Below are 1,030,036 nucleotides of genomic sequence, written 5' to 3' on the forward strand. Positions count from 1 at the left end.
ACTATTTTTTAGCTAATTATTTTTTTAGGTGGAATAGGTATTTAATGATATTATGGGCTGAATTTTGTCCTCCCCCAAGTTCATATGTTGAAATCCTAACTCCCAGTACCTAGAATGTGACTGTGATAGGACTTTTAAAGAAGTAATTAAGGTTAAGTGACAGCATTAGAGTGGGCCCTTTTTTAGTCAGCTTGGGCTGCTATAATGAAATACCATAGGCTGGCTGTCTTAAACAATAGACATTTATTCCCTTATTTTTGGGAAGTGCAAAATCAAGGTGCCAGTAGATCTGGTTCCTGGTGAGAGCTCTCTTCCTGGCCTGAAGACAGCCATCTTCTCAGTATATCCTCACATGGTCATAAGAGAAAGAGCTTTGGTCTCTTCTCCTTCTTATAAGGACATGAATCCCATCATGAGCCAGGCTCTGGCTCTGGGAATCTGACCTATCTCAACCTGAACATCAACCTGAAAAGACTCAGCCTTTTTTTTTTTTTTTTTTTTTTTTAATTGGGGTATAGTTGCTTTACAATGTTGTGTTAGTTTCTGCTGTCAGCTTTTATTGTACATGCTTCTCTTAAATTTTTTACTTAAACAAGAGGTTCTACCTAGAAATAATTTGAAAACCATTGTTTGATAACATGATTTTTATGTTATGCAACATGATACATTTTCATCCTTTATATGGATACTTTCCACATACAACTGACTCCATTCCTAGGAGTGAAATAGTTGGGTTAAAGGGTATATTAGTTATAATGCTGCATAATAAATCACCCCAAAACTTAGAGACATAAAATGAAAATAACCCTTTATTATTAGATCAGGGATTCAGGAGTGGCTAGGCAGGGTCTTTTCTGAGGCTGCAGTCAGATGTTGGCTGGGCTGCAGCCATCTAAAAGCTTGACCAAGGCTGGGGAATCCACTGCATGGTGGTGGCTCATGCGCACGGCTGGTAAACTGGTGCTTGCTGTGGGTGGGAAGGCTTTGTTCTCCTCCACGTGAGCCTCTCGACAGCGCTGCCTGAGTGTCCTCATAGGTGGCAGCTGACTTCCACAGAACGAAACATTCCAGAAAGCAAGACAGACGTTGCAATGCCTTTCATGACCTCATAAAGGAAATCACATACTGTTAGTCCTGCCATTTTCTATTGGTCACTGTGGTAAGCAGAACAATGGCCCCTCAAAGCTGTCCTAAAACAATGGAACTTGTGAGTATATTATCTTTTATCACCAAAGGGAATTTGCAAATATCACTAAATTAGGATTTTGAGACAGGTAGATTATCCTGGATTATCCAGGTGGGTCCAATGTAACCACAAGGGTCCCTATAAGTAAAACAGGGAGTCAGGAGAATTATAGGCAGAGGAGGAGATGTGACTACAGAAGCAGATGTTGGAGTGATAATGACTGCTATCTGGAAGGAGGCCACGAGCCAAGAAATGCAGGCAGCCTCTAGAAGATGAAAAAAGCAAGGAAACAGATTCTCCTTTAGAGCCTCCAGAGACATGCACCCCTGTCAGCACCTTGATATTAGCCCATTGTGACCCATTTTGAACTTCTGACCCCCAGAAGTCTAAGATAATAAACTTTGTGTTGTTTTAAGCCACTCAGTTTGTAATAATTTATTACGGCAGCCATAGGATGCTAATGCAGGCTCATACCCACACTTCCTGGCGGCAGGGAACTACACGAAGGGTTGAATACAGGCAGCGAGGACTGTTTGGAGCCATTTTAGATGCCACAAAGCGTATGCCTACTTTTAAGGCTTTGATATCTATATTGTCAAACTGCCCCCTAGAAAGATTGTATGAATCTTTACAACTAGAAATTTGGATAACTACAGACTCAGCGAGATCAAGGGAGGTGTCTTTCAAATGACCAATATTTTCAGCTCATGTATCTTCTTGTGGAGGAGAATATAAAGGGGAAGTGGGTTCTTTAATTGTCTAGGTATCGTTCCTTCTGACACAGTGGGAGACCAGGTAGCAAATAGGAGGCCTATAGCCAAGGACCTATCTCTGTGCTTCTTGAGGTCATTTTTTTCCACCACACTTTATTCTGACCCCCTTCAATAAAAGTAAATTCCAGATGCAATTCCATAAATGTATTTTCACCTAACAGAATTTAAGAATCATGTCCGACTTTAAAGCCAAGAGAATCCTAAATATAGCTGAATTTTTTTGTTTCCTTTAAGTATTCTGAGATTTGTCTCTCAACCAGGTGCACATTTTCATACTGTTCCAAAAAGAGGTGTTTGAAATAAAGACACATGTGTTTAAGAGAAAACAAGTGATTTCCATGGCAGCTAAGGCGAGCTTGTTCTTTGCAGAAGGCAAAGTCTCTGCTGGGGAAAATTTAAAAATGCATACCTCTGACTCCCTGTTGATCATGTCTAATATCTGAATGTGTTTTCATGATGCTGACCTTACAATCTTGGGCCACAACGAGCGAGGAAAAACTTATTTTTCCTACAGAGTATGTACTGCCTATCAGAGAAATGCTGAGCAGGGGTCTTTCTCATTTTGGAAGGTTTTTTTTTTTTCCTGGAAGATATAAAATGCTTTAAAAATTAATTAAACCGGGCTTCCCTGGTGGCACAGTGGTTGAGAGTCTGCCTGCCAATGCAGGGGACACGGGTTCGAGCCCTGGTCTGGGAAGATCCCACATGCCGCAGAGCGGCTAGGCCCGTGAGCCACGACTACTGAGCCTGCGCGTCTGGAGCCTGTGCTCTGCAACAAGAGAGGCCGCGATAGTGAGAGGCCCGCGCACCGCGATGAAGAGTGGCCCCCGCTTGCCGCAACTAGAGAAAGCCCTCGCACAGAAACGAAGACCCAACACAGACATAAAATAAATAAATAAATAAACACCCCCCCCCCCAAAAAAATTAATTAAACCAAAAAAATAGACATGCCAGTAAGCAGATGCTATTCCAGCAAGGAAGTCCAGATCCCTCATGTGCTTTCCCAGGCTTTCCCCACTACACTCACAGAATCTCTCAAAGGGGATTTAAAGACCACTTAGTTCCCCTTATCTTATAAATGAGGGATCTGAGACCTAGAGGCTTGATCTGCCGTGAGGACTCAGGATATGTGAGTACTAGACACAGTACTAGACTAACAAAGGATATACTTTATCGTTCAAGCGGCTTTGGGGTTTCTCTTTGCTTTTTATCTTTTCCCTCTTCCCTTGTAATCTGACAGGAACTTTAAGTTGAGTTACAGGAAAAAGTAACTGAAGCTTGTTTAAGCCAGCAGTGTGTTTATTGAGTAATGAGACTTTAAAAATCCACAGGTAGGTTTGACTCCCATGAGGTCTGACTCAGGTACTTAAGTGCTTTCTCCAGGACCTGATTTTTCCCTCCATCTCTTGTTCTATTTCCTCTGCGTCAGACCCATTTTCAAATACACTCTGTCCTTGCAGTGACATTAGCCTCTCATTCTCCAGGTTCAGATCCAGTAGGAGAAAGTACTTGCCTCTCTCCTGGCTTCCCAGCAAGTTCCCAGCATTGCATTGTTTTTGATTGGGTCCTGTGCTCATCACTAAACCAATTTTGTTGACCAGGAGGTTGCATTGTTCTGTTTTGTCAGACCTGATCCATGTGCCATACCCCTGGAGCTGGGGGTGGTAGACAGTACTTTTTGCATCATAGGAACTGAGAGTTGGGGAAAATTTGGGGTACTGTTACCAAAAGAAGGGGAATAGATGCTGGCTGGCCCCCAAGTTGCAAGTGGTTTTCTGTATTCCCTTTTAAAATTTCTTCTTTACATTTAATTTATCAATTTATTTAAATTTTTAATTTCTTTACATTTAATTTAATTTAATATACATGTACCAGGTATATAGTTGGGACAAAATGGACAATATCTCTGACATATGAAGTTTTTAATCTTAGGGAGGGATTGGGTGTGTGTAGAAACAATCATCAAAATAAATGATCCCACAAATAGGTTAGGTTAAAAAAAAAAACTAACAGAGGTTAGTGCTTATCTATTAGAGGTATGTGCTAGAATATTTACAGATAAAATATTTACAGATAAAATGATGTGATGTCTGGCATATTTTCTTCAAAGTTGTCTGGGTTTGTGGGGGAGGTTGGGGTTGTAGATGAAATGAAATTGAGTAGCTAATTGATGAAGCTCGTTGATGGGTGTGTGGGGATCTCTACTTCTGGGTATATTTGAAATGTTCTGTAATAAAAAGTTTAAGAAAGCAGTCCTACAGACAAATATGCTATTAAATAAGTTCCATGAAGGAAAAAAAAAATAAATATATATATATATATATATATAGTAAAGGAGGACCCAACCAAGTGTCAATGGTCAGGAAAGCATTTCCAAGGAAGTGAAATGTTTGTTACAATCTGAAGTATGACTAGTTAGTATTGAGGTATTAGGTGGACAGTACATAACACCCCCTCCTTTTTTGAGTTTGAAAACAATTGAGAGAAAGACAAAGGAGTCAGACAGATGGAAATCAAAATGTCAACTTACTACTGATACAGTTTAGGATATGGCTTACATATGTAATCAGGTAAGCCTGCTGATGCACCTCTGAACTGAGTTTGTGCTTGAAGACTGAGGGCGAGATTGCAGACCAGAGTACAACCTCATGAAACCTGGAATAGGGAGTAAGACAAGGGCAGGGCTGGGTGTACTTATTCCCTTCTCACAAACACTGCAGGTGGCAGTCCTTGTCCTAGGATGGAGGAATGAGTCAGAGCGGGACCAAAGGCCATAAATGTCACGATGGGAGTTCCTCACAAACAGATGCATGAGGAGTGCGGTGATAAATGGTTCCCTCTTAAGAAGTAGTAGTAAACTAGGTTAAAGGGTTGGTGGGTGGGTCAAGAACAGGGAGGTGTTTTCTGGGCAGGTGGAGCAGCCCGTGGGAGGGCCTAGGTATGCCTTGCACTGTATGTGCCTAGTGCTGGGTGTGTATAGGAATGAACAGGGTTGGGTCCCACCCCCAAGTCATCTGTGGTTTATATGGGAGATAAATACAGAAGGATACCACCACAATGAACAAGACAAACTTAAATACTGCTAAAGAGGGGTAAGTGCAATATAGGTTGATATTACTGAGGAAGTCAAGCTGAATTCTCAGCATGTACTAGTGGAGGAGAGGAAGAAGGAGGGGAAAGAGAGAAGAGGAAGATTAGGAAAGGCTTCCTGGAGGGGCAGTTATCTGGTCCTTAAGGGTGGGTGGAATTCCCATCAGGGTAGGGTGAAGAGCAGGGCACCTCAGGGAGCAGGAACTACGTGGTGCTTCTCCTGGCCTATTTTGTTCAGTGTTCTCACCTGTATAATTGTTTCCACATTGTTCCAGCCTTTGAGGGAGGGAAGCCTCCTCCCATCACCTCCCTAAGGTTCTGTGACGCCCTAGAGCACAGACCCTACATTCTGCGCTCTTGCCCTCTGTTCTCTCGCTGTCCCACACAAAGTGATCCTACCCTCAGGCTTCCTGATACTGCTGCTTTTATGGCTTGTGTGGGAGGGAGGCTCTAAGCAAGCCAGGATGCCAGTTCACAATTATGATAACTTTATTAGTGGTTTGAGGTCAAGATTGCAGAGAATCAGAATTTTTCTCAGTGGAATGTAATACACTTAGGTGAGTGGCAGAGGAGTTTTCATTGTACGCTATGCCTGTCACATGGAATGACATTGTCATCCTTTTTTCTTCCCCCTACTTTCTAAAGCTTTCAAAGAAACAAGCTTGAGAGAGTGCCTCTTTAGAAGTGGGAGGAGTAGGGGGAAAGTTTCCTTCTCAGGAGCACATGTGACAAGTCTTTATCTGATGCCTTATGCATAAATAGTGGGATTCCCACTTAAGACTCTTTTATTCTTAAGTAAAACAATAGATTGAAAGCATGTCTATTCTCAAAGATTCATCAAAGAACTATCTATATTTAATACTTTTAGATGTTTTTCTTTCCCTAAAATAATTTATATATAGTGAAAGCACAGGTGAGGTCTTGCCACACTGAATATTTTTGAACCCTTTTAGCATTTACAGCCCCAGTTTACAAGCAGGCAGTTTTAAGGGAATCATATCTACTAGGGAAAAGAAGAGGCAACCTTTTATCAGAATGCCAGAATTGTTTATTGACAGGCTATTGTCGACCATAGGAGACAATTTGGAACAGCTTTCCAGGTCTCCTGTTACAACCCTTCAGGTTTTAGCTACTCAGCAAATTTTAAAAAGGCACCTTTCCTCCGGGTGTGGGAAGCCCCAGTCCAGCTTGGTCGGGCTTGACAGGCTGAGTACCTGCTGAGTTTCAGTGCCTACTTTATGCCTCGGCCCAGGGCCTTTCTTCAGTGATTCACCTGCGGACTTATGGCTGTGTTCAGCAACAGGCTAAGGAGCTATTAGCTCCTGTGGTTTGGGTTGCTGAATTTCCTATTTTTGCCAAAATTACATCCTCTTAAACTTGAGGGTTGTGATGGTTAATTTTATTTGTTAGCTTGACTGGATCATGGGGTGTCCAGGTATTTGGCTAAGCATTATTTTTAGGTGTGTTTGTGATGGTGTTTCTAGATGAGATTAGCATTTGAATCAGTAGACAGAATAAAGCAGATTTTCCTCCCCAGATGCAGCTGGGCATTATCCAATCCCTAGAGGGCCTGATTAGAACAAAAAGATGGAGGAAGGGAGAATTCTCTCAATCTCAATTTCCCTCTCTCTCTCTCCTTCCCTCTCACCCTCCCTCCCTCTTTGCCTCCCTCTCTTCCTAACTACTTGAGCTGGGACATTGACCTTCTCCTGCTCTCAGGCTGGGACTGACACCGTTGGGGATCCTGGTTCTCAGGCCTTTAGACTTAGACTGGAACTACCCCCCAGGCTCTCCTGTGATTCCAGCTTGCAGATGGCAAATCATGGGACTTCTCAGCCTCCTTAATCACGTCAGTCAATTCCTTATTTTTTACACACACACACACACACACACTTACTGGTTCTATTTCTCTGGAGAACCCTTACTAATACAAGAGTCAATAACGAATAAAATTGTTTGATTTCTCACAAATACATTAAGAAGTTTTCTTGACCAAAAGATGTTCATTCTCATTAGAATCACTTTTTTTTCCGTCTGATTTTCCACATCACTTCTCCTTTTTAGAGCACAACGTTGCAATCTTCCCATCCCTTTTGTTTCAGGCTACATTTCCACAGTGTACCTCAGTGCTTTTAAGGCTCTTCTGGAAATTCCAGTTTATTCATATCTATCCTCGTAGAGATGTTCTCTAGAGAAGGGTCAAGGAGTAGAATTTTTTATTTAGTCACTTTAAAAATGGGTCATATCTTTAAAACTGTTAACTCAAGAGTTCCTGCACATTTTAAATTAAGTGATTTTGAGACTATCAAAGAAAGAATACAGATTTCATAAAAACTTTATATATTTAATATATTCACCCATTTATTGAGTGCCAGGTACTACCTAGGTGCTTTGGAGAAAACAGAAGATTAAATTGTTGTCCATGTAATCACAGTTCTTACAGTTTAATGACATAGTTAGATAAAAATAAACATTTTGAAATAAGATACAGTGGGTCTAAAAAAATAAGCAAGTTCCAAGTGCTATAGCAGTTCAGATAAAAGAGAGATGTTTTCCGGTTAGTAGGACTTAGGAAAGCTTAATGGAAGTGACTTTTGAACTAAGGTTGAATAATGAATTGGATGACAGTGGGCTGGGGAGAGAATTACAGACCACTGGTGTGGCAAAGCACAGACAGTAGGGCTGTGGGGGGGGAGGTATGTGGTCTGATTTAACTGAAACATAGGGTATTAAGAGAAGTTATTGACAGAGTACCTACTATATGCATGCATTGTTTCTAATCTACAAACGCTCTAAGACAGGCATCGTTATTCCCTTAATAGATGAAAAGATCTTCATCTCAGAGAAGTTAAGTAATGTCCATAGTTATTTAGCTGTAAGTGGTGATGTTGGGAGTCAAGTGCAGATCTACCTGACTCAAAAGCCTGTGTTCTTTCTGCTCTACTACTACTGTCCTTAACTTGTGTACATGGAGGAGAAAATATGGAATGATACATCATTCATGTAGTAGGTTGTTTAGGGTAAGAGAGAGGAGGCATAGGCAAGGAAAAGAATATGCTATGATTGAAAAGGACTTGTTGATAGGGTATTTTTCTGGTGAAGTCATGCTCATATCTAGATGACACAATAGAAATGATGATGATGACGATATGTAGCTGTCATTTACTGAATGCCAAAAACAGGCCAAAAATTACATCATCAGTAATGCTCACAACTACAGGTAGCACAGTCGTGTGATTTGTTACCTGATGTAGTAGAAAGAGCAGAGGTGTAGAGCCCAAAAGAACTTGGTTCAAATCCTGCTTTTATTCTTTTCTAGTTACTGACCTCTAGGCAGATTATTTAATATTTATGAACTTCAATATCCTCATCTGTAAAATGGGTATATATGCATATGTCATGGAGTTGTGAATGTTAGAAAAAAATTTTAAAAACCTATAATGCATTTTATAACAACAAAAGCAGAAGAATTAGGTAATAAAAATAAAATTCTGCTATAAAAGCAAGGGTATCTCCGAGCATGTCTAAATGAAAAACATGGTAATAGTATGACAAAAATGTGAATAGTCATAGTACCAAAATTTAACCTACCTTAATAAAGGCTGTTCTTTCCTTTACAAAAAGAATTGTGTATCAGAATAGGCAACTGAGGATATGACTATGAATTTAAATATATTCTGAGAACTGAGAGGATTTATATTAGTGTATATAACAGCAAAATACACCTAAAAGTTATTGTTGTACAACCTCATGAAAAATACAACTCATTCTTACTATGGTGAAATATGCTTTTATATCCATAGTATTAATGCAGTTCTGGCTAGATTTTTTTAATGACAGTTTTTAATTCTTTTTGAGAAGAAATTCAGTACATCAAAAGTAGGTCATGCTGTGCATAGATTTCTTTTCCTAGCTTGATGTGTGCTTACATAGTAGACTGAGAATTGAATCTTCTCAGAATGAAAAATGGCTGATTGTGACTTTTATAGCAAGCATCGGAAATATTATAAACATATTATTGAAACTGTTGCTGCAATTGTTTTGAATGTAATATTCTTGCAAAAAACACTTGTTTTTGTTAATAGACTTTTCTAATTGAGACTCTTGTGTGGAAACCTCCCAAAGGGAAATACTATAATTGGAGAAGGCAGGGAGAGAGTATACAGCATTCCAGATATTTTCACCTTCCTGAAGCCTTAGCCCTTAATGTTTTATTTAACCTCTTACCCTATCCCAGGACGCTGGACCTCGATTAATTTATCCAGAGAAATGTTTGGACATTAATTTTAAAAAGTCACACAAATAAATGTAAAATTACAACTGTGGTAAGTGCTAAGAAGGGCACCGTGAGAGCATACAATAGGGAACCTAGCATAATTTGGGGTTTAGTTCACTGAAGAACTGACAAATGTATGAAAACCTGACTTGTGGGTAGGAGATTTTAGCAGGTGCATGGGGTAGGAGGATTAGGAGAGCATTCTTTCACAGAGGAACAGCATTGTAGAATCCCTGTAGTAGGATGGAGCATTTGAAGAAGTGAAAGGGGGCCGAGTATGGTAGTGCATAGGGGTTAGGGAGCATAATATAAGATTTGTGTTTTTAAAATGTCATTCTCTTGTGCAGTATAGAAAATAGATTAGAAGGAGGAGAAGCAGAATCAGGGAACCTAACTGGGGGATTATAGCAGCAGTATAGCTAAGTGATGATGGTACATTGGATTAAAGAGATGAAGGTGGAAACACAGCATCAAATGGATTGAATCAAAACATATTTAGGAGGTAACAATGAAATGGACTTGATGATGGATTATATATGGAGGTGAAGGATCAGGGAAAACTGAAGAGGACTCCTAGGTTTCTAGTTTGAGCAACTGTTTGGAAGGTGGTGTCAGTTATTAAGGTAAGTATTTGAGAAGAGAATTAGACTTGAGAGGGAGATTATGTGTTTGGTTTAAGACATGATAATTGCCTTTGAAACATCCAAGTGGATATACTAGCAGGCAGTTGATATATGGGTTTAAACTCAGAAAAGTCTGAATTCATTCACTCTCTTATCTCTAGTGACTAGACTATTGTATGCATTTAATAAATATTTATAGAATGAATGAATGAATGGGCTGGAGAAATAAATTCACTGGAGTCATTGGCTTATGATTGATAACTGAATCCTACTGGATAAAATTCCTAAGAGCAGAATATAGAATGAGGAGAAAAGATGACATAGAAAAAAACCCATAGAAAATCCTCCATTTAATGACTCTGAAGAAGGAGGAAGAACACAGAGAAATAGAGAGATTGCAAGAAAACTTTGAGATGCTGTCTTGAAAACCAGGAGGGAGAGGTCAACCATGTCAAAACTGCTGATAAGTTGTATATGGTGAGGACAAAAATGCCCTTTGGGTTTAGATAGTGAATGCCTTTGCTTAACTTAGCAAGAGCTATTTTGATAAAGAGTGAGCGGGAAGTAAGGGGATAAGGATGGTATATAAAGGGTGATATGGGGATAAAGGGAGGTGATTGATTGATTGATTGCCAGGGATTTGACTTTGGTTAAGTCCCACTGGGAAAGATGAATTCAGACTGTGTGTGTGTGTATGTGTCTGTGTGTGCATGTGTGTGATTTGAAAATATAAGAAAGATAAGAGATAATCTATTATATAAAGTTTTTGTGAAGGTCAGTGGAGATGAAACTACTAGATGAAACTATCTATCTATACTACCATGGTCCTGAATGAATATTTTTGAGGATAATAAATAAAAGCCAAGGAAGAGAGTTAGTTCTCAGAGGGGAGATGAGCAGTATCTTTTTTCTTACAGGTGTCATGGGAAGGGTTTAGAAGTAAGCTGACATACTGAGCAAGATGATCTTTGTTTCCTCTGTGAAATAGAAGGACACATCATGTCCTTCATGTAAAGAGGATAATTTAGAGGGGGAATGTTGGAGGCTTGAGAAAAATGAGGGCACTTTATGTAGTCATTTTAGAAAGTGAGCATGAGGTTCTGAGGAATGCCATAGGCAGGCAGGTAGAAGGCGGTCAGGTAGAGCTCATTTGGAGTTGATACTATGAATTCATAGTGATGTTCGTCTGCCCTGATGGTGGACTTTCTCCAGCAGTGCTCAGCCACTCAGGGCAGGAATGGAGAAAGAAAACATGCAGAGGTGGGATTTTGCCACACCACTGAGATATAAAGACAGAGGAGCAAGAGAGTTTAGAATACTGACAGGAATTTTCCTGTAATGATGGACCAAGTAACCTAAGCTGGATACATGAAGAAAAGGGGAGGCTCCTAACGTGCTCCTGATGTATTGACACTAAACAGAGGGTTCAGTGGACACGTGTTTCCAAAAAGGTTGAAGATTGACCGTAATTTGGAGTAGTTGAATAAGCAAGCTCCAAATGTAGAAGTTTTTGTCAAAAAATGGAATTCTTGAATAAGTGACTTTAGATAAGAAGTAGTTATAGGTGACAAGAAAGTCTTTTCTATACTTTTCTATAGGTGCGAAGGTCTCTTCTGTCTCTATAATAGGTATGTCGTGCTTTGGTAATCACAAAATAGGTGTGAAACAAAAGACATCCTCATTTTTCTTTTAATTGCAGTCAATATTTTAAACTGCTAAAGGAATGAAAGGAAGTCTAGAGAAAAAGGAGTAAATAGTGAATAAAAAATCTTGGGTGATTAAAAAGTTTAAGTGGAATTAAACCAACAGTAAACATCTTCTCAGTTTCTGAAATCCATTCGAGATTTTATATCCCATTCCCCAGGACAGCTGTCTCTAGGAACCCACTTCCAGCCTGAGTGTTTTGTCAGCTTAGGAACAAGGAGCTGTTCTCCCAGCCTGGCTCACAGTGGCTGCCTCTGAAAGAAAAAAGGACATGATCTGTTCTTGTTGGCATAGTTAGGGGAAAAAAGGAGGTGCATTATAGTTTTCAAAATATTTTTGAGGATAATATTCAAATAGAGGAAATTTCTTAGCATCAAGTTATACCATATATGTGATATATTAGTATTAGGATCAGAGTTTCAAACTGAATCTTACTTCTAGTAGGGACTTAGAGATCATCTAGTTCAGCAAATTTATTTTCACATGGAGAAACTGAGATTTAAAGAATGATTGAATCAATATTCCAGCTTAGGAGTAGCTTCAAGATGGCGGAAGAGTAAGACGCGGAGATCACCTTCCTCTCCACAAATACATCAGAAATACATCTACATGTGGAACAACTCCTACAGAACACCTACTGAACGCTGGCAGAAGACCTCAGACCTCCCAAAAGGCAAGAAACTCCCCATGTACCTGGGTAGGGCAAAAGAAAAAAGAAATAACAGAGACAAAGAATAGGGATGGGACCCGCACCAGTGGGAGGGAGCCGTGAAGGAGGAAAGGTTTCCACGCACTAGGAAGCCCCTTCGCGGGCGGAGACTGCGGGTGGCGGAGGGGGGAAGCTTCGGAGCCACGGAGGAGAGCGCAGCCACAGGCGTGCGGAGGGCAAAGCGGAGAGACTCCCGCACAGAGGATCGGCGCCGAGCAGCACTCACCAGCCTGAGAGGCTTGTCTGTTCACCCGCCGGGGCGGGCGGGGCTGGGAGCCGAGGCTCGGGCTTCGGAGGTCAGATCCCAGGAAGAGGACTGGGGTTGGCGGCGTGAACACAGCCTGAAGGGGGTTAGTGCACCACAGCTAGCCGGGAGGGAGTCTGGGAAAAATTCTGGAGCTGCGGGAGAGGCAAGAGACTTTTTCTTGCCTCTTTGTTTCCTGGTGCGCGAGGAGAGGGAATTAAGAGCGCCGCTTAAAGGAGCCCCAGAGACAGGTGCGAGCCGCGGTTATCAGCGCAGACCCCAGAGACGGGCATGAGACGCTCAGGCTGCTGCTGCCGCCACCAAGAAGCCTGTGTGCGAGCACAGGTCACTCTCCACACCGCCCCTCCTGGGAGCCTGTGCAGCCCGCCACTGCCAGGGTCCCGTGATCCAGGGACAACTTCCCCGGGAGAACGCAGGGCGCTCCTCAGGCTGCTGCAACGTCACACCGGCCTCTGCCGCCGCAGGCTCGCCCGCATCCGTACCCCTCCCTCCCCCGGCCTGAGTGAGCCAGAGGCCGTGAAGCAGCTGCTCCTTTAACCCCGTCCTGTCTGAGCGAAGAACAGACGCCTTCAGGCGACCTACACGCAGAGGCGGGTCCAAATCCAAAGCTGAAGCCCAGGAGCTGTGTGAACAAAGAAGAGAAGGGGAAATTTCTCCCAGCAGCCTCAGGAGCAGCGGATTAAAACTCCACAAACAACTTGATGTACCCTGCATCTGTGGAATAACTGAATAGACAACGAATCATCCCAAATTGAGGAGGTGGACTTTGGGAGCAACGATATAAATAATTTTTTTCCCTTTTTATCTTTTTGTGAGTGTGTATGTGTATGCTTCTGTGTGTGATTTTGTCTGTATAGCTTTGCTTTCACCATTTGTCCTAGGGGTCTGTCTGTCCTTTTTTTTATTACTAAAAAAATTTTTTTAATAATTATTTTTTATTTTAATAACTTTTATTTTATTTTACTTTATTTTATCTTCTTCTTTCTTTCTTTCCTTTTTTTCCCTCCCTTTTATTCTGAGCCGTGTGGATGAAAGGCTCTTGGTGCTTCAGCCAGGGGTCAGGGCTGTGCCTCTGAGGTGGGAGAGCCAAGTTCAGGACACTGGTCCACAAGAGACCTCCCAGCTCCACATAATATCAAATGGCGAAAATCTCCCAGAGATCTCCATCTCAACACCAAACCCAGCTCCACTCAAAGACCAGCAAGCTACAGTGCTGGACACCCTATACCAAACAACTAGCAAGACAGGAACACAAACCCATCCATAAGCAGAGAGGCTGCCTAAAATCATAATAAGGCCACAGACACCCCAAAACACACCACCAGAAGTGGACCTGCCCACCAGAAAGACAAGATCCAGCCTCATCCACCAGAACACAGGCACTAGTCCCCTCCACCAGGAAGCCTACACAACCCACGGAACCAACCTTAGCCACTGGGGACAGACACCAAAAACAATGGGAACTACGAACCTGCAGCCTGCAAAAAGGAGACCCTGAACACAGTAAGTTAAGCAAAGTGAGAAGACAGAGAAACACAGCAGATGAAGGAGCAAGGCAAAAACGCACCAGACCTAACAGATGAAGAGGAAATAGGCAGTCTACCTGAAAAAGAATTCAGAAAAATGATAGTAAAGATGATCCAAAATCTTGGAAATAGAATGGAGAAAATACAAGAAACGTTTAACAAGGACCTAGAAGAATTAAAGAGCAAACAAACATTGATGAACAACACAATAAATGAAATTAAAAATTCTCTAGAAGGGATCAATAGCAGAATAACGTAGGCAAAAGAACGGATAAGTGACCTGGAAGATAAAATAGTGGTAATAACTACTGCAGAGCAGAATAAAGAAAAAAGAATGCAAAAAATAGAGGACAGTCTCAGAGACCACTAGGACAACATTAAACACACCAACATTCGAATTATAGGGGTTCCAGAAGAAGAAGAGAAAAAGAAAGGGACTGAGAAAATATTTGAAGAGATTATAGTTGAAAACTTCCCTAATATGGGAAAGGAAATAGTTAATCAAGTCCAGGAAGCACAGAGAGTCTCATACAGGATAAATCCAAGGAGAAACACACCAAGACACATATTAATCAAACTATCAAAAATTAAATACAAAGAAAAAAATATTAAAAGCAGCAAGGGAAAAACAACAAATAACACACAAGGGAATCCCCATAAGGTAAACAGCTAATCTTTCAGCAGAAACTCTGCAAGCCAGAAGCGAGTGGCAGGACATATTTAAAGTGATGAAAGGAGAAAAACCTACAACCAAGATTACTCTACCCAGCAAGGATCTCATTCAGATTTGACAGAGAAATTAAAACCTTTACAGACAAACAAAAGCTAAGAGAATTCAGCACCACCAAACCAGCTTTACAACAAACGCTAAAGGAACTTCTCTATGCAGGAAACACAAGAGAAGGAAAATATCTACAATAAGAAACCCAAAACAATTAAGAAAATGGTAATAGGAACATACATATCAATAATTACCTTAAATGTAAGTGGATTAAATGCTCCAACCAAAAGACATAGACTGGCTGAATGGATACAAAAACAAGACCTGTATATATGCTGTCTACAAGAGACCCACTTCAGAACTAGGGACACATACAGACTGAAAGTGAGGGGCTGGAAAAAGGTATTCCATGCAAATGGAAATCAAAAGAAAGCTGGAGTAGCAATTCTCATATCAGATAAAATAGGCTTTAAAACAAAGACTATTACAAGAGACTATTAAAGAAGGACACTACATAATGATCAAGGGATCAATCCAAGAAGAAGATATAACAATTGTAAATATTTATGCACCCAACATAGGAACACCTCAATACATAAGTCAAATACTAACAGCCATAAAAGGGGTAATCAACAGTAATGCAAGCATTGTAGGGGACTTTAACACCCCACTTTCACCAATGGACAGATCATCCAAAATGAAAATAAATAAGGAAACACAAGCTTTAAATGATACATTAAACAAGATGGACTTAATTGATATTTATAGGACATTCCATCCAAAAACAACAGAATACACATTCTTCTCAAGTGCTCATGGAGCATTCTCCAGGATAGATCATATCGTGGGTCACAAATCAAGCCTTGGTAAATTTAAGAAAATTGAAATCGTATCAAGTATCTTTACTGACCACAACGCTATGAGACTAGATATCAATTACAGGAAAAAGTCTGTAAAAAATACAAACACATGGAGGCTACACAATACACTACTTAATAACCAAGAGATCACTGAAGAAATTAAATAGGAAATCAAAAAATACCTAGAAACAAATGACAATGAAAACACGATGACCCAAAACCTATGGGATGCAGCAAAAGCAGTTCTATGAAGGAAGTTTATAGCAGTACAATCCTACCTTAAGAAACAAGAAACATCTCAAATAAACAACCTAACCTTACACCTAAAGCAATTAGAGAGAGAAGAACAAAAAACCCCCAAAGTTAGCAGAAGGAAAGAAATCATAAAGATCAGATCAGAAATAAATGAAAAAGAAATGAAGGAAATGATAGCAAAGATCATTAAAACTACAAGCTGGTTCTTTGAGAAGGTAAACAAAATTGATAAACCATTAGCTAGACCCATCAAGAAAAAAGGGAGAGGACTCAAATCAATAGAATTAGAAATGAAAAAGGAGAAGTAACAGCTGACACTGCAGAAATACAAAGGATCATGAGAGATTACTACAAGCAACTCTATGCCAATAAAATGGACAATCTGGAAGAAATGGACAAATTCTTAGAAAAGCACAACCTTCTGAGACTGAACCAGGAAGAAATAGAAAATATAAACAGACCAATCACAAGCACTGAAATTGAAACTGTGATTAAAAATCTTCCAACAAACAAAAGCCCAGGAACAGATGGCTTCACAGGCGAATTTTATCAATCATTTAGAGAAGAGCTAACACCTATCCTTCTCAAACTCTTCCAAAATATAGCAGAGGGAGGAACACTCCCAAACTCATTGTACAAGGTCACCATCACCCTGATACCAAAACCAGACAAAGATGTTACAAAGAAAGAAAACTACAGGCCAATGTCACTGATGAACATAGATGCAAAAATCCTCAACAAAATACTAGCAAACAGAATCCAACAGCACATTAAAAGGATCATACACCATGATCAAGTGGGGTTTATCCCAGGAATGCAAGGATTCTTCAATATATGCAAATCAATCAATGTGTTACACCATATTAAGAAATTGAAGGAGAAAAACCATATAATCATCTCAATAGATGCAGGAAAAGCTTTTGACAAAATTCAACACCATTTATGATAAAAATCCTCCAGAAAGTAGGCATAGAGGGAGCTTACCTCAACATAATAAGGGCCATATATGACAAACCCACAGCCAACATCATCCTCAATAGTGAAAAACTGAAACTATTTCCACTAAGATCAGGAACAAGACACGGTTGCCCACTCTCACCACTATTATTCAATATTGTTTTGGAAGTTTTAGCCACAGCAATCAGAGAAGAAAAAGAAATAAAAGGAATACAAATCGAGAAAAAAGAAGTAAAGCTGTCACTGTTTGCAGATGACATGATACTATACATAGAGAATCCTAAAGATACTACCAGAAAACTACTAGAGGTAATCAATGAATTTGGTAAAGTAGCAGGATACAAAATTAATGCACAGAAATCTTGCATTCCTATACACTAATGATGAAAAATCTGAAAGTGAAATGGAGGAAACACTCCCATTTACCATTGCAACAAAAAGAATAAAATACCTAGGAATAAACCTACCTAAGGAGACAAAAGACCTGTATGCAGAAAACTATAAGACAGTGATGAAAGAAATTAAAGATGATACAAACAGATGGAGAGATATACCATGTTCTTGGATTGGAAGAATCAACATTGTGAAAATGACTATACTACCCAAAGCCATCTACAGATGCAGTGCAATCCCTATCAAACTACCACTGGCATTTTTCACAGAACTAGAACAAAAAATTTCACAATTTGTATGGAAACACAAAAGACCCCAAATAGCCAAAGCAATCTTGAGAAAGAAAAACGGAGCCAGAGGAATCAGGCTCCCTGACATCAGACTATACTACAAAGCTACAATAATCAAGACAGTATAGTACTGGCACAAAAACAGAAATATAGATCAATGGTACAGGACAGAAAACCCAGAGATAAACCCACGCACATATGGTCACCTTATTTTTGATAAAGGAGGCAAGAATATACAATGGAGAAAAGACAGCCTCTTCAATAAGTGGTGCTGGGAAAACTGGACAGCTACATGTAAAAGAATGAAATTAAAACACTCCCTAACACCATACACAAAAATAAACTCAAAATGGATTAAAGACCTAAATGTAAGACCAGACACTCTAAAACTCTTAGAGGAAAACATAGGCAGAACGCTCTATGACATAAGTCACAGCAAGATCCTTTTTGACCCACCTCCTAGAGAAATGGAAAAAAAAAAAAAAAAAAAAAAAGGGACCTAATGAGACTTAAAAGCTTTTGCACAGCAAAGGAAACCATAAACAAGACGAAAAGACAACCCTCAGAATGGCAGAAAATATTTGCAAATGAAGCAACTGACAAAGGATTAATCTCCAAAATTTACAAGCAGCTCAATATCAAAAAAAAAACAACCCAATCCAAAAATGGGCAGAAGACCTAAATAGACATTTCTCCAAAGAAGATATACAGATTGCCAACAAACACATGAAAGAATGCTCAACATCATTAATCATTAGAGAAATGCAAATCAAAACTACAATGAGATATCATCTCACACCAGTCAGAATGGCCATCACCAAAAAATCTACAAACGAAATGCTGGAGAGGGTGTGGAGAAAAGGGAACCCTCTTGCACTGTTGGTGGGAATGTAAATTGATACAGCCACTATGGAGAACAGTATGGAGGTTCCTTAAAAACCTAAAAATAGAACTCCCATATGACCCAGCCATCCCACTACTGGGCATATACCCTGAGAAAACCATAATTCCAAAACAGTCATGTACCAAAATGTTCACTGCAGCTCTATTTACAATAGCCAGGACTTGGAAGCAACTTAAGTGTCCATCAAGAGATGAATGGATAAAGAAGATGGAGCACATATATACAATGGAATATTACTCAGCCATAAAAGAAACGAAATTGAGTTATTTGTAGTGAGGTGGATGGACCTAGAGTCTGTCATACAGAGTGAAGTGAGTCAGAAAGAGAAAAACAAATACCATACGCTAACACATATATATGGAATCTAAGAAAAAAAATGGTTATGAAGAACCTAGGGGCAGGACGGGAATAAAAATGCAGACCTACTAGAGAACGGACTTGAGGACACAGGGAGGGGGAAGGGTAAGCTGGGACAAAGTGAGAGAGTGGCATGGACATATATACACTACCAAATGTAAAATCGATAGCTAGTGGGAAGCAGCCGCATAGCACAGGGAGATAAGCTCACTGCTTGGTGACCATCTAGAGGGGTGGGATAGGGAGGGTGGGAGGGAGGGAAACGCAAGAGGGAAGAGATATGGGGATATATGTATATGTATAGTTGATTCAATTTGTTATAAAGCAGAAACTAACACACCATTGTAAAGCATTTATACTCCAATAAAGATGTTAAAAAAAAAAAATTTCTAGCTTCTTTCCCCCACCGTATCCTGGTGAGGGTGTGCAACTTGCTAAACAGGGAATCTAAACCTTTCCTGATAAAATGTAAAATCTTAGTTCCCATATTCAAAGCAAAACTGAATGCCTTCTCTACTCTTGTGTTTTTGGTCTGGTGAGATTCTTAATTAATGGCATAACCTTAGAGCAGCATTTCCCAAACCGTGTTCCAACAAAAGTTAATAGATGTTCTATTAATGTTGTATGATATATTCCCCCTTGGACATGCACACCTCACATGAGCATATAAAAACCTATCATACGTCCTGAAGTGAATTACATTTTAAAACTTTACTTAACCTAGTCAAATTTACTATATATTTTTAAGGATTAAATTGTTTTGATGATAGAGCAGGAACAAACTTCAGGGATTTATTTACAGGCATGCAATTGTATGGAGAAACCATCATAAATGCTTATTGAACTTGCCTACCCTTTTCCTCAATAATCTATCAAGGCCTTCCAGGGTGGATACACTGGAGCGCAGCAAGCAGCCTTGGAGAAATTTGGAAAGGATGGTAAGGCAACATTAAAGCATCCACTATCACAGCAAACAGAAGAGTCACAGTTAAAATGGCCACCTATGGGGATGACCTAAGGCTTCAACTAATGAAGATATCTCCTAAAGCAACTAAAAAATTACAGTCATTAGATTTTTGTGGCTGGTCAAAGCATTGATTCTAAAAGGCCTCTTAAAAATGTAGTTATTTAAAATGGAAGGGACAATATATCAGAAGGGTAGGTTGATGTATGAATATGCAAAATGAGATTGCTAAATTCCAACATTTCTTTAACAATCATTTAATAAAATGTTTCAGTGAAGAATAGGCCATCCAAACAAAGAGTCTTGTGGGTATTTACCTTATTTAAGTAAAATGGAGAGAATTATAGAGGCTACATTTTTAAATTGGCTTTTAAAAAATCTTACATGACATAAAATATATACTTCTAAAGTGTATGATTCGGTGGTTTTTAGTATATTAACAAAGTTACGTAACTATAACTAAAATCTGATTCCAGACATTTCCCTCACCCCCAGAAGAATCCTTATGCCCATTTGCAATCACTCCAAATTCCCTCTGCTCCCAGACTCTGGAAACCATTAGTCTTTCTCTTTCTATGGATTTGCCTATTCTGGACATTTCATAGAAATGGAATCATGTAATACGTGCCCTTATGTGTCTGGCTTCTTTCACTTAGCATAATGTTTTCAAGATTCATCCATGTTATAGTATGTATTAATAGTTCATTCCTCTTTGTGGCTGAATAATATTCCATTGTATACATACACCACATTTTATTTATCCTTCATCAGCTGATGGACATTTGGATCATTTATATTTTTTGACAATTATGAATAATGTTGCTATAAACATTCCTGTATAAGTTTTTGTGTAGTCATGTTTCAGTTCTCTTGGGTATATATCTAGAAATGGAATTTCTGGATCAAATGGTAACCCTATGTTTAAATTTTTGACAAACTGCTAAAGTGCTTTCCAAAGTGGCTGTACCGTTTTGCATTCACACTAACAGTGTAAGAGGATCCCAATTTTTCCATATCCATGCAAACATTTTTTGTTGTCTATCTCTTTGTTTCTAGCCATCCTAGTGGGTAAGAAATGTTATCTTATTGTGGTTTTGATTTGCATTTCCCTAATGGCTAATGATGTTGAGCATTTTTACCTGTGTTTATTGGCTATATGTTTATCTTCTTTGGAGAAATGTCTATTTAGGTTCTTTGCCCATTTTGAATTTGGGTTATATGTCTTTTTATTGTTGAGTTGTATGAGTTATTCATATATTCTGTATATTAGTCCCTTATCAGATATGATTTACAAATATTATTGAGATCTCCCATTCTGTGGATTGTCTTTTCACTTTCTTGATAGTGTCCTTTGAATCATAAATGCATTCATTAAAAATTTTCTCTTCCTTATAATTTTTTAATTGAAGTATAGTTTCTGTATAATATTATATATTATAGGTGTACAATATTGTGATTAACAATTTTTAAAGGTTATACTCCATTTATAGTTATTATAAAATACTGGCTATTTTCCCTGTGTTGTACAATATATCCTTATAGCTTATTATTATTTTTTTAAATTAATTAATTTATTTTTGGCTGCTACTCTTCATTGCAGTGCGCGGGCCTGTCACTGAGGTGGCTTTGTTGTTGCGGAGCATGGGCTCTAGGCGCGCGGGCTTCAGTAGTTGTGGCATGCGGGCTCAATAGTTGTGGCTTGCAGGCTCTAGAGCACAGGCTCAGTAGTTGTGGCGCACGGGCTTAGTTGCTCCGTGGCATGTGGGATCTTCCCAGAGCAGGGCTCAAACCCGTGTCCCCTGCATTGGCAGGCGGATTCTTAACCACTGCGTCACCAGGGAAGTCCCTCCTTGGAGCTTATTTTATACCTTATTTATAGTTTGTACCTCTTACTCCTCTACCCCTTCATGCCCCTCCCCCTTCCCTCTCCCCACTGATAACCACTAGTTTGTTCTCTATATCTGTGAGCCAAATGCATTCATTTTTATATCAGCTATCTTAGAATTGAAAACTTGGAGGCAGTGGCTAACAGTGAATGAAAATTTAACAGATACAAATAAAATAAATGTCCAAGAACATATTATTTTATGGGACTCTTTCATTTCTTTAAATTCAACTAGCTAGAATAATTTGCTAAATATTTTCCCATTCAAATTTTTGGAATGAAGGATTTGCCTTTTGAATAGAATTCTTCACTTCATTGTAAAGAACATGATGTTCTTGCCTTCATGCTTTCTCATAAAACTGGCTCTTTATTGTACCCTTTGCTTAATGAGTAGGAAGAGACCTTGGAGCAAGTTTATTTCATGGTGAGGCACAAAGATACAATAGATGAGTGACAGTGCAGCTCACATACTCAGTTTCCCAAACATTGCAGGTGAAAACTCAACTTTCCTGACTCTTCTTTCTCAACCATGTCTCAATGAGAATGGAACAAGTCGAGGATGAGCAAAATCTTAAAGCAGCAACAGGTTCCCAAAACAGTATCAGGGACTCACTTTCAGTTTGGAAAGTAATGTTTCCCCTGGATATCTAGTGGGATATCTTTGTAATAATTATAATGATAGTGCCAAAATACTTGGTATTTTTTATGGAATGTGTCCTATACATACATTAATTCAGTTAACCCTGTGAAGTAGATATTTTAAGTATCTCCACTCTCAGATGAGGAAACTAATTTTTAGAGAGGTTAAATAATTTGCCTTAGATTGCACAGCTAGTTAATGGTCAAACCATGAAATCCCTTTCAAAGAGGGGTTTAAAAGGGAGAACCTTGGTTCTATACTGAAAATGCCAAAGGCAATCAACTTCTACTACAGGCCTCTGCTGATTATTTGATTTCTAAGGCAGTCTTCTTACCGTAAAAGTCTGGCCACCTATGACTCTGTTTCCATTGTCTGTTCAGGGTTGGGATGATGATGTGTGTGGATTTTGATGATGAGAATAATAACAGCAATAACTGTAATAATAATAACTTCTTTGAGCATCTCCACTGGCCAGGTACATTCCCTTTGTCACCCTAAATTTCTGCAACAGTATTCTAAGGTAAGGCATTTATATCCAGTTTACCAATGAAGAAACTGAGGTGTACAGTGGGCTATGACTACTTTGGGGTTATGCAGTGGCAGAACTGAGAATGAAACTTGTTTTATTTGACTTTGAAATACTGGCCATCATTACATGAAGATTTAGGACCTTTTTTGACCAATCTGTCACCATCTTTTAGTTATCAGTGGCTCCCTTAGATGGGCATCACACTGGATTTACATTGTATATGAGAACAGAGAAATGACATATAAATTTAGCTGAATGTAATTAATTTTACAGTCAAAATAAGCCAAGAGGAAAACAAGTCCCAGTAGTCACCTATTGGTTGCCTGGCAGTTTCTCCCCTTTGCACCAACTAATAGCCCTGACTGCCATATGGAGCCATGTGGATGTGGGGAGGTGATACCACAGCTGGGGAGTATAAATCACGCTTGATCTAATCCAATCAGGAAACTGTTTTTCCCGGATGCAGTAACTGGTTCACAGGTGACCTGATCTTGTCCAATCAGAACGAATTTAGGACTTTTCCTGGGGATGCTGGGAAAAACGCTCTTGTCTGGTGTGCGGGGGAACAGCCTCAAACTACTGCAGCCATTTTTGTTTACACAAGGAAGTCATCCGGAGGACTGGTAAGTAGAACTGAGGAACTGGGAGCATTGTTGAGAATTGCACCTAGTCTCAATGCCATCATGAACTATCATGCCGGAAGCCTGGTCAGGCTCTGGGCCTTTGAGGCCTGTGAATCAATAAGTTCCCTTTATCTGTTCATCCATTTTGAACTGGTTTCCTAATGCTTGCAACATGTCTATACTGATGGCATCTTCTTCTGATCCCACTTGCTGGCCCCAGGATTCACATTTCCTTTTGTTCATATGACATCTTGTCTTACTAGTCTGTATTTCAGGTATCATCAGGTTTTTTTTAACCTGTACGACTATAAGCTTCTTATTGCCTTGTCATACACTCAAAGAATATTAGTTGCATTAAGAGGAAACATGCCACTTTCCAAATTATATTTCATATAAGTGATACATGCTGCCTGTTTAAGATTTTTAAAGGGTAGAGCAAATAAAATCAAGTTTAGAGGCAGAGGCGCTTGATGTCTACATAATTTTTCTTATTTAGTAGCAATAAACTATCTAGCTGAGTAGCAAAGAAATTCAATGCCTGTCAATGGTGTTTTTACTTGGTGTTATTATTAAAACTCTCACATTGCCATTCAGTTAGCTACTCTGCAAAACAGACTGTTGTACACTGAAAATGAGCAGTCAAGTGCAAAGAAAAGGCGTGGGTGAGTGTGTGTGTTGTTAATTTCACACTCACAAACAAAATCAATATTGTGATATAGTTAACCAATTTCCAACAAATAAGTGTATTTTGAAATATTCAACAAATTTAGCTCATCAGCCTATGTGCCTCTCAATTAAAGGTGTTAAATATTTTTATTATGAGGAACTCTTTATACTGGCAGAAATTTGAAGATCCCCACTCTCATAGTAATATGGTTTAGTAGCTATTATGCAAGAAGGTAATTTTGAATGATATTGGACTGTATATAAATCTAATATAAAATTTAAATAATTTATAACAATCACAAATTTGAGGATATATGGCACTTAAGGGGTGTATATGTAGGTAGGCACAAGTTGGTTAGAAGTTGGGGAAAGTAGCTATTGAACTCCAATGTCCAGGGTGAAGAATAGCTGAGCCATAGCTTTCCAATGATCAATTTTGAATGGATTTATGAGAGAAATGACCCTGTAAGAGATTTGAGATTAATGGCAAAGAGTGGCTTAGTGGTTTTGAGAGAGAAGTTTGTTATAGGTCCTTGGTATTTCATTGAAAAAGGTTTAGTGGTGCTATTGAATGATGAATAGATTACAGTGTGTACAGATATGTCTGAGATAAGGTTGAGGTGACATGAGTCATCTGAGTGGGAAAAAAAATAAGACTATAAACTCCCTGACTCCATTTTCCTTTTCATTTCCTTGGCTGAGACATTATTAGTTAACTTTAATTCCCAAGTTGTTTTGGCTTCTATGATGTGGTTCTTTTGCACCATGATCCTATGAACTCTCGTATATGCTATTGTTTTCTGATTAACATTGGAAAATAAAGAAATCTCTAGATGTGAGAAGAGTTAGGAAATTCAGAAGATGATTGCATATCATCTGTGCTTTTTGAATGTTAAAGAGTGGAGGGAAAGAAAACTGTTTAATGGCATCATAAGAATTTGTTCTTTTGGAGCTAATCCAAAACAGTTTCAGGCATGGCTATGTAGAGATATGATTTATAATTCAGTTTAGAGGCTATATAACATACTAGTTTAAAATAGGCGATCTGAAGTAAGAGCAGTTCAGTCACTTCAGTCTCTCACTTCAGAGATACAGTCTCTGCCCCTAAAAAACTGTGTGACCTTGAACTTGCTACTCAACCTTTTTATGCCTCAATTTTGCAACATGGAGTTGTTTGAGGATTCAATGAGATAATTTATATAAAACACTTGGAATAGTGTCTGGAACTTTGAAAATTTCAACTAATGTTTATTGATTTTATGATTCTTTCTCATTAATGAGGTATTACCAGTGTTATTCTATACTGCAAAATATGTATGTCAACTTTTTTAGTTGCATAAAACTGTTCACTGGTTCATCAGCATAATTCTCAATAAATCTAACCATTGGCTGCTAATACACATTTAATCATTATTGTGAGTGGGTAAAAATATGACTTCAGACATTGACCTAGTGCGTGAAGTAAATCTATTCATTTAAAGTTGTCAAACTTTCCTGACCAAATTTTTAGCTAGAATCATCAGAATCGGAACATATTCTTAGAAAAAGCACGGAATAGTAAGTTACCTTCCACATATCTCTAAACCCTGAACTTTCCAGCCATTATGCATTTTGACTCTGATGATCTCTGAAGACAGCAAAAAAAATTAGCTGTTTTTCCCATGCTGTTTAGAATGAAGTCGTTACACCACAAGCAAAAACAATTACTCATAAATGAGTGACAACGTAGTGGCCTTACAAAATTAAGGAAATGATAACTATTTTTTTTTAACAGTAGGTGAATTAGGATCAATATTCTTGGTCAAGCTTGAGATAATTTCCAAAGTATTGCAGTATAGAGAAGGCAAATATTGATTGAAACAAAGAACACAGCCTCAGAAAATTCTGCAGTGATTAATTTAAATGCTTTATATTTGAACAATGGAATAAGTATCATTGAAGTTAATTGGCAGTCAATACATTCTATGCAGTACAGCCCAACTGATTATGCACCCAACAACAAAATGTCTAATTGCATAAATGCACAGTATCCTTTATTAACATTAATACCCTTTCCGCCTATCTATTTTCACTATGTACAATGTGTAATATTGTATTAATCATTAATAAATTGTACTGATTGCATCAGTCATTAATTAATCATTAATCACTCTCAAACAATAGAATTTTAATATTCTCCTTGAACAGTTTGAAAAGCCCATAAGTACAACTCACAATCATGTCACTCTGAAGTTGGGCAATGAATCTATTGTAGACGCTTTTACTGAAGTTCATAAAATTTAGGTGACTTTCTTTAAAGTCAAATAGAGTTTATCAGTGGCCAGAGATGACAACAGATTTCTGTGAAATTATGGCATCACAGAGTCATACATCCAATTCAAATACAATTCTCTTTTATGTCAAATCTTACCAGAGACATTGAGTTTTGAGAATTTTGGTGTAGGATGACCTAGAACTTGGCATAAGTATATGGTACAGATCATGTTTGGGTTAACAAGCCCTTTGTAGTGGCTCTTGTTGATCACTTTCATTTGCCAAGTTGCTTGTTGGAGCATTTCTTGTACTGACCCAAGGACGGAGAAATAAACACACATTTATCTCATGCAAAGGTTTATATAACCAACTCTAAATTAACTGTACAAATTGGTGGCAAAGAGCACAGAGTTAATTAAAATTCTCAGGTGATCCTTAGGTCTCACATATGTTTTGGCTTATTCCTCTTCCAAATTTTTGCAAAGTTACAAAGGTAAAACAAAAAGGATTGACATATATCACTATGACCTTTCTCTCTACACATTGATGAGCAAGATTATGAGCAGTGAAACAGAAAGAGTAGGCAGCAGAAGGGAAAAAAAGGGTTCAAGGTCATCTGCTTGTACATTAGGTTTAGTATAATCATGAGTTGACTTCTTTTGGGTAATCTCTTTCCAAATTAGATGAGGGCAATGTGTCCAATTTTTATTTCTGAAAAAACTGAACATCTCCCTCACTCCCCATAATTCGCATAATACATGCCCTTCCAAAGCGGCCTGATTACCTTACACTGAATTGTTCCCTTGGTAAAGAAGCTTTCGTTACTTTTGGGCACAAAGGCAGACATGATGAGAGAATGTGGGCTGGTACTTATAAAATGCAGCTGTGCCTTGAGTACACACTGAGCAAAGAATACTACAACAGACCCTCTTTCCTAAACTGACTAATACTTAGGAGACACCAGACCAAACAAATAGGGAAAAGATAGAAGAAAAGGTTGCTATCAAATGTACTAAACATTTCTCTACAAAAGTCAATGTTAAAATCTGAGTTAGTGAAAATCAGAGGTGGAGATTCTGAAACAAAGAGAATCATAGAGAATAGAGATGATTTTGTTGATTTTCTTTTTCTTCACATTCCTTTCAACTTGTTTGTAAGAGCTGCATTTTTGTAATGTGTCTATTGTAAAGTGTGTGTGTGGGGGTAGTGTTGTGTGTGGGTGGTGTTTGTTGTCGCTATGTGTGTGTATGCGTAGTGGTTGATGACATGTGCGTGTGTGGTTGTTGATAGTGTGTATGCTTGTTGTTGCGTGTGAGAATGGTGATTAGTGTGCCTGTGTGGGAGTTGTTGTTGTTGTTGTTGTGTGTATGTTTGGTGGGAAGGATGGGTTTAGCCTTTGGCCAGGCAGGCCACTGAATTAATATTTGGCCATTTGAACAAATGAAACTTTGGCATCCTTAGTTTACGGGGAAGCAGAGTTCAATGCTGAGATGCTGGCTCTTTGTTCAAGTCTTTATTGCTGAACAGTGCCTGTGCCAGTGAGATTCTATACCAAGTGCTGAGGAAGTCCTGAGCCTCCTTCAAAAGCCCGCCCTTGAACTCTGATTGTTAGGGAGCTTTCCACCCTCATCCGCCAATTGAAAATCATTTTAGTCTGCTTTAGGAGGAGACAGTGAATGAATGAGAATGGAGTAAGAGGGAGAGAAAGTGAGAGGGAGAAAAGAGAGAGTTAGGGAGAGACAGAGAACAAGAGAGCTGTCTCCACTACTATTGAGATTTGTGTGGCTCTGACATTCCTAGGACAATCTTGACTTTTTCCCTGTGGGGATTCTCCTTGACCATGGGAGTAGTCTGGGTTCCAGGGCTAACAGAATATCCCTGGAGGCACCTCTTGGATTATTTGCAACTTCTATACATTAGCCTAGGACTAACTGATGTGGTGCTGGGTGGCGTCACAAACTTTCAAAGAACAACCTTTTAACGAACCTCATTGGAGACAAAATTAAACTTTTCAACCATTGACTAAAAAGCCCTGCAAAACTCAAACCCCTAATTCATACTAAACCACAATATCCCCCTTTGGACACATAATAATCTTCCTTCCTTAGATTATTTTTTTATACAAGCAAGTGGAAATGGGGAGGATAGCCCTACTTTTTGTTATCTGGTATGTATGCAAGGTGACTCTGCTTCAGTAATTGCAATAGCCAGAGAAGAATTATTGCTTCTTTGATTCTATAACTGTGTTTTGTCCTCAGAGGTGTATCCCCAAAAAATCAATGTCAACTGGCTTTAGAGGTAATGTTCTTAATGGGCCTGCTGCTGCCAACTTTCCCCGGGATGCTTCGTCAATGTCTCTGCACCAGTGATAGAAGCACTGTGACTTCAGTAGCCTGGTTCTGAGCAGACCATCTCAGGGGCTCAAATGCTTGCAGAGGCCAGACAGATACCATAAATGGGTGGAGCACTTAGGTATACAGCAATAGGGAATATGGGGGGCTGTGTGAAACCGGGGAGTGAACCTCATACACAGGAGGCAGCTTCTGCCTGTCCCAGTCAGTTGTTGCCCTGAGGGAATGAGACCTCTGTGATGTGCGGACATCTCTTACAGTTTCTCTCCATATCTGTATAAGAAACAGACTAAATTGGGGTCACATACAGGTAAACCTGAATGGGTCACCCTGAAGAAAAGGATTAGGGGATCTTCTGATATTAACATCTCTCAAGGAGGACCAAATTAGTTTCCTAGGGCTGCCATAACAAACTACCACAGACTGGGTAGCTTAACCTGTAGAGGTTAATTTTTTTTGCAGTCTGAAGACTGGAAGTCCAAGATCAAGGTGTTTGCAGTTTGGTTGCTTCTGAGGCGTCTCTCCTTAGCTTGCAGATGGCCAACTTCTTAGTGTGTCCTGACATGACCTTTTCTCTGTGCTCAAACATCCCTGGAGCTCTAACTTCCATTTGTGTGTTCAAATTTCCTCTTCTTATAAGGATACCAGTCAGGTTGGATTAGGGCCAATCCTAGTGATCTCATTTTAACTTAATCACCTCTTTAAAGGCCCTATCTTCAAATACTGTCACACTCGGAGGTACTGGGGGTCAGGACTTCAATTTAGAAATTTTGAGGGGACACAATTCGCCCATAACAAAGCAGCACCCCACAGTCTGGGTTCTGCAGAGGCAGGCAGCTGGGGCATCTGCATCCCATTTTCCACATTCAGACTAGTAGACAAGTATGTATTATAAACAAGGAGTGAACAACTCCAGCACCACATATACAGTGACTTAATTAATGGTTTAAGCTTATTCCTAGACTAGAATCCCCAAAGAAACTTGTGATTAATACAGATTATAAAGGCTTGCTAGAGAGAGTGTGGAAATACTTAACTCCTGCAACAGAATTAACTTTTTCTTGATTGTAAGCTTTATTCCATTCTGGAGATGGCATTGCCCTTAAACAGTTAGTAATCAGTACTTCAGTGCCTTCCGGCATTTGTTACCAAGTGCAGCTGCTATTCTCTAAAACAAAGTATCTGTGGTGAGAAATGGTGGTTTATGCTCTCTGTCTGCGTGTTGCCACAGTCTTAGAAGTAAATAAATGCTTAGCTTTCCAGATAAAGACTCCCACATTGATGATGAGAACAGTTGCACAGACTGATTTTTCCAGTAAGTATAGATGAGTTTACCTCCTGCGGAAAGAAAAAGCAGAGTAGAAATTGAATATCCTAAGGATGTGCTTGAAACTCTTCACTTAAAAAAGAAGTACATGTGCTTTTTGTTGGGTGGGATGAAAACCAACAATATTGATCTGGTAATTTAAGAATTTGGCACTGAATGTTCTCACTTCATATTTCTATAACTTCACTTGGTTACTGGATGAATCAAAATGCTGCATAGGTACTGAAGCACTTTTGCAGCCCTATGGGTAGAACATCAAAATATGGCATCATATCTGGAGACCTAGAAATTAGAGTCTTTTGGAAAAGTCAAAGGTAACAGACATCTGGGATACTTGACCTAAGCTATTCTCATTAGTTTCTCCACTTAAAAATTTGGAATTGGGTCTCAGAGGCTTTAGTTCATACCTATTGGATGTCAGGGGATAGAAAAACAGGGTTTTCAAGGGTGACATATTTGGGTCATGTGCATCCCAAGGCAGAGAAAGCCTGTCTGCTAAGAAGGAGAAGAAAAAAGGAGGCAAACCAAGAGAAGAGGAATGGGAGTATCTCACTTCCAGGGCAATGGTGAATGTAACCACAGTTCCTAACTCCCTATTCCTTGTTTCCTTTCCCGGCGTGGATCAGGTGTATTTTCTGCCCTTTGGGTTCAGTGAAATATCCATTTATCTTTCTATATCCCAGATAAAGAAAAACAGCAATTAATTGTGAAAATCATCATCAACCAATTCTGAATAACCATCCTAAATCTTTCAGTTTCTTTCTTTCTATGACTTTGCCTTTGTAGTCAATTGTGGTTTTTTCTTTCAGTTTATACTCCCTCCAATTTTTCAAGAAGCAAATATGATCATTTTTACCCCCTGGTTTCTATTACTTATGATCAGATTTTTTATAGTTTAAAAGTTTTATTTCTGAAATAAAACTGCAAGCCAAGTATGCTAATTTTAATGCTGTGGTATTTAACACACTGATGGTCCATATTAGAGCCTCAATAAATACCTGTGGACTGGTTCATTTTGACTTCTTTTCTAAGTCCTTCATATGGCTCAAAGCTTTGTGTTATTGGGTAATACAATCTGCCCTGGCTTCTAGGTGGGTATTGACCTGCTCTGTGCTGTGAAATGACTATGTTAGAATTGGTGCAACAAATCTATCAACTGCCTGAATTTAGATACTGTCAATATATTTCAAATTTCTTATCTTTTATCTGCTGTGGAGGATTGACAAATAATCCAGTCCAGAGAAATTTAAGACTAGATGAAGATTCATTTTCTTGGGTAAGATGTGGGATGATGTGCTGTTTAATTAATGGTATAGTTTGGATCTCTTGTGCTTCTCTAAAATCACCAGGTATATAGTAAGTTGGATAATCAGGAACAGGCCTAAAGTATACTGGCTATTGCTGTCAAGTGTAAAGCCCACTGGATTTTTAACACCAGAAATGTAGTCTGATGCACTTGTCCTTTGGAAGAAAACACTCTCTGAGATTACTGTGATTTGGTAGTTTTGCCTTCAGCTCTAGAAGCTGCTGCCAGGTAATTAGTGGTACATCCTTAGGGCAGCCCCTGCGTAGCTGCTACATGTACTTTAGCCAAGAATCTAGCCTCCTTAATGCCTTTATTTGTCCTTTTTACAAAAGGAAATTATAACCTTGTATTTATATAATTAAAAGTGGGGTATGCACAACAACGTGAATATGATTAACACTACTGAACTGTACATTTAAAAATGGTTAAGATGGTAAATTTTATTTTATGCTTACCACAACTAAAAATAAGAAAAATTAAAAAGTGGTTTGTGATCTTATTTATGGTTTTCCAGAGGCCACAGGCAAGTGCCTACATAGGCTAAAATGGTCCCTTTGGTTTTAAATTTATATTAAATGTTTTCTTGAATTAACACTATCCAGCCATTTACCTTGAATGTTAAATACTTTCAGACATCTCATAAATACCCCTGCATTCCTCCTGTCTGCTTTCCTTCCATGAACATTTATTGAACATTCATGTATCTGGAATGAAAGGGATGAGAAGCAGGATTTGCTCTCTGCCCTCAAGGAGCTGCAGATTGCTTAAGATGACTGACAAGCAAAGACAAAAATTTGAAGACAGATGTGTGTTGTATATGATGTTTAGGAACTCCTGGAGCAGCATCCAGCCGCATCTGCAGTGGGGTAGAGGGTGGCATGCAAGGCTTACCAGAGGAGGCCAAGTCTGAACCGAGTCAGGAAGAGCGGGTAGAGGGGAGCTCGATGAAGAATGGAGAGCAGGGCATTGCAGACTGAGGAACGACATCCAAGAAGGTGAGGAACATGCAGGCACATGAAATGCTGCAAGGAATTTTACATCTTTGGTGACTCGTGTTTGTGTGAGAAGGGGTTGAGAAGAAGTTAGAGAAGGTGGGAAAGTGGCAAGAAATGAGGCCAGAGATATAGACAGGGTCAGATCCTTGTGCACCATGCCCCAAAAATTAAGCCTCCCTTAAATGTTTGGGGTAGAACCAGAGAAGGAATTTGAACAGAAATGACCTCAAGTTTGTGGTTTAGAAAAATCACCTTGACAGAGTTGTGGGAATGGATTAAAATGGATGAAACTGGATAACTTTCCAGTAATTCAGGTGAGAAATAACAAAGGTGTGAACTAAAGCTGTGGGGCTGGAAGAGAGGGGAGGAAGTTGAGCAAAAAAGGTGACTGAATAGGAGAGGAGTGGGGAGGAAAAAGGAAGAGTCAGGAATGAATAGCTCTTTGAGTGATACACTGAAGATTTGTGCATTTCAGTATATGAAGTTCCTCAAAGTTACTTAAGTTCTTAATAATAGGCATGCTCAAGTGTTTAGGGGTGAAGTGTCTGATGTCTGTAAGCTACTTTGAAATAAGATGGACTGATGGAAGGCTAGATGGATTGATATGTGATAAAGCAACTATAGCACAGGTGGAGTAGAATCTGGGTTTGTACATATTCACAGTATAGTTCTTTCAATTTTTTCCAGAAGACATAATTTTCAGAATAAAATATAGGGGGAAAAATGTTTCTCCTAAGTTACTTTATACAGTGTAGAGAAGTTATAATATGCTTTACTATGTAAGAAAAATGCAATATAATTCAAGTTGCCAAGACCATACCCAATAACTGAAAGCCCCATCACATACACTACTTCTATAATATATAGCATTTCTACACTATGGCCATATTAATAAGCTAATGGATATTTTACTTCAGTCTGTTTTTTGTGTGTGTATGTGTGAGCCATGTATTCCCCCGCACCCCAATATCTAGTACAGTGGCAGGCAAATAGCCAGAAAAATCATGCATTGCTCTAGATATCAATAGATAACATTATAAAATATTGTTTACCCCAGAATATGTTATTCCACTTAGAAACTAGTGTAATTGACTTTGGGTACTGTGTGTGAAATGAGGGGAATAAAGTATATTTTTAAAAATATTTATTTATTTAGGCTGCCCTGGGTCTTAATTGTGGCACGCAGGATCTTCGTTGCAGCAGGATCTTTTTTAGTTGCGGCACGCGGACTCAGTTGAGGCACACATGCAGGACCTAGTTCCCCAACCAGTGATTGAACCCAGGCCCTCTGCATTGGGAGCACGGAGTCTTACCCACTGGACCAGCAGGGAATTCCCGAGGGGAATAAAGTAGTTTTGAAAACCAAGCACACAAACAAAGAACTTCCTGATTCATTGTGTGACAAGGGCAATGATTGTTCCCATAAGCAAGGTAGAGAATCTGGGGAAAAGAGTGGATTTGGGGTAAGGGGGCACAGGCAGAGAGGATTATTTTAGGTTTGGAAATACTGAATCTGAGGTGTCGCTGACAGCTGGACATAATGGTTTTGGAACTCAGAGGAAAGTTCTGTGCTGGAGGGGAGGAATATAGCCAGATGGTCACGTAGATAAGATCCTGGGAGGGTGGGTAGAGTATAAGAAAAGACGACCAAGATTAGAATTCTGAGGAACATTCGAAGGGACAGAGAAGTTGAATTTTCCCAGGAGACTTGGAAGGCATATACAGATAGGTAGGAGGAAAATGCAGGAGAAAGAGAGAGCATGGGGGGAGGGAAGAGGTAAAGGAGAGAGGAGAGGGGAGAAGGGGTGGGGAGGGGGAGAGAGAGAGAGAGAGAATGAGAATACACAGATCTGAGAGGAAAGAGCAAATCACGAGGAAGGAATGGCTAACAATGTCAAGTGATTGCCTGAGGTCAAGGCTAAGGAGTAAACTACTGGGTATGGTGGTTCTAAATGATTAGAAACCATGGTGAGAGCAGTTCCAGTGAAGAGGTGGATTCAGAAGCTGGATTATAGCACAATAAAGAGTTAAGGAGGTTAGAATTTGGATTCAGCAAGTGTAGATTGTTCTTTAAAGAAGTCTGGCTATGATGGGTTGAGATAATTTACAAACAGATAATATCACGACTCATTATATCTAAAGGGGAAAATCCTTGGAAATAGATTAAACAAACAGAAGAGGAATTGGTAATAATTGAGGCCAAGTGCCTGACTGGCTGTGAGGGGAAGGAACCCAGAGGCCAGGCGGAGAGTCTAGACCAGGGTGCAGGTAGGGAGACCTCCCTGTCCTTCCACTGAGATGAGGGAAAGGAGGCGATGGTGGGTGTGGATAAATTCCTTTTCTGGGTAGGGGACGAGGGCAAGCAGGAAGGTGAAGAAGCTCTAGTTACTGGCATTGATAGGGAGAGTGGTGGGTCAGTACTTATGAAGATGGTTTGGAATAACTATTATGGAATTGTGAGCAGGATCAGAATAGAGACATGGAAAGCAATGCCAGGCCATCAGAAGGCAAGGTTTGGTAGTTTTCTCCAGGGGCTCTTAGCTAATTAGGTGTAAGAAGCGTCTCTCTGAACTGCTCATCAGCCTTCAGCTGCCTTCTGCTTTGGTTTTTTTGTTTTGTTTTATTTATTTATTTATTTATTTATTTATTTATTTATTTATTTATTTATTTATTTATTTTTGGCTGTGTTGGGTCTTCGTTTCTGTGCGAGGGCTTTCTCTAGTTGCGGCAAGCGGGGGCCACTCTTCATCGCGGTGCGCGGGCCTCTCACTATCGCGGCCTCTCTTGTTACAGAGCACAGGCTCCAGACGCACAGGCTCAGTAATTGTGGCTCACGGGCCCAGTTGCTCCGCGGCATGTGGGATCTTCCCAGACCAGGGCTCGAACCCGTGTCCCCTGCATTGGCAGGCGGATTCTCAACCACTGCACCACCAGGGAAGCCCCTCTGCTTTGGTTTTAAACCTCATCACAGAGTGTATCTGAAGATAATACTGTCTCTTTTGTAAAGGGCTAAACATCATCTACCTGTACAACTTACAACAAAGTAACAACAAAAAATGAGATTAAACGTGTTTTCCCCCAAAACCTAATATGAAATATTGTTCTTTTTAATAATGTTAAAATCATAATTAGATTGACCCACACACCAACATGACCATGAAAGCTGGACATGGCCTAGTATTTATCTTATATTTTATAACTTGTCTTCTTGGGAAGGCAACATATTCTGCTACTGCAAGCCTGAATGTTCTTTTATGGCAAGACAGAAGGTGCCAAGTCTAACCCTGTTCCCTAGATCTTACATATTCAGGTAGTAGGCAAGATTTCATAGCTTTAAATCAAGATCTCACTATTCACATTTTAGTTTTCCATGGACTAACTAGCAATCCAGTGTTCTTCTTTCTGGAAAAATAACCTCCAATCCTAATCTCTTCTTTCTCAAATACGGTTGCAGGGTAGAAATCAACTCAGCGGTGGGGTCATCCTCTGGTGTGTGGCTTCCTGTGTGAATCCTAGAGGCTTCATTTTAACACCTTGCCTCTCATGTGGTTTTCATCTCAACCTCAATTTCAGCTGCAAATCCTTCTCAGGAAGTGAGGAACTTCCTAGCTTCTTCAGTGGCCATCTCCCCGGCTGCTCCTGGTGGCATCCTTAAGTACCAGTGCTGCATCTTTCCTGAGTCACTGCACTCAAGTGACCAAACTCTTTGGAGTCTCAATTAAGTCTGGTTTTCCACAGAGTAAGATTAGTAAATGTTTCAGAAACAGTTTGTGAAATACTGAGTCAATTCTGAATCTAAACTCAAAGTAATTTCTTATTTCATCTTGATTTTGAAAATTTAATGCCATATAGATCTTCAGTTGAGGTCATTCATTTCATAAATTCCAGTTCCCTGCCTTCTGCTTACTCAGAAGTGCTCCTCAGGGTCCCAGTCAACACATATTTATCAAGAACCTACTCGAGCTTGTCACTGGTGATAAAGAGGTGGATAAATCACAGTACCTGTCATCAGAGGCACTCAAAGTTTGGTCAGAGACAGGCTAGTAGTTAATATATAGCAGCAACTCTCCAAATGTAGTGTTCAGAATAATCAATTGAAAGCCTAGATAAGGGAGATTTTTTTCTGTAGACCTGCCAAAGAATCTGCATTTTTAATAAGTGTGTAGGAGTGGGTTGTCTGGGGAATGGTGGAGGTGAGTCTGATACAGATGGTTTGAGAATCACACTTGGAAAAACACTGCGAGACAATAGTATAAGTGTTACAATAAAGGTATTTATCCTGGATGCTCTGGGAGCCAAGGAGGAGCTGACTGACTCCGCCAAGGGAAGTTGAGGGTAGAGAGGCTGAGGGAAGGAGGTTTTATTGGATTGCTACACTATCTCCTTTCACATGACCTGTGAGATCTGTGAATCAAATAAATCTCCTGTCTTTGGCCCTTTGTCTCTAAAACCTCTCCTAAAGTATTTTCTACTTGATTTATAGTGCATACCCTTTTCTCTTATATATGTTTTTATGTTTTCTTTTAACTAAATAAGTTACACCGTCTGCAACTTCATGGGTTTCATGTGTCTTTTTCCATTTCTAGACATGTTATAATTTAAGTAGCAGTTTCCTCCAGAACTGAGTTTCCCATTCTCAGCTACTTATTTCTGAATTTCACTTACTGCATATGCTTTTTTTTTTTGCCTTTAGCAAACAAGCTCTTTTCCTTAACCCCAAACTGAAAATATAACCCTTACCTTACCCAGACATTGAATGTACTGTTTGCTTCTATCAGTTTAAAAGGAAGGTGTGGGCTATTGTTGTTGTTGTTTTTTTAAAACGATGTAAACGGAATTTTTATTTATTTATTTATTTATTTATTTATTTATTTATTTATTCTATTTATTTATTTTTGGCTGTGTTGGGTCTTCATGGCTGCACGCCGGCTTTCTCTAGTTGCGGCGAGCGGGGGTTACTCTTCGTTGTGGTGTGCAGGCTTCTCACTGCAGTGGCTTCTCTTGTTGCGGAGCACGAGCTCTAGGTGCGCGGGTTTCAGTAGTTGTGGCTTGCGGGCTCTAGAGCGCAGGCTCGGTAGTTGTGGTGCACGGGCTTAGCTGCTTAGAGGCATGTGAGATATCTTCCCGGACAAGGGCTTGAACCCGTGTCCCCTGCATTGGTAGGCGGATTCTTAACCCCTGCGCCACCAGGGAAGTCCCAGGGCTATTGTCTTGTGAAGGTTATCACAGAATAACTTAGCATCATTACATTTGTGTTTATGAATTTACACTTTGATGTGGAGAGAGTAAGGAATGTATCGCAAGCAAATCTTTATGCAGTTAGTCTCAAACAAGTCATTACTGAGAAATGAGAAACAATATCAAGCTGTAGGATATTTTCCTTTTTTTATATCCAAGTATTATTTCCTTCATATTGAAATGTTGAAGTATGGATACAAGAGTTGTGTTTTATTGGCAAGGAGGAGGGATGTGGAAAAGTTGTGGCAATCATTTTTTGAAAGAAGTTCCTATGGACTGAATTGTGTTTCCCTAAATTCGTATGTTGAAGCTCTAACCCCCAGTGTGACTGTATTTGGAGAAACGGCTTTTCGGAAGTAATTAAGGTTAAATGAGGTCACAAAGCGGGGTGTGTGTGGGGGGTCCTAATATGATAGAATTGGTGGCCTTATAAGAAGAGGAAAAGAAAAAGATTTTCTCCATGCATATGCACTGAGGAGAGGCCATGTGAGTACGCAGTGAGAAGGCTGCAATCCAGGAAACAAACTCTCATTAGAATCCAGCCATGCTGACACCCTGATTTCAAACTTGTAGCTTCCAGATCTATGAGAAAATACATTTCTGTGGTTTAAGCCACCCAGTCTGTGGTATTTTGTTATGGCAGCCTGAGTTAATACAGAAGACACACTTGACAGCATGAAAGTCTGTGGTTCTGGATTCTAGTTCTGATTCTACTACCCTTAGTTCTTGTGGCTCTAGAAGTTTCATAAGACCTCAGTTTCCTCTTTGCAGAATGAAGGAGTAAAACTAACTGACTCTTAAGATATAATTCGATTTTGAAATCTTTGATTCTAATTACATGAAATAAACTGCTTTGTGAAGATCATATAACATTGAGCCTGAAGCAGCTTTCAAGGCCTTTTTGCTTAACTCTCATTTAGTGGAAGAGGAAACTCAGGCCCCAGTAGATTGTGAGATGACTTTCCCAATGTCACAGTGATATTCCTGGCAATGCCTGGAAGTGTAGTCTCCTCTTTGTTCCTCTTCCTTTTACACTACTGAGTCAGTTGTCAGCTATTAAATAGGAATAGGTTTTCTTTCATGGACCTATTTCATTGGGAAAATGTTAATAAGTTGGAAAATACTAAGCTTTTCAGAATGAAGTTTTTTAAAATTGTTTTATGGTCATTTATCATGAAAATATTCTGTAAGTGTTTTCTTTTAAAGTTATGTATTATTGCATTTAAGTATTTCTCTCTAAATGTTTATTAATTGATACCAATATGCATATATAGTAATATTTTATTTAAAATTTGTTTTTTCAAAATAACATGATATGGTAAATAATAAAATTATACAGATGCATTTCTGATGGAAAGTAACAGTTTCTCAATCAAAATTCTCCATTTCCAATTATTCTCCACAAAGGCAAAATCATGCTGTTACTTTTCATATTTCTTTTGAAGATTAGCTTGACAACGTTAGAGAATGTGCTTATTCCTGTACTCTTCCGTAAATCAATAAACCACATTCATAGACTTCCTATTAGGAAACTTGAGGTAATAACTCACTTACATTACTCTCCCATCCCCATCTCCCATGCTAAAATTTGATATTAATATTATTTTTCATTTTTCTAAACCTTTGTAATTTTTAAATAATATCATAAGACATCTTTTGGCAGAATTTTTTGATTCCTTGTTTTGTAAAATGAGTACGTCTAAGTAGTAGGGCCCCTGCTTTTTTCTAACTTTTCCTTTCCTATTTCTACATCTTCCTATCAGCTACTGTTTTGCTTTTACATGGTCAAGGTTAACATTTACCTTCCATTCTGCAACCACAAATGTGTCATCTCTGCTTGTCCAGACCTTGATTCTACTGTTGAAAACCAATAAAGTAATGTTTTAAAGAATGTTTGGGGACCCCAGATATTCTGTACAAGTGGATTTTCTGAAAAAATGGAAATTGGAAATTTGCCACTTAGGCAATTTTGAATTAGAAATTACATTTATTTGAATTATGAGGGGAGGTAAATATCCCCTTATTCTCTACTTTGCCTTTAAAAATGACTTAGCATAAATAAAATGCCAGAAAGGGTGCCATGAATATCATTTAAATAATTTTTTAAAAACTGTGTTAATTTTTATAAAGTTAAAATTTCTGGTTGGGTTCAAAAGGTCTGATTAGACACTGCATTAAATTGTACTGCTTTAGAAGTCTGGATAGCCACTCTTTGATATACTGGTTTACTCAGTGAATTCAGTAAAATTCTATCTTTAATGTGTTCCTATCATGTGATGCTTAAAATTATTCTGTGTAACTAAGTCAGAACCTCACTGTAAATCATTCTTAGAGTCACACCAAAAAGACTTCATTATTGTTAAAAGTGTAATTATGTTAGTTGGTTTGGGATGAAGGGAATGTCTTAACGTTAATAATCTCTTATGTACTGATTTCTGTTATGTCCAGGGAAGCTTGTAGGAGGTTTCAATGCGCTTTGGGTCAATTATGTGTATATTTTTAATTATATTGACAACTGTAATACGTTGCCTCTTTTTTGTAATCATATTTCCAGTATGGTTGCTAAGGAGTTATTTGTATAGCAGGGACTACAAGTCTCTATGCCTTTTTGATGAAAGTGTGTTCTTGAGCTTCCTTGCCTATATAGCATTTCATATCTTGCAGACATAAATCCCAGAGCTAAGCCTAGCTCGAATAGCTCTGTATAGTTTCACTTCCCCAAGGGTAGTTATATCATTTCTGAGGTTAGAGGATCAATACAAAATAAGGTTCTCTAAGTAAGGGCTAAACCAGTACCAAATATAGCATTGATGAAACATTTAGTGGCTTCCTGTTTGTGAAGTTCATCAAAGCTATAAAGCTGACTAAAACCAGGATTTGAGTTCTGCAGGAGACTACATGGTCACAAAATATCTGAGACAGTCTTTGTACTTGTAATTGTGCCCGGAGATTTCTATTTTTACCATAGATCATGATGGAATTCCCATTTAAGTCCCTTAACTTCTGATTAAATCACATATCTCATTATGATAAAATTTATTATGAACAAATGTCAATGTATTTCCATACTTTCTACTAGATTATGAACTGCTAGGGAGTATTCATTATGCTTTATCTTCTTTATATCCTCCAGAGTGTACTAGAGGATGCTTCTCATACATGAGATATTTGGCAAGAGCTAGTTTTCTGCCTGGCACTGTGCTAATCAATTTAGATGCATTTTTTCTTTGATTCTCAGAACAACCCCATGAGGGAGGCACTCTTTAGTTCTAGTTCATGGATGACTAACTTAAGGGAAGGAGAAGTTAAGTCATTTGACTAGAGGCAAACAGCTAGTTAAATATTAGAGCCAAAATTCGTCTGTTTGACTGAACTCTTCCAAGATGTCTTATAGTTGGAATCATATAGTATGTAGCCTTTCGGATTGACTTCTTTCACTTAGTAATATGTGTTTAAGATTCCTCCATGTCTTTTCATGGCTAGATAGTTCATTTTTTTCTAGTGCCGAATAATATTCCATTGTCTGGATGTACCGCAGTTTATCCATTTACCTACTGAAAGCCATTTTGCTTGCTTCCAAGATTTGGCAATTATGAATTAAGATGCTATAAACATCATGTGCAGGTTTTTGTGTGGATATGTTTTCAACCCCTTTGGGTAAATACCAAAGAATACTATTGCTAGATTTTATGGTAAGAGCATGTTTACTTTTGTAAGAAACCACCAAACTGCCTTCCAAATAGGATGTGTCATTTTTCATCCCACCAGCAATGGATGTGAGTTCTTGTTGCTTTACATCCTCACCAGCATTTGGTGTCATCAGTGTTTCAGATTTGGGCCGTTCTAATAGGTATGTAGTGGTATCTCGTTGTTTTAATTTCTAGTTCCCTAATGACGTATGATGCTGAACATCTTTTCACATGCTTGTTTGCCATCTGTATATCTTTTCTAGTGAGGTGTCTGTTCAGGTCTGTGGCACACTTTAAAATATGGTTGTTTGTTATCTCACTGTTGAATTTTTTGAAATTGAAGTATAATTCTTATTGAGTTTTAAGAGTTCATTTTATATTTTGGATTACAATTCTTTATTATATATGTCTTTTGCAAATATTTTCTCCCAGTCTGTGGCTTTGTATTCTTTTACATTTGTATTCTTTTGACATTGTCTTTTGCAGAGCAGAAGTTTTTAATTTTAATGATGTCCAGTTTATCAATTATTTCTTTTATGAATTGTGCCTTTGGTGTTGTCTCTAAAAGGTCATCAACACATTCAAGGTCATCTAGGTTTTCTCTTGGGTTCTAGAAGTTTTATAATTTCACATTTTACATTTAGATCTGTGATTCATTTTGAGTTAGTTTTTGTGAAAGGATGTAAGGTCTGTGTCTAGATTCACTCAAGTTGTTCCAACACTATTTATTGAAAAGACTCTCTTTGCTTCATTGCATTGTTTTTGTGCCTTTGTCAAATATCAGTTTACTACAATTATGAGCATGTATTTTGGGACTCTATATTTTGTTTCATTGATCTATTTGTCTATTCTTTTACCATTACCATACTATCTTTTTTTTTTTAACATCTTTATTGGAGTATAATTGCTTTACAATGTTGTGTTAGTTTCTGCTGTATAACAAAGTGAATCAGCTATACATATACATATATCCCCATATCCCCTCCCTCTTGCGTCTCCCTCCCACCCTCCCTATCCCACCCCTCTAGGTGGTCACAAAGCACCGAGCTGATCTCCCTGTGTTATGCAGCTGCTTCCCACTAGCTATCTATTTTACATTTCATTACCATACTATCTTAATTACCGTAGCTTTTATAGTAAGTTGTCTTGAAGTCAGGTGGTGTCACTCTTATGATATTGTAAGATGTTGTTCTTCTTCTTCAATATTGAGCTGACTGTTCTGAGGCTTTTACCTCTCCATATATTCTTTAGAATCAGTTTGTCTATTTCCACAGAATAATTTGCTAGAATTTTGATTGGGATTGTGTTAAATCTACTAAGTTGGGAAGAACTCACGTATTGACAATATTGAATCTTTCTATCCATGAACATAGTTCTTTGATGTCTTTCATCAGAGCTTTGTAGTTTTTCTCATGTAGATCTTGGCATATTTCGTTAGATATATGCCTAAATATTTCCTTTTTGTGGTGCTAGTGTAAAGGATAATGTGCTTTTTTTTAATAAATAAAGTTTTATTGGAACACAGCCACAGTCTTTCATGTACATATTATTTGTTGTGATACAAAGCAGAGTTCAGTACTTGCCATAGAAATTATATGATCCACAGATTTTAAAATATTTCCTATCTCGCCTTTACAGAAAAAGTTTTCTGACCCCTTGTCTAGAGGAGTAGCTTTCAAACTCCAACTCACACTGGAAAATATACTTTACTTGCTGATCCTGTACACACATTTCAGCAATTAAAATATTACAGATGCCTGAGTGTGGGGTTGCCAGATTTACCTATAATTAAAAAGCAATTGGGGCTTCCCTGGTGGCGCAGTGGCTGAGAATCTGCCTGCCAATGCAGGGGACACGGGTTCAAGCCCTGGTCTGGGAAGATCCCACATGCCACGGAGCAACTGGGCCCGTGAGCCACAACTACTGAGCCTGTGCGTCTGGAGCTTGTGCTCCACAACAAGAGAGGCCGCGATAGTGAGAGGCCCGCGCACCGTGATGAAGAGTGGCCCCCGCTTGCCGCAACTAGAGAAAGCCCTTGCACAGAAACGAAGACCCAACACAGCCAAAAATAAATTAAAAAAAAAATAAATAAATAAATAAAAATAAAGGAATTCCTTTAAAAAAAAAAGGAAGAAAGAAAAAGAAAACTGAGCTGATTTCTTTATAAAGAAAAAAGCAATAAAGGATAATGTGCTTTAAATTTCAAATTCTTCTCGTTAATTGTTGGTGTATAGGAAAGTGATTAATTTTTCTATATTAATCTTATATTCTGCAATTTTGCTATACTTAGTTCCAAGAGCTTTTGGTTTTATTTTTCTTTTAGTTTTCTACATAGCTGATCATGTCCTCTGTGAACAAAGACCATTTTATTTCTTCTTTCCCAATCTGTATACCTTTTATTTCCTTTTCTTATTGCATTAGCTAGAACTTCCAGTATGATATTGAAAAGCAGTAGTGAAGGAAAATCCTTGCCTTTTTCTTAGCTGGGAAGCTTTGGGTTTTTTATCATTAAGTATGATGCTAGCTCTAGGTTTTTTGTGGATGTTCTTTACCAAGTTGAAGAAATTCTACTCTATTCCTGGTTTACTAAGAGTTTTATCATGAATGGGTGTTGGATTTTGTCAAATGCTTTTCTCATCTGTTAATATGTCATGTGATTTTCTTTTTTTAGCCTGTTGATGTGCTGGATTACATTAATTGATTTTTGAATGTTGAACCTGCTTTGCATTGCCTGGGATAAATCCCACTTGGTCATCGTGTATAATTCTTTTATACACTATTTGATTCAATTCATTAATATGAGGATTTGTTGAGGATTTTTACACCATTGTTCATGAGAGATACTGGCCTGTAGTTCTCTTTTCTTATAATATCTTTTTCTGGTTTTGGTATTAGAGTAATGCTGGCCTTGTAGCATGAGTTAGGAAGTGCTCCCTCTTCTTTTATCTTCTGGAAGGGATTGCAGAGAGTTGTCATAATTTCTTCCTTAAATGTTTGGTAGAAATCATGGGTAGAAACATCTGGGCCTGGTGCTTTCTGTTTTGAAAGGTTATTAATTTTTTATTTCTTTAATAGATATAGGCCTATTCAAGTTGTCTATTTCTTCTTGAGTTTTGACAAGTTGTGTCTTTCAAGGAATTGGTTTGTTTCATCTAGTTTATCAAATTTGTGGTCATAGAGTTATTAACAGTATTCCTTTATTATCCTTCTAATGTCCATAGAATAGTGATGTTCCATATTTCATTTCTGATATTAGTAATTTGTGTTTTCTCTCCTTTTTTTTTTTAGTTAACATGGCTAGAGTCTTATCAATTAACCTTTGCAAAGGATGACTTTTTAAAAAATTTTCTCTATTGATTTCTGTTCTTTTTTTTTTTTTCTAATATGTGTATTCAGTGCTATAAACGTCTATCTAAGCACTGCTTTTACTACATCCCATACGTTTTGATAAATTGTATTTTTATTTTCATTCAGTTTAAAATGTTTTATAATTTCTCTTGAGATTTCTTCTTTTGCCCATGTGTTGTTTAGAATCGCAATCTCTTTCTCTCTCTCTATTTATTTATTTATTTATTTATTTATTTATTTTGTAGTTTTCCAGCCACCTCCCTTTTATCGATTTCCAGTTTAATTCCACTGTGGTCTGAAAGTATGCATTGTATAATGTATTCTATTCTTTTAAATTTGTTAAGGTGTGTTTTATGGTCCAGAATGTGGTTTGTCATGGTGAATGTTCCATATGAGCTTGAGAAAAATGTGTATTCTGCTGTTGTTGGATGAAGTAGTCTATAGATGTCAATATATCCAGTTGATTGATAGTGTGGTTGAGTTCAACCTTGTCCTTAATGATTTTCTGGCTGCTTGGATCTCTCCATTTCTGATAGAGAGATATTAATGTTGCAATTATAATAGTGGATTCATCTATTTCTCCTTGAAGTTCTACCATTTTTTGTCTAATGTATTTTGATGTTCTGTTGTTAGGCACATACACATTAAGGATTGTTTTGTATTCTTAGAGTATTAACCCCTTATCATTATGTATTGCTCCTCTTTATTCATGATAAATTTCCTGTTCTGAAGTCGTATAGTCTGAAATTAATATAGCTACTCCTTTTTTCTTTTTTTAAAAATTTATTTATTTTGTTTATTTATTTTTTTGGCTGTGTTGGGTCTTCGTTGCTGCATGCGGGCTTTCTTTAGTTGCGGCGAGTGGGGGCTACTCTTCATTGTGGTGGCCAGGCTTCTCATTGCGGTGGCTTCTTGTTGTGGAGCACAGGCTCTAGGCACGTGGGCTTCAGTAGTTGTAGCATGCGGGCTCAGTAGTTGTGGCTCACAGGCTCTAGAGCACAGGCTCAGTAGTTGTGGTGCACGGGCTTAGTTGCTCCGTGGCATGTGGGATCTTCCTGGACCAAGGCTCGAACCTGTGTCCCCTTCATTGGCAGGCGGATTCCTAACCACTGCATCACCAGGGAAACCCATCTTTTCTTTTGATTAGTGTTAACATGGTATATATTTCTCTATCCCTTTAGTTTTAATCTGTATGTGTGTTTGTATTTAAACTGGGTTTGTTTTAGACAACATACAGTTGCATCTTGTTTTTTGATCCACTCTGACAATCTCTGTCTTTTAAGTGGCACATTTAGACCATTGATATTTAAAGTGATTATTCATATGGTTGGATTAATATTTACCATATTTCTTACTGTGCTCTATTTGTTGCTCTTGTTCTTTGCTCCTATTTTGTCTTCCACACTTTTTCTGCCTTTCATGGTTTTAATTGAGCATGTTATATAACTTCATCTTCTTGCCTTTCTTAGCATACCAACTACACTTCTTTTTCTTTATTAGTGGTTGCCTAGAGTTTGCAATATACATTTACAACTAATCCCACTGTCAAATAACATTTCATAGTTAGTATGAATACCTTATAATAACAAAACATTCCTAATTCCTCCATCTTGTCCCTCGTATCACTGCTGTCATTCATTTCACTTATACATAAGCATACATAAGCATATACACACACACACACACACACACACACACACATGCGTACATATGTATACATAATAGAATACCTTGTTGCTATTATTTTGAACAAATAGTTAACTGTTAGATCAATTAAGAATAAGAAAAATAAAAGTTTTAATTTTACCTCTATTTATTCCTTCTCCAATATGCTCTTCCTTTCTTTATGTAGATCCAAGTTTCTGACCTATGTTATTTTCCTTCTCTCTAAAGAACTTCTTTTAATAGGTCTACTGACAGCAAATTTCTTCAATTTTTGTTTGTCTGAAAAAGTTTTTGTTTCTCTTTCATTTTTGAAGAATAATTTCACAGGATACTATTCTGTTGGTAGGCTTTTTCTCTCAACACTTTAAATATTTCACTCTACTCTTCTTTCTTTGAGGAGAAGTCAGAAGTAATTCTTATTTTTGATCCTCTGTAGGTAAGGTGTTTTATTCCTCTGACTTCTTTCAAGGTTTTTTTTTTTTTATCTTTTGATATTTGAATGTGATATGCCTAGGTGTAGTTTTTTTGGCATTTGTCTTGCCTGACATTCTCTAAGCTTCCTGCATCTGTGGTTTGGTGTATGACATTAATTTGGGGGAAATTCTTAGTCATTATTGCCTCAAACATTGCTTCTCTTTCTTTCTCTCTTTCTTCTCCTTCTGGTATTGCCATTATATGTATGTTAAAACTTTTGTAGTTGTCCCACAGTTCTTAGATATTCCATTCTGGGGTTTTTTTCAGTCTTTTTTCTCTTCGTCTTTCAGTTTTAGAAGTTCTATTGTCATATCCTCAAGCTCAGTGATTCTTTCCTCAACTGAGTGCAATCTACTAATGAGCCTATCACAAGCACTCTTCATTTCTATTACAGTGTTTTTGATCTCTACCATTTCCTTCTGATTTTTCTTAGAATTTCCACCTCTCTGTTTACATTATCTATCTGTTCTTGCATGTTGTCTACTTTTCCCATTAAAGCCCGTAGCATACTAGTCATAGATTTAAAAATCCCTGGTCTGGTAATTCCAACATTTTTGCCATATCTGACTCTCATTCTGATGTTTGTTTCATTTCTTTAAACTGTATTTTTGCTTTTTAGTATGCCTTGTAATTTTCTGTTGAAAGGTGAATATGGTGTGCTGGGTAAAAGGAACTGTAGTAAATAGGCCTTTAGTAATGTATTGGTAAGGTGTAGGGGGAGGGGAAGCATACTATCGTCCTATGAATAGGGCTCAGTCTTGGTGAGTCTGTGCTCCTGAGCTGTAAACTTCACCAGTGCTTCTCAATCCCTCCCCATCTCCCCTGCCTTGGCTCCAACTGGATGGCTAGAGGGGGCTGGAGTTGAGGATTTCTCTTCCCCCAGGGTGGATAGGCTCTGATGAAACCCCATCAGGTTAACCTGTGGTAAAATTGTTTCTCCTGAGGGCAAGCCTTGTAGTAAGAACTGTATGCTCTGATGTGTTTCAGGATGGTTCCTTCTCCCCTCCCTCTGCTGGAATTTGCTGATATTCTCTGATTTTCTCTGTGAGGACCTGGTAGAGTTCTTGGAGGTAAAACTTACAAAAGTGTGGGTACCCCTCTATGACTGGGTCCCCATGGATTTCTTTTTTCTAACTCTTGGAGCTTTCCACACTGAGCCTCCAGCAATTTGTCAATTATAGTTCAAGTTTTCCTAACCCAGCACTGGTTTCCTCAGAGGTTTCTGCTCTGGTAAGTTGTAATTCTCTGTATTTACCTGTCTGTCCCTCTAATTTAGGGGGCAGCAGTTTGTCCTGTGACCTCATATCTCTGAGGGATCTAAGAAGAGTTGTTGATTTTTCAGTTTGTTTAGTTTTTTACTTACTAAGATGGACTTGTGACTTCTAAACTTCATACATGCTGGGACAGAAACTAGAAGTCTGCCTGAACTCTTAATAACCACCAGGCACCATGTTTTCCCACTAACTACTGGTTGACTTGAATTCTCTGTGTATAGTATCTTAGCTTGGGCTATACAGGAAGCAGAGTCTGGGTTAAAGTCTAATGTGCTATTATTTTAGTAAGGAGTTCAATCACAGGGAGCAAGAGGGAGGGCAAAAGGGAATGAGGAAGGAAGGAGAACCAATATGAAGATGTGTTATCAAACTGGCCACTGCCTGGTATTGAGCCTAATTGACTGTCCAATTTCAAGGGGCTCTTGAAGAGGCCATTTAAAGAATTACTTTTCAGAAGAGTCTATGGGGTAGAGGTGGGAGTAAATATTCATCTGCTGGCCGATTCTCCCATTCATCTCAGTTTTACTCCATGGTTTAACTCCTTTCCTCCACACTTTTGGGTTGTACATGTGTTGGCAAAAAAAAAAAAAAAAAAAAAGAGGTCCCATGGTATCTTAGTTTGCGTTCCTCTGAAAGCAGAGCCTAGATAAGGGCTTAGGGTTTATGTAATTTATTTGGACAGTGATCTCAGAAAGCAGGGGTGAGGAAGTTGGGAGAAAGGGAGGAGAAAAAAACAATATAGGAGTGCATTATTGCAGTCCCTGCTGTAAGCAATAGGAGCTCCAGCCTACCAGGAATTTTGAGAAATGTACAGAATGCCTCTCAGAATTATCCATCCATAAGATGGGAGGCTGGACCATTTACTCACTGTCTTCTAACTCCCATTTATTGAGAGTTGCCCCCTTGGGGCTGTAACTCTCTTCCCTTTCTGGGCAGTGCTTACATGTGGACTGAGAGTACTTCTGGGACTTTGGAAAAGTCTCCTAGCTTAAAAAAGCAGAGATTTGCACAGTCAGTGTGAGTTTGATCTTGAGTACAACTGCCCACCACAGAGTTGAGCCAAAGAGATGTGCCATGGATTATTAGTTGCCTTAGGGAACAGGGAAGCATTAGGGCAGATGGTCAGAAGAGTATTTCTTTTGTAGGATAGTGTGAGATTAGCCTTCCAGAATGGTGCTGACATGCTTATTTTGAGTGGCTCGCATTGTTTATATAGCCGGGGGCTCTGCTACAAACATTTGCCCAGGACTCCACACACCCTAGGGGGAGCCCTGCCTCTGTGAAGCAGGTTGGAATCATGCAAGCTGACGGCAGTGGCTGCAGCTGAAACAAAAGTAAGAACGAGAGGACTTACAGTGTCATTTAGGAGGTAACTGATATCCTTGGTTAGGTGCTTCTTCAGAAAAGTTTTTTTACAGAAGATTTTTAGAATCTATATTCCTCTATTACATACAGAATAACATTTGCAAATGTTTTATGAGTGAGTCAACATGTGGAATGGGTTGGAAAATGTGGCTGCAAATTCTTTTCACCCTGGTATGTATATTCCTTCCAATTCAGAGTTGGAGTCTATTTCTCCACCCTCTTGAATCCAGACTGGCAGGTAACTTTCTTCTTTTAGTTTATAAAGTCTCTAGATCAAGAGGAGCTATACTACTAGAGGTGGTCTTGTGACTCCCTTTGACCCATAAAATGAAGTGAAAGTGAAATTTTGCAAATTCTGGTCTTGAAGCTTCTGCTTTCACCCTCTCCACTGAGACCAGCATGGAAGGAGTCTAGCCAGTGTTTTCTACTGGAGAAGGAAAGGCAATGTGGGGGAGAAAATCAAGACACCCTAGCTGATGGCCAGCAACCACTCCCAAACGTGAGTTAGGCCATGTGGATCCTCCAGCCTGGCCACCTTTAGAGCTCAACAAACTCACATGAGTGAGTCCAGGCAAAAGCAGATAGGACTGCTCAGCCAAGCCACAGAATCATGAGAAATAACTAAATTATTGTTGTTTTAAGACATTAAGCTTTGGGTGGTTTGTTATGCAGCAACAGATACCTAATATAACATAACGAAAATACTAAAAGCCTTTGGAAGCATTTTTATGCTTCAGCTAAATAGATGACTAAATTAAATGATGTGTTAATAAAATTTGCAAATACTAATAAGGTTTCATGGTGAGCTTTGGAGAGTTCCTTTTCTGTATTTAACCAATGAAGAAAACACAAAGGAGGAGTTGCCGTTCCATGCTAGAAAGTAAGCTTATGAAAATTACACCTCAGTGAAATAAATAAAAGGGCAGATAGTATCTTAAATAGTCCATGTAACTACAGAGAACAATTTATATGTGTATGAATTCTTGGCTTCTAGGAAAAGAAGTAACTTAAAAGAAGTCACTTTAGTGACTGTCAGGATATGATTGAAAAGATGATGCAATTTTGTACTCTGGTCTAATTCTAAATGATTTTGTGGATCATAGCAGTTACTAACATTTACTGAAAAGGCTTGATGGAATGGAGCTCTGTTGGCTGAGTAGGGACTATGTTGTGCTCGTGGTGCTCCAAAAGTTTCAGAAGGTGGCAATGATCGGAAAGGGGAGGAGAAGCCCAAGAAAATAGATTCCTTATTTTTGGACTTTGCTTGAGTCTATCATGTCCAAAGAGCCAGAGATACCTCATTTCCTTCTAACCATAGAGAGGAAATATCACATCCTGCCTTTAAAATTTGTAGCAGCAGAAATTTGAGTTTTGTTACAAAATGGAAAAAGAGATCGGATAGATTTTCACAAATCACTGATTAAAAGAAATCCTTTTTGCATAGTACTGGGTACAGTAATACTGTCTCTTTGACCAAGTGATACATTGTCATACATAATCTACATATATAGATTATACAAATTGGTAGCTCATGGGCCAAGTCTATCTACCTTTGGGTGTATTTTGTTTAGCCTGCATTATGTATAAACATAGTGTGTTACAAAAACTGAGATGGCTTTTAAAAATCCAAGAGCTTTCACACAAAAATCCATACTTTCAGCATTTCTTGAAAATTGGATACTCTAACCACAGGTCTAAATTGAGGGATAGCACCCACCTCAGACAGATCCCATATTCTCCAGCCAGCAGGCTACACTGATTACCTTATCCGTCTGGTTGCTATAGGCAAGTGCCAGCATTTATAGACTCATTTCAAAGGGGCAAGCATCCTGGTAATCTGGACTTACTGACTATTTAAACAGCAGTAAGTGGTTTGATTTCCCACAAGTGGAAAATGATCATAAAAAGTCATTTACATATGAAATATCCATTTAAAGTCATTTCCACTACTAACAAAGCCCCAGTTCAGGCAGAGCGTTCATAGGTTTAGGTAAAATGTTTTAGGGAATGCTTCACAGCTGATAAAGACTTGCTCCCACTCTGACGAGAGGAAGAGAGGAAAGTCCAGAGTTACTTGGATTGAAAGAGGACCTATGTTTTATTTTTAGTATCCCCTGGGGAAAAAAGGCTGAGTCTGGGCAGAGAGAACCATAGACAGCTCCCCCTCAGAAGCACCAAAGACCTACAGACTTAGAGGGACCTGTTGAAAGGATATCATGTACCTCACAGGCAACCTGAGTGAATGGTGTTTGAGGACAGGATACTCCACTCTCCACCTTTTCCCCAATGCCTTGGCTTGGTAGAAGATCCTAGGACTTTGACAGAATGCATTTAAAAGGATCAGGGAACCCAAAGAGAGCTCATATTAAGTTTCCCACAATCTCAGTGAAATGGTGCTTTGAGTCAGAAATTACTATAAAAAATAGAGGATTTATTTATTTATTATTATTATTTTTTAAAATTTATTTATTTTTGCTGTGTTGGGTCTTCGTTTCTGTGCGAGGGCTTTCCTCTAGTTGCGGCGAGTGGGGGCCACTCTTCATCGCGGTGCATGGGCCTCTCACTATCGCAGCCTCTGTTGTTGCGGAGAACAGGCTCCAGACGCACAGGCTCAGTAGCTGTGGCTCACGGGCCCAGTTGCTTCGCGGCATGTGGGATTTTCCCAGACAAGGGCTCGAACCCGTGTCCCCTGCATTGGCAGGCAGATTCTCAACCACTGTGCCACCAGGGAAGACCTATTTATTTATTTAATTGAAGTATAGTGATTTAAAACGTTGTGTTAGTTTCTGTTGTACAGCAAAGTGATTCGGATATAAATATATATATATATTCTTTTCCATTATGGTTTATTACAGAATATTGAATCTAGTTCCCTGTTCTACACAATAGAACCTTCTTTTTTCTCCATCTTATATATAATACTTTGCATCTGCTAGTCTCAAACTCCCAATCCAACCCTCCCCTGCCCCCTGACTTACTTACTTCCCTTAGTATGATAATCTCTAGGTCCATCCATGTAGCTGCAAATGGCATTATCTCATTCTTTTTTATGGCTGAGTAATATTCCATTGTATATGTATGCCACATCTTCTTTATCCATTCATCTGTTGATGGACATTTAGGTTGTTTCCATGTCTTGGCTATTGTAAATAGTGCTGCTGTGAACATTGAGGTGCATGTATCTTTTTGAATTATAGTTTTTTCTGGATATATGCCCAGGAGTGGGATTGCTGGATCATATGGCAACTCTGTTGTTAGTTTTTTGAGGAATCTCCATATTGTTCTCCATAGTGGCTGCACCAATTTACATTACCACCAACAGTGTAGGTGGATTCCTTTTTTTCCACATTAGAGGTTTTTATTATTAATACACCTAGAATTGTGGACTGAGATCCATGTCCATTATATTGTCAAAGAAATACACTTATTTTAGGAAGGAAAATATATATTCCATTAAGTACAGTTAGTTTGTGTTTTCAAGGTATTGTGTTATTTTTGTTCCTTAACACTGTTTACAAAATACATCCTGTGATTCTGCACTTGATTATTACACTGAATATTAGAATCGTGATCCCTAGCGTTAATTGCCTTCACCTGTGTTTGGTCATTTGCTGCCAGCTGGGTCTTTGTTTTAAGAGCATCCTTATGTTTCTCCTTCACACCAGCCAGAAACGTTTCCAGCGCTATGAACAAGTAATGGCTCTTTAAATTACCACCATCCAGTCATCTTCCAAACAGGTTTTCTTCAAGAGTCAGCAAATGAACAGGACCTTCAAGGACTGCTCTCCAAATTAGTGGATCTTCTACTTTACATGGACTGAGTTCCCACTGGGAATTCCAGGTTTTTATTTCAGAGCATCAAGACACATTGTTGTTCATTCTTAAACCTTAGTTGAGAGTTCCAATGGAAATTCTATCAATATGACAACTGTATTCACTCATTTATTTAAAAAATATATGTTGAATAGCAACTATGTGCTTGCCATGCCATATAAGATCCAATAGCTGCTCTCTGGGAGCTAACAACCTTCTGGGTGAGAGATGAATATATGCGTGATTATAAAGGGACATGCAAGTGCTATGGTGAAAGTAGGCACAAGGCAGCAAAGGACAAAAATTGGTGGGTGGGTGGGAAGTCAGAGTACAAAGGAGGTCAAGAAGCATTTTGCTGGTGTAATATCCAAAGTATGTTTTGAAGTAAGGAGTTGGAATTATTTAAGAGAATAAACAAGGACCAAAACCTTGAATGCCATATTAGGAAATTTGGACTTTACCCAGAACTGAGTGTGGTTCCATGTGGCACCAGTAAAGAATTCTAACCAAGAAGGGGGCTTGATCTGATTTCTCTTTTAATTTATTTTATTTTATTTATTTATTTATTTATGGCTATGTTGGGTCTTCGTTTCTGTGCGAGGGCTTTCTCCAGTTACGGCAAGTGGGGGCCACTCTTCATCGCAGTGCGCGGGCCTCTCATTATCGCGGCCTCTCTTGTTGCAGAGCACAGGCTCCAGACACACAGGCTCAGTAATTGCGACTCATGGGCCTAGTTGCTCCGCGGCATGTGGGATCTTCCCAGACCAGGGCTCGAACCCGTGTCCCCTGCATTGGCAGGCAGATTCTCAACCACTGCGCCACCAGGGAAGCCTGATTTCCCTTTTAGAATTAGCACTTTTGTGATAGTGTGGAGGATGAATTAGGAGCATGGTAAAGCCAGGGGAAAAAGATACGTCTTAGGAGGCAGTTAAAATAACTTAGATAATAAATTATAAGAGCTAGAACTCAGGCACTAGAAGGAAGAATATATAGTGCCTGAGTTATATATATATATATACACACACACACACACACATATATATATGAGGTAGACTCAAAAGATATTAATAAGGAAGAGGATTTATGTTCTGAGGACTAGTTGTATGTATGGGGTGAAAAAAGGAAGGAGTCAAGGATGATTTCAAATTTTCTGCTTGGGTAATTGGTTGTATAATTGATCATTCACAATATTAATGAACAAGATGGAGGAACATCCCTTAGGAGACTGATGATTAATGAATCTTTGGACTTGTTGACTTTGTGGGGCCAGTGGAACAGTCACATAGAGATTCTAGTTAGCATTTGGATATATGGGTCTAGAGAACATGGAAAAGCTGGGCTGGAAATAAATATTTTGGGTCCTTGGCACATAAAGGATAGCTAAAACCTTGAGAATGAATGAGATGATCCAAGGAGTGTTTGTAAAGGGAAAAGAGAAGGGTACCAATTACAGATTTGTGGGGCACACTGACTGTTAAAGGATGGTCATTTGAAGAGGAGTGCGTAAAACACTTTTCTGAAAACAAGCAACTAGAAGAGCAAGAAGAAAACTAAGGGAAGGTGGAATTTGGGAGCAAATGGAAGAATGAATTGAGAGAGAGAGAAAGAGAAATTTCAGCTAGAACTAAGATTTCAAGGGCTAAATAGAGGTGTTGACTTATTTAGATTTTTTTTATTCCAATCCAATTAAAATAGATGAAAAATCCATTATGAAAAGAAGCATAGCAAATGCCAAAGAAGTTTGAAAGTGACCTATGAAAATAATTAGCAAAGCAATTAGTTTTATTTAATGGTTATAAAGTGAAGCAGAAGTGGGGGGAGGGATAAATTGGGAGACTGAGATTAACATACACACACTACTATATATATATATATATATATATATATATATATATATGGCCAAAAAGTTCGTTCGGGTTTTCTGTAAGTGGAAAATCCCGAACGAATTTTTTGGCCAACCCAATATAAAACAGATAATTAATAAGGACCTACTGTATAGCACAGGGAACTCTACTCAATACTCTGTAATGGCCTATATGGGAAAAGGATCTAAAAAAGAGTGGATATATGTTTATGAATAATTGATTCACTTTGCTTTACAACAGAAACTAACACAACATTGTAAATCAACTATACTCCAATAAAAAAATTTTTTAAAGTAAAACAAATGTGTAAACCATCCGCAAATGTGTTCAGATAATGTTTTTGTAAATATTAGGATATGAGTTCAAATATTTCTGAAGTAAATGTCTTATTAATCTTGTTATTGACAATTTCCATGGTTGCATCTGAAATTAAAATTAATGGAAAACTATTTAAAGTATTCTATGGGGACAACAAATTTTAGCGTTAGCACTATCCAGCATATCTGCTTCTGTAGTGGGAAGAAAGAGCAATTGTGAAATTTACCAATGCATTTACTAAAGCCAAGCATCACTTATTAGCTTGTTAAGGCTGCCATAACAAAATACTACAGACTGGGTGGCTTAAACAATATAAATTTATTTTCTCACAACTCTGGAGGCTAGAAGTCCAAGGTTAATATCAGCAGAGTTGACTTCTTCTGAACCTCTTTCCTTGGCTTGTAGATCACCATTTTCTCCCTATGTCTTCACATGGTCTTCCCTCTGTACACGTCTGTGTCCTAATCTCCCTTTTAGAAGAATACCAGTCATATTGGATTGGGGCTAACCCTAATGACCTCACTTTAACTTAGTTAACTCTTGAAATACCCTATCTCCAAATACCGCCACATTCTGAGGTACTGAGAGTTAGGACTTCAACATATGAATTTTGGGAGGACAGAATTCAGCCCATAGCAATCACAAAAACCAATCTGCTTCAAAATTTTAATTTCTATTTATTGACAGAAAAAATACTTTTCTTATATCATGTTTTGTATTTAATTTTAAGTTTTAGAATGTGTATATTTTATCATAGGCATATTTTTGATTATTAATAAAGTATGTAATCATGTATGGTAAAAGCACATTTCACTAATTCACTAGTGGATGCTATATAGTTGTTTTTTAAACCATGGAATGATTGTATGGGAGAGTAAAGACAGTCACAAATTCTTTGACACTCTTTCCATTGAGAGGTAAGGGTCTCAAGTCAATGTCCCCTTCCTTTGAATTTGGGAGGGCTCTCTGTCTGCTTTGACCGATATAAAATGACATAAGTGATGCTTTCTGAGGTGTCACCCTTAAGATACTGGCAGCTTCTACTCAGGTCTCTTGGTATCCTCCCTTTAGGAGCCCTGGGCTGTCATGTCAGAAGTCCACTGCCCTGAGACTGCCATGCTGGAGAGGCCATGTAAAGGTGATCTGGTCAACAGTCTTCCTTCAGGCATCCTTGTCAAAGCATAGATATGTGAGTGAACTCATCTGAGATTTTCCACTGACCAACTGAACACTACTAAGTGACCCCATATGGTAGGTGATGCTTGTAGAAATATTTTCTAAATTTGGTCTCTTGCAAATGAAAGCTAGCCAAATATATCAGTGTACCAGTAATTTCAATATATAGAGTTGGCTGGGAGTGTATCTAAGTTCAAATATGAAAATGCTCTGTGCAGACCAATAAACTAGATCTCACTTTGGTTGTCATAGTTGTCATGGAATAATTGTGAGTCTGAATCCAAGGCCAAAGATTCCCTTTTATACTTTGTCATTCTATACCCTAGTATCAGAAAAAAGAAAGTGAGCCTATGGCAGATAGAAAATACAAGGCACCCGTGGATGCAGAGGAGTCACCAAATGTCTTAAATTGGTGTTTAGAGATCCTCACATTTAACAGCCAATTTACTCACTTGTCTTTAACGTCTCTTAATTAATTAATTAATTAAAGACAAATGACCCAATTGAATATCAGAATAATGTAGTTTCATTTTAGAGTGTACATTTTTATTCCTAAAATAACAGTCTGAGAACGAGCAACAAGAACTGCAATAACCATTTTTACAACCATCTTTCCACCTATCCAATGGTGGTACATAAACTTGGAATTCGACAGTGATAGAGTTACCAGCTGTTATAGTTATGATTCCTATGATTAGAGCTTGTGCCTTTTCTTGGTGCCGCACACATATTAGTATTGATGCTTCACGTGGGCAGCAGGAGAATGCTGCAAGGGTAGATCACATGCTTTGCTTCCTTTGAGTAAGGTGGTGAGGAACGAATTGGCAGTAGGAATGTTTTGCCACGAATTTTGTGGATGGAAAAGAGAAGTAGAAATAGAAATGCATGAAAAATGTGTGGGGGTGACAATAAATAAAGGTGTAAACAAATTAAAATTTAAAAGTGGTGATTTCAGTTCTTTGGTAAATTGTTTATTTCTGTTGCATTATTTATTTTGGGGGGTTTTTCTCTTGCTCTTTCAATTAAGAGTAGTTCCTCTGCCTTTTCATTTTGCTTAACTTTCTCTGCCTTTATGAACTTAAGTGAAACAGTTACCTATTCTAGTCTTGAAGGGGTGTTCTTATGTGGGAGCATCCCTATACAGACTGCGTGTGCCCAGTGCCTTTGGTGGGAGAGCTAAATTTGATGTGGACACAAGTCACATCTTTCCTCAGGGTGTGCTGGCAGCTATCACTTTGGTAGGGGGTGGGGCTGGAGACAGAGGGGCTAGAACTGGCGCCAGATGTGAGGTGAGACTTCTCCCTGTTCGGTGGCCATCACTGCCCTACTGAGGGTGGGGTCTGAATCCCTAGTTGCTGAAGCAGAAGCCTTGAGGGTTGGGCCCAACCTGACCGTTCCCTTTAAGGGTATGTTTTTCCCTTTCTTTGCACTGGGACCCTTGCTCCAGAGGGGAGAGTGCTAAAGCAAGTGGGGCCCATGAACATATAGAGGTCTGATGTGCTGCCTGTGCAGGCATCTATAACTCTGCTCAGACACAGCCTCGGGTGTAAGTTCCCTTTGTCCTTCATAGCTGATCACTGCCCACAGCCTCTGCCACTGTTGCTCTGTTGTGGAACTACTCTGCAGGGCTGGCAGTGCCCACATGGACTTTCAGCGTGTTTTGGGAGGTGAGCTATGTTGGAGCTGCCATCATCAGATATCTGGGCTGCTTCTGGTTCACTGCTTGAGTAAGTGCCAACAATGGCCACCATCACCCCACCCAGGCTCTATCCCAGGACCAGGTTGCCTCTGTGTCCAACAGTTGAGTCTTTCCCATAGGTAATAAAAATTTTAACCGAGTTAGGGAAAAGAATTAATGTAAACACTTAAACAAGGAACTAGAAAATATAAAAAAAGACCTAATCAGAAATGATGAATTCAATAGTTAAATAAAAAGCACACTAGGGGACTTCCCTGGTGGCACAGTGGTTAAGAATCCACCTGCAAATGCAGGGGACATGGGTTTGAGCCCTGGTCCAGGAAGATCCCACATGCCGCGGAGCAACTAGGGCTGTGTGCCACAACTACTGATCCTGCACTCTGGAGCCTGTGAGCCACAACTACTGAGCACGCGTGCCACAGCTTCTGAGGCCTGCATGCCTAGAGCCTGTGCTCCGCAACGGGAGAGACCACCGCAGTGAGAAGCCCATGCACCACGATGAAGAGTGGCCCCCACTTGCTGCAACTAGAGAAAGTCCGCATGCAGCAATGAAGACCCAACACTGCCAAAAATAAATAAATGGATAAATTTATTTTTAAAAAAAACACACTAGAAGGAGTAAATAGCAGACTAAGTGATACAGAAGAATGCATAAGTGCTCTGGGAGATAGAATGATGGAAATCACCCAATTAGAACAGCAAAAAGAAAAACCAATTTTAAAAATTGAAAGCAATTTAAGAGATCTCTAGGTTAACATTAAGCATACCAACCTTTGCATTATAAGGGTCCCAGAAGGAGAAGAGAGAAAGAGAAGGGGATCAAAAATGTATTTGAGGAAATTATGGCTGAAAAATTCCCAAACCTGAAGACGGAAACAGATATCCAGGTACAGGAAGCACACAGGTTCCCAAACAAGAAGAACTCAAACAGACCCATACCAAGACACATCATAAGTAAAATGGCAAAAGTTACAAAGAGAATTCTAAAGGTAGCAAGAGAAAAACAGAGTCATATACGAGGGAATCCCCATAAGGCTATCAGCTGATTTCTCTGCAGAAACTTTGCAGGCCAGAAGGGAGTGGCATGATATATTCAAAGTTCTGAAAGGGAAAAACCTGCAACCTAAAATACTCTACCCAGCAAGATTATCATTTAGAATAGGAGAGATAAAGAACTTCTCCAACAAGCAAAAACTAAAAGAGTTCATCAATACTAAACCTACACTAAAAGAAATATGAAGGTTTTTCTCTAAGTGGAAAAGAAGAATCTATAGGAAAGGGAAAATCCCACTAGGAAGTGCATATATGTGGTAAGGGTTGAGGATCAATCACTTAAATAAGCCAGTCTGAAGATTAAAAGACAAAAAATTGTAAATCAACTATAACTACAATAAACAGTTAAAGGTTTAAAATGAAGACGTAAAATATAACATCAAAGACACAAAATGTGGGGAGGGGAGTAAAAAAATGTAGATCTTTTAGAGTTTGAACTTCAATGACCACCAGTTTAAAATAAGTAATATAGTTATAGGTCAACATGTATGAACAGCATGGTAACCACAAGTCAAAAACCTACAATAGGTTCACAAAAACTAAAAAGAAAGGAACACAAGCATACTACTAAAGAAAATTATCAAAGCACAAAAGAAGAAACAAAAAGAAGAAATGAACAGAGAACTACAAAGTCAATGGGAAAACAAGAAGTAAAATGGCAATAAGTACATACATATCAATAATTACTTTAAATGTCAATGGAGGGACCTCCCTGGTGACACAGTGGTTAGGAATCTGCCTGCCAATGCAGGGGACACGGGTTCGAGCCCTGGTCCAGGAAGATCCCATGTGCCACAACTACTGAGCCTGTGCTCTAGAGCCCGTGTGCCACAACTACTGAAGCCCACACACCTAGAGCTTGTGCTCTGCAACAGGAGATGCCACTGCAATAACAAGCTCTCACACCACAAGAAAGAGTACCCCTGCTCTCCGCAACTAGAGAAAGCCCGCATGCAGCAATGAAGACCCAATGCAGCCAAAAATAAAATAAATAAATAAATTTATTAAAAAACAAAGTCAATGGACTAAATGCTTCAATCTAAAGACAGTAAATGGCTAGTTGGATTAAAAAAACAAATAAACAAAAAAACCCCAAGACCCTTCTATATACTGCCTAAAAGAGACTCACTTCAGGGCAAAAGACAAACAGACTGAAAGTGAGGGGGTAGAAAAAGATATTTAATGCAAATGGAAACAACAATAAAAAAGGGTAGCAATACTCATATCAGAAAAAATAGGCTTTAAAACAAAAACTATAACAAAAGACAAAGAAAGGCATTACATAATGATAAAGGGATCAATACAAGAAGAGGATAGTATGCTCATTAACATATATGCACCCAATACAGGAACACCTAAATATGTAAAGCAAATACTAAGAGACATAAAAGGAGAAACTGACAATAATACAATAATAGTAGGGGACTTTAACACACCCTTACATCAATGAACAGATCATCCAGACAGGAAATCAATAAGGCAACAGTGATCTTAAATGACACAATAGACAGCAGGACTTAATAGATATCTACAGGACATTGTATCCCCAAATAGCAGAATATAAATTCTTTTCAGGTGCACATGGAATGTTCTCCAGGATAGATCACATGCTAGGCCATAAAACAAACCTCAACAAAATTAAGAGGATAGAAATTATATCAAGCATTTTTTCCAGCCACAACAGTATGAAACTAGAAATGAATTACAGAAAGAAAAATGGAAAAAGAACAAACATGTGGGGCTAAACAACATGCTACTAAAAAACCAATAGGTCAATAAAGAAATCAAAGAGGGAATCAGAAAATACCTCCAGATAAATGAAAATGGAAACACAACACTCTAAGATCGATGGGATGCAGCAAAAGCAGTTCTAAGAGGGAAGTTTACAGTAATACAGGGCTTTCTCAAGAAACAAGAAAAATCTCAAATAAACAGCCTAATCTACCACATAAAAGAATTAGAAAAAGAACAAACAAAGCCCAAAGGCAACAGAAGGAAGGAAATAAAAAGATCCAAGAGAAAATAAATAAAATAGAGATTAAAAATAGAAAAGATTGATGAAACCAAGAGGTGGTTTTTCTGAAAAGATAAATGAAATTGATAAACATTTAGCCAGGCTCACCAAGAAGAAAAGAGAGAGGACCCAAATAAACAAAATAACAAGAAATGAAAGGAGAAATAACAGTCAATATCACAGAAATACAAAAAAATCACAAGAGATTACTATGAACAGTTATGTGCTCCCAAATTGGACAGCCTAGAAAAAATTGACAAATTTCTAGAAATATACAACTTGCCAAGACTGAATAAAGAAGAAACAGATAATTTGAACAGATCAATCACTAGTAGTAAAATTGATTTTGTAACAACAACAACAAAAAAACTCCCAGCAAACAAAAGCCTAGGACCAGACAGCTTCACAGGGCAATTCTACCAAACATATAAAGAATTGATATTTATCCTTCTCAAACTATTCCAAAAAATTGAAGAGGGTGGAACACTCTATAATACAAGGGAATGCTAGCCACAAAAAAGAATAAAATTCTACCCTTTGCAACAATGTGGATAGACCTGGAGAATATTACACATAGTGAAATAACTCAGACAGAGAAAGATAAATTACTGTATGATATCACTTATATGTGGAATCTAAAAAATAATACAAATGAATGTACATAGCAAAACAGAAACAGACTCACAGATATAGAAAACAAACCAGTGGTTACCAGTGGGGAGAGGGAAGGGGGGAGGAACAAGTTAAGGGTATGGGATTAAGAGATACAAACTACTATGTATAAAATTGATAAGCAACTGGGATATATTGTATAGCACAGACAATTATAGCCATTGTCTTGAAACTGCTTTTAATGGAGTATAATCTGTGAAAATACTGAAGCACTATGCTGTACACCTGAAACATATAATATTCTAAATCAAATATACTTCAATTAGAAAAAATAAATAAAAGCGGCAATTTCAGATACTTGTATATCTATAAAGGAAATAAATTAGGTGGTATAACAGAATGACAGTTTCTTGTGATAGGATGGTTGGGGCAGGCCCTCAGAGGATATTCAGTTGTACAGGTAAGAACTGGAACTCTGTGGTTTCTACTGATGCTTCCCTAGTAAACTGGCAAATTCTTCCACACACGCATGGGCTTCAAAAATTTACCAATCCTTGACAGATTAATGGTTAGTTTTCATGGTGATATTAGTAACACACATTCCAAAAGTAACATAATTGCATGGTTTGCAGACTCTATTATTTTGTTTAAAATAATGAATTCCTGAAAAAATCAAATCAGGATAATGTGATAATTACTTTAAGTAAAAAAGAATAGTTAATATTTATAAGCATTTACTAAATGTCTAGCAGTGGAGTGAACACTCTATGTATTAATTTCATTTTTATAGTGGTTACCAAAATTGGTGCTAACACCAATGTTGTTCATGTTAAAAAAAGAAAATTCCAGACCAATATCACTGATGAATATAGATGCAAAAATCCTCAACAAAATACTAGCAAACAGAATCCAACAACACATTAAAAGGATCATACACCATGATCAAGTGGGATTTATCCCAGGGATGCAAGGATTCTTCAGTATACACAAATCAATCAATGTGATACACCAAATATAAACAAACTGAAGAATGAAAACCATATGATCATCTCAAAGGATGCAGAAAAAGCTTTTGACAAAATTCAACACCCATTTATATAAAAACTCTCCAGAAAGTGGGCATAGACAGAACCTACCTCAACACAATAAAGACCATATACGACAAACCCACAGCAAACGTCATTCTCAATGGTGAAAAACTGAAAGCATTTCCTCTAAGATCAGGAACAAGACAAGGATGTCCACTCTTGCCACTATTATTCAACATAGTTTTGGAAGTCCTAGCCATGGCAATCAGAGAAGAAAAAAAAATAGAAGGAATACAAATTGGAAAAGAAGAAGTAAAACTGTCACTGTTTGCAGATGGCATGATGCTATACATAGAGCATCCTAAAGATGTCACCAGAAAACTACTAGAGCTAATCAATGAATTTAGTAAAGTTGCAGGATACAAAATTAATGCACAGAAATCTCTTGCATTCCTATACACTAATGATGAAAAATCTGAAAGAGAAATGAAGGAAACACTCCCATTTACCATTGCAACAAAAAGAATAAAATACCTAGGAATAAACCTACCTAGGGAGACAAAAGACCTGTATGCAGAAAACTGTAAGACACTGATGAAAGAAATTAAAGATGATACCAACAGGTGGAGAGATATACCATGTTCTTGGATTGGAAGAATCAACATTGTGAAAATGACTATACTACCCAAAGCAATCTACAGATTCAATGCAATCCCTATCAAATTACCAATGGCATTTTTTACAAGAACTAGAACAAAAAATCTTAAAATGTGTATGGAGACACAAAAGACCCCAAATAGCCAAAGCAATCTTGAGGGAAAAAAACGGAGCTGGAGGAATCAGACTCCCTGACTTCAGACTATACTACAAAGCTACAGTAATCAAGACAATATGGTACTGGCACAAAAACAGAAATATAGATCAATGGAACAGGATAGAAAGCCCAGAGATAAACCCATGCGCCTATGGTTAACTAATCTATGACCAAGGAGGCAAGGATATACAATGGAGAAAAGACAGTCTCTTCAATAAGTGGTGCTGGAAAAAGCTACATGTAAAAGAATGAAATTAGAACACTCCCTAACACCATACACAAAAATAAACTCAAAATGGATTAGAAACCTAAATGTAAGACCGGACACTATAAAACTCTTAGAGGAAAACATAGAAAGAACACTCTTTGACATAAATCACAGCAAGATCTTTTTTGATCCACCTCCTAGAGTAATGGAAATAAAAACAAAAATAAACAGATGGGACCTAATGAAACTTAAAAGCTTTTGCAAAGTAAAGGAAACTACAAACATGACGAAAAGACAACCCTCAGAATGGGAGAAAATATTTGCAAACAAATCAACGGATAAAGGATTAATCTCCAAAATATATAAACAGCTCATGCAGCTCAATATTAAAAAAACAAACAACCCAGTCAAAAAATGGGCAGAAGACCTAAATAGATATCTCTCCAAAGAAGATATACAGATGGCCAAGAGGCACATGAAAAGCTACTCAACATCATTAATTATTAGAGAAATGCAAGTCAAAACTACCATGAGGTATAACCTCACACCGGTTAGAATGGGCATCATCAGAAAATCTACAAACAACAAACGCTGGAGAGGGTGTGGAGAAAAGGGAACCCTCTTGCACTGTTGGTGGGAATGTAAATTGATACAGCCACTATGGAGGACAGTATGGAGGTTCCTTAAAAAACTAAAAATAGAATTACTGTATGACCCAGCAATCCCACTACTGGGCATATACCGACAGAAAACCATAATTCAAAAAGACACATGCACCCCAATGTTCATTGCAGCACTTTACATTGCAGCTATTTACAATAGCCAGGTCATGGAAGCAACCTAAATGCCCATCAACAGACGAATGGATATAGAAGACGTGGTACATATATACAATGGAATATTACTCAGCCATAAAAAGGAACGAAATTGGGTCATTTGTAGAGATGTGGATGGACCTAGAGACTGTCCTACAGAGTGAAGTAAGTCAGAAAGAGAAAAACAAATATCGTATATTAACGCATATATGTGGAACGTAGAAAAATGATACAGATGAACCAGTTTGCAGGGCAGAAATGGAGACACAGATGTAGAGAACAAACGTATGGACACCAAGGGGGGATAGTGGCGGGGAGTGGGTGGTGGTGTGATGAATTGGGAGATTGGGATTTACATATATACACTAATATGTATAAAATGGATAACTAATAGGAACCTGCTGTATAAAAAAATAAATAAAATTCAAATAAATAAATAAATAAACCCAATATGTTCATGTTAGAGATGAAGCCAGTTAGACCAAGAGAAGAAAATAATTTGCCTCTTGTCACATAGCTAGGAAGTAGAGGAGCTGGGATACAAACCCCACAGTCAGACTACTTTCCATCACACTACTCTGCCTTCACAGAATAGCATCCTATGCATTCAAGACTTTGATGGGATAGTATCAGTTGAGAAATTTTTTGAATATAACGGAAAGTTTTTGAGGGTGGTACTCTCCTTTTTTCAGGGCCAAAGAGAATCTTTTTCTTGTCCTTGAGGATTCAAAAGAAAATAAAGATGTAATTTTTTTTACAGAAAAACTACACTGAGGAAAATGTATTATATCCAAGCAATATTTTGTGTAAACAGTTAATAAATCAGAAAAAAAAAGAAAAAGAAAAATGTTAACAGTAATTTAGTAGCAAATGGGGCATTTGATCTGCAGCTCCCAGACGAATTCCCAAACAATGTGAATAATTTATTTTAGGAAGATGAAATGATATGGGTTATGTAATGCTTGATGAGAAATTGCAGTTGTAATTAGGAAAATTGCTTCTACTTAGCAGAGTCACCAGTGAGGAAGGAGCGGTCCCAGGATATCATTTTCCACCTTGAGAATCTTGGCCGAAGTAGTGCCTGAGTGCTTTCTGCCCAGCTGCGATCAAACTAGTGTAGCTGAAGTTAGCTTCATTTCCTGAGACCTGAAAAGGCTTTTGACTCTCTAGCCTCTGTGCTATTTTGTGAGAGGTTGTGCTCCAATCACAGCTCCTCATTTTAGAGCTGCAGTACTAGATTTGCACAGATGCAAGGCTCTCCCAGAACTAGGATAAGCTGTCAAGTTGTATGGCAGCTCAGTTGCTCCTTGGAATTTATGCCCTAAGGGACAAGCACTCCATAGAGCATTTTGAAAGCTGGCAGCTTAGTGTTGGCAGCTGAATTTTGACATTTCAGGCTATTATCAAAACTCTTTCAAACAGCTGAAACTGTAGGTATCTGACAGTTAAGCCTTCTGTGAGGCATGTTTATCTGGCAGGAAGAATGCTATCAGTTGCCTTATTATTCTATTATCCTGTACATTTCAGTTGCTTTTTGTTAATCACCTAAAATTAAAGCATTGTTAAGATATGTCAAATGACAAGGCAGATAAAGAGCCAGGGTTCAGATTTTAGCCTCAGGACCATGCTGAATTTAAAGATATGGAAAAATTTACCACTGGGCTTCTGAGAAATGCAAAAAGCAATACAAGAATCCACATGTTTGATTGTCTCTGTTAAAGCTCACACTTAGTCCTTCCCCTGTGGACTTAGAAAGAGGTAATGAAAAACCATATTTCTTCCCAAGCTAGAGCTGACCCACTTGGATATGTTGGTATCTGAAAACATATTTTATCCAAATAAGGAGCCAAGGTGATTTTACTTTATTTTATACAATGTGAGCCACTTAATTTTCATTCCATTAAATGCTGAAAAAAAAATCAATGTCTGATAGATGAAAAAGGTCAGAGTTAGAAGAGCTATTTGGAAAAGAATAGTATGTCAGAAAAAGAAGAGTTAAGATTATTTTTATTTAGCAAAAGGAAGAATAATAATCCTGTAGCTATGTTTACTTCCTATACAAACTATGTATTTTTCTTAGTGAAGACAAAAATGAAATTGCATTAGTAATGGTAAAAGAATATGGCCCTTTAGTTTCTAGAAAAATTGGTTGAAAACATAATATCTTTATCTCCTTTGGAAAACCACATCTCACTCCCCCCATGCTAACAATCAACTCAACTTAGAGACTTAAGGAACTTAGTCCCAGCCCCAGTATAACCCTCAAGAAAGAATGCAGAAAAGAATGCTACCTTCTGCTTAAATACTGGATAAGCACAAATTGAAATAAGTCATTAAAGTAATTATCCAACCAAATCCCCCTGGTTGCCACAAACTGAATATAAGATTGTAGAAATCTCTGATGTCCCCTCATTCATGACGGAGAGCTGAACTTGATAAAACAGCTTTGAGATGAGTCATGATCATATTCTCCATGCATGTACACAACACCAAACAGTCAGTCCATGCAGTAAATTTAACTTTCTCAAAACAATGCTCAGTGAAAAAAAAAGAAAGAAATATGTTTATCTGGAGTTTTCTCATGAGTTAAGTTTTACAGAGACACAAATTTTAAATTAATCAGTGCCCCAGTCTGATCTGTAGGCTACGTTGTATGGTAGTTTTGTAATGGCACTAATAATAAATAACAGCAACAGCATCTAACCCCTAAAAAAATGTGTATGATGTAGCAGGCACGGCTTAAAGTCATACGTGCACACACATACATATACCTCATATATACATATGTGTATATATATACACATACATATACATATGTATACTATTTCATCCTCAAGACATCCTTGATATTGGTAGATGCTATTATTATCCCCTTTTGCAAAGAAGGAAATAGAGGCTCAAAGAGCTTAAACAATTTGTCCAGTGTCACAAAATCGTAAGGGTGGTATTTAAATCTGGACCATCTGACTGTAAAGCCTGTGCTATTTATTTATCACTACATAAATAGTCACCAGAACATTTATATGTTGAGATATATTCATTTGAAGCCTATCTGCAATACAACAATTTCAAAATTCTATATGAGCTCCTTCAAAAATGTGGTCAATATAGTAAAGCAGAATAACCACAATAGAAGTGATATTTTCAATGCTTCCATATAAAAATGTCTGGAGGCAGAGCTGGTAATGGAAAAATATTGATTGTGAGTTTAAAAGGTGATGAACTTCAGTATTGATAACAGACAAATTTATATTCCTAAAGTTTTCCTCTCTATTTGCAAATTCCCCTTTCCACATTTGAAAAGCTGGTTTTTAGAAGTGATGACAGAAGTGTTACAGAGTCAGCCCTAGTAACAGCTGTTAGCTCAGATTAGCCCAAGTGAAAATGTCCCTCAGTTTCTGCTGCACATCTGTCATGGTTCTTTTTGTGTGTGCATGTGGATAGTGGGTTATAGGATGGTGTATGGGATTTTTTCCCTATATTTAAAATATTTTTCTGTATTTTCTTTTTTTATTACTTTGCCTCATTTCCTGGAAGTTTTTCTGTTAATGCATGGTAACCACTTAGCTTCAAGCAGACACCTAGGAGTAAATAAAAATATGAATGCTTCCGTCTATTAAAATAAAGATTCACTTGGATTTCAGAATATCTTGGCATTATTATTTTTATATATGAAAATTATTTTTTCTATATTATCATGCACCTCTGCATCTTAGAGTGCTTAATTATAGCTATTAATTGCAATATTAAGGTAAACTAGGTTTGACAGGTAAGTTCTCTCTTTTTATTAAGACGTCTGTGTACTTTGGTCAGAAAATTTAATGATACTTTCTCATTTATTTTATTAGTAGTTTAAAAACAAAACAAAGAACAATTGGGTGGCAAAAGTGTAAGACCTTTAGATAGCTTAATTTTGTCTTTGCCAAAGGGCTTTTAGTAAACCTATGTATGTATTCATACATAGCTCCTTATTTACATTTCTCACTATCAAGATAGGAAGGCCCTTTATTTGGAATTTCTACTGGAAGAAGTGACTTCAAGAATTATCACCAACAGTCTCCTCTGAATCTCTTAACAGGGCTGCCTTCTTAGGGACAGCTGCAGCCCCCATCCCCCCACACATGAGCTGCCTTGGGTCATGTGGTCAATATAGAGAAGAGAAATAACTACAAGAGAGGTAATATTTTCAATGTTTCACATACAAAAATGTCTGGAGGCAGAGCCGGTAATGGAAAAATATTGATTTGTGATGAGCTGAAGTTCATCAGGACTGATAATAGCCGCCTTTACACCTCAAGAGCTCTACAAAGTCTGGCTTCTGGCCAATTCTGGCTCTATCTAGGAGGCAACCATGAGAAATAGAAAGGCCATGTGTTTATACTCAGGCTTTAAAAGTTCTCAAATTCCATTCCAGATGGCACCAGAGATTTGAAATTTGTTTCTGCAACATCTGAGCCTCAGTCTCCTTATCATTAAATTGGGAGTAAATGTATATTTTTAAATTTTTTCCAAGGACTAAAATGAAGTGAAAAGACTAAAATGAGATGAAACTTTTTGGGTCTCTCAGTAAATGTTTCTGGGTCTCTCAATAAATATATCTATTTCCAGTTTGCTAGAAGTCTGACAACAGTTTCCGTTTTTGGAATAATGATAAAAATAAGAAAGATATTGATGAAGATATATTTTTGTTGGGTCAAGTAATATTTACATTAGTCAGGACTCTTCCTTCTGGAATTTATGATACTTTCCATCAGTGTTTTTCAAAGTGTGCTTCCATGGACCACCCGCATCAGAATCACTTGGAGTGCTTAGCAAAAAGTCAGGTTGCCAATCTCTACACTGGACTTACTGAATCATGATTCCTGGGGAAGGTGCTTGGATGAATATGTATTTAACAACATCCCCAGAGGAATTTTTTCCCCTACACTAAAGTTTCAGAAGCATTGACTATTTGTGTGTGTGTATCTTTATATTTTATGCATCATAAATCGTGACACATGCTGTCATCCTACTCACAGAAACCTTGTTAGATATAAAGAACAAGAATAAGTAACATCTCCTTTGTATTGATGGGAAAACTGAGATCTAGAGAAGTTAAGTTTCTCACCCAAGGTTACAAAGACAATAAGAGGCAGAATTTAGATCTATATTAAGGGTTTCTAGTCCAGACTATATCTATTTAGACTATATCTCATCGATTCTCCTACATGAAAGGATGCTAAATGCACATGGTTTGGGGCTGCAGGTAAGTCTTTCTACTCTACAATATTTTATTCTATAGGCAATGGAGATATATTAAAGATTTTTAAGTATTAGAATAACTTAATCAGATCTGTGTTCTAAGAGGCAGCCTAGAAAATTTGGAGAGAGGAGAAACTGAGTCCAGGAAGTCAATTGGGAGACTGATGTTCTTTCTACCACATCAGCAATATATGCTAGGTTATTTATGCCAAAAATTCTCAAGTTGCATCCCAGAAGGCACTGGAAATTAAATATTTTTGGAACAAGAGATAGTTGTGAAACCCAGAACATGGTTCTCGATGGTTGTCATTAATCACATTAGTATGGCTGGCTCCTCTAAGTTGTGAGCTTTATAAAAATAGAGCCATGTTTCATTCATCTTTCTATGCTCAGAATCTAGTTTAGTGTTAGCTGTATGGTTTCATTAAATATGTTTGTTGTTTGTTTAATAAACTTGAGTGAATGACAGTAAAAACTTTTTTTATGTTGGCAAATGTGATTTATTATTCACATACATAGCCCATTTTGTATAAACTCAATATATGCCAACATAGAGATTTAGTTACATTTACTCATTTGATCATCACAACTGCCCCATTTTAATAACTCCTATTTTGCACATGAGAAACACAGAGTGGTTAAGTAATTTACCCAAGTTAGTCACGTGTCTAAGCTCTAACCCTAGTGGAATTGGTATTTGAATTAGGTAGCCTGGTTCCAAAGCCTTGTTATGTTACATTATGTACATAAATTTATCATTATATTTCAATTGCTTATTGTTTTTAACATTATTTCATATTGGTATAAATTGGAGTTTAATAGGTGTACCATATGCCGTGTAACAAACATGTAAAATATCAGTGGCTTGACCCAATAAAAGTTTACTTCATACTCAAAGTTAAATGTGGCTTAGATGACATTCCTGTGTGGCTCTCATCCAAAAGATGACTCAGTGACCTGGGCTGCTTTCATCTCGTAACTATGCCAGCTGGAACAGGTGTCCTCCAGGGTTGAGCAGGCAGGGGAAGAGAAAGGAAGGAGACATATCAGCTCTTAGTTGTCTTGGTCACATGTCACATCGACGTATATTTCATTAGGTAGCACCATTCACACAGCCCAAGTTAACTGAAAGAAAGGCTGGGAAATGTAACTGTGTCTGGAACCTGGAATGTAGAAAAAATATTATAAAACAAAGGATGCTTCTATTCCCCCTATCATTCAGGAAATTACAAAGGTTTTAGGAGCTCTGTGCTAGGAAGTCAGCATAGAGACTGAATTTACATTTCTTATTAAGTCATACAAAGTGACTTAATATACATGGTATAATATAGGTAAGGGGAGGAGGGAGGGCAGTAGTGTGCTGGAAATATTTAACACCCAGCTTGCTGAAAAAAATTATGCCAATGTGTATATACATTAGCTTAGTATCAATTTTTCTGATATAAAGGTTGGGTAGCACACTCTTTATAAGCAATAAAATAAGGTATAAAATCCTCTTCATTATTCAGAATGCTTTCATTGATTTCTGCCACACATTTTTGTCCCTAGTCAACTATGATTGCTGTTGATGAGCAGGTACAGTTATGACATGAATGTCATGTTCCAACATGAATATAGTGAAAAAACAAAAATGTATTTTGAAACTTCATTTATTTCTCAGTGATGTAAGTTACATTTTTGCTGACTCAGGTAACAGTTTTCAAATACTAGAAGAACATTTTGAGTTTTCACAATGTGACAGCTACAGACATGACACACTTTTAATTCTAATCAACACTACTGACAGCTCCTCCGTCACTTTCTTAAGTCTTGACGATCATCAAAACAATAAATTAAGCCCTGATTTGTAGCAATTTGCTGATTTCCATGCTGTAAATACTATCACCATGGCAGATTCCAGGCCTCCAATGTGATATCATCGAATGTGGAGTTGGGAAGGGACGCTCAGTAGCTCACCATTATATAGTGTTCCCATGATAATCATAGACATAAGCAACCTTGAGAGCATAAATAACAGTAAGGTGTAATAAAATCATAAGAAAGTGATGATTTTACTTATTTTTACTACCTTTGTTTTTAATATAATCTATTTGATTGCAGTTTAGGTAATTTAATTTTAAATAGTGGTTGTGTTTAACAACTGGCCTGCAAAATTCCTGAAAAATCGATGGCTTTCATGAGCTGCTATAAACCAGCTCTAGCCTACCACTGAGGGTGGGGATAAGACCTCTTATTCCCAGATATAAACTTCACACTTTTGATGTGACCATAACTGCATTTCTTTGAGTTTTGAAGGCTTTTAGATCTCCAACAATCCTTTCTGGATTGTTGTAAATGAGATTATAACTTCATCAGGCATTGTCCACATTATTCTAATATCTGTAGCTCCAGCAGCTCGTAGCACAATACTATAGTTAATACATATCCTAGGCACTAAGAAAATCCTTACTGAACAGAATAAAAATTGCACAGACATCTAAAATAAATTATACCTTAAACCTATCAATGAACAACTTTATTATTTTAGCAGGGGTTCAATGGTAGTCAGAGGGTGGTAATGGGGTAGGTAGGAGGAAGCAGAGCACGGCACCCTGAGGGAGGCAAGCTTCCACTTCAGTCTCATTAAGTGGTGATAATAATAGAGACCCTCACACAGATTTAGGGTTCAGTGTCCCAATTATGGCTGCTGAATCTTGCTTCCTTCCTTCCCTTCTTCCACAATATTTTATTGAGCACAGACTGTGATCTAGACTGTTCTAGGTATCAGGGATATAGCAGCAAAAAACACAAGCCTGTTCCTTCACGGTGCTTACATTCTATTAAGGAAAGGCAATTAACAAATAAATAGTACCTATACAGTGGGTCAGATAGTGTTAAACACTGTGGAGAAAGAGAAAGTAGGAAAGGGGCTTAGGATGAGCGAGGTTGGTGGTGGAGTTTTGCTATTTCATATAGACTGATCCAGAAGGACCTGTCTAATAAGTTGACATTTGAGCAGAGGCCTGAAGGAAATGAAGAAAACAGCTATGCAGATATCTGGGGAAAGAGCCTCCCAGGAACATGAAACAAGTGCAGGGGTCCCGAGGTGGGAGCATACTTGGTGTACTTGGAAGACACGTGACGATGCTACTATGGCCGGAATGGAGTTGGCAAGAAGAGAACGGTAGGACCAGAGGTCAGAGAGTTAACAAAGGGGGAAGGCAGAGGGCAGATGTATAAGTTGACCTGTGAGTCACCTTGATGTCCATCAGGCTGGGCCCCAGGACCCTCCTAGGCTATCCCTGGGTCCCTTGTTGGTTCCAAGTCCCTGCCCTCTTATTCGCCTCCCACACTCCTCTGAACATCAGATTTGGCAGAATCTTCATACCTGTATTTCTGTCTGTGTACTTATGTGGTCACACTCTCTAGGTCCTGACAATCTTGGTCTAATACCTTTCAGAAGCCTGCCCAGTTAGCAGGTAGAATGCCTCCCTTCATAACTCTCCACAGAAATGCCCATTGTCTCCCATAATATGCCATATAGCTTGTCTGCTTTGTCTATTCACTTGGTTACTAAATTGTCCTAGTATCTCCCTTCCTTGTTTAAATTGCAAATGATGAAACCCAATCGCTGGCTCAAAGGAAACAGGAATTTCATTGGTTCACAGGACAATACAAGTTTCAGGTGTGTTTGATCCAGGGCTCAAATGATAACAGCAAGATCTGCTTGTTCTCCAACTCTTGCTTCACCTCAAAACTGGCTTCACTTTTAAGCTCCACATGGTGGTCAGTGGCAACTCCAGACCTAAGCTTTTCCAGGTTCAAATCTAACAGAAAAAGAGCCTCTCTCTCTCTCCTCTCAAGTGTCTCAGAATGTCTCCTTAAATCTTAATAATTTGATTATCCATCTCTGAAGTAACCACTGGAGGTGGGAAAATGTGAAGCCCTGATTGGTTTGGCCTGGGTCAAATTCCTTTCCCTGAGGCAGAGGTAGATCATTAAGTCCTTCCAAACCACATGGACTAAAAGTGAGAGAGAAAAGTATTTCCCAGAGGAAAACTGGGGTACAGTTACCAGAAGGAGAGTGAATTGATTTGGGGTAGCAAAATGATTAGATGTTCACTATACTTGCAGCTTATTCTCCTGTTGTGCTCACCACACCAATTCATCTCGAAGTAGGTCCTTACATTTTAGGCTATGGCCTACAGTCTCCACCTATTTTATTTTGTTTATCCATTATGGGCTTCACACTTTAGGGCAGGCTATGGTTCACAGATTGTAAGCCTGGACTAACATCATCAATATCACCTGGGAACTTGTTAGGGATGCAAATTCTTGGGCCCCACTTCAGATCTACCAAATCAGAAACTCTGGGGGTGGGGCCAGCAATCTGTGGTTGAACACGCCCTCCAGGGGATTCTGATTTGTGCTAGAGTGCGGAATTTCAGCTTGGAGCTGTGTCTCTGGGTACGTCTTTGTTATACGCTGTTTTAGGACTATACTGGTCAAACGAGAGGGGTAAGTCTTGGCAAGCACTCTGTTCATCCTCAGGCAAGCAAGTCTTGTAAGTGCGTGGACGTGTGTGTTCTGTTTCCTCCCTGCCTATTCCGTACTGCCCTAGGCCTGCATTTCTTTTTATTTCCCTAGAGATCACTGGACTCCGTGGGAACACTTTTGGCAAGATTCCTTAGGGGTGATGCCCAGTGGCCCACCTGGTTCTGAGAATAACTCTTATCTCTATGAGCCTACACTAGATTTGTAGCATTTTTATTTCTCTAATGATTATTTTTCACTATAATATATTTTTAGGTTTTTTTTCTATCTTTAGTGGTTGTTCTAGAGTTTGCCATATACATCTTAAGAGTCAGCTTTGGATTTATATTAGCTTAATTCCAGTGACAAATAGGAACATTACTCTATATAACTCTTCCCTTCTCCCCCTTTTGTGGTATTGTTATTAGACATATTTATTAATGTCACAGACTCAATGATACTTTACCATCTGTGGTCATTTCCTAAGCTATACAACTTTGTTCATATCCACCTCCTTCTGCTGTTATCAGCAAATATATTACACATACATTACACTTCTATATGTGTAGGCCCAACATTACACTATATACATGTTATTTTATACAATTGTTTTTTAAAATCAGAAGTGAGAAAAATGTGCATTTATACAGTTTATTCTGTTATTACCTTTAACTTTGGTTTTCTTTCTTTTTTTGGTTTTTTTGTCTGTGTGGATTTGAATTACTGTCCTAGGTTACTAGCTTTCAGCTTGAAGAACTTTGTTTAGTATTTCTTGCAAAATGGGTCTGCTAACAATAAATTTTCTGTTTTTGTTTTTCTGGGGAAGTCTTTATTTTGCCTTCAGTTTTGAAAAATAGCTTTGCTGGATATAGAGTTCTTGGTTGACTGTTTTTTATTTTTCTTTAAGCACTTTGAATATATTGTCCCACTGCCTTCTAGTTTACATTATTTCTTCTGAAGTCAGCTGCTAATGTTACTGAGGTTCCCTTGTAAAGGATAGCCAGCCATTTTATTCTTGCTGCTTTTAATATTTTCTCCTTGTCTTTGGCTGTTAGCATTTTACTATCCTGTATCTATTTATGGATCTCTTTGCATTTATTCTCCTTGGAATTCATTGAGCTTCTTGGATGTGTAGGTTATTGATTTTCAATAAATTTGGGAATCTTTCAGCCATTTTTCTTTGAATATTTTTTCTGTTCCTTTCTCTCCCTCTTCTCTTCCTGGTATTCCCATTATGCATATATTAGAACTTTTGATGATATGCAACATTTCTTGAGGCTCTGTTCATTTTTCTTCATTCTTTATTTTCTCTCCGTTCTTTGACTTGCATAGTCTCTATTGATCTTGAAGTTTACTAATTCATTCTTCTGCCAGTTCAAATCTATTGTATCTATAGTGAAATTTTTTTTTACAAATTTTTTTTTTTTAATTTTTATTTATTTGTTTATTTATTTATGGCTTGTGTTGGGTCTTCGTTTCTGTGTGAGGGCTTTCTCTAGTTGTGGCAAGTGGGGGCCACTCTTCATCGCGGTGCGCGGGCCTCTCACTATCGCGGCCTCTCTTGTTGCGGAGCACAGGCTCCAGACGCGCAGGCTCAGCAATTGTGGCTCATGGACCCAGCCGCTCCACGGCATGTGGGATCCTCCCAGACCAGGGCTCGAACCCGCGTCCCCTGCATTGGCATGCAGACTCCCAACCACTGCGCCACCAGGGAAGCCCTATAGTGAAATTTTTATTTCAGTGATTTTACTTTTCAACTCCAGAATTTCCATTTGGTTCTTTTTTATAATTTCTATCTCTACTGATATTCTCTATCATTGCAACCTTCCTTTACTTCTTTCATCATACTTTCCTTTAGTTTTGTGAACATATTTATAATGGCCATTTTGAGATCTTTTTCTGCTAAATCTGTCATCTAGTTGCTCTCGCAGGCAGTTTGTGTTGTCTGCTTTTTTTCCCCTGTGTATGTATCATTATCTCCTATTTATTTGCATGTCTGATAATTTTTTGTTGAGGAGGGCAACTGGACATTTTAGATAATATATTGAAGCAACTCTGGGTACTGCTTCCACCCCAGGGCTTGTTATTCTCATTTACTTGTTTATTTTTTTAGTGGCTGGCTCCTATTATTTTAGTGAAGTGTATTTCCTCCCTACAGTATTAAGTCTCTTATGTTGCTTCTCAGGAAGGTATAGCTTTGGGTATTCTTCATCACTCTGGGATGACAGTGGTATTGGTAGGGGTCTATGGAAAGAGACTCGATCTCACCCAGCTGTTTAACTCCACTAATTGCCTGCTGATTGTGCTATTGTTTTCAACAGTAACCTGGGGATCTAAATTGTTCTACAAACTAATCTAATCAAATTGTGACTCCTTTGGTGGAATAGTTTCTGAGGTACATATTCTGATGCCCTGCGGTCTTATCCCCCCTGGTTCTTGCCTGTAAGCTAGCTGGCCTTCAGTCTAGGATGTATCTTCATTAAATACACAAATCTCCTCTCAATTGCCTTTCACCAGAACCTCCACTATTCTTGAGAGAGCCGTCAGAGTTGAATTTCTCCATACTCCATTGCAAATGAAGTCAATTCCTTTGGGAAGAGATTAGGAGCTATCTGTTTTACAGTCTGCTTCTCCTTCCAGGCAAAAAATCTCTGAACTTGGGCTCTAGAGCTGGGGGTGGGTATAATAGCAAGCTTCTTTCTGTGTGACACCCTGTTCTAGGAGTTCAGTGCTCAGTGGAGGATAGAGGCAGCAGTCTGATGTCCTCTGGGCTTGCCTTTTCTGGCATGGAACCACTGTCTCTTGAGCCAAGGCAAGAGCAACCAGGACTCCCTTAATCTTGGCCTGCAGCACCCAAGGTACAGCCTCTGTTCCACAAGTAGGGACTGGTGGAAGAAGGGAACCTCCATCTCTCGAGCACATTCATCTGGGACATAGCCTCAGCGACAAGTGGCTGGGGCAAGATGAGAAATGCTGAAGTCCTATTCCTCCAGGGATGAAAGCCCTCTGACCGGGAGCTGGGGGGAAAGGGAGCCCTGTGCTCTAGGCTATAGCCATCTGGAGTGGAATCTCCACCTTATTGAGCTGAGAGTTAGGAGGGAGGGAGAGGGCTTTGTTCAATTTCCACAGATTCTCACCTTTCTTACCAAATCTTCACAGATTTTCTTGAGCAGATATTTCATTTACTGTTTGTTCTTAGGACAATTTCCAGAGACTTTAAAGTATTTTTTAAAAATAAGTTTCACCAGTTTCACTGGGAAGTGGGTTAGCAGAGCTCCTCACTCTGCTATGCCAGAAGTTGATCTCCCCAACACTAGATTTGAGTTGATAACAATTATTGTCTTAAATCCTGCTTAAAGTTAATTGTGCACTTGGATACCTTGGGGTCTATCTGGGTCTGTCTGGGAGAGTCCCCCAAGTTCCGGGTCCAGATGCTGAGCCTCATGCCAGGCCTGACATTACCTGACAGTCCTGACTTCACCACAAGTTCCATGTAGCTATGACTGTTTTCCAATGTCACGAGCCCCATAGCAGCAACTGTGATGGGAAATGATGCCAGCAGGGAGAAGAGAGGGCATGAGAGTAAACTGCCATTTATGATTTGGTACAGCATCAGCCCAAGTCTTGTCACTTAAAATTACCATAGACGCCACCTCTCCAGCATGTGCACTGACTTCTTATTCAAGGTGCCTGTTTCCTTGCTCTTACTTTCCAGTAGCTGTGCAGAATTTTCTCTTCTTTTGATTAGTTTTTTAACCTGCTATTCAAGAATGCCTGCCTAGGATCATGACTATCCTGGAAAGAATATTGACCTCAAAATCATGCAAAGAACAGCCTGTAAGACATGAGTCTCCCAGAGGTACGACCCTCAGAATGCCTTGGGGTGTGTTGTAGGCCTGACTGAATGGTCATTTGCTCATGTGATTGGAGGTAGCCCCTGTGTATTTATTCAGCCAACATACATTGCACAACCAGAGACCCCCAGACACTCTGCTAGGACCGAGGACAGTGGGGAAATAGTCATAGTTTCTTCAAGGAGTTTATCGTCTAGGGGAAGAAACAAAAAGAAAGCAGCAATTATAATGTCATATGACACTGTGACAGGGAGGGAAAGCACAGGTTGCCTGTTTCAGCCTCTGCTTCCTCATGCTGGCATCCAAAAAGCAACGCTGAGGCTCCCTAGTGGGGAATGGGAAGGAGGTTATGTATAGATCCTTGTTTTCTTGGCTTTCTTTAAAGTTGAGAAGGGAGAAGAGAACTGAAAAGTGTACAAGAAGGTGCCCAGGCACACTTGCTTTCTCTTGGCTTTTTCAATGAAAGCAGCAAAGGAGAAGAAAGGTTTTTATCATCACCAGGAGAAGCAGTGGGGCTGCCAGCAGGACAATGACTGTCACCTAGCAAGGGGGAGTTTGCAGCCCAGGAAGACCTTCTGCTCGGCCAGTCCAGGCAGAGAGCCGAGAGCCTTGGCACAGGCTCTGCTCGGCAGCACAGGGGTGACTGAAGACTGAGTAGCTTTCGCTGTCTGAGAAGTTTGAATGACAGAACCCCTTAAGGTGTGAAGAGAGGATGATTCCTTGTCTTGGAGGACTACAAAGGAGACTAGATTGGCCTGTTAATGCTCAAGACTGGAAGACAGTCTCCCTGTGGGGCTGCAATGCCTGATGTTATCTCACTGGGAGGAAGGAAACAGTGCACTTCCCTATGTAATGAACTGGGATTTACTCTTTACCCCCATCAGGCATTATATTGCATTGAATTTGAGCAACCACAGTATTGAGCTGTCAAGGAGGGGCCAACTCTGCAGGTTTATTTAGAAGGAGACAGAAATGACAATGATTATAAAACAGATGAGAAGCAAGTCCTCAGAAGTTAGCAGAGGCAAGGAAAATGAGCAGTGGTCATACTCTGGGCCAGAGAAGCAAGCCAGGTACAACCAGGTATGAGTTGGTCTGGGCCCTCATGGAACAGGGTCAGAAGCATGGGGGCCCAGACCAACCCATACCTGGCTGTACCTGGCTTGCTTCTCTGGCCCAGTGTGGCTCTGCCTGGCAACTGGGGGAGAGATGGGCGGTGTATGGGATATGAATGGAATTTCTCAACCTTTTCTCCCCTGGCTTCTATCTGCTTTAGGAGGAATTCCAATTTTATGTCTGGTACACTTCACACAGTGGGTTTGTTGCAGTGAGTTCAATGTTGGTTGTGCACTGTGCATAAATGGGGATGCTTGGGGTTTCCAGAATTGGTGGTCAACTATAGGAGACAGGACCTCACTAGTACTCATCCCAGCTTTTGAAATAAATTCCTTACTGTTCTTTTCTTCATTCTCATCCCCTGAGCTCTCTCCTCTACAGTGTTGCCAGAGTGATGTTTCAGGAATGCAGACTGACTGTGTCCCTCCCCTGCTCAAAGCCCAGTTCCTGTAGAATAAAGTTCCTTACATGGGACATAAACGTTTCCTTAACCTGACGTCTACCTGGGTTCCTAACTACTGACAAGCCACCATCCCTGTGATGCACACACATTATATATTCTGGCAATAGCAAACTGCATGCACACAGCGTTCTGCTTCCAGCTCCTTTATCTTTGCTTATACATATATTTTTTGCTTGTAATACCCACCCTTTAGTTCACCTCCCCTCCTTTTTTTTTTGTCAGACTTTCTTAAGAAAGTCTTCTCATCCATTTTGAAGTGGGTTAGATTCTGTTCTTCTGAGGACCCTGCACTTATCTCTAACTTGTACTCACGATATTGTACTGCATGTGTAATTCTCTCTATTGCTTACCTGTGAGCTCCTCCTTGCTGTGTCTTATTTATATCTGTATCAACCAGGGCAGAGCATATGCCTAGGACATAGTTGGTACTGTAAAAATAGTTTGTTGCATAAATGACTCAAATGACCCTTAACTGCCTCCTGAATAACTAATTCTAGATAGTATCTGTTGGATTCTGACTGGAGTCTGGAAGCAATAGGGGCCTTCATTTCACCGCTGAACTTAGAAATGTAGCAACCCACATCCTGCTAGGCTGGATGCACCTGAAAGCCTCAGGAAATCTTGTCACTGTGCATTTTATTATGTGACTACAACTTGAGTTGAATAGAGAGAAATGAATCCTGGCCAGCACCAAGCATTGTGCCAGGAATAGAACAGTGGGGCCATTGCACTCAGTGAAACTAAAGGTTACCATGGTGTCGTCAGGGAGTGTTCTTGAACTGTAGCTGGACCATATGCCTCATTCCACCCTGGCCACGGCTCTGTGTCACTGAATGGAGAAGCTGTGGGCTCTCTGTATCCACAGAGGAATGCAGCATACCCCTTATCTCCTAAACCTGTCCCTGAGAAAGTTACTTAGCCTTGAGTAACAGTGTCAAGCAGAACAGTGAATGTGATCTCAGCCCCTCCTGGGTGCTCAGTAAACGTCATCTGATATGGAGTGCCCCAGCCAGGTGACACAACGAAATCTGAAAGCACCTCAGGTGGTCTTCACCATCATGCTCCTTATGCACAACACACCCTCCTTGTCCCACTTCCAATTATGACTTCCTTTTCTTCCTCTAAACTGAGGCTGACGTCACTGAGTGGTAGGTCAAAGGTGTCAACTAAATAATAAACTGTGTTCCTGTTTAAGTGTATGACGTTAGGTTTTCCACATGAGGGGAGGATGAGGGTCAGTAGCACTGCCATAGACGTAAGAGAACTCAGTGTGCTTCCCAGATCTGACTGCCTCTCATGCTGCTGCAGGTGGAGGGTTTACGATTTCCTTTCCTGCTCAGTGTGAGATATTTTTTACCTTCATACAAATGAGAATTTATATGGAATTTTAAAAACCCACAAAAGCAAAACCTTTGTTTTGAATGTAAAGCTATGGGAATAAAGATGATCTCACAATCTGCAATAAAAAGGTCATCTCTTGATCTTGGATGTTTCCCAGCTCAGCACATTCAGGATGGCAGTAGAAAACCCAGAGTGCCTGCAGCCTCCACACTGCGATTTAGCGAGGAGAATGAGTATTTTTGTCAGAGGAACTGGTTCTCTGCTTAGCCTCAATATTTCATAAAAAGCTCATGGCAGCAAAGTTTTCATTTGGCAGCATCTGCTGTGCTATCATCTTGATATCTTCACTTTAAGTAACACTGACACTTCAAGGTCAAATGAAAGTCAAATTGACATGCTGAATATTCAGTTATCAACTTCTGTTAGTCCTATGCATTTATATATGTATATATATATGTATATATATACATATATAAATATACTCAGCAATGTTTTTGGAAAAAGGAAGTTAGGAATCCTGGAATCATAGGGCAAATAAAAAGTTCAAATTTTAAGATATGCATCACATGGTAGGAAATGAATCACTCGAATGAATATTGTACTTGATTCTGACACTGTTGATCTTGGACAAGTCATTTAAACTGTAGGTGTCAGTTTCCCCAACTGTCAGGAGAATGAACTACATAACTGTCATAGTCTTTACTCTTATTCCTATTTTAAGTGATATGTTTTCTGGATACCATTAGAAAGAACGTCCAAAATGTTGCAAAATATTGAAACATACTGGGGGAAAAGGATGTGAGGTTTTTTGTTTGTTTGTTTGTTTTTTTCCTGAGCACTTAAATAATAGAATAGGCAGCAGTTTCCTAAGTGATGGATTTAATGGAATGGAAATCACAATGAGACTTATAAGGCTGGGAAACGAGCCTGAAATGTTCAGGGACTAGACTAAAAGAAACTTGGCCTGTTTGCATTTTCAGTGGAAAACATAGGATGCTGTGGCAATAAAGGGCCTTCACTGGAACTGTTTTAGAGTTTATGAGATTACGTGTGGCCTGTGTAACCTAGTGGACAGAGAGTAGGATGTCAAGTACACTGTGCCTTTATCAGTGGCCAAGCCGGAAATGACTGAGAAACATCTACTTCTGTGCAGTCTTGGAAAGTTAGGTATTCTATTTGAGGATAATGTAAGCATTTGTTTCTGGAATTCTGCCCAGTAACTCAGAACACACAAAAAGGTCTTAGGGTAATTCGATCAGTGTTCTTGTAAAGGAACACCAAAGCCACAGATTCTGTTACTGGCAAGACAGAAAATGCATTATAAGGAAAGACAACGTGTTTCATGGCATGATGGCTTGGCCTGGAAGGGCTCAGGAGAGTTAACTGACAGCAATTAGGAGCAATGATGAATGCTAACCTAAACTTCTGGGAATGCTGCTGAAATGTGCTCTTCAGGGTGGGTTGGTGGTTGCAACTTTGCTTTTTGTTTTGCTTCTGCAGCCTGATGCAGTTTTGGTCAAGGTCCTTGTTAGTCTCTATTGGCCCTGTTTTTGAGCACTGATATAAAAGGACATCCTTAGAAACAATTTTTTCTCCACTTGGTCATCTCACACACTATCCGCAGTAGTACTTCCAAAGGTATATTCACCCTTCTGTCATTATTGTTTTTGGATAGTCACAGAAAATGTGGCCATAATCATTCTTCCATAAACTGGTCTGTTGTTTAGCTTCTTGGATGTAATATTGGTACCCACTGTGAAAATGATGGGCCAATACCTATGTGTCTATGGGCCTTGCCCTTGTTGGCCTGGGATTGGGGGGAGTGTAAGGACTGGGGGATATTAAAAGCAAATTCTAGATAACCTCCTGTGAGCTCCTTTTGTTTACATTGGTCATATTGGGTGGCTTTGGGGAATATTATTGGGGATGTGGGGAGTAGTTTTCTGATTGGCAGAATGCAATCAACTAAGTAGGGCCACTCTTAGTTCCAGTTTCTCAGGCTGAAGGGGATTAATTAGGTTGGGTGGGCAATGAGAGCCTTGGGGAGGGAGTGGGAGACACCTACTTGATATCAGTTTAAGCCTTTTTCTTTGGATGCTTTTGTTACTGTTGAGAAGTCAGGGGGACATTCTGTAGTTCCAGGACTGGAGAACTATGACTCATGAACAAAATATGTCCTGCTGCCTGTTTTTATAAATAAAGTTTACTGGAACACAGCCATGGTCATTTATTTACGCATTGTCTGTGGATGTTTTTGCACGAAAACAGCAGAGTTGAATAGTTGAAGCAGAGACTGTGAGACCTGTGAAGCCTAAGATATTTGCTATTTGGTCTGATACAGAAAAAATATTTGCTTAATTCCGCTATATTCTTTGTAGGTTATCTGCTCTTTGGTGTTGTGTAGTTGCTAAAATGAGTTTAGGTGTGAATTATTTTTCCTGCTTTGGATTTGTGGTACTTTAACCAATTCTTAGCCGTAAACTCTTTGGAAATTGTCCCTCCCCATCTCTTCTCTGCCCTTGAAAATCTGATTAAATTTATGTTAGAATTTCTCATTCTTTTCTTCATTTATTTTAACTCTCGTATTTTCCACCTCTTAGATCTTCATGCTGTATTCTGGATAATTCTCCAGATCTCTGATTCATTAATTCGGCAGTTGTGTCTAATCAGCTGTTAAACCTATCATTGGATTTTTAAATTCATTTTTTTTAAGATTTAAAAGTCTCATTTACTTCTTTTTCAAATATGCCCAGACATCTTACTCATATTTTATATCTCCTCTTTTATTTCTTTAAACATATCAAGCATACTTAGTTTAAATTCTCTGCTGCTAATTCTAGTGTATGAAGATACTGTAGGTCTGATTCTGCTGGGTTTTTTGTTTGTTTTTTTGTTTTTAATTTATTTTTGGCTGAGTTGGGTCTTCATTGCTGAATGCGGGCTTCCTCTAGTTGCAGTGAGCAGGGTCTACTCTTCATTGCGGCGCGCAGGCTTCTCATTGCAGTGGCTTCTCTTGTTGCGGAGCATGGGCTCTTGGCACGCGGGCTTCAGTAGTTGTGGCACGCGGGCTTCAGTAGTTGTGGCACGTGGGCTCAGTAGTTGTACCTCGTGGGCTTTAGAGCGCAGGTTCAGTAGTTGTGGCACACGGGCTTAGTTGCTCTGCGGCATGTGGGATCTTCCAGGACCAGGGTTCGAACCCATGTCCCCTGCATTGGCAGGCGAATTCTTAACCACTGCACCACCAGGGAAGTCTCTGCTGTTTTATTCTCACTGGCTCGCAAGCTGTTGTTTACTTGTGAGTTTTGTGATTGTTTCTAATGTTGAGCTCAGGTTTCTTGGATCTTTTCTGTGGAAATTCTTCAAGCATTCTTATTTGTTGTTCAGAATATATAACATACCATCCTGCCGGAGAGGTTTTCTAAGCCATTTTATCCATACCAGCTATACCAGAGATTTCCAAATGTTGCAGGTTGTTAAGCACTTGCCTGGACCATTAATAAAGCTAATTCTTTGATGTTAAATTGCCTACCATTTCCTGGACTCTCTTCTTGCTTTTGATTTGATCCTTGAAGAGAATCTTAATTTCTCACTGGGATCCACAGTGATATGATAAAAACTAAGAACCATTTCATATCTTGAAGTCCTGTTTGGTTGTTTTTCAAACCTGCCTGTCATTAACTTTACTTCTGTGAAAATTACCCTGCTCTCTAGAGCAAATGACATTTGGTATACCATCTCCTATTTCACCTTGTTCCTGAAATCTACACTTTATTAAGTTGTTCCTAATATATCAATTATTTGACCTCAATGAGACATCTACTCTGTTTATCATCTACTTTCAGTGTTTCAAATATTTCCTATTTTTTCTCATACAGATCATATTTTATAATTCAAGACTTCAAATACTGCTTTACTAATTCCCTTAGCTGACTTGCCATATATTCTTCCTATTCTTACTTGGTAAAATTCCTGTCCTGGATGAAACAAAATGCCCATTTTCTCTATGCCATACCTGAGCTGATGAGTATTCTTGAAGAAATATCATAATTTTCACTTTGGAAATGATTGACTAGATTATTTGGACTAATTTCTCCTGCTGAAAATATTTTGAAATGCTAATATAATATTTAAAATGTCTTTTTTAAAACATTGAAGAATTTTTAAGATATTAAGGAATTACCAGACTGAAATTTAAGAAAAACTGGAAACTCAAAGAAGTAACCTGAACATTGAAGCCAGTTGGCCCAGAAGCATTATCTAACACTGGAAAAATTGCGCTTGTTTTTGGTATCCTCATAGGGTAAGGAATCATAATTTAAGGCCCAGGGCCAATGTAAGTGGGCGATCTAATAAGAGATTCTCCTCAAGGTAAGCCATAATCACAAAGGGATAGGCTCTCAGGGTGAATGAGAAAGAAACTTCTGGAAAGGTTATTTGGGAACTATTCACAGAAGAGGGAAAAAGGAAAGAAAAACTGCTTTTTGAAAAGTTGTGGCCACAGGCCAAACTGTGTGCAGATTTGCAGACTAAGTTCACATATCCTGAAGGGATCCAAGGAAACCTCAAGACAAAAATTGTTTTAAGTTGGTTCTAGACTGGTAGTCCCCTTGGTTTCCAGGCAGAAGTAAATTCAGATCCCTTTGGAGGTAGGTAACTTGATGCTAAGCTTCAAGGAATCCCCACAAATACTTTTCAGGGAAAATGAAAATTATATAATCAAAAATAAAATCAATCACACAATGCAACAGAATATCATGAAGAGGGAAAATTAGGAATAGCAGATTGAAGAAACAGGTCTACAGAGACTTCACAATTTGGATTCACTGGACATAAATTGTAAACGTTTTTGCTTACTCTATAAAGAAATAAGTGGCAAACCCCGGAAATTCTAGAATTTGACCTAACAGATGAAAAAGAGCCAAGTAAGACTTCTAGAAATGAAAAACAAAATGTAACCCCAATTAAACTCAATGTCTGGATTTAATAGAAAATTACCCACAGAACTAATGGGAAGGTGAATAGAAATATAGATGAGAAAAAATATACAGAATAAATTATAAAGAGACAAGAGTATAAAAATAGGGTTAACAGTCATAGAGGGAAGTATGCATTTAATTTGAGGAGATAGAGAATAGGAGCAGAGGCCATAGTTGAAGAAATGATGACTGAGAATTTTGCAGAACTGATGAAATATAGCAATCCAAAGATTCAAAAACTAATAAAATCTTAAGCAGAGTAAATATGACTTCATATCTAGATATTTTACAATGAAACTGCATAACACCAAAAAAAAAAAAGAAAAAAAAAGAAAATATTCAAAGCAGCCAGAGAAAAATGTTAGAATACTTTAAAAGGAGGAAGTGTTAGGCTGACTGTTGACTTCTCAATCCTAGCAATGAAATCCCAGACGTCAGTGGAATGATACCTCCAAACTGCTGAAAGAAAATACATGCTAAGTTAGAGTTCTATACCCTGAGAAAAATCTTTAAAAAATAAAGGTGAAATAAGATCATTCTCAAACAAACAAAAATAAGGAGTGTTTGTGCCAGTATACCATCACTAAAGGAAATTCTAATGGAAGGTAAGCCCAAATGAAAGGCCTGAAATGAAAGAAGGAATGGAGAGTAAAGAAAATGATAAATACACAGGTAAATATAAATGGACACTTACTATATAAAATGATAATAATGTATTATAAAGTCAAAACACAGTATTAAAATACATGGTAATAACACATGGTGGGTGAGTAAATTCAGTGAAAGCATTTGATAGTCTTTTTATCTGGTAGGGTAAAGGTATTGATTAACTTTAGAAATATTTGTGTGATTTAAAAATATATTTTGAATGTACTTTTCTGTATGTATGTTATATTTTACAGTAAAGTTAGAAAAAATTAATCCAAAATTTGGTCCACTATAAGTTTATGGTCTTCAACTTTAGTCAACAATATTTCAATGCTTCCTCGCAATCCTGTGGTTTCCATAGTCATGTCCCTCACATTCTCCATAGAAATGCTTTCAAACATTCTCCAGTCTCTCCAGTCTCCTACTCTTCTCCTGCTCCCAACCTTTCTCCTCTTCTTCAGCACATAACCTTACCTCCTAGTTCACAGGGTATATAGCAGCCATAAGATGAGAGCTCCCTCAACTTCCTACTACAAACCCTAAAGTTTTCTCAACATCAGAATCAATCCTTTCCTAATTTTCTCTTGTTGAAAGGACTAAGCTGTCCCTTCTCCAATCTAAGACTAATCCTCTATTTCTTCTTAGGGATTTTATTCTCTTTACCCCATCTCCCACCTATACAACATCCCTCTCTTTAACAGACCCTTATCCTTAGTATTTAAACATGCTCAAGTTTAAATATTATCTATCTTAAAACACACACACGCACACCCCACCTTTGACCCCAAAGTTCCCTTCTAAATAATGTTACATCTTTCTTTCTCATAGCCAAACTTCCTGAAAGCATTGTTTCTACTCTCTTGTCTCTGTTTCCTCACTTCCTACTCACTCTGCTAGAATAGCAATTTTCAAACATTTTGATCTCAAGACTCTTGAAAATGATTGAATTATTGAGAAGAACACAAACAGCTCTTGTTTAGGTGGCTAGCTGCAAGGTATTACCTATTCTTAGATGCTTAACTGTTCTTTTTAGATGGATAAATACTCTGTCCTCTTTATTTTTACCTAGAGTAAATATCACAAGAGCAGAATTTATGTCCACTTAATCTTGGAATCCTGGTGACTGACTCAGAACTTGGTACTCTTTTTGGTTATTATTAACTCTGTCTTATGTCTCTGATCTCACTTATTCTTTGTTGGTAAGTGTGAAAGTGTCAGCAAGTATTTCAGCTGCATTTCTTTTTAAGTTCCTTCTTTTTTTTAGGTGCTTTGTGTAGATTTTAAACAAAGTGAAACAATAGTTTATGAAACAGGAGTACTAAACCAATTCACCCCACTCCTTGGAATACATGAAAAAGACAAAACAGGAAATCAAAGATCCAATTTCACACTCCAGCTGAAGACTGTCCTATATCTGAGAAAACTGCCCCAGGTGTCCACAGTGGATCTTCTGCTTGAGATTCTAATATGCTAAAGATGATTTCTCAGGAGATGTTATTTCTCTGAAAAGTGACTGAGAAAAAGCTTTGTCAACAGCAGATTAAAATAAAGCTAAGATAAAATACTATTATTCTAGCCAAATGTAGTGGTTTTATTCCATCTTCAGGAAAAGAAAGTGGCATATAAAGATGCCCAGTAATTAAGTATGGTTGATCAGGTAAGCCCACTAACTGAAAGGTAAACATAGTTTTGCTATAAGATACTTTGTCCCCCTTGCCTCCACTGAATGGAGATTTTTTGTTTGTTTTGCTTTTTTTGTAACTATAATATCTCAAAGCCCTTAAAAGAATTTATAAGACAAAAAATGACTTGCAGTAAATTCCGTTATATGTGTGGATAGTGTTGTAGCCAGATTCTTGCATCATTTTACACATTATATTTGGGCTATAGCTGGGTGAGCTTCTCCCGGACCTAGACATGTGAGTGTGTGTGTGTGCGTGTGCGTGTGTGTGTGTGGTCTTTGACAGGGAAGATGGGTGAAAGGCAGTTGGGGATGGGGAGCAGGTAGGGACAAAGCTGGGAAGAAGTGTATCTGAATGGTCCTTGCACATTTGGTGTCCAGGACATCCTGGGAGACAATTAGCCACACTGAATTTAAATGGTATAAATGGGATAGTATAAAAAGGGATGGAATGTAGCTGGTGTTAATGTCATGATAAATGAAAATTTGGTGCTTAATAGCAGCCAAGAACTTCCCTGCTTTAAAAAAATTAAATTAAAAGGATGACTTCATTCTTCATAAGTACTCCTAGTGCAAAAACCAAAAAATAGAATTTGTTTCCTGTTTGAATCCAGTGTTAAATCTGAAATATGGTCTGAGGCAAAGAGAACCAGCTTCTCTGCAAAGCCTTAAGCAAGCCCTTTTGTGCTTGCCAGCTTTCATTGAGTACACGGGTTGCCCTAGTGATGAATGTCCTGCTTTGTGTGGTCTCAGCATTTTTTTCTGGAGAGGCTGTTTTAATGAGAAGGTGAATAGAGGGGCTTCTTTTGAAACCAGGATAAGAGGAGGGACACTTCTGAACATGCAAGCATAATGGTGCCGTTCCTTATCACAGATCTGACAATCCACAGAGCCTGCTCGACTCTCTCTCTCTCACTCACTTGTTCTCTTCTTTTAGCTAACTGCTGTTTTGGATTGGCCTCTGGTCTCAGTCTCCTGGAATCTTCTTTTGGAAGTAAAGAGTAACCAACCAATCAGATCTCATTTTGTCACTCTGGCCTTATCTTCTTTCCTCCAAAATGGGACTGTTCTTGGTGTTTCAGGGAAGGACACACCCATGCTCCTTTCTCCTACCTATTTTTAAATGCTGCACTTTTTACAGATTTACCCACATACTAAGAATTATGCTTCAGCCTGTTTGAACACCCTTTCTCCTTCAGGATCCATTATGCAGGGCAGGAGTGGGAGGAAACCATGTACTTGTTATATTTTAGGACTTGCTTGGGGCTAGCTGGGATTGAACACACACAATAAACTCTTGATTATCCATGCTAATGGAGGGAATAGTAATTCAGACCATACACATTGTTTCTGACTTTGAAATGTGTTGTGTGATATTTTTTTTCCTTTTGAAAGCAGTAGGTGGTTTACTTAGAATGATAGTGAAATTGCTCTTGTATCGCCTGTGTCTGGGGTAGGCAAAGCTGTGAGAGGTACCATTCTCCTCTTTCTTCCTCTGCCCCTCAACCTCCACTGGCACAGACTCCTCCCGCCTTCATATCACGTGTTCCTTTTTATTTACTCCTTCTCTTATCAAAGTGAACTATTTGGAAACTGGTGAAGGGGTAAGGCTCACTTGACAGATAACTAATTGAGGGAGTGTATTGTCAGACATTTATATTTAAATAGGAGTCAACCTCAAAGCTAAGGAAACAAAAATGATTAATATTTGTGTGATCAGTATTTACACAAATAGAGTAAGTTCCATGATGATAGGTATTTATTGTTAATATTGCTTTGGTAGTATGTCTTTCTGTTTGCTTTGTTTACTGCTGTATCCCCAGTGTTTAGAACAGTGCTGAGTATATTTATTAATATGCTTTTAATAGATTTTGTGGACCAAATGAATGAAAAATCTTATAATTTTCAAAATACTTTTTCATATACTTTTTTTATATTCTTACTACTCTCCTAGAATATAGACATCATCGTCATTATTATTAAAATAACGAATTCTTGGTTTATCCCCCCCTTTTGTTTGTATGTAGCCAACTGTCTAATTCCTTGTAAATTCTCAAAGGAATATAGGATAATGGAAGGATTTTTTTCACGGACAGTCTCATTGAACTTTTGCTATTTTGTACTTTGTTGATTTGTCAGACAAAGTTTTTATCATCCTTACAGAGACAGCTTTTCTTTGGAGATGGTGGCGAAGTGGTATGCTGCTCACAGGCCGTTTCTATCACCGGACCTAATCTGTTACAGTGTGTTTGTGTGTGATAAACCATTCACTGCACAGAGCAGGAATCTCACCCCAGCTAGGCCCACTCCAGCCTATTTTCTTAATAAATAGAGTTAAGCAAAAGAGCTTTCAGCTTTGTGCCATTTTAGCTGAGAAGAAACCAGAAAGAGAAGGTCAAAATGGAATGGAACCCCTTTTCCTTTTTGATCCTCTCAAAGGAAGATGAGATGGCAGTGGACTGTTAAGGTGGGTGATTTCTGATTCCACCTGAGGTGTGCAACTTGGCTTAGAGTTAAAACTCCCTGAATGCCTATGATGTGCTAGGGAAGTGAGTTAATTGTTTGGCCCTGGAGCTAAACCAGGGTTGAGTACCGGTTCTCCCACTGACCAGCTTTACAAATGGAGCAATTTACTTAGGTCCTCTGGACTCCTGTTTCTTCATGTTTAAAATGGTGATAACAATAGTATCTGTTTTACTGGGAGAATTACATATTTAAAAGTCTGCAAAGAGCTTAACTTCATGCCTGGCACACACACAACTACTGACTCTGATGAACACTCCTTGAGCACCTACTGTGTGCCAAGAAATGCCAGAGAACTTTGACGCGCTCTGTAATTTAATCCCTTTATCAACCCATCCTTCCCAATGAGAAAACTGAGGGTCATAGAAGTTAAATAGCATGCTCAATGTTACACAGTCCTCAGGGTGCTGGGAATTTGGACCTGTATATGTCTCTTTGTATATCATGTGGCCTTCTTGGGGTTTCAGTGCCCAAACCGTTGAATCCATTACACAGCCATGTCCCCAATAATAAATACTTTGCATTAGGTTATTGGGGAGATAAAATGCAAGAGCATTTATTGAAGCAGAGATGTATTTAACTCTCTGGACATCTCTCCTCCTTCATGTTCTTTGGAGGGTGTGTTTGGGCATCCACCCTGGGGCTTGGCAGGGCTCAGCTGACATGACGCTTCCTGAGAGCAGCTTTCCCTGACCACACTATCTGAGACTGTTATTCAACCACGCCACAGCTGCCGTGAAGGCATTGTCACAACCATGAAACATGGGTGTATTTGTCCGAGTCATTGCTGGTTACTCCCACTGCACCGTGAGGTGCCCGTGAGAGGGGCCTTTGCTGGATCTTCAGCACATAGCACAGTGCTCACACGTGGGACGGTCACAACACATGTGTGACCCATCTGCAAATGAAGATCTCTAACTCTTGTGAGAAGGCTGCAGTCCTGTCAGGCAAACGTTGTATTGGACAAACCACACAGCTAGGCTTTCAGTAATGGATAAGGGAGGGTGTGAGGAGTAAAAGTTGCCTGAATTCTCTGCCCGTATGTCTGCTTCATGCCCTTTTGATGTCAGGAGGGAGCTGTCCTGATTCTTTTGCCAGGGAGTGAAGCCTTGAGCTACAGCCCTTGGCTAAATATGTCCTAGCTCAGCTTCTGCTTCATCCTCATTAACTCCACTTCATAGTTGGCCATGGGGAAAGATTAATTTAGTGACCAAGCTTAATAAATAGATGCTTCTGGTCTTACATTTCATGCATCGCTCTCAGAGGCTAAGAGCTCATTGAAGTGCCAGTTTCAAGATGTCAAGGGCAAGCAGCTGGGCTTGGGGGAAGTGCAGAGATATTTCTGCTGAGCCTTTGCTCCCCAGCCCATCTTGCAATCACCAGAACTGCAGCGACGACAGGAAAACCCTTCAACATCCATTTCCCGTGCAACCCAAAATCCACATTTCTGAATCGGATTGCCTGTGTGAGGCATTGCCACATGTGTGGCCCTCCAAGCATATCAAGCCACTCTTGTCTGAGATGTATGGTTGGAAAATTTTGATTTTGTCACCATGTATACGTTCTGTCATTGCATGGCATCTGATATAGAGGTCTATTGTCTCTTCCCTCTGAAAAGCCTTGGCAAAGAGTTTCCATTTTTGAGGAATCTTATTCCCAGGCAGCCATCTCCAGGGAAAATCGAGTGTGAGGTACTAGATGGTAAACAACATTGTATCCCATAGGGACTGAGGTGACCTGAATAAGTTCCAGAGCGAGTCCACGATGGCAGCATAATCATTACAGTGTGTGTGTGTGTGTGTGTGCCCATGTCTATGTGTAATTGTAATGTATAATTAATACAGAGCTAAAATTAAACTCCTGGGTGAAAGAGACTGGCAGGCTGAAGAGGCTGAGGAATATTAATCTCTAAGATGCAGCTTGTTTACAACAAATGTAGGACTGCATTCCTCTTCATTTCAGTGGGTGTGCGCCTGTGTTTTGGGTTGCTTTTTGTTGTTAATATTTCAACCTTGAGGAAGAAGGATTTTGCATCTTATCCACTCCCCATTCCCTCCAACCCCAGGAAGAAACTCGGTTTCATTTAACCTTGTCCTCAGGCTACTTAAGTACTTTGGTTTTTCCAGATAATTAATTTTTCTCAAGTGGCAAGACTCACAAAGCCAACAGAAACAGGACATAAACATCCCTTTCCTGGTGCCATTCCTTTGCTCTCTCTTGGCACTGATTTTACCATGAGTCCATGAAGGTGTGTCACCTGAGAAGACTTCCGACTCTTGCTCATGAATACTCCTCATAGCGCCCTTCATGTTTCTTTTGACCTTGAAGAGAAGTGACCACTGGTTGCAGTTGTTGCCCTTGATTGTTAATGGAAGTTTGCTTCTTGGAGCAGCTGTTCCTTGAAACAACTATCAGAGTAACTAAGCTTATTTCTGCTTTTCAAACCCAGACTTCATTTTAGCCTCTGCATTATGATTTGTGCTAAATGTGCATTATGGAAGAATTTAGAGAGAAGATGGTTTTCACTTCTCTTCTTCCCTAGTTTATTGTTTGAAACTCACTAACAGGCTTGAGCCGAACAATCATCTGGCAAGACATAGCTTCTGAACTCCCACTTTACTGTTATCCACACATAGACCCTCTGTTCCTGCTTTTAGCTGAACGCTCTACTATTTTCTGCCAAAGGTTATAGTAATACAAATTCTGCATGTCTGTTTCCACGCCTAGATCTTGTTATTCCTTGTTTGGGCAACGATCTGATTTCTTAGTAGTTTTAATAATTTCTAGCTCCTGGTTTCAAAGAAGTTTTCTATTGAGCCCCCAGAGCACCATCTAACAAGAGGTAGTACACACTAGACACAGAGTCCTAGCATCTTCTTCCTAGAATTCCAGTGAGATGAGAGAGACAGAGAGACAGAGACTGAGACATATAGTTTGATCCAATTAACTCTCTTCTGTAACAGCAGTAGCAAGTATTAGCAAGTGATTTTCAACCTCTCTTGTCTGTGTTTTGCCTTTGTCACTGTGATCTTGAGCATGATATTAAACAACTCTGACCCTAAGGCTCCTCATTTGTAAATTGGAAGACAGAAACAGGTTTAGTCCTCAATGGGTGTTGGGCTAGCAGAGAACCCAACACAGATGAAAATCTTCATTTTACTTTCTTTTTTATGTCCTTGATGGAGTAGGAAAACCAACACTGAAGCTGTAAAAATATGCATCCTGAAATTGATCAGAGCATATATTTAACAGACTGGAAAGTCCATTTGACAAAATTGTTTTGGATCTCTCATCAAATTTGATGGTATTAAATTGTTAGTTTTGACAACAGAATTCTTTCCATATTTTAATTAAAACAAATGTTCTGTAAAGGGTCAAAGAGCTTCTTGGAGACTTTCATGTAATGATAATAGAAAACAAAGTACTAAAAGTAATATCACTAAATATATCATTGGCTAAGTATTGTTATTATTCTTCTCAGATCACTTATAAAATTTAGAAAATTAAGTGATAAATAATGGGCCCAGAGTGTCTATGTAAGCCGGCTTAGGATAACAATCAGGTTGGAAGGAAAAACTAGAGTTCCTTTTGATGTTATGTTTGCATAGCCAGCCCACTGTTTTCACCCAGATTGCATACTTATTGGGGATGACTTTGAAGCTCATGAAAATACAGGGCCCCTCTTAAAGCTGCTTTTGTATAGCAAGGCCAATTTTATTACTTAACCAGTGTGTTTACTGGGGGCTTTGAGTGTATTAACAGAGATAGAGGTGGGACTGTAATTCATTTTAGCCACGACTTAGATAAATTCTGTCCAAGATATATTTAGGGTTTCTGTTTTAAGTTGAATTTGTTTAAAATATAGTGTGAAGATTAGACATGTGAAGAATTCAAATGTTGCCAACTTCACTCACCACTAATTCCTAGACTTGGAATGATTTTTCTCTTTGCAGAAACAAGGTGTTTGAAAAAGTGGTTGAGAATTGCAAATGTGATATCAGAGTTATGCACGTGCTGTGATTTCTTTCCTAAGATACAGTATGTTTGCAGGATCTCTGACGTTTGCTCACTTTAAGTTTGGATGCTTGAGTAATCCAAGGGTGTTGAAGAGACAGTAATATTATAGTGGTTTTTTTGTTTGTTTGTTTTTTTAATGAAAGGCACTGTTGGCATTTCCAAGGGTCAGGGAATAAGGTTAGATCCTGCATTTAGGTGGAATACCTGTGTGATTTGTCTTGAGGTCACTTTGTCTTTCAAACCTCTTCATCTGTTTACCCTTAGTGATTGAAACTCTAAGATGTCTCACATCTTTGGGTAAAATCACTAAAATGAAAATGTAATCTGGGAGAAGTTGCTATGTCTACACTCATTTTGCAAATTCCAATTTATAAGGCGTGTCTATATGTGCCTCTCCTGGGAACTACATCTACATTTAACTTTATGGAATAAGCAACTAAGCTTTGTATAGGCAAGGATGACTGACAGCACAGGCTATACTCCAGTACTTGTAACATTGTTATTGATTTTGTTCATTTAGTCAACCAATAGTATTAATTAATCAATAAATACTTTCTGTAAAAGTGGAAGATCTAAATACCAACCCTAGAGTATAATTTGTATTTTTTACACTAAACATCAACTCTTACAACTTTTATTGGTCACTACTTCTTTTGATTTCTGTGTTAAAATAGTTACTCACCAAGAGCCTCAGATTTCAGAATAAGAAACCTTCTGAGACATTTATACAAAAGGGTATCACAATTTAGAATTCATCAAAATCTATTAGCAGGTCTCATAAGCAACTTAGTAACTAGTTGGTCCTTTTAGCTGTCACAGTTATAATTCTTCTAAGAACACATTCTATCAAGTCTTCTGAGTTCTTATACCTACTCTTCCTTATGGTAAGCAGAGAACAGAGGAAGAAATGAAATATTACCACCATAACATGCTCACAGCCACAAAACAAATATATTAACTTATAGTTGGAGATGATCCTCCACTTGTCATATTTTTCCTTCCCAGATCCCTAACCACCGAATTTAGGATCAGTATGTGAACATATTAAGTATACTTCCCAATCCATCATTATTCATTTCTGACGTTTTCTACTCATCCCCCAAATTCTTTTAGATGTTAAAAACGGTCAGTGCTCTCTGTTTGGGTTTGATGAGACCTAATAAACAATGCTGTTTCTTCCATCTAAGTCCAAACCGAGAGAGAGAGACACAGAGAGGCACAGAGACAGAGACAGAGAGAGAGAGAGACAGAGAAATCATACAGACAGACAGACAGACAGAGAGATGAAGATCAAAGAATCAGATTTGTTCGCCGATACCACATGTGCTTGCTGATGCTGAATTAGAGAGATTAAGAAACAGTCAGTGGTAGAGTGGGACAAATCCATTTTCTTTTAGATAGGGCTTACTCTAGATTATCTGGCTGCAGGAAAGAGGGGCAAAGAAGGTCTGAACTGGGCATGCTAATTCCTTCTCAAAGACTCACTGGTCAAGTGAGTTACTCTAGGAGGACGATCTAGCAGGAGATAGAGAGTGACCAGGGATGCTACTCTAGAAAGTTCTCCACACTTTTACTGGAATGAAGACACGATTTCTAGTAATGAAATTTTATCAGTTAGCAATTTGTATTTATAAGAAAATGAAAACTGACTCAGTAGCTTAAGCCAATAGAAGGGAGAAATTTAAAAAATGAATTCTGGATAGATGACTCATGGAACTGGAGAGGATAAGCACTCAGGCATTGGGATGTGCAGAAACTAGGGCAACTCAGAGAATGTTGGTAGAGGGAGTACACGCGCAGTCTCTTTAGGTCTGGTATGGCCATCCAAATGGTTCAGCTATGACTTCCTTTACCTCTGTGCATTTCTGTTCAAAATTCAAATTCGTGAGGGTTTGAGTCTCAATGGCTTAGGTAGGTTTATTATAGTTTCTGTGAAGGTGGTTGCATATAGCCATTTTATATCAACCTTCACAAAGGCTTAGAGCCTGGAGTTTAATTATTACTCCACAAAGGCATTCTGAAGTGAAGCTGCTGATAATTTAAAGAAAAATTCTGTTGTTTTTAAGTGGCAATATGTATCATCCCATATAGGTTTATTAATAACAGGGAACTGAAGAGGCATATGGAAAGCCAGAGGCCAATAGAGGCTAATGTCTGGCTGATGGTGGTGGAAGTACCTTAGATGTTGATGTCTTTGGTGGGGTTCCCACATAGCTTGCAGAAGAAGCAATGCACAAAGGATGGGAAGTAACCAGGAAAGAAGAAGGAACAATTTACCACACTTTTGCTATTTTTAGGGACTGTGTAATTGCTTTGTCTTTCATTATTTTGTTAATGGTGGGCCATATGTGATATGGTATTTTCTCGCATATGTTTTCTGAGGCTGTCCTGTCTTAGATTATTTAGGTCCGTGGACATTCTTCTCAGGTTGAGTGTCTCACATTAAATTCATTATGACACATTTCTTTGGGTTTCCATGAAAGTAAAGCCTGAGGCAGGGACTTGGGTGCAGGCATTTTATCTGGGGGATGATCCCAGGAAGCAGACGTGAAGGAGTGAACAGAGTGAAAGCCAGGATAAGGAAGTAGTATTTAGGGCATTGCTGTAGGCAATAGGGGCTTGATTCTGCTGAGACTTGATGAGACATGTACAGAAGGCCTCTGAGACTTGTCTGCCTGAAGGGTTAGAGACTGAGACATCCATTCACTGGCCCTTGCACCTCACTGGTAAGGATTTCCCTGAGAGTGTTAACTCCCCTCTGCTTGTGGACCAGACTGTACCTATGTGTGGGCTGAATAGGTACCTGCAGTGTCAGAAAAGACCCTGAGCAGAAAGCAGAAAGACATGTAGATTACATTTGAAATGGAAAGCAGTGGGATGGTTTAGTCTGAGCTTTCATGTACTGTCCACTGCAGCTGTCCTAGAATCAGAGGGGACTGTGACACAGGGTACTTAAATAGTCTGCTAAAATGCTCACTCTGGTTCATTCATCAGTCCATTTGTCCATCCATCTATTCATCCATCTATTCAACCAAATGCACTTAATGGGCACCCATTCTATCCCATGTCATGTGCTAAACCCTAGAGACACAATGGGAAAGCAAGACATGATCCTCATCTCTAAGGAGCTTATATTTTATTGAGGAAACAAGAGTTCGTGAAAACTAGCAGGAGTCAATAAAAGATTCTATAAGAACAAATAGCATGGACACTTAGTCTTGGAAGGGTCAGAGAAGATTCTTCTTAATGGAAGAAGCAAAATTTAAGGTGGTTTGGAAAGCCTGGAGTGTAGCCAATTATACCTTACTATGATTGGTGTTGTGGTACTCAATAAAAATTAGCTGAATTGGTTGCAATTCTGACAGTTTTACCTGTTAAAATTTAGTCTTTAGCAATTTCTACCAAATCTACTTGTTAAGTGTTAGAATTAGTTCTCTGCCATGGTATGAATATTTGGCAGGGAAATTGTTGGTTGATTAAGATAACATTCCCATTCTATGGCCATCTTTTTCCCAAGTGACATTTTATTTTTGGCTCTACACACACCTTTGCTGAAAAAAAATAATGTGAATATGACCTGAGTGTTGCTAATTGTTGAACTTTTAGGCAACTTTGCAGTAAGCAAATGCCAAAGAGAAAACCCTTTAAGGAGGCAGGGATTAATTATGGGTTGCAAACTGTTCGCCATTAACAAGGTTCAATATGTTTCTTGCTTTGTGAGTGGATTTCCTAGGGTTGCCGGGGTTGGAGTTTAAACTTGAAGCAGTTTTGGCTGCTGATATCATGTTCCAGAATGCCCAGGTGTGCTCTCCCACAGCGCAGTCTCAAATGAAGCCTGTTTAGCATCACTTGCTGCTGAGAGCAGTTTAAGCTTGCAACTGAGGTGTCACTTTCTGCCTACTGTGGGAAATTCTTCCCAAATGGTCCTTGGCTGGCATCTTGCCCCAGCTAAAATCGATGTAGTATAGTCCTTTGAATCTGGGCATGGGGCCACCATAGCAGGAGCATAATTCTCATGTGGCAGAGAAAGATGGACATGAGGGGGCTGTAAAACATTATCTCTAGAGTTGCTTGCAAACTCTAAAATGGCAGCATTATACTAAAGAATGGATGTTCGTGCTAATGTTCTTCCCTCTTGCCTTCATATGGAGAGGACATTCCCTGGATATATGTGGAGAAATTCATTCATTACTTAATTCATCTTTTCAAAAATATTTATTAAGTTCCCACAATGTGCTAGGCACTGCCGGGAGCTAGTATGTGGTAGTGAAGGTCCCTGTTTCATGCAGATTACATTCTCATGGTGGTTGGGGCAGGGGAGACATAAAAGAAACAGTCAAATAAATAAGCAAGAACATGATCAGATGATACGTGCTCTCTAGAGGAGTAAAGTAGGGTGATATGATAGGGAGTTCTTTGGTGGATTTTCTGAAGGCTGGCAGGTGTGGAAAGTTGGATCCAACTAGTGGAGTTACAGAAGAGTGGGGGATGAAAGCCTCAGTGATGATAGATGACCTGCATTGGTGACAGCGATGTGACTATGATGAGGGAATCATCTCCTGGGAGAACATGAGTAATCAACTTAATCTGGATGGGGTGATCAACAGGCTATGAAGGGAAATGAGGATAAGTGAAAGGTATTTTAGGATTGGGAGCACAAGCCTCTGAGTGACACTGCAGTCCTGTGGTGTTACAAGCTGAGTCTCAATTACTAGTAAGAGGCCAGGGTGAACCTCTTCCCATAAGAGGTGCAGTGTTGTGTGGCTGGGACACAAGGTTAAAATGCTGACTTTCGCTGGGGCAGCTGGATGACAGGACTGAGAGACTTTCCAATTTTCAGGTGTATCAATTCCCTTAACATATTCTGTCATCATCCTGACCCTAAGGGATCTATTCTCATAGCACTTGCTGCATCTATGGCTTTATCCCTGAGGAAGGATTCATGAGCCAAGAGATGCATGATTTTTCCACTCTATATATACACCTGCTATGAACTGCAGACTGGGAAAGCCAATTTTCTGTCTTTATTCATGGCCAAGGAGAAAGCAAAATGTGCCTATTGTTATTTTCAATAACAATATGTTATTAATATTTTAAATCTTCCTTTTGCATATTTCTGCCCAAATTTATCGCTTTAGAGAGACCATTTCTTACCATCTTGTCTAAAATAAATACCTAATTCCATTGTACCCATTTAATACCATTTCTCAATTATTTACTTTTGGTTTATTCAGGATTACTCTTTATATTTTACACTGACTTTTTGAGTTGGATGCTTAACTCATTATTTTTCAGTTTTCCTCTGATACATGAATTTAAGGTTGTGAATTACTCTCAAGTATGATAACAGCTATATACCATTAGTTCTGATACATAGTTTTTACTTTTTTTGAATTACTGTTCAATTCTAATTTTTTTCAAATTTTCATGATGATTTAATTTTTGAACTACAGATTATTTAACATTTTTTATTCTTTTCCATTACAGTTTATTACAAGATATTGAATATAGTTCCCTATGCTATACAGTAGGACCTTGTTGTTTATCTATTTATATATAGTAGTTTATATTTGCTAATCTCAAACTCCTAATTTATCCCTCCCATCCCCCTTTCCCCGTTGGTAACCATAAGTTTGTTTTCTATGTCTGTAAGTCTCTGTTTTGTAAATAAGTTCATTTGTATCATATTTTAGATTCCACTTAGAAGTAATATCATATGATATTTTTCTTTCTCTGTCTGACTTACTCCATTTATAATCTCTAGGTCCATCCATGTTGCTACAAATGGCATTATTTCATTCTTTTTTTATGGCTGAGTAATATTCCATTGTATATATGTACCACATCTTCTTTATCCACTCATCTGTCCATGGATATTTGAGTTGCTTCCATGACTTGGCTATTGTAAATAGTGCTGCTATGAACATTGTGGTGCATGTATCTTTTCAAATTCGAGTTTTCTCCAGATATATGCCCAGGAGTGGGGTTGCAGGATCATATGGTAACTTTATTTTTAGTTTTTTAAGGAACCTCCATACTATTCTCCACAGTAGCTTTACCAATTTACATTCCCACCAACAGTGTAGGAGGGTTCCCTTTTCTCCATACTCTCTCCAGCATTTATTATTTGTAGACTTTTGATCATGGCCATTCTGACCAGTGTGAGGTGATACCTCATTATAGTTTTAACTTGCATTTCTCTAATAATTAGTGACATTGAGCATCCTTTCATGTGCCTGTTGGCCATTTGGATGTCTTCTTCAGAGAAAAGCTTACTTAGGTCTTCTGCCCATTTTTCGATTGGGTTGTTTTTTTTTTTTTTTTTTGCTATTGAGTCATATGAGCTCTTTGTATATTTTGGAAATTAAGCCCTTGTTGGCCACATTGTTTGTATAACATTTTTAAAAAAGATTTTCAAATGTATGGAATTTTGGGTTTACTTTGTTGTTGATTTCTAGTTTTATTGCATTATGGTATAGTTAAAAAGAATATATATTCTCAAATAATGTTGGATTTCATGTATATATTTATTAGGTTGCTCTTGTTAATTGTGATATTCAAATCTTCTATATTCTTAATAATTTTTATTCACTTGACTTCTAAGTGCCTGAGAGAGGTGTATCAAATTCTCTCATTATGATTATGTATCCTTTCATATCTCTTGAAAATTTTTCCCTCATATTTTTGTTTATGTATTTTCAAGCTATGTTATTAAGTGCTTACAGTTTGAAGATTATTATATTTCCAATGAATTTATCATTATAAAATGTTCCCTATAATTTTTTTTAAATCTTAAAATCACCTTTTTCTGATGTTAAAAATGCAATCCCACTTTTAGAAATTCTTTTCTTAGAACATCTTTCTTCATAATTTTAGTTTCTATTTTGGGGGATCATTGAGGTTAGGTGTTTCTCTTGTTATTATATGCAGCTTGATTTTTAATAAGCTCATATAATATTTTCAGTTTAAATGAAAAATTTATTGTGGTTACTTGGATTTTTCTGCCATCATGAATTGTACTTTTTAGTTATCTCACCTTTTTCTTGCTTTGCTTTCTCTTCTTTTATACTTTTATTAGATTAATAAAGTTTTCTTAACTCCTCTCTTCTGCATTTGCAATAATGCACTCTATTTGCAATCTTTAAAAGTTTGTCCCCACATTTTAAACATTCAGTCTTAAAAAATATAAATCTAATCAAACTCTCTGGCAAACTCTTTGGCTTCATAAAATAAATGGACTGTTTAATGTCCTAATGTTGATTACACACTCCTATATTCAATGCTAATGTTTCTTCATTATTTTAGTTCTAATTTTGTTTAAGTTTGGATTCTCTAAGAAACAGAAGCCAATGCAGGTTTACATATGCAAGAAATTTTTTGAAAGACATTAAAGATAGAGAGGGAAGGAGCAGGAATAGACAGGGAGAGCCTGCAGACCATCATGCATGGTTGACAACTGTGAAAGGAGAGATGGAAAGGAGGATTTGGTAAGTAGAACCTTAGACTGCAGTGTAGTTCTGGAGAGGTTTATGTCAGGGTGATGGGAAGTTTCTGGAAAAAAAAAAGGACATGAAAAAACAACAAAAAAAATACCCATCAGAAGAATTTCATGTTGAGCAGGAATGCTTGGCTCTGGGACCCCTGAGACTAGGCCTCAAAGTGAACAAAGTGGTGAATCCAAAGTTTCAGTAGCTGGGGCTATTGGTCAACTATGCTCTCTTCAACAAAATATGTTAAAGAGAGATCTAAATGGCATACCTCTATGGCCTCCACAGCCTTGGACAAATGTTCCCAGATTCATTTTCTACTTTGCTAATTCTCTCTTCAGTTCTATTTGATCTGCTGTTTAACCTAACTACTGAATTTTTACTTTCAACTGATAAAAAATTTTTACTTTTAAGGGTTCTATTTGTTTTTTCTCAAACTGTCTAGTTTTCTTTTTTCTTTTTAGTGTCTTACTCTTTTCCTATAGTTTCTATACCTTTTTATCTCTTATATTATTTTATTTATGCTTATTTTGTAATCTATTCTGCCTGCCTCTCACTCATCCTGGTTAGTTCCCTGATATGTGTCCTAACTTATGAGTTCATCTTCTGCTGGTTTTGTTCTTTTCTGAGGGAATATAGGGTAGACTGATTTGCTGCTGCCTGGTTTTAGAGATATTTTGGGCCCATGTTATACTTACCTTAATTATCAGCTTGGGAATTCTTATTCCACCCAAGTAGAGCTCCAAACACATGTGTGGTACAATCTTGGCCATTTGGTTTCTTATGGGATATTTCTTTTTCCTACTCATGGCAGAGCCATGGCAGAACAAGCTTCCTTATAGTTTTCATTGGCAGATGGATTGAGTTTTTCCACTCTTTCTTCTACTGAGGATGCAGCTCTTTTCACGTCCCATGTTTATGCAGAGTCTCAGCTCCAATTTCTGTTTCACATGGGCCTAAATTCTATTTTCCTGCCCCTGTGTGAATTAAAACCAAAAATTCTGTATAGTAGTTTGTATCTGTTAATCACATACCCCTGATTTGTCCCTCCCGTCCCCCTCTTTGTTAACCATAAGTTTGTTTTCTATGTCTGTGAGTCTGTTTTTGCTTTGTATATAGATTCATTTGTATTATTTTTTATATTCCATGTAAAATAGATAAGCAACAAGGATTTACTGTATAGCACAGGGAATTATACCCAGTATCTTATAATAACCTATAATGGAATATAATCAGGAAAAAAAATCACTATTCTGTACACCTGGAACTAACACAATATTGTAAATCAACCATACTTAAATTAAAAAAAAAAAAGCTTCTGGCCATCAAGTCCTATTTCCAGGTCCAGTTACTTCCTGTACAGCATTCCATGTCAGCTTGCACTTTCACTATTCTGATTTTCAGTTTAGCCTTTGTTTCTTGCATTTTGGGATATCTCTTACTTTCATATAAAGTCATACATAAATTTTTTAAGTTTTTTTTTTTTTTTTTGTATGACTTTTCTGAGTCTTTGTAGCATGATGATTTTTATGCTCATTCCTCTGGGTTGTTATCTCAGATACCGTCTTTTTTAACCTGCCTTGTTTTCTTATTAGTACTTATTATTCTGTCACAGAAGCAGATGCTGCGATGAGGTTTGGGGTTCAAGTTGTTTATTAGGAATTAACCTGTGAAGAAAGTGAGGAGCAGGATTGGGCACAGGAAGAAGTCAAACTGCAACGTGGGCCTGATAGAGCCTCAGCCCGCCTCATGTAGAGCCTGTCAGAGTGGCCCATGTTGAGCCCAAACGGCTGAACCTCTCTATCCCCACTTCCCCAGATAGTCGCAGATGCAAACTTCCTTGGGAAGAGTATGGCTTTGAGAAAGGTGACTTTCTACAGCTCAAGTGGATCCTCAAAGAGTTGACAGCTGGGGCTGCCTGCTGACTATACTGCTGCAGCTGGACAGAAAGTCCTTCCTTGAGGGAGATTGGGACAGCACAGCTCTGCATCTACCACACACTCTCTGAATTCATACTGTTCAGTCATTTCTCTACTGATTTTTTTTCTACTCCAAAAAATAAAAGCTCTGTGGACAAAGCTGAGACTGGCCTGGTGGAAATCAAAAGCCAGTGTTTGTGAGCAGGGGGAAATTAGTTGGGCTTATTCAAGTAGGCCTAGACTTTGATGGGTCTTGGAGTAGAAGGAGAGTTTAGATTGATTATCTGATGCAACAGTTTTCTCTTGCTGTCATAATAAATGACCACACACTTTGTGGCTTAAAACAGCACAAATTTACTATCTCATGGTTCTGTAGATCAGAAATCTGGTTCCTCTGTTCTGGGTCTCCCAGAGCTGAAATTAAGGTGTTGGATGGGCTGGGCTGTTAGCCAGAGACCCTGGGGGAGAATCTGTTCCCATGCTCATTCAGGTTGATGGCAGAATTCAGTTTCTTGTGGTCATAGTGCTGAGGACACATCCTTGCTGGCTGTCAACTGGAATCCTCTCTTAGCTCCTTCAGGCCACTTACATTCCTTGTTATCCTTCCCTTCATCTTTGAACCAGCAATGATGAGTTGAGTCCTCATGTTTTGAATCTCTCTGACTTTCCCTTCTGCTACATATCTTCTGCTTCCAGCCTAAGAAATTTCTGTTTTTAAGGGCTCATGTAATTAAATTGGGCCTACCAGGATAATCTCCTTATTTTAAGACCAGTAGCCTTAATTATGTATGCAAAGTCTCTTTTCTCATATAACATGACATGTCAGGGATATCTGATATGGACAGCTTTGGGTGACACTGTACTGCCTACCACTGCTGGGGAGCAGAGGTTTCAGGAAAGGGTCCTGACATGATAAAAGTGGCATTTTAGGAAGATTTCTCAGCAGTCAGGTAGAGAATGGATAGGGCCGGGGAGACAGTGAAGGAGGACACTAATCTAACAGAAAATAAAACTATAAGGTTCTAGATGAGGGCAATGATAATAAGAACAGGAAAAATGTGGACGTCAATTGAAGAGTTTAGGAGTATCTGATCAGGTTTGCTGGCAGATTTATGGGGTACAGGAGAGGGTAGTGGGTTACATGAGATATTGTGTTTGAAAGGTGATGAGTTCATTGTGAGCAGGTTGGGTTTAGTGTTCTCACCCTAGTGTGAAGCTGCATAATTGGGGCCATCAAAGACTTACCACAGCTTACTGTCTCTGACACAGAGGCAGGATTACATGGAGCAGGACTCTAGAGTATACGTCTGTTTTCACTTCTGGTACTAAAAACGCTCATTCTAGAAACTCTGTGGGACAAGCAATAAGATAGGGTTATTACCTACCCAGATACATTGTAATGTAAGTGCAGATCATCCAAAATAAATTTTTAAGTTCTAAATTATATACCTTTGACAAAAGCATACATCTAGAATTCTAGGTGATATATGTATCTTCTACAGTGTGTTTTACTCAGGCTGATATTAAAATAGGTTTGTATTATCTCAGTATGAGTCAATTGGAGACTGGGGAATTTCCTTCAGAAACATGTTGAAGGGAAATCAGCTTAAATATCAATTTTGCAGAAGAATAACATACATGGAGATGATTAAGAAATCACTATATTTTTATTCCTATTGTACCGATGGTAGAAACAAAGATGAGTCATTGATGGGCTTAAGGTGAGTCTGTCTGGGTATTACCTCAGTCGTCACTTGCTTTCACCAATGAATTCCTGGCAAAACTGGAAAAAACACACAGGAGAAGAGATATCCCAAAAACCAAAAGCTCATGTTTCTTTGTTTTCAGTATTGAATTCTCCAGAGTATCTGGAGTTAGCTTGTCCAGCAATTCTTCTTTTCACACCTGCAGACCTTAACCTTTAGGTCACTCCAGTTCATAGTGGAGAATAGACAGAAAGAAATATTTTGGAGTAGAGAATGAATAGCAGAAGGACAGGAAATATTTGGGGGGGAAATGGGTCAACCAGCGTGTCTAACTGTATAGAAATGGTGTACTTTTCAATATTTGGTGCATTTGCTCTGTTTTCATTCACTGTGCTTCTTTTTCTCATCAACAAATGCTAATTTTAATCCTATGGATAGCTAAAGGCAGCATTAATTTCCATTCGGGCATACAAGACAGGTTTTATGGTTCCTAAAATGACACCGCCAAGCAACCTTGTGTGTATAGACTGAGACTGCAAGAGCTTGGGAAAGTGGGAGGAAAAAGAGAAGGGGCAGTGACGCCTGTACCAGTGGAAAAGTCTCAGAAATGGCAGCAGATAGGGAAGTGTTGATTGGCAAAGGCTGGGATCTAGGTGGCTATCTAGAGAGCCCCCATCCTTTTGATACACATATGCATAATGTTGGAGTCGTGGTGCATACGTGTGCCTTTCTTGGGCACTTTCATCAAAATTCTAAAGGGTAAGGACCCGTGGGGTCCAGAAAGAGAGTTTAGAGAAGCAAAATAAATGGAAAACCAGGTAGATACTATCTGAAAACAGTTCCTAAAGCAGTCACTAGTAGGATGAGGCCAAGGGATGAAAAGGAAGAACTTCTTAAAAGCATCTTCCCTTTTCTGAGAGCATCAAAGTAAAGAGCCAGTAAGGCTTCAGGGCAGTGAAGGGAAGGAATGTTACATATTGAACATCAGGGGAGCAAAAGGCTTTGGAAGATTATGAGCTTTATTTGCATATTTTCTGGAAATGTGTCAAGAAGAGTGAGTGCATCTCTATATGCAAAACTTCAACCAAAATAGATCATCTGAGTGAAGGAAATAATAAGGGAGCTGGCTTGCCTATTGACATTTATTTAACTCTTTTAGAGGAAAGAATATGTTGGCAAGAGCTTTGGGGAAAAAAATGTATCTGCTTTCCAACCACAAGAAAAGGCAACTGATTCAAAGCCAAGGAGTATTCTTGGATTGAACTTTAGTAGTGCCTTAATTTAGACAGCTGGAGAAATGCCTTTTTCAAGTATAAAATTAAACTTTCCAAAGGAAAGTTTTCATTTTGGTTTTAAATCTGGACTTTACTGTAAATTTGTCCTTCTATGAATTTGCCAAAATAACCGCCACTTTTCAGTGATGGTGACTATATTGCATTTATGAGAGGACTTAATGTGAGTAAGGGCTGAGCTTGTCCCTATATACTTAGCAAATAACGCTACTTCCTTAGCAAGTAGTGAGGGGACTTTTGACAAAGCTATAAATGACAATGCCCTAGATCTATATAAATCATCAGGGATAGAGCTCAAAACTTAATGTTGAGTGAAAAAGCAAGTGACAGAAGATATGTACAGTGTGTTATTTCTGGATATATATATAAGCATGAAAAAAAATTTTTTAATTATGTATATTGTGCTACTGGTTGCCTGGTGTGGGAGAGTTGTCTCTGGGGCAGAGAATAAAGAGGACAAGTGAGAAAGGAGTTTGATGGTTGTCAAAGAGAACTTTAGTCCCTCCATCCCTTCTTTCCCTAAAAGAATGCAAGTGTGAATTGCTTGTGCAGTTTTATTTAAAATTATCTACACAGAAAAAATATTGGAGCAATTCAATATTGAAAGTTAATAATTTTGTAAATGGATGGTAGGAATATGTGTTGTTTTTTTTTTCTGTGTTGTAGGGGGAAAAAAGAACATTTACTGAAGATATCTATGTCATTTCAGTGTATTAAAATGCCAGTATTAACACTGACCTTCTTTTTCCCTATCAGGTATTCCTCAGCAGCAACCAGGAGAAGAAAAGAATGAGAAAAAGAATCCAATTCCTATTTCATATTCCATAATCAGGACAAGGATAAGAAGATGGAAACACTTAAGGCAGAGGATTGAAGGTGAGTGAAACATATAAGGGACAAATGGTGGAAGAGATGGAGTGGACAAGAATATAAACAGAGTATTGTGGTACAGCCCAAAAAATATATATACATTACAAAGCAAGTCAATTACATTATAGAGTCAGTCATGCCAGTTGGTCAATATCTTGTGAAACAAATAATGTGAAACATGTGAATTTTAAATTTTTTAATTTGAGCCATAAGTGTCATAAAAATCCATTAGGCTAAAGTGTGGAGAAAATGAGTCTGTGACATTGAGTGGACCTGAAGTGTTCTTCTGTATGTCTGTGTTTTCTGTTAAATGAGGGGCCTGAGAAGACACTTGTCCTAAGAGAGTGTGGGAACATGACCCACCCACAAAGGCTTTGATCTGTGAACATAGAAGTCAGCATTGCAGGGACAGATACCCCCTTCTAGTTAAAAGGCAGCTTTTGCCTGGAAAGTTCCCCTCTAGCAGTACATAGACCAAAGCAAAAATACTAATAGGATGGTGTGGGCATGAGGACATGGCCTCTGTCTGATTATTGATCTACAGTCTCACAGTGTCCTAGGTCTTATAAGTGAAGATGTGTAAGTGAAGCCACATAAGTGGAAAGTCAGGGTGGAAGGGAATGCATACATGTTGTGTCACATTTTATTCTTTGGATTTGCATTTCCACGCTCTTCCTCTCTGCCAGAATTGCTTCCATCTAATTTCCATGCTTCAAATGAAATAAATGGGTTCGCATTTGTAAATTATCTTGGAGGCCTCTCTTACCCGTTTTCCTCTTTCCTTAACTGGCCATTTACTCTCAGTAATTTATGTTGGCTATAGAAATGGGGGAGTTTGGGATGAGTAGAGACATACTCCAAAGAAAGGGGAAGAACTAACAGGTTCTAGTGAGAAAATTATCTTTGGTGCTTCAGTGCTTCTTGCTGAGTACATCAGCCTCAGGTGGGTTTTGCTCTGGTGACCTTGAGTCCCTCCTTTGCTGTAAAAGCTGAACAGATATTCTGCTGAATAGAGCAATATTCGTTCCTTTTTATGGCTGAGTAATATTCCATTGTATATATGTACCACATCTTCTTTATCCATTCGTCTGTCGATGGGCATTTAGGTTGCTTCCATGACCTGGCTATTGTAAATAGCTGCAATGTAAAGTGCTGCAATGAACATTGGGGTGCATGTGTCTTTTTGAATTATGGTTTTCTCAGGGTATACGCCCAGTAGTGGGATTGCTGGGTCATATGGTAGTTCTATTTTTAGTTTTTTAAGGAACCTCCATACTGTCCTCCATAGTGGCTGTATCAATTTACATTCCCACCAACAGTGTAAGAGGGTTCCCTTTTCTCTGCACCCTCTCCAGCATTTATTGTTTGTAGATTTTCTGATGATGCCCATTCTAACTGGTGTGAGGTGATACCTCATGGTAGTTTTGACTTGCGTTTCTCTAATAATTAATGATGTTGAGTAGCTTTTCATGTGCCTCTTGGCCATCTGTATATCTTCTTTGGAGAGATATCTATTTAGATCTTCTGCCATTTTTTGATTGGGTTGTTTGTTTTTTAATATTGAGCTGCATGAGCTATTTATATATTTTGGAGATTAATCCTTTGTCCTTGGATTCGTTTGTAAATATTTTCTCCCATTCTGAGGGTTGTCTTTTCGTCTTGTTTATAGCTTCCTTTGCTGTGCAAAAGGTTTTAAGTTTCATTAGGTCCCATCTGTTTATTTTTGTTTTTATTTCCATTACTCTAGGAGGTGGGTCTTTCCTCACTTTTTCTTTCTAATTTTATATTTCCTTTGTCTTTCTGTTCTACTTTGTGGAAGAAAGCCTCAATTTTAAAGTTCAACTCTTCTACTGAATTTTTATTTATTTAAAATGTTTTCTCCAGCTTTATTGAGGTATAATTGACAAAATTATATATACTTAAAATGTACATGTTGATTTGATATATCTTTACTTTGTGAAATGATTACCACAATCAGGTCAATTAACACATCTGTAATTTTGCATAGTTACCATTTTTTCCTGAGTTTAAAAATTTAATCAACTTTATTTTAATTTCTAAGAGCTCTTTCTTGCTGTCTATTTGTCTTCTATATAATTCTATTTTTCTTTTATCTTTCTGAGAATATGTCTTTTAAAATTTGTTCTGCTATTCCCTGCACTATTTTTTTCTGAGTTCTTTTGTCTTCTTGATTTTTTAAAAGACCTTTCATTTTGGGTTTCCCTGAATAATCAGGTGATACTTTGCTGTCCAGTAAATCAAGTGTTATGTATGAAGACCCTTATCAGAACCTGTGTGCCTGAGTGGAACTTGTTGACTTATAGACAGTGGAATAGCCTGTTTGTTGGGAGAGTGCCTCCAAATACCAGTATCTATAGGTATCCTCTTTAAGGCTACTCACTTTCTCCAGAGAAGATTCCCTTAATCTCCTCTCTGGTTGAGTGCAGGGTTGATTGACAGCCTTCTTGGAGAAAGGCAGAAGAAACTCCTTTAATCCCCCAGGTGCCTGGTATTCTCCAGTCTGGAGACTCTCTGGTTTAATTTCTCAGAGAACAAATGTCTGGCCTCCTATTATGGGAAGAGAGAAGATGCTTACTTCGTTGCAAACAGTACCCATGGAGGGGCAGATTGGAATGCTTATAAGGGTGTAAAAAAGGGAGGAGGACATATGCACAGAAAGGCAGCCTGGTGTGGGACCTGCAGAGTTGGAACCTTGGTAGGATATGGAGAGCATCCGTACAGAGTGTGGCCCAGCATGAATGAGGTCTCCGAGTTTGAGCAGGGTGAGAAGGTCATTCTCTCAGTAGGCTTTTTGCCACAGGATGGAGCCCAGCATGGTGAGGAGGGTGGTGGCCTAATATGGGGTATCAGGGTCTGAGCTGGGTGAGGAAGGCTTCCATGTGGTGATAGATTTTGGATTAATTTCCTATGGCTACTATAACAAATTGCCAAAAACATGGTTGCTTACAACAGAAATTTATTTTCTCACAGTTCTGGAGGCTAGAAATGCAGAATCAGTTTTACTGGGCTGAAATCAAGGTTTTGGCAGGGCTATATTCCTTCTGGAAGCTATAGGGGAGAGCCCATTTTCTTGCTTTTTCTAGCTTCTACAAGCTGCCAGCATTCCTTGGCTTGTGACCTTGTGGCCCTGTATCACCCTGGCCTTTGCTTCCATCATCGTATCTCTTTGATTCTGATGCTCCTGCTGTTCTCTTATAAGGACCCATTCGATTGCATTGAGCTGCAGTTATCCAGGATAACTTCCTCATCTCAAGATTTTTAATTTAATTATATCTACAAAGGCTCTCCTTCTTCTTTTATTCCCCCCCAACTGTAGAAGGAAACATTCACAGCTTCCAGGATTAGGATGTAGATATCTTTTGGGGGGCCATAGCTAAGCCCACCACAGATATATGAATAAATAAATACTCTTGTAAATGTGTTCATGTTCACACACACACAATACCTCTGCCCACTGAGAGGGCCTGGGGAAAGCAGCATCCCAATGTCAGTGAATACAGCTAGTGACTAGATCTGGGTTGCAGTTGCAGTTTGGGTTTTCCAGACTTTCATACCTGCCTCACTTGGCTTCCCAGGGAAGAGTGTGATTTTGGGCAAGGTGGCTATCTGTAGCTAAGGCACTCCCTGAAGTGGGTGACAGCTGACAGTACTCTTACTTTCAACCAAAAGGAATCAGGGTCTCCTGGAGAAATGGCTAATTCCAGGCTGAGGCAGGGAAAGTACAGTATAAATCTGGAACATCTTTTTGTGCTAGAAAGTAAGAAAGTGATCTAAGAATGATGTGGACAATATCAACCTGACACTGAGCCAGTTTGAAGGAACTCCCACTGACCAAATCTGAGGCAATTCAAACATCAAAAAAAGTCATGAGAATAATGGATTATAACCTATTGAATAAAATCAGACACCATGAATCCATACTGATATAAATAGATAAGTGAATACATTAAAAATCTGATGAGGGAAGGGATATTTACATAGTTTAAAAATGCATCTCCACAACTACTTATTAAGTACAGGGTGTTAAAGAATAAGGTTTCAGTGGAGAAACCTGGCAGAACCACCTTAATCAAGTGATCAAAGTGAAAGTAGTAGCGATGGTGGGAATAGATTGCTTGCCACTTGATAGGATGAAATGAGAAGAATATAGCTTCTCATCTGTGTTATTTTTAATCTGATCATGAGAAAATATCGGAGTAACCAAAATTGAGGATAATGCTACAAAATAAATGACCTATAAACCTCAAAAATGCCTGCTTCATGGAAGTCAGGGAACTGTTCCAGATGGGAGGAGACTAAAGAGATGTGACAACTAGATGCAATGCACGACTCTGAAGTGGATTCTATAAAGGACATTATAGTAACAATCAGTGAAACTCCAGTAAGGTCTGAGGACTAGCTGGTGGTAATATATCAGTGTTAACTTTTTTTCATGATTGTGTTGTGGTTGCAGAGCAGAATGTCCTGTTTGTAGGAAATGCACATCAGCTGCGTGAGTGTGATGGTATATCATGTCAGCGACTTATTCTCAGGTGATTCAAGAATAAATCTCTTTGCACAATACTCATAACTTCTTTGTATATTTGAGATTGTTTAAAAACATTAAAGTTGCTCCCCTGTTTTTGGCCAAGCAGCTCATAGCATTGCTTCTATATTCGTTGTTGATCCTATCTTGGGCAAAGGGGATATGGAAGAAGGCTGATGTAGAGTGCAAAGTGAAGGAAAAAAACATTTATGGGGAATATTATGCCATTGACTCCTACCCAGCCTGAGAACTATCTCCCAAGATTGATTAATTTCCATTCAAACTCCATTCATTTCTCATTTTGGCTCCTATCAACCCTCACCATTTCAACTACCGGCCATGGACTTGCTTTCTGACATTTTATTCCCAGTGCCTGGCACATGGGAGGCCCAATATACATTTAAAGAATGAATTAATGGTGCCCTCTGGAAATGAAGTCAGCAATAGAGTCTTAGAAAATAATCCAAACTTCATTTAACGTTCTCCATTAGTATGAGAACTAAGCATTAAATAATTTTTTGTTATAATTTTGAATGAGAGGTTTCTATTTATGGCCCCTCTGTCTGTACATATTTTCCTGAACAGTCCCAGGTAATTCACTTCCTGGAATATTGCTGCGTGGCAAGTTCTTGTCGTTCAGATCTCTTATTCTTACCTGCTTAAGAGAGTTACTTCTCCAACTTCTCTTCACCTCCAGATTAAGGAACTTATCTTGGTTCTTCATGGGAAGAAAGCTTAATCAGTTTTACCTCTGGCCAAAATCTCACTTGCTATGCAAACCTCCTCCATGTTCAGCCCTGAATTCAAATCCTAATAGCAGTGTGTACATCTCAATCCCAAACTCCCTAACTATCCTTTCCCCTCGTCACGGATAACCAACAAGGACCTACTGTATAGCACAGGGAACTCTGCTCAATATTATATAACAACCTAAATGGGAAAAGAATTTGAAAAGAATAGATGCATGTATATATATAACTGAATCACTTTGCTGTACACCTGAAACAAACACATTGTTAATCAACTATACTCCAATATAAAATTAAAAGTTTAAAAAAAAAGAAAAATAAGCAAGAAAATGACAGTGAATTTGTGGTTCTATGCTTCTTATCCAGGGGAGAAAAAAATCAAACTAAAACCTTGAAATTGCATATTACGCTGTTGTTGTTTCAGTGGTAATATTTATAGATGATCAACAGCCATAGGTAAACTACAAAAGTAATGGTGAAAACTAACGGGTCTCCGAATTAAAAAATTAATTATCCCTATTGCAGTTTTAATGGATACTGACATTTCTGATTCCCTACTGAACAGAAAAAAAATCCTAATAGCTAACGTTAAAATTCTAATAATAGCTAATAGTTATTAATTGCTTTCTAGGTGCCAATCATTGTGCTAATCCTTTTTATGCATTTGTTCATTACTCCTCACAAAAAGCCTATAAGATAGGTACCCTTTTTGTGTACATTTTATAGCTGAAGAGACAGATATTAGACTGAGCTTCTAGGAATAACTCCCAAATCTTCATGGAAAAACTGGGCTGCCAAGGAGCTGCTCCTGGCCACCATCAGAGAGCTGCCTATCCAACTGAAGCTTTACCCTTCCAGCTATCAGTTTGAGAATCAAGCTTGCAACATCAATGCTCCTGCTCTGCTCTTTACCATGTACTCAGTTCCAAACTCAAGTCTTGTGTTTTGAATCTGATTGATATAACCAAACTCACGTCTAGAAGCCAGGCTGTTATGGAGTCTAGGATATGTACTCTTCGCTTTCTAGCTTTGTAGCATAGGAGGGAATACAAGAAGGGCATCAGGTTAGATGTAGAACAAGCAAATTCTCAGTATGTCACAACAAAAGCCTCACTGTTGGGATTGGTTTATTTGGAAGTATGCCTACAGCAAGATTACATATACATTCTGGAGTATGTCCCACTTTAATTTCTACATCTGAATTCACACAATTCTCACATTGATTATCTTTAGTACATCTGTCTGAGTGAGGTTGATTATCTTTAGTACATCTGTCTGAGTGAGGTCTATTCCCATGATTCTTTGAGCCCCTTTTCTCTTGTTCTTTTAAAGGCCCTTACAGTTTCCAACAGTTTATTGCATAGCTCTCTGGCTTAATTTTTGTAGAATCACAGATTTCCTAGATTCTTAGTCACCTTGGAAAAGTACAGCCTTTCTTATCAGCTTCTTAGTGATACAAAGACTGTGTGGTAGGGCTTAGTTTCCAGCCAAGACTTCCTGGAAGAGGAAACTCCTGTCTCCACTGCTGTTTTTTGTTTTGTTTTGTTTTGTTTTGTTTTTTTAATCAGGACCAGATGGCAACTGTAACTCAGCACTGTCTAATAGAAATATATTGTGAGACACATAGACAATTTAAAATTTTCTAGTAGCTACATTAAAATTAAAAAGAAACAGGTAAAATCATTTTAATAATATATTTTATTTAACCCAATATCTCTAATAGACTATAATTTTGACATGTAGTAAATGTAAAGATTATTAATAAACTATTTTACATTTTTTGGTACTAGGTCTTCTAAATCTAGTTCATATTTTGTACTAACAACACATCACCAGCCACATTTCAAGTATTCAATAGCCACTTGTAGCTGAGGCTACCTACTGGATAATGCTATTACGACTAGAGAGAGAACTGCTTGCTTTGGTTCACAATGTGATGGTCTTATGTCTTTTTTTTTTGACTGGAATAAAATTGCTTTAAAATGTTGTTAGTTTCTGCTGTACAATGAAGTGAATCAACTTTATGTATTCCTATATCCCCTCCCTCTTGGACCTCCCTCCAACTCCCCCCATCCCACCCATCTAGGTTGTCACAGAGCACTAAGCTGAGCTCCCTGTGCAATACAGCAGGTTCCCACTAGCTATCTATTTTACACATTGTAGTGTATTTATCGCAAACCTAATCTCCCAATTCGTCCCACCCTTCCCTTCCCCCCCTGTGTCCACATGTCCGTTCTCTACATTTACATCTCTATTGTTGCCCTACAAATAGGTTCATCTGTACTATTTTTCTAGATTCCACATATATGCGTTAATATACGATATTTGTTTTTCTCTTTCTGGCTTACTTCACTCTGTATGACAGACTCTAAGTCCATCCACACGTCTACAAATGACCCAATTTCATTCCTTTTTATGGCTGAGTAATATTCCATTGTATATATGTGCCACATCTTCTTTATCCATTCATCTATCATTGGACATTTAGGTTGTTTCCATGTCCCGGCGATTGTAAATAGTGCCGCAATGAACACTGGGGTACATGTGTTCTTTTGAATTATGGTTTTCTCAGGGTATATGCGCAGTAGTGGGATTGCTGGGTCATATGGTAGTTCTATTTTTAGTTTTTTAAGGAACCTGCATAGTGGAGGAACCTCCACTGTTCTCCATAGTGGCTGTATCAATTTACATTCCCACCAACAGTGCAAAAGGGTTCTCTTTTCTCCACACACCCTCTCCAGCATTTTTCATTTGTAGATTTTTTAATGATGGCCATTCTGACTGGTGTGAGGTGATACCTCATTGTAGTTTTGATTTGCATTTCTCTAATAATTAGTGCTGTTGAGTATCTTTTCATGTGTCTCTTGGCCGTCTGTATGTCTTCTTTGGTGAAATGTCTAATTAGGTCTTCTGCCCATTTTTTAGTTGGGTTGATTTTTTTTATATTGAGCTCCATGAGCTCTTTGTATGTTTTGGAGATTAATCCTTTGTCCATTGCTTCAATTACAAATATTTTCTCCCATTCTGAGGGTTGTCTTTTCGTCATGTTTATGGTTTCCGTTGCTGTGCAAAAGCTTTTAAGTTTAATTAGGTCCCATTTGTTTATTTTTGTTTTTATTTCCATTACTCTAGGAGGTGGGTCAAAAAAGATCTTGCTGTGGTTTATGTCAAAGAGTGTTTTTCCTATGTTTTCCTCTAAGAGTTTTATAGTATCTGGTCTTACATTTAGGTCTTTAATCTATTTGGAGTTTATTTTTGTGTATGATGTTATGTAGTGTTCTAATTTCATTCTTTTACATGTAGCTGTCCAATTTTCCCAGCAACAGTTATTGAAGATTCTGTCTTGTTGCCATTGTATATTCTTGCCTCCTTTGTCATAGATTAGTTGACCATAGGTGCGTGGGTTTATCTCTGGGCTTTCTGTCCTGTACCATTGATCTATATTTCTGATTTTGTGCCAGTACCATACTGTCTTGATCACTATAGCTTTGTAGTATAGTTTGAAGTCAGGAAGCCTGATTCCCCCAGCTCTGTTTTTCTTTCTTAAGATTGTTTTGGTTATTCAGAGTATTTTGTATTTCCATACAAATTGTAAAATTTTTTGTTCTAATTCTGTGAAGAATGCCATTGGTAGTTTGATAGGGATTGAATTGAATCTGTAGATTGTAATCATTTTCACAATATTGATTCTTCCAATCCAAGAACATGGTATATTTCTCCATCTGTTTATGTCATCTTTGATTTCTTTCATCAGTGTTTTATAGTTTTCTGAGTACAAGTCTTTCGCCTCCTTAGGTAGGTTTATTCCTGGGTATTTTATTCCTTTTATTACGATGATAAATGGGATTGTTTCCTTAATATCTATTTATGATATTTTGTTGTTAGTGTATAGGAATGCCAGAGATTTCTGTGCAGTAATTTTGTATCCTGCAACCTTAGCAAATTCATTGATGAGTTCTAGTGGTTTTCTAGTGGCATCTTTAGGATTTTCTATGTGTAGTATCATGTCATCTGTAAACAGTGACAGTTTTCTTCTTCTTTTCCAATTTGTATTCCTTTTATTTCTTTTTCTTCTCTGATTGCCATGGCTAGGACTTCCAAAACTATTTCGAATAAGAGTGGCGAGAGTGGACATCCTTGTCTTGTTCCTGATCTTTGTGGAAATGCTTTCAGTTTTTCACCATTGAGTATGATGTTTTCTGCGGGTTTGTCATATATGGCCTTTATTATGTTGAGGTAGGTTCCCTCTATGCCCATTTTCTGGAGCGTTTTTATCATAAATGTGTGTTGGATTTTGTCAGAAGCTTTTTCTGCATCTATTGAGATGATTATATGGTTTTTATTCTGTAATTTGTTAATATGGTGTATCATATTGATTGATTTGCATATATTGAAGAATCCTTGCATTCCTGGGATAAATCCCACTAGATCATGGTGTATGATCCTTTTAATATGTTGTTGGATTCTGTTTGCTAGTATTTTGTTCAGGATTTTTGCATCTATGTTCTTCAGTGATATTGGCCTATAATTTTTTTTTTTGATATCTTTGTCTGGTTTTGGTATCAGGGTGGTGGTGGCTTCATAGAATGAAGTTGGGAGTGTTCCTCGCTCTGCAATTTTTGGGAAGAGTTTGAGAAGGATAGGTTTTAGCTCTTGTCTAAATGTTTGATAGAATTCACCTGTGAAGCCATCTGGTCCTGGACTTTTGTTTGTTGGAAGATTTTTATTACAGTTTCAATTTCATTACTTGTGATAGGTCTGTTTATATTTTCTAATTCTTCCTGGTTCAGGAAAATTGTATCTTTCCCAGAGTTTGTCCATTTCTTTGTGGTTGTCCATTTTTTTGGCATATAGTTGTTTGTAGCAGTCTCTTATAATCCTTTGTATTTCTGTGGTGTCAGTTGTGGTTTCTTCTTTTTCATTTCTAATTTTATTGCTTTGCATCCTCTCCCTTTTTCTTCTTGATGAGTCTGGCTAAAGGTTTATTAATTTTGTTTATCTTCTCAAAGAACCAGCTGTTAGTTTTATTGATCTTTGCTATTGTTTTCTTCATTTCTATTTCACTTATTTCTGCTCTGATCTTTATGATTTCTTTCCTTCTACTGACTTTGGGTTTTCTTTGTTCTTATTTCTCTAGTTGCTTTAGGTGTAAGGTTATATTGTTTATTCGAGATTTTTCTTGTTTCTTGAGGTGAGATTGAATTGCTATAAACTTCCTTCATAGAACTGCTTTTGGTGCATCCCATGGGTTTTGGGTCATCGTGTTTTCATTGTCATTTGTTTCTATGTATTTTTTAATTTCTTCTTTGATTTCTTCAGTGATCTCTTGGTTATTTAGTAGCACACTGTTTAGCCTCCATGTATGTGTGTTTTTTACAGTTTTTTTCCTGTAATTGATTTCCAATCTCATAGTGTTGTGGTCAGAAAATGTGCTTGATATGATTTCAGTTTTCTTAAATTTTCTGAGGCTTTATTTGTGACCCAAGATGTGATCTATACTGGAGAATATTCCATGTGCACTTGAAAAGAAAGTGTATTCTGCCACTTTCAGGTAGAATGTCCTATAAATATCAATTGATTCTATCTGGTTTATTGTGTCATTTAAAGCTTGTGTTTCCTTATTTATTTTCTGTTTAGATGATCTGTCCATTGGTGTAAGTGGGGTGTTAAAGTCACCTACTATTATTGTGTTACTGTCAATTTCCCTTTTTATGGTTGCTAGCATTTGCCTTATGTATTGAGGTGCTCCTATGTTGGGTGCATAAATATTTAAAATTGTTATATCTTCTTCTTGGATTGAGCCCTTGTTCATTATGTAGTGTCCTTCCTTATTTCTTGTAACAGTCTTTATTTTAAGGTCTATTTTATCTGATACAAGTGTTGCTACTCCAGCTTTATTTTGACTTCCATGTACATGGAATATCTTTTTCCATCCCCTCACTTTCAGTCTGTATGTGTCCCTAGGCCTGAAGTGGGTCTCTTGTAGACAGCATATATATGGGTCTTATTTTTGTGTCCATTCAGCCAGTCTGTGTCTTTTGGTTGGAGCATTTAATCCATTTACATTTAAGGTAATTATCAATATGTATGTTTCTTTTACCATTTTCTTAATTGTTTTGGGTTTGTTATTGTAGGTCTTTTCCTCCTCTTGTGTTTCCCGTCTAGGGAAGTTCCTTTAGCATTTGTTGTAAAACTGGTTTGGTGGTGCTGAATTCTCTTAGCTTTGGCTTGTTTGTAAAGCTTTTGATTTCTCCACTGAATCTGAATGAGATTCTTGCTGGTAGAGTAATCTTGGTTGTAGGTTTTTCTCTTTCATCACTTTAAGTATATCCTGCACTCCCTTCACAGAGTTTCTGCTGAAAAATCAGGCCTGCAGAGTTTCTGCTGAAAAATCAGCTGATAACCTTATGGGGATTTCTTTGTATGTTATTTTTTGCTTTTCCCTTGCTGCTTTTAATATTTTTTCTTTGAGTTTAATTTTTGTTAGTTTGATTAATATGTGTCTTGGTGTGTTTCTCCTAGGGTTTATCCTGTGTGGGACTCTCTGCATTTCCTGGACTTGATTGACTATTTCCTTTCCCATGTTAGGGAAGTTTTCCACTATAATCTCTTTGAATATTTTCTCAAACACTTTCTTTTTCTCTTCTTCTTCTGGGACCCCTATAATTTGAATGTTGGTGCATTTAGTGTTGTCCCAGAGGTCTCTGAGATTGTCTTCAATTCTTTTCATTCTTTCATCTTTATTCTGCCCCTCATCAGTTATTTCCACCATTCTGTCTTCCAGCTCACTTATTCGTTCTTCTGCCTCAGTTATTCTGTTATTGAATCATTCTAGTGTATTTTTCATTTCAGTTATTGTGTTGTTCCTCTCTGTTTGTTTGTTCTTTAGTTCTTCTAGATATTTGTTAAACATTTCTTGTATTTTCTCAATCTGTGCCTCCATTCTATTTCCAAGATTCTGAATCATCTTTACTATCATTACTCTGCATTCTTTTTCAGGTAGGTTGCCTATTTCCTCTTCATTTATTTGGTCTTGTAGATTTTTACCTTGCTCCTTCATCTGTGACATATTTTTTGTCATTTCATTTTTTTTTTTTTTTTGATGGGTGGGATTGTGTTCCTGTCTTACTGGTTGTTTGGCCTGAGGCTTCCAGCACTGGAGTTTGTAGGCTGTTGGGTAGATCTGGGTCTTGGTGCCAAGATGAGGACCTCTGGGAGATCTCACTCCGAAGAATATTCCTTGGGGACTGAGTTTCTCTGTTAGTCCAGTGTTTCAGACTCAGAGCTCCCACCACAGGAGCTCTGGCCCAACCCCTGGCTTGTGAATCAAGATACTACAACCCGCACAGGGCGGCAACAAAAAAAAAAAAAAAAAAGGAAGAAAGAAAAAAGGAGCAGAACAATACAAAGCATAAAAAATAAAATAAGATTAGAAAACTAACAGATTGTAGAATATATATTGATGAAACAACAACCAGAAGGTAAAACAGACCACAGTAGTAAAAAAAAGAGGAGGAAGAAAAAAAACAACAACAGAAAAGGACTTGGCTGTGGGGGGCGGGGCTTAGGCTCAAGGGAGGAGGGCCCCAGGAGTGCCTCTGGCCTTGGAGGTCGGAGGACCAGGTCCAGAGCCCCGACAGGCTCACTGGGCCCAAGTGAGCGGGAGAAACGCTAGGCATGTTCCCCCCATCCTCTGATCCTGGAGGGCCCCTCTCCGTTGGCCTCTCTTCTTCTTCCCCCACCTCCCTCCCTCCTATGCCCCTAGGAGCCACGTGGCTGGAGGGGGCCCCAGAAGGCAGGGGACCAGACCCAGAAGCCCAACAGGCTCCCAGGGCTGAGTGGATTAGAGAATCGCCCTCCATGCCTCCCCTGATCCTCTGATCCCAGAGTGCCCCTCCCGCCTGCCTCTCCTCTTCTCCCCCACCCCCCTCTCTCTTATACCCCTAGGACCAGTGCAGCTCGGAGGAGGCCTCAGAGGGCAGAGGACCCAGCCCAGGAGCCCCTCAGTCTTCCTGGGCCTGACTGGGCAGGGGAAACACTAGACCCACTCCCCCCTGTTCCTCTGAGCCCCCGAGGGTCCCTCCAGGTATGGGAACCCCTCCCCCCTCCCAGCTAGCCCTCAGGGGCACTGTTCCTCTCTGGCCTCCACTTCTCCTCCCCGCTCATTCCCCCACATCCTACCCGGTCACTCGGGGGTTCCTCCCATCTCCTTGGGCATTGGTCCCCCACCAGCGTCCAGCAGGCACCCTAGTTGTGGGGAGATGCAAACTCTGTGACTTCCCATGCTGCCATCTTGACTCCGCCCCCCTCATGTCTTTTGGTACTCATTGTTTTGTATCACTGTAACTCAGAGACACATGAAGGGGAATTAATCTGTTAACATCACTTCTTTCAGTGATATGAACATGTAGCAGGAAGCTGGTGGCACCATTATGCCTTCTGACCTAAGTATCTTTAGCCTCTTTAACCATGTATGGCTGAAAAGTTCTAGTTGAAGATAACTTTGTGACTGATAGGGTTTAGTCTAGACTTCTTAGTACCAACCACCCTGGGGACCTTATTTCGTTTGAAGACATCCTTAGTTGGATTGGATTTTGACACGGAAACTGTAACATGGAAAGTACTGCTTTCCTATTACTCTTGTAGTGAAATGGAGAGACTGCATCCTTGATGCAGTCAGCCTGGATTTGCTCTTTCTTCCTAACCAAAATAGTAATTCACAATCTTTTGCTTTTCCTTCATGGACCAGAAGGTCAGTGTTCTCTAGAACTACACATTTACTACTTATCACATTTTTCAGCTCTGCTGCCTGAACGTGTAACATTTCCTGTCAGTCATGTCTTATGCAAGCAAAATGAGCTTGTCATTTGGGGCCAGGAGAGTCTATTCTACACCAAATTCAGCGTGTTTTCTTGCTCTCACTTCTTGGTGTCATTATGAAAAGCTCTCAAAGGTCAGTGGCCTTTGGATTTGGGGGAAAACATTTGGATACCTTGTCATATGAAGTAATATAGCCATTGCTTCTGGTGGCCAAGTCATAATGCCCTTCGGGATACGTGTCGTTTAGACACATGAAGAACTCACCATGTTATGACTGTGCTCTCAGTTTGCCAAGGTTCACCCTGTGGTTCTATGTCAATGAACTGACTTCAATTCTTTAGGAGAGAAGAAAAGATAATCTAATGTATTTCTCTGGAGGTCACCATTTTTAAAATCTTTTCTACATTTTACTGGAGTTCCTTGCTATGTCATTGGGTTCTCTAAGTCAGGGGTCCCCAACCCCCAGGCCGCACAGCAGGAGGTGAGCAAGCAAAGCTTCATCTGCTACTCCCTGTCAATCCCCATCGCTCGCATTACCGCCTGAACCTTCCCCCACCACTCTCAGGTCCATGGAAAAATTGTCTTCCACGAAACCTGTCCCTGGTGCCAAAAAGGTTGGGGACCACTGCTCTAAGTAACTCTCTGCCTCTCAGACTATGACTTCTATGTTTGTAGGAGCTGGTGTTTCTAATTCCATTATTCTTAGGTAACCTCCAGACAACCAGATTTTTCAGCTTCTAACAGACTTCTGTTTCTCTATCTTGACAATGAGGATTAAAAAACCCATTCTTTTCACTCTTATTTTTTAAGGAAATGGAAACTTCAAGTGATTGGTTAACCTGAAACTTTCTCCTCCTGTTCTACCACATTTGCCTGTATATGGCTAGGCAGTTCTTTCTGGGTCATGTTAGTGATCATATAATAGGGGTTATTCTTAAGGTAATTGGAGTCTTATTATTCTTTCTGTCAAGGCTGGGTATTCACTTCTCTTTTCCACCATAGTTTTTCTTTATGATTTCAGCAAGTCACATACATTTTTTATATCTCTACTTCAGTATGAAGCAAGAATTTTACCATATGACAAAAGAATGTACTGAACATCCTTTAAATATGACACATTTACCTGTGATTTTAGAAATTGTGCTTTGAGTTATTTTTGTAATGGCAGGTAATTTAACAACGACAACAACAAATACGATCTTTTGTGAAAACTGGTTGTTTTAGTGGTGCAACACGAGGACTTGGAAGAGAGCAAAGCTAACTCAGTTATTAACCATAAGCATTGGCAATAATCAACTGAGCCAACTTTGCAATAACCAGCTTTGCATAGTAAAGAAAAAGTGATTTAGCACACAATACTTTGTTATCCTAAAACCATCATATGACAGTGTGTTTATCGAGGTAAAAGTTCCAGGAGTGGTAGGGAGTCAAAATCCATTAGTACCTAGTTCTACTCTCACTGAATGTCAGCCTACTAAGAAGTATAGGGATTAGGTAGTGTCAAAAATACGTCATGCAAATTTATCATGTTTTATTTTTAAACTGTTATAATTAGTTGAAAATAATGATGAAAAATTTATGTCATCACAAATTTGAGCAGTCATGCTTTAATAGCTAGTCACTTGGTTTAGGATGCCACACCACCTAGCAAAATATTGATATCTGAGACCTCAATGCTGGAATAATGCTTACTTTTAACTAAGAATTTATTACAATTAATTCAATTATGCCTCTCTTCCCGGTTCACCTCAGTGATGATATGAAGCCCAAGCCCCCAGCTATCTGTTATTACCTCCTCTCCATACTGGGCTCTGTATATTTGCCTATCTGACTCACTCTTCCTTGGCCACTTTTGTCCCAGATCTTCTGCTCCGTGATCAGCAAACTCTCTTAATCAACAACCTCTTTTCTGATAGTTCACTTGTTTTCCTTGCTCTAGCAGAATTACAAGAACTACAACTATTTCTCATCTTCTGGGTCTCAGTTTAATAGAGAGACATTTCCTGCCCATCTTATCTGTCTGACATCATCATTTTTATTCTCTCTCAGAATAAGCTGGTTATTTTCTTCCTTGCACTCATCACCTTTTATACTTATTTAATTCCTTGATTTATTTTATTGCTAGTTTACTGCTAGACTCCTGCACTAGAAGGTCAGCTCTTCAATTAGGGCAGAGACTTTGTCCACCAGCCAAATATTCTTCAGGGTCTGGAAAATATTGAGAATGAATGAATGAATATTATCATTCATTCACAATAAATGAATCATCACAGAGGCTAAAAATTTGAATACACTTAAAAAATTAATTTTATCTTTTGACTAAATATATTGATGTTATGGTCATAATTTTTTACCTGGTAAATTGAGTATTTATCAATTGGATCATGGCTTATTGTTGCTTTTACAAATGTGCCTGAGAAAATAAACAGATTCCATACAGGTTTGTTAGCTGGCCACATTTAATTTACTTGGTTTCTGAAGCATTAAGATTTTGTAGCAGGACATGATGGAGCAATGATTTGACATGGTTTGTTTGTACATTCTTAGTAAAAATCTGGAAATTTTACCTCTCTAGTAATGCACGGATAAGCACCTAAAATTTCTTTAGCTAAAACTGATGTGCACACAATTCTAAGCTACAACTGCATTTGGAACCAGCTATAAGCTGTTTCTGAAGTAAAATCATCACAGTTATGAACAGAAAAATGGATGCCGTAGGAGAAAAGAAAAACCTCCAGTTTTTAATACTTCTCTTTCCATGACTGTAGTGGAAGGACAACCTCCTTTTTTGCTACTGCATTTCAAGGGACATTTTGTTCAATTAAAAACCCTGTCACAAAATTAAAAAGTCTGTATCACTTCATGGCTTAGAAATTCCTAAAAACGATTTTTAAAAAAACGATGATAAACACACACAAATTCCTTTCAAAAGATCAGGAAGATGTTCTGATGAGAATAAGGGGGAGAAAACCCTGAAAACACCATCATCAGTATATTTTTGTGGAAATCTATAATTAAATAATTCATAGTAAATATAATAATTGAAAGAAGTAGGGCTATGTATAACTATTCGTCTAATTAGTATCAGATTTCACATGTAGTTAACACTCCAGAGGACAGCGAGAGAAGCTGCAATGAAAAGTCTGATTTGAAAGTAGAGCAAAATTATTACCTTATGTTGCCACAAAGAATAGATTGAAATTCCCAAAAACAACATTCTAATTTATTTTACAGCATAAAAAATACAGCATGGATCATTTAAAAATAAAGTCATAATTACAGGGACTACAATTGAACAGATTCACTGAGCAAAACATTTTATTTTAATCTACAAGTTGAGAAACTGATGAAGCATAAAGGACAAATATGTATAATCAGTTGGAAAGGCTGAGGGGGGGGTTTAGCCAAATAAAGGATTTGGTGTGGTTCAAAGGCATTCACCCAAGAGAGTTCCTGTTTCAAACTCACATTCACAACCTAACACTTCATTGCTTGCTGCTAAATCAACACAGTAGTGGAGCTCTATAAATGGTCAAGTTTGATTCCAGTGTTATTTGAACAGTCCTCCAATAGGAGTCTCTTGTTCTATATTTATAATTTTAATTACAGATAACTATACCTTCCTCATAATCTCAAGCTATAGAGTGATTTACTGTATAACATAGTAACCTTCTAAAAGTGTGGGGTAATTGATTCCACTATTCTCTTATGAGCTCAGGAAAAACAATAATTTCTCAACTGTCACTTAAGTAAACTAGTTTAAAACCTATTTTAGGGTCTGCACAGCACAAAAATAAAGGTGAGGAGACTAAATATCTGAAAAGCCAAATGACTTATTGTAGGCAGTATGGCCAGTTGGTGATGCAGGAATCAGTGTCATAGGCCACAGCTTAACAGTGGTGGGCGGTGGCTGCTTTTGCCATGAGTAATAAAGTCCTTTGTCTCTGACACAGGAATCTCATGTCTTTTGCAAGCATCCATGGCACTGTGGCAGGCAAACTCATTGTATAGTCGTTTTGATGGGAATTCTTTGGTTTCCAGGACTCGTGCACACCATTAAACCTTTTAAGTAGGATAAAATTCCAACACTTGGCTTCCTCGAGTCTCCATTTTTCTGGAAATGCAATGCTTCCTCTCTCTACTCCATTCCATACAAACACAGAGTTAGGACTGCAGAGCTACCAGAATCTGCTCTCTTATAATGTGACCCCACCTCCTTGGTCATGAGTAATTGGTTCCTTTCAATTTGTTGGAACTGGTATCGAAAGATAGGAATTATTCTCTCAGAGGAACTGGACTGAGAACATACAGACTTGAAGCTGTCAGCTAAAATCACATTCCTCCATGTGGGTGAGGAAGCAGAGAATACCAGTTTGTACATTATTCATAAGATGACATGTCTCACTTTGCCTGAGACATTCCCTGCTTACATCTGTTGCTCAGGATAATTATTGATAGTATCTTCTCTCAAAATGTCCTGATTTGGAAGCTAAATTGTATGGTCACCCTAATCGCTCAAGACTCTGATGGCAAAGATAGACATTTAACTTGAACAGCAAATGCCTAGATATCATTCTGGGTCCCATCATTCAAGGTAAGAGACACAGCTTTAAGGCATTCAGAGAGTGAAGGCAGAGCATTTACCTCTGCGTGGGAGCAAGTGGCTTTAAACTAGGAAGGCTCCTTCCTATATTTCATCTTAGATAAGAAGGAGGTTCCTTTTTTGAGTTTGGTTCTTCTGTAAGTGTTGCTGTTTAGGCCCTTGCTATTACTGGTGACATGCAGGGTACCTCACCCTAACATGTTGACACTAGCTCTGATTGCTTCAAAGGCTTTTCTGCCCCATCCTCTGGCCACAGACTTTATGAATACAAAGGTGAGGTGATTAGGCTAGGACTGTCATTGGGATTTTGACTTAAAATTCACACATTCATTCTCTATATCAATTAAAGTCAACTTGCAGGGAGAAAGAAGAATGAAGTGGCATAACGAGCAGTAGAGCGGAGAGAGAAGATACCTTGGGTTTCTTCTTATGCTTCAATCCCCATTGAGACTGACTCTGATGTGCATTTTTGCCTTTAGGTTCTATAAGATGCCACAATTTCTTCATAATTATAATATCTTTATGCTTAAGTTCTCTCCAAAATCTTTCTGTAAAGTCCTAATGCAACTCAGAATCTAAACTCAAAATTTGCAGTTTAATTTTCATCTGTGGTCAGATCAATAAATGGGAATTCATTTATTTATGCTTTTACTATATGAATATTGAATGTTTAATGTATGTTGGACATTGTGCTAGCTTCAGGGAAGATGGTAAGTAAGACAGACATATTCCTACCTCCCTGAAGTCATCAAACCAATAATTACAGATGTGAGATCCTCCCCATTCTGCCTCAGATGATTGATCAAATAATCTAGTAGTATATTCAGAACCCTGTTTACGCATTCTAGGTATTCATAGCATGTGAAGAGGCACTGATATGAAAATTCTCTGCTTAAGAATGGGTTCCATTCTAAAAAGACAGATTTGGAAACATGTGAAGGGATATTTTTTAAACCCAAAATATACATAGGTAATAGTATAAGATTTAAGGTACTATTAGAATAGAGTGGTTATTTTTTTAAAAGCATGCTTTATAATTTCATTATCTTTTATATCCTGCTATGAACATGCCTTTGCAATGGGTTTTGCATGATTGTTGGGTGGACTAGAATGGAAAACAGAATTCTACTTTGTTAGCAAAACCTCTATGGAAAAATTATTTTTCTCTCAAAAGTGTATGTGTGTGGGAAGATTATTCCAAACCCAGGAAGAAGCTTGAGAGATTATTTGGAGGCAAGGGATCACTGAGATTATTTTCTTAGGCTGAGTGGGTGAGGCAAATAAAGGAAATAGAATGATTGCTTCTAGTGTTCCCTTCTTAAGGGAATAATCATTGTGTTCTTTGATATTTATTAATTTAACTTCACTAAATGTAATTCCCAAGTACAGAACAGTTCTAGGGGTTTTCCTTAGAGTATGCACATTAAGTCAACAGATGAGGCTGAATAAGAATTGGAGTTAGATCAGCCCGACTTAGGCCCGGCAGGGACCTTCTGAGAATAATTTGGGCCTAGCTTAGGGCTTCTAGGAATGCTGATGGGAAATCTTCCAAGTTTACTAAGAAGTTGGGCTAAGAGAGTTTTGACAACTGCAGGCCAGTCTTTGGGGTTCTAAATAGGCAATATTATGCTGCCTATAACCCAGAACGCCTGAAACTATATTTGGTCCTCTCTTTTAAAGCCACATAAGAAGGAAACCTTGATGGAGCTCTCCTCCATCTTCTCCACCTTCAGGTAGTGAGGTGAAGGAGACAAGATATACTTCTTCTGAAGCTGTCCACAGAGATGGGAAGTCTGTATATAACTAGCTGGCAATGCTTGCTAATGATATTGATGATCACGTTGAGAGTTCACTGGGCTGCTCACTGTTACAGTGCTTTTCATACATTGTTCATTTAATTCTCATAGACATGTGACACACACTGTAATTATCTCCATTTATAGATGAGGAAACTAAAGCAGGGAGGGTTAAAGTAACATGCCCAAGGTCACAGCCAGGAAGTGACAGGGTAAGAATTTGAACTCAGGCCATCTGGCTACAGAATGCATGCTTTGAACAATGTTTTCTGCCTCTCCTGAATGGTAGCACACTGCTGACAACTAGCGCTTCACCCATAGTAGGTGCTCAATGAACATTTATTGACTAACTGACTATTGGCTCCTGGGGAGCTCTCCTTGATTTGCCAAAAGGTGGGCTAACCCAAAAATGTGCAATCAGATAGTGTTTATGTAGAAGGCTGGCCCTGTACTTTTCCCTCCCTAGTATTCCTACTGGGGATGGAAATCTTGTGGATCTTGGGAAATGTTTTTAATCTCAGAACTAAAAAGTTCTTTTGGGGTCATATATCCCTTAAAAATCATATAAAAGCTCAGAATCCTCTCCACATGAAAATGCTCACACGAAATTTTTTATTTAATATGTCTGGGATTGTTTAGATCTCTAGAACCTTCCAGGAATAACTACAGTAGTTTTTGAGGAGTGGCTCTGAACTTGGAATGTTGATACCTTTCACTTTCAAGTGAGTTACATGAGTGCTTAATTCAGGAAAAACTGTATTCACCTTTTACTGAGGTAGTCACTTTTGTTTTTCTCCATCAGGGGAAAGCTCCATGCCAGTGTTACGGTTGGCTGTGGTCACTAGCTGTCTGCCTGGTAACAGCACAGTTTGCACATTCTTTGATGGGGCTCCAGAAAGGCGGAGTGCTCCGCTGGGGAGCAGATGTGTGAGCTCCAGGTTTCTGACATGAACATTACTGTCAGTAATGCCCCTGCTGAAAGTCCTCATTATTATCATGACAAATACTGGAGAACAAAGGGACCACTGTCAGAACAGAGGGCTATCTGTTATTGTTAATTGAATATTTTTGATTATGGTATTAAGTTGGTCAGAGTACTACAGCATGCCTTTTAGGGCATGAGTTCATTTAGGCAGCTTCTCTTAATATGGGAACTAAGTTGCACATGCTTAACACACTCACAAGCTTCCTTTATCTGAGTTGTGGTGAAGGACAGCTGCAAAGTGTAACCTTCTAGTTAAAGAGGTCAGTCTTTTGGGTGGGGGATGGAGGTGAAGAGTGTAGGAAAAATGGCATGAATTTTTTTTTTTTTTTTTTTTAGAATTAAGTCAGTCTTTTTTTTTTTAAATTAATTAATTAATTAATTTATTTATGGCTGTGTTGGGTCTTCGTTTCTGTGCTAGGGCTTTCTCCAGTTGCGGCAAGTGGGGGCCACTCTTCATTGTGGTGTGCGGGCCTCTCACTATCGCGGCCTCTCTTGTTGAGGAGCACAGGCTCCAGACGCGCAGGCTCAGTAGTTGTGGCTCATGGGCCCAGTTGCTCCGCGGCATGTGGGATCTTCCCAGACCAGGGCTCGAACCTGTGTCCCCTGCATTGGCAGGCAGACTCTCAGCCACTGCGCCACCAGGGAAGCCCTGGCATGAATTTTTATATCTTTTTTTTTTTTCTTTTTTTTAAGGATTTCACTTTTATTTATTTATTTATTTATTTATTTATTTATTTATTTATTTATTTATTTTTGGCTGTGTTGGGTCTTCGTTTCTGTGCGAGGGCTCTCTCTAGTTGCGGCAAGCGGGGGCCACTCCTCATCGCGGTGCTCGGGCCTCTCACTATCGCGGCCTCTCTTGCTGTGGAGCACAGGTTCCAGATGCGCAGGCTCAGTAGTTGTGGCTCACGGACTTAGTTGATCTGCGGCATGTGGGACCTTCCCAGACCAGGGCTTGAACCCGTGTCCCCTGCATTGGCAGGCAGATTCTCAACCACTGCGCCACCAGGGAAGCCCCTATATCTTTTTTATATTTAAGATTCTCTGGAAAAGGCTATGAGTTGAATTAACATGAAGGCCTTCCATGAGACTGTAGAAATATAAACATGATTTACTGCTGGAATCAATGTTTTTCAGTTCTCAGCGAAAGACTAGAAGTATTCAACAAGTTTGGGGAGTGAGTAGCTGCATTATCTCTGTTAAACCCCACCACATCCTTGGGCACAATGAGGGGCTGTAGGATGAGTGGAAACAATGCTGGGTAGAGGGATGAAGATCTGAATTCAGCTCCAGGCTTCAGCTCCAGTTCAACCTTTGTGATCTTCAAGAGGCAATTACCTCTCTGAGCCTCAGCCAGAAAGAAGAGAGGTTAAGCTGTAAGGTCCTTGTGAGTTCCGAAATATTTTATGAAAAGACAAATTTTCAAGTTTTTATTATTGTCATAAGTTGCTCCAGAGCACTTGAATCTGTGCTCTGAAAGCTGTGTTGCATGTTCCGTTAGTGAGGGCATGGGACTTCTGAGTGCATCACAACATCTTGGATACACATTGGGATTGTTCCACTGAGAAATGAAGTCAATGCTTGGAATTCACTTTTGAATTTCTCTGAATTTTACTTTCAGGATTAAGAACAGAACATTCTTGATTTATTTTGTTTTCCCTTTTCAGTGTGATAGGTATTCAGACAATAATTCAGTTAATAATAAGACCCATGCCTCTGAGTTTTCTCCCCTAAATTCAGTCTAATTATTTCCTTATTTTATTTTTATAACAATAATTGTTATTACTTTCTTTCATCTGGGAAGTTTTGGGAGGCACTTGGGCCAGTTGATTTTAAGATGACCTTTGTTTAGCTGAATTATTTACTCATCATTTAAGCCACTTAATTTCCATGATCTTAAATTTCCCAAATATCAGCTTCCCACATCATGACCTAGAGACATTCTAGGAAGCCTACAGCCAAAGAACAGGGTGGAACATTTAGCAAAGAATATAAAAGAAAGAATAAAATAAATTAACTTTTCTTGTATATATCCTTTCAAAAAGCCAGGGATATGGGGCATACTGTATTTTGATGCTAACATGTACAGCCCATGGGGGGAAAAATATAGAGGTCTTAATGATGTTGATATAAGTTATTTGAGTGTCACGAGATTTTGGTGTTTTGGTTCAGAATCAAAATTATAATCTTATCACAAAATTTTAATATATTGGAGGAACATTCATTTGAAAAGCTATATAGTGATAAATGTTTTTGTTTCTTCCCACAACTAGCTGGTGGTGATTTTGTGGATCCTTTCTCTTAAGATTAGGATTTCCGTCACATTCTGGTCTCCTCTAGAGGTTGATTCATGAAGTCTTGAATAGCCTGATGCAAAGGAAGCCATTTTTTGATAGACATTTTCAGAGCTGTAATCCAGCTGCAGAAATAACAGCACAGGACAGGTCATTAAAAATCTGTTGGACTCTAGGGAGATGAAATGTTACAAAATCTTTTAATTTATCTTGTAAATGTTTCTCTTTGTTATTTAGTTCAAAATTAATGTAGTAAACCATGATCCTTAGGTTTTGGATTGAACAAAAAGGTAAAACACCAAAAGAGAAATATGCAATGGTAGCTATGATGTAAATCGATGTTAATGTAAATAATAGGGCCAGAAGAGGGAACAATGTTAGTAAATAGTGATTAACGCAGTTATGGGATTTTAAAATTATTACTAGTATTTTTCTGTTTCTATTTAAAGTTTAGTTGATCAAATGTATAGTAATCAAATATTGCCATTAGGGCCAAATACTTCTTTGTCACATTCTTGAAACCACAGCAAACACTCCAGTTAACTCTCCTCTCTCTTCCTCTCTGTTCCTTTTGTTTTCTTGGATGATGTTTTATAAAATGTGCCCATATAATGTTTATTCTAAGGGTGGTTAATAGGTGTTATTTTTTTAAAGTAGTTTAGGTCAGATAAGCTTAGGTAGTGGGAGTTAAGGGGAGTTAATCAGGATTCCTTCCAGTAGTGTGTCTCAGAAACATTGAGTTAATATACTTTGTGATTCTCTGAGAGGGGAATATGATTTGTATCATTTCCTAAACTTATTTCACTACTTTTGGGGAGTGGGCTATCTTGTGGAACCAGAGTTCCATAAACCACAATTTGTGAAACTCTTGCTCTTTTAAATATTTCTCTAATGACTTAATATTGTTTCCTCTTGATAGTATCCACTCATGGATTTGGCAGTGAGATCCAACTATTCAGCTTCCTCTCTTAGAGAAGCCAGTAAATTTGATCAAATAGGAGTTAACTTTCTTTCAGTGACCCCTTTTCTACAATAATATGCCAGCTGGAGCCTCACCTTCAAGGGACCATCTTTATCTGCCACCAGATTATACAGCACAGTCTGAGGAAGATCTTGGCAAGTATCTAGCAATTCTATATTCATTATCCTCCCACTCTAGCCCATGCTTAGGAGTGAGTGGAGCAAGGAAGGTTACATAATGAGGGAAGGCCTAGGAAATCCTTTTCCCTTCTGCAAATGGTCACTTGCTGGAGATTACTGAAATTCTACTTTTGGAGTTCTATTTCTTTGGGTTGAAACAGTGAATTTGATTCTTGCAAATGGCCCTGGAAGTTTTACCATGTCCTTTGTTTTAATAAATCACTGTAAATTTCTTTATTAGATCCTTTTTATACAGATAGTTGGAAGAAAATGTCTGGATGGTCACCAAGCAGTTGAGGGTAGGAATGGGAGATGTAGGACACTGGATGTCCTGGGGATTGGATTTAGGTCAGGGAGACTTGAGAGATAAAGGAGGATACTCTAGGTACTTCCTCTGTTTCATGGTTTTGTCTCTGTTAACTTTACTGCTGGGTTTTTTTCAGAATCTTTATGAAACCAGTACCCATTTGTACATGCCAAGTTGGATACTAAACATACAATTTAGATGGATAAGTCCTATGCCCTTCGATGGCTTATAACAAAACCAAACAACTGACCAGATGGACATATCAATAAGAGTTATGTGAAAGGTGGTGAAACAACAAACCTGTGAATTAATAAATTACAATATTTACGGGTTACAGTGTTAGTGGATTTCTTATGTTGAAACCTGAGTCAGCCACTACCTTGGGAAGAACTATGGACTCCTTTTTCATTTGAAAAAAAAAACTTCTAGAAGAGTCATCTTCTATGCATTGAAAGAAAAAAAAAATCCTGGGGAATATTAACTATAGGGACTATGCAAAGAAAGGGAGATATTTAACTGAAGATGTGGAGCTGAAGTTGGAAAATAAGGATAAGGGTTTGCTTAGAAGGCTCCTGTCAGGACTGATAAAGAAGAAGAAATACGTAGACCTTGACTTACCGTTGGTTTTCTGTCTTATTTTCTGCACAGAAATAGAAAGTCTTGAATTCTTCAGATGGAGGTTTGAGTTCAATTACTGATTGCGTGAAGCTAAGGGTCTGCTCATTCACCGTATAACCTTGTAGATAAAGGCCACCTACAGAGGGTGAAAGGAAAAAAGCAAGTGAGGAGAATAGGGAAAGAGTAAGATGGAGAAAAAGTATGAAAAGGTGTCAAGAAAATTTTGTATCTGAAGGAACCTGTAGTCCAGGTGTCTTGTTTTACAGATGAAGAAATGAGGCTCCAAAAGACTATATATTGATAACTTAAGGTCATCCACTAATAATTAATGGCAAGACTGGTAACAAAGTTTGGATTTCCTGTTTTTCATTTCTACAGTGTTCTCATGACATGTTCAATTTAGCTTTTTGTTACTGTGGGCCTAAAGTAGCTTCTTTAGGCTACTTCTTTTAGTGTGTTCCTGGAGGACACATTTTGAAATACATTTTTCGGTATCAAATATTGACACCTACAATATTACATTAGAGGAAAAATTAAATAGTATTTGTTTGGGCAGAACCATTAAGACATCCTGAGGAGTTATGAAGATGGCCAGAGGTTTCTACAACCAACATAGATTCTCACCTTCTTTGTGCATATGCAAAGCACATTTAAAATATGAACCCACAGGGTGATATGAGGGAGCCGACTTGAATTAAAATGAGAATAAATGACTGGTTTTAAAAGATAATTTCTTCCCCATGGCCCTTTGAATCTATGTTAGTGGTTATATATTGCTTGGCCAGAATTCTGTTTACATTGTTTAGGGGTTGGGGTACGGGGAGAAGACGTCAGTCTAGGAGAAGGTGCCAAAAAATCAAAACACTTGTATGTTCCTTATGGTGTCTTGGTGCTCTGAGGTAACCTGAATCTCATGCAGATACTCTAGGTAACGTCATCAATAGTAATGAATAGATTTTTAGATCTGTTTCTTGTGCTTGCTAACTCTTATTATTCTCCCTCCCCAACCTCCCACTGTCCCCACCCCAGGAGCCACTTTGCTGCACTATACTAACAAAGAAAATGCCAAAATATGACTGGGATTTTTGCTACTCTATGGGATAAGTATCCTATACTGGTATGGTAATAAGGGACTGTGAAAGGAAAATTTGGCTCATTTTTGTTTTTCTTTGGCTACACTTGATAACAATATACACTGTCAGGAAGTCATAAATTTTTCTTTTTAGACAGAATGAGTGGCTTTTGGACTTTAAAAATTCTTTACTCTATAGAGGGGGTTTAGTTGCACTATTAAATTCTTTAAAAATTTTCATTTAAAAAGAGTCCATTTTAGAACTAACTTCTAGGAAAGCATTCATTTTAGAAATGGTTAGAATTTTTTCTCTTGGTAGGCTCCAGTAAAATGGTGTTTACCAAAATCAGAGAGTGACTTCTTTCTTTGAGCTAGACAGATATAAAACAACTTTTTTCAGATAATATTTACGCAGCATAATATTCATCCATTTAAAGTGTACAATCACTGATTCTTAGTTTGTTTATAAAGTTGTGCAACCACCACCATCATCTACCTTTGGAACATTTTCATCATCTCAGAAAGAAACTCCATACCCGTTAGCAGCCACTGCCCATCTGCCTCCCCATCCTAAGCCTAGGCAATCCTAACCAAATTTCTGTCTCTATAGATTTGTTTTTCCTGGGACACTTAATATAAGTGGAATTATACAATATGTGATCTTTTGTGACTGGCTTGTTTCACTTAGCATAAAGTTTTCAGGGTTCATTCATGTTGTATCGTGTACTAGTACTTCATTTATTTTTATTGCTGAAATTTCATTGTATGGATATAGCATATTTGATTTATCCATTCGTTAGTTTGGACATTTGAGTTTTCTTCAGTTTTTTGGCTATCATGAATAACGTTGCGATATTCGTGTGCAAGTTTTTGCATAGGTGTATGTTTGGGGGGCATATACTAGATGTAGAATAAGCAACGTGTTAGATGTTTCAGGACTAAAGGATACCTAAGGATTTATCTGAGGGTTATTTTGCTGTCATAATTCTCTGCTCCAAACAACAGTATACACCATTTATATTATGTACTGGTTTTTGACTTCTTCCTGCTTGCGAATTTCCTTTTCTCATATGTCTGAACAGATAAGAATACCTTCCTCCATTCCTACCCATTTTGAGAATAGATAGAAAGTTATGTCCAAAAGGTGTCTGCTACAAACAGGAAAGTTTCTGACACCTCTCCTAACCAATTATAGGGTAGAAATGATTAGCAGTAAAGTCATCCAATTATAACCCCATTACCTCATTTCAAGTGACCTCATTGGGCTGGTCTCTGTCTGTCATTAGGTGGCAGCAATAAACAGCAAACTGGCACAGTGTTTGGACAGAGATTTCTCACAAGAACTATCCATTTGTTGCAATAATGTAAAATATATCTGAGAAGCACATACAGACCTTGATGTGATTTGTTTAAGAATAATAGTTAACAATCACGATTTGTTACTTCCAGCTCTTGCTGGAGAGAGATAAAAGGAAAAAAATTTCAAGTATACTGTGAATGACAAGGGGCTTCAGGCCTATGAAGAGGCACTTGACTAAAAGGCCTCTGGAATAATCACAGTGGCTTTTTAATATTAGCAGGCATAGGCCAGCCAGTAATACATATTAAAGTACTAGCACCTTCCGTAATGGTGAGAAAAGACTTCAGGGACCTAACTGACTGGGGCTATTTCTCTGACTCCCAAAATATATATTTGAGGCATATTTAGTGGAAAGTAAAATGTGGGACTAGCATCTCATAGGGTTTTTACAGGAAATCAGGGCTGTGTTGCTTCTCATGGCTTTTGCTCTTCCCCCTCCTTTCACTGTTATCTTTCCCTGCCTCCTCTTTGTTTTCCTCACTATTCTCTCAGCATCACAGAGTCAGAGATGACTCTATATTATATATGTTTAATAAATGAATGAGTGAACAACCAAATTGACTCAGTTCTTGTGACTGTCACAAGCACTAAGTCATGCCCCAAATACTACAGATACCTTCAGAAATAAGAAATATCATATGATGTGTCCCAGGTCTCTAATAAAGAACATAAATCAATGTAGTAAAATGAATAATAAAATAAAATAAATGAAAATAAAACAGTAAAGTAATCGAGATGCTGCAGCCAGGGGACCATGTCTCTGAAGTGGTGAACATAGAAGGCTGAGTCTTAATAACAAAGCAAATAATATGACAGGCATATTACAAAGATAATAGAAAGGAAAGAACCTTCTTTAAATATTCTGTTTCTAATATTCTGAAAGAAAACTGACTGTGTGAACCAGGATATATGCAGAGACGGGGTTTTTGTACTTTAGTATTTTTCCACCTTTTTTGGCTGTGACATAAAGATGTAATAAATACAGACCTCTACATGTTTTAATAGAATTAAACCAAAAGTTTTGTGAAACATTGTGATGTATCATGATATTTTTTATTCAACTAAATCCTATGCTATTGTTTTTTAAATACTGGTCACAATTGACTACATTGATTGTGTGACACAGTAACAGGGTCAAAACCTGCAGTTTGATAAATACTGCTATAAATGGTAATCAAGGCCTGCTTCAAGGTTATGACCTTCACAGGGCCGGAGAACTAGGAACCAAACCAGGGTGGGATGTGCAAGAGCCAAGCAGAGCTTGAACAATATAAGTAAAGAATGAACTATAGATCAAACCAGCACAAAGGTCATTTACTTAGTGTCAACTAGAAGAAAATGAGCATTAGAACCCTGTATAATCTTTATTAATATAATAATGATTCATATTCCATGCATATAAAATGATTAAGTTAAACTAAACATATTAATGCGTGTAGTGTTCATGGGACAGTGTGGTTTCAGCCATTCTCACTAAATTTCTTTGCTGTCCTCACAACTCCTGTGGTTGCTGGACTGAGTGGACCCTGGCTATTGCAGTCAGTGTGCTGATGTCCAGAGTGCAGAGACCAGACACACAACATTACTGCCCGAGTACTGCTTTTAGAGGACTAATTTCTGTCAGGGAGTGCTACACAGAGCATGGTGACTAAGAGTTTGGGCATAGGATTTCGATAGCATTTGTTCAGAGTTTGTCTCTGTCACTTAATAGCTGGTTGACCAGTGGTGTGCTAGTTTACTTCTCCAAGCTTTAGTTTCTCACTTATAATGGGACAATAACTGTGGATGTTTTGCAAATATTAGTTTTAGATAAAGAACATGAAGTGCTTATCCAAGTCCTGGATACACAGGAAGCATTCAATAGCACATGCTAACTTTCCCATTCCAATACACTTGAGCAGTATGATCCAGTCCTCTGGAAAAAAAAAATGTGGTTCACCAGGGCGGTGACTTTTTGTGGACAGTGGAGAGGGGCATATTTATTTGGGGAATTTTCCACAGGAAATTTGGATTTGCCTCGATCCTATCTTGAGTTTCATTATGCAGGACCACTGGCTGTGAGCCTCAGGTCATGATCCGAGTTAAGATGTATAAGAAGATTGAAAAGGACTCTTAGAAAAAGGATGTAAACCTCAATTTAAAATTCAAGTCTAGGGAAGGGTAAAGAACTTCAGAAGAATCCCTGCACGGCCACCTTAATGCTAAAGAAGGGTTAGCAGCGGATTAACCCTGGGAGAGCTTCCAGCTGGACCCAGCAGCTGTCAGGGTGGCAGTGGGTGGGGAGGCGGTGGCAATAAAGTACACCTTCTGGAACAAGGTGCATGCTCAGGCATCTTTTATTCAAGGAAGAGTAGAGTCATGTAAAAACAGAAATCACAGGCCTCTATTTTAGAACCTGGCCTAGATATAAAAATTCTGTTGGAATTTCAGTAAGGAACATGTTCTTTTAATTCATATTTGAAATAATTTGGGCTAGAAATTAAGGACCTATGAAGACAGGATATTCAAGAAGTAAGGCTGGGGGCTTCCTTGGTGGTGCAGTGATTAAGAATCCGCAATGCAGGGGACACGGGTTCGAGCCCTGGTCTGGGAAGATCCCACATGCCGCGGAGCAACTAGGCCCGTGAGCCACAACTGCTGAGCCTGTGTGCCACAACTACTGAAGCCTGCGCTGCTAGAGCCCGTGCTCTGCAACAAGAGAAGCCACTGCAATGAGAAGCCTCCGCACCGCAATGAAGAGTAGCCCCCCCTCACTGCAACTAGAGAAAGCTCGCGCACAGCAACAAAGACCCAATGCAGCCAAAAATAAATAAATTAATTAAATAAACTAAAAAAAAAAGAAGTAAGGCTGGGAAAGAATGAATGGCTTTGCATTTATTTTTATTAGCCACAAAATAATATATTTTCAAGAGAAAAATTTTAAAATAGATAGAAATTAGATAACTTCTTACAGATGGAAAGAGTGTAATATGGCCAAAAGCCCAGGTATCTGGTGGCCTGGGTTCTGGTTTTGCCTTTGAATTGGTTTTGCAATCTTCTAATCTTTCTCCACTGTTAAATGAGGGTATGACAAACTACAGTACCCACACTTCATGGGAATAGTGGCCAACTGAGTCAATTTGGTTGTTCATTCATTCATTTATTAAACATATATAATATAGAGTCATCTCTGAGTACATAATCCCTTAGAAGAGATAAATGGCCAACTAGAGATAAAATACAAAGTAGAGGGTGATAAGTGTCGCAAGATGGGTGAGTGTGGAAGTTCGGAAAAGTGAGATGCTTTGTATACCTAGGGCCATCTGGGATTGCTTTCTAGCAGAGATGGCCAGCATTTGAATAAGCATTTGAAGGGCAGGTAGAATCTGGACAACTTGTGTTGGGGAATCAGTAGGTAGAGAATGTTTCAGGGGAAGGAATTAACATAAGCAAAGACATGGGGTCAGAGAAAAGTCCAAGAGGTGGGGTGTGCTAAGCAAATAGAATGTGACCATGTGTGCATGTAGAGTACAGGGTGCTTTAACACAGGAGTGGAAGAGAAAGCCAGAAAGAAGGGTTTGGGGACAAAGTAGAAGGCCCTAGAGTGCTCTGGATGCAACAAAGGACCATGGAAGTTTCTGGAAAGATGTGTGAAATAATAAGAACTGAATATAAAGAAAGCTTTCACATTTTACCCCTTGTCTATTTGTCCTTTTGGTTAGTGTAACTTAGGCTGCCTAGGTTCAAATTCTATCTTCACCATTTACTAGCTAAGGGAACTTGGGCAAATGATTTAACCTTGCTAAGCATCAGTTTCCAAACTTGTAGGTGGGCTAATAACCTATTTATAGGATTGTTGTAGAAATTAAACGAAATGATAAGTAAAAACATTTACTAGAGTGACCAGTACAAAATCTTTACCCACTAAAAGATAACTTTGTTATCTGCTTTTACTGTTATTATTTTTAGGCCATTTATTAGTAGCTGTTTCCCAGCTCTCCAACTAGGACTTTTCTAAATAAGGCCTCCTCGGACCTTTCAGAATAAGGGAAGCCACTTAGTGGCTGTCATTACCATTTTAAACTCTTGGAATCAGTAGCAGTCCCTGGGCCCCAGGGGTTTGGAAGCACTTGGTTAATATTTAAGTTTGGAGTAATCTGAGTATTCAATCCTAAACATTCACTTTCTACTTATGGAAACATTCTCTTGAAAATGAACTTCATTGATTTGTTAGTTATAATGGTTCAGACTTTCGCAGTGATATTTTATAATAAAAGCCCCAGTCAATGACTACTTTAGAGGTTTGTTTTGTTTATCTTCATTCTCATCCTGGAGTCAGGTGCTTAAAGCTGTGGATTTGGATTGCATAGGAACAGTCTGTTCTGTAAGTGCTTAGAGATGCTGGCTATTTCCTAATAGTTGAATAATATTCTGGGTCATGTTTTAATACTCTCAAAGTGGAAGGATGAGTAAGTAAAAGAGAATCATTGTATTGCTCATCCTGAGTGATGAGAAAAGGACCACAGTGTGATGATCAGTTTGTACCTCTTTCATACCCTTCTAAGAAGGTCGAAATGGTCACCAGATACCTCCTTCCCATTTGGCATGGCTATCTAGCTTAATTAAAGAAAGGCATTTATGCTAAAAAAGGAAATTAAATGACTAAGATTCCAGGATCTTCATTACTGAAATTTATTTAAGGCTTATTCGTTTGGGAAAAAGTTCAACTGCAAATAAAACATCTGTAATCTATTTTGTCAAAAATTACAAGAAGGTAAATAATCTTTCTTGTAGAAATCATGCACAATTATTTTATTACTATATTATATTGTTTACATACTTATATATAGATTTTAGCATATTAAAATATATATTATGTATAATATTTATATATAATTTAATAAATATATATACATTTTATAGAGAGAAAGCTTTTTGTGTCGAGTACTTTGTATGTAGAACTTAAGTAACTCTAAATGGCAATCACTTCATTCAACCTTCACAATAGTCCTGTGAAATAGATAGCTGTTTCCATTTTATAAATGAGGAAACTAAGTTTTAGGAAGTTAAGTAACTTGCCTAAGGAAAATTGACAATTAATGTTCTTTTCATTACTCACTTGTCCAAGATTAGGGATACTATCAGAAAAGGGTAGAGTCACTAGCCAAGAAAACTACTGGCATTGACTCTGAATGTCATCAGTGATAAAAAAAAAATGAAGGGGTTAAGTTTTTGTTTTTCCAGGCAGTAAAATCATGGGGTTAGAGGTGCAGGCTCTGGAGTTAGTTTGGCTGCATTTAGATCTCAGCTTCATTGCTTACTGCATGAGATCTTGTCAGGCTGTGTAGACTTTCCAGTCAGTTTTCCTATCTGTAAAATGTGAATAATAATAGTATCCCTTCTCCAGACGATAACTGAACTAATTTACACAGCATAAAGTTTGGCAAAGTCTCTGTAAAGCTAAGATGTCATCACTATTATGAAGGTAATTACTATTATTTCAGGTGAAAGTTGAGTCCATACCTGAGGCCTGGGTGGAGCGAATGCTAGCGTAGAAGTACAAGCAGCCATCCTTCAGAATGCAATAGTGCTGGATCCACATGTCTGTGCTTCTGTCAAGTTGGTGCAGAAGGCCCAGGCACTCTGGGTCCCTGATAGCCAGGGGCGGGAGGCTCCTGTTGTGCAGAGTAACGTCTTCCCAGACATGCTTCTGCAGATGTGACACAAAGGGATCAGCTGAGTGGCCATCCTGCGCCAATGGTCATTGACTCCCAGAGCCAATGACGTCAGCACCAAGACTGACTTCAGAGAAGCTTCTGTCCTAAGTGATTCTATTGCTAAGGAAATCTGAATACTTGAGCAACAAGCCAGACAATCTGAATTTATCCATTGGCCATAGAGAATTTCTCCCTTTTCATGTCCATTGACATCCCTTCTCTTTGGCTTCTTTTCTATTGTGAGGAAATCAAAAGAATTATCAGTGATGTATAGAAAGGAAATGGAAATGGCCAGCTCAGCAAAGGCTATTGTTTAAAGGCCCTGTCTATAAGTGCTGGCCCCAATGTGTTATTTTACTCACCATTGGGATTGTCCTTCTAGCCCTGTTCCTGGTGTGTCCACTGTGACTAATTGCAGCCCCTGGTTCATGCTTTACTTTATCTAGCACTCCCTTTTGTGCAAAGGAACAAGTTAAATGCCCCAGGCCAGATCAGGCCTTAGGCTCATATGGTCCGTGATGTGAAAGGCCCATGATAAATCAAGATCCTCTACCTTGGAGGTCAGCCCTCGGTTCATAGTCCTGAGAGAGTGGCAGGCTTTTCCTGGGAGCTTGACCTGAGGCAGGGGACATGGTGCTTCATCCCTTTATCAGAATGCCTTGTTGGGCACTGGCCAGTTTCTCTTCTTTATTTGGTTTCATTTTTGCTCTTTAGTTTTAACACAGCAGTGCAAAAGATTTCAGAATGCAGAGCTGGCTGAATTCTTTGCTGTGTAGTGGGAGCCTGCTGGGAGTTTGGGTATTCATTTTTCACTCTGCTGCAGACACCCTGAGTGCATGAGCAGAATAGATCCCTCTTAAAAATATCGAGGCTCATTACGATGATGCACTGGAGAGACGGATGAGTGTATTGAGCATTGTGTTCCAGGCAAAGTGAAACACAAGTCCTGCTGTTTATCATATGATAATGCTGGTGATTATTCTGAAAGTACAGTTACAGGGCACGGGGGTAGTACATTTAAGCTCAAGCAACCCAAATTTTCCTGAATGTACAAGAGCCAAAATATGTAGAGAAGATAATTGACAGTAAATACCTTTTTCTTGTATGCCATTTTGTGAGGAAATGAGCATATTTAAAGGAACTCTATAACCTTATTAGAAATCATATCTACAGCATAAACATGAAACAATTGAATATTGAAGCAGTTTCTTCCCTCTTGACCAGGTCACAGCTCAGAAAGAAGGGTATCAAATGACTTAGGGGCTGATGTGATGATTCACCTGTTGATGTTACAAAGTTATCTATCAGTTTATAGGTCAAATCTAAATTAAAAATTATATTACTTCAAGGCTAGGAATCATTTTCTAATAAGCTCCTTGGCCAACAGCACTATCCCAAGATATCCCTGAGCCCTCGTTCTTAGGGAGCGAGAAAAAAACAATAGCAGTTGTTTAACCTCATGGGGAACCACTGGGCTGTTCTGTGTCAAGGAGAAATTCCACCCCAGTTGGAACTACCCATTGAGCTCACCGAGAGGAATGTCATACAAACCGCTGAAAACAAAGAGACAGCAGGAATGCAAGCACCTCCATAAAATCTGAGTGGAAAACCCTGTTGACTGCAAATCCCAGCTTTTAGAGCAGATCTGAGAAGTCCCAGGGTGGATTGCATGACATCTAACTTGACCCTTTCCCCCTCGGAGAAGAAAAGCAGAATGAAGGCACAGAAACACATCAAGGACACCTTACCTGGTGGACAGGATAGGCCGCTTTGTCCATTGCTTCAAGCCACCTGAAAGACAGAAAGACGAGAGGTGCTTTCCTTGCGGGGCTTGATAAGTGTCATTCAGAGGGCCTTGTTTTTCTCCCATTGTTCAGACAGAAGAGTCCTGAGCCTCAGGTATATCTCATGGCTCTAAATTCATGGTTGAAGAGCAACACATTCTTATAAAATTGGTGTTACTAGGTGGCAAAATCCCACACCCACCAGGGGTATTTAAAATAAATTTAGTTTTATTCTTCTCCTTTACTATAGTTTAATTAGTGCCTAAGGAAAAATTTATTCATTATTTTACTGAGGTATGTGAATTTAACACCAGCAGGGCAGATAACTGTGAGGCCCTGGCTATTAATATATGGAAAGACTGGTAAATAACCACTGTTCTAAGCCCCCTCCCCAAGTGTTCCTTGCACAAGGTGGCCACCTTTAGTTAGTGTCCCTACTTGAGGACTGAACTTTGTTAGTCTTGTCTCCTTAGCCAGGTACCAGCCTATCTACCCCACCCCAACTTGCCAATCCTTTCCAAGTTTCTTTTAAACCCCATAACTTCCAATCAAACCATCCTGCATGCTTTTCTCCCCAAAGCTTGATTTAATCCCTCTGCACTTCTGTGTTCCATTTCTTCTTTTGTATGCATATCTGATGCTATACCACACCCTTCATAAACTCCTGCCTCACCCACACATCCAGAGACCTTCTCTCCCCACCCTCAATTCCTACGCCACTTTGTCTTTTCCTATAGCACATCTCAATTTCTATTTTGCATTAAAAATCCTACCTTCTTGGTTCAGAGGTTTTTTGAAGGCAAGGATTGGTGCCTAATCACACTAATAGTCCCCAGAGATTTTAAAACAGTGTCTTGGACATATTAGCTATCCAATAAATATTTTGTCCGTGAATTGAAATACAATTAAGTTGCTATCAGCATGTTTCCCTGTTTGTCCTATAAAGAAACATGCATTTGAATACACAATGTTCCACAAATAGAGACAGTATATTGTTTGCCTAAGAGGTTTCAGACCTAGGGCTCTCTTTAAAATTGGAGTCCAAATTCTCTTAAAGAGATATGGCATTCTTCTAAACACTGCTGACCCATTTTTTTGTCATTGTCTACCTCTCCCCCATTCTATCCCACCCATCACCCTAAAGTAGCAGTACTTACACAGCAGTTCTGAGTTGACTCACTGGATTGACCAATGATCTCCATTCCCTCAGGGTGACACACTGAATAATGATCATAAGTTGCTGAATGCTTAGAGTTTGTAGGCTACCCTCTTAGAATGCCTTCACACTTCTACCCTCAGACTGGGTTGTATGCTTACAGACTGTCAACTGTGTTAATTCCCCACAGAGCTATATTATTATTAATTTTGCTCATTTCACTGTAGTGTGTTAAATTGTAACCCAGCTACATTATTTTTATTCCTCTGACTATCCGTCCAATTAGCTTAAAATAGATGAATCTGGCAACTTTTGGGGAAGCTAGATGTGAACTGTGGCAGTAGTGAGCTTTTTTAGAAAATATAGAGATCTAAGGTAAATGAGTTAGGAGAAGATGCTTCTGTTCTTTGGAAATTCTGTTAGGAAAACACTTGGCAGAAACATGAAAAACCAAACTTCTCATACATAAGAAAAAGACAGTTTATTGACTCATGCTGTGAATTTGCTGTTCCCTTCCCTACTTGCAGTCCCAAGAATCTTTCAGATTGCTATTGAAGAAGCATTCCCCCACCCAAAGTGAAACTAGTAAGATAAAAAAATAATCAATTACCTTTTCATTTCTTGGTTTGAGGTTGCGCAGAGGTAGAAAGTTCTATTTCCAGACTGAGGCACACAGTTAAACACAAATGGTTTTCCCAAGCTGCTATCAATGCCAATTTCTGCACCTTCTAATTTTATTACCTCTAGAGGTGGGCATTTTCCTTCATCCTGTAATTGATAAGAAGAGGTTCAGAATGGGCACTGCAACTAAGCAGATAAGGGAGAAAATGAGGGAGGAAAGGAGGACTAAAGTTATTTTTCTGAATTGATCATTTGTTTTGTTCTGAAATGAAAATAAAGCCAAAATGAGTTTTTGTAGATTATGCTCTCTATGATACATTACATCAAACTCTAAATTTTCCACATCCCTTTTGAATAGCCTCTATTAATATGCATTTATTTCTGTCAACTTGGGAGAGTATCATTAATCATTCATGCCCATTTTTCCCATCAGAGAAAAGAACATCAAAAGAAATTGATGTACAAAATATATGTGTTTGGTAGTGGCATGAGATCTCTAGTTAGTGGCTATAATTAACATGATTCCATACTTATTGTGTGTCAGGCCCTCTTCTAATTTCTTTACATCTATTAATTGATTTATCTTCACAAATGCTTATGAGGTAGTTACTTTTATTATCTTTTTTTTTTTTTTTTTACAACTCAGGAAACTACAGCATAGAGAGAATAAAGAACACTTTTCTATAAATAACAGTAGTTTGAAACATGTATGTAAAACTAAAATCAGTTTATAGGTAAATTTTTACTATTTGTATTTATTTTACAATTATATGTCAAAATATCCTGTCCATTATTCATGTCTTTTCTAAAAACAGCTGTAATGAGGTAAAATTTACATACCATAAAGTCACTTATTGTACGTGTACAACTTAGTGACTTTTAGTGCATTTACAGAGTTGTGAAACCATTGCTACGATCTAGTTTTAGAACTCTTCCACCAACCTCCAAATTTCCTTTGAGTCTGTTTGCAATCAATTGCCACCCTTGCCCCTCCAATTACAGGCAATCACAAATCTATTTTCTGTCCCTATAAAGTTGCCATTTCTAGACACTTTGTATAAGTAGAATCATACACTATAGGGTCTTCTTTCATTTAGTGTAATGTTCTCAAGTTTCCTCCATGTTGTAGTTCTTATTAGTTTGTCATTCCTTTTTGTTGCTGAGCTATATTCTACTATATACATATGCCTTATTTAGTTTATCCATTCACAAGTTGATGGAGAGTTTTCTTTCCAGTTTTGGGCTATTTCAAATAATGCTGCTATGAAAATTTGTGTACAGGTCTTTGTGTGGATATATGTTTTCATTCTCTTTGGTAGATTACTAAGAGTGAAATTGCTGGGCCATATGGTAAGTCTAACTTTGTAAGAAACTGCCAAACTGTTTTCCAAAGTGGCTGTACCATTTTACATTTCCACCAGCAGTGTATGAATGTTCCAGATTTTCCACACCCTCACCAATACTCTGTATTGCTTGTCTTTTTTTTTTTTTTGCTTGTCTTTTTGATAATAGCCATCCTACTGGGTGTATAGTGGTATCTCCTAGTGGTTTTAAGTTGCATATTTCTAATGACTGTTGATGCGGAACACCAACTAGCCCAGAGGTTCTTAATCAATTTTAGGTGATGACTTCCTTTGAGATGCTGATGAAAACTATGGACGCCCCCCCCACCAAAATACATAAATGTGTATGTGTGAATTTATACACATATACAAAAAATTTCTTGCAACTCACAGGTGGATATATACAAATACATGCTCCACTAAAAGTAATATCTCATAGTTGTATGGCACTTTATAAAACATTTTCGTGGACCCTGTCTTTTTTACTCTTCACAACTACTCTGTAAAGCAGGAAGCTAATGTTATCCCCATTTTCTAGAAGAAGAAACTGAGTTTCAATAAGATGACCCAAGGTTACACAGACAGAAACAGAACTTAAGCACTGGTTTTCTGGCTCTGTCTTCCACACTACATCTCTCACATGTCTGGCTTCTTGGGCCATGGCTGTTAGAGTCAGCAGTTGAAAGCTGTAGTATTTACGTTTTAGGAGACAGAATATTTCCTGAAGCCATGAGCTTTCCTGGAATATAGACAGAGATCTAAAATTTTGCTCTGTTTTAGTAAATATAAAGAAGGTGGCACATCTTATAATAATTGTATATGGCCAATAATAATGACATTAGAAACCAGAAGAATATATTTTCATTTGCTTTAATAAGGATAAAGAATTTGCATGCCTATAAAGAGTAGCTAATTATTTATATTATCTTTCAGGAGCATCTTAAACTGCAAAAAGAAATGGGGAAACATAAATAAAGCCTGGAGATTTTATTCTATTAATAAGTGACAGATGTGCTCATTTGCTAAGAGCAAGTACTCAGTGGATCTGCTTTCCTTTGGACCCATTAGGCAGAGAAGATGCTATAATATGTTTGTCTCTCTGTATCAGCACTATTAGGTAATTCTGAAACTACCAGTATTCTCCCTCATCCTTTGCTGTGGGACAGTGCAAAGGAATACACTCCTATGACATATGACACACAACCAAGAATAGTATCTGAAGTCACTTATGAGTCTCTTTGCCTCTGCTCAAGTTTCATCTGTGTGAGGAGAATGAATGGTGAATGGAGTAGATCAAAAATGAGGGCTACTATTTTCTTACGTGGTCTCCATCATGGCCCAGATTCCATTTTTACTAATCTAAGCTGTTGCCTCATTGCCCGTGATTACGAGCCCACTGTGGCCCTGGGAGCAGCTGCAGTAAAACCGTGGACACAGAGCCTGTGTAGCAGGTGCAGGTGCTCTTGCAGCTGTGCTTACTCATCTTACTCTTTTTCTCTTGGTTTCACCAGCCCAAGCACCTTTAAGCTCCACCCTCGTGGAGATACAAGGGTTGGAAAAGGTTCTCCATTCAGTCTAATCCTAATGCTGCTTGGACTGTCGTTCTATATTCCCCAATCAAATGTTTTCTAGAGATAAAGGACAACTGAAATCTCTTTTCTATCTTATTGCCATGCCCTGGGGTCTTTAACTCACCCCTTAAGCAAAACTCAATCCTTCAGTTTGGCAATAATTCTTAAATAGGTTCTGTCTGATTCCTTCCCTCTAGCTCTGTCAGAAGTCTCACTTAAGTCAGGACTAGAAACAATGAAGATTTCTTTAAGACTTTGGCTTCCCCGCAACTTTATATTCTTCTTTCCAAGGCATGGAAAGTCTCTAGCTCCATTTTTCTATTCCTGAGACAAATCATGAAGCAGAGATCCAGCTGCTTCATGTGTGCAGGATTGATTAAAATAGGAGGGATGCTGAAGGGATTTACCAAGGAATTGTTTAGTGAGGTCCAGAAGCTATCGATTGAGAATAAAAGAACTTGGGCTGTTTATGCCATATGGCCTTAGATAATGTTGACATTGTCAATCATGGAAATAAGATTTCTACAGCAATAATCCCAAAGGTCAGAGTGCTCAGAAGAGGGAAATAGTAAATAATAATAATGACAAAAACCCAACCCAGAGTGAATTCACTTCTAAATTCAATTATTTCTACAAAGAAAAATACAGACAAGGGCATTTGTGTCTGTCTGCAACTTGGGCTCTCTGGTAAAATAAAATTACCTACAGATATTTCTGGGTTATTTATGTTGGTCAGAATTTTGGTTTGAACATGTTAGAAATTTTTTATTGCTGTTGCTAGGCCTTTGTCTAAGAGAAGAGAAAAGGTTGGGACATTATACCAACATGGTTCATTTTATCTGAAGGCACAGCCATGAAAATCCACAAACTAAGGAGGAGGGAAAAGACATCTTTAGCCATGAAAAAGAGCTGATTCTTGGTCGGGAAAACAGAGCCAAGATAAATTTAGAGGGAAAGAAAGCATGTCCTAAAGCAATGCACCACATGAAAGGGTGCATGAAATACACATCTCAAGTGCTGTATTTAAAGCTAGCAGATTGAAGCAAAATTGAAGATGGAGAGTCTCTCGGAGTCTTATTAATGATTCTGAGAACGCTTTATCTCTAGGCAGCAGTTTGGAGGCATGCCCTGCCCACTGGTGACTGAAAACCATCAATCTTTGATAGCTATGAGATGATGGCCTCTGTTCACTTGCTACCTGATAAGATCAGAAGAGCAGCAAACCCTGCAAAGGCAAGAGGGAAAGATGTTAGAGTGCTTTCACTGTAGCGATCTTTGCTATCTTTGTCCTGGGATTAAATAGAAGTCTTGACTCTATTTAAAGGCTCAAGCCCCTCACTACACAACTCAAGATTATTATATACATACATATATGCATGTGTGTATTTGTTTATTTATTTATGTTTTCCTCTTTCCCTCCAGGCAGGCAAGGAAGGATGGATGAAGAACAGAGCAGAAAGTAAAGCAAGCATGTAGGTCAGGCCCTTGTTTGTAAGTGGTACTGGGTGCCTTGTCAAAGCTTTGTGAATTTACTATTTCTCTTTTTGCTTTTATCAAGAACTTGAGGTGATGACAATTTCATTGCACCCCACAGTTGCAGCAACTCTCTAGACTGGATAAAAGTATGGTTACTGTTCTTTCCCTGCTTTTATAGTGCAGCCTAGCTTATTTGTGACATCAGCAGAGGTAACTGGCTCCAAACTCAGAATTTTGTGCTTTTCTTTTCAGTTTGCCTGGAGTGGTGAACCATTTTTTTCGGAGTGATAAATACATGCTGGCAACACCATGTTGTTTCCTGGCACTAGGGAGACTGGGCTCCAGGAAACATGGGCGGCTTTGGGGGCTGAGGGAGCTCATCTCCACCAACACATTATGCTGCACCCAGACAGACAGCCTTCCTGCTGGAAAGCTAGCCAAGTGGAGGGATGCTAATGATGTTGGGGTCCTGGCTGCCTGGGCTTGACAGACTTGAACACACTTCTGGCCTCAATCACGTGTCTCATTTGTCAACATTTTACTTGGCTCCTAAACTATCCCTTAGAATATAACAACTACAGCTCCATAGTTTTATTACAACAGAAAAACTATGAAGTAGTGAATCTGAGTAGTCATGACCCTGTTCAAAATTGTCAAAAAGTTACCAGGTTAACTGTAAAATCAAGACATTCTACATCTTACGCTCTGCAATTGATTGTTTGTCCTACGAGGTTTCTCTCTGAACTCAGTGTGCTGTTTTGTAGATGGATTCTAGAGCCAGACCAGCTGGGTTTGAATCCTCACTGTACCACTTATTAGGTCACTTATGTGACCTTGGTCAAGTTACTTAACCTCTCTGGGCCTCAGTTTCCTCATCTGTAAAATGGGGTTGTTATAAGGATTGTGTTAATATATATGTAGTGTTCAGGCACTTTGTAAGTGATCTGTACATGTTAGCTTTCATTATTATGTAGAATTTGATGAAAGTGAAGAGTAAGAACCTAAAAAATTAGTCAACCAAGAAGCTTTAATATGGATGACAGGGTAACTTTATTTAAAGTAAGTTCCTATATATGTCTTTTCTTACCTCCAAGAATTACATACTGCATGAATAAGGGGAAAGACTTACTCTCTCAGAATCTGTGAGAATCTGTGTCCTCGTCTGTAAAATGGGGGTAAGAGTACCTTTCTCTGTGAGGTGCATAACAGCTGTTCAATGAAGGTTCGTTCTTTCCCACATCTGGGATCCACTTTCAGTTTAAGTACAAATGAAGCATCACTGTTATATCCCTAGGACTCAGGGAAGCTGTGCAAGAAAAGCCCCCGCTCCAGAACCACTGGTGGTATTACTGGAAGGAGGGAGCGGGCAGAGAGGGAGAGAGCCTGGGCGACTTCACTGTCCTATCTTGGAAGAGAGTTGTGATGATCTGAGTGGTTGGCTCCTGTGCCTGGATTCTTGTCATTTAGGTGACAAAGTTCATTAAATGTTCTCTGCCCCTTACTCAGGGATTTGGAGGACTCAGTCCCTACTTTTGGTTACACTTGGACTGGCAATCTCCCATAGCCCACAGGTAGAGGCTGACTGCTGCCAAGAGCCAGGCCCTTACTCCTGGCCCTCCCTCCCTCTGGGATCACATCCTGACAGGCTGCTTTGGGGACCTTTGCCAAACCCTGCTCCTCCTGGATTAAGATTCTACCTTTTAAAGGATTTCTCTCTCTTTACCACCCACGCTCCCTCCCTCCCTTCCACCAGTTTACTGAGTGTGTCTGTACCTTCTGTCGGACGTTGTGCTAGGCACTAAGGACCTACATGGGCTTTAACCTTAGGTGGATTTCCTAGTCTTCAGCCTCTCTCATTCTTGACCATTCCTTAGCCCCTTTCTGGCCATGTTCTTAGACTCTGGAATTTTCCAAACCCAGCTTGTCCATTATTACTCATGATCCTTTGCCTTCAAAGTATCTTACCCAACCCCTCTATTTCCTTCCTACTGACATCACTTCGGTCCAAGGCCTTGGTACCTCATGCCTATGTCACTACAGCAGCCTCCTGGCTGAGCTTCTCTGTCGCCAGTACAATCCTGACAATGTAATCCAAACTGCCCGATATCACCCCCGAAGGTCTGCTTCCATTGCGCTGCCCATGGTGACAGTTGCCAATTTATTGCCTCTTAGCTCCTAACGTATCCTTCAGTGCCTGATTCCTGAAAATGGATCTTGAACCTTTAAATACTTTCCTCTGCCAGCTGGCATGAAGTTCAACTCCGCCAGTACAGAGCACTGGAGAGATATCACAGGAAGAAGGGTTTTTCTTCCTGGTTCCTGTGGATAGTTCCAAGGGAACTAGAGAGTGCTTTATTTTTCTCCACTACTCAGCCCTCGAGGTTTCTGCCAGTGCTAAGAGCTTGCAGGATGCAACCTCCCCAGGGGTCCTCCGCTCCCAGTTTGGACAGCAGTGGCATAGTGGGGAGCCCCAGACAGTGAAACCTGTGCTTTAGCCCGCGTTTCTGCCTGCACACCTTCGCCTCAGCCCTATGGGGCTGCACATGTAGGGAACTCTGGACCCCTTGGCCTGAGGTACCCGAAAGTACCTTAGGTTCTTACACAGGAAGGCCTCTCCAGACCCCGGTTCCAGCAGCACACACGGTAGCACCCCAGCGCTATCTGTGTACCCAGGTCCCTCTGTGTGCCCAAGCGTCAGCTTCAGCTCACCAAAAGTGTGGACATGTGTTTCTGTGGACATTCCAGCGCAGACACCAGGGAGCAGTACCCTGACTGGGTGATTTCCATCTCCTGAATGGACCCAGATTGATAGACTCATGAACACACCAAAATATCCAATCAGGGTTCTCCTGCTGATTCCCAATCCCCTCTATAAACAGGCCCCAGCAATTCTATCCAATTTTGTTAGTAGTCCTCAGTGTCCCAGGAACATACCACTCATTCTTTCTCTGTCTGCACTCAACTTTCCCTCACCATTCATGCCCTCCCATCTCTTTTCCTCTCATTCATATCCTAGCCATCCTTCAAGGTCCAGCTCAAATTCCTCTTCCTTTGTGAAGTCATGTTTTTCTTCTTATAGCCATCACCATTCTTTCTCTTCTTACAAAGCATGCCTGTGCCATATAATTGAGTGATGAATTATATAGTGCCTCTTGTGGTTCTTTTGTTTTTGGCGAATATTTATTGAGATTGAGTTCTTATCACACACCAGGAACTGTGCTGTGCACTTTTAGTCATTTGATCATCTCATCTTGAAGATTCTCCATCAGATACTCTATGTATGGGCCGATGTGCTCCCCTAAGAGTCACGATATAATTTAAAATTTTTCTTCTTTCTCTGGGGAACCAAATGAAATTAGCAAATTAGGACTATGGTCTATTGTTCTTAAGTAAGATGTCATAAGGTCAGAATAAGGTCCCCCTTTTCAGAAGATAAACAACAAGTTTATAAACAGGGGGAGAGAACATGTAACATGTGCCACATTCCTGTGAGAATTCTCTCTGTGCATCTGGAAATTATGGTGGCCTGCTGGTTTAGTATATCTAGTAAATAATAGACAGGAGCCTTCCCATTGAACCTACCTCCAGTGAGATAACCTATCCTATGATCCACTGTGAAACCCCAGGGAGGTAATAAAAAGGGTCAGAATACCACTTGCTCTTTGCAGTAGTTGCTTTGTTATGTCCACAGAGTTGACTGAGAGTTTCTAGCAAACCCCTTTCTGTTCAACCTCAAGAAATCTTCTGGATGGCTTAGACCTTTGAGAAAGGGAAAAGAAATTTTGAGCATATTGCTGAAAAAATAGTGTATGTGATTTCTGAATGCCATTTGGTCTTGCCTGGAGTGAAAATTAAATGGTGGCAAACTGACCCTGACTCTTCACATCTAGAAAGATTTGTCTTAACACTCTTTGTTGAGTTGGGCAAGGTTGTAAAACCCTCTCACTATGATGGCTATATTATCTGCATTCTACAAACAAGGAAATGGGGGCAAGTGAGGTTAAGTAATTTGACCAAGGAAATGCAGCTAATAGGTGGTAAAGCCAGGATGTGAACCATGGTTTACATAACCACAACATGGGACTGTCTCCATGAAATGAGATGTACTTCATAAAGGCCAGATTTCCTACCTGCCGTGTTCACGTTCACCTTGGGAGAACGGGGATGTTATTATCCCCATTTTATAGTTCAGGACTAAGGCTTGGAAAAGCTCCCCGAATTGCCCAGTTCCGCTCAGGCAGAAAGTTAGCAGCATTGAGGCCTGAATCCGAAGCTGGTGCTCTTCATCTGTCGTGAGATGAACTATTTCACTTGGGTGTTATGGACCAAGGTAGATACCAGCTCCATGTGAGCAGACAGTGTGTGCTTTTCACAGATAGTAGGTAAGACAGTGCTGGATCCAGAGGAAGTTCTCAGCTAAACACCAAATGATCCGGTGGACAACTGTTAAGGAGCCTGTGGTCGTGGTATCCAGCACTATAGTTTCTTCTGCAATAAGTTTCTGGTGTTCTGTTGTTTCTTCACAGCTATGACATAACCTCTCCAGAGACAAGTCTCCCTACTTCTGTTTTCAGAAAAATTTCCCTCTCCCTAGAATGTGTGCACTTGTCAGGAAGCTTTGGCCTTCTTGAGGCCCCACCACAGTATAAGCCTGGCTCTGGAGGACATGCTATTCAGGACAGATGACGATGATGACAATGGCCAGATCCAAAGGGAAGCTTGTCTTTAGACTGTATGAAGACGGTGCTGGGTGCTCTGAACCCTGGTGCCCTGGTCCTGCTCTGTTGCTTAAACGTCCTTCATTCACGAGCTATTACCCAGGAGTGGAAGAACGTGATAGGCTACTTATGTCCATTCAGGGAATGACCATGCAGAGTGCCTCTACAGTGTTTGCTTTTAATTCAGAAATCTCACTGATTACTAGTCCTTCCCCCATGATGTGAGCAAAGAAAAATAACATAAGAGAAGAGGTATTCTAATCACTGACTAGAACAAAGCTTTGGGATGGTGTGTAGTTTTAATTTGTTACTCTGTTCCACATTTGCACAGAAGCAGTAGAATTGACTGGGTATTAATTTTCCCTTCATTGGAAAAACACTTAGAACTTCAATGCTAAATGGTATTTTTGTAGAAACTGTTTTAACTCTATGAGCTCTATTTTTATTCTGTTCACACAGATTTTTTTTTTTTTTTAGAAAAATGGACCTCTCCCAGCTTTGTAGTTTGGAGATCCTTTTCTTTGGGATCGAAGACTGTGATCTATTGGAAATATTACTGAATATAATAGCAATAAGAATGCCTACCTTTAATTTTCTGCCTGTTTTGTTCCAAGGATTATGCTAGATGGTTTATATATGTTAGTTTATTTACTTCCAGCAATATCCCTGTAAAATCTGTGTAGATCTTTTTATGCCAATCTGAACTGTGCAAATTTGGAATAGTATTATGTAAACATCAGGCACAAAGTCAGAAATAAGGTGAATACTCTCAAATTACATTAAAAATGGAGACTTTCAACACACATGGGCCAAGAAAACCCTGTTCACTCTATTGCCATGAGGTAGTACTGCTTTAGCTGGCAACTAGAAGTTCTTTGTCAAGATTAGTCTTGGATTTCATCAACTCTTGGGAATGCATTCCTTGCATAAAATGCACTTGTATTGTAATCTCAGAGAGCATAGGGCAGTGCAGTTCATTCCTTGTATATAGGGAGCAATCAGAAAATGATCATTTAGTGGATTTGAACAGGGGAGTGTGGTCAGAAACAAGCAGATCAGCCCTTCACCTTTGGAATGTGAGCCTGACCACTCTCCTTTTGCATTTCCAGCTGAGGTTGCAAGACAACTTGTGATGTCCAGCTGAATACCACTAAGTGACTTTAATTTCATCCTCCCAGTCTTGCTCTTGGTTTCCTTCCCGGCACCCTCCACCCCTTCCTTTCTTCAGAAAAATAGCATATGCGTTAGGGCTTCTGGTATATAACCTTTTATTTTCAAATAATTGTAGATTCATAGGAAGTTGAAAAAAAATAATAAAGACAGGCCCTATGTACCCTTCCCTCAGTTCCCCCCAATGGTGTCGTCTTATAAAACAGTAGTAGCACATGTGGTTTTGAAGGACAGTAGCTCACTGAGTTTAAGTTCTGAGGAAAAACTCTATATTGAGGACTTCTCCTCAGGTCTCAGCCAGAGCAGGTTTCATGGGCGTTCCACCTGTGCCTTTGCACAAAGCCCCCCAGCAGAAGGATGCAATCAGCATCTTGAAATCCTTAATGATTGTATCTTTGAATTTATGTTTTGTAAGTGAAGTTGAAGAAGCCACGGAGCGTGCACCAGGGGCTGGGAGCCTCGGCTCATGTGTCAGTCCACCTCCCGGTCTCTGTGGGATGGGGTTCTGGCCTCCTCCTCCCTACTCCCACCCAGAGACCACCACTGCCTTCCCCACCGCGGGGTGCTGGGTGTGGGTGCCGGGGTGTCGGGTCGGGGGAAGACATCTGGTACCTGTGAGGGTCTGTACTTGTCTGGCAAGTATCCTGGTGCTTTAGGAGTTATTTTGTACTAAATAACAAATACAAAGCACCATGACAAGTCACGACAGAGACAGCTGAAGAAAGGAAAAAGCTTTTAAACTGCATTTTGAACAAAGGGCCTGACATTTTCATTTTGCACCGGGCCCCACAAATTATATGGCTAGCCCTACTTAAAAGTATTTTATAGCCCAGCCTCTTACGAAAAACCAAGGCATGAATATGTATCAGGAAATAGGAAGCTTTGACTAAAGCACAGAGGACTATTTGCTTGTCAAAGGCAAAAATGGTTCCCGCTAATGCCAGAGAAATCTTCCTAAAGCACACTCTTATCAAGTCAGAGACTGCTCTAAAACCTGCAGTGCTCCGTGCTCGTAGGATATAATCCACAGCCATAGCCCGGTCCTGGGCTCTCCGTAAATATTCTACCTCATCTTATCTTTTGAATTTCAGGTTTTACTAGACCTTGACTCAAATTCATGCTTGCTTCCAACTCAATGCAGTTCATGCTTTCCCAGTTCAGTGCCTTTTCTTATGCCATTTTATTTTTCAGAAATGTCATTTTCCTCAGTCTTTGAAGTTGAACTATCACTTGTCTCCTAAAGCTCCCGTCCTGTGTCTACCTCACAGCCTTTGCACTTGTTTCCTCTGCCCATATTGTTCTTTCTCTAGGTCTTGTACAGTTACAGCCATCTCGTCATTCAGAGAGGTCACCTCTAGAGGGGTCTACCTGAATACCTGCTCTAAGTTAACCTTCACCCCATCCTATTCCTGTTCTGTTAATTGCATTGACCACTTTTAAAATTAACTTTGTATACTTAATTTTTTACTAGTGTAATGGTCATCTCTCCCCACAAGAGTGGGTACCTCTTTTGCCTTTTTCACTCTGCATCTTCATGCCTTAAACCTTGCTTAGCATATATTTGTTGAATGAAGGAAGGGTTCTTCCCTCTTCCAAACACTGGAACATATTGTACATTGTATTTTGTTTACATGTTTTCTCTCCTCTTCTATGCTGTTAGCTTCTTGAGGGTAGGGAATGATTCATTCTTATCCCTCACAATGCCTAGGAGAGACCTAGGCTTCAGTAAGTCTTCATTGAATGCATATAACTGATTCACTTTGTTTTAAAGCAGAAACTAACACACCATTGTAAGGCAATTATACTTCAATAAAGATGTTAAAAAAATAAAAAAATAAAAATAAAAAAAATAAAAAATAAATGGTGCAGAGGCAGAGCGTTTCTTTTCTCTTACGGAACAACTGGACACAGCATTAAGCCAGAGCAATCAAAACTAATTGCTGGAACGAGGAGTACATGCCATTTAGCATTCACTGCATATGTACCAAGGACAGCCTTGGGAAAGTGTGTAATCAGCTAACAGCACACAGTACCCAGAGTGACCTCTATGTTCATCATAGTGCCATTCTCTTCAGGCAATTGGTTGCCTCTGTGGCCTATGGGATGAAAAGCTTCCCAAAATAGAGACCAGGGGTGAGGTCTAGCTCTGATGGGAGGGACTCAGAGCTAGAGGGCACCTTCTTTACCAGCATCAGGACTCTGTGCTATTCTTTTAGCAAAGGACTTTGTTTTCCATTGTCAATAAAAATGGAGGTGCTCACCCACAAATTATTTGTGGGATCCAGGGGGTGTGAAGAAGGTAAAATGCAGCATTAATCTAGAGAGTGACAGGTTTGGGGCAGAAATGGGACCATTAAATCAAAATGGTGTACATAAAAAAGCAGAAGAGTGATCTGTTCTGATTGTTCTGGGCAAGGAGAACATGAAGACTGCTGACCAGCTCAGCTAGGTTGAGATGAGGCTTCTTAAGCTCTGGGAGAAAAGTCTGGAGCTGCAAAAGACCCCTGGGCACTGGAGAACAGAGCAGTTATGCACAAGGCCAAGGGATTTAGAGGCCAGGCAGAAAGAGAGGATGTGCAATGTTCTAAAACTCATTTATACAACTTCCTCTTCCCTTAGCCCTCAGAAGAGATTCTCGCTGGTAAATGCTGAGCCTCAGAGCTCCCCACGGGCACTCCCACTGCTAATGGTAAAAATGAGGATGGCCTCCCTCAACTGTGCAGAACCCCTGTGATGGGGAGCCTCTGTGACGAGAGGACACGTGGTTTCATTCCTGGGGAGAATTAGGAACTCACAGAGGGTTTCTTAGAGGGGAGGGGTAGTGTGTGGCACACAAAGAAAAACATAACTATGCAAACTGTGGGATAAATGGGAATCATACTGTAGCCCCAAGATCTGTCTGCTGGGGTCAGATCCCTCCTGACGAAGCTGAGATTGGCTCTCGGTACTGATGGAGAAAGGTGTAACTATGTGGGGTGGTGGAGCTGGGGTTGGGGAGGTGATTTTAGGGAAATCCTGCAGGCAAGGTCCTGGAAGGCTTGGTGGAGTGAAGGCTTATTTTAGTCTTCTCCCTGGGAAGGAAATACCTCTTGTGTGACAGGGCAGCGCTGTTGGTCTCCTGTGGGATTTTCCCCTTCTCTGGGTCTTCAGTCCCCAAGTTGGCATTTTAGACAACTCTGCAGTGAGAGGGCTGTGGGCAGAGGCCACAGCCTGAAGTCTTGTCTACTGTATAGGAATGCCTCACTGTAACCAGCCAAGTGGGGCCCTGGCCTGCAGGCTGTATGAAGGAGTGGAGGACGGTACTCAGACAGGTCTGACAAATGGTGCTGGGGTGAAAAAGCTATTTCTTTCCTTCTCTTTTCCACTATGGAGAAAATCATTCTTACTTCCTGGAAGGAGGAAATTCTGTGGAGCCTGAAATTAGACCACAGGTACACTCATCCCCTCAAAGGCGTCCACTTTGGTGCCTGCTCCTATCTTTGACCTTGCTTTTCCATTCTTTATGACAGTATAGAACCAGAGTGTGCTTTTTGACTTGTTCAGTCTGGGCTCTGAGTTGTTTCTTCTTCCATTGGCTAGATGTTTCTGGTTAGTAAGTAAATTATTTATTTGTCAAATCAGTCACCCAGGAAAGCAGCACTTGATTTCTAAGACTGATGACTCTAGTGTGCCAGTAGTACCCAGGGGTTCCAGCTCCTGCCAAAACAAAGAATGGTTTAGGAGCTGAGGGCATTTGGCAAGTCCTATCAGCCCTACCTTCAAAATTTACCTCTAGTATGTTTCCTCATCTCAGGTCTATGCAGCCTCCACTACTTTTGTACAGATCTACTTTGTCTGGATTGCTGTAATAGCGCCTCAACTGGCCTCCCAGTCCTACCCTTGCTCCCCTCCAAACCATTTTCCATGCAGAAGCTGTATAGGCATTGCATTAGTATCTCATATCATTGTTATAAGAGTAAATGAAATAAGATGTGCCAAGTATCTAGCACCAATACCTATAAGGAAAGTAAATGCTTAACACATGGGAGATCTAAAATAATATTATTAGAAATCTTCGACTCTAAATTCTTCTTAGAAGCAGTTTTGCTTCTTTGTTTCCCTCTAGTTTAAAAGAAGCTTGAGTAAGAAACGTGAAAGTAATGCTCCTGGTCAATAGCTATATTTTCATCATCACTTCTTCCTCTCACAAATGTCCTCAAGCTCAAATTCACCGAAACAGGTTTCCCCATCAATAATGAATATTTTGTAACTCACTCAAAATCTTCAGGAAAGAGTAAAAATTTATCAGTGGTGAAATGCTGTTCTTTGGGGCAATAGCTCATTAGGACATTGGAAGCTGAAGAATGAAACAATCTTCCAAGTGGGTTAGAGAAAATGTCCTGAGACCCAGCAGCTTTCCTTCCTCCTAAGATTGCCTCCCTAGTGGAATATTTTTGGAAAGCTACACTTTTCCAATCCCACCAGGAGGGTTAATAAAGTATATAACTTAAGCTCTCCTGCTAACAATTTCTTTTCCAGGCAGTGCTTCATGTTGCCATGTTTAAAAGACAAATCTGTTTTTAAAAAAATGTTAATATGAGTATGTCATATCCTTGCTCAAAGCCTCCAATGAGTCCTTTCGGAATGAAGCCCAAACATCTTTCACTGTTCAATAAGTCTCTCTACCATCTCATCCCAACCTACCTTTGAAAGCTCCATTTCTTGGCACTATTCCCCATTCCATTTACTACTGCCTCAATACACCCTCCAGTTCATGGAGAAGGTGTTGTTAGTCACCTTTCACTCTCATACTGAGAGTTAAGTGCAAGGACATAGGCATGTTTTTGTTCATAAGAGCACCATAAATGAAATCTGCATACTTTACAGATCAGAAGATAGTTCCTAATGTGGTTTAGATCTCATCAGCCCAAGATTTAGATTTACCAAATCTATGGGTAGTAAATATCTTTACAGGCAGCTAGGATTGTGTAGAGAGTGCCAGCAAAAACAAAGAGCTTCAAAACCTGTATTTTAAGTGTCCAGTTACTGATTGATTACCAAATAGCTAGTCTGTCTCCATTTTTCAACAAGAGTCAGCAATGATATCTCAGTTTTCCTGTTTAGAAGATGTCCTAAGAGATATGCCTAAGTCCCAGATATTTATGACTCTTTCCTTTCATTTCAGTTAACTAATGTTTGTAGGGCACCTACAATGTGTAGGCAATTTCTTAAAGACAAGGACATATAGGAGTATGGAGATGGAATAAATTAATTATGACCTGGAGACACTGAGAGGGTCTTATGAAGGCAGCTATATTTTGACATCTGTAGACACTGGAGGGTAAGAGAGGCAAGCAGAAGAAATGGTGTGAGAAGTGGTGTAGGAGTTGGAGGGAAAGGGTGTTCTGGGGTAGCAGCTAGTGGAAGGGGCTGAATGGTGCCGAGTAAGCATTGAGGAATACTATGGTCTATGGGGGGTAAGTCTGGAAGTTGGACTCCTGTTGTAGAGACTCTTAATACCAGGCTGAGGAATTTGACCTTGCTCTATGGATAATAAGGAATTGCTGAAACTTTTTTGAACAGAGAAGTGACAAAATCTCCCATTACTTAAAATATAAAGAAGAGTTAGCTGCATGTTTAAGGTGCAACAAGTGTTTATATACCAACTATGTTCCTGGAAGAACACATTTCCTAATTTCTTTTTGAGAAATTAAGCTCAAAAGAGTGTGTTCCTGCACAAACATAAGAAAAAAGGACTGTGTTATCTGAAGGGCTACATGTTGTTCTTTTATATTCCAGAGTTTACAAGAATGTCAACAGAATATTTGTGCATGGTTAAGATTAGTAATTTAGATGAAAAGTTGACAAGAACCTGAACAAAGGAAAAACTGTTTGAAAAATGCAGCTGAGTTCTGGCCAAAAAAGTGACATTATGGTAAATTTATCAATCTATTTCAAAATTAGTGACCAGGATTAAATTTAGGAAGGTCATATTTCATGGAGTTGCAGGAGCGCTCTGATCTTTTGCATGTACACTGAGTTCTAGCTCAGCCAATTAGCAGCTGAATGAGCTTGGAAAATATGATTTCTCTTCTAAACCTCAGTTTTCTCATCTTTAAATGGGCATAATAATATAAACCACCTCAGTGAGTTATTGAAATTAAAACCCTGCTAAGTACTTAACAGAATCCCATTTTGTTCATAATAAATTCTTAATAAATATCTGACATTTTTACTGTAATACTTTCTTCCCATTTTTAATAAAACCTGACAACAAAAAGAGTCATCTTTCACATTTCACTTTCCTATTCTCTTAATTTAGTATTTTAAGTTTTACAAGCAATAGCTGATTCTCATTGTTCATAAATTCCATATTTGCAAATTCACCTACTTGCTAAAATTGATTCATAAAACCCAAATCAATACTCACAGCACTTTCACAATCATTCATGGATGTGCTTAAAGTTGCAAAAAAATTGAATTGTCTAGCCCATGTCCCCAGCTGAGGCTGAACAAAGCAGTGCTCTATCTTCTTGTTTCAGCTCTTATTCTGTAAACAAGTATCCTTTTCATGGTCTATTTAGTGCCATGTTTTTACATTTTTATGGGTTTTTTTGTTGGTGATTTTGTTCTTTAAATGGCCTCCAATGGCAGTGCTGAATTTCTGGCTAGTGTTCTTAAATGCAGGAAGGCATTTAAGATGTGCCCCATGGAGGTGATGGGGGTGATGTGCCCCATGGAGAAAATATTTGCATATCTCATTTTATTGCATTCCACTTTATTGTGTCTTGCAGATACTGCATTTCTTACAAGTTGAAGGTTTGTGGCAACCCTGCATTGAGTTGCCAAGTCTATCAGCACCATTTTCCAACAGCATTTGCTCACTTCCTGTCTCTGTGTCACATTTTGTTAATTCTCAGGATATTTCAAACTTTTTCATTATTACTGTGTTTGTTGTGGTGATCTGTGATCAGGGGTCTTTGCTATTACTACTGTAATTATTTTGGGACTCTGTGAACTGTGTCCATAGAAGACGGCAAACTTAATGGATAAATATTGTGTGTGTTCTGACTGCTTCACCAACAGCTGTTCTCCCCATTCCCCCGTCTCTCTCCCTCTCCTTGGGCCTCCCTATTCCCTGAGACACAATAATATTGAAATTAGGCCAATTAACAATCCTACAATGGCTTCTAAGTGTTCAAGTGAAAGGAAGAGTCACACATCTCTCGCTTTAAATCAAAAGCTAGAAATGATTGAGCTTAATGAGGAAGGCATGTTGAAAGCCAAGATAGGCCAAAAGCTAGGCCTCTTGCGCCAAAAAGTTAGCCAAGTTGTGAATGCAAAGGAAAAGTTCTTGAAGGAAATCAAAAGCGCTACTGCAGTGAACACTTGAATGAAAAGAAAATGAAACAGCCTTATGCTGATAGGGAGAAAGTTTTAGTGGTCTGAATAGAAGATCAAACCAGACAACATTCCCTTAAGCCAAAGCCTAATCCAGAGCAAGGCCCTACCTTTCTTTAATTCTGTGAAGGTTGAGAGAAGTGAAGAAGCTACAGAAGAAAAGTCTGGAGCTAGCAGAGGTCAGTTCATGAGGTTGGGTTCATGAAGTTGAAGGAAAGAAGCCATCTCCATAACATAAAATTGCAAGGTGAAGTAGCAAGTGCTGTTGTAGAAGTTGCAACAAGTTATCCAGAAGATCTACCTAAGATCATTAATGATGGTGGCTACATTAAACAGTAGATTTTCAATGTAGATGAAACAGCCATCTTTTGGAAGAAGATGTCATCTAGGGCTTTCATAGCTAGAGAGGAGAACTCAATGTCTGGCTTCCAGCTTCAAAGGACAAGCTGACTCTCTTGTTAGGGGCTAGTAAAGCTGGTGACTTGAAGTCAGTGCTCATTTACCATTCTGAAAATTCTAGGGCCCTTAAGAATTATGCTAAATCTACTCAGCCTGTGCTCTATAAATGGAATAACAAAGCCTGGATGACAGCATATCTGTTGACAACATGGTTTACTGAATATTTTAAGCCCACTGTTGAGACCTACTGCTCAGAAAGAAAGATTCCTTTCAAAATATTTACTGCTCATTGACAATGCACCTGGTTACCCAAGAGTGCTGATGGAGATGTACAATGAGACTGATGTTGTTTTCATGCCTGCTAACACAACATCCATTCTGCAGCCCATGAATCAAAGAGTAATTTAGACTTTCAAGTCTTATTTTTTAAGAAATACATTTCATAAGGCTATAACTAGCATAGATAGTAATTTTTCTGATGGATCTGGGCAAAGTACATTGAAAACCTTCTGGAAAGGATTCTCCATTCTAAATACCATTAAAAACTTTTGGGATTCACGGGAAAAGGTCAAAATATCAACATCAACAGGAGTTTGGAAAAAAGTTGATTCCAACCCCCACAGATGACCTGAGGGGTTCAAGACTTTAGTAGAGGAAGTAACTGCAGATGTGGTGGAAACAGCAAGAACACTAGAATTAGAAGTGGAGCTTGAAGATGTGACTGAATTGCTGCAATCTCACGATAAAATTTTCACTGATGAGGGGTTGCTTCTTATGAATGAGCTAAGAAAGTGGTTTCTTGAAGTGGAATCTACTCCTGGTGAAGATGCTGTGAAGATTGTTAACATAGCAGAGGATTTAGAATATTACATAAACTTCGTTGATAAAATAGTGGTGGAGTTTGAGATGATTGATTCCAATTTTTTTTTTTAAAGGTATATTTTTATTTCATTCTTTTTTTTTTTTAAATTATTTATTTTTAGCTGTGTTGGGTCTTCGTTTCTGTGCGAGGGCTTTCTCTAGTTGCGGCAAGCGGGGGACACTCTTCGTGGTGCGCAGGCCTCTCACTATCGCGGCCTCTCCTGTTGTGGAGCACAGGCTCCAGACGCGCAGGCTCAGTAGTTGTGGCTCACGGGCCCAGCCGCTCCACGGCATGTGGGATCCTCCCAGACCAGGGCTCGAACCCGTGTCCCCTGCATTGGCAGGCAGATTCTCAACCACTGCGCCACCAGGGAGGCCCCTGATTCCAATTTTGAAAGAAGTTCTACTGTGGGTAGAATGCTATCAAACAGCACTGCATGCTACAGAGAAATCGTTCATTAAAGAAACAGTCAATTGATGCAGCAAACTTCATTGTTGTCTTATTTTAGGAAACTGCCACAGCCACTCAACCTCAGCAACCACCACCCTGATCAGTCAGCAGCCGTCAACGTATAGGCAAAACCCTTCACCAGCAAACAGATTATGACTCACTAAAGGCTCAGATGATGTTTAGCAATTTTTAGCAGTAAAATATTTTTAAATTAAATTATGTACATATTTTTAGACATAATGCTATTGTGCACCTAATAGACTACAGGATAGTGTAAACATAACTTTTATAGGCCCTGGGAAACCAAAAAATTCATGTGACTCTCTTTATTGTGATATTCATTTTATTGCAGTAGTTTGGAACTGAATCCGCAGTATCTGTGAGGCATGCCTGTATCTGTGTCAGTTAAGTTTCTTTCAAGCATAAGTTGTAGGGCTGTAGGCCGTGAATTCAATGTTAATGAATCACCTATATATATGTTAAATGAGATATATTTAAACAGAAACCCACATAAAACAAGGTTATGTATTGAATGACTGATGAAAATGTTGTGACCAGAGGCCTGCAGGAACCTAACCCTGTGTTTCCCTAGGAGCAACGGTTCAGTATTCACTAATTCAATGTTTGCAGTGAATTCATAGAACATAACTACTGAGACTAATAAGAATTGACTGTATTTTTGAAATTTGTCCTTATAACGATGAATATAATAGGTGGTGTGTTAGTTGTTTAATCAGTAAGCACAAACTATAAGAATATGTATCCTTGCAAATATATAAATATTGTTTAAAATTTCTGGCAACTTGTTATTTCTTGGTAGTTTCATATGGCCCAGTTGTAATAATTTCATTTGCTTTTGCTTTTGTAGCCCTTTGTTATAGTCTTCTAATTTTATATATCAATTTTGTGAAAAATCAACTAAAACAAAATGTCAAAAACTAGTGTTTTCAGTATTTTATTTCTTGGATGCTCGTTTCAGACTATTTATAAGTCTCAGTAGTCTTCAATTACATTTTTGTTTGTATTTAATTTCAATTGGTTGAGCTTTTTGAGTAATGATCACAAGATAACATGATCATTGTGATATTAATAGAAATCAAATACATCTTTTAATTGTAGGGAAAATGACATTCTTAGTGAACCAGGAAAGGCTGTGCCTAGGTTCTTCTTGTGAAAACTCAGACATGAAAGTCCAAGGGCTGTGTGTTCATAGATCAGCAGGAAGTCTAGCTCCAATACCATGTTGTAATACAGATTGCCTTTCATCTCAGGTAGTTTAATATTTTAGAAAAGATCTGTAGAGAAAAGTTTTTTTTTGTTTTCAGAATTTGTTTTTATTTTAACAATGTTCCTTGAAGATAAATTTTTTATTTTAATTTATCCTTAGTTATTTTCTAGGCTTTATGTTCTTTTACTTTTAATTGTTCTTGGAAAATGTAAAGAATTTGTGGACACCACGCTCTATATAATAGCCCACTATGTTCATAAAGACAATCGAAATGTTAAGTAATAAACTTTGCCATTTAAACTATTGGCCTTTCACAGTCAATTAGAAAAATAAAAAACACATTATTCAAATCGATTAAGACTTTGGTATCCATGGTAGGTACAGCTCAGAGACAGAGATGCAAGAAGAAAATACTAGAACTTCTATTTTTAGACTTTTAGCTAAAAATATAATAAATTAAGCTTTATGAATGTTGAATACATAGCTTGTCCCTGGCATCATCACATAGACTGTATTTCAGGTGGTTACAGGTTAGGAACCTCTACCCAAGGCTCCACCTCCCCAGGGCAAGAGTGTGAGTTCCACACTCAGAGGAACTGGCTGCACACCGCAGCTGTGTGTTCACTTTCAGCATGCTGCAGTGTTAAGTTAGTATGTGAGGAAGGGGATTCAGAAATTATATTACCTTCTATTTTAAAAATTCTTACAATACTTTCTAATGATGTGGAGCAGTGAACTTGAAAATCTTTTGCACAACACAGAGGTTTGCTGGTTGTGTTACAGAAAGTTAACATGTCAAATTTAAGATTAATTGTACATTGTTTTCTTTATTAAAAGAAAAAACCCCAAAACCCCTCACTTGCCAGGTTTGCTGACCTTTTTTTGTGATGACAAGTAGCTACCAGTAGTGTGTTATCTAGCAGATATTTGAAAAAATAAGCAAACTTGATTTGCTCCTTCAAGGTAAAGGTCACTTTTTAATAATGGATGAGAAAGGAAATGCTTTGGGAAGAAACTCATGTTATGAAAAAAGCATTTCGGGAATGTTTCTCTCATTAATGATTTAGTTGCCATAAACAGTGTGTTTCACCTGTAAAAACTCATATCTCCACATTTAAGGAACTTGGAATTTTAAAATCTTCCCAATAAGATCTTCTGAGTCCATTTGTTAAAAATAGTAAACAGCAACACTACCCAGTTAGCTTGCATGGATGAGTCACTGATATCAGGGAAGATGGAAATTTACTGGCTAAATTTAAAGGAAAAATTTTTGCATAATTGGTGGGTGGGATTGAAAAATGAGCCCCATGATTTAGGTAGTACAGCCAATAAGGCACTTCTTCCATTTAGATCTCTTCTATCTTTGTAAAGTGTACATTTAAGTTATGACAGTCACTAAAACTATGAATGAAAATAAACAGAATTCTGAGCTAGGCCTTCAAATTCCTGTCTCATAAAATGTTAAACCAAGATTTTTAAAAAATGAGGTATATTAAATAAGGTGGTCTCAATAACATTTTTAAGATGAGAGAAAACATAATGGGTCATTTGAATCTTTAACAAGTAAAATAAATTTTAATGTTTATTTTTCATCTCACCCTTTTAAATTTATATTTTGTGTAAATTTAATGATATCAGTATATTATCAGAGCAGCATATGAATGTGATTTATAAAATAATCCCATACACTAAGGATGTGTGTTAAAATTTTTCTGAAAGATTTATGTAATAGACAAGTTCAGGATCACTAGTCTGAACTAACTATTCAAAGAGTAGAAAATGAAAATAAATTAGAGAGATTGGATATACTTTTCACTTCTTTTTTTTTTTTTAATTAATTAATTTATTTATTTTTGGCTGCGCTGGGTCCTCGTTTCTGTGCGAGGGCCCTCCCCAGCTGCGGCAAGTGGGGCCACTCTTCATCGCGGTGCGCGGGCCTCTCACCGTCGCGGCCTCTCCCGTTGCGGAGCACAGGCTCCAGACACGCAGGCTCAGTAGTTGTGGCTCACGGGCCCAGCAGCTCCGCGGCATGTGGGATCTTCCCAGACCAGGGCTCGAACCCGTGTCCCCTGCATTGGCAGGCAGATTCTCAACCACTGCGCCACCAGGGAAGCCCTCACTTCTTTTTTAAAAAAAATTTTTCCCAAAGAGGAGTGTTTAAGAAAAATCTAACATCTATTATTTGTATTAAAAAAAAAAAAAGACAATTTGATACTAGAAAATTAGGAGGTATGTACTTGCAGAAGAAAGGATAGATCATTAAATTGGAAAAAAATTTACTTATGAACAACTTAATACATTGTCCTTTAAGGGAGTTCCCTGTTGGCCTAGTGGTTAGGATTCTGGGCTCTCACTGCCATGGCCTGGGTTCAGTCCTGGCTGGGGAACTGAGATCCCACAAGTGGCCTGATGCAACCAAAAAAAAAAAATTTTTTTTTTTTTTCCTGTGGGCTCTGATACCACCATGGAGCAGTACTGGTCTGCACACCCAAACACCCTAATTCTCACAATTTTCTTTTTTCCAAATGTAATACGTCATGTCCCTTGTACTTTTTCTAAATTCCTTTTTTTCATACTCTATGAATTTTGACCTTTCCTGTGACAGTTATCCTCCTTCTTCATGTCTTCCTGTCACCCCTTGTGCTGTCCTTACTAAAACAATGACTTCACAGTGGCCAGGGAGTGAGCATTTTTGCATTTTCCATTCTAGTTTTGATTTCTGGATGATTATAGCCCACTCTAACCTTGTGACATTTTTAGTTTCACAGAAACATACATTTGGCTCCTCTTCCCTCAGTATATATTTGTCCCTACCCACCAACTACTTCTTCAAATTATAAAACTCATTTGAATTCTAAGCTTACGTTTTGTGATACTAGACATCCTTGTATCTGTGGCTCCAATTTCATTGGTCAGACTTTCTGTTCCTCTTTTCTTGATTTTTATTGAAAATGTCAAGTTACAGATTTTCAGAAACAACCCCTGAAACCTCATTATTTACTTCCAATACTGGGAGAGAATATTAAATGAAAATTCTGTGTATAATTTTCCAACTAATTATTTTTTTCATTAGTCATTTGCTGTGTATGTTAAAAGAAAAAAAGACCCAACAAAACAAAATCATACTAAAATATCCACAAAGTTCTACAAAACGCATAGTATTTTCTATCACCAGTGCCATCTCTTAGTCATAGGAAATGAGGTAAATTGAAAGAAAGTTTCATGAAAACAAAATCTGTTAAAATTATTCTAGATTAGTCACGATGTCAACAAAGAAAATATTTATCATGCTTTCATTTTTAGTGTGTGGCCTAAGCATGTGCCCTTTGAGATGTTACATAACAGAGGTTATCAACTTACTCACATGTGCCAAGACTCTCAACACACAAGGTCATTCAGTGGGAGCAGTCAGGGTCAACCCTGGATGAAATTCATGTTTGGTGCACTCCCTGTCCCTTAAAAATACCCTCTCTCCATTCGTTAGTCAACAGTTCCCTTCCTGTCCTCTCTCCCCACATCACTGTATGGTCCACAGGCTTGCTGAGGTGCCTCACACACAGCATTAATTTCCCAGCAGGAAATTCGTCTCTCACCTCCTGCTCTCTCTTATAAGGAAGCGAATCAGTGGAGACTTGGCATGCACCTTTAAAAGTTGTTGGCTTCTGGTATGCAGCAACAACAAACTGACTAGATCCAGCAGAGAACAGCATTTTTATTTAGTATAGAAAGAATTCTCCAGGAAAAAAAAGGACAAAATGGAGATTGAAATTACACTTGGTTACAAAAGCACTGGCATTCTGAAGGTGTACAAAGAAGGCTCATAAAATAGAAGAAAAAGTGAAAACAAAATGGGGGGGAAGAGGTGAAACCAGCAATGAGGTGACAAGTGAGGGGACATCTTTCCTTCCCTTGTCTGTAGGTGATGAGCAAAGGCAAGGCTGCCTTTAGAAAGAGTGAGAGATGGAATATTTCCTCTCAAGGGTATAGAGCTAGACCTTGGAGATGGTCAGAAAATTGTGTCAGGCCACGACCTCAAATGATGACCCAGATCTCTACAAAGCTTCTTGATGTTTGGCAGTCTGGAGAAGCTTGTGTATCTTTTTTTAGAATAACATTTTTACATACATAAATCAAAATACTTAGGATTACAAAGAAAACCAAGTATACTGAAATACCAGGATCAAAATATTAAAGAAAAATGTGTGATATGGTAGCACCTGCTTTTTAAATAACATGTTAAACAATAGAATCTGGTAATGGGACTAATTGCTACCTTAATTTTGAAATAGTGATGAATACAAACTATATTTTAATATATGAACAATAGCTATAATATGGCACAAAATATCTATAACTTCTGTCATTAAAAAAATTGACAGAACTGTCAATTTTATGGTGGTTTCTTCCCTATTTTATAATTGAGGAAAATTTTAAGTTTCAGTTAGAGGTTAGTGAAAATAAAGATGTAACTATTTTCCCATCCAAGTCCAAGAACCTTTTAATATTATATTCTTGGGAGTCCTTGAACTCCATGTTAAGAAGTTCCATAGCTAGGGGCTGGAGAGATTGGTCAAGGAACAGTAAAGGAGGGTGTATAGTGGGATAGAGGATATAAGACTGGTGAAAATAGTGTAGGGTAACAGGAAAAATTTGGAATACCAGTCGAATATCTAAGATATTTTTGAAATCCATTTTCTTTCCCTGATTCTTAGTGCCATCAGCCAAATTCAGCCTACTATCTCTTGCCTTAATTAATGCAAGGCTTCCTAGCTCACCCTACAACCCAACCTCCCAGCACCTCCCCACAGTTCTAAGGAATAGCTCATTTATCTTTCAGTTACGCTTCTGGGGTTCAGTATCACTCAGTGGTTCTTCATTGCCACCTGCATAGGGGACAGCTCTTTACTGTGAATTTAAGATTTGTTAGTATTTGGCTTTGGTCTATCTTTACAGTCTAAGTCTCCATTAGTCTTGTCCATATACCCCATGATGCAATCAAATTGATCCACTATGGTTCCTTAGTTGGATCTCGACATATTCCTATACAGCCTTTCCTCAGGCTGTTGCTTCCACCTCAAATTTTCTTTCCCACATTATATGTGCAGAAATATTACCCATGCTAAAAGCTTAAGTTCAATCACCACCCATTATAAGAGTAGGAACTTTGTTTTATTCAACTTGGTTTCTAGACTAATGATTAGCTATATCCCTTGCACACAAAAAGATGATTAATAAGAGCATTTAAAATTAAAGGACAGGAGACTAAACATGGGACATTGGGCAAGTCCAAGTTATAGATTTTAAAATTTCAGATGGGATTCAAAGTAAAGTGATTCAGGAGCTGGTCTAAAAGAGTGGGAGAAAAAATTCTAATATCTGAGTGTAAGAAATATGGAATTGATCAGTTATCAATTGAAGGTTTTATCTCACGTTATTTGGATTAATCTGTTTTCATTTTATTTGGCTTTAGTACTTTATCTTGTTTCTGTTATCATCATCTCCCCACCAATGAAAAAGAGGAGAGGATGGTGCTATGAGATGAGGTCCTGCTTATTGACTGGCAACTATGGTGGAATGAATATCAGCATCGGGGTGGGAGGTCTAGAGAGTATCCTTTACAGGCTATTTTTTTAAAGGTTCCTTCTTACATAGTTTTGACCACAGCTTTCCATTTCTTAAATGTTGCCTGCCTTCAACCTGTATGAGATTCTGGATGGGAATTCTCATGCTAACCAACTCCAGCTTTCCAGCTCCCCTAGCACCCATTACAGAACAAGGCAATCTCATGGCTGCTGATATCAGATCTGATGAATTCTCTGTTCCCTATAAATTATTCAAAAGCAATTTCAGCTTACCAGAAATGAATTTCCCATTCTATAAAAAAGGCAAGTTTTGGTCATTTTCACCTTAAAATAACATAATGATACTCAAAACTAAATAGATGGATACAGAATATTTCTCAAGAAATTTGTCCTTTGAAGGCTAAACTGACCTAAATTCATATCTCTTTACCAGATTCAAATGCAACTTGATATCTGTTAGATGAAAGAGCTGGGAGAGTATTAATATTAAACTGACCTTGAGTTCTCTCAATTTCTGATGAAAAGTTTCAAGTTGCAAATGTTCCTTCTGTGCTTTCAGAACACATTTTTCATAGCTAGAGCAGGCATTCATTTGCAAGCTTTTTATTTTAGAATTCCTTGGGTAGAATTTTGTGCGACTCATTCACTGTTACAATTCCTTGCAATGTAACAAATACTTCTGACCACCACACAAAATGGCAGTGAGGACAAAGAGATTTGGGGACCATAGTCTAGTTTGCTTTGTCATCGTGTTTGGCCCAAGGAGACAGGAGATGGCAGGTCTGTGCCACTATGCAATATTTAGGACAAGGATGACTCAGTTTAAATGGAAACATTACCTTAGTTCTGAGGTGAAAGGGCAGATCTGTAAGCAAATGCCTTCCATGTAAATGACGATGACGAATGTATGCCAAAGGGAGAAATGCATATGGCATATGTACTTCATGAATAATTTGTCTTGTCTATTCTTATACCCCCAAAATTCCTTGTGAAGAACAAAAACACCAACTTTGACTGATTCTCCTTTTGCCAATTTAGCACATTTTACTGGAATAAGGAGATAAGTGTATGTCAAGGGAAAATAATATATTATGGAGCCATCAAATAATTTCCACCCTGATGAAGCCTCTGACATTTTGGTTAAAACATTTGAAGAGTGTGAATAGTGGTTGAACTGTCTTTAAGCAAGCGTTGTTGGGCTTCTGAAAGATCTTCCCAAAGGCCCCGCTGCTAAAACTACTGCTGCTGCTGCTACTGTTAGGTATTATGGCCTGCTAGAAAAATCTGTGGAAGAGAGAAGTCATGTGCTTTCTCTTCAAATTTTTGATGATGAAAAATAAAAAAGAAATCAAGCATTAAATGTATTGGGCTGAATCAGGCAACCAGATAATCCTGCTTTTTGCTGGTTTATTGGGGTTAGGTCGGTGGAAGGATTAGTAAAAACAAACAAATGAACAAACAAACAAAAAACCTCAATACCTAATGGCAGATGGGAGGTGGGTGGGTAAGAAGTCCAAATTTACTCTTGCTTTTTTGGCCATAGTTTTGTAAATCGAATACAAAGATACCAGTGGACATGAGGAACATATCCATCTCTTCACCATTCCAAATGCACTTGCTGTGTCCTCATTGTTGTGTGCTGCAGGAGTTGAAATCACATCCTTCCAGCCCACAGTTTCACTAAAGGGACTTTTTTCCCACTGTGTCCCTGAGAACAGGATGAGGTGAGAGTTCAACGCTCCTGAGATTTAGAGAGAGCACATTATTGCCCACAAAATTATACCATCCACAGGAAAACTAATACTAAACCCTTGAAGAAAGCTTTTGTTTACTCAAATCCATAAAGAAAAGTGCTCCTTTATATATTATAGATTTAAAAAACACAAATTATCAAAGACCTATGTCTTGTTAATAAAGGGAACTATTCAAGATCTCTTTGAAACTCCCTAATGTTTCACAGGGTTTTGGGTCATGCATTAATCTTCCCTTTTTCTCTCAGAGGTGTTTTAGCCTCTTCCTACTTTGAAGAACTGAGCCTGTGCTAGGAGAAAGTTGAAGGCCATACTATTTGAAGTGTTGAAGCACTGGGAAAATGCAAATTCTCTAGAGGATCAGTTCTCAACTTTACTGTATATAACATTTACTGTGTGTGTGTGTGTGTGTGTGTGTGTGTGTGTGTGTGTGTGTGTACTTATTATAAGCCATATTCCTGAGCCCTATCCCATAAATTCAGATTTGGAAGACCAGATATGATGCCCAGGGGTATCTGATAAGTGCGTGGGTGATTCTAATTTGTGGTTCCCAGACCACATTTCGGGAAACCCTGAGGTGGAGATAAGCAGGCTATTTTAAAATCTCTTCTAAGTACTTGCAGTTTGGATTTGGTGCCCTCCGTTTATCCCTTTAGTGAGTCTCTTCTGCTCCTTGTGATGCCCGCCTCCTGTCCTGGCACTTCCCCCCAGACCAGGGCCACACTGCTGGACTCAACTGTCCCCTCGACCTCCACACTAGGGAAAGGAGACACGCCTGACATGTTCCAGGATGATCCCTCTCCTTTCCCTCAATTAAACCTTGGTGCCTTCAGTGTTTTTCTTTATACCAGGTAGCAAGCACTTAAGAACCAACGGGATAAACTACCTAATGCTCATTGAGATTATAATGATTGAAAACAGCTTGGTGCTCCCTCCTCAGGTCCTTTGTACTAGCTGTTTCCTCTACTGAAATCATTCCTCCAGATCTTTGTTTTATCTTAAATGTCATCTTCCCAGACAAGCTTCCTTGACGATTACTTAAAAATAGCCTCCCAACCCTACCCCTCCTCCCAGCCACTCTGAAATCCAGGTACTTATTAGTATCTGAAATTATCTTGTTTATTTTCTGTCTCTTCCCACAGTAAAGCGAAACTCCATGAGAGCTGTTGGCCTGGTCTATTATTTTTACAGCTCTGTCTCTGACATATAGTAAGTTTTCAATAACTGTTTTGCCAATAACAGAATGGCTATGAACCTCCCCCAGGAATATCTTTTAGAAGTGGACATGGCATGATGGCCTTGTCTTTGTCCCTGGGAATTCCAGATACTGGGGCAGCCTGTGAAGGAAGCCGCTTTGGGAAGCTGGCTTTCTTCTAATTTATAATCTGAACATATACCTGGCAAGTGGGATTTTGCTGTAGGAGAAAGAGCAGAAGGTGGTAGGAGAAGATCAGGAAGGTGGAAGGGAAGGTGAATGGATTTCTTCCCATTTTAAATGTCCTTTTGTATTGAGATTTCTTAATACTGGATAAATGGGCCCAACAGGATATCATCCTAAGACTGTGGTCATATCATGGCAGACAACTTTCTCTATGTAGCCTTATAGTTTCCTAACCCAGAGCTAGCTGCTTACTGCCATTGCATGGCCTTCCTAGGGGACGTTACCCAAAGTTTGAGACTGGTAACTAGTATAAATAGGAGGATTCCAGGTGAATATCAACGACCTGGTTTAAATGCTGGGTCTTCTCTTATAAATTATATAATCTTTAATCCTCATTTTCATATTTTGGAAAAGGAGTAAGTTGGTCTAAATTATTTGTCTCTTCCTGCATTAACAAGAACTTTATGATTCAAATTGCTCTCCCAGGTGGGCTCTGAGAAACCATTTGTGAGTAAGCTACGCCACCTACTGGGAATCACTTAAATTACAAAGTAAGGTTCCAATGAGGTATTGTAATTTGGAGCTGAACTTACTCAAGATTTTATTGGAAACTTGGAAATCCTCTGTTATATTGACCACATATATTGACTCATTCCCTGCTTTCTGAATGCCACAAGCATTCTTCCATTGATGAGGTATTTATTTGTTCCATTCCTGTGAAATCAGCAAACGACGCTCATGAATCTTACTTAATAGTTCTTATGTTCACCTCTCTTTTAGATTAGCTGGATGAGGTTTGAGGTGTGAACCTGGGAAATGCATCAGGGACTGTGGTTTCCAGGGGGCAGGTAGTTTGCAGTTAGGCACAAAACTGGGGACTGAAGCCCTGGGAAGGAAGTTTGGAGTAGTGGAAAGATAGAAATATGCTTTTTAGCCAAGAAGACACGAGTTTGAATCTGTACTCACATATGAGCTACATGACCACAGACAAATTACTTAGATTAAGGTAAAATGGGTCGAGGGGATGGAATGTAGTAGTTGAAACTATGTGCCAGGCCCTGTAATTATTGATTTATATATGATACTTAATTTAATCCACATAAGAGCTTTATCAGGTAGACATTATCATGTCCCATTAAATGTTGGTGGCCCACTGCTTTTCTCATCCTATACTCTCTTCCTGGATAATCTAGATATGATCATAATTTCAATGTCCACATGTATAGCAGAAACAGACATCTGATTGCAGTGGGTTAGGAAAGAAAATGAAGGAAGGTAGGGTTAGACAACTCTTCCCAAGAATTTGCCTTAGAAAAGGAGATGAGAGATAGAAAGTTAGTCACAATAAATGTGTCTTCAAGAGGGTTTTCTCTCCCCTCCCTCAGGATATAATAAACAAATATGCCTTTAGATTGGGAAAAAGTGAATTCAAAGATAGAGGCAAGGCAAGGCCAGAGAAGGCCAGTCATAGCAAAGGAGGTCCACTCTCCCACTTAAGAGGCTTGTATCTGGCAGGCAGTTACTTCACAGCAGCATTTAACTCCACTGACTGCTCCTACCCTTTTGAAACACATTCATGTCTGGGCTCTGGAAACATAAAACTCCTTTTGGTTTTCTTTTTGCCTCGTTGGCTGTTCCTATTCAGCCTCTAATGCTGGATCCTCCTCCCCATGCCAGACTTCTGACTGGCTCTGTCCTCATCCCAATGTCTTTGACCTCAGCTCTCTTCTCTTGTAATCTACATTCTTCCTATGCGACCTCATGACATGTAGTGCCAACTCCATATGCAAATGATTTTATAACATAGCTGAATCTCTTGACAGATCTCTCCTCAGAGCTCCACCATTCCGTCTCTTCCATAAGGTCTCCTGGATAGCTGCAGGCAAAGAACCATTTTGGTAATAAGCAGGACCATAAGGTGCCATCAGGAATCACCTGTATTGTTTCCTTCTGCTGTCTGTTCAAGCCCATTCTGTGGGCCTGGTTTTCCTCTGCTTCTTAGGTCAGTTCTAGGGCAAATCCCTTTTCCGATAACTCTTACTTTACGAAAAGTCATAGTATAAAATTATTCTGAGATTGTGGGCTGTAGAGCTAGACTGACCTTCAAGGCCCGTACTCTATTCTATGTCACCCCGCCTCTAGTTTTAGAGCTTAACTGCCTTTAAAAGTGCATTGTTAACATCATGGCAGTTTTGGAAGGGAATATCATTCACTTTCCTTTCGTAAAAGGAAATCAAAGATTAACAGGTCTCATTTACAAAAGAAATTCAAGACACATGACAAAACTATTTAATCTTATTTCATGCCCCAAATTTTACTCTTTGTTCATAATGAAGTCTTTCACACTATTATGTGCTACTCAGTCCCTTGGACTCCTCCTCCAACATAGCAAAGTAAATACGCTGTGACAATCACAATTCCTGAAATAGAGACAAGTATTTAAAGCATAACACTGCTTTCTTCTTTGAGATCTGTAAAGCCCAGTCTGTGAAGTGTCTCCCAGTCCTTTTTCCCCCACGTACACCCACGTTTGGATTCTTGCATACATAGATTCCCAGAACAGAACAAAAACTGGCTTGTTCTGCTGCAATGTACAGAGAATGCTTCCTTTTTCTGAAAAACCTGGTTGAACATTCAGTCTTATCCTTCATAAAGTTCAGTTTCTCTGTTGGTGCCTATGAGCTAGATACCCAATTTTAGGATAGGTGGATTGTAAGGTAAATGTATCCACCAGTAATTCCTCTTTTTCTGTATCTTCAGCTTTTTTCTCCTTGCTTGACTCTACTCTCAGCAGCATTCACACTTAAACTGGTATCTTATTACACCTTAAAAATAATAACAAAAACAACTCTGCCCTCTCATATCCTTCCTTTTCAGCTGTCAAGGAAGCTTGACAGCTTGGAATTGTCCTTTTGGTAATGGCAGACTAGTTCATTAGTATCAACTCTATTACTGAGAAAACTAGAAGAGCTGAAGTATATATAAATGCCTCTTTGAATACATCAGAGAGCCTATAAGATAGTGAAGAATAATGGGGCTAAAATCCAGCAGAAGATGAGCCCAACATTGGGGTCACTTCCACCTGAAGGGGCTAAGAAGTTGAGCAGAGATTTCAACATACTCATGGAGTTCAGACCCCATCAAGGAGGAGGTCCTTATACATCATGCTCTGAGTTAGAATCTTGAAGAATAACCTTGGGAATTAGAATGAATGACAAAAAGACCAACCTTCACAATGACTGAAGGTTGTCTTACAATTATTTTAGTACTGAATAGATTAAGATGACCTAGGATTAGTGCCCTTATCTTTCTAACACAGACAAAATTGCAGAAATGGCAGATGAAAGAAACAGGCACCTATAGAGGATCCTGATAGAGGATGGACTTTAGCATGACTATGATTAATATGATCAAAAAATAAAAGACAAGTTCAAGCATTTCAGCATAAACAGGAAAATATAAACAAATAATCAAATGGACTCTGGAACTGAAAATATAATTGCTGAAATTAAGAACTTACTGGAGTTTATCTGCTATTAAACTAGAGAGAAGAATTTCAGAAGAATATATGCAGAATAAAGCACAAAGAAACAACTTATACTGAGAAGTTATCTAATAGTCTTATTGTTACAGTGAAAGCCAAAAGAAAGTGAAAAGACATATTCAATGATCTGAAAGAAAACAACTACCCAATCTAGAATTCTATATCCAGTAAAAGTATTCTTAAAGTATTAAGGGGGGAATAAAGATATTTGCCCAAGATAGCTGAAAAATTCACCCTCAGCAGACCTCCAACTAAATACCATTCTTTTGGAAGATGGAAAATGTTGCAGGTTAACTGTTTAAAGATGCAGGAACAGATGAATACCAATGCAAAAGGTAGATATGGGTAAATACAAACGAATATTGATTGTATAAAATAATAATTTCTCAGAGGATTTGCAATCTGTATAGAATTTAAATATATGACAACACAAACATATTATTTAAGGCATGGCTAAATTAGATGCTGTGATGTCCATAAAATAGTATAAGTACTAATTTATGTTTGACTCTAGTAATCTAAATGCATGGTGTAATATTTTTGGTAATCACTGAAAGAACAGTAAAAGACTTAATAACTACAAGTTAAATGGGATCATAAAACTATTAACTTAATTGAAAGGAGGCAAGAAAGGTGAGGAATAGAAACAGAATAGAGAGACAAATTGAAAGCAAAAATAACAATAGTAGATGTAAACCCAATTATATCAGTAATTAAATTAACTGTAAATGGACTAAATACTCTTCAGTTCTCACACTATTTCTCTAGTCTCTTTCATAGGCAAGATTTTCAAAAGACTGCTCTGCAAATGCTGTTTATACTTTTCCAATTCGTGTAATAAATTGTTTCTTTCTCAACTCACTCTATATAACCCAGACTTTTCTTGCCAAAGTTTCCAAGGACTTTGCATAATGCCAAACCCAGCAGATGCTTCCTAATACTACTCATCACAGTATGACCTTTCAGCAATGCCAGGAAACACTATTACCTTCCTTCTTGAAACTTTTTTTTTTTTATCTTGGCTCCATGACACATGTTTTCCTGGGTTTTGTTTCTATCTCTCTGGCCACCCCTCTCAATCACCCTTCCTATTTCCTCCTACTTTGTCCACTCTCAGGGTTTGAGAGTTCTCTTTTCATCTCACTTTATATTCTCTCCCTTAGCAATCTCATCAATTTCCATGGCTTTAAATACTACATATATATATATTTGCTATAATATAACTATACAGTATGTATAATACTCTAAATGTAGTTCAAATTGAACTATTGATCTCAGCTTACCCTATACCCTTGTAACCTGCTCTTTTTTCAGTAAATGATGTCTTATCCAACCAGTTACTTTGATCAGAAACTTCAAAGTCATCCTTGGCTGTCCTTTATTTCCCCTTTCTCTACCACATTTAATCCATCACCAAATCCTTTTGATTTTGGCTTTTAAATATTTCTAGAGATCTGTCCACTTAGCTTCCTTATTCCCACTCTGGTCAAGACTGCTTACCTAGGCTCTCCTCTTGCCTAGACTATGGTACTAGCGTTCTAACTGTTATTTCCATTCCACTCTTATCCCCCTCCAATGTATTCTCCACATAACAGTCAAAATGATCTTTTGAAATTGCCTTGCCCAAGAGAATTTTGGTGGCTTTCTATTGTAGTTAGAAGAACATCCAAAAATCCTTATCATTGACTCAGGACCCTGAGTTGACAGCCTCCTGCCTACCTCTTTAGCCTGACCTCCTGCCTTCCTTGCCCTCTTCCTTGCACGCTGGTGTAGCCGCACTGGGCTTTCTCAGAGTTCCTCAAACTTGCGAAGTTTTTTTCCAGCTCAGGGACTTCATACATGTTGTTTTTCCTACCTAGAGAACCCTCATCCCAACCATCTGTCCGGCTAGCTTTATTTCAGTCCTCAGGCCTAAGCTAAAATATTACATTCTCAAGAAGGAATTCGTTACATACTCCCATGTCTTCTAATCTATACTAAACCCTCCATTTCACTCTTGTGCCAGTTACAAACTTATTGCTTCTCAGCTCCAAATTCATTCCTCAATCTATGCTCTGCAATAATGGATGGAATTCCTTTCCATAGTGTTTTTTTTTTTTTTTAAACAGTAGGCGCATTGTTTTCTCAGTAGAGGGCGCTAGAGGAACATTGCAAGAGGAAGGGGCCCTCCCGCTCTTTTCGGCGGCTTAGGGTGGGTCTGCAGTGTGAGTGTGTGGACATCTGGGGGTGCTCTATCTTAGCTATTCACCCAGAACACACTGTCCCTGGAAACCTTGCAGCCCTAGTGTGACCTGATGTTAACCTTCCTGTGACCCTCTCCATATGGACATCTCCTGCCTACCCTGGTGCCCTGATTCCCTCTGCTCACTTCCCCTCTCCTATAGGTTTGTCTCCTGCAGTCCTCCCTGCACTACCACACTCCAGACATCCTTCCCAACAGGGATATCCCATGCTCCAGGCTTCCTGCCACAGTGGCATCCCCAACTCCTCTTATGCGCCCATGCACCAGCTACCAGCTTCAGTTTACCTGCCCCATCTGTGCTCCAAAGGGTTGCTTCCTGTTTGCCCTTTGACTGCAGAATAACTACCTCTGTCTCGGCGAACTAGTGAGCTGCTCTGATATCCAGTGGATTCAAATACATTTCCCAAGGAGATGTGAATCCCCAGCCTTGGAGAGGGGTACCCTTTCTAAGTGTGTCCTTCCTTGGGTACTTTCCCTTGGTAGCATATAGATTTTTCTTATAGCCTATAGTAATTCTTTTATCATAGTTTAATAATTATTTATATTAAACTTGTTTAAATCACTGTGTGATTGTATCTCTTATTTGGATTCAGACTGCTACAATTCTCTTCTCCCATCCCATAATTTTTCTTATTGTACCAATCACAATTGCATATTTATTTGTAAGTCTATTTCTCAATATCAGTCTCTTCTATGGAACTATAAGTACAAACAGGGCAGGCACCATATCTGTTTTTTTGTTTGTTTGTTTTGTTTTGTTTTTGTTTTTGTTTTTTTGGTATTCCCAGTGCTTAGCATAATGCCTGGCTCTTAAAAAGCACTCAATAAATATTTGTTGCATGAATGAATACTGTATAGCTGAGTTCATTTTCTGCTAATTTAATCTGTTGTGTTCTTATTATGCCCCCCTTAACTCTTCTCAGTCATTGCTATCTACTCTAAAGATTAGACATAATGTATTCTGGAATTTGTAGCATTACAAGGGATCTGATTTTGGCTCTTTATAAACAAAATAAAGCTGTATTTTTATATTCTGCCATCTCCATGTTAGACCTATTGTGGTGGGGATGCTCACAGCGGCAGTTACTCAAGATGTTTTTTTCTTAGCTGTGTCCAAACTTACTATAAGATGTACACGTCTTTTCCAAACAGGGCTAGAAGCAGTTTTATTTTTTTTAATAAATTTATTTATTTATTTAATCTTTGGCTGTGTTGGGTCTTTGTTGCGGTGCACGTGCTTCTCCTTGCGGTGGCTTCTCGTGTTTCGGAACACGGGCTCTAGGCACACGGGCTTCAGTAGTTGTGGCACGCAGGCTCAGTAGTTGCGGCTCGCAGGCTCTAGAGCGCAGGCTCAGTAGTTGTGGTGCATGGGCTTAGTTGCTCCGCGGCATGTGGGATCTTCCCGGACCAGGGCTTGAACTTATGTCCCCTGCACTGGCAGGCGGATTCTTAACCACTGTGCCACCAGGGAAGCCCCCAGAAGCAGTTTTTTAAAAAAATCTATTTTAATTCTAACCTCTCTACCACCACACTTTTAATTTTTCACATAAATTCTACCTCAGGACTCACTCATACACTCAAATCCCTGCAGGGCCTAGTGAGTAATTTAAATGACTGGGCTCAGTGTAAGGAAATGAGGAGTAGTAGGGATTATGGCAAACTGGATAGTACATGCTTCACCTGAATGCATTTCATTAAAAAATTTATGAAAACTTTGTGCAAGCCAAATATAACATCTGCAGGCACCACTGGCCCCATGATTGCCCCCTGGCAAGCCCAGACACTGCTCCAGGAATCATTCTTAATCTCAAGAACCAGGAATCCTAAACTATGGGATGCTTGACATAGGGTTGCTTTATGTATCTGTTTTGCTGAAGAAGCCATTAAAGAAAAGCTAGCATCTACTATTGTCACTGTTTCACAAGAAGAAACAAAAATTATCATCACCGAGAGGTAGGAAGGACACAATCTCAGGATAAAGAACCATCTATTCCATGAAAGAAAAATTGGCAAGCTTGCATTATGGTTTTATTTTTGTCTTCTGACTATAGATGGGAATAAACTTTGCTGTGGGACTTATCCAGGCTACAAATCAGTTCCTTCAGAATGGCCTTGAAAGCTTACAAAAGAATATACAGTTTCCAGGGCCCCACTCAGGAAGGAAGGGGGAAGGAGATAGTTTGCATGTGTACTTTGGAAAACTCTTCAGGGGCTTCTGAAGCATACCCAGGTTGGAACCTTCTGGTCTGTTCCACTTTAATACTCAGAATACAGAAAACAAGGCTAGACCATCATTTCTCATCCTGCTTACAGAGAATCCCATTTTCCTGCACTGGAGGGAGACAAAGTTTTTGCAAAGTAGCTGTACGGCTCGCATTACCCCAAAAGGCAGACACCTCCTGCTCCATGGCACAAATAAATGATTCACAGTCTAGGAACGAGGAGTCTTCGCAATGATTCAATATGCAAAGCTACTACTCATTTTTTAAAATGTACTGATTTCTTTATAGATAGATAGATACATAGACAGATAGATAGATAGATAGACAGACAGATAGATACTCCTTGTTCCAGAAGGGAATTAAGGTCATTTAAAAAATATATAAAATACCAAAAAAAGCTTAAAATTAAGAAACTAGGGCAATATAAAATAAAGGCAGAAAAAATAAAATTGTGTCATGGATAAGGTAAATAACCCAAGCTCCTGTTTTTCACGCTTATTAGCAGTGGGTCACACAGGTGGTTCAGAGTGAAGCCAGCCAGGCAGAGGACATAGGAAGCAGTGGGCCCTCTATTGAACTGGGCCGCTCTCACCCTCCCTAGAGGAGGAAGTCACTACACAGTCCCCACCAGCTGTGACTAGAGAATTTTTCAAGAGAAATTGGAAATTGGAATTTCTGTGTGAACTCTCTAAAATTTATGATGCTTGCTTTTGATTAAAAAAATTAAACATCGTATTGCATAGGGCAAAGAAAACAATTCTGCTGACAAGACCTGACCTGCCGGTTGGTTGTTTGAACTGCAGGCCAGCATCACCTGAAGTGCTTTCCCCACACCCACAAGCCCAGGCCTCATCCCAGACTTGCTGAGTGAGAAACAACTGGGTTGAGGACTGGATCTCATATTTTGAGAACATTCCCTAGAAGATTTCAACCCCCACCTATGGTTAGAAATCACTGCTCTAAGGAAATCTGGGAAATGAAACAAAGTATTTCAGGTGGCTCAGTAGGTGCTCTGCTTCAGAAGCCTTGCTAACATCAGTCCCTGTAGCCTAAGGAACAGTGCCCAGGCGCAGCGGTCTAGTGAGATGTTAGCTGTGCTTTGCCTTAGCCCACCTTGATTTCTCTAGGGTGCTAGGTATATAGTTTGGTTCTTATTTTATTGGCTTTGATAAGAAAGTTTTCACAGAGGATCTGAAAGTAGGAATAAATCAGATAGAAATGTATGCCAGCCTTGATTTATGCAGCAGCAGAGAAAATAAATTACAGTTCTCTGAACTTCTGAAGAAGGAAAAGTTCTTTAAAAGTCACTGGAGAGAACACTGTTTCTAGAATCCTACCACATACATGGTACCTTGCAAGACAATACTTTGGTAATGGACTTCCTGTACATCCCAGGGTTTCTTGTTCTTGCCCACTCCAACCCTTTCCCGTCCCCTTAGTTTACCTTCTTATGTCTGTAATAGTGGATGCAGCCATCATGCTTCAGCACGAACCACCGTTTCCTCCAACCCTTCATGAACCCGGAGTGAGTCCTCTTATATAGGTAGCCGCGGCAGGTGGGCCAAGGCGTATTGGGACAGCAGCTGATGTCAGATGCCACCACCAGAGTCAAGATGTCTGGACCTAGAGGGATGAATTTGAGACAGTTCAGTGGCTGAAACTCTTACAATCAACTGGAAGGATTGTTGCTTTTCAGAAGGAATGGATGAAAAAGAGGTATAGTTACCATAAATGGAATCAGTGAAATAGAATTCTACAACTGTAATGAATCAGAGAGTTCTTTAGTAATTCAACCCCTCATGTCGAAGAGGAAAATGAAAACTGGGGAGGTAAAGGGACTTCTTTGAGGGCCCATAGCTCATAAGGGGTTGAATCAAATGTGAGACCCAGGTTTCCTGATTGTAAGACAGAACTCTTTCTATTCAACCACATGGCCTAGTTGGGTCTGATTATGGACGACTCAGGTCTGCTCATTCTGTCTATAGTAACAGCAAGCTAAATATTTAACATATTTTGATTTACATCCAAAGAAGGAACATAGGTGATGTTTGACTTTTCTATCTCACTTTTATTCAAGATAATTAGCTTCCTTGACCTGTGTTAGCTAAAGGGAGGATCTAAACCACTGCTAGTATATGTTGCCAATATTGTCTCTGATCAAAATCAATTACTAACCTTTGAACTTGAAGTAGACAGAAATTTTAGGAGACTTGAGGTACAAATGTTTTTTATCCTTTTTTCTTGCCTACCAAACTCATTGCTGAGGATCTGACCCTGAGCTTCCAAGTGCCTGTCTTCTCCTTCTGGAGTGCCTGGACTTCAGTGGTGCCCCCTTTCCTGTAGAATCAGTATGGTGAAGAGCTTGAGAAAAATTGTCCCTGTCCCTGATAATGTGAGGTCACTGTTTACCAGCTGTGCTTTGATGCTGCCAGCATGAACATAGACTTTCATCATATACCTACCTCTTGATGCCTCAAGAAAATTCTCTGAGTGTCACTCAGACAGACAGCAACCCTGACATGCGTTGAAAACTGCAAATGGGGTGTGACTTCATTTACAATTCCTCTGAGATGGAGGCCACATCCCTGAAGGGGGACATTTGGCCTTGGCAACACTGACTTCATCATGATGTCTGACATTGAGATTACCAATCTGTTTAGAGCTGTCCATGGAAATGGGGGTCATTGAGGAGACTCCTCTTATATAAGTGACAAGTTCCAACCCAGGGGCTCATTTCTGGCTGAGCCACATGGCCCTGAAAATAAAGATTTGTCCCAGAAAGGCTGACACAGTCTTAATTTTAGCAGCATGCAAAGCACCTTGGTAACTAAATAACTCTGCGTGTTGAGATGATTCTTCATTGCCATGTAAATACATTTTAATTTATTGAACTGCCCTTAAGCTCCTGTCAAAAACACATCCAGAATAATTAGAAGAAATGCTCCAGATTGACCGGCAACCCACAAATGTCTTTGTCTTTGGACTTCAGTCCCCAAAGAACTGCACTCCTGGACTAATATGCATAGTTGACACATCTGTCAACTTATTTATGTACTGCTGCAGTGGGCTGCCCCTGGAGGTCATTTTTCTCTTGCTTACAAAGACTGCATATGGGTTTCTCTGATACTGATCAAGCTAAACTTGAGTTTCAGCCGGCCGTAAACATAACTTGGTACACCAAAAAATTCCCTCTGGGACAGGGATACAGATGGTCCTATATTCATATTGAAAGGAAAGTTGGTGCATTCATATTGAAAGGAAAGTTCTTCATGTTCACAGTTAGGACATGATCCTGATGCATGGGGAGTTGCTGAGTTCCAAACAGCTGTTGGGTGGTGGTTTTATATTCTTTGCAGGTCCTATCCGGGGCCAGGAGGACCTGGGCCTGACATTTACAGAGCCTTTAGACTTTTGATGTTATCTCCACATTAGATTATTTATGTAGTCATTGTAGTATGTGTGTGTGTGTGTGTGTGTGTTTTAAAAGAACTAAATGTTAAGTACAAACAATTAAACCCTTCTGGTTCTGTTATTATTTATCTGTTAATTTACTGGGAGCCTAAAAATATGCCAATATCCTAGCTCAGTGCTTCTCAAACTAAATGTAGATGCAAATCACCCAGTGGGTTTGTTAAATGCAAATCCTCATTCCGTAGGTCTGGGATGAGGCCTGAGATTTCTTATTTGTAAGGAGCTTTCAGGTAATGTTGGACCACAATTTAAGTGGCAAGTCGCCAGGCAACTGTCAGTTGCTGAGAGGCTCTTCTCACCAGCACAGTCTTTGTCACCAACCACCATGCTTCTTTCTTTCCTTGGCTCTGATTTAGTCTCCCCTGTATGCTTTCATTTTCATCCCCAATATTTTGCAACAACAAAATCATTAGTTCCATGCCCTATCCCAGTGCTACCGTTACTTCTTTCTCTAGTTATCTCCCCACCCTGGAGAAATGAAACACATAATCATTGCCTTCCTCTACTGGACAGCCCAGAAATCTTTCCTGCTTTTTGGGTGTGAGTGGGAGGAAGGATGCGGTAGGATGAATGGCCTGATGTGAAAGAGTTAAGAGAACTGTTTGTTTCATGAGATGAAAGAGTTTGAAAATCCATGTCTTTAGCAAATACAGCTCTTTGGTGACGACGTCCTTAAAAAGAAAAGCTCTCCAGCAAACTCTTCTTCCCTAGCGCTTTGGCCTATAGTTTTGGAAGTATGGAGTTGTGGGTGAGGTTATTTACAGCTACAGGAGAGAGAAAAATGATTTCTTTTTCTAATTCACACTTTCTCCTTGGATCACTGTCTTTTATTATGCCACCAATCTTAAACTGTGTCAGAGTCGCACCTCTGCTGTCAGACAAACTCCACCACCCTCGCAGGCGTGGATGAGCAACGTGCAAGATGAGTGCTGTCCCTGAGGGCTGGCGCAGTGGGCTGGTACTGCGTTCAGCTGCGAGGTCCTAGGCTCCAGAGGCACTTCTGTGCTTGTTTTTAGTACAGCCTGCTGTTAGGGAAACAAAGGAGCCCTAATGAATCCAAAGGACTTCCAGGTTGATTAAGCTTCATTGTTTCCCTTTCCTCTCTTTCTTTTCAGCACTTTTCCTTAATGATTAAATCTTCTATTTGACTCTGCAAGTAACCAAGCCCTATAAAAGCTCAAACCAGAAAGTATGAGGGACCTAATTAAATAAAAATTCACATGGAGCTCTTGTCATTCCCAGTGTGATACTGAACGCTTTCTTAAATCTGTTTTGGTATTTCCATCAGCAAAATTGAGGTAATTTGTTTAGGTGTGTGTGATTAGTATTTTTGAATAGAATTGTTATTTGATTATGTTTTATTTTATATTATTTCCTATTATATAATATATAACACATAACATGTTATTCTATTATTATTGAATGGAATTATTATTTCAATAGAATTATTGAAAACTTGACCTTGTAACATACAGTGGATCCCCTTTCTAATGCTGGTCTAGGAAGATATGATAACACCTGCACTGGAAGCTAACAAAATTGATTTTTAATCTTATGCCTGTAACCTTTCGGCCATGCCTCCAAGATGCTGGGCTGTGTACTGATGCTGGGCGGGCTGTGAAAGAACCACCAGGGAGACTTGATGAAAATTACAAATGTGCAGGCCACCACCCACCATGAATTCTGTATTGAAGAGTTTCTCAGGTGATTCTGGCATACAGTTCGATTTAAGATTTAATGTTTTGAGAAAAGTTACTTGATGTTTCTATATCTAAATCAGCAGTGTAGCAATCAGTAATATAATAGGATTTTACCAAAGTTTCACATGCATGGGAGTGAAATTGTGCAGAGATATATAGCAGTCAAAAAGATATCCAATGGACTTTTTTTTTTTTTTCCCCCCCGATGGACTTTTAAGAAGTTTATGCAAAAAGACACAAGAGTCAGGTTGAAACGAACATTCAGATTTTTAAACACACTCTTAATAGGTACCTGGTAAAGATATATTTCAAGAATTCTATGTTTCATATGAATTTAACAAAAAGCTCTATCATTTGTTTCACAATTTTTACTTTCTTCAGACAAGTTGGTGACTTCCTCTCCCAAAGAGAACCTCCAAAAGCTTGTTTCAAATTCTATATACTCCAGAAATACCTTGACCAATGTATAGGCTTGCTAACAAAATCGAACATGTAAAGCATTACATAAAAATCAAATTATTCCTATTATTTCTTCCTCTTTCTCCTCTTCTTTTTTTAGTTTCACGGTCATGTATATTCTTCTCATAGACCCAAGCCTCTCAGTAATGCTGTGCTGTTTGTTTGTTTGTTTGTTTTTTGTTTTGCCTTCCTTCACGACTACCACCTATACATTTTAGAACTTGGATGGAGCTAAAATTGTGTATGGGTGGATCCCCATTCAGGAGGCGTTTGTCTGTTGCTCTTGAACTCAACTATAGACAACTGAGCCCATCATAACACTCAGGTCATTGCACGCAATTGTGTTTAGAGTACAGCCTCCTTTTGTTTTTTGTTTTACTTTATTTTTTCCTTCCATTCCTGATTCTCCTCAAACATTCTGCTCCCCACAATAGGCACTCACAAAACATGTTTGATATAGGACTGTGAATACATTCTTTTGTGCATGTCTTTTTGTTTTACATAAATGGTATTTTGCTAACATCTCATTCTATTTCTGTCTTTTTCTTAACTGAAAACCGTGTTTTTAAGGATCTATCCATGGTGCTGGCTAAAGGTGCATCTTGTATATTGTTTCAAAGAAGGCATAGAAGTTCAGAGTATGCATCCATTATTGGTCTGCTTATCCATTCCTCTAGTGACGGTCACCCAGACTGCCTCTAACTACTCCCCACCACACAGAACACTGCAATGAACGTCCTTGTATATGTCTTCTCAGCAGCTTCTTTGGGCTTAAATGCCCAGAAGTGCAATTGGTAGGACAAAGGATCTATAGGTACTCCACTAGATGTTGCCTGTGCTCTCTGAGATGCCTAGAGCCCAGCAAGACTGCATGAAGATTCTCACTTCCTCATATCCTTACCAAAGCTGGCTATAATCTAATTTCCACTTTTTTCCCCTAACCTGGTGGATCTAAAATGTCACCTTATTAATTTGCATTTCTCTGATCACTAACAAAGTTATTCTACTATAATTTCTTTTATTGACATTATGCTGTTAACTTAAAAGTTGAGGTCATTAATACATCTGAGGTCAACCTTGGTATATGGTATAAAGAATAAGGCATAATACATGAAGGTATGAATCCATTTAAATTGTAATTCTCCATAAAAATAATGTACTAAAATGTTTGTCCTTTTCCCATTGTTTTGTGGGGTGTTTATCGTATGTCAAGCTTTAATCATTTTTTCAGTCCATTTATGAACTTTCTAACCCATTCCATTCCACTGGTCTATTTCTGTGACAGTACTACATTTTTTATTTATTATTATTGTGGTTTCATAATATAAATATCTGATATGAAAAGTTCCTCTGCCATTGTTTGCCCTATTCATAAATGATGTAGCTATTTGTAGACATTTATTCTTCTACATATATTTGAGCATAAGTTTGACAAGCTACTCAAACATTTAAAATACAAGTTTATTGAAAATTTATTGGATTTTTAGATTAATTTTGGGAGAATTAAGATCTTTACAAAGCTTTTCCACCCATAAAGATTCTATGTATCTCCAGTTATATTTAGGTCTCCTTTTATGTACTTTGGTCAAGTTGTAAACATTTTTTCATGAAGTCCTTGTGCATTCTTTGTTAGATTAATTCTTTTCTACCTTGTAGTTTTGTTGCTATTGTTAATCATATATTAGTCTCCTTTTATTCTCTTTTTGGTTATTCCAGGTGAAGGAGAACACTCCTGATTTTTATAAGGAGATCTTAGTTTGGTCAATCTTTCTCTAACTACTTCTAAGCATCAGTCTATTGATTTTGTAATAATCATATAATCTACAAATAATAATGGTCTTGTCTCTTTTCTTCCAGACCATATACCTTTATTTGTCTTTCTTGTGTATTGGACAAGTCAGGACCTTTGATGTTATATAAACAGAGGTTGTTAAAATTGGCATTATTCTTCTCAATCTCAAAAGAATGTGTCCAAAAGTTTCTCTATTAAATGTTTTATTGTTGTTGTGTATACACTTTTATTTATTTTTCTCTTTTCATGGTTAGAATTTTGGTAGATAGAGTTTATCAAGTTATGAAAAGAAACTTCTATTCCTACTATTTAGAGAATTATATGTATATATATTATACATATGTGTATATATATATATATATATATATAAAACTTGATACATGATTTTTTCTTCTTTATATAGTCATGTGATCTTTTCTTCAATTCATTAATGTGATGAATTGTGTTACAATATTTTCTTATAAGCTGTCTTTATTTAGGAATAAACCCTACTTGATTATGATGTATTATGTGTAATTTTAATAAACCGTTTGCTTCAGGTATTTACTATTTTTTCTTAGGATCTGTGCATCTATACACTCATAAGTAAAATTAACATATGATTTAGTTTTTCATACTACGCTAACCTGGTTCTGAAATCAAAGTTATAGTAGATTTATAAAATGAGCTGATAAGTATTCACTCTTTGTTATTTTCTGAAAAAACTCTATGGAATAGGGATTATTTGTTCTATGAAAGTTGGATAAGTTTCATCTATAAAAGTGACTGGTATCCTGGGCTTTTGAGTGAGGAATGGGGTGGGGGAATGGAAATGCAGGAGAGGCAAGGTGGTCTCTTTGTTTATTCTATAAATATTTTATTATAGTCTATACAAATTTTCTAACTATTCTTGCACTAATTTTGGCTCTTTAAACGCTTGTGGAAAATGTTCTTATTTATCTAATTTTCAAATTTATTGTTATGCAGTGTTCAAATAGTATTTTATTATTTTTAAAACTTTGTTTTTCCTTTTTTATTATTTCCTTTTTTTACTCTCCATTTTATTTGCATCTTTTAAATTTTTATTTCTCAGTTAAAAGCTGGTAGCCTTAGAAATGTGCAGAAGATTAAGCCTGAGGAAGGAATGATCAGCTCCCTAATCCAGCTGTGTTTCAAGGGCTACTCTGATGTTTCTCACTGACTGTCCATAACAGGTGGTGCCATCTGTCCGGCTTTCAGTGGAGTGTGGTGGGGAATTGGCCACCAGGGCTATAATGGGGAGAAAAACACTAAGAAACAGTCCCTCAGCCATTCCCTATATGAGATGTTCAGCTCTCTTTAGCTATTGGCTGTAGTTCCCACCCCTCCAAACATACACAGGTACCAAATGGCCTTGTTTCCCTAAAAGTCTCTTACTGTCCTTACTTTAACATCTCAGATCTATAATTCACCTTCCTGCTTCTGAGGCGTCTCTACTGTTGGGTTTGAGAAGGACTGACAAAGACACGGGGAGGTTCCCTGAGGGTCAGGGTCTTGGGATAGGAAGTCCACGCTGGCAAACAAGGAGTGGTGGAACTCAGATAATAGCAGCATATAAAACCATCCTACAGATAACTGCCAGGGACAGCACAAGCTGGCTGCTGAATTTAGCTCTTCTCCCAGTATCAGTGTTAGTTCATCAGCTTTTAGAAATCCGAAAACCCTCCATTCAAGTTTTATCTTCCATTAACTGAGGCTGAATGCTTCAGTGCTATAAAGAACATTAAGCTTCTTGGGGAAAAATAAAAGAAGTACTAAGAGGGGAAATATTACTAAAATTAGATTTTATTTAACTCAAAAATTGGAAAATTAATTTGTGAGAAAGAACCTAGGAACAGCTAGATCCAGTAGCAAGGGGTAGTATTCCCTCATTGAATGGGATACTACCAATTCATTAGTATAATCATTATGATATTATCTCAGTTTTTAATCTGTACTGCATAAGGATAAATATTTATGTAGGACTTAGAAGTAGTTGCTGCACCTGCAGACAGTGTCCTTGGATTCCTGGTGCACCAAGTACATGACAGGCAGCCAAATACTAAGCTAAATTCTACCTCAAAAGCGCCAGAATGCTTATCAGGACACAACATTTGTTAGTGATTTTCTTGTGCTGGTCTGCACTAGAGAAGTCTCTTGCTGTTGCTAATCCACAAGCACGACGGCATCCTGAGAAACAGCGAGCGATACATACTGTTCAGCAGGTTATACTTATGGCGCATGTGGCCTATCCCACATGCACACATTTTAATCCCTCATTGCCTGATAATATATTTCAGGGCCACAGAGGTATGCATGCAGCCTTTGGGAAGCCAGAAATAGGACACCTCACCAAATAATCCCATGATGGAACACAGCAATTACCAGCTGTTTATTTTTAGGTCTGTGGGGAGATGAGGATTTGTAACATGATGCCAAAGAAAGTAACTTTGTTTTGCAGAGAGGAAGGAAGGTGGGATTAACCCTTCCAATATTTTAATGTGAGTGGATACTAGGGTACAGGGCGTGTGTTATCGTTGTTCTCTTGGTGGTCCCATCTGTGTCAGATTGCTATAAGGGCAGGCCTCAAGTGGCCCTAGGAGAAGCTGTAGAAGCTTTAGGTTTGTGATTTCTTTATGTCCTTCTCTCTCTTTTATAACATTAAAACCCTGAGGCTCTTAATTCTAAAAACTGATGGAAAGAAAGAAAAGAATAAAGGAAGGAAGAAAGGAAGGGAGGAAGGAAGGAGGATGCAAGAATGAGAGGGAGAGGCAAAGGAAGGGAGGAAGGGGGAAAGAGACATACTAAATGAATTCTTGTAATGATACTTTCATGGCAAGGAGTTCAAGGAAATATATTGGTAATAAATAGAGCACATTTTGCTTACTGCCACTTTTTGGTTTCACTTTTGTGGCTGGCCATCAATACAGAAGGAACAAGGGGCAGAAATGTGATTTAATTCCTGTGAGAAATCATGTTGATGACAAGGCATTAATGGTAGCCTCGGGAGAGAAGTGAAGTTATACCCATTCTGTGGCTGCCTCCTCCTCATGTTCTCATTCCCTGCTGTGTTTCAGCTCTCTGCTTCTTCAGATCAACCCTGGACTCTGTAGACCACCTACCTTTCCTTGCAAGGTGCACAGCTTCTGCATGCTCCACGCTGGTGACCTCAGTGCCGTTGACAGCCAGCACCACATCTCCGATCTGGAGCCCAGCTTCCTCCGCAGCACTGTCTGTAAGTAGACAGACAACAAGGGTCTCATTGAGGAGGGGTCCCAAATTGATTGCCCTGCTGTTTGTCCCCTTTTTAAAAGGCTCTTTCTGTAAAGGGCCTTTCTTTCCAACTGTAGACAATTGCCGATGTCGTTAATAAGAAGGAAAATACTGTCCTTGCAGCCTCCTTTCATTTCCAGGACACGGTTTCTTTACACATTCATCCAGGCATCTGCATGGCCTCTTTGCAATATAATAGCAAGGCTGCTCAGAAACTCAGTCTATTCATCTACCAGAAGGTTGAGCTGCTAGTTCTCATTCCTTCATTGCTGCTAGGTCTCTTTGTAACCCTGAGAAAATCACTTAACCTCAATATCTTCATCTATAAAAAGGGAGGTGGGGGGCAGAGCTTCTCAGCAGTATTGTTGAGGGAACAAGTAATTGAAATACTTAAGAAGTTTTGGCAAAAACAGACCTTGGAGTAGTCAGAGAAAAAAGAAATACAGAGCTGCTTTTACTTTTCATTGTATAGGCTCCTTTCTAAGCCATCTCAGTAAAGGCAACCCAAAATAGCCTTAGGCCTTAAGATTTAAGTTTTGGAAGGTGGGGAGGACCTCTCCAGAGGCTATTTATTTTATCCCTCGGTTTTTGGGCATCTGCATTTACTGTAACATACCTAATATTCTCTAGGGGTAAAAAAGGATATAATAAATCATTTCAAGGTTAATTCATTTTAAATAAGGTCTCCCATATATTTGAACAAGATTCTTTCTGCAACAGTTTAAATCTATTTTTTCTTTTTCACTTCAGTTTAAACCCATTTCCTCTTTCTTAGATCTTAGTGCTGGGTGAGTGTTTATGGACTTGCAGAGTAATTACGCAGCAATATCAGGCTGTCATTATCTAGAATGTCATAAACCTCCTCAAATACTTTTAATCTTAAAGCATGACTCTTTTGGTGAGGTAACATGACTTTGAATATTTTTAGTAATGACTGTAGTTTGTCTAAGTCTGTTTATAATAGTAGGGAAGATCTCTGCTTGGATAGGAAATGGTCAATCAAAGTAGGAAGGTTAAGTGAAGAGTAATATTTGATATATCCATTCATTTGCATAATATCATCCTTGTGGTGAATGAAAGTCTCATGGTATGGCTGATCATTTGAAAAAAATTTCCTCCATTGCTTTAAAGACCTTGATTATGGCAATGCTTTCTGAATCAAATTCCAAAATGATGATATAGATCCAAAAACAACTTATCAATTTTTGTATTCCATATGCTACTAAATATTGTGTCTTTATACAGTAGTCTTCCAATGAATACATGTTGAACGAATGAATGACCTAAAAATTATACCTTCAAGGAGATTAGAATTCTATTGGAGAAGAAAAGACATGCATAATCAAAAAGAAATAGTGCGATACTCTGAGCAGCAAGTGTAAAAACACAAAGATAATAGGTATTGTGAAACTTCAGAAAAGGGAATCCTCACTCCCATTTGGAGTGGCTAAGAAATGCTTTCCAGAGAAGTGGAATTTGGTTTGACCTTGATGAATAAGTAGACTCTCCATAGTGGGGAGTAATGAGGAAGGCAGGGTGAGAAAGACTGCTGGGTGTTCACAAACCAAATTTCTCTTCTCTCTGGGCTCACATTTGGACAGCTTTTCTCCGACTCTCTTGCAGTTTGGCAATATGATTGAGTTCTAGCCCTTGGAATGGGGTAGAAGTGATGTATTACCACATTCAGGCCTGGTGCATAAAAGCATCCCATGGACCACTCTTCCTATTCTTTACCCATCTGCCTGCCAGATGCAGATGACGTCAAGATCCTATGGCATGATACACTAAAGAAAAAATAAACCTGGATCTCAAACCATTATGTGGGAAGCAGCCATCTTCCAACCAAGAACATCCACATGGGACTATCAGCATGAGTGACTAATGAGCTTTTATTGTCTTAAACCATTAATGTATATTTTATTACCAAAGTTAGCATAACCTCAAACAATCAGCAAGCAAGCCAAGAAAGAAAATCTTCTGAGCAAAGGTGCACAAGCAGAATGTTTTAAAGACATGCCAAAAGTTAGTGACTCAGGTCAATTGGAGCAGAGGTTGTGGGTGGATACAGTGAGCCTGGAGGATAAGGTTTGAAAGACAGCCAGTGTGTAAAGGGTCTTGGATGTGAAGATGATGAATTTGTACTTGATCCTTCAATAATAGAGAGCCATTAAAAGTTTGTGAGCAGAAAATAGATATACAGTGGTTTTCAGAAGATTAATTTAGAATAGGGAGAGATTAAGTTAAGCATCTCAGCAAAGATATTATTATCAGAATCAATACAGGCCTGCAATACAGGCTCTGGAAACAGGAACTGGAAATGAATAGAAGGTATAAAATGCTGTCATAGGACCTAAAATACCTCATTGCACTCATTTGCACGAGTAGGGGCGGATGCCTTTCTACCCCTAATAGAATATAAGCATCTCATGAGCAAGTAAAATTTCTTATTTATTTCTTTAGGTATTTCTCGTGGCAAGTATAATCTCTGGCACATGGTAGGGGCATTAAAAAGGTTGGCTAAATATACTGAGATAACCATGGAAGAGAAAAACTGAAAATGTTCATTGGGCCAGGTATAAAAATATCTTTGAAACCTAGGATATGATGTTGGCCTGAGAAATGGATTCAGAATTTATAACCAAAGGGACAAACGTAAGGAGAGAAGTACAGAGCACTGAGGACAAAATCTTGAAGAATAATCATAATTCCCTTTAAGGACAGAGAGGAAATGGGTAGCCAAAGAGGAATATAAAGGAGCAGATAGGTCCTAGAGAGCATGGAAGCAAGAGTATAAGATCAGTGAAGGCAAAGGAAGAATTTCAAGATGGAGAAAATGGTCAACAGTTCTACAGTGATACCACAGAAGTAACCATAATAATGGTATTCTAAATCCTTTTCTATTCACAAAGTCAAGAAGAGCAAAGATGGAGGAAAAGTGATTAAATCTGGAGTAAGAAAAGTAAATGATAACTAAAGAATTTTAAGGAGTATGATGGAAGTGAAAGACAAACTTTTGAGCTATTTGTGCTGATCAACATATGCTAAATGACTGAATAGATGAAGTCATAAACTACTATATAATCAAAGGTACGAGTGTTTGATAACAGATCTTCTCTCCCAAGTAAACTTTGCTCTAAACAACAATTTATGACTTAAAGGATCCAGCAATATGGAAATAATTTGGTTTTTTAACACCTTTATTGAGTCAAAACTAACATACCATATAATTTCACCCATTTAAAGTATATAATTAAATGTTTTTTAATATATTCACAGAGTTCTGCAACCATCATCACAATATAATTTTAGAACATTTCTGTTACCCCAGAAAAAAACTAAGTAACCAAGAGTAGTCACTCTCTCTTTCCCCCAACCTCTCAGCCCTAGGCAACCACTAATCTATTTTATGTCTCTATGGACTTGCCTATTGTGGACATTTTGTATAAGTGAAATAATATAATATGTGGTCTTTTGTGTTCAGTGTCATTCACTCAGCAAAATATTTTCAAGAGTCATCCACATTGTAGTATGCACTGCGTTCTTTTCAATTGCTGAATGAATATTTTATTGTAAAGATATAGCACATTTTGTTTATCCATTCATCAGTGGATGATAATTTGTGTTGTTTTCCATTTTTTTTTGATGACTGCTAGGAAAATTTGTGTACAAATTTTTTTGTGGACTTATGTTTTCATTTGTCTTAGGTATATACCTAGGAGTGAAATTGTTGGGTCAAATGGTAACTCTATGTTTATTTAACGTTTTGAGGAATGGTCAGACTGTTTTCCAAAGTGGCTATACCATTTTACATTCTCATCACCATTGTATAAGTGTTCTGAATGTCTCCACTTTCTTGCCAATATTTGTTATTTTTGACTTTTTGATTATAGCCATCCTAGTGGGTATGGAGTGGTTTTCATTTGCTTTCCTTGATGACTACTGATGTGGAATATTTTTTTATGTGCTTATTGGCTATTTGTTTATCTTCTTTGGAGAAATGTCTATTCAAATCCTTTGCTCATTTAAAAACTGTGTTATTTATCTTTGTATTATTGAGTTATGAGTGAAAATTATTCTTGTTTGTCGAGGAATTACATCTGTGGTGTAATGCTTCTTGATAGTTTATTTGATTGCTTTTAGCTTTAATTATAGAGGGTGTTGACTGTGTTCCTCTAATCTGAATGCAACTTACAAATTTTCCCTTTGTCTACTAATTATGGTGACAATTTGTGGCATTAGGATTTCTTAGGGGAGGGAGGTATTTCAAGGTGACTCTGTAATATACCACATAGACGGTTGCCCTACTTGAGGCTGCTCTTGGGAGCAGATGGAAGTATACATCCTACATTGCAAAGGAATGATCAAGGTGGTAAGAAAACAAAACCATGCTTTTCTAAGTTTGTTTCCCCAATAGGATACCTGACTACATATTTCTGTATTTATTATAAAGAGTTAAATGCCGAGCTACTTCATCCTTTCATGCATATTTACATATAGTGCAGAAACTGAAAACCTTAAAATTAAAAAGCAGGCTTGTCCTTTTCATTTAAAAAAATTTTACTATAACAGTAGCATTTTAAATTCTAGAGCTTCCAGAAAGATGGCCCTGTCCATAATTTCCTCTATGGTCTGCCCATCCCTAAATGTATAGTTTTCTTTTCAAGTTTGCTTTGTATCAAAGTTGGAACATCTGTTTCTTTTGTTTATGCCAACAGATCTCACAAGCATTTAGGCTTTCATAGAAAATGTTCATGCAAATGCCAGCTGGGTGTGGGCAATTAGTTATGTAAGCTACGAGCAAGCTCCCTCTCTGTATACTTAAGGATAATAATTTCTATCGCACCTCCAGGTCTTCCTGCTTTATCTTTTTATCGTCAGTGTGTAATTAAGCCTCTCTGGTGCATCCAGAACAGTGTTCTGTGGTGTGAATGAGATTCTCAGAAATGCTAATATACATGTAATATTAAAGTCCCTCAACCCTTCATTTAGTAGATTTGACTAGACAATGGATTTCAGGGGTTGCTTTTCAGCATTGAGGAATACATTTAAAAAAAAGAGAAGTAGACTCAGCGTACATAAATCCCTGCCATGGCAGCACTTTCTGATGTTGAATAAAATCCTAGGTTAACTGTGTATTGTACCATTTTTGCTACAGTAGAGATGCTTCAGCTTATCCTATTACAAAACCTCAGTGCCTCCTAAATACAACATCATTTACAATGCAAATATTTTGATTTGTTTCACATCTGAATGAATGAGATACAGTTAACTGTCTCAGTTGGACAGGTATCAGACATTAAAGAAATCATAATATTTTATTAAACTGCATTTAGTTATTTTATCTAGAAGGCAGGCATGAAAAGTATGTCAAGGTTTTTGATATTTTGCAAAAATTTGCTAAACTTATGTTTGAATTTGAAAGGGTAGTCATTTTTATTTTCCTTATGAATTATTTTATTTCTTTGTTTAAGGCTAATCTTGCAAAGTCAGAGGTGTAAAGAGGAGAGTAGGGAGAAGGGAAAGAGGACAGAAGAGAGAGAAAATGGAGTGAGGAGGAAGGGGGGGAGGAGTTAAGTGGAGTGGGAAGATGAGGAACATCATGAGCACATTCCCCATGAATGAACATTTATTTTCTTAAAGCCAGATGTCCTTTAAAACATTGTAAGAAATCAGAAGCCACTTGATGATAAAAAGTTGACCGTTTTTGTCTATATAGAAATAATTAAAGCCATAATTGGTTTTTGTTCTTGTTAATTTGAAGGGCACTAAGAGACAGAGTAAGGTTGACCCTGGTCAAAATTTGTAACGTTTATGTTTTGTTGCCTGAGTTCTATTGCCGTGTTCCTCTTCTACTCTCTCCTCATTCGTCTGGGGTTCACCCTTACCACCCCCAAGTCCCACCAACATTTGGGTAAACTCCCCCCCTTCCCCAATCATTAAGAGAATTATCTGCTTAATAGTCACTTATATATTTGATTAGCTGATTAAACTTTAATTGAAATTCATTCACATCAAAGTTAATAACTTGGCCCTTTGCTTTTCTATAAATATTTTAGAATCTAATTGAAAATTTTTTACCAAGAAAAACAAAAGCGAAAACAAAAATAGCCACTCTACTAGAATTTTAATTGGGATTATATCTATAGGTCAATATAAGGAAGAACTGACATCTTTAAACATTAAGATTTCCAAACCATACACACTTTTCCTGCCGTTAATTTAAGTGTTCTTTAATTTCTTTCTGTATTTTGTTATTTTCAAAGTAATATTTGGCACACCTTTATGAGAATTATTTCTTTCAATTCGCCTTTTTTTTTTTTCCCATACATATGCTTTATATCCCATACTCTACATAGAGTTCTTAGGTCTACACTGCCTAGATATCCCTTCAAGAGAAACTACTGTGAGGATTATGATTGAGTGAAAGCCTTCAACTGCTACACTTTCTGGTCATCCTGCCTCACACTAAGGCTACATTCCTCCCACTAAGTCACTACTTCCAGCCAGTGACTGAATTTGGAGGGGGTACTGGAGCAAGGCTGTTTCTGGCCAATGTGGGACTTGTCTAATGGGCACTTTTTACTCTGGGGCTGTCTCAGAATTTCTCAGAGCTACAGAGCAGTTTGAGGTTCTTCTTACACAATCCTGCTTCCTTCTCCCTCTCCTTTCACAGGGGCCAGACCTGCATTGTTGTCTAAAGGCTCTTCTGCCTACTTATGCTCTCTTTTGTCTGTCATAGTGATTTCCTCCAATCTTTTGCACATCTGCTTTTGCATTGGTGTCTACTTCTCAGACTACAGAAATGGAGAAAAAGGAATTTCTTTTATTACCTTAAAGAAATTTACATCTGTTCCTAATTTACTAATATTTTTGTAAGTCACGAGAAGGTAGAAGTATTGGCTTTCAATTGGAGAAGGAGAAAAGGAGAAATAGGTAAAAAGTCAAGTGCATTTGAAGGTATAGAGGTGGGATTTCTAATGAACAGAAAATAGAGGTGAGAACTAGTAAAGAAGATAATCCATTCTTGCAAGCCTGAGGCTCAAGCTGGGAGAGGAGAGAAACTTAAGATTAGAAAAGAATTCAGAAATTTTGATTATTACATTAGACTTACCTGTAGTTCTTTGATTATTAGACTACACTGAACTTTTAATTACAAAACAATTATGTTCTTATTGTCTGAGACTACAAAAAATTAGAATCCATCCCAGAACTCACCCAGAGTAGGAAAGAATAGGTCTGCAAGGTAAGCTTAATGGAGAGTATTATGAAAAAGTTATTTTATGTAGTGCACTGACTGAATCCTGCTCATAAATGGTCAGACATTTGGGACAATGTCAGTTCAACTGTATAGCTAAGAAGAGTTAGTGTGATTTTTAATGTATTGAATATTTTTCTTAACAGCTGAGAATAAAGTAGGTTAACTCAAGTCATGAAAAAGTCAAAGGCAATTCTTTGATAAGAATAATAGTATTTTTAAAAAGTGGGATAAGATGGAAGTAATATTACATCAAGAAGAGACAAAACACCACCTTTGTGTATACTAGATGATGTTTCCTTTGTTTGTGTGACTGTTGTTTATCACTCATTGGGTGCAGTGTCAGTCACTGTGTCAGTATGATTTGAGGCTGAGAGGTGGTAGAGTTCCTTGAGGTCTTCTCATATCTTCTCCATCTCTTTTCCATTATTATTGGTACTTTTGGGAATGTGAAGAAGCATTATTCCACCTGTAGATCCAGGGTGGACCCTGGTTTGCTAGAAACTCAACCAGGACAACGACATTCCCCTTGCATTTGGCTTAAGTGAAACAGCTCACAGTGGTTCCCAGGGACATGGAAATAAGAGGACATTTGAGGACTGAAGCCAGTCCCCTCTCTCTCTATCTCTTTTTTAAAAATTGGGGTATAGTTGCTTTACAATGTTGTGTTAGTTTCTGTTGTACAATGAAATGAATCAGCTATATGTATACATACATCTCCTTCCCTTGGACCTCCCTTGCCCCCTCCATCCCATCCATCTAGGTCACCACAGAGCACCAAGCTGAGTCCCCTCTCTCTTTATGACTCTGATGTGAGATGGGAAAACTAGAACTGCTAAGATTGTTTTGAATCCAGATGAGAGGCTTGTAACACTAAGGAAGTCTGGATCAAGGGGCTGAAAGAAGTTATGCCTTTGATTAAATAACTGAGCCATGAAACAAATCTAACACCTGTGCTATCTCAGAACCTTCAAGATTTTTGAGTCAATCAATCCCCTTCTATTTTGAGTCAAATTTCTTACTAGTTGAGACAGAGAGTCCTAACTGATGTAAGTAATAGGGCAAAAACTCTGGTTCTAGAGGTAGAAATTCTGAGATATGAATCCTGGAGTTGCCATGATAAAGCTATATAACCTGAGGTGAGTTGTTCAACCAGTTTGAGCCTTAATATATTCATCTGTTAAATGGAAGTAATAATACCAAGTTTCAAGTTCTGTTGTATAGATTATATGGAAGTACATATATAAAATGCCCTGCTCATACTAGGTGTCCAGTGAATGTGAGTGTCTTTCCTCTCTGCAACATCACATGGCTTTTATATTTAAAGTAAATTTAATTTCTACTTTGATATTATAAATAAGTAAGTAAATTTCTTTCCTTACAAACATCAGTGAGTGTGACATAGATATCTAGGTTACTAAGTACTTAGGCATTCCCCCTATGCTTCATTTAAAGGAGACTAAGCCTCTACATTATACAAAATCTGTGCCATTGATCACCTGGCATAAGTGATAACCTGTGAGAAGTTGTTTCCTTAAGATGGGTCCTAAAATTGTAAAACTTAACTTCCATGCTGCACCAGGAATATCTCACATTCTATCTAGATACTCCATTCATATAAAAAATAGGTGGTTGTCTGTGCACACTGTTTCCTACCCACTGATGTCACCTATGACTGTGAAAGGCTGGGCTTGAAGGCAACAATTTCATCTGCTGCAGCTGTCACCCCTCTGGGCTTTCCCAGAGTTGAGTAGTCATCTGCTTCTTTACAGATAGAAGAACATATTCCCAAAGGAGTCACAGAGAGTACACAGAGGAAACATCCGAATGCTGATAAGCAAAGAAAAACAAAATGTGACCCTGGGTGATAACGGCACCTGGGTACCAGGGCAAGCCAGAAGTGTTGTAATCTTCCTGGACAGTATGCCTCCCTTCCCCTCTATCCACACTGCCCCAGCCTTCAGGTACCTAGGGCTCTCGTAATCACTCCACAAGCATTTCTGAGGGCATCTGCTTTGCTGCCTTTGGGACACTGCACAAAGTATTGAGGATTAAAATAATGGATAGGATACAGTTTCTGACCTTGGAAAACTCAGTCCAGATGGGGACTGTGAAACCCCTAGTGGCCTTGGGCATCCCTCTGTGATAACCTCATTAGGCCTCCCCTAATGCACCATGCTGGGTATGGGTATATTTATCTTATCTTTATATCTAACAGATCAGGGAGCAAAGGATCTATCTTTCATTAGGCATCTACTAATTCCTAATTTGCTTGTTAGGAAATAAATCTGAGAAGCCATAAAGGAAATAATTTAGGGGGAATGGAACTGCTCCTGGAAACTATTAAATACTAATAAATAGGCAGCTGCCTACTCATAAGACCCTTCCATCTCCAGAGCTTGAGCCCTGTTTCCGTAGGTACAGGTAGGGCTCTTCTTTAGTGGGGTGGCCCTATGTATACCAGAGGTGTCCATTCCATCAGGAAAACATGTTCTTTTAAAAAATAATTGATCATGATGTGGGCACTTGCCAATCATCATGAGTTTTTATAGACTGAGATTTAGAAATTGCTTCTATTGCATATATGTGTTTTACAAGACTATAATATTGGAGGCTATTTAGTATAATATATTGCGCGAGGCTTGAGATAGTTGTTCCTGTCTGAATTAAAGTTGCTGTAGTGAGATAACTTACTAGCATCCACTTCAGTTACCACAATTGGTTTGGAGAATTGAATTCGGAATCCCCAGGGATAATCGCCAGTTCCTTTGACTAGTTTCACGGTTCGCTCACGAACTAAAGAGGAAACAAAAAGGGCATTCTTTTGAGTTATTCTTTAGATACTACAGATATGATTATAAATGCAGCTAGTATTTATTGCTTATTTATTACATGCCAGGGGTAATAAAAACATTCTGAGTACTTTACAAGTATCATCAAATTTAATCTTAACATCGGCCTGTAATTAATATTCCTTTTTTGGAGAGGAGGAAACTGAGGCACAAAGAGGTTAACAACTCATCTGGGTCACATAATGAGTAAGGGGCAGTGCTTCCTACCCCGAGGCAGCACAACTCCCAAAAGGCAGCTGAGCCTTACAGGTCTGAGGCACTCAGATCCATAAACAGTGGAACATTTATTACAAAGTTGTAGTACACATGGAAACAAGAAAACAGAATACTCAGGGGCTTCCCTGGTGGCGCAGTGGTTGAGAATCTGCTTGCCAATGCAGGGGACACGGGTTCGATCCCTGGTCTGGGAAGATCCCACATGCCGCGGAGCAACTAGGCCCGTGAGCCACGACTACTGAGCCTGCGCGTCTGGAGCCTGTGCGCCGCAACAAGAGAGGCCGCGATAATGAGAGGCCCGCGCACCGCGATGAAGAGTGGCCCCCGCTCGCCGCAACTGGAGAAAGCCCTCGCACAGAAACGAAGACCCAACACAGCCAAAAACAAATAAATAAATAATTAAAAAAAAAGAAAACAGAATACTCAGCCATACATTTAGCTCTTACAGGAACCCAGGAAATCCTGAACAACTGAGCTTCTCAGAAACAATGGGAACAGCGGCCTTGCCGAAATTGTAACTGTAAGGTTATGCTGCATTGAAAGTGGAGAGTTCCAGAGACTTCACAGTAAAAATTCAAGAATTTTTACGTTAGTCTAATAATCTTTAATTAATGTGGCCCAGCTGTTTCTCAGTCTGCTTTTCCATGTGTCTTCTCCCTTTTCCTTCTGCTACCTTTATACCGTCTTTTCTGTATGTGTATGTACGGGTGTGTGTGTGTGTGTGTGTGTGTGTGTGTATGTGTATTTCTTCCTCAAGGCTTCTGCTTGCTGACAAGTTCATAACTTCGACTAACTCCTGGGCCCTCTTGACTTTTCTCTACCTCAAGACTTTCCAAGAGCATTTTCCCAGGCTGAATTCCTGAAAGAGAGAATCTCGCAGGATGAAACTCATAACTCTTTGAACTATTGCTCTTCAGAGATGAGGAAAGAGCAGGATTCCACGGCAGAAAACATGTCTCTGCAAGACTGTTCCTTTTGTGCGAGGGCAATTTCCATAAAGGGAGATGTGGCCATGGGAGGTGTTTTGTCTTTTACAGTATATTTACACCTTGTTTTTTATTTAGAAAAAAAAAAATCATGCCTGAATCATGCTAGAGTACAAAACTGAAATAAAACATTTGAAGGGCTTAAGTGATCTCAGAAGAATCCTATTTTTAAATGCTGACAATGTTATCCAATGAAGAATTACAACAAAAGTCTTCAAAATATTGAGTATTTGGTTGTATTTAAGGACAACTTCATCAGAGAGAAGTATTAATGCAATACTGGGAGAATTAATCTGCCCCCAACGATTAGACTGGCGTACTTGATTAGTTGAGTTTTTCCTATTTGTTAATGAATATCTTAAAATGATAAAGAATAAATCATAATAAAGTATAATGATAAACTTCCTGAGCTGCAGAAGTGAATTATTAGTAATAGGCCTCTGGGAAAAAGGTATTATTAGGTCTCTGGGAAAAAGGTAATTAATTATAAAATAAGAATGCTCATCTATTAACAAGGGCAAGGCAAATTCACACCTTAAAATTGTAATTTAATAGAATTCCCTTCCATTAAAAAATGGGAATACATTAAAATGTATGGGTAATATATTTTGTAGCTTCTTTTCAACCATTCTTTTGTATTTTTATATTTCCGCATTTCACTTCTCATTTCTCAGAAATATTTAGATATTCCTCCAGGTTGGAGATCAAGGACATTTCTTCTTTGAAGGGTTGCATCCTCTAGATTCATATTCAAAGGTTCATACTAAAAAAAAGGTCTAGTGCAGGCAAGATTTAGATAAAATTAGAAACAATCAAGAGTTCAAAGGAACTCTTAACAACTGCATTTTGAGTGGGAAAGGACCTTAGTCCAACTTCCCCTTTGATGAGGAATCGCCTTCTTTGCCATCGCTGACAGATGGTCTGGGTGGGTGAGTCCCTGATCTTTGGAGAGATATTATTATTATAAATGTACCTTATATTTTGCAGAGTTTGTAAAAAGATTTGCCATTATTTTATTAAATTTCCTTCCAGATATTCTGAGGTAAATCTTTTTTTAAAAATTAAGTTTCTTATTAAAAAGTGACAAAGATAGTAAAAGGTTAGGTAATCTCTCCAAATGTTCTTGGATGTGATCATTTCCTTGGTCAGCTCGGGAACAAAAATATCTGATAAAAACAAGGAAACAAGCATCTTTGTCTCTAATAATCCACTGTAGCCTAATATCAGAAGTAATTCGTTCACAAACATTTACTAAGTATCTACTTAGTTGTTGCCCAGTTGTTTTCCTATGTATTAGGACTGTAGTGGTGAAGACAGAGAAGAGACTTTCTAACGGAGTTTACATCCTAGACACTGGCTACCAAAATTGGCAAACATTCAAAGAGAGAAAGAATAAATTCCCTTCATATGGATTCCTGAAGGAAGGTTTGTTATTACAAAATGTTTGAACAAAATACACTGTTTTTCTACTGGAAAAGGAAACCAAAGCTGCTGTGCAGGTATTAGTGTATTCCAGCCCTAAAATGCTGTGCTCTGCTCTATTCTATGCTCCTGGGAAGATCTCTTATCATTTGTTAATATAATTCCCTTTTGGCAATTATTTTACATTACTGTTTGGACTGCCACTTACTGGATCTCAGCATAATTTAAGGGACAGAACTGGGAAATTCAGGGACACAGAAATGAATATTTTAGCAGTCTGCAACAAGCTGGTAGCTAATCAAGGCAAAAAGAAAATCAGAAATCCTATTTCTGACCTTGGTAGAAATCATTTCTAACAACCCTACTTGTCAAAACTTCTTGCTCCCTATAGGTTAACGTCTTGATACTATCTTCTGCTTTTGACAAATTGATTACCCAATAGATATTTGTTTAATGGAGTATTTTTACTGTGTTGATTCAAATCAAATCATGTTTTTTTGTTTGTTTTCGTATTACATGAGACTGTAAGATAGCTATTGCTTTCAAGGCTGTAGTGGTGGTGGTGGTTTTTTTCAATCAGGCAAATCGAATGTCAACAATGTGTGACAGTATAAACAATTCAATAAAGTCTTTAAATGGTAAGTTCAACTGTAGTGCTCTCCTGTGGGAGAAGATACAATCAAGATGTTTTGCGACATGTTCCCCTCCCACTCTGAAGACAATTTTCTCATATTTTAAGATTTATAGTCCTGGATTCCCTTGCTACTGTCTGGTGAATAATCTATGAGTGCACAGCTGCTGAAAAGCCACAGATGAATGTCATTGTCTTTTCAGAGACTGTGTGGGCACATCATCAAGTAATTTATCCCCCCAAATAACACTTCCTTGGAATCATCTTGTTAGATGTAAAAGTTCAAATGAAGGGTACATATTTCCATAAATACAATACGACTCATATATTGAAAATACCCTAAATTTTCTTTTAGCTCCAGCAATATACTTTTGTAATGATGCAAACCTTTGTTTATCTATTTCTCCAAATTATAGAAGGACACTTTCTAGAAGATTCAGGATTGAATTTTTTAAGTGTAAAATTTATTTTCACAAAATACATACTGGTAGATATAAATTAGTATTACAATATTTTAAAAATGCCATTAGGCTAATAAAGATATCTTTCAGTCTTAAAGGTATTCATTTGCCTCCAGCTCACGTTTCCTCCCAATCTCCATCCTCTTCTATTGATGTCTCAAAATCACATAGTTAAAAACATGTATCTGGTATATGTCTTAGTAACAGTAAGAAAGAAAAACTAGCACATTCTTGAACTGAGGTTCAGTCCAATAAATAGTATAAAACTCACCACATTTAAACATTTTCTTTAGTTGTGTGTATGTGTGTGTGTGTGCATATGTTTGTGTGTGTATACACACACACACATGAATTTTTTGGCAAAATTAAACAGATTTTCTTTTCTTTTTTAGCTAAAGCAAATAACAGTGAATCAACCAAATGCTTGTTCATTGGTGACCACAAACAGTTGTAGAAATGGTGATAATTGTACTTTCTTACATCAGGTGTTAGCTAAGATACTGTGAGGGAGGAATTGTATTTTACCCAACTTATTTTTTCAGCTCCCTCCCACAAACAGTCAATACATATTGGTCAATTTAGTTAGTATATTATGAAATAGCAATTGTTTACAATTTATATAAAATATATATATAAATATACACAGACGTGAATATGTATTTAATATTTAGTTAAAACTCTCATAAAAATTAAGAAAAATAAGGATAGCAGATAGAAATAGTCAAGATAGATAAAAATAGTGCATTATAATTTTCACATATATAGTCTCACTTTATATTTTTATAACACTGTATGATAGGCAGAGAGATAATAACAGTAAATAAGTGACTTTTCTAAGGTCACATAGCTGGTAAATTACTTTTTATTCATTCATTCAACAAATATATATTGGCTTCCTATAATGAAGCAGACACAGTCCTTGGTGCTTAGAATACATCAATGAACAAATAGAGATCCTAAACCTGAAAATCCTATTTTCGGCCTGGTGGTTTTTTCCTATGCCATCCAATACTCAAATAAAAGTTAGCTATAGAAAATTCTGTTTCTTTTTAAAAAAGTTTATTCCTAATTCTCAGCATCTATTTTTTTTTATAGTTGATTTACAATGTTGTGTTAGTTTCTAGCATACAGCAAAGTGATTCAGTTATACACACACCACACACACACACACACACACACACACACACACATATATATATATACACACATATATATAAATACATACCTATATATACAATATATATTCTTTTTCAGATTCTTTTCCATTATAGTTCATTACAAGATATTGAATATAATTCCCAGTAGGATCTTGTTGTTCATCTATTTTATATATAGTAATTTGTGTCTGATAATCCCAAACTCCTAATTTATCTCTCCCACCACTTCCCCTTTGTTAACCATAAGTTTGTTTTCTATGTCTGTATGTTTCTGTTTTGTAAATAAGTTCATTTGTATTATTTTTTTGGATTCCACATATAAGCAATATCACATGATACTTGTCTTTCTCTGTCTGGCTAACTTCACTTAGTATGATGATAATCTCTAGGTCCATCCATGTTGCTGCAAATGGCATTATTTCATTCTTTTTTAATGGCTGAGTAATAGTCCATTGTATTCATGTACCACATCTCCTTTATCCATTCATCTGTCAATGGACATTTACATTGTGTCCATGTCTTGGCTATTGTAAACAGTGCTGCAATGAACATTGGGGTGCATGTATTTTTTCAAATTAGAGTTTTCTCTGGGTATATGCCTAGGAGTGGGATTGCTGGATCATATGACATCTCTATTTTTAGTTTTTTAAGGAACCTCCATAATGTTCTCCATAGTGGCTGCACCAATTTACACTCCCACCAAAAGTTGGGAGGGTTCCCTTTTCTCCATACCCTCTGCAGCATTCATTATTTGTAGTCTTTTTGATGATGGCCATTCTGACTGGTGTGATATAATGCCTCATTGTAGTTTTGATTTGTATATCTCTAATAATTAGCGATGTTGAGCATATTTTCATGTGGCTGTTGGCCACCTGCATGTCTTCTTTGGAGAAATGTCTATTTAGGTCTTCTACCTATTTTTTGATTGGCTTGTTTTGTTGTTGTTGTTGTTATTGAGCTGTATAAGCTGTTTGTATATTTTGGAAATTAATCCCTTGCCAGTTGCATCGTTCACAAATTTTGTCTCCAAGTCTGTAAGTTGTCTTTTCATTTTATTTATGGTTTCCTTTGTTGTGCAAAAGCTTATAAGTTTGAGTAGGTCCCATTTATTTGTTTTTGCTTTTATTTTTTTTGCCTTTGGAGACTGACTGACCTAAGAAAACATGGCTACAATTTATGCCAGAGAATGTTTTGTTGATGTTCTCTTCTAGGAGTTTTATGGTGTCATGTCTTATAGTCAAGTCTTTAGCCATTTTGAGTTTATTTTTGTGTATGATATGAGGAAGTGTCGTAACTTCATTGATTTATATGCAGTTCATCAGCTTCCAATTTAATTTTCAAAAATTCCACCCTAAATTCCTTAAGTTTTAGAATCAAAGTCTCATGCTTGCTTTTCAATGAATGGTTAATCTCAATTAATTCATATTATGAAATGAGTATAAATAAATATTCTAAATGTGCAATATACAAATCTTGCATTGTCTTATGCATGTGCATAGGAACTCAGAGTTACAACTTTTCCTCATTAAAATCCTCCAATGCTGAATTTCATATTCATAAGAAAAAATTAAGAAAGGCTCTATTTTACTCTACACATAAAACAAATGATGATCTTATATGTAACAACAATTAATCTTGTCTCCATAAATGGGATTAAGATAAAACTAAGCACATTTTGATGCCTGTACTGAAAATTTAAGTACCTCTTTATGCAATAGAATCTATCATACTCATATCTGTCACTTCTGTGTATCTTTAGCAACTTCCCCCAGTGCCTGGACCATAGTAGGCATGGTATTTGTTGAATGCCAATGATTGTATAATTAATTTAAAACATTATTTTTAATCTGAATCTTTGCTTGCTTGAGTTAAATTGTTTACTATTTATCAAAGTCATTTATTTATACCAATAAAACAGAAGTTTATAAAAGCTCTACAGCTTAAATTTTGCAGCAAAGATTGGACTGAAGTAATAATTTCACATGCTGAAAGTTGTTATTCAGGTATAAGTTTTTAAAAAAATCATTATGCTGTTATTGCATTAGGGAAATATCAATAGTTTTAGTAAACTAAATTTTAATCTCTTAAGAAACATCATGAAACTATTAGAATATAATCACATCTGCAAAAACACATGAAAATATTTTATTAAGTGAAGGTATAATTATTATATAATTATATTATTAAATATAAATCAGGCTATATAATTTAATGTAATAATTTAATAATTGTAGGGTCCTTACCAGCTACTGGTAGCGGTTTTTTCTTATATATCAAACTATATACATGATAATATGAAATGCATATTTCATATGCATTTAAAAACAGGACTAGACCTATGTATAATAAAAAGAATGCAGAAACAATAAAATGGTCATATTCCAGTGCTGGAACAATAAATGATTTGTTACTTGTTTATACTTTCCAGTACATTTTTTTAAAATAGTAAGCATTTTTTTAATGGTTCTGAAGAAACTAGGGACAGGACAGGAATAAAGACGCAGATGTAGAGAATGGACTTGACACAGGGAGGAGGAAGGGTAAGCTGAGACGAAGTGAGAGAGTGTCATGGACATATATACACTACCAAATGTAAAATAGATAGCTAGTGGGAAGCAGCCGCATAGCACAGGGAGATCAGCTTGGTGCTTTGTGACCACCTAGAGGGGTGAGATAGGGAGGATGGGAGGGAGATACAAGAGGGAGGGGATATGAGGATATATGTCTATGTATAGCTGATTCACTTTGTTATACAGCAGAAAGTAACACACCATTGTAAAGCAATTATACTCCAATAAAGATGTTAAAAAAAATAAATAAATCTTAAATCATGGTAAAAAAAAATAAAAATAGTAAGCATTTTTTACTCATAGAATGAAAAAGACTCTTGACTCTTCTTACATTAATCTTTAACTCCAACTTTGGAATTATTATTCTATTTTTGAGTGAGTGCTTAAGACAGTTTGTATTTTAATAGCTTCAGATTCTTTCACAATATTAAGAAGTTCTATATATATATACACACACACACACATACACACATACCCATACTTCTCTCCAAACGCTCCACCCAGTGTGCAAGTTTGCCGACTTTAGAGACTTGCCTGGTTACAGGTTCTCTAGGACATATTCATTTTACCATAATTGTAGGCTCCTTACCAGCTACTGGTCGAGGTTTTTTACTAAGACATCTGGGGCTGTCATCAGGGTTCCCACCATCTCCTCGGAAAACCCATGCTGCTGAATGGAAATTCTCTGTGTAGAATCCTTTTGCTTCAATACCAACTCGAAAGCCAGGATCCACAGAACAGCCGTCTTCTGAGGTGACTGAGGAGCAGAAAAGGTGATAACATGAATTATGGTCTGGGAAGAAAGATGTGCACGCGCTGATGGCCAAGGTAAGAAAGCTCCCGAATGTGTGCAGGGGCGAAGTCTATACTAAAGGCAGTGTCATCCTGGAAAACAAGAACTAAGATTTTTAGACAATTCTCTTGGGAAGAACTTGTATAGTCCTAAAATAGCATAAATAAAATAGGCATTGCTTGAGGGCCTATTGTGTGGGAGTCAGTGTACTAAAGACAGCACTACAAATCCTTTTGCTGAGGAGAAGTGTGCTTTTGAGACTTATATATTAGTATCTAGGGGTCAAGAGGAAGCCACATAAGACTGAGAATTAGCTTTAGAATCCCTTTCAAAATTCCAGGCACAGGGGAAAAAAAATCACTATTGCTTCTCTGTGCTTCAAAGAAGGTGCTGCAAAAACATACATTCCTAGAAAACTCTCTGTGCTCTTACATGTAGAATGAAGCATATAGGGAGGCAAGTAAAGTTTCATCTGACAGTTTCAGTCATAGCAGTTTACAGTTTTCCGTGTATTTGGGAGTTTCTTGGATTGTATAGAAGGCTATGCCAGTTAAGGAAATGAGAGTGCATTTCTATTTTATCTTCCAAATATTTCTTTGTGGTCCTGTTTAGGTAATTGAAACCTGAATAAAGTCATGCCCCAAGCCTTTCAGACTTTCAGGGATACAAAATTGAGAAGCACTATTTTATAACCAAAACATACTTTCAAGAAAAACACAGGTCCTTTACTTACATTTCTTAATGATCATGAAGAGAGTAGGGTTTGGAGATCACAGAATGATTCTTAAACAACAACAACAAAACACTTCTCTTTTAATGTCTTCTCACATACTATAGTTGCTCCCATGTGTTTATCTTAAAAATTATAGGTAAAACATTTTACTTACTCCCCTCAAGGTGTCCAGCAGTAATCAGCTGGACTTTTGCTGAAGATCAGTTATATAAACCCCAGAAAGAAAGATTCTTTTGCTGTCACTGATTTTCTCTGGAGACTTATTACTAATGGTTCTTGCCCTTGGCCCTACATTTCCACCTCTGCTCTCCTAGTACTGGACTGAAGGGTGTAAATGTTAGTTGTCCTGATACATAGATAAATGCAACAATAAGTTTCTAGCTCAAATATTTGTTTAACTTGTGTGGAAATGGTCAGGGGTGGTATACTGACAAAGCATGCTACAGCATAGTCTCTTGCAGACAGTCAAGAACAAACCCCAGGACTTCCCTGGTGGCGCAGTGGTTAAGAATCCACCTGCCAATGCAGGGGACACGGGTTCAATCCCTGGCCTGGGAAGATCCCACATGCCGCGGAGCAACTAAGCCCGTGAGCCACAACTACTGAGCCTGCGCTCTAGAGCCCACGAGCCACAACTACTGAAGCCCGTGCTCCTAGAGCCTGTGCTCCGCAACAAGAGAAGCCACCATAATGAGAAGCCCACGCACCACAACAAAGAGTACCCCCATTCGCCGCGACTAGAGAAAGCCCGCATGCAGCAACAAAGACCCAACACAGCCAAAAATAAATAAATAAATAAATAAAATTTTAAAAACAAACAAACAAATCCCAAATGTTTTTAATGCTTGTTCTTATAGTTTTTATTTTATATACCAAATACAATTTCATTAATCACTTGATATTAATTCACAATGGTTTAAATGGTTTTAGATATATTTATTCATTTATTACTCATGTATTGAGTTGAGTTAATTTAAAATAATTGTTCCTCTGTCATGAGCAAGGTACAATTTTAGGCATAATGGGGATAGAAAGATGAGTAAGATATAGGACTCAGGATGCAGTAAGAGAGTTCAGAGGAAGGAGAGTAATTGCGGCTGTAGGGAAGGGAAGGATTAAAGGAAGGAGGAGTGGGCAAAATTTCTACAGGATGATGGGGTTATGGATTGGTAGGTAAACATGATATGGATAGGTGGCCCACAGTAGGACAGTAGGTACTGGAAAGATAGACCATGTTGATTGAATAAATAGAATTTTGGTGTGTGAAAATAAAGGGGATGTTATATAGTAATATAATGTAATGATAAAGTTGAAATGTAAATGATATGAGAATGTTATGGGACATCTTGTTTATTGAAATAAAAGTGATAACTTTCGAATAGAATACTTTAACTCAGTATATAGAACACCTTCCACATATCATATTTCAAAATCCCTTAAGTATGTTTGCACTCATTTTTTGAATAAATCTGAGTGTGAATTTGACTTTAAATGGTAGGAAGAGTAAACCAAAAAGTTATAATAATTCATTGACCTATCTTTCTGAGCTTTAAGCCTAAATCAAAGCTGCTTCCTACATACTTGCTAAAGTTACAGAAGCCCTAAAGGCTTTTAAAGTGTCATCCATTATTTGATTTATTTCCTATATCCTTGGCCTTAAATATTCAGTTATATTTTAATATTTATGAATATAACATATGTAGATTCCTGGGCAAGGATTTATCTTTTTTTTTTTTTTTTCTGAGCAGGAGCTGTCCACGTTGGACAGGTAATCATCTCCCTATCATGTAAAGGTCTGAGGGTGGGCCTTTCAATTATAGTCATCTTTGTTTTTGTCAGCCTGCATGAGACTGTAAAAACAGCTCCCTTACTTATAAACAGATCTGATTACATGGATGAGCAGTTCTCTGTTTCTTCAGTTACCAGGACAGAGCTAATCAACATATTCTTACATAAACTGAAACATAACATGTGTGTTAAAATCCAATGAAGCAGCACGCCACACACCTGCTGCAGCTTTGAGCTGCTGGATTTCTCAACTGCCCTTTTGGAACTTTGAGCCAAAGAGAAAACAAATCCAAATGTTTCTGTCACCAAAATTTGGTCATCTAAATTTGGCTTGCTAGATGAGCCTTTTAATAAATGAAACTTTAAAACAGAATGAGCTCTTTTTTAAAATTTTTTAATTTTTAAAATATATATATATTTATTTATTTGGCTGCGTCAGGTCTTAGTCGCAGCATGCGGGATCTTCATTGCGGTGCGCGGGCCTCTCTACAATTGTAGCGTGTGGACTCCAGAGCACACGGGCTTAGCTGCCCCACAGCATGTGGGATCCCAGTTCCCCGACCAGGGATGGAACCCACGTCCCGTGCATTGGAAGGCGGATTCCCAACCACTGGACCACCAGGGAAGTCCCTCTTTTTTTAAATTTAAAAATTTTTTTTTTACAGTAGGTCCTTGTTGGTTATCTTTTAAATATAGCAGTGTGTACATGACATGTACACAGAATGAGCTCTTAAATATGCTCAGTATGACAGAAATTGCATGTGCACTTCTTTGCTCTTGAAAAATTTAAATACTTCCTTTTTGGGACTTGAGAATCAAAAAGATAAAATACTCAGCTCACTTCCAGGTGTCTTTAGACATTCTCATATCTCTTTCATTCTACTGTATTACTTGACGGTAAGAAAAAAGTGGTATCTAATGAAGTGAGACCCTATTTGGACATTTCCAGAGAGAGACTGGGTCAGTTATGAATGATCCAACCAGAGGCAGTGAGTTGTATTGTTCAAGAGGGTGGACTCCTGGTCAGAAGGTCTGGTTTGAAACCCAGCTCCACCACTAATTATAGCAAAGTGACATTGGGCAAGTCACTTATTCTCTCCATGATGCAGATTCCCCACTTGGTAAAGTCAGGATGAAAATACAGCACTTAACTAATTTATATTGTAAAGACTGGCATAGCAAGCACAATGTAATTGTTAGCTCTTATTATTAGAAATGGAAGTTCTTTTATTGTGTAAATACAGTTCCATAAAAATTCTTATTGCTGAATGAAATAAGGGAAATGCTATCAAGTATCCTCACACAATTAGACCCAAATTCTTGCCACATCTGTTTGTAATACAGGAACCATTCGAGATTATAAATATCAGAGCTCCATTTTGCGGACCCTTCTGACTTCCGTTTACAGCCTTCAAGTTATTTACCTGGTGTGCCTTAGTCAGCATTCCCCACAGCCTAGATGGATTGATCAACTGTGTCCACAGACATAAATATGTCATTCCTAATGTCTTTTCCAGTTATTATGTAGGAAGTCAGAGATGAGTGAGATTAACAGACTGAGAAACACCAGCTGTAATGATGCTCGATAAAGCTGTCAGATTTGAATTCATGGATTAGTAGCATATCCTGACTCTATAAATGAGATAAAATTTAAACCATACATTAAACAATACTAGTTCCAGCAGCTCTTAGTGAATTGCAGTCTCTACTGAAAAGTTTCTGAGGAAATACAATATGCCTTCTGAGTGTCTTTGCCTTGGATAAACTGAAAAATAAAATGGCAGTTCAATTCCCTCATGTCTAATCTGAAACAAATTGTTAGTATAAGTTTTCATTCAAAACAGAATTCACCCCAAAGGAAACAATCATTGTTTTAATTAAAATGACTATGTTACTTTGGCTTGAATTTGAATTTGTCTAAGTTATACAGCTGATTCCCCTGTTGTTTCAAGTGAGTACTGGTAAATGTTTAACAAGTGACTCTCCAAAAGGGATAAAAAACAAACCCTGATTTGTAGTGTTTGCCAGTTTCCATTGAATAGATACTCCCATCATGGCCAATTTCAAGCTACCAAACTGATGTTACTGAATTGCAGTGTTAAGGGAAAAAAAGTGCACAGTTGGCTATCGTGAACCACTGTGAGTTGATTCCAACACACCTGTAGTTGTTCCTTTTTCTGCAGAGCAGACATGAACATGAAAGAGCGTTGGTAGTAGAGAATTTGTCCATAAAACAAAGGATTTCAAGTTGTTTGCTGTGGAGTGTGTAATAGAAGCCCTTTTGTGTAAGGGACTTGAGCATCCAGGGATTTGTTATCCACAGGGGTGGGGTCCTGGAAACAATCCCTTGTGGATTCAGAGGGCCAATTATATTGCTTTTGTGTGGGTATATTCTTTGGGGGACCTGGAAGAGTAGGGCCAATGGCAATTGTATCTGATTTACATGCATAACACAAGATTTACATTCTTAGGTGAAAAGGAAGAAAATTTTCAAAGACTACAAGTTAATCAAACAAAAGGCCAAGGAAAACATGAATGACAGTTCAAGAACATTGCTGTCTAGGAAATCCAGTTTGGGGGAATCCACCTTAGTGAAATTTTGTCTGTTTATTTACCTTAAGACTAGGGAAGATTCGAGTACACTGAGAACAAAACCTCTATTCTTTTTTACAGCTTGGACACTGAGGACCAAAACCACCTACTCCCACACATCTTACTGTCTGAATTACATGACCTTATTTCACATTATCAACACATTCTACACTCCAGAAGACTCTTGACCAGGCAAATACCTTTATCGTTCATTACAGGAACTTCTGTCCGCACCATCAACTCTTCAACAGAATGCACCAATAGATAGTTTATTTCCTTAGTCTCTTTGAAACACTCAAAATCCTCACCTTGCCATTTCCCTAAGTCCTAATCTTTTAAATCACAATCCTTACCGAGTTCCAGTCAAGCTCTCACATTGAAAGACCCGCCTTACATCAAATTTCTAATTCTCTATAAAATCGGACTTTGCCTTTCCCCCTCTGAGGCACTACCAAATCTCTGTCAAGGGGGTATCTTCCCTTATCTCTGTAAGCAATGGACAGCTCTCTCTTGTCAATATGTAATGTAGGTGATATTTGATCATTGCTATAATATGAGAACAGAGCACTGGTATGTCATAAGGTTGTGGCATGAAATAGGTGACACTCAAATGAGTAATTTGAGGAAAGTTTAATAAAAACACTATTTACCAACTGTGGACAGAACTTAAGGAAATTGGGTGTGATAGACTAGTCCATCTAAGACTAAAACAGTAAGGGGGGAAGCAGGTACCAGTTACCAGACCCCAGAGCCATAGAAGGCAGTGTGGAGAGGACTGCTTTATAGGAGTGTGAGTTTAAGGACACAAGCAGCATTTGGTACACCACAGGGAGAGATCTGGGGCAATAATACCACAATCTCACTCTCCCTCCAGGCTTCTGCTGATCTTCCCTACTGACCAAACCCATAGGAAGTCAGGGGGCAAATACACTCCTTGATATAGTCCATAGTGGTGAGACTCCTGGGGCAGACAGTAAGGTGGAGAAGGGTGCAAAAGGAAGCTAGAGGGGCAAATGGAAGCTATTCACAGACATGGATTCAAGATTGTGGAGTAAGCACAGACCCAGTATCCCATTTTGATAGGAATGCTAGAAAACATGTTTTTGGATAGGTCCTAATTCCCGCAAGGTCTTTTATTTTATGAACACTGTGATAAATTCAATTGCACTTATGTAGAAACAGGGGTTGCAGCTGAATTTTTCTGCATAATGAAGGAGAGAGGTATTTCAAAGTCCACAGGAAAATTAGGAAGGAAATAGAGAATGTGTGTGTGCCTATAGTATAGTAACTGTTTTAAGATCTATAGATATGTTTGGAAGAAAGAAGGGAATTCTCAATACTACCTAATAACTGGGAAAAACCTGAAATCCAGAATCAAACTATAAGCCATGGAATGAAATCACAGCAGAGGATATATGTGAGAGGTGTTTTTTTGTGTGTTATTTTTTTGTTTTCCTGTTGAAATATATTTGACATATAACACTGTGTAAATTTCAGGTGTACACATATTAATTTGATACATTTATACATTATAATATGATTGCCATTGTAGTGACAATTAGCACCTCTATCACATTAACATAATTATCCTTTCTTTTTAGTGATTGCAATAATTAAGTTCTGGTCTCCGAGCAAATTTGATGATTATAATACAGTATTATTATCTATATTCACTATACTGTGCATTTTACCTCTAAGATTTATTTACTACTCTTTGCAAGTTTGTACCCTTAAACAACATCTATCCTATCCCCCCACCCCCATCCCCTGGTAACCACCATTTTACTCTCTGTTTTTACGAGTTTGGCTTTTTAAGATTCCACATATAAGTGATATCATACAGTACTTGTCTTTCTCTGTCTGACTTATCTGTGAGGAAGTTTTGATGCAGAATGGTGGGAGTATGACAAGAGTGAGAACCCAGGAGCTAGAGAGGCCCCAGGTACAAACAACAGGGCAATCAACTGGAGCACCATGACAGAAACGGCAGGTAGTTTGATGTCTGTGCATCCCTCACTTAGAAACTCCACCATGAGTCAAGTAGCAGCAGTGATTGTATCTGCCTCTAGCTGAGAAAAAATGAATGTTTAAAAAAGTTAAAGATTGAGGACAGAGGACACCCAGATGGGATACAGAATATCCTGTGCAGGGGTAAGTCATTTATTGTAACCTGAAGCATTCTTACTTACACAGAGTACAGCAAAAATCATAGTGGAGCATTCGCTACCTGCCCAGGTGCTCAGTAGGAGACATTACGTAAATAGGAAATTTGAACCAAAAAATAAGCATCCAGTAAAAATTACAAAGCCGTCTGGGAAAAGCCAGCACTATGAAATAAAGATAACTCAGCAAATGTGAAATATGTACTGAGGAAATAGTTGATAGAGCAATTAGATTAAAACTTTATATAATTCATTTAATGTTCTCAGAGGTAAAAATATATTAAAAAATAAAAATAGATCAATAAAAAGAAACATCTAAAGATCCTTTGAAATTAAGAAAGAGTTGTTGAAATAAAAACGTTTAAAAAAAAGGCTAAAGAGAAGGAAGGATTTGGATGCAAGGTGAGTTGTTAAGCTGAAAGATAGGGCTAAGGAATTCTCTCAGACTGTAGCACAAATTGATGAAGAGATGCAAAGTACAGAAGGAAGGTTAAGCTATCTGGAGGATAGATCTAAAAGTTTAGATGTCTCTCTAAAAGGGGTGACAGCGGGAGAAAATGGAGAGAACTCGTATCTGCGGATTTATGAGACTTGAAGAAAGATATGAATCATCAGCATGTAATAGCTTATGGGATGCCAAACATGAAAATATATTTAAAATACACATACTGAGATACATACTAGAAAAATTTTAGAATACCAAGAATAAAGAGAAAACCCTAAGAGGTAAAAGAGACAAAAATTGGATTAATGACCGAAGCTGTGAGAATGAGATTGGATTCAGACTTCTCATCAGCACTGCTGGTTACTGGAAGACAGTGAACCAGTTTCTTAAATAATCTGAACCTAGAATTGTCTACCAAACTATGCCAAACTGTCATTCAGAATTAAGAAGGAAGTGAATACATTTTCAGATATATAAGGTCTGAGTTTACCTCCCAAAGAATCTCTCTGAAAAAATTATTAGAGGATAACTATAGTAAGAAGAAAAAGAAAGCAAATCCTGTTGGAAGTAATTGGTACAAAAAGCAGTGATGAAGAAACATTAATGAACTATATTAAGTATTGATGATTAAAAGTAACAATTAAAAAAAAATCTAAATCAAATTCTAGAATATATCAATCCAGAAATTGATAAGGGGAAGGGGAAGTGAGAGTGGAATAAAATGAACATTACAACAAAATGTGTAGCAGTGGAAATATATTATTGGAAATCTGATATAAGAAAAGTATTCTCCAGGGAGGTATTTCAAGAGTCCGTGAGTAATAGAGTGATAATAAAACAACCCTGTACAGTAGTATACGTAAGAATAAAAATTTAAGAAATAGGTGAAGGGGATTAAGAAGTACAAAACTTTAGTTATAAAATACATAAGTCAGAGGGATGCAATATACAGCATAAGGAATATGGTCAATAATATTGTAATAACTTTATATGGAGACAGATGGTTACTAGACTTATCATGGTGATCCTTTCATAATGTATGCAAATGTCAGATAATTATGTAGTACACATGAAACTAACTTAATATAGTATGTCAACTACATTTCAATAAAAAAACAAACAAAAATACCATTGGGGGAAACTGGGCTCTCTCTATTCTTTCTTACAACTGCATGTGAATATAGAATTACCTTAAAATTTCAATTAAAGAAAAAAAAAAGATTCCAGATCTTGAGTCCTTGCTGCCAAATAGGAAGAAGCAACTAGAGGGATTAGACACTGATCAAGAGACAAGAACAAAATTCTCAGGACAAAATGGAACATTTACATTGTATTCTTCACTGTTCACATGAATGTAAGAACACTGTGGTGGGATAATACAGTACAGTGTTTAATTATTTAAATTACTTATAATTTTGCCACACATTTATAGCTACATTCAATCTCTAACCTGTGCCAGCTCTCTAACTCACTCTGGATAAGTTATACCACTGTCTTCCTGAACTGTACTTGGGTCATTCCGGGAGCTTGTCCATAGGACATAACCTAGGACACTCACACGCTCACTATTGTCTCTATCATAGAGACACCGTTCTCTGTGTCACAACTCTTTTGGGTTCCTGGACCTAATTCCAACGTATGTATGTGTGGGGGGGGTGGCGGTGGTTTCCCCACATCAACAAGAAGCAATTCTTAGAAACCGCATGGGTGTACTACAGTTCAACTCAATTCTGACACTACCTACCAAATACAAAGGTTAAGCGTTCAGTCTTAAAAGACTGCCTCCCCCACCCCCCACCCCCCACTTTAGCTGCCAATCGCAAGTCCAGGTTGTTGCCTGTACTTCTGACCCACCAGCTAGGTTCCAACGACCTCCATGTGAATTAATATTTTAGAGCAGCTCACATAACTCAGAGAAGCATTTTACTTACTAGATCACCAGTTTATTATTAAAGGATACAACTCAGGAAGAGCCAGATGGATGACATGCATAGGGCAAGGTATGGGAAATGGTATGGAGTTCCATGCCCTCTCCGGTTGTGCCACTCCCCCAAAATCCCCACATATTTACCAACCCAGAAGCTCTCTGAACCCCATCCTTTCAAGATTTTTACAGAGGCTTCATTACATAGGCATGATTGATTAAATCTTTAGCCGTTGGCAATTGTTTCAACCTCCAGCCCCTCTCACTCTCCAGATTGGGGCTTTGAGGATGGGGGTGAGGCTAAAAATTCCAACCCTTTAATCATGTGGTTGGTTCCCTTGGCAATCAGCCCCACCCTGGGTTACCTAGAGGCCTTCTAAAAGTCACCTAATTAATATAACAAAAGACACCTTTTTCGTTCATGTCACAGGAAATTCCAAGGGTTTTAGGAGCTGTAAGCCAGGAACCAGTGAAGATGACCAAATATATATGAGAAATGTATTTTGATCTTCTGAATGACCAAACATATATTTCTTATCACTATATCTTGACAATACTGTCATTTTCTTTTTTAATGAAATTTGACCAGGTTTCAGTATCAGTGTTTTTCGTGAATCAACACTTTGTTGTTTTAAATAATATGCAAATGACAAAATCTCTAGTAATTGGGTAAGTATCTTCTAACAATTTTAGTTGTTAGAAGTTTAGGGCCAGATTAATGGTGGTAGGTAGCTGTAAAATAAAACATGTTGCCCATCATCTAGTTCTATAAGGAACAAGTTATTGGCCACTGCAGTAGCTGATTTTTAGTTATACTCTGAAAGGAATTCAGGATGAAAAACAGGATGAAGCATTCTGTGTTTTGGATATATGGACCCCTAGATAGTTAAGATGCACATCTAAGGAATAATTTCAATGATCCCAGATTCTTGAGTCTTCATATAGATAAGCACTAAAATCATTGACTTGAGATCTCTGGGTTTTTTTTTGTGATTACCAAGATGTATGCTTGACTACATGTGTTTCCCAGCCAAAAAAATTCATATATATACGGCTCCTCCCCTACCTCTTTGAAGCAGTTCCTCAGAGCTATCTAAGAGGCTGTCTTCAAGGCTATAGTCCTCAGTAAGGTCCCCAAATAAAACTGAAACTCACAGCTCTAACTTTGTGCATTTTAAAAATTGCAGTTGACATACTAAATGTGGTATATGGGATTTCCCTGGTGGTTCAGTGGTTAAGACTCTGTGCTTCCACTGCAGGCGGCACAGGTTCGAACCCTGGTCGGGGAACTAAGATCCCACATGCCATGCAGTGTGGCCAAAAATAAATTAAAAAGAATTTTTTTTTAATGTGGTATTCATTAGTGCCCCCCCTCCATTTTTTAAACCCGTATTTCCTTCAGTTAAATTTCCTCATTGATGACTTATTTACTTTCCTTTCTCAGTTTGCCATTGATTGTGGGACTGAGATGTAGGGATTCAGAAGAGGCCTCCCCAAGATGCGCCACTTTGGCATGTGGATTTCTTTCAGCTAAAGGCAGTGGAACCCTCTGAGCTCAAGAGAATACTCCCCCTCCCTTAACTACCTAGAAGAACTTAAATTGGGGATTTTTCCCAGAGAAAAAGCTATTGCCAGAGATAACTTTTATCTAAGTGGCCCCCTCTTTATGGCAGGGCAAACATCTAATTACCAAACCTCTGCTCTTCTTATCATCCCATGAATGACCCTCCTATCCTTGAAAGCCCCAGGCACCTATCCCATTTCTTAGCTCAGGATGGCATATATACCTCATTTTACATTTCCACCTTTTTTTTAAAGTTTTTTGGCCGCACTGAGAGGCATGCGATTCTTAGTTACCTGACCAGGGATCAAACCCACACCCCCTACAGTGGAAGGGTGGAGTCTTAACCACTGGACCACCAGGGAAGTCCCTTACATTTCTGTCTTTGAATCTCTCAAAGAGATTCAAAGACATCTCTGACCCCCAGGTATGTGTGGTCTCTGACCCTCTCATGTATGTGGGGTTCTCACACCTATGAAATTAAGTTTGATTTTCTCCTGTTAATTTGTCTCATGTCAATTTAATTCTTACGCCAGCCAAAAGAACATAGAAGGGTTGAGGAAGATCTTTTTCCTCCTTGACAGAAGTATGATGCTGATTTAATAACATCTTTTCAATAGCAAGAGAAAAAGCACTATCTCACTAAAGTACACATCTACTTAAAGACACTTTCTCATTTCAGAAATGTTAAAACGTTAAAAGAAAAAAAATTTTTTTCTTATAATCAAACATATTAATCTTATCTTTTTGCACTACAGGTATTTTTGTAAGCCAACTCAAATTCTTTGAAATAGGACACACATTTCATTCAGTAAAGAACCCTATAGTTAGTTATTTCAGTTTCTGAAGAGAACAGTAGTCTTAGTAGGCAGTTGTGTGTTTTGAAGGAGGTAATTTACCAAGTTCGGATTCCTTAGTGTGTAATAAAGAGTTGATTATTCTAAAAATATCTTTCATATGAAAGCACATAACTACCACATTGCCATGGTCAAGCAACAGGGTTTATATTCTGAAGATAAGAGGGAGGAGATCTGGTTAAGCTTCAGTAGGTTGGTGCCTTTGCTCTGGTTTTGGAAAAGAAGGCATTAGTCTACTCACTGGATCCTTCAGTGATGTTGCTGGCAAACGAACTTCTTCCAGCTGAGCTGCATCTTTTACCATCTCTGAATTGCTCCCTCCTCCTGGCCCACTGGTCTACTGCTTCTTCCTGTGAACCATCACTGGCCCTTGTATCTTTTGGTGCCATTTCCTGGGATAAATTTTGGTGGCTGTTTATTTCCAAATTCCAGTCTAGATTAAACCACATTAAGTATGAAAGTGAGACAGCATTTCAAGGTAGAATTTCAAATATTCCAGTCTTTGAAACAATCACAGAAGACTAGAACTAGAATGATTTCATTCAACTCCTTCATGATTCACTTTTTAAATTTGTATTACTCAAAAAGAAGAAGAAGAAGGAGGAGGAGGGGGAGGGGGAGGGGGAGGAGGAGGAAGAGGAGAAGGAGAAGAAGAAAGAGCTGTATAGATTGAAAATAGACATATTGGAAAAGGGGGAATCACCATGCATTTCCTCAGTTGGATTCAATTCAGTAGATATTCCTTGGGCACCAGCAGTATGCCTGATATATTGTACTAGTCTATTAGTTGTTTTGGAGGATCACAGTGCAAATAAATTGTTAGTTATGTCCACTGCAATTTCAATAAGACAAGATATGATTACCTGAATTAGTTAAATTACAGTCTTTGAAAACAAGTTTACTATTGAACTCAAGTCCTTTATGGTTTGACCTCTAGTCATCACAAGACTACAAATTTCATGATACTTTTCTTGCTGCATGTGTTGGTTCAAAATGAAGAAAAGAAAAAAAAAAAAGCCAAATTACATGAAGGCTTTGATAATTTTATATTTGAATAAATAACAACTTGAAATACTTTATATACTTCCAAACTGCTGCTTTCTGTCATCACAAGCTATAAGGCTGTATATTAGTTAGAAGTAAGAAAATTTCAGATAAACTAATTGCAATACAAGCAAACTTTAAGAAAATAATTGTCAAAGTGAAAAAAATAAAACCTCAAATAGCAGAGTATGTAATACCTAGAAAATAATTTGATAGGCTAGAATTGGTTAGGATTTTTCTTGCTTTCACTTTTTGATACTATACAAAAGGCAAGCAACATCAATTAAAAAGAAACCAAATTTTAACCTTTATTTTTATTCTATTCCCAGGAGCAAATGAATTTTTAAACTTTCATCTTTGTAAATTAAAAACGAATTTATCAGTGTCAAAATTTGTTCTCAGAACTATTTAAATAATAAATGGGGTATATCCATGAATAAATTATCTTCTTTATTTTTATAGATAGTTATTACTAATCCATTTACATAACAATTTAAACTTCACGTGGCAGGGCCAAAGACATGGGAAGGGAGGAGTCATTATTCAATTCCTCTTATTTTCCATAATTCTGATGTTGACTCCTACCTCCTCTCTAGGGCTTAAGAGGGTGACAGAAAAATGACATTCATTCTATAATATTACTGTTCCTTTGTATACTAATATATAGGTATGTATGTGTGTGTGTGTATATATATATATAAAAACTAATTTCTACTGTGCTGGTTACTAGGACTACAGCTATGAACAAGATGACTTTTTTTGCCCTCTGGAATTTTACAGAGTGGTGAAGCTTTTAAAAATGCTACAGAGCTGGCCTCTAACCATTTTCTTCAATGTTCACTCTAGTTCCACTATTTGTTGAAATTGGGAGTCCAGGCTGACTCTGAAGGCATCCACAAGAAGGAGAATTTTCTAATGTCAAATATTTTACATTTAAAGCAATTCTTTTCTGAAATTGCTCGGAAAAAAAAGAAGTCTTATGAATCTAGGAAAGTGTGTGTAATGGAAATATGACTCTGTGACATTGTGAGAAAAGTTTTTCTTTAGAATCTTAAATACTGAAATGAGGAGAATATGTGCCCTACAGTATGTTTTGAAGTGTGATTTGAGAACCACTGTAATGTGCACTGAGAGCAAAGCATCACTCCCATTGTCCTGCTTGGTATTTGTAGAATCTCAGATTTGCAAAAATATACAAGGTAATTTTGTCCAAACACCCTCTATATGCTTAAAGCAATTCTACAGGATTTCTACCAAGGAGTCATTCAATCTAAGCTCAAACACTTCCCAGACTCAAATTTACTACCTGAATCAGCATAATCCTTGAATACTTCAAGCTGATAGAGAGTTTTTACATGGTGAATTTAACCTATGTCTCGGTAACCTTTGTTCACAGTAAGCCTCTCCCTCATTCTATGACTACCCAATAGAGATTTATTGAGCCTTTCTAGGAATCAGACAATTTGCTTGGTGCTGAAATGAAGACACTCAAGGATCTTGAAGGACTCTGTTAAAATACATACTCTCCCTTTGTAGGGACAGTATGTTAATACATCAAAAAACACACTAATGTTTTATCAAACGTGAGTATGAAAGTAGAAAGCTACCACCATGAAAGCCAGAAGGATGCCTGGGAAATGAGTTATAGACCAAGGAGAGGAAGATGCAGATCTGGGTGGAGCCCTGCTGGAAGAAAGCTGGGCACTGCAGCTGGACCCTGGACCCTGGACTTGCTCATCTACTGAGAAACACTGAAATGGCTGTAAGTGTGGAAAGTGCCCAATTTCATAAGAAGTCAGCTTGTTGGAAATTATCCCAAGAGTTGTATTCTTCTATAAGAAAAAGAATAACTGTTTTATGTATCTTTTTATCCCTAGTGCTTGGTGTAGATCTTAGGACTACAAACTCTGTCAGAGCTACAGTCCTGTACACCTTTTGCCTTGGTGTGGGCTTTCAGAATCACTCCTTCCTTAGGGGCACAGGGAAATAAAATATCTCACACATTACATGTAAGTTTTGTACCATGTTACATATATAGGGCTGTTTAATTATAAATATTTCTATGCCATGTAAAGTATCATTTAATCCTTCTCATTATCTGTCATTCTCTCAGAGTAGCCTAGGTTTGATTTCCTCATTAAAATGTTTTACGACAGAGAATTTCTGGTCCTGTGGCAGAGATCTTAAAGATAACGTTTCAGGCAATTTACAGCGGAAGAACTGAGGCCCTGATAAACCTCTTTACCTAAGAATGTGCAGACCAAAACCCAGAATTTAGTCTTAAGAGGTTCAGACTGGTATGCTTTCCTTTATACCACTGGCTCTTTAACTCTTGTCATATGCCAATCCCTACCACCTCTGGTTTATCTAGTTCAGAGGTGGTCGATTGTTTAGCCTGTACTGTGTCTTTAAATGTCATGTAATCTAGAGATTCATACAGATAAAACCGCCACACCTCCAGCTTGCTTGAAAAACTAGAAGGCCTGTCTATACAGGCAGGGCCTGAATTCTCATTCCCTCAGGACAGCGTTCCCTCTAGCCCACCAACACTCCATTATTTCTCACATGCAACCTGCTTTACTCATTTATATTACCTGCCTGGCCCCTCGAGATTGTGACCTCTAATCTAGTTAATTCCTAAGTGGAAGGAACTACATAAGTACAGCACTCATGTCAGGGATTCTTAATCTGAGGTACGTGGACAGACTTTGAGAATTTGGAGGATCCCTCTGCAAATAGAGGCATACTTTTGTGCTTATATTAAATATAAAATTTTCTGGAGAAACAGTACAAAGATGCCCAAGCCCTTCAAAGCAATCTGTACCCGGAAAAATGACAAAATCCTGGCCTTAGGTATCAATAGTATAATAACAATGGTATTGAATAAAGTATAAAAAAACTCATAGCTCTAGGAGAGTAAAATCCATGCAAACATTTATAGATTCAAATATCTTCTAATATAAACATTTTGATTTCTGAACTGTTTTCCTGTTTTTTTGTTTTTGTTTGTGAACATAGAGTTTTCCACAAAGAAACCTGATATAACTTCCCTGAACTCATTCTTTCATTCAACAAATATTCATTGAGTGCCTACTCCACAGGCAGGCACTGTTCAGGTGCTCTGGATACAGCAATGATCAAAACAGAAAAAATACATGCCCTCACGACTACATTCTAGTGGGAGAAGACAGAATAAATAAACTAGTAAAATATACAGCACATTAGCAGGTGAAGATGTTATGTATAACAGTAATTCATGGAAAAGGAATATAGTATGCCTAGGCTGGAATGGACAGAGCTCAGTTTGCAATTTTAAATTGAGTGGCCTGAGAAGGCCTCACTGAGATGGTACCACATGAGCAGAAATTTGAAGGAGGAATGTGAACCATGTGGACATTTGTGGGAAGAGCAGTCCAGGTAGTGGGAGTAGCCCAAGCAAAGGACTGATGTGGGCACTTGCTTGGCAGGTTCCAGCAACTCAAGGAAGTCAATGTGGTAGCAACAGAGTGATCTGGGGGAAGAGGACTGAAGGGGCAAGGGGGAGAGTTGTAGGAACAGCCTTTTGATGAAACACAGTAACACAGGGAATCGGTAACTGGAACTGTCCACCAAATGGGACAGTTTCAAAGTCGAATGAAGTACAGTATCAGCTTTGGGAAGATTCTGACTTGAATTATTGATTTTCTTAAGGAAATATGCCTTGCTGGGAGAGGCAGTCCAGGGAGGGGTATATCCCCGGGGGAAGAGTCAGCCTGGGGGGGATATTCATCCAGGAGAGCACGCATCTGCGCTGGAAGACACAGCGCTCTTATTGCAGGTCTGCCTCTTGCAGACTTAAATAGTTACGGACTGAAGCAAACGTAAGGATTAATGCCATTGATCCTGGTATCTAGGGGTACGTTGGCACTGGGAAGCAGTCACTATGACTGATGGATCTTTGCCTTAGGATGTTCATATTAAGCAGGTGACTGCATAGCTCTTGTGTTGTTTTAGGGTATTTCATTCTCTATGAAGTAAATTTCATATTTCATGCCAATACTTCTGTGCTTCTGTGTTTTATTTCTACTTCTAAATTTTATTCTATTAAAAAATTAGGGATAGAATGACAACAAAGAAAAGGTAGCTTCTTGACTAAATTTCATCATTCCAAATATCATCTGTGGACCCATTAGGAATGTTACTGGCAGTTTGGAAGGAAGTTTTTACTTGTTCAAGGTGTATTTTAATATACAATGTAGAATAATGCTAACCTTAAATAGAAAATATTTGGGGCTTATTGAAGAAAAACAAGAAGGGCCTTCTATGAAATGCCCCAAATGATATAATGTGGATCCTAGATTGAAAGCAGACAGGCAGTATTATGTACTTAGGAAGGAGCTTCTATCCTAGCCCTCTGCAGGTCTGGAGAGCTTCTGGGTTCTATCAATGGTTTGAGAAGGGCCAACCAATCCACAAGGGAGGTCAGAGGTCTGCTTGAGGTCGGAGTCCCCATGGACGGATCAATCAGGATTAGCCATGGCTGTTTCTGTTTTTTGTCCTTTGCTTTAATTACTATTCCACATGGCCTCCTGAAACATGTATGCTGTGCTCCTGCAACAACACAGCAAGGTTTAAAAACACATTTTATCACAGACATATTCTTCCTATTCTTCTGAACATGCTTAGCTTGCAAGAAGGAAAGAAATGGCAGATTATTTAAGAGTGGCAAAAGGCTAACGTTTCCTACAAAATTGGTTTGGCAATACATCAACCTTTTAAAGAGAAATTGATTTTTTTTTTTTTTACTTTATATTACACTGCAGCCTTGGTGATTTTGTTATGCACTATTTATGGGTTGGGTAGGTGATAATGGAAAGAAGCAGGCTGATATATGCTTGCCCGTATTCATCTAACTCTAAAATACTCAATATATCTTCAGCAATAAAGAAAAAACCCCAAGCAATAAAAAAGACTTCCCAAAGCTCAAACATGTAAAAATAATGAAAGTTAAAGATTCTATATAGTCCATTGTACCTTGCAAAGCTTTCTGCTTCTGAGGGGAGAACAACATGTCTATTTGGTGATAGTAAGTTTCCTTTGGGTCATTTTTATTTTCTTCAGAATTTGGCATTGTCGATGCAATCCTTTGGCCCTCTGCTGGCTCCTGTTTAAAACTGGTTAGTTCAAGGCTTTTTTCATCTTGGTTACCATATTGGTCTGCATCACTGGTCAGTTTTTTCTCGATTAGAAACAGATTATCTGTAGCACACACTGCACAGTTGAACTCAGCACTGTCTGGAAAATTCTTTTGAAAACAAACTTCATCATGAGTCTTGTTTGGTAGGTCTTCAAAATCTCTGTAGCATGCATTCTTTACCACAGGCATAATTATCTGGAATTTGTCTTTTTCAACGTTTTCCAGGGAGCTGGGTGACTCTTTAGGCTTTTTCATTCCCATGGGATAATTAGAATAAACCGTGTCTTCCTTATCACTTTGAATAATTAATCTCTGGTCTAACTCATCAGTTATTAAGGTCATAACCGGTGCTTTTGTTTTGCTGAGGACTTCTGTGTCTGGATGACTTGCCTGGGACTCTGTCTGACCCCATTCTGCAGTGCTGTGGCTACTACTGTTGAGTGGGCTGCCAGCAGAGAGGCTGCCAGAGAATGAAGGGCTGAGAGTTGCACACTGTGTACTCTTCGTTTCCAGTAGTTGCTGTACTTTTGTATGAGAGTCACTATGTAAAGTGGTTTTGTTAAAGTCTCTGTCAGTTATATCAGTAAGCCCTTCCTCATAGTCTTTCAAAAATTCAGCACAGTGATTAAAGGAAAATGTATCCCCAGGGGTTTCTTTAGGTTCTGAGTGTCCAGTGGCCCAGTGTGATGGCCTGAAAGAAGTGGAAGACTTCAGAGCATTCTGAATAGAAGGGAAAGATAAAGAATTTGAGTTCTCATAGCAATCTGCAGGTGGAATTTTGCTGCCTTTGCAATAAATGTTGGATGCCTTTTCTCCTACAAGCTGCACACTCAGAGAAGATGAAGAACAAAAGTCAGAGTCTTTGCCATCTTGAACTGGAAAGATGTCAGTAATGGTACTTGGCAAATAATTTATTCCTTCTGTGCTGCACTGTATATATGAGTCTGATGTGATATTTTCTGGTTTATCAAAGATGATTTTTCTCTCTCTATTCACATCTTTGGGGTCCTCAAAATGCATTTCACTTAAGCCTGTATTACTTAAACTTGTGGTCTTTAGGGTATCACGTGAAGTAGGAAGAATGTTTTTGAGAAGAGTCTCAGCCTCGGAAAAATGTTTCCTTTTGGGGGTATTCTTACTAATTATAAAGTTCTTCTGCTGAAAGATGGCAGATTCTACCTCACAGTCATCTAAGACTGAAGATGGTGTGTCAGGCTTATTCTTCTTCTTCTCAGGGCTTGAGCACAGAGAAACCACAACTGTACCAAAATTCTCCTCCTTCTGGACAGCAAACACAACAGGAGGAGAGACATGAAAACAATCTGAACTCTGATGCTTGTTTTCAAGCTGCCACTTTTCAGGGTGCCTAATATTGGACTGTGCAGGAGACTTGGAACATTCTTTAGTTGTGTGACTGGAGGAAATGTTTCCGTATTTAGCTATTTTTCTACTTCTTTTAGGGTGAGTTATATTTATTAATATATTCTGTTTCTTACTCATGTATTTAACTTTAATTCCTTTTCCTACAATGCTTACTTTCAGTGAGGGGCTCTCAGTTCTGGCAATTTTTCCTTCAGATTTAGATGGTGCCTCAGGTTTTAGTTCTATTGATATATTCTTGAATTTAGAACAGCAGCTTCTAGAAGTGTAGCATCTCTGAAAGTATCTGACAGAATAATGCTGGTGACATTTCGAACGTCTCTTTTTTGTTGGAAACCGTATTCCTGTTTTACAGAAAAATCTATTCTTGATTTCTACTTGTACATTGATAGCCCCACATTTCAATTCTGTAATAATTTTGCCTTTTGCTGGTTTAAAGGCTTCTAATGTGTTTGGGAAATTCTGCAGTGTAATTTTTCCTGATAATGATTCTTCACAGTCATTAAACATGACCACTGGTAAGACTTTCTCTAGTTGATAAGAAATGCATGAAGGAGGATCATCATTTTCCTTCTCTCTAATTATTCTGCTGTCAGATGGAGGTTGTTTCTTATCTTTAGGGAGAAAAGGGGACTTCTGCTTTCTATTCATAGAAGTGGATATATGCACATCTCCATTTTCCTTAGATTTCCCTAATGTCCCAGTCTGATGAAGCAAAGCTTCCGAGGTGTCTCCTTTGACTTCCTTTTCAAGATCTTTTATATTTTTTTGGCATGCTTGATTAGCAGGCTGAGGTTCACCTAAAGAAGAAGCAAAAAAAAAAAAAAAAGAAAAAGTTTTCTCTGTCCATTTAGAGAGCAGATGTTCCAAATTCTAGGATGAAATTCAATGCATACCCTTTGTAAGTTTTTTGAGTAACATTTTTCATTCATTTCTAGTATGTCAAGGTATTTTCTATAAAAATTCATTTCTGATATCTCATTTTAAATCAATAATCTTAGAATGAAGAATATCACTTCATTGTTTTAGGAAGTAAGAATCTAATTAAGTTTTACTCTAAAACAGAGACTTCCGAAACAGGTGAAATAAAAATTTCAGAGCAAATTTATGCAAATAAATTTTAAGAGACTTCTTGATAAAGAGCAAGTTGCCATGGTCAGGTATTTGGCCCAAGAACTGCCACCTTGTGACTTTTACTCCTCTGCTTTATAATGTTAGAATATTTTGCTTGAGAAATTTGTGAACCTGACCATGAGGTACTAGATCTTGTGTAAAAAACAGTGGACAAAATACGAAGATTTCAAATTATGTTTTAAACAACATCTGAAAGAGAGTATTTTGAAAGGAAAAGAAAGAAGAATGAGCAACAAATAAATAATGATGTCATGGAAATCTATCAACCAGGGGTCCACAAGGATACTTTTAATAAGTTGATTAAGCTAAAAATTGGAAAAGTATTACTTACAATTATTTAAAATATCCTTAATTTAAATATGATTTTTATATAACATATTTTTAATAAAAATACTTACATAAATACTTATATAAAGAGTAAATAAATAAATTCTCTTCAATCAGAAAAAGGAAAACATCCTATCAAAATTTAGCTAGAGGTGGCATGGAAGTAAGGGGTGCAGAAAAATAATTGCTGTTTCAGAACCAAATAAAGAATCATACGTTTAGGAATTATTACTTTCCAATTGAGGAGAGATATGCAGACTTCTGATTTGACCTATAGGTTCTCAAGCATACTGAAGTGCCTTGGAGAGTCTAACCATTCCCATTTGTCTCTCTTCTAGTCTGAGGGAATGGCTTTTCTTACAAGTCCTGAAACGGTTTCCAGTGGGCCTGGTGACAGTCTGAGAACTGTCATGTGGAAGTTGTGGGAGAAAAGACATGGAGACATGGCTCTCTAAAGCCCATTTACAGTGGTTTATAGACTGATAGCCTGCCTTCCAGAATTGTAGATTACAATTTATTCTTAAGATAACACCCTCTTGCCAAGAACAGTTCAGTTTACAGCCACTTTCAATTTTATAATTTTACAGCTTATAGCCTCCTTCAATGGACTATATACTACAATTTCTACAAGTAGGAAGATAGATTTGAGACAGTTACATAATAATACACTGATAACAGATTCTAAGAATAGGGGTTTTAATAGCCTTTGTTTGAATATGTAAATATTTATATTTAAGTTTTTATCACTTGTAATTCATATAATTATTAATGCAGAAGTATATACATAATGACAATTGACCAGATTTCTAAATCATTTTATAATATCTATATGCATTTATCTTCCTACTTTTATAGATATTCCTGTGACAAAGAACAAAATACATAAGCCAGGTAGTTCATTTTATATGTACTTATAAAACCAATGAATTGGACTTACATACTGTGGGATTCAAGATTTTCCATTTTTTATAGGCTTTTCTTCTTTTCTTCCTCATGTTGGGGAGCTGAGGGTCTTCAGCTTTCACTGTCCTTTGAAAGCATCAAATTTGAAATTATTTTCCACTCAGAATATAGGTTTAGTAAAATTACTAACTCAACTCATTTGCCAACTGGATAGCATAATATCATTCTTTGAATCATTTTATTATCATAATTATATTCTCCTTTCCTGTTTAATTCCACCCCAACTATTTAGTACATTACTATATACTATGTGAACACTCTAACATATATTCTTTTCATATGTGTAGACATTTAGGATGCAAGTTATAAAGTCATATTCTGTTTAATTGATCATTTTTATATTCCAATTTTCTTAGCCTAATAGAAATATCTAATTTTTTTTGTGAAGTTGGCCTTAATTGAATATCATCAAATTTCTAGCCGTGCTAAATTAAGTGGGGTAGAGAGGTGGTTTGCCTTCATTACATTATCATCACATACACTCTATGTAAATATTATAAGATTTAGTATATACTATATATTCTTTGTAGAAGGATCAACTGTTTGTAGAAGATCAAATTAATTCTTTACCTTTATTGTGAAATAAAGGATTATTTTCCCTGTTGATATCTTAAATAATAGAAAGTATTGGGGAGATATCTGGGGGAAGGCAGCCTGCTAACTAACCAGGTAAATACCTGCCTGTGCTTAGAGCTAAACCCATTTCAACTGCTTTACGTTTAGAGGATTAAACTGTCTGAAAAGATGCAAAGAGAAATAGCTTCCCACTGAAGCAGTTTGTTACGAGTGTATTTGGGAGGGCTGTGCCTTTGGACATCTCAGCTGAGAAGCTTATCTTTTATTTGTTTTACCTGTAACTCAAATTAAATGGGGCTGTTTTGTGGCCAGTTTTGGCAAAAATTTATTTAAATTCTTCTTAACTAATTTCTCTCCTCAAAATCCCTTACGTCATAGTATGTGTTGATTTCAAATCCTTTTTCTTCCATAAAATCTCAAAGTTTCATAACTTTATGAAAATTGTTTTTCCTTAGGCTGCCTTTCTTATATAGAGCAATGAACACTCATTTGGTGTCTTCCAATTATCCTTTCTATTCTCTCCCCAATAGACACAATTAAGTTCCTATGGCTGACTAAGCAAGCAATAATCCTTTCTTCTTAGAAGGCCAATATGGGGTGGGGTTGGGGAGAGGATTACAAACACATAATTAAAATCTTTTTTTAACCCCTGTCTTACACATATTGGATTTTCTAATTTAAAAAAATGCTTCAAAAGCATTGACTAGGTTATTGATTATTTCTCTAGGATCCCATTAGTTTGAACAGCAAAATGTAGTCTGCTGCATTCTGTTTAGTGGAAGATCTGGGCTGTGGTCTGACTCTGCCACTTACTCAGCAGGTCATGTAATCTCTGTGAGGCTGAGTTTCCTTCACCCCTAAGTTGAAAATGATAACAAATTTCACCTTGCAGAGTTGTTTTGAAGAAACACAACTGAAAATATGTTATAAATGTTTCCAGTAAATGGCATCTATTATTTTTAACCTTGTATTCGAATATAAATACACAACTATTAGGATACACACATAATTAGAGTTGAACATGCCTGACATTGGGGGACGATCCATCACACCAGAGCTGTAAGTGAGTGCTTAGACAAAGCTGATCAAACCATAAACTCTTTTAGAGCTAGAAGATCTAGAAGTTTTCAAGATTATCTTACTAAGTTCCAATTTTATAGGAGAAAACATACCCAGAGAGTCCTTGCTTCCTGCATTGCAATAATAGTGGCAAATTCAGGACTAGAACCCAGGCTGTTAGGAATTTTGCAACTCTTTGAGCAACACACAGTATAGATGCCCTGAAATTATTTCTGATCTATAGAGCATATTTTATTTATTTATTTTTAAAAAACATCTTTATTAGAGTATAATTGCTTTACAATGCTGTGTTAGTTTCTGCTTTATAACAAAGTGAATCAGCTATACATATACATATATCCCCATATCTCCTCCCTCTTGCATCTCCCTCCCACCCTCCCTATCCCACCCCTCTAGGTGGTCACACAGCACGGAACTGATCTCCCTGTGCTCTGTGGCTGCTTCCCACTAGCTATCTATTTTACATTTGGTAGTGTATATATGTCCATGCCACTCTCTCACTTCGTCCCAGCTTCCCCTTCCCCTTCCCTGTGTCCTCAAGTCCATTCTTTACGTCTGCGTCTTTATTCCTGTCCTGCCCCAGGTTCTTCAGAACCTTTTTTTTTTTAGATTCCATATATATATGTGTTAGCATACGGTATTTGTTTTTCTCTTTCTGACTTACTTCACTCTGTATGACAGACTCTAGGTCCATCCACCTCACTACAAATAACTCAATTTCGTTTCTTTGTAATATTCCATTGTAATATTCCATTGTATATATATGTAGAGCACATTTTATAATCAGTTTGCATTTTAGCTCCGAAATAATACAGCTTTGTTTAAGGAAAGTGAAAAAACTGTTGGATATGTGCCTACTATCTAGCACAGTACCTGACACATAATGGGTACCTAATAAATATGCAAGAAGAAATGAATTAGATGGACAGCCCCAATCTGTATCTAATTATGTTTTTAATAATGTACCCTCCTTTATTTCTAAATGTATTCTTTCCTTTTACTCTGTATTAATTTGTTGATAGTTAATAAGGTTTCTATTATCTATATATTCTATTATATATATGTGTGTGTGTGTGTATATAGTCCAGATTTAAAGTGTTTATAATATATATTATGAATATATATAAAATATATATTTTAAAAATCTGGACAATTGCAATAGCTTTCTAACTGATTTTCTTACTTCTGTAATTTATGTTCTTTGAATTTACATAGTAGCCAGATTTTAAAATATATAAATTAAATCATGTCATCTCCCCTGTTTAATACACTCTAATGGCCTCTTATTGGACTTTGAAAAATTTCTAAGTACTTTAGTTTTTTTTACACATATGCATGAAGTATAATTTTATCCACAAGTAAAATATATCACCACTAGACCTTGATATTTACATTAAGGTATCCACTCCACTACAGATTTCCTGGATTTATATTTTTCATAAATGTTTATTTCTTCTGTGCAAAATTGGCAATAAAGCTCAGGAAAGTTACCATGATTGCTTTTATATATCAGCCAAACCCTATCATATTTGAGGCCTTTATATTGGGTTTTATAGATTTTTTTTTAAACTGAGCTTTGACTCATTACTATAATTCACAGAAGAATGAGGAAAAATGTAAACAGGAAATACAAACAATATCTTTCTACTGCAGAATTACAAAGTAACACCATTATTCTCAGAATATTGCTAGATGGTAAAGATTTTTTTTAAAGGTATTGTTAGAAAGTTTTACTGGTGCCACTTTTTGGACAAATTACTTAAAAATTCTCTATTGTGTTGCTAAAGCTGAAACGTTTTCCTTGTAACATTCAAAAGGAATGTTCTATTGCCAATAATAAGAGAACGATTCATAAAAAGGTATATAATGATAGCTATTAAAATTCTAGAAAGAGACTATGAAATAAATTCAGAAGGTTAAATGCTTAACTTCCAGTGTAGCATACTATCAAGTCCTCTTTTTAATGCCCATTGGCTCCCGTTTCCTGTAGAATTTGAAAGAAATCTTAGTGTATTTCTTATAACTTTATTTTCTTGGTTTTAACACAAAGCCTATGTTCTCTGTACGAAATGTTTAAAGGAAATTTATATATGTAAAACAAATTATGAAAAGTTAAAGTTAAAATATTTAAAGAAAAAAAGTTTTTAAATTTCCATTTACGTTTGAAAGTATGTTGAAAGTACGCAAACTTGTCTTCTACTGTCATTTCTGATTTTGAATAGCCTGAATTTTAAACTATATTCTTTTGTCCTTAAATTTTTAAAAATTATGTGTGAGCATAAGAAGAGTTATACCGGAAAGCAGCTGTTTCAGTAATGCCCATATATCAATTCAGACTTGCCCTCAACTTCTATGGGTCTGTAAGAATGAAACTTTACAAACTTGGTTGCTGGGCAGTTATTCTTAATAAATAATGTAAGTTTCCTAGTATCCTGAAACTAAACAGCTTTAGTTAAAATCATTTAAGGGTGTGTCTCAGTGCTATTACTGAGTAATAGTTGCTCTTCACACATTTACTTCCTTCTCACTGCCAAAAGCATTGATGAGTAAATGTATTTATATCTATATTTATATATATTAATATGGATAAAATATTAAAATCTATTAGGTTAAATTTTTAAAATAGAAACATCCAAATCTCACATCCAATGAAACCGACTTTTCCTTTCCCCAAGCACCATATATTGAGTAGGTTGTTGAAGCTCTATCTGCAAAAGAGACTCTTGGTGATCATTGGAGCATAAATCTGTTGAGGTCTTGAGTTCAGAAGAATAGATATTAAAAAACCTCAATATTAAAATAATTATCTTTAAACGTAAGTTTGTTGGAATGCCATCACCCTATTTGACCCATAATTGATCAAACGTAACTTAGTGGATGAGGGTAATCCTTGGAGAACGAGAAGCTCACTCTATACAAGTTAAATCAGAATCTCTGCAGAAATGAACTGCAGATAGAAAAGAGCATTCATCGTCAAGTGTGTAATTTATTATTGTTATTGTTATTATTATTATTAATGTTTTAAAAATTGGGTAAAGAAAAATTTATATTAGTGAACCAAAAGGAAATTGAGCTCAGTATTTAATAAAGCTTGCTACATTAAGTAATGCCAGTAAAGGAAGGGAAAGATGAACTAAAAATGAAAATCCCTTACACCTTCAAAAGCGTCTACCCTTTGACTGAGGTTAAATAGGTGTGAGATCATCTACTCAACTTTCTCGTTTCTCCCTAGAGGAAATGGAGAGATGCAGTGAATTGCCCAAGGAAACATAGTGTTGAGATGCTGCTTCTCTTTTTCACCAGGGCAAGACTCTGAAAGTGAAGAATTTTTTTTACGTGAGAGTTTTGAGAGATTTTTATTGCTGTACTATGTTAAATGCAGAGGCTCTTCTTGACATGCTTCAGGAACTCTCTCCTCCCTCTCTCACTTCCTTACAGAATGATTCTGGCAAAAGGAGATGGATTACAAGTGGGAAAACTTAGTGTACTTCCCACAGAGGTAGACTGAAGAATTTGGCACTCTGTGCTATGGGCTCAAGATCCGAGCTGGACTTAATGTAAAAATGTAAATATAATGTAAACTTCAAGGAGTTTATGGTTTAGCACAAGAATTCTCAAACTTAACAGTGCTTAAGAATCACTGAGCAACTTGCTAAAAATGTTGATTTGGGGCCTCTTTAGAGATTTGGATTCTGAGGTGGGACCTAGGAATACGCATTTTTAATAAGCACTCACCAAACCTCCTACCCCCTTACAAACACACCAAGTGATTCTGATTCAGAAACCCCACTGAAGCAGATACAATTGGATAGGTAGAATGGAACCTAATTCAGAAAATCTTAACAACCTTAAGATTTTAAACTAGGGCAGTCCTGAGGAAGCTTGCAATGAATTCAGTTTCATTTCATTTCACCTCATTTTCCTCCTTTCCCAATTGGTACACACTAAGACTTAATGTTTAATTTCTTTTGTTTTGGTTTAAGCGCAGGTTCTTTTTCTTTCTTTCTATATCAGCAAGATTCTAGGAAGAAAACTCCTTGAGAGATCACTTTTTAATTTTTCTCAGCCCAGTGTAAAGAGTCTCTGCCCAAATTGTGCCCTAGATCAATCCTAGGTGTTAACTCCCCAATATCCTTCTTTCATCTTGTGCTAACCATGACTTGTGATAAAAATCTAGCAAGTCAGCTTAGCAGGCCAGGGCTACCAGTGTAAGAAGATACCATGTTGTGCTTTTACTTACTTGTCTCCCCTGTGTTCACATTTGGTTTCTCAGAGTCAAAGGTTTCCATATTTTGGGTTTGACTTTGCTTGTAAGAACTGAAATGGTTGGCAAGTACATGGGGGATTATGGTAAAGTGGAAGTATTCAGAAGGAGGGTACTTGGCAGGGTGAATGAGGCACCTAGACCTTGATTTTCCTATTTATGAGGGTGCACCCAGAAGTTCATCTTCCTCAGAGCTCAGTATTTGTAGGGCATTGTTCTTCATGAAGCACCACTAGTGAGAATATCTTCCTAGGACAGAACCAGACCCCTGGCTGCTCCATATTTAACCTGACTTGAGCCAACAGAGCTTCAGAGGACATTTACTTTTGGGCCCAGCAAAGGTAGATAAAACACCCCAGTGTAGACAGCCTTAGATTACCCCAGTCTCCTGAGGAATCACTAGAGATGTGGGCCAAAATGTAGGCTCCACAAGAGCAGTTATCTTATCCATCTTATACTTTAATGTGCTCCTATTCCATATGTGTGGAAAAACATCATAGTTAGTAAATCTTGTTAGATGAATGAATGAGTACAACTTGCTCTACTGTTTCCCAACTTCAGTAATTTGTGTATTACCTTTATGATTTTTACTACTGCCATGACATTTGTGCTGTTATTTGCTTAATAATTTTTGATTCACTAAATTTTTAATTTTAGCTTCATGTAAGACAACAATATATGTGAAATTCTGGGTTGTAACTAATACACATTAAAACAAAAACAAATAACTAATAAAAAGAAAATATTTTCATCTTGTACCACCTGAAGCCATTTTGCATATCAGCAATGGTATGTGTCTCTCACTTTAGACGGTGTAGTCATACTCTGTGTGCTGTTATCATGACAATATTAAACTAGAAATCCCTGGAAGTTATTTTGCTTTGTTTCATTTCCTCTTTGGCTTTGGAATGACTATTAGAGTGCAAGTTTAGCTAATCCCACATGCAGAGTGATGCATGAATTAAATACCACTGCACAAAGAGGAATCATCCTATTCAACTACAATTAGAACCCTACCTACTCTAAATTTTTTTTCAGTTGCTAGATCTGGGAAATCTGTAATTATGGTTTTCTCCTACTCTGACCTTGACCAGCACAGGGACTTTTCAGAATCTATCTTAAGAATCTATCCATTTCCATATACTCAGTCCTATGTGACACTTCACATTATTCCTTTTTGGCTAATTATACTGTCTGCAACTAGACCAGAGGTGACAATTTCATTTCAACACTTACATATTTCAAACAATAAAAAGTTTACTAAACAGGTGTGTTTCCATTAAGATGAAGAAAAAGGAAAAATAAAGCACATATGTGCACTTAAATATGTCATTAGATACTTGGTAATAGTCAGCAAAAGAATAGGCACCAAAGGCTAATTGAATAAATCTCAGGGACTACTTTTTTTCTGCTGAAGACTTTCCCGCACTTATTAATTTAATGAAGAATGCCTCTGAGTTTTCTAAAGAGGAATGCTGTCTGTCTCCTTTTTCACTTATTGAAGTGGAGCCACACTACTTCAATAACTATGTTCCAAAAGAGCTATGCTTCTCTGAAGACTTCATAATTGCTGAATTACCAACTCTTGATGGGTTTAAGTGACACCCTCTTAATTTTGAAGCATTCATCCTTAAAACTCTGAAGTAGCATTTGAATATACTGTGTCTTGGTCTCCATACAGAAACCTCAGTATGTAGTTCCTCCCAAACATGAAATCCCTGTGATTCTTTCAATGAGGGTTGTGTCTTACTCCTCAGGGGCAAATCTCATCAAGTCTGTGACACTGGAGTTTTTGATTGCTCAAAGTAGAAAATGTGTAACATCTTCATTCCTTTCCAGCCTAGAACCAAGGAAAACCCATATATAACCACACTGTTAAATTCTAAAGAGTAAGAATAATTTCAAGTAAATATTTAAATTAAAAATGGCTGCAGGTTAATTCTACTTCAAGTCACTCAGAAGAAAGTAATGAACAATGTTCTTCAAATGTTTCATTGGAAATGTTATTATCAGCTACTTATGAAGAGCCAACTTTTTATTTTTAGCAATATTTAGGGTACTTTGGGCAATGGTAAACCTCATTATTGGTTTAGAATTTATAATTCAAGATAACTTGAATTACCTTGGAATTACTTGTGTTACCTCTAAAAAAAAATTTGATAAGAATATCACTCTAAATAAGATATAAGGACTTCAAAGAGGTTTTATTCAAAATATATAGAGGATATACCTTCTCCAATAATTTTAGAATCAACATTTAAAAATATTTTCTATGCTCACTTTATTTATTCACTAAAGTAAATACATTTCTGTAGCTTAATCCAAACTAGTGCAAGTTTTTGAAAGCAGTAAAGAAGCATTTATTTTGTTTTATTTTATTTTTTATTCATTTATTTTTTAAAATTTATTTATTTTATTTACTTATTTTGTCTGCATTGGGTCTTTGTTGCTGTGCGCGGGCTTTCTCTAGTTGTGGCGAGCAGGGGCTACTCTTCGTTGCGGTGCGCGGGCTTCTCGTTGCGGTGGCTTCTCTTGTTGGGGAGCACAAGCTCTAGGCGCGCGGGCTTCAGTAGTTGTGGCATGCATGCAGGCTCAGTAGTTGCGGCTCACGGGCTCTAGAGCGCAGGCTCAGTAGTTGTGGCGCCTGGGCCTTGCTGCTCCGTGGCATGTGGGATCTTCCCTGACCAGGGCTTGAACCCGTGTCCCCTGCACTGGCAGGCGGATTCTTAACCACTGCGCCACCAGGGAAGTCCCTATTTTTTTAAATTAATTAATTTATTTTTGGCTGCATTGGGTCTTCGTTGCTGTGTGCGGACTTTCTCTAGTTGTGGCGAGCGGGAGCTACTCTTCGTTGCGGTGCGCGGGCTTCTCATTGCGGTGGCTTCTCGTTGCAGAGCACAGGTTCTGGTGCCGCGAGCTTCAGTAGTTGTGGCTCGTGGCCTCTAGAGTGCAGGTTCGGTAGTTGTGGCGCACAGGCTTAGTTGCTCCTTCCCGGACCAGGGCTCTAACCCATGTCCCCTGTATTGGCAGGCGGATTCTCAACCACTGCGCCACCAGGGAAGTCCCAAGGCATTTATTTAAAATGTTCTATGCTTGATATTTTTTTGCTAGCCTTCCTTTTACATAGTTTGATTTACTGACTAAGCTGTAGTTTTGTCCACTGTCATTAAAATGTGTTTAAATTGCAGTCTGGCCAATGATGAAGGAATGAGAAATTATGTTTAGAATTAACCTGCCAAGTTAATTTAATCACTTTATGATTGGGTTCATATTGGGCAGATAATCAGTGCTAACATTCCATCCCATCTCTCAAATTCACTGAGGTCTGGGCAGTCTCATGAGGTAAGAGTAACATATCAGTGCATTTTGTGCATTAAGTTTTTATCTTCACAAGTCCGGTCACATTCAGAATTTTTATTCTGCTTTTTGCAAAAATAATCAGGAACAGTCTATGAAAGAGGCATCATAGGTGATGAGACAGTTGAGAATTTGACCCATCACAGTTAAAATTCCTGGTGTGTCATTTTAATGACTTACTTGAAAATTTGGTTATTGGATGATTTTCCCCCTGAAGAGAAGACACCAAGACTATTCTATGAACATCCTGACTGTAATTTTATCACATGGTTACTACAGATTTCTTTGAAAAGTTAAATGACTTCACATAACATTTAAGAAAAAACATGAATTGCTAGCAACTCAGGGAATCCAGTGTCTTTTTTTAAAAAGTAGACAACAGAGATTTATTTTTTAGTTTACTTTCCAAATAAATAGTTTTAGGATACTTAGTCAACATTATGGTAATCTGACACTAGAATGAAAGAACTAATGTTTAAATTCTGGGAGAAGAAAAAGAGATGAAAAACTAATACTTAAATTCTGAGTGAGAGTAAGGAAGGTAAGAAGGACTGGCTGAATTCTTGATCCACAGAGGAATCTTTGATTGTAAATATACATTGCCATCAAAATCTTGGAACATATTATTTAAAGATCAACTGACAGTGAAGTTGCAAATACATTATTTTGCAAAGTTTGATTTGGGATTATTTACACAAAAGATATCAGCCAGAATATTTGCCTATGAAATTGGTCAAAATCTAAGAGTAGATGCAGTTGTTGTTAACAGAACAAATTTTAATCCTTAATGTCTCCTTTCTTGAGATCAGATCACAATGTTTTGGGTAATTAATATATTTTAAAACAAATATAAACATTTATACAATAGAAAATTTAAGTATAAAATTAAGAAAAATTCTTCTAACCAAACCAGAAGAGAAAATCATTTTGGTGATTAGTAAATTTAATGCTGTAGATGAAACAAAGCAGAATATAGGAATTCAAAACAAGGACTGCTACTTTGAAGTGAAACTGACCCTCAGTGAATTCAGAATGAATTTCAATTATGTTTAGCAGCCTAGCTTCTCAATTACATTTTCCTTGCTTTCCAAATGTACAATTTATCTCAAATAACCAAATTAGGATATGGATGGTGGCTATTCAAATGTGCATATGATGTCTTTCTTAGCATAAATCAAAAAGGCCTAAGCATACTGACTATTTAGAATTTTTTTGGGGGGGGCGGGTGTATCCATCCTATTTGGTAACAAAGCAAGTTACAAACAGCTGTTAGATTTTTTATGACTGGAAAGAAATATGTTGTTAAATTATCTTCATATATAACATTCAAATAATTTTCCCTTTGCTTTTATCCTTTGCTAAGCAACTAATTTAGGATAGCAAGAATTAACACAGGGAATATTTCATTCAAAATGGCAAAAAAAAAAAAAAAGTAAAAAGTACAAGGAACATATAATCAGCTCACCTGGGTAAAGCCTTCATAAGTTCTTCAGCTCTAAAGAAGACATGGATAAAATGCAAATATGTATTTTGAAAGGCAAGCAAATGAAGTAAAGGTTTGAGTACCTTGTCCTGTTCTACTTGGGATTTATCGGGTTTTCTAAATCCAAAATCTGATTAGCATACTTAATCTTATGCAGTGTCAGGAATGAGCTACCATCCTTTAATCATTCTATTATTATCTGTCTTAACCATTCCTAACAGTCTGCTTATTTTCAGATACACTTTTAGTGAACAGTGCTGCACTGTGTGCTTTTGTGCCTTAAGTGCTTGGATGGGGCATACAAGAAACACAGCTATGATGTTCACGTGGTGCAAATGAAGTGGAAGAAACCCAGACAAAAATGAAAACTTAAATGCTCTAGTTGGGCTCTTTACATGGATGGGATTAATTATAAAGTCATTCATTTATCTTTGTATGGTAGATTCAGGGGCAGAGGCAGTATGGTGTACGGTATGGTAGAGGTTGTAGACTTTGATTAAGAAGATTTAAATGTGAGTCCCATTTTCATATCCTATGTTGACCTTGGGGAAGTCATCTGACTTCTCCTAGACTCATTTGTAAAACCGTACTCTTTTGTAAAACTGGGATAAATAATACAGGCCCTGATTTAGAATTTTTGAAGTCCTATGAATATATCAATGAAAACATAGTTTAGAATCTTTAAATAAATGAAACATTTCTATTTAAACTAGTAGCACATGATATTGATCATAATTATTCAGGTGATCCTTAAGGAATGTTATTAATGCCTAATAAAAATTTAGAATGTTTGTCTTGTGGCTTTTTGCAAGAACATCAATTATAGTACATAAGGGGCTGGAAGAAAGGGAAGTGATGAGAGTTGAAACTGCAGAGGTAAATTGCTCTGCTAAGAAAATAAGACTTTATTCTTTGTCCAAAAAGGAGTCTTTTTTCAAGAATTTTAAGTGAGGGAAAGACTAGAAAAGATTGCCCCTTAAGATTTCCTTTGGCTATAGTGTGAAGAATAGATTGGGAATAAAATCTGAAGGAGGAAGAGAAGAAAAAGGGATAGGTTTGGAGATTGTTTGGCTGTGGGGTAGGGTAGGGTGAGAGATAAATTAGACAAATTAAGGATAACAATACCCAAAGTTCCATGCTGAGTAATTGCAAGACTATTAAAATAGGGATACAGAAGCAGGGATATGCTTGGAAGAAAAGATAATTTTATACATGTAGTATTTGGGAGGCTCTGAGATATCCAAGTAGGCATGTCTGATAGACAGTTGGAGATACAATTTGGGAACCAAGTAAGTAGTGAAGATCCTGCAGAAATGTGCAGAGTAACAAGAGTAGAAGACCCAACCTGAATTTGACCGAATTTTAAAGGATTGAAGGAGGAAATTAAGACTAGATGTGCTTTTGTCAATGCAGCATTATTAAGAAAATTCTGTAAGATAGCTCTGGTAAGTGGAAAAATGAAAGGTTTGGAGTGAAATACTTGGATTCAAACTTGGGCTCTTCTACTTGGGCTCCTCTAATTATTCACAATGTGACTTTGAGAAATTTAATCCCTTTTAGCCAACTGTAAAATGGGGATAATGATATTAATATGCATTTCATAGGGTTAAGGATAAAATGAAATAATAATTGCTAATATTCTATATATAAAGTCCTGTGTAAACATTATTAGTATTATGAGAATAAGCTAACTAGAGTTGTTTTCTTAGGAACTTGTTGTAAATAGGGATCCATAGTTATTAGAAATACATTGGAAAGAACAGGCAAAAAATAACTTTTACAAAGTCCAGAATAATTTAAATTGAATTTATAATTTATTAGTATTGGTGTTAGATATACTGAACAAGGAGAATTATGTGCCCTTTTCATGGTGTAAAACAAAACAAAGCATTTATGTGATAAATATATCATCATAATAGAATGAAAAAATATGCTTATTACTCATGAAGATGTGTAAAATGGCTGGGAAATAAAGAAAAAGGTCAGTATGACAAACTTAGTAATTTGTATAATATGAGTATTTTCCAAAAATAATCATTATTAGATAGCTCTACGGCCATGAAAACTTTGAGATTCACACAGATATGTCTGTATTTTCTCCTGTCATCCCAGAACACACGGAGTTCCTACTGGCTTCCCACTCGTGGCTAGATTCCCACTGAAGCCCTCACTATGACAATGCAGAGCAGATGATGGTCAGCACCAACACAGCCCCGGAGATTTGAATTTGCACACATTGCTGGGGCATCTTTTCTTTGGAGTTCCAAATCCTCCAAACTATTTGGCACTAGAGTATTCAAACTTGTTTCATAAACACAAGTAAACCCAGCAAAAAAGCAAAGTAACTCTTAGCAGCAAAGCTGTTGGATAAACGGCATTTTAAAACATTTTTACCCCCACTGATGGAGATGACTTCAGCTCACTGCTGTCTGAAAGCAGTAATAAATATTTATAAGGTACTTGTACTGAGGTGTTCAAAATATCACACTCCTCCAAACAGTACAATTTCGGGCTAGAGTAAAATGGGCAGCATAAAAAGTAAACAAAAATAAACTTCAGACTAGATCACTTGTCCACTTACTCTGTTCTAAAATAGATATGAGTACCATTTTCAATTTCTACTGCTGGGTGAAACTTCCACATTACTAAAAATGAAACTACCTCACAAGTTAAGTGGTTAGAAAAATGTTCTTAATCCATCAGGGGTGAGACAGGGAGTTGGTCTGGTATAGTTCCCATGAGCCCAGGAATGGAAAGCCAGGGTATTTTTTCATTCTTTATACTGCAGTTTGTCTCTTATCAGACTTCTAGGTAGGAAGAAAAATGTATCCATTAGGAAAAACTTAAGGTCTCTTTTAAAATTCCAAAGCCACCCCACTATTCTGTAGAGCATCATTATAATGGGAATTGTGAAAAGGAGAAATTATCTGTTGTCCAGTGTATGATGCTGTCTGCTTAGCAATAAAAGAAATGTATCCTTGAAGGAATAAAGGTAAGTTAAAAGTGCTACTTCCACCAATTTGTACAATTATATGTGGATATCCTTCAGTGAAAATAGTATTTGCCTGTTAGCCCAATCAACATTACCAAGTGTTTATTTTACAGTTGAAAAGATTTTCCCATATAAAAGAATTCAGGCTGCTGATTACCCATTTTTCTCATGCCATCTTATTACTCAAATAACTTTCCTTTTGACCATTTCTACTTTGGGCAAATAAATGGAATTATTTGAAAAATCTATTGTATATAAGGATAAACTGCACACCCCCTTTCAGAAGCTGTTTTGAATTCTAACTAAGTGTCCTGGGGAGAAAAAGGACAAGGTATAGCGTAGGAAAAAAAATCATTTTCAGTACTAAGTTTATTTTCACAAGCAAGTCCTTTCCAGTTCTCTCCTGACCGATGAGATTCTTTTTGAAGATGCAGGCTCTTGGCAACAGTATTATTCCTGTCTCCTCAAAATACACCACGTCTCTGTGCCTCTCCTCCGTCCCTGTGGTGTCAGAGCTCCCAAGCATTTGGCCCCCTTATCAAGCACCCCTCTCATCTGCACTGAAGTCAACATCTTCTGCCTTCCCTTTCTAACCCCTTTGCAAGTGCTTCTGGTTTGCCTCAAGACCCAGATCTTTTACATTTGTAGACAGACATTCCTAATTTTGCACTTTGGATTACTTTGTCCTAGACATTTTTCTGCTAAGAGAAAACTGGCCCTTTTAAGTGCAGCACATAAATTTTACTCATCACCCATCACTCCCAGTTCACGAGCTCGCACGTGCGTGCACACACACACACACTCAGAACCTAGTAACTGGTTCTCACCCCTAATAAAATTTGCATTGTAGACATTTTATTGTAAATAATTAATAGATTTGTTTTATAGAACAGTCTCACCTAGTATTTTGCTATATTCACATTAGTAACACAGTTCTAGGACTAGATGTCTACTGTTGTTTACGAGATTTAATCAAGTTTATTTGGCTTATTAACAAACATCTTTTCTCCTTCTATCTCATGGTCTCACCCTCTGTTGCTCCATTCTTTTCTGTCTTCATCTATGTCCCTAACCTTATCTTTGAAAAAGTTACTTAATCATTTTTCCAACAAAATGAAAAATTAAAAATGCAAAGACTGGTAATATTAGACAAGTAATAAAAATAGATGTTAGGCTAGATATATAACTTTAAATCTGAAGATAAAAAATTATTGAACTATATTATATATGTTTGTGTATATATTAAGTCTGTGTGTGTGTATATATATAAAACATATATGTGTGTGTATGTATGTACACACATATATGTGACCCCAAACTATAAGATTAGAAAGATTAAAAAGATTTAAATAAAAAATTTAAGGCTTCCAAATATGGCAACTTTTAAATAGGCTTTTGTATTTTTTGTTTACACATCCTTAATTCTAAACAGGAGGATGACTGAAATTTGGCTTTTTCCATTTTTCAGAAAACATCTATCAAAACGTATTAAAAAACCACACATAACACACAAAGCAGAAAATAAACAAATAAATATTTTAATGTATTGTTACCTTCATTTTCACTAGAATACAATCATTGCACTTGAACCTCTAACATTTCTTGGCTATTCCTTCTATCTGCGAGTGGTTATCCACCTCTCAGAGGTTAGCAGTTTAATAATTATTAAAACAATAATTTACTTAGATGCTGATTTTCCCTGAGTACAGAATTAAATATCCAAAACTAAATTTATAATCACATTCTGTTGATACTTTATGTTTTACTTGGCTATCCTAACACTATGAAAACCTGGAATTTTATGATGTAATCTTAGAATCTGTAAGTATTAAAAGTACATTTGGTGTAAAATTGAACCTCGAGTCATTATACTTTGTAATAATCAAGGCACATCATTTTCTGTATACTTATGTAGTTCAATTTTTTTTTAACTGTTGAATAATTACTTTATTTTTTTAACTTTTTTTATATAGGAGTATAGTTGATTAACAATGTTGTATAGTTTCAGGTGTACAGCAAAGTGATTCAGTTATACATATACATGTATCTATTTTTCAAATTCTTTTCCCATTTAGGTTGTTACATGATATTGAGCAGAGTTCCCTGTGCTATGCAGTAGGTCCCTGTGTCAAAGTACAAATTACATAGAAAATTCAGGTGCAAAGAAATTTAGCTATCACATGTTAATATACCATATGTCTAAGATTGTTCCTATCACAGGCTGTCTTTGAGCTATAAAAGATCAGACCTCGTTCAGTATAACCACCAGTTGTAGTTCAGAAACCTTTGAAGGGCATTAGACTATTTCCTTTCCATTAATGGTTCCATATATCCAAGAAATGTGTATTAACTCTTCCCTAAAATTTCAATGTAAGGAACTTTCAGATTACCTATATCTGGGATAATGCTTCCTGAATTAAAACTAAGGCTTTATATTCTTCATGCTAAATATTTTCTGGCATTTCAAAACTTTAGTCTCAAAAGTGCACTCAGAAGATATTTAAATAATACAACCAAAAGATGAATATGGCGAAATTCTAGATCTAAATTGGAATGCCAAAAATTCTTCTATTTGCAGCAATCCTATTTACTGTCTGATATGTGTGTTTTTCTGGTTTACATACCTAATGATCTGAACTTCAGTCATAGTTTCTCCCAGAAGCCTTTCTGTTTTCCTCCTTAAGGCCTTTTGTCCATTCAGATCTTTTTTTTTTTTTTAATTTTTGGCTGCGTTGGGTCTTCATTGTTGTGCACGGGCTTTCTCTAGTTGTGGCGAGTGGGGGCTACTCTGTTGTGCTGCGCAGGCTTCTCATTGTGGTGGCTTCTCTTGTTGCAGAGTATGGGCTCTAGGCACGTGGGCTTCAGTAGTTGTGACATGTGGGCTCAATAGTTGTGGCTCACGGGCTCTAGAGTGCAGGCTCAGTAGTTGTGGCGCACAGGCTTAGTTACTCCGCAGTCAAATTTTATTATGAATCTAAATGTCTTATGTAAGTCTTAATTTTGTCTAAAGTCCTGATATCAGTATTTTCATCAATTACTAAGAAAATCATTGTTCATTAGTAAAATAAAGTTTTGTTTAAGAAAGGTATTATTTAAATGAATTTTAATACCTAAATTTTAATTAACAGGATTTGGTAAATTAAATTTATTCTTATCACCCCACATATGCTTTGAGTAATAGTTTTTACTTCCTATTAGAGGGAGAATCCTGCACTGGGTTATACAGTACAGACTGTTGTAATTAAGTTAATTATAATGATAATTAATTGTATTAACAATTGTAAGTGGTTGTAATTGTGTGACTTTCACCAATTAATTAATCGATTCACCTTTAATGGATAAATTAATTAAATTCACCTTTCAGGATTTCCTTTTCCTTACCTATAAAAAAAGGGCAGTGAACTACAAATATTGTCTTTAAGTTCTCTTCCAGTTCCAACATAGAATAGTAAAGAGCCAAATTATATAAATTTATATATTTATAAAGTACCTTTTAAAACAATTTCAAAACATCCTTATAAAATATGAGTTTTATGTTGCAAAATTGTGAAATGCTAGTTTACTTTCTCTAAAATCTTACTGATTCAGTTCTAAGATATGCTTATTAAATAAACGTTTCTTAGAATGTGTTGAAATAAGGCCAAAACCAAGATGTATTTGAGTTTAATAAACATTATTAGTAATGATTATATAATTTTCCCCTAATGAAGATACATTCCCTTATCACAAAATGACATAAGCCAGTGTTTTTATTAAATATGTAAATCTATCTGGGATTTTATTTAATATTTGACCTTGAAAAGAATTCCTTGCAGATATGTTTGATTTCACTGAAAAAGCAGAGACTCCTGATTTGTCTTAAGAACAACTTTGAGTAGAGCTAACAAATAGATATGTTAATTAATTTTATGTTTAAGAAGGGGGTCCCAGACACAATGGTATTCTCTCACTTAAATTCTCCTTCCCTGAGGGCGTGGTATAGTGCTCACTAATAGAGTTGTTAAAATAGAAAATTCTTAACACTGATCAAAACAGAGTAGTAGTTAACACTGTAACAGTGCCACTGTTAGAACAATGGAACCAGGAGAAAAAGTGGACTATAATGGGAAGATGAGCAAAAATCAGCTACTGACAACCAAAAGGACCTTCATGATAACGAAAGTATTAAAAATCAAGCTCAAAATTCATTAAAAATATTTTGTCTCATTTCTCAAAAAAGAACTTTAGTGAATGGTCTAATGCTTACAAGAGGTGCTGAAATTCAGGTTTATTTACATTTTCAGAACATACTTCTTTACAACATTTCTCTTATTAGAAATACGGTTTTGTGAGATAAAACTGTGGAGCACAACTCCCCCCACCCCCCCCCCCCGCCCCCGAGAAAGTTCAGAGAACGCTGACTCAGATTTAACAAAATCTGAGGCAATGTTACAATTTTTAAAAATATGAATTTTATCGTTAAGATGGAAGGTACATTTCGAAAATATTTCGAAAACCCAGTATGATATTTGTGTTGTGACGTTCTAAAGCGCATTAAACATTTCTAATCTCACTTCAGGAAAAAATGGGATTAGAAATCAATTAGGGCGGGGTCGGAGGGCGGTGCGGCGCCGCGTGGGCGCGCACGCGCCTGAGCGCGCGCCCGTGCGCGGGCGGGACTCGGCGCTCGCACCGCCTTCCGCTTCGGACGCACGGTGGGCCCAGCCGGTGTACGTGCAGCAATAACACGTTGGCCCCGCTGCCCGCCATCGTGCCCGCCGTCCGGAAGGCCACCGCTGCGGTGATTTTCCTTCATGGATTGGGAGAGACAGGACCGGTTATGCCTGTAACATTAAATATGAACGTGGCCATGCCTACTTGGTTTGACATTATTGGGCTTTCACCAGATTCACAGGAAGATGAAACTGGAATTAAGCAGCAGAAAGTGTAAAATCTTTGATAGAGCAAGAGGTGAAGAATGGCATTCCTCCTAACAGAATTATTTTGGGAGGATTTTCTCAAGGAGGAGCTTTATCTCTCTGTACAGGGCACTGACCACACAGCAGAAGCTGGCCTGCGTCACCGCTCGCAGCTGCTGGCTGCCGCTGCGAGCTTCCTTTCCACAGGGTCCTATCAGTGGCGTGAATAGAGACATTTCAGTTCTTCAGTGCCATGGAGATTTGGATCCTTTAGTTCCCCTAGTGTTTGGTTCTCCACTGCTGAAAGGCTGAAAACCTTGCTAAATCCAGCCAATGTAACCTTCAGAACCTCTGGAGGCATGATGCACAGTTCATGTCAACAGGAAACAATGGATATCAAGCGGTTCATTGATAAACTCCTACCTCCCATTGATTGACGTCACTAAGAGGGCTTGTGGAGAAGTGCACACCAGCATCACCGTCGTAGAGTATAAACTTTTTCCTGTGCCCGATCTTGAAACCTGATGTTTGCAGTGTTAAAATGTTTTGCAGATACACACCAATGACACAGACTAAATGAATCTCCTCATGGGAAATTTATGATCTGTTAAGTTTCTATGTATAATATGATCCAGAATATACTAGTATTAAAATAGGTGAAGCAGCTAGCTTCTTTCTCCCAAATGTAATTCAGCAAAATAATAAAATACTGCAACCAGATTTTTTATTACATCACTTGAAAATTATTAGTATGCTTAATGAAAACTTGTTCAGGTATAAATGAACAGTTAAGACTCTGCTTATTAGACTCAGCATGCTTAATGCATGCTGTGACTTAGACTCTGGACTTACTCCCAAATTAGTCACCATGCAGTATCTGCATTTTTATACATGTGTTCATATGTGCTTAATGATTATAATACATAGTAAGAATGTGTTATTACATTATTCCTAATTATAAGGATAACGCTTCTAAGTGTCAGTAAAGAGTAATATTGCTGTCTTCAATTAATGGCCCTTTTATTTTGGGGACCATGTTTTTCTTTCCTGAATATAATTTCTATTTAATATTCTTTTTCCTCTCTAGAAATGAAATATGTTCTTTCTTCTTTATCCTTCATAACAGACCAAATATTGCCTACTTGCCATAAACATCTGCTGTCAATACATGCTGTAATTTGACATTCTGAATCACAGACATGATGGCATTGAAAATGTATTTACACTTGTAGAAAGAAACCAGACATCCCTTCAAAGTTTCTGCACTACTACTTAAACTGGACCTTTGTCTGCAGTTTAGGCCTGCAGAGTTACTAGAATCTTCAGTCCAGGTAACGAGAATAATTCTGTGGTTGTATTTTTCTGTAATTATCTGGAAGAATAATTAGGTCATATTCTAGTATGTTCTGAAATATTTAAGACTGATCTTACAAACTGTAATTTCTAAGATGATTTGCTCTAAGATGATTCTCCTCGTAGCATAGAGTTTTAGTTTACTTATTTTGCACATAGGTTTGAAACCGACTGCTGTAGGAAATGAACAATCCATTCAAAGAATCTGCTTTACTTTTATCTGCCAATGGACTTATTTGAAATTTTCACTGTAGTCAGAGAGGATCTTTTAAAGTTAGTTTTTGTGCAAACATAAAAGTAGCAATTATTTGATTTTAAATAGATTTTTATGGTGTAGTCACCACCCAGGTTAATATGTAGCAAAAATGTACACTTGATATTTCTGAACCATTGTTAATTTTTCTGCTGTATCCCAACTGACTAGAACACCGTTAGGAATGCTTTATAAATGGGTGCTACTTGATGATGGAAACAATTTCGTATGGACAGTATAGGATGTTAATAATGAAGCCATATGTTTATGTCTGGATTTACAGTTTTTAAACAATCATTTACTAAGTCATTTTGCTTTTATCTTGAAGAATATAAACTGTTGTTTCACACATATCAGCAAGATCTAATTTATGGCAAGAAATATTCCGTTGAAATGTTGTGCTGTAATGTGGGAAAATGTAAATCTTTTTCACGGTTTCTATCAGTGTGAAATAAAATTTAAATCTGACTTTAAAAAAAAAAAAGAAATCAATTAGACATAGTCAAAGTTTAGTTATTTGATTTAGAGATTGGGGTTCATTCCAATCCAGTGTTTGATTAGTTGATGTGCAATAGCTCGGCTTGGTGGCACAAAGAATGCCTGCTGCTTCCCTTTGGTCAGAACATCCACAACCTAAAATACACCACAATAAAATGTATTAGGATTTTAAAACTGTCATACTTAAATACTATTTCTATGCTTATACAATTCAACTAAAATGTAATGACTTTTACAGTGAATAACAACAGGAGAAAGTAATAACATCCATATTCAACATGCAAAATTTAGTACACTATTTTTAGTTGCTTCATTGAGTCAGTGATTCAATTTTTAAAATAGTCCAGAAAGACATTTTTCCTGATGAAAGTAAGGTTATGAAAAAGTATATGCTACACATTTATTTTCAAAGTGAAAATCAACTTTTGGAAAAAATTCCCTTTTATCCTTTTACAAAATTCTGAAAAAAAAATCTAATTTCTACTTTTTTTGAGGTTGAGCATAAAATAAAATTAATTTTGTGTAAGCGAAGTCACCAAGGATTTCAGGTCTTCACTACTGTAGAGTATCCATCTGTTTTCTATACAAAGACATTGGGTTATATAAAACACAGACAAGTAATTTATCTTTCATTGTATTACTTAAGGATGAGTTTTAAAAAGTTCTGTGAGTGTATCTTTGTTATACAGTTTCGTCAGTCTTGTCAAGTACATTTAAAATGAACAAGAACTTTTCAAAACTTATATGCATTTTTACTGATATTTTTTGAGTTACTTGCTTTAATGCTACAAACTAAAATATGTCTAATAATAATATTCCTGCTTCTCATCTCTGAAATAATGTTCACCCACTTTAAGGCCACTGAAAGGTATCATTACTCTCAAGGAACGGCATGTGAAATGAGAAAATGGCACAGAATCATCATTACTAGAAGAATCTCACAGAATGAGTTAACAGTGGACACATCAATTACATTGTAATCCATGAATGATGAGGGGGCCATAGCCATTCATTCAACTTGTTGAAAACATGTATCCTTGCTACATGCCCAAACCAATACAGTCAGAGAATCAATAGAAGGAAATTAAATTGAACTTCACCTGTTCTCTAGTGAACCAGCGGGCATCCTCTATTTCATTCTTGTCAACTTTAATTTCTGTAGACACTGCCACAGCTAAGCAACCAATCATTAAGGAGGAGGGCATAGGCCATGGTTGACAAGAGACATACTGAACATGGCCAACTCTGACTCCACTCTCTTCTTCTACTTCTCTCCGAACAGCATCTTCTATTGTCTCCCCTAATCAAATGGGGCAAAAGAACAAGTAGCTGATTAACATACCCTGGACATTTTGTGCTCCAAATGGTTCAAACATATGGAAAACACTTTGGACAGAAAGTCCAAAGAATTCAAAGAATCAGAAAGCAGAAGCCTAAAATGAGATTGGAATTCAAGAAACATTATTTCTTAAAGTATATGACTACCTACAGAATCAAAATGCCAAAAAACTTTTCATTTCTTAAAGGTCTAAATTTGTTATATTTTAAAAATTATAACATCTACGACTATCCAGCACCTACTTACTGTTGGCTAAACACTATGCAAACACTTTATATATTATCTTGTTTATGTATCTAACCTTTTCCTCACTAAAATCTCGAAACATTTTTTTCTTATGTTGTCAATTATTGCAGATAATTCTTTTCCAAAGAGTTAAAAACTAAAATTTTAAAAACAGCATACAATGAAACTCATTATTTTTCTCTTACCAAATGATTATTTTTCTCTATATAATTGTTGACCCAGCTATAATAAAGTAATGCCTATAAATGTAATTTATATTTCTGATTTGTTGAAACTGAGAATTAGAATAAAGGGAATAGTTTCTAAGTTAAATTTATCTGAAAGTTTATAAATATTTTGCTATTTAAATACAGCTTTCTATTTCAAATAGATTGGTAAATTTCCTATATTAAAATTAATTTATATTCATAAAAATAGTGAAAAGATAACTCATAGACTAGCATAAGATATTTGTAAGACCAAACTAAATAAAGATTAGCATACAATACATATTTAAAAATCCCTAAAATCAATAAGAAAAAAAGATCAACAACCAAAACAAAAATAGGCAAAGAATATAAAAATGTAAAATTCAGGGAAAAAGAAACTGGATGCCTAATACATATCTGAAAAAGATGCTCCATCAGCAGGGAAATAAAAATTAAAACGACAATGACACACCATTTCATAACCATCAGAATGGCAAATAAAAATCTTGATATTCCTAACTTGGTGAAGATGAGGAATAATAGACATTTCATGTACTTCCAGAGGGAGTGTAAGTTGGTAGGAACACTTCAGAAAACAACTTGGCAATATGTGGAAAAGATTAAGATGCTCATATTCTATGAGCTAGCAATTCTACTCTCAGATATACACCCTATGGAGGCTTGTACCACTCCTTACAAATGTGTACAAGGAGTAGTTCAAGAATATTCACTGCAGTGTTGTTTGTAATAGTAAAAGCTTTGAAATAAACTAAATGTCCAACAGCAGAATGGATAAATGAATTGCAGAATATTCATAAATGGAAGGCTACACAGCAGTTAAAAAAAAATGACCTAGAGCTACTTAGAGGCAGCACAGAAATTAACAGCATGGACTCAGAGCCAAACTGCCCAGGTTTGAATCCCTGCCCTATCACTTACTAGCTGTTTGATCTTGGGCAAGTTATTCAGCCCCTGTGCCTTAGTGCCCCATCTGTAAAACTGCTGAAATACCACCTACTTTATAAGCTTGTATGAGGATCACATGATTTAATACAAACAAAGCCTTCGGGAAAGTGTGGTACTACATATGTTTAGTACTATTATTATCTATCAATGTAGATTAATATTGGAAGTTGAGATTAAACGTGTTAATTAGATATATTAATTCATTTATTCCATAAATATTTACTGAACTCCTACAACATATCAGGCATATGCTCTAAGGGTTTAGGATACAGCAATAAATAAACCAAAGTCCTTGCCTTTATGGAACTTACATTCTGGTACTAGCAAATAATAAACAAATAAATAGGTAGATAAATAGATAAATACATACATATATACCATGTTAGGTGCTGATGAGTGCTGTAGGGAAAAACCAGACTGGATGACAGGGATTGTAAATGCAGGGTATAGGGCTAACTAATGTATTTAGGGCTATCAGGGAAGGCCTCTCTGAAACGGTGACAATTGAGCCTAGTACAGAAGGAAGTGAGGTGTAAATCATGCAGATACCTTGGGTAAGGGCAATATATGAAAGATATATGAAAGAGCAAATAATGAATTTTTAAAACACAAAACTATTCCACTGGTAAAAATAAAAATTATATCATCTAAAATACACAGAAAATATTTTAAAATATCCCAGTTTTATAACATGATAATTTATCAGAGATTATTTCTCAAATGCCGTCCAAACTTTTTATTTAGAAATTATAAGTTAAATGAAAATTACTATAAAAATTATTAAGAAAAGGCTTACCAGGTTCAATAAATCCAGCAAGGCAGGTAAACATGCCTGGAGGAAATCTTTTCTGCCTGCCTAAAAGACATTTGGTCCCATCTGGATGAATAACTTGCATGATTACTACTGGATCTGTTTTAAAAAAAAAAAAAAAAAAATCAGATGTATGAATGACAGGAAAAAATAATTTAGACTCATTGTGTAAAGTCACTGTCTAGTAGGATAATAAAAACATGTATCTCCTGTAAGAACAAGACTTTTGTCTAGTTACAAGAGACTATTTCTTTCTGCCGGGAGACAGAGTATTTCAGGAAAATTGCATAGAATATTGTCAGTAAGCTAAAGAAAGATCATTTTTGTCTTCTTTCTCATCTTAATAGCAACATTCATTGTGTATTTATGGTATGCTAGGCTTATTTTTATTTTTTAATTAGAAAGAAGTTTGAGTAGGTAATACATGGCATGGAAAAAATTCAAATTTTACCATAGCAAATGTAGTGAATTTCCCTATTCTTTCCATTGTGGTCCTTAACAAAATGTTTTTAAAAGCTAATGTGGCTCTATGATTGAGTTTAATCCATTAAAAAAAAATATTTTAAATAATAGTTCATCTCTCCAGAAGTCACTAATTCAGTAAATTCGCCTCACTAGATCACAACTGAGAACCGGTAATCAAATGTAAAAGGCTCCTGAGCAGCAAACACATATGTCACTAAGCCATGCACTTTACTCCCAGGAGACCTCCTCAGGTGTTGCTGAGTCTATCCTTTTTTCACACAACTTTAAAGCGCTGGGTTATCAGATTTCTAAATCCACAGCCAACTCAAAGCACCAATTAGGAGAGAAAGTACAGGCAGACACCAGCAGTAATGAGAAGCTAGCTCCAGGCTCTACCGCTTTGGTGATGCCATAAGCAGGTACTTGACTATTAGGGCTTTTTTTTCCTCTCCACTAAGTGGACCCAGATGGTGGGTTTTTGAAATCATGTATCTCAACACATCAAATATATGCTGATTAACCCAGGGTTAAGAAGGGTAGTAAAAGTCATCAAAGTACGTAATACTTTAATACTTATAGTCTTAATAGTTAAACTAAACATGCTTTCAATAAAAAGGTAAGCCCCTCAGCAACTCAAAATCTTGTCTTTCCAGAATGCCTTATTCCCTAAGATTTCCAGATGGCTGAGGTTTCACTGTAAAAGAAAAGGCTTACCAACTCTTGGGTATGATGTATTGTGAACACCATGGAGGCTAGGACAGTCTTCTTTTAAGCATACTCTTTTATAGCCACCTTCTTCAATTTTAGTTGCACTTCCACAGGTTGGGCAGAACTTATATCGACTGTGCCAGGCGAGGACAGATCTTGCTTGAGCTACAACCCCTACAAGAGAAGCAAAAGAAGTTTTACTTCTGTGACAAACTGTAAACAAATTAATATAGAAGTAAAATGTTCTTAGGTCATAATAAAGATGTACACTGTATTTTTTGAATAGCTGTGTGATCAAGGGTTTTATTATTCCTATTTTTATGATCTGTATCTTTCTTTTAAAGTAAAAGATTTAATTCTACAGATGACAAATGAAAATTAGATTTACCGTTAATTTGGACTAATAAAATATTGTCTCTCATATAACTCTCATATAAGATAGATATACTGGGACTTCCCTGGTGGCTCAGTTGTTAAGAATCCGCCTGCCAATGCAGGGGACATGGGTTCGATCCCTGGTCCCGGAAGATCCCACATGCCGCAGAGCAACTAAGTCTGTGCACCACAACTACTAAGCCTGCGCTCTAGAGCCCGCAAGCCACAACTACTGAGCCCGCATGCCACAACTACTGCAACTCGCGCACCTAGAGCCCATGCTCTGCAACAAGAAAAGCCACTGCAGTAAGAATCACGTGCACCGCAATGAACAGTAGCCCCCGCTTGCCGCAACTAGAGAAAGCCCGAGCGCTGCAACGAAGACCCAATGCAGCCAAAAATAAGTAAATAAAATAAATAAATTTATTTTAAAAAAAAGATAGATGTACTAACATCTGTATACACTGTATTAGTTTCGGCATTTACTATAGGTGATTTGTAAATTTTGGATATGCATGACTCTATAGCGTATAGTGACTTTACAAATAGTGACTTTACAATAGTGACTTTTATAAAAATACACTACAAAGACAGTTCTTAACTTAGATTTGGGCCATAAAGACAATATTACTAGGAAACTGTAGGAACCCATCTCTACTTTCCTTGGGACTAAGACAATACTGGTCTGCGTCACTGTGGAACATATTCTGTTTACAACTAGAAACTACATAGAATAATTTTTAAAAATATTGTGTTTACAACTTTTGTGATTAACTTTGTTTATGACAAAAATGCCTAATAGAATAAATCTTAGAATATGTACACTTTGTCTACAGCCTTTACCCTGAAACTTCAAAAAAGAAATAATGTGGCCTGACCAAAAATACTAGAATTGGGGCAATAAGAGTAGAAATGCTACATTCCAAATGCCTGACAAAACCTCTCTCTCCTAAAATAGATTATTCGGTCTAAGGATTTTGGAAAAAACAAAATAATCAGAAACAGCAATAACAACATTTTAAACTAGGAAAAATGAAACTAATAAACCATAAATAAAAACAAATGTAACACTGAAATTCAGTGAACCATAGACAACAATAAATACCTGCCTGCTCTGTTACTGTGTATTATGTAATTTACCTCAAGGTATCGCCATTATTTCAGTATCATCACAATACAAAAAGCTAACATTTATTGAGTACTTACTATGTGTCAAGCACCTGGCAAAGATCTTTATATACATTATCTTATTTAATGTTTAGAGCAACACTATAATGTAGGTACTACTATTATCCTCATTTTTGGGAGGAGGAAACTGAGGCAGACAGAGGTTAAGTATCTATGTAAGGTTACACAGCAGCTGAGTAAAACAGCCTCAGTTTCCTTGCTAGTTTTTTTTTTTAAAGATCCTTTTGATCTTAAAATTATATATACAGCTTCAAAGAAAGGATATTTTCTTTTTAAAAGTGTTGTGTTTTTTCCACAGATGTGGGGAATAAAACATACCACCCCAGATTTTGGGATGAGTGCTAAGAAGTCTCTGGAAGAGCCTACCAGATCGCCTAAGAGAATGTGGACATTGAGAAGTGACCCCTTCCTCACCTCCCATTAACTCTTCAGTCTACTGTAATATACCTTCTATTCCACTGACACTCCTCTCGTCAAATTCATCAACAGCTTCATATTATCAAACCAAAGATTCTTTAAAAAAAAAATCTTCGTCATCTTACTCAAATTCTCAGCAGCATTCAATATATTTGACTACTAACGCCAAGAAATACTTTGCTCTCTTGGTTTCCATGAGCACATTCTCCTGTTTTCTTCTTACTTTACGTTCGCACTGTCAACATCATCTTTGATGGCTCCTCTCCTTCTATCTGACCTCTAAATTTAGGGGGATTCAGGTTCTTTTTTTTGCTTGCTCTCAACTCTCTAAGTAATCTCAGAAATTTCCTGGGATTTAAATACCACCTTTGTGTTGATGACTGCCATACAGGTATATTCCAGTTCCTCTCCTTAGTTCCAGATTCTATTTCCCTTCTCTGAAAGTTAACATGCCCAAAGCGAAAATCTTGATTTACTTCAAGTCTGTCCTGCTTCCCTCGCTCTACCCATCATTCCATATTATTTTATCAAGAAAGAGTATTACTATCTATCAAATTACTAAAGTCTCAAACTTAGCAGTCATTCTTGATCTTTTCTTTCATTATTATATACCCCATACTCACTCCATTAGCAAGTACCGCTGATTTGCTCTCCAAAATATATCTTGAATGTACCACTATTCCACCATCTCCCCTATTATCATCTTAACAACTCAGACGTAGTCTAGGTTACCAGCATCTCCTTCTCACTTATAAGTCTCAACCTACTGTTCAAGCCCTATCAGTTCTACCTCCTGAATATCGCAAACTCCCCTTTTCTCTCTACTCCACTAATCCAAGCAACTGCAATCTCTTACCTGGACTACTGTAATCTCCAGTCCCCTCTTAATAGGACTCCTGACTTCCACACTTAATTATCTACAGTTCATGATCTACAAAGCAGCCAGAGTGAGGGTTTTTTTTTTTTTTTTTAAAACCTAGGCCAGGTTATAACATTTAAATGGAATTTAGAATAAAATCCCTCATTCTTACCATGATATATATGACCCCACATGAACTGGCACAGCAAGCAACAGACAGCAAAGCAAAACAGTCAAGGTCTTTGCCATTATGCTCACTGTACAGCAGGCACTGAATAATCATTCACTAAAAAATCAAGTGAAACCAGTATGCATTAGGGTTAATTCTGGGGAAACTAAGCCTGGCTGATTAAAACTGCTGTAACCACCCAGGAGAGTAGTCCTCTATGGTGAGAACTTTAGGAAGTTTCTAATGAAGACAGCCTAATTTCATTGCTTCCTGGAAAGAGTGTGCTTCCTAGAAATTGTGGATACATGCAATTTCAATCCAGTACCAAAAATCAGATTATTACCAATACAAGTAAACAGTGTTCACTTCTTACCAGCTTCTTTTTCTTTCAATTGCAGAAGAGCTGGCATTGGAGGATGAAGAAAATAGCAATTTTCATGTCTTTGCTTAAATTCTTCAGCAGCAACAGGATCTATACCTAAAGCAAACCAGGCAACCAACGCATCTTTTTCTTGTGAGACTTCCCCAGCATAATTAAATAACTCTTTTTTCATTTCAAGTTCTACTCCAAGGAAAATCAAGGTGATCTTCTCAGGCTGAGCCAAATAATCCTTTATATCTGTGTAGTTCAGCTGACAAAGCCTGACTTCCGGCTGTTGGAAACTTTCTTTATTGCCACCTAGAGTAACCAAGGGATTTAAATCTGAGAAAAGGATATAAACCGTGGCTGGATGGCTTTCTTTTGCTAACAGCCAGTCAGAATTATTTCTTTTTTCACTTTTCCGGTCCAGTAGTGTCTTGCTAAAATAATTTTCACATTCTTCTATTTCACTGGTTAGGAACCAAGGCTTCTTCCCACCTTTAGCATTAGCTAGTAAGTTAGCTATATGCTTATAACCCCAAAATTCAGCAATATCCAGTGCAGTCTGCCTTGATTTATTGATAATGGATCTGTCGCACCTATGGATGGAAGCAAAAAATAAAATAGTAAAGAAACATTTTCTTCAGTATTTATTACAATAAAATATTTCCAGATGTACGTGATAGTCCCTCTATTTAATAATTGCATATATTTCTTTTTGTTTTAGCACATAATATACTAATGGATAGGTAAAAGAAATAATCATAAATGATTAAAAGTTAGAGACAGCAGATATTTAAAATTTCTGGAAGATTATTTATAAAATAAAAAAAGCAGGGCTTCCCTGGTGGCGCAGTGGTTAAGAATCCACCTACCAAGGCAGGTGACACGGGTTCTAGCCCTGGTCCGGGAAGATCCCACATGCCGTGGAGCAGCTAAGCCTGCGCTCTAGAGTCCGTGAGCCACAACTACTGAAGCCCGCATGCCTAGAGCCCGTACTCCGCAACAAGAGAAGCCACCGCAGTTAGAAGCCCGCGTACCGCAACAAAGAGCAGCCCCCGCTCGCTGCAACTAAAGAAAGCCTGCACGCAGCAATGAAGACCCAATGCAGCCAAAAATAAAATAAATAAATTAAAAAAAAAAGCATACATTTTATGTGCTATAATTAGATATTAAATTTTTACAAGGAGTTTTCTGTAGTCATAGTGGGTAGATTTACACATTCTATTTGGGAGAAAAAAATTAATTTAACTCAATTTCTTTGCTGTTAAGTATGAAGAGTTAATTTCCCAATTAAAAAAAGTTAAAAGTTTTTAATTAGAAATTATATTATATAACAAGACTGTTCAATGAGTTATTTACAAGCCCAATGTTATAAATATGGCTATAAGAAAAATTTAAAAGAAAATGCGTAATCCAGAAATTAAACCAGACACTCCTTCAGGTGGTACAGCCTAAAATGTTTACCCTTTCTCAAGTAGAAACTGGACAACATCTGGGTGCCCATTCCTTGCAGCATACATTAAAGCAGTCCAGCCATTTTCAGAAGTTTCATTGAGAAGAGATGGAGAATGACTGAGCATTACTGTTAACCTGGCAATATCTCCTTCTGCAGCTGAATAGTGAAATTGGGATATAATTTCTTGGTTTGGACTTCTTTTTACAGAAGACATTTCTTCCTTAAAATAGGAAAATAGGAAAAAAAACTCATTTGCAATTGCTTTCTTGTATCAGTGATTGAACATTATCAGGGTGCTGATATAATTATAATAGTAGTTATGGTTTCTAAAACAATATACTCTTAAAAAGGTAACTGGTAATCAACTGTCATCACAGCATACATTTCAAAACTGTTATCAGTTGAGAATTTTAAATATAATTCAGCATGGGGGATGTATAAAATAACGTATAAAGAACTTTGGTGGAATACAGTTGAAGGGGGTGACATCATTGGGAGGGGGAATAAGGTAACAGACATTACAAAGAGGAAAGTGTATTTCAGGCAAACCAGAGGGACTTCAATATGGATCAGGGCATGAGGGGAGTTAAAGCAAGCGGACAGAAATAAAGACAGATGTTTTCAGCAGATGCCAAGTAGTATTCTTAGATTCTGTGGTACTAGAAACAGATCTGTCCTCTCAGGGAATTTATGATCCTATTCAAAAAGCTACGTTTCACATGAGAAAAATTTATTGCTTTACCTTGCATAGTTAATTCTGCTAATCCATCAGGGAAGGATTTTTGCTCATGGTGTGAGGTAGGGGTCATGATACATTTTATCCCAATAGATAATCCATTTGACTCAGCATCATTCTTGAATTCACTATCTTTGTCCCATTACATTGCAGTATTATCCTTGTCACAAATGAGACGACCATATATTTTGGATCTGTTATTGGACACTGTTCTATTGGTCACTTTGTCTATCCTTGAATCACAGAAGCTTTTAAAACTATTAACTTTGTCTGCTTTGTTACTCTGTTATTTCAGTAAGAAAGAAAATAATTGTTCCATACCTTTTAATAAATGTTGCCTAATCGTGGACTGAATGTGGTAGGGCACAAACTGAGTTTTTGTGTGTGTGTGTGTGTGTGGAAATGGTTCATATTTCAGTTGTCTATAAACGTCTCAAAGTACTTTTTTTAAGGTATGATTTTTTTTTCTATGAAATTCTATTAAGAAAAGATTTGGGATTCTAACTAGGTTTCTACCATTCTGAGCATAAGATATTGAGGCTGAAGAGAAATAAAGGTTATAATCCATAATTTTTGACAGCAGTTGTCTCTAGGGTTCTGACACTGCAATTTTGTTGATCAGTTGTGTAGTAGGAATAGCATGACAATATTAAAAGAAAAAAGTGGGCTTTGTGACTATTCACCTTACCTGTTTATATCTTTCTGCTACCTATAAATAGGTCAAAACTACTCACAGGAATAGAAACAAAATATTGAAATTCTGTATACAACTTAAAGTAGGAGTGACTTCTAGATTAGAAAACAATTTTTTATTTCTTTTGATTTACTCTAGAATTTACTTCACCATTCTCTTCATATTAAGATTCTTCAATGCTTTTAAAATATTATGAATAACGAAAGCTACAACTTTTCAGGACTTTATTTTGCACTGCTGTATACTGACTCATGTATGGTCTCCCTTTAAAGTTGCCTTATCCTTAAAATCATATCATACAGGTTCTTCAGTTAGGTTTACTTCAGGCAGTATTTAAGTCATGGTCACTTCCTTACCTTCTCCACAGCCCACTCACTGCAGGTTGACTGCAAAACTGGCCTCCAAAAATATAGTACCATTCACTACCCCCAGCGAATGATTATGCATACAGTATTCTCAGGTGAAAAGAAGTGGAAAATGCACACTTTCTCCCTTAGCTTTCTCAGCAGAAAAGTCATCTAGAAATAGAACCATTACTCATTCCAGAAGAGCACACAAAGTCTAAAGTCCACCTCTACTGTTTGATTTACTTTTTCATTTCTCATTGTCAGGTTCTCCTGAAGGTAAGGATTTGAAGGCAGGATGAGGTGATTCAGTTAGCTAAATGCTGCCCTTGCTGTCCAAGAACACGGACTATCCTGAGAAGTCATTTTAAAGAATCTTGAGTTTAAAGAGTCTTAGATTTAGTCAAACCAACATCCACTTTTACGGATGTGTACCCCGGTGCCCCTGACTGGTCCAAGGTCACATGGCTCAAGAGACAGGGCAGACCTCAAATACAGCTCTGTCACTTAAGTCACCGACCATTATTTCTTGGGCGTTCAAGAGGGCCACCTAACCGACCAAGCGCCACCCATTGCACGGTCTCTCCAGTGTCTCCAAACAGTCAAATACCTTGAGAGTTTATTCCCGTGGCAGTACTGTGAGGTTACTTTTATTTAAAAACATGAAAGCACACATGAAGCAGCACTTCTTTTTCCCCACCTCAAAGACTGCGCTGGATCGGCTGAGTCCCCAGCCCCGTCCCCGGCGCCCGGGCTGCAAGTCCAAGCGCGAGGCTGCGCCACACCACCCAGCAGGGCAGGGCCCGACAGCGCGCAGACCCGAGAGCACAGAGAACTGGTTTCCAGCTCCAGAAGCGGCACTGGGCCGACTAACTCGCCGCTGCTGCTACTAACCCACAGGTGGCCAGGATAGAAGAAAGCAGGTTGTAGTCGAAGAACCAGGATATCCCCACGCTCGCTCTTCCCGGCGCCGGATGAAGCCTCTCAAACTTCCGGCGAAGGGCCGGTGTCCTCGCACGGCTTTATGGGAGATGTAGTTTGAAGGTCACGGACTGAGAGATTCGAGAAGGCCCGGGGCTTGGCGTGTAGAGGCTTTGGGGAGCTGGGGCAGGAGGCCCCAGCTGAGAGGACCGGCTTCCTAACGGTGAGTGAAGGGCTGTTTGGTTTGGTTTTGTTTTTTTCCTGGTGAGACCGAGATGTGTAGAGCGATAAAAAATTGTAGGTCTGTGGAAAAGGTTTTAAGTTCTCCAGAATTTCACATCTATTCCCCACAAGCTTCTCTCGGATATAGTTCAGTGTGTTGGAGTGTTCAAAGCATTCTTTCTTGTTAGATAAACCTGGAATATTGGTTGGACCAAGTCGTTCCAGTATATGACCTTAAACAGGTTATTGGCCTCGAACCTCAATCACCTCATATGAGAAATGGGACCATGTGTTGATGCCTACCTCATTCAGTAGTCCTCTAAAAAGTTTATGTCAATCGTCCACAACACCTCCTTGGGTTGTTGTGAAGTTTAAATAGAATAACATATGTACACACAACGCAATTATTATTGTTACTGTTATTTTTTTATTTAATTTCCCGTGTTTTCGTACTCGCAAAACCTACACAAGTTAAGTGAGTTCGAAATTACAAAGCTCGGCGTTGTTAGTCGTCTAACTCCCAGATCAGGTATTTTTCCTTTACTAAATTGCCCCCTTGGCATTCAGTAACAGTTAAGGAGTCTCAAGGTTGACCATTGCTTCCTACCCCGATTTTAGGCATTGGAAGTTCTTTCTTTTCTCAGTGTTTACATGCCCGCCGACATTGTACTTCCATAACTACTTTTTTCTAACTTTGTTCTATGTTTCTTTCTGTGAGTAGTTGGCTTCAGTCTTTAATGATTTCAGTAATGAGGCAGGAGGTCAGAAATACTTTCAGTTAACTCACTTGAAATACCCAATCTCTGTATTCAAACATATCTTAAATAAGTTGGTTGACGAACGCACCTATATAAATCAGCTAAACAATGATTAATATATAGCCCTCTTCCCAGTCCTTTGGATTCTTTTGAAGTAAATTCCAGACATCATATTATTTTATTGATAAGTATATAAGATTAAGCTTTCTGGATTATGAATATATATCTAAAATATAAAAGGGCTTTTAAAAAGAACATAACTGCAATATGATTAGTACACTTAAAATTTTAACAGTACTGTAATATCATAAAAGAGACATTCAATGTCAAATTTAATTGTCTTAAATTTTATTCCATATTTTACAATTGATTTACTGAAATCAAGACCTAACAAAGTCTCCACATTACTTTTGATGTATTTCAATCTATAGGTTCCCGTTTAATTTTTTTATTGCAATCTATTTGTTAAAAAATAATGATCCTGTAGAATTTCGCCCATTCTGAATTTTGCAAATTGTATGGATACCTATGATGTCCTTTTTCCTGTCTTTTTTTAAACTGGTAGTTAAATCTACAGGATTATTCAGATTGAGGGTTTTTTGTTTTTCCCCTGAAAAGACTGCATAGGTGTTACTGTTTACTTCTTATTGCATTACTTTAAGAGACATATGCTATCTGGTTATCTTTCTGTCATGTTATGGTTGGTTATTGGGTTCAGATGTTGTCAACCTGATAAAGTTTTATGATAAACAGCATAAATTCTCCTTCGCCTTTTTAGCTAATAGTTTTAGCAGCCATTGATGATTGCTATGTCCATGATTTCATTAGGAGGTGCAAAATGGCAATATTCTTATTTGAGCATTAATTCTACCTTTACTAACAGAAATTCTTTTATAATAAAGAACTTTACATTTTTAAGTATTTGTACAGTTTTTATAGGAAGAGTAAGATAAATGTGTGATTTTTCTCCTTTATTTCCTAGTTTTCAGCATGAGTTAGTTCCCTTGTCATCTTCAGGTTTTTAAGTATATTTATGAACTCATGGATGTTAAAAATTTTAATATATTTCTATAATATTTATTACTTTAATGCTCAAATTGTTTCTTCTTTGGCCAGTGGGAATTCCCTCAAGTGGGCTCCTGAATTCTTTTGACCAGGCCACTGTAGTGTTTGATAGTTTACTTCCTTTCTGGCATAACAAAATGTTTTAGACTGATTTTGTAAATATTCTGCACATCCCTGGATTCAGCCCTTTCTCCAAGGAGCATTGGTTCCTTTTAGTAAGAAATGGTATTTAGATACCACAGCCTTTGCACTTGGGGTGCTCATTGCTAATGGGGTACTAAATACTTCTCTGCATGTAATCCTCTTTTAGGGAAGTTGAATAGATACAGATCCTATCCAGTAGGAGTTTATATTCCAGGGGCAGTAATGCTACCAACATAGATATTAATGCCATAATGTTTTCATTTTATTACTTTCCCATTTAGAAACTTAAAGGTTCCTCAGTACCTAGGATAAAAAGTTGAAATTCTTTAGCTTAGCACTAGGTACCTTCCTTAATATGGACCCAGTATATATTTTTAGCTATATTTTCCCAAGAATATTCTGTATAAATTGTCTCTCTGATCCTGCCAAACTGGCTTATAACTGACCTAGGATACGTCTTATTCTTCCTTTCCTCAATACTTTTGCTCAGGCCACTTTTCCTAACTTAAATGTTTTCCCTTAACTAAATCCAGCCCATTTCTCAAAGCCCATCTCAAGTCCCTCTTCTCTTTGTTCTTCTAGATCATTCCTGACCATATGATTATCAGTTTACTACCAGCATTCCCTTTCTCTTGCCACTTCAGTGTATGCTAGCCTTTCTTCCAGCTGCCAGCAACGGTATTATTATTATTTTTTGGCCTGAGGGCCTTTTCTTGTCACCAAAGCCCACTTTGTCTTCCTGCTCAGTGGATCAGCAATGCCAGATAAGTAATACTGCCTGGGAGCAGCCCTAAGCTGATGACTGACGTGAGTGAGTATATAAATTCCTCAGCCTTTCTCACTCTTTCACTGCACTGGCTGCGCTGTTCTAGACTGGCTACCAGATTCCCCCAGTGGGATTAGGTTGTTTTTATCTACAGTGGACACTTGATTAATAACCAACCCTTTATTGGTTCTAGACTGGCTACCAGATTCCCCCAGTGGGATTAGGTTCTTTTTATCTACAGTGGACACTTGATTAATAACAAACCCTTTATTGCTCGCTTTCCCTTCCCTGTCTCACTTCCTTCCTCCCTTACTATTGTTTCCTCCTAGTTAACCAATTGCATGTGAATCCTTGTCTCAGGATTTGATTCTGGGCAAAACTAAACTAAGACAAGGATTTTTCCTTCTTTGAATTCATAACCTCTATTATATAGTAGTTAGCTTCCTCTGCATAACTTGAGAGAATGATTGACCATCATTAAATAAACAAATCACTATTACCACTCATCCTGGAACACATTCTTTTTTGTTTTGTATATTAGAGTCAGTGTTATTGCAAATCAATGCATGGAATTTGGATTGATTGCCTTTGAGTCAAATAGTTTGGAGTTCAAATTTGAAATCACTGTTTTCTCTCTGCTCATCCATTGCATCAATTTCCAAAATGGTTTATCCCTCCCTATTACCAGACCTCTAAGACCTCATGGACCCTTTGTTGCACTTTTTAGTTTTAGCTGCTTTTAGCTGCTTAAACTTTTTAGTTTAGTTTTGGTACCCTGCTAGTGAATGTTGTGTGTAATACATAGACTATTTCTTAAGACAGAAATATGCCAGCTGTTTCCTGCAAATTTAGTGAAAATCTGTCTAGTCAATTTTCCTTCAACTAGATAGAAACTTTATTTTATGGACAACATATAAATAAATGTTTATGTAGGTAATTTTACTTGGTGATTAATCTTATATTACCTGGAGATATGTCTCATTCTTGCCACATATTGCTTTTAAATTTTTGTATTAATACTTCATATATTTTTGCCTTTTTCTCTAATAGATTTTATTTTTTAAGTGAAAAGAGTCTGATTTTTAAAATATTTTCTACAGTGATAGCTGCTTTTCTTTCACGTATAAGGCCACTTAATAAAAGTTGGTGGTTGATAATGAGATATGCTGGGAACTGTGCTTTTAACTCTACACAATTTAGAGGTGAATTCAAAAAAAGTGAAGGTACCTTGAACTCTACATAAGGTCCTTGATATAAAATAATGTCACATGTAATTACAGATAGGGATCTAATTTACATACATCATACACATATTCTACATTCTTGAATACACCAAGTTTGCTCTGGACTTTGGGATAGCTGGTCCCTCTTTTAAAAATACTCCTCTCTTAGATTTTCTAATTGTAGGCTCCTTTTTGCTATTCATGGGTTGTTCAAATGTCACCTTTGTAGAGGGCTTCCCTGATGACCTAGTTTACAGTAGCTCTCCCACTGATATTTTCTTGTTTCTGGTATTCTTGTTTTTGATATTTCTTGTTTCTGTTCTTTATTTATTGTTTGTCCCTCTAAGAATGTAAACTACTACATGAGAAGGTCCTCATTTATCTCATTTACTTCTGTTTTCCCAGGACCTGTAATTTTGATTGGTATATAGGAAACATTCAGTTAATATTTGTTGATGTTAAGTAAATGGTTGCTCTCTTATTAAGTCAAATGTATTTTTGATGTTGCTACCATACCTTGGAAATTAGAACTTCTCAAATGGCATGCATCTGACTTTCTGTGGTTATGTTTGTGTGTTTATGGAATTTAGTCAGGAAAATAATATCTGGTTGTTCCTTTCAAGGAGCTCATTGCCTAATGAAGTAAAACAGATGATAAACTATTATATATTCTATGATAGAGTGAAGACAAAGTAGAGAGCACATTATGGGTACCCAATCTACACTTACATGGCAGGGTTAGAAAAGGTACACTGGAGACCTAAAGTTCTTACCCATGTCTTATTCTTCTCTTCTTCCAGATCTTCTGGGAAGAGGACATGGCCCATGTTCCTTAAAGCTAGTCATGGCCTTGTGATTAGTTATAGCCGATGCACTGTGGATAGAAGTGGTGCTCTTCTGGGCCAAAGTAGTTACGAAATGGTACATTGTGCTCCAGATCTTTTTTACCCTATTATGGTAATCTGGGTGTGGCATGTTAAGATGACCAAGTCACAAGGAGATAGGACTGGCATTTACCCTAGGGAGGGAGCTACTTTGGAGAGCTGCCAGACTTGCAGTGGACTTTGCATAAGTAAGAAATAAATTTTTGTGGTGTGGGCCTCTGAAATTTCGGGGTTAAGTTGCTACCTGGCCATAACAAGTCTATTCTGAGTAATACAGAAAACAGTGAGGAGGTAACCTCTGAACTGAGTTTTGAAGGGCCAGGAAATGAAAGAACAGAATCTGTTTGTCAGGGATTCTTCCTTTCCTCCTTGCCTGGGTAGAACCTGAACTCTTAAAAGAGTAGGAGCAAACTTAGAGATAAAAGTAGGTTAGTAGTCCAGATTTTAAGGAAGTATTAGAGTCCACTAAGTGTCAGATATGTCAGAAAAACACACCATAAAATCCTGATATTCTAGGGCCTTGGTAGGCAGATTGTGGACAGCGCCCTGTCAGCAGTCCCCAACTTGTCCGATTTAAGGCCTGTTGTGTTCACTCTGCTTTTGCAAATGCATTTCTTCTTACTGAGAATGACAGCATGTAATAGCAGTTGACAGAGATGACCAAAATAAAACACTTTACTCTTTGTAATGTGTACATCGCAAAGAAATGCTTTTAATCTTTAAATGTGCTCATTTATGATTTTTATGGGTACCAAGTCACTCTTGTTGAGTTTAATGGTAATTTCATCTGTCTTACGATTTTCAAAAACAATTTTCAGAGTTTTTCACTGTTAGAAGTATATGGAAATGACTATTTTTTACACAAACATCAATTTAGTTTATGTATTTTATAAAGAATTCTCAAACAGCAGTTTGTTCTTATTTACAAATGGTCTCTCCCTTTTTGCTGTATGAGTTGTGTTTTATGAAGCAACAACCATTATGTGAGAAAGAGTCTTGTCTGATCAGAGGCAGAATTAACATTACTTGAAAGAGCAGCCTTCTTTCTGTGTACTCAAGTTAATTGATACAGTAATTTAATCATTGAGCCACTGCTCACATTTCATGTTTAAGTTACTTACACTTGATTTTATTTTATTTTTTTAGAATGTCTAGGCTGATGAGGATTTAAATGGATTTGTAGCATTTAAAAATGTCCTCAAAACTGATTGCAGTATGACATTCATCAGATTCTGTATTCAGTTTTAGTTTAGCTATTTTGAAGCTGTCAGATGAAAATAAATCTAAATTTAATATTCTGCAACAGATTTTTTCCATCATCATACTAAAGCCCAGAGGAACACAATATATTTTTTTCGTTTTAGTCTTCTATTTTTCCTTAGGATATTTTTGACCCCAGATACTTTTTCCTTTAAATTTGACTGAGTTGTGATCATGGCTCTGACCTCTAGCCTTGAAAGAAGAGGAGTTATGCCTCTCAGGAGCGATGCCTCAGGCACTTTGCAAATCGGCTGGCAGGGATTATTTCCCAGGCTGTGAAACGATGACCTTCTATGGAGAGTGAATGTCTGCCTGCAGTGCACGTAAATTCCTTCAGCCATGATTGAGAGCCTTAGGCTTGTTACCTGCTCTATGAATCAGAGTCCATTCTATCTTTATGGAAGATGGGTAATTTAGTGCTATATTTAAAGCCACATGTTATGTGCTCACATGTCAGTTAATTTATTGCTGGACGTGAATATATTCTTTTTTTTTTGAGCCCCATATAGGGTTAGTTCTGAAGTAAATCTGGAGTTTTGGAATGAAAAACTGGGATAATTTTACTATGATTAGAGGGCACCTATCCCGTTATTGCTAAACAAAGTGCCCAGCAGTGCTCTGTCCGCTGTCTCTGTGTATGATTTCAATCTCTCAAAGAGGATTTCTGTTGCCTCCTAAGCTATCATTACAACAATAATACAATGCTGATTGCTTCAATATTCTCAGAATACGTTAAAAAGAGGAATGAAATTTAAAATGATTAATAAATACTTTTTGAATCTGTGGGATGGCATTTTGTTTTTATTCTCTGAACTGAACTGTCAGCCTTAATCCAGTAAATTTCCAGAGTTTATACATTTTTAGGATAGAAAACTGATTTTCAGTATTGGTAATTTTAACATTAATGCTAAACACATTAATGTTAAAAATACATTCTGGGGCTTCCCTGGTGGCGCAGTGGTTGAGAGTCTGCCTGCCAATGCAGGGTACGCGGGTTCGATCCCTGATCTGGGAAGATCCCACATGCCGCGGAGCAACTAGGCCCGTGAGCCACAATTGCTGAGCCTGCGCGTCTGGAGCCTGTGCTCTGCAACAAGAGATGCCGCGACGGTGAGAGGCCCGCGCACCGCGATGAAGAGTGGCCCCCACTTGCTGCAGCTGGAGGAAGCCTTCGCACAGAGGCGAGGACCCAACACAGCCAAAAATAAATAAATTTATTAAAAAAAAAAAACACTCTGTATTTTAAGTTCTTGTGAAAAATCCTTGAGAATCCACTTATTGCCAGTATACAGTCTAGCCAGTTCCAATATAAATATGACCAACAGAATTGTGGGAAAGCTACAGTAATTTAAGAGAGAAGCTATGCCACTGAAGGCCATGTGAAATACTTAGAAAGCAGGATAAGAAACTATTACAAAATGCCACTAGGGATAGCTCTTATAATATCCCATTTTTGTCCTAGTTAAAAAGTTATCTGCTATGGGTGAAAATATCTCCAGTTTAAATCACAGGGAACTTTACTGGTGACAGGACCATCAATGAGATACATCTTAGGTAAGACCAGGCACTTTGATCTGAAATAAAATTTGAACATTAATTCATTCGTTCAAAAATAAGGAGTTCTTAAAATGTTGATGGAGAATAGTACTTAATGAAGATCAATTATGCAAAATGTAGCTAATTTTGTTAAATCCAACTTTAAACCCCCAATGGATAAAGCTTAACTTATTTAAGTTATATCTCATCATTCATTCTCTTTTGCATGGTTTCTGGTTTTCTTAGCAAACGAAATCTGTGATATATTTGGATGCAGATTTATTTAAAAGTCCCTGGCCTATGGAATCTGGTAAAGCTGAAAGGGAAAACAGAAACACAATACTATCTTTGTTCCATCACTATGGGATGGCATGGGATAATCAGATACTGATCTTAACATCTTACTTTAATATAGGGCAGTATCTTTCACCCTCACCTTTGCCATCCCCTCCTTCCTCCCCTCTCTCCCATCTTCTGTGATCAAGATTTTAATTTAGCATACATGAGAAAAAACTGTAGTGAAATAACTAGGACAGTGATTATATTGCTTTTCAAATATTGGTCCTAGTCCTGAGATCAGAATATAATTTCATCTGAGTTTTAATGACCTCAAATAGGATAATAGTACATTATACCTTGATTTGTAAGCCTACTTTTAGAAGAATGTATAAATTGTCTTTATGGAATTGTGTAGCACCAAAATGTAATGAATGATGTAAGTCAATCTGATTTATACTTTACAATCTTTTTTCTTGTAAGCAGCCTCTGCCTCCTCCTTGGCATTCCCACTGTGCCACCATCATTGTTTAAGATCTTCTCACTGGGATTACTACAGAGGCTTCACAACTGCTTTTCTTGTCTCATATCTCTTCTTCTAATTTATCTCCTAGAATACAGCGAAAAGAGTGATCTTTTAAATGCAGTTGTTCATTTGCTTAAAGTACTTTATTACTAAGCATCACCTTCAGGACAATATAGATTATGAGGTTCTTTCTTTTTATTTAATTGCAATACCATCAATTACATTTTTTGGAGGACATATATCTAGAATATGTTTATAAATTATACGCATGTACAAGGTTTAACATTCTAAAATATTGTATACAGTATATAGTATGTACAAAAACAGAATTTTGGGAAAAGGAGGTGATAAGAATAATTGTAAAAGAAGTTCTCATTTTTCTTCTTGTACTCTTGTATTTGTCTTGTGTACCCAACTTTGGAGAACTCCACTACTCCCTTACTTTCTACCTACCCTAGATCCATAAGTAAATAATTACAGGAGCTGTGGCATGTCACCTCCTTCTATTTCTTCTGTTAGAAACACCTGCCTCACTCTACCTCCTCACTCATACAGCCTGTTCTTGAGCAGTTACTACTTGATTTTCAGAACTAAGTTCATGTGTCACTATCTCATGGCAACCAAATTATATCCCCTTGTCTGGTTCCAGAGCACTCTGAATAAACCTTTTTCATAATATTTTATAGTATAGGTATTTCTTTTTTTCTAACATTCAAAAGATTAGGGGCTCCTTTGGGGAACAACTGTCTTGTCCATCTTTTCATCCTTAGAGGCAACCGTAATGCCTGGCACGTGTTATACCCATAATGCCTGGCACGAAGTTAAATGAATTCATGGATGAACCAGGAAGGAAGGAAAGAAGAAAGGAACGAAGAGACAGAGAGAGAGGGCAGGAGGGAGGGAGGGAAGAATTAACAGGTGTGTTCGAGATAAAGCAATCTGTTACTGGTAAAAGGAGAATTTTAACCGATTTCTTCATTGTTTCCTGATGGTCATTGGTAAATATTTAGGGAAGGTAATTTTGCATTACTTAAGGTGAGAAATTCTGTTTATTATATTTAAATATTGCCATGTAAATGCTCTCGCTTTTCTCTAGGTCCGAAATAGTCACCTAGTAACTTTTTTCTACTGAAAGCTTAGTTTTTATCCTTTAAAAAAAATGTCCTGTTTTATATAATGCCATAGGACTAGCACAGGTATGTAAAATATTGAAGTGCTTAAAGCTCCTTTTGAAATGAGTGTGGGGATAGAGCGGATCATAGGAAACAGGTTATGGATAAGGATAATGTATTTTGATGATATTCAAATTCATTCAGCAAAGACCAAATAAGTCAGAGCAGATTTGCTGGTTCATCAGTTGTGCTTCTTCAGCATCCTTATTAGTAAACTGTAACACATTTTACAAAGACCCATCATTTCCTACAGGGCACAGCTCTAGGTTAAGCCTAAAAAGCAACTTTCATTATAGATCGTTTATTGAAAGCAGAGTGAAGCAATTACAGTATCTCTTTGAAGAGGTATATTGGCCAAAGACTATTTGGGATAGTGCGTTATACTGGATTAGTTATTTAATACTTTGACTATTATTGAAACTTGGAAATGTGTGTAGATGCCCTCTTGAGCTTATTGATATTGTTAGAAAAGCAACAGATATATTCTGGAAAAAGAAGGTATATGATCCTGAGCAGCCTTCTTGAAAGCTAAAATGTAGTAATTTCCCAGTTGGTGTATGTTTTATGAAGTTTACAGTACCAAGGAAAGTTGTTTTGAGTAATCATTTTTCTGTGACACATTGATAAAACCAAATTTCTATTCTGTTGATAACTTGTCTTTGAGCAAATTTAGATGTAAAAATATAGGGGTTCTTCTTTTATATTTAATCTGTCTGAATTTTCTCATTTGAAAAATTGGAATAAAATGCATAAGATCTTTTTCATAATGGACCAATCATAAAAATTCTGTCTCATTTTAGGCAAATTAGTTCTTCTAAAGAGTCAAATAGTCTCCTTGGAAATGGTTGACTCTTTTCTCCTGAAAGTAATGGATTTTTGTCACCTTTCTCTGATATTGGGGACAGGGTTATGTTTTTAAATTCTTTAAATTTAAAGGCTCTGAGTTATTTGAATATGTCAAATCTGAGTTATTTAAATTAAACTGAATCTTATGATTCTTACTTGAAGGTTTCGAATATAATTTAAAATTTGGAAAAACAGTTTCTTGCAGCTAGTGAATGATTTCTCAAATCACGAGTTCAAATTTCTCTGTTTAAATGGCATATCTCCTTTATACAAGTAATAGCTTGCAAGAAATTGTCATTAGCATTCGAATCTCAATCTAAGGTGTGTTTCTTTCACTGGTATTTGCAGAGTTGTTATACATTTACACAGGTCATTCCATGGGACTCTTTCTTTTACATTGTCATCTTTACAGATTCATTCTCAAAAAGATACAATAAGTGTATGCTATATATACAATTTGGGGTGTATTCTTGTGGACTACTGTGCTGTATCAAAGATCTGTTCTAGATGCAATAGCTATTATTTTTAGTGTTACAGTTACTATACATTTATTTGTTCTTGATCTTAACTTTTCCAGTTTACCTTTCCATTACCAAGGACACAATCTAGTTCACAGGTTAAAATTTCTCAGCCCCATTAATGAAACAAAAGTGGATTTTTCCAAGTTGATTCATCAGTAACGATGGAAGAAATAAATTGTAGCAATGGAAGTAATGGATTTAGATGAACACATTTATATTAGTTGATGAATCACATGATTTCTGCCAATACGAAGCTTCAATAATTCAAGTGAATGGGATTATTTAAAAGACATTCCTAGAGTATACTAATGAAATAATAGTTTATTATTTTCTTTGCACTACTACAGTTCATTTCTTTCCCAAATTCTTTTTACTTCACTTGTAAAAGTATGATAGTACTTGGTTGAAGTGGAGGTTAATTTAATACTACCTGCCTAGGTTCAAAACCTGACTCTTTTACTTTGAGCTGTGACTTTGGGCCAGTTGCTTAATCTGTGCCTCAGTTACCTGATCTGAATAATGGATTGATTAATAGTAACTTCCTCATAAAATTGTTATAAGGATTAAATGAGTAAATGTGAAAAAGCTTAAGAAATATTGGCATATGTAACTTAAAATACATTGGGGTTGTTCCTTAATCTCTTTTTTGTTAAGACATTACAGTATTTTTGTACTTGAAATGGAGAGTGTTTATCAAATGATCACCTAGAATAAAAAAGTGAATTGTATGAGAAAGCTCTCTCATTAATACAGCTTATTGTGGTTAAATGGTGGGGTTAGTGGAGAAGTAGAAGGAGTCTGCAACACTACTTGATTCTTCAACAATTTAATCTTCATACTAAGGTTTATGGAAACTACATATAACTATTCTGATTCTTTTACTGTGACCATGTGGCCTTTCTTTTAGTTTAAGCAAAGAGTTACAGCATCATTTGGTTCCTACTCTATGCAGTTCGCATAGATTATTCTGCTTGTTTTTCTAAGCCTTTCTACTGGCTTAGAGGGGTTGAATGACTTCCCTAAGGTCACGCAGCTAATCTTAGTGGCAGAATGTATAGAATTAGCTTCATATTTAATTTTATATTTATTTGATAACTATTTCCAGTTATCAAAACTATATTGAATAAGGTATACTTTTTTAAAAAATTTTATTTATTTATTTATTTATGGCTGTGTTGGGTCTTCGTTTCTGTGCGAGGGCTCTCTCTAGCTGCGGCAAGTGGGGGCCGCTCTTCATCGCGGTGCGCGGGCCTCTCACTATCGCGGCCTCTCTTGTTGCGGAGCACAGGCTCCAGACGCGCAGGCTCAGTAATTGTGGCTCACTGGCCCAGCCACTCCGCGGCATGTGGGATCTTCCCAGACCAGGGCTCGAACCCGTGTCCCCTGCATTGGCAGGCAGATTCTCAACCACTGCGCCACCAGGGAAGCCCCTACTTTTTTTTTAAAATTTATTTTTATATTTATTTTTGGCTGTGTTGGGTGTTTTTTTTTTTTTCTGTGCGAGGGCTTTCTCTAGCTGTGGCAAGCGGGGGCCACTCTTCATCGCGGTGCGCAGGCCTCTCACTATCGCGGCCTCTCCTGTTGCAGAGCACAGGCTCCAGACGCGCAGGCTCAGTATTTGTGGCTCACGGGCCCAGTTGCTCCGTGGCATGTGGAATCTTCCCAGACCAGGGCTCGAACCCGTGTTCCCTGCATCGGCAGGCAGATTCTCAACCACTGCGCCACCAGGGAAGCCCAAGGTATACTTTTTTTCAGAAAAAGATACTTAAAGCAGAATTAATACCTGGATCATATAAGACTTAAGGTATTATAAAATGACCAATAAAATAAGAGTGGTGTTAACAATGCTTTTGGTTTGTACTCTTTGGAAGAATCAGAATCCTTGGAATCAGGGTTTCATAATTATAGAAGGAGAATATAAAATTTTGTTAAAACTTTTTCTCAAATGATACATTGTTTTGAAAAGTCTTAGGATATTCACAGTTTTTAGTAAAGTATATATGCTAAAATTAGAATATCTCTGAAATATATTTTAAGAAGAAATATATCTTTTTGATAAATCTGTTGGCAATTCTTAGAAACATGGATAAAGTAATAAATCTATTCTTTGGTAAGTATTATGTATAAAGAGCCTTAAAATCATCAACACTTTGATAACTTGAAAACTAAAAGGACTTATTTTAAATACGAGCTTTTAGCAATATTTAAATGAACTTCAGAATTAAATATTTACCTTCTTACCCATTGGCTTTATTTATAATGAGAATCTGTTTGAGACGTGCACCAGCAGCTTTTGCCAGGTTATATTGTGGTACCAATCAACTCCTAAATTTCAGTGACTAGCAACAGTATAGGTTTATTTCTTGTTTGTGTTACATGTCTATTGCAGGTTGACATGTAGCACATCCTCACATTATTGTAATACAGCCTCACATTGTTGTTTTTTCCTGTTTGGTCAGAGAGAAAGGAAAGCTTGAAACTGCAAGATGGCATTCAAATTTCTGCTTGGCAATGGCATAAGTTCCTTGGGCTTACTTTGGATTGGCCAAAGCAAGTTCCATGGCCAAGCCTGAGATTGTGGTGGCAGGAATTATATTTCTTACCTAAGTAGAGTCATAAGAGAGGGAACTTATAAGGAGGAGTGAATATTTTGAATAAATAATACAATCGACCACAGGAACCATTGTAATTCCTATGTGTGGACTCTGCTCAAGGTAAATATCAATATTACAGTTTGCTCTAGAGAGTGCTTACCTCTAAAATTGTATTTCATGGGCAGCATCTATGTCTTTCAGTTTTTTAAATTTTTGGCTGGGTTCTAATTTTTGTTGTTGTTGTATCAAAAATATCCAAGAATCTTCTGTATTAACGACTTGTTGGAGTCAAGGCTTTTGGCTTCAAGAAACAGAATCCCATAGCAAACTAGTGTGAGTTCAGTGGGGGAAGGGGGTTATACGGGTACAGGAGAGGTCACGGAACCTATAGGCAGGAAGCACTGCTGGGCGCATGTGGGACTAGAAAGCTGTCAGGCATTACTCCCTTTCTCTCTTTCTGTGTTTTCTTCTCCCCCCCACCCTTTTTAAAATCTGTACTTGCCTTTTCTTATTTTCTCTTTGCACATGGGCATTTCTCTCTGCTTTTCCATGCATTTTGTACTCAATGGCAGCCCCATAGCTGTTAAATTTACATGTTGCCACGTTACAAAACATCAGAGACTGAACTATCCTTTCTGAATCCCACTTCTGAACTTCAAGAAGAGAAAAGCACTCTCCTATAGGCTATGACCATCTAGGATCATGGATTTAAAAATTCTATGGATGAGGGAATTGAGTGGGGAAATTCAGAGAAAGAGAGTTCAACAGACAACCCAAAAGCTGTCTATTATGCAAATGTTAGATTTCTTGGTAAAAAATAAGCAGCTTTAAATGAATTTTCTTTAGTTTTAATAATAAAATCCTCATGCATATGTTTTAAAGAAGTTCTCAGTTTTGGTTTTTTTAATGTTTAATAGACAGGCAAAATGGAAGCACACTGATAAAGCTTTAAAGTAACAGTTTTGAAGCTGTTAAATTGTGAAAGAAAAAAGTATTGGGTATACTTATGTTTTACACACTTTGTTCCTGTTTTACCCAAGAGGCTGTGTTAGGTCACTGCTCCAGCTGTATGACTAGCCATCTCCCACAAGACCAAGGTTGCTCTAAATCATGTTTCTCTAGAATGAGGAAAAAAAGAGAAAGCCTCAATATTCTTTAAAAAAAAGTCTCCGCCTTTCTCAGACTTTAAAATATGTATTAAATTTGTCTAATATAAGTTCAGTGTTCTCTTAAATTCCATGAAATTTAGCTGCACTGGTAAGGCAGATTAAGAATATCAACGCATTATATTTTTTTCTCCAACTTTTTATTTAGGAAGTTTGTAAACCTAAGAAAGGTAGAAAGGATAGAAAAATGATATCCTGTATATCCTTCAACTGGATTCACCAATTTTTGCTTATATCTTTGTACATGTATGCTTATTTCTTCATTTATTAGACATATCTACTCAATTAAATCACTTAATTCTTCCTGGAAAAACTTTAATACTTTCACATTTTTTGGTACTGCATCCCCTCTTTTTTGTTACATAATTAATGCTCTTGTAAAAAATATACTTCTGTCTGACAGATGATTACTAGACTTACCATGGTGATCAGTTTGTAGTGTATATAAATGTCGAATCACTATGTTGTACACCTGAAACTAACATTATATTGTATGACAAGTATACTTCAATAAAAAGATTTAAAAATATACCTCAATCAAATGTGACTAAAAAGGCTCAAGGGTCTTTTCAGTCATATACTATGTTCCTCTTTCATAGTAAGAGGCTTATTACAGTGTAGATATAACTTTATTGTCAGAAAAAACTTTATCGGTGGATTGCACACAAATTGTCCTTAAAATCTGTTTTGATGCTTGTTTTCCAGACCAATTTGTCCATGCTATTCCATTTATTTTTATTTCAATTTATATATGTTGGAAAATGATTTAGAGTCAACAGCAGGTGGCAGTACTAGCAAAGGTTGTGACTTTTTGGTATATGATCAGCTTGGAAAGGAATGTATCTTTCAAATCTACATGAGTAATACAGTTAGTAAGGAAACTTTAAATAGAGACTTAAATTTATTGCCAATTAATTTTATTTCAAGAATTATTTTAGGCATCAGTTAAAAATTGTAAGATGAATATGTTTAAAAAGAATGGTTTAGAAACTACATCTTGTTTTAATCGTGGGACCAAATAAGTCAGAAAATCTAGCTTATTTTTTCCTTAATTTTTTGCTTATAGAAACAAGAAAAAAAAAACAAAACAAAATACTTACAATAGAAAGATTAGGTAGTCTGAATCCTGTTAAAGTTTTCAGGAAAAATGTCACAGCAACATCACTTATTTCTGTTGAAGAAAAGGTAGTTATTTTGAAATTTTGTGGCAAACTTCAAGAAAGCTTTTTATAAAGCTAAAGTACTCTGGTTCAACAGGGTAACAAATTTTAGAAGGCCCAAATTGCTTTGGGCATTTGTGGAAATTATTTATTTATTTTTTAATTATTTAATTAATTAATTTTTGGCTGCATTGGGTCTTCATTGCTGCGCTCAGGCTTTCTCTAGTTGCGGCGAGTGTGGGCTACTCTTCATTGTGGTGTGCAGTCTTCTCATTGCAGTGGCTTCTCTTGGTGCAGAGCGCGGGCTCTAGGCGCCCGGGCTTCAGTATTTGAGGCATGTGGGCTCAGTAGTTGTGGCTTGTTGGTTCTAGAGCGCAGGCTCAGTAGTTGTGGCGCATGGGCTTAGTTGCTCCGCAGAATGTGGGATCTTCCTGGACCAGAGCTGGAACCCGTGTCCCCTGCTTTGGCAGGCGGATTCTTAACCACTGCGCCACCAGGGAAGTCCTGTGGAAATAATTTAAAATATCCTCTTAAGTTGTGGTTTTTTTCATAGACCATAATTTTGTTTCATTTCTCTTCTTTCATTTTAAAGAAAAGGAACCTGGAAAAGAAAATAATTTGTTTTCACTGAAGTATCCTGTTTGGTTTTTCACAGTTTTTGTGTTATAATACTAGAAACAAAGAAGACTTTTGAGGATGATATATCAAAAACTGTTTACTGTTTCTTGGATTTTAAAAGATCTGTAACATGTGTTTGAATAACTTACATGTTGCTTACTTAAACGTTCATGTCTTTATATGTACGTGTGTCATCTAGACATTAGCTAACAGCAATTTCGTTGATTTCTGTTAACCTAATTTAACTTAGTAAGAACTTAGAACACTTAAAATTAGAATAGAATTGAGAAATCATGTGGTTGAATGGAATCATTGCTCAGATGAAGAAACTGAGGCCCAAGAGAGATTCACTGAAGGAGACTTAAGGGTATGCAAAGACTTTGTTACATTGGTTTTTGCTTCTTAGGCAGACTCCGGAATATGTCCTCCAGATTCCTGTAGTTTTTTTTTTTTTGCAGGGGCATGTGTGTGTGTGTGTGTGTGTGTGTGTGTGTGTGTGTGTGTGTGTATGAGAGAGAGAGATTCACTAGGTCCTATATTTTATTGTGAAGAAAATGATTTTAACAAATATTCTATTCCCTCCAAGAAGCACTTATTTTAGCCACTTAATTAACTGAATAGTCGACTTCATGCCCCCATTTGCTTGATGTGTAATTAGATGAGTGTAATGTATAATTAGACGAGTGTAATTAGATGAGTCTTTCTGAAACTTAGTTTCAGTGCTTTTTGAGTTACACGCTGTATAGTGACAACTGTTATTATCACTGCATTTTAAGACAGGTAAGGAGAAAAAAAACCCAAAATATTTAAGTTGCATTAAGATAAAGAGTAAGTCTTCAGGAGATTTGAGTAGGACAAAAAGACTCTTAAGCATAATCACTGGTTTCCCAAGGAGCAGCTTTTTCTATGAAAAAAAAAAAAGAGCCAAACTTAAAATTTTTCTTCCAGCATTACATTAGAACTAGGAGATGAGATGGAAACATTCAAGACATTATATGTGGGATAAATCATTTTGAAATGGAAACACATTGCCTGTTCTCAATAAAATATTAATGATTTATTGAAGTTATTAGTTAATTCAAACATAATTTTTTGTACTTTTGAAATTTCGTTATGATTAAATTCTTAAGCATTACTCCTTTAAAAACTAGTATTTACATACAGTAGCTTTTCTTTTTTTAACATCTTTATTGGAGTATAATTGCTTTACAATCTTGTGTTAATTCCTGCTGTATAACAAAGTGAATCAGCTATATGTATACATATATCCCCATATCCCCTCCCTCTTGCATCTCCCTCCCACCCTCCCTATCCCACCCCTCTAGGTGGTCACAAAGCACCGAGCTGATCTCCCTGTGCTATGCGGCTGCTTCCCACTAGCTATCTATTTTACATTTGGTAGTGTATATATGTCCATGCCACTCTCTCACTTCGTCCCAGCTTACGCTTCCCCCTCCCTGTGTCCTCAAGTCCATTCTCTATGTGTGTGTCTTTATTCCTGTTTTGCCCCTAGGTTCATCAGAACCATTTTTTTTTTTTTTAAGATTCCATATATATGTGTTAGCATACGGTATTTGTTTTTCTCTTTCTGACTTACTTCACTCTGTATGACAGACTCTAGGTCCATCCACCTCACTACAAATAACTCAATTTCGTTTCTTTTTATGGCTGCGTAATATTCCATTGTATATATGTGCCACATCTTCTTTATCCATTCATCTGTCAATGGACACTTAGGTTGCTTCCATGTCCTGGCTGTTGTAAATAGTGCAATGGCTTTTTTTTAAGGTTAAGCAAATTGTTGTTTCTTGTAAAATCTGCGGTCAAGTACATAGCCAAGGGAAAGTGCCTTAAAAATGGAACTTTATCAAGTTTGGCCTGTGGTAATCTATGTTTTAAATTACAGCACATCTCATTCCAAATCAGTATAATGAATTGATCTGTAAATGTTTCAGGCAGGACTGCTTTCTTTGGATTTTATCTACTGAATGTGCACTGCAGTTAAAGCATCTTTTTTTTTTTTTAATGAATAGTCTGTGTTCTAGGCCTTTCATCAAGTTTAAACTGGGCTTAAAAGGCAGAAATGTATGGTTTTTTTTTTTTTTTTTTATTTTCCAAGTAATTTTATTAATCCAACCATACAAAACTTTCCCCACCACATCTCTGCCACCCCCACTTCCTTCCAAAAAGCAGTGGAGCGAGAGGGAGAGAGGGACTGAGCAGACACGCCCCCCCTGCAAGAGCCATCTTACCAAATGCAGAGATGGGGGAGACCACAGAAATAGCAACAGATAAGAGAGGGGCACACAGAACCACAAACACAACACAAAGCTCAGCAGTGCGGGGGTGGGGGGGGGCTGCCATCTCTGCTGTTCCACGGCAGGGAACACTAGAGGAGAGAGGCCCAGAGGCCGCTCCCTTCTTTCTCACAGCCTCAAAGGCTGCATGCTGCACCTGGGCAGGCGAAAGAGTTCTGCAGTATACCTTTGTCTTTTCTTCACACGCTAGGGTCCCAGGAGAAGTGGGGGCAGACCACCAGCTCCTCTCAGGGCCACACCCCAAGGCTGCCTTCCCCACCCCACTGAGGAATGTGTGCACGAGCTGTAAGGAAGAGACAGCAGCTGTGAGGGGCTCCTGATCAGGCCGCTGGCCCATCTCTGGCAGGCAGTGCTTACAAAATAAAATAGAAACAAAGCCCAGTGCAGGACCCTGGCTGAGAGGAATGAGAACAGCTAGATCACCAGGCCGGAGAAGATATAAAGAATAGCAGGGAAAGAGAGAAACAAAAAACATCCAGGCTCTGGATTGCATTTTAGTACCATGGCAATAAGGGTCCTGCCGCCTCCCCACCCACAGGCTGAGACAGGGATCCTTTCATCAGGAGAAAAAATGAGGTATAAGGGCTCTGTGCCTCTTCAAGCTTTCCTTCAATAAAGCCAGGGAAGCAGGGGAGTAAGGGCGCCAAAAGTTGAAGACCAGTGCTGCGACTAATGTGCAACAGATGGGGGGGGCGTGTACAGCCAGAGTCCAGGCTTCCAGGACAGTCCAAACATCAAATATTCTGCTCTGTCAGACCACATATCCCAATTTTTAGCAAAAATATTGTCATTAGGGAAAAAGCACAAGAGAGTCTGAGAAAGGACCAGTGACTTTGGTATGAGGGAGATACGTCCTGACAGCATCTCTTACCTACTGTCTTGAAGCCCCAAATCACCAAGCCACGTGGCCATAGCCACACACTCTCCTGCTTCTTCAAGCTATTTGGTTCTCTGAGGGGGGAGGAGTTGGGTAGGTCTTGGAGGAGGCAAGGGGAAGGTAAGAAAAGGGGAAAATCTCCATTTATTCCCTAAAGCTGTTTCCCAGCACCCATGAAAGGGCTACTGCAGAGATGGGAAGAGACCCCCAACTCCTCTGGCCAGAAACCTTTAATACTGGACTCCAAAAACTAAGGCTGGGGCTGGGGGGCTAGATAGGAGTGTTAGGCACAGGTGTTGGGGGCATCCATCATCTGTAGAGGGGCACCCCTGCCCTTCAGATCTTCCTCCAGCCTCTTTTCTCTTGCAGCCACACCCCTAGGCCTCCAGAGACAGCCACCAAAAATGGCTCTGCTTGGCAGGGCTTTGGTTTCCCGGACCTCTGTAGATCTCAGCATGTAAGTTTCCAGAAAAGTGAGCAATCCAGGCTCTTCTGCCCGCCCGTCTCAGTTCCTTTTCTGCCCCCAGGAGCCATTGTGTTTCTGCCCCGTGGGGATGGAAAGCCAGTGGAAACAAGGACCGAGAGCCAGACAGGAAAACACCCTGGAAGAGCAGGGAGGAACGTAGGCACTTCCTGGGCACCTCGCCAGCATCACCCATCGTTAGCAGCCACCAGCTGCCCCATGCCCTCGCGGATGTAGACGGGCTGGATCTCCTTGGTCTTGAGGCAGAGATCGCAGGCCCAGACAGCAGAGGTCTCAGTGGTCAGCAGCCCATAGGCGCTCTCAGTCATGCCCGTGCACTCGCGGTGGAACCACTTCTGGCAGGAAGCCTCACACAGAATGGCATCTTGGTCGTCGTTCACCTCACTCCGACAGGCACCACATGGATATACCAGGCCTGGGGGAGGCTGGGGCCCTGAGCCCGCACTTGTCTTGCCAGGGGGTGCCAGGCTATTGGCATCCGGGGTGCCCCCACCCCGCCCACTGCTGTTTGGGGGAAAACTGGGCTGATTTCCATTAACAGCAGCAGCTGGGGAGCCTGAATGGGGCTCCTGGGGAAAAGCAGTGGGAGCAGGTGCATTTAAGGGATTCCCCCCATCCTCACCACCAGGGCCAGGAAAGCCAGGGTCCGGACCAGGGAAGGGACCTGTGTTGGGGGGCAAGCTGGGGAGCCCCTGACCAGGTCTCTGGAGAGGAGAAGGGCCAAAAGGTGCCCCTGGCTGGGCAAAGCGTTGGGGGAGAGAAGGGGGGCCCAGCTCCCCTCTGGGAGGCTGTCCCATGGTGGGTGAGATTGTGGGGCCACATCCCCCCACGGGGCCTGGCATCATCTGCCCACCAGGTGGGCTGAAGTTTTGACCCAGAGGCTGGTTGAAGGGTTGGCTGGGAAGGTTCATGTTGCCTGGGGGAGGGTTGCCTGGGGGGGGCATGTTGAAAGCAGGGCCCATGGGGTTGGGAGGGAAAGGGAGGGGGCACTGTTGATGAAGAAGCTGGGGGCCTCCTCCACCCCCAGTGCCACAGCCTGGGGGTACCTGGCCTGCCATGCCCCCCTGTACACGGAAACCCCCAAAGGGGACAGGACTGCCCAGGAATGGAGGGGCTGTGCCCCCACCTTAGGAGCTCCGAAGTCATCCTCAAAAGGGTCAGATGCAACCATGTGATCCACCATGGGAGTCAGGGGTGGCGAAAACCGAAAACCGTCAGATGTGAGTATGCAGGGCCCTGAGTATTTGCCTGCCTTCGCTTCTTTTCTGGGCTCTTTATTTGCGAGCTGGCCTTGCCCTGCTTCCTCCCGGCGCTGGGTGGCTCAGGGGGCGGTGCGGGGCCGCCACCTCCCTCCAGCTTGTCCGGTGGGGGCGGCGCCGAGGCGGCCATGGAGTGGGGGACGGACGCGCCCCGGGGTCGCACGCCCGGAACGGGAGACAGGGGCGGCGCAGGCCCCCGCGCGGCAGCAAGCCGGAGGTGCGGCGAGGCGGGGGCGGCGAGCCCGGGTGCCAACTGCGCGCTCGCCCAGCCTCGCCGCCCGGCCAGCCTCGCGGCCCGCAGAAATGTATTTTAAGGCAAAATTATGCACATCCCTTCTTAGTCTTATAAATATTGAAGCTTTTTTATTTTTCTCTTTTGGTGAGAAATAGAAGAGACAATAAAGCTGAATGCCCTGTACTTCAGTTCCATTCCTTAGGATATTTTATTTCTGGAAAAAAAATTGAACTTACTGCCCTCAAATGCATTAATTGCCTGAATACACAGTAAAATCCTTTATTTTTATAGCTATGGTTATATTTAAATTCTGGTATATAGGAAAGAGTAAAAAGGAACAAGGTAGTGGTTTAAATTTTGAGAAGTCTGGAAATATTTTGAGTAAATATATAAGTGGAAAGAGCTGTAGGGAAAGATCAATTCAGCTAACATTTACTGAGCACATATTATAGTGCCTTCTATGTGCCAGGCACTGGGTTAGTCACTTTATGGGTATCTTTCAGTTTCCCAACAATCCTGCAAGGTGTTTATCCCTCATTTACATAAAAGGAAACTGCAAAATTAAGTGATTGAGCCTAGGATTAAAACAGTTTTCCATAATGATGTTTTGGACTCCAAAAGCATCATGTTGCTTCAGCATCTACTATTTTTCAGGTACTGGGGATGTAAAAATGAATGAAGGGAATTGCCTGGTGGTCCAGTTGGGACTCTGTGCTTTCCCTGCCAAGGGTCTGGGTTCAGTCCCTGGTCGGGGAACTAGGATCCCACAGGCTGCAAGGTGTGGCCAAAAAAAAAAAGAAAAAAAAAATGAATCAAGTCAGTTCCTGCCTTCAAGGAATTCATATGGTGGTCAGTTGGGAGAGAGAGCCATTCAAACAAATATTTTATATTACCATATGATAAATCCCAATGTATAATGATGTTCTACAGTAAGAGAGGGAATTATTTCTTATTTATTTATTTTATTGAAATATAGTTGACTTACGATGTTATTAGTTTCAGGTGTACAGCAAAGTGATTCAGTTACATATGTATATTCTTTTTCATATTCTTTTCCATTATAGGCTATTACAAGATATTGAATATAGTTCCCTGTGCTATACAGTAGGACCTTGTCGTTTATCTATTTTGTGTATAGTAGTTTTTATCTGCAAATTCCAAACTCCTAATTTATTCCTCCCCTCCTTTTGCTGTTTGATAACCATAAGTTTGTTTTCTATGTCTGTGCATCTATTTATGTTTTGTAAATAAGTTCATTAGTATCATATTTTAGATTCCACATATAAGCGATACCATATGATATTTGTCATTCTCTCTCTGACTTAACTTCACTTGGTGTGCTCATCTCTAGGCCCATCCATTTTGCTGTAAGTGGCATTGTTTCATTCTTTTTTTGAGGCTGATATATTCCATTGTATATATGTACCACATCTTCTTTATTCATTCATCTGTTGATGCACATTTAGGGTGTTTACATGTCTTGGCTGTTGTAAATATTGCTGCTATGAACATTAGGGTGTGTGTATCTTTTCAAATTAGAATTTTAAGAGAGGGAATTATTTCTGATAAAGGGAGCTAAATGTGTAATCACTGAAATGTGAAAAGGTATAAGCCTGAAGAAGAGTAGTGTCCTGTGGCTGATTTTGAAGGGCCTGGAATTTTATGTTAAGTAGTTTAGGACATCTGGGTTACTCTGCTTTCAAACAGCCCTTATTATTGGTTTCCTAAATGGTTGTTGATGCTAGTGGATTTAATTGTTTTATATCTTTGAATATACTATTAAATTATCAGACTTTTGTAGGACAGGATACATTTGAACACAAGTATTTGCAATACCCATTAAGAAAGCATATTGTTTTTTAATTTTTTAATTTTTAAAAATTAAAAAAAAATTTATTTATGTATTTATTTTTGGCTGCATTGGGTCTTCATTGCTGCGCACGGGCTTTCTCTTGTTGCGGCGAGCAGGGGCTACTCTTTGTTGCGGTGTGCGGGCTTCTCATTGCAGTGGCTTCTCTTATTGCGGAGCACGGGCTCTAGGTGTGCGGGCTTCAGTAGTTGTGGCACTCAGGCTCAGTAGTTGTGGCTCTCGGGGTCTAGAGCGCAGGCTCAGTAGTTGTGGCACGCGGGCTTAGTTGCTCCGCGGCATGTGGGATCTTCCCGGAGCAGGGCTCAAACCCCTGTCCCCTGCATTGGCAGGCGGATTCTTAACCACTGTGCCACCAGGGAAGTCCAACAAAGCATACTGTTTTTTTAAAAAGATAGACATACCTGTAAAGTAGATTCCAATTGTCAATGACTGTCATTATGAAAGAGTGCATACAAGAGGAGGTGTTGGTAGTGTTCACTTGGCAATTTCATATTTTGCAATGTTTATGAAATATGGACAGTATATTTTAGACAACATACATGGTTTCATTGTCAGAGAGATGATGTGGGTTTTTAGATTCGTTGAAAGTATATTTGTAGATAAAGAATATTTTTACAGCTGGCAATAACTTTAATGTTCTGAAGTATATATTTGCTGTCAGCACATCTGATACAGTGATTGAATTACATAGGAAACCTACAGATTGATATCTTGCAGGCACTGGTGATCTTTGTAAGTGCTATTATTTACTGTGAGAGATAAGTGCATTTTTCAGATGGACCACCCAAAATTTTATTTTTAAACTTCATTTGTAATTTGGGAATTGATAGAAGCTTTAAATATTTGGAGCATCATCCTATATGATATCTGACTTTAGCTTGGTGAAATTGTATTTTCTGTCCCCTCAACTGTCATTCAGTTATGGGATTTCTTGCACTTTGGGTTAGTACTCTTCTGTGCCCTTAATGACAATAGTTGTATTTTGAAACCAAAATTATTGATTTATAGATACATGTATAGGTTCTGATGTATTTTTCTGACAAAAATATGAATATATTATAAGTTAGGAATTTAAAACCTATAGTACTCAAGTTATACTTCAAGTTGAAAGTATCTTAAAATGTGTAGCTGTCACCCTGGAAAGAAAAAAATATATGGTAATGCAACAGTTCTTCTCATAAACACTTTAAAGAGTAGTTCCTCTGCCATATGTACAGTTTGAACAGTTGTTTCTTTTTTTTAACCATAAAGCAGGTATCTTTATCATTGGCTGCAGCATGAATTCAGAAATAAAGCTTGCCATTAAAGCTTTACACATTTTTCCTAAATGTTTTCTAAACATGAAACTATAACTAACAGAAAGAAGGAGATTTTAAGTCAGGAAAGGAACAAGCAGTCTTTGTTTTTATTATGGTTATTAAATTAAATATAATAGAATGGTAACATTTGATCCTTAGGTATTTTTTAAAGATCTCTAGGTTAAAGGAATTTAATGTTTCCAAGACAACACGAGCCAATTGAGTTATAAAGTGTATGTGCGTGCGTGTGTGTGTGTGTTGTGTGTTTATGTGTGTGTGTATGTGTGTGTTACGTGTGTTTATCTTGCTATTGCAACTCCTTAATGAAGGACAGCCACATTTATGCTGTTATTTTTAGGATATTGTACTAAGTTAGAAGTCATATCCATGCTTTATATAAACAGGCCCAAACAGATTCTAAGTTGAGTTCATCATGTCAGCATCAGAAAATAAGAACTGTGATACCTAATGATGGCATTACTATTGAATTGTTTTGTGCCTAGGAGGCAGAATCTTAAATTCTTATTAGCTTGCTACTATGTCAGACATAATTGGAAAGTATGGAGTGTTTCTAATTATTATCCTAGTAACCTCAACTCTATATACTTCTGTTTTCTCAACAGTGTGAAGAAATGTGAGCTTCAATTAATATTTGGGATTACGAAATTACAGATTTAAAGGTGGAAAGTGTGTAAATGTCATTATTCTAATAAAAATTCAAATTTACAAGATAAAGAAACCATTGAATAGCCTTGAATAAATTGCTCCCAATAAAGCAAATCCCAAAATGACCATAAGAGGGTGCAAAGGCATTGTAGAAATGAATAAACCCAGTTCCTAGAATGAGAAGCCACTGAGAGAAGTGTATCTTTGTGACCACAAAATATGTAACGTTTCAGAAAACATCCAAAGCTTCGAGAGCATTTCAATGAACATGACATGAGTTTATGTTCATTTGAATATAATCTTTTCTTGATTTCTTCTGAATGAACAAGTTGTCACTATATTGGTTCTTGAAAAACTTAAATAGGATCAAATCAGTAAAGCAGTGTTAAAAGTGGGATGTAATTACAATTGCTGCTGTTTAAACTGAATCTAGGGTTTTTTAAGTCATAAATTACCATTTTAGACAAATCTAGATCCTAAGTTTTATACTTTATCTGTAAAGATGGACTTCTGATTGGAGAGAGGTATCTGTAAAGATGGACTTCTGATTGGAGAGAGGAAATTAATTGGTAGAATAAGAGGCTTTGGAAAAATTTGAGAAAGAAAGACAAAAATGCCATTAAATGTCTTCTAAATACAAAACACAAAGTTTCTGTTTATTAATTTGGGTCTTAGAATTATTTTGTTTTAGATGATGTAATTTCATGAAACATCTGTAGGCAGACTCTAATGAATCATTTGGTCTTTTGCATACTTTTTTCTTTTAATATTATGTATTTATTTATTTACTTATTTATTTATTTTTATGGCTGCGTCGGGTCTTAGTTGTGGCACGCGGGATCTTTGTTGAGCCATGCGGGATCTTTTTGTTGCGGTATTGGGGCTTCTCTCTAGTTGTGGCGTGTGAGTTTTCTCTTCTCTGGTTGTGGTGTGCAGACCCCAGAGCACGTGGGCTCTGTGGTTTGCAGCACGTGGGCCCTTTAGTTGAGGCGCGTGAGCTCAGTAGTCGTGGCATGTGGGTTTAGTTGCCCTGCAGCATGTGGGATCTTAGTTCCCCGACCAGGGATCGAACCTGCGTCCCCTGCATTCGAAGGTGGATTCTTTACCACTGGACCACCAGGGAAGTCCCTGGTCCTTTGCACATTTTAAGAAATAAACTCAATGAAACAAAACAACTTACCTAAAAGTAACTTTAAATATTAATAGATTAATTGACAGAGGAACAAGGAAGGTGCCTCTTAACAGAGCAGTTGTTTTCATAAAGTTTCCTTGCATGGTCTTAGTTGGACATTTAGATGAGATCAAAATTTTTTCAAAATAATCTTTTATTTTGTGACAGCCTTAGAAGAAATTGAGAACTGTATTCCCTATTAATTGTAAGTGAGAAGAAATAAAAATAAATGATTTGGACATTTAGTTTTAAGGCTATATCTGAAAGAACTGCTTTAGAAGTAATCTCTTTGGTGATTTCATGTTAGCTTTTCAAAATAAAATCAACTTTTGAAATGAAATCTCAGAGGAGATATTGAGTCAGTGGAAATATTTTTTGATGTAGGATGTCATTTACTAACAGATGCCCCAAAGCTCGCAGAATTCCTCATTTTTTCACCATAAGAACCTTAGAGCCACAGGAAGCCCCTAAAATTTGCCCTTTTCCTGTCTTTTCAGTGACCATCTTCCACAAGAGCTGAATTAAGGGAAAGTCTAGTAATATGGTTCTTTACATTGCTGTGTATTTAGGAATCAGGTTCTTGGAATTTGCTCATCTAGGTAGGTATCTAGATTATAGCCCTACATATCTAATAGCAGCAATATTTCTGTTTATACCTCTGAAAATTTTTATTACAGGCAAATTGTTATAAAGAATTCTTGGGGTGATAAAGTAACAATCACTGAATATCATAGATTTATGTATGAATGTTTAGAAATTATCATTGAGATTCTGGGCATAATCCAGCTCATACTCCAGCCTTCTAGTTTCTAGTTGAGATGGGGAAGGTGGTAATTTAAAAGAAGAAAATTAATACTCTTGCTGAACTCTAAAAACTGCATTTCAACAGTGATTGGGAAGATCTATTAAGATTTATACCAATCTCAAGAATTAACAAAAGATAAATAAACCTCAACTGTATAAATAAAATAAGCCAGGAGGATTATAGACACAGGCAATTATACTTTGAATAAAAAAGAAAACAAAGATATGTTAATCCAGATTTCATACCTGAAGGAGAGAGAGGTCTGAGCATACTGTGAGGGGCAGTAACTAGTCATTTCAAAAGACCAAAAGTATAGAGGAAACAAGATTTTAGCTGTAGTGCATTTATTCAACATCCAGTTACTATGTACCAGGCGTTGGTTATCTTGTTGCTATTTTAAGACCTATCGGTTCTTAGTACCTGGAATTCTAAAGAGAACATATCTTCCCCTTAGATTCTTTGTTTACTCAGAAGACATCAGATATCCTAGTACTTTTAATAAACATTCTAATCACCTTGCAGTAATTTCTGGCCACTACAGGCTTGGGTATAACTCAGTTATGAAAGGCAGTTATGTCTTCTAATTTATTGTTGATATTGGGTCTTCTGTGCTTCATTACGCTAAATTGCTATTCTTCATAGTAGTCAATTAATTTTGTAGCTCAACTGGACAGAATTGGTGCTACTTTGACATTTAATGTCAGGGTGGCAGAGAGGTATGTTTAAAAAAGAGAAATTACCACATTGGAAATAAAGAGTGTTTAAAAGGAATTGTTTTATCAATATATTATTAGTATAGCTAATGTTTTTTGTTTTGTTTTTATTCCTCACTCATAGTGCACTAGGGACAGCAAAGGTTTTTTAATTCATTCCTCAACGTTAGGTAAGGACTCCATGCCATCCTTCAAAGACAGTTTAATATTTATCTTCTTTAAAGGTCTCAAGGGAAGGAAAATCTATATGCTACCTTGATGATGCATCTTAGTTTGTAGAAACATTCGTACATTTGTACAAGAAAGGATGAAGAAAATTCCAGTTTGACATAAAATTCATCATTTACAGTGGGTTACTCTGAGAATGAGGGGAGTGCACATTTCTTTTCTTATGGAGAAGATGAGTGACCTCTCACAGCCTTAACTTTGCTCTGTGTTCTGAAATCATCTTGATCCTGTGAATGTTGACTGAAAGGAGATCAAGAATAGCTGTCAGGCAGTGTGTGTAATTTTGGGAAAATGAGAGGTTGAGGGAAACTCCTGAATATTCTCTACTTCTTCCACTTTTTTTTTTTTAATTCATAGCTTTCATTTTGACTTTCCTCTGGTTACATCTGTTTCTCCCAGCTCATTTTCTCACAAGCTCCTGTCAATGAACACAAGCTTAGGTCATGACAAGTCATGACATTCGGGTGCAGAACTCTCTGAGACTCTGTGACAGACAGGAGAAGATTAAAAAAAAAAAAAAAAGCTGACAAAGTGAATGAGGCTGGGTAGGCCTAAAATCTGAAGTGTTTATCTCAACCCTAACTTGGAAGCTGATGCCCTGGTGTCAGGATGGACAGGTAGTGGGTGAAGAGTTTCTATTTTGAAGAAGAAGCATAGAAAATATACTCCTGGCCCTGTGTGTAACATTAACGGCCAGTTCTGTTTGATCTCAGGGATAGTCTATGTTCCCCTGGCCACACACCATAGTTTAGAACTTTAAAGAAAACAAGAAGAAGTAACCAAAGCAGAAGTTATATTTTAATAAGATGATAATTTTGGACTGTTCTCTCCAGAGATGGTCTGTTCAAAAGTTTTGTGGATGTGATGCTATTTTAATGAAAGTAGCATGAGAAATGCGTCATATTACTACATAATCAAGCTGTGATAATGTTTCCATTGGATATTGCATCAGTGTTCTGTGATCTGGTCCAATTCCAGATGAAATTTAAGATGTTGACTACAGACTATAAAGTCCAAAATTACTTGGATCTTGGTTACTTTATTCTCCCCTAATGTGATACATAATAATTTAGACTTCTGGGCATTCTTGCTGAAGGTTTTCAGACTACATTGATGAGAACTGGAGAATAAAACTTGTTTTAGATGCATGAATCCTTGCTTTGGAAATTATCTTTTTTGGTGGAGGAAGGGACAGGGTGAACTTAAAAATACTGTAAACAACATCTATTGATATTGGACTTCCCTTGAGAAAGGAAGTTTTATTTCAAAATCTTAAATATTTAAATTATTTAAAATAACCGATTGCTTTTAAATCCCAAATATTGTTTTGCATGTATAATCTTATAAACGTACAAATGTGCAAATCTTACATGTACACTTAAGTTAATTTTATGTTATAAAATAATGCAATTCTGGCTTAGCGCTAGAGGTGTGTTATAGATTAAATGTTGTGTCCCCTCAAAATTCATGTGTTGATGCCCTAGCTCTGAATATGATTGTATTTGGAGGTGGGGCCTTTGGGAAGTAATTATGTTTAGATGAGGTCATGAGGGTGGGGTCCTCATGATGGCATTAGTGTCCTATAAGAGGAAGAGAGACCAGAGCTCTTTCTCTGTCTTTGCCATGTGAGAACTCAGTGAGAAGGCAGCCTTCTACAAGCCAGAAAGAGAGCTCTCACCAGGAATCAAATTTGTCAGAAACTTGATTTTTGACTTCTCCACCTCCAGAACTTTAAGAAATAAGTGTCTGTTATTTAAGCCACCCAATTTATGGTATTTTGTTATAGCAACCTGAGTTGACTAAGACAGGATGGGAATATCAAAATGATTCTAAGATGTAAAATATTACTCCATTACCTTCTTTATGCAATGTACTGTTGAACCTTCTAGCTATGTTTAATAAATCTCTTCCTGCTTTGGACCCATCCTGTTAGCTTCAAAAAGTATCCATCCCTCAAAATTTGTACTTTGGAATTTTGCCTATGTTCCATTACACAGCCCAAAATTTATAAGTCATTTATTGGCAAATCCCCCTCCCTTTTTACACATATTCAAATCATCACCAATTCTCATACCAATTTTTAAATATATATTAATTCTGACCTTTTAATTCATATCTACCCTAGTCCAATCTGCCACCGTCTCTTGACTTGATGATTGCAGAATTCTCCTAACTGGATCCCTACTTCCACTCTAGCTCTACTCCATTTTATTCACAGTGGTCAGCAGCATCTTTTTTTTTTTTTTAATTGATGGGTTTATTTTTTAAAGCACTTTTAGGTTTATAAAAAAATTGAGTGGAAATTACAGAGAGTTCCCATACAGTTTGCTGGCCCCAACAGTTTCCCCTATTATTGACATCCTGCTTTCTTGTGCTATATTTGTTATAATTGATGAGCCATAATTGATACATTATTGTTAACTAAAATCCATAGTTCATATTAGGGTTCACTCTTTGTTTTGTACTTTCATTGGTTTTTACCAATGTACAAAGACATGTATCCACCATTAGTGTATCATACAGAATAGTTTCACTGCCCTAAAAATCCTCTCTACTATGCTGATTTATCCCTCTCTTCCCTTACCCTCTGGCAACCACTGATCTCACATCCTTCCCTATACTAATCTGAGAATGAAAGTCTAATATTTTAACACAGTGTTTTATAATTTATACTATTAATATCAGAATTAATTTGTTTTTATTATAAACTCCTAGAGAGTTGGTGTTTTTTTCTTTTTTTTAAAGATGAAACCATTTTGAGGATTTGAAGAAAACTAAGGACCCTCACCTTATATTCACTGCCATCTACCCTGTCACATAAATAAAATTTCACTGGTTTATGGGCACTCTGAAGCTATGCTAAGGACTGCTGTCCTAAAGAGAGAACAATTTCTGTGTAGTTGTTTGTACCACATGGAAAAAAGTACTAACTACATTTCTTTCAATATTAACTAAAATTTGTGCAAAACCTAAAAATTTACACCATCCTCCTGTCTGTGGAAAATGGTTGCAAAAAACAGAATTCACTTTTAGAACAAATTTGATGAATGTGTTTTTTCTCTAATGTGTTGGGATTTTTCTACTAGAGGTTTGAGATTTTAAGATTGCCCAAACGCTCATAGGTTGTAAAAAGTAGTTCTCATTCTGTGTTTGTGAAAGCCATTTCAATCTGTGCCACTTCTCATTTACAGTTTTTTTTAATCTTTTTCAGTCTCACTGTTCTAATTCCTTTAACCTTTCCAGTTTTTCTTATAAATTATTTCTTCTCTGAATATGAGATTATGTTTCTAAAAAGAATAATATTTACTACTTAGATACCTGAATTCATGGAAATAATAGGACTGTGGACCTAAGAAAACCCTTCTATGATAATGCTAATTTCTTTTCTTGCTTGCCTCTCTCCTCACCATGACCCCAACTAGCTCCACAGCAGATCGGTGAGAGGTCTACAGTTCCACTGCCCCTCCCATAGTTATGGTCCACCTTCTGGAATTTGCAAAGGAGGCTTGAGGGCTCCATGGACTTGTGGATTTTGGCATAGCCTCCTAGTTCTGTGTGTTGCTGATGAGTCAGTCCCCCCAGACAGGCTTAAGAGAAGGAAGCCCAGGGAGCTCAGGTTCCTTGCTGGTAAGACAATTACTCTTCGATGCACCTCATCACTTCAACTACCCAAGACAGTAATCTCCCCAAAATGCTATATTTAGAACTGCTTACCCTTCTGGAAAAAAGCATCAGGACAAGTTACATTATGCTTTACACTCCTGTTTATCAAAGTCACCTTCAGAAGCCCCAGAATCTCAGTTCATAGGTTATCATTGGGCTTGTGCTCCATAGCCTGAAAAATCCCCTAATTTGACCACATCATTTGCTTCCACCCCATATTCTACACTCTTTCATTGTGCCCTTACAGTTTATCATCAAAATCTAAAATCCTTGGTATCTTCAACTCTCTCCTCATCATTACCTTCACTTCACTCTTTTTCTTAAACTGAATCCTGGTCATCTATGAGGATATTGATTCTCTTCTAGTTCTCTATACTGGTGGCTATTTTTATATCTCATATTCCACATGTAATGGAGATTGGGGATGAGATAGGTGTCCTCATTTTGTTTCATTGTCCCTTCTAGACTGCTCTATCTCCTTCTTTCCTCCAAAATACAAGACCCTCTGAAATACATCCCTTCTTGGTAATGTACAAACCTCCCCCCTCATTCACTGAGGATATGAGCATCCAGATCATCTTCTTCATTCTTGGTGACTTCAGCATCCATGTGGGTGATCACACTTAACACCTCTGAGCTCCTTGACCTCACTTTCCCTGACCACACTATAATCCATGTCCTATTCTAGTCTTTGTCATTACCAATGACTTCATGCATTCCACTCTTTGAACAGCTGTATCAGTTTTCTTTTGCTGCCATAATGATGTTAGTGGTTTAAACAACACATTTGTTTTATCTTATAGTTCTGGAGGTAAGAGGTCTAAAGTGGGTCTTACAGGCTAAAACCAAGGTATCAGCAGAACAGTATTCCTTATGGAGGCTCTAGGGGAGAATATATTTTCTCATCTCTTTCAGCTTCTAGAGGCCACCTACTTTCCTTCCTTCCTCTTCAGAGCCAGAAACATAGCATCTTCATATCTCTTTCTGACTTTGACCGTCTGTTTCTATCATCACATCTCCTTTCTCTGTCTCTGATTCTTCTGCCTTCCCCTTATAAGGGCCCTTGTGATCCCCACTTTAAGATCTTTAACTTAATCACATCTACAAAGTCCCTTTTGCCATATGAGATAACATTTTCACAGGTTCAGGGGATTAGGATGTGGACATCTTTAATGGGCCATTGTTCTCTACTAAGTCAACTATCTTATATTTCTAAGTCACTTACTGATTCCCTGTCTCAAACATTATTTGATTACATTTGGATCTAATCCATTTACTGTACTACTTATTCATTGCCTATAACTGTCTTAATGGACTCAGTTTTCTCCTTATCCAATTTATATTCTATGATCCTTTTTTTTTTTTTTTTTTTTTACAATTAATCCCTTCCAGACACTCTCAACACTTCTCCTCCCATCCTCCTTCCCCACCCCTGCTCTCTGTAGTATTCATCAGGCTCTGTCCCTGGTTAAACCCAACCAACTCTCTGCCTACCTACTTTGCAACTGCACCTGAGCAGCAGAATGCGACTGGAGAAAAACAAATGTTCAGGAAGATCTTTCTTATTCCTATCCTTCTGTTTCCTTCCACGTAGAGGGGCTTTAATAACATACCTGTCCTGTCTCTATCCTCTCATTCACTCTGAGCTAAAGGAGATGTGACTTTATTTACTTGGGTGATTGAAAAGGCAAATTGGGAGCATATACCTTGTCCTCTGGCTGCCTGCAGGAAGTATGAGTTCCCTCTGCTCTGTGCTATGCTGCCGTGAGAGGGGTCTGACGCTGTGGGGGATCCTGCAGTTTCCCAACACTGACTATAACTGGTCTGGCAGGTCTACCTAACTGTAGATTTTGATATTAGGTAGTCCTCTTTCCCACAGTTATCAGACACATTTTCCAAATTCAGTGTTATCAACAAGAAAAGGGTGACATTTGGTTTCTTATTTGCCTTTTCCTTATCTTTTTTCTCAAGTGAAATAGAACTTGAACGTATTATTTACTGAGTGCCCCCAAACTCTGACCATCATACCAAAAGTAGACCCCTTTCACTCTGTTTCTTTGCCCTGCTTTGTTTTCTTCATAATCATTACCAATACCTGATATAATGTATTTATTTATTTGCTCTCTGTTTTCTCTTCTAAATGGGGTAAGCCATTTGTTTAAGCTATGTTCCCAGTGCTGGGAACAGCAGTGCTTGGCTCACAATGTATTTTTATTGAATGATTATTAAAGGAAAGGATGTAAGAACATTTTAAGTATCATATGAAGATTCCGTTTAGACACTTGTAATTTTATTTTGCTTTATTACAAATATGCCAACTCTCAGTTATCCAGGGTAGAGTTAATTGACTTGGAGATTAAACATGGTAAAAAGTAATAATAGTTCATATGTTAAAAAATTAAAATAATTAAAAATTCTGGCATATAGCAAAAAAACTTCTGTTTATCAGAAAGAGTCTATTTTCAATGGAAGCATGTAATAACTTACATCTATCATATACATCAAACAAGTATCAAATTGTATCTACTTGGGAACATTTTTCCTTCTTGTCAATCAGAAGTGTACAGTAGAAATTTGGAACCCAAGCAAAAAAGCAGAATGGTTAAAGAAATCATAAAATAGAGAAAAGGGTAACATTTCTTTTTTACAGCATGTTACTGGGGAACAAACACATTTTTGTTTGAAAAAAATTTTCATTTGCATTCGGAGTTCAAGTGGATCGAAAAAGTTAAAGCGTGATAGGAAAGCCAGGATGAAACTTGGTTCCATTAGCAATGGTTAGAGAAATGCTGCTAAATAAGAAAAAAAATTTATTTGAAGCTGTGTAACAGATATCTCTATCCCTCTTTCCTGATAATAGACTCAGGTTTTTCTTTCAAGAGTTTTCCCTCTCCTACTTGCAGTCCATGTGATTCAGATGGGCCTGATTGCTCTTCTAGCTTCAGAGGGTGTCACAAGCATCGAGCTTGAATGATTGGTATATTTCATATCCCTGGCTACAGTCACTGGTTCAGGGATGAGCTCATAACCCAAGCTGACTTGGTCAGTATTAATGCTAGGACTTCAGTTGGAACTCTTGGAACAAAGTATGCATTTTAGCTGGGGTTGATCGGCTTGGTAGAATATAAAACTGTGGCTGCGAGTGGCTTTCTTGCTAGAGGCAGGTTAACTCAGTGAAAATCAATTCTACAAAAACTAATTTTCTGAAATTAAATTTCCCAAATGAAAATTCACTGTATGACAAATCTACCAATTTATCAAAATCTTATATCTTTTAACTACTTACAAAGATTACTACGATTTATACTTGGGAATGCTTTTAAAAGCTTTTGAAGATTCTTCGTTTTTATTTTTCTTTATATGAACATTTTAAATGTTATAGTTGGTGAATTCTGAGGATCATAGGGTGATTCATTTTTTGTAAAATATATATATATATTCATATTTAGAAAACAATATTTTATCATCAAAACCCAATAGCATTTCATGTGAATTTTTTCAATTTCTGTTTACTTAACATGTTTTTAATGTTACTTTTTGTATCAACATTTTAGCACTGTTAAGATTTTTCTGCCAATTTTCCATGTGGCATTTAAACCTTAGCTTATTTCTAAAAAATGGTAGTAAAATAATATTTGGTGTGATTTTCCTCTTGCTTTCTAGTTAATTTTATACTTTAATTGTATCATTTTTAGGATTTTTAGCCAATTTCTATTTTTTAAAAACATTTATTGAAATATAGTTGATTTCACAATGTTGCGTTAGTTTCAGCTGTGCAGCACAGTGATTCAGTTATACATATATATATATTCTTTTTTTACATTCTCTTCCATTATAGGTTATTACAAGATATTGAATATAGTTCCCTGTGCTATACAGTAGGTCCTTGTCAGTTATCCATTTTATATATAGTAGTGTGTATATTTTAATCACAAACTCCTAGTTTATCCCTACCCGCCTTCCCCTTTGGTAACCATAAGTTTGTTTACTATGTCTGTGAGTCCATTTCTGTTTTGTAAATAAGTTCATTAGTATCATATATTTTTTTTTAGATTCCATGTGTAAGCGATATCATATATTTGTCTTTGTCTGGCTTAGTTCACTTAGTATGATAATCTCTAGGTCCATCCATGTTGCTGTAAATGGCATTATTTCATTCTTTTTTATGGCTGAGTAATATTTCAGTGTGTGTGTGTGTGTGTGTGTGTGTGTGTGTGTGTGTATCACATCTCCTTTATCCATTCACCTGTCAATGGACATTTAGGTTGCTTCCATGTCTTGGCTATTGTAAGTGGTGCTGTTATGAACATTGGTTCAAATTATGGTTTTCTCCAGATCTATGCCAAGGAGTGGAATTGCAGGGTAGCTGTATTTTTAGTTTTTTAAGGAACCTCCATACTGTTCTCCATAGTGGCTATACCAATTTACATTCCCACCAACAGTGTAGGAGGGTTCCTTTTTCTCCACACCCTCTCCAGCATTTATTATTGTAGACTGTTTGATGATGGCCATTCTGACCGGTGTGAGGTGATACCTCACTGTAGTTTTGATTTGCATTTTTCTAATAATTAGCGATGTTGAGCATCTTTTCATGTGCCTTTTGGCCATCTGTATATGTCTTCTTTGGAGAAATGTCTAGACCTTTTGCCCATTTTTTGATTAGGTTGTTTGTATTTTTTGATATCCAATTTCTATTCTGATTCTTCAAATTTTTCTATTTTTGTCTCATTTATGACAAATATGACATAGTAATCATATAGTATATTACAGTAATAATAGTAATTGCCTCTGTTCATCCTAATTTTGCTATAATTGCTTTGAATAATTTTATTTTTCTAAGTCAAATCTCTTAGCAAATTTTTTCTAAGTTCATATATCTAATAGTTTATTGTGAGAAACCAGGGTAACTTTTCATTTCTTTTGGATGATTATTTAGGTCACATTCTCTCTACTTTTTAGGCATTTTTCAGCTTTCTTGCCAACTTCTTAGGTGACAAATAGCTTACTTTACTTCTTACAATTTTTTTACACAATTGTCATTAGATAAGTTTATCCTTATAGAACTGATTTTGGAAAAAAAATTTGGTGAAATGACATAAAATTCTCTTTATACCACAGAGGAGTAACTTGTTAAAAAGGATTTTAATGCAGAGCTGAGAGATAGAGACAGATTGCTGGCATCATTTGAACACCTGGATTCTACTGTGCTTAAAGATAGGTTGGAGGTTGGGTTTCCAGGGATGAAAACTGTGAGCTAGAGATTAACATATGAGAAGTAAAGTATATTGGGATCAACACCTGGGGAAGAACAGTGAAGGAAGCTGACTGGGCAGAGGGAGAAACTGGGCTGTGATTCATTCTCAACAAGGACTTCAGACAATCCAACCCTTTCTGGTGACTGGAATGCTTGTTCTGGCTCAGCTGTTTTCCTAGCATCAAGGTACCAAGGAAACTGTATTGTACTTAGAAGGTTGTGTGGGAAACAAGGAATGAGAACATGGGGAAGGAGAGACTTTATTCAGCCCCTGATAAAGCCATAGGAATATCTTGTACAGTGGAGGACATCTCTCTGGTAACTGTTCATGTCCCTTAAATGTAGTTCTCTTTCCCGTGGAATGTGCTGGACACATCATAGAGCCAGTTTTACCTCCGAAACCTCCACATTTCCAGTTCTATTATTTATTATAACTTTTTCAAAATAAAATTTAATTTCTCCTATTTTTTAGTTTTTCTTGGAAGGTCCTCATCAGAACCCTCCTTGACTTATAGTTTCCATGTAGCTCTTACTGCCTTTGACTATTACATGTAAACATATATTACCTCATAAAGACAAATGAGTATATAAACGTTTTCATTGCACAGGAATTAACTATTTGGATGTGGCGTGTCTTCAGATAGGCTTGTACTTCTATCCCATATATAGTGGGACCTGTTTTCACTTGCCTTGAAGCCCAAGTCTGCATGGTATTAGATATCAAGACTTCCATTTGTCTCTGCAAGTTTTGAAGAATATAGGTTTTATAATAAGTTTCTGAAGGAGATACGGAGAAATTTTACATAGTGTATCACTGAGAAAACTTCCGAAAGTTCTCTGAATACATCTCTCCACCTAAACTTTCTCATACACTTAACTATTATTTATTAAGTAGTCATTCAGTTCCAGACACAATGCTAGGTGCTAGGAAACAGTATTAAACAAAACAGAAAAATTTATTGAGTATTTGGAGTTTATTAGAATTGAGGGAGAGAACAGACATTACACAAGTAAACAAGATAAATAAGATGATTGAAAACAGTGCTAAGTGCTATGCAGAAAACATAATAGAGTAATGAATAGAGAGTGGAAAGAAGGAACCACTTCAGATAGTGTGATCAGAAAAGGCCTCCATGGGTGGCATTTGAGCTAAAAACTGAATGGTGAGAGAGTTGGCTATGTAAAGGTCATGGGAAAGAGAATTCCAGGCTAAATAAATAAATAAATAAATAAATAAATAAATAAATAAAGGTGGAGGGTATGTAGGAGCCTAATCATATATGGCCTTATAGATAATAATCCGACACTTTGAATTTTATTCCGATTGCAATAGTATTCTGATGGAGAATTTTAAGTAAGAGAACAATATAATCTGATTCATGATTTAAAATAGTCACTCTGGATTTTTGGGACATAAGACTCAAGGAGCAAGAAAAGAGGCAGGGAGACAGGTTAACTATTGTAGTAATCCAGGAGAAAGATCATGGTGGCTTGAATTAATGGGCTATTGGAAATGGTGAGAAGTAGTATAAATAAGGTATATTTTGAAAATGCAACTGCAGGACTTGCTGATAATTGAAATAATGCTAGGGAAGGTTGTAGTGAGGAAAAGAGAGGAATCAAGGATGATAAATTTCCTTTTTTAAGCAGTCTCCTTATAAGGTGGTAGTTTTCCTTTTCTTCTTCCATGTCTGCCTCCTGTCATGTTTAGTAATGGAACCCCCTTCAGGTGCTTTCTTCAGAGACACTCTCTGGAAAGAAAAGTCCATCTTTTGCTCTGACTGCCTTGTTTATGAGAAGCAGGTCTACCAGAATTTTAATGACTTTATGTTTCCATTTTGGAAACAATGTTATATTTACCTGCCTTTGTTCTTGCTGTTACCCCTGTGTGATTGAATGTGTCTACCCAAAATTTGTATGTTAAATCCTAACACCCAATATGATAGTATTTGGAGATGAGACCTTTGAGGTGTGATTAGGTCATGAAGCCTGCACCCTCATGAATGGGATTGGTGCCCTTATAAAAGAGAGCTCAGAGAGCTCCCTGGACCCTCCTGCCATTTGAGGACACAACAATTTAGATGGTCATCTATGAACCAGGGAGCATGCTCTCACCAGACACAACATCTGTTGGCACCTTGCTTGGACTTCTCAGCCTCCAGAAGTGTGAGAAGTAAATATTTGTTGTTGAGTCACTCAGTCTATGGTATTTTTGTTATAGAGGTCTTGAGTAGACTAAGATACCCCAGCTTTAAATTGTTTGACCTGTCTTTCTGGCCTCCCCCAACCCTTTCCAAACTCTAGAATGACAGTTTCATCCTTCAAATACTAACTCCTCTCTAATTTTCCCCACTGAAAATAGTGGAATTAATTACTCTGTGCTTCTATTTCTTTCTGTACCTATCTCTAATATTTTATTAGAGCACTTTCCACATTATATTTTCATTGTTTAAATTTTTCTCTTTCCTGTAGAATGTGAGTTCTTCAAAGGCAAGAAAAATGTCTTTTTTCATTCTCCTATTCCTAGCACAGAGCCTGGCACATTATAGGCTCTAATTAAATGTTTGATCAGTTGAAAGCACTGAATTACCTCTTGTTTTGTTTCAATTGATTTTACTTGTAACCACTTACTGAAATAATAAAAAATAGTATTGAGTAGCACCTCACTGCTTTTTCTTACTAGAACAGTTATTTTATGTGTTTAATGTTTATTTAAAGGGATTTGTAAAAATTTACTTTGTATACTTCCAGTCTCTAAATATTTTTGCTCAATTAGATCTGAAAGATGACTCAGAAAGTTAAACTTTGCTTACTGTGGGGAAACAGGTAATATTAATGGACTTTAGCCTTTTCCCCTGGTCCTTTTTTTTTTTTTTTTTTAAACATCTTTATTGGAGTATAATTGCTTTACAATGGTGTGTTAGTTTCTGCTTTATAACAAAGTGAATCAGTTATACATATACTTATGTTCCCATATCTCTTCCCTCTTGCATCTCCCTCCCTCCCACCCTTCCTATCCCACCCCTCTAGGTGGTCACAAAGCACCGAGCTGATCTCCCTGTGCTATGCGGCTGCTTCCCACTAGCTATCTATTTTACATTTGGTAGTGTATATATGTCCATGCCACTCTCTCACCCTGTCACATCTCACCCCTTCCCCTCCCCATATCCTCAAGTCCATTCTCTAGTAGGTCTGTGTCTTTATTCCCGTCTTGCCACTAGGTTCTTCATGACCTTTTTTTTTCCTTTTCCTTAGATTCCATATATATGTGTTAGCATACTGTATTTGTTTTTCTCTTTCTGACTTACTTCACTCTGTATGACAGACTCTAACTCCATCCACCTCACTACAAATACCTCCATTTCATTTCTTTTTATGGCTGAGTAATATTCCATTGTATATATGTGCCACATCTTCTTTATCCATTCATCCGATGATGGATACTTAGGTTGCTTCCCCTGGTCCTTCTAATATCAGTTCTTAAACGCTTCAGCCGTATGCTGTTCAGTGGAAACTTGTCAATGGTACACTGCAGTATTGCCACATGGACTTTTGTTAAGGGTGGAAGACTGTGGAACAGCCAGACTTTTTTGAGGAGCACCTTGCTTCTAAAAAAGCAACTGGTCCTCTGTTGCATTAAGTCTGCCGGTAGAGATGCTGATGATGAGAGTGATATCATGTTATGATATCAAATATAACATTGTTTCCAAAATGGAAAGGGGGATCTGAGATTTTAGATTTAGATTCATCTCCTGTAGACATACATTGTGTATATTTCTTCTGATTTTGGAAGGTACATCTTTTCTTGCTTTTAAACAGAGAGACTGGAGGAGAGAAACAATTTAATGATTCAGATTAAAAAGAGAAAGGCACTAGTGTGTATCATATTTTGGCAGGAAGGGAAAGAAGAATAAGTATACACCATCCACATTTTTCCCAACATGGTAATTATGCTAACTTTAAGTTGAATTGGGAGAAGGTGTTAGTTGATAGAATATGTTTAAAAAGTAATAAATTGTGAGCAGGGTCAAATAAGCATATTTCTATGTTAATCATTGAGGAGAAACCAAAATAATTATATTTTGACCAAAAATAGAACTGAAAATTGTGACACTTTCACTAGCATCTAAAGAAATGTGAAAATTGGACTATGTCTGTTATTATATTTGAATTTCAAGCATCTTACCATTGATATGTATTGGAAACAACGTGGTATTAGTTCATCTTAAAACAGAAATCTCTCTCTTAAAAAAACTCCTGTCCAACCTCATTTCTTTCTCTTTGCAGAAAAAGTCCTTAAGAGTTACCTGCACCTCCAGTCCCTGATTCCTCTCTTCATATCTCTCTTACACTCACTTCTCTCAGGCTTTTGACACTTTACATCCCACCAAAATTGCTCTCACCAAAGTCAACAAAGACTCTCAGGCTACTAAATTTAATTCTCAGTACTCATCTAACTTGACCTATTAGCAGCATTTTACACAGTTGTTGATAATTCCTTTTTTCCTGAAAACTCTTTCTTCACTTAGCTCCCAGTATACCACACTCTCCTGGATTACTTTCTACAATACTACTATGTCTTTTCTATCTCCTCTTTGCTGTGTCTTTTTTATCTTGACCTTTTAGTGTTACTTTGGCTCAGGGCTCAGACCTTGGACCTGTTCTCTTTCTCTCCTTGTTAAGTTGGTGATGTCATCTGCCTCATGGCTTAAATCTCATCCATGTGTTGACAGATTTATATCTTTGGCCCAGATCGGTCCCTGATTCCAGAATCATATATCCAGCTGACTACTTGACAGCTCCATTCAGATGTCGAATAGATATTTCAAAATTAGCATGTCTAAAAAAGGATTCCTACTCTTGTCCTCCCCCAGGTTTGCTTCACTCACAGTCTCCCTCATATCAATTATTGACAACTCCCACTTTCTAATTGCTCAGCCCCAAAACCTTGAGTCATTTTTGGCTCTTTTCATTCACTCATGGAATATAGCCAATCTGTCAGCACATGTATTGACTGTACCTTAAAAATAAATCCAGAATTTTGCCCCAGCTCACAATCTCCTTTGCTACTAACTGGGTCCAACCTACCAACATCCCTCATTGGGATTGTTGTATGTAATAGTTTCCTAACTGCCTCTAATATTATGTATCTGCCCCACTTCAGTGTGTTCTCAAATAAGAGTCTGAATGGTCTTGTTAACATGTAACCCAGATCATATCACCCTTCAACTCAAAACCTACCAAGGGCCTTCTGTTCTTTTCAGAGTCAAAGCAAAAGGCCTTACAACGTAATGTGTATTAGTTCGGCTACTATAACAAAATACCAATGTCTTTAAACAACAGATTTATTTCTCACAGTTCTGAAGGCCCAGAAGTCTAAGATTAAGGTGCTGGCAGATTCAGTTCTTGATGAGGGCCCTCTTCCTAGTTGCAGACAGCTACCTTTTTGCTGTATTCTCTCATGGCAGAGAGAAGCAGCTCCAGTGTCTTTTCCTCTTATGAGGGCACTAGTTCTGTCATGGGGGCTCTACCTTCATGACCTCATCTAAACCTAATCACCTCCCAAAGGCCCCACCTCCAAGTGTCATCAGATTGGGGGTTAGGGCTTTAACATATGAATTTTGAGGGGACACAAACATTCAGTCTGTAATAGCTTATAAAAAGTAGTGGCCCCTTTTAGCTCTCAGACCTCCCCTGCAATACTCTGCTCTAACCACAATAGCCTTCTTACTTTTTCTTGAGCTTACCAGGCACCATCACACATCATGCCCTTTGAACTGACTGTTCACTCTTCCTGAAATGCTGTTCTCCCAGATATATGTATGGCTCTACCCATATTTCCCTTCAAGCCTTTGCTCAGTTGTTACCTCTTCAGCGAAGCCTACTCTGGAGTAAGTTGTTTAAATTTGTGACCCATCTCCCAGCACTCCAAATGCCCATTGCTTTTTTCTTTTACCTTCTAATATATTTTATATGTGATGAGACAGTGGTTTGTACTCACCGAGTATACTTTTAGGCTATACCTCTTAGGCTTCTCGAATTTTGGTGGGATATATAACTTATTCTTGCTAATGAAATGTGTGTGCAAGTAATGTGTATCACCTCCAGAGCAAGGTGGTTAAGAGCAGGCATTCCTTTCTCATGTTTTTGCTTTCTTTCTTCATCTCCTAGATGGATACAGGTGATCAAGAGAAAGGAAGGAGATTTAGCTCCTAAAGCTCCTTTAGTGGAGCTTTAGCTCCACTAAAAGGAAGGAGCTTTCTGTATCATAGTGTAGAAGGATGTCCTTAGAATACTCAGATTATGTGTGAGAAGGAAGGAAATTTCTGTTGTATCTCAAAGTTATGTGCAACCTCTGTTCTAATTTGTTAGTGCATGTGTTATTTTAGAACATTTTGAATATCACGCTGGGAACATAAATGGATCAGTGCATATCACTTGAAACTGAGTGGAGTAAGTGATGGCTATTAACAGAAGGAAATATCAACAAATAAAATAATATGGATACTGTAGGTGTCATCAGCATTTTTGACAGTTTCCTTAGATGAATTAAAGATCATATGCATTCAGGGTCATTGAGAATTGACTATAATTTGGGCTGGTTTATGTGAAAGTTTATATCTTAACTCGCAAATTTGAGAAAAGTCAAAGGTATTTTCATTCTTTCAATATTTACTTCAACATTTATTCCTGACAATGTAAGTTTAAAACAAACCCCTAATTAATATAAGCCTTGTTATCCTGGCTGTGGAAATTTGCATAGCTGTGACTTACGCTAACGTCTGACTTGTATCTTGCAGCTTGTTAGAACTGCGGCTTAGAGGGGAGCAGAATATGTCAAATATGGTAGGGCCAGGAGAAGAGAAACCTCTGCAGTCCTGAACAGGTGAAAAAGATCTTAGTGGCAGGCATGAAGCTGAGTTCCAGAAAAAACAGAAATCTTAGATAGTGAGGTGGACAGGATAGGAGAAAAAGATTCCTGGAAGGGAATCAAGACCCTTTAGGTGTCTGAGCCAAAGGTAAAGAACCAATTATTATATTTGGGATTCAAGAAACCAATTACTGTAGATATTGAGGTAATAAGAAAAGAGTCTAGGTGCTACTATGAACAGCCATCTGTAGGCTGACTTGATGATAAACTTTGGGCTTATGAGTTTATGGTACAAAATTGGTTCAGGCATCTGATGTAAGACAACTTATAGTTGAAAATTTAGTGTTCCAAATACTGAAAATTCGAGTGATGCTGGGAAGGGAGAGAGCAAATATTTTCACCATTGTTACCCAATAAGTACCCCCAAAATGCTTTGTTAATAAAACACATGAATGAATAGGCAGAAAGGTTTAATTTGGGTATTTAAAAGATGATTAAAACAATCTTAAGTTATTTAGGGTGCTAAAATATATTTGGTTATATCCTGGTAATAAGCTGAACATGAATTTTATTTTCATAATTTCTACTTGCTCTTAAGTTTATAAAGGGCCACTTTTTGGATATGAACTATACACATAAAGACATCTTGGGATACAAAGTAAGTATTTTATTGGTATGTTAGTTGTAATTCAAGTCATGTAATTAATAGTAACTTAAACAAATTTTAAAAAGTCAAGATAGTGTTTGTTTAAGAGACATAATATGTACTATCCATTTGTGCCCAGACCTGCCAACACTGAGTGTGCATAAGGTGACCTGAGTGTCAATATTTTCAAAATCCACATGATGAGTTTCTTCAAAATGCAGAAGACAAGAATTTTAATATGAAACCCCATATACTTGATTTCCTAGCTTAGGAAATAAGGATTTGCTTCTCATTTGATCAAATAGGAAAAGTCAGGATTAAATACCTGCTAATTTTGTATTGGAATAGACATTTGTTTCAAGAAGGACTCATTACCCACAGCCTCTTTGGGTGGGATTCAGTGCCCAGCTGTATTGGCTCTTTATTAGCTGGAGTGGGTGATAGAGTTATATTCACTTGCCTTTGCTTTGTTGTATCCAGCTGTGTTCTCTGGGTGGTGACCTGGAAATTTGTGTTGATACTCAGCCTGCTCCCTAAAGATGTTGTGGCTGGTATTACTTCTTTATTATCAAGTTTCTATGTACTGTCTCCATATTGCCCTCTCTCAGTCCATAGGCACATGTGAGAGTTTTGATGAATTGCTTTGGTGTGTTTTTGACCTTATGTTACGAGTCAAAGCAAGTATCTTAAGGAGATCACATTCTAGTTACTATCCCAGTCAGTGCCATATTGGGTCAACTCTGTGTGACAGGATAATCTTTTGAGTTTTTTTATATATTTCTCTTCTTGTGTTCAGTATTTTTTTTTCATTTTTCTTTAGTGCAGGTAAAAGAGTAGATGCTTCCTTTGCTCAGAGAAGGTTTATGGAACAGCATAAATATAAAAATAATAGCTTAAATTTATTAAATATCTTCTGTGTGTGAGAGACTTTACTAAACACTTGATAGATGGGAACTCCTTTAATTCTCTCAGACCTTGTGGACTGCCTGTTTTTGTTTTGTAATAGACTTTATTTTTTAGAGCAGTTTTGGGTCCATAACAACATTGAACATAAGGTACAGAGACTTCCCATATACCTGCCCCCACACACGCATGTCTCTTCCTTTATCAGCATCCCCCACCAGAGACCTATATTTGTTACAGTCGATTAGCCTACACTGACATATCATCAGCCAGAGCCCGTAGTTTACATTAGGGTTCATTCTTGGTGTTGTACATTCTGCAGGTTTTGTCAAATGCGTAATGACATACAGCCACCATTGTAGTGTCATACAATGGCCTAAAAATCTTTTGTGCTCTGCCTGTTCATCCCTCCATCCCATAACCCCTGGCAACCACTCATCATTTTACTATCTCCATAGTTTTGCCTTTTCCAGAATGTGATATAGTTGGAATCATACAGTATGTAGCTTTTTGAAATTGGTTTCTTTTACTTAGTAGTATGCATTTAAGATGCTTCCGTGTCTTTTCATGGTTTGACAGCTGATCTCTTTTTAGCACTGAGTACTATTCCATTGTCGGGATGTACCACAGTTTATTTATCCATTCACTACTGAGGAACATCTTATTGCTTCCAAATTCTGACAATTATGAATAAATCTGCTGTAAACATCTATGTGCAAGTTTCTGTGTAGACATAAGTTTTCAACTCCTTTGGGTAAATAGCAAGGAGCATGATTGCTGGAGTGTATGGTAAGAATATGGTTAGTTTTGTAAGAACCTGCCAAACTGTCTTCCATAATGGCTTTATCATTTTACATTCCCATCAGCAATGAATGAGAGTTCCTGTTGTTCCACATCCTTACCAGCATTTGGTCAGTGTTGTGGATATTGGCCACAATTCTAATAGGCTGCTTGTTTTTTATCAATAAATTTAATTGGAATACAGCCACGGCCAGTTATTCACATATTGTCTATGGCTGCTTTTGCACTACCAGTGGCAGAATTAAGTAGTTGTGATAGACTTTATGGCCCACAAGTCTTAAAATATTTGCTATCTGGCCCTTTACAAAAAGTGTTTGCTGACCTCTGTACTGCAGAGTTGCTGTCACAATATCTACTTTAGGTATGGCTATTTTACATCAAGCTGATAGTCAGAAAATATTTTCCTGTTTCCTGTGACCCTATTAAAACTCTTGTAGTATCTTGAGTTGTGGATTAAGCTAAGTCTTGAACGTACTCCTGAGGCTTAACAGCACTTTTAAAAATCATGCTTTATTTTGATTTCTAGGCACATATTTTATTTCTTAGATGCAATTTTTTCCTAATTGAAGTTATTTCCTTAAGTACATGAAGTTATTACAGGTTTGTTGTTAATATATATTTTGGAAGTATAACATTTCCTTCAGCATTCTCTATTGCCCTCCTCTTCTTTTCTAACAAGCAGTTATTCCTTTTTTTTTTTTTTTCTTTTCCACTGACCCCGGTTTCACTGATTCACCCTCCCATGTAGCAATTTAAAATAGTGCCAGGGAAAGATGTTGCTTCTCTCTGTCTTGAATCTGTCAAGCTGCTGACTAGTTTCTTCTCAGGTGTTTGCTGAAGATGAAGCAGATTTTCAACAAATGTGTTTCAGGGACTCTTTGGCTAGTTTTTCATCATTTTAGCTACAAGAGGGTCCTGACCAAGAGGAGGTAATAATTTTGCTCTTTGTGCTCTAAATGTTATTTTGCCACATTGCCGTCTTCACACACATTAGCAACATCATATTTGTTTGGCATCGGCAGCAGGGCCCACAGAATAATTTATGATCTAAATGCAGCTCGTAATAGTAAAATTGCTGCTGGTGCTTAGAAATTAATTCAGAAATCACTGTCTGTAACGGAATGATTTACCATTGTTTTTGAACCATGTTGTGGAACCTAAGAGTATTAATTATGAAGTATGGCATAAGGCCAGATAGAATCTGGTGAAGTTTCATATTGGAACAAAACAACCAGTTATCAAAATATTTTGAATATAATAAACATTTTCATATTTTCAGATCAAGTTGTGAGTGATACTGTTTAATACACTCCAAGGGTTTGGATCACACCAAGACCACATAGTAGTGTACAGTTTGGATATTCTAATAGACAAATACGTCCCCTTTTTATGAATTTTTAAGAACTAACAAGAATAATTCACCAAGGTAGAAATAATTGGATGTATCTAAAATTGGAGTAAGATTTAAAGATGAAAATTTCATAAATCAGTTTGAGTGGTGATTTTTAAAAGTTGAATTGAGTTGAAAAAAATTGGTCAACAATTGAAAATAGATTAGAGTGAGGAAGTGAAGATTCATGGGATATTTTTTTAAAAATATGGTCTGTCTCAGATACAGTGCATCTCTGAAAGCTGAGCTCAGACACTTTCTCCCCAAGTAGCTACCAGGAAATTCCCAGCGGAAGTGATGATGCTGATGAGACTGGTCATTAACGTATTAGCACTTTCCAGTCTGTGATGCTCTTTCTGAAAACAAAGTTCATTTGACTTTCACAGTGTCTCTATAAAGTATCTTCATTTCCTGAACTCCTTTGTAATTGCCTGTACTTCTATCAGTAGTTCTTTATAGGGATATATGTCCGAGACAGTCGGGATACTAATTCAGGAAGTAGGTCTGAGATTAGGCCCTATCTCCTTTTCTAATCTTCCTGATTCTAACATGCACCACCAGGATCAACTTGTCTGAAACATTTTATATGCTGTTTTGCATATATTTGTGTCCAAGTTTGATTTTCCCGGGTAGGCAGCAATTTTAAAATGAATTATAAAAAAAAACTGCATGGCAAGCCTCTGTTAGATGGTAAAAAGCAGACAATATCATCATGTATAATCAAAACAAAGCATCTGTAAAATAGGAGTGTTAAAATTAAAACTTGACATTAAAGTTTTACAAAAAATGCCCGTTTGTCTAGAATTTAATTCCATTCAGTTAATTTGACAACCTTTTAGAAGTACTACGTGTTAAGTGTTGCAGAGGCTTTCACACTGAGTGAAAACATGGTCCTTGTCCTCAAAGAACTGGTAATGTGGGAAGTGGGACAAAACAAAGCAGAATACCATCACAAAAGGAAAATTTCAAGTTAACTGAGAATTATTACAGTCCCCATAAAAAGGCTATCAATGGCCAAAGAATAAAGAATGCACTATAACAGACCTGATACCCAAACCCCACTGTGTGATTTACAATATTCTTTTGATGCCTATTGAAGAGGTATGAGCTCTCCTTCTCTTCCGGTGTGTTAGAAACCAGGAGAGTCTGTCTTTTGTGGGAGGGAACCAGACATACTAACTATGGGAAATTAAAATGGTTTCCAAAGAAAGTACAGATTGCAAGTGAAGGGATGGCCTAAAGCAAGTTTAAGTAGCCAACTAGGAGTTAGAAAACTAGAAAAACAAGATGGTAGAAAAGGGGAGAAAACTGGAGGTTAATTCTGGATATCAGAATTGTATGGCCTTGCCCAGGTTTCTGTGTACCTCCAGGAAATATTCACAGGCAATATTCTAGGTGCATATAAAGAGGCTGTGACAGATGGACAACTCAGAAATAACTAAACAAATATTGGGAGATGTTATGGTTATTTGGATACATAATGAATAAAAAGTTATTTATCTACATAAAGAAAGCAATTCCTGAAGTGCAAACTGTACTTCAGTGTCAAAATTCTTTCTTTCTCTTTTTAAGTAATTAATTCAGGAGGGGGTAGATACTGTACAGCTATACATCATGGTGGATCACGAAGAACTACATGATGATATTGTCTGCTTTTACCATCTAACAGAGGCTTGTCATGCAGTTGTTTTTTTTTTTTTTTCCTAGTGAAGAAATCTCTGTCAGCTTTGCTAAAATATAGATTTACTGTCTGGCATTTTTCTTTCAGGCTTTCACTTTATGAGGCTACATGTATTTTCAGTCCTAACAGGAACCCACTTTTGTTATTATCTTTCTGGATAAGTGGCTCCCTTTACTTTCACTTATGGCCTGAGGCAGATTGGGCCAAAGATAGTACCACATTAGACTTTTGTTCTTTAGGGGCAAGTACATTTTATAAAGAAGGTGGAATTATACCTTGATAAAGAAAGTCTAGATAGGCAGTTTGCTTTTGAAAGAGCTTATCTTTTCCACTATATGTAATGGACACCAAGATTCATCCTTTCAGTTCATAATTAGTGATTATTTGTTATAGTTATAGGCCAGGTAGTAGTTTAGGTGTTAGCAGTACAGTGGTGAAGAAGCTGCCAGGATTCCAAGCTAAACAAGTTTATTAAACAAGTAATTCAGTACATGAATAAGATAATGATAATTGCTAAAAGAAAACAAGACAAAGTGATGGGATAAAAAGTGATGTGGTTGGTCAGAGTCAGGTGGTAACTTAGGTGGATTGGTCAGGGAAAGCCTCTCTGAGGAGGGGACATTTAAAAACTGAATGACAAGGACAGTGGCATGTGAAAATCTGGGGGTCTGAATGTTGCAAGCACAGAGAACCAAACTTAGCAAATCAACAACTGGGTAGAAGGAACAAGGCTATGCACAGAAAGAAACCTGTTGGCCATTTCCCCATGTTGACTCTGTAGAGATGTCCATGTAAGCCATCTTTAACAAAGGTCCATGAGCCATTAAACGAGTCTTACTTGATGGCCCTACAGCTATCTTTCTAAAATGTGTCCCTTAATTCTGAAAACAGAGACAATTTCTCAATTGTAAAAAGACAAATAAATGATTAATATTGTTCTTACATTTATGCCCTTTTTATTTGCTAGAAGAAAAAAATTCAGTGACAAGTGAGGGCACTGCTTAGAAAATCTTCTAAAGCTCTAGACTACATAATAACCAAAGGAAGAATAAAGACCACTTGGTACTTTCTAATAGTCATCCTGAAAATTAATAATCCTAGTAGCAGTTGTTAAATTTACAGTTTTTCCTTTGCACTCTTTGGCAGTTAGGTGAGGAGCAGAAATATCATCTTGTCCCACGCAAGTTCTGAACATACCCTTATAGATGAGAAGCTTTTAAGGTACAAAAGTCCAGATGTAGGTATTGTGGTTTATATAGATGAATTACAGCACTGGTACTGACCAGGAATTAAAGTGCAATATAGAAATATTTATTAATCCAGTCATCATTAATCACAAGTTCTTAATTTAAAAAATAAGCTTGAGTTATTATATGTGAGACACCTTGCCAGATTTATATGTATATTTTTAACTTAAATATGTATAATTATACACGCACACATACACACACAGACATGATTTTTATTTAGTTCTTTCCACTTTGCAAAGCAGTATTACTCCAGACAGATGAGAAAACTGAAGCTCAGACCTAAGTGACTTAAACATGTTTATAGTGTAAAACTAGGATTTAAACACAGCTATTTCTAACTCCAAAGCCCATTCTTTTTTACTATGCCATGCTGAATTTGAAAATTTTGATAAAAATGAAGACTTTCATTTATTTGTTTTGTTTGTGGTTCTGCTAACTAGATGAAAAGTTTAAATCAGTTACCAGAGAGAAAAATCTACTTAACCTACTTAGACAGCAAGCAATTTTCTAGACCTCTGGAAGTGTTTAGTCACATAGACCTGACACCACCAAAGCAAAACAAGTTTATGTTATATAACATTATGCTTTATGTTATTGAAGCAGAATTGCCAGATAGTTATTGGCAATATTTTGTTAATCTTGTATAATTATTATGGGATGTAAAGTTAATGTTTATGAGCACTCACAATGTTTCAGAATGCACTGTGCAAAATTCTTTATAACTGTTTTCTCCTTTAATCTGTCCCATTTTATAGACAAGGAACCTGAGGTACAGCAAGTTTAAGTAACTGACATAAGCGAGAGAGCTGGGATCTCATGGTTCCTAAGTGCCAGCCTGTCATGTTACTCTCACCTCCAGGACCTTTGTAGTTTGAAAGTATTAACATTTCTTTATATATAAACAGAATAATTATGATCTTTCAGTCTTTCAGATGATACTTCTTTTTACCTGGCTCTAAGTAGTGAAATTTATCCTGTGTATGGTAAAATCTAGATTCTTCTTTTTTGTACATAAACTTTGATAAACCTTATATATCCTTTTTTACCCTTTTCCCAGGAAATTTTGGAAGATTTCAGGCCATTAGTGTCATTTATAGTTAACTGAAGTTTATTATGTGGAAGCCTTAAAGATTAAATGCCTTACTTATTATTTATCATCCAACCCACTATGGTAGTGCAGCTGGGGAGAATAGAACCACTGGTTGTTTGACAGAGATAAATTCCTATACAAGGACTTGCAGTTCAGTTTGAACTTCATCCTTAATACTGCTTTTGATTGATTTATAAGTGGGTTGGTCTTCCCATTCATAATGCAACATAGTAAATCCTCTGGTGGGGATGTTGGTAGCCACAGTTCTGAAACTTTGTGATAATTCATCACTATGATATAAATTTTCAAAATTATTCATTTGCATTTCTACTACTGGAAATGTTTTACTTTACTTAAAAACTTTCAGTCCCCAGTAGGCGTCATATGCATGGACTTGCTAATCCATATTCTCAGTTCATGGCTTTAAATTGTGTCCATTATTGCAACTTGTATTCTCAGCAACTAGATCAATGGTCACCAAGTAAGCTAGCCACTAAATGTGACTGCCTTGATATAACTCAAACAGCATGTTGTGACAATGGTAGGTCCGTATTTCACTTTCAGATACAGGTAGCAATGTTAAAAAGAAATTTCCCCATCAAGTCCTATGAGTCAATGTTTTTTTTATGAGGAAATATTTGGAAAAAGAAATGAAGCCACAGAGATCAATCCTGGTTTTATTTAAATAAAAACGAATGCCTGTTATATAGAAGGAATATTTTCAGTCTTGAAGAGGTAAATAAGAAACATTATTTCATTGTCAAGATATATCTTGTACATGTATTGGAAAATTACTGAAGAGAAGAAGTCACATTTCAGAGTCTCAGACCTGTTAGAAAGTGAGAGCAGTTTCTCTCCATGGAATTGGTATTGTGAAAAAAACAGGCTAGCTTTTGTAACACTGGGGTGCTTGATTTCAAGTCCAGGTTTATATTGGGCCTTCACCAAGGTGTGGAACTGTAATAGGATGTGGTGGTTTGATATAAGGTAGTTTATAAGTCTGATCCTTAAAAAACCATGACATTCTACTGAGAATTCTCTTCTCTGATTTTTCTCAGGTAAGAAATGTATGGGGGTCATTGTTAGATATTCTGAGTTGTTAAATAAAATAAATATGAAACAATTACTACTGTAGGGGAACATTTCCTGAGCATCTCTGCTGTGGTATATCTTTGGCATGTTTAAATTGTTGGTAAAAAAAGAAAGAAAACTATCATAGAGACATTGATAATCATGATAACTTTGGGACACTGTAAACTGTAATTATCTTGGAATATAGCTGTTCTACTCATATTGTTTTCAGAAATGAGATAAGAATAAGACCAATTATAATAAGAAGACTGAAGTCTCCTGGGATTTTCTTTTCACTGGGTAAGATTTTAGGGAAATCCCATTTTATCTGATTTAATGTCTATGAGAAAGTACTTTCTAGACAATTCTAATACAGATTTTTCATTGCCTTATGAAGTTCTCCGTGTTTCACAATCTGTAATTACTGCCTTGCTGACATATGAATGAAGATCCATAGTGATCACAGAATATGTCCGAGGCATGCTTACTTTGGCAGACCCCATTCCTTATTATATCAAATTCTAGTTCTAATGCACTCATTTGAATGCATCACATTAAATTGATATTTTTAATTTAAAATTTTAAGATAATTTTATTTTAAAAGAATAAATTATTTCTTTTGTGGACATTATTTGAATATATATATATTTAAAATTTTTGGAGCCAGTGTATATAATTTGTGGGGGAGGCTTGGAAAACTAACAGATCTTAGGTTTTGTGTTTGCAACAGCTGATGTAAAAAATGTCCTGGTTTGTGAAAAGCTGGTCTAAACTATTGCAATTCTGCACAGAGGTCTAGGATACCCATTGCAAAGCTAGTTTCACGGTTCTTATGGCAACGTTGATAAGTGTTTGCTTCCACTTTTGTAAGAAGAATGTTGAAATGCTTGGGCTTCTTGAGACAAAATGCTGTTACCTTGAGGATAGTGTAACTGACAGAATCAGTGTTGTAAATCCCGGGTGAAACTGCTACTTAATATGGAATAAGTTTTACTTGGATGCCAGTTTTTCAACATAATGAATAAAATGATCCTTGGTTAATTTCACAGGCGCACACACAAACTCATGAGTGTGTAACTTTTTAACATGACCATATTATATAACTTTATAAAAAGGAGATAGAAGCCCTCCCTACCCCCACCTACACTGTAGACACTGCAGATTAAAAAAAAAAAAAAGGTTGAACTTTGTGGATCAAAGATGAGGCAGGAGATATAAGACGGATTAAAGTTAAAATGAAGATAAATTCCTGAAAGCAAACAAAGGCATGAGAAAATGAAAAAAGCTTTCAAGGTTAAATAGAGTGATAATCTCAAAAGACAAATGAATTTAAAGTTCTATTCCGTTTTATCACAACCTTTCACAAATAAGACCTTAAAGAGATACCTGGGTAAATATGATGAGCTGCTGCAATAGCTCACCACAGGAATACCGTATCTATCATCTAATTGCCTCTTTCTTGCAATTTTTCCCCTAGTGAAAAAAACCCCCTCATTTTGAGATCATTTTAATGAATTATTGATATTCCGGTCATCTCAATACAATATGTATTTTATTTTCAGCTCAAATCATTGACTGTTAAATGTAGGCACCGTTTATTAATTAGAGAAAGAATATTTAAGTTGTCTGAAAGTGGTTAATGCCCTAGTATAGAGCTCTGTGCCACTGTGGCTGAATTTTGAGTTTAATGTCTCTGTAGAATAGCTAGTTTTACTGTGGCATTAGCTGAAGATTTTCTTCCTCTTCCATTAATCTTTTCCTGTATACTTGCTGAGCGCGTTTAGGTCACTCATGACCCGGTCACTGAGGGATTTGCCAGCTAGCAGTTGACCAGTATGTGTCCTTTATTTTGTATTCTGGATGATCTGATGGGGCATCAGGTCAATGCCCAACTGTATTAGAAATAATAGCTGTAAGTGAAATTATGGTGAGCCTTTAAAAGCCCATAAAATGGGTGAAAAGCCATTTGATCACATGTAATGTTTAGGAAATACCCTGGCAGAAGTTTGGTTGTGTGAAAAAATGACAAGTGCATATACTACAACTAATCCTGGCCACTGACTCATTATTTTTTATCGATGCTGAGTTTTCAACAACGTTAAATTTGATTTTTTTAAAAACTAGGATAATTGGGAAGGAGATTACAATAAAGATAGTATACAACATCTTCATTTGACTGCCAACATTTCTTTATCAGGTCACACAGCTCTACCTGTAGTTTCAAAAAGAAAATATGCATTGTGCTGGCATTATTTGACTATTTTCTAGTAGAAAATATACCATGTGGAAATTTATATTTTAAGAATATTATGGATAAGAAAAATCTCATATCCAAAGTTAGAGTTTGTAAAAATGAGAATGAGCAATATAGTTATTCCAGAGCTGAGAATATGAACTTTGCTTCCAAGTGGAACATAGAGTTATTAACACGTAGAATGAAGGAAAATAGTTCATGTTAAGGAAGACAGGCTTTTTAGGCATCTCGTCATTTATGAGAAACGTCTAAACCTTTGAAAGTAGAACATTGAAATGAAAAAGTAAATCTAGAGGCAGTATGAGCAGATAGACATGGGACCCACCATTATTTTTTTGAAATTGGGATTGAGCTAGAAATCTGCTAGGTAATGGTGACTGCTACCTGCCCGTGGAACGCGGTGGGAAGGAGTGTCCAAACAACAAGACTACTCCTGCTCTGAGAAGAGCACAGTAAAGACAGAGTGGGTGGGGAGAGGGAAGGGAGAGCTCAGATAAGACTGTAGATGACACCAGTGCTACTGAATTATGGGTGAATTAGAAGTGGCAGGGTTTGGGCTTATGAAAACCTGAATAATTTACAGCAGTGTTCTCAGAGCGCTACCTGGACGCCTGGAGGAATCTGAGATGATCTTAGAAGGTACGTGGGCACAGCATTTAAAAACACTGAGCCAGATTTTAGAAAGAGAAGCACTTTCTTTGCAATATTCTTCCTAATTAGAATGAGAAAACAAACAAAAACAAAAAACAGCCAGACCTCAATGTGGTGTGTGTCCAGACCTCAGTGTGGTTTAATGTGTCTTAAATAGTTCACTAACACTTGCTATCTCCCTATTTAATAATTGGGAAGCAGGCCTTGGCAAGCAGCTGCATCTAGCAAGATGTTTATGACATTTTTGATGACACATGATATTGATTTTTCATTTACAATAACGGTAGAAGGTTTTTTAAAGTGAATTTATTTAAGTAAAATTAATGATACCATTTAAATTAAAATACTAAGTATATGAGTCTAGGTGTTACAGAGATAAGATACAAGTCAGGACCTCAGTATGCAAATGAGGGTAGTTTGGCCAACATTGGTGTAGAGAGATGCTTCAAGCCCTCTATTATTTATGAGAGACTCTGGAGATGTTTGGCCAAGCAGCATATGCTAAAGCTTTCCCTTGTACTTCCACCTTCTTAGGGGTCAGAACTCTGTACACTGGGAAGGGATGCAGAGCTCCCCTTGTTCAACGCTGGGGAAAACAATCAAATAGTTGAAGTGGAGGTTTGGATAGACCACTCTTGAAATAAAAAGGAAACAATACTATTTTCACCTCCACACACTCATACTTAGTATGAATTAGCTTGCAACAGTAATGTTTATAGTAAGAAAATGGAGAAAACAATGGCTTTTCTATTGACTTTTTTTTTAACGTATGTAGTTTATTTTGCAAGTTGGTATTTAAAAATAAAACATATTTGGTAACAATTAGTTGAAGAAAAATATAGCTAAAATATAGGGCCGTAAAGAAAAATTATAGGTGTGTTCTCTAATCTTCAATATATCATAGTATAAACATTTGTCAAAAAACACCATTGAGAGCGCAGTGATTCTTCAGTGGTCTGGGTTGGTATCTAAGAGTCCAGAAATGGGATGTATTAGTTTCTTTGACTCTTGCTTGCACTTTTCTTACAGGACCAGGGTCATCTAAGAAATTAACACTCAGCAAATTATATGATATTTCAGCAAGCAGCTAACTCATAAATCTAGAGGTTGCCACTTAAGTGGACAGTGAATGTAAATGGATTATTTTATGGAGACTTTGAGGACTCTAATAACTTTCTGTAAAGATTCTTTGATACATTAAGAGAGATTTTGCACAGCTGATTTATTTAATGCATGCTTTTTAACCTCTGCACCATGGGCATTAAAAGAAAATGCCTTGAGGACTTCCCTGGTGGCACAGTGGTTAAGAATCCACCGTGTTTGGATATGATGTCTCTAAAATTCCTTGCATTTAAAAATTTTTATGACTTATTCTGTTTGTTCTTAATGGGAGGATAATGTAAAAACACAAGTTAATATATGAACATTTAGGGGGGTATTGCATAATCTATCTATGTTAGATTGTACTTGATTAAAAGTTGAAAAATATTAAGGTCTTATTGAGACCACTATAATTAAATATCTGTGTATATCTCATTTAAATAAATGAAAGTAAGATACATGCTTATTTTATGGAATTTAACGTTTTTATCTGCTTAGCAAAAGCTGAAGCTGAACAGATGATTTATCAGGTGAAGCTACTAAACTAGGTATTAGTACAACAGAACATAATGTCATACAAATTTTTTTTTTTAAAGATTTTTTTCATGTGGACCATTTTTAAAAAAGTCTTATTGAATTTGTTACAGTATTGCTTCTGTTTTGTGTTTTTTTGGTCTTTTGGCCACAAAGCATGTGGGATCCCAGCTCCCCAACCAGGGATTGAACCCGCACCCCCTGCATTGGAAGGCGAAGTCCCAACCACTGGACCCATGTCATACAAATTTAATGGATGTATCATTTTCCCAAAAGACAGTTTAGGTAATGCTTTGGTGACTCTTTGGATCCATTATGCTTCTGTTTGGATAATTGCTGAATAGTTGAGTTGTTCTTCTGGAGTTCTCTCCTTGACTCAGGTTCCAGGGAACACTGACATTTAAATCTTGATGACTGGAAAAGGAAATGACGCATTTCACTGGGGCATCGTTGAAACTCTGGATTAAAAGAGATTACCCTGGATCTTTTCTGCTTCTAAATTGCATCACATGACTGATTAAATCTTTTTACTCCAAATATTCCACAACTATAACCCTCTTCTTTCCTCTCTGTTGAGTTTTGAAATGGTAACATTTAGTGCTATCTCTCATTCCTTGGGCTCCATTCACCCTCCAACCCATTGCAATCTGATTTCTCCCTTGCCACTTCAATGAAACTGCTTTGGCAAAGGATAGCAACTTCAAAATTGTTAAGTCCAACAGATATTTTTATCCTTTTTTTTCTTCTACTGTTTTAGGTAATATTGTTATATTCTCCTTCTATAAACTTTCCTTAAACAAGTATACTTCCTTTGCTCTGTGTCATCATTCTTTTTTTTTTTTTTTAAAACTTTGGTTTAAAGTTTTACTTTAATTCATAGATGCAACAGAGAAGAAAAGGAAAGTAACATGAATGGGAATATTCTACAGGTTTAGAAAATCTTCCAGGCTTTACCAGAATTAGCTCTGATATAAAGATACTGACTATATGTATTTACCTCTGCATCTCTCCTAGGGCTTATAGTCCTTTTTCCTTAGTGAAAGATCTTCCCAGCACCTAAGTCTGAGAGAAAAATGCCTATAATCATGTGCTAAAGTTTATTTTGCCCTGTGTTGTTTGAGGATGGTATTGTTTAAATACTTCATGTGGTACGGAGAGCCAATTTGACTCCTGAATGCAAGCTTCTTCTTCATTCTTTCCTATATTTCTGTTCCTTCCTTGGTTTTAAACTTCACTAGGTACTTACTGTATGTTTTTATGTCATTGACTAATCCCTATACTCTGTAGTGTTTTCCCCTCAACTGTTCAGTATTCACATTGTTCTATATATATATACATATGTGTTTACAAATATATTCATGTATGAAAACGTAAAGAACACTGTAAAGAGACCTGCAGTCAAATAGTTTGGCCTTGGACAATCTCTGAATTCACTCATTCTCTGACCCTCAGTTTTATAATTATTAAAATTCAACTTGAACAGGTCACTTGGTCAATGTGAGGTGCTATACAGTGAAATCTTTTATGTGAAAATGTTTGAAAACTTTAAAGTACTAGAAAAAAATGGGAAATATTTTTACCTTATTTTATTCATTAGTTTCTCAATATCAGGGACTAAATCCAGTATCACTGTAATCTTTCCTCTTAGAACTGCTGTGTCATCATTCTTACCTTGTTTTCCTTTTTCACTGACTGGTCTTTCTTATTTGAGACTTTTCATTATGTTTTGAACCCTAATTTTATCCTTTCTCACATACTCAAACTCAGAAGATCCTGGCAGCTCTACTTTCAAAAGGTACCCAGAATCCTACCATTTCTTATTACCATTCTAAACTACCATCATTCTTTCATGAATTAATGGTATAGCTTCCTAAAACAAAAACAAAACAAAAAAAACCCTCTGCTTTTGCCCCTTGCCCCATAGTAGATTCCATAGGCAATAGCCAGAGTAAATTTGTTAAAACATAAATCATATTACTTTTCCAATCTAAACTTCTACTGGATTTCAGTATTATTCAGAGTAAGATGCCATATAGCGAAGTCTGTATAAGCGCCATTAAGATTCTATTTGATCTAACCCATTGTTCTTCAAATAATCCAAGCACACTCTTAACTCAAGGCCTTTGCATTTGCTGTTTCTTAATCCTGGAAAGCTCTATCCTGAGACATTCACCTCAGGTGAGAACTCAACTTCTCACTTTAGATCTCTGCTCAAAAATCACCTGAAAAGTGAGGCACTTCCTGACTATGCTATATAAAATAACAATGCTCTGTCTCCTCCTTACCTTATTTGATTTTTCTTCATTGTGCTTATTTTCATCTTGCTATACTATTGGTGGCTACCAAATATTTAATCTTGACTTTTCTTGTAAACTTTCCGATAAACATTTCTATTTAATCATCCCAAAGGCACCTTGAATGCACATGTCCAAAACTCAAGCACATTTTATGCTCCAGAAATACCCAACTGCTTATAACCTGAACAAAACCTTTGGCATCATGCTTCTATGCAGTTACTCATGTAATTTTCACACCTGTAATACTCTTCTTCACCTGCTAATTCCTACTTGTGCTGCAAGAGTAGATTTCATTTCTCCTGTAGCCTTTATTAATGTGATTCCTACCCTTACAGTGGTTAATTATTTCTCCTCTCTGTTTTCATAAAACCTTGAGCTTACTTTTAACCACTGTATGTATTGAATTATAGCAATATGATCCCTTTAATTATCTTTCTCCCCTAATAAACAAAATTTCCTTAAGCATACAGATTGTGCTCTACATATCTTTGTATTCCTAGCACATTAGTATTGCCAGTGCAGAAGCCACTCAAGAAATGTTTGTTAAATTGATCAGAGCCAGTGTTCCTTAGGGAATGACAGAATGTTAAGGAGGCTACTAGCCAAAAAGGGCACAAGAGAGGAAAAATAGGAAGACAGGAACTTTGTGACCTAGCTGGTTCTTTACCAAGGTTAATTTTTATACAACTCCAAAAAATTGAGGGCTTAGGCACTGGAGGTGGGGCATATGGGTGGAATAGGATTGACATGAAAGTTCTATCATTGGCCACAGATGCATCTGAAGAGAGGAAAGATAAGACAGGTAGAACAATAGAGCCTTACTATTTTAGCAGTTTCACAGCACAGTGTCAAGTGACTGGCCCAGCTTCAGCAGTCCAGTTGGGTGGCAGCAGAGGGATAAATTATACACTAGTGAATTCTTAGATCTAGAGGCATCTTGCTAACAGAAGGAAAAATAGAGAACAATGTCAAGTTCCAGAGAAACCCCCATGAATCAATATAAATAACAAACCGTAGTATATTTTCAATATATAGATAATTGGATAATAGATTTCCTTTGATGCATGGCTGTTTCTTTATCCTTTTCTGCATAGTGACAAATAAAAAGATGTTGAATTGAGGCCTAGAGTAGATATTTCATTGGCTGATGTTTCCACAGTAAGTAATTACAGGGTCAGAGTAGAAATCTACTTCTGACTCCGAATATTTGCTTTTTGTTTAATTTCTTGCTTCTTCAGAAAGAAATGAGTTCAAAACCATGTATTCGAGTACTGTTAGTCACTTAAATTTTCTAGGATTCAGTTTTCCTGATCCTTGAAATGAGTGTCATATTTATTCTACGTAGCTCTTAGGGTTGTGGTAAGGCTCCAGTGAAAACTACAAAGTGCTGTATGGAGGTACTGTTTTTAAGACCATCATAAAAGTAGGAGACTGTCTTATTAGTATATATTAAGTCAAGTTCATTTAAAATTATATTGTTTGTTATTTGGTGTATTAAAATGACAAATGATATTTAATTTATCCAAGTTAATGTTATTTTGTTCTGTCTTCCAGAACAACTAATATGCTTGATAAACTGATTATGACTAAGTTGGAGCCTTTCTGTAAGACAGTGTCCTTACTCAAAAGCCAATTATAGATGAGCACATATTCTCTTGTTTCCACTGATCTTAGACTTCCTGAACATATTTCAAGAAGGAATCTTGTGTTGGTTTCCTCTTTGTAGTAGGCTGTTGTTTAGTCAGCTTAGATGTATACATGATTGTAGGAATTAATAATATCTGTTAGAGGAAGCATATATATTTTTATAATAAATACTTTGCAAAATATTTTTTGAGGAAAAAGTATTTTAAAGTTCTAACTATTATATTCAGTGAATATTTCTTATGGTCATTCATTCATTCATTTCACAATTATGTACTGAGTGCCTATTAAGTACCAATGTTCTAGGCACTAGGAAATATCAGTGAACAAAATAGAGATTCCAGCTCCTGAGGAGCTTGTTTTTTTTTTTTTTTTTTTAATTTATTTTTGGCTGTGTTGGGTCTTCGTTTCTGTGCGAGGGCTCCCTCTAGTTGCGGCGAGCGGGGGCCACTCTTCATCGCGGTGCGCGGGCCTCTCACTATCGCGGCCTTTCCTATTGCGGAGCACGGGCTCCAGACGCGCAGGCTCAGCAGTTGTGGCTCATGGGCCCAGTTGCTCCGCGGCACGTGGGATCTTCCCAGACCAGGGCTTGAACCCGTGTCCCCTGCATTGGCAGGCAGATTCTCAACCACTGCGCCACCAGGGAAGCCCAAGGAGCTTGTTTTATCAGAGGAAGATGGACATTAAACAATAAATATAATAAATGAGTATATTACATAGTATGCTAGGAGGTGAAAATTACTATGAGGAAAAAAGTAGAGCATAGTAACAGGGAGCCAGAGGCTGAACGTATTCATTCACCTAATTAATGAATATTTATTAAGTACAGCAACAAACAGGATAATATCTAGTTCATACTGTACCAGCAGTACTTAAAGAAATCCAAAATCTAGCTTGAAAAAATCAGCAAAGATAAGTTTGGAAAAGAAGAATAATATAGGATCAATTTCACTACCTTGATTTTTATATTAATCACTCCCTTGAGTTTCTTTATCAATTTATTACCCAAGTGTGCATCCCTAAACTATAGTCTTACACCTTGTTTGCATATTGTCTGTGCCTTTTATGTCTTTTAGCATATAGTTTCTCTCTATATCTATTTCTTCTTTGGAATTCATTTGTTGAAGAACTTAGTTCATTTTAACCTACAGAATTTCCTAGTCTGGATTGGTAATTTCATACTTAGTACTTTGCTATTCATCACATTCCTCTGCCCTCTGACTTCTTGCATATTGGCAGATGGTTCCGAAGGCTTGATGGGTTGGATCCCTTCGCAAACCTATTGGTGGTGGTGGTTTTTTATTAGGAGACACATAATGTTTGGTTTTCTCTCAGTCCCCGCCACCCCCCCCCCGCCTCCCCCCCCACCTCCCCCCACTGCCAGACTTTTTCCCTCTCTGTAACTCTTGTGTTATAATGCTAGCAACCATTCATGCTAATGCCCTGGGACATGGTGATATTCTAATGTTAGTATTTTATTTTCATTTATCAGATGGAATAATTTTATGAAGAGTTGCTGTTCCTCATCTGTTAAGGTAATTACCCAAGGGTACAATTCATATAAGGAAGGCAGTATAGATGCTTACTTACTTTTCTTAATTTACCAGTTTCCAGGATAGTGAATTGATTTCCAATCATCTTCTAGAAACCCACTGTCTTTTTTCCTCTATCTTTATAGACTCATAGTTTTAAATGTATTTTGATGTGTTTCAGTCTGTTGGCATTATCATCTTCTTTTTTTTTTTTATAAATTTATTTATTTAATTTATTTTTGGCTGCATTGGGTCTTCGTTGCTGTGCACAGACTTTCTCTAGTTGCAGTGAGCAGGGGCAACTCTTCGTTGTGGTGTGCGGTCTTCTCATTGTGGTGGCTTCTCTCATTGTGGAGCATGGGCTCTAGGTGTGTGGGCTTCAGTAGTTGTGGCACGTGGGCTCAGTAGTTGTGGCACGCAGGCTCAGTAGTTGTGGTGCATGGGCTTAGTTGCTCCGCGACATGTGGGCTCTTCCTGGACCAGGGCTCGAGCCCGTGTCCCCTGCATTGGCAGGCGGATTCTTAACCACTGGCCACCAGGGAAGCCCGGCATTATCATCTTCTTGAAGCTCAGTTGTCTCATTTTTGACCAGTGGGAGCCTCTTCCATTTGGCATTTTCTGACAGGACTCTACTAGTTTTTGATTGCTTACTTTCTATTGTACTATCTGGCTTGACAAGATTTTCTGGGCTTATCTTATGTATTTCCTATCTAAGTCCTAGAATCAGACTTTTTCTGAGAAATCAAACTGGATTGTTTAGTGGAAAGTTGAATTTCAAGATTGACGTCTGGATGTTAGGGATGCTTATTTATCTTGGGCTGGTCATTGTTTCTAGGCATTTTAATAAAGTTAATTATGTAGGCAGAAATGAGAAACACCCAGAAATATATTATATACCTATCCAAAGATAATATATCTCATGGGTTTATCTTGATATTTTCAAATTAATTTAAGTACTACAGGGTTTTTACTTAACCTTTCCTCAAGGACATAGGGGATGATAGCATTAGAATTGTGCTATAACTTCTAATTTTCTTTATCCTAAATTATACATACAACAGTCTTAGAATGACAGTACTAATATGATGACTATCAATATGATTATGGAACACAGTTATATGTGATTTTTACATATGCTATCCTCATTCCTTGCTCATTTTTTAGTAGTTGAACTATACCTGTAAGGTCTGAGTATATAACAATTACATACTATATTTTTTCCTTTAAACTTAATTCATTTACTTTTGGTTATAAATGTAATTATAAACATAATGCTCACTATCAGTGCTTATGTTGATATTTCTCATTTTGGTTGTCAGAATTCTTTCCCTGGTAGATTCCTAAGGAAGTGCTCATGAGAACATTCCTGAATTCTTGAATGTTGATAATAGTTTGTCTTATGCCCTTTATATTTGAAAGACAGTTTTACTGGATATGAAATGGATTCTGTCATGGAGATTCTCAAATATATTATTCCATTTTCTTCTGGCATAAAGCATTGCCGTCAAAGTCTGATGATAATCTAATTTTATTTTTCTTGTAAAATAAATGTTTTCCTTTTTTAAAAAAAAGCCCAAGATTTTTTTCCTTTTAAAGTTTGGTAATTTTACTAGAGTGTACCTTTGATATAGTAGTTCTCAGTCTAAATTGTTAAGTACACGTGTGCTCTTTTAATATGCAGTTTCAAATCTGTATTTCAGGAAAGTTTTCTTGAATATTAGTTTTAGTATTTGTTCTGTTCTCTTGCTTCGGTTTTTTATTTTAGGGATTCCTGTGGTCTGTATCTTGGATTGGCTTTCCAGGACAACATCTTCAGTATTTTCTCTCTCCAATATTTATCTTTCCTTTTTTTTTTTTTTTAATCTTTCCTTTTTTCTAAGCCATTCTTATCTTTTCTTTTTCAAAAATTTCTAAAGTGTAATTTACATAAAGTAAAATTTACCCATTTTAGTGTACAGTCCTGTGGATTTTAAGCAATGCATAAATCTTGTAAATGTCACCACAATCAAGATATGGAAATAGTTCTAGCACTCCCATCCCCCAAATTCCTCTGTACTCCGTACTCCTTTGTAGTTGAAAATTTCCCCCACACCAATCCCTGGCAACCACTGATTTATCTTCTGTCTCTATAGTTTTGTATTTACAAAAATGTCATATAAATGGAGTCATATGGTATGTCTTTTGAGTCTGAGTTCTTTCACTTAATGAAATACATTTAAGATGCATACATGTTGTTGCATTTATCATAGTTTGTTCTTTTATTGCTAATTGCTGAGTAATGTTCCAGCATGTGGATGTACCAGTACCATAGTTTGCTTCTTCATTCTTTGGTTGAAGACATTTGTGTTGTTTCTGGTTTTAGGTAATTATGTATAAACTTGCTATAATAATTTGTGTATGAGGTTTTTGTGTAATCTAAGTTTTTATTTCACTTGAGTAAATATGCAGGAGTGGAATTGCTGGTTGATATGGTAGTGTATGTTGAGAAAGGCATGTGTAACCAGAAGGAATGAAACTGGTGTGAGGAGAGAGGAAGAACTGAGTAATCTAATGGTGTTAAGTTCTTAGTCTCATTTTTTTCCCTAAGATCCAGATGCTTCTTTGTTTTTCCCATAACTTGGTTGTCCAATTATTCTTTGGATTTCATAAAACAAACGAATGTCATTTGGAAGATATATTTTTGTCCCTTTAGGCAGTTCTAAGTAGATTTCTGACATGTGCAGCCAAAGTAAGACTTGTATTAGGGCAACCCTTTACTGAGCACTTAGGGGGAGCTAACTACTGTGCTAAACCCTTAACATGCATTTTATAATTTATTCACTGGGATTATCCAGCCTTATACATTGGTTGCAATGAAAATTTAACTCATTGTTATGAAAAAAGAGAGAGGAAGTGAAAATAAGAAACCTTATGTGGAATTAATGTGTTTACTAAAGGGTCATAAACATGCTGTCAAGCATTGCCAATGCATTTTTTGTTTTGGAGAAATACACTTTTCATTACAAATGACTTTATTATTTAGTACAGGCATTTTAATGTTGGCAAGTAAAGTACAAGTCTACTTTGCACAAAAGAACAAGCCACATTGCTATGAATTCACACATGCATATGTAGATTACTTCTTTGGTGTATATATTAATATATAAAATATTCATGAACTGAAGCCTTAAAATGAGAAACTTAAAACCATGATGGCTAAAGCACTTTGTTATTTCTGTTAGATCTAACAATATTCAGCTTTCTGGTTTCCTTTGGAACAGATGTTTAAAATACAAATGATCTAAAGAATCTCTAAATATGGGCCATGACCTTTGTTGAATAATTTAAGATATTCTGATATCCTTCCATTTTGGGATTAATGCTCTCTTTTCTTGAATCATTTTGTAAGGACACATATCATAGGTGCTATATGAGTGGTCCAGATGCTATGCGCTGCTGGAGTTGAGAAGAGGGACAGGTCAGTTTCTGAGTTGGAGAATCAGGGAAGGCTTTGCGGAGAAGGTGGTACTAGAATGGGGCCTTGTAAGTTATTTGTTTCCAGAGACCATTGACACTAACAGGAATACCTTTATTAAATTAATATGCTTGTAAGGTACTAAACTATGGTTCAGGTAAAAGATTCACCTTCAAAAAAGTAATTACATTTCTTTTTCACAGTGTTTTGAACATTTAGTTGAAATCAGTAAATCCATATGGCTGGATTCTTGACTAATTATTATAAGAAAATCATGCCCTCTTTGATCCCATCTCCTGCCATTGCACTTGGAAAAGGCAACTTCTAGAAGAAAATTTTTCTATTATCTAATTCATTATGGAATATTATTATTATGTTTAGCCAAAATTCTGTATTGTATCTTTATTTATAGTTGATTGACCTGAGTTCCAGCAAGACAGTTATTTTAATATTTTCATTATCTCCTGGAAAAATAATAGATCATTAAAAATGAACATTGTTTATTCACCAGAGAGCAAAAGAATCAATGTGGTTACTCAGTAAAATATACTTTTAAATTTAAAAATAACTCAAATGGCTTTTTAGAGTAACAAAAGCACACTTCAAAACAGGAAAAATCATCATGACATTTAGAAGCAATAGAAAAAATAATATATAACCTATTTGTAATTGATTACAACAGGACCTCTGACATTTCTATGTACTTGTTCAGGGGCTTGTTCATGAAGCTGTTGCTAAGCAGGGAATGTTGATGATTATTTATGAAACATTCAAGAAAAATAATGGTTCATACTTGGCATAAATTCTGAATTAATCTCTTAAGTACTTGCATGCTATATAGCATTATCAGCCTGATGTGCTGATACACACGGATCACTATAGAAACATGTGAACAGAAGTTTTCTAAATGTTTACAAGATATTGAAAGATTTGATTGCCTTAAGACACCACAGACATTTATTAGCAATATTTGTGTGTGCTTTAGTAAATGTGGTATTATATATATGTGGTACCATGTTAAGTATCACACAAACAAGTTTAATCCACTATGCAAATTGTATTTAGTAATACAGTAGACCACATGCTTTGTCACAACTGTGCAATCATTGGTTGATTCCCTCAATCTTCAGATACATCAGTGGGGCATGTGGTGGACCCAGACTTTGGGCAGGTCAGCCTCTTCCCCTTTACTGAGCATACAATATAAATACCAATTTTTATGTATGCCATGCCAATAAAATGGTTGGTAAACCCAGAAAGCAGCATTTATTGAGCAGCAATTACATGGAAGATATTGGCCTAAGAACTAAAAGTGATTTAAAAACAAACAACCAGACATTTTATGCTTTTAAAAGTGTTTAAAATCTAACATAAGAGGGATATGTAACAAAAAAAAAAATGTTACAAACTCAGATTTGTTACTTCTGTTTAAATGATCTTAACATGTATTCCAAGCCCTCATTTCCATTATGATGGAAAACATTCTTGCCAAATCAAGGTAGCTTCCAGTTTAAATAGTATCTTCTGGATCAATGCAGGCAACTTCAAGGCTCCTTTCCTACTCCTCTTCCCTAGGATGATCTAGGTTCTTGGGTGCTTCCATATATCTTCCTGACATTGGAGGGAGAGAATATGGTCTGAGGTTCCTATCTGTTGTGTTCACTGCTGTAATAACTTGCCATCTGTTCTGTCAGTGTCTGCAAAATGCAGTGATTATTCTGGAAAGCTTATTCTGTGCTGTAAGTCCTCCCTCTTCCCGCCCCAACCCAATCATCATCCTCTTAACCTTCAGGGATGCCATATCTTAATTTTTACCTTATTTCTGTGCCTTACTTGGGCAGGAGAGTCTTCTTGGATTCTCTCCATATCCCACAGAATTCAAGAAAGGGTGATGGAGTGGGCATGAATTTCAAGATATTCCTCTGTCTGGACATGCCCTGCTGTAATTTATACTCAAAAGCAGCAGCTCCATGTTAAGCATCACACTGCTAGGCTGCCTCTCTCCAAAATCCAGACAAGAAGTGGATCTTTTTCTGCCTTCATATTCTCATAAAAGTTTGGTGGTCTCTATAGACTCCGTTTCTCTGGGTTTCAAGCCTTCATTGAGAAAAGGAAGAGCCATGGACAGCAGTTTAACAATTGCATGTAGCTGTTGTTCCCCAAGCTTCTCCAAACTCTCTTTCCCACTCCACACAGGCACATACAAAGGTTCTGGACAATACATAAACATGTTGCTCCTCCCATCCCAATGTAGTTTATAATTTAAACTTGTATTTTTCAAAATTTTTTGATAGAAACTCTTTGTGAGAAATACATTTTCTTATCAACCCCAGATATCACACACTTACCTTACTCTTGTGAATTGCAATGTATCTATTCCATTTCATTAGGGGGGAAAAAAGACAAAAACAAAAATGAACAAAAAAAAGGTAATACTAGTGTAGACTCAGGAAAATGATTTCATGACCTTCTTGTGGGCCTTGACCAGCAGTTTGAAAAGCAATGCTATAAAACTTTACTCTGAGTCACTCTTTGCTCCTGATAAGCAAAGCCAAGCCAGAATTTTAAAATTCTAGTAGACATCATCCCTTTTCAAGTGGCTGAGTCTCACAAACGGAAAGAGCTTTGACCTTCAGACCTACATCTACGCAATGTGCTTAAAAAATCCATTTGAATTATTTGTTTTGGTCTATATCCCATTCGCCACCTTTGGCAATGAATATCTTTGAGTATATGAGCAGAGAACAGTATGAAAAATGAGAGAAAAAAATCTACAGGTTTTATCCTGATACGTATAAATTAGAACAGAGAACCACAGAATTTTGAAACGCTGCAGAAACTTAGAGACATTAATTTTCCCAACCAAGCAGTTCTAAAAGACACTAATAATCAGGAGGATCATCTGGCTTGTCTATAGCCACAGAGCTTGTTAGAGCCAACTCTCAAACCCCTAGCTTGGCTGTCATGTCACCATTCTTTCCATTGAACACTATTCAGCCTCTTCTTAAAGTTAGAAAATTGGTCAAATGAAAGCACATATGAAGTACTAACATGGAGTGGGAACTCATTCTCACCATGTACTTAATAATTGTTAGTTCTTTTTTCTCTTCCTGACCTTCGTGAGTCTGAGGTTGAAGTATTCATTGTGTCTGATGCGGTTCCTAATTTTCTATATTCTCTCTCTTTTCTTTCTTTTCCTTCATACTTAGGGTGCTCTTGAGGGAAGAGTGGAGAATATTGCCTATACTTTCATGGGGTCACTATTAAGCTGTGGTATTAGGGAGCGTAAGACAAATTTTGGAGGATTAAACTGATTGTCACTTTGCTCTTTGGCTTTAGTCAGTAATATAGAACCATCCTCCATTTCAACTCTTCTTAGAGAAAACATATTTCATACACTGACCTAAAGATATCTGGGCAGTTCTGATGATCTACATCAGGGATCAGCAAAAAGAGGTATTTAAAAAAATATGGATCTAAAAACATACCAGCAACCCTTTTAGAAAGTGATTTATCAATATGTGTCAAAGATCTTTGAAATATGTTCCAGTGTTTATCTCAGAGGTTATGTCTAATAACAAAATTCTATATTAGATACAACTTAAATATCAGCAGTGAGATGATTAAGTATAGTAATAACTACATTTTAAAATAAAAAAATTATTATATAAAATACTGTGCAGAATACATTCTTATACAATCCTGAAATATATTGATGATGTGTCCATGATTATGGAGAATGTTTGTGTTTTGAAAGGTTTTATAAAAGACATAAGATTGCATCCTCAGTATGAGATTAACTAAAAACAATTGTATAGAAAAAGATTAGAAGGAAATAAATCAAGATATAATAATGATTATCTCTCGGACATGGCTTACATTTAACCATTTTTCTTTTTCCCTTCTGAGTCTTCAATTATCATGTATTATACATACTCAGAAAAAATAAAAAATTTAAAAGTAAAATATTTCACAAATATGTAATATCATTTTAAAATATTGGAAGCAGGAAAAATCTCAGGTTTTAAGCTTTTAAGGTTTTTAGGTTGTGTTTGATTACAGTGTTCAAAGAAGCTTCATGAGTTGGGATGTTAGCAGTTTTTTGGATGGAATATCCTGAGATGTAACATCAGTGACTCACAGTCACTGTTAGTAATGTGCAATATGAAAAAATGAGACGTTGAATGGAAACACATCTACCTTTAAACAACAGGTGGAGTTATTATTTAACATTTTGAGTGGGCCAGGGTGTTTGTTTATCTCCTGCTGCTGTTTATAATTTAGGACTGTTATTAGATCCAAAATAGAGGAACAAGTTGAAAAAAGAAGAAGAAATGAATAGCTCCTCTACCTCCTCTTTGAGGAAGTTACCTGCGATCAATCCTGCTAGAATGAGCAGCAGCTGCAAATGGGTCTGCCTTCTTGAATTCACTGCGTGTACCCACGGTCCACGCTGCAGTAGTTGAAGCAATCTTCCTTTCAAGATATTGATTTCCTATGGAATTGTAATTTGAAATGATGGATTTACAGTTGGGTTGGGAGCTGGAGGGAAGATGGTTGTGTTTGTGTTGCAGGCATGAATCTTGACAGGCTTTGTCCTCCACACAAACGGCAAAAGGAAAGGAAAGAAATTATTAGAGCTGGGAAAAAGATTAAGGAGGATACTTTAATCATCTTCCAGTTTTACAGGGCAATTTCTAATACTTAGGACAAGGTTTTTTATGAGTTCATCAATTCAATTCAATAGTTGAATTTTTTTTATTGTTCCTAAAGCCAAAGTAGCAAGACTTATTGTTGTGTACTTTGCAATAGAAATGCAGAAAGTGTTTTTTTGTTTTTTTTGGGTTTTTTTGCTAGAGTATTCATTGGTAGTAATTTTCTATTTCTCAGAGGAGGTCTGAAGGCTGACGAAAGGATATATTAATACCTTTGGTCACAGTGCTAACAGTCCTTTCTTCATAGGTCAGATTTCCTAGAGCCCTGGAGCCTTCCATTTAAGAAGGGCCTGATTCTGGATTGTTTCCTTCCATCCTAAGGTATTGGACCTTACTCCCTTCTTCCCACTCTTCCTTCTGTTATCTTCTTTTATGTAATACGAATTTCATGTAATATGGATCTTGTTTTTCTGTAATATGTTATTGCCTTTTTTTGGCCACACTTTGAGGCAAGTTATTCCATCCTTTTTTTCCTCCTTTTTTCATTTGTTTTTCCTTTATGCTCTAATTTTTACTTCAGAAACAATGCAGCCTCATTGGTTTGGGGCTCATTAATCAGACTGGTTATTTGCTTGACATGAATTCATTTCCTGTTATTCTAGATAGGCCCAAAGGTATTAATATATCCTTTTGTTTTCTTAGTTTTCAGAGAATAGTCCGTGAAGCAAAGTAGGTACATGAGATTGTATATGCTTGTGTATTAAAGTATGTGATATTAAAAACATTAAGTTGATACAGCAATTAATGAGTACTTATCATCAATGAGTACAATATTCTTCATAAATAAATTTTATAACAACAAAAATTTGACTTTATTATCAGAGTATATTTTTAAACCATTTTCTACAGAAAATTTTCATTAAAAAGCACTCATTTATCTACCTACAGCAAGTATAATGAACCAAATTAAATCACTTGCAGGTGATGGAACATCATCCATATATACTGTATAATAGGTACTGTTACTAGTTTTGGGGACCATTGGGTCATTATCTCCTTAGACTAAATGACCACTGAGATTCTGTGTAATTTCATTTGACTTATACATATAGTGATTTTTGATATCACATTATATATATATATATTTGTCTTTAATCAGCTGACTTTTCTGTGTCTTAAACATGTGCTTTTCTTCTCTAAATTTGTGCTTTTAATCTACTGTGGACTAGAAAAATCATATCTATACTTAACAGAATTCTATCTGAAGTTGGAATAAGTAGTTACTGGGTGATATTTAAAAACACAGAGTTTGTACACAGCTTTTGACCTCTAGTTTTGCTTCCTCGAGCTCTTTAAGAAAACACTTCATTTCCTGATTCTTACTAGGATTACAGAGATTTGAAGTTGTTGGGGAAGTGCGATGTTGAAGTATTTGACTATTTCTAAGCAATGCCCATATTAATAGTAGGTCAACTATCAAAATATTGAGGATTGAATGCATCCTATATTCAAGCATTTGATACATGATAGTCACAGAGTGTGTGTGTGTGTGTGTGTGTGTGTGTGTGTATGTGTGTGTGTGTGTGAGAGAGAGAGAGAGAGAAAGAAACCATCTTCCTAGGAAAGAATTGGCCAAAAGAGGTGGCTTAAAACTTGATTGGTACCCATTTCTAGCACATTTCACTAACCTGAATCACAATTTTCAGCACTATTGTCAGGCAAACAGCAATCTCACCTTCATCTTTGTTTTGTTTAGGGCACATCCCCTACCTTTCTTTTATTTAGAGAATATATTTAGTTTGGAAGAGGTACTAGGTTGTGTATATGTGGATGAAGGTAAGGTGAAATAAAGCATAAAAACATCTAGTTGGAGCTGTGATTCTTCTGATTCCAGTATTCAATTAAATTTCTAGAACACTAAAAAAATTATTTGGCAGATGCTTGCTGATGATAACCTGTTATCATGGCAATATCTTATTATTGAATAATTAAAACCACACTTTCAAGTAGAGTAACCCTTCCAATTGGGGCATAAACACATACTGCAATTCAAGTGCCCGTTTTAGACTTCAGTCAGTAAAACCTTAATTAATTAGAAGTCAGTACATTAGGAACATAAATCAGATAGATTTCAATAGTAAAATAATTTTTACTCTATAATGATAAAATAAAATAGCCTAATATTTAAAAAATATTGTTTGATAACAAGTCAATATTTTTTTAAAAAATGCTTTCTAGGAAAGTCTCAGGTAGCCAGGGTTTATCCTTCCATTTCTGGTAGAGTATTGTTGTTGTTTTTTTTTTTTTAATAAATTTATTTATTTTATTTATTTATTTTTGGCTGCTTTGGGTCTTCGTTGCTGCTCTTGTGAGCTTTCTCTACTTGCGGCGAGCGGGGGCCACTCTTCGTTGCTGTGCATGGGCTTCTCACTGTGGTAGCTTCTCTTGTTGCAGAGCACGGGCTCTAGGCACACGGGCTTCAGTAGTCGCAGCACACAAGCTCGGTAGTTGTGGCGCGCGGGCTCTAGAGTGCAGGCTCAGTAGTTGTGGCGCGTGGGCTCTGTTGCTCCGTGGCACGTGGGATCTTCCCGGACCAGGGATCGAACCCGTGTCCCCTGCACTGGCAGGCGAATTCTCAACCCGTGCGCCACCAGGGAAGCCCGAGTATTGTTAATTGAATGTTTTTTGTAACAGTAATATTAAGGGAGAAATCTTTCCTCCTTCAGGACAGTAGGCCAGTGTGTATCCATTAAATTCTTACAAATCAAATTCTGATTAGACATACTTATAAAAATGTGTCTGATACGCATTTTTTATATAAATAGAAGGATTTTTATATGATTCTTTTTCATGCTTGTACATTATTAATGGGAAATCAATGTCACTTGAAAAACCATTTTACTTAGACCATCACATTTGTTTTAACAAAGTAAGTAGATTCTATTTGGTGTTCAGTGAAACAGGCTGTTCTGTTGCTGGATATTTATTATAAATATGTGCCATTTCACACTCATCTTTGTTTAGACAAACATGCATTTCTGACATTTATCTATTTTATTTACTGGTCAGTGCTATTTATATTGGTAGGCAATGCAATTTCCTATTTAACTTTGGTATGAACACTATGCAAATATAGTTTTGAGCTTGGCCCCCTGTTTACACATTCTGTCATGTGTCCAAGAAAACCTTTTCTAGAAAAAGTATTTCAAGGGAGTGAGACCTTTGGCGATCCTAACCCTAAAGCAGACTTAAATTAGATTTTTAAAAACTGTTAGCCTGCATAAATTCCTAAGGATACCTCTTGGTAGGTGGTATAATTGAGATGCTGGGGAGTATGGAGGGAGTAGCAGGACTGTTATTGCTAACACTTGGATCTAATCTCTTAGCTTATAAATATTGAAAATGTGTTAACATGTATTGATGTTTGGTTGTGAACTCAGGGGCAGTGAAATACATAAAGAAGGCACTGAATACATAATAAGTGAAGGAGCCACAACTCTGATGTTACACTGATGATGTAGTTTCATATAGATTTTTTTTTTACGTGGACAGTGTTCTTTTTTGTTAGATTTTGGAAAGGAACTGTGAAATCTTCTAGTGCACAGCTTTGTTAAACTTCAACAGTTTACAGAAAAATCTCATAGCAAGCTTCTCAGTGAGTGTGGCATACTAGGGATTCTAGAGATCAAAGTTTAGTCCTGTCACCTGTGTTGTTTCCCAACTTAACACTAGGAATCCATTTTGGACATTGATTTCAATGAACTATTAGATGAATGTCATTTAAAATGATTGATTTAAATGATTGATTTAAAATGATTGATCTAAAACTGGATGAGGTACCCTCCCCCCCTCCCCAGTCAAATGCTCTGTCTTGTATACAGAGTAAAAGATGTATGAAAAGAATAATATACTTTGAGAAGTTGAAATCTTTGAAGTGGTAGGCTTTGGTATAAAATAAGGAGTCATCTTTCTTTGAACTAGGGGTAATGTGAAAGTATAAGGGAAGTGATATTCTAGTGAGCAAAAATAATTAAGAATATATATTTGCCAATGAAAAACTTACATTTTTTTCTGACACCCTTTTTTTAGGTTGGCTGAGGGGAAAAACTATTAGATCAAGCTTTTGGTGATGGAGTAAAGAGTTTTGACCAAGGTTTTGTCTTCCTATCATTGAAAAGAGTTCTCTGAGTATGAGTTTCTAAAAATGTGAGTAATCAGAAATTTGGAAAAGAAAAGAAAAGGCTAGTCTTGCAGGATGTCAGGAAAGGGCATGAGCAAGCATTAAACAGAAAGAATTCACACAAAAAATACCCCTAATGGGATGAATACCCAGCTTGTCACAAAAATGCTTAATGATGGAGTGAAGATAAATTTGTTCAGTTTCTCATATGTTGAATATTCATCATATAGTCTATGCAGCTGTATCTTAGAATGCCATTTCCTCTTTTTTTTTTTTTTTTTTGCATAAAGCAGATTACTCTCCTAGTTTATTCTTAGGAGCTGCATTGTGCACCTTACATGCTTAAGTGAACTATTGTAAGACAGTACTTTAAATGCTGTTTTGTTATTCTCAGTCCTTATTTTCTTACTGTGTGATCACATTTATGGTACATAGGTAATTTTTTTTTTTGAAAAAGGGAAACGATTTTATGAAAATGGGCATTTCCCTATTTGGTACTCAAGCATTCTGATTGATATTTATTTAGTGTTAAATAAAACTAGTGCTATATTTAAAGCATATATACATATACATATATGTTGAGGTATAAACATTGTTCTTGATTATTTATTAGTAAGGGAAGTGATCTTAATTAAGTGATCTTAATTCTCTGGTAAGTTTCACAGGTTAATGCCAAATCTAATCATATCTTCTTAGACTCAACATGTGTGATTCAAATTTTACAAAGCTCTAACTTGGAAGTAATATTTATAATATCTTATTGGAGTTTATAATCCTACGTCTCAAACTAAACAACCATTTTAAACTTTTAAAGTAATTCTTAAAATAAAATATATGTAAGACCTTATTCCAAAAGTGAATTTAAGATGAAACCCACAAAGCTTAAGTGTCAGGGCCCTCGCTTGCATAGGTCACTTTCAATCTCAGCGTGTTCTACTTTCAGGATGTGGAGAAGAAGCACAGATCATGTTGTAGGTGGTGGTCCTGGGACTGTGGGTGGTTCTGGGTCATCAGCATCTGCATGTCTACCCACGTCCCTGGTGAAAACCTGACCCTGGTAGATCTCATTGTTCATGTGGATCCTACCTTTGACTCCTAAGGAGAAAATCTGAACAAATGCTATTCTCTCCCTCAGAGAGAATGAACCTAAAAATATAGGGAAAAAGTATTACAGAGGTATTATAAAAGTGGTAATTAATAATAATGGTAAAAGTGCTGGGTTGTTTTCCTAGATTTTATTATGTTCATGGTATTTGTCAGCTTTTTAAGACTTTTTAATTTGTTATGAATCCTTTCCTTATTCTAAATATATACTCACTTTCAAATCTACTTTTGTATGCAGAATTTTATATTACTTTCTAAAAAATAGGTCCTCAGGCTATACAAAACCTGGATTCACCCTCTGCCTGGTACATAGCAGCTATTTAGTACATGTTTATTTTATTCTCCTCTAGATCCATTAAATTCCCATTGACTATATAAGTAATAGTGACTTTATCTACTAATATTTGTCACACGCAAATACATCATTTCTGTCAGTTATTTTCACTTACTTATCCTGCCATTTGTTCTGGGTTGAATGATGACCTCCAAAAAGATAAGTCCACACATCCTGAAACTTGTGAAGTTTCCGAATCTTATTTGGAAAATGGGTTTTTACAACTATAATTAAATTGAGAATCTTGAGGTAAGGAGGTCATCCTCAGTTTTCCAGGTAGGTCCTAAATCCAATGACAAGGGACACACAGAGAAGACTGAGAAAAGCAGAGGAGGCAATGTGACCTTGGAGGCAGACTGTGGGGGACAGACCATGGAGGAGGAATGATAGGTACACATGTCAGGGAATGCCAGTAGCCACCAAAAGTTGGAAGAGGCAAAGAATACAGTCTTCCCTAGAGCCTTCAGAAAGAGAGTGGCGATGCTGACACTTTGATTTTGGACTTTTAGCCCCCAGAACTGTGAGAGAATACACTTCTGGTGTTTAAAGTTATCCAGTTTGTGGTCATTTGTCACAGCAGCAAGCAGAAAACTAATACACTCTCATTTTATCACAAACTTTTCTTATGTTATCAGCAATGCACATTCTATAGTAGCAAAAACAAATGACCAGAAATTAGGGGAAAGAGGTGGCAGTGGGGGCTAAGAGGGAGAAACTGAAGAAAAAAAAAAGGAAGACAAAGCAAAATCAGAAATTTATGCAGTTGTCTCTCAGCATTCAAGAGGAATTAGTTCTATGACCTCCGCGGATACCAAAATCTGCCGATGCTCAAGTTCCTTATATAAAATGGTGATACTTTTTTTAACTTAAGCTATCTAGAGATGATACTTTAAATCACCTCTAGATAACTTAATACAATGTAAATAGTTGTAAATACAGTGTAAATGCTAATTCAAGTCTTGCTTTCTGAATTTTTTTCTTTAATATTTTTCATCTGCAGTTGGTTGAATCTGCAGTTGTTGGAATCCAAGGATGCGGAATCCAAGGGTAATGGAGGGTGGACTGTATTCATGAAACAGACAATTCAGGCACATGTTTTTTCCCTCTTCCTGTAGCATTCTTTCTGGTATTGCCATTTATCATTTTCTATCTGTTTGGGGGGATGGTTAAAGGATAGAGTTTATTAACCCTTTGGTTGTGGATTAGAAAATAGGCAAGGATCACAATGGCAGTTCTGGTACCAAAGTCACGTGAGAAATTAAGAAGAGGTAGTTAAAATCTTTTGAAACTCTTCAGCTCCACCAGAAGGTAAACTATGTTTTTGCCATATGAATAATCACCTAAAATCCATATTTTTCTTACATACGGGCTTAAAAGTGTATCATTACAATAGGAGATTGTGAATTTTCTTATTTGTCCTGGGTGCAATCTATTAACACTACCATTTACCTGAGTACATAAAGATCTTTTTGTTGTTGTTGTTCTTTAACAACATATTTTTAAAAAATATTCACTTAAGCAAACTAACTAGAATATGTTTTTGCTTCTTTAGTTGTACAAAAGTTTTAATGTAAATATACATAAGATGTAAATACTCATAAACTAATAGATGAATGAGGTTTTTTTTCATTAAATAGGGACAGTGATCTAAACTTAAGAATTAAAGTTATGTGACTGTTAGAAAAAAGGTATCAGTCATGTAAATGCACCTTAGGAAATATACTGAACTAACATACATAGAAAGATTATTTCAGTTTCAGCCCAGAAAGTAATTCAACTATTTATATTTAACAATAGCTTCCTATTTTGATGTTTTTGTATATTGAATTCTCATATTTCATCTTTGGAAGGTATAGTCATTTTTCTTAAAAATTGATGAGAAAGTCATGAATTGTATCCATTGAAAATCAGACTCATTGTTCTTTGCCAGAACAGAGATTATGTTCAGTGTTATATTTTAAAAATCAGATTAAATGAAAAGGACGGCTTTCTCTATCTTATTTTGTGTTAGAGGACATTTTTTCTAAGAGGAATTTAATGTATTTTATCAATATTTGCCCAAATTCTGTTGATAGTCTCTGTCCTTTAGAAAGACAGGTAGGAGATAAGGGGTTCTCTTCCTTTAATCTCCCCTTTTGCCCCATCCCAGTCTATCCTCTGAATTCCAATCTGTTTATAAATTATATAAATTGCTTCTTGTTGTCTTCAAAGTGAGTGTGAGTTGTATAACTCATAAACAAATCCTTTTTAGTTAAATGACTTTATATCCTGCCTCTTCCTCCCTTCTCTATCCTCTGTCATATTATATTCTAATTATACTGAACTGTTAAGCCGTACTATTCTACATCTCTGTACATTTTTACAAGTATGGAAGGGTTCTAAGTAAGATGAAAACATAATGTAATTTGTCTGGAAAACTGTTGGGGTGGGCACTTTTCCTGTGCATTGAGAGAACTTTTAGAAGAACTCATTCTGAGGGAAAAAGAAGGATGAGTATGTTGTAAAAAGTGCACCTTGGCCACAGAAGGACAAAGCCAATCTCAGGTTCAACATGTTGTCCATCACTTGTTCAGCTTCCTGTTGGGCACATGTCTAAATCCTGTGGAGACTGAGTAGGAGAGAGATGTAAAAAAACATCATAAAGCACAGTTTCCCTAAAATCTGTGTAAAACATTAGGACTCCAGGATCATTGCTTTGTCAGTCTTTTCCCTGAATGGAACAAAACAGAACTCCTACTGTGATTTGCCATAGAATTCCCTAAAGCTTTGATTATATGAAGGTCCAGTGGTGGCCCCTAGGGAACTGTGGTTCCCTGTGGTTTGATACTCTCTGCGTCTCTTGATGCCAAAGAGATGTAACTATGAGTATACTTTTTCGTAAGTCTGTATAAGACACTTCGTGGGATCTCAGAAATACCTAGCTGTGGTGTTGATGTTGGACATTGTACGAATTGGACACTCTGAATTAATAGATGGAGAAAAGCTACTAGGAAATTGGGACTCTTACTATAAATGTGACCTTGTATCAGTCAAGACACAAGGAATCAGAGCATAAGCGAAAACAGTAAGATTAAATTTCAGCGTATCAATTTTATAAAGCAGTTTAGGTTATGGTGATTTAACAGAACACAGGAAAGCAAGAAAATGTGTCACACTTACACCAAATTAAGGATGTTGAGTTGTGTTACTAATGTATGCAACTTTAATTTTTTTTAACATTCTCTGCCAAAATAAACTTTATTCCCTATAACTTCCCTATAACTTATATATATATATATATATATAAATAATAGTTTATTACAGTTAATTCCACTGTTTTGGCTGCAATAAAATCGATTTTGAAAAGAATGAAAAAAAAGAGAAGACAAAATCCACATTAATATTTTGAACAGGGAAAATATAATGATTATTAAGTAGGTAAAAGGGATAAAAGAAAATTTGAAGGTGTAATAGAGGTAGCAACTGCAGAAGATAGCTACCATCTCTATGATTGTAAGTAAGTGAATCAGGAAGGAATTTAGGAATTTAGAGAAAGACCTCCATAAGGCTGAGATTATGACCTCAGACTGGAGAGCATGACTGTCCACAACAATACACTGTACGCTACTGGGGTGAAGAACTCTGGGGCCTCCTCACAGAACCCTGAGACTGGCCTGGAGGTGGTAAATGCTTCAGAGAAGGCCGTGGGGAACACTGTGCCTCCATGTTACCTCAATCTTCTCTCTGCCAGTTGTAAACAGAAAACAAAAATGCAGAACACTCAGTTGCCGCTTCTTATTCCAGAGTTGCAGGCCTCTAAGCACCCCTTTTTGACCAGCTGGCAAAAGAGAACCATTGTAAAGTCCTGGATTCAGTACCTTAAAGTAGAGAAGGAAGGGTGGGTTTGGAGCTAAGAGGCGATAGATTAATAATTGGCACACACTCATTTGTCCCCCACACCTTTAACCCAGGTCAATCCCAAATTCTACAGTTTCATAGGTTCACCTTCCTTATAATATCCGAACCCATGTTTTAAAACTCCAGTTTCGGGCTTCCCTGGTGGCACAGTGGTTGAGAGTCTGCCTGCCAATGCAGGGCACACAGGTTCGAGCCCTGGTCTGGGAAGATCCCACATGCCGCGGAGCAACTAGACCCGTGAGCCACAACTACTGAGCCTGCGCGTCTGGAGCCTGTGCTCCGCAACAAGAGAGGCCGCGATAGTGAGAGGCCCGCGCACCGCGATGAAAAGTGGCCCCTACTTGCCGCAACTAGAGAAAGCCCTCGCACAGAAACGAAGACCCAACACAGCCATAAATAAATAAATAAATAAATAAATGAATAAATAAAATTAAAAAAAAAAAAGCAATAGGCTTCTATTTTAAAACTCCAGTTTCCTCCCCAGGTACTTCAGACAATTCCTTTGGAGAGTTTATTATTTTCCCTGTTACTAGTCTACTGAACTGTTGCTTTGGTTCTCTACAGAGATCACCTTAGGTAATTTTATATCCGTCGTCTGTGTTTCTACAGCTTTCTCTGGACCGCTTCTCTTCCAAAACAGAGACATTTCCTTCCTAAGGCACAGTTTACTCAAGACTGTTGTATTTGTCAGACTTCACTGGAGACTTGGGTCTTTGAGGGGGCCCAAGAAATAGTACCTTATTCCCTACCCAAGTTCTAAACAAACTGAGAGATGAGACAAAGGAGTCTCAGATGGAAGCAATAATAAAGGTTAAGGTGGAGGACATGGGCCTGTTAACAGAACCCTAGAGTTAAGCAGAATGTCCCACCTAGTCACAGATAAAATTAAATCAGGCCTGGTCCCCCACCCCCATAGGAGCCTAACCACATCAAACTTTGGTCCTGAAGAAGTTCGTCAGTGGAGAAGGAGGAGCGACGCTAAGCATTCTGGTTTATTCTGTGCAAATTTAATGATTTCAGAGAAGTTACTCTATCTGTGTCTATGAGTAGAGACACAGCAAAAGGCCAGAAGTGTCATGCCGTTTGATCTCCCACATCACAGAAGAAAATGTAAGGAGTAGGGAGAAAACATTCTCACCTTATTATATAGGTGACACTAGGTCCTAACTTATAACTTAGTATGAGATAGGACTGTATCAGATCCATTAACTACTGCCTTCAGAGGGTTGCCCATTGGTCACCTCATTTCAGTCTGTTCTGCTGCCGTGTTGCATCAGATGGATTTAGCTGTTTCATATGCCCCTGCCCAGTTGCCCCACCATGTTCCAGGGCCTCCAAGTGAGGTTGACAGCTAAGACAAAGGAGACAAACAAAAAATCAGTTGACGTAACACTATTATTATTTTTTTCTCAAAAGTTTATTTTGGGCAAAAAAAATTTATTGGTTTCAAAAGTAAAATCAAGAGCACATTCTCTTTTTATGACTGGGTCATTCAGAGAGAACTAGTAAAGTAAAAGAAAATTTTTTTTCTCCTTCCCTTCCTCACCACATATACCCTTAGACCTAAAAAGGGAGAATAGAGACTAGGAAGGGCAAAACTTTCATCACTCCACATGCAGGTGATAGGAGGGAAGAAGCCATTGCCCTGGCAAGAGAGTAGCGTGGTCGTTGGGAAGGAAGCAGTTCCATCATTAGGTTTCACCAGGAACAACATCCACAGAATAGAAGTGAGTCCATATTTTGTTATCTCATGCTGCCCGGAGAGAGGACCAGAGCAGGTATCATTTTGTGATTCTAACTGGACATAATTAGGGCTCTTTTTGAGAGAGGCTAGGGCTCGTTTTTCAAGGGCTAGGAGATTCAGGTACAAAATAAACTAATCATCTCAAATCAAATCACTAGCCAAATCATACCATAATAAATAATAAAAAAGCATTTGTGCTTAAATTCAGGCTACTATATTATTGAAATGTTGCTTTATCTTTTTTATAAATTAGGGTCTACAGTCATCAACTGATTTAGAGGAAAGTGTCTTGAAAAAAAGAAAAATAGGTAAATGTTTGGAGACTTTGGAGTCAAAGGTACATTTTTCAGGGAACGCTACCAAATACTCTCAGGAAGAACTTACTTCATTATCATCCTATTATATATCTCTTCATTCTTATTAAATTGGACATACCAGAATATAATTTTGCTCAATCTTTACACAACCAGAAGCCCATAAAGCCAAAGAATATTATCGTCAAAGATAACATTAGGACTCCAGTAACTTGGATTCATAAAACTTCATTGGATTTTGTTTTTAATTTTCTTTCTCTTTTAAAGGCTCAGAGAACTCATATCCTTTCAAGATTCTAGTGTCTTTCCTGCCCATACACACTCACTCTCATCTCTGTAGACAGTAGGCTTCTAAAAACACATGTGGAAGTCAGTAGACGATCAATTCCAATCCAATCTTCATTGAGAGAAAGTTCTGGAGGGCTCTTATACATGGGCTTGGTTTTGTCTTGTTTCTAATTACTCAGATAAGATGTCACTTCTTTCAAAAAGACTTTCCCTGCCATCTCACTCAAGCTCTATGTAAGTTTGGCCATAATCTCCTCTGGATATTTTGCATGTGCTTCTGTTCTCGCAGTTGTAGACTGCTTCCGTATTAAGAGTTTCTTGTGAGTGCTGGGTATTCTAAGTGCCTAAAACAGTGCCTGGTGCATATTAGGTACTTAATAAATTGTTAAGTGAATGAATGCCCTGAACGTTACTTTAAGGCCAGGACTGTTTCTTCAAACATTACCCAAATTAGGAAGTAGACATTTCCCCTTTTCAGTACTCATTATCTGCATTAACTCTTAACACCTTTCAGATATTCCTACCTTGATTTTGTCTTCTCAGTAGGCAGCTCTATCCTGGAGCTATTTTTTCCCCTCTTTCCATCTCCCTATCATTCTAAATTTAATTTTTTAGTGCCCTAATCAATAGAATCTTGCTAAATGAATGACTGTTTATCTGATATACTTGTTTATATTGTTATATTAATGGCTAGAAATGGCTAAAATATGTTCTACTACTATTTAAATATTATCAGACTGTGAAATTTCACTAGAAATTAAGTCCCTGAACTCAAAGATCTGCTCTATTATGGTGAGATTTTAGTCCCTGTGGCAGGCTTGCAGATCAGATTTTTGATGAGGGGGCATTTTTCAGGTGTCCTCCCAAATCACATTCCCTAACTTCCTATAGTTTCATTCCTTCCAAAATTGCCTCCAAATAAGTAAATTGCTTTGGGTTCTTAGAGTACTCCAAGAGAGCTGATGGCTCTCTGAGGAGAGGGCCAGATGCTTCATTTTTGTCTCCTAACTCACTTCACTACCCCCATCTACACATGACAATCCTCACATTTATCATGGAATATCACTGAACAGGAAAAGATCAATGTTAATGGTTGCTGGGAAAGCTGGTCCAAAGCAATCAACAAGAAAGATCTGCTCTTTATGTTCCTTTTTGTTTTGCAATATAATAACCCATCAAAAAAATCAAACTAAAGTGAGGAAAGAATCTTGGCATACTAACATTATAAGCTGAGATCTACTGGTTTGTTGCAGAATTCATCTTTGTGCACTGAAAGAAGTAATCGGTCCAGGAGAACCGTAGGGACCTGAAGCAGTTATTAACAATAGTACAGTTAACTAACTTATTAGTTAGTGTGTGTGTGTGTGTGTGTGTGTGTGTGTGTGTGTGTATTTTCTAGAGTCCAAATTTTTATCTATTAAACCTTGATTAAATTTAACAAATCAAACATAATCTTTTAACACTTGACCTGAGTGAATGGAAGAGGACTTCGACAGTATCAGATAAATAGGGAATGAGAATGACCACCCAGGGTTGTAAGTATCTCTGTAGGCAGATCTCACCATTGGGGTCTCCTGTCCCTCAGTTAGTGCATCACTCTGGTGAGGACCAAAGTGAACTTCCACGTCCTGTTATGCTTGAGATCCCACTGGTCAGACCTCTTCCTCCTCAGTATATTGTTTTGTCCTCAGTTTCCCTGTTTTTATCCAGATTCCAACAATCAGGTTTTTGAAAAACTTTTTGAGTAGTTGACTGTATTCTTTCTGTTTTAATGACATATAAACTTTTCCCTTTTGGAAATTGCCTGACTCAGGCTTATCATTCTACACATGAGACAGCTGGAGAAGTTAGGCAACTTGCTGTTTACCTAGTTTGCTAAGACTGGAAAGCCAGGTCAGGACTTTTGTCTGCCTCTTGGTCCATTTATCCTTCCTTTACATCATGCATTTTCTGACTAAAACCTAGAGTAAGTGGCTCCTTTGGTATCTGAGAATGCAAAAATGGCTGAAGTGCTCTTGGAAGTCGTTTGAGCTTATTTCCCTGGCAAAGAGAAAAATGAAGCTAAGTCTCATTGCTTATTTTTAAGTATTTACTAAATGGATTCTTGGTTGTTGGCACTGAAAAATATAAAACCATAATGAAGACCATACCACACAACATGGCATATTATATATTTATTTGAAAAAGCAAACAATGAAGTTGTTTACAAAGCACATTATAACTGTATTTGCTTAGATGCAATTTGGAAGTGATGTTAAAATTGAGAGCATTTAAAAGTTTTTTCAACAAATATTAAACAGGAACCTACCAAGTGTCAGACACGTATTAAGTGCTTAGGCTGCAATAATAGTGTGCACATGACTCCTGCCTTCATTGAGCTTACTGTCTAGTGGGGGATATAGATAAGTAAGTGGGTAAGTAAGATATAGTGCGAAAATGAGCATCTGAGGTGAAATACAAGGCATGGAGTATTTAGCAAAGGCATCTTAGCTTATCTAGACATGGGTTTTCTGAGAAGTTTTGCCAGTAGAAGTGACATTTAAACTGAGAAGTCAAGAGAGAAGAGTAGTTAACCCAGTAAAAATAGGAGTTGGGTGAGGATGGACAAATGTTGCAGGTAGAGGGAGCAGCAAGTGGGAAGGCTCCAAATTAAAAGAGGAAATAATTTTTCAGGGACTGCGAGAAGTTCAGAGTTGTTGAAGTATGCCTCCTACGAACTTTTCTGTGGTTATTCCAGTGATAAACATACAAAGTTATTTTTCTCAAATAAGTACTTTTTCTGGACTTGGACATTTATGAAACAAGTTTTGTTCCTTTTTGTTTTTTGAAGAAGGGGCAGGATACTAATCTCCATACATACTGGTTTGTTTGTTTGTTTCTTATCTCCACCCCATGTATGTTAATATGTGTGGGAGTATTGCCCCTAGGAGGAGATACCATGTTTTCACATGAATCTGTAAATCATGAAAAATGGATGTCTTCTTTTGCCTGCATTGTGACTGTTGTCACTTGTAGCTTAGAACGCAGGCATTATGCTCAAAAGCCTTGTGTGACTTGTCATATATGATTGTTAATGTGTTTCCAACTCCTGGCTCTCTTAAACTTTATTGTATATACCTTATACCTTTATTATTTATGTAGAGCACCTCAAAATCCTACTTTAAAGCATGGAAGTTTCTGAGAATTCTGCCACACTGGACAATTTAATTGACAACTGAGAGAAAAAAAAAGGACACGTAGGAAATGATTATAACTAACTTATGTCTATTCAAAGCAAACTGGTGGTAAGAAATTGTCCTGTTTACATTTCCCTGCCCTGAAACATCTTGCTCCCTTCCAGAACAGCTGATGCTTATATATTAGGTCATTCAATATTAAAGTGATTATGAAGATTCCTAATGTACAAATATGTTCTAATGATATATCATAATTATTAGCCACTATAATGATCATTATTAACAATATTAATAGCTAGCATTTGCGTCATGTTACTGTGTATCAGATACTGTGCCAAGTGTTTCATGTTCATTATTTCATTTAATCTTCATAACACTTTTATGAAGCAGGCCTTGACGTTTTCTCTATCTTACAGTTAAAGAAATTGAGGCATGGAGAGGTTATGTACTTTGCCCAAAGTCACAGAACAACTATATGGGGAGAAGGGATTTGAATGTAGGCTGTCTGACTTCCAAGCTCACTTGTGTACCAGATAAGACTCTATCGCTGAAGATAGGGGCATCATAAAACTCTGCAAAAAGAGCAAGCTAGCAGCATGCCCAAGAAACCAGTAGAGTATGACATTAATTTAAAGGATATTTTTTTTGGCGTGATGGACTGTCTTCTTATGGGTATTTTCAGGAATATTTATTAGGTTAAAATTAACTTGCAGTTCTTGTGGATGCTAATAAGCTACCCTGTTTACCTTTAAGCTGAACTTTACAAATGGTATTGTACCTTTATAACCTTGACATTTATTAGGGTTTGAAAAGTGCTGTTCTCTCTTTGAGAAAAGAGAGTACATCTACTCCTAGTTTGTTGAAAAAAATCAATGTTATATGTGCAATTGTTTCAGTGGTTATTTATGGTATACCAAGCACTTTTGCATTATTTTATTTTATTCTTAAAGCTTTCCTAGAGAGATAGGGTGGGTATTAACTGCCTCCAGTGTATGAATAAGGAATCCAATTCTCAGTGAGTGATGGTTGAACCAGAACTAGAACATGGAACTCTGTAATCTTCCCTATATGCTGCTTCTCTGCATACAATTCGGAAGAAGAATAGGTTGAGGAAATTTCATAAGGAATAATATATAAGGAGATAAACTAGAATGTGACACTGTCCCTTGATTTCTTAACATTACCAAATATGACTTGGTTGATAAGCTCACTACAGATAATGAAATTCCTGATTATTGCAACTCATAAATATAGCACATGGCTTTTTTGCTGGCCCCTACTTTTGAGTCCATGTGAGATGGGGGTGCTTCATGGACTTCAGTTCTCCCCTTAATCTACACTGATACCACCATGGAGGGAGGACAGATGTTAGTAGAGAGTGGCTTTATAAACTCTCAGGAAAACTTGGGAAACTACTTCATTTTTTTAATAGAGGAAATCCTTTGAGTGTCTTGGCAAGGATTTAAAAGAATTTGTTCTTTTAGTAGAGCTAAGATAATTTTTTCAAAAATCCATTGTAATTAGGACAAAAATCCATTCCACTGGCTTGTCAACATACTCAAATTCTTGCTAAAATCTGTATTCAAATCATCTGTTCTGTGTTTTAGAAAATTTAGCTCTTGGCCAAAATTTTCCATATTTAATGATAAAATAAGAATGAGGCAAGTGGCAGAATGATTGAGTTGAAAGTATAGATTTTGGTAAATAATGGACAAAAACTAGAATCAAAGACATATTGAAGGAGATCTTGGTAATAGCACCAAGTCACCAGCAACGTTAGCCTAAGACAAATGTCGAAGTAGGAAGTGTGCATAGAGATATGAGGGCAAGTAGGGTCAAATAAAAAAGGCGAAAATATTAGCCAATCAGATGTCAACTTGATAGTATCTTTTTTATTAAAATAGTATTAACAGTAATTTTACAGTGATCACACATTAGGGGAACTTTGTGATCTTCAAATGTTGTGGTAAGAAGGAATTTCCTTCAATTGAAGAAATACTTCGTTGTCAGGCAACTCCTTGCAGTCAGACTCCTGGGGAGCAAAATTGCTCATTGTCTTGGCCAAAATATCTAGCCTAATGCAGACCAGAAAGGCACCACAACCCTAACAACCTGAAGAAAGTAAAAGGACATGGGGGCTGATGGGCTGATTTAAGGTTCCTTTAGAAAGAGAGATTGAGGTCCACCCAGGGTAGAGACTTCGTGACTCCAGTGAGGAGGTCCAGTTCATCTGTTGCAGAGATGTGGGCCTTAGTCAAATCTGTTATAACTGGGTTTAGCTCAACTCTGGTTTATGTAGTTACCTTTAGTGATATCTATCATGGGTCTGCCACAGACCTTGGTCTAATACTTAACCTCAGTGGGTCTTTTTCTATATAGCACAATCGATACCCTTCGAGGGATGCCTGTGAACAAGGAACATAGTAAATGTGAAGTTGTTTTGAGTTTCTCAGAGGAAAAGACATGTGTACTGGAAGTTATTGCTATCATTAAAGTAATTATTAGCAGTACATTAGGATAAACAACACTGACAGTCAAGATTTGAGTAGCCTTTGGCTGAAAATCAACCGAATTCAGCTTAAATATTACAAGGGTTCTACTGGAATAGATACAGGGTTCAGGTATAATAAATATTTTTCTAGAAAAATCATGGAACAATATATTGAATTAGGATCCATAGAAACATTTTCTTGGGTTTTTTTTGTTGTTGTTGTTGGAAGGTGCCTAAGTACCAGATAGAATCTGTTCTGTTAGATGAAATTTACTCAGTTCAGTGATGGCTGACTGGCTTCAGTTTTTTATTCTGCTCCCTTCATACACCCTCTCTCCTAGGCTCCTTCACACAGGACAATGAAATAATTATAAAAGCCGTACACTGAACAGTCTCAAGTCAGAAACATACAAACATGTAGTGTTCAGTTTTTTCCAGTATCTTGTTAACATTAGTTTGTCTTCCACTACCCACTGATAAGGCTGGGGAGTGAAGCTTGATCTTTACAGTAGAAGTATCTGAGTACATGCAGATACTTTTTTCAGGTCACATTCAGTATTTATTATGATCAGTGTCTTTAAGTGTAGGGGTAGTGTTCTGCATTCTCTTTCACCTGTGTTTGCTGAAGCCTGGGGTATAGGTAAGGACCTACTGCTCATGTGAGGGACAGAATGCTCTTTGTGAGGAATTTGTGGCACCTCTGTGATTAGCCATTGCCTTCTCTCCATCTAACATCGGCTGCCTGGTAACATTTGGTACAGCTGGTCTCTAATGCTGGGTCTCTGCTGTGACACTTGAGATGGGCTTTGGTACCTAGGGGGCATTCTCTGTGCAGCCCCCTAACTTCAGAGATTCTGTGGAGAACAGTGACACCTCTTTTTCCTCAAAACCCCTCTGGGTGGGTTCCCGCAGTGACCACCTAGCCTTGCCTGAGATTATTTCTGCAGGCCTCTCTAGGCCCTTACAAAGCCTCAGAGCCCCTGCCATGGATCCTTAGCTAAGGGAGAAATTGAAAAGAGCAATCTTTGCCTTATTCCCAAATGTTTGCAGGTCCTGGTAATCAGCAAACAGTCAGCTATATAATGAGCTTCTTTGAGATATCCGCTTACTCATACAAAGGAGAGAAGGGAAAGGAGAAAGTGCCAGCACTCTACAAATTCTCCCCTTCTATTTTTTTCTCCATGAATGCCCTTCTCTTCTCCAACTAGGCTTTTTTTTTTGGTAAAATTTAAAATATTTATTTTTATATTTATTTATTTATTTATTTATTTATGGCTGTGTTGGGTCTTCGTTGCTGCTCGCGGGCTTTCTCCCGTTGTGGCGAGCGGGGGCTCCTCTTCGTTGCGGTGCGCGGGCTTCTCTTTGCGGTGGCTTCTCTTGTTGCGGAGCACGGGCTCTAGGCACGCGGGCTTCAGTAGTTGTGGTTCGTGGGCTCTAGAGTGCAGGCTCAGTAGTTGTGGTGCACAGGCTTAGTTGCTCTGCGGCATGTGGGATCTTCCCAGACTGGGGCTCGAACCCGTGTTCCCTGCATTGGCAGGCGGATTCTTAACCACTGCGCCACCAGGGAAGCCCTTTTTTCTTTCTTTTTTTTGGGAAAATTTTTGTTTCATTGAAAACTCCTAATGCCAGGTAATCAGCAGAGAGACTCCTCTACTTCACATCCTTATAACAATCCTTGAGTGGATCTGAATCTTTTAGGAATGATTTTTACAAGTTGTTTTTATTCATTCTTTTTAATTAGGCAAAATAACATATAAATATTTCATGCTAAATGAAATGTCTCTCCTATTATAAAAGATGCCAAGAGAGAAAATGCCTAGGCTAATCAGTTCCAAACTATATATGTGTGTGTGTGTGTGTGTGTGTGTGTGTGTGTGTGTTTTCCTTCCCACAAATCAGAAATGCAGACATTGTTTTCCTGGCTTTACTGATGTGGAAACTGAGTCTCGGAGAAGTTGTCGCATACCTAATAGAAGGCAGAGGAGTTATTCAAGTTGAGATTTGGCTAACTTCAAATTCTTTATTCTTTCTGCTAGAGAAAAGTACCTCTTAGCTTGCCATTCCTCTTGGTTGTCCAGCATTTGAAACGTATTCCCAAATATGGGAGTTGCCTTTTCTTTATGAGTCTCAGAAGGGGAATATCCACCTCCCATTCTAGAAAGTGTAAATATTAGATACTTTCCTAGCCCCCCTTGCAGCCAAGACAAAGACATGTGACCTAGGCATCATAAAGTCAGATGTGTCCATCCCAGAGTAGGGGGCACTTTGAGGAGTTCTCTCTCGTCAGCAGTGGAAGTTGCATTGCTGGGTTGAATCTCAGTGGTAGCCTGAACAGTGCTGCCCGTGCCTGTGTCCAGTGCTAAGGACCAGCAATGCCAGTAGTGCAAGCAGCAAAATTCAGTGCCATGAAATGGCAGCCATGGTGTTCCAGTTCATCAAGTCAGTGGGCTAATTTTGGGCATTATTCTTGGCTGCATATCCACACCTCTGCTTCCCCAACTTTTCCAGTGAGTCTGAGATCAATCTAATATTCTTTTAATAAATCTCTTTCTATTTAAATCATCTAGGGTTGGTTTCTTTTCTTGTAGGTTCCAATCTACAGCCTTTTGAATCATTTTAGGCCTGTTTTCTTCTGTGTTTGATTTCTGTTTTCTGGGTTTGGGGTCTATATGGTTTATCAGAGAGCTGTATAGTATTACTTTTGGATATGTTTTTCAAAGTACTGTCCATTGTTTCCTTACAAACTAAGTGTGAGTTTTAGGATATAAAGGATATGTTTGCTGTAATGTACCTGGCAGTGTGCAAGAGCATAAATGAGTTTTCCCATAACTTAACAGGCGTGGGCTTTGGAACTTACGAAAGGAAGCAAAATAAGCATTTCAAGAGATTAATTTTGTGAAGTGATACCCTTCAGCTGCCATCTGCCTAGCAATACCTGATCAGTTAGAGAGTTAAGTCACATGAAGCCTTTCTACTCTCTCCACTCCTTCTCCGTTTCCTAACTGACCAATCTCTCCTTTGACTTGACTTTACATTCTTCTTTATTAATTTATTTTACCTCTCTCTCCCTTCCTCCCTCCCTCCCTTCCTTCTTCCCTCCCTCCCTCCCCCCTCCCTCCCTCCCTTCCTCCATTCCTCCCTTCCTTCCTCCTTCCCTTCTCTCTTTCTTCTTTTCTCCTCCTCCTTCCCCTTCTCCTCCCTCTCCCCCTCCCCCCCATGCTCCCTCCATTTTTTGTAAGCTTACTCCCAATACACAGGTACACACATATTAGAATCAGTGGCTCCTCAAGGGCAGATGCCGTGTCTCATTTGCATTGTTCTGTACACAATCAAGCCCAGTGCCTGGAACAGAGTAAGCAATCAGTGAATATTTGAAGAAACTAATGAGTATGGTAAATTCTGGTATGGTTAATTTCCCTCACATTTTACCTTTGCTTAAGTCAACTTTTCAAGAGAAGTTTCTCTACGTGATTTATGTAATTCTTCATTAAGCTTTCATGATTTATTTGGTTTCTTCCAAAACTCCCATTTCCTTTTTAACTCCATCCTTTCCACATTCTCTCTCTCTATGCACCCCTTCCACATAAACCCACATGTAACGTATGTGCACTACACAGCAAGGTGGTCCAAGATTCATGACTATTGCTTTAACATTAAACATCTCCTCTGAAAAACCTTAGTATTAATATCAGCACATTTTAAACCACCTTGTATTTTTACTTTCTCTGGCCCCATTCCATTGTGTTACTTTCAATCCACTAAGACTTAGGAGAAGGTTTTTGATTGCTTAGTGACACATGATTTGTGTTGGTTGTATTCAACATTTTAAAATATAATTTGGGGAAGAGAGAAGTTTAGATTGGACTTAGACGTGCCTTTAACTTTATATGCTTAGAGCCTATCTCCCAAAGTTCTGAGGTACAGTCATTATCCTAGTCTGTAGTGTAAAACTCTATTTGTGTTACCTGTCTGAGAATTCGGAATTTCATGCTGCGAAATATGGGGGTTCCGTTTTGTAACACTCCCTTTCTAGAACCTACTCTTTATTTTCAAAGAGGAACAAGGATTATAGTGGAAGAAAAGAATGAGGATAATAATGGCTCCATTTTACAAGCCCCCTGTCAGGTTTTTGTGATGTAACCTCTGTCAATTTAAGTAAAGGCAGGTGAGAAAGACCCAGGGGCTCCAGTCACACAAGGCTGCCCTACATGTACCTACTGTTCTATCTAACCTTAACTCTCTCCTAGTCTTTTCAAAAGGAGAAAAGAAAAGGACATGAATAGTTCCTGTCTGTTGTACTGTAGACTGGATAGAATATATCAAAGAGGAAATTATATGTCTGGGACTTGGAAAACATTCATTATAACTGATCATAGAACAAATTGACATGGACTAGTGCAATGTGCTGGCCTTACAGTAGATTTAAATATATAGAACAAAGGCGAGGGCAAGTAGTAGCATGACCTTGATTTCCAGTCAATTTCTTTAAACGTCTTTTTAAGATTTCTACTATATTTTGGGCTTAAAGAATACTGAGATCCTTCTCTAAAAAGAAACTATGTTAAACGTCATGTTGTATAAAAGGATACCTTCAAGGCATTTACAGTTTAGTGGGGGAGAAGGTGTCAAAGAAATACAGCAAATTAAAATTCAATATGAGATTTAATAACAACCATCTTATAGTAAATAATTACCCTGTGCCTTAAACTATCCTAATCTCTGTACTAATAGGACTTCATTTAATCTTTATAAAAACCCTATTATTATCTGCATTTTACAAAGAAGGAAACTGAGGCACAGAGAGGTTAGGGACTTTGCCCAAGGCAACACAGCAAGTTAATGGTGGAACAGAATTCAAACCCAGACAGCTAGGCTTCAGAGTGTGTATGCTACACAATCCTACTGTTTTAGACAGTAAAAGAGATGACTTAAGGCAGTATGTGTTAATGAATGTATATTCCAGAGGGGGCAAATATACACCTTGGCTTGGGCTAAACTTGTCTCTTAGGTGTTTGGACCACATTCTTTTGCCTGCATATTGTTTAGAAAATTTTCTGTGTATTTAAAAGAATTTTAAATTAATTGCCAGTACTTAAAAACTGAGAGATTTTACATAAATATTCAGATTTTGGCTTCTCTTGATAATTCAGAAGATTTGGATATCCTCTGCCTACATTCTTATGAGGAAGCATTGTCTGTAGCTGAGTAGCCGCTGCTCACTTTAGAAGTGGCATCGCTCTTCAATTTGCCATAGTCCCCACTACTCCCTTTTATTTCCCACATAAATGTTACGTGTCAGCTGCCATATATCATTCTGCTTCCAGAGTTTTTATCCTTGTGGTGGAATTAGGAGGAAAATTATTTCTTGTACTTGTGTCTATATTAGGTGAGCAAAATGAGAAACATACACAGATACCAAATATTTACACTTATTCACTCACTCATGTTACCTGACAAGTTTGTATACTTGAGATTGTAAGTTATGTAGACCGTAACACAGGGCTCACTTGGATAGGTAAACTCTGATAAAAATAAAAAAGGATTTTACTTAGGTCTAAAGAGTGTTTAGGATTTTTGTAGGTAGATCAAAGTATGTTAGGGAAGGTAGGAAGGTTAAGCGTGTAAACATTAAAATGCAATTTGTATAAAAAATAGATTCAGTAGCAAAACAAGCTTTACTCACTTTTTGACTAGTGTAATTTGTGATGGGTTTGGTGGCTTCTGAGGCTGAAATGAATGGAATGCATAAACAAATCTGAGAATGTTTCAATGGAAGTACCAGTCATGCCTTCTCTTTCTCTTTGCCTCTTGTCTCTAAGACAGACAGTCACATGCACACACATATACTCAAGATATATACACACACACTCCTACACAAATATGCATACATACATGCATACACATACATACATACACGTGTATATATTACTGTTTGTCCCTTTGAATTGTTCAGTGACTTTAGACAATAGGATGAGAAATAATGTTGATAAAACTGCCAAAGTAAATGAATTACTAGGCCATAATTGTCAAAAGATTCAGGTAACAGAATTAGAGATATTATTTTCCTTCAGGCAGGCTCTTATGGAATCCACAGGGTCACAGAATCAGTAGGGACTAAGCCATGAACCATGGATGCCTTACAAATAGAATCAACAGATGACCATGTCCATGTGATTGCCAGCCAGTCAAGGCCTGGCTTTCCAAATTAACTGGGAAGGTCTGTTGTCATCTTATCTACATTAGTTGTGCTGCCTCCTCCAACCCTTGTTGCAGATGGAAAAAATAAAGTATTAAAAGATAGATATGGTTTTAAATAGGTTATTACCCGCTTCTTTCAGAATAGTAAAGAACCATTCTAAAACGGTACTTGAGTGCATTTGACTGAAACGTCTTCATGTAACGTGAGCCTCACTGAGCATCAGTTTGCTACACTTCACTGTACTAGCGATAGTTCTCACTGTAATAGTCCATTCCAATTTATCTTACGCCAAGAAAACAAGTATTTCCTGAACTCCAGAGGCACGATTTCCTTTCTTTATGTACTCTGTCTTGAAAGAAAATGTCACTTCGAAACAAAAAGCAAATATTTAAATCTCCCCCTCACTCTACCCCATCCCTATCTTTAAAAGATTAGATATCAGGGTAAAATAATTTGTGGTAACTGTGACAATTCTTAAGATGTAACCTGGCTAACCCACTTCTGTTCAATACATAAAATATTTCTTAATAAACTGCTTGAAGCAAAATAGGAATTTCACAGGTATTAAGTCTATTTTTCTCTCTTTAGATACAACTACTGATTTCAGACATGTAGATTTGGGACCCACAAATGATGAAATTACTGTCCTGCAGGTGCATAATGGTAAATAAACATAAAAGGTTGAAAGTTTATGCAAGGCACATACGAACCAAGTGCCTACCAGGCTTTAGAACTGAAACGTGTCACAGCATTTGCTGTAGTGAAAAAGGCCTAGACATTTTGGGTTTGGGTCCTGTGGACACTAATTTCCATCTGTGAGGACTCCCTTTTTACCTCCTACCTGTTTCCTTCCTTACTTCATCTATCCCTTCCTTTCTTTATAAAATGAACACTTACTCTGTGCCAGTTACTGTACCAGGTGCTGGAACACAACTCCCTGTATTAGCCTGCTAGGGCTGTCATAACAAAATATCACAGACTGGGTTATTTTAACAACAAAAATGTATTTTCTCATAGTTCTGGAGGTTAGAGTCCACTATCAAGGTGTTGGCCAGTTTGGTTTCTACTGAAGCTTTTCTCCTTGGCTGTCTTTTTACTGTGTCCTCACTTGGTCTTCCTCTGTGGAATTTGTCCCTGGTGTCTCTTCCTCTTCCTACAAGGACATCATTCATAATTAATTAGGTCCCCAAACTTACCACCTCATTTAATCTTTTTTTTTTCTGAACTAAATAAAAATTTTTAAAATTTTATATTGAAGCATAGTTGGTTAACTGTGTTGTGTTAGTTTCAGGTGTAGAGCAAAGTGATTCAGTTATACATATACATGCATCTATTCTTTTTCAAATTCTTTTCCCATCATTTAATCTTAACTACCTCTTAAAGGCTCTGTCTCCATACAGTCATATCTTAAGGTACTGGGGGTTAGGACTTCAACATATGAATTTTGGGGGGACCAAAATTCAGTCCGTATCACACCCTAATGCAAGATCCCTCTTTTGGAGAGGATTATGGTATAATAAGAGATTAAGAAGGAAACAAAAGTATTAATCACTTGATCAAGGATGAGTCACTTCACCTCTCAACTTCTTAGCATTTTTCCTGTAAATGATGGATTGGGTAAATAATTTCTAGGATTCCTTACAGCTCTGATGATCTGTGATTCCAACTCTGTGTCTAAAATTAGGCCTGAAATACAGGGTGAAATAAATATGGAGAATGGGAAGGGACATGACCAGGCAGTGAGGAAAGTACCAACTGAAGGGTCACTGCTCCTTCTCTAGGGGTCACTGGTATGAATGTAGTCATTCCCCTTTAATTTTCTAAGAAAGGTTTCTTGTCTCTCATTATTTCAGGGAGTTGGTGGTTTTTATTAATCAGTCACTCATCAACTTTTTATATTCTGAAAAATTAACTAAAATTTAACAAATTCTTAAAACAAAAAAGCTGTCTTGTTCTTGGAGTTGAGCAGACATTTTGTTGCCTGAATTTAGGCCCTGAGTCTCTGAAAGAATTCCCCAAACATGTACCACCCCGTCTGTAAAATAACTGGCCCCCTCACATCATAATATCAAATGAATGGAAGGAAACCCTTAGTGTTCCAGATTCAGTGTCATGTATAAGGCTCGTTTTCATCAATTGTGATTCTTCTTTCTGAAAATGAATTTCTCTTTTTTCCTTTTACCTTTTATCCAGTGTGAAGTAATTTAAAAATCCATTAACACATATTGCCATGTTAATTGGATGATATTCTTCAAGGTCAAGAAACTATCAATAGATATTGAATAGTGACTATAAATAAATTCATTACAGTAATTAGATTTGTCAATTAAAATTGGGAACTGCAACTCTTTATGACTGGATTAAAGGTGGATCACTTTGGGAAAATAATTTTGCTCAACATAATAGAGGAAGATTGGTTGATGATCTCATATGCAAGTTTGACCCCATGAGTGAAATAAGCTTCTGATTTTTTTTATATCAGCGGGTTCAGAAACTCCTGAAAGTGTGGATGCTGCTGAATTTCCTCTAAAAATATTTTTAGAAATTAAAACCAAGTGAAATATCCAACATAATATTTATCAAGAAGACACTCTAATAACAAGATCTAACATTTATTAAGAACTTGGTCTTTGCCAGATTATGTACTAAAACCTTAATGTATTATCTTTTTTACTCCTCATAAATTACATACTGCATGAGGTATATAATTATCTTCTTTTTGCAGGTGAAACTTTTCCATGGTCATTCATACTATTAATAAGTGCCAGAGCTGAATTAAAATTTAGGTCCATCTGACTCCAAGCCCAACACTCTTGTCACCTCTCTGCATGTGTATTACTAGATAAATATTTTAATTAATTTCACTTTGTTATTCTCTCCAAAGTGAGAAGGTTTCTGGTAAAGAAAAATGTAATCCTTGTTGTTTTTAGTTTTAGTAAATTTGGAATGGTTATTCTGAAAACCAGATCACATAATTTATTGCATATTTCTTCATTTTTTAATCTGGAAGTTGTACAGTGTATAAAAGTTTGTGGTCACTATTTGCATTCTATTTTGTTGGTGACACAGAGCTATATTTTTTGTCACATGTTCTCTCTTCATAAGGAGTCTGAATTGCATAGCAACTTTAGCATTACTGGTCTGGGGATGTCAGATGCTCTGTGTGTGGAAGAGAAGTGTGACGGTCTGTTTTTGATGCTGCCAATCTTATATATTCACTCAACAAATAATCATTAAGTGCCAGTCATGTGCCATAATTTAGCCTAGGTGCTGACAATACAACAGTGAATCAGAAGACAAAAACTGCTAAGTCAAAGAACTTATATTCTGAGAGTAGAAAAGCAGAATCAGTAGGTGATCTCAGATTTGTCTGACCCCAAAGTGCACACTTTATAAGTAAGCTATTCTGCCGTTTCTTATCTGCTGAGTCACTTTTTTAACATAAACCAGTACATTTGGTGTGTGTGTGGTGGTGGGGATTGAAGGTTTGGGGTTGTGCAGAATGTGTGGGTAATGACTAGAGAGTAACACACTAAGCTGTGTTTGTCTTAGTTTTTTTTAAAATATCACACTAACTGCTGACATCTGAGCATGTAATACCATAGGGCATGGTTCATACTTTCTGTTTGTTACAGAAAAATGTCTGGAGTTTGTGGTATGCCAGATCCCCAAGGGGAGTGGCCACCAGAAACTTCTGTGATGAGTGAGGGATCATTATACAGAGTAGCTATCAATGCTGAAAATCAACTTGAATGCCAACTTTTTATTGTTTTCATAAATATTGAGCATTCATTATGCCTTAGGCTCTAGACAATGGAGATAAGTAAAGATTTGGGGGAATGACACAATGGGGCAGCATAGCAAATAGCACATGTTTGATATGGATAGAATATTAACTGTAAGTGTATCTGAAAATCAGGCTGAAGAGAATAGAATGTGTGCTTTGCCAAATGGCTTTTGATCTCATGGCAAAGAATGGGAACTTCTTTCCATGTCCTTCAAACTGGAGAACACATATCTTAGGGAATATGTGGTTGTTCTTAAGTGGTACAGAGGCTGATATATAAACCTATCCTCTCTATAATATCAACTTTTTATTGACTACCCGGAAGAAAAAAAACCCTAAATTTAAAAATACTAAGCATAGGGGCTTTCCTAGTGGCGCAGTTGTTAAGAATCCGCCTGCCAATGCAGAGGACACGTGTTCGAGCCCTGGTCCAGGAAGATCCCACATGCCACAGAGCAACTAAGGCCGCGAGCCACAACTGCTGAGCCTGTACTCTAGAGCCCACGAGCCACACCTACTGAAGCCCTCGCACCTAGAGCCCGTGCTCTACAACAAGAGAAGCCACGACAATGAGAAGCCCGCGCACCGCAATGAAGAGTAGCCCCCGCTCGCCACAACTAGAGAAAGCCTGCGCACAGCAATGAAGACCCAATACAGCCAAAAATAAAAACAAATAAATAAATTAAAAATACTAAACATAGATAAATTACAAAGAAGCATGCAGGTGTATGTACATTTTTAAACTTTTATATCTATTTATTGAAATATACATAGAGAAAAGTGAACATAAGTGTAGAGGTGGTAAATTTTCACTGATGACAGCTAATAGCGTATCAAGAAATAGAACATTAGCAGCACCCTCAAACCCCACTGTGCACTTTTCCAGTCTCTACCTCCTTCCACCAAGAGTGAGCACTTTCCTGACTTCTAACAGCACAGATTAGTTCCACCTGTTTCTGAACTTTATAGACATGGAACCATAGAGCAGTACTCTTTTGTGTCTGGCTTCTTTCCCTCAACATTGTGTTTGGGAGAGTCAACAATATTTTCTGTGTGTAGCTGTAGACTGTTCATTCTCCTTGTATCATGTTCATTGTGTGAATATACTACATTTTGTTTATACATTCTGCTCTTGAGGGGCATTTGGGCAATTTACAGATTTTAACTATTACAGATGGCTTTCATATGACATAAAAATATGTATGCATTTCTAAGAGCTAAGTTGCTGGGTCATAGGTTTATATACTTTAGCTTTAAAAGATACAGTTTTTCAAAGTGGTTGTACAATTTATACTCATACTAGCAGTGTATTAGAGTTTTAGTTGCTTCAGGTTCATGACAGAATTTTCCATTTTTTAAATTTTAGTCATTCTAGTGGGTATGCAGTGATACTTGATTGTAATTTTAATTGCATTTCCTAAATGAAATATTTTCATATTTTTAAATATTTTTCTTGTAATTTAGATACTCTCTTTGGTTAAGTGTTCATTTTTTGTCCACCTTTTTACTGGGTTTTCTGGTTTCGTTTTTTTCTTATTGATTTGTAGAAGTTCATTGTATATTTTGGGTACTAGCCTTTTGCCAAATATCTGTATTGCAAATATCTTCTCTTACACCTTGTGTTGAATATACACATTTTTAGCTAATACATAAGCATAAGACTTGAATTCAGTTTTGCTCACAAGAGGTCACTTTGGGCTGTGCCCCAAAGGATGAAAGTTTACTTATGTATTTGCTCCACTATCACTTAAGGATATAGGTGCCATATTCCCCAGCCCTGTCCTGGTCTCAAGTGCCCTATCCTTGAAGTTAAAACCAGGAAGATTCAAGAAGCAATGAACAAGGCTAGATCCTTAATGTTTGCTAATGCACTTTGTAGTCTCAGGAATGTTATAGAATTTAGGATAAAGAGTTACATCTAATAGATATCAGAAAACTGATTAGTGCTTGTAAGAGATGAGTGGCATGTATAATTGAATTAAATGCCATATTTTAGGAGACAGGTAGTTCTCACTCAAAGGAAGAAGGGGTTTTTAGAAAACTGTGCCCTTTTTGTTTGTAGGCACATGACATGTTTGTAATTCTGGAATGACAACATCAATATTGTTATGCTGAGCCCAGCCATGAAGGTCATGTGATACCTTAGCCGAAGCCTTCTCTTTGTATACAGTCTAAGTACTTTTTCTGTTTTTCTTCTTCACTCTTTATTTAAATATATGTATCAGTTAGGGATGCATTCTACTATAAATAGCAGTTTAAACACGTGAGGCTTAGTGATTTAGTGAAACAAGAAATTCATGGGTGAGGAGTCTAGGGCTGGCACAGAAGCTCAAGGAGGTCATTGGGGACCTGGTTGCTTTCCACCTTCCCACTCTGTTCTCTTTAGTGTGTAGGCCTTTGTCCTCATGCTTATCGACTCAGGGTCACAAGATGGCTGCTGAACCTACTGGGAGAGGATATGTCTTCCAGGCAGGAGGAAGCAAGAGAGCAAAAGAACTAGTAGGCTAACAGGCTTTAATTCATGTACAAAATCTCTAGAGATTTCTGCCTATTTCTTACAGCCTGAACTCTGATATATGTCCACACCTGGCTCCAAAGTAAGCTGGAAAATGGGATTGTTTTGTTTTTTAGCTGTGACAGTAAGGAAGGCAAGAAGAAGGAGGCCTGTGAAAGGGGTGTAGTCTGCAGAATAGACCACAGAGCCTTCATCTCCCTCCCTTTTCTCTTACATATTTCATTTGTCATTATAAAAGTATTAGAGACTTGTTGAAGAAAGACAGCAAAGAACAAGAGCAAAGTACAAAAAAGTGTCCATCATTTTAACATCCTGAACAGTCACTGTAGATATCTTAGCTTGCATCTTCTAGTCACGTCAGAAAACAAGACCTGGGTGCTCAGTGTACTGTACTCATGGGTATTGGTGGTGTCACTGCCCTCAGGCGTCCTCAGTAGACAGAGAGGTAGGTAATCCACACACACAATTACATCTACATTTATTTCTACAAGTGTCTGTATATTATGAAATCAGTAAGTTCACCCTGTTATATTTAATTCCAGTCCCACATCAAGGTTCATTCCACTTGTCTTTTTTCCTATATTTGTTAGCCCTTTCTCCACAGTGAGAAACCTGACTCCTTTTATCAACCATGTCTTTACTTATTTGATCAGTCTCTCCATAACCTGTCTCCCATCTTACCACCTTCCCCTCCCACCCCTCTAGATGTCTTCTTAACTCTACTGAGCCTTCAGTAACGTGTGCCAGGCTGCTCCCTTACTTGGACATGACCTTCTCTTCCCGCTTGAGCTCAGGCAGCTTTGCTAGGCTGCCCATCTGCTCCCATTCCCTTCCTGCTTCCTAGAGCAAGCCCTTCTCACCCACAAATGTTCTGGCTTCTCACTGGCTCAACAGAATACCTATAACCCCATTCTGACACTACCTTGCTTGGCCTTATCTGTCAGTTTGGGACAGAATTTTGCAGGAAAGGAAGGGAAGGAGAGAAGGATATAGAAGAGAAACTATTTGTCTTTTTATTTCATGGTGTGTTCTGATGTTAGAAACTTTACATTTTCTTTAAGTAAACTGGTCAGTCTTTTGGGGTGATTTATTATCCTTTTACATTTAAAATGTGGTGCCCCATAGAGATATTAAAAATATACTATTTTTTTCTAAGTTTTTTGGCATTTAATTATCTATCAGTTAGACATTTTGCCTTTTAATGTGAGGGGAAGAGATCTAAGCTAATTTTTTTCTGTTATTACAATACCACCTTCCTTTTTTAACATTTTCTCATTTTCTCTCTCTCTTTTTTTTTTTATAGAATTGCCATTACATGATGCTATCTTTTTTAAATTTTATTTTACTTATTTATTTTTGGCTGTGTTGGGTCTTCGTTTCTGTGCGAGGGCTTTCTCTAGTTGTGGCAAGCGGGGGCCACTCTTCATTGCGGTGCGCAGGCCTCTCACTGTCGTGGCCTCTCTTGTTGCGGAGAACAGGCTCCAGACGCGCAGGCTCAGTAACTGTGGCCCACGGGCCCAATTGCTCTGCGGCATGTGGGATCTTCCCAGAGCAGGGTTCGAACCCGTGTCCCCTGCATTGGCAGGCAGATTCTCAACCACTGCGCCACTAGGGAAGCCCTCATTTTCTCTTCTTGTAGCTTCCCTTATCCTTTTTCTTTATGTTTCTTTCTACTTGTTTTTGACTTTTCTTCTTTGCACCTTTATATTCCCTCAAATTCTGCCACCAGAGATCACAAACCCTGCCAACTCTGCCCTACGGTGTCCTTTGCTTTCCACTCTGCATCCTCTGAATGCTCTCTTCCACCCTTTGCGTAACAGTCAGCTAGATTTTAGGAAATCAAGTTGTCATTCACAGTAATGAATGCCAAATAAATCAAAGATATTTTAGGCTCTTCCTAAGAAAGCCTAGGGAAAGAGAACCCTCTGATTGTCTAAGATCTTTCCAGCCCTAGCTTTCAGTCTGCAGCTGAAGTCAGCAGGATTACTTTTATATTCTTCCCTATATGGGGACTGTCTTGCCCTAAGCAAAGTGTGACTTGCTACTACAACAGATTTCTACCCCGGGGATACACTGGTCAGAAGAGGTTTTCCATAATATTTAGGCCAAATATTTTACCTGTTGGAAAAGGTAAGTTTAAAGGTTCCAGAAACATCCCAGTACAGCTCCCTCAATCCTCCTTGTTTTTCCACTCCTCTTCTCCAGAAACAGAAACATGCTTAGTTTGTGTGTTAGAAATAATCACAGATGTGAACTGCTTTATGTTTATGTCTCAGTATGATACCATGAGAATAACAGTTACTCATTCAGTAGAGCAGATTTTATGTTATGGTATCATTTACATTTTCTAATGTATTTCCAGTCTTTAAAGCTCTATGGCATATTTATCAGACTGCAACTTAAAGTGAGTAAGGATTAAGGGACTAAAGAGATAAAGATGAGGTTTAAAGAAAATTGGTTCGAAGGACTAAAGGACAGTGAGTAATTTTCCTCTCTTTTGATTCCCCAGTGAATGCATTTCTGAAGAACTTTGTTTTAGAAAGATGCTTATGTCCTGAGTGAAGTCAGAGAAGACACTAAAATGATGTGGTTATAATTAGGAAATGGTTGGGGATGGGGAGGGGGAGCGTATATAACATATATGTGGGCTAAGTGATTTTTGAAAACTATTTTCAAGGTGAAAGTAATAAGCCAACCATTTGCCAGTCTTTCTGGAACAGTCAACTCTTGATTATGTACGGAGACAGTGGTGTGGATGATTAGCAGAGTAGATAGTTTCCTATGCTTTTCTATTAACATGGGCAAGGGAGTGGTTGGTTCAGGTTGTTTAGCAGGTAGAGGAGAAGGAGAGAGTCTCCTTTCTCCTCAAACCTTCAACATTTCTTCCTTCCTTCTTATTTTAAGCTATAAGTTTGTTTCTTATCTCACAGAAGAGAAGTATTATTTCACAGAAGTAATCAGAAGAGAAATTCCTCTATCTTCCTCTCCTCACCCTATGCAACCCCCTACATCTATCTATACATATGCATTCTACCTTTCATCCTTCACTATGGAGGAAATGTGTTTCTTGCTATGGCAACACCCTCCACCTCTCCTCCCCCACCTGATATTCCTGCCATTTGCTCTTAAGACCCTATCTCCTCTGTCCTAATCAAGGACATTGCTCTAGCAAATGTTTTTTCTCTTGCTTCATGATTTTTTGCTTTTTGTCAAATCATTCCAATGAACAAACACATAAGCTTTTTCCTGTCTCAAAAACAGATAACAACAATAGCAAAACTCCAAAAACTTTTTTTATTCCATTTTTTGCTCTTCCTTAGAGTAAAACTCCTAGAAAGGGCTGTTCTAATACATACTGTATATCCTTTGTCCCTATTTGTCTTTGAGCCCACTTGATGACCTTGAAACAGCTCTCATGAAGTATACCTGACTTTTATGTGGCTAAATGGGTTTTCTGTGAAGTCTTCCCTGACCAGCTTATATAAAAGAGCCTCCCCCATCACTCTCTATACCCCCGTTCTCCCTTTATTTTTTTTCCTCAGTCCTCATCAGCAACTGACATGCTGTATATTTACTTATTAAAATTTAAATGAGAATGTAAACTCACTGAGTCAGGATTTTTACTTTGTTGACTGCTGAGTCCTAGCACCTAGAACAGCACCTGTCCCATAATGGATACAGAGTAAATGTTTATTGAGTGCATCAATAACTGGATGGTAAGGGAAACAAGCGTTTCTTATTTGTTTTAAAGTTCTAAGGGCTGAATTTGTGTCATGTTTGGATGGCACAGTGGGAAGGGAGAAAAGGATATATGTGTGGGAAGAGAATGGGTCCAGAGCCCAAGTATCACCTGTTTGGCACCAAATCAAAATCCTTGGAAGGGGATTCTTAGTGATGATGTAGTGATTCATATAGCATAAAGATGGTTGATAGACTTTGTTAGGCATCAGAGTAACCAATTAAGATATCCTCATGTGAAGTTGGACAACTCCAGAATTATTTGGTCATTAGTAAAGCAAACCTGAGGTATGCTAAGTAGGAGAAACTATTTCCAGGACTGACTGGCCCCATGAATTCTTGAAGTCAATTTGTCACAAACTGTAACTTCTTCAATAATACATATATATTTTTATGATAGGGACTAATATTCTTTTCTTTTTTTTCTTTTTTAATTTATTTATTTTATTTTTGGCTGCATTGGGTCTTCGTTGCTGCTCGCGGTCTTTCTCTAGTTGAGGCAAGCGGGGGCCACTCTTCGTTGCGGTGCATGGGTTTCTCATTGCGGTGGTTTCTCTTGTTGCGGAGCACAGGCTCTAGGCACATGGGCTTCCGTAGTTGTGGCATGCGGGCTCTAGAGCACAAGCTCAGTAGTTGTGACACACAGGCTTAGTTGCTCCGCGGCATGTGGGATCTTCCCAGACCAGGGCTCAAACCTGTGTCCCCTGCATTGGCAGGCGGATTCTTAACCATTGCGCCACCAGAGAACTCCCTAATATTCTTTTCTTAAGAAGCATTTTTGGCTTACAAAGAGAGGCAGCATAAAAAATAACACATTATGTATATGAAAATCAGCAGCTGCAATGCAATGAAAAGAAGACAATGAGATTTTTAAGTTAAAAATATTCTAATTTCAAACCTCCTGTCTCTTACTATTAAAAAAGTTCTCCAAGGCAACAAGATATAGCTATAAAAGCTTGAAATCTGTTTTAATCTTAGCTCTATTACAAAACTAATGGAATAGCAAAATGGGGGATTTCTTCAGTTTCTTTATTTGTACATTGAGGATTCTGGACTGGAGTTGAGTTAGCAAATGTATTTCATCTTCTGTGCCAGCTGTGAATGATTGGTAAGGGCACCCTAGAGTGCTGTGTGGATAGGCACTGGAGACCACACCTAGGCTCAGCAAAAATGAAACCTGAAATTGATTGGTGCTGTCTGCCTTGGGTTTAGGAAAGATGAATGGCAGCGTGTGTGTGTTGTTTCTTTGCTTTCCTGGACTTTACAGTCTCTAAGATATTTTTCAGTTCTAAAATTCAATGATTGGAGTGCCTAGTATGTTATATACAGTCTTTGCAGTAAAGGCAATGATAAGATTTTATACGTAAGATAATAAAACATTCGTTTTAGTGTATGCTTTTGGAAAATCTGAATATCTTTCGTAACATTTTCTTCTAAAGGTTCTGGGATTTATATATTACTCAGAATATTTTTACACTGTGTGCGAAGTGCAACATGATAAGTGTATACAAGCAGCATACTGAAATAGTAGTGATATTTTGCCATAGAAAACTCTAGTCAGCATCAATTAATATAATTCACCTAAATTAAGTTTTAGTTTAATTTAAAACAATCTTGCAGTTTTACCCACTGGTGTTGTCTTATGATAAGCCTATAGGAGGTGCTATTTTGGCGTCCAGGAAATGAAGCATTTCAACTGCAATCTTTCCAAATTACTATAGAAACTTCTAGAATTGAGTGATGCTGTCTTAGTTAAAATAAATATAAGGGTGAGATGTAAGGGAGAATATCTAGAGATCTTTAGAGATAATTCAACTTTAAACGTGGAACCTTAATTATGATGCAGACGTAGTCTGCTTCAGTTTTTATTTCTTAGAGCAGTTCTTCCTTGCCCACCACCTGTATAACATGCCATATAAAAGAAATTGGAAATTTTAGGTCGAGTATATGGATCTGATATAATTTCATCTATTTTTCAAGAAAGTATCAAAATATGATACAATTATGTAACTGGCTGAACAACATCATTATGTTTGGGGTATTTTTAGTGCAATAACCTAAGTGATCACAAGAAAGAAATGTCAGTTTGTGGAAGTAAGCATGTGTTCTTCATGTAACTGTTAAATATGTCTTACTCATCTTCACACCTGGCACTGAATTTGACACTTAAGTGTCAATTTTTTGAATAGAAATAATTTAAATAGTACTTTGGATAAATGTACTTTGAAATGCATTATTTCATATATAATCCTGGAGTTATTTGTGGTGTTTGGATCATCTGAACTCATTTTCTCTAATTTCTGATCTTCGATATAATCAAAGCGTTTTTTTTAAGAACTGAAAAGGGCATTTAGAAATCATCTAACTCAATCCTCTCATTTTCCTTTCCTTTCTTTTACTTTATATTTTTTGTGATTTCTATGTTCATCTTGGTCATGTGCTTTTATTTTTGTTTTCCCATTTGTTTGGTCTGGTCTTATTATTTTAGAACAAATACAATGAAATAAGTCAGATCCCACTTTCTAGATGAAGCTTAGGGTCAGCCAACACCTGGTTCAAAGTGAAATGTCTGTTAAATTAAGCGAACAGTGGTTTGCTTTCACACCCTGACCAAATTGTCTGATTTTAGTCTGGACTGGGTTGATGGTTTCCCACTCAGACTATCCGATTTTGTCCTTTTAGTAAGCTGATTTGATTAACTGTGTTTATTTTGCCTGCATCACTGTAATCTCTAACTAATGGCCTCAAGGTGTCTGTGGTGTGCAAGCAGCTCAAGGGCTGGAGGTTTTTGTTTTTTTGTTATTTTTATTTACAAAGCAGTCACGTCCTGCTGGCACGGTCCACGTTGTGTTCGTTTTTTCTTTGAGCACTTGGACAGTGCTTTTTACCCAGTAGGCTCTCAATATTTGTTTTTTAAATCTCTATGTATTCTTTTACTTGAGATATAGGTTAAGAGGTTTTACCATGAATTAGGACCTCACCTATGTGATTCTGATATGAATTCCTCTGGAATCTTATTTGAACAACTTTGGATCTTCTCAGCTCTTTCAAAGTCTTCCCAAACTTTGACCATCTTTGAAGACCTTGTTATGGGATCTGCTTCTGGAATCTGAGATGCTTTCAATAGTTACAAATACCCTATTCATTTCCTTTTCATTTTCTAGATTTATTGAAACTCCAAAGTTATTTTTTCATTGAGTATTACTCATAAGCTTATAGATGAAAATTTTTGAATAAAGGGAAGAGAATTCCGTATTTAAGAACATAGAAGGAGGGGGGTGGGTGGTGGTGGTGGGATGAACTGGGAGATTGGGATTGACATATATGCACTAATATGTATAAAAGAGATAACTAATAAGAACCTGCTGTGTAGCACAGGGAACTCCACTTCGCTGTACAGTAGAAAGTAATACAACATTGTAAAACAACTATACCCCAATTAGAAAAAAAAAGTCTAATTTTACATTCACAGAAAAAAAAAAAAAAGAACATTGAAGAAAATGCAGAAGTGGGAATCTTGTAACACCAAAGGGATTCAAAACTGGATGTAGACATGTCTCTTCATTTTACATATGAGGAAATGAAATCAAAGAAAGACTGAGTTGTCCAAGATGCACACTGGTTAGTGACTGAAGGATCCTCAGACTCCTATTCCAGTGCTGTTTCAACTTAACTGTCCTGGGAGGTAAATCATAAGTTGCTCAGATTTTCACACCTTTCCATCTCTATTCCTGCTCTTTCTTTTGTCTAGGGTAAATCAGAAGTGACCAGATCTCTCTAAACCTTTCCCTGAAACAATGCAAAGAGAAACACTGAAAGATGCTGCTGAGCTGGGTGTGGGAGACTGGGTAAGGGTGAGTGGTGAGTGATTAAACATGGAAGATTTCATACATCATGTTTATCTAATATTTGCAGTTTTTAAAAAACTTCAAGTTGCATGGGCTTTTACAGCAGACTAACCATCTCATAACCATCAACACTCCCTAGAAATTGTTTTCTTCCTTTTTCTGTTATATAGGAATGCATTTCAATTTAGGGTACTTTAACTGTCAAAAATACCAGAAAGAGCTTTTGCACTTTATGCAATCTTCCCAAACTCCTCTCCGGTAGATGCACAGTGAGAGCAATTTTGAAGCAATCCTTGGTTTGCCTTCCCATTGCCCTTTCACCCCTGTTGAGGCTTTCAGCTAATTAGGTCTTCCTGACATCTCAATGAGAGTTATACTGTGCTCTACCTAGAGCGGTAGATTGGGGAAGGTCACACAACTCTAGCCTTGCTGGGATTTATTTGTAAAAACCATATTTTGTTTAGCTATTTGACACCTAACATTTCAGTTGCCCAAGTGCTCACAATTTCAAGGTTCCAATGAACTGCAACTTAACCATTTTAACTTTAGGTCAGCCTCTTTACTCTGTTTCTGCCTCTTATCTTTAGGTATTACGAGTCTCAAGTCATAATGAAATCATTTTTATTTTGCTTTTTAAAAATTTGAAGAAATGTTGAATGTCAGGACAGAATCACTGGGTTTATTTTTATGGGCACATTACTTAAAGATTAAAAGGCAATGAAAGAACAAGGACCTCTCAATATTTTTAGCATACAGTGTGCTTTTGAAGGCAGCAAATCAGAGGGTGGTCAGTGCTGTGGTATACCTTCACAGAGGAACGAAGCCAATTAATGTACAATTACTGGCATCAGTGCTTTATTTGAAGGGTCTTTTACAATGAAACTTTTAAACAGGATAATTGTAGACATCTGCTCCATGTTACCTTAGCAGCAGCATAGCCAGTATTTGCTAAGATGTTCTGAGCTTCTACAGCTTTACACAAAAGGACATATTGGCAATTCCATTTTCTATATAATAGGCATACTATGCAAAATACTGAGCTAGAATTCAGCATTGTAAAAATGCTCAATGTCACCAGAGCGATTGACTTGTTCCACCTGGCTTTCAGACATTTGGAGAAGCAAAACATATGTACCTTAATTGCAAAATGTGGGCTTAATGAACATGCAGCCGTTATGTTATACCAAATGCAACAATCGACATGATGGCAAGCTACTTAAGAACATGTCACAATGTTTGGTTTTTAAGAGGTTTGCCTTTGGCAGTGTTTCAGAGAAGAATGTGTTTCTTACATTTGCAGTCCTATGAGCCAATAATAAAGTGTTCAGCATATGAGGCTGGTATTTATTTTAAATTGCTATGTCAATATTTTTGTTTAAAAGCAGGTTTGATTCCCTGTGTGGGCTTTGTTGAAGCCTTCTATCACTGCTTTTTATTTGAGTTTTGATTTAGCTTCTTTCCCCCCTGATTTTGTGTTTCGCAGAATGGCTTGCATGAAAGCCTTCTGATTGGGTTGGGGGGATAAAGTTGCTATGTGAATTTCAAAGCTCAGACAATGTAAAAAGGAGCAAACACTTGCTCAAGGAATCAGAGAAGTGACTGCAATCAAGCAGTGTTGGTTTTGTGACCTTGAAGCTTCCCAGAATAGCTACAACACTTGGAATAATGGAAGCCCTGAATTCAAATGCCTCAGGATGACCTCATCACCAGCAGCCCCCTTCCTCCTCCTGATATGTCTCCAGGCTTTATGCCAATGTTTAGTCCGTTAGCAGGAATCCAGAAAATCAGGCTTTTGTTTTTGAAAATACAAAATAAAGGCAGCCATTATGGTATATTGCATAACTGATTTAATCCTAATGTGGTGTCAAAACAAATTTCCCCAGTAGTTGAGAGAATGCTTTATCTACCACAGATACAGTTGCTTTGTTGATACTGGGTGCTCTTCCAATAAATTGTTGGGCAGTTCTGTTCATGAACTCTCACAATTCTCCATCCCAAGAACATTTTCGTGGGTAATTAAAACAGTCTTTTTATAACGGCAGTATGAAACAGTATGCATCATCTATACACGCTGAGCTGAAAAAATATTGTATTCATAAGTTAAATTGGACATTTTGAAAGGTTAATGCAAAAAGCTGCTTTGCTCTTGGTAATCAATAAAGAAAAAAGGATTTCAGGTAATTAAAACCTGTGAAGTGAACATTTCTCATTTGGAACCTATTAAAAAGAATGTAAGCAGACAGAGGCGAAAGATAAATATGGAAAACAAGTGCTTCAAAATTTTTGTTATGTGTTGGCAAGGGAATGTAACAACATGTATTCTGAGGTCTGAAATAATGTAACATGTTATTACAGATAATATAACAAATTATACAGTCTGTGTGTAAGTTATGTACGTACATTACTTAATTTAAGCATTAGGTTGCGATTTTAAAATATGCCTGTACTATATTTTGGGCTCTGATTTAGCTGTTGTTTAAGTTTTTCTTACTGAAAGTTTGAGCTTGGAGGCAGTATGCAGCATGAATGCTTGTTAGAAATGTAGAATTTCAGGTCCATTCCTGACCTACAGAATCACAATCTGCAATTTAATGAGATCCCCACGTGATTTATATGCACATCAAAATTTGAGGACAGGCTTTGGGTGATTGTCCTACTAAGGTGTGTTGTCTCTTAAAAATTCATGCTCATTTTTTTAGGCCCAAATCAGTAGTGTTTCCTGGGCCAAATATAAGGATAACAACAGACTCTGCCTAGGTTATTTCAGAGCTCCTGACTTCTCGCAATGTAGCAACTAAGGGAATTAAATGCTGAGAGTGGAGCCAGACTCCATGCCCAACACTTGCATCCAGGCCCTGTTGATACAACTTTTCTCTTTGTCTAATGGCAGAGTTCTTTCCTCTTTCTTTGCTGTTTGCCTATGAAAATTTGATCTCTGGTTCCAGATTACAGTTTTGTTTACTAGACATTAGAAATCACCTCTGTGGAATTTTGTTTGTTTGTTTCTTTCTTTGTTGGCATATTCTCAGCTCTTTAGAATTTTTCCTAGAATTCTGACCTTGGCTATAGATACTGAACTGAAACATCTGAATACTTGCCATTCTGTGATGGTTAATTTTATGTGTCAACTGGACTGAACTAAGGGTTGCTCAGATAGCTGGTAAAGTATTATTTCTGGGTGTGTCTGAGGGTGTACTTCTGGAAGAGATTAGCATTTGAATCAGAACATTGAGTAAAGCAGATGGCCCTCCCCAGTGTGGGCAGGCATCGTCCCATCTGTTGAGGGCCCCAATAAAACAGAAAGGCAGAGGAAGGGTGAATTAGCTTTCTCTTTTTGAGCTGAGACATCCGTCCTTTCCTATCCTTGGACATTAGACGTCAGCTTCTGGTTCCTGGGCTTTTGGATTCAGATTGGGTTTTATACTCTTAGAACCATCCTCTTCCCTCCCACTCCAGGTGGGTCAGTTCTTTGATTACCTGCCTGTAATTCCTGCTTCAGGTCTCAACACACAGCTTCTGCCAGGTGCAGGATGCTAGACTATAAAATTCATTTTGCTTTCTCTTCAGTTTTCATATAGCTTTCAGAACATTGAAGTAGCATATGCTTCATTTTAGTTTTGACATAGAGTTGCAAAGATGTATTGTTTGTATGATAGAAGAGATCTTTTTTTTTATGCTAGGGTTAAAATATATGGCTATGACGTTTTAAAAAAAATATTTATTTGTTTATTTGGCTGTGCCGGGTCTTAGTTGCGGCACACGGGATCTTTTTTAGTTGCGGCATGCAGGATCTTTTAGTTGCAGCATGCGAACTCTTAGCTGCAGCATGCAAACTCTTAGTTGCAGCATGTGGGATCTAGTTCCCTGACCAGGGATCGAACCTGGGCCCCCTGCATTGGGAGCGTGAAGTCCCTGACTTTTGGATAATAAATATTTTGTATATATGTATATATATGTAAATTTATTTCCAATGAAGAGTAAGTACCTATGCTGTGTGCTGTGCAGTATAAGGATGAATTATAAACTACATGGTTTAGAGCACCTAGTGCATATAACTGTAATACAGGTAGGCCAGTGTATAAGTGCTATGAAAATAGAAGTGACAAGGGCATTAAGTGCTCAGAGTAGAGAGAAGTCACATCTGGCTGATATTCAGGAAAAGGCTCAAAGAAGAGGCAGTATCTGAACAGAACCTAAATGGGATAGGGAAATAGTATTCCCAGCCCAGAACGTAGCAAGGGCACAGATGCTAAAACAGATTTATTTAAGATGTACCCAGAATTCTAATGGACATTCAGGTGAAGCTGAATATGTGTGAAGGCAAGTGGTGGGAGACAGAGGAATCTGATCACAATGTGCTAAGCATGTGAACTGGATTTCTGGAAGGAGCACAATTGTTAGTGACAGAAATGGGAGAAAAATAGTGCTGTAGGGAGAAGTGCTGTAGGGAGAAAGGCAACTTTGTGCCTGAATGCCTGCCTGCTGAAGGCTGGCCATGAAAAGGTCACACTTAGCAGTAAAGGAATGCACATGAAGTCATCTTTGTCAGTCTGAGCAAGATTTCTCATCCAGAGGGGAAAAGGATATGTGTATTAGAAATCAGTGGCACCATCAAGTGATTGTCAGCAGCCACATAGCTCACAGACAAAATAATACATTGGTCATATGTTTGGCCAAATGGATCTAATAAATTGAGAATCCAGAAAACCCACTGATCAAACTTTGCAGCTCAGGACAGATGAAACAAGTAAAGTGATTGGTTCTCATTAACCAGGAGAGAACAGGTGAGATAGGAGACTAGTGTAATGAATGGAGGTGAGAATGGAGACTAGTATAATGGAGGAAGCACTGACTCAGGACTTAAAGACAGGGACAACGATACAATTCTGTCCTAATTCACTGTGTGACTCTTGGCAAGTCACTATAGCTTTCTGGGCTTCAGTGTCCTCGTCTGTAAAATGAGGACAGTCTGTATTCCTGGCCAATGTGGATACATTTTGCCTAATTTTCTAGGTCTTTTGAGGATCACAGTGAACAAACAAATTTCAGTTTGGGAGACTGTGCCAACCAATATGGTGAGGTGGGAAATTTAAATTCCTTTCTGAATATCAAGATAGTAAAAATTTTGTTGAATCTGCATTCCACATGTTGATGCAAATGGAACCATTGCTGGACACTCAGGCAGTAGTGGTAGAGGTGCAGAGTTTGAGAAGCAGCACCAGTGGACCCAAGACCATGTTCACTGCCTTTTTGACCACTGGACTGCTGGAGGAGTCAGAGGAGGGTGGGAGTTAGAAGTTATGACTGGGGACATCCGCAGGTGGCTTTGTAGAATAGGACATGATGTTGGGCCTTCAACAAAAATGCTCTACTGCTAGCTTGTGCCTGGGTCCATGATGCTTAAACTTCAGGTTGTATATTTTTGGTGTTCATCATTGTGGAAGATCGTTTAAGACTTTGGCTTCCAAGTGTCACATAGTTTATGCACTGCACGGAATGTCTGCCAATCAAGTAGTATATCTCAATGGGATATATTTTAAAATTCTGGTGGCTGTAATTACCTCTCATTACAATTTTCTACAACATCTACTCTGGAAAGAATGCTACAAAAATAGAAAAAAAGATGTATTTTCAGAAATTTATTCACAATTAATGCCAAGTGAGTAAAATTCCTAAGTGTTTAAATGCTAAGTAAAAGACAATACTAACTTGACCTTCTTCAGTTTTCATATGGAAGCTTGTGAAGTTTGGGTAGGATAAAGAGAAAAGTACCTTTTATTCCCAAAGGTTTTTAAAACCTGCCTTTAGTAGGCACTCTGTGTCTTCTCTTTGTAATCTCAGGTTTTATAGTCTCCTTTATCAATTGTGAGAGGTGTGGAATGCTAGTTTGTATCTTTCAGAAGGGACACCTGGGTCAACAGGTTGAAAGAACTTTGAAAGTTATTTGTATCTTTGCCAGTCACTGCATTGTGTGAGAATCGCCCTAGCTAGTGTGTAAACTACCTTTGAATAAGAGGCAGAAAATGGAATTTATCAGGGGACAATGCCCTTTGTTTAGAAGGAGTAACAAAAGATGAACAAAAGGACACAGCCAGTCTTCTGTGTTCAGTGTCCCATTTTTCCAGATAAAAAAGGGGATAATATTCAATCTTGATTGTGCACAGAGGCCTTTGGTACTTTAAGGAGATGGAGGAAGAAGGGAAATGAAAAAAGAAAACGACCGATATGTTCTTGAACTGTGACTTCTAGCAGCTGCATTTAAAAAACAACGATTACATTTTTTGAGTGTATCTGTGAGGCTTATCCATTATGTGGGCAAACACAATCTGATTACTATTTGTTATAAGCTCATCTTGTCTGCTTTTATTATAGACATCACCTTCAGATGTGGGGCCACTGCAGCTATTAAATCAGGAATATTTAGCTATTATTTGTAATAAATGTCAGCAGGGCTGAACTGAAGCCAGCAGGAAATGTTCAGGGCAGAAAACACACTGACATTCATTCATGCAAATTTGTACCACTGGTAGAATTAATCATAAAGAGGGAGGGTAGAGCATACAATGCATTTATATTACTGGTTTGGCCAGTTCTCCTTCTTCTTGAATATGAGAGTTATAATGAACAGAGAGCAATCTACTGACAAATAGTCCCATGTGAAGTACAGGCAGCAAGATTAACTTTCCAAAGCAGGCATGTCTGGGTTTATAGTAGATCACCTTTCCTTCCCTTCACACTACCCTGGCCAACTGAGGCAGTTTGTGGTGTCCTTTTTCCTCTTTAAAAGACATCTAGATTTATGGGACTTCCCTGGTAGTCCAGTGGTAAAGAATCTGCCTTTCAATGCAGGGGATGCAGGTTCGATCCCTGGTCAGGCAACTAAGATCCCACATGCCGCAGGGCAACTAAGCCCGAGCGCCACAACTACTGAGCTTGTGCGCCTCAACTAGAGTACGTGTGCCGCAAACTACAGAGCCCACGTGTTCTGGAGCCTGCGCGCCACAACTAGAGAGAGAAAAACCTGCATGCCACATCTAGAGAGAAGCCCGTGCACCACAACGAACAGCTCGCGTGCCTCAACGAAGATCCTGCGTGCCGCAACTAAGACCTGACGCAGCCAAAAAAATAAAAAAATAAAAAATAAGACATCTAGATTTAGCGTGCACATAACTCTTACCTCTTAAAATCATAGGGACACTCTAAAGAACATTCTGTGAGTTTTGCTGAGTGCTGGACCAGACTTACCTTATTATAACTCAGGATGCTTACATCACATTGGGAAGCTATGGTGATAGGAACTTAGCTGTTGGTGATTAAGAAACTGTAGTTTACCAAAAAGAAGAAAGTTTAAATCCTTTGTAATCTGCCTCTGTGTAAAGTGAGGTGAAACAGCTTCTACAACTGAATAATCTCCTCAGAGAAGATTGTAATCACCATTATCAAACATAGCTATTTGATATAGGAGTATCATTTAATTCTGTGAGTGAGTAAAGTTATAACCAGAAAAGAATTAGTGCACTTATTTTTTTAGAAAAGTGAGAAAAATACAAGATGAAAGCATACTTTAAAATTTTTCTCATTTTCTCATTGCATGAAATTATTATTCATTAGGAAACAAAAACTGCTGAAAGGAGCTGGCATTAAATATAGGTGATTTCAAAGATACTAATTCTTATGATATTTTAGCCCTATCATTTGAATAAAAAACATGAAGAACATGAGATAAAAATATGCTAATTCTTATGATATTTTAGCCCTATCATTTGAATAAAAAACATGAAGAACATGAGATAAAAATATGCTTAATAAAGTTAACACAAAAATGCTTTTAAAAATCATATACTCATATTAATCAAAATTAAGGTAAAGTCTTCTAAAATGTTTCATGTATCATGGAAGTCAATTCAAAGTAATGCTTTTCTAAAACAGTGTCAACCCTCGCCCCCGCCCCTGCTGCTATCACTTGTACACATATTTATAGAAGGCATATTATAAACTGAAGCACTTTCCTTGCTAATTCTAATCCTTGATGTGATTATGTTTCTTGCATTATTTTTCTTAGTGTAGGTTTTAGGAGAGAGCTTACACAAGTCAAATGGAAAAGGACATTTCTGTTAATTAAGTGAAAGTTGTACTGAGTATAGCAACTGAATTGAATGACTTATGCTATAATTAGGGAGATCAGAAGTGGCATCAAGAGAGGTGTAGAACATGTTTTTTGCCTATGGGATGTTTGCAGTACCAATGGAGAAAACTAGAGAAGCTGATGTAGCATTGTGACTTCACAACTTTTCAAAGCTGAGCTACTCTTTTTAACAATGTCCTTATGGTGTAATTATTGATTCCATGTCTCATTCTACAGAGGATTTGCAGAAATTATAGGAACGTGTTAAAAAAATAAAGGGATGAAAGAAGTATAAATTAATGGCAGCAGTAAACATTTCTTTATAGGGAAGATCAATATAAGGGGGATAGATATTTACACTGCAGATACATAGACTATTTAGCCTTACAGAGTTACTAAAGCTGAGTCAAAATTTTGGCTTTGGGTCTTCTAGTGGCCAAAAAGAAAGAGCAATATGATTCTTATGTGATTAGAATCGTTGGAAAGAAGAAAGTATTAGTAATTTGAGGCAGACAGACTCTGTGGTGGCCCTCATGATTCCTGCCTCCTGGTATTCATGTTCCTAGTGCAGACTCTTCCCCTTGAGTATGGTCAGGATCTATAACTTCTGACTAAGAAGAGTATGACAAAGGTGACAGGACATGCATGATTATCAGTGAGTAAGTGATTACCGTACAGAAGATTATACCACCCCTCTTGCTAGGGCTCTCAAATTCTCTCCTTTGCTGGCTTTGAAGAAGCAAGATGCCATACTGTGAGCTGCCATAAGGAGAAAGCCGGTGGAGGGGGAAAGTAGCCTCCAGCAAACTGCCAGCAAGAAACTAAGCTCCCGAATCTAGCAGCACAAGGAATTGAATGCTGCCAACAAGGACATGAGTGGATCATTTCCCACTTGAGCCTCAGTTAAGACTGCAGCCATGGCTGACACCTGTATTGAAGCTCTATGAGACCCTGAAACAGAAGAGCTAGATAAATCGTTCCTGGACTCCTGACCCACTGAAATTGTGAGACAATAAATGTGTCCTGTTAAAAGCACTAAATTTGTAGTAATATTGTTGTGCAGCAATAGATAACTAATGGGTAAATATAAGAAGAACTCTTTTTCAGTTCCTCTGCTGTTTGGGTCCTAAAACTGTTCTTTATTTTTAATTTATCTTTGGGACCCAAGAATTTTTTTCTCCACATCAAATTGCCTGCATCTCCACCTCCTCTTATAAATATGTTTCCTTTGGTTTCAAAGACAGTTATTACATATCCCTATGTCTTCTCCCTTTTCGCTATCTTTTTTTTTTTTTTAAATAAACTTATTTATTTATTTTTGGCTGCATTGGGTTTTTGTTGCTGCATGCAGGCTTTGTCTAGTTGCAGCGAGCAGGGGCCACTCTTCGTTGCGGTGCACAGGCTTCTCACGGTGGCTTCTCGTGTTGTGGAGCACGGGCTCTAGGCGCACAGGCTTCACTATTTGTGGCATGCAGGCTTGGTAATTGTGGCTAATAGGCTCTAGAGTGCAGGCTTAGTAGTTGTGGTGCATGGGTTTAGTTGCTCCGCGGCATGTGGGATCTTCCTGGACCAGGGATCGAACCCGTGTCCCCTGCATTGGCAGGTGGATTCTTAACAACTGTGCCACCAGGGAAGTCCCATTTTCCCTCTTAAGATGGTTCTCTTCTCTACACCCAAAGAAAAGTGAGTATTCAATCTCTGGAGAGACTACAGATTGTTTTTCTCTTTCTGAAAGGTTTTGATGCTGCTTTAAAAAATAAGCATAGCACAATTTACAAAGTATAAGTATTACAAAAAATTTAATAAAGGAGATAAAATAGAAAACACAGATTATATTTATTATGTATCAGGCTCTATTCTAAGTGCTTACATGTTAACTTATTTTACATTAATAAAAACTTTTTCAGAAAAAAATTGAAACAGAGAGGTTAAATAACTTTCTCAAGGACACACATTTAAAGTACAAACTGGAATCCAATTCCAAGTATTCTGGTTTCAGAATCTGTACTTTTAACTACTGTGCTATCCTGCCTCTTAAATGCTGTTAGTAGGAGAAGACAACTATTAGAATGGATGCAGTTGTATGTAAAGCTGAGTCTAAGTTTCCTGGTGGTACTTGCAGAGGATGAAATGTGCTAAGTATTTAATTTTAATTGTGTTAAGAATGCATTTATGAAGTAGCTGTGAATCAGCCTCCATATAATAAAAGGAGATTCACAGAGTTGTTTTTGAAGCCACCTTCAGCTTTCGATTTGGGCAAGTAGCCCATATCATCTCCTCATCAGGAGGCTCATTTCGGCACCAATTTTGATTAATCTGAATTTTATTTTAAAAGGTAGCCTTTGCATTTTTTTCCACTTTGATTATTCTCCTTGAAACTTCTAGTTTAAGCAACACAACCAACTGATACATCTGTCTTTCAGGATGAATCACCTTTGGCCTCCTGTAGCCATCATCCATCTCCACCTTTCCTTCTTGATTGTTGAAGTTTTGTATAGTGTGATGGTTAATTTTATGTGTCATCTTGGCTGGGCTATGGTGACCAGATATGTGATCAAACATTATTCTGTATTCCTGTAAGGGTTTTTTGGATGAGATTAACATTGTTCCTGAAAAGCACAAAAATTTTACCTCACTCCATCGAGAAAGAATTCTGCTAGCAGACAGCTTTTGACTTGAACTTCAGCACCAGCTCTTCCTAGATCTCTGGCTTTCCAGACCACTCTGCAGATTTTGGAATTGCCAGCCTCCATAATCATGTGATCCAATTCCTTAAAGTAAATCTGTTTTAATGGTACTGTTTCTCTGGAGAACTCTGACTAATACAGTATCCATGTGCTTCAGGGGAGGTTGGTCTTCCTTTTAGTCAAGAGGTGAAAAGGAAATGTTAGAGGAATTCTACTGGGAACATTTTGAGAAATGTTTCCTCAATTGTAAAAGGAGATACAAGACAGGAGATCCTTTCTTTTATCACTCTGGACTTCATTGGCTGGTGTGACACCAGGACCAGTGCTGGTTAACTTGGAATGAGGGGAGGAGATAGCCACAGAAACCAAGGCTATATACTCAGGATGGCAAAGCAGGAAACTGAGACATTCTAGTTGCTTCAGATACTGTTGAGCTGCTGAATTAGCCAACATAAGAACCCTGAGTTTAAAACTCCTTTACATGCAAGATAATAAATATCTATATTGTTTAATCAATTCTAATTGGGTATTAATTTTACTTGCTGGTGAAAATATACTAATGGATGTTGTTAACCATTGCATATGTCTCTGGGGAGTTGAACAAAGTGACCTGACATGTGTAATTATTAGATACTGATTACCAAATCAGTTACAACCTCATAAGAATACAAGGTCCAGACAGTTAATATATTTGAGTGAACAATAAGGTGTAGTGGGGACTGTGGGGTACCTGTGGGGTACCTGAAGAGCTGCCCTTACAGGGCAGCTACTCAGCTCCTACGAATTGTTACCATGAAAATGCAATCTAAGTACTGTCAGTTTTTTTTGAATTTGAATTAGAAAAAATCTGTATTTTTCTTTAAAACCTTCCAATTTTTGAATGTTTATAATTAATTGTTTATAAGAAGTAAAACACGAGTGGGTCAGACAATCAAGGTTGAAGGCCAGAGTCCACTTGAAAGGTTCTAGTTTGCAATTTCTGACATAAAACATGGTGAATTTATGCCAAATATAATTTCTTGTTTCATTTTATGTTATGTTAAGTATTTATTACCTCTTTTTCCTTGTACTACATAAGTAGCAGGACTAATGATCTCTTAAGGCAGTTTCTGGATAGTGATAATAACACCACATTACTTGAGTACAGAAGAATGCTTATCTTCCCATTTGCTTTAATATAAAGCATTATGAAACAGTTAATGATATAAAGTTTAAAAGGCAGAAGGAATGTAGAACCCTTTTTTTTTTTACCGTCACTTAAATTGATATCCACTCATCAAGACACCATTTCCTCTACAGAAATTATCTAGGATTTCTTATTTTCATTTTGTTTTGAAACATGCTTGCTGAATTAGTCCATCTAGATTTTAAATTCTAATCAGATGGATACTCAAGAATTCCTGGGCAGACTCCACCACCACTTATTTGACACTGGGAAAATTATTTAAGCTTTTAAAAGCTATTTTTTCCCATCAGTGAAGTATGAAAATTAAGAGGGGGAGACATTCAAGATGGCAGAGGAATAAGACGTGGAGATCACCTTCCTTCCCATAAATACATCAAAAATACATCTACATGTGGAACCACCCCTACAGAACACCTATTGAACGCTGGCAGAAGACCTCAGACTTCTCAAAAGGCAAGGAAATCCCCACGTACCTTGGTAGGGCCAAAAAAAAAAAAGATAAAACAGAGTCAACAGAATAGGGACGGGACCTGTACCTCTGTGAGGGAGCTGTGAAGGAGGAAAAGTTTCCACACAGTAGGGAGCCCCTTCACTGGCAGGGACTGGTGGTGGATGGGGGGAAAACTTTGGAGCCATGAAGAAAAGCGCAGCAACAGGGGTGCAGAGGGCAAAGCAGAGAGATTCCTGCACAAAGGATCGGTGCCGACCAGCACTCACCAGCCTGAGAGGCTTGTCTGCTCATCTGCCAGGGCAGGTGGGGGCTGGGAGCTGAGGCTCGGGCTTAGGAGGTCAGACCCCAGGGAGAGGACTGGGGTTGGCTGCGTGAAGACAGCCTGAAGAAGGCTATTGCGCACAGCTAGCCAGGACGGAGTCTGGGAAAAAGTCTGGACCTGCCAGAGAGGCAAGAGACCTTTGTTTCAGGGTGCATGAGGAGAGGGGATTCCTTCCCAGTGTGCCCACAGAAGGCAGAGCACCACCTAAGCGAGCTCCAGAGATGGTCATAAAACGCAGCTCTCAGCTCTGACCCCAGAGACGGGCATGAACCACTAAGGCTGCTGCTGCTGCCACCAAGAATCCTATGTGCCAGCGCAGGTCACTGTACACACCCCTGGGGAGCCTGTGCAGCATGCCACTGACAGAGTCCTGAAATTCAGGGACAAGTTCCCCAAGAGAACACATGGCACACCTCAGGCTGTTGCAATGTCACACCAGCCTTGGCTGCCTCAGGCTCGCCCTGCATTCCAATTATGACTACCATAGCCCTCCCTCCCCCTGGCCGGAATGAGCAAGAGAGCCCTAAACAGCTGCTGCTTTAACCTCCTCCTGTCTGGATGGGGAACAGACTCCGGAGGGCGGCCTACACGCAGAAGCAGGGCCAAAACCAAAGCTGAACATCAGGAGCTGTGTGAACAAAGAAGAGAAAGGGAAATTACTCTGTGCAGCCTCAGGAGCATCAGATTAAATCCCCACAATCAACTTGATAAACCCTGCATCTGAAGAATACCTGAATAGACAATGAATGTTCACAAAATTGAGGTGGTGATCTTTGGGAGCAACTGTAGATTTGGGGTTTGCTTTCTGCGTCTAATTTGTTTCTGGTTTTATGTTCATCATAGTATACGATTTACTGCTTATTATCATTGGTGGATTCATTTATTGGTTTGGTTGCAATCTTCGTTTTTTTTTTAATATTATATATATTTTTTCCTTTTTCTCTTTTTTTGAGTGTGTATAAGTATGCTTCTTTGTGTGATTTTGTCTGTATAGGTTTGCTTTTACCATTTGACCTAGGGTTTTGTCTGTTCATTTTTTTGTTTTTGTTTTTTTGTTCTTGTTTCTTTTCTCTCTTCTTTTTCTTCTGAGCCATGTGCCTGGCAGGGTCTTGGTGCTCCGGCGGGGTGTCGTACCTGAGCCTCTGAGGTGGGAGGGCCGACGCCAGAATATTGGACTACCAGAAACCTCTTGGCCCCACGTAATATCAATCAACGAGAGCTCTCCCAGAGATCTCTGTCTCAGCTCTAAGACCCAGCTCCACCCAATGGCCAGCAAGCTCCAGTGCTGGACGTCCCATACCAAACAACTAGCAAGACAGAAACACAACACCACCCATTAGCAGAGAGGCTGCCTAAAGTCATACTAAGTTCACAGACACGCCAGAACACATCACTGGATGTGGCCCTGCCCACCAAAGGACAAGATCCAGCCCCACACATCAGAACACAGGCACCAGTCCCCTCCATTAGGAAGCCTACACAAGCCACTGAACCACCCTCACCCACTGGGGATAGACACCAAAAAAAAATGGGAACTACGAACCTGCAGCCTGTGAAAAGGAGACCCCAAACACAGAAAGTTAAACAAAATGAGAAGACAGAGAAATACACAGCAGATGAAGGAGCAAGGTAAAAACCCACCAGACCAAACAAATGAAGAGGAAATAGGCAGCCTACCTGAAAAAGAATTCAGAGTAATGATAGTAAAGATGATCCAAAATCTTGGAAATACAATGGAGAAAATACAAGAAACGTTTAACAAGTACCTAGAAGAACTAAAGAGCAAACAAACAATGATGGACAACACAATAAATGAAATTTAAAAGTCTCTACAAGGAATCAATAGCAGAATAACTGAGGCAGAGGAACTGATAAGTGATCTGGAAGATAAAAGAGTGGAAATAACTACTGAAGAGCAGAATAAGGGAAAAAGAATGAAAAGAATTGAGGACAGTCTCAGAGACCTCTGGGACAACATTAAATGCACCAACATTTGAATTATAGGGGTCCCAAAAGAAGAAGAGAAAAAGAAAGAAGCTTAGAAAATATTAGAAGAGATTATAGCTGAAAACTTCCTTAACATGGGAAAGGAAATAGGCAGTCAAGTACAGGAAGCACAGAGAGTCCCATACAGGATAAATCCAAGGAGAAACACGCCAAGACACATATTAATCAAACTATCAAAAATTAAATTCAAAGAAAAAAACTTAAAAGCAGCAAGGGAAAAGCAACAAATAACATACAAGGAAACCTCATAAGGTTAACAGCTGATCTTTCAGCAGAAACTCTGCAAGGCAGAAGGGATGGTAAGACATATTTAAAGTGTTGAAAGAGAAAAACCTACAACCAAGATTACTCTGCCCAGCAAGGATCTCATTCAGATTCAACAGAAATTAAAACCTTTACAGAAAAGCAAAAGTTAAGAGAATTCAGCACCACCAAATCACTTTTACAACAAATGCTCAAGAAACTTCTCTAGGCAGGAAACACAAGAGAGGAAAAGACCTACAACAACAAACCAAAACAATTACGAAAATGGTAATAGGAACATACATATCAATAATTACCTTAAGTATAAATGGATTAACTGCTCCAACCAAAAGACACAGACTGGCTGAATGGATACAAAAACAAGACCCATATATGTGCTGTCTACAAGAGACCCACTTGACCTAGGGACACATGCAGACTGAAAGTGAGGTGATGGAAAAAGATATTCCATGCAAGTGGAAATCAAAAGAAAGCTGGAGTAGCAATTCTCATATCAGACAAAATAGACTTTAAAATAAAAGCTATTACAAGAGACAAAGAAGGAAACTACATAATGATCAAGGGATCAATCCAAGAAGAAGATACAACAATTGTAAATATTTATGCACACAACATAGGAGCACCTCAATACATAAGGCAAATGGTAACAGCCATAAAAGGGAAAATCGACAGTAACACAATAATAATAGGGTACTTTAACACCCCACTTTCACCAATGGACAGATCATCCAAAATGAAAATAAATAAGGAAACACAAGCTTTAAATGATACATTAAGCAAGATGGACTTAATTGATATTTATAGGACATTCCATCCAAAAACAACAGAATACACTTTCTTCTCAAGTGCTCATGGAACATTCTCCAGGATAGATCATATCTTGGGTCACAAATCAAGCCTTGGTAAATTTTAAAAAATTGAAATCATATCAAGTATCGTTTCCAATCACAACACTATGAGACTAGATATCAATTAGAGGAAAAAAACCGTAAAAAGTGCGAACACATGGAGGCTAAACAATATGCTACTAAATAACCAAGAGATCACTGAAGAAATCAAAGAGGAAATCAAAAAATACCTAGAAACAATTGACAATGAACACACGATGACCCAAAACCTATGGAATGCAGCAAAAGCAGTTCTAAGAGGGAAGTTTAGAGCAATACAATCCTACCTCAAGAAACAAGAAACATCTCAAATAAACGACCTAACCTTACACCTAAAGCAATTAGACAAAGGAGAACAAAAAAACCCCAAAGTTAGCAGAAGGAAAGAAATCATAAAGATCAGATCAGAAAAAAACAAAAAAGAAATGAAGGAAACAATAGCAAAGATCAATAAAATTAAAGCTGGTTCTTCGAGAAGATAAAGTTGATAAACCATTAGCCAGATTCATCAAGAAAAAAAGGGAGAAGACTCAAATCAATAGAATTAGAAATGAAAAAGGAGAAGTAACTACTGACACTGCAGAAATACAAAGGATCATGAGAGATTACTACAAGCAACTCTATGCCAATAAAATGGACAACCTGGAAGAAATGGACAAATTCTTAGAAAAGCACAACCTTCTGAGACTGAACCAGGAAGATATACAAAATATGAACAGACCAGTCACAAGCACTGAAATTGAGACTGTGATTAAAAATCTTCCAACAAAGAAAAGCCCAGGACCAGATGGCTTCCCACGTGAATTCTATCAAACATTTAGAGAAGAGCTAATACCTATCTTCTCAAACTCTTCCAAAATATAGCAGAGGGAGGAACACTGCCAAACTCATTCTACGAGACCACCATCACCCTGATACTGAAACCAAACAAAGATGTCACAAAAAATGAAAATTACAGACCAAGATCACTGATGAACATAAATGCAAAAATCCTCAACAAAATACTAGCAAACAGAATCGAACAACACATTAAAAGGATCATACACCATGATCAAGTGGGGTTTGTCCCAGGAATGCAAGGATTCTTCAATATATGTAAATCAGTCAATTTGATACACCATGTTAAGAAACTGAAGAATAAAAACCATATGATGATCTCAATAGGTGCAGAAAAAGCTTTTGACAAAGTTCAACACCCATTTACAATAAAAATTCTCCAGATAGTGGGCACAGAGGGAACCTACCTCAACATAATAAAGGCCATATATGACAAACCCACAGCCAACCTAGTTCTCAATAGTGAAAAAATGAAAGCATTTACTCTAAGATCAGGAACAAGACAAGGTTGCCCACTCTCACCACTGTTATTCAACATAGCTTAGGAAGTTTTAACCACAGCAATCAGAGAAGAAAAGGAAATAAAAGCAATCCAAATCAGAAAAGAAGTAAAACTGTCACTGCTTGCAGATGACATGATACTATACATAGAGAATCCTAAAGATGCTACCAGAAAACTACTACAGCTAACCAATGAATTTGGTAAAGTAGCAGGATACAAAATTAATGCACAGAGATCTCTTGCATTCCTATACACTTACAATGAAAGATCAGAAAGAGAAATTAAGGAAATAATCCCTTTTACCATTGCAACAAAAAGAATAAAATACCTTGGAATAAACCTTCCTAAGGAGACAAAAGACCTATATGCAGAAAACTATAAGACACTGGTGAAAAAATTAAAGACGATACAAACAGATGGAGAGATATACCATTTTCAACATTGTAAAAATAACTGTACTACCCACAGCAATCTACAGATTCAATGCAATCCCTATCAAGCTAACAATAGGATTTTTCACAGAATCGGAACAAAAAATTTTACAGTTTTTAGGGAAATACAAAAGACCCTGAGTAGCCAAAGCAATCTTGAGGAAGAAAAATGGAGCTGGAGGAATCAGGCTCCCTGACTTCAGGCTATACTACAAAGCTACAGTAATTAAGACAGTATGGTACTGGCACAAAACAGAAATGTAGATCAATGGAACAGGATAGAAAGCCCAGAGATAATCCCACGCACACATGGTCACCTTATTTTTGACAAAGGAGGCAAGAATATACAATGGAGAAAAGACAGCCTCTTCAATAAGTGGTGCTGTGAAAACTGGACAGCTACATGTAAAAGAATGCAGTTAGAACACTCCCTAACACCATACACAAAAATAAACTCAAAATGGATTAAAGACCTAAATGTAAAGCCAGACACTCTAAAACTCTTAGAGGAAAATATAGGCAGAACACTCTATGACGTAAATCACAGCAAGATCCTTTTTGACCCACCTCCTAGAGAAATGGAAATAAAAACAAAAATAAACAAATGGGACCTCATGAAACTTAAAAGCTTTTGCAGAGCAAAGGAAACCATAAACAAGATGAAAAAACAACCTTCAGAATGGGAGAAAATATTTGCAAACGAAGCAACTGACAAAGGATTAATCTCAAAAATATATAAACAGCTCAATATCAAAAAAAACAAATAACCCAATCCAAAAATGGGGAGAAGACCTAAATAGACATTTCTCTGAAGAAGACATACAGATGGCCAAGAAGCACATGGACGGTTGCTCAACGTCACTAATCATTAGAGAAATGCAAATCAAAAGCACAGTGAGGTATCACCTCACACTGGTGAGAATGGGCATCATCAGAAAATCTACAAACAACAAATGCTGGAGAGGGTGGGGAGAAAAGGAAACCCTCTTGCACTGTTGGTGGGAATGTAAACTGGTATAGCTACTATGGAGAACAGTATGGAGGTTCCTTAAAAAACTAAAAATAGAACTACCGTATGACCCAGCAATCCCACTACTGGGTATATACCCTGAAAAAACCATAATTCAAAAAGAGACATGTACCGCAATGTTCATTGCAGCACTATTTACAATAGCCAGGACATGGAATCAACTTAAGTGTCCATTAACAGGTGAATGGATAAAGAAGATGTTGCACATATATACAATGGAATATTACTCGGCAATCTGTAGTGAGGTGGATGGAGCTAGAGACTGTCATACAGAGTGAAGTAAGTCTGAAAGAGAAAAACAAATACCGTATGCTAACAGATATATATGGAATCTTAAAAAAAGTGGTTCTGATGAACCTAGAGGCAGGACAGGAATAAAGATGCAGAGGTTCATAATGAACTTGAGGACACAGGGAGGAGGAAAGTTAAGCTGGGATGAAGTGAGAGAGTAGCATCGACACATATACACTACCAAATGTAAAACAGATAGCTAGTGGGAAGCAGCTGCATAGCACAGGGAGATCAACTTGGTGCTTTGTGACCACCTAGAGGGGTGGGTTAGGGAGGGTGGGAGGGAGATGCAAGAGGGAAGGGTGTTGGAGATATATGTATACATATACCTGATTCACTTTGTTATACAGCAGAAACCAACATTGTAAAGCAATTATACTCCAATAAAGATGTTAAAAAAAAAGAAAATTAAGAATGAAAATCAGTAACATTCTTTTCAACATTAGAATATAATGATTCTTGGTTTATAGCAATAGCACACAAACTGCATTTTGGGAAGAGCTGATGATACTGTACTGTCTTTGTAACATTTTTCTGTAGCTCAAGAATGTTATCTTTTATTAGTTTTTTCAATTTTATTTTATTTATTTTTTTATACAGCAAGTTCTTATTAGTTTTGTATTTTATACATATTAGTGTGTATATGTCAATCCCAATCTCCCAATTCACCCAACATCCCCCAGCCTGGTTTCCCTGCTTAGTGTCCATACCTTTGTTCTCTGCGTCCCTGTCTCTATTTCGGCCTTACCAACAGGTTCATCTGTACCATTTTTCTAGATTCCATATATATGCGTTAATATACGATACTTGTTTTTCTCCTTCTGACTTACTTCACTCTGCATGACTGTCTCTAGGTCCATCCACGTCTCTGCAAATGACCCAATTTCATTCCTATTTATGCCGAGTAATATTCCATTGTATATATGCACCACATTTCTTTATCTATTCATCAATCCATGGGCACTTAGGTTGCTTCCATGACCTAGCTATTGTAAATAGTGCTGCAGTGAACATTGGGGTGCATGTGTCTTTTTGAATTATGGTTTTCTCAGGGTATATACCCAGTAGTGGGATTGCTGAGTCATATGGTAATTCTATTTTTAGTTTTTTAAGGAACCTCCATATTTTTCTCCATAGTGGCTGTATCAGTTTATATTCCCACCAACAGTGCAAGAGGGTTCCCTTTTCTCCGCACCCTCTCCAGCATTTGTTGTTTGTAGATTTTCTGATGATGCCCATTCTAACTTGTGTGAGGTGATACCTCATTGTAGTTTTGATTTGCATTGCTCTAATAATTAGTGATGTTGAGCAGCTTTTCATGTGCCTCTTGGCCATCTTTATGACTTCTTTGGAGAAATGTCTATTTAGGTCTTCTCCCCATTTTTGGATTGGGTTGTTTGTTTTTTTAATATTGATCTCCATGAGCTGTTTATACATTTTGGATATTAATCCTTTGTTAGTTGCTTCATTTGCAAATATTTTCTCCAGTTCTGAGGGTTATCTTTTCATCTTCTTTATGGTTTCCTTTGCTGTGCAAAAGCTTTTAAGTTTCATTAGGTCTCATTTGTTTATTTTTGGTTTTATTTCCATTAGTCTAAGAGGTGGATCAAAAAAGATCTTGCTGTGAGTTATGTGAAAGAGTGTTCTTCCTATGTTTTCCTCTGAGAGTTTTATAGTGTGTGGTCTTACATTTAGGTCTTTAATCCATTTTGAGTTTATTTTTGTGTATGGTATTAGGGAGTATTCTTTTATATAAAGCTGTCCAGTTTTCCCATCACTGCTTACTGAAGAGACTTTCTTTTCTCCACTCTATATCGTTGCCTCCTTTGTCCTAAATTAGTTGACCATAGGTGTGTGGGTTTATCTCTGGGTTTCTAGCCTGTTCCATTGATTTATATAGTCTGAAGTCAGGGTGTCTGATTCTTCCAGCTCCGTTTTTTTCCCTCAAGATTGCTTTGGCTATTTGGGGTCTTTTGTGTCTCTATACAAATTTTAAGATTTTTTGTTCTAGTTCTGTAAAAAATGCCATTGGTAATTTGATAGGTATTGCATTGAATCTGTCCATTGCTTTGGGTAGTATAGCAATTTTCACAATATTGATTCTTCCAATCCAAGAACATGGTATATTTCTTCATCTGTTTGTGTCATCTTTGATTTCTTTCATCAGTGTCTTACAGTTTTCTGAGTACAGGTCTTTTACCTCCTTAGGTAGGTTTATTCCTAAGTATTTTATTCTTTTTGTTACAATGGTGAATGTGATTGTTTCCTTAATTTCTCTTTCTGATCTTTCCTTGTTAGTATATAAGAATGCAAGAGATTTCTGTGCATTAATTCTATATCCTGCAACTTCACCAAGTTCATTGATTAATTCTCATAGGTTTCTGGTGGTATCTTTAGGATTTTCTATGTATAGTATCACGTCATCTGCCAACAGTGACAGTTTTACTTCTTTTTTTCCAATTTGTATTCCTTTTATTTCTTTTACATCTCTGATTGCCATGGCTAGGACTTCCAAACCTATGTTGAATAATAGTGGCGAGAGTGGACATCCTTGTTCCTGATCTTAGAGGATATGCTTTCATTTTTTCACCATTGAGAATGATGTTTGCTGTGGGGTTGTCGTATCTGACCTTTATTACGTTGAGGTCAGTTCCCTCTATGCCCACTTTCTGGAGAGTTTTCATCATAAATGGGTTTTGAATGTTCTCAGATGCTTTTTCTGCCTCTGTTGAGATGATCATATGGTTTTTATTCTTCAGTTTGTTAATATGGTGTATCACATTGATTGATTTGCATATATTGAAGAATCCTTGCATCCCTGGGATAAATCCCATTTGATCATGGTTTATGATCCTTTTAATGTGTTGTTGGATTCTGTTTGGTAGTATTTTATTGAAGACTTTTGCGTCTATATTCATCAGTGATATTGGTCTGTAATTTTCTTTTCTTGTAGTATCTTTGTCTGATTTTGGTATCAGGGTGATGTTGGCCTCACAGAATGAGTTTGGGAGTGTTCCTTCCTCTGCAAGTTTTTTTTTTTTTTTTTAATTGGAGTACAATTGCTTTACAATGGTGTGTTAGTTTCTGCTTTATAACAAAGTGAATCAGTTATACGTATACATATGTTCCCATATCTCTTCCCTCTTGCATCCCGCTCTCTCCCACCCTCCCTATCCCATCCCTCTAGGTGATCACAAAGCACAGAGCTGATCCCCCTGTGCTATGCAGTTGCTTCCCACTAGCTATCTATTTTACGTTTGGTAGTGTATATATGTCCATGCCACTCTCTCACTTTTTCACATATTAACCTTCCCCCTCCCCATATCCTCAAGTCCATTCTCTAGTAGGTCTGTGTCTTTATTCCCATCTTGCCACTAGGTTCTTCATGACCTTTTTTTTTTTTTCCCTTAGATTCCATATATATGTGTTAGCATACTGTATTTGTTTTTCTCTTTCTGACTTACTTCACTCTGTATGACAGACTCTAACTCCATTCACCTCACTACAAATACCTCCATTTCGTTTCTTTTTATGGCTGAGTAATATTCCATTGTATATATGTGCCACATCTTCTTTATCCATTCATCTGATGATGGACATGTAGGTTGCTTCCATGTCCTGGCTATTGTAAATAGAGCTGCAATGAACATTTTACATGACTCTTTTTGAATTATGGTTTTCTCAGGGTATATGCCCAGTAGTGGGATTGCTGGGTCGTATGGTAGTTCTATTTTTAGTTTTTTAAGGAAACTCCATACTCTTCTCCATAGTGGTTGTATCAATTTACATTCCCACCAACAGTGCAAGAGTGTTCCCTTTTCTCCACACCCTCTCCAGCATTTATTGTTTCTAGATTTTTTGATGATGGCCATTCTGACTGGTGTGAGATGATATCTCATTGTAGTTTTGATTTGCATTTCTCTAATGATTAATGATGTTGAGCATTCTTTCATGTGTTTGTTGGCAATCTGTATATCTTCTTTGGAGAAATGTCTATTTAGGTCTTCTGCCCATTTTTGGATTGGGTTGTTTGTTTTTTCCTCTGCAAGTTTTTGGAAGAGTTTGAGAAGGATGGGTGTTAGCTCTTCTCTAAATGTTTGATAGAATTGACCTATGAAGCCATCTGGTCCTGGACTTCTGTTTGTTGGAAGATTTTTAATCACAGTTTTAATCTCAGTGCTTATGTTTTGTCTGTTCATATTTTCTATTTCTTCCTGGTTCAGTCTTGGAAGGTTATACCTTTCTACGAATTTGTCCATTTTTTCCAGGTTGTTCATTTTATTGGTGTAGATATTGGCATTGCTTGTAGTAGTCTCTTCTGATGCTTTGTATTTCTGCACTGTCCATTGTAAATTCTCCCTTTTCATTTCTAATTTTATTGATTTGAGTCCTCTCCCTCTTTTTCTTCATGAGTCTGACTAGAGGTTTATCAGTTTTTTTTTTTTATCTTATTTTAGTTTTATTGATCTTTGCTATTGTTTTCTTTGTTTCTATTTCATTTATTTCTGCTCTGATCTTTATGATTTATTTCCTTCTACTAATTTTGGGTTTTGTTTGCTCTTCTCTCTCTAGTTCCTTTAGGTGTAAGGTTAGATTGTTTATTTGAGGTTTTTCTTGTTTCTTGCGGTAGGATTGTATTGCTATGAACTTCCCTCTTAGAACTGCTTTTGCTGCATCTCCTAGGTTTTTAATCGTCATGTTTTTGTTGTCATTTGTCTCTAGGTATTTTCTGATTTCCTCATTGATTTCTTCAGTGATCTCTCTGTTATTTAGTAGCATATTGTTTAGCTTCCATGTGTTTGTGTTTTTTTACATTTTTTTCCCTGTAATTGATTTCTAATCTCATAGCGTTGTGGTCAGAAAAGGTGCTTGATATGATTTCAATTGTCTTAAATTTGCAGAGGCTTGATTTTTGACCCAAGATATGATCTATCATGGAGAATGTTCCGTGTGCACTTGAGAAGAAAGTGTAATCTGGTGTTTTCAGATGGAATGTCCGATCAATATCAATTAAATCTGTTTGGTTTATTTTGTCATTTAAAGCTTGTGTTTACTTATGAATTTTCTGTCTGGATGATCTGTCCATTGGTGTAAGTGAGGTGTTAAAGTCCCGCACTATTTTTGTGTTACTGTTGATTTCCTCTTTTATAGATGTTAGCATTTGCCTTATATACTGAGGTTCCCCTATGTTGGGTGCATATATATGTATAATTTTTTTTTCTTCTTCTTGGATTGATCCCTTGATCATTATGTAGTGTCCTTCCTTGTCTCTTGTAACATTCTTTATTTTAAAGTCTATTTTGTCTGATATGAGTACTGCCACTGCAAATTTCTTTTGATTTCCATTTGCATGGAACATCTTTTTCCATCCCCTCACTTTCAGTCTGTATGTGTCCTTAGGTCTGCAATGGGTCTTTTGTAGACAGCAGATAGATGGGTCTTGTTTCTGTATCCATTGAGCAAGCTTGTGTCTTTTGGTTGGAGCATTTAATCCATTCATATTTAAGGGAATTATTGACATGTATTTTTCGATTACCATTTTCGTAATTGTTTTGTGTTTGTTTTTGTAGGTCCTTTTCTTCTCTTGTGTTTCCCACTCAGAAAATTTCCTTTAGCATTTATTGTAGAGCTGGTTTGGTGGTGCTGAATTCTCTTAGCTTTTGCATGTCTGTAAAACTTCTGATTTCTCCGTCGAATCTGAATGAGATCCTTGCTGGGTAGAGTAATCTTGGTTGTAGGTTCTTCCCTTTCATCACTTTCAATATATCGTGCCACTCCCTTATGGCCTGTAGAGTTTCTGCTGAGAAATCAGCTGTTAACCTTATGAGAGTTCCCTTGTATGTTATTTGTTGTTTTTCTCTTCTTGCGTTTAATAATTTTTCTTTGTCTTTAATTTTTTTCACTTTGTTTGCTATATGCCTCGGCATGTTTCTCCTTGAGTTTTTGCTTCCTGGGACTCTCTGTGCTTCCTGGACTTGGGTGGCTATTTCCTTTCCCATGTTAGGGAAGTTTTTGACTATAATCTGTTCACATATTTTCTCAGGTCCTTTCTCTCTGTCTTCTCCTTCTGGGACCCCTATAATGCAAATGTTGGTGTGCTTAGTGTTGTCCCAGAGGTCTCAGGCTGTGTTCATTTCTTTTCATTCTTTTTTCTTTATTCAGTTCCGTGGCAGTGCATCCCACCATTCTGTCTTCCAGGTCACTTATCCGTTCTTCTGCCTCAGTGTTTCTGCTATTGATTCCTTCTGGTGTATTTATTTTTCATTTCAGTCATTGTATTGTTCATCTCTGTTTGTTTGTTCATCTCTGTTTGTTTGTTCTTCATTTCTTTTAGGTCTTTATTAAACATTTCTTGCATCTTCTTTGTCTTTGCCTCCATTCTTTTTCAGAGGTCCTGCATCATCTTCACTATCATTATTCTGAATTCTTTTTCTGGAAGGTTGTCTATCTCCACTTCATTTAATTGTTTTCCTTGGGTTTTATATTGTTCCTTCAACTGGTACATAGTCCTCTGCCTTTTCATTTTGTTTATCTTTCTGTGAATCTGGTTTTCATTCCACAGGCTGCAGGATTGTAGGTCTTCTTGCTTCTGCTGTGTGCCCTCTGGTGGATGAGGCTATCTAAGAGGCTTGTGCCAGCTTCCTGATGGGAGGGACCGGTCGTGGGTAGAGCTGAGTGTTGCTCTGGTGGGCAGAGCTCAGTATAAGTTTAATCCTCTTGTCTGCTGATGGATGCGGCTGAGTTCCCTTCCTGTTGGTTGTTTGGCCTGAGGCTACCCAACACTAGAGGCTATATAGGCTCTTTGGTGGGGCTAATGGCAGACTACGGGAGGGCTTATGCCAAGGAGTACTTCCCAGAACTTCTGCTGCCTGTGTCTTTGTCCCTGCGGTGAGCCGCAGCCACCCCACCCCCCCACCCCCCTGCAGGAGAGCCTCCAACACTAGCAGGTAGGTCTGGTTCAGTCTCCTATGGGGTCACTGCTCTTTCCCCCTGGGTCCTGATGCACACACTACTTTGTGTGCGCCCTCCCACAGTGGAGTCTCTGTTTCCCTCAGTCCTGTTGAAGTCCTGCAATCAAATCCTGGTAGTCTTCAAAGTCTGATTCTCTGGGAATTCCTCTTCCCGTTGCCATACCCCCAGGTTGGGAAGCCTCATGTGGGGCTCAGAATGTTCACTCCAGTGGGTGGACTCCTGTGGTATGTGTTCTTCAGTTTGTGAGTCACCCACCCAGCAGTTATGGACTTTGATTTTATTGTGATTGCGCCCCTCCTACCATCTCATTGAGGCTTCCCCTTTGTCTTTGGATTTGGGGTATCTATTTTGGTGAGTTCCAATGTCTCCCTGTTGATGATTGTTCAGCAGTTAGTTGTGATTCCAGTGCTCTCGCAAGAGGGAGTGAGTGTACGTCCTTCTACTCTGCCATCTTGAACACTGTGCCAAGAATATTGTCTTTTAAATAACTTGTAATGGAGTCAATCTGTGAATCCACCTAAACTCAAACTTTTTCAGAGTTCCAAGTTGAATAACGTTTTGAGAATAATGAGTTCCATGTGTTCAGTTATCAACAGGTAATGAAGTACTTCTTTTATTTGTTCCCAAATATGGATTTTAAAAATGAACCACAAACATAAAAATATTTACATAACTCATGGGTGGGACTATGACACCCATTCGTAATTTCTTTGCAGAATTAAAAAAAAACTCATTAAACATGTAAAGGTTAAATGAAATGGAGGTAGTGATATTGCTGTTATACACTGCAGTAATGAAAAAATAGCAGCAATAACATCACACCAGCGTGATGGTATTTATAAAAAAAATGACCTGTGCTTTCTCAAGGTAACAAGTTCCTCAAGCACACTCCAAAGGCATTCTGATTTTTCCTTTTGATTTGCTTGTTTCTCTTTTCAGGCTCTTGGCTAATTATGCCAAATGTTATATACCAGTTTTCTATGTGAACAGAACAAATACATGTTAAATAGAAGTTTCTTATTGAATGTATACACAGAATTCAATGACTAACAAATATGACCTAACTTCTTAGGGAAGGAGAATGAGATCGAAATACTTCCAACACTGAGCCTCAGTGTTCACAATAAATTGAAATAATCTCATTTTCAAAAGATACAGAGTTCTCACCTGCTTGAGAAGATTTTTTATTATGTAGAGACTTTGATGCCCTCTACTGTACATTCTACGTGTTTAATGACCACTCATGTAAAATAGAATTTTAAGGAAAACACTGCCCCAAATTGGTTTATTTTGAGATTGAAATATTTAAAAATTGTATCCTTTTCTGGAGTTACTTTTTTTGCTATATACAGGATTAGGAGATTTTTAGAGTTCCTGGAAGCAGTAGGGATGGAAGTTTTTGTGTTTATTATATCTAAGTTAAAAGCTCCCACACTTGGGACTTCCCTGGTGGCAGCGGAGTGGTTAAGAATCTGCCTGCCAGTACAGGGGACGCGGGTTCGATCCCTAGTCTGGGAAGATCCCACATGCCGCGGAGCAACTGAGCCCGTGCACCACAACTGCTGAGCCTGCATTCTAGAGCCCCCATGCTGCAAGTACTGAAGCCCGCACGCCTAGAGCCTGTGCTCCGCAACAAGAGAAGCCACTGCAATGAGAAGCCTTCGCACTGCAACGAAGAGTAGCCCTCACTCACTGCAGCTAGAGAAAGCCCGCATGCAGCAAAGAAGACCCAATGCAGCCACCCCCCCTCCAAAAAAAAAGCTTCCACACTTGATTCCTCAGCTGGCATTTCTAAATTAGAGCATTTATGTTTGTTAAAAATTGATTTTTACCATGGCTAAATGTTGATTTATTTTTGTTCATACTCAACCGTTCTTATGAAAAGGAATGAATATGAAGTGTTATTGTGATAAATTTGTATAGTGCATTCACTTAATTTTTTTGGCAGCTGTGATTTCTCTGGTTATTTGGATATGACTTAGTGATCCCATATGATCATGATCTGAGGTCCTTAAATCCCTTCCAGTTGAGGTAGGAAATATACCAGGCCTCATTAAGAAATCACCTGTATACTATATTGATTTTTATAAATTGCTTCTCAAATTATAGTGGGCAGCATGACACATACAAACTTCACTGAGATCAGGTTATGTTTGGATAAAATTAATACATTTTGCTAGTAGTTATTGTCACAGCTATTCTCTTACTGTGCGATGAGTAGTTGTCCTTTGGTAAATTATTTAAAATATAAACTTTTGCCTTCATTCTCATTGAAGGTATATGTTGAGTAAATTATGCTTATTGTTATGTTATAGATGTCAATCTTGGTTCATGACAAACTATGATCCTTCCTAGGTCAGTCTTACTTGTCCACAGCCATTGCTGAAGAATCTGACTTGTGAAGATGATGGAATTCTGCCCCCTTGATTTGACTGATTGGGAAATAGGGAAATAATTAGTGGTTAATAAGGGGAGCAAAAATTGAAAGATGTCATGGGATAAAATTAGAACCCTAAGTGATCACAAGCCAAAGTTCTGAGGAGGCAGAACTGTGAGTAAACAGAAGTTACCAAGAAGAGAAAGGATAGCAAATCTGTCTCTAGTTGTATGAATGGAGATAGGTAGCCTAGTTAAGGTAAAGCCAGAACACCGGTGTAAAGATTCTGCCATGTTACAGGGTTTTTATTCTCTGGGCACCAGCTTGTCCTGGGTTTCTATAGCCATGTCCATGTATCCTCATAGCACACTTCCTGTTATATAACTCAAGTTTGTCTCTCTTTCTTGACATACAATGAGAATTATTTTTTTTCTAACAGCAGAACCAATTCTTTAAGTGAAATATTTTTTAGCTTCCTTATATTTTAAAGTAAATGAAGTCCTGTATACTTGAGGCAATGGTAGTGAGCTAAAGTGCCTGTCACTCTTCCCTTAGTTCTCCCGATTCTGCACTGTCACCTGCTGAGACAGTTCTGTAGATTCTAGTTACCTCTTCCTGTAGTTTAAACTTCACTAATTTGAAGTAAAGATACAGGTAAACCCATAAACAAGTGGTGAAAGGAGCACGGGGACCTAGACACACAGAGGCATTTATTTCTCTTGAGTTTGAATCATTATTTTATCATGATAAATATAATTATTTTATTATTCCTATCATGATTCTTTTGCTATGAGACCTCTTCTTCTCAAACTACTTTCATTCCTCCCATGATCTCACAAAATATCACAAAATTTGTGTTCAACTATAAGCTTGGCATCTTCAGCCTAAACCACTTCCTTGAACTCTGGACTCCTCTGTCCAGTTGCCTACCAATCATGCCCTTTGTGTGGCTAGTAGGCATCTCAGAAAGTAGTGGGAAAATGAAGTCATTACACAAAGCAGTTGTGTAGTTAAACTGAACGCAAGAGAAACTATGTTCTAGCAGCCAGTAATGTTGGATCTGGTAATCTGACTAAGGCAAAGCATCATCAGACATTACATTAAATTAATATTAATTTTAACTTATTGCTTTTATAGCTTTGATCATATTTAATTTGTATGTTTTTGCTTTTATATTTAGGTGAGGAATTTATATTTAGATTTATGTTTTAAATATTTAAATTACCATAAACACAATTGAAGTTATTACTGGTAATGCATAATGCTTTGTATTCCTCTAATATAAAAAATGTCCATAAAAACCATTAACTGACACCATTATTACATGCTATTAACCCTATTTATGTTGTTCACAGGGTGGTCTTTTATCTGCTAGCATCCTAACAGCAAAAGTTTTTTTTTAAATCAGATACTTTTAGAAGGGGAGCTGTATGTTTTTGCTGAATAAAGCAGGATAAATTGATGAGGCTTGTTTTGATGTGTAAAGGTAGAATACAAAGATATTTAAAACTGAATACAAAGATATTTCTTACATTCACTTTATGTTTTACTTTCACCATGTCTTAGAAGGTAAAGGTTATGTTTATAGTGTTTGTTGGGAGTCATTTAATAATATGATTAGAAAGTTAAAAGGTTACTTTTTGAGGTGTCATCAAATGCCACAGCTTCAAAATATATTGATTTGCTGAAAGTATTTGGTTTAAGTTGTGGCTGGATTTTCTTTTAGGAGTGCATGCTTTTGTTGATACCAAGAGACATACTAGTTTGCCTTTCTTTCTACCTCCCCTCATTAATAATTGTGCTGTGGCAAAAGCATGGAGATTATGTGTAATTGGAGGAAGCTAAAAGTGAAGTAGAGAGGAACCAAGGAAATTATAAAATAAAATAGAATTTCATTGATAGTGGTAATAAAAAAAAAACTTCCTCTTGCCACTAGTATTGCCTTTATCACTAGCAATGTTAGTAAAATAATCTCCAGAATTAAACTCAGAAATGATTCAGCTGTTGCATTTTATATAATTGTGTAGAGTTTGTTTATGGACAAATATTTCTTAAGCAGCAACTCTGTGTAAGAGACTGTGATTAGCGCTTTATACATAAATTTTACCCTCACAAAAATCTTCAAGGTCTGTGTTATTACCTTCGTTGTGCAGACTATGAACCAGAGGTGACAAGTGGTTAAGTAATGTGACCTGAGTCAGGCAATGTGTAGTGGACTTAGGTTTCAAAAACCAGATTTGTGTGGCTTCCAAATTCATACTGTTGCTGTTACATCTCTTTAATAAAAATCAGAAAGATGACTATGGAATACCGTACATTTAGTAAAATATAAGGCCTGTGTTCTTGTAAACTAGTTCTAAAGGCAATTCCTATTAATGCTCTATTAATATTTGGAGCACTGTCCACATTTTAAACTGTGTAAGATAACTAATTTAAGAGAACAACAGCACACTTATATACTTGTAGTTTCTAGAGTATCAAAAATGAAACAAATATTTATTTTTTAGTTGCACTCTTTAGAGTATATACTAAAAATAGTTATGGTGACTGAAGTACCTGACTGTCATCTTGAGATGGTTGTTTTTCAGGATCCTTAATTATGTATTCAATGTTCTTACAATATATAGACCAACACACTAGTTACTTGTTATTTCTAACATTAATAGTATTAATATTTCTACTAGTTTCCAAAATTAGAGACATTTTTGGACCAGTAAATAGGGCTATTGGACTCTTTCCTTCATTTCTTGAATGCTAAAGCATTTGATCCCATTAGATCGTGGTTATCAACATCAAAAGACAATTCCAATATTCATTTTTGGGATCTCTGTTAACTCTGCAGTTATCAAGAAAAAGATGATGGTATGTGTCTCATAAATGATTAAGTGGGAATTAGAAAACACAGTAGTTCCCCCTGACAGCCTTTTACCACTGGCTTTCTAGAAACCTATGATCAAATTTAGTAAACATTTCTTACAACTAATCCCTATTCTTGGGGAAAAAAAGTGCTTTTTCATCTTTAAAAGTCTTATTATATCTCTTCTGAAATCTATTTTTATTGTTTTGTACTCACCTGTACATTTTTTGGTAATATGTTTGTAATTTAGACCCTCTCCAGTTCTCTTTAGAAAGCGTATATATTCTCTTTCCACTGAATAATATAGAACTATATTGTGTTAAATAAAAATAAAGGATAATTTAGTTGTTGAATCTATGAGGCCAAAGAAAAGTATGACTAGAGAAAAAATTTATTGAGTGTATTGGTGAAATTTATCATTGTCTTACCGTGTAGCAATGCTCCCTTTCAAAAAGTTGCCTAAAAGGGATTGCCTTGGTAAACTTTCTTTGGAATATTACTTGCTAGATGCTTGAAAGATGTGAAAAGGCAAACCACCAAATGTGTATGTGTTTAAAAGTTGATCTTTACAAGTAAGAGGAAATAGTGGCTTTTGACTTAGTTATTCATTCCACACAGCAGTGGACAGGTTGTTATTGTACAACACCAAACATTCTGGGGTGAGATTTGCTGTAATAACATAAACCAACAGGTTTAAATCTCAGAAATGACCTTTTAAAGGGCAGACATTCAATTTTGACAAAAGTGATCAACAGCAGGCTTGAGGGTAAAATATAAAAATTTTAAATCCTACCATTAGGCAGCTTATTTAAAAACACAGGATGAGAGGCACAGATGGTTCATATTAACAAAAGCAAGTAAACAAAAGACTAAAAACAGGACTATAAAATCAGCGATGGCAAGAGATGAACTACTTTAACAGACTGCCTCTGAAATATCTATCTCTTTATCAGTCAGCATTTATTGGGAATTGGAGGTAAAATACAATATAAGTCTTTACTTTGAAGGAATTTACCTACTGATAAAGGTGATAGAGTTTACATCAGTTGTATAAATCTATGTGCAAATGAAATTTCACCCTATAAAATTATTTGTACAGAAGTATGAAACAAGTTTTGAAAAAGATTTTTAAAAATCTCATCCATGAATAGATACAAACGCAGTTGTAAATTGCTATGCTTCTCTATGTTCCGAGAGCTATACTTCTCTCAATCTCTTCTTCTGCCAAATTATATAAAACTAAAGTATGGAAAAGTGGTATTTGTTTCCAGGAGTAATTATTGCATTCATATGACTGGACTTATTGGTCAGATAACATTTATGAACCATCTATAGTGAGTGCACAATACTTCATAAAAGTTAAGTGGGAGTGAGAAGATGGTGGTTTGGATGGGGGGATGTTCATAAGAAATAATAATTGTTTTTGTCCTTATGAGTGTAGTAGTTTGATGGATATGACTGGGGGTGGGGAGGGGGAAGAAATGGGAGTGAATATTTGTGTTCCATAAACTATTCTTCATTCCTTTTTCTACCCTTTCTTCTTGGGCTTGTTTCTCCTTTCTTTTTTAAAAAAATCTTTCTTCTTTTCTTATATTTCCCAGATATTGAGACCAAAGTGGTTTGAGTGGAGGAAGTATATGGTTGAATTGCTTATGGGTCAGCATTTTAGTTTTTTCTTTTCTGTTGGTCCCCATTCTTGACTCAATTCTTAGTCACAGTGTATCCATCCACCTTTGTGCCTGTGTGTGGAAAGGGGAATTTGATTCTTTTGCTAATCTAAGGGCTTAGAATCCTTGATTTTTTGTAATCTGAGGGCCTGAGCGAGGGAAAAGAAGAGGCCTCCTCAAATTTCAACTGATTTTAAATTTTGGTTTTATGAATGCCCTAGGCATTTGACTGTTGTCCTTCATAGATACTTTCTGTGATAGCATGTGAGGCTGTCAATAGGAAGCTAATCTATTTGATCGCTTAAATAAAGTGAATGATTTCAAGGACACCTGCTTATAGGGAACACAATTCTATATCAAATTGCTTTTATTGGCTTATTTTATAGATTGAAAGACTGAGAAGCATAGAAAGTTTAGTGACTTTCCAGCACAGCCCAGCAAGTCACTATCAAGATAATGCAGACTAATGAAAGTTGGATGTAAAGCCTAACAGTCAGGCAATTGTGTATGTGGATTTTTTTTTGCCGGGGCCTCTTACGGGCTCCATTTTATTTTCTGTGGTTGCTTGTTTCTTTCAGCTGACCTCACTTCAAAAGCACCAGCTCTCAGAAGCAGTAACCTGGTAGTGGCACCATTGGCAGCATCTGGCTCATCATTGACCTGGAGACCCTGGCTCTATATAGTAGCCCCTCCACATAGACATGCCTGTGATTGACTCACAAAATGCACTCACTCTGTGAGGGGCAATTTTTATCTTATTGAATGACTTGAATGGGCCAGGGGTACTAATGTGTATACAGAAATCTACGGCATATTTTTCTTTTTCAAAAATGTGAGCTCCACTTGTCAGGATAAAGAGTATTTTTTTCATTTGCAAGGTTTCTCTCTCTGTCTCTGACTTCTCCACATTTCCTCTCTGCTACATCAGCCCTGAATGAACTGTAAATGGGATAATGTAGAGCACAGGAAGGACATGATGTTCAAGGGGGGACAAGGCAGGGAGGGGTATCTTTTTCACAGTTGATCTTCTAATGACTGTTCAGTCTTCCAGATGGCTGGCACAGTGATCAATTCTAACACTTTAGACAGTACCATTCCAGCTGCTAGTACCTTTGTCATACCTAGTGTTGCATTCAGTGCCAGTCTGACAGGGCAGTGTTGGCAGAATTTTTCTAACCTCAGGTACGAAAGCAAAGCAAACAGTTTGTGATAAATGGATCAGAACCATTTCCTATCTCCCTTTGGAAGGAAATTTTTTTCTTCTTTTCTCAGACAAATGAGGGTGAAATAAGGCAGGCTTGTGGGGAAAGAGATGAATCAAAGAATTTCCTTATGTTTCAATCAATACTAAGTGCTTTAACATATGTTTTCCCCTGGGAGGGTGGAACTGGGGCTGTCATGGAGTAATTAGAGGCTGGTGCACTGAGCATTGTGTATACCCTTCAACCAAATACCACAGGTAGTTAAGCCTTTTTGTATGTCTCTGTGGCAGGTATCCTCCTTCCTGGCAGTCACAGAGAAGTGTCTACAGATGTTTTCTGCAGATGTCTCCTAGCAGGGACTCTCTTTTACTGACTGCTTTCTCTTATCGCCTGCTTCTTTTCTTCATTCCCGTATCTATCCATTTCCTTCTAGTGAACTTTTTGCTGCTCTTCTCTCTCTCACACCTGCCTCGTAGTTCCCTTGACTCTGACTTTGTCCCTTCTTCTTCCTTGCATCTGCAGTCTGGCAAGAAGGCCACCTGTTCTTTCCCAAATCTCTTGTCAAAATTCACTTTTGGGAAATGTTTTCAGTACATTACCATAATAAGTGCATTTCTCAAGATTAACAGTTGAGTATCAAAGGAAGAAAAAAATACACACACAAACTTATAATAAAAATAATGCCTTATTTCTAATTTAAGTTACCCATTAAATGTGAAATATATGATACATTTAATGCATTCATTTATTTAATAAATTTTTCCTGACTAAAAGGGACCCAGAAATCTAGATTTAGGAAGAAAATTTTTCTGACCTAAAATTAAACAATACATGGAAAAATAAATAAATAACTTTACTAAAAATCAAAAGTTAGCCCATCACTATTGAAGCTGTATTTTGTCCTACTAATATGATTACCATTAGGCACACTACTCTTATACTAGGGAGAATAAGAAAGTCTAATAAAAACTGTTGTTTAGAAAAATGGTACAGATGAACCTATTTGCAGGGCAGGAATAGAGACGTAGACGTAGAGAATGGACATGTGGATGTGGGGGGAAGGGGAGGGTGGGACGAACTGGGAGATTAGGATTGACATATATACACTACCGTGCCTAAAATAGATAGCTAGTGGGAACATGCTATAAAGCACAGGAAGGTTGGTTCAGTGTTCTGTGACAACCTAGATGGGTGGGATGGGGGGTGGGGATGGGAGGGAGGTCCAAGAGGGAGGGGATGTAGGTGTACATATAGCTGATTCATTTCATTGTACAGCAGAAACTAACACAATATTGTAAAGGAATTGTACTCCATTAAAAAAAAAAAGGTGTTCTGAGCTCACCAATTGTTGAGAAGGACTGTTAAAAAAAAAAACACAAGAAAACTGTTGGACCAAATAAGGTATCTTGTCAACAGTTAGATTTTTTGAAGTTTTTACAAAGATAACACATAAACTATTTTAAATTTGTTTAAATACCCTGGAAAATTATTTTTTCCTTTACTTCTATGTACTTCTATTATTTCTCCTCTAGATTTTTCTACAGAACTTCTTGTTTTCCCGTTCATTATTCTCATACTGTAACTAGATTTCATTCCTTATACTTCTGTACCCTCAAATTGTACAAGCACAGAGTTTTAAACAAATGTTTTAAAAATTGTAATTTATGTTAGCTGTTATAGTCAAAGATAATCTGGATAAGCAATATAGATTTATTATACATTGCTTTTATTCTTTTAGTAGATGACATAGAGCTATGACTGATAAAGAACGCTTGGGATGCATTTACCTGTAATTGTTTTCATATTGTGTCTTTCTATCTACCTAACTGGTTTCAGAGACTAAAAAGTTAGGGGAAATATACACCTTGATAAAAGACAAGAGAAGCACACACTGTGCTGGAACACAAAAATTTGTACAGGTGTGGAGAAAGTGTTCCAGCCTTGCTGGATAATTGAGAATCAATTCTTTAAAAAAAAAAAAAAAAAAGGCAATCCAGAAGTGTGTCCTCAGCTTCTTAGAAAGAAATAATTTAAAGTGGAAGCAGGGAGAGATGAAATGGGGGGGAGTACAGAGAATTAAAATAAATGCTAAATTTGGAGGCATTAAATTTTTCTTTGGGTTAATTCTTATTTTTGTTTACCCAGGATTTTTTTTTTTTTTTTTTTTTGACAAATACTTAACTACATAATTGGGTGACTTCATTTAGGGAAGAGAAATTAGCACACTTTAAAAAAAAAGACTATTCCAAGGGCAAACAAATCTTTAATGAAAATTCATTGAAACTTTTAAAAAAGTACTTTAAAAAGTATTTTTTAAAAAAGGTACTTTAAAAGTCCTTGGGTGGAAGTGTGCTCATTTTCAGACATAGGCGCCTCTCTGGCATCATTATATGAACACTAAAGGACCATCAGAGCCACTCAAACCACCAAGGGGAACAGACTTGAGCTGAATAAAGTGAACAAGTCTCTCTACTCTAAGGACAATTTTGTTAAAAATCAGATATTTTTATGCTTTATTAGCATAAAACAGAATTTCAAAGTTTGTGTCTCCCATGAGTTTCTTTACATGGTGTCCCCCCACTCCACTTTCATTCTTTCACCCTAAGTAAGTAGTAACTCTATACTTTCATAAATTAGTAGTTTTCTGTATTTATTCTGCAAAACCAGATTTAGATATGACACAATAAAGAGTGAATATTGATTAATATATATGAACATATATCATTAACTGCTCAGATGGAAAATCATTGTGTGTGTGTGTGTGTGTGTGTGTGTGTGTGTGTATGTGAGATTGCTATAAATATTTTCCTAAACGTATTTTCAGAGAAAAAAAATCCCAAACCTGTGTAATAATTTACAGAAAAGGAAGGAGGGAAGGACTCCAGATATGAAGAAGGATTCATTTGGAGCGAATAGTCATGGGCTCTAGTCACAGATCAGTTTATGATTTCATAAAGTTTAAACATTAATTCAATATTGATTCAGTAATGTTTGGACAAGATAGTACAAAACGGGAAGGATTAAAACAAGTGGCCTGTAACCCATTTCTCTTCTGATAAATAATTACCAGAGTACCAGACCAGTTGATTCCCTTCCAGTGAAAGGAAACAGGTGACCAACTTCAACATCACTGTAAACATGCTGCTAACCATCCTCATGGTACTGCTTAGCAGGAGAATCCTTATCTGTGGAATGCTAGTAGTTCAATATCCTTGTTTTAGGATTACTGAAGGCAAACAAATATAGAATCTGTGGATTTATGGGACAACCTCTCTGGGATCTCAAGTGTTACTGTGAGCCAGAAAGTTCGTGGGATATAGAAAGGAAGGGCTTATAGAACCACATGGTATATCTCAGAGCTCTCCCTGCTTCGCCTTTGCCTGTTGATTCTGGGTGAGATCTCTGATTTGTGCGAGTCTTGATTTGACAACTAATCAAGTTGGGTCAGTTCAAAAATAGTTTTCATTTATTAAATAACTAAATTGGACAGCATACAATAATTTTACATACATCATCTCATTGGACTGTCACAAGAACCAATTCATTGCCCTCATTTTACAGAGGAAATAACTGAAGCTCAGAGAGGTTACTAATTTGCCTTAAATTACACAGTTAGTAAGTGGTAGAGCCTGGCACCATGCTAGGTCCCTTGGGGACAAGTGGAAATATAAAACCTAGTCTCTGTTTTCCTGTAATAATCCTCCATGCTCCATACAAATGGTGTTCCCGGTCCCTGCCAATAACACATCAGACTTTTACTAAAAAGAAACGTGAGTATTATGTTGCAGCAGTAGTAGCAGAAAGGCTATTTAAATCAGTATGTAAAAAAAGTCTTGTTGAGGAGGAGGTTTAACTGGAGAGAAGACTGAGTATATGGTGTAATTTCAGGGAATTTGAGGGAATTTGAACTTTAAGTAGTTAGGATAAAGACTAACAAAAGAGTGGCCAACTTCACGTATATTCTGAGATGTGTGAGATGATAGAAGTGTTTAAATGGAGATTAGAAATCATTTTATGCCATCTACTCTGTAGAGATGTAAATCTCAGTCTACGAAATCAGGTGTGCTGGAAATGTAACTTTGCTTTTTATTACTTATTTTAACCTACTCCAAGCCTCCTTTTTTACTGGGTAATAGAAAATCTAAGGCAATGCACAGTTTTCATCTCCTCCCTGAAGTGAGTCTGAGTGCTAGGGGACGTCTGAAGAGTCCAGGCAATGTACTGAGATTGGAGCACACTTTAGTGCTTGACATCTGCTGAGCTGTACATCATCTCATTGGGTCCTTGATCTTTGCATTTTTTTCCCCAGATCATTGCTGTGGCTGTGCCATGTCTTGATTTTAGATTATAGGCCTCTTGGGGTCTGCTGAGTCCCCATTCTATGTTTTTTCTCTTCCTGAATCATTCTGGTGAGCAGCAGAAACTACAAGATTGTCTGAGGTCGATTGTCCTAAACCCACAGTGCAGCCTCTGCTCTTGTGTCATGTCTAGTATGCAGGGAAATTCTGAGGTCTTTCCACCTCTCTGGGCTCTACTGGGAAGTGACGTAGTTTCTCTGTAATCTGGACTTCCTCACAACTCTTTGGAATTGTTTTTTTTCCCATTCTATCTATCTGGTCCAAATTAAAGGGCATGGTTAGTGCACAGGCAACTTTCTTAGGGACACATCAATGCCTAAGCTATCTTTGCTTCTCCTCTTAATGAAAATAGAAAGGTTTACTTTTACCTTCTATATTCTTTATATCCTTGAAGCCTCCTACACCTTATATTTTTGACACTTCAAACCTTATTGTATGTTCTTCTGCTCTCCCAAACTTTGCATATATGCCAAGTGTTTAGCTGCCCAAGTGGGAAGAGTTTTAAAAGGTAACATGAAATAGAAGAAATGTCATAATCACTTAGTATTCTTTTACCACCTCTCACGTAAAGATGAGAAATGAGAGCTGTGGAGATGAGAGAAGGGAGTGAAGTCAAGAAGCAGAGCCAAGGGGCTTCCCCGGTGGTGCAGTGGTTAAGAATCCACCTGCCAATGCAGGGGACACGGGTTCAAGCCCTGGTCTGGGAAGATCCCACATGCCGTGGAGCAACTAAGTCTGTGCACCACAACTATGATTCCTGTGCTCTAGAGCCCACGAGCCACAACTACTGAGACCACGTGCCACAACTACTGAAGCCCGTGCGCCTAGAGCCCATGCCCCGCAACAAGAGAAGCCACTGCAATGAGAAGCCTGCGCACCACAGTAAAGATTAGCCCCCGCTCGCCACAACTAGAGAAAGCCTGCGCACAACAATGAAGACCCAATGCAACCAAAAATAAATAAATTTATTTTAAAAAAGGAAGCAAAGCCAAGACCAGTAGGTAGAGAGTTCAGCTTTCCCTTCTTCCATGATGCCATTGTCCCATTCAGACTCCCAGGACAGGAGAGAAATGTTATATCAACAATAGTAGAGAAAACCTTCAAGATGGCGGAAGAGTAAGGCATGGAGATCACCTTCCTCCCCACAAATACATCAGAAATACATGTGCATGTGGAACAACTCCTACAGAACACCTACTGAATGCTGGCAGAAGACCTCAGACTTCCCAAAAGGCAAGAAACTCCCCACAAACCTGGGTAGGGCAAAAGAAAAAAGAACAGAGACAAAAGAATAGGACGGGAACCTATTCTTCCCTCTTTCTGGGAGGGATCTGTGAAGGAGGAAAAGTTTCCACACACTAGGAAGCCCCTTCACTGGTGGAGACGGGGGTGGCAGGGGGGGGAAGCTTCAGAACCACAGAGAATGCAGCAACAGGGGTGCAGAGGGCAAAGTGGAGAGATTCCCACACAGAGGATCGGTGCTGACCAGCACTCACCAGCCCGAGAGTCTTGTCTGCTCACCCGCCAGGGTGGGTGGGGGCTGAGAGCTGAGGCTTGGGCTTCGGAGGTCAGATCCCAGGGAGAGGACTGGGATTGGCTGCATGAACACAGCCTGAAGGGGGCTAGTGCGCCACAGTTAGCTGGGAGGAAGTCCGGGAGAAAGTCTGGACCTACCTAAGAGGCAAGAGACCATTGTTTCGGGTACGTGAGGAGAGGGGATTGAGAGCACCACCTAAACAAGCTCCAGAGATGGGCGCAAGCCATGGCTATCAGCACAGACACCAGAGATGGGCATGAGATGCTAAGGCTGCTGCTGCAGCCACCAAGAAGCCTGTGTGCAAGCACAGGGCACTATCCACACCTCCCCTCCTGGGAGCCTGTGCAGCTGCCACTGCCTGCGTCCCATGATCCAGGGACAACTTCCCCGGGAGAACACACGGTGCACCTCAGGCTGTTGCAACATCATGGTGGCCTCTGTCGCCGCAGGCTCGCCCTGCATTCCGTACCCCTCCCTCCCCCCAGCCTGAGTGAGCCAGAGCCCCCGAGTCAGCTGCTACTTTAACCCCGTCCTGTCTGAGCAAAGAATAGATGCCCTCAGGCGTCCTACACGCAGAGGCGGGGCCAAATCCAAAGCTGAACCCCAGGAGATGTGCGAACAAAGACGAGAAACGGAAATCTCTCCCAGCAGCCTCAGGAGCAGCAGATTAAATCTCCAGAATCAACTTGATGTACCCTGCATCTGTGAAATACCTGAATAGACAACGAATCATCCCAAAATTGAGGCGGTGGACTTTGGGAGCAACAATATATATATATGTTTTTCCTTTTTCTCTTTTTGTGAGTGTGTATGTATATTCTTCTTTGTGTGATTTTGTCTATAGCTTTGCTTTTACCATTTGTCCTAGGGTTCTGTCTGTCCGTCCATTTTTTTTTTTTTTTTAGTATAATTTTTAATGCTTGTTATCATTGGTGGATTTGTTTTTTGGTTTGGTTGCTCACTTCTTTCCTTTTTTTATTACTTTTTAATTGTTAAATAATTTTTAATAATTATTTTTTATTTTAGTAACTTTATTTTATTTTATCTTTTTCTTTCTTTCTTCCTTCCTTCCTTCCGTCCTTCCTCTCTTTCCTTCCTTTCTTTCCTTTCTTTCTTTTCTCCCTTTTCTTCTGCGCCATGTGGCTGACAGAGTCATGGTGCTACGGTCAGGTGTCAGGCCTGAGCCTCTTAGGTGGGAGAGCCAAGTTCAGGATATTGGTCCCAGAGAAATCTCCCACCTCCACATAATATCAAATGGCAAAAGCTCTCCCAGAGATCTCCATCTCAATGCTAAGACCAGCTCCACTCAACAACCAGCAAGCTACAGTGCTGGACACCCTATGCCAAACAACTAGCAAGACAGGAACACAACCCCACCCATTAGCAGAGAGGCTGCCTAAAATCATAATAAGGTGACAGACACCCCAAAACACACCACTAGACGCAGTCCTGCCCACCAGAAAGGCAAGATCCAGCCTCATCCTCCAGAACACAGGCACCAGTCCCCTGCACCAAGAAACCTACACAACCCACTGAACCAACCTTAGCCTCTGAGGGAACACACCAAAAACAACGGGAACTGCGAACCTACAGCCTGTGAGAAGGAGACCCCAAACACAGTAAGTTAAGCAAAATGCGAAGACAGAGAAACACCCAGCAGATGAAGGAGCAAGGTAAAAACACAGCATACCAAACAAATGAACAGGAAATAGGCAGTCTACCTGAAAAAGAATTCAGAGTAATGATAGTGAAGATGATCCAAAATCTTGGAAATAGAATGGAGAAAATACGAGAAACGTTTAACAAGGACCTAGAAGAACTAAGAGCAAACAATGATGAACAACACAATAAATGAAATTTAAAATTCTATAGAAGGAATCAATAGCAGAATAACTGAGGCAGAAGAACGGATAAGTGACCTGGAAGATAAAATAGTGGAAATAACTACTGCAGAGCAGAATAAAGAAAAAAGAATGAAAAGAATTGACGACAGTCTCAGAGACCTCTGGGATAACACTAAACACACCAACATTTGAATTATAGGGGTCCCAGAAGAGGAAGAGAAAAAGAAAGGGACTGAGAAACTGTTTGAAGAGATTATAGTTGAAAACTTCCCTTATATGGGAAAGGAAATAGTTAATCAAGTCCAGGAAGTGCAGAGAGTCCCATACAGGATAAATCCAAGGAGAAACACGCCAAGACACATATTAATCACACTATCAAAACTTCAATACAAAGAAAAAATATTAAAGGCAGCAAGGGGAAAACAACAAATAACATACCAGGGAATCTCCATAAGGTTAACAGCTGATCTATCAGCAGAAACTCTGCAAGCCAGAAGGGAGTGGCAGGACATATTTAAAGTGATGAAGGGAAAAACCTACAACCATGATTACCCAGCAAGGATCTCATTCAGATTTGACGGAGAAATGAAAAGCTTTACAGAGAAGCAAAAGCTAAGAGAATTCAGCACCACCAAACCAGCTTTACAGCAAACGCTAAAGGAACTTCTCTAGGCAGGACACACAAGAGAAGGAAAAGGCCTACAATAACAAACCCAAAACAATTAAGAAAATCGTAATAGGAACATAAATATCCATAATTACCTTAAATGTAAATGGATTCAATACTCCAGCCAAAAGACATGGATACAAAAACAAGACCTGTATGAATGGATACAAAAACAAAACCTGTATATATGCTGTCTATGAGAGACCCACTTCAGACCTAGGGACACATACAGACTGAAAGTGAGGGGATGGAAAATGGTATTCCATGCAAATGGAAATCAAAAGAAAGCTGGAGTAGCAATTCTCATATCAGACAAAATAGACTAAAATAAAGACTATTACAAGAGACAAGGAAGGACACTACATAATGATCAAGTTATCAATCCAAGAAGAAGATATAACAATTGTAAATATTTATGTACCCAACATAGGAGCACCTCAATACATAAGGCAAATGCTAAGAGCCAGAAAAGGGGAAATTGACAGTAACACAACCATAGCAGGGGACTTTAATACCACACTTTCACCAATGGACAGACCATCCAAAATGAAACTAAATAAGGAAACACAAGCTTTAAATGATACATTAAACAAGATGGAATTAATTGATATTTATAGGAAATTCCATCCAAAAACATCAGAATGCACTTTCTTCTCAAATGCTCATGGAACGTTCTCCAGGATAGATCATATCTTGGGTCACAAATCAAGCCTTAGTAAATTTAAGAAAATTGAAATCATATCAAGTATTGTTTCCAACCACAAAGCTATGAGACTAGATATCAATTACAGGAAAAAAATCTGTAAAAAATGCAAACACATGGAGGCTAAAGAATACACTACTTAATAACCAGGAGATCACTGAAGAAATCAAAGAGGAAATCAAAAAATACCTAGAAACAAATGACAATGAAAACACGACGACCCCAAACATATGGGATACAGCAAAAGCAGTTGTAAGAGGGAAGTTTTTAGCAATACAGTGCTACCTCAAGAAACAGAAAACAACTCAAACAACCTAACCTTACACCTAAAGCAATTAGAGAAAGAACAAAAACACCCCAAAGTTAGCAGAAGGAAAGAAATCATAAAGATCAAATCAGAAATAAATGAAAAAGAAATGAATGAAACAATAGCAAAGATCAATAAACCTAAAAGCTAGTTCTTTGAGAAGATAAACAAAATTGATAAACCATTAGCTAGACTCATCAAGAAAAAAAACTGAGAAGACTCAAATCAATAGAATTAGAAATGAAAAAGGAGAAGTAACTACTGACACTGCAGAAATACAAAGGATCGTGAGAGATTACTACAAGCAACTATATCCCAATAAAATGGACAACCTGGAAGAAATGGACAAATTCTTAGAAAACACAATCTCTTCCGAGATTGAACCAGGAAGAAATAGAAAATATAAACCGACCAATCACAAGTACTGAAATTGAGACTGTGATTAAATATCTTCCAACAAACAAAAGCCCAGGACCCCATGGCTTCACAGGCGAATTCTATCAAACATTTAGAGAAGAGGTAACACCTGTCCTTCTCAAAACCTTACACAATATAGCAGAGAAAGGAGCACTCCCCTACTCATTCTACGAGGCCACCATCTCCCTGATACATAAACCAGACACAGATGTCACAAATAAAGAAAACTACAGGCCAATTTCACTGATGAACATAGATGCAAATATCCTCAAGAAAATTCTAGCAAACAGAATCCAACAGCAAATTAAAAGGATCATACACCATGATCAAGTGGGGTTTTATCCCAGGAATGCAAGTATTCTTCAATATATGTAAATCAATCAATTTGATACAACATATTAACAAACTGAATTATAAAGACCATATGATCATCTCAATAGGTGCAGAAAAAGCTTTCGACAAAATTCAATCCCCATTTATGATAAAAACCCTCCAGAAAGTAGGCATAGAGGGAATTTACCTCAACATAATAAAAGCCACATATGACAAACCCACAGCCAACATCGTTCTCAATGGTGAAAAACTGAAACCATTTCCACTAAGATCAGGATCAAGACAAGGTTGCCCACTCTCACCACTGTTATTCAACATAGTTTTGGAAGTTTTATCCACAGCAATCAGAGAAGGAAAAGAAATAAACGGAGTCCAAATCGGAAAAGAAGAAGTAAAGCTGTCACTGTTTGCAGATGACATGATACTATACATAGAGGATCTTAAAGACGTTTTCTAGTAGAAAACTACTATAGCTAATCAATGAATTTGGTAAAGTAGCAGGATATGAAATTAATGCACAGAAATCTCTTGTATTCCTATACACTAATGATGAAAAATCTGAAAGAGAAATTAAGGAAACACTCCCATTTACCGTTGCAACAAAAAGAATCAAATACCTAGGAATAAACCTATCTAAGGAGACAAAAGACCTGTATGCAGAAAACTATAAGACACTGATGAAAGAAATTAAAGATGATGCAAACAGATGGAGAGGTACACCATGTTCTTAGATTGGAAGAATCAACATTGTGAAAATGACTGTACTACCCAAAGCAATCTACAGATTCAATGCAATCCCTACCAAACTACCACTGGCATTTTTCACAAAACTAGAACAAAAAAATTCACAATTTGTATGGAAACACAAAAGACCCCGAATAACCAAAACAATCTTGAGAAAGAAAAATGGAGCTGGAGGAATCAGGCTCCCTCACTTCAGACTATACTACAAAGCTACAGTAATCAAGACAGTATGGTACTGGCACAAAAACAGAAATATAGATCAATGGAACAGGATAGAAAGCCCAGAGATAAACCCATGCACATATGGTCACCTTATTTTTGATAAAGGAGGCAAGAATATACAATGGGGAAAAGACAGCCTCTTCAATAAATGGTGCTGGGAAAACTGGACAGCTATATGTAAAAGAATGAAACTAGAACACTCCCTAAGACCATAAACAAAAATAAACTCAAAATGGATTAAACACCAAAATGTAAGGCCAGACACTATAAAACTCTTAGAGGAAAAAATAGGCAGAACACTCTATGACATAAATCACAGCAAGATCCTTTTTGACCCACCTCCTAGAGAACTGGAAATAAAAACAAAAATAAACAAATGGGACCTCATGAAACTTAAAATCTTTTGCACAGCAAAGGAAACCATAAACAAGACAAAAAAACAACCCTCAGAATGGGAGAATATATTTGCAAATGAAGCAACCGACAAAGGATTAATCTCCAATATTTACAAGCAGCTCATGCAGCTCAATATCAAGAAAACAAACAATCCAATCCAAAAATGGGCAGAAGACCTAAACAGACATTTCTCCAAAGAAGATATACAGATTGCCAACAAACACATGAAAGAATGCTCAACATCACTAATCATTAGAGAAATGCAAATCAAAACTGCAATGAGGTATCACCTCACACCAGTCAGAATGGCCATCATCAAGAAATCTGCAAACGGTAAATGCTGGAGAGTGTGGAGAAAAGGGAACCCTCTTGCACTGTTGGTGGGAATGTAAGTTGATACAGCCACTATGGAGAACAGTATGGAGGTTCCTTAAAAAACTAAAAATAGAACTACCATACGACCCAGCAATCCCACTACTGGGTGTATACCCTGAGAAAACCATAATTCAAAAAGAGTCATGTACCACAATGTTCATTGCAGCTCTATTTACAATAGCCAGGATATGGAAGCAACCTAAGTGTCCATCGACAGATGAATGGATAAAGAAGATGTGGCACATATATACAATGGAGTATTACTCAGCCATAAAAAGAAGTGAAATTGAGTTATTTGTAGTGAGGTGGATGGACCTAGAGTCTGTCATACAGAGTGAAGTAAGTCAGAAAGAGAAAAACAAATACTGTATGCTAACACATATATATGGAATCTAAAATAAAAAACAAACAAAAAAATGGTTCTGAAGAACCTAGGGGCAGGACAGGAAAAAAGAGGCAGATGTAGAGACTGAACTTGAGGACACGGGGAGGAGGAAGGGTAAGCTGGGATGACATGAGAGAGTGGCATGGACATATATACACTACCAAATGTAAAATAGATAGCTAGTGGGAAGCAGCCACATAGCACAGGGAGATCAGCTCGGTGCTTTTTGACCACCTAGAGTGGTGGGATAGGGAGGGTGGGAGGAAGACGCAAGAGGGGGGAGATATGGGGATATATGTATATGTATAGCTGATTCACGTTATAAAGCAGAAACTAACACACCATTGTAAAGCAATTATACTCCAATAAAGATGTTATTAAAAAAAACACCAAAAAAACAATAATAATAATGGTACAGATGAACCAGTTTGCAGAAATAGAGACACAGATGTAGAGAACAAATGTATGGACACTGAGTGGGGAAGGTGCCGGGGGGTCGGTGGTGGTGGTGTGATGAATTGGGAGATTGGGATTGACATATATACACTAATATGTATAAAATGGATAACTAATAAGAACCTGCTGTATAAAAAAATAAATAAAATTCAGAAATTCAAAAAAAACATTAAGTGCAGATAAAATTTTTAAAAACCCAAAACAATAGTAATAATTACTAAGTTTTATTTATGGCTAACTCTGTTGGAAAGTTCTCTAATAAGTATTTATGAACTATCTCATTGAATAGTCACAACAACACCAGGAGGTATATATATTTTCTTCATTTTACAGTTCAGGGAACTGAGGTGCAATGTGAAACACTGATGTACAGGGAGAGAGACAATAACTTCCTCCTGCTATAATACTATACTACACTGATTATGTAGACAATATTATTGTACTAGTTATATGTTACTTCATAACAAAGCAGCTAAAATCAGTAAAAATCTTACACAGTTTCTGTTGGTCAGAGATTTGGGAGCAACTTAGCTAGGGGGTTCTGGCTAAGGGTTTTGCATCAAATTGCAGTTATGGTGTAGGCTTGGTCTGCAGTTATGGTGTAGGCTTGGTCTACAGTCACCTGAAGGCTTGACTGGGAGTGATGAATTTGCGTCCTAGGTGGATTACTCACATGCCTGGCAAGGTTGTTCTGGCTCCTGGCAAGAGGCCTCAGTTCTTTGCCATATGGACCTTTACACAGAGCTGCCTGAGTTGTTTCCTCCTTACATGGTAGTTGGCTTCCAGAGAGAATGATTGGAAGGGGAGAGGGAGAGGGAGCAGGAGAGGGAGAAGGAGAGAGAAAGACCTTTTATATCCTAGACTTGGAAGTCATACTCTGTCACTTCTGCCATATTTCTTTGTTAATATGTTATTTCATTTCGCTTGTTAGAAGTCAGTCACTAAGTCCAGCTCATATTCAAGGGCAGAGCAATTAGTCTCTACCATTTTTTTTAATTGAAGTATAGTTGATTTATAATATTGTGTCAGTTTCAGATGTACAGAAATGTGATTTGGTTTTTTATATATATATTATATTTCAGATTATTTTCCATTATAGGTTATTACAGGATATTGAATATAAGTCTCCACCTTTTAAGGGGAGGTGTGTTGATGTGTAGGCATATTTTAAAATCACGACAAGGGCATTCCATGTTCATGAATGTTATAATTTAGTCCAATTTGACTTTTAACTTGCTCTTTACACATATGTGTGAAAAAATATTCTCCTCATAAAGAAACACATCCAAGTCCTTATTAGGAAGAATTGAATCTGCCTACACCTTGTGCTAGAATTATGGGTATCAAACAATCATAGCTTTGATGTTTACTTCACTGTACTTTGGAAGCTAATTTTTAATTTATAAAAATGACAATTTTCTGTGCCTTTGTGGCTATTTTTGATATGTTTTCCATTTTTCCCTTGCTATATAGAAGTCAGTCTCTGTGGTACATTCATCATCCTTGAGTTACATTCCTAGGTAAAATGCAGTTTACAGACTCCAGCTCTGCACACCTGTGTTCAAATCCCAACCTCACCACTTGGTTTTGTGACCTTGGACACATTGATAGTCTTAAGTCTCAATTTCCCCTTCTGTAAAATGGGGCTAATAATAGTGCACGTGTCATATGGTTGTGATGATTAAGTGATGTAATTTCATGTAAATTGTTTAGCACAGTGCTTGATACATAAGTGTTCAATGTAGTTTATTTGTTTTTTTTAAGTTGAAGTATAGTTGATTTACAATGTTGTGTTAGTTTCAGGTATAAAGCAGAGTGATTCAGTTATACATATATGTGTGTATGTGTATGTATACATATTCTTTTTCAGATTCTTTTACATTATAGATTATTACAAGATATTGAATATAGTTCTCTGTGCTATACAGTAGGTCCTTGTTGTTTATCTATTTTACATACAGTAGTGTATACATGTTAATCCCAAATTCCTAATTTATCCCTCCCCCCACCCCTGCTGTTGTTTTTCTAATTATCTCATAACAGAACTGGTATAGTATCTGCCAAAAGATACACTGACATTGTTTTTTTAAAAATATTTGACTAACAGATGATATGAGACCACCAACCTCTTTCTTATGGGTGTTACAGTATTTTAAAAATGCCACCTTTTTATGAATGAAGCTTTAAACCAATCATTTATCAAACACCTGACTTTCAAGCACCTGATTTTCAAAGAATTTATCCATATTCCCGTAGGGTCAGGCCAAATGACTTGATTGACTTCGCTATTCCCCTTTAAGGTCAGTTGGTTAATGACAGTAAAACACTTAATTGTGGTAGAGTCACAGGTCAAACTTCCCAGCTCACTCCAGTTTTACTGAGAATTTGCCTTTTGTTTTCTCTTTTCAGCCTTGTTCTCCATTAAGTGGATCTCAGATGATTGTGTTATCAATCACTGTGGCAGCACTTACTCTATACGGCCAATAATATGCTCAGAAAATCATGTACTTTCCTTCATGATACAGTTCTGTAGCTGTTTTCATTGTATATGATAAGCAAAGCAATATGCAAGTTTCTATGCTGAGAAGTGGAATGTACCAAGACATGGAATTGATTCTCTTTTATAAATTCAGGAATTATTCAAAGTATTTAGTTCTTGGACTTTTAAAGACTGTGATTCTTGGATTGACTCTCAGGAAAAGTAAATAATTTAATTATCTGAATTCATATATGTGTGTGTGCTATTCTTTCTTATTATGAACATTACTATTTAATGATAACATTGGAATATTCTGTTTTATGGAAAGTAATGAATCATCCAGCTATCTGTGAAGGCAGGATATGATGGATGTGAGAGTCCACAGAAGATTCTGTCAGGTAATTTGGCTTCAGTTTACCTCTGTCAGCCCAGTTCAGTGCTTAAAACTACATATCTCTTTAGTATATAAATGGGTATTACTGTCCAAGGTAGGCTGTGCAACTTTTTACATACAGGCTGTTTTTCCAGGGAAAGTAGTGGGAGGGAAGAAAACTTTAAAAGTATTTTTCCTTTGGTTGTTTTATAGAGATTCTTAATTCCGGATGTGCATCAGAATTATCTATTGGGCTTTAAAAAATCCAGATGCCAAGGTTCCATCCTAGACTTAATAAGTTAGAAAACCTAGAGGTAGGGAACAGAGATAGGTAAAGTTAAAAATCTCCATTGTTCATTTTAATGTACTCTTAGGTTTAACAGTAATCATATATGCTGAAGTTTTGTTGGGAAAAAATAGCAGTAGTCACTTGGCAGTTTTCTTTTTACCTAAAGCATAGACTAGGAATTAATGTAGTATCCAGTATACAGTAAACAAGCTCTGTCATGGGTAGGAATTTTGAACAGAGCTTCAAAGCCAGGCTGAAGGAAATAAGGAAGTCGTAACAGGGAACCTCTCTGTTTCCATAGCTTGGGTTAGAGTAATTCCTTGGAAAAGCTCTGCTCTTACAGGAAATCTAGTAAATCAATTCTGAGCTGCATTTCAATTCTAATTTTGACAAACTGATTAACATTTCATTGTTTTTTTCCTCATGTTCGATTTTATAGACTTCATGATTCAAAATAAGGTTGTAAATGATTGCATTTTTGTGATAATTTGAACTTTCTGTTTAGAATCTATTGGATTTTATAATCTTGCATAGGGTATTTGGTAATTTCAAGGTTTAAAATCTCAGAATGAATAATCTGTTACATTAATCTTACTTTCAGCTATAGTCCTTGAGGATAGTTGCTATGTTCTGCTCACAACTCTGACTCTAGTTATGTTTAGTTAGCTCCCTATTTGTCTTTACCTCCAGCATCAGCACAGTGTTTGGCACATGTTTGGATGTTAATATCCATTGAATGATTAAACCCCCAGGTCTACCCAGTTTTTACTCTGTTACTCTACTTCTTTTGGCCTGATAGAAATGCATGACATGTTTTATTATAGCAGGTTTTTTTTCTTTTAATACCTGCTGTGACCATCAGTACTTTTTGGAGCATGAAGAGACGTACCCACTGAGAAATGAGTCCCTTACTCTGTTCCCTTTGCTACCGCACATGACAACACCTCTCAGAGAAGTAGTTTTAAGCATTGAACTTGATATGTTAATTGGTTTATATTCATGAACTGGACAAATTCCTTAAAATCATCACCATCCTGCTCCTCACAACACAGTGAGTCATTTTGCACTTACATTTTCGGGTGCCAGAATGCATATGTGTTACTCTGGAAGAACATTTTACCTTTTGTGAAAGATGGCTTGGGAGAATTAAATGTGTGTGAAGTGAATGAGAGTGACAATAAAAATTATTTTTGGAAAGCTTGCCTTTAAAAACTAGTTTTTCAACAGAAAACTTTAGCAGTAGAATATATGTAGCTTTTTATAATTTTTAAGTGATTTTGCATATTCTATCATGTTTAATATATTTAATCTTCAAATAACCAGGGATAAACTTAAAACTTTACATTTGAAAGATTAAACAGTGGAGAAAGCATTGCGACTTTCTTACAGCAGTTCATAGTTTTAATAATTTCTATCATTTAATAAAAAATGGTAATGCCTCAGGAGCTCTGCTGATTGCTTTATATAATATCTCATTTCATCTCACAGCAACCCCTTAAAGTAGGTATTATGAATGGGGAAACTGAGGCTCAGAGCAGGTACCTTAGTAATTAATTGAAGACCAAGTGTCACAATAAGTGTATGAGATTGGCTTCAAGTCCATTGGAGTTGAAAGTTTTTGTTCTTAAGCACACTAACATGCTCTGGAGCTTGAATGCAACTTTCCTAATAATGAATTAATTTTCCCCATCATATCATACTTTCTTTTTATCACAGCCACTATAGACCCCAAATCAATGAAGACAATGTAGATGTACTGGCCACATTTATAAATTGTAGCTTTGTTTTAGTTAAAATAAATAAAGCATTATAAAATTTATACAATAATGCCTTGTATAATGAATTTTATTAATGATACTAAAAATAATTATTTGATAAGATTTTACTGTCTTACTGCTCCTTAGTTTGCAGAACAATAACTTGACTATTGTTTGCACTGAGATTTGTTGTTTTATAAACTATACTACTCAGAGGACAAATATTCACTCTGACCAAATAATATCTTTCCTCTATCCCGTGCATACTATTATACACAGTTGTACTCTAAAGAAATCCTTTTGGATTATCGTGATATAAGTAGCTAGTGCATCAGAAAATTCACATAGCCATGGAAAAGAGCATAGCCATGGAAAAGACAAATAGGCTGGTTTTGAGAAAAATCCATCCTTTTTTTTTTTTTTTTTTTAAAACAGGTCCTCACAGTCACCCCTCACGCGTTGCATGGCTGGATTTGCAGTGCTTCTGTAAATGTGCTGTTTCTCTTTGTCCAATTTACTGGTCAGATGACTGTGTCATAAAACCACCATCACCGCCTCCACTCCTGGTACTAATTAGCACCCTGTTTGTCAGCTTCAGTCCAGTGGTAAGGACTTGAGTGGTTATAAATACTGTAATACTTTTTCACCTGTGAAAGTAGCTGTTCCAAAGACAAAGAAGAAAGCACAGCAGGCAGGAAGGCTGCATTATTGCCACCTGAGCTGTTCCTTTTTCTGGACAATTTCAAGCTTTAACATCTGTTCTGAACACTGCATTTATTAAACTAAATAACAAAATACATTCATCTGTATATAATAGTCCTCCCAGGGGATACAGAATGGGGTTTCCCTCTTTTTAAAAAAAGTGAAACACAGTTGACAGAGTCTGCTGTCTGTTTAATGTCAAGAAAAGCAGCCTCGGATATAGGAAAGGAACATATTAGGAAAGATTTTTTTCCCCTCTTTGACTGTGGTGTGACTGCTGCTGAGGATATGCTTATGTGTATTCTCCTACAATTTTTAATTACTGGGTTTAATTGTTGGCAGGTGGATAAGAGTTCTGTTACATGTAATGTTTAATTGTTTATCCTTTGCTCTTTGTTAGAAATTGAATGCATTAGTTTGAAAATGAGACTCAAGAGGTCTGTTGTGGTAATGTGTTCCTTTTCCTGCTAGAGGACAAAATAAACTCAGATTATAAAGTTCTAATTCTTGCAAGGTCAGAAACTTTCCTCACAAATAGAAATCACATGACTACCAATGAATATGTAGGTCACACACTTAACATTCTTAATAAAAGTAAAAAATGTGAGGAAAATATAGCCATTTTTAGAGGGATATAAAAGTCCATTCTGAAATCAATGTAGAGAACATCAGTAAATATTCCAACTTTTCTCTCTCTATTATCACAGTTATGACTTAGACCTTCTTTCTCTCACCTTCCCCTCTTTCCTCCTAGTTTCTTAAAGACTTCATCTAGATTCTGAATGGGCTTTCTCCATTTACAAGGCTCTCACTTAGCCCTCCCATGCCCTAAAGCCTCAATGGTCTGTAGACCCTAACCTCTAGCAGGCTGTGGAGCTCAAAGGAGGTGGCTTGGTTTTTAGAAAAGGGACTGAAAAAGTGAAAAAGTCTAAAGGGTTTCAGAGAAGTAAAAATAGACTGGTTATAGATGTGTAGAGGAAGTCTCATGAAAGATGTGATTCTAGGTTATGAATGATCGTGAAATGTTGGAGGTAGTGGAAGATAACACTTAAATGGGAACAGAAAGCTAGGGGGAGGTGGAGAGTAGGCCTTATGGAAGATGAGAAATAATATTGGTGAACCCTGGAAGAAAATATACTCTGAGGATATTGGTGAAGCATTTGAAATGAAGGAAAGAAGAAAAGGAATGTTCAGTCAGTATTTACTGGTCTTGTACCTACACTAATGCTGTCCTTAGTGTGCCCAGGGTGAATATCACATGATGCATAGATTATTTCTCATGTGACTCACATATGATCATACATTTTTGACCCATCTATGACTACTGGCTCACCTGTCCAGTATCTAAGTGGCAAATGAGAGCTTAACCCTTTGTGAAATTATGCCTGTGGTATGAAATGCAACAAAATTACTGAGTGGTATGAATTGCTACTTTGAATTTGACAAAAAAATGTCTTTTATTTAGCCAAGTTAAGGAAGAAGTGCTACATTTCACTTGCAAAGAACTTCTAATGGTGAGTGTTATGAACCCAGTGGAAAAGTCAAGTTTGCCTGCAAAACACTTATTTATATTGGTGATTTGGATTGCTAACCTATTGTAAAGTGGCTTTTGTTTGTTTGTTTATTAATAGGTACAGGAAAAAACTTAGATCATCTAACTAGATTTTTTCCCTGTCAGACCAACACTGACCATTAATTCACATTCTCACAAAGTTCTCGTTCAGTTTGAAATGACTCAAGCTGATTCCTTTAGTATCTGCCTCCATATCTTTAAAGAACATCTGTATATTATACTTCATGTTAAGACATTATTTAATGAATTTTCATTAGTAAAGGTAAGGATTTAGTTCTCTTTCACCTACTACACATACACGTTTCCATTCATCCATGCTCCCAAAATATTATGGTATAAATTTGGGTATTTTCTCTCAATTTTTCCTGTATTTGATATATTGTTCCCAGAATATTAATGTAAACATTCCCTCTCACACTGGACAATAAGGGAAAAAAAACTCACAACATTTACAAATGCAGCTGCCCTTTATATAACTCTGGTTATGCGATATTCACCTAACCTCAAACTTTACTCTGGATATATATATATATTTTTAAATTAATTAATTAATTAATTAATTTTTATTTTTGGCTGTGCTGGGTCTTCGTTTCTGCGCGAGGGCTTTCTCTAGTTGTGGCGAGCGGGGGCCACTCTTCATCACGGTGCGCGGACCTCTCACTGTCGCAGCCTCTCTTGTCGCGGAGCACAGGCTCCAGACGTGCAGGCTCAATAGTTGTGGCTCACAGGCCTAGTTGCTCCGCGGCATGTGGAATCTTTCCAGACCAGGGCTCGAACCCGTGTCCCCTGCATTGGCAGGCAGATTCTCAACCACTGCGCCACCAGGGAAGCCCCCTGGATATATTTGTTTTACATGTTTTGATCTACTGTATTGTTTGGAGTATCATTAAAAGGCAAGATGAGTTGGTTTCAAGACAGCTCTGACAATGCTAAGAAATCTAGCATAATTCTTCTAGCATAGAGAAACAAGTATGCTGAAGTGACAATTGCCAACAACTCAAGAGGAAAAAAATAGTTTAGATCTTAAACATCCTGGCATAAATAACACCCATAGTATACACAAATCAGTAATAACATATTATTTTTGAAATGAGATTTTATTTAATGAATGTCAACAAGAATTTAATCCCTATATTTCATTGAAAGATGTTTCATCCATTTGAATAAATATTTTTTTCTTCTTAATTTGTGGCTTTAAAAAGATTTTGCAGGCATTAGAACAGCTGCCAATGTTATAAATTATGATGTACACTAAGTAGAATTGCACTGAGTATTTAAAAGGAAAAAAAAAAGAAATGTACACACACCTTTAAAGTATTAAATTGTTCAAAAAAGGCATTCTTCTTGTTATCACTAAATGCATGTAAAACATTATAAAATGCTGCCTAAAGTTATTGTCTGTTTGGTTACTTTGGAGGGAAACTTGTGAGTGGTTAAAACAAAACATTTTCTGTTTTGTTTGCAAGATGTTTCTCTGTTATGGCTGCTCTTATTAAATAGCTAGTTTTTGTGTGTAATGTGTATGTGGGAATTAGTGATACTTGAGAGATTAGAGACTGTTCAAAGACATAAAAGGAAAAAACTTTCAGGAATTGATGTTAAAATAGCCTGAAAACTCCTGATACTGATGTTTTTCAAGAATTACTTTCAGCATTTTAGACTTCTGAGTCAGTATATCTACACAGAAAAATAATCACTCTCTAAGTTTGGTTCTCCATGGCTTTATCCTACATCTACCTGGTTCAAGGGAACAAAATACTTCTTTGTTGATACAAATGGATTAATATGAGTTAACTAGAGCAACAGTTCTGCTTAAGACAATCCCAGTATGGGAAGAGCTAGATTTCACTTTTTTTCGAAGTTTTTCTATTTAGTAATGACTTTTTATGCATGGATGGAATTCAGTTAGAACTACAGAGAAGGTTTGATGTACAATATTTGGAGCATAGTGGGGACCAAAGCAGACAAGCAATTATTCCCTCATTTATCAAGGAGGTAAATGATCTTTGCACCTCCTCTATGTGGATCACAATTGAGAGCCAAGAGGTGAAAAAATAAGGCTTGTGTATTGCCAACATACATGTTCTATATGTACTAAAGCTCATGAATGGTATTTGTGGGAAAGGTTCTTAGATTCTTTTATAGCAATTGTTTAAGTTTCTATTATTGGATTATTAAAAATCCAATAGGTTCTTTTCTGATTTCCACTTCTACTATTTCAAAAATATTTTAAAAGAAGGGGAAGGGCAGATAGCTACATGCAGGTCAGCTGAAAGGACACTGACAGTCTGCAGGTGAGGGAGGATACAGGCTGATAAACCTCTGTGATCCCTGAGGGTAGCACTGCACAATTCAGAATAATGATGGTGCTGATAACAATAAAAATGGTGATGATGATAAAATAATCATGGTGATGATAAAATAATAATGGCAATGATGAAAATGGTAGTCATTGTAATGGCTTTAATTTCCTGAGTAGTTTCTATGAGTCAGGATTTGCTTTATGTGAACTTTCATACCTGATCTTTATGATAAACCTATGGAATATGTATTACTGTTGCCCCCATTTTATAAATGATGTAACAGAGGCACAGAGAAGTTAAGTCATTTGCATAAGGTCACACAGTTAAATGAGGGAGAAGCAGAATATGCACTCCTACAGATATGTTATGCTCTACTGAATAACTTGCATTTGATGACTCTGAGTCATCAAGAAAATGTTAAATTGTGTTCAGCATTTTTGGTTAAGAAGATAGAGAGAACTGTAGCTTGATTAGAGGGATAAGTGTCAGTTTTCTAGAAGAAAACTTATTCTCTTTTATATAAATGCAAGTGTATGTGAGAGACAACTAAACAAGGCCCAGCGACAAACTTCTTGAGGATAAGGAGAAAATGGGAAATGTGCATTCATTACAGGCTTTAGTCAAATCAGAGGGGTCTGATGAATGACATTTGGGAAGCCTGAGACAGGGTAGATATTACTACAAAGCCATTAGGGGCTGATATTGAGGATTTATTTGAGGATAGTGAAGTCTTTCAAAACTGTCCAAGGCAAAGTTTGTTTGTAAAAGGAAAAGCAATCTTGTAAGCATAGATGAATTAGAGTAAAAATCAAAGGTACTTGAACAAAGTACCCTACCTCTGGGTACAGACAATGACACCATTTTTTTCTCCTATGAGTGAGTACTGTCTTAGGTAATTAAAGAAAAAATTAGTCAATGTGCCTTATCAAGTGTCAGTCTCCATAGTGTGGGTGGGTCTGCTTATGACGAGAAAAACCACATAAACAAGTCATGCTATCTCAACCTCAAAAGTAGGGCTGATCTTCTTTGACATAATTGATTTTTATCAGTTTAAAAAAATAATCAGTGATTTATTAGATGAAACTTGGTGCTAGTGAATCAAGAAGCACATGACTGTTAACTCGGATGACAAATGTGTTAAATTGAACAGATCATAAAAAATTAGAAAGATAGCCAACAAAAGCTAAAATTAAGTCAGTGGGAAGTGGCTACTTGCAAATATATTAATGACCAAAAATTAACAATGTGTATATGATTGGAAAAAGCCTGGCTTGGAAGAAATGTGGCTGGAGATTACCTGACAGAGGACTGTAAAGAGAAATAAGAATCCCAAACCTAAACCTTAAATACATACATGAATTTATAACAGCCATTATTAAAAGTTAATTTAGTTCTATTTCTGATGGTTTCATTGATGAAGTTAAACCAGAATTGAAAAAAGTCCCCAGTCAAATATTCAAATAAATATCAAAATAGTAGCTGAATTAGAACACACAAAAGAACTGTGTTAAAGAACTGTGTTAAATTCCCAAGTAGTCACACTTCCTCAAACATTTTAAAAAAGTTTACTATGCATCTTTTTCATGACCATAATTTAAATGATGATTTTTAAAAATGAGTTAGTGCTCCAGAATGGAATATAGGAAACTTAAAGTCAGCTATTCAAGGTAATTGCATGTTCCATTTTTTTTAACATGTTGTAGGATTAATTTACAACCTTTCTTTCATATTTTACACCTTTTCCTCACTGCTTTGCAATGTACTTTCACTTTATATGCTATGTTGTTGTAGAGACTATTGTTTTTTTAATGTTCTCAGGTTGAATTGTGGTGATTTATGTTCATAAATAGGCCAAAGTCATAAAAGCATGATTTAATACATTTTCTAAATAACATATGACATTATATAGTTATATCTTAAGTAAATTAATGCATAAACAGTGATTCTTGTGTGCTATAGAGTCTTTTGTGTAAAACAATGCAATAAAGATTTATTAAAATCTAAATTTAGTTTGGTTCTAAATGTCTTAAGCCTGGAATTTATTTTGTGGTAAATGGACTTGAGATATTATTTTTGAGAGAAATTTAGACATACTTAATGATATCCCAAATAGTATCCAGAGTTTGAAAACAGGTACTTGAAGTTTGGGAGTTGTTGAAGTCATAAAACAAAATATTTACACACACACTGGTACACAGATTCCACTGTCTCATGCTACTTATTTTACGACAGATGATTTATTTGTACTGGGCGTGTTTATCATGTGCAGCGCTAATAAAAGCTAGATAGAATAGGGAATAATTAGGGGGACAGTTTCTTTTTTCTTTTTTGGAGGAATTTTTAGGAGGAAGTATGTTGATGGTGCATCAAAAGGTTCCTATTATTTTTGGTAAAGTTAGATCTGAAAGCAACATATATATGTTGGATTTAGAACATACACATTGCACATGTGGATTTAGAAATAATATGGATTATATCCTTATCATAGACAATAATATATTTAGAGTTGTAGTCCTCAGTTTCATTCAATCCATGCTTCCCCTTTTTGTCCATGTTCCCTATTTATAATAATATAATTCTTCCTCTGATCCTCCAGATTCTGCTGCACTTCTGCAACCTATCTTGTGAAATACTAATTTAAAATGTGACTCTGAAAACAGTGACTCATTTTTCTTTTGGGAACCACCTTCCCTTCTTTTAGTTCATGCAGTTTAGTTGAGCTGATTCGAATCTAACCTAGGGAGTCGGGAGTGGCTCATATGGATTTTTTTATTCCTAGTTTCAGTTCAGAGACTGGTACATGAAGAAAGTAGGTGTACAAGATTCAATTCCAGGAAGAACTTTGGCATGAACTAGAATGAAGAAGCTCTTTTCATTTATTTGTTTGTTTTTGTGGGATTGCTTTCTGTTAGGATAATGCAAGGCTGGAAGTGTCAGTACTCACAATATAGAGAGGTCATGCTTAAATTATAGCTGGTTCAAAGCAAAGCTGAGCCAAGAGAGGCAAATGATGAACTATTGATCATATCATTTGAGCCCCTGGGTCCAACCATGCCTGAAGCTAACATTGACTCTGAAATTTTCAGTCATAGAAAATTGCAAATTAATGCCTCCCCCACTTTTTTTCTTTGCTTTAGTGAATTGAGTTGGCTTTCTTTCCATTGCAAGCAAAAACATCCTAATACAGAAATGACTTGTGGGAATATGCACATTCCACTAATTAATTCTTTACTTATCTGTCATATGTATATAAAATGCAATATAATTTTCCTCCAGCTCGTTACCTCTCTTACCACAAACTCCCTAGCACCATGAATACTGATTACATATTCAATAACCATAATATAAATTATACTCGGAGTACAAACAATTACGTTCTTCAGATTGGATATGAACAATCATGTCCTCTTAAACCAGTGTAGTTAACTTATTATCCTGTTTACCTGTAACCTCTTTATCATTGAAGCTGACACTGTTCTTTTGTGCTCACTTTATGTTTCTCCTCTTAATTCATGTTGTAACTGTGGCTTGAATATTCTATTCTATATTCTCTCTCTGTTTCTACAACTGGGTTTATGTTTTTGATGTGTTTTTTGACTTATAGCTCCCTTTCCTTTCTCATATCTACTATGTCCCTCACTACTAACCCTTAACTCACCCCTTTGTCCCAGCTGCTCCTTTGCTGATCCTCTTCCTCCCTTTTCTTTTTCCCTCTACCAATCTTAAAGCATCTTCAGGACATACATGTATGAAAGGAGTTTTGTGGACTAGATATCTTTGAATTTCCTGGTATCGTGTCTTAGCACACAGTAGGCATTCAATAAATGTTATTGAATTAATATAAACTTACCTTATTAATATAGCATTGTAGAGTTCTAAGAAGATTACTGCTGTTTCAAAGCTGCCTAATTTATGTGCAGAAAGCAGATTAGACAAGGAGAGAAGTGAGTTAATAATCTTACCTTCAACATATAGTTAATTTTGATACCTGTTAATTACTCACTGCTGTTTGGAAGGTAGTAGCAGACATGTCTCTCTTTTTAGTGAGGTTAGGTCTCCCAACAAATGCACTAAGAGCTAAACAGTGAGACTCCAAATGGTGGTAAGCAATTGTTTATCTTTCAGTACAAGTTCCTGTATTATTTCATTCATTTTTTAAAGTTTATGAGACTCTGGGGAGATTATTAAGAAGAAAAGGCGGCCATACCTTTACATTGTAATATTGCTGCAGTCTGTATTTCAGATACTCTCCCACGCTCATTGACTGGGTTCTGTCCTATGTAGACCTCTAATGGCCCAGCTTCTCATTTCCCTCAGTCACTATTCATTCTGCCTGCACTTGAATCTTGACTCAGGTTAGAATTTTCATCAGTCACCTTTATATAGTCCTAATACCCTAGCTTACCTTGTACCTTAAACCTATAGCCAGATCTGCTGTGTCTGGATCAACCCCTGGCCAATTTATCATTTTTTATGCTCACAGGCTATCAAATAGATGTGTTGATTTGACTTGCTGTGACCTCTAATTTACTTTTTAACTCATTGTGAGTACCAAGACTTTTTATTCATGTATCAGTTTCCTAGTAACAGTTTTTATCAGTTTCTATTGCTTCAATCCTTTAATCTCATCTCACCAGCCTCAGTCCTGTCAGATAGTCTTACCCACCGTTTCATGAAAAGGATAAAGTTCACCACTTTAGTCACAACTTGGCCCATCTACTGTCTTTACTACTCACAAGTACCCTTTATTGATATTCATCTTTCTTCCTTGCTTCCTTTTCTGTTTGAGGAAGATGTGCCCTGTCTTCTTTTTAGGGCTAACGGCAATCCATTTGCTCCTCGAAGACCCTGCTCACTCTTGATCTATAGCATCTTCAGTCTTTCCACCTCCAAACTTTTCCCTATAACTGCAAATGTACAAAGGTCTCACCTCCCTTTCACCGTTGCCAAAATTTTGGATTCAGAATTAACAACCATTGTCTCTTCATAATTATGTACTCTGAGCCACTATTTATTTAGCTTCGCTATCTTGAGTCCACTGAAACCCTTTCCTTAATTCGCTGACAGGGATCCTGTGCTCCCTCCAACTAATTTGCTCACTTTGCTAAAATAGTTCCATGGTTAGAATTCCTTTTCATTATCTAAAATTTCTATGACTGGGAAAAGATACTCTTAGAAGCTACCACAAAGCTTTTGCTAAAATTTCCAAGCATCTGTGATAAACAGAAATATTAACTCACTCCTTCTTGCTTTGAAAGATTTCCTGCCTTTGAAGGGGGAAAGGTGATATTCATTAACTTCTAGATGAGATATAACCAACATATTGGTCTGTGCTATTGAATATCTAAAGTGTGTCAGAACTGAGCTAGGCTTAAGCATTGCCTTAATGAAAAAACAGTCTCTACTCAAAAGGATCTCACAGCTACCCTATGCATTAGGGCATTAAGCCTAGCTTCAGCTCATATCTGAAAACTGTAACTAGTTTGAATATGTTTTTTTTTAAATTAAAATACTCCTATTCATGGAAGCTAAGTAGATGTTTTATTAGTATTCCTAAAATCATGGCAAGCTTAACCAAAATCAGTGACCCTTTTGGCTCAGCATGTGAAATTTATTTTCCATGATGTATTGCCCCTTATCCAATTCTAGAATATGGAAAAATCCATGTTAGTGAGTTTATAATTACTTTATGACTTACTAACTTAATCAAAATCATATCCATTCCTATTTGAAGGTTTTCAATAAAAGAATCACGTATGCTGTAAAGAAAATATGTTAGTTACATATTACTCTATTGCCTGATGAAAATACAAACAAATATAGGATCCTTCAAATGAAGCATGTTTACCCAAATACACAGTTATACTATTTCTATATCTTTAATAGATTATTGTTGGTTTCAGGTGTTATGGTAGGTTAAATATGTAATATTACACCAGGGCATCATATTCATGGAGAACAGGAACACTCACTCTGTGTGCACCAGGCACTGAACATTTGTTGTAAATGCTAGGGCTTGTATACCTCAGTTTAAAATGTATATGCACTGTTATTTATGAGTTCTCCATATATTGTTTAGTTTACAACCATCACTAAAAGAACTACAGTGAATAGTGAGACAAATTTAATTTTTTCCCCTTGTAATTCAGCTACACTTCTTTGTGAAGAATTATTATTAATTTATCTGATAGCTTCAAATGATTTAAAATGCTATTTTTGATAAAATCGTATTTTATACACAACAAACTAGCTGTCCTAAATTTTCGTGCATTCTTTGCATGGGGGTGTGAAAATACCTCTTTTATATATTATATATTTAAATATATATGTGTATATAATTTGCTTTCTCTTATATTACTCTTTAAAAATTGTCGAGGTTAGTTTTAAATGAACTATGTCTTCCCATAGAAGAGCTTAAAAACCTTCATTATTTTATAACACTCTATTGAAACACTTTCCATAATAACTCAGAAATAAACAAAGCTTGAAGAGTTACATTATGGATCCTAAAGAATCTGAAATATGGCTTCTTCTTATTTCATACTATTTTGAGAGTGATGTGCGCCAACGTACAAGTCACAGAGCTTCTTCATAGTTGGAACTCTTTATGCCCTACCTAGTGAGAATATTTGTGGGGATAATGAAGTCATATCTGCCACAGAAATCTTCCACTATGTTCATTTTAAGATTTTGAAGAGTTTTCATTGTGGTTGGGGTTGGATTTGGAACACATGCAAACTTTTTGGCCTTTATCAAGTGTAAGGTTTCAATACTTAAGCCTTCCTTAGGAGTCTGTGGTTCTTTGGGGTGTAAATTTGATTTCAAAGATAGCTTGGCACAGGAGTGAGGCAAAGTCTTTATGTAGGTGTCTCTGCCTCACTAGAAATCTGATTGCCTGCCTTGCATCCTACATAAATACTTTTTTAAAATTTTTAACTGACAGTCACTTTCCCTTGAACTCCTTTGGACAACAAGTCCTCTGACCTAAACCCTGATGCCATTTCTTGTATGTTTAGGGGTCTAATGAGGCGTTTCTAGTATGTCTGAAAAATTCCTAGAGTATAACATCTTTGAAATTATTATTTCTCCTGACAGGAACATAATGTGAATACATGATTAAAAAGGCTGGTCCAGTCTTTGAAATATCTAAATATATATGGAGGGGAGATAAGAAAATGATTTTCAAGGAAGATTCTGTATTCTTCCTTGTGCACTTAACCATTTCATAAAAATAGCTAACACTCACCATTCTGTTCACAGAACATGCCATCCTCTGCCCAGGACCTGCTGAACATGGAGGGCTAACCGGCTGCTAACCTGCTCTACTTGCCTGGTATGTTTGTACAGTTCTACTACCAGTTGGCTTATATGCTTACCACAGTGTATTCCCAAACCAATTGTGTTGATTATTATTATAATTATGTAATCTACTTGATAATCTATGAATTAATGTAGTGTGAGTGTGAAAAAAGTTGTTTCCATGATAACTAATTAGAATGCTCTGGAAAGGGTTGATAAAGGTGAATTGCTAAAAATACTGTGTCTGCTGTCAAATTAGGTGTGAACAAGCCAAATATAAACAATTGGAGTGAAAGTTATTAAATGTAGAGTTTTTTGATAGCATTTAAAAATTCTTGCTTGAAAGACACTAAGAAATTATATATTATGATTTTATATGTATGGCTACTGAAAGAAGGAAGATGGGGAATTACAATCAGATCCATACTTTCTTAAGAAAAGACCTTGTCCTACATCAAAAGTATTAGATAATTATTGTGTTTTATTTGTCACATAAAGTGAAGTATTTAAGATATTATGTGCATTTTCCTTGATTTCCTACTTTTTCAATTATCTGACCAATCACTGTTCTAGGTAACTAACATAAGACCCTATCTACTGTAAATGCTTTGGTCCAGGTAACTGTGTTTTACTGCTTATTTAACATTGGAATCCCCAGATCCCCACAGTAGGAAGCAGATTTTTTGCTTGATCAAGTTGAATTTCCTTAGTGTAATGGAGCTTCCTTCTGAATGGAGCTTCTACTACCTTCCCAGCATCTTCCCCCACCTTTTCCCCATACATCTGAAGCTACAGCCACATCTGACTGCTGACTATTTACTAATCATGTCGTAGACTTTTTGCCTCTGATCACACTGTTTGGGATTCCATCAGGCTGTCACCCACCTGATCCATCTGCTTTGTCCACTAGCAAAGTTCTTTTCAGATATTCCAGCTCATATATTCACCTCCTCTGTGTAATCATCCCCGCCGGGAACTCCCTTAGTTTTAGTCCTGTAAGAGTAAGTACTTTGTTTTAGCACTTATCACTCACACTGCAAGATGATTTTTTATGCAGCATTTGTCTCAGCCAGAGTCTAAGCTCCTTAAAGGGGAAAGAAACCATGTATTGATTGTTTCTGTATCCCCAAATCCAAGCAAATACTAGGTATTTGGTAATGTGTGTAGAATGAAGTAACAAAGAGATCGAATTTGTATCAAATTGAACTAACAACTAGAATCTTCAGAGAATAAGGCCTCCCTCAGAAGCTAGTGAACTCCTTGGTCTTTCTACCTTAAATTACCTTTTCTCTTTTTCCTTTTACCATAGAATTTATCGTCTCAACTTCTATACCTCTCATTAATCTTAAACATGCTGTATTTCAATTTCAGCCCCTACAAATTTATGGGAGATTTTTAAGAAAATTGTAAACAACTACTGACAGGGAATTCCAGAAGGAATTAAACTATCAGATGGTGGGTTTGACTGGATTAAATTTAAGGTTCCCTCTTGCCCTGATATTCTGTGAGTTATCTTTCAGCAGGTATTAGTTCCCTCACAAATTATGGTGCCCTTCACATTCCGCCATATGGGCTGTCATCTATTCTACTCGGTAACCATGACTCTCTTGTGGAGCCTCTCTTTCATCATCTCATTAGTGATAAACAAGAGCAAGTGGGTTAAGTGCCCACTTACCATTCTACCTACCTCTTAAATCCACAGCCAATGAGATGGACTCTCCAGAATGGGAAGTTGGCTGGGCAGATGGCAGGGCTTGCTTATATATTTGCACATAGTACTCTCTACTGTCTGAGATTAGCAGAATGATAAAACTCTGTGTGTGTGTGTGTGTGTGTGTGTGTGTGTGTGTGTGTGCGTGTGTTTCCTCCTCTGCAGCCATAATCTACTTGAAACAGAAAAGGCAGTGTACTTCTCTACGTATAAAGGAAGTAGCAGGGAGAAAGTAGAGACAGATTCAAGTACTGGGTCACATCCTACTGTCAAATGTATTCAGATGGACTGGGGTGAAGATGATCCAATGCATCTATCCCAGTTATGCCTGAGCACAAAAGTTGGCAGCAACAGATCTGACATAGGGTGAGCAGTTCTCTAGGACTAGGTGGGGATGGGGACAGCAGAATATTAAGAACTCAAGGTGAATGTCAATTTCTGTCACAAGTACTGTCACAAACTCAGAGATTTCCTTACTAGCAAAGAGTAGCAGCTTTTTTTTTATTGGTGTCCCCAGTAGGACTACTGAGATCATGGAAATTACCTAGGTCCCAGTATTTATAACAACCAATACTCAATGTCATGATACCCTATAGAGAATTCTGCTAGTTCTGGTCAGTGGGTGATCATTTCATTTCTTTGCTGATTATTTCCTAAGGACATGCCATGTAATTATATTATACCGCACGTGGTTTAAAACTCCGAAATCTTGTTTTTTGTGATTATATGTGGCTAATAAGTTTATTTCTCTAAAGCTATTTCATTGGGAGAGATTTGGTTTAAGATTTTAGCACAAAAAGTGGTAATTTACCCATATGCCTTTCTATTATATTTACAGAAACAAAGTTATTAAATTAGTTTATGCAGGGCTCTGAAATTTTACCCTTCGTGGGGCTAGAAAATACACATTTTTTAAAAATTAATTAATTAATTTATTATTTTTGGCTGTGTTGGGTCTTCGTTTCTGTGCGAGGGCTTTCTCTAGTTGCGGCGAGCGGGGGCCACTCTTCATCGCGGTGCACAGGCCTCTCACTATCACGGCCTCTCCCGTTGCGGAGCACAGGCTCCAGACACGCAGGCTCAGTAGTTGTGGCTCACGGGCCCAGTTGCTCCGCGGCACGTGGGATCTTCCCAGACCAGGGCTCGAACCCGTGTCCCCTGCATTGGCAGGCAGACTCTCAACCACTGCACCACCAGGGAAGCCCGAAAATACACATTTTGAAGTAGCTTCCTGGAAATCTGTATAATGCTGTCATCACAAATTGTGTGTGAGTGTGTATGTGTGTGTGTGTGTGTGTGAGAGAGGTATAAAAAGAAACAAAATGTAGTAGATCAACCATCTATAAAGTGAAACAGGAACACTTTCAAAACTTAATAAAAAACCCAGTTGAGGGTATGTGAGCTAGAAGCACAGTTATATCTTTTAACCCCACAAAATTGCATTTCATTTCAAGTTCTTGTCTAACAAAGATACATATATCAGACACTTAAAACGAAAACTGACGTTAGCACCAGCTGTTGGATGAAGGCATGTAACCATCCTTCTTAAGTTTAGCAATGTCTGTAACCTGCAGTTAGCTGTGAGTGATTCAATGTCCTTGAATTAGAGAGTGAAACACTCTGGTAGATAAAATTAATTGATGATATTTAGGTATATGATTTAATGCACCAAAAAATGAGTCACATGGAAGACAGAAATTAATACATATTCATAATGAAATTATCCCTTGGCTCATTGATGGCAGGGAGCAAAATAATTCTGGGATTGAGAGGAATTCAAGTTAGAGCTGAGGGAATTTGCCAGTTACACAATTACCTTGTGGCCTGGAAGGGCCAGTGTCTTGCCCTGGGCAATGCTATCACTCTCAAGTATTCCAAGGCCCTAAACAATTCACTCAATTCTCTTCCAAAATTGTATGCATAGATGATAATCCAGGGGAACTGGGGAGCTCCAGATGCCCTATTATTAATATATGGCATACAATATTTCATTCATAAAGTAATGACTTTGGTTCCTTGGACGCTGAGCAAGAAACTAAAACAAATGTGACTACACTTTATAATTAGTGACAGATCTCTCCTTGCTTCCTTTTGGTATTCACTGTGATATCATTAATCAGTGCTGAACTCTTGATAATAAATCTTAATGTTCCCAAGAATGCAAAAATGCATTATTCCTCTGTTGTCCAGTATTCTGTATGCAACACTCTTTGTTAAAAACAACTAGAAGGTTCTAGGAAAAACATTTAGTGTAAATTCATATATTCAACTATTTCACTTTTGACACCATGATTACCTTGGGATCTCATTAAGAACTATGAAGATTACTTTGTCATTTGTCTATTGTCCCTGGAAGGAAAATAAAATTCCTTCTTATCAATTTTGAACCTGTAGTCTAGGAATGTTTGCTTTTTCAATCTATGTATTATGAATATACATATTTGCCTGTTATAGTGTCTATTCCAGATGATGGACATAAAAAGGGAGAAAAAAATTATGTCCATTTGATCCACTTCCTAATGGGAACATTATCCATCTGTTCTTAATAAACTGTAATCAACCCTACTTATTTTTGATTTTTTTTCTAAAAGAAACTGACAAAGACAAAATAAAAGAGACATTTAGAATTTGAGAAAAATAGCTTCCTCATCATGAATCTCTACTAGATCAAATTTGTACCATGTCACAGATCACATCATGAAAGCAATATAAACAGATTAAAATAATACTCGCACAATCTGCAATCAAAACAGGAACAGTTGGCATTTAATGTCTGACACTCATGTTTTCCAAGTGTATTTTTAAAATCTAAGTAATAATAATATCTACTTGCTAAAAAAAGTTAAATGGGTTTATAGAATAAAGTTTAGAATGAGCTTTCTCCTGTACCACATGCCAGATCTTGTTTTTAGAGAAACTACATTCAATTCTTTCAGCTTTTTTATTCCTAATAGTCCCCCCATATTTCTAAATTAAATGGGTTTGTACATGTATGTTCTTTTTCTTTTAATATTGTCCCAACAAGGTTATATCATAATATTTGATTAAACTAATATTCAGTCTTTGTATTAATGATTATATAAATACTGTTAACCGATACGTCAAGTAGCTCACCTTTCTATTAATGTAGATTTTTTTTAGTTTTCCTAGAGTTGAAAATTGCCTCACTTTGAAAACCTTCTCTCTAAGTATCACTAATTCCTTATAGACTCTTCCATGGAACTGTGAAACACCTCTGGGTACTCTTTTTCTACATGGTAAAACCAGATAATCTTATCAGGTTCTTTTTCTTTCTTTTTTTAACCAGGAGACATCTTACTTGGAGCCCTCCCAGGCTTACTGTATGCACAAGGTGACTTGTGCTACATACCTCCAGGTGTGCATTTACACAGACTATGATGTAAATGGTAGCCCCTACCTCCACTCCAACCAGGTTGGACAATTCAGTAACCCTCAACCCCCTTGTATACCTTATTACTTGTTCCAAATTTCACTAGTTGTTCTTCAGGCCTGATGCACAACTTGTCCTGGGTCTTCTCTTTACCATTATTGTGAATATTCCCTTTATCTCTGTTGGTTTCCTGTTTCCTGAATTTTAGGCTTTCCTCCTTCTTGGTTATCTGCCTCATTTTAGTGGACATTTTAGGAAAGCACACAAAGAATGTAACGCTTGCATGTTTAACAATATTTTTATTCTACTTTCAGACTTGCTTGATAGTTTGGTTGGTTATAAAATTATAATCTGAAATGTTTTCCTCACACTTTTATGGCATTTCTCCCTGTTGTTGCTGAAAATTGCTATGTCATGTTGTATCCTGATCCTTTGTGTATATTCTTTTAATTTTTTCTGTAGAAGCTTTTTATACCCAGTGTTTTAGAACTTTTTGGTAATGTGCCTTAGTGTGGGTCTTTTTCAATTCATTGTGCTTGGTATTCATTAGTCCCTTTCAATGTGTTAACTAACCTTCAGTTGTGGGAAATATTATTTCTTTAATAGTATTTCCTATTTTTCTTTAAACTTAGAACACTTGCTAAGTAAATATTTGACTTCTTGCTCTGATTTTCTAGTTTTCTTATCTTTTCTTCCTATTTTCCCACTCTCTTTTCTTGATTTTTTAAAAAATTTCTCGTTCTACAAGGTAGACTCTTTCCAAACTTTCTGTTAAAACGTATATTTCAGCTATTCTAACATTTTCATGTTCTCTTCCTACTCTGTATACCCCATTAAAAAAACTGCACCCTTTTTTTGTTTTGAAGATGAAATAACTTCTTTTATATCTCAGATAATGTTTTTCTCTATTTTGCCAAGTTCCTTTAATCTGCTGCCTCTTTTTCATGTTGAAGGCTTTTTTCAAGTCTCTTTTGGTTCTTGGCAACCATTCAAGTTTAGGAGTGAGGACTAAAAAACTGATGGGGAAATTTATGGTGTGTGTGGAGTAGGTTTTTTTTATACAGAGTGGGTCTAACAGAGATTCAGAAGATTCATTCTGGGGCCCTTGAATGTCTTGTTGGCCTTTTCTCTGATCCTTTTCTCCAGAGATTAATTCACTCTATTGCTAGAGTATCTGACTGCTAGCATAATGAGAGTTTAGGTGGGAGAGAGGGCTGGAAACTCATTGTTCAATACATAGAATTTAACTTTATTCTCCTCAACCCTGCCTCCCCTGTGTTTTTATCCTCTGTAGTCAATTTCTTTAAAGACTAAAGCTCTCCATCTTTTTCCAAAGGGAGTAGTTGCTTGGTTGTCTGGAGTAGGGCGCCTGGGCCTGAGGAGAAGGTTTGTCTGAGGGGAGGGTTGTTCTGATATGTACTTCTGCTTTTAGCCTACCACTCACCAGATTCTCCACTTGCAGAGGCTTTCCTGAGGCTATCCAGAATTCTTCAGCAAAAGCTAGCTTTATCTCACTCGTGGGATAGCTAGCTTTATGCCCCACTGCATATGCTGACATTTTAGTTTTCTCCACACATTTAAATATGTTACAACTCATTCACTTCCTTTCCATATCCTAACATTTGTTGACATATATTGCCCACTTTTGTTGCCTCATTTTATTTTCCTTGTGGTTTAAAACTCTTTGTTATCTTGTTATCATCATTTTTGTATTTTTACATAAATATATGTAAAATCTGCCATTTTGAACAGGAAATTCTCTAATAGAATGTAATGTATCAAAGAAATTACCCTGTTGAAAATATCTATTTGTTTATGTACAGAGTATTTTAACTGCCCTAAAAATCCTCTGTGCTCCTTCTATTCATCCCTTCCCATCCAAACTCCCGGCAACCATTGATATTTTTACTGTCTCCTTTTCTATATCATACAATTGGAATCATATAGATTAGTTTTTTTTCACTTAGTAATATGCATTTGAGTTTCCTCCATGTCTTTCCATGGCTTGATAGCTCATTTCTTTTTAGCACTGAATAATTTTCCGTTGTCTGGATGTATGTAGTTTATCTATTCAGTCACCTAATGAAGGACGTCTTAGCTGCTTCTAAGTTTTGGTAATTGTGAATAAAGCTGCTGTAAACATCCGTGTACACATTTTGTGTGGACATAAGTTTCCAACTTCTTTGGTGAAATATTAAGGAGTGTGACTGATGGATTATATGGTAAGTGTATGATTGGTTTTGTAAGAAACTGCCACACTCTTTTCCAAAGTGGCTTTACCATTTTGCATTCTCACCAGCAATGTATGATAGTTTCTGTTTCTCCATATCCCCACTAGCATTTGGTGTTGTCAGTGTTCTAATAGGGCACCATGAACCATTGTGTGGAGGGATGCCAGGGAGAACAAGAATGACAGATGTTGACTTTCATGACGACCTAGCTGAGTGATAGACGCATAGTCAAAATTAATTTGATTTAAAGAATGTGAAGAAATTAGATAATCTTTATGCATCTATATTGTGAACTGTGTTAGTGTCCTGTTACTGCTGTAAAAAACGACGAGAAACTTGGTGCTTAAAACAACACAAACCTATTATCTTATAGTTACGAGGTCAGAAATCCTAAAATCAAGGTGTCAGCAGGGTTGTGCTCCTTCTGGAGGCTCTAGGGGAGAATCTGTTTCCTTGTCTTTTTAGCTTATAGAGGTGGCCTGCATTCCTCACTTCTTAGTCTCTTTCTTCATCTTCAAAGCCAAAAGGGTAGTATCTTGAAATTTCTTTCCATCTTAGTGCCCCACTCCTTTCTCTTTCGGTCTCTTTTCTCTGATCTTCTGTTGTCATATCCCTTTTCTGACTTTCTTGTCTCCCTCTTTCCCTGATAAGAACTCTTGTGATTACATTGGTTATATCTGGACAATCCAGAATAATCTCCCTAATTCAAGACCTTAACTTGATCACATTTTGAAAATCCCTGTCATAATGTAAGGTAACATAGTGCCAGTTTTCGGGGATTAGGATATGGATATCATTGGGGGAGGCAATATTCTGCTTGCAACATGGACTGAAAATATTGCACACATATGTAATTTGGATCGAAAGAACATTATTTTAAGTCTAGGGGGAGAAGGTCAAAAACAAACAAAAAACAAGGGGTAATAGCTCATAGATGAAATGTATTATTGCTTTTGATGATAAAGTAGTCCCATGTTCATTGTGGTTAATCCAATCAATAGAGAAATGCTATGTATATAGTAGGAAAAAAAATTTAACTTAAAATTCCAAGGCCAATTAACAGTCCTCGTCTTTTATTTCCAAACCCTTGTCTTTCAAAGACGAATGTCAATCTATGAACACAATAATCAAGTCTGATGCATACTTCAATCATATTGGTAGACCACATCTCTTTTTTTTTTTAACATCTTTATTGGAGTATAATTGCTCTACAATGGTGTGTTAGTTTCTGCTTTATAACAAATTGAATAAGCTATACATATAAATATATCCACATATCTCCTCCTTCTTGCGTCTCCCTCCCACCCTCCCTATCCCACCCCTCTAGGTGGTCACAAAGCACCGAGCTCAGCTCCCTGTGCTATGCGGCTGCTTCCCACCAGCTATTTATTTTACATTTGGTAGGGTATATATGTCCATACCACTCTCTCACTTCGTCCCAGCTTACCCTTCCCCCTCCCTACGTCCTGAAGTCCATTCTCTACGTCTGCGTCTTTATTCCTGTCCTGCCCCTAGGTTCTTCAGACCCATTTTTTTTAAGATTCCATGTATATGTGTTAGCATACGGTATTTGTTTTTCTCTTTCTGACTTACTTCACTCTGTATGACAGACTCTAGGTCCATCCACCTCACTACTAATAACTCAATTTCGATTATTTTTGTGGCTGAGTAATGTTCCATTGTATATATGTGCCACATCTTCTTTATCCATTCATCTGTCGATGGACACTTAGGTTGCTTCCATGTCCTGGCTATTGTAAACAGAGCTTCAATGAACATTGTGCTACATGACTCTTTTTGAATTATGGTTTTTCTCAGGGTATATGCCCAGTAGTGGGATTGCTGGGTCATACGGCACTTCTGTTTTTAGTTTTTTAAGGAAACTCCATACTCTTCTCCATAGTGGCTGTATCAATTTACATTCCCACCAACAGTGCAAGAGGGTTCCCTTTTCTCTACACCCTCTCCAGCATTTATTGTTTGTAGATTTTTTGATGACAGCCATTCTCACTGTTGTGAGATGATACCTCATTGTAGTTTTGATTTGCATTTCTCTAATGATTAGTGATGTTGAGCATTCTTTCATGTGTTTGTTGGCGATCTATACATCTTCTTTGGAGAAATGTCTATTTAGGTCTTCTGCCCATTTTTGGATTGGGTTGTTTGTTTTTTTGATATTGAGCTGCATGAGCTGCTTGTAAATTTTGGAGATTAATCCTTTGTCGGTTACTCCATTTGCAAATATTTTCTCCCATTCTGAGGGTTGTCTTTTCATCTTGTTTATGGTTTCCTTTGCTATGCAAAATCTTTTAAGTTTCATGAGGTCCCAATTGTTTATTTTTGCTTTTATTTCCATTTCTCGAGGAGGTGGGTCAAAAAGGATCTTGCTGTGATTTATGTCATAGAGTGTTCTGCCTATTTTTTCCTCTAAGAGTTTTATAGTGTCTGGCCTTACATTTAGGTGTTTAATCCATTTGGAGTTTATTTTTGTGTATGGTGTTAGGAAGTATTCTAATTTCATTCTTTTACATGTAGCTGTCCAGTTTTCCCAGCACCACTTACTGAAGAGTCTGTCTTTTCTCCATTGTATATTCTTGCCTCCTTTATCAAAAATAAGGTGACCATATGTGCATGGGGTTATCTGTGGGCTTTCTATCCTGTTCCAGTGATCTATATTTCTGTTTTTGTGCCAGTACCATACTGTCTTGGTTACCGTAGCTTTGTAGTATAATCTGAAGTCCGGGAGCCTGATTCCTCCAGCTCCGTTTTTCTTTCTCAAGATTGCTTTGGGTATTTGGGGTCTTTTGTATCTCCAAACGAATTGTGAAATTTTTTGTTCTAGTTCTGTGAAAAATGCCATTGGTAGTTTGATAGGGATTGCATTGAACCTGTAGATTGCTTTGGGTAGTACAATCATTTTCACAATGTTGATTCTTCCAGTCCAAGAACATGGTATATCTCTCCATCTGTTTGTATCATCTTTAATTTCTTTCATCAGTGTCTTATAGTTTTCTGCATAGAGGTCTTTTGTCTCCTTAGGTAGGTTTAATCCTAGGTATTTGATTCTTTTTGTTGCAGTGGTAAATGGGAGTGTTTCCTTAATTTCTCTTTCAGATTTTTCATCATTAGTGTATAGGAATGCAAGCGATTTCTGTGCATTAATTTCGTATCCTGCTACTTTACCAAATTCATTGATTAGCTGTAGTAGTTTTCTGGTAGCATCTTTAGGATTCTCTATGTATAGTATCATGTCATCTGCAAACATTGACAGTTTTAGTACTTCTTTTCCGATTTGGACTCCGTTTATTTCTTTTCCTTCTCTGATTGCTGTGGCTAAAACTTCCAAAACTATGTTGAATAATAGTGGTTAGAGTGGACAACCTTGTCTTGTTCCTGATCTTAGAGGAAATGGTTTCAGTTTTTCACCATTGAGAATGATGTTGGCTGTGGGTTTGTCATATATGGCCTTTATTATGTTGAGGTAACTTCCCTCTATGCCTATTTTCTGAAGGGTTTTTATCATAAATCGTTGTTGAATTTTGTCAAAAGCTTTTTCTGCATCTATTGATATGATCATACGGATTTTCTCCTTCAATTTGTTAATATGGTTTATCACATTGATTGATTTGCATACATTGAAGAATCCCTGCATCCTGAGATAAACCCCACTTGATCATGGTGTATGATCCTTTTTATGTGCTGTTGGAATCTGTTTGCTAGTATTTTGTTGAGGATTTTTGCATCTATGTTCATCAGTGATATTGGCCTGTAGTTTTCTTTTCTGGGACATGTTTGTCTGGTTTTGGTATCAGGGTGATGGTGGCCTCATAGAATGAGTTGGGGAGTGTTCCTCCCTCTGCTATATTTTGGAAGAGTTTGAGAAGGATAGGTGTTAGCTCTTCTCTAAATGTTTGATAAAATTCACCTGGGAAGCCAGCGGGTCCTGGGCTTTTGTTTGTTGGAAGATTTTTAATCACAGTCTCAATTTCAGTGCTTGTGACTGGTCAGTTTATACTTTCTATTTCTTCCTGGTTCACTCTCAGAAGGTTGTGCTTTTCTAAGAATTTATCCATTTCTTCCAGGTTGTCCATTTTATTGGCATATAGATGCTTGTAGTAATCTCTCATGGTCCTTTGTATTTCTGCAGTGTCAGTTGTTACTTCTCCTTTTTCATTTCTGATTCTATTGATTTGAGTCTTCTGCCTTTTTTTCTTGATGCGTCTGGCTAATGGTTTATCAATTTTGTTTATCTTCTCACAGAACCAGCTTTTAGTTTTATTGATCTTTGCTGTTGTTTTCTTCATTTCTTTTTCATTTATTTCTGATCTGATCTTTATAATTTCTTTCCTTCTGCTAACTTTGGAGGGGTTTTGTTCTTCTTTCTCTAATTGCTTCAGGTTTAAGGTTAGGTCGTTTATTTGAGGTGTTTCTTGTTTCTTGAGGTAGGCTTGTATTGCTCTAAACTTCCCTCTTAGAACTGCTTTTGATGCATCCCATAAGTTTTTGGGTCCTTGTGTTTTCATTGTCATTTGTTTCTAGGTTTTTTTTGATTTCCTCTTTGGTTTCTTCAATGATCTCTTGGTTATCAAGTCGTGTATTGTTTAGCCTCCATGTGCTTGTATTTTTTACAGATTTTTTCCTGTAACTGATATCTAGTCTCATAGTGTGGTCAGAAATGATATTTGATACAATTTCAATTTTCTTACATTTACGAAGGCTTGATTTGTGACCCAAGATACGATCTATCCTGGAGAATGTTCCATGAGCCCTTGAGAAGAAAGTGTTTTCTGTTGTTTTGGATGGAATGTCCTATAAATATCAATTAAGGCCATCTTGTTTAATGTATCATTTAAAGCTTGTGTTTCCTTATTTATTTTCATTTTGGATGATCTGTCCCTTGGTGAAAGTGGGGTGTTAAAGTCCCCTACTATGATTGTGTTACTGTCGATTTCCCCTTTTATGGCTGTTAGCATTTGCTTTATGTATTGAGGTGCTCCTATGTTGGGTGCATAAATATTTATAATTGTTATATCTTCTTCTTGGATTGATCCCTTGATCATTATGTAGTGTCCTTCCTTGTCTCTTGTAATAGTCTTTATTTTAGTCTCTTTTGTCTGATATGAGAATTGCTACTCCAGCTTTCTTTTGATTTCCATTTGCATGGAATATCTTTTTCCATCCCCTCACTTTCAGTCTGTATGTGTCCCTAGGTCTGAAGTGGGTCTCTTGTAGACAGCATATATACGGTCTTGTTTTTGTATCCATTCAGCCAGTCTGTGTCTTTTGGTTGGAGCATTTAATCCATTTACATTTAAGGTAATTATTGATATGTATGTTCCTATTACCATTTTCTTAATTGTTTTGGGTTTGTTGTTGTAGGTCTTTTTCTTCTCTCGTTTTTCCTGCCTAGAGAAGTTCCTTTAGCATTTGTTGTAAAGCTGGTTTTGTGGTGCTGAATTCTCTTAGCTTTTGCTTGTTTTTAAAGGTTTTAATTTCTCCATCAAATCTGAATGAGATTCTTGCTGTGTAGAGTAATCTTGGTTGTAGGTTTTTCCCTTTCATCACTTTAAATATGTCCTGTCACTCCGTCTGGCTTGCAGAGTTTCTGCTGAAAGATCAGCTGTTAACCTTATTGGGATTCCCTTGTATGTTATTTGTTGTTTTTTCCTTGCTGCTTTTAATATTTTTTCTTTGTATTGAATTTTTGATAGTTTGATTATTAAGTGTCTTGGCATGTTTCTCCTTGGATTTATCCTGTATGGGACTCTCTGCACTTCCTGGACTTGATCAACTATTTCCTTTCCCATATTAGGGAAGTTTTCAACTATAATCTCTTCAAACATTTTCTCAGTTCCTTTCTTTATCTCTTCTTCTTCTGGGACCCCTATAATTCGAATGTTGGTGCATTTAATGTTGCCCCAGAGGTCTCTAAGACTGTCCTTAATTCTTTTCATTCTTTTTTCTTTATTCTGCTCTGCAGTAGTTATTTCCACTATTTTATCTTCCAGGTCACTTATCCGTTCTTCTGCCTCAGTTATTCTGCTATTGATTCCTTCTATAGAATTTTAAATTTCATTTATTGTGTTGTTTATCATTGTTTGTTTGCCCTTTAGTTCTTCTAGGTCCTTGTTAAAAGTTCTTGTATTTTCTCCATTCCATTGCCAAGATTTTGGATCATCTTTACTCTCATTACTCTGAATTGTTTTTCAGGTAGACTGCCTATTTACTCTTCATTTGTTTGGTCTGGTGGGTTTTTTACCTTGCTCCTTCATCTGCTGTGTGTTTCTCTGTCTTTGCATTTTGCTTAACTTACTGTTTCTGGGGTCTCCTTTTCGCAGACTGCAGGTTCGTAGTTCCTGTTGCTTTTGGTGTCTGCCCCCAGTGGGTAAGGTTGGTTCAGTGGGTTGTGTAAGCTTCCTGGTGCAGAGGACTAGTGCCTGTGTTCTGGTGGATAAGTATGGATCTTGTCTTTCTGGTGGGCAGGACCATGTCCGGTGGTGTGTTTTGTTTTGTCTGTGACCTTGTTATGATTTTAGGCAGCTTCTCTGCTAATGGGTGGGGTTGTGTTCCTGTCTTTCTAGTTGTTTGGCATAGGGTGTCCAGCACTGTGGCTTGCTGGTCGTTGAGTGGAGCTGGGTCTTAGCATTGAGATGGAGATTTCTGGGAGAGCTCTTGCCGTTTGATATTACGTGGAGGCGGGAGGTCTCTCGTGGACCAATGTCCTGAACTCAGCTCTCCCACCTCAGAGGCACAGGCCTGACACCCAGCCAGAGCACCAAGACCCTGTCAGCCACATGTCTGAATCTGTCACCGAGTTCCTTTTACCCCCTTCTGCATGATGACACCAAGTGGAAATGGTATGCATTTGGGAGGCAAGAGGCTGATAAGTAGGAAGCACAACTGAGCCTGAGATTTGTTCAGCCTCTCTCTGCAGCAGGCTCAGGCGCTCCCTACAGAAGTGGCGATGGCAGCGGCAGCAGTATTGCCGGGTGGTCCCAGTGTGCCTGATACCCCGTCGGCCAGATGCTCGTTGCAGGCTGCGGGGCGGGCTGGGGTGCGCGGTGGCAGCGCCTGCATCCCCAGCTCCCTCCTTGGACGCCCCCACTTGCCCAGCCCTGCCCCGCACTCACAGTCAAACACCGCCTCCAGGCGCTCGGCTGGGAGTGGGAGCTTTTCATGTCACCACCCAGACTTGGGCACCAAAAGGGCCACATATCTTTTTGATGGAGATGTGGGTAGGGAAAGATTGGCTTCAAGTTAAGTTCTATATGTATGTTATTCTAAATGATTGATTATTTCCTATTTTATTTATTCATTTTGAATATGCAGTGTTAATTTTAATCCCTCTACTTCTTATCTTAATTGAGGGACAGACTATTGTCTAGATCATCACTTGACTGATTCTTAATCACTTCTAACATGAGCCTTGTTAGTATTCATGTCATTTTATTATTCTGTTATAAACTTTAGATTTTGTTCTACAGAAAAATCCTTTTGGAATTGGAATTGAAATTGCATTGAATATAATGAGTGATTTGAAGGAAATTTTATTCTTTAAACTTCTGTATATCTAGTATAAATGTAAAGTCTTCCTCTGGCTGAAGAATTATGAGTTTTCAAGATTTAATAATACAGAAGACAGTCAAGCAAATAAAAAAATGGGCCAACACAACCAGAGTGTGTTCCTTGAAAGACTAGTAAAATAGCTACAATTTTGGCAAGACAAAGAAAAAATTTTATATACGTTTTAAATAAAACATAGATATAAGTAAAGATGGCATGTTTAAAAAGAAATACAACAAAGCTTTGTATATCAAAAATTGACATGAAATGTAAGGTTTCCTAGATATAACTGTATAATCAATGGCTCCAGTTTATACTAAATTAGTAGTAAGAATCAACCATCTGGAAAGGATACCAGGCCCAAACAGTTTTACAGATAATTTTAATCAGAAGCTTGAAGAACAATAAATCTCATTTTAGAAAAATTATTCTTGCAGTTTACCATGTGCTTTTATGCAGGATTTAATACCAGGAATGCAAGAATAATTAAATATATCAATGTTATTTCCTACACAGAGTAAGATATAACAAACAAATGGACACTTCAATCAGTGTAGGAAATCATTTGATAAAATTCAACGTTTGTTCATAATAAAAATTTAACAGATTAGGGATAGAAGGGAACATTCTTAATCTGATAAAGGCATGCATTAAAGACATGTAAAATACAACAAATTAGTGAATAAAACAAAAAAGAAGCAGACTCACAGATAGAGAGAAACAAACTAGTGGTTCCCAGTGGGGAGAGAGAAAAGGAGAGGGGCAAGAAGGGGGTGGGGGGGAAAGGGGTGTTAATATGGGATTGTATGAAATCTTGCGTGTGAAACTTTTGAAAATTGTAGAGATTTGTATAGAATTTAAAGAATCTCAATTAAAAAAAACATTTAAAATAATAACTAATGGTGAGTAGTACAGTGTTACTTGGGGACCTGAAAGCAGCCCTTTTATTTCTTCCTAGTTTTGAAAACAAACGATAAGTTGACACAAGAAGCCAAAAGACAGAAATAAAATATAGTAGCTTTATTACTGACAAAGATTCTTAGAGGACATGATTTGTATGTGCAGCCACATTGGCTTTCTAATTTTTTCCTCCTGTATTGAACTTGCTGCCTAATTGGAGGCCTTCCTCTCCCTGTCTCAATGTAAGTACTACATAGATGACCATCGAAACCAGTATTGCAAAAAGAAAGTGGTTTTGAGGAAGAGTGGCCCAAAAGGGGGTGATTAGAGCATGCTCAGTTCCTTCTAAACTTATCAGTTTGATAAAGTAGTGACAGTAGTCACATAGTGTTGTAAACTTGAAGTCTCTGGAAATGTGAGGAGTGAGAGATAAAGTTATCTCTTAGTACTTTTTACTGAAGCCAGAAATAAGACCGTTATTCCCACGTTACACCCACTATTCAGTATTGTATTGGAGAACCTGGACAGTGCACTAAGTCATCAAAAATAAATGAAGTTTAGTTTAAGGAACTGAAAAAAGTGACAAAGGTCATTTCTTATTTTCAGATAATATAATTATCTAAATGCCAAATCAAGAAAAGTATATAAAGTGTCAGAAGCTTTAAGAGAGTTCCACAGAGTTGCTGGGTATATTACTGACATTTGAAAAAAGTGGAAGAAACTTATAAAAAGGCATAAAAGAAAACTTGAAAAATAGAGAAATGTATTATGTTTATTGATGAGATTGTGAATTTTATGAAGGTGACATTTTTCCTTCAAATCACTCTATACTTTCAATGCAGTTCCAATTACAATCCCCAAATAATTGTTTTTTGGTAGAAATTTACCAACTGATTTTAAAATTCATGTGGAAGGGTAATGGTCCAATAATAGTTCAGTAAGAAAATGTAATAATATGAAAATTGGTTGATTTAACAGACTAGGAACTCAGAAGCAAATTCATTCTTAAATGGAAACTTGATGTACTTGATGTGCAGTAGAGGAGGAAAGGCAGATTATCCAATAAATATTGTTAATACAATTGCCTTTCATGTGAAAAAGAAACATTACTACCCTATACAAAAATAAATAATGTAAGTTATAGAACTAATGTAAAACATAAAATTTAAAGCAATTAGATTATGGGAGGATCTTTTTATACTCTTTTGTAGGAAAATATTTCTTAAATAAAACATTAAAAACATCAAACATGGGACTTCCCTCATGGTCCAGTGAGTAAGACTCCATGCTCCTAATGCAGGGGGCCTGGGTTCGATCCCTGGTTGGGGAACTAGATCCCACACGCATGCTGCAACTAAGAGTCCACATGCTGCAACTAAAGAAATCCACATGCTGCAACTAAGAAGAAGCCCTCATGCCACAACAAAGGTCCTTTGTGCTGCAACTAAGACCCGGCACAGCCAAAAATAAATAAATAATTGATTAATTAATTAAAAAAACAAACATAAGGGGAAATTTTGCTAAGTATATCTATTTCAAAATGTTAATATTCAGAGAATATTTTTTTAACATTTGACAAAAGATTGCAACCAAAATTTTATGGATTTTAGTGGGTCCTTGAATCCCTTGAAAATTGAAAAAGTGCAACATTATGTTTACAGATATCATATAGAGTTTTATCAGTCTGAAAAATGGGTGCATGTCCCCCCAAATTAATTGTAATCTGTGCTAAAATATGTACACACATACTCAGGAGAGCAAGAGATGGGGCTTTAATCTATCTGCTCCCCCAATTCTAATATTTTTGGCACTTGTCTTGGCTCTTCCTCTGGCCCTTGGCTTTCAGACTCAATACATTTATCTCATTCTCCGTCTTATGCAGAATTTGATTTTTTTTTTAAAAGGTGTATCTATGAATGATAGTCTAGGAAAGACATCCATTTCCCTCAGCTTTGCACGAGGGTTATGGTAAGGTCATACCCTCTGAGAATTCTAAATTAAGAGCAGCTATATGTGATAGCTTGTGTACCATACCTAGATCTAGGGAAGCATCCTTGGAAAGAAGAAATAGTTGGAGAGAGTTTTATTCCTCTCCTGTGTTGTCAGATTTAGCAAATAAAAATACGGAAAGGTTAAAGATGCTACCACGAAACTACTAGAGCTCATCAGTGAATTTGGTAAAGTCACAGGATACAAAATTAATACACAGAAATCTCTTGCATTTCTATACAGTAACAATGAAAGATCAGAAAGAGATATTAAGGAAACAATCCCATTTACTATCACAGCAAAAAGAATAAAATACCTAGGAATAAACCTACCTAAGGAGGCAAAAGACCTGTACTCCAAAAACTGTAAGACACTGATGAAAGAAATTGAAGATGACACAAACAGATGGAAAGATATACCATGTTCGTGGATTGGAAGAATCAATATTGTCAAAATGACTATACTACCCAAGGCAACCTACAGATTCTACACAATCCCTATCAAATTACCAATGGCATTTTTCACAGAACAAGAACAAAAAAATTAAAATTTGTATGGAAACACAAAAGATCCTAAGTAGCCAAAGCAATCTTGAGAAAGAAAAATGGAGGTAGAGGAAACACACTCCCTGACTTCAGACTATATTTCAAAGCTACAGTCATCAAAACAGTATGGTACCGGCTCAAAAACAGAAATATAGATCAATGGAACAGGATAGAAAGCCCAGAAATAGAGCCACACAGTTATGGTCAATTAATCTATGACAAAGGAGGTAAGAACATACAATGGAGAAAAGACAGTCTCTTCAGTAAGTGGTGCTGGGAGAACTGGACAGCTACATGTAAATGAATGAAATTAGAACATTCTCTAACACCACACACAAAAATAAACTCAAAATGGATTAAAGACTTAAATGTAAGACTGGGTACGATAAAACTGCTAGAGGAAAACATAGGCAGAACGTTCTTTGACATAAATCTCAGCAGTATCTTTTTGGATCCATCTCCTAGAGTAATGGATATAAAAGCAAAAAAACAGAAAAACAACAACAACAAAACCAAATGAGACCTGATTAAACTTAAAATTTTGCACAGCAAAGGAAATCTCAAACAAAATGAAAAGTCAACCTACAGAATGGGAGAAAATATTTGCAAATGATGTGACTGACAAGGGATTAATCTCCAAAATATATAAACAGCTCATACAGCTCAATATAAAAAAAAAAAAACTAATGAAAAAATGGGCAGAAGATCTAAATAGACATTTCTCCAAAGAAGACATACAGATGGCCAAGAAGCACAAGAAAAGATGCTCAACACTGCTGATATTAGAGAAATGCAAATCAAAACTACAATGAGTTATCACCTCACACTGGTCAGAATGGCCATCATCAAAAAGTCTGCAAATAATAAATACTGAAGAGGGTGTGGAGAAAAAGGAACCTTCCCGCACTCTTGGTGGGAAGGTAAGTTGGTACAGCCACTATGGAGAACAGAATGGAGGTTTCTTAAAAAACTAAAAATATGATCCTGCTACCATATGATCCTGCAATCCTAATCCTGGGCATATATCTGGAGAAAACCGTAATTCAAAAAGATACATGCACCCCAGTATTCATACATGCAACCCAGTATTCATAGCAGCACTGTTTACAATAGCCAAGACATGGAAGCAACCTTAAATGTTCATCAACAGATGAATGGATAAAGAAGATGTGGTATATTTGTACAGTAGAATATTATTCAGCCATAAAAAAGAATGAAATAATGTCATTTGTGGCAACATGGATGGATCTAGAGATTATCCTCTAAGTGAAGTGAGCAAGACAGAGAATGACAAAAATGATATCACTTATATGTGGAATCTATTAAAAATGATACAAATGAATTTATATACAAAACAGAAACAGATCCACAGACGTAGAAAACAAACTTGTGATTACCAAAGGGAAAGGGTGGGGAAGGAATAAATTGGGATTTGGGGATTAACATATACACACTATATAAAATATATATCCAACAATGACCTACTGTATAGCACAGGGAACTATACTCAGTATTTTTTAATAACCTATAATGGAAAAGAATCTGAAAAAAAATAGATATATATGTATGTATAACTGAATTACTTTGCTGTACACCTGAAACTAATACAACATTGTTAATCAACTATACTTCAATAAAAATAAATAAATTAATTTAAAAAATACAGAAAGCTCAGCTAAATTCAAATTTCTTATGACAGTCAAAAACAATGAATACTTTTCATTATATTTTGAACATACGTATACTAAAAGTTTTTGATTTATCTGAAATTCAAATTTAACTGGTATGATATGTTGTATTTAGCAGCCCTACTCTTCTCTGGTGTGAAGGTTCTCACCATTGTCCACACCTGAGTAACCTGGGTAAGACCAAAGTATCCATTATATGAAACATAAATAGGGATTTTTGCTCTCTGACCCAACAATGCCTCAACCCTGGACTCCTAAATTAAATTTACTGCAGAAGACCAAAACCATTCATCATGTATTAAGTTTACCTAACCAGATGATTTAAAAGAAAAAGGCATGATTTAGTTCACCAAAATTACCAAAACTATTCAAATCATTTAAAACTATAATTTGAGTCAAGTTTCTAAAATACTAGCAGGGGTCATAAATTCACGTTCTCTTTGAGAATATCTCTTCTCTCACCCTTACCCCTCACATCCCCACACGTACAGGCTATTATTACCTACAAGTCTGTTGTTAGACTTTCAAGTTTTATATTCCAAATATTTTTTAGGTCTGCTTTATGCAGGGAATCAGGGAACTAATACATGAAACCAAAGCTTACAAAAATCTAGTCAAAATTAAAGAAGTTAACCATACAATACATTTCAAGTATAAGAAGTTTAAGGTTCCTTCCAAATCTATGATCTGTGATCCATGGCATCTTAGACCATTGAATCAAATTGTACTTCATAAGTGATTAGATTATTTGGCAGTCCTGGTGTTCTACAGCATGATTTTATATTCTCAAACTATCTATGAAGATAGAGTTATGAATAATGAATAATTTAGATCTTTGAACTTAATTACTGTAGGAGTCCAGGGTGAGGGTGTTTTCTGGGTTAATGAGAAGTATGAATAGTATAGTGTCTTGAGGTGAATTCTAGGAATTGTCATTTTGCAGTTCAAAGATAAGTTTAAAGATAGTTGTTGTGGTAGACAGAATAATGGCTCCCCAGTGATGCCTATGTCCTAATACATGGAACCTATGAATATATATTATGCTACATGGCAAGCGGGGATTAAGAATACAGATGGAATTAAGGTTGATCATCAGTTAACCTTAGAGATTACCTTGGATTATCCAGTGGATCCAGTGTAATCACAGAAGTCCTTTAGGTATAAGAAGCAAGCAGAAGAGGAGTCAGAGTCAGATTTAAAGATGCTATGCTTCTGCTAGGCTGTAGTCAAGGAATGAAGGCAGCCTATAAAAGCTAGAAAACGAAAAGAGATGGTTCTCCCCTAGAGCCTCCTGAAGGAATGCAGCCCTGTCAGTATCTTGATTTTAGCCCAGTGAGACCCTTTTTGGACTTCTAACGCTCAGAACTTAAAGATAATAAATGTGTGTTGTTTTAAACCACTATGTTTCTGTAAATTTCTATAGCAATAATAGGAAACCAATGCAGACATATAATTCATGTAACACAAAAGATTTTCAATTCTTAGGCTAAAGTTTCTCTCTTCTAAGATAGTGTGTTGGCTTGGTATTTTACCTTTTAGCCACCATTTTGTTGGGGCTTACTACATGTGAGTGCTAGTAAGTGCTTAACGTATTTTACTCTATTTCTTCCCCAACCAATTTGATCAGTTATTACTATACTCTCTTCATGGATAAAGAGACTGAGCCTCAGAGAAATGAATCAATTTGCCTATCTTTGAAAAGTGAAATAGATCTACCTGAATTTAAAAGTTCTTAAGTATCATATTATACTTTATTTTCATTAGTGCAAATAGCTGACATGTGATATGCACATAGTTAAAACAAGTAATTATGCTTTTTAGGGGGGAGGGATAAACTGTTCTCAAGGGTAGGCAGGTTAAAGAAGATAAAGGGAGAACTCTGGGTTAAGAAAAGTTTGCTTGTATCATTTATAACATTATAACCTGGGTAGGTGTTTTAAAAGAGGTATTTTACATGTTTTCTGGTATGCTAGAGCTAAAAGAGAGATATTTTACATAGGTTCAAAGTTGTGACTTTTCTTGCTTCATGCTAATGTTGGCATTTTGTTATACATTTAAAAGGAAAATTTGATGTTAATTCAAGTTGTGACCTTAACTTATGTTGATTGTACTTTTCATCCTGTTAAAAATATGAGTCACAAACATGACCCTGGATGAAATATTGCTAGAACAGAAATTGATGAATGCTTTAAGTAGTTCATAGGAGTAGCCATCATATTGTCCCAAATGAAATAAAACTTACATTTGCCCAACCTTAACTATATTACCAGGGCTTTCTAATGGAACAAAAAATGTGGTAGAATCTGCTCTACTAGTTAATTCTAAAAGTCTCTGATACTGTTTTTTTACTTTGTGTTATTCCATTCAAGTTTATTTTAAAACAATCAGAAACCATGAATAGAATGTCTTCTATTTTATTCTTTGCCTGATCTCCTATTTGAGTATAATCCCCTTGAGTACTGGGGACATGTCTCATCAACTCTTTATTTCCAGACAGAGAACATAGTGGACCCACAATTTATGATAAATAAGTGTATGCAGTGTTGACCCAAACCGAATAGACGACCAGATTATTTCTCCAGCAAAGATGCATTTATTCAGGATCAGTGGAAAATTGCAATTCAAGGTCTGCAACCATGGCAAGGGAAGGAGAATACTTTAATAAAGGGGAAGAGGAAGTTGGGAGGGCTTCTTGTGGGCTCTGCTATTGTTGCAGAGCATGAGAGCTCTCCTTCTGGTCTCCTGACTCCATTTAATTACGGTTTCTGTCAATTTTTTTATGGCAGTGATCAGGTAAACTTTGAGTTACTTATAACTGGTACTTTAGAAAGTATTTAGATTCTGGGGAAAAGAGAGAATTGATTGAAAACTAAAAAAGGCAGTCAACTTGCCCTGATAGACATCTGTTTGTCCTCTTTCTTTCTTTTAATTGAATATTGTGATATTTTCTTTCTTTCTTGTATTAAAAATGATGTTTTGCATTTGATAGGTGATGTCTCTATCTTTAGATAGAGTAGATCTATCTTGCTATAGAGTAGATTTCAAGAATCTTTGTTTTCCAGTTGTGAAGCCCAAAATGTCTCTTTCCTTTCAATAACAGAGAATCTGACCCAATCTGGCTTGAAGCAAACTGACTCACCTTACTGAAAAGTCCTAGTGTACAGCTGAATTCATAGTCTGAAACCATTATCAGAATTCGAGTTTCTCCCATCTTTTAGTTCTGCTTCCTACTGTGTTGGTGTTTATTCCTCCAAGAACATCAAGTTGATAACATCACAAAATCAGTTTCGGGAGAAAGAGCCTGCTTTCTAGGTTTGAGATCTGTTGCCATAACTGGTTTAATGTGGATCTTGTGCCCTCCCCAAACCAATCCTGTTGTTGAACAGTGGAAAATCTTAAGTATACGTTGTGCATTTCATTTGTGGGTATAGATTCAGCCTCACTAGATCCAAATAGAGTAAGAAAGGGGACATCATTATCACAAGAAGTAGGGATAGATACTAGGCTACAAAGCCAACAAATAATACTAGGTCTTATTTTTCTTGAACTTGCTTTACAACCGAAGTGTGAGGAAGATGGTCACACTTTATTATTTTGGCAAATGGCACCGGGCACTCTCTTTGCATGGTTAGGGTAAGTTGAGTTTAGTGTTTCCTTTGAGGATTATTGAAGTGACTTGACCTTTGTAAGAATAAAAGTAACACTACTGACATCAGCTCAAATGAAACTAGTTCTCTATAATCAAGTGAGAAGTTGCTGAACAGTGCCCATTCCAAAAGCAGATTACATTGAAAGATGACACACAGAAGAATTAAAGTAGCTGTTAATTTCAGATTCTTTCTTGTTTTAGTTACAAGAAAGAATTTAATTGACTTCAGTTTAGGTAGATGGCAGAAGAGAACATCTGCTTTCTTGTTCTACAGGGAATTAAAATCAAAGGTTTGAGCCATTAAAATAGAAGGGTTGGGAATCCTAACTGAACTTTATAGCAGATGAACAAGTGCAAGACTATTACTTTTCCAAAGCTACCTAGATGACTTGCTTGAGTTTTTTTAGACTGGTTTAATGGCAGAGTGGGTTTGTTATTAATAGGTAAAACCCTAAACATGTTCAGCTTTATGTATAAGTGCTGTGTCATTTAAAATTATGAGTAAACTTCTTAGAGAGAAAAAGATATGAGGAAACCAAGTTTAGTAACTTAGATAACCAAGTATATTTACTCACTGAAGTGAACTTTTAATCAATTTTTAAAAAAATACAGTGAGATTGGAATCCAAGGAAATGAATCTCGTTTACCACTCATCCTACTAATTGAAGTCAAATGAGTAAGACTCATGCACTGCTTTTGGTGCTCTGGTGTGTATAGTTCTCTAGTTTGATTTTTTATCCAGAGAACTCATTGATGTGGCAATATGATGTGCTCAGAGTTCAGCTAGCTAAGAGAAAAATGATACACAATGTATAAGACACTCCTCTGAAATCCAGTTCAATGAAAGATAGTGTTTAAGGCTTCCTGAATGAATTACAGCTGGGTAAGATACTGCTATAAAAGCAGCAAAACCACTAGTATAGACAGTAGAGATGCTAGGTTGGAATGCTTTTATATGCCAATTTAATGTTTGTGATTATGCCGCACAGATTCAGTACTTCATAAACCCATTTCTATGGCAACAGGGAAATGTTGAAAGCCCATAGCATATAACTAAGACTTTTGAAAATTCTGACTAAAGAATATGTTATCTTCTTTTAATGCACAAATTTTTAGAAATTGAAAATTACTGAATAACACGTGAAGCAGACCTGACATCTTATAGTTAAGCCTGCTGAAAGCCTTATTTGATAGTTTGTTAAATGCAGCTGGTATATTTAAAAGTATTACTAGAGGGGGAAAGAAAGAGATGAGTCTGTAAAATGTTTTAGTCCAAATAAGCCTTTAACACTTTGGTGTTGGTAAAGAAATGCAGCCAATCTTCTTGCTGGAATTTACTTTTAGGATTCCCATACAGTTTTTGAATGGGATATTGTGAAACATAGCACAGAGATTTCAATAACAAATAAACAAACAGAAGATAACCCATGGAAACTTTTAATAATGTGATAGCCTTGTAAATGCTTTCTTCAGAAATTAACTTTGGGGACTTTGACATTTATTTTCTTATAACAAGGGTGAATTGATTATTGAATGGTTGTAAGCACACAATGCATATTGATCTGTTCATGCATAGCCACTTTCTCCCAACAGGCACCTTGCTGCCTGCAACATATTTTTAAATAAGATTACTACTCATTAAACTACAAGGACCTGAAGCAGTGGTCAACAAAAATGAAATTGCCTGGGTTCATCATGGTTTGGAGCATTGCCATGGACTCTCAGTGGCTTGCTTTTCCTGGTGGAACTCGACCTGAAGAATATACTTGGATGACTTCTTCAATGTCTAGAATTTAGCCAACCAAAACCCCCAATTTTGTGCCTATGACTGAAACTTAAATATGTCCAAAGTTTTATGTTATGATGACAAATAGTTTAAGGAATCTTTATTAAACACTGTATATTAATCAGACTGTGGATATTTTGTGTAGCAATCTATGGGCTACTGATGCAAGAGATTAGAGTTCAATTTAAGGGAAATTTTTTCCTTTTGTTTTTTGCTTTTTTTTTTTTAATCATAAAGTATATAGACAGTTACCTTAAAAGGATATTAATGGAGAGGGTGGGAGGGAGACGCAAGAGGAAGGGGATATGGAGATATATATATATACGTATAGCTGATTCACTTTATTATATAGCAGCAACTAACACAACAATGTAAAGCAATTATACCTCAGTAAAGATGTTAAAAGAAAAAGGACGTTAATGGAAGTTCTAGATTAGATGATCATAGGAGGGTAGGAAGAGGTATGATGTGGACATATTAACATTTTCCCAAAAGTTACATATTATAAGTCATTCTTGACCATTGGAAAGAAAGATTACAAGTGCCTTGTTGTTCTCTTCCTGTCTGTATATTATTATTCCATGATTTAACCTATATTTATACTTTATAATCTATCTCATAATTTCCACCTTCTTAATTTATTTTATGATACGTGAGCACTTGGTATATGTATCAGATCTTTCTGTGAGAAATCTAGGGCCCAGGTTATGATAAAATTTGGGGGATCCAAGGCTTTCATTCAGCTGTCTTATAACTCCGTATCTACCAGGCCTCCCCATTATACAGTTTTAGGCATTGAGGGTTTGTTATTGGTAGAAAGATCATGTAATCTCCATTTCCTCTGAGAAATAGGAGCCAAGTCACCACACCAAAGCTCCTGTGATAAAGGGTCAGGACCATAAGGTCAATCACAAGCCCTGAATTCGCTTTCCTTTTAGGCATCATGTAATATAGCTACTGTTTACACTTCCAGTACCACATTTAGTTCTAGGTCTTCTTCAGCGATTTCTTCACAATTTAGTTAATCCCTTGGCACTCTGGGTTTGGATGGCTACCAGCTTAGAGTTCCTTGATGCCACGCTAGTGACCTTACTATCCAGGCATGGTCTTAGTGTTTACATCTTGCCTCTGTATCCATACTATTTCTTTACACTCAGAATGAGCCTCACTTTCCTCTGGGGTGTCCATAATACTACCATGATGATCATCCTATATAGATTGGCAACCTCTCTGTCCACTGCCTCCAGCATTCCCTAGTGTGTTACAATGCTTTGATTACCTCCATAGCACTTCTCACCTGACATACTATATACCTAACTGTATATTTGTTTATGTTGGTTTCCTTCCACCTGAGCTCCTTTAGAGAAGAGATTTTGTTTACTGCAGTTTCTTTTGTGCTTAGAACATCACCTGATTTGAGTGCTAAATAAATACTAGTTCAGTGACTGAGTAAATGCATAAAGGGCAGAGCTTTGAGGGTTACGAGCCTCATCACAGTCTCATCTCTGCTCTTAGGAATATTCATTGACAGTGAGTTTGCCCTCAACTGTGATTCATAGGTCTTTGAGGCAGATATAAAAATGGGAGACCAAACTGCATTCTTGAGATTTATAAAAATTTTATCTTATAATTATTTTAGCTGAACAGTTTCATGTTTGTACCCATTCTCCCATTCTGATAATTTAGCTCTGTATAAATAGATACTGTCTGTCTTCCAAAGAAACAAGAAAAAGTGGAAGATGAAAACTTGTTTCTAAGGAGAAAGATGTTGTCCTTTTGGAGAGTAATGTTATGTAACATAAGTGAGTAGGAGTAATAGCTTTGCCTTATTCCTGGTGCTGAACTAAGCTATTCACTTCTCTTGCCCAACAGTGCAAATATTGTTTAAGCACAAAATATCAATGGGTTAAGTCCTTGATAATGTAATATTTGGAAAACTTAGCAGTTTTTTCACCGTAAGTCCCAGTAGAAACTAACTCCTGGTGGTGGGCCCCGTGCAGTCTTTCTGTTGGAAATAAATAACATGATCACTTATCAGAAAGAACTATCACCACGAAAGGGAGATCATTGCTCAATCAGGGTGAATTTAAGGATGGGAATTTAAAATGCAACAAATAACGTCAGCTGTTTAGGAATAATTGGTCAAATGGAACATTCAGCCTCACTTGAACGATTTTAGATTATGAGACATGATTTCATCTCAAAAGTTAAATATTGCAAACCCCTGTGAATTTTAAAGTCTAGTAAATAAACCAAAAAAAAAAAGAAAAAAAAAAAAGGAAAACTAAGCTGGTTAGAATATAAAAAGATGTTAAAAAATGAAAGTTCACTTCAGGATACGAGCAGATGTGACATTCCAGGAAATATCTGGACTTGATTCTTCCTTCCTCTATGCTGCTCATCATTTCCTTCTAGAAATTGTGTTGTTTCCTCTGCTTGGAATTCTTCCCTCCTTGATTTTCTTATTCAAACCTACCCATACTGGGGGTTTTCTTCTCCAGGAAACCTTCTGTGTCAGAATTTACACTGGGAAATCTCTTCTATAAAATCTGGGAGACTTATTTACATATCAGACCTCTAAACTGTAGTTATCTCATTGCTCAATAGGATTTTAAGTAACTAGGGGGCGCCTTTTCTTCCTCCTTTTTTGTCTTCTTCTCTTCCTTCTCTTTTTTATTTTATTTTAATTTTTAAATTGAAGTATAGTTGATTTATGCTTCCTTCTTCTCTTTTTCTTTCTTTTTATTCTTCTTCTATTTCATTTGACTGCTGATCCAGTGATAGAGTTCAATATGTTTTCTATTTTAAGGTGCTTAATACAGTTTGAGAAACATATGGTACAGCTGAAAGGTTTGGAGTCAGACAGACTTGGCTTTTAATTAATTTTCTGCCACCTACTAGTTCTTTGACCTTTGGCTAGTTTCTTCTCTTTATTTTTCAGTGACCTCTTTAAAATGATATACCTTTTAGTGTCATTGTGAAAATTAAACTTGATAATGTATGCAACCTGTCATATAGAATGTACTCAACCATGTACTGTCTCTTCTTCTCATCGTTATTTTACTCATTTGACTTTGAGATGACCCTAATTATTTGTTTGCGTTATGTAAACTTGTATGGAGATTCTAAATGAGAATTTTCTGTCTGATCAGTAAGTGCTTTCTGGAGGTGTTTGAGAAAGTGGAAGATAAAAAGAAACCTGTAGTCAAATAAATGGTCATTTAGGGGATAGTAAATGTTTTTCTTTCCAGTTTCCTAATTTTTCTTTCCCTCTCCCTTCTTCTCTTTCTTCCTTCTTTCCTTCATTCTTTCTTGCCTGCCTTTCAAAGAGCATAACACTTATAATCCAGAGGTAAAAAGCATTTAAAGACTTTAATATAGGGACTTCCCTGGTGGTCCAGCAGTTAAGACTCCACGCTCCTGACGCAGGGGGCCCGGGTTCGATCCCTGGTCAGGGAACTAGATCCCACATGCTGCGACTAAGAGTTCGCATGCCACAGCTAAAGATCCCACACGGGGCAACGAAGATCCTGCACGTGGCAATAAAGGTCCTGTATGTCGCAACTAAGACCCAGCGCAGCCAAATAAATAAATAAATATTTTCTTTTAAAAAGACTTTAATATAGTAGTTTATAAAGGGGGTATAAGTATACAAGTGTAATTCAATTTTATGATATCTCAGACCAAAAAAATGGTATTTCATCACTTCATTCCTTCCTTTAGTTTAACAAACAGCAGTCAGTATGCACATAAATTATTTTGATTGAAAAAGTATATTCTGCAGAAACTCAGGATTGTGAATTTGAAACTGTACTTGGTTCTTATTGGGCACATCTTGCTATCATCTCAAATTTTTATCTAATTCTTGTGGTTCAACTTGACATTTCTTTCTTACATTTCTCACTGATGATTTACATTTCTGATAATGTGCAATGTTAAATTTAATTTTTCTAAACTGAATCTAATTTTATTTCTACCCCATATTTCTTTTCACTTAGGTCCATTTGTCTAGCTTCTCTGTCTTTACTAGAATTTGCAACACCATCAGATTTATCATGAACTGAAAATTTCATAATCTTTCTTCCAAACCATTACTGATGGTGTTAAATGAGATATATTCATTTTCAGTCCTTTAATTGCTTCCTCAGTGGTCTCTATTTTCATTATTATTTCCTTTTTTTTAGTAGCCCTCAGAATGGTTTTTACTATATATTATATTTTAATGGAGGCCAATTTAAATTAATTTTTGAATAAAATTTCATGATACACAAATAAAATGTTACCAGAATCGGAATGTGCTGTCTGTGATACTTCCCTCACTGTTTTTTTTAAATAAAATTAAAATGTGAGGGAATTGCATTTTTCTCTTATTATGGACCAATGTTGCTTTGTCTTTTTAATTATGTTTTAATATCTTTCATTGTTTTCTCTTGCTTTTCATTTGATCACTCCAGAATTGAAAAGTTTTATACACTAGAAAGTATGGATAGGATTAGCCTAGCTTTATTTCAATTTTCAGCAATATGTTTAATACCATGTTTCTTGAGAAAAATTTACTTGGTTGACTTTTATATTAACTACTTTAGTATAAGAGAGAAAGCCCTATACTTTTGGGACCCTAAAATAACCTTGGTTAATTTAGAAACAGTGTTTCTAATTACTGAACTTTTTCTAACGTTGACCATAACACTTATTTCTAAACTTTTCTCATATTCATATAAACAAATTTGTGTTTATTATTGATCCCATGACCTAATTTTTCTCTCTGGGCCATTTTTTTTTTCTTTAGGAAGAAGATGCATTTTCAGAATACCTAATGACCAGATAAATTAAAAAATATTTCCAGCATTAAAATTTTAGTTGCACCTGTAGTCACCTTTTTTGGGCCAAAAGTTTGGAATAATTTTGCCTAAAGCAAGCCCCTTTTTATTACTTTCTTACTTGGTACTTAAAAAAAAATTGCCATCTGAAACGGGCATCCTTCCCTCAGACTTAATGTATATACTTAAGATTAATTGTAAAATCCCAACTTAAAGTACTTGGGGATCTGCTTTCTGTACCAGCAAGCTCTAATGGAAAGGAAAACATTTGAAAGAGGGCATACCCAAGAAAGATTTAAATATAAAGCTAGTCAGTAACCCTAATCTTACTTTATGTTTATTATTTTAATTACTGTGTGGTGGATTTTAATTACTCTTTGCCCTTGCCATTATTGATTATTTTTTTCATTTGGCTTCTTTTGGTACCAATTTAAGGAAATGTATTCTAAGAAGTAAAGCACTTTTAGGATATTGTGATCTTTAATTGTACAAACAACAACTATTCAATCAGAGACTTATAGTCAGAGACTTCTTTTAATTTCTTAATTCCTTGCTGTAAATGGGTACTTGCCTATATTTAATAAAATTTATTTCCATTGCTGAGAGCTAGTCTTATTCAAAATTTAAAATTAAACCAAGTTTTCTTTAAGGCTTCTAGCCTCTATTTAAATCATTCCTTTTGGATGTTTAACAACTTAGTAACCAGGTACTAGGAGTGTTCATCTCTTGTATTCAGTAGATCTGGCAAAGACTCTACATGGTTCCAAAATTTTCCTTTCTGCAAGAGTAAAACTTGCCTGTGTTATATTCCTTTGGTTCCTTGAACCTAGTTATAGTAGACTGTGTTAAATTATGTGATCTAATTTATGTTAATGTGTAAGCTAGCCAAGATATTGTAAATTTCACTCCAAAGAGTTCTTCCTCTATCTTACCAATAGGGAGAATTTCAGAAGGCATGACTTAATGGTAGAAGAGGTAAATTTGGTCATACTGATATATATCATGTCTCCCACATCATAACCCATCTACATCTGCCTATTTTTCTCACAAGTAAAAACAGTTCTGTTGAGCAGACTTCAGTGTTAGGGGCTCATCTGGGTTAACTGAACCTGATCATGTTTATCTCATGAGATTTTAATTGATTTGATATAAGTAGGATGCATTATGCATTCAATCCAAAATTAGTGATAATCTGTCTATGGAGTACAATATAGTTATTGATTGCATTTATCATGTTTTAATATACTAGAAACTCAATAACTATTTCTAAAATTTTAAAATTTAAAATTTAATATATTTTGAATAGGAAATCATTTATACGGCTCAAACATTCAAAAACTGTAAAATGAGAGCAGTGAAAGTTTCCTTTAAGCCAATGTTTCTCAGCCATCTAATTTTTCTCCATATAGGCAACCAAAGTTGTCCCTTTGTTTGTATCCTTACAGAAATATTATATGCATATATAGACAAGCACATAAATACACACACATCCTTGTTTATCTTTTAAAAACAGTGTAGAATATTAGAGTCATATGTATCAGAGATCACTATTTCATATTAGTACAAAAAAGATCTTGGTTATCCTTTTTCTTTGGATGTAATGTATAAATATACCACAGTTTATTTAACTAATCCCTTATTGATGGATATTAAGGGTTTTTCTAAACATGCTAGTGCAAATAACCCTATGTTGAATAACCATGTATGTAAGTTGTTTTCACCCATCTGAGTTGAAATAAGTAGCTGTTGAATGAATAATATTTTATTTGATGTCTTGCCTTATTTAGTTTAGATAAGTTCGATTTTCTTTTTACTGAGTCAAATTTGTAAGCATTTCCAGTTAAAACAATTTTTTTTGTCACTAAAAAAAAAGGAAGTTATACTTTTTCTGAACTACCTTTTAAAGAATGAAGTGTTAAATGGTTGATTTAGTTAAATTTAAGAATAAGGAGGGGCTTCTCTGGTGGTGCAGTGGTTGAGAATTTGCCTACCAATGCAGAGGACACGGGTTCGATCCCTGGTCTGGGAAGATCCCACATGCCGCGGCGCAACTAAGACCTTGAGCCACAACTACTGAGCCTGTGCTCTAGAGCCCATGAGACACAACTACTGAGCCTGAGTGCCACAACTACTGAAGCCCACGCACCTAGAGCCTGTGCTCCGCAACAAGAGAAGCCACCGCAATGAGAAGCCCGTGCACCGCAACAAAGAGTAGCCCCCACTCACTGCAACTAGAGAAACCCGGCGTGCAGCAATGGAGACCCAACACAGCCAAAAATAACTAAATAAAATAAATCAATTAAAAAAAAAAGAATAAGGAAAACCCATTTGATGTTGGATTTTACCACTTAAACTAGTATAGTATGAAAAAAATTAGAACACAAGAGATTTCCAGGACAATTTTCTATAGTAAACCAAAGAATCAATGAAGCGGGGAAAAAAAGCTTTTCTTCTTAGTTCTAAATCCAGTTACAATAGTTATGAATCTGGATATGGCAAAGTTTTTGGTTTTCTTGCTTCCCAGGCTTGGTGTTTACTATGAGAAAGAAAAGCAGGAACCCTTTTGGGGTTGATTACATTATGGATATATGGAAAGAATCACAACATTTCTCTTCCTATAATCACAATTTCACCTCCTCATGCGGTGCACACCTGTGCCTTGTTGGCAGTTGTCAATGGGAAGTCACACATCACGTACTTCCAGTAAGGGAGGAAATTAGTTTTTTTCAGTATATGTCCTTTCAGATGACACTGAATGTTTCTTACTGAAGATCTGCAAACTAAATAAATAAAAAGTCAGAAGAGAAACTGTGAACAGAATTCAGTGCAAAGAGTGTCTGGCTTGATGGGTACAGATCTGCATGCCATGGGTAATGGAATCATAATGACTTTAGTAAATGCTCATGTTTCAGTTTATTTAAAATTTAATAGCAATTCAAGGAAGAAAGCTTTAGAGTAAAATTATGTATACTAACTCTGCACTTTGCATGAATTTTCAGGCTGGCTCAGCTAAACAATAGGATGTGGCAGTGCATTCATTTGCCATATGAGTTCAACATTGTCTTCCTCCACCCCACCCCCTGCCCAGCCTACACTGAAAATGCTTTGCAGCTGTGTGACTTTTCCATTGTCAGACTGTGTCTGAATTTCTCCTCTGTCAGTTTTATCTTGGGTTCTTGAAACAGTTATTTTCCCTGATATTTTTTAGCTTCCTAGGTATTTAGTATTTTTTTCATTTTGTCTTAACAGTTATTATTAGCTACTTTCAAGCTATCTCTCCTATTTATGACTTTCTTTTATATGTTTTACTATTTGGACTGTGATTGCTTGAATGTGTTCTGCTACCTCTTTAATACAACTAATATCTGCATATAAGGGGAACTTACTGTATTTATGTATTAATTTGTCAAGTTGGATTATTCCACAAGCAGATGAGAGATATGCTTAGAGAAAAAACAAAGAAGGGAAATCATTCAAAATTTTATTTCAAGTCATAGATGTTTCACAGTTAAACCAAAAAGTAGTCATGGTTAGAAAACTCAAAATTTTGTTGGCATTTCTTATACTTATTTTATGACTTAGTGTTGTTTTTATTCGGAATTATATCTGAAGGGTACCATGAAGTCTCTTGTGACAGTTAGGATCTTTTATAATTTTAATCTGATCCTGCTCATGCATTCTCCCAAGCAGTATTTCCTCTACTTCCCAAATTCCCAGATATTAAAAAAGAGAAAAGCTATTTTTACCTTTCCAATGTCTGTCTTGCCTATCTCCCTTTTTTGGGATGGCTGTTGTGTCTAGGCAGCAAAAGGAATCATAGTTCTGAAACCTTGATCTATTTCGGGGATTGGCAAATGATGGTCATGAGCCAAATCCAGTTCACACCTGTTTTTCTTTGGCCTGACTAGTAAGAACGGTTTTATACTTTTTAATGATAGAAAAAAATGAAAAGATGAGTAATATTTCATGACATAAAAATTATACAGAATTTGGAGTCTTTTACTTCCAGGATGAGGGAGTAGATGAACTTTTGGGTATTCCTTCTACTAAGTATATCTAAAAACATTATGTAAAAAACAAACAAAAAGACCCTGAAAATTCGAGTGAAAAAGGCAGACTAAAGTCCTTTGTACCCAAGAAATAACACTGTCATGAGTTCCTTCAATTTTCATTTTGCCTCATATAGCCTACACTCAGAGGTGAAGAAGCCAGAAGCCTGGAAATGTCGATGGTTAGATGACAATGACAACATCAGCAACAACAACAGCAACAAAAGCCTGATCTCTCTAGCCAGGACAGGGGCAGCCTAGCAGGAAAGAAAAGTTTTAGACAATAACTAGTGTACTGTAGCCAAACATCACAGAAAAAACTGTAGTCCAACTTCCAATCCTGCCAGCAAAGGCCAAGTAGGGAACTCTTAGAGGCTGTAATAAGGCACCCCAACCTTCCTGCTTGGGTGATGTCAGAGAAGGCTGAGTAGGGAGCTAGGACTTTCATCCCTGCTTGAAGGTAGTGGGTCCCCACTTCCATCCCCCGACCATCTTTGGCGACCATATGGGAATCCTGGACCCTTATTCAGTAGTAATAAGGCAGCCCTCCTCCCCGCTGGGGTGATGTCAGAGGAGGCTTAATGGATATTTGGGACTTTCACCAGTACCCAGGTGTAATGAGGCCACCCCTCACCATCTCATGGTGTCCCATGCACTCCTACTCCTCCCAGCCAAGGTAGTATTAGTGGAGGCCTAGTGGAGAGCCAGAACTCCCACCCCTGCCAGCAGTATCAAGGAGCCCCTCCTGCTGTCAAGTGTTAGTGGTCTTCAAGTGGAGAACCTGTACTTCTACCCTCACCTCACAGTAATGAGGTGGTGTACCCCACTTCCTTTGATAGAGTTCTGTCAGGAAAAATCTAACTAAAAATAGAAGGTTAAAATAATATCCAGTATCTCATAATGTAATACTGAAAATGTCTAGTTTCCAAAATTTGAATTAAAAAAAGGCAATCAATAGATATCAACATCAAGATGACAAAAATTTTAGAATTATCTGACAAAGACTTTAAAGGAGTCATCATAAAAATGCTTTCAGCAATTACAAACACAGTTGAAACAAATGAAAATATAGAAAGTCTAAAATGAAGCATAAATATTCAGCAAAGAAATAGAAGATATAAAGAAGAACCAAATGCAAATGTTAGGACTGAAAAAACAGAATAACTGACATAAATAACTCAATGAGAGGACTCTAACAGAATAGAGGGGTCAGAGGAAAGTATCAGAGAACTTGAAGATAGAACAATAAAAATTACCCAGTCTGAAAAATAGAGGTAAAATTGACTGAAAAGAATAAATAAACAGAGCCTCAAGGACATGGGGGGACAACCAAAGATCTAACATTTATGTCATTGGAGTCCCTTCAGAAGGAGAGGAGAAAGATGGTGGGCCTAGAAAAGCAGTCAAAGAGATAATGACTGAAAGCTTCCTATTTTAAATATGTTAAAAGTCAGTCAAGAAGTTGTTCTAACCCCAAACCCCCCCAAAATCCATGCTGACACATTATAGTCAAACCTCTGAAAATTAAAGAAAAAGAAAAATCTTGAAAACAATGAGAGCAAAGTGACTCCTTAATAATAGGAACAAACAATTCAAATAACAGTATATTTCTTATCAGAAACCATGGAGGCCAGAAGAAAATAGTGCATATTTTTCAAGTCCTAAAAGAAAAGGACTATCAAACTAGAATTCTATATCTGGTGAAAATATTCTTCAGAAATGAAAGGGAAATCAAGATATTCTCAGATGAAAGATAATGAGAATAATTTGTCATAACAGACCTACTCTGAAAGAATGGCTAAAGAAAACTCTCTAAATAGAAAATAAATGATAAAAGAAGGAAATATTGAAACATTAAGAAGGAATAACCATGGGACTTCCCTGGCAGTCCAGTGACTCAGGTTTTTCACTGCTGTGGCCCGGATTTAACCCCTGGTCGAGGTACTAAGATACTGCAAGCTGCAGAGCTCAGCCAAAGGGAAAGAAAAAAAAAGAAGAAGGAATAAACAACATGTGTGACAAGAACAGAATTATGGGTGAATACTGTAAATTTTCCTTCTCCTTTTGAGGTTTCTAAATTATGTTTGACCGTTAAAGCTAAGATTATAGTATTGCATGTTTCTATAGGTATGTATAGGAAATATTTAAGGTAATTATATTATAAATGAGGGAAAGTAGAGGGATGAAAGGGAGATAAAGTTCCTACATTTTACTCAGACTGGTAAAATGTTAACACCAGTAGACCGTGAGGAGTTATTTATATATAATGTAATACATAGAACTATTACTTAAGAAAAAAAAAAAAAACCAATACAAAGAGCATACTGAAAAACACTGTAGGAAAATCAAAATGGAATTTTAAAAGAATGTTCAAGTAACCATTAGTAAGACAGGAAAAAGGATGAACAAACAGAAACCAAAAAATAAAATGTCAGACTTAAGCTGTAACATAGCAATAATTACACTAATGTACATGGTCTAAATATACCAATTAAAAGACAGAGACTTGTACAGTGAATTAAAAAAAAAAAAAAAAAAAAAAACCAAAAACGTGGGCCTGCTTTTATGTTGTCCACAAAAACTCACTTCAAATATAACAAAAAAGTTAGGTTAATCTTTATAGATTATGCAAACATTAGTATATTAATATCAGATATGTTACAGTCCTAAGTGGTATGAACCAAACAATAGAGCTACAAACTATGTGAAGCAAAAAGTGATTGAACTTAAAGAAGAAATAGACATATCCGTGATTATAATTGGAGATTTCAACACCCTTGTATTCGTTTCCTAAGGATTCCATAAAAAAAGTTGCAAACTTGGCAGCTTAAAACAAAAGAAATCTATTCTCTCTCAGTTTTGGAATCCAGAAGTCTGAAATCAAGTTGATGGCAAAATTGTTTTCTTCTGGAGACTCTAAGGAAGAATCTGTTCCATGCTTCTCATCTAGCTTCTGGTGGTTGCCATGAATTCTTGGCATTCCTTGACTTACAGACACTGCAGTCTCTGTTCCCATTTTTACATAGCCTTCTGCTCTGTGTCTCTGTGTGTCAAATATCTCTCTGTGCCTTTCTCTAATAAGGACCCCTATCATTGATTTTAGGATCCATCCTAAATTCAGGATGATCTCATCTCAAGATCCTTAACTTAATTGCATCTTCATAGCCCCCCCCCCACCCCCTGCAGACTTCTTTTTTAAAAATAAGGTCACATTTACCACTTCTAGGGTGAAGAAATCTTTTTTGAGGCTGCCATTTAACCCATTACAACTCTTGTAACAGCAACTGACAGAGCAAATAGAAAATTGGCAAGGATGAAATAACTCAACCACACCATCAACCGACAAGATATAATCAACATATATAGAGCATTACACCAAACAACAGCAGAATACACATTCCTTTCAAATGTCCACAGAACATGTACCAAGATAGACCACCTTCTAGGTATAAAACAAGCCCCAACAAATTTAGAAGGATTGAAATCATATAGAATTTGTTCTTTTACCACAATAGAATGAAACTAGATATCAGTAACAGAAAGATAACAGGAAAATCTTTAAACACTTGGAAACATACACAGTTCTAAACAACATACTTCTAGATAATTTATAGGTCAAGGAGAAAGTCTCAAGGGAAATTAAGAAATAAAACACTGAATTAAATGAATATTAAAACACAACCAACAAATTTGTGGGACACACAGCAGCTCTGAGAAGGACATTTATAACACTAATGCTTACATTAGATAAGCAGAAAAGTCTCAAATCAATAATCTAAGATCTCTTGTCAAGCACCTAGAATAAAAAGACCAAACTAAACCCAAAGCATGAAGAAGACAGGAAATAATAAAGATAAGCACAGAAATCAAGAAAATTGAAAACAGAAAAACAGTAGAGAGCATAGATGAAACAAAAAGCTAGCCCTTTGAGAAGATCAATAAAATTGACATACCTCTAGCAAGACTGACAAAAGAAAAAGAGAGAAGACAAAACATTACCACTACCAGGAATAAAATAGGGGCTATCACTATAGACACTTCAGATGTCAAAAAGATAATGAAGGAATACTACAGTCTTGTGTCTACACAGGAATTTGACAACTTAGATGATTTAAATTCCTCAAAAAGCACAATTTCGTCAATTCACCTGGTATGAAATAGAACATTTGAATAGCTCTATAAATATTAAGGAAATTAAATTTTTGACTTAAAAACCTCTGAAATAAAATATCCAGGCCCAGATGTTTTCACTGGAGAATTCTACTAAAAGTTAAAAAAATTAATGCCATTTTAATGCAGTCTCTTTCAGAAAATAGAAGAGGAGGAACATTTCCTAACTCAATTTATGAAGCTAGTAGTACCTGGATACCAAAATCAAAGGCAGTTAAAAAGAAGAAAAGAAAGAAAACTATAGAATAATGTCTATACCATGGAATACCACTGAGCAATAAAAAGGAACAAATGTGATACATGCAAAATTTGGATGAATATGCAGAAAATTATGCTGAATGAAGAGAGCTAATAGCCAAAGTTGTATGATTTCATTTATATAACATTCTTGAAATGATAAAATTATAGAAATGGAGAATAAATTAGTGGTTGCTGGGAGTTAAGAATGGGGGTATATGTGAAAAGTGGGTGTGGCTATAAAAGGACAACAGGGCGTTCTCTGTAGTGATGGAAATGTTCTGTATCTTGACTATATCAATATCAATATCCTGGTTGTTGTATTATGCTAGGCTAGAGTTTCATAAGGTGTAACCATAGGGGAAATAGGGTAAAGAGTCTATTGGACCTCTCTTATTGCTTACAACTTAAGTGAATCTACAATTATCTCAAAATGTTTAAAAGATTATAGGAAATTCTAATTTCTGTGTCCATAAATAATGGACAGTACCTTGTTTAGGATTTCTTTTCATTCAACAAATATTTATTAAATGATTATTATGCCATGCCCTAGAAATTCAGGATCATCAAGGCAGACAGTTTTAACTCTCTTATAACTTAGATTCTATGGGAAGAAATAGGCAACATATAAGTAAACAAATAAGATAATTTCAGATAATAAAAAGTGTTGTGAAGAAAATAAAGCAGTGTGAGAAGATAGCGAGGGGTAGTATGGTGGTTGGACTTAGACTAGGCAGGCAGAGATGTTCTGTCTGTGGAAGGGACTGCTTCACTGTGCCCCCTATGGGAAAGTAAGAGAAAATCTTGGGGAAGAGCATCCCAAGCCTTTTTTCTAGCAATTACCAAAGGTGTAAGTTGCTGTTTGCTTATAAAGTTTATAAACTTTACTTATAAAGTTTAGCTTGACTGAACAACAGAAATGTGGCTAGTGTGGCTGGTGTATGAGATGAATTTGAAGAGGTCTCAGAGGCCAGGTTAGATGGGGCCTCATAGGCCATGATGACAGTGCGTTTAGATTTTACCATAAATGCAGAAAAAACATTGGAAGATTTTAAGCAGAGGAAAAACATGAACTGATTTATGTTTTTAAAAGATCAAAAGATCATGTTGACTGCTTTATGGAAAATGGAAAATTCAAAGCAAAGAAATTAGTAAAGTCACTCTTGTAATAATTTGGGGAAGAAATGATGAAGTCTACCCATATCTCTTTAATTGAATTAATTAAAAGTGCATGTTAAGTGAATAAAGGAAGGGAAGGATAGAGTATTGAAAGTAAACATTGGAAGTGGTTACTTATTTCAAAAGCCCTCTGTAGGAACAAGAACATAAGTAATGGAGTCTTAGCTCATAGTCATTTGACCAGTTGAGGGCTGAGTCTCCTGGGAAATCAAAAGGCGAGGAAGGTTTTTGTGCTATCATCAAGTATCAAGGATTGCTTGCAGAGTAGTGTGGTGTGTAGTGTGTAGTATACCTACTAGTCAGGGTTCTCTAGAGAAGCAGAGTCAATAGGATATATATTTATATTTATATTCATTTTCATATTTATATTCAGTCATATTCATATATAGAGAGATATGGAGAGAAAGAGATTGATTTATTTTAAAAAATTGGTTTACACAGTTGTGGAGACTGGCAGGTTCAAATCTGCAGGCTAAGCAGGCTCCAGGCTGGAAACTCAGGGAAGAATGGTTGTTGTAGCTTTAAGTCTAAAGGTAAACCGCAGGCAGAATTCCCTCTTACTCAGGAAAGGTCAGTCTTTGTTTCATGGCCTTCAACTGATTGGATGAGGCCCATGCACATTATAAAGGATAATCTGCTTTACTCAAAGTCTACTGATTTAAATGCTGATCTCCTTTAAAAAAATACCTTCACAGAAACATCCAGATGTATTTGACCAAACATCTGTGTACTCTGGCCTAGCCAAGCTGATACATAAAATTAAGCATCATACTTACGGAAGTTGAATTCTATTGATACATAACACAGCCTTGAAGAGACCATGTATGCCATGCATAAGAATCTCAGCAGTAATAGGTGGAGACAGATGATAATGATCAGAGGAACACACCTTGACTTTGGGGCTGCACAAGTCTTGTCATAACCCTTCTTGAGGGTATGGATAGAGCCTTGGAGATAAAAACCAAGATTAGATTTATCAGCTGCCTGGAAAGATGAAGGCTTAGAGTTTGCTTTAAGTTGATTCAAAGAAAATAAGGAAATGTGATTCATTTTCCATACTCAAGTTTGTGGACTAAGTGTTAAACATGATGCAGAATGCCAAAGATGGTAAGACTGGTTCACAAGTTAGGTTTTAATTTAATGAGAAAATACCCACTTACAAAGGCACAGGTAATATCTCTATTATTTGTGCTGACAGAATAAGGGTGTGTGGAGGTCTCTCTTATTGCTAATTCTAGTCAACTTTGGTTCTTTTTTCTGAGAATCAGAAAATAAGAATGATGATTCTCAGAGTTTTTTTCAGAGCTCTCATTACAACAAATATGCATTGATCATCACCTATTCATAAAACACTGGGCTAAGTAAGTGCTCAGGGCAACATAAAGAGATAATTTCTGCACTGAAGGAATTAGCACCTTAGGTGGGAGGTGAAAAAGCAGGCAGTGTAGCTATTTGCCACTTTGACTTTTAGGTCAGACCAATAGGGGTTACAATTCCCCACTTAAACTAATTACTAGCTTTATGTACTTGGGCAAGTAACTTGTTCTCTTTGAGACCATTTTCTGATCTGTAAAATGGTAATAATACCATGGATCTGCATGTTACACTGAGTTACTTTCTAAAGTAAAAGGTGGGGTGGTAATCCCATGTAATCAATATTATGCTTAAAAATATCCCATCACTTATGAAATACTGCACCCACAATTTTGTGTGTGTGTGTGTATATATATACACAGTACCTCTTACACACTAAAATTTAACAGTCACTAAACTGGGCTAAATGAAAGAATTAAAAGAAAGTCTGTAAGCAAATGTCTGGGCATTCAACCATTTGATTTTTTTAGATGACTATCAATCCCCAGTAAAAAATAGGAAGTTAGGTAGAGAATTTTTTTTTTAACATCTTTATTGGAGTATAATTGCTTTACAATTGTGTGTTACTTTCTGCTTTATAACAAAGTGAATCAGCTATACATATACATATATCCCCATATCTCCTCCCTCTTGCTTCTCCCTCCCACCCTCCCTATCCCACCCCTCTAGGTGGTCACAAAGCATGGAGCTGATCTCCCTGTGCTATGCGGCTGCTTAGGTAGAGAATTATTAAAGGTTCTGGTTGCTTCAAGGATTTTCTCCATACTAAGTCTTTTTAATTATATGTTTGTGCTTATAGATTTGTTTTTATTGTGAGAATTAAGTGAATATTGGAATAGCTACATTTTTTTTAAGGGGTTGAGGGAGAGGAGGTTTGTGAGGAATATGTTCTGAAGCAAGTTGAATTGCAACTTCAGTGTTATAGGACTGTTGTGCAGAGTAAATAAAATACTTAGGTGAATCACCTATTATCACACCTGACACAGGATAAACACTCAGATGCTAACGATTTTTTGTTATTTTAATTAATTTTTTGTTGTAGAAGTATCAATAATTTAATCATCACAAGGCTGGTTGGCAAGGTGATGTTTATAGCCCCAGTCAGCCTTAAATTCTCTGATCTTGAACATTTTTAATGTATAACACATGATCTATTTTGACAATCTATTTCCACACCTGTATAGAGTATTCTGAAAAAGGAAAAAATAACTCCTGGTTTGGAAGTCAGGAAAGACCTCATGGAAGAGGGAGTGTTTGAAGAACTTGAAGAACTAGTGGGGGACCCTTGAAGAACTAGTGATTCCTTGATGGATACAGAGAGTGATTTTGGTAGCCACCTTTTGTTGAAAAGTCACTCCTCTCCCCACTCTAACCCTTACCCACTTCTAGGAGTCAGAAACCTGACTCCAGACCAGGAGCTCGCTTCCGCAACTTTCCTTGCAGCTAGACATAGACATGTGATACAATCCTGGCCAATGAGCTGTAGGGTGGCTTCTAGGAGATCTTTCCTTCCTGATTATCGGAGAGGAAGGAGAAGGAGGGAGGGAGAGAGAAAGAAACTAGTTTTCCCCATGAGCACAAAAATAATAGAAAATATTTATGTAATGCTATTTGCCAGGTACTGTGTTAAGATTTTTACAGTTTTTCATATTGGAATATTAAATCTCCACTTTATATATATTGTCATTAAATCCTAGATACTATTTTTATCTCTATGTTATAGATGAAAAAACTAAAGCTCAGAGAACTTATGTACATTCTGAAGGTCATAAAACAGAAGTAGATTTTGAACTCAGTCTAATTCCAGTAGATATAGTCTTGACTATTTTGCTATGTAATGAATCCCAACAAATTGGTGATGATACAACTGAAAGAAGGAAAACACTAGCTCCTTGAAAATTTTTGTGACAGAAAATTAACCAAAACATGAAACTGAGTTCCTCTGCATTTATAGAATTTTGGAATATTTAAGGTCTTAGTTGTTTAGCTCACTGTTAGGTGGATTTTCTGTTACTTGCAAGCAATAAAAGATAATTTTGGGATTCCTTAGGTGGTACTGGTGGCAGTGTTGGAGTTAGAAATGAACATTTCAGGCAGGGAGAACAGCATGAACAAATTCAAGGATGGGCTGGGTTTAGAGGATAGCTATTAACCTCCATTTGCTGGACCAGAGTCCATGTGATAGAGCTGTAGGAAGTGAGTCCTGAAATACGGAAAGAGACCTAAGGTAACAACATCTTATTCCAATTTTCACTAATTTCAGGCAGAATTTCTCTTTAAGGTCATTGAACTTGGGAGCAATAAACTTAGAACATTGCTTTAAGAAAAGCAACCCGGTAATACAGAAGGTCTTTCTTCTAAGGGTATGGACAAAGTGACAATTACATTTCATAAATGTGGCCAGAAAGAAATTTGTATGCCATATGTAATTGAAGAATTATCTCTAGCCTTGAATTCTAGTTATAGCTTTGCAAATCTCTAAGAAAAAATTATGCCAGGAATATGTGCTACCCATTATGTTTGCATGGAGATGTTTGATTTCTCACTATTATCTCTTTAATCCATTGCAAAATGTTTTAGAGCAAAATTCTTCCATTATCAAGTCCTCAAATCATTTTTCTGAGAAACCATGTAATGTACTGCTTCATAGGTCCCCTGTCTAATGAAACACTACAGCAAAGGCTCTAAATCAAACCTATGCTTTTTACTTTTTTAGTAATAGTCCTCCTATTTTGCAGAGACTGAAGGACAGAGCACATGTATCATCAAGATTGGCTGTTTTCTTTTTAACATTGCTTCTCTTTTCCTGAACATTCTTTTAATGCCAGAGGCAGTGTAGTATAAGGAAAAAAGTATAGGATTTGATTTAAACAGAACTAATTTCTAATCTGGCTCTAACTTTTCTGTTATATGTCCTTGGATAAATTCTACTTAGGCACTCCAATCTTTAGTTTTCTTATTTATAAAATGGAAATAACTCTTCCCTTGTGAGGAATAAATGAGACAATATATGTGTTCAATAAATGCTAAACTTCTTTCCCTCTTTGCTGAATCATAATGAATAAGCATAGGTAATTATTAGGATATTTTGGAAAATATCCTTGTAATCTAAAACATCAGTTAGAATTATTTAGAAAAAAAAGGAATTGAGTCATTTTGAGACTCTTTAAATGTTATTTTCTACTATGGTTCAGCATCAAGTGTTTGCTTCTTTTGGAACTCTTTGTTCCTTTAAAATTCTTATATTACATTGATTTGAAGAAAGCTTAACGCAGAATTTTTGTTTGTAAAAGATAACTTTCTGGTGTACTCATCTGCTGCCAAGACAGCCACTATCAAATGGTAGCAAAATGGAAAACCAAATGAAACATGGAGGGCATTCATTGTGTTCCAACTGCACTGATTAGTTATTTGAAAAGCAAAGATGATTTTATCATAGATTCACAAGCAAATTCTTACTAAATTTGAATTTATGTCTATAGATGGATGATATCAAATTTTCACTTTGTTTTGACATAAAGCAACCATGATGCTTAACAGTGACCCACCTACAGGAGGATGATAAAGAAATGAGGCAGTTGATCAAATGAAAATCAGTCATTGAGTGAAATATAAATCTGATTTACTGTGATACTCACCTCTGGTTTGATTTGCATGAGTATCTCTGTGTCTGGAAATTCCAAATGTATCTACTGAAAGCAGATGCTTTAGCAGTTCTGAATTTAGGGATATTCTGAGCACAAAAGTTCAGGAACTAGGGAGACCCACAAGCAAAGGTATGAGATAAATAAATGTAAATGTACCCAGGAAAAATTTTCTCACTAATATACTATTTTCATAGGACTGATAACTTCTAAGAAGAGCAAAAAAATTAAAATAATCTTTGGAAATTTAAAGCAGTGTTGTAATTTCCTGCTAAATAAATGTTGATTTAATTTTGACATTGGGTATCTAAAATTGGTTTTGCCATGTGTCATTCAGAGCTGAATTTATCCCACAGAGGTTTAAGTAAATTGTTGGTAAATATAGTGTCAGTATAGTAATGATGATGGAAGGAAAATTATAAAAACCTATGCATTTCAAACTTTTAAAAATTATGTGGCACAATTATATTGCATATTCTGGATAGAGGGTTATAGTCCCATAAACATCCAAAAGGATTGTAGATGAAGTATTAAGATATAAAGAAAGCCTCTGAAAAGCATTTTTTTTTTGTTTTTTCTCACATGAGTTTTTTTAATTGAAGTATGGTTGATTTACAACGTTGTATTAGTTTCAGGTATATAGAAAAGTGATTCAGTTATATACATATATGTATACATATTTATGTATATATATATATAACTGAATCGCTTTTCTGTATATATATATAAAAAACTGGGCATCCTCATCTTGTTCCTGATCTTATAGGGAATGCTTTCAGCTTTTCACTGTTGATGATGTTGGCTGTGGGTTTGTCATATATGGCCTTTATTATGTTGAGGTGTTCCCTCTATGCCCAGTTTCTGGAGAATTTTTTTTTTTTTTTTTATAAATGGATGTTGAATTCTGTCAAAAACTTTTTCTGCATCTATTGAGATGATCATATGGTGTTTATTCTTCAATTTGTTAACGTGGTGTATTATATTGATTGATTTGCGGATATTGAAAAATCCTTGAATCGCTGGGATAAATCCCACTTAATCATGGCATTTGATCCATTTAATGCATTGTTGGATTTGGTTTACTAGTATTTTGTTGACGATTTTTGCATATGTGTTCATCAGTGCTATTGGCCTGTAATTTTCTTTTTTTGTGACATCTTTGTCTGATTTTGGTATCAGGGTGATGGTAGCCTCATAGAATGAGTTCAGGAGTGTTCTTTCCTTTGCGGTATTTTGGAGTAGTTTCAGAAGGATAGATGTTAACTCTTCTGTAAATGTTTGGTAGAATTCACCTGTGAAGCCATCTGGTCCTGGACTTTTTTTGTTTGTTGGGAGTTTTTAAATTACTGTTTCAATTTCAGTACTGGTAATTGGTCTGTTCGTATTTTCTATTTCTTCCTGGTTCAGTCCTGGGAGATTGTACCTTTCTAAGAATTTGTCTATTTATTCTAGGTTGTCCATTTTATTGCTGTATTGTTGCTTGCAGTAGTCTCTTATGATCCTTCGTATTTCTGTGGTGTCGGTTGTACCTTCTCCTTCATTTCTGATTATATTGATTTGAGCCCTTTCCCTTTTTTCTTGATGAGTCTGGTTAAAGGTTTATCTTTTCAAAGAACCAGCTTTTTCTTTCATTGATCTTTTCTATTGTTTTTTTTTTGGTTTTGTCTCTATTTCATTTATTTCAGCTCTGATCTTTATGAGTTCTTTCCTTCTACTAACTTTGGGTTTTGTTTGTTTCTTCTTTCTCTAGTTGCTTTAGGTGTAAGGTTAGGTTGTTTATTTGAGATTTTTCTTGTTTCCTGAGGTAAGCTTGTATTGCTATAAAGTTCCCTCTTAGAAATGCTTTTGCGGCATCCCAGAGGTGTTGGATTGTCGTGTTTTCATTTTCATTTGTCTCTAGGTGTTTTTTAATTTTCTCTGATGAAAATCATTTTAGATTCAGCAAATAACAGGGTTTGAAAAGGATTGTCTGATCCTACTCATTTCACAGAAGCAGAGACTGAGGCCCTAAAGTGAATTGTGTTAAATCACCACAATGCCAAGTGTTATAAAGATTGTCCAAATTAGGTAAGCAATCACTGTCATCAAATTATTTACATGTGAACATCAATTAGAGGGAGAAACTTGAAGGTAATGGTCTTTTCAAATGTAGTTTACACAGAAAAGAGAAGATATGAGAAGGTAAAAAGAGAAGGACAGATGGCAAAGAAGCATATGAAAAGATGCTTCACATCATATGTCATCAGAAAATGCAAATTAAAACAACAGCGATACCACTACACACCTATTAGAATGCCCAAAATTCAGAACACTGATAACACCAAATGCTGGAGAGGATGTGGGGCAACAGGAACTCTCATTCATTGCTGACGGGAATTCTGAATGGTTCAGCCACTTTGGAAGACAGTTTGGCAGTTCTTACAAACTAATCATACACTTTCCATGTGATTCAGCAATTGCACTCCTTGGTATTTCACCAAAAGAGCTGAAAACTTACGTTCACACTAAAACATGCACACAAATGTTTTTAGCAGCTTTATTCATAATTGCCAAAACATGCAAGCAACCATGAGTCCTTCAGTAGGTGAGTGGATAAACAAACTATGGTACATTCAGACAATGGAAAATTATTCAGCACTAAAAAGAAGTGAGCTATCAGGCCATGAAAAGATTTGGAAAAATCTTAAATGAATACTCTTAAGTGAAAGAAGCCAATTTGAAAAGGGTACATACTGTATGATTCCAATTATATGGTATCCTGGAAAAGGCAAAACTGTGGAGACAGTAAACCCAGGTTGCCAGGGGTTTGGGCAGGGGATGTGGCATGGAGGAAGGAAGGATGAACAGGCAGAGCACAGAGAATTTTTAGGGCAGTGAAACTACTGTGTATGATACTATAATAACAGATATATGTCATTATACATTTGTCCAAACTAGTAAAGTGTACAATACCAAGAGTGAACCCTAAAGTAAACTATGGACTTTCTGGAAGAATTAGAAAATAAAACAGACCAATCACAGGTAATGAAATTGAAACTGTAATTAAAAATCTTGCAACAAACAAAAATCCAGGACCAGATGGCTTCACAGGCGAATTCTATCAAACATTTAGAGGAGAGTTAACACCTATCCTTCTCAAACTTTTCCAAAAAATTGCTGAAGGAGGAACACTGCCAAACTTGGTCTATGAGGCTACCATCACCTTGATCCCAAAACCAGATAAAGATGTCACAAAAAAAGAAAACTACAGACCAATATCACTGATGAACATAGACGCAAAAATCCTCAACAAAATACTAGCAAACAAACTCCAGCAACACGTTACAAAGATCATACACCATGATCAAGTGGGATTTATCCCAGGGATACAGGATTCTTCAATATACACAAAACAGTCTATGTTTAATGCACTACATGCTGCTGGCTGCTGGAGGTGCAGTAGGAAAGTCTGGTGTGGCCAAAGCATCATGAGAAACTAGGAGTACAGTCATCCCCCTTTATCCTCAGTTTTGCTTTCTGGGGTTTCAGTTACCCACAGTCAACCTTGGTCTGAAAATATTAAATGGAAAATCCCAGAAATAAACGATTCATAAGTTTTAAATTTGGAGAGGTTCTGAGTAGTGTGATGAAATCTCACATTGTCCCATTCTGTCCCACCTGGACTGGGAATCATCCCTTTGTTCAGTGTGTCCACACTATATGCCACCCGCCTGTTAGTATAAGAAAAAACATAGTGTATGTATACATATATGTGTGTGTGTATATATATATGTATATGTATATAGTGTATATGTGTGTGTGTATGTGTATATATATAGGGTTTGCTACTATCTGTGGTTTCAAGCATCCACTGGGGGGTCTTAGAACGTATCCCCTGTGGATAAGGGGGGACTACTGTATAGATAAAGGTGAGGTCAAAGAGGGGCATTGGAGTCAGACCACTCAAGGCTTGTGAGCCATTAGAGGGATCTGAGATTTTACTCTACAAACTATGGAAATCCACTAGAGTATTTTCAGCTGGAAGTCATAAGATCTGACTTACCTACACCACCTTGATTTTTTCTTCCTAATGTTTGATATTCATAATTAGGAATTGCTTCTGAGGCCAGCTACCATCAACCTTCTAACTATGAAAATAGGTGAAGGGAGACAGGAGAGGGGTGTGGTTAGGAAATCTGGGGTTGAAGCTATACCATTCACTACTACATGAAAACACTCCTTCAGAGCACTGGGGAATGTGATACAACATCAATATTGACAGATGTCTGTGTCCTGCCAACACGGGAGAGCTAAGTGGGATATAGACACTACAGGTGCCTTGCTATTCAAAGTTGTCGGCATGTTGCCCTCAAATTCATTTCTTTTTGAAAAGATCATGTTTATTATTAGGGTGTCAAGACAGTATATCAAGGTCAAGTTATCAGTGAAAACACCCAACATCCCGCACAGGAGATTGAGGAGGAAAGTGGCAATTCTTTCTTGAGCGTGAGCACATGGAGCTTAGATCGATATTTGCTATGCACTTTGGGAAGAATGTGATGAATACATTGAAAGTTAACGGGAATTAAAAAAATAAAATGTTTATGACCCACAATCTTAAAAAAGAAGCTTTTAAAACATTTTTTTCAGCAGTTTGTATCATAGATTTTATAATCCCTTTAACATCTTGAAAATAGAAGAACTTTCACAGAGATTTAGTGACTTTCAAGTCAAGCAAATTAGTTGATGAAAGATCATACAGTATCTTTCCTGATGGGAAAGGCTGAGATGAATAAAGACCCTTAAGATCAAAACGCTAAAAAGATTAAGCCACTTGAGTTCCAATCAGCAAACTTTTCTGTAGGCAGAAGAGTATTTTCAGCAGTGTTCAATGAGGTTTTTTTAAAAAAATGATATCTGAATGATGAAGTGACTATGCTCCTGTTGCAATATGGGAAGAAAAGCTGATGGCACTTCTCTCCCTCATTATTTGCAGCACTTCCTTCAATACAGTTGGTGGTCTTGTTACAGGCAGAAGCGCCCACTCAGCATCTCCAGTATTAGATATTAGTACCAGTGTGAACACGTTTATTCCTGGGAGTAAACAGTCTTTTCCCTTTCTCCCTGGACTTTGATAGAATATCTTCTCACGAACATCTACGTGGGTTCTGTCCTTACTTCTCAAACCCTGTTTCTAGGTTGTCTGTTTGGTAAATGATCTTAGACTCTCCAGTGTGCCAGACACGTGCAGCTGTTCTTGTTTGATTGTCGACTTAACTATGAAATGTGCCTCCTGACACTTGCTTAATGCTGGTAGCTTTGGTGGAGTTGTTAATTAAGAAGGAGAGAAGGTGATTCTGTGTCATTAAAAATGCAGCAATATTTTCATTGTTTTAGTTCATTTCCCGCTCTTGGAGCTCTTGAAACTTTGCCCGTGAGTCTTCTGTGTGGAAATCTTGGGCATTTATTCCACCCTGGGAGTTCTTGGGCCTCTGTTATATTCATTTGACCCTGTTTCTCTTTGCTGTGATTTTATGTTTATAAGTTACTGTTTTTTTCCCTTTGTAGTAAGGCACAGGACCAGTTACTAGGGAAGAAGGGAGAATAAGGGGAAACAGAAATATGACTAAACTATCTTGTTTCCTTGGAGCACTGGGACAAACTGCCATAATTTGGAAGCATTTTGTGAATTTGCAAAGATCTTCAAGACCAACTATAGTTAAAAAAAAAAAAAAAAAGAGACCAACTATAATCTACCATGTTAATTTCTTATTGATTTTTAGCAATTTAAAATGCTTGAGGCTTAGCTTAGCATGCACTTCTGGGCTTTTTAAATTAGATCTGTATATACAAGTCTAAAGTGTTGATGGAACTTTTGTGACTTGTTTTAAGATTTAGGAGAAAGAAAAAGGAAGAAGCACTTTATCCTTTTATTTGGTAGTTATTTTCTTTATGGAGATCGAGGTGAATACAAGGGGAATGTTTATTGCGAAGATATTTTGAGTATTTTTAAACCTCTTTGTAATACTGGGCTTTGATGCCATTCCACTCTGTTAGATCATGACCTTTTCGTTATCCAGTGTTAAAGTAAACTTGATGAAATAAGAAAAAGGTTAAGATTTTATGTTGTTTTAGAAGGAATGTATGTATTTTCCACTTAATTTTCTATGCTGATAATTTAGTTACTAAGAGGCCCATAAATTCTCCTTTTATAAACTGGAAAATTATAGGATGATTTACTGAGGACAATACATGTGGAACAACATCTAAAGGTTTAATAATCTCTACTTCTCAGTGAGAAATATGGTTTAACATCCATCTCAACCTGGATAATTTTGCTTTCTGTATCAATAAGACATGTCTCATCTTTGTTTCCACTCTCATCATTTTTCTCTGGGATTAATTCAGAACCTCCCTGACTTGTCTCTTCATCTTCGTTCTCATACACCACCACCTAGCTCACTGTGCATTTCAGTAGAAAGCCTGCTGCACTTTGGTAAAGGCTTGGCTCTCTGTCTGGTTTATGCCACCAAATAACATTATGATTTTGGGTGAATTATTTTGCTAATAATCTCTCCTCTACATGCCTCACAGTGTTTTGTAATGGGGGCATGAGATAAGATACAGTGAGGTGCTTTTTAATGATAAAGTGCTATATAAGTATATATAAAAGGCAGCATTATTCCTGAAGGACAGCCCGTATTATGTCATTCCCTTACTCAAAAAAATCTTCAGTGATTCCCTATTACTTAAATAATCAATTCAAACTTCTCCTATAATTCAAGGACTCTAATCTCCCAGCTTAATATAGTCCTTACTTACCTTTCTGATCCTATTTCCCTCCTCTCTCTCTCATGCTCTCTTGATTCCAATGATGTTTTCCAAATTCTAAGCTTTTACACATTAATTCCTCTACGTAGAATTTCTTTCCCCAAATATTCAAATTACTGTTCATTCATGAGCTCTTTCATGACATCCTTCTTCTACATATGGAAGCAATCTCTCTTATATCTGAAAAACAATATCTGTTTTTCTTTATTTCATCACTTTCTACCTTATTTATGGGCAGGCCTTATCTCCTGTACTATACATTCCTGAAGGGATTCTTCATATCTCCAAATGCCTAGAACTTCTCATTGCACATTCTATCTGCTCTATAAATACTTGAATAACTATTAAAAAAAAAGCCTATTGTTTTTCTTTTAAAAAATCTTTTTTCAGCTTCACTGAGGTATAATTGACAAAGAAAATTGTAAGATATTTAATGTGTACAATATGATGATTTGATGTGCATATACATTTACTTTGTGAAGAATCCCCCCATTGAGTTCATTAACACATCCATCACATCACATATTTACCCTTTTTTGTGTGTGAGAGAAATTTTAAGTTCTATTATCTTATCAAAGTTCGGTTGTATAATACAGTGCTATCAACTATAGTCACCATGTTATACATTAGATCCTTAGACCTTATGTTATAACTGAAAGTTTGTACCTCTCTAGCAACATCCCCCTGTTCCCCCCATCCTCAACCCCTGGCCCTGTCATCTTTAACTGGAAGTTTGTACCCCTGTAGCAGTACCCTTCTAGCAACCTTCCCCTATTTCCCCCATCCCCAACCCCTGGCAATTACTCTTCTACTCTGTTTCTATGAGTTTGACTTTTTTTTTTAAGATTCTACATACAAGTGATACCATGCAGTATTTGTCTTTCTCTGTCTGGCTTATTTCATTCAGCATAATGCCCTCCGTTTTTATCTATATTGTCATAAATGATAGGATTTCCTTTTTTTAAAAGGCTGAATAATATTCCAGTGTGCATTGTGTGTGTGTGTGTGTATGAACATTTTCTTGATCTATTCAGCTTTTGACAGAAACTTAGTTGGTTTCCATACCTTGGCTATTTGAGTAATGCTGCAGTGAACATAGAAATACAGATATCTGTGCAAAATAATTTTTCAATTCCCTTTGGGTATATACCCAGAAGTGGGATTGCTGGATCTTGTGGTAGTTCTATTTTTAATTTTTTGAGGAATCTCTGTACTATTTTCCATAGTGACTGTACTAGTTTGCATTCCCACCAACAGTGTACCAGGTTTCCCTTTTCTCTACATCCTTGCCAACATTTATCTCTTATATTTTTAAAATAGCTATCCCAACAGGTATGAGGTGATATCTTACTGTGGCTTTAACTTGTGTTTCCCTGATGATTAGTGATGCTGAACACCTTTTCATATACATGTTGCCATTTGTATGTCTTCTTTGGAAAAATGTCTATTCAGGTCCTTTGCCCATGTATTAATTGGGTTATTTGCTTCTTTGCTGTTGAGTTGTATGAGTTTCTTGTGTGTCTTGTGTATTAACCTCTTATCGGATATGTGGTTTGCAAAAAATTCTCCCATTTCATAGGTTGCCTTTTCATTTTGTCAATGGTTTCCTTTGCTGAGAAGAAGCTTTTAAATTTTGATTTAGTCCAACTTGCTTATTTTTGCTTTTGTTGCCTTTGTTTTTGGTGTCAAACAAACAAAAAAAATCATTGCCAAGACCAATGCCCAAGGAGCTAACCCCTATGTTTTCTTCTAGGAGTTTTATGGTTTCAGGTCTTACATTCAAGTTTTTAATCTATTTTGACTTGATTTTTGTGTATAGTGTAAGATAGTGGTTCAGTTTCATTCTTTTGTATGTGGCAATCCAATTTTCCCATCATCATTTATTTAAAAGACTATCCTTTCCACACCGTATATTCTTGGCTTTGTCGTAAATTAATTGAACATAAATATGTGGGTTTGTTTCTGGGCTTGTATTCTGTTCCATTGGTCTACATGTCTGTTTTTATGCCAGTACCATAGTTTTGATTACTATAGCTTTGTAATATAGTTTGAAGTCAAGCAGTGTGATGTCTCCAGCTTTGTTCTTCTGTCTCAAGGTTGCTTTGGCTCTTAGGGTCCTTTTTGGTTCCTTACAAATTTTAGGATTGTTTTGTCTATTTCTGTGAAAAATGTCATTAGGATTTTGATAGGGATTTCATTGAATCTGTAGATTACTTTGGATAATATGAACATTTTAACAATATTGATTATTTTAATCCATGAGCATGAAATGTCTGTCCATTTATTTGTGTCTTCTTCAATTTCTTTCATCAATGTCTTTTACTTTTCAGTGTATAGATCTTTCATTTCCTTGGTTAAATTTATTCCTAAGTATTTTACTCTTTTTGATGCTATAGTAGATGGGATTGTTTTCTTAATTTCTCTTTCTGAAAGAGAATTTTTTTTTTTATTCCCTGAATTCCTTTTAAGAAGTTTTTGTGCTTAATAGATCTTAAAAAAAAAAAAATCTGTTACTATGATGATGGTGGCAAGTATGTACAAATAGCAGAAATGTGCACGTTTAATTAGATGTCAACCTTCATTTTTTATTGACAGTTAGATACTAAGCAAATATTTCATTAAAAACTACTCTTTCTCTCTGTGTAGAGATTTTTCATTGAAGGTTATCAATTTCCTCTGACAATCCCCTCAAGTTAGTGATTTCTCTTGCTTGGACTTTGACTCTCAGGGACAAGATGCTGGAATGTTGGAAGTAAGAGATGAAGAATAAGAGAGAAACATATCTAGCTTGTTATTTGCTTTATCCCTTGGCCGTATTAGAGATAACATGTATATGTTTGCGGGGGGTGGGAATGAGGGTGTCCCAGGAAAAGTGGGCAAAGGACAGATCTTTAGAACTCATTTGGGAAAATGTTACACTTCATTTGATCGTTTTTTTTTCTTAATTTATTTTTGGCTACGTTGGGTGTTCGTTGCTGCACACACACTTTCTCTAGTTGTGGCGAGCAGGGCCTACTCTTTGTTGCAGTGCGTGGGCTTCTCACTGTGGTGACTTCTCTTTTTGTGGAGCACGGGCTCTAGACGCACGGGCTTCAGTAGTTGCAGCACGCAGGCTCAGTAGTTGCAGCATGCGGGCCCTAGAGTGCACGGGCTCAGTAGTTGTGGCGCATGGGCTCAGTAGTTGTGGCTTGCGAGCTCTAGAGCACAGGCTCAGTAGTTGTGGCCCACAGGCTTAGTTGCTCTGTGGAATGTGGGATCTTCCCAGACCAGGGATCGAACCTGTGTCCTCTGCATTGGATGGTGGATTCTTAACCACTGCTCCACCAGGGAAGTCCACTTCATTTGATCTTACTGACAGTTCAAAGTATTTAATAGCCATTATATCGTTTATGTATTTGGTGGGACATGAAGTTCTTTTATTTCATTAAAGAATCGAATCTAATATGGAAGTGTTACACCATTCCTAAAAGACAATATAAATGAAGGGAAGAGTCAGATTCACTAAATGGAACATTTTCTACAAGTTCAGTCTGTACTTGTTGAATGTGAGTGTTTCAGTTACTATAGTTGTATAATATTGAATAAAACATCCCCAAACTTAGTAGCACAAAACATCATTTATTATATTCACAGATTCTGTGGGCTTGTCCCTGCTTCACAATATCTATGGCCTCAGCTAGAAGATTTGAAGTCTGTGGCTGGAATTATTTGACGGTTTCTTTGGGCATCTCTCTCTGTCTCTGTAGTCTCTCTGTGTGAACTTGCCAGATTTGTGGCAAGACTTCAGGGAGGCTGGATGTATTACAAATTGGCAGAGTGCTCCCAAGGCTCATGCCCAGAAAAAGAGAGGGAAAGCCAGTGAAAGCTGAATTACCTCTTTTGACCTAGTCTCAGAAGTCACACAGCATCTCTTCTTTTTTTTTTTTTTAATTTATTTATTTTTTTGGCTGTGTTGGGTCTTAGTTTCTGTGCAAGGGCTTTCTCTAGTTGCGGCAAGCGGGGGCCACTCTTCATCGCGGTGCGCGGGCCTCTCACTATTGCGGCCTCTCTTGTTGCGGAGCACAGGCTCCAGACGCGCAGGCTCAGTAATTGTGGCTCACGGGCCTAGTTGCTCCGCGCCATGTGGGATCTTCCCAGACCAGGGCTCGAACCCGTGTCCCCTGCATTGGCAGGCAGACTCTCAACCACTGCGCCACCAGGGAAGCCCAGCATCTCTTCTTGTATTGTTTGTCGAGGTAATCACAGTGTCCCACTCAATTTCAGTAGGAGGGTAATAGACCACACCTTTTGGTGGGAGAGAGGCAAGCATCTGGGAGAGTATGTGGGACCAGAAATCTTAGCATGGCTATTTTTGGAAAATACTGCAGTGCATGTCTTGAAATTTCAACTTAAACTCTGGTTTAGGATTATAAAACTTAACATAAATTACAGTACTAAGTCTAGGGTTGAGAGTCTAAGTCTATTTCAGATACTACTGTTCTAGATTTATTGTTACTTTTTGAAGGAACTGGGATTTTTTAGTTTTTCTTGGTAAGTTGCCCCAGCAAATAGACTTGAAAGCAAAAAACAAAATTAAATGGACATATATAAACAAGTATATGCTCCTGCAGTAGTTTCTGGAGAAGTAATGACCATTTTGAAATAATTAGAATTTCAAATTGTGTAAATTGGTTTCATTTTGCTGACCTGCTTCAGCAGATGCTAACCAAGCTTAGGAGGACTATTCTAATTTCAGCATACAATATCCAGAAATGATGTGAACATGGAGGACTTCATGACCTTCAGAGATGGAATTATGCCCTTTTTAGCAAAGCTTTTTATTTCTAAAATGTGTTCTACTTCCAACAGACCTGACTCATTAATGCCTGTCCCCTTTCCATGTTGTTCTGGATGGCCAAAGCATCATTATTGAGAACCTCCTTTGTGCAGGGCACATTTTTTTCCTAATTGCTTTGCATAGAGATGAATGCTTTTTCAAGGTTGAAGGCTTTGGATGAGATAAAGACTGCTATTGAGCTAATCAGAGCATATGTGGGAGGGTAAAGGGGTCAATGGTTTTCTAAGAACAGAACCTTTTCCTCTTTTCAAATACAGATCTATTCTACAAACCTCAACATTTGCTTATTGTTTTTCTGCTTTATTCCCCTCTGCATATTCATTTTCTCTTTCACAGTAATACCCCTTAAACGCACACACATGCACACATGCACACTCACACACACATTAATTTTAAGAAAGAATAATCTTTATGGTATGGACCCTCTTTTAGAAAATGATTCTTTTGCATCATTATGAATATTGCAATCAGTTGGTATATTTCTGTTAACCCACTCTAAATTTATACTTTACAGAAATGAAAGCAGAGAATACATACTTCACTGTGCAACTTTACGTTTCTAGAGTAGTCATGCTTCTAGAATATGTCATAATCTAACCTTTAGGACATAATGATACACCACATTTTTAATGGACTTTACTGATAGATTGATAGCTTAAGCTTATACTTTAGGTGCCGTTTTATTATCCACTATAGTTGTTTTTTTGATTTTGATTTAACTTACTATATTTTTGCTCTGAGATAATTCATGCATAAGGTGCTGTTCAGAAAAGCAGAGTACCTGTATAACTCTTTATGTATTTCTTTTTAGATAGGCTAAGAGAGCTAAAGTGCAAATAGATATTTTGGTCCTTGTTCTCAGCGAGATGAGAGTGCTGATGATGTAGCTTCGTGAATTGTAGGTCTTGGTGTTGGCATTAGTTGGAGTGGAGAAACTCAAATGAGGTCATTTATGATGCATTCTTCTTACCCTCATCCATCTTTCTGTGGCCCAGTGACATCTGTAATGAGGTGTAATAAGGGACAGGGTACAATATTAGTTGCCAGCATTCTGTGCTTTCTCTAATGATTCAGCTAACCATGAGTGTTCCTAGTAATAAAAAGGGGGAAAAAAAAGAAAGAGGGATAATGCAAGAGTGAATAAAAGAAATACAGTCACATGTGAGGCAAGAGAGCAAAAATTAGATGAGACATACGGAAGCAATTCCTGTCTGACTTGTTAAATAATGTAATTTGGGTATGTGGAAAAGGAAATTTCACCTGAAGGAAATAGCATGGGCATATGGACCAAATTGAGTCAATATTGTAGAGTTGAATTTTAATTTTTTTTGCAATCTTCTGTTTCTCTTAATGTTTATTTCCTTTCAGAATCTATGGCTCTGAAGACATAGGCATCTTTTCTCTGAATGTTTTGAAATGTTTTTCTGAAGTCTAGGCTATATCAAACCTTTAGTTGTTTATTATGAACTTTAGGTGGCTTAATAACTTTTTATATTCAATAGTAATAATAATGTCAACAATATATTAAATATCTACTCTGAACCTGAAATACTGCTATATATATATGAAAAATAGATCATTTTTGTTTTATTATATGTATAGTAAAACTTTGCTTCACAAAATGTTTTTTAACTGGAAGACTCCAAACCACATCTTCTTCGTAAAAAGTCTGTTTTTTCCATACTGTTCTGTCAGTTCTGTTGGTCAGAATTAAGTCATGAAATTTAGAACTATAATTTTTGTTGTGGCTTCTGCTTAACAAGAGAGAAAATTATATGTAATTTTAATTTAAATTATATGTAAGTCTGGCCAAATTTTAAGAAGTTCCATTGTAAGTAGAAAAAGGCTTGAGCTTGTGTCAGGATGTTTGAAGTTGCTCAGTGCTATTATGGTTTTCATTTGGTTCAGTTTTGTCGTCTCTATTAGAAACTATCATCTACGTCTTTGCCTCACTGGCTAGTCTATACTGAAAAAGTCCTTTCGGAAGAATAAATTACTGATCAGAAGTTTATGACATAGCAAAAAAAAAAAAAAAAAGGGAATTTAATTATTGCTTTAACATTGATAGCAAACAGGTGTAGCCTATGTGTTTCCTGCTTTCTCCACCCTCTGCCTTTACTAATCCTGTTTGCATTTACACTGGCCCTGTCCTCCCACTCTCACCATTCAATTGTCAAAAATCCCACTCAACATTGAAGACCTAGTTCAAACGCAGCCTTGTTTCCAAAGTTTCCCTAATACTTTTCCTCCTTCCCCAAATGAAGCAACAATCTATTTCTGTTCTCCTGTAACACTTTGCCTGGCTCTTAAAGCACACTTGTAAGTTACAATTGTTTAATTATTAGTTATTTACAAAAGTCTCTTATCTGTCTTTTAAGAATAGCCCTAGTATCCTCCAAAGGTTGGGGGTAGGGGGGATGACTCGCTTACTGCTTGATCCTTAACAACATTTCAAAAAGAAAAAGTGCTGATGAACCTAAATACACATTGCCAGTTCTGTGTGACTTCCTTCTTATGCTCACGTACTCATTTAATTATGTTTCTATTGGTGTGGAAATAGCAAATAGCTTATTGGCATTTTTAGCATGTACTTTGCACACACCAGCAGAAGAATATTTTAGAGAAAAATTATTAATTGAAACTTTGAAAAATAGTAAAAGTAGCCATTATGGGAAAAAATCCATCTCTAGATAATTCTTCATACCAAATTTATAATTATTTGTGAATTACATATGTATGGGAATGAGGGTAGAAGTGAGGGTTGGGAATGAGATCTTTTAGGTTTCTAAAAATACTAACTTATCCCTGATTTCCAGTCATGGATTCACAGATGTCCATTTAGTTTATCTCACAGTCATACTACTCACTTTCTCTCCTGTTAGATTTTCAGTGTGGGTTTTCTCCCTCTACCCTACAAACAAAATAAATCCTTCTGTTACTTTATTCAATGGATCCTTGTCCTACGACATTATATTTATTTCCATATGTTACTGGCATTGTTCAATACCAGGATGCAGGGTAGTTAGATATAGGTTGGCTCTCTAGCATAGAACTGAAATGGCCCTGTGGCTGAGGCAGACACTTAGAATGACCTGGTACACAACTTGTGGGTATTCTTGCAAGGAGGCAAGTCCTTTAGGGGTGCACTCTCTTCCCCTTAGTGTAGGCGCTGGGCTTGCTATTTGAATCTTGCCACACAGCAGTTATTCTTATAAAAGTATTGATATTTAATTTAACTCTATTTCTGAGAAAGATTGACAAATATTTCTGTTTTCTGTAATATTAGTTAAGTTGTAATTTTAGTGGGGAAAATACCTTAAATAATTTAATTTGGGATTCACAAAAATTAAGTGAGCAGGAGAGCTACTGTTTAGGGTCTTTGTTCTTTAGGAAGTTGACAGACCGTCTATGTGTGTGTGACACAGAATGTGTTAGGGTCCCATGGTGCCTATTATGGCTTTCTAAGTAACAACCTAACTTCACTGGGCACTGAGTGCTTGCGGTGGATAGATGGCTGATGCTCAGATTCAAATGCTACTCCTGCCTGAAGGCCCCATTTTTTTAAATACTGAGATAACGTGTAAATTCACTGAATGCAAGGGAACAAAAGTGACTGTTGTTCACCAATTAAATTCTTTCCTCCCGGTGCAGAAATCAATCCTGTACTTTAGTCAGTGGGGAAGATAAAACTCTAGGACAGCAGCCAGCTGTGGTGGCGGAAGGAAAGGCAATAAGAGTTTAGAGGCAGGAGCCACACTTGGCTAAAACAGGGGAGAAGAATGGACTCAAATTGGCATTGGGTGTTCACTCAAGGGCATGTATACTACGTCCTCGGCATGAGCTGATAGAATCAAAAGAGACCACATGGGGCAAAGGGGCTGACTTAAAAAATCAGTTCTGGCAAGTTGGTTGTCTCTTAGAGATGTGGAGGAGCATTCTGCGGTCACATCCCAAGGGCAGACAGAATGCAAAACTCAGTTCCCACATTGCTTGCAGTGACTAATAAAGAAAACTCTAGGAGTTGATTGTTGGAGTAGTGAAACTGGCATATTATGGGTGAGTGGGGACCAGGTGACTGGGAGCATTGTGGACTGAATGCAAAGTACGATAGAATGAATAACCAAGGCAGTGATTGTAACGGAGTGAGATTAAATTGGAAAACTTTCAGGGGCAGTGACTAAGGCTTTACATTGCCCACAGTGCTAGAAGAGAGCACAAGTGTAAATTAATTGAGCAAATCTAGGCCAAAACATCTTTGATCAGAACATCTATATTTCAAAAATGGTATTTATGGACAATTACATCTTTTATGGGTGCTTATCAGATATTGGTGGTAGAAAGAATTCTTTCCTTGTTCATTAGTGAAAAAGTAACCCAGGAGTGTTGGAATAGTGAATTGACTCTAGAATTTTTCCCATGTCCAACTCCCCTTTCCTGATGGATCACTGCTTTATGGAAATAGGAACTGTGATTTATCCCTGCTGTGGAACATGGTGGCTCTAGGTCCTTCACTGTAACTGAGCAATCTCTGATGGTCTTGTCACACTCTCAGTTTGCTTGCCCATGGATTGGTAGGTCTTTCTGTGTCAGCAGTAGAAAAAGAGAAATCCCAGAAATTCCTCCTTTTAAAATGATATTCTTAGGATAATCCAATGTTTTCACTACTTTACATCAAAGGCCATTGCAAGAATAGCTCACAGGATTGCAACCTTGAAGAAGCATGGGGTTGAAGCTTCAGAGGACCCCAGCTTACTTTGTGTTCTTTTTTTGTAAGGCTCTGAATAAGCCATACACAGGGAACATCACAGTGGTAACTGTGGCTTAGTGATCACAATTTCCTACTTTGTATTTTTGAAAAGTTTTACTTCTCAAAGGACCTAGATCAGTAAGCCCTTTAGATCAGACTTGGACAGAGTTTTTGAAACTTCATTCAACCACAGAAATTTAAAGTTGTCTATGACTGTGGTATACATTATCCAAAATGAATTATTTCACATTATGTGTTGGAGGGGAAAAATAATTTTCTCTATACCCTTTTAGGTTCTTGGCTGAGAGCCACCCTGACCCCCCCAACCCCCATAATAAAAGACAGATTAATAGGAGAAAAATAAAGAAATGTTTAATAACATGCATATCTCCTGTATACTTGGGAGATACCCAGGAAAACTGAGTAACTCCCCAAAATGGCCCAAGGCACCAGCTTAAATACTATCTCCAGCTAAAGACAAAAGAAGATGTGGGACTCAGAGAGTGGGTGCTGGGGGCTGGAAGCCAGTTAATGGAAGATTACTGGGAAAAGCACAGTAAACAAGGTATGGGGTTATTATGAAGATTTAAGTTGTCGCCTTCTCCACTGAAGAGTTTCTAGAAATTTATTCATCCTCCTCTTCCTGGTATAGAGAGGTAAAAACCCTTACAAATGGAGATTTTCCTTGTAAATGCAAATTTCTTTTATCAAAGGGTATCTTCTGTTACCAAACTCAGGTTTGGCTGATAGGGATGATGTAGTAAAAAGAGAAATATTGATGATGTCCTTGAGCATGTGATAAAGAATGAGGAGCTTGCTAGTACATTCTAAGTAGAAAGACACAAGTCACAGTAAATGGGTCCAAATGGATATTTTTGGGTGGATCATAAAAGGAAAAACCAATGGAAGTGGAAATGTTACCCAGCTCAGGTTCTGCTGCTCACTGCTGGAAAGCAAATACTCAAGAGACAAGTATTGGTTGGAAAGAAAATGTTGCTTTATTCAGGTGGCTGGCAGCCTGGGAAGAAGGTGGACTCATGTCCAAAAACCAACTCCAAAGGTTCTGCTCGACCATGAAAGTTTTGGAGAAAGGGAAGTTAATCATTTGGGGAAGGGGTCAGAGTCTTCATTATCTTCCACTGTGTGCAAACTTTCTTCTGATTGGTTGGTGGTGAGGTAACAGAGTGGTGTTCCAGGAATCTTGTGCTCAGCCTGAAGTTACCATCCTTCACCTGGGTGGGGGCCTTAGTTCTTGCAGAAGAACTCAAAGATATTGTTATGTATATCCCTCAAGGAGTAACCAGGACTATTGTATCTTGATTGCTCCTCCTTTGTTTCTGCATTTCCCTCCCTTCCCTGTTTGAATCTGCCCTTTGGAACTCAGGGAAGGTCAAGGAAGCTGAATGAAGTTGATTTCCTACAAACAAGAAACGGGGGACCTGGAAAGGATTTGTACCTGAGAGTGCCTCACAGGGTCCTGCTTGGTTCTACTTATACTCCATTTTCAGAACTTCTTCTGTGTCTGCTGTTTCTTAAAAATAATCAGCCCTAAAATGATCCTTATGCCAAAGAGGCATATTGTGGGGTGATAAATTCTGCTCCCTTTCATATGTGTCCAGAAACAACTTAAAATGCGCATGTCCACAGCCACACACATCCACACACATATGTTTAAGAGAATGTTTATTTTTGAAGGTAATTTTGGTGACCACATTTTCAGGGTAGGCAGGTGGTAAAGTCACTGTTAGGTTTTATTCTCTGAAGTGGGGTAGGGAGCCCTATTGTGCCTAATTGCACTTTAGGGGGAAATTAGTTTATTATATAAGGTAGCCAGTTATGAGCAAGTACTTGTGTAAGAGGCAGGAGACAATGCATTGATAAAAGAAAGATGAGAAGAGGATGGTAACTGGAGTGCATCTTAGCTTGGGGGTAGTGCTTTTATGACCTGAGAGATGACATCATGGGAGGTGGGAATGGAATTCAGGAAACTCAACTCTTAAAACTTATATGTAGCCTTAAATAATCTCTTCTGTTGTTAGTCATTGTCAGGGAGGAAGAAATTTTCCTCTGCCCTCCTAGGTTCTTCTGGCTGGTCTAAGAATTATATTGACATGAGACAGGTTAACAGGGGAAAATCAAACATGTTTATAACATGTTTACATGGGAGAGACCCAGAAAAACTGAGTATAGTTTACCCTTGAACAACACAGGGTTTAGGGGCACTGACCCTCTGAAAAGTAAAAAATCCCCACTTAAATTTACAGTTCATCCCCCATATTCATAGTTCCGCATCTGAGAATTCAATCAATTGTTGGTTGTGTAGTACTTTAGTACGTGTTTATTGAAAAAAATCTGTGTGTAAGTAGACTCACACAGGTCATCTACATCATATATCTTTCATATTGAAGGGGAGCAGAATTTGCTGTCCCAAAATAGTTCTCTTTGTAATAAAGATAATCTTGAGCTCGTTATTTTTAAGAAACTGCAGACACAGGGGAAGTTCTGAAAGCTGAGTGGAAGTTACCCTTTTGTAAGAGAAATTTACATGTATGAGGAATGTCTATTTGTAAGGGTGTCTCTCTTGCTGTCCTGGGAAGAGGAGGATAGGCAAACCTCTAGAAACTCTTATTAATGGAGAAGGCAACTAACTTAAATCTGCATAACAACCATACCCTTTTTACTGTGCTTTTCTTTTTTCTTTTTTTTGAAATTTATTTTACTTATTTTTTATACAGCAGGTTCTTATTAGTTATTTTCTAATAAAAATATTTTCTCCCATTCTGAGGGCTGTCTTTTCTTCTTGATTGTAGTTTCCTTTGCTTTTCAAAAGCTTTTAAGTTTAATTAGGTCCCATTTGTTTATTTTTGTTTTTATTTCCATTACTCTAGGAGGTGGATCAAAAAAGATCTTGCTGTGATTTATGTCAAAGAGTGTTCTTCCTATGTTTTCCTCTAAGAGTTTTATAGTGCCTGGCCTTATATTTAGGTCTTTAATCCAGTTTGAGTTTACTTTTGTGTATGGTGTTAGGGAGTGTTCTAATTTCATTCTTTTACATGTAGCTGTCCAGTTTTCCCCACACCACTTATTGAAGAGAGTGTCTTTTCTCCATTGTATATCCTTGCCTCCTTTGTCATAGATTAGTTGATTAGATTAGTGCCTGGGTTTAAGTGTACAGTTCAGCGATATCAAATACGTTCACATCGTTGTGCAAAAATCCCTCTGTCCATCCTCATAACTGTTTTCATCTTGTGAAACTGAAGCTCTATACCCATTAAACAATAACTCCCTGTTACTCCTTGCCTCCAGCCCCTGGTAACCACCAGGCTACTTTCTGTCTTTATGATTTTGACTATTCTGAGTACCTCATATAAGTGGGATCATACAGTATGTATCCTTTCCTGACTGGCTAATTTCATTTAGCATAATGTCCCCAAGGTTCATCCATGTTGTAAACATACTGCAGAATTTCCTTCCTTTTTAAGACTGAACAATATTCCATTGCATGTATATCCACATTTTGCTTAGCCGTTCATCCACTGATGGACACTTGAGTGGCTTCCATGGTTTAGTTATTACGAATAATGCTGCTATGAACTTGGGTGTACAAATATCTCTTTGAAATCCTACTTTGAATTCTTTGGGGTATATGTGCAGAAGTATATAGTATGCTGGTTCATATAGTAATTCTATCTTTAATTACTTGAGGAAACACCATACTGTTTTCTGTAGTGACTGTACCAATTTCCACCAGTAGTACAGCAGGGTCCCAATTTCTCCATGTCCTTGCAAACACTCATATTCTATTTTTTTGATAGTAGCCATCCTAATGGATGTAAGGTGCTATCTTGTTGCAGTTTTGATTTGCATTTCCCTAATAATTGGTGATGTTGAACATCTTTTCATGTGCTTATTGGGCATTTGTGTCTCTTCTTTGGAGAAATATCTATTCAAGTCTTTTGCTCATTTTCAATCAGGTTGTTTGGTTTTTTGTTGTTAAGTTTTTGTTTCTTTTATTGAATTTTTAAATTTAATTTAATTTATTTTTTTATACAGCAGGTTCTTATTAGTCATCCATTTTATACACATCAGTGTATACATGTCAATCCCAATCTCCCAATTCATCACACCACCACCCCCATCCCCTGATGCTTTCCCCCTTGGTATCCATACATTTGTTCTCTACATCTGTGTCTCAATTTCTGCCCTGCAAACTGGTTCATCTGTACCATTTTTCTAGGTTCCACATATATGTGATAATATACAATATATGTTTTTCTCTTTCTGACTTACTTCACTCTGTATGACAGTCTCTAGATCCATCCATGGCTCTACAAATGACCCAATTTCGTTCCTTTTTATGGCTGAGCAATATTCCATTGTATATATGTACCACATCTTCTTTATCCATTCATCTGTCGATGGGCATTTAGGTTGCTTCCATGACCTGGCTATTGTAAATAGTGCTGCAATGAACATTGGGGTGCATGTGTCTTATGGAATTATGGTTTTCTGTCGGTATATGCCCAGTAGTGGGATTGCTGGCTCATATGATAATTCTACTTTTAGTTTTTTAAGGAACCTCCATACTGTTCTCCATAGTGGCTGTATCAATTTACATTCCCACCAACAGTGCAAGAGGGTTCCCTTTTCTCCACATCCTCTCCAGCATTTGTTTTTTGTAGATTTTCTGATGATGCCCATTCTCACTGTTGTGAGGTGATACCTCATTGTAGTTTTGATTTGCATTTCTCTAATAATTAGTGATGAGCAGCTTTTCATATGCTTCTTGGCCATCTGTATGTCTTCTTTGGAGAAATGTCTATTTAGATCTTCTGCGGATTTTTTGAATGGGTTGTTTGTTTTTTTAATATTGAGCTGCATGAGCTGTTTATATATTTTGGAGATTACTCCTTTGTCCGTTGATTCATTTGCGAATATTTTCTCCCATTCTGAGGGCTGTCTTTTTGTCTTCTTTATGGTTTCCTTTGCTGTGCAAACTTTGAAGTTTCATTAGGTCCCATTTGTTTATTTTTGTTTTTATTTCCATTACTCTAGGAGGTGGATTGAAAAAGATCTTTCTGTGATTTATGTCAAAGAATGTTCTTCCTATGTTTTCCTCTAAGAGTTTTATAGTGTCTGGTCTTACATTTAGGCCTCTAATCCATTTTGACTTTATTTTTGTGTATGGTGTTAGGGAATGTTCTAATTTCATTCATTTTTTTTTTTAAATTTATTTATTTTTGGCTGCGTTGGGTCTTCATTGCTGCGCGCGGGCTTTCTCTAGTTACAGCGAGCGGGGGCTACTCTTCCTTGCAGTGTGCAGGCTTCTCACTGCGGTGGCTTCTCTTGTTGCAGAGCATGGGCTCTAAGCACGTGGGCTTCAGTAGTTGTGGCACGTGGGCTCAGTAGTTGTGGCTCACGGGCTTAGTTGCTCCACGGCATGTGGGATCTTCCCGGACCAGGGATCGAACCTGTGTCCCCTGCATTGGCAGGTGGATTCTTAACCACTGCACCACCAGGGAAGTTCCCTAATTTCATTCTTTTACATGTAGCTGTCCAGTTTTCCCTACACCACTTATTGAAGAGACTGTCTTTTCTCCACTGTATATCCTTGCTTCCTTTGTGATAGATTAGTTGACCGTAGGTGCATGGGTTTATCTCTGGGCGTTCTATCCTGTTCCATTGATCTATATTTCTGTTTTTGTGCCAGTACCATATTGTCTTGATTACTGTAGCTTTGTAGTATAGTCTGAAGTCAGGGAGTCTGATTCCTCCAGCTCCATTTTTTTTCCCTCAAGACTCCTTTGGCTATTTGGGGTCTTTTGTGTCTCCATACACATTTTAAGATTTTTTTGTTCTAGTTCCATAAAAAATGCCATTGGTAATTTGATAAGGATTGCATTGAATCTGTAGATTGCTTTGGGTCGTATAGTCATTTTCACAATATTGATTCTTCCAATCCAAGAACATGGTGTATCTCTCCATCTGTTGGTACCATCTTTAATTTCTTTCATCAGTATCTTATAGTTTTCTGCATACAGGTCTTTTGTCTCCCTAGGTAGGTTTATTCCTAGGTATTTTATTATTCTTGTTGCAGTGGTAAATGGGAGTGTTTCCTTAATTTCTCTTTCTGATCTTTCATTGTTAGTGTATAGGAACGCAAGAGATTTTTGTGAATTAATTTTGTATCCTGTAACTTTACCAAATTCATTGATTGGCTCTAGTAGTTTTCTGGTGGCATCTTTAGGATTCTCTATGTATAGTATCATGTCATATGCAAACAGTGACAGCTTTACTTCTTCTTTTCCAATTTGTATTCCTTTTATTTCTTTTTCTTCCCTGATTGCCATGGCTAGGACTTCCAAAATTATGTTGAATAATAGTGGCGACAGTCGACATCCTTGTCTTGTTCTCAGTCTTAGAGGAAATGCTTTCAGTTTTTCACCATTGAGAATGATGTTTGCTCTGGGTTTGTCATATATGGCCTTTATTATGTTGAGGTAGGTTCCCTCTATGCCCACTTTCTGCAGAGTTTCTATCATAAATCGGTGTTGAATTTTGTCAGAAGCTTTTTCTGCATCTATTGAGATGATCATATGGTTTTTATTCTTCACTTTGTTAATATAGTGTATCACATTGATTGGTTTGTGTATATTGAAGAATCCTTGCAACCCTGGGATAAATCCCACTTGATCATGGTGTATGATCCTTTTAATGTGTTGTTGGATTCTGTTTGCTAGTGTTTTGTTGAGGATTTTTGCATCTATATTCATCAGTGGTATTGGTCTGTAATTTTCTTTTTTTGTAGTATCTTTGTCTGGTTTTTGGTATCAGGGTGATGGTGGCCTCATATAATGAGTTTGGGAGTGATCCTTCCTCTGCAAGTCTTTGGAAGACTTTGAGAAGGATGGGTGTTAGCTCTTCTACAAACGTTTGAGAGAATTCACCTGTGAAGGCATCTGCTCCTGGAGTTTTGTTTGTTGGAAGATTTTTATTCACAGTTTCAATTTCATTACTTGTGATTGGTCTGTTCATATTTCCTATTTCTTCCTGGTCCAGTCTTGGAAGGTTATACCTTTCTAAGAATTTGGCCATTTCTTCCAGGTTGTCCATTTTATTGGCATAGAGTTGCTTGTAGTAGTCTCTTATGATGCTTTGTATTTCTGCAGTGTCCATTGTAACTTCTCCTTTTTCATTTCTAATTTTATTGATTTGAGTCCTCTCCCTCGTTTTCTTGATGAGTCTGGCTAAAGGTTTATCAATTTTGTTTATCTTCTCAAAGAACCAGCTTTTAGTTTTATTTATCTTTGCTATTGTTTTCTTTGTCTCTATTTCATTTATTTCTGCTCTGATCTTTATGATTTCTTTCCTTCTACTAACTTTGGGTTTTGTTTGTTCTTCTTTCTCTAGTTCCTTTAGGTGTAAGGTTAGATTGTTTATTTGAGATGTTTCTTGTTTCTTGAGGTAGGCTTGTATTGCTATAAACTTCCCTCTTAGAATTGCTTTTGCTGCATCGCATAGGTTTTGGATTGTCGTGTTTTCATTGTAATTTGTCTCTAGGTTGTTTTTTTTTTAAATTTTCTTATTTTTTTTAATTTTTAAATTATTTTTTATTTATTATTATTTATTTATTTATATTTATGGCTGTTTTGGGTCTTCGTTTCTGTGCGAGGGCTTTCTCTAGTTGCAGCAAGTGGGGGCCACTCTTCATTTGTCATTTGTCATTTGTCTTTAGGTATTTTTTGATTTCCTCTTTCCTTGCTTCAGTGATCTCTTGGTTATTCAGTAACATGTTGTTTAACCTCCATGTGTTTGTGTTTTTTACGTTTTTTCCCCTGTAATTGATTTCTAATCTCATAGCGTGGTGGTTGGAAAAGATGCATGATATGATTTCAATTTTCTTAAATTTACTGTGGCTTGATTTGTGACCCAAGATGTGATCTATCCTGGAGAATGTTCCGTGTGCACTTGAGATGAAAGTGTAATCTGCTGTTTTTGGATGGAATGTCCCAGAAATATCAATTAAATCTATCTGGTCTATTGTGTCACTTAAAGCTTGTGTTTCCTTATTCATTTTCTATCTGGATGATCTGTCCATTGGTGTAAATGAGGTGTTAAAGTTCCCCACTATTATTGTGTTACTGTCAATTTCCTCTTTTATAGCTGTTAGCAGTTTCCTCATGTATTGAGGTGCCCCTATATTGGGTGCATATATACTTATAATTGTTATATCTTCTCTTGGTTTGATCCCTTGATCATTATATAGTGTCCTTCCTTGTCTCTTGTAGCATTCTTTATTTTAAAGTCTGTTTTATCTGATATGAGTATTGCTACTCCAGCTTTCTTTACATTTCCATTTGCATGGAATATCTTTTTCCATATGTGTCTCTAGGTCTGAAGTGGGTGTGTTGTAGACAGCATATTTGTGGGTTTTGCTTTTGTATCCATTGAGTGAGCCTGTGTCTTTTTGTTGGAGCAGTTAATCCATTCACGTTTAAGGTAATTATTGATATGTATGTTCCTATTACCATTTTCTTAATTGTTATAGGTTTGTTTTTGTAGGACCTTTTCTTCTCTTGTGTTTCCCACTTAGAGAAGTTCCTTTAGCATTTCCTGTAGAGCTGGTTTGGTGGTGCTGAATTCTCTTAGCTTTTGCTTGTCTGTAAAGCTTTTGATTTCTCCGTCGAATCTGAATGAGATCCTTGCTGGGTAGAGTAATCTTGGTTGTAGGTTCTTCCCTTTCATCACTTTAAATATATTGTACCACTCCCTTCTGGCTTGTGGAGTTTCTGCTGAGAAATCAGCTGTTAACTTTATGAGGGTTCCCTTGTATGTTATTTGTCATTCTTCCCATGTTGCTTTTAATAATTTTTCTTTGTCTTTAATTTTTGTCAGTTTGTTTGCTGTGTGTCTTGGCATGTTTCTCCTTGAGTTTCTCCTGCTTGGGACTCTCTGTGCTTCCTGGACTTGGGTGGCTACTTCCTTTCCCATGTTAGGGAAGTTTTCAACTATAATCTCTTCAAATATTTTCTTGGGTCCTTTCTCTCTTTCTTCTCCTTCTGGGACCCCTATAATGCCAATGTTGTTGTGTTTAATGTTGTCCCAGAGGTCTCTTAGGTTGTCTTCATTTATTTTCTTTTTTTTTGCTTTATTCTGTTCTGTGGCAGTGAATTCCACCATTCTGTCTTCCAGGTCATTTATCCATTCTTCTGCCTCAGTTATTCTGCTATTGATTCTTTCTAGTGTGTTTTTCATTTCAGTTATTCTATTGTTCATCTCTGTTTGTTTGTTCTTTAATTCTTCTAGGTGTTTGTTCTTTAATTCTTCTAGGTCTTTGTTAAACATTTCTTGCATCTTCTCGATCTTTGCCACCATCCTTTTTCCGAGGTCCTGGATTATCTTCGCTATCATTATTCTGAATTTTTTTTCTGGAAGTTTGCCCATTTCCATTTCATTCAGTTGTTTTTCTGTGGTTTTATCTTGTTTCTTTATCTGGTACAAAGTCCTTTGCCTTTTCATCTTGTCTATCTTTCTGTGAATGTGGTTTTCCTTCCACAGGCTGCAGAATTGTAGTTCTTGCTTTTGCTGTCTGCCCTCTGGTCTACTGTGCTTTTCTTTATAGCTTCCTATAACAGACTCCCCCACCTCACAACATCACTTTTGTCTTTAGCTTTAGATGGTATTTAAGATGGTGGCTTGGGCCATTTGGAGAAGTTACTCAGTTTTCCTGGATATCTCCCATGTGTATAGGAGGTACACATGTTATTAAATGTCCATTTGTTTTTCTCCTGTTAATCTTCTATTACAAGGGGTTTTCAACCGAGAATCTCAAAGGGTAGAGGAAAAATAATTTTTCCTCTTCATGAATATATTTTTCATTCACTGCATTCAAAATTCACAGGTTATCTGTCCTCCCCTTCCTCCATCCCATCCTCTCTCCTTCCCTTCCTTCCTTCCTTTCATCACCTCATTGCCTTGCTTTCCTTACTTAGCTTGAAAACACAATAATAACCAAAATAACATCATCAATAAAAATAATCCCTTTTGTTTTCTTTTTTTTTTTTTTTAAGTTATTTATTTTTGGCTGTGTTGGGTCTTCGTTTCTGTGCGAGGGCTTTCTCCAGTTGCGGCGAGTGGGGGCCACTCTTCATCGCGGTGCGCGGGCCTCTCACTGTCTCGGCCTCTCCCGTTGTGCAGCACAGGCTCCAGACGCGCAGGCTCAGTAGTTGCGGCTCACGGGCTTAGTTGCTCCGTGGTATGTGGGATCTTCCCAGACCAGGGCTTGAACCCATGTCCTCTGCATTGGCAGGCAGATTCTTAACCACTGTGCCACCAGGGAAGCCCTGTTTTCATTTTTTACTGCCCTTCATTTTGCTTATTTATTGCCTCTTTAAGTGCTCCTCTGAAAAATGGTTTGTGCACAGGAGGCATGTAAATATGAAATGGGTCACATCAGGAGTCTCATAGTTCAGCCTAATGATCATGTGTTTCTTATTTCTGGCTTGTTTCTTATGCTTCTAAGCATAATCGTGTTACCCTAAAACTGGGTTTGCCTCTTGGTGGGTTTGGAGCCAAAAGACACAACGAAGTCAAAGAACAGGAGAAGGAACAGTTTATTACTTGCAGCAAGTAAGGAGAACACCATGGGTCTTTCCTCAAGCAGTGTCTCCCCAAACAGCAAAATTGGGGAAGTTTTAAGCTAAGGGTACATGAATATTCATTAAGGGGCTTGAGCAGAGGAGAATTCAGTGGTAGAATTGGGGCAAAGGTTGACAGAGTTCAGGCTCTAGTTAAAGTCACAAGGATCAGAAAAGGTCAACATTATGATTCCTAGGTTCCAGTTAATTTGGTGGTTGAGTGCTCCAGGGAGTTTGAATTCTGTGAAATAGCTCAAGAATGTCCTTCAGCCTAAAGGTTTACCACTGAAACAGAACTGCAAGTCTTTATAAGTAATTTATTATCTTTGCTATTATTAAGTTATCTTCCTGGCCTGCTAATAGATGTTTGTTTTTACCTTCTTTTGTTTCCTTCTACCTTCTTTTGTTTCCTTCAAATCATTAAACACTGGTACCTATTCTTCTGCAAGGGCAAGCATTGTGGCCAGGTTTAGATCACAGAATGTCTTAGGCCTAAAATGGCTCCTCCTATGTTAAGAAAGTTATGTCTGGTTCTCTTTCATTGGGGACCCCTTACCCTATCTGCTCACAATGGCAAAAAAAACTGACTTGTGATTTTGTTCTCTTCCTTGGACATAAAGAGCCCTGTTGCAATGACACAGGTTTGATGTCTCTAAGTCATTCAAGGTTACTAGGTGTGACAAATTTTTCCAAATTTTATTTTGCTTTTTAATTTCCTTTTATTTTTTGATATGCATGCTGTTAAAAATTTTGTACAACTGCACAAATACATACACATAAATGTATTTCTTTTCCTTTCTGAGTTATTTACTACTTACTCTTTAAGTTTTGCACTTTCTGAAATCGATTATATAAGTCTTTATTTTTCTGATATGCTTTTTTTCCCTTTAACTCAAATTCATCTGAGATTCGTATTGCAGTATGCTATATAGTGTAAATAAGATTTTTTTTAACAATTAATTTTTTCCCACCTTCTCTTGAATAATTCATCCCTTTGTTATTGGTCTCCATTGTCCTTTATATCACATATTAAATTCTTTTTATATGAAGGTCTATTTCAGGAATATCCTTATGATTTTTTTATATCTTTAAATTTCCTGCCAATATCACATTATATTATAATTGTAGATTTGTAATTGAAAGGGAGGATGATTTGCCCCCCTAAAATATGTCACTGGCATATTAATTATTTTAAGCTGATTATTTTCTAAGAAACAGCAGACTGGGGGAAACTCTGAAAACCAAGTAGGAGTTACCCTTTTGTAAGAGGTATTTACATTTATAAGGGAAATTTCCATTTGTTAAGGTGTCTCCTTCTTTAAACTAGGAAGAGGAGGATGACCAAATCTCTAGTTACTCTTATCACTGGAGAAGACAGTGACTTAAATATGCATAACAATCTTACCCTTATTCACTGTGCTTTTCCTGGTAACCCGCCATAACTGACTTTCCCCTTTTGTATTTAGCTGAGGATGATATTTAAGGTGAGGGCTTCTGTCATTTGAGCGAGTTACTCAGTTTTCCTTGGTGTCGCCCATGTATATGTATTATTAGATTTTTGTTTTTCTCCTGTTAATTTGTCTCACATCAATTTAACCCTTAGACTAACCAGATGAACTTCGAAGGATAGAGGAACATTTCTTCCTCCTCGACATAATATTTTTTAGTATTTAGCACAAAAAATTTTCCTCTATTATTTTTCTTTGTCAAAAATATATTACCTGTTAGATGTGTTAACTCCTGTGTATAAGCTTGAGAGTCATTCTGCTAACTTCAGAAACAATTCATCTGAATTTTGTTGGCAGTGGCATTAACTCTAGATATTAGTTTGGAAGAATCTATACTTTTACATAAATCAGTTTTCTGATTTATAAAAATGGACTGGCTCATGATTTACTCAAATCTTAATATTTTAGATGTTTCTCATAAATATATGAAATACTTAGATTGTGCTTGCTATATGACTGGAATTTTTTAATTGTAGCTTATAGTTTAGGGGAGAAGAATTTGCCACCCTGAAATATGTCACTTTGGCATATTGTTTTAAGCTGGTAATTTTCTGAGAAACAGCAGACATGGAAGGGCTCTAAAAACAACTAGGAGTTGCCCTTTTGTAAGAAACGCTTACATTGGTATGGGAGATTTCTATTTGTAAGGGTGTTTCCTTCTCTTTACCTAGAAGAGGAGGATGACCAAATCTCTAGAAACATCAGTGGAGATGGCAGTGACTTAAATCTGTGTAACTCACAGTCACCCTTGTTTACTGTACTTTTCCTGGTAACCTCCCATAACTGAATCTCTCCACCCTCAACATCCTCTTTTGTCTTTAGCTGAGGATGGTATTTAAGTTGAGGGCTTTGGTCATTTTGGTGAGTTACTCAGTTTTCCTGGATCTTTCCCATGTATACTTGTTATTGAATTTTTGTTTGATTTTCTCTTGTTAATTTGTCTCACATCAGTTTAATTCTTAGACCAACCAGGAGAAGCTAGAAGAGCAGAGGAAGATTGTTTTCTCCCTGACAATGGTACCTAATTTTAATCATTTGCTTTTATTACTTTTTTCTTATAAGGCTACCCTACTTAATTATTAATTATAGTTAATTTTACACTACATTTTTGGGGGTGTTATCAATATTAAATAATATTGGGAAAGTAGTATTCTAGTCTCCTTACTAAAACCTTTAGAATTTAATTGTCCAAAATACTGTTTTAAGATACATAATGGTGGGCTTCCCTGGTGGCGCAGTGGTTGAGCGTCAGCTTGCCAATGCAGAGGATGCGGGTTCGGGCCCTGCTCTGGGAAGATCCCACATGCCGTGGAGCAACTAGATCCGTGAGCCACAACTACTGAGCTCTGTGCGTCTGGAGCCTGTGCTCCGCAACAACAGAGGCCACGATAGAGAGAGGCCCGCGCACTGCGATGAAGAGCGGCCCCCGCTTGCCGCAACTAGAGAAAGCCCTTGCACAGAAACAAAGACCCAACACAGCTAAAAATAAATAAATAATAAAAATAAAGGAATTCCTTTAAAAAAAAAAAAGATACATAATGGTGAATTGCTCATTTCTTAAAATATGTGTCAGGATTAAGTATTGAATATTATCACATGTCCTTTTGGAGTCGATTGAGATTGTCAAAAGTGTTCTCTTACTTGAACACATTTCTGTTAAAAGAGATTTCCTATGATTATAAAATCTTTGTATTCCTAAATTAAAACCAACTTGGTCATGGTAGATGTACTGTTGAGTTTAATTTGCTTATGTCTTATTTAGAAATATTCATATCTTTATTCATATGTGAATTTCCTCTAAGCCTATTTTTATGTGTCGAATGTATAATATTAATCAAATTGAAGCTAAATATTAAAACAGAGCTGTAAGTTAGTGTAGAACAGCAGAACATTTCAATCTTCTCCTTGTGCCATTTTCTGCTAGGCATCTGACCATGCTTTTCTCAAGACAGTATAGTTTTGAAAAGCCACACATTTGCATAATGTCTTTCCTGTTGTTCCTTTGTTCTTTGAGTTGTATCAAACTAATTGCTTTAGAAAGTTTTCTTCCCAAATTCCTCCCACTGGTAACATTAAGGTAAATAAGGCTCTTCAAAGTTAGAATCAGGGACTTGATACTATTGGTATACATGCTGGAACATCAAAGAACAAGGCCAAAGACTCCTAAGAAACACAACATCAGAAACTTTTCTTCCCACCACCCCTTTGGTTAATGTCTATTCTGATTAGAAAGGAATTGAGAGTGATGCCAAAAACTTGGCCTCTGTGCACCAGTGCCAAATTGAATCTTGGAGATGAGTTTTGGGTGAAGTAGAAAAGAATATCTTTATTGCTTTGCCAGGCAAAGGGGGACATAGTGGGCTTGTGCCCTCAAAAACTGTGTGTCCCAACCCAGGGGTTTGGTGAGGAGTTTTATAGCAATGGTTCAAGGGCGGGGTTGCTGATAAGGATCAGGGTGTGTGCAGGGCCTACACTCCTTTAATCTGGCCTAAGGTGGTCTCCTGATGAGCTTCTCTGGTTCTCAGAGGTTATCAAACTGTGACCTTCTCTGGAATGAAGATTGCTTCATCAAGTAGTGAACATCTTCCATTTGTTGGGGGTTTTAGTTTTGTAGGAGAGCTCAAAGATATTATTATGTGTATCCCTTGAGACAGAACCAGGACCCTGCCCCAAGGCTGCACTATAATTTTTTGACTGCTCCTCCCTTGTCTCTGCATCACTTCCTTTCCCTGATCAACAACTGTTTGAACCTGCCCTTTGGAACTTAGGTTTCAGCCTCCATGACTTTCCCTATTTCCTACAAACAAGAAACAGGGGACACAGAGAGGCTCTGTGTCCAGGAGACCCACAAGGTCCTGCTTGGTTTCAAGAGGGAACCAGGAAAAAGGCAATATTGCTGCTAACAAAGTCTTAAGGAAAGGTGTTCCTTCACAAATGGGTTTGGATGAGGACACTGATTTTTATGAGGAAGTTACATCAGGCCAACAATAAACTCTATTAAGAGTCTTCCATCCAAAGTTGCTCTTTCCTGTATTCTTTAATGGTGTTTATACCAATTATCTCTTCCTTGAGAATGTGTAAGAAGTTTCTGGTAAAACTTTCTTTTGAGACTGATGGGGGCGGTTCAGGGCAAGCCGCTCCAAGATGTGCCACTCTGGCATGTGGATTATTTAGAGCTGAAAAGAAGCAAGACCCAAAAGACTCAGGAAGAACCTTTGAACTTCACGCTTACTGCCTAAAAAATTTAAGATAGAAAGCTTGTTCTAGGAAGGAGTTATCACCATAGATACCTATAGTAAAGTATTGAACTAAGTGTTGTAAACAGGAAGGCACCTAGCAAGGCTCATTTGATCAAAGTCCTCTCTGTCCTGTTGTCTCTAGGTGGCGCAGCAAACATTTGTTTACCAAAAATTAGTTATTTTCATCTTCCTGTGAATTACTTTACTTTCCTTTGAAGTCCCAGACCCCTACCTTCTTCTTCTTAGTCCAGAACAATATATATACCTCATCTTGCCTTATTCTCTTTGAGATTCTTCATGCTTATATAGATTCCGCATATGTACAAAATAAATTTGTTTTTCTTTTGTTAATCTGCTCTATGTCATTTTAATTGCCAGCCAAAAGAGCTAAGAGGGAAAAGAGGGGGAAATTCCCCTCCCCTACTAGATATTTTGTGATTTTTTTTTCCACAGTTCTTTTTTTTTTTTTCCTAGAAGGTTTTGTCCTTCTATTTGAACTAAACATAACTATTTCCCCAGAAAGGAGTACATCTCACTGATGCTTTCAAATTTATCATCATAGAATTGTAAATACATAATTAAAAAATCTTCTCTGTTTTTGCTTGTATAGGTCCTTTGACAGTTAATCATTAATTTGGCAAATCATTTCAGATGGATCCCCCTGGGCTGTGTTTTCACTCTGAAGGTTTTGTTGAGATTTTTCCATTAATTTCTAATTACAACATTAGAATTAAGTTCTTTTTATGAACTTTCTTGTGCTATATATGGCAGTTATAATTTTGACACCCTTATTATCTCACTTGGATTTCTTTGTCTGGGTGCAGTGTGGGCACATATCTTTTCTTCATTCAGAGTTCTAAATTTGCCCTTGGCAGTGAGCTGTCTCCATTTTATGACATGCTGATCTATGAGCTAGGTCTCTCCTTTGTCTGTTGTTATAAACAAACCTGAGATGACTAGGAGTATTTCTCTAGTGAATCAGTAGTCTGCTTAACATTCTACAGTTTCTGGAATGACAGTATAAGAGACTCATAAATACTCTGGTTGTCTCGCCTCATCCCTGAGTTTCAGGAAATCATAGTTAACTTTCATATCTTTACTTTGGAATGAAAACTTGGAGGTCTTCTGAGGAGCCTGAAAACAGTTTCATTGAAAGATGAGGGGATTCTTTGTATTAGCCAGTTATGGAAGTGAACCATGTCTGGTTGTTTTCTACTCTTTTGGCTTTCTTTATATTGACCGTTATTGGATATGAGATTTAATTCCCTCTGTCTCCCCACTGCATATGGTAAATGATTAGGAATCAGTGATTTCCATGAATTGTTGAAAATGAGAGGACAAACATATCATCTGGAAGTGAGAACATTTTGTTTAACGTTTGATTTGCCATAAGCTGCCTGTTTTCCCTTATTATCTAAGGCATGGATCCACCAAGCAGCTCATCTCTCTTACAGTAGAGCTTTTCTGTCTTCCAACTGTTGATTAAAACCTTACTGATTGCTTCCACTTGAATTGTTCTTTAGTATAGAAATGTAGTCATATTATCTCTCTGTTTAAATTAATCTATTTAAAGTAACTCTGCCCATTGTTACACTGTTTTACTTTATTGATAGCCTTCTTCGCTAACTGAAATAACATTTATTCATATTTTAATTTATTTATTCTACTAAAATATAAGCTATATGGGACCAGGGACTTATCTGTCTTACTTTTTACCATACCTCTGTTGCCTAGAAGTGCCAGGCATTCAGGAGTAAATCCTTCTGAATTTTCTGATGTATTTGCCCTTCTTTTTATTGGTATGTATTACTGTTTATATTTTAAATTGAACAGTCACATTTATATGTATGTTGAAGTTATAAACTACCTCAAATCTTCTAAAAAATATAGTAGAATATCAACAAATAATAAAAAGCCAACCAGCATAATGTACTTGCAGATAAGAAGATTTGCTACATAAGTACAATGGAATATTACTCAGCCATAAAAAGGAACAAAATTGGGTCATTTGTAGAGACATGGATGGATCTAGAGACTGTCATACAGAGTGAAGTAAGTCAGAAAGAGAAAAACAAATATCGTACATTAACGCATGTATGTGGAACCTAGAAAAATGGTACAGATGAACTGGTTTGCAGGGCAGAAATAGAGACACAGATGTATAGAACAAACGTATGGACACCAAGGGGGGAAAGTGGCAGGGGAGGGGGTGGTGGTGTGATGAATTGGGAGACTGGGATTGACAGAATATACACTAATATGTATAAAATGGATGACTAATAAGAACCTGCTGTATAAAAAAATAAATTAAATAAAATTCAAAAATTCAGAAAAAAAAGAATTTTCTTTTCTTAAATTATGTTGTTATTTTAAAAAATGTCAAGAGAGAGGGGAAATAGACTCACATGAGCATGTGAATTGGTGTAACTTTTTGAAGGGAGATTTGGCAGTATGTAGCATAGTATAAAAAGCGCATACCTTTTTTTTTTTTTAAATTTTGGTAGGTGCAGTTTATTTATTTTTTATTTTTATTTATTTATTTTTTTTGGCTGCACTGGGTTGTTGCTGCGTGTGGGGGACTACTCTTCTTGGCGGTGCGCAGACTTCTTATTGCGGTGTTTTTTCTTGTTGCGGAGCACGGGCTCTAAGCACTCCGGCTTCAGTAGTTGCAGCATGCAGGCTGAATAGTTGTAGCTCATGGGCTCTATCTAGAGTGCAGGCTCAGTACTTGTGATGGGCATGTGGGATCTTCCCAAGCTGGGGCTCGAACCCATGCATCGCTGTATTAGCAGACGGATTCTTAACCACTGCGCAACCAGGGAAGTCCCGCACATACCTTTTTAACAGTGGTATTAATGTCATCAATGTTAGATATTCGTATAGAGTCATGCCAGTGCACAGAGATTTTTATAAATGAATATTTATTTCAATATGGTTTTAGTAACAAAATAAAACAAAAAATCCTTCTCCCTAAAATCTGGAAAAAAAATATAATGACCAAGAATCAGTGAAAGTGATTATGGGATATCATATGATATAATACTATGAACCTGTTTAAAAGGTTTTTATTTTCATATGTGCATGACAATAGTTTACAAACAGCAATACCAAAGTAGCTAGATTCTGTATTTTAAAATTATTAAGAATCAGTTTGTCAGAAACATAAGCCAATTAAAAAGATAAGAACATTTTGATGACTTAAGTTTGGGTGAATATATCACAAAATTATGGGTGACCTCAAGGTGAGGATCTAAGAAATCATCTAATATAGTGGATAGGAGCATGACTTAGGGATTGCAGGCAGGGTTGATCTTTAGCTATGACCTTTGATTGCTATGTGATTTAGGACTGTTACTTAAATTCTCTGAGCCCCACTTTTCTAACCTATAAATTGGATCTAATAAGAATGGTTCATGTGCATTGAGTATTTATTAGGTGCTTGGATTACTTTTTCTGATTTAAACCCCACACCACTATGCCCATAAGGAAAGTAATATTATTTCTTTCTTACAGATGAAGAAACCGAGTCACAGACAAATTAAGTAACTTGTTCAAATGATATAGTTAAGCAAGGGTTAGCCTTGACATTCCTACCCCGGCAGACTGACTCTGCATCCTAACTACTAAACCAGCGCTCCATACTGCTCCCTGTACATATTAATAGCTTGTTTTGCTAGAAAAATGAACAGTGTATGTGACTGTCATAGCAGAATGCCTGACATATGGTAAGGTCTCATTAAATGTAGTTATTATTTTCTTATCCCAGGGATTGTCATGCTATATTCTGAGGGAGCCAGAGATCAGAGAACTGAACAGCCAAGCCTTTGTTTAATATATTGGACTTGGCCTCAGATTCAATTAAATGTGTGGTTGCAAAAATAAAATTGTACAAAACAAGGATTTACATGTTAAAACTGAAAAAAAAATTGACACCCAGGCAGGCAAGTTTTCTCCCCATAATCAACCAGCTAGTTAAAGGCAGAAATTTTCCTTCCTTCCTTCCTGCCTTCCTGCCTTCCCTCCTTCCCTCCTTTCTTCATTCCTTCCTTCCCTTTCTCTCTCCCTCCCTCCTTCCTTCCCTGTTTTCCTTCCTCCTTATCTTTTTCCCTCCCTTCTGTCTTCCTTTGTTTCTTTCAGCATGTAGGAGTGTTGGGATGGTATATATCTGCAACACGGATATACACTACCTTTAACATTAACATTTAAACACCTAAGTTTATAAACTCTTATTGAAGCTGCTGCAGGTTTGGTGAACCAATAAAAATAGCAACATGATTGGCGCTTGGTCATAGACAGCTGGAGGTGGGGATCTGAGGGTGGAAAAAGTCACTATATGGCTGCGAACTAGATATACACCTACAATAAAGATGCGTTCCACATAAACGAAGATAGAATCCTGGTACTCAGGAGTGGAAGACAGAACAAATCCCTAATTGGAAATGCACAATTTAGAGACTCTTATATATTGATGATAAACTTAGAGTTGATGGTAACATGTGAGATGGCAGTGTGCCATGGTTATCATACCTCACATCTGAGGGAGGTTAGCAGAGCTATGTGCACCAATTTAAAGATGGAAGGTCATAACTACTGGGGAAGTGGTTTGATGACAGTCCTATACTAACATAAGCTATTACGTAAAAAGCAACTCTGAGAACCCAGGCTAGTTCTTAAACTTTGCCCAATAGTAGAGATGAATGATTTCCTGGAATGCTTCAAAAATGTTTTAAGAATTCTCCAGCATGAGGGAGAGTGGTAATCCCACAATGTAGGGTAGGCAGTGAAGTAACTGTCCTACAGTCAGTGTCGGACAGGAGGAATCAGACTTTATTTCCTGATTCTTATGAACCAGATGGGTGATTGGGCATGGAGTGCATGTGATGGTGTAATAAACCTAAATGATGCTTTTATTTCAGTTGTGGTCTTATGAATCTTCAAAACCTTGATATATTATTGCTTTGCCTGCAATTTTCCCTGGGTGAACATTGGCATAGGATCAATTGATTTTTCTTTTTTCTTTTGTAATGTTAATACTACTTATGCTTAGATATATATTTTGCACAACATTGTTAACTTTTATTTATTTTATTTATTTTTTTTTGAATTTTATTTTATTTATTTTTTTATACAGTAGGTTCTTATTAGTCATCAATTTTATACACATCAGTGTATACATGTCAATCCCAATCACCCAGTTCCTCACACCACCATCCGCACCCTGCCGTGGCTTTCCCCCCTTGGTGTCGATATGTTTGTTCTCTACATCTGTGTCTCAACTTCTGCCCTGCAAACCAGTTCATCTGTGCCATTTTTCTAGGTTCCACATATATGCATTCATATACGATATTTGTTTTTCTCTTTCTGACTTACTTCACTCTGTATGACACTCTCTAGATCCACCCATGTCTCTACAAATGACCCAGTTTTGTTCCTTTTTATGGCTGAGTAATATTCCATTGTATATATGTACCACATCTTCTTTATCCATTCGTCTGTCGATGGGCATTTAGGTTGCTTCCATGACCTGGCTATTGTAAATAGTGCTGCAATGAACATTGGGGTGCATGTATCTTATGGAATTATGGTTTTCTCTGGGTATATGCCCAGTAGTGGGATTGCTGGATCATATGGTAATTCTACTTTTACTTTTTTAAGGACCCTCCATACTGTTCTCCATAGTGGCTGTATCAATTTACATTCCCAACAACAGTGCAAGAGGGTTCCCTTTTCTCCACACCCTCTCCAGCATTTGTTGTTTGTAGATTTTCTGATGATGCTCACTGTTGTGAGGTGATACCTCATTGTAGTTTTGATTTGCATTTCTCTAATAATTAGTGATGTTGAGCAGCTTTTCATGTGCTTCTTGGCCATCTGTATGTCTTCTTTGGAGAAATGTCTATTTAGGTCTTCTGCCCATTTTTGGATTGGGTTGTTTGTTTTTTTAATATTGAGCTGCATGAGCTGTTTCTATATTTTGGAGATTACGCCTCTGTCTGTTGATTCATCTGCAAGTATTTTCTCCCATTCTGAGGGTTGTCTTTTTGTCTTGTTTATGATTTCCTTTGCTGTGCAAAAGCTTTAAGTTTCATTAGGTCTCATTTGTTTATTTTTGTTTTTATTTCCATTACTCTAGGAGGTGGATCAAAAAAGATCTTGCTGTGATTTTTGTCAAAGAGTGTTCTTCCTACGTTTTCCTCTAAGAGTTTTATAGTGTCTGGCCTTACATTTAGGTCTCTAATCCATTTTGAGTTTATTTTTGTGTATGGTGTTCGGAAGTGTTCTAATTTCATTCTTTTACCTGTAGCTGTCCAGTTTTCCCCATCACCACTTATTGAAGAGACTGTCTTTTCTCCATTGTGTATCCTTGCCTCCTTTGTCATAGATTAGTTGACCATAGGTGCATGGTTTATGTCTGGGCTTTCTATCCTGTTCCACTGATCTATGTTTCTGTTTTTGTGCCAGTACCATATTGTCTTGATTACTGTAGCTTTGTAGTATAGTCTGAAGTCAGGGAGTCTGATTCCTCCAGCTTTTCCCTCAAGACTGCTTTGGTTATTCGGGATCTTTTGTGTCTCCATACACATTTGAAGATTTTTTGTTCTAGTTCCGTAAAAAATGCCATTGGTAATTTGATAGGGATTGCATTGAATCTGTAGATTGCTTTGGGTAGTATAGTCATTTCACAATATTGTTTCTTCCAATCCAAGAACATGGTATATCTCTCCATCTGTTGGTACCATCTTTAATTTCTTTCATCAGTGTCTTATAGTTTTCTGCATACAGGTCTTTTGTCTCCCTAGGTAGGTTTATTCCTAGGTATTTTATTCTTTTTGTTGCAATGGTAAATGGGAGTGTTTCCTTAATTTCTCTTTCAGATTTTTCATCATTAGTGTATAGGAATGCAAGAGATTTGTGTGCATTAATTTTGTGTCCTGCAACTTTACCAAATTCATTGATTAGCTCTAGCAGTTTTCTGGTAGCATCTTTAGGATTCTCTATGTATAGTATCATGTCATCTGCAAACAGTGACAGTTTTACTTCTTTTCCAATTTGTATTCCTTTTATTTCTTTTTCTTCTCTGATTACCATGGCTAGGACTTCCAAAACTATGTTGAATAATAGTGGTGAGAGTGGACATCCTTGTCTTGTTCCTGATCTTAGAGGAAATGGTTTCAGTTTTTCACCATTGAGAATGATGTTTGCTGTGGGTTTGTCATATATGGCCTTTATTATGTTGAGGTAGGTTCCCTCTATGCCCACTTTCTGGAGAGTTTTTATCATAAATGGGTGTTGAATTTTGTCAAAAGCTTTTTCTGCATCTATTGAGATGATCATATGGTTTTTATTCTTCAATTTGTTAATATGGTGTATCACATTGATTGATTTGTGTATATTGAAGAATCCTTGCATCCCTGGGATAAATCCCACTTGATCATGGTGTATGATCCTTTTAATGTGTTGTTGGATTCTGTTTGCCAGTATTTTGATGAGGTTTTTTTCATCTATATTCATCAGTGATATTGGTCTGTAATTTTCTTTTTTTGTAGTATCTTTGTCTGGTTTTGGTATCAGGGCGATGGTGGCCTCGTAGAATGAGTTTGGGAGTGTTCCTTCCTCCACAAGTTTTTGGAAGAGTTTGCGAAGGATGGTTGTTAGCTCTTCTCTAAATGTTTGATAGAATTCACCTGTGAAGCCATCTGGTCCTGGACTTTTGTTTGTTGGAAGATTTTTAATCACAGTTTCAATTTCATTACTTGTGATTGGTCTGGTCATATTTTCTATTTCTTCCTGGTTCAGTCTTGGAAGGTTATAACTTTCTAAGAATTTGTCCGTTTCTTCCAGGTTGTCCATTTTATTGGCATAGAATTGCTTGTAGTAGTCTCTTAGGATGCTTTGTATTTCTGCGGGGTCTGTTGTAACTTCTTTTTCATTTCTAATTTTATTGATTTGAGTCCTCTCCCTCTTTTTCTTGATGAGTCTAGCTAATGGTTTATCAATTTTGTTTATCTTCTCAAAGAACTAGCTTTTAGTTTTATTGATATTTGCTATTGTTTTCTTTGTTTCTAATTCATTTATTTCTGCTCTGACCTTTATGATTTCTTTCCTTCTACTAACTTTGGGTTTTGTTTGTTCTTCTTTCTCTAGTTCCTTTAGGTTAAGGTTAGATTGTTCATTTGAGATGTTTCTTGTTTCTTGAGATAGGCTTGTATAGCTGTAAACTTCCCTCTTAGAACTGCTTTTGCTGCATGCCATATGTTTTGGATCGTCGTGTTTTCATTGTCATTTGTCTTTAGGTATTTAGGTATTTTTTGATTTCCTCTTTCCTTTCCTCAGTGATCTCTTGGTTATTTAGTAACGTATTGTTTAGCCTCCATGTGTTTGTGTTTTTTACATTTTTTTCCCTGTAATTCATTTCTAATCTCATAGCGTTGTGGTCAGAAAAGATGCTTCATATGATTTCAATTTTCTTAAATTTACTGTGGCTTGATTTGTGTCCCAAGATGTGATCTATCCTGGAGAATGTTCCATGCGCACTTGAGAAGAAAGTGTAATCTGCTGTTTTTGTATGGAATGTCCTATAAATATCAATTAAATCTCTCTGGTCTATTGTGTCATTTAAAGCCTCTGTTTTCTTGTTTATTTTCATTTTGGATGATCTGTCCATTGGTGTACATGAGGTGTTAAAGTCCCCCACTATTACTGTGTCACTGTCGATTTCTTCTTTTTTAGCTGTTAGCAGTTGCCTTACATATTGTGGTGCTCCTATGTTGGATGCATATATATTTATAATTGTTATATCTTCTTCTTGAATTGATCCCTTGATCATTATGTAGTGTCCTTCCTTGTCTCTTGTAACAGTCTTTATTTTAAAGTCTATCTTATCTGATATGAGTGTTGCTACTCCAGCTTTCTTTTGATTTTCATTTGCATGGAATATCTTTTTCCGTGCCCTCACTTTCAGTCTGTATGTGTCCCTAGGTCTAAAGTGGGTCTCTTGTAGACAACATATATATGAGTGTTGTTTTTGTATCCATTCAGCGAGCCTGTGTCTTTTGGTTGGAGCATTTAATCCATTCACGTTTAAGGTAATTATTGATATGTATGTTCCTATGACAATACTCTTAATTGTTTTGGGTTTGTTTTTGTACGTCCTTTTCTTCTTTGTGTTTCCCACTTAGAGAAGTTCCTTTAGCATTTGTTGTAGAGCTGGTTCAGTGGTGCTGAATTCTCTTAGCTTTTGCTTGTCTGTAAAGCTTTTGATTTTTCCATCGAATCTGAATGAGATCCTTGCCGGGTAGAGTAATCTTGGTTGTAGGTTCTTTCCTTCATCACTTTAAGTGTATCATGCCACTCCCTTCTGGCTTGTAGAGTTTCTGCTGAGAAGTCAGCTGTTAACCTTATGGGAGTTTCCTTTTATGTTATTTGTCTTTTTTCCCTTGCCGCTTTCAATAATTTTTCTTTGTCTTTAATTTTTGCCATTTTGATTACTATGTGTCTCGGCGTGTTTCTCCTTGGGTTTATCCTGTATGCGACTCGCTGCGCTTCCTTGACTTAGGTGGCTATTTCCTTTCCCATGTTAGAGAAGTTTTCGAATATAATCTCTTCAAATATTATCTCTGGTCCTTTCTCTCTCTCTTCTCCTTCTGGGACCCCTATCATGTGAATGTTGTTGCATTTAATGTTGTCCCAGAGGTCTCTTAGCTGTCTTCATTTCTTTTCATTCTTTTTTCTTTATTCTGTTCTGCAGCAGTGAATTCCACCATTCTGTCTTCCAGATCACTTACCGTTCTTCTGCCTCATTTATTCTGCTATTGATTCCTTCTAGTGTAGTTTCATTTCAGTTATTGTATTGGTCATCTCTGTTTGTTTGTTCTTTACTTCTTCTAGGTCTTTGTTAAACATTTCTTGCATCTTCTCCATCTTTGCCTCCATTCTTTTTCCGAGGTCCTGGATCATCTTTACTATCATTATTCTGAATTGTTTTTCTGGAAGGTTGCCTATCTCCACTTCATTTAGTTGTTTTTCTGGGGTTTTATCTTGTTCCTTCATCTGGTACATAGCCCTCTGCCTTTTCAGCTTGTCTATCTTTCTGTGAATGTGGTTTTTGTTCCACAGGCTGTAGGATTGTAGTTCTTCTTGCTTCTGCTGTCTGCCCTCTGGTGGATGAGGCTATCTAAGAGGCTTGTGCAAGTTTCCTGATGGGAGGGACTGGTGGTGGGTACAGCTGACTGTTGCTCTGGTGGGCAGAGCTCAGTAAAACTTTAATCCACTTGACTGCTGATGGGTGGGGCTGGGTTCCCTCCCTTTTGGTTGTTTAGCCTGAGGCAACCCAACACTGCAGCCTACCTGGGCTCTTTGGTGGGGCTAATGGCAGACTTTGGGAGGGCTCACCCCAAGGAGTACTTCCCAGAACTTCTGCTGCCAGTGTCCTTGTCCCCACGGTGAGCCACAGCCACCCCCCCCACCTCTGCAGGAGACCCTCTAACACGAGCAGGTAGGTCTGGTTCAGTCTCCCCTGGGGTCACTGCTCCTTCTCCTGGGTCCCGATGCACACACTACTTTGTGTGTGCCCTCCAAGAGTGGAGTCTCTGTTTCCCCCAGTCCTGTCAAAGTCCTCCAATCAAATCCCTGTAGCCTTCAAAGTCTGATTCTCTGGGAATTCCTCCTCCCATTGCCAGACCCCCAGGTTGGGAAGCCTGACGTGGGGCTCAGAACCTTCACTCCAGTGGGTGGACTTCTGTGGTATAAGTGTTCTCCAATCTGTGAGTCACCCAGCCAGGAGTTATGGGATTTGATTTTACTGTGATTGTGCCCCTCCTACCGTCTCACTGTGCCTTCTCCTTTGTCTTTGGATGTGCGGTATCTTTTTTGGTGAGTTCCAGTGTCTTCCTGTCGATGATTGTCCAGCAGCTAGTTGTGAGGCTGTGTTCTTTATCCCCTTTGCTGTGACTGGCTACCTTTTAAATTATATATTTTCTCTGCATCTTTGTCAGATACATTTTGAGTTTTTAAGGTATATTTTGGTTGACATTAAATCATTGTCAAAAGCATTACCAAACTGCCAACCCAATTGTTACTAAAAAAAACCCAGCAAAAAACAAAAAACAAAAACACCCAAGGCAGTAACAAGTCAGTTTTTTAAATAGAAAACGTTTAAAAATGCCTAATTTATAATTGAATATTTTAATACAATTTAGAACACTAATTAGCTTAGTCTGTGGGCTGTTACTCAGGTATTGAAAGTAAACCTTTCCAAACACCAGGATAGAATAAAATGTTTCATATTTGCATTAGAATTCATTTTATTACAAACTGAATTTCTGTGCAACTTTTCTTTTAATTCAAAAATGCATAATAATTTGCCCAGCTGATGATGTAATGCTTGCCACACTTATTTTTCTTATGTGACTCCATTTTTGAGTTGTGTAAAAATACAAAAAAGCTTATATTTTATTTTTCAGCTTTTTAAAAGTGAAATAATACAAAAATAGTTTTCTAAATGTTACAAGATTCAATCCCTTCTAACCACAAGTGAGTTATCAAAATTTTACAGTTTGCTCTTTTGTTGATGAGGATTTCTAATGAAGAGTGTGACTAAGTGTCCTTTACCCAGGTTGGACTGAATACTATTTCTAAATAAAACATCTGCCCTCTAGTGCCTAATGGTCCAAAGGTCTAAAGGTGTCATTTTAACTGACGAAAAGTATAAAAGAATTAAAGCTAAAAGCTATGCAAATGAAGCAGGATGGCTTTTGTTAAAAATAAAACTAATATATTAAACAATGAACAAATGTGAATAGAATCCTCTCCCAAATTAAATGCTTACTTAAATTTTAGTATCAACCATGTTGACATCATGAAGAACTGTCAAGAGAGCTGACATTCTTAGAAGACATAACTTCACCTGTAACCTTTAAAGAAAGCTGCTTTGTGAAAGCCCTAAAGGCAGAATGGTCAGACTGGCATTTGTATAGTGTGGTGAGAGATGTTAAAATAGCAACACACAGAACCCTTTCAAGCAATTTTTATGTCACCGACAGTGAGACTTTTGGAAAGAAATCTATAAGTAGTGATTTGTCACCACTTATGTAAAGTGGAATAATTTTAGACAGTTTTTTTTTTTTTCCAGATCAGAAAGTGCTCTACCTAAAGTGAATAATAAATCAAATTTGAATCTTTTTGTCTTGATATATACATCTCTGAGGATACTATTTTTAAAGCTAACATTTATTTCTTCATTCTCCATAAAACTAAAGTCCAATTTTATAACTTTGCAAATTTTTTCAATCACTTTCCTTGGTGTAACAATTACAAGTGCAACATATTTGTAATAAAACTGTCAACCATGGTTCAATTCAAAATGTATCATGGGGAAGTCAGACTTCTGAAGGGGGATAATTCTGGTACTTTTCTTTGAGAAGTAGTGAAGGTACACTCTCAGGACACTTAAGAATCAGATAGCAATTTCCCCCAAATCAGGAAAGTTTGGAATCCAACTTTTTATAATTATAAAACAAAATTTGAGGATACTTCTAAACTGTTGTCTCCACCTTTTAGAGTGAATGTTAGTGTGTAACTTCTTTTCATCAGTAGTTGTCTACCCAGAAAAACCATTGTTATTGCATGTTGGAGAAAACAATATTTAACCCTAAATCAGCTGTGATTTTTTATCATCAGTGGGCCTTTTGAGATCATTGTGACTCTTATGGTTATTTGTGTGTGTGTTTTTGTGAAATATAAAAATGAGGTTATCTATCTCCCCACCATCCAAAATATCTCTGGAAGATTTATAAGTCCTCTATTCCTTTTTTTTTTTTTGAAGTAGAAAAGAATAGCTTTATTGCTTTGTCAGGCAAAGGGGGACACACCGGGCTTCTGCCTCGAAAAATTATGTGTCCCAACCCCAGAGAATTTGATGAGGGGTTTTATAATAATATATAAGTCCTCTATTCTTTATACACTTAATAATTCTGAATATACTCGGTAATTATTTACTGAGACTCTCCTCTCGAGTTTATACATCAGAGATTTAACCTTGTTGGGGTCCAGGGCAGGCAAACCCAAAGTATTTCTCAGTGGGATATTGATTATTTTGAATTAAAATTACTTAAGAAACAGTTGGTGCAAGAGGAACACTTTCAATCCTCCTCTCTGTTTCCCTGAAAGCAGGAAATAAATCCCTTATATGAAAGGTGCCCTCCCTGCACGTGGTAGAAGGATGCCCTTATGGCCAGAGAGTGGGAATTCGGGCTGTGAAATCTGTATAAACAAACCTTGTTACTTCTTTAATTTACTACCCAAAGCCCAAACTCTGTTTAGATTCTTCACTAATTATTAATTAATTAATGAATTTCACCTAAAACCTAAGTTTTTTTGTCATGTCAGTTGCTCATAAATTTATTGTTTCTTTGTCTAAAAAGTATAAAAGCTGCCTGCTCTGGCCACATCTTATATTCTGTTTCTATGAGATCTTTGTGTGTATGAATTAAAATTTGTTTCTTTATCTCCTGTTAATCTGCCTTGTGTCAGTTTTATTATTACTCCAGCCACAAGAGCTCAAGGTGGTAGAGGGAAATTTCTCCTGCCCTGACAACCTCATTGCCCAAGTTTTCACATTTGTTTACAGGATTCAGGATTTCATTTATTCTTAATTAAGTGTTTGATGATCCATAGTGTTCCTACCGTTTAATACTTTCATCCCAACAATAGTTTATAATGTAGTTTGAGGCGATATTGTCGCTGAGGTTTTGGTTTTCTCACAGTCAGCATTTTATAAGAGGAAAGCAGTCTGAAATTACTGATGATCTTTTTCTACTTAAGCCAGCAAAATATTTTACTTGAATACCCATAAGTTTCAAAAATTATGAAGATTTTTGGGTACTGTAATTTAGGAATACATTTATGGCTAGGGTTGAAACCATAGTTTACTTAATATACATGGGTAAAGGTTTACTGTTTGAATGCTGTCTCTTAAAACAAGCTAATATTTGTAATTTTCACATTTATGTCCTCTCCTAATTATATTTTAATTCCTAGAGGGTAGAGATCTTATTTTGTGCATGTTTCAATACCTCTTAAAACAGGGATTTTTAATGTAGTAGGCATTCAATTGCCAAAGTGAATCGCCACTTCTCTAGTGATTCTGAAGGCTTACTAAATCATGATACGGGTATTTGGGTAGGGTATTTGGAATTGCAGAGTTTAAATGCCAGGATATTATGAGTTTAATTGTAATGACGTCATGCCTTCTAAAGCAGCCAGATGGTGGTAACCCTGTGTAGAGATTTCCCTAGGTGAACAATCTGTCCATCGAGTATAAATGTAATTACTGATCCTTCTTTGCTTCTTTGATCAGTCTAAACCTGTGAGTTGTCTGTAATTTATTATGAAGATATATTATCCAGGAAGTTTTCCAGATTCGTCCTGAAAGAATTGAACTTCCCAATATGTGATTCTGTGGGTTATCTTCTTGTGTTGGAAATTAGCAGTATATTAATACTAAAAAATAGGACGAAAATTCTTTTATATTGAAATCCTTTAGGAATCATATTGTAATTTCTTTTAAGTGAAAAGTATGAAAAATGTTGTGTTTTCTATTTCTGTCTAATGTTTCAATAAAGTAAGTTTATTTACTGCTGTTAAGTCTTTAATTTTGATAGGGGATTCTGTTTACTAATAGCAACATAATGTTTTGAAACATATATTAAATGGGCTTACGTATTTCCACAAGTGGCTTGTTCAACATCAAAAATAAATCATTACATATTAGGAAATTCTTTATCCCCTCAGGTTGAAATAACGTAGGATGTCATCTTATTCTTAGATAATGGTGACACAAATCTGATCCTTTTAGTTTTCTTGGCAGAGGAAAAAAATCTATTCTGGAATTTACACTTCAGTGAAGTTACTTTTCTGAGATATGATTGTATAACAAAGAACAGCCTTTACTTGAGATATTTTATGCCAGACCAGGGACTGAACCCTTGTCCCCTACATTGGCAGGCAGATTCTTAACCACTGCACCACCAGGGAAGTCCCTACTTGAGGTATTTTAGACAGTTCTCTTTTCCTACGATTAAGATACAGACACGTGTGCACACACACACTGCCTGAGAAAGTATGTGTTGATCCTGTGGCAAACTTTTAATTCACTAAGTTACTTGATTTGTGAAGTTCGTTTTGACCAACCTGTGTGAAAGAGAGAGTGATTTTTCATAACTGACTTTGAGACAGCTTATCAACTTTTTCTTTTTGAGCATGGAAATAAAATATAAAATTTAGTGAGAACCAACTGGCCTGATCTGCTTCGATGTTTCCTATTCTAGATCTCAGTCTTTTGAACCTTAAACTTTTGATCTGACCACTATTTCTGATATATCTGGACATACTTCATGCACTTTTAGTTGCATTTCAATAATTCTGATTATTAAAAACAGTGCTGTTTTCCTCCAAAAGAAGGGGACTTAGCCAAAAGCAATTTGTTTGGTCAACACAATGCTTTGTTAGAAAATAAATATTCCTAGTTCGAGGGTTTTTTCAGACTTAAAAAAAAATAATTCTTTTGTATTTCATATTCCTCTTTTAGTTATTTAATATTACCTTGTACTCTTTTCGATACTGAAGTGTTGTGGTACTGAATATAAAATATAATACAAGTGGACTAATTGGAAAAATCTGTTACAAAACAAAATGCAAATATTTCATATTAAGAAAAATATCCTGGAGAATGTGATTTGCATATGTGAATGTGCATACATGTGTATGTGTATACAAGGTGGTAACAGAAATTGACTCTAGATAAGTTAGAGGAATTATGGGTATTAGTTATAGACTTCTGCTTATCTGTATTTCTTTGCACAGGGGCCATGCTAATCTTCTTTGTATCGCTCCAATTTTAGTATAGGTGCTGCCGAAGCAAGCACTGCTTATCTGTATTTCTTGATTTCTCTTGAAGGAGCCTGTCTTGTTTTCATAAAGTGAACTCTGCTTCCATTTCTCATGTCTCCAGAAAAAGGTCTAGTTCCAGACTTTGTAAGATACCTAAAATGAGAGATGAAAGACAGAACTGTGCCTAAGAAGGAGACTGAGAATACCATAGGAAAAATGCCAGTGGGCAAGTTACACAGATGTGAGCACATGTACATATATGTCCGTGTACACGCACAGACTTGTCTTTTCTCAGGTATTATTCTGATCGCATATTAAAAAAAAACAGTGCTTTGAGAAAAAGACTCAGCTAATGATACTCAAATGCTCTATAAATATTCACAGTGGTCTGCAAGCTGGATGCTAATCCATTCTGCCTAGTAGTTTATTCCCCCCGTGACTCCTTTTCAGTGCAAGGAAAAAGATACGTGACTGAACAGACAGGATCAGCATGATGCAGGTTCTGGTAAGAGATGCATAAAAGAATGTTGCTTTGAGAACAAAGTCATACCTCATTGCAATTTCAAAATATTTTTAAACATTCTGTAATTTTGGTCCGTGTGTGGTTTCATATTTGCAGTTATAAAACATTATATTTATGCATAAATTGTAGACTCAACACTTAGTGAGATCGTGTCTTGCGTAAGACATCAACAACATTTTAGAAAGCTTTTGTGCGTGTATGGAACAGTCACATATAAGGGATGGGTTCCTGAAGACCTAGCATAATTTAAAATTATCCTAATTCAAGAGAATTTCTTAGAAGAATAAATATAAACAGTGGATGCCTACTTCAAATGCACAAATATTCACATTTCTAGCATAATTTAAAAATTGTTTTTCTTTTCTCAGAATTTTCTCTAAGATATTTACAGTGATCTCTTTAATATTAACATTATGCAGAATCACAGTGGTTCTGCCATAGTTTGTATCAGTCAGAGTCCATTTGGAAGACAGAATCCACGAAGTGATTTGAACAAGGAAAGTTATAATAAAGAATTATTAGCTATAAAGGGGATTATAGTTACTAGGAGTTGGCTAATAATAGCAAATTCTGAAGAATGTAGAATCAGTTGATACAAAGAATAACCCCTATCCCTAGGGATAAGATAAAGGACCCAAGGAAGAATTGCCTGTCCAAGCCTGAGATGCAGAACTTGAAAGAGATGGCACAGATGTAGCTTGCTGGATGGCAGATAAATCATTGTGTTGCTGCTCTGGTAGAATCTGCTAGAAATCTGCCCTTTAGAACTTGTCAGAAATCTGCCTCTGACAGTGCCGGGGAAGGTGCTCACCATGATGTCCACGGTTACAGAACTGCCTGAGGCAGATGACTGGGGAAACTTCTGGCCTCTGGGTGCAGCTACTACCACACATATACATGACAGGAGCCAGGTGCTAGGGAAGCTTCTGTGCTGCCAGTGCAAGTATGTGCTACAGGAGAAGCTGCCTGCGTTGCAGGGGCCTGCCTAGGAGCACACCAGAACCCAGAAGGAAAGCCCTTTTCTCATGCAGTGTCCTTCCTGCACCCTCTTGACAAAGCTTAACATCATGCCAACTAGCAAAGGAAAAAATACTTAAAGGGTCCTTCTGTTTTTCATTGAGCAGGCAATGAAGGATGTATTTGAATCCAACAGACAATAAGTTGATAAACAGGCACAGTCTTTATCTCAATATTTTATTGCCTCAAAATTTTACTACCAAATTATTGATTTCAGGATTTTTTTTCCTCTGGCACTAAGCACCATTATGGCCACTTAATCATTTGCAAAATAAAGACTATAAAAAGATTTTAAATCAGGCTGATGGTGAACATTAAAATGATGACATAATATGCACCCTGAATTATATGCAAAACATAAAAATGTGTTGCTCACATAATAAGAGTATTTACTGATTCAGATGAATTTAAAATTCAGCCAGCTCACCACTGTCTTAGAAATTAAGCAATTCTTGATGTGTTTAATTCTTTGATATTCATGTTATTGTCTATTTTGCATAAAATGAGATTTATAAATATATTTTTTATCACATTATTTCAAATTTCCTAAGTCAAGTTCATATAAACTGTAATCACACTAAGTATATCCCCATTGCCTGGTTAAACCATTATGTTATTTTTTGCTATAGGGAGAACAGACAAGAGAGTGTAGGATGATCACCCTAAACCTGTCTCCACTGTAAGGGAAAAAATTTGTTCATTCTTCCCAGTGATGACTCAGTCATTTTCCAACATCCTAAAATTGTTCATTCAACCTGTACTTGACTCATTGTCATTGCATAGTTAAAATTATATTTTGGGGGAATTTCCTCAGCTTCTTAGGCCATTTTACTTTTCAGAGTTTCACGTTATTTTTAGAGAATAGTAGTTTGGAGTTCTGGTCCTAGAGCCCAGCATCTATATCCAAACCTCTAATTTGAATTAGTCACTCTATGAAATTATGCATTTCATTTAAGCCTTCTCTTTATCTTCTCAATCTCTGAATAAGAGCCACCATTTTCACTGATAATGCTGAAACCAATATTATTTTTTAAAATGCCTTCACACCTAGAAAAAATAGGCTTAGGTTGTATTTTATAAGTATTTTTCTTCAAGTTGAGTTTTCCTTCTGTAAAACCAGTGCTAATACTACAAGGAGAAAAACATTTTCCAAGATGGGTACTCCGTCAACATTCCTGGCTTATGAAAGACAATGATTTCATGTAAAAGACTGCCAGGTATGCCTTTGGGCTTTATATTAATTTGTGAAACATTCCTTTCATTATGTTTTCTGTTCAGAAATTATACACATTTGAATCAAAGCCCAATGACAGTGTCTAGTAACTGGAAAATATTTATTTCTCCTTGGAAATCTTACCTGCTTAATTACCCAGTCTTTTGGGAACACAGCCAAAGCCTGGAGTGAGTCTTTTGTTGTAGGAAGAAAAGAGAAAAATAATTTGGTGCTGAGGGGAAACAACTCCCTTACAGTTCTCGTGGGCCATCTTGTCATGTTTGGAGTTACCTTGCAAGGCTGCTGTTGTCATTTGGTTTTGTGTCATTAGAGTTCACATCATATGATAACCCCAAGGTAAAGGACTGTGTTCCTTTACTGCCCTTCTTTTTTCTTTTGCTCTCTCATATTCAAGTTCAACTTCCTCTGGCTTGTTCATATTCTGGGAGTAATGGGGTGAAGTTAATATAAGACAGTTAACTCTCAATTACTCAGGGGCTAATTATCCAGTCTATTGATTGCACAGTCCAGCCTCTGCTTTTCCTGCCTTTTAAAGGGTGGCTGACTGCCCATTAGCACTTAAAACAGACAAGAGTAGGCGGTGCAGAGGTAAAGTGATAAAATTCAAATCTATTTATTTTGCAGCTTATTAGCACTGGTTAAGAGCTTAGGTGAATGGCAAAAATGTGGTTTGGAGACACCTGTATATTTAATTTAGCCTTACTGTTCCTTGTCATCTCTTACCATGGATAACTGAGTTGGCTGCATTACCTTATGTTCATACAGTTAATTCTCAAAAGTTGGGCTTTTACTGCTTTGGAGCAGTGGCTTAATTGGTACTTAAGGCATTTGAAGGAGGTAGGGTAAGTTATATAAATTTTATTTTTTAAATGAGGAAACTGATACTAAGTATTCAAACTGAAGCAGGTGGAATCATGGGCCAGAGTGATTTTTTACTCTTTGGTCTGAGTTCACAGATACACAGATATGGTAGAACCACCTAATGATAATTCTTCTTATCCATTGGTTCCCTACAGTGGTCTGTGAGTCTAGTATAATCCAGCCATGAGGAGTTACGGTTTCAGAGTTGGCTCGGGATGTCTCTCAGTTGTGCTACTTATGCTGATTGAGCTTGATATACATTTCACTTAGCTGAATGTATGGAATATAGTAAGTGCTCAATAGAGCCATTTTAATTCAAATTGCAGTAATAGTTGTAGTGGTAGTAGTACTACGATAATAAAGTCTCTGAGTTGTTTTTAATATTTCGAGAACAATAAGTGAAAACATACATTTACCATTGGCAGGACCATGAGGTTATTACTTAATGCAACCTTAAGTAGTAATTTAATCTCAAATTATGGTTTATGAGGTTGTCCCTAGTACAGTTCCCTTATTTTGTAACTACAAAAATACAGGCTCAAAGAGCACAACTGTTTTTCCAAGTTTACCCAGCAAGTTAAGGGAAGAGATGCCAATGGGATAATGATGTAGGACCAGTGGCTCCCAGCTTAACATTTTCCCTGCAATTGTACTGATGTTAGATCATCAATGACCTGATTCCTAGGATCAATAAGTGACCTCCACTTAGCTTTTCCTCACTGTCCTGCTCAGTCCTCAGTGCCTGTGTTCTTAATTTCCTAATGGGAAGTGGGACAAAAGAATAACTTTTATGAACTAGGAGACCTGGGAGAAAGAGTGATGGCAGCAAATCCTTAGGTGGTAGTAGTCAAGCAAAATGCAGTGGAAAAATGGTGGAAATAATGTGTCACTTCTAAGGCAAACCTTTTAAAAAATAGATATGCTCTTTCCATATTCTTTCTTTTTCTACTGGCTGGGCGCAGAGGACCATGAAGCCCTGGTGGGTAGAAGACCTACAAAGTAGGTGGATCCTGGGTCCCTGAATCACTACATGGAAGAAAGCAATTCTTTGCACAGGAATATCAGCATTGAATTGCAAAGTGAATGAGAAATTTCCATCATCATAAGCTAATGGCATTTGGGGGTATGCTAGTATGATTCCAAATGATACTTGCACTATTTTTCACAATAAATGTAATGAACTGTCAATCTCTGAACCATAATATATATGTGCATAGATATTATATTTTCTTATAAAAAAGAAAATTCACCTTGGCATAAATATTTATTTTGAAGAGGCTTCTTATAATTATATGATATTATTTGATAAAGCACTCATATTAATACTGTCAGTAATGCTGAAATATAAATTTGCATTCCTCCTAAATAATATTTTGTGATGGTGAACAAAACAAATTACATTTCAAGTCATTTGGACTAAAAACAACAGTGAGCAGAGCATGCAAAAGAGCATATACTAAGTATGCAAGAACACATGAAATCAAACAAAGCAGCAGTAATTTAGCATACTTTTAATAAGTATAATACCTTTTATTCTGCACAGCAACGACCATCAATGCTATGAAATTTATGGGAATTTCTGTAACTAGCATTTCTTTTTCATTGTGAAATCAAATTTGTAGTTTCTTCTTTTCTCTATCACTTCACTGGTGTCTTAAAACTATGTTAATGTTTACAGTTCCTCCTATTACCACTCACTATCTAATGATCATATATTCACACTCAGAGATGTGAACACATTTTAAAAGAAAAAATTCTACATTTGACCATCACTGTACTCCAGATCCGTGTGCATTTGTCTTCAGTGCTTTAGCTGAAACCTAATGCCAGAGCTTTATGCCCCTCTCTTCCTGCCATTTCATTTATTCCCTGCCATGCTGCTTTTCACTTCAGAGGTTTTTTAAGATCATAACTAGGGGCTCCTTTCCCAGAAGTTCCAGTCTTAAGGACTGAGATTTGGAACTGACTTAAGAAGCAGTCTCTGAGTCAAGAACCGATGGGTGCTCCTGTTAGGGTAATAGTTAAATCATCATGCTAGTTTGGGGCTGACAAACCAATTCTTAGCCGGGAAGCTTCCAGATTCCTTGGCCATAAAAGTGAACAATTGTACCAGTCACTCCACCCAGTAATGTTGCACACAGCATAATCTGAGACGGAATTCTACTTTCTCTCAGAATCAGTTGCTGCATGCCTCACACAGTGGGCAGTAACCTGCCTCCACAACTGCAGGGAACAAGAAAACCCTGGGTCAGTGTTGAACTCAGTGAAATGATATCACTGAGCAAAATTCTTGATGGTTGATTGTATGTGATTTTCACCATATAAACAGACTTCAGAACCCAAATTCTAAGTAAGACGTGGGAATTAGAGTCCGCTAGGATTAGAAGAAACAAATTATGCTTGTATGTTGCTTCCTTAGGGCCAAAGGCCCTTGTGGGGAATACTTTTTCTCTCCTTCCCTCCTTCCCTCTCGCTATTCCTTCCTTCCTTTTCTTTTCTTTTTCTTCTATTTTTTTTAAACATCTTTATTGGAGTATAATTGCTTTACAATAGTGTGTTAGTTTCTGCTTTATAACAAACTGAATCAGCTATACATATACATATGTCCCCATATCTCCTCCCTTTTCCATCTCCCTCCCTCCCACCCTCCCTATCCCACCCCTCTAGGTGGTCACAAAGCACGGAGCTGATCTCCCTGTCCTATGCGGCTGCTTCCCACTAGCTATCTATTTTACATTTGGTAGTGTATATATGTCCATGACACTCTCTCACTTCCTCCCAGCTTACCCTTCCCCCTCCCCGTGTCCTCAAGTCCATTCTGTATGTGTGCGTCTTTATTCCTGTCCTACCCCTAGTTTCATCAGAACCATTTCTTTTTTTTTTTTAGGTTCCATATATATGTGTTAGCATACAGTATTTGTTTTACTCTTTCTGGCTTACTTTACTCTGTATGAAAAACTCTAGGTCCATCCACCTCACTACAAATAACTCAATTTTGTTTCTTTCTATGGCTGAGTAATATTCCATTGTATATATATGCCACATCTTCTTTATCCATTCATCTGTCGATGGACACATAGGCTGCTTCCATGTCCTGGCTATTGTAAATAGAGCTGCAATGAACATTGTGGTCCATGTCTCTTTTTGAATTATGGTTTTCTCAGGGTATATGCCCAGTAGTGGGATTGCTAGGTTGTATGGTAGTTCTATTTTTACTTTTTTAAGGAACCTCCATACTGTTCTCCATAGTGGCTGTATCAACTTACTTTCCCACCAACAGTGCAAGAAAGTTCCATTTTCTTCACACCCTCTCCAGCATTTATTGTTTGTAGATTTTTTGATGATGGCCATTCTGATTGGTGTCAGGTGATACCTCATTGTAGTTTTGATTTGCATTTCTCTATTGATTAGTGATGCTGAGCATTCTTTCATGTGTTTGTTGGCTATCTGTGTATCCTCTTTGGAAAAATATCTATTTAGGTCTTCTGCCCATTTTTAGATTTGTTGTTTGTTTTTCTGATATTGAGCTGCATGAGCTGCCTGTATATTTTGGATATTAATCCTTTGTCAGTTGCTTCATTTGCAAATATTTTCTCCCATTCTGAGGGTTGTCTTTTTGTCCTGTTTATGGTTTCCTTTGCTGTGCCAAAGCTTTAAATTTCATTAAGTCCCATTTGTTTATTTTTGCTTTTATTTCCATTTCTCTAGGAGGTGGTTCAAAGAGGATCTTGCTGTGACTTACGTCATGTTCTGCCCATGTTTTCCTCTAAGAGTTTTAGAGTGTCTGGCCTTACATTTAGGGCTTTAATCCATTTTGAGTTTATTTTTGTGTATGGTGTTAAGGAGTGTTCTAATTTCATTCTTTTACCTGTAGCTGTCCAGTTTTCCAAGCAACACTTATTGAAGAGGCTGTCTTTTCTCCACTGTATATTCTTGCCTCCTTTATCAAAAATAAGATGACCATATGTGCGTGGGTTTATCTCTGGGTTTTCTATCCTGTTCCATTGATCTGTATTTCTGTTTTTGTGCCAGTACCATACTGTCTTGATTACTGTAGATTTGTAGTATAGTCTGAAGTGAGGAAGCCTGATTCCTCCAGCTCCGTTTTTCTTTCTCAAGGTTGCTTTGGCTATTTGGAGTCTTTTGTGTCTCCATACAAATTGTGAAATTTTTTGTTCTAGTTCTGTGAAAAATGCCATTGGTAGTTTGATAGGGATTGCATTGAATCTGTAGATTGCTTTGGGAAGTATAGTTATTTTCACAGTTTGATTCTTCCAATCCAAGAACATGGTATATCTCTCGATCTGTTTGTATCATCTTTAATTTCTTTCATCAGTGTCTTATAGTTTTCTGCATACAGGTCTTTTGTCTCCCTAGGTAGGTTTATTCCTAGGTATTTTATTCTTTTTGTTGCAGTGGTAAATGGGAGTGTTTCCTTAATTTCTCTTTCAGATTTTTCATCATTAGTGTATAGGCATGCAAGAGATTTCTGTGCATTAATTTTGTATCCTGCTACTTTACCAGCTTCATTGATTAGCTCTAGTAGTTTTCAGGTAGCATCTTTAGGATTCTATATGTATAGTATCATGTCATCTGGAAACAGTAACAGCTTCACTTCTTCTTTTCTGATTTGGATTCCTTTTATTTCTTTTTCTTTGATTGCTGTGGATAAAACTTCCAAAACTATGTTGAATAATAGTGGTGACAGTGGACAACCTTGTGTTGTTCCTGATCTTAGTGGAAATAGTTTCAGTTTTTCACCATTGAGAATGATGTTGGCTGTGGGTTTGTCATATATGGCTTTTATTATGTTGAGGTAAGTTCCCTCTATGCCTACTTTCTGGATGGTTTTTATCATAAATGGGTGTTGAATTTTGTCAAAAGCTTTTTCTGCATCTATTGAGATGATCATATGGTTTGTCTTCTTCAATTGTTAATATGGTGTATCACATCGATTGATTTGCGTATATTGAAGAATCCTTGCATTCTTGGGATAAACCCCACTTGATCATGTTGTATGATCCTTTTAATGTGCTGTTGGATTGTGTTTGCCAGTATTTTGTTGAGGATATTTGCATCTATGTTCATCAGTGATATTGGCCTGTAGTTTTCTTTCTTTGTGACATCTTTCTCTGGTTTTGGTATCAGGGTGGCCTTGTAGAATGAGTTGGGGAGTGTTCCTCCCTCTGCTATATTTTGGAAGAGTTTGAGAAGGATAGGTGTTAGCTCTTCCCTAAATGTTTGATAGAATTCGCCTGTGAAGCCATCTGGTCCTGGGCTTTTGTTTATTGGAAGATTTTTAAACACAGTCTGAATTTCAGTGCTTGTGATTGGTCTGTTTATATTTTCTATTTCTTCCTAGTTCAATCTTGGAAGGTTGTGTTTTTCTAAGAATGTGTCCATTTCTTCCAGGTTGTCCATTTTATTGGCATATAATTGCTTGTAGTAATCTCTCATGATCCTTTGTATTTCTGCAGTGTCAGTTGTTACTTCTCCTTTTTCATTTCTAATTCTATTGATTTGAGTCTTCTCCCTTTTTTTCTTGAGGAGTCTAGCTAATGGTTTATCAATTTTCTTTACCTTCTCAAAGCACCAGCTTTTAGTTTTATTGATCTTTGCTATTGTTTCCTTCATTTCTTTTCCATTTTTTCTGACCTGATCTTTATGATTTCTTTCCTTCTGCTAACTTTGGGGTTTTTTTGTTCTTCTTTCTATAATTGCTTTGGGTGTAAGGTTAGGTTGTTTATTTGAGATGTTTCTTGTTTCTTGAGGTAGGATTTTATTGCTCTCAACTTCCCTCTTAGAACTGCTTTTGCTGCATCCCATAGGTTTTGGGTTGTCGTGTTTTCATTGTCATTTGTTTCTAGGTATTTTTGATTTCCTCTTTGATTTCTTCAGTGATCTCTTGGTTATTAAGTAGTCTATTGTTTAGCCTCATGTGTTTGTAATTTTTACAGATTTGTTCTGTAATTGATATGTAGTCTCATAGCGTTGTGGTTGGAAATGATACTTGATACGATTTCAATTTTCTTAAATTTACCAAGGCTTGATTTGTGACCCAAGATATGATCTATCCTGGAGGATGTTCCATGACCACTTGAGAAGAAAGTGTATTCTGTTGTTTTTGGACGAAATGTCCTATAAATATCAATTAAGTCCATCTGGTCTAATGTGTCATTTCAAGCTTGTGTTTCCTTATTTATCTTCATTTTGGATGATCTGTCCATTGGTGAAAGTGGGGTGTTAAAGTCCCCTACTATGATTGTGTTACTGTTGATTTCCCCTTTTATGGCTGTTAGCATTTGCCTTATGTATTGAGGTGCTCCTATGTTGGGTGCATAAATATTTACAATTGTTATGTCTTCTTCTTGGATTGATCCCTTGATCATTATGTACTGTCCTTCTTTGTCCCTTGTAATAGCCTTTATTTTAAAGTCTATTTTGTCTGATATGAGAATTGCTAGTCCAGCTTTTTTTTGATTTCCATTTGCATGGAATATCTTTTTCCATCCTTTCACTTTCGGTTTGTATGTGTCCCTAGGTCTGAAGTGGGTCTCTTGTACACAGCATATATACGGGCCTTGTTTTTGTATCCATTCAGCCAGTCTATATGTTTTGGTTGGAGCATTTAATCCATTTATATTTAAGGTAATTATGGACATGTATGTTCCTATTACCATTTCCTTAATTGTTTTGGGTTTGTTATTGTAGGTCTTTTCCTTCTCTTGTGTTTTCTGCCAGAGAAGTTCCATTAGCATTTGTTGTAAAGCTGGTTTGGTGGTGCTGAATTCTCTTAGCTTTTGCTTGTCTGTAAAGGTTTTCATTTCTTCGTTGAATCTGAATGAGATCCTTGCTGCGTAGAGTAATCTTGGTTGTACGTTTTTCCCTTTCATCACTTTAAATATGTCCTGCCACTCCCTTCTCACTTGCAGAGTTTCTGCTGAAAGATCAGCTGTTAACCTTATGGGGATTCCCTTGTATGTTATTTGTTGTTTTTCCCTTGCAGCTTTTAATAATTTTTCTTTGTATTTAATTTTTGATAGTTTAATTAATGAGATGTCTTGGCGTGTTTCTCCTTGGATTTATCCTGTATGGGATTTTCTGTGCTTCCTGCAGTTGATTAACTATTTCCTTTGCCATATTAGGGAAGTTTTCAACTATAATCTCTTGAAATATTTTCTCAGTCGCTTTCTTTTTCTCTTCTTCTCCTGGGACCGCTATAATTCAAATGTTGGTGTGCTTAATGTTGTCCCAGAGGTCTCTAATACTATCCTCAATTCTTTTCATTCTTTTTTCTTTATTCTGCTCTGCAGTAGTTAGTTCCACTATTTTATCTTCCAGGTCACTTATCTGTTCGTCTGCCTCAGTTATTCTGCTGTTGATTCCTTCTCGAGAATTTTTAATTTCATTTATTGTGTTGTTCATCATTATTTGTTTGTTCTTTAGTTCTTTTAGGTCCTTGTTAAACGTTTCTTGTATTTTCTCCATTCTACTTTCAAGATTTTGGATTATGTTTAGTATCATTACTCTGAATTCTTTTTCAGGTAGACTACCTATTTCCTCTTCATTTGTTTGGTCTGGTGGGTTTTTAGCTTGCTCCTTTATCTGCTGTGTGTTTCTCTCTCTTCTCATTTTGCTTCACTTACTGTTTTTGGGGTCTCCTTTTCACAGGCTGCAGGTTCATAGTTCCTGTTGTTTTTGGTGTCTGCCCCCAGTGGCTATGGTTGGTTCAGTGGGTTGTGTAGGCTTCTTGGTGGAGGGTACTGGTGCCTGTGTTCTGGTGGATGAGGCTGGATCTTGTCTTTCTGGTGGGCAGGACCTGGTCTGGTGGTGTGTTTTGGGGTGTCTGTGACCTTATTATAATTTCAGGCAGCCTCTCTGCTAATGGTTGGGGTCATGGTCCTGTCTTGCTAGTTGTTTGGCATAGGGTGTACAACACTGTAGCCTGCTGGTCGTTGAGTGGAGCTGGGTCTTACGTTGAGATGGAGATCTCTGGGAGAGCTTTCACTGTTTAATATTACGTGGAGCCAGGAGGTTTCTGGTGCACCGATGTCCTGAACTCGGATCTCCCACCTCATAGGCACAGGCCTGACACCCAGCTGGAGCACCAAGACCCTGTCAGCTACATGGCTCAGAAGAAAAGGGTGAGAGAAAGAAAGAAAGAAAGAAAATAAATAAATAAAATAAAATAGAGTTATTAAAATAAAAATTAAAAAATAATAAATTAAACAATTAAAAAGTAATAAAAAAAGGAAAAAGAAAAAAATAAAGAAAGAAGAGAGCAACCCAACCAAAAAACAAATCCACCAATGATAACAAGTGCTAAACACTATACAGAAAAAAAAAAAAAAAATGGGCAGACAAAACCCTAGGACAAATGGTGAAAGCAAAGTTATACAGACAAAATCACCCCAAGCAGCATATACATACACACTCACAAAAAGAGAAAAAGGAAAAAAATATATATATTGTTGCTCCCAAAGTCCACTGCCTCAATTTTGGGGTGATTCATTGTCTATTCAAGTATTCCATTGATGCAGGGTGCATAAGTTGATTGTGGAGATTTAATCCGCTTCTCCTGAGGGTGCTGGGAGAGATTTCCCTTTCTCTTCTTTGTTCGCACAGCTCCTGGGGTTCAGCTTTGGATTTGGCCCCTCCTTTGCGAGTAGGTTGCCTGAGGGCGTCTGTTCTTTGCTCAGACAGGACATGGTTAAAGGAGCAGGTGATTAGGGGGCTCTGGCTCACTCAGGCCTGGGGGAGGGTGGGGTATGGAATGGGGGGCTAGGCCTGGGGGAGGGTGGGGTATGGAATGGGGGGTATGGAATAGGGGGCAGAGGCCAGTGTGATGTTGCAACAGCTTGAGGCGCGCCGTGCGTTCTCCCGGGGAAGTTGTCCCTGGATCACGGGACCCTGGCAGTGGCGGGCTGCACAGGCTCCCGGGAGGGGAGGTGTGGATAGTGACTTGTGCTTGCACACAGGCTTCTTGGTGGCGGCAGCAGCAGCCTTAGCGTTTCATGCCCGTCTCTGGTGTCTGCGCTGATAGCTGTGGCTCGCTCCCGTCTCTGGAGCTCGTTTAGGCGGTGCTCTGAATCCCCTGTCCTTGTGCACCCCGAAACAATGGTCTCTTGCCTCTTAGGCAGGTCCAGACTCTTCCCCAGACTCCCTCCCGGCTAGCTGTGGCGCAGTAGCCCCCTTCAGGCTGTGTTCACGCAGCCAATCCCAGTCCTCTCCCTGGGATCTGACCTCCGAAGCTGCAGCCTCAGCTCCCAACCCCCGCCCACCCTGGCAGGTGAGCAGACAAACCTCTCGGGCTGGTGAGTGCTGGTCGGCACTTATCCCCTGTGCGGGAATCTCTCTGCTTTGCCCTCTGCACCCCTGTTGCTGCACTCTCCTCCGTGGCTCCGAAGCTTCCCCCCATCACCCCCCGTCTCCACCAGTGAAGGGGCTTCCTAGTGTGTGGAAACTTTTCCTCCTTCACAGCTCCCTCCCAGAGGTGCAGGTCCCATCCCTATTCCTTTGTCTCTGTTTTTTCTTTTTTCTTTTGCTCTACCTAGGTATGTGAGGAGTTTCTTGCCTTTTGGGAAGTCTGAGGTCTTCTGCCAGCGTTCAGTAGGTGTTCTGTAGGAGTTGTTCCATGCATAGATGTAGTTCTGATGTATTTGTGGGGAGGAAGGCAATCTCCACATCTCACTACTCTGCCATCTTGAAGGTCTCTCCTCTTTTCTTTTTAAATGGAAGCAGTTGAATAAGGCTTGTAGAATTGTGAGAATAAGTGTGTGGACCTTCCTCATGTTGATTACTTCTATACACAGTTTCCTTTCATTTTTCTGATACAACTGAACACGCTTGCCTTCAAAACTGATTCTGAGAGGTGACTGGTACAATTTTTTGGCAAAACAAAAGGACCTGCTTGACCTTCTTCCAAAAATTTGTCTCGTTCCCCCTCTCAGTTTCACCTTTTTTCCTTGAACACTGTCTTTTACCTTTACCCCTGTCTAACTGGAGAAGGTTTTTTTATCTCACAAACAGAAGTTTAGATTAAAATGCAGATATCTCAGAGAAAGTCAGTTTTTTGGCTTAGAATCATTTATGCTGGGAATCAAAAATTGCTGTCAGCCTTTGACCTGAAACCAAGAGGAAAGAGAGTTTGAGGTATGTGTATATGTATGTGTGAGCTTTGGGTGGGGTTTTGGAAGCTGGGGAGAATTCATAACTCAGGAGGATTAGAGACCACAGAAAGAAGCTCAGCTTAGATTTCCCACTTCATCTTTTTGCCCAGGGCCAGCTTTGTTCCTCTTCAACTATGTGGATGCAAATAAAAAAGAGAGGCATTGAAAATATGCTATTGGCACAATCTGCTTTTCCATATTCCTTTGTAATATGGTCCTCTGTCAAGTTACAGGTCTAATGAGAAATTGTCTCTGCAACTGTGGAATATGTACCAACATTTTGCAATAATCTTGCTGAGAATGCAGGAAGAATACAAGCAATGGACAGAGTGTTGCAAGTCAACTAATCTGAGTTTTTCGTTGTGGGTTGGGGAGGCAATTGTGTTCCATTCCTGCTGACAGGACTCTGGCTCAGAAATAATTATTGACAACATCCCTTTTCTATATCAAATACAATGAATTTTTTTTCCCGTATAAATGCCATAATAAACTTGTTCTGTGAGGAAAGAACAAAGATGAATAAAGCTTGGCGTTCCCTGGTTTATACTCAGAGCTATTCATTGTGTTTTCATCCTCTCGCTACAAAGTAAAATACGTGTTTATCTTTTAAAATTACTCAAGAATTGACAATGAATTGCAAAAGATAGCACAAGAACATGGAGGGGAGAAAATAGAGGATACACTATTTTCTATTAATTAATCAAAATGTCTTATTTCCACCATAGGGAACAAGCTAAATAAAATATATTAAATTTTTCCTTGACATACACCTTTATTAATGGTCAATAATTCAATGTCTTGTCTGTTCGTGTTTTTAATCCTCAGTGCAATTTCTGGTGGTTTTGGTATCCAGTCTGAGCCTGTTTTCATTGGGCTAAGGTGGTGGTTTTGCTCTGCCCAGGACTCTGACAAACCTCCCTTCCCTAGTTTTCCATCAAAGGACTAAAGAAAATCAGTGGCTGTTTTGTTGTTATTGAGAAGAATCTGTAATGGGAAAAATGACTATTCTCAAAGGAACAATTAATATATTCAGTACTTTATTCAATTAGACCTACTGTTTCCTGACGGCCACCCATGGTATGTAGTAACACTGTATAAAACTAACATCTAAGGCACAAAGACCCCCAAGAAATAGTTTCCACAACAACAAAAACAAGAAAAAATTAGCAAAGAAGCAAAATATGAATTGAGGAAATCCCTAAGTTTGAGACTAATATGTTAGGAGATGTTTCTAGTTTCAAATCATACCAGGTAGGAAAAGTACAAAATTGTGCTGGTGGTACATCATCCAAACTGAACTTTAGCATCCTATTTATTTTTTTCTCTAAAATGCACTACAAAATGGACTCATTTTTGTTATAGTCTTTAAATAGTTATTAGGCTTAATTGCCACAGTTCTTAGAAATTTTAAAATTAGCAAGTGGTGCTTATCTCTGCTGTGCTCAGTGTTAATAAAACATGCTGCTCCATAAACACATCTCACATCATATTTGTGCATGATTATTTCATTGTTTTTCCAAGTACAGATGCCAAGAGACAAAGTGTTGCCGAATTCCTGTAATTACCAGCATTTCCCTCCATTTGGGGCCTTGAAGTATGTAGTCAATCTCTATTGTCTTGTGCCTTGGTTTTGAATCTGTCCCCAGTGCAGGAATGTCAAAAACACCATTTAGCTACACAGCCTGCTCAATTAAAAAAAAGGAAAATCACATTCAAGCTACTAATTAAGAAAAGAAGAGAAGTGAGTTGTGAATAAAAAGAAATGCCTTCTAAAAAGGCTTTAAAGGGAAACTTGCAACTATGCTGCATTCAGAAAAGGAATGATTCTTAGTTATCAAAGCTAAATTCTAATATAGCAGTTAGAGGCAAGATTTAACTAACTCCTTAATATTTTAAAAGCAGCCAAGTGAATGAGAATTCAGGTAATGTCCATTTCTTTTCTACCTTTAAAGGGGAGCTTAATTAATTTTTTTCCCCCAATTATCAGACACTGCTTTTTCTAGAAGCGTCTTCTATCCCTTTAAGGTCATTTTGACAATTCAAAAAAATTCCTTTAAAAAATATACTGATGCCCTTTTATGCACAAATATTTGGCAATATTGCTAATAGACTTGTCTCTGTGATATAATAATTCTTCCAAATGATTTATTTCAACTGCTCTTTAAAACTATTTAGAATAAACTAAGGTTGAACACCATAGACATAGGGTAAATGATTTAGACGGGTGGGTAAATAGCAAACAGGGAAAAATTCTCCTTCCATTTAATGTTACACTATTGAACTGTTCCTGTAAGAACATGGTTAAAAATGCCAGGTGTAGATATAGAAATAGAATCTAAGTAGGCTCTATAACTGTATCTACTTTGAGAGCAGAAAATGTGTCATATGTTACTCTCTCGAAATTAATTCTTCATTACTTTAATACTCTATATATTGATTGATCAAGAATATGAAAAGATCAATATATTCAACCATGCTTTACTGATTTTAATCTAACTGGATAAACTGTGCAGGAAGAATACAGTTATACTAAACTCTTTGGACATCTTATGCTTCTTTATGTTCCCCATGATGATTTGAAGGTGGTAGTCTAGACAGTTGCCCTCTTTCCATTGTTATTCTCCCAGAAATAAGAAATCCATTAAAGTCCATAAGTAGTTCGGCATGTTTATTTAGGATCTCACTTTTTCTATCTTAGGACCTAGGTCTGGGGGCACTTACTTCGGTAGGCCGTTAGATGCTGCTAGTATTCTTTTAATTGCTCAGTATTCTGCAAAGAAGTCTTCCCTCGCAGGGTGAGAGCCATCAGACATTGAAGTCTGTCTTCTCAAACTGGAGGCACTTGGTTTCCACCCCTAGGAATAGCTTGGTTGCTATCTTCAGACTATTTCTTATCTTGGGCAGGAGAAATTTGAGAAGGTTCAGTTTTTGAGACCATCAAATGATATTTTAGGGTATTATCCTAAGACCTAGTCCTTACCCTAATTCTTTGTTTCCTCCATGCCTGCATTTCTGCCTTGGACCTCATGCAGTGCCCCTGAAGAGTTGGATTCTTGGCAGTTTTCATTCTCCCCTTTTCCTTTACCCCCAAAAAACTAGAATTTTACTTCTCAACTTGATTTTGACAACTGGCTCCCTGCCATCTTTTGAGAAATTGCTCTGCCTTCCACTTGCTGATAATCATCTGAATCTCCTGGTGGTTAAAATACATGTTCTATGCACATATTGAAAGTTAGTACAGATGGAAGGGCAATATGGCTTCACTTTGGTGTCCAAACCAATACAAGCGTTTCATGTGTTAATCTGGCTACCTGGGAGAGTGTCCTTTTTTTTCTGTAACGATTCCTTACCCCATTCCCTCCACCAACCTATTTAACAGAAAAAATAGATGAAGATAATGTTCCTAGATATAGGGGATTGTTCTTTGCCCAAGGTTATAGAAGTAGCCCCCTTTCTTAGGATAACATTAAAAATTTGAATCTTATTTGAGTGAGTCATGTTTCCTAAAAATTAAAACTTTAGTGTGTTGCTTATAATGAGATATTTTTTCTAAAATAGTAACATTTTGAGATTATTTCAGTTAATAATGTATTTTTGTTTTTGAAACTTCAAAAAGAAATTGAAATAAAGATAACTTCAAAACTTCAATTATCCATACTATTGTATGATACTTCTCATTTAAAATATACCCGTACTTTTAATTATGTACCTGTACTCTACTAAACCCTTTATAAGCAGTATCTCTTTTAAGCCACATAACCTTATTAGGTGTGAACGATTATTTACTTCATTTTTCAGATGAGAAAATACAGCAGAGAGAGGTTGCCTAACTTGCCCAGTGTCTCATGGTTGTTAAGTAGTGGGGCATGAATTCAAATGCAGGTTTGATATCAGAGTTCAGTCTATTAATGTGATATATACCCCTTATTCTACTTTATTGATCAAATTTGTTTGGAAGAATTAGAATAGCTAATAACCCTTTATTTAAATATATTTCTATGAAAAATGAGCTTTGTTGAATTATTTGCTTTAAATATACATTTATTCTTTCCATGTTGGGTCAGGCTCTTACATAAGTCTCCTCTCATACATTTTCATTGGAACTACTTGATATGAAATGTCTATGAAGTTCCTAAAGCAAAAATCTGTGTTTAAAGAAAGGTTAGTATTATGTTGGCAAAATTATTTTTTCTCTTTGGATTTCTAAGTTCCTCAGGGGTTTGAATTTCATTTAAATGAGTGGTAGAGCTTCTATCAGACAGATTGTCCACCTTTCACTTGTGATGCTTGCTGTCTATCATTTTGGGGAAATGCATGGATCCATTTTGTTCAATGTGGTCTCTAAAGGACAAGTTTGATATGGAAAGCATTGAAAAATGTTTGGATGTAGTAATATTTATGGATTTTTAAAATGTACCCTCTGTAATACTTGGGTTTTATCTAAAGATTGCAAAGAGAGGGTTTTTCCCCTAATTCTGACAATAACAGTTATTCTTGTTTAGTTAAGAGGGAAAATAATTCAGGTTCTCATAGTTCAAAAAATAATGACAGCTTTGAAACATATTTTCATAGCTCTGCAACAACTCCATGGGCTATGAAGAGGATAGGAACATATCCTCCTGCAGCAAATACTGAGCTTTATTGGGTGAAAATGAATTGCCTAGTATCATTGGTTGGAGAAAGATGACTCAGATGTGGATTCTACTCTCAAGAAATTTTTTTTTAGTAGAAGAGACAAAACATACATAGAATGTGAGACAGAAAAAATGCTAGGTTCTGTGATAGGTAACATACTTCGGTGTCAAAGGAAGAAGACATATTTTCTACCTGAGACGGTTTTGCAAAATATAGCAGGGTTAGTGGACAACCCTTCAATAAATATTTAAAATGCATGCATCCTAATTACAAGTAGCTTAACGAGAAAAAATATTGTATATAGCACACACTATTGTAATAGGTTTTAAAGACTGGCAGCTGTATTCAGTTGCTTTTCAGTGTTTCTGTCTGATTTGGTGAAATCTGAGCCTGGTTTCTTAAATTTGTATTAATCAATGTAACTTGAATGTCCATAGTAGATCTCAAGTAAGAACTGGTCTCTATGTTTAGACTTATCGTTAACTTATCATGATAATGTTGTTAATGATCTTTGTGTCTCAGTTATTTTATTTCTAATTGTGGGATACAGTTATTCCTCAATATCTCAGAGAGAAAATTGTGACACCTTCTAGGTAAAAGCTAATATGAATTGTTCACATGGGAAGAAAGCCTACCTGGGGAGATTGTTCAGGAAATGGGTGGGAGGGAAATAAGAGAAGTAAGGTGATTAAAACAAAGGGGTAGAATAGACAGAGGAAGAGGGCAGAAAAAAAGCTGTTCTCAGAAGAATTAAAGAGGAAAGTGAAAACTTAGAGTTTCTTAGGGGTGGAGGACAGATCCCACCTTTCAATGGACAGTCGATCAGGATATCACCAATAAAATATCTGCAATCCCCACATGGGTATTATGTTTTACAGCCTTGATCATAAAGTCAAGAGGATGACCCTGGAGTTTTCAGTGATTCAGATACCAAATGTAAAAACCATAGCTTTAGTCAAAGTGACATGAATTATTACTTTCAAACTGATACCTGGAAAAAAATTGTAAAGCAACAATTATCTAAAGGACTACTTTTAAGCAAACAAAGAAAGAAAGATAAAATATTACATATATTTATAAATTAAATCATTTCTAGACATCCTTTGTTATAGAGATATTAAACATTTTAAAGTTATCTAAATTTAAAAATGGTTGGATTTCAAATGTGCAAGACCTAACTACCACATAGAGAGTGAGGCTATTCCATTTAAAAAGAAAAAGGTCAAGGAAGAAGATAGTCAATTTACATATTGAGATAAAGTATTTTAAAAATAAGTAATACATATTTTAGAAAGAAGCTCGTCACAGTATAACAAAAGGATTGTCAGAGAATTCTTACAGTAGGTGCAAATCCATTTCACAAGAAGCAAATAAGAAACTTTCCTGGTATTGACAAAGGCCTGATAAGAGTAGAGAATATTTGTTTTCTAGTTGTTACCACCTAGCTGTATAATGATGAGCAAGTCCCTTCATCCCTTTGAGTCATCTCTAAGGGGGAAGAGCAGGAGGATCATTAACTTCAAATATTTGGTTAGAAAGCTTCATACTGAATGTCCTCCAAATAGAGGGAAGGCAGTTTGTAAACATAGCAGAAGTGCTGCTGAAGTTTGCTATTACTTTTTTAAATACAGCTTTGTTAAAATATAATCCATATGTCATATAATTTACCAACTTAAATTTTATAATTTGATGTTTTTTAGTATGGTCACAGACTTATGCAACCATCCCCACGATCAGTTTTAGAACACCCCCCATTTTCCAGCAGTCCTCCCCTTTAATGCCATCCCTCGGTAATCACCATTAACTTTTTATTGTTTTGCTTATTTTGGACATTTCGTATAAATGGAATCCTACAACATATGGTCTTTTGTGACTGGCTTCTTTCACCTAGCAAAATGTTTTCAATGTTCATCCATGCTATAGCATGTATCAGTACTTTTTCCTTTTTGTACAGATATGCCACATTTGTTCATTCATCAGTTGATGGATGTTTGGGTTGTTTCTACTGTTTGGCTATTATGAATAATACTGCTATGAACATTCCTTTCCAACTTTTTGTGTGTAAATATGTTTTTATTTTCATAATTACCTTTTTATATTAGAATTTTAAAAAATATCTGACTAGCTTATGGTGAATATACAGATTAAAAAGTATGACAAAGACAAGGAAAAGTTATAAGCAGTATACATTTAAGTTTAAGAGTATCCTGTTTACTACATTGTCTTTAAGGAAAATAGTTTCTCCAGAATAAAATTTATAAAGACATGAAATAGTTATAAATATAGGCATTTTTTGAGCTACTTAATTAAAGGCTGGATATTAATCTAAGTTTTTTGGTATTTATTATTGTGACTCTGGACTGGAAAATGATGTTGGATTTGAATTCTATCATGGAGGGGATAGCTAGTATAATTAAAAAGTATAATTTTGTCAGTAAAGTCAAGCTTCTGTTTATGATTCCAGAGCATTTGAATTTGACATACATTGATAGCTTATATTGTAGAGATCATATTGCTGTACATTTGGCATTGTGTCTTTTAGGGAAATTTAGTCTCCACAATACCAGGTGAATTTTCAACATATGATACATCCCTTTGGAGCAAATTAAATGGGAGTAGAAAGCTGTGAATATATATTTTCTTGGTACTGAGTGATTAGTGAAAATATACATGGTAGTGATGAATGTAAATAAAATTTATTAAGAAAAATAAACAGCTGTACTCTTTTTAGATGTGGCAAACATCTTTGTTAGAAAAGGTTAAAAAGACAATTTATATAACTAAGGAAATAATAAATGGGCTAATAAATTTCTGACTTTTAAAGTCAAGTAAATAAATAACTGAATGTTCTAATTCCAGTATGAATCCAATTTGAATTTAAAGCTAAATGCTACGATGCTTGGAAAATCTCTGAAATAAGTTTTTTTAACTTCATTTAGGAAAAAAAAATATTGGTCTTACCTTTTCATGCTGCTTGCAGATCTAGGTTTTGGTCCCAAATAATAAAATTCATAAGCATGCTGAGAAGAGCTTCCTGGAGAAGTCCTAATAAACCAATAAGCACATGTATAGCACTGTGATTAGAATATAAAGCAAAACTCTCAAAGGCTCTCGAAGTCAAATTTGAAAGGTCTAAATATGCTTTTTATGGGACTGGATTTAAAGCAGGTGAATTTACTCTAAATTTTGTAGTGCTAAGCTTGAGATAGTTTAATTGTCCTTGGTCTCCCCTTGTCAACTGTTCTCAGACAAAGAAACCATTTAGATAATAATGATTAAGCTTCTTAGCAATTCATTTTCCATAATATTTTTTTAACTTTCTAAAAAAATTTATTATTATTGTTATTATTTTTAACATCTTTATTGGAGTATAATTGCTTTACAATGGTGTGTTACTTTCTGCTTTATAATAAAGTGAATCAGCTATACATATACATATATCCCTATATCTCCTCCCTCTTGCGTCTCCCTCCCACCCTCCCTAACCCAACCCTCCAGGTAATCACAAAACACCAAGCTGATCTCCCCTTGCTATGCAGCTGCTTCCCACTAGCTATCTATTTTACATTTGGTATTGTATATATGTCAGTGCTACTCTCTCACTTCCTCTCAGCTTACCCTTCCCCCTCCCCGTGTCCTCAAGTCCATTCTCTATGTGTGCGTCTTTACTCCTGTCCTGCCCCTAGGGTCTTCAGAACCATTTTTTTTCTTTTAGATTCCATATATACGTGTTAGTGTACAGCATTTTTTTTCTCTTTCTGACTTACTTCACTCTGTGTGACAGACTCTAGGTCCATCCACCTCACTATAAATAACTCAATTTTGCTTCTTTTTATGGCTGAGTAATATTTCATTGTATATATGCGCCACATCTTCTTCATCCATTCATCTGTCGATGGACACTTAGGTTGCTTCCATGTCCTGACTATTGTAAATAGAGCTGCAATGAACATTGTGGTACATGACTCTTTGAATTATGGTTTTCTCAGGGTATATGCGCAGTAGTGGGATTGCTGGGTCATATGGTAGTTCTATTTTTAGTTTTTTAAGGAAACTCCATACTGTTCTCCATAGTGGCTGTATCAATTTACATTCCCACCAACAGTGCAAGAGGGTTCCCTTTTCTCCACACCCTCTCCAGCATTTCGTTTGTAGATTTTTTGGTGATGGCCATTCTGACTGGTGTGAGATGATATCTCATTGTAGTTTTGATTTGCATTTCTCTAATGATTAGTGATGCTGAGCATTCTTTCATGTGTTTGTTGGCAATCTGTATATCTTCTTTGGAGAAATGTCTATTTAGGTCTTCTGCCCATTTTTGGATTGGGTTGTTTTTTTGATATTGAGCTGCATGAGCTGCTTGTAAATTTTGGATATTAATGCTTTGTCAGTTGCTTCATTTGCAAATATTTTCTCCCATTCCGAGGGTTGTCTTTTTGTATTGTTTATGGTTTTCTTCCATGTGCAAAAGCTTTTAAGTTTCATGAGGTCCTATTTGTTTATTTTTGTTTTTATTTCCCTTTCTCTAGGAGGTGGGTCAAAAAGGATCTTGCTGTGATTTATGTCATAGAGTGTTCTGCCTATGTTTTCCTCTAAGAGTTTTATAGTGTCTGGCCTTACATTTAGGTCATTAATCCATTTTGAGTTTGTTTTTGTGTGTGGTGTTAGGGAGTGTTCTAATTTCATTCTTTTACATGTAGCCGTCCAGTTTTCCCAGCACCACTTATTGAAGAGGCTGTGTTTTCTCCACTGTATATTCTTGCCTCCTTTATAAAAATAAGGTGACCATATGTGCATGGGTTTATCTCTGGGCTTTCTATCCTGTTCCATTGATCTGTATTTCTGTTTTTGTGCCAGTACCATACTGTCTTGGTTATTGTAGCTTTGTAGTATAGTCTGAAGTCTGGGAGCCTGATTCCTCCAGCTCCGTTTTTCTTTCTCAAGATTGCTTTGGGTATTCAGGGTCCTTTGTGTCTCCACACAAATTGTGAAATTTTTTGTTCTAGTTCTGTGAAAAATGCCATTGGTAGTTTGACAGGGATTGCACTGAATCTGTAGATTGCTCTGGATAGTTTAGTCATTTTCACAATGTTGATTCTTCCAATGCAAGAACATGGTATATCCCTCGATCTGTTTGTATCATCCTTAATTTCTTTCATCAGTGTCTTATAGTTTTCTGCATAGAGGTCTGTCGTCTCCTTAGGTAGGTTTATTCCTAGGTATTTTATTCTTTTTGTTGCAATGGTAAATGGGAGTGTTTCTTTAATTTCTCTTTCAGATTTTTCATCATTAGTGTATAGGAATGCAAGAGATTTCTGTGCATTAATTTTGTATCCGGCTACTTTACCAGATTCATTGATTAGCTCTAGTAGTTTTCAGGTAGCATCTTTAGGATTCTCTATGTATAGTATCATGTCAACTGCAAACAGTGACAGCTTTACTTCTTCTTTTCTGATTTGGATTCCTTTTATTCCTTTTTCTTCTCTGATTGCTGTGGATAAAACTTCCAAAACTATGTTGAATAATAGTGGTGAGAGTGGACAACCTTGTCTTGTTCCTGATCTTAGAGGAAATGCTTTCAGTTTTTCACCATTGAGAATGATGTTGGCTGTGGGTTTGTCATATATGGCCTTTATTATGTTGAGGTAAGTTCCCTCTATGCCTACTTTCCAGAAGGTTTTTATCATAAATGGGTGTTGAATTTTGTCAAAAGTTTATTTCTGCATCTATTGAGATGATCATATGGTTTTTCTCCTTCAATTTGTTAATATGGTGTATCACATTGATTGATTTGCGTATATTGAAGAATTCTTGCATTCCTGGAATAAACCCCACTTGATCATGGTGTACGATCCTTTTAATGTGCTGTTGGATTGTTTTTGCTAGTATTGTGTTGAGGATTTTGCATCTATGTTCATCAGTGATATTGGCCTCTAGTTTTCTTTCTTTGTGACATCTTTGTCTGGTTTTGGTATCAGGGTGATGGTGGCCTCATAGAATGAGTTGGAGAGTGTTCCTCGCTCTGGTATATTTTAGAAGAGTTTGAGAAGGATAGGTGTTAGCTCTTCTCTAAATGTTTGATAGAATTCGCCTGGGAAGCCATCTGGTCCTGGGCTTTTGTTTGTTGGAAGATTTTTAATCGTGGTCTCAATTTCAGTGCTTGTGATTGGTCTGTTTATATTTTCTATTTTTTCCTGGTTCAGTCTCAGAAGGTTGTGTTTTTCTAAGAATTTGTCCATTTCTTCCAGGTTGTCCATTTTATTGGCATAGAGTTGCTTGTAGTAATCTCTCATGATCCTTTGTATTTCTGCAGTGTCAGTTGTTACTTCTCCTTTTTCATTTCTAATTCTATTGATTTGAGTCTTCACCCTTTTTTTCTTGATGAGTCTGGCTAATGGCTTATCAATTTTGTTTATCTTCTCAAAGAACCAGCTTTTAGTTTTATTGATCTTTGCTATTGTTTCCTTCATTTCCTTTTCAATTATTTCTGAGCTGATCTTTATTATTTCTTTCCTTCTGCTAACTTCGGGGTTTTTTTGTTCTTCTTTCTCTTACTGCTTTAGGTGTAAGGTTAGGTCGTTTATTTGAGACGTTTCTTGTTTCTTGAGGTAGGATTGTATTGCTATAAACTTCCCTTTTAGAACTGCTTTTGCTGCATCCCATAGGTTTTGGATCGTCATGTTTTCATTGTCATTTGTTTCTAGGTATTTCTTGATTTCCTCTTTGATTTCTTCAGTGATCGCTTGGTTAATAAGTAGTGTATTGTTTAGCCTCCATGTGTTTGTATTTTTTACAGATTTTTTCCTGAAATTGATATCTAGTCTCACAGCATTGTTTTCCAAAAAGATACTTGATACGATTTCAATTTTCTTAAATTTACCAAGGCTTGATTTGTGACCCAAGATATGATCTATCATGGAGAATGTTCCCTGAGCACTTGAGAAGAAAGTTATTCTGTTGCTTTTGGATGGAATGTCCTATAAATATCAATTAAGTCCATCTTTTTAAAGTATCATTTCAAGCTTTTGTTTCCTTATTTATTTTCATTTTGGATGATCTGTCCATTGGTGAAAGTGGGGTGTTAAAGTCCCCTACTATGATTGTGTTACCTTCGATTTCCCCTTTTATGGCTTTTAGCATTTACCTTATGTATTGAGTTGCTCCTTTGTTGGGTGCATAAATGTTAAAATTGTTATATCTTCTTCTTGGATTGATCCCATGATCATTATGTAGTGTCTTTCTTTGTCTCTTGTAATAACCTTTATTTTAAAGTCTATTTTGTCTGATATGAGAATTGCTACTCCAGCTTTCTTTTGATTTCCATTTGCATGGAATAACTTTTTCCATCCCCTCACTTTCAGTCTGTATGTGTCCCTAGGTCTGAAGTGGGTCTCTTGTAGACAGCATATATACAGGTCTTGTTTTTGGATCCATTCAGCCAGTCTATGTCTTTTGGTTGGAGCCTTTAATCCATTTACATTTAAGGTAATTAAGGATATGTATGTTCCCATTAGCATTTTCTTAATTGTTTTGGGTTTGTTATTGTAGGCCTTTTCCTTCTCTTGTGTTTCCTGCCTAGAGACATTCCTTTAGCATTTGTTGTAAAGCTGGTTTGGTGGTGCTGAGTAATCTTAGCTTTTGCTTGTCTGTAAAGGTTTTCATTTCTCCATCGAATCTGAATGAGATCCTTGCTGGGTAGAGTAATCTTGGTTGTAGGTTTTCCCCTTTCATCACTTTAAATATGTCCTGCCACTCCCTCCTGGCTTGCAGAGTTTCTGTTGAAAGATCGGCTTTCTTATGGGGATTCCCTTGTATGTTATTTGTTGTTTTTCCCTTGCTGCATTTAATTTTTTTATGGGGATTCCCTTGTATGTTATTTGTTGTTTTTCCCTTGCTGCTTTTAATATTTTTTCTTTGTATTTAATTTTTGATAGTTTGTTTATTATGTGTCTTTGTGTGTTTCTCCTTGGATTTATCCTGTATGGGACTCTCTGCTTTCTGGACTTGACTGACTATTTCCTTTCCCATATTAGGGAAGTGTTCAACTATTATCTCTTGAAATATTTTCTCAGTCCCTTTCTTTTTCTCTTCTTCTTCGGGGACCACTATAATTCAAATGTTGGTGTGTTTAATGTTGTCCCAGAGGTCTCTAATACTGTCCTCAATTCTTTTCATTCTTTTTTCTTTATTCTGCTCTGCAGTAGTTATTTCCACTATTTTATCTTCCCGGTCACTTATCCGTTCTTCTGCCTCAGTTATTCTGCTATTGATTCCTTCTTGAGAATTTTTAATTTCATTTATTGTGTTGTTCATCATTGTTTGTTTGCTCTTTAGTTCTTCTAGGTCCTTGTTAAACGTTTCTAGTATTTTCTCCATTCTATTTTCAAGATTTTGGATCATGTTTAGTATCATTACTCTGAATTCTTTTTCATGTAGACTGCCTATTCCCTCTTCATTTGTTTGGTCTGGTGGGTTTTTAGCTTGCTCCTTCATCTGCTGTGTGTTTCTCTCTCTTCTCATTTTGCTTCACTTACTGTTTTTGGGGTCTCCTTTTCACAGGCTGCAGGTTCATAGTTCCTGTTGTTTTTGGTGTCTGCCCCCAGTGGCTATGGTTGGTTCAGTGGGTTGTGTAGGCTTTTTGGTGGAGGGGACTGGTGCCTGTGTTCTGGTGGATGAGGCTGGATATTGTCTTTCTGGTGGGCAGAACCTGGTCTGGTGGTGTGTTTTGGGGTGTCTGTGGCCTTATTATGATTTTAGGCAGCCTCTGTGCTAATGGATGGGGTTGTGTTCCTGTCTTGCTAGTTGTTTGGCATAGGGTGTCCAGCACTGTAGCTTGCTGGTTGTTGAGTGGAGTTGGGTCTTTGCATTGAGATGGAGCTCTCTGGGAGAGCTTTCACTGTTTGATATTACGTGGAGCCATGAGGTCTCTGGTGGACCAATGTCCTGCACTCAGCTCTCCCACCTCAGAGGCACAGGCCTGACAGCCGGCTGGAGCACCAAGACCCTGTCAGCTACTCGGCTGGGATTTATTCATTTTCTGGTTTCTTTGAAAGATATAGAGACTTGTGAAGATATAAGAGAAGGATAGAAAGGACCCGCAAAGTATACCCAGCAATGACAACAAAAAGCAACAAAGCTAAAAGAGGAGTGATCTTCTCCCCTTCTTCTCCATTTACCAGACCAATTCTGTGTTCTTAAACCTCTGCTTCTGGGAAGGTGGGAAACTGGGATCTTAAGAGTTGTTGAGAAATCTGGAAACTTCGGGATTTTGGACTTTAAGAAATTTCCAGACCCAGGAGGGTGACCAAGAAAATGGCGAAGTGGCCTTCCTTATTATTTTTTTATTGAGGGGAAGGATCTTGTTTGCAGCAAAATAGTTAGGAATGCACAGAGTGGTACAATTTGATGTTTTAGAGCATTTATAGAATATTTAAGTCTAATAAAAATAATAAATAGAAATTTGCATACTGGTTTCTTCTACTGAGTAAAGGTAAACATAAAATCTTATTTTTTCACTTTTTAAATTTCCATTTTTCATTTTGATTGGCTGATTGTGTGGGTTTATATTCTAGTGGTGTAACCAACTTGTTCCATATGCATTTGTACAATGATAATCATAGATGGAATTTCTGCCTAGTGTTTACTACAAGCTGGACACTGTTCTAAGTACTTTCAAATATATTATGACAATACTTATCATCAAAACAAGTTATAAGGCAGATAGATTTTTCTCATTTAAGGAAGTGAAGGTGAAGAAAATTTAAGTAATTTGCCCAAGGTCACTATACAATAATTGTCAGAGATGGGATTTGAACTTAGGCAGTGTGAGAAATTTGTATATGCATCTGGTTTTGTATATGTTAATATTATAAGCATTCTCAAGTTTTTTTGTGGATGACAGTGAGTGATGTAAAAATTAGCCCTAAATATAGATTCACTTGTTTGCCACATTTGTGTGTTTGTGTGTGTAATACACCTTTTCTTTAAAATTATTTCCCCATTTAAAAAATAACAAAGCATTAAGTTCAGCTGTAAAGTAAACGGTTATTCTGGTTTTACCTGAGACAGAGGAAACCACTAAAGGAAAATACGTTATTCCATACAGGTCTTGCCAGCACCAAAGTTGGATCTGGGAGTAGGTTTAATATTCCCTGTCCTGTTCATCACAAGGCAGTTCCCTCTAGGAAGTAAATACAACATCCTTTATATCTGGCAAATCTAAATCTATAGCTATGTTGTCCAAATCTTCTAGAAAAATAATAACCTTCATGGGACAGAGAAATCAAAGATGTATCATTTAAAAAAATAGGTATTAACTGTATTTTAAATACAGCATAAAATATAATGTCAACATTTTTGAAGGAATAAGACAAAAATAAATCGGGCCGATTTGCTAAATTCTCCATAGTGCTTGAGCATCGATGTCCTTTAAGTACATTTTTTCATAACAACTCTTCTGAAAAAAATGTCTTTTATCACTTCAGTGTGTAGCCTAAAATTAAATATCATCCCTCCTAATATGAATTTCCTTTTAAATTAATACAGGGCGATTAGTTTTGTTCATGTGAACTTTGTAAGTGAAGCCTTATTATCATAATATTTTATTATTTTTCTTCACTTGAAAGTCAGATTCCATTTTGTTTTCTTTTATTCCGTGTCAGGATGTAGTTCCTTTAGCAATGACAAGAAGAACATGGCAAAAGGCTAAATTATATTGTTTGCTACTATGTTTGCCTATCTGATCATGCAGGTTAATGAGGCCGCTTTAGGTAACCGAGGACTCCTAACAATAAGGTTTGGTGATTATATAAATTCAACAGAATCACTGTCAAACCATGATTATAATATGGTGCTGTTTTTACCCCTTCAAGGCATTTTCCTCTCTATTTATGAAAAAATGACTTTGATGTGATGGGATAGACTACTGGGTATTGACGTCTTTTTAAAAAAACCTACTTTAAAATAGAAAGGTACCCAGCTATGAAAAAACAACAATGAAGAGAAAATGAGAAAGCAGGTTGATTTAGTCACTTGTGTATGTATCTATATAGGAACATTTCAAGATAAGTTTTTAAAATTCAGTAATTAGGAATAAATCATATATCTGTCTATCTATATATAAAGCATACAATGAGTAAATATCAATATTTACACTTAGAGCAGTGAATGAAGCGATCGAGAAAGCTGAGAATAGTCTTCTCAATTGTGATTTGGGATTTAGTGATGGAGCTGTAGGAAATATTTTTCTGTGGGACTGGGTTTACCAACTTGGGGCTTCTCAAGGAATCTTGGTCAAGGCATTTAATTATGCCATCTGAGACTTCACCAGTGTGCTAGGAGCATGCAGCCATTTTGCTGTACATTGAAATGTTGCCATGAAGATGGATGATCACGTTTCTCAGCAATAGCCATACCATGGAAGCAGTGTGTGTTTTACCAAAAAAAAAAAAAAAAAAAAAGGGTAGAAGATGAAAAACACGATATTTTTATTAAAAATGACTGGAATATAAAGTCTGAAGACAAAGGAATTATGACTTGAAATAGTGTTTTGCATAGTTCTGGAAAAATGTAACGACTCAAATGCAGTTATGTGGCTGCTGTGGTAATTCTTTTACCTGTATTTTACTCACCTCCCGCCTCATGTGCTGTTAGTACTCTGCTCTTTCACACAGCAGGCAGCTGAGTTGCAAGAACTTTGTCAAAAGAACTTTGAATATGATTCTGACAACCTTGGTGGCCAGAATTGTTTTTCGCTTTTTTAGGAGACAGGTGAATAACACAGAGTTAAGGGGGAAAGGAACCCTTTTAGGCGACAGAAGCTGCCAGTGACAAATACAAATGAACTTACTTGCCAAAACTAACTAACTAACTAATTAAGAAAGAAAGAAAAAGAAAAAGAGAAAGAAAAAGAAAAATATTTGAATTTGATTCTAATCTCATATAAACCAGATTATATGCTTTTTAAGGAATGTAAGATCCACAGCTTTGCATTTCATCTGAATAACAAATATCAATTAGGAGTACATCATGAATAATACATATGAGTATTTAAGGTATACAGTGTTAGGAAAGAAGGTCTCTGTAGAGGCAGCTGGCAGGTGTTTCTGGTATGTGTGAAGTTACCCAAAATCGGGCTGTTGAAAAATATTATTCTTTTATAACTACATCTTTATTAGAAATTCAGGAAGTACTTACAATGTTGTTTGAACAACTTCCCAACATGTAAGTTATGTGGCAAAGCTTAGATGTGGTAAAAATATGATGGATTAGAAAGAGACTTTACATCTTTAAAAGAGAAAGATGTTCAATTGCATTGTTAAAGGAACTATACTTACTTGAATTAACAGCTGCTGACTTTTGCTTGGGGTTTTTTCCAGATGTCAACAAAAAGGATAAATATAATCCTTAATTACTCTCCTTGCATTTGCCAAGCACCCAGGCCAAGTTCAGGTGAATAGCACAGAGAGTTGAGGGGAAAGAAAGCCTGTAATCCCTTCACCATTCCTTGAAAGCACGATTAATGCCATGTTAATTGAAATGGTTTCATTTTGTTCAGACTATTTCTTGAAAATTCAGGCACTAAGAAATGTCTGCATGGGAAAGGGGAAGGATAAGCAGGGACGAAGTGAGAGAGTGGCATGGACATATACACACTACCAAATATAAAATAGATAGCTAGTGGGAAGCAGCTGCATAGCACAGGGAGATCAGCTCGGTGCTTTGTGTCCACCTAGAGGGGTGGGTGGGAGGGAGGAGATATGGGGATATATGTATATGTATAGCTGATTCACTTTGTTATACAGCAGAAACTAACACACCATTGTAAAGCAATTATACTCCAATAAAGATGTTAAAAACAATGTCTGTTGTTATGTTTTAGTTGAAATGGATTTTTAAAATATTTTAAATGATGTTGTTATTGATCTCTTGTAAATAACAGCTGAGTACACTGCCCTAAAAAACAAATACAATGAAACCCTCATCTTATCCATTGAAATTTTAGAACCCAATGATGATGAAGCATCAGGATTCCTTGGTCACTCTTTTGAGAGTGCACTGAGGAAGCAAATTTCAGGAGCAAGAGTAATATCTTTTTAACATTGTGGTACCTGATAGCAGAATGGTAATGTAACATTGACCAAGCACCCAACTTTCACTGGCATCAATTTCCATTTGTAAAACAGAGAGGTTTTAAGGTCCTTTCTGGCAGGTATCTTAACTACTTGAGAGGACTGGTCCTCCTCTAAATTTGGTGATATTTGTAGATTTTGCAAGAAAATAGTTGGAAAAGCTCCTTTAGGGAATGAAAGAATAAATTTCTCTGGTTCATTTTTCTTTTTTACTGCTCAAACTGAAGTATGTTCTCCTTTTTTCCCTCCCTCCCTTTCTTCTTTCTTCCTCCTTCCATGTTGTTCCTTAGTCTCCTCCTTTTGTTTCACTTTACTCCCTCTCTCCCTTGCTTCTTTTTTACCTTTATTTCTATTTTTGGTCTCAGATGCTTATTAAAATCCACAAAAACTACCAAAACATCTGCTTGAGTTAAGATGCTTATCGGTTTTCTTAAATTGAAAGTTCAGAGGTATTCTGGCTTCAGCTGATAGTTGATCAAAGACACCCTGAGTACCTGGTTTCTTTCCACTTCTGTACTTACCTTCTGCAGGGTCAACTTTGTAATTCAGACTTCCCTTTAAAGATTACTTCTTTTTTTTTATAGCTTTCATGGGAAATCAGGAAAAACTTTTGCCCCGAAACTCATCTTTTTTCATAGCCAAAATTGAACCTGGCCCAAATCTGAAGTCATTGTTAGCCAAGCAAATGAAATTTCTGATTTGCTTAAGCCAAGGTATTTCAGTTTGGGCTCAATACCACCCCGAATGCATGGCCTAAGATGAAGGAGATGTGATTCACTAAAAGGAATCTGCCTGCTACACTCAGTCTCTGGGGGATTTCACTTAGTCCTGGGACTTTAAATTTAATAAAACGCTAGTAACTATATTTTACAAATATGTTACATAATACGTAATAACCAGTCAATTATATATATACATATATATATGTGTGTGTGTATATGTGTATATATATTCGTACATGTATTTCCATTGTGTGTATGTATATGTATGTATGCATATATGTGTATATATATATCTCTCCAGTGTGGGACACTCCTCTTCCATTTTTTTTCTGCATCCAGTTTCCTACTCAACACTTCTACTTTGACATCTAATAGGCCCCTACAATTTAGCATGTCTCATATCAAACTCTTGATTTCCATACCCTGTGCACTACTTTCCTCTTCTGTTCTTTCCTATCAGTAAAAATTTACCCAGTTGCTCAGTACAAACATTTTGGAGTCATTCTTGATACTTTTTCCTCCACTTCAGATCTGTTTGGCTCCATATTCATTATGTATCCTGACTCCACCCACCCGCCCTCCACTGCCACTACTGCTCTCATAAAGCTACCATCATCTCATTTCTATAATAAGTTCATGACTCTTCTTGGGGCTTCAGCTCTCACCCCCTCATTCTATTCTATTCTATCCTATTCTATTCTATCCTATCCTATCCTATCCTATTCTATTCTATTCTATTCTATTCTATTCTATTCTATTCTATCCTATTCTATTCTATTATCTATAAACAATGATGTCTTAAAAACATTAGTCAGATTTTGTGAGAAAGCCTAGTGTCATTCCATCACACTGAGAATAATTTCCAAATTTCTTAATATGAAATAAAAAGTCCTTCATAATCTGACCCTTGGATGTCTCACCACCTTCATTGTTTCCCCATTTATAATCTCTGCTCCGGTCACATGCCTTTCTGGCAGTTCCTCAAGAGCAATAAGTACTTTTACTGTTCTAAGCTTCTTCACTTGCTCTTCCCTCTGCCTGAAATGCTCTTCCCTAAGGTCTTGTCATAATTCAGCTTAACTCCTCATTTTTTTCCCATGTCACAACTCAGATTTTACTTTTTCAAAGAAAACTTTTCTGACACCCCCATTGCCACCTAAAATTGCCTCCCTCTCATCATTTTTAACTATCCCCTTACCCTGCTTTATTTTTAAAAATAATTTCTCAATTTTTTTTCAAAGTGCTACCTAATGTTATATGTATGCATATATATCCTATATCCTATCCCATCCCATCCTATCCTATCCTATCATCATTTATCACACTTGCATGCAACCTCCATGAATGCAGGAACTTTGTTTCATTCACTTCTGTATCCACAGTACATAGAACACTGGTTGGAATATAATGAATGCTCAATATATATATAATATATAGTGAATAAAAGTCTATAATGGCAGTTTTCAAACTAAATTCCAGTATGGGCTGCAGTTTGAAATAGCAGTGCCTTAAAATTATTTTCTAACATTTATTTTCCTGGTATGATAACTAAAAGGTTTGTTACCCATTCTGGGTGCTGCTATTCATTCTTCCTTTTTTCTATTATTTTCTTTGTGTGTGTGTATGTGTGTGTGTGTGTGTGTGTGTGTGTGTGTGTGTGTGTGTGGCTTGCCTTTAGCTCTTTTTCTTTAGTGGGTCCATAAGAACCACCAATGAGTAGAAGAAAATAAGAAATTATGTATTTGGGAGACTATTTGTAATGATTAATTAATCATCCATTCTTCTGTTAAAAATGAATACTTTTTTTCTTTTGGTGAAGTATTTAATATTTACTGAGCAGAGAAAGAGTCTGCCTAAGTTGTAGGTGTTGAAGTCCTGGAGTTCACAATCATGTTAATACATTATTTTTGCTGGATACCTATGTTTTTATGTAAGAAATAGTGGGCTAATGCATTTTGTACTTCAGCTATTTCACCTTTCCTATTTGCTATAATGTTAAACATGTTCTATTCTGTGGGACTTTGTAATGTGCCTTTGAGACAGAAATGCATGTGTGGGAAAGCATTTTTAAAAGGCCTTATTATACATCATTTATTTGTTATGTTATAATTTACCAGTACTTTATTGGGCCTCATCTGTTGAAACTTAATAAAGGATAATTAACTGCAGGCAAAGTCCAGATTTGGGGATTCTTTCATCTACCATTAGAATAAGAACTTGCATGTATGCCATTAACTATATAGATTCCAAAGCATGGTTAAAACATGACATTATCTCTTTCAAGCCTGGTGCTATGAAATTATCTTATTATATAAACAAATTAATACAGGATTTAGGAAAAAAGTTTTATGTCATATTTTTCTTTCTTCTTATTTTGGGAACACATAATCTTTTAGAATGATTACAAATTTATTAAAAGCATTAAGCATTTTAGTTCAGTCCACTCTTAAGGTGAAGGGAATTGGGCTCTACCTTTTGAAAGTAGGATGATCAAAGAATTCACAGACATATTTTAAATCCGTAATACCTTTGGAGAGAAGGGAGGAGGTAGTTACTGGGAGGGGACATAGAATGAGGGACTTGAGGGACTTGGAAGATACTCTATTTCTTGATTGAATATTGCTTACATTGGTGTGTATCCTTTGTGAAAATTCCCTGTGCTCTACACTTTTGTGAATTTTTTGTATGTGTGTTATATTACTATAAAAGAATTAAAATGCTTAGTGCTAATTTTGATCATCTTTCACTAAAACAGTTAGCCATTTGAAGAGATACTTTAAAAAAGATACACAGGATAAAAAAAATATTGTTAAGTGTAAACAAGCTAATTAATCATGTAGATGTGCCATTTCTCTGTTGAAGCAAATATTGCACAATAAGTTGATATTTCCTAGGTCCACCAGAACACCAAATATCCTAGCATAAATTATCACAATATATGATGGTTCAGGGCACCTCTAGTTCTTAGAATTCATGAAGGCAGTAAATTTCTTTCTTGCTCAATTCCAGTTAGTTAGAAGATTAAATAATTTTCCTTAAAATTGTAGTTATGCTGGATTCATGATATATGTTTGCCCAAGATGCGTCAGGACAAGCACAGATCCTGCAGAGAATATGAGTTCTGTGGCCCTAGAGGCACTATTTGGTACTAAGTGGTTGTGGCATTGTCTCAAATATTGGAGATGCAGATGCACCTTTGATTTACTAAAGAATTGCATTTTCCATTACATTTGTCTCTGTGTTAAATGCTGCTATGAAAAATGAGCAGATAAGTAAGAGACTCTCTTGGGTGTAGAATATATGGGAAGAGAGAAAACTTGCACAAGCCTCTTAGATAGCCTCATCCACCAGAGGGGAGACAGAAGAAGCAAGAAGAACTACAATCCTGCAGCCTGTGAAACAAATACCACATTCACAGAAAGATAGACAAGCTGAAAAGGCAGAGGGCTATGTACCAGATGAAGGAACAAGATAAAACCCCAGAAAAACAACTAAATGAAGTGGAGATAGGAAACCTTCCAGGAAAAGAATTCAGAATAATGATAGTGAAGATGATCCAGGACCTCAGAAAAAGAATGGAGGCAAAGATTGAGAAGATGCAAGAAATGTTTAACAAAGACCTAGAAGAATTAAAGAACAAACAAACAGAGATGAACAATACAATAACTGAAATGGAAACTACACGAGAAGGAATCAATAGCAGAAACACTGAGGCAGAAGAACGGATAAGTGACCTGGAAGACAGAATGGTGGAATTCACTGCTGCGGAACAGACTAAAGAAAAAAGAATGAAAAGAAATGAAGACAGCCTGAGAGACCTCTGGGACAACATTAAATGCAACAACATTCGCATTTATAGGGGTCCCAGAAGGAGAAGAGAGAGAGGAAGGACCTGAGAAAATACTTGAAGAGATTATAGTCAAAAACTTCCCTAACATGGGAAAGGAAATAGCCACCCAAGTCCAGGAAGCGCAGTGAGTCCCATACAGGATAAACCCAAGGAGAAACACGCCGAGACACATAGTAATCAAATTGGCAAAAATTAAAGACAAAGAAAAATTATTGAAAGCAGCAAGGGAAAAATGACAAATAATATACAAGGGAACTCCCATAAGGTTAACAACTGATTTCTCAGCAGAAACTCTACAAACCAGAAGGGAGTGGCATGATATACTTAAAGTGATGAAAGGGAAGAACCTACAACCAAGATTACTCAACTGGCAAGGATCTCATTCAGATTCGATGGAGAAATCAAAAGCTTTACAGACAAGCAAAAGCTAAGAGAATTCAGCACCACCAAACCAGCTCTACAACAAATGCTAAAGGAACTTCTCTAAGTGGGAAACACAAGAGAAGAAAAGGACCTACAAAAACAAACCCAAAACAATTAAGAAAATGGTCATAGGAACATACATATCGAAAATTACCTTAAACGTGAATGGATTAAATGCTCCAACCAAAAGACACAGGCTCGCTGAAAGGATACAAAAACAAAACCCATCTATATGCTGTCTAAAAGAGACCCGCCTTAGACCTAGGGACACATACAGACTGAAAGTGAGGGGATGGAAAAAGATATTCCATGCAAATGGAAATCAAAAGAAAGCTGAAGTAGCAATACTCATATCAGACAAAATAGACTTTAAAATAAAGAATGTTACAAGAGGCAAGGAAGGACACTAAATAATGATCAAGGAATCAATCCAAGAATAAGATATAACAATTATAAGTTATATTATAAGTATATATTATAAGTTTATATTATAAATTATAAGTATATATGCACCCAACATAGGAGCACCTCAATACATAAGGCAACTGCTAATAGCTATAAAAGACAAAATCGACAGTAACACAGTAATAGTGGGGGACTTTAAAAACCTCACTTACACCAATGGACAGATCATCCAAAATGAAAATTAATAAGGAAACACAAGCTTTAAATGACACAATAGACCAGATAGATTTATTTGATATTTATAGGACATTCCATCCAAAAACAGCAGATTACACTTTCTTCTCAAGTGTGCATGGAACATTCTCCAGGATAGATAATATCTTGGGTCACAAATCAAGCCTCAGTAAATTTAAGAAAATTGAAATCATATCAAGCATCTTTTCTGACCACAGCGCTATGAGATTAGAAATGAATTACAGGGAAAAAAACGTAAAAAACACAAACACATGGAGACTAAACACTACATTACTAAATAACCAAGAGATCACTGAAGAAATCAAAGAGGAAATCAAAAAATACCTAGAGACAAATGACAATGAAAACACGACGATCCAAAACCTATGGGATGCAGCAAAAGCAGTTCTAAGAGGGAAGTTTATAGCTATAGAAGCCTACCTCAAGAAGCAAGAAAAATCTCAAATAAACAATCTAACCTTACATGTAAAGGAGCCAGAGAAAGAAGAACAAACAAAACCCAACGTTAGCAGAAGGAAAGAGATCATAAAGATCAGAGCAGAAATAAATGAAATAGAGACAAAGAAAACAATAGCAAAGATCAATGAAACTAAAAGCTGGTTCTTTGAGAAGATAGATAAACAAAATTGATAAACCATTAGCCAGACTCATCAAGAAAAAGAGGGAGAGGACTCAAATCAATAAAATTAGAAATGAAAAAGGAGAAGTTACAACAGACACCGCAGAAATACAAAGCATCCTAATAGACTACTACAATCAACTCTATGCCAATAAAATGGACAACCTGGAAGAAACGGACAAATTCTTAGAAAGTTATAAACTTCCAAGACTGAACCAGGAAGAAATAGAAAATATGACCAGACCAATCACAAGTAATGAAATTGAAACTGTGATTAAAAATCTTCCAACAAACAAAAGTCCAGGACCAGATGGCTTCACAGGTGAATTCTATCAAACACTTAGAGAAGAGCTAACACCCATCCTTCTCAAACTCTTCCAAAAAATTGCAGAGGAAGGAATACTCCCAAACTCATTCTATGAGGCCACCATCACCCTGATAGCAAAGCCAGACAAAGATACTACAAAAAAAGAAAATTACAGACCAATATCACTGATGAATATAGATGCAGAAATCCTCAACAAAATACTAGCAAACAGAATCCAACAACACATTAAAAGGATCATGCACCACGATCAAGTGGGATTTATCCCAGGGATGCAGGGATTCTTCAATATATGCAAATCAATGTGATACACCTTATTAACAAATTGAAGAATAAAAACCATATGATCATCTCAATAGATGCAGAAGAAGCTTTTGACAAAATTCAGCACCCATTTATGATAAAAACTCTCCAGAAAGTGGGCATAGAGGGAACCTACCTCAACATAATAAAGGCCATATATGACAAACCCACAGCAAACATCATTGTCAACGATGAAAAACTGAAAGCATTTCCTCTAAGATCAGGAATGAGACAAGGATGTCCACTCTCACCACTATTATTCAACATAGTTTTGGAAGTCCTAGCCACGGCAATCAGAAGAAAAAGAAATAAAAGGAATACAAATTGGAAAAGAAGAAGTAAAACTGTCACTGTTTGCAATTGGCATGATACTATACATAGAGAATCCTAAAGATGCCACCAGAAAACTACTAGAGCTAAGCAATGAATTTGGTAAAGTTGCAGGGTACAAAATAAATGCAGAGAAATCTCTTGCATTCCTATACACTAATGATGAAAAATCAGAAAGAGAAATTAAGGAAACAATCCCATTTACCATTGCAACAAGAATAATAAAATACCTAGGAATAAACCTACCTGGGGAGACAAAAGACCTGTATGCAGAAAACTATAAGACACTGATGAAAGAAATTAAAGGTGATACCAACAGATGGAGAGATATACCATGTTCTTGGACTGGAAGAATCAATATTGTGAAAATGACTATACTACCCAAAGCAATCTACAGATTCAATGCAATCCCTATCAAATTACCAATGGCATTTTACGGAACTAGAACAAAAAATCTTAAAATTTGTATGGAGACACAAAAGCCCCCGAATAGCCAAAGCAGTCTTGAGGGAAAAAAACGGAGCTGGAGGAATCAGACTCCCTGACTTCAGACTATACTACAAAGCTACAGTAATCAAGACAATATGGTACTGTCACAGAAACAGAAACGTAGATCAATGGAACAAGATAGAAAGCCCCGAGATAAACCTACGCACCTATGGTCAACTAATCTATGACAAAAGAGGCAAGGATATACAATGGAGAAAAGACAGTCTCTTCAATAAGTGGTGCTGGCAAAACTGGACAGGTACACGTAAAAGGATGAAATTAGAACACTCCCTAACACCATACACAAAAATAAACTCAAAATGGATTAAAGACCTAAATGTAAGGCCAGACACTCTAAAACTCTTAGAGGAAAACATAGGCAGAACACTCTTTGACATAAATCACAGCAAGATCTTTTTTGATCCACCTCCTAGAGTAATGGAAATAAAAACAAAAATAAACAAATGGGACCTAATGAAACCTCAAAGCTTTTGCACAGCAAAGGAAATCATAAACAAGACAAAAAGACAACCCTCAGAATGGGAGAAAATATATGCAGACGAATCAACTGACAAAGGATTAATCTCCAAAATGTATAAACAGCTCATGCACTCAATATTAAGAAAACAAACAACCCAATCCAAAAATGGGCAGAAGACCTAAATAGACATTTCTCCAAAGAAGACATACAGATGGCCGAGAAGCACATGAAAATCTGCTCAACATCACTAATTATTAGAGAAATGCAAATGAAAACTACAGTGAGGTATCACCTCAAACCAGTTAGAATGGGCATCATCAGAAAATCTACAAACAACAAATGCTGGAGAGGGTGTGGAGAAAAGGGAACCCTCTTGCACTGTTGGTGGGAATGTAAATTGATACAGCCACTATGGAGAACAGTATGGAGGTTCCTTAAAAAACTAAAAATAGAATTACCATATGATCCAGCAATCCCACTGCTGGTCATATACCCAGAGAAAACCATAATTCCATAAGACACATGCACCCCAATGTTCATTGCAGCACTATTTACAATAGCCAGGTCATGGAAGCAACCTAAATGCCCATCGACAGACAAATGGATAAAGAAGATGTGGCACACATATACAATGGAATATTACTCAGACATAAAAAGGAACGGAATTGGGTCATTTGTTGAGATGTGGATGGATATAGAGACTGTCATACAGAATGAAGTAAGTCAGAAAGAGAAAAACAAATATCGTATATTAACGCATGTATGTGGAACCTAGAAAAATGGTACAGATGAACTGGCTGTCGAGCGCAGGCTCAGTAGTTGTGGTGCACGGGCTTAGTTGCTCCGCAGCATGTGGGATCTTCCCGGACCAGGGCTCGAACCCATGTTCCCTGCATTGGCAGGTGGATTCTTAACCACTACGCTACCAGGGAAGTCCCCATCCACTGCTTTTTTAAACCTCTGAAATTACTTCCATGATGATGAATTCTGGTTCTACTGATATGTGACATTAGAAAAGTGACAAGGGATGTTTGAGAATTATGGCAGAGTGTACTTTGGAGAGGTCCCATTTTCTATATGTAAAGCTACTGGGTTCACTCTTTATGTAATTCTGAACTCAAATGAAAATTAATATATGGTAATCGGAGTTCACCTCTTGAGAATACTTATCTTGAGAATACCACTTTTTTCTAAGTGTTCATTAGCAAAAGTAATAAATCTAATATTCTCTCCCAAATAATCATGCATTAAAAAACTATTCCAGAACCAGGGTACAAATGTGCATCATCTGAATTAACTAAAGAACAATTTTAAAGAAACTTAAAGATCAATTTTAAGCAGTTGCTAGGATTTTATTAAATATTTTTTTACTTGCCACAAAAGGGAGCCATCTCTCTTTGTCAATCAAGGCTCATACACTTCATTTAGAATTTTTGACATTTGTAGATATAAATAGAGCATGTGAATAAGAGCAGGATATTTAGGCAACTCTTTTAGCAGAGTTCTGAAGGATGGGGTTATGCACACTAATAATATGATTATCAAAATTGTTTCTGATGATGTATAGTATTGAAAAATGGGTCTGATGATTTCTTAGTCTGCACTCTACCTAAGGGAAATGGAAATAGTTGAAAAGATGCACAGCAGTTAAAAAGATCAGGATACTGAAAGAGCAGTTATCATTATTACAGTAAATTTGGTCTGGAACATTTGAAGATGAGCCTGAGCACTTGGTTGATAACCATTGCTCTGAAGAAACCTGTGAATGATTTCCCTTGGAAGTAGAGTAAGGAAGATAATAATTCCAAAAGGACCTTCTTGATTACAGTTAATAAGCTTTCAGCCTGTAATGATGTCAATGCACATGGAATGAACAAATTTCTGAAGTGGACTTCTGAATTCAATGGGTCCTCCGGGTTTTTCTTACATAAAAATGCTCCTTTGTTTGTGTGTCTTAACAGTGGAGGTCTATACGTGTAGGTCCATTTGTATGTGGAGATTGGAATTCACATGTATGGTCTATCTAGAGAATACAAATTGTCACTTTCATGTACATTTAGTTATTTGCTTTGATGTCTGTGAGATTAGATATTATCCAATAGGAATGGCATAGTAATTCTTATTTCATTTACATTTTATAGTTTTGTACCAGGTGTGTGTCACTTCATGTGTAGCACTTATGACTCAGAAACAACTGCATTTTAAGCCTGTATTTCTGAGTATATATGTGTTTGTAGGTTTCTATTTTAAGAATATAAAGTTTAATTCTATTCACCTGAACAATGTTATTCAAGTGGGATATTGTGTGGGATAGCCTAGGTCAGAGAACTATATTTGGTGAATGCCATAGTAATGAAAGACAGAGGAGAGTAGGGCTTTGGAGCAAGACAGCTTGGCTTTGAATCCTGCTTACAGTACTTGCTCGCTATTTGGCCTTAGTCCCTAGTTTCTTTACTTGTAAAATGTGAATAATGATGATAATAACACCTACCTCATAGGATATTTTTAAAATTAAATGAGATAAAGAGTGAAAAGCACCTATATGTTACTTGAAATGCACTGAACCATGAATAACCAGCAGACATTATTGTAATTCTTTCTAGGTCAGTGAACTTCATGAAAGGGGTGGTGATGGTGGTAGAACTGCCTTCTATTATATTTCCAACCCAACCAACTGCCTCACCATTATGTGCCGTGGGCCAAAAGAGCAAAGAGATTATAGATGGCCTGGAACAAACCATTCCCTCTGCCTGAGAAATAATTTAAAATGAATTTTGAGGTTTAGTCTTCACAGTTCATCAATACTCTACCATTTAATAGACAGAATTAGAAGGCCTAAAGAGGAACGGCACATTAAGCTTTCAAAATCTGTTATTCCAGGGCAGTTTGGAAGAATTTATTCAAGATAGACATACGTGCCAGGATTGAAGAATAAAAATGAGGCATAGAGTTATTTAGAGAACATTCACCATTCCAGAAGGCAATCTGGGTAATTCATAGCAAATAGTGGCAACTTTATAAGACATCATCATCAATAAACATTTATAAGCATCCACCAGGACCAAGACCATACCTGGCACTAGAAATTACTGAATGATTGCTTAACTCCAAGTTTCCTTTTGGTTCTGGAGACATGGTCATGCATTGATGCATAAGGGAGTGTTCATGATGGGAAATGATCACAGTAAGATTTTATCATGACTACTGAAAAGCATGCCACACATGGTTTCCAATTTTTGGTGAAGCAACTAAAAATACGATATGTCCAAATATGTCATATTCATCAATAAGACTTTATTTAATGTATAAGTTGTTCCAATGAAATTTTTTTTTTTATAAATTTATTTTATTTTTGCCTGCTTTGGGTCTTCGTTGCTGCGCGCGGGCTTTCTCTCGTTGCGGCAAGCGGGGGCTACTCTTGGTTGCAGTGTGCGGGCTTCTCATTGTGGTGGCTTCTCTTGTGATGGAGCACGGGCTCTAGAGCACAGGATCAGTGGTTGTGGTGCGCGGGCTTAGTTGCTCCGCGGCATGTGGGATCTTCCCGGACCAGGGCTCGAACCCGTGTCCCCTGTATTGGCAGGCAGATTTTTTAGCACTGCGCCACCAGGGAAGCCCCCCGTGAAATTTTTAAAAGCCTTGTAAACAACACTGTCTTTGATGCTTTTTCTTTTATCATTTTATACTATTCAGTTTTGTGAGAGCTTTACAACCAGTCGTACACACACACACACACACACAGAGTGAAACCACACACAAAGGGACTTCTCACAGAAAAATGTTTAAAGATTCAAACTTTATTTTAAGCTACAGCAGGATGTTTTAGAGCAGATAAAGTGAGAACTAATGAGTTATCCATTTGCACCAAGACTCTAAACTCTATCTTGCCAGTGGACTTGATATAATTCATGTTAGCCTGGCAAGAACGGATTAAGAATGGAAAGTGTGGGCTCACTCATATATTGTGTTTGGCTCATTAACAACATTAGTGTACCTTGTTAAGTAACTATATATTTCAGCATTGAATGCTATGCAAATGACATTAAAATTATCTTTTATTTTCAGGAAGGAGCTCTTAATTACTATATGGTTACATCTATCTTTAACAAAATGTCTCATTTTTTCTTTTGTAGAAGAGAAACTAACAGAGAAATACCCTAGACCAGGGGGCTCCACAGATTTTGTAGACGCAGTCGCAGGGATTCATTCTGTTAAAATGCAGATTCATTAGGTTTGGGGAGGAACCTGAAAATTTGCATTTCTAAAAACTTCCTGTTGATGCTTTTGCATGTAGTTCACGCACCACGTTTTCAGTAGCAAAACCTGAGCTAACACATTGGCTCACATAACTTCATTTTAAATGGAAATACCTGAAATCTAGGGGAAAATGTGCCTTGGTTATTATTGGAATTTGGTTGCTTTGAGTTCCAGAACTATGAGGAAAGACATTCTAATCATCTTCTATGAACCTGTGACAGCAAATTTTATATTCCAGGATACTCCTTGTTTTATGTAAGAGTTCTTTCAGATTTCCTAACCTATGTCAATAGTGAAGCCACATTTTTGTTTTTGTTGTAAATTTATGAGGATAGCTTATCGGAAAGGAAGCCACATTCTGTAAACAAAATCTGAAATGTTTATTTCTATTCCTTTGCAATTTAACATAGAAGACTGTGTTTTCAATCTTGGATCTTACAACCTATTGTCTTATTTTAGTGCTTCATTTATTATGTATTGGGTTAAAATTTTAAAAGAGTATCAGATATAGTTTACCTTTTATATATTTCTTTTTTCTTTGCATCCTGAAACATTTCTCCCAATAGAACTAGTTTGAGAAGCTGAGGCATATTGCCCATTGAAAGAAGCACAGAAATAATCTAAAGGGAATGAAGAGTCAAATTCTTGGCTTTTTTTGAGCTCCCAGGTAGACTTTTAAAAATCTACTGCCAAGTCAATAGTCTGAAAGTCAAAGCTCTTTTGAGTTGGAATGGGTAGAATTTATTCAGAGAGAACAATTTTGTTTTGTTTTGTTTGAATTCCAAAAGATGGGCTCTGAATATCAAGAGCAAAACCTGGAGGACTCAGGGCACAGGGTTTACACAATAAACCACAGACTAGGGAAGACTATATGAATGACATGAAAGCATTGTGCCCACTCAAATGGAGCCAGCTTTGTTTTGATCAGTGGTTGAGAGAAGAAGATCAGAGGGACTGTGACTAAAACTCAGAGGCTGCCTGGAATCATGGTCTGGGTGTAGCGGTAGATAGTGGGGCTGAAGACTATATAAAACACAGGTATGTTTAGGGGAATGTGGGAGTAGAAGAGTCACATGCCCTCCCTTACCAAGTATAGTTGGTGAGGCTACAGACCTCTCTGGAACACTGGTATCTAGTGTGTTGTTGGAAGAACAGAGCAGCAGAGGCTGAGAGGAATGCCTTGGACACTTGGCCCGGTGGACTCTCTCAAAGTGCTGTCCTATTAAGTTGGGGAAGGAGATCTTACAGCCTGGGTCAGGGTGAGGAATAGATACATGCTTGGACTGGGTAAAAGTACTATTGAGGCCATCAGCAGAAAATATCAATATCTTATGAAGGAGACTAGATGAGATGAGTTACATACAACGTGGAGAGTTAAGAGTCCTGGGCAAGATGTCCAACAATACAAACAGCCCTTCAGAACATAGATTACCTCCAGTAAGAAAGGAAAGGGAAGTCAGATGGGGATGGGAGTGGTGGAAGAATCCTAAGGAGTGACTGCAGTTGACTGAGTTGTATTAAACAGAGGTCAAGGTTTAATGTAGAAGTGACGCTGGTTAACTTGAATTGCAAAGACTGAGTTATCCTTTCATTGTTGGGAATAGAGGAATTGAAGCTCATGAGGTAAATTCAGTTTAACAGTGTGTCGACTGAAAAGAAGTGCACAACTTAAAAGGTGAAAGTTATGTTTTATTCGGTGGACAAATCTGAGGACCTAAGCCAAGGACACAGCATCTCAGCTAATTCTGAGAGACTTCTCCAAAGAGGAGGTGGGGGAGAGCTAGGATATATAGGAGTTTTTGCAACAAAACCAGGTGGTTGTAACATGAAAAGATGACTATTTCTAAAAGAAAACCAGATATCTCAAGGTAAGGAATTTAGTGCTTTTCTATGTATGGGAATATGCAAGAGTCTGGGCTCACTGAAATCATTACTTTGATATGCACCTGAGCTATCTGGGGCCAGCATCCTGTGTTTTCTCATCCTGAGTCTTCGCAAGGTACACCGTAGGGGTGACTGCAGCAGTTGACTGCTAGATGGCAGGCATTCTTTGTTTCCATCCTGAGTTCCCTCAGGGCTCACTGTTGGGGCAGCTGTAATGTGGTGGCTTGATGGCTGCAACGGCCTTTGTTTACTGATATGGCAGACAATATTTTAGTTCTCAAATGTAATAATAAAGTTACAATTTATCAGTCTGAGTTCTGTGCCTATGTCTATTCGTAATCTCCATAGTAAGATGATGATAATAATAATGCCAGCCCTGCTTACTTCAATTTTAAATGGGGAAAAAAATTCCTATAGAATTTTTAGAGTAGGTATTAACTTTAGGATAACTAAGTCATGTCATCCCCTTTCTCATAATCTTTGAACACTTCTCCTTGTTCTCAGAATGAAGTCCTAAACCCTTCACATGGCCTTAGAGACCCACTATGTCTTGCTGCTTGCCAGCTCTGCAGCCCCACCTCGTTCTGTTTGCCCCTCACTATCTTTCTGTTCCAACCAGACATTGATTTTGGTTTCTTAAACTTGACCTACACTTTTCCCACCTCAAGGCATTTTCAGATGTTATTCTCTCTGCTTGAAAGAGTTTCCTTTACAACCGTAGGTCAAGTTTCCTTGCCAAATGCTTCCATATCACTCTGTACTGCTTCTTTATAGTATTTATCACAATTGAAATAGATTTTTGTTGTTGTTGTGGAGAATGTCAGTCTTTCTCATAGGCTCTAGGCTTCAGTAGTGCAGAGACCATGTCTGTCTTGTTTGCTGATGTAGCCCCAGTGTATAGCACAGGCCTGACATGTTATAGTCATTAATATTTGGGGAACACGCAAAATGAGTGAATGAATGGTTTGATCTGATACTCTCATTTTACTTAAGAAGATATAGTATCTGATGTAGTACATATATACAACGGAATATTACTCAGCCATAAAAAGGAATGAAATTGGGTCACTTGTAGAGACGTGGATGCATCTAGAGACTATCATACAGAGTGAAGTCAGAAAGAGAGAAAGAAATATCATATATTAACACATACATGTGGAATCTAGAAAAATGGTACAGATAAACCTGTTTGCAAGGCAGAAATAGAGACACAGACGTAGAGAACAAATGTATGGACACCAAGGGGGGACGGGGGGGTGGGATGAACTGGGAGACTGGGGTTGACATATATACACTAACTAATATGTATAAAATAGATAACTAATGAGCACCTGCTGTATAGCACAGGGAACTCCACTTTGCTGTACAGTAGAAACTAACACAACATTGTAAAACAACTATACCCCAATTAAAAAGAAAAAAGAAGATATAGGGTCTGATGAGACTGAGTTTTCTAGTTGCTTAACTGTAATCAAAGTTGTTTTATTATACCTTGGGGAGAGGATGGGAGAAAAATTCAAAGATACTAAAAACACAATTAAGAATATTGTTTAGTTTAAGAAATCATTAATTACCCCATCCCCTACTGTTTCAATCTTTTTTGTTATGTATTATGTTTATTTGTGAAACCTGCTCTTAAAAGAATCATTGGTTGTACTTTTATTGTATTTCAGATAAAATGTTATGGTTAGAATGTCACACTGTTTTATTTATTAAAAGAAAATTGGTCTCTTTGGCTCGCTCATTAAGTTTTGTGGCTTTTTTAAAAGATGAATACCCACCAGACCAACGATTGGCCTCCATAGGTGTTTTTCCCCCATGTTAACCAGAAAGCCATATGATATTTTGAAAAGATGTTTGCTATACCTGGAAGAGTGAAGCAGTAAAGAACAATGAGGCAGCCAAAAATGTCACTAGATAAATGAGTCCCAGCTTGTATTCTCTTATACAAGATTACACAATTTTAAATTGCACTAAATTGGTACTGATCTGGCAATCTTGTCTTTGATATGCTTTGAGTCTTAAAATTCTACAGACTGTAGACTTGAGGGGCACTCACACCAGGTTTGAATGAAATGTATTTACAGCACAGTGGGAGAAAAGTATTATTTTATTCCTGGTTTTCTCTATGCTTCTTAGTGTGGAAGCAGTGGAACCAATGAAACCTTATCAATATTTAGCATCTCTTCTTTAAAATGACAAGCTTTAGAAAAATAATTCAATATCAAGGTAAATAACCATAGCTCTGACTGCCCAGGTATGTTTTAAACATTGTTTGAGGAAAGAGAATATTTCTCCTAAGAAAACTATATGAATGTCAGACAACTATTTTTTCCATAAGGCCTTATAAATAATAACTAATACTGTGCTAGGGCAATAGAGGATTTTCTCAATCTCCTCTGGGTGCCAGGTAGAAATACTGGCTGTTAGTTCATATTTATGACAAAGTATTATTTTTCTGCTAAAACAGATGGATTTTGAACTGACATTTTGACATCACAGGAAAATGCATACTGTCCTTTCAAACACCCCTCTTGGATACATCAGGAAAGCAACTATTAAGTGAAATGTATGACAGCAGGACTTCATTCTACTTTTCTTATTCGAGTGTTTATTTGTTTGAATTGGCCATAGATAGGTTCCTAAGGATTTGAACTGTGTCGGAAATGATTTGATTTAAGTCAAACAACGAACACAGTCACACCTTGTCACCACTTCCCAAATGACTTTTTTCAGGGAGGGGCCCCCTTCATGGACATAATGTAGTAAGTTCAGAAAAGCTTTCCTGGGGATTGTTTCATTTGCAAGATATATTTAAACCTGGAAAATGACATAGGAATATTTACCAAATACAGATAGTAATTTCTACTCCCATAAATGTGAATGTGGAAGTGTTTAGAGACAAGTCCTATGTGACAGTTTGAAAATAGCATATACATATTACCAAATAGAGATATTACCAGAATAATTCTATAGCTGTATATCCATAAATGAAGACTTAGAGAAATGTTAAAGTTGTGATTACAGAAATATTTAATCAGGGAAATTATCACCGTGAGGATTTTATTGTAACTGTATGTGTGGGGTGGGGTGGGTAAAGTAAGACTTACTGGTTATTGAATTTTATTAGGTAGAATTAATTATGTGCAGGGGAATATTCAAATATATTTTTATATGAAAACTTCCTGTTGTTCTTTATGTTCAGACTTCTCTAAGTTTTCACACATTTGAAAGATTAGGTTTGTTTTTTGAACCACTTAGTAAGTTTATTCCTTTGGATTTATTTTCCATTCAAAGATGAGATTGTTTCCAGTGTAAAGCTACACCTTGAGCATTTTGACAACTCAGCTGAAGACGTTCCTTCTGGTCATGCTGGCCTTATACACACTTACCCCCTGCCCATATGAACCATTTTAGTAAGCTGTAGATAGTTGTACCTTTTACTTCAATTCCTCTGAAATCATTTTCAGTCATTTTGATGAAAGCTGTCAATTCCTTATTCATTTTTATCTTTCAAAAAGGCTCAAAAGGCACTGCATTCTCATTTGCATACCCAATCCTTCCTTTCAGTCTTGAATTATTATTAACAGTACACTTTGCTCTATAACATGAACTTAAGACTGTAAAGAGTATTGTTTTGTTGAGACTATCAGTAAATATCTTTATATGCAAAGATATTATTATTACTATTGATATTAATATTACAGACATTTAGTTGTGATTTTTTTCCTAACAACTTAATTGGTAAAGCTGTTTAAAAATTATATTTAGTTTACATTAGCTTTATCCTTTAAAAATCATGTTTCTAAATCTTGTGGTTAATACTTTAGTGAAAGGGTGTTTCAAGGTCCCTTTTCCTTTATATGAAACCAGTTCAATCAGCAAAGTAAAAGTCAGCGCTTTGACTCTCTTTTTTAGATTTCTTCTTATTTGAATGATCCACCTTTTCCTATAGTGATCACCGTGAATCACTTGAAAATGAATATGCCAAGGTAAGTGTATGTTCGAGAAAGTTTGGGTATTTTTAAATTGCCTATTCATATAATTTAGACCTCAAATTCATATGAACCTTATAATTTAATCAAAAGGATGATGTTGTCCAGCAATTATTTTGAATTCCTAAAATATGCCAGGTACAAGCACTATGTCATTTCAATCATACAGATGTGGAGGACTCCATACACATGAGGACATTGATACTCAGCAAGGTTGAATAACTTGCCTAGTGTTACGCCTCTAAAAATGACAGAGTGGGCGGCAAATCTGAGTCTTTCTGTTTCCAAAGATGGTGATCCACTGCATTATTGGATTAGTTTCTTTCATGTTTGCTTTTCTTACCTATAATGCTAAAAAAAAGAGAATTCTTTCAGATTCTTGGAGAGTGAACCTATCTTGGATAGGGTTTCTTTTCTCTTCAACTGCATTTTTAAATGATTTAATGAGAGAAATAGTTTAGTTGAAACTGAAAATTTAAGATAAGAGACTCAACATTCATGAATTTCAAAATTCAAGCATTGCCCCCATCACAAGAAACTATCTCTTTTTTTTTTTTTATTGAAGTATAGTTGATTTACAGTGCTGTGTTAACTTCTGCTGTATAGCAAAGTGACTCAGTTATACACATATATACATTCTTTTTTTATATTCTTTTCCATGATGGTTTATCCCAGGATATTGAATATAGTTCCCTGTGCTATACGTAAAGACCTTGTTTTTTATCCATGAAACTATCTCTTAACAGGCCATTGTATTTGGAGAGAGCAATTAGAGAACCTCGGGTTCTCAAGTTACAGACATATTTTACATGGTTATTAATATTTTAAATATTTTACTAACTATTTAACTGTTCGGTTTACTTCTACCACTTGTAAGGAGTAACTATGAACAGCTATCTTGTGGGATGTCCTGGTTACTTTGCTTTTTTTCTCAGGGAGCCATGTTATGATACTGGCTAGAGTATGTTCTGAATTTCAGATAATGATTGACAATGAAATAATAATTAATATTTGTAGAGTTTCCACAAGATATATAGTAAAGATGGTGGAAAAGGAACATATGTCAAGATATTTGCTAATATATAGATGGATTGTTCAGACACTGACTCATCTCATAGAATGATAGAGGTCAATGAGTATGAACAGTAAAATATTCTTCTTTTGGTTGAGGAGAATGAAGTCTAAAGGAATAATTAATTGATAGCAGAGCCCAGTCAAAAACCTGTTTCTTCACAGAGCTGATCAGGGAAGGGGCCATGATTTGAACTCAGGCTGTTTGATTCTGTATCCTATCCTGTCATGCAGTCCAAGGGTTCTGGATGTCTCCTAAGTAGGCCACAGAGGAGGAGGCCTAGTTCATACATGTCCTTCCAGAGGGCTCTGGGTCTTTTAGGCAGAGCTTGGGTAAGAGTTACCCCCTAGGACTGAACTTGCATGGTGTCCCCCATAGTTGTAGAGTAAGCAGCCTTGGCACATACAGCACCCCTCTCCAACCCTATCCAGTAGTTTGTGCTGCTTCTGTGGAATTACTGCCTGGGACTGCCGGCTCAGGACCATTGTGCCTGCTTGCTGAAGCTCTATGCAGACAGGTGCAAGTTTCTCCTCCTTGGTGGGTCCCTTTCTTCTCCTAGGGGTCGGCCAAGGCCCCTACATGGTCCATGCCATTCCTAGTCAGGCGCATGGCTCAGAGTGTTTCCTCCTATTCTACGGGTTCACGTAAGAGATTGTGAGATTCATGGGGAATATGAGGAGACTGAGGTACAGAGAAGGGAAGGGACTTGCTTGCAGTCATAGAGCCAGGAAACAGAGCTGATAAGAACAGAATACTGATGTAGCCATTTCTTCTTCACAGCAAAGCTAGGAAAGGGATTGATTTTTTACCATCTTACCTCATGAGGAAGCTGAGCCTTGTTCAAGGTCACATAGCTGGTATAATAATAATAACAACAGGAATAATAATACTAATCTACTAACACATTTTGTTAGTTACAGTGTGCTAAGCATCATCGAATGCTCATAGTTCTAGGAGGTTGATGCTATTTGCAGATGAGGAAATTGAGGCTCAGAGAAGTGAAGAAACGTGGAAGTCACATGGCTAGTAAATAGGGATGGAAGTAAAAAGAGCTAACATTTACGGCACACTTAGTGTACGCCAAGCACCTTGCTGTTTAATTCTCACAGCCCTATTGGGAGAACAGGTGCAATTAATCAAGTTTATAGGTGAGGAGAATGGGGCTTAGAGAAGTTATTAGAGGAAGGTGACACAGTTAATAAATGGAAATATAAAAACAGTAATAGTAATCATAAGCTAACATTTATTGAGCACTTACTCTGTGCACAGTAATATGTCATGTTCTCTCATGTTCAGAGAATTAAGGGACTTACACAGGGCCACACAGCCAGGAGTGGAAAAGCAGGGATTTGAATTCAGATCTCTGGAGAGGGAGATCCTTCTGTGGGAGGGGAAGTTGATAAATATGGAGGCCCTTCAACTGGGAAGACATTGGCCTTCCTGGAGGGCATCTGTGTTTGGAGGGTGGCATCCTTACCTACAGTTTCAGTTGCATCAAAAACAGCATGAGCTCCAAGCCAAGCACAACTCCTATGGCACAGCTCAGCCACCCAAAACCAAAACCGGCCACTGGCTGCCAGCTGACATCATGTACAACATCAGGGCACTGGCCCCCTATGACAGCTAGATGTTGTGACAGTGGGTACGAGGACAAGGAGGACAGGGAACCCCATGGCAGGGGCGAAGTGGCTGAAGACCACAGCCTGCAGAGGGTATGGAAGAGGGTCGACTTTGCAGGCTCGCCCGGGGCTTCTACTCCTGGTGGGTCTCCATTTGTGCCCTTTGGACTCTGGTCCCTACAGTATTGAGAATGTCCTGTCATGGGCAAGAGAAGTGGACCCTGAAGTCCTTGGTCAGCAGCCTGGGGCTGGGCATGCATCCTGCATTGTCCCCCTAGCTCCAAGAGATTGACCCCAGGACACCTGTGACATTGCAGCTTTCTTGAGGTCCAAAGAAGCAAGAGGAGTGGGTACACTTCCTGGCCGACTGAGAAAAGAATTCTCAAACGCCTCATACCTCTCTGTTTAGTCCTATTTCACAGATTTGGAAAGTGAGTTTCAAAAGCGGGGAAGGGACTCAAAACAATTTTATTTTTGTCCTCTGACTTTTTATATCTTATTTTCTACTCCGATATATTGTTTGTTTTGATAACATTAAAATCACCACCGAGAGTCTATAGTTTAAACTACATTTATTTGAACAAACGTAGAATCTTTTATATGTACTAGGAGTCTTTTATATATAGTAGGTATTCAATGAACATTTGTCGATGTGGATATTTTAATTAGAAAGAAAATGGGGAGAAGTATCTTCATACTATTTTAGGGAATCCATGAGTTCTCTTGATAAAAGGATTTAAACTGAAGGGCTATCCAAAAAACAGGGTCAGATAATAAACCCCACAGTTAGGAAGAAAGAGATTGTTAAGGATAAGGCCCCTCAGACTATGAGATTTAGGGTCCTGACAGATGGAGAAAGTGGATTTAAGGGGATATGAAAGCAAATGTGGCTATTCAGCTGCTGATCAGAAAATGACAGATGGATTCACTGAGGAAGCTGAAAAGGCACACCAGAAGAAGAAAACAATACTATTATTTAAGATACTGGGGACATTCTTCACAGATCATTTCTGGAAAAACCAGCAGGCATGTTTATCCCCTGATTGAGGCACTGAATACGTTTCAATCAAAGCACAATGAGTTGACCTAATAAAACTTTTCAGAGCAAAAGTAAAGAAAAATAGGAGACATTATAGGCAGTAGGCATTTTACCTTTGTACAGTTGGCAGTGTCAGTGAGCAATCACATTAGCCATCTTAAGGCGGTGCCTCTCAAAGTGTCCTTTTAGGGGTTCTGTGGGGTCAAACTTTTTTGTAATAATACTAAGGTGTTATTTTCTTTTACTACTAAAAGTTCTCTCATGGGTACACAATAAAACATTTCCAGATGCTACTTAAATTGTGATATCATAACCAATTGAATGCAGAAGTAGATATGTGAATGTAGCTGTCTTCTGTTTAATAAAGATACTAAAGAGATTTCCAAAAATATAAAACAATGCCACTCTTCTATTTTTTTGTTTTATTTGGAAATATAGTTATTTTTCACTAAAAACCATTATTTATGTTAACATATGATGGGTTTATTACTTTTCTCTTAAAATGAATTAATAAATACATTTTTAAATTCTCAGCTTTAATTTCAAACGTTAATAGACAAAATCAACATCAAAAATAGCTCTTAGGGCCCTCTATAATTTATAAGCGTATAGAGAGATCCTGAAACTGAAAAGTTTGAGAACCTCTGTCTTTAGGGATATGAGAATGTTTCTTCTAAAAGTTGTCTGTGTATGACAGAGACTGTAAATGATCATCATGCCCATTTCTCTTCTCCTTTTGGAAGCATGGGAGGAGTATACATCCTCGTAGGTCTATGATAGAGCAAACCTATATTGTTGGTTCTAGCAATGTGTTGTGGGTGGCAATGACATGTGTCACTGTCTGTCAGAACATTTGATGGCTGATAAGAGATTCTTAAGAACTCTGCTTTCCTGCTATTGTGACCATGGAAGCACATGTTGACATAAAGGTGCCAAAGATTAAAGCAGACTGGGATACTGGGCCAGCTCTGGGAGGAGAGCCCCTCTGGAGAACCACCTGGAGTGGCAGTAGACCTAGCATGAGCTGGAGAAAAATGTTGTCAGTGATAAATCCCTGAGACTTGAAGGCTATTTAATACTAGTGTGTAAACTAGCCTATCCTGGCTTGTACCTGACTTTTCATGGGAAAACCAGCACGGGCAGACAATTTTAGGGGATTATTAGCCTGAGAGCTAAAGGAAAGTCCTCATACTGTTGGAATAAAAGGTGATTCAGAGTAGTTTTTTAAAAAATATCATTTATTATTTTTTGATGCTTTAGAGGTAATTATTTAAAAAAATGACATCAGGCTCTGTGTAACTAATGTGTCGAATATGGATAATACGTAGGTCCTTACTCTCGAGGAATGTGACCTAAATGCTCTTCTATTATTTTATTATCATTTGTATTTACAGAAAGCAACGTTCCCCTATGTATTTATTAACTCTTTGAATAATAGTTATTAAATGATCACTATGCAGTACTTTGTTGGGAATGTTACAGTGACAAAGACAGTCTTCAATGTCACCACTTAACAGAGGCAAGAAATTGAGAAAGGCAAAGGGTAAAGTCTACATGCCAATTGGGTTTACACATTTCAAGAGCTTTCTAAGAAGTCCCTCCAAGGACTTGGGCTTACATCTTGTTGGGCTTACATCTTGTTGGGCTCTCTGAGCTATTAGGAAGGCTGGAAATCATAGGGTTTTTTTTGTTGGGCCCGTTGACACCCTGAAAAAAAATTGGTTCTTGTTAATAAGGTGAAGAGTAGATCAATACTGAGTAGGCAGCCAGAGGCATCTTCCACACTGACCCTTGGTCCTTTTGCAGATCTCATCACCTCGTTTGTACCAAAAAATCTGGACTCACGTGCACTGCCAAGGCACAAAGTCCTCAGTCCCCAGTGGCCAGAATATCACTGAGTCACCTGCCACCCTGCTCCACATGGCTGTTTCAGGTCTATTGGCATTCTACTTCTTACGTGTTACTTTTTGGGGTAAGGTTGTCTTTGAAAACTGCAGTAATGTACCACAGAGTTATTCTCCCCACTGGACTCTGCTCTGGGAGCCAAGCCCAAGTCCTCTTTGCTCTTGGACCCACAGATCTCTGTTCTCTACCCCCTCCCTGCCCCCATGACAGAACAGTTTCTTTCTAATAGCAGGGATATCCGTCTTCCTTCATGATGCAAACCTAGTCATTTTGCCTACACCTAGAAATCCTCTCCACCCTTTGGAAGCAGGAGGATTCATGGGATGTTTTTCCTTTCTACTCTGATGCATCACTTCCTGAAGCAACATTTACATCACCAACTACCTGTATGAATAAAAGAGAGGGAGAAGAAAATACAAGTTAATATCATAAAGTATCATTCTATCATATAAGTGATTGGGTGTTCAATATAATGTTGTAAGGTTTCTCATATGCGTAGGCACAGTACGCTCTGGGAAGCCCTAGGAATAAGTTCCAGGGAGTCTCAGGAGTCCCTGAAAAAGTTGGTGTCTAAACTGAAAAATTAGTAGAATTTATCCAGTTGAAAATAAAAGATGGGGGGAGAGAAGAGGAAGGAAGGGAGAGAATGAGAAGTACTCTAGAGAAAGGAAATAGCACGTGTAGAAACAAGAAAAGTATGAAGAGGTAAGGGGATTGTCAGTAGGTCAGTATATGGCTTGAAAGTACAATGTGAAATAGAGAGTGATGTGATGGAGGAGGAGTGAGAGAGGAAAATAGCTCATTTGGACTTTATCCAGGGGGAACCTAAGCAGCCCTAACGATTATGCGTTAGTAAGATCTCTCTGGCTACAGTATGAAAAATGGATTCAAGCTGTGCAAGACTAGAGTAGGGAGACCTTTTAGAGGTCTGTTGTAATTATTTTGGCAGAAGATAACGTCAGGTTGACCTAATGTCATAGCAGTGGGAAGGAAATAATTGAATTGGAGAGTTATTATGGATATAGAATAATTGCAACATCGAAAATCAACAGTTGTCTTTGGATTGTCAATTGAGTGTGTGTTGGTGACATTCTGAGATAAAAAACACAGGAAGAGGATCAAATTCTATGAGGTGACTCCACTCTCTAAAACTCCTCCCCATTTCCTACTTTCTTTGCTTTTAGAATTTATCATTATCTGTTACATTTTATTTTTTCCTAGTTTGTACATACCCACTAGAATATAAACTCCTTGTGTAAGACACTTGTGAAAGTTTTTTCTCTATTGTATCCCCAACTTCTAGAACAATGCCAATCACATAGTGGCTACTGAGTAAATATTGATTAAATAATTGAGTGACTGACTGACTGCCTAAATGAGTAAGAATGGGCCAGTAGTAAAATAAATAAGGTCAGTGTTTGGACCTGCCGAGTGTGAGTTGCCTTTTGGCATTCCTTTGGGATGTCCACTACACTTCAGAGATAAAGATACGGAGTTCAGGTGAAGTCTCTGATATAGAAATATTGGGTTGGCCAAAAAGTTCATTCAGGTTTTTCCATAATATCTCACAGAAAAAAACCCAAACGAGCTATTTGGCCAACCCAACAGAACTTTGGGAGGTCTACAGAATATAAGTAGTCTTTGAAACAATGAGAGTGAATGAGATGTTCATCCTGTAATTCAGTTCTTGATTAAAGAAAATACCCTGTCATTCTTCTCTGCAGCTACTGTTGCTCCTGATATAAATTTCCTTTATTCATCAATGAGAACATGAAAGATTTGTCTTTGTAGTCACCTTCCCTGCACTTCACTCCTTCAATCTTTTCCTCACCAGGAATGCAGTCCCTTCATTGAGATGTAACAATTCTTATATTTTATTTCATAACTTACAAATCATCTTCAATCTCATGGCTTAGGTTACTTAGGTACCTCTGGAACCTTACAAGATTTGGTGATTGATAATTAAGTAGTTCCCAGAAGCAAAGGATACTTATCGTACATTCTTTGCAGTCTTATATAAATGCTCTTGAAAAAAGTTATACTCATCTAAGTATTTTCCTAACACCTCCCATTTTCACTTTTTCTAATTATTCCTCTTTACATTTTTAAATGACCTACACATACACCTAAATGTTTTTCTCAGTAGAAAGAGTTTAAGATGCCAGATAAACGTTTGCTTTTTTTTTTTTTTCTCTTTTGCTGTGTAGCTGGCCTCTAATTTGCCATCATTTGTAATCATAGGGAATTCAAACATCTGCCCACCAGTCAGAGACAGAGCCAAATTTTGTGAATGAGTCCTATAAGGTAGAGTTTAGTGCCAACTCTCTGCAGGAGTTGTTTTGGGGATGGCTTAATTTTTTTTCTTCTTTAGAGTAAATATGAGAGGAGTTCTCAAATGTGTGAGAAGTGATGATGCTCATAAAAGCAGGGCATGTGTCTGAGGAACTGGTGGGGGCCAGGGATCACTAGTGTGTTATTTTCATCCCGGGCAACAAGGTGCACTAAGGTGGTCTTAGGAGGCTCAGGACAGAAACATGAGGTGGGGATACTAAACTGACTGATTTTTGTTACCAGAAGAAATATTTCCAGGTTTTAAATGACAGAGTAATTGTTTTCTTGTAACTTTGAGTTAACTGAAACCTATTTCTATGTAAGATCTTAAAAGAGCTTGAGGGTTAGGGATGTGATTAGGAAACTATCTGCCTAGTATTATTTTTCTCAAGAAACTATGTCAAGTTAGGCTGAGATTCCTTAAAAGTGACCCGGCCTCTTGTGTCAGGCTTCTGTTCACCTGGTGTGAGGGATGGCTATAAGGCTGTTAGAAAATTGTTTGTGGTCAATCTGTAAATGACTCTGGAAACATGAATGAAACCATTGAAAACTTGGCTTTACCATATAAATTGTAACACTTGTGAAGTCAGGGACTATGCATTCTTTAAAAAAATACTATTCATACTATTCATGTATCACAGTGCCCTGTACACATAAAAAATATATGTTGATCATTCATTTAGTAATTACACAAATAATTTGAAATCATGCTTTAATGTATGTTTTTTTTTGGTAGAAACTCAGCACTTACTGTATGCCAGGTATTCATTTTTAGTTTTTAATTATTTAACTTGCACATTTTATAAATAAAAAATTGAGGTACAGAGTAAGTCACCCAGAAAATTATCAGTTGAGTTTTAAATAGAACCAAGCACTTCATACTCTCAGTCTTTGCATTAGATAGTAGAAATGATTATTAAAATGTTTTCTTGTGGATAGAGAAAGCTTACCTTTACAGAATCAATTATTCCTCAACTGTAAGATGAACTGTTTTCTTCTGCTTATCTCTTTTTTCTTTTTTTTATTTCTCCAGAGTTCTCCTTATCTCTTAAAAACTCTTAGAGATCAGCAGATACTCATTAAGAGAAAGTCTTGTGGGTGGAACATGGATCCACAAGACAAGAACTTGTAGTACAGTTCCTAATAATTGTTTGAAGCTCTGAGCAGGGGTCCCTATACTCCACATCTTACCCTTCATTCCATCCACAATCATAAGAAATTCTGACAGAGTTAAAAAGCTTTTAAAGAAACAATTTTATCTTCTCATACCTTTGGGGGGAGGTAATGATAAAGTAATTATTGTGCATAGAAACAACACCAGCTTTGCACTGGAAGTCCAGTAACAAATTGCAAGTGGAGCCTAAGAAACTTCGTTTATTTCCTTCCAGTTTAAAAGTCCCATAAGTTCCAAAGGCAGATTGTTCTTTAACCCTTATTTCAAAAAGCTTTTTTTTTAAATCCCTAGCACCCGTCCCTACATTGGTGAATAACATAATTTTAGATTCAAGCCCATTTCCTACCTCAGGCTTAACATTGAAAGTCACAATTTTAATAGAATAATTCGTTTTAGGGAGGTAGGCAGCCAAGCAATCATGTTAGCTACTGCTATTTATTAATAATAAATATAAAATACCAAGAGAAAATATACATTCTTAAGTTAATCAGACAATGTGGCTTCAGGAATTACAACACAAAATCTTTCAGTTGTTTCTTGAAAACATTGGATCATCAAGTCCAATATTGATTGAAAAAAATCTGTAAGCACTGGCATGGAATACACAATGAATCTCATTGTAGAGTCTACACAGTGAATGCATTTTGTGTCAGTGTATGTACATGTGCAGCACAAGGAATCGGTATCTAGGAAAGTGGGACTTGTGGTTAAGGACTTGCTCAAGTGGGCTAAATTACTTTCAAATACCCGGCTCTCAGTAACGCCGTATGATTTAATGTTGCTCCTCCTGATCTATTCACTTCTATGTGACAGAAGCTTCTAAGGAAGGTCAATGGTATATCTAAGAGATTATGACAGATGAGTTACGGTTTCAAACAGGTTTGGCTTTTACACTACCTTAGAAAATGAAATAGCTTTTGATTTATAGTCATTCTACATTAATATGCATTTCTCTCTTGTATTTCACTTGAAATTCGGCAGGCCAGGTTTATACATTCCATATTACTTCTTGAGGTGCCTACTGAATTACATATTTTAAGCAAATCATTCAAAGTTGACATCAGGTGCAAACAATGAGAGAATAAGTAAGAGGCTTTGAATTTCCCTGGCTATTAATAGCAACATTAAAGGCATAGAGACCTCTGTATGACATGCTAGTCTAGGTGTATTTCTCTGTTAATAATCTTGTACCCAACAAAATTTTTAAAAAGGCACCAGATTAGAGATTCTACAATATCAGACATAAGATTTTTTTCTAAATTATGATTAAGTTGGGAGATAAATTTTCAGGTGTCTGGGTCTTTGTTGGTAGGAAACCGAATCCCACATTTTATAAATGTATCAATAGTAGAAGAGAATACATTTTCTTCTACCTACTAAAATGTACTATTTCCATTTCTGGGTGGTCTTGTGATTTTCCTTATTTCCAAAACTGTTCATGGCTTACTGGATAGAAACTTCACATGCTTCTGCATCCTCTTTCACTCTAGAATATTGTTCAAGGGCACTCTAACTCAGGATTTAGTGAGATAGGAAGAGTGTCAACTGATAGTCTTACCACTGTGGTTGACTGCAACTTTTGAGCTTGCAGAAATATGCTACTCTGGATTCTCTGAAGTCTAAGTCTTTGAGTGAAAAAACATGTGTTTTATAACACAGGAAGACTAACCTACATTTGCTTTACCTCACTCTATTTATTTATTCTAAAGAAGAGTAGATCTAATATTGTTAATTCATTGATTTACTTAACAAATATTTGTCATGTGCCTATTGTTCTAGACCAGACATTGTTCCAGAAGTTGGGGATACAGACGTGATGACAACAATGTCCATGACTTTATAGTGCTAACTTTTTAATACCAATTTAATATGTTATTAGTATTATATATTGAAATAGACTCTGAACACTTGAGTTTCTCTTACCTGGTGAAATCGTACAATTTCTTACTCATAAAAGCAAGGGAATGTTAGGAGAGAAGGAATAGTTTTATGTATGAATAATGGTAGATGAAAGGAAGGGAGAATGTCCTCAGGAAGCAGTGATGCTGAGGCACTCAGTCATGCTTCACTCATCATGAATGGGCTGTCCTGGGTGCAGGGACACTTTTCTTATATTTTAGTTCAGATAGTGACTCATTACTCAGTAAACCAAATGCTTCCCACACGCCTGATATATTTCTCTGAATTCTGTGGAGTAAACCATTTCTTTATAGTATTCAGAATGCTTGGTTTGAAGAAACTATTTTATTTTTTTTAACATCTTTATTGGGGTATAATTGCTTTACAATGGTGTGTTAGTTTCTGCTTTATAACAAAGTGAATCAGCTATACATATACATATATCCCCATATCCCCTCCCTCTTGCGTCTCCCTCCCACCCTCCCTATCCCACCCCTCTAGGTGGTCACAAAGCACAGAGCTGATCTCCCTGTGCTATGCGGCTGCTTCCCACTAGCTAGCTGTTTTACATTTGGTAGGGTATATATGTCCATGCCACTCTCTCACTTCGTCCCAGCTTACCCCTCCTGCTCCCCGTGTCCTCAAGTCCATTCTCTGTGTCTGTGTCTTTATTGCTGTCCTGCCCAAGGCTTTTCAGAACCATTTTATTTTTTATTTTTTATTTTTTTAGATTCCATATATATGTGTTAGCATATGGTATTTGTCTTTCTCTTTCTGACTTACTTCACTCTGTATGACAGACTCTAGGTCCATCCACCTCACTACAAATCACTCAATTTCATATCTTTTTATAGCTGAGTAATATTCCATTCTATATATGTGCCATATCTTCTTTATCCATTCATCTGTCAATGGACCCTTAGGTTGCTTCCATGTCCTGGCTATTGTAAATAGAGCTGCAATGAACATTGTGGTACATGACTCTTTTTGAATTATGGTTTTCTCCGGGTATATGCCCAGTAGTGGGATTGCTGGATCACATGGTAATTCTATTTTTATTTTTTTAAGGAACCTCCATACTGTTCTCCATAGTGGCTGTATCAACATACATTCCCACCAACAGTGCAAGAGAGTTCCCTTTTCTCCACACCCTCTCCAGCATTTATTGTTTGTAGATTTTTTGATGATGGCCATTCTGACTGGTGTGAGGTGATACCTCATTGTAGTTTTGATTTGCATTTCTCTAATGATTAGTGATGTTGAGCATCCTTTCATGTGTTTGTTGGCAATCTGTATATCGTCTTCGGAGAAATGTCTATTTAGGTCTTCTCCCCATTTTTGTATTGGGTTATTTTTTTTTTTGATATTGAGCTGCATGAGCTGCTTGTATATTTTGGAGAGTAATCCTTTGTCAGTTGCTTCATTTGCAAGTATTTTCTCCCATTCTGAGGGCTGTCTTTTCGTCTTGTTTATGGTTGAAGAAACTACTTTAAAGGAGACAGAATTATATGGTTTTACAGAGGAAAGGGATATGGGACTCAATAATAATAATAAAATGACATGTAATAAAATTAGTTCAGTTTAAAAAATTTCATGAAAATATTCTCACAAGCAGCTGAAAATATTTAAATGCAACCGAGTTCTTTATTAATAGAAAGTTTACAGTTACGTTGGAGCATTAGAAGCTTTTGCTCTAATAGGAATGACTTAACTAGACGCTGTGATCCCCCCTGCAGGAAGTATTTCCTCTTTGTTAATATAGATTTATGCCTGAATACAGGAAGCAGTCTGTGCTGCTAGAACTGATGATCCTCCCATTATTCTTGTCTCTTCAGCCAAGCCTTATGTGAAGATCAGGTGAATACAGGCCTCCATGCATTGCTGATTGAATCCTGACTGATCTTCCAGCTCAACCTGTACTTCTCTATATATTTCTGTCTTCATCATCATCATTGATTGATATTTATGAGTACATTATATGCTTCCCTAAACATTGCTCTGTGTCCACCATGTGTTTGAATCAACCACAAGTTGTAAGCAAATAAGTAAGACAAGCTCTTTGACATTGAGGAGTTTCCAGTTTAGTGCAGTTACTCTTAACTATAGATGAACACTGGGCTCAAGGACTTTTAAAAAATACAGATTCTTTTCCCTCAGTAAGTCTTGGCAGGGAATTATATCAGCACCTTAAAATAATTTTCTCCATGTTATTTTAATGCATATTTGCAGTTGGTACCCTTGAAAAGTGGAAGATTTGGCCTTGACAACAAGTATAGAAGAATACAACAAATATCATTGTCTGGGTACCATATATAGTGCAATTACAGTTGGGAGAGTGCCTGGCTTTGTGTGGACAGGTCACCTGGCTGAGGAAGTGATGTTTGAGCTTGAAGCTGATTAGAATTAGATGGGTGGAGCAGGTAGGGAAGGACAATGCATGCAAAATGCGTAGAGGCATGAAGTAACTAATGCTATAAGTTTTCTCATACATAGAAATATTCCAGGAGTAGTATAATGAATACATATGTTACCTTCACCTGTATTCAAAAATTATTAGCATTCTAAAATAGGCTTTTGAAAAAACAAAACAAACCAAAACCAAAACCAAAACCAAAATTCAAACCAAACCAAACCAAACCAAACAACAATAAACCTTCAACTTCTTTGTAATGCACATATCTGGGAAATAAGGCAGTTGATGTTCCAGTAATACTTTTTTGATACATAAATAATATGTGCATTAAAAATTAATATTCCCCTACATAAAATAATCTTTCTGTATTTAGGAAACAACATTCTATTTTATGTGCTCACTTTCTTCTAATCCTGAAAGTCTGATTCTGTGTGTGTGTGTGGAGGGGGTGTGTTTTGTCAAGAAAATAGAATATAAACATATGATTTGCTCTATATAAATTTATCTATTTTAAGATAATGCTTTATGAAAACCTCTCATACAGCAACGCCAGTTTGTGAGAATATGTTGCCATAATTTCTTTGGGAAACCATTTGATATATTCTAGTGCTGAGCCACTTGTTTGCTCTCCATGAAAACCTCTGGTAATACTGAGGAAGGAAGAAGAGGACTGTCAGTAAGGTATTTGAGACCCAATATACAGCAGTACGTTTTCCATTAAAGGTTTGAAAATTAGAGACTATGGAAAATAAGGGCAAGAGTTAATGTTCAAGGTGACAAATTTTTTTTTTTCTGGCCCCGAAGAAGTTAAATGTCAAAGGTAGACAGTGTATTAGCTTTCATATCATTTTTTTGAGCCATATATTTCTGATATTCAGGAGCGTGCTAGATATTGTCCAGACCCAATCCTGTTTACTGTGTTGAGTTGTCTTAATTATGCAATATGCATTATTAGAGCATTGATAATCTCATGAAATAAAGTTTGGACTAAAATGCTTCTCAATTACCTTCTAAGACGTATGTCTCATAACTCTATGTAACATGCTTTAGATATTGTATTAAAATATCATCTCAGTTCATACATAAAATGACTAAAAATTTTTTGGAATTATTTAAACTTGTTCATTGATTTTTCACTGTATAAGAATATATTTCTTAAACAACACACAATACACATAAAAGAAAATGCTCATATTATATAAGATTTCTTTGCATTTAGGTAATTATTAATTCAGGAAATATAGAAGTTGTTGGAACCACTGATACAGAATTTAGAGTTTTACTTAGTGTTAAGCATTGTTTTATTAGTCATCACATTGAATTGAAGCCATTTGAATCTTCTTTTGGTGGCTTATTTTTGCTCCGAACAGATAGTGCTTTATGAATGCAGATATGTGAAACTTCTGCAGCATTACGTGTTATTAGGGTTTAATGTTTATGACTGTCAGATCAGAACTATCTGATGCAAATTTCTCTCATGTGTTCATGCAGTCAGAAATGATTTTCAGGGTATATATCCTAGTTTGAAGCATGAATTAAATAATTTCTGAGGTGATTCCTTTTCTCTTCCTTGGGGCAAGACCGAATGGCTCTCTCCACTTTATACTTACGGTGACTCACCAGACTATAAAAATAAAGCTTGGTTTGTGACTCTAGAAAAAATAAACAGACTGTTGGTCCCACAGGCACTCAGACTGCTGCTGGTAAACAAAGATATTCATAAACACTATCACTTGAGGGGGGGGCACTTGTCCCAGATTTTCGGTGTATCCTATGCTGTCTAGATACTGGGACATTTTAATAATGTATACATTTTCTTATATGTTAACAGGCATATTTGCAAAATGTAGCACTTAGAATAATAATAGTAACAATAACAACTACAACAACAATAATAGTAATAATTATTTTTTGTTAACTTCAAAATCAACACTAAGAACGTTGGCTTGAGGTGGGCAGTTTTTATATTTTGACTGCCCAGCATCAATTTCTATTTCTTATCAATACCCTGATTTTCTCATGAAAACTGATCTCTCTTCTGTTGTATGTAGTCTTTCTGACTTGCTGAAGCTGAAGGGGTCCCCGCATCTCACTACTCAGGTACAATCAAGGGGTACGTGTGAAACCTAAATTTATCCAAATAGATTCTCTCTTCTAGAATTTTAAATCTCCAGTGGAATGAAACAGGCTGGAAGAAATAGCTGGAGCTCAATTATTTCAGCAGTTTTTCCCTTTCAGCAAAGCAATTCCAGTGGGTTCTTGCTTTGTTTCTAATCCTGGTTTTTCCAGGATTAGAACTCCATGCATTTAGTAACACCCTGATATCCTTCTAATAAATTTCTTTTTATTTAAGTTGTCTAGAGTAGGTTTCTGTTGTTTGCAAACAAATAACTCTAATATAGGATATACCGAAGTTAAGTTACATTGGTAAGTAACAGCAGCAGCTTCAGCAAGGAAATTAATATGGCTTTTAAGCTGCGAGCCCAGCCTTCTGTTGGTGTCTGGAGACTATCAATTAGCAGCCACCGGTTTTGAATCTCTTTTAAACTTTGAAAAGTCTTTTTGCTCTTGACCTTCAGAAATGAACAATTCTAATAAAATATTAAAAGATATGGACCTGATTTATTTTAGTAGAATGAAAATGAAAGGAGAGAGTTTTGTTTTGTTTTTTTAGCTTGACAATATCGATGTCTACTTTCCTCTAATTTTAATGCAGTGTATATTAGAGACAACTCAGTAAATCTTTACAGAGAGGAGACATTGAAAATTATTCTCCTGATTATCTATTTCCCTCTTGAGACCAGAACTACACTGCAACTAATATACAATATGTCTCAACCAAAATGGAAAATACAGCTAATTACCATTTTAGTAAAACACATAAGGGATTTTTTAAAAAAGGTAGGTGAATATGGCCTGTCTCTAATTATCCAAGGAGAGAAACTTCCATTTCTGAGTGATACATTTTCATCATATCTTCTTCCTCTCTTTGTCACTCTTCTCTGTTTTGTCTCGCTGTCTCTGTGTCTGTTTGTATATGTGTGCATACATGTGTGTGTGTATTATGGCCTATTTGAACTTTTCTGTTGCTCATTTGCCACACACACAAAGAATGTACGAGAAGGATTTGTAGCCCACAGTACTTTTGTAAAGGGTAGATGGAAAGAAATCCCTTTTATTGAAATCATGGCTATTTTACTCAGTTTCCCTGATATACATACTTACATAGATGAGCTAGGGAGAGTCTTTACTATTCCAGTGGTTTTCACTACAGTGGAACAGTTTGATCCTGGTTACGGGGCAGCTGCTTACCCTCCATATGCTGTTGAAAACACATAAACTTTACAGGACTTGCTCTTTGTGCTGTATAATGAAGTGCTTGGGTTAGTGATATCTAAGGACTTTTTTCCTCTAAAATGAGAATAGTAGAAATTCTTACAAGTGATTGTCAATATATATATCCCTAGGATCAGTTTCTTCAGCAGAGTGAAGTCAAATTCCGGTAACTGATTTACTTTTCTGTGGAAAAAAGCCAACAACAAAAATTGTGTATAATTTGCTGTATTTGCTCTGTGTTAGTTTTAGGCTCTAATAGAGGTTCTCTTCTTCATGGGATGCAGTCTTTACTTAAAATATCCTATAAACAGAATGACTCATCTAGTTTTAAAATTAGAATTTACTAATCTAAGGTCAGGGTATTTGAGTCACATCCTCCGAGTTTTAACTTGAAATTGAAGGCTTAGTGCTTGCTATTGCTTTTGAGTAGTTTACTAACTTGGATATAGGACCTTTATGTTCTGTCTATATGAGGAAAGTATTTTACAACATAGAACACAGTATGGTTTATCTCAATTTTTAAAAAAAATTTTTTTTTTCTATTTTTCTCAGAATAAGTTTAATTTGACAAACATTTACTGAGTGCCAGGCATGGTAGTAGATGTAGTAGAAGATGAAGGTACAAAACAAAATAATTGCTGTATTATGCAAGAGTAAGTTACAACAGTCTACTTACTGAATATACCTTTCCAATTTTCAATCCCTTTTCTTCATTATATCCGTGCATTAAATTTAAGATAACTTTTAGTTCCTTGATTCTTCAGCTTTCTATTTCTCCATCCTGATTTCATTTTCCTCTGCATTTAATCTTGAAACTTTCTCTTAGTCCTTCTTCCTCCAATAACTTCAACAGCTTTGTCTCCACATCTTTCTCTCTAGCTGCACTTTGAGGCACAGTTGTCAACCTGGATTATCTGTTTACTATGTCCAGGCAACTGAGCACTGGTACAGGAAATCACATAACTATGGGGGTATTGGAGAAAGCAGATTTACAGCTTCTAGCTTCAATTGGGTACTTAAATCTTCCTGGAAATCTTTTAAGCTTTTCATCAGTCTCTCTTCCATGCATTATTATTCTAAGCTCCCACAACCCTTCTCAAATTCCCTAAGCTACTCCTATTCTTTGACTCCCAGAAGTAGACTGTGCCTTGGAATTAATGGTGAAAACAGAGTAGATTAGACTAGGAGGATTCTTCTAGTTTCTCAGCCTTTCACCTGCAAAATATCTGTATATACTCCAGCCTTTTTTCCTCTCTTCTCATAAGAAGCAGTCATTTTTTTCTTAAAAAATATCCTTCCTACTTTGCCATGGGTCCCACATCATCCCCATTTCCTTAGGCACTTCACCAAGTCTCATGATTGAATCTCATAACTTGAATGTTTCTTACTATACTGACTCCTTTCAGCAAAGTTTCATCTCTGCAACCAAACACAGTTAGTAAATCCAGAACTCAGTCTCGTATATTATTGCAGGCATTACATCATATCCTTCTGTCCATTAACAACCAAAGAAGTAGAGAAAGAATATCTCTACTTCATATGCATGCCTCTTATATGTAGCTTACTGTAATTAGAATACCACTCCTGGAAATCAACAAAACTACCTTTGCCAAAGTTGCCCAAAACTTCTAATTGCAAAATTGAATGAGTTATTTATGGTTCTCATATAATTAATTTCTGAGTGGTATTAGATAGTAGGATTGACTATTTAATTTTTCTTCTCATTGAAATGCTTTCCTTTCTTGGCTTCTTTGTTTTCCTTCTATTTTTCTGAGCTTTCTTAGCCTCCTTTCTGTACCTATATCCTCCACCATACTCCATGTTTCAGTGTTTTTCATGGTTTTATCCAAAGCCCTACTATCTTAAAAACATATTGAGTGACAAATGTGTGAATTCTGCCAGATTTTCTGTCACCTCAATATTGACATCAGCTGCTTCTATGGTCTCCCCTGTATCAGAAAGGAGAAACTGGGAACTGTGTTTCTGAGAAGACCCATGGCTATAACAAAGAAGTAGTTTAAATTGATAACTCCACAATCCTGATTTGAAGCACAACTCACTTGCAGGCATCATGGCATATCTCCAACAGTTCTAAGACAGCTCCTGTTGGCTGCCCAGTGGCACCTCAGCTTTCTGTGTCCTAAATCAGTTGTTTCATTTTATCCCATTAGTAAATGGCACTTCAGTTTGACTTGGTTTCATAAGCTAAAAATTGGGAGTCATTCTATATTGTTCCAGCCCTCCTCTTTCCTACTATTCACTAAATCCTGTCAATTCCTAAATACCTCTTCAATGAATTCTGTTCTTTCTGCACTTACAGACTCTATCTTAGCTACCTTAGTTCTGTCCAGCATAATTTTCACCTGTTATTATTTTAATAGTCTTATAGCTAATGTTTCTGCCTCTCATTTAGCTTCTTTTACTTCTTAAATATCTGATTGTTCACACTCTTGTGTGATATCTTCAAATTGTTTTCCATTACCTTCCAGATAGAATTCAAACTATTTTGGGTATAAAAGAAAAGGCCATCTTTTAGTCTTGTCCTATTTTCCCCACGTCATTCCCTACATGCAGCTCGTGTTTGGACCATACCATAATGATGTTCTTTGAGTTTTCTGTGGCTTTGCATTATAGGGACTTAACCCTCTTCTTCTTTGCTTCAAGAATTACTATAAATATAATCTCCTTTCAAAAGCATTTTGATGGTCTTCAGGAGTCCACTCTCAACCACAGTTGTTAAATTCTTTTGTGCCTGCCCTCTGCGCACCTTGGTCTTATCTTCCAACATATCACTAATTATGCAGTATTGTAAATATATTTTAATAGCTGCAGAACTTTTATCTAGTTTATGAGAATGTCAGATCTCTGAGGACAAGGATTATATCTTTTTCTGAGTGTCGAGTGCCTTGCGTAGTACCTACCAAATATAGCTAATACAGAATAAAAGACTGATAAATGAATGAATTCTAGTGGCTTCCAAAATCCATCGAGAGTACAGATCTATAAAAATACTTTACAAATTTGTAAGGTGAGTGGGATTTTAAAGGTGAATAGAATTAGTCAGTCATGGACATGGAGCTCTGATTTTTAACTTCTCTCTACCATAAACTTATAAATGACACAGACCTTCTCTAATCTCACATTAGAGAGTTATTTACCCATCTCAGAATGATGTGAACAAGTTGGTCGATGATTAATGACTTCAATGGAAAAACTGTAACTTGCACTGTTAGGGTAGTATAATTTCTTTGGCTAGACAGGTAGTCAAGTTTCACACAGAAGGAGCTAGGAAGATATTTAGTCTTAGTTTTTTCAGCTTGGAACGGGTTATTCAAGATATCTCCTGAACCTACTTTCTGCTAATGATCACAAGTCATAAAAACTGTTCCACAAAACTCCTCCAGTCTGCAATATTGACTTTCCTGTCCACTAACTTTATTCTGTCTCTTGATTGATCTTATTCGCCCTTTGGATTCAGTACAATTTTCTTGCTACAAATTTAGACAATAAATATTGTGGGTCTAATTCCCAGTTACAAAGCCTCATGCTTCCTTTTGGAGTAACCCTTCCTTGGTTAATCCAGGTTAGTGTTTCCCACTATAGCTGTATAATATGTAAATATCTGGAGAGTTTAAGAAACACAGATTAGCAGTTTCAAACCAATTAGAGAAATCCCTGAGTGTAGGGTTCAAGCATGAACATTTTTTAAAAGCCAGGCATGAGTGTTATTGACAGAGACCCTATGGCCTTACACAGTGACACTTTTGTATTCTAAAAGCAAAATAAAGCCACCATCCTCTATTCTTTGGAATAGGGAGTTGAGAAGAGTCTATAACTCAGTGTAGAGGAATAGATTTCAATTGAGGCAATATTCTACTAAAGGAATTCAAAGATAAGGTAGAGGAAAATAGGTTTTAGAGTGGTATAATAAACAAGTCACAAAAATTACAAGATTATTGATTCCATTTAACTGTGTTCTAAGGCACACCGGATTCCTAAAATTTCACCTAAAACTTTCATCTTGGAAACAAAGCTTTCTAATATTAAGTAAGCTTTTTATTTTTCTCCTGATTACATTGAGTAGTAGATACTTACAAGATTTTTAGTTTTCAGAGATTCAATTAAATTTTTTTCAATTCAAATTTTAAGTTTCATCTGATTGAACTTCAATTTATTTTTATTATTATTACTATCATCGTCGTCGTTGTCGTTGTCGTCGTCATCATCATCATCATCATCATCATCATCATTTTGGTACCAAACTGTTAAAAAGCTATTAAGAACATATACTCAGTGGTTTCCAATAATGGCATCGGTACAATAAAAAATTTGTTTCCAACATTTTTGTTTCTGGGAAGCTCTGAAATCTAAAAAGCTAAATCTCTGAACACATTGTTTTTATTTGCAGGACAAAAATGAAATAGGTTTACTTTGAAATTAGAAATTGTTAATCCTATTTCCCAGAGTTGTTAACAATGAGTCACTGTTTACAGTTGGATTATCTACTGAGCCAGGGGCTGTATACCATGTACGATGGAAATTGAAAACACCTGTATGACTAGCTGCCATTGATTTTATATTACTGCACAATGGTAAATGGGCCATCTCTTCAGGGCTACACTCTATAAAGTGCACTCTCATGATTAGAAGCACATGAAAATAAATCATTTGGTGAGGAGAAAATTAAAAATACAATTATTAATGAGACTCACTTAACTTTTGGCTAACCTTAATAATAATATTTTTTTTCGGGTAAGCATTTTATAAAAATGAGCAGGTGTTATCAAATGCATCGTTATGCTGGGAGATAACTATTCTTTTTATGTTGTTTCCATCACTGGATAACATATGAAGCATGAACTGATCTCTTGGTCCTCGTGTTAGAATGGAGATATTGTCCTCAGTCCTCTTATATAACAGTGTCTCAGTTGGGGTACTATAGAGAAACAGAATGTATGTGTGTGTGTGTGTGTGTGTGTGTGTGTGTGTGTGTGTGTGCATGCTCGCGTGCGCATTCATGCATAATGACACAATACAACATCTGTTTCCAACATTTTTGTTTATCTATCTTTCTAGAAAGATGTTTATTATAAAGAATTGAGGAATGGGCTCGCGATTATGGAGACTAGTGAGTCCCAAGATCTGCAGTGTGATTCGGCAAGCTGGAGACCCAGGAGAGCTGAGAATATATAGTTCCAGTCCAAAGGCCAGCAGGCTCAAGACTTAGGACGAGTTGATGTTTCAGTTAAAGTCTGAAGGCAGGAAAAAAGCTACCTTCATATTTTTGCCTTTTCTGTGTATCACTTATACTTGGATTCCCTATCTCTGTCTCTGTCTCTCTCTCTTTACACACACACACACACATTTCAAATCCACCCTTTCTCAATGTGTCTTATTTTACTTTCACTTAAATACTGGCAATAATAGAATGTTCACATAATGATATTTATATACATGTATCTTTTTTTGGGGGGGTACCCAATGGAACCTTTAATTCCAAGCAGAGTCCCCCCTCCCCAGCATTATCACACGCATCGTGCCCAGGCTCTGGGCAATAAAACCCAGACCCAGAGATAGATATATCTATACCTATTTACATCTATATATAAAAATTATATACAAATATGTATTTGTAAAGAGGAAAATCTGGGAGTATGATTAAGGTAGGGCAGAGAGTTAGGTGAGAAATGCAGTGTGAGGGGGTGATGCTCCAATAAATTACATTCTTTAGGTATGGGTATGAGCAGGACCTGGTAGCCAGGACATTCAGAAATGCTCCTGTAGCCTGGCCTCTTGATTCTATCCAAGGGAGTTTGAAGGCCTGGGTTCTGCCCAGGATTTGGGCTGGTATGAGAAGGTAGAGTTCTAGCTGACTTTGCCTGGAGGCTGATGGTGGGCAAGGATTTTGTTTTGGTGACATCTCTACTCTAAGCCAAGGTTTTAGGGGAAGCCACAGGTGTGGAGCAAGAGTCTTTGAAGCTTGGGGGTCGCAAGTAGAGGACAAGGTGAACTAGACAGAGGGCAGGGCGGCCTCCCTGTTTGAGATCTCCCTGAGCTGCAGCCTGCTTTTGCTAGAGTCAAAGAGGCTGGAGGTCAGGGTGATGGGGGAGCTGTAAAAGGTGAAGTGAGGAGGAGTGCTTGGGTACACACGGGATCCTGGAGCTTTCCCTGCCTCCCTGACTGCTTCCCACTCTCACCCTCCTCCTTCCAGGGCTGGGGGTTCTACCCACCCATTGGTCAAGACAGCTGACAGGTCTGACCTCCTAAGTGCCATATTTATTTTTCTTTAATTTCTTCTGGGAACCTTCATGTGGGGATGGAGGCAGGGAGAGGTCACAAACATTAACCCTGTGTGTGCTTGAGTCCAGACTGGGTTTGCCCCATCCAGTGAGGACCAGGGATGAGAAAAAGAGGACTGCTCCCTCATTGTGGGGAAGGAAGTCCATGTCCCACAACCCCAGGGCTGCAGAAGACATGGAAAATACCCTTGAGAAGTCCTTGGCTGACAAATGCCTGTCAAGCCTGGAGGCAACTTCGTTTGCCCCTTACTGGTCACCACCAGCATTTCATAGGGACAGATCAGTAAGGTGTGGGCTTCCATTCTCACACCCCATGGGCTGAAGTCTGAGAAGTATAGTAAGCTCAGGGTGGTCCTGCCATAGGCAGAAAGAGAACAATTAGACTGTCCATGGTGTAAGGAGGTATGAAACGGTGTCCAGTCCAGTAGGGACTGGTTCTCTCTGGATAGGCAATGACTTTTCCATCTCTTCTTTCAAGACCATCTTTCCCAAGTTGGACATCACCTTACTGAGTTTCTCTCTCTGACACTTCCTTGAGTGCCATTTCTTCTCCAGAGTCACCATCGCCCTCCTCTTCCTTCTCTTCGTCTGCCTCCCTGTGAGATGCCTTTTTTTTTAAAAAAACACTTTTTATTTATTTATTAATTTTTAAAAATTTATTTATTTTTGGCTGCATTGGGTCTTTGTTGCTGCACAGACTTTCTCTAGTTGGGGTGCGTGGGCGCTACTCTTCGTTGCGGTGTGCGTGCTTCTCTTTGCGGTGGCTTCTCTTGTGGAGCACAGGCTCTAGGCACGTGGGCTTCAGTAGTTGTGGCGTGTGGGCTCAGTAGTTGTGGCTCACAGGCTCTAGAGTGCAGTCTCAGTAATTGTGGCGCACAGGCTTAGTTGCTCCATGGCATGTGGGATCTTCCCGGACCAGGGTTGGAACCCGCGTCCCCTGCATTGGCAGGCGGATTCTTAACCACTGCACCACTAGGGAAGTCCCTGAGATGCCTTCTGCTTCCTCCATTCTGTCTCCACAATGAAGAGTCATGGGAGGCAGACCAGTAGTCAGTTTCGATCTTGGCCATCTGGTTGGAATCAGGAGGCTGGGATACAGGGGACTTGGGTGACTCAGTGATGAGTTCCTCAATGAAAGGCTTGCTCTGAGGACTGCCTCCCATGAACTCTCTCTGTTTGTAGATGAGTAACTTCTTGTAGGTGTTGGAATCTGGGCAAGTGGTCTTGGGATGATGGAAATGGTAGAGGCTGGTTCTTGGGGCTAAAATCTGAGAGATGGTTCCAGGAGACCAGCTCTCTGCCCACACCTCCAGGGTGATGGAGATGGTAGGGGGTGTAGATTTGAGTGACAGTGAGCTCCTGGCTTCTGGGCAGTTCCACGTGTTCCATGAGGGAAGATAAAGTGGGGCTTGTAGATTGTGAGGTTAGGCCACCCGATGTCCAAGATGGCCTTGTCCTGGGGGATGGCAGCCAAGTCCTTGTGCCCAGCATGTGATTGTCCATTGATTTGTGTGCTAGTTTGTGTGCTAGCTCTATATTTCCAGCTTCCATTAAAATAAATGCACAAAATGTTTATTTTTGTACCATATAAAGTAAGCCAGGTTATCATCAGCAGTTTGAGAGAGATTAAAGTTTCTGGAAGTTAGCTTTAAAGGACCATAATACCAGCCACGACTAGATAAGTTTAAAGCAACTATTTTTGAATTGAATGTAAATTCCCCTAAAATAGACTGTCTGTGGGGTTTTGTAAAGTAGATGCCACATAGTAAGAACAATGAATGGTAAATTTGATTATATAACATTAACAGTATTATATAGGCAGTTTAGTCCCAAATAGATGAACACTTATGTATTTATAAATAAATTTAACATAATATATGATATTAATATAATTTTCTGAGTTAGCAAACATACACTAAAATTAAAATTTTTAAAGGACGGTTTTATAAACATGAATAGAAATAGATTTATAAGCAGTTTTCCCCACAATTCAGTTGATAGTCTTGAGCAATCCTTAGTGCTTATACTCCATTGGGTCAAGTCTGTGACTCAGCATCAGAATTTGACTGCTTAGATGAATCAATGATTTTATATTTTTTAAAGACTCCATCTTTTACCTTGATCTCTGAGATGACATTATTTATTTTATTACCTCTCCTCCACAATTTCCAATTATTTGGATACTTTTATTTTAGTTGTGTCATAGTGGTAGCAGAGCAAAACAGTGGATCATGAAATCAAGAGAACAGCTGAAAGACCAGTACAAGCAGATTTAGGTCAAATTAGTGGTATTCAGTAAGGTTAAACATAGATGTATTTTCTAGGAAAGCTATAGTTAAAAACAAAAGCAAAACATGGATAGCTGAATTGGCAAAGAGATACTTTGCAGACCACCGACTCAGTATTACATTACCTCCCAGTTGTTTACTTAAGGACAAACAGGGCTCCTTCAGTTTTTGCTTATGAAGACAACGGGGAAACCTTCTGTTTTAAGTAGGGTGTGGCTTATAGAAGCATCTTATTAAAATGACATTCTCCCTGTGGGCATATATATTAAGAAACAGTCCACCCAGCCTAAAATCAATTACTCCTATGGCAAAGAAATTCTGAGTTAAGCATAATTCTCAGAGGTAGTTAGCATTCCACTGAAGGTTACTGCTCCCATCCAAGAGAGGAGTTACCCAATTTAATCGACTCTCTGAGTGTTAAACCTCAGATAGTAAACAACTTAGACTATAAACAGTGCAATTATTAAGTATAATTGTTAAGACACTGTGTTTTAACTAGATAATTCACAGAGTAATCAGTGGTTAGCCAGAGAGTTCTGATTGTTTAATACTTAGTTGAACTTTTATTCAGAAGTAAACACAAAACAAGTTTGAATATTAACCTATTTCCATGATTCTAGACCCTCCCCCCCTCTTATGTTCTGCACATTGCAGTCAGTTTTCTTTCTCAAGGAAAAACTTAGGTCTCTCTCCTGCTTAAAATATTCATCTGTTCTTCTGTGTTCTCTTGGTAGAATTCAAACATGTTTACATGGCTTAATGCACCCTTGATCTGACCCCTCTTTACTTCTCTAGCCTCATCTTTTATCTCTGTACTGCTCAATCTCCTTTCCCTTTCTTCCACTTTAATTCTATACTGTGGTCATTCTGGATTTCTTTAGTTCTTGAAACATGATATAATTTCCCACCACTGGGCATTAATATAGACTGTTGCCTCTGTTGGGGACTTTATTCTCTTCCTTTTTGCCTAAGTCATTTCATCATTTATGTTTCAACACAGATTCCAATTCTACTGGACATTTTCCCTTGACTCACTAAGACTGGGTTAGTATTCTTTCTGCATAGTCCCATAATGCTCTGTTTTATACCTATCATAGTTCTCTCCATGCTGAACTTGTCTTATTTAATACTGTGTCTATTTTCCACACTGTTGTATTCCTAGAGGCTAGGTGCTGGGCAGGTAGTAGTTGCTCAAAAAATGTTTATTGAATTACTGCATAATTAAACTCTTAGTTGATGCAAAGGTATTTCTCAATCTCTTAGTTAATACATAAGTTATTCTCACACCTTAGAAATTTGATCCACTACCATCAGAAGCAATGGCTTACTTTGTAGTGGTTTTAATGGCAAATAGGAGATATAGGAAGATTTCCATTGCATGAGGTATGTGTTGGGGACTGTATTTAGTTTGAAAAGTTCCCAGGTAACTGTGTTATGTTCACCTGCTGCAATATGACTTCTGGATTAGAATCAGTAATTTAAGCATAGAAATTCTAGCTCTTCCTAAATCAGCTACGAGTTTTAATACAATTTGAAAGTCCTTAACACCAAGACATTGGGCAGGAAAAAAGAAGACCTTATAATTAAGATGTTACGAAAAAAAAAAGGAGAAGAAGGAAATGGCTAACCAATTACTTGTGCCTCCATTTTCCCAACCTAGTTTTTTTTTTTTTTTAATATTATTATTTATTTATTTATTTATGGCTGTGTTGGGTCTTTGTTTCTGTGCGAGGGCTTTCTCTAGTTGCGGCAAGTGGGGGCCACTCTTCATCGTGGTGCGCGGGCCTCTCACTATCGCGGCCTCTCTTGTTGTGGAGCACAGGCTCCAGATGCACAGGTTCAGTAATTGTGGCTCACGGGCCTAGTTGCTCCGTGGCATGTGGCATCTTCCCAGACCAGGGCTCGAACCCGTGTCCCCTGCATTGGCAGGCAGATTCTCAACTACTGCGCCACCAGGGAAGCCCCCCAACCTAGTTTTAATAGCATCATTTCTCACCTGGGAATTATTTTACTTACCATTAATGTGAGACCTGAGGGTACTACTGTTAATGGCTCCTTCAAGAACCTGTACTAGACCCCTGCTAAAATTTCTGTTTAATGGGTATATGGAGGTGTTTATTAGATCCCAGTGTTCACCCAGAATGAATTTTAAACTATAGGTGTAAATCTTACCAGTAAGCAGCTACGGTCTCTTTTTCTAGCTACAGTCCATTAAAAGATTTGGCCAATGTATTTATATTAAAAAAGAAATAAGTTATGGGTATTAGTAAGTTGTTTAGAAATAAAAGAAACCAAATTGTGGTTTTTGGACTCATCAGCTTTTAGGGATAATATAGAAGAGAGCGTCAGATTTCTCTTACATCAGTCAATTCTGGACAGGATTTCCTAAGTATTCAGGGAAGCACATGGGGAAAATGTTATTTTTGTTTTTGTTTTTTTTTGCATTGGAATTTGAATCCTTTTATTTATTTATTTTTATTGAAGTATAGTTTACTTACAATGTTGTGTTTAATTTCTTTTGTACAGCAAAGTGACTCAGTTATACATATATATATACACACACACACATTCTTGTTTATTCTTTGCCATTATGGTTTATCCCAGTACATTGAATGTAGTTCCCTGTGCTATACAGTAGCACCTTGTTGTCCATCCATTCTATATGTAATAGCTTGTATCTACTAACCACAAACTCCCAGTCCATCCCTCCCTCACCACCCCTCCCCCTTGGCAACTGCAAGTCTGTTCTCAATGTCTGTGAGTCTGTTTCTGCTTCATAGATAGGTTCATATGTGTCATATTTTAGATTCCACATATAAGTGATATCATATGGTATTTGTCTTTCTCTTTCTGACTTGCTTCACTTAGTATGATAATCTCTAGTTGCATCCATGTTGCTGCAAATGGCATTATTTTGTTCTTTTTTATGGCTGAGTAGTATTCCATTGTATATATGTACACATCTTCTTTATCTATTCATTTGTCAATGAACATTTAGGTTGTTTCCATGTCTTGGCCATTGTGAATAGTGCTGCTATGAACATAGGGGTGCATGTATATTTTTGAATTACAGTTTTGCCCAGATAATTGCTGGATCATATGGTAATTCTATTTTTAGTTTTCTGAGGAATCTCCATGCTGTTTTCCATAATGGCTGCACCAACTTACATTCCCACCAGTAGCATAGGAGGGTTCCCTTTCTCCATACCCTCTCTAGCATTTGTTATTTGTAGACTTTTTAATGATGGCTATTCTGACTTGTGTAAGGTGGTACCTCACTGTAGTTTTGATTTGCATTTCTCTAATAATTAGTGATGTTGAGCACCTTTTCATGTACCTGTTGGTCATCTGTATGTCTTCTTTGGAGAAATGTCTATTTAGGTCCTCTGCACATTTTTTGATTGGGTTTGTTGTTGTTGTTGTTGAGTTGTATGAGCTGTTTGTATACTTTGGAAATTAAACCCTTGTTGGTCACATCATATGCAAATATTTTCTCCTGTTCCATAGGTTGTCTTTTCATTTTGTTTCTGGCTTCCTTTGCTATACAAAAGCTTGTAAGTTTGATTAGGTCCCATTTGTTGATTTTTGTTTTTATTTCTGTTGCCTTGGGAGACTGACCTAAGAAAACATTGGTACAATTTATATCAGAGAATGTGTTGCCTATGTTCTCTTCTAGGAATTTTATGGTGTCTTATATTTAATTCTTTAAGCCATTTTGAATTTACTTTTGTACATGGTGTGAGGGTGTGTTTTAACTTCATTGATTTACATGCAGCTGTCCAACTTTTCCAGCACCATTTGCTGAAGAGACTGTCTTTTTCCCATTTTATATTGCCTCCTTTGTCGAAGATTAATTGACCATAGGTATGTTGGTTTATTTCTGGGCTCTCTATTCTGTTCCATTGATCCATATATCTGTATATCCAATACCACACTGCTTTGATTACTGTAGCTTTGTAGTATTGTCTGAAGTCTGGATGGGTTATGCCTCCTGCTTTGTTCTTTTTCCTCAGAATTGCTTTGGCAGTTCTGGGTCTTTTATGGTTCCATATAAATGTTAGTATTATTTATTCTAGTTCTGTGAAAAATGTCATGGGTAATTTGATAAGGGTCACATTAAATCTGTATATTCCTTTGGGAAGTATGGCCATTTTAACAATATTAAGTCTTCCAATCCAAGAGTATGGATTACCTTTCCATTTCTTTGAATCATCTTTAATTTCCTTTATTAACACATTATTGACTGGAAACATATTAGTATATCTTTTGTTACCCAAACGTTATTGACTGGAGATGTTATCAATACGTTTTTAGAGAGTGCTACAATTAACATCACTGTGCGAAATTGTTAGAGCTTACAATTGATCAAGTGTTCATTATACAACTTATGATTGTTATTATCATTCACATTCTGCTCCATTAGGTTTTTGTTCCAACCTTGTGTATGTTATAAATGTAAAATTTTCAAAAATGACAAATCGCGAAATTTTGAGTGAAGAAGAATTTTTCAGTGAATTTTATGCAAATACTTTCTCTGATTCTCTGAGTGACATATATACTAGTGTCTCAGAAGATGATAGTTCTTCAGAATATAGTTCTGATTCAGACGATGTGACTGTTAGACCAATAAAAAGACAAAAACTTTAGTGATTGATTCTGATATGGAAAGTGAAAATGAAACTCACAGTGCTGGAGAATGCTCCTTTGCTTCTACAGAAGAGTGGATTGAAGACAACATTTCACAAAAATTAGAAGACTTTACAGGTGTGTCAGGTGTAACTATTGAATGTAATAACCAACAAAGTGTTAGTGAAATAACAGAATTAATTTCTGGCTGGCCAAAATAAAAATCGCTGGCCACAGGCATTAGTTTCTGCAAAAATCCCCTTGGCAATAATGAGTTAATGTTTTATAGTTCTCAGCATATAAGTCTTTCACCTCTTTGGTCAGGTTTATTTGTAAGTATTTTATTTTATTAATTTTTTTTGTGTGGTTTTAAAAGGTATTGTTTTTCTACATTCCCTTTTTTTAAAATTAATTAATTTATTTATTATTTTTAAAATTTTTGGCTGTGTTGGGTCTTCGTTTCTGTGCGAGGGCTTTCTCTAGTTGGGGCTAGCGGGGGCCACTCTTCATCGAGGTGCACGGGCCTCTCACTATCGCGGCTTCTCTTGTTGCGGAGCACAGGCTCCAGATGCGCAGGCTCAGTAGTTGTGGCTCACGGGCCTAGTTGCTCCACGGCATGTGGTATCTTCCCAGACCAGGGCTCGAACCCGTGTCCCCTGCATTGGCAGGCAGACTCTCAACCACTGCGCCACCAGGGAAGCCCTACATTCCCTTTCTAATATTTCATTGTTAGTGTAACGAAATGCAACTGCTTTCTGTGTGTTAATCTTGTATCCTGCTACCTTGCTGAATTCATTTATCAGTTCTAGTAGTTTTTGTGTGGAGTCTTTAGGGTTTTCTATATACAGTATCATGTCATGTGCATATAATGACAATTTTACCTTTTCCCTTCCAATTTGGATACCTTTTATTTCTTTTTCTTGTCTGATTGCTGTGGCTAGGACTTCCAATACTATGTTGAAGAGAAGTCATGAGAATGAGCATCCTTGTTTTATTCCAGATTTTAGCAAGAAGGCTTTCAGGTTTTTACATTGAGTATTATATTGGTTGTGGTCTTGTCATAAATAGCTTTTATTAAGTTGAGATACGCTCCCTCTATACCTACATTGGTAAGAGTTTTTTTTTTTTTAATCATGAATGGATGTTGAATTTTGTCAAATGCTCTTTCTGCATCTGTTGAGATGATCATGTGGTCTTGTCTTTTCTTTTGTTGATGTGGTGTATCACATTAATTGATTTGCATATCTTCTATGAAGATAATCTTATTATATCTATTTTAATATTACTTAAAATATTCTCTTTTCCCAAAAAGGCCTTACCTTTTACCTTTTATCTCTGTTGAAATTCTTCCATTTGTCTGAGATGTGTCTCAATATTATCTTCAAATTTTGAAAGCATAATTTTTATTTAAAATTTTTTATTGCTCTAATTATTTTGTATCTCTATTATGGCAATTAAATCTTCATATATTACATTTGTGCTTTTCTGAAGATGTAATTTCCACTCACAGAATAAGTTTTTTGATGATATGGACTAATGTCTTATTTATTAGTTTACACTGTATAATTCATAGCAAAACATCTTGAATAGAGCAAAGAGTTTTTGAATTACTGAGCTATTTTCAGAAAAAACTCAATTATAGTCTTACTTATATTGAAGAAAAAAGGAAAGAAAGATAATGTTTATAAAGTAGCTTAAAATTCTGTGGGGAAATTTTCAAGATATTTTGCAAGTTTTTATTTCACCTGCCAAATAGTGTTTATGTAAATATTTAAAAATTTAACAAATTCAAGTGTAAAGCATTGGAACTGGAGATTTTTTTAAACTACTGTTTTCTTCTAAATCATTGTTTTGTTTCATCTTATAGTAATTAATATATGTCAGTGATCTTATTAGATCACACGTGCAGGAGTCATAGTAAATGTAATTTTGAAGCTAGTCTGAGTAAAAGATTTGGAACTGATATATGCCCAAAGAAGTTTTTGTGATTTTCTCTAACTTACAAATATCTGAAATCTTTTCAGCTGATCCATTTGAGAATTTAAGACCAGAAAGTTTAGATAAGCATCTTAGGAATTATGACTGTGTTTTCTCAAATGTGGCAGGTGTGCAGCACTTTATTTTGGCTTTCATACAGAATCTTAATCCATGAGGGAAGTATGCCACTTTATCCGTCTCAGTCATTAGTTCTACTGACACCACTAAACTGCGAGATCCAAATGCAATCACGGATAGCACACACCTGTTTAATACTTAACAGCTCTTGTCATGGTGGTCATTTAAAAATAGTGTGGTTCTAAATGCATCCCTATTTCCTGGGCAAGGCATTGTCAGGTTGGCAGATTTCCCCACCGAGACACTTGTCCGACATTGCTTCTGTGTCCATCATGTCCTTTCATTCTTCCGTTAGCAAGCAGTCATTCAGCTGTGAGTTCCCTGTTGCCTCAGCTGGACCCTTAAAGCTCTCCAAACTTATAGTACTCAGATGCTCCAGGACTGACTCTTTTTATTTCTTTTTTTCCCAAGAATGGCCAAGTAGATATGTGTTACACTTGGGTTTACGAAGGAGTCAAAGAAAAACAGCCTGCTCCGCAGTTAAAAACAGGGAAGTCTCACAATGAGTTGTCCCAACTCTCTGAGCTGGGGATAAACAGGGCTGATTTATTGACATTTTGAAAGCTGTTTTTGCTCAGGTCTCATTACAGTGCCTAAGATGCTGCCCCAATGTCCTCTGGTGTGAATAGCAGAGTAAACTACAGCCAAGGGAAAGGGTTGAGCACAGCTTTCCAGAGGGATCAGACCTTTTTCTTTATTATCAACGGCAACAACAATTACAGCAACCACCACCACCAAAAGAAAAAGATATTTTCTATTTTTTACTTATACCCACAATGCCTGTCTAGTCAGGTCACACACTTGCGTAGAGAATACCACTAAAATCCTTTCAAACCAGTTTTCGATGTTACTTGTGTCATTATGCTGTAATGTCAGAGATGTGATCATGGATATTTTAAAAATGTAGTTGTATTGTAATTTAAGACAGTGTGTGCCTGCAGCATTCATTATTTAAGAAAATGGTGTTTTTCTCTTTCAGACCCCAATTTCCCCTCATTATTAGAGAGTTGAATTCTAAATCAAAGACTGGAGAAGAGATGCACAAACTGAATAAAACATTTCCAGAAGAGCCTGAATAATGGTTCTGAATAAAGGGAACTGAAATGTTCTTGAATTGTAATTGGAAAAATTCAAGTGGGTGTACCCAGGAGCACATCTACTAAGAAGAGGTTAGTTATTATTATTCTTAGTGCTATTTAACATTTATGGGTCCCCAATAGTATTTTTAGTTCTGAATTGAACACAAGTGGTCTAAGTGATCTCCCATCCAAATTATCCATGTGGAGATTCACCTGTAATCATTCTCCATGCAGAGAGAGACAGCACTGATAAACAACCCAGAACAGGTGGACTGTTAATGCAGAATAAAGTGATTAGACAAATATGGCCTTTGAAAATATCATTTGATACTTTCTTCTCTTACCTGATTTCTCCATGGCTGGGCATTCAGAAGTTAGTGAGCACATTTGTTGGACTCATACAAGGTTGCTGAGAAGCTGAAGAAGGAAGTAAAGGTAGATTGAGGAGGACTGAAGATTAGGGTCAATCTCTGACCTCAAGGATTTTATGCTCCACAGATAAGTAATGGAATGTCTTTTCTTCTTTGTCTCATATCAATAATATAGAAAAAATAGTGAATGCTATTTTGAGAAACTGTCTCTGATACTTAATTCTGAAAAACCATAGTAGAAAAATTTCTGGAGTGATGAATATTATTGTCCAGAGGAAATTAAAAATAAGAGAGCATAATCCTATGATAATTAAATGTTAGAATTGAGAAAGGTAGATATGTGAGTCATGATAGAATCTATAAGAATGAATTCATGCTTCTATGTGTAAATTTCTGTGCCAGTTACTTTCTACGTAAAAAGGAAAAACTGGTTCCACCACCTAAGAAGAAACTAAATATCCAACAATAATTATAATACAGGGGACAGTTTGAATTTTAAGCTAAGAAGTAGAGACTTTATTCTCTAGGCACTGGGGAGCTGCTGATAATTTTTGAGCAGGTGAGTGACATGTCCGGAATTGCGTTTTATGAAGATTAACCTGATGGCATTTTCAGGATTGATTAGCGTGAAGTCTGTATTGTGACGGAACAGATTGTGATAATGCAAGTCTGAAATATGGTGTTGCAAAGAGAATAGAAAGAAAGAAATTGATTTGAAAGATCCATGACAGTGAAACTTCGGGACTTGATTATTAAATATGGGACCTGAAGTTAGGGAGACGTCAGAGATGACTCCAGAAACTTTGAGCCTGAGATGAGAAATCAAGAATGTCCTGACTGTCACTGGTTTATTATTACCTCCTGGATGCTGTGAATCATGTAATCAATTGCATTTCTAAAATCTTGGGTCCAAATCCCAAGTGGATTTGGGATCCACATCTGCTTAGCAGACTGCGTCATCCTGGCATCTATTTTTTGCACAGTGATCCATTGCCAACCATAGGTTTTACATTACTGAAAAGTACAGTGTGTGGCAAAACTAAAGTTGACTAGACCAAGAACGCAGAAAAAAATTGCGTTTAATATATTTTAAAAAATTAAACCTCAGGAAATAAAAATTATAGTAAAAATCCACTTCCACAATAAACAAGGTCAATCTGAGTTAGAAATTTGCTTTAAATTTATTCATCCCATTGAAACCAAACCACTAGTTAAACACACACACATATACACACACACTATAGGTAACTTTTCTCTGGAATCACTTTTAGTTGTTCAGGAAATATTGCTGAAGTGGTGTAATCTGATGAGGCAGATTCTCCTAGAAGTTTTATATTATGCAAAGTGATTTCTTTTTAAAGTTTTCAAACCAACCCTTACTGACTTGAAATTTAATGTATCTTACACTTAAATTCTTTTTTGCCTTTTTAGTAAGTCTCAGCCAAATGCTTGTATAACTGCTTGGCACGTTCACAAATTATGAAGATCCTGAAGGACATGTATTTATGCTTTTCTATCTACGTATTGAGAACATGTGGTTTAAACAGATGCCTTATACCTGCAGTATCCCCTAGACTCATTTAAGTGGCCCAGAAAAGCGGGGAAGTAATCATTCCAGTAGACTATTTGCTCATGGGGATTGGAACTATTCTATGTAGAAATATATGCATGCAGTTTAAAAATTTTATGCAGATATATATAACTGCATAATATAAAATAATATATATTTTTCCATTCTATAGAAAAATAAAAACACGATTGCCAAAGCCACAGATGATAAGACATTACTGTACTAAGTGCATTCATTCATGATTTCAGATGTTTTCCACCTTTATTTTCCTGTTTTGAATTACTCATCTTTATTGAAAACTTTATTTTCTTTTATAATATGTGGTTTTGTAATTCTTATATATCATTTAGCTGACATTCTCAAACTGTGGAGGTGTCATAGAGGCACATAAAGCCAGAGGATAAATGTCACCATCTTCATGGAAAGCATGAAACTGTTACTCCGATTTTTTTGGAGAGTTTCCAAAGGTTTAGCATTAAAATAAACATTTACCCTTCCCCCTCCCCATGTCCTCAAGTCCATTCTCTATGTCTGTGTCTTTATTCCTGTCCTGCCCCTAGGTTCTTAAGAACCTTTTTTTTTTTTTTCTTAGATTCCATATATATGTGTTACCATATGGTATTTATTTTTCTTTTTCTGACTTACTTCACTCTGTATGATAGTCTCTAGGTCCGTCCACCTCACTACAAGTAACTCAATTTTGTTTCTTTTTATGGCTGAGTAATATTCCATTGTATATATGTGCCACATCTTCTTTATCCGTTCATCTGTCGATGGACATGTAGGTTGCTTCCATGTCCTGGCTATTGTAAATAGAGCTGCAATGAACAGTGAGGTGCATGTATTTTTTCCAATTATAGTTTTCTCCGGATATATGCCCAGGAGTGGGATTGCAGAATCATATGGTGGCAGTACCGGTTTACATTCCCACCAACAGTGTAGGAGAATTCCTTTTTCTCCACACCTTCTCCAGCATTTATTATTTGTAGACTTTTTGATGGTGGCTATTCTGATCGATGTGAGGTGTTACCTCATTGTAGTTTTGATTTGCATTTCTCTAATAATTAGCAGTGTTGAGTAAAATATTGTTAATCACTAATTTAATTTGTGTATTTCCATCTTGGTAGAAAACTGAAATACTTTATTAACTTGGTAAAGTTATTTATATTTAGGTTTAGTCACATCAATGTAATAAGTTTTAGTGAGAATATAGAGCTAGATTACACAAATACCTCTATTTCATGGTATATGAGCAGAACAGTGGGTAATTCTGAAAAGACAAATGGAAGGTCTTAATCTCTTTAATCTTATGAGATTAAAAATTCCCATTTTAAGTGAATAAAAAATGCAAACATTTCAAATAGATCATGGTGCAATTCACCATATTAGTTCATTGGCAAAGGTTGATAATTGAAATACTATTCAGTTTCCTCAATGGACCTGATTTATTATTTTGAGATTAGATACAAATTAGTTTGAAATAAAAATGATGCCCTATTAAACTTTGCTCCTCAAATGTCTACAGATGCAGGTAGTATTTTCAATCAAAAGATAAATTTCAGAAATACTCTGAAGGTTGAGGGCAATTCTTTTTTCCTTACTCCTGAGTTTTTTTGTGATATAAAATAGAAACATACATAGCCTTCTTATATACTTGATGACACTTAAGCCAGTTATCTGTTTTCTTCTAAGCTCCAAACCAGACATGAAGTATAAATAACTTAGGTAAGACTTAAGACAATAAAACAAACCACCAACAAGGTAGACTTTTAAAACAAATTAGGAAATGTGACCCTTTGTACTAAGGACAATTGTCCTTATGCAAATCCGTGGGTAGAGATGGTTTTTTCAGTAATTCAGAAATAATGTCCACCTCATTTTAGTCTGAGTTATCTCAGCAAATTGAATCTTGTAGATTTAAATTTTTCCCCTCTATAACACGGAGAGTGATCCTAGAGATTTTCTGGGGACTCCTTCTTCAACTTAACCTTAATTTTGTAAGTGTGGCAGAGGTGGGAACAAAGACATTTAAAGTCACCACTTAACATTTCTCCTTGTCAAAGATCACTGGGAAAAGATGTTTGATTCTTTAAGGTTAAAGTATTTTAAACATTTTAAGACTTTTCTATACATGGAATCATTTGGAACAGTCCTTCATTCATAGGTGAGTGTGAGAGTATCTGAGGGGCTTCTGGGATTGGGACCCTGAGCATAGTTTCTCAAAATGCTGTGAATAAGCCACTGCTAGGTCATGAGCTAATTTTAGGTGATAGAAGAACAAATACTTTTTCACTTTAGTAGCTGAGGTTTTCTGTTTAAATGTGGGGTAGGGAAATACAGCTAACAAAATATACCAGAGATTTCAGAAGATAACTGGAGTTAGTGTGAAATATTTGAAACAAAATAGGTAGTGTCTCAGCAAATACCTTTCTTTTTCATGATACATTGACATACATATCTTACAAGGATATGGCCAAAATTATGAAAATATTATACAAGTAAATGAACTTTGGGAAACACTGCCTTTAAAGTGAAAAATTAGGTGAATTATATATTTTTCATTCTGTTTGTCTTATTTCAGTGATGACTGAGCATTCTGTTGCTTTCACCACCAATGAACAAGAGTGAGTGCATTAGATTAATATCTTCCAATTGACAAAACATAAGCAACTTTGTATGTACTGCCTGCTAATATATTTCTTTTGATTTAAGTAACACAAGAATTGATTTTAAATTGTACATTGTGAAGAAAGTTAATCAGTTTTACATAGGGTTCTTATTCCAGGTTAGAAATTTTGAGTATCCAGAGAGCATGTGTTGGGTAAACCTGCTTACACATTTATTCTTCCATTTGTACATTTGTTGTACATCCAACAAATATTTATTAGGTTTCTATCATCTCTTTCAGTTAACTATAAAATACTTATTATAATATTCATTTTTTTTAAAATTGCTTGCTTGATTTTTGTTAATATCAAGGAAAAGAGAGTTACCCACAATTATTAGGTAAAATTATCTTGGATTTGGGTTTTTTTTGTCATAAAGGAATCTAAAGCAGTATTTTTCAAGTTGTGGGTACTGAACCTTCTAAAGAAAAGTCTCCTGAGATACCTTCCAAAATGTAAGTTCTCTAGGAGTGGGGCCTGGTAGTCCACACTTTTAACAAGTTTTTAGGTGATTTCGGTTTGTACTTCAAAGATTGGGAGCCACTCAAGAAGAGAGTAGGGACTGAGTCAAGAGTTTGTGCAGAATTCCACATGTGAATGGATGTAAAACACACTCCCTAAATTATTAATAAATATGGGCCTATAATTTGAGGAATAGTGGATTGCTCTTTTCTTCTTTCATCCTCAACTCCCCTCCTTTGCTTCTCCTTTCTCCCTTTTGCTTCAACCCCCCCTAAAGCAAACACACGTAGGTTTCCAACTTTTAAACCTAAGACTACTTTGAAAAAGATGACTCCTCCACTGTTATATCTTTATATAATCTTGGAGATCACCCAAGTGCAATGTTTTGATTTCATATCATTTTCAAAAATGCTTAAGAAGTGAACAAAACACACTCACAGGCCCTAAATATGGAAGCTGAAAAATAAAGTGCCTTGTTTCACAGAATGGTACAGCTTGAATATCTGACTGTGCTTTAAGATATTTTCATTGATTCATGTGATTCATTTTCTGTTGAGCTGATCAAAAATTGTCAGAGCAATTGTTAGTTTTAGGATAATTTTTCTGCTACCTCTATCTGTACCCTGGTGAGGAAAAAAAAGGTTGTGGGGAGTTAAACACATCTTGTTCTAATGCAGAGATGAATAGCACTGAAAGAGTCCCAGTGTGGCACTTCTGGCATTGGTCAAACAAAGCTGAAAAGCAACATGGGACAAACAAGGAAAAATGGGGGGGAAATGTTCCCATAAATTCAAAATTAAGTTCCTCCTTCAATTTCCTTGAAGCAAACTCCCTGTGGTGAACATCTGGCAGGCCATTAACTTTTGTTACTTTATTTTATTAAAAAATCTTAAGGTGAGACAAATTTCTCCATTTGGAGACTTGAGTTAGCATTGAGACTGAAGTCTGGGCCATCATGTTGTCATTTGTTGAGTACCCATGAGCCTACAGAACATATTGCCCTCACAAACTTTACTAAGTTTTCCACCAAAGGTTGCAGTTCTTTGTCCTGAGAGTTGTTTTTTTTTTTTTTAATATATAAATCAGCTGATCAGTGGCCTGTATCTGCTGAGGGAAAAGTGACTGCCAGATTCTTTATGCTTTATAGCTTCTTGCTTGCATGTTTTTTACTGTATTATTTTCTACAGGAGCTTAAATGTCAAAACTATTTACATAGAGCTTTTTCAGTGATCCATCAAAAGGATGTGAACTGTTGATTGCACCATTTTCTTTATTTGTACAGCTGCTATAACCTTCAATCTAAATCATTTTCTTACTGTGTCTTCCCTTTCTCTTTTCTTTTTCTTTTTTCTCCTTTGTGAGCTAACCATCACTTTCTAAAGTAAACGTTTCATATTCCACTATCAAAACTATTTGTGTACATTAACTTCTAAGCCATGAAGTTACTTATTAGTTATTACTTATTAGGTTATTTTTTATTAAAAATTCTGGGTAAATGTTAGAGAAAGGAGTGCAAATGGCTTATTTTTTGTTGAATTTAATGTAATTTATGAACTTGCATCTTTGTTTCTTTGATTGCATGTATACATCTATTACATTTCTATCTATAATATATCTATCTTAATTATTTAACATAAGATTTTTTAACCTAAGTAATTTTAAGTTAAAATATTTACTCAGTTTTATGAATGATTCTAATAGATTTTTTCAAAGTAACACAGGTATTCCTGTTTATTATAATTAATTTGTTTCTGAACACTCATACAATAATTACAACAAACTGCTAACAAACTCTGAATGTTTTGCTGAGAAAAACTTTTGAATGTTCTTTTTAGTATTACAAAGCCTTTTTTGATTGTAGGCTTATAATAAAACTTCTGAAACAATTCCAATGGCTTTTTTCCAGTTTATAAACATTTTTTGATGATAATATTATTTTTGAGATGTAAAAGATTAAGTATAAGCAGCTGAATCTTGAGTTTTCTCTCTAGATTCTACTATAACTGCTTAGTAAGTTACATTAAAAAAATAGTTGTTATATATTTTTCTCAAATAGTCTCAGCTTAACTAAATATCTACATCTGCATCTATCAATGTATAAAATGCTGTGCTGTTTGCAAAGTGAATTTTATAGAATTCTTTTGCATTTGACAGTAGCTCTGGAAGTTGAATTAGGGTGGATGTGATTATGGAGATGAGAAGTCAAGCAGGAAAGATATGACGTTGAATAAGGAAAACTGAGGTTCAGACTTCAAGAGATTTTTATAAAAGTTTGTGTGAAGAGTAAGTGCAAAGTTCTATGATTCTAAATGTGCACTTCTTTCCAGTATAGTGGGGTTTATTATATTTTTTGAGAATCTTTAATTTCATTGAGCCATTTTTAAACACATCTACAAAGTAGGGTATAAAAATTCAGACAATTTTATATGTAAAATTGAGTCCAATAAGTCATTGAGAGAAATATAGAACCCATAAAGAGTTTCATATTTGTGTTTTTTTAATCACATGAGTAATACAGAAACACTTTATAAATTATTTCAAAACCCAGAGTATATGGAATCAAGACTAGGATAGCCTACTTTTACATTCTCAGCAGCAGATTCTATTTCCTTCTGCTGATGTAACAATGCAATTTCCTTATCTATTTACTACTACTTAATTTTTTTCTTTTCTTAAAATGTGTCTTGGAGTTCTTTTCATATGATTCATCTTGTTCTCTTTAATTACTTTAGAGTTTTGCATAATAGCAATATGATACAATTTATTAACAGTTCCCTCATTGTTGAGCAATTTGTCCATATTTTTGCTGTTAAATTGTGCTCATTTGCTTCTTTTTTTGTATGCCTCCATACACAAGTGAGTATTTCTTACAGATATTTCTAGAAACAGAATTAATGGTTCTCTGTCATGCTCACTTTGAGTTTGATACATCCTGCCACAGTGCCTCCCTATGAACAACATGTAAGTGATCATTTGTCTCCACCAGTGCCAAGTCAGATATAGTCAATTATAATTATTTTCTATAAGTTATCACATTATTATTTTAATTTCCATTTCTTTGATTACTAATAGTGATGATCAGCTTTTCAAATATTTATTTTTTCCCCAGGAATTGCCTATCCCTATGCTTTGACCATTTTTCTATAAAGCTTCTTTCTTATTGATACGTAGAAGTACTTTGTATAATCTAGTTGAAATCTAAACATAAAGAAGACAGAAGAGTGAGGTAACTTCCCAGTCCCATGTTCTGTCATCTGCAAAATAGGGACAGTAAGGCACATTTCTCATAGTAAAGGCTGAATAGTTGTTAGTTGTTTTTATTAACTTTCTATGACTATATATCTGAATTTACAGTGTTCTTTCTAAAGAAGTCTATTAAGACTCTTTATGGAGCACAAGAGTACAAACTAGGGTAGACAAGTTCCCAAGATGTTAATTATATGTATTTCTGTTACCTAACTTGCAGATCCCTAAAGGGAATCTTTAAGAGGGTCTGTGGGTACTTGTCAGATATTAAGTAGAAACTCATTTTCTGATTCATTTAATCAATACTGACAAAGAGAGTTTGCTCAGGTCCCCTCTCCAAGTATCTATCTATCTGATTCAGTTGAATTCACTTCTTGTATTAATAATTTAATCAGATACTTGCTGATCTCTAATGAATTTATTATTTGTAGATATAACTAATATACTTATGAGATTTATGGAAATTCATTTCAAATTTAATTTCATGAAATTCCAACATTAATTCTATTTGACTCTCTTTGAATTTTCAGTTCCATTGTTTATGTATAGGTATATAAGTCTATTTGCATATTTCTTCAAACAGAGAAAGATTATTTAGAGAAATGAAGAAAGATGAAGCCAAATCTGATCAGAAGACATACCTTGTTTTTGAAGAACAGGAGTCTAATTCTAGTGTCCAGGCAGACAGATTTTGACAGGTGATTTTTCTTTTATGAAAGACTATGTAAAGACTTTTTTCCCTTACAACTTTCTTATTATTGTAATTCCCTAAAATTCTTAATAACCTCCAATGACTCTTGCATACTTTTATCACCTTGCTCTTTTAATGATCCTTGAAGTTGCTTATCTTACTGCTTTTTTATTCTAAAACTTGCTTCTTACCCCCTTGATCTGCTTATTGGGGTTTTACCTCTAGGGTTCTTAGAGCTGCCTTTTCTTGCCAGCTGACTCTGTGTGCTCTCAACATGCTTCTTTACACTCACCCTCTGCCTTTTCATCTTTCAATTTATATCATCTCTCTCATTCCTCTTTTCTTCAGCTGCATTGAGCTCGTTTTTTTGTGTGTGCGTAGACGAAAAATGCCCTCATGACATGTCACCACTAATCTTGTTTTCCATTTCTAGTGTGTATTTTATTAAATTTTTTTCTCATTTATTAACCTACATACTGACACAGTGCCAGGGCTTATTTCAAGATTTTTAACTCAGTCAACACCAACTGGCATGTGTTAAACTAGGAGAAAAAAAGAAATCAAACAGAATAAGAATTACCGGAATTCAACTGCACTTTCTGGATGAAGAACTTTGGTAATTGAATTGTTACATAGCCACTAGGTGTAGGGAAAGGAATACAAAATGCCCAAGATAGAACTGAGGAGAACTATTGAGTCTGTTAAATTAGATTTGAATAATTTGCTCCTGTGATAGAACCTATTCCTATAGGGAAGCATCATATGACTGAACCTGAGAATAAAATTACCATCAGACCTAAAGCTCATTTGACAGTGCACAGTATTGCCAGATATGTAGCACAGTAAGTAACATAACCAAGTGCCTGATCATAACTGACCATCAACATCAGGAAACAAACATATTCCATATGTGTTAGGCTTAGAGTAGCTTTTTTCTTTTTCTATATGTGCGAATAAGAATGAACAAATTGAAAGATTTAAAGTTTTTCTGTTTCTGACATTTTACTGAATATGTTGAGGCTTGCTTGGAATTTTAAAATCTATTGAAAATATATTTTCAGTGTTTTCATTACAGGCTAACTCTTTGTACATTTTGGTGTAAACAGTTGTTTAGCTAATCCTGCACATGTGAAGGTATGCCAGGAGGTGAAGAAAAGAGAGTGTCAAATAGGATAATTTTGCTACAGAAAGAACTGTTGGTTTATAGTGATGAAAAATGACATTAAATATTAAATACAATGAGAAATACTTGTTTAAGCTGTATCACAACAGCGAATTGCAATTATCTTTTCCAAAGGCAGAAGTCATCCCGGCATAATTCTAGTGTTTCTGAAAAATTATTTATACCTTAGAAGCTCTCAAAATAATCTTCTCTTCTTTTTGACATTTGCTGAAAAGCACTCATTTAAGTGCTTTAAAACAGTCTTTGAGGGCCGGGTTGCTTGTTTTAGCTATAAGGATGAGTTTACTGGTCTTCCATAAGAACAACAGCTTTGGGTTAAATTTTGATGTCTTAACCTCCTAAAAAGAAAAAAGAGAAAGTTTGAGTCTTCATTTTTCTATAAAAAATATGGTAACCTAAAAAATGAACAAAACACAGAGTCGGGGTGAAATTCAAATATATTCTTACATAATATGGATAGATTTTTATGAAGCTTAGATCACAGTATTAATCTTTTTTATCAATCTGATGAAGATATATATCTCATAAAAATGTTGCCATTTCCATATATCTCAGTGTAATTTGACTACTGTCACTTCAAAAAGCAGTTAGTTGCCTGGTGAGTTTTGCTAGTTAGGTCTTGTGAAAGAGGAGAATTTATGCTAAGCCCATCCCAATTTCCCTTCATTTACTGAGGATTAGCAATTGACTGGTAGATAAATGATACCCATGGGAAGTTAAGTGCACTTTGCACTTAAAAAGCTGCTGTTTTTTACAGGGTTAGGCTTGTATCAAAAGCCTGATATGTCTGCTTCCAGTGTTTTGAACTTTATCAGTATAACCAAGAAAGACTCAAGCCTGAAATAGCAAGTAATGAGTCAAGTCCTTAATTCAGGTGCAGTGCTAGAGATGTAGGTGAAAACCTCTGCTTGCTCAGGGCCCTGGGCTCCAATTCTACTGTCACTGTGCTTTCCCAAATGTTAAAGAGTACAATTGGAATGACATTCTGTGTGACTGGTGCACAGGGTAACAGTGTCAATACAAAAGGTACACCATAGCTGGTCCCACATATTTTATCATGAAGTTGAAAGAGCAGCAGTAGCTAAAACTAATGACACATAACTTTTGTTATGTGCTGAATACTGAGAAAAATAGGATGTTTTCTTATATTGATACATTCTGTAACAGAGGTAGAGATTCAGAACACTTTTGAAGTCCTTATCGTTGTTGACATGAAGAAAAAAGGTGGTGTTTTAATATATAACTTTTTTTTCCATTTTCTCCAAACTGGTAAATGTTTCATATCCCTTTTCAGCTGACAATAACACTACCTTTTAGATGATTGAGGGTGTCTTCCTTTTAGGAGCTCAGATTATAATATAATATTTATGTAAGACCTTAAAATTTATAAAAACTTTCTCATTCACCATCCACTTAGTAGGGCCTTTATTGTTTGTATTTAAGGACTAAAAGTAAGGCAGATTATCTAATGTACTCTAGTATTCCCCAACAGTATTTCATACTGTTTTCTGTAAACCAGATTATTGATTCCCATGAAAAACTCCAAGGCTAGAAACCATAAAGAAAATAAAAAGACTAATCAATTAAAATAGGTAATAAATTTTTTTGAATGGGGGAACATAAAACTCACATGGAATGATGAGGAGAATAGTGATGTGATGGCATATTTTTGAATTTTTCTCTCTCTATATATTTTTAATTTCTTTCTCTTAATAAAGTTTTTTTATTCAGACAGCTAAGCCCTCAGTGATTTTGCTTCGGGAAAGGGATGAGACCACAGAAAGCAGAGAAAACAAAGCACGTGAATTCTTGAGTTTTGGTATTAAGATTGCCAATTCAAATTAAGAGCCAAGAATTATGGTTCCTGTTTACATCCTATACTCCAACAAGAAAAACAGAATTGGAGGAGAAATAATTGTGTCATAAAAGAATAAATAAATAGGTGGATACATAGATAGTGTGGATCCCTGAAGAAAGGGCATTCAAAATCACTGCTTGCCAGTAATGGGCCTGGGTAAAGCACTGATGTTTGGGGGCAATTTGAGGGGAAAGATGATCTGCCCTTCCCTTTCTGTACAAAGTTTAGATAGCATCAGAATCCAGAGAGGAAGTGGCTGTGAAGTTTCTGTAGTCAGAGAGAAACAGATTGAGTCAAGAAGTATCATGCTCTCCAGTGATGTTCCCAAGTAACGGAATGAACTCACATGCCTCTGGCCAAGTTGCATTAGTAAATGAGTAAAGAGGAGTTTCTAAAGAGGCTCTGTACTTGGGAAAAGGGATGGTTTAACAGCCTACATGTATGGACGTTTGCAGACCCGATGGAGCTAAGTATGGATGGTTCTACCCCAGCCCTGGCAGAATATAAGACCCTTAAACCTAATAGAACCCTGGATATAATAGGAAGAGGCCTAAATTGATTCAAAATATGCCTCTTCCTGAGTGGAATGGGGATTAATAAGTAGATGTTTTTTGATAATATAGATTTAGCAGATTGTTTTTACCTGCTACAGGAGCAAGGTTTCCATTCCCTGGGACTAAAGCAGATTTCTTAACAACATGGCGAGGCAAAATCTGCTCTGTACTTTTTAAGAGACCCTGAGGGAACTGTGCCAGAAACCCCAAGTAGGATGAGTATACAAGTACTCCTAGGACCTAATTTTTTCCTCACTTCTAGCGTAACGCTCAGGAAACTGCAAGCATGACATCAGGAAACAGGCCCTGGGTGGAGAGGTCTTAAAAAAACTTGGCAGGTTTTCTGGGTACCTGGAGTCTCACTGGAGGGACAGAAGATGCATACATAAGTGACAGGGGAATAGACAGAACCTTAGCTTCACAGGGTTGAATGGAAAACTTTCTTTAATGGGAATTCTTTTCTAGAGAAAGAATGGACCTGTGAACTCAAAAAGGATACTGCTATAGTAGAAAAAGCTGGGCTTGACTTAATATTTTGGTAGAGAATGGTTTGGTGTGATTTGTGTGAGCTAAAATTGAAGGCCAGATGTGAACAGAGGTACTTCAGTGGATGCTCAGGGGACAGCTAATGACCCAGGCAAAGTGCACCTTCACTCCATCACTTAGTTCTTCTAATCTGTGAACACATACCAGGGGTGGTGAGTGGGGAAATGGAGAGATGATGGTGATCGGCTAGGATTAAGTTCTACCACAAAGAGGAGTGTGAGTTCAAAAGAGAAAAGTTGAGTTATTCTATGGAAAAATAGATCATTTTTGATTGTTATAGAAAAGTTAATAATTTCTTGATCAACTGAGTTTATTGAATGTGATTTTAGTGTCTTTTATTTACATATCATTTTATACTTTTCAAAGCATATTCTTTTATTCCAAATGCATATCAGCAGCAGTAAGTGATAGAGAAACATTTTATTTTACCCATGCTTCTAAAATAGGGTCTTCAAAATTGAAACCTGCTGAAATTAGCACATTCCAAATGTCTGGAATTAAAATCTCTGTTCTTTCTTTTTTAAAATTTTAGAAAAGTCTAGTACCTGAAAATCTATGTAAACCTTTACATTTTTATCTGTTTTTTTAAATTGAGCTATAGCTGGTATACAATATTATGTTAGTTTCAGGTGTACAGCAAAGTGATTCAGTAGTTTTGCAGATTATACTCCATTATAGGTTATTATAAGATAATGAGTGTAATTCCTTGCCCTATATAGTATATCCTTGTTGATGATCTATTTTATATATAGTAGTTTGTGTCTGCTAATTCCATACCCCCAGTTTGTCTCTCCCCACTCTCCTCTCCACTTTGGTAACCACAAGTTTGTTTTCCATATCTGTAAGTCTGTTTCTGTTTTGCATATACATTTGTTTGTATTGTTTTTTGGATTCCATACATAAGTGATATGATACAGCATTTGTCTTTCTCTGTCTTATTTCACTAAGCACAGTATTCTCTAGGTCCATCCACGCTGCTGCAAATGGCAATATTTCATTTTTTTTATTACTGAGTAATATTCCACTGTATATGTACCATATCTTCTTAAACCAGTTGTCTGTTGATGGACACCTGGCTTGCTTTCATGTCTCGGCTATTGTAAATAATGCTGCTATGAACACTGGGGTGCATGTATCTTTTTGAATTAGTGTATTCATTTTTTCTGCATGTGTGGTATACTCAGGAGTGGAATTGCTAGATCATATGGTAGTTCTATTTTTAGTTTTTTTTAAGGAACCTCCATACTCTTTTCCATAGTGGCTGTACCAAGTTACATGCCCACCAACAGTGTAGGAGGGTTCTCATTTCTCCACATCCTTTCCAACATTTGTTATTTGTAGATTTTTTGATGATAGCCATTCTAACAGGTATGGAGTGATATCTCATTTCTCTAATAATTAGCTATGTTGAGCATTTATTCATGTGCTTGTTAGCCATCTGTATGTCTTCTTTGGAGGACTGTCTATTTAGGTCTTATGCCCATTTTTTGACTGGGTTGTCTGGTTTTTTGATATTGAGCTGTATGAGCTGTTTGTATGTTTTGGATATTAACCCCTTGTTGGTCACATCATTTGCAAATGACCTTAATGTTTTTTAGACTTTTCTGATTAATGGCTATTTCTGATTAGAATCATTTAGGAAATCATTACAATAATGAAACAATTTTGGTCTAAATTTTAGGAGATAAGCATCAGAAGTTAATTCTGGCCGTTATATTGCCGTTAACTGGCTTTTAAAATAAATTATCATCATCTTGCTTGGATACTTATTACTATGAAAAAAATGTTGAGTTGTAAACATAAATCATTTTTTCACAGGGAATTGCTATTTCACCATTTTTGCTTAAAAGAAACCTTTCTCAAGGTAGGGAAATTTTATTTAGTCCTGGTAAATGTTATAATACAATCTACACAAAATTAAATTAAGGGTTTGACATATCTGGTATTAATTTAAAAGGTTTAGAATTTAAGTGAAACTGAAATAAACAACAACAATAACAACAACATAACCTGGCACATACACTGGCCTGAAAGGAGTTACCAGTTACTTGTAATTAAATATTTAATGCCTACTTAGATGTGATTACTGTGATATAGCTAAGAAGGCATGATATAAAATAATGTATAAATTTGTTGATAAGTTATTTAAAGTAGTATTTTATTAGTCTTAGTATTTTAATAGGTTTGACTATCAATTGGATACTAACTAAGCTTTATATTTCTGAATTTTATCTCATGGTTTATTATTTAGATTTTAATCTCATGTTCTGAGTGTAGTCTTTTAACTGTTTAAAAGGGTTATTTTGTACTTTTGCTGGACTTTTGCTTTTGTTGAACTGTGTTTTAAAAATGTGTATTCAAATAAATCTCCTTTTTAATTGTCCCATATAATGATTTTTCTATAAATTATACCATTTTTAAATGGCTGCCTATTACTTCCATTTCTAATTTCTTTTCATTCAGTTTAGCTGATGATAGCATAATTTTGAGTTTCACAAGCATACCAGTTGGTTTATTTCAGTTGGAAGCTAAACTTACAGTAACTTATGGAAACTCAAGGAAATTGACATCATTCAATTACTTGACTTTGCCAACAGCCGCATCTTCTTCATGAAGGAAGATTTATATATAAAAAGAGCTAAAATACCTGCAAGTGGACATGGAAAGAATATGGATAACAGGTAAATACATGCAGAGGCCTGGGTGATCTTTAAAAAATGCGAATTTTTCTCTTAAAACATATTAAGTCTTCTTGTGGCAATTGGAATAAAGGGGTGGAAATAGTCACCTGTACCTTCAAGGCCTGGCATGCTCTGGTCCCTGCCTACATCTCAAACTTCACTTGGTGTCTCTTTGTCTCCTTCTGCAACTTTATTGACCTTTTGTGGTTCCTTCAGTGTCTTCAGCCCTTTACTACCTTAGGCTCTTCATGTGTTACTGCTTCCCATGCCTGAAAGCTCTTCTCCCCAATCTCTTCCGTCTGGCTAACTCTTACTCATCTTTGAACTCTCAACTTGAATTTGGATTCCTTTTATTTCTTTTTCTTCTCTGATTGCCATGTCTAGAAATTCCAAAACTATATTGAATAAAAGTGGTGAGAGTGGACATCCTTATCTTGTTCCTGATCTTAGAGGAAATGCTTTCAGTTTTTCACCGTTGAGAATGATGTTAGCTGTGGGTTTGTCGAATATGGCCTTTGTTATGTTGAGGTAAGTTCCCTCCATGCCCACTTTCTGGAAAGTTTTTATCATAAATTGGTGTTGAATTTTGTCAAAAGCTTTTTCTGCATCTATTGAGATAATCTTATGGTTTTTATTCTTCAGTTTGTTAATGTGATGTATCACATTGACTGATTCGTGGGTATTGAAGAATCCTTGCATCCCTGGGATAAATTCCACTTGATCATGGTGTATGATCCTTTTAATGTATTGTTGGATTTGGTTTTCTAGTATTTTGTTGAGGATTTTTGCATCTATGTTCATCAGTGATATTGGCTTGTAATTTCTTTTTTTGTGATATCTTTGTCTGGTTTTGGTATCAGGGTGATGTTGACCTCATAGAATGAGTTTGGAAGTGTTCCTTCCTCTGCAATTGTTTGGAAGAGTTTGAGAAGGATGGGTATTAGCTCTTCTCTAAATGTTTGATAGAATTCTCCTGTGAAGCCATCTGGTCCTGGACTTTGTTTGTTGGTAGATTTTTTTTTTTTAATATATATAAATTTGTTTATTTTTGGCTGCGTTGGGTCTTCATTGCTGCACGTGAACTTTCTCTAGTTGCGGCGAATGGGGGCTACTCTTCATTGCCGTGCGCAGCCTTCTCACTGTGGTGGCTTCTCGTTGCGGAGCACTGGCTCTAGGTGCGTGGGCTTCAGTAGTTGCAGCACGCAGGCTCAGTAGTTGTGGCTTGTGGGCCCTAGAGCACAGGCTCAGTAGTTGTGGCGCATGGGCTTAGTTGCTTCATAGCATGTGGGAACTTCCCAGACCAGGGATCGAACCCATGTTCCCTGCATTGGCAGGCAGATTCTCAACCACTGCGCCACCCGGGAAGCCCTGGTTGGAAGATTTTTAATCACATTTTCAATTTCATTACTTGTGATTGGTCTGTTCATATTTTCTATTTCTTCCTGGTTCAGTTTTGGAAAGCTGTTCCTTTCTAAGAATTTGCCCACTTCTTCCAGGTTGTCCATTTTATTGGCATATAGTTACTTGTAGAAGTCTCTTATGATCCTTTGTATTTCTGTGGTGTCTATTGTAATTTCTCCTTTTTCATTGCTAATTTTATTGATTTGAGCCCTCTCCCTTTTTTTCCTGATGAGTCTAGCTAAAGTTTATCAATTTTGTTTATCTTTTCAAAGAACAGGTTTTAGTTTCACTGATCTTTTCTATTGTTTTCTTTGTCTCTATTTCATTTATTTTGGCTCTGATCTTTATGATTTCTTGCCTTCTACTAACTTTGGTTTTGTTTGTTCTTCTTTCTCTAGTGGCTTTAGGTGTAAGGTTAGGTTGTTTACTTGAGATTTTTCTTTTTTCCTGAGGTAAGATTGTACTGCTATAAACTTCCCTCTTAGAACTGCTTTTGTTGCATTGCTTAGGTTTTGGATCGTCGTGTTTTCATTGGCATTTGTCTCTAGTTATTTTTTGACTTCCTCTTTGATTTCTTCAGTGATCTCTTGGTTATTTAGTAGCATATTGTTTAGCCTCCACGTGTTTGTGTTTTTTACAGTTTTTTTTTTTCCTGTAATTGATTTCTAGTTTTATAGCATTGTGGTCGGAAAAGATGCTTGGTATGATTTCAATTTTCTTAAATTTATGAAGCCTTGATTTGTGGCCCAAGATGTGATCTATCCTGGAGAATGTTCCATGTGCACTTGAGAAGAAAGTGTATTCTGCTGCTTTTGGATGGAATGCCCTATAAATATCTTTTAAATCCATCTGGTCTAATGTGTCATTTAAGGCTTGTGTTTCCTTATTGATTTTCTGTCTGGTTGATCTGTCCATTGGTGTAAGTGGGGTGCTAAAGTCCCCCACTATTATTGTGTTACTGTCGATTTCCTCTTTTATAGCTGTTAGCAGTTGCCTTATGTATTGAGGTGCTCCTATGTTGGGTGCATATATATTTAAAATTGTTATATCTTTTTCTTGGATTGATCCCTTGATCATTACGTAGTGTCCTTCCTTGTCTCTTGTAACAGTTTATTTTAAAGTCTGTTTTGTCTGATATGAGTATTGCTACTCCAGCTTTCTTTTGATTTCCATTTGCATGGAATTTCTTTTTTGTATCCCCTCACTTTCAGTCTGTTATGTGTCCCTAGGTCTGAAGTGGGTCTCTTGTAGACAGCATATATATGGGTCTTGTTTTTGTATCCATTCAGCCAGTCTATGTCTTTTGGTTGGAGCGTTTAATCCACTTACATTTAAGGTAATTATCGATATGTATGTTCCTATTGCCATTTTCTTAATTGTTTTGGATTTGTTTTTGTCGATCTTCTTTTCCCCTTATTTTTTTCTCTTCTCTTGTAGTTTGATGACTATCTTTAGTGTTGTGTTTGGATTGTGTTTCCTTTTTGTATGTGTATCTATTGTAGATTTTTGGTTTGTAGCTCGCCTGTGGTTTTGATATTGCACTCTATATATGTACGAGGTTGTTGTAAGTTGCTGGTCTCTTAATTTCAAATGCAGTTCCCATTTCCTGCATTTGTACTCTCCTCTTCTCGTGGTTGCTGGTTTTGATATCATATTTGTGTGTGGATGATTTCCTACCTTTACTTTATGTTTGCCTGTACTGGTGAGCTTTTCCATTTGTGATTTTCTTGTTTCTAGTTGTGACCTCTTTTTTTCCCGCCTAGAGAAGTTCCTTTAGCGTTTGTTGTAAGGCTGGTTTTGGTGGTGCTGAATTCTCTTAGCTTTTGCTTGTCTGTAAAGCTTTTGATTTCTCCATTGTGGAATCTGAATGAGAGCCTTGCTGTGTAGAGTATTCTTGGTTGTAGGTTCTTCCCTTTCATCATGTTAAATATATCGTGCCACTCTCTTCTGGCCTGCAAAGTTTCTTCTGAAAAATCAGCTGATAACCGTATGGGGATTCCCTTATATGTTATTTGTTGCTTTTCCCTTGGTGCTTTTAATATTTTTTCTTTGCATTTAACTCTTATCAGTTTGTTGAATGTGTGTCTCAGCATGTTCCTTCTTGGCTTTATCCTGTATGGAACTCTCTGTGCTTCCTGGACTTGGGTGACTGTTTCCTTTCCCATGTTAGGGAAGTTTTTGGCTATAATCTCTTCCATCTTTATGTGGGAGTTACTGAGATCTCTGTTTCCTATTTTACTATCTCATCATATTTCCTATCCCAAAACTTCCATTCCAGATTAGTATTTAGGTGCAAGTTCAAGAGCTCTTGATCTCCAAATTCATTGCTCTAACCTTCAAAACTGAAATTTCAAGTCTTTAATCTTTTTTCTCTTTCCCTGATGTCCATCTTAAGGATTGATGGGAAGGACAGAGCCAGGAAAAAGAAGTTGAGCATAGGAGCTCAAACATTCCTCTGAAAAATTCCACATTTCCGACCCTCAGAGATTAGGCAACAGAACATGCTCATTTCAACCATCAGATATAGGATCTACTTCTTAATGTTTTATGTCCTGATATAAATGAGTGTGAAAATATGAAGACAGACAGGAGTAGATTAATCAGTCTGTAAAGGTACCTAGAAGCTTGATGGCAAATATTACATCATGGGGTATTTATAATCTATCTGTGAAAAAAGAAACTGCAATTTTAATTTTTTTTCCATTATTTTATTTTCTAGTTTAACTTTCTTTCTCTTGCTTAATTCATTGTGCCAATAGAGTCCTGATGGGTCAGTTGGTGAAGCAGCAGTCTGGAAACTCAGGTGGTCTGTAACCCATCCCCTGCTGGGTTTTTAATTTGCTGTGTAACCTTGAACATGCCTCTTAATATCTCTGTGCTTCAGTATCAGGATCTGTTTAAAAAAATGGAAGAAACGTATTAAACTTCAGGCATATTTGTGAGGAAAAATTAGTAAATGTGGTTGGAAAGCACTTTGAAAATATAAAGTCCTAAGCTTAAGAAAAAGGAAATCAGTCAAACTCTAGAACAACTGAGAATGGCCTTAAATGTACTTAGCTGTTAATGGAGAGATTTAGGTTTAATGTGAGGAAAATTTTCCTGAGAGTGAGTTGTTAAAATAGTTTACTTCTTTGCCTTATATTTTCCTGCTGTTTCACGTTTTATTATGTCAAAGCCAATCTTCCATCAAGGTATATGTGGAAAGTATAAAACAGAAGTCATGCAGTAACTATAACCAGTTGTATGAGACATGGCCAGGCTCTCAGTACACAGCCTTCATTAGTGGTCAATTTTTATATATAGTCTAGATAATCACTAGGCTGATACCAGACAGAATTTGTCAAGTGAATGATGCTGTTTGGTTGCTTAAGAATTTTACAGCTTAAAGGATTTTTTGTTTTTTTGGTTTTTTTCCTGAGAATGTTTACTTAATCAAATAGTTAATCCAGAAATCTCAAATTATAGAATTTCAGGCACTTGAGAAAAGGGGAAGGGTATCTTATTTATCTACTTTTTAGGCAGAGAGTCCTTCTTGGGGCTACAGGAACCACATCCTAAGTGGTCATTTGTTTTCTTCTTATTTCTAAATTTATTACCAGACCTGTTTAACCTCTTTCTGGAGTACATGGTAAAGAGTTGGCATATGATATGGGTTGACTTTCTGGAGGGAAAGATGAAAGTAGTTATTTAGGAATTGAAATGTATACATGAAATATTGTTTAAAGGAACTTCTAAACATTTGCCTTTAGAGGTCATATAATGAATTCATCGAAACACATTAGTTTCCAGAATGCTAATGTTCTTCTCTTGAATTGTAATATTGAAATTTTTTTAGATCTACTTTTTTAGAGTTGGAACATCAGTCTCCTGAATCTTTGCCTGATCAAAAACCCCACCTTTGAAATCAATGTTTTTGCAATGGTACCTGAACAAGATTAAGATGTTGCTAATGATATTGAAAGTTTCAATTAGATATAAAATTCATTATAAAAATTCTGCTACATTATCATATAATTAAGAGATTTGCTTTGCATTTTTAAAGATTGTCCTAAATATGTCAAACTTTGATGGATGTGCATATTTCCATCGGTTTATCAGAAGTAAATCTTATGGTTCTTACATAGAAGAAAGGAGATTGAAGATCATGAGATCGATTTGGTTTATCCATTGCTTTTAAATTGAAATTCTCACTAGTTTATTTTAAGTTTCAGTCTCTAACTTGTCCGTCCTGGATGAAGAATTGTCAAAGAATTTAGAAACGTGATTCTCAATAAATCAGTAAATTTGCAGTATTTCCTAATTGAAATCTAAAGTTTTAGGCATTTAGCTTTTAATTGAGACTATAGTATGTTGCATTTGATTGTTTAATTGTTGAAAATGTAGTGCAGGCCTTCTTTAACCTAATTTCATGTACAACTTTCAGTTTCTGAGCTATGGTCATAGCTTAAATGGATATCAAATCATCTATCACTCTTGGCCGTAAAGTTTTTTCTTAATATGATCCTTTTCCTTCTGTTTTCAGTTTCTAAATCCATAAAAAGCAATAGTGACAAATGCTTCCCTTTGTATCATGGTGTGATTAAAAAATCCTTAATTAACATCCAATACAGCATATAATATTAATAACATCTTGGGCTCTTCCTTGAGTTTTTTTTTATGATCAGAGTAATTGTATCATTTTCCAAGAGGAATATACAGACTTTTCCCTTTAAAAGCATAGGTTAAAATGAGAGAATCTTAAAGGAAGAATGGGAGAAAAACAGAGCCAATGAAGACAGAAGTTATATTTTACTTAGAAAACAAGGAACTAAATTTATAGTGTACTCTTTAAATAAAATATTAGTTTGACTCCTGCAGTACTATAGATTTTCATATATTTAATGTGAACTTGGGGACTCATTTATATTTGGACCAAGTTAGTCTTACCTGTATCTCTACCAAGTGAAGTAGCTGCTACGTATAGGAGAGGAAGGAGAAGCAGTAACATATATTTTACTTCTCTGAGACTAGTTGAGTCTTATCGACTTACAACAGAACATTTGCAGTGTATAGTGTGCAAAACAGTCATCAATACGTGAAGACTTCCTCATGTGGCATAAATTCTATTGGTCGTTAACAATATTAATACTTCTGTAATTCACATGATTACTAAAATTGAAATTATGTGCTTTGTTACAATGGGAAGTGAAGAATTGAGCATTACTTCCTGAAATATACTCTATATACTCTATTGGCTGAAAATAAACAGCTAGATAAACATCTTGACTTCAAATTTAATCTATAGGAAAGCTCTTTTCCTAAGACCTGTTTTACATATACCTATCAGTACATCAAGCTCTTTTTTCTTTTTTCTATCTTGGTGAGGATTGACTCGTTAATGTTTACAAAGTATTTTGAAGGCATAAAGTGCTATGCAAGTGCTAAGCCCGATAAAAAGTATTTTATATTGAATCTGAGAGCTGACTTGTGCAGCACCCAGCTTTGTGAGTGAATTGAGCAAAGATGATTAAAATCAACATCATTTGTAATTTAAAATACTGTGAACAACAAAGAAGATCCAACCACGGCTTTCGTTTTGGCAGGCTGCAAATATAGATTGCTGAACAGCGGTAGTCTGTCAATATAAAGCATTTAGCACTTCACTAAGCAACTTGAGAGTTTTCTACTTAAGCAGAAAAAAACATATATGAAATTAGATTTGGTGTAACATTATTTTGATGGATTGGCTGTATCATTATTAAAAAGAAAACTACAACTCAACAAAATCTAAGAAAGAGTCTTCAGTGTAGAACTTATCAGTGTGGTGAGTGTTCAGAAAAAGGAGACCCTCTCCATGAAGCTTCTCCTCGCCCCCATCCTGAATGTGCAGAGGGATGATAAAAGAAATCAATTGCACAGGGATAAAAGGCATAATAATCATAAGGAAAGATTGAGAATAGATAAAAGATTGACAGCCACTCATATGAGAAGTAGCTTTGAAATGTGTTTGGCTGGTTTCCACAATCTAGTTTCACAAAGTGCAAAATATTTTTTTATTGAAGTAATAAATGTTGATTGAGTCCACAAAATATTTTCAGAATATTTGGGGGAACACTTTTATTTATTATATTTTTATAATGCCAGTCTTAAAAATAATTTAATTCTGCTCTTAAGGGATATAAAATGAGTAAGACACAAATAATGAACTCACAGAACTAACAGTCCGAGAAGTATAATAAAATGTCTAAGTAAATATCTATACTACAGAAGAGAATGTGAAAGTTACATGATTAAGATACTGATTTGATATTTTGGGAATTCAGAGGAAGGAACTTTGCATCCATTAGGGGAACTCAAAGAATACTTTAAAGTGATATAGTTCTGCCAATTATCTATCTATCTATCATCTATTGAATTTTTCTTTGGAGAGAAGGATTTAAGGTAACAACTGCAATAAAAAAAGATTAATTTGGTTCATTAATTCTACAAGTATTTATCCTGATTCTTATATTTAAAAACAAAGGTCTTGGATTTAGAAAATGCATTACTTCATTAGTAAATCAAGGCTGTGTATGTATAGTTCACAAATTAATTTACTTTTTTCTGTTGTGAAACTAATACATTTAAGGACAATCCACACATATTTTGTAAAAAATTGCAACAAGATTAATTCCCATATTTTTGGGCAGATAGGCTAAAATCATTATGTGGATACTTCAATCATTACATTGGCCAGTGAACTTTCTCAGTAACAAAATGGGAGATACAACTTGCCCAAAATATAAATGGAACTAGATACTATAATAGTAGTAAAACTACATTTTATATCATTCTAATCCCTTCTACTGTTGATCTTATTCTTCAACTTGTAACCCTCAAATACCTAGGACCCTTATACTGCTTCTTAATTTCTTATCATCCATATTCCTGGGCCCCCTTCCCTCATCTGTTTCCTTTCTCCTATTAGAGTTTCTTGTATATATATATGTATATCTTTTATACGCACACTCATTAAGAAGAATTTGAAACATTTAAAAGTGTAAGGATATTAACAAAATCTCTCATGGTCTCACCACCCAGAGATATTCATTTTTTAATATTTTGGTGTGTATCTTTCAAAGCATTTTTTCCACCCCAGATACTTTTAAAAGTTTGCATAATATTACATAAATACATATTAAGCCTCATGTCATCAACCTCCTAGATATTTCTTCTGGGAGATGGTAGCAGTGTCTTTCACCATCCCTTAAATCCCAAGAAATAGGAAATACCAGTGTGTGTAACTCTACTCTAAGATGAAAAGAAGTTAATTTATAAAGATACAAACCAAAGAATTTTGTGAACAGGTCAGCATTACTATTCTTCTGAAATATTTGAGTATAGAACATTAATCAACATTTATTGAGTGCTCACTGCATGCTTTGAGGAGCATTATGTTCTAGAATGGAATGTGGTACAGTGGGATGGCAGGAGTATTGCCCTGTCAAGCCCTATCTGTGTGGTAGTGGAATAACTGTTTCTATACATGTCAGCTTTTCCACTAAACATTGGGCTTCTTTTTTTTTTTTTAGAGATTTTTTTTTTTATGTGGACCATTTTTAAAGTCTTTATTGAATTTGTTACAATATTGCTTCTGTTTTATGTTTTGTTTTTTTGGCCGTGAGGCAGGTGGGATCTTAGCTCCCTGACCAGGGATCGAACCCGCACCCCTGGCATTGGAAGGCAAAGTCTTAACTGCTGGACCTACAGGCAAGTCCCACATTGGGCTTCTTGAGGTTAAGACAACTTAATTCATTTTTGGATCACCAAAACCTTGCACAATACGTGACACATATTGGGTGGTTAATGAAAGACTTAAATTGAATGACAAGGCTGTACTAGATAACTTTAAGATTACTTAAAGTCTATTTTTGGTGACTGATTTCTAAGCTACATGTGAATCCCTCATAACTAGGAAAGTTACAGTTAATTCTGGTCTTTCACATACATCAAGCCCTTAATCTGTTAAAGTCAATGTTCTTTATATATACTGGCTGATATCACTTTCACAAATCTTGAGGAGAAAGTAACCTTATTTTCATGATTTTACAATAACTGAGGTTCAGAATCTTAAATTTTCTCAAGTTCATGTAGCGAGTAAGTGAGGAACAGTATGTGTACCCACTTCTGACACCAGAGTAACCATGATGCCAGTCTGCATCATAGAGGGAACCAACTAAAGGAACGCTCCACGGATAAGAGAACCAGAACTTTGAGAACTTAAGATCACCATCAACTCAAAAGTGATCTGAAAATGTCCTTAAATTTGTTTGCAGCTTTTTTTTTCAGCCACGAATTATGACATGCTATTCTCGATGAAATAACTAAGTTTTGTTAAATAGAATTAAGACATACTAGGGTGTTTTCTTGTAGTGTATTCATTTCTCAATGCTGCATTTTAAGAAGAATATTTTCAAATTGGAACTTATCCCAAAAGAGAGTGAAGAAACTAAAAACCCTTTCATTAAAGAGTTACAGTAACAGGGTTTTAAGAGCTTGGAGGAGAAAAGAATGTGTGTATGATATTGAATAAAGTTTATTTGTAGGACACAGGGAGTGCAATGAGGGTTTAGGGATGGAAGTTAAAAGGAATATAATACTATTCGAAATGTTCCAGATTGGAGGGTGGATTTGCGGAAGTCTGAATGGAATCTATTCCATGTGACTCTATACTTCAGACTTAAGAACAGTGGATAAAGATTCCTAGGAGACCAAATCTAACTCTTTGCTAGGAAGATCATTTTAACCTTAACTGTCTCTCCTACTAGAGGGTAGGTGACTTTGCCTTTGTTCTTTTTATTACCAGTGTCTTGCAGCATGCCTGATTTGTAGTCAGCTTTCAGTGTTGGTTTACTAAATATTTACATGAATGGGTGTTCAAACAAATGGTATACTTTATGAGGCAGTGGGTTCCCATTCCTGGAAGTTTTATTCACAGTCTTAACAGGCACTGTCTGCTATGCTGTGGAAGGATTCTTGGAGAGCCTGATATAAGAAAAGCCTGGCAGTGTGCAAAGTGCAGAGGCTCTGCTACCAAAGCCTGGTTGCCAAGTCAGAGTAGAGCTGCAAGTTGGACAGTGAGCTCTGGATTCCTGCTTAGAGGCCAGATGAGCCCCAGTGCTTAGGGTGGGGCTGAGGCAGCAGATCTGTACTAAGAGGTTCCAGCTGTCAGGGAACAGGCAGGCTATTTACATGAGTAAGTCTTAGACAACTTTGATATAAAAGATTTTAGCATTTTGATGAGTTAAGATTACTTGAACACTTGGAAAAATAAAATTGCAGATTTTTTCATAAACTGTTAGTAATTACTAAATCATTTCCAGAAATAGTATGTTCAAATCAGTGGTTCTCAAATATGACAGCATAACTCCCAACTCAGAGCATTAATTCTGATTTAGAAGTGGGATGAAATTATTTCTAAGTTAACTTTTCTCTTTTAAAAGAAATTAATCAGCCCCCTCTTCTACTCCCCCACTAATAAACTATAATTATACTAAAAGTTTTGTGTGTGGCTGATATATGGAAATATTTCTTTACTTATATTTCTGAAAGTCAGTGAAATATTCAGTTTAAAATTAAAACTTAAGTTTTTTTTTACATTGTGGTAAATAACAGTCTGAATATTTTCATTTTAATTATTTGATTGAATCATCTAGTAGGGTTTTTTTTTTTTCTCCTAGGAGGCTAGGGGTCCGTGTTAGTGTTTTCAAAGTAAGAGAAAAAGTTCTGTACACTCTAAATATCAATTCTCCTCCTTTTCTTATTAATAAGAACCCCAAATTTTAGCTGACTACCTTGCTGCCCAGCTCAAAACTGATTCTTCCTCTCATTGGTAGTGGCCTTATAAATAAATTTTGACCAATGAAAACTAAGTGTTATGTGCAACTTTCAGGAAATATCCTCAAAGGGAATAAGATTTCCATACTTATTCCCTCTAATTTTTCCTGGGATGTGATCATGATGACTGGAGCACAAGCATCCATTTTGTGAAATGAGGCAGCACACTAAAGATGGAAGCTTTATCAGGACTCTACAAAACAGCCCTGGGCTGCCTAAATCTGTTACTAAATGAGAATAAATGTTCATCTTGTTCATCATCTTTTGTTGGTGCTGTTATTGTTATTGCTGTTGTTATTGTTATATGTAGCTGAACCTAAGGCTGATATACCAGAAGATTTAACAGTTAAGGTCACACACACATGCATTCACTCACACACCCACTCACATTTGTGCAATGCTGCGGTAATTAATCTGTGTTGGATCTGCTCAGTAACCTTTAGAGTTGTGACAGTGACTAAAGTTTACAAATACCTTTGGCAATTTGAACTGCCACAAATTGGCATGAATGACTGATGTATTTCTAGATCTTGCCTTCTGCAGAAGAGGAAAGCTGCACCCAAACCCCTCTCCAAACATAGTACCTTCTGGGTTGTTGAAATATGTATTTTGAAAATCAGTCATACATGGAAAAGAGAATTTAGAAAAATATAATGATAAGGTTTTCTAGTTAAATAAAATGCATTCTTGGCACTTTGAAGTCTACAATAATATAAAAAGGTCTCTGATAAATGTTATTCTGTTTAAAAATACTACAGGTTAGATTGTTCATTGAGACAGCGGTCCCCAACCTTTTTGGCACCAGGGACCAGTCTCGTGGAAGACCATTTTTCCATGGGGGTGGGAATGGGGGTGGGGGATGGTTCAGGTGGTAATACCGGTGATGGAGAGCGATGGGGAGTAGCAGATGAAGCTTCTCTTGCTCGCCTGCCACTCACCTCCTGCTGTGTGGCCCGTGGTCGGTGGCCTGGGGTTTGGGGACCCCTGCATTGAAATGATGTGGAGTAAGGTAGGGTGGATTGAGTCCTAGCTTCTTGCTTCTGCCTTGTGGTCTGGTACCTGTTTATCCGTGGGTTTGCTCTTCAACACAGACTTGACTGCAATTAATTAACTGAAATTTTGTTGAGTACCATCCATGGACCCTGGAGCTGAAGGCTCCCTCCTCACTTTTGGGTGCTAAGGGCATTGTGCTGATATTTTGATTTGAGGTCATGTTTATTCCTTTATTCATGCTGTTCACAATGTAGCTGCTAAATGTACACCTATATTAAGAATTCCTGCTGTTGACATAGGTATAGCAAATAGAGTCCAAATCATGCATAACTGCTCTACCGGGGAATTGGGCAAAGTCTGTGAAACTGTTTTTTGTTTTCTTAAGCCCTAGGAATGTTTTAAGAACATCTTTAGTAGAAGCATCTAAATTACATTTCTATTTAAGTCATGTTTTAAATAATAGTTCATCTGAAGGAAGAAAAATGTGTAAAGATTTTTGTGACTCTGAGAAAATCTATGAAAGAAAATAATTGAAAAAACACTTTACACCAAAAGCAATTCTAGCTAATTGTTCTCAAAGCTCATGTGTTAAAAATAACATCTGAAAGAGTTGTGTTGCAGAGATTTGCAATTCACTATTGTGCAAAAGTTACTGTTAAATGTACTATTACCAGGTATACATAATACAAGGCTGTCCTTATAAACATTCATCTACACAAATGGGCCATATTGTAGAAAGAGAAAGTGGGTTTACAATTTTATTTCAGCTGATTCTTATGTGGGACTAGGGAGGATAGCTTGAAGGAACTGATTTGTTTCTTCATCACAAATAGGGAGGTCTTCTGTCATACACACACACACACGTACATACATGTATATATACATTTGTTATTCACTCATTCTCACTCTTTTAACATGTCAAGTATAATATGCCTACATAAATGTGCATATATCATAAGTGTACAGCTTGATAGATTTTCACAGACAGAAAATACCGAGGTAACTAGGACTTAAATTAAGTAAAAAAAGATTACTTTCTAGATGCGTACTCTTGTACCCTTCCAGTCACAGGCTCACCACAGGGGTAACCGGTATCCTGACTTCTAATAGTATAGATGAGTTTTGCCTTTTTTTGCACTGTTTTTTTTTTCATTTTTTAAAAATTAAGGATTGAAGTATTTTCAGTGAAGCAAAAGAAATACAGAAATTTTAAGAGTTCAGCTCAATAAATGTTTACACATATATATACTTGGGTAACCATAGATTTCTATCATGCCTGAAGGTTTCCTCCTGCTCCTTTCTAGTCAATACTCAACCCCTCCCCAGAGGTAACCACCACTCTTACTCTTAATTATTTATTCAGTGAGACTTTTTCGTGTTAGCTGCTGTGCTGGTTGCTAGAAGTGAACAACCTCGTCCCTGCCTCCAAGAAATTTATTGTGGAAAATCTAGATCTATAAGCAGGAAACGTTAATGCTGAGTGCTGAAGGCTATGATCAAGAAGGGAACACTCTGGGAGCTCCTAGGAAGGGCAGCTAAATCCAGCACAAACATTGGGTAAGGCATCCCAGTGGGAGGGATGACTAAACCAAGAGCGAAAAGATGGGGAAAAATTAGCCAGGTAGAGGAATTACAGGGGAACCACAAGGTAACCACTTCTACTGAACCCTGGAGCCCAGAAATTGAATGGTCTGGAGTTTAGGAGGACTGGATCTTAAAATGTTAGGTGGAGAGTGATAGAAAATGACTTGGAAAGACAGAAACCAGGCCACATAAGAAATGTGGGCTTTGACCTGAGTTTGTGGCAGATATATGACCAAATTAGAACTTTAGGAAGTTCACTGACTGTGGTTTAGAGATTGAATTGAGAAGAACAGGATTCAACCTAGGTGATCCAATTTTGAGTTGAAGAAAGGACATTGTCTCAGTATTCCAAGTGACAGTAGAACCAGAAATAGGAATAATGAGAACTGCAGCTAACAGCATAGCCGACATTAACTAAACCAGGTGCTGCTAATTGCTCTCCTAACCTACCACCTGTAAATTCTCAACACAGCAACATGAGGTAGATGTTACAAACTCCATTCTATTTACGGTAAAACTGAGGCGCAGCATGGAACAACATAGCTAAAATTTCACTGTAAATGACGGAGCCAAGATTCAAACTTCAGAAATCCTAACTCTCGGACTTGCCTTCTTAACTACTCTGAGTAGAACTCTTCTGTTAACTCCTTAGATTAATCATCAGCAAATGTCTTCAGTTTACATGCATTGTGAGTTTAGAGGACTTTTCCCTATGGGAAGAAACCTATTGATTTTCCTCTTCTTTAACCTGTATTCTCATCTCCACCCTCACCCATATAAAATTTTCTCTACCGATCTAAGGTGTTATAATAATAAAACTCTGGCAACTTTCTGGTTTCTCCGTTGATGTTGTGCTGGATGACCTAAGCATATTGTTAAAGATTTTCCTTACAAAAAACAAACAGAAAAACCTCGTTTTTATTGTGTTGTTCTAATTGCCATCTGAATTCAGCGCACACTCCTTCACACAGAACTCAAGACCCTCTGACATCCTGAGGCAGTCTATGCTTACACTCATTTTTCTTTCTCCAAATCCCCACATATCATAAGTCAAACTCCACTTGAAACTCTTGCTTTTCCTTGGGCTGCTCTGTTCTCTCATGCTTGTTTTTGTTCCTGTCTTGAATGCTTTCTGCCTCTGTGTTGAAATCCAAGGCACTGTTAAGGGCCCAGCTCCAGGAACCTCCCCAACCCCTCATACCTCTCCCTCAGACTCCATTTAGGCTCCTTCCTCTGCAAAACCATAGTACTTTCATAGTACTGTACTTTGTTTATACCTTTATAGCACTTAGTGAGAATTCTATTTGGTATACTTTCAAGGAAATTAGGAAGGACTGCTTGCCTGCTAAAGTGATCTCACCATCTGGCTCCTATTGCTCGAAGTTTTACAATTAAAACCAGAGGTGAATGAAGCTAACAGAGTTTCAGCTTCAGTGCCCTCTACTTGAACGGGCCCCTGTGAGTTCTGGGAGTTGTAGGATGTTCCAGGTAGAGAACGGAGGCAGATTGCTATTAGGAAGCATATGTAATCATATTTGTAAATTTTCTAAAGAGATCTGAAAATATAGACGTACATGAATCTCCATGTCTTCAATGTTTTGTTGGCATTTCTTTTCTCATTCTAAAGCAATGATCACTTTCATATCTGACTTTGTAATTTTGTATTCTTTTTCTTAGAGAACCCCACGAATCATACAAACTTCATGTCTCACAAAATCTGGATCCACCCCTAATTATCACATTATTCCACTCAAGTCGTTCAGAGTATTGCCTTGCCTGGATTCGTCTTCCAGCATATTTCATTTTTACTGCTAGGGATATTTAGCCATCACTTAGATAAACATCAGGCCCAGTTAGAAATTAGTCCTGTTCCCAGCCAAAGCTTAAAAACAGTAGCTCATTCTGTCTGCAAAAGTTAGTGATGTTATGGATCCTTTTCTGATCTTGTATGGTAGTTAGGTTCCAGGAATTGTGTACCTTTCCCCTGTTTCTTGCCATCGCCTGGCCTATTCTAATAACTAAGTCCCTTTCTTGTTTTCCTATGTCTGCGTCCCTGCCTTGAGTATCTTTCAGGCAATATAGTCTCAGAGCTGGAATAAAGGACATACCACTTAGGGAAGCTTTGACTCAGACCTCTAGGAAGACTAGACACTGGATTTGTTAAACACACACACAGTAACAGCGAAACCACAACATCAATGGCAACAAGAAAGGCAGTATTACAAGAATAGGGAATAGCATCAGTGAAACCAGCAGAGAGGAAATAAAGGACAATAAGGGAGCAGACTTGCTAAGAGATGGGTAGAAGGGGAGGGTAGGAAATGGTTTGTCAGAAAGGGTACTAGGACACTGGAGGGCCTTGATAGCTAAAAATGAGAGTCACCATTTACCATGGCTTACCCTGATAATAGCAGAGAATATTTCTGATTTTTCTTCCTTAAGTTAACCCTTAGATACTGCTTTGAGATATTCAGAAGAATAATAAAAAGATTAGCATCTATTTGTGGATAATGGAAGTATGTAGGATTCAAAGTATATTGATAGTATTATGTATAAAATTATCAGTACATTTCTGTTGGCTAAGATTATAGATGGATGATTTTATTACATCCTTTTTTCTCTCCCTCAGCCATTTTTTTTTTTTTTTTGCATTAAGCACTTAGTAATTTTTTAATTAGGGGAAAACAAAACTAGTAATGTTAAAATATGTTTGGAGAAAAATATATAAAAATAAACACTCAAAAATGAACTCAAAGGACATATTCCAATTTGTTGAAATATGTGAGTTTTAAAAACATTTTTTTATTATTATTACTATTATTATTTTAAGTTGTGTCAGTGAATTGTTACAAGTTTTCATAACCTGGTATTTACTATTTTTGAATTAGGAAAAATAAATAACATTATAGAAGGAAAATATGGGAAGAAATATTCTAAAATATTAAGGATGATTATCTTTAGGTGGGGACATATTAGAAGACTTCCTTCTTTTGACATTTTCTTTTCAACAATTTCTATAATAGGAACCATTAACAGTTAAATTTTATCTAAAATAAGTCAACATGTTAATATCTAAATATTGCATAATATAGTTTTGTGTGTAACTATTTCTAGAAATAGTTTCAGAAAGCTGTATTACATTGTTACTTACCATATCTTCTAAATAAATAACTAGCATATTTCCTCTTATAAATATATTTTTGACAATATCTATTTTGAACATGTCATAAAATTGTTTTAAATGTTGGATGAATTCATTGCTTCATGCAGTAAGCATCAAGTTAAGAATTAAATAGTTATTCATTTCTTCTGCAATAGTATTTCAAGCTTCTTTCATTTTAATGCTGACAATGTGGTAATAGATGAAAATATTTTCAAGACTGTTTTTATCAATAGTCACTCTAACACAAGTGATTAAATAGAAAACCATAAAAATGATAGTTTTATTCTCTTCAAAATAGTTTTTCATCTGGGTGGCTGCTCTCGTAGAAATTTGTTTAAGACTCTAAGACTTGTATTAGGAGGCAGATGTGACTTAGACTTGCTTTAAATTCTTAATATAGTACACAAAGAAAGGACAACTAGTCAAAGAACCAAAAAGTATACATAGTAATCCTAAAAGTACTATCACTTCAAAGTGAATTACAGCACTATATGGAAAAAGGCTTACATTGCTATTTAAGTTCTTCCATTCATTTCAACAGGATTAAAATAAATGATGCACTTACCTCACCTGGCATTGAAATTCATGGTGATGAAAGGAAAGGGTGAACTTCAACGATGCAATGTGCAAGATTTAAAATTTGATGGAGGGATTTACTTCTCAAATTGTCATTGCCATTGATTGGATTTACTAATCAATGAGCAAGAATTCACTGAAATGAGAAGCTGTGCCTAAAACTGGTAAATCTATATTTCATATTTTACTTTTGCCTTTTGAAAGACAGGACAATTTATTTGATCAGTGGCTGAGATAACATTATATATGAGCCTGCTAAACTTATATTCTGGATCCTTACCTAAAGCTATCTCAAAATCTCATCTAAATTTGCCTTGAACTCTAATTATTAATTTGGAAATGTTTTTTTCTAAGATAATATATTAGAGTTCTAGATTTTAATGATGTTTGATTCTTCTGGCCGTACTAACTCATCTTTGTGGTTTCACATTTTTAGCCTTTGATATCACATCCGCTTTTGTTTGTTTATTTTTATTATTTAAGCAATTTTTTCAATCATTAGTATGATTATCTAGGTCATCAATCTTGATCATTGAAATTTTGTATTATACAAAAATGCCTGATCAGTTAGTTGAAATTAATCAAAGCTACAGTATGGATCATACATGTTTAGTGATCAATTGGCAGTGGTTTTACACTTTCCCAATAATTATTTTAAGCTCATTCATTTCCTTTTAGAAAATACATACATAACTGCTAACCTTAATTATTTTGAGGTTGTGTTGACCACAGCTTATGGCAGTCATGCTAGCAAAAACCATTCTTTAAAAACATTGCTTTTTTACAGAGGTTTTTTTGGAGTGATGAAAAGGTTTTGGAAATAGTGATGATGTTTGCACAATGTTGTGAGTTCACTTAATGCCACTGATTTGGACACTTAAAAATAGTTAAAATGGTGATATTTTATGTCCTACATATTTTATTACAGTAAAAAAATTAAAAGGAAACATAAGAAAAAATTAAACTGTATGTTTTATAATCAAAGGGAACACTTTTGAGTTGATAGGTTTGGGACAGTGCAGATGATTGAGGTTTTTCACTGGAAGTTTTAGAAAAGAAAGAATTCGTAAGGTGCTCTCATAAGGAATGTTGTACTCAATTCAACATGGTTAAATATGAACTTGATTTTCAGAGTCCACTGAGTGAAATCCGTGGCATTTTTGAATTGTAATGTTTTGAAGTTGTCCACGTGATTTAGTCAGCAAGAGGTTTAGGAGTGTCCCTCTCCGGTGTGGGGTGGAGTTCGAGGTGGCTGGCAACGTGATCCTTTAATTGCTGTTCGCTGCCTGCTCCCCGCAGCCCCTCCCTCCAAGCCCGCAGCAACTCGCCGCCGCTGAGTGGAGAGTTAGAGGTGTGTGGGGAACCCAGGAGTGTGACTCTCACATCCTCTTAAAATTCTGTCTCTCTGTTTGGACTAGTCATCCCAGTCCTTAAAACCATCCCTGAGAAATGGGAAGGAAAAGGCTCAGGATGAGAGAAGTGGGATATTTCAAAATTTTGCCAAAAACAGCAAAGTCGGAAAATCCTTGGCAAAACAGAAGAACTGGCTACTTTTAACACGTTTCTCATTCCTGGGATCCCCTGTTAACTGCAGTGCTACTGTCCCCAAAGGTTCTGTTTTTGCAGGTGGAAAAGCAGTTGGAGCAGCACCCTCTCTCCAACTCAAACATTCTTTTCCAGGCCCTCTGTGAGCAGCCTGCTCCAGTGGGCTCAGCGTTCAGCTATCAAGTCCCAGAAGGCCCATTAGCCCTTAACCAAATGACAGCCAGTAAAGTTCCGTGGAGTGAAGAATTAGGGTAAGCTGTTAACCTTCCCCATGCAAAGGACAACAAAGAAATTCTAGTAAGAGGTAAAAAGACAGACACTGAATTTACTCTTCTGCTATTAAATTCTCATCCCCTGCTCATGGAAAAAAATGTGTGCTTTTCACAACTGTTTTCCTTGGGCATTTGGCATAGCAGGCTACCTGCAGCAGCAGCCTCTTTGCTTCTCTGCCATTTATTTTCCCATTCCTGCTTGCTGCCTGCTCCACTCAAGCACCTTATATAAGGTGATACCACTTAAGCTGAAGTGCTAAAATCTGCCTGCCCTAAATGGGATATGGAAATGTGGGAATATTAGCCCTTAAACAGTAGGCTAAAATTTCTTTCATCCGTCTATCCCTAAGGCAAATGGGGTTTTAAAGCCAAAATCACAGGTTGCCTTTTGCTTTGTAAATCAGCAGTTGGATGTGTAATTGGGTTTTTTTTTTAAATGTCAGAATGACTCTTGGGTGTTGATCTGGGAAGTGGAAGTAACATAGAAAGGCTGTATAAGTAGTTTTAGAATGGCAGTTAAAATCTCATAATCTGACTTTAACAATTGATTTTGCTCCAAATTTCCATATTGGTGTTATTCATCTTTTGGCTGAGGATCTGGAAATGGAGCTTTTTTCCCAGTGAAACTCGGACTAAGCCTAATATTGGACTTGTCGTGTTCATAGTTTGGATAGGTAAATTTTATACATCTAATTTGCAGACCAGCTTATAGAAACATGAGATGAAAAGACCATTTCATGTATTCCCTTGGAAAGGTGGAACATTTTCTTCCAGTATGTTTTCCAATTTACTTTTGGAATTTATGGAAGTTAAGAAAAGTACCATTCCATTATCTAATAGTTCTTGCTAATAGGCAGTTTTCTTAAATACCTAGCCTAAATTTTCCATTGCTCATCTGACTTTAAATCTTCATAATTTTCCAACCTAATGGATTTTATAACTTAATGTTTGCTAAATCTTTAGTTAATAGCTATTCTCAAGATTGTGATTTTTTTAAAAAATGCATATTAAATGATTTTGCTCCCTTAGAAATTCTATAAACTACTGATTGAATGTGTGAAACATTTATGCCCTATATCTAAAAGAGTAAAAACTTCATCCACAAACTATTGCTCTGGATAGCAAGACATAAGCTCATTTCTTCTGCCTAGCTAAGAGAATTATTTTGCTTAGCTTGATGCTGTCAAAGTATCTTTAAGAAAGAATAAAATGTGAATTGATCATGCTTGTGGGTGATTTTCTGAGGTTGAGTCAAGAATGGTATATATGGAAAGACACAACAGAACTGGAGAGCAGTAATTTCTTTCAATCACTAGTAACCTGTGGGGTGTTCAGTCATTGACCTACCAGTAAAAGGCTGCATCTTTTCATCACTATTTCCCTGTGATATTTGGATCTTTTAGTCTACTCACATTTCAACTTTTATATTAGGTATTGAAAAGCCATCCCTACTAGACTTGTCAGTTCAGGTGCTATATGGATAAAAACTGTTGCAAATATTTTCTGCATGTTCCTCCTTATAATTAAGTCCAGTATTTGGTAATAATATCTAGAATATATTGAATACTTCCTATGTACCAAGAATTATTTGAAGTGCTTAATCTGAATTAATTTACCTAGTCTTGACAGAAATCTTGTCAGGTATGTTTATTATTCCCATTTCACAGGTGGAGGAAGTGAGGTACTGATTAATTCATTCGCCCAAGGTTTCACCACGGCAACGAGACAAAACCAGGATTAGTTTCCACATATTCAGTTCTCCAGAGCCCGTGCTTTTTATTTTATTTTATTTATTTATTTATTATTTTTGGCTGTGTTGGGTCTTCGTTTCTGCGCGAGGGCTTTCTCTAGTAGCGGCAAGTGGGGGCCACTCTTCATCGCGGTGCGCGGGCCTCTCACTATCGCGGCCTCTCCTGTTGCGGAGCACAGGCTCCAGACACTCAGGCTCAGTAGTTGTGGCTCACGGGCCCAGTTGCTCCGCGGCATGTGGGATCTTCCCAGACCAGGGCTCGAACCCGTGTCCCCTGCATTAGCAGGCAGACTCTCCACCACTGCGCCACCAGGGAAGCCCCAGAGCCCGTGCTTTTAACCACAACTCTACCACTGTCAAAATGTGAATATTTATACTATTAAAGAATACTTCACAATAGCACTTATGGAGTATTCTTGCCAAAAATATTAAACATGAATTTGATTAATCCTCTAGATCCAATTTCCAATTTATACGAAACACAGAATGTAGAGAAAAGTGTTAAGGAAACACAGAGATGCTGTCAGCAAAATCCAGGCTGTGGGAAACTGGATAGTACAAGGAATCTAGTTTCTTTCACAAATAAATTACAAGGAAGAGAGAGAGAATGTGCATGCCAAAGGAGTGGAAACCTATAAATTTACGAGGACTTAAAAGATGCACTCCCATGTTCATTGCAGCATTGTTCACAATAGCCAAGAGGCAGAAACTACCTAAATGTCTATCATTTGATGAACAGATAAAGTAAATGCAGTATATACATACAGTGGAATATTATTTGGCCTTTAAAGTATGACAGGAAATTCTGCTATTTGCAACAATGTAGATGAGCCTGGAGAACATTATGCTCAGTGAAATAAGCCAGACACAGAAGGAAAAATACAACATGATACTACTTATTTGAGGAATCTAAAGTAGTCAAGCTCATATAAACAGAGAGTAGATTGGTTGTTGCCAGGGGCTAGGAGCAGGGGGAAACAGGAAGGTAAAAGGGTACAAAGTTTCAGTTATACAAAATGAATAAATCCAAGAGATCTGCTGTACAGCACAGAGCCTATAGTTAACAGTACTGTATTGTATTAAAACAGTATTGTACTAAAAATCTAAAATCTGCTAAGAGATCTTAAGTGTTATCACACACACACAAATAAATAAATATAAATAAATAGGGCAGGAGGAAACTTTTGGTGGTGATGGATGTATTTGTGACATCGATTGTAGTGATGGTTTCACTGATATATACTTATCTCCAAACTCATCAAGTTGTATACATTAAATATATACAGCTTTTTGTAAGTCAATCATACCTCAACAAAGTGGTTTTAAAAAAAAAGTAGGTTTAGTAAAGTTAAGCCACCAGTAGAAATTAGCATTAATATACTTTAAAAAAAGGAGAGAGAGACTTAAACATGTATCAACCAGTAACAATGTGTGGATTTCATTTGGATCCTAACACAAGAAAAACAATTTTTTAAAATTATATGATGTACAGGATTTCCTTCAAAATAATATTGGATGGGACAAGTGGATGAGGGTATAGAAAATGTCAGATTGGCCATGGATTGAAAATAATTGACAATATGTCAATTATTATGCAGTCAAACCTGCATAGAGATATGCAAGTTTATTCTATTTTTTATCTCTTTGTGTATATTGAAGTTTTTAAAAAAATTAACGGTAAAAAAAGTAAAAGAATAATTAGTGGCAATTTCTTCAATCTTTTGAAAAAATTGTGTGAATTATAACAACATATGAAATTAGTTACTACATAGAAGTAAGCCAAAAGGTTTCAAATGCTTATGGTTTTATATTGATATAATGAGCTGCCAATTCACATATTTGAATTAGCTTATATTTTCTTTCACAAAGAACCCTGCAAAGCATCGTTGTGACTTTAAGGGTAAGACTATAGCGCAAAAATTTATTGTCAAAAGGAACTGACAGCAAATAAAAAGATGGCATAAATCCTTCAGAGCAGAGAGAGCAGAGTATGATCAGATTTACAGAAAGTGGTACTCATTTACCAAAAGTGATTAAATTATAGTCAGGATGTACCCTGAAGTACCCACTTCAGTAGACAGACCGGAATATATTTAGAAAATATAGACACTGCACTATCTCTCTGCTTTATCTTTCACAAACCACTCTTGTGTTTTCATAACGTGGAAAATACTTACCTGTGTTTTCATTGATGCTTAGGACATGAAACTTGTTGCAGAGAAGCACCGTATTTTTCTTTTAAAATTGATTAGATTTAGTTCAACAAAAGGCACCATGTGCATTGTGAATTTTTTCCTATAGATATAAGGAAGATAAACTTCCCAAGAAAGGGAATCCCTGACTTTTTTTAAAAAAAGGTGGTATAATCATAAAACCTAGAAAATGCCACAAATGGGAATAGCATCAGGCACAACACGAGTGCTAACTTCTATTGGTATTGCATGACTGATTTCCTTCAAGCAAGCATAACTATATGCTTTGGGAAAACCATGCCCTAGTGGTTATTAGATGTATTTTTCTTCAGAAATAACTGCTCTTAAAATTAACTATTCAAAGCAAGAACTCCAAAATATATAATTTGTCAAAAGTCATATTTTGGCCTTTAGATAGCCAGAGGAAATCATTATGAATTTATGGGGTTAGAATCATAAATGTGTAGCATCTGCCGTACACTGTGCTTGTGAGAACTACTTCATCTGCTAGAGTTACATTATTGCATTTGAGTAAGTTAAGCAGAGTACTTCTAAAGCTAGTTTTCCTTTAGTTTCACTTCACCATGAGTCATCAATGCTTGTAACAGAGGGGACAATTTGAGAGGTGTGAAACCCTGATCCCCCTGTTGATCTCTGTTCTTTGCAATAGAAATTACAAGTTTGCATTTTCATTCAACAGCCTGCAGGGGAGAGGAATCAGATTGTGACTAAAGCACGTACCTGACAAAATGTCTGTTGCGTTGCATGGCAGACCCTTGCTGCCGCTGATAACCATGGGATGACTTGCAAGGTTATACCATTGTATTATTTCACAGCCAGTTATTTCTATAGGTTTTATGCATTAACACATAACATGCTGGTTTTTTACATAACATGACAAGATTTAGTGAAATCCTTTTTCAGTAAAATACTGAAGACCCCTAGTTGTCTATAATATTTTAAATTAAAGATTATACTTAGTTTTTAGATGTTCATGAATAGGCAGAAACAGAAGTCTTTACCAAAAGATAACTGAATTTTTAGGAAATTCAGTGTTTGCTAATTGTATTTGACGTGTAAAGGATTTTCTAGTATGCTTTTTATTTTTATTTTTTAATAGATCTTTATTGGAGTATAATTGCTTCACAATACTGTGTTAGTTTCTCTTGCACAACAAAGCGAATCAGCAATATGCATACACATGTCCCCATATCCCCTCCCTCTGGAGCCTCCCTCCCATCCTCCCTATCCCACCCCTCTAGGTCATCGCAAAGCACCAAGCCGATCTCCCTGTGCCATGCTGCTGCTTCCTACCAGCCAACTGTTTTACATTTGGTAGTGTATATATGTCGATGCTACTCTCACTTCGCCGCAGCTTCGCCCTCCCACCCCGTGTCCTCAAGTCCATTTTCTATGTCTACCCCTTTATTCCTGCCCTGCAACTAGGTTCATCAGTACCTTTTTTTTTTTTTTTAGATTCCATATATATGTGTTAGCATACAGTATTTGTTTTTCTCTTTCTGACTTACTTCACTCTGTATGACAGACTCTAGGTCCATCCACCTCACCACAAATAACTCAATTTCATTTCTTTTTATGGCTGAGTAATATTCCATTGTGTATATGTGCCACATCTTCTTTGTCCATTCATCTGTCGATGGACATTTAGGTTGGTTCCATGTCCTGGCTGTTGTAAATAGTGCTGCAATGAACACTGTGGTACATGTCTCTTTTTGAGTTATGGTTTTCTCAGGGTATATGCCCAGTACTGGGATTGCTGGGTCGTATGGTAGTTCTATTTTTACTTTTTTAAGGCCTCCATACTGTTTTCCATAGTGGTTGTATCAATTTACATTCCCACCAACAGTGCAGGAGGGTTCCCTTTTCACCACACCCTTTCCAGCATTTACTGTTTCTAGATTTTTTCATAATGGACATTCTGACTGGCGTGAGGTGATACCTCATTGTAGTTTTGATTTGCATTTCTCTAATAATTAGTGCTGTTGAGCATCTTTTCATGTGCCTCTTGGCCATCTGTATGTCTTCCTTGGTGAAATGTCTATTTAGGTCTTCCGCCCATTTTTTAACTGGATTGTTTGTTTTTTTGATATTGAGCTCCATAAGCTGTTTGTATATTTTGGAGATTAATCCTTTGTCTGTTGTTTCATTTGCAAATATCTTCTCCCATTCTGAGGGTTGTCATTTTTGTCTTGTTTATGGTTTCCTTTGCTGTACAAAAACTTTTAAGTTTAATTAAGTCCCATTTGTTTATTTTTGTTTTTATTTCTGTTACTCTATGAGGTGGGTCAAAAAAGATCTTGCTGTGGTTTATGTCAAAGAGTGTTTTTCCTATGTTTTCTTCTAGAGTTTTATAGTGTCTGGTCTTACATTTAAGTCTTTAATCCATTTGGAGTTTATTTTTGTGTATGGTGTTTAGGTAGTGTTCTAATTTCATTCTTTTACATGTAGCTGTCCAGTTTTCCCAACACCACTTATTGAAGAGGGTGTCTTTTCTCTGTTGTATGTTCTTGCTTCCTTTGTCGTAAATTAGGTGTCCATATATGCGTGGGTTTATCTCTGGGCATTCTATCTTGTACCATTGATCTATATTTCTGTTTTTGTGCCAGTACTATACTGTCTTGATTACTGTAGCTTTGTGGTATAGTTTGAAGTCGGGGAGCCTGATTCCTCCAGCTCTGTCTTTCTTTCTCAAGATTGCTTTGGCTATTTGGGGTCTTTTGTGTTTCCATATGAATTGTAAAATTTTTTGTTCTAAATCTGTGAAGAATGCCATTGGTAGTTTGATAGGGATTGCACTGAATCTGTAGATTGCTTTGGGTAGTATAGTCATTTTCACAATATTGATTATTCCAATCCAAGAACGTGGTATATTTCTCCATCTGTTTATGTCATCTTTGATTTCTTTCATCAGTGTTTTATAGTTTTCTGAGTACAGGTCTTTCGCCTCCTTAGGCAGGTTTATTCCTAGGTATTTTTTTCTTTTTGTTGCAATGGTAAATGGGAGTGTTTCCTTAATTTCTCTTTCAGCTACTTCATCATTAGTGTATAGGAACGCCAGAGATTTCTGTGCATTAATTTTGTATCCTGCAACCTTACCAAATTCATTGATGAGTTCTAGTAGTTTTCTGGTGGCATCCTTAGGATTTTCTATGTATAGTATAATGTCATAGGAAAACAGTGACAGTTTTACTTCTTCTTTTCCAATTTGTATTCCTTTTATTTCTTTTTCTTGTCTGATTGCTGTGGCTAGGACTTCCAAAACTATGTTGAATAAGAGTGGCGAGAGTGGACATCCTTGTCTTGTTCCTGATCTTAGAGGAAATGCTTTCAGTTTTTCACCATTGAGTATGATGCTTGCTGTGGATTTGTCATATATGGCCTTTATTATGTTGGGATAGGTTCCCTCTATGCCCGTTTTCTGGAGAGTTTTTGTCGTGAATGGGTGTTGAATTTTGTCAAAAGCTTTTTCTGCATCTATTGAGATGATCATATGGTTTTTATTCCTTAATTTCTTAATGTGGTGTATCACATTGATTGATTTGCATACATTGAAGAATCCTTGCATCCCTGGGATAAATCCCACTTGCTCATGGTGTATGATCCTTTTGATGTGCTGTTGGATTCTGTTTGCTAGTATTTTGTTGAGGTTTTTTGCATCTATGTTCATCAGTGATATTGGTCTATAATTTTCTATTTTTATGATATCTTTTTCTGATTGTAGTATCAGGGTGATGGTGGCTTTGTAGAATGAATTTGGGATGTTTCTCCCTCTGCAATTTTTTGGAAGAGTTTGAGAAGGATTGGTGTTAGCTCTTCTCTAAATGTTTGATAGAATTTGCCTGTGAAGCCATCTGGTCCTGGACTTCTGTTTGGTGGAAGATTTTTAAATACGGTTTCAATTTCATTACTTGTGATAGGTCTATTTATATTTTCCAATTCTTCCTGGTTCAGTCTTGGAAAATTGTACCTTTCCAAGAATTTGTTCATTTCTTCGTGGTTGTCCATTTTATTGGCATTTAGTTGTTTGTACTAGTCTCTTATAATCCTTTGTGTTTCTGCAGTGTCCATTGTGATTTCTCCTCTTTCATTCCTAATTTTATTGATTTGCGTCCTCTCCCCTTTTTTATTGATGAGTCTGGCTAAGGGTTTATCAATTTTTTTTATCTTCTCAAAGAACCATCTTTTAGTTTTACTAATCTTTGCTATTGTTTTCTTCATTTCTATTTCATTTATTTCTGCTCTGATCTTTATGATTTCTTTCCTTCTACTGACTTTGGGTTTTCTTTGATTTTCTTTCTCTAGTTGTTTTAAGTGTAGGGTTAGATTGTTTATTTGAGATTTTTCTTGTTTCTTGAGGTGAGATTGTATTGCTCTAAACTTCCCTCTTAGAACTGCTTTTGCTGCATCCCATAGGTTTTGGGTCGTCATGTTTTTGTTGTCATTTGTTTCTAGGTATTTTTTAATTTCTTCTTTGAGTTCTTCAGTGATCTCTTGGTTATTTAGTAGCGCACTGTTTAGCCTCCATGTATTTGTGTTTTCTACAGTTTTTTTCCTGTAATTGATTTCTATCTAATCTCATAGCGTTGTTGTCAGAAAAGATGCTTGATTCGATTTCAATTTTGTTAAATTTTCCGAGGCTTGATTTATGACCCAAGATGTCATCTACCCTGGAGAATGTTCCATGTGCACTTGAGAAGAAAGTGTATTCTGCCACTTTGGGTAGAATGTTCTATAAATATCAATAGATCTATCTGCTATTGTGTCATTTAAAGTTTGTGTTTCCTTATTTATTTTCTGTTTGGATGATCTGTCCATTGGTGTAAGTGGGGTGTTAAAGTCCCCTACTATTATTGTGTTTCTGTCGATTTCTTCTTTCATGGCTGTTAGCATTTGCCTTATGTATTGAGGTTCTCCTATGTTGGGCGCATAAGTATTTATAATTGTTATGTTTTCTTCTTGGATTGATTCCTTAATCATTGTGTACTGTCCCTCCTTATCTCTTATAACAGTTTTTATTTTAAAGTCTATTTTATCTGGTACGAGTATTGCTACTCCAGCTCTCTTTTGATTTCCATTTGCATGGAATATCTTTTTTCCATCCCTTCACTTGCAGTCTGTATGTGTCTCTAGGTCTGAATTGGGTCTCTTGTAGACAGCATATGTATGGGTCTTGTTTTTATATCCATTCGGCCAGTCTGTGTCTTTTGGTTGGGGCATTTAATCCATTTACATTTGAGGTCATTATTGATATGTATGTCCCTATTACCATTTTCTTAATTGTTTTGGGCTTGTTTTTGTGGGTCTTTTTCTTCTCTTGTGTTTCCCGCCTAGAGAAGTTTCTTTAGCATTTGTTGTAAAGCTGGTTTGTTGGTGCTGAATTCTCTTAGCTTTTGCTTGTCTGAAAAGCTTTTGACTTCTCCATCGAATCTGAGTGAGATCCTTGCCGGGTAGCGTAATCTTGGCTGTAGGTTTTTCTCTTTCATCACTTTAAGTATATCCTGCCACTCCCTTCTGGCCTGCAGAGCTTCCACTGACAAATCAGCTGATAACCTTATGGGGATTCCTTTGTATGTTATTTTTTGTTCTTCCCTTGCTGCTTTTAATATTTTTTCTTTGAATTTAATTTTTGTTATTTTGATTAATATGTGTCTTGGTGTGTTTTTCCTAGGATTTATCCTGTTTGGGACTGTCTGTACTTCCTGGACTTGGGTGAATATTTCCTTTCTCACATTAGGGAAGTTTTCAACTATAATCTCTTCAAATATTTTCTAGACCCTTTCTTTTTCTCTTCTTCTGGGACCCCTGTAATTCAAATGTTGATGCGTTTAGTGTTGTTCCAGAGGTCTCTGAGATTGTCTTCAATTCTTTGCATTCTTTTTTCTTTATTCTGCTCCTCGGCAGTTATTTCCACCATTTTTGTCTTCCAGCTCACTTATTCGTTCTTCTGCCTCAGTTATTCTGTTATTGATTCCTTCTAGTGTATTTTTCATTTCATTTATTGTGTTTTTCATCTCTGTTTGTTTGTTATTTAGTTCTTCTAGATCTTTGTTAAGCATTTCTTGTATTTTCTCAATCCATTCCTCCATTCTATTTCTGAGATTCTGGATCATCTTTACTATCATTACTCTGAATTCTTTTTCAGGTAGGTTGCCTATTTCCTCTTCATTTATTTGGTCTTGTAGGTTTTTACCTTGCTCCTTCATCTGTGACATATTTTTTTGCCATCTCATTTTTTTTTTTTTAATGAGCGGATTGTGTTCCTGGCTTACTGGTTGTTTGGCCTGAGGCTTCCAACACTGGGGTTTGCAGGCTATTGGGTAGAGCTGGGTCTTGGTGCTGAGATGAGGAACTCCGTGAGACCTCACTCCAATGAATATTCCCTGGGATCTGAGGTTCTCTGTTAGTCCAGTGGTCCGGACTTGGAGCTCCCACCGCAGGAGCTTTGGCCCAACCCTAGGCTCGTGAACCAAGATCCCACAAGCTGCCTGGGGTGGCAAAAAAAAACCCTCAAAAACAAAAAAAAACAAACAATAACAAATTAAAAAATAAAATTAGACTAGGAAACTAACAGATATATTAGGAAGAATATAAAAATAAAAATATAGATGAATCAACAACTGTAAGGTACATCAGTACCACAGTAGTAAAAAGGAGGAGGAGGAAAATGAAAAAAAAAGATGGAAGGAAGTCTTGGCTGTGGAGGTTGAGGCCTAAGCAAGGGCGAGGTTTGGGCAGTGGGAGGGGCCAGTGCTCAGGACCCACAGTCTGTAAAAGGCCCTAGGGGCTGTGGGGCGTGGGGCTTAGGCTCAAGGAACAGGAGGGGCCCAGGCATGCCCTCCACCCCTGGTCTCAGAGGGCGGGGGACCTCACCTGGGAGCCCAGCAGGCTTCCTGGGCTCGAGTGGGTGGGGCAAACACCCTCCTCTCCTCTCCTGCTCCTCCAGTCTGGGAGGACCCCTCTCACCTGCCTCTCCTGATCTCCCCGGCCTCCCTCCTATGCCCCCAAAGACCCACATGGCCTGGAGGGGGCCTTAGAGGACAGGGAACTGGCCTGGGAGCTCAGCAGGCTCCCAGTGCCCGAGTGGGCGGGGCAATCACCCTCCACTCCTCTCCTGCTCCTCCTGGAAGGCCCCTCCCGCCTGCCTCTCCTGATTTCTCTGGCCTCCCTTCTATGCCCCCAAGGACCCAAATGGCCTGGAGGGGGGTTTGGAGGGCAGGGAACTGGACTGGGAGCTCAGCAGGCTCCCCTGTGCCCGAGTGGGCAGGGCAATCGCCCTCCGCTCCTCTCCCACTCTTTCCAGAGAGTCCCTCCCGCCTGCCTTTCCTGATCTTCCCGGCCTCAGGGGCGCCGATCCTGTCTGGCCTCCACTTCTCTTCCCACCTCTGTCCCCCTATGACCTATCGGTTCACTTTGGGATTCCTCCCGTCTCCCTGGGCGTCAGAGTCCCCCACCAGTGGCCGGCAGGTGCCCTAGCTGTGGGGAGACACTAACTTTGCGTCTTTCCTACACTGCCCTCTTGACTCCCACCTAGTATGCTTTTTAAAGCAAATAATTTTATTTACAATGTTCTGGGCACTGCTTTATTGGTCTATTCAGCTTAAAGAGATAAGGTAAATTATGATGAACTTTTGTTATTTGCTTTGGACACAATGACACTTTTCTACTAATTATGACTCTTCCTTGAGCAAAGGATGGTTTAAAGTTAAAGATAATTATTAATTTATATTATGGCAATTATGATTCCCAAGAAGATCATCTTTCATTATCTGTACATAATATCTGTGAATGAACAGTTAGAAGTTACATTATGGAATCAAAATGTGTATGATGAATTCATATATCCCTCGGTGTCACCCATACAATTGCAAAAATGAGAGAGTGAAACAATTGGGTGAAGATTTCTTTCTTACCTTAAAATAGTTTCAAAATGAGAATATATTTTGTACTTACTAAGTGATGAGAGAGGGTATCATTGCCTATATCATGTTATGCAGCATCCTAATTTTATGTCTCTGTCATAAATCCTAAAAGCTGGAAAAAGCAGTAATTTGTCACTTTTTAGTTTTTCTCAATTCATAAGTTCCCTTGAAATGCTGATCCCACTTGAAATGTTTCTGCGCATACCAAACAAATATTTTGCTTCACAATCAACATTTGCTTATCCCAGAGTGACCATATTTCCTTCCTGTTTTATAACTTTGCTAGCTGTGTAACTATTATTAGCACCCATTTTCACTCTAAAATAGCCTGGGTTAGAAAATAAATTGTATGGTCAGTCTAGTTCATACCTGTATGCATAACTAGTTCAAAAATTCTAGTTGATTTTAGAATTCTACCCTGTATGAAATGAATCTTATGCAATTATAATCTGAGTTGTGATCTGTGGTGGAGTTCAGGACACATACCCACAAAATATGGTACCTTGGCATATTGAGTATTTTAAACTGAAGGAGTTTGAGAAAACAGGAAGAAGCAGGAAGGTCATTTTGACCTTTCTCCTACTCTTCTCCCCTGAAACATGTCAGAAAACCCTCCTATGAGAGGTGTCCTTCCTATTCCAGGAGAAATGGAGTATCCTTATGTCCAAAGACAAAAAAACGCTGAGAAAAATCCTAACAAACAGGCCTTCCTTAGTTTCCTCCAGTTTAATACACTTGCCTCATACTCCTTGACCTATCATATTTCTCCATGACTGTCTACTCTTCATCAAATGTAACATAAAAATACTCAGGTAAGTTTCTTGGGTCTCCATGTTCTTATGAAGGGTCCCATGTCACATAAAACTTACATTAAATACATTTGTATGCTTTTCTTCTGTCAACTTGCCCTTGTCAGTTTAATTTTTGAACCCAGCTAGGGGATCTAAGAAGGTTAAGGGGAATTTTTTCCTCCTTTAAATTTGTGCTTTTTCTATCAATGTCAAGAATAAAATAAGAAATGCTGAAAATTTAAAGGGCTTTAAATTACGATTTTTTATCAGACTAAAAAATATGAATCAGAACTTATTACATTAAACATTCGTCTTTTATTAATTTTGGTGAAAAAGTAGAGTTTAATGAGTTGTAAAATATACATTTGAGCAAGAATACACTGATACATAAGCATATGGATAGGAATCACTCACAAATGAAAGTACATTAGCCTGACAAATATTCCAGCAAATATTTGCTCTGAAGCAGACTGTTCAGCAATGTCATTGATACAGAATGTTAAAAGTAGAGAGAAATTAAAATATAACAATGTATTTATTATGTAAATTCTATTGTAAAGTTAACATTATGCATATATATTTTTTAAATGGGTCAAGTACAACACCTTAATTGATCAATGGGGAAATCAGCTTATGACATTTGGATTCACCCATGACCTCATGTAAAAAAGGGATCATTTCCTGTGCATTTTTTTAAGGACATTGGTTTGGCATCTATTATGTCCAGGGAAATGGAAAACCCTGAACTGACACTTTAAAGGATAAAGAACCTTGTAGGCACCTCTAAAGTGTGTTTTCGTAAACCATGCAGATTGATGCAGCAGTACCCCAAATGTAACTTTCAGAATGAAATATGGATAATAATTAAGTAAAATGTTACTTTGAGATTTTTATTCCCAAATGGTTCATTGCTTTCATATTCTAAATTCCAGTGCCCTTGTAGGTCCAATTAAGATGCTTAATTGAAAAATTCCAAGTAAGCAGAATGCCCTGGCACCCAGAGAGGATTATGCCTACTAATGATATTTCTGAATTGGACAGAAAGAATACTCACAAATGTCAGCAGAGGAACATATATTTGATAATGGAACATTTATTCTCCAAGTGTAAAGAAAATCAAGCCTGAGAATCAGGGGTGCTATGGTAACGTACAATTTTCTTTTTTTCAGGTCTAATTTTAAACTATCCGTGCCTTCATTCTTTCCTCACAATCCCTTAATTCTTAAGTAAAGGAGAAAAATACAACTAGTGGTAGCAAATTTTAATTTATTAACACAATTCCCTAGTTACTATCTGTAACTTTTTTTGAAATGCAGGGTGAGGCAAGCCATTCTGTGACTGCCAGGTACTCCTTCCAAAGTAGAACTAGTAGAATAACCAAGGCTATATTTAACTAAGGGCACTAGAGAGAAAATTGCTTGCACACATTTGATTTTAATATGCACATTAGCACCCAATTATGCCTTATGTTGAAACAAAGCATTTTTATGATGCACTTCAATTCTTTTACGTAAGGGCTTTTGTTTATTGTTTTACTTGTCTTATGTTGCATGTTTTCTGTACTGTGGATGAATATCACACAAAACATGGCAGAAAGTGAATTACTAGTGTGGCACTTACATTTCTCTGATATATTGTATGGAAATAATTATGTTGTGTCTTTAACATTTCTCTATTATCAATTATATTTATATCTTATTTGTGAGTCATCCCCAAAATAGGAAGAAGAAAAAATAATAATAGAGTATCATTAACCTTGATTTAAAAAGTTTAGAACTCCATCCATGATACTTAATAAGAAAAAGATGAATAGAATATAGAGTCCAAAGCTATTTCAGTAATATTTTTTTAGATATAATTGACTGTGGTCTTTGTCAAACTATATGTTGAGAAACACAACATTCGTGTTTCCTTACAACAAAAGGAAAGCTAAAATTGAATATAGAAGTTCTCTTTGTATTTCTATCTAAAGATGATTTCATTTTAGTATTTTTTGTGTGTGAATTGCAAATAATTGTGAATAATTATTTCCCTGCTCCCACTGCCTTGCTGTCTTTGTTTAAGCTCTCCCCTTCTGTGTTTGAAGGCCATTCTTTTTTTCATCCATTGGCATTCTAACCCAGTACTCAGACAAACCAACTTCTCTAATTTCCATACATTAATTTTCTCTGGGAGTGGCAACAGTAGTGCTGACACTCTTCTCACTGACCCAGCAAATATTGGTAGTCCTTAGTCCCTATCCAGAAATAGTCTCTGCCACATAACCTGCATATAAAATTAGTGCCCTAACTCATGGGACAAAAGACGACACTAAAAGTGTATTTATACTGTTACAGGGCTGCCTGGCGGTCAGATCTTCCTGATTATTGCAGGTTTCCGGATTCATTTGTCTTCTGATTTAACACATTTCAACATCATATATCTGGGTTAAACAAATAACTGCTCAAGTTCAAGTATTCTATATTTGTCAAGAAGTTCAAATAAATTGAAATTAAATTGCTCCTTATTCTATGTACCTCTAGAGGTACAAAAGCTAGAAAAACAATTATGCTTTTGAAGCCAGTTTATACAGGTCTTTTTTGCTTAATTATATGAGGAATTGAAATGTGGTCTTTTCTTTCTAGAGGTGATATTTTGTGTCTCTTTAAAATATACAACCAAGAGAAAATTGCTAAGAATATAGCTTTGTCACAGTTCAAACACTTCCTGCTGGACAAGCCACTTTATTTGATATAGGTCTTTATCTTCTTTATACTCTGAGAGAACTGGAACTAGATGTAGTTTTGCTTCCAACAGGTGTCATGACAGAAATTTTCAAAACTAATGTGTTCTTTGTTGTATATACAACTTTCAAAATTTGTTTCAGTCTCTGTGTCTGCCCGTCTTGTTGAAAGTTGTACCCCTAAAGGAAAAACTTTCCTTCAACCTCTTGACTTCTAAATTATTGGTTAGTTAATGACTGCCGTGAGGTGTTACCAAGACTCCTGAGAACAAACTTGGTGAAATAGAATATAGAAAATTATGAAAAAAAATAGAATGCTAAGAGCATGGTATATACCAAATAAGAACATTTCTTCCCAAAGGGGTTGCTGTAGTTTGTGGTTTAGGTGATTTTGGTCCTGGAACATATGATCGGATATAAATAGGATGCCTCTATTTTCACTGAGAGTAAACAATGCTTATTAAACATGATCTTTCTTTTGTATGAACTTGTGTCTTTAACTTCCTTATTTCAGAGACAGCAAAATGTAACACATCTTTCCATTTTGGCATAAGTTTTAGTCCATTGAAATATTTATTTGCTATCTGATAGGAGTGGGAAGATCTTCCAGATGCTACCTTATCAAGAGGGCATCACTAAAGACAATTTTTGCCTCTTATCATTATATATTCTCAAAATTAAGACAAAATGTAAGCATCTGGGTTAAAACACTACTGCTCACATTGAAAAGTTCCATATCTGGCTGGCAGTGAAATTTGAATTGAATTGTTCCTTATGCAATACCACTGTGCCACAGGGTTATTGTTTTAATGGTCACACCCCTGCAAAGTGTATGTGTGAATGTGTGTGTATGTGTGTGTCTGTGTCTGCATGTTGTGTTTGATGAGGAAATGCAGTGTACAGGATACTTCAATTGATACGATACTGGAAATGTCTTAGTATTTAATTTTTTTCAGTATTTAATGGCTATTTATATCTAAGTTTTACATTGCAAAATAACTTTATGTTTGAGTGTAAATTAGGTGAATAATAATAAGTAAATGTCCATTTAGAGCAAATTGTCTATAACACTTTCAGTTAGACAAAGCTTTGTTTTAATTTGCTTTAAGCATCTTTTTTAAAAGACTACAAGTTAATATCAGCAAATAATTCCTGGAATTTAAATTGAATTACTATAGTGAATTCAACACTTTTGTATCTGGAAAAACAAGACAGCAAAATACTAAATGGTACCCTACATAATGTACAAATCAGTTGCATGGGTATTTACTTTTTTATTTTTAAAAAGTGCTAAGTCTCTTATTCTTTGAAATTTCTTATAAAAAAGAAATGTGTATTATCTTTTATTCAAATGGTTGTAAGTAAAATAAACAGCCTGACCTTAACAACTGTCACTCCTTGTATTAACTTTGTACAGACTTCAGAATTATAGGCGCAGCTATAATTCTCAAGGAAGAATAATTAGAAAAACAAGAACAGCAGGTGACGATTTGGTCAGGGTACCAAAATCCTAGGTTATTAATTTATTTATCTATCCTTTTCCATTTTACAGTTTTCCTCTTGGTATTGGATACTGTGCTCATTCCCTATTGCTCATTTTAATGAATACTTAACAGTATGAAATATTTGTTCATTTCAACAGAATTCCCCCTGGTTTCAAAAAAGAATGCAGAAGCCATTTCAGAGCTTAATTAGGGAGATTTGGAACCTCTATGCTAGTTCAATCAATTTTATCACAAGTAAAAGCATTTTAACTATTCCCTTTGTCTATACAATCATTTGCAACCCAGCAGAAAAATTCCATTCCTTCTACTGTAAGCTTAACCAAGCAGGACAGTCAGTTGGAGTGAGGTCACACTGGAAAACGTTTTTAAAAGGGTTTTCTAAACCTTTTAAAAATTTAAGTTAAGTTTTAATGAGCACTGCAGAAGAGTTAGATCCCCAGGGGGCAAACCAATTTTGAGTGTTACACTGTCTGTTCCTTTTAGCCTCTGAAGTACTACCTTAACTGACTTCTCCATGCTTACGTTGAGCCAGATATTCAGGATGAAAGAATGCAGATATACAGCCTGTGAATTTCTGCCTCACCCAGGGGTCACCAAATCCTTCAGCCATTTTATTTTTTCAAGTGGTGAAAGGGATGAAATGGGTGGAACAAAGTAGTTGGCTATTTCAACACTAAGAGAAGTGTGAGGTATAAGGTGGGCTGTGGAGGGTTTGGGACCCTTCGTTAGGATACGCTTAGTGACTTTACCCCCTTGGGTCTAGATCAGCTCCTGGTATACAGAAAGTTTAAAATTCAGCCTGGGACCCACTGTGGTCTAACATGACTGACTACTGAAGGATGAAGGAAAGCTGCCTAATGAAGTTCAGACCCATGTTTACTTTTACTTTTTCCCTCATATGTGTGTTGTTTTAGGGATTTTTAGATTCATAATGTTAGAGATATAGGAGTTTCCCCTCCACAGTTGCACAGTTGCTTCTTTTTCATATATTACCTCAGATAAACTGACACCATGCATCTTCCGAAAAGGACATTATGCTCCAGAGTGTACTTCTCTGGGGCTATTTACTACATTCTGCTGTCTCCCTGCAGTAAGGAAATTATATAGTAAAGATTAACTGAGCATATCATTTCCTCTCTCTAGGCTGCCGTGAAGTAAGTCTACAGACTGCTGCTCAGTATTTTTGCAGCTTACCCCTATGAAAGAAAAATTTTGAGACTAGATGAACACATGTTCTTCATTCTATCCGTGAATCAATATGTAGCCTCCTACAAATGCTAAGTAATGCACTGTATTGAGCCCTTGTTCTGGAAGATATGTTATTACTCTGTTTACCTATTATCTTTTAAAATTTTGGCTTAAAGGTCATCTTCTCAGTGAGGCCTACCTGACCATCCTATTTAAATTCACAGCAGGTACCACACCCCCTCTTTATTCTCCAACCTTGCTCTATTTCTTTTCTCATGGCATTTCTTACCACCTAACACAGTATATCCTTTTTCTTATTAATAAAAATATAGTTGTAGGTACATAACTAAAATATAAATCAATATAAAGTGAACTCATGTAATACTGTATTCATTTTTTTCATAGCTGCATTTCACACTATGTCATATTTACACCAAACCTATGAGTAGCCTAATTCCCATTTCATTGAAGAGGAAATAGATTAAATAACTTGTTTCAGGTCATGTGGTTTGTAAGAGGTCAGGATGGCATTTAGACCCTTTTATAGCCGACTTCATTGTTCATATTCTTTATACTTTCCATGTGACTTTGACATGTCTGAGAGAAGACCTTGAATGATATATGTACAGTAGTCCCCCCTTCTCTGAGGTTTCACTTTTTGCCATTTCAGTTACCTGCAGTCAACTGTAGTCTGAAAATATTAAATGGAAAATTGCAGAAATAAACAATTCATAAATTTAAAATTATGTGCTATTCCAAGTAGCGTAATGAAATCTTGTGCTGTCCCATTACTTCCTGCCCAGGATCCCCAACCATCAACATCTTCTGCTGCTGATATCTAACCATTGACCTCATCATGGCTAGATGATTCAGGACCACCTGAAATAGATGTAAGAAGGAGACTAGTAGCCTAATGCTACATCACAATGCCTACATCATTTACCTAACTTCATCTCATCACGTAGGCATTTTGTCATATCATCACAAGAAGAAGGGTGAATATAGCATAATAAGATATTTTGAGAAAGAGAGATAAACCACATTTGTATAACTTTTATTACAGTATATTGTTATAATTGTTCTATTTTATTATTAGTTCTTGTTAATCTCTTATTATGCCTAATTTATAAATTAAATTTTATCATAGATACTTATGATATACCTAGGTATAGGAAAAAGCATGCTATATATAGTGTTTGGTATTATCAGAGGCTTCAGGCATCCACTGGGTGTCTTGGATCATATTCCCTGAATATAAGTGGGGACTACTGTAATCATATTAGTGTGATTAAATCTTCAGTTCTGAATGGATTCCTATTGATTAGCAACTTGCTTTTTTCTATCTGAATTTGCTTTGGATATTTTAGTTCCACTACAGTAGAGTAAATAATCCTTCCCAACTTTGGATAGCTCAGTTCTTCTCAAAAATGGAGTCTAATCACCGGCCAAAATTCAAAGCTGAATTTAAATCTGTTGGCTCCTTAGCATTTATTTGACTCTGACTTTTATGTAATCTTTAGAATTCTGGTGCTAAGTGACACTAAGGATGACTGGCATCTTATTCTTACGCTTAGGTATTTTGTAAACAGTTTGTAGCTGCTTCATAACACATTGCTTGGAAGTATAAGGAACATAAACAACAAAAATCATAACCAGTATAATGTAGTTTTCCCTGGGTGAATTATTTTAAATGTCTTTAGTGTGAGAGTGTAATTTCTTTTAGACTTTTTGATTGGATTCATCCTCCAGTTTGGAAGCACAATAAAGAACACACGCTATTTAAAATCTCATCAACAAGGGGAAAAAGATTAAAAAGTTGGGCTTATTAACATGAATTTTTTTTTCAATGTATTATTACATCTGTCAGGACAGGTTAGATTATGCTGAGGTAACAACCTGAAAAATATAAGTGGTTTACAACAAAACTTATTTCTACCTTGTGCAATACATCCATCACTCATCAGTTACTGTTCTGTTCTAACCTGTTTACTCTAGGATACAGGCTGATGGATCAGTCTCTATGTAGAACACTACCACTGATTGTTCCAGAGAGAGGAAAGAGAGTAGACGACTCACGTGCTGGTTCTTAAAACTTTTGTTTAGAAATGACACTTCATGGACCTAAATAAATCACCGTGTCCATGCCTGAGTTCAACAAGGCAAGGAAGGAAACAGGAGACACACGTCACAACCTGATGGCAGTGGGGGAGGGGTGCATAATAATTTTGAAGGGAGGTGAAGGAATAATTTTAAACCTTAATAAGATCTACTTAAATTATCTTTTAAAATTTGACTTACAGAGTTTTAAAAAATTGTTTCTATCTCAAAGGAATATGAGAATATTTTCTCTTGGTTTTTGCTGTATCTTAAACATAGCTAAGAAGTCTGTGTTGTGCTACATACACACTTATATAACTTTCCAGGATTACCAGTGCTTTCCATTGATGGTCAAATCAGTCAAAAACAATATTCCCTGCTACTGGGTTGGCCAAAAAGTGCCTTCAGTTTTTAAGTAAAAATAAAAGACACATTTTTCATTTTCACCAAGAACTTTATTGAACAACATATCCACCCTTTTGTTCCACTACCTTCTGCCATTTTCCAGGCAACTTCATAATTCCATCTTCCCAAAACTTTTTATCTTTTTGAGCAAAGAACTGCTCCAGGTGCCTTTTACAATCTTCCAGGGAATTGAAATTTTTCCATTAAGAGAATTTTGTAAAGACTGAAATAAATGGAAATCCAGAGGTGCAATGTCTGGTGAATACGGCGGATGAATCAGAACTTCCCAGACAAGCTGTAACAGTTTTTGCCTGGTCATCAAAGAAACATGCGGTCTTATGGTATCCTGATGGAAGATTATGTGTTTTCTGTTGACTAATTCGGGACGCTTTTCGTCAAGTGCTGCTTTCAGTTGGTCTAACTGGGAGTAGTACTTTTTGGAATTAATCGTTTGGTTTTCCAGAAGGAGCTCATAATAGAGGACTCCCTTCCAATCCCACCATATACACAACATCACCTTCTTTGGATGAAGACTGGCCTTTGGTGTGATTGGTGGTGGTTCATTTTGCTTGCCCCACGATCTCTTCCGTTCCACATTATTGTACAGTATCCACTTTTCATCGCCTGTCACAATTTGTTTTAAAAACGGAACATTTTCATTACGTTTCAGTAGAGAATCGCATGCAAAAATATGGTCAAGAAGGTTTTTTTTGCTTAACTTATGTGGAACCCAAACATCAAAGCGATGAACATAACCAAGCTGGTGCAAATTATTTTCAACGCTTGATTTAGATATTTTGAGTACGTCAGCTATCTCCCACGTCGTGTAATGTTGATTGTTCTCAATGAATGTCTTGACTTGATCGCTGTCAACTTCAACTGGTCTACCTGACCGTGGAGCATCGTTCAGCAAGAAATCTCCAGCAAGAAACTTCGCAAACCACTTTTGACACGTTTGATCAGTCACAGCACTTTCTCCATACACTGCACAAATCTTTTTTTGCATTTCGGTTCCATTTTTACCTTTCTTGAAATAATAAAGCATAATATGCCTAAAATGTTGCTTTTTTTCTTCCATCTTCAATATTAAAATGGCTACACAAAAATTCACCGATTTTGATAAGTCTTTTTTTAAACGCATGCTGATATGACAGCTGTCACATACAATCTAACAAAATTGTTTTTAATGAAGTTGAAGACAACTAAGTGCTACTAGAGCCATCTTACGGAAAAAAACGAATGACCCTTTTGGCCAACCCAATACATTTTTTGGGAGTAACTATATTTACAATGAGAAATGATCTGTGTTCTGAAAATTCACTTATTTGAATAGCCCCACTCTAGGCCTGCTTTCCCAGTCTTCAGTTTCACCTCACGTGTTTACACATACATGTCTGTTGGCATACTCTATCAAAATGGAGTAATCTGTGTCAACCATGCTATCCAAACTATAGTGCATTTTACATAGTGAGAACACAGCTGGCACAGTGGCTTGATTCCATATACTCTGAACATATGGTTTAAGGAAGGCCAGAGGAGCTCTGATCAGGAAACTTGATTCCAATTAGAAGAGATGTATTAGAGTCCATAGTCCTGTGAAGAAAAATATTGTTTTATAAATATAGGCTTCATTAAGCACCTGTCTGCACAATTTACTGAGGTTATTCAAGTTTAAAGTAAGAATAGCAATGAGGGATTATGCTTCAGTTTGAATATCAAAATTTATTTTGACTAAGGTCAGGATTATAAAGTGAAGTGAAATATAAACCTCTTTCATGCACCTCTTACTACTGACAATCTGAAGATTAACTTCAGTGTCCCTTTGGGTTTCTGAATCACTGAGAGGCTAATATTTTTCCTCTTTGTTCAAAGAGACTTTTGGGTAGCATTTGTCCTCTTGCTGGAGATATTCAAACAGTAAAGGTTACATTCCTATTACAAATTATTGTGTACCCCAAGAATGGGCAAGGGGTAGGAGGGATAGGAACGTGCATAGTACCCTGTGGGCTTAAAGCCTTTCTTATCCCCAGCACAGAATCAGATGCCTCCTTGCATTACATCTTTTATTCCAGGCATTATTGGCTGCCTTAGGCTTTGGGTACTTTTTAGGCAAACTTTTCCCTCAATGTTAGAGCCGAGTATTATAGCTCTGTTAGCTGCTTCCAAAGGCTCTCCCTTATTAGTCTTGAACTCCCAGCATCCTTAGCAGAAAGCTATTCCAAGGGGCTACTGGCCAATAACTGTGTGAACCCTTTTGAGAAGTAGCAAGCGATAATCTTGGGGGGTTGATTCTTCCCCTCCCTCATCAATTGATTACTTTAGTTTTATCATCCAGAGTTCCTCATGCACACTACATTGCTGAACATGATTCCTTCAGGTAACATCTCCTTAGGAAGCATTTTTTGATCTCTTCACCTTGCCTAGTGAAGTTAGATTTTGAAACACAGAATGAGATCCTTGTATTTCTTCCATAGCCCGTTAGTTTAAGGTGATTTCTAATATAGGCTGCATTAGTGTAAATTGAATATGGGAGACAATTGCTCCCTCTGTTCAGTGGCTCCCCTTAGAGATATGAGATCTAGAAATATGTGGTCTTATGCACAGAACTTTGTGGGTGCTCAAGGAACAGCTCTGAGTTTCCTACAGCTTGTGAGAAGTCAACCATATGTTCTAGGGATTTTCCATATATTCTCTATTTATCCCTCCAGATCCATCATTCTCACCTAGTTCTGTGGCCTGAGAGGTTATCATTTTCAACTGCATGAATGGGTACCCTTGACATCTGGCTTCTGATTTGGCCAAGTAAGTCATTGGTAGGAGATTTGAGGGTGAAAGGAGAGTGAGGCAGGGGCATTTATTCCCACAGCTCCCCCTCTACTGCCTTCCTTTACAGCAGCTTCTCTTTCAGTCCTAAAGAGTGTAATGACTTTCCACATTGCCAGCCCTGGCATTGTGCATCATCTCTTCTTGGTTTACCTTAACACTATCCAGAGTCTATAAATAGTCCCTTAGGTAGGTGCTCCTCCCTTACCCCTTTTGTTATAATATCTTTCCTTCTGTGACTTTGGCAGATACAAGGGCGTTTTGTAATCATATGATTACAGTTGTGAATAACTGTATTCCCAACCGATATATTGAACTGTATTCATAACCGATTGAACCCATATACGCCTTTACCATGTATGATGCATTCCTAAGATGTTTTCTACACTTTGTGGATGCAACTGATGTTGTTTAATTGTGTCTCATCAACTTTTATTCCACAATAGTGTTCTCAGTTTCCCGAAGTAAAACATCTCCCTTACCTTACTATGTAGTCTTCCAATTTTGATAATGTATATCTCTAGATTTGGAATCCAACAGTGTATAGACACTAATCTTCTATAATGTTGAGCAGATGTAACTCTTTGTTTCCAAGAGAGCTGGGGGGAAACGACTAGAATGTGAAAAGGGTCAGCTAGTTCTCTGATTGATTTTGTAACTGAGCAAAAATTTTAATGTCTCTAGATTTTAATTTCCACTTATGTGAAGTAAGGAAGCTGGGCTAAATGAGTGTTTCTTTCCATGAATGCAGTTTTATTCCTTTATTAAGCCTCATCTATATGCCAGGCACTCAGAAGACTGGTTTTGGTGTGTTAAAACTCTAGAGCGACTTGATGGAGAATGGTGCTAGGAAGTGTCATTTTTACTCCTAAATTACTTTCCCTGATTCCAGCATTTCCTAATTTGGGATCCATCATCTTTTGGAAAGTCCATGGATGGTCTTTAGACAGGGTGTATAGTCCCTTGATTGTATGTTAGAAGACTGGGTCCATGTACGTTTCTCTGGGGTGAGTGTCCATATCTAACACTGGATTCATAATGGAAAAATGACCTCCTTTCCAAAAAAAAAATTAAGGACCACTGTTCTTTTCCTTTTCCTCACTCCTACTCCTTGAAGACATGTTAAAGACATGTGTTAAAGTTCCAGGCTGCCAAAGATATAATTAATATATGACCTACTGCCTCCATAAATGCATTTGTCATGTACCATGAGCCATCTTCTTTTCACAGGGTTTCACATTTCTTTAAAATATTCTGATGGATTTTCAGATCAACCTTTGACTTGTAGAAATGAGAAAGAGGCTTTTTTGTCTATGTGACTTTCTTTTTAACTATAAACAGCCGGCATATTTAAAGACTCTTTTAGGATAAAGAGCAGAAGCAGATTTCTCTCACAGAGAAAATCAGATTAGGAGTCTTTATTTTAAAATTAAGTATCTAAGTTCTGTTTTTCAGGTGTTTTTCCTTCCCTGAAGCACTAACTTGCCTAATGGAATTCTCACTGAAGTTTCTGTCTCTATCACACTGCTCTATCAAGCCTTTAGTTTTCTTTCATTGATTTTTTTTCTCCTGTTTCTCCTTATAAAAGGTGTCAGGTCACATCTATAGGATAGTAAGTGGGGTAACACATCAGTATTTTCATACAGGATCAAATTCGAGAGGAGGCAGAAAATACCTTTGACTATGGGTGATGTTTGTATTTCCAAAATATCTCCCTCTCTCCTATATATTTCAATACGGTTTCCATCATCAGTATTTACCCAAAACACTTAAGTTAATTTAACCAATTATTGTGTATCTGTCTCTCTACCTGCCTATCTGTCTGTCTACTTACCTATCTATCTAATCTATTTTTCTATCATCTCTATTCTGTCTATCTCTATTTATCAACACTTATAAAGAATTTTGAGACAGTGTTCTAAGTACTTTACGAGAATTAACTCATACTTTTTAAGAGTTACCTTATTTTATCCTCAAAACCTGTGATTCTCAAACTTTGTGTCTCAAAATCACTTTTCACTCTTAAAATTACTAAAGGTCTCAAAGACTATTGTTTATGTAGGCTTAATATGTTGACATTTTTCATATTCTAAAATAAAATTGAGACAACTTGAAATATTTATTTAGTAATTAGTTTAACAACAATAATAAAGCCATTGTAAGGTAACATAACTAATTTTTTATGAAAATAAAAATATTTTCCAACACAAAAGCAATGTAGTGAAAAAAGTGGCATTTTTATATTTTTCAAATCTTTTTAATAACTGATTTAATAAAAGGCAGCTAGACTCTCATATCTTCTTTTGCATTCAATCTGTTGTGATACAATGTTTTATAGGAATCATATGAAGAAATTCCAGCCTCACTGAGATATCTAGTTGGAAAAGGGAGGACTGTTTTAATAACCTAAATGTTATTTCAGTTTTGGATTCAAAATCATGTCAATAAATTTTTCATAGTCTGCTACATTTGAACACTGGAGTATTTTGATACATCGAATGGTTATTTTTACCTATGTAGAATTTTGGAACATTATGCATTAGGCATTTGGAAAATGTTGGTTCACTGAGATACATAGGTCTCGGCAATATTTACACATTTCATTATATAATATGAAAGATAAAAATGTATTGAAATTAATATTTTTACTGGTTCATCAATAACATTCTTATAGGAAATTGACTTTTTTTCTTTTACCTGCAAGTGAACTGTGGAGAAGAATACAATGGTAATAATACATTTTAGTGCTCCCTCTTTGGCTTTTGCAAGTCAACTCAGTCAAAAAGGCAAATAATGTCTTAACATTATTATGAAAGCAGTTCTGATCTCACAGATCTCCTCAAAGTGTCTCTGGAAACCCCTCGTGTCCACAGAGCACACTTTGATAAGCACTGTTCAAAACAGCCTGTATTACAAATGAGAAAACTGAGGCAAAGAGTTTAGGTGGCTTCCTCTAGTATACCTGGCTAGTAAATGAAGGAGGTGGGATTCTAACTGGGGTAATCTGCTACCAAATCCATGCCCTTCAACTCCATTTTGATAAATCAAATAACATTTTTTCGGTTCTCACCTTGTTTTATCGGTGTGATTTGTCATCACTGTTACTTCCTCTCTCAACTGCTTTCTTCCCTCTTCTTCCAGAGCATCATCCTCTCCTAGTTTTCCTATACCACTTGGGCAGCTCTTTTTCAGCCTTCTTTGCAGTTTCATTCTCCTGTAACCATCCATCCTCAAGCTGAAGTACCTTAAGGTTTCGTCTTTCCTCTCCTATCTTCCTCAGTTTAAACTCCCTCTAGGCAATATCCATGTGCATGCCTTCATTACCATTGATATGCAAATGACTCAGAGATTTATATCTCCAACTCTGATTTCTCATCTGTGAAACACTTTTATTTTTAACTCATTTTACATGATTTCTTCCTTCAAACGTATTCTGAACTCTATAGGACCATAAGTAGAACTAGGTACCCTCTTCCCACCCATGACTTCAGCCTAAAGCTGCTTCTTTTCTATATCCTATTTAATGAATGTTATTACCAGCTATCCATATCTTATGTGGTGACTGCAGTAGTCCCCCTCTTACCCATTCTGCACATTGGGGCAAGGTATCTTGCAAGTTCAGATCTGTTTCCTTTCGGCTAAAAAATTTCAGGGCCTCTTCATTGCCTTTATGATAAAGCCTAATACTTTAGGATCCCCTATGAATAGGATGACTATAAGTCTCCAGTCACTCGGTAACTGGTAACCCAACTATGCCTAATGTTATTAGTAGAAACCCATTTCCCTTTGAAAAGTGCCTTGGTTTGCATGACGAATCTACATGGCCACCCTGCCTGTGGATGTCCTGCATGATTGGATCTCTGGTCTCATCATGTACAAAGCTCTTTCTTACTCTGGACTTCAACATAAATGGCTTTCTTCAAGTCCATGAACTACAAGCATTTTAATCCACTTACCTCGTATTATTTCTTCAGATTTCATCTCAGTCTTCACATTTTAGGGTAAGCTTTCAGATTCTACCTGATTCAGTCCCATAGCACCATAAACATTCTCTTTTGTAGCTCTTGTTTCACTTGTAGTGAATAGTTTTGTGATAAATTTCCATATCCCATTTTAGACTGTAAGCTCTGTGGCGGCAACCAGCGTGGCCTTTTAGCTCACTGTTGTGTCCTCAGTATTTTTCAGTATTTGGACAAAGTGAGCATCCAATATAATTTTTTGAAGAAACAAACAATACCTGAGATACTAATTCATATTTTTAACTAACATCTGTGAAAAAAATTAATATTTAACTATTTTTGAACACTCTTTAAAATGCAAATATGAATAGCTTTAAACATTAAGATCTCCTTTTTCTGAGTTAGTTTATCAGAGAACTTTTCCTTTTTTTTATAGGAAGAGCTGAGGAAATGAAACTTGAGTGGGAGCAAGGAAAAGATCACTCAAGAATAGGGGAGTGGCTGGAGTTAAGAGTGTGCATGCGAATGTGTGTGTGTTTATGTGTGTGTGTAGTTTGTCGGTGGGAGGAGAGCTGTTGGGAGCTGTTAGGAGGAGATTATTTTTCTCTCTTTAACTGCTGCTTTGCAACCCTGTGAGACAAAGCCTCAAGTGCGATGCAGATACCCGTGCAATTTTACAGTTTAACCACTGGAGTAAAATATTTTGATATAGGCAAGCCAATGGACCTTCCTGTGTTTTTTAAAATTTTTCCATGGTGAGATGGTTCATTCTTGGCTCACTGGTCCCTCCAGCACCATGGCATTCGTTGCAGTTCACTGAAGGAGAGGCAGGGGAAAATGGTGCAGTTGCGTGCCAATAGGGTAATCAGAGAGGTCACTGTAACTTTGTTTAATGAGCACATGGAGGACACAGCCTCTGCCCCCAAGTTATCAGAATTTTCCAGAAGCTGAACATTGATAGAATACCCTGAGTCACAGGTAATCTGATAATGACCTCTGTTATAAATGCTTTGAAGAAAGCTTCTTTAAAGGGGTTACTCTGGGATCATGCTCAATTTGATAAATGTTCTCACGTATTTTAGCCCATTGTTTGCTAGTGGACCGAAAAATGTAAACTCTGATTCTAATGGCAGGGACTTTATTTTTAGCTAAAATTATGAAAACACCAAATGACCTTTGATCTACTAGAGAGTAGGAGACACTTCACATTGCTTTGCTGACCTGCAGAGTGGCACATGACTCTTACAATTACATGAGTCAGAGCTCCTCCTAAGCCTCTCTGCTTCCACCTTGAAGGCAAATGATGTAATAACTACATGTCAAAACATCTGAGAATATATTGAAGGTCTACGCTACTTAGTTCATTTAGCCCCAAGGTGTGGTATGTAATCTAGCCCCTTGAAAGGTACCAAACACATTTGAAATACTTTTTTGTGCTGTGCATTTTCTCTGACTTAATGGTAGTTTTTGTTTAGCAGTTTGTAGAAATCTTCCCAATGACTAGTATTCAGTCATCAAGACAATTACTAAGAGTGTAAGACTTTTTTATAAAAGAAATAACAAAACCTGTTCTATGAGTCATCAAAATTTTCTTTCCTCATAATTTTCTATAACTTTCCATTTTGTGATTATTCCCCTGTAACTTTACAGTTATAATGCAGTCATTGGTACCAATATATAGAGAAAGAAAACTTTTACCTCTGTAGTCTCCCTGTTATTAAATGTGTAGCAATGATGATTTTTTCTTTAAATCTAGAAAACTAGTCAAAGAAATCAATTTTAATTAATGCAGATCTCACCATAAATTCATTATGAACTTACTGTGTGATGTAAGTAAAATGTTAAATTTTGCCTTACTTTATATTTTTTTTATAAACAAAGTTTTCAAGAATAAATCTATCTTCTAGAATTAAGGACTAGAAATAAATAAGATAATATATATGTAAAAACTCAAAAACTTGATAATTTTGAAACTTTTTGCTCAAATTTGATAAATGTTATATTTTTCACTTAGAATATAAATTAAATGCCACCTATGAACATTTTTGAAGGAGATGATTCATTTTGACATTTGAATTGTATTATTATACATTGGTCCATAAATTTTAGAATAACTGTTCTATTAATATTTCTCTGACTGATAAATGTTTATTAAACACTAGCAATGTTGAGAGTCATAATTAAAAACTATACATCTTTACCAGCCAAGTTAATTAAATACACATTTTGACCTTATTATAGAATGTGACACACTGAATTATCACTATTTCTTTAAGTGTCTCCTCTTATCAAGTATAAAAACAACTATTGGAATAACATTGTGATTTATTTAAATTTATGTCTACCAAACAAGCATAATTTCTGGTCCATGGCCAGAACTCAGTAATGGCTTGTTGCATGGGTAAAATATCTATAAAATGTACATAATCATAAGGGGGTAAACTTACAAAAGAGGGAATTGACCACTCAAGACCCAAATTCAGACAGGTAACCCCAAAACAAATACATCAGCAAAGAGGGTTGCTGACATGCTGTGGAATTAGTAGAATTGATATGTCGCTTCTTGCTTTCTGGTATGTGTGTACGTGGGTTTGTGGGAGAAGAGGGTACTGTCAGCCTGACAGGGCAGGAACAGTGGAGGGTGAACATACCATAAAGGTTTAAGAAATTCAAGATGGACTTAATGGAGAAACATCATCCTAAAGGTTCGTTAATTCATTCAAGAAATATTTATTGAGTGCTTCCTATATGCACTATTTTAAATTGCAAAAATGTAGCAGTGGACAAAACAGAGCCCTACTCAGAGTCCACATTTTAGTTTATAAAAAAATATTTGGAGGATAAAGAGGGTTCATTTGTTAGAGAGACAATAGAAAGATGATCTTCCCATTGTAAGTACAATATTTTAAATCATCTCTGAAAAAGAGATCCCCAGAGAAGAGATTCAAGGATTTCCACCCAATTCTTTCAATACTTAGTAGATCTACCTGGAAAGCAATTATTCCCATTGGTTTACTTAACCCTCACACGCTGCATTTTAAGCTAGTTTCCTCAGAGTCTGTGTCCATAATGGGAATGAAGGTAAAGAAAGAATAAACACTAGGATGAAATAAAGGTCAGGAGAGGAGTTTTTTAACAGGAGAGAAGAAAAGGAGAAAAAGGAATAAGAAACTATATTTAGATTTATTTCTAGAGCAAGGCGAAATGAGAAAAGATGTTTGTGAAAAAATCATCCCTACTTGGCTAAGATCCCATGTGATTATATTTAGACCTAGATATTTTTGATAATTTTCACGGTCTCTCGTATCTCTTTATTTTACTCAATGTGGTAAACAGACATTATTTAATACATTTTTATTATTTACTTCTCTTTAAACTTCAACATATTATAATTTTCTTTACCATTTAAGGGTAGATTTCCTTGACTATCTTTTGTAATTTTTACCTATTTTTCTTCTGATATATAATTCCCCAAATATACCATGGTCATCTATTTTGCAGGAAATTGTATTTCTTTCTATCTATTATTTTGTGCTTATTAGAAATAATCTTTCTTTTTTTTTTAAACATCTTTACTGGAGTATAATTTCTTTACAATGTTGTATTAGTTTCTGCTGTATAACAAAGTGAATCAGCTATATGTATACATATATCCCCATATCCCCTCCCTCTTGCGTCTCCCTCCCACCCTCCCTATCCCACCCCTCTAGGTGGTCACAAAGCACCGAGCTGATCTCCCTGTGCTATGCGGCTGCTTCCCACTAGCTATCTATTTTACATTTGGTAGTGTATATATGTCGATGCTACTCTCTCACTTTGTCCCAGCTTACCCTTCCCCCTCCCCATGTCCTCAAGTACATTCTCTACGTCTGTGTCTTTATTCCTGTCCTGCCCTTAGGTTCATCAGAACCATTTTTATTTTTAATTCCATATATATGTGTTAGCATACGGTATTTGTTTTTCTCTTTCTGACTTACTTCACTCTGTATGACAGACTCTAGGTCCATCCACCTCACTACAAATAACTCAAAGAAATAATCTTTCTTTAGAAGTTGCACATTTGTGTATTAGAGGAGTCCTGGGATTTCACTGGAGGGGTTCTTGAAGTTATCTCTTTATGAAACTCTATCTTGACATATAATTGAAGAAAAGACACTTGCCCATATCAAAATTTGGGCACTAATGGAGAATGTAAGAGGGGTTCATCTTCCCCAGGTGATGCCACCAGTATACAATATAGCTCTCAGTAATGTAGCTATGGTGATCACTCTAGTTTCCATATCATTCAACATCATTCAAAAAATATCATTTTACTGTGCTACTTATAATTTTATTTATTTGATTTTCTAATTTTTTTCTTTTGTTTTAAATGCATTTTAATAAGCTACAACATTCTAAGACAGAGTATCATTCTAAGGCAATGTAAACATATGTAAAATAATCACTATGACCTTTTTTATTTCTCCTTGTTCTTCCAATTCACCTACTGGTTTCCATGTACTCTGGGTTCAATTAAAATTTCTTGCTACTGCCTACAAACCCAGTCTTCTGTCTGCATAGTCTGGTTTTATGGGACAAAAACTTTTTTTGTAGGTAAAATTATCAATTCACTGAAAATGGTGTAATTTAATAGTCTCCAGACTGTGCAAATTTAGGGACTTAGGTATTCTTAAACTCAAGTGAAGTTTATTAAACCTAAGGATTTAGTAGTTAATACAAGTTACACATTTGCACAGTCATTCGTAATGTTTATAAAGGTGTATACTTTGCATAACATTTGCATTGCTATACTTGTCAATCAGCTTTAGCTGTTCTTAGTTTGATGAGGCTAGACAGGTGGTTGGGGTATATATCGAGGCGTGAGGCTATAGGGAAAGCAGTTAAATGTATTCCGTCACATAAATGTGTAGAAAGATAAAGAGGAATGCAGAGAGAGGGAGGCAAGTGTGGGTTCCTTCGTGACCATAAATTTATTGGACATCATTCTTTCACTTTAAAACTATTCAGGACCATTAGTCTGATTCTTCATTTTCTCCATAGGCTTGCACATTTTAACTAGAGTATTTTCACTAACTGTGGTCCTACTTCACCCTTTTAAAAAGTTACTTTCTTATGTGATTGCTGTCTTCCTTTTCTAATGATAGCACACAAGAAAATAGTTTAAACTGTAACCTCTAAAGCCACTTAATCAAATCTTACCTATAAAGTGGAGTGTGTATCCTCACCACAGTACATTCACATTGGCATTGGAAAAGTAAAATCTTAATTTTTAGAGTTAATGGAGTTGAAAGGCTACCACCACAAAATGTGCATGATGACATTTACACAGCCTCAATGACGTGACACTTTAGAATGAGAGCTCCAAGTCTCCTGACTGTGGCCCACCTGCAAGTCATTATAGACCATAATATGTTTCTCAGGTCCTGACCATATTATTTATAGAGCTTGACCAGCCTGTCAGAGAATAATGACAGCATTTCATCCTTCTGCTGTGCCCTACATCTCAATGTTCCTCACTAACATGAATAAATTCTTATATCACTTCTGTGTGGTATTAGATAAATATTATGACATCAAGTTTTACAGATGGGGAAGTAGAAAATGAAGCACAGATGTTAAATAATTTTCTCCAATCCCAAGTCAATATGTAGCACTTTTCTACAGACCATATAAATAATACCAAGGATCAAAACTGATGTGTAGGGAAGTAGAAATGGGTGGAGGGAATCGGGGCTCATTTAAGCCAATTAAATATGGAAAAGTCACTGTGGGAGTAGTTAAGCTAAGAAGGTGATTGAAAAAAAAAAGAGGGATTAAGTCACTATGATTTATTTATAGCTCCTCTCCTAGTAACTTCCCAAAAAGACTTGCAATTGGAGAATTAGGATGTCTCTTCTCCCCTAAGGTATTTTAGCAAGACAAAGAATGAGAGCAGACACTAGGAAGAAAATTGCATTAGATTCCTAATGAGGGATTATTGTTCAGTTGGTCTGGTTATACTCTGGTAATGAAATTGTAGATGGACTAAGGAAAGAGTTGGCTGAGAATTCATATTTATGATATCTTTAACATTAGAACTCTCATCTTTATTTTTTTTTCTCCTCTTCATCTTTATACACATCTGCTTATGGTTGCTCTCTCCCTGAACAAAATATATATTATATATATAATATATATTATGTATATAATGTGCTTATACCTATATACAATATATATTAAATATATATGGGATATATTCTCTCTCTCTAATATATAAATATATATATTAGAGAGAGAGAGAGAGAGAGAGACACCATTATTACTATCTTAATGTTTTGATTTTCTCAGGATCTCATTAAATCGAGGTTTACTCCACATGCAGATTCCACATAATTAAATAATCATTTGGATAATTATGTCTTTAATATCTGTCTCCCACAATAGACTCCATGAGAACAGCAACCATCTGTCAAGTTTCCACCTCTACTTCTATCTCTGGTACATACCACAGGGTCTGGCATATAGTAGGTGCCTAGTAAAAATTTCATGAAAGAGTGATGGGATGAATGAAGAAGGAAGCAATGAAATGCTGCATTTGAGTGGATCTTAATCAGAGCCTAGGGAAACCCTCAAGACTGGAGCAATGACTGGTTCAGAGAGAAAACTGTGTTCCCCTGCAATTTCAAAAGCTTACTAAGTCTCTCAGAAGGATAGAGTGTAATGTGCCAGTGGACTGTGTAAGACACTTGTGGAAAGTAACTTTAGAATAAGAGAGTAAAAAGGCTTAGCTTTTTTACCTGTGGAGAACCTAGGCTTCAAGTGAGTAGTATAAACAATTTGAGAGAACCACTTGAGAGCACGCTCTAAAATTAAGTTAAAGGAGTTTGTCATCATCCTGAGAACAAATTAAATAGGAGATTTCAGTTACTCATTTTTCTAGTAAACAAAGGATTAAGTGGGTATAGTTACTGCACACCAAAGAATAAAGATGCACTGAATTATGCAGACCACATTTGGTTCTATTAAAATGCTACAAATAGTTTCTTTTTTTTTTAAATTGTTTTTATTTATTTATTTATTTATGGCTGTGCTGGGTCTTCGTTTCTGTGCGAGGGCTTTCTCTAGTTGCGGCAAGTGGTGACCACTCTTCATCGTGGTGCGCGGGCCTCTCACTATCGCGGCCTCTCTTGTTGCAGAGCACAGGCTCCAGACGCACAGGCTCAGTAATTGTGGCTCACGGGCCTAGTTGCTCTGCGGCATGTGGGATCTTCCCAGACCAGGGCTTGAACCCGTGTCCCCTGCATTGGCAGGCAGACTCTCAACCACTGCGCCACCAGGGAAGCCCAATAGTTTCTTGATTACTCTAAAATATCAAGGATATTTTCTTGGTTACTTTGTTTTAGGCAGTGGAGATTCACTGGCAGTCAGGATCCCTAACCTCACGGAGGCTACATTCAATCACATAGAACCAGACATTACAAACATAAATATATAATATCAATACAGTCATTTTATATCATAATAAGCATTACAAAGAAAATAACATAGTGTATTAGGGATTAGGGAGTAACTAGGGTAAAGGTGGAGGTGGATGGCTTTTTTCAGTCTGGTTGCCTGAGACGGTTTCTCAAAGGACACAGAATTTGAATTGAATCTAAAGGGATTAAAAAAAGGAATTACACATGTTAAGAATTGGAGGAAGAACACCCTAGGGTGGAGGGTGGGGTGGTGGGTGAGGGTCAGCCCCAATGCAAAGGCCCTGAAATGGGAAAGAGGCTGGCGTAGTACATTTGAGGAAGAGAAAGGGGGTCAATGTCATTGTGAGTATGGCTGTAGAGAATGAACTGCTGTAAAAGGAGTCTGGATACACAGTCAGGAACCTTACTTAGGCCTTGCTACTCAAAGCATGGCCCATGGAAGAACGGTGAATTTACACGGTCTAATTTACTTTCATAAAGTTTAGCTCTGGGTCTTACGGGAAGAGTGGAATGTATGAAGACTATAGCAGAGGGTATGAGGTTCTTGCAGAAGTCTGGGTGACATTATGGTGACCCGGAGTAGGAAGGTGGCATTAAAGGTGGAGATGTAAAGAAGTGAATATCAGTAGAACTGGGGAAGTACTGGTGGGCTGATTGGCTAAGAAAAACGTTTAACGTTACAGATGTCCCATAGACACTTGCCCTAAGCAATGGATAGATGGTAGTATCATCTACTAAGATGGGAAAAGACTAGAAGAGAAACAGATTAGGGAGTTATGACCACAAGTTTGAAATTGGACATCCAAAAAATATCAAGTTGGTCTTTTATTAAGTCAGGATTTCCTAATAGATAACTGTACTAGAGATATATCTTATTTAAAGCCACTGGACTATGTGAGACTATCTAGAGGTGAAAAGAGAGGAATATGCAGGACTTAGGCCCTGAAATACACTAGCATTTAAAGATTCTATAAATCTTCGTTGCTCAAACTACGCTCCATGGACCTACAGCATCAGTATCATTTGGAATCTTACTAGAATTGCAGAATTGCCAGACTTATTGATTTATAATCTGAATTTCTACAAGAAGTTCTACTGTACAAGGTTGTATTATAACAAACAAAGAAGACAGAAATGATGTAATGATTGAAACAGAGGACTTAACTTGTAACATGTGGTATCAGAAATATCAAAAGAGGGAAGTGTTTTAGGCATGAAGGAGTGGTCAAACCTATGGAATGCCCTGATAGGTCAGATAAAGTAAGGACAGAGAATTGTTCTTTGAATTTCATCTCAACTTACTTTGTTTCTTTTTTTTTTTTTTTTCTTTATAACATCTTTATTGGAGTATAATTGCTTTACAATGGTGTGTTAGTTTCTGCTTTATAACAAAGTGAATCAGTTATACATATACATATGTTCCCATATCTCTTCCCTCTTGCATCTCCCTCCCTCCCACCCTTCCTATCCCACCCCTCTAGGTGGTCACAAAGCACCGATCAACTTACTTTCTTGCAAAATCTGTTCTGCATTTATCCACATTATTATTAATAATCCTCATCAGCATAAAACATACTCTGTTGACTCCCATTAAGTCCTTTTTTAATCTTACACCCACATCTCATTCTAACTCATTATTTTCCTTTTTTTTTCCAGAAAAACTTAACAAAAGAACTGATGAAATTATTATCTCTGTGTCTTTATTTCTTATTTCCTCTTCAATCAATTCCAATCTGGTTTCTGTCCTTATTGAACCAATTATGGAGGGTAGAGTTATTTTACAGCTGGACTGGGAAAGTTCAATGCTTTTCTCTTGGAATTCCTAGATATTTTAGTTAAGTATGAAAAATATTTTATTTTAAAATTCTTTACTTAAATAGGTACCACTAAATAGACCAATTTTATGTTCATTATGGGTATAACTTACACTTCCACAGACCAATCATATCTGGGATTAAATGGAGCATCTATATACAGAAATAGCATAAAAATGAATTGAAATAATCACCTCCATGGTAAAATGAATAAAATTAGTACTGTACCAAGGGATCTGTCAAGATAAATAGAAAGAGGAAGTTGAAGATGTTGACAGCTATATCTATCTGGGTCATGTGTTAATGGGGAATTTAGCAGAAGAAGAAAGCTAGAGTGTGTAAAGAATAGTCTTCATCACTAGATGAAAAGCTGCCCCCCCAAAAAAAGAAGAAAGAAAAAATTCAAAAAGCTATTCTACCAGAATTCTACCATTCTGTCTCCAGCTGTACAAGTGCCACATGTCTGAAAGCTACCAGTAAATGCTCATTAAGAACTCTAGTGGAAGGATGTAATCTTTAAGTAACTCAAGGTGCAATGGAACAGAAAATGCACTCAGCTTTACTGACCTATTAAACATGGGCTGAGTTACAATCATAATGTGGCATTTATGGTTACAGTATAGGTGATGAACAATTCAATTAAATTTAATTCTTTCCCTCAGGTTATAGAACTAGGCACTGTTCTGGGTACCAAGATTCGTAAGTCTGTGGTATCGAGTTTAATGGCAAAGAAAAGATGTGTTTATCAAAACATTACTAGAGACAGCAGCAAATGCAAATTCCCAAAGGGAAGTGCAGATAAAGTATTGTGTGTGTTGGGTAGTGAGGTGGTTAGGGAAAGGAATAATCATATTGAGTTGTGGGGATGAGAAGAAATTTAATGAATAAGAAATCTGCATCTATTGTGCACCTCCAACACCAGTCACAGGACCTGCTACATAGGCATACACAAAATAGAGGTTGAGTGCTTACCTGAATGCGGTAGAAGTTTAGGAAAATTTAAGAAAGGGTCCAAATGTAGAAATGGAGAGGAGGAACATGAATCAGGGCACCAAAGTAGGGAATCATATGTGTTACTCTGGAGAATAGCAAATGACCCATTTTAACAGGAACATATAGTGTGAAGGCACAGGGATGTCAAGTGTATGGTTCTGAACTTTGTGATGTCCTGACAAGCTCTTCCAGAGGAGCCATGTGCCCTGATGTGTACAGTGTGCTCATCCAAAGAATGGGACCCTTTTCTTTTCACAAAGGCAGTCATGAGCTCTAGCCCAAACTTGTACCTTCAGGCTTCTATCTTCCCAGAGATGGTGTCTTTTTCTAATTTGCATAAATGTGCCCTATAGGCTAGGGTAGTATCTGGAAAGATAAGTTAAGGCCACACACAGCAGAGGATCCTGAATGTTTCTAGAAGGAATCTGTTCTTAATTCAGGAGTCAGTGTGCAACTAATCAAAGAGCATTTTTCAGCAGAGAAGGGGCCATGTTTGGAGCTGTAAAATCAGACCTTAGAGCAATTGGAATGGGAAAAGATGGGAGTGGTAAAACCAGTTAGAAGAGCAGATCACAGAGCTTTACTTAATATAAGAAGACAGTGTATTTCATGAATTAGATAACATAGATTGTGGTAACCATGTAATGAATCAGTTTGGTGAAATATGGAAGTACATCTGCATTAGTAGACATATGAAATCAATGTCAATGACTAATAGAAAAAATAACTTCTACATGTGTACGTGTGACATGAGCAAGACAAAAATTGTGTAAACAAATATATTTATAGGACATTTTCTATGCCAGACACTGACCAGCCTGGATATTAGGGGTACAAAGGTGAATGAAGCATAGTTCTTGCTATGGCAAATGACAGCAATTAGTACACTAATACATATCTTCTCTTTAGGTTTCTGGAATCTAATTATTTTAAGCTAAATGTTTCCATATTGATGGCAAGGTAAGAATGTCTTTTATCATACTCAGTTGTTCCTAATTATCACTGTAATTTTACTCTTTCATTTTTACATGAGAAAATCAACTCAATTCAAAATTGTATGATGGGAGTTCTCATCAGACTTGATCTAAGTAAATAAATATTAACCTTTAAATCTTAATGTATAAACATAAGAAAAATATGAATATGTTATTCCTGATTCATAGGCTGGAATACCTTTAGTCTTTAGCCTACCACATTATTAATGGAAACAGAAAATAAAGGAGATATATATATTAAGATATGTAAGTCACTACATTTTATGTTGTTAGTCAGGATGAGAATAGATTGGTCATAATTCAAATTTGTGGGGAGGGAGGGATTGTTAGATAGTTTCCATTTGCTTCTCCCAGTTTGCTCTCTACTCCTTCTCACTCTGCTTTCAAAGCCAGTGTCCCATCCATGTGGATCACAACAGTGGGCTTTCTGGATTCCTGTAGGGTTCAGCCTATGGGAAGGGTATTTCTTCTCCTGACTTCCTCTTTGCAGGACTACCTTGGGTTGCCTATATCCCTCACAAGTTCACTGTTCAGAAGTTCACAAGTGACCTTCTCTGCTGACCTTCACCTTATGTATTCTGGTAACCATTTCCCTCTCTTGTTCCTTTGGGCCCACTAGGGCTTATGACAACTCTGCTCTTACTAGCCTGTCGTTATGCCACAGTCACTTGTGGTATTCTAAAACTTTTGTAAATAATCTCTTTATTAAACTCTCTTCAAATTATCCTGATGTGAGAATGACATTTGTTTCCTTTTGGGGACAGTAATTTAGAGAATGACAATAGGGCTGGAGGTTGTAACAATATGTGCAGTATTAAGTGGAGGGTACATCCAGATATTGCCTGGAGGGCAATATTCAGATATTAAAGTTAAGAACACTCAACTAGGCAGAGGAACAATTCCTTAGAGAACAGAAGTTAGAGATTAGAGAAAATAAGCAGATCTAAAAGTTCTAGGAAACTATCAGAAAATAAGAATTAAAATATCAGGACAAAACATGAAGTAAAACAGACATGGCATCAATGAAAAGGAGGAACATGATAGTAAAGACAATAACTTTATTCCTCATTTACCCAAATAACTGCAGGGACGGGGACAACATTTATGTATTCATAACTATTTGAGCTGCTGACTGGAAGCACATAGCTAAGCTAAGCTAATGGGGGTATTGAGGATACAGCAACAATTTTATTGGCAGATCAAAACAATGATTTCCTCTGTCCCTTAAATGTAATGAGTTTTAGAGGTATATATGCTGATCTTCCCCCAAATATCTTCCAGTTCTTCTACCAAATCTGAATCCCCGCTTTTTGTAATGACCTGAGGACAAGATTGGTAAGTCATAGCAAATGAGATTCAGGAGAATTATTCAGGTGACATGGTAGGAAGAATGATAATCCCCAAAGATGTCCACACCATAATCCCCAGAACCTGTGAATATGCTACCTTACATGGCAAAGGAACTTTGTAGCTGTGATTTAAGCTTAGAATCTTGAGATCAGGATATTACCTGGATTATCTGGTGGGCTCAATGTATTCACATGGTCTCTAAGAGTAGAGAATCTTTCCTGGCTATGGTCTGAGGAAGGGATGAGACACAAAAAAAGAAAGGGTCAGAGAGATGTGAGGTTTCTGGCTTTGATGTTGGAGAAGGAGGACCACCAACCAGGGAATGTGGGGTGCATCTAGAAGTTGGAAAAGGCAAGGAAACAGATTCTTCCCTAGAGTCAGCAGAAGAAGATACAGTCCTGCCGAAACCTTGACTTTAACCTGAGAAAGACCCATATTGGACTTATGGAAACATAGATGATAAATTTGTGTTGTTTTAAGTTTAAAAGTTTGTGAAAATTTGTTAAAATAGCAATAGAAAACTTATGCCAAGATGTATTTACAGATCATGAAACTTGAAAATTTTGGATAAAGAAATAAAATAACAACAGAAAATCCCCGCTGCCTTGGAACAAAGTTGATAAGGGCAAATGCCTAACAAGAAAGACCCTATCTTGGTGAAAAAAAAAAGCTGTAAAAAGGGAGGTCAGTAGGTTAATGGTCAGTCTGCCAATTAACTAACTACATGAAAGGTCAATAATTTATGCATGTAAAGTTTGGTATTATTCAGACGCTCAAGAATATCCACTTTTTTGGCTTCTTTAGGATATGACAGTGATGGAGATAAAGAGATGAAGGAACTTACAGTTTACAGCTAAGCAAGGCTCACTGCTGCCACCTGAATTTGCCCAAAACGTCCTTTCTCCTGCTGAATTCTGTGTGCTCTTTTTAACTGTTGCATAGCATACCTGTTTACATTTGTTAATTGCCATTGCTAGGGGCGAACAGGCCCATTTGGTATACCGTTTCCAGGAATGAAACTGAGGTTAGCATTGGCAACGATTGTGGAGAGTTTGATTTTGATCACGTCGTTTTAATATTTATTTTGGTTTTGATCCTATCATTTCAATATTGATTTCTCAAAAATTATCATGAACTTACTTCTACTTTTGAGAAGAAATAAAATGTTCTGACACCTTGTTTTGCCCCTTTCAGAAGGAGTGACTACAAGAATCTTGATATGCTATAGGGATTGGTTTTCAGACAGTGACCCATAGGTTCTCTATAGCCAATCAATTTCAGGAGAGATTATAGAGTTGGAGCATGGGATGCCTCCCTCATTTAGGGATAGAGAACAAGAAGGTCTTTAAACTTGAAGAAAAGGATAAGATATGTTAGTAAAATAAATCCATGTATGTGATTCATTTTAACGGGTCATAACTCAAGTTAAAAAGAAGTTATAGGACTTCCCTGGTGGTGCAGTGGTTAAGAATCCACCTGCCAATGCAGGGGACACAGGTTCGAGCGCTGGTCCGGGAAGATCCCACATGCCGCGGAGCAACTAAGCCCGCGCGCCACAACTACTGAAGTCCGCGCGCCTAGAGCCTGAGCTCTGCAACAAGGGAAGCCACCGCATTGAGAAGCACGTGCACCACAAAGAAGAGAAGCCCCCACTTGCCACAACTAGAGAAAGCCCATGCACAGCAGCAAAGACTCCACAGAGCCAAAAATAAATAAATTTATTTATTAAAAATAAATAAATAAATAAATAAAATAAAAAGCAGTCATACCAGAAAAGAAATAATTTTGAAACTTATTCTAAAGGCATTCAATATTTTAAAAAATTGATGCTTTAGATTTTATGATGAGCATGCATAAAAAAACAGAAGTCAGCTGGATAATTCATTGAATGTAGATTTTTTTCCCACACTGTCATGTTTCAATACAATTCACAGCTGTATAAATAATGCCATTCATAAACAGAACTCGGGTAAATTCAATTCTGGTTCTATTAATGCGGAATGTGCTAAAATTTTCCACTTTTGTTTGCTTAAAGAGCATGTATGTCTTGGCACACAAAAGCTCTCTTGTGTTCATCTAATTGTAAAAAAAGTTAAAAACCCACCTCAAAATCCTAAGGGCACCAAGCAGTCATCCTTCCAAAGAGGTCTATATTCTCAGACATTGCGTGTATTACTGATTGTGGAACAAAATCCACTGCATAATTTCTGTGGTTGTCTAAAACTGACAAAACAGCTGGGAGATAAAAACTTACTGGTTGCTATATTTCCCTGGATTTTCTTTCATCTCCCTCTGAAGAATGTGTTTTCAGAGCATACACAACACAATCCAAAATGGGAGGCTTTTTCTGAATGAAACATGTTCTGTCTTAAGCGAGTTCTAAAGCGGTCTACATGTGAAGCTTTGGAATCTGATGATACCTACTCCGCGGAGGCCTGATGGTAAGTCACGTAATACATCGATACATTTACGCGTTTCTCGGTTAGTAATTCCAGATGGTGTGTCTGTGCTCCGGCTGTGCACTCTGTGTAAATCATCTCACTCACAATCAACAGACATCCAGAAGCACTTTAATTGGAAACATTTATTTTTACCAGTTATTTATAACTTTCAATAGAGTCTCATTCAAGAACATGGAGCCCCTTGTTTTTCATAAAGCTGAGCTCTTTTTCTGGAGAGCAGGTTTTGGCAGGGTATGTGCTGTCTGAAACAAAGTTTTTCCTGAGGTTTTTATATGTTCAATATATTTTTGGTTTAGTCTTAAGAAATGCTGCTATTGAATCTTCTGCCTCTCTCAACACCACCTTCTTGCCAACTCTTATTTTGGACTAGAAAGTACTTCAAAAGAAAAGCATGTTTGCCACAGTTGAAAAATGATTGCTGTTAATGCCAGGGTCTTGGTATCAGCTCTTCAAACCACTATCATTAATCTTAATTAGGAAACTAATGCAAAGGTTTTTACCATTTGCAATTAATATGGGACCTAATTTGGATTCAGATTCCAAACTGAACTCACTTGTCTGCCTGTGTTGGAGAGAGTGTTTTATACCTGCCAGTACCAATATTGTTTTAGTAACCAAGAAAAGAGCACTGCCTTGACTGACATCAGAATAATCTGTGTCGACCATAAGCATTAATCTTATTTAGAAAGTCAAGCCGACCTTTGTCAAAGAAAGATCTGGGAAAAAAAAAAAAGAAATTTACTTCAAGGCTCTACATAGTATCAAAATCACCAAGTTTCATCTTTGAATTTTTCCCATGGGAGAGATGGATTTGGCCATTTGTAATGAAAGTCTTGTCCTTTACTCTTCCTTATGTTATTCCTCATTCTTTGGAGGAAACATACGACACCTGAGCTCTTTCTTCATGGGAGAGCTCTTATAAAATAGTATTTTGGAGAAAATATCTCTAAATTCTTAGAGACATTACCTCCAACTTCGTAAGCATTTCAAGTCACTTTTAATTCTAATTGAATTTATCTGAATTTACTAAACACAGAAATATCTTTAAGGAGATATTGGCCTAGACGATTTATTGTTTTAAAACCACCATTTATCTCACCTCTTAACATTGGTGGTCTTTTCTAAAGGTCTGTGAGAGAGGTTGTGAGTTTCAGGATTTCTCAAGAGTATAGTGGCTGGTTGGAAACTGAGATAATGGTGCTTGAAATTTAAATGCATATTGTCTGATATTCAGAAGATTTTATTTTCAAAAATTTTACCAACTGCTGTAGTAAACTGATACTTGTATCCATGTAAATAAACGTATATATGCTGGTATTTATATGTGTATAAATTCAGCTTATCAAAGCATGTGTGTGTATATACATGTCACTTGTGTTTTACACATTTTTCAAATATGAAAAAAGAAGGATAAGAAAAGGCATACAGTAGCAGTCAAATCAGAATAACGTTCCTAGCATCTAATTTTTAGTAAATTGATTATTAATCTGCCTTTCAGTTTTAAAACACCCAAATGAACAAAGCTAAGGATCAATATTTGAGTATTTTATCTAATTTTATTTGGCTGAGAATGAGAAATCTGACTGCTAAACACTCTCCTAAAAAGGTTTAAAAATTTCTGATGCTGGTCTCATATTGTCTCTATTTAATCAAACTTTTTGCATCTTGATCCTAGTAAATAAAGAATACAAAGCATTAACATGACTGAAGCTGGATATTGCATATATGGGTATTTATCATAGTAATTTTTAATTAATTAATTAATTAATTAATTTATGGCTGTGTTGGGTCTTCGTTTCTGTGCGAGGGCTTTCTCTAGTTGTGGCAAGCGGGGGCCACTCTTCATCTCAGTGCGCGGGCCTCTCACTATCACGGCCTCTCTTGTTGTGGAGCACAGGCTCCAGACGCGCAGGCTCAGTAATTGTGGCTCACGGGCCTAGTTACTCCGTGGCATGTGGGATCCTCCCAGACCAGGGCTCGAACCCGTGTCCCCTGCACCGGCAGGCAGACTCTCAACCACTGCGCCACCAGGGAAGCACCTATCATAGTAATTTATGTATGTTTTACCCATATTTGAAACTATCCATAAAAAAACATTAAAAAATAAAATATTAACACGGTCAATAGATATTGATTGACAGAAGAATAAAATTAAATAGAAACTCAAACATGCCATGTGACTCTATTGACTTCAAAATATAGCCCAAATATATACCTCAAACATAAACCTTTCCTCGAAACACACCCTTCTTACCACTTGCTTGGACCCAGGAGCTACTCCGACCAAACAGAGCTGAATTTCATCCACCACTAAACACCTTGGAAATAACATTAAGGAAGATTGGCAACTGTCAAGAATTTTTGCTCTTTCAAAGGTTATTCACTTTTGCCTTTTCAGTTTCATCATGGAAATGGTATTTCTCACAGAGTTTTATATAATATGGTTTTCGGTGTGTATACAAGTGACTTTTCAATGTTAGACATTCCCCATCAGAATTCTATTAAATAGTGCTATTCTGGCTCTGAAAGACGTTGGATGAATTAACATGGGAATCATTTATGTAGACAATATTCATTATTCTTATTTAGAAAGTCATATTTTCTGATGGCCATGAAAGGATTTTATTTTGTTTCTGAATTCTCAGTTGGCAACTAAATCAAAAACCCATTTCCAATAACTGCCACTACATAGCTCATATATTCCTATGCTTCATTTTCTTCAGCTATCCTATAAAGTGTAAATGTGTTAAAGCTGCAGAGTAATCTTCTCTTGCAAAGGTCATCAGTAGACACCTAGTTTGTATTTTCTTATCACTCAGTTTCTCACTACATACAGCTTTGTCTTTATCTTCTAATCTCTAGTTATAAACTCCTTCATTATAATCTGAGGGAAATTGTGCTAGTAAACATGATGAATTGGGAAATGTCTTTAAAATCTGTAGTCTAGTAAATAATTCCAGCAACAGGAAAATACTTTGTAATAAACTTGAAAGTACTTTAACTGTGGAGTATATTACCTTCTGCTTTCAGAGTTTTTTAGGCTTATGATCTGTAAGTTTTTAAAATAACAAAGGGAACGTATGAGAAGAAATTCTGGCAATCCCAGAAGTAGCCCCTGTTCTGCATGTAGTACCATCTGTAGAAAGACACCAATGCCAAATTGCCAGTTGCAGCAAGTTGTACATTCTTCTTATTTCTTGGGGTCCCTTTCAAATCAATACTGTTTTTTCTTTGACAGAATAGTGAAGATATCCAATGGATTAAAATATAGAATGAATTTGAAATAGTATTACATTTTGAAAATGTAAACTAATTGGTACAATATTTCCTGAAGAACACATTAGTAAATTGGTTCATAAGCTTAATCACTCTTTTCATTTAAGGTCTTTCAACATACAGTGACTGTAGACCAAGATGCAAATGGCAGCGTTTCATACTGAACAAAGTATAGTGACGTTCATTTTGACATCTGTCCCTCAGCTTATTTATTCTGCCTGATGTAGTGTTATGGTTTGTGTGTTTCAGAATTTTAGGTAAAAACCCAGGTAATCTAGAAAATATACATTTTAAATTAAATTAATTAAAAATTAATTTTGGGTTAAAGGTAAAATGGCTATAACACTCCTAAGCAAAAAATTTTTATATTTGATAATATTCGTTTGAAAAAAATTGTTATTAATTTGGGGAAAATATTTTCTTATAAAGTCTAAATATTCATACTGACCTCTGGGGAAAATGTAAGAAACAACATGAAGAAGAATAGAATAATTATTTCCATATTATTTTCCTATAACTCTATGTCTAGAAATAGCAGCTTTGGAGCAAGTGGGACCAAAATCTAAAACTGTCAAATAAGAGCATTGTATTAAGCCAAAGTAATGCGTATATAACTGTTTTCAGTTAGAATAATACTCAGCATCCTTTGGAGTTTTCAATCTCGGGAGATAGATGTGTACAGTATTGCAATATTTTCATTGTATGCTTTTTCCAGACACCACTAGAGGCCACACAACTCCAAAAATAAATGAGTGATTACATAGATTACTAATCAAAGCATAAAAGAAAATAGAAAGTTAAGTGGAAGGATTACCACTATCTGCATGGCAAGATTTTAAATTCAGAGATTTTTCCTGGAAGAGTTTAGATGGCCCTTGTGAAGTCATTAACACTTGCACACTTTTTATTTCCTTCTCTAACTGCAACATATTCTAATGTTGCACACTCCTTACACACACCCACATACACAGAATATATGTATGTAAGTGCCCACAGCACACAGGGTCTTGAAAGAAATATACTTCTGAACCTTCTGAATCTATTAGGAAATTGAATTTAAAAATGTACTGTATTATAGATTGCTAAAAATTTGCTTGCTTTCTTTTTATATTGTATTTATTTTTATATTAGGATAAAGAGAGACTTTAAATACAGTTACAGTTTACATCTGTAACAAAAATACGAGCATTCTCTGTGTCAAACTTTATGTTATGCCACAAATACATTTTATAATAATTAGATAAAGACCCACGGAGATGAGCTGCCTTCTTTCTCCAAGGACACGTACCTCCTCCGGGATGATCTGAGAACAGTGTGGGGATAATGTTTCATTGCCAGTAAACAGACCAGTCTTCTGTATCTCTTCTTACGTCCTAAGTGAAATTAGATGTAGCATTTTCAGCCTGGTTTCTAAATGTTTTGTCTGCCAGCCGGCAGCTTGTCACCTTGAGCAGACTTAACCAATTAGTTCAGTTCTCTGGTTCCTGGCTAGACTTGAATCATAGGAAGCTTTCATGGCATCTCAGCGGAAGCTTAAATTGTGACCTTTATGGTGAATAAGTAGTGTCTAGGCTCTGGGAATTTATTTTGTGAAAAACCAGTAGCACCTGGGCTGATTTTTCTGGAAGACATAATAATGTTACCAAGCTTTTCTCTGAGAGCCTTTCATTCTGGGCATCTCTGTTTTTCTGATGAGTAAACATAATTTCCCTTCTTTTTCAGCTAGGGAAAGAGTAGTTAAGAGAGCTTAAATGACATCATGATAGCAAAACAATACCTAAGGCAAAGGGTCCCCAGATTTTTAAATTACAACTGTTCACATTGACAATTGCTAGATGATGGTATTTCAAAATTAATAGATCAGATTCCTACAGGGCTTCTCTCATGTCCAGAAGGATGTGAAGACTGCTCGGAGCATATAAAGGCATGTAAGGCCCAGTTCTTCCTCCCAAGAAAATAACGATATAAACTTAAAAGTATGTCTTTAATAACAACCTAAGTACATGCTATTTTCTGAGACACATCTGAAATAGTTAGAATAAAAAACTAGTCAGAGATATAGAGTTATCACAAGCAAAATAGGAAATCAGAGTGGCAATACTATTCTTAAAGAAGAATTCAAAGCAGGAAGTGTTACCAAAAAATGTTTATATCAGTAAAAGTGACTACAATATTTGGTAAAGTTCAAAATAAGTTTTTCCCTCTAAACAAGATAGCTTTGTGACACATAAGGATGTTACGAACACAATGAAATATAGACAAAGACTATTGATAAGATTCTTTGAAACAACGTTATCAATGTTTGAAAATTAAATGAGTTAAAATTAAAGAGGGATATTGACTACTTGAGTAATATAAGTAATTTTGAGCTATGTGTTGGGTTGGCCAAAAAGTTCATTTGGGCTTTTCCGTAAGAGGTTACAGAAAAACCTGACCAAACATTTTGGCCATCCCATAGTTATCCTTGATATAGATATGTTATAGGTATTATAATATATGTTATATATAATTTGTCTTTGGATATATGACTCCTCATACCTAATGTATCTAATTATATGTTGTGTTATATTTACATATTGTATATTATGTAAAATTATGTATTATATATTACAGGTATCTATATAGATATGTAGTTTAAAGGAAAAAGTCTACTTATCATCAAAAATGGCATAGATAAAAGATCAATAAATTCCAAAATTCAGATATATGTTTTTGCTTTAAACACATTAAAAATGACTGTAAACTAATAAAAACTTTAAATAATGATAGCCTTTAGCACTCATAAAAATTATCATGCAGAGTAACTCTTACATGAAGACAGAATTGAAAAGATATTTAATGTTCATGTGTAGGAGTACTTTATACTTTAAATGTGTCAATACTACCTAAATCTAGTTTCAGTGTTGCCCAAAAAGCTTCTTCTTAAATGAATAAACTGTTTCTAAAATTTATATAGAAGTACAAAGGGCCAAGAATAGTCAAACCTTACCAGTAGACGAAAATAAAAAAGTGAAGCATATTGAACAGCTTAGTATTAACTGAAAATATTACAACTGTGTGTGGATGATTCAGGGATAAGTAATTGTCAATAGAAGAGAGTGGCGGGTTATTAAAAAGACACCGACTTATGAGAAATCTTGCTTTATGACAGATGTGGTATCGCAGGGTTTTGAGCAAAGGAGTGACTATTACATAAGTGGTCTTGGAAAATGTAAATTTCCTGAACAAAAAACCATGAAACAATCACAAGTCAAAGACTGTCAAATTTTACTGTATACAAATTAAGAACTTTAGCTTGTGAAAATGTGTTTTAGAGAAAGTGAAAAGACAGAACACAAACTGGCATTAGATATTTGCAGTATATGTAAACAACAAAATATTAATTTTCAAATATATAACCCTTAAAGAACAATCAATAAATAAACAGAATTGAAAAAGTATTCAGACATGAACATGTGTTTTGCAAGAAAAGTAATACAAATGACTGAAAAAGGTGTGAAGATGTGCTGAACTTCATTAGTAATCACAAAAGTACAAATCAAGATAACTATGAGATACTATTTTAGACCTCTTCATTAGGCAGAAGTTAAGTCCGACCATACTGAGTTTTATAGGTGTTGTGCATCACTGGGGTCAACTATGCTGGCAGGAGAATAAATTGGATAATAAGTATGGAAAACAATTTGAAATTGTCTTGTTAAGATGAACTTTTGTTTCCCCTCTAATCCAATAGTTTAACTCCTAAGTATTTATCCAAGAGAAACTTTTCAAAAGTGCATCAGAAAGCATGTACAATTAAGGTGCAGAAAATCATTTTTTGTAATAGAGAAAAAAGCCCTGAAACATCATAAATCCTTTAAATGAGATAAATAGATAAATAAATTTTATTGTAATCACATAATGGAATATTATACATCAGGAAAAATAAATGAATTATAGCTCTGTGCAATAACATAGATGACCTCATTATGATAGTATTGAGTGAAAAGACCACATGCAATATGATGACCTTGATATAAAATTCAAAAAAAGGAAATGTAAACTGATATCTTTAATATACAAAAAGGCTTTCCAGGAACAGTGGATGTGAAAAGATTATTAACGTAAGAAATACGACTAGAAAATAAAAATGAAAAATAAGTGCTTAGTCGAGCAAAGGGTGTAGTCAGATAAGCACTGTATTCACTTTTGATGGAAGGATAAATGAACAAAATCTCCCTGAAAAGCAATTTATTAATATCTAAAGAAACTTAAAAATGTTGTTGTTCTTTAAAGTAGTAATTCTTAGAAATCAGCTCCTAGAAATAATCAGTGATAGAGTTTTATAGATAAAGATACCCATTGCATTATGATTGACAGTAGTAAAATTAGAAATAAATGAAATATAAAATATTAAATTCAATAAATTATAGTGTACACGTTAAATGGATGTTAGGAAATCATTAAAATTATGTTTTCAACTTTTAAAAATAATCATTTAATTATTTTATACAAAATAATATCCAAAATTATTTTAAGAATCAAGCAAAATAACAAAAGTATATCTCCATCCACAAATAACACCTTGGGAAAATATCATTCCTAGTCTGTGTTTCTCTCCCTTGAAATATATATATATATTCACACACATACATATATGTGTATATATGTAATATTTATATAAAATAAATGAGTATTATATATTTTGTGTATGTATATGTTATACACATCTCTAAACTCTTCCTTGAGTTTATTAACTTTCAGGAATATCTTTCTATTGCCATTGCATATAAACAACAACAAAAAATGACTGTTTATAATATTCTTGTCTCACAATATATTCCCCCCTGATCTATAGACAATTTGTTCATTGGTGTCTAAAATTTGTTATGGAAAAATTTGGTGCCAATATGTTTAGGTCCACATTTAACCCCCATTGGTGACTTATTTTCTGCAAGAATCCTGAAGAATTCTTTATTTACCAAGTTCGATGATATAATCACAATATGTTTCAATAATATGTCTCTTATTCTATGCCAGATTTTTTAAAATGCAGTGTGCCATTTTAATCTTCATATATACTACTTTTATTACAGTGTTTGTTTCATATGTTGGATTATCTACTTCTTTCCCAGTGGAAGCCTCTTTTATATCAATACTATGATTTTTAAGCATGGCTAGTCTATTTCACAATGTTTTAAATTAATTTTGGTCCCCTTAGCTATAATATTTCTGGATTTTCTTGATTGTGAGGCACTCTCAAAGAATTGTGTTTTCATTTTTTCTGTACTTTTTTTTTGCACTGGGTTCCCTTTTAGATTGGACACTTTGATATTTAAAAAAATGTGATGTACATTTCTTTTATCTATTTCTGTGGTATGCTTGCTTACTTGCCATGTATTTTCTTTTCATCTTGCTCTGCCAAAACCCTTTGTTTGTTGTTTTATCACGTGAATTATTTCTCCTTGACTCTATGACTACTATATCTGAAACCTATCTTCCTTCCCCTCTCCAAGTATAGTTTGTAACTTGAGATATGACACTTTGGTCCAGTTTGGAGAAAGGGCTTTTCTGGAATTATATATAGCCTTTGTTGGATACCCTGGGCATATCTTATACTTAGTTTATGTGAAATGGTATGAAGCAGGGTTCCCACTACTTAGCTAGAGGGAATATCATGATCCCTTGGCAGAAGACTTGTGTACCTCAAATCATTCCCTCTTGTTCATGATGCAGCACTTGAAAATGGTGAGGGGCCTTTATTCTATAGGGTTCGAACCTGTTTTTTCTAGACAACCTGCTTGTCATGTTTATCCATTTGTCTTCCAATTGGTGGATATTAGTGAGTTTTGGAGATTTTCTTGATTTACATTCTTTCTCAAAATGACTAACAGGTGTTATAACCCAAACATTGCTGTAGCAGAATTCTTTCCTTGGTCAAGATTCTTTAAAGATTATGGTATGAAATTTTACTTGTAACATGGTTTGCTTGTAGCTGTTGAGATTTCTGTTTGGTTATTTCTGTTTTTTCCTTTTTATCTAGTATTGAGGGATCTAGATTTTATAATCCTGCTTTATTATCTAGTATTCTTTTGAAATGATACATTTCTGCAAAAAAGATAGACAACCATATAAACAGTAAAATTCCCATTTTATAAAACCAACAGATGCTTAGAAAATAATTGTAAAATAATGAATACTTTTTTTGTTAGGGCTTTAATGGTTATTTTATTCTTAGTTTTATAATTTTCCCTGTTTTATGGATTTATTCTTCTGAATATTTGCTATTTTGATTGTCCAAGAAAAGAAAATGCTTTGTTTTGGAACTACACAAAAAATCCTCAATCATATAAATAAAAAATAATGATTTGCATTTTCCAATATTCAATTATGGTTTTTTTTAACATCTTTAATGGAGTATAATTGCTTTACAATGGTGTGTTAGTTTCTGCTGTATAACAAAGTGAATCAGCTATACATATACATATATCCCCATATCTCCTCCCTCTTGCATCTCCCTCCAACCCTCTCTATCCCACTCCTCTAGTTGGACACAAAGCACCAAGCTGATCTCCCTGTGCTATGCGGCGGCTTCCCACTAGCTATCTATTTTATATTTGGTAGTGAATATATGTCCATCTCACTCTCCCACTTCGTCCCAGTTTACCCTTCCCCCTCCCCGTGTCCTCAAGTCCATTCTCTATATCTGCGTCTTTATTCCTGTCCTGCCCTAGATTCTTCAGAACCATTTCTTTTTTTCTTTTTTAGATTCCATATATATGTGTTACCATATGGTATTTGTTTTTCTCTTTCTGACTTACTTCACTCTGTATGACAGTCTCTAGGTCCACCCACCTCACTACAAGTAACTCAAATTCATTTCTTTTTATGGCTGAGTAATATTCCATTGTATATATGTGCCACATCTTCTTTATCCATTCATCTATTGATGAACACTTAGATTGCTTCCATGTCCTGGCTATTGTAAATAGAGCTGCAATGAACATTGTGGTACATGACTGTTTTTGAATTATGGTTTTCTCAGGATGTATGCCCAGTAGTGGGATTGCTCGGTCGTATGGTAGTTCTATTTTTAGGTTTTTAAGGAACCATACTGTTCTCCATAGTGGCGGTATCAATTCACATTCCCACCAACAATGCAAGGGGTTCCCTTTTCTCCACGCCCTCTCCAGCATTTATTGTTTGTAGATTTTTTGATGATGGCCATTCTGACCAGTGTGAGGTGATACCTCATTGTAGTTTTGATTTGCATTTCTCTAATGATTAGTGATGTTGAGGAACCTTTCATGTGTTTGTTGGCAGTCTGTATATCTTCTTTGCAGAAATGTTTATTTAGGTCTTCTGCCCATTTTTGTATTGGGTTGTTTGTTTTTTTGATATTGAGCTGCATGAGCTGCTTGTATATTTTGGAGATTAATCCTTTGTCCGTTGATTCGTTTGCAAATATTTTCCCCCATTCTGAGGGTTGTCGTTTCGTCTTGTTTATGGTTTCCTTTGCTGTGCAAAAGCTTTTAAGTTTCATTATGTCCCATTTGTTTATTTTTGTTTTTATTTCCATTTCTCTAGGAAGTGGGTCAAAAAGGATCTTGCTGCGATTTATGTCATAGAGTGCTCTGCCCATGTTTTCCTCTAAGACTTTTATAGTGTCTGGCCTTACATTTAGGTGTTTAATCCATTTGAGTTTATTTTTGTGTATGGTGTTAAGGAGTGTTCTAATTTCATTCTTTTGCATGTAGCTGTCCAGTTTTCCCAGCACCACTTATTGAAGAGGCTGCCTTTTCTCCACTGTATATTCTTGCCTCCTTTATCAAAGATAAGGTGACCATATGTGTGTGGGTTTATCTCTGGGCTTTCTATCCTGTTCCATTGATCTATATTTCTGTTTTTGTGCCAGTACCATACTGTCTTGATGACTGTAGCTTTGTAGTATAGTCTGAAGTGAGGGAGCCTGATTCCTCCAGCTCCGTTTTTCTTTCTCAAGATTGCTTTGGCTATTCGGGGTCTTTTGTGTTTCCATACAAACTGTGAAATTTTTTGTTCTAGTTCTGTGAAAAATGCCATTGGTAGTTTGATAAGGATTGCATTGAATCTGTAGATTGCTTTGGGTACTATAGCCATTTTCATAATGTTGATTCTTCCAATGCAAGAACATGGTATATCTCTCCATCTGTTTGTATCATCTTTAATTTCTTTCATCAGTGTCTTATAGTTTTCTGCATACAGGTCTTTTGTCTCCTTAGGTAGGTTTATTCCTAGGTATTTTATTCTTTTTGTTGCAGTGGTAAATGGGAGTGTTTCCTTAATTTCTCTTTCAGATTTTTCATCATTAGTGTATAGGAATGCAAGAGATTTCTTTGCATTAATTTTGTATCCTGCTACTTTACCAATTCATTGATTAGCTCTAGTAGTTTTCTGGTAGCATCTTTAGGTTTCTCTATGTATAGTATCATGTCATCTGCAAACAGTGACAGTTTTACTACTTCTTTTCCGATTTGGATTTCTTTTATTTCTTTTTCTTCTCTGATTGCTGTGGCTAACACTTCCAAAACTATGTTGAATAATTGTGGTGAGAGTGGACAAACTTGTGTTGTTCCTGATCTTAGTGGAAATGGTTTCAGTTTTTCACCATTGAGAACGATGTTGGCTCTGGGTTTGTTAATATGTTTTTTTATTATGTTGAGGTAAGTTCCCTCTATGCCTACTTTCTGGAGGGTTTTTTTCATAAATGTGTGTTGAATTTTGTTGAAAGATTCTTCTGCATCTACAGAGAATATCATATGGTTTTTCTCCTTCAATTTGTTACTATGGTTTATCACATTGATTCATGTGCGTTTATTGAAGAATCCTTGCATTCCTAGGATAAACCCTACTTGATCATGGTGTATGATCCTTTTAATGTGCTGTTGGATTCTGTTTGCTAGTATTTTGTTGAGGAGTTTTGCATCTATGTTCATCAGTGATATTGGCCTGTAGTTTTCTTTTTTTGTGACATCTTCATCTCATTTCGGTATTAAGGTGATGGTCGCCTCGTAGAATGAGTTTGGGAGTGTTCCTCCCTCTGCTATATTTTGGAAGAGTTTGAGAAGGATAGGTGTTAGCTCTTCTCTAAATGTTTGATAGAATTCGCCTTTGAAGCCGTCTGGTCCTGGGCTTTTGTTTGTTGGAAGATTTTTAATCACGGTCTCAATTTCAGTGCTTGTGATTGGTCTGTTTATATTTTCTATTTCTTCCTGGTTCAGTCTTGGAAGGTTGTGTTTTTCAAGAATTTGTCCATTTCTTCCATGTTGTCCATTTTATTGGCATATAGTTGCTTGTAGTAATCTCTCATGATCCTTTGTATTTCTGCAGTGTCAGTTGTTACTTCTCCTTTTTCATTTCTAATTTTATTGATCTGAGTCTTCTCCCTTTTTTTCTTGAGGAGTCTGGCTAATGGTTTATCAATTTTGTTTATATTCTCAAAGATAGAGCTTTTAGTTTTATTGATCTTTGCTATTTCCTTCATTTCTTTTTCATTTTTTTCGGATCTGATCTTTATGATTTCTTTCCATCTGCTAACTTTGGGATTTTTTTGTTCTTCTTTTTCTAATTGCTTTAGGTGTAAGGTTAGGTTGTTTATTTGAGATATTTCTTGATTCTTGAGGTAGGATTGTGTTGCTATAAAGTTCCCTCTTAGAACTGCTTTTGCTGCATCCCATAGATTTTCCTTTGTCGTGTTTTCATCGTCATTTTTTTCTAGGTATTTTTTGATTTCCTCTTTGATTTCTTCAGTGATCGCTTGGTTATTTAGTAGTGTTTTGTTTAGCCTCCATGCGTTTGTATTTTTTACAGATTTTTTCCTGCAGTTGATATCTAGTCTCATAGCAGTGTGGTCGGAAATGATACTTGATACAATTTCAATTTTCTTAAATTTACCCTAGGCTGATTTGTGACCCAAGATATGATCTATCCTGGCGAATGTTCCACAAGCACTTGAGAAGAATGTGTATTGTGTTGTTTTTGGATGGAATGTCCTATAAATATCAATTAAGTCCATCTTGTTTAATGTGTCATTTAAAGCTTGTGTTTCCTTATTTATTTTCATTTTGGAATATCTGTCCATTGGTGAAAGTGGGGTGTTAAAGTCCCCTACTGTTATTGTGTTACTGTTGATTTCCCCTTTTATGGCTGTTAGCATTTGCCTTATGTATTGAGGTGCTCCTGTGTTGGGTGCATAAATATTTACAATTGTTATATCTTCTTCTTGGATTGATCCCTTGATCATTATGTAGTGTCCTTCTTTGTCTCTTGTAACGGTCTTTATTTTAAAGTCTATTTTGTGTGTTATGAGAATTGCTACTCCAGCTTTCTTTTGATTTCCATTGGCATGGAATATCTTTTTCTCTCCCCTCACTTTCAGTCTGTTTGTGTTCCTCAGCCTGAAATGGGTCTCTTTTAGATGGTATATATACAGGTCTTGTTTTTGTATCCATTCAGCCAGTCTGTGTCTTTTGGTTGGAGCATTTAATCCATTTACATTTAAGGTAATTATCAATATGTATGTTTCTTTTACCATTTTCTTAATTGTTTTGGGTTTGTTATTGTAGGTCTTTTCCTCCTCTTGTGTTTCCCGTCTAGAGAAGTTCCTTTAGAATTTGTTGTAAAGCTGGTTTGGTGGCGCTGAAATCTCTTAGCTTTTGCTTGTCTGTAAAGGTTTTAATTTCTCCATTGAATCTGAATGAGATCCTTGCTGGCTAGAGTAATCTTGGTTGTAAGTTTTTCCCTTTCATCACTTTAAATATGTCCTGCCACACCCTTCTGGCTTGCAGAACTTCTGCTGAGAAATCAGCTGTTAACCTTATGAGGATTCCCTTGTATGTTATTTGTTGCTTTTCTTTTGCTGCTTTTAACATTTTTTCTTTGTATTTAATTTTTGATAGTTTGATTAATATGTGTTTTGTCGTGTTTCTCCTTGGATTTTTCCTGTGTGGGAGTCTCCGTGCTTCCTGGACTTGACTATTTCCTTTCCCATTTTAGGGAAGTTTTCAACTATAATCTCTTCAAATATTTTCTCAGTCCCTTTCTTTTTCTCTTCTTCTTCTGGGACCCCTATAATTTGAATGTTGGTGCATGTAATGTTTTCCCAGAGGTCTCTGAGAGTGTCCTCAATTCTTTTCACTCTTTGTTCTTTATTCTGCTCTGCAGTAGTTATTTCCACTATTTTATCTTTCAGGTCACTTATCCGTTCTTCTGTCTCAGTTATTCTGCTATTGATTCCTTCTAGAGAATTTTTAATTTCATTTATTGTGTTGTTCATCATTGCTTGTTTGCTCTTTAGTTCTTCTAGATCCTTGTTAAACATTTATTGTATTTTCTCCATTCTTTTTCCAAGATTTTGGATATATTTACTACCATTACTCTGAATTCTTTTTCAGGTAGACTGCCTATTTCCTCCTCATTTGTTTGGTCTGGTGGGTTTTTACTTTGCTTCTTCATCTGCTGTATATTTCTCTTTTTTTTCATTTTGCTCAACTTAGTGTGCTTGGGGTCTCCTTTTCACAGGATGCAGGTTCGTAGTTCCTGTTGTTTTTGGTGTCTGCCCCCAGTGGGTAAGGTTGGTTCAGTTGGTTGTGTAGGCTTCTTGGTGGATGGGACTGGTGCCTATGTTCTGGTGGATGAGGCTGGGTCCTGTCTTTCTGGTGGACAGGACCATATCTGGTGGTGTGTTTTGGGGTGTCTGTGAACTTATTATGATTTTAGGCAGCCTCTGTGCTAATGGATGGGGTTGTGTTCCTGTCTTGGTAGTTGTTTGGCATGGGGCATCCAGCACTGTAGCTTGCTGGTTGTTGAGTGGAGCTGGGTCTTAGCATTGGGATAGAGATCTCTGGGAGAACTTTCACCATTTGATATTATGTGGGGCTGGGTGGTCTCTGGTGGACCAGTGTGCTGAACTCGGCTTTCCCATCTAAGAGGCTCAGGCCTGACACCTGGCCAGTGCACCAAGACCCTGTCAGCCACACGGCTCAGAAGAAAAGGGAGAGCAAAAAGAAAGAAAGAAAAAACATAAACTAAACTAAAATAAAGTTATTAAAATAAAAAATTAAAAAATATTATTAAAAATTTAAAAAATATAAAAGTAATAAAAAAGAAAAGAAAGAAGAGAGCAACCAAACGAATAAACAAATCCACCAATGATTACAAGTGCTAAAAATTGTACAAAAAAAAAAAAAAAGGACAGACAGAACCCTAGGACAAATGCTAAAAGCAAAGCTATACAGACAAAAATCACACAGAGAAGCATACACATACACACTCAGAAAAAGGGAAAAAAATTATATATATATATATATATATATATATATATATATATATATATATATATATAAAGGAAGACAGCAACCAAATCAATAAACAAATCTACCAATGATAATAAACTCTAAATAATAAAGTAAGATAAACATAAAACCAGAAACAAATCAGATGCAGAAAGCTAACCACAAGTCTACAGTTGCTCCCAAAATCCACCACCTCAATTTTGGGATGATTCGTTGGCTATTCAGGTATTCCACAGATGCAGGGCACATCACGTTAATTGTGGAGATTTAACCCACTGCTCCTGAGCCTGCTGGGAGAGATTTCCCTTTCTCTTCTTTGTTCGCACAGCTCCTGGGGTTCAGCTTTGGATGTGGCCCTGCCTCTGCGTGTAGGTCACCTGAGGGTGTCTGTTCTCCACTCAGACAGGACGGGGTTAAAGTAGCAGCTGATTAGGGGGCTCTGGCCCACTCAGGCCCGGGGGACGGAGGGGTACGGATTGCAGGGAAAGCCCACAGCAGCAGAGGCCGGCATGACGTTGCAACAACCTGAGGCACGCCATGTGTTCTCCCGGGGAAGTTGTCTCTGGATCACGGGACCCTGGCAGTGGCGGGCTGCACAGGCTTCCGGGAGGGGAGGTGTGGATAGTGACCTGTGCTCGCACACAGGCTTCTTGGTGGCGGCAGCAGCAGCCTTAGTGTCTCATGCCCATCTCTGGTGTCTGTGCTGTTAGCCATGGTTGCACCCGTCTCCGGAGCTTGTTAAGGAGGTGCTCTGAATCCTCTCTCCTCGTGCACCCCAAAACAATGGTTTCTTGCTTCTTAGGCAGCTCCAGACTTTTTCCTGGACTCCCTCCAGACTAGCTGTGGTGCACTAGCCCCCTTCAGGCTGTGTTCACGCAGCCAACCCCAGTCCTCTCCCCGGGATCTGACCTCCGAAGCCCGAGCCTCAGCTCCCAGCCCCTGCCCGCCCCGGCGGGTGAGCAGATAAGTCTCTCGGGCTGCTGAGTGCTGGTCGGCACTGCTCCTCTGTGCGGGAATCTCTCCGCTTTGCCCTCTGCACCCCTGTGGCTGCGCTCTCCTCCGTGGCTCCGAAGCTTCCCCCCTCTGCCACCCCCCGTCTCTGCCCGCAAAGGGGCTTCCTAGTGTGTGGAAACCTTTCCTCCTTCACAGCTCCCTCCCACTGGTGCAGGTCCCGTCCCTATTCTTTTGTCTCTGTTATTTCTTTTGCCCTACCCAGGTACGTCGGGAGTTTCTGTCCTTTTGGGAGGTCTGAGGTCTTCTGCCAGCGTTCAGTAGGTGTTCTGTAGGAGGTGTTCCACATGTACGTGTATTTTTGATGTACTTGTGGGGAGGAAGGTGATCTCCATGTCTTAGTCCTCCGCCATCTTGAAGATCCTCCTCCTCAATTATGTTTTTTAAGTTCACATGTAAAATGTGACTGACTGGTAGAAACTTATTCATGAAGTCTATTAAATATATGATATAAAGAAAGTTTAAAGACAATAGTGTACAAATGTGGGAAATTTTGAGGGACAGAGGATGTTTTAACCTCAAATGAGTTTCACAAAATGAAAATTTATTCAATTTTATATCTAGCACTCATTACATAGGAAACCAATTCAATTTAATTCGCCTTATTTTCTGAGTCTGCATGCTTGAGGATAGTGATGTGTCATTATCTTGCAGCACTAGTTTTCTTTAGCAACTGTGATGATCAGACTTCTAGTTTCCAACGACTAGGCCCATTTCAAAATCAATGTTGGTATTGGCAGAATGTTGCCACAATTTTGTTTTTTCAAGCTCCAAAAATGAAACAGATATGAGTAATATCTCTTTTCACCTTCTTAGAGAGAAGACTGTATATACCTGAATAATCCCAAATAACTATAGGCTCTGAAACACAAGAGCCATTTTCCACATTTGGTTTCCTTCACTTAAAAAAGTTCAAAACAGGACACTTTAAGGATCTCCCCAGAAATTTTCAAGGTTAAAGTTTCAGTATTCAAAAGTGAAGTGCTGGTTTAAGATAAAAAATATGCTAACAGTAAGTTTTGGAGTCATGATGGCTTAAAAAGCTTAGAATTTTATCAGAAACTATTGGCTTATAGAATAACTACAGTAAGAAATATGGGGCTTTTGAGTATATTGTTCTAATGTGAGGTATATTATATATAAGACACTACTCTTCACATTAGGAGATGAGAGGTGTATATCTTGACTTTATTGGAAACATCCTTCTCCCTTAGAAAAGGTGATCCACAAAACCCAGCTAGGGAGAGCACACACGCAATTCAAAATACAAAATAGACTAATGCAGTCACAGAAACAATAAGGAACTAAACCAACTGCAGGCAAATCTCTTCAATTCATTACACAATGAGAGTTAGGCCTGGACTATTTCATTTTGGATTGCTTTTTGCAACCTCATAATCTCTTTAATGGCAGTAATTTGTTAATAAAATAAATGGTAATGAAACAGAAGTATCTGTTTACAGCAGTCCCCTTATATTTCTTGTGCTTATGCCTGCTTTCATTATTTATAGGGAAAGGTACACATTTGCTCTGATATACATCAGTAATAGAAAACCACTTTACAGGAGGATAGGAAAGGACATTACCAGTAGAGTATAATGTCTGTATCTGGAATCATTATTGCCCCCTTTGGAGTGTTTTTTCAACCTGAAAGCAATAGATCTTGAAGCAAGCTAAAAGCTACAATAAAAACATATTTTATCTTTAGTCCTTTAAACAATATTTCTTTGATCTAAATGGGCTCTCCGCATCAGCAATTACCTCTTAAGTTTTTCTCATTTCTTGACTTGGGAACCTACATTTTAGTGTGAACCAATAGTAATTCTAGAAACAAAGTACACTTTCAAAGATATATGAATTATTTTTCCTCATATCTAGAGAAGCTTATGTTTTTCTTCTGTTTCATACTTATTGATAACACAGTATGGCTGTGTCTATAATCTGTATAAAATATTGGGGATTCTTGATGAAAACATCAAGAAAACAATCACACAATTCCCCAAATCCAAAACAACAACAATGAAAAATTAAATTCATTAAAAAATTAATATAATTTTTGATAATCTGTGAATAAAAAGACCAGCTTTGTTTTTTCAGTTTTGAAAAAAGATTTATTTTAGTTAAATTTAATAAATGAATTTCAAATATAATAATTTTAAAGACATTCATTATTTAAAATATATTTTGCATTTGATAAATTTCCTCAGTATAACACAGAATACTGTATGAGAGGAAAGGCTATCTAAAATGCAATTATTTAAGTCTACTGTAAGCAAAAATCCCTTTATAATACAATTTATGTCACAATATCCTGTTATGTCTTGCATAAAAATCTGAATTCTTTGAACGTTAGTGGACAATTACAACAGAAGGGTAGTAAAAGCTTTCCAGTATACTAAAATATGTTCTATTAATTAATAATGCAGTGGCAAGAGAAGTCTTCTTATTTAAACTAGTTAAAGTGTTTTTTTAAAGATCAATATTTTTCTATTTTTGAAATCACATTTCTGAACTAAAAATCATATGGGAATTTTAAATTCCAGCATTATTCCCAAATCAAGGATCTTCTGTAACGTAGGACATGCCCAACATGCCAATCTGTATATGTTATTTTGCCATGTATCAGCCATGATGCAATTCCCAACTACACCCCACTGCATGGCTGGTGACATTACATAACCCTTTTCAGGCAGTTTCCTCATATGTAAAATAGGAACAATGATAATTCCTACCATAGATGGGATTTGTCGCTAAAGGAAATGCATCAGAACTCAGAATCTGAAATAAACATTTATTTAACATTAGCTTATCAATAGTAGATTTCAAGGAAGTAGTGAACTCCTCATTTACAGTGGTGTTTATTGGGCTATATTGGTGGCTTGAAACTCAGATTAAGGGAAGGGGGATTTTATGTGCCTATGAGAATTATTTTCCTGGGACTAATTCCATAAGATTTTAAAACAAACTGTGAAATAAACTACGAAAACTATTAAGTTAGGGTACTTAGGAAAAGTCATTCTGTTCATAAGTATTTCACCTCATGTCATTTCCAGTCACCAGCACTTATGACGCCATAGACAGGCACAGACACAGAACTATATCCATGGGAAGGGAAGGGGCATTAGTCTATGGAAGAAACCCAGAATGTTCTTAGGAACCTTCTGCAGAATCTGCCAAATGCATGTGGGTGGGTTTACCTCTTCCAGTCATCTCCTGTTGTTGAGAGCTGGGAGCGAGATCAGCTAGCTAATTTTCCAGGCTCGGTGCAAAACGAAAATATAGGACCCCTTTCTTCAAACAGCAGGAAACAAGTGCTAGTAAAGGTACTTAAAATAAAATTACTTTCTCCTGTGGTCCTTCCCCCCCTTTCACAACCTAAACTATATATTTTTAAAATTTACTATTTAATGTCCTGCCCTTTGAGCGTGGGGATATCTGGAGGGCTAGTACAGACATTCACAGGCCCCTGGGGGCCTTGTCTCTGTGACTGAGTGTGCTCGCATGGCCCACCAGCTGCAGGGTCCTTACCTCCTGCCAGACACCAGACCAACACGCTGACTCTCATAAACAGCAAGGAAGTCAAGCAGGCGCAAACCAAGGAGGACTGACAACCGCAAAGGACATTGTGACCTCTGCCTTGAGAGGCATCAGCTGCCTAGATCAGGCTGGGTGAGAGGCTTGTCCCTATTTGTCTCCTGCAGGATGTGTTGAGGCTCTCACTGCCCATCTGTAGAGGAATAATCGCCACTAAGTCTCATCAGGACTGACCTTTACCTTCTGGGCACTGGTGATCAGACCCCGGCTGGTGATGGAGGGCAGAGGCTGCCTCTGGGAGGGGGAGAAGAGGGAGAGGCCAAGAATAGGTCCAGCAGAGGCAGAGGTTCTAAGACTCCGGGATGAGTTCTTGCAAATCACACATTCAAAGATGAAATTATTAAGAATTTCAAGGCAGCGACCAAACTCGCATTAAACCCCAAGTGCTGGGACTGGGTGTGGGCAGAGCCCTCTGCTGCTGCTCTGGTTGCAAGCTGGTGAGGACAGCGCTGGTCCAGGGGGCTCAACCTGTACTCTTGGGTATCTGAGCAGATTATTCCTAGTGTTTAGGATGTGCCTCCCAGGAGCATTAAGAAGTGTTGGAATGATGATATTTCATTGCAATTTAAAAAACATCTTCTTTTTTATTTTTTTTTTAACTATTTATGAATCAAGATCAAGCAATATCCTCTGAATGAGGATTCTTTGGAGTAAACCCTCTTTGAAGCTGTATGCTGGCCTGACAACGACCTGGCTTCCCAGCCAGTCTAACACTGCTTTTGGGATCTACCCATAGGGAGATTTATGTTTATTACGCAACAGATTTTCCTGACTGCCTTTCCCACAGCCTTCATTGACTAATATGACTAAATGTTTTTCCTCCTGTTTCTGTAGATAGCCTATTAGGGTTCTCTGCGTGATTTAATTAAATAAGGTGCTCCCTGGAATTCAGAGACAAAGTCAGAGAATACTCTTTGAAATTGAAACAATTAGGAATACACATAAAATATGTGAAATCAGGTGGAAAGATCTCAAGGGTGCTCTTTCTATTACTTTCCTCTTTAGAGAAATCTGCTTATTCTCTCATCCACCACACACTTCATACTGAGAGCGAGGATAGAAATGCATCTTCCACTCTTAACCAAAAGACCTCCTCCTTGCGTGCTCAGGACATTGTTTTGTCATATCCCACCCACCCTAGCCAACACTTTCCATATATTCTTTTGAGAATTTGGCAACTAACTCAAGGTATTCCTCATTAATTCAGGTCTCTCAAGTTATACTGGGAAACTCAAGGGCTCTTTGCATGATAAATCCAGCCCCATATCCATTTGATTTTCAGGGTGAAAGCATCATCTCCATTCCACTTCAACAGCAACGCACACCTGAGGTTAGTGGGTTGTCATCAACCACTAGCTAGTCATCACAACAGCTCTTTCAGGTGTGAAAGTCCATTGCTCCACTCTTACACAGCTTCCAGTTTCTTTGGGTTTCTCACCAGCTTGCTTTCACTACATTTGCTCTTCCATACATACCCATTACAATTTCCAGTCCCTTGCCTTTTCTGCCTGAAGCTTCTAAGCCCTACCGTGTGCCCTTTTTTTCCTTCTACACTCTCAATTCCTTGGGCTGTCAGCATAATCTTACTGTTTTCTTTTTTATCACAGCCACTTGCAAAATTTCAACTTTGATTCCATTCAAATCATCCTTCTCTGGTTCTATGACTTATAAGTGGCATAATGAAGGGGAAGAAAATCTAACACTATGACTGAGTTTAAATTTATAGTTACAAGTCTTCAGCTGAGCAGGACCTTCATTGTTCTCTGGCGTTTATTGTTTATAGCCACACCCAGCTTTTTCAGCCATTCCCTGGATGTACACTCACATTTTTGTCACTTTCGTCATGTACTTGATTCTATCTAAGTAGACTCAGCAAACTACTTTCCTACTTCACAGAAAAGCTGGAAACTGAACATTTACACATATTTATTTTCCCTTCCTCTTGAAACGACAAAGATATGTGTATCTCTACTAACTCCTTCTCTCCATTCTGATTCTGTGCATGAACAGAAGGATTGCCTGGTCTCTCTTTGGGAAATGTGCTCCATTAATCGTCTCTTCTTTTTTTTATCTTCAGCAGTATCTTACTGCTTGTCTCTTTTCCTCTAACATATAAACAATTGCTAATTTCCCCCACTGTAGAAATATGGAAAACAAAAAATATTTTTCCCATTTCATTTTACTTTACCTCTAGTTCACAATAAAAATTTTTGAAAGGATATTCTATATTGGCTATCACAGGTGCTCACATCCCATTTATAAGCAAACACTAACCTCCACTTCATTTCTAAACATACTGTAACTGGGGACTCCAAAGATGTCCTAAAGACGCTTTATTCTCTTATCCAGTGTAACTTATCCGAGGTGATTGGCATCATTGGTTACCCCTGCCTTCTTGATTCTGCCATAAACATTCGGTATTTACCTTTGTCTTTTTAAGATTTTTCTTCTCCCTTCCATGACCACTACTGCTTTGTCCCTTTCACAGGCCTTTCATTATTTTTTCTGTTTCCATATGGCAGAATTCAGGACATCATCTTTATCTTTCTTTTCTTCCTTCAATTTCTAGGTGAAATTATCTAAACTCGTAAGTTTTGGACTCCTGACTCTAACTAAGATGGAGTAAGAGGAATGGAATTTATCCTCCTGCCTAAACAACTAAAAATATGGATAAACCTATGAAACAGTGGTTTTTCTAAACATTGGACATCAAGCAATTAAAGTCAGTGAACCATGAGAGAGAGGAAGTAACTGAAATGAGCACTGATTGGCCCAGTTGAGTACTTCAAGGATTTTCCAGGTCATAGTTCAGTGAAGTGGGTAACCAGGAAGAATTCAGCAGACTCACTGAGTTGAGGAAATAGAGCTGAGAAGAAAGGACAGGTACATAAAGAACTGAGGAGATTTGCAGAGCTCCTCTAGTCTTCAGCAGAGTAGTGATTGGCAGATTTTTTGAGGGAATTATTTGAGGTAGGAAAAAAGACTCACCCTAAAGGATGAGAAGAAACAGTAGCTAGAGCTCAAGGAGGGCTGGGAAGAGTATCTGTTCCCCAGCTAGACCTGACAGCCTCATAATATGTGTGACACTGAGTACAGTTCTCAGAAGGGCCTTATCTCAGTAGTGGGGAATTATTATCCCAAGAGTAAATGCTGCTTTGGTCCCACTTAACAAGTCAAGAGGAAGACTGAAAGGATCTAACAGCTTACAAATAAGTTAACTGTGTCCCAGATCAAAGCTCAAGAATAATTATAGTAATACAAAAATATATACTACTCAACAAGGTAAAATTTACAATGTATGGCATATAATAAAAAAAATTGTTAGGCATTCTAAGAAGCAGAATATGACCTATAAAGAGGAGAAAATCCATTAAATCAGAACCAACCCAAAAGTGATACAGATGTCAGAATTAAAAAACAGGGACATTAAAATACTTATGTTAACTCTATTCCATGTATTGTAAGAGGTGGAAGAGAGACTGATCGTGTTGAGTAGATAAATGGAAAATATAAACAAGATGCAAACGGAACTTATAGAAATAAAAACTACAATGTCTGAGAAAGAAAATCACTGAAAGGAATGAATATGATATTAGATATGGCAGAAGATAATATTAGTAAATTTGAAGCTATAAAAACTCTCCAAAAAAACCCAGAAAAAACCTGGGGGGGAAGAAAAACCCTAAAAACAAAAACATATACACCTGTGGGACAACTCTTCAAGTGACCCGTTATATATGTAACTGGAGTTCCTAAAAGAGAGTGAAAATAGAAAATTTATTTGTAGAAATTATCACCAAAAATGTTCCTAATATGATGAAAATTATTAACTCACAAATCCTAGAAGCTAAGTAAACCCCAAACACACATACGTGAATTTCAACTTCCGGATATTTGTGGCTATCAACTAGGGAAGACATATCTCCTAGATTAATTCCTTTTATATGTAACCAACAACCTATTAGACATCCTTAACTGGATGTCCTGTATATACTTTACAGAAAACATGGCTAATGGTTCACCTATTTGTGAACCAGTATTTACTGAGGCGCTGATGTGTTCCAGACAATGCAATAGGGATCAAAATTACACAATTGAAAAGAAATTGTCCTTGAGGTTTAGGAGTCAACATAAGACATATATATACAAAATATTTAAAATACAATGTGTTAAGTTCCATAACGGTGATGAGTACAAGATGAAAATACCATAGATGAAGGTGAAACTGAATCTAACTGGGAGAGTCAGCTAAAATGTACTATTCAATTAAACGCTGCAAGTTGCACCTTGAGGATTGTAATTAAGAGATCATTTGTGATAGCGCAGCTGCGCCGCCTCGCAGGCGCCGGGGCCGCGTGACCCCAGCGCGACCCCGGCTGCTTTGGCCACCAGGCGGCGCTCGTTCTCTGCCCGGCAATCCGCTTGCTCCCGCCGGAGGTCGGACAGCCGCAGCTGCGCGACGCTTCTCCGGGTGAGTGGACTGGGCGCCGGACGCCGGGGTTTGGGGGAGACGGGCGAAGGCTGCGTTGGGGGGGGGTCACTTTGGCGGGGAGGTCTTGGGGCAAAACCGAGGGGCCAAAACCGAGTCAAAGGCGTCGGCGTGGGGAAATGCTGGCAGGGAGCTGAGGAGCCCGGGGCAGGAGCATGCGGGCGGTTGCAGGAGGGCGTTTGGAGGACGGTGGTCTTGGGCTGAGGGGGCTTCCTAGCAGATGAGAGGCGGGGAGGCCCCGAGAGCATCGAGAGTATCGCAATGAGAGGAGGAGGCTGTTGTCTGGATGGACACCGGCCAGGGGCTGGGAGGAGCCCGGAGTCCAGAGAATTCGGGGTAGCGGGTGGGAGAAGAGATGTTTAAAAAAAAAAAAAAACACAGAAAACGTCGTTTGTGACTTTGATGAAAGGTATTCATTAAAATAGTAGAGATAGAAGCCAGATTACAGTGGGATGAATAAGAATAGGGTATAAAGACATGGGAATAGGAGACAGTCACCAGATCTGAATGTGGGGATGGTAATGCTCCGCAGTCCATACTCTCCCCCAAAGGGGAGAACTTTAATTGTGCATAAGCATCATGGGTCAAAAGTGGTGGTGCTCACCAATATCTGAATTCCCTTCTAACTTGCAACACTCTTGTCCTACATTTCCCATTACCTTGCCTTTGTTGGGGCCATATGACTGAGTTCTAATCAGCAAAATTCAAGCAGAAGTTATGAGCCGCACTGCCAGATACGGCCTCTAAAATCTCTCATGGAACCGTCCATAGTCTTTTCTTCCCTATGCTTTTATGTAGTTGCAGAGCATTCAGCAGAGGGCTTGGAGAAATGGTGGAGCACAAGATGGAAAAAAGCCTTGGTCTCTTCACCACCGTGTGGAAGCTTATCTCCTGACACTTAACGGTACTGTGACATGATTATCTTTAAATTTAATTTCTATTTCCCTAAGCCTGTGGATATTTGCTTTGCAATGTTGCGGGTTGCAGCACTTTTTCAAAACCAGAGCTTCTAAACTCTTTGACGGATTTTAATAATTCCATAACATGTTTTATTGCAATGTCCACGAATATTGTTTTATTTACTTGTAGTTTACTGTCGACAGTTCTGGCAGTTCCCAGAGTTAACATTTGTGCACACGCCAATGGGATGGGTGCAGAGACAGGCAAGCCAGCCCCCATGCAGTGCCCCCACCAGGAGCCCCTCCTCTCTGCTGGGCCAGAGCCACTGCTGCCCTGGCTGTTGCTTCTGCCAGTCTGTATCCAGGTCCTGACTGGGTTTTACTCACAGAGTCCCAAGAATCCGGGACTGCCCCACATGTGCTAGTTGTTGCCACATATATCTTCTTTGCTCGTAGACTCACTCCATTGTTCCATAGGAACATTTAGAAACACAGGTCCTAAGATAAAATTATTAAGAATTTCAAGAAGGCAACACAAGAGCATTAAACCAAATGTGGGGTTCCCTTTTGAGAATGGGACCCTGTGGGGCTGCACAATTGTACAGCTGTGAAGCAGTTGTAATCCCAGAAGTAGTTCAGGTTTAGGTGCTGTTTGATCCAGAGGTATATAATATCAGGGTCTCATTTTACTTTTCTACAATTTTCTCTGTCTTTTCACTCTGCCTTCCTTCATGTATTGGTTCCATCCTCTGACTAGTTTCCTATATGAAAGCAAAATGGCTACAGGAGTTCCAGGTATTTTATCCATATAATACACACTCTATAGCAAAAGAGATTCTCACTAGTTAGTCAGGCGAGGGTTACATGGTCATATGCTTAGGTGATAGGCTACCTGATTGGCTTAGCCTAGCTCGTATGCTTCACCACTGTAGTAAGGTTTTCTGGAACCATATGGCTCCTAGCATGGAAACTGAGGACTATTAGAAAAGCAGGAATTGCTACTGTGGAAGAAATCACAAATGTCCACTACAGAATATTTCTTGAATTAATGACTGACTGACAGATTGTAGTACTTCATCCTGGGAAAAGATTTGTAAGTATGCCTCTTGTTTCCAAAATCTTAACTGAAATTCTAACTAATACTGTAAAAACTGATGTCTAGATAATTATAATACGGCAATTGTTAAAAGAATATTGTGATGAGAAAAAATCCTATTGCCTACTTAGAGATATTGAAAAAGAACCACTTAGTACCAAGAATGTTATGTTTTTCCAGCACTGCTGGGGGAAGACGTCTTAAGGCTTCCAATGACCAATACTGATTATATTCTAGGTATATATGTCTCTGAAGATATAAAGGAGAAAACACTAGCCTGATGGAACTATCTTTCAAGAAATAGCAAAATTTCTTATTATTATTCTGTGATTAATGGACAGCTTCTCTTATGTAATTTGGTTTTTGTGATGAACCTACACACCAGGAGGAAGTGTTGTATACAAATGTATAGTAGCTATTAACAAATTATCAATTTAGCTTAAATAAGTCTTTTAAAAGATTTCTTATGTGTTCCATTTCCCAAGAAATTTAATATCATTTAGGAATTGAAAAACTAAAAAAAAAAAAGAACAAAATTAAAACAAAGAAACAGCAAACAATACCTTGATGATGTTCTCAACTTGTATAGCTGAGGATTTGACCCCTGGTAACTCCATGCATTTGTCCATAATTAATTAATTATAATTAACTAAGATCATAATTACAGGGCATGCTAATGTTCTCAGCTTTGTGCTGAGATGCAAAGATAAGCCTAATATGGGGAGTAGACCTTCAATCATCAATCTCAAATATTTTTTTAAAAATATTTATTTATTTAGGTTGCTCCCAGTCTTAGTTGTGGTGTGCAGATTTCTTCTTAGTTGCAGCATGTGGACTTCTTAGTTGCGGCATATAGACTCTTAGTTGCGGCATGCGTTGGGATCTAGTTCCCCAACCAGGGATCAAACCCAGTCCCCCTGCATTGGGAGCATGGAGTCTTACCCACTGGACCACCAGGGAAGTCCCGAATACCTTCTGTTTTTTAACAATCTTAACAAAACCTAGCTGTTTTCCCTGATTCCTATGCTTCACTACCAAATTGCAATTATTCTATTGCATAAGTTTGGCTATGATTGTATATACTCACTGATTTCATCTGGGAAATGGTACTGAAAGTGTTACTGAGTTCAAACTCACGCTGCTCACCGCACGACAGGCCAATCAATTGAGAGACAAGGTGTTGGGGTAGGGAATAGCAGCTTTATTCAGAAAGCCAGCAAATCCAGAAGATGATGGACTTGTGTCCCAAGGAACCGTCTTGCCTGGGTTTGGATGCTATTTTCTTCCATAGAGCAAAGAGAGGGAGATGAGGAAATAAAGTGAAAAAAGGTGATAAGTTGTTGCAAATATTTCCTGGGTCCACCCAGACTCTGGAGGGGATGTGTTAATTTCTTCCTTTCTGCGGGCATTCATAGATGGGCCTGGTCAGGATGTTTCCTGTGAGCTTAAATAAAGGTATTTGAGCTTAATGCTCAGGCATGGGAGGCAGGGTTCCTGGAGATGGGCCGTTATATACACTATAAGCTGTAGGCAACATTCCTTTAGTGATTAACTTGTAACAAAAGCAATCGAATACAAAGGTTAAAGTAAAAACAAGTCCAATATGGAGTCAGATTTGGTTTTCTCTATTACAAAAGTACATAATTTAAAAATTATATAACATACTATAATACTTCTATATTCATCTAGAACTTTTAAATTAAATAGGAAAAACAGACATGGAATGAAAAAAAATTTATGTATTTGATTTGATTATTAGATAATGCAACATATAATTTGGTGAATTTCAAAGGCATTTATTTTTTACTATGATAGCCACTGAATTTCACTTTGGTGGGGGCTAAGTTATTCTTATAAAATAAAGATTAAAGGAGGCTATGTTTCTCCTCTTCAAATCATTCTTGTTATGTGTATTCAATTTGCAAGACAAGCAATTACTGCTGTTTGAATCTGGCAACTAGCCACTATTTTTAATTGAAATGGTATTTTGCAAAATAAAGAGCATGAAGTTATAAGAGGAAGTGGTGTTGATGTGTTAACAGGAGTGAGCCATAAGGAATGGCAATTATATATTTTAACATGTAAAGAGATTTTCCAAATTAGCTGTTGGTAAAATTGCTAAGCCTGTCACACCAAGTTCATTTATTTCTTGGATAAACTTGAAGAATATAAAGGCACTTATAGAGATGCTTTTTTAAAAGACATAAATGCATCGTAATGATAACATCACAGGAGTGCAGATTTGATTTTAAGTAGAACCAAGGGCTCTTGCTTAACCAGGTTAAGCAGGGCTTCAGAGTTAGATTGATCTGGATGATCCCATCTTGGACACCTTATATGTGGTTACCTGGATTAAGTGTCATAAACACTATGAAGCTTCCATTCTATCATTTCTAAAAAACTCGATACTAATTTTACATTATAGGTTTTTGGAGTATATGTGAAGATTAAATGAGATAATGTCTAGAAAACACTGATCCCTGTGTCTGGCATGTAGGTGTTCAATAAATGGTACCTGCTATTTTTATGTTTGCTTATTGGGAGAATGTGACAGAAATGTGTAGAAAACTGATAACTTTTATAAAGAAGTTTTATATTCAACTGAAGTCATATGTTAATATATGTCAGTATTCAAATCTAGTAGTATACTTTCCTCAATTTGTTTCATGTAGTTTCTCCTGTTCAGTTTCATTCTGAATTTATTTAGAATGAATCCAAATTCAGTATTAAATCTTGCCAAGCCTGTGACACTTACCCTGACCTCTGAAATTTAAGTAGAGGTTATATTGCTTTCTGCCAAAACAATGACTATACAAGAAGAGATTGTTTATTGATTGCATAATCAAAGTAACCAAAGTCAATTAATTATTGACTTATTAATTTATCCATTTTTTTTTCAACAAATAGTTTTATCCTATGAGTACTATTCTGTACAAACCAAGAATAATTTTGGACACTGGGGGGTATAATATATCTAGTGAAATGGTTTTCAACCTGGTTTCACTTAAAATCATATGGGAATGTTTATGAAATACCTATGCCTGGGCTCTATACCCAGAGATTCTGATTTAATTAATTTGTATGAAGCTCAAATGCTTTTAAAACCTCCCCATGACAATTCCAATATGTAGCTGTGCTTGAGAGCCATATATTTAAAGTAGTGGTTCTCAATTTTGTGAACAACTATAATATTCACCTGGGAGCTTTATTTTAATTTATTATTAATTTAATTGATGTAATTTAAATTTTTATTGAGATACAATAAGTAAACATAAAAGTGCACTAATCATAAATGTACAGCTCAATGATTTTAGATATGTGTATCTTTGCATAATAACTCGAATCATTATATTTTCTCTAGTCCAAAATGTTCCCTGTGACTCTTGTTTTTTTTTTCTTCCTTTAAATTGAAGTATAGTTTATTTACAGTATTCTACTAGTTTCAGATGTACAACATAATGATTCAATATTTTTATAGATTATACTCCATTTAAAGTTATTACAAAATAATGGCTATATTTCCCCATGCTATACAATATATACTAGTTGATTATTTATTATATACATAGTTATTTGTACCTCTTAGTCCCCCACTCCATCATGCCCCTCCATCCTTCTGTCTCCCCATTGGTAACCACTCTTTTGTTCTCTATATCTGCAAGTCTGTTTCTATTTTGTTATATACATTCGTTTGTTTTATTTTTTAGATTCCACATATAAATGATAACAGTATTTGTCTTTCTCTGACTTATTTCACTAAGCATAATAGCTTCTAGGTCCATCCACATTGTTGCAAATGGCAGAATTTCTTTTTTTTTTAATGGCTGAGTAATATTCCATTGTATAGATATGTAACGTATCTTCTTTATCCATTCATCTGTTGATAGACACTTAGGTTGCTTCCATATCTTGGCTATTATAAATAATGTGATATAAACATTGGAGTGCATATATCTTTTCAAATAAGTGTTTTCATTTCTTTTGAATATATACTCAGGAGTGGAATTGTTGGATTATATGGTAGTTCTATTTTTAGTTTTTAAGGAACCTCCATACTGTTTTCCACAGTGGCTGCACCAATTTACATTCCCGCAGCAATGTACTGGGCTTCCCTTTTCTCCACATCCTCATCAACATTTGTTATTTGTAAACTTTTTTATGAGCACCATTTTGACAGGTGTGAGTTGATACCTCATTGTGGTTTTGATTTGCATTTCTCTGATGATTAGTGATATTGAGCATCTTATCATGTGCCTGCTGCCCATCTGTATGTCTTCTTTGGAAAAATGTCTATTCAGGCCTTCTGCTCATTTTTTAAACGGGTTGTTTGTTTTTTTGAAATTGAGTTGTATGAGCTGTTTATATATTTTGGATGTTGTATGAGCTGTTTATATATTTTAGATGTTAACCCCTTATCAGTTACATCTTTTGCAAATATTTTTTCCCATTCAGTAGGTTGTATTTTTGTTTTGTCAGTGGTTTTCTTTGCTGTGCAAAAGCTTTTAAGTTTAATTAGATCCTATTGTTTATATTTACTTTTGTTTCTTTTGCCTTGGGAGACAGATCCTAAAAAATATCGCTACAATTTATGCAAAAAGTGTTCTGCCTATGTTCTCTTCTAGGAGTTTTATGGTTTCAGGTTTTACATTTCAGTCTTTAATCCATTTTGAGTTTATTTTTTAATATAATATGAGGAAATGCTCTAATCTCATTTGTTTACATGTAGCTGTCCAATTTTCCCAGTGCCACTTACTGAAGATACTGTTTTTTCTCCATCATATATTCTTGCCTCCTTTGTTGTAGATTAATTGACCATGCGTACATGAGTTTATTTCTGGGCTCCCTATTCTGTTCCATTGATCAGTGTCTGTTTTTCTGCTAATACCATGCTATTGTGATTACTGTGGCTTCGTAGTATAGTCTGAAGTCAGGGAGCGTGAAACTTCCAGCTTTTGTTTTCTCAAGATTGCTTTGGCAATTTGGGGTCTTTTGTGGTTTCATATAAATTTTAGAATTATTTGTTCTAGTTCTGTGTAAAAGTATCATGGTATTTTGATAGAAATTACATTAAATCTATAGATTGAAACTATGAAATAATAAAGATGTGCTGTTTTAAGCCTGTGAGTTTTGGGGGTAATTTGTTATGCAGCGATAGATAAATAGTTGAGTTTGGTACATTGTTTTACAACTATTAAACTGGTTAATGATGCTTTCAGATCCTTCCTGAAACAGGTAAACAATTGGACCAAATACATGAAAATATGTTTCTCAAACCTTTGGACATCAGACAGTAACGTACAGTGATATTTGAGAGATGGGAAGCTAATGAAGTAAACTTGAGATTGCCCAGTTTGCTTCCTTAAAAGAATTTTCAGGCTACAGTGCCAGGAGGGGAAACTCACATGGAGTTCAGCAGACTCCTTTATTTGAGGAGACAGAGCAAACATTCTAGGAAGAACAAGACAGCTAAGGTCCTCAGAGCAGAGTACCCAAGAGGAGAAAGAATAGAGAAAGACAGCTATGGAATTTGCAGTGGTTGAGTAGTCAGTGGATGCATCAACAAATGCATGTGATAAAACTATGCGAAGTCAGGAAAGGGACCACCTGAAAAGAATAGAGGGAATAATATTCAGAGCTTACATGGGGCCAAGAAGAGTGCCTGTTTTTAAGTCTGACTGTGAACATCATAATTCATAGGGCATTGAAGAATACTCAGAACAGTCTTGCCTCTTAACAGTAATTAGCCTTAGACTGACCACTACTGTGGTCTCACTTAACAAATTTCCCAGTAATTGTGTCTTAGAACAAAGCCTAAGAATATTTGTAGAAATTATATCCCTATCTATCTATCTATCTATCATCTATCTATCTATCTATCTATCTATCTATCTATCTATATGCAGAGAGGTAGATGGGTGTGTGTGTGTGTGTGTGTGTGGGCATGTGTGTGTGGGTGTGTGTATCTTAGCCAAAATCCAATGAGGTAAAATTCACAACATGTATCATTTAATGAAAAATTTTGCAGCATGATAAAAAACCCCAGGAATATATGATTATGAAGAGGAAAAAAATTAATGCAAATTAATCAAAACTAACACAGGTGTTAGAAGTAGCATACAAGTACTAAAGCAGTTATAACTATCCCATATGTTCAAAAAGACACAGGAAAGATTGGACATTTTATGTAGAGACACAAGTTAAAAAATACATGAGTGAAAAACACTGGTTTGGTTTAATGGTGTATTAGATGTGGAAGAAAAAATATTAGTGATCTTGAAGACATAGTAGTGGAAACTATCCAAAATGAAATGTAGTAGGAAGAAAAAATGAGCTGAGCAAAGAGACCTGTAGAACTACAAGTGGCCTAATGTATGTGTATTGGAGAGAACAAAAACCAAAACTTTTTTCATCATTATTTTATCCCCAACATCAAGCACGGTGTCCAGCATATGGTAGGGCTAGATAAATATTTCTTAAGTGAATGAGGTAACATTTAAAGTGAATCAGAAATTGTGAACCTTATATTTTATTAAATATACTGATTCAAAGTAAATGAAAATATTTTTATTAGTAAAAGAAAACCAAAATCCATTTTGTGGAAAATATTAAATATTATGTATGTATGTATATATACACACATATATGTATCCCTCTATATACGTACATATATATTGCTTAAACAAATTTGTAGATCAGTATTTTGAATTGCTAGTAATTAAGTCTAGAAGTTTATAGATGCACACAAACACACACACATTTTGTTTCTATATGTCAGCCAGTCAGAAAAGGGAGAAAAATATACAGAGAAGAAAAAGAAAGACTTCATATTTGAACAGCAGTTATAGATATAGACACACCACAAACATGCAAACACTCACACTAGAATTCATTCACACTAGCATTCATGGGATACAGACAGATTGATTTATTGAATAAATACAATAAGAATAGGAAATTTGAAGACAGATATGAATTCGATCTCACCTAATACTCTTATGGGCTCTGGACTTACATAGCAGTCATTGTAGTCTCTATCCTATAGCAGTCCTGTTCAGTTTTATTCAAGAGTCTGTACAGAGAGCACTCCCTTTAATATGTAGTCCTTTGGGAGATGTTTAAAGAGATTCCCCAGAGATTCCTTTTATAAACTCAAAAAAGATCTACTACATTATTTATCAGATTTTTCTAATCTGAGGCTACTGCTAATCGAAATGATAGGGGGAGGAGCTAGATTTCAAAGTCTCTAATAGTTTCAAAGAGGTGGAGCGTAAGTCCCCTCTCCTTACGTATGCGCTGCCCATAGTGATTGTCTCCCAAAGAGTATAGTATGGAAAGGGAGAAAAGAATGACTTCACAGTGGAGAAACCTGACAAACACTACTTCAGCCAGGTGATCAAGGTTGACATCAACAGTGTTAACTCATGATGATAGAATGTACCCTTGAAATGATGTGATACAATGGCACTTTACCTCTGTATTCATCCTCTCCAAAACCTACAACCCCAGTCTAATTGTGAGAAAAAAACATCAGGCTAATCCAAATTGAGGGGCATTCTATATAATCACCAACCAGTCACTCTTCAAAACTGTCAAGGTCATCAAAAACAAGGAAAAGTCTGAGAAAGTGTCAACAGCCTAGAGCCACCTAAGGAGACATGAGGACTAACTGTGTTGTGGTGCCCTGAATAGGATCCTGGAACAGAAAAGATATTAGGTGAAAACTAAGGAAATTTGAATAAAGTATGGGTTTTATTTGATAATATTTAAAAATCATGGTTCACTAAATGTCACAAATGTACCATACTAATGTAAGATAACAGAAACTAGGAATAGGGTGTATGGGAGCTATCTGTACTATCTTTCTAACTTTTCTATATATCTAAATCTGTTCTAAAATAATAAGTTTATCAAAAAAGTAAAGTAGGAAACATGAATAATATACTTACTATATAAGAGAGGAATAAACATAATATATGAGAGTGAGTAAGAGCAAATTTTAAATGAATAAAATCTGGGACACTTGAGAGTCCCTAAATTTGTTGTTTGAAATTTTAAGCTTTTATTATATTGTTTACCTAAAATTTGATTTGCAAGCACAATTGATTCATTTCCTACAGTCTGAGTACTTCCCAATAATTAAGGACTTAGGACTTCAGAACAGGTTGGGTGAGGTATACATTTTGTACTGGCTTGACCTTTTTATGCATTAATAATTACTATTGGAACCTATTTCAAACAGTGGTGACTACACTGGGTATTCAAAAGTAAATAAGGTAAATATATGCCCTGACTTGAAGAATGTCATAGTCTAGTGAGAGAGACTGACACATAAACAGTTAAATACAATGCAATGTGAAACATGCCGTGAAAGGACAAGGGAGGGGGTGGCTAAGCTTTCTGGGCTTAACAGCACAAAGTCTTAGAAAAGCCCCCATGACCCTTGTTTCTTGTTCATTAAGGTGCAAAGTCACTATTACTCAAAACTTTGCTGTTTTTCATAGCTGCTGATGTTTCAGCATCCATCCTTTCTTATGCCATAATCACTTTTTTTGCTTAATAAAGTCAGAGAATATTAATGTTGAGATAATAAAAGGGAAATTCAAGTTTATCTATTACATCTTCCTAAATCATTCATGAGTTTCCTGACAAAGGGCATCCACTCTGTGTATGAGCACTTTTAGGGATGGAAAGCTAAATATGTTTCAGGGTGGCCTAGTCCATTGTTTTAACAATCCAATTATTCAAAATTTTCTTTAACAGTAACTCTTAATTTTGTTTCTAGTCATTTTTCATTCATTACAGACCTGCCTTTGTTTTTTCCAACCTTCAGATAGAGGACATTAATAAACGCATGTATGTAATTTAAAAGTTTAATTACTTTGCAGGTACACATGGCAGAATCAATTTATAAACATAAATGGAAACATATTTTGTGCAGTTTTAATGTACCACAAATTTAATAGCTATCATTTTAGTGGCATATCATTAAATGCCATTTCCCAACTTATGGAAAGTATGTTTCAGTTAATGGTACTAGTTCATAAACATTTTTAAGACTATCTCCAACTCATTTTAAAAATGTAATTTTGATCAATTAAAAAAGGTGCTTTTAAATGGCACCATAAAGAGTAATCTAATAGAACTAGGTTAAAGCAAATGAAGTAGTTAAGAAATTTGTCTTTATCTTATCTGAAAAATTCATTGAAGAATATTTGTAGAGTTTAAGCACGTCATTAGGAAGCATTATCATTAGGGATATGGTATGGAGAGTCAATTTAGAGTGTAGATTTATCTAGCCATCAAGGATGGTAGAATAAAAAATACTTAGGTGACTTCACTTAGGTGAAGTCACCTAAATCACTATTTATCCATCTATCTATTTATCTATCTTATATCCTGGAGGCTTCTAGGCAATAATATATTTGTCTTGATTGTTGCATTTATTATAAAAAGCAAAAAATGAAACCAGTAATGTATGCTGTTATGATTTCATAAGTATTAAATAGGACATTAATGAAAATATTAATAAAAAGAAATAGTGTGAAAGCAATCTATACATTCCTTCGTGTAATGTTTGCAGTTAGTGTTCATAATGTCTACAAAGTTATTCAGTTTTAGTACTCCACAATGAGCGTGAAATTCTTGGCATTTAAAAGAATAATTGCACACCTCTACAAGATTAAAAAATAAATTATACTTGTTCTTAATTTGATATAAGGTTTGTTCCCAATTTTGAGTGACCAGCCCTTTATATTCCCTCAGGTGTTCTACTCCCTTGATTAATATAGAATTGAAGAATGTCAGTTGTGAACAATAAAATACTACTAATTCTACTCATGTACTTATAATCCAAGTTAAAATTTATTCATTCTCTTCTCTTCTTATTGCTGTCTTGCCAAACTCCTTGAACTTCACAAGTCTTTTTTTCACATAAGTGATTATTTTGTCTGGTATACCCTAAGCTCTGCTTAATTTAGTTGCAGTTATCTTTAACATGAATGTAGACCTTCACTTTCATCCTAATTTATTCTTGTTGACCTTATGTTATTCACTGTAGATATCTATATATCCTCTACATATATAGATATATCCTATATATCCCTATAGATATAGATATTTCCCCTTTAGTGAATAATATTGTGATAGTTTTTTACATGTCAACTTGACTGAATCATGGGTGCCCAGATATTTGACTAAACATTATTTATTTCTGTGTGTGTCTGTGAGGGTGTTGGTGGATGAGATTAACATTTGAATCAGTGAAGCAGGTTGCCCTCCTTAACGTAGGTAGAGATCATTCAGTCCTTTGAGGGCCTGAATAGAACAGTGAGTGGCGGGTGCGGAATTTGTTCCTTTCTGCCTGATTGGATGAGCTGGAACATGGATCTTCTTTGGCTTTTGGATTGAGATTTACACCATTGGCTCCCTTGGTTCTCAGTACTTTGGACTCAGACTGAATTACACATGAGCTTGAATTACACTATGTGTTTTCCCGGGTCTCTGGTTTGCAGATGGCTGATGGTGGGACTTGTCCTGTGAGCAACTCCTTGTAATGAATATATAGGATATTTTAAATATTTAAAATATTACATTCCTTATGATACATATATGTGTTGTAATAATGTATATCATAGGTTCTATTGGTTCTATTTCTCTAGAGAACCCAGACTAATACAAATATGTATACATAATGAAGATCTGTCTATCTATCTACCATTATTTATCTATCTATCTCTCTACCTATCTATCTATCTTATATCCTGGAGGCTTCTAGGCAAGTTTCAGCAGTGACTTAGATCAGTGATTTTGGTCAGAGTTTTGCAGCTATACATGTTTAGGTAAGGCCTAATGCAACAGGCTTTGTATATTGAAATCTTTAAGTTTGAAATAAACCAAAAAAAACTTGAAGAAAGGAAAAAAAATGAAAAGAAAGGAAAATTATTGAAATCAATTTCATAAGGATATCATAAATTTTTAAATGGACAGAAAATTACATTAATTTTAGTGAAAATAATTATATATAAATTATTTTAAGCAATTAATTTTCCCTACAAGGTGGATTTGATTTTCTAATAAGACAAGAAATGAAATGAGTTTTTCTTTAAGATTGTTTTCTTTTTTTTTTCCTTTTTTTAATTGAAGTATAGTTGATTTGCAATGTTGTGCTCAGATTGTTTTCTAAAGACAGTCTCATGTACTCTTTTAGTCAAAAAAGTCAATCATATTCCGTTTACCATCAGGAATAACATGGGAAACCTGGAAAACATTGTCATAATGTTATTTTAATTTTGATTAGCTTTAGCAAAAAGTCAAGAACACTATGAGAGAACTCAAGTTCTATGGGAAGTCTGTAGGAACCTTGGCATCAAAGGTAACGCTAGAACCTCAAGCTCACCAGGACTCTCTTCCCCTTCCATCTCCTGTTTCTATGTGTCTATTCTCGACTTTATTTTGCAGGCAGTTTCCCCCATATAGTTGGGAAGATGACCATTGTTAGCCATTCCCAGGATAGTAATTTTCTCAGAAAAGACACTTTCCCTTCCCCAGTCTGTTCAAATCAGTCCTGGATTCTGATTAGTGCCCCCTGCTCCCATACCAATCTCTGTGTTCAGGAGAAATGAGCTAATTCATGTTCAACTTGTCTCAATATGTGTACCCTGAAACTAGGGGGTTGGGGAATAGGTTTACAATCAGGAATAGAAGATTGAATAAAGATGTATCAGGTGGCCAAAAAAACAATAGACACTACATTTCATTATATATAGTAGTAGACTGAATGTAGTGTGTATAAATCTGGACTACTAAGTATGATTCTAAATAAACATTTTAATAAATGCAAAATAGAGCTTGGATTGAAAAGCAGTATTGTGGTGTGGGACATTTATTGCACCAGAAATCAGAGGTCCTGGATCATGAGTTAGTCCCTTTATACTCATAGGCCTTGGATAAATCACCTAAATGCTGAGCCTTATTTTTTTTAATTTCTAAAATGAGAATTTTACAAATGTAGACATTATTCTTCAAAATTTCTTTGAAAATGATACGTATGGTTCAGAAAAGGCTAAATAAAATGGTAAAGGGGAGAAAGGTTTATAGACCTAAACTGTTTTATCTATCTATCTATCTATCTGAAATCATGATTATAGCATTTAAAGTGATTGCTGTTTTCTCTGTAATTCTTCAATGTAATTCTTCAATTTAAGGAGGGTAGAGGCTATTGAATAGGTATATATGAGAATGAAAGCCTAAAGGCAATCAAATTATATGTTAAATTTCCTTGGTTAATAATTTTATTTCTTGCTTTAACTGTTACAGCCTTGGGACTGGAGCTAGAGTTGTACAGCTTTACTCTGCTGAATTCCAAATTTTTCTACTATGTAGAGTTTTGAATAAAATTTTGATTCCCCTCAGACTCTTTACAGGATTACTCTGAACTGTACAAAATACCCCTGATCAATAAAGTAGCATTAACCTGACATGCCCTGAATATGCAACTTTCCATTTCCACATTTGCTAAACATGCAGAAATCATCCACGTTAGGAAGTCCGAGTTGTCTTTACTCTTTCTTTGTTCCTAGTATTGATTTGTGTATAGGGTTGGAAGGAGGAAAAGGTATTTTTGGTATGCTCTTCAGCTCCTTTCCCAAATACTTTATCTTATCAAATAGCCACATGCCAGCTCTTCCTTTCTGCCTGAATAACAGCTGTGGTTAGACAATTTACCTGAATGCTCACAGCTTATACAAATACCTAGAAATGCATGAAAACATCATAAGGATTAGAACGTTAATCTTACGGGATATGATGGACAGAGAGTCTAGAGCCAAACATCTCCCACCTTCCAAAACTTCCAGGTATGCCTTAAATATCCACTAAGGAGAAGAGATGTAAAGGGTAGATAAGTTCATCAATAATCATCACAGAAGGAATCTTCCAAGCATTCACAATAAAGCTACAAGTACAGTCCTATTAGTGTCCTTTGTTGTATTTTCAAGTGATAACTGAGGACCATTTTTCTTTCTTTTATCCTATGAGACAATATAGTGATATTTTCCTTAAACAAAAAATCTGCAGCTAGATTCACCTGTATTTATATGAATGTATACCAACATAATGGTTTCTCAGTTTGCTATTTATTTCACACTCACAATTAATTTAATGACAAGAAAAGCTATACTGGTATTATAGTTATTTAACAATTAGATACAGTAAACAATAGAATATATGACATCTTTACAGTCATGGGCATTTTCCCAAGAGTGTCTAGTACAATGAGGAAAATATAAGAGAAAACCCAGCATTGGGTTCACAGGAACCTGGTTTTAAATCATGGCACTATTACTTTCTAGCTTTTTGATGTATGAAATTTATCTACCTTTATAAATGTATACTTTTTAATCTGTGTAATAAAGATAGCATAATAATATCATGTGATTTGTTAAGAATATAATATACTTTCTAGACTGCTAATTTTCTTCTTTCCCTTTCCCTTTCTAGTCCTCTTATACAGGACCCACGCATCTTTTACTGATTTGTTCCTGAATAATTTCTTTCTTTTTTTTTTTTTTTAAGATTGATTGATTGATTGATTGATTGATTGCTATGTTGGATCTTTGTTTCTGTGCTAGGGCTTTCTCTAGTTGCGGCAAGCGGGGGCCACTCTTCATTGCGGTGTGCGGGACTCTCATTATCATGGCCTCTCTTGTTACGGAGCACAGGCTCCAGACGCGCAGGTTCAGTAATTGTGGCTCACGGGCTTAGTTGCTCCGTGGCATGTGGGATCTTCCCAGACCACGGCTCGAACCCGTGTCCCCTGCATTGGCAGGCAGACTCCCAACCACTGCGCCACCAAGGAAGCCCTGAATAATTTCTTAATTATTATTTTAAATTTAGAGAAAAAGTTTCTTATATTTATGTGCAGTCTTTAAGGGGTCTTATTTTATCACTTAGCATGCATCAGTGAAATTATTTCCTTAAAAGGGTGCTATGAATTCTGATAAATTTAGGCATATTTTCATGTAATTGAGAACTCATGAGGTGAAAATGTCCTTGTTGAATAACCTCAGACTGTACATCTGAAACCAAGTTTCTCAATGGAATTGCATGTCTGATTGAGAATGGGAGGTAATTAGTGAGTTCTTTCTATATTTTACTATTATCATAACAGAACATTTTTTAGTTCCTTACACTTCATTTTGTCTAAAATAGTATGCTCACTCATGCCTCAGAAATTCTCTGTGTTGTCCCTTGGGATGAAAGAGATAGAATTATGTGATATGTGTAAACAGGGATTAATTTAATCTTAGGCAAATCCACACTTTGCAGTGTGAGTGAGGTTTGCAGAGGATTATAAATACAGTGAGTTAGATACAGTTTGACATCTTGTTTTTAGAGACTCATACTTTTTAAAAGCTTTTCAAAATCACTAATTTTTGGTATGCAAAATTACATGGGAAAAAATAAAAATTGAGCAACAAGTCAAGTTTACTTTGGATTGAATGTTAAAAATGTCTCTTACCTATTGGAATAGGAATTAGGTTTTATGTGATTCTAAAAGGCATGTGTCTTCTTTGCAAAAGGGCAATTGTCTTGCTTAGAGATGCATGTTGAAACGATGCTCGTAACTTGGGACATTTATTCATTTTGATTCCCAGCATTGTTCATCACTCGACTGGGCAGCATTTATTTGGTGGCACCCTATGAACTCTAAAGTACATAAGTTTAATGGCAGGAGTGTGTGTGGAGAGATTGGCAGAGAGAAGCCCAACATACATCATGTGGCTAGAAATGATATAGTAGGAAGTCACAAGCCATCATACTCATCGTAGGTTTAAGCTTTAGCTATTTCTGTGGTTAAAAAAAAATATTTTGGGGAGATTGGACTTTATCCAAAATCAATTTACAACTCTCAAATTTTTTTAAAGCCTTCACAGAGGGAGACATGAGTTTGGCACCTCTATTAGAGCTACACTTCCAGGAATATCAGGAATCGACATATTGGTTTAATAAAGAGTAAAAAATCCAATCAATGCAACATCAAGGTTTGGCATGGAATAGAGTAAGTTGGGGATTTTCTTTCAGAAGGCTAATAGCAAGGTAGTGTTAACTCATAGGATCTTGACAGGTATTAGAAATTGGATTGTATAAAAGAAAGGAAGATATAATGTAAATAATAGAGATCACATCTGTTTTCAGTATCTCTAGGGTGAAAGAGTAGAAACACTTGAAGTTGTTAAAAGTCTTGACTAGTCAAGGCATAGAGGAAAGGAGTGTGGACCATAACGGGTTATAGCTTCCATAGATCCAGGACATCAAAAAGAACAGCAATACTACATGTGCAGCATAAATGGATTCAGTTGTCTGTGACTATGAGCACAAGCTGTCTGTGATTAGAATCAAAACTATCCTATCACAGCTGGAACCATTAGAATGGTCTTGGGTGGGATTTAGAATCGGTAAAAAATCTAAATTTGAATCTCAAGGCTGTCTTTCAAATTACAGAAAGTCCTTAGAGACTTGCCTCTGATGGGAAATTGTACAAACTAGAAAAGAAACCATGAGTTTGACTACAGGTGTACTGAAAACTTAACACTCAATCATTATTTAGGTTTAATTTTAAAGGATCAAACTGAATGATTCTTGAATGATCTTATTAAGAGTCTAAAGCTCTAGATAGGAAAATGTGGTTTGTGAAAAGTTTTCTGAAAAGAACATTTTCATGTATATGCATTTAAAAAAAGTAATATAAGAAAGATTTAGGGCATAAATTGAGTAAAGAGTTAAAAACTTTGTCATGATCCTAAAAACTCATTCTTGTTTTAGTAAAGGGATTCTCCATATGGTTTATTAAAAATTTTTCCTTAATTAGTCACTATTTAACCTTTACTATATTCTGTATATCTCATTCTTTAGATCTGTAAAAACTAACATCATACCTATCTGGCTATTTTGGCTTTATTCTAAGTGGATTTCTTCCTTTTATTTTATTGCTATCCAAAATTTGGGACCTTTATTCTCTTGATGTCATTACTTTAGCAGGTGCTATGCCCAGGTTTTAGCTACCAAGCTTTGTTCAGAGGCAAGGCAAAATACGTGTAATGGTTAAATTACAGACCAGGCACCTGCTGTCAAATACAGTCAACATAGAATAAATCACTCCTGACTGTGAATCAAAATTTTAACTTCCCCTTGGCTGTCTGCAGAGCATAGCACAGCACCTGAAACATCATTATGGGGATGCTTTTGTCAAAGTACACCATTGCCCTTTGATATCAGATGCCAAAGCATTTATGCCATACCTGGGATTTGTAAGATTTTCCTTGGATATTGGTTTATATAATCATGGTATAGTTTATTATTATTTGCCTCTTACCCATTATTTCACATTTTCTACTAAGTTTAATGAGAGAGTTTTTGGCTATACAAATATCCCTCAAAAAAATAAGTAATATGTTTTGCTAAATAGATTGTATGAAAGTCACCAAGTTCATGAAATAAGAAAAGTCAGTTGGCAAAAACATACTTATTTCAAAATGTATGTAAAATAACTCTATTGTGCCAAAGCAGAATTGTATCCCTTGAATTGAGCCACATAAAATAATATAGTGATGATAATTCAATTCTGATTAGCACCATTTGGGCATCTACTACGTGTAAATCCCTTTTCTAGACATAGTGAGATTTAAATGATGGATAAGAGTCAACCCTACCCTCCAGAAATTTATAATCCAATGTGGTCAAGGAGAATAATATATGCATACTGATATGCATATTTAAAGGCAAATAATTTAAGTGCTATAGTACAGAGGTTCTCAAATTTTATTCCTTGGGTCAGCAGCACCAGCATCACTTGTGAGCTTGTTAGAAATGCACATTTTAGTTAGGCTGCACCTCAAATCCTTGAACAATGTGGGAGTTAGAGGCAACAATCCCCCACTCAGTCAAAAATCCACATACAGCTTTGGACTTCCCCAAAACTCAACTACTAATAGCTTACTGTCGACCAGAAGCCTTACCTGTAACATGAACAGTTGATTAGCACATATTTTGTATGGTATATACATTATATACTGTGTTCTTACAATAAAGTAAGCTAGAGAAAAGAAAATGTTATTAAGAAAGTCATAGAAAAGAAAAAAAACATTTATAGTACTGTACTATTTTTATCAATACCAGAAACTGTACTATTTTTATCAATACCAGAAGTTCATATCATGTGTTTACAAGATGAATCATCTGTCAGTACCTGTATCAATGTCATCTACTATGATACAAAACACTGTATGTTATATATATTACTAACACTGGAAATCAAAAATGAAGAGATAATGTAAAAAATAAATTCATATTTTTTTACAGGCATCATGCATTGATAACAAAGAAGCAGCAATGTGATTGCTTTACAGTAGCCTAGTGTAATCAATACCATTGCTTCACAGTAGCCTGGCCTATACACTAATGAATTAATCATTATAAAATTTTGTGGCATACAGTATTATAGTCATATTCATAATACTGTATTGAAACTTTGTTACATTTTTAAAAAAGCACTTACCTGTGATGATAGGCTGATATGCAGTTTTTTCAGTTATGAGAGAGAGACATACTATGCAGCAATGTAATTCTTTGAAAGCAAAGTTATAAAATAGTAAGAAAACTAATACATTATTAATTTCATATTAAATATCACTCACTTTATGCCCACATAAGGATAGACTATCCACTTCAGTTCAAGCCTTGCACCTTGCACTTGATGTTCTGCGCAGTGAATGCTTAGATGATGATGATGATGATGATGATGATGACACGAAAACATCTCATACAGTTCTTGCTGTAGTTATTAGATTTTCACATGAAGACAATCACACACACGAGAGACGAGCATGTTAACTGTATGGCATGATTATTTACTATTCGTTAAGTAGAAATGGATCATCATAAAAGTATTCATCCTCATCTTCATGTTGAGTGGGCTGAGGAGGAGGAGGGAGAGGAGGGATTGGTCTTGCTGTCTCAGGGGCGGGAGGGGTGGAAGAGGTTGAGGAGTTAGAAGGAGCGGTAGGTGAGGCAGGCACACTCAGTGTAACGTTATGGAAATACATCATAATTTCTGTCTGACGTTTTTGGTTTTTCATATCTCTAAAAATATTTCTGTATGGTACCAATTCTTCCACTGTTTGCTTTCGTTGCAGTGCCTGTATCATAGAAGGGTCCATGTCATAAAAGAAGTCAAAAGCAGTCTTGAAAAATCAGAACCATTTTGCCAGATTCTTTTTTTTTCCCACAGTGTGTATATTCTTTTTTTTTTTAATTGGAGTATAATTGCTTTACAGTATTGTGTTAGTTTCTGCTCTATAGTGAAGTGAATCAGCTATATGTATACATATATCCACTCCCTCTTTAACCTGTCTCCCCCCTGCCATCCCACCCATCTCGGTCATCACAGAGCACCGAGCTGAGCTCCTTGTGCTCTACAGCATGTTCCCACTAGCTATCTATTTTACAAATGGTAATGTATTTATGTCAAACCTAATCTCCCAATTCATCCCACCCTCCTCTTCCCCCCTGTGTCCACACGTCCGTTCTCTATGTCTGCCTTTCTATTCCTGCCCTGCAAATATGTTCATCTGTACCATTTTTCTAGATTCCACATATATGCATTAATATATGATGTTTGTTTTTCTCTTTCTGACTTACTTCACTCTGTGTGACAGACTCTAGGTCCATCCACATCTCTACAAATGACCCAATTTCATTTCTTTTTGTGGCTGACTAATATTCCATTATATATATGTACCACATCTTCTTTATCCACTCATCTGTTGATGGACATTTAGGTTGTTTCCATGTCCTGGCTATTGTAAATAGTGCTGCAGTGGATATTGGGGTACATGTGTCTTTTTGAATTATGGTTTCCTCAGGGTATATGCCTACTAGTGGTATTGCTGGGTCATATCGTAGTTCTATTTTTAGTTTTTTAAGGAACCTCCATACTGTTCTCCACAGTGGTTGTATCAATTTACATTCCCACCAACAGTACAAGAGGGTTCCCTTTTCTCCGCACCCTCTCCAGCATTTATTGTTTGTAGATTTTTTGATGATGGCCATTCTAACCAGTGTGAGGTGATACCTCATTGTAGTTTTGATTTGCATTTTTCTTATAATTAGTGCTGTTGAGCATCTTTTCATGTGCCTCTTGGCCATCTGTATTTCTTCTTTACTGAAATGTCTATTTAGGTCTTCTGCCCACTTTTGGATTGGGTTGTTTGTTTTTTTGATATTGAGCTACATGAGCTGTTTGTATATTTTGGAGATTAATCCTTTGTCCGTTGCTTTGTTTGCAAATATTTTCTCCCATTCTGTGGGTTTTCTTTTCATCTTGTTTCTGGTTTCCTTTGCTGTGCAAAAGCTTTTAAGTCTCATTAGGTCCCATTCGCTTATTTTTGTTTTTATTTTCATTAGTTTAGGAGGTGGGTCATAAAAGATCTTGCTGTGATTTATGTCAAAGAGTGTTTTTCCTATGTTTTCCTCTAAGAGATTTATAGTGTCTGGCCTTACATTTAGGTCTTTAAACATTTTGAGTTTATTTTTGTGTATGGTGTTAGGGAGTGTTCTAATTTCATTCTTTTTACATGTAGCTGTCCAGTTTTCCCAGCACCATTTATTGAAGAGGCTGTCTTATCTCCATTGTATATTATTGCCTCCTTTATCAAAAATAAGGTACCCATATGTGCGTGGGTTTATCTCTGGGCTTTCTATCCTATACCATTGATCTATATTTCTGTTTTTGTGCCAGTACCATACTGTCTTGATTACTGTAGCTTTGTAGTATAGTCTGAAGTCAGGGAGCCTGATTCCTCCAGCTCCATTTTTCTTTCTCAAGATTGCTTTGGCTATTCAGGGTCTTCTGTGTTTCCATACAAACTGTATAATTTTTGTTCTAATTCTGTGAAGAATGCCATTGGTAATTTGATAGGGGTTTCATTGAACCTATAGATTGCTTTGGGTAGTATAGTCATTTTCATAATATTGATTCTTTTAACCCAGGAGCATAGTATATTTCTCCATCTGTTTGTGTCATCTTTGATTTCATTCATCAGTGTTTTATAGTTTTCTGAGTACCAGTCTTTTGCCTCCTTAGGTAGGTTTATTCCTAGGTATTTTTTTCTTTTTGTTGCAATGGTAAATGGGATTGTTTCCTTAATTTCTCTTTCTAATTTTTCATTGTTAGTGTATAGGAATGCCAGAGATTTCTGTGCATTAATTTTGTATCCTGCAACCTTACCAAATTCATTGATTAGTTCTAGTAGCTTTCTGGTGGCATCTTTAGGATTTTCTATGTATAGTATCATGTCATCTCCAAACAGTGACAGTTTCACTTCTTCTTTTCTAATTTGTATTCTGCTTATTTCTTTCTCTTCTCTGATTGCTGTAGCTAGGACTTCCAATACTATGTTGAATAATAGTGGTGAGAATGGACATCCTCGTCTTGTTCCTGATCTTCGAGGAAATGCTTTCAGTTTTTCACCATTGAGAATGATGTTTGCTGTGGGTTTGTCGTATATGGCCTTTATTATGTTGAGGTAGGTTCCCTCTATGCCCACCTTCTGGAGAGTTTTTATCATACGTGGCTATTGAATTTTGTCAAAAGCTTTTTCTGCACCAATTGAGATGATCATATGGTTTTTTATTCTTTAATTTTTTAATATGGTGTGTCACATTGATTGTTTTGCATATATTGAAGAATCCTTGAATCCCTGGGATAAATCCCACTTGCTCATGGTGTATGATCTTTTTAATGTGTTGTCGGATTCTGTTTGCTAGTATTTTGTTGAGGATGTTTACATCTATGTTCATCAGTGATATTGGTCTGTAATTTTCTTTTTTTGTAGTATCTTTGTCCGGTTTTGGAGTCAGGGTGATGGTGGCCTCGTAGAATGAATTTGGGAGTGTTCTTTCCTCTGCAACTTTTTGGAAGAGTTTGGGAAGGATAGGTGTTCACTCTTCTCTAAATGTTTGATAGAATTCGCCTGCGAAGCCATCTGGTCCTGGAATTTTGTTTGTTGGAAGATTTTTAATTACAGTTTCAATTTCATTACTTGTGGTTGGTCTGTTTATATGTTCTAATTCTTTCTGGTTCAGTCTTGGAAAGTTGTACCTTTCCAAGAATTTGTCCATTTCTTCCAGGTTGTCCATTTTATTGGCACGTAGTTGCTTGTACTAGTCTCTTATGATCCTTTGTATTTCTGCAGTGTCAGTTGTAATTTCTCCTTTTTCATTTCTAATTTTATTGATTTCAGTCCTCTGCCTTTTTTTCTTGATGAGTCTGGCTAAAGGTTGATCAATTTTGTTTATCTTCTCAAAGAACAAGCTTTTAGTTTTATTGATCTTTGCTATTGTTTTCTTTCTTTCTATTTTATTTATTGCTGCTCTGATCTTTATGATATCTTTCCTTCTGCTAACTGGGTTTTCTTTGTTCTTCTTTTTCTAGTTGCTTTAAGTGTAAGGTTAGATTTTTTTATTTGAGATTTTTCTTGTTTCTTGAGGTGAGCTTGAATTGCTATAAACTTCCCTCTTAGAACTACTTTTGCTGCATCCCATAAGTTTTCGATTGTCGTGTTTATGTTGTCACTTGTTCTAGGTATTTTCTGATTTCCTCTTTGATTTCTTCGGTGATCCCTTGGTTATTTAGCAGTGCACCATTTAGCCTCCACGTGTTTGTGTTTTTTACAGTTTTTTTTTTTCCGTGTAATTGATTTCTAATCTCACAGTGTTGTAGTCGGAAAAGATGCTTGATGTGATTTCAATTTTCTTAAATTTTCCCAGGCTTGATTTCTAACCCAAGATGTGATCTATTCTGGAGAACATTCCGTGTGCACTTTAGAAGAAAGCATATTCTTCCGCTTTCAGATAGAATGTACTATAAATGTCAATTAAGTCTATCTGGTCAATTGTGTCATTTAAAGTTTGTGTTTCCGTATTTATTTTCTGTCTGGATGATCTGTCCATTGGTGTAAGTGGGGTGTTAAAGTCCCCCACTATTATTGTGTTAATGTCGATTTCCCCTTTTATGTCTGTTAGCATTTGCTTTATATATTAAGGTGCTCCTATGTTGTGTGCCTAAGTATTTATAATTGTTATGTTTTCTTCTTGGGTTGATCCCTTGATCATTATGTAGTGTCCTTCCTTATCTCTTGTAACAGTCTTTATTTTAAGGTCTGTTTTGTCTGATATGAGTATTGCTACTCCAGCTTTCTTTTGATTTCCATTTGAATGGAATATCTTTTTCCATCCCCTCACTTTCAGTCTGTATGTGTGCCTAGGTCTGAAGTGGGTCTCTTGTAGACAGCATATATATGGGTTTGGTTTTGTATCCAGTCAGCCAGTCTGTGTCTTTTGGTTGGAGCATTTAATCCATTTACATTCAAGGTGATTTTAGATATGGATGTTCCTATTACCATTTTCTTAATTGTTTTGGGTTTGTTTTTGTGGGTCTTTGTCTTCTCTTCTGTTTCCCACTTAGAGAAGTTCCTTTAGCATTTGTTGTAAAGCTGGTTTGGTGGTGCTGAATTCTCTTAGCTTTTGCTTGTCTATAAAGGTTTTAATTTATCTGTCGAATCTGAATGAGATCCTTGCTGAGTAGAGTGATCTTGGTTGTAGGTTTTTCTCTTTCATCACTTTAATATATCCCTTCTGGCCTGCAGGGTTTCTGCTGAAAAATCAGCTCATAACCTTATGGCGTTTCTGTTGTATGTTATTTGTTGCTTTTCTCTCGCTGCTTTTAATATTTTTTCTTTGTATTTCATTTTTGATAGTTTGATTAATATGTGTCTTGGTGTGTTTCTCTTAGGGTTTATCCTTCTTGGACTCTCTGAGCTTCCTGGACTTGGGTGGCTATTTCCTTTCCCGTGTTAGGGAAGTTTTCAACTATAATCTCTTCAGATATTTTCTCAGACCCTTTCTCTTTCTCTTCTTCTTCTGGGACCCCTATAATTCAAATGTTGGTGTGTTTAATGTTGTCCTAGATGTCTCTGAGACTGTCCTCAATTCTTTCCATTCTTTTTTCTTTGTTTTAATAAAGAAAAACTGCTCCTTGGAAGTTATTTCCACCATTCTATCTTCCAGCTCACTTATTCGCTCTTCTACCTCAGTTATTCTACTATTGATTCCTTCTAGTGTATTTTTCATTTCAATTTTTGTGTTGTTCATCACGGTTTGTTTGTTCTTTAGTTCTTCTAGTTGTCTGCTAAAAATTTCTTGTATTTTCTTGATCTGTGCCTCCATTGTATTTCCAAGATTTGGGATCATCTTTACTATCATTACTCTGAATTCTTTTTCAGGTAGGTTGCCTATTTACTCTTCATTTATTTGGTCTTGTAGCTTTTTTACCTTGCTCCTTTATTTGTAACATATTTTTTTTGTCTCATTTTTTTTGATGGGTGGGGCTTTGTTCCTGTCTTACTGGTTGTTTGGCCTCTGGCGTCCAGCACTGGAATTTGCAGGCAGTTCTATAGAGCTGGGTCTTGGTTCCGAGATGAGGTCCTCCGGGAGACCTCACTCCAATTAATATTTCCTTGGGTCTGAGGTTCTCTGTTAGTCCAGTGGTTTGGACTTGGCGCTCCCACCACAGGAGCTCAGGCCCAACCCCTGGCCTGGGAACCAAGAGCCGGCAAGCCACGGGGCGCAGCAAAAGAAAAGCAAAAAAAGGAGCAGTACAGTTGCAAAGGATACAAAATAAAAGTAAAATTAGAAAGATCAAAAATATATAAGGAAAAATAGAAATACAAGTGAAACAACTACAAGTTAAAACAGAACCACAACAGAAAAAAGGGAACAAGCCAAAAGGAGCAGAACAATAACAAAGTATAAAGAATTAAATAAAATTAGAAAAATAAAAAATTTATTAGAAAAAATAAAAATATAAAGGAATCAACAAGAAGGTAAAACAGAACCATAAGGTAAAAGAAAAAAAAAAAGACACCAGAAAAGGCCTTGGCTGGGGGGCGGAGCTTAGGCAGGGGCAGGGTCTAGGGTGCCGGGCTGGTCTTAGGCTCAGGACACAGCTGGAAAAAGCCTTGGGGGTGGGGCCTAGACTTAGGACCTTTTCAGGCAGGTGGGGAAAGGCAGCATGGCCTGAGGGGGCCTCGAAGTGTGGAGTTTGGAGGTAAGTCCCTGGTTGGGGGTGTGAGGGCGAGGCTTAGGCTCAGCATGGCTGGAGGGAGCCTCTGAGGGTGGAGGATTAGGCCCAGGAGCCCAACAGGCTCCCCAGTGCCCAAGTGGGCCTGAGAAGCGCTGGCCCTGCTCCCTTCTGTTCCTCTGCTATCCTGAGGGTCTCCCCTGTCCCTGTTGATCCCCTAAGCATGGGTTGGCCCCACTGGGTGTGGGAACCCATCCCCTCCCGCAGCCGCCCCTCAGGGGCACCAGTCCCATTGGTCTGGCCTTTACTTTTGCTCTCCCTTCCTTCCCTCCTTCTCCCTCAGGACCCACGAGGCTGGAGGGGGCCTTGGTGGGCAGAGGGTCAGGCCCAGGATCTCTGCAGCCTCTCTGGGGCCCAAGTGGACAGGGGAAATGCTGGCCACGCTACCTTCTGATCCTCTGCCCTCCCAACGGTCCCCCCCCTTTCCCCCTCCGGGTGTGGGAACACTTGCCATGCCCCAGCCGCCCCTCAGGGGCCCCAGTCCCATCCCGCCTCCACTCCTCCTTCCCCCTTTCTCCCCCCACGTCCCACCCAGTCGCTCAGGGGTTCCTCCCGTCCCCTAGGTAGGTGCCCTAGTTGTGCGGAGACACGAACTCTGCATCCTTCTAGTCTGCCACCTTGACTCCAACCCCCTGCCAGATTCTAATGTCAGTTTGTTTTGTGGCACTGTTTCTCTTCTTTGTTATCATCTGGCACTGGTTTGGAAGCACTCATCTCTATCAAGTCATCTTTTATTAATTCCTCTAATGTGGTATCTGTTAGCTCTTGAATTTCTCCAAGATTCTTATCTTGAAACCCTTCACCACCCACCCTTTATTTGTCATATCTTTTGTGATTTCCTTGTTTGTCTCTGTACTAAACCTTTGAAGTTATGCACAACATCTGGACACAGTTTTCTTCAGTAGGAATTTATTATTTTGGGCTTATGGCTTTCACGGCTCTTCTTTAACAACAATGGCATCTTCAATGGTGTAATCATTCCAAACTCTCATGATGTTCTCTCTGTCAGGGTTCTCTTCCATAGCATTGACAATCCTCTTCATAGAATATTGTGCGTAATGAGCCTTAAAGATCCGTATGACTCCCTGATCTAGAATAGGACATTTTCTTCTCTATTAAAAACCTGTTCAGGGAGATACCCTTTCTCCTCAGTGATTTTCTTAATCTGGGAACTTGTCTGCTGCCTCCTGGTCAGCAGAAGCTGCTTCTTCAGTTATCTTAACATTTTTTAAGCCAAATTTCTTTCTAAAATTATCAAACCATCCTTTGCTGGTGATAAGATTTCTCCAGCTTTAGATCCTTCTTCTTTTGCTTTAAGTTGTAATATAATGACTTTGCTTTTTTTCAAATCACATTAGAGTCTATAGGTATGCATTTCTTATGGCAGTCCTGCACTCACATAAAAGCTGCATTTTCAATACAAGATATTTCCAAAAAGTGTAAGGTTTTTCTGCCTGCTGGCTCAGCTGCAGTGACAGCTTCATGAATTTACTTTCCTTTCTTTACATTGGTCTTTATACTGGATTTATTTATCTTGAAATGGCAGACAACCACAGCTGCAAACCTCAATCTATAGTACACATCAAGCAGTACACCTTTTTGCTGTAATGTCATGCCTTTGCTTCTTGATGGTACTTCCAGCATCACTAGTGGCACTTTGTGTGGGTCCCATGGTGTTATTCAGTTTACGGTATTGCACTAAACACAATGAGAAATACACAAGAACCATGAAAGATCACTTTTTACTGAAATACACAGTTTATTGGCGAGAACTGCTCATGCAGAGATGATTCATGTCACATGGCATTTAAGCGGATACTCGTAACACTTGAGCTCACTGCAATAGTAACAGGAGGTGGCTATGAAATTATTATAGTGATACAGTATGTACTGCAGTTAATTTTATTCAGTTATGATTTAATGCTGCATCTTTATATTTCTCCAAACTGCAAATGGCTCCACGTACAGTCTGTAATTATGCATAAGTTTTGATACTTCTAACTCTTTGTGGTAGATTTGTATATATTTTATGATAGTAAATGATAAAATAGACTAGTATCTACATATATTTTATGCATTCATGACATACCTAACTTTTTCTTATTTTTTTTTCGATATTTCCAGGTTACACAGTTTGCAAGTTTTTTTCAAACTGTCACAAATTTCCAAAACATTTTCCAATATATTTATTGAAAAATATTCACATGTAAGTGGATCCACACAGTTCAAACCCATGTTGTTCAGGGGGCAACTGTAATTCACAAAGTGGAGGGTGGGGCCTAGAAATCTGTTCTGACAAACCCTCAAGATAATTTTGATGTGTGAACCAGTTTGAGAATCACTGTGCAATACATTTATAAAAAATACATTCAGGATGTAAGAGAATGAGTTCTTTTCTGTCGAAGGAGGATATCTTAGGGAGGTAGTTTTGAACCAGCCTTTCAAGGGAAAGTATTAAAGAATAAAGGTTTACTGAATATCCCCCTATGTGCCAGAATATTCATTTAAATATTATAATAATCTATGAGGTTAGTTTTGCTTTCTAGAAGAGGAAATGATCACAGATGTTAATGAAATTGTCCCATGTCACACACCTAACTAGTGACCAAGACAGGAATTGGAACTAGATATATTCAGATATCATTGAGAAGAATATAAGTTGACCCTTGAACAACACAGATTTGAACTGCATGGGTCTGCTTATATGTGTATTTTTTTCTTTTGATTACTTTTTTTATTGGAGTATAGTTGATTTACAATGTTGTGTTAGTTTCTGCTGTATGGCAAAGTGAGTCAGTTATACATGTACACATATCCACTCTTTTTCAGATTCTGTTCCCATATAGGTCATTACAGAGTACTGAATAGAGTTCCCTGTACTATACAGTAGGTTCTTATTACTTTTCTATTTTACATACAGTAGTGTGTAAACATATTTCTTTCTCTGAATACATACTACGTTACTACATGATCTGAGATTAGTTGAATCTGTAGATACAGAACCACAGGTAGGATACAGAGGAACTGCATGTACTGAGGGCTGACTGTAAGTTATATGCAGATTTTCAATTTTCAATTGTGTGGAAGGTTGGCGCCCCTAACCCCTGCGTTGTTCAAGGGTCAACTGTATAAGAAAGAAAAAGGTGCTCAGATATAGTTTCATGAGTCTCATGGGGATTGTAGAAGGCAGAATTCTAAGTTGACCCCCAAGATTCCAGCTCCTGGTATTTACACATGTTCTCTCAATTATTTAGTCAAGTAGTATCTGGACACTGCTCTAAAAGGTTTTAAGAGATGTAATTAAGATCCAAATCAGTTGACCTTAAGATAGGGATATTATCCGGATAGACCTGACCTACTCACATGAGATGGTTAAATGTGGATCAAGAGGCAGAGAAAGATAAAATCAGAGATTTGAAGCATGAGAAGGATTCAGTGCAGCCTTGCTGGTTTGATGATGAAGGGTGCCATTTGGCAAGGGATGCAGGTGGTCTCCAGTAGCTGGGAGTGGCCCCTGGTTGACAACTAGCAGGAAATGCGAAACTCATTCATATAGTTACAAAGAAATGTATTCTGTCCACAGTGAGTTAGCTTGGAAGAGCTCCCTGAGCCTCAGCTGGGAATCTGAACCTCATATGGGAATCACAGCCTCAGCTGAAACCATGATTTTGGCCTGGTGAGACCCTGAGTAGAGGGTCCAGCTAAACTGTACCCAGACTCCTGACCCCCAGAAACTGTGAGGTAATAGATGTTTTGCCTTAGTACTTTAGTCCACAGAGTTTGTGGTAATTTGTTATGTGGTGATAGAAAACTAATACAGATTTTGACATCAGAAGTGATGTGCTGCTATAATAAATACCTACAAATGTGGGGAGTACACGCTTGGAACTGGGCAGTGGGGAGAGGATTGAAGAATTTTGAGGAGTATGGTAGAGGAAACCTAGATTTCCTTGAATAGACTGTTAGGAGAAATTTGGACGTTGAAGACACTGATGGTGAAGACTCAGAAGAAAATGAAGAACGTGATAGAGAAAGCCTAAACAATTTAGCCTTGGACAGATTGTCAGTAGAAATCTGAACTTTACAGTGAGGGCTCAGAAGAAAGTGATGCATATGTTATTGAAAATTGAAGGGAGGGGGATTCTTGTTATGTAGTAGAAGTATGCTTAGCAATATAGTATTCTACAGCTATGTGGAAAGTACAACATTTAAGCAATAAACTTGGATGTGTAGCTGAGGAAGTTCCAAGCAAAATACCAAAGGTTCTGCCTAATTTCTTCTTGCTGCTTACAGTAAAATGTGAGAGGGGAAAGACAAATTAGGGAAAAATGGTTAAACAAAAACAAAGACTTGATTTGGGAAATTATCAGCTTATCTGTATGGCAAAATAGTATAAAATTTAGATACTATTTCCAAAATACTGCACAGAGTAAAGGCCAAGGGTGTGGCTATACAACCTTTTGCTAAAACCTTAGAAAGATAAAAAAAAATTAGTCACACAGCAGGTTCTTTTAAGAGATTAAGGGTGTGCCTCATAGATCTTCTCAAACAAACCAGAGTAGCTATAGGAAGCTCAGTCATCTCACCAGGAGATGACCGAGGAGCAAAAAAAAAAAAAAAAAAAAAGGCTTGGAGTGAAACCTGATGCAATACTATACAGATCAATATGTTTCTTGAGAAAATTATATTAACAGAATATTTCCAGGTTGGTTGGATTATAGAAGACAGAGAGAGAATGAAATGAAAAGAGGCTGTCATATACCCCAAATTCTACTGTTGAAAGCAAGCTAATAAAACCAGACCTACTAGAGAATGGACTTGAGGATATGGGGAGGGGGAAGGATAAGATGTGACAAAGTGAGAGAGTGGCATGGACATATATATACACTACCAAACGTAAAATAGATAGCTAGTGGGAAGCAACCGCATAGCACAGGGAGATCAGCTCTGTGCTTTGTGACCACCTAGAGGGGTGGGATAGGGAGGGTGGGAGGGAGGGAGATGCAAGAGGGAAGAGATGTGGGAACATATGTATATGTATAACTGATTCACTTTGTTATAAAGCAGAAACTAACACACCCTTGTAAAGCAATTATACTCCAATAAAAAAAATTTTAAAAAAAACTTCTGCCTGGGCTCAAACACCAGAGATCCTGGTTTAGTCAGGGTTGGAGTTTGGGTATCCATGTTTTTGAAAGCTCCTCATATGATTCTAATGTGTAGTCAAGGCTGGGAATCAATCCTTAGAAAAATTTTTCTTTCTCCTCTTAAAGAGGAGTTGCTGAACAAGTATTAACATTCCAAAAAAAAAAAAAAAAACCACTTAGCTGGAAGGATGACTCAGAAAGTGAAACAAAGAGCCCAGACGATGGAGCTGAGAGCTAGGGAGAATAATTCCCAGGCCTTGAATCATAATCAAGAAACTCTGGATCGATTTTTCATGACTGGATTTCAAAATTGTGTTGGCCCAATTTTGGAAGCCAAATGACTCCTTTTTACCTTGTGTTTTCCTCATTTTTGAAATGGAATGTCTGTAATTTTTATCCTATGCCAATTCCACCATTATAGTTTATGAGTGAATGTAACTTGGGTATGTAACTTAGTTTCACACATTCACAGGTGGAAAGTAATTGTGACTCAGAATGAATTATTACTAGGAATTTGATCAGCTCTTATTTAGATCATTTAGATAATGAGATTTAGATTTCGATGATGAAATTTTAGACTTCAGCCAGTGCTTTAATGGGATGAGTTTTTTGGGAAGTTCGGGAAGGGGTGAATGTGTTTTGCATTTGGGAAGGAAATGAATCTTTGGGGGCCAAAAGACAGACTGTGTTAGCCAGGATTTTAAGATAGCCCCCAAGATTTCTGGTCCTTCAGGTACACTCTCTTTCTAATGGTTATTCAATCAAATGCTCATGTAGCTACTGCTTGTGAATGGGTTTTTTTCCCCAAGTAATTAAGGTCCCAAATTAGTTTTCTTCTAAACTACTTGGCAAAAAAGTAGTTTTTGAAAGTAGATTATTTGCTGAATTATAGTTGTTTTGAATAATGAAGCCAAATAATTGATAGAAACTGACCAATGTTCTACTAAATTAAATATCATTTACTTTCTTTCATGTCCTTCCAAATTGTCACATAAATTACCTCACTTCAAGAGAGTCCCTTAATATGTCACATGAAAAGATAATTGTTGCTTCTGGTTATTATTTTGTCTGAATAATCTGCTTTATCTTCCATTCACTTATAGGTCACCATCATTAATCCAAAATGACTTTGTTCTTTTTTCCTTTTCTTTTTCATTTTATGTCATTGTCTTTGGAATTCATTTTGAGACCAGAGTTATTTTAACTTAAGAATATCTAGTTTTTGACAATATTTTATGCTTCCTCAGATTCTATCTTAATTTCGTTGTATACCTTTATGTATTAAGATAAACAGTGTCAATGATTTATTTTAAGCTATCTTTGGTGGTTCAGAATTTTGGGGCATGCATTAAAATAGATATACCATATTTCTATTGTATTCGTAGTAGTCAGTGCTAATAAAAGGGCTCTCATGCAATAAAAATTTGACCTTTCTAGATATAACAGAGATACAGTCCATATCCATCTCATACATAAACCTAGTGCCAGCCAAAAAATAAACCCTTGTTGTCCTGAATTCAGCCATTAAATCTGTCACCGCATGAATTGGTGACTACATTTTTTTCTGCTGAAAGATCCATCACTGGAATGGACTATCAGTTTAAATTTGACTGAATTTAAACCAGATGACCTTTATAAAAGCCTTGTGGACACTGTTGGGGAGGGAAACAAGAGAGTAGCATAGAACTTCAACTGCCACATTATATACAACAGCTGATTTTAACGACTTTAAGTACCACATTTCAGATTGATTTAGGCTTTCTCGAATGTATGCCTGGGAATTTCACTTTAGCAAAGATGTGGTTCTCAAAATCACATGGTGACATTTATTTTCCACATGAAACCCACCTGAAGAGGGTTATCATTTCAAGCTAAACTTCACATTTTCATTTGGTTTGAATTCTCTCTGTGAAGTTAAAGTTGTTTGAACCTTACTATAATATTGTTGGTAATGCTAGAGTTGATTCTGTTAAACTGTGTGATCCCTATTGTGGAATAGAGTTGATTTTCTCTGCAGTGTGAATGAGGTATTGGCAGTTTCTGACATAGGAACAAAATCATTGCTGAGAGAAGCAGATTTAGAGGGCGGAAGAAGTGAGAGAACTCTAAGATAATTTGATTATTAAAAATTTCTTCTTAACCAAGTTCATCAGCTAAGATAGAACTAATAGCTATTGATATTCTAAACTTATTCAGAATCTTACCAAATGGACATTTTCTAAATTTTATGTTTTTTACCTCTATAATTAATATTCTTTGCTTTGAACAAAATGTGACCTTATTATTGTCCTTTTGGAGGATATAATATATACATAGATACACATATATACACATTCTTTCTGTTTCTCATGTGGACTCTGAGACAGTCCTAGAAATGTCAGCAGACCTCCTGGAGGCAGGAAGTAAGGCTCATTTCAGTTTCAAACTATATTAATTCTGAATGAAATCAAGCCTGTTCTCACGTTTATTACGGCAACCTGGTCCAAGTAAAAAATTGCAGATTTTAATAAGGGCATTTTCACTGGTTTCCTTCCATTCTCACAAACTCATAAATCAATTCCTGTCAGCCATTACAGATTTGTCAGTTCTTATGAGTAAATATGACAGCCAAATACTATTTAAATCTATAAAATTATATTTCTGTTAGTGAGCTAAACACAATTTTGGCCTCAATGACACCCTCTTTGTTTCTTTGAGTTTATTTTTTTCCAGCTCATTTAAACTATCTGAAGAAACTGGAAAGAGTGTACTCAAATGGAATATATATTTAGATACCAGCAGAGTATATATATTTCTTTGAACAGTCTAGCAAAGAGTAAAATTAAATAAAAAATCATGATAAAGAAAGTAGGGAAAACAAGATTTTTTAAAGAAAAAAAAGTTTACATGTGAACTATTTTGTAGAAACAAATAACTTAATATCTTTAAATTTACACTTCACATCCTTAACACGTTTGCATATACATGGTAAACGTTAATTTCTGGGTAATAAAAATGTGATTTAATACCACATCTACAGCTTTATGCATATTCCAAAAGTCTCAGCAGACTAATTAGAGGTATCACATTTTATGGAATGAGCATTCCTTATTTTCTTGGCCTCTAACTACTGTGTAAAATTTAAATAAAGGATATATTTCTCCAGCAGAGAGAAAGGTGGAGAAAATGCTAAATAGAACTGCCATCAGGCTAATAAGGTGAATGTTTTGGGTCTATAATTTTTGCACCAACAGAAGTTCTTTAGAAGGGTCACAGTGAGAAAGCAATGATAATCAGATAAGTAAGATATTTGAACATTACAGAATTTATGACAGTATCCAAGACAGTCACACCTCAGGCCAACTGAATAGATGTTAAGAAACAGTCGATAGTACTAATTTGTGCCTATTACTTCTTACTGACAGTCATGTAGCTCTGTAATTGAAATGCTCAGTAACAGTTTTCTACCTAAATTTTAATGATGCCCTTTATAATTCTCTTTTTAATGCAGTTCCTGAACTTTAGAAAGGTTCTTCACTGCCAAATGTCAGTTCATTGTGAAGTGCTGCCTTGGAAAAACTCTTGCTTTAAAAAAAAAAAAAAGTAGCATTGTTCATGATGTCTGTTGAAAATCGCATTGTCCAGTCATGTGCTAAAATTGTTGATTAGTCCTCTCTTACTGTAAAAAAAGGCAAAGGAAAGATCACTTAAAACTGTTTGTTTTCAAATTTTAAAAATGCCATTTATAGAATATATGAAAAGAATATTTTTAAAAGAATACTCCCAGTTAATTTATTAAATGGCACAAGACTGTCATAAACAACAATTTCATAGTTACTTAATTAGAGAACTCCAGTAAAGAATTATTATCCTAACATTTACTGTTAAAAATTACGGAATAAAATTCACTGGTCATCACTTTCCACCAAATTCATACCTTCTGGGGAAGAGTTTTCTCTTTTTCTTGTATATTTTGGAATCATAAGACCCCCTCTGCCCATCCTGTTTTTCTGATCTATAATGCAAAATCATGTGAAACTAGAATTCCTGAGATATACAAGTTAATACTTTAATTTTAATTTGATAAAAGGGATGCTTGAAGAGCAGAAAGAGACCGCCAGGAGTTTTCAGAGTAAATAAATTATTTTTATTAACTTTGCTATTATTTTTCAGTTTGATGGCATGTGGACAGTTTTGTAACCTGTGTTCTGCACTGAGAAAATAGTTTAAATTTAGTCGGAGAGATTGAATAATGTTCATCTTTTGGACATCTGGATATTGATTAAAATTAAGATCTCTAATACTAGGAGATCAAAATTAAAAGCCAACTACAGTTTTATTTATCATTTTAGGAAGAAGTTTTAGTATAATGTATTGTCTTTAAACCTACTTAACAGTCGTGTCTATTTACAAACTTACTGAAAAAGGTAATGTGTCTCGAGATTCACAGCTTTGAAAAGATTAGGACTTTTAGATTTGCTTTTTTGTGGAGCTCTGTCAGAAGTCATTTATGGGCAAATTATTCTGATTAGGAGTAGACTGTTTCTCAGGACTGCCATAAAATAAATCTAAATGTCTCAGCTGTTTCTGGTCCAGCGACAACCTCATTAGAGAAACACCGCACAGTTGCTAGGTTGGCAGCCTCGATTTTGAACGCCAGTCTAGGCTGCATGTAAAAGAGAATAAATTGCCTTCTTATTCCTCTAAAGGTCCATAGTGCTTATAATTTAGGATTGAGAGGCACTCTGAGAACAATGTCCAGAAGCATGAACTATTTCTCCCATAAGTATGATACCTGTGAAACAGATGTCATTAACTACAATTCTCAATTTTTCATGTTTGAGAGGCAAAGCCAAATATTTTAAGAATTATGTAACTATTCTTAATAGGTAATAAGTGAAAATACTCCCAAGTTAAATTTCATTTCCCCGTTTCAGAGGACCTCATTACCCTTAGTAAAACTAATAATCGTAATGTGAGAGGAAAAGAAAAAACCTGAATTTGAAAGCTCCAGACACTAAAAAATTAAGATTTCCATGGGGTTTTAATAATGTCATAGATAACTGCAATGCTTTTCTGTGGTGCTGATTCCAGAATATAGTCTCTATAGCTTATGTTTTAAACCTAGAGAATCCCTTAGGGTTTGAAAATATGAGAAACTCGCCCTGTCAGAATGTAGACCGCTTAGAAGTAAATGTTCAGCACCAAATTTACCCTTATTTTTTAAATGTGGCTTTTGGGGTAGTTGTTTACTACTTATTACAATATCTTAAACTGTCATTCGTGCTGACCTGCTTTGAAAATGTGGAAAATTATGTATGTCTCAGAGCTAAGGGAAAATACCCGAAGTGAATGAAATAATATATTTTGCCATAAAATTCCATTATGAAAAATGAACAAATTAATTACCTACACACATACCATGGATTTACAGGGTAAAGAGCAGACAATGAACAAAGTACCTGTGCACGATGATAATTTTACAAATTTATGTAGAGTTTATATAAAGTTTTATGTTAATAAATTGACCTCACTGACTTTATCCTCTTCATCATAATGACAGAATTGCTGGACTGAGTCAGACTTTTGAGAAAGCTTTTACCATTTTGATTCTTTGTTCAGAAGAGGAAGAAAATGTTCAGGTCAGTTCAACAGACATTTAATGAGCACTTAGTCTGTTGCAGTCTCTGTGTGGGACTCTGAGGTGCACAGCAAAGAAAACAGAGTTTCTAATGCAGACTTGCTTATAGTCAAGAGGAACTTACATATTTATCTAAATATGATTGCATTTTCAACTCTTATAGACTTTCCAGTGAAGAACAATAACAACAAAGATCAAAGCAAACTAAACAAAACAAAGCTCTGAAAAGGTTGTACCAAACAAAACCATTAGCAGTTTCAACATAAACATTTTCTTTTCTTTCTCTGATCCTCTTTTCACTGTAACTTTCTCACTCCATAAATAAAATTACTTAAAAATTTTCCAGTTGAGAAGCAGAAGATAATGAAAATTAGGTAATTGGTCTGGCCTTTCCAGAAGCCTTTAACAGGTGTGGGAGAAGGAATCCAGGTCTCTGGCATGTTGTTTAGTGGAAGAATTGAAATTAGAAGACTGTGCCCAAGTCTGGCCCCAATACCTCCTATTTCTGTAACCTGTTTCTGTAAGCTGCATGACTTTGGAAAATTCACTTAGATTTGTAGCACCTTAACTCATTCACTTGTAAAACGGACTATAATACCTTTCCTTCCTGCCTTACTAGGATTGAAATGATGAATAAAAGAAATAATACACATGAGCAAATGCAATTAGATACCTTCAGTTTTGTCATTAATAGATTTTAATGCAAAATATCTCCCAGATAGTAAATATTTCTCATATTAAGAAATGCCAAAAATTCTGAATGGTCAAAAATGGGTACATTTAGTTATTACTTTTAATAAAGTAATTACTTTTAATAAATTTAGATAGTTAAAGTGATATTTTCACCTATGCATATTCTCAAAAACCAATATTTTTTTTTCTTAAAAAAGCTCATAATCCCAGTCCTCAAAACATCCTGATTCATGCTTTAAATATTTTTTTTTCTATTCTTTTCCATTGTGGTTTGTCACAGGATATTGAGTATAGTTCCTTGTTGTTTATCCATTCTAAATGTAATAGTTTGCATCTGTCAACCCCAAACTCTCAGTCCATCCCTCTCTCCCTGCCCCCTGCCTTGGCAACCACAAGTCTGTTCTCTATGTCTATGAATCTGTTTCTGTTTTATAGATAGGTTCATTTGTGCCATATTTTAGATTCTACATGAAGATTTTTTTTAAATTTCAAATCAAATGTTGATATTATAAAGATTTCTACCAACATAATTAATCATTCTACAATCTGATTGGCAAAGTATAGGCTTTAGCAGTGGAAGTTAAGCCCTGCAAATGGAATGGTCCTTCGAAGAAGCTTCAATGCCAAAGCATTGTTAGTGTTGTCAGAGAACGGAAACATTGAAGGGAAGCCAAAGCATTTAATTCCAAAGCTGGAGAGTGTATTCTAATCACTGGATTTAATTCAGTTATCACTCTAGCTATTATTTGAAAAAGATGTATCTCACCAAGGTAATAAATATATAAATTAGAGTTCCTTGATCAACTTGATCAAAAGAAGAATAACATTTGCTAAAATCTTAATTATTATGATTTTAGAGGTCACAAAATTTGTAAGGTCTGGGCTGATACATATTTGCTATATTATCTCAGATGATTAGCCCTGTAGACACTGGTTTGTTCTTACAATTGAATGTGGTTAAGCTAGAATTACAGTTATATTTCTCTTTGGATAGAGATCAGTGTCCATCCATTCTGAAAGTCAAGATGCAGCTTCTAGACACTTCTTGATAGTTTTGAATGAAGCAGTGGGAGTTGTTGCATTTGCCTATCCATGTGCCCCCCCCACCAAAAGGTTTCACAAAACAGCAGAAGTCAAACTGCCATCAGTGAGTGAAAGAAATTTCACAGATATAAAGAACTTATGAGGATATGGGTCAAAGGGTCAACTGATGTTTGACTTATGAATGTTGTTTGGGAAATTCCAAAGGAGTGAATTCATGTGAAAACTCCTACCTTGAGCTTTTCTTTCAGGATATGTCAGTGGGTTCTTTTAGACAATGAATAGAAAGAAAAGGAGAGATCAGAAAAGGTCATGTTTGCTTTGGATCTGGGAAGAGATTTTTATCAGAAGAGAGGAATTCTGACAAAATTCAAAAAACAACAACAACAAAAAAGAAGAATTCTGGTTTGACAGCACAGTTCCTGCACACTAGGTTGCAATATCTGAGCAAGAGTGATTTACTGACATGAAGGAACATTGGTTGGGACAGTTGGTTAGAGGGTGCAAATGGCAGGTGTGGTAAAGGTAGAAGCTGAACAGTAATTGCCCACAGGATTGTGTCCCACTTGTTCTCTATCAGGTATATCAGCTTTAAGCCACAAGATGATTTTCAAGGACTGTACCTCTCACTCTCTACCTTTAAAGCCACTCAGTTGTCTTGAAAATTATTCAAAGTGGTGAATGTTGCATCTTCTCCTCAGATGCCCAGAACTTCTAGCCAGGTTTATTTATCTGCTTTTTTTTTTTTTTTTCAAATTAAGCTTTCAGTGCTTATAAACAGCAATAGTAATAGTGAATCAAACACCTCTTTTAATTTTTTTGATTTTTATCTATTTGGTTTATTTTACACTTTGTAACACAGTGTATTAAGATAGGAAAAACAGATTTTGGAGTCATAAAACCAGACTTGGAATCTTTGCTATAGCACTGAAAAGCCCTTAGATTTTCTGAGGCTCATAAAGTATGAGTTTTAGTTTCCTCATCTATAAAATGGGAATAGTGATGTTAAGTGTCCTTTAGGAGAGTACATATTAAATAAAATAGAATTTCTGAATTTTCTGGACCATTGCCTGGCAAACAAAAATTGTCCAATGAGTGTTCAATTCTTTTCTTACAGCAGGAATTAGAGATACTTAAGATCTTACTGACCTAATTATTTATTGTAAGTTTGTTTACTGTTGCATTCTGTTAAGCCACTTCAAAGTGAAGTGCTCTATGAAAATCTAACGTGAGTCTTTTTAAGGATGGCAGTTTTGTGCCCTACTTGTTCTCTCCTTCATCATGTACTTATTTTTTAATGGAAACAAAAGAAATTGTTAATTGTTATTTATTCTAGTATGTATAGAATTAATTTGACAAAATTTCCTAATGCTGTTTAAAAAGTTAACAGCTGTAGGCAACAGAATTCCATCTCACATTTTCATTTTACAATATCACAGTATAGCATATGTGCTCTCCCACAGTGTGGCAAACTTGTCAACAGTTCGTCAAAGAGCAGATACATTCCTCATGGTAGAAGAGAAACAATTAATCCTGGGAATGAAACAACTATAATATCACTTTTTTTTTTTTTTTTTTTTTTAAGTGAGCTTTAAGTGTTGTATTATTTTCTGGTTAACCCAGTGAGGGCAATTCAGAATTTTGTCTTCATTTTTCAAGTGAGTGAGTGAATATTAAAAGAGTGCCCCACTTTATAAAGGTGTTAAAATCCAAGTTTTATGTTGTCCTTATAAGCATTATACAAAAGTCAGGTTTTTGATTAGGAGGAGGCAATGCCATCAATGATAAAGCTATGGGGTATACATTAAAACAAAACTTTAAGTTCTAAGTATAATATCACTAGATGATTCATCTTAAGAAAGTAATTTAACATCTCTAGGGCTCAGGTTCCTCATCCATAAAATGGATGATGACAGTTGTACCCATCTTATAAGGTTGGCTTAAGAAGTAAATGAAATAAATCTTGGAAGCACTTAGCCCAGTCTCTGGCATGTTATAAGCACTCAATAGATATTCCTTGCTTTTACTGTGATAATATGATAACCACATCATTTTTATTCCCACATAAACGTATTTGAAAAGGGATGGGCATTATTGATCCAGTTAAGTTTTCACTTGGTACTAAAGACCCTAAAAGTGCCATTTACCTTTTTGGTAGTGAGATATTGACTTGCTCTTCATTTATAGTACTGTACAGAATATTGGCACTCTGGGGATTTGGTTCGAGGGAAGAACCATGTACTATCTGCTATCTAGCTTCTTTCAGAATTCAAGGTGATATAAAGTACCACCTATAAAGCATTCTTGTCAAACAAGCAAGCAAACAAACACAACCTAAATCTGATCAAACCTCCAGAATTATTCTATATTGTAGAGTTTTTAATATGCACATGTTACTTTTAAAATATACAGCAACATATTAAGCTTGTTTATTTATAGGTAATGAAATTTGAGGTGATTTGGATTTTCTAAAGTCTATGGAAGATGTAATAATATCTAGGATATGGCCAAAAAGGGGGTGCAAAGAATAAAAAATGGGAAGATTTAAGAGATATTCAAGAGACGAGCTACTAGGACACAACGATGAGTTGCAGGCACTATTAGAGATAGGAGCTGATCAGATTTACCCAGATCCATAGAGAGGATTACAGCAGGTTTGATGGTTCTATAGAAGGATGAACAAACATGGATTTATCATAAGGACAGTTTGTGACATGTTAAAGTTGAAGTGCCTGTAGTATATCTGCGGGGAACTTGAAAGGGCTCAAATTTAGAGAAGCATTTAGGCTGAACATGTAGTTAGCACAAATCAATCAAACAATAAATTCACTGATCAATAAAACATATTCTAAATAAAATAAAATATTTTGGTTGTTTTGGGATTCCACATAAAGAAAGGTAATGGTTCTTTTGCAAACAGCTAAACTATGTTTAGCTGACAAATATCTTTTATTATAAATATTCTGTCCTCTAGAAAAACTTTATTTTCTTAATCCTTTATTTTCTTCTCCTATGTTGGGAATGTCTGTTCACCCTTTAGGGAAGAAAAAGTAATGCTTAAACGAGTTAAATTTGGTGAGCACACTTTGAAAAATAATTTTCAGTTGGTTACCAAAAGTAAAAAAATAATTGCTTTACTGAATTGAAAATATTTTACTTTTTCTTTTAAAACCAGCCTTTGTTTCTCTTGCCCTCTTTCTGTAGAGAAACAGCAGGGAATAGATTTTTTTAATACAAGAATTCATTATCACCCTTGTATTACCTCCCTGTGGTTTCTGGAAAAATGCAACGCTAACTACAATCCCTGGCTGCAGTGTTTGTCTCTGCATGTTTTGAAAATGATTGTAGCTATTTTGTATCATCAGTCCTCTAAATTATACTCTTCAAAACTTGCTCAACTTATTTTCCTCATCCTTTCTCCTTGTCTTGGCTGTAGGAATTATGAGTCTTTGGTTTTTGTGGCCATTGTATGCGTTTTGAGTATCCATTTTATTTCCTTTTCCAACAATAAAATTATGTCTATTTTATGGAAAAATGGTTTTCCCATTGTGCCACTTGTCCTCCTCCTCCCAAATTTAACCAAAAGCAAAGCCCTATTATGGTCTTAAATATTAGCAGTTCATTAATGAGATGAATTTAGAAATGGAATTTGCTGAGATAGAGTAGAAGAAAATCTACATGGAGAAGGAAAACCAACTTTTCACTGGAGAATTTTGTGGTAAAGAAAAACTAATAAAAAGGATTATAAAAAGTTCTTTGCCAATAAGAAAGACAGTTGAAACAGTTGAAACTCCAATAATTGGAGTAAATAAACTGTGGGATTAATGCCTCATGCATGTAAAGTAAATTAATTTTTTCTGGGTACCATTTACTTTGTTTGGGAAATATTTTACTTTAGATACCTAACATAGCTGGTGTACCTTAATCGCAGTATAGACATAGAGAAGTAAGGGTCATTTTCAATGACAGTAAGAATTAGAGTGGATTTGCTTTGCAGTTTCTCTCCTTTCATTATGTAAAACAGAAAAAATAAAAAGGTTTAGGGGAAAACTTGAAAGAAAGAGAGAGAGAGATGGAGGGAGGGAGGGAAGCAGGCATCTAACTATTTGATCACCAGGTAGAACTGTTATTTTGCTAAAGGCAGAAATTTTTATTTGGTAAAACTTTACTTTGCCTGCTTGGTTTAGTACATTTTTCTTTTAAGGGGGAAAGAAAGTAATTAAAATGTCTGGATTTAATTTTGCTTTCCATGAAAGACTTACCTGATGATACGAATGTGTTGGAAACATTAGAAGGAAATATGAATGGATAGAATTTTGGACATAGGTGTGTACTTTATATTTCAGAAAAAAAATCTGGTGAGTCAAAAAATAGAACTATTGTTCAAAAACATGGAAATGGAAGGTCACAGTAATTCTAAATTTAAATCCAGTCTCTTTAGTTAGGAATCACAAAATTTGAGATCTTTAGAATTGAGGCAGTTAAAGATAATCAATATAGTTACACAGGACATTTATAAGAGCATAACAAGAAAATGAATACAGAATTTTAACTTCCTATCATGTTCTTGATTATCAGCGTTTAAGCAGAAATAGACAAGTCCATTAAGAAAAAAACTATTTCCATAGCATTTCTTATATTTGTATGTTCTGATATTGTGTAGTAGTATACAAAGACTTATGACAACAGTAGATATTATTGAAAATAAGTTTTAGACCCTATGGTAGCTAATAAACTTATCACATTTGCAAACTTTATCTTCTTTGTTCCAAGTATTATCTTATTTCCTACAATATAAAAACATTCTTCACAGAGCTTCGATCTCTGACCTACTCAGACCAAAAATACCATATTCAGTTATCCCTCTAATTTTCAATCAATTCCAATTTCTAGAATAAGTGACAAAATATATATAATTGGCAAAACTATCAAGGTTGACACAGTAAATGAGCCTATAATTCAGCTGCAATTCAAATATTATCATTAAAATATGGGCTTTTATATTATAGACCCAGAGAATAATAATTCTTTAACCAGACTACTGCAAACAGAAATTCCAAACTGTCTCTGGTACCTAGTCTTCAAAAATTGTTCGTAATAAACAATATCTCCCAGTATGCTTTCATGTATTACCCTCCCTTTCTGAATCTGGGGAATCCTATCATTTGTATTAGCTGATAGAATATGGAAGAAATTATGGTCTGCCAGCTCTGGGCCATACCTTTAAAAGGCTGGGCCACATCCATTTCTTTGCTCTTGGAAGGCTCACTTTCATAGGCCACTGTGGGAAAAGGCTGATTACCCTCCTAGAGAGGCTGCATGGAGAGTCCATGCCAATAGGAGAAGCCCTGAGACTGCATAGACAGGAAGAGGGCCCAGCTATGCTAGTATTTCAGTTGAACACACAGATGATTCCAATCTCAGCTGCCATCACACTGAAACTACATGGGAGTCCCAAAGTGAGAGCAACACAATTATTTAGATGAACCCACTCAACCCACAAACGGTAAGAGGTGGTCGAACAGTTGTTTTAAGATATTATATTTGGGGGTAGCTTTTGCAGAGATAATCAAAACAGAAATTGGTACTAGAAATCGTTCCATGGAAACAGAGCCTCAAAGATGGGAATTTGTAAGTAGCCCTCTTACCTCATTAGATTTAAAGGCATCCTGAGCCAGGGTGGCACTGCTAGCTCATGGCATGCCGTGGCAGAGTGGTAATTTAAATGATCACATGTAGTCACCTATAGTAATTAAATGCTTACAGAAGGAAAGTTTTAGGTAACCAAGTAGTAACTGCCATAGAAATGTTAGAGTAAATAAGGGATGTAATGGAGGTGGTTGATCACTTCTAAATGCACTGGAAAATTGGAAAAAGAAAATTATAAGCTCAGGGTTTTAAATTCTCAACTCAAACTCTTAGTAAGAGTCTGGAAAACATCCACAACTTCTCTAAACAATACTTGTATTTCCTATAGTTGCATGGTCGAGGTTTCTGAAAACCAAACTACAACCAATAATCCAGTTACTGCTTTTTGCCTCAGGACCAGGTTCAATATGCACATTAGTCACCAAATGGTGAGTGAATGAATCAGTACTTGAAAAGAAGGGCCTGGTTCAAAATAAAATACGATAAAAACTTAAGAGAAGCAATCTTTATAGATAAGTACACTCTGACTTCATCTTAAGGAAGACAGGAAGGAGAAAACATTTGGTCCCTGTCATCTTTATATGACTTTAAAAATTATAATTCTGACTCCATTGATTTGAAGAGACCTATAGGAAACATATCTTTTATATGGGATAGTTTTGGTGTTACTTTTTGGTTTCTTACCCATTTTAATTGAAGATTGTTTAATTAAATATATTTTGTGGGAAAGTTTATTCTAAATTGAAATGGGTAGGGTGTTAAATTCCACTTCCAGTCATGGTAATTGTTATGTTTTTAAAAAATGAGGAAAAATTCATTTCAGAATTCCTTTCAGATTTCTTATTTCAAGGTGATTCCTAAATTCAGATTTCTTGATGATCATTTTTAAATAACAAACAGCTTGCATTTGTGACCTGACATGAAGAGCATGACAGTTGGAGCTTTTAGCCACACTGATACAGAAACCCAGCTCACCATAATCCTGGTGGAAGGACTGGATTTCTGTTTTTATTAACTTTCCCTCAAGAGACAGACACTTGGCTATTTACTTCCACTTTCACTTTTGGGGGATATCATTATTGTTGCTTCTGGGTGATATAAACAGCCTGTTCAGCTTAAATTCACCAGACTTTTAGAATGCAATTTAGTATCTGCTGAAGTCTTATGGTAAACACACATGCCAGACAATATTTCATGCTAGGATATTCCCTACCCACCTATGTTATGAAGAGTGATCTTCATAGAGGTAGTTGAACTCCATTCTCTAAATTGTTTTTAAATTTCTTTGTGGCTGGCTTAAGTCAATAGAGCAGTGTAGTGCACCTTTTGAAAAATCTCCTGTCTCATTTCTCAATACTTTCCTTTTTTTTTTTCATTTTAAGCAAGAGAACTCACTGTCATATACTGTATAGTTATCTGTGATCTATTGGTCCAACTCTGCTGGATTAATGCCGGATTTCAACACTTAGCTCCCCACTGGCAAACTACTTTCCCACCACTGGTTAAAAAATGATCACTTTTACGCTTAAGCACACACATTGACATCTCCCGTCTTGAATTCCTCTGAAAAAGAAAAAAAATAGAGAAGTCTACCATAGCAACCCCCTCTGGCAGGGATTCAGAAGTAAAAGAGCATTTCCAATTTCAGTCAAAACCAAAACCAACTGGTTCAGAAAAGTTCATGTACTTCAGAAGTTAACACAGGGCTCCCTTTGGTCGCATCAGGATTGATATTCCTATCTGCCCAGTTTGCTTTTACTCAGTTCAGCTGTTTTGTTATTACTTATAGAAAATGTTGCCTCAGCTGGAAAGCAGAATCATATCAGAAACCATTTTTAGAGGAGTTTAATGATGATATTTCAGTGGGACAAAAGGAAAAGAGTACCCCCTCACGATTTCTTTAAAATCCATAAAGCCAGGTTTTGAAAAGAACATGATTGGAATGCAGCAAGAAACCTATCCTTAACAATTTCTCTTCATTGAATTGCTTCCTGGTTGTTCTTTAAATGGCAAGCCTTCATGGTATAGGGCATCTTTACTTACTGGAAAAATGGTAGCCTTCTTATGGCACAAAAACTTACTTTCACACAAAGAATTGAAATAAATTATTTTCTCTCTTTCCTGTTTTAGGATGAAATTTAGCTTTGGTCAAGAGATTTTTATTTTTCTTCTCAAGGAAAAATCGGATAAGAATCCTGATTTTTTTTTTTAAATGTGCCAGTTGGATTTGAAAGAAAAATTAATAATTTTCTCAAATTTGAAATTTTTTATGCTCTTTTGATTTCTTAAGCAAATGGAATTGTTAGATTACTGTAGGCTCTTCATGAGTTATTAACATACAACACACTAAAAATACCACATTATTTTATTTTATTTTTTTTAAACATCTTTATTGAAGTATAATTGCCTTACAATGGTGTGTTAGCTTCTGCTTTATAACAAAGTTAATCAGTTATACATATACAATATGTTCCCATATCTCTTCCCTCTTGCATCTCCCTCCCTCCCACCCTCCCCATCCCACCCCTCTAGGTGGTCACAAAGCACCGAGCTGATCTCCCTGTGCTATGCGGCTGCTTCCCACTAGCTATCTATTTTACATTTGGTAGTGTATATATGTCCATGACACTCTCTCACCCTGTCACATCTCACCCCACCCCCTCCCCATATCCTCAAGTCCATTCTCTAGTAGGCCTGTGTCTTTATTCCCGTCTTGCCACTAGGTTCTTCATGGCCTTTTTTTTTTTTTTCTCCTTAGATTCCGTATATATGTGTTAGCATACTGTATTTGTTTTTCTCTTTCTGACTTACTTCACTCTGTATGACAGACTCTAACTCCATCCACCTCATTACAAATACCTCCATTTCATTTCTTTTTATGGCTGAGTAATATTCCATTGTATATATGTGCCACATCTTCTTTATCCATTCATCTGTCGATGGACATTTAGGTTGCTTCCATGTCCTGGCTATTGTAAATAGAGCTGCAATGAACATTTTGGTACATGACTCTTTTTGAACTATGGTTTTCTCAGGGTATATGCCCAGTAGTGGGATTGCTGGATCGTATGGTAGTTCTATTTGTAGTTTTTTAAGGAACCTCCATACTGTTCTCCATAGTGGCTGTATCAATTTACATTCCCACCAACAGTGCAAGAGAGTTCCCTTTCCTCCACACCCTCTCCAGCATTTATTGTTTCTAGATTTTTTGATGATGGCCATTCTGACCGGTGTGAGATGATATCTCATTGTAGTTTTGATTTGCATTTCTCTAATGATTAATGATGTTGAGCATTCTTTCATGTGTCTGTAGGCCATCTGTATATCTTCTTTGGAGAAATGTCTATTTAGGTCTTCTGCCCATTTTTGGATTGGGTTGTTCATTTTTTTGTTATTGAGCTGCATGAGCTGCTTGTAAATCCTGGAGATTAATCCTTTGTCAGTTGCTTCATTTGCAAATATTTTCTCCCATTCTGATGGTTGTCTTTTGGTCTTGTTTATGGTTTCCTTTGCTGTGCAAAAGCTTTTAAGTTTCATTAGGTCCCATTTGTTTATTTGTGTTCTTATTTCCATTTCTCTGGGAGCTGGGTCAAAAAGAAACTTGCTGTGATGTATGTCATAGAGTGTTCTGCCTATGTTTTCCTCTAAGAGTTTGATAGTGTCTGGTCTTACACTTAGGTCTTTAATCCATTTTGAGTTTATTTTTCTGCATGGTGTCAGGGAGTGTTCTAATTTCATACTTTTACATGTATCTGTCCAATTTTCCCAGCACCACTTATTGAAGAGGCTGTCTTTTCTCCACTGTATATGCTTGCCTCCTTTATCAAAGATAAGGTGACCATATGTGCGTGGGTTTATCTCTGGGCTTTCTATCCCGTTCCATTGATCTATATTTCTGTTTTTGTGCCAGTACCAAACTGTCTTGATTACTGTAGCTTTGTAATATAGTCTGAAGTCAGGGAGCCTGATTCCCCCAGCTCCATTTTTCGTTCTCAAGATTGCTTTGGCTATTCGGGGTCTTTTGTGTTTCCATACAAATTGTGAAATTTTTTGTTCTAGTTCTGTGAAAAATGCCAGTGGTAGTTTGATAGGGATTGCATTGAATCTGTAGATTGCTTTGGGTAGTAGAGTCATTTTCACAATGTTGATTCTTCCAATCCAGGAACATGGTATATCTTTCCATCTATTTGTATCATCTTTAATTTCTTTCATCAGTGTCTTATAATTTTCTGCATACAGGTCTTTTGTCTCCTTAGGTAGGTTTATTCCTAGATATTTTATTCTTTTTGTTGCAATGGTAAACGGGAGTGTTTTCTTAATTTCACTTTCAGATTTTTCATCATTAGTGTATAGAAATGCAAGAGATTTCTGTGCATTAATTTTGTATCCTGCTACTTTACCAAATTCATTGATTAGCTCTAGGAGTTTTCTGGTAGCATCTTTAGGATTCTCTATATATAATATCATGTCATCTGCAAACAGTGACAGCTTTACTTCTTTTCCGATTTGGATTCCTTTTATTTCTTTGCCTTCTCTGATTGCTGTGGCTAACACTTCCAAAACTATGTTGAATAATAGTGGTGAGAGTGGGCAACCTTGTCTTGTTCCTGATCTTAGTGGAAATGGTTTCAGTTTTTCACCATTGAGGACAATGTTGGCTGTGGGTTTGTCATATATGGCCTTTATTATGTTGAGGAAAGTTCCCTCTATGCCTACTTTCTGCAGGGCTTTTATCATAAATGGGTGTTGAATTTTGTCGAAAGCTTTCTCTGCATCTATTGAGATGATCATATGGTTTTTCTCCTTCAATTTGTTAATATGGTGTATCACATTGATTGATTTGTGTATATTGAAGAATCCTTGCATTCTTGGGATAAACCCCACTTGATCATGGTGTATGATCCTTTTCATGTGCTGTTGGATTCTGTTTGTGAGTATTTTGTTGAGGATTTTTGCATCTATGTTCATCAGTGATATTGGCCTGTAGTTTTCTTTCTTTGTGACATCTTTGTCTTGGTATCAGGGTGATGGTGGCCTCGTAGAATGAGTTTGGGAGTGTTCCTCCCTCTGCAATATTTTGGAAGAGTTTGAGAAGGATAGGTGTTAGCTCTTCTCTAAATGTTTGATAGAATTCACCTGTGAAGCCATCTGGTCCTGGGCTTTTGTTTGTTGGAAGGTTTTTAATCACAGTTTCAATTTCAGTGCTTGTGATTGGTCTGTTCATATTTTCTATTTCTTCCTGGTTCAGTCTCGGCAGTTTGTGCATTTCTAAGAATCTGTCCATTTCTTCCAGGTTGTCCATTTTATTGGCGTAGAGTTGCTTGTAGTAATCTCTCATGATCTTTTGTATTTCTGCAGTGTCAGTGGTTACTTCTCCTTTTTCATTTCTAATTCTATTGATTTGAGTCTTCTCCCTTTTTCTCTTGATGAGTCTGGCTAATGGTTTATCAATTTTGTTTATCTTCTCAAAGAACCAGCTTTTAGTTTTATTGATTTTTGATATTGTTTCCTTCATTTCTTTTTCATTTATTTCTGACCTGATCTTTATGATTTCTTTCCTTCTGCTAGCTTTGGGGTTTTTTTGTTCTTCTTTCTCTAATTGCTTTAGGTGCAAGGTTAGGTTGTTTATTCGAGATGTTTCCTGTTTCTTGAGGTAGGCTTGTATTGCTATAAACTTCCCTCTTAGCACTGCTTTTGCTGCGTCCGATAGGTTTTGGGTCGTCGTGTCTCCATTGTCATTTGTTTCTAGGTATTTTTTGATTTCCCCTTTGATTTCTTCAGTGATCACTTCGTTATTAAGTAGTGTGTAGCTTCCATGTGTTTGTATTTTTTACAGATCTTTTCCTGTAATTGATATCTAGTCTCATAGCGTTGTGGTAGGAAAAGATACTTGATACGATTTCAATTTTCTTAAATTTACCAAGGCTTGATTTGTGACCCAAGATATGGTCTATCCTGGAGAATGTTCCATGCACACTTGAGAAAAATATGTATTCTGTTGTTTTTGGGTGGAATGTCCTATAAATATCAATTAAGTCCATCTTGTTTAATGTATCATTTAAAGCTTGTGTTTCCTTATTTATTTTCATTTTGGATGATCTGTCCATTGGTGAAAGTGGGGTGTTAAAGTCCCCTACTATGATTGTGTTGCTGTTGATTTCCCCTTTTATGGCTGTTAGTATTTGCCTTATGTATTGAGGTGCTCCTATGTTGGGTGCATAAATATTTACAATTGTTATACCTTCCTCTTGGATCGATCCCTTGATCATTATATAGTGTCCTTCTTTGTCTCTTATAATATTCTTTATTTTAAAGTCTATTTTGTCTGATATGAGAATTGCTACTCCAGCTTTCTTTTGATTTCCATTTGCATGGAATATCTTTTTCCATCCCCTCACTTTCAGTCTGTATGTGTCTCTAGGTCTGAAGTGGGTCTCTTGTAGACAGCATATATATGGGTCTTGTTTTTGTATCCATTCAGCCAGTCTGTGTCTTTTGGTGGGAGCATTTAATCCATTTACATTCAAGGTAATTATTGATATGTATGTTCCTATTCCCATTTTCTTAAATGTTTTGGGTTTGTTATTGTAGGTGTTTTCCTTCTCTTGTGTTTCTTGCCTAGAGAAGTTCCTTTAGCATTTGTTGTAAAGCTGGTTTGGTGGTGCTGAACTCTCTCAGCTTTTGCTTGTCTGTAAAGGTTTTAATTTCTCCATCACATCTGAATGAGATCCTTGCTGGGTAGAGTAATCTTGGTTGTAGGTTTTTCTCCTTCATCACTTTAAGTATATTCTGCCACTCCCTTCTGGCTTGCAGAGTTTCTGCTGAAAGATCAGCTGTTAACCTTATGGGGATTCCCTTGTGTGTTATTTGTTGTTTTTCCCTTGCTGCTTTTAATATGTTTTCTTTATATTTAATTTTTGACAGTTTGATTAATATGTGTCTTGGCGTGTTTCTCCTTGGGTTTATCCTGTATGGGACTCTCTGTGCTTCCTGGACTTGATTAACTATTTCCTTTCCCATATTAGGGAAGTTTTCAACTATAATCTCTTCAAATATTTTCTCAGTCCCTTTCTTTTTCTCTTCTTCTTCTGGGACCCCTATAATTCGAATGTTGGTGCGTTTAATGTTGTCCCAGAGGTCTCTGAGACTGTCCTCAGTTCTTTTGATTCTTTTTTCTTTATCCTGCTCTGCAGTAGTTATTTCCACCATTTTATCTTCCAGGTCACTTATCCTTTCTTCTGCCTCAGTTATTCTGCTATTGATCCCGTCTAGAGTATTTTTAATTTCATTTATTGTGTTTTTCATCGTTGCTTGGTTCCTCTTTAGTTCTTCTACGTCCTTGTTCAATGTTTCTTGCATTTTGTCTATTCTATTTCCAAGATTTTGGATCATCCTTACTATCATTATTCTGAATTCTTTTTCAGGTAGACTACCTATTTCCTCTTCATTTGTTAGGTCTGGTGTGTTTTGACCCTGCTCCTTCATCTGCTGTGTGTTTTTCTGTCGTCTCATTTTGCTTATCTTACTGTGTTTGGGGTCTCCTTTTCACAGGCTGCAGGTTTGTAGTTCCCGTTGTTTTTGGTATCTGTCCCCAGTGGGTAAGGTTGGTTCAGTGGGTTGTGTAGGCTTCCTGGTGGAGGGGACTATTGCCTGTGTTCTGGTGGATGAGGTTGAATCTTGTCTTTCTGGTGGGCACGTCCACGTCTGGTGGTGTGTTTTGGGGTGTCTGTGGCCTTATGATTTTAGGCAGCCTCCCTGCTAATGGATGGGGCTGTGTTCCTGTCTTGCTAGTTGTTTGGCATAGGGTGTCCAGCACTGTAGCTTGCTGGTCGTTGAGTGAAGCTGGGTCTTGATGTTGAGATGGAGATCTCTGAGAGATTTTTGCCGTTTGGTATTACGTGGAGCTGGGAGGTCTCTTGTGGACCAGTGTCCTGAAGTTGGCTCTCCCACCTCAGAGGCACAGCCCTGATTGCTGGCTGGAGCACCAAGAGCCTTTCATCCACACAGCTCAGAATATAAGGGAGAAAAAAATAGAAAGAAAGAGGATAAAATAAAATAAAATAAAGCTATTATAATAAAAAATAAGAAAAAAAATTATTAAGAGTAAATGTATTCAGAAAAATTTTTTTTTTAATTTTTAAAAATAGATTTATTAATTTTTTATAGTAAAAAATAAGAAAAAAATTTTTAAGAAAAAAATTTATTAAGAAAAAAATTTTAATTTTTTAAAATAAAAAATATGAAAAAACTTATTTAAAATTTTTTAATTTCTAAAAATAAAAAATATGGAAAAAATTATTAAGAAAACATATATTAGGAAAAAAAATTTTTTTAAGTAAAAAAAAAAAAAAAAATGGACGGACCTAACCCTAGGTCTAATGGTGAAAGCAAAGCTATACAGACAAAATCTCACCCAGAAGCATACACATATACACTCACAAAAAAAAGGAAAAGGGGAAATTAATATATCCTGCTCCTAAAGTCCACCTTTTGAATTTGGGATGATTCGTTGTCTATTCAGGTATTCAACAGATGCAGGCACGTCAAGTTGTTTGTGGAGCTTTAATCCGCTGCTTCTGAGGCTGCTGGGAGAGATTTCCCTTTCTCTTCTTTGTTCGTACAGCTCCCAGCGTTCAGCTTTGGATTTGGACCCGCCTCTGCATGTACGTCGCCTGAGGGCGTCCGTTCCCCGCCCAGACAGAACGGGGTTAAAGGAGCAGCTGCTTCGGGGGCTCTGGCTCACTCAGGCTGGGGGAGGGAGCGGTACAGAGGAGGCGGGGCGAGCCTGCGGCGTCAGAGGCATCGTGACGTTGCAGCAGCCTGAGGTGTGCAGTGTGTTCTCCTGGGGAGGTTGTCCCCGGATCACGGGAGCCTGGCAGTGGCGAGCTGCACCGGCTCCCGGGAGGGGCGGTGTGGAGAGTGACCTGTGCTCGCACACAGGCTTCTTGGCGGCGGCAGCAGCAGCCTTAGCGTCTCCTACCAGTCTCTGGGGTCTGCGCTGATGGCCGCGGCTCGCGCCCGTCTCTGGGGTCTGCACTGTTAGCCGCGGCTCGCGCGCGCCTCTGGAGTTCGTCTAGGCGGTGCTCTGAATCCCCTCTCCTTGCGCACCGCGAAACAAAGAGGCAAGAAAAAGTCTCTTGCCTCTTCGGCGGCTGCAGACCTCCTCTCCGGCTCCCTCCCAGCTCGCCGCGGCACGCCAACCCCTTCAGGCTGTGTTCACACCGCCAACCCCAGTCCTCTCCCTGCGATCCGACCGAAGCCCGCGCCTCAGCTCCCAGCCCTGCCCGCCCCGGCGGGTGAGCAGACAAGCCTCTCAGGCTGGTGAGCGCTGCTCGGCACCGAGCCTCTGTGCGGGAATCTCTCCGTTTTTCCCTCTGCGCCCCTGTTGCTGTGGGATCCGCGCTGATAGCTGCGGCTCACACCCGTCTCTGGATTTCGTTTAGGCAGCGCTCTGAATCCCCTCTCCTTGCGCGCCGCGAAACAAAGAGGCAAGAAAAAGTCTCTTGCCTCTTCGGCAGCTGCAGACTTTTTCCTGGACTCCCTCCCGGCTAGCACCAAAGCCCGAGCCTCAGCTCCCAGCCCCCGCCCGCCCCGGCGGGTGAGCAGACAAGCCTCTCGGGCTGGTGAGTGCTGGTTGGCGCCGAGCCTCTGTGCAGGAGTCTCTCCGCTTTGCCCTCCGCACCCCTGTGGCTGCGCTCTCCTCCGCGGCTCCGAAGCTTCCCCCCTCTGCCACCTGCAGTCTCTGCCCGCAAAGGGGCTTCCTAGTGCCTGGAAACCTTTCCTCCTTCACGGCTCCCTCCCACTGGCGCAGGTCCCGTCCCTATTCTTTTGTCTCTGTTATTTCTTTTTTCTTTTGCCCTACCCAAGTACGTGGGGATTTTCTTGCCTTTTGGGAGGTCTGACGTCTTCTGCCAGCGTTCAGTGGGTGTTCTGTAGGAGCAGTTCCACGTGTAGATGTATTTCTACTCTATCTGTGGGAAGGAAGGTGATCTCCGTGTCTTACTCTTCCGCCATCTTGCCCCTACCTCCACCACATTATTTTTGATGAGGCTTTAAGTGAAATAAAATTCAAAAGTTTTCTTAGGTATTTATACAGGATATCTAAATAGAAAAATTGGTGCTAACAACAAAAAAAAATTCACAGTAAAACCACACAAAGTACAACAAAACAAAGAGCAGGCAAGAGTAAAGAATGGTGTTGAATCAGGTGTTTCCCTATATGATACAGATATAGATACAAAAGGATTTAGAGAAGGACCTTGTGGACTGAGGAAGTTAGAGGGACTTTAAGAGACAAAGGCTCCTGAAGTAGTCACTGGAAGAAATAAAGAGGTAGAATTCATATTAGAGGCTAAATCTTGACTTTTTAACTCTTTAGAATAAAGAAATGGACACTTCTATAAAGTCAATGTAAGCAAACAACCCTAGAAGTCCTTAATCTAAATTAAAAGAGATGAACACATTTAAAGGAAATATGGTAAAAGAAACTGAAAGCATCTAAGAGGAATGCGAAAAGAAAGGAGAAATACAAGAATACTATCTTGACAGACAAAGAAGACGATATTCAGGAAAAGGAAGTCGTAAACGATTACAACTATAGTGCAGAGGTCAAGGAGGGTGATAACTGTTGGAGGGCTAAAAGAAAGACAAGGACTGAAACAAATCAGTGAACTTTGTGACAAGGAGATTTTTGTTGACATTACAACAGTGTCAGTGGAGTGGTTGATGGAAGTTTGAAGAGGTAAATGATAAGTCAGGGGCAATAATTAGATACTGTTACCCAAGAATTTTAACTGGGAAAGAAGGGACAAATAATAATGAAGTAATGACTGCAGAGAATTGTGTGTGTTTATGTACGTGTTTTGACATAACTGGTGTTTTATAATATTAAGAAAAAAAGCTTTTTCTTATCTGAAATACAAGGAAATGAGAAAGAATTGGAAGAAAATGAGACAGAATTGCTGCTTTGGTGCTAGAGAAGAGATATGTAGAAATAATATTCCTCACAATTAGAAGAGAATGTAAAAAAGCACTCTAGTAGAGGAGTAAGTTTTAGAGAGGAGAAGGAGTTTACGTCTCTGAGATCATAGGGATAGATGAGCAGAAAGGAAGGAAAGAAGGAAGGAAGGAAGAAAGTAAGTTTCAAATAAGGTTGGGGATATATGTGTAAACATACATGGAATGATCTCGATCACTTTATTGGAGATTGCAAGTAAAATAGAGATGAGATTGGAAGTTGACAAGGTATCAGAAAGTTGGAATATTACCTACAGACTCTAAGCTGGAATACATGAGGACCAACAAGCAGAGATTAGAACAAAATTGTAGTTTTGTAGTTTAAACATTCAGAAAGCTATGCCTGCTTTATAACTAAAGGAAATAGACACAGAACATAAATTGTGTGAGTTTTGAGTGCTGAAAATCCTTCACCACTTCCTCTATCCCATACTCCTAGCCTTGCCATGGTTCTTAAACTTTTCATGTTATTTATTACTTTAGGTTAGATGAGTTGAAGGTCTCTCTTAGTGTGAAAGCAGTGCCAAAATGATTACTACAGTAGTATTGTCAGTCAGTAAGTGCTATTTATATGTTAATTAACCATGCTTAAGTCTAAAGAAATGGCTCTTTAACACCGAATTTCTGAAGCCTTTGGTATTCTACTCATAGCTAATTTTATAAATGAGATCTCCAGTGGTGTCTTTAAGACCATACTATGTTTTAACTACTTTTGAAACTGCTAGGTGGCCTTTTGAGGGGGGTCCGAGGGGCACCAGTCCTTTATATCTCAGCTCAGAAAGAATGCAGCGAGAGGCAAAGTGGTAGATAAGAAGTGATTTATTAGAATAGGACGCTTGTGAGGCTTACAAGTGGGCGGGTGAGAGGGTGCTGTGCCCAGAGAACTTAGTGGGCTACAGTTTATAATCAAAGGAAAAGTGGGGAGGGGGAGAAGACCACCTTCTTCCTCATTCTTGAGTAGACGTCATGCTTCCATCATCAGCTCCTCCTCCGGGTTGGGCAGGGGAGTTTTCTTTCCCCACAGTGGTCAAGCTAGGACTGTCTTGGCACTGTGGAAAAATTATTTTAGGTCTCAGTACAATGAGGATCTTTCACTTTGAAATGTCACCTTTCCATAAATTGTTGTTTTTTATGTGTGCAGAGAGGATGTCCTAAGGGTCATTAACTTACTGAGCTCACTAGGCAGGATGTGGGTCTTATGCCACCATTGTTTTATTGTTTTGGGGCACGTCTCCTGCTTCTGTGGCATGGTTTTGCTGCTAAGCAGGCCTGCTTGGTTTTGTGGTTAAGCCAACCTGCTTTCTTGAGTGATCATTAACTTACAGGGGTCTCCCATACTTTTTTCTTTACTAACAATTCCCTAGTGGGATTAACTATTTAATTACCTACTTTGTCCCTTTACTCTGTCCGTATCACGTTCATCTTTCATGTGGAGGATTGGCCCCTCATTCAATTGACTCTTCACTTATAAGTAACTAAAATGACCAATGTATTTACACTAGCTTGTTGCATAAATGTAGCTTCATCTCTCTTACTTCTTAATAATCACTTATTAAATGTTATTGCTTTTATTAAGAAGAATCCCAATATCTGTCTTGGGAGACTTCCTTGCCGTGAACAGGCCAGTAATCTAGGGCAGGGGGTCCCCAACCTTTGGACCACGGACTGGTACCGGTCCGTGGCCTGTTAGGAACCGGGCCACACAGCAGGAAGTGAGTGGTGGGCGCTCGAGCGAAGCTTCATCTGTATTTACAGCTGCTCCCCATCGCTCGCATTACGGCCTGAGCTCTGCCTCCTGTCAGCATTATGGTGAGTTGTATAATTACTTCATTATATAGTACAATATAATAATAATAGGAATAAAGTGCACAATAAATGTAATGTGCTTGAATCATCCCGAAACCATCCCTTCCCCCAAGTCCATGGAAAAATCGTCTTCCATGAAACCGGTCTCCAGTGCCAAAAAGATGGCGGACCGCTGATCCTAGGGCATACTCAGGATTTACTCATTCCTGAGTGCATTGCTTCTTCTACCAAGCAGGAAAGAGAGAGAAGGAGAGAGACTGACAGAGACAGAGAGATAATCAGAAAACTTAGCTGCCTCATTTTTCCACAGTTTCTACACCTCATGTGCAAAAAACCAAGGTCACTGAGGAAAAAGTCTTAGAAATAACTAGAGGAAAAATGCTTTTATAGCACAAAAGAGAACTGTGCAGATGTAAAAAGGGAAAAATATTTCAGTAATATTTCACTTATATGGTCGTTGTGAAGTTGAAATGAGTTAGTACATGTAAACCAGTTAGAACAATCCTGGCACATGGTAAGCATACAATATAAATGTTAGGTGATGTAGTTACTTTTAGTATTTAATGTTTAGTATTTAATGCAGTGTACATACTGTAGATCTAGAAAATACTGCTTTTCTCCTTTTTTTTTTTTTTTTTTTGAGGCAACAAATGAAACTATACACTTCTGTACAAACCAAAAAATAAATTTTAAAACGTTCCTCCAGATTATTCAGCCCTCTTACATTTTTTTCCTGTCCATCATGAGGATAGGAAGGAGCTGAGTAGAGACACAGAATGGCCTCAAAAGAAACACAAGTCCAGATGTAAGCATTTTTTTCTCTAGTGGGTATTAAATGGGAGAAAAAACCCTTAAGTTTTTGCATACTGCCTTTTAAAAAGTCAATTTACAATTTTTGTTAGAAGATGCAATAACTGCAAAAGCAATTAAGCAGTTTTTATTATTTCCTGTCACTGAAGCTTTTCTTTAAGAGAAGTAAAATTTCAGGTAACATCTATAGAATCTGACTGTAATGGTAGGTTATATTTTTATTTAAGACCCACTTGAAGAAAATGAAGTAAATATATTTTTACGGTGACTGTAGACTATCTCAGAATATATATATATTTACATATATATATTTGTCAGAAAATAATAAAAATAAGTTACGTTTCATAGCAATTTTATATTTTCTTCTGTATTCTTGAATATTGGTCATTCATATTTGTATATATCAAATGAAAAGCATATTCAGTTAACCAATAGTAATGGGGCCTCTGCTATTCTAAATTTTAAATATACATTTATTTTATATAAAACATCTCATAAGCATAAGAGACTTTTTAAAAACTCAGTGTAGTATTCTGCTTTTCCCCTATTATTTACAAAGTGAAACACAAATTTCAAATATCAGACTATAAAGATGAAAAATAATACTAGGTGGCAAAGATTACATTTGAAGGAATTGCATTCCCTGTGGAAGTTGCAAATTTGCTCCAATATGAGAAAAATGCTTGTTAAAACAAAACACTTCTCTTGCTTTCTAAAAGATATCAGTTCTATTAGAAGTCTCTTGTAAAATGTCTTCACATGGTAATTAGTTTATTAGGGTTTCAAAGTTGAAACATGGAATTCAACCTTTTATAATTAGGAATTCCTGAACACAGGCATCTCCCTTAGCACAGTCCCTCAAGCCTGGGTTGTAACTTGGCTCCTGGTAACAATGGGCAGATTTGGGGTATCAGATACTTCAGCATTTCATGAATTTACTTAAACATTTTAAATGTCCTTTTTGACATTTTTTAAGTTTTGGTTTTGTTCTACTTATTTTTTTTTTTTTGACAAAACAGGTACATGCCCCAATAAAACGAAATCTGATTATTTTTCATTAAACTGAATCTGTTTCATTTCCCAATCTACAATAAATCTGATTACCAATATAAATAGTTACTATAAGCACCCAGAAAGTAAAATTAAACAAACAGAAACCCCAGTTATCTTAATGCTGAAATATACGTGAGGTTTGCCAATTGGCTGAAATATACGTGAGGTTTGCCAATTGGCTGATTATTTACAGCATTCTAAATAACATCAAAAAATACATAAATGTTGCTGGCACTCTTTTTATACTTTCTCAAACTTAAAATAGAATTATAATATTCTTTAAATACCTTCATTCTGTGATTAGTAAATATTATTGTCTTATTACTCAATCAACTGACTTTCTTACTCTTACTTTACTTATAAAGCAACACAACCACAGTTAGAATCACAGAACTATACAGTGTAGACAAATCCTAGCCACTCACATATGAGAATAATAAGATCTAGACATATGGAGAAATCTCAGATTTTCACAGGTATGGGACTTGAACTCCAGTTCAAGAGGGGAATACTATAGCTGTGTTTTGCATTCCAAAATTTCTTCATGCTTCAACCAATGCTAAGATATATCTTGAAAAGAGGTGTCTCATTTTAAAGGTGCTGAAGAGTGGGTAGAGTAACATTTACTCTGGTTATCAAATGGGTTCATTAGGGAACAAAAAAGTCTTTAGATCAAAATATAACAATAAAGAAAATGACTGCTGTTGGCTCTGTCCATTTGAATGTAATGGTAGCAGATTTTCACTTTGTAACTTTATATTTTGATAGCTTTTAGAATAGGACTTGGTATTTTTGTTTCACTTTTTAATTTCTTTGGAATTTAATTCTAAATAGCTGTCTATGCACACAGTTAATCAGTTTATCAAGTATTTAATATATATGCATTACTATCATCAGAAAAGATGTTATACAGTTTCTGCCCTTTGCTTCACAAGCTTCTGATTCAAAGTCTTACTTAAGTGTGTCTAATTGGCAGAGCTAGGCCCCTTGCTTGAACTCTGCATGTAATGAAACCCAAGAAATTTGTTCTTTCATTTCTGTTTTGGAAATGTATTCATCATTGTAAGAGCTAAGTTGCTATAGCAAAGATAGCCCAAAGTACAACTGCTTATAGAGGAGACAAGTACGTTTTTCCTCAGATGGCAGTTCCAACAGTAGCAAACCAGATGTCCAGGCTGCAGGAGCTCTGCGTGCTCATTCTGGGTCTGGATCTTTCCATTCTCTTGCTTGGCAATCTGCAAGGTTGCTGTCTTCATCTGCATAATCAGAGATTGATTGCGAACACATCATTGTTTCAAATCACAAGAAGAGCAAAGAAGAACACTAGTACAGAAGTGGGCTATGTTTTGCACTGGAGATGATTGAAAACTTGTAAGTCATTCTCCTTACAACATGTTTACAGAGGAGGCTTTTCAGAAACAGGCTCTTTGATGGGAGGTGGGGAAATGTCATCTCTAGCTGGTCAGCCGTGTGCTCCACTCCAACTCTTTTACTGTAGAAGAGGAGAGGACCTGCCTGTCTCAGACACAGGAACTCCCAGCAATTCCCTAAACTTAGTAAAGGTGCCCTGCTGCGTAATTGCATAAACCTTTGAGCAGGGATTTAAATTCTTCAAGCAAATTGGCAGAAGATCAAATTCTGTAGTAGAAATCACTTATACAAAACTTAAAATGCATGTTTCAGAAAATGTAATATTTTAATGACATTTTCACAGGACAAGTAATTTATACATATTGTATTAAGTTCTGCATGACAGACTAAAAAAAATCTGGGTTTATATATATTAAACAGAAAAATATGAGGCCCTTTTGGATCCTCAGGGGCTTAGGTTGTCTTTCAACATGACCAATGAATGGACTTCCATTTGCTCGTTTATTCTTTTAACAAATAGTTATTGAGTGCCTATCTTCAGATCTTATGCACAGGAAAAGTTAAAAATAGCATGTTACCTACACTCAAGGAAATTACAATTTAGTAAGAAATATAATACATATAAAGATATCTTCTACACAAGATAAAATAAAGCACAGATGCCCTTTTTGTTTGCTGAGTGAGAACTTGATTTCCAGAGGTACACAGAAAATGTAACGTAAGTCCAAGGAAAGAGGAATCAATTCCACATGGGTTCCAACTATGGAAACATCTAAGAATTATCTGATACACTTTGGAGAATCCATTTTCCTTAAGGAATAATTGATCAAAAAGGTTATTTCTATATTGTTCATAATTACTTGCAGTTTTAAACACTCGTTTCTCAGTAATTGCAGCCTCAATGACATATAAGTTCAGAAAACCTCAGCCAGTTGTGTCTTCTCAAATAGAGATAAGGAGACTGTCGGGATGTCAGTCTTCTCTCTTCCAAAATGCCTTAAGAATGACAGGCCACAAATCACTCTGGACAGGAAGAAATTAAAGTCTGTATGTCAATAGTGTTTCCCCCCCTCTGGATTTGAAGATGAAAAAATCCTCTTAAACTATACATTAATGTGTCATAATTGATATATCTAGATCAGCTTAGATGCTATCAGTCTTATTGTATGTGTATATAAAGTTAGCAGCTTAGAAACAACCATTTGCTTCCTGGCCTAGAAACAGAAACAGAAATTTGCATGATTTCCTACCAATTTGTATATGTAGGTGAAGACCACTGTTAACATATTTTTAGAGGCTGGTTTGTTTATACTTAGGAGACATATTATGTACAAGTGACATGATTTAATAAAATGATCTTTACTCTTCTTAAGCCTGGCTTCTCAGGAACTGTTTTGGTAGTTTTTATAGGAAAAATTTGTGAGACACTGAGGCCTACTACATTATTTAAAACAGCATGCTTGTGGCATTCCTACTTCTCATTAAAATCCATAGGTATTTTAGGGACCTTCTTGAATCAATTGAAACTAAGTTCATAATACTGTTTACTATGAATCCATCCAGGAGGTTCTCTCTCTTTTTAATTTTAAATAAATTGTTAATACTTATTTATAATCTCTTTTATATAATACACATACCATAAAATGTATTCCTTTAAAATGTACAATTCAGCACTTTTTAATACGTCCACAAGGTTGTGCACAATTATCCCTATTTAATTCCAGATAAATTTCCACTCCAAAAAGAAAACCTATAGCCATTGTAAGTCACTCTGCATTTGCAACTCTCCACAAACCCTGGCAATCACTAATCTACTTTCTGTCTCTATGGATTTTCCCATTTTGGACATTTTATTGTTTGAATCATAAAGCCTTTGAATCAAATTTAATCATACTGAAAATGTGGCCTTTTATGTCTCGTTTGTTTCACTTAGCATAATGTTTTCAAGGTTTACTGTTACATGTTGTAGCATGTATCAGTACTTCATTTTGGGGGGGATGAATAATATTCTGTTGTATGGATTTACCACATTGTATGAGTCAGGGTGCTCCAGAGAACCAGAACCACAGAACCAATAGGTATCCCAATATATCTAACCTACCTACCTATGTATCTATCTCTTATCCATATATCTATGTATCTATCTATAATGGGTATATAAATATATATATAATGTGTAATATGTATAAATATGTAAATAATATATATATAAAAGAGATTTATTGTAAGGTATTTCTTGTGATTATGGAGGCTGAGAAGTCCCATGATCTGCTTTCTACCAGCCGGAGACTCAGTAAAGCTGGTGGTGTAGCTTGTAGGCATAAGGGCCAGAAAGCTGATGGTATAGATTCCAGTTACAGTCTGAAGGCCTAAGAACCAGGAGCACCAAGGGCAACAGAAGATCAATGTCCTAGCTCAACCAGCAAAGTAGAATAAGAATTAGTCAGGCAGAGTGAGAATTCAACCTTGCTTCATCATTTCTGTTCAGGATTGGATGGTGCCCACCCACACTGGAGAGGGCCATCTGCTTTATTCAGTCCACCGATTCAAATGCTAAGCTCTTTGGAAACACAGACACACCCAGAAACATTCTTTAACCAGGTATCTAAGCATCCCCTAGCTTGGTCAAGTTGGCACATAAAATTAACCATCTACACATTTTGTTTTATCTGTTCATTAGTTGATGGACATTAAGTTTGTTTTCACTTTGGGGCTACTCTGAATAATAATGCTATTAATATTTGTGTACACATTTTTGTGTGAACATGATGTTTCAGTTCTCTTGAGTATATACCTAGGAGTAGAATGGCTGGGTGTTATGGTAGCTCTATGTTTAACTTCTTGAGGAACTGACAAACTGTTTTCCAAAAAAGCTCTACGATTTTGCATTCCCACCAGCAATGTATGAAGGTTCTAATTCGTCTACATCATTGCCAATACTTGATATTGTCTATTTGATTATAGCCTAGTGATTTTATTTTTATTGGAGTATAGTTGCTTTACAATGTTGTGTTAGTTTCTGCTGTAAAACGAAGTTAATCAGCTATATGTATACATATATCCCCTCCCTCTTTGCCCTCCCTCCCACCTCCCCCCATCCCACCTATCTAGGTCATCACAGAGCACCGATCTGAGCTCCCTGTGCTATACACTAGCTATCAGTTTTACACATGGTAGTGTGTATATGTCACTCTTAATCTCCCAATTCTTCCCACCCACTTTTACCCCCGTGTCTACACGTCCATTTTCTGCATCTGCATCTGTATTCCTGCCTAGTCATTTTTGATTTGCATTTACCTAATGACCAATAATGTTGATTATCTTTTTAAGTATGTATTGGGCATCTGTTCAAATCCTTTATCCACATTTTGATTGGGTTATTTTTCTTTTATTGTTGATTTATAAGTGATCTTTAAATATTCTGGTTGCTAAATATATGGTAGATGTTAGAGATAGGTAGGTAGGTAGATAGATAGATAGATATAACATTGAGATATATCATGTCTAGATACATCGACTGATATACGTCATTTATAAACATTTTCTCCCTTTCTGTGATTATCCTTTCACTTTCTTGATGGTGTCTTTGGAACACAAATGTTTTATTATTTTGATAACGTTCATTTACTTTTTACTTGGTTGCTTGTGTTTTAGATATTATATCTAAGAAACCATTGAGTAACCCAAGGCCATGAATATTTACACTAATTTTCTTGTAAGCGTTTGATAGTTTTAGATATTACATTTAGGTATTTGATCCATTTTTAATAATTTTTGTATATAATGGGAGGTAGAAGTCCATTTTCATTTGAATTACTCTCTAGTGTCATTTCTTTTCAGTGTGAAGGACTTTCTTTAATATTTCTTGTTGTGCAAGTCTGATAGTGAAAATTTTTCTCAATCTTTGTATATTTAGTATTTTTCAATTTTTCTATTCAGTTTTAAATTATTATTCTGCTGGATACAGAATTCTTGTTTGAAAGTTTTTTCTTTTTCTTTCAGCACTTTCAATGTGTCTTCCCACTGCCTTCTGGTCTCCATCATCTCTGATGAGAAATTAGCTGTTAATCTTATTGAGGATCCATTTGTACATGATAAGTGTCTTCTTACTTCTTTCAAGATTCCCTCTTTGCATTTGGCTTTTGACGGTTTGTCTCTGATGTGTCTAGGTGTGGATCTCTGAGATTTCATACTAGGAATGTGTTGGATTTTTTGGATGTGTAGCTTCATGTTTTTCATTAAATTTCAGAAACTTTGGTGACATTATTTTTTCAAATATTCTTGCTTCTCCTTTCTTCCTCCCCTCTGATACTCCCCTTATGCATATATTGGCATGCTTGACAGTATCTCATAGATCTTTTAGAGTCAGTTCATTTTTCTTTCTCTTCATCAGTCTGGATAATCTAAATTGACCTGTCTTCAAGTTTGCTGATTTTTTTTCTTCTACCTGCTTAAGTCTTCTTTTTAACTCCCCACCCAGTGAAGATTTTATTATAGTTATTTTACTTTTAAACCCCAGAATTTCTATATGATTCCTTTTTCTAATTTTTTTCTCTTTACTGATATCTTCTGCTTGGTGGAACATTGTTGTCATACTGTCTTTTATTTTTTTAGACATGCCTTATTTTACTTTTTGAACGTATTTAAAGTAGTTGTTTTAAATTCTTTGCCTAGTAAGTGCAATGTCTAGACTTCCTCAGGGGAAATTTCTATTAATTGCTTTTTTCTTGCTGCCTAATGGCTATATCTTTTTTGTTTCTATTCAAGACTTAATTTTTAGTTGAAAAGTGGACATTTTAAATAATATAATGTGGCAGCTCTGGAAATTATACCTTCAATTACCCCTTGCTGCCAGGGTTTATTATTGTTGATGGTTTTTCCATGACTTTTCTGAACTAATTCTGTAAAGTCTGCATTCTTTAATTCTGTAAATGCTACCACCAAGATGGAGAGTTGGGGTTGTGATTAGGGCAAGTTAAAAATGCCACAAAGTTCACTGTTCTTGCTAAGATTCAGCTGTTTTTCTTGAATAAACAGTCCTAGAACTACTGCAAATTTTGGCTAATTTCCAGAATTCTGAAACTGTTGATCCTGACAGTTTTTTATAGATTTATAATTATTTGTAGAAGAGAATTTTTGGGGGTTCTTATGTTGCCATTTTTACTAATGTCATCTACTTCTCTTAAGAACATATTTACTTGGAAAGTAACTTTATTTCTTGCTGTATGATGCAGTAACAGATTTTAATTATGTTTTGAGTCAAACTGTTTTTTCAGCAAGAGGGACCATGCACAAACAGGATCCAGATCATTGTTAACTATCATCATTCCTGATAATATAATTGGTTTAGCAATCTTTACAACAGGGCTCAGTCAGCATTATGAGATAAAATGAATCAAAGTAAATGTCTATGAAACATGAGAGCAGTCTCATAATAACTTATAATTGGATATCACATACAAATAATCTAGAAAATCAGCATCAATTAGGAAAGTATGGGCTCTAAGACATTGTTAGAAACCAGATTGTACACTGCTGTACATACTCTGAAATATGACAGGAGTGCACTTATCATGTTACTTTAAAGTATGACAGACATCTTTGCTTCCTTGTGGTCTTGGACGTAGTTCAAATGTAAAAACATCCTTTTGAAGATATAGGTGGAGTTCTAAGAGATAATGATTGCTTTATATTTATCAATTAAAATTTATCACTTGCTATCTTAAGTAGATAGTTTGAAGGAAATCCAAATCAGTGATATAGAAAAGACATTTAAAGAAAACCTGGAATACCTGGCTGGAAAATTTAGAGATAGAGCTGGTATAATTCAAAAGAGAAAGTGGCTTTTATAAAATGCATATTGTAGCAGATGTAATGAACGTTTGTTGTGCTACAAAGAAAACTTAAGTTTAAACAGTTCAATTAAAAATTTCCACCAGTTGCAGCCACTATGGAAAACAGTATGGAGTTTCCTCAAAAACTAAAAATAGAGTTGCCATATGATCTAGCAGTCCCACTCCTGGGCATATACCTCGAGAAAACTATAATTCAAAAAGATGCATGCACCCCTATGTTCATAGCAGCACTATTTGCAATAGCGAAGGCATGGAAACAACCTAAATGTCCATCGACAGATGAATGGATAAAGAAGATGTGGTATACATTGAGATATATATATATATATATATATATATATATGTGTATATATATATATATATATACATACATATATATATATATATATATATATATATATATATATGTATATATATAAAGAAATATTCCTCAGGCATTAAAAAGAATGAAATATTGCCATTTGCAACATTGACAGACCTAGAGATTATCATACTAAGTAAAGTAAGTCAGACAGACAAATACCATATGATATCACTTATATGTGGAATCTAAAATACAACACAGATGAACATATCTATGAAACAGAAACAAACTCACAGACCTAGAGAACAGACTTGTGGTTGCCAAGGCAGGGGATGGGGGTGGGGGTGGGGAGGGAAGGATTGGGAGGTCGGGATTAGCAGATGCAAATTATTATATATAGGATGGATAAACAACAAGGTCCTACTGTATAGCACAGGGAGCTATATTCAATATCCTGTGATAAACCAAAATAGAAAAGAATATATATATGTATAACTGATAATTATACATATATATATCTGCTATACAGCAGGAATTTACACAACATTGTAAGTCAACTATACTTCAATAAAATTTAAAAAGATTTCCACCAGGTGATTCATCATGGAATGTCTAGAAAGGAGTCATATCGTATGAAAATTTCAATAATGTGTATCCAAGGTGGTATGCTAAATTTTGAGACTGAAGGTAGAGACACAGTGATTAAGCTTCATTTGACGATTGTGGCTAAGAAGATAACAATTAAAATAAAAGTAACTCAAAGTGCACAAAGTCACTAGTATTTTTAGCTGATTAGCTTTATGTTCTGTTCCACTTGCCCAATTATCCCACATACAGTCTCTGAAGCCCTTAAACTAGTGGTCATTCAAAAGCTCGTTTGTTACTTGGCTATTTGGAACTTGGGATACATTTTTTTTTTCATAAAAATGTTATAAATAATCATTTGGTCTTAGACCAGATCACAATTTCTAAAAGTAAATGTGTGGTTAATCTACAGTAATGGTGATAAAGGCTTGGGTTTTGAGACCAGAAAGCGGGTGGACTTGATTTAAAAGAAGAGTGTCCTGTCCTTTTTGTGGGGCCTGGTCAATCTTGGGAAATTTTAAAATGAAAGTGAAAGTTTATTTTTAACATATACCTACCTTCATTTTAGGTCCTCCCTTTTAACTGCTTCTTAATATCTTTTTTCACAAATACTCAGTATACTCAGCCATATAATTTATAAGTAACATAAAGCTAACCTACTCTCTGTACATAAAATGTGTTCATTTTTCCTTTACTAAAATCCCATTCTACTAGTTATTATCTAGAAAACAATTAGACGCACTCATTCTCACCAAGTTATGATTTATATTGAAGTTGTGCAGTGTTAAGTGCGAGAAGGCCATCTCGCTAGTCTGGTTATCTATTAGCTTGAATCTGTGTTGTGTCATTTACTAGTTGCATGATGTTGGGTAGGTTTTCTTCCATGCTTGAATTTCTCCCTCTGTAAATATCAAATGATAATGGTATCTACCTCATACTGCCTTATCTCATTGGGAATAATAAATGATATACTATGTCACTGCACTTACAACTGTGCCTAAAGTAGAGTATCACTGAATATGAACTTTTACTCTAAATAAAAGCCTTCAATTTGTGAAATCCCATTGTACCCAGGTACAGTGGAATGAAAGTAAGAGGGTGGCTGGAAGAAATTTTTGATCAAGAGATAAAAAACTCATTATTTTTGCCCAGGAGTAGCTCCTCTAAGCTTTCCATAGCCTCTTTGCTTTCTTGACTCTTCTTAAAGCTTCATTTGGTTTGTTTTTAATATTCAGTGTTTATTATTCCTCCTATTTTATATAGATGAGGAAACATAGTTGAGAGGGGTTAAATAACTTAGTGCCACAAAGCTTCTTGGTGGGGAAACAAACTCAAACTACATTTTTTTTCTTTGTACTCCAAACCCTTGCTTTCTTCATGTGAGTAATTAACCTTAACTGATTTTTTGAACATACCCTAAGAACAGTAGTTCTTAATTTCAAACTTTTCTGGTTTATCTATCTATGCAGGTGGAGATAATTCAGTAAAATGGGGTAACATGTAAGAATTATTTGAAAACTAATTTTGAAGTGAGTTAAACTGGGTAAGTTCTACCACCATTATGGAGTACCTTGAATAAATGACACACTTATCCTCTCTGATCCTCCCATTTGAATACGTGTAAGTGATTACAAATATTTTCAATATTTTAAGATTTAAGAGAGTAGGAACCACACCTATCTTACTCAAATATATATGCCCATAGCCTAGCACAGTAGATGCTCAGTAAGTATTTGTCGAGTTAGTACCTTCTATCTACCTCATAGGCCATGGCGTAATATATTTCTAGGTAATATGGAATATTTAATTAAGTCTTATAGTCTGTACGTACTGATATCTCCATTTCACACTGAAATACCCTAAGGAGTATATTTATTACATAAATCAGGGTAGTTAGAGCTGATTGTCGAACTATATTTCTATAAAGTATTGAAAATTTGAATGATGAATTATAAGTCTCTAAAGAGTAATGTGAAAATAAAAAGCAAACATGTTTTAGTGAAGTTGAAAAGTGCATAAGAGGAAATAGGCAGTGGGGAAAGATGTGAATGAAAGTTGAAGAGAATTCCCAAGAGAAAGGCCTTTCTAATATACTGTAATGTTGATCAAACTAATCAGGAACAGATAGGGGGGTTACAGAGAGAGCCTGGGTTATATTTTGGAGACGGGGAAAAAAGACTTAGAAATGTAGTTTGAATTTTGCCTTAAATCTGTTATACAGATTGATTTTCTGGAGGAGAAGGTACTTTGTGTTTTTAAACATGAATTTCACATTTACACTATTCCTGAAGTAGTCATAGTAACATTTTCATATAAAAAGTATATGCTTCTGAATCACATTAACTGTACATTATTCATACATGAGAACATGTTCTTGTTCAAGTCAACTGACTAGCTGAGCCTTTTATACTTGTGAATTCCATTATCAGAATGCAACAGTCTATCTTTGGGGAAAATGAGCCAAAAAATATGTATATTTTCATAGTCCTAAAGTGAAATTGGTTGTTTTTCATAAGAAAGATGTGTTTAAACATACTATTTCCAACCCAGTTGCCCAGGAGTTAGCCTCAATAGCAGGCATCTGGGGTAGGATGAGAAAAGTTGAAGTCTTGCTTCTCTTGGGAAAAGGCCTGGGCTGGGAGCTGGGAAAGTGGAGGCTCTATGTTCTTGACTGCAGTCATCTGGAGTGGAGTCTCTGCCTCACTGTGCTGAGAGAGTAGAAGGAGGGAGATGTCTTAGTTCAAATACCAGATTCTTGCCTTTCTTTCCACATTTTCATAGATTTCTTGATTAGATGTTTCTTCATTTTCTGTTTGTCCTTAGGACCATTTCCAGAGGCTTTAATTAGATGCTTTCAAAAAATAATTTTCACCAGTGCCACTGGAGAGTGAGTCAGCAGAGCTTCTCATATGGTCATACTGGAAGTTGATCACTGCTACGTTTATTTTTGAATGTGTTCTTTTCATTTTTGATTACAGAAATAGCACATGTTCCTTATAAAACATCTCAATGATATAGGCCTTTGTAAAGTAATAAAATTAAACTCCCTTCCTGCCAATTCCATTCCTAGGATAAACCACTGCTAAGTTAAAGTTAATAATTAAGTTTTAAAATGGTATAAAATGAACTCTACAAAAAAACATATCTCTGTAAATGGCATGTGACACAGTTGTTTTAACCCTTCTCACATTAGTTCTAGAATTGTCCACTAGTCTAACTTGGCCCCAAGCTGTGCACAAGACTGCACCTGTGCTGTCCAGTCTCTAGCTCTGACTTATTTTCAAAAATTTTAATTTAATCAAGTGATCAATCTCAGAACTCATCTTACCTGACCCACAAGCAGCAGTATTTGATATAGTTGAATACTCTCTTCCCTAAAAAATCTTTCCATTTCCCTTCTGATCCCCAAATGCCTGATTTTCCTTTTGTTTTTATGGCTGCTCATTCTTAGTCAACTTTTTTGGTTGCTACTCATTTCTCTTTAAACTTCAGAGTTCCAAGAGTTAGACCTTTGGATCTGTTTTCTGTCTCCACTTAATCCTTTCCTGATTTTCAGTCATCCTGATGGCTTTAAATTTGCTGTCTATATACTAATGATTCCCAAGTGTACATTGATAGACCTCTTTCTAAACTCCAAACACATATATCCAAGAGACCCTTTTACTTGTCTAATGGGAATCTCAAACTTCACATATTCAGAACTGAGTTTCTGATCTCATACTTCCTTCCACCTGATTTTCTCACAGCCTTCTCCATCTAAGTAAATGGGAACACCATTCTTCCAGTTACTCAGGTCAAAAGACATGGACTTATTTCATTCTGTCATACCCCATATTCAATTCTTTAGCAAATCTTTTTGCCTCATTCTTAAAATTATATCCGGATTGGTGACCTCATCCCATTGCTGCTATTGCCAGCATTCGTTTTCTTGTTTCTCTTACTGTATAGACTTTTACATAATTAGGCTCCCAGCATTAAACAGGTGACATACTCAAATATGATAATTAAGAAATTTATTTACAAAGAAAACTTAAAAAAGTATGAGTGTTAAGAAAACCAGAACTGGAGCTAGTGACAGTAGGTTATTTTCATTCCTGAGCCTGGAAGAATAATGTTATGGGTTGAATTGTGTCCCCCCAAAGGATATTGAAGTCCTAATACCGGTACCTATGCATGTGACCTTATTTGGAAATAGGATCTTTGCAGATGAATAAGTTAAGATGGGCTTATTAGGGTGGGCTGTACTCCAATATGACTGGCATCCTCATATTGATAAAAAGGGGTAATTTGGACACAGAATCAACATGTACAGATGGAAGACAATGCAAAGACACAGGGACAATACTACCTGTAAACCAAGGAAAACCTGAGTGTACCAGAAATGAGGAGAGAAGTATGGAACAGATTTTCCTTCACAGCACCATGATTTTAGGCTCTGGCCTCAGATATGTGTGATAACAAATTCTGTGATTTAAGCCACTTGCCTGTTATTTAAAGCACTCGTTTATGGTACTTTGTTATGGCAGCTCTAGGAAACTCATACAAATGAAGAGAATGGGAAGAACCCAGAAGTTTAGAGTCAAGAAAAATTTGCAAACTTGAAAGGATAGCAACCTTTCATTGAGTAATATAAGCAGCCATAGGCAAACTCACAGGATAAAGCCAAAGACATACCTGACCTCACTCTTTTTCCTCCCTCTGATCTCCTCCCATGTTCTTCCAGGAGTTCTGCTGATACAGTTCTCCCTTTCATCTTCTTTTCCCCTCTGACCACCTACTCTCAGCACAGCAGCCAGAGTGTCACTCCTCTTCTTAAAACCCTCGTACCTAATAAAAAAGTCCTCACAAAGACCTCTAAGGCAATATATCTGTGGCTGGCTATTGCCTCTTACCGCACCTCCTAGTACTCCTCCTTTGCTCACTCTGTTCCAGCCACCCTGGCCTCCTCACTTAACATTGGCTCTTCTGCTCTCTGGAATGCTTCTTCTGCAGGTATCTGCATGACTTCCATTCTCTCTTTATTCAAGTCTTAACTCAGTAAGGTCTCCTCAGACCACTCCAACACGTTAAACCCTTATTCTCCAAATACATTTCCTATTCCGCTTCTCCTTAGTGTTTATCACTATCTTAAAATCTATATATTTTGCTTACTTATCCTACTTATTGTCTCCCTCCTCCAATAACCTGAAGCCCTTCAGGGAAAGGATGTTTGCCTACTTTGTTCACTGCTGAACTCCCAGTACCTAGAAATAGTGCCTGGCAGTAGACTCCAATGCATATATGTTGAATAAATGGATAATGTTTTATATTTTTATAATTTGTGTCTTTCTATCTTATAACTTAACCTTCTCTAGTAACTGCAAGTTTTTTTTTTTAAAGACATATTTCTACCATCAAAATTTCCTGGTATGAAGAGATTCAATGGGACAGATTGCTTTGTTATAGCTGATGCTTAATGACTTGTTATAATGAACACAGGATCCTTAAATTCCAAATATATGCACAAATCCCATATATGGTATCTTTCTGGTAAGCCTACAACATTCCTCAATAATAAACAATTCAACTTCAAAGGAATTTTGTATATTCTTTTAAGTTTGAGAGCCATTTTGTCTTTGGTTTATGTTTTTTTTCACTCCACCCTCTCCAATGTATACTGAACTGTGTTCCTTAAATGTAAGCAATGACGGCAGACGGTATTTACTGTTTTGTTTAAAACTATTTTGAAAAATTTGGTCAGGGACAAACATTGCATTTCAGCCCACGTTTCTTTTGGAAGAAGAAAATATAAACAGCTAGTACCGCCAAATCGCTCTGTCAACTCCGTGTATAACCATAAAGAAAAAATAATGCTGTTTTTATTGCTGTTCTCTTTGTAGATCTGATACAATAGATCCTAGGTAAATATGTTATTACTAAAAGCCTGTAGGAGTTGATGTTTTAAATACCCCATACATTCCCAGGATTTTGGACCCCAGATTATTATACTGATTTTGTGACTAATAATCCTAGCTATTTCTTCTTCCTCCCAGTATTCTCATTGGCTTTTTGTCTTTTTAATTCTAATACAAATCACTGTCATGTTTTAGAGTCACTGCCTTTAAAATGCACATCCTTATAAGTCTCTTCACGGTATGTCTGTGCAAACATTTAGGTTTTCCAAGTGTGTGTGTTCTTTATTACAGAAAGAGAATCTGAATTAGAAAACACAAAGGAAACACCATCTATAGCTTTCAAGTAAATTTTTTGATGGCTTAAAGTTTACAGAGATTTGAAATTTTTAGTGAAATCCAGAAAATCTTCTAGGTAATGTGATAAACATACAGGGAAAAAAATCAGCTCTTTTTTGGGACAAAAGTGGCTTCCTTTTAACAACATAATGAGGTCAATGGGTTATGAAATGCTCATGTTCTTAAGTTAGGCTAACCTGCTTTGATAACATAATGTTCATAACAGTGTTTTATGCAAGGCACCCTTCTCTGAGAATGAGAAGGAAGTTTTGATGTTTTTGCTTCTTAAGTTTCTCTTCTTTCCCTTACACTAGCCTGCATCAGCCCCCTCCAGTTCTGAATTGTTTCTCTCTACACACCCTGTAAAACTTGCTTTCTTTCACTCCAGAAAACCATAAATTCCAAGTATGTGTTTTGCATACTCCCTCTGCACATTACCCTTGTGGGTTTTTTTTAAGATTTATATTAAATTTTTTTTCAGTTCATCTATTAACTTGAAAGCAATCTACTTACAATTAAATGAGAAATACTTGTCCCTCAACATCGCTGGCAGGTGTATTTGGTTTAGGAAAGACAGGGTGGAGTGCTCAGAATGTTATTTAAATTGAAGTCTGAGATAAGATCCTTTTTCTATGGTCTCCAAGGCACAGATGTAAGCACGATCACATATTGAAAACCTTTCCTAGGTCTGTGACCTTGAATGTCTCTTCAAAAAGTGAAACATCTAATTTAAAAATGAAATGCAAATATGATTTGTGATTTTTGTGCTGCATACCCATGGATCTTTCAGAAAAAATGTCATTTAACTGAACTCAAGTTTTTATAATGAAAATTACTTACACCAGTGTAAATATAGGCAAATTTTTTGAATGCACTAAGTTCGTCTAAAGTGAGTTATTAGAGTGTACAGATCATAAGTATAACATAGGAAAAAAACAGAGAAGTCTCCACTTCTTAAAACACTTAAAATCAATTAAAAAAAAACTAAACAAACAAAAGAGCCCTATTTAAGGGCAATAGATCCAACCAAACTCATTTTAAAGAGCAGCTTTAAGAAGAAGGATCATGGAAGATATTTATTACTCTTCGTCTTTGCCAGTTACTGCTTAGCTTCAAAGGCAATGCTTGCTGCTGCAGCCTGGTTCAGCTGAAGCCATATGTATGAAGAAATGGGTGTGTTTGCTCATTGCAGGGCTAAGTGGCAGCTAAAATCTTAAGGCCACACATTTATTAAATTCAGAGCAGTTTCAAGTGTCAGTTGGCATGTGCTTGATGAAGAAGCTCATCGAGGAGGCCAGCTGGCCTGCAGTCATACTAACTGCAAAATAAACAATACTGAAGTGCACATATTTAGATATTCAAGAGAGAACTTTAATCCTGTGAAATCCCTAATTGTGCTGCTCTCAAGTGTGATTTGGGGTGACAGATGCCAGAAGTCAGCCTCTTGACTAACAGCAAAGGATTGTAACAAGAGAAGGAACAGAACAAGCTTGAAAAGAACAACAGAAGGCAAGGGAAGGGTGGTGGTGTCAGAGAGAAAACTGAGGAGAAATCCCTCTTGAAATGTGAAGCTTTCAAGCTGTTCTTATAATTGAGAAAGCATGAAGAATACTGGAATATACTTTAAAAATCTATTGCCAGAACATTATGAATGAGATGACACATTTACTTTTAAAATAGATATTCCCCAATATGGATATGTCATACCTTCAATTTTGCAGCATTACAAGAAAAAGGGGAAGTGAAATATACTGATAGATCACTACCTGTAGAGCATTCATGTTTAAAATTTTAGAAAATAAGCATAGCACTTTAGAGAATTTAAAGTGAAGCTTATCTTTTTTCTCTATAAAGTCATATCCAAAGTATGCCAAAATGTATAAGAAACTGTATAGAAATGAGGCAAATTATTTTCCTATATTTCTTTCCAGTAACTAGTACACATACCACTTAATGACAGTTAATGTAGCATAGTGGTTTAAACAAAACCAAATAAACAAAACACTCAACAATTGAATATTAAACCTCTCAGAGCCTCAATCTAAATATTGGAATAATAAGCCAGCTTCATAAAAATCTTGTGAGACTTAAAAGAGAGAGTAAATGGAAAGATAAAGTATTTGGGGGACTTCCTTGTTGGCGCAGTGGTTAAGAACCCGCCTGCCAATGCAGGGGACCTGGGTTCTAATCCTGGTCCAGGAAGATCCCACATGCCATGGAGCAACTAAGCCCGTGCGCCACAACTACTGAGCCCACGTGCCACAACTACTGAAGCCTGGGTGCCCTAGAGCCTTAGAGCCTGTGCTCTGCAGCAAGAGAAGCCACTGCAATGAGAAGCCCGTGCACCACAACTAGAGAAAGCCCGTGCGCAGCAACGAACACCAACGCAGCCAAAAAAAATAAGTAAATAAATTTATTTTTTTAAAAAAGATAAAGTATTTGGTACAGTTATTACACATTTCAAGTGATCAATAAATGATATACGCTATTATTATGTGAGAGCGTGTTAAATTTTAAGTTTCAACTTAGATGTCAAATTACAATAGATAAAAATCCCATAAGGAAGTACAAGATTGAAATGTACATTTTCCAAGTATATAAGGGAATACTTGGACAGTTCTAAAATTCACAAGGACAAGATAAAAGGGCCAAGAGAAGGGAGATTCTTTTTGGCTATAGTGCTGAGGTGCTATGAGTCTCACTCACTCCTCCTTAAGGGTTAGTTTGAGGTGCATTCTTCTAATTTCAGTCCTGTTTGCAATCATTTCAAGAAGGCAACTCTGAAACCTTGGTGTGCGCCCCAGGAAATACAGGAGTACAATGGTTGGGTTGTCTGACACACACATGAGATTTCTAAATGTGGGTGCAGCCTGAAGCCACAGTGTAGAGAGAGCTACTGCTGCATCCAGAAGCAAGTGACCAACCTGCTAGTGGTGGATAAAGGTGCAACATCTCCAAGGTCACTTGTGCAACACCAAGTAGGAATGTAGGTGTGTGTTAGAAGGAATCTTGTTTAAAAATGGTCTCTGTCAGGGAATTCCCTGGCAGTCCGGTTGTTGGGACTCTGCGCTTCCTCTGCAGGGGGCATGGGTTCAATCCCTGGTCGGGGAACTAAGATCCTGCATGCCGTGTGGCACGGCTGAAAAAAAATAGCCTCTGCCAGAGTGTGCAGGATCCCTAAAAGGGAGAGTCTGTGAAGGATGGACCTAGAGAAAGCTTGAAGCTTATGGGGGTGCAAGAGCAGCTAGCCAAAGCATAGCATTAGGGTAAGAGGAGTCCATCAGGGGAATGTCTTAATAATCTACTAAAATGCTTCCAAGAGAAAAATTCAGCCTTAAATACTAGCCATTTCCAGATGATACAGAATCCTGTTTGATAATAGTCAAGTAAAAACTTCACATATTCCTTTTCCTCTTCCCTTTCTCTCTTCCCATTCCAAGTAGTCAGAAACCATGTGTATCAGTTAGAATAGGTAAGTTTGTTGCAATAACAAACAAATCCTAATCTCATTGGCTTAAAACAAAAAGTTTAATTTCTCATTTATGTCACATGTGCTTTGCAAGTTGGCAGGAAGTCACTGTTTATTGTAGTCAGTCAGGGACCCAGATTGATGGAGCTGCACTTCCACAAACATTGCAGATTATACAGGAAAGAAACTCAGGAGGATCTCACATCAACAATTAAGTGCCAATACTTTCACTCACAGCTTGTCCAGAACTAGACTGGGTGGCTTACCTGATCACAATATGCCAGGAAGAGCAATGCTATCACATTATATTGAAGATTGAGAGTGAGAAATATTTGACCAACAACACTAATAGCTGCCATAATTCGCCTTTCTAGCTAAAAATAAAAATGTACATGTTCTCGGTTTCACAGTCAAAATATACTGTCTCCTTCTCAACAGATACAACTTCAAAGTCTTATCCATTCTTGGCATTTAACTCCAAGTCTAGGATTCCTGGGTGATGACTGATAGTCTCTGTGTTTGGTCTGATGTATTTCCTCTTGTCTTGGGGACCAATGAACTAAAAAGCCAAGTTCTTTGCTATCCACGCAGCTAAAATACAAAAGTAAAACAGGGATAGAAAAACCACAATAAATAATCTCATTTGGAAAAGATATGGTCGATGGCAAATTTCAAAGCAGATGTTTTAAAGATTCCCTATCCTGATGATGGGAAACGGATTAGGCCCTGATTCTGTCCCCACTGCCCCTCACCAAGTACTTCTGTTGTTCGCTGTGGCCCTCAGATCTTCTCTCTGTTCCTTTTCCAGTAACTTTTGACAGTATCTGAAATGGGCACTGGAAAGTGTTACTGGAATTAAGCAGATTTCTCAGCATGCTTCTTACTGAATGTATGGTGGCAGGGGGTGAGGGTGTTGGGGGGCAGTGGACACGGTCATTTTAAGTCTTGAACATTCACAGTTTCTTTTAGAACAGGTTCTTTTGGCAGTAGTTCTTTCCTAAATAAGTTAGGAAACTTCTGGAGATGAGAATCTAATCTATTTGATTCAAGTCATCTCCATGTTGCAATAGGCACATCTTTCCTTCTTTCTAAATAGATCTCTTAGATTTGCTATGTTTCTATACTTTCTCCCACCCTTGATTCTTTCTCTCTCCAGAATTAATTGCAGGTACTTTGATCTTTTTCTACATCTGTGGGAAAGTCACATCATTGGTTTCATATCCCTGAGCCATGTTATCCAGTTCATAGTAATTGGGCACCTTGGTTTTAACTGGGTATTTGCTCTCAGACTGATTAAATTTATCCAGAGGTTTTAGCAATACATATGTAGACTATGCTCTCAATTTGATCCTTGCTACATGGCTAAATTTGAATCAATATTTATTATTCAAAGGCTTTCTTAGTTTAATTTTTTACTAGTAGGTGATGAAAAGTTCTCAAATTTCAGGACTCTCTTAATTCCTTTCATTTGTTTTGGAAAACCAACTATTTTTTTCCTGATAAGCATCTTTCTTATAGTAACTTGCCAAATCCAGCCTTCAGCAACTAACACATACTGATAATGTTCTGTTTCTCATTCTCTCCCCTTCAAGCTACAAATTCATTAAGTAAATATCTTTCTAGTTATCATTAACTCAATTGCCATTTTCCAGGGTACAGTAGGTAGCAGTTTCTCCATTGCTTGTCACCTAGCCCCTAAACCAGTGTTTTAGATGTGTGTGTGTGTGTGTGTGTGTGTGTGTGTGTGTGTGTTTGTTATTGCAGCACTTCAGTTCTGGTCAGAAGTGGTTAGGTTATCCTTGTATAACAATTAACTCCAAAATCTCAATGGTTTAGAAGAGTTTATTTATTTCTCCCATTACATTTTCCTTGTTAATTTGTGGGAAAGGAGTGTCTACTCAGAAGAAACCGTGACTGTCTTAAATGTAGCCTTTCATTGTATCCGAAGGAAAGAGACATCTTGGAGAGTTTTGCGTCAACCATTAAATAATCTGTCATGTAAATAACTCATGCCACTTCCCACTTGCAACTTATTGGCCAGAACTATAGATACACTTTCACTCAGTTACAAGAAACGTTATTCTACCATGTGCATTTAAGTGGAAAGCTATATTGGAAGGAAAACAACACTAGTGACTGAGACAACAAGATTATTAGCAGACTTGGGGAAAAGAGAGTTCATGATACCAACGTTCCAAACAATAAGTAGCCTGCTGGAAGTTGGCTCTAGCCAGGGAAGGAAAGAAGACTTAGCAGTAAATCATGCTCAGAATTTTGACTGATTCATTATATTGATCATCCTAAAGTCTCAATTGTGATTGTTTTATGACTCTAGGTCACATAGGCTTGTTTATTATCTGCTAGAAGGAAAAAATAGATCTTTTTAAAGTTTTCATCCAGTGGCCCCACTGGATAAATTTTAAAGTGCCAATGGGAGACAAAAATTTGCATTTTTATTACAAGAGTTGTTTCCTTTGACATATCAGCTGCCATCACCATGACCACCTCCACCATTATCATCAGCTGCACTTATGTTTATAAAAACTTTGAATTGATAAGCATAATGGGTTAATTTTTCCTACCTGTCATCAGTCAGTTAACCATAGACATTATTTGCAGGTAACTTGATTTTATATATGGTAAATCCTAAAAACCAAAAACTGCTACAAGGATGAAAGAAATCAAAGAAGACACAAATAATGAAAAGATAGCCCATGTTCATGGATTGGAAGAATACATATTGTTAAAATGTCCATACTACCAAAAGTCATCTATAGAATTAATGCAATTCCTAACAAGATTCCAAAGACATGTTTTACAGAAGTAGAAAAAACACTCCTAAAATTTATACAGAACCACAAAAGACCCCGAATAGCTAAAGAAATCCTGAGAAAAAAGAACAAAGCAGGAGGCATCACACTTCCTGATTTCAGGCTGTACTATAAAGCTATAGTCATCAAAACAGTATGGCGCTGGCATAAAAATAGACAAATAGACCAGTGGAACAGAAGCAAGAGCCAGAAATAAACCCACGCATATAAAGTCAACTTAATATTTGACAAGGAAGCCAAGAATACTCAGTGGAGAAAAGACAGTCTCTTCAATAGATGGTGCTGGGATAATGGATATTCACATGTAAAAGAATGAAACTGTACTCCCTCTTACACCACTCACAAAAACTAACTCAAAACAGATTAAAGACTTGAATATAAGACCTGAAACCATGACACTTCTAGAAGAGAACATTGGAATAAAGCTTCTTAACGTGGGTTTAAGTAATAATATTTTTGGATATGACACCTAAAGCACAAGCACCAAAATAAAAAATAAATAATAGGACTATAGCAAACTAAAAAGCTTCTGTACAGCAAAAGAAACCATCAACAAAGTGAAAAGACAACCTACAGAATGAAAAAAAAATTGCAAACCATATAGCTGATGAGGGGCTAATATCCAAAATATATGAAGAACTCATACAACTCAGTAGCAAAACAACAACAACACACAAAAATACAAAAACAATTAAAAGGGCAAGAGACCTGAATAGACATTTCTCCAAAGAAGATATGCAAAAGGCCAACAGGTACATGAAAAGATGCTCAACATCATCAGTTGTTAGGGAAATGGCAATTAAAACCACAATGAGATATTACCTCATGTCTGTTAGAATGGCCATCATCAAAAAGATAGGATAACATATGCTGGTGTGGATGCAGAGAAAAGGGAACCCTTGTGCACTGTTGATGGGATTGTAAATTGTACACCCACCATGGAAAACAGTATGGGAGATCCTCAAAAAAATAAAAAATAGAACCACCATGTGATCCAGCAATTCCACTTCTGGGAATATATCCAAAGGAAATGAAAACAGGATCTTGAAGAAACATCTGCACCCACATATTCATAGCAGCATTATTTACAATAGCCAAGACATGGAACCTGAGTATTCATCGAGGGATGAATGGATAAAGAAGTTGTAAGATACATCTATCTACCTATCTGTATCTATATTTATATCTATATACACATACCTACACACACAAACATGCACACACATGTACACACACACACACACACAGTGGAATATTATTCAGCCATAAAAAATGAGGAAATTCTAACCATTTGTGACAACATGGATGGACCTTGAAGGCTTTATGCTAAGTAAGTCAGACAGAGACAGACAAATACTGTATGATCTCACTTATATGTGGAATCTAAAACAAAAACAAAACCAGAAATTAAACTCATAGAAAAGGAGCTCAGACTTGTGGTTACCAGAGCAGAGGGAAGGGGAAGGAAGAATTAAAGGAAGGTGGTCGAAAGATACAAACTTACAGTTACAAGATAAATAAGTACTAAGGATGTAAAGTACAACATAATGACTATGGTTAACACTGCTGTCTGATGTATAGCAAAGTTGTTAAGAGAGTAAATCTTAAGAGTTATCACAAAGAAATTTTTTGTTTTTTATTGTATCTATATGAGATGACAGATGTTAGCTGAACCTATTAAGGAAATCATTTCACAATGTATGTAAATCAAACCATCATGGTCGACACCTTAAACCTATACAGTGGCATATGTCAATTATTTCTCAATAAAACTGGAAAAAATTAATATGAAGACAATAAGAAAAAATTTCCCCCAGAATCAGTATTTGTATAGCAGAACTCTCACCTGTCTTTTTGATTGAAAGTGCCATAAAAGAAATCATTTTTTCTTTTTTTCCCCCACACACTCTGTGCCTTTGATTGCAGGCACTACCAGGTGACTCTAAATTAAACTAAAATGAAAATACTGAGTGGACTTAAGGTATCTCACAGCATTTAAGGGAGGGCTGGGGAAATAGGCTCACAATAGGGAAAGGAGGAAGCTTTTAAGTCTCAAGGGCATTGATTGCTAGGCAATTTCTGCATTGGTAGGATGCATGAACAAATTCCAGTTATTTTTCCTGCCATGTCACTCCCCTCATGATTCAAATTCTGAGAGAGAGGATTGACTGGCTAAGCTTAGTTTGATTATTTACTCACATTTACTGTATCTCAGAAGTGGAAAGAATGATCTAGTTTTGATGGAAGAAGCCTCCAGGTTTTTTTTGCTTTTTGGTTTTTTCTTCTCAGAGCATAGCACTGCAGTTTACTATTCCCCCAGATTGCCCAGAATGGGAGAGAAATATTTCTCCTCCCTAAGATATAGAGTACCATTAGGAACAGTGATAGTGGTTGCTTGCTAACCAAAAACCAAACCAAAACAAAAATGCATATAACCAGTTTGCTTCTGTTATATGAAGGTGAAGTGTTTGAGGAACATAATTTTAATAAACATCTTTTTTTGTTAATGATAAGAACAGCTCTTTAAGAAAAAATATTTTGGGAAGAAGTTTTGGGCCAATATCACTTTTCCTAGGTCAGTAATCTATAATCAATAAGGTACAAAAAGTCATGCTTGAAAAAAATGATGAAATTAGCTCATCCAGTCTCTTGATTTTTGGCCCTCTTCTTGTTATTACACTCTACACTGAAAACCAAACGAGTAGCTGCTAAGAGTTTCAGGGCTCTACAGTGCCATGTCTTTGGCGAAACTGCCTTTTCTGTTCCCAGATTTAGTCATTCTCTAGATGCTGGTAACCTGATGTGATTTCCTCCACGCAGATGAACTGATTTATTTGAGCTTTTCCCTGACACTGACAACTAATTCTTGGTGGAGGCCAGACTCTGAGGTTGGTGGTGTGATGGTAGTAGAGGGAGTGAATTATGAGTGTGCTGATTTCTTAGAGCTTTCTACAACATGTTGAAGGATTACACGAAGGCTTGTCATTACAAATAAGCTAGTACAGAACACAGATGTAATATTCATTACAGTCATAATGCAAGTATTACAGCTAATATGAGAGAAGCTCCAGAAAAAGAAAGGAAACTGTTTTCTGTTTGCATGAAAGATGGCAGGAATAAGTTACTTTGACATGCATTGTGTATTTGTGTTTTCTGTGCTTTTTCTATTTATATGCATAAAAAATTAAACCTTTGACTGGATAGCAGTTGGTAATGGTTCATTTTTATTCACCACTGTCCACTAACTGGATTGAATAATTACAATTTGTCCTACCATCTGAGACTTTCCCTGACATTTGGCTGCCTCTGCCCTGCTGCTCACTTATGTTTAAGTTTGTACCTGCTCATTAACTGATTTGTCCTAAAAATAACTTTGAAAGTCTCAGATCCTGAGCTGTTAGCACTTAGCCTATATAGTTAAGGTTATAAAATCAGCATCTGGCTAGAGCTAAAAAAGCTGACTCTATTATCATTTTTAAGACTAAGATGAAGAAATATATATTTGACACTGCTTCTGATTAGCTCTTAAAACTAAAAACACTGAATGCTATCGTGAGAGATCTGCCTCATTGTACTGCAGTGTTTGTTACTTCATCCCAGGCATCAGAATTCAATTATGGCATCTCTCTTAGACGTGTGGTGAAAGCTCCCATCTCTTGTCTTTTCCACAAAACCTTAAGCCCAAACAGCAATAGTACTCTATTTTTTGGTTAAGTATTTCCACGTAAAAGTTTTGCACTTTTTAGAAATAAAGGTATCAACCTAAATTATCTGCATTTTGGAGTGCCAAAACTTATTTGGTAACATTTGAATTTGATCTTTGAGTTAAATATTTTCAGGTTTGGCTAACCCAATTCTTCATTGTCATAACAAAAGTCATTCTGGTAATAATTCCATGTATGTAAAGATTCTAAGAAGCAATTCCTATTTCTGGAACTACATGTGAGGATTTATGGGTAATTTCTCTTGTGGGGCTGAGGAGAAACAATTTTTTAAAATATTTTGATGCAAATTAACTAGATATTTAATGCAATTAATAAAATGAAAATAGACTGATTAGTAAAATCACATGTGGTAGGTGGGTGAATAGGGGAAGTAGGTTTGAAGGATTTGAAGTAATAGAGTATAAAGTTAAACTGGTATAATATTTAGGGTAAGTCTTCATCTATTGATTTGGCACTTACAGTTTACCTTGTACAGTTGTTTTAAAAACATTATCCTATATCCTAATCACCCTGAGAACAGACACCTTAAAATGCTTTTCTCTTTATATCTAGCACAAAACTCAGCATACATAATGAACTAGATAAATATTCTTATTAATGGTATTAATATATAACATAATTTTAAATTAAATATTATCTTAAAAATTTATAAAACTCTCAGTTTTGTCTCTTTTTGTCTTCCCAGAAATTGTTTATCTGAAAAAAATATAACATAAATGTACAATGAATTTTCTTCCTGAATCTCAGTTGCCTCATGTTAAATGATATCTCAAGCAGAGAATATGACTTTTTATTTTTTGTTTATTATTATAAAAATAAACAAATAACATAAGTTAAAATATTACAGAAAGAGATGCAATGAAAAGTGAAATTTTACATTAGTAAACAGCCTGTCCCACTCTACTGACTAGTGGTAGTAGCCATTAGTAATATTTTGTGCCTTTTCAGAAAGTTTCTGTACATAAATAAACATATATGGTTATAATTATTGTAGGACTATGTAGTAAAAATCTATACGTACTTAGTACATAAAAGGTATAAATAATATATTACAAAGAGGATGTATATCTCCCTTAAAAATACTTTTTCATTTGGATTTTTGTATTCAATACTGTAACTGGGAGATCTCAACACGTATAAATATAGTTAACCACTGACTAGAATACTTTTGTATGAATATATAATAATGTCACATACCTAGTCCTGATAGATGAATAGTTATGTTGATTCTGACCCTTAACTATTACATACTGTGTTTCAGTGTTCATCCTTGTACATGTATCTTTTGAGTAAACCATAAGGGTATATTTCTATGATAAAATCATAGAGGTTGCCAGTCTATTTTTTTTAAATTTATAAATTGTTTTTTGAGTCACTTTAGGCTATTTATGTTATCCTTTTTTTAAAATTAATTTTTATTAGAGTATAATTGCTTTACAATGTTGTGTTAGCTTCTGATGCACAGCAGAATGAATTAGCCATACATATACATATCTCCCCTCCATTTAGGACACTACAGTGCATTAAGTAGAGTTCCCTGTACTATGCAGTATGTTCCCATCAGTTGTCTATTTTATACATAGTATCAATAGTGTATATGTGTCAATCCCAATCTCCCAATTCCTTCCACCCCACCCCTTTCCCCCTTGGAATCCATACATTTGTTCTCTACGTCTGTGTCTCTACTTCTTCTTGGTAATTAAGGTCATCTATACCATTTTTCTAGATTCCACATATATGTGTTAGTATACGATATTTGTTTTTATCTTTCTGACTTACTTCATTCTGTATGACACTCTCTAGGTCCATCCACGTCTCTACAAATGATCCAATTTCATTTCTTTTTATGGCTGACTAATATTCCATTATATTTAGGTACCACATCTCCTTTATGCATTCATCTGTCGATGGCCATTAAGGTTGCTTCCATCACCTGGTTACTGTAAATAGTGCTGCAATGAACATTAGGGTGCATGTGTCTTTTTGAATTATGGTTTAATCTGGGTATATGACCAGGAGTGGGATTGCAGGGTCATATGGTAGTTTTATTTTTAGTTTTTTAAGGAACATCCATACTGTTTTCCATAGTGGCTGTTATCAATTTACATTTCCACTAACAGTGTAAGAGGGTTCCCTTTTCTCCACACCCTCTCCAGCATTTATTGTTTGTAGATTTTTTGATGATGGCCATTCAGACCAGTGTGAGCTGATACCTCATTGTAGTTTTGATTTGCATTTCTCTAATAATTAGTGATGTTGAGCATCTTTCCATGTGTTTGTTGGCCATCTGTATGTCTTCTTTGTTGGCCATCTGTATGTTGAGCATCTTTCCATGTGTTTGTTGGCCATCTGTATGTCTTCTTTGGAGAAATATCTATTTAGGTCTTCTGCTCATTTTTTGATTGGGTTGTTTGTTTTTTTGATGTTGAGCTGCTTGAGATGCTTGCATATTTAGGAGATTAATCCTTTGTCTGTTGCTTCGTTTGCAAATATTTTCTCGCATTCTGAGGGTTGTCTTTTCGTTTTGTTTATGGTTTCCTTTGCTGTGCAAGCTCTTTTAAGTTTAATTAGGTCCCATTTGTTTATTTTTCTTTTTATTTTCATTATTGTAGGAGGTGGGTCATAAAAGATCTTGCTGTGATTTATGTCAAAGAGTGTTTTTCCAATGTTTCCTCTAAGAGTTTTATAGTGTCTGGCCTTACATTTAGGTCTTTATCCATTTTGAGTTTATTTTTGTGTATTGTGTTAGGGAGTGTTCTAATTTCATTATTCTACATGAAGCTGTCCAGTTTTCCCAGCACCACTTATTGAAGAGGCTGTCTTTTCTCCACTGTATATTTTTGACTCCTTTGTCAAAAATTAGGTGACCATAGGTGTGTGGGTTTATTTCTGTGCTTTCTATTCTGTTCCGTTGATGTATATTTCTGTTTTCATGTCAGTACCATATTGTCTTGATTACTGTAGCTTTGTAGTATAGTCTGAAGTTAGGCAGCCTGATTCCTCCACCTCTGTTTTTCTTTCTCAAGATTGCTTTGGCTATTCAGGGTCTTCTGTGTTTCCATACAAATTGTAAAATGTTTTGTTCTAAACGCCATTGGATTTTTTTTTTTTTCCACACACACATACTGTATTTTATTTTTACAAGAGATAAATAGACTGACACCAAGCATTGTAAATGGATGACCACAACAAAAGCAACAATGATTGCAATTACCAAACACGAAACACACTCATACTATGTCATAATATTGACATTCAGTCCAGTAATCCTCCACTGTAACAGCTCCTTTACTTTGCAGTGAAAATTGATTTGTATATTTTTTGCCTCTGAGTCTTTGTGGGATTTTTTTTTTTTTCTTCAAACAGAAAGTCACATAAATTATAATCATCCTCATCAGTTCACTCAGTCCCATGTAATTAATTTTTTTTTTAATTTACTTATTTTTATTATATATTTATTTATTTATTTTTGGCTGTGTTGGGTCTTCGTTTCTGTGTGAGGGCTTTCTCTAGTTGCGGCAAGCGGGGGCCACTCTTCACTGCGGTGCGCGGGCCCCTCATTATCGCGGCCTCTCTTGTTGCGGAGCACAGGCTCCAGACGCGCAGGCTCAGCAGCTGTGGCTCACGGGCCCAACTGCTCCGCGGCATGTGGGATCTTCCCAGACCAGGGCTCGAACCCGTGTCCCCTGCATTGGCAGGCAGATTCTCAACCACTGCGCCACCAGGGAAGCCCAATTAATTTTTTTTTTCATCTTGATCTTTTGTTAGCACTTTTATGAGTTCATCAGTTTTCCATTAGAGTTCTGAAAATGCTTATTCATTCAGTTCAGCAGTACAGTCAGTTACCAGTAACCTGTACTTGTCAGAGTCTTTTCCATGAATTCCTTGAAGATGAAATGCTTTTATAGGAACATATTTGCAAAAGCATCAGAGTACACCCAGAACTGTCTGTAAATGACAAAAGACTTAAAAATAACCACAGTTAAAGATTTGATGAGAGTTCATAATAATGCAGTTGACAAGGAAATTTAGTTATTTCTGAGATATACATTTTAAAGTAATAACTAGAATTATGACTTATAACATTATACCAGACATATAAGATTTTTAGAAATTTCATGCAATGTCTGAAACATTTATATTAATATATTTCCATACAAATAACCCAATGAAAGTTTAGTATTAGTTGTTTTGTTTGTTTGTTTTTTTATACTGCAGGTTCTTATCAGTCATCAATTTTATACACATCAGTGTATACATGTCAATCCCAATTGCCCAATTCAGCACACCACCATCCCCACCCCACCACAGTTTTCCCCCCTTGGTTTCCATACGTCTGTTCTCTACATCTGTGTCTCAACTTCTGCCCTGCAAACCGGCTCATCTGTACCATTTTTCTAGGTTCCACATACATGCATTAATATACGATATTTGTTTTTCTCTTTCTGACTTACTTCACTCTGTATGACAGTCTCTAGATCCATCCACGTCTCAACAAATGACTCAATTTCATTCCTTCTTATGGCTCAGTAATATTCCACTGTATATATGTACCACATCTTCTTTATCCATTCGTCTGTTGATGGGCATTTAGGTTGCTTCCATGACCTGGCTATTGTAAATAGTGCTGCAATGAACATTGGGGTGCATGTGTCTTTTTGAATTATGGTTTTCTCTGGGTATATGCCCAGTAGTGGGATTGCTGGATCATATGGTAATTCTATTTTTAGTTTTTTAAGGAACCTGCATACTGTTCTCCATAGTGGCTGTATCAATTTACATTCCCACCAATAGTGCAAGAGGGTTCCCTTTTCTCTGCACCCTCTCCAGCATTTGTTGTTTGTAGGTTTTCTGATTATGCCCATTCTAACTGGTGCAAGGTGATACCTCATTGTAGTTTTGATTTGCATTTCTCTAATAATTAGTGATGTTGAGCAGCTTTTCATGTGCTTCTTGGCCATCTGTATGTCTTTGGAGAAATATCTATTTAGGTCTTGAGCCCATTTTTGGATTGGGTTGTTTGTTTTTTTAATATTGAGCTGAATGAGCTGTTTATATATTTTGGAGATTAATCCTTTTTCCGTTGATTCATTTGCAAATATTTTCTCCCATTCTGAGGGTTGTCTTTTCGTCTTGTTTATTGTTTCCTTTGCTGTGCAATAGCTTTGAAGTTTCATTAGGTCCCATTTGTTTATTTTGTTTTTATTTCCATTACTCTAGGAGGTGGATCAAAAAAGATCTTGCTGTGATTTATGTCAAAGAGTGTTCTTCCTATGTTTTCCTCTAAGAGTTTTATAGTGTCCGGTCTTACATTTAGGTCTCGAATCCATTCTGAGTTTATTTTTGTGTATGGTGTTAGGGAGTGTTCTAATTTCATTCTTTTACATGTAGCTGTCCAGTTTTCCCAGCACCACTTACTGAAGAGACTGTCTTTTCTCCATTGTGTATCCTTGCCTCCTTTGTCATAGATTAGTTGACCATAGGTGCGTGGGTTTATCTCTGGGCTTTCTATCTTGTTCCATTGATCTATGTTTCTGTTTTTGTGCCAGTACCATATTATTTTGATTACTGTAGCTTTGTAGTATAGTCTGAAGTCAGGGAGTCTGATTCCTCCAGCTCCGTTTTTTTCCCTGAAGACCGCTTAGGATATTCAGGGTCTTTTGTGTCTCCATACACATTTTAAGATGATTTGTTCTAGTTCTGTAAAAAATGCCATTGGTAATTTGATAGGGATTGCATTGAATCTGTAGATTGCTTTGGATAGTATAGTCATTTTCACAATATTGATTCTTCCAGTCCAAGAACATGGTATATCTCTCCATCTGTTGGAATCATCTTTAATTTCTTTCATCAGTGTCTTATAGTTTTCTGCATACAGGTCTTTTGTCTCCCTAGGTAGGTTTATTCCTAGGTATTTTATTCTTTTTGGTGCAATGGTAAATGGGAGTGTTCCCATAGTTTCTCTTTCAGATTTTTCATCATTAGTGTATAGGAATGCAAGAGATTTCTGTGTATTACTTTTGTATCCTGCAACTTTACTAAATTCATTGATGTGATCTAGTAGTTTTTTGGTGGCATGGTTAGGATTTTCTATGTGTAGTATCATGTCATTTGCAAACAGTGACAGTTTTACTTCTACCTTTCCAATCTGGATTCCTTTTATTTCTTTGTCTTCTCTGATTGCCATGGCTAGGACTTCCAAAACTATGTTGAATGACAGTGCCGAGAGTGGACATCCTTGTCTTGTTCCTGATCTTAGGGGAAATGTTTTCATTTTTTCACCATTGAGAATAATGTTTGCTATAGGTTTGTTGTACATGACCTTTATTATGTTGAGGTAGGTCTTTATTCTTCAGTTTGTTAATATGGTGTATCACATTGATTGATTTGCATATATTTAAGAATCCTTGCATCCCTGGTATAAATCCCACTTGATCATGGTGTATGATCTTTTTAATGTGTTGTTGGATTCCGTTTGCTGGTATTTTGTTGAGGATTTTTGCATCTCTGTTAATCAGTGATATCGGCCTGTAATTTTCTTTTTTTGTGATATCTTTGTCTGGTTTTGGTATCAGGGTGATGGTGGCCTCATAGAATGAGTTTGGGAGTGTTCCACCCTCTGCATTTTTTTGGAAGAGTTTGAGAAGGGTAGGTGTTAACTGTTCTCTATCCTTGTGTGATAGAATTCACCTGTGAAGCCATCTGGTCCTGGACTTTTGTTTGTTGTAATATTTTTAATCACAGTTTCAATTTCATTACTTGTGATTGGTCTGTTCATATTTTCTATTTCTTCCTGGTTCAGTCTTGGAAGGTTGTACTTTTCTAAGAATTTGTCCGTTTCTTCCACTTTGCCCATTTTATTGGCATATAGTTGCTTTCATGCTCTCTTATGGTCCTTTGTATTTCTGTGGTGTCAATTGTAACTTCTCCTTTTTCATTTCTACTTTCATTGATTTGAGTCCTCTTCCTTTTTTTCTTGATGAGTCTGGCTAAAGGTTTATCAATTTTGTTTATCTTCTCAAACAACCAGCTTTTAGTTTTATTGATCTTTGCTATTGTTTTCTTCGTTTCTATTTCATTTATTTCTGCCTTTATCTTTATGATATCTTTCCTTATACTAACTTTGGGTTTGGTTTGTTCTTCTTTCTCTTATTGCTTTAGGTGTAAGTTTAGGTTGTTTATTTGAGATTTTTGTTTCTTGAGGTTGGATTGTATTGCTATAAACTTCCCTCTTAGAACTGCTTTTGCTGCATCCCATATATTTTGGGTCGTCATGTTTTCATTGTCATTTGTTTCTAGGTATTTTTTTATTTCCTCTGATTTCTTCAGTGATTTCTTGGTTATTTAGTAGTGTGTTGTTTAACCTCCATATCTTCGTCTTCTTTACAGTTTTTTCCTGTAATTGATTTCTCATCTCACAGCACTGTGATTAGAAAAGAAGCTTGGTACGATTTCAACTTTCTTAAATTTACCGAGGCTTGATTTGTGACCCAAGATACGGTCTATCCTGGAGAATGTTCCATGAGCACTGGAGAAGAAAGTGTATTCTTCTTCTTTCAGGTGGACTGTCCTATAAATACCAATTAAGTCTATTTGATCTATTGTATCATTTAAAGCTTGTGTTTCCTTATTTATTTTCTGTCTGGATGATCTGTCCATTGGTGTAAGTGGGGTGTTAAAATCCCCCACTATTATTGTGTTACTGTCGATTTCCCCTTTTATGGCTGTTAGCATTTGCCTTATGTATTGAGGTGCTCCTGTTTTGGGTGCATAGATATTTACAATTGTTATATCTTCTTCTTGGATTATCTCTTGATCATTATGTAGTGTCCTTCCTTGTCTCTTGTTATAGTCTTTATTTTAAAGTCTAACTTGTCTGATATGAGTATTGCTACTCCAGCTTTCTTTTGATTCCCATTTTCATGAAATATCTTTTTCCATCCCCTCATTTTCAGTCTATGTGTGTCCCTAGATCTGAAGTGGATCTCTTGTAGACAGCATATACGTGGGTCTTATTTATGTATCCATTCATCTAGTCTGTTTTCTTTGGTTGGAGCATTTAATCCATTTACATTTAAAGTAATTATATATATGTATGTTCCTATTACCATTTTCTTAATCGTTTTGGGTTTGTTCTTGTAGGTCTTTTTCTTTTCTTGTGTTTACATAAGGGTATATTTCTACAATAAAATCATGGAGGTTACCAGTCCATTTTTTTTAAACTTATAAATTGTTTTTTGAGTCACTTTAGGCAATTTATGTTTTTCTAAAAAATCTATTTTACTCACATTTTCAATCTAATGAAACTTTTCAGCCAAGGATTTTTAAAATCATTCTTTTATTTCCCAGTGTTCCCATTTTTCCATTTTTTATTTTTAAATTAGCATATTTGTTCCTTTTATAGTGTCTCATGTTTAGGTTCACTGGTAAATTTTTTTTCAAAATGTTTCTCTTTGTGTTTTCCAGTTTACTATTATTTTATTTTCCAATTTGTTAATGTTTGTTTTTAATTAAACATTTATTGGCATAGTAATAGTAAAATCTTTGTCTGATATCTTCATTATCTAATGCCACATCACCTGTTTATATTCTCTTCTTTTCTTTTTCATGGTTTTGAATCATGTGCTCTTGTTACCACCCATGCCTGACTATATTTGATCAAATTACAGATGTGAATTCATGAATTATATTTTACAGCATGAAAAATTATTGAATTGACTTGAGATACGAGGTCATGTTATCTTTTTCCAAAATGGATTACACATTTCTTGTATAAGGCCAAGAGTACCCAGATATCATGGATCATGTTATGCAATCAGGGATGATTCGAAGTTGGACCACTGTTCTTTCAAGGGCTATTTCCACTTTGCCCTTCATCCTAAGATATAACCTGCACAAGTCATGGCAGGTTTGCCAAGGTCTTAGTCCTTGGCACTTAAACTACATATGTTTTTTCTTTTATAAGTCTTTGAAAAGCTCTGCTCAGCTTATTAAGCTGCTTAGTCACCTTTATCATGATATGGAATCCATAGACATCTTTCAGTAAAAGAATCCTTAAATACCAGAACTCATTTTGCTGGATATTCTTGTTCTGGAAACGGGTTCTATAATTCCTCACTACCTTGTTAGTTAGTCGATATATTTAAAATTAAAAAAAATTTTTTTTTTCTTGCTTTGTTAGTTGTTCACAGTTGAAAGGTTCATCTGAATTACCTAGTCATTACTAGAAGCAGAAATGCTGGTTTTATTTGTACTTTCTTAATTTTGAATTTATGTGTGTCCTGACACATTAGAGAAAGGAAGTGTTAGTCAAACTAATTTTATAGTTAAAAATGTATCTGAAGAGTTTTTTTAATGCATCCTTCCAGTTCTTTTGGACAATATTTTTTTAAGCTATACTATATTGACAAAAGCATAATAAATCAGTTATAGCTATTACATTCTTGAGTGGCTTTCCTACCATCCCACATTTCATCATCAGAATAACTTTCTAAAGAACAGTTGTTTTTTTTTTAACATCTTTATTGGAGTATAATTGCTTTACAATGGTGTGTTAGTTTCTGCTTTATAACAAAGTGAATCAGTTATACATATACATATGTCCCCACATCTCTTCCCTCTTGCATCTCCCTCCCTCCCACCCTCCCTATCCCACCCCTCTAGGTGGTCACAAAGCACCGAGCTGATCTCCCTGTGCAATGCGGCTGCTTCCCACTAGCTATCTATTTTATGTTTGGTAGTGTATATTTGTCCATGCCACTCTCTCACTTTGTCCCAGCTTACCCTTCCCCCTCCCTGTATCCTCAAGTCCATTCTCTAGTAGGTCTGCATCTTTATTCCCATCTTGCCCCTATGTTCTTCTGACCATTTTTTTTTCTTTTTTTCTTTTTTTTAGATTCCATATATATGTGTTAGCATACGGTATTTGTTTTTCTCTTTAAAGAACAGTTTTTAAAACCCATGATCTTCTTTAATGTGACTGTAGTCTACTTTTCCTTTCTTAGCTCCACCTATTATATTTGTTCTCTCTGACAATTAAGATCAGTCTATTATTTTATTCCCAAAAAGGGCCTTGCACATTTCTGTTTTCTTCCTTTGCTCAGATATTTTCTTGTTTCCAGACTCTGCTGTTTCCAAGCTGTGTGCCAAAACCTTATTCATTTGTAATGTTCAGCTGAAACGCTATCTCTTTATGAACTTCTTCCTGATTATCCTCATTTTAAAGTTTTGTCTCATACCACCTTAAATGCCATATTATTCGTTGTACAAAATGCTTTTGGAATGTTGCAACTATCATTTGTGTCTTATATCTTTAATTTCAGATTTCCTGAAGGCAGAAATGTCTGTTGTATTTGCATTCTATTTAAAAGGCAGTGTATTGAATGGTGCAAGCTTTTTCAGAGACAATTATGGCATACGTATTTAAAAACAAAAGGGTGATGCATATGCATAATTAGGTGTGATGGGATTGAAGTTATTTCTTTCAAAGTTAAATGAAGAAGCTTTCCCTACAAAAGTATGTGGTACTGTTTATCAGGCTTAAATATGGCATATTTAATTGGAATGCACATTTTACCTAAGGATAAATAATTTAGAGCAGTATTTTATATTAAAAATCAGTATATCTTGTGATATATGTATTAAATTTTTGTGTGAAATTTAAAGATAAAGCAATGGAAATCCAAAACTATTCGAACTACTTTCAACTTTTCTGGACAACTGTAAAGCAGGTTGTTTCATTACAAATTGGTAAAGATATGAACAGACACCTGGCCAAAGAATCTGAGTCTTTGAGGTAACCTCCCACTAGGAAACTATAAAAAGGAAACATTTGAAAATAAGTAGATTAAGGAAAGTACCACGAGAGAGAAAAATTTAAGAATTCAAAGAATCTAATACACAGTAAACAATCAGAAAATACTTGATAAGAGAGATACTAGAAAAATTTTGCATTTACAAATTCCAGCATAATAATACAGGAATTGAGGAATGTCAAACTGATGGCGAATTACGTCTCAAAGAATTGGAAAGTTTTATAAAATTTGTAACTATAAAACTGGTATAATGTATTTTGGTAGTAGTTAAGAGATCTATATATCACCACTATATTTGTTTTGAAATATTAGCAATAGCATAATTCCCATGATTTTAAATAACTATATACTAATTCTAAATCTATTATTAAAATTAAACATTTATTTAATTATAAAACCAGAAGATTTCTGTATCATTTCACCCTAGAACAGCCATGCACAAAATCCTACAACTAGTAAGCAAATTATGTTTCACTTTAGACAAGTCCTGAATTATTCTAGGTAAATAGTAAAACTGTACTTGTTTTTCAACCATGTCATTCCTGCTGGTTAGATGGTGTTCTAAATATTTTTAGTTGGTTATCTTTTTCTCCAACATGAGACTAATTAATTAATTTTTTTCTAAATACTTGTTCATTAGACATTATCAATCTCAAAACATTTAGTAACCACCATACACCATCTTAGCCAAACCTGTCTGTTCATTCTCCATCCAACCTGCTATTTGCATTTCCTCCCCTCAGCATTTATACTTTCTTTCTCATCTAACATGCCTTTTTTAATCTTTTCTCACTGTACTTGTTTTTCTGTACTGTACTTTGTTTTTTTTTTCTCACTCACAGACCTTACAAATACCAAGATTTCTCTTGAAAAGCCTATATTGACAAAAGAATCCTTCTCTTTGAATTCTGAGAATCTATTTTTTGAACCTATTTTATGTCAAGTACTTTGGACCAGTTGCAGTTGCTACAGTTTCAAAATATTCAGTCTCACCATGAATCTCATTGATTACTTGGAGAATTAACTATATTTCCTTATGTGGTATTTGTTTTACATATTTAAACTCTGCATACTGTAAACCTATGGGGAGAAGTCATGTTTTAAACTAATATGCACATAATACTAAAAAGAAAAATATTTATACATTTCAATTCAGGAAATATTAATTGATCATTTATTGGGGGGAGGGTTTTCTGGGATATTCTCAAGACCCTGTTTCTATATTCCAGGATCTTAAGGTCTAGAGAAATTTGGGAAAGAGATTAGGCAAACATTGAGTAGAAGTTTAACATAATTTTTCTGTAAGCAATATGTAACAAAAGCCCAAGCAGGGGGCTTCTTACTTTGTATGGTGTATTATGAGGAGATTTAGAGGTAGCTTTTAAGGTTGAATAAGCTTTTAAGATGTAAAGATGTGGTTCAGTATTCCGGGTTAGAGAAACAGCAGAGAGAGTCATACACAAGAAAGTGTTGGGGGAACAAGCTGTAGGTAGGAAAAAACGTGAATAAGATCCCCATGAGATATCTATGAATAATGAGAGAGTAGACTGAAAATTTAAGTGAAAATTAAGTAGAGAACTGAATACAGAGAATATTGAATGTTATATTGAGGGGTTTTGTTTAGATTTTATAGACAAAGGGCAACATGAAGGTTCTAAACAAAGGACTGATGCTATTTGAGTATTGATTTAAAGACACTAATTTGGCAACATTGGGTAAAATATATTCAATAGGTTTTTAAATAATTTGAGTTAGGTAGAAATTATTGGAAACAAATGTTGTATGCCATTGTAGGCAAAGGGTAATGAAGACCTTAAATATGTGCTGAATATTGCAAAGGAGAAATGAGTGTTGGCAGATATTTCAGTTATTGAATGAATAAAACATAGCAACTGATATGTGGATGCAGCAGAGGGAGAAATCAAAGTTTTCAAGACTTGTTTAATGGAAGATTTTTGGTGTCATTAAGTCAAGGAGAAAAGTCAGGCAGGGGAAATGGTCAGGTAATAGTGGATGATGAGAACACCTAGATCACTGGGGTTCTCAACATTTCCTGCACATTTAAATCACTGGGGCACGTTAAAAACTACTGATGACTAAATTACACCCATTGAAATTCTGATGTAATAAGTCCAGAGTATGTCATCGGCATAGGAATTTTAAAAAACTCTGTAGGAAATTCTAAGATTAAGCTAGGGAAGTTCTGATCTAGATTCTGACTACTTAACAATGCAGGACATAAACCAGGAACATCCACGTTATGTATAGAAATCTAGATTTTTAGTCCCGATCACAGAACACCTGAGTTAGAATCTGCAGTTTAAATACTTTCGTAGGTGAGTTGTATGCCTATTAAATTTTTAGTGGTGCTTAACTTGAACATGCTAGAATCATCTAAGGTGCTTTTAAAGCCAAACACCTGTAGATCCCACCCCTAGAAATTCTGATTTAATTAGTACTGGCTGGGGCCCAGGCACAGGTATTATTTTGAAAGCTCCCCAGAAGATACAGACATGAGGTAGATTTGAGAGCTGTAAGTACAAAGTATTTTACCTGTACATCCAAGAATCAGATTTCCAGGGGAGTTTGTTCTTTTGATTTCTTATAACAGCATTAAAATGTAACTAGGAGGAGAATGAGAAATGTTTTTATTCTCTAAATGAATTGCAAGATAGGAGGTTGCTTAATGAGAATCTACAGAAATATTCTGCGTGACTAGAATTTTAGATTTATTTGGAGCAATTTTGAGTAAGATTGAAAAATAAAACTGAACAAAAAGGTCTCCCAGAAAGCAGTTTAAATATCCATATCATCCATGCACAATAATCTATTTGGAGTTAAGGTAAACTTTTTAGGCATCTCTGATTTTTCCTTGTGAACTAATACCGATAGCTACCCTGTTTTGAGGGACTTTATAACGACAGCCATTGTGAATTGTTGCCACACTCAATTTGCAAGGGCAGAGTTTCAAGCTAGAATAATTGCCTATTCCACTCCAGAGATGGGATGCTGACTGCTTCATTACCAGCTGGATGAACCAGGGCATGAGCAATTTCAGACAATGTGAACCATGCTCCTTTATACTACCCATGGGTGCTAGTTCCCAAATCTACTTAGTTACTCCCCCAACCACAGTGACAACAGACATGTTTTGCTTGCTGAAAGGTGCTCTTGATGGGACTAAAAGAGTTGTGCAAATGCACCTGTGCCCTGCTCTCACATCATTCTGCAGAGTGAATCACCACCATGTTGGAATATGCAGATAGATTCACATTATGGAATCACTGATGTGATTTTCTCTATTACTAATTTTTTTCCATCTGACTTTATCCCATTTCTAAGGCAAAGGGAATGGCTATTATGTAATCTATTATTAGGTTACATAGTTGTATTGGCATACATCAAGCCAATAAATGTAACTAGGAAGGTTTAACTTACAGTTTAGTACATTGATTTGATTCCAAGGATGTCTATAGAAAAGCCTGTAAGCCTTGGGAAGTAATTGCTTTTAAAAAGCATTTGCATTTGGAATTTTGAATAGTTGATATAAACGATTATGAGAGGGCCTTCCCTGGTGGCGCAGTGGTTAAGAATCTGCCTGCCAGTGCAGCGGACATGGGTTCGATTCCTGGTCCGGGAAGATCCCACATGCTGCGAAGCAACTAAGCCCATGTGCCACAACTACTGAGCCTGTGCTCTAAAGCCTGTGAGCCACAACTACTGAAGCCCGCACACCTAGAGCCTGTGCTCTGCAACAAGAGAAGCCACTGCAGTGAGCAGCCCATGCACTGCAACAAAGAGTAGCCCCTGCTCACCTCAGCTAGAGAAAGCCCGCGTGCAACAACGAAGACCCAACGCAGCCAAAAATTAATTAATTAATTAATTAAAAACAAAAAGGGAAACAAATCTTTAAAAAAAAAACTATTATGAGAATCATTTTCAGGCACAACATCGTTTTTGCTCAATTTATTTATAATATGCCATATGTACTACTTAAATAACTAAACTTCATTTAAAATCAACCATAGTTTCATTTTGAGTTAGAGGAAATGTTGCTTGCACCAGAAGCCAATGTCAAATTTGTATTAATGAATTATCAACTACAATTTTAAACCAAAACCAGGCACATACAACTTTAGAAGTAGTGTCTGGTACAGTGGAAACCAGGATGAAAATATTGGTAAGAATGGAATTAAAGTTAATATACCCAGTTTATATGTTCTTTTATTAATTTTGAATTACTTGATAGTCACTGTTTAAAATATCTATCTCTACGTCTATCTTTCTATGATATATGCAAAAATATATATGTACATGAAACAAAGTAAAAACAAATACTTTTTAAAAAATTATGTGTCTACCACTAATGCTGGAAATATAACATTCTCAATTACTCTAAAACCTCCTGTGTGTCCTCCTCATCATTCATCCTTATCCTGTTCATATATAAACAGTTTCTTGAATTTCTTATAATATTTTAATAGGTATATTGATAATTCATATAACATGCAATTCACCCTTTTAAGGTCAACAATTCAATGGTTATCAGCGCATTCACAGATATGTTCAACTATCACCACAGACAAACTTAGAATGTTTTCATCACTCCAAAAAGAATTAATTAACAGTCACTCCCCATTTTACCACCCTAGCCCCAGCCCTAGATTACCACTCATCTGCATTTAGTTTCTATAGATTTTCAACTTCTGGATATGTCAAATAAACGGAATCATAGATTGTGTAGTCTATGTGACTGACTTTTTTCACCTTAGCATAATGTTTAAAAATTTCATCCACATTGGAAAATGTATCAGTACTTCATTGACTTTCAGTGAATAATATTCCATTGTCTGAGTATACCACAGTTTGTTTATTCATTCATCAGCTGATAGGCATTTAGGTTATTTCTATCTTTTGGCTAATATGAATCATGCTGTTATAAATATTCATGTACAAATTTCTGTGTGGGCATATGTTTTCATTTTTCTTGGGTATGTACCTAGGAGTGGAATTGCTGTATCAAATGGTAGCTCTATGTTTAATCATTTGAGGAACTGACAGACTGTTTTCCAAAGTGGCTGCACCATTTTACATTCCGACAGTAGTGTAAGAGGGTTCAGGTTTCTCCGTGTCCTCAGCAACACTTGATATTCTGTGACTTTTTGATCTAGTCATCCTAGTGAGTGTGAAGCTGTGTCTCATTGTAGTTTTGATTTGCATTTCCTCAATGACTAATGGTGTTGAGTATCTGTTCTTGTGCTTATTGGTCATTTATATTTCTTTGAAGAAATGTCAATCTCATGCCCATTTTAAACTGGATTAGTTGACTTTTTAATAGTGAGTTATAAGAGTTGTTTACATTCTGGGTACAAATTCTTTATCAGATTCATGACTTGCAGATATATCCTTCCAATCTATGGGTTGTCTTTAGAATTTCTTCATGGAGTCTATTGTTTGTTATTGTTATTTTCTTTTTCATTTGTTTAGTCACTGGCTGGATTATTTTAGTGAAGCCTGTTTTCATGCCTTAGGGAGGCACAGCTTTGGTTTTGCTCATAGTCATCCTAGGCTGACAGTGATTTTGGTAGCGCTCTCTTCCTCTCATTTCCTAACCACACCCATATGGCTAGCACCACCAATTGCTGCCTATTGCTCAGTGGATTTTAACAGTGCTCTAGAGTATAAACTGCTCTGCAAACTGTTCCAATCAAATCGTGGGTCTTTTGAAAGAATAGTGTCTGAGGTTAGTATTTGATATTTGTTTTTGTCCCAGCAGGGTTCCTCTTAGCTGACTTGTTCTCCAGTTCTCTCTTAGAAACTTCTGGCCTACCATTTAACCTATATCTTGAATCTCCTTTGAATTGCCATTAACTACAACCTCCAGTTTTTTTGAGTGTGCATCTAGGCTTGACTTGCTCTATGTTTTGCTGCAAATGAGAATGTGCATTACTCTCTTATGGTTCCTGAAGCCAGAAATCCAAAATGTTTCACTGAGCCAAAACCAAGATTTTCTTAGGGCTGTGCTTCCTTTGGAAGGTCTAGAGGACAATGTGTTTCCTCGTCTTTTCCAGCTTGTAAAGGAGCATCCTTTGGCTCATGTTCTCTTCCTCCATCTTCAAATCCAGTGGTGTAGCATCTTCTATGACCCCGTTTCCCTTTGCTTCCTTCACATGACTTTTTCTCTGTGTCAAATCTTCTGTTTCATTCTTATAAGTACCCTTATGATTGCATTTAGAGCCCACCCAGATAATCCAGTTAATTCCCCCCATCTAAATATCTAAATATTCTTAATTTAATCACATCTGCAAAATTACGTTTTAGCATATGAGTTAACATTTACAGGTTCCAGAGATTAGGTCATGGGTATATTTCGGAGAGGCCATTATTCAGCCTAACATAGTAAATATGCTTCCATCCAATCTCCAAGAAGACTTTCTTAGAAGGGCAGCAGAGAAAATAGTCTCTTTGCCCTCTATATGGAGGAAATCATATTTCTCCATCTGTTGTCTACCGAGTGAACCTCCAACTCATAGAGAGCATCTTTTCCATCTGGTTCTCATTGCATTGCTCTGTTGGGCTTCTGGGCATGGGGTACCAACACTGCAGTGTTTAGTTGGATGTTGATATTGCTGTAAGCATAATAAAAAATCTGTCTCTGATCCAAAAACCTCACATGCATAATCTTAAAAATCACATTATTTACCTTGATATAAATGCCTATATAATCCATATGCAGGAAAGGAAAAGATAAAACATGGTTAGAGCTGTTCTTTAAATAAAGTATTTTCAAAGATTTCTATGAAACACTTATGCCTTTTTGGGTTGGACTTTGTTTCATAGGCTTGATGCTATGTCAGTCCACAAAGATTTTGTAAGAGTATTCCTGTTGTACAGTGGAATAAAACACAGAAAAATAGTAAGCATGAGATCTCTTTATTAAGTATTCATTTTCATAATTTCTGAACTCAATAATATTTTCTATGTGTATGCACATGCATATGTATATATATGTATCTTTTAGATGATGTATATTCTGAATATGACATGTCATATATATCACTATATTATATGTAACATATCTCCTAAGAAATAAGCAGAAAGACACGGATCATAATTTCTATGAAATTAGGGAATTTTTACATCTTGAAAGTTTCAGCACCTTAAAATTTATATTACCCTGGTTTATTTTTCCATTAGTGCTTAGAATCATCTTTATTCCTACAGGACATCTTTCAACATGTTTAAGAAAACTCTCATAATAAGACTCAGGAAGCACATCTTTCCACTAGGGAGTTATATGATATCCATTCATACAGTCCCTTAGCTGTTTAGGAATATATATTTAGAAATAACAAATCAGTAATATATCTATTTTCATTCTTTAAATAAATGGGTTTAAATATGAAGGCAGAAAGTCATCTGTGTGAAGTATTGAATAATTCAAAATATTTTGACAAATACACCTTAATTTTGAAAACACACAAATACAGATAGGACTATCCATTTTCTATGGTAAGTATATATACATTTTTGCTTCCAAATTTAGCTAAAAATTTTTTTATTCTAAGAACATCCTTTGTATTTGAAGCTGACCAACTGGCGATATTTTCCCTTTTTTATAAAATCTTATTATACCTCATCTTAGCAGAAAGCTTTAGGGAAAAATAATATGAAATTGGGAAAAAAAAGCAAGATGAAACTAATAAAATAAGATCAAAACTAAAATACTGTTTTAGCCCTGAAAATGGTCAACACTGTGTGCTGAAGAGAGGATATAATTAAAGTAATGTCAGGAACAAGTTACACCTAAGTCATTCACTGAATGGAGAATTTTAGAATTATTTCAAATTTGGCTATATTTTTTCTTTGTGATTTTTTTTGTAAAATTGGTTATCCATCAAATCAAGGAAATAATTTATTGTCTATACTACAACACAATCATTTGTAATCTACATTAACAACAAATGGTTTTCATTGCCTACTTGGCAGGAATTGTGCAATGTTACCAAAAGAATGGTAGCCAAATAAAAAGTTTGATGATGACTCTCAAGGCCAAGCCCTTTAGTCCATCACAATGGTTCCATGGTTTCTGGCCTTTTCAAAATTGTCTTTTAATAATACCCGTGTAGTATAAGTTAATTGTTTAGTCATAAACAGTAATTGATAAGAAAAACACATAATGACAGCAAGTCCTATCAGTTTAATAATACTTTAATTTGTACCTTGAGAGCATCAAAAATAGAGCACCAAAAGGGCATCTTTTTCTTTTCTTTTTTTTTGTAAGACGATTAAATGACATTGAACTCACCAGTTTGTTATGTAATGTTTGGACTGTATCTGATAAACAAATTAGACCCTGAATTAAAAAAAAAAAACTACACAGCAGTAAAATAGATGATTTCTTAATAAAGCCATAGATAGGAAAATTTTCACCCAAGATATTAAATATAATAAATTAAAGTTTGTATTTTCATGGGTTCAAGTTAATGTTTAGATCTCATTATTTTAAGGATCCAAATTAAAGTTATGGATTTTGCAGGATTTAAAAATTAGTAGAAATAAAAATGTTCATGAGCTTTATGTGCATAGAATTTGGTATTTATAATCTCTCAAAGTTTATTGTAAATAAATCAATGAAAGGCATCCTAATGAGTTAGTATCAATCAGGTCCTGCCACATTCTATCAAAATTGGCTCAATCATGGTAAATAAAATTCAATCCAATTAAACTAATTTAACTTTCTGCTTCTCTTCATATAGCTCACATATTAAACTCTGAAGAAGTTTTCTTCCAAACATACACGTATGTCATTTTGTCCCTTAACTCAATTTAGTCTTAATTTTTAGAGCAAGCAGTGAGTTTAGTAGGAATTAGAGGGACGGAAGTAAAGTTAGGGGCACATACTATGTTCACATATGGTTCATGGTCCTACCTTTTCAGAGCTCTCTCACTTATTCCTTAAAATAACTTTATTCGTTTCATATTTTTATATCACTTTTGTAAAAGATCATGCACGTTCAGAAAGCTTTAGCAGTTTTTTAGAAATTAGAGAGTATGACTGAGCCAGAATTAAAGCTGAGATATGTTCAATTACAAAGTCCAAACCTTTCTTCTAAACTATTCCCATTAGAGTTAAGAAATTGGAATCATATTCTTCAAATTATTATCCATAAATGAAGGATGCCTGCATGTTTCAGGATAGGCTAGGTTATACTGTGTTAATAAATATTACAGTAATCTTACTGACTGGACATATTAGCTCATGATACTCCCACATAGGTTGCCTGAAAGCTTGGTTCTCTATATTTACAAAGAGTTCCAGGCTAATAAAGGCTTCATTCTAATAGAGGCTTTCTTCCTACACAGTCTTCCATGATCATCATAGAAGGGGGAAGAGATGTGGTCAACAGTTCACTGATTCTTAGAACTTTATCTAGGAAATAATACATGCCATTTATTTACATTTCCTTGACTAAAGAAGCTCGTGTATAATTTCACAGGGGGTAAAAATGTCCAATCCTACCCAGTTCCTGAAAAGGGGAGAGTAAAAACTATTTGGTATAAGCATAAATGACTACTTCTGTTCATCTTCTAGTCAGCACATATTCAGCTGACCTTTCCATAGGCAAATACGCTCATCTTTGTGAGGCCAAAATATCCCATTCATTCACCTCAAAATTTAGTATCTTTACGTGATATGCAGTAGTCTCAACATCAGGTTTAATGTAGAGCCACTTGATATGGAGTCTTATGAACTCAAAAGGCAATTTCTCTGCCCCTCACCTATCTAAATATGGTGGCAGAACAGGGTAAACCAGAATGAACAGTCTTGTTTTGAAGGGAGAGAATGGGAAACACCAGCAGTCACTGGTCCTACAATTATGAAATCCTGCCTGGCAGAGATTATAAGAATGCCTACATTGAGGAAAGGGAAAGTTTCTTAAGCGGGTCTGAATTTTGCTCCATTCTAGGGATCTCCAGTCCCTGAGCTGTGACCTCTGGGGGGTTTTGTTTTGTTTTGATTTTTCCCTTCATTATCTTTTTGGACCACATTGGAAAATAGACCCTCCCTGGGGGCTGAACAGCTTTCTCAGCTTGATTCCTGCCTGTACAAGCTTGGCACCCAAGGATCAATTTAGTGTTTAAAGAATTACAGACTTTTTGAGGCTAAGCTCATTCTCTAAAAGTATAACTTTCTTAAAAATATAATATGCTTCATATCCATTTAATTATAGTTGGTTCAATGAAGAATAGTAATAATGAGCATTCTTAGATTTATCTAACTTTTTTCCTTGCTTTCTTGCCTCCATTTTTCACTTTTACCACTTAGTCGCAGTTACCTCGAGTTAATACTTCTTTTCTTGGAAAGTCTTTAGCCTCTTTTCCCTGAGCTATTTTGTCAATTGAAATGATTTACTTGGTAGCATAACCTTAGTAATGTTCCAAGACACCTTTATTCATTCAGATTTTTAACAGAGGGTGTTGGATTAGATATCTATAGCTGCATAACACATTACTCTAAAACTTAGTGGATTAAAACAACACATGTATTATCTCATAATTTCTGTGTGCCAGGAATCTGGTTCAGTTGGGTTCCTTTTTTCAGGGTCTTTTATAAAGGCTGAAATCAAATTGTCAGCCAGTACTGAAGTCTCATCCAACTACTTGACTGGGGAAAGAATCCATTTCTACGCTTGTTTTCATGGTTTTTGAAAGGATTCAATTTCTCAGGGGCTGTTTGACTGAAGGCCCCATTTCCATGCTGACTCTTGGCTGGAGGAGGATACCTTTAGTTCCCTGCCTCATGGGCATATCACACATGGCACTTTGCTTCACTAAAGCCTGCGAGAGAGAGAGCATCTGCAAGCAAGATGTAATTTAATCTTTCAAGTAACACCTCATCACTTGCCATTGTTTAGATACAAATCGTAGGCCCTGTCCAGACTCAGGGTAATGGAGGTAGGTAATAGGGTATAAGTACCAAGAGGCAGAAATGATTTGTCTGTCTTACAGCCTGTCTGCCACAGATGGGATAGATAAACATAGACTTGATTTGATCTTTATGGAAACCTGGGATTTATTTTTTTTCCTCTGCCTTTTGTCTTTCTTAGGACTTCTCAGTTTAATCTTTTACTAGTTAGGGTTGAGAAGAAATTACCTCTTTCAGAACTGTAAACTCCTGCTTTTCAGGACTCAGTTATTCTCTTCCACTACCACTTACAAACTGGCCAATTCTCTTTTGTGATCAGTATTACTGATATAGTATCTTACCAATTCAGCCAGTTGCAGCTAACACATCTGTTTTCCAGTCTCTTCCATAATGCTGCTGTCCCATAGAAGTTTAGAGCCAGGAGACAGTAGGTGGAATGGCACCAGCTCTCTTTGCTCCTGGCTCCAAATTTAGCCATCTCCTCTACTGTTCCCATAGTTGGTGATATAGGATATTTCACCAGTACTCTGGACAGACAGTGAAAGTTCCATTTAATTCCAGATTTGCCAGACTTCTCCAAGGGAGAGTTATATGTCACCCTTGTCTTTTGAAGCTAGCCCTGAGAGTAGAAGGGGTAGCGGAACCCATCTCTAAGCCCCACATGAAGACTATGATTCTCTTTGGTTCTACTTTCTCATTCAGAGGCACGAAAGCCTGCCCTTCAAAACTGGCTATTATATTTCTTTTTATTCTTCCAAATATTTATAGAGTTTGGCATTAACTTTCATAAAACCCTTTCTCCTATCATTTCACTCAAAAGAATATTTTGATTTTCAAAAGCTGAGAAATCCAGTTTGTTTTTATTTGGCTCTGGGCTCTTTCCTTAGATTAGGTAGGGGTAAATGGACAAGAAGATAAAAGAATTACAAGTGCTGGAAAATAAAACATAAAATTAAAATATTATCTCAATTATGCTTGCTCTCTTTTATTTATATTTCCCCTCTTTATCTCCTTGCTTTCTGTCTTTTGCTTCATAGATTATGTTCTTTTATGATTTTAAATTTGTTTAGTGTTTTGGGAATTGGATATTTCATTGGCAATTCTACTAGTTTTTCAAAAGGATTTTATGGGGGGACTTCCCTGGTGGTCCAGTGGTTGGGACTTCCCCTTCCAATGCCGGGGGGGGGGGGGGGGGCGGTGCGGGTTTGATCCCTGGTTGGGGAGCTGGGATCCCGCATGCCTCGGGGCCAAAAAACCAAAATGTAGAGCAGAAGCGATATTGTAACAAATTCAAAAAAGACTTTAAAAAAAATGGTCCACATCAAAAAAAAATTCTTAAAAAAAAAAAAAAAAGGATTTTATGGGTTTTTTTCCTCTTAATTTTCACCCTATTTTAGTATTCTCTATTTTGCTTTATCTCATTCTTTTTATTTAATGTAGATACTTTTCCCTCCTTTTTTGCTTTATTAAATTGAAAACCTTGATACATGAAGGTCATAATTTATTGCAATTCCTAGAGGATAATGTAATCTGAGTATTTTCTGCATCTCACAATAGGTCATTTTTTGAAATACACTGTTCCTCTGATAGTCTTCATATTATTTTGTTCTTCAATATTTTCTTGATTCCATGTTGTTTTTTCCCCTCCAGTACTCATTATTCAATAGGAGATAATAATACTAGGCTAAGCATTTGACAAAGCTAAGAGTGAGTAGGTTGCCTTTGGCCTTACTGTCGATGGCTCAATGTATATTTGGAAAGCAAATGGGTATATTCGATTCCAAGGCAGGTTTAGGTTTTAAACAGACTTTTTTTTTTTTTTTTTTTTATGAGTTCTTACCTGTTCCCCATCCCATACCTTGATCTGAGTTATAGAGTTACATGAAAAATTAGAATTTCTACCTTTTTCCTATACTACTTTGAACTTTTATGAAAAATTCACCCCCAGAGAGTAAAATGTAATGACTAACACTCTACCACTCTTATTTTCACCAAGTTATTATTTGGAATTTAATGTCTTTTGAGGAAAATGATATGTGTATATGTGTGTGGATGTGCACATACATGTGCTGGGGTAGCTTGGAATGGAAATACAGCTCAGTTGCCAAGGGAAAAGAATTGCTGACCACATTTCTGATTTATATATTCCCTGAATCAGAGAACAGGTGAGGGGGTTGAAGGCATGTCTTCCAGCATTTTTTTTCTAGATAATCTAGTTTAGTTCTGTGAAATGAGTAGATCATGGCCTCATGGACTGTAAGTCTGAGTAGTTTTGTTGCTGTTTTTTCTCCAGTTAAACTTTATCAACCTTAAAATTTTTTTCAGTTCCTCCAAGATTGTGACTTGTCTGTCAGTATTAAATTTTATGTTATTAATGTTTTTAATCCCTTTTGTGTGTTTTCTTGCTTATTTTATGAGAAATTGGAAGAGGTTAATGGTCAAATGCTGCTGGCTTGAAAGCCATTAAGTATGCTTTCACATTTTTGTCATCATGTGATTATATTTTAACATATACTATATTTTAATACTTCTAATTCTACAATATTCAAATAAAATTCTATATTGATAAAAGTATATATTAATGAACTGAAAAGTGCCATCCTAGAAACAATTGAAGATAGAAAAAGTCACATAATAATGGAGCTATTGCCCACTTAAAATACTCAAATCAATCAAAGACAATTAGAATTAACTTTTGTTCCAGTTGGGTTTTGGTTGAAATGCCAATTATAGTGTGCATTAGGAAACCAGATAGGATGTTGTGATCAATGCTCAAGTAATGTCAATTCAATTGAAATATGAATGATGGTGCAACATTAATTGGATTTGTGTTCTATACATAAAATAAAATATTAGTAAAATTATATGATATTTTATTGTAATAAAAGGTAGCTTTCAGAGATCTCTAATATATACTTAAAGTTTTAAGAATGTATCTGAATCATACCCAATGCCTGATAAATTACAATAATAAATAAGCTTGGGAAGTAACTGAGTCAGAACCTGTCTGAATCTAGATATTTTTGTATCATACTGCTGCCATGTCCTCTAGCACACTAAAATATGTCTATGGTTGTTGCAATAATGACTTAAAATCAACATATAATAGGTAGCCAGAATAAAGAATCCCTGAATGATGTATTTAGAGTTTCAAGTCATACATACATCAGGAATTAAACCATAGCAAAGATTGTCTCTGACTTATTTTAGAAATATGATCTGTTGCCTACCTGACATTATGGAGATGCTCTTTTCAAATAAGATCATTTGGAAACATATACAATAGTACATGCCTTTTTTCAAAACCTTTATTCGGTAATTGATTTTTTTAAGAAAAATGTTGCTTAAGGAATACAGCTCTATCTGATTACCATTTCTTCAAACAGCCTCACTACTGTGCCATATGAAGAGAGATAACACATATTACATTTTAGTGATGTCATGCTAACACCTCAGGGTGTTTTCACAATGATGTAAAGCTTGCCCTACTTGGAGGCAATAACAGAAAAATTAAGAGTAATAACAATTAGAAAAGCAACTTGTTATATAGAGACCTTCCTAAATTTATATTTAAATTGAACCATATATAAATTATAATATGTGTTAAATAAATTTATATTTAAATTATATTTATAATTTAAGGATGAGTTAGGATTTATTTAAGGAAGTACTACAGAATCTCTAGATACAGCAGCCAGTAATGTTTGTTGTGATAAAAAGGGATATTTACTCCTCATATATTATGGTAGTTTACATAGTAAACTGCGTTATTTTGTGGCAGATGTGATATATTATAATGGTCTCTGAGAGCCTCAAAACTGAACACTGTGTCAAAGTAACTTTTACATTTGCATTCATTCAAATATAACTTAATATTTGCTCTATATGATTGGCCTATTTTTGGAACAGGTATGTATTTCTGTATTTAGCTTGAATTTAATATTGGCAATGAAACATGATCTTGTAGTGGAAGCTGACAACAAATATCCTCTGTAGCCAACTAGATTTTGACATACAATTAAGGAGAGCCTCACCATGTAATTTTCACATAGATCAATAACATTAGATTCTCAGCACAGTTCTTTCTCTGCTGATATAAATGAAGGCCTCATTTTAAATTAGTTCAGCTAAAATGGGATTATTCAAGTAATGTTAGATAAAATAGCTTTCCGTAGCCAACACTGAGGACTTCACATAAGAAAAGATAAAAATTTAAGTAGTAATTTAATGATGGTTTTTTAAAAAAATTGTTAAAGTCATATCACAGATGGTTTGTTGTACACAAAAAGGATTTTATAACACATAAACAAGTTTATTATTGGGAGTTGTTCATTGACAAGAATATATTTGGCTAATACATAGTAAGTTCAACTTTTTTTTTCACCATAAAATTCACCTATATATCAAAAATAAATCTGGAGACAAGGCATGAGGAAAGGATAGAATTGTGTCTATACTAATAATAGCTTCTGTTTCTTTATTTTTATATCTCCACATTGGCACCAAATTCTTATCCTCTGTATCATATTTTATCTATCTAAATTGTACTTTTTCCCCTCAGAACCCACTTGATCCCTTTATTCGTCAGAGGAAAAAAAAGGGAGAATTTTGTCATAGAATGGAGCCATTTCAATTAGACTGTGTGTCAAGAACTTGGTGTCATTAGAGAAAAATATGTATTATACTAAAAATATACCCATCAGTTAGCAGTGCCAGGAGATTAAGACCAACCAGCTGGGATTTAAATCCAGGAGTTCTGAGTCCACAATCCACATCCTTAACCACGATGCCATACAACCTCTCTGGATGACTTCTCATGTCTGCTGAGGTCTTTTATGATGGTATACTTTCCACTTTATTAATTAATATTAGAAAACTGAAGTTACATTCACATTTTTAATTGCATGCAAGAGAACTTGTATATTAATAGGCTGTGTAAAAATTCTGGCTGTCAAGGCCATAGAAAATGCTCATTCTATTAAGTGATAAGTCTTTCTTGTTTAAGAATATGGAAGTTGTGAAATCAATTTATCTTTCCTTTCTTCTGAATCTTTTCATGTGTCAGCTATAATGCTGTTTGAATCAAAGACAGTTGATTACCATCTTTGTTCTTCCCTTAAATTGAATGGAGAGCTTTGTGGAAGATTGGCAGGCCTGCAGAATGAACTATTTTGACATTGGCAAAATGTTGCAACAGGAGAGAACTTGCAGCTCCTCTGTTTTATGGTTGTCAAAGTAGAATTCAGTGCCAGATTTTGCAAAGGTTTCAGAGCTTTTTGCTTCATCAACTATCAATTCCCTAAGAAGCCCAAGCCATCTCTATTTGTTGCAAGAAGGCAGCCCCATTGGTCAGATAGTTTTTCTTTTTTAAAAAATTTATTGGTAAGGGCTATTAGGATATATACGTATGTATGTATATGTATATGTATGTATATATAATTAAGTTTTAAGTGCTTACGTTTCACATTTTTTTTTTCCTTCATAGAGGGCTTTGTTGTGGTATTTTCATTAGTTTCCCAATACCATATTATTTTTCTCTGTAATATAAAAGACCTTAGGGAGGATATGAATTCTACCCAATCCCATTCAAAATCAGCATTAGAAAATGCTTCCTGAATAAATGTCATAATTCTCCTTTCTGGGTGCAGCCTCTGGAATCAGATGGACAGGTCTTATTCTTACACTGTTTGCCTGGTAACACTGACACTGGATAAATGCCCAATATACTTCTTCATCTGTTAAATTGGTATAATAAGATCAACTTCATAGGATTTATATGAGGAATATTGAGATGATGCTTATTAAGTATTAACTCTGCCTGGGACATAGTCAACATTCAATAAATATTCGCCACCATCCTCATGATCATGATCATGGACAGAAGGAAGCCTGAATAAATAAAAACAGTATGGAAGCAATTTTATATTCCTTTATGTATATGATAAAATATATGGAAGGAAGAAGGGCGAGGGAAGATTGGAGTGGGGTTGAATGTATTGTTTCAAGTAAATTAGCATAATCTGAAATACTAAAGACAGGAAGACTCATGGCAAGACTCTCTGGCACATTCAATAATTCATCACATACCCTAGAGACATAGATATTGAATGTCTTTATTAAATCTTCTCACTATTTGAGAAACTAGATCTGCCCAGTCTCGAGTCAGAAGGAGTTAGGCTTTTAGAGGAAGGTGTTATGATATAATCCTCCAAGGGAAGAGAAACCCATTGGAGATAATTGTAAGTCAGTTGAATAGTTAAGCTTGGCTGCTCCAAACTGAGTAAAACAAGTGGGGATCCAGGCTTGGAGAGCCTCATACTGCTCATACTGCTCTTAGGAACAGGTCCCAGTGAAAAGGCTCAGTAGAGATTTTGCTGGGTCCTTCTTATTTGTCAGGACTTAGCTGAAATGTGCCCTCCTTGAGAGGCCATCTTAGACTCCCTGATATTAATGTCTCTTTCCCCGTCTCTATTACTGGGCTCATGTTTCTTCTTTATTATGTTTATTGTAAACTGCAATTATTTGAGTATTATTTTTAAACTTAGTATCCTCTGATGTCCGTAAGTGTAAGAGCCCTATGTGTTTAGCTTGCCATTATATAGAGAACACTTAATGTAGTGGTTTTCTCACAGTAAGCCCTCGATACAAATTTGTTAATTAGAAGGAAGAACAACAATTAACAACAAGGACAATAAAACTGGGGGATATCTAACTACATTTATCACATAAAATAAAGGCAAAATAAAAAGGACAGTCCCTCAGCAGTGCAGCCCTTTTATGATATCCCCTCCATCCTTAGTGGAACTATCACTTGATTTAACCTGACCTGTATGAGAGTGTTGGGAATAGGGAGACAGAAAAGTCATTATTGATAGATAGTCATTCTGCCTATTTCTCTACCAATAATCTTGGTGGCGCTTCTTAATTTTAATACTTCTCTGCTCCCTCATACCTAATGACAAATTGTATAACTGAAGTCTATCGTGAAAAATTCTGTGAGATTTTAAGCACTATCTTCCTAAGCTATATAAAATTTTTCAGTTCAGATATCTGTATGATAAATTACATTGTCATGCACTGTTCTGTCCTTCATGAGCCAGAATAACTTTCAAAGAAAAGGTGATGTTAGGATTTATTATCCACAAGGTCTCTTGAATAGTACAGTGTCCCTAACTACAGTAAGTCCCCTACATACGAATGAGTTCCATTCTGAGAGTGCATTCGGAAGTCCAGTTTGTTCGTAAGTCCAACAGAATTAGCCTAGGTACCCAACTAACACAATCGGCTATACAGTACTGTACTGTTATAGGTTTATAATACTTTTCACACAAATAATACATAAAAACCAAACAAAAAATAAAGACAACATTTTAAATCTTATAGTACAGTATCTTGAAAAGTACAGTAGTACAGTACAACAGCTGGCATACAGGGGCTGGCATTGAGTGAACAAGCAAGAAGAGTTACTGACTGGAGGAGGGAGAGGAGGTGGAAGATGGTAGAGCTGAAGGATCGTCAGCAGTAGGAGATGGAGGGAAAGCTGCAATTTCACTCATGCCTAACGTTGATGGCACAGGTTCCGGTTCCTTGTTGGATTCAATTCTATCTACCTTCTTGAAAAAATGATCCAGTGATGTCTGGGCAGTAGCTCTTTTTTTCTCATCATAGATGACACGGTAGCACTGGATTGCATTCTGAATAGCTGCTGCAACCTTTATGTACCGTTCTATGTTCCGGTCCTGTGCCTCAAAAACTAACAGTGTCTCCACAAATAAAGAAAATCCCCTTTCCATTTCCTGCATCATGAATCTCTTCGGTTCTTCAGTTAATTCTTCTTACTCTTGTCCCTCTTCATCCTTTCTCTGGGCCTCCAATTCCATCAGGTCTTCATTAGTAAGCTTCTTGTGTTGCACAGCAAAGAGTTCGATGAAGTCGTTCTCTTGCAGATCTAGATCCATCTTCTCGCTGAGGGTCATTAAGTTGCTGAAGACCTCTTTGGACTCCTCATCCACCTTCTCAAATCCACGAAAATCGTGAACAAATTGTGGGCAAAGGTTCTTCCAAACCCCATTCATGGTGACGGCTGTAACCTCACACCAAGCAAAGTCAATGTTTTTTATGGCCTTGCAGGTGTTATAGTCCTAAAATTGTGGCAAGGTTGTTCCTGATTCGTCACTCTCCTTTACTGCCTGACGAAAAGTGTGATGTAAATAATATTTCTTAGAACTTGCTATAACTCCCTGGTCCATAGTTTGGATGAGCAATGTTGTATTTGTGACAGATGCACTACTTTGATGTTGGGATGAAAGTTGTCCATGAATGGGGGGTGGCCCGGAGCACTGTCAAGCAGCAAAAGAATGTTGAATGGGACATCCTTCTCCAAGCGATATTTCTCTACCTTTGGGATAAAGTGGTGGAAAAACCAGTCCTGGAAAATGGCCTGTGTAACAGGCTTTGAGGTTACTCTTCCACACAATAGGAAGAGAGCCCTTGGCTATGTTTTTAAGGGCTCTTGGGTTCTCTGAATGATAAACTAAGAGGCTTCAGCTTCATATCGCCCGAAGCATTGCCACCAAACAGCAGAGTTAGCCTATCCTTTGCTGCTTTATAGCCTGGCATCAACTTTTTCTCCTTACTGATGTAACTTCAGTCTGGCATCCTCCTCCAGTAGAGTCCTGTCTCATCCACATTAAAAACCTGCTTGGGTAAATACGTTCCTTCATCAATAATTTCTCGAAGCATTTCAGGAAATTCCCGGGCAGCTACCGTATCTGCACTCGCTACCTCGCCACTTTTACGTTGTGAATGTTGGCTCTAGTCTTGAACTGATGAAACCAGCCATGGGTGGCATTAAAAGATGAGCCCTCTGATTTTTCGCGGTATTTCTTCTTCAAGACTTCATAAAGGCTTTTAGTTTTCTCTTGAATCAGCATTAAGCTAAGCGGGACTTGACGCTGATGCTGATCCTGCATCCACACACCGAGAAGTTTCTCCATCTCCTCCATCACTTTTCCACACTTCTTCGATATTATCGTTGACATCATTGGCACAGTAGACTTCACATGTTCCGTGATCTTGTCCTTATTCGTTAGAATCGTGCCGATAGTTGAACGATTCATGTTATAAGAACGAGCAGCGTCTAACACCTTTTCGCCTCACTCCACTCTCTCAATTATTTTCACTTTTGTTTCCATTGTTATTGCTTGGCGCTTCTTAGCAGTATGAGCTACATCACCTATGCTTTTACGCTTGCTTCCAGACATCCTGGGCTTGAAATAAAGATACTGTACTACTGTACTCTATATTGTACTGTACAGTAAAGTACACAAAAGCACAACCACTTGTAGAGGATGCATGCACATGACAGTGTACACCAGACACTTGAACTAACTTATGTGATTGGACACGCGAATGCACGTTTGCATCTTTGAAAGTTCGCAACTTTAAGGTTCATATGTAGGGGACTTACTGTAGTTAATTTTCAGAAAATATGTTTCTCTAACAGATTAAAAGGATCTGTTCTTCACATTCTATTCCTGGCTATTGTAGGAAGTAGAAAGATCTTTTGTACCCAAAATAAGGAAGGGCTCTATAAACATATTACCAACATGTGTATCTAGATGGTGAAAAAAGCCTCCTTCCTTGTAGAAGTAATCACAGTGCTCTTGCTCTTTTGTAGACCCGTAGCAATGAAATGCAGGAACTTTTAAAAAATATCTTTTATCTGGATATGGTAGGAGATTTTTATTTGAGTAAGATGTTATATACTTATAGACTTGAGATTTCTACACAGATGTATTGAGGAGAAGCAGTAGTTTTCAGATTCACAGCAGGCATATAATTCAAGCTGTTTTCAAAATTGTTTGATTAAATGGAAAATAATTGCTTTTGAAATAGTTATCAAGTAATAAGCCCTTTTGATTTTCTCCATTATTTTAGAAGCTGGTGTAAAGAGGCACAGTATACACAGGAGAGCACATTCTGATTCCAGGTTGATTCCATTGTGTTTGATTAGCAGCTGCTATTACAACCAGTCCAAGTTAGATGAATGGCCTAGGGATTGTAGTCTATAAAGTGTCACCTCCCAGAGAAAGTAAACAATAGCCAAGGGAGATATTTCATTCCTTGGAGTCTAAGCAAACTGTGGAGAAATTGCTATGAATGGCGAGCGTGCAGGAGAAGATAGAGAACATAGAGAACAACAGTACTGGTAAACAGAAAGTCCTTAAAAATGAAAAAAAGAAATTGGTTACTAAACAATTCAGTCTTAATTGCTAGGAATTGGATTTGATACAGTAAGCTTTATATATATGTACAATATTTCCCCAGATCAAAATGTTTGAAATGTTCATAAACATATGTATGTAAATGTAGTAAAGGCACGCACAATATTCGTATAAAGAATCTCTCTGTAATACCTATGAGATATAGAATCAATCTATGAGACATGCAGAGTTGTAGAAGTTCTTATATATGGATATGTAAAAAAATCTTAGAGAAAAATTAATTTTCTACATTTATACACATTTACATCTATCTCACTGACAGTCATAAGAGCTTTTTTGAAGGATTCTTAACTTATTATATATTATTTAGAAAAATCATAGGATTGGGTAAGAAAGAATTGAGTTCCTAGAACTTCAGCCTGAACTAGTTATTAATCTCTGCCTCAGTGATTTCAGTGAAACATGAATATAGTGATGCTGTCGTGATAAGGGAGAGATTATGCAAAAGGTGCCTGTCTTAGCCCTTTCAGACTTCTCTAACAAAATACCACAGACTGGGTAGCTTATAAAAACACAAATTTGTTTCTCATAATTCTGGAGCTGGGAAGTCCAAGATTAAGGTGCTGGCAAATTCAGCAACTTGTCTAATGAGGGCTTGCTTCCTGGTTCATGGATGGCCATCTTTTCGCTCTGTTCTCACAGGGTGGAAGTGGGAGAGGAAGCCAAGCTCAAGGGTCCCTTTTGTAATAAGAGCACTAATACCATTCATAAGGGTCCTACCCTCATGAGCTAATCACGTCCCAAAGGCCCCACCTCCAAATACTATCACATTGGGGATTAGGTTTCAACATATGAGTTTTGGAGGAACGCAAACATTCAGTCTAAAGCAATGCCCAACAGAGAAACAACTTATAGGGGACACTTAAAAAACTGTTGTGCCCTTTCTCTGCCTCATTATTAATAATGCCACTTTGTAAATAGTAGTATTTTAATGGTATGTATTTTTCAGTTGCTTTCTTTTGAGGATCTTATATTGCCTCTGAGGATCTTATAAACAGAGGAAAAGAGCTTAGTGAAAAAGGAAGAAGAAATAGGTCACGTATTTGTAGCTGTATCTATGAGCCAAATGTTTTAAGCAGACAGCTCAGGATTGTGAGACTACATTCAGTTAATGGCACCGATGTGCTGATGTTAGTCAATTTGTTGTTGATTAAGCATGTTGTATGTGAACTAAAGGCCCACTTAATATTTGTTGTGCAAGTTTAGGAATCCAGTTTCCATCTTTCCTCCATGACAAATCATCTTTTTATTTTTATAAAGAGCTGACCTTAAGATCACCCAAAGTTAAGTGCAATATTCTCTTCCAGTAGTGACTTCATAATAGCTTTTGAACTTAGAAAGTTGAGACCCCAATAAGTTGCATTGTCTAGTACAAAAGAGACTAGCTGATTGAAAGAGATGAGCATTGACAAGCAGTCAACACAGGTTTTAGAGAAATTTGATACTTAGCTGAGAAATATCTGATTTTTAAGAGTGGTACAACCTGAAGTCCCCACCAAAATGAATGAACTTTAAAATGTCCTCTTGAGTACTGTGTTTGAATGAACTTCCCTGTAGGATATAACTGGATATTTTTGGTTTTAAATGTTGCAGAGCATCACTATATTGTTCTTATAGCCAGCAAGTTTTGTCTGCTGCTTAACTCTACCTCTAGGTCAGGATAATAAAATCATATCAGCATAAAGAAGAACATTTGTGTTCTTCTTTTCTGTAAAATGCAAATAATCAACTAAAATAATTGTTTACTAGGTTGGTGACATGGAACTTGAAAAGTGGGATACTAGAGCATAATCTAGTTTTACCAGCTTAGAATTTGTTATATTAAACAGCTCTTGAAGATTTATTCACAGCTTGGATTATATAACAATTATCCAATAATAAATTCCTTTTTAAAGGGCTGCAGACAAAAGTAGTCAGTGATATGGTTGTATTTTTTTCACATTTATTTTATAGGTGAAAGGATATAGAACAAAAATAATAGTGATAGTTATCATTTATTGTAAATTTACCATATGCCAGACATTGTGCTAAGTTCTCTATGGATTTTATCCACTTAGCATTCAACACATCCCTTTAAGACATGTGAGGCACTATTACTATTTTATAAAAAATGAGACTTAAGCTTAGATCACAAAATGAATTTGTCAAAGTCATACAACCATTAAGTGGCAGAATTGTATGAAAACTTCATGTATGGATTCTTAGGATTAACGCTGTTACTCCTCCTAATGATTATCTTCTTATTCTTCACCTCTCCCACTTTTACTGGCATGAAAACTCAGAACTAAATAAGTTCTTTAGTCACATCATGAATCAGACAAGTTACATCTAAATGTCTTTATGATTAGAGCCAAATCCTTCCGACTTTTGAAAGGTATATAGTTCTTTTGACCCTTGAGACATTTATGTCGATTGCCATAAAAACATTTTTGACGTAAAATCAATTATGCTCTGAAAGATTTTTAAATAGTAGTGATAGAAATGCTATCAATCCAACATTTACAAAAACAGAAAAATAATAGTCCTATATATAATATTCTAGGAAGTTATCTCTGTCTGGAAGAATAAAACACTCTTGTAGGAATTAAAAATTAAGTGAGCCTTAAAAAAGATTTAGGGAAAAGTAAATTAGGTATCTATTTTAGTTTGTACCAGCTAAGGTGCTAAGTAACATCTTAATAAGTAACTACAATGGAACTTTGTAGGCTAAGGGTGTCTTCTATAAATAATGTGTTGCAATCAATTAGTATCCCTAATGAAATACATAGAGCATTTCTAAACGACATAAAATGAAACGTGCAAAAGGAGGGGAATGTAAATTTTCAGGGAGGGATTTAGTACATTTACTTTGGAGCCATACCAAAGCTTTCACCTCCTGTGAAATGTAAAATGTGACATGTAAAATCATGTCAGAATCAAATTAAATATATTGTCTTTAAATGAGTTTTTCTTTATAGAAAAGGCATTAGAAAAATGAACTTCTATAAATATATAAATTGTTAAAGTTTCTACTAGAGTGGCTTGTGCCAAAATTTACATTAGGGACAACTAGAAAATAAGAGTGAGTATTGGAATAGAATGAAGGTGAGAATATTTGTGTATGAACAGCCAAGTCTTTAATAGGAGCAGTGAATTAAGAGAAAAATTGCCAAGGGCCTAGATCTACCTGCATAAGAAAACGCAAGTTTTTTCATTTCTCCCCTTCATGTATTGCATAAGTTAGGAAAGAGTTCAGATATAAGATACATAGATGATAGACCATAAAGGAAACATATCCATAAGATCATAATATACGGCATCTATTCTCAGAGCTAAGGCAATACACAATACCATACAGAGCCCTTTGGAAGAACAGGGAGGAGAGGTGGAAAAAGAGAAGCAAGAGGAGGAGGAGGAGAAGAGAGGAATGGGAGAAGTCAGGGAAATGAAGAGGTAGAGGAGGGAAAGAAGGAAGGAGGGCTGGGGGAGAGGGAAATGGAACAGAAAATTTTCTTCTGCTAGAGTAATTCAATTATATTCTCTTATTACTATCTTTCCACATTAAAAAAAGTCATATTTACTGCCTAATAGTCATGACTCCCATCTACTGCTTCATTTTTTTTCTCTCTCTCTTCAGTTACTCACTACTGCCCGTGGCAATACCCAGTGCCCAAAGCTAACTTGGCATTATTTCAGGTCATTTTTCTCTTTCTCTTCTCTAAGCATTACAGGATCTTCCTTTTTTTCCCCCTTCTAGTTGTTCAGGTTCATTGTTTCATTTTTATCTTTATAGCCCTGAGTTTTACTCATGCACTCTAATATAACAAGTCAAAAATTAAAATTCTTCATAAAAACTAATTGTAAATAAAAGGCAAAGGAATCCTTACTGAAAATATTGCAACATATAAAATATAATAGACCAAGAGACCCTAATATATTAAGAGATTTTTCACACAAGTTAAAAAAGATACAATCTAGAAGAAAAAAAAAGGTCTGATGATAAAGGGAATAATAATAATCCAGTAAATATATAACAATATTTAACCTTTCTAATAATTAAAGAATCCCTGAATTAAAGGTCAAGTATACTTTATACTTTATAATAAAGACAGTGACAGAGGAGTAAGAGAAAAACAGAACTTGTTCAGAATCTTCAATTATTTTAATAGGCAATGATTGCTAAGTTCTAAGGCAATCCAAGAAATATTTACTGATTGAATGAACAGATATATCAGTGAATGAAAGAAAAGAAGGTTAGCTGGGAGAGAAATATAGGAATGGTGGTTATTCATCATAATCTCTGCAAATATAAGCATGGGAGATTCTTCTGAAGGACAGAAGGTAGAACAAAAATTCCCTATATAAACACAGTATCATTAAAAATTCAGAAATATCTACTGTCAAGTTACTACTTTTTTACAAGGAGGTAATACAAAGTTAGTTAATGCAACCTAAAGTACCATTATGAGCGAAGCTACAATTGTCTACCTGATTCTAAAATGAGAAATATTGTGTATAATAGAATATTCATGTATAAATCTGCATGTACATATTTTTTTAGTATAAATAAACTACAGTTTACCATTGAGGAAAAAATAAAAAATAAAGAAAAACAAAATCATAATAACACTATTATTTTCATCTTTCAAACTATCAATTAAAAGAATTTGACACTTGATTTAACAATTTATCTTTTAGTAATCAACTTCAAGGAAATTAAAGTACCTTTATTACAATACTAATTTTAATAGGGCAAAACAGAAGGCTTTAAAAAATGTTCCAAGATAGGAATCTGGTTAATTATATGAATAGATAAATACAGATATAAATAAATGAATGACAGCAATGGTTTCATTAGGTAATGAAATTATAGGTGGTTTTAATTTTTTTTAAGTGTTTATGTTTTTAAAAATGTATATAACAGTATGAGTCTGTTGTACTTTTACTCAGTTTATTTACCAACTTCTACACAATTTTCTCTAAATCTTCTTATTCATTCTTCAAGTTTTTTCTCCTTAGATTCTCTGCTCATGACTTGTGCATTTTTCACCCACTGATGTGTATAAACAATTCTACCAACTTTAGCTTCCTTTGCTATTCCTCTTCATGCATGCATGTGCACAATTGCAAAATTCACATGAAAGCAGGTTAATCAATGAGGAAATAGATGGGCTCACATCGTTGCTAAGTTTAAGCACAGAAATTGTACCCCTTGAAGTATATTTAGATTAATATCATTGAAAATTATGCCTACTGATTTCTAGGTATGTATCTTGCATTTGCTAGCAAGGATGACACTAAAAATTCAGGTTTCCATGAGCCTTAATGCCTGAAAATCCAAAGAAGAGGTTTTGTTAAACTTGTGTGCATTTTCAGAAAAAAAATGAAATAGAGAATAGAAAAAAATAGAAAAGATCAACAAAACTAAGAGTAGATTTTTTGAAAAGATAAACAAAATTGAAAAACCTTTAGCTAGACAAAAGAGAGTTCAAATAAAGGAAAATCAGAAATGAGGGAGGAAACATTATAAGTGATACCACAGAAATACAAAGGATCATAAGAAAATACTGGGCTTCCCTGGTGGCGCAGTGGTTGAGAGTCTGCCTGCTAATGTAGGGGACACGGGTTCGAGCCCTGGTCTGGGAAGATCCCACATGCCGCGGAGCAACTAGGCCCGTGAGCCACAACTACTGAGCCTGCGCGTCTGGAGCCTGTGCTCCGCAACAAGAGAGGCCGTGATAGTGGGAGGCCCGTGCGCCACGATGAAGAGTGGTCCCCGCTTGCCGCAACTAGAGGAAGCCCTCGCACAGAAATGAAGACCCAACACAGCCAAATAAATGAATAAATAATAATTAAAGGTGCTAATAATTTTAAAAAAGAAAATACTATCAACAATTATATGCCAGTAAATTTTGTAACCTAGAATGAATGGATAAAATCCTAGAACCATACAACCTACCAAGGCTGAATTATGAAGAAATAGAAAATCTGAACAGACCAATAACACGTAAGGAGATTGAATCAGTAATCAAAAACCTCCCAGCAAATAAAAACCCAGGACCAAATGGTTTCACTGGTGAATTCTACCAAACATGTAAAAATGAATTAACCAGTCCTTCTCACATTCTTCCCAAGAATTTGAAGGGAGGGAACACTTGCAAAATAATTTTACAAGGCCGACATTACCCTGATACCAAAGCTACATATGAACACTACACAAAAAGAAAGCTACAGACCAATATTCTTGATGAAATTAGATGCAAAAGTTCTCAACAAAGTATTAGCAAACCAAATTCGGTAGCACATTACAAAGAGCTTACCTCATGATCAAGAAGAATTTGTCCCATAAATGGCTGCAAAATGGTTCAACATTTGTGAATCAATAAATACGATATACCATATAAATAGAATGAAATATTTAAAAGTATGATAATCTCAATAGATACAGAAAAAGCATTTGACAAAATACATTTTTTCATGATACAAACACTGAACAAATTGGATATCGTAGGAACATGTCTCAACATAAGAAAGGCCAATATGACAAGCCTACAGCTAACATGATACTCAAAGGTGAAATGTTGAAAGCTCTTCCTCTAAGATTGGGAACAAGATAGGGGTGTCCACTCTCACCATTCTTATTCAATATAGTACTGGAAATCCTAGCCAGAGCAATCAGCCAATAAAGAGAATAAAAGTCATCCAAATAGGAAAGGAAAGTAAAATTGTCTTTGTCTGCATATGATATGATCTTATATATAGAAAATCCTAGTCTCCACCAAAAAAAGCTGGAAGAACTAATAAGCAAATTCAGTGAAGCTGCAGGATACAAAGTCAACATATAAAAGTCAGTTATGTTTCTGTACACTAACGATGAAATATCTGAAAAAGAAACAGAATAATCCCATTCACAACCACATTAGGAATAAATTTAACCAAAGAGGTGAAAGATCTGTGCACTAAAAACTATTAAGACTTTGATGAAGAAAATTGAAGATGACATAAACAATGGAAAGATAAGAATTAATATTGAAATGTTCATACTACCCAAAGCCATCTATATATTCAGTGCAATCTCTATCAAAATTCCAATGGCATTTTTCACAAAATTGAAAAAATATAATCCTAAAATTTGTATGGAACCACAAAAGACCCCAAATAGGAAAGCAATACTGAGAAAAAATAAAGCTGGAGACATCACAATTCTTCATTTCAAGCTATACTACAAGGTATGTACTGATACTGGCATAAAAACAGAAGTAGACCAACGGAATAGAAAAGAGAGCCCAGAAATAAATTCTCACGTATACAGTCAACTAATACTTGAAAAGAGAGCCAAGAAAACTCAGTGGGGAAAGCATAGTCTCTTCAGTAAATGGTGTTGAGAAAACTAGATAACCACAAGCAGAAGAATGAATATGGACCTCTATCTTATACCCCTCACAAAAGTTAACTTAAAGTGTATTAAAGGCTGAAACATAAGACCTGAAACTGTAAAATGCTGGAAGAAAATATAGGGAAAAGCTCCTTGATGTTGGTCTTGGCAATGATTTTTTGCATATGACACTAAAAGCAACAAAAGCAAAAATTAGTTAGTGGGAGTACATCAAACTGAAAAGCTTCTGCACAGCAAAAGAAACAATCAACAAAATTAAAAAGCAACCTAAGGAATGGGAGAAATAGTTTCCAATTATATATCTGCAAAGGAGGTAATATACAAAATATATAAATAACTCATACAACTCAATACAAAAAAAAGAAGCAAACAGTCCAATTAAAAACTTGGCAGAGGTACTGAACAGACATTTTTCCAAAGAAGATATTCAAATGGCCAACAGGTTACATGAAAAGTTGTACAGCCTCACTAATCATCAGGGAAATATGAATCAAAACCACAATGAGATATCACATCACACGTGTTAGGATGACTATTAGAAGAAAAAAAAAATGTTGGTGAGGATATGGAGAAAAGGGAACACTTTTTCCTTGTTGATCATAGTGTAAATTGGTACAGCCACTATGGAAAACAGTATGGCGGTTCGTAAAAAAGTTAAAAATAGAACTACCATATGATCCAGCAGCCCCATTTCTGGGTATATACCCAAAGGAAATGAAAACAGGATCTCAAAGAGATATCAGCACTCCCATATTCATTGAAGCAGTATTCACAATAGCCAAGATATGAGCTTTGGGGACAGCCTAAGTGTCTGTCTGTCAACAGGTGAAAGGATATGGTACAATGGACTGTTAATCAGCCATTAGAAAGAAGGAAATCTTGCCATTTGTGGCAACATGCACAGACCTTGAGGGCATTACGCTAAGTAAAATAAGTCAGACAGAGAAAGACAAATACTGTGTGATATCACTTATATGTGGAATCTAAAAAGCTAAAAATTTAGAGACTAGAATGCTGGTTACCAGGGTCAGTGGTGGTGGTGGTGGTGGGGGAAATGGGGATATGTTGGTCATACAAACTTCCAGTTATAAGATGAATAAGTTTTGGGGATCTAATGTACAGCATGGTGATTATAGCTAATAATGTGGTATTATATACTTGAAAGTTGCTAAGATAGTAGATCTTAAATATTCTCACCACAAAAAAAATGGTAACTACGTGATGTGAGGGAGGAGTCAGCTAAAGTTAAGGTGGTAATCATTTTGTGATATATGTATATTATGTATATTAAATCAATGTTGTACACCTTAAACTTCTACGATGTTGTGTGTCAATTATATCTCAATAAACCTAGGAAAAAATGTATGCATTTTCAATTCCAAGTAAAGGATTTTGATTGGTTCTGTTAGGTCACACAAATTGAGTACTCTGATTTACCAGAATGGGTCAGGTGACTTCTCCTTGGCAAAAAAGGACAAGCCTTAATCGACAACCCTACCAGAGGGAGGGGTAGGGCCCAATAATAACATGACACTGTTAGCAGAAGTTCAGGGAAAAATGCAGCTGCCGTATTCCAGTGTATGCATGTTCTAAATCTTACCCCACATTTATTTCTTCTCAAAATCCTTTTTTTTTTTTTTTTTTTCCCTCCTTCATCGAGCTTATACCATAATTTTTATAGATGGTTTAAATTATTTCTAAACGTATTTTCTGATAGGCTCTTTATTTCTGCATTTTTTGATATTTATATTTTGGGAAATGGGTCATTTCTCCACATCTTACTTAGGTCTTTGAATATTGATTAATCACCTGCATTTCAGTAAAATCACTAACTATGTCTGATATTAACATTGGTTAGAAATGCCACTTTTTTCTGGGGGAGCTACTTTTATTAAAATCAAAAAGATCCTAGAGATAGTAGGGACAAGTGTCTATCATTCAATTTATTTTATTTATTTTTTTATGCAGTTGACTTGGTATCACTTGCAGTGCTTCTTTGAAGTTGTCTTCATGTATACTAGACATCAGATCCTTTAGCTTCTTTCTTTTTTTCTTTCTTTCGTTCTTTATTTTGTGAATAGTGGATTGACATTAGGTATTATTGAAAGTATAGGCTGAACATTAAAAGGTAAAACATTACCTAAGGGGCCCTTTGAATTGTCCCTGATTAACTTTCTCATTCTCTACCAGTTCTCATTTCATACTCTTTGGGATATTTAGGATATAACTCACATCACATACTTAATCAAACTTGTATATACAATGAGATGTTGCCTTAAGTGATATTTATTTTACTAGGAGATGTGCCTGGGAAGATAGCCTCTTCATTTGTTAAGGTGAAAGAAACCCTGTAACTGAGGATGGGTACTGTGGTTGGACACAACTTTCCTATTTATAGCTTTTATTAGTTAAGAATGTCACAGTAATTTATAGAGCTTTTGGCACATGCATGTTGATTAGTCTTGCAAATAGCCACTCATCATAGGGAACAATATTTCACTGAAGGGGCAATAAAGAATGCTGATTTATTTTTTAATACCAAATGTAAAGTCAACTGTCAGTTAACTCTATTAATGACAGAGATGGAACATTAAAAATTCCCAGCATTATTTTGACAAATAATTGAAATTTATCCTCTATTATTTATTCCACTGCAAGAAGCAAAATTGAATGGCTTGAATTGCATGTTTTTTACTTCCTCTGAATTTCACTGTGCTAATGAAGGGAAAAATGGGTAAAAGTCATTCAGCAGAAGGGAGGAGAAGTCAACGACCTGGATAATTTACAAACTGTATAATCAGTTCTTGAATAATCAAGCGCTCACTGTCTCTCTTCTGAAAATAGATAAAAGGGAAAATAGTATTTGTGTTAAATAATGAAGCTGGAAAGTACATTTTATGATGTGGTATCTACTTCATAACTTTTGTCAATTTTACTAATTGTTTTTAAAGTTGCTCACATTGAACTTATATAAAAATTTAATAATAATTTTTCAAGGCAGGTCACATATAAAGGAAGGAACTCTGCCATGGGAAGTCCTGAATTGTAGTCCCAGTGAACACTAATGTGATAATTTACTTTGGATACTTCAAGTAAACTTAACCTATTGAACACCCCTTCTGTATAAGTCACTTGATTTACCAAAGTTAGACACACATACAATTAAATTATATCTCTAGAGGAATATGTAAGTTGTTTTAGGGAAAAAAATTGTAGATAAATGAATCTAATATGTTACTATAAAACAATGTCCTAAGAAATGATAAAAATTACTAATTGCTCATTACTTTGTAGAAGGAAATCTATCAGTCCTTCAAGGAAGAAGCAGTATTTGAAATGCCCCTTGTGGGAAGGATTCCAAAAGTTAGGCATCATGAGGAGGGACAATAAAAGCTGAATTAAATAATGATTATACAGTAATGGAGGAAGAAATAACAAAGCATGCTCAAGATTAGGATAAATTTCAACTTAAAGGTAAAAAGTGAAAAGTAGTGAAACTAAAGTTGGAAAAAAAAATTAGAGTTAACTCCTGCAGGGCTTTCACTATCATAGACTTTAGTGGGAGATGACTTTTAAAAAATTTTTATTTTATATTGGAGTATAGTTGATTAAAAATGTTGTGTTAGTTTCAGGTGTATAGCAAAGTGGTTCAGTTATACATATACATCTATCTATTCTTTTTCAGATTCTTTTCCCATTTAGATTATTACAGAGTACCGAGCAAAGTTCCCTGTCCTATGCAGTAGGTCCTTGTTGGTATATGTTTTAAACATAGCAGTGCGCGGTGCGCGGGCCTCTCACTATCGTGGCCTCTCTTGTTGCGGAGCACAGGCTCCAGATGCGCAGGCTCAGTAATTGTGGCTCACAGGCCCAGTCGCTCCGCGGCACGTGGGATCCTCCCAGACCAGGGCTCGAACCCATGTCCCCTGCATTGGCAGGCAGACTCTCAACCACTGCGCCACCAGGGAAGCCCGAGCAACTTTTATAGATGTTTAACCTTCAATGTAGATAGGAAATCAGAAAAAAAGCCTAATAAAGGATGAAGTTAATCAAAAAAAAAAACAAATTAGAAAGTAGAATGATCATATACTTGTCCAAAAATAAAGTGTTGAAAAGTTATTAATGAACTCTTAGAGATTAATGAAAATAATTTAAGAATAGGAAAGCCGTTACATTTTTTAAAAGACCAGATGGACAGAATCATGGCCAGTAGCTTAAAACTAAGCCCAAGTAATTGATAAAAACATAAGTTCAAACTTAGCAGAAATGTAAAAAATGTACAAAAATTTATTTTCAAAACTATAAAAATTGATATGTTGGGGATGAGAAAAGAAGTGTCTGTTTCATCTTTTTTATGAGAGAAACATGTTCCATTTTAAGACTTAGATGAAGTGGACAAATTCCTCTAAAAATGTAGCTACCAAAACTTACCCAAGAAGAGAGACACAATATGAGCATTCTACAACTATCAAAGATTTAAAATAAAGAAAATTTGAGACCAAAATGGCTTCTGAAGTATACTCTACAAAACATTGAAGAAAGAAATGAAGAAAATACTACACAAATTCTTCCACAGAACAGAAGATGTAGGAAAATTTCTAACTAATTTTATGAGATCAGTGTAATTTTGAAACCAGCTTGATGAGGACATTACAATTCAGAAAAATCACAAGGAAATTTCACTAAGAAACACAGATATAAAATCCTAAACAAAATATTAACTCATCAAATGTAATAATTTATAAAAAAGATACTGTAATGTCACAATTTGTTACTTCTCAGGAATACAATGTTAGTTTAACATTTGAAAATCAATTAATGTGTTTTACCACAGTAGCAGAAAAAAGAATAGCTGATTAAATCATATCACTAGTTCCAGATAAAGCATTTTCTACAATCAAAATTTACTCTTTACAGACATTTACCAAAGTAGAAATAGAAGTTAATCTGATAAAAATTAATGATCAAGAAACAACCTTAATTAACAATGTGCTGCTAAACCTTATGCTTGTTTGTAGAATTTTGAAAGCTCTCTCTCTCATATTCTAAATAAGCGAATTTCCATTGCCACTGCTTCTCTTAAATATTCTACTAGAGGAGCTAGATCGTATAATAAGACAATAAAAATAATAATATAACAATTAAAAAGGAATGAATACAACTCTCCTTATTCACAGTTATTATTATTATTATTGTATATAATGAAAATTCAAAAGAATCTATAGATAAATTAGAATATGTGAATTCAGCTATGCTATTTTACAGTCATTATACAAAAACCAGTTTTATATCTGTAATCAGACGTAATAGGAAATACACTTTTTCCAAATTTTATAATTTTCAGTAGCATTTATAATATAAAATACTTAGAAATATGTCTAATGAAATGTTCGCAAAAACTATACAGAAGAATAAATGAAAGGATCTGATATATCCATGGGTTACATGGTCAGTTTTCTTTGAATTGGTCTGCAGATTAAACTTAATCCAATCAGAATGTCAGCAGTGTGAGGCTTTGTATAAACTGGCAAGCTGACTCTAAATTGAAGGAAATGCAAAGGGCCAAGGATATAAAATCTCTCTTTAAGAAGAAAAATAAAATTAGTGTATATACACTACCATGTATCATGATGTATTATAAAGCTACAATAATTAAGACAGGGTACTGTTGGCTCAGGACAGACAAATATGAGACTGGAACACGATTGAGAGTTGAAAATATAATTCATGCTTGAGTTTTTACAAGGTAGCATTACAGAGCAATGGATGAAACTTAGTTGGCTCAATCAAATGCATTATGATAATTGGATACCCATATAGCAAATCAGAAAAAGAAACAATGCCTTCCTTATGCCATTCCCCAAATAAGTGCCATGCAGATTGCAGTTATAGTCTACAGAAAATAAAAATAAAAAACAAGCAAAGTGTAGTTTCGAAGGTAAAAAACAGAATGCTTCTAGAAAATAATATAAAAGAATGTCTTCATGATCTCTGGGTAAGAAAACTTTTCTTAAATATGATACAAAAACACTAAATATAAAGGCAAAACTTATATTATGCAACATTAAATATAAGAACTCTGTTTATCAAAAAACACTATTAAAAGAGTAAATACCTAACCAGTGACTGGTTATTTGCAACATGTCACCAAGAGAGTTTATACAAAGAATATATAAAGAATTCCTACAATCAGAAAATATAGATAACCCAAGAGAGCTATTGCCTTGCAATTTGAACAGGACCATCACAAACAGAGATACCCAAATGGCTTATAAATACATGAGAAATTTCTCAACTATTTCATCAGAATGAAAATTAACAATATAAGCGAACAGCACTTGTCATGATAGGTAAAATTAGAAAAATGAGATATGACTTAGTATGGGAGTATAAATTTTAGAACCACTTTGGCATAGTAGTTGATATTATCTACTAAAATATGTATGACCCACCAATTCCATACCAAGTTATCAAGGTATACATACACACAACAAAATTTCAGGCAATATGTCAAGATACATGCACAAGAAAGTTCATGACATAAACTATAAAATATATCAAAACCAAATTTCCATCTACAATAGAATGGATATGTAAATTATGGTGAATTCATTCAGTGGAATGAATGTAACACCAAAATTGAACAACTATATCTGCTACAACAATATGGATTAATATAACCAACATAAGGTTGAACCAAAAGAGCTAGAGACAAAGTAGTACATGCTGTGCTGGTCTCACTTATATAAAGTGTCTATTTTAATAGACAAAACAACTCTATGGTGTTAGAAGTCAGTAATTACTTTTACAGAGAAGGAAGGAAATAAGGAAGATGCAGAAGACAGCTTCTGAGGTTCTGATCAAATTTTATTGATTGACTTGGTAGCTACACAGATTTCTGTGCTTTGTGGTCATAAATGGTCTATATTCTTATTTTGGTCCACCTTTCTGAGTGAACAATTTACTTCAAAAAGTGTTAATAAAATAGCAACCAAAATTATGATTTATAACGTTTCTAATTTTCTTCTTACTAAGTTATTAATCTGGTAATAGCACATGTGAAATGACTGTTGCCCCTCTGGTTTATTGTCTTTCTGAAAGTGAATAGGTAAAAGAAATAAAGTTGTTCAGAGAGTACACAGGTCTACAAAATTATGAATTAAAGCCTAACTATTCAAGGCATAGAAGTTAGGAGAATGAATAGCAGGGAGAGAAAGCAGAGTTAAAGAAAAGTTTCTCTATTATTTAAAAATATGCACATGGAAAGTATCTTACGCTGTCTTCAAAAAATATGCTTTCTGTAAGAAAATACCCTCAATGTATATTTTCTATCTCCTTTCTCTTCCTTAGAACTAATTTTTTTTAATAAACCTTGACTCTTGTGACATCCAGATAGTTCTAATAAACTTGATTTCATTCTGCAAGATAGATTACTCTTCTAATTGGAGAAAGCATCCTCTACTCTGAATTAATATCTAGTAGGATTTAGCTGGTGGGTAATGTTTAAATGCAGCTGGAGTGATCTTGTGCCTTAAACTCTTTAGGATCTTTTCTCCAGCAGTTGCCTATTAACTTAGTTTTCTAGCTGTTTTGAGTTTGGAAGAAGAAATAATAGGGAAGAAAAGATAAACTGTTTGAAGGCTTAGAGATACTTTAAGATGCTATTATGAGATTGGCTATTGCCAGACTTGATTCTAGGAAGTTTAAGTGAATACCTACTTGCTTCAAACTAGAAAGGTCTTCCTACTCAGAAACACTCTTACACTGGTGAGTAACATAGCCAAACTCCCAATGATATGAAATATATTCCATTAAGTTAAAGCTTTTTCTCTAGGAGTCTCTGTCATTTTGAATCATTTCTTTCAGGGGTAAGATATCAAGCCACACTATGTACTGACCATTTTAGCAGGGATTTATTAATTAGATTATTGTACTAGTTTCCTGAGGCTGCTGTTAAGAAATTATCCCAACATGGTGGTGTAAAACAGCAGAAATTTATCATTTTACAGTTCTGGAGGCCAGAAGTCTGAAATTAAGATGTTGGCAGGGGTGCATCCATTGGAGGCTGTGTAAGAGAATCCATTCCTTGCCTCTTCCAGCTTATGATGGCTACTGGTGTTCCTTTCTCTGAGCTGAGTCACTCTAAATTCTGCCTTCATTTGTGTGTGGCATTGAATCTCCCTCTATTTCTCTCTTATAAGGACACTCGCTATGGTCTTTAAGGCCCACTCAGGTAAACTAGAATAATCTCCCTATGTCCAGATCTTTCATTTAATCACATCTGCAATGACACTTTTCTGTATAAGATTTACACTTTCTAGGGATTGGGACCTGATACCTTTGAGAAGCCATTATTCAGCTTCTACGTATATTTAAGAGATTCCTACTGTATGTAAGGAAGCAAAACATAAGCAGCTACATTTTGATAGGAAAAGTGAGGGAATGGCTCAGAGTAGAATATCTCTTGGGGGTGGTGGTTGAAACCACCATGAACATTAAGATCAAGGAAAAGGGGAAAAGAAAGATCCTGAAATGGGATATATGATAATGATATAGCACTGTTTTAGCATTAATGGAAGCCTGGCATTGTCTATGAAACCAGAAGATATGAGCCTTTCTGTGAAAGGAATTAGGGAGAGAGAAATCACTCTTTTCTGGTCATAGTTCTGCACTTCCCCTGATTCCAGTGAAATAGAAATATAGAGTGGGTATAGGGAATTGATATATCTCTTAGAACTAGCTACTATATAATACAGTATAATTTAAAAATGGCTACTTGAGGAATTTTAAATTTGGCTCTGGACCAGTAATACATTATATTTGGTAGGAAGTATTTCCATGCAAATTTATTATTATAGTTTACTGTTTTGAATACTCATATAGCTTTTATTTGCATCTATGCTCTTGTATAATATTTTAAGTATGGTGTATCTAGTTCAATAGAGCCAGCTACCTTCAGTATTATAACAGAAGTATTTAATGCACATACTATCTGTTGGCCTGCACCATGCAGGCCTGCAAGGCCTGTACTTGCTTAGCCTCCAGACCGAAGAAAAGAGCTGGGAGTCAACAACAGAGACATCAGTGGTTTAATGGATGAGGGAGCTTACCTGTCTGAAGCAAGGTCCTGGAGCAACACCCCACTGTGTGCTGCAGAAGGCGGGCAGGACATGGTAGCAATCTTTGCTTGGGGGCGGGGAGCCAGGGGAGGTTACCAGTTATAAAGGAATTGATGTCAGATTGGATCATCGGTTACTAGGGAAACCAGAAGAAGGGTATGCCCCTTACCGCCCCTTTGATAAGGTATCATGGTTGCTAAAGTTAGACCAATCGTTAGCTGGGGCCTGGGGCAAGTATGTAGAAAGATCAGTCAGGTGAGTAAGATATAGGTGAAGGAGGCACTGGTTGAGCAGGGGATGTACAGAGAGCAAGAGAACAGCCATCTTGGGTGGCTTGATCATACACTATCCATATGAAAAATGTGGATATATAATATATACAACTCAGAAACGTCACACTCATGAAACTTACAGGATGGTTTTTTGCCAGTCCAATGGCCATCTGCTTGGCCTTTCTACTTATTATAATGTGAAATTTTAAGCGAAGACTACTAGAAAACGACTGTGCTACTAGGGTTATCAGTTTTGGACATTCTGAAACCCAATAATTTCTTTTTTGTTGTTGCCATTCCTTTGATGAACAGTTTGCCTTATTTCCTCTTAATGGTTGTGATATAACAGTCATCAACCCAGCCTTCCAGTTTTCTTACCTGCTGTGCAATGAAAAAAAGATGAGCCAGGCTTCACAGAGTTATAGAGTTTGAGACAGGGATGATAATTTCCCACTACAGTCCTCATTTGGTTACTATGATATATAATATCAGAAAATGTGGTATTTCCTCAGAACTTAAACCTATCTTAAAATGACAGCCAAGACCTGTGTAATTTACTAGAGTCAACTTTCCAAGCTTAATGATTTCAGTTCTTTAAATTTATGAGACAATTTATGATAAGGGTATTTCTTTTTAAGCAGCTGAACGGTAAAATATGGATGATGAGATGAGATTCATACTTTTTTATATATTTGTTCATGACCCTTTGCCAGAAATATTTTAGTAGCCTCCCAACTGTTCGGTGTCTACAGTTTTCTGCTTATCGTGTACGCCTATCAATCTGCTCTCACTGTAATGTTTCTGAGCCTTTATACATATATCCCAAATGCAGAATTAAGCATTGATTTATTCATTCAACAAATTATTAAGTACATTAAGAAAATTAAAACAGTCCTTGAAGGTGCTCACCATTTTGACTTACGTACATAGGATATGAACATAGATAGTTAAATACAAGATTGAAAGTGAAAAGCATGATGAGAAAAGTAAAAATAAATTCTGAGGAGTTTAAAAGAGGGAGAGATTGTTTCCTAATAAGGGTGAAAATAAGAGTGTGGAGGAAGTACTTCTTAAGTTGAGACATGACATCAGGGTGTTATTTGCGCACAAAGAGTTAGGAGCTACAGAGAACAGCTAAGAAATTTGAACTTAATTCTTTAGATAATTTTTAATCATTGGCACATTTTAAGTGAAAGTATTCCACATGTTTTTTCAATAAGATAACATTTCTGAAAATATGACAAGTGGACATGGGAGGGGGTATAAAGGAAGAGCAACGAATTAAGTAAGCTTATTACAATGATGAGTATCTACATTAAGAAATTACCCATTAAAATGCAGAGGAATTAGAATTTTTTTAAAGTACAATTAACAAAACTAGTGAACAATTACATTGGAATGATGAAAATGAGAGCTGAAGGCAAAGCAATTTCCTATATTGGTGGATTTGATGGGTGGTGATGACATTCTCTAACAAAGAAAATTAAAGAGAAGGTTTGTAGGAGAGGAAAGAGCGGAGCAAGACCTGAAAACTCTGAAAATTCTAATGTGGTAGCCTTTCAGATGGATATCCTTTAAATACATTTTTTTCACCTTTTAATTAGAGAAGACCTTGAGTGTTGCCTTGGGAAGTGAAGAGGGAAGATTCCTTCTGGTACTGCCTTAGCTTGCACATCCTAGTGAATAGAATGAATTTTGTAGTTAGCTGGACATATCCACCTCAGGAGGCACTTAACAAATATCAGTTACTACTGAAAATGCATCTGAAATATCAGTCTTGCCTCAATCCCCGAATGTTTTATGCAGTTATTACTTCCAATCATATAGAATTCTGGAAACACAGTTACCCATCTTGTTATGTTTACAGTGATATTTGACTTCCCCTGTAGATTGGAGATTGGCTTCCTGGCAACCGCTGAGCAGGCTTGACATTTAAAACAGACATAGGTAAGGAATAATACACTCTTTTTTTTTTTTTTTTTTTTTTTTTTTTGGTGAGTTTTAAAGGCTTGGTAGTGGAGATAGTGCAGGTCTGGAATTCAAGAAGCAGGAGATACTTTAAAAGCTATCATAATGTTGAGAGTTAAAACCATTTTAGTTGATGTGTTGTTGGTAAGATAAGAGAAGATAAAGTATAGAGAATCATGATGAGATTAAAAGCACTTGGGAGTGCTAAGATTTTGGAGATGAAAAAAGGAAGGGCAATTGGGAAATAAAAATTGAAAAACAGGTGAGAGACAGAAACTGAATTTTTGGTGGTGAGCACTCTGTAATGTATACAGAAGTAGAACTGTAATGTTATATGCATGAAACTTATATAATGTTGTAAACCAATGTTACCTCAGTAAAAATACATAAATAAATAAATACGCAAGAGATGGTTTGAGTTCTCACATTCCAAAGTTAAAAAATAAATAAACTGAAAAGCACTAGCCTGAATTGTAGAAGAGATTAGCAAGATTGTGTAAGGTAAGACTGGGAAAAAGACAAACATTTCAAGACTAGAGTGGTAAACAGTGTGGGAAGGTGAAGAGAGATTTCTAGATAGAGACACAGAGGAGGTCATCAAATCTAATAATTAGGAGAACTTGGGGAGAAATTTCAGTAGAATTGTTTATTTAAGACACATAGGAAGGGTTGAGGGAAGGCAAAAAATGGAGGTCAAATGATGGAAACTTCTCTTTCAAAGTTTAGAAGTTAATAAAATAAATAATATAAATTGTTTAATAGGGACAGGATTTAGAGAGTGTTTATTCAATAGTAAGATTCGATCGTGTTTATAGGATTAGGAGAAGCAATAGGAAGGTAGAGACCAAGAACATGGGAAAAATTTTTTTTGATGTGAAAATCAGAGAAAGTATACATCAACAATATAGGAAGGTTAATATTAAAGGAATTTGTTAGCATATCTAGGTTCTTTTAGTTAGATAACAGATGGTGCCAGTAATTAGAGGTAGATAAATGCTGGCTATTTCTCTACAATCTTACTTTCAAGTTATTAAGACCAAGACCACATTCTGCTGCACATATAAATATTTATTAGCTAACATACGCAAAAAAGTCATTCAAACTAAATTTTTAGTAACTTTGTTGAATTTTCAGTTTTCTGCTTTTTAAGATGTTAAATTACAATTTGTATGAAAGGTTCATTGAAGACATACATAAAAATATTCTAAAATCAGCATTCTTTTAAGTTCATATCAGACAACTAAATTGCTCACCTGTGTGAGTATTTAGTTGGGATTAATTCTAAAGTGTTCTAAAGTGTTTCTATGCTCTCAATAATTTAAATTAACTCAACATAGACAAGTGTAATATCCATATATATATTACTTATTTTCCATTTCATCTCCAGATACAGTTTTCCTAACCCATATTCCATGCGTGATCAGCTACTATGTTTCATAAGAGGGAATTTCCAGAGCCTCTGTTAACTATATCAACATTTTGTGCTTTTTAAAATAAAAGAGTGAATGTCAGAAACTGATTTTCATTTTTGCAAATAGTGGCCTATTAACAATCATGTTGAGTGTGGAACTGTTAACTAACATGCTATATTGGAATAATTAGTAGTGTTCAAGATATGTACATTAGATACTCCCACACCGCATAGGACCAGGTTGTAAGCATCCTGTAGCATTCTAGTACCTGAAGCTTGATTCGTAAATGTGCCTGTGCTGCTATTGGGTTAGGAGACTTTCTGGCTCCCTGATGCTTCCTATACAACATAATAGAATTCTTCCTCTGGAATGTTGTCATATCTGACTCTAGAGAATCTTTCATGAAAAGAGTTGATCAGAGAACATAAAAAGATAGAGGCTGAAAAGTAATATACCTGACAGAATATAAATTGTTTGGGTCTGCTTGCTGAGGAGTGATTTGTTTAATAAATGTTGGTATGTGTGACAGAATTTGCTTTGAGACAGGCTTTCATTACAGCATAGTTGGGAAGTTATGGTAAAATAGCTAAATCTTGGCCCTTTTCAAAGTTCTCCAGTGTCTGCATGAGGCATGACCTGATTAGCATAGATCAGTTTGCTATGGAGATCATTCCTATTTTGCAAGGATGGGAAGTGTCTCTAAAATATTTCAGCCAGTCCACTATGTTGACCACCATTAGTTGCACTACTGACAACCCATTTCTTTAGGCGACTAGTAATTCAGCAAAGCCTCTTGTGTTGATAGGAACTAAAGGTAACTGACTTTCTAATAAGAAGAATAACTAAAAATATTTTTTGTATGAATTCTTGATTAATGCAAATGATTGCACCTAGGATTTAAGTGCAAATCATTTATATGTATAAATAATATCATGCTGCCTGTGCTGAAATATTTTACAGTGAATTACAGATATCTTAACAATACTTTTTGCCTTTTAAGTAAGATGCTCATAAGCAGTATAGCCTTATATGAATACATGAAAATCTAGATAGACCTAAATGGATTCCTAGGTTCTTGCCTTTCATAGAACTGATACTGATAGGTTTGACAGCATCCGTAGACACTATCTAGTAAGAGTGGTTCTCAAAGAGGGTGGTCCCACTCTCTGAGGAGGCATTTGGAAATATGAGTGGGGGCTTTGTGAGTTATTATGATGAGTGTCATAATGATTGCAGAATGCTACTGGGAGCCTAAATTCTACAATGTCTAAGGAACAATGTCTAAAGAGTACAAGGACGAATCATCCCACCCAAAATGCCAGTTGCATTCCTGTTGGAGAAAACCTCCAGACCAAGCAATATCATTTCTCCTATACTTTTGTTATGGATTTTAATACATTATAATGACTATTCCTTATGTTTTTATTTCCACTCATCTGGATAATTTGTTGGTGGAGTGTCCTTTTAATCTTCATTTGTTGAGAACTCTTACAGTATTTGGCAAACAATAGGTTTTTAATAAGTATTTGCAATTGAATAAACAGCATGCATGTGGTCCAAGATTCTCAGCTTTTTGTCCTAAAGAAGGAAATGCTGAAGTTTGCTTCTTGAAACCAACATAGTCATTTACAAGCAATTGTGATAAGCAACATGTACCTTTATATAGTTAAAGGATAAAGGTTGAATTTAATTTTACTGTATCTGACAGGATTTTTCTAATAGGTATAATTCTGAATGAGAGTAAAGAAACAGTGAAGGAGAGGACTTCTTAGACAAATTGGAGTCAAATGTCTCTAAAGATAATCCAAAGTCTTTTTGTGTTTGTTTGTTTCTTTTTTAATTTGTTTCTCCAATACTAATGTAAAACAAGTTTCAGCACAAATCGGAAGCTAAATCTTCAGCTGTAGTTTCTAGAACAATATATTTCTGGTTTTATTTCTTCATGATGTTCCAAAATATAGACCTCTGATGCTAATTTTTGGTCTAGATTGCATTTGAAAACACATATAAGTGTTGGGGACAAACACAGTTCTCTTGTTAAGCATCATAGTACCTTCTAAATATATAATTATATTAGAATGTAAAATTTTAATTTTGTTTTGTATATACAAATCTTTTTTTTTGAAATATTCAATAAAATATTCAAGTTTATATAAACCCATTAATTAAAATCTTATAGCTCTAACTGTCTCCAAGACTGTGGAATGTAAGTCACATGAATACCTTGCTAACATACTGCAGAATACAAAGACAGCCACTACTAGACTGAATTTCATTGTTTTCCTGAGTCATTTGAGATTTCTCCTTTTAGTGCACAACGTTTAGATGAAAATTGGTTTTCTTTTTCTAGTTTCATAGTGTGTTTGTATGTGTGTGTATGTTTTTCTTTCTGAAAAATACTTCTGATTTTCATCTACAGTGTCTAAATCAACAAAATAAAATAAAATAGAGGTTGTGACTCGAACTTTTTGCATGCTGATAATAATTGAACCTTTGAGCTTTCTAGGTTTCACCTAATCTATAGCACCTCAGCAGATTCAGGGTTAAAGTGTAGGTTTTAGGAAATCCATCCAGTAGATCATTAATCTGTGATTATAGGTTATGTAAAGGGGGTGGGATAAAAATAGGTAGGAAGGTATAATTTCAAGAATGGTATATAGCCTGGGAGAAGGTTTGAAGGTCTGCATGGCAGTGATGAGTTGAAACAGGTAAATGCATCATTGGAACAGTGTCTCTTGTAGGGCAAACATATATTGGATTCAACACTCTGGCATGTGCTTGAAAGTAGTATGCTTGCAACTTTCTATTATATTTCACTGCCAGTGTTGCAGAGAATAGCTTCAACCTAACTTACGTGCTGAATTCTTTCCTGAATATAATGGTACTTACCAGAAGCTGGGCTAGGGGATCACTGAATTTCACATCCTCCCTCTACATTTTTAAGTTCGAGTTCATATTCACAATATTACAGTAGAATGCATTCAGTGTGAATTGTTTCTTCTTCAAGTAACATTATGGCAATACATTGCAGATAGATTCCTTTTTTATGCAGTTACACTCTCAAGAGATAAGGAGAAAAAAATGTCTAGTCATATTAACCCTAAAAAGAGGTCAAATAAATAAGTGACTTTACTGGTAATGTAGAAAATAAGCAAAGAAAACATGTGGACCATATTTGGAGGGAGTGCTTTTTTAGACAGGCCATGTAAAGTTCTCTTACTTCTTGATATCATTGCAGAATCATATACTAATCTGCCATCATTGCAGAGAAATTCTACTTTAGAAAATCTCATTTTGAGTTCAGTTTCTTGACTAATATCTAATATTTCTCTGATTTTATTCCTCATTAGGACTGGTTACTGACACATTTCATATATTCTTGGCAAAGTCTTGAACTCCAACATCCAACATCCAGTTAGACAATATGTTTAACAACAGTCACAGTTGGACCCATGTTTAGATAATCTGAGTTAGTACTGGGGAAAACAAATCTGTAAAAGAGAGATAAGCCGAAGTCCCTGAACAGAATTACAGTGTTATTCTTGGTTTATTTTTCATTTATCCAGGACATAGTTCAGATTTTTCCCTTCATTTATAAAGGCTGTACAAACTCCTTAATCAATCATAATTGACTTAATTTAAATGCATACTATTATTTGGTTGGTAAGAAAGGAATATACTACCTCTAAGTGATATTGGCATGGCATTTTAGATATGGTTTTCATGAGTTAAACACCTGTCTGCAAAGAGCTGGTGAAGTGAGGCAACCAACTCATGGCACATCAATCCTGGAATAGCTGTCACATGCCCTTGACATTTAGCTACTGCAGTGACTTGGATTAAACCAGAACTGGCATGGAAAACTTGCTTGAAGGCTAGGTGTATCATTCCTAGCTGAATTCAATCTTTGTTTTACTTTTGAAGGTGATATTCTCATAATAGAATTTGTTGGTGGAGTTGTTTGTTTTTAAGTAAGCACAATTCATTCATTTTCTGTTTCTTTTCATGATCTACTGTTAATATTGTCTAATTCATTTTCAGAAAAAGAAATATGCAAACTCATACTTTCTGAAAACTTTTAACTTCCCTTGCTTTTCAGTTTTATCTTAATAAAACCCATATCTTAATATTTCTTTTGAAATAAATAGAATAATATATTATATTTATCTCATTAACAAGATATCCTTCTAATCTATTGCTATGCTAATTATTTAACTCCTTATTTAATTTTTAATAATTTATTTTTAAATATAATATACTTTCTTAGATATTAGTATCTAAACCGTCTGCAGTGACCTGCTGGTGCAATGTTTAATTTGGGTATATTCTAAGACAAAATAAAATGTTAGGGCCCATGAATAATTTGAGAGTGCATACCCAGTCTAATTATATTTAAATCTTCAAACATTTCCAGCTTTAAGTTTGCCAAACAAAAAACTACTGTGGGATGTATTACACCAGAAGGCTGGCACTTTTTGACATTTGATTTAGATATTTCCAAAAATAAATTCAAAGCCTAATTTATTAGATATTTTCCTTCTGTGTGTGTGCATACGTGTATGTGTGTGTGTTGCATTATGTAGATGTAATTTTTATTCATCTTAAAGCAGCAGCTAATATTTTTCCATTTTTGGTGAGTATATGTTCATAAAATTATTGTTGCTTAAACAGTCACTAGTACTTGATTTTGTTTAATTTTCTGTCCTATTCTTTGTAGTTCTGTTTGAAATTACTCATTCCTTTTTTCTTTGCTTTTCATTTCTAGTTTCATTTTTTAAAAGATAAATTCCTCAAAGTGGAATTCTTGCATCAAAAGATGTGATTATTTTCAAAATTCTTGAAACATTTTGCCAAATTACCTTCCAATATGTGATACATATGAATGGTTATTTTAATATACTCTTGCCAAATTTTGTTCCCCAGTTTTCCCATTCATAAAATGAAAATAATAATATTGCCTTACAATAATCACATTACCATGTAGGTTATTGTATTAAATGAGTTAGTAATATGTAAAGTATCTAGAACAATGCCATGCACATTTTTTCTATTATTATTTGCAACTCTGTCAGCTAAAAAGTCTCTCATTTTATCTTTTATTCAATTTTTAGAGAGATGGGTCACATTTTTATATGTGTATTACATATTTTTGCTTCTTCTTTGGTGAATTGTCTATTCATATTCTTAGTACAATTTCCTAATGGGTGTTTGCTTATTCTTATTTATTTTTAGGCACTCATTATGTCATAAGGATGTTAACTCTGTATCTGTCCTAAATGTTTCAAATATTTCCTTCAGTTCTTTTGACTTTTTATATGCAAATGATTATAATATTTTATTGAGTCAAATAGCCAATCTTTTTGTTTGTAGTTTTCCTTTTCCTTTTTTTATAGGAAATATATTAGTTGTCTGTTGCCACTGTAACAAATCACCATAAAGCAAGTGACTTAAAATAACAGAAATATATCACTCATCATTGTGGTGTCTAGTAGAAGTCCGAAACAGGTTATTGGCAGATTGGTTACTTCTGGAGGCTCTGAGAGAGAATCTGTTTCCATGCTTCTCTTCTAGCTTCTTTTGACTGCAGGCAATCCTTGGCATTCCTTGGTATCACTCCAGTCTGGCTCCTTCTCACGTGGCCTTCTCCCCTGTATATATGTATATCTTCATCCAAATTTCCCTCTTCTTGTAAGAACAACAATCATATTGGATTTAGGGCCTATCATAAGACAGTATGACCTCATCTTAAATTGAGTACATTTGCAAAGACACTATTTCCAAATAAAGTCACATGCATGGGTTCTGGGTGGACATGAATTTTTGCAAGACACTGCTTAATCCAGTATAAGAATTAATTTCATGCTCCAAGATCATAAAAATATTCATCTAGATGTTCTATTCATTTTTTTACACTTAATTCTTTAATCCATCTGGATCTCCAGTGTTTTTGAATACAATTAGTAATTAATCCTTTAGACTGAGATACATTGCCTTGAAATCTAAGAATCCTTCCATTTTTTTCAAAAATGCCATGGAAAAGTAAAATACCAGATGTACCATTTAAATCAAAACTTAGCAGTTTCACAGAGAGCAAGAAATAAGAAAAATGTAAAAAGGCAATTAGATGACTCAGAACTTGACTAAGAAATATCAGGCTTGATTTCCATTTTCTGGTGCAGAATAAATACTTCTCACTCTTAGAAATCTCAGAATTTACTAGATAATCCTCATCTCACCCTGTGCCCCATATTTACATAGTTTATTTTTCCTTTTTCTTTTATATTGTGGTAAAAAGCACGTTATATGAAACCTACATACTTAACAAATTTATAAGTGTGAAGTTTGGTGTTATTAACTATAAGCACAATGTTGTACAGCAGATTTCTAGAAATTTTTCATCTTTCATGTCTGAACATTTATAATCATTGAACATCAACTCACTATTTTTCCCTCCACCCATCCCCCAGCAACCACCACTTGACTTTCAGCTTTGATGATTTTGACTATATTACATACCTCACATAAGTGGAATCATGCAGTATTTGTTCTGTGACTGCTTACTTCACTTAGCACAATGTCCATTAGGGTAATCCATATCATACCATATTGCAGTATGACAGGATTTCCTTCTTTTTATGGCTGAATAAAATTCCACGGTATATACCATGTTTTCCTGTCTGCCTCAGTGCAGTGAGGCGGTGCACTGGCTTCTTGTTCATGTGGGGAGCCTCATAAGTGATATCTGGATTTCTGATAAGAGGACTTGGTCCTTGTATTGTTGTATTTCCTCAGTGTCTTCCCAGGAGGAAGGGAGTGTCTAGGGCCTCCTATTCCACTACATTATTGACACCACCTTTCTTTTTTCTTCTTTTGCGTGAATTACGCCATCAACATGTATGAACATTACAGCAATCTGAGTCCACGTATATGCTCAAAGTGAGAAAGAAAGAAGTATTTTAAATGAGCAATTCAAGATTTAGAAGATTGACATCTAAGATGTATCTCTCCCCTCTCTTTTACCTTAGTGTCTCTCAGTTAATTTTTCATTTCTTCATGCAGAAATGCTCAACATGACTAATTCTTTAAAGTGAAATATAACAGAGTGCAATTAAAAGGCAACATAATACATTTAATTTTTCCTTGAATTATTTCTCCTCAAGGATAAATCTTTATCATTCTCTTTTTATCTAGCCAAACTTTAGAAGTTTTTGTTTTTTTTTTTTTTTTTAAGGAATGTAGTTTATTTATTTATTTATTTATGGCTGTGTTGGATCTTCGTTTCTGTGCGAGGGCTTTCTCTAGTTGCGGCAAGCGGGGGCCACTCTCCATCGCGGTGCGCGGGCCTCTCACTATTGCCGCCTCTCTTGTTGCGGAGCACAGGCTCCAGACGCGCAGGCTCAGTAATTGTGGCTCACGGGCCCAGTTGCTCCGCGGCATGTGGGATCTTCCCAGACCAGGGCTCGAACCCGTGTCCCCTGCATTGGCAGGCAGATTCTCAACCACTGCGCCACCAGGGAAGCCCACTTTAGAAGATTTTAAACTCTGTTTTCTTACTCTCTTTACCCGTCAATTCTAAACCCATTAGTTGGGGACTGTCCCAAACAGTTATTGCAATGTTTCTTGTTGTGAAAAAGTCCCCTTTCAATTTGTTTGTATATTTAATCTTCTTTGGTCCTTCTTGATTTCTCTGGTGCTATTAAATTCTGCTGATACTTTCTGCTGTTCATTCTACTGCCCAAGACCCCTGAGTGTTGTCAGCATCGCTGAACTGATCATGTCCCAGGTCAAGTGGAGTTCCTAACCCAGTAATTACTTCTTTATATTCCTAATTAACACTACTTGATGTTGAAGTTTAAGGGTACCTCAAAAAACTCAGCGTGGCCAGTGATCTCTCTGGGGCTGGTGTCCAGTGAGAAGTCAGGAGGTAGTCCTTTTCTCCTCCATTCACTCTGTTCCCTGCCTCAAAGCCTGAAGATACTTGATGAAGTTTAGATGTCTCACATTTCATGCCAATTGGAACACCTTGCACAGGTATTGACAGAGAAAGAGTTCTGAATCCCTCCTACAGAGAGAAAGAAAGACAGAGGCTGGCATCCTTGGCTGAGGCCTCAAAGCTGGCCTGGGGGATTCATTCATCCTGTGCTTTCAAAATGTGTAGTGTATTCTTTTACTTCCCAGCACAACTACTCCAGAGGCCACACATTTTTGGCCCTCTTGCATTTTTACTCTTTATACTTGACATTTCTCTTCCATCAACAACAACAACAACAATTCCTGTGTCTCAACAGCATTTACTCTTCCTTCTCTGCTAATAGGGTGCTGTGCCAACCTTTTACAACCAGGAAATTATCAAACATTTTTGATAAGATCAAATTTTCATTTATACGACATCCCTGTATGTCCTATAAACATAAGCCAAACCAATTTTGTTTTCGAAATTCATTCTATCTTCCCTTTCTCCTCCTTTTCCCAAATTCAAATCTTGATATGGGACCACCAGCAGGCATCCAGTGGTGGGATGCAGGAGTAGCATAGATTATCCACTGGGCATCTGTAGTCTCACTTACTCTTTCTGTCAAGTTTCATTCATCCAGCTTAGTCGAAGTGAACAACTTTTCCTCCCATCAAAGGTTTGACTTGGTGTTTGAAATTCAGAAGAATCCCTAAGGTGCTGGACACCAAAATGAACTGCAAATTAGAAATCTGATGGTAGCCAGCAGGAAAGGATGTGGATTTCCCCCTCACACACCCTCCACAACCATCAAGCCAAGTCTGCCACACCTAGATCAGATTTCCACTTTTTGATAAAAATAAGATTGGACCAATGGATGCTTTAGAAATCCATCATGTCATTAGAGTTGGTTTTGACTTTTGACTTAAAACTAAGTTTAATTTATTTTCCTCGTACTAGTGAAAATGAATTAGCTCAGTCTCCTTATCTCTGTGGGTATGTGTGCATGTGTGAGAAAAATATATATATTTTAAATTGTCTTTACATAGGAAAAATATCTTTTCTACTCTTTGGTTATGTAGCCAAATAACATGAAAAAATCTTAGAGAAACTTTTGTTATGTCAAGATGCATCTCTATATAACCAATAAGGATATGAAAATCTGCAGTGAAATACAAAAGGTAAAATGGTAAGTTGCTTTGTTTTTTGCATCTTAAGGTCTCCAAAGAAAATTGAAGTGTTCATAAATCCTTATGAGTAGTGCACTTCACACACACACACACACACACACACACACATACACACACACACACACACACACACACACACAAACAACAAAGAATGTATGATGCTGTTAATAAAAAAAGTCTCTTAACATTTGTGTATTTGAAGTACTACTTAAATGGAGTAACATCTGAGATTTTTATCCTTGGATAATTCTTTTATCAATTGTTTGATATAATGTAACAATTATTCATGACATGATGCAGTTGAAATGGTTTCACTAGATAAATAATAGCCTGTACTTCCGCTTCCTCATTATAATTCATGACTTTTGTATTTATCCTTCAGATGAACAATTCATTTAGTGATATAGAAGAGGAACACATTCTTTACTGAATGGAATGTAATATAGAACAGCAACTGAGAATAGGAGCAGCTAGGCTCACACCAGAATTACTCTCTGACCAGCCTCTATTATCCACAAAAACACAGTAATGGAGGGAAATTTTTTTTTCTTATCAGTAAAGATTGGAGACGGGACAGTACTCTTTTTTTATGTTCCTGCTATCTGTCTTTCCTTCTCTGTATAGACATTGCTAAGTATCCTCTGTATTCCACCTTCATGGAAAGCATTATCTCTTATTTATCAACTCCTGAATTAGCACATTCTCATCATAGTTGGTCAGATTATTTTTGCTATGTCAAACATCTGCCTGTCAACTTGGAATGCTTTGCAAAGCACAAATTGTCCACACTTGTCTGGCCCAAATCAATTTTACATATGCAAATATTAGAGAGATGAAATTAAAATAAATTTAAAAAGTAGTAGAACAAGATATAATTATAGTATATAGTAAATGCATTAATTGTTAGGACTGATAATGCATTAGGAAAGTACAATATCCCAAATCTATGTTATAACAACTATTTTTTCTGTCACCAACTTCCCTAGCCTTAATATCATTTTTCTGTCTTCTTCTCTTAATCATTGATGGATTGAAAATAACTCTAAGTAATTGGAAATCATATGATACAGATCACATAGAATTTATATGGGTATTATATGCCATAAAATGCCTTGTTCTCATCTTCATCTTCAGTGTAAAAGTAAGTTAGATAGTGGACAAAATATTTTCTTTTTACGATATAGTTAGTTACTATTCCATTGTTGAGAGATCATGAGAGTTTTTTACACTGAGTGACTAGCAAAATAAAATTCAAAATATATTTATGCCTTGGAAGTCTCTTCAAAATACAATGGGAAATTTTGAACTGGTTTTGGAATACTGTTATTTCAGAGTTTCATTTTCCAGTTCTAATCATACATTGCCTATCAGCAGCCCTATTAGCTTGCAAATGAGTACACTGTCTTCAGTTGTAAATGTAAAGGAGTATTGGATAGAAGTTGTACAAATCAGAAAAGAATGAGGATGTAAAATAAATCTGATGGCAATATTCATTGATGCAACATGGGAAAACATAATGCTTACTTTATTGCAGTGTTTTCTTCTGACCAGAGTTTTTACTTTGATGTTATGATATTCACAGTAAGCTTTTCCATAATACAAACTTGTGTGGATGTACAGTATCTCTTCCCTTTGTTCCCCAGATCTACTTATCACCAGGATGTTGATTGTATGAACTACATCAATGGACTGATTTGCCCTCCAATTTTTTGTTTGGTTTGACTAATCAGAAGAACCAGCAGGAGGTGGGCCATAGGGAGGACTGGATTTACCAACTATCTACCTGATAGTTGATTTTTGTTTCTTGTTTTTTCTTTGTTTTTCTTTTTTTTTGTTTTTGCTCTTTCCCTCTACTAACAAACAGCCATAGTTTGTGTCAGGTAGTTCACCCCGTAAAACTATCTTATTTGCCTAGATACTGTGAAAACTTTCTGTTCTTTTTATCCCCTGGATTGGATTACCATATTATCCTTTGTAGGTCTCCTTAATACCTCCCTATGAATAAATAGTACTCTCTTTAAACTCCTCCAAATACCCAGTTTCAACGCACCATATGTTTCTTGCCTGGCACCTGATTTATACAATGAGTAAGGACAGTAGACATGTGCTTCTAAATGAAGTTGTTTATAGACTTGAAGCATTACTAGGGTACTTACAGTCATTCTGTAAGCTGTTTTGATATTTAATCTAAGAAATGAGTTATGAAAAGTATTACTTCTGTTCTTTTGAGGATATTCTAAAAAATCAATTAATTATTGGGGGGGACTTAGAGAGCTATATTGACGTATATTTAATATATACACACATACATATATATATATTTGTAAAACTCGATTTCTGTAACTTAATACCAACGAAGATATTTTTATTTTATTTTTATTTTATTCTTTCATTTTTTTGGATTATAAAACCCCTATCTAGAACCAAAGTACAGCCAATCCAGTGTCAATCTGAGAATATTCATCTCCTTATCTCTAAGAGCTTGAGTTCAAAAAGAATACACTATTTGAGAAGAAAAATTAAACAAAGAAGAAAAATTAAATCTATCTCTACCCTCCCTGGCTTCCAAGTCCAGCTTTCAGTTTTCTTCCCACACAGCTACAACATCTAGCAAATGATAGGCGTAGCTGAGGCAATGATGGCTATTAATTTCAGCACCCCAATAATTTTAACTTCTCATTAAAACACAATATTTTAAAAAGAACAAAGACAAGTACATAAAATCTACACCCTCATCATACCTAAAAGATGATCCAAATTTCAGATTGCCTACAGGTTGAAAAAAATCAAGCAAAGAAATAAGCAAATAAAGTCATTGGTGTGAACCTTTGTGAAATGCAAGGGAAAAACAGGAAAAAAAACTGCATGGAAGAGAGAAGGAAGCTAGCAGAGATTCTAAATAAACCCCACATTAATGTAGTCCCAAACATAGTGCAGCCACTGTGGAAAACAGTATGAAGATTCCTTAAAAAACTAAAAATAGAATTAAAACTACCATATGATCCAGCAATTCCACTCTTGGGTATGTATCCAAAAAAAAAATGAAGACACTAACTTTGAAAAGAAACAGTGTTCATAGCAGCATTATTTATAATAACCAAGGTATGGAGACAACCCAAGTGTCCATCGACAGATGAATGGATAAAGAAGATGTGGTACATATATGCAATGGAATATTACTCAGCCATAAAGAATAATGAAATTCTGTCATTTGCAACAGTGTGGATGGATCTCAAAGGTATTATGCTTAGTGGAATAAGTCAGGCAGAGAAGGACAAATATTCTGTTATCACCTACATTTGGAATCTGAAAAATAAAATGAATGTATATGAATGTATATAACAAAACAGGAACAGACCCACTGATGAAGAGAACAAAGTAGTGGTTAGCAGCGGGAAGAGGGAAATGGGGAAGGGTAAGATAATCAGATTAAGAGATACAAACTAAACTATTTATAAAATAAATGAGCAACAAGGATATATTGTACAGCAAAGGGAAATATAGCTGTTATTTTGTAATAACTTTAAATAGAGTATAAGCTATAAAAATATTGAATCACTATGCTATACACCTAATACTAATATATTATTAACAATTATATTTCAATTAAAAAATAAAGTTAATCCCAAATCATCAAAAATGAATGATCGTTTAATATGTTAAAATAGAGATTAAACTAATGAGATTTATAAAGGCACGTTACATGCAAAGATATCCCCGGGGTGAGTGCTGGGGTATGTGGGGTTGTGAAGAGTGCAGAAAAGGAAAGGCATTCTTTGGAAGAAGCATGATAAAAGGAAAAAGAATGAGTATGACAATCAGGATATTTCAAGGCAAAAGATATTAAAAAAAAAAGACATACATATCTTCCATTTCTTCACACCCCCTTAAGAACCATACTTTGCTATAGAGATAGAAGTGGGTGCTCTTGAACAAAGATTCTTATAAAATGCTACAGATTGCCAACCCTGCCCACAAAGATTCAGAGAATCAAACACTTCTTTTTGAAAATTGTGACAAAATTAAATGAAAAATGTGATGCTATACAATTCAATTCAAATGTGATGCTATACAATTCAAGTACAAAATTTTCCATGGCAAAAAAACCCCAAAAGACAAAAAACAGTGTGAGTAGAAGAACACTGTAACATGCCACTCAAAATTGAATTACTTATCTTACAGCAAACATTTGTAGATTTGAAAAATCATCTTGAATCATAGTTTCAAAATTGAAAACATAATGTTAAAAAAAAGGAAGAAATAAAACAAAGTTGACTGAACCAAGGAAAGGAATGAAAGAGCTGATAAAATCTGATCAGAAATGAATATGAAACTACAAGCTGACCAAGGAAGAATAAATCTGAACGAAAGCATAAAACATAATGTGGATAGATACATATATAGGCAAGTGGAAGGAGGGAAGGAAGGAAGGAAGGAAGGGAAGGAGGGAGGAAAAGAAGGAAACAAAAAGGAAGAAGGAAAGAATGAAACAGAAAGAAAGGAACTAATAAAGGAAAAGGGTGAAATACTAACAGGTGCATATGGGTAAAGGGTAGATGGTTGTTACTTGTACTATTTTTGTTTTTGTGACCTTTTGAAAATTTGAAATTATTACCAAGTACAAAGTTATTACCAAATTATTTGAAATGTGAAATTATTACCAAAAATGTGAAATTATTACCAAATACAAATACACGTATCATAAGAAAGGCATAAGATACTGTCTTTTAGAACTCATAATCAAGGGAGGTAAAAGCCACAGAAAATTTTAACCATAAAGCTTTTAATCCTTGAATATCATTCTTTAACCATCTTTAACCAGTCACAAGTTCTCTTCTGTTAACAATTAATATTCTTTCACATGGTTGTAAAGTAGCAGTCTTACATAGGACATACTACTTCAAGAATATATAACCATTGACACTTTTATTTTTTTTCAAGTTCCTTTCTCCTTTATGAATTGTCTATTTTGTCTGTTTGATTGTTGAGTTAACTTTATGTTCATCATTGATTTGTAAATAATTTTTATATAACAAAAATATTCTTTTTAAAAATAAAGGCTATTGAATAAAAGCAAGATTTAAAAAACAAGGAAATTCAAATGATGTAAAAGAAATAAATAAAGTCAGAGAGAAATATCTTAGAATGGAATACAGGAAAAGAAAAAAATCACATCTTTAACAGGAATGTACAAAGAAGAAAAACAAAACAATGGAGGAGATACAGTTTGTAGTAATATAATTCATTGTGTATATATACCTCATATGCAGATAATATAGAAAGCAATTTTTTCTCAAATGCATATGGGATATTTAGAAAAAAATGGTCATATGGTAAGGTATAATGAAAATATTATTTAGCACCATAGAGTAGAAATATTTCAAATAACACACTGATCAAAACACAATAGAAAAATATAAAAAACAATCAAAAGATCTTGCAGCTAGAAATTACATACCTCCTTTTAAACAACTCTGAGTGTACAGGGAAGTACAAGACCAAAGTAAAAAATTTCTGAAAAATAATAATAACAAAAATACCACATATCAGAATTTGTGGAATACATTTAAAGCCATGATTACAGGAACATTCATAATACTAAGACCATTTAGCAGTAAAATTTTTTTAAATTGAAAATAAATTTTCAATTTAAAAAGCTAAAAAAACAAAATTAAATGAGAAAAGCAATATTAAGAAATCAGATATAAACAGAAATTAATGATAGATGATAGATACAAAGTTTAATAAGTTTGTATATCAAATATTATTTACTTGAAAAAAGTTAAAAAGATAAACTAAGTGGTAAGTTAATAAAGTCCAACATGCAAGAAAGCACAAATATACAACATTAGTAATGAAAAGGAGAAAATAAGCATTGAAAAAGAAGGAAAATATCAGAAGAGTCTGATCGTGTCAGTGACTAATGAAAATGTTACTATGATATATATTATTAAAATTTTTTAAATGCTTTCTCTTCAGCGGCACCTTATTAAAATTGCTATTTATTTTCTGGATATGGTGTCTTACACCTAAGACACATATAATCAAATAGAAAATAAAAGTTGGTATTTAACTTGCTTTTAATAATTAGTGTTAGGAGTAATTAATACTGATTGTTAGTAATAACTACTATGAATAGAGTGTCTATACAGATTGTTTTACTTGTTCTTGCTTTATTTACATTTCTATGCCTTGGCGGGTATGGCTTTCAAATTAGATTTGTATTTTGTTTGCTTTCATCTGTGATATATAGTTAAATGTAGTAAAAATTCAGAATATTTCAATATGCAGTAATTTTATTGCATCCAAATATATTCATTAAATATCAAATATAGTTCAACAAGATGTCACCTTTATAGAAGATTAACACATTACTCTAATTCAAATATTGATTGATATTTATTATTTACTGTTAAAGATTAGCAGATGGTTACTTATTTGGTTAGCTTAAGAATTTTGCAGTGGAGAACAGGTATAAAAAATGGACTGTGGGAGTTTGGAGAAGTCCTGGACATTAATTCTAAAGTCACCCTGAATGCATTTATTCAGAGTTACTAAAAAAATTGAAATTATAAAATTACAGGAATAAGATATTTGGCTTTTCAAATTATTTTTTCTATTTTCTTTTTCCTTTTTCTTTTTCTTTTTTTAAGAATGCAGAGAAATTGGTATAAGCAACGCAATGGCTTGAAAAAAATGTGATTTATGTGCCAGGCCACTGGCTGAAGGTCAAGGGTCGGTGAAGTGCTTCTGCCAGGTTTAACATGCGGCTTCCATATTGGCTCCAAGATGGCTGCTTCTGTTGTTACTATTTTTCAGGCAGCAGGAAGAGGCAGGTGGATATGGCAAGGCAGTTAGTTTCTTTTTAGGAAAGTCGATGCATTATTTCTACTTACATCTTGGAGCCTGGTGTTGTGGTCACACCTAGCTGAAAGGGTAGTTGTATTTCTAAAAGGAGTATGTGGAGAATTGATATTGGGATGTGTGCCAAATAGCTTTATTCCACAGGATAAAATATCTATTTTCCTGTGATTAAAATATTTGATAATTGATTGCTTATTGTGAAATGAAAATGAACCAGTACACCAATTCCAGACACAGTTTGCTCTTGCTTCTGATTAGGGGAAATCAACAGATTTTCAAAAATGTATTTATGATATTGTTTATGTCAAAGCAATGATGGTTACTCTTTTTTTTTTTTTTAATTAATTTATTTATTTATTTTTGGCTGTGTTGGGTCCTCGTTTCTGTGCAAGGGCTTTCTCTAGTTGTGGCAAGCGGGAGCCACTCTTCATCGTGGTGCGTGGGCCTCTCACTATCGTGGCCTCTCTTGTTGCAGAGCACAGGCTCCAGACGCACAGGCTCAGTAGTTGTGGTTCACGGGCCCAGCCGCTCTGCGGCACGTGGGATCTTCCCAGACCAGGGCTCGAACCCGTGTCCCCTGCATTGGTAGGCAGATTCTCAACCACTGTGCCACCAGGGAAGCCCGATGGTTGCTCTTTATCTTGACTTTAGTCAACTGATTTCACTGTAGAAAAAAATTATTCAAAGTGTTATATTAGTTCATTATTATAAGACATATTCTGAATATGAGTAAAATGATCTTTTATTCTGTAACTGAGGTGACTGGCTTACTTTGCATTGAATAGAACTTAGTGTCATGTCTACACCTAGCTCCCAGGGAAGATAGTCAATGCTGGTTTCATTCTAAGCATTTTTGTGCCAAGCTGAGAACTGGGAGTTCAGTGACTAAGAAGAAAATATCTAATAGATCAAGTAAATTAAAAAGAAGTACCATCTGATAGCCTATGATTAAATTAGGTTAAAAGTGTATCTGTGTAATCCCAGAACAAGGACTAAAATCTTATACCAAACTTGCTGTTTGATTCAAAATCCAGTGAAAATGCTTATCTCTTTCAGCTCTAGAAGATTTAAAAATTGTATTCTACAGTCTACGATTGCAATAGAAGGTAGATCCAGTGTCAAATTAAGCTTGATTGGACGTATAATCTTTGAAAACTCCTTCCACTTGTCTATATAACTTTATGATTTCTCTTTCAATCCTTTAAATGTAAAGGTTTAAGGGGACAAAATTACTTTGCCTTGATCCTGCAAGTGACAACTTCTAGCAGATAGGGTACCCATCAGTGTCACTGATGTCTTTTAAAAGAGTGAAAATGTTGACCCGTGTTCCCATAAATGTTCCTCTAGCCGTGTAGCTTCATGTGAAGAAAATATATTTCCAACTGTATTTTATTTCCAATACAACAGCAGACCTCCAGGGCTCTGGGAGGTTGAGCTGATCAAAATAATTCTTTAAAGATGTTCCTGAGGAGTGACCATTTGGATCATCTGTCTTGATATCACCTGTTATCAATTTATAATTTGATTCTTCACATTCTTTCACATTTTGCTATGTGAAAAATACACTTTCAAATAAATTTACAGTTTTTTGTCCATATTCTAAATATAGAGATTCACCCTAATTAAGCAGTTGGATTTACATCAGTTTAAAAAATAAGGCAACTTTTAGTTCTTTCACTATATATGTATCTTAGTGTTTTATCCATAACACATAGTAAGGACTTCACCACCATGAAAACATCTATGATATAGAAAATGGAAATGCAGGCAGTAAGAAATGTTCTAAACCTCTGCTATAAATTTGTATATCAGTGAGTAATAGTAATATTGTACAAAACAGACTTATGAATTCTGAAGTAATTTTTCAATTCTTAAGGAACACTTTTTCCATTACTGTAACTTTTATTTTGCTCTGTTGAATTTGAGAGCAGAATCACTTTTGCTACCTAGTAATTAACAGATAAAATCTGTTATAATATGTCATTATAGATCATTGCCAAATAAAAAGCAAGCACCAGATGGTGTGCTTTATGTTAAGCTACAGTGCACATGCATTAGGACTTATTTTTCTCTCCTAGGAAAATTGCAATTTATTTTAGAGAGGTCCTTTACAGTATAGAAGCTGTAGAGCAAGAAGCTGTTTTTACTAGAATGAAATCCATACAAAGTGTGGTATCATCTCTGGCTTTAATGCTCTGTAAGGGGTTAACTTAAGAAACAAAATAACGTTTTATTTATTTTCCTTTCTCCTCTTCTTCCTCCGCCTTGTCCTCTTCCTCTTTTTATCATATGGACAATTGACGTGGGAAAACTGAAACTAAATTATAATAATTCTATCATCTATCAGTTGTTAATAAAAATATTAGAAGATCTAACAGTAACAGATATTCTTTATTACCCTTTTTATAAAATTTATTTATTTATTTATTTTTGGCTGCGTTGGGTCTCCATTGCTGTGCATGGGCTTCCTCTAGTTGCGGCGAGCGGAGGCTACTCTTCGTTGCGGTGCACGGGCTTCCCATTGTGGTGGCTTCTCTTGTGGAGCATGGCCTCTAGAAGCATGGGCTTCAGTAGTTGTGGCACATGGGCTCAGTAGTTGTGGCTTGCAAGCTCTAGAGCACAGGCTCAGTAGTTGTGGCTTGTGGGCTCTAGAGTGTAGGCTCTGTAGTTATGGCGCACGGGCTTAGTTGCTCCGTGGCATGTGGGATCTTCCCAGACCAGGGCTCAAATCCGTGTCCCCTGCATAGGCAGGCAGATTCTTAACCACTACGCCACCAGGGAAGTCCCTATTACCCTTTCATTTATTGACAATCTCACTATTACATTCTGAGAGAAAAAGATTCCTCATCCGCCACCCCTCAACAATGATGTGGCTCCTAAAATTTGCATTGTTTGTCCTCTCATTAATATCCAGACTCTTTCTATGGTCTTTGAGCCACACGCTGAGACCTTTCTCATCACTCTTACTTTATCTTAAGCACTCTTCCCTTTGTCCACCACTGCTCAGGTCTAACGTCCTCCTTTCTATTCTTCACACAGAGCCAGCTGTCCCCCACATTAAGGTTTTCAAGCATAAAACCTCAGCGTTCCCTCAGTTTTCACGTCTCCTCAGGTGTCTGTCTCCTTCTTGTTGATTTCTCTTTAAATATCAGGGAGGGCACACCCTTACCCCATCTCTGATCCTGACACTGAAACTAACTCCCTTGATTTATGCTAGTCATCTGTTTATATTCTGTTAAATTATTGTTTATCTTTCTCACTATATTTAAAATCCAGAATGGCAGAGACTACTTTTTATTCACTATACATACCCATATCCTATGTGCATCTGAAATTCAATAAATATATGCTAATTTTAAATAACTAAAATTGAAAACATAAGAAAATAATAACTATTTGACATACTATTAAGTAAACTTTATGTATAGTCAGTACTTAATTATCAATAGAAAGCTACTACATCTACTTTGGAAATAATTCAAATTGAATTGGAATCTCTTCCCCACCCTCCAAGGCCTTGGCCATTAACAAATGCAACAGAAGTGTATAGAAGGGGTTATAGTGCTTTGTGTTCGTAAAAATGTTTCATCTGGTGAAAGCTGATTAACTTAATGTAATTTAGTGAACCATTGTTCACTATCTTTACCAAGAACTGAATGAAGTAATTATGTAAAATTTATCAGAATGGATTTAGGTTAAAGATGTTACTGAAATGGAAAAGGTATTGAGTGAAGGATTTTTATTTCTTTTCAAGATGTTTTAAAAGCTCTAATAGCTATGTAAGTAACAACTATTTTATAAGTAGGAAAAAGCAGTTTTACCACCTCTGAGATTTGGGGATGGGCATTACTAGCAAATTAAAGGAAATAGTGTACTAGGGTAAAATGTTTATCTCGCTTTCTCCCATTTGAAAGGTCATCTTAATTTCTATATTATTTGGACACAACTCTCTAGCATTTAGGCTCATAGAATAAATGAAATTGAGCAATTATAGGAACATGTTAAAAACAGCTTCAGAAAAACGGAAGTGTTTATATATACTTTACCTGCAGTTTGGGAGTTGTATTCCTCAGCTACGGCTGCCGTAACAAAGTACCACAGACTTCTTGGCTTAAACAACTGAAATTTATTTTCTCACAGTCTGGATACTGGAGGTTCTAAGATCCAGGTGCTGGCAGAGTTGGTTTCTCTTGAGACCTCTTTTCTTGGCTTTCAGACAGTCAGTCACCTTCTTGCTTTGTCCTCACATGGCCTTTTCTCTGTTAGAGTGCACTTCTGGTATAACTTCCTTTTTGTACAAGGACCTATTGGATTAGATCCCCCCTTTATGACCTCATTTAACCTTAATTACCTCCTTAATGGCCCTGTCTCCAAGTACGGATACATTGGGTGTAAAGGTTTCAACATATGGAATCTGGGGGAAACAATTCAGTCCATAACACTAGTGTTTACACACTATACTTTGTAATCATCTGTTCAGAAATATGAGATGCTACTTAAAAGTCACAAAATAAGAATATAAACATGGCATATCAGAAACATTTTTACCCCATACATCCCCATGATGCTAGTCAAGTAGTTGAAACTTAGAGAAGTAGCAGTAAAATCCAGAAGTGAGGCATGCAAAGAATATAACAACTAACGTGAAATCCTTTTACACCATTTCTTAGTCCGCTGTTTCCCAAAGTATGTTCAGATGAATAATAGTCTCCACTGATTCTCCTTTAAAACGGTATTCCTTATTCACATGAGTTTGGTGAATGCTGCATACAAAATGCTCTTTGTGAATATTCACAATGCTGTGTGCTCTAAGAAATGCATAAAATTGGCAGAAAGTTTCATATTAACCTAGGTTACTGTTTTCACTTCTTGTTAAAATGTGAATTTCAGAGATATTCTTCATGAAATGCGCTGAAAAAAAAAAACCCTAACTTAAAGTAACTTTGCTCTAAAGCAGAGTAAACGGATATGGATCTGTCACATTAAATGTTAATCTACTTGCTGACTTACCTGCACTTAGGGAAGTATGCTTAAACTTCCTGGCTGTTTATTGTATTGTGACTATTTTAAAGCTATTGTCTATGGGGAATTTTAAATGTTCAAACCTTTCTATAACTCTACTTTAAAAAGTAAAATGAAAAAGGAAAGTTTAATACCATAGAATGAATAGAAGTGTCAGAACGGAGATTCGCTATTTATTGTGAATTATCTTGCTTTTATTGGCTGCAGTCAAGCTTTTGAGGTTAAATAAACAGTTTTCCGAGATTGACTGAGAATGCTTCATTTGTACACAAACATGCTGAAGAACCATAACGATGTTAGAAGTTTGAGTGTTGTATACATTGAACAAATGCACACATTGTATCTGTAGATATTTATTCAGCATTTGTCATGCATTTCAATGAGTAAAAATCACATGTGCATAGAAAGCACTTCCCTCAGAATCAACAGAGAGCCTTGTCTTCTTCCGAGAAGAGACTTGGCAAGAGAAAAGAATATCTGAAGCGTTCAGTGCCATTCAAGTTCAGATACTGAATAAACTTGCTGTCAGTCAAAAGTCAGATATATTAGGGGAGGGAAAAAAAAAACAGTTTGTAAGTAAACATCAATTCCGTTAGGTTGGAAAAAAATGAAAAACCAAAAGCACCGTGGACTAACTCAGGGTAGCTGCAGAGTGCTTATGGACCTGCTTCCCCTCAGAGGTGGAGAACAGTTTTGATAGGGAAGTGGAAGAGTAGTACCTTCTATTCTTTGAACCTGCTATCCCTAGATACCTAAAATGCCTTTATGCTAACCTCAGGAAGAAGTCTTTCGATTTTTTTGTTTGATATTTTGTAGATGACTTAAATCTCTATTTAAAAGAGTTTTCTGTGATAGAAAGATCACACAGTCTTAATATCTAATAATCATTTTGTGTATTTGCAGTTCACCGTTTATATTTTCTCCATTTAAGAAGGTTTTTTTAAGATAGTGAATCCCCCGTTAAATAAAATAATACATGAAGAAGGAAAAGAGAGAAAATATTTTCAACGCACATTTATACACTTTGAATAGCATAGCTGAGAGTTATTGAGTACTCTCTTATTTTGAAACAATTTTTGCATTTTACTATTTTAGCTTTCAAAAGGAAAAGATCCAAGGGATAAATATAAAAGAATTCTTGTTCATTTCATGACATTACATGAATATTCCTCTTGTGACTGACAAATTAATATCTGAAAACAGCATCCTGGTCCTAGTAGTTAATGTGTAAACATTATTAATTCTTTTTTCAGAAATGATCACGCTTTATTAGACTTTCCTTAGTGTAAGTTGCAATCAAAACATATTATTCCAATTCTTATATTTCTATTTGTCATACTCATTCAGTGAAAATGTATCATCTGTAATGACCAATTATAATTTAAAATTATTTTGGTTCTTAGTATATTTAAGCTGAGATTTTCATAGCAAGTGTCCAAAGCAATTAGATATTTTTCCCTATAGCAATGTCTGGAAAAATATTCAAAAACAAATTGTTCGAAAAATATTCTTATATTTAAAATGGTTTAATCTTTACTTCTAAAATACTTTGAAAGGAAGGAAAATACAGATTAGTTAGCGTTTATCTTTCTGAAGATCCTAGTCAAATTTTGCTTTTTCATGATAAACATTATCTTAAATATTAATATTCTGGTAGATTAAGAATATTTTTGAAAGCAATACTTTTTCCCTAGAATGAGGTATCTTACTAAGTTCCCACAGATTATTTTCTTTCTAACACATTAATGTACATACATTGAGTCTATGAAGCTACAAGTTTTTACCACCGTACTCATAGGGCTAGCTAGGGAATACATACAGAAACCATATTGCGCACTCTGTGCATACATATATTCCAGGTGAATATTCAAAATGAATTTATAGGCTTCATATAAACAAATATAAAAATAAAAATAACAAAGATGTTTGTTTGAACTCCTAAGTTGGAGAAAATGAAAATACTTCTAATATTTGAACATTAAAAAAAACCCTCTCAAATAAACATTAAAAAGAACAGCTTGGGTGGAGGACCTTCAAGATGGCGGAGGAGTAAGACGTGGAGATCACCTTCCTCCCCACAAATACATCAAAAATACATCTACATGTGGAACAACTCCTACAGAAAACCTACTGAATGCTGACAGAAGAACTCAGACTTCCCAAAAGGCAAGAAACTCCCCACATACCTGGGTAGGGCAAGAGAAAAAAGAAAAAACAGAGGCAAAAGAATAGGGATGGGACCTGCACCTATGGGAGGGAGCTGTGAAGGAGGAAAAGTTTCCACACACTAGGAAGTCCCTTCACTGGTGGAGACGGGGAGGTGAGGGGGTGGGGGGAAGTTTCAGAGCCACGGAGGAGAGCACAGCAACAGGGGTGCAGAGGGCAAAGCAGAGAGATTCCTGCACAGAGGATCAGTGCCGACCAGCACTCACTAGCCTGAGAGGCTTGTCTGCTCATTGCTGGGACAGGTGGGGACTGGGAGGTGAGGCTCGGGCTTAGGAGGTCAGATCCCAGGGAGAGGACTGGGGTTGGCTGCGTGAACACAGCCTGAAGGGGGCTAGTACACCACAGCTAGCTGGGAGGGAGTCCAGGAAAAATTCTGGAACTACCTAAGAGGCAAGAGACCATTGTTTCTGGGTGCGTGAGGAGAGGGGATTCAGAGCACTGCCTAAATGAGCTCCAGAGACAGGTGTGAGCCACAGCTATCAGCTTGGACCCCAGAGACGGGCATGAAATGCTAACGCTGCTGCTGCAGCCACCAAGAATCCTGTGTGCAAGCACAGGTCACTATCCACACCCCCTGGGAGCCTGTGCAGCCCACCACTTCCAGGGTCCCATGATCCAGGGGCAAGTTATCTGGGAGAACACACGGTGCACCTCAGGCTGTCGCAACATGATGCCAGCCTCTGCCGCTGCAGGCTTGCCCCGCATTCCAATTATAACTACGGTACCCTTCCCTCCCCTTGGCATGAGTCAGCCAGAGACCCATAATCAACCGCTGCTTTAACCCCATCCTGTCTGGGCGGAAACAGATGCCTGAGGGCGGCCTACACGCAGAGGTGGGGCCAACCAAATCTGAACCCCAGGAGCTGTGCAAACAAAGAAGAGAAAGGGAAATTTCTCCCAGCAGCCTCAGGAGCAACGGATTAAATCTCCACAATCAACTTGATGTACCCTGCATCTGTGGAATACATGAATAGACAACGAATCACCCAAAATTGAGGCAGATGACTTTGGGAGCAACTGTAGACTTGGGGTTTGCTGTGTGTGACTGATTTGTTTCTGATTTTTATGTTTATCTTAGTATAGTTTTTAGTACTTGTTATCAATGGTGGATTTGTTTATTGGTTTGGTTGCTCTCTTTTTTTACTATTGTTATTATTTTTTTATTTTAATAATTTTTGTTATTTTTTATTATTTTTTCTTTCTTTTTTTCTCCCTTTTCTTCTGAGCCATGTGGCGGACAGGGTCTTGGTGCTCTGGCCTGGTGTCAGGCCTCAGCCTCTGAGGTGGGAGAGCTGAGTTCAGGACATTGGACCACCAGAGACCTCCCGGCCCCATGAAATATCAGTTGGCGAGAGCTCTCCCAGAAATCTCCATCTCAAAGCTAAGACCCAGCTCGACCCAACAGCCAGCAAGCTCCAGTGCTGGATGCCCCATGCCAATCAACTATTAAGACAGGAACACAGCCCCACCCATTAGCAGAGAGACTGCCTAAAATCATACTAAGTTCACAGACACTCCAAAATGCATCACCAGACACAGCACTGCCTACCAGAAAGACAAGATCCAGCCCCATCCACCAGAACACAGGCACCAGTCCTCTCCACCAGGAAACCTACAGAAGCCACTGAACCAAGCTCACCCACTGGGGGCAGACACCAAAAACAATGGGAACTACGAACCTGCAGCCAGTGAAAAGGAGACCCCAAATGCAGTAAGTTAAGCAAAATGAGAAAAAAGAGAAATACACCGCACATGAAGGAGTAAAGTAAAAACCCACCAGACCAAACAAATGAAGAGGAAATAGGCAGTCTACCTGAAAAAGAATTCAGAGTAATGATAGTAAAGTTGGTCCAAAATCTTGGAAATAGAATTGAGAAAATACAAGAAACGTTTAACAAGGACCTAGAAGAACTAAAGAGCAAACAAACAATGATGAACAACACAATAAATGAAATTAAAAATTCTCGAGAGGGAATCAATAGCAGAATAACTGAGGCAGAACAGATAAGTGACCTGGAAGATAAAGTAGTGGAAGTAACTACTGCAGAGCCAGAATAAAGAAAAAAGAATGAAAAGAATTGAGGACAGTCTCAGAGACCTCAGGGACAACATTATATGCAACAACATTCGAATTATAGGGGTCCCAGAAGAAGAAAAGAAAAAGAAAGGGTCTGAGAAAATATTTGAAGAGATTATAGTTGAAAATTTCACTAACATGGGAAAGGATATAGTCAAGTCCAGGAAGTGCAGAGAGTCCCATATAGGATATATCCAAGAAGAAACATGCCAAGACACATATTAATTAAACTTTCAAAAATTAAATACAAAGAAAAAATATTAAATGCTGCAAGGGAAAAGCAACAAATAACATACAAGGGAATCCCCCTAAGGTTAACAGCTGATCCTGATCTTTCAGTGGAAACTCTGCAAGCTAGAAGGGAGTGACAGGACATATTTAAAGTGATGTTAAAGGGAAAAACCTACAATCAAGGTGACTCTACCCAGCAAGGATCTCATTCAGATTAGACAGAAAAATTAAAACCTTTACAGACAAGCAAAAGTTAAGAGAATTCAGCACCACCAAACCAGCTTTCCAACAAATGCTAAAGGAACTTCTCTAGGCAAGAAACACAAGAGAAGGAAAACACCTACAATAACAAACCCAAAACAATTAAGAAAATGGGAATAGGAACATACATATCGATAATTACCTTAAATGTAAATGGATTAAATGCTCCAATCAAAAGACATAGACTGGCTGAATGGATACAAAAACAAGCCCCGTGTATATGCTGTCTACAAGAGACCCACTTCAGACCTAGGGACACATAGAGACTGAAAGTGAGGGGATGGAGAAAGATATTCCATGCAAATGGAAATCAAAAAGCTGGAGAAGCAATTCTCAATTCAGACAAAATAGACTTTAAAATAAAGACTATTTCAAGAGACAAAGAAGGACACTACATAATGATCAAGGGATCAATCCAAGTAGAAAATATAACAATTGTAAATAATTATGCAACCAACATAGGAGCACCTCAATACATAAGGCAAATGCTAACAACCATAAAAGAGGAAATTGACAGTAACACAATAATAGTAGGGACTTTAACACCCCACTTTCACCAATGGACAGATCATCCAAAATGAAAATAAATAAGGAAACACAAGCTTTAAATGACACATTTAAAAAGATGGACTTAATTGATATTTATAGAACATTCCATCCAAAAACAACAAAATACACTTTCTTCTCAAGTGCTCATGGAACATTCTCCAGGATAGATCATATCTTGTGTAAAAAATCAAGCCTTGGTAAATTTAAGAAAATTGAAATCGTATCAAGTATCTTTTCTGACAACAACGCTATGAGACTAGATATCAACTGCAGGAAAAACCTGTAAAAAAATACAAACACATGGAGGCTAAACAATACACTACTAAATAACCAAGAGATCACTGAATAAATCAAAGAGGAAATAAAAAAATACCTAGAAACAAATGACAATGAAAAACACAATGACCCAAAACCTATGGCATGCAGCAGAGCAGTTCTAAGAGGGAAGTTTATAGCAATACAGTCCTACCTCAAGAAGCAAGAAAAATCTCAAATAAACAACCTAACCTTACACCTAAAGCAATTAGAGAAAGAAGACCAAAAAAACCCAAAGTTAGCAGATGGAAAGAAATCATAAAGATCAGATCAGAAATAAATGAAAAGAAATGAAGGAAAGAAGAGCAAAGATCAATAAAACTAAAAGCTGATTCTTTGAGAAGATAAACAAAATTGATAAACCATTAGATTCATCAAGAAAAAAAGGGAGAAGACTCAAATCAATAGAATTAGAAATGAAAAAGGAAAAGTAACAACTGACACTGCAGAAATACAAAGGTTAATGAGATTACTACAAGCAGCTATATACAAATAAAATGGACAACCTGAAAGAAATGGACAAATTCTGAGAAAAGCATACCTTCCGAGACTGAACCAGGAAGAAATAGAAAATATGAACAGACCAGTCACAAGCATTGAAATTGAGACTGCGACTAAAAATCTTCCAGCAAACAAAAGCCCAGGACCAGATGGCTTCACAGGTGAATTCTATCAAACATTTAGAGAAGAGCTAACACCTATCCTTCTCAAACTCTTCCAAAATATAGCAGAGGAAGGAACACTCCAAAACGCATTCTATGAGGCCACCATCACCCACATACCAAAACCAGACAAAGAAGTCCCCAAAAAAGAAAACTACAGCCCAATATCACTGATGAACATAGATGCAAAATCCTCAAGAAAATACTAGCAAACAGAATTCAATAGCACATTAAAAGGATCATACACCATGATCAAATGGGGTTTATCCCAGCAATGCAAGGATTGTTCAATATATATAGATCGATGTGATACACCATATTAACAAATTGAAGGATAAAAGCCAAATGATCATCTCAATAGCTGCAGAAAAAGCTTTTGACAAAATTCAACGCACACGAATGATAAAAACTCTCCAGAAAGTAGTCATAGAGGGAACCTACCTCAACATAATAAAGGCCATATATGAGAGACCCACAGCCAACATCATTCTTAGTGGTGACAACTGAAACCATTTTCTCTAAGATCAGGAACAATACAAGGTTACACACTCTCACCAATTTTATTCAACATAGTTTTGGAAGTTTTAGCCACTGAAGTCAGAGAAGAAAAAGAAATAAAAGGAATCCAAATCAGAAAAGAAAAAGTAAACCTGTCACTGTTTGCAGATGACATGATACTATACATAGAGAATCCTAAAGATGCTACCAGAAAACTAGTAGAGCTAAGCAATGAATTTGGTAAAGTAGCAGGATACAAAATTAATTCACAGAAATCTCTTGCATTCCTATACACTAATGATGAAAAATCTGAAAGAGAAATTAAGGAAACCCACCCATTTACCATTGCAACAAAAAGAATAAAATACCCAGGAATAAATCTACCTAAGGAGACAAAAGACCTGTATGCAGGAAATGATGACACTGATGAAAAAATTAAAGACCATACAATCAGATAGAGAGATATACCATGTTCTTGGATTTGAAGAATCAACATTGTGAAAATGACTATACTATCCAAAGCAATCTACAGATTCAATGCAATCTCTATCAAGCTACCAATGGCATTTTTCACTGAACTAGAACAAAAATTTCACAATTTGTATGGAAACACAAAAGACCCCAAATAGCCAAAGCAATCTTGAGAAAGAAAAACGGAGCTGGAGGAATCAGACTCCCTGACGTCAGACTATACTACAAAGCTACAGTAATCAAGACAGTATGGTACTGGCAGAAAAACAGAAATATATATCAATGGAACAGGATAGAAAGCCCAGAGATAAACCCACGCACATATGGTCACCTTATCTTTGATAAAGGAGGCAAGAATATACAGTGGAGAAAAGACAGCCTCTTCAATAAGTGGTGCTGGGAAACCTGGACAGCTACATGTAAAAGAATGAAATTAGAACACTCCCTAACACCATACACAAAAATAAACTCAAATGGATTAAAGACCTAAATGTAAGGCCAGACACTGTAAAACTCTTAGAGGAAAACATAGGCAGAACACTCTATGACATAAATCACAGCATGATCTTTTTTGACCCACTTCCTAGAGAAATGGAAATAAAAACAAAAATAAACAGGTGGGACCTAATGAAACTTAAAAGCTTTTATGCACCAAAGGAAACCATAAACAAGACGAAAAGACACCCCTCAGAATGGGAGAAAATATTTGCAAACGAAGCAACTGAAAAAGGATTAATCTCTAAAATATACAAACAACTCATGCAGCTCAATATCAAAAAAACAAACAACCCAATCCAAAAATGGGCAGAAGACCTAAACAGACATTTCTCCAAAGAAGATACACAGATTGGCAACAAACACATGAAAGGATGCTCAACATCACTAATCATTAGAGAAATGCAAATCAAAACTACAATGAGGTACCACCTCACACTGGTCAGAATGGCCATCATTAAAAAATTTACAAACAGTAAATGTTGGAGAGGGTGTGGAGAAAAGGGGACCCTGTTGCACTGTTGGTGGAATGTGAATTGATACAGCCACTATGGAGAACAGTATGGAGGTTCCTTAAAAAAATAAAAATAGAACTACCATATGACCCAGCAATCCCACTACTGGGCATATACCCTATAACCTGAGAAAGCCATAATTCAAAAAGAGACATTTACCACAATGTTAATTGCAGCACTATTTACAGTAGCCAGGACATGGAAGCAACCTAAGTGTCTATTGACAGATGAATGGATAAAGAAGATGTGGCACATATATACAATGGAGTATTACTCAGCCATAAAAAGAAATGAAATTGAGTTATTTGTAGTGAGGTGGATTAACCTAGAGTCTGTCATACAGAGTGAAGTAAGTCAGAAAGTGAAAAACAAATACCATATGCTAACAAACATATATGGAATCTTAAAAAAAAAAAAGAAAAGGTTCTGATGAACCTAGGGGCAGGACAGGAATGAAGACGCAGACGTAGAGAATGGACTTGAGGACATGGGGAGGGGGAAGGGTAAACTGGGATGAAGTGAGAGAGTAGCATTGACATATATACACTACCAAATGTAAATTAGATAGCTATTGGGAAGCAGCAGCATCGCACAGGGAGATCAGCTCAGTGCTTTGTGACCACCTAGATGGGTGGGATAGGGAGGGCAGGAGGGAGAGGCAAAAGGGAGGGGTTATCCAGATATATGCATACATATAGCTGATTCACTTTGTTATGTGGCAGAAACTAACACAACATTGTAAAGCAATTATACTCCAATAAAGATGTTAAAAAAAAAAAGAATACCTTGGCATATTTAATTGGATGCCTTATGAATATTTGACTTCAGAATTGGTCACACTGACTTTGAACACATCATCAGCTCTTTCCACAATAGCCTTAGGGACTTAATCCATTTTAAGTGAGTTGCCAACATCCATGATGAAGTCCTTGGATTTGCATGTTTTTTTGTTTTTTTTTTAATAGCATATCATTTCCTTGTTTTAAATTCTGTAAAAATTTTATTAGAGAGTAGTTGATTTACAGTGTTACATTAGTTTCTGCTGTACAGCAAAGTGATTCAGTTATACGTATATCCATTCTTTTTCAGATTCTTTTCCCATATAGATTATTACAGAATATTGAGTAGAGTTCCCAGTGCCATACAGTAGGCCTTGTTGATTATTTTATATATAGTGGTGAGTATATGTTAATCCCAACCTCCTAATTTATCCCTCCTCCCAACCTTTCCCCTTTGGTAACCGTAAGTTTGTTTTCAAAGTTCTGTGAGTCTGTTTCTGTCTTGTAAAACAAGTTCATTTGTATCATTTTTGTTAGATTCCACATATAAGTGATATCGTATGATATTTGTCTTTCTCTCTCTGACTTAGTTCACTTAGTATGATTATTTCTGGGTCCATCCATGTTGCTGCAAATGAAATTATTTCATTCTTTTTTTATGGCTGAGTAATATTCCATTGTATATATGTACCACATCTTCTTTATCCATTCCTCTGTCACTGGACATTTAGGTTGCTTCCACATCTTGGCTATTGTTAATAGTGCTGCAATGAACATTGGAGTATATGTATCTTTTCCAATTACAGTTTTCTCTGGGTATATGCCCAGGAGTGGGATTGCTGAATCATGTGTTAGTTCTATTTTTAGTTTTTTAAGGGACCTCTAAACTGTTCTCCATAGTGGTTGTACCAATATACCAATATATATTCCCTCCAACACACTCTCTCCAGAATTTACTGTTCATAGATTTTTTGATGATGGCCATTCTGACTGGTGTGAGGTGATACCTCATAGTTTTGATTTGCATTTCTCTTATAATTAGAGATGTTGAGCATCTTTTCATGTGCTTTTTTGGACATTTGTATGTCTTCTTTGGAGAAATGTCTCTTTAGATCTTCTGCCCATTTTTTGGTTGGTTTTTTGTTTTTTTTTTTTTTGGTATAGAGCTGCATGTGCTCTTTGTAAATTTTGGAGATTAATCCCTTGTCGGTTGCATAGTTTGCAAATATTTTCTCCCATTCTGAGGCTTGTCTTTTCGTTTTGTTTATGGTTTCCTTTGCTGTGCAAAAGCTTTTGAGTTTAATTAGCTCCCATTTGTTTTTATTTGCATTACTGTAGGAGGTGGATCCAAAAAGATATTGCTGCGATTTATGTCAAAGAGTGTTTTGCCCATGTTTGCATCTACAAGTTTTTAAATGTCCATCCTTATATTTAGGTCTTTAATTCATTTTGAGTTTATTTTTGTGTATGGTGTTTGAGAATGTTCTAATTTCATGTTTTTTTACATGTAGCTCTCCAGTTTTCCCAGCACCATTTATTTTAGAGGCTGTCTTTTCTCTGTTGTATAGTCTTGTCTCCTTTGTCATTGATGAATTGACCATAGGTGTGTTGGTTTATTTCTATCCTGTTCCATTGATCTATATTTCTGTTTTTGTGCCAGTACCATGCTGTCTTGATTACTGTAGCTTTGTAGTGTAGTCTGAAGTCAGGGCGCCTGATTCTTCCAGCTCCATTTCTTTTTTTTTTTTTTTTTCTCAGAATTGCTTTGGCTATTCGGGCTCTTTTGTGTTTCCATACAAATTTTAATATTTTTTGTTCTAGTTCTGTGAAAAATGCAATTGGTAATTTGATATGGATTGCATTGAATTTGTAGATTGCCTTGGTTAGTATAGTCATTTTGACAATATTGATTCTTCCAATTCAGGAACATGGTATATCATTCCCTCTTTTTGTCTCATCTTTTGTTTCTTTCATCAGTGTCTTACCATTTTTGGAGTACAGATCTTTTACCTCTTTAGGTAGGTTTATTTCTAGGCATTTTATGCTTCTGGATGAGATGGTAAATGGGGTTGTTTCCTTAATTTCTTTTTCTGATCTTTCATTGTTAGTGTATAAGGATGCCAGAGATTTCTGTGTATCCATTTTATATCCTGCAACTTTACCAAATTCATTGTTGATCTTTAGTAGTTTTCTGGTAGCATCTTTAGGATTTTCTACATGTAGTATCATGTCATCTGCGAACAGTAGCAGTTTAACAACTTCTTTTCCAATTTGGATTCCTTTTATTTCTTTTTCTTCTCTGATTGCCATGGCTAGGACTTCCAAAACTATGTTGAAAAAAATTGGTGAGGGTGGACATCCTTGTCTTGGTCCTGATCTTAGATGAAATGCTTTCAGCTTTTCACCACTGAGCATGATGTTAGCTGTAGGTTTGTCCTATATGGCCTTTATTATGTGGAGGTAGGTTCCCTCTATGCCCACTTTCTTGAGAGTTTTTATCATAAGTAGGTGTTGAATTTTGTCAAAAGCTTTTTATGCATCTACTGAGGTGATCATATGGTTTTATTCTTCAATTTGTTAATGTGGTGTATCACATTGATTGATTTGTAGATATTGAAGAATCCTTGCATCCCTGGGATAAATTCCACTTGATCATGGTGTATGATCCTTTTAATGTGCTGTTGGATTTGTTTTGCTAGTATTTTGTTGAGGATTTTTGCATCTATGTTCATCATGATGCAAAAATGTATGTGATACTGGCCTGTAATATTCTTTTTTTTTATATATATATATCTTTTTCTGGTTTTGCTATCAGAGTGATGCTGGCCTCATAAAATGTGTGTGGAAGTGTTCCTTCCTCTGCAGTTGTTTGGAAGAGTTTTAAAAGGTTAGGTATTAACTCTTCTCTAAATGTTTGATAGAATTCACCTGGACTTTTGTTTGTTGTAAGTTTTTTAATCACAGTTTCAATTTCATTACTTGTGATTGGACTGTTCATGTTTTCTGTTTCTTCCAGGTTCAGTCTTGGATGGTTATACCTAAGAATTTGTCCATTTCTTCTAGATTGTCCATTTTGTTGGCATATAGCTGCTTGTAGTAGTCTCTTATGATCCTTCATATTTCTGTGGTGTCCGTTGTAACTTCTCTGTTTTCATTTCTAATTCTATTCATTCAACCCTCTCCCTTTTTTTCTTGATGAGTCTGGCTTGAGTTTTATCAGTTTTGTTTATCTTTTCAAATAACCAGCTTTGAGTTTCATTGATTTTTTTGTATCATTTTCTTTGTCTCTGTTTAATTTTTTTCTGCTCTGAGCTTTATGATTTCTTTCCTTCTAGTAACTTTGGGTTTTGTTTGTTCTTCATTCTCTAGTTGCTTTAGATGTAAGGTTAGGTTATTTATTGGGATTTTTCTTGTTTCCTGAGGTAAGATTGTATTGCTATAAACTTTCCTCTTAAAACTGCTTTTGCTGTGTCCCATATGTTTTGGATTGTCATGTTTTCATTGTCATTTTTCTCTAGGTATTTTTTTATTTCCTCTTTGATTTCTTCAGTGATCCATTGGTTGTTTAGTAACATATTATTTAGCCTCCACATGTTTGTGTTTTTTACAGCTTTTTTTCTTTCATTTGATTTCTAATCTCATATCGTTGTGTTTGGAAAAGATGCTTGATATGATTTCAATTTTCTCAAATTTAGGCTCACTTTTTAGCCCAGCATGTGATCAATCCTGGAGAATGTTCATGTGCACCTGGGAAGAATGTGTACTCATGCTATTGGATGGAATGTTCTATAAATATCGGTTTAGTTCACCTGTTCTAATGCGTCATTTAAGGCCTGTGTTTCCTCGATGATTTTCTGTCCTGATGATCTAAACTCCTTTTTTCCATTTACCGAAGACTATCAGACTCTACAGGAATTCCTTGCTGTAGAGAAATTTGTATTAGCAAACTAAGTTATATATTTTAAGCTTGTAGTAAGGGGAGGGATAATGAAGGCAGATGAAAGCAGTGTTCAGCCTGATTAAGGCCAGTGAATATCTCCACAGAATAGTCCTTTCCCAAAGGACACATCAGAATATTGCTTGATGAACAACAGAATTAGAACAAAGTTGTTGAAGTTTATTTTGGAAAGAAACGATCAAATTTTGGTAGATGAATCTCTTTGCTTTACTGTATGAAAGTCTGCAAAGTAGAATGGCAATATGCAGCTTACTGTCTAGGGCAGCCAAAATTTTCACTGGTTCTGTGGATTTATCCTCAATATCTTTATTTTTATGATAATAGTAATAGTAGTAGTAATAACAGTGATAATTCCTACCTCAAAGCATTCTCTGAGGAAGGTATGAGTTAAATTCTTCTTATAAATTATTATGTTTATAAATTTTGTTAGTTTTTTTAAATGAGAAAAATAGACTGCTTGTCTAGAATGATCATAATAAGTATAGGAAAAATATTTAAAACTTCATTTTTCTAATTCAACCTTATCCAGTAGAACATTTTGTGATGATGGAAATTTCTATATTCTTTATGTCCAGTATGGTACCTGATACCTCCATGTGGCTATTGAGCATTTGAAACATGGCTAGTGTGACTGAAAAATTGTTGTTTTAATTTCATTTAAATTTAAACTTGCAGCTACACACTACTTTATTGGACAGTGTAGATCTATTTATATATATTCATTTCTCATTGGGGGAGATTCTGTGAGACCATCAAAGATGTATCTCCATGTATTCCTTTCTCTGGAAGAGTTTGTGTCAGAGCTGTCTTATCTTTTCCTTTAACATCTGGTGGAGTCTACTACTGGACCTATCTGGACTAGATGTTTCTTTGTAGGAAAGATTTTAATTACAAATTATAGTTCTTTAAAACATTATTTATATTTTCTATTCGTTCCTGTGCAATTTGGAAATTGAACTTTTCTGCTGTTTTAAAAAATTTCATCTAATAGTTTCAAATGGATTGGTTTAAAATATTTAATAATATCATCTTAGATTCTTTTTAGTAGCCATACATTTTGTAATGATGTTCCCTTCTACTTTTTCCTTTTGAAGTTGGTATTGCAAATTCTTTTCTTAATAAATTAGCCACACCAAAGTTTTAGCAATTTGACTGATCTTTACAAAGACACAAAAACAAAAAGAAAAAAAAATTTTGTTGACCCTCTCTTTTAAAAGTTTTTAAAAATATGTTTTATTAATTTTTGCTTCTATTTATTTATTAGGTCTTCCTTCTAATTTCTGTGAGTTATATTTCCTCTGATTTTTCTATCTCATAAAGGTAGATGATTATATAATTTAATGGAAACTTTTTGTCTAATTAAAGACATTTAGGATCAATTTCTGTCTTAATACATTAGTTTCTGCATCTTATAAGTTTTGATATATCATATTACAATCAGTATTTGGTTAATTATTTTCTATTTTCATTTGATTTATACTTTGAGCCATGAATAATTAAGCAGTGGTTTCCTGATTTCCAAGCATGAAATAGTTTACTAGTAATGTTTTTTCTACTGATTTATAGCTTAACTATTCTGTGCTATTTTATGATTCAAGCCTTTGGAATTTGGAGAGATATCTTTTTTATCTCACAATGTGGGTAATTGTGGTAATTTTGTGCATACTTGAATATGCATCTTTTTGGTCTGGTTGTCTTATTACTAAAAATAACGTGCTAACATCTCCCACATTGTTATGTATTTGTCTCTTCTCCTTTGAATTATGCTTCTTTTAATTTAGTATTTCTCAATAATTTGTCCTTTTTTTTCTCTAATAATGCATTTGGCTATAATGTTTACTTTTCCTAATATTTATGTAGTGGCACCAAATTTTCTTTTGTTAATATGTTCACAGTATATAATTTTTCATTTGTTGTTTTTTATTTTTATAGTACTCTGATGAAATTCTTAATATAATTCTTTAATTTCTTAAATATATGTAGTGTAGTTATTTTATTTATTTATTTATTTATATATTTTTAAGTTCTTTGGCCGCGCCTCACTGCATTTGGGATCTTAGTTCCCTGACCAGGGATTGAACCCATGCTCCCTACAATGGAAGCGCAGAGTTTTAACCACTAGACCACCAGGGAAGTCCCTGTAGTATAGTTATTTTAAAGTTTGAGGCTGAATCCTCCATTATCTATACCCATTTAGTTTCTTTATATGTTCTGATTTGTTTTATGATTTACAGTCACAGTTTAGTTTCCTTGTGTGTTGGAATTTTAAGTTGAAATTTTAAAGGTTATTTGAGATTCTCAATTATCCTCCTCTGAACATGGCTGAGATTGGCCACCTGAAATCTCAGATCATGCTAGTCCAATAAAAAACTGAGGCAAATTGAAGCTGGAGTTTTATTTTTGGGAAGAATGGTTTATTTCTTGTTTAACTTTACTCCTAGGATTTAGCACTTCAGCTTCCCAGCCAAAACCTATGGAATGAATAAGGCTTTGTTCAGTTCTCCCCTCTACTTAATGTTGTGTGTTCTGTTCACAATTTTTTTTCAGCTTATTAACCTGCCAGCTACCTGCTATGAGTAGCCAAATATCTGTTGGGGAAAAGGAGTACCAAACCCTGGGTACACATGCATGCATCCTTACTCTCATAGATCTTTGCCTCACAAATTCTTACTGCCTTGATTATGTCTATTGCCTTCATATATATATATATATATATATATATATGTATATATACACACACATATATACATTGCATATGTGTGTATGTGTATACACACACACTTAGATATATATATGATATAAAGTTATTCTATTTGTGTTTAAGGAATGGTTATTCTAAACTACTACTCCACTGCTCCAACTTTGCAGAAAGTTGAATCTCATCATTATATTTTAACGCATATTCAATATTTTATTTTTCAATATTTACTTTTTCAGTCAATGACTAGTGTCAATTAAGGTATTGAGCCTCCCTAATAAAGCATAATTTCACTTCCATTTCCTCCTCCCTTTTCTCTTGCTACTATCTATCAAGGATATTTGAACAAGATTTTTTTTTAGTGATACATATTAAAATACTTTTGTAGATTGATCTAAACATGGTGGGTTTTGGCTCCTTGGATCAACATAAAAGAGAGCCCCTTTGCATTCTCTGCCATATTTCAGAAATGTTCCCTTGCTTATGTTTGAACTGAGCCTTCCTTCTATAATCCACTTCTATCTACTCTTGATCTTTCAGGGGTTCTTCGTGATTTCTGGTTTACTGAGGATACCATGGAATTACATACAATCCATGGAATTGTTATAAATATTGTTTTGTTTTATTTTCTGAATGTGAGGGGTGGTATTAACATAAGATCATCATGAATCAGAGCCAGTGTTTAAGTTAAAGCAGGTTTTGTTTTGTTTTGTTTTAGTCATCATTTCTTCAAAGCCTAGAAAACCTGGAACTTTCAAACTATTTTAATCACTACTTTGCATGTAAAATGTAATTTTGACCAAAGAGGGGGCTCCTTTTAAACATAGAATTATTTTCACGCATTGAGTAAAAGAATTGCTTAGTCTGTACTTGTGAAATACAAAGTGAATTTGTTTATGTTGTGTACATATGTCCATCTGGAATATTTAGTTTCCCATTTATCGTAGTAACACACCTCGATTTTCCTATTCATTCAAGCTATGCAGACAGTATTGCTCTTTCCACATAAATATTATTTAGATGTAAGGTTTGATAAATGCTTTAGGGATTAGTTATAACAATCTGTTTAAATAACAATGGTACAATCCTTGGATTTACAAATGCTTACTATCAAAGAACATAGAATTATTGATATTACAATGTACCACTTTCACATTTTGCACATTTAGGACAAAAATAAAACCTTCCAAGTTTTGTATAAAATTTTGATCATTTTATTTTTAACATTATCTACTAAATACAACATTAGCTGAGATTTTAAAAACAACGCTATGAGAAACCCCCATCCCCGCAAAAAATAATAAGACTTCCACAAGGAGTATCCCAACTTTTGCTGGAAATATGCAGTGTATACGTGATGAGCACACATGTATAAAACCAATTTTGTTAATCAATTTGAGTGTTGCTACAGGAAAAATAGATAGATAAATATACATAAGGTAATGCCTTGGCTGTGGCTTATCACAAACATGTTTTCATTTAGCACAAGACATGTTTTAATGAGAAGATTTTAGTTATTTTGCAGGTAAATAAGGTAAATAACTGTTCACCATAAAATCATCAGCTGTATTTCAGAATCTCATTACACACTTTGGCTTTTGATATTACTTTTTGTATAGGTGATCACAACCACAAACTTTTTGAAAACATTTTATTATGTAAATATTGTTTATTGTTTTATATTTTTGTGTCATGCATTCATTGTGATTGATTTCTAAATATACTTCTGTAATAATTATTTTTCAAGAAAGAATTATTTTGACACTGTATTTGCAAAGATTGGCAGTTAAAAAAGGTGTCTTTTAAGTTATTCAACTTGAATAGTCAAACATGTACATATGAGATATCAGCATCGTTATTTTGCCTCTTATAATTACATACTTTTATAGAAAGGCGCATCAATAAACCTTATTAACTAAAATACACCAAACATTCTATTAAGAAAGTTGTCTAATACAGTAGTAATTTTTCCTCTACTTTTTTCTAAAAATTAAAGAAATAATTTACTATACAAAATCAGTATTACTGAGTTGCTATTAAATCTTTAAAGCTATAAAAATGGAGGCACTGGATAGAAAAATACATTATATTAATACATATTTATAATAGTGCTGTATATGATATATTATTATTGTAAAGTACAATACAAGGGAATACAAGTTGAAAAACAAGGGAAAGTATAGTCACGGCCTCTATAGCCCACTCCCAAACTTGAGAACACAGGTCTTCTGGGCATATACTCACAAGCTGATACACAGTAACCCTGCTGACTACAATGGGAAAAGGCTGACTTTAAAAAATTAATTGAAAGTTACAGCACATTAAAGATGTGTTGACTGCTCTAATAGGTCTTGTGAAACAGAGAAGCATCTATTAACCCTCCAATCCTAGTGATTCTGTGTGGGTAGGTTCATGAGATGAAAACCCAGCAGCCAATTCAGAGAAGCAAAAATGATAGGGCTGATGACAAGAGGAAACATTACTTTTCCTTATCTTATTCAATTTTCCAACTAAGTAGTTGGAAATATAGAATACTTCTCCAAGTTTATTTTACAGTTGTGCTAAAAATGAGTTTTCTAGTTTCCAGTAAATTGTTACTAATTTTGTTCATGGTGTCTGTTTTCCCCATTATTTTCTTGCTTTATAATTTCATGCTTAAAGGCATTTTTTAAATAAATGATTATTTCAATGACTATTCTATTTAAATGTAAGCTACCAGAGGCTAAGAAATGTCAGATTGCTTTGTCTACCGTGTGTGTGTGTGTGTGTGTGTGTGTGTGTATGTGTGTAATAGAGCATCTGAACTGGAGAATTTAGCGGAAATATGTTTTTTCAGAAAATGAAAGCATGAATATTATCTGGACTCTAAATTGGGGACAATATTCACTTCACACCTCTAATATCTCCTAGAATTATCCTTTTAAGTAGATGTTACTAGGTTGCTGGCTTTTTTACATAATATTCAGAACAACCCTTGAATTATCATTGTAACTGCCAGTGCCAGATGTTCTATGTGCATTTTTGGGCAAGTAAGAATCTCACTGAGCTCATTAAACTCCTGACCAAAATGTTTGTTTTTTACCATGAATCTTGCCAGTCCATTAAACCCTAACAATAATTTCGACAGGTACAGGGCTCCAGCTTTTGCCCACTTTATTCAGTTATAATTGTTCCTCTGTGATTTGAACTTTTTCATAAAATTTCTAAATCAATATTTGAATAGATGTGGAGAGCTAAATGTAGGGTATTTGTGTTTGCTTCATTAAAACCAAAGTATTCAACAAAATGCCACTGTACCTTCTTTGTTTTCTTCTTCATACATGTTCTCTATCATGAGAATTTAGATGCTAACTTTTGTTAGCCAGTACACTGTGAGATTTAAAAAAACCCATAGAATTAAAAAAAAACTTTTCCTAGTATAGCACGTTTTCAAATTTAAAGTATGTGATTTGTTTTTAATTCAGAGTAGTACACATGTGCATAAGATGGAATTGTGCTCAAACACACTGGCTTCACCTGTACATTTTAGGTACTTGTAAGAAATGTGTAAACTTCCATATGATACAGTGGATGAAGGGAAGAGGCACACTCAAAAAGCTTTTCTGTTTCAAATCACAGAGCTTTTCTCTATCTTTGTGACATTTTGAGACTAGTAGAAAGAAACACATTTTGAATCTGGTGGTGTCTAAGTATATATATATGAGTATGTAACACAGGGAATTCTGGTTGATTAGCAGAGCATGCCAGTTTCAAACAGTAAATGCATGGATGCACCTGTTATTTTGCACAGCAGATTCATATGTATTTATTTGGAATTTTTTCCAACTTTCTGACATTTGGAATCAAGTAAAAACATGATCAGAAATGATATTTTCATGAGTTGGTTGGTTGGATTTTAGGCAGCAGAGTAAACAGGCTCAATTCTTTTGATTATGTAGGATCTCAAAACGTTAAAAGATGCAATCAATAGGCAAAAAAGATGTTAATCTAGAATGGATAGAGATTTTAAAATAACATTTTTTTGTGAACTAGAAGTGAATTGGTATGTGGAATCTGAATCTGTAATATGGTGATGCATTTACAGTTGCTGAAGATGTCATACTGGTGATTCCACAGCCTTAATTAGTTTGGACTGGAGAGGAGAGAAGAGAGATAATACCTAGCCAGTCAACAGGTGTCCTTAGGGCAGCCCTCATCAAAATTACTACCATCTCTTTCTGAAGATCAGACTCAGTTCCTTACATATACATGAGGTGGTTCTATTTAATACAATCTATTAAGATCTTGGGGTTTCCCTTACCTTTTTAATTGGAGAGGATTCATTTTTATGATAAATATAACAAGAGTAGTTTGGTGAAGGCAGTCAACTTTTTGAGGCATTCACTTTTTCATGAAATAAGCAAACATTTGAATTCTTCCCATGCCATGTGTCTGCTTCCTATTTTTATGGCAGTTGCTTTTTAAAAGAGTGTCTTTTTAACTGCTGTTGTTCTTCTTTTGTATCCTGGAGGGAAGGAGAAAACAAGCTCATATTTTTCTTTCAGCTTGGAAAGAGAAAAAATATTCCCCCCAAACAAAAATATTGACAGTCAGGAGGTCCAGACAATATCAGTAAGCCAGAGCTGTGAAAGACATAAATAAGACTTTTTTTTGGCCAAAGGGATGTAAGCAGATATATGCAGTTCGTGCTACATGCTCAATTTTATTTTCCTGGGGGTGACATTTCTTAAGGTGACTGACAATGGTTTTTTTTCCCCATCAATTCTTCTGTTATCAGTTAGTTGTATTCGTGTGTCTTCTTTCCTCCACTATGCTAGGTCTCCTTGTGAAAACAGCAATAATTATATGGTTAACTGGGGGACTTATTAACAAGAAGACAGACATTATAAGATTTACTTGATGAATTGTCTCTGTCTCTCTTAAAGAACATGGTTTTTCAAATTAACAACCAATAGAGATGTGGGTACATGGTTGAATAGTATTTCCTTGGAGTTTATTTACTACAAACAAAGAAACAAACAAAAACCCAAAAAGGACAAAGTAATTTAGGGACAACTTAAATGATGTGATGATTGTTCCAAAGTTGCTTAATACCAAAAAGATACACTTAACTTGTAAATGAAAATTAAGCAAGTGGTAACTGTGCTCCTCTCATTTATGTTTACTTTAATTTTTAAGGTTAGAATCAGTGACTAAAAGAAAATGACATCTGATACTCCTATACGTAATAAGAAATTTAATATTTTTTATCCAAGGCTTTTGACGTCTATTATGAAAATAGAGAACAGTTCTCTTGTAGATAAACTCCTTTAGTTCAATGCCCATCCATTGACTCAGTAACTCGAAAAGCTGAATGATTGTCAAGCACTAGAAATACAAAGATAAAAAGTCATAAATGATAAAAGTCATTCATGTGCTTTTAGCATTTGCCATCCAGTAGCTTACAGTTTTGGGGAAGAAATATAATTATCTATAATATAAGGTGAAAAAAAGTACAACGTGCTGTGGAAATACAGATATCATATTTAGCTTTGTGTCCTCAACATGGTGCCTGGAATGAAGGAAGCAGTGAATAAATTTAGTAGTATTGTATTCAAGGTGGAACAAAAAAAAGAGAGGCCCTTGATATTGCTTGCTGCTTTCTTTTTCTTATCATAGCTCATATTTTATCAATATGATTATTACAATATTTTTCTGAGGTATCTGGATATCATTGGAAAATGAGCAGAGAAACTTCTGTGACTCACTTTTAAAACAGTGGACACAGGGCTTCCCTGGTGGCGCAGTGGTTGAGAATCTGCCTGCCAATGCAGGGAACACGGGTTCGAGCCCTGGTCTGGGAAGATCCCACATGCCACGGAGCAACTAGGCCCGTGAGCCACAGCTACTGAGCCTGCGCGTCTGGAGCCTGTGTTCCGCAACAAGAGAGGCTGCGATAGTGAGAGGCCCATGCACCGCGATGAAGAGTGGCCCCCGCTTGCCACAACTAGAGAAAGCCCTCGCACAGAAACGAAGACCCAACACAGCCATAACTAAATAAATAAATAAATAAATAAAATAAAACCAAAGTTTAAAAAAAAAAAAAAAAAGTGTGAAACCTACCAGGATTCTACATCAAAAGACATAAAGAAGGAACAACAACAAGACGGGTAGAAGGGTCATACTCTAAAAAAACAAACAAACAAACAAAAAAAAACAGTGGACACAGAGAAGAAAGTATTCTTAATGAGATTATATACTGAGCAATAAATAAATAAATGTTGACTCTTTGGGAGCAATGTACATGTAAATACGAGTTGAATGAGTTTATTCAGGATAATTGCCAAATACATACATACATATATATACACACTTTAAAAACATTATTTGTAGAATATTCATATATGATTTTATATCTATATTCATGTATTTTATTGATTAGTTTAATAAAATATCACTGATTTGCAAAATTCTGAATGAATTCTAAGATTTTATCCAAAAGAAAAATGAAGAAGAAAATGAAGATTTATTTTTCATACTGAGCTGTAGTAAAAGCCTGATAAAAGAGAATCAAGGTCAGATTTATGGTTATTTCACCACTAGCATCTTGTCGTAGCATCTGCAAATGATACTTGCATATGTATGAATAGATACATTTGTAAACATTTAAGAATTATTAAATATGTATACTGCAAGTCAAGTCTCATTACATGTCAAAAATAAAATGTAAGGGCCAGTTCCTTCCTAAAAGAACAATCAGAACTAATAGCTGATAACTTTTTGAAAAAACTATAAAAACAAGAGGAAGCATAAAAGCCATGTTTTATAAAACAAAACAAACCAAAAATTTTACTTTTTTCTAATAATATAACCTGCAATCTAGGAAAAATAAACTATAGGAGAAAACTCAAACCACTGGCATAAAAAAGAGGTATATAAGATATATGCTGTGATATTTTGGAGTACTTTATCTTCCAAAGTCTATTATGTGGATTTATGTGTCTCATATTACTTTTATATCTTATTCTATTTCATCTGCTTACATTACAGCAGTTTCTCCTGTCATTAAGTAATTTTTACACAGTATTTTAATAGATGGGTAAAATTTCATTCAGGGGAAACCATAGTTTACTGATATTTGGCATATTTTCGAATATTGCAATGTTTGTATAGCTGTTCACTTCATCTCCCTTTCATATATCAGCAGTCTCTGTTGCCTGATGAAATTTAGTAGTTAAAATTTTTCTGGATAGACACAGGGCTTTTCTATTGAGAGTAGAAGTGGGGAGGAACAGAAGATGTGAGGGGAAATAGACAAGAAAGAAAGGTAGAGCTGTCACTGGAGCAGTATCATTTTGTACCACAATGGTTGATGTAGTGGCAGAATAGAGTTTAATGAGAACACTGATTTTTATTGTGTTCCTACTTCATACTATCTGCTTTATGTACATCATATCTGTTAATCTTCTTAAAAATCCAGTGAAACAAGTACAATAGTTACCCACCTTTTGTGGCTGAAGAAGCTGAAACTCACAGTCTTAGAATCCAAGCTCTCTGGCTCCAAGCTTTCACTGTTGACTGTAAGTTCCTCTGTCAAGTTACCTGATTATGCCTGTGTTCAAGGAGAAGCACAAACAAGTGCAGGAGTCAGTGGTTCCTGCCCAGGTTTCCATCTGGGGCTGCTGGTTTATATTGACATCATAAATCCTGGGATGGAAGTAATTTTGAAAGGTCACCTAATCCATTCACCCTGCCTTAAACTTTCCTGACAGATGGGGAGCTACCTTAATTCTCTACCCCTTCAAAAGAAAGTACAGCTTCCTTCCGTCTCTTATTCCTGGATTTAACAACTCCTAGGGCAGGAAATCTCATCCTTTTTTATAGCATAAATCCCACTCAGTGCTATTTAAGCTTGCTGCTTTTTGCTCTGCTTCTTGAGAACACATAGTGATGTCTAAATAACAGAATTTTCTTTACTTAAAGATGGACACTGAAAATGTCTCTTCTTCAAACTATATAATTCATGTGCTTTTAACTTTTATTAAAAACACATTTTTCAACAACATTAGTTGTCTTTTATTTTTCTTCTTGGCGTTAGAGTTCTTTTCCTTTTTTGTATTAATGGGCTCAGATCAGAGAGTTCTAGAGGGTGTTTGACCTTGGTTTTGCTGGCTTTTCTAGTCCTTTGTTTAAATCCCTTTAAAAAAAATTCCATAGCTGCCCTGTGGTCTTCATCAACAATGTCAAAACATTATGAATATCTTCTCTTTTTTTTTTCCTTTTCGTGAGTCTCATTTGATCACTTGCTTTCTTTTAAAGATTTAATCAAATGTGAGTATGCATAAAACCACTCTTGGTGGGTAAGGAAGTTCTCCAATTCAGATACCCTCCTAGCTAAATATTTATTGGATGATGATGTCTTTTGAAAGTCTGCTTACAGTCATGTTTTTTCTCTCCAGTCCTGTCTGTAGTCCCATTTGATTCACATTGTGCAACTAATAGAGCTTCATCTCTATTCGGTGTTTCCATCTTAAATTTAAATGGGATTAATGCAGTGAAAAGTTCTTTTTAAATGATTAGGTTAATAATCTGGAAATTATGGCTTCCCGAATAAGGCATCCCCAAAGCTCCTTTACTTCATTTTTTAGGACTACTTTTTTGCCTGTCTTCAGATTTCCAAATCATTAATATAATGTTCATGTGATTGATAATTCTAAATATGATTTATCTACTTTGTGTTTTACTTTGAAAAGAGTGGAGACCATCTTCTCAATTGATTCAACAACTGTAGATCTTTCTAGAGGTCACACTGCAAGATGGCATTTGCCATCAATCATGGTTTTAATTAAAACTTGGGTTATAGCTGAGTAAACTTTCTCCTCTGCTGTTAATTTCTCAAGCATTTTTACCCTTGTCTTTTTTTCTTAAAATATATTAAAATAATAATAAGGTGTATAATCTATTTTGTATTTTATATTTCTTGGCACTGCTTAATATTCATGGCTTAGAAAAAACAAGTATAAGTATTAAAATCCGAATGGTGTTTCCCCTATAGCCAGAGGTCAACCTGATTATATGTACAATATCAGTCACTGTAATATATAAACTATCCTGAGCATTTATATCCAAGTGTACTTATTAATTTTGTATTAAAAAATAAGCTACCGCTACTTTTGCCTTTCTAATATTTATTGTAAAACTAACAAACAAAACCCCAAACAGGCACTTTACTCATTTAAAGATACGAAGAAATATAGTACTATGTAGATATGTAAAAAGCAGCAAGGTTTGTTCAAGTATTCATGATAATAAAAAGTATCCTATGAAAAATTAACTAAAGGTAATATTTTTAGGATAATAGCTCCACTTTTCCAACCATATGTGCAACCTCCTATGAAATCTGAAAAAGAATACTGTAAATTCATGCTTTCACAGAAACCTAGATGATCTGACTGACATAAACTAACCGTCTTAAAGGACTACCATTGATCTCCAGAAAACCAGAATATTCAACAAACAGGTGACCTTTAAGTAAAAGTTTAGATTAGATCCACTCTACAAATGTAAGAATTTCAAAATCACATATATTATTAAATATTTGAGAAGTAGTAAAATAATTTGAGACATACATTCTGGGTTTAAACCATTCGAAAAACTATGTAACCATCTGAGATGTGCATAATATAAAATATCTAAATATTTTATGAAGTTAAAATAAAATCCATTTTGCATGTCAACTTGTTAATCTTCAATTACATGAAACTACATTTTTACCTTTTGAAATGGTGTATGTCTAGTTCATACTCTTAGTACATTTTGGCTACTATAACAACAACAACAAAAAACACAGACTGGGTAGCTTATAAACAATAGAAATTTATTTTTCATTGTTCTGGAGGTTGGAATTCAAGATCCAGATTCCAGTGTAATCGGGTTTTGGTGAAGGCACTCCTTAGGTTGCAGACTGCTGATACGTGCTGACATTGCAGAAGGGGCAAGGGACTTTCTTGTGCTTCTTTTATAAAAGCATTTATCTCAGTTATGAGGGTCACACCCTCAGACCTAATCACCTTCCATAGGCCCCACCTCCTAACACTATCACCTTGGGCATTAGGTTTTCAACCTATGAATTTTGGGATGAATGCAAACATTCAGGCCATAGCATCTATTTTTTAAAAATTATAAGTATGCATTCAAAGACAACACTGTACCCAGACAAATCATGTTTTATATGAAGTTTCACAGGAAATTCTTAAGAAAGTTAAGAGCAACAGCTGTATCAAGCTTCATATCAAAATTTTTATAAATAATATTTGAAACTCTAACTTATATCACTATTATCAAATTTTTGCTGAAACTTTAGATCAACGAGAAATAGTTTTATTTTTTCAGTTCAGTAGTGGTTCACCCAGATTATAAAACCTGCCATAAAGAGGTAAGAAAATGTAAAGGATGAAAAATGCTAAAATATTATAAAAGATTCTTTACTTTATATTCCAACAATAGATCATTTTAGGACATTTTAGGATATAAATTAGTAGATAAAATTTAAATCTCTATTAGTGAAAAGCATTTATTCTGATGAAATATTTGAATTAAGATTAGCCAATTCAGAATCGATAAACTGTCAATCCATTTTGCTAGCCAATGATTTCCTTAAAAGTATTCAGAATAGCAGCATTCTTTTGAATTGACACAACAAACCCGGCATATTTTTTCTCTCATTTAATGTAACTTAGTCTGTATGGTTTTTACATGAGAAAAGCCTGTAAGAATTGTCTTTGTACTATACTATACCTGTATATACAAGAAATACTTTATTTATTTATTTTTTTAAAGAAAAACTTATATTTTCAAGTATTTTAATCATTCTTAATGGTTTTGATTCCCACAAAATTTTCATATCTAATTGATTTTTCCTTTCTCAGTAAATTATTAAAATAACTTTCTCTTTTAAAGATTTGTTAAATGAAAATTCAGTATGTTTCAATTATCTTTAGGTTAAATTTATTAGTATTGCCTGATGACAGTAAGAGATGCATTGCAAATTAGATGACTTGGAGTCACATCAGTATTCAAAGTCAGATGATGAAACATTTAAAGAACAGATCTGGTGACTTCCCTGTAAAAATCCATATAAAGGGAAATAGTTATACCACAAGGAGTCAGCACTGATGGATGAGTGTATTGGAAAAAAACACAGTAAATGGGAGATCGACAAGAACCATTTCCAAATTAGATTTTTCAATTCAACAATATGAAACCAAGCTGGTGCACATCAGAAAGTTGTTCACACAGGGGAAAAACATGATTATGGTATTTCTCACTGAATCAAGATAAAACAAATATTATATTCAACACATTTCACCTTACACAATCCAGTGACTGATATAGGGAGAAGTGATTCTTACATGTTTATCATACATGAATAATGGGGGATATAATGAAGGATTTACACCAAAAAGAAAAAAAGTAGTAGATTTGTCTTACCAATTTTAAAAATGTTGCTATTCTTAACTTGTTTAGGAAATCATTTTTTACAAAGGTAAAATATCAAGCAAAAGAGAGAGGCAGTTTACTAATTCTAATGTATAATGCAGGTATTGACATCATGAGGAAATAATAGAAAGCTTTCTATGGATTGTGGCTTACTTGCTATTTTTAAACTAAAGCAATTAATGTTATTCTGGAGTTTAGCTTTACTTTGCCACTAATAATATTGGTTCTGAAACTCTGTGGATCTAAACCATTTTGATTTTAGTCTAAAGGTTATGGGTGAACTTTTAAGCTAGATGTTGCTAATTTTAATTATGCCTAGAATGAACCTGTATGACATATTGTGGAAGTATCTTAGTCTCAGAACTGAAGTAAATTCAACTTTTCTTAGAAATTCAGACGTTCAATACCCTATATTAATCATTTGTACTATAACTTGATATTTATACTGAGCACAGATTTCTGTTTCTATGAATATAGAAAAAATATAAAACAAGCAAGAGGCTTTCAGCAGAATGTAAATCAATACTTTGGCAAAATGTAACCTGTTAACTTTTCTCTATTACTATCCAAACCCCAGGCTAATAGCACTTCAATATTTCAAATGTTAAGTAAATCTTTTATAACAAAACTGTACTTTTGAAACCAAACATATGTCTGGTTTTGATTTGTTATTCCCACATAAGCACAGAACATAAACTACTTCACATTGCTATGGCTTTACCACAAGCATGCTTTCTCTAGTCTGTGAGCATAAAATGTGAAACAGGCTCTTTCATAAAGGAGGAAATCAGCTTTAAAAAAAGTCACCATAGCTTAGTAACTTCACCTTTCTATCCCTCAACCATATACAAGAAGGCCACTTTTTTTCCCCAGAGGATGCCTCAAATCAATACGTTTTTCTTTGGTTTTATTCTTTTTACCTTAAAGAATAGGAGTAAAATTTCCTTGTGATGAGTGGGCATTTAAACATTACTTCTGTTGATCATATTTTCTTGGGTTATATTCAAAACCAAATCCATTTTGCAAATGTATGGAGATCCCAAATTTTTACTTCAACTTTATTAAGACAAGTCCTACCCTACAATATTTCTTTGATTTAAGAAGATTTATTAATAAATACTGAGACGATTATTTTGCCTATATGACCAACTCAGTTATCCTAAATCTAATTTAATTTGAAAATCTCAATCACCATGGCACTATTAAAAAGAGTATTTCTCTTTTCTAACTTTACTGTGTTATGGTTCTGTTATACAGTAATTTAATCAGAATCTATACCCACCGAATCTCCATATCTGTGATGGAATTGATTCTCTGCTAGACTATGTCAAGTGGATCAGGGTGGTAACATGTCCTTCTGATTAAAACATAGCAATAACCTGGCAGGACATCTGCAACTGCTCAGGAGACTGAGCAAGTCACTTGATTCCTATGGATCCAAGTCTATGGAAAATGTTAAAAACCTCTTTATTAAAAAAAAAAAAAAATCCAACTTTTAGACAGAAACCAACTTGCCCATGTAATATTGTTTATATAAAAATCAAATAGTATAATCATATATATATTTGGTTTATGAAAAAACTTGAGATGTTCTGATTGCGCAAAGAAGTAAGGACAGCATCCATGCAATTTCTGCATAATCCATTATGTAGAGTATATTGAGTCAGGAAGATGTATTGTGTCTATGTTTTTTCCATCAATATTCTGCAATTGAGACACAGAAATACCAATAGACTTTTCTCAAAGAAGCCATTTAATGCCTTCCAAGTATGTGTGGGACATACCAAGGAGAGCACACTAGGATATCCCTTCTCTTGGTTAGTTTAGGGGCTTCTCTTGGTGGAAGGATTTTTTCTTTTTCATGATTGTGATGGGAATTTCCACTTGGGTGCATTATTTAGAAGAAAACAAAATAATTTTCTATAAAGAATAACTTTAATTTTAAACTTCCTGTATAGAAACACAAAGCAAAAGGCAGAACACCTGGAATAAGATCTTGCAATTGTGAATATTATATAATAACTCTTAGAAATACTATAATGTAAAAATGAATGAATGTGATAACCATTTTTGTGCATTTCAAATGGTGATGTGTACTTATGTGACTTTCTACTTATGAATCATACTCAATGTTATATTTTTATTTTTTGTGCCCCTGTATGTCAACATAAATGTAAGCATTAAGGAAATCTTGGTGTTACTGTATGTACTGTTATTTTAGTGGTCATACTTTGTTCTCAGACCTCTTCTATGGAGGAGATAAGGAGGTCAACACTAGTACCAAGTTGGATATCACATCAGCACGCTGATTGGTGTCTTTTCTCTGAACCATTAAAACCCTGTTTGCTTGATTGGCAGCGTAGGGCTATCTCACTATGTTCGTGCTTGCTGTTGATTTTGTCTTTCTGTTTTATGTGATTAAGCTCCATTATGAGGATTTTCAGGTCACCCACATTTAAATGTTATTCCAGCTGATGGGCACTTTGATCAGTTTGTTCCACAACTTTTCTTTGAAAATCACATGTTCCCTTTCAAAAGATTTCTCAGCAAAAATGGTTTTAAATTAAATCATCAAAAAAAAAAAATGCACAGAGGCCAATTAATATACTCACTGACCTGGATTGTGCGCCCTCTTCTTTCTTTAATCCTGACCCATGCAGTTAATTTAGAAGACAAGTATTTAACATGTGACTAAGGGGAAAAAAAAGAGAGAGAGAGAAAAAAAAAAAAATCCACTAATCTAAGACTGCCTGTGCATTGGCCTCAGAAATTATTTTCCACATGGTTCAATGGAATGAGAAAACCATACCACTTGCTGTGCTATTGTTATTGTTGAAATGTGTGAACTTTATTCTGTAATCTATTGATTGATGCAGGATATTCATTTGCCGTTGATTTAGCTATGAATATAATGCATAGAGACCTCAAAACAAAGGTTACATTTTTATGTAAAAATTTCTTAAGGTTCAATATATAAAGGAATTTCACTTACAAGATTATATCATGAGACAGCATTTATATTTTCCTATTAAAAATTATTTAAAATGTAAGTGTATAATGAAGTGGACTACTAATACTATACTAATACTATACTAGGTAGAAATTTCACTTTTATCCTTACAATTAATCAACCATGTTAAAATAGTGTTATTTTACTGATAATCATTTTTGTCTTCCAGAGAAATTTCATTTTTTTCCCTGCTCTTTGCAAGAAGATCTGATAATAATACTTATTTCTCTCGAAGGCTGTGTTCATGTATGTGTGTCCTCATAGTTATAATTACATTTTTTCTTACTTTTTTGCTCTCTCTTAGTGTATCACCATTGTTACACTTTAAATAATAGTTCAAGTTATCAAGTACCCCAAGGGCATTGATATTTTTTCAGTGAGTTCAAGATATATTCCCAACTTAAAACACACTTGTAATGAATTCCACCCCTGCATAGCTGAAAGGCATTTTATGTATCAGGGTCTCCAGGGCTTTTCAGGTCTGGAGATTATGATGCAGCAATTAAAGTGAGGATTGTTGTAGCATTCTCATTTTTTGAACAGAGCTCCATGTTCTGAAATTGACAGAAAATGTTTAATTCTAGACGTTAAAGGATACTGTCTGGAACATTTGCATTAACAAAGGGGAAACCATGCAGCGGGTCATGTTACTTTCAAACAGATTAAAGAATGTATAATGACAAAAAAACTCAGGGAACTTCCTTATAACAAGAAAAGAAGGTTGGAGACTCTTACATAGAGCTTTCAAATGACTGTGCAGTGTTAAGCTGACATGTGAGAAAAGAGATTAACTGATGGCACTGACAGCATGAACCTGCCAGAAAACTAACCATGCTACTTCCTGATCTTAGTACTACTCATCAATGTCAAATTATAACATCCTAAGGGAGACAAGGGGATTACAAAATATTAAAATGAAGATATTGGGAAAATCTCTATCAACGCTAGATCTTGGTACAATCTCCATAAGGAAAAAAAAAAGTAATGTGTTTCTAAATTCATGCGTTCAGAAATAGAGGTTGCCAACACTTCTCATTACTAAAACTAAGATATTATTATGTACCTCAATATGTGATTGCAATTTCAAAACTCTACTGCCTAACTGGATGAAATTGATACTTTACAGCATTTGTCAAAGAACCTAAAACTAAATCAACTTAATAATAAAAGCAAATAATTGTGTAACACTTGATAGTGTTCTCACTCTAGATATTTGATTTGTGCCTCATAGTAAGTCTCTTAGTAGTTAAGTCAGGTAGTCTTATTTTATCCATTTTTATTGCCAAGAAACTGAGGCTTTTTGCTACTAAATGTCTTCCCTGAGGTTATCAGTAGGTTGTGAAAGCAGGTCTCAAATATAAGTCTTCTCATTTCCTATTCTATGCTCTTTCATTTATGCTATACTGCGACTTAATTAGACTCTTAAATGATTTTATTTATAAGCATCTAAAGCCAGACACCTTTATTTTTTTAAGGCTGTACTCATGTGCAACTGAGAGTGAAAGGTCACTCTAATATGTTCAGTTTTTTGTGACTCACATTTATTCCCTATGTAAAATGGCAATACGCTTCATGAAATGAAGCTATGTCATCAAAATCAGGTCCTAATGAGATTGAGTTTAAAGCTAGTTGTCAGGCTTCTGGTGTGAAATGGACTAGTTCCTAAGTCATATCCTCATTATCCACTAAAAGACCTGTGGACACACAGGACAAAAGATAACTCTTCACAGCATCAAAAGAAACTAAGCTTTACAGACAAATAATTGTCCAAATCTGGGAGGATTCTCCAGAAAATGGAATTTCAGATCTTTGCTTCAATAAAAACAGTGTCAAAGTTTCTGTTTCCACATAGGATGTAACAGAAGTTCACTATGATATAATGCTCCAAAATTAACAATGAGAATCTGGATCAACTACAAAATTCATAGTTAGAGTGTCTATATTAATATCAGACAAGCTAGATTTCAGAATATAATACTAGTAATAGAAAGGATTATTTCACGAAGATAAAAAGGGGTCAGTTTACCAAGAAGACACACCAGTCCTAACAGCAGAACTTCAAAATACATGAAGAAAAATGTGATGGAATTGAAAGGAAAAATGAAGAAACTAAAGTGATAGTTGGAGACTTGAATACTGCTTTCTCAGAAATTAGACAGTAAATCAATAATGTCATAGAAGAATTGGCCAATGTTATCTACCAAGTAAGCCAAACTGATGTTTATAGAACACTCTATTCAAGAACAATAAATACATGGTATTTTAAAATACACATAAAGATATATATATATATATTTTTTCCAGGCCACAAAACAAACCTCAAGGAATAGAAATCATTCAAATTATGCTCCCAGATTACAACAGAATTAAACTAGAAACCAGTGACAGAATTATATTTAGAAAATCCCTGAGTATTGGGATATTAAACAACATAATTGCAAATATCGCATGGGTCAAATAAAAAGTCTCAAGAAATTTTAAAAAATATTTTGAACTGAGTAAAAAAAGAAATCATTTCAAAATTTGTGGAAGGCAGCCGAAGCACTGCAGAGAGTAAAATTTGTAGTATTATTAAATGCTTTTATAAGAAGAGAAGGAAGGTCCCCAAACAGTAATGTAAACCTCCACCTTAAGAAACTAGAAAAAGAGCAAATGAAAACCAAAGTAATTAGTAAATAAAAACAGAGCACCTCGGCATATACATTTCTGAAAGCAGCACCATGTGCAATTATCTGGCTAGAACTTGGTGCAAAAGATTGAGTGACAAGAGGAGTAAATCAGAAGTAAAATAGAGATTATGAATAAAAAATGGTAAATTTCTCCTCCATGCTAGGTAACCTCTTGAGTTTTTCACAACTGTTTTATCTCCCATTGATATCGATTGTATTATTGTTATAAATAATATAATCTTCAGGTATGCATATTTCTTCTCCTGTCTTGTTGGGTATAATTGGTACATGGCAGTAGATTGTAGATGGAGCATAATGGAAAGCCATCCACGTGATAATAATCATATGCAACACCGATACAGCACTCACTCTCTGCCACCAATTCTTCTATTTACTTCCTGTATATTATGCCATTTAATGATCTTAACAATCCTGAAAGATTATTATTATTGCCATTTTACATATGAAAAACCTGAGGCCCAGAGGTTTTAAGTAATTTTCACAAGATCCCAGAGTGAGTAAGTAGCAGTGCAGGATTTCACCCCAGGCAGTTTTTACCATTATGCTATAAAACAAGAGTTGTAATGCTTTGCAGTTGTTCATATGTTTTTTCCCCGTATAATTTTTCTCTCAATCCATGCTTGCAAGCTAAACCTATTTAAATTGCGGCAAAAATACACAGAGCTGGTCTGACCCTGAGCTCATTGAATTTTACAGCAGCAATTGGCTGAAAGGAGGACTTCTCATTTGGAACAGGATATGAACCACTGGTTATTTTGGGGATCCAAATTACTTGGATTTCAACATTTTTCTAAGTAGATTTAATTTGGTTTCCACATTTTCATGCTTTCCTTTTTAAACCGTCATTCGCATTTCTAACTTTTAAATTCTTATGCAAAAGTTTTAGTAAAAACTGGTTTATAAAATCCCATCAATAACACTTAAAACTAGTTTAATTCCACAGAATGCAAGTTGCAATGATAGATGGTGTCTACAGAATACTTTATTTTGGTGCCTTGTATTCTTCTTTTAAAATGCATCTTTCATATAACTGCTTTTCATTTCACTACCAGGTTATATGTTACATCAAATTGTTTAAATTACCAGTTACTTACTATTTGAAAATTTATAATTATTCAGAAATTGTAGTACATTACATATAAAGAGGGTGATTTTTGGAAATTTGGACATAGTAATAATACATTTTTTTAAAAGAATCAAATTAACATTCAGAATTGGAATATGTATAATTAATAGTAATAAAAGTACATATGAAAATATTCATTTGGGATGTATTTTGGAACAGTCATATTAAATATTTTCCAAAACAACTTGAAATATGATTAAATGTAGCATAAGTCCACAATTTTCTGAATGTTTAGGAGCATTAATACTGTTTAGGAGCATTAATAGTTGGTGACTTTGCCTTAAGCGATTAACTTTGAAAATGACCCTTCAAGCTAGATGTGATTGATATGAATGATATTAATGCATTAATATTGTCAGTGTCACATTTGTCAAAGTTACTGTAATCAAAAGACTGCCAACTGTTAGAAACTGCAGGAGAGTGTTTTGGAAGTCATATGTAAGAATGTCTTTCTCTGTGTAGGAATTTGTGGCATATGCTTCAAGAAAAAGATGATATTGTACTACAACAGAGTCAGTAAGTACAGGTTGTTTGATATTACAAAGACTGATTTCCAGTGGAGGTCTTGGCTAGCTGCCCCTAATTTGTACTCCCTCATGTTCCTATTGAAATATTCATGAAATTATGTAAGAGAGATTTTCAGTGCCACTGAAAACTAGAAATAATACCTCATAATCTTGTAAATCTCAGGAACAGTTTATTAATTTCTACAGTGAAAACAGAAATAGCACTCTGTAACTGAACAAGGGAGAAACACAGGCAGAGATTTACCTAAATATATGTTTCTAGTTATGTGAGTTATAATTATGAAAGTTGTAAAACATACATGGCCAAAAAGAAATAGAATGGGTAAATAATTATGACACATCTATGTGACAGGCTCTTACGCAGTTATTAAAATGGTGATTTTTGAAGGATAATTTGGGATAATTTCAAAGATAATTTGGGATAATTAATACACGTAACATAAGCTCAATTTTTCAACATTGTTAACAAACATATGGATATTGAAATAAATGATAGAAGGAGCTGTATCAGCATATTAATGGTTTTATTAGTTTACTAGTGATTTTATGACCTTTATATCTTTCATAACTCTGCAAGTATTCTTTGTATACTTTATTATAATTTATTTTATGTATGGTAAACAAAAATATAGGACAAATGTCATATTTAATGTAATACATTTTTAATCCAGTTTTAAATTGTTTCTATATCTCTGTCCATGAGTTTCATTAAGAATATTTTCTGCATAAATAAAAATGTTCATACCCACAGGTATCTTATGTTACTCTTGGGAACATATACCCCTTCTCAGTACTAGTTCCTATTTGTTTTTATTTTACCTCTTTTGTCAGAGTGCTACTGGACATCTAAGTACTGAGAAAAATACTAGAATAATAGCTTACTTTTCCTAGTAGATAGGATTATGGGAATAAAAACCAAATAACTATGGCATAGTTTTATTCCTAAGGTTTGTAAATTAGCCTGATGTGTAGAAACTAAAAGCTAAAAAAATTGCCACACAAGTTTTAAATAGCTATTTATAAAACAATTTTCCCCAAACTATTTATATAATGAAATGAAAAAAAACAAATTAAAGGAGCTGTATATATATAGCCCCTTCCTGAATGTCAGTAGCGTATTAGTGCATAGTTTAATTAGGTTCAATAGAAAGTTTCTGTTATTTCTCCAGAGTACAGTGGGCAAAGGATGTTCTTCACTCGGCTGCTGTGAAAAACTATTGTTTATAAAGATTTATTCTCCATATAACAAAGCAAAAGGACAAGAGTATTGAAGGACTCCTGAATTCTCTCTGTTGCAGTGTGATTGGGTAAGGTGATGCCACATGCCCATAAACTATCATAATAGGTAATATTTACAAAATAAATTAATAAAAGCTGCAGCAGCTTTTATTATAATGGAGATAACTTACCTTCTTTTTGAGAAACTAATAGGCTTATTTCCTCCATAGAACAACATAATGAAAATTTTCGCACAAGAATAAATCTTGTGAAACCTTGTGTTTCTTAGCATATGGCTCAAAAAGCTGAAGGTGAGGACTTGGCCTTTTTCATTTTAAATCATTAGGGTAAAAGTGAGAGTAGAGACACTGGGACAAAGTGGAGGTGGTGATCAGTGCACGTAAGAAAAAAGTTTTAAAACTCTTTAATGCTGTTGTTCTGTGCTGAATTTAGTCATTGCTGTCTTTTGTAGATTAGAAATCAGGGTCAGTGAGAGGGTTATACTGTATGGCAAAATGGAGGGATTGCAGGTTTTAAAGTTTATTGTAGAAATAGCTGCAGTGTCCTACAAGAAAGAGTTTGTTCTTTATTTTACTTAAAAGACCTAGTTCATAATCACCCAGGTTTGAAATCTGATTGTTCCTGGTCTCCTGCCATGTGAATTTTGATGGGATAGCAGACTGCCGTTTTGAGATTTTAGGAGCTTTAATCTTACCTATACAGACAAAGGTTACTTGCCTCATAGTTATTACCAGATGTAAAATAGGGACACGATGGAAATCAATTTTCTTTCTTCTTTCCTTCCTCTGTTCTCCTTTTCTTCGATTCCTTCCTTTTCACCAAGATACCTACAATCATCAAGTAGCGCTCTCTTGGAAATATTTAAAATCAAAAGAAAAGTACCCCACCAGATCTTTAAGCTGTAGTAAAATGCTACAGAAATGTAGGCAGTAACCCTAAAAGCCATCCCCCTACAAACGAGTGGCCTCTCAAGCCTTTGGACCTGAGTCAATCATGGTTTCCAAGAGATCTAAGAAATCGCAGCAGTGTTTTAGATTTGATTGACATAACTTGTTTACAAAGTAATTTGTAAACAAATAGAACTTTTTTGAGCTTTGCATTTTTGCAACATTGTTTTTTTTAAATCAAAATATGGTAGCAGAAAAAAGTAAGGATGTTTGATGTTGAGAGAATAAAAAATAAAGTGGTTCCTGATAACTTATTTTCATTGTATCTTTGAAAGTTTAAATATTATTCATACATTTAAGCAAGGTTTCCACGTCAGGATTATTGAGCCTGGTATCTAAATACAAGAGTCTGTAATTATTGGAAATCCTATTAAAGAAGTACTATAAATTGAATTTTTAAAAGTTATTTAGGAAACTTTTATTGGCTATCTATCATGGCTAGGTGCTTTACATCTAAATTTTTTTTTAAAGGTTTATCTGAATCAGATCTTTCTTTTAATTTATTTTTATTATTTATTTTATTTTTGCCTGCGATGTGGTCCTCGCCGCTGCGCGGGCTCCTTCCAGCCGCTGCGAGCTGTGGCCACTCCCCGCCGCGGCGCTGCAGGCCCCTCACCGCAGCGGCCGCTCCCGCCTTGAGGACGGGCCCCAGGCGTGCGGGCCCCGGCTTGCGGGCTCCAGGGCGCAGGCCCAGCAGCCGTGGCACACCCGCCCAGCCGCTCCGCAGCATGCGGGATCGCCCCCGACCAGGGCTCGAACCCGTGTCCCCTGCACTGGCAGGCGGACTCGCAAGCCACCAGGGAAGCCCACATCTAAATTTTTAGATCTGGATGCTGAAGCTCAAGAGATGTACGTTTGTGAATGTGTGTGTGTGTGTGTGTGTGTGTGTGTGTGTCTGTATATATATATATATATATATATATATATATATATATATATATATATGTATATACACACACATCTCAGGTCACACATTCAGGAGGTGGCAAAAATATATGAGAATGTGATCTTATTCCCTCCCTACATCAATCCTTTTCTTACCACTAGTCGTACATTTTTTTCCAGTATTGATTTATGTCATGAATGAGAGAGGGGGGAAAATGGGAACTAAGAAGCAGCAAAGGTAAATTTTCTGAGATGATGTAATCAGAATGACAATGATGTCTAAGTCAAGGGGTAAACAGAAATGAGAGTAGTGTAGGAAAAATTACTTTATCCCCTCAGCATGACCATGATCACCAATTTGAAGCTGTTAAGGAATTTCAATGTGAAAAGTTTTACCTATTGCCAGAAAAGACAAAAAAGGAAAATAATGAAAAAAATGTGTTGATTTCTCTTTTGATCTCTTTTTCAGTGCTTTTTGTTGATGACTAAAATTGGTTAAGGAAAGGAGATGTATTTTATTGTGCTTAAATTGTTCAGTGTGAAAGTTTAAATATTTGAAAATCAGTGAGCTAAGAGGAAAAAAAATACTTGTGACCTTTGTCAATCAGTCTTTCCAGTGCAAAGTGTGGATACTAATTTCATATTTAGCACACACACACACAAGTTATAAAATAAAATACAAAACATGAATTTTTAAATGTCTAAGTCAGTCTCTGAAGTACATAATGTACTGGCTTTTTCAGATAATTTTCTGTAAAGTATTATGGAAGATGGTGTCCTATGAATTTTCACTTAGTGCTCAAAATTTTATATATATATATATATTTATATAGGTTATATATAAATATATGTATATATTATATATAATATATATTTTAAATTATCTGAAGAAGAATTTCATTTATAATATAATGTCTTCAATTTAGTTTTAAACTACTTAGCAAAATACTTAAATAAATTGAAAAACTTCCACATTAAATCATTTAAATATGTTATTGTATAATAATGTAATCTTTTCTGGCATAGGGTTGGGAATCAACAGAGAATTAATGTCTACCTGAATTTCTGTTATATAAAGGCCAAATTTGCCTAGAGCACATACTCAATTGAATGGTATTGAGAATCAGTAGAATATTTAATAATGCACAGTGCTGAGGTTTAGGGGAATCCCCCAGAAGACTGAAAAAGCAGTGTAATTATGTGGACAAAATGATAATATTTTTCAAAGTACAGGTAGATAAAATAATAGAGGATTGAGTGGGTACAGAATATAAAGGTAGATAAATTGACCAGTGGATAGGTAAATATCTATATCTATCTATATCATATATATTCTTAAAATACTACATTTCTTAAAATACTAAATTACTATACCTAAGAATGCAGTAATTTCCAAAGCCAAAATTTTATTTTTATACAGAAGAATACATACTGTGATTTAGAAGAATTCTCTATTGTTGAAATTAAATAATTGCCTTACTTCTAAAGAATAGACACTAAAAATGTTGTGCACATATATTTAAAGCAACAATTACAAAATATTTACATATTGATCAGTATTTTGTTACCGGGCTTCCCTCGTGGCACAGTAGTTAAGAATCCGCCTGCTAGTGCAGGGGACACAGGTTCGAGCCCTGGTCCGGGAAGATCCCACATGCCGTGGAGCAGCAAGGCCCGTGCGCCACAACTACTGAGCCTGCACTCTAGAGCCTGCGAGCCACAACTACTGAGCCTGTGTGCCACGACTACTGAAGCCCGCACGCCTAGAGCCTGTGTTCTGCAACAAGAGAAGCCACCTCAATGAGAAGCCTGCACACTACGACGAAGAGTAGACCCCGCTCGCTGCAACTAGAGAAAGTCCATGTGCAGCAGCAAAGACCCACTGCAGCCAAAAATAAATAGAAATAAATAAAAATAAATAAAAATAAAATAAATTTATAAAATAAAATATTTCATTACCTTTTTCCCTCAAATGAGACAATGTCTATGACAGTCTTTTAATCTTACCAATTGACTAAAATATTCATTAAGACTCATAATAGAAATACATACACTACAAATGTCTAATTCACTACGTTAGTCTCTAGTGACCATTTAAAAAAAAATCTGTCTTTTTTTGTCATCCTAGTTGGCCTCTGTACAGCTATCTAAATTGCTGACCATTTTCTCTTTGAAAAATTTCTCCTTCCTTTGTCTGCGATATACCACCCTTGTGTGCTTTTTTTTTATTCTGACAAAGCCTCTTAATTAATTCTCTTCCTTTTTTGCCTACAAACCCTTAAATATAGATTTTTCACTTACATTACATCCTCAGGTAACTTCTCATGAATTATTTTTTCTTCCTCCACCCATCTTTTCATCCATCCATCCATTCATTCATCCAAGATTCATTCAGAACCTACACTTAGTTAGGTGTTAGGAATATTGATATAATTTAGATGTAGTTCCTTCCATATCCTAGAGAAGTGGAAAAATTAAGTATATACATGTAAAGGCAATTAAATATTCATGATAGCTGTTTGATATAAAATAGTGTATGGGGGTTGCTGGGCACTAAGAGGGAAGTAATTCTACCAGGAAGGTAAAGGATAGGATAATTAGGTTTTTTTTTAACTTTTTATTTTATATTGTTCATTAACAGTGTTGAGTTTCAGGTGTACAGCAAAGTGATTGTTATACGTGTATCTATTCTTTTTCAAATTCTTTTCCCATTTAGGTTGTTAAGTAATATTGAGCAGAGTTCCCTGTGCTATACAGTAGGTCCTTGTTGGCTATCCATTTTAAATATAGCATTGTGTACATGTCAATCCCAAACTCCCTAACTATCCCTTCCCCCCAGTAACCATAAGTTAGTTCTCTAAGTCTGTTAGTCTGTTTCTTTTTTGTAAATAAGCTCATTAGGATACATAGATTTTTTTTTAAAAATTATGCTGATTATTGAGGGGCAATTACATGTGTTAGCCAGGTGGCCAGGAAGAGATGGGGATTCCAATGAAATTGAACAGAGAATAAATGACAGCATTTGGGAAAGTCTAATAGTCTAATAAGCTGGAGTAAAGAGGAAAGAGTAATGATGCAAGAAATGGGATGGAAAGATAAGCAGGATCCAGGAAGGGAATGTAAGACCTTACATAGAATTTGAAAGAGTTGGGTTTTATCCTATAGCAAATAAGGTGTCAATAAATGTTTTAAGTACACAAAAATCACTTTGACAGCATTGAGAAAGATAGGTCTGTGGAGGGAGTGAGAAAGCAGGAAGGATCTGATCAGTGACTTATAAGACAGCAGGGTTGTAGATAAGGAGCATCATTTAATGAAAATCCAAAGGATATATTATATACAGAAACTGGTAAAGAAAGGCATGATTTGGAGATGGGGTGGCTAAAGGAAAAAGAGTATTCTAGGATGATTCCCAGGTGTTTTTTTTTTTTTTTTTTTTGGTTGTTTTTTGTTTAGAAATTGTTTTGGAAAGAGGATGGTGTTCAACAAAATTGAGAAGGAAAGAGAGGGATAAGGAAGGAAAGAGAAAGTTCTGTTTAGGCACCTTATACTGAAGAAACTTTGAGACACCAAGTAAAAAAAAAGTAAAAAAAAAAAAAAAGGAGTATTTAGAGCATAGTTCATGTGTTAGGTATACCTAGAATAGATGTACCTATCTGCAAGTTTTCAGCATGTTGAAACTCTGAAGGCAGATAGCTTTGCCTAACGTTCATTAATAGAATGGAATTTATGCTGAGAAATAATTGGACAAATGCATGAAATATAAATGTATAAAATAACTTTCATTGATAAATTTTTATAATAATGAAGGAAGAAAATACTGGAGTTATTTGCAAAAATTAAAAGGGAAGTATAAATAAGAGAAGAGGACTATAATATATTAGGTAAGAGAAGCAAGTTCCTATAGTATGTATAGTATAATCCCACTTTTGTCAATGTGTGTATTAATCGACAAAAGCCTGAAATACATCACCATACATTTAATATTGAAGTCTTGAATCAGTGGGATATGAATAATTCTAGTGCCTAATTTATGTATTTTACAATTGGCTTAATACTATAATATGTATTACTAGAATCAACTATATGTATTTGCCACTTTTGTAGGTCAAAAATAGTAAATATTGGCAAGTTCAACCTGATGTTATCTCTATGATAATAATTTTAAAACGATAAATGCAGTTCAGTTTTTGAAGAGAAAGTATGTGGGTAAGAGAACCAGTCCAGCTTAGGATAGAATATTAAGTCATATCAATATTTAAAGAAAGTAGATCATGGAATAAAAACTTATGTAACTGAGAAGATAAAGTTATAGAATGAAATCTAGTGAGCTTGGGTTTATGAAAAACTAGGAAGGAGAAACATAGTATCTTTAGGCTATCATAATGTGTATATTCCCAGGACAGACTTTTTTTTTCCCCCAGTTTTACTTCCATGTATATCCACCAGCCTGCCAGATAGGTCCATGTGGATGTTTTGCATCTACCTCAAACTCAACATGTCCAAAAAAAGTCTCATTTAATTTCCATCCTCCATCTAATCTTCAAAATTGCTTCCTTTCCTTACATTTTCATTAATGATATGACATCTATTCTTTTATCACAGGTAGAAATCTTGATAATATTGTTTACTTCTCCAATCCTGATGTGTACAATGTATTCATTCAGCTGAGCTTAAGTTCTTTTGATTTCACCTTCTTCATTTCTTTCCTATCTGTCTCATCCTCAGTACAGACTCTTCTACTGCCCTTGTTCAGGAGATGATAATTTTTCACATGGATAGTTGGAATAGCCTACCCTTTGCTTTTCAGCTCTTCCCCTATCAGTTCATTCTCCACACTGCAGCGAGTTTCTTTCTTTCTTTTTCAATTCAAAACTCTGGGCCAAAACTCTTGCCATGCTGAGCCTCATTTTCTATTCCTGCTATCAAAACAACTTCTGCTTCAGGTACCAGCAAACAACTATGAATTTTTCCTAGAATCCCTCTCTCTTCCTTCTTAAGACTTGACACAGCACAGTATGCCTACTTCCATTATGTGATCTATCTCTTTCTACATTATGAAACCTTAGAAAGAAGGAGAAGCATCTTAGTAATCCTTTTTTATGATTCTTAATACAGGGCCTTGCACATAGTAAGCATTTGCTGAAAAAACAAATAAGTACCTTATTTAAATACTAAGTTTGGTGTGTAAGGCAGATATTTCCTCATCTAAAACTATGAAGAAACAGTTTTAGTATAAAAATCAAAAAACTAAAAATAGAGCTGCCATATGACCCAGCAGTTTCACTCCTGAATGTATATCCGGAAAAAACAAAAACACTAATCTGAAAAGATACATGCATCCCAATGTTCACAGTGGCATTGTTTACAATACTTAAGATATGGAAACAACCTAAGTGCCCATCAACAGATGATTGGATTAAGAGGATGTGGTATATATACACAATGGAATACTACTCAGCCATAAAAAAGAGTGAAAATTTTGCCATTTGCAACAACACAGATGGACTTAGAGGGTATTACGCTAAGTGAAATAAGTCAGACAGAGAAGACAAATTCTGTATGATGTCACTTATATGTGGAATCTAAAAAATACAATAAACTTGTGAATATCACAAAAAAGAAACAGACTCACAGATACAGAGAACAAACTAGTGGTTACCAGTGGGGAGAGGGAAGGGGGAGGGGCAATATAGGGGTAAGGGATTAAGAGGTACAAACTATTATGTATAAAATAAGCTACAAGGATTTATTGTACAGCCCAGGAATATAGCCAAAATTTTATAATAACTATAAATGGAGTATAACCTTTAAGAACTGTGAATCACTATATTGTCACCTGTAACTTATATAATATTGTACATAACTATACTCCAATAAAAAAAGAATAATGTGCCTTTTCACAGAATTGTATAAAACATTAAATATTCCAATATATTTAAAAAATCATTTGGTTAAAACATATGATATCACAGAATATGTGTGCTTTATGAGCTGGAAAACAGTTTTCTTTCCACTTAAAATTTTTAGAATATATTTTATATAGTCCCCTAAATTTTAAAAAAAATCTACAATGTGTTAATAACTATTTAGGAAATCAATATAATCAATATATAATATAATATAATATAATCAATATAATATAATATAATCAATATAATGTTCCTGTTATAGCGCAATTTTACTTAAAGAAAAAAATTAGGGAAAAGTATTTCTTAAATAATGGTATCTCTTACAAGGTCTCAAAATAACATAAACTAACAATAATACAATTCTATTGGAACATGTTGTTGTAATAAAAAACAACCCCTAGTTGTTTATACTTTGTGAACTATTCTTACACAAACCAACCTTGAATTTTAAATAGAACATTAAGCCGTTAAGCTTGCCCAAGATTTACTAATTCTGTACACGAATACACAGCTGTCTTTGCCATTCTTCTTCAGTCCAGCATCCTGGGCAAGTTAGGGTTGTTTAGGGGATAAAAAAGGATGAGGGTCAAAGTCTGAGAGAAATCTGGAGAAAATTCTACTGCTTCAAAAAAGAAAATGGATGTTACTTTTAAGAAAATATTTTTAGATATTTAGACTAAGAAAATAATTTATTGAAGTAAATAAACTGAAATCAAGACTCAAGAGGGGTGGATATGGAGTAGAGAGATTTTTAAAATAACATTCTTTATATCTCATTTCCATAGTTTAAATGCATATTATATTATCACTGGTCTATTATAATAACCTCTTAGCTGGCTACTTGATCCTCACCATTAACCCTAAAACATTCATTGGTTGTTTTTGTAATAATGATTCACCAGGACATAAATATGAAAATAAAGTTTAACAATCAAAACTCTTTCTGACATGGCAGTGATTAACTTTTCCAACATTTCCGTAATATACAAACTGTATCAGTTAGGGCTAGGTTTTATTTAAGAAAAAGAGGCACAAAATAACAGTGACTGAAAGAAGATTAAATTTTATTTATCTTTCATGTATAGTTCTCGAGGCAAGTAATCAGGTGATGTATAGCAGCTTTGCTACATAAAGTCCTTAGACTCCTGAGCTCTTCCCAGCTCTGTGCTTTGCCATCCCTAAAGTGTGGCTTTCATCCTCATAATCCAAAATGAAGCTCAAGGTTTGGTATCTATATTCTAAGTAGAATATGGGGGAAGGAGGAAAGAAGAAGAAAAGAGAACATGCTGTCACAGGACATTTATACTTCTGTTCCTTTAGCTAGGTCTCAGACATAAGAACATGCCTAACTGATAGGAAACTTAGAAATTTAGTCCTCTTTCCAAGTGTACATGGATCAAGCTAAAAGTCGATGATCGTAAATGAAAGGGATAATCAGTACTGGGGTGAGAAACAACTCTTCCACACTACACCGCCTCTACTATGTTCTCTTGACAGTTTGCACAGTGATGTTAACTGACCTGGCACTGCCTCAGAAGGTGATTCCTCCATGTCTATATATCTTAACTCCTTTAGGTGGAGACAGTTTTCCTGGAGGGCATGAAAGATCAGGCCAAATAGGAAGGCAGCAAATTGCCAATCTTTCTGTAATCTGAACATTCATAAAAATTTAACTTCTTTCTTAAGATTTCTTTCCATGTTGCCTGGTAGAGCAGATAACAAAGAGTGGTTTATGAAATTCTTTTCACATATCTTCAGGAACTAAAACATATTTGCGCTACCTGAGATGTCTCAGAGTTCGGTATCTGTTCATCCTTTTATTCACTATGTAATCATTCCTCACGTGATTTTATTGATGTCCTCCACTTAAATCCTTCAGGAATTCTACTTGAGAATTCCTACTCAGGTAGAGTTACCTGAAATGAATATAGCTCTAGTTTACTCCTAATTAGTAGTTACTTCATTTCCATATAGTTCTTATTAACATGAAGATGAGGCTATTGAATTCCAACTGAGATCTTAGCTCACCTCATTCTTCTGATCATAAGAATAAAAATTTGGATAGGGCACATTCCCTAAAAAAAAAAAAAGAATAAAAACTGTCAACAGCTTCTTCCTCTTCATTATGCACGTACCTCCCAATATCTTCCCAAATGCTGTAGAATGCTCTGATTTGGCATACTTTGTTTCTACCAGCATAATGAATAGTTCACAGACCCACATTATTATACAGTAACAAACTTTCTGAGGAAATGTATTTTATGTACCCATTGCTTATTAATGTACTATAATAATGTACTCTATTATAGATTTCTTTTCTGATCATTAATACCAAATACAGTCTAGTCATTTTGTTCCTGCTGAATACAAGTTCTGCATTTTCTTATCTTGTTTTCATTGCACTAGTGAGGTAGTAAAGCCAGCAGTTAGGAGTGAGGCAGTGTAGGGAAACTTCTGTGTTCCCCTATGCCCTGTGGAGTTTGGGTTGGTTACTGAAACTTCTCTTTGTTGTAGTTTCCTCATCAGTAAAATAGAGACTTTAGCACTACTGACATTATAACATTGTTAAGGATATTAAATAAGGTCTTAGAACATGAACACTTGATAAATCTAACTATTATTATGCCCTCTGCCTAGAATTATCTTACCCTAATTAACCACATGGAGTTAACTCCATTTAGAGTTAATTTCTTCCTTACCTAATCTCACACAGTGCTTTGCCAAAGCTCTGTTAAGGGACTTATTAGAGTCTGCCTTTTATCACAGTTGTGTATGTACCCACTGTCTTCATGAGGTTGTGAGCACTTATGGAGCAGGCTTTATGTCTCCTTCATCTACAATTTACCAGTAATGCTTTGCTGTCGTAGTAGTTATTTAATATATATTTGTTTAATTACCGTCAACATTTTAGGAGAAAAAGATACAAGTGTAACACCTACAGTATTACTTAGCTTTTCAGAATTTTTTCTTGAATAAGCAATATGATTTGTAATATAAGAAACTATATTTTCAGTGTACTTATGTTCTTTATTGGTATCCTTTGCCATCTTTGCAATAGCAGACTCTTAACGGATATCTGTTGATTGATTAACTTATGGGGATTTCATTTTAAATTATCCTGTATGTTCTGCCAACTTTTGAAGATATTCAGCATTTTATAGTCAGCTCAAATGTGCCTTTTCTGTGGAACCTTGCCTCATCATTCCCCTAATATTTCATTGCTTTATTCTTGGTTCTCTCATATTTTGTTTATCCTCTATCAGCATTTGTATCACAATATTGTAGTGATATACTTACATGTCTGTCTTCACAAAATATGTATTTTGGGGGCAGTGACTACATTTTTATTATTTTGTGTCCTATCATCCTATATGACGTAACTGAAAGTTTACTGCAAACATGAATAAGTGTGTGTTTGATATCCTATATTTTCTTCCCAGCGTTTATTGAATTATATAATGAGAATTCATTGTCAGCATAATGATCCCAAAATACTGCATGATTATCAAGGTAGCTAAATAGAATTAAACAGTCCATTGACTCACTATAGCAGTAAATAAACAAATACTTGAGAAAGATGTTTAGTGATACTGAGAGGCAGTGGAATTTGTGTATTTGGGAGCCCAACCTCTGCAACCAGATTGCCTGTGTTTACATCCTGCCTCTTCCTTCCTTTTTTTTTTTAGAAATTCACGTTCTTTTATTTATTTATTTATGACTGTGTTGAGTCTTCGTTTCTGTGCGAGGGCTTTCTCTAGTTGCGGCAAGTGGGGACCACTCTTCATCGCGGTGCGCGGGCCTCTCACCATCGCGGCCTCTCTTGTTGCGGCCTCTCTTGTTGCGGAGCAGAGGCTCCAGACGCGCAGGCTCACTGATTGTGGCTCACGGGCCCAGTTGCTCCGTGGCATGTGGGATCTTCCCAGACCAGGGCTCGAACCCGTGTCCCCTGCATTGGCAGGCAGATTCTCAACCACTGCGCCACCAGGGAAGCCCCTGCCTCTTCCTTCTACCGGACATGACCTTGGATAGGTCATTAACCTCTCTGTGTCTTAGTTTCTTCATCTGCAGGAGATAGATAATTGTCCTCAACTCATAGGGTAGTTGGTAGGATCAAATGAGTTAATAAAAGTAAAGCCCTTGCAGTTATGTCTGATACATGATAAGTACTATTTAAGTATTTTCCATAGCATTCTAACAATGCCATTCAACAAATCATGGTACCCCATTTCCTGAACATTTCAGTTAATGAATATTTAACCATTCAGAGTTGTTCACCTGCATTCTCTGTGTTGGCAGGTATATATTGTTGGCATTGGAAAGATAATTTTAATGGATATTGAATCACTAGAAAGGAAGGCTGAAGACAGTGAGCCCAAGGATAGAATAGAAAATGTGGGTCAGCAGATCTGGATCTGCAGATAAAAACTGTATCATACACAACTACCCAGATCTGGGAAGGAATGAAACCCAGGTGGCAGCTGATGTGGCATTTGGAATGAGATAGCAGCACTCACTTGCAATTGACTAGTCTCTTCCTCTTAAATAACATCACGCATTTTGATGGTTTTATATTGAATGTTTAATGACATATTTTATAAGTTGAAACTGCCATCTTCTCAATTTCATTTGTCATTTGGATGCCAGAAGCCCAAACCTTCCTTTTATATAATTCCCCTGAGAAAGCAGCCTTACTGGAAAATACTTGCTTTCATCTGTTCACATGAATTTATACATTTAAATTCAAAGGAATAATTTTTTGCCTCCATATTGGCAAGTCCCACCCCTATGATTTCACCAACTAGATTTTATATTAGTTTTGCTACTTAACTTTTTCTAGATCCTGAATTTGAAAGACTTCCCACTAGTCCCTCTCTAATCCTTAAGAATTTTTACTATATCTTATGGCAATTTTCTCTTTTATTGCTTTCTCCCATAAATGATACGTGATGTAACATAGGTTAAAGAAAAGTATTTTGTTTTTTTTGTGATTTTTTTTCTGCTTTAGATTGGCCTTTTGTAGCAAATAATAATCAATTCTAATGTCAGTTTGCTATTTGATGTTGCATTTTTCCCTGCTACATTTGTAACATTCTATTTTTTTCCTTTAAAAATTAATATGCAAAAGGATAGTAGACAGAATCAAAATATTAGATTATGTTACAAAGCTAGTTTATGTTGCTCAAATAACAACTAAAAACTTGGAGTATTTAGTTGCCCATCTTTCAAAGAGAACTCAAAGAATACCATGTAATTTCTTTATCATGTATTTTTTTGTAATTATAGTAAAATAGCACTATACAGTCACTCCTACACTGTTAAATAAGAACTGTGGACCAGAGGTCTACTTGTGACATAGATGATTCCTTGAATTCTCCATTAATTACTGCTATTATTTTTAGCATCCTTAATTTCAGCAGTGGGACAGTTGAGATTGAAAAATAAGGTATCTCATGTATTGGAACAGGTAAGGACTACCCTGGGACCGGGCAAATTCAAATGGAGGAAAATTAATTTTATCTTTGTTGCACAATCACATGCTTATTTAGTGCACCTTTACATAAATGTTTCAGGAGACCATTGCTCTTCTTTTGTCTCTTGGTTTCACATCCTTCAGGAAATGGTTCTCTGTACCTGTGACAATTTTGCAGTTCTTGTCAATACTTATTTGACTTAAGTCTGAGTCCCTCATGGCCTACACTATTAGCTAAACTAGTAAGTATCAGTGACTGAACGTGGCTTAAAGAAAAGATGCATTTGTAACATTAGATTACCTTCATTACTCAAAGCAATATAGAGCCCCTCCTTTTTGTTCTGCAAATTAGAGTATAAATTCTCTAGATTGTTTGGAGGATTTTCTGAGACTCTTTGTAAAAGTGCTTCATATACAGTCAATTTATAAAAAGTAAAATTTAACTATTTCACAGTCTGAACTTAATAGAGGAGAAAATAATAAACATGAACCCCTTATTTAATTGCTTCTGTGCCCTCCGTCAAGGAAATTTCTTGAGTTTCAGACATCCAAAAGTAACCTTTATTGTGTGCCACACTTTTGAGTAGTTTAGAAGTCTTCAGTCATATTCTGCTGGTGTCCCAAATCCTCTTCACCTGGGGTCTTCTTGCCAGCTCAGTAGCCATGTTGTCAGGCTACTGGCAAGCCATCCTTAGTGGTCATCTACAGCAGGGGTCCCCAACCCCTGGGCCACCGGACCAGTACCGGGCCACACAGCAGGAGGTGAGCAGCGGGAGAGTGAGCAAAGCTTCATCTGTATTTACAGCCGCTCCCCATCGCTCGCATTACTGCCTGAGCTCCGCCTCCTGTCAGATCAGCAGCGGCATTAGATTCTTATATGAGCGCAAACCTTACCGTGAACTGTGCATGTGAGGGATCTAGGTTGCACGCTCCTTAGGAGAATCTAATGCCTGATGATCTGAGGTGGAGCTGAGGTGGTGATGCTAGCGCTGGGGAGTGGCTGCAGATACAGATTATCATTAGCAGAGAGGTCTGACTGCACAGAGACCATAATAAATCAATTGCTTGCAGACTCATATCAAAACCCTATCAGTGAGTGGCAAGTGACAATTAAGCTGCATCTGGTGGCAGGCTTTATAGTGGCAAGTGAGTTGATGTACTTCAGTTATACAGCTGCATCCGGCTATTTTAGTCCATGTGTGGCCTGCCCATTATTTTATTTACCACTTCCATCTGCGACTCTTTCCTGCACTGTGCACTTGTCTCAGTCACAGTTTTGGCAAGCCCACAAGCTAACTGTAGCCAAAATGAGTAAAAAACAAACGTCGCTGGAGAGCTTCTTTGAAAAGGGGGAAAGACCCAATGATGAGACAGCAGAAGACTCTAAGACTGCCAACAAACAGAAAGCTGCATTTAGAAGAAAATACCAAGAGTCCTACTTAAATTACGGGTTCATTGCAACAGGTGATTCACATTCTCCAAGCCCGCTTTGTATAATATGTGGCGACCAACTATCCAACAAAGCCATGGAACCTTTAAAACTGCTTTGCCACATGAAGACCAAGCACCCTCATTAAAAGACAAGCCTTTGGAGTTTTTTAAAGGAAAAAAATGTAAAGATGAAGAACAGAAGCAATAATTGAAGGACACGACTTCATCAAATGTGTCTGCACTGAGAGCATCATTCTTAGTGGCTAACCGCATTGCTAAAGCTAGGAAGCCCTTTACTGTTGATGAAGAGTTGATCCTGTCTGCGGCTAAGGACATTTGTCATGAACTTTTAGGAGAGGCTACAGTTCAGAAGGTGGCACATGTTCCTCTTTCAGCTAGCACCCTAACTAGACGAATTGATGAAATAGCAGAGGATATTGAGGCACAATTGTTTGAGAGGATTAATGAGTCACTGTGGTACACAATCCAGGTTGACGAGTCCACGGATGTTGACAAGGCAACAATGCTTGTTTTTGTGCGATATATTTTTCAGGAGGATGTGCATGGGGATATGTTATGTGCACTTTTGTTGCCAACCAACACCACAGCTGCAGAACTATTCAAGTCTTTGAATGATTACATATCAGGAAAACAGAATTTGCCATTTTGTGTTGGTATGTGTGCAGACGGAGCGGCTGCCATGACTGGACGGCTTTCTGGTTTCACTACTCGGGTCAAAGAGGTCGTTTCTGAATGTGAGTCTACACAGTGTCATCCATAGAGAAATGCTGGCTAGCCAAAAAATGTCACCTGAACTTAACAACGTTTTGCAGGATGTGATTAAAATTGTCAACCACATTAAAGTACATGCCCTTAATTCACGTCTGCTTATGCAGTTCTGTGAGGAGATGGACGCAGAGCACACACGTCTTCTCTTACACCCAGAAGTGAGATGGCTTTCTAAAGGTAGATCACTGGCCAGAGTTTTTGAGTTACGAGAGCTGCTCCAGAGATCTCTTTTAGAAAAACAGTCACCACTGGCAGCACATTTCGGTGACACACAATGGGTCATAAAACTTGCTTACTTGTGTGACATATTCAACCTGCTCAACGAACTCAATCTGTCACTTCAGGGGAGAACGACAACTGTGTTCAAGTCGGCAGATAAAGTGGCTGCATTCAAAGCCAAACTGGAATTATGGGGGCAACGAGTGCACATTGGGATTTTTGACATGTTTCAAACATTAGCAGAGATTTTGAAAGAGACTGAGCCAGGGCCTTCTTTCTCCCAGCTAGGGCATGATCACCTGTCTCAGCTTTCAAAAGAATTTGAGCATTACTTCCCAACCACAAAAGACCCCCGAACTGGGAAGGAATGGATCCGCGACCCATTTGTGAATAAGCCAGGTGATTTGACTTTGTCCGTGCTAGAAGAGGATCAACTGCTTGAGATCACAAATGACAGGGCCTTAAAAGTATGTTTGAGACAACTTCAAATCTCCATACGTTCTGGATTAAAGTCAAGGAGAAATATCCTGAGATTGCCACAAAAACATTGAAAAGCCTGCTTCCATTTCCAACATCCTATCTTTGTGAAGCAGGGTTTTCTGCAGTGACAGCAACCAAAACAAGGTTACGGAGTAGACTGGACATAAGCAACACACTTCGGGTGTCACTGTCCCCCATCACCCCCAGACAGGACCATCTAGTTACAGGAAAACAAGCTCAGGGCTCCCACTGATTCTGCATTATATTGAGTTGTATAATTATTTCATAATATATTACAATGTAATAATAATAGAAATAAAGTGCACAATAAATGTAATGTGCTTGAATCATCCCGAAACCATCTCCCCCCACCCAGTCCATCGAAAACTTGTCTTCCATGAAACCAGTCCCTGGTGCTGAAAAGGTTGGGAACCGCTGATCTACAGTATCCACTAGGCCCACAGGAAATAAGACAGCCTTGCTGAGCCAAAGGAGAGGACAGGCTGTCCCACTACAGATTGTTCTTTCAGTCTAAAAACTCGTTTACTTTTCTTTTAGTCACTTGCCCCTGCTCAGATATGAACACGGGTTATAACAGCAAAGTTTAACTATAAAACAAGATCAATGATGCCAGCCTCCTTTCCTACCAGGTAGGCCCAACTTCTACAAGTGCTTCCCATGGATTTCCCCTTCCCTCAAGTTTTTCCCCCATGATGTGCTTAACTCTACCCCCTGTAGATGCTTCTTCCCATCAGGTCAGTATTTTCCATAGATCTCAAAAGGAGGAAGGGAGAACCCTCAGTCAGAACTTACTGTCTATGAATGTCCTAACATTTTTTCATGTTTTCCAAGTATCTGCTGATACAGACCATAGGGTGGGTCTGTTGATGTCATTACAGTGAGCTGAATCACCTCTTGCCAAACCCTGCAGCAATGTTTTTCTTCCCTTCATCTTTTAACTGTGAGGATATAATTGGAACCTGTTGTTTTCAGCTTTGGGGGCTATAGCTAAAATTCTGAGATATCAGAAAATATACCTTCAAAAATCTTGTTATTGCTATTACTGAAGGAATGTCATGCAAGAATGTAAATTAAGACAGAGGAGTTTCTGGGACTACTTCAAGTAGGCTTCTGAGACAAGTGGCAACTCTGCCCATGGGTAAGGGTGACCCTGGCTATAATTTACATAATCATAATAGTAATGATGAAGATGATGATGATGTAATATTTACAGAAGTCTTATTATTTCCCAGGAACTGTTTTAAGTGCTTTGAAAGTACTTGTTTAATCCCCACAGTAACTCTATGAAGAAGTAATATTAAAATTATTGCACACTTGAGGAAAGTAACTTCCTCAAAATCTTATAGCTAAGAAGCAGTGGAATTAGTCTTTGAACCCAGGAAGCTTGGCTTCAAAACTTTGTATCTTAACCAACAAAATATAATTAAAATAATGACACCTTTACATTGATCAGTATGTTTACTTTTTAATGAAATAATCCAGATTATTAAGTTTTGATAAAAATGTAGCTTTGTTCACCCATATTTTTGCATTAAATATTTAAATAATGTTTACTAGTTATCTTTACGACTGTATATATCATAAACTTATAAAATTAAACCTGAATAATGAAGAATAGTTGAAAAAATGCTGCAGCACTTTAGGCAAACCTCAGTAGTGGTTATCGAATGGATTAATTTAGGCATGCAGATTTGAAAATAAGATTAAATGTACAGATTTTATCTTCCTATGGCGTCTGGCATCTGAATTTTACTTAACTATGTTACAAATGTCCCCCTACCCAACTAAAACATTTTATCTTCTTTTCATTCAATAATTGAAAAAGCTCTAGAATATTTTCAGATAGCAAATCCTTAACACAAAAACACTTCTTGATCTATTCCACAGTTTATTTCTTTCCCCTAATGTTTAAATCCATTTATAAATACAGTATATGCACAATTAGTCAGTGTGGTGGGAAACTGAGAATTAATCATTGGGCAATCCTTTGAAATAAATATTTCATTGAGCACAAATATTCCAAATTAATGAAACTGTGCTCACAGCATCCTTAAAGAAACACACACTTATATTGAAATATAACATAATCCTTCAGAAAATATGTGTTACAATTAAACATAGCCCATTCCATTAAAAAATGTGATTCATTGTAAAAGATTGAGAAAAAACTGAGCTAAAGAAGAACTATATTTTATTAAAAGTCTTTCCTGAGATACAGACAAAAATTTTTAGGCTTATTTTTTTTAAAGGCTGAACAGGTATATACAAAGTTATTTTCCTAGCTGGTAAAATTCATCACCCAGAAATATTTTACTAGCATAAATGCCAATATTGCATGGTTTATTTATTGGAAGCCAAAGTATTTGGATGACTTTGGATGCCTTGCTACAGATAGTGATTTTTCCTAAAAACAACAAAAGAATACATCAGTCAGGAGGAAAAGAAAACACTTTGACACGTTAGTTTTCTCTGTAAGTTCAGATTTTGGAAATCTGAGAATTCTCATGATAACATCATATTTTAGCTGTCTATTGCCATGTAACAAACTACCCTGAAACCACATGAATTAAAACAACTATTTCATTTTGCTAATGACTTTATGGGTCAGAAATTTGGGAAGGATTTAGCTGGGTGCTTAATCTCTGATGGTTGTACGTCAGTTGGGGTGTCTGGTCCTAGGGAATCGACTTGCAAGTATGGCTTCCCCATGGTCTTTGTTTTTTTCTCTCATTTTCTACAAGATAAATTATCCTGTAAGGCTCCTCCTATAGTTTAGGCTTATCAAACAACGCCTGAGATTTCAGGATATTTGTATTTCTTAGAGTGTGGCTCAAGGCCCCCAGATACCAAGGTGAAATCTGCCAATACCTTTGAATTCCTAAAACAGGATATGGCATTATGTCCCTTCTGCCACATTTCATTGGTCAATAAAACAGGATATGGCATTATGCCCCTTCTGCCACATTTCATTGGTCAAAGTAGTCTGAATCCAGCACAGATTTAAGGGGAGGAGGAAAAATAGACCCCTATCACTTTGTAGGAATAGAGTCAAAGGATTTGTTGCAGTCTTTAATCTGAGATATATATTGTTAAAAAGACTGTTTTGAAATTTTTTTTTTTACTTCTCAGTTTTGCTTTATCTAATTCAAACCGGTGCTGCATTGGTTAACATGTGGCTCACCATACACTTTCTAATGAGAAAGCTTCAAAAAGCTCAGTCCTCAAATGCTAGTACAAACTAGTCTGGCAGAAAGTCACCTGAATTCCTCTCTTTGATACACAGAACGTAGCTGCATGGACTTGTTTCCCCAACACAGAAAACATTATGGTAAACAAGGGATTTGAATTTAGATATTTACCCAGCTTCTCTGAATCCTGGGCTCCTTTTTGCCTCAATCCTTTGCCAGGAGTTCTGCTGTTTTTCTTACACTTTGGCTCCCCACCTCTCCTAAGCTAATATGCACTTCCTGGCAAATTAGAAGCATTCTGGACTGAAGCAGAGATTGTGGCTTGAGGGTAAAATTAACTCTTACAACTGAGTAGTTTCCCCTGTTCACCAAAATGTGCAGTTGGAGGCTTAAAAAATACATGTATATAGATATAGATATATAGATGTAAATATATGTGTGTGAGTGTGTGTGTGTGTGTATATATATATATATATATATAATTTGGCTGTCAGTTTAAAAGGAAATAAAGCTAAATAAAAAGTAAGGTTTTCATGTATTAGAAAACCTAAACACTTTCTACTTTTATGTACATTTAGTCTGTGGTCATTCCCGCGTTGTGCCTTTGTGGCACTATTTGAAATTCATAGTCTCTGTTCTCATTTTTCAGCTCTTTTATATGTTGAACATTCTTACTGAGGGCTATCATAAGCTATCATTATTCTTTTTGTGTTTAAGTATTCACTCCTTTAGTCTCAACTGTTCAACTGTTCAAATATCATTCATATTGTCCATGATCCATCTAAGGCTAATAGTAAAATGATAGAGTGTGCTAGTGAATATCATAGCATACCATCCTTCAGAGGGTTATTGAAAGCTACATGAGACAGAATACAGAATACATTTAGATAGATAGATAGATAGATTTTTATGTGTATATATATCTTTAATTCATTATATTTTAAGTGATTACTTATCCATTATATTTATATACATTGCTGTTCTACATTACAATATTCTAAAGAAAATTCCATTCTTCATGAGTTACTTGGCTAGTGCACACTTTTCTATCTGGTGGCATTAGCTTGCTGTACCTTTTGTGCATGTTGTCAACCTATGCTAATTGAAATGTTTATAAAATGCTGATTCTGAAATATTGCATCTTAATAGTTCAGTAGTTTTTTAATGCGCCCTCTGTTTTATTAATGAAATGATTTATAGAAATATTTAATCTCACTGATTTACCACTAGCATTAATGAGTCTAGTTATTAAGCACTCTATTTCCAAAGGCTATGAAAACAGGCCTGGCAAGTGTGTAGCATTTTGTGATGAGTTATTTGTGCTGAGATAGGATCAATGCTATGGGAAGCTTATTTCTTAAGTGAAACAGCATTATTTATGATCATGTAACTTGATGACTCTTTCTGTAATTTTCATACCATTGCTTTCTTATTTACAAGAAATTTAATGCCAATTATGAAAACCATCCTGCAGATTTTTAAAAGACATTTAGGTGATATATAAATATATCTTTCGTATTAGTTAAACTGAGCTCTGACAGTAAGCCATTTAAAAATACTTAAACAGATCCTTGCGGAATACAGATTTATTCTTTAGAGAAACCACAGTTGTTTCTTTTGTCTATGGTAAATATTTAAGGTGGCTATTACTATTTCCATAGAGTCTTTTTCAAATAAACAACCCACAAAACCTGTTTTTATGCACTTAAGTAATTTTTTCTTATTTGCATATTTAAATATTTCATATATTATGGGTAGCTCTTAGATACCTTAAGTATATTTATGGGGCATCTCTTCAATATATGATGTCTTTTAGTTCCATAAAATAGTTGGATCTTTGAGAGGTATTTTTTACCCCTTTGCCAGTCTTAAACAAGACTAGTTTAATTACCTAACTTGTATATTAAAGAAAATGATTTCTTAGGTTTCACCTTAAGGCTTTGATGCTTTTAGAAATGTTAGTGCCTTTTTGAGATTTTAGTGGCTATTTTGGATTACAAACCTGTTTAAATAAATGAAATTTGGGAGAGGGGGAGTAAGGATATGTCTTTAGCTATAAGATGTCAAAAATGAGATCCTAAACTATTCAATAGCTCAAAATGGCATGATATGGCTTTGCTACTATTATTCTCTCCTTCCATCTTATAATGTTGAGGTATGATATGTCATAATAAGGAGCTGGCATGATCCATTGACATAAAATACCAGCATTATGTGGTTTAGCTCACTGAAATGGTATATTTCCTCTTTCTCTTGTTCTGTTTCCTTCTTGGAGCAGAATTTGTCTTTGTATTATTTGTCAGCATGTGGATATGATTTATGTTGGGAGAGTTTGATGATTAACCAGAAACTTGGGGATTTTCATAAAATCCCCCTTATTTCAGCTAAGCAATATGTCCTTAACTTTTTCCTACAAGTAAATGAGTGGTAGCCCATGATTTTATGGCAAAATTTAATTTCAAATTTTTGTTCATATTTAGAAAGGAATTTTAAAAAAGTGATCTGATTCTCTGGCCACAGTTCAAAGAAATAAGATACAATTCAGGTAATTTCAGGAGAAGACAATGTACATCTTCAAATTTGATTTCACTTTTTAGTTATTCTAAGCTACTCAAATTAATGGAGCAATATAAGTTTAAAAAATTGATTTTTTGGCTAACATTGTAAAGTAGTTCATCAAAACAAAGGTGATTGCATATATAGTTTAGTATTATCTGAAGCAATCATAAGGTTAAAGACTTTTAAATTCCTGATAAGTTATTTTGCACTGGGATCCCAAAATACCCAAAATTCTTAGGGGACTTTCATGATAAAAGAATGAACATACTTCCTTTTCTTAAGACATTTTTGATTTTTTTAGGAGGCTTTATAAGAAAATACAAATCCTGAATTTAAATTCGCATAAGGCCTTTGGGAATCCATAATAAGGGAAGAATCTCTAAATTAGTGGAAGGATTGACACAACTTAGAATAATATAAGGTCAGAATTTTTAGACAAACCCCAAATTATATAAAGTAAGATATTTATTGGTATAATTTTTTCAGTGAAATTTTTGACTTTTACTTCTCTTTTTTCTCCTTACATGGAATGTAGTCAAGAGGAGAGCCTACATGTTGCTGCATACAAAATAAAGTAAAACTAAATAAAAAATTAAATGAAAATAAAATAAGTGTTAGTAATTCAAGATCATATTGCTTGTTTTTTTTTAATTTAAAGAAAGAAAATAAGTATAGGTTCATGATTTCTTATCCATAATTTTAAATTGCATAGAGCTCTAAAAGAAAGCTCTTTCATAATTTACTTTATTATAAATCCAGACCTGAACCGACACAAGCTATTTAGAATCTTTGTTTATCACACTTAATGTGAATGTTCATAAGTTTTGCTGATGAAACATTAAAGTATTATGTAAATAGTTATATATACTTTATTACATTTCTGAAGTTACAGTGAATCCCAATTCTGACACATTTGCCAGGAATTTCATTTAGGATAACTTGAATGTAATTCAAGTCTAATGCTTATGTTCAGACAAATCTCACCCTTAGTATTGCTTTGTTCTTAACATTATTTTTTATTTTCTAAGGGGGTCATGACTGTGAATCTAGACACCATGGCATGGATTAAAAGCTGGAGAAGACTGATTAGTCAGCTTTTGCCTCTTAAGGTACCTGTTTTCTTTTCTTCTTTAAAAAAGAAATAAAATGTAGTGTTTCAGAGCATGGGCTTTAGATCCAATTAACTTGGGTTTGGATACCTATGCTTTACTAGTTTTGTGACTTCGGGCAAGTCATTTTGACTTTCTAATCTCTAAATCTCTGCTATCTTTTCTGTGAAATAGGAATGAAAAAATTGTATGCCTCTTAGGGTTGATACAAAAGCAATGAAATATTTCATGGAGAGAATTTAGGCCAGTGGCTGGTTCATATATGCATTTAATAAATAGCTATCATCATAATAAAAAAAATCTGGCCTAAAATCAAAACATGGAGGGGCGCTAAGAGAAAGATTATTATTATTATTTTTATTTTTTTTGGGGGGGGATCTACTTTTTTTTTTTTAAACATCTTTATTGGAGTATAATTGCTTTACAATGGTGTGCTACTTTCTGCTTTATAACAAAGTGAATCAGCTATACATATACATATACCCCCATATCTCCTCCCTCTTGCATCTCCCTCCCACCTACCCTATCCCACTCCTCTAGGTGGTCGCAAAGCACTGAGCTGATCTCCCTGTGCTATGCGGCTGCTTCCCACTAGCTATCTATTTTACATTTGGTAGTGTATATATGTACTAAGAGATTATTTTAATACATTCAGGATGAATAGGATTATAATGCTGGGTAACCTCTAAAACTAATTTTCTAAAATAGATATTTATATGATTACATTCCAAAACAAAAATATGACCTCTCTTCCACCTTTTAACCTGTGGTAATTATGCTTAAATCTTTAAATATGTCTTAAATTAGCTCATTTGGGGAGGCACAAAGAGGTGATACAATGAAGACATATACTATTGAGTAAAATTGCAGGTTGCAGAGGATTCAAAACATTCTCTGTAATGGTTTCCAGTCCATAAACTCCAAAGGTTGTTAATTCCCCCACATTCTTGTGTTTAAATTATAGTGAAAGTGGCTAATGCTTGTCACAGCTTGTCATGACTCTCAGTGAGAAAAATCAAGTGAAAATTAAAAGAAACAAATCACTAGCTGAGTAATATATTCATAATATTTTGAACCTAGAAAGATCATGTAGAATTAGATAATGTAATGTAACCATCACTTTGCTTTATGTATGGGGGAACAAGGACCAAAGAGGCTAATTTGTTTGCCTAGTATGACACAGGTAATAAGTAGCAGAAATAAGCCTAGAATTAGTTGTCTAGTTTTCCATTCTTTCCACAGTAAAACTCAAAGTGTATTACTTCAAGAAAGTATATATAGATTCTTCTGTATTAGCAGGAAGATGGTGTGACATTACAAGAATAAAATAAATGTTATTATCTGATATTTTGGGCAATTTTTTATTGTAGTTTTTGTAATGGCATATATCTGTGTATAAATATACTTCATCATGCTAGAACCCACTAGCAATACTTCACATGAAAGCACTTTACATTTGGTCTCCTTGCTTTATTTCTCAGCCTGCTTTTATCAATCAAAAGACAAAAATAATTTATGATAGAAAATATATTACATTAACATCAAAACATAGATTCTTGTAAAAAATGAAATGGGAAATATGAAAGGTGTAAATTTTTAAAAATACAGGACTAATAAAAATTGCTAGGCTAAGACACATAGTATTAGGAGTTATAAAAAATATCAAATCTATATTTATTTTTGGATAGGAAGGTATATTTTGTAATTATTTTATAATCTTATTTATTTGTAGTAACTTCCTATATAAATATTACCTCTAAAATAGATTTTATCTCCTTTTCTTATTAGTTTAATGAATTCCAAGGAAGATTTGATGTATACACACACACACACAATTTCAAAGATAATTTTAGACTTGAAGTTATTTTTCTACAATGTTAATGTTAGGTTGTTAAATATGCTCATATTGTCTTGTTAGTGGTTCAGAAGGCTCCAGAAGAAACTGAAAGTCAAAATGCAATCGTATTATATTTATTCCACTTTCTAGCTCTAGGAATTTGAGAGACTTAAATAATACCCCTAAACCAGTTTTCTTATCTCTAAAATGGGAATCATACAGCACTTATCTCTTAGGATTGTTGTGGGGATCAAACGTGACAGGACATCAAAAAGTAAGTGCTCAATACACACTAAGTATTATTATTATCATTATCAACTTCAGTGTGTAAATTCTCTGAGTTATGTCAATTAGACTTTAAGAATGAATTGAATTTTTGTTGGTGAGATTGCAAATTCAACATCTCTGGTGGGTAAGTAGAAAAAATATATCAAATACCTTAAAATGGTTTTATACCATGTAACTTCTAGAAATTTACTAAATGTAAGTTTGTTTATATTAGGTTATATGAATGCACTCAAAAGGATTTTGTAAAATGCTATTCTGAAAGTGTTTTTTATAGAAGTTAAATCACATGTGGAATGTGCTATTTTGAAGCTACTAAGAATTTCTTAAAGTATTTGATGAAAGAACAAACTATTCATATTCACTGAATCATAATTCTAATTATAGGAATTTACTCCAAATATTTAAGCAAACAATGGCATCAATACTTAATTATAAAAATGCTCATTGGAGCATTTTTGTAACTATTAAAAAGAGGGAATATAAAAATGTCCAAAAACAGGGAATTGTTCATTCTAGTCATACCATATAGTACTATGGAGTCAATGAGAAATTTTTGATTAAGAATGTTTAAAGAGGGGATTGGAACCAAGATGGCAGAGTAGAAGGACATGCTCTCACTCCCTCTTGCAAGAACACCAGAATCACAACTAGCTGCTGGACAATCATCGACAGGAAGACGCTGGATCTCACCAAGAAAGATACCCCACATCCAAAGACAAAGGAGAAGCCACAATGAGACGGTAGGAGGGGTGCAATAACAGTAAAATCAAATCCCATAACTGCTGGTTGGGTGACTCACAGACTGGAGAACACTTATACCACAGAAGTCCACCCACTGGAGTGAGGATTCTCAGCGCCACGTCAGGCTTCCCAACCTGGGGCTCCGGCAATGGGAGGAGGAATTCCTAGAGAATCAGACTTTGAAGGCTAGCGGGATTTGATTGCAGGACTTCAACAGGACTGGGGGAAACAGAGACTCCACTCTTGGAGGGCACACACAAAGTAGTGTGCACATCAGGACCCAGGGGAAGGAGCAGTGACCCCAGGGGAGACTGAACCAGACCTACCTGCTAGTGTTGGAGGGTCTCCTGCAGAGGCGGGGAATAGCTGTGGCTCACCGTGGGGACAAGGACACTGGCAGCAGAAGTTCTGGGAAGTACTCCTTGGTGTGAGCCCTCCCAGACTCCGCCATTAGCCCCACCAAAGAGCCCAGGTAGGCTCCAGTGTTGGGTTACCTCAGGCCAAACAACCAACAGGGAGGGAACCCAGCCCCACCCATCAGTAGTCAAGCAGATTAAAGTTTTACTGAGCTCCGCCCACCAGAGCAACAGTCAGCTCTACCCACCACCAGTCCCTCCCATCAGGAAACTTACATAAGCCTCCTAGATAGCCTGATCCACCAGAGGGAAGACAGCAGAAGCAAGAAGAACTACTATCCTGCAGCCTGTGGAACAAAAACCCCATTCACAGAAAGATAGACAAGATGAAAAGGCAGAGGGCTATGTACCAGATGAAGGAACAAGATAAAACCCCAGAAAAACAACTAAATAAAGTTGAGATAGGCAACCTTCCAGAAAAAGAATTCAGAATAATGATAGTGAAGATGATTCAGGACCTCGGAAAAAGAATGGAGGCGTAGATCGAGAAGATGCAAGAAGTGTTTAACAAAGACCTAGAGGAATTAAAGAACAAACAAACAGAGATGAACAATACAATAACTGAAATGAAAACTACACTAGAAGGAATCAATAGCAGAATAACTGAGGTAGAAGAATGGATAAGTGATGTGGAAGACAGAATGGTGGAATTCACTGCTGTGGAACGGAATAAAGAAAAAAGAATGGAGACAACTGAAGACAGCCTAAGAGACCTCAGGGAAAACATTAAATGCAACAACATTCTCCCAGAAGGAGAAGAGAGAGAGAAAAGACCAGAGAAAATATTTGAAGAGATTATAGTCTAAAACTTCCCTAACATGGGAAAGGAAATAGCCACCCAAGTCCAGGAAGCGCAGAGAGTCCCATACAGGATAAACCCAAGGAGAAACATGCCGAGACACATAGTAATCAAATTGGCAAAAATTAAACACAAAGATAAATTATTAAAAACAGCAAGGGAAAAATGACAAATAACCTAAAAGGGAACTCCCATAAGGTTAGCAGCTGATTTCTCAGCAGAAACTCTACAAGCCAGAAGGGAGTGGCATGATATACTTAAAGTGATGAACAGGAAGAACCTACAACCAAGATTACCCTAACCAGCAAGGATCTCATTCAGATTCTATGGAGAAATCAAAAGCTTTACAGACAAGCAAAAGCTAAGAGAATTCAGCACCACCAAGACAACTCTACAACAAATGCTAAAGGAACTTCTCTAAGTGGGAAACACAGAGAAGAAAAGGACCTACAACAACAAACCCAAAACAATTAAGAAAATGGCAATAGGAACACACATATAGATAATTACCCTAAAAGAAAATGGATTAAATGCTCCAACCAAAAGACACAGGCTTGCTGAACGGATACAAAAACAAGACCCATATATATTCTGTCTACAAGAGACCCACTTCAGACCTAGGGACACATTCAGACTGAAAGTGAGGGGATGGAAAAAGATATTCCATGCAAATGGAAATCAAAAGAAAGCTGGAGTAGCAATACTCATATCAGATAAAATAGACTTTAAAATAAAGAATGTTACAAGAGACAAGGAAGGACACTACATAATGATCAGGGGATCAATCCAAGAAGAAGATATAACAATTATAAATATATATGCACCCAACATAGGAGCACCTCAATACATAAGGCAACTGCTAACATCTATAAAAGAGGAAATTGACAGTAGCACAATAATAGTGGGGGACTTTAACACCTCACTTACACCAATGGACAGATAATCCAAAATGAAAATAAATAAGGAAACAGAAGCTTTAAATGACACAAGAGACCAGATAGATTTAATTGATATTTATAGGACATTCCATCCAAAAACAGCAGATTACACTTTCTTTTTAAGTGTGCACAGATCACATCTTGGGTCACAAATCAAGCCTCAGTAAATTTAAGAAAATTGAAATCATATCAAGCATCTTTTCTGACCACAATGCTATGAGATTAGAAATGAATTACAGGGAAAAATACATAAAAAACACAAACACATGGAGGCTAAACAATACGTTACTAAATAACCAAGATATCACTGAAGCAATCAAAGAGGAAATCAAAAAATACCTAGAGACAAATGACAGTGAAAACACGATGATCCAAAACCTATGGGATGCAGCAAAAGCAGTTCTAAGAGGGAAGTTTATAGCTATACAAGCCTACCTCAAGAAACAATAAAAATCTCAAATAAACAGTCTAACCTTACACCTAAAGGAACTAGAGAAAGAAGAACAAACAAAACCAAAAGTTAGCAGAAGGAAAGAAATCATAACGATCAGAGCAGAAATAAATGAAATAGAAACAAAGAAAACAATAGCAAAGATCAATAAAACTAAAAGCTGGTTCTTTGAGAAGATAAACAAAATTGATAAACCATTAGCCAGACTCATCAAGGAAAAGAGGGAGAGGACTCAAATCAATAAAATTAGAAATGAAAAAGGAGAAGTTACAACAGACACCACAGAAATACAAAGCATCCTAAGAGACTTCTACAAGCAACTCTATGCCAATGAAATGGACAACCTGGAAGAAATGGACAAATTCTTAGAAAGGTATAACCTTCCAAGACTGAACCAGGAAGAAATAGAAAATATGAATAGACCAGTCACAAGCAATGAAATTGAAACTGTGATTAAACATCTTCCAAGAAACAAAAGTCCAGAACCAGATGGCTTCACAGGGGAATTCTATCAAACATTGAGAGAAGAGCTAACACCCATCCTTCTCAAACTCTTCCAAAAACTTGCAGAGGAAGGAACACTACCAAACTCATTCTATGAGGCCACCATTACCCTGATACCAAAACCAGACAAAGATACTAAAAAAAAAAAACATTACAGACCAATATCACTGCTGAATATACATGCAAAAATCCTCAACAAAATACTAGCAAACAGAATCCAACAACACGGTAAAAGGATCATACATCATGACCAAGTGGGATTTATCTCTGGGATGCAAGGATTCTTCAGTATATGCAAATCAATCAATGTGATACACCATATTAACAAATTGAAGAATAAAAACCATATGATCATCTCAATAGATGCAGAAAAAGCTTTTGACAAAAATCAACACCCATTTATGATAAAAACTCTCCAGAAAGTGGGCATAGAGGGAACCTACCTCAACATAATAAAGGCCATGTACTACAAACCCACAGCAAACATCATTCTCAACGGTGAAAAACTGAAAGCATTTCCTCTAAGTTCAGGAAAAAGACAACGATGTCCACTCTCTTCACTATTATTCAGCATAGTTTTGGAAGTCCTAGCCACAGCAATCAGAGAAGAAAAAGGAATCCAAATCAGAAAAGAAAAAGTAAAACCGTCACTGTTTGCAGATGACATGATACTATACATAGAGAATCCTAAAGATGCCACCAGAAAACTACTAGAGCTAATCAATGAATTTGGTCAAGTTGCAGGATACAAAATTAATGCACAGAAATCTCTTGCATTCCTGTACACTAATGATGAAAAATCTGAAAGAGAAATTAAGGAAACACTCCCATTTACCATTGAGACAAAAAGAATAAAATACATAGGAATAAACTTACCTAGGGAGACGAAAGACCTGTATGCAGAAAACTGTAAGACACTGATGAAAGAAATTAAAGATGATACCAACAGATGGCGAGATATACCATGTTCTTGGATTGGAATAATCAATATTGTGAAAATGACTATACTACCCAAAGCAATCTACAGATTCAATGCAATCCCTATCAAATTACCAATGGCATTTTTTACGGAACTAGAACAAAAAATCTTAAAATGTGTATGGAGACACAAAAGACCCCGGATAGCCAAAGCAGTCTTGAGGGAAAAAAACAGAGCTGGAGGAATCAGACTCCCTGACTTCAGACTATACTATAAAGCTACAGTAATCAAGACAATGTGGTTCTGGCAGAAAAACAGAAACATAGTTCAATGGAACAAGTTAGAAAGCCCAGAGATAGACCCACACACCTATCGTCAACTAATCTATGACAAAGGAGGCAAGGATATACAATGGAGAAAAGACAGTCTCCTCAATAAGTGGTGCTGGGAAAACTGGACAGCTACATGTAAAAGAATGAAATTAGAACACTCCCTAACACCATACACAAAAATAAACTCAGAATGGATTTGAGACCTAAATGTAAGACCACACACTATAAAACTCTTAGAGGAAAACATAGGAAGAACACTCTTTGACATAAATCACAGCAAGATCTTTTTTGATCCACCTCCTAGAGTAATGGAAATAAAAAGAAAAATAAACAAATGGGACCTAATGAAACTTCAAAGCTTTGGCACAGCAAAGGAAACCATAAACAAGACGAAAAGACAACCCTCAGAATGGGAGAAAATATTTGCAAATGAATCAACGGACAAAGGATTAATCTCCAAAATATATAAACAGCTCATGCAGCTCAATATTAAAAAAACAAACAACCCAATCCAAAAATGGGCAGAAGACCTAAATAGACATTTCTCCAAAGAAGAAATACAGATGGCCAAGAAGCACATGAAAAGCTGCTCAATATCACTAATTATTAGAGAAATGCAAATCAAAACTACAATGAGGTATCACCTCACACCAGTGAGAATGGGCATCATCAGAAAATCTACAAACAACAAATGCTGGAGAGGGTGTGGAGAAAAGGGAACCCTCTTGTGCTGTTGGTGGGAATGTAAATTGATACAGCCACTATGGAGAACAGTATGGAGCTTCCTCAAAAAACTAAAAATAGAATTACCATATGATCCAGCAATCTCACTACTGGGCATATACCCAGAGAAAACCATAATTCAAAAAGACACATGCACCCCAATGTTCATTGCAGCACTATTTACAATAGCCAGGTCATGGAAGCAACCTAAATGCCCATTGACAGAAGAATGGATAAAGAAGATGTGGTACATATATACAATGGAATATTACTTAGCCATAAAAAGGAACGAAATTGGGTCATTTGTAGAGACGTGGATGGATCTAGAGACTGTCATACAGAATGAAGTAAGTCAGAAAGAGAAAAACAAATATTGTATATTAACGCATATATGTGGAACTTAGAAAAATGGTACAGATGAACTGGTTTGCAGGGCAGAAATTGAGACACAGATGTAGAGAACAAACATATGGACACCAAGCAGGGAAAGCGGCAGGGGGGTGGGAGTGGTGGTTTGATGAATTGGGCAACTGGGATTGACATATACATGTATACACTGATGTGCATAAAATTGATGACTAATAAGAACCTGCTGTATAAAAAAGTTAAAAAATTTTTTTAAAAATATAAGTAAGTACTAGGGATGTAATATACAACACCAGTAATATAATTAACACTGTTGTATGTTATATGTGAAAGGTGTTAAGACAGTAAATCCTAAGAGTTCTCATTACAAGGAAACATTTTTTCTTTTTTTCTTTTTTTTTTTTTTTTTACTTTAGATGATGGGATGTTCACTAAACTTACTTTGGCAATAATTCCATGATGTATGTAAGTGAAATAATTATGCTGTATACCTTAAACTTAAAACTTGTATGTGAATTATATCTCAATAAAACTAGATGGAGAAAAATTAATTGATAACAAAAATAAATAAATAAACATTGTTTTCAATGAGTAAAAAAAAGAATATTTAAAGATATAGAGAAATTTTCACATATTGGTTTTTCTTTTTTAATTATTTTTTTCTTTTTAATTCTTATATGCATTTTTTTTTAAGATTTTTTAATTGATTGATTGATTGATTGATAGATTGCTATGTTGGGTCTTCGTTTCTGTGCTAGGGCTCTCTCTAGTTGCGGCAAGCGGGGGCCACTCTTCATCGCGGTGCGCGGGCCTCTCACTATCGTGGCCTCTCTTGTTGTGGAGCACAGGCTCCAGACGCGCAGGCTCAGTATTTGTGGCTCACGGGCCCAGCTGCTCCGCGGCATGTGGGATCTTCCCAGACCAGGGCTCGAACCCGTGTCCCCTGCATTAGCAGGCAGATTCTCAACCACTGCGCCACCAGGGAAGCCCTCACATATTGTTAATTGGAGGAAAAGCAAAGTCTAAAATTATCACAGTTCTAGTCATAAATATATATGTACATTAAAATATGTTTACAAATTATATATTGTTTCTGGTTTCTGAGAATGTTGAGAACCGATGTTAGTTTTAAATCCTGACTACCTTCCTCATAATCATCGTTAGAGAAAATATAGAAATAGAACACATTGATTTGAAGTACTAAACCAAACCAAACCTATCTGTGAGAAACCTCTGCAAATCGGAATGTTGCCTTGAACTGGTGTGTTCGTGTATGCGTGTATGTGTGCATGTGTGTGTGTCCAGAAGGGGACAGTGTCTGAAGCCTGAGGTGGAGTTTGGCCAGAGCATCTGATTGCAGGAGTGATTTTAAGGTCTGATTTTTCCTGATGATAATGATCACCTGCTTCTCACAAGGTCATTAGCACAAGGTAGGCTCCTGCTGCAGTAAAACCTAACTGACTGACCTACTGCCCTGGGCAGTCTCTCCTTCATCTCAGCCCCTCCCAAACCTTAAGGTTGGTAGATTACAACCTCGACAGGCTGCCTTCTCCAATGGAGCTATTTTTTGAATATTTAAAGACCTTGAAACTCTGGTGTGTTTGCCTGGTGGAGTTGTCCCAGGAGAAAAAGAGCAACAGTGATTTTTTTTTTGTCTCCTTGGGGTTCTCCAGCCTAGAACACATCACCACACCTCTCCTAACATTCTTTGACATTCCTTTATTACACATGACCAGATAGAATAGGTGACATCCCCAGTAGAAAATGAGTACTAATTAAAGACTAAAATAAAGTACATAAAGTGAGAGGTGAAGAAAGGAGCACACATACCATATTTTAATAGTGCTTTTCCGTGCTTGCTGTATTATGGGTGATTTTCATCGTGCTTTTTTTTCAGTTTTTTTCTACATTTTTCAGCCAAAAGAACAACATGACTGTCTAGTTTATACTACCAGAATAAGAAAGATAAATATTATCTTAAACAACGTTTAATTTACTCATCTAGAGGATTCGGAGAATTCTACATTTTTAAGTTTTTATCGGTACCTCGTAATCCCCTTTAAAAGTACTTGTTTTTCTTTCCATCTTTGAATGTCATTTTTAAAAGCAAAAAAAAAATATGTCATGTCGTATTTGGCAGTCCCCAAGACCACCTTCAGTTTCAGTGATTTAGGAGAAGGACTCACCAAACTCAGAAAAGCCATTAAACTCATGGATATGGTTTATTTCAGTGCAGGGGTCAGATTGAGATCAGCAAAGGTAAAAGGCACATAAGGCAGAGTCCAGGAGAGAAAAGGTGAGGCTTCCTGTCACCATCTTTCTGTGGAGTTTGCGGTCAGCGCTTAATCCTTCAGTAACAGGGTGTGACAACACGCCTAAAGTATTGGCAACAAGGGAAGCCAATACTGTCAGCCTGTCAGCTGAAAACCTTGGTGTCCAAGTTCTTTACTGGGCATTGTTCAGTAGACACAACTGACCACCCACCTGGCTGACTTTTGTTAACTCCCAGCCCCACCAGACTTCAAATTGATATCTTGTAGCCCATGGTTCCCATGATAAATCACATTGTTAGTATAGAATATCCTGGCATGGCCCAAGGCCTCAGATAAACAAAGACACTGTTATTACATAGGACATTCCAAGCTCTAAAGGTTATCTCCCAGGAACAGGGCAAGGGCCAAACCTTTCTTTTGAGCAGGTTTTGGACAACCCGGGCTTACTGAATTACTCCTTTCTTACACATATGTAAATCTTGCTTTGCTTGAGATGTGTTGCCAGAAAGGGATGGATGAAGAACAAGGAAATCACACCCAAAGTTAGTGGAATTGTTTGTATCAATAAGCAAAATCCAAAAGGTTTAACCTTCAATAGTACATGAGAGACAATGTGAAGGAAAAAGAGGACAGATCCTGGATATACAGTGTCTAGGTCTATATAGGCGCTCTACTATTCTCCTAGCTGTATGACATTTTATAAATACTGTATCATAACTAGTTGCCTCAGTTTCATTATGTGATAAATAAGGTTATTATTATAACTAATTTGCAGGCTTATTACAAGAAGCAATTGAATTAATACACATATAAAACTTCAACTTGTGTTTGGCAAGTAGCAATAATGTGATAAACATCAGCTTGTTTTGTTATTAACCAAATGATGATGCATACTTATGTCATTTGAAAGAGCCCTGTACCTACTCCCATTGATTATTTTATTTGTCTTCTTAATCAGTTGACAAAGAAGTGATGGGGTGAATATATGGATTTCTGTACTTCTGAGAAATTTTCATCCTCTAAGAAAATTCAACACTTCTCATTTAGAGAAATAACCACCCTCCCAAGTGGAAAGCCCAAGTGGAAAGAAGTGATACATATTTCTCAATTATTGGCATCCATTTAAGTTCTGATTTTCTGTCTTATGTCAGATAGAAATAATTTTATTATCAAATATTGATAAAATGAGTTTATCATGTGTATAGAGCAAATCCATTGAAGAAAAGAACTACTGGGTAAGCTCTTCAACAGGTTGCTATCTGGATGGATCAGCTGCAGCTCTCTTTGGGGTTTGTTATTTTTCTGTTCAAGATTTACAGTCACAAGGGAGAGAGACTCTGGTTAACACTGGTCATATGCCCGCTCTTTAGCCAGGAGAGGGCAAGAAAACTTGAAGGACAGCCCTACCAATTCCCCATCTATCATGGGAGGGTAAACTCTGAAACAAAATTGAGACAAAATTAGCACACTAGGAAGTGGGATGCTATGCTTATATATAGTTTCCTTCATAACAGTAAATGATATTATCCAAAAGCAAACTCCATTAACAGAATAATGTGATGGGCAGATATCAAGTACCCAACTACCTAGTTTAAACCATGGTTAGATTTTAGAGTACTACAGCAGATGATTTCAAGCTCTTTTGGTAAGAATGTGATACCTAGAGTTGAGCCCTCATCTCAATTTTAAGTATGTTAAACTTGAGAAATTTTTATGCATGCATAACTCTGCTAATTACTTTTACATTATAAATCATGCACAGAAATATAAACAGATAGGAAAAAGTAGAAATTCTAATATTTTCTACCTATCCCATCTTGGGTGTATCTCCTGTGTTGAAGACTGGTATAAAGGAGTGAATGTACAATAATACATGAGGTAGCCGATGTAAATGCTATTTCTTCGTTTCATCAAAATTGGATAGCATCAAGCAGTCACAGTCTGACATGTGTCTGAAGAACAAGTACGTTTCATTGTAGTTTGATGGCAGATGCATGTGCAATGGCGAGGAGCACCCATCAAGCTACTGTATATTTGTTATACAAAGGGGATGCTACTAAAGCATTTGTCCTTAGACCTGGGATCTGCTCCTCAGTAACTTTGTTATGATTCCCCCTAGTGATTCTCCTAAACATTACTTAAGGGTTTATGAATGCTTTCTTTCCCAGAATGCAGAATCGTTTGATGTAGCTTCCACTCCTCTAAATAACCTTCTTCTTTTGTGTCGTTAACAGGCCTGTAAGTCACCACTATTAACAGAAATAATGTGCTCTTTCCTTTAGCCAGGGGAATGGATAGTACCTGTGCATCAGGTGCAATTGCTCCAGGTTAGCAGTTAGCATGAGGGTTGTCCTTTTGAAAAGAATATACAAATTTTGCACAGCTGCAGGCTCCTGAGGTACTCAGTAGTCTGACCTCTAAATAAGTTTTCCTACATAAAATGTGAAATGCTGTCCTTGCTATTGGAGATTAGTGACCAGTTAAGTGGTTAATCTTAGATTTTGAGGTCTTTGAACTGTTGGCAATAGCTGTTTAGCTGTGTTGTGGTAATTCACAATACAGTCAAAATAATTTTTGGTAGATCACTTTTTGGTCCAGAGATATATAATTTTATACATTTCATAGCCTATGAATAAACATGCAGGAGTTACTGTTAATAAACAAAACAAAGACCACCGACTCCAAACATTTAATCCCTTGTTATTTTTTAAGATGTCAATAGTACATTCACATATTAAAGTCTTTTAAATTACATAAAGAATATACCGGAAGATCGAAACAGCATATGTCCTTATTACAGTAATACACAGTAAACACATATATGTTTTTTAGCATCCAGTACAAATAATAGATAGTTTTGCCAATATATTAGGCAAAAAGCTAGTATTTTTGACTATCTTGAGCCTACAAAAACAGTACTATCACATGGTTCAATCAAATATATTAGCAAAGTTTTGTTAGTAAAGGCTTTCTGCCAGGACTTCTAAATGGACATGTTACCTCATATCAGTTATTATGAAATGATTTGATAAAGTCGACTTCATTTAAAAGTTCTTAATTTATGTTGACTGAATTTTTGAAAGCAAAAAAAATCAAAATATGTTTTGTGCTTAAAATAACTGTTTAATATGTACTAAAATAATACAAACCTACTACTTCTTCAAGAGTTCTGAAAGGATAAAACTACAATTCAGATTCTACCTAAAGTACCATAAATTCTAAATCAGTACAGTTAAGTATAATGGGGACATACTCTTATCTGATGTAATAAAAAGAGCCAGCCTTTTTTTTTAGACAATGTGTTAAATGAGCATTAAGGCCATACATAATTCATCTTCTTTACTTTTTAAAAAAAAACTATAAAATAAATACATTTGTCATAGAAAGCAAAAAACAAAACAAAACAAGCCTACTACTCTGCCTCAGTAAGAATATGAAATAAGCTTTTGAGGTCACATTGTCACATCACTGACTATCCAGAATGACAATGGATAAGATCAAATAATTGATGTACATGTGGCTATTCTTATATTTTTCTGTGGACATTTCATAGCTTCTACAACTCTTTCTTTATAATCCTCAGATAAGGGATCAAGTTATTATTAAAAACATTTTTGTGACTTTCCTGAAATGAACTAGGTGGCCTACAGATGCATGACAATTATAGCAGCATGAGCATGAGGGGACTTAGCAATGTTGAATGTATTCCAATGACAGTCTTTTAAAGAATTCCGAGAGTAGTTTCCTCAAAAAAAGAGAAAGAAATTGCAATAAGAAAAATGAATGAGTTTTATAGCTTTTATATATGACCTTAAATAGTAAATAGTAAAAATGTTTAAACCAAATTGAAAATGCAAAATAAGTTATGGGAATTTAAAGCTATTCTCCTAAAAGCCTTCCTTGAATTAATTGTTTGCCTGATTTTATCATATTATTTATCACAATGGTCAATAATCTCTAATTCATTTGTCTGTCTTACCTTACACAAGACAGGTTTCATCTGTAATTCAACATCGCATATTCCCAATGCCAAGCACAGTGCCTGAGCACTCAGTAAATATTCATAGAATGAATTGAATGAGTAAATATATTAATGTTATATTAAAACAAGGGTATATGTATGTAAATTTGAGAGTGTTAGTACCTTTTTTTTTTTCATTAGAATTGTTTCTTTTGGAAAATTATGCTCTGACTTTTTTGGTGTGTTTATCAATTTGTTTTTGTTTAAGAACATATGAAAAGTAGGTTTAAACTGGCAGCAATAAAAACCATTCTTTGTATTATAAATGGAAAGGAAGAGTTTTTGACCTTTGTGTGTGTGTGTGTGTGTGACAATGATGCTGTGACTCCTTATTCCTAACAGTTGTACTTGCAGTGCACTAGAAAAACAAAAACAAGCCAAAAAAAAAAAGCATAGAACCATTAAAAAATTAGACAATTTGGTAAATCATATAATCCTAATCACATAGGAAAGGCTTTCAGTAATACATTTAGAAATCTATTGGCCTTTTGTACACTCTGGCTTATACTTTAGATATAAATTTGCTTGCTGGAGTTTTAAATTATATTCACAAAAATGTCAGTGAATGAATGTATAATAATGTGAGGCCTTATACAACTATGTAACAATACCAGGATACAATAAAACTTATTCCTGACCATCTGCTTAAAATGATTTGAGAACATTATCTACAGATTGTTTAATTTTATAAGTATTTGTACTTATTTTAAATGAATCTCTACCTCTGTACCAAACCTTAGTATAAATATTACACAAAGTATGTGAACTCTAATATTAAATGAATTAATAATCATTTTGAGAATCAATGACAAAATGAATTTAAAAATCGAAAATCAAATGAAATGTCTTTAAATCTGCATTCTGTTTGAATTATCTAATTGTTATTATTATAGCGTATTAAATACTGTCATAGACTCAAGTGATTTGTTCCCCATTTCTATTTTTGAGATTTCATAACTATCAGTAATATAATTTTCTTTTTAATTAGAAAAAGTTATATGAAAAAATTTTCCCCTTCATAGTGAGATGAGATACAAATTTGTCTTTTAATTATGTGAAATTTGGGTTAGTTTCTTTGCCTTAGTAGTTTCTTTGAAAGCAACTACATTCTTATAAGGCTCTGGACCCATTAAAGATAAAGTAATGTGAGTGAAGTATTTTCCAAAATATAATATATCAATAATTCTCCATTTAAAATACTAAAATTCAAGTGTAATTTATTTCTCAAACCTTGTTCCAACCATCTTTTTTCTTGTCTTTAAGTTAATTTTGATGATACCTCTATAGACTTTGGTTCAACAATAACAATTTGAGCTGAATTCTATAACCCTCTTGGCAAAGAGGTTAATTTTTTGAATATTTGATCCCCCAAGCAGTAATTTCATAGATATAATTGCAGTGAACCACACCTATGCTATTATTATATTAAAGCTAATTTATGCCATTAGCCCAAGTAAAATAATTCTCTGAGTTAAAAAGCTTAAAGATTCCTACAAAACATAGAATATTGTTCATACGTGGCCATAGAGATCTACATTGCCATAGAATTTTAAAGCTTGGATAGATCTCAGATATTGTACAGTCTATAAATTTTATTTTTTAGTTGAAAACAAACTGTGGTTCAAGAATGAAAAGTGACCAACACAACCAGAGCAATTGTCTCATTTCTAGTATAGTGCTCATTCTTCCATCCTCAAGTGTTTAATATTTTACTGTATTTTCAGCTAAGCTAAGCTCTGATTTTCTGTGTTTGCAACTAAGCTTTTTCAATTCCCAGTTGTATCTCAAGAGATTCTACTCACATGCTCCTGTTAACATACACTAAGAACATAAAAAACTAAACTTATCTTCTTACACTTCCATATCTGTGTTAATGGCACTAAGACTTGAAATATTGAAATCATGCTTATTTAGGGAACTTGTACATGGATTATGGACATGTCTGAAAGTAGACAAACCAACATGTTTATTCAAGTGTCACCTAGTAATGATGCACGATGTAAAAATTAAAATTTATCTTATAGAAAGTACTAGCGTTAGGCCAAAGCTAAAATATAAATGTCCCTGATGGTTAATACTTTGATAATATTAGATTATAACTTACTGAAAAAGAATCTGTGTGGGGAGTTATCTGTTTAATAAAGGTCACTGTTATTATTATCATTATAATAATAATCATTACTAAACAAATCCCCAAATTCCCCACTCTGATAGCTGCCGTAATTCTAGTTTATCTCAGACCTTCCCACAGCAGGAGACTTGAGGATACTTTAACACAGGTGAGAATGGGAAAGGAAGTCTTCCAGGGACAATACCTACCATGGCCCAATGTTTTGGGCAAGGGACAAGTTTGTCAACTAAAAACATAAGGTGATTTTTTTCCCAAGGAAGTGGTATTATAGTAGTTTTAATACCATTATGTGTTCTGTATTTTGTCTGCATTGTGGATTAAGTTGGATCTTATGAATAATCTTTATAGTTCTAAGCGAGTTACAAATCGTGTTTTGAATCTGTCCCTGGGGTGGAGCCTTTCAATATTTGGAGTATTAATAATAATAGCAATTATTTTATATATAAAATCTGGCCCACTTTCAAGAAATTCCTGAAATTATAATCCAAATTTATCATAAAACTAGATAATCTGCATCTAAAATAGGAATTCCACATTACTGAACTGAATTTTTCAAATTCAGATTATTTTTAATCAAATAAATTATTTTAAAAATATATCTGTAGGCTGAAGATTAATAAATGAGTGAGCATGATTTCATAGGATAGGTGGTAATCAAAATACTTTCTATATTTGTGGGTTTTGCCAATAATACTATATAGTTGTTTGTAGATTTAAAAACCTAATGGGCCTATTTGTCTACTAACTATAATTAATAATTTAATATTTACTTTATATCTTTTAAGATTGTTATAATCACATATTGAATGGTAGTATTTCCCCTTTTAATTGAAAGAATTAATAAGATCATTCCTCAAGCCTCCCTTCTTATATTCAATTTCAATATACAATCACCACCATATGAGTTTAGCTATTTTCCTTTTCTCTTTCACTGAAAATGTTTTTACACATATTTTTAAATACGTGTTGTCCTTTCCTGAATCACTTAAGTTCTTACAGGCAGACATTACCATTTTCAGGTGAAATGCACATAGGAAGAATGCCAGCTCATCCAGAACTTGGATTCCTGAGTTTCAAAAATCAAAGGTCCTGTTATTTGACTTGATGGAGACTGTATTAGCTGTCATTCATGTTAAGACTTTTATTCTACTAGATCAACTCCTGAGGGTTTGAAAATGTAGGAAAATGTAGTTCTGCTTTTGGTACCTTTCAATGCTTGCACACTAGTGGAGCGAGACCATGATTGTAGGTTGTGAGAATTTTTAAGATGTTTAAAATAAAATTTTTTTTTATTTTAGTAAACAGTATTCCTCCCAAAATAGTATTCGAACTTAAAACTAATGTATATGGTTTGGAATCAATGTAAAACATATCCCTTTTAACATTGAGAAAAAAATTAATATGGTGAAAAAGTAAATTAGTGGTCTTTGGATCCATATTGCTTTTACATTCTGATATGTATTCCTGAGATTCCTGAATTAGGTAAGGGGATTGCTATAACATTTTCTATCCAGTATTTCTCTTAGTAAAATAAAGCATGTTTCTTTCTACAGTGTATTAGTTTCTCTGGACTACCATAACAAAAAGTACCACAAACTGGTGGTTTAGAACAACAGAAATTTTTCTATCATGGTCCTGGAGACCATAAGTCTGAAATGAATATGTCATCAGGGTTGGTTCCTTCTGGAAGCTCTGAGTAAAAATCTGTTCCATGATGCTCTCCTAGCTTCTGGTGGTTACTGACAGTCCTTGACGTTTGTTGGCTTGTATCACTCCAACCTCTGCCTTCATTGTCACATGGCCTTCCTCTCTTTGTGTCTCCACGTGTCAGTCCTCTTCTTACAGGAACACTAGTCCTTGGATTTAGGGACTGCTGTAATCCAATATGACTTCATCTTAACTGATTACTTTTGCAATGATCTTATTTCCAAATAAGATCACATTCTTAGGTTCTGAATGGACATAAGTTTTGAAGGAACACTATTCAACCCACTCTGGCTTTCTGTCAGAGAGTTTTTTCACTATTGATGATATAATCCACATGGAACTTGGTGCTTAATTAATTAAATATATTATTCTCTATCCTGGGATATTCCAGTTAATTCACTTAATTTTAGAGCATCAATGTTTCTATTTATAAACACAGAGGATAATAATTTCTATATTAGTAGGTCTTAATAAGATCATGCAGTATAGAAATTTATAACCATTTTGACTAAGGATATTCAATAACTTAATAATATCATTAGAATAAGAACAGTTCTCAAGTCTGCTAGTAATCTGTTGTATGACCTTGGGCAAATCACCTGCCTGTCTAAAGACTGCATGATTGATACGTAAAGTAAAACGAGTAGCCTATGGGTCAGTTGGATCTATATACATATCTTATTTGACCAGCAGAATAAGTTAAAACAATGAATTTGATTTCCTTTATGCAAGATTTTTACTCTCCAATTAATCACAGTCCTTATCCCTTTCTAAAATGTCATATTGACTGATTCATATTTAGAACCTGGTGACCCCTGAAGGCATATGAGTTTCCAGCCCTTGAGTTTTCTAACTTACAGTCTCATGATTCCTAAGTCATAGATTACTTTCAGAATAATAAAGTCACGTTCTGTAACTAGTTTATCACTTTTGAAAATGTTATAAATTCATTTGACTCCTTAAAGGACAGCTATTTAATAGGTATAAAATACTATTATGCTTCTATCTCTTTCTTACTGCTTGAAGTACCACTGTGTATTAAGTGGACATCTTCATTTAGCTTTTCATTATGAATTCTAGATTATTTCTTTGAGAGGTTAAAACTAATTCAGCTCCTATCAGTGGATATGAGTAGTCACAATTGCCTCTGCCCAAGGACACTCATGTAAATCAAATGTTAATTTCATCTCTGCAAGGTGCCATTAAAACAGCAATAAGCTGTCTGCCCACATTTCAGCTTTGTGAAGACAACATGCATTTAAATACTCTCTTTTATATCCTTGGCCTTCTGCTCACTAGAGAAATTTCTATTCAGGAGCATTTTTACTGCCAATGTCTGTCCATCCTCTCTCTCTTCAAAGTAATTTCCAGTCCAGGGAAAAGTCTTAATTGGTGCTGACATCCAGACCAGTAGTTGAATATCTATATTCTAAATGCTAATGTAGTTGAATATCTTACTTACAAATGGGTTTTACATATAAAGTTAATTGAAGATGTAGAATTCTCCTTTAAAGAAAGAATGAATCCTGCATGCCATAAAGAAGCTTGGGGTCTGGCAGAAGAGACAAATGGCTGTAAAAATATTTATTACATTAGAATTGTAGTAAGTGCTGTGATGAAAATTATGTTTTTCATGAAAAGACCTTTTCCAGGTCTGAGAGGTCAAAAGAAGCCTTTCTGAAAAAGGACAATAATTTTTAAAAATTTGATTTAAATAGAGAGTGTGTGCCGATGCAGGGATAAAACGTCTGGGGAGTTACCCTCAATATCCCAGACCTCTGTTTCACTGAGCGTCTTGATTGCCTGTATCCTTGAAAGTGTTGGTAAAGCTTGACACTAGGCAAGAAACTGGATAACATTGATCACAGGGTCTGCCTTCTAACTTCCTTACAGTATAAGATCAATTCTTTTCTGGAAGAGGGTATCATAATCCAGAGCCTCTATAATATTTTACACACAATGTCCAACATTTAAACAAAATTATCAGACATATTAGGAGATAGAAAGACATGACTGAAAAAACAAAAGGGTAAAATAAAAATTTGAAACAGATCCATAGGAAATACACAGATACACATTATACAATAACGGCATTGAAATAAATGTGTTGAAAATATTCAAGAACATATATGACAATATGAAATATTTTACAGGAGAACTGGGAAAATCCTGAAATTTAGTGAGTAATACATGGGTTTTACAACAGAAGAGAAAGAAGAAAAGATATGATTAGTGACTGGAACATATGTCAGTAAAACTTATCCAGACTGGGGCAAGGTGGAAAAAAAGAAACTAGAGAAAAGAACAGGAAGGATGTAGAATGCATGGACAAAAGTACACACACACATACATGCAACCTACATGTGCAACACTCTTGGTAAATGTAAAAAAAAAGAAGGGAGGAAAAAAAAAAAAAACTACGTACATCGTAATGAAGTGGCTGAAAACTGAAGGTAAAGAGGAAATCATAAAAGCAGCCAAAGGAAAAAAACCACAGATTAACTTTAAAGATGCAACAGAAAAAAAAAGATGACTAGATGACTTTTCCACAAAGTAAAAGTAGAAGGAAGTGGGATATAGTTCAGAGTTCTAAAAGAAGATAACCACTAGCATAGAATTCTGCATTGAGTGGAAAATTCTTTCAGAATTGAGGTAAAGGAGAAACATTTTCTGATGAACAAAACCTGAGGGAGTTTGTCACAACCAGCTAGTACTAAAAGAGATGCAGACGAATACACTTCAAGAAGAAGGAAGATATTCCTAGAAAGAAGCACAAAAATGCAGAATGAAATAAACAGCCTTGCAAAGGGCAAATAGGAAGATTAATTAAATAAAAATATTTGCAGAATGAAAGAGTAGTAATAACATCTTTTGAAATTTAAATATATGTACAATCAAGTCCATTTATTTCCTGCAAAAAGACAACTGGTAAATAGGTGTAAAAAGATCTAAGGTTTTTGCAATGTTTTAGAAATGGTAAAAGTTCTAATTTAGAAAAGATGTTAATATATCAAGAATGTAGTTTTTAATCTCTTTGCTAACCACTGAAAGGATAATAAACTGTGTATAACTAAAACCTAATAGATGAAAAAGATTTTTTAAAAACCCCAATGAAGCCAAGATAGAAGAAAACAGAACACAGAACAGCTAGGGTAAACAAAAAGCAAATAGTAAACTGATAGCAGTAAAATCAGTAACTAGAACAAATATAATTGCACTAAATATGCCAATAAAAAGACAAATATGTTAGCCCTCTAAAAAACAGTATGCTACTTATAATAAAATTTAAAAACCATTGAATACTGAGACATAAGAAAGTCTAGATATGTAGAAAATTCACAGATATTTAGACATTAAATAGTACACTTACAAATAACCTGAGTCAACGTAGAAATTATGAGAACTAAATGTGTACAATATTATGAATAATATATATGTATATATATATTTAACCTAGTATTCACATATTATAACACATCAAAATTAGTAAAATGAACTCACACCGTACTTCAAAAAAAATTTACATTGTTAAGTGGATTTATTGGAAACAAATGCTGAAAATCAGAGGACTAAGTTTATTTCTTAATAAGTTTTTAAAAAGATAATAAACCACCTTTCTCCAAAATAGAAGGAAGCATTAAAAATAAGTGTAAAAGTGAATGAAACAGAAAACAAAAATCACAATGTAGAAAATCTATAATGCCTAAAGCTGTTTTTTTTAAAAAATTAATAAAACTGATAAGTTCTAAGAATGACAAAGGGGATATCAGTACAGAGCTCACAGATATCAAAAAGAAAAACAGATATTATGAAAAAATTTAAAACAACTAACATTTGGATGAAATAGAAAACTCTTAGACACAACTTCCCAAAACAGACAAAAGCAGGAATAGGAAATTTATATAGTCGTATACTTATTAAAGCTTTGGAATACATAATAGAAAACATTCACATAAATAAAGATGAGCTTTTCAGTGGAGTTTTCCCAGTATGTAAGCCTAAATCCCTATGTCTTTTTCACTGGATTCACATATAATTAAGGAGTAATGTTAATTTAGAAAAAAAAAAGAGGAAGCATTTAATAATTAATTTTATAAGGCCACCATAACCTTAATCCTAAATCTTGAAAATAGTATATAAGAAAGAATCTAACAGGCTGATCTCTTTCAAGAAACAAATGCAAAAAAGTCTTGGAAAATAATAGCCATTTGAATTCAACAAATAGAAAAAGGAAAGTGCCTCAAATGAAGTTGGATGTAATACTGAAACACAATATTAATTTACCATTTGAAAAATTAATTCTTCACATTTACAAAATTAAGGTGAAAAATCATGTGATCTTTTAAGATACAGAAAATTCATTTCATAATATTCAGTACTCATTTATGATAAAACAAAGCTCCTAGAAACCTAGAAGTAAAAGAAAATTTTGTGAATGTGATAGAGTACCTACACCAAATTAACAGCATTTTACTCTATGATCTTTCCCCTGAGATTAGGATTGAGACCAGAATGCCCTTAGACCCCAGTTCCATTGAACATGCCCTGGAGACCTTGGTAACATTACACAGAGGGATGAGATCAAAGGCTAAAAAACAGACAGCGAGGCTCTAAGAGTGATCTTTCTAAAAAATCCTAATCTGATTAAATCATTTATGTATTCAAAACCTTTTAGTGGATAAAGTTAAGCTCCTAAGCCTGCTATACAATGCCCTTCATGATCTGGTATTTACCTCTCTTGACCCTCTAATTAAATCTTCATTCCCTGTGAACTAGCCATGCATTCTCAGGAGGAAGTTAAAGCAGCTGGATTGTGATACACTTCCCTGGGGTACAGTGCCATTGGAAAGTAAAGAAGGCAGACAAACCAATCTAATCTTCTTGTCAGCATGATTACTGGACCTCCAGGTAAATAGTCAAATAATATTTATAAAGAGAAGGGTTTTTATCCATGAAATGTTCTTAAAGATGTCCTTGTTTAAACATTGCTTATAGTTATTAAAACACTCAGAATCCATGGTTTTAGGACTCATGCTCCCTGGAAAAGGTCATATAAGCTCGAGTATAAAATGAAGCTTTTTCATAAACTAACCTCTCCCCATGATGTGGGTTAATAACCTATGTAACTCATTTAGTGACCTTGTCTACACTGGGCCAGAAAGTGCATGTTCCATGCAAGGATGGAGAATTTGGGGAGCCACCATCAATATTCCAGGCCTCTGCTTGACTGAGTCTCTTGATAGCTTATGTCCTTGAAAGTATTCATAAAGCTTGATAATAGCTAAGATCTCTGATTCATGTAACAGTCATTTTACAAACCAATCCATTATGATAGTTTACAGGTCTTTACTCATTTATTGCTGGTGCTGTTATTGACACTTGGTATATATCATTGACACGGAAGATAAGACCTTTCCTATTTTTTTCATGGAACTTTAAGCTAGAGGAGGTGAAGATAAACAAGTAAATTAAAAAAAAAGACCAAGATAATTTCAAATAGTGTTAAATATTAGAAGACAATTCAAATGGAGAGTACTTCTAGCAGGGAATATATTAGATAGGGAGAACAATGAATGGAAATTTTAAATGATGACTTCTGAGCAAAGATTTCAGTAATTTGTATGTGAGATACTTAAAATGATCTAAATGAAGGACAGAAGAGGTGAAAATTAAAGGAGAGTTGCAAAGCTCTCTGATGAATTGAAGATGGACATAAAAGAGAACTCCAGGCTAATTCCTGGGTTTGGGATCTAGCAATTGAGTAAATGGTAAGATTATTAATTGAAATGAGTAGAGTTAAAGAGGAACAAGTTTGGGAGATGGGGTTGAAGTAGGGATTGCAAGTTATTTGACATTAAGTTTGAGATACCTAACTGTCATAGGAGAGGAGACCTTGAGTAGGAAATTGAATATATGTGTCTGGAACTCAGAGGAGAATTCTGATCTGAAGTTATTAATTTAAGAGTCATCAGCATATAGATACTATTTAAAGCAAAGGGACTGCATAAAATTAACGAGGCAGAGTTTTCGGACAAACAAGAGAGGAGGACCAAACACTAAGTCCTGGGTCACTCAAATATTTAAAATATGAGAAAAGCCAAGAGATCATGGTATGCTGAAAGACAAATAAGAGACATGTTTTAAGAAGGAGGGAAATAAAAAAAATAAATAAAAAAAAGGAGGGAAATAAAATATGACAAGTTGCTGAAAATTTAAAACAAGAACCAGGAATCTTTGGACTTGGCAAATTGAATATTGGTGACCTTGCAGAGTGGTTTTATGAGTCCTGAGGAAAAATACGTAATTGGAATGTGTTCAAGAGAGAAGAGACTGAGTGAGAAGGTAATACATATTAATATTGCTTTAGCTGTAAAGGGCTACAGAGAAGTGAGGTAGCAACTGGGGACAGCACTTGTATTATGTGTATATGTTAATAGGAATGATCCATTGGAGTAAGAATATTGTCAGTAGTTAGAAAAGGTAAACTTTAGGAGAAAAAAAAAATCTTCTGTTCACAGACTAATTGGAGTGAGATCTGGAATACAAGTTAGAGTTTCGACTTGGAAAGAGAGGGGACTGTTGGTCAAGTTTAACCAGAGAAAAATTCAACATAAGGGGGGATGTAGATGTACACTTATTGGTAGGAAAATAAGGTAGATATCTTTCAATCACCTTATTTTCTAAGATAATTAGGAAATAAAGTTACCATTTGAGAGGAACAAGTATATAGGGGGTACTGAAAGCTTAATGACAGAAGAAAAGACATTTAAAAAATATTTTGGTTAGATGCAACATTTCCAGGGGAACTCTACTAGTATTTCCCAGCTAGTGCTGAGGACCAATTTGAGATTGGGAAGGATAAAATAAAGTGAAAATAATCATTGTATTTGCATGTTCTCCTATATGGTGTAGGCACGGAGTCAGAGAAAAATCTGGTTAAACCAGAATTGTCTTTGCTAGCAGAGTGCAACTGAGGAAGAGAGGTGTAAGAGAGTGAAGTGTATATGTAAAGGAAGCATTGAAAGGAAAATTAATCAAGATAAGGAGGAAATGAGAACATTTTACTGGACAAAGAAAAAATTATGGTGTCATCAGATACTGACGTGGTCAAAGATTTGATATAATAGGGGCACTAAAATGATCTAAAAAAGAGGAAGCTGAGGGCTAGAAGTGGGAGAATTATAATAAAGATTTTGGATGTGGTACTCCTATTAGGGATAACAAAGCCTGGAACAGTGATTCTCAAACAGGACACCACAGGTATTTTGTGGTGGAAAATTCTCCAGTGTGTGTAATTTACCAGTACATTAAAGAATATTTACTTTCCCTGGCCTCTATACACTAAGTACCAGAAGCATCCTTCCATTGCAATAACTAAATACCCTAACAAATTTCCAAAGCTTGCCTGAGGTACCTCCCAGGTGAAATCATTGGTGGATATGGTAGATCCATGGATCCACCTCCTGGAAATGGCAGAGAATCATTTGGAACTATTTCCTTACTTAAGGATACCGTGCACGCTTTTGCATCCATGTCAATTAACTATTACCTTTAAAATGTTAAGGACCAAATCCGTCTTTTCTGTTCCATGTCTAGCCCACAGAAATAACTCAAAGGTATTTTGAATAAATACATAGAATGATTGAATCTATTTGCCCTGCTTTATTTCTAAGTTTGGCTGCATATCTTACAAATGCTTTTTCATGAATTACTGTATTTACTTTCTTAATGAAGAATAATGACTGTATTATTTAACTTCTTGAATGCTAAAAAGAAGCTCTTTCCTATCTATTTAACCAAAGTCGGCCTCAAAGTATGTTGGTCTTAACTCACACAGTGTTTATAATTTTTTTTGTAAGGTTGGATGCTTTCAGATGAACACATACTCTCACAACTTCTTACCAGTCCCTATTTTTTTTTTTTTAATGTCAGTCCTCCTTCCTTCATTTATATTAGCTCTGTGGTCCTTGTAGGTATTTGAGTTTGAGATTCTTGTTATAATCTAATAATTTCAGTTTAGATGATACTTATATTTGGCCTGACGTACATAGTGGGCACAAAAGAAATATTAATAGTAAATAGCATTCATTTGATTTCATTTATTTTTCTTAAAAGTAAACTTTGATAGAATATAATACTACTTGAATTCCAGATGCATAGAGAAATGTGTGCTTAATTTACAAAAAAATGCTTATGTGATAGTGCACAATGATTAATGCTTGACATATTTTAATTTTAAACTACAATTTCTAATTTATATGAATATTACTCCCAGTTAAAGACTTCAACATATTAAATATGCATTAGAGATGTGTTACTAACTCTAGTTTGCTTCTAATAAGAGCATATTTTTAAAACCTTTGAATGTGCTTAAAATTCCGTAAACTAGAATAACTTGCATTTTCAACAGCTATTGCATTTAGCTTTTCCCAACTTTATTTTACTCTTTTACGCCATAACCAGGTTCTATCTTGCTGATTTCTACTCTGAGTCCAAAATATTACATATGTAAAATAACCTACAAGAAAAAAAAATCTAGTTTATATAATTCAACATATTGCCACTTAGTCATGTGTCCTGATAGGTTGATCCAACTAATAGACTAATTTTTGCAATACCCATCCCAACAATATTTCACAATATACATTTGATAAGGTAAAAGGAACTGAAAGGTAAAAAAGGAAGACTGGCAGAAGGCATTAGGTTTTAACTTGACTTCACACAATGTTTTAATATGACCTCATTGTTTTCAAGACATTATTTTAGGTGCTTTTTATGTGGTTGAACAGTTCTGTTTCCAACCTAGCTTTTTAATATTTGAAATCAAAGACTTTTTTTTAAGTCATAAAATTATTCTCTAATTAATTGATGGAAAAAATGAATAATGTGATTTAAACCAATATGAACTTTTATGAAATTTCACTAATTATTGCAATAACTTTGGAGTAAAATAAAATTATCCCTGCAGTAGACAATGAATTTATACTTAATATCACCATGACTTCACAGGTGTTAAATTAGCCACAAAGGAACTCTTGGGAGCAATCCAAACTTAATACGAATGGACAGGAATGCAATTTTAAAAGAAACATGAAGCCAAATATCTGGTATATAACCCTGATTCAGTCTACAATAATGTGTCAGTATTTCTCTGCTATTTCTGTAGATAGGAATTATAGTTTGCCTCTATTCTTAGTCTTCTTTCTTTCTCAAAGAAGGCTGAATTTAGAACTAGGTTAGTGTTTTTTTTCTTTTCTTTTTCTCCCTTTATAAAAACCAAACTATATTTAGGCCTCAAATATTTGTATCATTAAACCCATGTGACAAAGTATATTCTGAAAAGGAACATGACTGATAAAATGATTTTCAAACTGTGAGTATGTGGATACTTCTTTAATTCTGGAATAATAAAACAATCTGGTATCAAAAACCTTTTGGATTGGCACCTGCCAGGCTTCAGCACATAGCCCTTTAAAGATGTCCCTTGCTAGACACTGGGGTTCTTGGCAAAGGACTCTCCCAGTTTATGGTGCTTTGGGAGCCACAGCCTTGGCCTCTGTTGGAGTAGTAGTTGAGCATCTGCCATGACAGAAAGCCCAGGATTCCACTGGCAAGAGTATTTTCCTGCCTAGGCAAGCACTGTGGAGTGCCAGAGGGCCAGAAGACTCCCACAAGGCTGTAGGCAAGGACCTCAGTTACCAGGCTGACAATTGTAGTTGCCAGAATCAAGCAGTTGCTGTTAAGCCATGACTGCAGAAATAACTTAGGAAAATCTGTAAGAATATTTGTGTTTGAAATATCTTTGTACCATCACATAAACTTTATCTAATGTGTGGGTCATCAATAGCCAGAAGATCCCTAGAGAAATCAAAGTACTAAGGGTTAAGGTTGAGGATTAACTATTCCACACTACGGCACACCTGAATTTCTGTTTTATTATTTCTATAATATTAGCCACTGTTATTGAACATGTATCGAATGTCAGACACTGTGTTAAATGCTCTACACATTAGATTTTGTGTTCTTTGCAATAACTTCCTATGCAGGGCAATACAATACTCAATTTAAAAGTTGTGAAATTGAAACAGACAAGTTAAGACATTTACTCAGCTCAAGGATAGTAGGTAGGAGAGCAGGAATTCTAATTCATGTTTTTCTGATATCAAAGCCACTGTGCCATCCTGCTTTTCTGGTGGCCTTGCAATTTTAATTCTAACTCTCAGGACTCATTAGAGCAGAAAGGATCTAGGGTTATAAGACTTCCTATATTCTAGAATTCCAGGTCTAGGTTTATTAAGGAGAGTAAGACTAGTATCAAAATTAGTTCTGATCAAATCTTTAATAATTTTTTAAATGTTAAGTTGTTGAGCTTGTATTACTCAGGATTATTTTCTTTTCATTTTTTCACTGAAGTTCTACTTAACTTTGGATAAGCCTGCCAATGCCTCTGTATCATATGTGTCAGTATTATACATTAGAAAAATGAATTACTTAAAACAACATGGTGCAATTAACTGTTATCTGAACACTGGCTTTAACAGTTGACATGAACAAAACGTTTGGAATCAACATTATGTTTATATGATACTGCTTACCCATGAAAAATATTTACTATATATAACATAGGTATAAACTATATAATGAATACATATAGCTATATAATTTTCACTGCTGTGGATATCAGATGTCATATGTATTAAGAGAGATACATGATTGAGATGCCCTGTTGTAACAGATATAGAGACAGATTCATACCGTGGCCCAGGGAAAGTTCTTGTTTTCTATTCTAGAATCCTAAGTTACATAAAATAGAGACTTTAGAGAAAGTTCACTTTATTGTGGAAGAGACTTTTTATAAAGATATGATACTTCATCATATGTTCATTTGTTGGTCTAAATATGGTCTATTATACTATATCTTTGTTCATTTATTAACTTACATGTAAATGAAGCATAATAAAGAATATCGTGCACAGGAAAGAAAAAAATAAAAGTGCTGTCACCTGTTTGCTCAAAAGAATAAATGTTCCCCTTTGCAGATATTATTTGCATGCACATCATGACACTTATAGAGAAGGAGAAACACAAATTTAAATATTTGCATGTTTCAAGACCCTAAACAAATCAGGAGTCTATATTCTGCTATCCTCCAGAATTAGTTGTTAATGAAAACTATAAAATAAAGGCAATACATGCTTTTTTCAGATTACAATTTACCTTAAACTCTTCATCTTGTGTTGACCAATTCATTTGAGAGACCATGTGCATACCACTGAGAAGAAAGGAAAAAAACCTGGAAAAAACATATAAAATACCATAAAACAGAAACCCCCTTTTTCTTTACTCCCTTGTGCCATTTCCAATCATTTCTCACATTTTGCACACATTTTCTATCAGCTTTAAACTCTCCCTCTTCTCCAGTTAACTCTCATATTCTTGCCTGAAGTATCACTCCCTTGGGGAAGTTGTGCCTGCTGCCCCCAGACTACACCAAACTCTCCATTGCATGCTTTCATAGAGCTGTGATAATTTCCTTCAGAACCCTTATCTGAGTCTGTAACTGGATATTCCTTGATGTGATTATTTGATTATCTCCCTCACTAGTCTGTAATAAAGGACCATGTCTATTTATTTTGCTCCATTTAATTCATATCATTAGCACACTGCCTGGCACATAATTAATTGTCAATAAATCATTCTTGATTAAATTAATACATTAATGAATGATTCAAAGTTTCAACTGGATGTCTATTTGAAAAATCAAGGAAAAACTATCGAAATAATATGAGAGAGTTCGGATACTCAAAGTTTTTAATATACTTTTTCTCTCTTTCTGGAATATTATTATATTTATTCTTTAAGATTCAGATTAAATATTATCAGTACTATTCTTTTGTGAAATATTTTTTACTATCCAGGAAATTTTAGTCGCTCCTTCCTTAAGAGCTTATGGTTTTGACCACCCCTGTTATGCGTCTGCTACCTACCTTGAGAGATAGTCACTGGTCTCAGAATGAGAGACATGCAGAGAAGACCTGAACCCAATCTGTACCTTGAAGCTGAGGCACCTCAGACAAAGCAAGAGCAAGGATAGAAACCGTCTGCTGTCATAAAGCCACTGAGGGTTTAGGGTTGTTTATTAAACAACATTATTGCAGAAATAGCTAACTAATGGAGCTATTAACTCTTTAACCCAATCACATGACCAAGAGGTCAAAGTAATTAGATTTGCTTTGTAGTGACACTAATACATGTGAATAATTATTTGCCCATATTTCAGAGTTACAGAAAATATTTTGCTGTGTATAATGGTGTATTCTCTAAAGTCATTTAAAAATGATTAGAACAAATCAAAAACTGGAAACTTTTTGAATATTGGATAAATGGCTTTGTTTGCTCTTCCAATGCAACTTCAAAACTAATTATTCAAACCCTTCTCCTAAACCCAAGAGCCAAAAAAGAAAGGATTGTTTTTACAAGATGTCATATTTATTTTTAGTATTAAGCTACAGACCTAATGACAGGCATACAGAATTATTAGCCACTGTATTCAAGTCTATTTGATGTCACATATTATCCAAGGTTCTGTATGATGTAGGTTTTGCATAACAGTCATATTTTTCTTTTAATCCAACTAACCATTTCTCTGCATACAAAGTAAATTGAATCTTAAGACCAGAAAGTACCCTATAAAATGGTATCAACGAGGTGTAACCGGTAAAAAGATTCTGATTTCCCTTGATAGTAAAAATCGTTTTGCTAAGTAATACCTGGGTTCTTGGTGGGTGTTAAATAGCCATAATATGAAAAAGAATAAGGCCACCCATTGATGTAGGTGAGATGTCAGTGGAGGGAACCCCAAGAAGTGACTGCATATCACACACTCTGACTTAATGGAATGGGGAGTGTTCTTCCACTTCTCTCTGCCTTTGTATCACTAGCTAGGAGCCTGTGGCTATCAGCACTCAAAAGAATATAGGCTTGTACTATGGATCTTTCACCCCCAGACATTTATGACTTGTCTGTTCTGGCATAGTTCTTAATTCATTTATTCATTTCTCATAGGCCTGGCACATCAGCAGTTTGATTACTAGCCAATGTATTGTGCCTTATATCTGTCACATTAATATTTCTTTCAAGTGGTCAGTCTTGAAAAGGGATTAGGACTTCTTTAATCATAGTGTGTTTGAGGGTCTGATTTTCCTGTTACTATCATCAACCTGAAACGGAGGAAAGATTGAATTGAAGTAATGGTAACATGTCCCTCCATAATCAAAGCTCAGTTGCTAGGAAAAGAACTTCAAATTCAAATTGGTATTTAGTACAGTACCTCCCTAGCGATTAGGAATGAGGAAATCAGAGTATCAAAAGAGAGAGGTTATATTAACTCTAACTAATATTTTCTTTGTTCACATTCAAGAGGGATACAGAGCAGGACCTTCATTTCTTGGGGGAAGGAGAGGTATACGAGAGGTTTGTGAGAGGCATGAGGGGAGAAATAGAGAAACTGAAAAGTAGAGATGGTTTTCTAGGTCCTCCTGCATGTATTTTCCATAGTATCTTCAGGAACTGTGCAGGGTAATACGTTTCTTTTCTGTTAGACAGTCATATACATTTATAAATGTTGTTCCAAGTAAGCAGTGAGTGCATAACGGAAAGATATCTGAGTTCAAGTAATTGTGATTTTATTAACTATTCAGTGTCCGTAGGTCCATGCCAAAACCACTTTTGGTTTTGATTTTCTTATCTATTACATGACGAAGTAGGATTATAAACTTTCCCTAAACCCTCTCTCAGTTCCGCCATTCTCCAGAGTCATCCAAATTTTAGCTCAAATTATTTAGAGGCTACATAGCTAAGATACTTGGATTTTATTGGCTTCTTGTATCAAGTACTTTGAGTTACTTAAATGATGAGAGCCATCAATGTAAACAATTTTACAGTAGTAACCAGATTTTATTTAAAAATATGGTTAAAATGACCAGACTGACTATTAATTGGGTAATTATACACCGAAATAATAAATTTTTAGGGCTAAGCTATATTTCAAAAAGTAACATAGTGCATTCTTATGATTCTGGAAATGGAGAGACATATACTTAAACACAAGTAGGGAAACATTATTCAGTATACATGCCACATAAATGCAGTGTCAGAATAATTTTCTTGGAATTTCTAGATGCATGTCTTCTATATCTTTTTATAATAAACTGATGATCTAGTAAGTAAAATGTTTTTCTGAGTTCTGTGAGCTGCTCTAACAAATTAATTGAACCCAAGGAGGGTGTCATGGGAACCTCCAATCTATAGCCAGTCAGTCAAAAGCCCAGGTGACAACCTGGGCTTGAGACTGGTGTCTGAAATGGGAGGTGGGGGCAGTATAGTAGGAATGAACCTTAACTTGTGGAATCTGATGCTATTTCTGAGTAGATAGTGTTAGAATTGAGCTAAACTCTAGGACACCCAGTTGGTGTCCTGAGAATTGATTGTTGGCACAGGGAAACCTCCCCACCACCCCACATCAGAATTTGGTAGCCAGAACACAAAAGAGCTCCCTTAGTCATCAAATACCCAATCATTTTCATTTTGCTGCCAGTAGACTACTCTGTCTAAAAGCTGCTTGTAGTTCTCTTTCAGTATTTAAACATGTTCTCTGTGGTGATTATGGATATGATTTATTTTAAAACTGAGCAAATATGGAATCAACCTTGTTTCTGCTCTAGGACTTGCTTTGAGTTTCATAAACAAAATGAAGTCAAAATTTTAAAGTCCCGAGAAAGACTAGTCAGAGGATTTTGACTGTCCCTTCATTTTCTCTCTATTTCTATGCTCTGCCACATTTAAATATTACCCATACTACTTTTCATCACCTCTCTCTCTCTGTCTCTCTCTCTGTCTCTCTCTGTCTCTTTCTCTCTCCCTCCCTCCCTCTTTCCCTCCACACACCTTTCATGTAGTCTTTTAGAAAATCCTGTTGGCTATGTCTTCAAGATATACCCCATACGATTATTATTCCTTACTGCTAATTTTCCTATTTCTCTCTCACTGGGATTGTTAAAATATCCTCTTAACTAGTCTCACTGTTCTCATTTTTTCCTCCACTGTTTAATATCCACTTGGAATCCAGATCATGAACTGTAACATGTTAGATCATGCCTTTTTGTTCAAGACCTTATAGTGCCTCACATTTTTTCTCAGATTAAGTGTCAAAATCCTTATAATGGCCCATATAGTCCCCATGATCTACTCAAAACTCTTAAAAGCAGGCAATTTTGTCTATTCCATTCACTGGTGTATCTTTAGTCCCTTAAATAGTAAGAGTACAAGGTAAGTGCTAAGGAAATACTGATGTATGAATAATGTCTGAGTAGTTACCAAATATTTGGTTTATCTTGGATTGCTAGGACAAATGAGTAACATAGAGACTTCCAATGGGGGGAGTTGTTCTGAATTCCTTTATTACTTCACTTAGGGTGGAAATGATGGGCCCATGGGGATAGACAGTCTGAACATCCTTATACCATTGGAGTTAGTGCTAATAGTGGCCACTGATTGCTATTTTGCTACCTCCTGTGGGACACTGATGACCAGGCATCTCTGTTCTCTAATAGAAGCATGATAAAGCTTGTAAACATAGTTTCTGGACAAAGAAACTTTTCATAGGAATTTGGTAACTTGAAGCATTCCTTATCTGCAATATAAAAATTTTATCAGTAGGAAAGGAAAGCAGTTCTTGATATACCTTGCATTAATAGTCACAGGTGATTGGGGAAAAAAGGGATATAAACCATCAATACAAGTTGTCTTCAGGATTGTAAAGGTCTATTTGATCTAGCATCTCACATAATAGATCCACAGTTTCTCTGCTTCATTTTTCTTTACCTTAAATCTGTGAATTGAGCTATTATGAATAACAATATTTCCATGTTTGTACTGTATTCATAATCAAGAATTCTAAAAACAGCACAGGTAAGGACCTAAATGATAAGATTTTTATGTTTTAAAAGCTTTCAAGAAATTGTTGAAAAGATCAATCTAGTTTAATATGTTTAAGTTAAAGCACACTTTCAAAGACCTGGCCAACCAACTTCATTTTTATAATCAACTAAAATATTAGTTCTGGGATAAATTGCCCTATAGAGAGGCTTGAGTTCAATCCATCCAGACATTTTGAAAAGCAAATTCGTTGGTCAAATTTCTATTGTTTTTATAGTAATTTTTATTTTCCTATGGCAAGTGTTATCCCCTGATACCAAGCTGAGGAAACTGAATATATAGTAATATAGTGTAACATGTTAGGAAATTAATGATACTCTAAATACCTCAACAAAATACTATCCCTAAATTATTCCTACATAGTGACTAGACAGTGGGAAAATTTTAAAAATATAATAATAAGATTATATGAGAATCACTTTTACAGTGTAAAATTATATTGAGTAGGAAAAGAGCTTTCTTAAGAGCAAAAATAATATGTTATTTCCCTAAATCAAAAAATATATACTGAACTTATTTTTACCAATCTTTAAATTGGATAATTGAGTTTTAAATTGAATAATACATATTATGCATTAAATCATAGTGGTTATACTCCAGCATATTTTAGGTCTCAGCTTAACGTGAGACCTAAAGACTCACGTGACCTATAGACTAAGGTGAATTACCTTTATGCTTTCTCATAACACTACGTACAGTACAGTAAAAATGGCACTATGCCTTGATGCTCTATCATTATCCAGGAATGGATTCCTATGTTCTTTCTTTCCACTCTGTTTCCCCAAAGTGCTTTTCCACTTTGTTCTATAAGAGCATAGTCTCTCAGATTTAAGTGAGTTTCTGGGTGGATGTAAGAGAGAATGCGTCACCAGGTCTCTCCCTTGGAAATATTTCCAGAATGTATGATCTAAATTATTGGGAGTATATGGTAAAAAGCTAACTCTAGTAAGTCTAGTCTCATACTTCATTCCCATAATGGAGCAAAATCAGAGACACATGGTGTGAAAATGTAAATTTACTTAAAATGAAAGATACATATATAGAGAACCTCTTTGAATGGTTTTCTAGGACACAGTTTTTCTTTCCTCTCAACAAAGTCTATGTTCTAGTGCCATTTTCGCCGTGAAAATTACGTTTACCAAAACATGAACATCTTATATTTGCATAGTATTTCATCTCCAAAATGTAATTTTTTTTCCGTTAATTGTTTAATTGTTCTATCCATTTTCACAGTATTTAAATATATGAATGACTTATTTTTAAATCCTAGATACTATTTTTATATCCTGTGAATATGTGAAACATCTAAGCTTGTTTTTTAAGTTGTCAATCTGGTTTTAAGCAATTACACACACACATACACACAGATTCCTTTAGATTTTATTAAGTTCTGTTTTTCTTTTTAATTTTTTATTGGAGTATGGTTGATTTACAATGTTGTATTGGTTTCTGCTGTACAGCAAGTGAATCAGTTATACATATATCCACTCTTTTTTAGATTCTTTTCCCATATAGGTCATTACAGACTATTGAGTAGAGTTCCCTATGCTACACAGTAGGTCCTTATTAGTTATCTATTTTATATATAGTAGTGTGTATATGTCAATCCCAATCTCCCAGTTTATCCCTCATCCCTCTTTCCTCCCTGGTAACCATAAGTTTGTTTTCTACATCTGTGATTCTGTTTTTGTTTTGTAAATAAGTTCATTTGTATCATTTATTAAGATTCCACATATAAGCGATATCATATGATATTTGTCTTTCTCTGTCTGACTTACGTCACTTAGTATGATAATCTCTAGGTCCATCCATTAAGTTCTTCTATTTTTGACAAAGTTTTTCTAATGTATTTTCAGTGTTTCTAGGGCTGTTAGTAATGACAGGTGCAATGTTATGAACAGATCACTTGTAGATGTGTCTTGGCATTATTCAACTTCATCCATATGTCTTTTCATTTCATTCTTTAAAAAAAATATTTCCTCATGCTGTCTATATGCTAGAAAATTGTGCCAGATGCCATGTATATAGTCATAAACAATACAGCTCTGGTTTCTGCCCTCACAGAGTTGGTTTCTAATTCTTAAGAAAGGCATGGAATAAGTTAACTATACACATAAAGAGTAATAAGTATTATGATGGCAAAAAGTATACAGTGTTATAAGAAAACATAGCTGTAACTCACCTAGTCTACAGGACATTTGAGGTTTTCAGCTGAGACCTAAAATACAGTAGAATATGACCATTATGATTTAGTAGATGATGTTTATTTTGTTCACTTAATATGTCTTGGCACCCAGTATACTACATACCTGACATATAGTAGGAAGTCAAAAAAACTTATGGAATAAATGATGGATGAATGAAAGAGTTTGGCAGACAAAGAGGTTTGGCAGTGTTTTTGGTGCAAGGTTACAGAGAGAACAGAAAATATGAAGGATTGAATGTGAGAGATTATAGAGGAAAAATGTTCACCATTACTAGGTGAAGATGATTAGAACAGGTTGAAATGATCTAAACAAAAGATTCATGTAATTACATCATCAATTTGCATTTCAGAAAAATCACTTTGCCTGCTCAGTGGAGGACAGCTTGGAGAGGCCAAATCTGGTGGAAGAGATGTAAAACACTGTAAAGGTCATCTAGCTGAGATCAAATGGTACTTCAGACTAATAAGATAGCAGGTTTTTTTGAGAAATGTGGGTATATTTATGAGCTAGTTAGATTGGAGACATGATAGATGTTAGTTATTGATTAGATGTGATGAATGTGGGAGATGGTGGCATCAAGGAGAATTCCTAGGTGCTTAGAGAATTACGATAAAAGTGATTTAGGGAGAAATAAGCTTACACATGATGAATCTGAAGAATCTGAGATACCTATGTGAAATCCATGTAAAGGTGTCCAGTTGGCAAATAGAAATAAGGGATACTATGGGGATATCAGTTTCCTTCTTAAAATGATAACATATATCTGCAAGATGTGAAAGGTAGCATTTATCTAGGGATTTGCATATCTGATTTGTAGGGAAGTAATTGTTTTAATTGAGAAGTCATTTCTGAGGATTTTGCTGTCCAAGAGGCTGGGGAATTTAGGCTGTTCATATAATAGTGCTTGAAGAGATGGATCATGGAATCTAAACTAGAGAGCCAAGGAAGTGAAGGCAGGAGGAAGTGGAGAAATGAATTAAATGTCCTCCTGAGTCGAAAATAGCATATAAGAGTATTTGAACGAATGATTTGGAGGAAGAATTGCTGTTACTCTAGGTTACTGTGTGAGTTTATTTATTTATTTATTTTTTAATGAGAGTAAATGTATAATCCTGTGTAAGCACCTACAGAGAACTGTACTGGTGCATATAACTTAATTTCTTGGAAGTAACCAGGGTGCAAAATAAGCCTTGCTTATCTTTACTTTCTAAACAGCAAAGTTGAGAAGTGAACTCATCAACATATTGGGCTAACACTGTTCAAAAATTAAAGTAGGTGAGAAATGACAGTTATCTAACATCTCTCCTTGGACTCATTTGACATTTAGGCCAAACAGTTTGAGAGCACATATGTGTATTTTCTCTTAAATCTGGGGCTAAAAAGAAAAAAAAAATTATAGGGCTTTCTAGGTTTGATCAACCATAGGCTTATTTTTATTTAGACAATTAAAAAATTCAGTATATTATCTGTTCAAAAAAATATACTGGCAAAGGTATTTTGTGGTCCAGAAATTTTAAAACTATCATTGATATATTAGGAAACCAAAAATACCTATTCTATGATAAAATTAAATGGGAGCTATTTCACCTTCTAGCCAATCTTGCTTTTGGCAATAGGTAGGATCGGTTTAAATAGACACCATTTTCATCTAAATCTGTTCACTGTTCTCCAAGAGAAATCCCTTGCTGAGATAAATGATTTCTATCTCCTTTAAAAAGATGAAAGTTGTAAGATAAATGTTTATATTCAGCCACTTCTGGTGGTTGAATATTATGTAGAAATGTACTTAATTTTCCTCAAAATAAACAGAAAGTTCAGGAATATAAATACCTGTTTTGCTAGGAGATAATTGACTATTTTGTTGAGAAATCAATTCCAAGAATTTAGTTACTGTGAGAGTGAAGATTTTGAACTGAAGGAGATATGGAATAAAAACATGCTTAGCATTGTCAAACAGAAAGAATTGTACAAATGCACAGTTTATTGGGGGAAGTAGGGAATGATTTTTTTCTGGCAGTGTCCATGGGGATCTAAGTTTGCTATGCTAAATTATTCCTTATTATCAGTTTCAGTTTACCACATGAGCCTTCAAAATTTTATACAGCATAGACCAAAAAGAACGAAGAAGTCAGGGAGAGGCCTATACATGATACTTACAGATAAACTTAGTGAAGAGGCAATCTATTTTTTTCCATTTTGAAATATATATATATATGTGTATATATAGGTATATATATAGAGAGATATATGTTCACCTGTCCTGAAAACACTCCTCGTTGTCCTAGTCAAAAAGAAAATGTTGAGTTAGTAGTCCAAGCACTGACTTTACCCTATCATGTCCAAAAAAATTTGTCTTCAAGCTTTAGATCACCCTGACACATAATTTAACAATATTATGTATGTGCCATTTTCTTCTTTTACTTTTGACTAAAGAGAATCATGATGTCAGGACTGCACAACCCAATATGGTAACCCCTAACAACATCTGGCTTTTTAAATTTAAGTTAATTAAAATTAGATGCAATTAAAAATTCAGTTCCTCAGTCACACTAGCCAAATTCCAAGTGCTCAGTAGCCACATTTGGCTAGAGGCTATACTATAGAACATTTCCATCACTCTAGAAAGTTCTATAAGACAGTATTGTCATAGAAAGATTTAAGCTGAAAGCACTCCTGTATTAAGCTCTTTGATCATTCCTAAACAACTAGGTTATATTTTTATTGTTGTTTTCCAATAAAAAGCAACATGTGTTAAGAGAAGTTACTCCGGTGCTTGAAAATTTAGAATAAATTTATACAAAGACAAAAGCAAAGGTTATAGAGGTAGGTTAGATTCTTAATCTAATCCACAAAGCCTATATAACTCTAATAGTCATTGAACTGTATTAACCATCAATAATAGGGCTTAAGTCCCTCTGGGGCTTATAGGTTTTTTGGCAGAAGTTTGTAAGGCGTGAGATCATATACCCTCACTGGCAAATCTCTAAATTTAAAGCTATTTATACAACAAAGCAATAAATATATAATTCAGTCTGATGAGGTTTATGGATTTATTTACTAACCTAATTGTAACTAATAGGAATGAAATTCCCCCAAAGCTCAATGATTATAGTAGATTGTATTTTCAAATATTGTATTTCCAAAGGCAACAGTATTCACTATCTCTGCTTTTTTATGATGTGACCTTTTTTTTTTCCCTATCGAAGGTGCAACTTATTTTCCCCAACCTTGAATTTGGGCTGTTAGGTTGACCTGCCTTCCAGATTGGCCCAGGAATGCTCTGGTTTTGGCAGTGAAAGTCCTGCATTCCAGGAAACACCTTGGCCCCAGGCAAGGAGAGATGGTTGGTGACCCTAGCCATCCCTGTGAAGTTTTAACCAATGGAACACAGCACAAGTATCTGTAACTTCTGAAGCTGGGCTTTAATAGATCCGTAACTTCTGTCTTCACTGATCGGAACGCTCTTTCTTAGACCTAGTCACCATGTGTGAGGATACCAAAGAAGCCATATTAGGAGGCCCACTTGGAGGAGAACAAAGGCATCAGGCCAAGAGCCTCAGCTGATCTCCCCTCCAGCAGCAAGTCTAGATTGACAGTCTTGTAAATGAGACCATTTTGGAAATGTCAGCCATTACTGTGCCCCAGATGACACCACATTAAATAAAAAGAGCAGCTTTGTCCACCCACAGATTCATGAGAGATAATTAATGGTGGTTGTTTCTTTAATTCTCCAAGTTTCAGGATGGTTTATTATGCAACAATAGATAATTGAGACAATGGGTGACAAAAGGTCAGCAAGTACTCAGAAGTAAATGTTGAAAAATTAAGTACTGTGTATGGTAGAAAAAGTATTGGACTTGCAAATGCTATGCTGATTTTAAGCTCCAGATCCTCATTTGCTAGCTGAGGGATTTTTAACAAATCATTTACCTTTATTTCCTTATCAATAAACTGGAGATTACAATACCTTACAAATTTGGGGAACTGTCAAATAAGATAATACATATGAAAAATCTTTAAAACACAAAGTACTTCATGAATACATGACAGTGTTACTATATCAATCATAAATGAACAGATCTATCCTGTTATTAAACTTTAAATATAACAATATGCTTGTTTAGAATATGAGTCTTATTATAGAGGGGCAGTTTAGATAGAGGTGAAAGCTGCAACTGGTTTCCATGATAGTTTATTAGTAAAATCTATTGACTTCTATCCCAATAGGGAAGAAAAGCAACAAATCCTGTTTCTAGCTTTGCCACGTACAGTAAAGTACTTTGCACAATATCAAGAAATACCGTTTCATGTTCACTGAGAACCCATATAATTACTTTATACCTCATGAGACTCTTGCACATTACATTTCACTATGGATCTTTCATTTTACTATTTTAAAGATTCAAAGTTTACTTTGCTTTTACCATTAAATTTGCCTTAGTTTTCCTGGGTTTTTTTTTTTGTTGTTGTTGTTGTTGATTTTCTCTATGAGGGTAGTGTAAAGAGGATAACTCAGAAGGTAACACATGGCTTCTAGCTCCTGTGATGACACAGGAAAAAAGTGATTCCCTTAGCAGAAGGGTCTTTGAGAGAATTGTGGAAAAGAGAATGTTGTGTATTAAAGGTATTTATGAACGTGAGATCTGAAATCAGCTGGTTTTATGGGGGTGGGAGGTTGTTTATGAAAATTTCTTTCTTATTGTTCTCTTTGGTTAATATGCAGAAATACCGAATCATGAAAAGTTTAATTAAAAACGTTAACCTCGGGCTTCCCTGGTGGCGCAGTGGTTGAGAGTCTGCCTGCTAATGCAGGGGACACGGGTTCGCGCCCTGGCCTGGGAGGATCCCGCATGCCGCGGAGCGGCTGGGCCCGTGAGCCACAACTGCTGAGCCTGCGCGTCTGGAGCCTGTGCTCCGCAACAAGAGAGGCCGCGATAGTGAGAGGCCCGCGCACCGCGATGAAGAGTGGCCCCCGCTTGCCGCAACTACAGGAAGCCCTAGCACAGAAACGAAGACCCAACATAGTAATCAATCGATCAATAAATAAAGCTTTAAAAAAAAAAAAAAAAAAAAAAAAAAAAAAAAAAAAAAAAAAAAAACGTTAACCTCACTTTCCAGGTCTTCCTATAGAAATGATAATTAAAAACAAATCATCATAAAAAACAGAAAGCCATAATATTTGTGTATCAGAATACATTTTAGAGCATGGAAAAAATAAGGCTGAGTTTTTACAAGACAAAAATATTTTTTATCTTTTTCATGGTTAGTACAATACTGGAGCATTTTAAAACTTGTTATAGAGGATCCATTAAGTTTTACTGCTGAAAGTGAGGGAGGAAAATTACACACATGGGGTCTTTAACAGGTTTTGTATCTAACAGCTTTGACACTGTCCTACCGATTTTTGTCCCTGCCCTGATGGGTAGCCTTGAGAAGTGCCTGTTGTCTGGAGTCTAATGTCGCAGCAATTAAATTCCCACAGGAAGCAGCAGCTTTAGAGATGTGATTAGATTGGAGACACTGATGCTTGTTTTGATTTTGAAAATGCATCATCGATCAAGCCTACTGATTTCAGCAACTGCCCTAGCTGAGGGAAGTGTGAGCTTAGCTTCTGGCTTTATATTTAACTTCAGGGAAAATGAAGTCTTACCCTGCCTGTCAAGCCTTTACTCTGATACGTGGTCAATGCCTTTAGCAGATAATCCCAAAAATGTCAAATAACCTTTATTTCCCAGAGGTCACGTTGATCTTTTTCTTCTCATTCTGACCTCAGAACAGACCTATTCATTTTACATCTGACATCAGACCAAGAGAAAACAGAATAAGTTTGATCTTTTTTTTCCAGGGTCTTGTTGAGATGCTTGTTTTGTAGTTATTACTATGCCTGCCTGCCACCCCTCACCAAAACAGAATGTGTTTCCTGTGTATGTGTGTGCCTGTGTGTTATTATCAATAGTTCAAGGCATGTCAAAGAAATTCTAAGCACTTCATTTAAGTCAACTGATTTTTATAAACAAAGGAAAACATCTTTGATGTTAGGTAGTCTCCAAATGAGACTAAAAACTCAGCAAGTTTGTAGTTAACTGGCAAAGATCTTCTCCAGCCACCATTTCGGAGCAGATTTCTCTCTCCCACAATTACCAACCTCCTAAATTCTGTAAGATACCCCTCAATGGCCTTGCACATCTGAAAAGGAAGTTAAATGAGTCCACCTATGATACTGAATGCATGATATTTTTATTCATACAAAATTGTCCCCTAATACAGGTGCCTCTGCAAATTAGTCATCACTTATTGAAATTTAATTGGCAAACATACACAATGAATATGCATATAATGTGAATTGTGGAACCAAGTGAATATCTGACCAATTGTATAAGTAAAGGTAACTAATCTGTACTAGTTAAAATCCCCCAGCTTTCCCCTAAAAGACCCTCAAAATTATTTTTTACTTTAGCTGCCAAATTATCTTCATGTGTGTCTCAATATTATTTCAACATTATTTTGGAAACAGAAACTCCAAAAATTTAAAGCTACTTTTTTGATTATTTCCATAATAAAAAAATGTTAAAGTACAAGTTTATAGTAAGCCCCTCCGAAAATATTTATATTACATCGAAATATATATTCTCCCTTACATGAAAACTGCCTTTCAAAAAACAAAAAGGATAATGTGCTTTTAAAATAAGGATAATACAATGATCAAGCTTGTGTATTCTTGATCCACACAGATATGGCTTCAGTAGCTGGCTTCACCTTCAAGTTTTATGATTTTAGGAAATATACATAAACTTGTTAATCCTCAATTACTTTGATGCACTTTGGGATTATAATAATACTTAACTCACAGGGTTGTTGTGAGGATATAATTAGAAAATGCATGTGAATCACTTTATTGAACCAATGGTACGTAACAGGAGGACAGTAAATATTAGTGACTGCTAGGCTAGCTGTTCAAGTATAATTTATAAGACTATCTATAAATATCACTTCACTGTAGGAAGTAATCCTTATTCACTCATTCATAAATGTTTTCTTGGGTGCCTACTATGAGTCAGCAATATGCTGGGTGCTTAGATTACAAACTAAATTAAGAGAAGTTAGAAATACAGAGTTGGGGTTGGGGTAAAGAAGAATGATGCACACAGAGAGCAATGGAGAGCTTCATTAGATATTGTGGCAACATCAAGGAAGGACACCCAAATTGACCTGGGCCCCTAGCCCTTCCTAGACAAGTAATAATGACAAGCTATGTCACAGAGGATGAGGGATTGTGTATGGATCAGGGACACTGACTTGGAAGTATGTTCAAGACAGGCTATTAGCATGATCAAATGCACAGAGGTGAGAAATGGCACAGTGCGGAGGCTGTAACTAAAAGCATGAGACAGAGAGTGCAAAGAATGAGAGATGGAGAGATACACAAGGCTAGTCACTTAGGGCCTTGAATGTCCTTTTTAAGAGGTTCTGACATTGTTTTCTGGATGATAGGTGGCCAGTACGCAGCAATAAGATATAGTCAAACTTTGCCTTTTAAATAGATCATTCTAGCAACAATGGAATGGATGCATTTACAAGGGTCTCTGAGACCTTTTTAGCCTGGGTCCCTAATCTTTGTAGCAGCAGATGATTTAGGTCAAGAAACTGAGTCAAATAAAGAGGTTAAACTAGTGTGTCAGGACCATTATTTGAAGGGAGCTGGTACAGGTACACCCTTCTTTCGCAGCACACTTACCATGACCTCTCCTACCCATCAGGTGCTACTACTACTTCACCTCAAACCACCTCTATGATTAACTGGTTTCAGTGATGCCACTGCAAGAAATTTGAGCTTTTTAAAAACATTCCTCAGACTCTTTAAATGCATTGGTATTGCTCTGTTTAAATCTGAATCACCTGGTCAGGACGACTACGCTGTCCTCTGTGTTCTCTATCACAGAAGTCAAATCCTTTGCAGCCACAGCTGGTTTTCAGGGAGCAGATGTTAAGAGTAAAAGAAGATGAGAATGTTTGATTTTTTGCTGGTTGGTTACAAATCAGATTTAGGAGCTAAAAGCGGGGTTTATGTAGAAGAGGCAAAAACCAGAGCCAATCAGTGGAATGTTATCTGGAAACATCTGCTAAAATGCGAACTAATGTCAACAAGGTATTTTTTGATTTAAGGAGGGAATTTCAAACCAGAAAGATGGGAGACATATTTTTCTTTTTTTTCGGGGGTGGGGGTTGGGAAATAGTATTTATTGTGTCTCTAATTGTATATATTTAGATGTGCGTAGTAGGCTGGCCGAGTTCACGTGGTTTGTACGGAAAATACATACGCGGGCTCCGCTCTCCGCGGGGCAGGGGGCAGGGGGCAGGGGGGAGGGGACGGGGTAAGCGGCACACCTACAGTTCGGTAAGGGGCCCTTGGCTGCTTTATTCACAGCGCTTTTGTCCTCCATCTCCTGTTGACCTTCCTCATGGTTCTTTTGAGCCAGGTTGGCCTTGTGCTAATGGCTCTCCGTCCCCAGCCCCTCCCAATTGTCATCACCCCACGAGTCTGGTCTCTGCTCAATATTCTAGAGAACACTGCTCACAACCATGTTACACATGCACACAAACATAAATAAGCATAAAATTTGTAAACAGTGAAAGTTCTAGCTAGAGAAGAAAGGGGCTAAGGATTTTGTGTCCTGAGGGAAAATAAAATAAAAGAATTAGGATGAAGTGATTCGATAATGGACATCATTAATGTTGCACTGATACAGAAAATGAGACTCATTTATCAAAAACACATAGAGAAGGCATTTTAGCATGTGGTCAGGAAGCTTTCATGAGTATGATATCAAAGTTTGATCAATGCTAAACATTTATTTTTTCAGCCACTCAGTATGCATTAGTTTCCAGTGATGTTTGTGATATATAACAATGCAGAGTGGTTTGCAATAAGAGACATAGCTTAATGATCTCAGGATTAATGATCTCAGGGTTCTGTAAGAACTTTACCTCCTGGTTTTAATAGAAAAGTCAGGACATAAAATGCATATATAAAATTAAGTATACAATCCTGGAATAGTGACAAAGTGAATTATGTGATATTCTTGACTATTTTATCCATTATTAATATTCAATAATACCACAGGCATCATTGTGGCAGTGATTTGATTATACCAAACTTATTTTTTCCAGCGTGTCACTTATCTGATATACAATATTGAAAAAGATGTTACAACAGCACATACACACACACAAACACACAAACACATATGTGTTTATGTAAACATATATACACATACACATATACATACATACCCAATACATATATACATGCTCAATATATATACATTTATACATACTTAAATGTGTGTGTATACACATATATACATCTACATACTCAAGATATTGGCAGTTTTTTTCAAATAGCAGGTATTTTCAAATAAGGATATTCTGTAAACAACAAATTTTTAAAAAGGAAGATTTAACTGGTGGCTTTCTAATAGAATGAAGAGGAAACAAAGGTGCAAACTACTGGATTATCCCTCATGAAATGGGAACATTGATGTTATTCATATACAGCAATAGCTATACTTCCAGCAAGTTTAGGAGAAGCATATTAGAAAGCCGTGAAGTATTTATTAATAAATAAAACTGTTGAATAGTATGCATCTGCAGACCTAGAATGATTTCATTGTGTTGACTGGTAACTTCTACAAAAGCAAAGTTAATATTTCTTTCTGGGTATGTGGAGACAATTGATTCAAATAAATAATTTGAAATTTCAGAAACAGTGGCTGATGGAGATCCTGCCTCTGATTTTATTGTGGGTTTATATTGGTATTGTTTTCTTTTTATTGACATTTTAGAAGATACTCATTTCCATTTAAATTTAATAATATTTTAAAAATACAGGACTTGGTATCCATTGAAGATTTAAAAAAAGAGAGGAAGGAGGGAGGGAAGAAGGAAAAGAAGAAAGAGGAGAGAGAATGAGAAAGGAGAGAGAAAGAAATTGAAAGTAAAAGACAAAAGGAAGAGATAGAAAAAATAAAATATGAAAATGACATTTTCCAATAAATAACATTTAATGGCAATGCACATGTTTTCATGTAAGAACTGTATAACAGAAAAAAATACTGTGAGCTTAAGTACAATCTCAAGATTGTCAGGAGAACTGATTAATTTTGCTCTCATTCCCATTTTCTCAACAATCTTTGTCTTCAGAGTGGATAAATGCAGTGTCACTCTGGGTTCACTTGGCAATCTTAAAATTGTCACAAGAATGGATTGGGTGCCGTTTTCTCTTCTTGTTACAATCTTTGTCATGAGCTCTCACAGACCTTTTAATGCTTGATATGCTCTCATTCTCATTACATATTCTCATTCCCATAACAAAGATTATAATGAAAGAAGAAAATGTCATAAAATTAATCCATTCTCATAACAGTCTGTAACGAGGGCAGAAAATTGAGCAAAATTAATCCATTCTCATAACAATCTGAAGATTGTAATGAGAACAGAAAATGGCATGAAATTTATCCTTCTTGTGACAATCTTTAAATTGTAACAGGGCAGAAATGGGATACAAGATTAACAAGCCCTCAGGACAAAGGCTCTAACTAGAACTGAAAATCATGCAAAATTAATTTGTGTTGTGTGTGTGTGTGTGTGTGTGTGTGTGTTCGACAAAGGCCTGAAAGCCTGATATTATAATGCCTGATTCCATTGGGATATCATATTAAAATCAGTAACTATTTTAATGTGCCTTAAAATACTAGAGCCTGACACCTTTGCTAAGATGGTGAATTAAAACAAATATGGATGTTCACTCTTTAAGTAGACCCTTGAGGGCAAAACTGTTTTAGTAAGTAGAATGCTAAAGAAAGTGGAACTTGTTATTGAATTCATGAATTCATGAATAACCTATTTGTTATCCAGTAACTTGAATTTTAAAATATTTTTTTAAAAAATGAATAGCATGGTATATTTAGCCTGATATAGAGCAACAGTTGTGTGATTACGAATCTTAACACATTTGTATATACAACTGACCCATGTATTTGTCTGTGTGTAAACTACAGTTTACCTTATTGTGACTCATTTCCACTAGCAAACATAAGAGGTCTAATTTCCAGGTTTTTGGTTTACACTAACTTTTTAAATAATTTACCTAATGTATAATTTCTTCACTTTAGTCACTTAATGAATTGAATTTATAATTGCCTTTCAAAATGTTTTAGTTTTAAATATTCTCAGTTCCTAAAAGGAAACTAAGGTCAGACAGTACTTGCATAGAGCTGCAAATCTATTCAAGCAGAACACGAACAGCTTTTTATTTGCCTTAATAACTGAAGTATAAACAATGTAGTGAATTAATGTGCTAATTATTCTTATGAAGGCACACATATTTGTGCATAGAATGGGCTTTTAAAATACTTGTTTAGCACTTGTGATAAAACAGCCATTATAAATGGATTTATGAATTTATGCATACTTTATAACAACTGTAAACTTTTTTCCGTAAGTACAGGGCTTATTACAAACAAGCGACAATTTCAATAGCTTAAAAAACAGCCCGTCATTTTAAAGATATATACTAGGAGCTAATAATAAATGACAGTAATATTAAATACTTTTAAAAGTTTTATTTTTATGATATCAAAATGAAAAGCCACATTTATATTGTTGTTTTCCCTCTTTAAGGCTCATATCTCTGAAGACATTTCAGAAAATTGTATGTCAGTGAGATTGCGATAAATTATTGGGACACAAATCTATTTTGTGGTATTTTCCTGAACCTTTAAAAGGAAATATCTATTTGAAAAACCTCACTGTTACATATAATTATATCACTAGTTGAGAATACAGTATTGAACATCAACTGTCTTAAACATAAAAGATAGTATTTCAATACATTGGAGGTACAGTTAGCATGTTTAAAAATAGACTCATTTTTAGTTGTAGCTATTAGGTTTTTCATATCTGGAGACTAGATTTGAATGACTTGTTAAGCTCTATCTTCTGTTTCTTTTGACAAGAATATGTAGCTGTAACTACAATTAAGAGTGCTTTTTTTGATAAAAATATCATTAAAGTCTTGGTCAAAATAAGTAAATCTGGACATGGTCATTGCTCCATATTTTGAGAAACATGCCAGGCCTGGGCTTAAATTGCCACCCATTTTTCTACATCCAGAGGGAAGATAAATATAGTGATTCATAGCACTTGTGAAACCTTCAGAAAGTAAACCTTTGCTTCATGGAAAAATGAGAAATTTGGGAGGTTGCACTTTTCATCATCAACAAAAGCTATTTTTGTAGACCAAAGAAGAAATGAAAAACTTTTCATTTATTTAGCTGTTCCTGGAAAGGTTGTAAAAGGTCCTATCATGAAAGACGAAAAGGAAGAGCTGTTCATAGAAAGCTTTTAAAGAACAAACATCATAAGCACAGATTCATATGGTAGGTGGAATATTGTAGGAAGGTGCAGGGGGCAAAAGCACCAACATATGTTCCCAGAAAGAGGAGCCTCTTCTCTGTACTTTTCCCATTGTTCCCACCTTTTATATACTTAGCTATAGGTATGTTCCAATTTAATGCACTATTCTGCGTGGAAATACAAGTTTTCCAAAAAATATAAATGAGTGTAAGTTATCTTAAAAATCAGTTTTACTGAATAGTACACCATGGGGCAGCTTTAAAAAGTATGCTCCTATAATTAGTGTGATATGTGCCATTATCAAAATGTGGTCATTTTTCAAGGCAAGCTCCTCCTAATTTTACTGATAAGGTACTCCAAAGTCTTTTTATCTGAATTTATTGATAGAAGAACCAAATGTCTATACCTCTTATTAGGAAATAAAAATAGCCATTTCTGAAATAGGCAAAATGGAAGATTTTTGTTATAGCGTAATTATTAAGTTGTACATGAGAGGAATGGAGAAAAGGTAATATTCAAAGGGAAAATAAAATAGTATTCAGTATTCAGTTAGTGGACAGAAGTTTTCTTAAAATAAAGACACTTAGTCTTGTAATGTAGCTGTGTTTCCTTAGTAAGGAATATCCCTCCAAACTTCGTCAGTCTTCGAGTGTAGATATGATTCGAGGTAAAGATGAGGTTGTTAACTAGATGGTAGTGAGATCTTTCCATCCAATTTCTCAAGGACCTCTTACCCTTGAAGTTGCTCCAGTTTCTTCTACATATGTTTCTTCCTATACGTAAGGAACCATTGCTCCATCCCAAGAAGATCCTGCTCGGTGGGTACATCCCCTCACATCATTGCAAATGGAAGGGGGCATTATCTCCAGCTCTAGACACTCCTTGAAAACCATGGGTGTTAACTCTCTACTGTGGTAGCTGTGTCCCCTGAGAAAGAGTCTCTTTCTCTAGTCTAGAACTATGGGTAGGTTTGTCCATCTGCCTTATTTTTTAACTTATTAAATATTTAACTTTTTGGTGATGATTCCCTGTCTGTAATTGTTTGCATGAATAACAGGGATGTTTCTCAGGGACCTAGTCCGCTAAGGCTAGGGCTCTAAGACAAAAAACTGTTTTCTCATTCTTATGTTATTTTGGCATTTCTTTATGTTTTCCACACCATTGTGCCTATCAAGGTTACTTGACAGTAATGGCAGAAGTTCCCATTGAGTTCCTAAATTTTTCTGTTTATCAACCACTTTTCTCAAATTATATTTAAGTTTTACACTCCTCTGAGAGTTTTCAAACTGGGATATATAAACTTTATTATTTCTATATTAAATCCCTAAATGAGAACTAAATGCTGAATATGAATAAAAACTCATTGACAAGATACAGTTGTACACTACCCCAGATAAAACTCAATATGTTCAGCTAGTAAAATGATCACTGTGTATTTCTTTAGCAATACTAAAATCATAAAGTAATTCTGCTGTGTCTTAAGTATTATAGGTAATTTCCCCAGGATTTCACTGATGATGTGCAGCATTGCACTTTACTTCATTTTAATAAGAATGAGACAGGTGACACACTGAGTCCAGCATCGTGAGTGGAGAGAAAGTGCTTTGTTTAGACATAGTAGAAAAATACTACTTTATATGTAGGCATTTATTTAGGCTTTATTTGAGACATTTTAACAATTATACCCTGTCACTTCTGACAGCTGTTTCTTAAAAGCAAAGCCTGTCTTGAAAACTAGTCCTGAGTCCTAATAGCTCTGACACTTCGGATAATGCCTTGTAAGAGAGAAGAAAATAAGCATGAGCACTAAAACTGGAGTTAGGGAGGGAAAAGTCTCAGTCGGGTGGAGGTGAGTCACACTTTAAAAAAAAATCAAGAGGGATCAGTTTTATTTCAGTTTCCAGATGTTTTCAGGTTCTATTATAAAGCCAAAGGTGTAAAAGAGTGCTTCTGTTTTCTTTGTCTCCTTTTTTTCTTATTAGTAGAATAGAAATTGATTTTGGTAATTTAAGGTAATTGGACTGATTAACATTTTAAAATATATTTCTACTAATTGTCAATAAAACTTTTCTTTTTAGAACTGTGTTGAACATTATGACAGAATCTTTTTCTAGAACTTTGTTTAAAGTCTATTAATTGACAAATTAGTAAAATATTTATTAATAAAACAAATACGTAGTTCATAGAAGGGAACAATAATACAATCTGCTCATTTATTTGCTTTTAAATATAAATACCTTTGGGATAATAAAAGGAATTATTTTTTCCATTTAATGATGACTTCTCTTCAGTCAGTAAGTAATTTTCTCTGTCTTCCAGGTACAGTGAAGGTCCAGTCTATTTCAGAGTCAGCTCCACCAGTGAAATAGAATGAAGGAGAGGGGAAAGCAGTGAGTTTAAGTTTGTGACAACTTGTGCCTAGAGAGTGTAAATCTATGATCTGTTGTAAGTGGTGGTGGGGGGGCGCTTAGACATTCCACGTTAGACATAAAATAATTAAAATATTTAGGTGGGCATGAATTACTTGAAGTGCAGTTTGTTGTTTTCTATCTTGATTTGTACAGTTTGGGAACTGTACAAAGAGGAGAATATCAAACCATGACTAACGTTGGCAGTTTATTCAGCTGATCTCGTTTATTTTTGATGCATACCTGAAAGGTTTCCAAAGCTGCATATTTTCAGTGTTATCTTTATTACTGTTTCCTTCTGATTGTTCAGGTCCTTTTCCTCCCAAAATTGACATTCTATAGCAGAGGAACCGTTGTTGGATTACCTCTTCATTTCCTCAGAAGTCCTTCTTACCCCAAAGCTGCTACTCTGCTGTATCCTTACAGGAAAGCAAGAAGTGGCGATGAAGACTATATCCAGAATTTGGTCACCGTGTGGAGGCAGTATCCCTCTGTTTTGTTTCTGAACAGAGACGTTTTATTGAAACATTATAAAGTGTGTTTTAAGAATATTCATAAAGTGTAAATGTTATTAAAACAATGCTAAAGCACTTTGATATTAATGTATTAAATGTGAAACTGATAATGAATTACATAATTTATTACATTTAATATTTATGGAAAAGGATCTTGGGGTATGCACTTCAAAATCCACTATATACTGTATTTTTTTTTTTTTTTAATATTTATTTATTTATTTATGGCTGTGTTGGGTCTTCGTTTCTGTGCGAGGGCTTTCTCTAATTGTGGCAAGTGGGGACCACTCTTCATCGCAGTGCGCGGGCCTCTCACTTTTGCGGCCTCTCTCGTTTCAGAGCACAGGCTCCAGACGTGCAGGCTCAGTAGTTGTGGCTCACGGGACCAGCCGCTCCGCGGCATGTGGGATCTTCCCAGACCAGGGCTCGAACCCGTGTCCCCTGCATTGGCAGGCAGATTCTCAACCACTGTGCCACCAGGGAAGCCCCTATACTGTATTTTTATCTTCTACTGATACTTTAATATTTCTTCAGTTTGAAGATTGTTGATCATTTCTAAAGAAAATAGAGCTTCACTAATAGACTTACATTTTAATGTTTAACTCATGTCCTTATGAACTGAGAATCAATGAAAGAATTAGAGAAAAAATTTTATTTGTGATTGCCTAAATTAATCATGTGAACTAGTTAATTTATACTGATTATAAGCAGAAAAAATCATAATGTTTAACTGTAAAATATCTCATTCGTTATTTTATTCCCATCAATCAAGAAAACATATCTTTAAGATGGAAATATTTTGGCTTTTCCTTGTAAAGCCTTCTCTATTGCTATAGATGTTCCTATTTAACCTTCATGTTGTAGTTTGCACCAACATATTTTCTTATTAAAAATAAGTTTATTTAAAATTATGCAAATAATATATTTAAATTTTTAAATTAAACAGTTGTATGGTCAGGCCACTCAAGATGGCCGTTCTCTTGCTCTCTGTGCATCCCCTGCCGGACCAGTGCCTGCTTCACCTACACACTACTCACCTGACTGACCTTCCTACATATTTGCCTCAGGCCCAGCTAGTGATTGTTCTTATGGAAGGGGCCAGCTGTGAAGGGCATACCCCTCCGCTGGTTTCCCTGGTAACTAATGAGCCCACCTGACTTCAATTCCCCTATAACTGGTAATCTCCCATTCCCCCCAGGAGCAAAGGGTGCCACCATGTCCTGACTGCCTTCTGCTGCACACGGTGGGGTGTCGCTCCAGGACCTGGCTTCAAACGTGTAAGCTCCTGCATTCATTAAACCATTGATGGCTCTGTTGCTACTCTGGGCTCTGTCTTCAGTCTTGAAGCTGGGCAAGTGCAGGCCTGCGGGGTGCAGCCCAACATCAATGTATGCACATATAGAGTCAAAATTATTGTTTGAGATTTCATTGAAAGTTTTCACTCATGTACACACACCTGCATACATATGGATTTATATTATATCTATTTTTCTTGATTTTTTTCATTTAGTATGTCATACAGACAAAAATAAGGCTTGAATATGATAAAAATACATGGAAAATTTCTTTGAGTTTTTTTAAATGGAGTACTATTCTAGTTATTGTTACTAGAAAATTGACTAGAGAATTGAAACTAAAAATTGACTCCAAAACTTAAGGGCTTAAAGCAACAACGGTCATTTTATTATTTCTCACAGTATCTGTGGGTCAGGAATTTGGGAATGCACTAGCAGCCTAGCCTGGCTACAGGTCTCCCTTGAAATTGCAGTCAGATGGTGAGTAAAGCTGGAATAGCAGGTGACTGGAGAAGCTAGGGGCTTTGCTAGACATCTCGTTTTTATGTATTTTCCTTGTTTGGTTTTAGTATCAGCCTTATGCTGGTTACGTAGAATGAGTTAGAAAGTGTTGCTTGGTTTTCTAATCTATTTGATATTATTTCTTCCTTAAATAGTTCAAAGAATCTATCAGGTGGAGCCATCTGACCCAGTGCTTTTCTTTTTTTAACACGGATTTTATATGAGTTAAATTTCACTTACAGATGTAGGATTATTCAGATTTTATATTCATTTTGTATCAGTATTGGTAAATTGAATTTGTAAGAAATTTGTCTGTTTCATTAAAAATTCTAAGTTATTGGTAAAATGGTGTATATAATAGCCTGTTATTATATTTTTGGTATTTACAATAAATATTGTGGTGTCCCTATTTTCATTCTTGATGCTGCTAATTTGTATATTCGCATATATTCTTGATCTCTTCTGTTAGGTGTTTATCGATTTTATTATTCTTTTCAAAGATCCACCATTTGGCTCTACTGATTTTGTCTATTATATGTCTATTTTTGTTCTTTGATATTTCCTCATTTTTAAAAATTATTCTTTCCTCTTTTATACTTTAGCTTTAATTTTCTGTTCTTTTGCTAACTGCTTGAGTTGGAAGGTTAGTTTATTTTTAAACATTCTTCTTTTATAATACATGCTTTTAAAGCTATAAAAGTCCATATGAACACTGCTCTAGGTACATTACACAAGTTTTGATATGTTGAATTTTCATTATCTTTTAGCTCCAAGTATTTCTTAATAAAGTCTATTGCTTTCTTTTTTTGGTTCCTTAAAAGTAGTTTCCTTAGTTTCCAAACACCTGCTGAAAGATACAGTAGTTATTCTACTAGTGGGTTCTTCATTATACAATTTTTTTTTTAAACTGCTGAGAGTTTCTTTGTGGCTCAAATTAAGATCTACTTTGGTATATGTTCTCTATGTACTTCAAAAGAAAGTTTTCTTTCTTCTACAAATGTAGGTGAAATGTTTTATAAGGGTCTATCAGAGTAAGTTAGTGAGTTATATTGTTCAAATCTTTTTTACTGATAATTTTTATTTGCATCATCTCTGGTACTGAGAGATACGCATTTGTTAAAATCTACAGTCAGGATTATTGATTTCTTTCTCTCTAAATCCTGTTTTCTTTATGTGTTTTGAAACTGTATGTCCTGGTGCGTATCAAAATTGTATTTTTATGTCTTCGTGTTGAATTAAGCCATTTATCACTATGAAATAAATATTTTCTTTATATCCCATGAACTTCTGGCCTTAAGGATTATTTTATCTGATATTGACATTTGCAACAGCTACTTTTGTTTCCACAGTGTACACGTGGTAAATATTTTTTCATCCATTTGCTTTCAGGTAAATTGTGCCCTCCTTTAGAGTGGTGTGTGTGTGTGTGTGTGTGTGTGTGTGTGTGTGTGTGTGTGTGTTGGATTATATAATATATATATAGTATTACATATCAATATATAATACATATTATAATTATACATTATATTATAATATTACATATATAATAAAATTTATACAATCTGAATATGTCAATCCTTTTCTTTTATTTAATCAAATTTTAAATCAATATTTTTATTAACTTTTAGCTTTTGGTTGTACCTACTTTTATTGTTTTATTAATTGTTACTCTAGAGATTATAATATTCATTTTTTCATTTATTGAAACTGCATTAAACCAATGCATGAGCCACTTTCTAAATGATGCCACAGATAGACTCCATTTACCCTTCATGTGTCATTTGTTCTATTGTTATCTTAGGTTTTACTTTTATATAGGCTATAAATTCTACAATAAATTCTTATTATTTTAATGTCAATATTCATTGTATTTATCTTCAATAACAAAAAAACAAATAACCCAATTGAAAAATGGGTAGAAACCTAAATAGACATTTCTCCAAAGAAGACATACAGATGGGCAACAGGCTTATGAAAAGGTGCTCATCATCTCTAATTATTAGAGAAATGCAAATCAGAACAACAATGAGGAACCACCTCACACCAGTCAAAATGGCCATCCTTAAAAAGTCTACGAGTAAATGCTGGAGAGGGTGTGGAGAAAAGGGAACCCTCTTACACTGCTGGTGGTAATGTAAATTGGTGCATCCACTATGGAAAACAGTGTGGAGGTTCCTCAAAAAACTAAAAATAGAGTTGCCATATGAACCAGCAATCTTACTCCTGGACATATACCCAGACAAAACTATAGTTCTAAAAGATACATGCACCCCTATGTTCATAGCAGCACTATTTACAATAGCCAAGACATGGAAAAACCTAAATGTCCATGGACAGATGAATGGATAAAGAAGATGCAGCATATATATACAATGGACTATTACTCAGCCATGAAAAAGGACGAAATACTGCCATTTGCAGCAACATGGACGGACCTAGAGATGATCACACTAAGCAAAGTAAGTCAGAAAGCAAAAGACAAATACCATATGATATCACATATGTGGAATCTAAAATACGACACAAATTAACATATCTACAAAACAAAAACAGACTCACAAATATAGAGAAAAGACTTGTGGTTGACAAAGGGGAGTAGGAGTGGGGGAGGGAAGGATTGGGAGTTTGGGATTAGATGCAAGCTAGTATATATAGGATGGAAAAACAACACGGTCCTACTGTACAGCACAGGGAACTATATTCATATCCTGTGATAAATCATAATGGGAAAGAATATGAAAAATATATATATGTATAACTGAGTCACTTTGCTGTACAGAAGAAATTAAACACAACATTGTACATCAACTGTACTTCAATAAAAATTTTAAAATATTCATTGTATTTATCATTTTGAAAATTTTTGGTCTTGCAGTTTTATGGTTTCATCTGGACGCTTTACCTTCAGCGTAAATAACTACTGTATTTCTCGTAGCTCAGATCTGCTGGAGACAAATTATTTCAGCTTTTCTTTTTCTTTATTTATAAAAACTCTATTTTGCCTTTGTTTTTGAATAATATTATATTGACATTTATATCTTTCAACACCTTAAACCTGTAATTCTGTTGTATTCTGCCTCCTGTAGTTTCTGATGAAAAGCCAGCTTCAATGGTATTTTTTAAAGTAATTTGTCTTTTTATTCCTTCAACTGTTTTTACATATTTTCTATCTGAATTTGTGTTTAGCAATTTTACTATAGTGCACTTATCTGTGATTTTTTTATAGTTATCCAGCTTCATGTTCACTGAACTGCTTGAACCTATGGTTTTGTATCTTTCAACAGATTTAGAAAATTTTTAGTCCTTTTTCATCAATATTACTCTTTTAATATTCTCCTCTTGTCCCTTCTTGTATTATTTTATATATATTACATATATTTCAAATATTTTGAGCTGCTTCACATGTATCTTCTGTTCTTTCTCTTTTTCCATTTTTTTCTATAAGCTTCAGTTTGGATATTTTCTACTGATCTCTTTTTTAAATCACTACTCCTATCTTCTGTTGGTTACAGGCTTCTGTTGAACACATCCATCAAGTCTTTAGGTATTGTATGTTGCATTTATAGACTGTAACTTAGATTCTTATTTTTATTGATTCCAAATATATTTTGAAATTATTTCTCTTTCCATCCATTTTGTCCATATTTTATTACATTTTATTTAATGTATTAACCACAATATTTAGAAATCTTTGCCTGATACATCCAATATATGAATCATCTCCGGTTCTGCTGCTATCGACTAATAAGCTTTGGAAATGTTGGCCACACTTCTAAGTTTATCTTCTCTCATAGATTGTGGCCCTAAATTTGTTGTTTCTCAACGTCTACCAAGAGTTCCTTTATATATTTAGTCAGTTTTAAAAATAGTGTTTTTTTTTTTAAGTTGCTTTATATTGAGGGAATGAGCCTGATACCAGCTTTTAGATCATGACTGGAGCTGCGAGTTGTGTTGGTGAAAGGATTTTCTTCTTCATTCATGTGGAAAGGGCAGGATTAGCCCTTTTACCCAGGATCAAGATCACAATCTCCTGAAGATATCTGTTGGTTCAGATGCTTCATTCCCTGTCAACCTGCCATAGGTTCAGTTTTCTCCTCACAGAGTCAGACTTTGTCCTAACAGTTTAAACTTTAATTCTCCCATGGGAATTACAAGAAGTTCTGCCAAATGTTTTTCACTGGCTCTGTACCTGCATGTTCTCTTGTGAACAAAATACTTCAGAATCATGTGACGCATCATAATCCCTTCTTCACACTGTATTAGAGTAATCCACTTCTTCATTGATTTGTTGTTTTAGGTGGCCTTTTTTTTTAGATTTAAATAATTATGATTCAAACATACCGTAAGTATGAATACATCAACTGTGAATTTTAGAATAGATGATAGAATAAAATCAAACATTCTGTTCAGCTCCTGTATTTTGCAATATTGCTACACAGTAGGTTAATCTACCAATATACAAGAATCAACATTAGAGACTATTTGTGTCATTTCTGATGTACAAAGATCCTATTGTACAGTACCTGTTCATCTGACATGGAGGTGTACTTTCATTTATTTGTATGTTTTTAATTGTTAATACAAAATAATTGAGTGTCTATTGTGAAAATTCTATGGAGATCTAGGCCTGAAATCTCTGAGTCTCATGAACCTTAAGTTAGAGCCTTCAGAATCTCTGAGAGGCATACAAGCCATGGATATTGGAACTTGAAAACTAAATACTTAATAGAAAGTATGCTAGTAACAGATCAAATAAACACAAAACGTTCTATTCCAATTCACAATTTTAGACCTCCATGGAACAGTTTTCTAAACTTATGTTTAAGTTAGTAAGCCAACACTGCAGCTATTGCTTTTAGACATGAGAGGATTGTCTTCTGGTTCATTCACTTATTGGTAATTACATAACACAGTCTTAAAAACTCTTAATTTTTCTTTTCTATGCCTGAACTTCAGGGACATTACTTAATAAGATTTTACATTTGACTTGATTTCCAAGAGGGAAATACACATAATATAATAATGCTTATTCTAAAATTGTGTATTTTTGCAAAGAATAATTGTAAACATTATTAAAAAGGGAAATTACCATATCTCATGCCTAGTCCTCAAAGTCTTCCTGCAAAAAATATTTACATTATTTTAAGCCATTTTGCAGTGCCTGGAAATAATACAAAGTCTAGTAAGAATCACTAAAATAGTGTAATAGAGATATCTTACCTCAATTTATAAATTTTGGTGACTGATTAAATTCCCTGAGCGCTGGTTTATAAACAGAATACTAATTAGAAGTATATAGATTTTAAAATGTAGAACTCCAAGTCAGGTAAACTTATCTTTTTTGGGAGCAGGCTGACCAAAGAAAGACAGATATTGCTCCAGGCTTCATATGAAACTTAATATTTATAAGTAAAATATAATACCTAATTTCCCTATGTGCAAACACTTTCAGTATTATTGGCATCCCTAAGTGCTGGCATACTGCGATTAAAGTGTTGCTTTTGTTTTGTTTTTCTGTAATCCAGTTGTTCTTAAACATGAATATATATGAGTGACATAAGGTTTTTGTTCAAAAGTCTGTGTCCTTTGTCTTCAATCTCAGAGATTCCAAATACCAGTCTAGAGTGGGGCTCAGGAGCATACATTATAATAATGGAAATCTGATCCAAGTTGTCCAAGGATAACATTCGATAAATAGTACTTTAAGCACTCCAGTAGTACTCTGTGACATTGGGGTTGTTGTTTAATAATTGTGAGACTCAATTCCCATGTTTTAGTAGATGGAATAATTGATCTAGCACATCTTTTAGGTAGACTTTTAGATATAAGGTAATGATGGCAATATTATCTTATTTTTATGTTTAATGTCAATCAGGAATCATAGTACCAGGATGAAATACTGATAAGCTTACTTGTGCATAATACTTTATACATTTATGATGTTTTATAAATTTTTTATTAATTGTTGCACGTGCACACACACACACTCACAGACCAAAACCAAACAAACTAAAAAACATTGTGCACATGAGAACATTGAGGCTAAGGAAGAATAAGTAACTTAAATTGAGAGTACATGGGCTTCCTTGGTGGCGCAGTGGTTGAGAATCTGCCTGCCCATGCAGAGGACACGGGTTCGAGCCCTGGTCTGGGAAGATCCCACATGCCGCGGAGCAACTAAGCCCGTGAGCCACAACTACTGAGCCTGCGCGTCTGGAGCCTGTGCTCCGCAACAAGAGAGGCCGTGATAGTGAGAGGCCCGTGCACCGCGATGAAGAGTGGCCCCCGCTCACCACAACTAGAGAAAGCCCTCGCACAGAAACGAAGACCCAACACAGCCAAATAAATAAATAAATTAAATAAATTTATAAAAAAAAAAAAAAAATTGAGAGTACAAATGGACTGAAGTCCGTTGATTCTGGGTTCAGTGCTCTTCTGAATACACTGCAATGCATCCCTATAACCATAGCTGATTAAATCACCAGAGAAAGAGGTGACTCACCTATTCAGCTACTTACTTATTTAGTGCTAACTATGAAACAGGCAATATGCCAAATACTAGATTACAACAGTTAATGAAGCAAACAAAGTTCCTTTCCCTTATGAAGCTTACATTCTACAGTGGAGAGAAAAGAATGCACAGAGAGTGTGGGCCATGTGTAAGTTGGTGAGTCCATGAGGTAGAAATATGCCTAGCACATATTAGAAAAATCAAGGAAGTCAATATGATTGTGAATAAGGAGAAAGGAGCAGAACAGAAGGAAGTAAGGTCAAAAATCTTACCATAGCTTTGTGGACCATCAGGGGGACTTTGGCTTTTAACATGAGTGAGATAGAAAGTCATTAAAGTTTTCTGATCAGAGAAGTATTATGATCCAACTTATGTTGTACCAGGCTAATTTTGGTAGCTTTTTTGAGATTAGTATGAAAAATCTAAGTGCATGAGCAGGAGAAAAAATAGAAAGTTATCGAAATAAGAGATGTAAGTGACATGAGCCAACTTGGTACTTGTGAAGGTAGAAAGAAGATATCAGATTCACTATTAGGGAGGTAGAAAAAATAATTTTTGCCAAAAGATTGGATATTGGGTTTGAGAGAAAGAGAGAAGTCAGGGAAGACTCCAAGGTCTTTCTCCTGTATATTTAGAACAGTGGATTGACAGTTTAGGGAGATAAGGACAACCATGGAGATACGTCTTCTTAGAGGAAGACCATGAGTTCAGTTTGGACTTTTTAAGTTTGAGATGCTTAATAGACATTCAACTCTATATCCTAACTAGGGAGATGAATTCAAGGAGAAGATTCAGGGAAAGATTCAGATTGAAATAATAAATTTGGGAGTCCTCAGCATGTACTCAATGAAATTGCATTCATGAGACTGGATAAGGTCACCGATGGAGTAGACACACAAAAGAAGAGATCCCAGGACAGAAGTTGAGGAGAACCTTAGAAGAATCTAAATGGGAGATTGATAAGTATCTAGTAATGTAGAAGTAAACCAGATAAGTGTTTTTATCCTGGATGCCAAATGAAGAAAATGCTTTGAGGAAGAGAACATGTTCAACTCTGTCAAATGCTTCATATAGTGGCTATAATTTACCATTTGATTACCAATGTGAAAATGTGCAGTGACCTTGGTAAGAACAGTTTCCACAGTGTGAATAAGGTATGGTATAGAAAGTCTGATTGAAGTAGCTTCAAGAAAGAATGGGAGAATTTTAGACAGCGGATTTAATAAACTTTAAAAAAAGAGTTTAGTTTTAAATGGAAGATGAGAAAACAGGCAGTGAATTAAGAGAAAAGTAGTGTTCAGAAAGGGTTTATTTAAGATGGAAGCAATGGAAGTTTAGTTCTATGCAGGTGGAAAAGAACCAACAGAGAGGGAAAAAAAGTGTGTGATAAAAGAATCAAGAGGAGAGAATTGCTAGATTATTTTCCTGAGAAGGATGGGGCCTAGTGCCCAGAGGGAGGGAATGGCTTTACTTAGAAGAACAGACAGTTTATTCCTGGTAACAGGGGGAAGGGGAAAGTATATGGCCTTAGATGCAAGTGTTACTGGCCCTCTTGAGTCTGTCCACAGTAAGGGTCCTTCTGCTGGTGTCCTTAGAGCCAACAGAAGCAAAGGAAAGATTTATTCTTTGATCAAAGGACAGGGAGGCCCTGCTCAGGCTCTAGGGCACGTGCTCTCCCAGAAAGGCTGCAGGTGGGGCTGCTCTATGGGGTTCTTGTCTGCAGGGCGGGGAAGGGGCGGAGATCTCGGCGCAGCTGCTCAGCTCACCTCCCGAGACTGAAGCCCCAGGTGCAGCACGTCTGCACGCGGCCCCGCCCCTCGGACCTGAGGCTTCCGCGCAGCCATTTTGCACCGGGAGCTTTGGTCGGAAGTTACGGGTGAGAAGCCTCTGCGCGTGGCGTCCTACGAGCAAGTGTAACCAGACCAAGCACGGAGGAAAAGAAAAAAGGTTAGACTTTATTTTATTACCCAGATTCTATTTTTATTTCCTGGGAATTGTTAATGAGCTTTGCATGTGACACAAATAAGGTATGGAAGCAATTCCGTTCTGGAAGCTTGTGGGATTTCTCTTCTGGTTTTCTCTGTGATTTATGCAGCAAGGCTTTAAGGTGACTGTGAGGATGAGGGAGGAGGTGCTGGAGGTGTGGACTGAGGAGAAGTTAGGAGTGTGGGGCTGTGAGTGGATTATTTTAAAAGGAGTCTGATTACTCTGGATCTCTAGGCGCTTTGATTTGGAGCAGGAATTTAAACTGAAACCAATCAGCAACGTTAAGCTAAGCTGTAGCTCATCTTCTGTAGGCATTGGTTCACATCTTAGTTTCATTCTTTAGGTCTTTACTATATTTGTATGAGTCTTTCTCATGCATACGTCAGGTGTTAGTCTGAGGTTTGTGGGAGCGGTTCAGACAAGGATTCAGTGCACAGCTTTTGCTACCTTGTTTTCGGTCTTTCCTGGGCATGTGTGGTTAAGGCCTGAAGGTTCATAAGCAGAATTAGGGGAATGGTTTTCTGGGTTAAGTCCCCTCTGTGACTGTGGATGTTCTACAGCCCACAGGGCCCCCATCACCCCTGTGTCCAGACAGATGGGGTTTCTATCAATGTTTCATCTGCCTTAGCTTCTTTTTTCACGATAGTCCGTGACTAGGACTCCACTCAAGGCAAAGCCACAGGAAGGAAAAAAATAAAAATAAAATAAAATAAAATAGGAATTTCTACCCCCCTGTACTTCACTCCTCCAGCGTTCAATTTTCCTCCACAGGTCTTACTTACTTTTCAGAGTCCTTATCAGTAATTTTGGTTTGTAGTTTTGTATTTTATACACAGTTTTACTTTTAATCAGCATGAGTTATGGACTGTAGTGAGTTATGGGCAGTATAACCAAGAACCTAGACTCTCCCAGCCTTGTTTTTTGGATAGAAGTAATATAAAATTTGGTAAACTCTGTCATACCTAGGTTTTCTATGATGTGAACTGGTTTGAGGGAAAAAAATGTATACAGAATCAAAAGTAAATAGAGCAGAGATACAGAGAAGTAGCCGGATGGACAAAGAGGATAATTCTTGAATTTCTTGTCGACCTAAATTAATAGATATATTCTTTTCTAAGGGACAGTAATATTTCTGCCCTTCAGTTTCATGAAGATTTCTTATATACTTACAAAATATTACTTCCTTTGTACTTAATTGTACTCAGAGTGCGTTCTCTTATCCTGAAGACAGTTACAAATAAAGAGGTAGGCTGTAAGAGACTTTAAAAATTATTTATTTTAAATTCTGGGAGATTTTAAACCCTTTCCAAAGACAAACTTTGAGACGGATTAAGTACAAATACTTGGGGACACATACTTGGGCCATGGCTCTAGGGCTTGATGCTTTATGAGAAAAGAAAAGAATCTTAGAAAACTTATTTTTACTGACTAGGTTTTCGTTTGTATCCTTTTTCAATCAATTTCCTGTGTTAATGGTACTGAGTCATTTTAATATGAATTTAGCATCTCACCGTTCAGTTCCTGGACCATGCAGATAGAGTAAATGTGGACTATGCAGATAGAGTAAATGTGGACCACGCAGATAGAGTAAATGTGGACCATGCAGATAGAGTAAATGCGGACCACGCAGATAGAGTAAATGTGGACCATGCAGATAGAGTAAATGTGAACCACGCAGATAGAGTAAATGTGGACCATGCAGATAGAGTAAATGCGGACCACGCAGATAGAGTGAATGTGGACCATACCCTCACACTGAACACAAGGTTGAAATTTTTCACTGCTGTGAGTGCTCTTTTTTCCACTAAAATGTTCAAAGAGACTAATCTTTAATGTTGTGTCTCTGGATTTTCCATAAGATAGGAAACTTTTCAGTGTTAAGGGCTTTATGAAGACGGCTTGTACGTAACATATGCAGATCTAAAACATAATTTTTGTTCTCTGATAGGCATTCAACTCAAACTTTAAGGCCAATTTTCAATCGAAGATTTTACTGGCCCCAAAAGTCAGCTTCACCTGAGCACTCTGATTTTGCTTTCTTATTTCTTTTTTGACATCTGGGGGGACTCCTCTTTTTCTAGCTGAACTTTATATTTTTTTTCTTTTTTCTAATTTATCCTTCTTTTTTCATGGTAATAGATGGAGTGTCGACTTATCAAAATCAGTTGGATTCATATGATATTTTCCTTGAATATTTTATGAAAATTGACATGTCTGGTTCCAAAATAAACACAATGTAGAGTAAAACCATCCGTAAGACAAACCTCCTGTCTTAAAAAATAAATGTGCTTCCTTTTTTGAGCTGGAGATCTTTGATAGTTCCCCAGGCTTGGCAATCTCATGCTGGGAATTAGTTCAGCTAGTAATCCATGGGAACTCTTCAGCACAGCTTCATGAAATTAAATCTTAAAATTGTTTTGCTTAAGTCCCTATGGTGCTATAAAAAGTGGGAGTTTTTGTATTTATCCTTTTGTTCTTAAAAAAAATAGAATTCAATTGCCTTGATGTTACCTGTGCAAGAAATTTCAAGTGTTGGTTAAGTTTTGATAGTGTTAATCAATTTTGAACACATCAGAATGGGTGAAAATGGCAATTAAATGAAAACCATTATCTGATATTCTCAGCACCTGCATAATGAGCTGGTCTCACTTATTAACCCTACTCCTGCTTTCTGGAACATGTAGTAGATTGAGGTTCTTCAAATATTTAAAGTCAGATATCTACATTTCCCTCTCCCTTGACTTACAAGAATGTCAATGGAAACTACTTGTCAAAAACACCAAGGTGTTCAATCTCATTTTACTTAACATAAAGCCATTGCAAGATTTTAGATCACCAAAACTACTGTAAAGAAACTGTAAAAATAAATGTGAATGATTAGCCCTTAAACAAGAGAGTTCAGCTACTATTGGTGATGCTTGCTAACCACCCCTTATTAATAGTAAATCTCCCCAAGTTAGCTGCTCTGAGCAGATTGCATTTTCTGGAGAAAAGATGGAAGTTTGGAAAAGTTAAAGACAAAAGTCATGTATATGGGGGAATAAAGCCAAGGCCTGATATGGGCAGAATAGTGCGAAAGTTTGTAAAGAGCTAAGCTAAGGACAAGGCTGTGCTCACTCAGTGCATTGCAGCCTATCTTATTATTATTGAACCAAGTAATTCCTCATTACATTGGCAGTGCTTTAATACTTATAAAGTGATTTCACATACAGCAATTGATTTATATGAGTGGGTATGTGCAACAAAGGGTAGGTCTTCTTACCTTTACTATACCAAGAGGAAGCCTTGCTGTTTCTTTGCATTTTACCACTTGGCCTTCAGAACAGAAAAAGATCTGGGGAACTGAATTAGTTTCCTGATTCGCAGAATTGTTTTATGACTCCTATCAGGGGTGGAACTGAGTCCGGTGTAACCAGTCGGGGACAGCAGCAGGGAGCAGGTAATAGGGATCCCCTACTTCAGAAAAAGAACCTGACTGGGAGATGGGGGACGGTGTGAGGAGGGAGAGAGAGAGACTATGAATGAATGAATGAATTTCTTGGCTGGCTTTCTTGTGGCCAATAACATTTTAAAGGGAGAGGAAGAATTTCATAGCTTCTTTCCAACACAGACAGCCTGAGGCCACATTTAGGTATTCACTGAAGTATGATGTTATTAGTAAGTCCTTGGTGAATGGAAATTATTGTTGGAAGACACGGAATTCTTAATAAACATTCTAGGCAGGCTGAAGGGTACTTCACAATGTGTATCAATTTACAGGCAAAGAAACTATTTCAGTTCTACCTTCTGGGAAGACTTCAAGGGCCCAATGCTAAAATCTATGTATTTATTCACGATGATGAACTATCCTATAAGCCAATCCTGGCCTTTTTCCGTGTTCAGCGACTTCTTAGAATAACACTGTGTGGGACCGAAAAACAAAACAACGAAACCAAAAAACTCTCAACTTTCTTCTTGTGGTTCTTGCTTGTCTCCTTTGCACTGCCTCCCTCCTCTCCACCCCTCTTTCCTCCAGCTCTGGAAACTTGTAGTAGAGGAAATCTTTAGATTCTGATCTGTATCATGAGGCCTGGGTAAAGATCTACATTCTCTTTGCTTTTGCTCTAAAGTAGGTTCACCTGCATTTCAATTGGTGTTTTTTTTCTTAATTTAGAACAGCTGATATTCTTTAGTCCTTATTCACTCTGCTTTTACTTATTTAAAACTAGTTATTATTTCTTTACAACATAATAAAGTTGATAAAAACTCAATGTGTTCTGATGGCTAATTATAAAAATACAATTGCAATAAACAGCTTTTTATACTTTTTATACAATTATAAGTACACAAATATGAGAATATGATACACAATGGTTACTTTTTTCTGTTTTCAGTTATATATGTCAATGAGAATTTTCCAAAACAAAGCACTTGTAAGTTTAGTTTTCTAAAGACAGCCTTGCATTTCATGGTTTTGTGGTACATAATTAAACAAAAATGATTCCTGGTATGCTGTTTCCAGGATTTTACAATAGTAAACAATGATATAATGATTAAACCTGTACATGTATCTTTGCATGAGTAAAAGCATATATGTTGATAAACATTTAATGAAAAATGACTAGGTCAAAGGCCAGATGCCTTTTAAATTAATTGCCCAGTACCCTGTCAAGCCAGAGACTTACTTTCTCACCTGGGGTGTATGCCAATGCTTATTTCTTCATGTCCTTATTGTGCATTATAACTTTAGTAGTTGTTAATCTGATAGGGCAGATTTTATTCTAATATGGTTCTAATTTGATCTCATTAATTATGTTGAGTGTTTTTTCATGAATGTATGTTTTGTGTAAAACTTCCTATTGTATGCTTTTATTCATTTATGTTTTTGGTAGTTGCTATTTTTCTTTTATAAATTCATATGCTTATATTTTAAATAAGTAGCTCTATTTGCTACAAATATTTGCTGCAAATATTTTATATTCTTTATATTCTTACTTTAATAGAACATTTGTACTTTGTAGGGATTTTTGTAGCATAAAAAATCTATTTTAATGTAGTCACATTCCAGCTTCCACTGAGGTGTCTCTAATTTAATATATTTTATAGGGTTCCATATAAGATTTTGTTTGAAAATGGTATTTATCTTCATAAACATTATCAAAAAACAGAACTCTGGCCCCTTTTATTAGTCACACCTTAACCTGATATTAAATTTTTTCTGTAGTATGACCACAGACTATATTTAGAGTCTCTCATTAATAGAAGTGTACATCATAAATCCAAACCATATTTCCTGTTCCCTTTTCAGGATCATTATTTCTTTTATTCTATTTCTTTCTGCTGGGAATGTCTTCCATAGTCTTATTATTTTTATAAAATCTTATCAGATTCCCTTTTTTAAGGGCAAGAACCAACGTGGGAATTCAGCAAATATTTGTTGTTCTGAATTGTCTTTGGCTGCTATTACAGACTTATTTAGTGGATTGGAGTAGGAAAATTTGGTGTGTCTTAAGTGCATTACTGAAAGTGGTATGACTTTTGATAAAACCATCATCCTTCTGAGACTGTAACATTTTTAATTTTCAATTTCTTTATCTACAAAACAGAGATTATACAAGAGTACTGCCAGGTTCATATGAGATTAAATAATTTTAAAATAAATAATGTTTGTAAAAGCACTTTTTATATTACAAATTTCAAAGTCTCAATTATTATTACTCTCATTTGAATATAAAATTGCATGGATAAGTGTTCAAATGAATTAGGGTTTCTTTTTTGCATAATGAAATTCATATTTCCTTAACAATTGGTTAATTGAAACTGACTTGAAATTTTATACGCATATGTTGTTCTCAGTCATTTGTAAACTTTAACAGGTCATTCAAGGACAGAATCCATTCTGTGCCCTAAATGTTCCACTCTTTTGAGTTATATTCCAAACTAATAAGCTAGTGCACTAAAGTCTGTCAATTAGCTACATAGGTCTAGTAACTATGAGACCTGAAACTATTCAAACATTTTCAGGCTATCTAGACTTAAACTTATGAACACTTTAAGAAAAATATCTATGATATGTCCAATTAATTGACTTCTAGCTCATTTTCCTCTTTCTTTGAAGGATATGGATCTAACTTTGTGGTAAACATGTATTGAATAACGAATAGATGTAATTCTGGAAGCTTCACTTCTAGATTCAAAAGTTAACATTCATCTGCTCCCCCATCTGCCAAAATCTCTTTTAAAGGAATCAGAATATACTCATTCATACAAGGGCAAAATCTTAGTCTCCATCACCTGTCTCACCCAAGCTGTCACCAGATCCATCAGTTCTACTTCCCAAGTTGAGTCTACCTTCCATTTTCTATGTTGTCACTGTCTTATTTGAATTTTCCTCATGTCTTTCACCTGGCTAATTATAGTAATTTCTTAATTGATATAACTACCTCTGACTTTTCTTTTCCCTCTTACCCGTTCTTCATAATGCCACTAAAAATACACACTTGCATTCCTTTTTTATGTACCCTCATTTGCTTTCTATTCCCAATATTCGTATAACATCCATGTTCCTCTAAAAGATCTATTAGGCTACACAGAATCTTGCCACAGCATATTTTTCCAGTTTCAGCATTACAAACAGCAAATTCTTTCAACAATCAGATTATTTGTTATTTATTGCTTTGGCTGACCCATTTAGTTGAAATCTCCTTCCCCCACTTCTAGCCTGACAAAACCCTACTCCTATATTACAACCTACATAAATGTCCCTTTCTATGTGAGTCTTTCCCTAGTCAACTCCATGGTTACAATTACTTCCTCCTTTTTTTGTGGATCCCCCACATATCAACAATATTGGTTTTTCTATATTTGCTTTGTAGTTGCTTATCATTTATTTTTACATCAAATTTGGATCTTTCTAAGATCAGACATTATGTCTTTTTCATAGCTGTACTTTTTAGTCCTTGGCACACATTTGGCCCTCTGTGTATGCTTATTGTTGTTTGGAAAGTGGAGTAATGAAAAAGAGAACTCAAGTGATCTGTGAAGAAAGGGAAGGAGATCGGCATGTGAAACGGTATCCTTCACAGTGTAGGTTTTTCTTATTCTTCTCCCACAGCACTCTTGCTATTTGCAGTAAGTCTCATCACTCATGGGTTGTTATTACTGAGGTCCTCACAGAAGAAATATTATTCCATTTCTGGCTGCTCTCTGCAGCACTTATACTTCGTTATTTCCCCACGGGCTTCATGTCCTTTGGTTCTTTTCACACTCCTTTTTTCGTCAGTAGTATCTGTGATGAAGGACTGATGCCAAGTAATCAACTTTACTTCTTTCGGAAAAAAAACCCCAGTCTGAACTGATGGTGTATTTTATAGACAAAAGCATCCCTCCATATTCTCAGCAAAACCCTCGAAACATTTCAGCACAATGTGGTAGGATATGCCAATTGATGAAATGCCAAAGCTCCATAATGGAAAAATAAGAAAAGGATCAAAATTCTTTTCACCTAAGAAATTGCTATTAGTTCAAGTAGCACTTAACTAGTGAAATGAATATGCCCTGGAGCAGAAATTTCATCTTTGGCAGCTGCAATACCTAAGACCCACTGGCTGTCCTTTGTTCCTGCTTATTCAGAGAGTCTCATTTTCTAGGGAGGATGATTCAATTTGAATTAAATTCCTCTTCTTTTTTTTTTTTATTATAAAATGAGGTGTTGGGTGAATCACATAGGGTTCTCCCACTTACAAATTCCTCATTATTTAATGTAATGTCAGTTTAGCTTACTGACATCACCCTTTGTGTTCTGCTACCCACTTTTATACTGCCAGAGTGCATTTTTACAGCATAGAATAGAGAGGAAGTGAATGTGGGCATGGGGTTGAAGAGGCAGAAGAGACAAGGTTGGCATATGGTAATAATCCTTCTAGTTATATTCTCAGGAATATGATGTAAAAATGTACTTTAATGTGTCACTAGACAAGAAAAAAATGAGGCAGGTATTCTGAGTTGAGGGAGGCACTGCAGCACTTAATGCACAACAACTGTGGGAAGGTTTCTGATAACTCTTTTTATAAGAAAAAGTTGGGTAAAATATATACATCTTCTGTCTGCTTCCACTTGAATAAAACATAATGAGTTCTGAAAGACAGACTGTGGTCCCATTTATTGTGGAGCTAGATTATGTGGTGCTGGATCAATGACATCCCCTCAGTGTGCCTACCACTAAGTAGGGGTGGTTCTTTTGTTTATTAGCTATCCAGTGAGTGGATGGCTTATTTGTAGGGTTGCCAAATTTAACAAATAAAAATAAGGACACTGAGTTAAATTTGAATTTCAGATGAAAAATAAAGTACAGTATATCCCATGCAATATAGTAAATATTAATTGCTTACCAGAAATTCTAATTTAACTGAACACCCTGTATTTTATCTAGCAGTTCCTTATTAGGATATTAGAAGTCTCTTAAATAGGCACAGATTTTCTGCTGTGGTAGAAGTATGCATTAACACAAGATGAGCAAAGAATACCAGACACATCAAGCAAAACCCAAAAACCAGAGGTCTTTAACTAGAAGGAAATATTGTCAATTATAGCTTTTTGGTCTTAGTGCCCCATATGTGGATCTAGAAAGGCAAGTACAAGACTGGTTACTGTTGGATACAGGTGTACCCTGAGACTTCCCAATAAACCGCCTGAGTTTCTGCCCTGAAAAATCTCTTTTATAGAAACCAGGAGGCATATTCAAGGTCATTTATTGCAACATTGTTTGCAAGGGTAAAAAAGTGGAATAGCTGATTCGTCCATCAATAGGAAAATAAATACAAACATATGGTCTATTCTTTGATTTTGAGCACAGGGGAACGTGGTTAATATGTGGACTCTGGATCCAGACATCCTGAGTTCAAACGCCAGTTCTACCGTGTACTGTCTACGCAGCATTGTGCAAGTTACCTAACTTCTCTGTGTTTCTTTTAGATCATTTGTAAAGTAACAGTATTATAAAATAATGTATACAATATTTAATCTAAAATGAGTTATAAAATATAATATAAAAACAAAACCTCCACTACAGGGTTGTTGTGAGGGTACAATGAATTAAGGCATATGAAATATTTAACACAGTGATTGACACCTAGATTACTAGGAAACCTGGAAATGTTCAGTAAATATTAGCTTCTATCAAAATGATTACTGTGCAACAGTAAAATAAATGAACAGAAAAATATGGACAATTAAGTAGCATTTATGTAAAACAAAACGGACAAAGCAATGCTATACATTATCTGATGCTTATATATGTAGTGAATATGTGAAACCATATATTGAATGATAAATACAAAATTATGATGTAGATGTCTCAGAAAAGAAGGAGGGAAGGTCTAGGAAATAGAATAAAGTTATTTTTAAAATTGTAATTATTTTATTTAGGAAACATGAGGGCAGATCACAAAATGTCAATGTTTGGTAATTCTCGATTTATGGATATTTGTTATTATGTCCTCTTCAGTTTGCTGTATTTGTTCAAACAAATTCAAAAATAGATGGTGTACAGAGACAAGACTTGTAGCCTATGGAAGTTCTCTGTTAAAGTCTTACTTTTTATATGATATCTGCTGAATTCATATGCCAATGTCATACTGATGAACTTTATCAAATAATTTAAGAGGTCTAACATTTATTGAAAGCCTAAAATATGCCAGGTGCATTTTATTTTATTTATTTTTATTGATAATATGATGGATTTATTGGGTTAAATAAGATGCATTATTAAAATTAATTTCACCTATTTCTGTTTACCTTTTTATTAAATGCAGCTTCTAGAAATTTTAAAATTACCTCTGTGGCTTGCATTATATTTCTTTTAGACAGTGCTGCTCTAAAAATATCTGTGCACGTGATCTAAACAGGCAGGTAGTTACATGCACAAGGCTTGTGAGTTACAGCAACCTTCCCACCCCATTCCATCCTCAGCAGCAACCCTCTCCAACTTGCTCTTCAGGTTGGAGCAGAGTTTAGCACTTAAGAATTGGGTCCTTGGGACTTCCCTAGGGTCCAGTGGTTAAGACTCCGTTCGCCCACTGCAGGGGGCACGGGTTCGATCCCTGGTTGGGGAACTAAGATTCCACATGCCACGGGGTGCAGCCAAAAAAAAAAGTTAAAAAAAAAAAAAGAATTGGGTCCTTATCCATAGAGAATAGACATGTGGTTGCCAAGGGGGAGGGAGTTGGGGGAGGGAGGTGGGGAGGGATGTATTGGGAGTTTGGATTTAGTGTATATAGAATGGATAAACAAGGTCCTATTGTATAGCACAGGGAACTATATTCAATATCCTGTGATAAACCATAATGGAAAAGAATATAAAAAAGAATATATATATATATATATTTTTCTATATATATGTAGCTGAATCACTTTGCTGTACGGCAGAAATTTTTCTGCTGTACAGAAAGTAAATTTTAACGTAGCCTACTTGTCTTATATTTTTAAAAGGGTCACATTCTCTCTTCGAATAAAATTATTGGAGATAGCCTTGAGATGTTTCTTCTCCTATACTTAATTTTTAGTGAAAAAAAATGATGGAAATTCTTTTATATTTCCTAACAATAATTTCAAGAGATTTGAAGTTATGAGATATGTGTGATTTACTTTTTTATCTACATTAAAATCTGTATTTATATGTCACTGGTGTAAATGTATGGTTAAATATAATTAATAGATGAGAACATGTTTTGTGTGTATAAAGTGAAAGAATGATTACGTTCCATTTTGTAAATAGTTTAACAAAAATTTTTTACATGAGTAAAAATTGTACATCATGCCAGATACACAGTATATGACAGTTGAAGATTAGGTAAATTAAAGTAAACCATTCAGTGACAGTTTTTTAAGAAAATTATTTAAATTAATGTTTAGTTTCTGTGTTGTTATAACTGAAAAAAAATGGGATTAAACTTCACTTTGATAAATTACTTATATACAACTTATAAAACTCAATATCAAAATATTAAATAGATTGCATAATAAAGGTAAAATATTAGCACATGTGTATTTTTGATGTGAAGGAAGTCAGCATTTATCCATCAATTTATTTCTTATAATCTGTTCAAGAAAAATAATCTCTTATAATTCACTTGAAGTAGAAGGGAACTCAGTGATGAAAGCCTTTCATTTATCTAAGGCTATATATTACAGCTTTAAAAGTGAAATTGTGGATAGTTGTCCAAAAAAAAGGATATGAAAATAAAAGAACACCTGGGTGAGAATTAACTAATCGTTGGACACTTTAGTCCCCATTTTTTTTCTTTATATTATCCTTATGCATTTTTAAATTTTGATTTGAAAAGTCAGGTATGATATCCCTAAATAGTAAAAGTAAATAAGGAAAAATGAAATTTTCTATTATTAGTTTTTTATGGATATTACATTTAATTACGTTATTAATGGATAATACATTTAATCCTGGATAATACATGTAATCCTATTTACATGTAAAATATAACACTTCTCTATTTAAGTCAAATATAAAACTTCTAAATAATAGTGTCTGAAGAAAATGGCCCTTATATCTTAATGACCAATACCAAATTAAATTAATTTGTAACTAGAAAATATTACATAGAATATATACTTACACTTTAAATCTATGTTGTATCAAAATGACTCAGTTTTTGCATAAATTTTTTGAAACTAAACAGGTACAATATTCTGTTTAAGTAGGTTCATTTATAACACAAATGATGGTATAATTTCTCTACCAGAGCATAAAGTATATATGCAAATTGCATAAAATAAAAAATTTAAAATAAAATTATGAGTGAAAATGCAAAAAAGTTAAATATAAGGGAAAAATAAAATAATTACATGATCATAAAATTTCACATAATCTTGGTGATCTTCACAAATTTCTACAAAATCCTAAATAGTAAAATCTATAAGGACAGGCATTATATCTGTCTTCTAACTACTAATTAAGTCCCCTTTATTAAATCTAGTGAGAGACTCGACACACAAGAGGCACTCAGTAAATGTTTGTTAATGAATGAAGCAAATATAGAAATCAGAAATCAGCTTTTCTAGTCTTATATGTGTTCAAATGCACACACATAAATTGGTTTTAAGTTTAGACAGAGTACACAGGATAATAATTTTTTAAATCTTCATATACTTACGGGTAGAATAGTTTTATAAAATTTTGAGCAATTTTAATAATTATCTTTGTGTGAAACTATATATTCTAGCTGTATTAATTGTCTTGCATAAAAACTTCCTGAGCCTACTTAAAACAAGGGTCAATTTTTTAAAACTTGATCTATTTTAAATGTGTGAAACTGTACAATGTATGCCACAATTGGGAGGTTTCTTTCATAGATGCTCTGTGATGAAGCATTATCATTAGATTAATGAAATTATAGTGTGGGCTAGTAAGTAATCTATTTAATTACAATTCTAAATTAATTCCATTAATGAAATATATCTGTATGTCGTGTCCCTGTACTTAGGCTGTGATTGTCCATTATCATTCTTTTACCAGCTCTGTGAATTATTGAGTTTGGCTAATTAAATTTCATATTATGAGATGTACATTAGCATGTATGGAGGGCAATGCATCTTCTTTTTTCATAGAGATAATTTCTTGATTATTTAGTGCCTACTTAGCAAATACGCAAGCATCACGAAATTTTGTTTGCTTTCAGAAACAAACAGTCAACGCAACCAAAACATAAGCTAGAATTGAATTTCCATCAAAGAGCCTGATTCATATTGTGATAATATCCAACTGAGCTCTAATTTACTGTCTGTTCTTTTTAATGGAATACAAATTTATTACTGAAAGATCAGAGACCACATTAACAACTACACTCATTATTGTGGTAATAACCCAAAAGTGTGATTTGCAAGGAAAAGTGGAGAGTCAGGAGAAAAAATTCCTGGATAATGACTCTTCACAGTGATCAGGAGTGTAATTTATTACCTTTATATTAATTTCAGGAATTCTAAATGCAGAACTTTAAACATTGTCTTCTCTTAATTTTGATATTTTGTGATTCTCTAAAATATGTACATCCGGATCACAAATTCAGGGGATTTTTCACTTTATTCTAAAACAGCCTTCTCAAAATTTTTATTCCTAATATTTTCTCACAAGGGTGTGGAGGAGAATCAGCACAAAATTAGGATGAGCTGATGTGTTACAGGTTGGCTCTTGTACATAAAGGGTGACACAGCCTCCATTTTCCAGTAATTGTAGTTCAGGACTAAATTCCCCCTTTTAAGCTTATCTTTGATCTAAGGTCCTGATGGTTGTACCTTGCAAGTCATGAAAACAAAAATAAATAAAATAAGAAATATCTAGATGAAGAAATTCAAGTAAATATTGCTATTTGGTATAAAAATGGTATTCAATTTACACCTTGAACCTTTTGCATCAAAGAGGAACGTTTAGAAAGGATCATTTAGTTCAGCTGTACTGAGGGCGTTTCCTGAGTTTGTCAGATAGCTGTTGGGTTTTGAACATCCATTTTATTTCTGTCTTTTGTGTTAGATGAACAATATTTTCAACTGCACTAATATATCAGAGTTATTGATTCTTTCAAAGTGAGTTGCATAAATGTTTCACTTCAAAGCATTTTAATACATACATAATACTTCTCAGTCTCCACGCCATGAATAACTAGCGATCTTTCTGCTGCTGCTTGTTCCAATATTGCTTTCACTTCGCAATTAAGTACAGTTCCAGAGAGGGCTACTGTGAGTGGGTAAGGCCCAGTCTTTGGCACGTATACCCACAATTAAAGTCAGGGCTACCTGCCTGTCATGCAAGGTACAGAGAGATGCATTAAAACTAACAAAGCGATAAAAGGGACCTGAAATTGAAGCAGTTTAAGAAATGACAGTTTAATGAAAGCAGTGTAAAAATACCATCACTCTGATGGAAAACATCTGTTCTCCACAAATCTTGAATGATGGAAGGTTGTGCAGCTCTTGAGGAATGTGTTGCCAGTCTATGGTTATATCAACAGCAGGTCAGGCATGGCCTGTCTCCTTTAATATCATAGCTATGACTGTCCAAATATATACTGTTCCAGCTAGTGCTTTGTCTTCAGCATTGTAATAGGTTTAAAGCTCCTTTCTTTTCACTGTTTGTAGGACTTTTTCATTGGAGTGTGGGAATAATGCTACTGAACTATAAGGAGAAAGAAAAAGTATATCATTGAGAGCTGTTTGTAAAGCAAAAAAGTTCATAAATATAATGCTGGTTATTATAATAATCAAAAAGAGACACTTTTTGATTTAAGATCTGTGCTTTAAGATCTTATTAAATTATGGTTGCCATCAATAGTTTATGATTACTTTTGTTTTTATTCGAACAGTTTTCACCCCTCCCAGCACCAAATCATTTATTCCAGATAGCAAAAATTTATTTCAGGAGATAAATATTTATAACAATGGTACATTGAAGACCATCATTGTGTGATAAAAGGGTTAAAGTGTTTTTCCATGGCATCTGAATTACTATGACAGACTTGCACAAGAGAGAGGACAAAAGTTTATTTATATTCCAAATTGACGACAAGTAAGTGGATTAGTGTCATGCCCCAAATTTGAAAGAAAATTAACCTAACACTTTCATTTAAAAATCATTATTTTTTTCCTTGTTTCTTATTCATCAAGTTTTTTGAACACAGTTTATTTTTGAAATGAAATTTTACAGGTGAAAAACCTATATTATGGAATAAAAAGTTTTCTTGGAGGTAAGAAAAAAATGAATTACTTCTCAGCAACAAAAGTAGTTAAATCAGGTGCTATTCAGACATGGTAAATGTTTAGTTATATATGAGTTTAAAACAAATGTAAAAATTTTAGTTCTTTAAGGAGTTCATCTCTGTATTTATTCCACTGATGGAAATGTTTTCCCGTTTTTCCCCCCAGGAGGGAATTATCAGGTCTATCATGGCAGTTTTAATCATTTATTCAATCTTGTCTACTACATATCTAGAATTGCACTCCACTGAGTTTTCATGAATTGTGGGGTGGGATGGGTGAGGACAGGATTATGAATATAGTTACTGTGTACAAAATATGACTTCCTTATTTTTGTGTCTCTCAGTACTTTTTTTGCAGAGCATGAAAAGTGATAACATAATTTGCATGGCTTTAGTTTATTAATCTCTTTTCTGTGATCCACACTTTGGTGTTATCACAGGAAAAGCTTCCCCATGCAAGTTCAAGCTTAACTTGCCTTGATAATTTTGGGTTATCCATGGACCACACCAGATTTTTTCAGGTGCCCTTAGGAAATCTCATATTCGTGAAAACTTTATTTTAGAGGGGGAGCTCACAGGTTTTCTAGATTATATACAATAGTGACTTACATGCTGAAATTATTTGATGAAATAGTGGTTATTTGGAGACTTCTCAACATTCTTATGTAGCAAAAATGTTTTTTTTGTATAATTTTCTATGCTTATGATAAGCGGAATAACCCAAATGTGAAACTAGGTCAAAATTTTTATCAACACAGTTTACTTCACTTCTGTAATCCTGCCCAACCATACATTTTCCAAAACAAATCTAGCTTAATATTAAGGTACAAGTTACCCTTCATATTTAGGAAAGAAAATTTCTGTGGAGGGTTTAAATAGAAAAATATATAATAATTTTTTGACAAACACTATTAAAAATAATTTTTTATCCAGCACTCTTCCATTTCCAATGATATTTATCAATAAATTTTCAGGATATATCAAGAAGAAAAACTTAACTAGGTGCTAAATATCCTTAACAACACTCTTTAATATCTGACCTTTAGGTCAGGACAGTGTATAGGATTTGTCAATTCAGGCAAAATGGATTTTCTGAAAGCATATCAAACAATAATAGAGTATATTTAGTTTATAAATAAGCTATCAGTTTTACAAGGCCATGTTTAACTTAAATAGTAGTAAAGGAAAATCTAAGAGTTGGTTGATAAGTGATATTCTATGGATGCTATTTCAGTATGATAATATTAAATATAAAAAATGATAGTTAATATATCCTAAAATGCTATTATCCCATCTCTGCCTCAGTTATATTAATGTTTCTATCAGAATTATTCTTATATATTTCATTTCTCTTGCGTATCTGAGTAAAGATTTTGCTTCTTTCCTCTGCTGGTAAAATGATGTGAGGCAGTCTGCCACTTGACCCTTACCATTTACATTCCCTTTTACATAATTAAGGATTCATAATTTCAAGTAAGCTCAGTATATTATCTTTCATTCTGAGTAAACTGCAGTTTACATTTAGACTTTTTACTAATATGTTAACCTTTTCTGTGATAATCTCTCTTTAAGTCTTCTTTCCCTTGGCTCAAAAATAAGGAAGTGTTTTACATAAATCCCCTATCTTCACACACAGAGAGTGTGGGGGTAGAGTGTGTAGTTTTAGTATAATACACCTGGCTTAGAATCCTTGCTCTCTCCACGGTGTTGGTGCAGGACCTAATATTCAGTAGTGTCTCATTAGTTTCCCTTTTTTTTCTCTACTACACCCACTTTATCCCCTTTCATTATTTGCAGCGTTATGACAGTCTTAGAGAGGTCAACATATTGTAAGCAACCCTTTATGGCATTGTGATTTCACCACCATCAAAATAAAAAATTCAAAGCCATGACAGAGGCAGATTTAATTTTTACTCTATCATTAATACAAGCAAAACAAAGTATCACTTTCCAATTCCTATTTTTCTTTGTAACCCTAAAAATTTGGTCAATGTGTGAGGCTTTAGCCGTATCTCTAACAAAGTCATAACGATAATCTACTTCTTAAGACTATTACCATATTAACATTCACAATCCTCTCTGAGACTACTAGGTAAGCAATTTTTATGTGCATTATTATGCTTAGTTTCCAGGGGCCAGATGCCCTATGGGGCATGCTCTTCTTAATCTCAGGAGATTGAGATAATGACTATCACATTGCATGTTGCCTATCTAGAATCTTAGACCCATCAATTACTTACAGCAAACACACACACAGAAAACACTCTGTGTGAGATTCTAAAGCAGAAGCTATCATCAACTTGAGTTACTTTGAAGAATACTCCTTAAAGCTAAGACTGGAGAGCAGATACAGGAAAGGGAGAACACATTAGGCCTCTGAGAGACAGTAGTAACAGTTGCAAGGACATTTTAATTTGTTTAAATTAGTTTTTAACTCTTTCATGATAATATTTTAAAACACTGGTTTTAAAAGTAACTTCTAAGTCAAATTTTACAGCAAATAATCTTATTTCTAACACAACTGGCCATCCAAATAAAAAGTGGGACTATAAATTAAATTAACAATATAGATTAGAATAATTTCCATTGCAGTTGTACTTTAAACTAAGGTTAACTAACTGAGAAATTATTTTTAACGCCTGCACTTGCTATTGGGGAACTATTACTATGGTTTTAAATTTATAGAACTTTCTCTATTTCACTCTATATAGATTCAGTTAAAATAAAATTATAATGGCATACAGTTCCTGATATTGCATTTTTCCTTTCAATAAATTATTTAATGTTTCCCTGTTATGGAAAAAAACAAACAAACATTTCTTTTCCCCTCCCTACCTCCTTTAAACAGTAAGTCAAAATATACCTGGAAATTTTAGTTACCAGAAGGAGATTTTAGTCAATTATTGGAACCAGTCCCACATTTTATGGCAGGAAAATGTTGCTCATTAAAGACACATTACAATGTGTCTTTAATTCCTTCTTAATTTATCTGGTTACATTTTCCTGAATAATTAATATCCCCACTATTTGAAGGGCTATAAGTCCCTCTTAATCAATTATCCTCTTTATATATGTAGCTGTATATTATTTTGGGAAGTTTTCTTCTGCCTTGGAAAATGTTATGGCATCTGGTGCATAACTGTACTATGAGCAGCATGGGTTAATCTTCACATCTCTTGGGACAATAGCTGTTTGTCAAGTCAAATTTTCAGATTTTCTCTAACCAATCTAAATATGTGTCAGTGTGAGTAGCCTTATTCAAAATATAAATCTCAAGTGCAGCTTAAGCCATGTGATTTATTTGTTATTTGGTATACGTATCAGCTTTGGCATAGTGTAAAGGAGCACAGCATCTCACAAAAGCTACATAATTAAATGTTTCCAACCAGTTTGTTGTTATGGGGCTTATGTGTTTTAAAACGCAGACTTTACTTTGTAGAACTGTTACATTTCTGAAAACATGGTGGTCATGTAAAGGTGGGATGCACCACTATCAAAATTTTTTTTTTTTTTAAAGTTACTTCCCCCCCCCTTTTTTTTTTTTAAATAGCTACATTATTTATTTATTTATTTATTTTTAGCTGTGTTGGGTCTTCGTTTCGTGTGAGGGCTTTCTCTAGTTGCGGCAAGCGGGGGCCACTCTTCATCGTGGTGCAGGGACCACTCTTCATCGTGGTGCGCGGGCCTCTCACCATCGCGGCCCCTTCCCGTTGCGGGGCACAGGCTCCAGACGCGCAGGCTCAGCAGTTGTGGCTCACGGGCCCAGCCGCTCCGCGGCATGTGGGATCTTCCCAGACCAGGGCTCGAACCCGTGTACCCTGCATTAGCAGGCAGATTCTCAACCACTGTGCCACCAGGGAAGCCCTCAAAATTTGATTATCTGACTACCTAGTGATTTTGTCTCATCGTTCATAAATATATAATATTTAATAACATTTAATATCTTTAGTTATTAAATAAAGTCACACTCTGGTAAGCATTCTGACAAAGAAGAAAATTTACTTTCTATTTTAAAGAGAGAGCATGAGAGAGAGCAGACTCTAGGATACAACTGTATCTCCTTTTTTCAATTTTTCAATATCATAACACAATCATTGGACTGAGATCAGGAAAGTATAGAGTTATCTTTCTTTCAGACTGTGTCTGTGTATATGTCTGAGCACACATACACCTAGAAAGCTAGTCTTTCTCTGTAGAGAAACATATTTATTTGTTTCACCATTTCTGTTAGTATTGCATGAGTGTTAGGTATTAAATTTAAGGGGTCCCCCCAAAAATGTTCATCCTCATTTGACCTGTTTTAATAAATCAGTTTGGGCCTGCCTAATTGATTGAGAGGGAAAGAGAGTAAGCACGAGTGTGAGAACTAGAGTGAGGGTCAGAGCAAAAGAGAGAAAATATGTAACTGTGCAGTTCATTTCCATTGAAACTGGGTATCATTAATTTTTTTGGTATAATAGAATGTAAAAATGATTGCAGTGATATAATTGCATATTCTGTCTGGAAATATTTTTATGAATGATACAATTAAAATTATTGGTGGGCAAAAGACCAAGAGTAACCAATACAATATTGAAGTAGAACAAAGTTGAAAGACTGATACTATACAGGTTTTAGATACTATAAAGCTACAGTAATTAGGACAGTGTGGTATTGGTGAAAGAGTAGGCAAATAGATCAATGGAACAGAGTAGAGAGCCCAGAATTAGACCCACATAAATGTAGTCAACTGATCTTTGGCAAAGAAGTAAAAGCAATGCAGTGGAGCAAAGATAGTCTCTTCAACAAATGATGCTGGAACAACTGAATATCCACATGCAAGAAAAAAAAATGAATCTAGACACAGACTTTACACCCTACCCAAAAATTAACTCAAAATGGATCAGAGATCTAAATGGGAAACACAAAGCTATAAAAACTCCTATAGGATAACATAGGAGAAAACCTAGATGACCTTGGATATGGTAATAATTTTTTAGAAAAAATACCAAAGGCATATAAGATTTTAAAAACTTCTCTGAAAAAGAAAATGTCATTAGAATGAAAAGACAAGCCACAGACTGGGAGAAATATTTGCAAAACACTTATCTGATAAAGGTCTGTTATCCAAAATATACAAAGAACTCTTAGAGCTCAATAATGAGAAGACAACATAATTAAAAATGGGTCAAAGACTTTAACAGCCACTACTATAGACTGAATGTTTGTGTCCTCCCCAAATTCATATGTTGAAACCTAACCCCCATTGTGGTGGTATTAGGAGGTGAGGCTTTTGGAAGGTGATTAGGCTATGAGGATGGAACCCTTATGAATGGAATTAGTGCCCTTGTCATTGAGTCCCCAGAGAACTCCCTCCCCCATTCTACCGTGTGAGGACGCAGTAAGAAGACAGCTATCTATGAACCAGCACATGGGCCCTCACCAGACACCAGATTTTCCAGAACCTTTTCTTAGGCTTTCCAGTCTCCAGATTTGTACAAAATAAATGTTTGTTGTTTACGTAACCCAGTCTATAGTGTTTTTCCAGTAGCAGCCTGAGCAGACTAAGAGAGAACTCTCACCAGAAAAGATACAGAGATGGCAAATAAACAAATGAAAAGATGCTTCACACCATATTCACCAGGAAAATACACATTAGAACAACAATGAAATACCACTGCACAACAATTAGAATCACCAAATCCAGAGCACTGAGAACACCCAACACTGGTTTTGATGTGGAACAACAGAAACTCTCATCCATTGCTACTGGGAATGTAAACTGGTACAGCCACTTTGGAAGAGTTTTGTTGTTTCTTACAAGACTAAGGGAACTCTTCCATACAATCCAGCAATCACTCTCCTTTATATTTACCTAAAGGAGTTTAAAACCTATGTCCACACAAACATTTGCACGTGGATGTTTTGTAGTAGCTTTATTCATAACTACGAAATCCTGGAAGCCACCAAAATATACTTCAATATGTGAATAGATAAACTGTGGTATATCTAGACCATGGAATATATTAAGCACTAAAAAGAAATAAGCTGTCAAGCCATGAAAAGACATGGAGGAACCTTAAATATATATTACTAAGTGAAAGAAACTAATCTGAAAAGGCTACATACAGTGTGATTCCAACTATATGACATTCTGGAAAAGGCAAACTGTAGAGACAGTAAAAAAAAAAAAAAAAAAAAAAAAAAAAATCTAGGGTTGCCAGAGATTGTACCGGGGCAAAGAAGATAAATAGGCATAGTACAGAGGAATTTAAGGCTGTGAAAATACTCTCTATGATACCATAATAATGGATACATGTCATTATACATTTGTCCAAACTCAGAGAATGTAAAAACCAAGAATGAACCATAAACTATGAACACTAAGTGATTACCATGTGTCAGTGTAGGTTCATCAGTTGTAACAGATGTACCCTCTGGTGGGGGATGCTGATAATGGGGGATGCTATGCATGTGAGGAGAGGGAATCTATGGAAAACCTCTATACCTACCTTTCAGTTTTGCTGTGAATCTTAAACTCTTAAACTGCCCTAAAAATATGAAGTCTTAATAAAACATTTTTTTAAGTCAGGAAGACCACAGTTTAGGATATGCATGTATTTTTTTAAAGTGTTTAAAATATTTTCTTCAGTGGTAGATAATATAGGTGTGTGTCACCAAGATTCTAATATACTAATTTAACATAAGAATCTTAGAAAATTGAATTATCTTCTGGCAAATGCTTCCTTCCTGTTATCTGCCAATTTATGTATATAGCTTTATCAATAGTAATAAGTGTTAAATTGCAATGGATAGTGCTATTTTATTTGGAATCACATCATATTGAGGATATTTAGCTTTTTAATGATGTGTATGTGTGTGAAATGAGCTGCTCTTTATTTTTAGAGGACCATAAATTAATAAATTTTGGCTATTTTAAGTTCACATTTAGGTATTTGCACTTTGGGTGTATATTATATATTACATATAAATATGTTACTGATGATAATATTGTTATAGTAGTTAATATTTATTGTCTACACAACACACATTCTGTTTTTATAGTCCAAAACATCCTATTGAAAAAGGTACTATAAATAGCTCCTATTTTGAAGATGAGGAAACTGAGGCACAGAAAAAATGTCACCCAACTAGCACATGGCAAAACTTGGATTTGACCCCGAGTATTATGATCAACCCATGCTCTTTACAATGATGTAACACTGCCTCTAGATCTCAACATGAGTGTCTCACTCGAGACACGTTTGGAATCATTCCTAAAATCCAACAGATGTTTAGAGTCTCATCATTTTTTTCTTGGGATATAACCCCTGAGTAGCACAAAATATTATTTAACACCACTTCTGTATTTACATCTGTGATTTCACAGTTACCTTAGTTCTCTAAGGAAACATTTTCCAATCATCTTAGTCTTACAAAAGTGTACTTCTAATCATTATTTGATAACATATGTAACAAGAGAGTTGCAGTCATTAATTTTGAACTAATCATGTATACTAGAGTAGGATATATTATAAATTTTCTAGTGAAAGTAATGTCAAAATTATCACAATTTTATGATTACAGTTCTCCTGAGTCATATTTATTTACATATAGCATATTAATCATATTTTGGTCTAGCAGTTGTTAAATATTTTTCTACATTTTCATTTAAAAGTAATTAAATTGTGTAAACACTTTTCTAAAACAGCCTCAAGCCCATAAATACTACATAATTATATAGGAAAATATATACTATTAGTGGAAATGTAGAACACATACTGTGTAAAATTTATATTATGCCTATTGAAAATAGATAATATTTGAATAAATATCCAAAGTAAAAGTATAAAAATGAAATTAATGAGGTCCAAGTTGTCAATAATTTTTGCCATGGATCGTGCTTTGGTGTTATATCTAAAACTAATCATCAAACCCAAGGTCATGTAGACTTTCTCTTGTTTTGTTCTAGAAGTTTTTGTTTTGCATTTTACATACAAGTCTATAATCTGTTTTGATTTAATTTTTATGAGAGATGTAAGATCTCCATGGTCTTTTTTTTTTTTCTTTCTTTTTTTTTTGCATGTCGATGTTCAATTGTTCCCCCACCACTTCTTGTAAAGATTATCATTTCTCCTTTGCACCTTTGTTGAAAATCAGTTGACTACATTTGTGTGGATCTTTTTCTGGGCTTTTGATTATGCTCCATTGATCTGTGTGTCTATTCTTTAGACATACCACACCATCTTGATTACTGTACCTTTATAGTTACACTTGAAATCAAATCAAGAACTCCAATTTTTTCTTCTTTTTCAGTATTGTGTTGGCTGTGCTAGGTATTTTGCCTTTCCATCTAAACTTTAAAATTAATTTGTCATAGCTACAAAATAGCTTAATGAGACTTTGGGATTAAATTGAATCAATAGATCAAGACTTGACATCCTAACAATACTGAGTCTTTCAATTCATGAACTCATGATTTGGTATCTTGAGGAATATATATTTGTCTTTCATTAAATTTTGACATCAAAATGTGCACATAAGTTATAAAAGTCAAATAAGAGCTTTAATTTAAAAATAAACTATTGCTTTTATCTTTTAATGTAAGAACTGAGTAGCTTAACAGGTAAATTGTTATCAGAGTTTTCCCTTTTATTAATTTATTGATATTAGTATAATTCTCAAGTTGATTTTTTAGAGCTTTAAGCTATTTTTGTTCCTGATTACTACCTATTACCCAATATATATTTTAAAATTGAAATGAAACTTATTTCAAAGTAGATGTAGCTTGTTGTAAGATATTGTTTATCATGGAATATCTCATTGCAGTGTTCTTATAGAAAAAAGACATGAAAATCAGTCTATATCAGCATACAATTATTATTTTAATTCACATTTTGCTGATTCAAACCTATTGAATCAGAGCAAGACCATTGAATAGATTACTTCTATTAATAGCATCCATTACATGATTCAGGCCAAAAAAAGTGATTAAAATATATCCATGAACACCATAATTTTCATATACAATTCTTGTTAAGTGGAGCATGTCAAAATTATTTTCTCCCCTAAACTAAGCAAAGCATGAGGCATCCTTAATCTTTAGAAACTAACCTCTTTTGAAAAAAACCTCTTTTCATAAAGAATCTCACTTTTAAAATTCTCCAGATTATAATTTTAAAACATGACTACAGTTAAAACTTTCTTTTTCATAATCAGAGTATTTGAAAACTCATTTTTAACTTTAAAAAAATCAATCTTAATGATTAGAACTTTGATCAATGATCTATGAAGTCTGTACTTTACCATACATGTAAAGTACAATTTATCTTAAATTAAAATGCTGCCTTATTTGACAAGACAATACAGTGTTCGATGTCATGCCATGAATTACATGGGTATACTTGTCAGTATAAATTTTCTGGCAATGGTAATAAAGAATGCTATCATTCATTTTATTACTGGAGACAGTCATCGTTTCTCATTCATACTAATACGGCATTTCCATTACTTCTTACAAAAGCCTTGGCAATGCTTCAAAATTAGTATTATTATAAAATATTCTATTACAGCATGGTAAATATATGACTTTCTTTTCTATTATGTTCACAACCCTCCAAAGAGGACTTTATTTTGATTATACTGATCTACTGTCAAGTGAGAAAAACTGACTTTCAGATTTTGCCTTACTGAAAGAATGAATGGCTTTTTTCCTAGAAGTCATCTCTTACACCAGAGTGCTTTGTCACATTGCAGGCTTTGTTAGTGACTTCTTCGCTTTCACTTTAGCACTTAAATGTAAAGCTTCTTTGGAAAGGCGTCAACTGCCTAGACACATGGTAATATGTTTAGAAGTTAAAGGTAATAATTAACATGTATCAGATATTTTAGTAAAAATAAAAATCTGAAACATTAAATTTTTATTGAGGTATAGTTGATGTACAATATTATATGTCTCAGGTGTACAACACAGTGATTCACAGTTGTTAAAGGTTATGCTCCATTTATAGTTATTATAAAATGTTGGCTATATTCCCTGTGTTGTACAATAGATCCTTGTAGCTTATTTATTTTATACATACAATAGTTTGTACTTCTTAATCCCATACCCCTATCTTGCCTTCCCCCTCCCTTCCCTTCCCCCACTGGTAACCACTAGTTTGTTCTCTGTATCTGTGAGTATGTGTTTTTTTCCCCATTTATTTGTTTATTTATTTATTTGTATTGGAAGTACAGTTGATTTACAGTGTTGTATTAGTTCTAGGTGTACAGGAAAGTGATTCAGTTAAACATATATATCTATTTTTTCCAGATTCTTTTCCTTTATAGGTTATTACAAAATATTGAGTATAGTTCCCTGTGCTATACAGTAGGTTCTTGTTGGTTATCTATTTTATATATAGTAGTGTGTATATGTTAATTCCAAATTCCTAATTTATCTCTCCCTCCCACTTTCGCCTTTGGTAACCATAAGTTTGTTTTCTATGTGTGTGGGTCTATTTCTGTTTTGTATATAAGTTCATTTGTATCATTTTTTTTTAGATTCCACATATAAGCAATATCAAATGATATTTGTGTTTCTCTGTTTGGCTTACTTCACTTAGTATGATAATCTCTAGATCCATCTATGTTTCTACAAATGGCATGATTTCATTCATTTTTTATGGCTGAGTAATATTCCATTATATAAATATGCCACATCTTCTTTACCCATTCATTTGTTGATGGACACTTAGGTTGCTTCCATATCTTGACTATTGTAAATAATGTTGCTATGAACATTAGGGTGCACGTATCTTTTCGAATTGGTGTTTTAGGGGTTTTTTTTTTTTTCATACCCAGGAGTGGGACTGCAGGATCATATGGTAGTTCTACTTTTAGCCTTTTGAGATGCCTCCATACTGTTTTCCACAGTGGTTGCACCAATTTACATTCCCAACAACAGTGTATGAGGGTTCCCTTTTTCCACATCCTTGCCAACATTTGTTATGAAACTCATTGATTTTTAATTACCAACAAGAATGAGTCCTAAAAGTAACTTTACTTATTGAAGAGTTTATGTTCCCTTGCTAACAGTAGTAAGAATGAGTATTGCTCAGCACATGCTTGACAGTGCTCACAAACATACTCTGCCTATAGTAGTCATTACATATAACTGCTGTTAACTACATTTATTTTAATAGAGTAAAACTTCAAGACGCTAATATTATATACAATTTTTATTCCATACTGAGTTTTTAATGGATCTATCAAAATACACAAAACTTATTATAACAAAAAAGGCAGCAGTTTTGTTTGTGTGTGTTAGAGAGGAAATAGGGTGACAAAATGTAAACAAAGATTAGGAAAGTATTTGAATGTGCATACTTTAAAAAAGAATCTTAGAATCTGTGACACATGATGTCTCAATTATATATTGATCATCTACTTTGTAACGTGCAGAGGGATAAAATGATAACAAAATATTCAATAGGGTCTTGGAGCTCATCATTTAGTTTTTCTCATCTTGGAGTTTTCATACTCAACTTTCCTTATTTCCAAGTCTTCCTCTTTGTCACTCTGATTACATTTTCTTGATCTTCAAGATAATCTTTAGTAATTTGATTCCCCTCCCCAAGTAACCAGTCTTTTAGACCTCTATACACTACAGAATGTTCACTTCCATTTTCCAAGTGGGAGACATGAGTAGATATTCTTGCATTCCATTCAAATAACTACAAAAATTGTACAGTACTCTCGAGTTTGACAGTTCTCAATCTTGAGTCATTTTCATCATCAACTTTCTCCATTCTCCCTTTTAAAGTATTAACTTTATATTTCTTTGCAAATGACTTTCTCCTCTTACTACCTTTTTTAAAAAATGGAATTAAATGGTTTATTACATATACAGAAAAGCAAGACAAGCATGGCTTCAGCTCCCTGTATCCCTAGTGCCACAGAACGATACCGAAAAAGTTGGGCCAGATGACAAATGACATGAGCAATGGGTCATTTTTATCATTGAGTACTCACCTTTAGATTATATTCAAGCAGTTTTATACCCAAAAGAGGGATGGGACAGAAAGGGAAGGGAAGTCAAAGGGAAATATCCTTGGGGCAGCCTTCCATGAGATAGAGAGCCTCTGCAAGATAGGGAGGTGACTTATACATTGCTCCCACCATGTTCCAAGGATGATCATGGAACATAATATCAAGACTTGGATCAGCATGTAGTTAAGCCTTGCCTATGTCTGGCTTATATGGAAATGGGCAAGATTGCCAGGGCTCCACGATGGATCTATTTTCCTATACTCACATAGCAATTCTATTCTTTATGTTTAATTTTCAGTCCAAGGCTAGGTTTTCATTATTTCCTGCTTATGTCTAGTACTGTTTCTCCAGTAATTCCCATAACTAAAAGTTCCCTCCAATCTCAAACCATTCTTCCTTTTGATACTAGGGATAGCTATGTGGAGATCAAATCTAAGGATAAATTAATCTAATCAAAATCTATTTAATGGTTTTGCATTGCTTTTGGATTAAAGTAATGCAGCATCCATACTTTTTAAGGATTCCACAGTATCTCCCCAAACCACTTTTCTAATTATTTCCAAACAACTACATTACTCCAGTTAATCTTATTGAGTCACCAGTTCCTGAGGATTTGTTATAACTTGGCACTTTTATTCATACCACTTCCCATGCCTGCAGCAATTTTGCATATCAGTATTCTCTCCAACAACAAATATCCATCACAAATAATTCCTTCTTCATCATACCTTCTTTGAACGTTAGAACTAAACTTTCCCATTTTTGACTTCCAAGTGTCTAGTTATAACCTTTATGTGATATATTACTGCTGACTTGTTGTATTGATATTTTCACATATAGAACTTGTATCTCTTCTGTGTGAAATATAGGAATTATGTTACTTTTTATTTCCTCCTAGTTCTTAGTACATAGGCTATGCATAATAAAAATATGCTCAATGAATTCCAAATGATTTACCATCGGTTCCAAATTCAGGCAATATTTGCTACCTTTGTTAGTTAAGCATATGATCTCATGATCAAGAGAACAGTTAATATCAGATAACTACCTTACAGAGAAATGTTATGCATGAGCTCATTAACTGTATGTTATAACCAGCCTTGCTTTATAATTGCTTATTTACCCATAATTTACATTTCTTTTCTTCATTCAAAGTGGATAAGAGCAGAAGTACTGCTTTACCATTTATTTGGATTCCTAATCTGTTACAGTTTGAAGCTAGAACATTGATGGACCCAGGGCATACATATACGTGCAGCCTAGTATATTATTGACTCTTTCTTTACCCCTAATGAGGAATTCTAACCCTCATTTAGGTTCCCCAGAGCCAATAACATTTATTACAAGATAATCTCAGAAAGTTGACGTGAAGGAACAAAGAGGACTAGATAGGGAACAAGGAAGAAATAGGAAATAGGATACATTATTGATTGATTACCCCTCTGAGCAACTAGGAATCTATTATGATGAGGAACCTCTCGAGAGCCATGTAGAATAACCACTTCAGGATGGTTCCTCTGAAAGCTGAGAGGCTGGAGCATTTATCCACTGACTTACATCCTTCATCGATTAGAGAGTACATTGGGAGTGTTAACACTTTCAAAATTCTAGGGACGGCCTGGACAAGCTTTCAGGAATTCCATGGCCCAAAGGCAGAAAGCTGAGAGTGGGAAGGGTGTCTACAGTCACAGAATTTATTCACGGCAGCTTTAGCTAAAGTCAGATGTGACCCAAGATGATGTGCTGTGGTTACCAGTAGTGTTGGCAATACCAAAATGACTTCAGGGTAGTTTGGGAAGCTCCTAAACAATCTTTTATGTGTATTTCCAAGATGCATCAGTTACCTGGTAGTGTCCAACTTTGTAAAAATTCTACTTTATCCTCATAGTTGATCACTCTGATTAATGGACACTGCTGGGTTCATGAAGCACTGAGTCACTTCAGCTGTGCCCTGTGGTTAAAATTCTCTTTGTTAGGCACCTCTTCTGTTAGCTTATTGCTAAGCTCATGAAGAACAATTGCCTGACATTGTCTATATTTTCACTGAGAGTAATAAAATTTGCAACAAATCACTGTGTCCAACAACAATAGCAATGGACTTGTGCTTGGTTGTGTCTACCAAAATATTGAAGTCATTTTGTGTCCCTGTAGAGTTGAAAAAAAGTCTTGTCTTTTCTTCCTTAGTGTTGCTCTTCCCTCACATGGCTACCAAAATATGGCTGCTTTTTATGATATTACGAATGTTAGCTCCAAGAGGGAAGGAATTTTTCTTTATGTTCAGTGCTATATTTCCAACATGTAGAAAAGTACATGGTATGTATTAGGCACAATTTTTGAATGAATAAATGAATGTCTTACATAATTTTTAGTGGAATAGCTCCTTTATATTTCTGCTCACAGCCCTCTTTCTCCCCTTAGGCCCAGATATTAATCCATATTGGCAGGAGTGGGGGGGGGCAGGAAAGGAGGTATACCAAGACACAAATATGAGTAATACATATCATAATATTTAAGCTCTGAAATTTACCATCCGTGGCATTAAAACGAAGAAACCCTGCATAAGAAAATTAATCATATGTGGGCTGTGACCCTAATGTTTGAATTCCAGTGGTGGTAACTAGTGGGCATGAACAAAATCTGCTGCATTTAAACCACATTTAATATTTATTTTTTTGCCATACTTTGTGGCTCTGCTGCTTTATATTTAAAAAGGGAAAACTGCCTTTGTGGAGGAAAAGGTTCAAGTACTTTCTCCAAAAATTATTTTATTTTACTATAAATGGAATCATATATTTTGTGAGCTTTAAGGACCACTGCAACCTCTGAAATTTTTTAAATGGAAAAACATAGGCCCCAAACATAATTTATTTCTCTAGGGACATATCACTGAGACATAACATGATCCAGTTCCTAAATTGCAATTTATTGCTTTTGTACTTCATATTTTCCCTTAAATTCTTAAAATTTTACCAAAAAAATAAACAATATAGAAGTTTTTTTCTTTTTCTATAAATTTATTTTATTTATTTATTATTTTTGGCTGCGTTGGGTCTTTGTTGCTGCGCGCTGGCTTTCTCTAGTTGCAGCGAGCAGGGGCTACTCTTTTGTTGCGGTGCGAGGACTTCTCATTGCAGTGGCTTCTCTTGTTGCGGAACACGGGCTCTAGGTGCATGGGCTTCAGTAGTTGTGGCACGCGGCCTCTAGAGCGCAGGCTCAGTAGATGTGGCACACGGGCTTAGTTGCTCCGCGGCATGTGGGATCTTCCCGGATCAGGGCTCAAACCCGTATCCCTTGCATTGGCAGGCAGATTCTTAACCACTGTGCCACCAGGGAAGACCCAAGGAAGTTTTATTAACTTACTATTATTACTTACTATTAGACTATGTTTTGTTTTTAAGAGTGAACATTTTCATCATTATATGTGGAGGGAGAAAAAACCATGAAGAACAGATTCTTTATTCAAGATCTAGAAATAATTATTTTCTGAAGGAAAAAAAAAGGCATATTTTGAAGCAAAGAGATGTGCAATAAATTTTGAAAAATGTTTTCTCATTCATATCCCTAAAGTGTAAAATCCTTTTGCCACTTTGTTCATTAAAAATGATTCTGAATATCTACTCAGTCTCTGGCCACTTCAGATTAGCTCTTTTCCATGTCAAGTACTTACCTGCTGAAGTAAGTACTTTTTCTTTACTTACGTATTTTTTCTCTTTCCAGTGTCTCTCATGTCCAGAGTACCTTCAGCTCTTTAGTCAAGCTTCGTAACTACGCCATTTATGCTCTCCCTAGTTTAACCATTTTAAGAATAACAAGTCAAAACCTTCTTCCTCAGGTTTAGATATTGATTTTTTTTTCTGCCAAGAATGCTATTTATTCCAGATATACCACCCTTAGAATAACTTCCTCCCTAGACAATGATAATCTACAAGGCATAGAGATCAATATCAATTATCTCAATTCAGATGGGAATAATAAATCAGTGAGCCTTAAAACAAACAAAACAGGGGAACCTGTCTAAGGTAATAAAAAGATTGAAGAAATAGTGAATAAAAAACTTCAGGGAATTATCTATTATTTACTCAGAACATTTTTTTCTTTTTTTTTTTTTTAAATAAATTTATTTATTTATTTATTTTATTTTGGCTGTGTTGGGTCTTCGTTGCTGTGCGCGGGCTTTCTCTAGTTGCGGCGAGCGGGGGCTACTCTTTGTTGCAGTGCATGGGCTTCTCATTGCGGTGGCTTATCTTGTTGCGAAGCATGAGCTCTAGGCGCGTGGGCTTCAGTAGTTGTGGCGCATGGGCTCAGTAGTTGTGGCACACGAGCTTAGTTGCTCCGCGGCATGTGGGATCTTCCCGGATTCTTAACCAGTGCGCCACCAGGGAAGTCCCTTTATTTCTTGATTAACTAATTATTCTTGGTGTATCTATGTGTTCGGGTGTGCGGATAATCAGAAATGTTTCAAAAGGCAAAACAGCTACAATCACGGAAATACTACAGTTTACTGGCTGGAAAATGAACAGTTGATATCTTTTAATAAATAACTTTAAATGGTAAACGTGGTAGTATCATTAAGCATTTTAAATAAAGAGACTGATTTCTTGTTTCATTTTATCTATAAACAGCCACATTTTATAGAAAGCCTGACTCTGAGGTAAGATAGTCCAAAGTGTGAACGATTATCTTGTTTTGTCCAAATATATTTTATTTAAAAGCATTTATTATTTTGCCATTAAAAATATTTCCAAGTGTCTTGCCATCATTTTATTGGTCTGATTGAAGTTAAATTTGAAACAGTAAAACTTTGTAACACAGAGTGCCAATAGCGTGAAAAGTTTTCTTGAATTAAAAAAAATGGGTCCTTGTATTTATTACAATAAAATAGGGCAATCTGCAAACCCAGCTTGATTCAAGGTCCTGTGTAATTAAATTTAAGTTGTATTGGATGTCAAATATTACAAATTCAGTTTGCCTGGAAATGCAGCCTTATTTACCAACTAACTATTTATTGAGTTAAACATAAAAATATTGAACACCTTTCTTCTAAGACTATTAAAAGTGGTAATAAAATCTGAGAAAGCATCCTGATATCATGAACTTTGAGAGCACCTACTTATGGAGCAGATTAATTACAGAAGACAAGAGGCAGCATTTTCCGGATGTGAAGCTGTAGGTAGTCTAACCATATTCACAGCTGAAAATTAATATTATCTAGAATTCATACTGATGTAATCATATTGAACTTTCTACTTCAAGTATGGGGTAAATAATTTGCATAGTTTCATGAATAGAAGAAACAGGAAATCCTCATTAGTCATTATAGAATTTAGTATCTTAGAAACCAAAAAATAAATAGGACATGTGAATATTATATGTTCTTTGAACAAAGGTAACATTTAGCATAGCTTCCTAAGTCTTTTGGACCACTACCAGAACTCTTCAGTTTAATCAAATTTCTACCACCTGACAAAGTGCCATGGTAGCTGATCAAATCACGCATGTCTGCTGTGAACATCCTCAGTACAAACAAGAGATATTGCCAATAATCAACTACTAATGTAAGTTTGATTTTTATCTCATATGCTTTCCTTCAGCTCCCTTCCTTCTAACACCATCCTCTGAATAAATGTGTTGTTATGGCCAAGATGGCTATGGCACCCCACACCCTAAATTTTCATGCTTGCTCCTTTGATTGAACTACAAATGGAAACTTACTCTGCAGCAACTACCTAACTAGCCAACTAACCAGGTGCTCCTCTGATGTCTATTCAAGTTCTTTGATTTTGAAATAGAAACACTCATCCAACAGTCAATGGAATAATAAGCGTAGTAAAGTTGTACTTCAGTGCTTCCTGGTCCAGTAACTTTTTTTCCAGACTCATTATTGAATTTATAATCTTTCCTGAATGTCATGAAAGAGAACCTACATATATAAACAAGCTAAAATAGAATGATTTGTCTTGCAAATAAAAAATTAAAAGTTTGTTGTGCTTACTTCTGACCAGGCTTAGCTCGTATTTTGCTAATACGGCCCTGACTAGATCTGAGTGTGGATGCATTCCGTAAGCTACTTAGCACATCCTCATCCTTCCTCACTTGGTTTTTCAGTGCCATCTCTCATACCTGGGCATTTTCCTGTGATTCAGGAACAGTCAGGGAGAATGACTACCAAATGGGGACTTGAAAATAAAATTGGCTTTAAACTATTACCTGTCTTCTTTCATGTCTAATGTCTCCTTTCATGTTCTAATGTTGTCATTGCTACAGAGGAAAAAGCAAACTACCTGTGTGCACATCTGAAACATGACTTCAAGGCAAAGAACTAAAAATTAAATAGATCAATGAAAGGAAAGACACCTTGGACAACGTCACTTAGATTTGATTAAATGTATTAAATTGTTTCATACTATTTTGTGGAATTGAACTTATCAAAGTCATTCCTTTGATCATCACGCTTAAAAAGTAAAAAATATGCCATGAATACTTTTAACAAAATAATATTAAATCAGAAGCAGAAAAACTTTCAAGTCTAATCGGTCACTAGTAAACCTTGTTCTCTTTTGTAAGTAATGCATATTCTCTAAGTTCCTACCTGGCTCCTACGTGCAAGACACTTTTTTGCTCTTTAACTGCCATGCAAGGGGGTGAAATTATCTCTATCATATTATAAAACTAGGAACAACCATTCCCTATTTCCCAGCACCTACAATTCAACTCTCATTTATGAATATTTCTTGATTTTTTTCCCTTTTCTTTCCATTCCCAAGTTACTGGCTTAGTTCCTGCTCCAATTATGTAGCACTTGAATAACTGATTACCTTTCTAATAAATAACCATATCTCTATTTTTACTCTCTCACTTTTAATTCAATCCCTATGCCATTGTCACCATGGTCTTTCACATATATAGATGCTATTCAGTTTAAAAATCTTAATGGCTTACTTTAGCTTCAAAATAAAACCCTTTGAGTGGCTGGGAGGATTTTCATGGTTGATTCCTACTTACATGAGTCAGTTATGCCTCTCTCAATGCTTTTCTATGCATTTCATGATTCACTTATATTAAACATTTGAAGATTGCCTAATAATGTGAGTTAATATTTGGCTCCTTCTCCTTGGTATTACTCCTAGTACATTGAACAATTTATCTTTTCCCTTATCCTAGAGAATTTGTATTCATTCTTTTTTTTTTAATTGAAGTATAGGTGATGTACAATATTATGTAAGTTACAGGTATATGATATAGTGATTCAAAATTTTTAAAGGTTATACTCCATTTATAGTTATAAAATATTGGCTATTCCCGTGTTGTACAATATATCCTTGTAGCTTATTTTACACACAATAGTTTTACCTCTTAATCTCCTACTCTTATATTTACTCTCCCTGCTTCCCTTTGCCCAC

General features: G+C 36.4%; 3 protein-coding genes, 3 long non-coding RNA genes and 2 pseudogenes across 10 annotated transcripts; 2 read left to right on the forward strand and 6 right to left on the reverse strand.

Annotated features, from left to right (window-relative positions):
• The first annotated feature begins 21,486 nt into the window (after positions 1-21,486).
• On the forward strand, positions 21,487-76,053 carry LOC309622568. Its single transcript, XR_014240984.1, has 3 exons — positions 21,487-49,980; positions 56,549-56,728; positions 68,975-76,053. It is a non-coding gene; the product is annotated as an uncharacterized lncRNA (long non-coding RNA).
• Positions 76,054-132,221: 56,168 nt separating this feature from the next.
• Positions 132,222-253,076, reverse strand: LOC309623478 (uncharacterized protein; the record flags this gene model as incomplete). The annotated part of the gene is made up of 12 exons (XM_082380431.1): positions 132,222-132,460; positions 134,401-134,536; positions 142,335-142,521; positions 144,277-144,319; positions 146,079-146,236; positions 184,853-185,031; positions 193,950-194,060; positions 204,050-204,151; positions 212,240-212,407; positions 224,747-224,966; positions 230,456-232,978; positions 252,954-253,076. 12 exons carry the CDS (start codon positions 253,074-253,076, stop codon positions 132,361-132,363), a joined length of 4,050 nt encoding a protein of 1,349 aa, XP_082236557.1. The 3' UTR covers positions 132,222-132,360.
• Positions 243,138-954,450, forward strand: LOC309622467 (acyl-protein thioesterase 1 pseudogene; annotated as a pseudogene). Its single transcript, XR_014249931.1, has 8 exons — positions 243,138-254,510; positions 440,123-440,195; positions 615,753-616,354; positions 630,818-630,863; positions 631,597-631,680; positions 718,992-719,097; positions 933,527-933,607; positions 951,366-954,450. The product of XR_014249931.1 is annotated as an acyl-protein thioesterase 1 pseudogene (transcript).
• On the reverse strand, positions 255,278-267,617 carry NUDT12 (nudix hydrolase 12). Of its 3 annotated transcripts, none has more exons than XM_082378030.1 (7): positions 267,503-267,617; positions 264,843-265,054; positions 263,388-263,974; positions 260,013-260,180; positions 258,819-258,932; positions 256,384-256,583; positions 255,278-255,418 (listed from the first exon to the last, which is right to left on the reverse strand). In XM_082378030.1, the coding sequence occupies exons 2-7, from the start codon at positions 265,046-265,048 to the stop codon at positions 255,308-255,310; spliced, it is 1,386 nt and encodes a 461-aa protein (XP_082234156.1). In that variant the 5' UTR covers positions 265,049-265,054; positions 267,503-267,617; the 3' UTR covers positions 255,278-255,307. The 3 variants fall into 3 exon arrangements, with proteins under 3 accessions (XP_082234156.1, XP_082234155.1, XP_082234157.1); XM_082378029.1 differs by having other exon boundaries at positions 267,309-267,607; XM_082378031.1 differs by lacking the exon at positions 267,503-267,617 and adding an exon at positions 265,577-265,727.
• Positions 279,866-308,777, reverse strand: PYGO2 (pygopus family PHD finger 2). The gene is given in 3 exon segments (XM_082378317.1): positions 279,866-289,071; positions 289,074-289,152; positions 289,155-308,777. Coding segments are annotated over 3 exon segments (1,218 nt in total). The 5' UTR covers positions 289,335-308,777; the 3' UTR covers positions 279,866-288,112.
• Positions 515,155-522,634, reverse strand: LOC309623321. The gene is made up of 2 exons (XR_014241321.1): positions 519,702-522,634; positions 515,155-519,343 (listed from the first exon to the last, which is right to left on the reverse strand). It is a non-coding gene; the product is annotated as an uncharacterized lncRNA (long non-coding RNA).
• On the reverse strand, positions 606,634-607,247 carry LOC309622462 (dematin pseudogene; annotated as a pseudogene). The gene has a single exon. The product of its transcript is annotated as a dematin pseudogene (transcript).
• LOC309622546 lies at positions 885,345-937,460 on the reverse strand. Its single transcript, XR_014240960.1, has 2 exons — positions 922,339-937,460; positions 885,345-922,003 (listed from the first exon to the last, which is right to left on the reverse strand). It is a non-coding gene; the product is annotated as an uncharacterized lncRNA (long non-coding RNA).
• Positions 954,451-1,030,036: the final 75,586 nt, after the last annotated feature.

This window comes from Balaenoptera borealis (assembly GCF_965194805.1).
Source record: "Balaenoptera borealis genome assembly, chromosome: 2".
In the NCBI taxonomy this organism is placed as follows: domain Eukaryota; kingdom Metazoa; phylum Chordata; class Mammalia; order Artiodactyla; family Balaenopteridae; genus Balaenoptera; species Balaenoptera borealis.

Coding starts and splice junctions, on each gene's coding strand:
- NUDT12 (XM_082378030.1), bottom strand. CDS start 265,048: ATGTCTTCTGTAAAAAGAAGTCCAAACCAAGAAATTATATCCCAATTT. Junction 263,975..264,842: donor CAGTTTCTACTTGAGAAAGG/GTAAACATTTTA, acceptor TTCCATCCATAG/GTGCGACAGATCCATTATCA. Junction 258,933..260,012: donor TACATCATACCCAAGAGTTG/GTAAGCCTTTTC, acceptor TTTTTAAAACAG/ATCCAGTAGTAATCATGCAA.